Source organism: Cygnus atratus, chromosome 6, assembly GCF_013377495.2.
Source record: "Cygnus atratus isolate AKBS03 ecotype Queensland, Australia chromosome 6, CAtr_DNAZoo_HiC_assembly, whole genome shotgun sequence".
Taxonomy (NCBI): Eukaryota; Metazoa; Chordata; class Aves; order Anseriformes; family Anatidae; genus Cygnus; species Cygnus atratus.
Genome location: NC_066367.1, coordinates 34,814,137 through 35,967,569, shown reverse-complemented (window position 1 = coordinate 35,967,569; position 1,153,433 = coordinate 34,814,137). Strand labels below are relative to the sequence as shown.

The following is a 1,153,433-nucleotide window of genomic DNA, read 5'->3' as shown; positions in this document are numbered from 1 at the left end:
CATAATCTACCTATCTTGCGCACCTGATTCTTCAAAACAGTACTTATAGCTGTATGAATGACATGGTGTTGTTTTTTTTTTTTTTAATAACAACTCCCACTTTCATATTCTTTCTAATTACAATCCGGCGTACTCCTGAGCTAATGGATAGTCTTGTATATGGCAGGATGGTCAGTATTGCAAAACCGTTGCAGAAGTGGGATTAAAGAACGATTTTAAAGAGTGTATAGTTTACATTTGCTAATAGCAAAAACAATGTTTTTTTGTCACCACTGTCAAAAAAAAGGGCACATTTTAATGCATTTTAAATATAATTATCCAGCAATGTATTATATATATCCATCAACTATTAATGAACATCAGGTATAAATGTCCAACTCCTAATATCTGTGACTAATGACTGCAATATATTTTCTAGCATGAGCGTTTCTCCACTTTTCTGAGCTTTGCAGAGAAATGCCCAACTATGTGTTTGCTCCCTGCTGTGCCTTGCTGCTTCTCGCACCCTCTGCCCTGCGCCCTCTGGAGCCCTGCCATCGTGCAGCAGCGCCTGCTCCCTGCCAAGACTGCTTCCACTCAAGAAAGACAGAGCACTAGGTGCATGCACAAATACTAAGCCTGCAATGAACTTGCAGCATCACCAAAAGACAAGCTGTATCGGTGGTTTCAACAGCTAAGCTCTTGTACCAGTCCCCACTTGCCATGTCCCGGAGAAGCACACCTACCCAAGTGTGTTCACAGGTATGGACAGCAACGCTGGGGCTCCAACCCATATTTATTATAAAAAGTCCAACTATTTAAATCCTAAATCTGTATCCAGATTAAATCCAGTAATTCCCTTATCCCATTTTTCCTGAAGGTGAAAAAAAGCAGAAACTCAGAAGAATATCATGCATGGTGAACAAGAAAGCCAAAGTGCTGGAAATGTACAGAAACCTATTAATGACCTATCTCTTTCTGCATTTTTGACCAGAAATACAGGTAATTCTCAGAGCATTTGAGTCTCCATAGCGTACAACCTGCAGTTTCAGGCCTGGCCTTCAGAGATGTAAATGGAATTTACCCCAAAATGTTCCCTGGAGATGAATACTTAAGCATTTGCTTGCCCAGTTTCTTCCTCCATCGCACAATGCTGGTACAACAAATAGATTTGTAGATGTTTCCAATGGCGCATGCATTCCCTGAAGCCTGCGTGCTAACTGCTACACAGCAGGACGGCGTCCTGGCCCCAGGCATGTTGACACTTTAGCGTATTTCCCTGAATTGTATCTTCTAGCACCAGGAAATAGCAGAGAAGTCCATATTGCCACTTGGATTTTGGGTGAGTGAAAAGATGCACACCCAATTACTACAAGCATTTCAAGTAAAGCTTAGAGATACGCAGCAGGTTCTTAACTGCAAATGATATGATAGGTAGTTTCTCCTCCCTAGTTTTCTGCCACATCCAAGAGATTAATACTCACATGAATCATCTGTAATGACTAGCATAATTTAGGGAAGTGAATGAGATTTTCTGCATTATTTATATTATGAACTCACAAGAATATGAATGGTGGCTTATGTAAATTCAAACCATGTTTACAGTAGCAAAGTGCAGAAAAAGACCAGCAAGGGTTAAGCTGATATTTCCAGAGTTGGAGCTCTTTGTATCAACACTCTATTGCTTATTGCTTTAGTGCTGAGTGATGTGAGTTACAGCCTATGAACTACATATGGGAAACTTTTATTGTTTTCCACATTTGAATGGAAAAATAATTATGTTGCTCACATCTTTCACATACTTAAAGAAAATGCATCACATTCTTTCTCAGGGTGTGCGCCTGAATTCTTATATTTAAGAAAAGGAGGCTGCCAAAGTTTTAACCTTCGAGTAATAAAGATTCTTTTTCTTTTCTTTTCTTTTTAATGCTTGATAATTCAACCTAAATGTCAGCTTAGGCTTTAAAATAGAACACATCTATTTGCTCATAATATTTAAGAAATACAATGTCATTATGCTGTTATCAGTGGTAAAACATGTCTAATCTTGATATAGCATCACCTTTAACAAATGCTTGTGGGAAAAAACTAGCGAATGCATAAAACATTTTATGTAGTTTTAAAATATACAATACATTAAAGTTTTAGTTGACTTATCTGAAAAGACATATTTTTGGCACATAAATAAAAAAAGGCAAGGGAAGAACTTGTCAGAAGGCAAATAAAGTATGTAAATTAAATCAAAGGTAAGGCAGCTACACTTTTTGTATAAATAACTGTGTTAACAGATTTTTATGCATATTACAATATATTCAGATGTATTACTTCTGCAAAAACAAATTCATTGCTTCTCTCCAAAAAATGGATTAAAACAATTTATTTTATAAAATTTGGATGGATAGGATAAGAAATGTAATAGCTATCTATGGAAAATAAATATAAAAATTATTCAAGCTCCATCTACTTTATGTAAGTAATGAGATGCACTTCATTCAAATTCCTTTCAATTGAAACAGTGCTGAGAAAGCAAGAACATGATTCTGTAGGAAATGATTTCTAATCTTCATGATAACATACCAATATAATACAATTATTTACAATTGACTAAGAGTTAATTCCAATAGTATAACATCTTTCTTGCAAAAATGTCAGCTTTTATTGATGAAACAAACTAAGAATAAAACATTTTTACTTGTAGTCTAACTGTGCTGTTTTTCATTCTGTTAACCAAAACAACACAGCTATACTGTAAACAAAAAAATAGCATCAAACTGGCTATGTTTGCATGATTTTACCAAGAATCATAAGCAGCAGAGTGAAGTGCTTTGGGATTTTTAAAACGTTAAAAGTGGTATGAGAAAAATAATATGCTTTTTTGTTGTTTATTTTGGTGTTGTTTTTTTAAGACTATAATAAACATGAATTCAGCCAGAAGTCATCACCAATGTCAATGGGCAGAGATTAGGTATTGCTACAAAAATAACCATATTCCTACTTTCTATTTTAAATGCCTAAATGACACTATTTTATTTTTTGGTAAAGTGGTGGAAGTGACACTTAAACTAATAGCTAATCCTCCTTTTGTAGACTGAATTTGTGGTGTACGTGGCATGACTGTTTTCACTGGAGTCTGAATACTATTTTAATCTCAGCAATTCTCTTGCCTTCGAACACTTCAACAGTGTTTTCCTTTACAAAGAAGGAAATAGGGGGTTTAACTTCTCTGTCTCATAATCTGGGTGTATTAGTCAAATCTGACCTTTCCAAGCTCATTTTAACTTATAAAAAATAACAGCATTTCTATTTGCAGCTGCCCAGGTGTTTGTGTGGCATTTTGAACTCCTTGGTCACCACTTTCAGGAGTGCTTCCTCTGAGGTCCAATAAGCACAACCACAACCACTGACACTCTGAGGCAAAACCACCCCTCCACACTGAGCCTTGCTCTTATCCTGCACCTTCAGTGAGGATTCACCAAGACAGTCTGAGTAGAAGAGTATACCAAATCAGACCAGTTTTATTCTCAGATTGCTTTGGTGTAGAGGACCACAGAAGACATGAGCAATGACAAAACATGGTCCTGGTCAAAGACCATGGATGAATACTTCTCTATTGTGAAGTACGGACATTTTTTTTTTTTTTTCCCCTCTCCAGATCTGCAGCTGTTTGGAAAGATAAAGTTAGTTTAACTCTTTTCTTCTGGCAAGGCAAGTAAAATGACATAGCAGTGTGCCAAGACACAAAACCACAAGTAGCTCAAATTCATAATAAAAGCAGCTGCTTCATCCCATTCGCATGGGGTTACCCTGCTGAAGCCCAACTAATATTTAAAAGCATGAACAAGTATGCCCTTATAAACAAAATACAGCAACTCGGCCTTATCTCCTCACATGGGCTGGCCCAACCAACTCAAATGCTGAGACAATAAAAGGAAACAGGTGGTTGCGAGAAATATCTTATACCCTCCAAAGCAGCTGCCCTAGGAGAAATTCAATCTAGGTATCCCGAACAAGCTGCCTTTTCATCAAAGATCACATACTCGAGAGATGTACAGTATACCTATTTAGAACATATCTTGTATTGTACTTTCTGCCACCAACTGGCTCCCTTTGATTGGCATAATTTTGGCAGATAATAATATTTGTATTTTTAAAAACAGTATTTAATTTGTTTACAACAGGTGCTTATGCTCCCTTTGCACAGAAGAGCCGTTGTTCCCCAAGGCCCAGGGACAGGACTGTGTGTCTCACGTTACTGCCTTTCTCCTAAGAGCCCAGCGGCCATTAAAATGCCCCAAGGAAGCAGCAGGAACGAAAGAAATGACCTCCCAAGTTTCAGCACTCTGAGCTATCTGAAGCACAGTCCATGGAAATACTGTAGCAGGTTGGAGCGTGTGAGAAAGGAAATCTGCAGGTGATGAGTGACAGGGCACGCCACTTGGACAAGGAGGAGGTCTTGCCAGAAAACCATATATTGGCACTTTATTGAGCTATCATAACGTTAGCATCCCTGAGGGCAGAATGGAAACCATTAGCCACGTAGCGAGTAGCTCCAAATATTTTGTTTAAAAGTTGAAATCTTTATTAGGAAGAAAAACAACCATTCTTCCTAAATGCCACTAAAAATCCATAAGGTTGTGATCTTGCTCAAATCGTTACTTATAATATTAATTGTAAAACAACATGGATTTCAACGCAACCACTCTGTAACAATCCAGCCTAGAGCTTAAAATATTAAATATATCTAGTGCTTTTTTTTTTTTTTTACTTTTGTCCTGAAACATACATATTAATCTAGATCTGCCCTAGAAAGCATGGAGAATTGTCTTTTAGATATGGACAGATACACTGTAGACATGCATCTTTGCATAATGAACTCTCCACTTTCTTTGTGATATTGTCAGTACCATATTTTCATTTGCTGTTCAATAACAATATGTGAAATACCTTAACTATAAATCTAAATACATTTCTTTACAATTCTAAAGACACCTCAATGTTTAATATATGAGGAAAAAATGTTTAAAGTGTTACGAATCCTGAAGTCATTATAAATCCATTAGTATTTAAGAAAAGTTGTGATACGTACTGCTAGGAGATGAGTGCTTTTAGAGGAACTGCAAGCTCAAGGCTGTCCAGCACTACACAGAAAGGCTGTTTTTTTGTTTTGTTTTTTTTTTTATACAACGGGCAGATGTTGTACAGGTAAGTAAACATGGATGGGTATCAAAGAACGAGCTCAGAGGACTCTGTTCTCTAGGTCACTAAATTCACTGCACTTGTCATTGGCATTGTCTCCATCCCACCCTCACCATGGCTGCTGTGACTGACAAAAAGTCTTTTTAATATATATTTGTTAGGAAAGAGGAAGGTGGCCAACAGACTAAATAGAGATTCTCAACAACAGAGGTTTCATGAAAGTTATCAAATATCCTTAAAATCTAACAATATCTGGGTTTTATACACATTAGGAAAATTACTGCAAATGGAGGTGGAATGATGAAGATTTTGTCGAAAAATGTATCTGGCAACACATTTACTGTTTGATTCCAGTGTGCCTTGAAAACTCAGGTTTCTTCATTGCACCATATACATATCTAAAGAGAAAATAGGATTATTGTAATAGCAAAATTTCTGAATTTTTGAAAATAACTACTGATCATAGACAGCAGCTCTTAGCTGCAGCTGTTTCCATCATGACACTAATTCCCCATTCATTTGAATGGGGCTTAATGGTGCTGTCATAATAATCTTATTGTGACACCAGTGGAAGTTCATGGAGACAATGCAACAATGTTAAGATTAAATAAATTGATGTCCCTACTGTGATATGTTTAGCATCATATTCTGAAATTTCTATATTTGGGGAGCTTAATTATATAGAATTTATTAGTCTGACATATTAACCTCATTTTTATGGCTTCCTCGAAAGCTTCCAGATTTAATTAAATAATTCTCTATAGCTGTACAAGCTATTGACTTCTCTTGAATGTATTCATGTGTCTTCTCTGTTCTACAGAAAACGTAGTGCCAGGTTGTAACAGCAAAGTATTTTTGGCATGTCATTGCCCTGTTACGAATCTAGAAGTCCGACTGGCTGTGGTTTTTGTGCATATTATGTTTGCAAAACCCTACACTTTATGGATGATTAATGAACCACTGTATAGATGGATGTAAAAATACAAAACTTGTCTTTTCTTTGTGCAGAAAGACCTAAGAATATAGCAATAGGTGGAAGAGAACTTCCCGAAATTTGAGAAACCATGTCAAATAGAAAAGAAACATGCAGACAGATTTTTGGAACTGACCACGGTACATATTATAAAAAGATACAGATCAACCCTCAAAACTTTAGTCTACAGAATTAACAAGCATTGTTTCCACTGCCAAAAATTTCATCCTACCCTGATTTTATTTCACATCTCTGCGTAAACGTTGTATTGAAAATAATATTGGATACTGTTAGCTCAATCTGTGGAAATATCAATTTCACAACCAGAATATAACCATGGGCGAGCTGTGTGCTTCATTTCTAAAATTAATAAGTTTCAACAAATGTGAGGCAGCAACAAAGTGTTCCCGAGCCCTGCTCCTGTCTGTAAGCCCAGGTGCCTGCTCTCCCAAAGGCAGAGGTATCTCACAGCACTTGACGGGTGCTACAACATTCCCTGTCAATTTTACATCCTGCTTGGCAGCAGCAGAAACCTGACAGGCATCAGCACAGTGATTGGCAGTGCCACGACTGATAATGCGAGTCACAGCAATTGGCAACGGCACCACGATCCCCCTCAAAGAGTCCAGAATTTACTTATAGACTCACAGGTGACCTTTAATGATATAAGCTGGAAGGTCATGAAAAGGGGAAGGTTTTTTTTATTAAAAGCCCTTTAAAAATTATTGCTGATCTATGTTTCTTTACCTTACTAGACATTGAACTAAAGCAGCCTCTGATTTGGGCTACTTGAGCTGCAACCACAACACCCAGTACCTTGTCAGGATGTGTGTCCTCAGATCTAGGAGTGGTAACTCTTTCTGATACCACAATTCCTTTTTTTTTTTTTTAATCTTTGTTTTCTGCAACTGTAAACAAATAAAGAGAAGCTTTTCTACACCAGGAAACTGTTGCGAAGATTAATTAGTTAATGTTCATAGTGAAACCTGAAAAATAAATCTTACATACTTTCATCATCACTTGATGTCTGTCCAGCTCAGATTAACACCTACCATTAGATTTCCATGGGATTATGAGATTTTTTGTCTGAGAGCTCAATCATGAGTCTCTGTGTTTCAATATCCTCAAAGAATTTAAAATCTTGTATTAGAAATTCAAAAACTCAGACCTTATGGTAAACACTTCAGTACAAACACAGAGAGGAAAGAGAACCTCAAGAAGAGCGAGGAAATGGAAACAAATTTGGTTTGATTTGAACAGAACCAGAGTTTCAGGAAGGCTTGGGCTGCTCCTCCCTCCTTTACCCTGAACCTTTCTTTCCTACCAATGCAGCTCTCCATCCCTCAAGCCAATGACCTTCTTGGCTGCACTTGGCATAAATGTGAAAAACATTCAAAAACACTCCCATTAAAGCACAGGTAGTACATTTTGTTTAGATTTTATATATAATTTTATATCTATTCACAACTTAGGGCTCATGAGCATTTTATAAAGGTGTTGTAGGAAATGATATTGCAGTGAAGGGAGAGATTTTGATCACTGGAAGAATTAAATGCAGAGTAATAACAGGGCTCAGTAAAGCACACCTTGCCTTGCAGGCCTGCTATGTCAGCACTCTGACACTCGTGGATGAATGCCATCTAATGCTATTTTTCAAGGTCCTGAAGTCTGTCTTCATATTGCTTGCCACCAAGTGAGATACTTGTTTGACATGACAGTAGGTTTTAATAAAAATATTTTTTATTCCAAAATATTGATTCCTTATGCCTTTACTTTCTTTGTAAAGATTTCCTTGATTTTTCATATTTCACTGAAATTAAAACAAGATAAAATCTCCCTGCAGTTAATGGCATTGGGTGAATTGGATCCAAAAGGAATTTTTCAAGATTTTTCCCTATCTACTCTTACTTACCTCTCTATAAATGAGATTAGGTATGTACTGTAGCACCTACGCAAATCAGAAAATAAGTGAAGAATAGCCTGACCACTGCACATCCTTTATGCTTTTCTTCAGCCAAGGTTTATATCCCCTAAACTGCTGTGGTGCATGTTGCAATCCACAAAGATTTAAAATTCATCAAACAGACAAAGTGTACATTTAATACTCACATGAGGGAATACAGAATGCCTTTCAATACATCAAACTCCTAAACCTTTTACATCTTTCATTTTTAAGCTACATGGATTTTGATTTGTACAATTTTAAAAATATTCTGAAGCCTAGTCAATCTAACACTAAAAAGCACTGTTGCACAGTAAGAAACCAAGAAATACAATTCAGCAAACCTGGTATAGTTGGTCCCCAGGGAAGTTTTTTTCCAATTCTGTTTGTCATAGCCCAGATCCATCATGTCATGCTAGCCTAACTTACTACTACTGTCTTTTTTTCATTTTTTCCCCTTTCTTTTTTTACCCTTTTCTGGCACACTCCAACTATTTTCTGTTAAACTAGTGCTGTCACAAGAAAACATATAAAAATGCTCTTTTGCAAACATACTGTTTGGTCTCTACTGAACTCTCCAGAGCCACGGATTTCTCTCACCGTCTTTATCAGGGGTGAATGTTGACAGATCACTGAACCTTACTGTCAGCGGTGACAGGCTTAAAGCTGTTTTGTGCAAGGTGGAGAAAAAAACAAAAAAGGTTTCTGTGCCTTGCATCTAGAAGGTCCCTGATTTAACAACAAAGGCTTATGTTCAAAGATGATTAGCTTAAAGGCATTTCAGAGAGTTTTGATTGTAGCAGCAGTTGGGTGTCTTGCTACTGGGTGAAATATGTATTCCCCTGAGAACAAAGGCAGCAGCAATCCTATTCTGCTGAGACGGCAACTTTAATAATTCCACGTATTTATCAGTATTGTGTCAAGATCTTAAGGATTTTGCCCTTCAGGTGAAGTTGGAGGTAGATGGAATGGATACGGTGCTGAGCAATCCCACTAAGATATACATGGAAAATGTCCCGTAATGTCCTGAGGGAGAGATAGAAAAGATTCCTAAGGGTCCGAATACACATAACATAGATAAATGTGTTCAAGGTTTACGGAAAGAAGGCTGAGGTTTTTACATTGGACTTTAGCCTGTGCTTAAAGTGGTGAGACCAGGTGCTTTTCCCCTGTACAGAGAAGCATTAAAAAGTGTAAATATTCAGTCGTATTTTCAACCAGAAGTTAAAGCAGAAAAAAAAGTAGAAACGTGGATTAAACATCTAAAATGCACTGAAAATCATAACATCGTGTTTACTGTATATCTCTTGTAAAAGATGTACCTTGAAACATAAATAATAGGATTTGCTGAAAAAAATAACTGGAGAGATTAATGCAGCTTGCATGGGTAGGACTTGACTGAGCACAGACACCACACACAGGTAAACTCACACATAAGCAAAACACCTCTTTTCTTTGGATGCATAAACGTTTTCTGTGAGCTTTCTCTATTTCACCATGTTCGGTGACACCGGGACAGATTTCACTGTCCCACAATGATAATGACCAACAGGGAGAAACTATTAATTTGGTGAGGAGGAGATATATATATCTCTTCATGCGCCATCAGAGAGATATAGGGGACTTTCAGAAGGAAATGTCTCCTAATTAATGACAGTTCAGAGCCTTATGAAGTGTGAAAGACTGTCTGGAGGAATGTGTAGTGTAAGCATCATTCTGAAGGGCCTGGTAGCACAGTGCTAGAAAGCAATAAAAATGTAGGACTAACATGCAAGACAGGAGGGGAGGGAGCTGCAGGAAATCTGAGATTAGATTTTAAAACACTTGGATGTCCTAAAGATGCCACTTTGAATAATTCATAGCGTGCCTTTCTCTTTTAAAGGCCGATGCATTGAAAACTTAAAACATTAAGAGAAAAAAAAATACATTTTCCTCAATATGTTTACTCTGTTGAAGTTGTTAAGTTTGTGTCTCATTAATAAGTATCTCATGATGCTTCTGGAATTGCCATGGCATCACTGGTTATACTTTCCCTCCCTTAACGCTGCAGTGGCTGTACCAGCCCATTAGGAGGCTGATGACATCAAAAATAAACATGAATGTCCATATTAGACAAAATTTTCACCAATCTTTGTGAGACACGAAGTTACTTTTAGTAAGGAATTTCCATACAAGTGGATGGCTGCAAAAGAGAATTCCTTAATTCCTCTGACATCACAAAAAAATGTGAAAATGGCAAAAAATACCAGAGAGAAACATTCTTCATGTGCAAAGACACCTGCAGATCTATTTTTGAACATATCAGTTCTACTCTGACAGGTTTGTCTACGCTGTGTTGGGTTGAGAGAGGAGACAAAGTCAAGGGACACGCAGCTGAGCCCTCAGCCTCTCCCATTCCTGGCACAAGCCCCTGCTGCCAGGCTAAGCTGGGCGCTGGGACAGGCTGCACGTACTGGCAATTTATCAGCAGGCTGAGCATTCACCCAGGCTCTGTGGCCCAAACCCCCCTGATCTTTGCAATCACGTCTAAACAGAGCTCAGTTTTCATTTTATGCAAGGTTTGGTGATGGTTAACCCAGAATAGAGTGGGAAGATCCACAGCAATCAGTTGCAAGCCAAACTTTTTTTTTTTTTTCTTATTTTACAGCATGGGGTTCTGGCAAGTATGGGTGCCTCATTTTGCCAGAATTTAACTACACATTTTCAAATTACTGACCCCTTGTAATTCAGAAGATATCTGCTTTGGATAGGCCTATTTTTCCCTTATGAACCGACTCGTTAGTGAGGTCAAGGTTTTACACCGAGCCTCCATGGAGGTGACACAGGTGTGGGATTACTGGGGGGCTGCAGCCCGGCTCCTCAGGGCTCCCACGTGCCCTACCTGGTCCTCTCCTTTCTCCCCCATTCCTACAGCAGCTGCATCGGCCCCTAGATTACAAATGTGTCACGTCCATTTTTGATTTTAGTGCTACCATAAGGTGAATGGTGCTGGCGAGGATGGCCAGGGTCTAGCCAGTGTCAGGGAGGCTCTGAAGACCAGAGGTTAGCTCAAAACAGACAGAGGGAAATTCCTTTCTGGGGGTGGGAAGGCCTGAAAACTCCTTCCTCCAGCCAGTCCTTCAGATGGGGACCCCCGAAATTATCTAGCAGGCTGGGTTTCCGAGTTTAATGCACAGCAGCTGTGGAAGACCACCAGCTAGAAGCTAATTAGGAGCAGCTCGGCCTGTTCAGTCATCATATCTGAAGACCAAGGTGTGCTACTGTCACAAAAGAGCTGTACCTGGAGAGCGTGATTTGTGTCCAAGCCTGAGCCAAGCTTTTCTTTCTCTCTCCATCCCCAATCTCCTCGCAGTGGTGGCACATATGGGTACCCTCTGGTGGGACAGGAATCACTGGTGCTCTGCCATCCTGCAACGCAACTGCTCTTCTTCTATACCAGGACCAGCAATCTTGTTTTCCTAAAAACCTTTTCAAATGATATGTGCACATGGCATCTGTTTGCAATGTATATTTGCCATTAGTGTTTTTAAGTAGGAATGGTGGGGTCCGTATGGCACAGAACATAAGGATTGCCATGGTAATTAGTCATTATTTGGACTAGCAGAGTAACCGCTATCAAAGACTCTTAACTCACTCACATCCTAATGTACCCGACATGTATTTTCTTTGTTTCTGCCCTTCATCTAAACCATTTTTGCTCTGAAAATACTGTTGATATTTACCACTTGTCTGATGCATTAATCTAAACAGGAAATCGAAGTATAACATTCTTAGGAAAGTTTCCTTTTAATTTTTTTTGAGGATTGCACATTTTTGTATTACAAAACAACATCTCTAAATCACCTCAAGTTAAAACAACCAAACTGAGAGTAATACCTCCATAATCAAGCACCTATGTATTTCCAGTTGATCTACACTGAGCACAAAAAGATTTTTTACCTACAGCTTTTGTTCTCTGTGACATGCTTACTGCACATATATTCACAGCCTGGGTCCTATTTCAGACAGTCAGATATTTTTTAATCCCCAAGCAGCCAGCAGGTGTACCCACGGCTGCACAGCTCTCATGCTGCACAGCAAAGAGCATTGGTAGCTCACCATTCACATCCAGCTCAGAAATAGTGCTGAGCAGGGCTGCGATGTGAGTAAAACACTTCAGAGGGGAATAGTCATAGGTACGGACCCGTTCTTTTTCCTCCAGCAACCTGTCTATAGCCAGGAGTGCTCCTCAGTTCCTGTGAGGCTGAGAAATGGCAATGCCATCACACTCGGTGAAAGTGCAATGGAAGCTCCAAGTGAGAGCAGCTCCATGCAAGAAACTGGAGATGGATGAGCCTAACTGTCTCAGACAGTCCCTGACACAAACTCAGGATAGAAACCTACAAATACCCTTCTCTAAAGCTAGAAGGACAGAGATCCTAGTATCTTATTCCAGCAGAAAGAAAGGCTCAGCATCTTCATTCACAGCAATTCATCTAGATACAAAAGTGGAGTAGGTAGATTTAAGAGGGACAGACACTAGTTGAAGCGTTCTGGTTCTATTACCTATAAAAGTTGCGCCGGGGGAGGTTCTGGTTGAAAATTGGGAGAAATTTCTTCTCAGAAAGTGGTGAGGCATTGGAACAGGTTGCCCGGGGAGGTGGTGGTGTCACTCCCTGGGGGTGTTCAAGGAAAGGTTGGACTTGGTGCTTAGGGACATGGTTTAGTGGGTGATATTGGTGGTAGGGGGGCGGTTGGACCAGATGATCTTGCAGGTCTTTTCCAACCTTAATGATTCTATGATTCTATGAAAAGAGGGTCATTTTTTTGTTCCTTAGTAAAAATTTAAAAAGGGGAAAAAATTTCCCTGTGCTTCCTACCGCTCTGTGCGCAGCTTTTTGGTCTTGGGGCTCCCCTGCTCCCTCCTGCACCACGTGGGAAGTAGGGCAGACACACGGGATCAGAAGAGAAAGTTTGTGAGAAACCCCCAAGTCATACAACACCAATGATGAGCACGGCAGCCTCTTAAAGGAGCACAAGGACTGTCTTCCAGGATTTGAAGTCTGGAGAAGAGCAAACAGTTTCCGATGCTTAATAATTATGCTAAGTGGGCAGGTGGGAGCCAGATGCTGAACAACAGCTTCAGATGTGAAGGCGCTGGTGCCCCAGTGCTGTCTGGACTTGTCTGTAGACATCAAAAATGTTCAAACATTAAAAAAAAATATTTAAGATCTGATCCTGAAAGTGTGCTAGTGAGCAGCAGAGTATTTTATACTGGTTGCCATATTGGCTTGTCTACAGCATTTGGATAAAATTTGTAACATTTGTATATTTTATGTTGGATTATCATTTCTTACAGTTTCCACATGTTCTTTCATCAGGAAAATAATGCATGATCAAATGGTAAATCCTATTTTTAAACTGCCTTTATGCAATTGAACTGAAAATATTAGTTTATCTTGTGCTATTCTGTCAAGCAGTATTATACTGATTAAGTTTTTAAAATATTATTGATGCAGATGGAGTATACATAACCTATGTTTATACTCTATTTCATGTGCTTACATCTTGAATCTTGACAAACTTCGAGTTTTTGACCATACTCTTGTGAAGGATCAGAATGTCATAACCCCTTTAGTCAATATTTTGAAAGGCTAATTTGAGTGAGTAATTGCATTTCGTTTCAGAAGAATATTAAAATAACTAGTTTATGTGAATACATCCATCCTAATGGAAACATACATTCCAGAAGAGTTGGAAGAATTAGCTTAATATCACTGCTATAGAAAATTCAATGACTTGAGCTTTCAGGCAGGGCTGCACAGGCAGACTGAAAACATTTTGGCTCGCTTGGGTTTGCATCCACTGTATCTGCTTCCAATCTCAAATTCCAACAAATGAACAACAAAGAAATCAAAAGGAAACTGTGTGGCTCGCCAGCTTGAACCTTGCTTGCAGAGAAACCAGACAAAACCACACAGTGTGAGGAAACAAACATAAAAACACAGTGTAATATGTTTTCTATTGTTTCTGCCAAAAAACATCAATTGGTCCACATCCATACAAAATGTGCCTTCTTCTGCTTAAATTTACCCCAAGCTCACTGAAGGACTAGAGAGATTTAGTGAACTTTGAAGTGAACGAGGCCAAGTACTGGTTTAACCTTCATTTTGTTTCACTGTAAAAATACCACACACAGCCATCTCTCAAAATCAAAGAGAGAAATTCCTAGACGATTAAAACAAGCCCTTCTTCTTACTTTTTGTCTATATAATGCCTGCTACTTCCATGCATAGCTGGGAAATTTGAAGTTCCTATCCAAACTAGTAGCTTAAACAGTATTGATAATAGTACAACAGCAGGAGCATGCATGAAACAATGAAATCTTCAAGGTTTTACATTTTAAGACTGGGTCGGAGTTGGCAGCATCAGTGGTGCAGGAATAAACCTGACGGTGACAAAAACATATGGAATATATATTGGTTGCAGCTTGCTGCTATGGACTGTAGAACTGGCATTGAGCACATACTCCACTCTGAACCAGAAGAACATTTCTCAACACAAGTGCCATAGAAAAACTGTTTTCCTCTAAATCGTATAGGTTTGATGAAATAACAGTTTTAGGCAACAGGACTTCCATCTAGAAATTTCTGTATCAATTCTAGGCCTCCATTCATGGACTGACTCTTTGTAAAGACACACACGTATATATATTGTGTATATATATCTATATATACACACCCATATAGAAACTGCCCCAACCATCTGAGCTAGCTACAACAGTGAGCAAATGATTAAAAAAAAAATAAAAAACACCTTTATATTGTTGATGCTAACCTGGCATCAGCAGCTGGAGATGTCGTTAGACAGAAAGAAGCATATACTTACACTTACACACATGTACAGCCATATACATCCATATACATTTGTTTCTTACTGCTGGCTTGATCTTGAGTTAAGAGGAGAGCTGATGACTGACCTGACAATATTATGTGGCAGAATGCATCTTTTTAAGCTTCTCATGCTAGTTTATTGTTAATTCAAAAGACTCAGGCTTTCACACAGACTGGAGAAAAGAGAAATTGCTACTAATGAGCACTGTCCTGTTCAAAGTTAAATATTGCTACAGATGGGAACAGAAGGACTTATTGCTGCAGGACAGTGATCTTACAACGCACATCTGGAGCACGCCGTCTACACCCAGACTGGCAGTGGAGACTGAACGCATCAGATGCTATTAGTCAGAAAACGTGTTAGCAGAAAGAAATTATGATAAGTGCACAAAATGGTCAGATGTAAGGAAAGGCACCATTTGTAGATTTGTTAGTCAATTAGGCTTTATTTCAAGTGATTCCCCCAAGGTTTCTTGGGGTAGGAACATTTGTTTTCCTTCATTTCATCTAGGTTTGCTGCAGTTCAGTGACTGCAGACTTCTGCACAGCCTCAGCATTTTTATTTTCAGAACAACTGCCACTCAAAGCATCACCTACGCGTTGACCTCTCTCCTGATTTCTTACTAGACAACCTCGTATTATCCAAATACAGATATGGCACAAAAGCAGAAAAACAGTACTGCAAAAAGCTATCAACCTTGGTCCTGTGGCTGTTCTCAACCTCTCATTAACATTATGAATTAAACCAAAAATACAGTGTCGCCATTTTGATTAACAAATAGCACTGGCCAAGAAAGATTGCTCACGACACCTATGAGTTCCACCCTAGGGGGTATACGACCTTCTTAATTTCATACCCGCAAAATGAATTTGGGGTTGCCAACACTTGAAAAAACACTTTTCAGCAAACAAGTCCTAGAACACAGAAATAAAAGGCATTTGTGCAAAACCCAATAACTTCTGTGCTACAGGTTTTACCTGGCACTCCAAACATTTCATTCTCCAATTACAGAGTACATTGAATGCAACACCACCAACACACTGCAACTACCAAATAACTTCGGTGTCTTGCAGTATAGGTCATAAGCTCAAATTGTTTGGCATCACCTGATTAAGCTGTTATAAAATAAATTCACAGTGATCTAAATCTGTTTCCTAAGAGAAAGAAGACTGAAGAAGTGGAATAGTTCACTTGTAATGAATAATCTGAGTAACTATGCTCCGAATTTCAGTTAAAAAACCTTCAGATATTTCAAAGTTACATATTTACTAGAAAGATCTTCAAAAATCTTTTTAAAAAGTAAAATGTGTGCTGAACTTTTCTGACATTTACAAAAGTAATTAATTAATATGATTAAGCAAATTAGACTGAGCCAAAGTCTGACTGATTGTAAAGCATGCTGCAAGAGCCACCTGTTTGCTAGAAAGATTAGATGCTATGGTGCTGGCAGCTAGGAAAAAAAAAAAAAAACAGAAAATTATGAAAGATAAGATAGAGAAGCATCTATATATACTGATCTTTCAGATCTTTCTTGTCTAATATGTATCACCACCTTATCTGAGCTTCACCTGGTAAAGGAGATGTCCATAAGACATTTTTTCTTGGAAAACAGCCCTATAGATCAAGATAAAGCAAAGTCACTGATAGGTAGGTCCATACAGGTATTTATGAATCTGATTCCAAATTGGGTACCTCATGCCTCTGTGAATGCCTCTCATGCCTCTAGCCAGTTCGCAAGCCTCAGGAAAACTCAGCACTAGCCATCTTCTCTGTACATCTCCTTTCCCTCACCTTGAGGGCAGCAGTATTCCTGCTGGATACATACAATGTCTTTGCCTGAGAGAACACAGCATTTAAGAATCAAACTTCTGGTTAGTGGTAATTGCTGCGAGATGCTGTAAAGTGTGCGGTTATAGAATATTCATCCCTGGTCACCTTTTACAACTTCAAACAAAACTTGAAAATACTGCAGCGAGATGGCTTTCTTGTTATTTTATTTTATTTTTTTAAGTTTTTATAATTTATATTAGCATGAAGCCTTAACCACGTACACCTTGTAGTGTCAGGCACTATGCACACGTGAGAAATCCATCATCTTTGTCCCTAGGAGCCTACAGTGAAAGTCTAAGAGAGCCAACACACCCAGCTTTAAGGGACATCAAGAAGAGTTGTATTGGGAGTGCAGCACACAGCACAAACAAGCTCCTAAATCACTAACTCAGGATAGTACATGAAACTAGTACTTAATTGACTAATATTGATAGTTCTTGATTTTGAGATCCATATGAATCTCTTGTCTGCCCCGGCTAGAGCGCTATCCACATGGAATACGGATAAAGTTAGCCTGGTAAAGTGAGCTTTACTGTCAGACTGTCATCACCCATCCAGAGTTGAGTGTAGAGCTGTTCTCCAGGCTCCACAGCAGGCATGCTGACCTTGTCTTGATGAGTAAGTATTGTCTGTAAGACGACATCAGAAAAAGCACTTGATATTCAAGTGGGGAAGGGGACCATGACTGAAACAGGAAAGTAGACTTCGGTGCTTATAGCGTAGAGTAGCTCAATCACGTTGGTAAATGAGATTGTCCTGGACCAGCACAGGAGCTGGAGTCTCTTGGAGTCTGCACAGCAGCCAGGAGATGGAAGAGAATCATTTTCCAAAATATAAACCAATGGAGCAGATAAAGAAATGGAAGAGCAGAATTGCAGAGCCCCGAGAAACAACATTTTAAGAACAGTTTATGGTGTGGGGAGACTAGGACAGATTAGGTTGGACCATCAATTTTAAGTTTCATGCAATTGTATCAATCCCATTAAGTTTTTCACGGAAGTGATGCCTTGGTGCTAACTCTATGCCCTGGTGATTTAGCCGAGACTAGCACAATGCCTTGTATATTAGGTTGCCATAACTAAAATAACACTTTGGAACCTGCAGTAATAACTAATTTTGCAAATCACAATTCCTGCAAAGAGAAAATGCTAACGAGTGGACATCTTGGTGAAAAGAAAATGCTGGATATAAAAATTAACAGAGCTGCCTTCTAGGTATGCTCAGTTAGGAGTATGTATGTGGACTTTTCTAGAAATAGCTTCAGTCACGCTCAGCCCTGCTGCTTGTTTTATACTTCTGCCATACAGATTAACTAAACACAATATTAAAGATGCAAAAAACTGTGATTTGAAAGTTCTGACATAAACAGACCCTGAAAAGGAAACAAACAGAACACACATTGTCTATGCCATTTGTGAGCTAGTGGATCTAATGGTTCACTTACTTTACAACCTGCTTTGGAATAATTTGGCACATCTCTAATTTTAACAAGCTTCAGTGGGATTAGATAAAATGCAGACTTTGTTTACATCAATTAACACTCAAAGAAGTACAAAAGGACTTGTTAACTGCATTTATGAACAAAAAGTAACAAAGTGAGAGTTTGTCCAAACGAAGTTACTGTATGACTCGCTCAGACTGGCACAGTTGTCTCTAAAAGACTAAAATGAAAAACCCAACAGCTAAACATCATTTTCAAAGAAGCAGATGTGTATTTTTAATTACACCAGCAGATATGATCTACATTTACAATAACTGCATTATCAGTTTTGCATACATCAAATTCACAAACACGACTGCTTTCTCTGTATGCCATGTACACATTCACTGAGTTAAGTGGAAAACCAAAGCCACTGCAGCCGAGCTAACAAACACATCGGTTGTTGCCACATTATTATTCCTATTTCCAATTATTTTTCCTTGACTGATTACAAGCACATTCTCCTCTGCATATTAGGGAGCTGGAAAGAAAATATGGACAACTTAGAACCCAACCTAGTGTATTAACCCATCCTCAGAGATAATAAACGGACACATCACATACTCCTGATAAAAAGTTTGCAGACAGTGAAGGACTGAAGAAAGATGCAGAGGGGCAAGGAAAAAGCAGGTTTAAGACTGTTTAAAAAGACATAGTTAAAACAATAGAGAGAAGGAGAAAAGTGCAAAATAGCCTTCTGAAAGACTCAGTCTTTTTGATGATAAGCATCTTGTCCCCTGTATCACACTATTTCTGTATGCCTCTGTGTGTTCAAATGTCTACGTAACATAAGAGAAACCTCTACAAGTTGCTGGTTTTTCAAACTCTTGTAGAATTGGCCACTCGCAAGGAAGCTTGCTTCTGTTCCTTTCCAGGTGGTGAGCAAGACACTGAATCTTTTCAAGCTCTCTTTTCCCATTATTGGCTCAGGGATTCATAGAAGAATGTTGCCACCATAAATGCAATGTTCTTAGTTATATTCTGTGAGTAGCCAGGAAGCCTGGTCACTGCATAAACACATATTTATTATTCTAATAGCATGCCATTTTAACTAGAAGCGATGCTCCAATACAGCAGAACTGTGCCACTCAGTCGCGCTGTCAGTGGAAGCACTGGCTGGCCAATGCTGTATTTTCCAGCTTTTGGTGCTGTACGACAAAATTAATTCATACAACCTGATAACAAGACTATTGCTGCACTAGCAGTGGTAAAAGGTGGCTCAAGTGGAACAGCCTGGTGTACTTGAACATTTTGGATCAATGGTCTGTTAAACTGAAACAACAAATAGAATCCATTTCTTCAACTGCTGCTGTGTTTCTAAACTTGCATGACCGAATGAAAGGCAGACGAGCAGAGCCATGGAGCAGCCAGCCCTGATCCAGCCACCCGGCCGGCTGCTGGAGACAGCTTCACGCTTTAGCACTCGTGTTCGAGGACAGGCAGGACTGAGATAGCTTATTTAGCTAAGAGGAAGCAGCAGGAATGGATGGAAACGTACAGTTTGCTATACAAACTGACTAAGCCTTGCAAAGCTTGGTGATTAACAATGTGGCCACGCTGGCTGTACCACAAACATCGTTCCTTACGGTAAGGACATTGAACAAAAGTTTTTTGTTTTTATTTTTTTTCTTGATTTTTAAGGAAACAGAACAAAGGAGAATACCTGAGGAATAGTATGACATCAAATGTGGCTCAGACACTTTGTTGTTGTTGTTGTTTTTAATAAAAAGTAAGGACACATGACTTGGGAAATAACAAGAATCCTCTAAAGTGAAGGAAAACAGGCTATAGTAAGAAGAAAGTAAAAAGTAGTTTTAAGCATAGTTATGGCATTACCAGCATTACTTTTTAAGTGTCATGAATACTGCGTAAACCAACAAGCACACTGGGGCCTGGAGTCATTTTTCTAGAGCTCATCCCAACAAACAGAAGAGTTACTGAAGTCACAACAGTCCAAGAAAACCACTATGCACTTACTTAGTATTCAAGTCATTGGGTTCCTAGAGGCTACTTGATATAGTCCATAAATATTAACACAGATATTTAAATGAATCAGCGACTAAAAGGATGAGTTTTTACTCGCATGGTTAAAGAGCTAAAGCCCAGGCCCCCATTTAGGGGAACATTTAGACGTGTAAGGCCCTATCACACAGTTTAAATCTCAGGCTGAAGTAGCCATCACTGACCATTGAGCTTTAGCATAAGAAATAAACCTGCGATCATTTCAGTGTCATAAACAACCTTTTCCAAACGGACCTGATTTAACTCTGTCCGTGGCCCCAGCCAGCCAGGTGCGAGGTATCTTTCTGCTGCAGCCCCGAGCTGTGCTAGGGACCCCCGTGTCGAGGCGAGGAGCCCCATGAGAGGCCGAGCTTATCTGAACGTGGCTACAGGGCTTTGGCAGCATGGCCAGCTCCTTCTCCATGGGTTTGCCTGCAAGACAGACAGGCGTAACCCATTTCTTCACCGAGAGAAGAAATCTCTGCCACCAGACCTTAGAGAAGCAGGACGAATTTGCATCACCACCTCAATTAAGGCTCGACGTGCTCAGCGAGAGCCATCTGAAAGGCTCTGACCGACTCGCTCTGAGCTGCACACTTTGCAGTCAGTAACACGTGGGCTCGTGTCTCCTGCGAGCACCCTGACTCCAAACTGCTCTCTAAACAAGACAGACTAGAAACGCAAGAATATTCCAGCACGTATAGATAAATTCCTGACAGGTATCCAAACCTTGGGCAGTCTAATAGCTGCTTAGCATTGATTGCATGCTACAAAACAATTAGGTTTGTTTTCCATTAGCAAACACCTCAAATTACATGAAAGGGAGAAAAAGTTCCCTAGCTACAAACATTAAATATTTATCAGCCTTATGTCTGCTCAGTCACCACTCCTCAAAAAAAGTCCATTAATTAAATACTGTAAAAACGATTAAAACACTTCTTTAGAACTTATTGGCACCTGTTAATTCACTGACCCTACGAGGCTCCGGCAGTAAATGTCTCGTTTGATTGCTTCTGTTACCACTAAGTCAGCAGCTTAAAGACAAAGGAGACATGATGCAACTTCATGTACCACAACATCGCCTTAAAACACAAAAGCCAGTATCTAGAGGCACAGAAACAGAACATTTATGTAGACAGGGCAGCACAAATAATCTATTTAACCTAATCTTTTAATTACAGGAAACATCTCGTAGCAAGACATACAAGAGCAATGAAATGACCCAGAGCTAGAAATCAAGATGATATATTTGTGCATGTGAAAGTAACACCAGCAGAATTCATAAAAGAAAACCTCCTTGGGCATTATTATCTTTCCATCAGGATATACTGTCATCACATTGAGAACAGGAGAAAAATGACTTAAAATATGTTATTAAAATAAAAAAATGTAAAACAGAGGGGAAAGGAAAGGAAAACAAGACCAGAGAAAGGTAAAATTAGAGGGGAAAATGCAGGTGAAAAGCAATCTAGGTTTGAATAAAAAAAGGAGCATCTGAGGAGGGGGGGGAGGAAAAAAAACAACAAAGGGTCAGACCCTAATAGCCTGACGTATCACAGCACCTACTCTGCAAAACCTGCAATGATTTCAGTGTAATTATTTACTCATTTAAGCACTATTCAGCAGAGAGGGGGGTACAGATCTGGCCCTGCTTGGGCAGTATGCAAATCTTCTCCCACTCCTCTGCAAGCTTTTCAGGATAGCTGGCAGAGAGTCCCCTGAAGAGTCCTGGCAATGCCACACTCTGCGGTGGGAAACGAGCATCTTGCAAAGAACCCCTGAGATCCTCCTACCCCCTCAAATCTGCGCGAGTGGAGAAGTGTTGCCTGGAAGGGGGGTGAGACGGAGCGTGTGTGCAGGAGAGGGAGAGGAAATAATGCTGGTAATTATAAAAGAGTCCTCAGACAACAGAAGATGGAAATAACAACTGATCCCCCCACAATAAAAAATTGTACGCTTTTTTTTTTCTCTGTTTTCTCCTTTCCCATTTGCCAATTTGTGATCTTCTGACCCTTTGTTCAGACCCCTTACCTTGCTACATTTAAGTTATTACCGAATATTTGAAAAAATTGGCTTCCCTTCCTTTGATCTTCCAGTATTGGATTACATTCTTCCTACTCCCTGTACACAGTTCCTCACTCCCACATTTACTTTCCCCCTTTCTTTGTTTACATTCAGTTTTACCATATTTCTTCACACTTTTCTCCACGGTAAAGCCTATGTTATGTTCCAATACACATTACTCCCTCTTATTCCTTACTTTGCACTTTTTACTGATTGTGTAGAATATTTGTTTCCAGAATGACAATGAAAAAAAAGAAGAAAATGTAATGCAATGGTGAAAACATATTCCCTTTCTGCAGCCACAGCCATATTGCACTGCCATTGTTTTCCAGCAGAACTTGCATTTCCAAACTTGGGAATTCCCATCAGTCTGTTTGACAGAATTTTCCTGCTTTTTCTCACAAGGTGTGCATTTTTCAAATACCAGCACCACTACAGAATTTCCCAGGAGTAACAGCTTGGCTTGAGGGACTCTTGTTCAAGAGCCTTAGTTCCAAAAAAGCCATTTGAAACAGAAGAATCAAAACTGATGATTTACATTCTATATTTCAAAACAAAACTATAACCAATGCATTTCAAAATATTGCTATAATTATTTTCTACAGGCAGATAAATTGCTGGACGTCCTTACTTACGCACTGGTTGGCAATTCTGTGAGCACTAAACAAAATGTTTATTTTATTTTCGATTGTGAATATAATTATTAAAAGTGTGATTCCAAATCCAAATCAGTGGAGAAAAAAAAAGAAGACAGGAAAGAAATATAAAGAAAAAAGGGGGCATATTTCAGCTCCATCGCAGTGTTCTCCCAGCCCCAATGATGGGGTGACAGAGGCACACTCTCCAGGGTGTGAGCGGCTGACTCTGCCCCGAGGGAGGGACAGAGCAGCCCAAGGGCAGGTGACAAAGTTGGAGGCCACAGCAATGTCCACTGGGCTAGCCTGGGGGTAAGATACAACAAAGCTCAGGAAATTTCTCTCTGGAATCGTGATGCCTTTCTCCAAAACACATTTTTGCACCTCTCTCATTTCAATATGTTTTCCCCCTCCTCTCCTCAGGATGCTTAAATAAGAATCTGTGTTACTCCAAAAGAGAGGGATTATTTTCTGAATAAATTGTGCTTTTACTTTATAGTCTGTGCACCATGACCTTTCCTTCTCCAGTCACTCCTACAATAAAAGCCAGCAGATATTATAAACTGTTGAGAATCATAATAAAGTATTCAAACCATGGAGAAAGAGACAGCTCTTGTCTCTGACTCCCATATTCACACCCCAGAGTTCCCATTTGCAGCCCCTCAAACACGCAGCTTGGGCTCTGCTAGACACGGACAACCTCGCATAGGCTTTGCCCTATCAGCTCAGAGAGAGAAACATATGCATGGTGCTACGTATACCCGCCCAACTGTGTAAGATCTACCCCTGGAGTAAAGCTGGAGAGGTTGGGTGAAGTCAGTGTTTTAGCATCAGTGTGGGTAGGTCTTGTCACCCTCAGTGAAAATCTAATATTTATGGTCTATAGCAAGTAGCCTTGTACCATGACAAAATACTGGGCTGGGAATGAGAGTTGCTACCATAAGTAAAAAGGGAAGCAAAATGAAGCCATCCTACATTTATATAAGTGCTGCAGATGGGGTATTAAAATGGAGAAATAGTGGTTATTCTGGTCTCTTGCTCCATGACACCTGCTTTGTGTCATTTTAATTTTACTACGGATGAATTATGTGCCTGTTTCTAAATTAATTCAAGAGATTCAAGATAATCTTGGGCTCCGTATAGCTCATGATTAAAGAAATACCCAATTTTCATCATTTTTCAGCACTGGAAGTGTCTGAGGCACAGGTCTGCTTAGTTCATCTGAGAGTTTGGCATTTGGTGGTAACAGGTTATTTCAACAGCTCAGGTTAAAAGCCTTCCACTGAACTATGCAGTATCAATGCAATTCATCTCAGCCCATAACAGATGACACATTCAATAGAATATGTAAAGTATGCCTCCACCTAGTGATGACTATGTACAAATAATAGGAAATAATAATAATTCTCTTACTTTAGAGAATCTTACTAATTGGATCCTACTTTCATAAATTAAAATGTGCTCTTACACAAATATTCATTTATAAAAACGGGCACTTTTCATCCTGAAAAATTAGCCTGAAGACCAATCTGTAAAAGTTTACCTGCAAACTCTGACTTAAGGGGGCCCTTGACACATTCTAGGTTTCAAGTATGTTAAAATTTTAAACAATAATATATTTGCAGCAATCATGTCTATATTCAGAAAAACAAAACAAAGAGGCTGATTGAAGTGCTGGGGATTTTAAGTGTTAAGATTATCTGATAATTTAAGTTAGGTACTCTACATAAACGAAATGGCAAGCAAACCACATCTCTTTGCAATTTTGTTTGCCAAAGAAAATATTTTCTGAGCTTCTTGGATCACTGTTTTACAGATGCAATTACACCAAATTCCTAGGAATTTATCCACCCCAAATTAGAGAAAAACCAATGAAAGGAAAAAAAAAGAAACAGAAAAAAAAATGTTTAATTAAAAAATGCAAGAATTCAAGAAATTCAGCCCCTAGAATCAAACTCAAGTTTTCAACAACTCTCATAATACATATAAAAATACCCTATAAATGGGATCAGTTGGAGGTGCATCTTTAAAATCCATAAACTTGAGGAGGAGGTTTGAAAAGGGAGGGTCCCTTATCAAAAAATGTTCTTCTGAGCTTTCATTTCATTTGTACCATCTGGGAACTACCTTACATGTCTTCTCAGGCTGATTACACTTGTATTACCATTTCAAAAAGTCTCCCCATCCCATTAGTGGTCCATGAATCACAGCCTAAGAATGACTATGGGGCTGAAAACAGAGAGGTAGATTTTCTAACAGAGAGGGCAGGTCACTATTTGCATCTCTTCCATTGCATTCAAATTGCCTGCCATTGTCCATTTAACACCTTGAAACATCCCAAACCATCCTCTTCCCAAAGAATGTCAGCTATATAAATCACTCCCACACAAAAATGTGAATCGCTACCATATCGTCTGGCATCCCTTTGTACACAACTGCGAGGTGCTGCCTTTCAGAGAGAGGACAGCCAAGGCTCCCCATGCCCAGCCAACTTTAAATATCTGCCTCACTCATTAAAGAGAAACACTAAAATGGAGTACAGAGACTTAGCCAAGATTTTTAAAAATGTAGTGGCTGAATACAGAAATACCAGCACCAAACATGTAAACAAGTCAGATTTGATTATCTCTGAGTGAGTTCATTTAGGATTCATTTTTCTCTTTGTTTTTCAAGAGTTTGATAAATTAAGGGAACGTGTGCAATGTTTGGGCACATATCAAGACTTTTTCTTTTCTTTCTTTTTTTTTTTTTTAATATTTAACTTACATTAAGAATGCTGGAAAAATCATAATGCTTTTAAAATAATTTATTTATTTTCACTCAGGAGAATCAAGCAAACCTGAAGTATTAAAGAATCAGGAAATCCAGGCTCTTTACACCTTTCTGCACTCCCTCTCGGCTGCTGATTGCCAGGTGTACAAAAATTGCATTGGCCCCACTTTGTGAGGCACCAGGTGCCCCACGTCAGGGCTTTATCACGGTCCCCAAACGGCATATCTGCAGCACTAATTCTCCTTACGTGCTTTACCTCGAACAAACCCATGCGAAGCCGCTTACCGTTACCCTACCAGAACCCAATCTCCGTTTCACAACATAAAACCACCACCGCATGCATAATTTAGAGATCGCAGGTTTACGGCAGCGCTCCTCCTTCCTCCACCAGACGTTACCTCATTTAGCAACCAGCTAAACCAAGCCTTAAAAGCCCAACCGATTCCCGCCCCCCCCCCCCCGCCCCGCCCCGAAAGGTGCCTAGGAACTGGTGGGCAGCCATCACGGCCGCCCTAGGCCCGTGGTGTGGCCCGCCAGGCTGCCCGCCATGCGACGCCAGGCCAGGCCGCGCGGCCCACCGGGCCGCCTCGTGCGCTGCCCACGAGATGGCAGCAATATGTTTATGAATAATGCAGCAAGAGGCTGCAGCCCACTGCCATTTCGCATGCGAGCCACAAAATGCGCCGTGTTTCTTCAGCTGAGGGGGAAAAAAATTAAAAAAAAAAAATCAGCTGAAGGATGAGAGAAAAATAAGCCGCTCCACGGCCGCACTTTGGTTGCGGGTGAGCTGGCCAGATTGCTTTTTTCCTAAGGTTCGGTGTTATCCAGTGCACAAAGTGCTTCTTGTGCACTCGCCTGTCTGTCTAGGCCCTTCTGCTCAGCAGTGCTTCTGGCCCTGACAAAATTATTGCACGTGCACATTAAGCATTAACTGCTGTTACGTTTTATTTTTGCAACGCAGAAAATGCCTGTGGCTTGAAATAAATATTTTCTTTTCTGATGGACAAATAACATCTGCACTTCTGAAAGCTGCAGCGTAGCTGTCAAGAGCTAAGTGATTCACATAATTTCTTAAGAAGCACATGTGTATGAGCATACACAGACACTCGTACCTCTCACAGTCACTCGCATATCAGCACTTACATCCGTCAAAAGACGGCCTCTTAAAAAAGTGCAGCGAGCTATTATTATAATCATTTTTGGCAGACACGGCTATGTACACATAATGTCAGATTTGGAGAATGTGTTTTTCTTTTTTCTTTTTTTTTTTTTTTTCCTTTAATCAGCCTGATCTTCACAGAATACAGGCTTGCTTTCCACTTTGATTCTGGAGCTCTGCAGGTCTGAGCGAGACCCCGAGCTCTGCCGTGCCGCAGGAGCTGCTCGCCCCGGCTTTTTCACAGCCTTCAGCGAGTGCCACGGCAGAGGCGATCTGCAGCACTGCAGGAAGGCACCAGACCGATAACAGATCTCTCCTGATCCAAATTTTCTATTGCCATCTCAAGACCCCCGTGAGTTGTTCAAGTTACACTTCTCAAGTGATTTTTTCCAATGCAGTGATATTTCCATGAAATTTTACATGACACAATTATCAGGAAAAAAAAAAAAAGAATCTAGCTAAAATGATATGAAATTGCTAATCAAAGTTCTATTGAGAATTTTGAATCTTTTTGAAAGTAGCCAGTTATGCCAAAAAAAAAAATGCATATCAGAAGTGCCTTCACTATTTTGTTTCAGGACTTTTTCACATTATTAGTAACTCTGTGAATGGGATTTTTATTTATTTATTTTTTAATAAAAAGTTATAAGAGGCAGAAAGCCAAAGAATTGCCTGTCCTGTTGTTGCAGTCACAAAATAGATGAGGCCTTTGCTGACACCAGAGAAGTTCTGTCTTACCCAAAAGTAGAGACAGGAAGCACAGAAATGAAAAAAATACATTAGCTTTAGTTTTGTACCCACGTTATTTTATCCACTCAACATGCCAGTTTTATGAACACAGCTGCACTGCTTGGCTTTTCATTCATACTGTTGCTTCGTAGAGATTGAAGGTTTCCCAAACCCTTTAAAGGCACAGAGTTGTCAAAGTCCAGTGTCTTCCTACTTCATGCCCTGCGAAAACATTGCCTATATTCCTGTCTGAAATATAAAGCACAAAAATTTGGGGCCATATTATAAAAAAATAAAAGTTTTCATGTTTTCTGTATTTCTCTGAAATTCTTGTTTCAGTTTCTTTCTTTGGTTTTCATATGTATTAAATCCAAGGTGTTACAGTTTACCTGTTCCCATCATTAGGTAAAAAGCTTTGTTGTCACTGCTTGTACCATAGGACTGCTGAAGTACGTCCCCCTTCATTTAAAAAAAATATTTTAAATGAATATGAAATGAAATGACTGAAGCATTGGTGAGAGAAGGAAAACACACTCATTCACCTAGGACAGTTAAAACCCGATCATTGCTCACATAGTACTCCTGAAACAGGGATGAAACTAGGTATCGCAAAACTTATGTGAGTGCCCCAGTTTCAAAGGCATTTCTTATACTGGACTCGATGTGGATCTTTTTCTCTCTCAGCTAGAGCTTCTAATTTCCATGCTTTTTAATAACCAAGGATAACTCCTTAGGAACAGCTACTGTCAGGTAAACTGATTGCCATTAAATCTGCCCTTTTCTTAGGAAAAAGAAAACAAAACAAAAAAACTTTCCCAAGTATCTCTAAATGCCTCTCCTCTTTATCACCTCAAAATGAAATGTCATGCTTAAATCTTCAGGAGGCAGATCTGTAATGTTTACAATGCGTATTGTAAGCAATTTTATATTGTCCTCAAAACTTTCCCCATGATCATGGCTGGCTACTTTTTTTTTGTGTGACGTACTCTCTAACTTTTCTTTTTTAATCAACAATAAAGCTAAGAATAGGGGAATGCAATGAAAACACAGCTCTAGTGTTGTTCTAATCTACCTAGTCTAGTGATTAGTTGTGTAAGATCCTGACCAGTTTTTGCATAAGATCCTGACCAGTTTTCATGCCATACCAGTGGATTCCAAAAACAAAGATTGTGATCTGAACTGCTTGACACACAACATTTGGGGTCTTAAGGAAGCAAGGCAACGAGCTACAGAAAGTATGGTTTCATTTGTAACTTCTGGCTTAAAAGAAATGAAAAGGTAACAGGGCAATTGATAGGTATTAATAAAGAGGCTCTTTTTCAACAGATGTAAATCAGAAGTGATTCCAAAAATGTCAGAGCTACACTATTGCGAAAGTAGAGTAAGAGTCAGGTCCCAGAATCCTGACATTAGTAAAAATGTATATATTTCAAGTGTCCACTATCCGCAGCTCTGACTCTGTGCTTTGGATGCACTTATGTTAAATCATAAGAAGTATTATGTGGCTTTCTTAATGAAAAAACATTAAGAATAAAGAAAGAATGCATTCACAGGTCCTGTTGTATTTAGGTTATAACATAAAATAATTGATATACGAAAGGTCAGAAGATTGTCTGTATCCATCCATTAGATTTTACTGAGCATTTGGAAGGTCGGTAAGGTAAGTCAGTATCAAGACAGCAGGAAGAGGGAATTAGAAACACAACGCAGAGATATGCATTCATATCTCCCAGTTATCCCAGTAAAAATACTGCACTTCTTACAAAAAAATAAACACTTGATGATTAAGATGATGAATAAGAACATTTCTTGGTGGTTGTTTTTTGTTTGTTTTTTTGATTTTTTAAAACTAATTATAAATTTATTATGTTTGCTATTTAAAGAACCTCTCACTGACACCAGCTAATAACTGTGTGATGCGGCTAAGTTTTTTAATTAGGCAATGATATGTTCAGGTCCCTGTGACAGAAATTAAACACAATCATAGCAGTAACCTCCAAAAGCAGACAGAATGCTATACAGACTTTTCAAAAACAGCAGCAAGTCCTAAGCAGCAGTTTAATGCATATCTAATTTAAAGCCAGCAAAGGTTACTGTGTGTTCTTGTATGAGCTGCAGACGAGCACTCTGAGGCTCAGGAGGCAGAACTCCAGGGACAGTTTGGGCTGGGGAACAGGCTCCAGCTGCTGATAAGGCCCACCAGAAGCTGCACATCCATCCAAGTGCAATGTGACTTCCTTAGGTTGGCCTCCTCTATGCAGCATTTTCATTTAAAAACCATCAAAAGAAATCCAAATACCAATACCAGTCGAAACCCCTCCTACACTCTCAGTGCTTCCTGTTGAGCGATGATGGAAAAGAAAATGATCCCTCCCATGGCAAAAAGTGGAGACTTAAAACATCTCTGGGAGGCATCCAGATCCTATACTAATTCCACAGCATGTAGAAAAAAATAGTTTATAATTCAGATTATGCTCATGGACAAAGCTGGAGTAGCTTCAGGGACAAGGGAGTTACCCTAGATCAGTGCCATAAATGTTATTATATAGGAAACAGCTGCAAGATAAATTCTTTCATATTATACACAGGTACAGTTGTACTTTCAGCTGTCTCACTGTTGAAATACTGTATGTATACTGTGAACACAGATTTCTCTACTTGTAAAATACATTTATAATTCTTAGTTGCACATGAATGAGTAGTCCCTTACAGCTGAAGTTTATAGAAATGAAAACCACCATCACACCAGACCCCTAGGAAGAGCCAGGGCATCAAACTCCAGAAACTTTGCATACGAAATATTCCTAAAACATCAACTTGTTAAACAGGAAAAAAATATCACTAAAGAAACTAAAATATGTCTGTTAGTTAAATGAATAGGGCTATTAAGAGAACAAAGCTGCTTCACGAATCCACAAGTATGCTGCTCGTGACCTTTTATTGCACTCTTTACCTCTCTCCAATTTTTCCTTTTCTTTTTTGAATTACCCAAAAGAAATCTTCCCAAACCTCTTCAAGAAAATAGTCTGCAGCCACAAGACTTTGTGCTAATGAAGCTCCAGGACTGCAAAGCCAGAGGTCAAGAGCACATCTTCTACAATGTCTGGGCTGAATTTAAAATTAAAAAAGCTGCTTGATTTAGACCTAAGGATGAGTAACGCAAGGGAAGGAATAAACTCCAGTGGAAAAATTTACTAGAAGCAGAAAATAATGAAAAGTGAGAAATTCTGTAAACTAATCTAGTTTCTGATGTCTCAGCAACCACACTAGTACTGACGGCAAAGTAGCCCATTGTGTTATTTTCTTCTTGGTAACTCGTATCAAAATGTACCTATCCAACATTAGATGAAACCAAAGAAAGGAAAGAGGAGAATGCCAGAGTGACATAGGCACCGTTTCTGTTCCAGTTGCTGACTGACAACACTGCCATCCCTTAACATGGTTTTATTTAGTTATTACAACCATCTCTCTGTAAATGACACTTAGGATTATTTAAGATTATGTTGTAATCCTTTTAATCCTCAGTGCTTTAAATTTCAGGCTAAACACCAAAGAGCAAACTAGCACTTAGCAGAAATATTTAAAGCATGTGATTTGAACATAAATCTTCTTTTATTCACCACTCCTCTGATGAAGACCTAGTGTATCACGTCATTCAGCCAGTGAGAACAAACAGCACGGTATCTCACAGCAAACTGCTATGTTTCCCCACATCCTGTAAAGCTGTTTCTAACCAGTTCTTTTCCTTGGTGCTAGCTATATCATCAGTAAAATAAATGAAGGAAAATCAGAAGGTTATATATCACGACATGCATATTTTTAGTTACTATTAAGGAAAACTTGAAGAAAAAAAAAAAAGCTAATATGTTCACCAAGAACAGAAATATACTGCATGCACAAATTGGATAGTGTGAAAGGCAGATCAGACTTATCCAGTTAAACAGGGAGTTAGCTCAATTAAAATGAATGGAGTAACACTGCTGAAAACCTCATGATCAAGACCAGAAACCCAAATCTTCCTGCCTGAATATCATTTACTTGCAGTTTCTTCTTTTTTTCCCCCCTGCATCGATCATGTTTCCAATTAATTTTCTTTATGATACTCCTGTACTCCATCTTCTTGTTACCATCCATTAACTGTCATATGCTTAGATTTTAAATTCCAGATTTCCTTCTTTTTCTTCAAACCAAAATCTCAGTAGTCATTTTCTATTTCTAATCTATAATTCATGAACTCGAATTGAGCACCCAGGCTAAATCAAACTCAAAATTCTGCATCTACGCCTAGTACAATACATTAGCAGAAAGCAACCATTGCTCTGTTTGGATCAGAGAATAATGTTTTATTGGTCAGAAAGTAATGAAACAAAAACCCACCAACCATGCTTTGAAGATATGATCATACGTATTTCTGATCATTCCAGAGTTAGTCAGCTAATGTATTTAATCAGATAGCAATGCAATGCATCTATATTTAGGTCACACACACAGAAACAACAACAACAAAAATCCAGCTCCCATGTTCTATTCATTTGAACAAATCTGTGATTAAGTTGACATATATTATCAATCTTATTCCCATCCAGTTGGAATAAGCAGAGCATCAGAAGTGCTTCCTGCAATATTCAGTATCCAGGTACAAACTGACCTCTCCGCTTTCGAACTCGCCTTGGATTTCCTCCAGACTATGTCATAAATCTTCACTCACTCTCTAGTCCCCTTCCCACTCTATCTGCTCGTGTAGCACCACTCTCCTTCAGTCCTTTACTTTCCCAAAATGTCACCACTACTGATGCCAAAGCCTTCTCCTCTTTCGCTCTTACCATCTGGCATAATCTTCTTGTAGCTCTCTGTCTAAACAATGCTCCATCCCTTTTCAAAATGTGTCTTAGCATATGTCCTTCCTCCCATGCTTTTACTTCTTAATGTCTCTCCCACTCACTTATTGGCTTGATGAAGACATGTTTTAATGGGTTCAAACAGTAGTGCATGAGTTTCCTTTCTCACATTATTCTGATTCAGTGGAGTTACACCTCACACTAAGAGAAGTGAGAAGAAAATACATTGCAAGTCTTCATACAACTACTTTTGGTAAATCAATAACAAAGCTTCATTTGTCTTTGCATTGGAAATGTATTAGCTTCAGTGAATCACCTCCCTGATACACATTTCCAAACAGAAATTTTGCTTTCTGTGAAATGAGAAATAAACCCTACAAGCTCAGAAAGCTTGTCAGTGTGCTCAGGGGGTTGCAGGATTGAAGGCTAAGGTTATACTTAATCACTTTGCAAGCGAAAAAGCTGAAGATTGACAGCAAAACCAAAATATTTACTTTAAAAATACCTAGGAAATGACAAAGCTCCAAGTGTTCTTTCAAGACAACCTGAAGGATGTGGGGGGTAAGTCTATCTTGAAGATGAAGAATATTTCTAAATATTGCATGCGCTTTGGAAAGATGTCTAGAAAAATAAACCTTGAAAAAATATCTGTAACACCCAGTTGACCTGAATAGGTTTCTCCTCAAGAAGCTGAGTACAGTCCCTTCGGGGGTTTTGTATGTGATGGTTAAACCCCGGACCCAGGCACAGTTGGTTCCTCCAGCACATTTCAGTTGGTGGTGATGCAAAAGGACTATCTGATAACTAACAATATCTTGACCCTGGCATGTTTGCTTCTGTCTCTCTCTTCCCTTTATAGTTTACATTGTTAAAAAATCTTAGTGTTAGAACTCAGGGAAACACCTCAATTCATAGAGAATAATATCTTAATGTGGCTTGATGCAACTTTTAGTGAAACCAAAAAAAACCTCTTTCTACTGATATTCATGGGAGTTGGATTATGTCCAAAAATTGAAAATGTTGCATTAAACTCTTCCAGCCTCTAGATCCTGGAATGTTAACCTTACAATAACACTCTTCTCATCCTTTCATCACCTAAGGCCTTGATCCTCCCTTTCAATTCAATGGGATTTAGATGTAGCAATTAAATAATATTATTTTCCATGAATGAATAGACCAGTGAGAAACATACATCTTCCTATGCTGGCCCTGACAGAGGCAAGCTTTTACCATCTTCCCCTCCCCTCCCTGAAATGAACCTGGGTCATCACCGTCTGAGCACCCTGAACAGCAATAAAAATAAACAGGGTAACCGCACTGTGTTGGAGCCATGCTTGTGTAAGCAGTTTGAAGAAGTTGTGTTTATGGAAGTCCTTTAGGTCAAGATTCTAGGCCTGAACCCAAAGCAATTACCTACTAAGTTTTAAAAACAAATTGAATACAGAGCATTAATCAATAAATCAACAGGTTCTCAAGTGTTTGGGAGACTCAGTCATCAGAAATCCTTCCCTTGGAAAAATAGTAAACCGACGCTTGATAAAATGCTACACTCCTGTATTAGTAGGAAAAATGCTGTATTATATCAGTCTCTAGTTACTAAAATGAAGGAAATAAAACCTACCTCTTAGCTTAACAGATTCTACACTCAAACGAGCAAGAAATGCATGCGTTGCCTCTTACCTGAAAGACGTTCTTTCTGCTGGATTTCTCTGGGGTCCACTCAATCTGAGCACCACACAAATCCACACACTCAGGTTTATATCCTGGTTTCTGCAAAGAAAAAATTAACCATGAATACGACCTGATTTTCCACAAGTGGACAAGATCACCTAAAATAAGAATAGATCAAGTTCAAATGAAAGATTATTGTAGCGCAGCTGCTGTTATTACCAAAGAGTTCATTATTCCCTTAGATAACCGCTCCCCAGGTGCGTTACCTCAGAAACAAAGTTCTTACGCTAAATACATAATTTTAAATATATTTAGATGTTTTGTTTTTAAAAAAATTGTCTAATACACAGTAGATCAAAACAGAAATGCATACACATTGACCAGAGTTTTTAATTGCTTACTTTGCAAAACCTCGTGAAAAGCCATTGTGTTTCAAGATAATGTTTCGTGGGTTTTCCAACTGCAAATTGATACTGATGCAGCTGGAAATGACAGAAACTAAACGAGAATCTACATCATCGTATCTGTAAAACAAGCTATCTCCTTTCTCCAAACATATTATCATTTCTAGCTCATTAAAAAAATAAAAAAGAAAGAAAGCTTTGAGGGCATGTGTGACACCCAGAAAGAGCTCAACACTTAAGGCTAGCTCCACATCGTCTGCTACTTCGCGATGTCAGTCCGTGCATCCGTGAGTGACGTTGCTCTGCCTCCCCAGCTCCTCCGTATGGATGCAAATATTTCAAAGAGCAGATTTGTTTGCCTGTACCATTTACGTTCCTGGGAGCTGGAGTAAAGCACAATAATCTTCATTTGCTATCTAAACTCCTTCTCCAGGGACTTTGCCTGTGCAGCAGTTTTGGCAAAGCCCTTGTAGTTTGAAGTAGTCTTTGTAGACTAGGTTACTGCACATCCCGGAGAACAATAAAAATACTACCATTAACAGTGTAAAGCACTAATAAGTTCCTTTTAGTAAGACATGGAGTAATACCAACACAAGGTAAATAATCAGTTTGAAGCATCTTTTTTGCTCCATTGTTCTTAAGACATTTTACATTAAAAAAAAAAAAAAAGGTATTGGTGACTTAATAGAAATGACAGTGGCCAGTGCATCATTAACCATATAATCAGCTTTCTGAAGATTGCTCACTGAATTTCTCTGATGTTGTTATTAAAGGATAAAAAAGTGTGTGCTTTCCAGGGTGCTTTTGGATAGAAAAGGATCTATTTAGGATAAAAGAAGTGGAGTAAGAAATCCTGGTCAAGTAATTTGCAGCCACAGTTTCTGGCATCTTTCAGTACTGGAGTTGTAATTATGGCCTCCATTTGCCAAACCATAAAACTACCATGGTTCATTTCTTCTCAGACTGACAGTCCAGTGTGTCTTTGTTCCTTTTCATTATTTTCTTTTATACAAAAATGTTTTCGAAAGCAGAAAGATGTTCTTGTGGCTAAACCACTGGAAGAGGATGGTTTGGATTTTTTTTCCCCAGCTCTGCCTCAGACTTCCTTTCTGGCCTCTGACAAGAGCTTAATATTTCTGAATTATAATAACAGATCAAAACTGCAGTATTGATGCTTGATTTTACAAAGATGTTGTGAAATTTAACGAGTTACTATTTAGAAGGCAGAAGTGACCAATTTAAAAAAAAAAAAAAAAGGATAAGGCTGAGTCTGCAAATACTTGAACAAAGAAGGCAGCTTTACTCAATCAACAGAAAAAGTGGAGACCTTTTGGAAACACATAATGAGATGAAAAGAAGATGAAAAACCGTAGACAAAGAACCAGGAAATAGTATCTTGATAGGGAAGGATACTGGGTACAGAGTCTCTTCCTCTGGAAAACTGCCATGGCATTTCACACTGACGTGAGAAAGCCATGGAAAGCACATCCATCAGTGGAAGTTTTGCAGGAAGATGGGATGGTGAACTCTAGAAGATTTTAACATCTCTAATTTCTATGGTTGTACAAAACTGCAGGTAGCAGTAGAAGTTGGACTCTGTGCACTCAGGTGCACACACAGTTGGATTTCCTGTTGTAATCTGAAGCTGTTTTACTGATCAGGTTCCGTAATAAGCAGAAGAAAAGGGTAAGGATGTGCATCTCCCTTTCCAAAAAGGATGGGATGCAATCTCAAGGTCTTAGAAAGATAAACACGCTTCTGCTATGTGCAAACAACTCAAAAACTTCTCTTTTGGTGAATTCAGCAATTCTGCCCAGAACAAGATAGGAGGTGTCTGTGAACACCTTACGAGGCTCTGCGGTATGATGTAGTATATAAAGCCTCTGATGAAAACTGCATGCAAAACCATCCAGATCCTTCAGTGCTGGTTGAGTATGGTGCCCTTCCTCAGCACCCAGGGAGCTCCGTGCAGTGGGGACTAATCACCCCTGCTTAAATCCATAGGGAACCGAGGAAAAATGCCTAGAAACTCATTCTGGCCTCAACACTGTCCTGCTACTTATTGTTTACTTTACCCAGAGATACTGCAGGAGAGTAAGCTACGGTTAGTGTGAAAGCCTGAGCACGCTGCGTCCTTGCTTTGTGTTTTGCAGTCAGAGCAATTATGTTATATCACTGTTGTTGGAGGGGGTTATGCTGTAAATTGATACAAGTGTCTGCTGCAATGAAATCTTCCACAACATGAATATGGATTTCAGCAGCATTTTCACTCGCTAAATTACTTTGCAGATGGGCTAATAACCTGAGGTTAAAATAACCTCTGTTGAATAAACTATCTCAGGGAATAAACAGACTAGTTTTTCTTGGTCAGAAAGGCCAACTGGTAATAGAATTTAATGCTGGTAAGAAAGAGTGGGGCTGTGATCAGTTTATCTCACAATGTCCCTAATTTAAAATAAAAGGCAAGTTATATTCTTAGGAGCACTACAAATACATCAAAAGCATGACCACAAATGATCAAGGCGGGAGCAAAAAGATACTAATTTAGCTACGCGGGATCCAAACTTGAATTTTCAGCAATATTTGTAAACAAGCACATATTTTGAGACTCTCCTCTATGTGCGTTAATGATCATTCTCTCTATTACTCATAACAAAACCAGATATTAGCACTACCCTCACAAGAAAGCTATGGATCCCAGTCTTATCTGAACAAATCAATAGGAAAGTTGTTGTTAGAGCAAGTCTGGTATCTGCAGTTCTACAAAGGAACAGCAAGAACTGTTTTCAGATAGACTAGTTCTTTGAGTATAAATATTATGAAGGATTTGGGTAAATATAATTTTAAGTCACCTCTAAATGTTATCCTGTCATCAGAAGAGGTATAATTAGAATGTGCTTTCATTTTCCTCTCTTGTTGCCTTTATTGTGAGATATCATTCCCCTTATAATAAAGCTGTCTTTTTTTAAATTTTCACTTCATGTACAGCATTTGATAATTAATAATTAATGAATTAATATCTTTATAATACAAAGGAACATTAATCTTTTTGTTAAGTCACATCATTTTCCTGCTAACAATAAAAATGCTTTGTTATAATTCATATTACAGTGAATGAACATTGCCTCTATTACATTAATTAATGGTTGAGTTCCCCTTTTTCCAAAACAAACTAAAAGAAAAAAATCAGTAAATAAATGATTTCTAATGAAGCCTTTTTGTATTATTTCCCTTCCACTATCAAAATTATATCTGGTTAAATGGCTTACAAAGGAAATAAACATTGCATTTGCTTTATCAGATGAGATCAACATGCCAGTTTAGTTTTTTTATTTTTTATTTATTTTTTATATAACTTTGTGAAATTTCAATTTAGGAAATAGAGTTGTGAGATTTTGAATAGTTATCTAATGTTTTTTCTTCAGGTTTTTCATAATTTACTTACCTATGCATATAAGTTATATGCAATAGACAGAAAATTTAATTTGACTCACCTAGTGAACAATGAGTTCACATCCCCAGTGCTCAGATATAGTGTGGAATTAAAAAGAAAAGCTTTATTTTTCCCATAATGAACAAAAAAATGGGATTAATATATGCCTGTGTTCTTCCTAACACTAAACTGCACCCATAGGAGAGGTTTGGAGTTTGGTGTCTGGTCTGATCAGAAGAACTCACACTAAAACTTGTGGGTGTTAGAACTGGGATAACGAGGGTGGCAGAAAGAGATGCAGATCAAGCCAGAGTTGCTACAGGATGTGCTGTCACTATACTAACAAGTTTGTGTATCATTTATATGAATTAGTCTTTTCTAGGAAAGATGATAAATAAATAAATAAATAAATAGTAAAGTAGGGCTAAGAGACAGTGGATGGGATCTCACCAATTATGGGCACAGGTGACGGAGTAATGAAGGGAGACTTCAGGGAAAGCGACTGACATCAGACGATCCTTTCTTGCAACACATCTTAATTTTTGATTTAAATAGATTGAGATCTTTAGAATTGGATTAGTTCAGGCAGGTCTACTTCAGTATCTAAATCCTTAAACAGCTACTGAGAATTAAGGAGTGTGGAGGAGTCCCAGAGTAGAATCAAGCCTCCTATGTGTTGAATTCCTACCAGTGCATTTATCTGCTAGAATTTGGGTGAGGGCTTGCAGAGAGAGAAGAAAAGGTAGCAGCAACCAGAGGAAGCACAGTGCACTTAGGCAGTCCTCCTCAATTAGCAAACATTTTTGTCCCAGTTGAAGCAGTGTACTTTTTTATTTTTCCCCAAATCCCACCCACATCAGTCAAACATGATGCCTGAATTTCTCACATACCCTACCTAACTGGAACTATGCACTTCCAGTTTGCTAACTTTTCTTCTGCTACCTAACCAGTGCCAAAATCCATTCCTGAAATGCAGAATTAATGGATGAACTTTCCTGGTGGAGCTTTGAAGTGCTGGTGAAATACCGAATATAATAATCCCACCCTGCAGCAAATCAGACCTACAGATGAAGCTAATGCGTGTTGTCTGGCACCTCACCTCCACGGAATTTCAAAGCAGCAATGGGTATGAATGCATTTACGATACTGGCGCTGAAAGCCTGAATGTGCAAGGTGCTTCTAGAGCTGGGCTAAGCAGCCCGTGTCCACACTGGATGAATTAAAGCCAAGTGGCTCACAACTGCATTGCATCATATCCTTCAGATGAGTACCAAAGACATTTTGCAAGAACTCTCCTCCTCCTCACTTGACCATAACAATTTCTCCTCTGTCATTATATTAGGTTCTTTGGTTTTATATGCCTTCTGAAAAGACAAGAACACATTTCCTCAAAATTGCCCTTTTGGCAGCTTCCAACTTGCATTGCCCAGAGGAGGAACATATTCTGGAGTTTGCTACTGGAATGCAACTTGAGCATAACATAAATTAATTTCTCAAATACATTGATTCTATGACAGCAATACCCATCCAGCATACAGAAGCAGAAGACAGCTATCAAAATTGTAAGACTAGCTTTAATAGATTTATTTTAGACTTAAAAAAAAAAAAAAGAAAAAAAAGCAGCCAATTCAACTTTAAGGAAAACAGATGATTTTGAAAAAAAATTAATTTGTGTTATACTGTTTTCATGGCTTCAGAAAAAAATATTCTCCAGCTGTGCTGGCAACAACACAAGCAGAAAGTGTCAGATTCCATCTTTTACTTATTTTTATTGTTTCATCCTTTATTTTTGCTACAACCCTCACCTTTCCAAAAAAAAGTAAGGCATGAAAAGGTGCTCTTTAAAGCTAATTTTACAGCAAGCAATATTGGTATATCAAGAATATATAGGGCAAAAAAAAGGGGGGGGGGGTAATCACCTGCCATGGAAAAAATAGCTTATTGTTTATGACTTCTGCCAAAGAGAGCACCTTTGTGGCCACCCATCACTCCAATGAGATATGGCAGGTTTGATCAGGCCTTGAGAGCCTTTCACAATAGGGCTTTGTCAAACCTGTCCCTTTGCTGCCCACAGTGTCATACATTTACCAAAATCCCCTTTTGTTGCCCACATTCAGGTTCATAGGCTCAAACTCTGCAGTAACTAGCACTGAAGGGATACATGCCATTATTGCTTGCGCAGTGTAGCTGTCACATCTCCGAAGACTAAGATCAGTGGTGTTTCCTTGGGGCACAATAAAGAGGTACTGCAAATTTCACTTTGTAGTAACTACAGGCTACAGAAATTGCATTAGCTGCATTAGATGGAGTCATAGAAATATTCAGGAAGGTTAGTGGGATATGGTAGATGTCACATTTATACTACGATAAAAAATCACTTTGCTAACTTACAGTGTTTTCTGCTTTGGTAACACCCTATATTAAGGTGCCATTTATAAATATTTTATTATTATTTATTAATGTATAAGCCACTTTATAGGATGGTAGATAACTTAAATTCATGTATTAAAGATGCACATACATGGTTTAATACAATTTACGTCTCACAATATCCTTTGCAACAGATTCTCATCGCATCATCTGTTAAGCATTTATTACTAATGCATTTTGTAACATACTTTATAACACATTATTTGAGGAAGTAGCTGCATTTAGTGATCATTTTCATAAATAAGAATAAAGCATTTATAAATGGCACCTTAATTTAAAGTGTTACCTTCGCATTACTGGATAGTCACTCACCATTTGTCTCACTTTGCAATTATTCTCAAAATGCACCTCTTAATAAAGGACATTCTAAGTCCTATTTCTTCTCATACCCTACACCTGATTAAAAGTTTATCAAGGCATTTTCCTTTAGCTCCTTTCCAGTCTTTGAAGGTTGCCAGCTCAGCCGGAACTTGCCTTATTTGAACAGAAAAGTTTTTATACTGAAGTAAAAGTTGCAAAGAAGCTGACTGTATTGGATGGTTGATTACCTACCAGGTTGGCCAGTGCTGGCTGTTTGGATTCCTTGTAGAATTCCATTTTCCGAGCAGTGAGGACAATCCAGGACGTGGACCAGTTTTTCCTTTAAAAAAATAAAAAAATATACATTAGCAAGGTGTGCAAGCAAGTGGGTAAAAGATGCTCCATGTGTAGACTAGTTTTTAATTATTTCATGTCAGAAACAAAAGTGATCTAAACTCAATATCAGCAACAATTTTCCACCAATATTGATGGAGTTGCACTATCCTAATTACGGTGTGAATGTGGCCTAAGAACAAAGCTTGAAGGCCTTCTTTCCCCTCATTCCTATTTTAAAGCCTCGCTGTTCTGCTTTTCCACCAAGATGCCTTAATCACAGCAAAACAGTGGGATTATTCACACGTGCTTAGAGTTCACATATGCTTAGAGTACTCCAATAGCTGCTACCCTTCTGTAACTAGTATTTAAAATGGAACCAAGAAGGAAAAACTAAAGATAATTTCAATCTGACTATATGGAGCTCAAAAAAGGGTCTATTCTGAAAGTTCCCAAATAGCTTCTCCTTTCTCAGAACAACAACAACAAAAATACAGGAGAGAAAGAGAAGAACAATATTTCAGAGAGCTTTAAGTTTCCATAAAACGTCGTAAGTTCACAGTATAACCTTGAAGAGCTGGCAAACTGCAGGGGCCAGGGAGAAGAAACCAAAATACACACGGATATGTGAAAAAGTGCATTCCTGCACAGAAGAACATAACAATCAACTCAGAAGGAAACGATATTACAGATATTACACATAAACAAATGGATCTGGTCTAATAGAAAAGAAAAACTTGAGACTTTCATCTAAAAATAGTTGACTGATTTTGGGGTCATAGCATCTGATAGTTACCAAAATGTTCACAACCCCAGTTTAATTTCTTTATGTGAATGCAAATCACAAATCTGAACATTTCGGAACAGACCTGAGCATGTGTGTTACAAAAAGGCTGCTTCACACATAAGTTGTGGTTCCTTAAAAGGAGGGAGCTGCCTGTAAGGACACCATGGGCACACAGAGCTGTTAGAAACCCTTTTCCCTCATTCTTCTCTCTTTCCTATCTCTTTGAGCTTTCTCTATATAAGTATCCCTAAGCAACTGAAACACATTCATTTTTAATTCTAGCAAAACCTGGCTTTGTTAAGTTTAAAAGCCTGCGGGTCTTCTTTGGGATGCTCACTTCCAGATCCACCTCAAAGCTCCACTGCACTCAATATCCCATCAAACTGCACATCAGGCATAACAACAGGCTGCTTTTCTTTTAATGACCTTCCTATTTAACATGAAGAAACATAACCAATGTTAGAGATGAAGCCCCAATACCACTGATATTAGCAGAGGAACTTTTGCTCAGTTCAGTATAGCCAAGATTTCACCCAAATTGATCTAAGGATCATCCCTAAAATATAGCCAACAAGTGGCAACATTAGGGAAAAAAATAAATGAAGGAAATGTATGAGTTTGAAGAAAACAGGATTGTATTTTTGATGCTATATTAATGGGGACAATAATAAAGAGATTGAGAGAGGAAGAGGCAGAGAGTAGAATTTTAGAAAAGTATCTGACCAGAACTGGAAAAATTCCCCCAGTGTTTTTCAGTCACCTTCAAATTTTCAGCTAAATTTATTGTAACTAAAGAGCTGTATCCTTAGCTAAGGTGAACTACGTTTGTATCTAAGGATTGTGCATATTGGCATTGAGAACAATTCAACTTCAGCTAATTGTTTTTCACAGTATCCTTGTGAAATGAGTGCTGTAGCAAATGATCACCATCAGGTTGGTGAGTACCAGCTGCCTATTGGTAAGCACAGCCTCAGTTCTTAATCCCCGCCCCAAGGTCTCTTTACTGACAGAGGCCTAAGTGGCCAAGCATGCCATGTGCTGCTTTATACAGATTTTCCTATGAGTTGGATATCCTGGATAAATATGGATTACTAAAGGATTTTAAATCCTTAGTACACAGCTTAGATTCATTACCCAACTTACACCAAATGCTTGACATAGGCTATGGAGAGGAAGGTTTCAAGGCCACCTCTCCTTCTAGTAGACAGAACACTGCTTGCTCCAGCTATTTGTGGGGCAGGTTTTTCTAGCTGAGAAATAAAAACCAGCTACTGTTTTGAGGTCCCAGACTTGCACGCAAACTTCTTAAAAGATTCAAATTTCTGATCAAATTGGGAAGTTTGACAAAACATTAAAAGATTTCACGTCAACCTAGATCCTATTCAAGAACAACACAGCTCTATTTATGGTTTTGAAATAAGGAGTTAACAATAAAGAACTAAAAAGTCAGTGGTAGGCATGCTACGTGAGGAGCAGTGCACAGCCCCAGCCTCCAGCTGCTCTGACCCAGCCCTGCTCCAGCTAGGCCCCTGCCAGGTGGCTGGGAGCCGGGGCATCTGCTCGGGCGGGGGGACATGGCTGCCACTTTCCCCTTTGCAGGCACAACAAGTATTGGGGCTGAGCACGTATCCCAGAGACGCACAGACAGGGACAGGACACTGACATGAGTGACCACACAGGATGGCACAGCCAAGGGCCTCGTACCCACCTCACAGGCATCTGCCTGCCAGCAGGCCCTGCCTGAAGTTTGCTGCAGATGCAGCGATCACAGGCTCGTCCCTCATGCACGCCACATTCACAAGTCCCCCTGTGCCCCCAAATGGACCCCCTGTCCTCCTCATGCCCCAGCCCAGGCGGTCCTTAGGACCCCACTGGCTCCAGTAGCTGGCACATGCCCCTCAGAAGTCCACACCCCGGCCTGGCTCCAGTAGCTGGCACCCAGCCTACTCACACCAGTCCCCACCAGCAGCTGGTGCTCGGGGCTGAAAGTCTGTAGGACCCGTTCAGATCCAAAGAGCTACTGTTGTCCCTCCAGCTACTGACATTGGGACCCCACTGGCTCCAGCAGCTGGCACCACAGCCCACAGGCCTACACTCCCGGCCTGGCTCCAGCAGCTGGCACCCATTTCACTCACACACACGCACACACAGGTCATGCCAGGAGCTGGCACATAGTCCTTCTGCACGCATACACACGGAAGAGTGAGTTGAGAAAACATTTAATGAGAAAATATAAGAAGGTCAGACAGACAGTGATGATCAGCCACAGAGCTTGGCCAGAGAAGCATACTGGCTGGACATGTTTTACATGCAACCGGCCCTTTTATGTTTTTTTTTCTCTCTTTTTTTTTTTCTCTTAGAATTGTATATAGAATCATAGAACATCCCAAGTTGGAAGGGAACCACAAGGATCACTGAGTCTACCTATCCCCCCTCTTTTTTCCTTCTGTTCTCCCTTTTTCTGTACGCTCCCGTGGGTTTACACAGAGCTCTGCATTTTCTTGTGCCCTCCCAGGCTGGGGCCTCTTGGTTCACACCTTGTTGGCTCCACCTAGATCTTGCTGCAAGTGGCACCTGTAGTTTGATGACCCCTCAATCAGCGTGACTCTCTTGTCTAGTCTGGGTCTCAGCATTTTGTTTATTGTTCTCCCTTCTTTTATCATAATAATCCTGAGATCCTCACTTGGGCAACTTGGTTGAATCAACACTCCAAGATGCAGTTTTTTCCCTGATCAATTTATACAAATGAACAAATGATCTTTTTTTTTTTTTCTTTCCTATTCATTGTCTCTTAACTTAAAAGCACTCAACCAGATAACCTTGTTGGAATAAACATGCCCTCAGACTCAGTTCCCATCAACACCTCCCCTTCTTATTACCCCTTAGTTGATTTGGAAAAGGTCCTTGACCTTGACCTTACAGGAGAAAACACTCCTTCTACATAATCTTACAAAGTATTTATTTATTTTTTTTAAATTGTCAGGTAAGATGTTTTATCTAAGCTTCATTCTGAGTCTTAAGTGGTGAATACTTTAATTCCATCAGGGTTAAGGAGATTAAGAGAATACTAAGAGAATGCATCTGAATTCACCACGGTATCTGTAAGAAGATCTTTTCCCTAAACTCAAGTCTCAAGTTCTCTGGTCCTTTTAAACTACAGTTGTTACATTTAAAAAAAAATGACATTTTGAAATCAAAACTTCATTGCTTTTATAACGTAGAATTAGAAGGTATAAAACTAGACAACCTATTTATCAGATTATCCATACAGTCATTAATTAGGTCTGAAAGAAACAAACAAAAGAAATGCCATAGTGTATTGGTTTCTGTACAGGTGGGAACACCATATTTCATTGGATACATGCAGTGACCTAAAGTTAAGCTCTTTAGAAAAGTCCATTCACAATATTTTAGTTTTTGCAACGTGGCGGCAGGATTGTTCAAGAAGTCACCTCCAGTCAATGAACAGCAAGTTTAGGTAAGTGAAAGGAATCAGATAAAACGTGCGTGAAGTAAATAAGTCACTGCTATCCATGCTTGGTCTGTATAAATACTAGTACACAGAGAAGACTCAGCTGGAATCAACAAGCATATTGCATGAATCCATCTATTACTGTGACATTAAAATTATTGTTGAAACAGAGTCAGACAGCTCCTGAAATATGAAATCCGACCATGCGGATGCCGAAACGCATCCAACACGAGAGCTGCTGGTGCATTTGCATTCTGTCAAACGAACACCTGATGGCAGCACATTATAGCTTCAGTGGTGCTCACAATTTCTCAGGCTATTCAAAAAAATAAGACCGTTCAGTACTATTTAAAAGCACAAGTAGCCGAGCTAGGCTGCCTCTTCCCTGTGCCCACAGTGTGCAAGGGAAAACCATGGGGATGCTTTGCACTAAAGTTCCCCATATGCACTGGCTCTTGCCAGGAAGATGAAACCCCTTCCCAGTCTGGGCACATTCACAGATCATGCCCAGCCTATGTGAACCCTGCTGAAGCTTTGGCCAGTGCTCCAAGAAGGGAACAGAGTAATACTGGCTTCAATGCCTTTTCCAAACATCCAAGTGACACCAGTCTCTGATGCACTGCCAGCTGCAGGGTACCCAGCTATAGAAGATTCAGCCAAGTGTGGACAATGTTCTAATTTCAAGTGAAATGCTGGACTAGGTTACATCCAGACTACTTTTTCAATTTGTTTATTTTTCCTAGGTTCCGTACTGTGTAGCGCTATATAGGTATGAAAACTTATTTGTCCAGACAGAAAACAATGTTTCACATTAATCTCTCATTCCCATTGGTAATGGACAGTACTTGTCACATCGTTGCTTCCACTTTACAGGTACCTAGACTCAGCAAATGATAGCAAATCCTTCCATAAATAGTTAATATTCACATTGCTTTCAGCAGAAATAGTGTTAAAAGCGAGTAAGTGCTGACTGCTTTTGATAATCTTGCTTATACATCCCTGTGGCATCACCACAAGGCAGGTTCCTATCCTTGACCCCTCAAGCACACACTCCGCACCTAAAACTTTCCCACTGGAAAATATATTAGTTTGTGTGGTGCCCTAAGGCTGTCCCTAATGTGCATATAACATATAATGTAGAGGCTAACATTAACACATGCTCATTGCCTGCAATCAGCCTGTTAGCTGCTGTTGCTTGCTTTCTGGGACTGTAAAACTCCAAAAGCTGATCATACATTGGATTAATACTGAAACAATGTCATTTAAGCTATGAGCTGCTATCATATCTATGCATGCTTAGTGGATATGTGTTTACAATGGATAAGTTCTGTAACATTCATATATAGTACCTTAATTTCTTGCCACCGTCTGCTATTTTAGCTTTTAGAAGATATCCTTCTTTCTCCACTACCTGCAAGAAAAGAAACCAACATATCATTTATTCAGGCGAATGTATACATTTAGTCAGTACATGCATAAGAGTCTGCACCTGGCTAATCTAGTATGCGGACATTTTATCATTAATTCTCAGTTTAGTCACCTATTTTTTCTGTAGCAGTCAGTTCTTTTGAAAATATGCAAACAACATTTAAAGTCAATTAGTATGCATAATTAACCTGGAAAAAAGCCCATAATAATACTCTATTTGTTGAGTTAGCAGAAACTTATATTAATGCAAGTAAAGTTTCTAGCTATAAGTAAAAAATAAATTAATTTAAAACGCATTTTAAGTAAATTATGTCATTTCATATATTGAGTTGCAGGAGTTCATGTTTCCTTAATAGCTATGAAGGGCACACTATTTTTGTAAAAACCTCTTGACCATTATAGTCTAAAGAGAATCCTGTTTAGGGGTAACCAATGTCAGAGCAACACCAAATCTGTGTATAACAGGAAAAGTCACATTGCCTTCGTAGGTGCCACATTTTGCTTTGAGTCAATACTAAATCAAGGCTCATGCAAGAATGATGCTAGAAGGCATCGTGCTTTAAGTGGTGCTGTCTTTCAGATGAGATATGGTATTGAGGCTCTCACCCCTCGCAGCCCTTAAAAAGTCACACTTCACTGGAGTTTGTGCATCCGTGTGCGGGGAAAACTTGTCTTCAAGTTTCCAACTTAACTAAGTGATCTCATGCTATAATGCAGAAAACCAAATTGAGCGGTTTGTCAATTCTCAGCATACAATCTGAAACTGGAATTATAAACAAAGGAAAGCACAGCTGTGACGTGCATTTTCCAAAATACATCCAGAAAGGCAAAGCCCTTAAAGGCAAAGCCTTTAGCTATTACCTACACAAAGCAGTATGTAGTATTGGCAACCTGATATCACCTTCATAGATCCCCTACTCTGCTGCTGCTGTTACTGAAACCTGCCACCTTTGCTGTGGTGTCAAAACAGGATAGACTCTGCTGATATACATGAGGCTGCAGCATCAGATTGCACAGTTATCAATGTTGCATTTGAGTTTTGGAATACTAGAAGTGAATCCTAGACTTGCTCTTTGTTTTTGTTTCTCCCTTCCAATTTGTGGTCCTCCGAAGTTCTGCATATGCTTTTCTTAGTCCAGCAGGAGTAAGAGACACTGGGTCAGATACATGGTTCTGTGTGATCTGTCGAAACATCCCTTATGAAGCTGTGATATCGGATTTGGGATTTTGGGGTAGACTATGTAAATTTATATCAAGAAAGAATAAAGGGGAAAAAAAAAAAAAGGTGTCTTCAACTAGCCCCACTGACCAGGCATTAGATCATCGTATTTCATTACCTAAGGAAGTCACAGTTGTGTCAGTAAAGGAAAAAGAGAACTCATGGACACCTCAGTGTTTCAAAAAGCAAAATCGTGATTCAGGGTGGTCATGTCTTCCCTGAGACACTGCTGAGTCAGTGCCTGACTGGGGTATTAGTAATTCCACACCATTTTTGTCACAATATGATTTTGCAACAGTTTCAATAGACTTTTTGCCACCTGTAAAGCTATTAAATGGCAATAAAACATGTTTTGACGTGCAACATAAGGATTTTTAAATCAAACATACCTGTTATTTTAATTATATGAAATAGCATTTTATTAACAGTGTCATATAATAACTATTACCATAGATTTTGTTTGTTACTTGTATGTAAAATATAATGCAATATATACTGTGTACTTATCTGTTTGTACATATGAGGAGGTGTGTGGACAATGATTTAGGTGACATTCTCAAATGTGTACACGGGGATTAGCGTGTGCATTTTCTATAATTTGTACTTATGTCATGCAAATTCCTGTCATGCATATCATTGCCATAGAAAACCCAGGAAGTATATAGGGATTATTGTGAAGAGTCATGGCACTATTTATCTAGTGATGGATGGGTGAATTATTAGAGCTAAAATAAGACTTAATCCCCAACTCCACCTACATTTTTATTATTTTTATTTTTTTTTTAATCAAACTTACTTTACATCTGTGGAAATTTTTCTTTCCTTTCTAACCCTTCATTTTCGTAGCATAAAACTGGTGTTTGGCCAGGGCCAGGGATGCCAAATAACATATTAGAAAGGTTATTCTTTTAATATTTCTATCCATCTGGAAACAGAAATTGGGAGGAGCATTGGCTAACCATTCAAGCTGTTGATTGCTTCTCTGAATCAGACCCAAAAATCTCATCCTTTCAAAGTTTACCAACACCCTTCCCAGACTGTTATTTTAACCAATCCAAAACTAAAGGCAAATGTGATTTTCAACATTGGATTTGAATTACCTTTATTCTCACATTTTGGAAAGTTAAAAATTGGATATGTTTCCAGATGAAAATGTTGCTGTTTAGTCATATTTTCCTCAAGATTATCAAATCCAGTAACAAATGTTGGGCATATAAAATATCCCGCTTTAAATTATGTAGCTCAAATCCATCCTTTGTTCTAAATATAAGAGCTCAAAACTGAAGAGCTAGAAATACAAGATATTCGTGAGACCTCTCAGGTTAAACAAAGTAACTTTACATATATTGGTTTTATTGAATTAGTATAGGTGCTGTCTCTAAGAAAATAAGGGTCTTCATCTTTTCGATAATGTACACAGAGTTCTCTGTAATGAGCATACAGCGTATTTATGGAATTATAAAACAACTTTATCACTAAGACAAATAAAAAAGATTTCAAGGATGGCCCCAATATTTATATAAACTCTGTTCAGGAAACTATATTTTCCTTGTTCAACATCTGTTAATATCCCTTTTTCTGTTGTACAGATTTTCTAGGAAATACTTCCAAGACAGCTCAGGATCTACTTTCGATCCTTCTGCAAAGGGATGATATTAGATTAAAAAGAATACCAAATATATCTTAATGATATTCTCTGTTGTTTCTGTCTCAATAAATATCATCATTTGTTGTTGAGCTGTTGCCCCTCCTGCACCTTTTCAACGTATGGAAGGTTGAGAAAATGACCACAAATGCCCTGCCCTGAAAGGATTAGAATAAAAATAAGGAAATGGAATATATATAATTTACTATTTAGAAAAAAATATTAGAGTATGTATGTGTAAATATTTGAGTTTCTATTTAAGTAAAATAAAACAACGCTCACATGAACTAACAACATTAGGAACAATGTAAAAAGTAGTAATTATCACTAAATCACATACAGGTTCCATAGTTTTCTTAATTAGAGGAACGACAAGCTTATGAACCTATCTAATCCTGAAAAGTTCATATAAGTACTACTGATACTAACATTTCTTTGATTAACCTGTATTTGAATATTTTAATAGTAATAATAAATAAAACACTATCCTTCTACAATATTCCCCCTAAATTCTTAGTGTCATTAATATTGTGTTATAAATAAAAGTGAACATTAAATTTAAGTATTAATATTAGTATTAAAAACAGCTTCACATGGACAAAGACATGTTCACATTCCTTTATACTGAGTGTTAATACTGATGAAATATCAATCTAGTACAACCAAGTTAACAGCAAAGTCAAGCCATACAAATTGCTTTGTATCTTCTAATTTTTTTCTTTTTATTGATTAATCAGAGTCCCTCAAATCTCTTAACATCTTGAGGCATCCAAAGACTCATGTATTTATTCTTTAGTAATGTGTATTGTGTAAATGTGTAACACTGACATTAAAAACATTTAAAATAACAAGAGTGATTTATTAGTTCTATAGAGCAATTGCTTACCGTGTGGTCCTGTGTACTAATGATGTCTGCAAGCGTTAAGTTATGTTGGGAATGATTTCTTCTGTGACGATTTACCTAATAAATAAATGAGTAAATAAAAATTTAAAAAAAAACAAACAAACAAGGATTTATTTTCCAAGAGGATTCAAATAGATACAGGTGAAGATGGACCAACAAATATAATTACTGGGCGTGTATTGGATGTAGTTTTGGAAAGTTGGCTTCTTTTATTACTGCCTTTCTGTGAAAACTTTTCTGTGTTTCCCCTAAGCCCTAGATATCAGAAATACACAGCTACTAAACCCTAAAGATCTAAATGGGCTTATTTGTGATGCGACATTAGCAAATTAAGCTAAAACGTAACCAATAGATAAAAATCTTTTGAAATTAGGACTTTTTAAAAATACATCAAGAATCTCAACAGCTGTATAACTGGTTAGATGTTTTATACCCATTTTACAGAAAAGATACTTATAACTTCAAGACCAAACAAGTTACTGAAGAAACCAGAGAAAAATGCGTGAATAAGCACCAAATATATCTGTTATCCTTTAATGTCTGTAAAGACTATTTCTAAACACTCCATGACTGGAAGGCTGCAGCAATATTGGGGTCTGATTCTATAACTGTTCCCAAGGGCTAAGTCCTCGATTTCCTCAAGTTCCCTCTTTTCCAAGAGGAAGCCAGGATAATTATCTGTGACTCAACTCTACAAAATCATTAGACTCCATTATACTATTAAGATTAAATAAAAGATACATCACAAATCAAGGGTTTGGAAGAACTGAACAGCATTTTACAACTATGCAACAAAGAATACCAAAAAATATATGCATACCAAAAAGGTATGTATATTTTTTTTCAAAACTTTTACTGTTTAAATTTGACGTTACTCAAGAATAATATATTTTGGGGTCTAGATTCTGTAAAATTCAGTGATGTTCTCATCTTTTAATTGAGGTCAAAAAGCAAACAACAAAATATGGTTTTAACTAGTTTTCACTGTATTCATCATAATGCATTCTCTTTTTCTCTATTAAAACAGAGTTAATGGAGAGTCATAATGTATTCTGTTTATATTTAACTGTCTGAATATAGAAAATGTTCTTAATTAATCCAGAGGGCCACGCTCAAAAAACAGTTAAACATATTATGATCCCATATTTTTTCTCCACACATTGCTTTTATGTTTATTTGTAAGCACTAACATTTTTAAGCCTTGAAATCTGTATCCTAGATATTGCTCTACTCTCCTAGTCAGAGCTAATGAGCTTAATGAATTACCAGTTCTAAATTTAATACAAACATTTCAAAGAAAGAGATAAAACATTCTTCACAATTCAAAAGTTTCTCTGACCTATTTATGAAGAATATCACTTAACAATTTCATTAAGGGTGAGTAACAGCTGGTGACATGGCTGTGTCCTAAAGTGTTTTTCTCTCTTAATATTCTGCATCTTAAGCAATCGAGCTTTCATAAGAAATACTTTAGTTAGTGGCAGTACCTCCTTTGGGGAGAAAAAAAATGTCAGACCACATTTTCTGTATTTTGCAATCTTGTTTTCAGGAGTGTCATGTTCCTGTTTTATTAGCATGTAGGGTAAACAAGAATGATTTGCTGATGCTATTGAGAGAACTTCTAAGATTACAGTCTTTCCATTTAGATTTTGGATGGAACTTAATATTAATGCAAGCAGAGGCATGTATATAAATTCAAAATAAATTAATTCAATTTATCTTTTTCTTTACTATCCAACAACTCAAAGTCCTATGGTGCACAAGACATAACTAAACTATTCAGGTCTAGATCGTAGGAAACATTTCTTACCCAGATCCTCCACTCTTATTATTCTTTAACATACAGCAGAGCATATTGCCCAATGATGCTTTCTGAAATAGATTCTTCACTCATCCAAATTAAATAACAAGACACACTACTACTCCACAGCATCTATTTTAATATTTAGTTGCTATCTCCGGGAATTGTACTTGTCTACTGGGGGCCCTATGCATCTTTGTGAAGTGTACAGCACTGATCGGAGCTTTTGGTCTGGTCTTAGATTCAGCGTTCAGAGCATTAGCAAATGAAATGCTCACATTTGATACATGCTAGAAATAATACCGGAGGCACTAAACCCATCCACAACCAAATAAAGAAGGGAGATAGTAAAATGTACTGTTTTAGTAGCACTAACAAGTTATTCATGGTACTATAATAAAAAGACAATAGAAAGATTTCCAGGAAGTACAAATGTAGAAAAAAAGATTAAATTCCAGGTGTAGATGACATTACGTGCCAACTTCTTTGCTATCTGCAAAGCAGAAATGTTAAGGAAAACTTCATATGTACAATAAGAATAGGCCTTTTACCTGATCATTAATGTGATACTTTGCAGTTTTGCTAAAGTGGTGAATATTTCTCTTACAGGACAAAAATAAAAGAAATTCCTTTGTAGGCCAGGAGTGAGCAATGTAATTTCATGCAAGAAAGTCCTGAAGCTCCTACTGGAACAACCAAATGCCACAGCTACATAAACCAATCCATACACAATCCGTAAGCTACATAAGCTCTCTTGAAAAAAAAAAAAAATATATATATATATATATATACACACACACACATATATATGGATAAAAAGTGGAATTAATGGAAACAAAGAAATTCTTACTCATTTCTACCAGTCTCTTAGTTTAGGAATGGAAGTTTTGAAAAACTGAATCAAAACAGCTTGAAAAAAATCAACAACAACATTCTTTAATAAGATGGATTTTATAAAATTAAATCAAGCCTTACACAAATTTGTTCATAAATATATTTCACAGATACTACTGAATGAGATATCTGTATCACTTCTTTTATGTGAGTATTCAGTCCAGTTTTAAAATGTTCTTAGCCAGAGAGCCTGGGTAACAGTACTCACATTTCTTCAAAAATAAAGGAAAACTGAAGAATTATGAAAAAAAAACAAAAACTAACAATTTTCAATGGTATATTTTTGAGCTAGTCAAATATTCAAAGGAAGGTCTGGATTGATTTCATTCTTTCCTGCAGTTTTTAATAAGTAGACCATAAAGGAGATGGTTTGACATTTTTTTTCTCTATATATCTCCATTCGATTACCCTAATAAACTGAAGCAAAACCTAAATAACAAGTGTCACAAGTCCTCTACCTCACCTCCCAGGGTATGATGAAAGGCAGAGATTTACAGGAGAAGTTCGTGAGATCCCTTTTTGGGAAACACAGCTTATCAGCAGTTTTCTGATTTGATGAACATTCTTCAGTCAGCAACAATGTCACCTGCAGCATTAAAAATCCACTCTGCGAGCACTTGCAAGTCTGTGGGCAAGTCTGGTTTTGTTAAATTCAGCCTCAGCAGCTCCCCCCCTTCACTTAGCTAAAGGGTATCCATCTCCTACCAGAGTTATTCCAGCATCTAAGCACTAATCCGTCATCATACTTCCTACAAAGGCAAAGCCTCCATTACATATGCCTGGTATCCCGGTGAGAAGGGACAACCATCTGACAACTGCTATTTTAACATTAATGAAGTAATATACCATAACCTGATGTCCAATTTCATTTCTGTGTTCCCATTTGTTCTTTAAATTCTCCCTCTTTTTTGGGAATTCGTCACCACTAACTCATTGCTAGCCCTTTCAAATAGCGCAACATTGATTTAAGAGAGACTTGGAGGACTGATTTGGATTTTATTTCCCATTACAAGCGTATTTCTGACCTAATTCATCTAGTCACTGAGAAGCAGCATACTTCTTTCTGGTTTCAACCAAACCTAACAAAACCAACTGACATTTCTCAAAAGGTCGAGGCAGACTGCTGCAATGCAACCTATAGACAGTGAATTATTTCCTGAAACATCACTCTGAATTCACTTTTATCCCTAAATAATTAAGGTAATTGTAAGACCTTCCTAGGTGGTTTCCAAGGTTAGTGAATAAATTATTAGCCATAGATTATATACCCACAAGTCAACCTGTCAACTCAGAAAGCCATAGTTTTCTCAGTCACCTGGTGCAGCAGAGCTCTGCTTTGGATGAGGAACCCTGGGATGACATGCCTGTGGTTGTCTCCATTGGCCACCCTACTTCTCCACCAAGAAGGTGGTTCTCATGGAAGTCTTTGTCAGAATTCTACCAAAAAATCACCACTTTGTTCACACTTTGACCTTTCTTCTTAGGGGTCTAACTATTGTTCTGTTTCATCCTACCCACACTGCAATCAACTATCAAGGAGATTCTTTTACAAATACCCCCAAAAAGAAAGAAAGCCCCTACTGTCAAGAACTTGCTCCTGCATGTTGCTCAGCTCTGGACTTAATCCAGCAAAGCACTCTCCAATGCACTTAAGTGTTTCTCTGGAACAGGGCCAGAACACTCAGTTCTTTATAGGATCGAACTTACTGGTGGCAGCTTGAAAGTTTGCAATAAAAGTACAAACTAGTCACATAAACTTTTGTGAAAATCATTCCCTCAGAGAAGGAGGGGTGATACCTGATTTAGTGATGCCTGTGGTCATTTTGTTCCTCGTCACTCTGGTATGGCAGTGACAGCTCATAATTGCTTAGATAGAGAAACTTAAAAATCTATTATACCATTTCTTAATAGCCCCATCTCTTGAAAGACACCTTGACTATGGCAAGAGAAAGGAAAATCTTGTAACATTTCACTCACTGCTGTGCTCCAAGTGATTTGTTTTAAAGAGCCGGTCTTAAGCAGTATGGCAGGTCCATCATTATCTACAGAAATTATTTGGAAACAACTCTGATATGATAAAGTTTCTCTTATGCTCTGAAAGGCATTGAGAAAACCCCATGAGGCTTCCCATTCAGAGATGCTCCTTTGTCATCTTGGAAGGCAAGAGTTTTTGGCCCATCCTCAAGAAAAGGATGCGGTCAGGAAACAGCGGGGGCAATCCCCTTCCCACCCATCTCTCAGTGCCTTGCAGCCATGCAATAGCTCAGCAGAAGACCCCGTTCAGCCCCAGGGCAAGCTCCCCGTGTCCCAGCAGCTCCTTGCCCACAGCTCTGGCCACCGGTTCTCCTGGCTTGCTTCGGAGCCCTCCCACCACTGTCCGCCAGAGGCTGACTTTAGAGCCACAGTAGGAGTTTTTCTCCTTGCTTGTCCAAAGATATTTCTTCGGAAGAAAAAGTAATAGAGACTACAAGGCAGTGTAACATGATGTTAGCATGCTCTGATTTTTTTTTCCTGAGGCTTGCAGGGAGATAGAGGCATAAAGTGCAGTTTCAGTCCTGTCCCCACCAGCCTTCCTTCTTCTCCCTCCCCATCCCCAAGTCCCCGAAATCTCATTACTACGCAGGTGACCGAATGCTTTCCTCAGAAATAGGAACTTGAATGGATGGAGCCTTTGTGCGCTGGCTACAGACCAGATAATCTCTCTATGCATCATTTAATAAGAAAACCACTTCACAGTCCTTACAGGCTTGAGTTTGTTACATATGACATGCTCTCAGCAGAATCTGCAGACTGAAGTCAGTGGGGAGAAAAAAAAAAGGGGGAAAAGAAAAAGCAGGATTGTGTTGCGTTCCCTCTGCATGTCTCCCTTTGAGCACACTGCCCTCTATATTCAGTTCAGATCTCCAGAGTCTGTGAAAATAATGATAATGGTTTTGCTTCCCTTGACCTCTTGCTCTCTTATAAATCAGAATCCTATAGACCTTTCCCACAGTGAGAGGGTCCTCCTTCCTACTGCAGCCTGTGAAGGTAGGTATTTTATATCAAGGCAATTTAATCACGTGGGAGTGCTCTCTGGCTTCAGAAGTCACTGTAGACAAGCACCACAGTGCTTTTTTTCTTGTGGAAACATCTCAATTTATTCAGAGGCTTCATTCATGAAATAACAGAAAAATCATTATTCAGATTCTGGTTTAAATTTCAGCTGGTGTCGGGATGAACTTTGTGATCAGAGGATAAATCGTGATTTTGATTACAAAGCATGGTCTGTTTGAAACTATATCACCTACTTTCCCCAAATTTTTGGAGGAATACTCCAAATTTGGGGTACCCAATTAGGGCTGATATTTTAACTCCAAGGGCAAGCCTGCAAGAGGCACTAGGTATTTTTCTCCATTAATGTCTTGCCGTTTCCCAGGAGCAGATTTTCCCTAAAGTAGGAGCCCTTTTGTTCCTCTCTAGCTACCCAAATGGACTTTGAAATTTGTCCAATTGATCCTTGCTTTGAGGGAGTCCCAGCTGATGTCGTTGGCTTCATTTGCAGCCTTTTCAGGAGTAGGATATCTGCCAAAATCATATCTGGAAGAGGAGACAGCTACAAAAGGTTCTTACCACCCATATAAGTAAAAGAAATCCTAAGGCTGCTCTAAACTTGACTGCGGATTGCTCAGATTCGTGTACCTGGGGGTCAAAGCCTGACAAAGGGACCAACAGCTGCAGTGCATCTAATCCTAAGGTTTTCCGACTGGAAATCAGACTGGAACCTGGTATCAAAGCTTCAATGTGCCTTAATTGTATTAAATACAATAGTCATTGATTCAAGAAAAGAGCATTTAAAGCAAAGCTTTTTATACATTTGCACTAGCCTTTTCTGTTACAGCCTATAATATGTAACAAATACAGCAACGTGCACACTGTGACAGCATTCATCCAGCCACACACAAAAATATATATTATGAAATATATTGATAAGTTTCCTATTCATATTCTTCTATACACAATGTAGTTGTTACTTTTGGTCCTCCATTTGATTAGAATATATTAATCTTAACTACTGCAGGTGCTTTGCTAAAATTACAGATGATAGAGGAAATAAGGAGTGAAAACAGCAGGAGCAAAAATGCAGTAGACATCAGTATTTCAGTGTTCTTTGCCTCTGACATTTGCATCTGCAAAAATGTGTTCTTTGATGTTATGTCCATAAAAGGTAAAAGTCAAAGTTAATACAGGCAGAGAAAAATGATAGATTATCTTTTCACATCCCCTTTAGATCTTAGAAAAATAAAGACAGCAAATGTGGGAACTTGGCTAAGACAGCAACTGTGTCAACAACTCTGACCTGAAACTGCACCCCAGAATAGTATTCTCAGGGCAGAGGTGCAAGCAAAAAATCATTACAGCTCGCTAATGTAAGTGTGCAAAAACAACCAGAAGAATTGCCTTTACAAAATCACATCCAGCACATACATTACAAACAAAATGCACTCAAAAGCTCAGTCTCTCCTGAAAGGACCGTCTCAACAGAAAGAGCATAATTAACGTTGATGTCACACTCCTGTAAGTCATCAGTTACTATATTCCATATGAATGCCTTTGTATAAAATACTGTTAATATTCCTAGACAAATTCACAGTCCTGTCTAGTAGGCTCTACTTTAGTGCTTGTCTTTATCCTGCCTGCCTAATTCTTTCTCTCAGATTTAAACAAGCCAAAAACTCACCTTATGCTACTGCAGAAGCAATTTTTATTTTTGAAGGTTAATCCAACTCAGCAGGATTTAGGGATGGCACTTTTGCTTGGTCGTAGGCATGTTGGCTCAGGCCAGACAGCTGTTTGGACATTCTCCACTGGGAATCTTGCCCTCAACACCCACAGTTGATGCACATACATGGTCTACTGGCTGCCTACTTCCATGCCCATCTGTTCACATGGCATGGTGCCCACTCACAAGTTCGCTGGATCCTTGCCCTTAGTGTGTAGATGCCAGGCAATGATGGGCTTAGATGGGCAGCCTGCAAAATACTGAAAGTGATCATTTTTTTCCTGTAGGAAGTCCTTCCTCTGCAATAGCACTGAAGCATGGACACCACATGCTACCCTACACTTAATAACACCTGTGGACGTATACGTGCCAGAAATACGAAGGCTAGGGTAGGGGGAGAAATGTACTGAGGGGGATCGGGGGGGGTAAAGGAAGGAAAAAAAAATGAATGATATGATGAAATTGCATGGATTCCTGTCTAAGAATTGTTCTACATTGCAAATGGCAGTGGAAGGATACCAGAGTTAACTTGAAACAAAGTGGTTCAAGCATCAGAGGAGCATAGCCATGACCACAGGAGCCATAGCACAGCCGAGTTTACACTGCTTCCAATACCAACTTAGCTTAAATCTACCTTGGGCACCACACGTCCCAGTAGCTACAGTACATAAAAATCTGATATGGGTCATAATGAAAGCAGTGAGAGCCAAATCAGGCCTGTCTAAAATTGTTCATCAATGCACATTCCATATATACTCTACAATATAAAACATTCTGCAGAAGACATTGGCACCGGTTAAGGTGCACAGTAAAAAATAGTCATCTTAATGAAGATCCATTTTAATTTGTGTCATTGTCCTGACAAATAACTGAGCAAACCCTACTCGATATCAAGGCACTCTTTTTAATAAAAATTAGTAGCAATGAAAAGTTTGTCTTTGTTTTTGGGGTGGGGGAAGGTCCAAAAGCTTCTTGAAGATGTTTTAGGACAAAATAGTAATATTAAAATTAGAATATCTTTCTCTTCCCTAAGTTTGATTAACAGTAAATCAACACTTAACAATTTAATTACTTTAAATAGTAAGCTGCCTAACAAATTAATATTTTTGTTAATTGTCCTAAAAGAATATGCTTTATTAACATCTTACTTGAAGTTTACTTGAATAACCTTTAAGTACTTGTAAAACCCATGTAGTTTTTATAGACTATTTATACCTCTAGCTGCCCTTCATACATTGTAGGAGAGTCATCAGAAAAGTTGCATACTATGGTTTCTGGTCTTTTACTAGATAACTGAAGCTTTCAAAAGGAAGAAGAAAATCAAAGAGATCCAAGCAGCAAATATTTCCAACGGAGCCTTCCAGGACTCCCAGTTTCTGCCAGCACTGGCGAGCAAACTATCACACTTACAAACACTCATGGAAAATTAATAAAATGAGTTGCAATACCAATGAAACATATTCACAGAATTATTCTAACAAGTGTTTTTTTGTTTTGTTTTGTTTTTTTCCCTCTTGTTCTTCCTCCCCCTTGCAGGGTGCACCCCAACTCTGCTTTAATGATTTCAAATGCTTGCTAGCAGGCTGAAGAGAGATATAAAAGCAATGGCATGGCTGGATCTGCAGCCTGGCTTGGGGCTCTCATCTAGTCAGCAGTGGAAGCCTGTGCTGGAAGGCACATTTAGGCTGTGTCTAACTTAGTGTTTATTCTGGGGTGACTGGATTTGAGAGCACTTTCCCTACCCTAGAGAATTGTTTGCTACACGGAGACATCCGTCTTGTCTTTGAGCATGCTCCGCTGAATCAGTCATGTGTGACGCCTTGATCTGTTTTGGTCTGGACATATTTTCAAATCGTTGTGTCCAAGTTTCACAGGAGCAGTGCTGAAAAAGTCCTGGCTCCCGAATGAAATTAGATTTACATGGAACACAAGCCAAAGAAGTCGCTATGAATGTCCAGTGACAAAATCAAGGAACCTGAACAAAAAAAAAAAAAAAAAAAGTTTTTTTGGTCTCACTTCCAAGCTTATTTCATCTTCTTTAATCCATCCGAATGGGGGGGGAAGAAACAGTGAAACTACCTCTTGTATAACTTTTAGGTTGCTAATTCCAGGCAGTACAGGAGTAAAACACTGGCTTTTACAACGGAAAAATCCATTGTTTTGGTCAGTACAGGAATTTCTGCAAAGTATATTTTTAATGTGATTGGAAGGAACATCTTCGAACACAGCTTACAGCTGAAAAGCCCGTAATTAAATCTTATTAAAAGCTAGTCAGAGATCAAAATTAGAGGCTGTAACACACAATCACTTGGATACCTGTCAGCTTGATAACATCTAGATGGCCATCCAGTTTGCCACCTGCTCCTGCTTCCCTCTGCACTAATAACCTAAGTAAGCCTGTGAATGTATTTCCACCTCTGTTGTCTCATATCATCAAAAACTGTAATCTCTCTTGAAAAAAAGTCAGTATTACTTATCAGTGTTGTTCAGAAGACCAAAGTACATTGCACTAGAAGAAAGAATGAAGCAAAGTTTTCAAGCGGATTTTACCAGGTGCCATTATAATCACTAACATGAAAGAAATAGAGTAATCAAAATAATAACTGATCCGTTTCAAGTAGCTTTTTAAGCAAATGGGCAATTTTGCAAAGGTCAATTAGCGGGATGACTCCTTCCTATTCTATGTGACATCATCACATTTTGCTAGAAAAAGACTGAAAATATATGAAGTCTTTCTTCTTTTTTCCTTTGAGATTTCTCACTTTTACTCTTAATCACAACCTTGCAGCAAACCAGGTAGAACAGCAGTGATTAGCAATGATTGTTAACAGATTCTTAACAGTTACTCAGCACTGGGATTCTCTACATGCAATTTACCTTCCTCTCACGCAAAATTAGTATCCTAGCTCTCTTACCAAGAATTGCTGTTGGACTAGAAATAAAATAATGCAAAAGTTAATTTATATACACACACACACCAAAATTACAAAATTAACTCCTCAAATTTGTATTTGTCTGCAGGGCTCTTGATTTGTTTCTGTTTTTCTTTTTTGGTGTTGTTGTTTTTTGGTAACCTGTGTAATAAAGTCATCCACTTGTGTTTCAGCAAGCTAAGAACTATAATTGTAAAACACTATTGTCCACATTGCCTAAATATTATTTTATTATTTTCCCTTCATAGGCCAAGAAACATTTCAAGTGATACTACACACTCGTGCTTATTCCATAAATTGGTCCATGTAGCAAAGGTAATGTGCAAGAGAAAAAAGGTGCGTATTTCTGATCTAAGCATACTGAATCTCCTGGTTTTAGTCTTGTGGCATTACACTGACAGCAAATCACATAACAGTAATACAGAAGATAAAGAAAAGAAGAAATGGAATTATCCAGTTTGAAACTTCTGAAGCGTCTAGACAGACTGGAAATTGCCCCTGATTTGATTTTCCTTATTCTGTTCTGATAGAGAAGTAACCTACCTTACATACAATAGAAAAACCTCAACAAAACCAAACAAGAATTGTCTGCTGCCATCCAAAATGCAGGCAGTGTATAAAGGTGTACTCTGGGAGGGCTGCTCAGAGTCACCAGACTTATTGCCAAAGAAAAAGTGCCTCAACAAAACAAATGAGTCAAATGTTATTAGAAACCATGGTGGTGCATGGAAACAGAAAGTTGACTGCATATTTCAGTCCATAAATATACATACATATAAACCACACTGTCAGTGAAGTCACTAACACACATTTCAACGAATTGAGGAATTTACCAATTCTCTTGATAACTTCCCACTTGTCTTTGCAAAATGTAAAAACATACTGCAACTCTCATTTTATTTTGGGGAGGGGTTCCAACTTCCAGAGATTACATTTTTATTGCCTTTTTCTGCTACATTAAAGAATTCTTTGGTATCCAACGTTGTCCCCGCATGTAGGTAAGAAGGAAATCAATTTGCTTTTTAATTTCTTTCAGGTACATTAAACAGCCTGTAGGTTCTTCATTGGTAATGTTTTGTTTTTTTCCCCCCCAACTTCCAATACCCCTTTTTTGCCTCTTCCTTGCATAATCTCCATTATTCTAGTATGAGTATTCTAGATTCCTTTTCATCAGCATGGTTAACAGAAATGAACATTTGCTGTCACCAATCTTTATCACACGGAGAGGTCAATCTCATTCACACTGAAACACCCACAGAAGCTACATTTTGCAGTAAAACCTCATAATATGGTTCCTTATTCTGGAAACAGCATGGCCTATGTTTCCCATATATACTTATATTTGGATAAATTAAAATGCACTTTCAGCCATTAAGCAATCCAGATCACTCTCCACGAGTGCCTTTACCCAGCCCTATTTGCCAGTCCATCAGTCTTTGCTTTATTTTAAAATTTTGTTAGAACTGTTCTATTTACTTCCATACCACAGATAAAAAGAGTGATTAGTGTCAGGCTTAGTACCAGTCCCTGGAGATCAACTCTAAAAATCCACCCAGTTGATGATGATTCTCCAGGGACTACTTTCTGAAACGTGTAAATTAATCAGTTCTTAATCCATTTAACGTGTGCTTCACTGATACAGCACATAGCTAATATTTAATCAGAATGTCACGTACTATTAAGTCAAATGACTTACAAACTTTCAGTATACTTCATAAATATGGTTGCCATTTTCAATGAGACTAGTAACAAAAAATAATGCCCCTATTTTTGTTTGAAAATTTTTATTTATTATTATTATTCAAATATGGTGATTGACAGTAAGAATAGTCTTAACTTGATTTCTTTTTATTTAAGCCCTGAAACAACTTTCCCATTAGTTAATCTAGTACTGCATAAGTCTAACCTCCCCACATTTTCTAAGTCATAACACCTTTTTTCTTTTTTTTTAAATGTATTAGAACGATAATCAAACCCTTTTTGAACCTCTCATAATATCCATGACAATCCAATATTTATTTAAGATTGAAATCAACAGGCAAAGATCACCTTAGAAAACTCTTTCAGGCTCTAGCCTGATATTTAAGTTTCCTAAAGTTTTGCTATATTCTGCTAAATTTTTCTAATACTAACATCACTGCCTGATGTCATCCAATATATTTTAAGTCATTAGTATCTCAGAAAGCTCATAATCTGTTTCTTGTAACTGAATTGCTATTCAAAACAAATAAATATGTATTGACTGTTCCTGTCTTTGCTGCATCACTATTAATAGCTGCATCACCATTATAGCATGCCTGTAACAATTCTGTCATTAAGAACTTAAAATTAGACATGAAAACAAAGTTCTAGAAATTATTGCACTCCTAAGAGGTCAGAACTAGAAGTATTTGGAAAACTCCAGGACATAAGAAAGGCATCAGTTTGGTCCAGCAGTTGTGGGATTCCCTTCTGTGATATAATATCGAGGGTGAAGATTTTCTATTCTGTTTAGCATTTGGCTGCTTTTCACTGTGTAAAGAGCCTGTCTCTTTCTCTAACAGGTGCCAGTATAAAAAATGCTCAATTTATCAATATATCTCAGGGTGTTATTACCTAGACTCAGTGACTATAGATTTATGAAACAGTGAATACACAGCATAGTGTTTTAAAAAACAAACAGAACTACCTGGAATGTACAATTTCCACATGCTGAAATAATGAAATTGATTTTGCAGTGCTCTGCATTTTATGTAATTGTCTTTTTATCTGCAAGCAAAGTTGCCAAATCAAAAATGAAATAATTTAAGTCTCATATATACAGGTGCACATACTTTCAGAAAGGCAGAAGCAAGCTGGCACTCTGTCTCATGCCAATTTTTAAAATATCTGCTTATATCTTCTTGCAATTTTAAGTATGTGTGCACCAAAATGGAACACAATGGAAGACAAATCTCCCTAAATTATAATTCCTTCATAATTTATTACATATTGCCATAGAAACTGATTTTCAAACTATTTTCTATGTGACTCCAGAAGTATCAAAATTTAAACAATGCTCTGAATAAACATCTTAAAATATTCTAACATCGGCATACAAAGGGCCATTTTCTTCACCGCTCAGATATTCCAAATCCAATAAATGGAGACTGACCTAAAAAAACCCTGCTCCGGATTTGAAGATTGTCAGCTCTATTACACCAGCACATTCACACACAGATATCGAGGTTGATGCAAATGTTCAGAAAAAAAAATTAGCATAAGGGCACATATAATTCTAATAGATGCTTAAGTATAACCAGTTAGGGTTGGAAGTGGTTGGTTGTGTACATACTACTGTGCAAATTCATCTATTTATGGTGCAGATGCACACATAAATGTGTGATTTTGAGGATTTTTTTTCCTCTGAACTTAATTCTTCTATAATAATTACTGAAAGATTAATAGGTAATCAAATGGTATAGATGGACTTTTCTTAAAACTGCTTGCATATGCTTTGTAAGTGATATTTTTCTGAGCCTAATGCCCTCTGTTTTGTAGGTCACACGGATATCCACTGTGCGGCTACTGAAGGCACTTGTCCTTTAGCCTTCTGCCTCACCACATGATTGAGCATCCATATACCTTACAACCATACACCCTGTCGAGTGTTATTCTCTTACATATCACAATTTACCTCCCTTTCTCCACTCAAACATGCAACCAAGCTGAGCAACAAGCTGCTTCAGCTGCCATGTCATTTCAGTTTTTACACATCTTCCCTTTTTATGTGTGCTCCACATCTCCGTGATGTCTCATCTCCCTGTTCCACTGCCATAGGCTACGAGTCAGGAACAGAGCTTAGGCTCAATGTCAAACAGAGGGAAAATGGGAAAAAATTCATAGAAGAGAAAATTAATGGCCACAAACACAGCTCTAAAACTTCCATCTTCATGGGCTTTGCAGATCTCCCTTGTTCCTTAGCAAAACCCAAAGTAGAAGAAAGTACTATTTGTGTAGAAAAAGCCTTAAAAAGGTACGTAGCCAAGGAAAATACAAGACCAAAAAAACATATTGATATAGTTATTTTTCATATTAAGGAATAAATAACTCTGAGAAGCTTGCAAACAGCCCCCTTTTATCTGCAATATCATGCCTCACCATTGTGTCTTGTGGAGGCACACATCTCCAAAAATGCCTCAGCAATTGATAGTCCCAAGCTAAAGACACAGAAATGGAGTCCCAGCCTGAAATCAGGGCTGCTGTGCCTGAAGAGAGGCCTTTCTTTCATTTCCAACAGGAAAAAATCGAGAGTGAAAAGCACGTAAAATCTCTTTTGTCAACAAGTTATCCAGTCACGTCATTAGCTTAAAAATCTTACTTTTAAGCTTTATATATTGATTTTTATCTGTAACAAATATTTTTGTTTTCGTAAGGAACATAGGATGATCATAACCTGTAGTATTTGCCAAAAAAATAAAACTTAAAAATAATAATAATAAAAAAATCACTTTGAAAAGGGTTGACTGCCCTGAGATATGGCTGGCAAATACTCAGGTTTTCTTGGTGTAGAATCATGATCTTCAGTGTCATTAGCTGTTCATTTATTACAAAATCTACTTCATGGCATAAGAATTCTTCAAAAATAGGGACTGTATATTTGTGTTTAAAAAAAAAATAAAATTAGAGATCCCAGAGCTCACTAATGTGCGAGGAAAAGTGGATACTTTGCTTTTATTCTCACACTACAGAATTATTTTGCTCTAGAAAATATAATTTTGTTCAGATTCCTCTCTCTCCCCCAAAATAAATTTATTCTTTATAAAAATAGCACTCCTCTTTTTGTAGATCCCCCAAATCATACAGAAGTAAACATTAATATAGCAAGTGTTAACATTAGTAGGTTATTTGAACCCAGATGTTTTGTTCATGAATAAGTTACTTGATCATCTAAATTATTTATTTAGGAGGTAACACCGTGTTTTACAGGACCCCGTTTCATCTTGTGTGCATACCCTTGCCTGAACATATTTCACATAAGCTTAATAAACCTTTTAACTTTTTAAAATGTCAATACTTCATCTTTTCACTATTTGAAGTGTATAACTTACATTTTGGAACTAACATTGTATAACTGAGCTTAATGCAAATAAACATTTATTTTATTTTTTACAACTTTTGGATGATTAAATCATAGCTGATAAAATAAAATGCCTTTTTTTTTGGGGGGGCACATGAATTCATGATGTATCTTCAGTCTGTTTATTAAGTAATCATATCTGGATACAAGTGTCAACACAATTTATGTTTTGAATAATATGAAGCAGATAACCTCAATTAACAAGTAATTAGAGTCATTTTCCTATTAAGCAGTTTCCCTAATTGTTTTTGAAACCTGGAACTAAAATTGTAATAAATAATAAGCAGCCAAAACATGTCCCTGCATTAGCTTAATCCAGGCTTTTCCACTGGAGCCTGGAAAAAACACAGCAGAAATACGGGCTGAGCACCCAGGGTGCATGTGATCCTGAGAGACAAGGGAAATGCTCTTTTCTGGCTGCAGAACTCAGCATAGCCCACTATTCTATACTTTTTTCTTTATCCTTCCTCTCTTCAACACAGTACTCTTTTTTTTTTCTGATTTATTTTATGAACATGCAATGCAGGAAGGATTTGACCTAACTGTTACTGTAGATTGACTGGAGCTTAGCAGGGGAAAGCCATCCCACAAAGGGTATCACCTCTGTTTAACTACTGCCTGTAGTAGTGCAAATTGATTTAATACCTCAGGTTCTACCTCACCAGCATACTATATCCCTGTTTATGTAAAATAGTAAATATGAATTGGCTTTCCCAAAGAAGTTGGATAGAACAATTTGTGGTTTTCTGTTGGTTGGTCATAAGAGAGAAAAACAAAAAGTAAAACAAAAACTTTTCGCTTTGACACCAATCTCTAAATAGATACATATCACATATCAAATATAATAAATGAAATAGGAGAACAGAAAAATTGTGCGTGTATTTCTCTGTTTTTATTACATGAACTGATGGAAATACCTATCTTGCATTCTGGCTGCTGTTGCCAAAAATGAGGGAAAAAAGAAAAGTCTAGTTAAATCCAAAAAGAAATCCAACAGCTGCTCTTCACCCTAAGCCAAAACAAATAAACAAAGTGAAAACTAACAGAAAATCTACCCAGAAGTTCTAGGGGAAAAAAAAAAAAAAGTTTAAAAAAAATCAAGGGCAATAATATTCTCTTCACCTAGGAACTCCAACCTTAGTCAACTCCTCAGGTCCTTCAGGTCTTACAGGTCTTTATCACAATGTTCTTGTTAATAACGTTCTGTTCTCTTCATCCAGCAAACAGAAATCAACTAAAATGTGATGAAGACATTTTGGGAAGTATGAACAGAAGAATCTAACTACCAGAGACTGTCCATAGACAATGGCAGCTGAAGAGCTCTACTGATAGGACATTGGCATTTTCCCTTGAAGATAAGGATGGAAAAAGATTCTTAAAGTCCATGAAGGAACCAAAGTACCTTTGGCTGCCCTAAAATGTCTCCTAGTTAGTACACATCTAACTTGACTGTCCCCTTCCCCACAAATAAATATTCGCAATGGCTTCTCTCTCTCCAGATCTCCCTCCAATTTTTTCAGCCTTGGAAGACTACAGGACATACATTTTCACCATTTTTAAAAAATTATCTGTAAGGTAATAAATAATAATTATAATAAATTGAAAAGTAATAAATGAACACGCTAAGAAGATACCCTGAGAAATTTCAGGAAGAAATCTGGCAGCTATGGGAAGACATGAGCTGTTCAAAAGGAATACAAACATTTAAATAATATATCTCGCTGGAAATTAGGCTTTGTGAGGAATCCCATTGATTTCTTTTAAGTCATTTTATTAAAAGGTCTATTAATGCTTGGCTTGCACTTTGTGGCTATGAGAGATGTTGGAATGAAGAGCTATCAAAGGTGGCTATCAAAGTTTTTTTCTTTTTTCCATTTAACTTTTTCTAACTATTAAGCTGCTCATTTTGTGGAGACAATCATTAGCGTCTTTAATGTGAAACAAAGCTTCTGGATAAGAGCTGCTCGCTGAAGATCAATATGAGAGATATCATTTCAGTTACAGCTTTAATAACTGTAACAATAGGGAGCCTGGCATCGCTGGCTTTGTGCATTAATGTAATTTAGAATTTACCAGGTACAAATCTTATCAAGCATTAGCAGTGGCTGCACTGGGATTTTCTAGGTAAGGAAACTGTGTGATAAGTGGGAAGTACTTTAAAGGTAAATTTTCATGTAATCAGGCTCATCTGCAATAAATCTTGAAAAAAATTACATGAAGGAAAAAACAAACAAACAAACAAGATTCCTGGAAAACAGTGGCATTTTTTAAGGGATTGGTGGTGTGCGGGCATGTAAAATGCTCAGGGTATATTGGGGAGTCTCTCTTGTTTAGATCATCATAAAGCTCATATGATCCACAAGACTGAAGGATTAGGAGTTTTGGCCAAATTCAGTATAATTAAAGATACTCTGCAAACTACCATACATCGAAATCCACACCTACCTGAACACCCATTGCATAGCTTTCAGCTGAGCTGCAGGAGAGATGAGGAGCTCCTTCCTAACTCACACCTCTAAGACGAGGACCAGTGCCCTCCCAGAATGCCAGCAAAACACCAGCTCTGCAGACCAGGAAGACAACCCTTCATCCATCTGAAGCCCACAACTCCACACAGCTGAAGTAAATTCAGCTTCACCATCCTGCTTCTCCCAGCCCACCCATCCACCTCCAGGTCCTTCAACTCCCTGCCTGCTCTGTACTTTTCACCACCAACACCCCACTGCCCCAATCTTTCCCGTGTTTTCGAGATGTTCATGGTGCTGTCACTTTTATTCTCCTGTAATAGTTTGTCTACAGGCATGTTATTTCTTTTCCCAGGCCTTCAATTTCTTGACTAAAAACAAATATATAAAAATATAGAGATGCCTCCCCCCCAACCAAAAAAAAAATATTAAAAAATCAGTACTGAAAAGGTTAAAACACAAATATTTTGGATCTTCCCTGCAAAGTTATTCTTAAAACCTGATGCAACCAATTGGCAGTTTTTAAAAACAATTTGTTTAACTTGTGTCCAAATGTCTTCAGGTTTTAGTGCTTACAGGTGGCCACTTTAGATTTACACTTTAATTTTGAGAAAGATCTAAACTGGGAGCAGTGAATTTTCGGTTTATCATTTGCTGATAAAAAATGGAAAGCTCAAAGTTGAAGTAGCCAACTACTGAAAAGAGTTGGCACCTGGCACTTTAATTTTTAAACACTGGTTTTTTTTGTGTAATGAGATTATAAAGTATGAGTCTGACTTCAGATTCACAGTCAAGAAGAATGAGCTCTTAAGGATAACAGAACTGCTGATGTAAAGCTCAGTTGGTCGAAAACCCAGGTTTGGTCCAAATAAATACACAAAAGTTTGGATGCTTCTCTGGGTTTTCTACCTGCCTTGGGGCTACAAATGTCACGAGGACAGATTCGCTCATCACAGCTGCAGTGCTTCCATTGCTGGCCACGGATGGAAGATCCAGGAAAACAATCTTTCTTGCAGAGCTCTGGGAGAGGAAAGTGAGGGAAAATGGGATAGAGTATTTCACAACCTTTCAAATTTGATTCCAAAACTGGGGGAAGATTCAGAGATTAGAAAGGATAGCGCATTTTTGCTGTGTTTGTGTTTCAGCTGTACTCCTAAATGCAAATTTTTACTGTAACTTTCAGAGTATGTGGCAGCTTAGACAGACAATAAACAGGAAAAGAAGAGCATAACTGTTTCTAAAGTTTAGCCATCTTCAGTAATGTATTACTTATCACTGAAAAACAAAGATTTATTTATTTTTTTCTCCACAGGCTGTCCACTGAGCAGCCAAGTTCCTTCCTTCTCTCAAGGTGTAGGGTCTTGGGCCCTCTGAAGGGCAAGGCTTGAATTTCAGTTTTGCCACGGCTGTGAAATTGCTGTGTGTGTATGCACACACATCCATAAACACAAAATCACAGATGATCAGCACCTGCTTCCATTAAGGACATGAATCTCACCAAACAAGAAATCAAACAGAAAATAAAATACTGCTGTGCTAACATGACTGGATCTGATCCTACACTTCTTTTTGCTGCAAAAGAGCCACTGGCTTCAAAGGGGATTTGATCTGATTTAGGGCAGGAGAATGCTGCTGTCAACTGTTTGTCTAAGAATAGGCACATTGCCTAACAAGGACACTCCACTGTCTGTTTTAAAATCTCTTCTGAGTGTATTAAACAACATTTAGTGTGCATGTCCCTATATTGTGCAATAGCGCGTGTATTTAGGGCACATGCAAAATAACTTGATCCCCATTTCATTGCATCTGTAGTGCAATTATTTCAGCACAGTAATAAAAGATAAAAAAAACTGGTTCTTTACCTCTCCTGTCATGTTGCATTGGGTCACTTTGCCTCACATGGTGTGATATAATGTAACTCAATGCAAGGAGACACATGTCCCTTCTCATTGGAAATTTAAAGAAATGGAGCTTACTTTTACCCTGTGGGAAACTGTGCAGGTCAGGTGCCCAAGACTAGCTATGGGAAGTTTGATATCAGCTCAGTTTCAGTACCTACATATTTCAAATCTTATGGCATTTTGAAAGGAAATGTGTTAGATGCCACAATTTAGCTGTAATACAGTACTTAATAAAAATAGTGGAAGAGGAATATAATTCCACAGCTTATGTTCCTTGTCAGTGTCTGCGGACACATATTGCCAAAGAGACTCTTTTAAACAATACTTCTAACTATACGTTTTGAAATATATATTATAAAACATGAAAAGCCTGGGAGAAACAATGCAGCCTAAAAGCACATGGGTATAGAATCAAGGGAACAGAACCGATTAATGAAGAAGCCAAAAGACTTCTTTTTTCTTTTTTTTTTTTTTTAATAAAAAAATAGTGAAATAGTTAAGCACAGAGAATATAGATAAGGAAAATGTACAGGGCCTGGGGCCAAGTTCCCCTCTCAGTTACACTAGCTATAATTGTGGAATAGTTCTATTTCAATTAATAGAGTTAATATGATTAGAACAAAATTATCTATGTTATGAGCATGATTGAAACATAACAGTCAACCCAGCTCTGAGGCAGACTTGGGAAAGTGTGCAAAGGAGATAAGCATCATCCTCAATCCTGTTCTGCAGGTAAAGAGACAGAAGAAAGGACCAACAAATAGGTTGGGATCAGGAGAAACATGACAAGTTCTAGTCCAGCTCCTTCTCCCCTTGGTTGCAGTAAATAATTACAAGTTAAGTCTATCATGGAAGCCAAGTGAAATATTAAGTATATAAAATGATCTCTAACATCATGGCATGTTGCTATGTCACACTTGTAGCAAAAATGTATAGCTTTCATAGAATGACAGAATCATCTAGCTTGGAAAAGACCTTAAAGATCACCAAGTCCAACCACCAACCTGACCTACCAAGTCCCATCACCAAACCACGTCCCTCAGTGCCACATCCCCACATCTCTTAAATCCTTCCAGGGATGGGGACTCCACCACTTTCCTGGGCAGCCTGTTCCAATGCTTGATCTCCCTCACCACGAAGAAATTCTTCCTAATGTCCAACCTAAACCTCCTCGCTGCAACCTGAGACCGCTTCCTTGTGTCCTATCACTTGTCACCTGAGAAAAGAGACCTACACCCCTCCTTGCTGTAACCTCCTTTCAGGTAGTTGTAGAGAGCAATGAGGTCTCCCCTCAGCCATCTTTTCTCCAGACTAAACAATCCCGATTCCTTCAGTCACTCCTCATATGTCTTGTTTTCTAGTCCTTTCACCAGTGTCAGTGCTCTTCCCTGCACACGCTCGAGCATAATTCTTTGGGACATTTAGTATCAGGGTGGTAACTTCAGTATCATTAACAATCTGTATATTTGAGGGTCACTGTTTACAGGATAGCATAGTAGAAAAACTAAAAGCACATTCAGAACAGGTACAGGAAATAAGTTTTCCTAATAAACAAACAAACAAACAAACAAAAAGGATTTGTGGAATGGCCTATGAAATAATGAAGAAGACACAAAAGCAGTGAGATTATTTCAATTTAAATTAGACGTTAAATTACAGAAAATAATATTATTCAGAAAATAATATTTTCTGATTATTTAAAATCTCATGTCTAGGTTTTCATATTCTCCTCACTTTCCTTACCAGGACAGACCAAAAGCCTCATTTGGCAGAGTTTGGAACAAGCAAGTTTTGAGCTCCAAGCACTTAATACAACCCCATGATCGTCCTTTGGCTTTGAACAAACTAAGACATAAGGGAGAGAAACATTTGGAGCTGCTCCAGTTCACCTCATTTAATATCAAATTCATAATTTTTGCACATTTTTGATGGAAAGAATGAAGGGGAGGGGTGCATTTTCCTTTTTTCTTCTATACACAGCCCCAGTCACCAGGTACCACCAAGAAACAATGCCTGTCTGCAACTGCTCTGAAACAAGACATATGTGATGTGGCCAATACCTGACCTTACCATAAATTTCCATAAATTTCCATCTTTATTCCATACAATACAGAAAAAATAATAATTTCAAAAGAAGAACAAACTATTTGCACCTTGTCTTTCCCTGTGTGTCCTGACAGGAAGACTCTGACCCTCCCTGGGTGAAAAGGCCAGTGTTTAAGGGACCCACCAGATGATAGGCAGAGAAGCAAGGCCTGTGTTGGACAGACTGTCATCCCCTTTCCAGCAGGCACACGTGCCCTGGTGTTGCCAAATGAAAGGAAATGAAGGTGGAAACTGTGGCTGGCTAACTTACAGGGTGGCTATGGGGTTCCTGGTTGTGCCCTGAGCTCTCACACCTGCAGTGACACCCCGAGAACCACATCCTCCTGTCTCCACAGCCACTGCCAGCACCAAAGACAAAAAGGGCTGCTGAGAGGCAAGCACAAATGAAAAGAAAATACAAAACAAAAGTAGAGCATGTTTTTAGATGGTAAATGAAATAATATTTTCACAACTGAATTTTATTCCCCCTCAGGGCATACATTAGAAAAGACAGAAACGTCACAGCTGTAGAAAAAAAAAAAACACTTTTTTGTTTTTTTTTAAGTTTATCCTATCAGGTTTAATATATATATTTTTAAATATTTACATTAAGTTCTCTGTGAAACTCAAAGGGATTTGTAGGCTTTGAGGAATGCACTGATCCTGTCAAGCATCCCTCAAATCACAGACAACTCTATTAATGATAATAAAAATGTTTCATTCTCTCACTAGATCCTAAGAAAATGATGGAGAGGTATTCGCGGAGAGGATGCAAAACTTCCTAGCAATGCCTTCAGTTGGGAAGGTATTTCACTATTAAGAATAGCTTCGAATATTCCTATTTTCCAAGCGACAGATGATGGGAACATTAAGATTTTGGAGTCAGCAGCTCTTTTCCTATCTAGCATCCCTCCAATTAAAAAAAAAAAAAAAAAAAAAAAAAAAAAGAAAAGCCATTTGGCCTGGGCTCGTGCTTCGGTAGCATCAGCTGCCGGCTCCTGCTTCACCTGGGATCCCTGGTGCTGCTCTGCCCCCTTGTGCTGCCGCCGCATCAGAGCAGCCGCCCGCCTCCGTGCGGGGACCGCGCCGCAACCCCCCGCTGTCACTTCTCGCTTTTCTGGCAAGTTCAAGGTCAGTGCCTAGCTATTTTCAGCTCATCTCTTCTTGATCCATGCAGAGAAATGACAAGGTAACGTGATTTGGGGTCAGCTGTATTACAGGAACCGTTACATAAACGGAGAAAGTGGAAATCAATCCTAGCTGACAGTGTCTTCAGGATAATCAGCGCTCACTCCATGCCGCTGTCAGCTCCCCTGCATCAAACACCATGTTACTTCTGTCAGATCTCTTTAACAAAACCGCTTTCTCACTTTTGGCAAAGTAAATAAATATTCCACTCGGGCTCGCGTTTAGCTCACTGTTCGGGGAACTTTAACACTTTGCACTCGCAGAGCCCCCGTTCCTGCGGGAGCAGACGCCTCGTCCTGTCACGTCCACTGCTGCTTGCGAAGGGTGCTGGCAAAGACAGGGGCGACTCTTAGGAAATGCCCCATCCTTCACGTTTGGGGCCTGGTTTCTCCACGCAGCTGGTCGGCCTCCAGTGCTCTGCCCTGAATCCGGCATCCCAAAGTTCTCACCTACCGGCCTCGTCAGGGCTTTCCCTCCAACATCTCAGGACGCCTTCCTCAATTTGTTTAATTACCATTACTCCTTCTTCACGTAACCAGACATCTCCCCCAGCACAGCATTACAAACGTACCATTTCACAAGATGTGCCGCGTTGGCCGCGTCTGGGTGACAGCACATGGTGTGTCGGTTCAGGGAAAGCACAGCCACGCCATCCCACCCACCTTGTGCTCCCCAGGCCCGCAGAGCTCCGCTGAAGAACAATTTGCCATAATATTAGTTGTCGGTAAATTCAAAGACGGAGCTCCTAAAGCTATAAAATGGATTAGAAGCAATTTAAAAAAGAATTAACAAACTAGAGTAAGAGTATACTGTCAACAAACAAATGCTTCATCATAGCACTGTAATTTGGAATTTTAATTACCCCTCTGCTTCTGTAACAAAACAATGTCTGAACTGGCAGCCATTTGAATCTCTCACAGGTCATTGAGCATTCTAGTTAATTACTCTATGAATAGCCTGTTTTTCTCCCCTCTGGAAACACGTTTCTAATGGCAGTCAAGGTCTGACAAATGTGTCATCTACATAATTAGCTAGGAAGCAACACAAAACATTAAACATGCTTTGTGCCGACAACTATCAAAACATTTCATTTGTTGTCAATTATTCATTACTTTGTAGGTTCTGAAGGGGTTGTTATTATGGAAATAAGTCCAGATGCTAACAAGGTTAGAGTTTTTTATTCAAATTAGTAATCAGAGGGCTAACTTTAAAAAATGTATCCCATGTACATTTATGGCAGCATTCAATCAGTACTAAATTATAAACGAATTTAGTTAAGTTCAAGTTAAAATAGCCATGGCAGAGCACATACACTAATTTGTAGAGTTGCATCTCTCTTTGAAGTTTTAGGATCTAAGCTGAAGTAGCAAACTTTCAGAACCTTTGGCAAGACTAATTTGTGCTTGGTAAATAGAGTAAAGATTTTCACAGCATGAGATAATGTAAGATTGAAAAAAAAAAAAAAAAAAGAAAAAACCTGGAGGTTTTTGAACCTTTTTTTTTTCTATCCTTCTGTCACACTGAGTAAAAGTCAAAATCAGCATTTCCAATTCGTCTGAACTTCAGTTTGGCTTAACAAGGAAGCCAAACCAGTTACATTCACCACTCCCTTAATGGAGCTGAAATGAGTTTATCCGTACTTTTAAGAAGAAATAGGTGCTGGTTATTTCATTTTTCTATGATCTCATTATGATGCTGCCTATCAAGCAATGCAGCTGAAATGGTACAGTGAAAATGTCTGGAGGAGAAATAAATGGCTAGTTTAACAATAAAATTAACTTCTTTTCTAGCCAAGTTTCTTTCAGATGAAGTGCTATAATACATATATGCAACAAAGAATATCTCATAAGCTATATATAAGAAAAATTAGAAAAAAAAATCAGAAAAACAAAAGGCTTCATTCTGAGCCTTGCTCTGATATGCAGCTGAAAAAAATGCCTGCAGACAAAACAGGATCCTGAAAAAGGGTTGGGAGACAACTTGCATTGCTCCAATGAGGAAACTTGTTTATAGAAGGTAAATTGAACCATAGAATATCCTAATGTATATTCTGCTTTCAGTCCCTAAAACACAGAAGTTTATGGTTTCAAACATGAGGCCTGCCCCTCAAGTGGGGAAAAGCAGACAGAAATGGATGGAAAACCAGAGCCAAGGGCTGAGCGAGTGGGTCTGCAGGCACAACACACATTAGATATTGAGTTTGAAAGTACAAAACCAGTGTGAATGAAGTAAGAGGACATATGACATCTAATTTCTGCACTAGAAAGGAGAACAACTAATGTTACCCAACAGATTTTTATTTTTTTTCCATTTGTGTTTTCTGGTTGCCTTTTTTTTTTTTTGACAGTATTCCTGCTCCAGAAGCAAAACTGGACCTGTGCTTATGGACTCACTGCTTTCCCTCAAACCTATTTCTTTCCTACCTGCCCTGAATTATTCAGGGGAACACAGTGCTCATCACTGCAAGCTTGCATTTATTAACAACTACCACGCTAGTCATGGGAAGCTCATATATTTTTCTATTTCAGTACCAGTGCTATTATATGATTTGTGTAACACCTTGAAGGGAACACAGCTCTTTCCTCACAGTGATAAAAGTAGATGCATAAATAATGGACTAGTGCATGATGATAAAATCTGGGGAGAATAAAGCCTGGGCACTCACTGTTAGAACACAATAAAGAGAATATTTGTCACTTTCCACCTTCAATGTACACAACTTTGAAGGCAGGAAGTTTCCTGCTTCTGGAAATATTTTGTCAAGATTTGTGTGTTGTTTTTTTGTTTGTCTGTTTTTTTCCTCCAGGAAAAAGAGTAAACTGGGAAAAAATGAATCCTCAGAAACTTTCCCTAAATAGACTATACTATAAAAGAAGCTGTGATGATCTCTCAGAGATTGAAATAATCCATTTCAGCTAAAACTACCCATAGCAATGAAACTGAAAATACTCTAAAAGAGGGCTGGAGTCTGTCTTGTAATTAACATTAAACAGATATCATATTTATGAGGAAGTCAAAATATTTTGGAAGCCGATAATCCTGTAAGCCTTAACATGGTATAAAAACAACAAATAAATGCAAAGTGTTACTGTTACACATGCCTGCCTGATCAATGGTTTTCACATATTGATCTATAAATGGAGTTGACAGTCTGTGTTGGCTGCACATTTTCCAAGCAGCTCTATTTTTGTACAAAACCAATACGGGCAATTACCTTTGTTTGAGATGCCAAGTCTTATCAATTCAATGTGATTTAGTGTCATTTTAATTAAATATCAGAACCTTCTTCAGGACAATCTATACAAACAAAGCCTCAAACTTGACTATAAGCTTGATTTGAAGTAAACATGTACAAGCCCTACAATTTCAAAATATGGCTCAAAAACTCTGCTAAACAGAAGGCTTATATTTTTAGCAATTTTATTTCTGTCTTTTTTGGCTAGCCATAACTTTGGCAAGTGTTCTATGATCACAGGAGTAAGAAACAAAAGAAGATTGCTTCCTGTTCCTCTGATAATGTATTAGAGAGATAAATAAACCTACCAGTCTGTTTAACCTAATAACAAAAAGCTCTAATACATTAACATTTTGGAATGTCTAAATAGGCTCTAATTCTTAATATAGACACCAATAAAATAAGACATTTCATTGTTCGAAGTTGTCCTGAATGAAGCAAAATGCACTTCCCTGGGGTTTAAGAGATGAAAATAGCAAATATTCATTTACATTGCTGGTTCAAACACTAACATTAAGCACAGAAAGAGCCCTTGCTTACCACAGTGTGTGTCCAGCTTCGTGATTTGTGCTCTTTAAACTCTACATTAATATCAATTTCAACCTTTGCACAATGCTCAAGCATTTCCATAGCAAATAAATAATGAAAACCCCCACGAATCTACATTTCGCTTTTGCATCAGTTAGCTTCTGCATCCCCTATTTGCATCTTTACTACTACAAAATGCACAAGTGCATATGGCCCTACTGATGTATGATGCATATCCTTCTTTGTCACACTGCAGAAAATAATCTGTCCACCTTCAAAAGTATAGCCCCAGGTGTGCTTACAAGCATCACAGCAAATGCTTTAGAATACAACAAATCCCTTAGAGAAAATTATGTATTTTCTTCTCTATAAATCACCAGCGATCTTTTTAGATTTGTGCCTGGTTTTTTGCCCTTTATGTCCGGAGTGTTAATTTTATTTATTTTTTTAAGTATGTTTTATAAATACGTAGTTCTGTTGATTGTTCAAAATGTGCGAAATGCTGATTGCCTTAATCCACTGGAGTCAGGTTTTGCATAAGTTGGGTAAAGAGGATTTGACCCATTTATTAATAGAATATATAGTATAATGCACATGCCTAATATGGGTGGAGAAAGGGTAATATGGAGTCCCTTATTCAGCTATTTCTAGTTTTAAAAAGGAAAAATCTCTCTGAAGATCGGACAAAAATGTTCAGTCAATGTAAAATAGAAAATAAGCATGACCAGTGGATACCTTATGGACTATAATGATCTAAAGAGAAACAGATTCTTCAAAATTGAAAATTTCCAAATAGAGAATCAGGATAGATCCTTTTTTCCTTCTAGCACAAAATAATTGGCTTTGCTTAGCATACTGGTAATGCGTATCTTTCAGTAGGGGTCTGTGTGCCTTTAAATGCAAAAGTAAAGTTTATAAGCATACTGAAAAAGTATGCCATGAAATTACACGATCACTAGATGTATATATATTTGTGTGAGTGTGTGTGTGTATTTATCAGCTGAATCTTTTTCTCTCTAGACCCTTGGACAGCCAGAGACTACTCCCACTAATACTTTCCCCAAAATTCTTCACAAGGCACATGCACAGATTCAGATCTGTCAGTATGCGGTTTATACATGCAATTGATATTTCAGTGGTCTTTTAACTCAAATTACATTGCATTTTAAGCATGTATTGGAAAACATTTGGTTCCTTAGGAATTTTGCTTTTAGTTTGGGTGTTAGCAAACAACTTTAAGAGGCTTATTTAAGTAAATACGCCAAAACACTTTCGGTCTGTCAATATCTAGTCAGAAAATTCTGCATGGCGAAAAGAGATGAAAAGAATTGAAATAGAAAGGGAATTAGTAGCATGGCAAGCTTTCAGTCTATTATATCAGAGCCAAGTTTGCTTGGTAAAATGACATATACTCAGTAAAACTCCGCTTTTATATAATTAGCTACTAAACAAATGTAACACAAAACAACTTTTCAGCTCTCAGCCAGTGAACATATATTGTACCTGCTATGGCTATTGGGATACGGCAGGGAATATTTATGTCTAATTTAACTTTTTTAGAGCCCTTGCTCTGTAACAGTCCAGCATACTATCCCCCAAACTAAAGTTATGTAACAAGGTAATATCAACAATGAGAAACTGCATGATAAAATCCTGCCCAAAAGTGAAAAATGCTAATTTTGTCTCATTTAGCAGCTGGATACAGAAATGCTCATTAGTTTTAAGAGGGTTAATCCTTTTAACTTTTGCATATTGATATGCCAATTATGCCTAATTGTACAAGAGGCATCAGTCAAGGTAATAGTGCATAAACACATGAAAGTTATTAAGTACATCCCAACATGTAATAAAGTAGGTGTTAATTGGTAGCTGAGTTCTGCAGGCTATTGAGGTGGATAATTCATTGAGAGATGGATCACTTGTAATTTCTCTACATAATTCCTTTTGCAGTCTCATGCTGTGATGTTTTCATGCTTGTCAAAAACAACTGCAGCCTAGTGCCTTTTGTTAAACACAGCCAATAAAATATGTTAGGCATCATTAAATATACTTAACTTTTAAACTTTTTCAAAGGTACCGTTCTTCCTGATAATACATTATAGTATTCCCAGAAAATTACAATAAGCATCGTCTCAGGTCTGTAATAGTGGAACATTTCACTTCAGATAAAAAGGAAAAAACATGTACAATGTGTTGTAGGAAATTGTAGGAAATGTTCAAATGGGTAGGAAATGAATATCTTATCAGATGCAAAGACCTAAAGAGATTTTTCTCTCCAGAAATATATGTTATGTCCTTGAAATAAGTTAAGCTATAGCAGAGAAACTAATAATTAAAATGTTGCATTTTTAACCTAGTTTGAATTTTGAGTTTGAACTTAGCATAAAAAGGGCAGAAAATACAGCTGCTATAGTAGGCTTTCTCTATTTAATAACTTTGTTAGAAAGCTGAATATTTCATAGGAATCCATTAGATCAACAAACAAAAAATCAATAGCTTGCATGGTTGTGAAAAATGACTGAGACTTGGGACTCTGTCCCCAGCCAACAGAGTTTTCTCCCTCATTTGCATTCTCTGAGAACAAAATGGATCTGGAGTCCAAAAAGTGGCTAACATTGCATAAATAATTTTGTAACATCATATGGCCTCAGCTGCAAGTTGCCACCATTATGGAAGAAAATTAACCAGGGGAGACTCATACCAATCAGTTTGTTTAGTAGCTCAGGAGGAGTACAGGGGCAGGGACACAACTGGCAATAGAGTTCATCACTAACTATTTAATTTAAAAAAAAAATGGTAATGGATAAAAAATGAGTCAACTCTTTCAACTCTGGCAACTATTAAAATATTAAGATAACTTCAGTGTCTGATTTTTGCAATTCATCCATTCTTACAGAAAGACTTTTTTTCTTGTTACTGACAAAGTTGTCCTTTATTTACAGAGTTGCAACTTCAGTTTCTTTTTCTTTTGTCTGGTTTCAGTGTTTGTCTTTTTAGATGCCATGGCATAATGTAAGTACTATTCTCAACAGCAGCTGTATTTAAATACTGTAACACTCGAGAGTTGAAAGGCTATGATCCTGGCCATGAAAGCCAAATTCTGTCTTTCGGCAAAGGAAAATTGTTAATCCAATGCCTAGCCATACTGTTAAAAATGTATTAGTGTCAATAAATCCCTCCTTGCAAAGGATTATCAAAAGCGTGGTTAAGATACCAGCTCCTACCTTCTGTAGGTTTTAAAAAATTGGTAAGACTTGTGAAATATTTTACTTACAGGCTCAGGAACTTTCACATTCTCGGACAGAATCATAGATTTGCTTTGGCTCAGTCTGTCGTGGTGACTGTTGGCATTTTTGATCCTCATTTGAACAGCTCCCGTACTATGGGAAGGACTTGGCTTTTCAGAAGCCATATCTGAAGTTGTAGACCTTTCCATGGCTACAGGATTGACCTGAAGAACATAAAAGAAGAGTATTAATCTAAGGACCCTTCATTACAAAAAAAAAAAAAATTGTATCTGTGCAGTTTATACATCACTGTAATCTGGAGAAGTTGAGCAATCTTGCCAGCAAGTTATTGATCATCTTTGAACACCAGGATAACTATGAGCTGTGTCAGTCAGTAGTTTTATTATTGTCCTTATCACTCACCCATCCAACTGTCTTGGAAGAGTTAGTTTATGTAAAAGATTATCCTTATCTCAAAAGCCATTCTCCTCTATGGTGTAATCTCCCTGCAAGCCTCTGTCATGTCCAGCTGGCAGCCACTACACTTTGTCTTTGGCCCTGCTCACACCACACATTTTAAATCTTTCAAAGGAAAATGACATGCTTTGAAACCAATTAACATATCTTACCTCCACAGTTCAATACATGCATGTTACAAGTGCATTAAAGGACCACACTATCACCCTGCTATCATCCTAGAGTCAAACTCAGATCTAAAAACAAAACAAAACAAAACAAAAACAAACAAAAAAAACCCACTTAATTTTAACAATTTTACTAACAGCGTGGATGAGATTTCTGTTTCTGTGATCATAAAATTGGAAATGAAGAAATAACTGAACACATAAGCTGTCATGCCCTTGGAGGGACCAGAGGGAACTGTACAGAATGATTACCTTCTCTGGCTGTGATGCTTTTCAGTCTCCTGTCTCAGCATTGTTGCAACCCAACAAAGTGTGCTTTAGCTGTTCAAATTGCCCCCAAAATTTCCATTGACAAAAGTTGCTTTATATTTCCTGTACAAAACATCAGCACAGAGTCCAACCCTCGCTCTATTTTCTCCCCCTAGTTCACCATGATACTACTATATGCAAACTGGGGATTAAGTAATACGGTAGGAGGTCTCAAAACACCTTGCTGTTTATATTTCTAAGTAAATAAAACAGAGAATAGTATGGACTAGATACTACATAAGCAGGAAATGCCAGTTTCCCTACTATGGATCCATGGAAATGGAAATCCATTTAGGTAAACAGTTGAAAATCAGTATTTTCCAAATGCATTGGAAAAGCTTGAATTTTTTCAATCAAAATCTCCCCAGCCTCTGAAGATAAAATTCCCTGCTATCAAGAAAGCCTATCTCTATGAAGGCTTCAGAGCAAAGGAAGATATGGTACCGGTGGAAGATGGGAGAGGGAGATGAGGAGTGCTACTGCATGTCCCTGGGCAGGACCACAGGGCGTTGTGGTGGTGCTCTCATAGCATTACCCTCTCCTGGCCCTTATAAATCAATTCCTTCCAGAAAACAGCCTTCAGCTATATATATGGAAGACAATAATGAGAGGTGACAGAATCAAAGAATGGCTGAGGTTGGAAGGGACCTATGGGGGTCATATTGTCCAACCCCAGGTATGCCCAGGAGCATGTCCAGATGGCTTTTGAGTATCTCCAAGGGGATTTAAACTCATACAAGTTGAGGGTATGGAAATAGGAGGAAATACAGCTCTCTTGAAGAGAGAAGCAAGAAGATAGTACTTCAATATTAGGCATTACCCAAGGTATTGTGCTGATAGGAACACTAACTTCAATGCAAACAGCTGTAAAGCTGATGCTCTTTGGCCATTTCCTGCATTGAATTAATTGCTTGAGAATCCCTACAGAAGTAGAACTACAGAAAGAGAGGAGAAAAGTATAGCTAAGGAGTTACCTGCCACTCAGGAGTATTCAGTTCTATTTCTGCTGCAGAGCTGATACATGATACTGGGGCAAAGTCTTTATGTGGACCTTTGGGAAGTGGCACGGGGTGTTCTTCTTCTCTGAGACACTTCTCAGCACCCTTCAGAGCAGTCACCGCTCAAAGCCATGTCGCGGAGATTCTCTGCCATTTTGGCAGTAAGATCTGCAGCAGTGCTAGGCAGGAAATGATTTTTCCTTCCTTCTAAACTTGGAGAGTCAAACCATTTTGTATTTCATGTTGGTATCAAACCAAAATCACTTCTCAACAGATTTTCAGTAGGCTCCAGGCTGGAGAGCTGATCAGACTCGAGAGACGAGAGCAACACTGGCTTTGTCACTGATCCAATGTTTGGCTGGAGCACGTCTCTCAGACTTTCTTCTGAAATCTCCCACCTGTAAAACTCTGACATATCTCTTCTTGGGAGCATTATGAGTTGTAATTAGGTATTCTCTGTCTGGGGTTGTCAGTACATGATGTGCTATAAAAAAGTTTAATACTGTGACAAACTCATGCCCTGGATCTCAAGTAGGAGCACAGTCAGTAAACTGCAAGTCTGCAAAGACTTCTGAAAATTTTGATTTTAGTCTTATTGAACTTCAGTACATTTTCCCTGAAATTGGGACTAATTCATATATATCAGAGTATTACAATGGGACTTTCTGCAGCACTTAATTTACAGGAAACAACATAACAAAACAAACCCTCAGCATTTCCTTTGTCAGATTTTGTTTGTCTTCGTCTAGAGCGTGGTGATATCATGCAGATCTTAAAGACACAAGTTACAAAAGCTGCTCCCTTAGGATTTCCAGGTAGAAATCCTTTGCTGCCCAGACTCCTAACAGCGTTATCGGCTCTGCATGCCAGTAGATGGCACCCTCAATATGAGCTCCACAAACGCAACGGCGTTGCATTTGCTCCTGCAAGAATTTGGTAGTAATTACAAGCCACTTTTTTTTTTTTTTTTTTTTTTTAAAACCTCTAAAAAATAACGGAAGGGAAGACGGTCGGGAAATGGATAAAATTTTAACAGAAAGCAGAGCAAGGATCCTATCTGACGCTTTTACGATCTGGTGCTTCCAAACTGTTATTAGCAGCATCAGGGCCAAGTTCAGACTGGTTCTGCAGGGGAATTTGTTTCACTTACTTTGGAAGGCAGAGCTGCCAAGCCCTGTGCAACTGCTTGTGAGACACTCCACGTTCATTATATAATTAGCTAATTTGCCTTTTGGCAAATAGTTAGCATCTGGATATAAATTTTAGTTTTGAAACCTCCTACGGTTGATTTGTTGGATAAAGGCATTAAACCAAGACAGACTTTTTTTTTTTTTTTTTTCATTTTGTTTATATTGGTTTCTGGAGCAAAAGAGCAGCATAATTTTATGGCATTCACTTAAGAGAAAAGGGACAGGGAACATACTGAAAACCCCTCTTGGATGTATATCTTTTGGGACACTGTGGAAGAGATGCAGCACAGAAAAGGGTGGGAAAAAAGTCAGGTAAAGGTTCAGGTGCAAGAAAAGGCACTAACATGAGGTTGGATGGATGATACAGGAGGGGAAAACTGAATCTGAGAATGGGGAAAAAAATCGCATTGGATGTGAGAAAGGAGAACTTTAATTTCTCAAGAGTGTGTAGATCAGATTACTTAGAAACAAGGAGCACCGCAGAGCTGAAAGGACAAAATCATGTTTCTGGCTGGGAGAGCAAAACCAATTCAGTCTTGCACAAAGCGCCACTTTTGGAGATTGCCTCAGGAGTTCAACAGCCCTCAGTGGGGGAAGAAAGGGATTGTACTGTCAATGAAATTAGCAGCCTCAGTAGGTCAGCACTTGCAGTTGCTTTTCCCATGAATTGGTCCTCTTGTTTGGGGTGCTTGGAAGTAAATAGCACAGCATCCCCATGGTGAATTAGGCTAAACTGAAGCCAGAGCTCAGATAACAACTAAAGGTGTCAAATGGGCAAGTGACATTTTACATATCTGGAAGATGAATGGATAAGATTCTAAAACCCCAACTTCTAAATGTACAGCTGACTTTCAAAGGTGGTGTGGAAGCAATGAGTATTGCAGAGGTGAAAAATTGAAAGGTTACTGTGCATGCAAATCTGTGCACACTGTAAAGCCATCCCATTTCTGAGAATCAGGCTCGGGTTGAAAGAGTAACACAGCAAATTGCAGAGATCACGTCAGGCTTCCTCACAAAATGCTGGGTCTTGGCAAAACCATTTAAAAAAAAAACATTTTCCATAACATTTCTTTTAAAAGCAGTGTTTTCACAAAATCCTGTTTGATAACAGCCAAAATACTTCAATTATTTTAAATTTTCTTTTGATTGGGAAAAATTGTTTTGTCTCTATTATCTATATAATCATAATTTCTGAGATGATAAACAAAGTAACATCATTTTCAATGCAAAAAAAAAAAAAAGTCCTTCATGTTTCTAGTTTTTACCTTTTTGCAAAAAAAAAAAGTAGAAATTAAATAGTTCATTTCATTGCCATTTTTGTCTTTAGTAGCTTAAATATGGTTTCTGTCTCACAGTGATGACCAGTAAGTATTCCCTTCCTACAGCAGCTCATGGAGCTAGAGGAAGTTTCGTGTTGCTGGTATCAGGTTTTTAATCCATGCTGGCATGTTGCTGTGTCCACAAATGGAGCATATGGTGAGCAGACTGACTAGTGTTACCGAAGAACTTTATTTAATGAGTTTTGGTACAGTATTGGTAAAATTAGTACACAGTTGCTTTTTCTGCAATGCAGAGCTAGTTTTCAAGAAACAAGAGGGTAGCAGTATTTCTAAATTTTGACTTGCGCTATGCCTACATTTCCTACGGCTATGTATAATGAAAGACAGCGTGCAAATGTTAATTCATTAGCATCTTGTACCAAGTACTTCTAGCAAGTACTATTGTCCAAGAAATGAAAATATATATATATTCATGATTAATAGAATTTGTTGCATTTGTTTTTCAACATTAAGAGAGAAAAATGTTGTATGTAATTTTCAATATTCATCAAAATCAACTTTTAAATTCTTCCAACATCGCTCATTATATTTACACGACCATCAAGTCAGAAGCATAATGAACATGAAAGGGTTCAACATAACGTGAAAACACTGCAAAATTAAAATGCATGTGGTTGCATTCACTAATTCCATTCTTCTGCTGAAGAGCAACATCATACATGAACAGCATCCATCAAAACCTATCACAATAATGTTACAGAAAACTAAAAATCAGCACTAGGTTCACCATTACACTAAAACCTACAAACCTGAAAAACAAAACAAAACAAAACAAAACAAAAAAACATAAAAATGGAAGAGGAAGTAAGTGTTAACAAATGCAAAAACAAGCTCATGCCACATACGGTGAGTCAGAGCATTCTTGCTAAGGAGAAAACATATTGCTGTGTCTGTGAAAGAACTGTTTAAAATCAACACACCTACGTAAATATTTCTGCTGTTGGATTTTGCTCTTAGCCTCCTCCACGCTGTTCATTATCTCTGCTGAAATACAGCTCAGGGGCAGAAAGTGCTTAACACACAACTGATGGAAATGAAGGGGGACAGATGAAACAACTACAGGTAAAGAGAGGCAACAACAAGTAAACTGTCACATAGCTTTTTACATTATTCTTATTCCCGTTGTGCTCTGTCTTTATTTTATTTTTTTTCTCAATGCTGCTCTCACAGCTAACATATCACACATCTGCACCCAGGGCACAAACAGCAGAGGCTGCTGAGAAATACCGTGTCCTGGGCTGGCGCCCAGAAGAGTCCTGAAGCCAGATTATCTGAGGACTAGAAAATTAGAAAAATCCATTGTAGTGAAAATGCAAAGCAGATGTAATGTTCCTATGCCTTTTCCATTTCAGAAAGATGTCATCCGGCCTGGAATAATTTGTACTTAGGAAGTAGCATTAATTTCAACCATCAGTCACATCTCCAGTAAGAGCAGGAGATCAGGAATGACACTGCTTCACCACTGCCTGGGCTTTATTCCTGATTTAGCCCTTTGTATCAGATAAAGCAGAATTTCCTGCAGAGTTCAATCTGCAATAAAATGTTAAATGTCCTAAACTCAACAGCGCAGTTTCACTTATCATTTAAACTTGCAACGTCATCAACAAACTTTGGTGAGTTTGTTAATATGCCCTACTTCCTACACAAGCCATGACCATTAACATTAATGATCATTATCACTTTTATAGCAATATTTATTATACGGCCTTTTAATTTTTTACTTCTTGCAGCCATGTTAGACTTTCAGGGATGTCTCAGAACAGACTACCCACTGAGCAAGGATCACAAAGGTCATCTCACCTCATGTTTCTAAAAGCTGGCTTTGTAGTCACTCTTTTCTAGTCCAGCATCGAAGGACTTTCTACAAATAAAAGCAAAAATGGCCCACAGTTCTTCAGACAGCTAGAATTCACATGTACAGTTGTCCATGATTCTCCTGTGTCAAAGGGAAGAGTAGAAAACCCATTCTGTTTTGTTTGTAGCAGTATCTCACTGCCCAACATTTCACAGAATCATGGAAGGGCTGAGGTTGGAAGGCACCTCTGGAGACCACCTAGTCCAAACCCCCTGCTCAAGCAGGGCCCCCTGGAGCACATCACTCAGGGTCGTACCCAGATGGTTTTTGAATATCTCCAGGGAAGGAGGCTCCATAACCTCTCTGGGCAATCACCCCCTCTTCCAGTGCTCAGTCACACCATAATTTGTCTGCTATCATGTGGGGAATATGCAATTCAGCACATTAATCACAATTTATGTATGCTCTGAGGTATATAAACTAGTCTCTATGAAGGATGCACCTAAAAGCAAAGGTCTTGGCACAACTTGGCCAAAATCATAGCAGACTTCCTAGGCCATAGTGCTATACAAGAAAAGTGTTTTCAAGTATTGTTAAATAACTCTTAGGGTAAAGAATCTTTTACCAATGAGATTTTAACTTGATCCTTGATATGATGACCATATCAACCTTATTTAGTCTCATACAAGGAGAGTGTTATTCATAAAAATAACACTTGGTTAACTGCTACATAAATCTTGTGACTGCAGTCTCACGTATCAGTTTAATATCTAATAGGAACAAACTGTGTTATCATCTAAAATAATTTCATCCAAGTTTGTACATGGAGTACATGATTTGGACCTCTGGTTCATGGTGAGCCCACTGAAGTTAATGGGCTTACAACAACACAAATGTAGCACTAAGCACACCCAAGGAGAAAAGCCAAAGCATTTATTGCATTATGGAGTCAGGTGGGGAAATATGCTTTATAATGGACTGTAAGGGGGAAGCACAGAGACTTTCACCACTGTACAGCAGTAATGTTACTTAATCTGGGGTACAAGAACATACTATATGTTTATGCTGATGACTGAGTTTCTAAGAAATAAAATGTTAAGATGCAATTGCTTCATTTCTCATGCCTGATAGTTACTGTACATCTTAGGTATACGTGATTCTCCACTTACAGTGTGTCACAGACCCACAGGGGTGCGGAGCCTACGCTGCACAATAACCTACAGACAGTTACAGTTGGATGCTTCAGTGATTTCCTGCCTATTGACCGCAGCACTAAAAATATGAGGAGTGGCTTAGTGCTATGAAGCTTGACTGTAGTTTATTCTATTTTTTTCCACTAGTAATAACACTGTACATAATAATAAAATAAAAGGATAAAATAATAATAGAAGGCTTATACTGAGTCCCACTTTCTGGCAGATGGCAGCAAAATATCCTAACCAAATATACAGTTTCAGTGGAAATATTAATCTTTACAAACTGTTGCTCAATTCCTCTCAAGGATAGGATGAAGAGAGATGTGAAGACAGAAAATATGAACAGATGTGCTAGACTGGCAATCAAACAAGAATTAAGCAGAGAGCTAAAGGTCTTCCTCTGTGTCATTCTGAAAACTTATAGAAGATGATAGCTTAAAGCCTCTAGGTTTCTTCCATGTTATCCATAGGCCCTTAAAAACAGCAGGATCAGTTGACAAATAAAAATAGAGATCTGAATAAGCTACTTGTACCCTATAGGCCAGAGAATTGTTATCTCTGGAAACGCTTTCCTATTTGCATAGAAAATGGCTTGAGAATTAGAAAAGAAAGAGAATGGGAGACAGTCTTCCGAAGTCGCACAGATACAATGACAAACTCTTCACAACCATATTTAATGAATACAGATTCATCTCTAGTCCTGTAATCCTCTATGACCCGCTAACTACCGGACTGCAGAAACAAAAACTTGCTAGCAAATATCATTAAGATATTACTGGAAAAAACAACAACACATGCAACGGGGTAAAAGAGCTTCTTCAAGTCAGCATGTGACTGCATATGGTCATGTCTCTTGCATTACTTGGTTTCTTAATTATATTGCATGTGAAGGTCTCAAGAAAGGTAACAGTTGTTTTGAAAGTTCATCTATCCCAGTATATCATATGGGATAGCATAATGGAGTCTATTTTCACCATTCCTGTGTCAATTTAATATCTCACTTTCAAGTAGAACTTGAAGCTAAAAGTATCCCTTGTGTGCAGTTTGGCCTGCATATGTTCTGGGAACAGTCGTCCATAGTAGAAATTTAGTTGAATATGTAAAAGAACATGCCTGGGGGAAAAAAAAAAAAAAAAAAAAAAAAAAGCTACTTCTAGGTCTTCCTGCTGGCAAAGCATTTCATTTCTTTCTAGAGAGCATCTGATCCACGACACCTGCCTCCATTTTCCATGCTGTACAAGCTAGACAATGCTTCAAATGGTGAATACTGGTCATATGTACACGGTATTTAATATATATATATAGTTTGATATGTAGCACTTCTAATGCATCCTATGATATTGAATAGAAGAATAAGTGCAGTTCAGTCATTAGAACAATGACAGCAAGAAGTTCCCGGCATCATAAAAAATCACAACAATTTAATTGATTTAACACCAAATAATATCTCAGAAGTACTAGGAAAGCCCAGAGGAGTACTAGGTTACTTCTGACCTTCCTCAGGTGAGAAAAAGATCATTTCCTCCCACCTCCATCCTTTCTGCTATACATTTATATACTGCAAATAAGTACAGCACAGAGCCATGGCTTTCCAATCACCATGCATAAGACTGACTACCTACAAACTCACTTCACACCTGAATATGACACTTACCACACGGCAACTTTTTAGTTTAAAGTAGTTTAATTCTGAATAGAAAAAAAATTCAATGTTTTCTCTAGGAAGATCACATAAGAATCACAAATTTTCTCCGGTGCTTGAAAGAAATCTGTTCCTATAGCCTAAATGTTCAGAAAAGTGTTGTTACTTTTAATGTTGCCAGATCTGAAGTGATGAGATACTATGGGAAAGGTTATTCTTGCAGTATTTACAGATACAAGCAGAAGCAGAAGTGACAGAAATTTCAAAGTAAGACTGCTTGAAATACTTCCAGCTCAATTTTGCAGAACTTCTCCCCACAGAGATTCAGATATGCATCCAAACTTTCCATGCTTACCTGAAGTCGACATGTGGTGATGGTAATTTTGGAACAGCCCAAACTCTCCAGAGAAGTGGAAGAGTTAGCACCACAAGACAAACTGAGGTATTAGAAAAAAATATTTTTAAAACGCCTGAAAGCCTGCTGTGAATAGCCAAAGAAACAAACTTCCTATAAGTTCACAGCTCTGCCAACAGAAATTTCACTTTCAATTTGATGGCGGCTATATAAACAAGCTATCACAAGGACAGCTCGGGCAGGACCTTACAGCACATTTGTGACCTGAGTCACGTTAACATCCATGTTTGTTGCTCCATATCAGACAGGGCTTGTTGGTCCACAGTGGGGGAAGCACCTCATGTTCACCAGGGAGTAAGACTACATGCAGTTTGTCACACTTTAAAGTATTTGGGTGCTACCAAACACTTGGAGCAGTTGTAAGTCATGCCTCAGTTTGCTGCCTGGTCCGTAAGTTCCTGCAGCTGCAGCATCTCCTTCACTAGACAAAAATGTCCCCTTGTGCTCTGGTAAGCCCTCAGCAAAATGGTGACAGTTGTTTCCAGCTCTACTCCTCTTGCTGAGGGGCATCCTAAAGAATCCCTCAACTTAATACTTTTAATGAACACTTGCCCCACCTTAATCCATTCTGCAGTTCCATATACCCATCACTCTGCAAAAGACTAGTCTGTCAAACAGAGATGCCGAGATTATTGAATAGGACAGGCTTTAAAGCTTCTCAGACTATAAAAACAATTTTAAAAGTAAACTTAAAAAAGTAACTTCTTTCTAGCACAGCCTATCTCAGTAGAGTCTAAAACAAGAGGCCTTTCCCTTATTCGGACAGTAAGATCCCTTCCCTCCCACTCCCTGCTATCATGTTCAATCCCTCGTGCTGAGCACATGAAAGTGCCTCCTACCCTCCCTCCAGCTTTCTCCATACGTATCTGCAGCAGTTTTTGTGCTGTGATCCTACAGCTGCTCCCTTACTTCTTCTCACTGCTCCCACTTCCCATCTGAGGGGGGAAAAAAAAGCTCCAGACACTTCTAATCTGTTCCCACACTCCATTTCCACTTTCCTTTACAGAGCTCCTGGTGCTGCTCTTGCAAGAGACGGCTCTGTGAAACACAGCACAACCAGCACTTGCAATTTTAGGAGAAAACTTTTAAGCTACAGCAGGAACTAGAAGGGGAAATTCTTTGTGGCTTGCATTGAGTGAGCCCCTTTTCTGCATTTCGTGAGGCCCCTGCTTTGTTTTCTTCACCAGCCGCTTCTGACGTGCCCCAGAGTGGAGCAGAAGGCATCAGGCGTGCCTGCCCCACCACGCTGCTCCCCGGCACTGCGTGGCACAGGGGGCGTAAGACAAAGAGGCTTGTTTGATGTGATAGTATCTCATATCACAATGTGTAGCTTCTAAGATGTCTGCTTTCAGCAAAGGGGAAATACCGAGGGTGTCAAAATATCATTTGATTATGCAAGAAGTTTGAGCATAGGCTCCGTTAAATGCACCTAAAATTATTATTGCAAACTTGGTTTGTTTTGTGTAGGACCAAGCATCAAAACATTATTTCACAAAGGTGATTCAAGATGATGCCAGATACCTTGTGTGCCTGCTCCCTGCAGGACGGGGGCCAGAGCCCACCTGCACCTCTAGTTGCACCCCAGATGTGCTGCACTCGGTAGGAGCAGCCAGTCTGCAGCACTGACAGCAGGAGTGCAACTGTGCCAGATCTAGCATGCAAACCCCAACAGTCATAGTGAGAAGAGTGGCAGCCATTCACCTGCCCCCTACATTGTTAAGAGCAGAAATTAAAAAGCCATGTATTTAAATAGCAAAATTGAGTAGTGATGTAAACGGAGCTGATGGCCCTGAATTTAATTTGCATGTTCCAACTGATGGTTTTCAAAATGCTGTTCATTTTAAAATGGGTGGGTGTTTGAAAACTACTTTTATTTTTTTTATTTTTATTTTTTTTTAATAATAGATCGACTTCAGTTGAAAGGGACCTTAAAGCCCATCCAATTCCAAATCCCTGCCATGGGCAGGGACACCTCCTACCAGACCAGGTTGCCCAAAGCCCCATCCAGCCTGGCCTTGAACAATTCCAGGGATAGGGCAGCCACAGCTTCTCTGGGCAGCCTGTTTCAGGGCCTCACCACCCTCATAGTAACTAATTTTGTCCTTATATCTCATCTATATCTATCCTCATTTAGTTTAAAACCATTACCCCTTGCCCTATCACTACACTCCCTGATAAACAGTCTCTCCCCAAGTCTCTTTCCTTCCGTAGTGCATAACGTGGTGTCTGAAGGCCGTTTTCCTCATGAGAGATGAATACACCTTGGCCGTAGCAGCAGTGGCTGTGCAGGACCAGGCTGGCATGTCGCACTCCTCCATGCACTGCACAAACTATCTGCACACCTGAGGTCAGGTGGAGACCCCCTAGGTCAGCACCACAGCAAGGCTCTTCTCACCATCCTTTGTAGGATACCATTGGTTTGGTTTCTTCTGAGGCACATTAAATAGCTGTCACTTATAGGGTAACTTCCAGAGCTAATGGAGCTCATGTTTCTTACTGGTTGAATTTGTGTGCAAAGTGAGCCCTTGCAGTCCTACATACCCGAGTTAAAATGTCTATATCATACATCAGCTTAACTCCCTAAACATCTGTATCTTGATGCAAGAAACAAGTCTGGTAAGAAATCTCTGCATTGAACATTTTTCATTCTGATAATTTATACATTTTTTTGCTCCACATCTAAATAGATTCCCTTTCTTCACTCTCTTGCTTTCTTGAAAAGATATGACAGAAAGCTCCAAACTTTAGATGAAAAGTAAAACTAGAAAAGAAGTTTTATAATTCAAGTCTCTGAAACTCTCAGGTCTATGCAACTATGTACTACTCAATCCATAGCCAGTGCTAAATTCTCCACGGGAAATTCAAGCATGAATTGAAGGGACCAGTTTCTCTAAGCCTATGCTGACTGGGGACACTCCTTGTCTCCTTTACCAAGGGCAATTGTTGAGGAGGAGCTGAGATACTTTTACTTGGGCTGGTTCCACTTCTTTTGACACTCAAAAAAAAAGAGTGAATGGATTAGTGCCATGTCCTAGCCCCAAAATCATCACACTAATTTGATTAATGATTACTAATTGTTATTTTTTTTCCCCTCTGAATAGCAGAACCAAGCATACAACATTCTGGTGATACTAGAGACCTCTCCAATTTGAGCCTCAGAACTGCTCAGCCAAAAGCAAAAAAGGCAGCACTTGTGAGAGCAGCTCAGCCAGTTGGAAAGTTTAATGTAACATACTCCTGGAAAAAGTTGATTCATCTGTAGCAAAGCCATTCACTAGAAATGCATTTTGATGGGGAGAACCCCAGCCTGGGAGGCTTCTGTCCTTGTTTGCTGTGGATGCCCACAGTGTTACCAGCCGGCTGTTGGGCAGCACGTGTTGGGGTTTGGCTCCAGCCAGCTTCGCCACGTGGGCTGAGGATCCCCATATGGATGCCAACGTTGGGTCCATCTCCCTCTGTGGACTGCCTGGTTCCTCCAAATCCACCATCCCAAGCAGACATCCAGCCAGCCAGGCAGCAGGTGCCTCCCGAGCCACAGCTCCAGAGGAGACACCAGAAATGCCGAGAGCATCCTGACATCCATCAGGCCATGACCCGCCAACCATGAATGTTACTGTTGGAGCCAGAACTCCAGCACTTCAATGTCTTCACAGACTTTCCGTGTCATTTCCCTCCTTGCCCACAAAAGAAGAAAGTTTAGTAACATCCTGAGCAGCAAACAAGTACAGGCTCTAAGCACTACGCCAGGTCTAGGAGGAGCTTCAGTATCTGGTTCAGATAGGTACCTTGATATCTGATTCAGCACCAAATACAGTGGTAGCTTTGCTCAGGGTGGGGCAGGAAAAGAAGAAACAAAAAGCAAATATGTAGTTAAAGCACAGCTCCTCAGCTCTCAGCCTTATTTACTTCTTGTTTTTCTTCTTTCTGTTCTTCCCCTCCCCTCTTATTACATTGCAGATGTGCTGAAGGTCTGGCACATGTCTTGGAGAAGGAATCAGAAGTCACTTAAAGGTCATTTGTTCAAGGATTGTGCCTGTTTAGTGTATCAGGCACAGGCTTTGGGAGAAATATTTATGAAAAACCACAGCACAAACCCACAATGCCCAGCTTAACTACAAGTGAATGATTTAATACTTGTCAATCTGGAATGGCAGGAAGTGCTATATTGTGTCTTAAACCGCTGTTGGCCACTATCTACGGCAATGTCAAACTTGCTTATTTAATTTTTTGAAGAAATTATTCGGTAGGGCACCATGCACTATCTGAATTAGTATTTTACTCCATGACTTGCACATACCCCAGAAGTTTAGAAGCTAATTTGGAGAATTCCAATATTTGTTAAGTAACCTTTCAATACATTTCTGCTTAATTCCCAAAGCAGTTCTTTCTCATGCTGAGTAAGGCGAACATAAATACAGAAAAATGAACAGAAAAAGGCCAAAATTTTCAAGCATGCATGAATCTTGGGTTCATAGTTTCTGGCAAACAGGACTCACTTTTACACGTGCCAGGCATCAGCACTTCCAGGTGATTTCAGCATGAGGCAAGTAATACACTGAAAATCTGTTCCAGCATGACCTGACTGCGTCTGCAGACTGAGCTGTAGCAGGGGTTACTGCTGTCAGTTTGCAAAAGCTAAATACCTGTGCCCAGAAAATTAATGCCTGCTTTTCCCATTCAGATTCCTTTCATAAAAAAACATGCAATAACATTTTCTCTGCTCCTATTTCAGCCAGCCTGGAAGTTGCCACCTGACTGTCCTTCAATTTGTAATAAAGTCCACAGACTCCACAGAAATGGTCTCACTCTAGAAATGAAAATAGACGTGTACTGAGGAAATACCAGTGCAAATGAGAAGCTAGCTGTGTTTGTTTTGTAGTGAGGCTTCAAAACATCCTTTTTATAGTATTTCTCAAGGCAGGGAAGCTAACCAAAGATATAACAAGTGCATGAATGCACAGCCTTAACATTCAGAACAGCCAAAGAGCCAACACTTATGTCTTTCAAATGCTGATAAAGAAATTATCAGTGAAACTAAGATTCATCAAGACCACTGATAGAAGTAGACCAGCTGTGTGAGACAGTTCCAGAAGCAGATAACATCAGTGTGTCCTCACCTGGACCAAGCTCACACATTTCCAAAAACACACCTAGCAGGCGATTGTGCTGTTGTGAATGAGCTGAAGGAAATGGAGGCTGTCAGCCTGCTCTGATACAAAGTCAACAGTACAGAAATTAGTTTCATTGTGACAGAAGCTGCTGGAAACCACCACAGGATAGAAAAAGGGCATAGTTTTATACAGGGTGTGCAATCAGGCAAAGAAGACTTCAGTTGTGCTATGAATGGCACTTGAATTATCATGGAAGATACACAGTCAAAGGCCAAAATTGTACCCCATCTCACTACTTCAGGACTAATGCTGTTAGCAAATGAAACCGTGAAAGCTATTGAAGCACCTTCGTATAGATGGCATTCCCCAGTGCCAGCTTCTGTCTTTGTAGCACTGAGAACTTGTTTTGATGCATCCATGTAGAAGTCTTAAGTAGGAGAGGAGGGAAACACAGAAACTAGCTCCAGTGATGCTTTCTTTTGTCTTTAAAAGAGCTCAGCCCGATTAGACACACAGGATTAGGAGGAATCAGTACAATTGCTGTGCTCCAGGTCTCTGGATAATAACACACCTAACAGAGAGACTTCCCCAACATCGAGGGACAGTCTTTAGGAGTATGCAGGCTTTAACAACTCATACAATAGTTAGCAACTCAAACTGATTGAGCTGACACAGCGCAGCAGTATCTCCAAAAAAAGACAAACTGACTAGTATCAGAATTACATGCTGTGGTCTTCAAAGAATTTGGAAGACACTGCATATAACTCACTGAGCCCCACGTGACTCAGTAGAAATAGGCCAGGAGAAAAGAGCATCTCCCACTGCTAAAAGTCTGCGAGGCTCCATAGCACAGAAATGAGCTGAAGGCTCTGGGCAGCACAGCAAAAGCCATCCTCTGCATGAGGCATTGCTGATCACGATGGACCTGAAGCTTTAGAGCCGGGCCTGAAGCTCGTCTCATTAATGTCTGTCACTGCAAAGTAGTAAATTCATGGGCCAGAAATAGAGAAATCCAAATCAGAGCTGTGTACAACGGCTCCAGTTAAGTTAGCCCCTGCTAGCGGTTGTGGTGTTATGCCACCCAAACATCCGGAGAATAATTGAAAAGAGCCTCTGTCACCATTTTGGTTACTGGTTCCTGCCTCGCTCCAGGTGGGGAGGAACATGCTCGAGCCCATGGACTGAGACAGACCTCTCCTTTACTGCCCTGGAAATCCCAGCCAACAGGACAGGACCTACTGATGGGGACAGGAACCCACATTTGGTTGGAAGAAGATGAGCATCTCTTCTATCAACGCAAAAGGAAATTTATACAACAAATACTGCCACCAAAGGCAAAGGATTTTTTGTTTTGTTTTGTAATTCAATTGTAGTATACAGTAGAAGCTTTAAAATACAGAAAGTGGTTCAGCTATTCACTCTATTTGGAAAAGAAAATGCACAAATATATGTGGCACGTGTAATTGGATTGAGAGGTAAAGTGAACAAGAGGTGCTGCTTTTAAATGCATTTCATTTGGACACAAAGAGGTAAGTTGCAGGGATGGGAGAAAATATAGAAAAATAACTCTGAGAATTCAAACTACTTTACCAAATCACACAGCTCTGTGGAAAAATGCATTTCAAATGACTCTAAGACATTGCAGCAGTACAGACATAGCCCAGGAAGATAATGTGTTCTTTTTATACAATTTCCCTGTCTGTGCTGCTTTGTGTATGAAGGCAGGACAGCTTTTTTTTTCTCCAAAAAAAGTACAGAAAATCTGAAATGTAGTCTTACAACACTGCTCTAAAATCTGTCTCCAATTAGTATGCACAATTTCAAAATGAGCTTCAAGCCATGTGTGATTTCTTTCAACTCTGACCCATATTTCCAAATGAAAAACAAGTTGCTTCTTATGATAAGGCTATCAGTTACAAGCATGAGTATATGTCACAAACTTTTCAGGAAAACAAATCTTTGTCTCTAATTCTGACTCTCCTTTGTGTGACCCATAATCAAAACGTGATATTGTGTTATTTGAACATCTTTGTGGGTTGTTATTTCCTTGTAAGACTGTAAAAGCCAGAAAGTAGTGTGCCCACAGACAGAAATGCAAAGCTACCTTTCTGATAAAAAGCTCTGAGTGAAATGTGCCTCAGGACACACAAGCATCTTTTGGCTAGCACCAGAGCAGAGAACTAATTAGGCTCAATCTAAACAGCTTTATGCAGGAAACATGCTATCATGGCATTTCCACTGACCAGCTCCATGAAGAACATTGAGATTCCCCACGGATACACCAAGGACATTTGTTGTACAATGTTCTTTACACCTCCCCATGCCCTATTCTTACTAGCACTACCGATGAACAAAGTGGTACTACTGTGGTACAAAGCTTGTTGACAACAAGCAGGGCAAGAGACTCTATCAGTGTCTTCAGTCTCTAGCGATATCAAGTACCAACCAAATAGGTTATATATTAGGAAAAGGTTCTTCACCGAGAGGGTGGTAGGGCACTGGGACAGGCTCCCCAGGGCAGTGGTCTCAGCACCAAGCCTGCTGAAGTTCAAGAAGCATTTGGGCAATGCTCTCAGACACATGGTCTATTTTTTGGGTGGTCCTGTGTGGAGCCAGGAGTTGGACTCGATGATCCTTGTGGGTCCCTTCCAACTCAGGATATTATACAATTCTAGATATCAGCCTTCACCACTCACCAATTCTTACAGTATCCACTGTTACTAATCACCTCCCTCGTGGTCACCAGCAAGGAAGCGAGTTAATCAAATACTGCTAAATTGCAGCCAGCAAAGGCAAATGCTGGGAAACATGGCCTAACTGGCTTTCCCAGCCAGCGCTGCTGGCCTTTTCCACTTTTGGGGACAACTACTTAGTAAAGGAAGGGATATGAGAAGTGATTAGTAGCTTGGGATATTGCAGAGGATCAGATACAGTTGCCTCTTGCATAGGACATTACAGATTTTTTTAGATTCTGAATACTAATTTTGCCTTTAAAGCATCATTTCACATGTACCCTCTACATTATTATTATTTCCAAATTTTCAAACAATAGAAATAAAATAATTATGTAACACAACCTGCATTTAACACCTACACAACACATATAGATAGAGTTATTCTAAAAATCATTAGCAACAAGTTTTCTGAATTGCAAAAAGATGAATTTAAGACTCCTTACCTACAGCCTCACAGAAGTCCTTGTCTCATCTCAAACTGTCATCAACCGGCAGCAGTTTAACTATTTCAAAAAACGGAAAACATCTAGGTCACATGTCTATAGACAGCATTCGGGTTAATCTCCCTCAGCTCATAAAGATAGAAAGAAAGCAGGAAAAAAAAGTAGAGTAAAACCACTTCCTGCAAGAGCAGTAGCTAAACCATTTCACCAGTGAGTAACTTACACTCAAGTCTAGGGCAAAACTCTTCTGGATTGGATAAAAAGACAAATTTTAAAGTGTGAAAATATCTCCGCTGTTGAATTTGCAACAAACAGGGAGAATTAGATTTTGCAGAAGGTAAGCATGATGTTTAAAAGGAAATGCTAAAAGGAATTACAATTCTAAGCCTCAAGACAACTTCCCTTTTCTTACCTTCAATGAAACCCTTTGAGTACTGAAATAGCTTACAACAAATCTGCTTTGCTGATTTGAAACAAAGCTTAAGTAAACATGATGCTTACCGTACCGTTACTTTAGATTTCTAAAATAGGAAATGCTGGACAATCAGAGAGTTTGCTACTTAAAAAAAAAAAAAAAAAAAAAAAAAGACTTGAACTATTGCCTCTCTGATTAACACTTCTGCTTCTTTGATTTTCTGTTTTAGCACTTCTTCGTTAAGCAACCTTTGGAGAAGCACAGCCACACACATCTGCTGCCCAGCAGCTCACAACATTGTGGTCCGTCCTTGTCAGGCAGGAGGAACCCAGAGGGAGGGACGTCACACAGCTCCTTGTCTTTGGCCCAGCAGAAAAACCCCTTCACGCCTCCACAAACGTCTTCCCCCAAGACCTTTCAGCAGGCAACGATAGCATCTTTTTGATATTTCTAGCTCGACTTTCAGAGCATGCATTCATCTTCCTGGAGGAGCTGGGGTTCCCTTGTAGGGCACGGTGGTTGTGGTGTGCACACAAGGACTGCTGTGGTGCTGGTCAGGATGCAGAGCCTTCTGTTTGTACTTTGGCAGATTAGGGGGATTTTTTGGTTATTTCTCACAGTGAAACAAAGAACTGCCATACAGCCTGAGAAAATCAAGTTCATCCTCAAGTTTAAGGACTCGTAATTGATAGGTAGTACCAGTGGAACTCCTCAAGAACACATGCTCCACTAATGCAGATATCCAGCAACGAATTCAGTGGGGTCCTTGAAGAAGGATCCTGCAGAACATCCCAATATTTGGGGCAAGTTATCTGCCAGTTGGATTTGGGTAGAATATTATATTGCCAGCTTGGGGTCAGTGGGGACAGAATAAGAAGGCAATCTGCATGAATCAGCAGTACAAGCTTCAGGGTGCAACCCACAAATATCTATTTTCCTTTGAGTTTTACCATTCTCATCACCTCCTCCTCCTACAGGCTTCATCCAGCAGCCTTTGTCAACCATCCCTGTCCCCATTTTCTTCCCTGATGTCTCTGGTTCTTTGTCTCCTTCTTTCCTCAAGGAAAACTGGGACAATGTCCCTCTTACATGAGAATCAAAACAGAAAAATACAATGCTCCCAGGTAACCAAGGACAACTACAAGTTGTCCACCCTCTATCAGCTCACTGGCAAATGCCCCATGTCAAGTTGACTTTTCTTAAATTGAAAGAAAACAGCTTAAAGTGAAGAGCTAAGTGCTTTTCAACACTGAAGGAAGTCTTGTTGACACAAAGATTAGTGTTCAATTGAATTAAGAGAAAGAGCAGAGATGGTTAGTAAACAGGAGCTAGGACTGAGGCTCAAGTGGAGCTAAGAAAGACCTAGAAAGGGAATATGAGAAATTTTACAATGATGCAAAGAAAAAAAAGAAAAAGAAAAAAAAAAAAAGATTTGCAGACAAGTAATTTCCTATTGCAGCAAGACAAGATGCAAGAGTTTGTGTAGCAAACACCTTTATCATTTCCTGAAGCACATGGGAAACAAGAGCTTCAAGGGCCCAAGAAGAATCTGAAAGAACAAGGGGAAACATAACACTGCTGAAGGAGTAACAGAACTATCAGTCAATAGAATGAATGATGCTTACATCATTATTGCTGACTTTGTGCTAACTTCTACAACCTTCATTTTAGAGCTAAATATCCAAAACCAGACTCAAGACCGTCCTTGTTCCCAAATGATCACCACTTGAAGAGGTAATGCATGCAGGTGGACAGGAGTGGGAGTTGAACAGCATGACAGCTGGCTGTCACAGCCCTAAACTAAAACCTTTTTATTTGTAGGCACTGCATTTTAGGGATGTGCTTTAAAGATGGACTTTTGGAACAGCAAAGTAGATGCTATGCCTGAATGGTGATGAGAGAAGGCAACACAGCTCTTTCTCCATAAGCTAACAGCCAGTGCTTAAAGAACCTGCATCGGCATTACTTTATTGCTTGCTCTTTTATAAACAGTACATTGTTCAATAGATTTTGTAGTATGGAACAAATTCTAGGGAACCACTAATTGAAAAATCTATTGTAGCTAGATATCTCAAAATTTTCCTCAAATGAAAGCAAAGGCATTTTTACCATTAGTAAATATTTGTGGGCAGTGTGGACAACAGGACTTCATTGCCAAAATGTGAAGTGACCATCAGTAAATGTATAAAATACCACAGCAGAACTTGTCTGTTACCTTGTCGAAAGCCTAGATTACCAAGGACATGACATTTTTCATGAAAATGTCTTTCACTGTACACCTAACATTTCAAGTCAAGTTGCATACTCTGTCTGATTTCCTTCAAATCCATTTGACAGTATGTCAGTAGTGACAAAATTCTATAAAAAGATGGCAGCTTTGCATACTGCCTAAACTTATGCAGCACAAGCTTCCTGTGTGATCTCTGGAAGACTGAAAATACTTTAGATGTGCAAAAACCCATTTAGCAAAATCTAAGAGCTCATTTAATCCAAGTAAAATTAAACAGGACACAGAAATTACAGTGGCATTACCTGGAGCAGACTGCTGCTCCATTGGTTGGTCTTTGTGTGTTTACTGCGCAAGTTAGAGACAGAGCATCATTTCTGAAGCTCAGATTTCTTGTTCCTATTTCAGTGACTCATGGCGTCATTGCTTATGAGACATGTCATCAAGCTGGTGAACATCCAGATTTCCATATCTCATAACAGAGAGCACAAAGCACTAAAGCTAAAACAACAGTTTTAAAACGCACTGTTGACTGAGGATGCTGAATGCCCAGAAGCTGTTACCAACTCACATCTGATAAGTTCAAACAGTATCATAAGTTTAATTGGGTTCTTGAACAGGGCATCCAAGACTTGTTCTGGACCAGCCGCCTCCTGAGGGGAAAAGAAAACTTGACTTTTTTTTTTCTCTCATTTTGTTCAGTCTTTACTCTGTTGGGATGATTGACAGGCAGCCCATAGTCTGGCTAGTATAGCAGACACCTTCCTCTAGCAGCCAATCTAATTCGGGGGTAAATCAAGCCATGATAACACTAAGTGTGGGCAGCAGTCAAGCACAAGCCTGGAAGAGCTGTGTGTTGTGTGCAATTGCTGGTTCCAGATGAAAATTTTTGTTAATGAAAACAGATGAAGTTCCAAAACTTTGCAATTCATTGGAAAAACAAACCACCACCACTAGGAAACTAGCAGGCTATGTGATAATGAAGAAATAGTGTATTAATTCCATATTCTTCACCAGAGGGATGATATTTTTTGCATTTGTAGTGGATTTTAAAATATTTAAATTGAAAAGGAGAACAAGGAATTATATCTGCATGGGCCCTAATTCATTTCCTTGTTCACAGCACTTGCTCTCTCAGAGTGCTGATGTTCATTCAGTAGCCATTATTCTTTGCTGTAAGGGCTCTGAATACTTAAACACCAAAAAAAAAAAAAATGTTTCTAGGAACTCATGTATCAAGAAGGCCATTCAACAATTCCACAGGCTTATAGCCCAAGATAACAACAGTCTCCAATATTACCTGCTTGAGCAATAAATGTTTATAATGTAGGAGCTTATGTGTAAATGTCAGTGTAAACATACAGTAATGGTTAAATTCACCCAACCCTCTCAACCGTAATATGCATTATAAACATTCCGGTATCATCTTCCAAAACCTTTTGCTCTGAGCTGATTTTTCTCCTAAACAATCCGTTTTACTTACTGCAGTGTTAAAAGTGCAAAAGATATTTTTAAAAAATTGTCACAGGTGGTAGAAAATAGATCCTAAGAACTTCTCCAACAGTTTAATGCCGGCTATATAGAAGGAACATATGCACTGTGACTCAAGGTCTAAAAGCCAAAACACTCAAATTTTAGGAGACAAATAATCTCGCATTAAAACATCTCTTAATAGCTGCGCTGCTAAAGTTTTGATAACACATACTTTACAAAGCAGCACAGAAGTTTAGGATAGAATTTGCTGAACCTTTACTTATTTTGTCTTCACTTTGGATTTAGAAAAATTCAAAATTAGGAACATATTTCTTTATTTTCACACTTTTTAAAAAAAAATTTTCAAACTCTACCCAGCCTTACTTTTAACTGTTAAATATATTAAAAAAAAAATAAGACAAGTTAATGGAAACTACTAGATATGAAAGTTCTACATAAATCCAAGCTGGTCCTTTTCTCCCTGTCTTCCAGGTGTTTTATGGCACTGAACATTTATTTTAAAGGCCAGCCTAGCCTAGAGGTATTTTTAATAACTTTAAAAAGCCACTTCAACCCATTATATATCTATACTGTACTAAAAAGAGACAAAAAAAAAAAAAAAAAAAAAAAAACAAGCATATGTTGATGCATTATGTAAAGACTTTCCTTGACAGGATTTAGTTACATGCAAGTTTTAAATGCAGTGTAAATGCATTTTCTGGAGCGTTAGGCGTCCAAATGCTAGAAGTGCTACAACGCCAAACTGCCAAAATGGTACTTTTACATCACACCATAACGGACCTTAAAAAGGCAAATGAGTCATGTACTTTGTATGGTAAAATCTTAATCCATGGACTCATGATCAAGTCAGAGTTGCAAGCTGGTGCTAGCAAAATCCTCTCCAAAACCCTTCTCTTCTCATTGCTGCTACCACTGGCTTCAAGTGTGACCCAAACTCTCCACATCAATGCCTTTTTGACTGGAGATGTTTCAAAAACTGTCAATGTTTTCACAGCAAAATATGAAGTGGCTTTCCTTTCTACGAAACTGATACTCCAGGTAGTGTTGTTTCTACCTTCATTATAAAAGCATCAGCTATATGGTGAATAATGCTGGGAAAAATAGCTAGTCCTGTAAAATCCCATGCTGCAGATGAATGCAGAAGAAAGCTGAGACGTTCTGGCATATTCCTTTCTATTTCTTCAGGCTTTGAGAAAGAAGAGGCTTATTTCTACAGTATCAAGTTCCACTTTTGGAAAAAAGATAAAAGTAAGCATATAGCAATACAAGACATTCAGAAAAATAATGCAGTCTCCATCAAATCTAGTGGAAAATAATAAGTGTTCAGCTCTTCCTAATGCATCTTTTATCTGTGCTTTAGGCTTGTCTCTCTCTCTGCTCCCTCCCATGCTACCCTTGAGAGTGAGTCAGAACTGCCCAGGCAGTTGTGCAAGAAGAAAAAAAGTCAATAAAAACAAGAGAAAGTCAGACGCAGGAAGTAAAAGTCCTCTGCAGACACATGATCGTCTTCTCTCATGCCCTGAGCAGCTTTCAGGGGGGACTATGCTGCCTGAAACAAACTAAGAAAGAAAAAAAAATCAGTTTATTAAAGGCTTGAAGACTAAAACAGGTAGTTGCATTAAACAATTCATTATGTCAGTTCCAATCCCTTCATATGATTTTATTTGCCCATGCAATTCAAGGACACCTCTAGATTTGTACACAGTTGTACTCCATCGTCCTTTTCCCCAGTCCCTCAGGCAGGCAATTGCTGTTGCCCATGCTCATAAGATATGGGAGATGTCATAGGAAATCATATTGGCTATTGGTAAACAGAGTTATCCAGATTTAGGGGAGGGGAAAAAAAAAAGACAAAAAAAAAAAAAAAGAATTGTACCACCTCGGGTTGAATATTAGAGATGTTGGCTATTTAAACATTCTGGAAAACGTCTTCAGAGCTGGCACCTACAGAAAATAAGAAGGGAACCTTTACTTAGACCACTCCAATATGTCCCCACAAATGCATTTAACTTCTTCTCACTTTAAGCAGGCAAAAAAGAAAACTGATAGCCCTCATTCTACAGCTTTTTGAGATTGTTTCAGTTTTTCAGTTCCTCCTAATCTCTATAGTCTGTGGTCTCTGAAGACATATACTTCCTTTTCCCTTATTTCTCAAGACCACCCTGTCCTCCTCTTTCTTCTGTTTCATGCTTGTAATCTTGAATTCATGAGCCCCTTTTTATGCTATATCTGCCAAATTTAGCAGGGACTGTCCTAAAGCAAGTATGCAGCACTGCTGTATTCTGATCCTTTAGATAACCTAGATCCGGGTTATCACAAAAAGATCAGTTTCAAGCAACAACAGCAGGTACCTGGTGTAAAGTCTAACATCTCCACTCTTCCCTGATTTGGGGGAGGGATTGGGAAGTATATCAAAATACTGATTTATCAGACAGTTTTATACATTCTGAGGTGTGAAAACCATTCATCGTTCATCCACTTCTATTATTTCTATTGCTCCAAATTCCGCAGCAGGAGGATAAAGTGAACCAACACTTCAAAGGGCAAGTGGTTTTTAGGGTTAGGAAGTATTTTTTTCAGGTTTTAGGAGTATTTTGGATTTAGGAAAGAGAGAGTTTAAGACATGAGATGTGACACAACAGTCAGCAGTCCCCACTCCTTGGTTGCGGACATGGACAGACCCACTTTTCTGCTGCAACCTCTGTGTTTGTGAAGACTTGATTAATTACAGTCCCTTTAACCTACCTCCCCACTCACGTTTCCAATTCACCTTTATTTCAAGATGCAGTTCTCTTGAACTTTCCATTTCTTCTGAGCAAAACAGCACTGAAGGTTAGGTCTGTTTGGAAAAATATTCCCTACAAGGCTTTTTAATCCTGGCTTATTCTTCCCTTGGAGTGGGATCTCCAAAACCAACTCGTGCTCATTACTCATTTCTCCACAAAGCCAAGAGCTCTCTTAGTTATCTTCAGCAGCAACTGCATGATGGAGGCACCAGCCCTTCTTCACTCATGCACAATCTTGCATATCTAAAAGAGGACCTTAACACAAAAAAAATTTCAGCGTTATAGATCTGCAGTGTATGTCATTATGATATACTGAATGCAAAGCAGCTGTTCTGAACAGATTTGGCATATAACAGGGGTAATGTAATTTTACACAAACCATTATGTTCGTTATATTAAATTAAATAGATTAAAATTAGTCAGCAATGTTTCTTAAGATCATCTTACCCATAGATCGCTTTATCCTTATATTCTAAGGTGTTATTTTTCTCCTCAACATTCTGTGCAGTAAGCACATAAATGCCCAGATGATTAGAAGTATAAGCCCCTAAAATTCATGGCCGTTGAGCCTCTTCCAATATAAGTAACTGAATAAAAGGTACTTAAGGGAAATAGAAAATTACTTTTTTTTTTCCTGATCTTTTGAAGAGTGAGTGATTTTTTTTCCCATCCTACAGGAACAGATTCTGGACTAATTTTTCCAGCTTGAGGCTTTAAAGTCTAAAACTCAAACATCTTGTCCTCAGAGACAATGTCATCCAAGTTCAAAGGATGTATAGCCTTGAAAAACTGATGTCTTATTTCAGAGCTAATGTCTTTGTTTTCATTGAAAGTTTGATTTCATCAAATTAAATTACTCCTTATATACTCCATAAATGGGAAAAAAATAGAAGACAACACTGAACCTTGTGATTCTCTGAGAAAGAGCACACATACATACACACGTATAGATGTATGTATATACCGTATGCATAACTGGCACATTTTTCAGTCATTTTCTAATATTTTTCCATGGTAGATGTTATTGTAGATTACATTTTTTTTCAGATGTTTTTGAAGAGCCTCTGAATTGCAAACAGTAGTCTTGCAAAGCATTGGTCTTAATGAACATCATTATAATTAAGAGCATGCTTTTCATAACTAAATATAAAAAGATTTATTTTTTTTCAAGTAAGTCTGGGTCTGATTACTGATGGAGGAACTTCAAGATCTGTTTTGCTAGGCATTTCAATATTCATTCAGAAAAATGTCAAGATAACAGACTTTAGCATGTAATTTTGGTGATTCATACTTTTTTTCTGGTATTTTATCACTTCAGTTTTAATATCCAGTTAAAACAAGAAAGTTTGAATAAAATAAGAATACTAATGAAAATGAAGCAGTCATATGCTACTTCCATACTTCTACAGAATTTAAGATCTTCTAAAAATTGACCCTTTGCATTATCCTTCATCCATATCTGATACAAAGTAATAGCCTTTGATTTATTAGTTAAATTTGAGAAGTTGAGAGCCATTTCTTTCCAAAATTTAGTGTGCTTGTCACTACTGCTTTGGTCCAGAAGGAATTTACCCTGTCTAACTCAAGTTCCTTCAACAACAGATGAAATTTAAATGACATAAATAGGTTTATAAAGTCATTAAATTAATTTGCCACTGAACTACGTTCAAACTAGGAGTCATAAGTAATGATAGTGAATGGGATTTTCAGATCAATCAGTCAAGTACCAGTGCTTTCTGTATGCCCTTATATGTGGCATATACCATCATCTTAATAAGCCACTTCTGCACAACTGTATGTTAAGCAGGATAAGAAGTAAGAAAGCAGAAAGTACAATCAACCATTAGCTCTGAAGTCTCAAACTGCTCTTTAACACATCTCCACAATATCTAGAACTGAAACACCCAGAAACAGGATGGTGAAGTGTAGAAATCAAGTTGTGAACTGAGGTTCTCCACTGTGTGGAAAGGAAGCGAGGTGCCCAGGAGGCAGGCTGCATTAGCAGCTGAGGGAATTGGTTTCAGCTGGGTTATCTACAACTGCTGCACTGAGCAGTTAACCTAAATTTAGCAGTGAAAAATAGGTCTAAACTCTTGCTCTGATCTGATTGTTATAGTTGAACCAGAAGTTCCCACAGGTGCCTCTGCCCACCCTGGTCCTACCAGACTTGTCTCATGTTTAACTAATTGAACAGGACTCTTTTTTGTTAATAAATGGCTTGTACATCCTGGAAGGTGTCTCACAGCTCAGCAATAGCACTTTTGTTCCGTTTTGTCAGTTCCTCCTGGGTTCAGTGGTTCTGGCATGTTTGCCCATCTCTCCAGGCTACAGCTCATGGGTTCCCTGCCTGCCCTCACCAACCACAGCTCTACACAATTGGAGCTGTTTGATAGGATCTAATTATAAAAAAGAAAAAGAAAAAGAAAAAGAAAAAGAAAAAGAAAAAGAAAAAGAAAAAGAAAAAGAAAAAGAAAAAGAAAAAGAGAAAAAGAAAAAGAAAAAGAAAAAGGACTTACTTCCCTTAGGCTGACAAAGGTGGAACATAGAGGGCCCTCTTCCTGGGGTAATGCTCCCGCCAGTGGTCTCTTCTCAGTAAGAGGTGGCCCCACCACACACTTCTCTACTAGAATAGCTGTCATCACTCCGGTAGCTGCTGTTTCTTTTTTCCTGAAAAGGATGCACTGGCCATGTTTTCTCAATATTTGCTTTCATTGGGATGCTCTGGAGACATATATACTGCCTTGGTCCTGGATCATGAAAGGCTGATCCTTCAATTTCGTCTCATTCTAACAGATAAAACCTCTTTCCAAGCCGATGTACTGAAGACCTTTTAGGACAGCCTCTTATAAAAAAGTGTATGTTATCAATCATTACATTTACCTTTCATCCATCGGAAACTCAAAGTCAAGAAACAAAGAAGCTTATTGGCACATTTGTACCCTGCAGGGAAAAAAAAAAAAAAAAAAAAGATCGGAAAAGGTATTAAGAGTTGTGTTTTTAAAATTATACAACCTAATATGATTGGTATCTATAGCAGAGGCTGGAATACCACTGCTGTTGATGTAATCGTACCTGACAAATCAGTTTACAGAGGCCTTCCATACCTTAAGCTGGAGTTTTCCTTTCTCTTTCTCTACACAAAACCAAAGTGCCCTGCTCTCATAGCTTCTACATCTTATAGCTGCCACATCAAAATCATTTTTCTAGTCTCAGTGATATAAAAACTCAGCCATGAAATTTGGGAAAAATAACCATTTTAGATGCAACTGAAACAACTCAGAGGTAGCTGAATATGGACTTCCACACACACCCTATTTTTCTCTAAGGAGACCTTCAACTATTTTTCTCTGTAGAAGGCAGCAGTACAGGAAAGTGTAGGAGCATCCTTGCTAATGTGCAGTCATTTCTTTTTAAGTTATCTAGATGCAAAGGATTACTCTAAAAAGATAAACATAGTCAGAATTACTGACCTCTCTTGACTACACTGGTTTAAACCAGATATTGCACACAACAGCATCTGAGCATTTTGCATAAACTTTCAGCTAAGACATTAAAACTGCTTCTACACCCTACTTGAAAAATGAGTATTTCTTAAAAAATTTCCTTTCACCTCCCAAGTGGAACTTCAAATAAAACACCTATTAAAAAGAAACATGATGTCAGGTGTACCTCACTACTAAAATAAGTATGTTACAGGCATGTTTCTACTGAGATTCATTAATGACATTTTAATAGGTCCCAATTCCTAACGTCCTGTGCTCAAGCATCAGTGTGAATTTTGCAGATATCTGCTGCCAGTTCTCCTTGCAAGAACCACCACCACATCATGCTTCCTCCTAGATAGTAAACCAAGGCACCAGGCAAATTTGCAGAGCAGCAAAGGTGCAAGTTGGTCTCAGGAAGCTTGATTCATACTCTATTACCACAAATGCACAGTAACGCTTGTCCCGCTCAAGACAATATCTTCAGGATCAGGGCACTTGCTCTATGTTGCAATAGGGGAACCCATGAGTTAGTCTGCAGCTTGTATGGATATCTACACAAACTATAATCTACCAGGCGGGTTGCATCCCAGAAGACATAATTCCTTTCAATCTGCAGTGGCATCTCTAGTGTGTGCTCTGTTACAAAGAAAGAGTTGGAAAAGTTTTCCTATAGATCTTTATCTTTACACCTGGCACTGTGATGGTAAGAATGCTATTTCTTTTTATTTCAAATGAAAGGTTTTCAGAGCTGTGTGGCCCCATGCTTATTTCAGAAGCCTGCATAAATCTTGCCCCACATGGGAGTAATTTTAAATGTATTAAATAAAATTCGAAAAATTTCTGTGTGTCTTCCACTTTGATGTAGCCTCCTAGGAGAAATAACTATCCTTGATATAAAACTTGGTCATGTTTTAACAACTTGACCATCTCTTTAAAATCCTTCAATAAAAAGTTAAAAAAAAAAAGAACTTCTGCACTTAGCTCAGTTGGTAAGAGGCCCTGCCCCCCACAAATTATAATATAGCAACTTTTTTGAACATATACTTTAAATTCATGATTCGTTTCATAATTTTAAAGCTATTTTTTATCACTTGATTAATTGCTTAAAACTGTACACAAAGATAAAGGGAACTTTGAAATTCATACCTTGGAGTATTAACATGTACGCAGGACTGGATGTAAATGTCAGAGAGAAAAAAGATCTAATGACTCTTTATTGGTGAAACACAGTATTGCAGCTGCCTAGAATTTTAAATGATTTGTAGCTAGCTCCATAACAAAATAACTACAGAAGTTTACTTACAGTGTGGACTCTCATTCAGCTTTTCTAATGTCTTCTTCCAGAGTGGATAGAAGCCATTTGTTTTGCTAGAATTTGTGGCCACTTCATTTTGTTGAAATTTAGTGGATCCTCTTAACAACAGCCAAGTGTCCAGATGAAGGAGGAGAAAAAGAAAGAAAGAAAAAAAGGATAAAAGAAAAAAGTGCAACTGCAGAAGTATTTTTCTGTCTAGAAAATTACACCACCATAAGTTGTCCTTTTCCCTGATGTCTTCTCTGACTTAATAATGGCTTCAGGATTTAAATCCTTTGCCGCTATTGTGACTTCAAAGCCTTAAAACGGCAATTGAATGAAGTAGTTCATCTGTCATTATTCAAATATGAACCAATTATGATGAAATAAAGATAGAATTCCATTGAGAAATACTCCAATCAATTCTCACTTATATTTAACTAGAAACATAAAATGATGCTTAGAGGAGTAAGTTTAGGTAATAAAACTTGGAATATAAAAAAGTATAAATTACTGATCTATAACTTACTCATTTCTGAATAAGCTTTCTAAATATATTTCACAAATATTGACAAAAGTTTAGGTTTATGATGCAAAACTATCTCTCAGCTAGTCATAAAGTGTGACTAGCTTTTCGGAAACATATTTTCATCGGCTCACATGCTCAGAGGTTCAGATGGGAACCTACTGAGATTTTTAAGGGACTCTGAGCAGGTCAGCTTGCCCTTAAACAAGTCAGATCATGACATGTTGATTGGATCTGGAACTAAAAGTGGGGTTTATAAGTGAATATATGTAATAACTTACCTACCTTGGCCATGTCTTCATTATATTGCTGCCACCGCTTTGATGTCTGCAAATCCTGCAGATCCCCTTTGGGGATTTAGCACTAGATTTCTCTTCAGCTTTATGGACACAACTGAGACCTATGCCTACCTCTTAAACTAGCATTTCATGGGTAATTCCCACCTGTGTCCTGCTATATTTGGGAACAAAACTGTAACAACATAACATAGCTTGAAAAGTTAATTATTTCTTTCATTATTTTCCATCTTTTTTTTTTCCCTCTAGACAACACATTTAGAGCCAAGTCATTTTTTTTTCTACCTTTCTTTCTCTTTTCATTTTTGTTTAATCTATCATCTTCTTCTTGCTAATACTGTGCTGATAAAATGAAAGCAGAGTGGATTTTGCAGTAGTCAGAGTAAGGACTCCCAATATTTTACATCTTTACTTCTTCAAATGGTCCCATCTCATTCTCTATCATGCAACAAACCTTAAATAAAAATAAATAAATAAATAAATAAATAACTGCCATACCTTTTCTTCACTCAAAGTATATTGTTCTTTTGGAAAACAAAACCATCATTTTCTACTTAGGAAAGAGGACTGTCTTCTCTCTAGTCTTCCTTTGCCAAAACAGAGTAAAAGAAATGCACAAATAGATCCTATAGTATTTCTACCGTCCAACTCTCTTTCCCCCCTCCCCCCCCTTATTTTTTTTTCAACAATTACAATGAATTTAAGAGATCTGTACAGTATTATATTGTGCTGTGTTGAAAAAGATCACATCCACCAGGGATCTACATATTTATGTTTATTTTCATTTTGTAGACTTTTTCTCATTCTACCTACGTATCAATTTTCTGTCATCTACAGACACTCATGTGTTGCAGTTTAATTTGAAAAATGTAATTTCTTCAGACAATCCAAGAACTCAATGTTAGCACAATTAGAAAGCGGTAGTACTTAATGCTGAATTTTAAATCAGAGATGTAACTACCAGGAAACATTTAGGGTATATACAATTAATTATTTCACACATAATTATTACTGATATTACTCTAACTGTGATAACTTAGAGCATTTGAAAAAGCAGACTTCTTTTTTTTGTACTGAATCTCTTTCACTTGATATTCTCTCACTAAATAATATGTAAAATACTGACACCTAATGTTAACTTTCAGTATTATTCATTTTGCAAAACTTTACAAGAACTAACGAAAGAACATGTAAAACTAGTGCTTATGCTGTCATTTTGTTTCATTCTCCTTACTTCATGGAAATCATTTTCTGAATTTATGTATAATGCATATAAAAGCAAGGAGTCTTATGTTTATCTTCACAGCTCATAGGTAAAAGAAAAAGTTACTCAGCAAAGTTGAAGTTTGTGAATTTTGACCGACTCGTTTTTATCAAATCCCTCAAACAAAACGCAGTTTTTTTATAAAGCCTCTCTGCCTGTAACCTAAAGTGTTGCTGAAGGACAAAATATTAATGATTGTTTATTAATAATCTATCTCTCAAGAACCAGACTGTATAGATTCAGGAAGTATTTTACCTACCCTACATAGTTCACTTTCCACAATCAGAGATACAAGGATTTTTCAGTTACTGCATTTAATGCAGATGCCAAACTGCTCTGCCAGGCTGGAACCTGTAAAGTCACCATTTATCTCCCCATAACTTCCAACCAAACCTTGTCTAAACTTGATGTCTAGGTGCTATTTAGAAAGGGATTTGGATGTGCTTACTCTTCCTGGGATTGCCTCACAACCAAAGTGCAGCTGAAATCTAAATAAGGTATTTTATAATATGACTAGTGTGACATATGGAGTTATATAAAGCTTGCTTAATTTTACAGTAAAGACCTAAGTGAGTGTTAGCCAGAGCTGAATAGAAGCACAAGTGCTTCAAAGGTACTGGCAGTGAAATAAACTACTTTTCACTACTGTGGACTGTCACCGTTTCACGTTCAGTGCTTTTCTCATCAACAGTCGCTTCATGCAAAATTGTCCTTTTTTATGATTGTGTCACTTAGCAGATGAAAGTAGCTGTGCTGCAGATGTACATACAAAAATAAAACCCCTGCTACTGAAACACAGATACCTGGTCTGCAACACAATGGCACAGTCTCAGCTGAATCAAGGACAGATGACGTCAATGCAATCAAAACCTCTTGAGTGAGCCAGAGCTTTCCCAGTGATTAAGAGTCCTGTGCTACTCTTTATAACAATATTCTCGTGTAAGAAGCTCTTCTAACTTTTCATAGTTGCTAAAAATACCAACTAATGCTTTATTTGCAGTCCTTTCAGCTTTCCTCTACATGCTACAACTGATGAAATAGGTATTATTGTGGCAGGTCTTTTAAAACTACCCTTCTTTAGGGAATTTTAAAGGGCAGGCAGACACTGCAAACGTTCCCCCACTGCAGGAGCCCCAACGTGCACTGGGAGATGCTCAGAAAGTGTAAGAATTTCAAACTGCAAAAATGCCCTTGACCCAAAACACTGGAGTAGCCCAAATTACTTCCCACAAATCATTTTTCACCCTTAAAGTGGAATAAAAAGTACTACCAACAGTAATTTTCTAAGTGTATCAAACCAATAATCATCAGAGAGAAAGGCTTACAGATAGCTGATTCTTGAAGAAAAAGGTACATGCTGAATAGCTAGAAACTTAGGTGCTCAGTAGCCAAGTACACCAAGGTTTTATTTATGTCTTAAAACTACTCTGGGTAAAGCGTTGGTTAAACGTAAGTAGTTTTTCTTCACTGCTCCTAGCCGTCTAGTGCAAATCTCTGTAAAAATTTGGGCCACACTAAGTTAACAGTGGGATATTTTGCTGCTGCTGAAACAATCCAGAGTTCATTTTGCCTAATCCGAAATAAGCCTTGTTAAAACCTTGGTAAGTGCTCATGCAGCACACTAGGCTACAGGAATTTAAAATTGTTCTCAGCTTTCTCAAGACTATCATCTTCAAAATGACTACCTAGAAATATAAAGAGAAGATGTATTGGTTTAGGCAGCTGTATCACAGGAAAGAAGGTATCTGTAGTGTAAAGTCATTCTTCAATTATATCATTAATTAACCAAATTTGGGGGCCCTTTGAAAAAGTCAGTGTGCAGCAATTTTTAAACAACTAATTGTTCAACTTTAGTTTTCTAGTAAACCATGTACTTTAAATAGGACTGAAATTAAAAATGTAAATTGGACTGTATCTTTTAACTGTTAGTGATTTGTCTATTTTCCACTTTTTATTATGCATCATTTTTATAATAAAGAAGGGATTTTTTTTTCATTCTAGTTGATAGCAATTCTTCCATGCTTCTCAAAGCTAATGTAATAAAACTACATAAAATGTTTAAGAAAAAAACCATTAAAATATACAAAGCATACTAATTCATGAAGTCAAAGTCAAAGCAGAGTGGAAATATGAGCTTTAATAAAACTACGTCTGTTGTAAATAACTATTCAAGCACAGTCATTTTTCTGCAAATTGCATGGGATATAGCTTAGTCTACTCGAAGCAAGGAATCGCTCAGCGGGATAAATGCATCTTAGTCAGAAATAGATTAAAAGATACAGCTGAGCCATCAATAAGAACCAGATAGCACAGTATTGTTTGCTGTTTGTTTTGAAGATGTAATTGCAGATCCCAGGATTTCAATAAATCTGTGCACATCATGGAAAGAATTGTAGAGAGGAACTGGGGCAACGCGAAGAGCATTTGGTTCTCGCATGTCACACTGCAAAACAGAAAGGGAACGCTTAGTAAATCCAGGTCACTAATTTATTTGTTAAGCCGTATTTTTAAGTGTCATCCTTGTCTCCACAGAGTTACACCAAGGAAGAACGGTATTTATGCAGACATACGTGAAGACTTTAGGACACTGAAGAAACTACCTTGAGGAGCATTATTGTGAAGAATATAGCAAGGAGAGCGGTGTGTGGTCAATAAAAAAGGATGCAAGGCTTGGGACAGGCAGGACTCTGGTAGTGCCAGTCAGGGGCTCAGAACTGACTATCCAGCCCTGTAATTTATGCTAAGGTCTACCTTGGAACCTACAGCAACCCATGGCTGATGAGGTGTACAGGTGACAAAAACACCACTGCAAAATAGAAACGTCCCTCCCAGTAAGATAGAGTGTCTTGTTCTATGGATACAAGTAATGTCACAGGACTTGCAGTATTTTTCTTTCTCTCCTCTGTGAATTTAAACGTTTTGCTGAATAGAATAATCTCTCATATTTGAAGCACACTACCGCATTGTGAAGACAAGCCAACAGCATAAGGCCCTGTGCCCTCTTAAAAGCAGCAGTTCCTGGAATTCCCTGGCAGCACCAAAACAGCAGCATATTTCGCCTATAAGAGCTGCCCTTTGGGAACATGAGTCACCAGCAGAAATAAAACTCATATATCATTTATATGGCATTACGCTATCAGCCTCACCTTCTAAGTCACCAAATGTATAGTCTTAAATTTAGCTTTTATTGGTTTTGAGCAGTGCTGACACCAGTAACCATGCCGTTACATGGCACCACCAGTCAGTGGCCTCTCTTTCTTGAGCACTAAAACACACCTTTAAGGAAATGACACCGTTTTAATTCGTCCAGCCTGATGCCTTGCGAAGAGCAGGTCAGGAAATTGAGTGGTGGAGGCTGAGAGCTCCTTGCTAGTGCTGGGCTGTAGGCATGTGAGCTGTGGAGCTGAGGATGGAGAGAGCCACCTGCGCTCTGTTCACTGCTGGAGGGCAAATAAGTGAGGAGCTGCCAAACGGGACTGGGACCTCATATTTCAGGTGCAAATTTCTGTTTTTCTGACATGCTCATATTTTTGTTTTTCCAGTTTTTCTCCTTTATCCTTCAAAGCTATAATGGCTGCACCATCATGCAACAGGAAAGCAGCTTTACCCCTCAGCAGTGACTGCTGGATGTCACTCACACAAGTACTGGAAATTAATCCATAGAGAAAGGACAACCTGAAGACTAACAAATAATTTATAAAATAGCACTACTTGCTTGATCGTTTGTGCAGCTAAAGATCATAGCTGCTATGTAAGCAATTTTCATCACTCCGAGTCTTTTTTGGCCTTATATGAGATTATATATGTACGAAAGGCAAATGATTATTTTGGTATGGCAGATGCTCGCAAATCAGTGAATAAGATGAAGTTTGATTTACTCACAGCTACTCCTCTCTTCTCCAGCTCTTTAAACACAGACTTGATTGGAAGGGAAAAAGATAATGTGAGTTGGCATCCTCTTTCCTCAACCCGAGGTGGTGTGATTATTTTTACAAAGGGCTTCTCTGGATTTGTTTTATCCTCACTGTAGTAATGTTTTATCAGGTATTCCAAGTAGCCAGTAAGCAGAATAGATTTTCTTCTCAGTGCTTTCATTCTAGCTTGACCAAAAACCTGTAATGATTTTAAATCATTATTATGGAATGCGTTGCTACAGAAAATAGAAAGAGAGCAAAGGTGACCAAGGCCATTTCTGACCTTTCTAATAAATTAGATAGTTTTGGTAACTTGGGGACCGGACTCTGTCATTCTTTTTTTGCTAGATAGCAGATTTCTCCAAACATACTACCTTGGAAACCAAGAGCTAATATCAGATAGATATTGTACATACACATGGCAAGATACGGCTTTTGGACACACAGGACAACATTATTACTTTCAGATAATGAAAGAGTATTTTGTCTGTTGTTAAGGATTTCTGTACACATCTTACATAAATGAATTTGCATATAAAAACAGTTTCCTAAGAGAGCATCCATTTGCATATCTGAAGGTGATTCATAAATTCTCTATACATACAACAGGACTGCATCAAACAAAAATCACATACAAGTTTTTTGTGACTCAAGTAAAACCAAAGGCCAAAACAAACATGACTAATCTACAAACTTATTTTTGAGGACGCGAAATTTGTTTTTATTTTACTGTTTTACACCCTGAACAGATAGTGTTTCAGGGTCTGTCTCTGCTAGTTCACATGAAGAAAAAATTGTTTGATTCTGGTTTAACAGCTCTGTGCTTTTATACAGCTACAAGGACTGGTGAGCTCAAAAAATAAAATAGAAATAGAATTATGTCAGAACATCATGAAATGTGAAAGAGTGATTGCTTAACCATGGCAGTTGCTTTGTCAGACAAACAAGTACAAACAATGTGGCACAACAGTTTGGGAAGGGGAAAGGGCCAGGCAGCTCCTGCTCCTCTCCTGCCTGTACTCATGGAAAGGCTCAGTTACAGAGAACAATGGAAAACATGACACTGGAAACAACTAATCCCTGCTTTCCCCAAGCCCTCCCTTTTCCCATGCAAGCAGTTGCAGGGAAAAAGTGAGAGAATATAGACATCTAAGTACCCGATCACCTCTACAAATCAGATCGCAGGATGTAGTTGCAATACAGTTTCTAAGACTATTATACCTCTGCTTACTGCAGCTGCAAAATCAGAGGTAAGGCTGAGGTCCTGCACAAAAATCCACAGTTGTGACTCTCAGAACATCACTGCTCCTGACTGAAGGAGTCACACTTTTAACATTACTGATATACTCACATATAATTACTTCATACACACCTCAAAGAGTGTACAGAGAGGTAACTAAGAAGTTCCACTCCAAATACAACAAAGTTTGGTTCCCAGCAGCAACTGGAATTTTTTATTTTTTTAGAATATCCCATTATTACTCTACAATGTTATCACAACTACTAAAGGTGGCACAAAACCAAAAGCCCCTACATTTTCTTTATCTATTCTGAGCTAACAAAATATGGCTGCTGTAAGACAGGCTTTGCAGCCACAGAAACAAATGTGACAGGGACCAGAGCCACCAGCAGTCATTACTTGCATAGGTCAACAAAAATGCAGAGATGCTTCCCTCACCATGCAGGCTGGCAGAGTGCACACATGACCATTTAGCTTGTTACTGGAGGTAAAATGGAGACCTGTCTCCTATTCCTCTGGGCTTTGCAGCAATATGAGGGATGGAGCTCCTTAGGCTGCATACAAAAATCTGTTTGCTCAGGCTTTGCGCAAGGAATATTTGGCCTCCTGGGTGAAATTTTGGAAAAAGATCTTTTAAATGGGGCTGTAGAGCGCTCCCCTTTTTTCCATAAAAGGGAGCAGCTACTGCCATAACAGTCACTTTAAGCATTATTGAGGAATAACATGCATTAACACTTGCAGTTTTCATTGTTTCCATTGGAAACACTGCCTTCTGTTTAATGTGTCCCAGTGAAGGTGGCATGCAATTTCACTAGCCATCTCTTGCCAGACATGAAAACTATTTTGTTTCCCACTGTATTAGAGCAATTAGCACTGGGAAATCCTGGCTGTGCCAAAAGGTAATGCAGGCATGGAAAGGGGAGGCGATGGAAACTGCTCAGCGCTCATTGTTTGAGGCTCCCTGCAGTGGGGCTAAATGACATCAACCCGCACAAACTGGAGCACTGACAATCTGGGTCATAGCAGAATAGCTTTCAGCTTATCTCGAAGGTCACATAAAGTTTAAAAATATATTGGATGTTTAAGGACTAACAAAATAAATTGTCAGGCAGAACAAGACGCATTGCTGTGCCCTTTGCAGTCCTTCAGCATTGCATGTAAGCTGGTGAGAGCACAACTGGCAATTTTCTGACTTTGTTTGCTTAAAATACTGCTTTTCAGTAAATAAAGAAGAGGGATGTACAGTATACAGACATTGCTCTTTGTACCAGCATCAGCTTTGCTGTTACGCTAACATTAATGGAATGCTGGCAGAAATAAATTCCTCTCATTATGCTGCTGCAAAACCACGCTAACCAAGGCTGGCTTGAAAAGCAGCTTAGGAAAAAATTTACTACAGGGAGGTCTGTGTACAACCATCCTTTTCATCTCCAAATACCAGAAGTCCAGCATTTCAGGTGTGAACCACCCATAAGAGAAACTCTATGCCTGGATACATGTGAGGCTCTGCGCCTGTGGCCACCAGAAAAATAATGAAGAGATGAAAGGCAAAAGTCCAGATCCACAGCACATTCATGAATCGTCCATTTACGGAAGCATTAACAGACAGTTTTTGTCTTTTCTGTTTGTGATGGAAGGGACTACAGTGGATGACATTCACAGAGCCATCGGTTCTGTTGGACTCCAGGACACCCAGTAGCCCCATCTGTTTTTTCATAAAAGAGCTCGTCTGTTTGGCACAGGGAAATACAAGTAGAAGCAACTCTCCATGCAGCCTTCCAGAGTTACACGATTCTTTCCTAGGAAAATCTCTATTGGTGTCCTTCACACAAGTTGCAGAGAGGCAAGCTCTGAATGTCTGTATTGGAAAAGCTGCCCTTTGCATTGAGCCCCTAAAAGCCCAATGCTGAGCCCTGTCCAAAAGCTGAAGATGCAAATTTCATGGATCCTAAATCTGACAGCAAAATTTGTGAGAACAGTAAAAGAATTAGTACGATTTTACAAGTCTTGGTTTCTCAGTTTTGTTTTTGTTGTTGTTTTTACCAACCTTGGCTTTTTAGCTTTTCTGGACTTTATTTATTTATTTTTAAGGAACACAGCAATAAAATCCATAACATTTTTTTTTAACATTTTATACTCTTAAATTCAGGCTCAAAATAAAGCAATTACTTACCTCTAAACTAGCTTGCAGAGCACAGACCAGTAAAATTGGAGGATTTGATAACCGAAATCCATTAATTCCTTCGCTTAGTTGTAATTCTGGAAAATGAATAACTTATATTAGTGTTTTTGATTTCTTCCTTTTAATGGATCAGACCTTATCTTGAAGTCCATCCTCATGCAATAAAATATTTCACTAACATGGTCTGTAGGAATCGCTCATTAAAAGGAAATAGTAATCTATTCACAGCTAATACTTTTAACTTCGAGAGAAGCCCAATTTTATCCAGCGAAAGACCTCATTAGTGGCTTCATGGGAACTAGAGAACTGCAATTAATTTGTTTAAATGGTGTGTGTTAAAACCACCTTTACACTTGAATCTCTTTTACCACTGGCATAAACCAGAGAAATTCCAAGTCAGCAGAGGCATGCTCATGAGAAGCCACGGTGCATGATCAGGGAATCACGTTCCTTGACTTTATTAAACTGACGAGACACGTGGGAGACTGCACATGCAGTTAAGTGTAGCTTCAGGCCACATATAGAAGTTGCATAGACTTTGGGCTGTGAAATTTCACAAAATCCATTTAATAAAGCCATAAAGCTTTGCTGTAAGTTCTGTGTCATCATTTATATTTCATGCTTCAGCATCAGAGCAAGAGGATGCTGTGGAGGAAATGCTCTTCATGCACAGCAGACTGGCTAATTTTATAATGATTATTGCCCAACTTCTGCCTCGCAACTGTCTGTGGAAATGAATAAGCAACATTCTTCTTCTTCTAACAGTATTTCAAGGTAATTTGCATCTCCTTCTGGGGTTCCATAAAGCCACTCTTACATGTGGTCAGAAAACAAAGACCAGACTGAAACTATTAGAGAGGTGTTCACCAGCCAAAGCCACGTCAGTAGGGGCTGCCACGGAAAATTAGAAATATACTGAAACCAAAACAACCGATCAAAACAAAAAGCTCCTTTCTTCCTCCTGATCCCTCAGGGTTGTCTCTCTGCCATATCTTTAAAAGGAGAGGAAGATTATAGCTGGCAGATTTAGAAAGGAGTCCTCATCTCTCATTGTGCTTTGGGACAATAAATACTGAGTTTATTTCAGAGCAGGTTTGGTTTTGTCTTATATTCCCTCCATCATTAGCGCAAAGGATTTAAAGATGTTGAAACATAAGAGCTATTGCACAACTTATGTCAGGCGCCTTTACCATTTCTCATTAATTCCAGTGGAACTAATCCCAAGGTAAGATATCTAAGATTCACGTTTACCCACGTGAATAACAGAATCTCACTCCTCAGAACTTACGACTTTAAAAAGATTCAAAACTTCCATCCATAGTCCACATCTGCATCTTGTCAGCAAAACGTCTGGAAACAGACAGTCAGACCCATATGCTCAGAGACCTAATTTATTCCATTTATTTTATTGACTTCACTGTATTACATATTTAGGATGAGTTGAGCTTAATATAGTTAATGTAAGCATGAAAGCACAAAGGTCTATCCTTCCTACTCAAACTTCTGCAAAAGCTATGCTGTCTGTATATAAATATGTCAAATCAGGTAAATTGAAAGTGTAAAAGTACATACTGTTTTCCATGAGGAATCGTGTTTTGAAGTCATGACCCCACCAGCCAATTAACCTAAAATTTTGCAAAGTAAATGATTAGCAATCCAAGACTTAAGAAATACATATATTTCTAATAATACATTGTAATTCTAACAATAGCATAAAACCACAATACATTCTATAAATAGGAAACACTAAAAACTGAATTTTATTGTCTAGAAATTTCTCTTTAACAGTGAATGATAAAATGTACCACATCTTTCAAATTAACTATTGATTCCCGACAATACCCATTTTGACTGAATTCATTTTACAAAATGAAAAATAGAACAGAAATATTTCCTCTGTTTTGTTCCAAAGCATTAAAAACTTAACCTCCCTAAACGTACTTTAATGAACATTCAAACTTAAAAGGTGCTATAAAATCTGCCTTGGTCTCACCAAGCAGAGGAATTAGTGATGGGCAGCAGACAGCCAACAGGGCCTCAGTAGGAAGTTTGTGCTGGCATTGCTTTTACCTTACGATGTGAGCTCTGGAATAAACTTTTCTTCTCTTGAACTGAGCATATTATTCAAAAAAGATTATTTAAAATGAAAAATGAACCAACTTAATCCAAAAAATCAGACTTTTTAGATCATCTCCAGGGGGACAAAAAAAAATACTTTGAATATCATTTGTCCAAGCTTTTAAATTAAGGTGACATTAGATTATTAATATTTTCAATTTTTTTTTTTGAAAAATACGTTCAAGGATATCACTACAAATGATTTTCTGAAGCAGCTGGATGCACTGAAGCTCCTGGTGTCCAGGGCGCTGAAGCTCCCCATGCTGCGGATGAAGTCAATATTGCAAAACCAAGGATTTTTTCTTCCTATCTCTATTTAGTATTGTACTTCTTAGATGGTAATATCATTGACTGATCACGTCAGTATTACTTGAAATTTCCCATGCATCAATACTATTAGGAAGCTGCCACCTCTGACTCCTTTCTGACCGTCTAAGATCTCCAGGGATGGACATATAGATATTTCTCCCTAGGTTTTTACTCAGTTTTCTCTATGCTGGGTAGCAGAGCTGTTAGGAACGAACCCTGGCAAGTGTTCAAAATTTCTAACAGAAAAAAAACTATAAGTAAAACTCATGGTAGATTAGCTTTTCTGGAAGTAAACAAGGAAATAGAAAGGCATTGCCTCTTTCTAAAGCAGGAACATTTCTTTGCAGTGTGCTTAGAAGAGGTTAGCTCTACAAAATGAAGACCGCATTTGAGTTAAAGACTTGTTTTATGAATACTGCATAGTGTAAAATAAAGTACTTCGTATTTCTGTATAACTTCAGTTTTATGTTTACTTCTATGAACGGCTCTGAGTGCTGCATCCAAACCTAGAGTATACAAAAAAGCATGGATTTTTTTATTGTTGTGATGTTTTTACTATTCTAAGACCCATGAAAATCAATAGTGCAATATACATTCATTTCAAATGAGATATTATATTGCCAAAATGAATATGCCCAATATAAAATATATTGCAGCTTCTGCCCAAGTGGCTCAGTTACTGATGGTTTGAATCATAAAAGATATTCCAGCTATTTAATATGCACTGTATAATATCTATAGGACATTTCACTGTAGACTCCAAATACTATATGTTACTACAACATACTACTAATACCAATGACACATGTTACATGAACTCCAAAAGTTTTAAACAGCAGAAGAATATGTGAAATACATTCGGACTATTACTTGGTAGCAAGGAGAAAAAAATAACATGTTCTATTTGGACTGCATCCTACAGTTAAAGATAAAATGAACATCAACCAGAATATTGCCCCAATAAAACCCAATGAGAAGCACTCTGGTTGTGTTTCTAGAGTTCAAAACACACTAACTCTGAAGCTGGCTTAAAGTCAGACCTCTGCCGCAGCATCATGTTTACAACTTGGACACTGAAGTTTCAGAACTTTTCCAAACTGACAGAATGAAGGATTTTTTAAAGACAGTTTTAGCTGTCTTGCCCTTTCCTACCATAACTTTTTTTTTTTTTAAATTTTATTTTAATTTTTGGCTGTTCAAGAACTTCAAAGGTGTCACTACAGGATGTGCACTTTGAGGCAGCTCTGGTCCTACACTATCACTGATCTAATGGTCCATATGGATGTCATATTATTTGACATTTAAGTTGACAGGCTTCAAAGTGTGGAATCTAAAAATCTTTACAAATTCGCAATTTGGTGTTTACAATTTTCTGTGAAAAATTTGAAATGAGGGTTGCCACTGCTATGCCAAATTTCAACCTGTTATGATGGGAAATAGCTAAGGTGTTAAACCCCAAACATAAGGCTTTAAAAATGCTCGCTAAAAATAATAGGCAATAAAACTGCACATTAAGATGCTGCAGTAAAATTTCTTATTAAAGAGTTGTTACTCTGCATGCAAAATGAGTTTTTTTGAAATGCAGTCACCATTTTGATTATTCTTGCTTCGAAAAACAAAGACACCAAGATCTAAATTGATTTGGAATTCCAAACCACAATCTTTGCAAAATGGCTTGGAAGGATCTTAAAAGCCTCCTGCAATTCTCCTGTATTTAAAACACCTTAGACTTTTTGGCAACTGGACTCCAGAGTTAAAATATTTTCATTGCAAATAAAACCTATTTTGTGAAGTGTGTTAAAAATTAGTGCATCTGGGGGGAAAAGAGACTAATTTTGCGATCATTCCACTATAATAATGTTTTACCAGCCACTGCCCTTTATTTGTAGATGTATCCAAACTTAGCACTTATCTAGTTTCACTTGAAATGGCTGTCCCAGCAGCGTCTGGCTCACGGTGTGTGCCAGGATGACATCTGGTCACCTGTCCCAGGTACCCAGGTGCTCCTGAAGTGCTTCTGCAGCTAACCTCTCCATCTGGCAGCAAAAATGGATGTGAAACCCACTGCTGGCACGTCAAAAAGGAGAGTAAGTTAGCACCAGAAGAGTTGTGGAGTTTTTGTGGAATGTGCATACCTATACAAGCCTACTTCTGTAAGAGAGTAACTTTTCAAATAAAGTAACACATTGCTCTGTTTTAGCCCACAAACAAAACCCATGTCTCCATCGTTTGAAAGCACCGAGACTTTCCCAGGGAATTTTGCAGCTTTCCAGTCTATGCACAGAAATCATTTTTAAACGCACAACATACAATTTAAAGCAAGCTGTTACTAGCTAAATTTCATGCAATAAGCAGGCATATAACGAAATATTGCTGGAAGATTTTTCAAATTCCTTATTTTACCCCAGAATGTTCTCTTATTTTACAAACCAATGAACAAAGACTTACTGTGTTGGAAAATGACTCCAGAAAGGAGCAGTACCCTCTCATTTAGTCCTACTCCCTTTAAGCGCATTTACACCAGGGAACAATCTCTTCAATAAGTATTTTTACTTAGCTCATTTCCCTCCTTCATATCCGCACGCATTAGACTGAAGCACTAGTTGTTCATAACTTGAGCCATCTCGTTTGTAGTTCCATTAATGATGCAAGAGTGTGGGATATAATGATCATGATGTATGTGCAGTGTAGACATCAAAGACGATCCAGTTAAAGAACACAGAAAAAATACAAAAAAAAAATTCCTTTGACCTTTGTGTCAAAGTTACAGACGATCATGCTACTCATTTATAATTTACTGCCTGAAGCACCATGGGTCTCATTTCCCTTCTCAGCAAGAAGAAATAGAAACTCTTGAGTAGCGACACAGAAAACAGGGAAATACTATTAATGCAGCTCAACTTGCACAATCCAGGGCAATGCACTGGAAGCATCCTGTCATTACATTGTGAGAGAAATCATTTTACGTCCATGAGAAAGCATGCTAAAGTGCAACAACAGGAATGCGGTGTGAAATTAGTAGTACCTTATATCACACTAGCTGGCTTCGCTGGGTATGGATCGGTTTGTTTTCTCTCCATAATCAGGTTACAATGCCATCTAGAAATTGTATTTGCGTTACTTCAATGATGTCTATATTAGGAGCATATACCAGCAAACCATTCCATGTTTATGAAACTGTGGATTAAGCTAAATCATAAACAGGCAGTTTGGGGACAGTCCGCAAAGCGGTTGGCGCAGCTGCTGTGCCGCAACTAAGCTCTTCATTCACTCCTCGTTTTATTTTGTAAAAGCTTCTGGGTATTGGCAAGGATTGTTTGAGCTTTCACGCCACTGTTCTATCTATCAGTAAGAATCAGCATTAAGGAGTTCATGAGACTTTTCCCTGCTCTCATCGTTAGAAGAAAAGTTCACAAACAACACAGAACTGAGACAGACACGCTCTGTCTACAAAGGCAACTTCATGCAGGAAAAGCAATGAAAAAGCCAACGATAACTCAGTTTTCTGCAGTCCCAAACATCCATGACAACTGGCTGGCTGAAGAGTATATCCCTTCTACAGCCACTGCCCGTGCTTATGGCTTGTAAGACCATACAAGCACAAGACCAAGAAGCACACTACTGAGTGGTGTGAGAATGGAGGTTGCCCACATCTCCCATATGTTTCCATTAGCAGAAAATGTGCTAAGTAAACAACTCACATAATCTTTGGAATTAGATTGGAAATGAAAAACAAAAAGCCTGCAGGCTGGGGCCAGCCTGAAGCTGGGAACAAATTACATCTGGCCTCAGTCGTTGTGATGACCTAGGAGAAGATTACGATGTACCATGCCACAAGTGCCACATCCAGTGTTCTGTTCTGTCCAGCTTTCATGTTTCAAAAAGCACATGAAAAAAATAAAATAAATGCCATGGCCAACTCCCAAAGACCAAAAGTATTCCTGAATATGCTGTATATAGGAATATATAGGAATCTCCAGTTTGACCAAATGTTTAGCTCCAGATAGCGAGGCGCATTCTCCACGGAGTGCAGTAAGGACAGAAAGAGTAGACAGGCCTCAGAGGTCCTGAGCAGTAGTATCTCCTACTGCTGCTGCATTCAGACAGAAGTAAACACCAGAAGCCAAGCTCATATAAACAAACTCTTGTATCACCCTGCAAAGCCACTTCACTCGGATTTACAAACAGTGTGAATTCCCAGCATGACTTCCACAACATTTATCATAACTGTGTTGATTCTCCTGTTGGCTCTTTTCTATATTTGCATCTATTAGACAGCTTTTTCTTTACAAAGGTCTTTTCAAAGTTTACCGTTGTAAAGTTTCTTCATTCCCAAAATCTTCCTCCCCTAGGTGGACTGATAAGATCTCTGGTAACTCATCAGCAGACTGCTGTTCGTTCTCTGAGTGACAGCATAAAAATCTGATGAGGGTGACATGGGCGACTAGGTTGTAGCTTCTCTTACAAATTTCACATAGGCTTTCTGGTAGCATCAAGTACATATTTGTAGGTCACTCATTGAAAAAAAAAAAACAACACACCTAATACTTGTAACAGAGAAGAGAGCAGCAAAGTATGCCACACATTATAGAGTTATAAGTTTTGCCTGACTAGGCCAAACCAGAGACAGAAAAAAACAGGAGGTTGCAACTACTATCTGAAAACTGGGAGCAGGTGAGAGAAGCAAAGGCCACATCTGCGCTCCTACCTTCCCAGACCCACTGCACTTCAACAGGGTACGACCCCACCACTGCTGCCAGGAGACTGCCTGCTGTGTGGCTGGGATTCAGGCACTGGATGACACGAATGCAAATTTAGCAAGTCTGCAAGGAGCTTGCTTCCCACAAACTCTGAGCACAGACTCGATCCCTAGGCTCTACAGCTGGGGCACAGTCTTTGCATTCTAGTCTGCATTAATTTTATTGCAGTTTTCTAAGAGCATTTTTTTGTTTCAATTTTATTGCATTAATTTTGTTGGAAGCACATAAGCATCATTGTGTTTCTTTGGATTCAATGCCAAAATTCAGAATAAACAGCAAGAATCCCCCCCTAAAGAAAACAGAAAAAATGTTCATTGCTTTACATAGCATATTTTTGGCTCCCTGACCGGAGTTTGAGAAGGAGTTTCAATTTTCTTGCTATCACAGACTTGCCTGATCACGGATGAGTCATTTAGTCTTTCCATGCCTCAAGCCCTCATCTCTAGAAATGCTGCTCAGTACGGCCCTAACTCTCTGGTGAGTGGTGAGAATATATTCGTTAACATGTTTTCACATACTTAGTAATAAGGATCGTGTAAGAACGGAGAAATAGATTTCCTTGGAGAATTTTATACTGGATTTTTTGAAATACAGATGGGAAGAGGGGAGTTGGAGGTAATGGCTGATGCCACCGTTTTCTTTTTCCCCTCCTTCCAGCCTTTCCTCAAATTATCCTCTCAGGTTCAGAAGTTGTTTCCAGTCTTTGTTTCGAGTTGAGTTTTGAGTTTCTGTTGAGTTCAGGATTTAATACTTTTCTTGATCCACGTCATCTAACTGGCACTTATGCCAAGAACAAAAAATAAATCAATATCTCCATTGCTGATTTCTACATGATGTTTTACAAATGTGCTGAAACAAAAACTGAAACTCACATGGAAGGACAATGTTTTTCTACATTTATACCACCTGAAATGAGGGCTTGCAGGCTGTTGAAGTGAACTCCTATTAACAAAGCCTGCCCCAAACTGCCTGCTTGCACTCCATGCCCTTAATACTGAGCACCACAGCAAGGTCCTGCTTAGGCCCAGAGCTCCCCTGCTGACAGCTCACTGGAAGGGAGAAAAATACTTATATTTGGTGTGGTGCTGAGGGGTATGTTTAATCAAAATGAAGAATAATTGTAAAGTGACTCCCAGTTTCATCACAGAGATGCAGAATTCAGAGATTTTAACCCTCCTGTGTAGTTGAAATTCTTCATATACTGTGAAACTGTCAGTAACGGAGAGTATTTCACAGTATACATACAGAGGCCAGGATCTGCATGGGGGACTAGGGGAATTAGCAGCTAGCCCCTGTTAGACTCCAGTAATATTTGGAAACCTAACTCTGTCTCCTTCAGAAAACCTTGCCAGAAGCTATAAAGCTTCCCCCCACACCCCACCCCGTTATATCTATTTAGATATTCTTTATCTCAAATGATAAGACTGGACTTTTTTCATTATTCTATTCTGTGCAATGCTTGTTAATTTCAAGTAGGACCTGTTGTTCGAATTTGAAAAGCTTTTGAAGCTCAGGTAATTATTAGCCTCAGACTTCTGTAGTTTTGGACTTTCACATACCCTGATGCTTTCCCTTACCCTTTTCAACTCATTACAAATGTTTCCTAACTATTAAGCATATGTGACTTGTGAGCAATGCCATACATTATTAATGGACCAGTCTCTTAGAACTCAGTGGGGGAAAAAAAAATCCTTATGAAAAGTTGTTACTGTGAAAGTAGTAACTTCTCATATTTAATATCAATGAGGTTTTTACTTCGACAAAGGACCAAAGTAATGATTGTATTGACCAAAATAATGATTGTATTAGAGGCTAATGGCGTGACGTTTTTCTTCTGTTAAATAGCTTGCATTTTTGGTACCACTGACAGTGGGGACAACTCCTTCCCACTATTTTGAGGCTTGTCTTGTTAAAAAAAAAAAAAGGTTAAATTCACTTTCTGCCTAGCATCAGATTTTTTAGATCAAAATCATGAAAAAGGTTTCCTAATCCAAATAATGATGCTTCAGAATACAGGTGCAAAGGCCGAAATTACAAAATCCTTTAGGTTTTTCCTCATATTTTTTTTCCAAATGTAACTGGGCAGCTCTCAGGGTGGGGAATTCAATGCTACCATTGCCACAATTAGAGAGACTCTTGGGTGGAAAAACCTAGGCTGTTTGGTCAATCAAGCACACAGTGATTTACAGCTGATAGGTATTTGAAGACAGAAGGTGCACATGCTCTTCTTGAATTGATTTTTTCCTTGTTAGTCTTTTAGACTTGACACAAGTGGGAATACACCAATTTCAACACGTCCCTCTGTATTACCCCTGCAGGTCAAAACAGGAGGAGACCAAGCTCACTTTCACAGCAGGAAATGAGGTGCAGCAACAGGGGTGTGCAGAAGAGAAATGGCTGCGCTGCTGCGAATCCGATCAGGGCCCGGCCAGGCCGCACGCAGCTCCGCGCCAAACCTTAGGGCGCTCGCGATGAGGGATAACTTCATTCACCGTGATCAGGCAAAAGAAAGGTATGATCAAGCAGCAGACAAAATCGCAGGCTAAATTAAATCCTGGGAAGAGATCTCACAGAAAAACAACCCCTCTAAGGCTAATGAAGTTGAATTAAGAACTGTTAAATCAGCTTATGAACAACTATTACCACAAAGTGCTCATATATCACTTGCACTAGTGGAATATCAGATATATGAAAAGGGGGAATACAGCCAACAGTGTGTTAGCACGTTTAGTAGAAGGAAATCAAATATTCTCCCTAGCACTAGAAATTAAAAATCAAGCAGGGAGCCAATTTACTCATAGAAATTATTAATAAAGTTCTGAGTGATTTTTATAAAGTATTGAATAGTTCCCAATTATATTATGGTGATAAAAAAGCATATTATATTCTTTAAGAATTCAGTAGTTTTTTTCTAGGCTGTTTCAGATAGATTAAATTAAACAAGAAACAAAAGCAACAGCCCTTCCTAGAAGTACTTCTAAATGTGAATTCTGACTTAAAGGAGACTTCACTGGTTTTGATTACTATGATGCATTTACTGAACTATAGTCTTCTCAGTCCCTTGAATGAATCTTTGAGGGGATGGTATCTAGATAGATTTCTGAATAATACATGTCTCTGACTGACCTACAATATAAAAATTTTAAGATTTGAGAAGACGTGCTTCCTTGGGTCTTTGTTATTTTTGAATATAGCAATCGCAATATTAATGTAAGACCTTTGTCATACTAGACTCCACATCAGCTAAAAATGTAAGAATTATCACTTCTGCTCTTTGCCTGAAAGAGGCAAACCACATTAGATGAGTTTTAATAAAAAAAAAAAATGTATGTCAGTGGCTGGAACTAATTGAATTCAAAGTTTTAAGCATCAGAATTGTCACAGAACCCAGCAGTAGTGTTATTGTGTTACAAAACATTTGCTGACACTAAACAGTACTGAAGGAGAGAAGAACTCAAACTGATTTTATTAAGTTGAAGCCTAAGACGTGAAATTACGGGAGAACAGAAATGGGCAGCTTTCAGAGTTTAGAGTCTCTGCTCAAAAAGCTGAAATTTCACCCACCAGAGAACATGAGCGAAATGGGACTTTTCCTTAAAAAGCTGCAGTATCCCTTAGTTTAGCAGCACACACAACACCCGTATTTCAAGCCCTAAGACACAAGGTCCAACATTGGTCCCAGGATCCCCAAGCTCTTCTCATGGCAGAGTATGGTGAGAGGCCACTAGATGAGGACACTGGCATGGTCTTGTTCTACGTGAAAAACGAACCATATCAAGAGCACTGACCACCAACATGCACTGACAAAATCTCACAACTGGACTAGGTAAGGGACATATTAAATCTTTGCTCAATAAGTTGTACACAAATGAATAAATAATTGTTTGTGTTGAAGAACTTTTTCATGCCATGGGACAGAAAGTAGCTGCAAGTTCCTCAAACAGTTGCACTGGTGTGATTAGCTCCCAGGTTTGATGCCACACAGACTCAAACTAGGAGAAAGGGAAGAGGGATGTATATTGTCCCTCCCCAGAATCTCACAGGAAACTGCTCATCAGGCACCTGAGTGAATGTAGGTCTCTGTGTGGAGTCTCACAGCCCATACCGAACCTCTGTTGCTGTAGCTGCCCCGTTATTTCCATGCAGACAAGTACTGCCAGCAAGCCCTGACAACAATTTCAGTGGCAAATGAGGAATAATGAGTGTGATAGTCAGAATTTACCAAACAGCTGTGAAAATGTGTGTTTCACATAAGAGGCATGATGGCTTAAAGCAAGTAAGAGTCATGAAGCTCTCTAAGAAGCTCCTTGCTCAGTGGAGGTGTATGGAAATAACAAGGAGAAAAGGACAACAGTCTGTGAACATGCTTTGCTGGACTTACTATGAAAGGTGTTGTGGGTGGGGGCAGGCAAAAGAAGTGATCTAGCTTGCCTACAGCCATAGTGAAGATAAAATAGAATTGACCAGGAGGAAGGAAAAATGTGAAGACACGTGCCCTGGGGAGAACATCATCCTGGGGAGAAGTTTCAGCCAGGAGGAAGAGGGAGTATGGGGAGCAGAAGCACTACAAATGGAAACAAATAATCACAAGTGGTAAATGAAGAAAAAAAATATGAATATACATCCACACAACACCCCCCAGCATACACACAGAATACCAACTTTGCAGGAAATAAAGAGGCTGAGTTATTTCCTTAACCTCAGCAACGACCTTCCAATTACCTTTAAAAATGCTTATGGTTTGATTCAAGTGCCACCTGTGATATGAATCACTATAGGAGCTGTGCAGATGCACTGAGAGCTGCAGCTAAAGCCAGAGAGGAATTCAGCCAGGAGAGGGACACATGTAGCTCTGGGGGACATGCAGCACAGGAGATCCCATCTGAATCAGCAACTGAAAACTACAGAAATGTACTGCAGGGGACACAAGTGAATAAAAAGGTAACAGTACTAATGGCACAGAAGTTTAAGGGCTATGGCTGGTACTTCCAGCTTAGAGCAATTCTGTGGGACATGCCATGATCTTGAAGCACGTTCAATAAGGAAGAATTAGAAACAAATTCCCTACTGTGGTCTAATAACACATACATAGCAAATCTCATTTTAAAGGGCACGTGTAGAGAACAGCTTTAAATTAGAATCTTAGGAGGAAAGCTTCATAGCAAGTACCCCAAATGGTAATCTATGGTAAAAAAAAAAAAAAAGAACAATAATCAAATACTGAAAGTGAGTCAACATCTAGTCAACATCTAGGGGAAAATCCCAAATGCAAGGTTGCATTAGCAGCACAGTTCTGCACAGAAGAGAGCTTTTACCGGAAGTGACAGAAGATTTACTTGATGATTTTACTGAAAATAAACTTTTCCTCCCTAAGAGAGAAAGGTTCCGTGAGGTGGGTACAGAAACACACAGATTAAGAGCAGCATAAAAGGGGAGATCTTTCTGTGATCCAAGGCATACAAAGGAGGTTTTCTTTCCATTTTGTCAGAGGTGTGTGACGCCAACTCAGGCACTGCATCTCTGGAAGCTCATTCAGCAGGAAGGAAGCCAGCTCGTTGCCTTCCCTTACGGATAAAATCAAGGCACAGCAGAAGAATGCTTTCAAAACTACCTGTCTCAAAGTGGAGAACCAAGGCACAAAGAGCAAGCAGCTAACAACACATGTCCTTTGAAGTAGGAGAAAGAAATCACAGCAACCATAGAGACTCCAAGGAGAGCCCCGGGATCCTTTCCTTGCCAGCTAACAGGGATGTAAGAGCTGCCCCTAGGCTACATTCACCTTTCCATCAGCTTAAGCCTGTTGGGTTCCTTTCATGTGTTCGAGCAGTTGTGTCTTACACCATCTGATGAGAAAAGCTTCAGGCTGCAGATGGGAAATCGCATTTCTGAGGAACACAGCCACTTCCCTCTCGCTTCCAAGGGTAGGAGTGGGAAGGGGCCATGGCAGAGCAGACTAAGTGGTTTATGTCCTGCCAGCATGGTCCAGAAGGAGAGTTGCAAAAGAAATTTGAATTGGCTGAGGTCTATCATATAAACTGTTGCTGGAGAATGAATACCATAAAGACCTGCAAGAATTTGACCAGCCTCAGCCAAAAAAAAAAAAAAAAGGCTGTGAGAAAAATGCTTGAAAAGACATTTTTTCATATTGTTGTTGGAGTTTTGGACAAACGAAAGAGCAAGTTGTCAGGCAAAGATTTAAATATACATAAAACCCCCAAATCTGCCTGCAAGCTATCTGCAGATGTCTGCAGCCAAAACCACCAATGCTATAAATACTATTTGAGAGAAGATATGACTCACAGAAGCTAAGTGCTTATACTTGACTGTTTATCTTCGCTTATTTCAGTGTTTTGATGCCTACAGAGCAGGCATCAAGAGCAGATACCAGTCCATCACCATACTTGTTAGAATTACTATAGTTGAGAAATTTAACCGGAACCACATCTGATTTTCCACATACTCCATTGTAAAGATCAAGTTTTCAAAACTTATAGTAAATTGTGCAGCATGGGAGGACAAAGGGGATGACAACAGCACATTACTTTCACACGCACTCCAGCTATGCTGTAAGTGATGCAGACTTGACATACAGCAAATTTATTTGTACATGGTCCCTTGAATTTACAAGGGGGAGAGCTCCTCTCTCACAGACCTTAAAATCCAACTAAGACAAAGATGACACAACATAATGGAATACCTTCAGGGAGGAGAATGAGAAGATTATGAATAATGAGAAAGGAAGCAAGGCTGCTTGAAGATGCAGCTTAATTACAAGGGAGGATTTGAAGGAAGATAGAGAGAAATGCTTGACAAAGAACAAGGAGACAATCAGGAAAGCAACATAAAAGGACGTACAGAGCTGAAAAGATGAAAATGGAAATAGATGTGAATGAACATTAACCTCTCTTTTTGTCCCAAAGACTCATTCCAAAGTTAAAAAATGCTCTTGGATATTTGCCATTCTGTTGGTGAATCCAAGAACACACCCCTGCAGGCCCATCATGGGTCTAGATTGGCCTAATAAATCACTTGTCCCAAGACAATGCAATTAAGCCTAATTAGCCAATGCCTTTATTCCTAAACAGTCTTTTCCCAAGGGAGATTTTAACTTTTGGTTTCTAAATTAGCTCAAGGAGCTAAATTGCTCTCATCTCCCTGGCAAAGAAACAGTTCATTTCTACCTTAATACAGGATACTTTATGCACTCCAGGGACACGTTACGCTCCACGAATAGCTTGCCTATACATTACCCCACAATTTGAGTGCACTGGGACCAGTGACAAACCCTTCTGCACACAGCAGCGTGTACACTGTCTTCTGTGACCACTGACTTTCCACCTTGCTGCATTGTGTGCAGCTTCCTAGAAGTCTCGGTATTGCTTCTCCAGATCCTCCTCTTAGCCAGGCCAGGGTGCTCTGTTCAGTTAAAATTTTCAGTAATGCTAATATAGTCAGATATGATAGACTCCAAGGGTCATTGAGAATTGGCCCATCTCAGTCTATTATACCTAGGAATATTTTAACCAAGAACAGCTTTACTTTTTCCTCATACCAGTGCAAAAGTTCACGTACCAAAAAGACAGGCAAGTCTCAGTAAAGAAGCCATTTGTGCTCTGGTATTTTCATTGGGACCATGAAGTCCAAAAGAAAAGTGATCTAATAGAAATTGACATCTCACCTCTGTGTATGAAGAATTTGTCTGAAGATACCTTGTCCTCAAAGCCACTATGAAATAGTTACCTTTGTTTCTTCTTTGATAACATTTTTTTTTATCCTATAGCAAAAGCCCACATGCTATTTGGACATCAGCTGCTTCCTGCACACGCAGCACTTCTTCACATCAAAACTTTTTATTTTTAAACTCTACCTGCTCTAGTCTGTGCTAAAGTTAAGTCTTGATAAATCCTTTTGCTTTAAACACTAGACTATGTACAACTTTCATTTAATCCTCTGCCAAGGCTTATCTATTATTCTCCTGGCTGCTTTACATACATTTATTTCCCTTTCATCTTTTAAAATTATGCCTTATTTTTTCTTACAGGGATTAAACTAGGACTTTTTTCTTCTCCTATCTCAGGACTCTGTGAGTTTGTCCCCTCCCATCCCTTATGCCAGCTGACAGCAGGGTTAAACTCAGTGTGCATTTACAGCTGCAGATACACTGCTGTGAATACCTGACTTCTGCTGTGACATCTATCCCAGGTCCTCACCAACTTTCACATTTCTTTGTAGGTAACTTACTTAGCAAGTTTTATCTCTTCTTTTTTTTTTAGTATATAAATGAAGAAATTGAGCAGCAGAAAAAAATAATTGTTCTTGAACCCAAAATGTGACTCAAGCTGATTATCACTATTATTCTGTCGCCTTAGCGCTGTCTCTTGGAAGTCTCCCCTCTGCAACCCAGCTGAATTTACATGGAAATTTGGTGGCTCAGGATCAATCTACAGCCGCTGGCCAAAGTGTGTCTGTAGTGTTTCATAGCTCTGCTCTGTCCAGGTCTCCTCCAAGCGAAAAATTGCTCTAGCACAATTAGTCAAGAATATATTGCACTGTGATATATAGAACAGGTATTAAAAAGAACTATTCGAATATTAAAAGAGACTTCAGAGGAGCTGAGATCATGAGAGAATAGGGATATATGGGACCCCTATATGTCAGATTGATTCAGTTTTACAGCTGTGGAAAGAAAGATAGCGGACTAGTGAAGGACTGCTCAGCACATTCAGGTACAGATATTAATTAGGATGGTTACAACATGTAACTTTTAGACCCACGGCCCTTGCAGTGAACTAGAGGACCATACCTAAGCTAAGCTAAGCCAAGCCAGAGTACAGGAAGATGTTTGCAGTGACATAGAGGAGAGCAGAAGAGCCTGTGCTGTCCATAGCCTCCATCTTCTGGCCATCAGGCCTAATGATCAAAGCTTACTCTTGGACACAAATGGTTTTTCCTAACTGGTGAATTGCTGGTTTCAAAAGAGCTTGTGGGAAGCCTGTGCATGAATAAATTGAAGTAGAATCCGTGCTGATTTTTGTCTGTTGGGATGTGACACATGGTATGGCTGCATAACGCTAGTTTGGGGTTGCTTGTTTCAGAGCTACGAAACACAGGGTTTGCCACAACCTCAGTCTATAGACTCAAAGCACAGACCAGTTCTGGCATGGCCCTAGTTGCTGGTGATAAGGCTAATAAGTTCATATCTCTATGCAGAGCTCCAGGTGCATTAGAAAAAAAGCAGAAAATAACTGTTTTGTAGTCCAGGGAGCCGGCTGGATGGAGCAGCACCTGTGGAGAGCAGCTGGAGGGAACCCCATTTCTAAAACTGGGCATAGCTTAAGCACAAACATCCATTTGCTTACAATATTCACATTAGCAAGACTTGGAATGAGAAAAAAAAAGCACACTTAGGGAAATCAGAGAACTTAAAAAAAACAAGCCCAAGTGTCTTTGATGAAAGGCAGTAGCTGGGCTTGAGGCTGTTAAATAAAAAATTTGGATTAAGCTGTTTGGTTTTCAATAAGTACCTAAGTCCTTTTTGCCCCAGCAAAGTAATAGGAAAAGGCACTTGGCAAATGTTTCAGGTTTGCCTCTCTGAATTATGATCAGAACATACATTTTTATATTAAAATACCATATGTTAATCCAATATAAAAATAACTACCCAGTCAATAACTTGCAGAAAATATGAAGGATGAAACAAATTAAAGAAATCTATACAGGTGGGTAAAGTGACTTGCAAAATACTGATCATGAGTTAAAAACAATATTTCAGGTGGTTTATATGACAAAAGGCTATCAACCAGACTGGAATTTAATTAGCTGCTTATGTGTGGGCTGGGATGCAAAGAAACGGTGTTTGGTCCTCCTGTTTTTAAATGAAGTTGTCTGGCCACTGGGTGTCATCCTTGATTCAGATGACAGCCAAAGACGTTTTTTTCAGATACAACATAAACACTGCAACTTCCAGAGCAGTTAAATTCCACTCTATTTGATTGTACAACATATAGCAAATTGCTCTGCATTTAAATCAGCTATAAAATTGAATACTTTGACATAGACAAATTCTCCTTTGTCTCACTATCTTATCTGGAGACCTGAAATGGCTGGTTGATGTGGAAAAGAAAGAAAAGCCATGCAAACAGGGCATATTAACTACAAACAATTTGATGAGTGATTATCAAATCTCAGAAAATATGAAATAGCTATGATTAAATAATGCAAAGGATCTATGCAGGGAGTTTGAAAATATATTCTTAATTGGGTCCCAGGCTGGAGAAAAACAAAACTATTTCATACAGGCATTTGTATTTAAGACATTCAGCATCCAGATTCAATACACAAGTTAATGACTATGTATGAAGAAGCAAGTTCAGGAAAAACTAATTTAAAACCTTACCTACAATACCAAGCTAGTGCCCTCACTGAAGTTTCAAAATTTCATCAAGGGGAAAGAAATACTCTAAGTCCTTGATTTTTTTTTTCATTCCTCCTATTGCTATTCTGTGATTTCTGGCTGGCCCTCTTTTTTCCCCACTGCCCAGCATCTTCCCTGCTCCCCACAGCCATGGCCCAGGGGTTTGGCCATGAGACCAACTCCTGCACCTAAGGGGGAAGCAGCAGATACTTTTCCAGAAGAAATATCCAGGTATTTGAAATATGTGAGGATCGAATCGGCTCACAGCAGGTCATATGTCATCCTAATGAGTTTTCTGTTATGGGTGACTGAGAAGAACTTATCAGCGTTATTCTGTTATCTCCTGGGAGTCTAGACAGTCTGAAACCAGCAAATAGTGCAGTGAAGCTGCTTATTATAATATTATTTCTCTCTGAAACCTGATTTAGTTTGCCTTCCTCAAGCTAAAATAAAAGCAAGTGCCAGCAATTTCTCCAAAGATTACAGCCAGAATGTGTTTACATTTGTCAATGCATTAAAAGTACTAATCCTACTGTTCTTAATATACATCGAGTACAGACATATAACGTCCTAAATAACAGGTAGTTGTTTTTTAATGCAGCTAACCTCAGTTCTCAGCACAGCTTTTCATGGATTATAAAATCTTTGAGAACACAGATCTCCACGTAATGCTTCCTAGCTTTACTGGTAGATATAATTTTAATGAAAACATGCCAGTATTAAAGAGCTATTAGACAGAGTTGAAATTGTCTTTGATTTTGTTCACCATCAGAGACTTCAATGATTTTAAAAAATCCATTTTTAAAGCAAGATGTTAAGTATTCTCTTTACATTAAACAGTCTCACAGGCATGATTTGGGTTACTTATTTTTAATATTATAAGCGTTCTCTTTTATGATTATACTTAGTTTAGAACAGATAGACTTCAAGGAGGAAATTATTTAAGATGTGAGCACATACATTAACAATTTCAAAATATAGCAAAATTAGCATAAAATAACCCTTCTGAGCTAACAAAAATCAGATAACCAAGTTATTTAAACTTGCACTACCCTTTTCATTAAGGCAATAACTCAGCAACAAATATTAGTCTGAGTTTTCTTTGAAGCAAGGAATTTCTTCTGCATCTGTCCATATAAACATATGTATATACATGCATACATATAACTAGTCTGTGACTGAGACTGCTATGTACTTTCACAGCACCTTTTGAATGTGTTTAGAAATAAACTTACGCTGGTTTAATACTCTGGGAATGCTTCTCATGAATGTAGGCAGCAGCTAGGCCTCCTGCTCCAGAATTTAAATACTGTAAAGAAAAAATCATCACGTAAGCATTTTTTGTGCTCATTATCTGTAACAGAGCTTTTCTTCCCTCACCCTGCTCTATAAAACAGACAAATTTCAATATTTCTCATTGTTTCTAACTTGAGATCTTAGCATCTGTCTCAAAGTGTTAATGTAGGTATAAGCAGATGCATTTTTGCAGATTAGTTCTGAAAATATTCTTGGTTTACATATGATATTTGAAGTCTAGAAGAAAAAAGGCTGAAGCAATCTCATATCACGATATATATATGCCAAACAATTCACCTAACTGTGCCTACTGTTTCTTAATCTCAAAATAAATTGAAGAAAACTAAAAGATACCTTATTGTATGATCTAAAATTGTGTTTAGACAAAGATGTTTTCATATTTAGAGGTCATTTATGAAAATCGCATAACTACAAGATTTTTTCCATGTGGTAAGTAAGAGGAGAGCCTTTAATACTGTGACCACAGATCAGTATGAATATCACAGCAGATGTTCAGCCACCACTAGCATCCACCCACTAATACACACAAGACTTTACAGGTCAAACAAAAAATTACCGCTATTATCTTTTCTAACTTCTTATAACAAAACCACTACTAAAGCCAGCGTCCATCTATTTCTTTGAACCAGCAGCCACAACATTCAGCCCAAGCTTTCATCAACAGCTCAGCTCTTTTCATCTTACCTGTTTGGTGACCCATCACATAAATGAGATCACAGAAAATCTCGAACAATGAATTAATTTTACCTTGTAGGAGCACCAGCAGGCAAAATCTACTCCCCAGTCATGCAAATGAAGATCTACGTTCCCAACAGCATGAGCCAGATCAAATCCAACAAAGCAACCCTGCAGGAAAGAGATGTTTAATATGCTACTTACCAAAATTATCATTACTAAAATTATTTTGAAAAAGTATATTTAGAGTTGTATACATTGTTCTCTAGTCAGGCATGTTATTGATTCCATCTGTTATTAATTTTAACTAGAAGCAAGATTTCTATTCCATAAAGTTTAGAATCATGAATTGTTTTACGGCCTTGTCTTCAAGGACACTTGGATATGATTTAGATTCCCAAGTTTTTTTCTCATGCAGTAAAGTGGAATTACTTGAAATAAGTATTCAGAATGAAGACAATATTTCAATAAATTGTATTACATGACAAGTCCTAGCCAGAAAAACAGAAAAGTAAAATACATACCAACACTATTCACACAGTAACATTGAATTTTACTTCGTACTTACGCTTAAGGTTCCTTTTGCCCCCCAGTTTCCAAACTCTGAGGATCAACATCCTATGCAACACGTGGATTTTTAAGGACTTGTGTATTTGTCCCTAAAATTTTCAGATACATTGCCATTTCTCCATTAAAAGTGATGTATTTTTGATACCACAACTTGTGTAGGGCATTAAAAAAATAAGCACCACAGAGGCATAGATCACAAAGTAGCAGTTTTACACACAAAATTGCCACTGGATGGCAGCATTTTTTAAACTAAAAATGTCTTCATGTCTTTGCTATTTATTTAAGGACAGATAAATGAAACTGCCTTTTGTGCCTGGACTACAAAGAAAATGCTATTTTGCATTTTGCTTTAAAAAAAACACAAACAGTCAGCTTGCAAACAGCATGGTAGGAATAAGAGTGAGAGCCCAGGCTTCAGAAAAAACAGCATCTAATAATAAAATAAAGTTTTGTTTTGTTTTTTAAGAATCTCTTGCTGTTTCTTGCACGAAGGGAGTCTGAGCTAAATTATTTAAACAATACTTCGGTATATTTAATCTTCTGTGTAAGATAGTTAACAATTTGAATTAAGCAGCATTTTAAGATGTGACACTAATTCTAGTGGAGGCATTAGTGAAGTTAGCTTGAGAATTCACCCCCCAAAGTGATGGGAAGAAAACTCACTGCTGTAGAGGTTGCACAATATAAACATTTGCTATTAAACAGAACCAAAGTTCAAATAAATATTCCAGCCTTCACACCCTCTATGTTTTTGTCCTCATTGAGGCACTGAGGAGCAAGTTAAGCCAAATCAACAGAAATGGCGAAGCTGAAGCACACTGAATGCCCATGGGAATGCTCTCATCCAGAAATGAAATGGCTTTGGTTCAGAGAAATAAGCTACTAAAGCCAACCTGCTACTGAATAAGAAAATTTAAGACATTAACTTAGCTTCAACACATCAGTTTTCTGGATTTAAACATTGACAGATTTACCTTCATACATATGTCCCACACAAACTTTTTAGAAAAACTGTTATGAGAGATTCACTGGATTCAGTGGAAAACAGGAAAACTGTAATGCATTATGAGTCTTGGAGAATATATGCATCTGGCAGCACATGAACAAAATTAAAACAAACAAAAACCAGTGGTTTGTTGTAGGAGACATTGACACTGGCTGGCAAGTGTTGTCTTGCACCAACACCATGCACTTGTAGCCCTCAAACAGGACGGCCACCAACATGCCACACATGGGATATATTTGAGACCTTTTAGCAGCTCCCCACTGATTTGAAATTGCTTGACAAATCCTACAGGGCACTGTTAAACTTAATGAGCCTGAAAATCTTCGTTTGGTGCAGACAGGTTTTCCACATCACTACAGAAAAGCCCACTAGTGTTTTGTTCAAGTCATCATCTGCAAAAGGATGTTAGTGCTTTGCTTTCCTGGGAAGGCGTCTGGCACGAGTTGTGTGAACAGCAAATGTTTAGCCACACAGATTGCATGAAAAAAGTAAAACAAACTGAAACGGCTCTCCCTGCGCAAGCCACACAGAACAGGGGCTGCGTGGGAACACTGCTTCCCCAAGCTGGGGGAAAACAGAGCTCTCCATCTGCTATGGGCAAGGAAGAGGACATGTGCTCTCCCCTGCCTCTTCTGTTTTATTCTAATATCTAAAAGTCATTTCTGCAAAGAGTCTTGGGTAGCTGCTGCTAACCAGCAGGTAACAACTCAGCATGGACAATGACATTTGGAGAGAGGGAGAGAAATGATAGCTTCACACAAGCAAAGCTGGGACATTTAGAGAGAGGCAGGAAAAGAAATGAAGATGAAGGATCTTAAAGCTCTTCCTACTGGGACTCAGGAGATTAGAATACTTTACATACGTACAGAGACAGTGGAAAGTACAATATAACTTATGAAATGAAAATTGTATTTGAGAGCTAGAGTCTCCTAGAAGTCAGCCATTTCTTCACTGACAGAAGAATAAAACGATTCAGCCCCCTCCATCCTCTCCAGCAAGCACAAAAACATGAAACAAGGAAAACTGTTACATCCTCTTCAGCGTGCTGATGAGTCTCTCACACAATACACTGTAATTTTGATTTATCTGAGAGACCTAAGATGGAAAAATAGCCTGAGGTAATTTTTCAAGCTTAATTTAGTTCATTTAATATTTAATGACTTAATGAAGCTGTCTATGTGCAGAGCTTTCGCTCTGGAAGGAATCTTAACATACATAGAGAACTTAGGAAATTAGCTTAAAAAATGTAAAAGGAAATCAGTAACTTAATTCATAAATGATTGACCTCAAGAATCCTAGGACATTTTCCAGACCTCCAGAGCTTGCAGCTCAGACCTCTAGCCAAGCCCTGATAGGGTACAGCACTGCAGAATTTTATTTCCATTGTACATTACAATTAAGACCACCTGTGTAGGACTTTCCTCTCTGCTACACTGCTTGACTAGCAATTCTTTTTCCTCCTCAAATGACACTTCTACCTTGCACTGTCCCCTTCTCAGTTTCTTGCCTGTCAGCTCCCCCCAGCCTTGTTTCTTCTGCTCAGGAGCATGGGGTCATTCACTACCCTTCATCACCAGTAAGGAGAGCCTTGTGGTTTTTTTCCTGTGAATATGACTTCTCAGGCATATCCCTCTTGTAATGTAAATTTAAGGACTTCAGCCATTCTGTATTAATATCTCGTGTATAAGAGTCATTGTAACCACTGCTGGTTTCATCATGTCCAGAAGCTCTAGAAGGAGATGTGGTCTTCAAGCTCACACAGTTAGTGTCCTGAAAGCTTGTCAGCCTCAAGACAGAAACAGGACTGGATGTCAGACAAACTAAACCCCCGTGCAGCTAGCTCTTTCTCAGTCTGCTGCATGGCATCTGGATTTCCCCTTCAGCCATCGAGTTAGCTTCTGAAGAGTGAAACATCTGCACAGCAAACTACACTGTCTCCACTGAGGAAGAGCACTGGGTCCTAAATGCTCAAAATATTCCCTAATTAGTCCAAACTGGGCAGGGGAGGAGTAAAAGCAAAGGTCTGCTCCAAGCAGCACATGGAAAAGACTTTACGAAATAGCTTATAAGTCAAGACGGATGAAATCCCAGTATAGTTATGTTTACTGCCTCACATACGCAAGATCAGTGCTGATTGCCATTGTTAAAGTAATATAAGTGCCTATATTTACACAGAAGGACTAAGGAACAATCATCAGTAAGGGACCAAGATGCTCCTTGCTTCCAGGACAGCCCACTGACAACTACAGACTGCAAGGAGTTGAGCCGTCCTTGCTCTGGTAAGACATGGACAGAAGCGTCAGCATTCAGTCCTAGCCAAAAATTTCCTAGCATTGCATTCCAAACACGGGGCTCATTTGGATGCACAGCAAAATTCTTCACAAAATTAAATGCGAAAAATTTCAGGTAACTTTTCTTTAGAGAGATTAACAGTACCTGCTCCCTTTGCACCTCACTTCTTAACGACTGTACAATAGTTCATCAGGACTTCTTTCCATAACCAAAAATAGTAATATTTCATAAGGGAACAGAAGAGAAGAGCCAATTTCTTATGAAGACCCAACACTTTGCTCTTTTGTAACCAGAATCCAAGACCAAGAAGCAGCAGGATACAGGAAAACCTCCCACCGCTATTAACACGACAAACTTTTCATGAATTGCTGATTTAATAGCTGCTCAAGTAAATATTTGCAATATGAAGATTGTTTTTAAGTGTGATGTAACAGTATGTTATATAGTGGTTTTGTGTAAACAAATATCACTTAACCCAGAGAGCAGAATTCATAAGGATGTTGAGCTAAGTGTATCTGACAGTGGGGTAACAACAGAGCTGTCTCATGCTTTGGAGGCTCTCTGCGCACTCAAGCACTTCAAGGCTGAATTACTTTTCTTTAAATACACTTTAGACATTTCAGGTCATGAATTTACCTGGATCCTAGTCCTACATGCACTAACCACGAACTGGTTAATTAAAATACTTTATTTCTTCTCCTTCCTTTTTGAAATATCTCTGGAAGAGGAGATTCACTTGCACCCATGGTGCTTCTAACAGGCACGCAGGTGGAAACACGTTTGACATCTATCTGGGCCTGCTGGGGGACTGAGCTGTTGTCTGAAATGGCTCTCCTCTTTAGTAAGACGATACAGTTTCTGTATAGGTGTACAAAGTTTGTGTCTACGTCCATGAGGAGGCATTCATGGGGACTCCGCAGCCCACGCTCCCTCCTGCATGAGTTAACATTTTTATTTGCATTGCCTTATGGAAATTTTTAGCTCTCTAAAGCAAGTCCTGTTTATCTTCTCAAATGACAATCAAATACATTTTTGCTCCATATAATGAATTATTGGTGACTATTTTTCCCATGGAATACATGATCTTGGCCATTCTGAGTTCATTTATAGACTTCAGTGAAGCTACAGCACTTCTGCTGCTTGGATCACGTGTCTCACAGTGCAGTGAGCGTCTTTAAGAGAGGAGATAAAGTGATAGGTTTTTTTCCCAGATTGTTCAAATTTACAGTAGAGGAGAAAGATTTCAGTCACTTTTTAGACCCTTCACAGAGGAGGGTTGTGGAAGAAGCAGTACACAAACAGGTGTTGGTGGCTGAACAAAAGTTCTGATGCCACCAGGAGCGCGACTGAGCATGGCACTGACTGGCATCAGCCTATTAATCACCTGTCTTCCTTTTCATCAAGTGTTTCAGCCTAGCCTTCTGACTACTTGTTAGCAATAAAAGTACTGGAAAGAAAGGCACCATGAGGGTGTTGTTTAGAGCTACATGGAGCTAATGCACAGACCCTTTTGCCTCTGCAGCTAATTCCTCTCCTTCCTTTCTTCCTTGGCTTTCTGCATCTGTGTCAAGAAGTTGGTATCATTTTGTACTGTTTGGGACCAATTTTGTCACCAGGCGCTGCTCAGTGAGAATTTTTTTTATATACAGAAAAGTTTCCACTACCAATCCTACAGCAACAGAAGATGTATACCCTGATATGAGCCAGGAAACTCCCCAAAGAGATAAATATCAAATATAAATAGTTAACTCATTTGCAAAGACCCAGTGATACTAATAAGTTTTTCCTTGAGTGGTTTATATTAGATAAGGTACATCCAGTAAGAGGCTGCCCCTACAGAAAGTCTGGTGACCTCCAGTTGATAAGAAGACTTAATTAAAAACTATTTTCTCTTGGATTCTCGAGGCAATTGAGACAGTTAAAGACATTTTACAGCTATGCCCATAGCACACACTGTCTGCAAGTTCCTAAGGCTGAGTCATCACTTAAACACAGCCATCTTGTGATGTTGATGTGCTTCACATGGTGCTTGTTTTCTGAAAACTCATCTGTGGAATCAGAGCATCGCTGGCTGTGTGGGAGCTCACCTCCCTGCTCACGGGGGGCAAACACCACCACGGTGAGACCACAGGAAAGGAGGAAAACCATGAAAGTCTGCCAAAAAGCAGAAATCTAGCACAAATAAACCTTTAAAGATTGGGTCTGTGATTACCTCCTCCCTCTTCTCCGTTGAACTTCTTGAAATTCTGTCTTTACATGAAAGCCTGGTAGAAGTCAATAGTCATGAATAATTTCTCCATATACCTTAAGTTCCACCTGTGAGATTGCTCTCGCAGCCCTCTTTCTTCATGCAGTGCACAGTCCCCAGAGGATTTGTGCACAGCATGCTTTTACTTTTTATCACAGCCCCAGAGGTTTCCACATATGCTGTTCTGTTCCACAAAAAGTGGAAATTTAAAACATTTCACAAGGAAAATCGATCTAAAATTGTTTTTTAAAGGATGGGTTTGGAGCAATCCTACCTTTTCTTGGCCAGCCTTTGTAATTCTGGGGATGTCAAACAGCTGGCCCGTGTAGTACTGCACCCCACTGAACAGAACAACAGCAATAGAGTCCCCTTCCTTCTCAATTACAGAAAGGATGTCTTCAATCCTCAAGGTCTCCTCCCCCTAAAACAAAGTTAAAGCACGCATTTTACATCAGCTCTGACAGTAATGAAACTGTCATTTCTTATTTCATAATCTATATTTTACCATGAGCCATGCTGCTTGCATAAGGAGATCAAAAGCAAATCCTTATCATGGTAATGATATACAAAGGTAGAGCAATAAAGTAGCCTATGAGTAAGTTACTTCAAAAAAATCATTAGCAAACTTATCTTGAAGGTACCAGTTTTAAAGTGTCTATTCACTTCATATTCTAGCATGCTTCATACTCTTTAATATTTCAGACAGATTTAATTTACACTGAAAAACAGCATATATAATGATTTTTTATGTGGCATCTGAAATTTGTGACACTCGCGAGGCTTAAAAGTTGTCTATCAGTTTCACTCTGTACTTTTCTGATAAACTCCATATCCCACAGGAAGCTATTATAAACCTGCCATATTTATATTTCAAAAACAATAAGTCTCAAATCATCAAAAGTACAAAAATCCCCAAACCTGGGGTCATTAAATATAGAGGAACTTCAACCAAAAAAAAAATCATTCTTGATTCTTTACAGGAAAGTTACTGCCCCATCCTCCTAGCAAGGGATCATGTAAAACATACCACCACCTAGGGATCAATTAGGCAGTGAAAACCTAGAATTAAATTAGACTTGTTACTGAAAAGAGCTTGGGCAAGACTGTTGAATTGCAAGTATTGTAACTGTTATTATCTCAACAATCTTTGCAAATCTATCAAGCATTCAGGAATGGGCTCTTTACTCACAAGATGACTCAGATTTCAGAAGCAAAAGGTCAGCATCAGTTTATAGTTAGGTGGCAAAGTTCTTAATACTTCAAAAAGTGAAGCAAGGCAATCTTTCAAATTAATCTGAATTGCATATTACTCAAAGCAGACCTTTCCCTTATTCTGTGCTGATAAAGACACAATGCTGTTCATATTATGGCAATCTTTTACCTTAGGACACTAAAAGGACATTGGGGCTTCTCAATGAACTGCTATACTTTTGTAGTTCTCTCAGGATGCTGTCAGCTTTTTACAAACAGGAAAAATAGGGAAAGTAACATTTTTAAGGTAAATGCACTAGTTGAACCAGACAATTATAAAATGGGCTCTAATACCAAAAAGCATACCCAGAAACAGAATATGCAATTCAAATTCTACCTAATTTAAACTTAGGTAAGGCTTGTGTAAATCTGTCTAAATAAGTATTTAAGTGTTATAAAGAACACGGACTACAGCTTCTGCAGGCAGACACTAAAATACCTGGGAATATACGACTACTCTCATACGAAATACACTTCTGCCCCTAGCATTAGTGAGGAGAGCTGACTTATGTCTCACCCACCTCTCGTGGCTGCATCATGAGCATGCATTTCTCCACATCAAGTCCATGAAGCCGAAGCTGGGACTCAACAGCATACTGCAAGAGATTTCCACGCATAGCATGTTAGTGTAATTACATAAGACAACTAAAAGAAAAAACTGCCAGGCACAGCAGAACTTCAGAAAAGGGATTCAGATGCCTGCCTTTCACTAAAACTACTGCTTGAAAGGATAATCCGACTCCTCCAAAAACATTCTAGATTTCCTTTGGTTTGAAAGACATTAGAATGTAATTCACAGCAGACAGCAAGGATAAAGTCAAAGCCTAAATCCTATAGGATGAGCTCATGGAGCAGAAAGAGGGTGGAAATGCATTGGAGGACGTGCTTTACTACACGCCAGCAAGCAAAGCTTGCACAGATAACAGCCAAGGTGAGAACACAGCAGCACAATCTATAGGTCGTGCTGTTTAACTGTAGTCCTTGGTCTGCACATTTTGCTTGGTAGCACATACTAAAACCCAGGCTGTTACATATGCACTGCTGTTTGTGCAAACGAGGTTTGGTAGGTACATATATGCTGGCCCACGCTATCCTCACATCTTAAATTTGCTGCACAGCTGGGAGGAAACGAGCTCTCAACTCTAAGGTTATTTTCAAACTCTTACCCACTTATTTTTATCAATAAATAATAGTTTGGGAGATGGCATAAAATCATCAAGTAATACTATAAGATAGTTCAAAATTACTTGACAGGAACCAAAGTGTTATTAGTTGCACAGGGTTTTAATGAAGTGTCATAGAAATTTAAGAAGATGGAGTCCAAACGTACAAGTGCACCTGGAACAAATGCATGAATAGCATGAGCATTATTTAGAATAAAGGCAATTTTGAGTTAACACATCTGTGCTGCCTCCTTCATTACAAATAAACTTGTTAGTAGTTTGAGTTGTTTCTATTACACTGTAGAGATCAAGTTTGTTATCAATTTCTATGAATTTATGGAGTTGATAAAGCAGCAGTGGGCCACAAACCCAAAGATTAATTTGCTCTAAGCTGTGATGCATGGACTATTGTCTCTTATTTTATAGCAGACAAATTATGTTTGAACTAGTAATCTAAAGTGCTAAGAACAAACATTTCCATCTCTGTCTGGGGATATATAAGTGTTAATGTTGTGAATTTGTATTGATTTGGTTTCATAAAGTAAAACAGCAACAAGAATTAATAAAACATTTACAACTTCAGTTGATTTCGGTCAGTAGTTTGCTCAATGTCTTTAAAAAAGACTAATAAATCAATGTGCCCATTCAATCTTTTCCTCTTGTAACATTTTTTATTTGAACAAAAGGAGTAAAGCTACGATCTGTAAAATATGCTGAGCTCAAGAGCTCTCAAGAGCTTCTGACAGATTTTTTTTATTGTAATGTTACTTGGACAAGATGAGCTAATAAATATTCAAATCAAGCTACTGATATTCTTTGGAAAAATATGATTAATAATACAAATATGGTGAAATATTAATTCCTTACGTGGTCAGAGGGAAAGGCTCTGGCTTCTAGAAGAATTTTATAGCGTCTTGGAGTAGGTTTAAAGAAAGATAGCTGTTAAGAACAGGAAAAAAAAGATATGTTGAATGTACATAAAGCAGAGATGAGAGAGATGTTTCCAGTATGTAACTTAATAAAGACTGTTTTACTTTCATGCAGACTACTGAGAATACCCCAAAAATCACAAATATTTCTTTGTCCATATAACATTTATCAAAGTAGGAAAGTGTTATAATACTCTATTTCATAGATTCATAACAAAGGGCTTATAAATCCAACAGTGAAAATTTGCATTTACAAGAATCAGTGTCAGTGTCAAAGCTTTACTGTGGCCAGGGAAGTCAGGATTTCACCCTACTCTATCTCTCCCAAGCTGAAGCAGAAGTATAGCAAACAGCACAGAAGAACTGAATTTCCATGCCTGCCCTAAAACATCAGGGCTGCTTACATGGGGCACAGGTCTGGCTGCGTTGCACCTAATTCAGTGCAAAGCAGCCAGGCTAATTAGCTGCATATAGCCCCATCCTGCCCCTGCTTCACGTGTCTTAATTTGAGAAAGGTCAGAGACCTGTTACAGAGGACTAGGTCCAGAGGATATACATTTTTTTTTTTTTTTTTTGCATGAACCTTCACCTATTCAGTTGAATCAAGACTTCGGTAGCACTGGAGAACCATGGACAGTTTTATATAACCATCAGTAGACCTGTTCATAACAAAATCACGTCTAAGGCAACAATTTTATAAAACCAAACAGATTTTTGTGCTGTTGTATGGTTATATAAACAGGACTAAAATATGTGTTTTAAATTTATAGAAATTAATCTCCAGTTTCTCAAGTTCTGAAATTTGATGTAGAATCCAGAGTTGAGCAATTATTTAGAAATGAATTTTAAATAAGGTATCCTCTCTGAGGACTGCTACATTACGTCGTTCAAGATACAAGTCCCAAGACTTAAGAGAAGTTATGCTTTATTATGGTGCTTTCTTTGTAAGGTCCCTACAAAACATTTTGCTTACATTAACAAATAAAGGAAAGGCATACTTGTTAACACCATTCACAAATGAAGGAAAAATTTGTCAACACAGCATCAAATAAACATCGTAAAAGACATACCATCTGGAGGTGCAAATTAACAGTTAGCCCATTCATTAAGGCTACTTCATGTCTTTGGGCTCCTGAAATAAAAAGAATATATATATATATATATATACACACACACACACACATACTGGCTGGAATTTTCTTTACAGTTTCAGAGAAATCTAGTATAGCATTGAGAAAAAGGTATGTTTTGAGTCAATGTCTCTCTAAAGACTAGAAAGTAAACAAACTTTTGAGGTGTCACAGTGAAGAAAAAAGATTTCTTGTCTGACTCACTACGCCACACTGGCAGGAAAATATTTCTCTTCAGGTCAGCCACAGAAAACAAAAAACAATGAAGTATTTCCATTTCCCAGCAAAGCACTAGCAGATTTATTATCATTAATACCACAGACAAAAATCAGGTCATAAGTCTGTACGTAAAGCAAGCCTTGCAGACTTATTTTTGTCATAAGTTTATATGTAAAGCAAGCGAGAAAACATATTGAGACAATCATCTGTTGTAAGCGGTTACAGAGATGTCAAACTTAACCTCATCCCCAATAAAACAACTAGCAAAAACGTCCTATGAATATATCAGGCCATTATTAACGCAGCAGCTTAGCAAGAAGCCACACCCACGTAGCCCCAGGGAGGGTAATAACAGATGCCTTTTGGCTACAGCTAATCACAGGCAGAGCTAATGGAGTACCAACTAATTGTTGTTATTACAAAGTATTTAGTAACGAATTCGCAAACCCTTATCAACCACTGGTGAAAGGTTTCAGGCAGAATGAGGGACTGCAAGGCATGGCACTGCACTGAGATATGGAGAAAAATCAATCCTTATTTCTTTCCATTTTGCCTAATATCTGTCACTGAAAAGCAGTAATTCACCCCTGACAAATCAGGGTGTTGAGTCCTCTTCAGCTGGAAGATGGGCTTGTGTGCTGTTGCTGCAGTCATCGCCCATCGGCGGAGTCTGCTGCAGGTGGAAAGAGGTTGTGGGCAGGGAGGGATGAAGACAAGTGTGTGCAGGCAGGGAGGGCAGCAGCATCCCTGAGATGCAGAAAGAGGAAAGGAAAACATGATGGGGCAAAAAGAGGAAGGGAAACCACAAGAAAGAGAGAGGTGTATCCTGTGTTTGTCTTGTCCCAACCTCAGAGGAAGCCAACACAGGAAGAAACACTCCCACACCACATCCCATGGAGCGTAGCTTCACTGAGTTATGACTTCACCAGCCTAGGCAAGACATAACCACAGGCTGAACTCAATACAAGGAAATATAACCCAAAAACTTGGAAATCTGTGAATATGAATGGTTTCTTCATAAACTCTTGCCAGGCAGGCCTCAGCTTCTGCCACTGCAGGAAAAGCCAAGAACCACTCTGACTGAGGCATGCAGTGGCCCTTCTTTGTGTTGCTGAAATCTGTAAGTATTGGACAAAGATCTGTCAATTGCTGTCAGGGACTCTGAAGGACCTGTCCAGGGGATGAGTCAGGGGGGATGAAAAGTGTCCTGAATAATCTCCCTCCTCCAGACACTCAGAACTTCATCAAGTTTGTGGGAAGAAGGTATAAGTGAACTTAGTTCTTCAGCGGGAAAAATAAGCTCTTCTCCTCGCTTAAACTGCTCTCCTTTGCTTTTTCTTCCCTCTGACAGCATTGTATCTGCAGGCTCCATGCTGCTGGAAGGGGTCACCTTGTTGCTGTTCTATTGCAGATACAGAAGACAGCTAGAGAGTGATTGCAGCTCAAAAACAGTGTTATTTGCAGTCTTAATATTTCTATGGAACTCTTGAGGCTGAAAAAAAAGGACAGCATCAAGAAATGGTATTGTTCTCATTTCTCCCTCTGCTCCTTCCATGAAATCTGTGGCTTTCACAGCAAACTCTGCATGAGCAATCCTTTGCCCGCTGTACCATTTCCATATAAAACAAATGGTTAATCTGTAGATCACTTTTGGCTGCATGCTAGCATCCCAAATTAAATATGACACTACATTTGTCATGTAAGTCTTGGTCTTCTGTAAATTATATATTTATTAAAAGCCTTCCATTATTGAATTTCATGCCCACAAAACAAACCTCATCCGTGTCATTGGAAAACTGTTATCCTTTATAACCTGCACTGTGTTTCAGAAAGCAACCTTTCCATGATCCAATTAACCTATTACAATATTCAAAGACCCAGCACACAGGAGACAATTATGTTTGCTTTCTTTATTTCCTAACTTTATACCGTATCTCCAAGACAGGCTAAAACCTGTATGTTCTGCTTGATAAATCTCCTCTTTAATAAGAGGAAGCAGCATTTGCAAAGTACAACTTCAGAGACAGTTATGATTGTGTTAGGCAGACACTGCCATCCTTCTCCATTCTGACTGCGGCAAGAGCCTGATCCATACCAGAATAAGTAAAAAGCATTTTGTAAAGTGATTCAAAAGAGGACTAAGGGCCCCAATTCAGAAGACAGTTTAGTTATTTCAAATAAACCTTACCAAAGTCACTACAAATCTGCTCAGCACTCAGTCTTCCCTCAACAGAGGCCTGTGCACACTGTAGAGGAGCATCCATACAGTTAATCTCATTCCATCAGAAGGTGATCCTGCCAAGGTTGTAATGTTCTAATAGAGTCTGGTAGGAGCAGCTGAGGTTACCAGCACCACCTTATGCTGCTTGGTGTGAGTGTGGAGAAAAGCTTTGGCCTCCACTGACCTTGATTCTGCATTTCGCAACATATTTACTACTGTAACTTTCATTGAACAAGAAAATGTGACTGCATTTAATAAGCAAGGTGTTATATCACTATAAACCATTAAATGGACAGATATTTTACAGTCTTTAGCAGATTCCTGAATAAATCTCAAATAATTTTTGCTTACTGCTACTTAGAGTGAAAAGTGACAATTCTTCTTCTTCCATAACAAATTAAATATTGAATAAAAAGAGTAAAATTCTGTTTATACTCTTACATTAAAATCACCAAAAAGGGCAATTCAGAATTCACTCAAGTCATGCACGCTTGGTATCACACTTCGCTGGAATAAACCTTGCTGGAGTACATAATAAATATCATTTTAGCAAAACATTTTCCTCACATTTATTCTTTTTATCTTTTCACTGTTATATAAATATTAATGCCACTTATTATAATGTATCTAATATTTGGGAAATATTAATTGGCTTCCCTTCTAAGGACATCATCCGTAGATCATGAAAAAAGTTATAAGGGTACTATCTAAACTAAAACCTGCTGCTGTGTGTATCTGAAGACCAGATTTCAACCCAAAGAACATTTTATATTTTAATTAAACAAACCTGAGAAAAGCCTGGAGAACAAAATCCAAACTGATATTGACACATCCTTTATTGCTGAGGAAAACAGGACTATGAAAAGCTTTCCACTGAAGTATTTTAAAACTAAAATAGGTTAATTGGTAGGGTGACCTCAGCCGTCATCATTTTCATAGAAATCTAAAATACATGTATCACACTTTGAAATGAACAGAGTTGCCATAAGTTCAGAGTAGTCTGACCTATTTGATAAAAAAGTGGCATCGGATGAGATTGGGGAAAGAACAATAGGGAGGCTGACAAGAAATTAGGTGAAGTTTGGTGAAGTTTAAGCAAAGCTCTCATTTCCCTCTCCTCACAGCCAAAATATTTCTTTAGTTAAATAATACGCACTGAGCTGGCAGCCTCTGCAGGTCAAATGGTAAAGGGGAAAAGCCTGATTCTCTGCTTTCTGCAGTGACATTTAACCTGAAGTTGTAGTCAAATTGACAGAGGCACCGGGGGGAGGTCAGCACACAGCCCACAGCATCACCCCATGGGGCAGCAGGTTTCACCATCAGACCGATGGCAGACATTTGCAGAATTGATGCCAAAAAAGGTGACAACAAGGGGTTCATAACTGCCCTCCAGTTAATTAAGTTCAAGGTTTCCAATCCAAAAGCCCTTACTATTCATCAAGGTAGCTGTGTGACAAGTCACATTTCTCCACCTGCCCACAGCTCCCCAGTTCTACACTGCCAGAACAAAAACATCAACTTGCCAGAAAAGACTAACCAAATCAGAGAAAAATCAGCTAACCCCTAAATCGGCTGTGCCCACCATTTTGACAGATTACCCTTATATTCTCACATTTTTATATTCTGTGATATGTACCAGATATATGCACTGAGCTTGCCCTTGAACATGGTGAAAGCAAAAAAAAAAAAAAAAAAAGCACTTTCTTCACCTCCTGAGGAGCACCAGGTAACAAGTTCCAAAACCAGAACCCAGGAAGACAGAAGAACAGATCTGAATTTCAGGTTTTATTTCATACTGCAAATAGGATTGCTCCACACAGCACAGTGATGCTCAGTGTAGCCATGCTGATACTTATGCTATCTCAGTATTTATATCACAGATAGGCCAAGTATAAGTGTTTTTCTGTACTTGTTATGGTCCAATAATAATTTCCTATACTCTACTGGTTAGGAAGCTTCATGGAGAAGTCAGAAAGCTCGCACATGTTCCCTTCATTTGCTTTAGCGGTTAAATTTATAAATAAGCCTGCTGTTAAACATTCCTTAATGTCTTTCCTGCTGTTCAGAATCTATTACCTTTTCTTGAAGGAGAAAACACACCCTTCTCATTGAACGCTTGTCTATAGCTGGAGGAGAAATTACACAAGACAATATCTAGCATACAATAGGTCAACATAACTAATATTTTTCCTTACAGAAGGCATAAATGAACAAATGATAACATGGTTTATATGGTCAGTATTGACAGTTACCCTCAAGAGATAAATGGAAATATTGGCCAAATCTTACTAGAATCTACTAACCTAGCCTTGACAACAGCTGTAAGGGTTGGGAAGAGAAAGGATCTGTGGAAGTCTATGCCAGCAACATTTCTCTTCCCCTTTTAATAGGGAGAAGTCTGAAGGAAATCCCAACGAAAGATTATTTCAGCAACTGCATACAGGTCAAAGCAAGAGGTGATGGAGGAAATTTGCATTCAAACTCAGGCAATTGCTTTTGTGGCTGGCAAACTCACCAGGAGAAGTCTCCAGGGCTACTTTTCAATCTCCAGAATAACCAGCTGCATTTACTGCCCACATCCTGCAGCACGCAGGCTCCTCGAGGAGTACAGCAGGGTAATGGGAACTTACAAATAGCAGGTCCTGCCCCAATTATCTGCTTCATTGACATAAGCAGCTCTCAAATATGAGGCTAGATTTAAGTGATGAAGAAACGAGGAAAAGCAGAAAATGTCTAGGTAGAAATCATTTTTCAAAAGGGAAAGTTCATTGGTTCACTTCCAGGAGAGAGGCTGAGAATCTGTAATGCCAAGTGCCCTTTAAAAGGGCTTCACGTGTTAGACCAAGTGGTTTACGATGCTCCAAGAAACCCTTTGCTGCAATTAGTTTCTTGATATGCATATGCTCATATATTATTACCTACATTTATCTCCTAAATCACTTACAGACTTAAAATGTTATGCCACATACTAGGCAGTCAGAAAAATTACTTTGGCACAAAAAATACAAGGAATTAATTTCTGCTTGCAAAGTATCAGGACTTTCCATCTTAAAATAAGTTTGTTTCCATTTCTAGAGAAAGGTTTTTCATGTAGTTCACACCTACCAACCAGATCAGCCATCAGGTCCACGATGCACTCATCTGCCAAAGCCCATGGGCGCTGACCATTGAAATGGCCATGAACACCTCTGAAAGAGAAGAGGCAAGAGATGAAAACAGATGTTGCTTCCTTGGGATCAGTCCTAAGAAATGTAATTGATTTGGATAGCCCACATTTGGAGGAGGAAGACTCATCAAAACTGAGCACATGGCTATTATTATAGCAATTAGAACATAGATATTTAGATAAACTAACAAATTAAAAACATTTACTGGTTTCCTACAGGTTTTTCAATTACTGGAAAACTATTTTGATGCCAAAATTCCTCTAGAAATCCCTTAAAGTTACAGGAGATTTTCCCTGGCAGTGTCTGCACGGTGCAGGGAGCCCTGGGAAGGGGCAGGCAGGGACAGGGCATGGTCTTGCCCCATGCAGGACAGCACCCATGAACCCAGCTGTAATCACCCTAGAGTTGCACCTCCTGCATTTCTTTCTAGTTGATCATCATCACTGCAGAGGATAGTAGGCTTCAACACTGCCTTCCTCCCAGACATATGTATTTCTCGTCCAACAGTTTGTCACCCAAATCTCCTGTCTGAGCTCACCCTTCTGCATAAAGCAGCAGGTACTTCATGTGCATTCAGGGAAGCACCTGCCCAAGCAGAGCTGTGCATTAATTTTTATTGCTTTCACTCTCCCTGACAAATTATTCTAGATCTGTGTGTGTTTAAACCTTTTTGTTTTAACAGAGTGCATTTTAAAACTTTATTTTGCAAACTGTTCCCATCTGTAGTGGATAATATTGACACCTTAGACATGAATGCACCACTACTCTGGAGAGACAGATGTATACATTCAGTTCTGGATTAACTGCTCCGATTTTTATTTTTTTGCTTCAAATGTGATAGAAGTAAACTTCTAAAGTAGCCACCATGCATACAAAAATAAAAAGTTGCAGAGTTTCTTAAATATACTGTAGATAGAGTACAGATTTAAATGCAAATGAAGGCAGATTGAGAAAAGTAATAATGGTGCTAATCCAGGGGAACATCGCTCTAGGCTTCCATCTCACACTGGATGATTTTGATATTTGCTGAGCACCACAGGGTACCTGCCAGGCTGCATGTGAACCAAGTATAAAGCTGCTTCAAAAAGGGACTACACTAGTAGGAAACTGGGTAGAAATTAAAAAGAGCCCTAGAAGCTGTTATGAGAGAAAGAAAATGGACAAGTAACAAACCTTTTAAGGAGGAACAAGCCCACATACTCACTCAAAATAAGACTTCTGGCAGATTAAGACAGGAAAAAGGATGGCATGCATGGCTGACATGCTTTAACTTTCCCATGCTTTAGCCTATTCAGAAGATTTTTATCCACTTAACTTTCCTGCATCAGGCAGAATTTTGTTCTATATCCCACAAATAACCTGGATGCCTTTACAGTCAGGCTCTGACTAACTTGTGCATAACTCACACCTCTTAGAGATAACAGCAGAAGAACCACAGCCCTGAAGAAAATACAAACTGCTGCCAAAAGTGCAATTTGTTTTAACCATTTTATGATTATCCTTGTGAAACACTTTTTTTTTGGAATAGCTACTATTTAGGCCAATAGCTGAAGAGAAACACACATACAACTGAACCTCTTGCAGATAAAATACTGTCTTGCTATATTCAACAAGTTTAATCCTCCACTGATGAAGAGGCCCACCTCAGTCCTTAATTTGGATAAGGTCACAGTACAGCAGCTGACTGCTTTTCTCAGTTTCAGAATTACTCTGATGAGATCTTGAGAGCAGAAAGCAGGCAGTATGAAATAGCACTCATTTACAAGAACATTTTGTAGACGAGGAGCAAAGGCTGGGTAGGGGGAGAAAATGCTCTTCCTAGCTTCTCCAATCAGGATGTGATGCTACTGCTTTCCCTGAAGACAGCGGTATGTGTTTCACAAACAGCAAGACATTTATTGCTAATTTCCCTTCTTATCCTTAACTGTAATATAGTGATTAGGGGACTTAGGGATAATGCAGACAGTTAAAGAAAAAGGATTTTTGGTGACTCCCAGCCCAAGGGGACCTGTTTTTTTCTGAAAGAGGATAGCGAACATAAGATGGGAAAAAGAAGCCCTAACTACCTATGGGATTCTCTTTCATTAGCTTTCTCTGATTTTATAGCCATTAGTGTCCTCCTAATGGGAATTTACTGGTGAAAGCTGTCTCTACCAAAACACAAGACTAACAATTTCAGAATAAATTTCCAAGTTTTCATGAAAACAGATATGAGATTTCAGGCATGAGAATATTTTATTTTGAGAAGAAAACATGAAAAATTAAGTATAGTGAAAGAGGATAGAGACAGCATTAATTATTATTCATATTATTATTATGGCACATCTTACAGCTTGCCTCCCTCTTGATGGCCAATATAAATGCCAAGAGACAAAAATTATTGCAGCTAAAATGGTAGTTAAAGGCATATTCTTGGACCCTTTTTTTTATTTTAATCACATGAAACTCTGTAGCCTTTGCTGATAGCACAATACATCCTATTACACTTAGGTTGTAAAATTCTATGCTCTGCCTCAGAGAATTTATCTCTGTATATTATGCCACCCCTCTCTCAGCTCTGGTAGGCACTGGGGGTAATAATCTTTAAGGACAACTTCAGTGCTTCTGGCACTCCCCTCAGACACGAGGAGCTTACCTTTCATTTTGTTTCCACTGCACCCTAGATAGTAAGAGAGATTTAAGTCAAGGCCCTTAAATTAATGGATACAAAACATGGCCCATCAAATCATAAAGCATCATACAAACAGAACTATTTCTTGAACTACTGAGAGAATTTCTTATTCTGCAAATTAATTTTTAGTCAGTTACCATTTTATTTTCAATTTGGCAAGAAATCACAATGCCACATTTTATTTTCTGAGGCCTGGTTGATGTAAAGCTCACTAGGGGAGCTAGAAACACATTTTCTCATATGATCCTAGGTTTCAAAGGAGGTAACAAAAGGGATTTAAATTAATTGCCAGCTTCAGGAATCTTCTGTGCTCATCCAAATCTTGTTCAAGTGGAAATTTCCTTCTTGCTCCTTTGCCAAAAGTGATGCAAGATATTTAAGGAGCCAACACAAACCCTTAACCTTCATGATGGTCTTAAGAAAAAAAAGTAAAAGAAAGGAAGACATGTACAAGGAACAAGAACTGTATGGAGCAGTAGATTGAAGGAAAAACTAAAAAAACCAAGGTATTAAAGCATACATTTACAGCTCTAACATGCAATCTGCTGAAATGCACAAAGCAGATGACTCCTGCAGAATGGCAGAAGTGGGTCTGCCTGAGCCCCACCAAGCTGCATTCCTGTTTGCAAGGCTGTTATATCCTGCAGGCACATAGAACCAAAGATACCTTTTGGTGCACTGAAAACAGCCTTTTGCTACTGCAGGTGCTATATTGCAAAGCCCTCCTTAGACTTGGATTTTTTTCTACTCTACTTGTACCGGAAGGTTGCTACCAGATTGCTTCAGTGCTTTGAAGTATATATATTTAGGTTCTAGCCTAAATACATTAATTTCCAGTTTATATTTACTATACCAGCATATTAAATAACGTGGTTCCTTTTCTCTCTCCTGTGTTTACCTCACAATACATTTGCAGAGAGCAGCTATTTTGCCTTTCAGTCTTCATTCTGCTCAACTGAACAAGGCTAATCCTCAGAACTTCCCCATCACAGGTTCTCCCCTCCCCAGTCACCCTTCCAGCCCTTCACAAGCACGGAGCTGTGCTGCAGCAGGCTGCCTTCTGGTTTCACAGTGCCACTTTAATGAGTTACTGCAGCGGGCAACGTCTCGCACTTCCGAGTATGTTTGCACGCAATAATGATTCTATAAAATACATTAATTGTGTAAACAATTCTGACAGAGAAAAGGGAAAACAAGACACTGCAAAGCATCTACTGGCCTTTATCCAACTAGGCAAGTAACCTGAACCTTGGTCTTTTAGATTTAAGAAAAAAAAAAAGACTGTTACTGACTTTAGGCTAAGCAGAAAGGAGACAAATCATCTTTTTGCCCCTGTTCAAGAAATCTTGGATTTAGCAGAAATCAAAACAGGAAAAAAAGGATGAAGCCTCAAAGGCTCTTTTTAGATCTCCGCTAAGAACGCCAGAGGCTTGAATCTGTAGTCTCTATACATTAACATAAAAGAGGAGACCAAGAAACATGCCAAGAAAGAATCCCAGAACAGAACAGGTACGCGGTAGTCAGATGTACGAGAAGAAAGCTATAACCCTCCATTTGAACTGTGTGTGTGAGGAAGACTGTGATGCTGCGAGAGGGAACACAACAAGAGGAAAAAAACACATGAAAAGGCCTCTTCCCCTGCAGGCCTTGCTCTAATGAGTTACAGCCATCAGCACCCAGAGCTGGAGCTACGAGCTTCCCTGCCCTTGCCGACAGCTCCCAGATAATCTTCCCTTTCACTCCTGCTATCAGCTATAAGTGGTGAAAACAGCTTAAACTGACAATATAGTGGCTGTTTGAGACGAGTCCCATGACACAACAAACAAATTGGTTTATCGCCTTTTCTAAGAGACAGAATCTATATCATTGCTGACTTGAAGGATGTGTCTAATTCATATGCCATTTCTTAGATACTCGCTACTTATTTATCCAAGCCACAGCCATTAAATTCCACGCTGCCAACATACAAGGCATTGAACAGGCTTCAGCTAGTAACACCTACCTTCTGCCCTTGGTGACCAGAATAAAAGCAACTATGTGTTCCAGCTACCTATTCCTCCACAGCCCCTGGCACCTGATCCTTTGTCCCTGCCCACATCAGCTTCTTTATACATAAATTGCTCTGTTCAGGTTTACCTTGACCTTACCCTGACTTTCTCAGTTGCTTTAGGTGCACCTGCAGCTAGCAGGGTTTTGTGAATTTTATTTCATTTTATTTATTTTAAGCTTTGATATATTCCGTGTAATCTGTTGGGATTTGAGCTGTATTTTTGGCAAACAGCCTTCCTAGGTTTGCTCCCTCTCTTCTGATGGTTAGAAATCATGCTCAGCCATATTTCCCCCTTGAATACAGCTACTGAAGGCACGTTTGGTCTTCTGGAGAAAGATGCTGCTTACCCTTTTCTTTCAAGTTTTTCTTTTTTTTTTTTTTTTTTTTTAATAATGGGGGGTGGAATTATGCTTCACTGTAGCAAAGGCAAACATAAGAATGGAAGCAAACCAATAAAAAGGTACAGTGAGGGAGCTGAAATATGTTTGCACTCCCAGTGCATCACTAACAGATAAGACTTATCTGACTTTTAGCTTTTGAAAGAACTCAGCTATTTCCCTGATAAAGTACGATAATCATACAGAAGTGGACAGGGTTGCAATTTTTTCAAATGACTAGAGAAACTGCAGTGCCGTGCTGAATGAATAACCAGAAGGAAAGTATGTTTCCCAAACTTCAAATTCACTCCCATTCATTCTCAACCTTCTTCTCACTTATAAGAAAATAAGCAATAAATAAGGAATAGTAAACCACTTTTATTAACCCACAGCATCTATATATTAACAAGTAAAACAGCAGCTACAAAGTTTTCACATTTACAACAGGCAGCCTCCATCTACATCATTTCTCCTCGAACACAGCTGCCCAGCGAGCAGGATTAGCTTTTCCCCTTCTGCCTCCACATATTTCCTCTGCTTTCTCACCATGAAATCACATAGGTTCCACTCACATCCCATACCCTGTAATGTATTCTTCTTCCCCAGCTCACTCACTCATCTGGGTGTTATTTTCCTTTCCTGCCTTCAGCTCCCTGGTTTCTAGTTATTTTTTCTTCTCCCCACTCCAGCTGCTCAGACAGGTGTTGATACCTCAAAGCACAGACTCTACATTTTAAAAAAAGTATAATGTAAGAAAATGCAGACATACGGGGGGGGAAGCTTCTAAAAGTCCCTCATTTGAAGTGACAAAGTCCTTTTCCTATAAGGGACACTGCTGAAAGGTATCTCGTCCTCCTGGCTCTCTTACTTCAGCCCTGCTCAGCAGAGCTTGTTGCAATCCACACTCAGCTCCTTGCAGAGATGCTCCTGATGAGACAGCGATGCTTCTTTCTAAATAAAGTGAACTTGTCAGGCATAAACTTGGTTAAAGAGGAGCTGGTAATCTGCCAGCAGCACCACTTGTGCTCCGTGCCATTTCAAGGGAAGCCAGCCCCACCACAACACCCACAAAGTGAATCACAAGCGGTTAAAATATGAATTAGAAAAATCACAGGGCCTGAAACTGAATCATGTTCAGCAGCAAGCAGCACTAACCAAGTGAGTTTGTGCATCTTGTGTATAAACACATGCAGCAATTGAAGGGGATGGTTAAACTGCACAAGCCCTCCAGAGGAGCCAAAACAGAGCTGCCTGGTGCAGCACAGGTTATCAAAGTTGGAAGTTTCTTTGCTACTTTTACTGCTCATACCTTCAAAGGAGATTTAAATAGTGCTATGGAAACACTGAACATGTTTTACTGCTGGGTCGGGATGGGTTTAACACTCTACTTGAGCCATTCTGAGGCAGACCCCAAAATAAAACACAGCCCTTCTCTGAAGCATGGGTTGGTATTTCACACACCACAGCACACTCACGTTCGAGCCCACTTGCCCAGTTCCTCATCCAGGTAAGTTTTCACTCGTTTTGGCTGGAGCCCAAGAGAATTGCCAGCGAAGTATATGCAGCTCTCATCTCCATTCACCAGGGTCAGGTCAGCTGTGGAGGAAAACCACAGAAACATGAGTGGGCATGAGCACAGGAGGGAATGCACCCACCCAGAGCTGCCTGCTCCAGAGCACCCCAGGGTGCCGTGGGCCCCACGTGCAAACAGAGGGGCCACATCCTGACCTTCCCCACAGGACACCGTCCAAGTGACCTCATGAAAAGGGTCCAAGAAGGAATACAAATGTGGAAGCATTTATTTCTGCTGCACTTCCGCAATTTTTGGCCAAGTCCATCTATATCTATTTTGGAACTAATGTGAGTTCAGGCAGCATTAAATCCCCAGGTCTCTGGGGCTGCACAGGAAGCAGCCACTGGCACTGATTTTGTCAGGTTCATAACCAGTGGTAAGTGAAGAGGGAGCAGTTCCCTGACCAGACCATCCACTTTTCTTCCATCATCAATATACTCCTACTTCAGGTCGTGAAACTACTTGAATTGTGCCTTTAATAAAAGCTAAGACTAGGTAAATCTGTGTCTTTCATGTAAGATCTACCTGCATGATTAAACTGCTATTTAGAAAAATGTAGTCATTGCACAGAATATTTTAAGGCAGTCTCAAAAGTTCTCGTCTTGTCAGCATATATTGTGGGCTGTACTTCATGTCATCATCTGAGGAGGAGGAAATCTACGTTGACAAATCCTTTCAATGATTAGGAGAAAAGCAAGGCGCTGGAAATTTATAAATAATAGCTCTAGTGAGGTTCTGAACAATCTAATTACCCCGTGTCATCATCTATCAATCCAAACACTGCCTTTTCCTATTATTTCTCATGTTTGAGAATCTTAGAGGGACAAATGATGGTGACCTTCTAGTAGTAGCAAGTAATTTATATTCATCTACACATGTACTTACAAAACCCTAAAAGCTAACATTACATGTATTTTTGGTAAACATAGCTGATATATCTCAGATCAGATGAATGAATATCTTAATATACATGCTAGGATCAAACAAGATTGCATTTCTGTCAGAAAAATGTTATGTTAGAGCTGCAGAAAAATAGATTAGATGCCTGGAAGAGGTGTCTTACTCTTTCACACGAACAATTACCAACATCACTGAACTTCACCAGAAACACATTTTTCAAAAGTATAGACAACTTAGGTAATTTCTTAATTAAAGCTTTAGAAGCTTTTAAAAAGCATAAGTCAGAGAGCAATTTCAGCCTAATCTGTATAACAGATACTATGTCTGTTTTTCATCCAGATTTTAATATGAATGAAAGCAGAGAGGTATAAATATTATTCATGCTCCTAAATTGGTTCTATTAACAGCTCTTTCCCTATCAAGAAATGCAACAATACTGTCTCATTGGGAATAGAGAGAAGGATCTTTGCTCAAGAATTCAGAGCTCTAAATCTCACTAACACTCTTTATATTCCAAGCAAGCATTAAATAAAGGTAAGGAATTATAAGTCAGCTTTTTTTGCACCACAGTCCTCTCCAGATAACACCTCTTGGGTTACTGCTAAAGAAGGCCAGCATCATTTCTTTAACAAAGTGTGTTTTTCTACTTTTACATCTATTTGGATTTTTTTTTGGGGGGGGGGGGGGGGGGGGGGGGGGGGGCACACTATCAACTCTATACCAGGCTGTAATCTTTTCCTTTTCACAAAAGGCTGCTTATTTCATCCTCTATAACATCATTAAAAGACTCATTCTGAACCACTGCTGTTTCTCAAACTATTCTTTTTTCTTCTTACAGCATCTTCATCATTTCACACCTTCTCCTGACCAGCATTTCACTGCATTTGAAAAACCTCCACTGTCATTGTGCTTCCTTTTTTTTTTTTTTTTTTTTTTTTTTACAATCATGCATTCATATTAAGATTAGTTATCTTCCCCAATTTACCCTCATTTCTCATGAAAGTGGCCATTTTTATTTCTGGTGGAACTGTGGTTGACATACAAGATGCACAGTTTTCAAATAAAAACAAGCACAACTGATGAAATAAAGGTTGGCATACAACAAACAGGAGATAATTACTGAAACATGTCCTTAAAGTATGTTGTCAGAAATATTCGGTCCAAAAATGGACAATATACAGTGTTTTCATTAACCAGAAAGAACTAAATCTGCTTATACATTACCTGAATCCTATCCCCTACTGAAGGCTGAAAGATCACCTCTTCCACATCTTCCTATTCCCTTCCTACTCCCAAGTCCTCCAAAAAGAGAGACAGATTTACCCTATCTCTTCAGGGAAACATAGCTCAACGCTTGCACCCTGGGACATCTCTTTAGTCCCAAGAAACCCAAATGATACTCAATTCCTTTATAAAATGACAGAACACAAGCCACAGCCTTAGTCAGATTGGTGATTTGGCACCTGACTGCAATCTAGTCATTCCTACCTCCTTCCCCATGCAAGAAAAAGCATCAACAAGACTTTGTTATCATTTCTCTGAGCTAACCATGTGAATGTTTCACTAGATCACCCTCTGTCATCTTTTCCTATTTGCTCACCTGTGCCTTGTCCCTCAGGCTCACCCATAAAAGCACAAGGATTTGCCAGGGAGTTAGTCTGCTGGTTGTTTCTACCTGATTAATGTAACAAACAGTATGGAAAACTGTGACAGCTGATAAAATTAAACTATTATAATGACTTTCTAAATATTTTTAATGTACATAATCTTGCATGTCTCCTATGGATGTTCTTATCTGATTGTTGTAAGGCTTAATTTTAACGCCCCATTGTAGCATTTTATGTAAATATATAAAGAATATTTGATGGCTAATCTCTGTAATGACGTTTATCTTAAGCACGTTATCTAGGATTTGTTCCTGTGCTAAGATAAACGTCATGAGATATCTCTCTACTCCATAGACACACAATGTAAATATATATATTTTCACACCCCTGCTGTTTTTCAGCAGGGAAGCTGTTCCTATTGACAGCTGAAGTAATGAAAACTGAAACAGGGAAAAAAGAAGAGGAAAAACTGTCAATTTGGGAACCCAAGAATGATGGGTTCTCTATGCTGTTCAACTGGAATTACTCAATAGGCTGCTGATCTTCACTAGAAGACATCTATGGTCTCGGGTCTATGTATTACAGTAACTGGGGTAAGAAATACAGTCTTTTGGTCTGAATATTATGGTAATTGAAAAACGATTATCATGGAGGTTGGAACGGATGCAGTAAACACTGTCATAAGGTATAAAACCTCTATGTACATCTCAGAAGAAAGATCTTTTAATTTGAAGCTGCTGAAACACTACACTGGTAAGTGAGCTTCCATAATCTTGAGACTCATGACATGTTGCAGTCAAGGACATAGCTTCAGTTCAGATGCATTTGTTGAGCTGGTCTGTAACAGAGCAGCCAGAACACACATAGCAGCATGAGGACCACTCAGACTGCCTTCTAGCATTTTCCAGCTCAGGAGGGACATAAGATCCTGTTCCTACACTGCACTGGAGACCACGCTCCAGCAGCACAGTGGCAGCTGAAGTGGTACGAGTACAGAATAATCATACCTAAACTTAGGGGGGAGTTTGGGAAACCCTCTTAATCTGACTGGTAAAAACCACATCTTGGCAGACAGGCTGAGAGCACCTACTTCAAGCAGGGGAAGCATCTAGGTTAAATATTTGTGAAGTGCCCAGCTCTGCTCTGAATAATATAAATAGCAAAACTCAATGATTTAAACATGGAAAAAGATAAGCCAATACCACCAGTACATAGACAACTATGATTTATCACCTCCCTATCCTAAGGACATGAGCAGACTGCATTCCCAGCATTCATCATTGCCTTCAGCATCTCCATGCAAGGCAAAGATACTTTCAGAAAGTGTCCAGGAATTCAGGCAATTGACACTTTTTTGTCACAGATCTTTTGCAAAATAACTTGGTGAGTGGAACTGTAAATTTCTCAAGTTCCATCAGCACTGTCCCTTTTCAGAAAAAGGGAAACAATTTTACCTGGTTCTACTAGAAAAAGAAAATATTTTGCAAGAAAGATATATGCTATTTTTCCTTATTTTTTGATAGAAGCTTTCTGCCAAGGTGGAAAAGGAGCAATTATGCCTATGCATGTTTACCACCTAAGGAAATATGTCATTTCTACAGGCACGGTTTTGTTCCCCATGTGCTCAACATGTGAGCTGAAAATAAACCCAGATGGTACTTGGAAAGCAGAGCTGAGCCAAAGATCACAACACCTTTGGAGGTAGATGCTTCCACCAGGTTTCCCTGGTTTAGGCCAGACACAGCAGCAACAGGAGCAGCGGGTACAAAAGCCATCAGCAACATCACCCAGCACAGCACCAGGACACACAAACATGGAAATGTTTTGTATTTTTCTCTCTGCTAGGACTACTGATATGAAGCAAAAGCTTCCCTCTTGGCTTGCCCCAGCTGCTCAGCTCCCTGCACAGCAGGTCCTCTCAGTTACCTGATCAAAGGTGCCCCTGCTCCCACACCCAGGCTCCTCAGAACAACCTACACACCAGGAATGAGTCAGAAAAATGTAGGGGATATTTCACATGGCTACATTGAAGCACGTACAGTTATCTTTTTGTAGGCAATGCATGAGGAAAGTCGGAAAGCGATCTTCAAATAAAGGTTTCATTATGAATTATTTGCTCAGATCAATTATTTGTTCTAAGGCACAGTCTTCCATTTGGCCTCAGGAAGAAAATCTCAGCTACCAGCAATAAGGCATAAATGTTAATATAATATATGTACCGTCTCTTTCATTAACTAAAATAATTGTAACTAGATAGGTAATACCAAACTATATTATAGTTCAGCACAGTTGCTTCCTTGGTATAAGCTGTAAGCAACATTGCCGTTTCAAGCCATTAGATAGAAATGCTTCTGCCTATAATTTTCAATCAGTCACTATATTGTTCAAAGCAGCTGACTGACAGCATAAGCACCATGCAAGTACTGTATCCTCACATTTTATTCAGGAAGGGAATGAGAGCATAAAGCTTTTGGTACTAGAATAAGTTGATGGATTGATTTAGTAACACCAGGGACATACTGTGCTCAGATATGACTGCAATTGCTCAATTATCTCATAAGTGACAATGATTTCCAATGATTTGTGATAAACATATGCAGAAGATGAGAACCTCTCCCCCTCCCCCCACACCATCCCACTGTAATTATAATTCTCACTTGGAGGCAGATCCTTGACTTTTGGGATGCAGAAGCATTCACGAAGATGCTTTAACTCATCTTCTTCATCTAAGTGAAAAGCCAGTTTCTTGTCTGCTGGACTGCATCCTAGCCGCAAGGCAGTTTGTTCTAAAATGGTTGCTGGTAGCACAGGGGAAGATGGATCCATTTTCAGGTCATTCAATTTCACCTTAAAATGAGAAGTGCCACAGTTTAACTTCTACAGTATGCATATTCACGAGTGGCTGATAAGCAGTCGCTAAAGCTGCATCACTCAAGATCCCACATTTTCTTGATTTAAAGTTTTTAACAAGTATTCGAATAGAACATTAAAATATTTGAATAGAACAGTAAAACTGATCAATTCAAGTAAATACATAGCAACATATTGCTGTAACCAAAGTGGCCCCGCCCCCCCCCCCCCCCCCCAAATATATTGCTATTCCCTTTTGGAGCCATATCAGCAGCCTCTCAGTTCTGCCGCCAGACCACCAAACACCAAAGCATCATTCACCATTTCAGGTTCTCAAAGCCAGAGGCAGTACTGTTTCTGCAGTCTGTGCTCCTAAAGCTAGCAGGTGCACTACTACACTGAAAGTTGCTTCCAGCCTCTTTCAGCTTTTCTTCCTTACCAAATAGTACGGGATATCTGTGCTCACATATGGGGGTAGAGCAGGGAGGATACAGATAGCAAAGGCATCCTTAGAAATGCAGCTTTCAAGACCAGGATCTTAAAATATTTTAAGTCTAGCCACACCAAGTATGCTGGGCTTTTAGCTCCTTCATCCCCAGAAAGGGGGAAAGCCCAAGTCAAGCTACAAGCACAAACTCTACTTGCTAAAAGAATACCCCCAAAATAACTTCAGAGTTTACAAGCTCATTAATCCTTGTAGAAACTTAGTTCTGTGAGTATAATGCTCAGAGATTGTGTTAAAGATAGCATTTGTGCATTGGCTAGACAGATCTATTGGCATAGAAAACAAAGCACGTACCCTGCACTTCAGGGCCAAGCTTTGCCAGTGCTGTCTGCCACATTCTGTTACAGAAGGCAGCCAGGAGGCTTGCTGAGGTGCTTGGAGCCTTCCCCAGCATAGGGAACTCTGCATTTAGACCACACAATAGTCAACAACTTTTCAACATCCCCAACAGTTTTGGGGCAACAGAAAAACTCTAGGGGATAGGCAGAAATAGTAGAGAGAAGTACACAATATGTGACACAAGGCCACCAGAAAATACAGCTTTTCAAAAGAGAGTGAGGGGGGAAAAGCAAAATCCTAAGTACATCTCTTCTACAAGTATCAGCTCTTTCCTTAAAGCTAATAGTATATTACATAGAGACATCCAGAAACAAGCTGTTGAGAGAACAGATAGTTATACAGGTTGTAGCCAGCTGAGTATTGCATTCATTAACACAACCTAGCTTTTTTTTTTTTGTGTGTGGAAAAAGGGTTCTAAAGCCAGTGGAATGGTATATTCTAGGTTATAGATATTATGAAAAAAATCTCTTATAATCCATTTCTCTATTTTTTTCAGTACAAATACCTAAATATAAATTTTTAGGTTTTTTAATTTTTTTAATCAAGTTTTTATGCCAGCCCCTGAAGACCATACAGAAGAGCTTCATCACCACATACAGGAAGGATAACGGTATTTCAATATAACCCCCTAAATAGAACAGTCTCATTAGCACCAATTAATCCAAACCTCTTTATACTCTATCCAAATGGCCAGCATGATGCTGGTTACCTGGTTTAATTTTCTATCATTTAATTTTTATTCTCAGAACATTCCCCCCCCCCCCCCCCCCAAACATCTCTGCACCCCCCTCACCCCCAAACCCAGGGTAAAAGAGTGCCAGCAGCTTTCATTTTGCTAATATTCACCTTCTCCTGGGAGGTTTTGTAGATGCATTATTTTTGTACTGTCTCCATATGGGTTGAAACATTGTATAATCATGTAAAATTATAAATTTTAAGAAGCTATGGGCTTTGCCAGTAAACTAGGGCTTATTTTCAGGCAATACTAGAATGAGCACTTGGAAAGTAAAACTCATTTTTGTTTCCAAAAGCTTATTTCTTTTATCTACAACACTATCACAGGTGTCCTAATCCCACAGCCATTATCAAAGCCTGTCCAGTACACACACATAATCAAGATATAGTTCTCTTGTCTAATGAATATTTAATTATGGAGGAAAATCCTTGGAGGAAGGGCTGGAAATCAGGTTTTCCTGACTGTCTCATTCCAGATAAAAGGACCACGCAGTAGGCTGTAGTCTTCCCTACAGTCAGGCTCCTTCCTTCCCTCTCTAATGCCTGAGTTTAATGCGCCCCAGGGACATAGCTCCTGAACTGAGGGAACAGGTCTTTTAATTTCTCTAAACAGATGACTCAGTTGAGGCTCTCCTCTGAGCACAGCAGCATTAGGTAGCCTTGGCAGGGAGCTGAGTATCACTGAGCAGGTCCACATGGCACATCACCATCGCCTATGTCCTCTTGTGGACACGGCCTAAAAGTAAGGCCTGGGAGCTTCCAGCAGCTAGGCCCCGGGGCCCACACAGGCAATGCCAGTCAATTCCCTCGCCATGTATGACCAGCAAATGGATGATAAGGGTGCTTGAAGGACAGTTTGGTTTTACAGATCAGCTCCCTCTCATCTGGGCTGCAGGTTCTTCATTTTTACGTCATGTTAAGACAGGGCAGCGTCCTACCATTTGTCTCTCTCATCCCCATTTCTCAGTAAGGACACACAGTTATTACAGTGGATTAATGGCTATCATATTCCAGGTCACCCACTGACCTGAACGGAAAGCATAGATGGGTTGTTTCCATTTGAGGCCTGACCCAAAACTGACTGAAGTCAATAGGTGTCTCTTTATTACAAAAAAATTTCTGCATCAGGCTTCTGGTTGCCTGTCACTGCTGTAGTTCACTGCATCTGATCAATGAGTTTTGTTTATTATGATTCTTACTTATATTAAATTTTGACAGCAAGTATAATATTAAATACAAAAACCTAGAGACTAAAAATGATTAAGTGCTCAGAGGTACCTGATTTAATACAAACATTATGAAATAAGATAAAACTACTAAAATAAAATCAATCAAAATCCTATTGAGGAATGAAATCCCTGAGATCAAATTCTGAGAACAGAATAAGAAAGCACTTTTGTCCTTCAAATGGGAATTATGCTTCATAGAAGAAAACTCAGATTTATTTTTTTTTTGATGGCTGGCTTTATGACATTTTCTAATTGCTGGAGAATAGAGCCCCATGTTGTTATTTCACAATAATTCACGAGTTATTTTCTACATGCAGATAACATTTATACAAGTACAATACAGCTTTATTCCATCCAATTATCTTAATTTGACTGAAAACTATATTCTGTATCCTCTTCAAATTAAAATTCAAACCCCTTAAATGCAAAGTGAACTTCCCACTTAGATAAACATGGTTCCGTATGAAGATATTTTCATACAGCTTGCAGTAAAAGTAAACAATGCCAAGAGAAACACCTTGCCTCCACCACCTTTCTCTGGAAAAAAGGCACTCGGCATTTTCTTCCTTTCCTAGAAATTTCCTGACAGTTTCATCTTAATAGATACAGATGATATGAAGTCAGCACTTTTCCCCCTTTCTGTTGACTGTTCTTTTGATATCTCTACTGTTTCCCCTACCACAGGATTTAAGTCTCCTACAATCTGTTTTCCTTTTTGTTCCCCACACATTCCTTCTCTCATTTGTTTCCTATTCCTGCCCCAAAGGCACTCTATCTCATTCCTTAGCAGTCTCCCCACCTCTTGGTATGTCCAATAATTCAATGTAAAAAAAAAGTGACTGTTGGCAGTATTTAATTTTCAAAAAAGAGCATACAGAGTAAAAATTAACATTCATTATTACATATTGTATCAGCACAGATATCAGCATATTTCACCTATTGTTTAAAGCCACAGAAGACAACGGATAAACCATAAAAGACAATGGATAAAAAAAGTCAAACAAATGAAGTGAATGTCTGGGTGACTACTTCTGTTTTGTCCTTTATGCATAATTTACCAACTAAATAGAAAAAAGTGTGAGTATTAACAAGCCACCTTATCAGACTTACACAAGAATGTCCATTAGGCTTAAGAATACTAATCTCTCATTTTTAGATTCATTACAATATTTTTAGTTACTCTCTGCCTATAATTGTATTTTGATGCTTTCATTAAAAGTATGTAAAGTCCCCTTGCCCCCTTTAAGCATTCTCTTCAAGCATTCCAGGATATTTAGTTTTTTTTTTTTACTCACAGTCTTTCTACCCAACACAGTGCTGACAGGGGCATACAATGAATCCCTACTTAAAAGCTGTATCAAATCCTCAGAGAAAGTTTATCATGAAAATAGCAGGTCCTGCACTTTCTGCCCTCCAATAGGCGCTCACCAGGTTGCTAAACAAGGCTCAGCCCACAGACCTTTGACATTTTCAGGTGACCATACAAATGAACTCTTTGGAAAATTGGAGTCATGCACATACATGAGCACAAAAGTTTGCCATATAGGTCCACGCTGTCAAAATACACCCACTGAAAACACCAATAGCATTGTGGACTGAAGCTGTTTTAAACACAAAGAAAACCTACAGCTGTGGGCAGTGCATAAGGGATGATCCTCCCTCTCATCTTTACACAAAGCAAACTGCTTTTGTGAATACAGAATTGCAGAAGGAAGTTCCTGAGAAACACAGCCCAGAGCAACACACGTTCTGGATTACTTCAGGTTAAATACACTCTAATAGATTTGTTTAAGTTACAGAACTGTAGAGGAAAAAAATGTAAATGTTCATAGCAACAACAGACACACAGCAGCAAGCACAACTGTATAATTAAATAAATTACACAGAAGAGTGTCACAGCTGCAGCAAGGGAATGTGACAGAGGAATTATAATAAACTCAGTTACTTAGAGCAATTTAGGCACATATTGACCTTAACATCCAGAAGTGATTCAGTGTTACAAGCAATTTTACATATAAAACTGATCTTTTCCCCTCCACAGTGGAGTCACATTACCCTGTGGTTGGCAGCCATTCTTGTGAGAGGATGAGGAAACCCTTGCGCAAATGCTGGGCTTTGCATTAAGGAGCAACGACCATCACGTGCCAGACCCTGCCAGACTCTGACCCCAGCAGGGACTGAACACATGACCTCCGAGAGTTAACTGAAAACCAGGTAGGGGTGGGGATTTATAATTCCGCACCCTTCCCCCCCCCCCACCTTTGTCACCATAGCAAAGTTAAAAAACTGATCTTTATCTTTCTCACATACAGGAACAAGAACAGAGCCACAAACAATTATAGCAAAAGTGGTTTTAAACCTAGCTCTTTTGCTTTATTGAAGGAGCAGATCACAGCATAACAGCCAGAACTCAGCAAAATGAGCAAGCACATGGCAGTGGGAGCAATGGGCATTTACATGGTGTGGATTTGTCAGTGTGGGAAATGGAAGAATTAGAGGTGAAATTAGAGATGAGTAGCTTATATCCATCTTTGATCTCCTATAAAAATAATCTCAAACTACCCAGACATTCCTATGTTAGCTCAATCACCACTCCTTGCATTTGAGCTGTACACATCCTTATACATAAAAAGAGCATAGTCACCTGGAACTAGCAAACTTTTTTTTTTTGTTTTATTCAGCCTCTGAAGTTCTCAAAAAAAAATCAACAACAAGGATAGATAAAGGGGGCAAAGAAGTCAGTTGTATCTCAAAATTACATTGTTAGCTTACAACTCCAGTCTCATGTTCTGTGCACATAAGCCTGCACTAACGCTGGTTTATTATCTGGATTTCCATTTGCAGTACACACCCCACTATTTGACACAACTGAACAAAAACATCTCATCTTTTCCAGTAAAAAAAAAAAAAAGGCACTTATTATTGGTCCCAGATAAAGCTAGCCTCAATCCATTATTTCTTGCAGTACCCTTACTCTGTTTTTCACTGTCACATGAAATTTTGGACTTGCTACTACCTGTAGTCCACCAGCAAGGACTGGACTGCTGCTCAAGAAGCTTTGTACCACCAGGAATTTGGTTGAAGAAAGAAACAGGATGTAGGGGCACTTCAGCTATTGAGGCAAGAGGAATCCAGTATCATACTCACCCCTGAAGCATATTTGTGTCTTGTTTTGTTGGCCATTTAGGTGAAACTAAGGTAAAACACAATCTAACTTTTTAGCATACCCTTGGAAATAAAACAGAGAGCAAACTTCCCCATTGCATTTTCTTTTGAAAAATATCTTGATTTTTACCCTTGATTGTCAGTAGCAGCAGAAAAACAGCTGTGCTGGCAGAGGCTTACTATGTTTTTGTGGACTTTCATGATGGGAGGAATATTGATCCCTTCTTCCCAGCTGTTCCTCTTTACTCTTCAAAAGCACAGACAAAAACCTTTGCCCTTTAATTCAAAGCTCAAAAAAAAAAAATCAGCAAACCTGTCACCTTGTATTTTTGTTTTATGAAGTTTCAGAACTAACATAATGGTCTGTCCTCCCATGCCCCCACTCCCCTGGAGCAGTGACAGGTGGAGTAGAAACCACCACAAGCCAGAGCAAGAGCAACGTACACAGGAATGAGGCCACACAAGGTGGCAGGAGTCTCAGAGTGTGCCAGGAGAGAAAGCAGATGTCAGGAAGGGCAGCCCCAACACCAGCCTCTCAAAATGGCTATTGGGCAAGCAATGGGAGGGCGGTAACATTTGATGCCTGCATTAAATTCATTTGTTACCCTAGCAAAACTTAAAGTTTCTTCTCAAGACACAGGACCATAAATAAAGCAAGGGTGCCCTGAAGCTCATCCATGCCATATGCCAGACCAGCAGCCATGACACTTTGCCCATCAGGTCAGGAAGGCTCATGTTGGTGGTGCTAGGCCCCAGCACTCCTACTGCCAAGAGGATAAAACAACCCAATAAAGGATCCCCTTTAACAGAAAAAGGCAGGTCTTACAAGGTGACCTGGGAGGCCCTTGAGCAGGAAACACCACAATTTCTACAGCCAGAACAGGAGCAAGAAGGCAAGGCGGTGCCCCAGGAGCCCACACTGCACTGCTCAGCACACAGCTGCTGAGAAAAACTGTCTGTCATCATGAAACCAGCCCCAAAGCTATTTTTTAAAGCATGCCATCTGCCCATCTTACCTTAGGATGGCATGATACATCCCACCTCAGGCCTAACAGCAACAACCTGGTAAACAGCAGCATAAAACTTTCAGTCTCCTGTGTGCTGAGTCTGGTTCACCAGCTCTCTGACTACTTTTGCTTTCTCTCCACCCCATCAACACTCCTGCTCTGCCTGAAAAGTTTGTGCTTAAGCTCAGGCCACATTTAAAGCCTGCTTGATCGAGATGGCCTACACCTGCTCTCACTTTCTATTTTCTCCTCCTTCCGAGGCCCCAAAGGCTTGTATTTCCCTTCTTTAAGTGACCCACAGTTAACACATTCATTTGGCCTATTGGCAGCAGTTGTGTGACGTTGATTTTGTGTCTGGTTAAGTCTGAAAAAAGTTCTCCCTGTCCATGTAAGTTCAACTTACAGAGAGTTGACTGTAAGAGTGTTTTTTTTTTTTTTTTTCCCTAATTCTAAGTTGTTTGCTGTGTTTTGGGTGGCCAAAGTGAGCTCCTGAAATCTTGCATGTCTTATGTGTATTTCCCATATTTCCTGTTCAGTTGGACTGCTAGGCACACCTCCAAAAATACGTATGGATTTTTCCCTGTTATGTCACCTGCTCCTAATAATGTTTTTCTTCATACTCTATATCAATTACCATTTTTACTTATTTCTGAGTATTTAAACATAGTATTTATCCTTTAAAATCTATTTTTAAAGTGGAGTCTCTCTAAAAACAACAACAACAACAACAAAAAACAACAGAAACAAGAAATTATTTACCTTACTGTGGTGAAATTTAGGTAAAAATATTCCACCACTGCACTAGTAATAATAATACCCAGAGACGGACAATAAGGGAATCAGGGTTAAGTGATTTTCGCATAAAGAAAAACAAGAACAGTAACTCCCCCTGGCTTTGATATCTCCACCGTAGCTGCAACAGTGAGAGAACATACTTTGAATAAATGAAACTTCCATGTATCTCTCTGAGTTAGCCGCTACTAATAAAAGATGTCTGTACTGCTGATGTCTTCACCACATTTCCAAGCAGAATGCACACACACAGATGTTTTAAAAGCCTGTTGCTGTGAGGAATGGTTTATCACTGTCTATCTTAACATTTTGTAAGAGATAAGCACTTTTTCCCCCCCCCCTTGTCAAATATTTGGTGTTAATGTTTGCTTTGGGCAGCAGCGACTGTCCAAGTCATTTCTACCGAAGGCAGGGACAGGAGGGGGGCTGCAGTCAGCCCTTCCCAAGGGGACAGCAGGTTGGCACCAAAGGGGGTATTTGAGAGAATGAAAAGAGACCAGGGCACCTGGCACCCACTTTTCTCATGGCAGGTGCTTGCTATGTTTTGCATAACCTTCTTAAAAATAAATGTCAGTGCTCCAGGGGTGGATTTATGGTGCTTATCCCAGCCACTCTTTCTCCAAGGCCCTCTCAAAGGCAGGTAAAGGTGTCTGTATCAGATAGGGCCTCTTTCTGCCATTGGCTAACCTGCAGCTCCTCACCCACCAAATGACCAGCTGTGTGTCTGGACACCACAGGACAACTGCCAACTGCATCTACTTGCAGCACATTTCCTGCCTGTGGTCAAAGAGCTTCTCAGAAAAAATCAGGAATCAGTTACAGACCAGCTGCAAAGGGATAATAACAACAAGACTTGATTGCGAGGTGCCCCATAATACCAGAGCTTTTATTTTCTTTTCCTTTTTTCTTTTTTTTTTTGTTTTGTTTTAGTATTTGTGTACCATGTCTTTACGATGCACTTTGTACCTCTGCAGGTTGACTAATAGCTGAGGACATTAATTTAACCGAGCTAGACAAAAGATACCGGTGCATTTTCCCTCCTCCTCTGCCCCCCATTTGCAGCTCCATAAAAACAAATGTACTTCACACTTTCATTTTTATTTTTAAGCTCTTGCAGCAGTTACCATCTGGAATAAGACTCGGGGAGGGAAGCAGGAAGAAAAGACAGGTCAGAAAATAACAAGCAAAGCTGTGCTACATGCGTGTTGTCTCAGTTAAAAAACAGAGTGCCACACGCAGTGTTGTCTCAGTTAAAAAACAGAGTGCCACACGCAGTGCAGTGCTGATTAATCAGAAGCACCGAGCAGACCTGGACCATCCAAGGGCTGAAGATGCAAAGCTGGGCTATGCCTGGTGTAAATAGAAGGCTGCTCTTCTGAACAGCCTTGGAGCAGCAGAGGAAGCAGTAGTACATAAAGGGTCATGACAGGCAGCAAAGCGGGGTGTGACACCTGGGGGAGGCCACAATAATGAGGCAGGGGCTTGGGAAGGGGATGTATTCATGCATCTTCTGTAGTAAGGAGCTCATTCTGCAGCTTTCAGTCAAATAGGGTTGAACAGCACACGCTGAAACAATACATCATTTCGGCAAAGCTGAAATTCCTGAAAGAGATTTTAATGCCAAATAGTCTGAGAAAACCAGCAGCTCTGTGGGCTGGTGCCACCTCACACTGCACACTGTCAGAGGGACAGGACATTGCTCTGCAAGGGGACGGAGGTGGGGACAAAACTTTGCCCTGTATTAAAAAATCCGGGAGGTGTGATGGGTACAATAGTGCCAAACTCTTGCTAGATGATCGAACACACATTCTTGTGTCTGTGAGCATCCTTTCCATACCCATACACTCCTTCTTTCCCTTTCTGTCCCGACTTTTGACCTGCTCAGCCCACTCTGACTGAAGATTTAATCTTTCTTTGATTACCTAATAAACTGATCAGGAAGCAAATCAGACCACAAACCGGCCAAGCTCTGAATGAATCTGTGCCAATACCTGACTTCCTACCGATATTTATAATCCCCAGATCACCCTTTGCTTGAACTTTAGGGTGCAGGCAGTGACTCAGCAGTCGCAGGGCTCATATTAGTATTCTTAGGGCATTTCCAGAGCATTTTAAACTGACTGCCTCCCTTGTGCTGTGATGAGACCTATCAGCTTGTGGTGAATTGCTCTGAGGAAGGTTACAGGTCTCCGTAGGGACTGCTCATGATCTTTGAAAAGTGCATTTCCCTCTAGCAAGTCATAAATGCTCAGGAGAGTTGCTAAAGATCACTCAAAATATATTATTGAATACTTTGATGCCGTACTCTCATTCTGTGTTATCATATACTTAAAGTATATTAAAAGGTTCCCTAAATACCAAATGCATTTGAGTTTATTTTTTCCAAAGCCAGAAGAAAATAGCTTTGGATCATTACAGGATATGTAACACTTTTTCTGCAATTCTGCAGAATGGATTATAAACTTGACAGCATTTTTTTTCCTTCCCCACCTCCAACGACTGTTGTGATAGACTTTAGTTAACTTGTTTGGATTGTTTTTTCCTTGCTAACAGTCCCCAGTCAAAATGAAAAATAAGAACCTTCTGGATCCTGTCTTGATAAGGTCAGATTGTAGAATTTTTCTTTCCAGCAATTTAGCCAAGCTTTCTCCTTCCAGAATACATTTACTCAGTAATAAACATCTCCAGACAGCCGGGCTGTACAGACTGGAAACAATTAAGCCAAAATTGGGGAAAGCAGCGCATGAATAAGTATTCTGCTTTAATGAAATTGGACTGAAAAATTCAGGAGCGAAAGAAGTAAAAGCATTTTCAAATTGTATTAATTAGACATATTTGTAAAAATCTGTGGTTATGCAAGTACCACATGCATTTTTTAATATCAAACTAAGCAGAGAGTAGGCTGGGTAATTGGAAGTCTTTTGCTGTAATGATGTGGTCAAGCACCAGGTACACACCGACATTTGGGGTACATAATTTAGTATCTTGTAGCAGAAAGAAAGAAGTTTAGCCAATTTTCTTTAAGCTATATAACAGGAAATCTGCCAAACAAGAGGTTAAAAGGCTTTTTCTTTCTTAAGTAGAAATGAGGTTAAAAAACAGCTTATTCCAGAAATAAGGTAACAACTTATGCTATGAAGAAGCCTCATCTCTCAATTAGGCAAGCAATTAAGTAAATATGCTTAGTTCTCCCAGCTTGTTAGAGATCCAAGTAAAATCCCTCTGAAACAAAGCAGGGTTTTTATATTATCACAAACATTCCAACAGATCCAAAATTCTTTGGTTTTCCAATTTTTGCCTAAATGCATCTACCACTTAGGCATAACATACTTAACATCAAATCCATCACCTGTTTACTTACAGGAAGAGGAAAAAAAAAGCACCTGTGCCATTATTTTTAATTAAGTTATCCTCCTACACTTCCTCTGTCCAACATCCTCAAATAGTTTATACATAATTCTAAAATAATTTAGAATTGAGTAATTTACACATCATGGCTGTGACATCTCTTGGTGTAGTTTTCTCAAGAGACTCACAACTAGTATAAAACTAAACTTGGTTTTATAAAGCACTATTTCAATTTGGAAAGTTCACAGCATTTTCAAGAGGAATTAATGAACGTGGCTAATAGCTGGATCCGAGTTATAAGGCATTAGGAGGACACAATCATGAGGAAAGGCAATATATAACCTTTAGAGGGGACAATTAGAGATCAATTATCAGAGCCAGAGAAGAGCATTCGAAAGCAGCTTCTTCATTAATCAAAGATTATCTCAAATTAGAATGTTTAATTATTTGCCAAGATTCTTTGTATATTCTTCTGCACACACTCACAGACACACACACACACACGAGCCAGGGGCTTTTGGAAAACTACTAACTTATGGATCATTTCATCATAACACATTTTTAAAACTAAAATACCAAATATTTTAAAGAACTTGTAACACAGTCAAAGTAGCATAACTCAGAAAATGACATTGAAGTTGCCACAGCTGCTGGTTTTTAATATACTAAGCCTGGTGGGTATTGTTAACTATTTGGATGTACAGCTACACTGAAAAAGAAATGTTTTAATATCTTTGGCAAGAAAGGAAAAGATGTGAATTTCCTACACACTGTAATGATTTGTGACAGGATGCTAGGATATAATGTAAGAAGATTTAGATCAAACTTGTAGCGCCTGAGTTTTAGATTCCCAAACAACTGAACATATCCAAAGCCTAGAGTGGGAGGAGGCATCAGGAATGGGCACAGAAAGGGGGATGAGACCCAGCTGACAGGTTGGAAATGCTGGGCTCCGGCATCTGCTGCCCTGCCACTGCACGAAGAGCATGGAGAGCACCATCTCCCATGTCAGAGGCAGCCCTCCAAATGCAAGCTGCAAAAATGCGTTCAAGGTTTATTCAGCACTAGCCTTCCTGGGCAAGTAGCCATCGCTGAACAAATGACCATATATATTGGTATATTCAGACAATTTAGATGATAGCTGGGAGGAGATGCACCTGGGCTGCACGAAAGGCCGTTGGCAAACAGGAACTTTAGAGAAACACAAAGGGAGGAGAGCTTTGCTGGGACGCCCTTGCAGGTTGGGTGGGCACAAAGTATATGGCTCATGGTCCTTATGCTCCTAGGGAAATGCCATCGCCCAGTTCATGATATAAAGTCAGTTCCACCTGTGCTTGGTACACTCAACATTTATCTCCTACAAAGGAGATAAATACTTGATGGGCACAATGTAAGCCATCCATGTGTCTATGGGCACCTTAAGCACCAGCTCATGGATCTTCTTAGGAAGTTTGTCCCAGCACAGTGCTTGGGCTGTTATTCTTTGGTGACAGTCAGAGATGTAGGAGCAGTGAGGGAATCAAGCTGTTCCCATGGTGGGATACTTTTCTTACACCATTATATATATATATATATATGTATGTATTTTTTTTTTCTCATGGCCAGCCTCATATTCAAGTCACAACAAAACTCTTTTCTCTCAGTAAGGGATATCCTGGAAGTGGATACGAAAACTTTCTCCTCCTCACAGATGGCCTTTTCCCTTGCAAGAGCCTGACCTTTGTGGGCTAGGTCAGGATGACCACAGGAACCTTCAGAGTCACTTGACCTAAACTTCTGCACGTATTGCAACCACAGACCTTTCTGGTATAACTCCACTTTTAACAGAAATGCCTCCTAAACAAATGCAGTATTGAATAAGTAACCCTAAAATATTCTGATTAAAGCTGTTTGTTAGAAAGTATATTAGCCACCTGATACAAATGAATGACAATCAGTCTCTGTCTTTCACCAGGTCTCTCTCTCTACCATTTAGCTTGTCTGCTGTTATAATGCAAATTTATTAAGCTTGCTCACTTTGACTCAGCAATCTGCTTAGTCACAGCGACAGAGCGTGGCAGTGATACCTGTGGCAGATAACAACTCCTGCTGCAGTAGTCTGCCTTGGGGATGTGGAAGATGTCAGGCTAGGAAGAAGGGCTTCCCACAGGGTGTTGAGCACGGGTTCAGAGAGGAGCTCCTCCACAGATGGCCATAAGAGAAGGCAAGATAGGGGATACTGGGGTGATCCTCACTGATAACAGAAGGTGAGATGGTTGCAAAAGAAGATGCAGACAAAGATATAGAAAAACTCATGCAATAGTTATGGGTGGGTGGTCTAAACTTATCTTTATGGAGACTGGAGTTTAGGGTCCTACAATGTCTGCTGGCAGTGTTACCAGCACAAAGCAAAATGTTTTACCCTTTTCACACCAAACTGTGAAGTGGGTGGGATGTCCTGTGCACCATCACATTTTTATTTAATCATTTCAACTTTTTTATGCTCTGAATTTTTGACACAGTGACAAATGTAAGGCATAATGATGGATAGCTATTTATTCTGTGTGCTGTTTACTGCAATTAAAGTCAATTCTTGAAACAATTTGGTCTGTTTTTTTCTTATACTCAGGGGAAAAATTATTTTCACACTTCCCACGGTTCTATTAAATGTTTTAATTCTTACTGGTGTAAAAATGTAGCGATATGATGTGCTATTTACAATTACTCAAATGTTCTGCTAATAATAGTGTATGACATAATTATTAAACAGACCTTATCAAAGACTGTAGTCAAAAGAGCTTTCTATGGCAATATCATGCAAACATGTGACTATTCAATATCATAAGTAAAATATAATGCAATTGTTCCCACATTGTTAACATTTTCTGTAGTAGGAAAAGCATCTAGGTCTGAGGAAACAGGACAGTGGCCATGGCATGTCTCACGCCTTATCGATTCCTGGCTGCTTCATCTGCCCTTTGAATCGGCCACTAATTGCCTTGGTGAGAGCAGATTTCAGGATGCTCAAGGTCAGTGCCACTCAACCAACCATGCCAAACCCCACTCCATTTGCTAATTATTTATGCCTCTTCGCAGCACAAGTCACACATGCTGTGGTGCCCTGCACTTCGCTTGCCGTTCCATAAAGCTTTATAGGTAAGATGCATCTCTCAAGTTGAAGAAAGGAGCTAAAAGGTTGCAGTTCCCCAATCACTTTAAGTTGGTGCAAGGTTTGGCCGCTACTGACAGGTTTGATCTCTCTCTATCTAAATTGTGTGTTAATGTTCTCTCCTTTTTTTGCTAGCACTAGCACTTCTATAACCAAATCATGAGCTGGAGCCATATATATTGAATTGCTGGGTTAATTTTCAGCCATATATCTGCAGGGGTGCTAGAACTCACATGGGGAAAATAGTGAGAATAAATAGCTGGTCCAAAGTAGGGTCGTCCAGACTTCAGTTTTCTGTGGCATTGCAGCCTAAATCAACCACTACACCACCTAAGAGGGTGGCTACTGCATTATACATCTCCATTTCTTCAATGCACAGAGTTTAACAATGTGCCACCAAGGCGTACATAAATGCCAACAAAGAGCAACAAACCAACAAAGCTAATCATAGTAGGTTGTCTGCACATTTGAAAGCTATTAAACAAACGACTTCATTTTTTCAAGTAGTAAGTTCATGTGTTTGTAGACTAGAAAAGCAAAAACCCAGGCTGCTTCATGGGTCAGCTCAGGGCTGCAGCAACTCACTGCAAGGAGCCACAAGTGAGGAGACAAATTTAAGGTGTTTTCTACTGGTAAGCTCTACGTTGCTTCTTCCTGAGCTTGCTGGGGAGTTTAGATCTTAAACAACCAAAAATAGATAAAAGTAAATAAATAAATAAAAACAATCAAGGAAGCAAAATAAATAAATAAATAAATCTTACATATAACAAGAGAAGAGCACATTAATATTGAGTTATTGGGCAGCTTGGCTAGCTTGACTTGTACAAACCCCAATAAATCAACTCGATATTTACAGATGAACTTCTTGGTGATCTAAATGTATTTTCTATGGAAAAAAAAAAAAAGTTTGAAATTAATTATGCAGCAGTCTCTCTGAAATCTAAAATATTGTCTGATATTAGATATCACTCAGTTCCCTGACACAGACTTAATAATTCGTGGCAGAAGAGCTATCTCATAGAGCTGCTCATTGAGAGTTTGAGCAGAAACTGGGAGATTCACTTACAAGATTTCTGCTATTTTATCAGAGTGGAAAAAAGTGATTTGTCCCACATTTTAAGAAAGTATACAATTTACTTTTAAATTACAAAAAAGTACACCAATTCTACCATCTATTGGCATGAAAATTGCTTATTGATTCAAAGAAAATGCTGGCAATATTTTACATAAATATACTGTGCTAAAACTAGAGTTTATAGCACTGAGGACTTTTGTGAGGAACCATTAAAGGGAGGAAATGAGTTTTATGATACAAAAGGATAAAATAGATTTTTTTTAAATGTTTTACAAAAGAATTAAATGAAGAAGTTGTTGTTGTTGTTGTTGTTTTTTAACGCTATTCCTACTTAAGATATACATGTATATATTGTTTCTTCTAGCTCATTTTAATTCATTCTAAGTCAGTGTTATCTGTGTAGAAATGCAGATTTTTTTCTTCAGAAAGCAGAATCATTTATAGCAATGTAATATGTCAAATAAAGTTATTCTAATAAACAATGCAGAGTGAAGTATAAATGCAAGCACTGTGTCTCTGGTGCTGCGCATCAGAGAGAGCTCCAAGCCTGTTTAATCGCTTCCCTTCCCTCCACCACAGAAATGCATGAGAGGGCAGGAGAACCAGCAGGGAGCTGGTACCCCTGCACCAGCCTCCAGCGCTGCTGAGAGCCCTGCCTTGGCTTCACGAGTTACTCTTTAGGACTATTCTCACACTTAAAATGAAACACTAGTTTAGGTGTGTCTAGATCAAAGCCAGAGGTCCCCCATTATCAGCCTCCCTTCTCCATTCTGCTGGCGGAAATGTTGTATTTCTGATTCTACAAAACACTTCAGCATGCAGCTTGACTCATGCAAGCCCCAGTAAATCTACATAAATGCACGTGCTTAGAGTCAAATACATACACAGCTGCTTTGCTGGAACTGGGCACAACATATCGACAAGGGAGCTTCTTGCCTCTGTTAATCCTGGGTTATCATACAGGAATCCCTCAGTGCCAAAAGCATGTCCAAGGCAGAGCGGAGGTAGGAATTTGTACACATTTGGGCTTCTGAGGCCAACTCGTGTCTCCAGGCTGTCTCAGGTCCTTGTGACTTCTCACCCTGCACATCTAAAGGGGCTGGATTACCTGGATTGCCTTTAATTTCAAAAGGGAGTCCAAGGAATAAACACCATCAAAAGGAATTCTTGTCTCAGGTATCGTGTCTAACTAAGACAGACACTGCTCTGCACGCAGTTCAGTCTTCTTTTGCATAAGAGGTGATGAACAGGGATTGGAGGGTCTTCTAAACAAAAAATGGGATTATATGAACCCCTTTCCCTGCTCTGTTTTTTTAACTCAGAAAGGTGATCCCGTGATCTTATTTTAATGAAGTAAAGGCATAATGTGCTTTCTACCTCCATAAACTGAACAAATATGCACCAGTCAGAGATTTTGAGAGCTAAATGACAGAGCCCATAAAAATTATGTCAGCTGACAGTAACACAGGCAACACGTTTCTGACAGAAAGCAAGCTTCACCTGACCTTGGAGGAAAAAGTTCCTGACAACTTTTCAACTGAGGTCTCATCCCTGTATGTGTTTCCACTGTTTTTAGGAATGTTCAGAGTCTAATATAAAAGGATTCCAGTGCCTTCCTGGGTCCACTATGAGACCACCAAAAAAAAATAAAAAAAATAGTGATTGCACTAACACAGGTGCTGAAGCTCTGGTCAGCTTCTCAAATTGCCCCAGTCTGTTAGACATATTAACCCACCTTTGAAAATAAAATAACCACCTGAGACAATTCTCAACTCATTTCCCATTTTGAAAAAAATTGCAGGTCAGCTACTTGAAAATTGGTTGCACACGTGCTGAAGTATTTCTATAGAATGACAGGCTTAAGCCAAAATGGGTCCCCTTATTCTTCTACATTTTGTTACAAGTGCCTGAAACAAGGGTTTATTACAGAAATGCTTGATCACAGCTTTACAAAAGACAACACCATAATTTTGATGTCCCTGGGGTAGATTGGAAAAGCACCTCACTACAGGTTATCATAACTTTTTATTAGTAAATATCTAATTTTGCTCTGCATCCCACATAAAATATTACTATTTTCAAGTCTCTCAAAGCAGTGCTAAGATGCAGTGTCTGCAGCTAACAGCCAGTCCTCCCAGCCAAGCTCTCAGATTCACTGCAGGCATCTTTTACAGTCCCTGCAGTGCAAAATGACAACAAATGCCACCAATAAAACCTCTCAAATGTTGTCCCACTACAGGAGGAAAATTCTGAGGCATTTTGCTGCTGGAGTAGTACCCTTCCTGCCCCAGAAAGTTGTCTTTATGGAAATGTTTGCAGAAACAATGAATAAATAAATAAATGTACGGCTAAAAGTCCTCAGAGCCACAGCAATTGCTACTCGTGAAAGCAGTTATTTGAGTCACAGAGTCAGAAACTCCTGAGAGCTATGGCAGTGCTGTTTGTGGTTGGGTTGGAGTGAGCACGCAGCATCGCAGAGGTGTGAACCCAGGTTGCCTTCTCCTGCCTCTGGAGGGGTTTCCATCAGGAACCACCAGTGGCTCCATACATGAAGCATTGTAACCTGGGGTCCATAAAATGAGTCTTGACTAAGAATGCTAGCAATAATTAAGGAAACGTAAGAATTCTGGGAGTCATGATGGGAACAGCCACGTGTGTGTGCAGAAAATTAAAGTTTTTCTTTCAAAATCACTTGTTTAATACCAAGTCTGAGTAAGAAGGGGTGTTTGGATTTAAAAGTCCCTGAAATCAGATGCTACAGTAATTAACAGTGTGTTGTGAAATATTGCATTTTCTCCTCCACTTTTTCCTCTGACCTTAGAAGGACAAATGTGATTAGCATAGAACACATCCACCTGCATAAGAACATTTTCTAATTATTCATGTGGCTATAAATGACCCCTAGCAGCTCATAGCACAGTAAAAACTGAAGATGAACAGTACATGCCATTGGGAAAATAGTGAAAATTCTTCCCCATTTCCCTTGAAATGAAGTTTTTGGCCTTGCTGTGAAAAAGAAATAAAATTGAACACAGTTTTATATCTGGTTTAAGATCCTCTCTTGTCTTGGCCACATGAGTCCAGCCCCTCTCCCGTATGCCAGCACTGGTATTCATGTGTTTGAAATTTGTTTTCTTTTCACGCTCTTTTTTTAAAAAAAAATAAATCTATCTTCATTTTCAGCCATATCCGCTCCTGCTCCAGTTCAGTATAATGTCACTCAAGCAGAACTGTTGGCTCACGTGGGAGAGGTTTTAAACAGACAGAATTAGGGAAGACGGGATGATATATGCAATGCTAATCTGTACTTGGACCTGTTCAAACTAGCTGCGAAATTACAGCCTGATTCATCTGCATCTGAAATAGCATATATGCCCATATTGCATGGACATACGTCCAGTGCAATTACTACCTGTGCAATCTTTCATGTGTTTGTAACTATTAACTGCAGTGCAAACACCACACAATTTAATAGAACAAGTTGGTTCTGTCTGAAGATGGGAGAGGCAAACTTGTTAGATAAGATGAAAGTCGCTGCATTTAACTCAGAAACAAGCTTTACAGCTCAGTCATAAATACCTAAAAATCATGTTTTCTTATAGAAACGTGATACAAGTTAATATATAGCACTTCTGGGTGGTACATACAGCACTAGAAAATCCAATGTGTCCCCATGGCAAACCTGTGACTGGAAGATGGCAGTGTTAGTTTTTCGATACAGTTTACCTACAGGATCCAAGTTCAACCTAACCCCAGCTCAGAGTTAACTCAGTCATAGTATTTATTATAGCAGCCCACAAAATAAAGTATGTCATATAAGTATTGCCATTAAATCATGGTATATGGTTTTGAGGTAGCAATGTTAAATATTTATGAATATCCCATATGAATATTTTGAATATTGGTTATTTTAATTTTCTTTGTTCCATAAGCAGATTAAACATTTTTTTAATAGAAGAATATCCATATTTTCCTATTCATTTTCACAGTAATTATGCTACACAGATAGCTTTAACAATTCAGTAGCCATTTTGAGAAAGGGGAAAAAAAAAAAAAAAACAACACCAAAAATCTATGCAGTTATTAAAGTAACATTAAGTACTTTATTAATAATTTTTGGTCAGGGCACACATGTTATAAATATAATCAGATGCCAGATTAATTTTAAATTAAAAATAGCAAAATTGCAGTCAGCAAGAAAATTAGATGTCTTATCAAACTTTGCATTGCAACTTTTAAATTCCTCGGGAAGGTTTTACTGGAAGTGATAGTTAACCTTTATATGTCACGAGCTTGGAATGTTGAGGTCAACACTTCGATGGCCAGGCCAATTATCTTCAATTAAGCCATAAATGTGCAAGGCTTGTTCGGCCAGTATAAATTCCTTCGCTTTATACTAAACCCTCAGAAATACTCGAAGGGTTAAAAAACAGAATCACCTTCCAGTAACACTGTAATGAAATATACCTTTATGTAACTTCACCATTTAATATCTTTCATTTAGATAAGGTTTTACAGCAGCCTTAAAGAATAAAACTGCCTGGCTACCCTAATTTGAAATAGAAGGCATATTGCCCTGGTGCCGTACAGGGGCGTCTTAACTGTCCACCATGTATATTTCTTCTGGACAATGACTGTATAAAAGATTAACATGTTGAGTGTGTTCATTGTAAAACATGAAATTTATTGGTGCAGTTCATTTTTTTTAAATTTACTATAAAAGATTACAATCACCTACCCTGCAGGAACAATGGCAATATATCTGCAACATGGCTTGCTCACACGGTTCTTTTGTTTTGCTATCAAAGAGGTGTATTAAACATATCTAACTGGGACACACGCTGAATTTTTTTTTAAGGTGCATCAAAAATGTTATTTATTGTTTCTCAGAAGTAACATATTCTACTGAAGTGCTTTTATTAGATAAAAGACCTTGTTCACAAAGGTATAAAATAGTGGCTGTACAAACTATTCTGACATTACCAGGGCACAATAGAAAAGATCCAAGCAGGTAGGAGAAAAGCAAGATACAGTGCTCTCCAGGAGTTTCACCAAGTGTGTGTGGGCCACTTACATCACATTTTGCTTTATAACACAATCCTAACATGTGCAGAAGTTTTAGGATTCACAGAAACACCTTTATGCTCACCCTGACCCAAAAAACATCAGCAAAATTTTAGTGTGTAGGGATAGAAAGCAATACACGAAAAAATATGTATATTTACAAAATGCAGCATGACATTTATTACTATTTGGTGTGCTTTTTAAGCACACTTTTTCACTTATTCCTCAAAAAAAAAGAAAGAAAGAAAAAAAAAAGATGTGTTTCCCAAAGCAAGTCTCGCAAATAATAATGCAATAAAAGGTCACAGTAACCGTGTCCTTTCCCTACAAACTGGTGAGACCAATCACTTCTATTTCTGCCCTAAGCATATCCACTATTTTACTAATGCATTTATCCACAAAATTCCAGGACCAGATTAGTCCTGCTGTATCAACACACATTTGCCATGGTTCACCTGGGTGCCCAAAGACACAAAGCAAAATTACAAAGGCTTTGAGGCAGGACAGGGCACAACAGCACAAGAGGACACCGAGGGCTCTCAGAGAAATACAAAGAAGCTATTTGTTAATAAATGGCTCCAGTTAGAAAAATGAGGATATCCTTGACATAAAAAGAGACAAAGCCCTGGGTGAGTCCCGCCTACAAGAAATATCACCAGCAGTGGACAGGAGGCAGAGAAGAGATGCAAAACCATGATGCAGAGGACAACCCGTGGCTGCAGCTCCCCACTGGCACTCCCCACGAAGTCATCAGCTTTCTAAATGCATGGGGCCCATCGGTGAGTCTCACCCAAAACATATCAAGTAGTCTAGAGTGCAAAACTGGTGAGAGCAAAGGTTAAAATGTCCAAAATATTTAATGATACTTGTGCCCGTAAGTCCTCTGCCATTTCACCCATCATTTTCTGTGTTTTGCATTTCTATTTGTGCATGAAATAAGTACATGTCGACTGGCACCTAGAAATCTGAGTTTAATCACTCAAAACAGACAGAAAGGGCTCAAAAGCGCCAGACAGCTGGGCAAGGAATAACATGGATTGCTGGATGCGGCCACTAGCCACGTTTCCCTGCCCTCCAACTTACTGGCACGGGGGAGCTCACCGGGCTTAGCATTAAGCAAAGAAAACACTAGTAACAGCTGCCAGGCTGCCTCTGGGAAAGGACCTACTTATTATTTACTGCAGGAAAAAAAAATCAGTTTTTCCCTAAATATTTTCAAGTGTTTTAGGTGCCTTTTTAAAATAATTATTAAATAAAACTCCTAGGTTGCAAATCTTCACTATTATGTATTCAAACAATCTACCTTTGCTGATATTATGTGTATTTTGTTTCAAGTTTCTGTATATTCGTACAGACGCATTAGGATCATCCCCCAGAAACAGGTTTTAATATAACTTTAAAAGATCCTATCATTGTTAATTGGAATCTCCAGAGTCTGAAAACTGTGGAAACTCTTGTTTTCCCCTGAATAAGTCAGCAAAGTAATATCCAGAAGATGCTGTCTGATCCCTCCCTTGCAGTGTTGTAATTCATACCCAATGAGATGCAGGTATTGTGATGCAGCCTGCACAGCAGATGAGTTTTGTGGTGGCTAATTGAAAAAGGAAGGGCTAACATCCCGCCAGGGCTCTCATGCACGTCCTGTAACTCTCCTCCCACCTCCGCTCCTCGCCGGTTCGGATGGTGAACCTGCCAGACTGCTCTCCTTAATGAAAACTTTTCACAGAGTTTCAAAAGCAGCTATTGAACACGTCTGATAACTATACTCCTCTCAGTGTCTTTGAATCCTTCTGACAAATTGCTTTGCCTCGCTCTCAATAGAGATAAAAAGGATTCAACTAAAAATCTATGTCTCACGCCTCCTCTTTCCTGTTACCCTCTCTTTCTGTGGACTTAAAAAGTGAAGTAAATGCTGTAGCACAGGTGTGATGCTGTGACAGAAGCATGGTCTGTACTTCCGAAGGAAGGAACTGGAGGAGCTTCCTTGGCAATGCTTCAGATCAATCACAGTAGCTAAAAAAGGAGTCTGTTTCTCGGATTTGCCCTTTTTTTGTCCCTAGCCCTTGTTAATTAGATCAAAGAGATTCCTGCTGAAACAACAGAATCACCGGTCTGGAGACAGACATTTCTCCTGCCAACACACTCAGTTATTTTGCAAATTTAGTCTTTTTCTCTTATCTTTTGTGGTGAAAAGCATGTGTAGTGTGTTGTGATCAAAGCCCATCCAGACCCAGCCTGCACGCACCTTGCTTCTTTGTGCAACGTGCACTTAGAGTCAGCTCTTCTGAGAGCTCCAGGGGTCGTCTTTGGGGCAGCGTTTCCCAATGAATGAATTTGATATTGATTTTTCTTTTTAATGAGACTGAAGAAACAGATACATTTAATCAGAGCCTTATATGTACCTTGACACATCAGTTGGACGTAGGGGAGTAGCTATACTGTTAATGCAGCCTTTAATTTGTAGGTGGTATTTCCTGGTCGTGAGTTATCTTATAATGTAGTGCCTTTATTGGTGTGACACTGGCAATTAGGACAACATTCCTGATTAACTGAAAACAAACAAACAAACAAAAAAATAACTATCAGAAATATCTCTTTTTGAAGTCTTTGTTGAAAGATCAGTCAATTTCAGTGAGTCAATCCAGAGGGATTGCTGGCTTCCATAACATTTATTTTCTGAAAAATTATTAGTAGAAAAGTAGGCATTTCTATGCAGTATGTCTTAAGTACAGCACATCTTCCTTGTAACTGGGCACCAGATATAATACAGCCTACAGCAGATTTGCATCTACAAGTCACAGCAGCGTCACTGCTCCATCACACTGTCATGATCATTTAAAGTGTTGTAAGCTAACTTTCTACATGCTCCTGCTCCCTTTCTTAAGGCAGCATTAATGCTCATCTGTTTCCAAGATGAGCTGATGTGAGGAGTTATAAAACAACCAAGCGAGAAGAGTGGCTGGCTCAGCTTGTCGCAGTGCTAGGGTGAGGGAAAGGCAGCAGCCGCCTGCCTGGAGAAAGCAACCTGACTTGAGCCTGCACCCTCTTACGTGCCCCTCACACAGAGAGCAGCTTTGTTGGGTGTACAACTCTTCAAGAAAACAGTAGTAAAAGAAGATAGAAACCCTGATAATGTTGTCTTACAATGTGTTTCCCAGAGCTAGAGCCTGAGCATCCGCTGAAGAGTTACAGATCTCAGCATCACTGCTGGCCAAAGCACAATGCTGTCTTCCTCCCAAGCCTGATACGGAAGCACAAAGATTAAAAATCAAGCTTAAGAGCACTTCCAAGGAAATATTCATATCATTGCTTGAGATGTCAGAATTAAAATAAATAAATAAATAAATAAATAAGTTCTGAAACATTAACTGTTTTTCAAATCAGCAGATAAACCTGTGGATGTGCTTCAAAGAATCGTCACAGAAGTGTGAAAATCAATGCAAACGCCTCAAAAATCCTTTAACAGGTTTTGGATAAAATGAAGCCAGTGGATCTGCTAATCTCTATGTGTAAATCTATTCATTTCACTTTAATGTCCCACATTTTATTTCTTTGTCCTGCTTTTCCAGGCTTATGACTGATTCCAAAATGTGAAAACGCTCCTTGTAAAGTGCCTATGATGTGATGTACTGAGCCTATGTGTTTGAGAACATTAACATAAATAAAAACTCAGTTTTCCCATATATCTAAATCAAGCAAATTAGGATTATTGTCAGCAACTCAAGAACTATTTTTTATTTATGTGATGAGTGTCTATTTCTCTTTCAAGGTGAGATTTCTTATAGAATACCTCCACATGTAACAGATAGGAATAGGAATTTGCCATTGATAATATTTATAAATTCCAAGAACGTTTTAGAATTGGCAGCATGAGGCCTCCAGTATTATGTCACTCAAACTGAGGTCCTCTTTGACAACACAGCATTTTCCCCCAATATTACTGACAGATGCCTCAAGAGCAAGTCACCTGTTACATTCAGTGGTCTGTAGCTGACAGTCCTCTTATTTTATATGGCAGAACAGTAATCCACAATCATTTAAGGCAATTTTTCTCTTCAATGGCTTTGAAGCAGATAAAGCCATTTGTAACACAAGCCAGACAATTTTTACACCGCGGTGACACATCACACATCCCACATTTTTCTCATCTGCAAGGGTTTCACTCACAGTGGGAACAAGACACCTATTTAATGTCAGCCAGGGTAAAACTCATGAATTGTTGTGTTCAATTTACAAAGACATGCAACGAGGTTCTAAACATTTAAAGTAAAGGCACCCCACGATGATCTGTATCTTAACAGTTTGCCAATTCAAAGGGATGTCAGAAACAAGCAACATTTAACAGCTGCAATACACAATGATTATATGAAAGATTAAATTTTGTGTTAAGAAAAATGCAGGCTTCTGAAATTTGCTTGACATAAGGGAATGAATGGTGGAGGTTCATTAATCAAAGTCTATAAGGACTTTATTAATAACCTTACCTCCTAGTTATAAAAGAAAACAATGATATTTTGCAATATTTAGAACATTTAGGGTACCTGCAGGAATTGCCTTTGTTAGAAACTGTGTTCGTACTTCAACTCCACTAATAAGCTGAAAATTGCTGATATCAGTTTGAGAAAATATAGAACAGTAATTTGGGTGAAGACATGCTTGCAAGAATGCATAGCTAATGAAAGCATTTGAGAGTAGTTATCTGAAGCTTTCCCTGAGCTAGATCTATTGACCCAACAGAATCTCAACGTATCAGACTACATTAAAAAGTTGTAAAAGTTAAAAAAGGTAAAAAGCTGATGTTCATCTGTTCATTTTCCAACCTTAATGATTCTATAATATTATATAATGGGTGATATTGGTGATGGGGGATGGTTGGACCATCTTGGAGGTCTTTTCCAACCTTAATAATTCTATGATCTTGTTTGCTGTCCTCAGTGACTTGACAGAGGCAACCATTTGGGTTTTAGTAGATGGGGTGCAGACTGGTTCCTTAGACTTTGCATAGCAAACCTGCTAATTTTTGTAATTAGTCAACAAAATGCATAAGCCTGTCTCATCTGAACTAATCTTGACAGGGAATGCAATATTTTTGGGAGGATGTCAGGTTTTGTGGTTGAGGATTGATTTTACTCTAATTCTTAGTGTACTGAAACATTACTAGAAAAACATTTATAAAACATCATTCCCATCTATAAAAGGATACAGGTAGAAGAAAATATACGACATTGATAATTAGGTTATCAGAGAGTTGAATTCCCCAAAGTTTCTGCAATGGAAACCCTGTCGTGAACTTTGATGCATACAATCTAACATGATTTTTCATGTTTAATAAGTAAATAGATAAACACCCGAGGGACAGACTTTTTATGAATGTTCAACAGAATAGAAAATACATGCTTTTCCATTTTACATAATCCTTATTTTTCAGCTGTGGAGTCTACTCCCTTTAAAGTTTATTTAAAATCTTTCCCTTTCTCTGCCAGATGTTTCTACACAGCATTTGGTAAGGACTTCAACAAAGCACATTATTTAAAAATAAATAATATCCTCTATTTTGAAGCTTTTGTTCTGGCGAATTTGTGTAGGTGCCATTAACCAAATGATGACTATTTGGAAAGAGCTTAATGTACAACCACTAAACGATCTTTACAATACTGTAACCCATTTCTGTAACTATTCAGTAAAAGCAATCAGGCCATATTTTCCACTCATGCTTATGGAAATCAGAAATAAATCATGTGAAGCCAGCAGGCATGACCCAGTGAGAACAGGTTCCCAGCTGTTAAGTATGGGCTTAGTCTGAAAAGATTTGTTGGATTCTGTGGTTCACGCTAAATGCAAGTAAAGGGCAGATTTATCTTTTCTCCTGGTTTATATAACATGCCACAGATTTGGTCTTTTGTAATACGCATTATCATTTTGTTCTCCCCTGACTGCATATGGTATGTTAATTGCTGTAAGTAGAAGGAGTCATGATCCCATCCAAATTCTCCGATTTGGACCCTGATACTCACTGGCAGCCTTAACATCCTCCTCTTTACACTTATTACACACAATGGAGGCAATTTACTGACAAACTGCAGAGCCAGGGAGAGGAAATAATGCATTCCCCATTTTACCATACTTCTGGATTCATTTCTCCACAGATTAAGTGAAAATTCCCAACTCAAATGCCCGATCCTTTTTCCTTCTGCATGTTTCCTGCCTTCTGTCAGAGCTGCCCTTTGCAGGCTGCACCATAAATCAGCAGGAGAGAAGCCACAGGACATCATGCCCCAGGGCTGAAGGGTAGCTTGGGAAATGTTTTACATTTCTCAATGGCTTGTTTATCTCTTTGTAAAATACGCTAATCACAGTCTATCTGATATGAACCGGCTCGCCTTGTGACTACTCTGACCACACCACTTCATATGTCTGAGAAGAGACAAATCAGACTGTCTGGGCTGGGTAAGGGCAGAGTTTGTAGAGTTTCCCCACAAGGGGACAGATGAATATACATTCATCCTCATACAGACAAAGTGCATGCAAACATCCAAATCAAATTGAATTTCTTCTCTATCAAATAAGACAGAGCATAATGTATTCTCCAAGCAATCAGTATTATCTACTGGGGCACTGATATTTCTGATCTCCCAAACTCCGTTAGCTTGGCCTTTCTCTGTGATTAGATAGTGGATGTAATGTGATCAAATGAACGCTTGTATCAGTTTCTGTACAAGACTGCTGATGTCTAGGCATTGATACTGGGAAAAACAGATGCTTTCTGGTCTGCATCCTAAAATCTGGGGAGAGAACAGTGGTTTCTTAAATCAAGTAATATCAAGGTAGAGAGAACAGGCATTGCTTTACTGGCTCTAACTTTACTAAAATTACTCAGTACACAAATGCCTGCAATATCAAACCCCACATATAGAAGATTTTCACCTGGAATCTGCTGAATCACTGAGTAATAAGGCTATAGGTTGAACAAAACTCAGGCAGTTTTTTTGTTTTGTTTGGTTTGGTTTTTTCCTAGTATGAAAATTTCTGGGGAAGAATTAATGAAAATTCATATTTCAAAAATATATCATCCAAAACTAATATTTCCTTTTAATAAGCAAATGCATTAAGGAATCAAGGCCTTATTCAATCTAAGCATATAAATTGCTTAATGGAATGTAAAACTGAAGCAAAAAGTTAAAGCAATGGCTACCAGCAGTGCTGGGCAGCCATGGAATTAATTAGGTACTTTCTGGACAGTATTCATCAGCCAAGCCCAACCTCCAGGGCTCCACACCTGAAGAGCTGATGGGAAAGTCAATGGCTGGTGCTGTGCTGAGGTTCAGAGAGGCTGACCTAATGGTCCTCAGGCTTGAGAGCTCAGTCCCTTTATATTTAAGCACATTAATAATCTGCCCAGTGCAATTACACCCACCACAGCTCTGTCACTGTGCTCCCAATGCTGGATTCTGGCCTCTGCAGATCACCCTTAGGCATTTGGAACCCTTTTACAATACCTCATGCAGAGTCTGGGCTCAGCTCGTGCTTCCCCTACCCTCCCACCCTCACCTCATCAGCCTTTTGCAAGCATGCCCTGGTCTAAAAGCCACTTAATTAGGCTCTAGCGTCTGCCTTTATGAACAGATATTAGCATCTGTTTGTTTTGTTTGTTAAAGAGTTATATTTCCCAGTAAAAAATAACTTTATTAGGTTTCTTTATATGATTAATTCTATTTTTAAACTGCAATGTAGCAGCAAGAAGCAATAGTGAGATTTCAGATCTTCCTAAGTCCTGGAATCAGGAATCATTCAAGCAAGTAAACTCAAAACAGCTGCAGTAATTGGCTAAAATTGCCACTTTTAATGACACAAATTATACCAGAGTGATGTTTAATGAAAGCTACAATTCCCAGCTTCTATAAGCAAAATTTAAAACATTCTCCTAAATTGTGTTGACCTCTCTCATTTAATACCCTGCTAATCTTTGAAAATTGGAAACAAATGCTTCAATTAAGAGACAATTAATTGACAATTAATTCAACAATAAGCAGATGGCCAGAAAGAGCATCCTGCTATTAAATGAATCGAATGTGAGAGGGAGCATTTGACCTTTCCTATGCAAACCACACCTTCCCTTGGAAAAAAAGAAAAAAGAAAAAAACACAACAACACTTCTCTTTTAAAAAGAAAAAAAGAAAGTTGTGGATTTTTTCTATCATGCTGTGCAGAGCTATAACTTTGAAAAATGAAAATAAAAAGCTTATTTACATCAGAATTTTGGTCTAGGGGATAGCAAATGTGAATTAGGATAGGAATAAAGAGAAATAGCATGCACAAGTGCAGGAGGATTTACAGTAGCTCTTGCACCCCAAGGCCTAATAGAAGAAAATAAAGCCACCATTATCATCAAAACTGCAGATGATCTCATAAAGGGCTTGTCTACACGGGGAGGTCAGCATGGAACAGGCTATGTTATGAATTTAAAGTGCAATGCAACTTTGCCTCGCTCCCCGTGCAGGCACAGCGGCTGCTTTTCCATGGCTACAAAGGATGAGGTGCGCAAGGGGCTCGGGATGGAAATGCCCACTCTGATCCCTCTGCATTAAGCAAAACTGGAGGAAATCACTGTAAGCACAAAGCAAAGGTCAAGAACATACGGGCTGTAGGATGTAGATGGGGAGGTTGCTGATTTGTGTCGTGTCACCAACTTCTCAGCCCTGTTGCTGATAGGAAAGGGCAGTGCTGTGCCCCAGGAGGGAACAAACAGCAAAAGCTCTTTACCTTCAGCCTACCACTCCTTCCCCAGAAAATCCCCTTGCAGACTAGCCTTGGGGTTTGTTATTCTTATATTTTAACACACATCTGATCATTTTTTTGCAGTGAGGAAGAAGAGAATGGCTCAAATATTGAAGCCCAGGAGTCAATGACAAAGCTTCCTCATTTGAGCCAGAATTTCGCTTTACATATCTCAAAAGACCAGACCAAGAGACATTGGGGATATTTTCATATAACTCCATAAAACTGTCCTTCTTTACTTCTTTGCTCCTCTGAGAAGATGTTAGGTAAAATTCTAATTTTTCTCAGAGAAGTATCATACGTATAGACGTAAGCTTATGCTGAATTTGTAATGCAGTGTATAGAACAGGGAAGACACTCAGCTTGTGCAGAAGAATTATGTTTATGGGACACAAAGAAATTAATTTTATTAGCAAAAAATAAATTATTTTCTCTCAAATAAATAAGGTACATAAGATAAATCAATGAAAAAAAGACAGACTTGGCCAAGGTGAGAGTTGCTGGCAAAGAACTTGACCTACAATTAAAGCTATGTTTCTGTTCTCTGAATTTTGATTTAACCTATATGAAAAAGATTAAGATAATTAATGACTGAGATACAAATAAAACATTTCAGTCATCCTGCACATAGCACTGCAGGAGCTTTTACTCCGTTTCATTTATTAGCGTATTTTATGCAGTCTAGCTATGACTTCTGTGGAAATTTATACTGCATAAACCTTGACAACTTGTGTGGCAGAAACAGTAAGCCTGGCTTTCTAGGGCTTTGGCATAGGCAAAGCAGGCAGCGTTGCTTATACCTGGAGCTGTCTGTGTTTTGTTAATATTCATCAAATACTCCTGCCCTTTATTTCAACGTATGCCTCTTAATCCCACCATAAGAACAACTTAATCCAATGGTTTTGGAGCAGCAAGACCATTAAGCAAATTCATGAATACTTTACTCATAATACTTATCTTCCATATGTCAACATAATAGTGATGTATTTTTTTTCCTTTAATATTAATAATATAATTGTACTTGGAAAAAAAAATAAGTTTTCTTAGCTATTCTAAAAGTTAAAAAAAACAGAAGTTGCCATGTAAAATCAGACGTTCTGCAACTTGTGTTTGGATGTACTGGTGTCTCCAGGAAGTTCACCTCCTGAACTCATGAGACTCTAGAAGAAAAATTTGCATGGTTTAGACAAAAAAAATGATAGATGCAAATCATTAAACCGGATTTTCCCAGGTGGTTCTTGAAAGGCTTTGTTGGGAATTATAAGAAAGCAGAAGACATCAGTGGAACTGGAAATAAACAACATCAGAGCAACTATTTTATGTATGGATCTTTGATTGCTACTCATTTTTCTCCTTCTCAAGCTTAGGGCTTGAGACTCTTAACTGAAACAAATTGTAAATAGACTTCTGATGTGCAGTCATAGGGGAAGAGATATTTACAAAGACTTTTTTTTTTTACACCTGAATAGTGAAGATTTGATTACGCACATCATTACCTTAGTTGTTTTAGTTTTCAAGGAGAGAGATCTTGTTACCAATCGACGAAGTCTCCTGTTTTTTGCCAGATCCACCCAGAAGTGTTCAGTCAAGCTTCCTGTATTAGTTAACTCTACAAGGTGGTTTTAAACTGCGTTAAAAACCAACTGTATTGGTTCCAGTTTCATTCTTGCATTAGACTTTGAGTCCAAACAGTTTTATGTCTGTCTCTTCACTTGGAATATCTTAATCAATTCCTGGTCAGCATACTGCACAGTGCTGAGTCTGCATGCTCATTAGCAGATGCTACATAGGTAGCAAAAGAAAAAAAAAGATACAGAACATGGTTCAGGAATATTCATTCATACCCCAAGATGTGATGAGTTTGTCTTCACAACTCATTGGAATTTTAACATGTTTTAATTGTTTTCCAGTATGAAAAATATTAAAGGAAGAGAAAGGAATCATTTTTATTTGTTTTTTTCAACATAATTTACTTTTAAACTTGAAGAAAAAAGCATATTTTGATTTGTTATTTTCATTTTTTTATTTTAAAAAGTCTTTTCAAACTTTATGTTGGAACACAGGAGTCTGTAAGTAAACAAACAAACAATCAATCAAATCTTCAAAAAACACAAATATAAGAAGTCTAGTATGAAGCACATTTTCTTGGGAAATTTGTTAATTTTGATTTTCATTCCAATATAAGATTAGAAAAAATGCGTAGATCAAGAAGAAAACTTCTACGCATAGTCATGCTGCAAAATGTGATTTAGATAAACATTTTTTATTTTCAAAAAAAAAATCATCCCAGTTTCTGAAATTTATTAAACGTACATTTTGTTCTTTTGTCTAATTTTGTTAGTATTAAGATATCCCTTGATTTTCTGAAAACTAAACATCAGTGGTTTCATTCTTGTAGTAATCAAAATATTTAGAAAAAGGAGGAGTTTTAAACTGTCTGGCAAAGCAGCAATCAGAACATTAATATAACTTATATGTGTAAATACCCATTATTATAGTATACTATAGTATTAGAATAATCCAGGGATATTTCAAATGACCAGAAGATGTATAGGCAAAAACATCTTGTCAATATTTTAACAGAGTGCACAAGAGCATCTATGTAATTACATTGCTTAGGCTTTGTTTCAAAGCTCAAACTACTTATCTAACAGCACCAAAATTAAGGGTTTACCTAATACAACACCCCATCAGTCTACAGCAACCATCACTGTGAGCAAATTGCTGAGTGCTCTTCAACACTGCACCAAGATTAGAGAGGTAGATTTTTAAACTGGCAAATTCAAGTTAAGAGTAAGGTTGATTTCATTTGCCAGTGATGGTATTTGAAATAATAATGTAAATAAATAAGTGTTGTGTTTACTGTTCTATTACTAATGATAGCTAAAGGTGACATCATATTTCACCACAAGTAGTTGATCAGGTGTAAGCAGCCATATGAACCCAGTACAATCTGGAGGTCTGATAAGAGACCCATACTCAGGGGTGGGTTGTACTCAGTTTTGCAAATTAAAAAAAAAAAAAACACGTAGTCTTTTGCCCTCATTTTCATTTTTTGTTGCTGGAACATAGGTTTAAACATTGTGCATAGCTCTTCTTCAAGGGATGGCAGCTTATCTCTGGCTCCAAGGCAGGATACAGGCTAGCAGGGTATTAGCAATGTATTGTCTTCACTTGAGACCAAAAAAAAAAAAATTATATATATATATATATATATATATATATATATATATATATATCTCCAATCAGCTAATGAAAGATATAGTAGAACTGGCAATTTATTATAAATCCTGTGCACTCATAAATGGTCCCAACAAGCAGGTACAATCCTGCAGCCTGCTTATCTGCAGTCAGGCATTTAGGGGAGGCACCAAGGATAACATTACCTTTAGATCCAACTCTGTCCCTTCGCTAATCTCCTGTCAGATGACTTCTCCTTGCTTTTCACTCTTTTGCACCGTGGTTCATTTTAGAAATCCCTTATTAAACACCAAGGCAGGTTACAAGAATTGTGACATCACTGATGAGTCAGCATTTCATCTAACAATTGCCAACTTTTTTTTTTTTAAGTAAAAAAAAGTCCTAGACCCTAGAAATGTGTGGCTCTGCAGCTCTCTCAGGGTCTTTGAAATGCAAATACGTAAGTCCAGTAGACTCAAACTCAATCTGAATTACTTAGAAATGTCAGAACAAGCAAGGCTTTGCAAGTGCAATGCCCTATTTAACAAACCTTTTTAAGGGGATCATGGAGGAAAGCGTGGAGTTTGTCACTTGAAAGTCTTTAGAGATTGGTCTGCCTAATCACAGTTACCACACCTTTCTGAGCAAGATTTTGAACATACAGGTATAAATGTGCCCTTGGTCAAAGTACAGAGTCTGCATCCAGTTCACCAAAAACATTGTTACAGGTTTTACACATAGTATGGTGGTGCAGAGGGTGGTGAACTTGACAGTTGCTCTGGATTCAGTAACCCTGTAGTTGAGTTCACTAAGAGTTTTCCACAAGGGAAGAGTCAAATCATCAAAGACACCTTTATTCAGCCATGAGTTCAGCAATTCACAATGAGTTCCACTAGTGCAGGTGAAAATTGACCTTAGTCCCATTTAAGTCCCACTTCTACAAGGGAAGGTGAGCAAAGGCAGAGAATCCCCTTAACTGGATGCTTCTCTGACAGACTGCTTCTTCCCATGTAATAACTGGTAGGAGTAGGTAATTCAAAATAAGAATCTGCTTCTATAATATTTTTTAGCCTTGGCCTTCAGAGCCCACACCAACCAGAAATACTCTATGCAACCATTAACTCTGATTTATCAGATTTAAATACAAAAAGTCTATGTAGACATTCATTTCCAGAGTCATGACAACTGATCTCCTTTCCCAGCATGTTTAAATACAAAAGTGGAATATCCTTATTTTCTGCATGGTTGCCTTGCTCCCTTGCAGCTACAGGACCACCTTCCCTTGTCCCAGCCATCTCCTGCTCATTCTCTCCCTCTGACTCTCATATTCAGCACAGTGCCCTAAGCCTTCACACAAGATATCAGCTGTATAGATCTACAAATAAAGCACATCACAGGACAGGCACCTTTCCTAAAGTGAACAGAATAAACAGGTTGAAAAGATGCATAGGTAACTGCTTATAATTTACTTACTTTTTACAAGGCTAATAGTCCAGATTGTGGTACAGAGGCTTTTCAGAACAGACATTAAGGTTAATCTCAAGGGGAAGGCCTCAAAATATTACCATAAAGGTCTGCTTTGTAGGCCACTGAATTCTTCCAGAGAGTCAGGGCATAAAACGTGGTGGCGGCTGCCATCAGGCTTGGAAGCTGCTTGGCAGACAACTGTCTTGGGTGACACTTGCTGGGCAAAGACGGAGCCTTCTCTGTCAAGATCCTTCTGTATTTCTGTGTGGTTTCACCCCAGGTAATGCTCTCTGTAAGAACTGCCTGAAGGAGTATGAATTCAATCACAAGCCCTACAGCAGCTCCTTGCAGACTTGAGGGGGTGTTGCCCACCAGGCTCTTTTATTTTGCATCCTGCAAACCCAAAGACAGCTGGGTACTGCCTAGTTTCCCGCCTAATTACAGCCACTTGGGATCCCTAAACACAAGAGTTTTCCTAACAGAGCCAGGAACCCATAATCAGATGACAAGAACAACACACTACTTTATGCTGAGGTGAAGTCTTTGGTCAGTGTTTTGCTGCTACAATACCCAGATGAGCTCAGCAAAGGTCTTTAAGAAACCAGACCTTCTCAGACCTAATTTCAACCACCAGTGAGCAGTTTGTGTCATCATTCTTTCTCACCAGTCAATGCCTGTGAGCTCACCCAGTAAGTTACTTCAGATTAGTGTTGTTGAGAATATAAATAACTTGATTTCACCCTGTTGCTATTCCTCCTCCTCCAACAGCTTCAGAGATTGAACATCCCTCTGGAATAGCAGAGAGAAATTTATCCACTTGTTTGAGTCCAAACACCTGTGCACCATCTCACTTGCACAATGATTGCCGCACTCACATTGCAACCACTGCACCATCCACAGTATTTGACAGTTTGAAAACATACGTGACAAACCTGTGCATTCCAGTCTGTGGTTGCCTATCCATCCCCAGATTCTGCTTGTCCTTCCCTGTACATTTCAACAGGAAAATAAATAAATAAATAAGTAAGTAAAACAAAGCAGATTATAGAAATAATGAAAGACTACACCATGAGATACCTGCCCAGAATAGAGTGATTAATTCAAATTAGCATAGGGACTTTGGTGGGCCACAGGGACACAATGATTAATGTGAAAATTAACTTCATGCTAGAATAACAAAGGAGACTTCCTCAGTTCCATATATTACTGCAATTAGAGGGAGAAAAAAAGACTGTACAGTATTCTCATGGAGGCTTAAGTTAAGGGTACATCCTTCATGTGTGTTTTAGCCCCAAACATCAACCTCAACACTTCCCCACTCTTCCCATAGGGCCCGCTGCCATGCCGACCCCATGCCTCATCCCCATCGCTGCAGACACCAGTCATGACTCCCCTCCCTCCAGCAGCTTTCATTTGGCTCAGTCACACTTTTGCAAAGGGATGTGAAACAACTGCGAAGAACGTGCAAACAAACAGGATCTGCCACATACGTGTTTTGGAAGAGCTTATTCCTGTGTGGGAAGTGCTACAGTGTGACAGAGAACTTTTTTATCTGTGTAAGCATAACGTGTTGGGTCGGTGCCAGCAGCGCCGATGAGGGAGAAATTCACATCCATAGATAATCTGGGTATGAAAACTTTGTGCGGACCAAAATTTGATTTTATTAACATTATTCTTTGCTTTATCTGACTGAAATCATAGTCTTTGTGCCTGTGTTATACATGCTCAGAAGGAGCCTCATGTGCATTTCACAGAACCGTGACCTGAGGTCTGAGGCAGCTCAGTACCTGCTCAAGGAGCAAGCACACCACAAAAACGTCTGTCTGCCCTGCCCTGTACCTGGAAAGACACTGATCTGAAGTGCCACATGGATTTTTTTCCATGCATTTTTAATGAATGGGAAAATGTCCTGATGAAAACCTAGAAATTTATGTTAATCGGGATCAATCAGTAAACAAAAGCGTTCAAATGCAATGTTGTCCTCTATGGTGAAAGACAATACCTTTTATTTGCCTTAGCATAGTGGAGTCACTGAACTGATAAATAAGTAATAACAGGTAGCACAGAGACTACTGCAATGTTATGTGCCAAAAGAAAAAACACACTGCATTTGCCGGGAAGAGAGACAAAAACAATACCTTGCGTAATATGGTTTGCAAAGTAAAATTTAGCTGTCCTCTGAAGTAATTAGCAAGTGCAGGAAACATGTAAACAAAGGAAGATGGATGCATCCCATTTCTCTGTTTCAGTCAACCCTATTCTGGATCGGGAGTGCGAACCTGTGAGACCGTGACAAGGCAGCAGAAAGCGTGACACCACACGATTGGCAGGATTTCACAAAGCCACAGCCCTTTCCTAGGGGTGAATTAGCTGCTCTTGTTCATCTTTCTGCCCCTCCTAAAATATGCTGCCTGTGTCCAAATAGAGACATCGGGACGGAAGGCAGCTGGGCTGTCAGGGATCCTGTTAACCCAGATCTGTCAAGGTGAACACATGAAAGACTTCAATTTTCCGTAGGCTGGTTGGAGGAAGAAAATGATGTGCTGTCCATACTGAGCTGCTGCCACTGGGGACTCAGCAAGCTCTCGGCAGCATCCATTGGTGTCTGAATGTAAAACATTGACTTCTGCGGTCTGCTGTGAGGATGCAGCCTGCAGGTACCCACCTGGAGGGGCTGCTGCCGTGACAGGATGTGAGAAAAATAATGACTTGGTTTCTTCTGTGGAGAGAACAGCCATGGTTGTTTCATACTTTAGCGTCTTTGCTACCCAGAGGGCATGCTGTGTGGTCCAGGTACCCATCCTAACAACATCGGCCTCCGTGAACCAAAAGGTTAGCAAACCCACAGCATTGACTCAGCTTTTCATCTTTCAGTGGCAGAAGTGTCTTTAAGGCTGTAACGTATCGCTGCTGGTGTCCTTTAGGGCAAAATGTTAAAATGTGGAGTCTTGTCTGCTCAATTAGGACATTAAAGAGACAATGACATTTTGGTTACATGCTGGAGTTCTCTGCAGCCTCCTGGCTTCTCCCAGAGATGCTACTTCAAATTCTGACAATATTTTCTATGAGAAATCATTGAAATCAAAGTTTTGCACGGTTTTCTAAGATGTGTGCACAGACAGAAGCACAATGGTATGTGTGCTGCAGTAGAAAAGATAAAAATTTTACTAAAATAAGAATTGAGAGAACATAAAATGGAGAAAAAGTTACACGGGTAAGTGGTATCCTGACGGCATGCTCAGCAGATCTTTCACAGATAAACCTAGTCAATACTGGGATGAGTTAAGAGAATACTTAGAGAAAGCAATAGGTGTTTTCGAAATGGATGGGCTATTAAGAGCAGATAATTGAATCCTTGTGGTTAAGAAATGCCACTGAATTCAATAGGAGCTGCACATACATCTGAAGCCAACACATGGCTTTGACAGACACCAGATAAGGTGGCGGGGGAGCAGCACCATTCTGAGCAAAAAAAGCAGCGTCAGTTTACAATAAAAATTGAAAATACGAACTGAGGCTCCAAGATTTTTTTTGCATGGGCAAACTTTCTCCAAAGTAATGAAAAGCTTGAATAGAAGCATGGGACTCACTCAGCTGGTGCTGCTCCGTAAATAGGTAAAGGCTCTGTTCCCTCAGGTCTGATCTGGTGAAAAACCAAGCACTGGGCTATTTCACCAGACGTCTTAGGGGGACGGTGGTAGTTATGTGGGTCTGCCATAAATATTCCCTTGCCATCCAGCATCACTATTAGAGAATATATATACAGCCATGAAGAGTTCTGGTTCAAATTCAGCCTCGTTTGGGTAACTTAACTTCACTCCCATACAAGGAGAGAGAAAGAAAGCTGCTCCGACATCACAATATTCCTGATTGTTCAAGAGTTTTGACATCCTCTAGACAAATAAATCAAGTGTGTCAATGGTTTTGGACAGCTTAATATTCTCTCCTAGCGAAATGGGAGAATTCACACAGAAACAGTTATCTTAAACCTGACCAAAGCAGTTACTGGAACATACACCTCAGGCAAACACTGGTAGGTAGAAGTAAAGATTACCTTCCAGCAATATTCAAACACTGTCAGTGTTATAGGTCCATTTCTGCTGCCTTGAGAGCATCTTACTACATGTAAGCAAAACCCACATAAAGTCTCCAGGGTGTCTTAAGGCAATAATTACCCATCTAGCTGCAATGAACCTGTACAGTGATGCACCACAATCAACACATAGCTTATAGCAGCTCTTCAACGGTTTATAGGAAAACATTCTATCTGGTGGGTGCACATTTGTGTCTGTAAGATCACAGCAGCAGATGAATTTAAAAAGAAGCCTTCACGGACTTTCAAGTTGTAAGCCTTGATTTCCCTAATACACATGTCCCAGAGCTGACTTGACCTCTTTGACCCTACCCCATCTGTTAGCTGACTTTTTGCTACATTGGTAAGTGAACATTAGCATCTTCTTATCCTAGATTTTTCCTTTGGCTTCAGCTGCCATATATTTGATTATCTCCCTACTTAACTAAAAATGGCTCTCGAAATATTCATGTTGCCTCTGCTTTCACTTTGGAATTAATTATGCTGTTTTCATCTTTAATTTGGATTATGACCATACATTTGCAGAAATGCTTTGCTGGGAATGCATGCAGCATATATTGCCAGCAACTGTTCTCAAAATATGCCTTCTGATGAAGCTCTTATGACAGGAAAAAATGCAAAGTACAGAAGAGTTGTGCAGTACTTACAAGGTTTTCTCATAATTAAAACTTCATTATTTGTAATAAGCATTTGAAATATGAGGTTAATTTATGCAGCTTCAGTATATTCCTGTTAATTTCATCAATCTGCAAAGGTATTTCTTTGATAATTCCCAATATTTCTCCAGTATTTTCAACTGTCTTTGTAGGCATCTGTTAATTATAGTTGTAAAACACAAATTGGCTCACAATTCTCCTGAAGACAGTGTTAGGTCTAAATCCATAATATTCTTTCTGATACATCTGAAAAAGTCAGAAGTGAGAAAATGTCAAGAGATCAGGCGTACCAGTGTCTGTGCTACATGATACTTCACATGCATCTTCTCCTAATTAACAATGGTTAATTTAGTCAAACCTTGGATTTTGTATCTATAATCACTGATAGGTGGATGTTTTCCTGATCTGAACTAACAATGTTCAGTTGACATTGATGTAGCAACTGTAATGAGCACCAAGGAACAATGAAAAAGCAAAAGGCTTGTTATCTCTGATCTTTGGTTGTGCTTCAGCCATTTGGGTTTAAATAACTGGTTTTGAGAGTTAAAAACAAACAAACAAACAACAACAACAACAACAACAAAAAAAACAAACACCATGGATAGAAACAGATTTTCGGTACATGTTTTGGCTGAATCAGAAACCTGACATTTTCACCAATTCTACTGGCAATGGATTTAAACCAGAAGAAAGGTAGTTAGAGCTGGGCTCATTTGCCTAAACTATCTCAGAAAATTACATGTAAATACTTTGAGGCGATGCTAGAATAACGTATTGGTGTCCCAAGGGTGACTTATGGTCATACATTTGTTTACAGATTATTCCTCTATAATCTCCAGATATCATTTTATTACTGGTATTGTTCTCTAAAATTGAAGGTGTCATTTTTTGTCACTGGAGCAATGCAGAATATAAAATTTTAACGTCCATGATTTTGCTCTGTGAGTACTCTACCAACACCAGAAACTCTTTTTAGCCTGAGAAATATCTATGGAAGACTCTGTTTGTAACTAGAATTAAATAAACAATGAGGAACATGACCACCTGAAAATAATTTACATCTCTCTCCAGCTCCCACTTAGTTTTAGTCTTTGTCTTTTCATAAGAAATTTTCAGCTGCTGTGCAAAACTCTCACAGAAATTCTGCACATTTTACAAATAAATAAATAATTAATTAAATCACTGCTTTTGTTCTTTGCAGCTGGCAAGGAAGAAATTTTTGTGAACAATATTTTGGACAACTGGGAAAACATTGGTGCAAGTGTAGTGATGCCTAGTGGTGACACTCATCTTTTAGGGAGCAATGACCTTTATGAAGAGCAGGAGCATACAGCACCTTCCCCACCCAAAAGCACTAATCCATGAGGACAGAGGAAAGATGCATGGAGTCTATAAGCACCATAGTTACAAAGTTGCTAAGAAGGTATCCCATGAATATGAAAATCCAGCACATAGAGTGCTGTGCATTTCTCTGACAGAAATGTCACCAAGAGATATGCCCTTCCAGTACAGAGCATATACATACATATATATATATATATCTCAGTGCATCAGAATTTGTGCCTGTGCTCTGAGAATTCATCAGCTAGCTATAAAGGCGTAACAATAGCTGGTCAAGGACAGAGCATACAATTCCTTTTCACATGGGGCAAAGGCAATCAAGAGATTTCACACATATTTGTGCTGCCTGAGAAACATCCTTAATGTGTAGGGACACAGACAAGGGTAAGAGCAAGAAAGATAAATTATCTTGCTCCTAGCTACAGTCAGCCTGTGGATAGAAGCAGATTGACACAGTTGAGTACAAGCACCACGAGCCAGAGCCTGTAAATACCTGTTAGAGCGCAAGCTGGGCTGAGTGAGGAAAAATGCCTCTCTCCTCCTTCCTAACCCTTCCACTCATCTTTATCTGTCTCTCCTGGTAATTTTATCATCCTTCTCAGAGAGCAGAGAGGGGATGGAAAGGGTAAGTGGCATTTCTAACCCCGACCCTGGATGTTTAAGGGCAAGTTATTTAAATTTGTAAGATAGATTTGCGAGTCATTAACCCCCGGAGATGAGCTCTTAGATGAGCAGCGCTAAGAACTCCCTGGGAATTACAGTTAAAGAAACTTATACAAAACCTCCCAGTAATCCCATTTTTTGCACATTTGCAAAAATGGATTGAAGTGGCTGAGAGGTATTCAGTCCTCCCTGAAACCTGGTAGCTTAAGTGGCTACCTCTGCAGACTTTGGCTAATTACGTTACCAAGTACAGATCTTACAGAAAGATTTAGACCTGAGAAGAAATACAGAAGAAAATATTGAAGATTTCTTTGAAGTATTCTACCTGCTTTCTTTGTAAATCTTTATGTATTCTGTGTGTGTTCTAAGACTGCTTCTGCTTTGTGATGGCTGAGACTGTTATAGGGAACAGCATATACCAGGGCAATATTTTCTGGATTCAGGGGTGGCACTGTACCCATCATTCCTGAGAAGATTAAGGTATCAGTAACTGGCCAGAAAAAGCCAAGAATATAAGGGCCAACACTCAGGTTTTGTTTTATTGTAATCATGTTAGGATAGCATGAGCCTCTGTCTTCACGCTGTCAGGTCAGCGGCAATTTTGGATCTGATGTGGACCATGCTGGTTTCAGAGGATGGTCCCTGAAGATGTCATCCCTTTTCTGAGAGCACAGATAGTTTCAGCACTGCTGCATGAGAAGCCAGAGCTAATAAAAGGCTATTGCTTTCCTCATCTTTAAACTACGCAGTGGGACACCCTTTTACTCCCTGCCAGACACTAGCTCACAGGTTTCCCTTTCCCAAAACTAGGTTTTGGGAAAAAGCTGCTGAATATGTACCTTGTCCTGCCATTTGCTCAAAACCACAGCTGGGTCCTGGAAAACTGTAAGCATTTCCACTAATTTCTATGTAACCAGAGGTAGGTAGAGCTATACTCAACATAATTAGGGCCTGAACTTGGGAACATCCCAGAGAATCACCCAGAGAACCTCAGCTCCATGAGTAGACATTGTCCAGAGCTTACTATAAATGTGTGTAGTGCACAGAAAAGTGGGAATCTTGCTGTAAGAGATGCTGGTCACTTTGTCTTCTTATATTCCTATACTGGAAGAGACAGGAGAGCTCTTCCTACTGGGAAACTGATATCCTGAAATCCTGATGGTGTCTGAGAACAGCACAGTGATCATCTGGACACACGACCATATGGCAGGTCACTTGTGCCAGGTGAAGGTCCCAGCAGAGGAGTTTCCACCTCCAAAATATTACTGTTAGTCACTCTCTTCCACATTGTGAATGTCAAGATAAACAGGACTGCAGCAGACTCATAGAGAGGTCCGTAAAAGAAGCAACCTATTCTGTACAGACAAAAATTAGTACAATGTTGAAATATAAATAAAATACATCAGAAAATGCCATCAATGTATTTCAAATACTGTAGTAATACTCTTTGATGGTCTCCAGCTGAATGCTCTTGTTTTGCTTCTCTTGAACGTTTACATTTTTTTTCCACTTTGATTTGGAACTTATTTAATGTACAAAAAATTTACGACAAAACAGAAAACAATTCTCTTCATCAGTGAAAAGCAATCATTTTGCTTTTAACATGGAAGCACACATCCTTTCAAACACACGAAACCCTGATCAAAAGGGAAACATTGTTTTTCAAAACCAAATATTAGTGATTACTGTAAGGATCATTGTAAATACCACCTACAGAAGTGCTCAGGGAGCCCACTTAACTCAGGATCTATTCACAAAAGCAGCCATACTAATAACCGTAAATTAGACCACGGTTTACTGAATGTTAAGGTTGCTGAATATTAAACAAGATACTTGCAAATTCCAACATAGCTGATCATCCTCTAGATGAACCAGTGAATAAAATCATCCCTGAAGTGAACAAATTCATGTACTGTTGAATCACATTTTTCATTTCTGATTGAAAAGCAGAATGACTCCATGTTATCTTAGTTTTATCTCCATGGAGAGCTAAAGACAGCTACTGTCAGCCTGTATGCCAGGTTTGTCACATTTGGGACATCTTGCATTGGGAGCCAAAAAGTATTGCAAATTTTAAGTACAGTCTTCTTGAAAGCAAGCTACAAGCTCTGAAAAATTCTTCTCAAGAGATGAAATAAGAATCATTCCGTAAGTTGCAAGTCAGATGGAAAGGCACACTTCTTCACTATTTCATTTCCAGAGAGAAGAAAGACAAAACTCACAATCAAATGATTAAAAACACAAATCAAGCAAAACATAGCAAATAATATCTGCTTGCTGTAATTGAAACTTAAGGCACAGAACTGACTGCCTTGCAGGCAGTTCTCATTGTCTGCTAGAGTTCATGTCCTTGCTTAAATACAGTGTTGATAATTGCTTAAGAAATGCTGATAGATGTATTTACACTTGCCATATTACTGGGTTAACTGTAGAATAGCAATGAAAACATTTTACTTGTGAAAACATATAAATTAATGACATATATATGGATAGTATTCATTATTACAATGAGGTGTGACCCGCAGTAAAGGTAAATAAATGAGAAAAAAGGGAAACTGTGTGGTATCTGAAAACTAGTCATCCCACCCTTGCTTTGCTTTTGTTATCTGTAAAAAGAAGAGCCACAACAGTCATGCTGTAAGGCTTTGAGTGCACATCTGCATCAGCTCAGGTGTAACTCCCTAATAACCAGAGCCTTCAGGAACTTCCCCAGTCCCCCAGGGCAAAGTTTGGGGCAGATGGAGAAGGGCTGAGATGGCTTTTAGCTGTGTGATGCCCTGAAATACCTGTGCATTACTGAAGTCGCAACCTAACAGAGAACAGACTTGATGCTACTGGATGAGCCCATGAGCAAAAAGATATTCAATTTTATGCTGGACTGTTTGTCAGAAACAATGCCCTTCCTACTAAAAATTACTTGTCTTAAACAGTGTATGACACTAAAATGTAAATTTAAAACTCAGTCTTTTAAGGTGTTGAACCGCATGGCTTTAATCCACAGAGGCATTAATGCATATGCTTAAACTTTGTATGTGTGTAGTCTTATTGATGTAAGCACTTCGCTAAAAGGGGGCAGATTACAAAGCCTCTTTGAGGATCTAGCCCTCAATGGTGAAATGAGGTAGATTAGGCCAAAAACATCAGAGTGGGCTAGAGCCCATGTGTTATTTGCATTTTGAATGAAAGCATTTTAATAGTTTAATCACATTTGAAAACCATTGTACAGAAACGATCCCTAGTCATTTTGGGGAACTAAGTCCTCTTAAATTCTAATTCTTACCCTTCTGCTTATTCACAAAATAGCTTTAAGAAATATCTTTCCATGTCTCAGCTTTTCCCTCTCTACAATACTTACCTCAAAGGGCTATTGTGCATGTCATTAGATAATGCTGGTAAAGCACTCTGAGTATCTGCACTGATATATATATATTCTAAGAGAAATGATTATTGTAGTGTTAGTACCATATGAAGTCTGATACAAATCCATGAACTATACCATCGGTTACAATTCTTTAAACACAATCTCCAGAATAAAGACATTAAGTGTTAGAAATAGTTGACTACTTTAGAACACAGTTCTGTAAAACCTTTATTCTTATAGCTATGTTATATTCAAATGTCTGGATATATCCAAACCCCTATTTTTATTTCAAGCTTGGCTGATTTATTGATGGCTATGCTTAATTTTTAAAACATTTTCCCCTTTAGAAATTAGTCTTCTGTCAACCCTTCTACTGTACACAGTCTGGAGTCACAGCGTTCATCTTAAGCAGCTTAGCATTAATGTTTAATTCCGCAGACTTTACCCTGGCTGTGCAGAACAGTTTGATCGTTTATGCGATTCTGCAATCAGTAGCTGGCACATAGTCCTGTATTCTTGACTGTGGAAGTTCCCATTCTCTCCCACTCTGTTTTCCCATTGTTGTTTTTTTTTTTTTATTCCCCCCCCCTGCAATTTCTACCTGTTTTAATACCCAGATAGTTTTTCCGTAACAGATAATTTTGAAAGCCAGCGATGTAAGTGTTGTAAATTCCCCCTCTTTGGAAGCTGGAGTTGACAATGTGGTTTTGAATCAGATTGTGCAAGCTCCTATGGACATGGGCTCCTTATTTGCTGCTGTGGGTCATCCTCTGGCCACCAAGGGCTTTGCGCACACCAGTTCTTAATATTACGAGTAGCTCCTTTCCCACAGAGCAGATCTTCTACCAATATAATAATCGTTCTTGTCTTAACAAGCAGAAGCAATATCCTACACTTCCTTACCCTTCATGCACAACAAAAATTAATGCAGAGTGCTTTATGCACTGACTTGTACTCCCCAGAGGGTTTAAGTTAGCTTAAATGCATTGCTTTTATTTGTTTTATTTGTTTGTTTGCTCTGTTTTTTTTGTTGTTGTTTGTTTGTTTGTTTTCCCCATTGTCACTGTTAATATCCTCTGGTATACACATACATTTCTCATAAATTCCTCATATACCCCAGGTTTTGCTATCTGTCAGAGTTCACACACCATCAAAACCCTTTATATTCTTGGAGACTTTCAAGTTTGCTGCTGTGAAGTATATGGAGATTGGAGAGGTCCTGATTCAACAAAGTATATGCTTAACATTAGACCATGCTTATCTTCTATTAAGCCTAATAGGACTAGACACTTGCTTAATGTTAATTATACACTTATGTGTTTTATGGATTGGGGCCTGGATTACTCATTTGATTACAATTAGGCCTGTGATTGCATGTTTGCTGAGCTGAGACTATCCAGCAGTGAGCCTCACTGTGTGCCTGCTCCACACCTACTCCCATCTCGTGCACCAGGAGCCACCAGTCTGCAGTGCTGAGGGCTTTCTGTTAGCCTTGCTGTAGTGATGAATTCTGCTTCTTTTTACACATTCACCTACAAAAATTAAAGTACCATTACTTCTTTTCCCTGGGCCTTATGACCAGATCTAGAGACAAAACTTTTTCGATGAGAAAACGAGCAAACTATTCCCAACACACAAGCCTTTTATATCTTTAGCACATGAATATATACATACGTTACTTTTTCCAGAGGAGCTGTAAACAAGATGAACCCCTCTAACCTCACTCAAAACTGTCAAACTAAATCAAAGAGAATAAATGCTCTGGGGAAAAAGAAGAGGTAGAACATATAGACAAGGAGTCCATCCCTACCACTGTAAAAGCAGAAACTCCATTCCTGCAAAACACTAACAGGCTTAGAGCTTAGTGTGACTGCAGCAATTTAACAGTTGACCTTGTGGAGTCAAAACTGACTGTCAGCTGGAAACAATATTAATTATACTGGTAAGAGAATGGCACATTTTAAAATTATTTTATAGAGGATAATAGTTACAAAGTTTTTAAAATAGTTTCTTCCTTTATGCAAAGTGCCTTCTCTAGACAAATACATTAAGAAAAGCTGATATCCTCACCAGAATGGTCTTGTGGTTAAGGTAACAGATTGGGAGTCATTTCTGAGGTCTATGTCCTTTTCATGTCTTATCTTTGAGAGACAGATTGTGAACCAGTTATTCTCACTGATGAGCAGTACTGGCACTATTTGTCCCACACAAAATAATGATACACTTCATGCAGGCAGTCATCCATCACTGCAAAAAAGAAATTCTCAATGTAACCTTTAGATTGCATGAGATGTTCGGGGAAGTTACTATCTCCTCCTGCATTTACCACAAAGCTTTCCCAGTAGCTGGTGTGTCAAAGTATCTGTAATATAGGTAAAGACAGTCTCAAATGTAGCCAAACATTGTCTTTCTAGGAGGTTTAAGTAAAGTCTATTACAGGCATAATATTAAATTCTCAATGTTTTCTACTGTAAAGTCTCTACAGTCCACATCCCTCCATTTTAGGCCTAAAAAACAAACTCCAATTTGAAGCTATAAAAGAAAAGTAATAGTTAAATACTGATTCATATATAATGGCCTTTTTTTTTCTTTTTTTTTTTTTTTTTCATAAATGACAATCATTCAAACTATCAATCATTTGAAGAGGAAGAATCAGCAGGCAATCTAATTCAAGGAATTAGATTGTAATGCCTGATGTAGATCTAACAGTTAATTTAAATAATGAGTCACCTGGTAGGCAATCAAATCTAGGTCAGGACATTTAGCAGGCTGAAAATAATGAGTCTAACAGCAACAGAGCTAACAAAACAATCCAGATAATAATGACAGCACAGAATGACAGTCCTAACATAATCAGACAGCGTGCACAAACTGTAAATAGACAGAGTAAAGAGAATGAACTTGCGTAGGGAGGCAAAACATATTCTCCAATGAAAGTATTATAGAAGAATTATGTTTGGTTAAAAGGAAGCACAATGACAATCACAGTGAGGGCATTCAATATTTATGTGCTCTTACTGTCTCTACGATATCTGTGAAAGTGCTCTTTTCCAGCTTTTTTTTTTTTTTTTTTTTTTTTTCTATTTTGCATGTAAAGCAAATATAGTCAAATGTGATTGCTGTTGGTTTTAGGGAAGCGAGGCAGAAAGGCAAAACTTTTCTGAGTGTCTGTTGCTGACTTTTGTTTGCATTGATTGATGATCTTGATTTTAAAAACTGCTTCTTGCTTCAAGAAAATAAGAATAGCAGGGAAGGAGAAAAAATAAATGTTCAAAAGCAGCTCCCCCCTGCAGTCCTCTTTGCCTTGGTGTGCAAAAGGATAGGTATACTAAAACATAACTCATACGAACAGGCACCAGAAACAAGGAATTTCAAGCCTGCATCCTCTGCAACCCCCTCACTAAATTTATGCCATGGAGCCTTGCACTTTGTGCTCTCTGAGCCCCGGCGTTGCAATCAAGTCTAGACCCTTCTGCTCCTTAAAAGTATAAGCAGAGGATTTGTTTAAGTAGAAAACACTAGATGTCAGCAGTCCTCCTCGTGCCTCAGTACATGCTCTTGCTCAAGAACATAGCACTCATTTTAAGCTGATCCATCTGTTTCAGGACACAGTTAGCATTTTATGGGGTTTTTATCTTCATATATTCCTACCTGAATCTGTTTGCTACAAGGTGTTTTCTTCTGTTTGTTTGTCTGTTTATTTAATTATTTCAGTCTTGCTCATTTGCACTAGCAGAACACAATTCATGCAGTCGGTGCATTGGGAAGCTGGGAAGCTGAAAATGCTGTTACCAGTTGGTAAATTGCCTCTCCTATATTGAGGAGAGGCAAGCTTTATCTTCCAACCTTGCTCCATGGTCTGGTCCTGCATTTTTAAATGTGTTTTTGTATTAAGAGCAGCTCGGTCTTACCAACGGCATAACTAAGTTATTCAGGCAAAATGTGGAATGAAAACAGATTTACCTGTTGAGAGTTATTTTATAATCCATTAACCATATGATGCTCCAAGCAACTGGCTTTCTGTTGGTTTGTTACTAATGCTGGTCTGTTGAGTTTATTCAGCTTAAACTAATTGGAAAACATATAGGAGATGTCTACCAAATAAACGTTCTTCAACTTTGGCATATCACTATGTCTTAGAATGAATGACAGCATTTCTTTTCACAATTCTGGATAGCTAAGGTTGAACAGCTGTTTTAAGTTTATAATTGCATATTCAGTTTTAAAAGCATTGTTGAGTTACATTCAGAGACTTAAGAGAAGATAGGGCTTTGTAGCTCAGCTTTGTGTTTCCAAAGTTGTCACCCACTTCTTTGCCCCTTCAGGAAAATCTGTGGGAGCTCTGTGATGCCACCCATTGTGTTTTTATTTCTTTTCAGCATCAAAAGAGAATGATCAGATTTTATTCTTACGTGCATCAGTTTGAGTTATATTTGCCTAAAGGTGGTATCTACTGTGGCAATAAAGCCATATCTGGTGGCTTCAGTCATGCAAAATGGGCAACAGAGAGACTAAACTGAATTTTATACTGCTATAAAAATTTCATCTTCTAAGACAATCTTAATCATTGGCTTAGAGTTAGCCATAATATTTCAATTTTTTGACCTTTTACTCCATTTTCATATACACAAAAAAAGTAATGAAAATACTTTCAGTGCTCTTCTCAAGCATTCAGTATCAAGAGAGCAATGGCTCTTCATTCCTGCAGCAGTATGAGTTGAATCACACCTCAGTCATAACATCTGTGAACCAGGATGGCCTGAGGCAGTGCTCAGTGCAACGGATGCTGAATTAAGAGATCCCAGCTATTCCTTCAGTTCTGCTAATGATCAGCTTTTCCTTCCTTAAATCATTGCATATTTTTGTGAAAAATTCTTCTCACACTCTCTGTTTATACTGGAGATTTCTTTTAGGGCTTGTTAGCTCTACTGCAAGGCAAGTGGTACTAGGAACAGGATGTTGCAGAGACATATTACTCCATATTATTTCTCTACTTTGTGCTAGAGTGGGCTATTCACAGTATTGCAGACTCAGATGTCTTTTTTACTGTTGTTGTTATTCAGTTCAGTTTTATGTTAATCAGTTTTATGTGTTCTCAAAGTTAACAAGAACTTCCTAATAAATCAGAAAAGTAGAATTCATTGTATATGGTGGGTTTGCAGAGTGTTTTGAGGTCCATTTAAATGAAGGGAGCCTTGTAAATGCAAAATGAGAAACAAAGAACAGACTGAACATTTTAGAATATACAAGAAAGCACCAACCTTTACAGGCATTACAGAAACCATGTCATGATATCCATTCGCTGTATTTAGTTCATATGACTTGTTCACCAACATTGGAGCCAATCACAACTAGAGCACCTTTCAAAACTTGGGAGTAGCACATTTAAGTTGTAAGTAATAAGAACATTTGGTTAACTGGTTAGCTGCTAAAATGTTAATCCTTGATATAGCAATTTTACTCTCTCTAGTTAGATTTTACAGTTTATAGATGCCTGAAATAGTCATGCCATATGCAATTCTCTTCTCAGCCAGGCCTACTTAAAATGCTTGTTCAAAAGTAATAAGCACAATATTTTTTCTAATCAGGTCCCCTTGGAATGAAATCATGGAAAAAATGTTCCTGCCAGTTCATGCTGATTACCTGTGTGTCTCATTATTCCAAACCCTATCTGACAGCCGCACAGTCATAACTGCCTTTCAACAAGAACCACCACTGTGTCTTTTAAAAATAATTTTATTTCAATTTCTAGCTAGTTCTAGCTTAAACAGCACTATAATTGCCTAATAAGCAGTTCATAAGAAGAACATAATTTCAAAGTGAAATGTTGGACCCATTCAGTCTTTGACAGTAACAGAAATTAGAGATGCTTTTTAAGTTCTCCAGTGCAAGTTATTCTGCAACAGAAGAATCAGCAAACTGGAAACTTGTTAGAATACTGATTAAACTTTCAAAGTATGCCAAGGAAGGAAGGAAGGAAGGAAGGAAGGAAGAAAAAGTAACAGTAGGCTCCAAAATAATAACTCCTCCATAAAAATGGTCACAGAGCTCAATCCATGTATTATTTTCTTTTATTTCAGTTATCTGTGCCTCACTAACTCCAGTAACAGAAAGCCACATTACCATGAGGACTCCTGAAGATAACAAACTGGACAGAGTTGCATTAAGTCCCTGAGGTTCCTAGGGAAATTTTCTAAGGACTTATTGCAAGTTGACTTCAGTCACCGGTGTCAGGACATTTCACCTCCATTGTTTTGTATCCATGCCTGTCCAAATCCGTGTGTATGTAGTGGAGCTCCATGCTCCACTGTGTCCAGGTCTGGCCAAACAAAACTAGACTGCAAGGGAAACCAGGCAGGGAGTAGGACAAGGTCCTCCAACATGGAGCTGGGATGCAGCTGTAATACGTTTTCGAGTTAATCATATCCAGACTGTGCATGGGTAGAGATATGAAAAGCTACAGGTTACAGATGACAGAGTAAGTCCCTCACTCACCTCCTAGACCTTTGTCATTTATTGATTCCTCAAATAATTAAATGTTAAAATATGAAGCTTGAAATAGAGATAAGGGCTATATGGCTAACTCCCTGATTTTCTTTTCCAAATGGCAGAGATGCTCAGCAATAAGTTTACTTCCTACATGTATCATTCTTAGATAAATAAATTTTTTTGGCAAGTACCAAGAGAATCAAAGGTAACTTGCAGATCAGGAAAACTACCAGCCCGGGTGTTTTTTTAACATCCAGGACTAATTTAGTTATCTGGAAGATGATAAATCCAGTTATTACAGTAGATTTGGTTTAGGAAGATAGTAGAGTATGAATTTTTAACAAGAATGTTTTTTGTTGAAAAAAAAGTTGATTTCTGAAAATTGATGTATTTTGTAAGAATTCCTTGATTCTGATGAAACTGTACAAACAAAAAGAAAGAAAAAAGTTAAAACCCAATGATTTTCATAAGGTCAACTGCACTGGAATATCTCTATACATTATCTAAAATGTTTTCTTCTTTATAACCTAGAATTACAAATTGGGTGACGATGATGAAAAAATTCCAAGATTTCAATATTGTTTTCTTATCTGAATCAAATGGAAGACTCTTGGCCTTATTTAAAGAAATCATTGTGTTTTTAGAGTGTTGCAAGTGTTGCATGAGATTACTTTTAGTAAAAAAAAAAAAAAGTCAACGAACTATATCTGTATAGAATAAATATTGTATAAAGTGGAATAAAGATGCGTAATCAAAAATAGAAGACATAAGTTAGTTGAGGAAATACTTCTGAAGAAGAACATTTCTTCTCCCATCAGCTCAATAGAATTGCCTCTGATTTTACTCCCAGAAAATGAGAAAATAATTTTGTCTTCAAGCAAGAAGATTTAAAAAAACTATTAAACTAAAAATGCACACTCTAAAGCCATAAATCAAATGTAAGAAGAATTTCAGAAGTGATCAAATAATAATACATTTTCTGCTATATATCTGTCTATTGCTATATCTGTGAAATACCCCTTTAACCTGCTTTTCTCCATGATTTTGGGAAAGCATTGTATATTCAGTTCCTCAACAAAATTCTTATTAGTTAAAGCATTAATCACTGGTTAATTGTAATTACTTAGCCTGTGGAAAATTTGGGAATGGAATTAGACTGTGACTACAAGTCAAATAAAGTTTGCTTTTACTATTGATTTAAACATTTTTGAGACAGATGTTCAATACAGTTTGCTTAGCAATTCTTTTTTGTAATGCTTGGTCAATGTGCTGAATAATAATTGAACTCGGTCTTTACACAAATTTTTGTATCACATACAAGTTACCTTGTAATCATCAATGTTCTTAACAATAGAGGACAACACATATATTGTTTTCCCAAAATACCTGCACAAAATTACAAACCAAGATATTTTTGAGTTCCTATTTTGTTGTTCAGTTGCATGTCTCTGACTCTTCAAAAATGACTTAAAGCCCACAGTACACATTTTGATGCCTTTTTTAAACACTTTTAAACTTTTTTTGGTGCCACGGTCCAATTCCCATTTTCTTAGTCTCTCAGAAGTTTAGTTGTGCTCAAAAGGCCAGACAGTTTACATGCCTTCAGTGTTGCAAAGCACTGACTGAGGATGGGGCTGTGTCTGCATCTGGATTTTTTTCAGTCATTCAGGGCAAGACTAAAAGTTAAGATCAAGGAATTAATCCTCTCATTGAAGTCAGGGTCTTTTTTTTTTTTTTTTTTTTTTTCCTTCTACTTTTTTTCTCACTTACTGTAGTGTTGATGACTTCAGCTATGTGAAAAAAAATACTGAGTTTTTCCCTGAGTTGCTTGGAATCTGGATCAAGTTACTTTCAGAGCTAGTCAACCCCCTTCCTCTCCTGGCCTTCTGTCTGTAGCAACCTTTATGTCTTGGGGTTCTGAAAGTTTCCTCCACCCCTGGTGGATCATCTGAAATGCGAGTTTCATGAGCACCTGAACATGCAAAGTCTGGTGGTATCCAATAAATTTGTGTCTCTGGTTCTGGTTGCAGTAGAGTTTATTTTCTTCGTAGAGGCTCATATGAAGCTGTGTTTTGGATTTTTGATGAAAATAGAGGTGATAGCACAGCGATGTTTCAGTAGCTGCACAGCAGGGCTCACCCAGAGCCAAGGACTGCTCAGCTCCTGGTGCTGCCCTGCCAGCCAGGGGCTGGGGGTGCCCCAGGGGCTGGGAGGGTACACAGCCAGCACAGCTGGTCCAGGCTGCCCAAAGGGACGTCCCACACCATGGAGCATCGTGCTCAGCAATAACACCAGGGTAAAGAAGAAGGAAGGGTGGACATTCAGAGTGATGTCATTTGTCTTCCCAAGGAGCCATTCCACATGATGAGCCCTGCCTTCCTGGAGGGGGCTGAACACCTGCCTGCAGATTGGAAGCAGCAAATGGATTCCTTGGTTTGCTTTGCTTGTGTACACAGCTTTTGCTTTACCTAGTAAGCTGTCCTTATCTCACCCCGCACGTTCTTGCACTTTTATCTTTCTGATTCTCTCCCCCTTCCCACCTGGGAAAAGTGAGTGAGCGGCTGGGTGGTGCTCAGCTGCCTGCCGCGGCTGGGCCACAACCATCTCACAACCCATTGTCATTTTAACTGAATTACATCAGTGACGTGAGTTCACCTCTTTCTCTGCATGAGTCTGCAAGGGAGAGAGACATCACAGTGCCCTAGTCACAGACACAAACCAGTGCACATCATGGGGGAATGCAGGTGGGAAGAAATCTGAGCTGAATAATGGAGTCTCTAGTGTCTAATAAGGTACTTCACTGTGTCTTTCTCACTTACCCCCCTGCCAATTTCACAAAACATGTTGGAAGTACTCACTACTCTTACAATTCTGAGAAACTCTGTCGCTGTTGAAACTGGATGAAATCAGCCCAATGGTCTAACACACCATCCAATCTGAAAATTAAAGCAGCAAATTAAAACTTCAGAATAAATATTCCTGTAAATGGTATCTCCCCATTTTGAGAGCTTGAGCTTGGTGATGCATATACATACTTACTAAATGTACCGCAATCTGAGCTGGCAAAAATTATATGCACTTTCCAGGTGAAACCTTAATTCCAAAAAAAAAGTTAATTGACTTTTATATTTCATAGAAAACAGAAATGAGCTACCTTCTGAAAGGGAGGATTTTGGGATATTGATTCTTCCTCTCCCTCCCTCCCTCTCTCTCTCTCTCTCTTTTAAAATTATTTTCCACAGGTGTATAAAAGGAGGAAGGATCAAAATCATGCTGGGAGAACGAGAAACTGAAAATGGAGAACCCAATCAATAATCAAAAGACTTTGGCTAACACAGTAGAATTTTGCAAAAAATAATAATTGTTTGCAAAAAAATAAAATGGCAGCAAACAAAACCATCCCTGTCATATCATGATGTCACGATACAATAATATTTATCCCCACAGCAAATTAGTAATTCACTGGTACTTAAAATTACGACAGAAACTTTTCATGGATTTCTGAAGCAACCAGAAATTTCCAGTCCTACTAGTAGATTATTTCACTTTAATAAATTATATTTTGCTAATCTTATGTCTGAATAACAACAGCATTACTTTCTCCTTTCCATTCAGATTTCAAATATAAAATGAATGACTTTTTATTATGACATTTTGCTTATTCGTCTTGTAAAATAGTTCATTTTCAAAGAATTTCTGAAAATTCCCAAATGGCTAAAAACAGGGGAAGAATTTTCTTAGAGTAATTGGAGTTGTTTTATTTTACATTCAATATTGAATTGATCCTGCTTCTTCAATTCCCACCAGTACCAACTGTACCTTGACTCACCTAAGCTAGCTATGTCCATTCTTATGCAGCAAAATGGTGGAGTTATTATTTTTCTCAAACACTGTTAGCTTGCTTTTCTCTCATTTCCAGAAGGCTAAGGTAATAATTTTTTGCTTAGCAGACAATTACAGGACTTCCACCTCTGTGGTGGTTGGGTTGTATGTGAAAGCAGACGTATCACACATTTTTCCATTCTTTTTAGCGTGTTTTATTCTTGGGTTTAAGATCTGGGCATTTTCTTGGATAACAAGATTTGTAACAAGATGAAAAGATTTTGGCACATTAAAAATAAGTTCTTCAGCTCCAACTTCCTACATCAAGAGAGAGCAGAAAAATGCAGACTGGCTTCTTGGCTTCACCCTGGACCTTATCTTCTTCAGGAACTTGTGGTTCCCTTCAAACTCAAGCCGTATTTGTATTACTTACACAAAAGTAGCAGTATTTACAGTAAACGCCAAAATGCTTATTTATTTATTTATTTATTTATTTTAATTCAGACAATCCAATAAAACCCATTAACAGGGTTGCTTACATTGTAAAAAGCCCTTCTGATGTATACAGATTTTCCTGTATTAAACCAACTCTTGAGGGCTCCAATGCAAGTAGGGGGCCAAATTTCATCAATCCATGTGGGTCTTTATATATGAAGAAGTACTCTTGCAATGAATAGTACATCAACAAACAAAAATGTGTTGCCTTTCTCAAAACTCTTTCCTACAAAAGAGGTCATGGTCATGAGTCTGTTGTTACTGACATTTTTACATACATAAATGAAGACAATGATTCAAAGTAAAAACTTGACAAGGGGATGAATACAGAGCAGCAGAAGTTGGGAGTTACAATGTAACTGTAAAGGACAATATCAGCAAAACATTGCATTGGCTTCTCCTGAGTTGGTCATGATATAATTAATCCAGCCCAAATCCTTTTGTTAAAGAAATAACTAGTAAGATAACTTTAATGAGTTTTAAATTGCATGTTATACTTCATATTCTCTCTAAATTTAAATATTGGCAATAATTCTGCTTCTGAAATATTTTCTTCTATTATAATTTTAACAACTACAGTGCATGTAAGCCAAGATATGCCTTAGCAGAAAAAAAGAAACTTTGGATAATATATCATTAACCTTAGGCCATATTTTAATCTTCATTTCTAAAGGTTTCCCTTTCTGTACAGTTTATTCATTACACACTGCCCGCTTACAACAAGCAAATTCAGCAAACATTATTTATCTGAGTTCCTTTGTAGGCTAATGGCTGCCTGGGTTTCCTGTTGTGCTGTGGAGGACAAACCAAGGAGGCAGATTCAACTGAAAATAAATGGTCAATGCCCAGGTTTGCAGTCTATTTCTTCAAAAATAGTGGAAATGCCCTTAAGAGCTGCAAAGACACATGGTAAAGTGTCCCAAGAGGAGACTAATTCATGCTCTGACCTTTTATACTGGTTTGGTTATAGTGTGTATTCAATTACCCAATTAAAAAAAAAAAAAAAAAAAAAAGAGAGAGAGAGAGATGAAGAAAGCAAGTGTATCTGCAGCAACATCATCTCAATGCTTCTGATTCTTGAACTGAGTTATGCCTTACTTATAGGCCATAATAGGCTCTCAGAAACTAATAATCCAAGGACAAATATACATATATACAGAGAGAGAGAGAGAGAATATCTATACCAAATTAAACTTAAAATCAGAACCATTTTTGTGAAATTATCTTTTTTATTATTTTTTTTTCCATTATGTACTATTTGAATTTCCTGCTCACTCCATACTTCTCTGTCTGAATAAACCTGGAAATAAAAAATATGTCCTCATTTGAAGGAAGGAGGAGATTCTTTACATCAAAGGGTAAACAGTGCATTTCTATCCCAGTAAATGAGGTCTTTTTTTGTTATTACTCCACTCTACTTTTTTTTTTTTTCTTTCCCTGGATACCGAAGTCTGAAACTAAATTATATGCACTTCATATTTTGAAGAATTGAAGAGGCATCTTTTGTGTGTATCATAATGTTTTAATAACCACAGTGGTTTAAATTTTGTAGTTTTGTAGGCAAATGTAGGACTTTCTTTTAACTAAAGGAATATTTTATTCTTTTGTGTTTCAGTGTATTAATTAATTGCATTGCATATTTCTTTTCTTAGATGTGTAAATGTTTCAAAGTCATACAAATCATATCAAAATTTAACACATTTCTCAAAAAATGAAAGGCATATCTTCAGAAACTTTAGCTACATACTAAAATTATTTTGAAAATATCTACTTATTTTGAATAATTTGCTCATTCTGTGATTACTAGAGATGCTGGATCTGTGGAGGACCTCCACCAGTCCTGTAGGTGTTTACCAATTTTCAGAATTTGCATTCCTATAGCAGGCTTTTTTTCTTGGTGTCACTGATGTCAAGTTGAGTTTTACAGATGAGTGAATGGTACCACTTTTAAGTCATGTAACTTCATTGGGAAAGTTAAAGTTTCATCGATACCATCAATCATCAATAAAATATTAAAATGTAAAGAGTTTTCAAGGTGTTCTTACCTAACAAGATTTTGTTGCAAAAGAAACACAAAATTATATTGACTACATCAGACTGATGATAATCCAAATTCAATGAGCTATCTTACCTGAGTAAGAATTACTCATGTGACTGAAAAAAAAAGCTTGAAAGAATGGTTGTAATATTTGTTACAATTGTGCAACTATTTTCATGACTGAGAAATTATTGATCAGTTTTACTTTTACAAGAATTGATTGCATTTTCTTCCAAAATTCCATCATTAGTCTTTTTAAAGAATGTCTGAAGACTGAATAGAATCACAAAACTCTTCTGTCAGGAAGAGAAAGATTAGATTACACTTAATATTTTATGTGAAGAAAATTGTGGCTATTTTGGTCATAAATATAGCCTATAAGAAAAAAAAATACTGAATTTGGATTGCCAGTGCAATGCTATTATGCTGGAGTAATATAATATCCACACTGATATGATAGGTGCTTCCAAGAAAGTACAGATATATAACATGATGCAGTACACCCTGTAGATGAAATGTTTTCTCTTAATATATATCCTTATAACAATTTCAGTACAATAAATGGTGGGTGGATTTCTTATTATTGATTATGCCATCTCACACAGTTGGAGGTCAGCATACATTTACACAGGACAAACTACAAATCCCAATAGTCATAAGCACACTGCTTCCGCCCTTTTTTATCATATAGTTGGAACAACAGTAAACACAGAGAATAATAATCCTTAGATCTTAGCAATTTCTTTTATTGTCCTTTTATTATATACAATCTTTTTGTGTGAAAGCCCTTAAGAGAAACAAAATCAATAGGACACTATGAAACTGTAATAGGAGTCTATAGAAATCACTCTAAAAACCATCAGATATAATAGAAAGTGATAATATCTCTTTAGGACTTTTCTTTCTAAGGCACAGAATATAATAATTATTTTAAAAAGGTAAAAATCTAGTTTGCTTTTTCCTAGTAAATTGTCTTATATTCTACAAGGGCTGAGGGAGAAAGCTCTGAACATATCCTCTAAATGTAAATGCAGTGGCAAGGCTCCAACTTGGACATGGCAGGGATGCTCAGCCCTAAAAGGGGGAGATCCTCTTAAAGAGCTCATAGATGAAAACCCTTCCAGGGTGTTAGCAGAGCTGCAAAAGGGGAAATGCTATAAAAGAAAGAAAGAAAGAAAAAAAAAATGGTTAGGAGAAACTGGAATGCTTAAGAGTTTATTTCTCCAAGTAGTTTGAGATCACTGGGTGCTAAATTTCTAATGCAATTTCTGAGATACCATGCTGCACCTAGCCCTTCTGCAGAATAAGCAGATGATACGGCTCCTTTAGAGAACCACCAGTGCTTTTCTATTTATCTCTTGGAAAGAAATCAGAACAAAGTGGTTTACTTTTCTGCAGAACATTTTTATGTGTTTTTGATATGAAACTGCACAATTCTATCACAGTTTGAGAACTTTAGCTGTGTAAGATCCCTTTCCATAATGGCATATCCTGATGAGCTGATTACTCACACAATATATAATAGTAACAACACTAGGAGCACCACAAAAAGTTACTTTTATTAAATTTCTATGGTTAGTGATACTCTCAAAGCCTTTCAAGTAGTTTGAGTGTTGACTACAGCACAGCTCTGAACAAAACTTACCTAGAGTCAGTGAGAACCTAGACTTTGATTTGTTTATTTAATCCTGATTTAGCTAGATAATAAAGCCAGTGCTGAATTTTAAGTATATGAATATTTCTGTTAAATCTGATGAGCTTAACATTATGTATACAAATCCATTTCCAGATCAGGATATATGTTAATTATATTAAACACAGATATAATTTCTCCAATAGGCTCCCTTTTCTCAACTATTAAATTCACAATGGAAAGACTCGGAATGACTACTTTAAAATTATATTCAAAGATAAGTAAAAGCTTCAGTTATTTGTTGGGTTAGAGACTGGAATATTCCTTGTCAACTTTAACACTTCTGGAACCTGTAACCATAGGCACTTTGTATGGTTTAACTTCTGGTATCTCATCACGGTATTTTGAATGCCTATATGCAGACACCTGTCTTTCCTGTGAAGGCTGCTCAGGCTCCCAGCTTAGGATAGATAAAACATCTGAGTTAAATTCCTATAGAATCTGAAATATGTGCTGAACACCTCCTTTGCTAACAACAAAAGATGGTGTCAAACCCTCCCCTCCTCCAAGTAGGTACACATTTATTGAACCGAATGCAACAAAGATCCATTTGCACTACACATACATTTCTTTATGATTCCTCCTACCATTTATGTAGTTAACAGTGGAACAGTGTTTGTAGTTTTGTTTAGCAATTTTTGTAGCAACACTGGAAACAATCTTTTTGGCAGTGCTACCTTTTTTGCTAAATACCTGAAATGGACCAGACTGAGTGCTGAACTGATTCATAGCAAAGGTAATACTGAACACATTATTGTTCTATTTCCTTACAATATTTCAGCCATGGAAACACCACTTCAGCCCATATATTCATCAGAATGTTTTAGTGTACCTTTTACATTTTCATTATTCTCTTTGCTCCATTAATAGAACTATTTGCATGAAAGAAAGAACAAATTGTCTTCTAACTGGTCTATTACAAGGTACATTAATGAATATAGGGAACTTTATTAGTACTTTTATGGTGTACCCGTTCACTTCAGATTGTCATTGGTGTTATTGCTATAATAGGTTGCTTGACAGACATCTGAAAGTGCTATTAGGTACAACAAACAATTCATCACAGAACAAAATTTACACCTGTACTGCTTTCTTTCCTTGTAAAATAATTTTTTTACCACAGGAACATTTACCACCAGTCATTTGATGGCAACTGATAGTTGGACATCTTAAATGTATTTGCCAAGCTAGGTGCCTCAAGTTCTGCTAGTCACTGCAAAGTGACAATATTTTTTCAAAGAAAAAAAGGTAGTAAAATGAATTTTGAAGGGCAGAGTATTAAGTTAACATTTTATCACATTAAATAAATGATGTCCTGTAAAAAAAAGCTTTTCTATAAAATACTGCATTAAAGTTAACACAATATTGAATATTACACCTGGGCACATTCACTGATATTTTAGAACCTCACAAGGAGGAAGCTTCCAGGGACACCTTTGGGAATTTGGCTTGAACAAACATAGATAGATTAAACCTTACATTAAAAAGGAATATGATCTTCTAGCATGACTCATACTTGATGGGTTTTCATTTTTTTTCAAGGCTGACCATCACCATTGAATATTGGAAATGAAAAGGCAAATTAAAATTCCATGATAATTGTTCACTTTTGTTATCAGTGAAGGAAATGGACAACCATTGGATGGGCTGGATGTAAATATCTTATTGCAGGATATCAAATATGTTAATTCTACAGCAATTTCTCACACTATCTCAAAGCAGCATTATGGTTTCTTGTGTTATATGCTACATACTGGATAGGGTTGCAATCCTTTCATAAATAGTCCAAAATTAGGAGAACTTAAGTCAAAATCTTAAAGGATAGTTTTAAGAGATTTTTAATATGTATGTAACAATGCATTCATATATATGAATTTTCCATCAATGGTAATGGCACAATATCACTTTTCTATAATTTAAATTATATTTTTCATTGTCAATTGTTGTTGTTGTTGTTTAATTAATATGTATCATTATCTAAAATTCTAAATAGCTTGTCCTCTTTTTCATTTCTGGAATAAATACAGATTTCTCTATTCAAAAGTAAGCTAAAAAGCGTTTTGCAAGATTGTGTCTTACTCTTTAACTGGTTTAAGACAAATGATTGCAAATGGGGCAGGAAGATTTAGTCACCTTGCTCAGTGGGACCTATCAGTTACAGTGATGGGACTGTGATAAATATTTACAAATAAGCATGTTACAGATATCTTCGACATGACCTAATTTTACTTCATATTCATAATCAGTTCATTCATAATAATTTATTTATTTATTTATTTATTTATTTTGAACTTCTGTTTGTCAAAAAGATTTGAAGAAAACTTAATCTGGTAAAAGGTTTTAAACATCTCAGAAGTACAATGAGGTTGAAGTTAGCATTAATGTTTATATTCATGAAAATCATTATTGTCTGAGCATTTCATGCTGTTTTTTTTTTTTTTTTTTTTTTTTCCAAGTTGATAACATAGGCTGACTTACTATGATGCATTTTTTATTAAGTGTTTGATTATTCAGTTTGATTTCCTGAAGGCTTTAGTGTCTAATTTACTCAGGAGGGAGGGGATCAGCTTAAACTTTATACAGAAAAATGAGAATGACAAGTTTTATACAGACCTGTTACGGTGTGGCATGATAATACATAGCCAATCTTCAGGACACCGTAGTAGTAATCTCAGTTTATGACAAGCATCAGTGTGACAGAGCATATTAGATTGTTAAGAATACCTAAAAAGGAATAAAAACTTTGTATAAAATCCTCAAAATCTAAGAAGGAGGAAAGGAGATACACTGTCACCAGATGTAACTCCCATTTTGGTGTTAGTCTGGCAACATTTATATTACAAAGACTGTCTCACTGCTGTAATTACATAGTTTTTCATTCCAGAGTTCAGCGTTATTCTGCTGACATTTTCTAATCTACTAGTACAATTTTACATCAGGTGAAAATTAGCTCACCTAATCCTTTTCTGATATCAATATATAGAGAGAGTTTATATATATATATATATATAGAGAGAGAGAGAGAGAGAGAGTTTCCTACCTCTTCAAGGTTTATAAAAAGATCACAGAATCACAGAATGGCCAAGGTTGGAAGGGACCTCTGAAGATTATCTAGTCCAACCCCTCGGCAATAGTCTACAATAAACTAGATAATATAGTTTAACTGCTAATATTTTGCTTTCTATTGCAGTAATACATGGCATGGTAGATTGAATATGAATTACCTGTTGTTTAACATTAGGACAGACCAATAACTACCATGGAAGAATTTCTCTGGAAGTAAAGGGAGAAGCTGTATGCAAATAAACATTACTATCAAACCTTTTAGTTCTTTGACTAAATCTTGTATACTGTTCAGGAATGGGGATATTCACACTCAAAAATGCAGAAATATCTCCCGCTCTATTTATTTATATTGTTCACAGTCTGGATAAAATACTGCTTACCATTTTTTTTGTTTGAGGATTGTGGCACATAGACTGGAGGCGATGCAGCTAATTTATTTTGATATCCTTTACACTTCTGCTTTTGTTAGAGATGTTTAGAGTACCAAAATGAAAGGTAAGTTTCAAGAAGTATGTAGAAGTATGTGTAAGAAAAAATAATGTAAAACTAAAACTAAAACTATATACATTTATATATTCTAGTAGGAAGGTTTTATGGGTTTTTGAACTGGAGTAACTTATGTGGAAAGTAGCCAGAGATGGAGGTAAATTACATCAACATAGATTTATCTCTGTATTTAGTTTAAAGTTTTGTAGTATTAATACAAATTCTTAGACAAATTATTTTAAAACACAGAGCACAGCAACCATGAACAGTAAGATAGAAAGTCTCAACCAATTTTTTTTTTTTTTTTTTTTTTCTGTTATTAAGCCTCTGACATTCATAAATCACCAGGAAGGCTGACCAGATATTCTGAAGCCTGTCCAATTTATCATTGCACTGATAGGTTACACTTTCTAAACTTGCTTGTTCATTCTGATCATTATACTAATTTGAAATGGCAAGATAAATGCTTGTATTGATTTCATTAAGACAGTATATTTTGCCATTCAAAGGACGGTTTAATTTTTTTCCCCTTGGGTTTAGGCACCAGCTCCAAAAAGCATCTGTGCATAAAGTTTATCATGTGCTTACTTTACCCTAAGTTTAAGCATCTACTGAAAGCATGAAAGCATTTAAATAATGTACTTAAATGCCTTCAGCATGGAAACCTCCATATCAGCATTTTTTATAGTGAGCTATTGATTGCAGCCAGCCTTGCTGTCACCCACGGCTCCTGGCTCCCCAGAGCAGCACGCTCCCTGCTCCCAGCCATGGTCCACCCATACCAGGGTAGTGTTTCCGCCTTGCCAAGAGGAGACCTGCATAACTGATCAAAAATACATTTCATTTAGCTTCTGTGTCTGTCTTTACATTATTGGCTGAATCTAGCATGCAGTGATAAAAGTGAAACTGTGTTTTGCAAAACAGAGAAATAATTTGAAAAATTAGATGTTATGTCAATTGAATGAACAGAATTGGTTGCTTCTGCAAAATCCATTGGTTTGCTGAATTTCCCCAAAACACCTGAGCCCCTCCCTCAGGTTTAATGGATGGTATATGTCTCAAGCTATGCAGTAAAAATAAATGCTTCTCCAAACGTTCTTTGTCCTAATTATACAGCTGTTTAAAGAATATATGGCATTTATAGAGATGCAAAAAATCTAAAGTTAGAAATGAAGCCCCTTGACAGGCCAGCACATTCAGAAGACATGCAAACCTACAGTGTAAACCCAGCTAAACATTGCCATAAATAGCTGAGGGAAAGGGGAAAACTTTGCTATTTACCAAGGGGTAAAGCTTATTTAAATAATATTCTTGATTCTTGCTGCTGCCTGTTCTCCTTTCCAAGGTCTACAACCTTTTCAACCTTTTTTTTTTTTTTTTTTTTTTTTTTTTTACACTATTCCTCTGGGATTCACAGAGCTATCTGCTCTTAATAAAATCCGTCAGAAAATTTTCTTATATGAAGTGACCAAGGAAAGGGTTGCTCCAACAGTTCAATGCTGAATTTGTGCTAGTCCTTGTTTTGTGGCACATCTTTCTCTGCTATCTTTGCTTTCTCTGACTGAGCTCAAGTCAAAAAAAATCATCACTATATCTTTGCATTAAAGTCACTTCAGTTTTTTTCATAGTTGACTATCATTTCTGTCATAAAAATATTAAAGATGAATGCTCACGATGCATTCAGTAGTCTTTCTAAGATGTCTGTTGCATTCCGTTAGTCATGAGCAGATTGGAGCAAGTCTGGTTTTAACTCTTTGAAGAAGGAGTTATAGGATAACGTGTCATATCAGGGATGCTTTAAAATATTTATTTATAACACAGGAGCACCCAGGACTATAAGCCAAGAACCTGATTTCCATTGTGTTAGGCATTATACTGACACAAAATTAAAGGATAACTTTTCTTTTCACAGCTTTCAAGATGATTGAAAAAAATGGTTGGAATATCTTTAAATAATATTTAAGCCTAAGCATTTTTCTGTTGGCTGATGATTCTGCTTTCCTACGAAACTTCTTAAACTAAAGCTTAATTTTAATATATTTGACTTGATTGGACTTAAGCTTGTACTTAATTACTTGAATTAGGTCCTACTAAATAGCTCTGCAAATATTGATAAATTGTGTAATCTTTCCGTACAAGGAAGGAGTATGATCAAGGAAAACACATCAACAAATGAGAGTCAACATTACAATGAGACAAATACTTTTGCTGTCCCGGTATAGTTTACTCTTTAAACAGTGGTCCATCTAAAAGACTCAGTATTTGAAAGACTGTCACTTATCAAGTAAAGAGTCCAAATATGTTAATCTCAAAGGATTACAAGCAGTACAAATGGAAACAAACTTTCTAGCTCTTTTCTAAATTAAACAATTAACTCCAATATTCACATCCTCAGAGACATTTCAGTTGAGCTAGCATGTCTAATTTATAATCAATGATTAACAGAAGATGCAACTAATTTGTCTTTGTTATTTGATTTTGCCACAGTCAAATTTACTCAGTAAAATGGATTGAAACAACGTTCTAAAGACTGGTGAGCATTGAATTAGAAATCTGGTATAAGGCTTCTTTGTAGGCTAGCACTAAATAGATGTAATACAGGACAATATCTCTTGCATTAAGTAGTTTTAACAAATTTATTTTGACCCATGAGCCTAATAAAGTCTGTTAAGTAGACCCAGCATCTCCGTTAAGTTGTACAGAGACTGAATATTTAATTATTTTTTTAATTGTCTGATAAATTTGAAATTGAGAAAGTAACAGCCTTGAAATTCTTAAAATATATTTTCAACCCTGTGTGTCATTAAGCATTACTCTAGTGATTTTATTGCATTCAAGAGGTTACAAAGTCAAGCCCAGCCACCCCTGATTGAATGAAAATTGCACATTAGTTCAAGAAAAATAGTTTTCCAGAGGTTAAAGTACCAGTCCAGGGAAGCCAAGATACATTTGCAGGAATATTTAGAATGGTGATTAGGCAGTAGAAGAGCTAACAAAGACAGGCAGCCTTAATAATGAGAAAATACATTGCACTGAAGTATAGCTCTATAGTTAGTTGTAGTCATTCTTATAGTAAAGGAATGTGAGGTTTCAGTTCTTTGTATATGAAGAATTTTCACTTTCATAGCCATCTTCAGTGCTAAACATGGAGATATAAATGTTAAAAGAAGAGGTAGTAGCGGCACAAGTATGCTGGTAGCACCAGGCTGGCGGCACTTGCTCTCCCAGCTCTCCCAGTTCCCACTGATGCATGGGCTCTATGTGCAAGCAACAGCCTGCCCATGGTTATTTTTTCGGTTTAAGAGCCTTTTGCACACACTTAGTCTGATGTACATCAGTAGGTCATGCTTCCACAGAAGCATCTCATGCCTGCAACACCATGTCCTGCCTTCCCCAGACTATCCCCAAGGAGTCCACTGAACTGGATCAGTGAATATCTGTATTGTCACAAGGCAAGAAGGTGCAGGGAATGGAGAAATACCAGGGACATAGAGATGCAACTAGACCTCTGGATAGCAGCATTTGATTATTCAAGAGCATCTCAAGTATAAAGGTTTTGAACAATCTAATTTCTGAGCAGTGCCACTGAAGTTAGTAATAAATGAGGCTGATATTTCTTAGAAAGATCCTTCCAGAGAAAAAAAAAAAAAAAAAAAAGTCTTAACAAGAATCATGAATGAACAGAAAAGAGACTTTGTTACTGAGGGAAAGGAAAATGTTCCCTTCCCAGGAAATTGTCTGGTCGAAGATATGGCTGTGCAGAGACAGATTAACAGGACACCAAAGAGAAGAAATGTAGTCTTATGTTGGGAGATGCACATGTTCATACTGTGCATGTACATTTGCACATTTACATGTGGCAGAAAGATAAGTACGACAATATTGATAGTAGAAGATTTAATTTACTCCATAGAAATATAAATTAAATGTCCAGTAAAATAGAATAACTCATATAATCTTACTGTGTGTGTGCTAATCACACAGAGTTACTTATTCAGTTCATCAACTCCAGGTCTTAGTTCTACCTTCAGACCTGTTAGTACATTGTTTTTCTCATGCAGCTTTCTCACTGTTCAGGAGTACATGTACCACAATCCAATATTTTTTGGAAATGTTTTTCAAAATGTTTTGAACTAGAAACATCTATAGTTTATGGGCACGCAATGCAACAGGCCTCTTAACAAAATCAGTTTTTCTTTTTTTTTAATTTTCTGTAATAATCCAATAATCCAAACAGAACACCAGCCCTAATAACTCCAGCTGAGTCATCTTATCTCTTCAAGTAATTATTTTAACTGAGAAAAAAATAAAAGTATTTCTGAAAGCACTCTCTCCAGAGGATAGTTCCACACTGGACACAGAAGGACAGATACTAATCAGCTGCAGTAAAATAAAAAGAACAAAAAGCAACTACAGTCAGTATGCTGAGAAGTCATTCCCGTTAAAATCAATACTGTGATTAATGCCGAAGCACAGGAGATCAGAATTCATCATGCAATATTTTTTCCTGTCTGTACTGTTATTTTTATTGCTTTAACTTTGCTATGCTGATCTGCTTTGCTTCAGAATAATTGCTGGAAACCAGCTCCAACCCTTTTGTGAGAAACAAAGAGAGGCTGAGGTTCATGCTTGGCTGAGAAGAGGATGAAAAGGAAAAATGAAGTGAAAGTAAATCTGTGTTATTTTTCATTTCTCAGATGAACTTTATAGCGTAAAATAAACCTTACAATCTGGCAGATAACTCTGACTGAAACTGCTGCAAAATCTCTCAAGAATTTCTGAGAGAAAATCACCCTCTGTTGCAGATACCATCACTCTGGGGGGACTGGATCTCCACACTGAAGGTGGTCGCATAATTTCTGCCTCTTCTCTTCTGCAGCTCCTTTCTGGATCCACTTTCCATTGCAAGAAAAATCGTGCCCTTAGTTTCTGTCCCCTGAAAAACAAACAATGAAAAGTAACCATGACACATTGGTATATAATTTTAAAAGATAGGATCAGGTTCATATAATTAAAAAGTGTCTATTCAGAAAAATTCAGTCTTACAATAGTTTTTGTTGTTTTTGTTGTCTAAAGTCTTTGATTGGTGCAATAGAGAATGACCTTGTTACATGACAAATGTGGTAGTTGTCTGGAAAAGTTGCAGTATGTGGTAGTCTGTTTTACAAAAAGGAATAGAGTTATATTTGCTTGAATTATTAAAATAAAATAACTAGTCATGTATCTGCAAAGTTTGGCTGGTGACATACTTGTACTTACTGTGTGGAAACACATCATGACTGTGCACCTATTGAAATAACAAATATATTTTTTTCTATCCATGAAGTTACAATTAAGAAAGTATTTATTAATTCCAACAATCCCTGTCTCCGCCTCCATCTAACTAAAGTGCATGGGCATGCTTTGGCTGACAGCACTGTGCTGATGAGCGGACCAGTGAGTACCAGCAGTTTCAAAAAGAAGAAAAAGAAGCATTGGAATATCTTAGTTTAATAGTACTAACTTTAGAAATTGTGTCCCGTACAGATAAATGTGTTACTCTCAGAAGAACAACAAAGAGTAAAGACTAACAAGGAGTAACACCCAATACCTACGAAAAAGCACGCCATGATTTCTTCTACTGAAAAACTACACACAGGAAGTTCCCTTACTTTCTGTTTGGACTCTCTAGAAACAGATCTATTGCTGAAGAAATAGAAGCAGATCCCAGAGACACAGCCGCCTAATGCATTGTGGCCATAATAACATCCCTCTGACAAGAATAGCCCATAACATTATTGGTTTCTAAACAATGGATTTACATTTGCCCTGCAGGTGACATGAACTGAACATGTTTTTAAAACCTTACTGACCTTTTGGTCTCATAATCCTAATCTATAAGAACTGTTGTGCTGTGAGTGAATATTTCACAATTTTGCAAAGGTTCATTATTTAACCATTGTTAATTATCACAATAAATGATTTAACAGTAATTAGAAAGTCATTGCACAGAAAAGGTACATACGCTACATTTTATACACCTAGCAGATTTTACTAGACAGCTATATTGGGCTTTCCTTTTCATCATCTTGCACAAGTTTTTACATCAAAGATTTTAGTTTGGCACTTTCTCTTCCCGCCCCCCCCATTCCATTTTATAATATTATTGATGTATAATTTAATGATAGAAGATTTTGAATGCATTTGTTGATAAATAGACGAGCAGCTTTGTTCTCCATAGGATCATTGCTTTTTATCTTTTCTTCATTGAATTGTCAAGACTGCACACTTAATCACAGCTAGATGTTGGGCTTCATCTTGAATGCCATGAAGTCAATGAGAGCTTTGCAACTGATTTTTATTGGAGTGGGACTGAGCACACTATTGGTAATGTGCAACTTATAAATGCCATTTGCACACATATCAATTTTATTAACTCCCTTAGTATGGAATTTTCAGAATGTAATAGTTTGGCAGGCATTACTTTAGATTTATAGTGCTCCAAGATGACACTATTAAGCCACATTCACACCTCTGAAAATTGCTATAGCAACAGACCAGGACCCGTTCTTCCTCCACACTTGTGAGTGAGAATCATCTCAGCAACTGAAGCCTCTCCTGCTGTGTTTTGGGGCATATAACTTAAAAAAAAAAAAAAAAGGTGTCTGTGTGAGATACATACACCAATATATGTGCACGTAAATAAATATAGATGCAGATAGTATGAGCAGATGGCCATCAACTCAAAGGCAAACCAGAGACACTATGGGAAGGTACAGGATATGAGGGACTGATTTGTAATGGAACTGCTGTGGTGGAAATCTCCTCTTTGGAGATGTAGATGTCTTTTGAATCTTTTGTCCTCTACATACCTGGATATCTGGGACAAAGCGTGGAAAGATAGCTTTAAGCACTGCCTAATATTACAGCAATTCCTACAAAAAGAGAGAAGGTGACTTACCAGTCTGGCTCCCAGTGCTGTCTCCAAAGATCTCTGGACAGAGTAGACCTTCCCAGAGCCCACTTTCTGCCATTGCAGGGCAAATATCCACTTGCCTCATCCCCATGAGGTTCATGAAGGCAAAAGCAGCAACATTATCAGGCTTCTGAGCACCATCCAAGTCACTGACCATTGCACAGAGCATGCAGGAGGGCTGAACAGATGAGAAAAGAAGAATTTGAGCTTTAGTGAAGATGCTCCTGGAGAGGAACCTCGTGCCTCAAACTCTCACTCACCTTCACAGAAAAAGGAGAGGTAGAGCCATGTCACTGAACTGATTTCCACAGAGGAACGCATGTAGATTCTCCCTTCATCTGCAAGAAATGCTAATCAAACAAATCAGGAGGAAAGGCAATCCCGTGTTGCTCTTTTCTACACTTTGAGGTTAGCCTTTGTCCTGGCTATTAATCTAGCTTAACATTTGAAATCTTGAGGGACAGCTATTTGTTTATAAAGATACTTTTAAGTATATCTTTACATTTCTATTTGTCTGGGGAACAAAATGTGGCTCTAACTCAAAAGGTGTGTCAGGCTATTGTACTTTTGAAAGGTACTTCAGAATTAGTTCATGGGTCCCTCTCCTCTCTCACTGTAATGCATGCTTGAGCCTGACTCACTTTTTTTTTTTTTTTCAGTGGTGATACTCCTGGCAAATGCTGAATCATGCTGGGAATGTTATTTGATAATTTTCTAGCAGAAGAGCTACATGCAGTACTTTCACAAAATTATGAACTAAGATTAATTTTTCTACAGAAAATTAAACTCATTATATACTTGTGAGTTTGAAATGTTCTCTAAAGAGTTACCTAATTCTGAATTAATGCCTTCTAAGGCATTTCTGAACAATTGCTTTTTGATAAGATTATTGAGATATAGGTAGTTAACAGATAATCTTTTGAAAGAAAGAGATTTAAAAGCCAGAGAAGTAATCTTCTCAGTGCCTGGAGATGGAGTGTAACCATCACAAAATCTCTTCAATTTTTGTTCTTTGTAAGATGATAAAAAGAACAAAAGTGAGGATCAAATTAATGCAGTGCAGAGATGCTGGCAGAAAGCAGAATAAGGAGGCTGTGGCCATTTCACAGGTCCAACTTAGGTGGGCAGCAAAGCAGTAGGAGCTTCCCTCTTCCACAAGAGCTTGTAGGTGGGCATACATCTGATTGCTTCAAACCAGATGCTTGAACATGGGTGTCCTGCATTCCCTCTGTTTTCCAACCACCGGGTAACAGATTCTCTCTCCTTCTGCAGTAAAATTAATTAGACAACACTCCAGCAGAAGACTCTTGCCATCCTCCAAGACATACTGGGAAAAAAGCTGACGGGGGCATAAATTATACCATCTTAAATCAGCAGTGCTGAATCTGGCCCAAAGCTTGTATGATTCATTGTGCTTAAAGGTTTTTACTGAAACGTTGAACCATTGCCAGGGCTCCAGCCATCAGCTATGCCACCGCTCTGGCTTGGGGGCATTCTCTGGCTAGTCACAGTGTCGTGAGCACAGGATGATACCAGAAGACACTTCTTGAAAAGGAATTCAGACCAAGAAGAAAAAAAGTAAAAAAATGACTTCACAATTAAAGTACTTTATCTTGCTATGAAAGCAAGATAAATGGTATCATATTTGCAAAATGTCATACCTGTATCATACTTGAGATGCAGCTATTTTCTGTACATCTCCACAGGTTTGCATATGCATAATTTGATTTCCCTTCTATGTACTCATCTGCTGATATGTGGTTATGTTTTTAATTAATTTTGAAAAGGTAGTTTAGCTTTTTTTTCAATAAACAGAGATCTTCCTCATAGAGAATGCAGTCACTATGCAACTTATATCTACTGATATCTTCGTTAAAAATACATTTTATATTAATAATATGGCATAATTAGTTCTTATTGTTGTTACTAGGGACTTATGGTTCTAGAAAAGTAAAAGGACCCCCATTCAGAGAAAATGGAGGAAAAAAAGGTATAGTGAAGTTTAAAGACAGGGTAACAACTTTCGAGGAATGTTTAAAATGAACTGTGTGTCACAGGCAAAAATATGAATCTACCGACATGTTTTTTCAGTGAAAATTATTATTATTTTTTTGCCATTTGGGGCAATACTCTCCATACAGTGGTAAATAATTACATGTCATCTCCAACAGCCTTCAGCTTCTGCCAGCTCAGTTCTGCCTACCTGTCTTCAACTCACTTCGAGTTTCTGTGGATCAAGGCGCCATACGAGGAGTATTAGGTGCTGGCTGCATAATCTATATATAATAATCTGAGAAAATCCTGTCAGTATTTTTTCTCATTTACCATTTACTTTTCTTCTCAGATAGGTTGCTCAGATATGCTTTCCCAAATTTTCCCACCATTTTAGTTACTCTCTTAAATCTTCTTTCTGTTTCCTGCAGACTGATCTCTGACAAAGCTCTTTCCTCTGAAAAAGCCATTACAAGGATTACTAACTGCAAATCACTATTGAAAAGAAACTAAGATATTTTACACATAAAGCTTGAAGTGTGCCAAACATGATTTATCTTAAAAAGCTACAAAACATCAGTCTTCAGATAAACACAGAAAACATTCAACAAAAAATGCAATCATTCATTTAGAGCAAAGGTAAACCATGACGCAAGTTACAAGCATCAAATATTTCCAGGCTGTATTGCTAGTGTTATTCATTTCATATCTAAACTTAAGTTCCAACTCTTTAATGGGTAGAACAGCTTGAAAAATAGGTGTTAACTGCTATTGCCTATACAGACCTATGCAAAAACACAGTCAAATATAAATGCAACCTTTATTTATATTTTGTTTTTCTTATAATGTATATCAGCTGATTTTCTCTGTTAAGAAGCAGATTGATTATTCAAAAAAAAAAAAAAGGCTGGATATATACTATGCTATTTCACTCTGAAGTAAGAACCATTTTCCTCTTTTCTTTTAATCTATCTGTAAACTGTGAAGTCTGCCATCAAGTAACTACATATTAGCTGTGGGTGTTGTAACCTGTCAATCACAGAAGAATATTTAAATTAGTAGGTTTCTTTGGCAGTGATTTTCTCCTAGATATCAAGTTATTTCCTTCTTTAAAAGAATACAATGACTTCAGACAGCTATGTGAAAAAGCCACATGAAGCTTGTGGAACCTGTAGATTTGCTCCTGTTAAATGTCACATAAAGTCTTCTTTATATGAGTTATTTTCATCTTTGCTGATTAAAACTTCATGACTACAGTTACAGGTTTTCTAGGCTAGACAATATATGCATATATATTTAAAGCACACTTAAAGCAATTATTTTAAACATGTGGGTTACAATCTTATATTAAGAACACGAAGAAATTCCCTACTGGGTGAGACCCTTGCTCCATCTAGTCCAGCTGGGAGACGCTTCAGGACTTGCCCTGATCTGCAGTCTTTTCCAACATCTGCATTTGTTGGATTAGGGATATGGGTGCCTAACATCTTTGGTCCCTTTCTTCAGTGTATTTCTATAGACTTGTTATCCATGGATTTGTCCATCTCCTTTCTGAACACGCTGGTGTTGCCTGTCTCCACAGCCTCCTGACACAATCAGTTCCACAAATTCCTTACCACGGTGGAAAAAAACAAACAAACAGAAAAACACCAAACTTTTCTGCTGTATGTTTTGAACAGATTTTCTACTAGTTCCAATGAGTTTCAGAACCAAGCGGAGTTTGATGTTAAAACGCTCCTTTGGTCTATCCAAGCCAAGACCTCAGAGAGCGCAGAACAACACACTTCCCTCTTTTCTTGTGGTTTGCCAGCTCATGGCTGTGCCTGCAAAGTTCACTGTCCTGTGTTAGCTAGCACACAGGCTCTTCCACTCTTTTCAGCACTACCACATCACAGCCTACCGAATCCACAGATCTTCCCTTTCAGTTAGTCATTCCGGTTCATTTACCCTCAGTTGTAGGGCAAAAAGTCTCCCAGTTGCACAGTCTGCCCTTACTCCTTGCACAGACATCAATGGCAGCAGCTCAGCCTGAGTGCACAGCAGAGAGCCACGAAGCGACGCGTGGTGCGGATCAGAGGTTGGCACTTTGCCCTCACTCGGATGCTAGCTGGGAGAACGGGACCCTGTAGTGGGGAAGAACCACAAAAGCAAAGGAAAACACAATTTCTGCAAACAGACAATTCCCATGAAATGCTGAAGCTGTAACATGCCATGACAAAAAGTTTTATTTAACCGTTAAAATTAATCTAAGAGTGACCATCACAAATGTAGGAAGGAAAGACATTTCAGAAAGACATCTACCTGACAACACTGATTTAGATTAAATACTCTTCTTGTTTGCTTTCTTAATAATGCATAGCAGCTCCCATTAACTACTAAACATAAATGTCTGTAAGGATATAAAGAATGAAATGGACTAAAAAAAATAATATGATATGATTTGTTTAGCTTGTTTTTGCAAACTAATTCCTTAAGTACCTTGCTTTAACTTTTTTTTTTTTTATTTTATTTTTTTGAAGTGGAATTTAGATAGGTGCCACTTGGAGGCACTCTTATACTACTCTCTATTGAAGTTTCTTATAAGCAATTTCATGCAGTGAAACAATTTTATTTCCTCTTCTTCTTCTTTTTCTTTTTCTTTTTTTTTTCCTTCTAATAATAATCTAGAAATGGGTAATTAACAATGGTTTGAGTAGTTAAACTTTGACATTACATATATTTATTACCCTTTAATTTTGTCTGAGGTAAACAGTCCTCTGTACTTCCAATAAAACTGACTTAATACCCTTATGCAACAGATGATAAAACGTTGTCTGTGATGCAATGCTGTTTCAAAGACATGCTTAGGAAGGATTGTAAACTGCAAACTTAAACAAATTATTCACTTTAAAACTGGGGGGGGGGGGGGGGGGGGGGGGGGGGGAAGGGGGGTTATCACTCCAGATTTGAAATTAAACGCCTAGCTTATAATTATATTCTATATATGTTAAATTATATATAATTATCTTTGAGAAGCAGAGAAAATTATTTCTGTTTTATAGGTACATATAATCTCTCTATTTTGATTGCATGTTAGAGGTGGAACTTTATATTTCATTGTATTTGGAGCAATGCATTTCTTACACAAATGCAAAACTCAAATAATTATTCTCAGCCTAAGCAGAGATGAGATTTTGGAAGAATTTGTGCACCATAACAGTACTTTTAATTCTTAAATGTGAAGTATGTTTTAATTTTCCATAGTTTACTGAAGAAAAAAAATTAATCAGGTTATATGAAAGTCTTTAATGAAGGATACATGAGGGGAACTGGTCTAGTAATAGGAGAGAAACAAAATTGTAATTCAGAAAGTCAAAGATCCTGTTCACCCTGACCCAGGGCTGTATCAGCCACGTTCCACCTCGCGCCTCTGTGTTGCACCAACCACCCAAGACGTGTAAAGCAAACAATATAGGATCTTGTTTCCTGCTCACCCTGCTGAGGATGGGGCACTAACAGCAGCACAGGACCTGTACTGACCTGCGCTGGCACAGCCTTACAGCATCTCAGCAGCAAACCAAGGGCAACACTACAAGCACAGTCCTGGCACGATCTTATTTCAAATGGCTGCTTCACACAGTCCAAATACACAGCCCAAAACTCTTCTGAATAACATGCATAATTCAGAGAGGTGTATCTCATGATCATCTTTCCAAAGAAAATCTTGCATATGCTCTAGATATATAATAGGAATTCCTCAGAGTGAAGGAGATTAGCAAGAACTATACTTGAGCACAGTGTAAGCCTAAATACTGAGTGATGAGAGATAATACCTGCCTAGGGAGCCATAAGGACAAAAGTGTACTTAAAGAGAGTGATGGGTTTCAGCAATGTCATAAAGGCAGCGGCAAGTGGAAGCCACCTTGCCAGGAGGAAGGGAAGCAGCTGAAAGCCAGGGAGCTCGCCGTGCTGCAAGAAGAACAAAGGGAAGCTGGATATTAACCCTTTGGGAATCTTCTGCCTCTGCTTCCACCCTTATATTTCAGGTCTATAAACTTCACTTTGCAGCAGGCACTGTTCATGTTTTTCCATCAGCATGGTTTCCTTCCCTAACATAGGAGCAGCCCTACAGGGCCAGAGTAGCACTGTCAGATCCCATGTCCCATTTCCAAGACTGGGCAAAAAGCCAAGCCTGCCCCTGCACCATCCCACCAGCAGCAGCTCAGCACCCACTAAGCGTGCTTTCCAAAGAGCAAGTCACCCACAGGGGATTTTTCTTCAATGAAAGTGTCTAGCTTCTACCTGAACTTACAATCTCTTTACTATGCCTTTTTTATTTTCTCCTCTCTGCTAAAGACATCTATGCTAAACATGTGCAGCATATGGAAGTAATAGTGACTGTGAAAAAGCAATGGAGACAGAGTACAAATTATCTCAACATCCTGTGGCAGGAGTTTCAGAGCTCACCCCCACATTTTATAGCTTGTTTGTTTTGAACCTGCCACTTCCTACTCACTCCTCTCTTTATCTTCAACCATTTGAAATAATATTTCTCCTTCTTTTGCCCTTTTCCCCTTCCCCTGTTATTTATTTACTGTTTCTCTTTGTCACTTTATCCCTACTCTTTCCTTGTTTTGGTGGGTTCCCCCTCCCTCCCCCTTTATTTTCTCTTCTAGTTTCTACAGTCCTCTTTCTCCTGTCAGGCATGTATTATTGGCATAAAAATATCCTTTGCAGAATTAAGTAGGAATTGGAAAGCCCCTTCCTCTAAGAGGCAGGACTTCTTACAAGTCTTATGCTGTTCAGAGGAGACTTCTGGAACTATTCATAATACAGAATTGTACTGATTAAATAACTATATATATATTTTTTAAGTGAAGTAGTTGGTTTGCCATATCTATTTTTTTTTCCTTGCTACTAAAGACTTTTTACACTAAAAAGACCTAAACACCATGTCACCTAAGCCAAGTGCATATTCTATGGGAGTCAATGTTCCCAAGAAAAAAGGTAATGGAGTCAGCATGAAGGATCTGATGTTTGTTACACTTGATGAATTACGTATACATGACTTTAAGACATTATTCCACCGCTCACAGCAGTTCTGTTAAACCTGGCTTTCTTAACAACTCTGCATTAAGGATGATCTGAATTCAAAATCTCAGCAGTAGTTGGGTCACTGGGTAATTAGACTCTGGCATTAAGGACTTGCAAATATCCTTTCTTAGTTCTGCCATTATTTCATGGTAGGGCAGTAGGCAGCTCTGTGGCTTCAGTGTAGAATGAAGCACACCCCTCAGAAAAGAGGTCAGCTCTAACTAGTCAGCCTCTCTCCATGATGATGGTCAACTTCTCTGCTAGGCAATCAGCTTTAGGCGGCCCTGCTTGATCAGGTGGATTGGGCCGGATGACCTCCAAAGGTCCCTTCCATCCTAAATGTTCTGTGATTCTGTGATTGATGATGTTAACATAGCACAGAAAAGGCTTTTCTTCAAGTTAAAAGTTTCCTTTTAGCTAATATTTCATCCACCCTCAGGTCACCAAATGATTTATGCTTGTGATTTTACACCCAAACTAGTGCCTGATGTTAATTTGACAAGCCAACTGGTGAATCCTTAAAGCACTTTCCTGTTAAAGTGACTAGACAGAGTTGAAACTGTGCATTAGGGCGTCAATCACAGAAACCATCTGTTCTAACAGGGCTTTTTGTGCTTTCCCAATTCATGCTTTCTGAATGAGATGCTGACTGTTTTGTAAAATACTGACAAGAATCAGTATACAAGAAATTACCTATTCAGCATCTCTTAGAAATGATAATTGACAGTAGTCAGTTAGCAAGTAAAGATGTTTTGAATGATTAACATTAGGGAGGATGAGTTATAGTCTCTTCATTAATTCTGTATTAAATTAACCTTCCTAACACTTACAGTTTGAGAATTGCTTTGCAAAACATTGCATACGAGCCTTAAGTGCAAGGCATTGTTTCCCATGGCTAGTCACAGCAGCCATAAAACAAAGCCGTGATGTGGACGAGATTTGTTTTCTCCAACACAGTATCCCAAGGTAATTTTATTTTCAGCCATGAATGACTCACTCTGCTATCGCCATCACCTTTCTATTTATCACAGTAATTTTCCAAAAATAAAGATGAGTGATTCAGAAAAGATATGAGGAAAACCCTGTTCCCCATGAGGGCAGAGACGTCACACCATCTCTGTCCTTGGAGGGTTGCTGGACTCAGGTGGCTCAAGCCCTGTGCAAGTAGGTCAGATCTGAGAGCATTTTACAGACATTAGGCTGCCCCTGCAGCTCCTGATCCTCCACAAGTTTAAGGCACAGTCATTGTTCTGTTTCAGCTCCCACCAAACTAGTTACAACACCGATCTCTGCTGTCCCCTCTGGCAGAGCTGCTAGCGACCTACCACGCCAAGCTTCTCTAGAGAGAGAGAAAATCAGAAAGAAAATGTTGTTTTCCTGAAATTTCTTCCCTCCAGACACTCTACAAGGATTCTGATTGATAGCAAAGCATCACATTGGGGAAATACAAGTGTTTTGGACACAATTACTTCAAAATTTTGTGCCCTTCAGCAAATCCTGAACCTCTTACAGGAAACTGTAACCAGCCTCTTTTTGAACACCTGCAGGTGGTTGGGGAGACTCTTTGCCACTCCGAGGACACAATTTATAGAACCAGATAATACTGAGAATTCAAAAGGGAAAGAACATTGTATCAATAGGTCCCTCTTAATCTACAAGATAATTAATCTTCAGTTCATTTTGAAAGTAGCAGGCACCATTTTTCTTCACAGTTGTATTTCCTATAGATCTTTATCAAAACTTTTAATACATATATTTTATCACAAATTCCTTTTAACCTTCCTGATTTCAGGATGCTCTACAAACAAGACAGTGTCCACCTGTTGGTATGCAGCTGCAGAAAACACAATTCTTTCTCAACACATCATACAAAATACCATGAGAGCCAAAGCACTAAGAAAGAGCAACAGATAACTTTAAGAGAAGAAGTAACTACACAGGGCAGGAAGAATTTCTCCACTAAGGTCTTCCTTGTATGCATTATATGTATTCCCTTCCTTGTAGTTAACCCAGGGCAGTGGTCACGGCACCGAGCCTGCCAGAGTTCAAGAAGCATTTGGACAATGCTCTCAGATACAGGGTCTCATTTTGGGGTGGACTTGCATGGACCTAGGAGTTGGGCTCGATGATCCTTGTGGGTCCCTTCCAACTCAGGATGTTCTGTGCTTCTATGACTCATTTATATACAAAACAAGAAAATGGAGGAGTGAATGTGATGCAGCAATTTATTCTTCTAACAATTAAAAAAGGACTGATATATATACTTTTTTTTTTCTTTTCCTTGAGTGCAGCATTGCTTTCTAGCAGCAGTCGGTGAAGCTCACAATGCCCTAGGTGTTCTCAGAAGGGCTGTTGAACAGACTGCGGTGATAGAACAGACCTTCTCTCCGTGAAATCCTGCTGACAGCTCCGAGCTGAATGCTGCAGTTTCTTGTACCCTTAAGATAACACAATTGCTTGGATGCAGAAACATCTTATGCAGTTTACAAGGTAGTGATCAATCTCTGATTGACAATTCTAATTAGCAGTTCTCTTATGTGCAAGATTATGGCATTTTATAGCAACTTTCTGTTGCCTATTAAATCTCCACAGCCATCTTACATGAAATAGAGTAGTTTATAGATCATTTGATACACAATACTGTCAATTACGGTTGTTTATACTGAAGGGCTTTATTGGTAGTGCAGCATGCTGGTTTTGATATGAAAATGCATATCCATAATACGTAGTGGCCCCTTCCAAGACCTCAGCATTTCTTCTCAAAAGAGCTACTGGTATTTGAGGCTGGCACAGATGGACTACTGTGTCCTATTATTTCCTGAACACAGTGTATTTCAGGTACAAGGTTTTGTACATTTAGAGATGATTTTTTTTTCCTCCAACGGAGGTGATTCATAATGGAATACAGTAATCATAAGAAAAATGACATCTGTTTAAAAATATGGTTCTCTTACAGTCACGATGACATATCACATTTTGCTTGGTTGAAAACATGCTAAAAAATGGTGTTCATTTGAGATGTGTTATGAAATGTCTAAATAGATTTTTCATGGAATAACATATTTCCCAGAAATCCAACCGCAAACTAGACAATAATTACACAGTGGGGTCATACCCTAGCATCCCCATTAGTTTCTGACTAGCAGACCGAGGTCCATCAGAAATATAGTAAATAAGCTTGTCTTCTGGTCATTTGAGTTTCTCACCTGTATTGAATGTGAGTTTTCTTCAGGTGTGTTGTTGTTTTTTTTTTTTTCCCTGGTATTTCTTTTGGAAAACTAGGTTTTCCATCATACAGAAGGTGATAAATTGCTAAGAAAAAACCACTATCTTTCCTTGTCATGTGTGTGGATTGTACCAGAGATCTGTTTTCCCTGGTGTTCTTGGAGGAAAAGACAGTATATAAAATAAAGTTTTCCTCCGTCTCTCCAGAAATCCCAGAACAGCAATTTGAGCTTAAATGTTTCCTTAAGCATACTTTAAATTAACCACTGAACACTTCCAAAACTAAATTTAAAGATGAGTGATCAGCAAAAATTTTGTAACAACACCAAAAAAGAAAAAAATGATTGTAAAGTACAGATAAGGAGGTCGATGATATATGCACTTGAAATACTAGATATCAGCAGACAGAATGCAAAGCACAGCAGGGCAGTTACAACTCAGTGTGATTCATCTTTTAAATGATAAGGCTTTTCTAATTTTATGAAGTATTTGTCATATCAAATGCCTCATAGTTCCATGAAAAATTTCTTTGGTTTCCATCCCTTAGGATTTTGATGTACAGTATAGTGTAGCCTTCATATGAGAATTAATGCTGGAATAATAAATATACCACTCAATATTTTTGACTATTGAAGGTGGTAAGTGACACCCTGAAAGCTGAATTCACTCTCTTTACAGTAACTTCCCAGTATGGCACAAGGCTAGGAGCCATACAGGGAGGACAGTCTCTGTTTTATTCAAAAGGTAGAGGACCTGCAGATGCATCGATTTCAAACTTATTTTTACAAGTTACATTTTAAAAATAATAAACTTCCCTGTAACTCTAGAAAATATTTTGTTTTCCTCGAGAAATTAGACAGGAGGCAATAAATATGCATATATCCAATACACATGCACATACATATAAAAGTGTTACTGGGAGAGGAAAGATTGTATTGCATTGCATTAGTAAAAGTAAACAAAAATTCAGATAGGAGCTTCAGCATAACCAATCTCTCCTGTGTGCAAATTGAACCATCCAGGACACCCTTTGGCTCTCTCTGCCTTCTTGCCTGGTTTCCCTCCTCCTGTGCCCTGTTCACCTTCTGCTTTTTGGCTCAGGGACACTTCCCTTCAGCTGCCAGCCCCAATAACTATCTGCACTGCCAGGTGCTCTGCATATCCTCTGCTAACAAGGTATCTCTTCTGCTCTGCTGAAAAACCTTGTATTTTGCTATTTGGCAGGCTTCATTCCCACACAGCTCTTCCCTTTCACCGTCACCCCCTTCTCTGCTGCCCAAACACGTTTTCATTGAACTACTCTTTCTCCAGTTCACTTCTTTAGCCCCATGGGGTCATACAGAGCAATTCCCATGTTCTAATCTAAATAACCCCAGTCCCTAAAACCAGGGAACACTTCTTTCCACTACACACTCAGGGATGGCATGTTATAGCTTTTACATGGAGTCTTTTCATGACATGAAACAATTTGTGTCAAATGTAACACCAAATACTCTCTCTCTTTTTTATTTTCTTTTTAATAGGGTGGTTGGAGAGGATTCCACTCATCCTGAAGTCACTGTTAAATCTGGTGTTACTAACAGTGCCATAGACAGTAAAATCTCCCCTTCATCTATGTTAAAATGTGGTTTGTATCTCTACTGTAAGTTCTGCACTTCTGCTGTTCTTTACCTATTCTGGTAGAAAGAATGATGCATAAAATATGCAACAGAGACCTGTGGTGCAAACTGGAGGATGTAAGTTTATTCCAGCTTTGTTGAAGGGAAAATACACTTCCCTCACCTACTCCCTTTGGGCTGCATACGCAGGAAAAGGGAGCTCCACTGTACATCTTTGGAAAGGAGGGAGCTGCTAGCCCAAACAACTAAATTTAGTAGTAAAGCAGAACCATTAAGAAAAAGCTAATCACAATCCTCATAGTTAACTAGAATTGTGTGACATTCATTATGTAGCAAAAATACCTCTACAATTTTAAGGCATTGAACTCGTGGAGTTAAAGTTTATATTTTAACTATATATCTCAGATCTCATCTGAGAATCAAATTTAATAAAAATCTATTGGAAAGCCTTAGATGTTTTTAAAAAACATCCATTGTTTTTATCCAGTATCTTGAGATCTGTATTCAAAATGGAACTTATATAATGTAGGATGTAAACAACAATCATGCTGAGGATCTTTTACTTTCTCATAACTACCTTTTTTAGTACATACACACACACACACACACACCATGAATCAACTTTTGTGTCATATCTTAATATTTTTTCAACTCTCGTTTTTTGTTTTCTTCCTATTTAATTTGGGTGACTACCCAAAATAAAAATTTATACCTGTAATGGACAGTTAAGAATTCAACAGTAATTTAACATTTAAAAATTAATTTTATCTAAGATATCTTCTGTCATTTCATAAAATAAAAAAAAAACCTACCAAATTTAAATTTAAAAGCTTAATTTATATTGAATTTTAGAGGTTGTATTTTTTAAAATAGACTTTCTGTATAGACTGACATTTAAAATTACCTATAAAACATATAGACAAAGAATCTTCTGATATGTGTTCCCTGTATCAAGTCCATCTGCTGACATGCCCTCAATAATTAGCTTACCCTTGACAAGGAAATCATTTCAAAATGCTCTTGCATTTTTCTTTATCTCTGTATCGATGGGAAATAGGTTAACAAATAATTAATTTGCCCAGATTATCTAAAAGAGTACCTAGAAATTCAGGGTTAAAAAACCAGAGATTGAATATACATCTTTCAGCCCTTCTCTCAGATGCTTTCCCAACAGATCATGTTGTCTACTACAGCATAACACACAAAAAATATATAAATAAATAAAATAATTACCCAGAAGATAAATAGTAGACATGTCAGACCGCAGCCCTGCCTGCTACTTTCCCTAGTTAGAAATGCAAACAAGAATTGACCTCTATCACTTTTCCTTGTCTCAAACCAGTTAGCAGAGCACATCTCCCTCCAGAAGCCAGGCCAAGGGAACTCAAGTCAATGACCGTGGATAAAAGCTTTTCCGATAAACTCTCAATTCATTAAATCAAATGGAGACTTTAAATTGATGAAGATTATAATAAATTATTTCTTAATCCTGCTGTATCAATCTATCATAGATGGTACTACAACACAATGAGCAGTCACACTAAAAGCTTTATGAAAGTCATCTCGTCTTCATTCCGAGCTCAGTGGTGGCCAGGGGTGGGAGAGGAATTACAGCTGGAAGATGTAGAGGAGAGATGGGTCACAACTTCTGGGCAGCAATTTGGGAAGGAAGGCCTCACACTGGTACTGTGCTGTGGCACAGCGACACTCACATACCAACATCAGCATTTCCAGTGGCTTGGGTGCATTTACCCTTCGCTGCTAGCTTCTTCCATAGTCTTCCTTGCTCCCTTGCCATGTTTCCTAATCCTGCACTTGCAGAGGGCAGCCTGGTGGCCATACCTAAATATATAGCAAGTTTGCAAGCAGAAAGGCTCTGCATAGCCACTACAGACAAACAAAATCTCAGCTCTGCCTTATACTCAATATTAGCCACAGAAAACCTAAAAGTACTTAAAATTGGCTAGCCCAGTCAGTATAGAAAGAACACAGCAAAGCCAAGCAAAGAATATCAGAATATCTTGTTATGGGATGCAAATTTACAGTTCCAGAGATAAAACCAATCCTGTTTAGTTGCTTTGAGGAGCATAAGGAAGAATGTTTCCTTCAAATTTAGGGAATATTTACTGTTGTTAGCATTCCTTATATTATTACTACCAAGACAGTGAAAAATAGAGTCCTTCTAGTCTGCTGCTGACAAGCTATTTGTTTGGAACTGTTAGGGTATGATTACCATGTGAATTTAGGAAGTTGCAGTAACCTCAGCTAACTTGTTCTGAGTACACTAACAGATATACTTTAAACATTAAAAATATATAATTTTAAAAAGTAAAGTAGCAGCTATTTTGAAAGCTCTTTCTATTAGTAAAAGGAAGAAAATCACTGTGAACAACTTTTGTATATTTATTATATATATATATTTAAAAAAAAAAAAAGCCTGCTCAAAGAGATTGGAACATACCTTGAAGCTATTGAGATATGGGCTGTATTCACTATCAGCTGAGATTTTGGCTAGTTGATTACTAGTCTACATTACTGCCTGATGCTTTTCTTCAATGGTGCTTTTGGATTCACAAGCTTACCTCAATACTAAGGGATAAAAATCATGGTTGGTTTTGATCTACTAGTGTGGATCCTGATTATCTGAGGCTGTATCTGCACTACACCACCACCACAGAAAGCATGGTAATGCCTCCAGGGAGGCACCTGAACTGGCAATGGCAGGAGGGGCTACATGGATGGCCTGTCTGAGCATTTCATGCTGGCAACCTTCTCCTTGCTTCCTTCGGTCAGACTGCAGTCCTCAGGGCCCTTACGCTTTGTTGATTTTCAGTAACTCATGGGAACTTCCCAATGATTTGCATTTATCTAAGCACACATGCTTTTATATTAGCACAGTGACTTCATTACAAAACTCCCTTCCTTTCATGCTAAAACAGGTGTTTAAAAAGCACCAAATGAGTTCTCCTATGATTCTACAACTCCTGGAGAATCTGAGTTTGGTCCAACAAGGACTCAGAAAATCTTTATTTTACAGTCTATATTCCATAGATCAACTGGGCTCTGTTTACCCATCATATTTGTTCTAAGCTGCAACATCTGAGAGATCCAAAACCAAAAATAAACCGAGAAATGTCTGACTTTGAGTTGCATTTCACTGCAGAGATTTTTTATTCACTACAGCACACTCACAAAAGGTGAATCTGGTGGGAATACTGCATGAAAGGACACTGTCACAAGGTTTCAAGTCCAGTATTGAAGACTCAAGACTTCAGATAAAAATCCAAAGATTTAAAGTTCTCCTTGTAATAGTGTTTCATACTTACACAGCCATACAAGCAACTCAAAATATTTCACATTTCTTATACAAATAAATCTTGCAACATCCCTGTGACACAGAGGTGTACTACAGTCATTTTACAGATGAAGAAACTTAAGCACAGAGCAAAATACATAACTATCAAATCGACATTTACCTTCAATATCCAAAACGGACTCTTAGGCATCTAAATGATGGTTTAAGCATTCCACTCAGAAATGAGACTCTTACTCCTATTCAAAAGCAGGAGTTTTCAAATGGAAAATACAGAAGATATTAAAGATAACCTAGCTGAGACTATAAGTTAATTATAAGATTTATAAAAAGAAAGTATCCACCTGGTAATTTTCAAGCAGCAACCCTAGGGAGAAAGCAGAGGTCTAAATATTAATAGTAGCTCTTTGGCCACTGGACCTAATGTTACTGTGAAGCAATGTAACTATATTTGGCTTAAAAACATGTAGTTAGGATGTTGATTTACCGCCTTGATGAATTAGAAGAGATTTATTTCACAAACAGAAGCACAGTAGGCCAGTTACCAACTATTACCAAAAGTTGGCTCATCTGAGAGGGAAGATGTGCCCCGCCAAGCTAAACAGCTTTTGCAGTTTGCTGTAGGAGAACTTTCTTCAGGAAAATGTTCAGTGTGAAGCAGTTTTATGTTTTCCTTAAGCTGTGAACCCAGGCCATGCATTTCATCTTGATTTTCGTGCCTTCAGAGTTCGGTCGTGCCATCTTCACCTGCCTGCCACTTCCCAAGCCTCTTTTCTTCTCGGCATGCACAGAAGATGGCCCAGACAATAGAGAAATCATTCAAATCACCCTACATCTCCAGCGCCCACTCTTCTGTGCACACGTTGGCTCTGCTATGGCTTGCACTGCTTCTGTCCCCTGCAATAAATTTTAATCAGGTACTTCGTACCCAGTTGTACTCTGGTCTGAAACCATCCAAAGCACTGTAGTTGCTAAGGAAACCACTTCCCCGTTATCAGCGTGCTTGGCTCTGCTGCCTCCTTCCCAATATCTCCCTCCCCGCCGCTTTCCCTCAGCTCTGAGGGGCAACTCCGGCACCAGCGTATGAGCACTGAACCATTTAACCCCCTCTTGGTCTGCAACCTCACTCGGAACACGTAAGTCACTGCAAACGGAATTTGCGGTATTTAAAGTCCTCACACCAGCCCATGACGTTTAATTAGTCTGTGCAGCAAGGGGCGAGCAGATCCCAATGGGCTGCAAGGGTGAGGAGCAGCTCTAACACCGAAAGGAGACAAGCTCAGCACTAGGGCCTTCTTGCAGGAGCTATAAGAGCAAATATATGGAAGAGAGTAGAGATGGGCTGGATGTGCAGGTGGTCAAGTGTTTGTTTTTTTTTTTGTTTGTTTGTTTTGTTTGTTTGTTTGTTTTTCTAAGCACTAAAGCTCCATAACCCTTCACTCTCCTCTGCAAAGTATTTCCCACTCCATGCCAGCCCCACTGCAGGAAGAGTTGTTTACCTCTTTCAGAGAAATGAAGTCCCCTGAGCCATTTGACTGCAGAATTGATTTCTGACCCTTTGCTTCCTCACACTCTCCTAATGCTTAAATTATGCAGCCGACAAGCAGACCACAAGAGCGGCTCACATTCAGGGCTATGTTCTCAAAGTTGTGCGTAGTGCATGCAGAGCACAACTCCATTGCTGCAAGCACATGGAAAAAAAAAAAAAAAGAGTAGGGAATTCAGCTTTCCAGTGTTCCTCCTTATGTCAAGACCCAGAAGGGAAAAATGTAAACTGAGCCATTAACAGAAACAGAGAGGAAAGTGCGGTAAAAAAGTCAACAAAATTAGTGTTTCCTTGGATAGTGGTTCGTAAGACTGTATTTGAATAAAACCTCATTTATTTCATAGATTTTTAAAGGAAAGGGGAATATATACATTAGGGAGTTCTGTGTATTGAAAGGGCCCCTTTAACTATCCATTGTACTTACCAATGAAGGTAATTTTGGTACAGTTCAGCAATTTCAACAATCGTTACTCTTTTCCTCCCTCACTTATGCTTTTACTCACATTCATCTTTGTACAGTGGGATGCAGAAGAGAGAAAATGCAAAATTCAGAACTAAAGAGCAAGCAACCACTAATATTATCCAGACTTCTCTGGGCTTTTGCTTTTCCAAACTAAACCTCATTGCCATTAGTATTGAGCGTAAGGATCCTGCTGGGTCTGTTGCGGTTGTCCTATTGACTTTCTCTGGATGAATAAGTTCCTGTCAAGAGCACCACTAAATATCCACTTTAGAAAAGCACTTTTAGCCATAAAGAGCACATTTTCCCCTTCCTTCCTAGAGCCAGAGCCAGCACTGCAAAGCAAAATGAAACTGCAGTCTTCGGAGATAGATATAAGTAAATACTTCATAGACGTTAATTAGCAACTTTTTTTTTTTAACCTTTGTTTTGTATAGGGAGTCAAATTTCCCTCTACAGAATTTGCTGGTGCTCCTGTACTTGCTACTACCACTTTATAAGTAATAATTACACCAAACACTTGCACTGCACCAGGCTTTAGATGCTTGAATAATACGAATCTAAATTATTTAGGTGTAGATTTTTCCAGTCTAAAAGACTAAGATAGTGATTCAGAATCAGCTGCAGCTCTTAGTGTTTCTTTTTGGTCAGCAACTGAATCAGGAATAGATCCATGGCAAAAAAAAAAAAAAAAAATCCACAAAAATCTAGAATGTACATTTGGGACTTCAGTTAATTATCTGAAAATAATCATCCAGAGACAAGTGAAGTACTAGCTCATCTGCATTCAGCATTGATGTCATAAAATGAAGGTTGAAGGAAAAAATCCTACAGAAACATGACAGGAGAAGAAAAAATTAAAGGTTGCCTCTTTATTGGTCTGTGGACTTCTAGAAACAGGAAAGCAAATGATCTCTGAAAATATAAGCCACCGAGTCTGCATCTGCCAGAAAAACTAAAAAACAGCCAGTTTCATTGCGCTGTTTATGTCCAAGACTAAGCAGTTTTTATTGGAGGCTACTGCTCTCACTGACATAGAAAAAGTTGATATTGTACCACAGAGACTTACAGAATTAAAATTATTTTTCATAAGAAATTTCAGAATTCTCTGCTCACATGCCAGCTTGTCCCTTTTCTTTAGGGGCCATGAAAGATATATGTTCCCTTGCTTTCCTAGGTGATGTTCAGAATTAGGGCTCCTACACCAATGCAGAACACTAATCCCACAGGTATTGCTAAATATATACAAAGGTTTTATCGAGGTGAATATTATCAATAAACCTATAATTTCTATAATAAATAGAAAGCTTAGAGACAGGTGGAAGAGATATGGTGGTTCGTTGAATAGTTTCATGGAAGTTTTGAAATGCATGTCACCAGCATCCCTTTAACAGCTAGAAGAAATGCTAGCTGGGAAAGTGGTCTAGTGGAAAAAAAATGTTCTCAGACCTGCCACTTATGGCTGTGACTCAGCATCATGACTGTCTTCTGACATATAATTTGCTGCTATCATGTACTTAAAGGGTTCCTTAACATGAAGTGGCAGAACCTGTGTTTTCATTCTTAAATGCCCTCGGGTTTGCTTTCACTTAGGGCTTATGAATGCCTAGCTCACCTCATCTCTTAGCTGGGCAGAGGGGAATATGCTTATAACTGTCTTCAGATTTTCATCTGAAGTATAGAGTTCACTGTTTGAAGATATGAATATGCAGCTAAGAGGCAGAAGTTGTCAGAAAATCACGCAGCTAGTCACTGGAACAAACAAGGGAAGAGAAATGTCTTAATATCAGAGTTATCTTGACATTTCCCAGCTTAACCAGATCTGACTGTGGTCTGCAAGAAATCAATTCACAGGGAAGCCACAAATACCAGCTAATGCCTTGATTCATAAACTTTTATCCATGCTGGCGTGAAAGTCCTATTAAAGTAAACAGAACCCTAGTCCCATATAGTCCAATTGTAGGACTACAGCAGACAGGAAGTCAAGCAGCCCATTTGAAAGCTCTCTGGGGGCGAAGGCAGGGGTGTGGGGTGGAAACCAGCCCCAAACGTTTTATTTCATCTAGATTCCTGTTGTCCTTATTTTACCTATCCTGAACAGTCTAAGTCATGCAATTGCTCAGCGTCTTAGTTTTGTAAGGAGTATATAAACATTGATTGTTACTGGAAAAGTTCCAAAAGCCTTTTAAACTAACACTTTTGTTCTGCACTCAATTATTATTCACATATTTTGGAAAGAAGAGCTCTCAGTTCCACTCACTTGACAAATGCTTTTATTTAGTATTGTAAAAATCTTTTATAGGACTAGGTAAATTGCTGGAAGATTTCTAGATTTTTAACATCACAGATCACACCTTTAGATGGGCTCTTTTTGACAGAAGGGAAGAAAGGTTAGAACAGTGTACAGCATAAATAATTCCCAACTAATGACCTAAAATTGCAGGGTCAGGTCTTCTATAGATTTATTATTAATCTCTTGACTTCATCTGACTTAGGGTGTGGGGCAATTGTTCTTAAAGAAAGTCAGGGATTTTTTTCATAATTGAAAAATTGTTAGTTTTAGCTGTTTTCTCAGGTTTTTATTGATGGGAGCTTTTGCTACGATTTCCCTCAGTGCATGGTATGCTTCTGATGATGAGGGGGACTTGAGGGCTATTTACTCGGTTATGAGATGCTAGCAATAAACAGGGCCACATTGGAAATTATTCTTACAGATATTGTAAGGGAAATAGAAATAGCCATGAGGACAGACACTTCTTTAGTGGAAAGATAAGTACAACTGTGCTTCCAACAATTATTTCAGAAACCTGTGAAACTAAATAGGCAATAAAGAGCCAGAACTGCAGCTCATGTTTCCAAGACTCTAGTCCAAAACTAAGCAAGGTCAGAGATGGGATTAACTTCTTCCACACAGAAAGCTTCCTCATCTACAGCTTCCTCACAACAGGGAGTGGAGGGGCAGGCGCCGACCTATTCTCCTTAACCACCAGTGATAGGACCTGCGGGAAAGGTGTCAAGCTGAGGCAGGGGAGGTTTAGGCTAGACATCAGGAAGAGGTTCTTCACCGAGAGGGTGGTTGCACACTGGAACAGGCTCCTAAGGAAGTAGTCACTGCACCAAGCCTGTTAGAATTTAAGAAGTGTTTGAACTGTGCACTTAGTCACATGGTCTAAAATTTTGGGTAGACGTGTGGTGCCAGGAGTTGGACGTGATGATCCCTATAGGTCCCTTCCAACCTGTGAGGGAGGAGATTCTCTGTGAGGGAGGAGATTCTCTGTGAGGGAGGAGATTCTCTGTGAGGGAGGAGATTCTCTGTGAGGGAGGAGATTCTCTGTGAGGGAGGAGATTCTCTGTGAGGGAGGAGATTCTCTGTGAGGGAGGAGATTCTCTGTGAGGGAGGAGATTCTCTGTGAGGGAGGAGATTCTCTGTGAGGGAGGAGATTCTCTGTGAGGGAGGAGATTCTCTGTGAGGGAGGAGATTCTCTGTGAGGGAGGAGATTCTCTGTGAGGGAGGAGATTCTCTGTGAGGGAGGAGATTCTCTGTGAGGGAGGAGATTCTCTGTGAGGGAGGAGATTCTCTGTGAGGGAGGAGATTCTCTGTGAGGGAGGAGATTCTCTGTGAGGAGATTCTCTGTGAGGAGATTCTCTGTGAGGAGATTCTCTGTGAGGAGATTCTCTGTGAGGAGATTCTCTGTGAGGAGATTCTCTGTGAGGAGATTCTCTGTGAGGAGATTCTCTGTGAGGAGATTCTCTGTGAGGAGATTCTCTGTGAGGAGATTCTCTGTGAGGAGATTCTCTGTGAGGAGATTCTCTGTGAGGAGATTCTCTGTGAGGAGATTCTCTGTGAGGAGATTCTCTGTGAGGAGATTCTCTGTGAGGAGATTCTCTGTGAGGAGATTCTCTGTGAGGAGATTCTCTGTGAGGAGATTCTCTGTGAGGAGATTCTCTGTGAGGAGATTCTCTGTGAGGAGATTCTCTGTGAGGAGATTCTCTGTGAGGAGATTCTCTGTGAGGAGATTCTCTGTGAGGAGATTCTCTGTGAGGAGATTCTCTGTGAGGAGATTCTCTGTGAGGAGATTCTCTGTGAGGAGATTCTCTGTGAGGAGATTCTCTGTGAGGAGATTCTCTGTGAGGAGATTCTCTGTGAGGAGATTCTCTGTGAGGAGATTCTCTGTGAGGAGATTCTCTGTGAGGAGATTCTCTGTGAGGAGATTCTCTGTGAGGAGATTCTCTGTGAGGAGATTCTCTGTGAGGAGATTCTCTGTGAGGAGATTCTCTGTGAGGAGATTCTCTGTGAGGAGATTCTCTGTGAGGAGATTCTCTGTGAGGAGATTCTCTGTGAGGAGATTCTCTGTGAGGAGATTCTCTGTGAGGAGATTCTCTGTGAGGAGATTCTCTGTGAGGAGATTCTCTGTGAGGAGATTCTCTGTGAGGAGATTCTCTGTGAGGAGATTCTCTGTGAGGAGATTCTCTGTGAGGAGATTCTCTGTGAGGAGATTCTCTGTGAGGAGATTCTCTGTGAGGAGATTCTCTGTGAGGAGATTCTCTGTGAGGAGATTCTCTGTGAGGAGATTCTCTGTGAGGAGATTCTCTGTGAGGAGATTCTCTGTGAGGAGATTCTCTGTGAGGAGATTCTCTGTGAGGAGATTCTCTGTGAGGAGATTCTCTGTGAGGAGATTCTCTGTGAGGAGATTCTCTGTGAGGAGATTCTCTGTGAGGAGATTCTCTGTGAGGAGATTCTCTGTGAGGAGATTCTCTGTGAGGAGATTCTCTGTGAGGAGATTCTCTGTGAGGAGATTCTCTGTGAGGAGATTCTCTGTGAGGAGATTCTCTGTGAGGAGATTCTCTGTGAGGAGATTCTCTGTGAGGAGATTCTCTGTGAGGAGATTCTCTGTGAGGAGATTCTCTGTGAGGAGATTCTCTGTGAGGAGATTCTCTGTGAGGAGATTCTCTGTGAGGAGATTCTCTGTGAGGAGATTCTCTGTGAGGAGATTCTCTGTGAGGAGATTCTCTGTGAGGAGATTCTCTGTGAGGAGATTCTCTGTGAGGAGATTCTCTGTGAGGAGATTCTCTGTGAGGAGATTCTCTGTGAGGAGATTCTCTGTGAGGAGATTCTCTGTGAGGAGATTCTCTGTGAGGAGATTCTCTGTGAGGAGATTCTCTGTGAGGAGATTCTCTGTGAGGAGATTCTCTGTGAGGAGATTCTCTGTGAGGAGATTCTCTGTGAGGAGATTCTCTGTGAGGAGATTCTCTGTGAGGAGATTCTCTGTGAGGAGATTCTCTGTGAGGAGATTCTCTGTGAGGAGATTCTCTGTGAGGAGATTCTCTGTGAGGAGATTCTCTGTGAGGAGATTCTCTGTGAGGAGATTCTCTGTGAGGAGATTCTCTGTGAGGAGATTCTCTGTGAGGAGATTCTCTGTGAGGAGATTCTCTGTGAGGAGATTCTCTGTGAGGAGATTCTCTGTGAGGAGATTCTCTGTGAGGAGATTCTCTGTGAGGAGATTCTCTGTGAGGAGATTCTCTGTGAGGAGATTCTCTGTGAGGAGATTCTCTGTGAGGAGATTCTCTGTGAGGAGATTCTCTGTGAGGAGATTCTCTGTGAGGAGATTCTCTGTGAGGAGATTCTCTGTGAGGAGATTCTCTGTGAGGAGATTCTCTGTGAGGAGATTCTCTGTGAGGAGATTCTCTGTGAGGAGATTCTCTGTGAGGAGATTCTCTGTGAGGAGATTCTCTGTGAGGAGATTCTCTGTGAGGAGATTCTCTGTGAGGAGATTCTCTGTGAGGAGATTCTCTGTGAGGAGATTCTCTGTGAGGAGATTCTCTGTGAGGAGATTCTCTGTGAGGAGATTCTCTGTGAGGAGATTCTCTGTGAGGAGATTCTCTGTGAGGAGATTCTCTGTGAGGAGATTCTCTGTGAGGAGATTCTCTGTGAGGAGATTCTCTGTGAGGAGATTCTCTGTGAGGAGATTCTCTGTGAGGAGATTCTCTGTGAGGAGATTCTCTGTGAGGAGATTCTCTGTGAGGAGATTCTCTGTGAGGAGATTCTCTGTGAGGAGATTCTCTGTGAGGAGATTCTCTGTGAGGAGATTCTCTGTGAGGAGATTCTCTGTGAGGAGATTCTCTGTGAGGAGATTCTCTGTGAGGAGATTCTCTGTGAGGAGATTCTCTGTGAGGAGATTCTCTGTGAGGAGATTCTCTGTGAGGAGATTCTCTGTGAGGAGATTCTCTGTGAGGAGATTCTCTGTGAGGAGATTCTCTGTGAGGAGATTCTCTGTGAGGAGATTCTCTGTGAGGAGATTCTCTGTGAGGAGATTCTCTGTGAGGAGATTCTCTGTGAGGAGATTCTCTGTGAGGAGATTCTCTGTGAGGAGATTCTCTGTGAGGAGATTCTCTGTGAGGAGATTCTCTGTGAGGAGATTCTCTGTGAGGAGATTCTCTGTGAGGAGATTCTCTGTGAGGAGATTCTCTGTGAGGAGATTCTCTGTGAGGAGATTCTCTGTGAGGAGATTCTCTGTGAGGAGATTCTCTGTGAGGAGATTCTCTGTGAGGAGATTCTCTGTGAGGAGATTCTCTGTGAGGAGATTCTCTGATTCTATAGTCTCAGTGGTTACTTAAATTTTTTATAACATAAGAAAATGATTGGTGCATGAGGGGAAAGTGGAAGAGTATTCCTTATCCCCCCAGCTGCTAAAAACTAAGACCCATTGCAACTTTCTCCGTAAGGTTGTTGAATGATGTATGGGAAACTGCATTTACAAGTAATAGGAACTGTCTAATAGATTGCCCTGCAACCCAGCAGTGAGGCACACAAGACGTTACCCATTATACACATCATTGCTCAATTAAAAACACAACATTAAGTTGTGCCAAGTCCTGCCCCTACATGAGGATCATGTCAAATCTTGGAGAGGTTGCTTCAAGAAAACATCTGGTATCTAACTCCTTCACTAAAGCACTGCATAGTTCAGCAAACTGTCCAAAATTGTTTTCAACCACAATGTTTTTCTGTGAAGAACTGTCCAGATATTATCAACCATACAAGCTGTGAATGCAGAACCCTGCAGCAAAACAAGGCATGCAACACCTAATCATGAAAAGAGTATTTCACTATATTAATCTAAAATGTTACATTTGAAGAGGTAAAGCTTATTGGAACTATAACAGGAGGAAGACTTTTCCTGTCAGGTGCCCTCTACTGGTAGCCCTGTTTTAAGCCCTCGTGCTAAAGCTAGAACTATTGCACTGCAAGGAGCTGCTCAGCACGGAAAAAGACAAAGTTTCCCCTTCTGCTTGGAAGCTACAGCCGTTCTTGTGTTTATTCTTACATCAGCAGGCTCTTGAACTAGTAAAAATAAGTCCAATTTAAGTGAAAAGCATTAATAACTGCTTTACTTACATTGTAGAGATGGCAGAGGATTTTTATTTTTTTTATTTTTTTATTTTTTTTTAAATACACAGAAGTATGCCTCCATACTGGTTGTTGCTGTTTGGAAGGAACTGACTGAACACAAACCCTTAAACCCTGTAGGCAGACTTAGCAGATTAGTCAACCACATGCTTGAGTCTATTAATATAGAGTTCTATTGCCATGACAGCAGGTTAAAGTTAGAAGTAACTAGATTTGAATAATTTAAACATGCTAAAAATACCAACATCCAGGTTTAAGTGGTTCTATTTGTCACTACACTGTCACCCATAATGACAATAACCACGTATGTTAGAAAGTCTACTTAGAAAACAGGCACTGCACATGCAAGTAGTTCTCCCATCTATTCCTACTCCAAAATTCCAAAATTTATGTTAAGGTTCCTCTTGTTTGGAAACTGAGAAAAAAAGCTACTGAGAAACAAAACTATTGTTTCTCAACAACAGTGAATACATGCAATTTGACTTTTATCATGAATCAATAACCAAAAATAAGAAGGCTGAATAGAATTAGTTTGATTCAGCTTGGCCTGGCCAAAGTTGTCTCCTGGAAAATCTGAGCTCTATTTCATAAAGTTTCTCTTCCACATGCTTATAACTACACAAAGAAAAAGAAACTTTAGGTTTAGAAAATTTTATTTTTTTCAACATACAAGAAATTGGCCAAAAATTCAGAGAATACTGAACTGTATTGTCATATCATTTCTCAAAACACTGACTGTGAATTTGGAAAAAAAATAGCATTTGGCCTTAGAAAGGTGGTAGAAAAGGTAGTTCACCTACATCAGTTTGCCAAAGAGCAAACCAAATAAGATACTTCTTAGGAACAAGAGAACTCCCGAGTACTCAAGAGCCTCCAAATTAATCCAGTGCCAATCTCAATCAATATAAACCACTCACCTAAGTAAAATCATTCAGGTGCATTAGTGCTTCCAGGACTGCCTGTTTGACAGCAGTGGGAAAGATTCGTGGCCCAGTTTTAACAAAAAAATCAGAAAATCTCTATCTGTATTTATCACAGACACAGAATTCAAGATCTTGGCTTGTCATATTCATTTTTTAATTAAAAACTAACAGTGAACATTAAACATCTCCCCAATTTCATTTTTCAATATGAAAATTACAGTTCCATGCCTATAAGTAGCAGTATAAAGATGCAGCTTTGCACCATGCAGATACAAGAAAAAGATCATTTCAACACCAAATGATTATGATTAAAAATCTACCTATCAGCAGCCCAGTTGGTCTGGTCTAACAGACAACGGATGAAGGACTTTGAAAGAACAAAAAGAAATGCATCACAACGTGGAAGAATAAGTGGTTAGCTCTATGAGTTAATGTAGCTTGGGAATAGACCATCTTTCCACCATAATGGTGGAAGAAACTGCTCCTTCCCCCTTTGTATTCCAAACCTACAGAGACTAAAACATTTTCAATTTGCAATAATTTCCCCTCCCCATCCATCTACTCCAACTCTTTGTTTCTGGCCAGACCATAAAGCTATGGATAAATACATATCTATTCAATTTATAAGAATGAATCCAACTCTTGCACAATAATTTTGATTTTCTCCATGTATGCTAGTAGAATTGACTATGTGCTACTTGGACTACCTTGTCCCTCACCTCAAGTCATGCATGTAAAGGTGGATTGGTGCAAGACAGGTAAGAGCTTCTGTAGACAAAAAAGCCAGCCGCATGGGAAAATTTTTTTCACCTACAACACTTTCTCTTCCGTGAAACCCCAAAGAGGGTATTAACCCCAAAGAGTGTATTAGTTCAATTAGACCAAAGTAAAAAGAGAGAGTCCTCACTTCAGGGTCCATGTTCACTCACAAGGAGCAACAAAACAACCCTGCAGTCTGTGACATGCTGGCTCAAAGGAACCTCTCCCCCCTCCATTATCTTGTGCAGCTTAGTCAGTGGAAAAGCAAAATGTTTTGTTGATTCTGTTTTACTGATAAATGAAGCATTGTTATGGCTTTGGTGAAGGAAAGATACTGAAAGACAACCTCAGCCAGGGGCTGGTAAGGATACAGATGCAACTGTATGCTGGTGACATGACAGAAAGGACCAAAAGGCCCATCAAGTCACTGTTTGGCCTCTGACCGCCACCTGCAGTGCGGTCATGGGTGGGAAGCAGCTAAACTGCAGTTCTGGTAGGCCAGAGATCCTCCTTGGGTACAAGAGAAAAGCAGGGCTGTTTGTTCCAGAGACAGAACACAAAGTACTGATTTCTCCTAAAAACTGTGCACAACAGGAACAGGAGGCTAATTGGTAAACAGGGCTGCAGCAAGGAGCTTCTGAGAAGGATTTTAAGGAGGAAGAGAAGAGCCAGCTAAGCGCACAGAATAAGCTGATACTAATAGCTGGGTAAAACAGATACAGGGAGCAGAAGGGTTTTAAATTTGAGCTGCTGTTGCAACTGGATTTCCGGCACTGCTTCATTCGCTTCCCCCACAAGATTGCCACTCTAAATATCCATTAGGTTACACTGTGCTAGGAGATTCATCTCCCAGGATCATTAGGCATCTCTCAGTTGAGTTTTCCAATTAAAAAAATGAAAGTTACAATTTAGTGGCATAGCTGCAGTTACTGAAATATCTGTCCCTGCTGGCTGAGGGACTCCAAGGTGGGGAAGGAAGGAGAGAGGAACAGCCACATCAAACAGCAGTGAGTCAGGGAAGGACACAGGAACGGAAGAGGCTTACATCAATAGAAGCATCCAGAAAGAGGGAAGGGTGGTGTGTGTTAGCAGAGACCATTTCACTGCCCTCTTATTTCATACTTTAATGAGTTAAGAAATCTAGTTCAGTACAGGATCATGACTGAAAGTTCACCTCCCTCATCCCTCCTGCTGTACATTCTAGTCAGTTCTTTCCATATGTGCTACAGATAACTGGGTATCACCTGCATAAAACCAACATACTTGCATGCTAGATGCAGACTAAACACATAGCTTGAGCACTCTAAGAAGCTAAGCAGAGCCAAAACATCTCACTGTAAGGAGCAATTACATTACATAGCACCACACAAAGCAGGCTGTCACACTAACTCACAGGATGATTTTTCACACTTTGTATATGCTGATTCATGCTAAGGACCTATGTGAATTTTTCTTACACAACCAGTTCAACATCTAAAATGATGCTTTTTTTTTTTTTTTAAGTGTATCAAAGGATAGTTATGACCAAACTTCAGATGGATTTGCCTGTCAAAAGTCTTGAAGGACACCATTATTCCTGCACACCCTGAATTGGCACCCCTGGGCCTTTCAGAAAAGCAAGAAAATGAAGTGAAAAGAATTGTTGGCTGAAAATCTGAAGATGTAAACATTCACAAAACAATTGTATTCATAATTTCAAAGGCAAAAAACATAATGAGGAAAGCGTACATTAAGAAAAGGAAATGTCAGCAAATTTGGAGTAGTCAAGACAGTCCCTGGGGATAAACTCAAAGAAGATACAGGAAAACTGGTAGTTAAAGGATAGAAAGAACACAATATCAAATAATCTTGATTCAGATAAAATACAAGCAGAGATTCAGTATCTCTAAACAATCCAGATAATCAAGAGGGAAGTGTATTTAAAGTGGAATTGCACTGAAAGTGGAAATACAATTAAGGACAAGTGTAAAAGAATAGCACAAGTATGTAGCCATTGAATTGAAAAGAGAGAAACAAAACAAGTTATAACTAGCTATTAATGTAAATAAAATCTATAGGTGCATTTTCCATAACAGAAGATAAATCAAGTTTTATTTGTTTTAGTCAAATAAAAGCAAGTGAAGAAAAGCTCAAGTATCTAAAGCTGTTCTGAATTCATTTTTTACTAAAAAGGTTAGTTGTTTAAGTATCTGTAATTAATTTTAACTAGGAGAAATGTGTAGGACAGGAATAGAAGGACAGGTTGAAGCATATTCAAGTTAGATGCAGTCAAGTTTTAGGAACTTGATGAAATGCACTTTCAAGTACTCAAGGAATTAACTTAAGCCATCTAAGAACCATTAGTAATTATCTTTGAGAACTCTGAGGACAGAGAAATCCTGGGGGACATGGGAAGGGCAAACAGCACCAACTCTCAGCAGAGGAAATGGAAGGAGTGCCCAAAGATTTAAAGATCAGTCAGACCTACTGGCAAGTGTATTAGAACAGTGCTTAAAACTGAGACTAAAATGTGAAGATAGACTACATGGATTTGAGAACAAATTAGGCCAGTCACCAAACACAGACATTACTAATAATGGTGGAGACATGCAAAGCTGCAGGCATGCTCCAGTAAGGCTTCTGATATCTAGAAAATAAATTTTCATAAGTTTCATAAGAAAACTCAAGAATTACAGCCTGAATCAAGTTATGAAGTGTATAGACAGATGGTTTTAAAATAGCATTTAAAGCTGTCACCTTCAATCTGAAGAAATAGGAAGATGTTTCTAGGGGTCTTCTCTAGACTTTGTTCTGCTTCGTATTTTCATGTGGGGTTGTAGATGAGGCTGTACTTCATAAGACTGAGAGATGTGTTTTAGCAAGAGATGCACATTTTCACAAAATGCAATTGTCTGAATGGTCCCATAGCAGTAAGCCAATAACGGAGCACCATTTTGCTAGAGGACTGGGAACAGTTATTTTAAGTTGGAGACATTCTGTAAAGGTTGTTTTGCTTTAAATGCTGCATGTAGTTACTGTGCTCAGCAAGTCTAATGTTACCTCCTGCTTCTGAAAGAAACCTAGCAGCAGAGCCATGCACTGAAGTGACAATGCTCAAGACAGATAGAAGAAGAGGATTTATCAGCTGAGATAAGGAGCTTTGGCTTCCTCATTAGTTACAGTCACTGTGGCTGAGCACCTGCATAGCTTCTTCCTCTGGACCAGCAGGGACAAAGCTAGCTGCAAATTGCTAGGAATGCTGCATTTATCATCAGTTCCAATTCACTTCTAACCTAAGCAGTAGTAATACAGTTGTAGTTATACCCCATGCAGGAGGAAAATGTAACAGTCGTAATAAAGAAACCATTTGGATCAAACTGTTGTAGAAAGGCTGTATTTCAGATTTCTGGAATAGAAAGTGTTTCATAGGAGATTATGTCCCCACCATAACTGAAAAAGCAGTGCAACACTCTCTGTACTGGAATATCTTTTAAGAACTGTACCATAAGGGCAAGTTAGCCCAGCTGAGAAGCAGGACATGTTACTTGGGTGACATTCCGATCTTGCATGCCAATCTTACTCAAGACCACTTAGAGCAGAAAATATTCAGTCCCTTTTGTTACCTCACCATCTTTATGAACTCCCCCCATGAAATCAACATACCTCTTAAATCTGAAACTTTACAAGTTTAAAAGAAAATCACAAGTAGCAGGAGATCAACTAAAGAGAGCAACTAAAAAAGGTAAAGACACGACTGTCTTTCCTCAGCAAAAATACACTATCTCAGAGCCTTTGTAATAAAAATAAAAAAACACCAGTGAAGTTTGAATGGGTCAGTGTTGCATAAGATCTACAGAAGTTTTTCCCTGCATCTGCAGTGTTCAAAACAGACTGGGCACATCTTTTCCATTACAAAGGGCTCAAAGAACGTATTATCCATAATATGACTTGACCCAGAAGAATATTAATTCAAGGAACGCACATCTTGACAGTGGAACTGAAGATAAAACATAGCATGATACAGTAAACAAATTGTTGATATAATAATTGCATATTTATCAAAAAGTTGCTGAGGTCTTGCATATTAAGCTAAATTACATTCACAGAGGTACATGAAGAACAGCATGAAAGTTCATCCCCACTTGTGCTCTTCCACATGCTTTGACTCTAGCATGAGGACCAGGAGGCATAAAATAATAGCATAAACAACCAAAAAAAAGAATAGATAAGATGAACACTTGCTTTTCCTCCTGTCCTCCTGGAATTCATTCTCAGCAAGCCAGTGGGAGTGAGAGTGCACAATATTTGGAAACAGAACAGCAGGGGAATGAACAGGTTTGTTTCTTGACTTTTCAGAGTACTTTCTGCAAGTTCTTTCTACATGTGAAATTAAGGTTTTCCCAAATTTGGAGAAATAGCATGAATGATTTTTTTCTTAAAAAGATTGGCAAGTTGAGAGGTTAAACTTTAGCAAGATGCATTATCTAAGAATTCATTGAACCTCTGACTCCATAGAACAGTTATTTTCCTAAAATGCACTTTTCCACCCCTCCATCACTCCCTGCACCAGTGATTGGTCATTACAGCATCTTTCAATCTTAATGAGACTAAACTTCTAATGTAAAAACACGGGCAGTATTCTCCCTCACTTCCTCACAAATACTGCAGCTCTAATATAAGGCAGCAAGACAGGTCATCATCCTTTTCTTGTCCAGGTAACAAAGTATTTCAAAGCCTTATCCCCCAGGTATTGCATATACAGACACACATGCATAGATCCTGCTGTGCACTGAGACTTGAAGTTACAATACAACAGTAAAGGTATATTTTTCCTTCAAAGTCTATTTATAATCCCCCACTAACACTTAGAGCTGTGCAAACCCATTAAGAAAGATGAATATACTTCCCCCCTGGGCATAGCCTTGAATTACAAACCAAGAAGGGCTACAGAGGTCTGACACCTAGAAGAAAACCTTGAAAATCTGTATTTCTAATGGAGATGCACCTGCTTCTCACTCAGCAGTGAGTACAGTACAGTGCTACACTCACCTCTGCTGCTATCATTATGCAGATATACTCTGTGGTAAAAGATAAATGCTAATGATATTTAAAATCCATTTATAAATCAGCCCTTTTGGGATCTCCCTCCCCATCTGTATCCATTTACTTGGTTGAAGATCTGTCCACAGTACTCAGACATCCTTCTGTTGAAAAAAGTCATGTAGACATTTATTCAAGGACCAGAGATCTTCAGCAGGTTTCCAAGTTACTTTGGTATTTGTCATTTTTGAAGTGTTTTCTTGATAAACAATAGTCATAATGAAACATACTTTGGGAAACAGAAAAAAAGTCCACTGACAGTTACTCATCCCCCCATCCACCTGCCAGGAAAGGGAACAGGAAAAGTTATTCGCTTTTCATAGCCTCAAAACCATTCTTAAAAGCATTCTTTGTGGTTGCCTCTCACCTCCAAAACTACAGATCACTCAAGGCCAGGTTGTGATACTCCTTGTGAAAGCTCCTAAAAAGAGTTTTAAAGCCCAGTGGTGTCAAATGCCTGCTGAAGCACAAGCGTGGGCACTCAATGGGAATGACAATTTGTCCTTTAAAGGTTAAAAAAATGAAAACACATTGAAGTTACTTCATACAGAAGGCACATATGATTGCATTGGATTTCATATCTGTGGGAGAAACACTTATCAAAACCAGCTCCTCACTTGCTTTTAAGAACATTGTGAAATAATTCTTGCCACTGTCTCCTCCTGCACAGTATCATTGCATAGACTGAAACAGGGAGAAGCAGATGCAGAATTAAATGTAATTTGTCCTACTTAAGGAATTTTTTTCCGAATTAACTCTCAAGAAATCCCATTTTTTTTCCCACCTGTTACCCATTGACTGACTTGCTCAAATGTTGTCACAGAACCTTATATCTTCACTTGAAAGAGGGTAATTTCCAGCTGACATACTGCCATACTGTTTTGCCATAAGAAGAGCCAAATATTCATAACTGTTTCCAAAATGCTGAAGACGTTCTCTTGCATTGAAGCTTCTGGTATTGAAGAAGCATTCTGGCACTGGCACTGAAGCTTCCCACTGTAGCACGGGAAATCTTCCTTTCCCCTCCTAATCTGGACTAATTTATAAGAAATTCTTAACACATGGGAAATCTAATTTTGAAACAGTCATTTACAGGTAACTTCTGAAAGTAACCCATTGCACAAGATATATTCATGTACAGGCAGAAGACAATTTATTAGGATGTAGCAGGGCATTAGCAGGCAGCACTGTTATACAACTACTACAAGGATAGGTGGTAACTATTTTTGCCCTTTTGATATTTAAGGATTCTTTAGGTTCATCTGAGATGTCCAGGCAGGTGGTGGCCAGAAATCTCATTTGTTCTCCACCATATACAAATCAACCCCACAGCACATGCTCACCACTGAGGAATATCTAACCTACAGCCTGCCTGAAAATGGATTTGTACATCTTGGCAAATTCAAAAAGCCTCACAAGTACAGGAATTATTACACATTTATGCCCCAGATATGTTGCACTCACTGCAGATGACTCACCATACATCCGATCAAATCCTTCTACCCAGGAACTCAGAGAAGGCAAAGTAACTACTTCACCTTGCTACAGATACACCCCAGGTCTGCCTTCATTTAGCACTGACCTGTCTTTATTTCTGTAGCCCCTACTAGGCTGGTGAGTCTGCCCCACACTCTCACCACCAATGGATACCAGAACTACAATGTGGGTTTGTGACAGTCCTAGATTTCAACCTAAATTAGCCCACCATACTCAGCAGGTGAAGGAAAGAGCACTACCATAAGTAGCTAGACACAACAAGTTGAATACTGACAGGTGTTCTTTTCCACTGGAGAAAAATCTAAGAAATACCATGCCTGGGGTTTCAGGCTTTCTCATCAGAATTCAACACAATACCAACACCTCTAGGTAAAACAAACATTGCACAGGAAAGCAAGAGGTGGTGAAGAAACAAATGAAGCAGTGAGTGAAACAAGTTTTTTTTTTAAACACTGTACTTAATTCACTCTTCCTTGTTTCTCAAGTACTTGCCTTTCACCACTGCCCAACTCAAGATGAGTTACTGACATATGGCTCTTCTGGAGCAGGTCAAGCCATGCATGCATACAGCTGTGTGTCAAAGCACAAATGTCTCATGTTGGCTCACAACATTGCAACTAAATACAATTGGCTTTTTTAGAGGACAATAAGAAAGGGGGAAAGGTACTGGAACCTCAGGGAAATCATTTGCAAAGAAATGAAGAGTTTCCTGAAACAAATACTAGTAGCAACTGCAGACTGTCATAGCTTATTTGCCTCTTGGCTTTGTTTGATGAACCAGAGAAGCGTACAAAACATGAGAGGAGTGCAGGACTTGCTGCAGCTTTCTAGCTATCCCTTTTGCAATGGAGCTCAACTATTTGATTACTCTTGGTGGTTTAAGGATGAACTTTGTTCTAAACTATTAGTCCATGGCAATGGACTAAGTAGTTGATCTTTTTAATGAAGAATTGATTACACAGAAAAGTTTGGCACAGAACTGAAATAGTGCAGATATTAATTGGTTTTTAAGCAGGGAAAAAATGATTAGTCATTGAAAGTTCTAAGTTCTGATTTGAAATAAAGTTCCATATTTCAATGAATAAAAATTCAGCTTTGTTTTTTCACAAAGGTTGGCTTTTTGGGTTGTTTGTTGGTTTTGTTTTAAGAGATTTGGATACTGAAAAGGAAAAATTGGAAATCGAAAGATTTTTCTGGAAACACAACTTTCCTACTTGGTTAGTATTTGCTCCATAAGAATTAACGCACAACCATATTCAATATACAGACTGTCAAATCTACACTCAAATTTAATGCAAAAACTCCCACAGTATAGTTTTCATTCAGCAGCATTCAAGGCCAATGCCCAGGCATACATGTCTGCATTCAGAACACAGGCCACATTTCTGCTCTGACCCGTCATCCCAGGTAATTCCACCATTCCAGGCACACTCACACACCTTTTGTTATGTCCCAGGCAGTTATCTTAACTAAACCTGTTATTGCTTCCTGTCAATCCCCTGACAGCAGCCATTAGCACAGCTCATTGAAATGTTTCACTGAATACACAGTTTCCCTTCTGACCAGAGGTGCAGAAGCAAACCTAGTTTTGTATATGATGCAAAACCCATTCTGCTTACCAGCTGAGCAAAAGGAGCTCTATTTTCATCTCTCATCTCACCTGGACACTTCCACCAGTGAAATGCAAAAAGCTGCTATCTAAGAGAAATAGGCTATACCTACTGAGAACTTGTTTTTCCCATGTGTAACCATCCAGAAGAGCCAAATTATGCACAACGAGCATGGCTGGATTCAGAAGCTCACATTTGGAGTTCAAAGGCAAAGTAGACCAAAGCAGAATGTGGGAAAAAGTGGGGAAGAAAAAGAACAAAAATTGCTGGCTATAATCTGGAAAAAGGACAAGATAGAAGAATTTTTCCTCAGATGTTCATGAGGAATACGACAGCTATCCCAGCATGCAAACACCACACAGGGCAGAAGCAAAGGAAGTATTTACCTCTTCTTGTTATTTAAGAGATTCATGCTGTCCAATGCAGAGGAAACTGCAGTCAAGCTCATGGTGAACAGATTTCAAAGATTTCATTCAAAAAGATACAGTAAAAATAAGAACAGTATGTACAAGAACATACATGCTCTGGAAGACAGGAGATGAACATCATGGTAAGGTAGTTTCCTGACCTTTTCCTGACCTAAGAGCTAGAAGTGCAACATGTTTCTTTCACTACAGGTAGCAGATACCAACAATATCATCCGAAACATAACCTCACTTCTGATGGTGGTTTGAGACACTATAGCTTTTAAGTATTTGTCATTAAATTCATTATCTCAGAGGAAGCAAGCTAAACAACTAACTTTTCAAAGTTTCTGCACACTACAGAAACAGACAAGTGAAAACTAAAACTCTGCAGCCTATCAGCAGCTAGAAGGAAAAAATTCTTTAATGAGACAGAGGAAAAAGAGCCAGGAGTGGGATGCACCCACTGAACATTGCAGGAAAATAATGAAATGGGTACTCACTGTTTGCGTACAGGCACTGAAGAGTGAACATCAGCATCCTGCCAGGGAGGCAAACAGCTCCCGTTCTGTTTGTGAAGGTCTCACACAGCCAAGGTTGCTAACAGGTTAAATGGTCACATCTAGGACGCTTTCCATCTGAACAAATGTACTCTTAAGGGAAGTGTCAATATTTCATGGAGGACCAACAAGTTTAAGTGGTATTGAAATGCATCTCAAATGAATCAAGTGTAATGAACTTGGCTAATGGGTTTGTAAACATTTGAAATTGTGCTCATTGTTGTTATTGTTAAGCTTGGATGCAAGAAGAGCAATCAAACTGCTTTATCTGGAGGAATATGGGGACAAGTGTAACCAAGGCACTTAATGAATGCTGGCAAAACATCTTTGTTCCCAAATGACTTGAATTCATTTCTTGCATACATATGGATTTTCAAAGTGTTTCACCTTGAAGTGGAAAGCTGCGAACCGAGGAGTCACGAGCTACTATTTGTATTCAAGATACCTTAAAACAGGGCCTAGGGGGCTGAAGAGAAACTGTCCACCACAACACAGTTTCTAAGCTTGGTGCTTAAGGTTTCAGAACAGCAGAGACCACACACCTTTTACAGACAAATAGGACTGCTGAGATTACTTGTTTCTGCAGCTTCAGAGACAGTGTCTAATAGCTGTCAGTGTAGGTGAAAATGCCTTCCGGGGATGAGAAATCACTTCTGTGGAAGTGCTTTTCCTCCTATTTCTGGCACCTCCGATGCAAGACCCATGTGGCCTGAGTGCTGGCTTTGGGAAACACATCCCCAAAGTGAACACTTTCCACATTTTTTTTAAAAAACCAGTGCTCATTAAATTGTGACTAATGACTCCAATACACTACTGCAGATCTTAAGACATGAACAAAATAAAAAAATCACTTTACTTGGCTAGCCAATATATTTCAGACCCCTGCATAATCAGTACTCTACTTGGCTGTTGCCCAGGAGCCCTCTCAGGAAAGCTACAGATTTCTGAAGTCTCCTCCATAACCACTAGATAAAATGGGAAGTTTCAAACCAAGAAACAGAATGTTGATTTTATGATTTTTTTAAAGCAGTTACCCCCTACCTTTGAACAGAAAATATGCCAGTAAAAATAGATTGAAATGAAGGCTAATATTGTTTAAGCATTCAGGAACCCTGCAAAAAAAATCATGGAGGAAAAGCATAAAACATAGTAAGAGGAGAAAGGTAAGAAGTCACTTTTATATTCTTCCTCACATATGGGTAGAAATTGCCATGTACTTAAATCAGTGGCACATATAACCATGTGTTCAGCTACAGTTCTTACTTGCAGGTCTCCAAGTCACACTTAGAGAATGTGAATTACTCTGTGCTCCAAAGACAATAGATTCTCTCCTGTATATCTTGGAAAGGGAAATTTTCATATTATATTTATAGTTGGTACCATACAGTGAGGATTATCCACTCCTTTGAGATAATACTCAACACATTGTCACTGACCACTGATGCCTGAATAAAGCTGTAGAAAAACTTTTTTATATTATAAAAGTTAAAGGGCCATCAACCATCATAAAATTTTGTGACAAAGTATTTAAAGAAATGAAGGAAATATGAGTCATGCACTCTGACATGAACATAATTTAAACCTGGCAATAAGTTAATAGGTGACTTAGGAATCTACTATTAATAGGAGTCTGTTATTGCCTATTTCTTGAAACTCATTTTAGACAAATATATGCCACAATTCACTCACATATGGAGCTTCGACACTTCATGTTAAAGATTCTTCAAAAGCATCTCTTCAGGTCTTGCTTTGTGATGTATGACATTAACACAGATCTCAATGTGACATACCTCTTAGCCATTCGTGCGATTTTACACACACCTAGATTGCTGTGTTGTGTTATAGCTTGTGTATTCTCTCATTTAGAGGTTATGAGATGTAAACATTCCCTGTGGCTAAGTGCTTGTAATTAAATACAGTGCTGAAGAAGCAGCTAATTAAAAAATGTTTTGATGATAGCTGTGTAATACCTAATAACCTTCATAGTGAAACAGCTGTGAAGAAAATACTAAATTTGTTAACATTTTCTGGCAGTGCTCCATGAATATCATGTTTACATGACTGCCGGCACTAAGGACCAGATGTGACAGGCATTAGCTCAGGGGCTTTCGGGGAAATCACAAGAGCTTGGGTGGATTTGGGGCCAGTCACTGGGGCTAAGTGTCACCTAACCCCACCCAGGACCCCATTTCAAATGCACATCCCCTTATGGCACACCTGGGCTTGGATATCTTAACTTGGACACCAAAGCTACAGAAAAGGAGATATTCAGACAAAAGCTGCTTACTACCTCCTTGTGAGAAGCTTGCATCTCAGGATATATGTGCTTTGGAGCAGCGTGTGTATTGTCTCCCCTTTGCTCTATAGTGTATAGGGAACCTCAAAGCAAAATCTGGGATTTCTGGTTTCAACTCTTGGACCAGAAACTAAGAGGTAGCATTTACAGCATATAAGTATAGTGACCATAACTCACGTACCCAAAACCTAGCTATTTTCTTTTGTAGCAAATCAGCCCCCAACAGTTACTGGGACTCTGCAGCTTACCAAAGTCATGAATGGGCTCATAATAAAAATCACATTTTTCCATGCTTCAAAAGCGCAATCAGTTTTTGCAAACCACAGAAGTCAAACAGATCACTATAAGGGACAGACTGTAAACAAATTTCAACTTCATATGCACATGGAAAATGGGGACAATGCAAAATCAATAGCAATATACTTACTAGTATGAGTCTTAGCCACAGGCTGCAACATGGAATGCAATATACATAAGATAAACACTTTCAATGCAACACAGTTCAATAAAATGATAGATATTCCAAAAATAAAGTGTCCCCAAAGAAACGGAAAACATAATATCTGCCCTAAGAAAAGAAAATACTTGTAGACTCAGTAATCAGTATACAATGATTTATGCCTTCAAGGCTAGCTTTGTAACAAAAAGTGTTTCTGAAAAAAAGTAAAGTTCTTCATATACCAAAGTCCCTCAGATAGGCCAGGCACCCCTGATCTGCTTGCCAGAGGTAATGACCAGCAATACTTGCAGGGAGATGTTCTCCTCCTGGATGGGGGCTGACATTTCTGACATTATTAGACAGAAAGCTCAGTAACCTCCTGTGACCATAGGAGGGGAACCCATGGGGAGGAAGGGAGTAGATCTAAATAAAAGTCCAAGCTCCCACTTTGTGGCAATGAACTTTCAAAATGGGATAACATCGTCCTCATAGCACAGTGCTTTCCAAAATTAAACAACGTAAATGTAAAATAAAAAAATTAACATTTTAAATAGAATTTCCATTTCCAAAAATGTCAGAAGGTTGTTCTTCCTGCACTTCTTACCTCTCATTTCTGTGGGAGAAATTTCTTACAGCATTGACAAGGTTTCATCTGATTGCTGCATGAAAAGAAGACACAAATCAGTCCTCACTATCCTGTTTAACAATCATCTGATTTTTAAAGTAATTCCATATTGCATGTGATTTGCAGGAGAGAATCAGTTTGATGGCTGTCTCACAATACATCAAATCATTCAAAACTTACCTTCAAAACACCTAGCTGGACTTGTTGCACCAGAACAGACCAATTACTTTATACATATTCATATCCAAAGCCAATCTTTATCATTTGCCTGTTGGAAGGAGCCAGAAATTAGGAAGGTGGCAAAATAAGGAAACAGTGATTTTTTTTCCCTTCTTAATTCAGAGACACCTGCACACATTGAAGTTCAGTCCAGTTAAATGCAGGTGCTAAGGATTTGGTTTAGTTGCCCCTTTTTCCCCCCCCCCATCTTGCTGGGTTACTTGCTTTAATTCTGTCTCTACAGTGACTTTCACAATCTAATGACACCTTGCAGATCCAAGTCAAGAACTAAAACAGAACATGGCCAAGCTTCCTTGAACACCGTCTTATAGTGCTCAGAACTACAATTTCCCAATAAAAATAGAGAAAGCTGTTTCTTCATATGATTACTTCTGAAGAATAAGAAGTCTGTGGCTGTAAGATTTTTATTATCAAAGAACATTTTTGGACAGCAAAAGTTTCTTGAACTTGAATGAGTGAGTACTATTTTTCATTATGTTAATTTAAGTGGTAAAAGGGTTTCCTGACTGACACTAATTGATGGTCCCCTCCTGGGGCTTAATTGACTTGAGTTTGTCTCTGTAAACCTGCACTGTTAATCAGCTCCTTACCCACTCTGAAAAATGTTTGCAGCTGAAATGTCAGTGGGGGTTACAGACAGACAACATTGATTTTAAGTAAGGGTACTTTTGAACACTCCAGTTGTGGTATTTCATTAAATTAATGTTCGCCTAAGCTTGCTCTAAAGAAGAAAGAGATAGTTTTGAATTCATTTACTGTTGGAATTTTGTTGTTTTGTAAGCATTTCATTTAGGTGTTTCCTTTTATCTATTGCAAATCAGTAGGCTTAGATGACTAGATGTTAAATACTGTTTTAAAACATACAGAATTAGCTAAGATATAAAGCCATCCTGTTCCTCAAAGGAAAAGTCATCCTTTTGACAGCTACATCCACAATATTCATGCAGTGATTCTATATTCTGAAAATGAGGGGAAAATTGTCTTGTTAGAGATTGGACAATATCCTTTCTTCCACAAGGAACCAGTATTGAATATTTCCTGAAGTTTTAGTATACATCCAAAATGGCTATTAAGAATCTTCATATAAATCTTTCTGACATTATGCAAGTTACATTTCTCCCAAGTCCTAGAGACACTTCTTCAAAGAGTGTTTGTTTTAGGACTCCATAATCCTCTGACAACACTTCCACCTTCATGATTCATACTGAATTATCACAATCCTGTGCCAGTGTTTGCAGGGACAATATCCAACAGTAAAGACATCATAAAATATATGAAATAACTTGAAATAGGCATTAAAATGTTCATGTATGTGTGTCAACTCTTAAACTATACCCAGTATTGAATTGCCCTGGCACCTGTGCTTTGATTTAAGTACTTGGTATTTTGATTTAGGAAGTCACTTTAAAAAACACTTACCATAGTCATAGCCCTTTCCCCAGCTACCAGTAATAGTTCCACCTTCTCATTTTAAAAGACACCCTATACTCATATCAGTTCACCAATTTCTTAGGAAATCCTGTGTTATCACACTATAAGCCATTACTTATTAGTAGTAGGGCTACTATTATTATAAACATCCAAGATGGGCAATAGTCACTGAAGATTTGTTTCCTTTCTATAATGCATATAAAAGAAGTGACCTCATAGCTTTGTTTTCTAATGAAAAAGGGTAAGTAGCAAAGTATTTGATTTTATTTGCTGATTACAGTAATTTTCCACTATCAGTAGCAAAAAAAATGGTTAAAAACAGTTTTAAAGAATAGAAGAGTGATTTATGAAGCATAACCAATTATTTTACTGCCCATTGCAAATAGTGGAGATGCTTGGTAGAAATAAGAATTGCTGAGCAATGACATTGTAGGTGACATACAGAGACAGAGAAACTACAAGTTAGGAGGACTATTTCTTTTCAGAGTTTAATTCTCAAAAGATGTTTGGGAAAATAAGGTTATTTATAGCTGTTTTGCTTTCAGTTATGCAAAACTAATCCACAAGATATCTTCAGGATGTGGCTTTTCCTTTTGCCCTTAGTTATTGGCCAGGCTCCCAGCTTTTGGTCCATCAGTGTAGAATTGCTGTCCTGCAGCCCTGACAAAAGCAATCCTGCTCTACTGATATACACTCATAACGCTGAGCATTCTACCGACCCTCTATGCCCTCTTTGCATTCCTCTACTCACTACCTTTTATAAACCCATCAAATGTAAGTTGCATTCATCAGAACATCCACTTTAATATCCCTCCCTGGTATATCAAGAGCTCAGCCTTTTCCCATTCAACATTAGTTTCCACCATCCAGTATGGTTTAAACTATTTAACCACCCAAGGTTGTTAAAACTATCACCCTAATGCTATCTTTTATTCTTGGAAGAACACTTTAGAAATACCTGTAAAGGTACTTCATTATTCCTCCTCAAAACTCTTCATAATTCCTCTACTGTGAAGTACTTTGGAACAGCAACTGGATGTTGGAGGGACTTTTGCCCTGTGTTTGTACGCAGCTTGCTGTATGGTCATGGAAGCTATATACAAATTGATAATAAAGTGGTATTTGGTAAGTTCACAAAATGCTGAACCATCTCCAATTTTAATAATAGATACCTTAGTGGAAAACAGTAGTAAACATGCTTAAATCTATTTTTATATAGATGTATATAAATTACTGGGATAAAAAAAACACATAGCAGTTTAACTACTACATCAGCTGAAAAAAATCTGATGTCCTAAAAACAGCAACATGAATGGCCTTTAAATTGTTAAATGGTTTTGACAGGGAATGTTAAATACATGAAGATATGCATACAATGTACACTGAGTTATTTTAGCTCAAGTTTGTTTCCTAAGAAGTCAGAACTAGCAGGTTGCTTTGAATTCACTAGTCATAACAGGGCTGACCCAATTTATACAAGTACACTTCAAGTCTCCAGAACCATTTTTCACATCATTCATTGAACATCTTTTTCTATTTGATGGCTGTATTGTTTAACAGGTCTATGTCAAAAGGCAAAATATACTGTCAGGATATTTTCTCAAAGTTAAACTGAGGGAAGGAAAGATAGGAAAGATTAAGAGGGGTTCACAAAAACTTTTGATTATGAACTACTCCACAGTATATAAAGCTCTCACAGATGAAATTACACTTCACTCTTAAGAGAGTGAAGCAACAATATATTTATTGATAAAATGTAGTGATCTAACAAAGCTTAATCATAAATAAGACAGCAGCTTAACAAGATTGAAGATGACAAGGTACACTTGATTTTTCTCTGTATAGAGGACAGAGTAGGTCAGAAGTGTCAGTGAGAGCCTCTGAGTCAGAAGGTTCAGAGTGGACCCTCTTGCTTTTTAAACTCCTTGAACCAAAGTAAGTAAGGCTAAGTGCAGCTAAATCTACTCCTAGTCCTAGACTTGGTCAATATTTTTTGTCTAAAAATTTCTATGTGCACAAGTGATCTAAAGATGTAGTCTTAGTGACACTTACAGAGCTTAGCCAGCTGTTAATCACTTCCCTAGGATCTGTTGCAGCAAGGAATCTTCCACAAGGAATAAGGGATCTCTGCAGCTGGCATGACCTAGAGAGGTGGCCCTACTCAATGTGTTCAGATAGGTGAACAGCTATCAAAGCCACTTCCTATTTCTTCATTTTTGCTTTTCTTGCCCACTTGATACTCTGTCCAGTGTCCTTTCTTTCCCCTCTTGCATGAGACAAAATATATAAAATACATAATATGCCCTTCACTGTTACATCAAATCAATTTTGTTAATGTTGAACTAACAAACCACTGAGAAATAATTATACTGTTCTTAAATACAAGAAGAGTAGTTATAAAGCAAATTACAATCTGGATAAAGAATGAGTCATGTGCTTACCCTAGCAAGGTAGAGTCATATGGTGAAAGCTGCCATAAGGATTTCTGTGTTATGAAAAATTGCTGATGTATAACCCAGTCTTCGGAATCTGCCATGCAAAAGAATTTATAACTATTGTAAGAAACGTAGCATGTGTAATGAAGTGCATGGTGGTGAGATATTAATAGTTGTGACAGAATGGAATTGTTTGCTAATTTACATGCCATGAACCACACTATCAGGCTCTAGGGATCTTTTTATGCTAATGTCATTTAGGATAAACCAAAATGTGATTCCAAATTAAAAAAATACAGACACAGCTCAAAACAGTTAACTGTCTGTAATAAACACATCAAGAATTTAACCTAGAAGTGACAAAAACTAGCAGAAAATAAGTCCATAAGGAAACCCTGGATTGTTATTAGGTTATTTTATACAGCCCAAAACTGACCTCGTGCATTTGTATATCCAATACCATATGGTTATCGTGCAGTAGTACAACCTTCAAGCATTTATACAGGCTATTATTGATACAGAATGGATTTCAATAGGAGTTTGAGCTCATTTCCAAAGACTTGGGTTATCAAAAATAGAAGGCTCAGATTTTAAGCAAGTCATTTCACCATGTAGTTCTAATATTAGCTACATGCTTAATTAAACAAATGAAAATTCACATTTCCATTGGCTAATAGCTAGTTATTGTGAATTATACAGATCTACACTGCTTTTCTAGACATACTAGTTTCTACTAGAAGAGTTACAGTTTATCATCTGACTGGTCTAATTAACTTGCTCTTTCTGCTCAGGTACTGTAGTTGTCACAACTCAGTTAATTAGGCATATGCAAACAGTCGTGTTCTAAGTTGGCATCTTCTGAATTACAGTGTTAGCTGACTATCAAAACTTTTTCAGGATGAACACGTTACACATGTATTCCCAAGTTACTAGTGAAACATATAGTGGCAGGTAATTGTAGCCTTGTGGGAGGCTTTCAAGCCTATCTTGACATAATCAATAAATTGTGCTCCATGGAGAACATGTAGGGTACTGGAATTAAGCATTTGTCAGGTCCATGCTTTCTTTTCCACTTGCTATGCTGCATACATTTTCACAAGGACTTATTGCCCCTGAAGTTTTGCTAACAAGCAGCAAACAAACCCTTACCAATCAGCTCATGTTACCAGAACACACAGAGGGAACTTTGTTCTCCTGAAAAGGAAATGTTTCTATTAGTTAGACTGATTAAGACAGTCAAGGCATGGTTTTCCTTTCTCAGTTTCACAGGTTCTCAGGTTGTCCCTGATTCTCTTCTAAAAATTTACCCTTACTATTTTATTAGAGAAAGTAAAACTAGATAGTCATGATAAACTACTTGACCCTTCAGAGGTAACACCTGCCTTCCCATGCACCTTTGTAGAAAAAAGTAATCTCTTGTAGGTTTTCAATGATACTGAAGAGAAACACTTATCTGCTTTCAGACCTCCTCCTTCCCTGGTTTTATCTGCATTTACACACAGGTAAAGGAGCTTCAACACATATTGCATAGTTCCTTGTGCAAAAGAAATCCCTTGAATTAAAAAAATAGAATCAGAAAAGAAACAGAGCTAACTGAGGTCTCTGAGCTGAGCTTACCAGTGTACTATATCTGTGAAGTCTAGAAGGAAAAAAACATTCTGGGACATTCTTGCTAAGCACCACTTTCAAACTGTCTCACCACATTACTGTATTATGTTTCAGCTTTTAAAATATAAGCAGCAGCTCAAAATCTCATGTATATTGCTTTTTGCTTGTACTTCAAGAAGTGACAGATATAGTCAATTGTGTTTTTTGATATTAGGAGTTGCCCGTGTAAAGCGCTGCCAAGGAAGACTCAGCATCAAGAAATAAACCCACAAATACATGGTTGCTTGGTTTTGGTAGACAGAGGCCCTTCGTTAAGTCTAAGAAAAGCATGAAATAGAACTACAACTAATTATGTACTGATAAATGAAACAAAGCCAAAAGAAATTCTATCTTGGGAGTGAGTGTTTTCAGAAATAGTAGCTTCTGAATCTGTTTTAAGCTTTAATTACTATAACTGTCCACAGTGGTCAAATCTAGAATACAAAAATGCATGGAAAAGAAAAGCAGCATGCATTTCTGACAGAGCTGTTTCACAACTGAATATTCTGGCCCAACTCTTCCCATCAGACATATTCAGTGCCTTCTTTATTCCAGTAATAATATTTGGGTTGCTACATAGCCAGCAAGACTGACAAGATAAATCAGTCAACAGTCAGTCCCACAGAAAAAAAGAAGTTTCTTTATCAGTGATCTGTACCAGCCTAGAACATACAAGAGAAGAATATAGAGATTGGTTCAGGGGGTGAATAGAGAATTGAACATTTCAGTGGCTGCACGAGCTGAGATCAACCCCAGGTCCTCAAGAAGCCACATCCTGGTAAAAACAAGTACAATTATTTTGCTAAGTGGACATGATTAGAAAGCCAGGTTTGTTATCAGCCAGTTAAGAACCAAGACTGAAAGAATCGCCTCTTGCAACCAAGAAGTGTATATAATGATATTTTGAAAACAGCATTGAATAATGCATAAGATGTTCTGAAAAGTTTGCCTTACATCAACAGTCAATTGGCAGGAATCTCATTAAAACACCACTCCCTTTTTATAGTCCCAGAAAAAATATCTTTGTTAAAGATTGTAGGGTTTCTGATTCCTCTATCTAAAAAGAGAGGCTGTACAACCTTTTGATACATGGATTAAAGGTAAAGAAACAAACTACTTCACTAAACATACTAGGCTCACCATTGCCAAGGGAAGAGACCTTGGATGCTCTGTTTAAGCCTAGAGTTGATTACTTCTCAGACAAAAGGTGTTCACACTGGGGAAAACTACTTTGCTTTAATATCAAGTTGCTGTTGGGCATCTCTATAATACTGTGCTGTGTCTACAGTGCCTCCAATAAATATAATAAAAAGTAGTAATGCACTGCCATGCTACACTATGACCTCAGAAATGTAACAGGTGGGGAGTACCAGAATCTTAGAGATGGGGAAAGCAACACAAGAACAGGGGAAATAAAACCAGCTCTACTTTAAGTCTGTCAGCACAATGAAAGGAATTTACAGACAGGAGAAGAATCGGTATGCAATTAAAAAAATGCAAGAACTTATTACGAGGGACACCTGAGCTGGAAGAAAAAAAAGCTAAGATTTCAGTGACTGTTTTTAGCTCCCCACTAAGGTGCTGTACAAAGATATTGGAGAGTCAGAGGAGATAAAATTAATCAATTTTAAGTTACAACAGCCACTGCAATGGCACTACAAGAGCTAAAACACATCACCTGACTCTCTCAATCAAGGCTAGAGAAGCTACTCCTTGTGCCTGGAAAGATTTTATGTACTCTTCCTGGGTCCACCTGGCCTGGTCTTCCCACTTTTTTGGTTTATGTTGTGTTTGTATTTACAGAGGGTGATTTTCATGGAGCTAAGCCACAAATATTGGAGGGAAGAGTTACTGTCTGTTCATAAGCAACATGCCATAACTAAATAGGTGTCAAGGTTGCAATTTGACTGAGTGTCAATAGCTGACACTGAATTGTGATAATAGAGGCAGAATTGCATAAAGGAAGTTCTCCTCACCCTTAAATTAGATTATTTCACCTGTCTTATTCAAGGTTTTCTTTATAAAAAAAAAAGCCTTAGAGTTCTGACTCATCTGACATATGACAAGGAAAATAAGAACATGATGGAGCAAGCAAAAAGAAGGCCTGTAACTCCAGCTCTGTCCCCAAAATCTGTAGGATCTGGAGTAGTCTGTCTCCCTTTGTGCTTCTAGGGAGCGGATTCCCCTTGCAAATATCCCAGACCAAGCAGACATTCTGGGGATATAAATAAAGTACACAAAACTCAAACTCCAGTTTGTGGCAACGCAAATAATCCCACATTATATTTATGACCAAAAAAAAAAGTATAATTCCAGGGAGATTATGAAAAATAGCAGCAGTTACCCTAAAAAGGCATCAAATCTCTTTAAGTGCCATCCTTACTGGCATTTTTTAATTTCACAACATCAAGCTTCTGTACTTTTGACTTTTTTTTTAGTTGAGGCAATCAGACATTGATTCTACTAATAACAGCAACACAAAAATACAACTTTCTGAAAAAATAAACAAACAAAAAAGCTTTCCCCAAGTGTGCCCTCAGAAACTTAACTTTCAGTAATTATGCTTATGCTGTTTCATATTTTCAATGTTGCTCAGCCTCTTTTGTCTGAGCCAGGTGCCTACATGAAGGGATCAGACCTTCAAAAGCAATTAATAACTCATACCTTCACTCAATGAATATTCTAGGAGCTCTGAGAAATCTGGTCTCCTCCTTTTCAAAGTTTAACTATGATTTCGTTTAAAAAGAAAATAATGCAAATAGAAATAATATACTTGTGGCAGGCTTGCAGCCACAAATTACTAAAACCTGAAGGAGACCTACTATCACAGCCAGAGGAAGCCTGGAGGCTCTCCATGAGCTGGGGCCATGGGGTACAGCTTCTCTTGTTTCTTCTTCACCTCTGGCCCCATGTGGTGTCGTAGCTTACAAGAACCAGCCAGAGAATTTGAGAAGACCTGCTGCATGTCAGAGCACTCGGCACAGGATCTCTTCTAAGTGAGGGACCTGTAACTAGATGGATCAGCAGGAACACTAAAAATATTCTGTTTCTTTTGGCAGGTTCTTGTCCATAACTAAGAAATATATTTGGAACTACTTAAAGGTAAAAGTTCCTATGAAATTTCTAAGGATTAATCAGGAATTTCACAGTGCTCTTAAAGGGTTTAAGCATTCTTTAAGCACCTTTACTCCTAAGCACTAGAAAGTGATGAAGCATGTTCAATACACCTACCTCCACAGTGGAGGTAGAGTTCATCCTTATTAGTGTGAGCCAAGTCCAAGTTCAGCCAGCCAAGCAAGTAGCTGTAGATCTCTGCAATGTTAATATATATACATGCATGTCTTCGGGGGAAATTTGCTGCAAGACATACATATCAACTAAGCAGTTCTTAGTGGAACAATTCATTCATTCCAACTGCCCTTACATGTATCTAGCTAAATGAAGTTTTATAACAAAAAGACCGGCACAGACAGTTTCTCTGCTAAACACAAACATGGCAGACAAGGTAGGAGTAACTTTTGATTTTTTTTTTTTTTTAAGAAGTGTCTTTAAAGGTTAGATCAGGTTCAGTAGGAGGCAACACAAAGCACCCATACAGCAGTATCTGCAGAGGTTTGCCTGGATGAATTCATTATCACTTGGCAAACTAAACACTTTCCTCAGGAAAATTTTCATCCTTTAGAGTTTTTGATTTAAAAACTACTTAGTTGATGCAGCTTCTTCATAAGTCCATCTTTCTTAAAAGCACCTCTGGCAAAAAGTAGAAGATAGAGGCAGAGCAGAGCCAAGTGACCAAGGCTCTACATGCAGCTGATGCCTACATGCAGCAGCCTGCTGAACCCCAGTCACACCCTCAGAAGATGAGAAAAACCTTGACTGTGAAGCCCTTGACTAGCCACAGCTTGGAAGAAAACTTACCTTACACTAAGGAACACGGGGAAAGACACTAAAACAAGCAAACTCACTGTATTGCCAGATACAAGACTCATGCAACTTCTCCAGTAACATACACACACCTACCTCCCTGCTGGCCCCAGGCACATTCTTATCGCTCCCCCAGCAGTCTCCCTCAGCTTTCCTCCCTTGCTCTTAAGTGCTCTTCCTTGTGATTAGATATGTAATTCCTCACACCTGGGCTGTAAAGCAGCCTGGTTTACCCTACCCTCTAAGGACACACAAAATTAAGTATATGCTATGCTGTAATCTGTCTCAGGCTGCCACTGCTTGCACCCTGAGTGCAAGTTGGAAAGACAAGACACACCAGATGAAGGCCCTAAAAATTTTGGATTATGAATGCTGAGTAATGAATAGAGTCTTGGATCTCTTCTAAGAATAAAAGTGATGGGAAAATTAACCAACTAGTGGGAATTTCTTTACTGTGTTACATATGTTGTGTAAATTGAAGTGAAGATGAGCTTCCTAACTTGGGAGTTAGGGATCTGAGGCAGATATGCAGATTCTGGCACCTAATAAAGAGAGAAGATCTGGAGAGCAGTAACTGTATTTATCCCATTTCTTACTGCACTGGGAAGTGCATTAGAAGAACCCAGGATCCTAATGGGGAAGGTCCTCGGGGCTGTCCCTGCATCTGTCTGTCACAGCAGCATCTCGTGGGTGCCTGGAGGAGCAGCCTGTCACCATCGTGGGCATCAAGGACAATTCTGAAGTCATCTGCAATTCACTGATGCTATTTATATTGTGAAATCCTGGTAGGGGTTCTGAGCAACTCTGGGACATCCGATATGCTCTTGGAGATAAGTTTGTTTTCTGCCAGTTGCTGCCTGCAAGAAGGTCTTGCAGGTGGTAGTCACAGGAAGACCCCACTCCTCTAGTGACAGGGCACTCAAATCTCTGCAGAGGCACCACCGGGCACCCACCGGCCTGTTCCAAGCCAGTGGGGTCAGTTTTTGGACACCTGGCTCCGCAGAGCAGAACTGCATAGATTAGGTCTGGCTAAAAGCAGAGGCAAGAGCGAATAGGGAAAGTTTATGTGGCTTAGATGAGTGTGAATTCCAGAGAAGGTGAACCTAAATAAATATCATATAACTTATTTCCTTCCAAGAATGGATTTTTTGGCCACTTACTGATCAGTTAATCCTCTTTTTTTATTCTCCTCCCTTTGGTAAAATTCCCAAGTTATTACAGGTGATATCCAGGGACGCAATATCCACAGCTCCACTGTAGTATGTTTTACTGCTTCCAATAAAACTTGTACAAAGTTTACAAGCTGAACTTGAATTGTGCCCTTACTGGAAGCATCTTGGACCCTTTGGTTCTGCATTTTCATCCCACAAGACGAAGATTATCCTCAGAACTATCTGAATGACAAATGAACCCTTTGCATCATTTCTCTTGCTTCTCCTTTTCATAATTTCTCTCACATTTTTCCTTCACAATGTCCCAAGCTTTTCTCTTTATATATCTCTCAAATTTTGGCATATGCGTATACTTCAGCATGGGCTTGTCTTGAATTGCTAATATCATATGCTATACATGCTTTCCATCTTGCTGGAGTGAATGTGGTAAAAGAACAGAATGCATTTCTCTGAGATGTCATGTAACATAAGATATGCAAATTGTCTCTGATTGGGAAGAAGAGATTATTTTTCCTGTCAAATACATATGCTTTATGTACACTGCCTGTTAGAACGATGTTCAACAAACATTTGATTTTTAAAGGCTGGAATATTCTGAAAGTGAGTTTTGCATGGGTAATCTTCATCTGCAAGAAGAAAAATGAAAGTACTGCACAGCATATTCTGTTATCAGGGCTAAACATGGGGCGCAAGAAGGGTCTGAGGGGAAGCAAGCAACAGAGACTGCCAAGTTTGTCTACACAACGCTGGGCTTGCGCTTTTTTTCTCGACCTGTGTGGTGGGACGAGGTGAGGGAAAATGCGCAGCACCAGTGCCAGCCTCGGCACCAGCGCTAAGAGGAGGGAGGGACCATTGTTGGGACACGGTGGCTCTGTGCAGGCTCTGTGATATCCATAGGATTTAGCCAATCTGTTCCTGCAGATGTCCGTTTTATGCATGATTTACCTGGCTCGATGCAGCTCCTGCTCCCACAGCAGCGCTGCCAGCTCACGGGTTGGAAAGCGGCAGTGCCCTGCATCCATTCAGCCTGCTACTGCCCCAACACAGGGAGGGCAAGGCCTCTGGGGTTTTGGTCTGCTTTTATTTTATTTTGTTTTGTTTTGCTTTCCTGTGTTATTCTCTACAGCTCTGAATCTTTGCAGCAGAATTTGTCTTTTTTTGTCTTTTCTTTTCCTGCTGAAGATTACAAGTAAACAAAGGAAGCAAAACACAAAAAAATGTTCTTTGAGCCAGACACTGGGACAGCACATACACTTGTCATCCCCCCATGAAGCACTGGCTATTAAAGATGTAATATTTCCACTATATCTCAACTGCAGTGTAACAAGACTGACTCTGAGTGAGTGCATGCATCTGACCTTCTGTGAGCATTTTCAATATACTTCAAAATATCATATTATTTACCAGTTGTGGGAAAGTGTTCTTTAGTAAGTAGTACAAAGCAATCACAGTGGCTTTGGAGACTTTAAAGATTTCCTAAGGAGCCACTAGTGTCTGTAAGATGCCCTTGGGGCTTCTGTTTTGCACTGTGATTGTGCAGTGTTTTATTTCTGGCATAAAATGCATACAAAAGGAAAGGAAAGAAGCAATCTTCTACAGCTGGAAACCAAATTACAGGACTCTCTTGTAATAAGGAGAGATTTTCCGCAAAGTGACACAGTGGGACATTAAGGCTTTGATTTTGATCCTACCTAAATGAACAGGAAAATATTCCATTGACTTTAGTGGTTCATGATCAAACTCCAAAAGAGCTATTTAAAATGTTACATAGGTGATTTATGAGTGCAGTTCTATACATGTTCATTAAGTTTATTTATTTATTTATTTATTTATTTTCCTGGAAATACAGAAGAAATATTAGCTAGTTCTGTGATTATAGCTGTGTGATGATGTGGCAGTGGTATCTCTCTGATTCTGTTGATGTACTTACTCAGATAAGCTTTACATTAACAAGGATTCACAACCAAGGTTTTGTTATCTCTACTGTTGATAACTGTCAGTACGCATAAAGCATTTATACCATTCATGCAATCAGCAAATAAAACACTACACTTCAGTGCTGACAGCGTGTTGGTACATTCAGGATCCGAGCAGCACTGAGAGGTTTGAGTTGCAAACAGTTTACTATCTCATCTGCCTTTCAGAAGTACTTCCAGAAAAGGGAGAACAGAAAGCGGGAAGGAAGAGTTTCTGAGAAGGAATCTCTAGCATAAAACTTCAGATTCTCTTTGGAGAAAAAAAAAAATATTGTACTCATTGGTAAATTTAATGCTACATGTGCCATATATTGGTGGGATTCGCATTTAGGAAATTCTGCTTCCATGGCCAATTTTACAAAGTCTGTATCTTCTATTTTTGCTGTTACTACATGGAAGTCCTAGAACAGAGCTCTACTTGAGAGGAAATAGAAATTTTACAGTGATAATTTTAAATATATATAAAAGTATAGTTTAATATAATGCAAGGAGAAAGCAGTTGTAATCCACCTAGCTTTATCTTTTTTGTCTGTGTCAAACTGTAGCTAGCAAGCCAGCTACCTCTAGGTTATATGTAGAAGTTGATAGGATAGTTAATGAATCACCAAATGAGGGTTCTGCTTCTTAGACTGTTTTGCAAATCCACAACTGCTTTATTGCAAAGCCTGATCTGGCTCGTGTCCATCCTCCCACGTACTACAATGGACTTTAGAAAATGTTAATAGTCAGAAATTGATACAAGAATACTCACACATTTGGTTGCTAACTGTTGAAGAAGAAATGAGCTAAAATTGAACTAATGGTTTGCCTTGAGAGATTTTGATAGAATAAGATCATCCTTAAATAAAGGCTGTCAGGAATAAGTCTTCCAGTTTTGTGATTGTCGCTCAAGTCAGCAGAATAGCTTTGCTTTCCCTCCAGAAAGTATATGCAGCCTGCATACGTTGGGTATAAAATCGCAATATGGGATAAACCAGGCAACTTCAGGACAGCAGCTGATGAAGCAAACAAACCTTTGAAAGAAAAACACAAGCCTTTTAAAAGCAGTCTCCTGAACATCCACAGAGGATAATGATTTTGGCAGTTCACTTTATTAACAAAATCCTTGGTAATACATTCCCGTAAGCTCACAAGTGCAGCTTTCATGCAGGCAAGCAAGCCCAGCCTGCCCAAACCTGAGCTAAGCCCTCCCAAACCCTAAGCACTTCAGTAAAACCCAATAAGGTCCCTATCAAATGTAGCTGCCTTTGCAATTTTTGTTGTAGTTTGTTTGTTTTGACTCCTGGCCATGACTTTATCATTTGCCTTTGTCTTCTGTTGTAGCCTTTACCTATCTGCGTGTGCATCGCTGGCAGGCTGGCACTTGGCTCTCAATACTGTTTACCTGTACTTTAGCTCAGTGAGTTTATGAGATTCCTGCATTACTTTTAAAAGAAGCCAAATGTGGTGTCTGCACACAGACTAGCATGCTCTGATGCTTTGCTGCTCTGGGGTGGGAGGTCTTGTCTCCTCTGCCCTTCCTGCCCCTGCAGTCCCTCATCTCTGCTGTCAGCTCTGCACTGGCGGGGCTTGTTTATGCATCGCAAACCTGCATCACCTAGCCAGAGCATCACATATTTTTGCTGCATGCATTTTCCACAAAGTTATGTATTTGGGCAGCAAAGCTGGTGCAAAGCACACGGTTGAAGCATTTAATAGGGAGCAGGGGGTGGGGAGCGTGGGATTTCCCCTTTCCAGTGGCAATAAGTTCTTATGTCAGCTCGGTGCCTCGTGGAAATGCACCCGCAGGCATCTAATTGGTGCTGTAATATCTTTTAGTCTACTGCTCTCTAAAACAGTGTTTTGTTAGGGTCGAAAACAGCCAGCACAAGAGAGCAGGCTAAAATTGATATGCTTAGACTAAAGCTGCCAAGAGGGAGAAGCAGCACACCCCGAGAGCAGCCGCACAGGGCTGCGCTCAGCGAGAGCCTCTGCTTGGTATCATTAATGTCACACACCCTTCCGCAGAAACCTCAGCTGGATTCCTCGGGGAATGCAGCAAAAGCTCACATTATTATTTTTGTTAAAACCATGGAATGAAGCTAGAATGACACATACCTGAAAGAGAGCCATGGTTACAGCACTTCCCCAAAACACAGAAGGCGCATCCCAGTCCTGATGCCGTTCAATCAACTTAATCACCTGCATGGCAGCATACAGCCTTGCCTCCACTTGGCTGCTACAGCTCCGTGTCCTAGTTTAGTCCTGAGCATGAATCTCTGCTTCAGGGGAATGATTATGCAGTTTACATGAAACTCCACTGCATAAATAACTGGTCTCTGAGGCAAGGACTCCACTCCAAGGTTCATTGCTCTTTAGCATCCAAACCTGAAGCCAACATAAAGCTTTTTTTTTTTATTATTATTTTTTATTTTTATTTTATCCTCTTCACAATATACTTTGAAGCCCTTTATGTAGAGCAAAGCACCTTGAGAAGGAAAGATGATGGGCGCCTTCATCCCAAGTAGGCTGTAGAGTGGTGGCTGGCACATGATGGACAATGAGTCAGGTTCAGGTCTTCCCAGTCAAAGTTGGGAACTCGTCATGTTGCTCTTGCCTCAGGCAAGTGCTCTCCTTGATAAGCAATGAGTAAGGAAGGATATATAACCACCACTCTGAAAGAAAACAGAGTCTGCAGGCACATTTTGTGTGAGCCACATTTTGTATGAAAATGCATTTTCTGTGGAGCATTACTAGAAATGTAAGGCTGTGATGGGCACGAGAAAAGTATGGCTCAGCTGAGACTAAAGTCCTTTCTGCAGCCAGGCTTGGTCTAAAAGAGGAAAGAGAAGAAGCTGTAAAGGTTGTACATTATTACATGGCATTCTGGGGGAAATACCTTCCTGAACTGGTTGCAGCAATTTCTGGAAAGCTATTGCATTCAGGTACTTTATTAACAACTCCAGCTTTGATTGCTTGATATGTTTCCTGCTCAGTAATTGGAAGCTGTAAATCACTGTTTAAGCCTCCAAAAATGAAGTGATCTTTAAGTAATTAAGAGTACAGTTCTCTCAGTGATATCTCTGATCCTCTGAGATATAAGAAAAGTACATTTCTAACACCACAATACACTTAACATTTCTTTAACTAACTCTTTGGAGATTGCAGGGAAGTTGACTTTTGTTTAGGCAGACGTCAAATTCAAACTTCCAGCAGTGCAAACTGGGAATAACATGTTCACAGGAAGCATGATGGCCCAAATAGCTTTTTACCTAGATTTTTTTAAGAACACAAGCTTGTGTCACTTCAGTAGAAGCTATCTGAATTGTACTGCTGATTTTACCCAGAAACATTGAAAAACTGGACTTCTGAATGCATATAGACTATGAGGAGGAGAAATAACTAATCCCAAAATAAAATTGTTCTGGAATAAACAATAGGCTATCCTTTCTGGAAAAGTATTAGTTCAGTTTGAGACCTGACCTCTCATCAGAGTAGACCAGGGTCAATTTCCAAACAAGCATTCAGATCAAAGTTAGATACCATAAGAACTAAGTCAAAAGCATTTAACATGAGAACAGAGCTTGAAACACAAAACAGAAGTGAAACTAGAGTTTAAATAAGTAAGTTCCCAATGAGTAATTGAGAGAACTTTTGCACTGTGTGGGGCATTGCTAAGACCTAGCTATTAGGAAATGCTAAAAACATAACCGTATTGGAAGCCTCAGTCCTCTCTCTGGAGATTAAATGCCAGGCTGAATCAGGTTGGAAAAAAGGCACTCCTGTTCCCCCCAGGCTCCACAGTCTGCAGTGTATTCCCAAGGGTATCCATCAAAAGTTTTAAAAGTGTAACTTTGTAAAAGTCTCAACTTTGGTGCAGAAGCCTAGAAGAAGTACCACAGGGCTCAATTCCCTGCTTTAGGTAAGCAGACAAAACATGCACTTTTCCCCTCTAAGGAACATTACAGGTAGGCAGCACCTGTGCAGCATGGGTTCACAGTATGGCAAAGTATGCAGGAGTTCAGAAGACAGACAGAATTAGCAAGATGGGACATGAAACATAACCTGTAGCAAACAGTCTGCCTCTCACGGGGTGGGAAACCTGGGCTCAAGTCCATGCTTCAACAATATTTTATGCATTGCTCTTCATTAGGGTAATTGGCTGCAGAAAGAAAATAATGTTGGGGGTTGGAGCGCAGGACCCATTGTCTCCACAGAGTCTTTCAGCCCCTGAACATCCCTTCTGTTTATGCATTATCTGACTAATTATGGAAACCTGGATTTGGAACAAGAAGGAGCTGTGACCCAGATTAGCCCTTAGTTTCATTTCTAGGTTGGATCATTTCAGACATAAGGTGTGTCTGAGACATAAACTTTGTTTTCTGGGATGTCTTCTGCAGCGAAGGAAGGGATTGTACCTGGGTCACCTGCACCTTGGCCAGTGGTTCCCATGCTGTGGTCAGAAGATATCGGGTGCTCAGCAGGTCACACTGGGGTGGGTGGCTCGCCTGGGGTCAGGGGCGCTGCTGCACCCTGCTTCCTGCTGGCCAAAGATGGCCAGACAAACGTTTTATATTGCATTTCAGTCTACAGAGGAAAAAAAAAATTAAAAGGGGGGAGGGATTTTTGGAAATTATATGAAAGCTTTTTTATTTCTTTTTTTTACTTTAGGATGTCTTATTTAAATATTGGTGCTTGCTCTCTTTTTTGAAAGTGGGGAGTTTCAAAACTCAGCTGTGCAGCTTTGAATATTTATCAGAATACCAAAGATTTAGCTAGAAGCTTGTTTTTGGCTGTCCTTCGAAGTTTTTAGTAAGGTTCAATTTCATGTATTCATAACAATTTTATTTGTTTCCTATTGAGTGACAGGCTAGAGATAAAAATATCTTTGAAGAACTGTTTTTTCATTGGCTATGAATATAGGTCATTTTTTTTTCTTTGGATCCCTTTGGCAGAGCGAAAAATTCAGACTATTTTAAGGCAAATTTCTAATGGTAGCTTGATAACATCGGGAGAGAATAACTATTCTTGAGGTAATTTCTGTTATTAATGACACAATTTTTGTCCAACTTCTATTGTGTGCTGCAATTCTTGTGACAGATGTTGGAGCTGCAGAAGGCAAAGACACTAGACAGTACAGTGGTAGAACCTCATTAGGAAAGAACATTTTAAAAATAATTACCTAATGCTGAAAAAAATAAAAATGAAATGCAGTTACTTTTTCCTTAATCCTGTTGAATCTGTCTCTGATCTTGTTAGTCAAGAAAAAGAAAGTGCCTGTCTTTGATAGGCTGAAATACTTCGTCAGGAACAATTCTCTTGGCTGTTGGGAATTGGCATAGAAGTTTTTATGCAATGTGTTGCTTGATTTAGTTTCTGGCATGATGATCTCTATCCCTTGGTGGATTTTCAGCTGCTTGAGAAGAAAGATGATGGATTTGATCTATGTGAAAAAAAAAAAAAAACCTCAATGAAGCAAACTGGCAATTTCATCTAATTCCAACTAGAATGAATGAACATCACAAAGATGCTAAGCAAAAACAAACAATAAAAAAAAGCTCCAAATGTATTTATATCATGCATTAGCTTTCATTGGCAAAGAAAATATTTTCCTGAAAAAAAATACTGAGTAGGATCACCAGACAGCTTCATGTCCAGACTAGGAAAGAAATACTTAGACAGCTTTCAGTTAGATTGAGCCTTAAAGCTTATCCTTGCATGCAATTGGACTCCAGACATACGGGTGTATGAGCCCTCTGTATTTATCACTGAAACAATGAAATAACTTTTCTTAGAGCACAGCTCTACTAGCGGCATAAAGGAACTTTAATATCTACCTGCGAACCCATTTTATATTCCTCTTAGTTTCTGCTTGCAACTTCTCCTCCTTTCCACTACAGATTTTATCCCTGGTTTTCTCTGCACCTGAAGGCTGCAGGTCTGGGGTAGAAATTTGTATTCCTCTATGTTATTTCTCACAGCTTGCAAGCCAGGGCAAATGCACAGTCATTAATATGTGTATAAAACTTTTGCAACTTAAGAGATACTTAGCTTCTCATCTTGGTCATTAGCATAAAAGCTCTTTGGATAAACGGACAAACTCAGAAAATATCCAGTTCGCTAATGAAATATTAAATCAAGCTTTGGGCCTGTATGGCTGAAGTGGCTTAACTTGGCTTTTATCCATATGTAATTGGATTTTGAAAATTCTGTAGAAGAAATACAAATAAGTAAGATGGATAGGCAGTATAAATTTAGGTTTCTAGTTTTACATGCACTGGGATGTAAAACATAAACCAGTAAGTTTTTCTTTTGTATTCCTTTCCATTCGGCAGTGAGATTGCTGCAGCTTATTATGCCTCATTATGTATTTAGCAAAATTAGTAAACAAGTTCAGTAAGTGAATAACTAAAGAGGATCAGTACATGTGAAACTGTGCAGGAGGAAGTCACAGCTACAGAACTTTGCATGAAGCAGCAGCTCACAGTAAAGGAAACCTGTGATCCTTCATCATGAAGACACAGAGACCATCTGAGAAGGGGGCTGTTATTCTGTAGGGTAATTGAGAGATTATGGTAAGGGTTGCCTAGATCTCTACGTTCTGCTAAATAAATTTGTGTCTCTACAGATGGGCCCTAGTGCAGCCTCTCATGAAGCTGCTTCAGCACAGGGCTGGGAGAGTGGCACCTCAATGTTCTCACTGTTTCCCTTCTGCTTCAATAAAATGCTTGAAGATCTTAAAAAAATAATCTACTGAAAACTAATAGGTTGCTGTAAACTGAGTTTTATACTAGGCTGAACAAAACTTTTGCCAAAAAAAAAAAAAAAAAAGTTAATTTCCTTCTTCAGCTCCATTTTCTACACCACAGGAATATCCCTCGGCAGCTGATGGTTGTGGTCTCTTCTACAGTCTTATGAAGTCTTTCAAAGTAAATATTGTAAATGTTTGAAGATTACTAATCTATAAAAGTGGATGGCTTGTTTTACTGCTTAAGCTGCCTCTGCTGCCTTAATGGCACCCCTGAGTGCTAGCCATCACTCAGTAGGATAGCTTGCAATATCAAACATGCCCACACCTCAGATCTTGAGGTGACTTCTGGTGCGTCCTGTCTCTCTCTGTGCTGCACTGTCCTGTGCTGCAGGTATCATGTAACAGTTTACTGCTCATTAGACCTTTCCCTCGTTTCAGCTACACAGGACCTCTCTGAACCATGAAAAGCTTGTGGTGTACACTGGCCCCTTTCCTTAAAACACATGACGTTAGTGCTCCCCTACTGTGGGCATCAGTACAAAATGAAATCCCCATGCGCAGACCCAACATATCATTGCTGCATGTGGCTTCTCCACGAGGTGGCTGAATGCACCTGAAACTGGATGCTGGGGCACTGCTGGGGCAGCCAGACCACCACAAACACTGGGCAGGATTGCCCATGGCCTACTGCACCTTGATTCTGTTGTTTAGCCGCATACTTTTCATTCACCAAGGATAAAGTGCAATTGCTGAAGGGTCCTGCCAGTGAATACATGCGCCATGCATGTGCCAGCTCAGGTGGTGCTCATGTATGCACCCTGTTTGGCAGCCAGTGTCTTCTCTGCCAGGGAAAGCCAACCTAAACTGCACATGCACCAGGCTTTGGTGGAGGAGTGGCCCGCACCAGCCACGTGCCCCAGCAGCTGTTGTGCAGGGTGGCTCTCGTGGAGCATCTGGCAAGAAAAGTGTCGCACAAGCCATCAGGAAGGCCACACTCCTTCCTGAACTCCGGGCTGCTCTGGTCTGCTGGAGACATTTGAGGCTGATGTGTCTGGTGAGGCAGGAGAGGGCCATGAGCTGTGTTACCCCAGCACTAAGACTGATAGGGAGCAGGCCATCGGCATTCAGCTACAAGAGCTGGCACTGGCACTCAGCTACTTCATGAGCCATTTCAAAAGGCTTCTTGGGTGCTCACGTTGCTGACAAAGATGGCTCTGGTAAGGCTTAGATTTCCCATGGTAGCTTCTAGCAGGCTTGAGGTACTTCACAGTGTGTATTTTTAATGATCCCAGTGGCATCCCCTCTTGTCAGTTCCAGAGGTGCTCCTCGAGGCTGAGAAGTGTCAATAATCTATGCCAATGCCCTGGGTGCCCTCACAAGTCAAGGTGAGTCCTTCATCTGAAGAGTCTTAAAAATCTGTGCTTGTTTTGGAACTGCAAAGGACGCTTATTCACCCCAGGAACACTGGTATGTTAATGTACTTTTGAAATGAAAAACATGGTTACCACTAAGAAGCTGCAATGAATCCGCAGAGAATCTGACAAAACTGATTACTGCATTATTGTCTGATTATTGTATTGGAAAAGCACAGCTGTTCCAATCCAATTTCAATGTGATGGAAGCTCATTAAGTTTATAAGAAGAAGACAGGAATTTCTCTTACCATATCTTCCTTTTCAATGTATGGTGATGGCACAATGTTATGCCGATTGTAAGATGGAAGATGCGTTTTCTTTTCTCTGTGATACTTTACCAGTTCTCTAGGACTGCTGTATCTCATCTTGCATAACACAGCAGATGGGAGAGGGAACAGAGTGGGGCAGAATCCAGTAACATCCTTTGGATGGTTGGACTGGCAGATTGCAGGAAACTGTGTTGATGGTACCTGCCAAGTCACCAATCAGTCTGAATCAATTAATTGTCAAACTGGCACACAGCTCCTAGCAGGAAGCTCCATGTCTCATTCCGGTCTTCTTTGTTTTTCTATTTTTATCAATCCAATGTCACTCTTATTAAAAAAAAAAAAAAAAAAAAAAAAGCTTTGTTCTTTTGTATGAAGGTTCATCCCTTTGTTTACTGACATCTTGAATATCCATACTTCTTGTAACTCTGTAGATAATGCATCAAAGTCAGTACAGACTGATTTTGCTAGTGTTTAATGTTTTCTGGATAACAAATTGTTTTCAGGAAGTGAAAATATTATTCAAGGGAAGATATGTTTAAGATATCAGAAGTTAAAGTACCAGTGACAGTACTGGAAAAGAAAATGTTTTATTCTTCATTAGCAACATCCTGCAACCAATACACTTAAAAGCTTTATTTTCTATATTTGCATGTGTCTTTTAGTTCCAGCAGTAATATTGCTGTTGGCTTCACATAAATGACCTTGTTTATGTCTTCATATTTATTCATAGTACCATGCCATGATATAGTGTACGAATGCAATATACACATTGCTAACAACATTTAAATTAAATATGGTCTCTAGCAGAGGCAGCTCTTTTCTTGGGCATAGAGGGGTCTATTCCCACCAGTCTTATTTCTGCTGGCAAAACCTTTCTGAGCCTTATTTCCTCCAGTGCAGAGGATGTGTCAGCCCCATGCTGCCGCTGCCCTGGTGCAGTGGGTGGATAGGAGGTGTCCTATGCAGCCCTCAGGGGTATCTCCACAATATACTCTTCTTATTCTTATATTCTTCTGACTTCTTTTTGCACCAGATCTATGTCTCCCTGCTTTCCTAAATGCCTGCAGAGATACCAGGCCTTTTTGCACCAGATCTATGTCTCCCCGCTTTCCTAAATGCCTGCAGAGATACCAGGCTTCAGACCCAAAGAGAAGCAACACTTCAGGAGCTCAGTGGGAGTGCCCCACGTTCTCATATTTTGCCACAAAATCTGGAGCAACACAGATTAAAGCTGCTCTGGCACAGACAGAGGTTACCTGCTTGACTGCACCAGCACTCCCAAATCCACCATGTCCCCACTAGAGTTGGGGTAAAATGTAGTGCTCTTCAGAACCTCACTGGGAGCAGCAATGTGAGTTCTGTTCAAAGAACTGCTTTTCAGTGGACTTACTTGGCAAAAAGAGTTTATTTTCGGCAAGTATAACTTTCTTTAAGAAGTTCGTCACTGCGTGGAAGACACGATGCACTTGTAGAAGTGGGGGCCTGGCCTGTAGGAAGCAGGTGTTCCCTTCCAGTCCCGCCTTGCCATCAGCGGTCTCAAGACATATGTCATTGTGCACGGAAAGGTAGTCTGAGCGGGAGCGAAAATGCATATGTAACTAGCTAAGTTTGCATCAAAAGGAAAGGAGTTGCAAACGTCTCAGAAAAGAAATGAATGTTAAATACTGCAGCCTCAGCTGCATCTAGGAGAACCTCATAGTCTGTGATGGTCTGGAGGCTGTGCCACTGGGTGACAAGGGCCAGATACATCTCTCAAGTGAGGAGGGAGACTGGATCCTGCCACTGTGGCCATGGTGGTTTTGGTCTGGCAGCAGAAACCCTGCAAGATGATGTTTGTGCGGGTACCTTGGGTAGCCTGTGGTATGTTATATTTGTGGTTTCAACCTTCCCCTAGACTGTAAAAATTATTCCTATTTATGTCAGAATGGCATTAAGGCAATATTTGCCCTGGATCTAGCAAGCCCAAACACAAGGGAGAGTGATCAAATGAATGAAAAGCAAGAGTGAAAGCTGACATCATTTCCAGAAACACAGGTCCTCTGAAGAGAAACGCATAAATACACAAACACACATCTGTTGAGGAGATAAAATCACTGTCTGCACACACAACTGGAGAGTCCTAGTGCACCACTTTTCCCAGAGCCAGATACAAACACACCCAAATATAGAAGTGCATATGAAATCTTAGTAATTTTTAATGATTTAATCCAACCCATAGGGTTTATTTGGATACTTGCCACTCTGTTCTCACATCTGTGCATTATTCAATAATCTTAAGTTAAACTTATTAAAACTTGCTTTGTGTTGGCTGAAGGATGGAGTTTGAATTGTACAAAGGATTTTTCTACTGATGAACCTAGTGCATGGTGACTCTCTCTATGCACTTGTCCAATTAATTTTGTTTCTAAACTTGAAAAAAAATAAAACTTGTATCAGTACAGTTCCTGTTATACTTCAATGTGATTTTGATTGCATTATACTACAGAAGTAGCACTGGCCTTCCTTCAAGTCTAGGTGAGAAGCTAATTGGTTTCAAACTGTTTTAAATATGCTGAAGTTATAGTTGTCAATTATTTTTCTGTAACAATAATAATTCCTCAGATTGAACTCTACTTTGTTAAAAAAGCTTTAAAAGCTGAAATAATTAAATAACTAAAATTATTCTCCTTGTTTTGCTCTGCTTTCACATTTTGAATCCTTTGGTTCCTGACCTCCAAAACCTGTTAATTTTGATCAGAATTTATAGAGTGTGTGGTGTTCTCTTCTTTTAAATAAGTGTTATATTAATACATTTTACATCGTTTAAAGTTACTTCACAAGCTGGTGCTGAAGGAGATGAGGCAATATCATTTAATATGCTTGCTATTCATGATTACTTTTAATGTCTTTTTACTGATCTAATCAATAGTTTTAAAGCAGCATTGCACCATCTTTGTAGTCATCTCTCATCTAACATTACAAATTCTTTTTAATAGATATTCAAGGCTAATGTGCTGTTATAAAAGTTAACTATAGAGATGCAATAGTGCTGAATGCACACAGAATTGCCTTCAAAATTTCACTTAAAAGTTACACAAAATTACTATCCAGTTTCCAAAATGCTTTTTTTTTTTTTTTTGGGGGGGGTGTGGGGTCGTGGGGGGAAGTCATGAGGAGGAGACAGAGAAATGCTTCTACAAACATTTTATATGTGTGTTTTTGCAACTCCACATTCAAAACACGTCTGGTTACTCCCAGAGACAGCAGTCTTTTAGTATTCTCTGGGTAATATACTGTTGTCACAGAACATTTATCACTTTTGATACATAATTATCTGTAAAATAGGGATTAGGATTTTGTTGGGTAAGGCCCAGCCTTATGTGAAATCAGAACAAGGGTCATTACCTTTAATGCCTTTTTATCTCTTTGGATGCTGGAACAATTACTGTTTGGAAAGAAGAAGGACCAGGAGTGAGAATGGGCATACTCCAAGGTGTTCAAGACATCTGTTTGCCTGGATCAGTGTGAGAGAGAAAAAGGAGAATGAAGAGATTCAACCAAAAATTAGCAGTTAATCCTCCTCGAACACACACAGCAAAACCTAGTGCAGGGACTGGAGCGCAGGCTGGAGAGGGACGGGATGCTGGTGGAGTGGAGTGGCTGGGTTTCCTGATGGGGAAGCGAGGATTTCCTTGGCTGCTCGTGGCCAGAGCCATTTTACCAGTTTTAGCAGTGTTAGATTTCAAAAGCAATTCAGTGTTTAACCGATGGAAATGAATAGCTTTGATATCGAAGCCTGAGGGAGTTATTTTTAGTTTTGGAGGGTTTTTAAATGAAAAGCCAATATACATTTTATGAGTATTAGGAATATAGGATTCACCTTGCCAGATCAAAATAATCTAGTGTAAGATCTGTCTATCGACAGTGTCCAATACTGATGTCCGATACTGCTCAAATAGGTCTTGGATGTGTCTATAACAACTGTTCACCCTGACCCTGAGCATCCAGACAGCTTCCCTCCTGCTGTGCAGGGATTTACGTCCCTCGTATATTTCTTTTCTCTCGGTGTAACTGCAGACATTTTATTGGGGTGTTTTTGTTTTATTTCAAATATGTTTTTCTAACCCTCTTTGAATCTTACTAAGCTTCTCTATTATTAGCTGTGAGGCTGAGCTGATGTTACTGCAGCTCAGTATGTTTACCTAACAGGATGTGTTAAAAAAGGTGCTTACAAAGCCGGGCACAATCTCTGAGAAGCTGGAGCACAGACATCTGATCCTACTCCCATTGACATCAGTGGGACTGCGGCTGGTGACGTACGTGGGAAGAAGAGGAGATCCTGCAGGTGTGGGTTGTTATGGCTTTATACTTGGTGCCATGAAGTCGTGATCAAAGCCACGTCGTCTGAGGTGTGCGCAGCGCAAGCGAGCAAGATCCGAACACCAGCTGGAGCCTTGCCGAGACAGTGGGCTGGTGCACGGCAGGCGCAGATGAGGAGAGGGTTTGCAATAGCTCCAAATATCCTTCAGAGAACTGCTTGCTTCTCCTACCTGCTTGTGTTCGGTGCAGCAGGCTCATCTTCCCACTCACCTGGTAGTTAAAGAGAACTGAAACAATGAGGGTGCCCTGCTCTACCTGTGGGAGCTGGCTTTCTTGAACACATAGAGGGAAAAGGAAACTCCATTTCCTCATCCTCCGGTGACTTTGTCTTTGTAGAGAGAAGATTCCAACACAGTGCCATGAAGCCAGAATAAATGCTATGAAAATCAAAATCACAATTAGCAAAACACTAGCATAAGGTGTGCTGTGACTGGGAGAGAATGGGCTTGGAATAGTTTTTTTTTTCCATGTTCAGTTCAAAATGTACTTAGTGACTTCAGAGATCAGGCTGCAAGACCCAGAAAGAAAACAATTCCTTCCCCAGACCGAGAGCATGAGCCACAGCAGCAGCCCCTGCTTATTCATTCTTGCCAACACATTGCCAGCCCAATGAGGAGAGGCCACACATTGAGACGTGCAAGTAATAATTCACTTTCCACACCAATTCATTTTTTTGGCTCCTTCTCTGAGATTAATTCTTCTCCCTTGTATTTAACAGCACCTTTAACTACCACAACAAACACAGCTTTATGAATTTCAGCAAACAAATCTCCAGATGGGTTACCAGATACTGTGGTGGGTCTGTAGGAGAGAAATCTGTCCAATGGCAACTTGACCAAGACCACCAGCAGAGTGACAGCCATGGTCCCAGGTGCTGACTTTAGGCTGGTAACCTCAAAGGACAAAATGAAAAGCTGAGATGTTCTCAATTCCATTACCAGTGCTCTGATCTTCCCCGTCTGTCTACAAATGCTCTTTATTTTGCACTTGGCTTAGGAAATGGCCCAGAACCCAGCAGAAAGCTTTAAACACAGAGTAGCCTGCCTTTCTTTCTATGGAGTCTGTGCACAGTCTTTTCTCCAAAGCCTCATTTTCATTATTGAAAAGATACTCAGACACATTTCAGACCCCTCCATAGTCAGAGCCTTCGAAAAAATTAAAATCTCAACTAAGTATATCCTGAAACTGGATCCAAGGGCAGAAATGTAAATCTCTTGGATCAGAACACAAATCCATTTCTAAGCCCAAAAACATGATGGGCCCATTCCTCAGTTAAGACATGGCTACACTCACACGACAAAAGCTTTTCTTTTTTTTTTTTTTTTTTTTTTTTAAATCTTTGGCTTTTGATTTCAGGAATCTTAGATCTAATTTCTACAGTTTGAGGCTGAGCAATTCTGAAACATATGCTGTGAAGTGCAGAACAGGGAATCTGACCCTCCACTCCAGCACTTCTCAGCTTTCTGCTCCCTAGCATCATTTTCTGAGCCCTGGGGTCCCAGTTTGTGCACAAAGTGCCAGCTTTTCCCTTCTTTTTGTGCCAGACTCAATCTCTCGTCTGTTCTAAATATGGGTTTGGCACCAGTTAAAGCGTTTGGTTGAAGTGCGTGTGTGTGTTAACTGGTACGCTTTTTCCACACAATCCCTGCACAGGAACATGCCAGACTGACTTCAAAGTGCCTGATCCAGGAAAGGCTTATTTCTCTTTCCACACAGGAACTGGGACTAGTAGAAGCACAGTTACATGGGAAAATCTGGCTCTGTGCCCATACAGGTAATGTGGTGAAACATCCCGGTACTCACAAAGTTTTCTCCACTTGGCAGCAGAGCTCCTTGCCACCACAACTCGGGTCCTGCTTTTGCCATACTTAGCATCTCTCAGGCTCTATGCTGGGGTCTCAGGGCAGACTGGACAGAGCCAGCCAATCCTCTGTTGTAGTCCCCAGGTCTTTCTGAAAGGAAATGTAACCCACAGTCCAACTTTGAGCTTGCAGCATGCCCTAAAGCTGGCTGAGCATATCCTTCCATCTTCAGTTTCTAATATGCCTATGTTTGTCCTTGTTGTACAAGTAGTTCTTGGCTAGACATAACTGTCAACTTTGCTGGAGACACAGTGTAAATATTTTGCACTTGTACAGCAGTGTACTTACTGAAGGAAATTGTGCTGCATACCAGTCTGTGCCGGGTTAACAGAAAAAGCAAGTTTTCTCATCTCTTTGGAGCAGCTCAATCTGTAGTGTGGTGCATGATTTAGCAGCATTTGTGATGTTTCCCTGATTAATTCTTAAACAGGTCTCCTAGCAACAGACAAAGGGAGACCACAAGTACTTTGCCATTGGAGAAACATCTTTGTATTTTTGTGTGGTGTCAAGTATTAGGAGTTTTACCTTCCCACTTATGAATGTGCACAGGGGTCTCTGGCACACAGTCACTTCTCCACACATATATTCCTCAGATAAGGCATCAGGTTAGGGCAGCTTCTCTAGGCGTGAGAGCAAGAAAAGTAGGTAATCTCTTAAAATTCTAGCAAACGGATTTGAAATTCACAGCAATTACTTGGTTAAAATATTTTTTAAAGGATGCCAGGCTGAATTTTAGAAATTTTTAGGATATATCCTATAGCCTTAGTGATAACTTTCAGATGAAGAGTGAGAAAAGCAAGGCAAGACTTTTTTTTTTTTTTTTGGTGGATGTTTCTGCAAAAAGAATAACTACATTTGCAATTAATTTCTGCTGTTAAAGAAACTATGCATGTTTGAGCTCTGATTTTCTGATATGATCAGAAAATCTAGTATTAGGATGTGACCCTTCTATATTTTTAATGTGTGAAACTAAAGTAAGACTGCAATGGAATAAATACACCATTTCCATTACTTCCTTCTACCTCCCAGGCTATAAAAGCCTGTTCCTTTAACAATTAGGTACAGTGCCTACCAAAGAAATTAGCAAAAAAGCAGTGTGTTTCCACTGAAAAACCAAGTATCAGCAGAACTCATCTGTGATTTGAATTAAAATCGTAGCAAAAGACCGCAGCACTTGTTCATCCTTCTGGAAAAACAAGGGTGGAGTCCCAGCGGCAGGTTTGTATTTGTACTCAAGGAAACCTCTTGCTGGATGTGCTGGGAGGAGAAAATTGATATTTCCCTGAGGGCAGAAAGACAACTAGTTAACCCAGGGAAAAGACACTTGGATTATTGGAAGCTATTAAATCCTTAATTAGAGGACGGTACAAAGGAATCTCAGCATACACACACAAGGTATTTGTCGTCACCTCAGTTCTAATTGAACTGTTGTTTCAATGGATTTATTAATTTACTTCAGGATTAGGTGCTTTCCTTAGATGTGTCTTCATGATCTGGAAGTAAAATGAATGTAACACGAGAGTACAGATACCAAAGTGGAAAATGAGCTAAAGTGCTGAGCAATGGAGAAATAAGGATGAGTGCTTAGTTGAGATGGGCCTACACCTAAAATGGTGTAGCCACCAGGGGTGGCTGCTGCCTCCACCCAGACAGAGCTGCTGAAGGGAGAGGCTGCAGTGCAGACCTCAGACTGCAGGAAACGCCTGAACCTTTCTCCTGGGAAAGGGACAGGCAGCAAAACTGCCTGCAAAAAGTGTGCCCAGGTGGAAATCTTCCTGCAGCAGGTGGCTGAGCTGATGGGGAACTGATGGGGAAAGGTGGGATCCACCTCACTAAGTGGGGCACGTGTGTCTGCCAAAAACCTGCTAAGGAGGGCTTTAAACTAGGAATGATGGGGAAAGGGGAGAGTTATAGAGACAGGGTAGTCAGCAAAACTAAATGAAGGGCAATTTGAAAGCTTATGGTTAAGGTTTGAAGGGCAGGCTAACATGGCTGACACTGCTGTGGATGTTTACTACAGGCCACCTGATTGGGAAGAGGAAGTAGATGAGGCCTTCCACAGACTGCTGGACAGGTATTCTACAAACAGTTACAATGAGGTCCTCTACAAACAGCTTAGCCTCATGATCACAGGCCCTGGTTCTCACGGGGGACTTCAGCCACCCTGATATCTACTGGAAAAGCCCTACAGCTAAGCACGAACAGCCCAGCAGTTTCTTGCAGAGCATTCATAACTTTTTGACACAAGTGATGGAGAAGCCAATGAGGAGGGGTGTGCTGCTGACCCTTGTACTAACAAACAAAGAAATACTGATTGGAGATGTGAAGGTTGGGGGCAGCCTTGGCTGCAGTGACCACAAGATGGTGGAGTTCAGAGATCCTGCATGGAGGAAGCAGAGCAACATATAGGATTGCAACCCTGGACTTCAGGAGAGCTAACTTTGGCTTCTTTGGGAACCTACATGGAGGAGTCCCATGGGTTAGGTCCTGAGAAGGCATGGGGGTCTAAGAGAGCTGGTTAATATTCAAGTATTACTTCCTCCAAGCTCAAGATCAGTGCATATCCATGAGCAGTCAAGCAAAGGGGACAGGAGACCTGCATGGATGAACAAGCAGCTCCTGGCAAAACTGAAACATAAGCAGGAGGTGTACAGGAGGTGGAAGCAGGGAAAGGCCACTTGGGATGAATATTGGAACATTGTCAGAGTATGCAGGGATGTGACAAGGAAGGCTAAGGCCCATTTGGAATTAAATCTGCAAGAACAACAAGAAAGGTTTCCTCAAATACATCAGTAGTACAAGGCAGACTAGGGAAAATGGGGGCCTGCTGCTGAATGGGGTGGGTGCCCTGGTGATGAAGGATACAGAGAAGTCAGAGTTACTGACTGCCTTTTTTTCTTCAGTCGTTACTGCTAATGCCAGTCCTCAGGAGTCCCACACCCTGGAGACAGGAGAGAAAGTCTGGAGAAAGGAAGACTTTCCCTTAGTCAAGAAGGATCGGTTTAGAGATCATTTAGGCAAACTCCATCTGAATATGAGGAAAAAATTCTTTGCTAGGAGGGTGGCAGAGTGGTGGAACAGATTGCCCAGAGAGGCTATGAAGTCTCCTTCTCTGGAGATATTCAAAACCTCCCTGGATGTGATCCTTTGCAATGTGCTCTAGGTGACCCTTCTTGAGCAGGGGGTTGGAGTGGATGATCTTCAGAGGTCCCTTCCAACCTCAACCACTCGGTGACTCTGTAAGGGAAATCTAACAGAAAAGATTTGTTTTCCCATAAATTATGTCTGAGGAAGTGGGATTTCATGTGGAATTAATCCCAGCCTTATAGTGAATATTTTGTGTGTATAGGTTATTGCTTGTGCAGAGATTTGCAAGACTGAGCTCTCAGCATACATTCTTGGGTCATTACCTTTAAATCAAGCACTGATAGCTAAACATCGAGTTGCTGTCATTTCTGAGGAGCCTGTAGTGAGTGTTTGTGTATGCAGGAGGGCGGCATGGGCAGGTGGGCACAGGGGCATGTATGGGGTGTCCAACACTGGGGAGCACGGATGAGATGCTAAGGATGGCCATCCCCCACGTGCATCCAGACTGAGACTGGCTTGGCACTGCCTCCTTTTCCTTGGTTTGGCTGCCTCCTGGGGCAGATGCATCAAAAGCATAAAACCTTGGCTCCACTATTTCCAATTCTCAGCTTTCTGCTCTCAGTGCTGTGAGGAGGCAGTTCTCTACACCAGAAAACAGCTTGACAATTTAAAGAAGCGTGTAAGACTATCCATCATTAATATGAAGTCTTAGAACTATGTAAATTTGCTTGTCTTTGGAAAAACCGGCAGACTAAAATTCCAGCTGCTCAAAATATCCCAGCACTAGCTGCCACTGCAGGGCTTTGAGAGCAAATTGCAGAAGCCACGTCGATTTATAAACCTGCCTGCTTCTGCTGTGCAAAGCTTGGTCTCTGTCTTTCATCATTGGTTCATTTTTGGTGCAATCCCCCCCATAATTGTTTGCTTTTTATTTTCAAGTTAATAGTACAAAATGCAGGGCCAGTGCCAGAAGAAGCTGCCATACTCAGAGAGACTGAGCTCTACTAGCACAACCCAGTTACAATTTTCTCTTTTCTATTGGGATACGCTGATGAAACGTCAGGTGCAACTTTTACAGCCAAGCCCACTTTATAGCAGTAACACCCTGCTTTTCTCAAAAAAAAAAAAAGAGGAGTTTCAGAAGAAAAGTGGTAGCATGGTTTCCATATCCATTCAGCATATGGCATCAATTAATCCATCTTCTAACTCAAAATGTTAATATTTTATAAGAATGAGAGAATATTCACTTATTTTATTGCCCTTCCCACAGGCATACACTTAAAAAATGTTTCCTAACTTATCTTAATTCATATCTGCTATTTCATAATTACCATTTTACTATACTTTCTGCCCCTGTCATAGCTTAGTTGTGTTTTTTGAAATTTAATCAAATAATAATTAAATTCTGAGGGTAACACCTCTGGTTATCTCTTCATAATTAAACTTTACTTTTTTTCTTCAGAAATATGTGAAAGGAAAAGGCAATTGCTTGTAAGAATGCGTGCATATCATTTGTGTGCTAGTTTGATGACTGAAGCGACTTTGGCAGGGAATTCAGAGGAGATACACTTAATGCATTCAGATACTGGCTTTTGGGGATTTTTCTTTTTACATTTGGGATGGGTTAGCTAGTTTCAGAAAGTCTCAAACACATGCCAAGCACAAAATTCAAGAGGTTTGTAAGTCTTCTATCTTGAACATTGTTTTTGGTGGGCAATGTATGCAATACAGATTGTTCTTTTTTTTTTTTTTAACCTTCCCTTACAGGCAGACTAAATTATGCTACTGTTTAGTGTAACTCAGAATTCTTTCCTGGATGTGTTCAAGAGAGAACTATCAGTATTTACACAATGGCGCAACTGGATTTCCCCTGAAAACCTGGGGCAAAATCTAAATCTCACTTCTCTGAAGAAGAGTGAGATATAGTTAGAGTGTCATTACTATGGTGAGAGCCATGCCCAGGCTGCCATTCTGCTTAGGCAACAACCTTTCTTCGCTTGAGGCAAGGGTTACTTGGCATCTGAAATTCACAAAGAAAAAAAGAAAAACAACAAAAACCATAACCCTCTCAATATTTCAGAGTTTACATTGACAAAATTGCTCTTAATATTTTATTGGACTATCTCCTCACTAGATGGCTTGAGGGTATTTTCCTCAAAATAAATAATGGTCAAGAAGATTTAAAATAATAGCTTTTTATTCAACGTTTATTTACAGTCCCATGATTAAGTCATAAAACTGGAGACTATGCAAAGAGGTGATTATAATATTGTCAGTGTCAAGCAAGGTGGCTGACGGAGGAGTTAGCTGGGCAGGTACATGCCCAGCTGTGACAGATGTGGCAGCAGGTAGGAGAGAAGATCATTTTAGTCTATCAGCAATGGAAAGCAATATTTGAAGTGCTGTCAGAGATGAAGCGGGAAGATGATTGTGATGATAGAGAAAGTGATGTGAGTTTCCCAAAGCTGAACTTAGAGCAGGGCAAAAATAGGAAAGAGTAAATAATAATCAGTGCATGTGTTACAGGCAGGATGATGTGTTTGTTCTTGGTTACGTGGAATAATTCTGCAAGTAAAATGGGCTGTTAAGTATTACACATCAATGTTTCCTACCTTATTAGATTACAGTGCTCTCTCAGAACCTGATAACTGTTCAGAGTCCCTCTCCTTACACAAGCCTTGACAACTATACAATATTTTAAATTTAATTACTTTAGCTGAAACTGTTCCCTGCACAAAGGTTGTTTTCAAATTAATTAATCTGCTTCCTCCATATGTCACAATTCTCTTTTGTATCCTTCATGATCTTTCAGACATGAACAAAACTCATCCGAGATCCATATGTCTATATATTTGCTGTTGCTCTGCATTTGTACCTTTTTTTCCCAATTACAAAATGCTTTTATTTTACATTTCATTGAAAAGCCACCCTTAAAAAAAAAAAAAGTTTTTAATAAAGTCATCTAATCATAATATGTATGTATACACATTTTCACATTTTACTTGAGAACTGTTATCCCTGATGTGAACACCAATCTCATTCTTTTAATGATCAGTTCAGGAAACTACTGGGTATTTGGCCTTTTAATGTGATCCAGGAGGTTGAACAGTTTATGTCCGTGGATAACCAGCAGGAACTCCACAGATCACTGTCTATTTGTCCACAGACCATACACTTAAGAGCTAATATTCTAGAGCAGTTAGCACTTAATCTAATTAGTTGCATTAGAAAGAGAGAGAGAAAGAGAGCACTATCTCCCTGGACTGATTATGTCTAGTTTTTAATCCTATAATTAGCATTGCAGTGGCTTATCCTGGTAGCATGAGATATTCAGTTAACAGCTTTGCTATCCAAATTAGAGCTCTTAGTCTCTCCCAGTTCAAACCATCTCAAAATTTAATGATAATAATAAGAATAAGAATAATAAGAAGAATGGACATGAGTCTCATGGCTGTGTTGCTTCCTAATACATATTTGATGATGAACAATAAAGGAGCATCTCATTATTTTCTAGTGGTTCTCAGATATTAGGCATAGGACAAGTCCTCTGGTGTCCTCATATTTTTCTGTACAAAATGACAATGAAAGTGGTCTAGGTCTAAAACTTTTAGTCTCCTCAACCCAGGGAAGGGGAGGGAGTGCTTAGAAAACTTTTGCTCCCAGTTGCAATAGTCTCAGCCTTTCCCATTATGGGAAGGTTTGGAGGTCACTGGACCAGCAAAATCTTCATTAATAACAGTTTAAAGCATTAGGAATTACAAATTTCCATAGTTTCCGTACTCTTTCCAATCATGGGTTTTGTTATCAGAAAGCTTATCCATTGCTTAAACACTAACCTCTGATCTAAAGCCTTATGGAAATTTTTCTTACTTTATATTTTGGAGGAAAAAAAAAAGTAAAAAAAAAAAAGTGGTAACATCAACAGTTAACTGTGATGACTATCATCATTGGGCTGCCCAAAGGAGCTGATCTTGTATCCTTCTCTGCTATTGACTTCTTTATTTTTAGATCAACTGTTCTTGAGTGCAGAGCTATGTTTTGCTTCATCTAGATTTGTTAATATAATGGTGAAGGTCTGGGAGTCAGAGGAAATCTTCAAGACTCTGGACTTTAGAAGAAGTTGGCGAGACATAGATAGAAGAGAGCTCATATTATGAACACTTCGTTTTCTGGGCAATATGTGAGGTTTAGATTTTTCTTGATCCTGCTTAATTGTTTTCAAGTTTTGCTAAAATAGAGGTGCCTCATCTTCATGGGATGTACTACAGCAGGGCATGAACAGAGCAAATATCAACGGTAACATACCAGTCCTTGAGAACAGATATGTTGGTAGGAATCCACTGATAAAACTGTTATTAATTTGGTAGATTATAACAATACAATAAGTGCTGTGTAAAAAGGAAAAAGAAAAAAAATATAGGCATCTTTTGCTCCAAGTGCTTTTTCTTTTCTTCTTTCTTCTTCCTTCTATTTTTTTTTTCCATATTAAAGACAGATAGAGGAAAATACATGGTTTTCACTTCAGATTTTACCATGTAATTCTGAGTACACCTTAAACCATGAAGGATGAGGCATAGAATTCCAAGAATTATTCATGCTGCAGAAACAAACAAACAAAAAAAGGAGCAGGTACCTGCATAGTTTTGTCCACAGCTCTTCCTCAGGAACAGCAGCAAGCAGGGAGGAGAACAGCAAAAAGAGAAGACAATGGTTTATTACTGGCAAGAGCTCCAAATCTGGGGAGTCTGACACAAGACTCCAAATGTGACAATTTAAATACATGAAATTTCAGAGGATTAGGAGCACTGCTCTGAATGCCTTATTGAAATATACTACAGAATCATCTGCCACAAAAGTGGAGCCATTTAATTTGAAGGCAATTTTAAAATCAAAGTGAACACATCTCTCACTCGAAGTGAATGAGACTTGGCAGGTCCTTTACAGATGAGAAGAGTTAAGCCCTGGTACAGGCTGTAAAGTTCTGGTTCATAGAGAGAGAAACTACAGAAGGGAAAAAAAAAAATCCTAACAGCATCTCTGACTGAGGGGAGAAGAGAGTGTATGCCCCTGAAAATCAGAGGGGAAATCAGAAGAGTCATTGGTGTGGGAATTTTTATCTCCAGATCAAAGGGTTTCAAAGCAACACAGCCAGTTTATGTAAGAAAAAAACATCTTTAGAGCAAGGAGAAGAAAAATATAACAAGTATATGGGAGTATTTGCTTTAAGAAGTCAATGAGAAATAAGGATTCATTACTAGTGGAGAAACATTTGCACAGTTCAGCAAACACTCAATGAGCAGCAGAAGAAAAGACAGAAAGCACAACAAATTTTGAGTATGATCCCAAGAAATGAGTTTAATAGTATTAAAGTCATGTATGATCGAATGGGGTTTTAACTCAGTTTGGACCATCAATATGAAGGACACAAATAATTTGATACATGGGGGAAAAAAGCAGGCTGAACTCTACAGATCTGCCTGGTGATCTATGCCATGAAGTTATTCAAGTGACTAAACATGCACAGAAATATCAAAGTGGATTTTCAAAAGCACCTAGATGTTGCCACATAACCTTGGCCCCAACGCAGGTTTTCAAAGTGACCAGGGTTCAGATTTGTGGAGTTATTCAACAGCTTAATATATACATATAAATACTAATGGGACCTACATGATTGCTTAACTAATTCAATTACTTGACTCCTGTTAAAAAGTGTCAATTAATATATTACACTGGGCTTTCAAAAGAAACTGTAAATGCTGAGATTTATTCATTAAGAGTTCATCTTCACAATTCGATGTGTCAGAATAACAATGTTAAATGCTGTTTGCTGGCATTGGATGTATCTTATACCTGAAATTGTCGCCTGTGCTGTAGATTTCTGTTCACTGTGATTTTATCAAACATAGCAAGGTAATTTTACTATTATTTGTCCTAGCTTAAAACTTGAGTTTTATCTACAGAAATATCAACATGATTTTGATTCCATCTGTACTTGCTAAGTAAAATTATTTGGAACCACATTACCACAACCAAATTAAAATTAAATATGATTATTAAACAGGAGGGGTTATTTTTTTTTCCCTCTGCTGTAGGTAGAGTTAAAACAGATTTTTCCCGTTCCTTCTTGACTGTGTATTTTTTCTAGTCACTCTTAAACCTGAAGAAATAGCAGAGAAATCAACATAATGCTCTGCTTTTTCTTTTCTCTATTACCAGTTAAAAAACACTATCCATGTAGTCCTTTTCATTTTATAATGCCAGCTGGAGAATTGTAGACCCCTCTGTGTCTTACAAAGGGTACCATTTCGAAAATATAAAGGGAAAATCATTAATAAAACATGGAGCACTGGCAGTGACTGAATGTTAGTGTATATGCTCAACCACTAAGATGGTCTATAAAAATGTGTTTCATACACAGAGCATTGTGTGTATTCAGAATGGGAAAATTTGTTTAAAACTACCTGAGAACTTCTGAATTGCAGATAACATTCTGTCATCCTCTGCAGAACGGGAGAGCAATTGTCATCCAGTTGCTGCCAATATAATCCAGGTTGTGCTCCTCAGAAATAAAGTTATGCACTCTTCTTTTTGTACACAGCAATGGCATGCTATTTTAATTTAATTTTATTTATTTATCTGTTTATTTACTGTGAAAATCCAGAGGCTTTTTTTTTCCATATTACCTCTGTTTATTTTGTGTTCACTGACCATACAGGAAGAAGAGTAAAAAGAGAATGGGAAAAGCCTTAAAAACATGTCAACATTTAATGTGTAGATCATCTCTGCCTGGGGTGCTGCTACCAAGCCCTTGATGTCCTACATTAAATTACACTTCTGGTGGTTCTCTCTGACCTCGAGTCAAACGTCCGTCACCACCCATCTCCCTCCTCTTAAGCAAAATTTTCAGGCTGAATTCATACAGTTTCCACAATATTTTCAATTAGTAAAACATGGCAAAGGGCATCTAAGGCAATTTATTTCATCTTAAAAGAACACAAGCTTCTATCACTATCTTGTCAAGTAATTAGCCATATTCATGATCTGATGCATCTCACTGAAGCACTGACTTTCAGTTTATTGTCAAGGACCACATATCTATGACAAATCTTTCAGAATGAGTGAAAAGGTTAAAAACATCTCACCTGAGTTTGTGTTCAAGTGTTCTTTCTGTACATTCTCAAACATCACACACACACACACACCAAAACTAATTTTCTGAGGTCATGTTTTTCATCTGTGATACCTTATGAGAAAACCCTAAATAACAGTGTATTGTGAGTTCTGACTTAGTAACTAACAAAAACGAGAGCTCTACTGAACCACACAAAAGATGCATGTTTCCTTACATTTAACAAACTGCTGAAAGACCTGTAATTTAGATAGCAGGAACTAAGAAGTTCTATGCTCTAAGTAAGGAAGAGATGAAGGGCTATAAGGCAGAGGAAGGGAAAAGATAAAGAGCATCACTGCAAGATCCATTTTTGATACTATCCATCCTTTTTAGCCATCCCTTTTAGCTAAAAGGTTTGTTTACACCATCCCGTGTTTTTATTCCAAATGTCAAAGTGACAGGAATGATATGAAAAGCATAGATTAGAAAGCAATTGCCTAAGAGCAATATCCTCTGAGTTACAGAAGAGCAAAGAGTCGCTTTATGAGGCTTTGGACAGAGGGAACACGATAATTCTTTCTTCCCCCAAGATTGCAAACCAGATGGCTGCAACAATACTGCAAAAACCCAGGACCTCCCTAAGTCCTGTTGATCGGAGATTGGCATCTTCACCACACCAACCACACTGGCTTTTGGAGGTCACTTCAGTGAAGAAAAGGGAAAATTGCTTCTGTCTTTGCAGACTATATCAAGGAGAGAGTCTTGATGTCAAGGCAGCCGAGGTGGATAACTACACACCCATAGTGCACAGAGAGGTTGCTTCTTGGAGCAGACTGGCCACGTATGAACTGTAGAACACCTGGTTTGCATCCCCGTGGGTTGCATATGGCCTCTGTGGCCACGATTTTACTTTTTTTTTTTTTTTTTTTTTTTTTTTTTTTTTGGTCATAATGCTTGAAGCTGTGAGGACTGTGTTCAAACTGAGTCAAGTCATTGCGGGCAGCATGGCACTGAGAGTACATGTTTGGTAACGTGGGGCATCTGAGAGCTCAAGGCCCGCAGGGTGGTTTTGGATAGCTATACCAGCAGGAGGGTGCCAGACTTCACAGGGTCTGTGGACAGTGCTGTCTGATCTGCAGTAACCCTAGAGCAAATTATCCTATCAACTGTAACCAGATTTTCTTTTGGAGAGAGCTCATGGGCAGAAAAAGGATGCATGCAGCTTGGACAGTCCATAGAGCAGGACTCTAGAGAGAAATGGGGAACAAGCCAAAATATAAGTGTAGACTTGGGTCCTTTTTGAGGAGGCTAAATAAGTATTTGCATCCGCTTTCCATATTGCCAAAACCACCTTTATATGCTGGGACAGAGAAAAACTGTGTCTGGTATATGAGATCGTTATTTATGCAAGGAAATTAATATTTCATGGAATCGTAGAATCATTTATGTTGGAACAGACCTTCAAGATCATCAAGCCCAAATCCAAGATTTTATGTTATTTCCAATTTGAAAACAAAACAAAACACAAAAACCACCACCACCAACATCAAAACAAACAAAAAACACCTCCAAAAGGTGCTGAGACATTTTGGAGAAAGCTACAAAGAGGAGTTCATGCATTATAGAAGGGCTTAGTGCCTATGATCCTTGCTCGCTGCAGGGAGTGATTAAAGTGACCAAAGAGGTTGCATTCATGTGGCAAATTTAGCCAAGGCATGTCCTTACAAGCACAGCTACCAGATTTTAGTGTGTCCAAATCAGCACATCAGCTCACTGTGTGCATGTCTGCAAAGTTCAAGAAATAACACAAGCTCCAGCAGAGATCAGGGGAGCAAAGCAGCACACATGCAGGGTGGGCAATCAGGAGCTCAGGGCTTTGCAGCGAATTAGAAGACGAGCAATTTCCAAGCCATGGCTTGTATGAAAATAAAGATTTTGGACTGGCTTACCAGTAGGTGATCAGTACTGCTGTCTGTGTTCCTGAGTAGAGGGCCTGCTGGTAGCTCTGAGAGTTGTCGGAGTTTGGGCTGGGCTGTGAATGCCTCGTGCTTCTGGCTGCGATGCAGTGACTGGCTGTGGAAGTGGTATTAGTCCAGCTCAGGGCAAGGGTGAACAGAGCAGTTTAATCCATTCTTCAGCAGTCATTTAAACTAAACTGGATTGAATTAGGAACAGCCCTTTACAGTGTTACCACCTACAGCCAAGGAGAGCTTTAGAAAGCTGTCCTTGACACCTCTTAGCTTGCAGTTGTTCTTATCTCCTTGTTTCGTTATGACTCTGTCATTCAAACCACCGTCCAAGCTGCTTCTTGCTGAGATGCAGCTCAGGCCAGTTCTCAGGCTTGCAAGAAAAAGTTGTGATAGCTAAAGAATATGCAGCGTCTGAGGGCAGGACTGGGGGAACTGGCAGCAAGGGAGGAGCAGGGCCTGGCAAAAGCAGTAACAGGTCTGGGTGTAGCTCCAGCTGCTCTTCTTCATCCTGTCCTTCTATATGGGCAGGTGAGGACAATTGGGTCTGAGCCTGATTCAGAGTAAACAATTGCCATCTCTTCAGTCAAAGAATAGCTCCCGGAGGGGGACAGCAGATGCCAAAATTCTGGTGTTATGGTGAAAATTATTAACAGCTCTCTCAGTAACAGTTACAGAACTAAATTGAAGCTTTTCCTTTCAAATTCTGTCTGCTCACACATCTTTGTATGAATCAGGCATTATGCAGTCATCTTTCCTTTAGGAAACATCTACAACATTGTGTGTCTGACTGAAATATAGTTGATAATAATTTGCATATATTCTGTCCCAAATTTAGATTAGAGTTCTGTTTTAAATTTGCCTCTAACCCCATGTACCCTTAATCAGTTTTCATGAATTGTAAAGAGTTTCTTTCAAAATATTTCACTGCAAATCACACACAGTCCCTTGTCATCACTGTGGTGACTTATACAGGAGCTTAATCTGCTGGTCCCAGTAACTGAGTGCTCACAGGGGTCATGGTGCTGCCTGCAGGATGGGCACAGATACATTACACCACCTTTTGTGACCTACTCAGATTTACTCTGCAGTGATAAAATACAACAAAAAACAGGTATTTTTTCCCCTACATAATATCATGATACATCAGGTTTAATGTGGTCTTCTCTCTTCTGGGATGCTTTGGGTCGACAGGTGTTGTGTTTGGCACGTTTTGGCACGTTTTGGCAGGGGAGCAGGGCTTTTGTGGTGCCCACGTTCACATTGCTCTTTCTTAAGTAAAGCACGGATTAAAGACCTGATGCACTGAAATGCTCAAGAAACTGGAGGGGAATCAGTGAAGGTGATGCTCAGAAGCTCTTTTTAACCAGGTGTTCTCCAGCTTTCAAAGCCTGAGTGGGGGAAAATGTAGAAGCAGCACAAGAGACATAACCCGGTGTGTGCATATAATTAAAGAACATTAGCAGCATAATTAAAATGATAACAGAGGCAGAAAGGTAACCAATCTTCACAGGTGATTTGAGAAAACACAGAGGTGAAATGGGATTTTTGCCATTAACTTAGCTAGAGCTGGGCTTTCCATGCAAACTAACACCTTCCTGGGTGTCCACTTTCAGTTTTGTTCTTATTAAGAGTGACACAGATGAAAATCAAGTAGATCTTTTTCATTGTGACATATCTCCAAAAAAAATTTAAAAGTTGTCCCCTAGAAAAATAATATTTTACTTTTAGAGCATAATATTTACTTGATAGCTTGGTGCACTATTTCAGCATTTTCTTTTACATGAAATAATATGTATGCAGCATGGTGATACAGAATGGTAATATAAAAAACATTTCACAAAGTTCAATTGCATATAATGGTTCATATTGCCTATACATATGTGCATACGCAGTATAAGTTTTATTTCAGAAAAAAAAAAAAAGAAGTGGAAATTTGCAGGTTTTTTTACACTTATCAGACTAGAACACCTTTAAAAGGTTTCTTTTGAAAGATGTTTCTGTGTGACCAAAAGCAGTTAATAGTAGTTTCTTGTTGAAAACCTCAAGCTATCTTTCTAAAAAGGACTAATACTGTAAAGTCCTGTATATCTATTTCTGCTATAGTTCATGAAAATATAGTTGCATTGCTGCAAAAGTAGCCGTGCTTGTGCAGTCAGATTCATTTAGAAGGGCTATGCTATGCATCTTGTCTGTGTTTTCAAAACAATCCGTTACTGCTTAATAACAATCCATAATGTTCTAAAAATAATAAGCCTAGGTGGTCTGGAAAAATAGAAAATGGAAATCCTGTCACATTTTATCCAGAGGGAACTGATACATTTTGTTTTGCTCTATTCCCTAAAGGGTACAGCAGATGTACAGGTACTAGGCTAGAAATTGTTATAATTACAAAACCTGTATTCAGTTCCTCAGAGAGCTTTGAAATTTTCAACATACAGTAGAAAGTTGAACTTTGAAGAGAAAAAAAAAAATCCATATGCCTGAAGAACAATAGAGTACAGGATGATTTTCTGAATTATTTACTGCAGCAAGTCGATCATTAAGAAATACAGCACAACAAACAAAACTCAGAAGAATCACTGTAAATCTAAACAATATCAAAAACAAAATTGCTGTCCCACAAAGTTTGTGTTGTTTTGTTTTGTTTTGTTTTTAGATATACGGCTTTTGTTTTACACTTTCTGCACCTAAGGACTGGTTATATAAGAATCTATAGAGATGGACATCGCTCTTCTCCTAGCCGTATCTCTGTTATGCATGTGCTTGAATTGAATCTACTTGTTTTCTGTGAGGGGAAAAGTCTTGATTATTACTAATATAAGAAAATGTTGAATTCTGTAGGTTCTGATGCATCTGGGGGGGTGGGGGGGGAAGTTTGCTATTTATTTGCAAAAGATCTGTCGTTGATGATGACAATAAAGAAGGTGTTCAGGTCTGAGGTTAAGATTATGTTGTTCTGTTGGCCACCACGCTGTTCTCCTAAGCCCAAGAAGCCGTGGGTGAATCCTTTGGCATGGTAAACTCCAAAATTTTCTGACATCAGTACGAGGCTCATAGTCTTTCATCAGGACTGCTGGGACACTCAAGTGTTCCTACTAAATCAAGATATATAATTTATGGATATCCTCTGGAAACTAGAACATTTTACGTAGATCCGTCCCAATTATTTGACAACCTGCGTTGTTCAAATTTCATCCCTTCCCCATATCATCTGAAATTCATATGGAAATTGAAATGCACTGTAAGATGGTTTCAGATTTCTCCTGGGAGTTTGGTAAAGGTGGAGTTTCCTCGTGTTGAGCATTTTAACCCCCGTTATATTTACCCGCAGCCTCTTTGCTGTGGGGGAGCACAGCAGCCGTCTCAGGGACTAGCAGGGAGAAGCTCAGTGCATTTGGTGCCTGGAGCATTTGGTGCCTGGTACAGCTCCAAATTATTAATACTGCCATAGCAGCTTTGAGTCAACTCCTGTGATATACAGATATACATCCTTTTCCTTTTACTCGCTGTTTTTTTTTTTTTTTTTTTTTTCTGCTAGTCGCTGTCACAGCCCTTATTTAACCTCTTACGTTTAGGGGATTGTGCTTAGATAGCAATGGTGGTGTGGGGGAAAGGAAGGGCAAGCAATGTTGAGGGAGGAGGAGGAGGGCAGGAGGCTCAAAGCAGCTGCTCACAATAGTTAATAGAGCCCATGGCAGTCATTATGATACCCTGTGAGAAGCCATGAACTCATGCACCAGTACCCCCAAAGAGAATGAAACAGGAATTGTAATTTTTATTTTTATTTTTTTAAATATACTTTGTTTTCTTTTTTTTTTTTTTTTTTCTTTTTTACAGATCATACTCTTTTCTTAGCGTGGCTTACAAATAACAGCTTAATCCCAGTCATTGCTAAAATTATTTTATTATCTGTTATAATAGCAAAAATCCAGTCTCACTAAAAACCTGAAAGCTATTATACAATGAATTTTTGACAGTCTCACTGGATCCCACTCTGAAAAAAATATAAGGAAATCATTCCCTGCATTGCTCTTCTCATTATGTGGCTACTTGGACAAGAGTTTCTCTATTGCTAAATGGAGGAGGTTTTCCTCTGTACAAGAGCAACTTTTTCCTTTTTTTTTTTTTTTAGATTAGAAAACAACAACAAAATAAAACAGATTTAAAAAAAAGAGATGATTTAGATATTGCTGTCAGTTCTGAAAGACGTTACAGAGTATGAAGTTTCCATTCAGGTTCTGGAACTGAGAAGGAAAAAACATTCATTCTTCTGTTCACCCTAAAGACAGCATCATGTTCAAATGGACTTCCCAAGCTGAGCTCCATCAGCAGATGCAGCAGGAATGCAACATCACTGTTATTTCTCTGTGTGTTTTGAACTGGTATAGCTGTTTCTGTTATGGAAATGTACCTCTCAAGTCTTCAAGCTTTAGACTTTTCAGCACAGAATAGCATGGATTTAATAGTATTGTCTGCTTCCTGAATTGTCTTGTCCTGCTTGAAAAACAAAGCAGGAACTTATCTTTTAGACGTTTACATACAAAACATATGAAATGAGAAGCTGAAAATCTCTGTATCACTCTATGAGCTTTGTAGGAGTCTTAAGTATGTAATAAATTGTTTTATCATGACTGATAAAGACAAGTATTTAAGTGAAGAGTACTTCAATTAAGAACAAAACAAAACAAAACAAAAAAATAAAGAATTAAAAAGCAACCCTCCAAGAGTATACTGGCACTTGCATTTCTTACAGTTATGCTCCAAACAGGAGATTTTTCTCTACCTTTGAAGGAGACTTCTATAGTAACCTTTCCAAATCTTGAAAAATAAAAATAAAAAAAAAAAGCTACTTGAATTGCATCACATTGTGTTTCATCTGGCATAGTAGCTCTTCAATCTCTTCAATAATTTCTGCTGCCACAAAACATCTTCATGTAACATAGCAACAGTTTCAGCAACTGTGCACATTTAGAATCATCAAAAACATTGTATTTGGGTCTAAATCACATGGATCCGTTCCCTATTCTATACATTGTTTAATGTATAGGTAAGATATTTACAAATAGCTGTCTCCACTCCCACAGCAAAAGATAACAATAATAATAAAAAAAAAAAGAATGGATACTATGTCTGATGCTTGAAGTCCCTCTGATGCATCTGAGGCATATTGGAAAAGAAAAAGCTCCTTACTTGAGGGGAAGATATCTAATTTCTATTTGAATGCTTAGTGGCAACACATTAATGATCAAAATCACCAAATAGCAATAAATTAGATGGAAATGCTAAAATGAAAAAAGACCTATTGATTATGGAATGTGTGCTTTTTCATGCAATGAACTCAGCTTCAAAATAGCTTTCAAATTGATGTTCAGTATACGAGGTTATGTTACCTGCAGGGTATGGACAAACTGATCGAGTTCAGAGCATGTTCTGAGAAGTGCCAGAGCCTGGGACATACTGATTCGTGAGCAATACCTTACGTATAAAATGCGGTTTAATCAGATTAAATAAACACTATAATAAGACTTTAAGTATATTAGCATCGTTACATGTTTAAATAAGTAGAAGTGTAGGATTAAATAGTTGTTATTATTATTATTATTCCCTAAAACTGTATTAAAATGTGGTATATTTTCCAAATAGAAAAAGGGAAGGTTTAGTTTATTTATTTATTCTTTTTTTAAATACAAGATTTAAAAAAAAAAAAAATAGATTGAAGAAAAAGCTAGAAATTTTCTGTTTCCCAGAAAACCTAGAAAGTACAGTTCTTCCACCAGACAACAAAAAGGGGCCTCCGTGATCTGGTAGGTCTTGCCTCCTACATCTGTGGAGCAGTGGCAGCTGGTGGGATCAGGGACAGACGTCTTCAAATAATGAAGAACTGATGAGCTCCCTCACAGCGAGCAGTGGCAATGGAAAGTATTGAGTGAAAACCAGAAGGGGAAGCACTCCTGTAATTGAATAATGTTCCTATCAAGAACTAAGGGGCAACTGGTCTGCCTGCTATATCTGCCTGCCATTTCTTCCTGCTTGCTAGAGACACATGTAGGCCACTTTATGTATTTAAAAACATGTGTGTATGTGTTTGTGTAAAATGTATGAGGGTGGGTGTAACTAGAACATGAAAACTCTACTCTGAAAGAAAACTTCTATTGCACCATCTCTCTGCTATGGGCAAGTAGGCTCCAGCATTATGACAGCAGGGATCTTTCATCCTAGCAGATCCTCCCCAGTCAAAGCAGGGGGAAGGACTAGCTATAGAGTGGAACGGAGCCCTCAGTGGGATGATGCACTAAAGGTCACACCACTATAAAATCAAGACTTTTACAACATAAAGTGAAGACCATGCTGGTCAGAAAGCACTGAAGACTGTTGTTAGAAAATGAAAAAAAAAAGTAAAAAATCACTGTCTCCTTTGGCTGAGGTTACAGACCTGAAATGTAGAAAGAACGTCCTTGCATTCAAGTGCATTCAATTTACAAATTATCTTTCATGTTCAGGTAGGACACAGCATGGAGATGCCATGCCTTTGGGCTCTGCTCCCAGCCCTGAGATGAGCGCTGAGCCAAGATGTATTCATGAACCTGGGCTGTGACCAGAGCTGACACACGGCTGGCCAACAGGGAGCAAATCGAGGCAGTGGGTGCCTCAGACAGTCTCTGCAGAGCCCCAGGGTACTGTTTTTACAGAGCTTCTCCCTCTGCCTGGTGCAGAGCTGCAGCTAATATGAATGGAGCAGGTTTTACATTTCAGTAGCTACTGAGATGTTCAGGATGGGAGTTCTGGTGCTCGCATTTAGCTCACTCTGAAAGTCCAGTTCCTGGGCAGGTCTTGTTTTTTTTGGAAAACATCCTGGCAGATAATGGTGAACTCTAAGTTGAATGTGAACGTGGTGTTGCTTGACTTCATTTTTAGTGTACAGCACATTATAAGAGCAGGAGAAAGTGAAATCTAAATAATCTTGTGTAAAAACAGATGTATGATATTAAGGGAAATCATGTCCTTACTGGAGTCAGTTAGGTCTTGCAATTAATTTCATGATAACCAGGATCTCTTGCAAATAGTTCCTAGCAATATTAACACCAACAGTAACGCTTCCAACAACTGGAGGTTATGAGAACATAAGGGCATTTTCCAGTGTTCCTCCCCAAGCATGACTTTTGCAAGGAATAATTATGCAGAGGGAAAGCTGATGGATTGTTCTGATATTGGGGAAGTCTTCATGTCTTTTCGCCAGATGTAAAGTGTAAACAGAATTTTACAGAAGTACTTCTGAATGTCATTTATGCAGTTTTCTTGGCAGCTCTTTAGAATCCATTTCCTGTCACACAGAGGTACAAAGAGGCAGAATTGTAAAAACGGTGCATTTCTTTGCCTCGTTTTTCTTAAACAGGGCAAGCTAATGATAAGAAATAGAGGATCAAATGGATATCAGATGTGTAACACTGGGTACTTTGGTAGACCTGTAAGCTGGCTGTGTTTTTTTTTTTCCACAGTCCAATAGTGCCAGGTTGTCTATTATCTCAACTTTTGTTTTGTAATTAAAACATCTTTAGTCAGAAGCATCACGGTATTGCTCTGCTTACTGACTGACAATTTCAGATCATCAGCATCCTTCGCCAAATGCCTCGCGCATGCAGCACCTAGCACCTGGAACATGCGCTTTACAGCATCTTCCCATCCTGAAAAGAGGATTTGGATTGCAATCCGGTGCTCACAATGGCAGAGCAGAGCTAATAGCAGAGGGTGGTTGTGTGCAGCTGTGCCAATGGCAACAGCAGATCGGAGCAGGGGAAGAGCGCAGCCGAAGATTGCTCAATTATTTTTATGGACAATCGACCCTCCTGGCCAAACTGTGGAGCAGCCTGTGGCCAGTCACCAACTCGCTATTGCTACCGGACCTTTAATTAAAGTCTATCACTTCTGATTGCTGATATTGCACAGTTAATTTAGTGCTGGTAGATCAACCATCCGGACTGTTGTCATGGACATTGCAGGCCCGTTGTGCCAGATCATAAAGAGATTGGCAGCACGTAGCAATATCGAGAGTCTTACACCTGTAAAGCTGTCAAACTGTAGATAATGTCCGTATTCATTGTCTTGCAAAGCAGAAGTGAAGGTTTATCAACAGGAAAGGGTTGTGCCTGCCTGACCACTCCAGATTGAAAGGACAGATCCATAATTGGCAGGATCTTTGTCAACGTGGGACTGTTTTCTGAAATCAGCAAGGGCGTTTTTGCTTCTCAGGCTTTCTTCTGACTGCCACTCTGGGAGATTCAGCTTCATCTTTGCTTCTCTTCCCTGTTTTGGTTCTTACCAGGGCATTTGTACATGGTGAAACAGGCTCTTTCCCTTCAGGGTGGACACATGCAACACCTGGGGGTTGTTTCAGGAAGTCTGAATGCACACTGAGGGGTCTCATGACAAAACTGGAAAGACTTTGTCCCCACTATACAATAAATTATACTGTATCCTTTGTTTCTGAAAGACCAAGAGAGAAAGTGTTGCCCAGAGAACAAAAAGAGCAGGGAGGTGATGCGACACATCATAACCAGCTAGAGAAGACACCCCTGAAAACATTTATTTGTTTCCTATTTTGATGACATGACTTCAATAGCAAGAATGTATTTGAAAATACGTTCAGTTCTGATCTTGTTAGGAGTTAAATCAATGGGATGGTGACTGATTGCAGGAGCTGTTCTCCAGTGGTGCCTTTTACATAAGAACAAAAGAAAAAGTTGTCAAATTATGCATTACATGAGTAAAACCATGAACAATGCAACGCAGGATGAACCGAACAATTACACGGTATCTTGAGATACTGTTGAGTAGAAACAGTCCAAGCAGTTTGCCTTCAGTGCAGCTAATCAGAGCAGTAAAGGCTTGCAAAGTTAGTGACTGAATGGTGGCACACTGCAGTTTTCGCTCAGTCATCTGCACGATGTGGTTGGGTTGGGATTTTATGGAAACAAATTTAGTGTAAAACAGCTGTCTGCCTGAGCATCCTATACATAATGCAAAACCCATTAGCTCTTTTTCGTGACTACTCACTCTATCAGACTCTGCCAAACTGCCCCTCCTGTTCATTCTCTAGTTGTTGTGGTCCTATTTTAAGATGGATTCTGCTATTCCCTGAGCCTTCTTATTTACCCTCTTTAGCTTTTTTCTCAAAGGAAAAAGTTTCAACAGATAAGGTTGCTATTGAAGACACAATATTTCAGTGCCAGTATAGTCAGAAAGAAAAGTAATTATTATCCAAATATTAGTATCCATGCCAACAGTGATGATGTTTTTGTAACAAATTAGGATGTGCTTTCTAAATCTGCTTTGAGATTTTCTTCAGGAGGGTGAGATGTTTTCCAAAACACTTCTCCTTTGTACCAGACTGCTATACTGGTTGTATATGGCTGTTGTGTAAGCAGAGAATGTGAGTATGAAAAAAAAGGGTTAATAATGGAGTATAAATTATGGCAAGTTATATTTAACCTGGGAGATGTTATAAACCCTGAGGCAAAGGACTTCAGGGTCTTGACAGTTGACAATCAAGTTACGCAATGCCCTTACCTGCTCTGTTAGACGGCTTATTTCTGTTTTGTAACTTCGAGTAGGTCTTCATTAGAACGTAAGTCTCTCTTATGTTTGCTATCTGCACAGCTGTGGATTTAATCAAGCTCTGATGTCATTCAGTTCTTGTGCATTTAAAGAAAGAGCTTGTAAAACAGCAGTGTAAGAGCTAGGCTCTACCCAGAGATGCAGTGAAAACAACTTTTCTCAGCATCACATGCCTCCAACTGCTTCTTGTGGCTTTGTGTGACACAGAGCATCATAACCTCCTCTCACACACCCTAAAAGAAGGATGTTCTGTTTGAAAAGAACATTTTAACTTTTATTCATCATCCTCACAGTGCCTAAATGTCTGGAGAAAAAAAAAGAAGAAAAAAATAAAGGAAAGAAAGAAAGAACAGATATCCCTGTTAATTAAAGCTGAGAATACGAGAAATAAATCAGTAAGAAATAAAGGGAGGGAGGTAATCAATGAGGAGGGAGGATCCTGCTGGTAGGATGCAATTAGGCTTCAAGGGAAAGGATACAGTGTGATTGATCATATGATAGCTCCCTGGCTATTGTGAAATACTTTGCTCCACTTGCTGTGAGGACACAAAAGTGGTAATTGTGTCAGTCTTGTAGTCAAAGTTTTAAAATAACAGAAAGTTGACACAAATAATAGTAGTAAATGAAAACAACAACAACAACAACAACACAAGTATTGAGAGTCACAGCATCTTTCCATTAGTCAATGGGAAAGAGAAAAATGCAATAACAAACCTATTTCACTGATGACAATTTGGTCTCAATAATTAACTCTGGTACACAGAAATAAAAGCAGGAATATCTGGGATAATCTTAGGTAACAAAACCAAGGAGTGTGGACAAAAGCTTCTACTTAGTAAGTTTGGCAGTGGCAGGAAGTGGTTTTGATTAAAAGTAATGAGTAAGTATGTAAAATGGAGAATATCTGAAAAGGCAAGAGTAGAAAAGCACATGGTTTTTGCTTTTTCCTAGGGAACCATGAGGCAGCATGTAGCTACGTGGATGTCTGCCTTTGTGGCCTCTGTGGGGGCAGAGGGGAGAGCCTTTGAAATGGGATAGACCACTCTACATCTGGGTAAAATGTGTCTTACCTGAGTCTCATCCCAGTATATTCATTTACGTTTTTAATACTGAATGCTCTTCTGGCTCTGGCAGGGGGTCAGGACACCACTGTGGTAATGCCTGTCAAAAGCGTATTAGATGTGGTGGTCTCAAGAGCTCATAACTAATTTTCAGCTTAGCTCCCTGTTAACAATTAATCCAAGCCCTACATTTTTCGTAGTAAATTGGATTAATCTGGTTTTCATCTTCCATCAGCCCAGTATGCCTTCTGGATTACTCTTCACATAAGCAATGTTTTTTGTTTTTCTTTTTTGTTTTATTTTCTTTTTGGTGTATCAAAATCCTTCAACCTCATATGACAAATGCCCCCAAAAGACAAACCTTTAGGGGCACAGACTGGTCTAGGGCAGGATATTACAGGACATAAATAGAAAGAAGAGGCTGTAAATTACTAATATGCTGGCTACCTTCCTCACCTTCACCATTGGGGTGCTCAGGATATATTGCTGTCACTGAGGAAGTCACCTCTGGAGCTGAAACGCAGAAATGTCCAGTGCAGTGCTTTTCCTAGAAGGTATTTTCTCAGAGGTGTTTATTTGTTTTGCCTTCTAGCAGGGGATTCACAGCAGCTCATTCTGATTTTCTTCTTGAAATTAATGTTTTGAGCAAATGAAAGAAGTCACACCTAAAATAATTCCCTGTCTGTAAAAACAGGGATAACAACACCTTCTTCACAGGGGTGCTGTACATCCCAGTTAAGGGTTTGGCACTCTCTGAGCTGTCTTCTCTCTCTTTGCTTTGCTTGCACAAGGAGCTGAACCTCGGCAATGTTTCAGAGGCCTTGGTTTTCTTTAAAAATAGCTACCTAAAGCTCATGGCTTATCCTCCAAATTTCTAGCCTTTAACCCAGTAGATCTTAAGTTTTACTCTGACACATCTTCAGGAGAACCCAGTGAAATGTAACGTGCATTGCATTTTCATTTATGAGGCTTTTCTGATGATATGCTCTAAATAATGGACAGGGTTTGGATATTGCTGGATAATATCCTGTGGCTGGCCAGAGAGGAGGAAATGCAAACTGCATCCCTGACCCACACCCAGCCTATGCCTTACAGACTGCGCTGTCTGTAGACACTCTTCATGCAATTATGAAAATGATTTGGATATATATTTTTTTCTTTTCCTTCTACTTCCTCTAAGATTCAAGCTGATGTGAATTTGGATATGCTTTTTCTGGCTGGGTTCTTCCTTTCCTGCATAAAATTGGACATCTGTTGACAGCTGGGTGATATTTCGTTGACAGAAGATTTTTGGGGGGGAAGGGGGAATTAATCAAATTCGGCAACCATGAAACATTTTGACAAATTAGCTTTGGTTTCTCTAAGGAGCTTGTGTTGAACAAATTTCATAAAAAGCAGTCAGATTTGTGTTGCACTTTACAATGTAAGAATAATATCCTAGCATATTGATGAGCACTGTTATAGTGCCATGGAAGTGCATATGGCCAAAAGATATTTAATGAAAAGGAGTTTTAAAGGCATTAAATCTAGGTTTAAAAAGTAAAAATAAAAATCATTTCTTCCAGCACTCATTTCAAAAACGAATGCTTTCATAACAAAATTTTAATGTCAAATTCTCTACTATCAAGGGCTAGAGGAAAAACTGCAGTTCAGGCTGAAGACTCAACTGCTTTTCTTTAAAAATTAGTGGTAGAGGGGATGCCAGTGGCATTATTTTTCCCTACTTGATACGCACATTGCAGCCTTCCCAGTGCCTCCATGGTGCAGCACAGGCATGCGCTCCCTTCCCAGCCTGTGCTTCCTCCCTGCTGCTAGAAATGGCACCCACAGCAGAGATACAGCTTCCCTGCTTTATAAACATCCTTCTTAGCGAGGGATGCTGTCCTTCTCCGGTGTAAATCACAATGCCAGTAGGATATGCAGAGATACTTTGGTGAAAAACCACCCAAAGAGAGAGAAGGATTAGCCCCCTGTCTCTGAGGAGCTCCTGGTAACATGCTTTTGCCTGTGGCAATGGTTTATTTTTGAGGTCACCTTTCTACAAAATGTTCTTTCAGCAAGTTTATGCTGTTTTGTTTTCCAAGTGTTTGGAATATATTTGCAGCAGTTCAGGGCAGTCAGGACCCTCAAAGAGCAAGTGAGACACCCACATCATCTCTGCAACTTCCTACTTTAAATATCCTTTTTTTTTTTTTTTTTCCTGCCCAATTGCATATGTATGTGTACTTTAAACTGGATATATTTATCACCGAACTTACACATTTTCCAGAATTAAAAATTAGAGTCAGTTTGACGATATGCAGTCTAAGTGTGAGTGGTAGTGGCAGCAGCCCCCTTCTCCTTCCAGAGGGTCCCAGCACTGCACTGAGACCCAGCTGCAGCTCCCCACTTGGCTGCTGCCCCCGGGCTGCCACCAGCCCCCCGTGCTGCGGGGTTCTCCTCCCGGGAACGTCAAACCGGCATGAAAGTCCTCCACAAAAAGATGATGATTGCAGACTCATTAGGCAAACCCAGAGTGAAAGTGCTGCGACCAAATGTTCAGTACTTACGCTGCCATAAATTTTCCTAAATGGCAAAGCAGTGTTTCAAGCAGGAACGCACTTTTTCTGGGTCAGGGTCATCAGGGAAGGATTTTCTCCCGCTTTAACTCATACGGCAGAAACAGAGGTTGTATATTTTGGGGTTGGTCGCTTCATTTTTACTTTTAAGAGATGGTCTCGAGCCAAAAGCCTGGACCTGAACTCAAGCCTTGGCTTACTCTATGAAAGCATCACTCTAACAGCCCCGAGCAACAGAGCATGGGAAATATTTCTTTTGGATTTGAATTTCCAACTTCCATCTTAAGGATCTGGATACTTGATTTCTGGTCGACTAAAGACATAGAGTATCTATACACAGATTTTATATTTTTATATATTGCTCTATAAAGCAAAAGAAGCCTAGTATATTCACAGCAGCAATTAATATTAAACATGCTGTATGTATAATTGATGGTGATGACAACTTAGTAAATTAACTCCGGGTTTTATTTTTCTTGGAGGGGTTGAAGTGTTTCATCCAAAATTGATTAGTTGCCTTGCCTTGATTTTATTGCACAGTACTGAACTCCCTGGCACTGAACCCACTGCACCTGTGTCTTTGTGGGGATGAGTAATGCAACCTCCATGAAGTGTCATAAGAAGGAAACAGCAATCTGGACAAAGAAGCAGAGTTATTGATGTCGGTCTTGCAGTAGGCTAAATGAGCAAGATATGATGCTCCCTGCCCCCTCTTCTGGACCTTCCACTGCTGAAGCGCGTTGAACATCACTCAGATATTCTCTCAAAGGAACATCCAAATGGAGGTCTTGCCCCCCCGCAGGAAATTGTGGGCAACAATAAAAAGGATTAGTCTTTGGGTGGTGTTCTACTATAATCAGTAGTAGAAAAAGGGAAAATATTTTTCATAACAGCCCATGGGGTTACCAAGGTTGACACAAGTATAAGTGAATGTTAAATTTGGTCATTTTTTTCCCTGTGTACTGTAGTTCTTCTCGGCTGTCTCAGGAGTTACTGCTTAGCCCCGGTCACCAGAGGGACAGGCAAAACAAGCAGAACAATAAGAGAGAAATTTGTGTGATTGCAACTGCTCTTGTGTTTGATTTTTGAGTGACAAGTGGCAGAAAGCCAACATTTAAGTTAATGCTTGGAAAGAAGGGACGAGTTCATTGTACTTGTGTTCAAAGCATGCCCACAGTTAGCCGAACGGAACAATTTGCCATTGTTGAAAGGCCGAGAAGGGACACGACTTCCTTCTTGAATGCAGCATGGAGTTTAATACTGGGGTGCGAGAAGAGCTGTTTAACTTAAAGACTGTGTTGGCACAGGAATAAAACAAAAGGATAAAAAAAATAAGTGGAACTCAAAATTTGAAGATTTTTAACCACTGCAGGACTAGTTATGGAAACATCTTTAGATTTAGATACACATATCAGCAGAATCTCATTCCTAGAGATGAACCCATAGAATTCGTCTGATTTTTTTTTTTTTCTCATTCCTCTCTTGGAAAAGAAAATTTAAAAATTGACTCATAGAAATGCTATACTGACTTGGTTGTCATCACCTTGAGTCTGCCATATTTTGCAGAGAAGTAACTGTAGATGTGTGTTTATCCACCTGAATTTTACAGTTAGACTTACACATTTGCTCTCTTTTTTTTTCTTACTTATATTCTTGCATGCAATATCGTTCAAAGATTAAATGCATTACTATTCAAAAGGCAACATTTCAGTTCTATTTATACTCCCAGTTTTTTCAGTGAGACTGAGTACTACAATGTAATTTCTAAAAGTGAAATAATTTAGTTTTTGTAAAATATATTAATATAGAAAGGCTTTTGAAGAAGGAATTTGAAAGACTCTGTAATGGTCTATTATTATCTAGTCCATAAGGTAGTTCACAGTAGCTTACCTTGTGAGGGTGTATATGACTGAGCATTTTTTTGAACTTCGGGACATGTAGTGGGGAATGAATTAAACTATCCGTCATTTCACGGAGTGGTTCTAGAGTGGTTCTAGAGGAAGATTAAGCCTCACCTGTGGATCTCCCTGAAGTATCATGCTTTGTGGACGTACTTTTACAAAAGCAAATGCACTTTTACAATATCAGGTCATTGTGCAGAACTATTTCCCCTGTAATAAATATTCATCAAACAGGCCTTTTTGCACCTTTGCTGTTTGTTTTGCCTGAAGGATTATCTTAGACACTCTTCTTCAAACCCTGTGAATTATTACTTGACTGAAGGACCTGGGACCTGGTGTAGGTATTTCACCTGGGGATGTTAAAAAGGAGCCCAGTGTCTTCCCGCAGCACTGCTGTCACTACGAAGCTTTCTGGGTCTGCTTCAGCGAGCACACTGAAGCACACAAGCTCAGAGAAGGATCAGGCCCCCTGGTGGGTGCTTCTGGATTTGTTAGACCTATACTGCTCTAGCTACTGTGCTTTTCTGGAGGCTAGAGGAATACAAGGGGGGTGGACCACAGACAGAGGTGATAGTCTCAACCCTGCTATATATTGCTGTTATATTCCCCTCTCCTGCTGTCAACAAACATAACATCTCTTACATCAATCACCAGGGACTTTTCCTTTAATGAAGCATCTTTTCCTTTTAAAATTATGCACACACGTACATACAGATATCTATACTGATATTAATCAGGCAAGATATTGCATATGCTCCAAGCCACGGAAACTTAGTCTCCAAAGACAGTTACAGGAGTTGTAATCATTATTAAAAAGAAAAGAAAGGAAAAAAAATACTTAAAACTGTCAAACCTTCACAAAGAAGTTTATGACGATTTCTGGAGGTCTCTGGAAGGCAATGGGGAACACAGCTTTGGCAGAGCACACATCAGAGGAAACCCACAGTGTGCGTCACTCAAACGGGCAGGTTACTCTGTGCCATAGGCATGTGGCAGTGAGTGGCACCAAGGGACAGGAGAGGGCTAAGTAAACCATTATTCCACTGAATTTCAACTACTTATTCACTTTGAAACAAAGACTGTAAATACATGTTTAGAAACCTTTCCTGCTGTGTTTTCTCAGAAGGCTATGGCACAGTGCAGCTCCGGATGGATCCTCGCTAGTCTATACTTAGTATAAAGGCCTGAATGCAGACAGAGCTTTTACTGCAGGCAGGTGCCCATACAGCTTCATCTTGGGGCTCAGTGAGGGGCAGGGGAGGCATAAAACAAACTGGGAAAAAAATCACCTCTGTTCAACCCTCTTCCTGTGCCTTAATTATTTTAAGAAAACTGTACAGTGCCAGGAATCAAGGCACAGGAAACATCTGTGGTTCCTCATTTGTGTAGCACAGCTATTCTGAGTATGGTCTGATGCACATCCTACACTTATTTTGTCATATTTTGCACCTTTTTAATTAAAAATGTTGCTTCTATCAATTTCTTTTAGAGCATTATTTATTTGTTCTGCCATTGTAAGCGTATTGAAATGTAGAGGAGGAAAAGCGGTAAGCATGAGATCTTGAGGTGAGTGGGTGAACTAAACCATGGAAAGTGCCTGTAACAAGTTATTATAACAGGAATAAGCATTAGACAGGTGTATCATCCCTAAAAAGTCAGTGGAAGCAGAGAACTGACAGTACAAATTAGGCTCTGTAAATTAAAATGTAGAGAAACTCTGACTAGGCATCTTGAATGTCTCATGAAATAAGAGGTCACTAAAAGATTGCTCTTGCTTATGTCAACAGAATCCCTTCAAAAACAAATGCCTGTCCTGTGCTGGTACGATGATATATCTATTCTTCCATTACTAACTTCTACATTTTTGCATTGCATCTCTGTCAAATATTGAACACACCATCTTTACTCATTACCTTATAAATCTACAGTAGCAACCTAGAAGTCATAAAATTGCCAATGTGTATTTATGGAGGAGGTGTTTTTTATCACTGATTTTTCTTCTGTATCTTTTTGTGGTAGTAGACTGATACCTATTGAAATTCAGAAACATTTTGTATAAATAGATGTTTGTTTTGTTGTTATTTAAATATATGAGACTGTACTATATATGTGGCTTCTGATACTGACATGCAAATTTCTTTAAAAAAGATGACTAAGCCAATTTAAACTGCATGTAAAGAAAACATTTCCTTACTGAGACTTGCATGCCAAATTTCAGCCAGACAGAATTTTAATACAGAACCCTTAGACTTACAAACCCCTCAGAAACAATATTTATAATGAAAATTTTGACAGCACCTTCAGTACAGCAGTGAAAATAACACTGCCATAATGAAAAAGAAATGATGATAAACAGAATATATTATAAAGTAGGGTCTAACAAATTCATAGCCTTTACTTTTGTCAGCAAGCTGGCGACAGGCAGTGAAATACAAAACAAGCCTTAGCTTTTAAATAAGAACAGCCTGAACAACAAAAGGGCTTCTGTAAAATAGATTAAGAAAATGTAATACCACCTTACTGCATAAAGTACTATTTTCATTAGAAACCATAATTCACAAATTAACACTAAGAGCACTTAGAACTGAAGAGGTGAAAAATGTGGCTATCTGTCATTTTGGAAGCATATTTTCTTCAAAAAGACATTCTTATTACATTTCCAGGCAGGTTTGTTAATGCCTTTTGTTTAAATATTCATGAGTGGGCTTCTGAGACTGACTCCTGTGAAGAGACAGAGCCTGTGAGTTCCCACTGAACCTGCTCAAAGATGCAGTCCCTGGCACAACAGGATGACAGGCACAGGTGGATATATTGTCCTTCTGACCACCAGGTCCTGGTGGCTGCCCTGTGTCAGAACATACATACATATCTACATGCATACATAAGTACAAATGGGCTTTGGCATATACTGGGATTTGCATAATAAATATTGGGCAGGATCCTCTTCCTTTGTGTTCCAACCACATTTCTGCATTACAGCTTCCAAAGACAGTGTCCTGGTTTCAGTTAGGACAGAGTTAATTTTCCTCCTAGTAGCTGGCAGGGTGCTATGTTTTGGATTAGGATGAGAAGAGCGCTGATAACATGCTGATGTTTTAATTGTTGTAGAGCTTCTCGCTCTGTCCTGCTAGCAAGCAGGCTAGGGATGCAGCAGGAGCTGGGAGGGGACAGACCCAGGACAGCTGACCCAAACTGGCCAAAGGGGTATTCCATACCATCTGACGTCATGCTGAACAATATATAGGGGTGGCTAGCCGGGGTGGAGGGGGGGGCCGGCTGCTCGGGGATAGGCTGGGCATCGGTCAACGGGTGGTGAGCAATTGCATTGTGCATCACTTATTTCGTACACATTATTACTATTAATACTATTATTATTATTATTATTATTATTATTATTATTATTTCCTGTCTTAATAAACTGTCTTTATCTCAACTCACAGGCTTCACTTTCCCGTTTCTCTCCCCCATCCCGGAGAGAGAGGGGGGAGGGTGAGCGAACGGCTGTGTGGTGTTTGGCTGCCAGCCGGGCTAAACCACAACAGACAGCACCAGCAGTGGTACATTGTGTGGCCATGGAAGGAGGTGTTCCTTTGCCTAAGGTGACACCATTGAATTACAGAATCATAGAATCATGTAGGTTGGAAAAGGCCTTCAAGATCACCAAATCCAACCATCAGCCTGACCTACCAAGGCCTGTTGCTAAACCAGGTCGCTCAATGCAATGTCCACATGTCTCTGAACTACCTCCAAGGTGACTCTCCAGGGTCACCACCAAAGTGGTGGACTCCCTCCCCATAATACAGAAACTCTCGCATAGAATTAGATGTGGGTTTTGTCACTTTTTTCTGGCATAAATACAACTAAACCTACACAACGAGCCTGCCTATACAAAAACATGTTAAACATGTTATCATACTGTTGGTGGAAGAAACTATGTTTGTCTACAATATAATTTAGATTTTGTTAAAAGGCAAAAGGTAAAAGATATTCCCAGGTGCTACTTGAAGTTTATGTCCAATCTGCCTAATGTAATGTAATATTTAAAAAATGAAATGTAAGGTAAGAATTTTAGAACAATGATGCCAACCTCTCTGCTGGGCATGTTCTATGTAATTCAGATATTTCTGTCTTTGTAATTGATTTTATTTTCTATTCAAGGCAAATATCAAGATTAAACCACTAAAAATATATATTGCTTCAGCTCTCTCATAATTTCACTGCAAAACATTACCATTTGTTGGTTAATGAGAACTGAGTTCTTTAAAGCAAAGAAATCGGTAATATCTTATGTAATTTCAAAGTGATCTTTGCAAGAAATGTGGTTCCTTGTGCAAGCTTAGAAACAGAGAGATGTCTATTCATGCACACCTATCACTGCCCTCTATTCAATGCCCCATTTGAGACGTCAAGATGTAATTTATCTGCTCTGTACTGTAGATCTGTTGCTTGTTAAAAGTTGCTGTAAACAGAGAAATTGTCCCTACCTCTTTGCTAACTGAGCCACACATCTCTCTGAGTAATACAGATTCATAGAGTCTATGATCCTATGATTCTATGAGTGCTCCTTTCAGGATCTGATGCAGCAAATACTCTTTCCATATCCAGCACAGTCACATAACTTTTAGAGAGACGCTTTCCATGTCACCTCACCTCCTAATGGACATATCAGGATGACAACTACATATTAAAAAGTACACAAATGAAAATATTTTATCCTGTGAATTACATGATTTATCACAGCATAAAAGGATTTTTTGTTAAGTTGCTCATATATTGGAGGTCAATTTTACAGGTCAGTAGTCACATTTTATCTCACTTTTGTAATAGATATATTGAATGATTAAACTAGATAGTAGCTTTGTTTTCTTCTGTTAAGTCAAAGCTGGGCCTTAAGCCTTGACTTGGAATGCTTGGAACACTTTATATCCATAAAAAGTGATAAATACAAATAGTTAATCAAATCTCATTCATTAAATCTAACAAAGGATCTTATTTCATGTTCTTTACGTGGAAAATCCTTTGCACAGGTATCCTGTGCATACTAGTTTATTACAGTCATACAATCACAGAATCACAGAATCATCTAGCTTGGAAAAGACCTTGAAGTTCAACCAAGTTCAACCACCAACCTGACTTGCCAAGTCCTATCACTAAACCATGTCCCTCAGTGCCACATCCCCATGTCTCCTAAATCCCTTCAGGAATGGGGACTCCAACACTTCCCTGGGCAGCCTGTTCCAATGCTTGATCTCCCTCTCCATGAAGAAATTCTTCCTAATGTCTGATCTAAGCCTCACCTGATGCAACTTGAGACTGTTTCCTCACATCCTATTGCTTGTCTGAGAAAAGAGACCAACACCCTTCTCACTGCAGCCTCCATTCAGGTAGGGAGTTATAGAGAGCAATGAGGTCTCCCCTCAGCCTTCTCTTCTCCAGAGTAAACAACCCCAATTTCCTCAGCAGCTCCTCATAAGTCTTGTTCTAGTCCCTTCACCAGTTTCATTGCTGTTAGAAAATAGACTGCATAAGATGAAGTGAGAAATTTTATCACAGATTACTTTCCCTTTGAAGACTAACATTAACTCATCACTCAAAGACAGTCTATCTTGTATTTCAATTTCTGTAATGCTTCTCTCTAGCATGTTGGCAATATAAATAGTAACCAGATAAGCTGTCTTTACATCACTCTATGAATTTGTTCCTGAGAAGTACCCTCTTTGTACTCAGATCTCTGTCCTTCAGATTATCTGCGTTTCATGCACATTCCATACTACGTGGGATATCTATGGATTTGACCTCCATCCTGTAAGTCCTTGTAAACTTGGCAAGGTGTTTCTATCACTTCAAAATGCCGCATCATCTGTCCTATCTGTGGATTTAAATAACATCCCCTGCACTTCTATTTTTGGCCCAAACGTAACAGCACAGAGGATGAGGCACTAGGGCAGTAATGCTGGGCCAAGGTCACTTCCAGACTCATGGGGGTCACAGTCAGGTAGGTAGGGGACAGCAATAGGCACCTCCAGTCCACCCCTTCTAAATGCTTGCAGAGGGATGGTTCCACATCTTGTCCCCATGATACGGGGACCAAGCTGGGCCAAACAACCACCTCTGCAGATATCTTACAACAAACCAGATAATAAGCAGCAAAAAAATGTGCTTTTAAATTTCACTTTATGTGCTAACCCACTCATCCACTAACAAACGCACCATCCACTCATTAGGATAGGGTATACCTCAGAAAAAAAAGATGCTCTTCTCGTTTTGGTTGCTGACAATTTCCTTTGGCATTAACTGCATTAACCACACATTACATCCTTTCACTAACTTTCTATTAACACTTAACACTTGCTGGCCTCAGACAACCTAATCTGGATACAGGCTTCATTTGAATTAAAAGCTTTCTTCTCTGTGAATCCCGTGGATGATGTCATCATGCTGTCATTTCATCAGGTTCTAGCTCTTTTCAGGTAAAATCTTGCAGGTTTTTCCTGCTCAGCATGTCTATGATGTGTAAGTATCATACATATTAAAGCAGCTAAAATTCAGGCCAGGCTCTCTTCATGAGGAATCTCAGTTTCTGCAATACCCTTCTCTTTGCATTATTGATCCCCAAGTAGAACGCTGTTCTCAATCCTCTGTCTTGCTTATAGTACTCCTCCTGCTTCCTCTGCTGTATCAAACATAAACTTCTTGTTTCCTCCTCCAATGTCATGTTGTATCCCAACCTCCAACCAGATCATTCTGCTAAACTCCATTTTTAAAATGTTCATTTTTCAAGTTGGCACTTTCATGTTTTCTCCCATACTTTCACTCCCTCTTTGAAGGAGCTCCCCATAAACATAAGAAAAAATAACTACTCCTCCTCCAGAATGCCCCTCAGACCTCTCTTTTCTTGAAATGACTTTGTTTTTCATTGTCTGTGCCTACACTGAGATGTACTACATACCATGTTAATCAATATTATCCCATTGCTTTCTCATATTCTCCCATTCTTTTTTATTTATATCTACATTCTTGCCTGTCTTACTCTGAGATTAGAAAATCACTTTTTAGTCCTGCATGTTCACCTTATTTAGATAGCTGCCCACCCCTATGATGAGGTCTCATAGGCAATATAGTGACACTAAAAATAAAGAGTTATAGGCATATAAAGATGTCTGTGAATCGGAAGCATTCTCCTAAAGGGAGTAGAGTGGAAATTTACTGGTGAACATTAAATCTCAACTGTTCTTTGATTTTAAAAAGATGATGCGCCCAGACTTGGATGGAGACATACTGGTGAGCAGCATGTGGTTTCTCATTAAGTACAGAGATATACTTTGAGTTATAGCCATGCCTTGGCTCATTTTTTACAGCAGAAAAGTATAGATCTTCGCTAGGATTTTCCTCTAGGTAAATACGCCTGCCTCTGTGAGACCAGCATTTTGCAGTCTGCCCTCAACAAGGGGTCGCAATTTAGTGCTTATTTCTGGAGGGAGACAAAGAAGCAAATTCTGAAAATGCTTTTTTCTCCATTTCTTCAGGACAGATGTTTCCTGGTTCAATACTGTACATAATGCAGCGTATGTACTTGAATATGCAGGAACAAGTGATACAAGACCCTCCACCTTTTACCAGTCACTGTCTGCAAACATTATGATGAAAAATTGTAGCTGTTTCCCCACCTTACACTGTTCTTCATGATAACTAGTGCAGGAGAGGTATTACAGGAGACACTGGATGCATCGCTGTAATACTTTTTAGAGACAAAACTTTGCAATATGTTATTGATTGAAATGCTCTTGCTAAAATGATGAGGATACCACCCCTTTTTTATCTTAAGGACAAAAACCTGTAAGTTCCAATAACTTTTAATATTTTTTTTTTACATGTACTGATGATGGAATGCCAAAGAAAATCATGCAAACAAAACCTTCATCAGTCTGTCCTGGAGGCCAGCCAGAGACTAGATAATTTGGACATGACCACGACGGGACGGATGAATGAGTGGGAATGAGGAAATGCTTCCAGGCTTTGTAAAACTGCTGTAGACAGTCTGTCCCTTTTTAAAATGTGCTTAATTTTTTTATTCAGAGTAAGAAAAAAGCCCAACATTTTTACCGTGTTCCTCTGAAAATAAAGTCTTGAGAAAAAAGGTTTTTCCTGAGGAGAAAAACTATGTTTTGTTATAACGGTACTATCCAATTCAGTCATAATCTTATGGCACAAAAAGTACACCACTTAAGAACCTGCTTTTTAAGAGCTGCTGGGATTTTTAACCTCTTCTCAAAATACATGAAAGACCTCTTAAATGTATTGCCTTAGCACATTCCAAACCTATTCATTTAGCAGTTGTATCAGATATATTTCTTTGTCAGCTACCCATTTAAGAAGGGATCATCTTAAAAGGCACTGACATAAATTGTTGTGCTGAAGATCGATTAGTTTAAAAGGTTTTTCCTTTTAACAGATCAGATAGCTATTATATCTCAGCATTCGGTATATGGAATTTTCATTGAACAATTTCAGTATTTAATTGCTTCTTTAAACACATATTCATTTTAAATAATTTCACCCAGTTTCCATAATCATGAGTTACTTAAATGAGTTTTCCACTTGTGAGCTGTATTGAATGGATATGACCAAATGGCCAGGAAATTCTTCTGAAGAAACCAGTTTAATTAACTAGGAGAGGCTTTTGGTGCAAAGGTAGCCATTATTCAGCTGAGGCAAGTAAAGCAGCTTTTAGGAGGTAGGTCATAAATTATCAAAACTTTGCTAGGTATCAAGGGGCATACAGGTGAGCGTTACACATCACTACCAGTCTTAGCATGGGCAGTTTGTTGGATCCCATTCTTCCCATCTTATATCGCTGAATTAATTCCTACAAGTGTGTAAAGGAGTGCACATGAACTGTTGTTATTTACTGTTCTGAAAATCACACTTTTTGACAGAATTGTAATTGCTATTGTTTCTTGAAATTGGTTCATAAGAAAGATGGTGAAAACAGCATTGCGGTAAATAACTTTAATTGAATTCTAAGGGCAAAATTCTGCCAATCACTATCCCCATTGGGTAACACTTTTCTCTGCAATTAGTCTATTGATTTTGTTGAGATTACTTATAGGTTCACATTAGGTACAATACAAGTAAATGACAGAGCAGAACTTCACCTTAACATTGAAAAGTGGCAAGGATGTTTCCTTTCTTGGGGTCTTTCTGTCTTCTGTAGGGTGATGGACTCAATTTGCTAACCTGGACCACCAGTATTTATTCTGAAGCAGAAATTAGGCTGGATCGGGTAGCACTGAGCATCTGTGTCAGTCATTTTTTTCCTGTTCTAATCTGGAGAGAGCTCAGCAGCTGGAGCAAGAGTCCTTTCCGTATCCAGTAGCCATAATCTATTTCTTCTCTCGTAGAAGAACCTATAAATCCCACAGTCATCCCACTTTAATACCAGCTTGAATACCATAAATAGCATATAACAGAAGCATAAATTTTCAGTACAGTTTACACAGTTTCTTCTGTATGAATCCCAGCAATTTATTTTTCCTTGACCTGATGAAGGAAAGAAAAAATTTGACAGCTCCAGAAACTTCAGACTCACTTAGAATTAAAGAAACTAACTGTGGTAGAACTATGATCTCATCAACCTCCCACACACTGACTTTTGTGTTGTACTCATTTATATTGCATGCCTAATTAATAGGGGGACTTAACAATTACAAAACTAAACTACCAATAGATTTTCTTATGTTCGTTGGAAAAGGCAACAGAATCAAAAAGAAATGATTATGAATCAGAAACCTGCTGGACGTGGTATAACCACAATCCCTCATATTTAGAAATCATTCAGATATCTATTCAAGTCCACAGATAACTTTTCAGGCTGTCTTACAGCAAACCCAGATTTATACCACTGCTGATGGATTTTATTATTATTTATAGTTTATTTGCTTGCAAAAGCCATATAGAAAAAAAAATCCATCTTTATTCCTTTTTTTTTAAGCATACTTCCATAATCTCAACAGGAACAAGTAGATGTCACATTTCAGATGATTTTATACAGATTCATAGAGTTTTGGAGACAAGAATATCTCCATATGAATGGCATTTCAAAACTGAATTCAAACATTATGCTGTAATTCCCTCTGAAGATTCTCTCTCACATACAACAGATTGAATAATAATCTGAAAGGACTCCATGTTTCTAAAACTAAACCATTTTTATTTATTTATTTATTTTATTGTGATAACTATTTAAAGAGAAGCTGCGCAGTCCACGTACAACACATTGACTTTCTGGTTTTCCCTGAACCTCTTTTCTTTCTAACTTATCCTCTTGATTAAGCTGCTTGTTGGCTGTTACAGATTTCTTTTTAATGTTTTCTGTTTGCACTTCACACAAATGTCTGTTGGGGACAGAAACTGTATAACTCAATGGAAAGACATATTTTCTAAAGCCTCCAAGCTCCCAGGTGACAAGGGACATCTTTTGCCTGAAATTATTAGTTTCTTCACTCTTGCAAATTCATTTTTGTATTTCTAACCTTTTCAGGTTGCATCATTATGCATATGCAACTATGTTTGTACAAACTCTGTCTGAAAAGTAGGAAGGAACTAGACTTCCCTCATGCTTTTCTCTGTATTTTCTGGGCTTCCAGCACAGCCTTTCAGAAGTCAGCAGACATCCATAATTTGTTATTATATTTCTATATTATATTCTCTTCTCCTCACAATCAGAAAGACACTGTAATTTAAATTAGAAGTCCTCCAAGTACATAGCTTCTGCAAGAGCTTCTGGATCCCATAGGAATGCATTTTGAAAGATGCTGTCAAGCGTCTGCATGGCTTCAGAAGATCAATATGTCAGAAGGCAAAAAGAGCAAATACATTTGTTCTGCATAGGTCAGAAAGACTTATCTGCCCAAACTGATAATGAATAGTCATTTGTATTTGGTCTTTGTTCAGTAATAGTGGGTGAATTCAAAACCAGCCTACCCACAAAATTATCTGGTTTGTGATAACTTCAATTGGCATATTTTGCCTTTCCTTGCAGGTTCACAGCTTCTCTCCTGCTGGATTTTACTAGAATTGGTAGAAGAATATATTACAGCTGTGTTTCAAGTTGCACTTGGGAGGAGGCTGCTGGGGAAAGTTTGCTGTTTCTAAGTTTTTCTTGCTCTCCAGGAGTCCCTGAAACAGGTGCTTATTTTCAGTAGGCTCGGTGAAGGGCGACAGCTCTCTCGCACTGGTAACCGTGATGTATTCAACAAAGCCCACACCTTACCTTGCTCTATAGCCACACTGCTGAATAGACTCTACTCTTATGCATCTACTTCAGACAGCTAAGCATTCAGATAAGTAGAATATATTATCATTCACATGTTGGATTTCTTCTTGGTAGCCTGGATTTTCTCACTAGTCTCTGAATAATTTTACTCTATTGCAATTTGGCCATATTTCTTCACATTGTTCATGGGATTATACTGTTTCCAATATGGCTGGAATTAAATGATTTGAGTAGTAATTGCAAATGCTGTCTACAACTTTCTAGAAGCATTTTTTTTCTACAATGTACTGATTGCCTAAGCCATTTATTACATTGTTTTTGTCATTTTTTTTTTCCCTTTCATATCACCTTATGGAACATATCTACTCAACATCAGCATCTGTCAATGTGTCTAACACTTCACCTAATATTCTAGCCATGTCCACAGAAAATAACTTGCTGAAATATTTTCCAAATATTTCCTTTTTCTTGTCAAGTACCACTTATAAAAATCCAGAAAGAACTGAAAGCAATCTATCAGGAAAATGGAACAAATGCACTTGAACAAACAAACCAAAACAAACCCAAGCATATCAATGCAAATAAAAAACATCCCACATGATTGGAGACATTTGGTTCAGACTATTGGGCTTTAACTGTGCACCTAGGCAGAATACATTGTCCTAATAAAGCAGGCAAAGCAGTGAGACTTTTAATTTGTTCATTCAGGTAACATTTTTATTGGCATGTACAATGAGTTACATGGCAATTCTTATGTATTAATTATGATGAACAACACTTTCATGGACATAAACAAGGTGATTTTTAAAAATAGACTCGTGATAGACACTGAGGTATGAAACTACAGCATTAGTTTCATTTGTATCCACACTAAACCTACATTGTAGGACATCTTCCCAAAATCATGTTAGTAGTGTGTCCTTTATTCTCTCTGTATACAAGCCAAAAGTAGGTATTTGTTCCCAATAGCACAGAAGGAAAAATCTCTTCAATAATCAAAGGAGATTTGTGACTACTCAGTATTTCAGAGTTGTTTCTAAACATGGTGTGAGCACCTCTCAGGAAAAGATGGAATACTGCGATACACAGACAAGGTAGTGATTCTTACCTGTTTTTAAAAACGTATAAGAACAACTGCTGATCAAATAAGAATTCAAACATTTCATGTATTATACTTGAGGGCATTCAAGCTCCTAGCTGATGGGTATAACGAGAAGCTTCCCATTTAGCCATTACATTGCTGTGCTGTATAGAGTTTTCGCACCTTTCTCTGAAACATCTGGTATGGGTTATTGTCAAAACCGTACTTTGAGCATTGCTTTGGCTTAACATTATAATTTCTATGCTGCTGAAACTGGGACATTCTAATTATCTTTCAACATTACAGCACTGTACTACTAAAACCACTTTAATCCATAAAAATAACAGAAAAGAATCATAAGCCAAAAGACTGTTTACAAGTTGACACAAATGACCCAATCTTTGAGAAGAGCCATAGTGGAAAAAGTGTGAAAAATGTACTTCACAGAAGCATCCTTGGCAGAAGAAGTGAATTGAGTGGAAAGGTTTAATACATTTTAACGAAAGCCTGAATTGGATGACAGAGCTATTAGAAGTGTATCTTGTACCAAAAAAAGTGGCCAGAAATGATCTCAGAAAAGATAGAACATATCTGCTATGTTATTGAACTCAATATAAACCAGCAAATATAATAAACAGGCAAATGGCAAGAAAACGCCTAAACATGACAAAATAATCCCTGCTAGATTTTTCATGGTTTTATCCCCTTGTATATGACTTGTGCTATGAATGTATATCAATATGCTTCCAGCAGCTGTACAGGTCCATTAGCCAAATGCTATTCTTCATAACAAAACCATTAGAAATATATGGCCACAAAGTGCTTTTGGCCTGAGTCCAGCCGATCCCGTATTTCAGCAAGCTGTTTCAATACAGGCAAAAGAGAAGGAAGAAATGAAATCTTTTTCTGAGCATGTTGTATCTGCAAATCTAATAATGTGCAGTAGGACAGATCAGGCAGATTTCTGCACTGTCCGAACGATATACCTTAAAGCTGGGAGAGACTGTTTAATGAAGCATGAGTGCTACCTGTCTTGAGCACAATAGGAAACCCATGAACCTAACCTCAATACTGCTGTCACAACAGCATTTAGTTTTCTCTATGGGAAGAGAAGTGAGATTTGAAGTTCCATACTCAAACAAGAAATACCCTGTAATACTGCAAACTAGAAGAAGACAATCAGAAATAACTACTTCATTAAAAATAATATTATTAATCAGATTTTATTTTTTTATTTTTATTTTCTTTTGAGCAAGAGAACTGAGAAGAAAATAACCACCACATGAACCTGAAGCAAACTGAGCTTAAAATAGTGCTTAAAGGAAAGCCAAAACAATTCACTAGCACTTTGTTTCTGAGAAACGATCTTTCTTAGCAAAATAGAGGGCTGTCTCAGGCAGCATCTATTATGGCACAAGTAAAACTTAAGTGCTGGAAGGAGAAAAGTTAATGTGGGTAAAGCAAAAGGGCAAGGCCACATTTCCTTGCCTATCATTTCGCAGATTTATTGTTGTGTCCTTGTGCGGATTCCTTAATTTTTACTTTGTCTCAACTTCCACAGCTATAACCTAGGCATAATTCCCTTTGCTGCTATGTTTATCTCTGCATCCAAATTCATTTTCACTGAGTACCCAGGATACGTGGAGATGAGCACGATCAACAGAAGCTTTCTCTGCCTCACTGATATTGTTTTGTCACTCGCTATTGAATGTTGATCTCATTTCCATAGGAATCACATACAGCAGAGCTATTGAGCAAGCTCTTCTCAGAAGCTGATCTGCAAGGCAGCACAAGCTCCTGCACACAGCGAGAAGCAGTGACCACTTCTGGTGGCCTCACGGCAGCAAGACTGTTGAGTGTGAAAACACTTTGCTACTTCAGAAGAAATCTGACGATCGGATCCAAGATAGGGAAAACATTTATTTTCATGTTAGATAACATATGTTAATGTTCTAGCATAAGCAGGGTGTAATTATAATTTCTGAGATGTTAAAGTAAAGTATGTTCATATGTTTTTTTGTTTGTTTTCTTAGAATACGAGATACAATGTAAAATCAAATAATTCCAAAAATGTTAACAGGATCACAGACAATCAGCTGATCAGCATTTGGGATTTTCCCCACACTAAAAGTGCCAGACATAGTATGGATTAAGGCAGAAAAGTGCTAGCAAGATGCAAAGGTTCTTGGCAGCGTGTAGACACCATATAATATAACGATAAACAGATGTAAATAAACAATTAGAAATATGAGATTAGAAATGAGGCATCCTTCTGCTAAGTGCTACAAAAATAAGGCTTCTAACCAGAGAAGCTCTTGGAAGGGTTGTCTTTCAAATTGCTTGAAAACTTCCAAATTCCTTCTCTCTCCTATTTGTTTTCCCTCTTTCCCCAGAAAGCTGGAAAAAGACCAAAACAAAGCAAAACAAAACACAAATAAAACAGACTAAAAAATAACTCAAGGGACTGAAATTTATCTTACACTGTTGGAGCAAAGCACAAATTCCGTGATTCAGTAAATCAACAAAAGGTGGGTATCAGCAAGGGCTTAGCGAGCTCCATCCAAGACAAAGACATTTTAGCCAGAGGTCTCAGAATAATGAGAGCTTCCACAAAGGCAATCACTGGAAGTAAACAAATATTTGAACCTGTAGTAAAAGGGGTTTTGCATACATGCGTGACAAGAAATCCAATGAATAAACAAATTATATATAAACACCACAGAAGCCATCAGCTCTGCAAAAGAAGTTCTGAAGCAATTTGAGGTTGCAAAAGCATTTTTGATCAGGACAGATTCTGGGCCAAATCATCTTTCGCTATCCCAGTTTGAAAGGTAGTTTGGCACTGGAAAAATAAAGCTCATGGAGGGTTAATCACCTCCAGAGGCCACAGGTCAGCTGTCACCTTAGTCACTGCCAGTTCAGGTCAACCCCATGGCAAAACAAGCCCACAGGAGAGCCCTATATAGTACAGAGTATACAGTAAGAAATTCCCTCACTTTCCTCTGGCCAGGTGTTATGGTATAGGGCTTTATGGAGTGTAGACCTTTTCAAAGTTGCTTTCCAACAAACCAAGTACTACAGCAAAAATAAACGTCAAGTGTGCTGGAGTAAGGGATCCAAACTGCCGAGCATCAAGCCACCACCATGTGCAGGGGTTCAGGCTAAATCCTATTTTGACTGTCTTTATCTCTGTGTCAGGGCTGTCTTAGCAAGGCACTAACATGATGCAGCTAGGAAAAGAATACTTTCTGTATTCATTTTGGTTCACGATTTTGCAACTCTTAATTCGGTTTTAAAGATTTTTCATCAATAACATATCCCTTTATTTTTCATGTGCCTGAACTTGTCAGATATCTCTGAACCACTTGTACTGTCTCAAATTAATGAAAAATATAAAACAATAAAGTTCTGTTTTAAATAAAGCAAAAAAGAAAAGTGTTGCAAGCAAACCAAGTACACAAACAAAATCCAGGCAAGCTGAATGCATTCTTAACAGTTCTGAGAGTAACATGTTTTAAAGAAGAAGGCTACAATTTTTAAAAAATATATTTCAATCCTATAAAAAATACAATGCTTTGGTGCCCAAGTTCCAGGCTCCATTGTGATATTAGGTACATTGAAAAATTGTATTAGCAACTGTAAGTTCAGGTATGGTGACTCAGCCGTGTCACACCGATGAGTGGGTCTTCACATCAGCTGAAGATAAGGCTCAGTTCAAGAGACGTTTATTTTTTCCTTTAGAAACTCATGAAAACATGATACTTAGATTGAGACACTCATTGAGTGAAAGAAGCTCTTTCTTTTCAAATCTGCAAAAGTTATTTGGGTAGCATGTACTTTCTGGTCTTTCATATTTAATAGCAACCATCCTTCTATTCTGAGGCTGTCATTAAACATAACACAGCGTTCTGACCTTTGAATCACCACTAGAAGACACCATGAACAACTTATATGCCAATCTTGATTTCCAGAGAAGGCTCAGGCAGACTTTTTTTTTTTTTTTTGTAGCTTATCCTTGTAAAATGTCCAGACATGTTATGTAATAAGATAGAAAGTAATGTTCTTGTGAAATAGTTACCATCGATTACAAATATCTGTTGCAAAATAAAGTTGGTAGAAGGCTCTTTTACGCCCAGAAATTTTAAAAAATTACCAAAAGATAATTTGCGAGATATTTGAAGTAGGTTTACAACAGAATACCATATCTTGGCTTTAGCGTATCAAGAGTATAAAGTTAAATTAACAGAATTAAAGCTATTCAAACTCAAAAAAAACACAGCATAGTTATCAGACTCCAGGACTAATGCATAATAAAAGAAGTCTTCTAATCAGAAGGGAATTAAAGAAAAAATGTGCGGAAAAACTCATTAAAGGGCTGATCCTCAAGGTTGATACATTATTAGAAAATGTGGGCACCATGCACCTTTCCAGACCAAAGCCTAAAAACATTAGAAGCATTAGATGCTTCAAATGCCTTTTGTAATCAGATAGGGGGTGTATACTGTATTTCACTGTAATGTATTAACCATTTGTTTTAGGCAGGATTTTGATAGTAGGAAATGTTATGAATTAGTTTTCATAATTAGCCTCATTTTTAAGCATTTAAAATTGGTTTTATAGCATTTTCAAAGAGTTTGCTTTTTTTTTTTTTAATATTATTATTTCTCCAAACTACTTTTAATCTATTTATTCTAAAGAACAATGTAAGAACATCTTCTGTTTATATAATAAACAAGCACAGCTCTATCAAACATCTTGAGCTGTTGTACAGACTCCACACATTTTTCAAGAGTACTCAGAGAAGTGAGATGGTCATTGATGCCTGTACATTAGGTATTACATACTGCTTGCATGATCCCTTTCAAATTAAGGGACCAGGAGACTGTCCCCATGGGCCCATCCCTTGAGACAACAATGCATATGAGCATGAAAAAAAAGTAGTTAGAAGAGCCAAAATGCCACTGTGCTCTGCATATTTTATGTGGTTTAATTGTATTATATTGATTTGAGTCCATTATAGCCTGGTTTGTTACTCTAATAAATTACAGTGTTCTTTGAAACAGTGGTTGCTTAAGATTGAAATATTATATTAAAAGTTATTTCTGACTGGCATCCCTCAAATTTGGTATTTACCTGTGGCTATGGAAAAAGTAATAATTGAAGGGAATTCTTGAATAAAACTTCTGAATAATAATCTAGAAGTTTAAAAATGATTCATAAGCATTGGTTAGAGTGGAAGGAGAATGGCAGAGGAACAGCCATTTTTCAGGCTAGGGTTTACAACCAGGATGTGTAAGCAAAAGAGAAGGAATAACTTCTCATTAAGATCTGAGGAACAGACCTTTAGCTTTTGAAACCCCCCAAAATTTTTTGTTGTAATAATTGCTCTTCAATGCTAGAATCTTTCTCTGTATATATTAAGTTGGGGGTTTGGAAGAGTGTTAATTATTAAAAGAAAAAAGAATACTCTTTCCAAAAGACATATCTATATTAAATATATAATTTATTATTGGTTGCATATTTTATGTGGCAATTTACGTGAAATCTGAAGCTAGCAGAATTTGCAAAGACAATATTTTAAGATGAACTATTATTATGACTGGGATTGATTTTTATTAAAAACAAAACCCATAGAGAACATTTTCAAAGTAAATATCAAGACAGTACTGAGAAATTAATTTTAAAAAAAAATGAAAAAAGCCTGCTAAGCACCATACATTCCACATATTCTGTGCATTTTTTTTTCAACTCTTTAAGTTGAAATAAAAGGGAAGTGGGTATTGTGGGGATGGAGATCTATGTAAACAGGAGCTCAGAGTAGATCATAAAAGAACTTTTGAGACATCATATATATATACTGCTACCATGTGTTAAATGATGAAGATGAGTCATCAACATAAGATGAATACCTTATTAAACCCTATGGGATTCCTCTTTGATGAGCAGCAGCATAGTCACTGCAGGAGGATGCATGTCAGAGGCAAAGTGCTGCACTGCACTAATTCGCTTTGTCAGGCGTTCCCCCCGTAGCACCGAGATGATATTCTTGTGGGACTGATCTCCTGGGATGCAGCGACTCTGGTGCTGGGACTGCAGAAGTAGGTGTTTGGTAGCAAAAGTGGAAAGTGACTGGATAAGCAAACAGACTGTCTCTGAATTCCAGATAAATTATTGAATACTGCCCTCAGACATGCAGAATTTAAAACTTTTACATAAGCCTACTGACACAGATGAACTTAATTTAAAACACCCATACACATCTTTAAAAAATACCATAACAAGGCGTAAAACAGCTGAAAATGAATTTTTGTCATTGTGTTCACAGCTGTTCATATTTTGGTGCTTAGATTGAAAATGTATATAATCTATTGCATCAGTTACTTCTCTTGAGACTGACAAGTGCAAGGTTCACCTGCCAGCAGGTGTAAAAGCCCCTCCTGATGCCCTGTCTGAGTTGGAGAAGGCAGCTGCTCAAGGTGCCTCTGCTCTGAACTGTAGCAGGAAGGACACCAAAGAAGTTGGATATCCTGCGTTAGGACCAGACGAGGAGATCCCAGTTGTCCTTTGGGGCCCTGCTACCTCCTCATCCAGGCTTGCGGATGTCCTGGGGTTCAGTGGGTTGTGCCATTGCTGGAATCACCACTGGGACTGACATTATGGAATTGGCCATTCATCATGTCTGACACTGGGGCTATTTCAGAGAGTACTGCTTTGGCACATTCAGGAGTAATTACATCAAAGTTGGTGCTGTGCACTGCTTCAGAGGGAGGTCATACAGATGATAATAATGCATCATGCTTTTTTTCTCTATTGTAATGCTACCTATGTCTTATGTATGTCTCTTACTATTTGTCTGTAACCTTCCAGTGCTGTGTGCCAGGGCTGTTTGCCTTCAGAGTCTGCATGCAGATATTAGTCAAAGAGCAGAGGAAAGGGGAGAACAATACAAATGCAAACAAGAATGAAAAATAAAAGCATTCGAGGGAAAAAATAAAACTGTAGAATTCCTATACAAAATAACATAAGTTAAATATATTCAAAAGAATTCATAAGAAAAATTGATGTGACTTGCATAAATCTAAAACTTATAGAACAATATGCAAACTACCATTAGGTGTTCAAAACAACATATTATGTTATATTTATAAAGTCATATTTCACAGTCACAGAAATAGACACTACAAAATGATGTGATTTACACAAAGTAGAATATACACAAAGCAAACGATAAATATAAACCAGAATATTTTGAATTCAATCAAAAGGCCCTATCTGTCTACCTATTTTATTAATAGCAAAATTGTCTTTCCAGTAGGCATAAAATTGGCTCATAATGGCCTAATCCCACCAATGTTACTTACCTTGGGATAGTCTGACATCAGCCTTATGAATAATTCTATGCGTGTCAGTAAAGATGCAGCTGTTAAAATGGTAAGCCAGGCCCAATCATTAGATTAGCCTGAAAACAGTGACTTAAAAAATGGGAGCTCACATAATTGACTGGCTCTGTTAAACCTCTAGGATCTCAGAGATACCTTTCTCAAGCTTTTCTCCAACAAAAATTAAAATGGAGATTTTATTCATTTCCCTTTCTCATTCTCTTTCCTTTTGAAAAGCTCAGATTTCATCATTAACCATACCTCATAAAAGGTTAAAGGGGAACATCAACTGAGACAAGATTTACCATAAACAGACAGAAATCAGTAGCGTGGAGTTTGCAAGAGATCTCTTCATTTACTGCTTACTGTCTTAAGGAGAAAAAAACTATTCATTCTGACAAAAATAACATCATATCTTCTCATATCACTATTGTATTTGTGAATCTTGTCCTATTCACATAGATTATTTACTTGACCACCAACCCAGCAGAATCAGGAGAGGACTTTAGCCCTAGGATCTATGCAGCACCGCAGTTTTAATAGTGTGCATCACAGAAAAACAGAACACCTTAAAACACAGTTAATTATATCTCCCGTTGAATGCATCAGATGATACAAAAATATGAATCTGCTTGTTAGTTAAGGCGTTAGGATTTTGACCTACTGTCAGTTTACATTGAAAATAATGGAACAAAGATTTCTCTAAACATTCAGAGATCAATTTTTCCCATATCAGGTAACAACAACAGTAAAAGTGCTGATTATTTTTTATATTCTTACCTTCTTTATAATGATAATGAAAACAGAACACTAAAATATTGCCTGAAAAAAATAAACTAAAAAACAAACAAACAAAAAAACAACAAACTAATATTCTTATGCATTTTATTTTTACAGTTGTAGATCACATGCTGAATACTTCATTACCAGTATGCTTAAATTCTTATAAGCAAAGCACTCCTATTAGTTAAACTGCACACAAAAACCCGCTTGCATTCAGTGCCCTAGAAGGAATGCCACAGGATTTTGTAAAGAATTTTTTGCCCTACAGAGTTATTGCTGAACACACCCCACTGCAACATAAAGTCAATTTTGATGTTTGTTGTTCTGCCCTGCCCTTTGGCACATGCCCCATTTTAACCATAACCAAAAGACTCCGCTTGTGACCTCTGAACCACACAAAGCTTCCCTGGAAAACACAGACTGAGATGAAAGCTGAGATTTTTTCCTACTTCTTTTTAAAAAGGGGAGTGATCTTATTTACTGAATTTAAAAAATGAAGGGGACTATCCATACACAGCTCCCCACACCCCATTTTGGTAGATCAGCTCCTGTAAGCACAAGCATTTGGCTTTTGGCTCCCCAGTTTACAAGACCCTCTCTCGGCAGGGCTCTGGCTTGGCAGGAGTGTGGATGCTGTGGGGCAGGGACAGTTGCTGCTTGTGATGTAGCTGATAATGAGGATAATTCTTTGCTTGAGTGACTAGCAGCTCAAAAAAAAAAAAAAAAAAAAAAAAAAGGAGTTGCAAAGGTACAACATTAATGATGGAGTGGTTTTGTTTCCCAATTAGAAAATGTCAGAAGTCAGAACTGTGGAGAAAACCATGAAGTTTGAAACTATGCAGTTAAGACTGATGAAACAATTTCTGTACTACATCTCATCCATTAACTGAAAAAAAAAAATAAAAAATCTCATGCTCAAAAAGGCACTTCTTTCCCATTTCTGGTGTCAGGAAGCAATCTGCCTAACTTGCTATCTGGCTTCGCTGCTTCCAACCGACTGTAAGAGTCACTGAAGGTGTGCCTTTACCCATCTGTTCCTGAAGCTTTTAAGACCCTATGTTGCCTTGAGAAAATGAAAGGCTTTTACTTTCTATCTTTTTTCTCTTTACTATTTCAGCACAAAATTTGATAACAATTTTCCTTAGATAAAGGGGAGGTGAAATTCAAATCTGTTCTCATGTTTTGAAACTTAACATATACTCTTAGGTATCAACTGTGGGATTATATCTGCTGGGTGGCCACCCTAAAGTGCATTACACGATAAATGCTCAGCATAGCAGTGATGATACTTGGCAAGAATCAGATTTACAGCTAAAACTACACATCCCAGAGCTTGTAAGAACCATATAAAATGAAATCATACAGGACTGATTCAAGTGTTATTTAAAAACCTTTTATTATCCTCCTCTTAAATGGGCGTGATAATATTTTTTGACTGCCCTACAGTCAAACCTGTCCTATGGGTTATACCTATAAGGATAACCCAAAGCAGGCCATGGATTTTCAGTTTTGAAAATAAGCCCATGTCTTGAAGAGAAACTCTGAGGAAAATATTAAATAATATTTAGCAAGACAAAGAGTCCTGTTTCAGTCAATTCTCTCTCTTTGCAAAGAATATTAAGACAGATAAAGGAAATTTTCTGGAACATAAAGATACAAAATCCCATTGCTGGCACTGCAGGATTCCTGGGAACAAAAATGAAAGTATTATAGAACCATAGAATCATTTAGGTTGGAAAGAACTCCAAGGTCATCAAGTCCAACCACTAACTTAGCACTGCCAAGTCTACCACTGGACCACGTCCCTAAGCACCACATCTACACATCTTTTGTATACCTCCTCCTTTTGAATACTCTACATTTGCTTAGTATGAGATGCTTCAGTTTCTATGTGGTTTAACTCTTTTACACTCTCATGTCAAATATACAGAGAAAAGAGACATTCTGGCATAAAATCATCCTATAATTTACTACAACACCTTTAGCTTACTCAAGAACTACCAAATAGAGAACCAGTGACTTTGTTGAAACTGAAATAACTGAGTACACATATTGAAGAGTAACATAAGAGCTTCATTTGGTTAAAATGCTAATGCTTTGATTAAGCATTGCTGTACACAACAAGGAATTTTTGCAAATGTGCCCAGAGTTACCATACTTTTGCTCAGAGTTACCACAAAACACTGGCAAAATTGCATCTGTAGCCTTGAATTACCCTATTTTACCCACCATACTACTCTCAAAAAATTAGAATATAATTTAAGATTTCTTGCCCTTATACTAATTGAACTGACACAGCTCTATTAAAATACATACAATCTAATAACAACATTTCAATGGATGGGAAATACATTTGCTTGTTTTTCTTATATGACAAGAAGGGGGAAAAAGACATTTTGGGGTTGGCTAGGCATCTATTCCCAACCCATAATAAGGTTCTTATCAACCAGAAAAGCTTATTAAGCTAGAAAATGAATACTGAAAGCTTTCTAATTAAACACTTTCCACTTACATGATACTGAAAGAATGGAGTGGGAGATGGTGGTACTGATACTGTATTAGTCATTGTATCACTCATATCATGAATCAGCTTTCAGGACAGTGTACATGAATAACCCAGGTGCTCAAGTTGTGCTGCAATTTGTAATTGGAAATATCTTTGGATAATAGGTGTCTCATGACTTGTTTTCTCTTCCTGTCATATTTTTAATGTTATGTGACTTATAATTGAGTTTTTTTATTAACTGTCATGGAATTGTTTTTTAAAACTTTGAGTCTGATCCTGCCAAGCTGCTCTGTGCAGATTTGTCCTGGCTTGAGTGGAGTATCTCTATGGAAACTGTATGATACAGGTCCTGTCCCTCTAAAGCAGCCTGCAGGTCTGGGGCTGCAAGCTTTTCATTCTTTTAGGGGAGATACAATTTTCATATCTATCTGCAAAGATCCCCACAAGGGGGTATATATCCAGAGATTGATTATTCTAATTGTGACAGATTTAAACCAACAGCAGTATTCCCCTTCTTGAGATCGTAATTTCATAGCCCTTCTCAGCACAATTTAATGTAGCACAGGGTTGCAATCAAAGACTTAATTTAAAATGTTTTTAATAAGAAGTGTAATTTTTGCCATAGCTGCCAATAGATTCATGATTCTATATATCTGATTTTTTCTTTAAATGTAGCAATGACTTTTGTTATGATGAGACTTCCATGAAAGGGTGAGGTTTTGGTGTCCAGCTTGATTTGAATGAAGCTTGAGGAATAAAGAAATTAAATTTCATTTGAGTGGAAGGTTAAAAATCTTACCATTTCTCTATGTGAAAACTGCTGGTGTGTTGTAGATTCAAAACACAGTCACAGTGAAATACATAATATTTCAGTTTACATTATTTATTTCCTTCATATTTTTAACTAAATATTTCCATGTATCTGCAACATACTGTTCATAGGCGTTAACAAGACAGAGCACATGTCTATACAACAAATAATCTTGATTGAAACACAGAAATCACGGTTAGCTTTAATGTTCTCAAGTGTAAACTGGTTCTAATATATATATTCTTCTGCATGATCTAATTAAAAGATCTTTAATTATGCAATAACTAGGATACTACAGGTATACCAAAAACGGCATGGATGTGAGAGCTCTAGATGCAGTGCTCCTACAGAGGTGAAGCAGATTAAAAATTCAGATATAAAACAGTCAATCTATGAAATATATTAATTATGGTTCATTTTAAGGATCTTGATGACTTGTAAGAGAGAATCCTTACCACAGAAGAGCATAGCAGTCTGCAGGCAGATCAACCCTCCCTCGGCACAGAGTCCTACAAGGAGAGGATGATTTTGAGAAGTTCCCTTGTGTTGAGGTTCTTCCAAATCCTTTTCTGAGGACATTTATGTTTCAGTTTTAGGAACATGACTGTGCTCAGTGGCTATTTATTCTCTTGGCTCTCCCCCATGGCCAGTGGCAATTCTCCACATACAAACCAAGGATAAGCAGTAATAGGGGCTCATTTTTGGACAAAGAAGAAGAAGAAGTGGAATTGGCTAGGGTATTTTTGAATTATGGTGATTGAGAAAATTACTTTTGAAATTTTAGACAGTGGTTTCTTTTTGACCCAGGAGGAGCAGTGGTTCTCAGGTGGTGCTGCCCAGCAGAGAAGGCTGTTTGTATCACCACAGCCTTCCTTGGCTGATTAACTACAGGGTGATATGTAAAAACATGGTCCAGGTTTTAATTGCACTCTCCTTTAGAGGAGATGACTGTGGACTGTTGAATCCAAGCCTCACGGCTTCCTCGCTTGGTTTTGCTGGCCAGGCTCCTTTGCTTCTCTCCCTTCTATGTTTGGTTACACGCAGAGGTGCAGCTCATATTGCCTTATGCTCTACACTGGCAGAAGCTGCCCAAAAATTTATCTTCACTAGCCAAACAATTTCTGTGAGACAAAGTAGCTAATTCTCATTCTTAATTCTACCATTATCACAACCAAGGTCACTCTCTCCATCCTGTGAATATGACTACAAGTTTGGAACCAAACTGTGTTGCAGCGGCCCAAATTTTTAGATTTACATTGCAAATGTGCAAGCAAAGCAGCAGTTCAGTTCTTTAATTGTTGGTAAAACACAGAATCCTAAAATGTTTCCCTTAGATGCAAATTCTGCTGTGTTTGACAGAGCAAAAGGCTCCTTCACTGGGAGTTTGGGAACTTAACCATGATACCATGAGGTCATTTATTCTAATTAATGAGAATACATTTGCACTTGCAGACCTATCGGCTTTTGCAAGCCCAGAAACAGCCCACAGTGGTTTTACACAGTATGTGCAGATATGTCTGTGGAGCACAGAACAAGTGAAGCACAGGTCAAGTGCAGAACGACTGTCGGTGCCCAATGCCAGAGGCCCCAGAGCTCACTGCACCGCTTGCAGATACTGCGTTTTTGGTACTGTGAAGGCAACACATCTGAGATACATTGCACTCATGACATATGGCGAATGTAAAGATGTTACACACGTGCACAATTAATCTGTTTGGCGTACGAAGGAGCTCACTGCTCACACCAGCACAGCCCCAGACTGGTCAGTGGCATCTCACCAAAATTTACAAATCACAGCAGTGGCACTTGTGTCTTTAGTAGTAATTAGACTAGTGTGACTTTTTATTAGATTGTTAATAAGTATATGCTTTATTTCTGGCCTGCTCATGGTGAAAACAAAACAGCAACAACAACAAAAAAATACCTTATGACTTAAAGATGAGATGAAAGAAAAACTGATAGACTCAAAGGGTAGTGAGTAAACAGGATAAACAGGACAGGGGATTTGAAGAATGAGCATTGACTTGAAAGAAGCATTAGTGGACAGAAGTTGCAGCCTGGGAAGCTGAAGAGGAAGGCTTTTTGCACTGTAGAAAACGGAAATATGCTGTACAGACAGCAGAATAGAGCAGGACTATGAATAGTTACAAGACCTAGACATCCTTAAAAATCATAAGAAAGGACAACTAGGTATGAGAGGTAATATGAATTTGATATAAATTACATGCACTATCACAGCATAATAAATAAAAAAATGGAGCTTCTTATGTATTCTGCTCTTAGTAGATGTTTCCCAGCATCTTTTACTCATGAGAACAAACTTACTGTATAACAGTGGTGGAAACATTTTATTGTGACAGAGACAAAACTTGACTTAATTCTTCACATTAAAAAAATAAAAATAAAATAAAAAATCAGGCACATAGATGACCCTCCTTGAACCTGGATAAATTAAAGCTGACGTATTCCACTGTTCTTTGTTCCTAGTTACTGTTAGTTTCTTCCACAGAGAAGATTTAATTTTGGAAGTCACAAGTTCTTAATTGAAGCAGGTTTAACTATTTAGCATCAGAGCCACCCACCTACATAAAACTCCCCAACTGTTGAAGTTGTTAAAGGGACACTGTCAATTTTAAAACTGCACGTCTGTTTAAAAATCTTTTACCTTCTGTTGATAGGAGTGAGTCCTAAGGTTGTATACTTGAAAGGCATTAGAGAGAAAATGTCTCTTTTGACAGTATTTTGGGAATCATCCACTTCACCGCTTTTCTTCTTAACTCGGTCAGGCCAGATCCTGCAGTGACATGCACTGATGTCTTTGTGTGGAACTCAGGCTGCAGTGTAACTGCTCTAACTCTAAATACTTTTTTTTTTTCCCTAAATGATTGCCTGTCAAGGTGATACTCTTCTGTTAGTTCAAATACAAGACAAAATGTAGTGCAAACTTTTAATAGTGCCAATTAAAAAGAGCTGTAAGAGGCAAAGAGTTAACTCAGTGTTGTACCCTTTACCTGATAGTGCATCCTTTCTGAGCCCCTATGGCTTGAACCCTGCCCTTGACCAACAACTCCCTCTTATTTCCTGATACTTATCAAGAATTAATTATCCTGGGGAATGACAGGTGCTGTGGGAGTGACAATGAATATTAGAAAGAAATTCTTCAGACATGCGATGAGATTTATGAGGTGGTGTTTGAGATGGTTATATGACAGTGTGAGGGGTCAGCAAATGTCCAGGAGATGTTGGAGGTGGTGAGAAGCAGGTGGAGGGGATGGAAAGGGATGGGAGCGTGGGGGAGATGTCATTGGTTTCAGCGATGTGGAAGAACTAAAGAGAGAAAAGTTGGGGTGAAGGAGGAAATAAGAAGAGAGAAGGACAGGTGAGAAAAGGGGAAGGGAACCTCGTATTGTGAAGTGAGCAAAGGAAAGATTTTGTGGAAAAAGGTATGAAAAGCAGTTAAAGGCAGTATTATATTTAATATGAAGAAGAAGGGTTAGTGTGAAATGGCATGAGGTAGCAATGTTTTTAATGGTATTTCCAAGTTTCTAAGCATTTGGTTTTGCCAATTTAACACTATTTTAATGTATTTCTATATGTAATATATTGAGATTTGAAGTGCTTTATTTTTTGCAAATACAATATATAATTCTTGCTAGCTCAGCTCTTAATTCAATTTCTTCCTCCTAGTTCAGGTTAGGTGACCTAAATGAGGCTGTACATTATGAGTGAACTTCTTATGCTTTAGCTGTGAAGGCATGAAAGATTTTGGTAAACAGAGCTTTCATATAGCCTTATCTCTAGTAAAATAATTAGAAAGAAGTTGTGAGAAGCACTGAGATGCTGTTGGCAGGTAGCTGGGGAGCACCCAACATCAATGCTGCAGGCTTCCTGGGTAGCTCAGAGAGAAGCAGATGCTGGAGGAGCCAGAAGAAATTCCTAGGCTAAGCTCACTCAACACCTCATGTTCATATTTTGCATGCTGATGCTCATTAAAGGGCAGAGAAAGTTTTGTTGCTGCCTTGAGAAGTATACCTGGCTCCCAATGTATTTTAGGTGTGTGAACTACCTACACAAGCTCATTTTGTACTCGTGTGATCCTTTGACAGTTTATAAATAACCAGAGCAATGTGTCTTAGTGGTTGCATATTTTAAATGAATTCTAAGTAGGTGCACAACGCTGTGTTCCTAATCTCTTAAAAAAACGTAGGATGTGCCTTCAAAAAAAGGGAAAACAGAGTATTTGGTTACTTTCCTGTTTTTCTTGGATGTTCTGCCTTTCTACAGCAGTGTTGTATTTTAAAGCATTGCAAATTATAACAACGAACAACATCCTCTTCCATGTCCTAATTTTAACTAAGTAAAAATTAGAAGTAGACAAAAAGTAGGCATAAACACATATGAGGCTCCATTCAGACCCACAGTTCTCTATTACCACTAAAACTACCAGACTAAATAGAAGAATTTAATGGGGCTCCTCTCCCAAATAAAATTACTCTCTCTGTAGTTACTTACAGGACAAGGATATTGGCCACCCAATATTTGTCATCAGGACCACAGTGAGGGATGCTCTGATTTCGCTTTCCCATTCTACAAGATAGTTGATTTTTTTTTTTTTTTTTTTTTTATCATCACTATGCCTTTCTAAGAGACTTCATTTTAAGTCTGAATTATGCATATTGCAAATGCAGGAAAAAGACAAGCTTAGTACCTATGCAGAACCTTTGTGCTCATCATGGCATAAGCAAGAATATTAACAAACTTCCTGAACAAAGAGAACTTTTGTATTAGATGACGTATAATTTTCCAAAAGATAGTACTTTACTTAATGCCTGATCTAAATTCCTGAGAAATTTTACTCACCTCATTGTACTCCCATCTTCTCTGTGGAAGACATATTTTGGTCAGTTAACAATTAATTAAGTAAATTAAGTGCTTTGGCCCCAACTTCTTTCCAGTAAGACTTGAGTAATAATAATGATATCAGTGTGTGACATATGTGCAATGAAGTCAGCATTTGACATAATGCTTCTGAAGAAAATTTTGGTGAAGTATGTACCATTAGCAATGATAAAGCTTAGAGAATAGGCTTAAAAATCACATTCTCTTCCTTAGCAGAACTGATCCTGATAATTGCTGGGAATCAGCCAGATATATGTTGGTTTCCTAAACATATGTACTTGGGAGTTGCTGAAAGGCAATAAACAAAACAGTTTATTTCCATTTTTACATAGTATATTTTCATAGGGACTTCAGTGAGAACAAGGCACTTTTATGGGGATGGGGAAGTTAATGAGTTACATCACTTAAATGTGCTATAGTTTTAGAGCAAAGGGAAAAAAGATTCGAGCAGGAAAAATCTGCAGAAGTCTCTAAGCACAGCATACTGGAGTGACAGATATTACAGATGAAAGAGAGAGAAAGAAATAGAGAAAATTATTTTATGGGCTATGATATTAATGAGAAATATTCTAAATGATCCAGACAGATATGGAAAGAATTGTGCTGCTTTTGTTGTTGCCGGTTTTGCTCAAAGTAAGACTTGTATACGTGTAAATTAAAATAGATTATGTTAATTTGGACATTTTTCCCTATGCAGCTTTATGGTGTTAGATGTTTTTTTTTGTTTTGTTTTTGTCTTTTTGTGAAAAAACTGAACCTGCCCTGGAGGTTTGCTTAAAAGCTGTTAGTGTACACAGTAATTTACAGCTATTCAGAACTATGCATTGAGTTACTAATTGATTCCTAATGGTGATGTGCTTGGTTGTACATTGAGTTATGTGTAAGATTTATTGAAAATAATTTTGTTTCTTTCCCCTCTCTACAACTGTAGCCATTAAATCGGGACAGATATGCAAGGTAGTTGCAGATCCTCTGGCCTCGATCTTCTTGAAAACCTCCCACCAGATAAAGACCTTTGCCAACTGTATGATCAGGATATCCCAAAATAAGCAAGATGTAATATCCCTATGCCCTCTTTTCTCCCATTATGTCTCACAAAGACAAAAGAATTGTTGATAGTACCTAGTGCCAGAGGAGCTATTCTGATATTTCCAATTATAGTCAGTTTAATAAAAGCATAATGAAAAGTCAACAAAATTATGAATTATAGTATGAGCATTTCAGATTGCTATTTCTTTTGTTTCTCTTCTTGGATTTTAAGTGAGAACAGAGTAAATGTTCTGAGCATTTAGTTCAAAGACGTAATATGCAGGTGGGAATTGATGAAAGGTCTTTCAGGTCTCCACGATAGGAGCTTCAGAAATAAAATCCCCAGCAAACAATACGGCTTTTGATTGCCTAAACTTCCACTGACCTGTCTTCAAGCTGCTTCATTACCTGTATGCGCAGGTTTAACCTACTGTGCTTTGAAATCAGCTGGAGCATTAGCTGCGATACTTATGCCTTTGCCAGCTGCTGAAAGTCTCCATGATCTTTCACTTGGGGAGCTATAGGCACTACATTTCCTAGGCAGGATGAAAGAGCAATGGGTCAGAACTCTGTCAGCTGCTCAGGAGGCAGGCACACCCTGGGGAAAAAGCAAACCTGAAAAGCAATGGCACTGCAGATGACACCATGCTGCTCCCAGCACAGTTCATGATAGTATGATTTTTCATCATTTTTCCTGGGTTTGTATGTGCCTCAAAACATCTTCAAAATGGTCAGCTGAGCAAAAAAATTTCTGATCCCAAAGTAATTTCAGCTATAGATTGAATCAACAGTTTGAAAGCTTGCTCAGAATCAAAACATCTGAAAGTTTACTTGATCTCTTGTGGGCAGGGGAAAAAATGTTATTTTAAAACATTTTGGAACAGTATTTGCTTCGTTTATTCTGAGCATTGAAATAGCACTATTACCCTTCTAATTGAAGGAGTAGCTTAGAAACATTCAAGACCTTAGAAATACTTCTGTATTTGTATGTTTCTGGAACAGTATACTTTTTAATCTAGAAGGAGACAGAGGTACAAACAAAATCTGACAGTGTCTGTAGTATCATTTTCTTTTGCCCTCCAAAGATGGGCTAGACAGGAAAGAACACCTCACATCACACACAAGTTATAAGGGAGAAGAACATATTTCATCAAATTGCCTTTAAAAAATGGCTTATTTTGGAGGAGGTGTGGAATGGTCTAATTGATATTTTTGTTTTAAAGATTAACTGATAAAATTACTTAAAAAGAAAACAATAATAATATTACTAAGCAAACAACAAAACTTATCTTAAAGTCTGTAGCAAAAAGATATTAATATTTCTTTGGGGCACTCTTTTTGTTGTTTTGTTTTGTTGTTTGTTTGTTTGTTTTTCCACTGCCTTTCCTGAGACAGCATCAGGATTGGAACGCATATTCCCATTTTCACAGTAACTTTCCACCTTTCCCTGCTGAAGTCCATGCCCTGTGTGCTACCCATAGCCTTCTGCAGCAGAGCAATGCGCCAGCAGCTCCACAGTGTAAAGGCTGCAGAGCTCTTACAGCATCAGCCCGCCTCCCAGGTGATCTCCCAGAGGAAAAGCCAAATTATCCTTCAGAGACCAATTCAAGACTGCAGTAATGCATGGTACTTTCCATGAGTTTTGTTTTTTTTTAAGAAATAAATAATACACTTGTAAAAGAGAATAACTTTTGAAAGTAGGAGCCATATCTGTAATCTTTTTTTTTTTTTTAAACAAATTGCAACATCTTACATGGTTATTTTGAAAGAAGCATTTTACTAGTTATAGCTGCAGTATTTTGCTGTCTAAGCATCCTATTCTGAGCTGTTCTTATGTTCATTTTTCAGCTTTCAATGGCAAAGATATGCAAATAGAAAAATAGCTGCATGTCCAAATTAGCTTATATAATCATGAATAGAACAGAGTAAATAATTTAAAAGGAATTATGAATCTGGAAATCCTTGTTGTTTTTCTTTTTTCCTGTTAGGTGTGCATTTGAAAGAAGTCGAGAACTTGCATGAAATTAATTCCCATTCTGTTTCAATCTGGAGAATTTTTAACTTGCACTCTCATATTGAACACCTCTTCGCAAGGTTCTAATAATCCATGTCTGAAAAGAAGGCTGCCCCAGTGCTTAGTGCTGCTGCATGGGAATTGGGAGAACAGGATGATACCTGGGAGGCATCTGGCCTCCCCTCTCCTTTCTCTGTGCCACTAAGGTCCACCTGGAAGGTGATGAGACTATCACTGCCCTTTTCAGAATGACAAAGGAAGCTTTTTTCCCTTGGAAAACCAGGACTCGATCCTACAGAAGTGATTGCCTATGCTTTATATTCTTGGGTACCACCTAGTGGCACCATCTCTGTTAACTATGGATATAACTTATTTACAGAGCATTCCAGAGGTTGGCTACCACAATCCTGAGACGAAGTGTATGTCCTTAATAGCAGGTCTTTTCAGTGCATATAGAAAGTGACCAAAACCAACTGCAGTGAACTACTGAAAAGAAATTGGGCAGATATTCACAGACATTATATAGCGATATTTATTCTAATCTAATCGTGATAAACTATGTTCATCACTTCATTATAGTGGTTGCAGTGATTAATATTTGTCTTTTGACTAAAAAATGTCTTTTTCCTTAAATTCTTGTGATTTTGCTAGCAGCTGAAGAACTTTAAGTTGGTTTGTATCCGTCTGCTACTGCAACTGTACTGTTATTCTCTTGAAAAATAGCTCCTAACAAAACAGGGAAAGCACACCAGGCTCTTTCTGTGAGTTTGATGGTACATTCACCAGCAGTATAAATGACTTGCAGACAATGCAGAATGCCTTTGTTTTATAGGTTCTGTTCCCAGTGTCCTGAATGAAATGCGTATCCCTAACCTATTAAGTACAAATCGCTTAAAGATGTAAATTTTTTATGGCTTGCTAAATGTTAATGTATGACTTGTAAAATGTTAAAGTAGTAAATAGCTTCTTTGAGCTCATACACACTAAATTTCATTTCGTAGCCCTAAGCATTTAAGGTAACAGTCACAGGGTATTAGTTAGAGAGATTTCCATAATCCTCATTGACTTTAATTTATTATTGTTAAAAAGAAAAAAAAAAAAGGGGGGGGGGGGAAGATAATTAAGAGTTAATGTCAGTAGGATAGAAAAATAGGCTATTGTCAAAGGATAATGGTCTTCCACTAATAAGAGACTGTTGAGACATTCACTGAGAATAAATGTTATGAAATATGAAACACATGATACAATACCAAATGTGTAATTATAGCTATTTTATGTCAGCTGTTCCGAATAACTCTGGAAGACATTATCAAAATCTGATGAATGTTTCTGCATTTGATACTTCTTGATTTATTGATGTAATAACCAGCTGAGAAGGACTCCTCACAAACCCAATTTATTTAAAGTTTGTCATAGAAGCTCATATACACCCTGTTTTCCATCTGGCGGAATATATCCTATATTTAGAAGAATATACATATATAAATGAAAGCCACCAAGAGGAATTTGTTCTGGCTGAAAATATCAGAGACTGATATGGTTATTTGTTGAGAAGGGAGCTAGCCACTTTCTAGAGAATATTGATGAATGGTCTCCAGATACACAGCAAGGAGCTAAATTCAGAGGTGTGAAATTAATGTGACTGCACCTGTGCAAACCAGCCATGAATTTGATCCAAAATGATACATTATGAATGTGTGGAGATATCAAAGATATCCAGGGCCTTGGAACAAATGCTTTAGTAAATCACAAAGATCCTAGCATTAAAAAACAAAAACAAACATAAAAGGAAATAAAGTTACTGTTTATCTCCATTTCACTTAGATATTTCAATGTTATTTAAATATTTAATAACAAATTTTGATTCTGTCATTTATGGAATATTTTAATTTTCCGACATTGGTTAGGAATTGGTTCCTGCTATTGGTACAAGTTTTCCCTTCAAGCCCCAAGTGGGTAGATATGCTAAATATTTTCATCTTCTGGAATAAAGATCATTCTGTTTCAATTTTTAATAACATTTTGAGACCTAATCCAAATGTGATTCATTTAAATAAAAATCAATAGGTTTAGCTGCTCCTTTTGAATCATTTAGGGCAAGTTTTTTTCATCAGATCTTCTTCAGGGGCCAAATTCTGATCTGATTTATGGTCTGATTTACATTGCAACCCGTTGACTTTAGAGGATTTGCATACTGTGTAAATTAGCATGATTTGACTCCAGGGATCTTTGGTAAGTGGCATAAATTAAGAACAGGGAAATTCTGCTCTCTTTTAAAACCCCATAAAGGTTAACACAAAATTGAGAACAAGATACGGCCACAAGTCTCTTAGTTAAAATGTATTAAAAGGTTTCATGAAGCCCTTTTATCCTCCCAACCACAATCTGCCCTCATTCTCCCATCCCGCAGTGTCTCATTTCACACCCACCATGCCGGTATGCTGAGAATAATATGAGTCAGATTTTGCCCCCCAGAGAAGCATATTTCACATACTGTGTTGACTTCTAAATTGGATGATAGCACCTGGCATCAGCTTAAGTAAAGGTGACTAGCTGGAGCAATCTTTTTTTATCAGCTGCCATCCCGCCAGCTGAAACTTCCGCCTGAGGAATGGATTTATGCAATTGCTAATCTGAGCATTTCATTACATGTATTAATATTTGAGGACATCTGAGACTTTTTCTGGAAGACAACTGCATAAAAATTTCAGCAGTACCAAGGAGCCTAATTTCATCTGGTTTTTGCAGGTCCCTTCTGGCGACAGCACCTTCTCTCTTCTGTACCATACAACATGTAGGCAAATTGGTATTTCTGGCTAATGCCCAACAAAAATTGTGCTTTCTGCAGGTAATCAGTCATGTCCCCTTGGTCACCAGGACAGCCACTGCAGATTTCAGAGGTATTTTGGCAGAAGTAGGAAGGACATTAAAGAAGGTGAGATGTGGACCTCTTGAACTGCATAGCACATAAGCAGAATGAAAGCCACGGGGAGCAATATAGGAATTATTCAGGTTTTCTTGACAAGCCTCGGTGCTCTTTCCTTGTAACACATTGGGTCTCTTTTACAAAGATCACAAACGGTCAAAGCAATGCTCAGCTGTAATCCATCTGCTATTTTCTTGACAGATGTTAAGGCTGGCCAACAGAATCACTCTGCGGTTTTGATAGGCAGTGACACAGGAGCGGTAATCTCACCTGACCTGATTTATGAGTGTGTCCTAAATTTATGTGACCTGTGAAAATATGTCCTACTAGAATGTTTCACATTAAGCTGGAGGTTGTGCATTAGCTTCCTGGAAAAAATAATAATAATAATAATATCTTTTTACCATTTCTTTCTGAGTAGAGAAGCAGTGACTATGGAATATAGCATGAGATCCTGTCAATGGAATTAACAGGATGGAGAAAATATTTTGGGCAGTTTAATCTATGATTCATATAAAACAAGAACTAGGGGACCAGACATCAAATCTGAAATTAAAATTCAGTTTACTCACACGGCTGCAGAGGAGTAGACTTTCTGATGTGTGAGCAAGCACAGCAAATAGTCCTGATGGACTAAGCTCTTTAATGTATTGTGGACAGAGTTAATCGTAGTGAGGTAAGGTTTTTTGTGCATTTGATGAATTCAGGGAGTGATGAATTCTTTCAGGTTTGCTAAGGAGGACTTTGCAATGTTGGGAGAAGGATGGGAGAATTATTATTCATATTGTAAGTGATGCAAATTAATGCAAATGTTTTGTGTGGGCCTTAATAGAGTGAATTGTACCTTTAAAGAGTAAGATAAATTCCCTTATAATCCCAGACATGCAGCTGTATTTAAGCATCCATAGTGCTCAGTCTATCGACAAGTTCACAAATGCAAGACTCCACAACAGTCCACATAGTTCTCAGACATTATCTTCGGGCCTCCAAGGAAATGAGTTAAATTTTCAAATGGAATTGATAATTTTTTCCCTTTCTTAATCATGCTTAGCGCTCCGCACTGTCTGGCTTCTCAGTAATTAGCCTTCCAAATTATTTCAGTGGGTGCAGACATCCATTGTAGCTATGGTTTCTAGCATTTGATAAATTAAGTAGCTGGTTCTTCTGCAAACAGTAGTCAGCAGCAAGAATTGCAAACATCTTGCTCTAATACTTGAGTAGTGGATCTACAAAAATTGCCTATTACATCTACATGTATACCATGAGTATTATCATTGCAGAGAACAGCAAAACAATGAACTGTGATTAACCTCATCTTGTGAAGTGTTGCCATTAATTTTGGCATTTACTATGGAAATACTTTGAAATTTTACAGGAGATTTGAATAATTCTATTGATATTTTCATGTGCTTTTTCGATTACTGAGAAATGAAATATCTGAACATTTTAAAGTCATGAATATACAAGAGATGAGAAAATGTGACTATATATATCAAAATGTTCTATCTTCTTCATTAAAATCAGCTTTAAGGCATAGGACATAGGGAATTAAAAAGTTGGTCTAGCTAAACTTTTTAAGCTATCTGATACTCTTTCAATCATTTCAGTTAACATTAAGCCATTTTGACAAAGACATAAAATAAAATCATCATCAAACATAAATTCACTTAATTCCAAAGCATCAAGATTTCAACTATATTCTTGTATTTTTAAGGAATAAAAACTGAGTAAAAGATTAATTAATTCAACTACAGCTATTCAATTATACAAATTCTTGTCTCATTTCAGAGAGTTTCCCTAGCTTTCCATTTGGATTCATTTTCTCAGATTGAAGTGGGTTCAGTCAGAGTGGATTTTCCCACTTAGGCAAATTAGACAGTAGATGAATAGGATAAGTGTTGGGGCTCACACATTTCCAGAAGTCAGTATTGCTTTCCTGTACTCAGAGACAAAAGGACAATAATTAAGTTGCTTGCTTCTTATTTGTATCAATGATGAATTTCTTGAAGTTTATTCCTCATTGATATATTCCAAGAGAAAAAAAAAAAAAAAAAAGGAAAAGGGGGAAGAATATCTATAGTCTAGATCATAATTCAAACATGATAGCAGATTCTAGTGTCATAAGCATATTTATGACAACACACAGCATTTCATTCAACAAAAGGAAATGTAGATTTGTTAGTCGCACTTATAATTTATTCATGTAAAGTAAAGGACCTTTTGGTCTCATGAGGTTAAATATGTCAGATGGAGGGATGAGCCCTCCAACCTTATCTCCTGAGAGAAAAACAAAAACAAAACAAAACAACCTACCAAACAAAGAAACAACAACAACAAAACACACTAAATAGATCAACTGGAAGGAAAAAAAATAATAATAATAATAAATGGCAATGAGCACATCTCTACCACCCAACCAACCAAACAACAACAACAACAAAAAATGGAAAAATTCATGCATATTTTCTGAACTGATTGCCAACACATTTTCCAGTCCACCCATGCTCTTCAGAGACCAGGTGACCACTGCAGATGAACTGGAGGCATGGAGGGGACAAACAGCTGAGCACGGCACTGGGGTCCCCCAGCACCATGCATGCTGCTGAGTAGGGGAAGGTGGGAAAGGCCATCTCCTTGACCGCTCTTTCAGACACTCCAACTTTCTGCCATCAGGTTCACAACCTGGAGCAGATCACCATGGTGGCTGGAAATAGCAGAGTGGGAGAATTATGTTGATCCTCATAGATTAATCTCATTTTGGGCATCAGGGTCAGATTAGTTTTGTAGATATAACACAATAATTTTATATATTTTCTAGTTGGGAAGAAGCAACTTTTTTTTAGGACTTTGTCCTAAAAAATGCTGAGTGATAGGATGCCTAGCTGTACTGATGTACTAGCAACTTTATTGAATTATTAAATAAGCCTAAATTTTATATAGTAGTTTTCAAAGTAATACCTTCTGTGAGTGGAGCTACAGAAAGTTAAGAAAACCCTTTAAACGGTTCTAAAATGGGAAGTCAAAGGGTTGAAATATTTGTAGTAGGCTGAGGCACCCTCTTTTTGACCTAAAGAACATACTCAGCAAAAATATCTTTAGAGAGGTCAAAGAAAAAAAAAATCATGCCAAATAGTTAAAGAACAGTGCACAAGAGACAATTAGAAAGAATAAGACATCCTTAAAAGAAAAAAAACTGAAGTCAAATCCAAATAAAGGAAATAGAAAACAGTATGAGCTCTGTCAATTTATATGTGAAAGCTCAGGCAGACCAGAGCAATAGAAATGCCTTCTGCAAGGTGCAATGAAAGGATTTCACAGTTCTGAGTAACGGAGCAATAAAGGACCTAAAGAAATTATAGGTGCTGAAGTGTTATGGAAAGTACTCACTCAAAGTCAGAGAAGCAAACAAAATGCCAGGAAGTGTAAGGGAAGGAACAGAAAGTGAAGCAACAAAGTCATATGGCATTGCAACACTGCACAGATCTGTGGTATGGGAACATCCTGAACAAATAGTGAAAAGACAGCAGAATGGAAAAGAGTTCAAAGAAGATGACCAGACATTTTTAGAAAAATGTGAAGACCTATATGAAGATCGTATGAAGACCATGATAACATTTATAGTCTGGACAAAAATTCTTTCTGTTCTTCTACTGTGACCAAGTATGGCAGCATGTCTCATTTGGAGGGTTGGCGTTACCACTTAATTATATATATATATATAATTTTTTTTTCTTCTGATGCCAAGTCCTTGCTAACATTCAGAGAAGACGTGATAAGTAGGAATTTTCAATAGTTTATATTGTAGCTTAAACGGAATTTAAATAATGAGTTTATCTATCATGATTTAAAGTCCTCCCATTGTTTGTTAGCTTCTGTGGCCTGCATGTTTTTTCACACTTCTATCTCTAGTGGAAAGTGAAATGTAGGTTTCCATCTTCTCTGCTTTAGTTACCTGGAGACTCGTGCAAGGTATCCTGCAAGGATACACCTTCAATCTATTTGGCAATCGATTGAATTGCAAATGCACATGTGCCCCTAAGTGAAACCAGCATGGAGTGAGTTGTTCTAATGGCTTCTGGCTTGAATCTGGGATGCAATTTTATCATCTAATAATTGCTGCATGCAGCATGATATGCCTGTAGGAAAGGCTGCACCTCCTCTTGAGCAGTGTCTTCTCGAGGACTGTAGCCCCCTCAAAAGTCACATTAAATATTCAAATTCAAATGAGAAAATGCTAATAATTTTCATATTTATGAACACTAATATACACAGATATTACCATGTATAGGTAACAGGAAGCATGGTCTAACATTGATTCCCTGGATTGGGTTATATTTGTCAAAGGAAGTAATGTTGATACCCAAAAGATATTTCAGCAATGTTTCATTCTCTCCTTCATTTGAAAGCCAGCATAGTCAAGCTTAATGCAAATTAAATAGCTGGTTACCCTGAAAAGAAGATAAACAACTATAAATTGAACATTTTGTTTAATGCCTTCTATTTGCTGAAAGAATAAACTTTTTAATGCTAACCTCTAACCTGTCCTGTGATTGCACATCCCCAGGTTTCTGTCACGCATTAGTGAGTTACAAGAGTTAAACTTGGACCACATTTGACCCTTATACACAATATTGATGCCCTGTGATTTCTTCTCATTTCAAACACATAAAAGAAAAGGCTGAATTAGTCACCCAAATATTTATTTTGAACAAGCCAAAAATTAGTACAGCCATCTCTTTCAGAATAACATTAGGTAATCAAACAAGAAACAGAAATGATATAATTTAATCAGAGGGGGCAACATTTTGTGAGCCACAAGTTCTCATATTTAATAGTTTTTCTAAGGCTTCACATTAATTTTGTTTCCAAAAAGCAATAAAGCAGATGTTTTTACAAAGCGTAAAGAAAATTGATTCACTAAATGTTGATCATTTTCCATGGGTAATTCAGAATATTTATATGTATACATATTTAATAGTAGCTTTGTTTATATTTTAAATGCAAATTTCAATAAATAGATTAATTTTAAGTTGCTTATGATCTACATATTGACATGTGTTATTGTTTCTTGTACAATCATGCTCTTCTGTTTGTTCATATTTAAAAGTCACACTTGGAACACTTTTGTCCCTTTTACATTGATTGCTCTTTATACTCACCTCAAGTAAACTACTGTATAGCTGAAAATATGAGTCTGAACATAATAGCATATTGCAAGCAATTTACTGCCTGTACTGCTCATTTCAACTTTTTTTGCAGTTCTTTGACAGGAATGCAATTTGCATTTTCTTATTAATACTGATAAGAAGCCGGACATTATAGTTATTGGAAACATGAGTCAATTTGGTTTGCCCTTCAAACAAAATACTCCTGAGTTAAAAGATTTGGCAGCTCTGTGTTAAAAGATTGATAGGTCTGAATGCTGAATTCTTTGTAACTGAAAGGTTACCAGCAGAGACTATTCATACTAAAGATCAGACAGAATCTGGTGTAACCTGAATGAAATATATATATATATATGTATTGAATACGTGTGTGTGTATTTTAATTTTAAGTATTTCTGAAATAAATGTGAATTTTAATGAATGCACTTAGTGTACAAGAGAGTGTCATCTCAAAGGAGTTGAGATGGTGAAATAGAAAATGCAAAGAATGAACAAACTGCAACACACAAAACCTGTCTAGGGGAAGGGGATTTTTATGCAGTCCAGATAACAGGTTTTTTATAGCCAAGGTCACATAATTTAATAGATAATGAAACTAGTGTCAAGCAGATAATAGGCTGCTGTGCTCAGAATGTTTGTTTCTCAGAAAAATTTAAAGTATAGTGGTCCTACTTCTATTGCCAGGAGACTGGATATTTTATTTGATAAATCTTGACAGAAAAAGACACTTTTTTTTTTTTTCCATAGGAATATTTTCTTCTCAGCCCATATCTAAGGGCATGGCTGCATTCAGCTAGGCTTCTTAATGCTAATTATTATTATTTTTTGGGAACCTTAAAATAATATTTTTATGTCTAATAAAAGGATTGAGATAGAAGGGGGAACAATGACTGAAAGCAGAGTTGAGAATTAGAGAAAATTGGAGCTAACCTTAAAAACATTTTTCTTTGTCTTCTCTTCTTACTTTTGTTATTATTAATCCTTTCCTGCTAAACTGAGATTCCTCAAATATTGGAAGAAATATTTAACTCAGCATAGTTGGCTCTTTTTCCTTTGAAAAGACCCCTCTACTGCCCCAGTCTCACCATGGCTTTTCCTCTGGATAAAAACTTCCTCATTTCAGGTTGTTTGATTTATTTTTTTTTTTCAATTGTTTTTATTTTGCATTTTGCATATGAAGCAGGAGTAAAACAAGCAGTGGTCCAATCCCAGTTCTGGTAATAATACTAGAGTTTTGCTGCTAGCCTCGGTGACAGCAGGGCTGAGAGCATACCCCACTGCTGCCACTTACAGAGTTTCTAGGATCTGTATTTTGCAAGACCATATGCATGAGTTGTTTGTCTCTCCACTGGAAGTATCACTCAGTGTAAGAGTCAGGTGTGACAAGTGAATGACTCAGGCTTTGCACTTGCATTTGACTTATGAGCAGGTCATTTATTAGAGCTTAGCCTGGGCTGTGCATCACCATATGGAGAATGACTTTATTGATAACAATATTCCTTTTATTTAGATGCATGCCCCTGGTGAATGACAAAACAAAAAGAAAAGATGGCACATAGTCCTTTGGTGCTTAAAATAGAGTTTGCTTCTAACTTTATAGAAACACATTGGTGCTTGGGGATCATATGACGCTACTTTGATTTATATAAACTAGCTCCACTGTTTGCCTTTGTAAGTTGTACTAGACTTCAAGGACAGTTTTCATGTTGGAATGACAGAATGGCAGAATTCAAATAAACAGAACAGTCGGGGGGGGTTTGTTTGTTTGTTTTCTTTATTTTGTTTTCCCATTTAATATAATTGCTAGTTTTTTTTTTGTTTTTTTTTTTTGTCTTAGTGACCCTGAAAGTCACCCTGGTGGTAATGAAATTGAGCTGTCTGATTTGAAAAAAAAATTAAGGGCCTAGTTTTTCACAGCTAAGGAGCCCTTCACAGACTGATGGTTTGTTTTTAAATTGACCATCTCCAACTGAATATATTCCTTTATCACAACAGCAGTGCTGCTTTCTTGGTTAGTGGCTAGGGTATTTTCACTTCATTTAATTCTGCCTTTTATGAAAGAATATGGAGGGATCACCTAGGTCATTCCCTATCTATGATCAGAAGACATGGGAGTGAGAAAACAAGTCTCAGCTCATGCACCTAGTTCGTGAGCCTCCATGGGACAATACTGCTGTAACAGCAGAGAGTTCAGAGCTCCCAAGCACGGAACTCTTGAGTTCACTCCAGAGAAGACCTTAAACTTAAAGAGGAAGTACCTTGCATGCGAGATTGGCGAGTGCGGGATTAGGATGACATGAAAGGGGGAACTCACTGACAAGATCATTCTGGTTTAATATCTGAGCACCTCAATAAAGCTGAAAGCCACCTCTTGCACAAAATCCAAGAGCACATCCAGTACTGGAGCTACAGGAACTTTGTCCAACATCAGACATCATCTTTTAAAGGCTCTGCTTCTGTCTAACAAAGCTGAAGGGCACAAAGTAACATCACTGGTTACTATCAGTGCCCGAATGGAGCAGTATGGACAGCAAGGATGGTGGCTTCTCGTTCCCCAAAAGTGTGGGTACTCACAACCCAGCACTTCACTTCAGCATGTCTGCAACAACTCCACTCTGAAGTTGCTTCCCTCAGTATCCTCCTAGATGGCACTAAAATGTTTAGTGCTCACCTAGATAAATCCATCATCTCAGAACAACTGAGCAAGGCGTCCAGGATGCAAATATTCATATGATATACCCTATTAGATCTATAAGATATAAGTGGCATAGCCTAGCCATTGCACCCAATTTCTTTGGAGAGAAAGACTGTCTCTCCCCCAAATTGTCAGTTTTCTCTTTATACCTCTGCTGAATGATTCCTGGTTTATTCTACCATACCCACATCTGGAATGTCAACAACCAGAAAGTTTAATGCTCTTCAGACTAAAGCCAAGGGATGCTTCACTAAGTCCATAAAAATCAAGTGTAGGTGAATCCAGCCAATTATTTGTAGTAGGGTTTTTTTTTTTGTTTTTTTTTTTTTTTTTTGTCTTGACTCTATCCTAGCATTACGTTTTCACTAAGTCTTCTTAATTGAAAGTATCCTTGCCTTCAAGTAACACAGCCAGATTGCTTTTGGGTGACTTTTCTAAATCCTAACAAGTAGGTGCTACACATGCTTCTCTTCAACACAACACCATGTCCACCAGTTACTTCTGTGTTAAGTTTCACCCAGTAATGATTTTTTCCAATATCAATCAGAACCATAAAGCAGAATGGATACTGTTGTGGTTTAGCCCGGCTGGCAGCCAAACACCACACAGCCGTTCGCTCACCCTCCCCCCTCCCTCTCCGGGATGGGGGAGAGAAACGGGAAAGTGAAGCCTGTGAGTTGAGATAACGACAGTTTATTAAGACAGGAAAAATAATAACAATAATAATAATAATAATAATAATAGTATTAATAGTAATAATGTGTACAAAATAAGTGATGCACAATGCAATTGCTCACCACCCGTTGACCGATGCCCAGCCTATCCCCGAGCAGCCGGCCCCCCCACCCCGGCTAGCCACCCCTATATATTGTTCAGCATGACGTCAGATGGTATGGAATACCCCTTTGGCCAGTTTGGGTCAGCTGTCCTGGGTCTGTCCCCTCCCAGCTCCTGCTGCACCCCCAGCCTGCTCGCTAGCAGGACAGAGCGAGAAGCTGAAAAGTCCTTGGCTTGGTGTAAGCATTGCTCTACAACAATTAAAACATCAGCATGTTATCAGCGCTCTTCTCATCCTAATCCTAAACATAACACCCTGCCAGCTACTAGGAGGAAAATTAACTCTGTCCTAACTGAAACCAGGACAGATACCTAGAAGTAGGAGTTAAGATTTTGATTGACAGTGAATAGCAAACAATATTTCCAGCTCAATAAATGTCAGTGAGCTTTTGATAAGCAAGATAAACTATAATAATCTCCGAGTAGAACACAGTACAAGAACAGTAAAAAATAAAAAAATTAAAAAAATTAAAAATTGAAAATTATTTTGGTGAAAGAAGCAAACCCAGCTATTTGAAATATTTTTTTTCTGCAAAATATGTCTCACAATTCTGTATGAACAGATGTATTTCATAAAAAATATGAAAAGATTGTTTTCATTAATTCTGTAGATATAATGAAATGGCCTAAAATAAATGCCATAAAGGAAAAAAAAAAAAAAAAGTTTTTACTTCTTATACCAGAACTATTAGCAGAGTAAATTAAATCACCATATATAATGAATCTAAAGTTGTACCTGGTCTAAATATAAGTGTAAGAAAATACATAACAAGAACATTTAAGGATCACTCACAAAAGCTATACAGAGAAAACCAAAATGAAACAATAGAAAACATTTCCAAACTGTGCATGAAAACCCTCTTTCTGTTCAGATTAATTTTACAGATGGATCCATCTGGGATCTCTGGACATTCATTTCAACTGTGCATATATTATATGTCTGCAAAACTTGTTAGAGTCGAGTATTGTCATGTACATAATTTTTCTTTCCTTTTGGGGTGGGGGAGATGAGAAACATATAGCATTGATTTTTTGTGTTTAGAAGTCATCATGTCTTCTCATTAATCAAGGATATGACCAGTCCTAGATGCTTACAAATTTTGTAGTCCATCCTTACATTTTCAATCTCTAGAGATCTTCTCAGGGAGTTTGGCAAATCAGTAGTCAATACTTGGACTTAGATAGACCTTGATTAATAAACGGGATCTCTCTTCTATTACTGAAACCTGTCATGCTGCTCCATAAGTTTCTTCAATAAGCCAGCAGGAAAAATAAAATAAAATGGAAGCACTTCAAAAATTTAAAGGGATTCTAAATCTTGGACTTCTCCATGATTTCCTAAATTTATTTAGTAAACCACTGATTTAAGTAGTGGATTCACACTTTATTCTCAGCTAAACAACTTGCTATATTTCTCCCCAACATGCCATAGCAGATTGCAGACAGAAAGGTTCTGGAGGATATTTTGTGCCTACCCTGAGGTGGAGAGGTAAGGTGTATTTGACTGACAACTAGTTTTTTATGTATAGTAGCTTGCGTAGATGTTTCTGGGGTAAGAATGAATTTTTTATTTCCTGATGGAATATTTTTCCACAGTGCAAATGATACTATGATTTATCTGCCTGGTCAAAGTCTGGTGGAGATAAAAATCTATAAACAAACAATGTTAATTAGGCTTTTAATGACATAGTATTATTTTGGTACATTCAGGATTATGATGGATCTGGATTAGGGCCTAAAAGGTTTTTTTGCTTGTTTGTTTTTGTCAAATATTTCTTTTTCTTTTAAAAATAGAAAATACTTAGGAAGGATTTTTTTTTTATTATTATTATTTTTTCTGGGTGACACAGATTACACTTACTTAATTAGGAAGCTGAAAACTTTCTGAATTGTGAATAACCTCCTAAAATCTTAGTGGCTGTGCATGATTTTGACTCACAGAAGCTGAGAGTATGCCACAGAGTCTGATCAGACGCTTCTTTGCAGCCTCATTTGGTGTCTTGTTTTGGTCTAGGCCTTGCTTGCATTTAATCCTCTCGACATCTGTGTGAAACAAAAATGTATTTTAAAGCCTTTGTCCAAAAGCAGACTACAAAAGAGAAGACCTATAAAATTGTTGTGTGTTTACTATTGCCTCCATATTTATTTTTTTTTTTGGGGGGGGGGCACTCATCAGATATCTAAAACTTCTTTAGAGATGAAAAAGTACTATAATCAGCTTCTACTCATAATCAGTTTTGGTGAGCTGATCTACAAATTGACCTCAAGAATGTCTCTAGCTGCATGTTGAGTAGGTATATTGGGTTTATGTGGCAAGGTTGTAGTAGCAGGGCCTGCAGGGGCGGCCTCTGTAAGCAGAGCCCAGCAGCTGCCCCATGTCAGGTAAGGGCCAGTTTCAGCCAGCTCCAAAGGGACCTGCTGCTGGCCAGAGCCAAGCCAATAAGCGATGTTGTTTGCAAGTCTGTCAAAGCAGATTTAAGAAATGGAAAAAAAACAACAGCAGCTGGGAGAGTGAGGAGTGAGAGCCAGCCCTGCAGCCCCCAAGGGCAGTGCAGCAGGAGGGCAGGAGGTGGTCCAGGCATGCAGCAGCAGTTCCCTTGTGGCCTGCGGAGAGGCCCCTGGTGGAGCAGGCTGTCCCCCTGCAGCCCATGGGTCCCACATGGAGCAGATCTCCACGCTGCAGCCCGTGGAGGAGCCCCCGGTGGAGCAGGTGGATGTGGCCTGGAGGAGGCTGCGGTCCATGGAGAGCCCCTGCAGGAGCAGGCCCTGGGCTGGAGCTGCAGCCCGTGGAGAGAGAAGTGACAGAGAAGAAGCGTCAGGGACGCTTCTTTTTGAAGAGAATAGAATGAACTAGATGGTCTTTTCCTCCAACCAGATCATGAGAGATCTGACATGATAGCAAATGGCTGATTTTTCACACACAGGTAAATGTTTCAGTTTTAATGTACCTTTTTTACTATCCCAATTACCATATTTGGCCTATAATCTCTTCACTGTCATCAACTTACCTCAAAACAAAAGAAACAAATCTAACCATTAGGATTCAGTGTCTAGGAACAAAGTTGGCTTGACTAAAAGCCCTGGAAATGGCATTGTCATTTTACCACAAAGGACAGCAACAATTTGTTCAGTGATAATAAAAGGCCACCTCAAACTCTGATTGATTTGATGGAGTCCATCTCAGAGAAAGTAATTTTAGCTATGAAATTCTTGCCTTTTTACTTTCTGCAAGGCTAGCCACCAGTGATTATTCGGTGTAAACACCTCTCCCTTATAACACAGCCTGTGTCCATCAGTGGAGAGCATGGCAGATCAACTGGAGTGGAGTGATAATGGCTTCTTATCAGCAACAGAGGTGACCGGATTTAAACAAGGTCTCAAGTGACCAAATCCTGTATAGGATTGAACATGGATATCCGTTTGGGGATAGACAACTGTCTGAGTGAACAGAGTTTTGCCCTTCTTCTTGTAAGCTGAAATTAGCTAAAGTCTTTCTCTTAGCTGTCAGTTCAGCAGATTTCTTACATTTTAGGATGTAGTCCATTATAAGTAAAAGGCTGGGGGCATCTGTTACAAAGTGAAAGACTTCTCATCCTGTTACCTCAACTATTAACTGTCTGCCCAGTTCCCTCACAAGTGTGTCATACTTGCACTTTTCCCCTTATATACTAAATGACAACCCTGTATTGATCTGGCAAAAAAACTCTCCTAGTTTAAATCCCCTTAAAGCCTTTCCTCTGTCATGATGACTTTGGGAAGGCATCCAACAAACGGAAAATGATTTGGATGAGGAGAGGCCTGAAAAAGTGTATATTCAAAGAGAAAAAGTGTATGTAAGCCCTACGTTCCTCCTCTTTTCCAACCTTATGCTGGTAAGCCAGCAGCAGAACCACCTAATTTTCAGAAGCCAGTCAGCCAAACTGGAGGGGAGGAGCTGTCTATCCTCATCCATTGGAGAAAAGAAAAAAGGAAGAAATGGGGCTATGTGGAGAACACCCCTTGCATAGACTTTCTGCCGAGGGCAGGTAGTTTCTGCGCTGCAGTGCTGTGTCTGCACTGTAACATGCTCCTGCTCCCAGGCCAGATGTTGCAGCATCTGCAGCTCACTCCTGAGCACTGAGCTGCACAGGGCAGGGCAAGCAGAGTTCAGCTCATCGGCCATCCTTCTCTTCCCAGTAGCCATTCCCTGACTCCTGTCAGTCAAAAAAGGGCAAGCCAAAAGGGACACCCTGCTGGAGAGCCCTGAATAAAGCCAGCACCGCTGCTGACAGGATTGCACCACTGATCCTCAGCAGCTGAATGCGATGTGGTGTATCGATTGGACCAAATTAATCATTTCACAGATGCCTTTAATGTCATCATTAAATCAATTTGGAGTTTGCTTACATTTTTGATGACTCCTAAGTAATTGCCAAAGTTATCTGGGGAGGAAGGTTCATGTAAATGACATGGTGCCCACAGTCCACAGATGGGGATGAAAAGTTGTTCCTTTTCTGGAGCCTCTCACCATCTGGAACTCTGAAAAAAAAAAAAAAAAAACACTTTTTTGTTGTGGTACTGTACTGCAATGCCATTTGGACTCCATTGGAAAAAACAAACAAACAAACAGGTCAGTTATTCTGTTATTCTTTCTCTTCCTTTATTCTCCATCCCAGAAGATGCTGGCAGCTTAGGCTTCTTAATGGAAATTTTTCAGTTCCCTTATTCATAACATGCTTCTCTTGCTTCGCATCTTGTTGTTCTTAACTGAACCATTAATTTATAATATTTTTGTTTCTTTTTTATTGCTTTTTAACACAGTTACTGGAGGAAGAATCTGATTGTAGAGGAATTATTTTAACTCTGACTTCAGCGGACCTTGGAAAGGATCCTGAATTTGAAATACATCATTCTGCCATCTTAGAAACACATTTTGGCACACCCTGTTTGAAGATATCATAAACGGCATATATGATCCTTTATTCATAATCTACTGTTGCAGCTGATACTGTTGGATTTAACTGTGGTTTTTCGTCATAGATAAATGCATTCTTTAAAGGGCTTTGAACCATTTTTAAGTACGAATGTACTGTACAGTGTTTTATGACAACTGGTTGATTAGACCTGATTTGTTTTTCTTTTGGAAGTTTTCTTTTCATGTGTGTATGAAGCTGTGCATTATATTTACTTTCCAGCATCAGTGACACCAAAACCTAAAAAGCTACTCACAAAATCAGCTACCAAAAGTTGTTGCTGGCTTTGTTTCCTTTTGCTTTGCATCTGCTTGGCTACCATTTCAGATATATTAGAGAAATTTGTAAACAGACATATCAAAGAAATTAATCAAAACAGCCTTGTGCTATTGTGTGTATTTGACCCACGGTGTTTATTTGGTCTCTGGTCTGCATTATGCCGGAAGCCAGATTTTACGGATTGGCAAAATTGCAATCAAAGATTGCAAAGACACAGTGTGACACAGCTCAGTGGCTGGCAGCGGGTGGCCACAGCAGCCTGGAATAAATGTTGGTTGTTCCCTGAATATACTGGTTTTCACGCTCCAGTGTTTTCTTTCCTCTTCTCAGCCCTCATCCATGCACTCCTGCCCTTCTGCAGGTGACCTCTGGTGCTCAGTGGGAACCACGGTGAGGTCTGAGCTAAATCACTGCTGACTCTAACTGCAGCCACAATAATGTAGAGTGACACTAAGTTATTACGATAACTGTTATCCTTAAAATCTATGAAACTGTGTGAAATTTATGAATTGTGAAAGCAGTTGCATACATGAATAAGACAATTCGCTTGAGTAATCCTAATTTTAGTGCTATTGATTGTATATTCCTTTGGAAGAAGAAAATCCATATATCGATAATTGTCATCTCCGAAACCCACCAAATTGAATTAGTGTTAATTCACGTTTCATTATAATATTATTTTTATCAATCATCTAGAGCCTGTTATGTAACAAAGACTGCAGTGTATAACTGAGAGAGAGTGCCAGGAAATTAAATCAGAAAAATTTATAAAATACATTATCTATATTAAACCTATGATTCTGCACAGATATTTAAATTCATCATAAAACTGATACATAATATTCTAGAAGGAAGAAGATTGCATTTTGGTCATAAAAGCACACAGATTGGTCTCTTCCGTGCTATCATGCCCACTCTTATCTTTCTCTCCTTACAGATGGGAGGCATGAGAGATGACTGTAGAAGTATGCTTTCTGTATTTTCCTCAATATCTTTCAAAAGCAGAAGTGCGTTAACCAAAATAATAAGGAATTCTGTGCATTCTCAGTATTTATGTGGGGTGAAAAATAATTATATGTCACCAAATCCCAAAGATCTTTAGGGTGGGGGCAAGTGAGGGGAGGGTTCAGAGTGTTGCCAGACAAAGTCCCATTCATACTGCTATCCACTGAGCCAAGGATTTAATAGTTGCAGTTTCTTGCCTATTGTGTATGGATCCTAGAAAAGTCAGTTATAACATCAATTTAAACAAAAGTTTCTATCATCTTCTAAGTAAAATAATTGCTATAGCTCAAGGTTACCAATTGTACCTAACATTAGCTCTCAAAAGTTTCTGAAGTTTTGAAAAATATGACGTTACCTACCTTGATTTTCTGAGTGCATCAGCTATGAGTCATTTCACTCCTGGTAAAACCGAGGCAGTTGCAAGCAGACCCCCATCTCCTCCTGACATCCCTGATTCAGGAAAAAAAAATAACTTGATGGGATTTGTGAGAGCCTGACTTAGAGAGATGGGCATTGAACTTGGGTGCTGTGCACCAGCCTGAGCTCTGCCTCGGAGAGTGAGGTCCCTCTCCCCCACATCATGCTTTTATTTGGGGAGTGAGTTGTACAAATTAATTGTGCAGCCATGCTCTTGGCATCTACTTTTTATGACGAAGTTTTGTGTTGGGAAACGCCTTCAGTGAGAGCAATGGTAACTGCTGGTGCCTCCATGCGCTGTGCACCAACACCTAGGGGGGATTTCTTGGGCTGAACCTTGGAGAGATGGGCTTATGGCAAGACCACCTAAAGGCACAAAAGGTGCTGCAGAGAAGAAAGATTCAAGGACGTTTACAAAGAAATGGCCTTTTTTTTTTTTTTTTTTCCTACTTACAACTAAATTCTCATCTTGCTAGAATTATCTTGAAAATTAATCACTTACTATGGTTTTGTTTTGTACAATACCATTCTCTCCAACCTCTGCTGCATGAACACGCACATGCACGTGTTCACAGTAACATTTTTTGTTGAGAACCCCACCAGCTAAAAAGCATTAGAGCCAGCACTGCTGTGCACGTAATCCAAAATGTCTGAGTTATAGCAGTTAAACAGATTACACTTATTAGCTGAGTGACTGGGGCTGACTTTGTACATAGTTTTAGCTTTTTCTACAATGACAAGCATAACACTTTAGTTTAAACCTCTGTGGAGGTGATTTAAGTAAGGTCTACTGCTTTATGATTTCAGCTTTGAAAGTGCCTTTCTGTGGTCTGGGTCAAATAATTTAATTTTAACCCATGATGTTTCAAACACTTTCCTCCAAAACAAGGAAAATGTTTGTTTGACATGAATGAGGGACTGTTAAATAATTAAAGCTTTTTGGTAAACTGTTTATTTGAAATGCTATAAGAAGATCAATATAGTGAATTGCATGAGCAGATATTTGAGAATATAAATAAAGTGTTAATAATCTTTACTAACTAATTAATACCTGCAGAATGTTTTAAAAAAAAAAAAAAAGCTACTACTCATTGAATTCAAGAATATTCAAGGCCTGAAATTCCCTTCAGTTATTTCAGGCAATTACTGCCAAAAGTATATATATTTTAAAAGGTATAAAAGTGTCATCGTGATGGAGTCAATGCAGTTAGCCTGGACAACCTAAAAACTATTCAATAATTGTACTTGGGGTCCAATTTGAAAATTAGCCCAAGACAGGAAGTTATTTCCTCATCCCATAAAACATTTTCAGATTGAAAAAGTCGTGTTCTGAAGCAAGCTATAACTAGGAGGTTTCAGAAGTTTTCACCATAAAGCAAAATTATAAAGACTCACTATTGGAGGCCTTCACCTAAGACGCGCCTGAGCCAAGTTCAGGTCCCTCCGTGTCTGGTTCAGGGACTTCAGCCCGGGGCTCATCCCGCACACCACTGACTGCTAGCCCGTTACTTATTCCTGGGCTGTGCTTCCTCTGTCTGAGTCCACTTTTTGCAGGTAAATAATAGTTTTTGAACAAGTAGAGGTGTAAGGGTGAAGAAAGAAGGAGGCTGACTAACTACTTGACCCAAAACAATGACTCAGTCCTTTTCCTAGGTGGGGAATAGAGCAAATGGTTCAGAAAGTCTTTATCACAGTAGTTCCTGTTTGGAATAGGGAAAAAGCATGAGACTACATGTTAATATGGTATTTGGGGAAGGTCAGGTTCAAGACTCTAGTTTGCATCAAACAAATACAGAGACATTCGTAGAGGTACGTTTCCCTGTATAGAGCTAGAGTCAGAACTTTCCTACTCAATTTGAAAAATATTCCAGGCAAAAGTTCTCTTAAATCTGATACTTTACCATGAAACACTTCACTTTACTGCAGTGAGTCATAATTTCTTGATCAAAACACCCTGCTTTAAAAAATAAAATAAAATAAAAAAATTTAATCCTGTCTTACCATACTGTAAATTTTTCCTTCTGTCTGTAATGCTCTTGGTGGAATTGAGTGTATGCTGGAGTCAAGGTTGGAAGATCATTGCCAATATGTAAAATAAGCCATTTAAGTATGAAGTCTGCTATATACTGAGGTCATGGTGGACTGGCTTGACTTATCTTCAGTGTAAAGAAGCAGCAAAGTATTATTTTTCCCACCTTCTGCTGAGCCAGCCTTCTCAGCTCGTATTGATTTCAACAGAAATCCACTTGCTTTAAGGTTTGGTTTTTAAGTTATACATCTTGCATTTGACCTATTACCAAGATACATTTCTATCCGTTTTCTTCATTTCTATCCATGCATTTTAATTCAAATGGAATTTTACAAAGGAAAAGAGCATCTAATTTTAAAAAGCTGTACATCAAATTAGGAAACATACAACTTCAACATTTCCATAAAGACCTGTCATTTTCTTTGTCATATTCACCTTTTCTGCATCATGATGAGAAAGAGAATGAAAGCAACGAAAGGGTGCATCTTTACAGAATGGGGAAGTATTCCAATTTTCTGGTTTTCTTATGGCCCGGTTTAGGAAATTATTCAGTGTGTTTATGGTCAAGATCTAAAAACGTTGCAAGTGACTAAAGTGTGACTTAGGTGAGACTGAGGTGTATAAGCCAAAGCTTTTGCTCAAAAGTCGTGCTGGCTGATAGGTACTTCTGGGGGCAAGTATGGTTTCACCTCTTTTGCTCCCCTTTCAGCAGGGTGGTGCCTCCTTCCCTTGTCAGGCCAATCAGGACTCAGAAATCATCCTTCTTTTCCCTAAATCTTCCGAGGATTTTGATCTGATAGCTGCTCAGATTACGGCCAACAAATGTGAAGAATACAGATGAAGTCATTTTATTTTTAAAACTTGGCCCTCGAGAGCATGATTGGTAGTAGTGCTTATGTGTTTTATATGCTAGCTATTTCTTACGGCTTTTGCCCAAGAAATGGAGAACATATATTTAATTTCACCTTCTGCCAGGGAAAGTTCAAACCTGCATTTCCAGCCCCACCGTATAGCTCCTGTACCATTACACTAGGAGCTATTCTTGGGTTTCTGGTCTCCAGACCAGAGGTATTTTCCAAGACAGTTTATTCTAGCAGCAAAGGTTTGAACTGCTTCCGACCAGGAGGGGAGCTGCGCTCCAGGCTTCTCTGTCTGTACAAACAATCAAACCAGCTGGTGGCTTCACAGCCTCCGGACTTTCCTAAAACAAACCACAAATTTCGGTCAGCCTGTGGTAGGATACTCAGAGGTTTCTCCCTCCAGATGTGGGTTTTCAGATGGACCCACCATGGATGTTGCCCTGCCACCAGGCAGCTAAACCTGGAGGCAGGCAGGATGGCAAAGCCTGCACTGCGCTCAGCGCTTGCTACCACCAGGCTCCTTTCCTGATCAGCATTGTGGAGGCTTCCCATATGGTGTATTCATCATCCCAAAGATGTGTTTCACACAAAAGAAGTAGACCTCAATAAATGGCATTTGTTGAAATGCTTCTCCTTTTTTATTTATTTTTTTTAAATCTTAGTTATTTAAATAGCCCATTACTATAGCAACTAGAGCCTCACTATCTTTAATATATTAATCTTCATTACACCATATGAGGCAAGGGAATATTATTATTTTACTTTACAAAGGTAGGAGTGAGATATGGATACTAAATGGGTGTTTACATAGAAAAGCTAAGTTAGGATTTCAGCATAGAAGGCATACGCGGGCTAACTCTATTTTAGCACTCATTGGTAGCAACAGGAGCAAAGCCAAACCACCTAATGTGGACGAGTAGCTGGCTGCCTGGCTTTCCAGCTCACGTGGAAACCTGTGCCATTACCTGGCCCCCACTCTCCTGCTATGGGTCCATGTGCCAAGGGCATCTCACCTCTGCACATTTTGCAGCTACATATTTTTCTGCTCGTGTGATCGTGGGTTCAAGCATGACAGACATGAGCTTTCCTTTCATGAACCATGATACAATATCTCGGTCCTTACATTTCCACATACATGAGCCCAGATCTGGAGATAGCTTGAGCGGCACCACTCAGCCAAGAGCCCTGGTCCCACTTCGTCCCACTCCTGGCTTAATACTGTGTCAGGCAGGCAAGCCCTCTATCACAGAGGGTTTTTGTATGTGTGTATTATGTATCATACAGTACTATACAATTTAAGATGTGTCACTTCTTGAAGTCAACAGTATTTAACTGAGAAGGCACATGAATTGATAGCACTTTATTAGCATTGCTGGCACATCACTGCTGTAAAGCAGAGTGGCAAACGAGGTCACTCCCTCATGTGAAGAAATGTGTTGTATTATTCCAATACTCATTTTGATCTTTAATTTATTTGCCTCATTTAAAAAAAATCACTGACAGATATGTTGATTCAGAACTGCTGCTAATGCTAGCACTCTGAGGCTTATCAAACAAAAAACACATTTGAAAAGTAAGCTGTGTTTTGAAAAAGAAAGAAAAATCAGAAGTCAGATATAACACCAGGATATCTTTTCTTAAAATCCTGCCTGAAAATTATCCTCAAAGTTTTAATAGCAACTGTTAATTCAAATACATTTGTGATTTTTTTTGACTTTTTAATTAAGATGTTAAATGAAATAAGTTTAGACTTAGATTTAACTTAACCAGTGAGTCAGTAATTATAAAATACTGCATATGATCAGGGGATCTAGGACTGGCATGAGTAGAAGTTTAGTGCTTTATAGATTGTAAACGTGTAACAAAGTTCTTCAGACACAGTCTAATGAAGTCACCTGAAGTCTCCTTACTGACTTCAGCAAACTTCAAACAAAAATATTGAATAGAATATGGCAAAGCCTGACCAAGCCCTGGACTCGAATGTGCACAGAAAGCTGTCCTTTACTGCAAAATCACTTTCTGGAGTCTCACGTTACCGTTTTGAATTGCTCTGCCGCTAGCCATGATGGCTACAAAGAAGGGCTTGAAAAAGCTAACTGAAGGTAAGATGCTACAAGAACATATCCATAAGTATTCAGAAAGTCAGAGATAGTGTCTGTGAGAAGCAGGGACGTTCATCTGAAAGGCTTGTTAAATCCCAAACCCTGGGGTAATAGCAAGCACAGAACTGAATGTGTGGGGACCTAAAGAAACAGTGAATTTCAAATCAATATAAAAATATATAACACAACTGTTACTGTAACGGAATGTTTTTCTCTTTTTCCATTCCAGCTCCACATCCCCTTTAGCCATATTCCTGTTATTATTAGGCTAAGCAGCTGAGATTTCATTAATTTCACTACCCCAGTAACTAATCTATAACCTGAACTGCTGTCACACACAAAATCAAAACTCGTCTGTAAAAATAGATGCTTATTACTAGGTTTACAAAAATAAAAAATAAATAAATTATAATAATTTGTGCAAGCATTTTTTTTTTCAGTGCAATGGAGAGAAAACAATAAGCAGCGAAGGAGTCTGCTGACAGGAGGAAAAGCCCACGGACGTGCCTGGCATTACAGGCATGCCCTCTTGTTTTGCAGATGCCTGTTTGAGCTTCCCAGAGAGACAAAACCTCCTTTTTCAGGCTGGAAGTCCTCTGCTGGTGGTAAGGATGTGGGATGGAGGGAAGCCCTGTAGGCTGGAGTGCTCTCAGCTGGGAGGTGCCACAGGGAAAGTGCCTGTGCTGGTTTTCCCAAGGGAAAAACTGAACACCAGTAAGACGTTCTGTGAAAAAAGCCTTAAAGCTCTTCTGGAGCCTGGCAATAGTCTTGTGGGATGTTTGAGGGTGCCAGAAAGGAGCCCAGCTTGGAGAACAATCTCCTGAGGTTGCAAAAATTGTTTCACCTTTCTTCGTGTCTTTTAATGGTTGAGGGGGTCTTATTGGTGTGCTTGGGGAGTTCTTGAGTTCTTAGCACATTCAGAGGTGGTCTTGAGAACATAAATGGCATAAAACATGTCAGTGACCACCGGGTTTGAAGGGGAGCTGCTGTTGGCAGAGTGGCATGACACGAGCAGAACCAAAGGAGCCGATGTCCTGCTCCCTGCTTGCCTCACCCCAAGGCCTGATGGAGCACACCCGGCATGCCCAGCACACCCTTTGCATGACCTTCAATCCTCCATGCCTAAAAGCCTCGCTTTTTAGAATTATGTGGAAAGCATTTCTTTTAAAGTGAAAAAAGGTGAACAAAGCTTTTATTTATTTATTTTTACCATCAAGGCTACCGATAAAAGCTTGGAAATATGTGAGAGTAACTAGTTGGTGCTGGAGGTGTCTGCTTTGGATGGAATATAAAATCCATCTTCAAATAATTCAAGGCACATTTTATAACAGACATTTGACTACTGAAATAATAGTAAAGGCAAAAATAATGGAATAATCTTTTCTCTTTTTAATCAGGTTCTCTTTTCAATCTATAACAATATTCCAGTTAATGACTTGACCTATTAGATCGTTCAGTTATATGTTAATAAACTTAATATAGTCCAATTTCAAACGTGCTTTCCAAGACTATTGTATCAATTATTCTTATTAAAGTCTTCTGACGGTCCTATGCAGTGGATTGTGCAAATTCAATGTATACTGTTATTATGTCGTCTTAACCCTTTAGAAGAGGGCTGTCGTAGATGGTACATTTTGAGTTTTATTACATGTTCCTTTTGTGTATTACCAAACCCTTCCGCAATAACACTGCCAAAGGAAAGTAATGCCATAGTTAGCTGTACATTGAGCAAACTAATGAATCCAAAAGAAATTGCGATGTGGTAAATAATCTTCTGTCTGCTATAATTAAGGATGCAGTTGAGAAAAGGAAGATTACTTATCTGCTAGCGTGGAAAGAAAAGGCTGTGAATGAAAATAAATCGTGTGCAGCCCTCTCCAGCAAACAAGGCTGTCCCTTGATGCTCCCTCCAGCAGATCTATGCATTCCTGCAGCTCCTCCTGCACTGGCTCTGCTCCTTCTGTCAGGACAGGGGACACCAGTGTCATCGTGGCACCAGGCTCCCCAGGCTGCACGGGTGACCCAGCATCTCGTTACACTCCATTAGCAAATTATTCTCCGTTCAGATGTTGGGAAGTACTGACATGACATTTCTTTGGCTGATGTGACCTGGTGTACGCCTATAGATATATCATGTCATATTGAACCACGGTAACTAAAAGCTCATGAAAACTGAGAAATCTTTATGTGATTCAATACCAAGTACTGTGTAACTACCACACAAACTCACCTCATCTTCCCTGCCCTGCCTTTTGGAAGCTTTTATAGGACATTCATTACACAGACCCCCCAGTCACAGCACACATTATGTTTCTTAGCAAGACCAGCAGGTAGGTGGAGAATTATTTTGCCTAGGATGGGTCTGGCTCAGATTATTTCTGGGCATGTAGCATGATGTATTCTGGAGAGCAGTGAATGAGCCATCTACTTGTGTGCAAGACAAAGAGATTTTATCAACATGGTGCTGAGAAAAAAAATAAAAATTGCATTTTATCTCTTCTTTATTGGTGGGTTTCTCCCATCTGCAAAGAGGTCCTGGCTACATCTGAGAGACAGAGCTGGAGAGGGAAAAACTGGGAGGAAGAGCCCCAAAGTAATTGCTCCCTTGCCACACAGAGCAGTTCAAGGTTGGCTTTGTTTTGGTTTTTGCATCCTATACTACAGAGATCCCACATGAAGGTGGTCATAGAAACATCTTTTGCCAGAAATAACGAGGTGAAGAGTCTTCATCTTTTTCCCCCTTTCTGACATCTCAGCTGGTCTGATTTCCTCTCTGTATTCTCTCCAAAACTTGTTCTCCAAGCTCCAATCCCACAGAACTACTTTTCTGCATTTTCTGGCTCCATTGTTTCTGTTCCACTTCCAAATCTCAGGTGAAATAGACTTTTCTTCTTTGACTTTATATTGTTATAATGTCACTGAAACAAAGCTTTAGGGATTTTTATTTATTTAGATATTTTGGTGTTGTGCTGTTTTTTTTGTTTGTTTCTTTTTCCTTTGAGAATGTGTGGAAGATGCTATGTAAAATAAGGTTGGCTTTTTTTTTTTTTTTCTTTTAATCCATTTAAAATGTAAATATGTTTAGGCATGAGAAAGGCCTGAGACTAATATCACTTACACTTGTTTAAATCAGGAATATTTTCCTTGAAATCAGCAGAAAAACTGATTTTGTGTGCTAGAACTGACAACCTATTAGGAAAAATATCAAATAAAATCCCAACTAGATCTTTTCTGTAACGATTTGAATTTCTTGAGTACATAACATCAGGATAGCTTTTGGAACAAAAGATGTGAATTCTATGAAATAGGAAATTAATCATATTCATAGGGGTTCAGGGTCCTGTGCAATGTTGCTAATTAATCTGGATGGAGAAAACAAATCAAGTTAGCTTTTGTTATGTTTTGGGATGTGTTGTAATCACACTATGGACCTTAAAATGATCAGAAGAAGGGGAATTTTCTCTCTAGCACTTGCAAGAAAGATGCAAGGACACCTCAGAAGGTACAATGATGTTGCACAGAGATTTTTTTTCTAACTCTAATATGTGGTCTTCTAATTCTGTGAAGTGTGAGCATCTTATGAAATTGTCATAATACATTTAATTGTGTATGCTCTTTTTATCTACACAAAACCTTATTTTTTAGTGACTAACATTGAGTTCCAGAGGTTAATAGTGTGGGAGGAAGGTGGGAGAGAAGAAGTATAATTTTATGTTTTCTTACATGTTTGAAAGGTGAGAGCTTTCAGTTTTATTGAACGTTTTATCCCTCTTACATTAGGAAAGTTTATATCACCTCAGAGTTTACCTCCTGATAAGCAATATACTGCACATAGTATTTTATTTCCTGATTCCTTTTTTATCATTTCAGCACAAGCTAAACCATCTTATTATTTTCTGTCTATCCATATACACAAACATATTTATCTAAAGGTTTCTCTTTTTTATAGCTTGTGTCTTTGCTCAGTATATCCCTTTATTAGTGTTACATGTTCTATAAAATAACCAAAATTGAAGTCGTAATTACAGGTGAGGCCATCCCATTGGGATAATCTGTTGATACTGTCACCTCTCGAGTAGTAAAAAGTACAGGAGAAAGATATCCTAGTATTTTGTTTGCCTTTCATTCTACCATTATGGTCAGATATAGTGTCACACATTCTACTGCACAACTCAAAAAATCTGAGAGAATGGATTAAAATAGATATGTTTACTTTTACTGGCAACCGTAATGCTTTTAAGCAGTACTTTCTAGTTAAAAAGTGCAAAGTTAGAGGTACTTTTTCTTTTGCAGTCTTAGCATCATCTACACTGATCAGTATCCTGACTCTCACAGACCTTCAGAGTAGAAATACTGGCTTACAATCATTCTGAAAGCTCCTGAAGCAGTCCAGAGGCCAAGCTATATTACTTTGCATTGGTACAACATTGCTTTACAGGAGAACCTGAAGAAATGGGGCAATTTGAATGGATGGAACTTCAGACGGAGGCTTTCACTGAACCTATCTTAGCCAGAAAATCCAAGTGTGTGAACTGTAAGCTGTAACTCCTCGAACCAGTCTGGAGAACAAATGCTCTTAAATTGCAAAGGATAAACCCCAGCTCAGTTTTCTCAATGTTGCCCCTTCCTTTTCTCCGTACAAATTTCCAGATGTCTTACAGTGTGACCCTTCATCGCTGCTTTCTGGAAGAGCAGCACAACTCTACAGAAAATGGGCTACTGACCCTTTTTCTGCCTCCAACTTCCCACATTATCTTGGCCAACTTGTTCAAAACTTGAATATTGTTGCTGATTTAAGGCTATCAATAGTCTTTCTGCAAAGAACTGGGTGCATGAAGACCCAGAAGCTATATGCATGCTTATATATATAGCATCAGGCCCTCTGGTCATGCTGAGACTACACAAAGAACCCAGAAAGTTTCCCAGGAAAGTGAGCTTTTGCTTTTTACAGGATTTTTGCTGTTATTTTCCTTCTCAGTCTAATTTATAATTTTGTTTACTTTCTTGATATGAACACTGACATCTGAGGAGAAGAGATTGCTGACTGCAAATACATTTTTCTTTGGCAGAGTCATCCCAGTAATTTGTGCTGACCATATGAATATCTAGGTAGCTAATAAGGCAGGGAAAGGTCTTATTTTGTTCAAAGGGGAAGAAAGTGCTCTCTGTATGGTATGGGTGAGAATACAGGATCTCCTTGAGCAATTCAGTTAGGAAGAAATTTTGAGTTCAAGTGAAAAATGCTTATTTTCAGTTATTCCACTGCAGATTTTAAATTACTTTATTGAATAAAGTGAATTTATTTTCGTGTTACCTTGGGCTAAATGCTCAGAATTTAGCCACACTGCCACACTACACTGGTGTGCATTTCCACTGCTAGAAAGGCAAGATATTGTAAGTTAATTTTTAATGGCAAAGAATGAGGCCTTAGCACCATATTGGAAGGGGAAGTTTTAGCTCCTGTGTCACATAACTGGACAGGGAAACCTCACATATGACCACAGGACTGCATCCTGCCAGCCTCAGGCAGTCATTCCTTCCTGGCTTGCATTAGTTTGCTTCTAGTATGCTTCATTTAGAAGGTATTTTCTATATAAATCTAGAAATATAAATTTAAAATATGCAAACACACATATATGTGTGCATTATGACAATGATGAAAAGCAACGTAGAAAAAAAAACACACAACATAAGTGGAAACCTTCCAGGAGTTCCAAGAATGAAACTATTTGAAGACAAGTCTAACAGCACATTAGAAAAAAAATGAAAAATAAATAATAATAATAATAAAAAATGTAGGAGATACTTTCAGTGTGAATTAGTTAGCCTAAAATCAACCCGATTACTGTCTCTCCAGTGTTGATTCTAATTCCTTCTGGATATTTTTATTCATTTCCTTGAGCTTCCCTCAGGCTGATTTCTGAGTTTTAAGCTAATTTTTAGGTTTGGGGTTGTTTGTTTTGGAAACTTCAGAATATTTGTAGTTTTCATGTAGCAGATATCTGCTTAATGGACTAAACCCACAGCTCTCTATTTCACACTAAATGAAGGGAAAAGTAAAATGTATTGACTACTTCTTTTATAATATTATTTTATAATAAATCCTAAATTATGTGAATTATATTTGGGTAAGAATAGAAAGGCTTTTAAAATTAAAACTAAAGAAGGAATCTGTGTGTGCTAAGGATATTTCTCTCTCTCTCTCCTTTTCTTTTTTTTTTCCTGTTGTTAAAATTTTCAAAGAAAACATATGTAAAATAACCCAGTATTCTGTTTCAAAACTGATGAGTTCTGTGGGAGATCAGTGGTGTTTTTTTGAAAACAACAACAACAACAACAAAACAAAAAACAACAACAACAAAACTGCAACACCAAATACCTATTTCAGTCTGCAGTTACTAGCCTAGCTAGTAACATGAGTTTATTCTAAGATCACTATGGACAGAGGGGAGTGGTAAAATAAAATATCCTGAAATCTCTGCTTAATAGACAGGAAAAAGCAAGAGAGGAAGGGAGGAAGAGAAAGATGAAGTTGATGGTAGATTAAAAACCCTATAGTCCTAACAGTCAGCTTTGAAAAAGTTCAAAGAAGCATATAGTCTTTATAGAGAGAACTTTAAAGAGAAAAGGAATGGAAATGATCATTCTAAAATTGCTAGCATATTCACTTGTGGCACTATTACCCCAGCAAGACACCCACATTTTCCTTTCTTGCCAAATGGAGTAGTGCAAACGCATCAGCAGACTGACAAGACAAACTAACAACATTTTATGTAGGGAGCTATATTTGACATCGCTCAGTGCAGTCTTCTATAATTCTATAAAACTATAGTTGCAGTCTTTCAAAATCACCATTACCAAACCTACTTTCTCCCTTTACACATTCTCATACTCTTCAGGAAAGTACTAAAAATATGTGCAATGATTATGGGTTCCTTTTCCTATTTCGAAATTTAACATTATTCTACCCATAGTTTGGGGATTGTCCTGAAATTCAGAGTTACAAGAATTTATTGCTACTATTAATGGACGACATCTATAAGGTCTGTAGAAGCAAGACCTTGCATTAATTGAAAATATGTCAATAAAATTGAATCCATGTTAATGAAGTAATAATTTGGGAACATTTTCAGGTTCTCCTAATGAGCAAAAGACAAAGGTGTAACTTGAACCATGGCTGCATATCCCTAATGCAATCTTATTTCCTCTTACTCCTTTAAACAAATTTGAGCTACATGAGTCAAGATGAGATTGTATCAGAGATGGGATGGAAGGAACAGCAGCAGCTATTTTTCTGCAGCATAATCTCGTACAATATATTCTTGCTGATGACTTTGGGGGGTGTCTTTTTGTGCCGATGCACACAGTTTGAGTTCTCACCTTGAAGTTAATTTTATACTGCAGTAGGCAGAGAAGCCATTACGTAGGAGCAGAATGAAATCAGAGAAACTTTTTTCACAAGCAAACACACATGATCTGTGAGGGCTATTGAGTGCTGCTACAATGCAAAGTCTTGTCTTCCCACGATGGTGAGGGTGGATGGCTCAGCAGGAGGACACTCCTCTAAGACCTAGGGAAGCACAAGTACACCTCCTTAAACAGCCACAAGTCACTTCAGTTTAGATTTTAAAATGGTGAGAAGTGGCAGGACCCAAAGCTCTGGGTATTAGGGACTTGAGCTAAAAGTTGAATGCCTCAGAAGTATGAACCAAGAAAACCTATGCACTGAGCAGGGATATGCTCTGATCTTCAACAAGAAGTACTGATGGTAGAGGTGAGCCTAAAATCGTGTTGCTGTCCTGAGTTTGGTTGCTCAAGCCAAGGCTGAGAGCATGGTACCTATCTGGCTTGGAAGGAAGCCCAGAGGCACCTTGTAAAGGTAGCTGCCCATTGCTACTCTTCTGAGTAAGGCTTTCTCCTTTTAAAACCCAGCTGTATGATGAAGTACTACTGACTCATCAACAGTGTAAGAGCATTTGTCCAAAAGAACGGTTCTTAGACCTTCCCTATGGATCTATGAGCTCTTCTTCGCTTGTGCCAGAAGGTGCCTGGCCAGAGGGATGCCCTCTGGGGCTCCTATTGAATTAGGTCACTACTTTGACTTTCCAGGGGACGAGGAGTGGGGAGTAACACAATTTTCTGGGTTTAACATTTAAGGTTCTTGGTAGAAATAAGACCCGGTTCCATGTCTTGCAGTCATAGTTCTTATTGCTTGTACCATAAATAGTTATCAGACTCACATGAAAATAACTCCGGTTAACAGAGCATTATCAGAGATAGCAGAGATGAATGAGAACACAACCATGACAGAAAAACAAACAAACAAAAACAACACACAAAAAAAAAAAAACACCCAGAAGACAATGTTTTGAAATGTCTAAAATGCTTGGGTACAGCGAGGTAAGTCTATTACTTCTGCACAAATGGGTAACTGGTACCAGCACATATTCCGCTGCACAGAATAAACTGAATAAAATTGTGAGGAATTAGGATTTGAACTAACATTACATTATATCCTTCTTTCTCTCTCTCTCTCTCTATATGTATACATATATGTGTATTTGTCAGGACAAGGAGGTATTTTGGGGAGAAGAGAGATGTGGCTGTGGTGACTGGTTTTTCACCTGGCATTTCTCAGGTGAGTGACAGGTGCCGGAGATCAATTACAACTCACAACAATTAATCACAAATGGCAGAGGTTACCATTTCTCTCCAAATAAAGCCGCTTTTGCCAATACTCTTACTCACAATGCTTACCTTGACCACAGTCCAATTTTAGATCTAGTAATTCTTGGCTCATCAGGTCCAAACAAACCTACCAAGGCAGTTTTGACATATATACAGATGCCCCCCTATACTGGAGTGTGGATTATTTCCAGGATCAAAGCTTTCACTGTAGGGGCTGTGAATGGTATTGAGGGGCCGGGAGCAGAAACCACTATTTATGTATAGGCGTTTCCTGACTGTCTTCCCCCACCCAGAGGTTCATACGTAGGTTATTGCTTTTCCTGGTATGGGAGTGGAACAATACCATGCTGGGTTGCAGCCAAGCTGAGGATGCTATTAAAACTGCATTTTAAGGTTTACATTTTGAGTGCTCTTTTATGCAACTTTAGATTTTGGCAGAAATGTTGTAATCCTGGAGAAACATCTAAAAATAATACTTTATAATTGCAACATATAAATCTTTGATAGTGCTACCTTTCAGCTGAGACAGGTACATTTGCAATGGGAAAATGAAGCCCTTGGTTCTTCTGGCTACAGCACAGATTCAATGCAAGGAAAAAAGGAACACCTTGTTCTTTCCTGTACAGTGTTGTTCCTTATTAGTGTCAGTATTCATGTCTATTAGTAGTGGCATCTCAAGACCACCTGAAGAAGCTGCTAACCATGACCTAGAGTACAAGAATTTACATAAGGACATTGCAGACAGGATTGAATAAGATGGCAGAATACATGTTGTGGTGCAATCTTTTTCCCTAGGCTTAAGTAAGGGTTGATTTAAAGTTTGCATGTCTGAGCGAAAAGCAATCAGCACAAAGCTGCATGCTCAGGTTTGTGTGTCAGGATTTCCTTTACTCATCTTCCTGTTCACACCTTAAATTAATTTCTCTGAAATTTAAAATGTGGTTGAAGTAAGGGAATCATCTGATGTTTATTCCACATTAACGAAGAATTATTAGACCCAAACTGGGTAAGCTTTGTCTGTAAGAAGCACAAAATTAAACCAAGTATATCTCTGAATATAAAAGCTCTTTCAAAACAGAACTATTATTTTAACATTGTTAGACTTTAAGCAGAAGCTTTTCCTGTTTAATTTGGATGAGATGTGAGATCGATTTTTTCTCTTCTGAATTCCTTTTTGTATACTTAATTTTTTAGTTTGCTAAAGAAAAAACATGTAATTGTCCTAAGCATGCCTATATTTTTGCAATTTAAGGATCAGAACATGCAAATTCTATCTTGAAATTATTGCGCATTTTAATCTTCTCATCTAAGGCCTTCAGTATGCGATTGTTCAGGTGTGTTCTGACTTCCTAACAAGGTCCAAAAATGCAAATCCCCCTCAGTAAGCCCATTTTTATTCAGCAAAGAAGTAAAACCAATAATTAAACCACTTTTTTCCTCACCATCATTAGGTGGGAGAGCAGAGAATACTGGGCAAGACACCTGCTTATTATACTGTAAGATATTTTCATATTCCCCTGTTGAGCATGTTATGAATAAAGGCTTTTGATAAATTTCCCCAGACTTATTCAAGGAAAAACTGTTGTCTTCATCAACAGAGTCAAAAGAAATGCTTTTCTCTTTTTCCTTTTGCCCAGATCTCATATTTCTGTGGTTGCTATAGAAAGCTATTGCTGGAGCTCATATTTAATAAGTTTTCTTCTCCATCACCAAATAACTTTCTAATATCCAGTATTCCTAGGTGTTTGTTTTAGGTATTTTCTCCACAATCTCTCTCTGTCTCTCTCTAATCTGTAAAAGGGACGAGGTTTTCTTTTCTCTCCAGATAATTTCTAACTTCAGAATTTCTGATTTTCATGCAGTTCCTCCATTGTCAAGCAGCAGCCACCAATCCATAGAGCAAACCACTCTTACTGAGTTTACTTCTGCTCTTTGGGGAAGGCAGACATTCAGACAAATGCTGAGTGTTCACGGTTCCTGTTGTAGCTGACAAGGAGCAGCTTTGTTTGCCTGACATGTTCAGGTGGACTTGCAGGGTGGCGAGCCTTTGCGTCTTTCTTCCATGGGAGCAGCAATGGTTGTAGTTTCTGCTGGTCCTGCAGGAGCAGGGACAGGAGCAGAAACTGAGGTGGGCAGGAAAGGTTAAAAAAAATTAAGAGTGGCAAATCACAGAACTAATGCTTTTTCCATTTTCAGATAAAATAGCCATGGCAGCAGCCTTCTTGCTGAAAAGCAGATGTAATGTGGGTGACAGCGAATGGGTGAACTTGAAAGCCTTGAGAGTAGTTCTTGCAAAACATGCAGCACCCGTTTGTGGGTGCCTTATAGAGAGGGAGTTTTGCCTAGGGCAGCAGAGCCGCTGCAGCCTGACCATGTGAAGGGATTACTCAAGAAAGCTGCTTTTCATTCAGTATCAGGTACGTGCAGCAGATGATGCATAATGTGACGATGCATCATTTATGCTATTGTCCTGTGAGGGTTATGAATTCCAAAATGTAAAAAGCGCTGTATGACACAAATTGACTTTTTCCACTCCCTTTACTGAAATATGGGAATAGAGATGTGCTAGAAGCAGAAACACTAGCTGAATTACACACCACACAAGAGTTTTATACATCAAACAAAACAGATCCATGCTTTTAATTATGCAGTGAAATGCAATAGTAAACTCAAAGATTTTTTTTTTAAACTTAATGGCTAAATGTTAAGCTAGATATAAAAGGGAGGCATAAATAAATGATAAATTGTTGATTACTTTGAAAGCTTATTTGAAATTTCTATACCGTGGTGCTGACAGTGAATGACCTAAATTGGCCTAACAGATGCAACTTAATGTAGAAAATACCACAACGGCATTATATTCAGCTGAGGGTGAGATGGGATGGGGGGAGTTCAACATACTAAAGTGATTCAGTTCACGTGAAGATAAAGCCCTTACGTAATCTATTACAACAGGTTTGTGAGATTCCTAACACAAGAACAGTGAAAGAAAAAGGAAAACAACTCTGGTCTGAGCTTGAAGAATGCATACAAAAAATATGAGTTTGATTTTCTTATGTTGACTACTTCAGTGTAGTGTAAACCTATGTTTAGCTAATTCTCCACTCCCTGCCCTCATTTCTGCCATACATTGCATTTATACAGATGCATACCCACATTTCACGTACATACACATATTCAGCTCAGGCCATGGCATTTTTTAAGACACCTGAAATTGGCACAGCAAGCAGCAGAGCACAGGTTTAGCAGCCTGACTTCAGAATTCTGCCTATTCCTCATGCACCGTGCACACTCCCACTTCAAACAGAGATCTGTGCTCGTTATTCAGTCCTTTTCTTCAGGTTGTCATCGTATCTTCTTCTTCAATCTGTCCTGGTGCTCTAGCTCAGGTGCCAGCACTTAGAGGCTCCTGGCAAGCTCACAAACCCTCTCTCTACCAGGCAGCAGGATGAGCCCTGTCTTCAACAGAGGAGGGCGATCCAGGCAGGCACAGCACCGCCCTCCTGTCTACAGCCCGCGGACCAGGCAGGTGCTGCTGAGGGCTGATCACCAAGGAGTGGGATGTGAAGCTGGCATCTGAACCTCTGTTTGCATTACAACTCCCCGCTGTTTGATTAGAAAATCAGGGCTGGTTTCTGCCCTTGGGAAACCCCACGCGCCTGCAAGGCAATTGTGATGCTATGGAAGTCTGTGTGAGTATTGGCTTTTGGTGCCCTTGTGGGATATGGATATTTGGTAATGTGGAAAAGGCTTCTGTGTATCACACGGAAAAGCCAGAGGAATGTTACGTCACCTCCCTGTTGCCCTTCCCTTTCCCTCCACAGTCATTTCGCAGAGCCACGCAGGCACTGACATCAGCTACCCTTTGAAAAAGACAGCTGGGGAATATTTTATCCAGAGACACTTAACTTTTCACTAGATTAATTTCACATTATTTAGACCTCTCTTGGAGGAACGGCTAAACAAGGCTGGCAACCAAAGGCAATGCGTGATGACTTCAGCACAAAGCCAGCATCCACTGGAGGAGTGGAGCTCTACCCCATAGCTATCGCCCCATCTGCAGCCCTCTGGCATGACCTTACTGCTGGTGGTCCTGCTCCATCTCTGCTACAGCCCTAGTGGGTTGCGTGCCTCCTGTCAGTGCTCTGCAAAAATTAGGAAGGCAGTTCACTTCTGTCTCGACCAGCAATAATTAGGATGCTTTTTGCATCTGATGCTCCTCTGCATGCATAGATCACGTTTCCTGGATCGTCCCCCCACTTCTTCCTGTGCCATCCGCCCCCCACCTCTGTTTGTTCTGGCTGCCTTGTGCGCTGTGCAGAGAAGGGCAACATATGCTCTGTAATCAGGAGCTTCTCCCCTCCAAAATTTGGGATGGATGGGTGGCCAGCCGCAGTATGACAGTCGACAGACAGAACGCAGCTCATGCATGGGACCTCGAGGTAGGGAAAACAGCGCATGCCAAAATCTCTGAGGTCTGGGGGTGCGCCTCGTGGGTTTTGGTGCTGGGCCAGAGCTGCTAGCCCAGCTACCTGGCTGCTCCGCGTGCTCGCTTCCCATGGGAAAACAGAGTGGGGCTGTGTCTCCAGAACCCCCCTGAGGCTGGGAGATCGACCTTGTGCTACCCACCCCCTCGGGAAGGAGCAGATGCTCCTTCCTGACGCAGCAATGAGGAGTGCGGCTCCCAGGAAGGGGTCTCGCCATGCCGAATGCCAGGGCTGCCATCCTGCAGCCCTGGGAAGGAGGCCAGGGCGTCTCTCGAATCTCAGTCGAAGGCCCCAGGCTGCCAGTATTTTGTTAAATAAATCTCGTTCTCTATCCACCGGACCAGATCTTTCACTTTGAGCATATCATTCAAGCTGCTGACAAGAGGGTTCAGTGGGCTGAACCTGTAGGATCACGCTCTGCCCGGGATGTGAAGCCAGAGCTCAGGCAGCAGGCTGGGCTTTGAAAGAAGGACATCTCATGATTTAATTAAGATAGATCAGCCTTTTCAGCCTTTTTGGAATATACATAAAACCAAATATATATAAGGCTATCATTCCTCATATCAGCCCTATGCTTCTGTACAAAAAGTTACATTTCCCAATATTCTTGATAGAGTGATTCAATCCATCACCAGGGTCAGACCCTTCTATTCCCGTGCGGGGATTTGGAGCAAGGCACAACAGGTTTGAATCCTGAACACCAAACAAAAGACACATTAAAAGCCAAAATCCCTCACATAATTTTGTTCAAGCCTTGTTTGAACACAAACCTCTCTGTGCTCTGGGTTTTATTCATTAAAATAAAGCACACAAAATAACTCTCACCTACTATTATTAATCATACGGATTTGCTTGGGAAAACAAATATACTTGGGCTTTCAGAACAAATCAATTCAGAGGAAGGGAATATTTTGGCTGCCATGGCAGCCCAGAAGAGGGTAAAAACAAACATCTTTGCTGCTGATAGTTTGCAGCTGACTCTGCGATGGACCGGTGGTGATGTGGGATGCTATTTTTAAACAGCAATTGTTTAATCACTTCTGTTCCCCTGGGCTGAGGCTAGAAATGATGCCTCTGGAGCACTTTGTCTACAAGGAGGTAGAAATAATTTGATCTCTTCCTTTATGGCTGCAGAGGAGATGGAACCGTATGAAGTATTGGCAACGCGCTTCACAGGGAATCTAAATATTGAGCAGAAGTGAGAGTGCGTTGGTCGTGACATCAAAGTGTCGTAATGTCACCACGTGGTCTGCTGCGAAACATATCCTTGTCTCCAACAGGAAAGAGAAAAGCTTGCTTGAAACTGTATTTTCTTTTCTGGCTTCCTGTTTTTTTGCTGCAGAGTTAACTCTTGGGGCTCACGCGCCCACTTTGTGTGAAAGGGATAGATTGTTCTGAAGGGCATACATAATTGCATGTAAGTATTTCAAGTATGGGTATTTCTGAAATTGTTTATTGGACTTGCTGATGGTTTGTCACAGCTGACAGTTCTATTGCTGACTTCTATGGGGGAATCAGAGCTAAATACAGACAGATCTGCCAGGAAGACAGTGTGCAGAGTCTCACCAGCAAGATCCGAATTGCAGCTTCCTTGCAATTCATTACAGAGAACGCCCATACCTCCGTATCTGGACTCTTACAGCACACACGGATCCTGCAATACAGAAACAATTCCTGTTCTTAAAGCTAGAAGCCGTGACTCTCTTGCAGAAAAGCCTTCATTTCAGCAAAGTGGAGATATTTCCTAGGCACAGCCGTGATGCAGCTCTTTGTAAATCAGGAGCATTATGCACGCAGGAAACTTGACCTAGGAGTTAGAGGGAACACTCAAAGCACAAGCACAGAGAGTAATAGCCCAGCTTCACAGATGTCAATGGGAATTTTACTATTGACTTCCATAGGGCCGGGATCTCACCCATATCTGCATAGATGATTAATAGCTCCCCTGCCTTTCAATATCCTCTCTGGCTAACAATAAATTATCTCTGCCAGTGATTACTTTTAAGATGTAGCTCATAAAAATGCTTGTGAAAAGCAAATAGTTTTGCCTTTGGGACAGACTATATTAAATAAAGTGTGGGATATTTTTAAAATCTTCCCCAGATGGATTGCCATAGGGTACTACATGATCTTCTTGCCTCCATTTCAAATAGTCCCAGCTGTTTGTCCTGCTATAGCATTATCCTTGTAGATTTTTTAGAAGGAAAACCTTTCCATCAAAGTACATTTAATATGTGTGTTTGTTAAGTGTTTTTGCCTCCTTCCTTGTTTATGGGTTTGCAGAGATACTTTTGTTTACTTTGAGAAAAGACATAAATAAATCCCTGGTGCCTGTTACCTTTTTTTTTTTTTTCCGCATGCAGGTGTACCCCTAAGAAATAATGGGTGGTAAAAGCTGATGGGAGGAATCTGTTATTGTAATTTTATTTTCATCATCTTAAAATACTGGCCAAGTGCCAGTTTGGTGATGTATGTTGCTAGAAAGAAAAAAAGCCTTACTAATAATGTAGTAAATGATTTCTGATTTTGAAACCTACGGGACAGCTTCATTCAATAATTTCCCTGTGGGTCACTGGCTACTTAACACCTATTTCTGTCAGATAAGTGATTCCCACCCCTGCTTCTCCCCTCCCCTCCCCTCCCCTCCCCCCCCCCCCTTTTTTTTTTTTAATTGGAATAAGCTTTTAACATAAGCTGAAGAAGAATTTCACATGGACCTCTCTTCCCACCTGGTTCAGCTGCTATTGAATTTCTCTTTTCTGTTCATTCCTTAGGTTACCCTTTCTGCCTTTTCTTGCTTCCTTTACAATTTACTCACTTTTCTTTAATCTCCTCTATTCTTATTCAGAGAAAGGACACAGGGTTACTGGTGTACACAAAGCTTCAGCGTGTATTAAGACAGACAAAGTGTAAACCACAATGTACGTGATGTCTTTCTGATTTGTATGGGATATTGCAGGAATATTCAGTCTCCTCTGGGACTCTAGGAGTGACTTCTGTTTTCTTTACTGAGAAAATAGTCGTTTACTGCTACCCTTTGTTTCTTATCTGTTAGTTATTTATCCATGAAAGTACTTTCTCTCTCATCTTACTGCAATTTTCTTTTAAGACTTCTTTGACAGAAATCATTGAAAGACCCAAAAATGAAAGTGCAGATGTTGAACTGTGTCCCTCTGGCATGGAGGGACAGCTGAGCCCCATTATTCCTGCATGTGGGGAGAAGTGTTGTCATCTTTTTATCAAGGAAAAAGAGCTGGAGAACAACAGGTCCATGTTCTCATCCAAGTGATGAGACCTGACATTGAAATCTCAGTACCTTGGGCCAGGTCCCTCACAGCCACAGGCATGTGTGTGTGTTTTGATATTTCTGCCCTCTTCTGCTGCTGTTTCTGGTAATGAACAATAATTTCAAAGCCCTTGAAGTTATTTTGCACACATACCTGGCACTGGACATTGCCTAATAGTCAGTGTCTCTTTATTTCTGGCTGAGCACACAGCCTACTGCTGCTGTCTCATTAGATGGACATCTAGCATGTGGCCATGAAAACACTTCTCAGTTTATTGAAGTGAGGACCCATATGAACCAGGATCAATGGAACAAGACATCGGTTTGCCATCAGTTTACCAGAAAGATCCTTCATCTTTCTAGTCTCCTCCTTTTCATCCACTACTGCTGCTTGTGTCCCCATAGGAGGAGGACACCTATCCTTTACAGCAGAGGGGGAGAGGGGAAAATGAGCAAATCAGCATTTTGAATTAAAATCACATTTTCAAGGGAAATCTATCTCAAGCCCTAGCCAGTACCAATGAAGATCTACCTAGCAACTAGCTTAAGAAAACTTTCAGATATACTCAGTGTACAAAGGGACACAGACTTTTGGGCGTCCACTGAGATCAGACATGTCCAGGTGAGCAAAAGTCCTCCCCGCTAACAGCAAATGAGTTGGACTTCAGACCAGGGAAAGGCAAAGTCATTCTGTGGGAAGAGTCTGTCTGCAGTTTGGGGAGAGGGACTACATTTAATGTAGAGAGCCATGCTATTCCCATTTGTGTGCTCACAGCTCTACCTGTTCTGCTATAAGGAAGAAAAGTTGTGTAAAGATGAATGTGATCTTTGCTTAGAAGGTGAATATAAATTTTCAATACCTTATTTTTTCATTTGACATCATTCACCGTGTTTTCTCATTTCTAGCTCTCCCTCTCCTCCATGTAGCAGTTTTTGAGTTTCATTGTTATTCCATCTACTGACATGAAAAAGTAAATGCTGTGATTCTCTAACAGCATTAGCGGAATGAGCCTGGGGGAGTTAACCCCTCAGAGGGTTTCTGTTCCATTGTGAAGTATGCTGTAACATCACTATACCTCTTGAACTTTTTTTTAACATCACAGTTGATTTTTTTTCCAACTACTTTCCTTTGCCCCTTCTGCCACCTTCCTTCTTCATGCTCCATAAGTGCATTTATGGAGACATAAGGTGCTCCATAAGCACATTTACGTAGATGTGTTGTGCTGCAGAATGTGCCATCCTACAGCACTTGGGGCAGTGCATGGGTTCAGAAAACACTGCTGTTGATAAAACTTGACTTTTTTTTCACTTGCTTTTTAAAAGACAGCGTATGTATTCCAATGTATGAATGTATGCCTGAAGAGCAATGCTAATTCCATCAGCCCCGCAGGTATGTGACAGCCCAAAGGTTCTGCACGTGAAGTTTCAGCAGCGATGAGGTGCAATGTTTAATCCAATAACAGCCAGGAGACAAAAGGACAATATATTTTAATGTACTGCCAATGATAAATGGAGATAAAAAGAAAGAGTGTTAGCATCATTTTAAATTCTTATCCTTTAAGTACTCACTATAATTATTTTTTTTCTTTTTTCTAATAGAACATACAAATTGCTGTCAAGTATTTCTCTTTGAGAACTATGTCACAGCAAGTTGCAAACTCCATTTGAGACTTCTATTTTTGTAAACTTTAAATTCTTTGCTAATTCTGTTGGAAAATGGATATTCCACTTTTTAAAATAAATCATACTTATGAGGGAAGACAATTTATCAATTTAAATGATTGCTTTTAAATAAGTTATATTTAACTGAATCTTCAATCCCCCATGCATACAGTTGTCAAAAAAAATAAATTGTTGCAATGGAAAGCGAGATTGGCACTAAAGTTATATCAACCACTGTAATTTTCCATTGTGAGCTGTATCTTCATGGGACGGAGCTGTTTGTTTTTAAGGTTTTAGGCTCCTTTTCCTCAAGAAAGAAAGATTTTCAGCTTTACGCGTAGTTTAAAGCCATTGTTTGAGGAGTAGCCTATGGGGGGCACTCAAGTACTGCAAACAGATCCTTCTCTTCCCAAACTAGTCAGATTGTGCTTCGCTGAGATGGGGCAGACCCTGGGGCACATTTTCACATTACCTTTTATATAGAGAACAAAAGTGAGTAAAATAAACTAAACCTTTTTTTTTTTTCTTTTTTTTTTTTTTTATCACAGGCTTGCTATTCCCCGATGAAAGACAAAGTGATATTAAAAGGTGCATTTAAATGACATTCAGAGCCTGATTATGCTAAAAGCGTAAAAGCATCGCCTAGACCGTGGAGCTTGTCTGCATTTTTTCAATTCTAAACAAGGTATCTTGTACATTATGTTTCAATGTTAGATACTATTATTATTCGCCTACTGAGTTTCTGGGATTGTCTTAAACTTTAATGACAGTCACGCATTCTGTTCTTGACTTTATGGAGTGAAACAATTATTTATTCAAATTACTTGTGAAATCTTTTTTTTTTTTAACTTTATTTTATTTTATTTTTTTTGCCTTGAAGGAAAAATTTGCCTACAGTTGTAGCCATGACTGTTTGCATTTGGACTGCTATCGTAAAGCCTTTATTTGATGGCAAAAACCTTGTACCAGCTGTTCCTTTATTTGATCTGTTTTATGATTAATAAGATTTAGCCCAAAACCGGAATGAAAATCATGCTATGGCACCTGGCTGCCATCACACAATAATTTGCTTTGAAGTGGGGAGAGAAGGCTCATTTAATCTTTGAAATGCACAAATCCGTAAGTTTTCAATCTGATGCATTTTGGAGGAAGATACAGTAAAAGTGAATATAATAGCTGTCTGCAGGACAATTTTCTAAACATCTCAAACTGGCCAGTAGTTCTAATTTGTCCTAAAGGAAGTGTTAAAGGAAGTTGGAGTAGTAAACTGTTATGCACACCAGCTCTCGTGCTTGGCCAGGCGGCACTGATGCCATTGCAATGCAATCGGGCTACGGAGGCTGCTGCGATGCACCAGTAGCCGTAGGGCTAAACACTGTGTAAGTGACAAAACGCAGCTTCTCGTAGAGGAAAACGTTGTGCCAGAAAGAAAGTGTTCACACGGGCTTCTTCAGTAATGCACATGTCCAACGTTGATCGAGAAGGGGAAATTTTATCAGTTTATAACTGATAAATCAAAGGACGTGGATGTATGGGATGGAAAGGGAGAGCACTTCCCTTGGGAAAAGCACCTATAATATAAACTCTTAACAAAATATGAAAAATAAAACTATGAAAAATATGAAAAATGAAGTGATAGTAGTGCTTTGCTCTAAACCAAGATATTTTTTTGCATGTAGAGCTGTTATACAATAGATAGTGGCAACTTAGCTTTTTTTTGGTAATAATAACTTTATTATAATTGATTTTATAGCCATAAGGAGAAGTGATTTATGTATTTTCAGGGCATGTTAGATAACCACGAGCTTCCCAGATCTCTCAGTATATATACACCTATTTCATATATCATATTTTTCTCTGTGGTATCCTGCATGGTTATGAATACATGACTGATATATGTCATAATGAGATCCATTTACAATACTTATTAAGTGGCATGGATTCTCTCCGATTTCAATACTGCCAGATGTAATTCTTAAGCAAATACTTGTTTTTAAAATACTACTCCTAGTTTCCATGCTTCTGGCAAATAGCAAATATATGCTCCTGGAGAGCAGTAAAATATGGAAACCTAATAGAAGATTGTGGAAATAGATAATGACTTCTGTTGAATTACATTACGCTTTATGTATTATTATTATTTTAATCATTCACTATCACTGAGAAAGATTCCACTGGTTTATTCCTGTGTTTAAGAAATAAAAGATACAGCTGTATACTTTACTTCACAACACTTACATGATGAAATTGAAAATTTCACACATTAGCTGCATTGAGATTTAATCAAAAAAAGATGAGTTCTCTCCTTAGGCAATTTTCCCACATATTTCTGAATAGGTCTTGTGTGAATGTTATACACTATGAAATTAATCCAAAGTTACTACTGGTAGGATGGGTTACCTCTGCCACCCCTTGGTGGTACCACAGAGGTGCTTTGGTGTTCACACCTCAACCATTTCAGTAACTGGATCTTCAGGACCAATGATGTGGAATATTTAAACGTGTGTTTAATTTTAAGCATGTGCTCATGGATATTTGTGAGATGAAGTCACAGTGTACACTGTCTTGGAAACTCACATTTTATTAAACAAAGGTAATTTTATTATGGTGTTCACAGCTGCAAAGTATATTTATTTGGGGATAAACTGGAGAAAATATTAGCTTGAACTGGCTAATATGCCATGCAGTCTTGACACCAGTTTTACCATGGCAGTTTGAAACAGATTTAACCAGATAGTTTTCTTGCTTTTTCCCACTTTTAATATTTTTCCTAAGCTTTGTTTTCCCGCAAGCATTACTTTGGGGACAACAAGTTGCTCCATTTATTGGAAATAAACTTGATCTTCTCTGTGCATGCTGGTGCAGCACCTCTGAGTGCATCAGGGTGCCAGGCAGGAAATTTGGCCCATTTTACATAAGAAACTTAATTTATTGGGTCAGAAAATAATGTGAGAGTACAGTTGTCATTCAAAAGATTCTCCTTTCTGCAAAGTTGTCCTTTAAACTGACTTCAAAAGGTGATGAGCTCTTTTCTGTTCTAATAACTTTTAGGAGCCTGTTTTTCTGAGAAACAAGCCTTGCAATCAGCGTTAATGTCTCCCATTTATGTCTTTGCTGAAGCCTATCCAGCTAAGGGTGAAACGTCCCTTGTCCCAGGCAGACCTCCGGGTGCCATAAGCCAGGTTTTTGTTGCCTTGTCTTTAGCAGACGTGCATCAGCTCATCATCGCGTGTCACCTGAACTCGTGTGTGGCCCTGCTCTGCCTCGCAGGCAGTTACAGGCAGAGCGAGGCAGCAGAACTTCTTATGAGAGCTGGAAGATGGAGATCAGGCTTGTGGTTTCCAGGTTTAGAACTCCGGGTTTTTCTCGCCCCATTTTTTGTTGCATTTCTGTGGCAGGTCTTCACACTGATCCATTTAAAACGCCTGGAACGCCAGGCAGTGATTTCCATCCATGGCACTCGGTATGCAAATATGCACATTACAGCTCACACGTGAAGAACTTTTTCAGCAGCTGTTGAAGATGCGCATTCAGAAAGTCTTTAGCAATGAAACCACTGTTGCACTGCAGTAATGAAAAATTCCTTTAGGGATGTTTTCTCTGGTAGGGATGGCTTGTAATGCAAAGCCATGAATTTGGAAACGGTGCCTTTTTTTTTTTTTTTTTTTTTTTTTTTTAATCTCAGGTCTTTCTTCCCTTCTTGCTCCCTTCAAATACTTTTTTCCTTCTTTCTGACCTCATGTCAGCTGCTGCCTGGCAACTTTTTTTCTGCCTGGTGGGACAGGGCAGGGCACCCAACCGCCTTCAGCCTGATGCCAGCACGATCCCCTAGCAACCTGGCCGGGCACCCGCGATGCTCTCCAAAGGGCTGCGTGCATCGCTCATTACCTCTGCACCCACCCCTCAGCTCAGCACCCACTGTTCTGGATGCTCAGGAGCCTGCAGGGTGACAGCCACAACCCGCCCATCCACAAGAAGGTCACATGTGATGTGGAACAGGTAAAATACACCATAAGACAGTTTTCAGGGATGCTCTCGGGGTAGCTCCGTGGTGCCTAATGTCAGGATTACCTTTGGCCGATAATTAATATTCCTGCGTTGTGTTACACCAGCAAGGAAGAATGATTGGTTCTACTTTGTTTAATTTATCTCAATAAGAGATTTCATAATATTCTATAGCTTGATGAATTCATTTATTTAACCTGTCAGTGTTAATTTCTCTGATTAGGAGGAAGGAGTTATAAAGCACCGTAGGAGCAAACAGATCTCTAGCAGCATTTTTAACTTTGCATTTTCTCTTTGGTGGCACTTCACTCTAGTCTCCTGTATAAGTACATTTTTGGGGTTGTAGCCACGAATAGACACTGATAAACACTCTTTGTCTCTCTCCTCCATGCCTGTATAGGCTCGACTCTCCAGTGCTTCTCTGTTGGGTCTGTCAGAGGGGACTCGTTGGGGACCTCAGTCAAGGCAACAGACTGACTCCAGTCCCAGTCTGGGGACTATTGCTGTGCTCAGGCACCATGCAGGGACCCGAATGAAGCTGTGTGCAGACAAATATGGGCAGGGAGACCAGAAACACAGTGGCTACATCCAGCCCAAATCTCCGTTTTAAAAAATAAAATAAAAAATTAAAAGTACAGGAAAGCATTCTGTATAGCAGGTTGGTGTTTGAAGAGTTGGAATTATATCTACATAGAGATAACTGGGTTGGTATCTGGTCATTTCATTACACAATTGTAAGTTTACTCACAGAAGATATACCTGAAAACTTTTTTACAGAGGGGCTCTTAGTGACGACTTTATCTGAGGTGAAATGGAGATGTGGGACCCCCCCTGCTCGTATGTCTCTGTACTGTATGGTTCAAGTCATCCAGTTCAGTCCCGGGGATGTGACTTCATAGCCAGTGACGTCTAATGGAAATGAAATGGAGAACGATTTATCAAAGGTCAACTTTTATTTGTTCAACAACCTGTATTTTAAACCCAGGCTTCTACAATAATTATCCCCACAGTGCTAGCTTAAAGCAAGCTATGTTTTTGGGCAGCGATTTGACAAATGATTACTTACAGGTAATTGCCTTTCTAGTCATAATTCTGACGGCATGCTCGGTATTGACACTTTATTTCCTGTAAACAAGGAGGCCACTGACTCTTATTATAAATATTATTTAAATATTTTAATAAGTTTAGGTGCATGTCAGATCTGCAGTATTGAAAGTAAGATCAATTAATTCTTCAAAGACTCTCATAAATGTTAATGTTTAAAATGGGCAGTAAATTGCACCGCATCATTAAAGGAAATTATTCAAGAGCACTGAGGACTGCAGTTGAATAAGTATGGAATAAGACAGAACAGGAGCAAATTAGAAATAAAGCATCAGATGGTTGAAAATAGGATTTGCATCGCGGTGTTGTGGGAAGGCATGGAAGGCCAGTGTGCCAATGAACAGGTAATGTCTGGGGGAAAAGCATGACCACTGCTAACTGTGCAGACCCTCAGGCTTTTGCAGAAGATGCAAGAAGTCAAGATGAAAGGAGACTGTTGTACAGACCCTTCTGTATCCCAAGAATACGGTGGCAGCATGCTCGTTTGCCAACACTCATGTCTCTGCACCACGTGAGAGTCCTGGCACATGGGAAATGTCACTGATTTAAGCAGGAATTCCTCACCACTTGGAATTCCCCGGTTTTCCTTCACACATTTTCTCATTTAGCTCTGGCATCTGCACGTTTTCATATCTGAAATGTAAAAGGTTGCTCAAATAAAATCTTAATTAATGCAAAAGAGCCGTCCAGGTGGCTCTGGTGGCTTAGAGAAGGATGCCACCTGTAAATGTGCTGGAGCATTGTTTCAGTGTGACATTCAGCATGACTTCATTTGGGTTATAGAAGCCACGGATTTCCAAGACCATAGGCAATGCCAGATTTTTTTGTCTGTAGTTCAAATCTGTTCATTTCATATTAGCAAAGGTTTTCTACATTGGGATCTATAATTCTGCTCAGTTATGGTCATATAAATACAAATTGACTGTAGGGGAATTATATGGGCTTTATGGACAGTAGATAAATGCAGAATTTGTTCCAACTGGATTTTTTCCCCTCAGCTGTAAATTACCTGGAGTAATAAAGCTACCAGCATACCTCTGTGAGTCCTGCCAGCCTGGCCCTGGGGGCATCATGGGGACCAGGACGGGGCTTTTCACTTCTTGGGCAACTGCATCACGGGGTCCTTCCTCCATTTCAGCAGAAATAATTAAATATTTCGTGTTGCTTCTGGGCTGTGTGCTATTCCTTCCTTCAGTAGCACTTGGTCTTTCTGCCTCTTGAAGTTTCTTGGCTGTGCTGCTTCATATAAAAGGCATTAGGTTCTGTGTTGGGGAGTATAAACATGAAGTTAAAAGGACTGAGGCTTTACCCTTGAAATGCAAAGGTCTCGGCAGTCAGTTTTAGCACCTTGCTGTCTTTGGAGAAAACTAATATCTGAGGGTGATGTGAAAGCTTTATCACCTTTCATCTGGTAAACGGACTGGTTCAAAAAAAAAAAAAACTGTAAAAATGTGATGAGCAAACCGTAGCAGTGTTCTGCGATGATTTCAAGGTAGTATGTTTATGTAAGGCAAAAGTTACGGTTTGGTGGTACAGAAAGGGGAACAAGAACATGATGAGAGCCTACTGCCTGCTCAAATGTACATCAGGACCCACCATTCACTGGCACAGAGTTTGCAAACTGGCCTTTGGGCTCACGTGGATGACGAAAGTCACTTTCTCATGGATCTTTACTCTCTGCAGCTTAATAAGGTGAGGGTGGGAGGTTTTTTTTGCCGAGTCACCAAGCCTGCTGGCGAAGCCTTCCAGAGGAAGGAATTTATAAGGAATAAATTAATAAATCCAGAGGAACTGTGGGAATTAAGGAGCTGAATAAATGGATGGGAGTTAAGAAATGAAATAAATGGATGAATAATTGAAAGGTTAAAGATTGAAAAAGAGAGGAAATAAGAAAGGAAAAAGATGGAATAAAAAAGGAAAAGGTGAAATAAAAAAGGAAATGATGAAATGAAAAAGGAAAAAGATGGAATAAAAAGGAGAAGATGGAATAAGAAGGAGAAGATGGAATAAAAAAGGAAAAGCTGGAATAAAAACGGAAAAAGATAAAATAAGGGAAAAAGGTGAAATAAAGCAAAAGATGAAATAAAGGAAAAAGACGAAAAAAGAAATTGAAATAGGAAAAAAAAAGATGAAATCAAAAAAAAAAAAAAAAGATTTAGGAAGAAGAAAAAAGGCGGCGGCAAAAAGTGCCCCGCGTGCGGGGGGCGGCAGCCGCCTTCCTCCGCGCGGCTCCGCGGGCGCGGGGCGTGCCGCGGGGCGGGGCGCGGGGCGGGCGGGGGCGGAGCGCGGCGCTGGGGGCCGCGGGCGCCCCGCGCTGCCCGCTCGCTGCGTGCGGTGAGCCCGGAGCCGCAAAGCCCCGCCGCTGCCGCTGCTTCTGCTGCTGCCGCTGCCGCTCCCCGGTCCCCGCGCACGGCGGAGCTGCCGCCGCCGCTCCGCGCCCGCCGCGATGCCCGCGCTCCTCCTGGCCCTGGCGGCAGCGCTCTGGGGATTACCGGCCGGCGGCCGGGCAGCGGGAGCCCGCGGAGGTAAGGGGCGGCAGCCCGGGGAACTTTGCGGAGCCGGTGATGCTGCCGGTGCCGCTGCTGGCAGAGCGGCGGGGAAGTTTGGAGGCTGCCCCTGGGCCGGGGTGGCGGCGTGGAAACTTAAGGGATGGGGATGGAGAAGGGGATGGGGATGGAGAAAGGGATAGGACGGGGATGAGGATGGGGATGAAGATGAGGATGGGGATGAAGATAGGGATGGGGATGAGGATGAGGATGGGGATGAGGATGAGGATGGAGAAAGGGATAGGACGAGGATGAGGATGGGGATGAAGATGAAGATGGGGATGAGGATGAGGATGGAGAAGGGGATGGGGATGGAGAAGGGGATGAGGGCACAGCCGGCGACCCGCCGCGGTCCGGGCGAGGAGGGGGCTCCGGGACCCCTTGGGGCGCGGCGGCTCCGCTCTGGCTCCGGAGCAGAGCTGACTCCGAATCGGGCTCCCGGCGCCGCCGCCCCGAGGTGCGCCCGGCTCCCGCCCGCCCAAGTTGGCTCCGCGCCGCTCCGCGGCTCTCTCCTTTGCGGCCGCTTTGTCGCGACACACGCGGCTATCACGAACGAGCGGCGATAGCGTCCGGTGTCGCGACACGCGAGCGACCGGAGGGGGGAAGGCTCGCAGGAACGAGCCGGCTCTACGCCCGGTGCCCGCGCTCGTACTTCAGTCAGGAGGCGAAGATCGGCGGTCGCGATGGGGTTTGCGCGATGGAAAATATTTCACGAACTTTCCGCCGTGCTCCCCAAACGGGCAGGTTGGGTTTCGGCAGCTGCAACCTGCCTCCGAGCCGGGGAATAAAAATGAAACTTGCAAACATTTGGTGGAATTGTGCTGGAAACGGGTCTGTCGCTCCGTCCCCCCCTTTGGAGATAAGCAGGTGCCGCTTCTTCCTCAGTATCAGTTTCTGGTGTTTCAATTTTGCATCGTTTTCCCCGTATTTTGTGTTTGTAGTTACCTTGCTTGGATTCAGCGTTTCACAAAAAAAATGTGCTGTCAGCTTACGTTACAATCAATCCCATCTTAAAAGGCAACATCCTTGTAAATCATACCGGCCCCAAAAGTGGGATAAATCAAATTTACTTAGAATCAACTAACTCATCATATCGTAACGTCATGTCTTATCAAAACCGAGCGGAGTACACATTAGGATTTAAAAGGCGTTTTGTTAAAAAATGTCAAGTGGTCTCAACCTAAAAGGGATTCGGGATGAGGCTTCCAGAAAGAAAATTACATTTGCACATCAGATAAACTTTATGATATGCTGCAAAAATTATTGACGGTACCAAGCTGATTTTCCTTTGCGGGAGGAAATTCTGGGGCACTGAAGCATGCTAGGCTTAATGTATGTGAAAGGCACTGAAATTTGGGATGCGCTGTGGCTCGCCATTGGTAATAGGAGAATTGGGGAAATGTCATGGATCGTGTTAATAGCAGTGTTGTGGTAGCCATGGTGATATTAAATATTAGCGAGGTTCTGCAGGGAGAGGTGACACCTATTAGACCAGTGGGTAACATTAGGAAAAAGGGTGAGGGGAAAAGAAAACACCAAAGTTTGAAGTATGTAAAGATTTTCTCTAGGTTTGCAATATGCTGGAGGAGTTTTATCGGACCAGCTCTGTCCTCAGCCAGGTTACAGCTACTCTAGAGTATATTACATGACATACATATTACATTATTTATATATATATATATATGTATATATATATATATATATGTATAGAAGTTGGGAAGGAAAAATCTTGTGGAGAAAGAAATGGAAATGAGGTGAAAAAGAAGGAAAAAGGCAGTCTGGAGAGGGGAGTCCCTCCAGGAGGGAGAAGTCCTGCAGCTGAGGTTGTGCTACCAGGGTGACGAGGAGGTACAGCTTGCCTTACAGTGCTTCAGTCAGCCTCTTCCTGAGGAGGCTCACAACCCCATTCCCTTGTAGTTATTCTGGTAAAGAAGTTGAGAAGCCTGAGGAGCCTTGCTAATGCTGGCAAGGCTGAGGAGCCCCAAGTCCCATCCCTACCTGTCCAGAGCTGGAGCTGGCGGCCCTGGGGCTGCGGGGAAGGTGCCTGGACTCAGGGGGTGGGTTTGGATAACCTGTACAACTATGTTGTGTGGTTTGGTTCTTTCCCCCAGTGAAATGTGTATCCCCAGTAGCGTTAATGAATATGCGGCTCGTTATTAATAGGCTTGCCACTCATTGCTTGCCCACAGCTCAGCTTGGTGGCAGACCACAGCTGGCAGGTGCCCTGGTTGTCCTCGTCAGTGTGGTCCTTCAGGTGGTCCTCCTCCAGAGGTAGGCTTTGTACTGAGCAGAGGGGTGTTCTCTGGTAAATTAAAACTCAGCCCTTTCCCCCAAAGGACGATGTATCGCATGTTCAAGTCATGCTTTGGGGTAACTTAAGCTTTTAAAGAAGGAAAAGCAAACCTTCACGAAAGCTACTCCTCTCTGGAGTCATAAAGCCTTCAGAAATTTCCATCTTTATTCCACTTAGCAGGGAATTTACTGTTTTAAGGGTGTCCTTTGACCATATTTAAGTAAGGGCTGCAAATGAATGACTTAAAATGGAGTTTTCAGGTTCAAGGTTCAGCTGACGTTAATTTGGATTACTGGCCCGGTAGAAGAAACAGACCAGGTGAAATAAATCTGTCTCCTTGTGGTGGGGGTGATTGCTGGTGGCCTCCCCTCTCCAGCAAGGTGCCCCAGCAGGTGGCAGTGGGGATGCTAGGGGGTTTCCAGCCATCTCGTTATTAGTAGCTGAATGTTTGAAACCAAGTGCACCAACCACTGCTGTGCTTCGCCAGCCTGAGCTCCAGTTTGGCAATGCATTGGGAAGTATTCCCAAAAAAGCTCTTTCTGTGCTGTGCTACAGAGGTGCTTGCTTCATACTCATGTTTTATGTGTCTTGGACATAGATAAGTACTAATATCTTATACCCAAAAGAAATGCTTCCAAGGTCTCAGCGACATTCCTATTTATTTATTCCAAAGAACAATGCTGCAGGAAGCACGGTGTGCTTTTAAGAACTTATCTGTCACGGGAGAGGCACAATTACAGAGAAGCTTGAAGATATATCAAGGAATTTAGGACAGTAGTTAGAAAGATGTGCAATAAGAAGTAATTAAAGAAAGAAATCGTGAGAGATTTCCACAAGTGCAATTTCAGTGACTGGTTTTATGGGGCAATCAGTGATGTATGTGCGTCCGCGATTGAGTATGTGATTGCATGCACAAAATCCTGATGCTTCTGGAGACTGAGCAAACTGTGTTGGGTTTTCTCTGAACCGACGTACGTATTCTCTCTTATTCAAGTTATTTTATGCTCAGTTCAATGGTTTTGGAGAGCTTTACTTGAATAAAAGGAAAAGTGTTATAAGTGCACAAACTGCTTAAAAGGCAAAACTTTGTTTTACAGTTCAAAAACATATGTTTTATATGAAAGGATTGTATGTAAACTTGTTCTGTGGCAAATCTTTTGCTAATTTATCATAGGGGTTTTGTCTGGGTTTTGTCTGATATTCCTGCATGTTGAAGTAGCTATTCTCCAAAGGTTTATAGAAAATCTCTTCTTACTTCACACAGTAGCTTTTTTGAAACGTTACGTGTGAATTTGAGCACATACACATACCTTTACATTCATATGGACCCCGGTCTTAACCCACTTGCTTCAAGTGGCAAAACTCACGAGAGCAATGAAATAAGTGCAGTTTGGAAGCCCTTGTTCCTCTAGAGCCTGTTGTATGTCCTTTTGTCTGTTATTTGGAGTTGAAGAAAATAGGTTTCTCTTTATTGATTGTAAAGTACTTATGTAACTTTAATTTAAGAATTTAGAGCTCTGTCTATCTGTAGAGATGCTGGTAATCTAGGTAGTAGAAAGTTCTTGTTACAGCATCGTACTCTGAGTCCCAGCATGTTGTTTTTCCTAGTTTTTAATGTATTAATCTGTCTTTAATAGTTATGCTCCTTAAAACGTAATTAAATAAAATTTGCTTAGGGAAGTAATTTTAATTGCACTAACCCAAAACACTTTTAATCATGAACCCTGAAGATAAAAATATCAGAACACAATTATTTCAATGTAAGTCATGATGACTATTGAGTCTGTGCTTAGTGAGATCTTGGGCTAAGTGCAGGCACTGCAGAATGGGTCCTAAATTTGCAAGCACGATTAGAAATTAATTGGATTTTTAAATAACATTACTCAAATAACGACTGTGTACCTTCTGTCCAACCCACTGGTTTGTTTTAGCTAAACAAGTTTTTGGGTCTCAAATTCAGTCTATGGAAAGGATGCAAATATTTGTAAGCAGAGCAGTATTTCAGCTGGTGACCAAAGCACTAAAAGTTCCTGAGGTTTTGGGTAGTCCCAAAGCGAGATGAGCAGGATCATGGCTTGCCCCTGCCACCCCAGGAGCAGTGCTGGTGCCGGCCTGCACGTGAGCTCCGGGACCCCAGGAACGGGATTCCCCTAAAACCCAGTGCTCTGAAGCAGATTTAGCGGGATCTAAGAAGGATCATTAGAGACAAAGACGTGCTTTTGCCAGTAGTGTGTTCACTGTGCTGTTAATCTAATTTAATTGGTAAGATCCTCGTAGTAGGAAGATCTTCCTGTGTACCTGGGAAGTGTAGGTATATCTGTTATATCTTGTTATCGGGTATGTCAGGGCTTTCCCCCTATCATGTAGACATAGAATTGGGCTTGGGCACTATGTACTTTTTTATGAACCCTGCCAAGCTGGAAATAAAATTGGGCACTAAAAAGAAGATTGTATGTCTCTAACAACTACATTTATCGACCATTTTGTAATAAATTGCAGTTGTGTATTAATAACAAAAGACTGGGATACATAAGGGCATTGCTAAGTAATAGGGCTTTTTAAAGATGATGTAACGCCAGTCTTGAAGTGAGGTACACTTGGAGATTTTTATTTCTATTCGGTTAGAAATCCAGTTGAATTCTCTGAGGTGGAAAAGCAGAGATTACAGTATTAAGAGTTCTAGATACGGTACATTGTGTCCTGAAATGTGCTCTTATCGCCAGCTGATGTTCCTAAACATCTCACGTGCTGCTGTCTGCTGAATAACGTGGCCTTCCAGAAGAGCCAAACTGCTGAAACACACCTTTGCTTCAGAAATAAGAATGTCTTTTTTTTCTTTCTTTCTTTCTGTGAGATCAATGTATTTTGGACTACCCGTTGCCTTACTGTCAGTAGAAGGTTCCTTGGTAACTTCTGTGTGTGACACTGTTGAATGACTGATGCTTCAAGTGTGATAGGATAAATACTGTAGAGATGAATTTTAAACTTTGAGAATAAGAAAAATACGTACAATTCCTCCAGGTTTTCTCAACCACTGAGTTTTTATTTAATACCAGTTCATAAGCTTCAGTATTTTTTTTCCTTGAATGAACATAGGAAACGTGGGGAATGAAAACATGCAGTTTTGTTTTTTTGAATAGTCGTATGATGATATATTGAAGGGGGAATAGACCATGTGCAAGACAAATGCTGATGCAATGCTTTCCAAATGCAGTATTTCTCCTGTGGGCTGTTCTGTCAAGGGGAGACTCTTCTGCTCACACGAGCACACGCTCCAGCAGAACAAAAAGATACCCAGGCAATTTTCATGCAATGCTTTATGATTTTAATTCGCCTATCTGCAAACTAACCCAAACTCTTTTTGTCAACAACTTTTAAAATACAATTTTGATATTGTCAAATAGTTTGGGAAGCTGCTTATTGTACTCTGATAGAATGGTTGTATTTTCACATGTTGTGATGTGCAGGCAAGTATTTTTCCTCAAATGTAATTTTTTAGGGTATTTTAAGGCATTGGAGGTACCAAAATGCTAATACTTCTAATATATCCTTCTTTAAATGTGCCTCTTTGGAGAGATGCTATCGTGTTGTGCAGGCATAAAAGTGCACGTGGAAAAAAAACAAATTACTAATGCAAAATGATCATGGAAAAAATGGCAGTAAGTTTCTAGATGATGGATAGCTTTCCCCAAAACACCTGCCTCTTCTTGCCTGCAAATCCTGTGAAGATGAAAGAGAAGAGCGGCGCAAGTTCATAGCTACTTGGATGCTCTTTTGCATATGCAAACACATGCTGATTTACCCAAAGTATATTGGTATTTGTGTAAAACTGTGTGCTTATGAAATGAAAGCATGTCATTCAGCAATGAAGCTTTCTTCTCAGGAGAATATTGTTTTTTACTTATGCTTCACTGTGCTAACAAATAGATTATAGCCCTGAGTTTATACCTCTGAGATCAATGGATTCTTTGTTCTGGACTTGGTGGTTATGGGGTCAGGATGCAGAAGTGCAAGGAAACTTTGGATCATTTTATTAAAATATCATTGGGAAATCTTAATTGGTAGACTTAATTAAGTTATGTTTTGTCTGTTTTGTACTACAGCTTTTATACAATAAATTAACTATTTCTTGCAGTATTTTTATTCCAAAGTTTGATTCAGTTTTGACTGGGTTCCTTGTATTGAACCACTTTTGTATTTCCCACATCTAATTCTAAAACATATGGATCAAATTTATGATTGCTTTTCTCAGTTTGTAATGTTCCTCTAGAAAATGAGTTACTTCATAAATTGTTTATTTTTAATGATAAATTGTCAATTTCTCATTTAAAAAAAAAATCATTTGTTTTGAACAGACCACCCTCTCCTGAGGTCAGAAAAACAGACGAAATTCCAGACAGATCAATATGCTGATATGTACGGTCTACTACCTGGAAGCTGTTTGGTTGTAGTTAAACCTGGTTCTGTATAAGGCAGACAAAGCTGGCTCGTTTTCTAGATGAAGCACTGTACTTTGCATTCAAGATGTCTAGTTACTGCTAGTTATCACTCATTTAAAGTAGCTAAGACTCATTAAAAGGAATTTAGAACACACAATCTGCTGGGTTAGAGCAGTACAGTACAGTGGCAGGGATGTTCAACAGCAACATAAGTGTGGCTCATTCGGCTTCCTACTGCCTGAATGTGATCAGTAAAAATAGGGAGATGGCACTTAGGTGAGGGGTGAGCACTCGATTCCTAAATTGTGAAGGTGTTTTTGTACCAAATGCTCTGACAGACTGATCCACAACATGTGGAAGAGCATGGAAAAGTTGTCTTGCTTCCAGTGGGTTTTGATCCAGTTCCCAAATGCTGGTCTGGGATGGATGTGAGGATGGAACCTTGTCATTCAGCAACCTGGTTCCTTAGGAGTCATTGTGTGCCTATCCAGAGATGAGCCCAGCTGAGTTTCTTTTGATGTTTTTTTTCAAATGACCCATGTTCCAGCAGTATTCCAGTCATGCAGACCTTGCACACTCAGGATTTGCTCAGTTTACAGGTGGAGGTGAGCTATTACTGGATGAATGGCAGAAATACAGCATTGCTCTATGAGGATAGACAGGGCTATTTCCTGCTCATACATACATATGAAGCTTTAAAAGTTCTCAGTCATATTTATAAATGCTTTTGCTGTTCTCATTCAGTCCTTCCATCATTTCTACTTAAGCTCTGAGATTCTCTGGGGCTGGCAGAAGAGGTGATTCTGCGAAGCCCAGCTAGGGGCCGGGACAAGCCTGGGTGTTCTCTACAGCCCATTTCCCAATTCCTTGCTGTGAGCAGAGGTGGTGAAAGAACAAGTGTAGCTGGAAAAAAAAACACACACGCGCACGCACACAAACACACACACAAAAACAGCAATTATGATTTAGAAACTGCTGCGATTTTACTAAATTGGGTCCCTTGAATGTCACATCTAGTCCACCACTTCTTGACACTTTGAAGCGCCTTTGTTCATGGGATTTATCATTTTACATACAAGTTATACGTGAAGATGTGTATAAAAACGTTTACTTTCTGTTTTGTCAGGCCATATAAATGAAACCTATTAAAGAAAAATGTAGACTTCTTTCTCTTTACTTAGTAGCAGGAAAAAATGCTCAAAGTAAAATGGGAGATAAACCACTACTATCTAGCCAGTTGAGAAATGTTGGAAGACCTATAATCTCACCTCATCTGAAACACTTGGTTTAAAATGGCTTATTTTGTGTAACTGCACTGAGGCTTTTATTTTGAGGGATATCTGCAGACAGAGTAGAATTAAGGACTGGGAGCAAGGGAAGAAGGCTGCAAAACTGAATTTATTCCTCTTGGGTGCCACTAAGCCAAGTGGCTTGTTCTTAGATTACGGAAAGAATAGTGAACAGCAAATGGTTTCTTCATAGTAGTGACTTATTATAGTAGTCTTAGGCAAAACGTTTTAGGCTAGTGTTAGATCATATACAGGGGAGATGAAGCAAGTTGGGGCTACACAGGTGTGAAAATGTGAAAACTAAGGCACTACTCCATGCCTGTGGTTTGTCAGGCTGAATTGCTTTTACTCTTTTGTTGATGACAAAGCAAGGCTGCATCAGAGCAGGGAGGTATCTTGCAGATGCTGGCTCCAAGGCTAGCCTGATCTGCAGCAGTTAACTGTGTAGTACTGCTATAAGCCACTTCTGTAAGGATGGATTGCAAGTATAAACGTGCATATTAAACCTTGGATGTACAGGGAGAGCGTGGAAGATTCTGTATATAGCAAAGCCAGGAGCACAGGGAGGGGCTGGGCAGACATAATCTCATGCCCTGACCCAAATGGCCCATTAGCACATTTTTTTCAAATAGGAGCATGCTATTCAGGTCAGCCTGTGTGCACAGACCCATCGGAATGAATTCCTTCCCTTGCGATTGCTACCTTACATTTCTTTCTTTGGGTTTTGAAGGCTGTGACTTAAACAGAGCTGACAGTACACAATATTACCCATTTACTCTGTAGATTATGCTCCTCCGGAGAATTGGTGTCAGCTAATCTGCCACTTTGACGTTTTCACAGAGACCTGCTAACTGCATATCCCGTAATGCTGCAGGAGAGTGTCAGATCTGGGTGTCCGTAAGTTTATTTATTCCCCCCAAACTTCTAGGAGTGTATGTTCAGATCTCTAGCCTGTGTCACTTACTTTGTCCTATGAGGAGCTTCCTTTCTGTGTAGAAATTCGGTTTGTCAGTACCCAATTTTGACCGCTCTTTGGGCAGTAGGGAGAGAGTTTGAAGCAGATGGCTGTCAACATGATGACGAAATTCTGAAATACTGCTCAGATACAAACTGTGAGGCATGGTATTTAAAGCACATTCAAGCATATAAAACTGCTTATATTTCTAACACATTACTGCTTTTGCTGTGGAATGTTCTTGATACAATTCATACACTTCTGTGATAAAAAATTTTTTCTTTTACTGAAAAAAGCCAAACTCCACTAACCAATTAACGTTATTCAGCAATGAGTAAAACACTATGAACCGTGTTATGATTTTGTCAGTTAGAATCGTTAAATGCTCTTCAATGAAACCGCACTGATTTACGTTAATTGGTGGCCTGTCTTTGCACAATGGTATCGCGCTGTGTCAAATGTGCCTTGCAAAAAAAGGTAATGCAGCTAAACATGCCGTGATTGCTGCTCTTGTGGTGTTGACTGGTGCTCAGAAGCTGGCCAGCAAACGAATTTAAACTACAGGAGTACTTAATGTGTGGCCATGAATTTTTAGGAGCACACTAAAAACACTTTCATAAAGTAAGTGCTAAAGAAGTAGTAGGTATGGCACAACTTGGATTCTGCATCACATTTGTAAATTAGTTATTGGATTTAAGTACTTTATAAAAGACTTTGTATATATATAAAATATGTATGAAAAGCGTGATGTAAGTATGCAAACTTAATAGAATGCCTTTTACAGCTTTATATATCTTAAGGAAAAAATGTCAGAGCGTAATAGATCAACAGTCTGTTTAGCCCCACAGTGGCCATTTTTTCTAAAGATGATATAGCATGTCCTTGGTGGTCCCACAAGTAAAGTAGCACTGTGAAGAGCTGTTTCTAGAAGCCAGCTAATGGCTGTTTTTCTGATTTGGGGTAGAATATGTGTGTGTTGAGGATGGTCATCTTGAATTGGTCACCACTGACTGATCATGCATACATAAAAATAATAAGGGGAAATTTACATTTAAATATTGCATTTACATTGAATTCCATTTTCTATCCTGTTTTACACTGAGCAGAAAAGTTGCCACATCTAAATGGAAATCTTTGAATAATTCCGTTTTATGTGTCACGACAAGCATCGGCTGGCCATAGGTTTTGTGTTTGTACTGCGGGCAAGCAGAGTGGTGACTGTACTTTTTCATCTCACATTGGCACCTTGGGTAGACTATCTCCATTTTTTATCAAATTTCCAAAATCTCATGCCTGGGAAAACCTCTTACAACTTCAGGAGTCCAGGTGCTGCAGAGCTTATTAGAGAGTAACAGCTTTTGATGATACAAGTGCCTGTTGAATGTTGCTTTCATTTGGAATTGCAGCCTCAGGGAAGCAAACACACTAGAAGTGGATAATGGAAACAGAGAGGCTAGGAGGGCTACTTGTTAAATTACAGGATTATTTTATTTGGTAGGGAGCAAGAAGAGGCCATGTCCAGTACAAAACCAAAAATATAAACACCGCAGCTCTTACTAAGTTTCCACTCTGCTTCTGAACCACAGAGTTTGCATTCCGGAATAAAAGAGCTGATGAGCAGCAGTGTTTGGCATGTGTGAGTATTGTCTTTTATAAGCCATGGGAAATCAATCTTCCTTCTTTCCTTCATGAAAATACAGAACTCCTTGAAGCCGCTGTTTTTGGAAATGAATGTATTAGTGAAAAAATTCATGGATGATCCAGATCTAATTTTTATAGAAATGAACGGTAATGCACTCTGGGACTTCAGGTCCATATGAATGTATTTTACATTAACCTGCCTTATTGTAGACTTAAAGAATAACTTTTTTTTTTTTTTTGTGACTGAATATCTGAATAACTGAAGGTATAAAACAGCTCATCCCAATAGAAACTGCTGCCACTGTAAGACACAAATGTCAGCTGTAGCGCATTGATGTTTTAATAACACAAAGTAATCTCCCCATACTTCAGTAATAAAGTTACACAGGCTCCGGTTTGCTTTCTTGTCAACATCTTTCTATTGACACCTTTCTGTCAAAAAGATGAAGTGAAGAATAATATCTAACTCTTTTCTCTCATGTTAAATGTATTCTGCAAAGCTTTTGTGAAATACAAAGCATATGGACTTTGCAGATAGTGTTTGCATTTGGGACTTGCAGGGAAATCTACGTGAACTTTGTGCTGTAGAAATAGTTGCCCTTTAAAGCAACCAGTTATTTTAAATAAGCAGATTTCTAAAAACTGTATTTTGGGGAGTAGTCTAATCTTTAGAGCTCTTTTGTTTTTTTAGGAGCAGCAGAATATAATTATTGGTATAAACTTAGATCTCAAAATTTGCCAGTCTGCATGCCTGGATAGGTACCTTTTTTTTTTTTTTTTAATGAGAAATCTGTTACTGTTTAGAGCAGACAGAAACCATAGTCTAGCAAACTGTCAGAGAATGTTATAGATGGGGGCTGAAGCTGTCCAATAATATAGTCCAGAAGCTCATTGTTTATTAATATTTATTTTGATTCTCATAATGACATGAACATTGGTTCTAATTATATTTTTTAAAAAAGGCTAATATCTTCATAGATGTCAGTCTGGTCCACAAAACATCCAAAAGGATACCGTTCAGAAGCAATAAGTAGGAGGTATGCGTCTGAATTTCATTAACTGGTAATAATATGCGTGCCCATACCTGAGGAGAAACACCGCTTAAAACCTGAGCTTCCCACTAGGCCGGCGGGGCTCGTATCACTCGCAAGGTTAGGCCTCCTGCTTCGCCATCACGGGTTTCTGTGGAGAAATGGCTGGGGTAAGCTGCTGCAAAACTGCCAACATCTGCTAAATTAGGTGTAACTTTTAAAGCAAAATCCCTGAAGAGCTGGGGCTGGGCAGAGCACTGCGGGAGAGGTTTAATTTCAGCTTCTGCTGCGTGTGGAGTTGCAGTGGGGTGGTTGGGGCAGGGTTAGTTGTGCTGGAGGCCTTCCCCACGAGTGCGGCAGGCTTTGGGCCCAGATCAGTTCTTTGCTCAATCATAGCTATGTAAATATGAAAATACAGAAAATATATAGCTCAAGGAGGGGAACATAGTATCTTTTCAGGGCAGTGATACCAGAATAAGGGGTCATAGAGTGGGGGGAAAAATCTTTCTTCCCCTATTTGGCCTTGGTAGCCCACCGTTTGCCAAATCATCTGACGTGAGAGCCAGAAATGCCTTCTCTGCTGGAGGTGGTGACAGCCTTCAATTTGTCTGAACCAAATAACGAGGAAAAAAATGAGCAGACCTTGAGCATGGCAGCATAGCCCTTGGGCAAATGCTGCTCGTCATTCCATGCTCTTGTTGGGTGATGCTAGTGCTAGAGATTGCTGATGAATTTCAGTAGCAAAGACTAGGAGAGGACAGGCTGGTAACAGCGTGGGGAGGAGAACTTGTATCCCAGAAAAGGGCAGAATGTTGCTGAAGAAGGGCAAACCAAGGGATTTCCTTCCCCGAGTGCTTGCAGCTAGGCTCTGCCCCGTATGGAGAACCAAAGGGAAAGCTCCATCAATCTTGCTCTTATTAAATTGGCACAGCTAATGTATTCTGCTAAAACGTGTTCATCATGTTGTTTAAAACAACCAGGTTAGAAATCTACTGAAAATAAATGAAGATTTATTATTTTCAGTGTCATTGGGGCACCTAATACAGTATTGGAATACTAACTGGAGTTTGTGAAAGGAGAAAAAAAAATGTCCTGGTGCCATTTAATTAACTGTCTGGTCAATATTTCTGCCTTTTTATTGAAAAATCTGTACATTGCAACTGGCTTCAAGTGTACTCCGGGACAACTCTGCCAACAGCCAGCAAATAAACACATTAAAATACAGACAGTCTTGCACAGCTCCATGCATATCCAATAAAGTCACACCCTGAGCTGCAAAGAATTTTTTTTTTTTGTAACAAAGCAGCAAACAAGAATGTAATAACTGCATATTTAATTATAAAATAATTTAATAGAAGACAGTTAATATTTTTTGTAATCATAGATGAAATGTCTCTTGTGGAGTCTGTCATGGGGGACAACTAAGGTCAGTGAAAATGTGAGCAGGGTTTTCTTCTTAACTTATGGTTTAGTTGGTTATGTTCTTTCAAAACTTCTTAAACTGAGTTTTTTCCTTTAACCATGTATTTATTTGCCAGTATTGTTTCTGGATGACTACTGTGCTTTTTGAGGAAAGCTTTAATAAATTACCTTCATTTTCTTTAGATTATGGGAAGCGTGCACTATTCTCTCATTTTATACGGGGTGTTACCTATTAATTTGATTTGCAATCAATGTTCTACAGTTCAGATCTCTTCCATGGAAGTTAACTAGGTACATTTCTTCTGAAGTAAGACATCCTGGAAGGCAGCTATAAATAACCTATTATGTGTAGCTGATACTGCACAGATATTTTTATTACTTTTTCTCTACATCATATTGTTCTAAGTGACACTGTGATCTTTGATCGCAAATACAGGAGCTGCAACCCTTAATTTCTACAAGAGCTACTAGAGTAAAGGAAATTCTGGGTTTGTCACTCAGGCCAAAAGCATTGGTATCACATAAGTAGTTTGGTTTTTACCTTAATGCTGAGGACAGCATCTAATGGGCAGAGAATATGTAAAGCTCAGCTTTTTTCTTAGATCCAGCAAATGTATTTGGTGATTCATTAATGACATGTCAAGTGATTATATTTTGGGGATATGGAGGCCAAGTTGGGAAGAGTTTAAAAGACAACTAAAAGAAATCAGTCTAAAAGTACTGAATTACCTCTATTACATCTCTCACAGCCCTTGCAGCCCTGCTGGTCTGGATTCTGGCGGTAACTCTCGAGTTGAAAGGTTAATGACTCATTTTCTGAGCAGTGCAGTTTTCTTTCATTTTTCATCTACAATTATCTCCACTGCTTTAAAAACCTGAAAGGCACTTCCAAAACGCATTGTACTCATGTGTTATTGCTGTCAATTAAAGTTATTAAATCATAGATTTTTAAAAGTGAAATCCAAATACGCCTTAATATATTTCTGTCGTTGCGTTGCCACTCCATTATGGAAGTCACGAGTGCAGTATTGAGGCAGCTCTAGAGGCTGGTGGATATTTCTGTCCATGGACCCAAGTGTTCATTTGAATATCCATTTCAGGAAGAGCCTTAAGGGTGGCAAAGCTAGGGAGAAGAGAGAAAGCTGTTGTGGGCTGCTGTCGCAGGAGTTTGGTGTTGGGGAGAATTAGGGTGGGCAGATGAGTTGGCCATCCCTTGCTTGTAGGGGCATAGGGGCAATAAAAGACGAGTAAAAAGAGGCACATTAAGAGCCCTGGTCAGGGGAGTGATAAGGACAAAAAAGGAATTTCTGAAAAGTTGCAAACCTTGTGTTTGAAAGATTGAAATACTAGTGGTGGTTACGGGGAATGGAAGATGAGGGCAAAAGCCAAGTTTTTCACAGCCGTTTGATATGGTGTTTGTGCTCCTTTGTGAATTCCTTAAATTAGCAATTTCACTTTTCTGTAAGTCTCCTGTACTTTGACTCTTAACTGAATTAAGTCCCATTATAAATGACATCTTTCCAACAGTTGGGATACAGGTTAGCGCTCCCAAGAGGGGCAATTTAATGAGGTTGTTGCTATGACAGCTCAGCTTCAGGCAGCACATGTGCTGCCTCAAAATACCCTCTCTCCCCTCAAGTATTGCAGCAACCTCTGTGAGTGGATTTTTAAACTTTGCTCTTAGTGGAATTCAAGCATAGCACTTTATAATTCTATTTTCCCGATAATGCAGCTGAGGTTTTGACAGTCCATGCTGTTTGTTTCTTTATTTCTGAGATGTTAATAGTAATGCATGATTTGACAAGTAAAGGAACAACAAGGTGTTAACTGTATAGTAATTTTAAAGGATGCTCTAAGGGCTAAGTCAACAGATTTACAGAAAGAACTGCCACACGCACACACTGTTTACAGTGAAAATGTATTGGGCCTGTCTTTCTTAAATTCACATCAGAGAACGTCTCAATGGATGGAAATTATTTATTATTTACTACGGTGACTGGTAGGAAGACAAGCGTTCCCATTACACTGCAGCCTGTAAGCTGGTACAGCGATTCGTCTCGTCGCGGGAGCTGGCTGTGGTCTACGACGTTGTGTAATGCCTCACAGTTTCCCAGAGATGTTAAATCAAGCAGTTATATTTTTCAGGAAGGCTGTTAGCGCAAGTCTGATGATGGCTGCTGAAGAGGCAACGTGTACACAGGGTCAGATGGTGACAGCCCCTCTGACTGTGTCTGTAGCCTGCAGCAGGACAGGGTTTGGCCGTGGGGATGTCTGGATTGGCACCGAGGTTGTATTTGCTGGACTATTCCTGCCTGCCCTTACATAGGCTCCCTGGATAGGACTCATCTTGGAAAGCAGTTCATCCTACCCCTACCGTTCTCTGCTGGCTCTCTTCTTGTCTATTACCAACTTTTGCATGGTTAAACCCGAATGAGGTAGTTCTGAGCCCAAGGTTTTGAACCTCAGTGTGGTCCAGAATAATGTTGCTACTTGAATTTTTTTATAAAAAAAAAAAAAAAGGCAAAAAGCTAGTAAAAAGTCTGAATTGCTATTCCACAATATTATCCCATGAAAATATTTCAGGTTGTCAGTTTTCAGGAAGGATGGTGGCAGAGGAAGCAGTTGCTCTTGCGACTATTTCTCTGTTGCTGCTCGTCTATGAAATGGGGAAATGTCATGTTTAAAACTCAAATGAGCAGCTCTGAAATGTATTTCTGCTGCCTCAGTGTTCTCTGGTTGCTTTGTAAGTCGGGTTGCTCCTCATTGTTCTGTCTCCTCTTCCTTCCAAGCTTTGAAAGTGAGTTTTCTCAAAGGTATGACTTCAGCATATGGAGAGGAGTCATACTCAAATCTGACATGACCTATATAAACATTGCTTTTTAACACTGGCCTGGAGTTCACTGGTTCTGCTAAGGATGAAAAGTTTTTTGTTTTTTTTTTCCACTTGATCTGTGTTCAGTGTCCGTGTCTGCTTGGCTGTGAATTACTGCGGATGCATCTCTGCTGCTATGAGGCTGTACCCACCGCTGGGTGCTGGGCCACCTCACTCGCTGTTGGAAACAGCTCTGTCACCCCTGATCTCAGTGAAATTCAACCCAGGGAGATGCTGAGGAACTACTTATTCAACCCCAGCAAGCTTTTCCTTTTTGAAGTTAATTGGCTTAAAAGATTTTGATTTGCTGCTGCTTTAGAAACTGTGTGCTGTGATCTGGATTTTTTTTATATATATCTGATTGTAAGTAAAATACCTTGGTACGAAAGAGTAAAAGGGCTGGCTATATAAATCACTGCTTCATTGTATTTATTGTGCTAGTTACTTGGCTTCCAAGTATACTAATTTTTTTGTAAATGCAAAATCATTCAGCTGTATCCAGATGGGTTCAAAAGATGCTGATGAGAACATTTGTTAAGGTTTTCAGTGGGTTCTGATAATGCTGTTTGCCATAAGTGTGCTTGTTCCAGTTTCTTTCAGTGACTGAGCAGGAAAGTGCAATTTCTGTGTACTTTTAATGACAGGTAAATAGGTTCAAGTATTCCACCCCATATATACTTTCATATTCTCTATATTACTTCTTTGGCTTTTATTCCATGATCACAGTTTTGTTCCCTTTGGAAAGAAGGGGGACACCTGCTAATCTCCATCTCACCTGACTCCCACCCTGAAAAAAAAAAACAAACAAAAAACCAGAAAACCAACAAAACCACCAGCTCCCAGATAAAAAGAGACCAGATGCAAAGTGCGAGGAGCGTGGTTTTCATTCCGGCATCTTTTGATGAAGATCGCTACGAGAAGAGAAAACATGCTGTGATTTATTCTCACGGCAAAAAACTGCGAATGGAACAAGAAGTACAGAAATCTCAATATGTTGTTGCTAATACAATTTACATTTAGAACAGTGTGTCCTCCTTCCCCACTACGCTTGGTTTAAACATAGCTAAATTAAAGTGGTCTATAGGCAGAGCTTCTTGAACTGCAGTCCCAACCCTCACTAAATGAACATCTAACACTTGGTGGTAACCATGCAGCTTCTTGAAAAAAAGTACTTTTCATGTATTATATTTGCTCCGTGGTTATCTCCATGTATAATAATATCAAATTACTATGCTGTCTCTCAGAGTCCTAAATCGTATCATTCTTACACAGACCAGAAAATTACTTGTACTGAACAAAGATATGTTTATCTGTATATATGTCGTGGATTTTAAATCGAACAGTTCCAGACATAATTTTCCTAATATTGGCTAATCCATCTTTAATTAAAATGTTAATTGCTAATCCAGATATTACATGTAGAAAAATCAGCCTACAGTAAACTGCGAGTTATTTGCACAAGGACGAAAAACGTGCAATTACACGGTGGTCTGCTCTTTGGAACTGCAGGGTGCCTGTCTGTAGGTACGGGAACCCACTAAAACATACTCTTGAGTTAGTATATAAATTATTTCCCAACCCCAAAAAAAGAGGGGAGATAATTTAGTGCTAGAAAAATTCCCCCTTCAGTCAAAGTAGGGCCTGAAATACTGTTTTTTAGGGAGATTGTTGCCCAGGATGGGTTACTCCAGTGCTGCTGCAGCTGTGGTTGCTTCTGACAGTTGCTCAGCTAGAAAATATTGCTGAAATCCTGTCCGCTTCAGCGTCCAGAACAAAACTCCCTCTGTGTCGGAGCGATGCATTTCTGGAGTCAGATCCACTCCGTCTCGTTTCCAGCAGAGGGTTGCAGAAGGTAAAGTTAGCTAGACGAAGGTTGTGCTTGCGTAAAAAGTGCACTGAGGTTGCCAGCTGGTTTCAGAGGGCTGCGGGGAGAGGCTTGCTCCTGCTTCTTGTGGCAGAGGTGTGGGCAGTGCTGTGAGGCTCAGCTCACTGATTTCTGGAGTAGCTGGCACAGGCAGCGGCGGCGTTTCATGATCTGAGCTGGGAATCCTGGAATTGCTGTTGTTTGTGTAGCTGTGTACCAGCAAGTCTCTTTTGGAGGCGGCGGGGAGGCTTGTCTCATTAACAAAAAATTACAGTGGTAGTGACTGAAAACTTGTTAATCATAAAATATTAGGAACTGCTTAATTGCTGAATGGAATGACGCACGGTGCCTCATGCCTCTGAAACTGATTGATTCAGATCTCCTGGCTGTGCGTGTGTTTTTCATCTGTCATTAATAGAATTGCGAGGGTCAGTGTAATTCAAATCTGTTTTTCATATCTTTTTCAGAGTAGTTGTATTCAAATCGGACTCGTGAAATCATCCAGGACTGCAGTCAGATATATATTAAATGAAAAAATAGACTTACCTACGGAGTGCCATCTGTTGATTTTTATTTAGAGAAATCTTTTTCATAAATCTGTCTCACTTATAAGAAATATATGCTAATAGGCAGGCTTTTGAATATATCCTCGCCTTTTTCTAAAACCTGAAAGGAAGAACAACCAAAAAAACCACCACAACCATGTAAAACACCAACGACCCCTAAATGCTATGAACAAAAACCACGCCTCCTAATTCCAGAAATCTTCACAATCTGTTCCTATTTGGGGTTTGTCTCAATGCCATTGGAAAGATTTGAACTTTTTGATTTTGGAGGTGCTTTTCATATTTTTTTAACCTGTTCATTTTCCATCAAAGAAGGTCACCTCTTCACCTTTCTTCTAATCTTTCCTCCATTTCAGACCCCGTATTCCAGTGTTCTTTGCCACTTGTGAAAGTCACTTAATCTCTGTTTGAACCTGTACCTGATGTGCTCCAGCAGCACGGCTTCTCTTAGCGAGTTCATCCAAAGGGATCAAGAGGAAGATGCCTTTGACACTTCTGCTGTACCAGGAGGATGCAGCCGCTCCTTGGCTGAGAGCTATGAAAGAGGTTATTTTAGGAGCGATATGGATTTGTATGTATCGCTTTGGCATGGTTTGCAGTCACCATCTTTGAGACGTGTTTGAATATCTGCTATTGATGCGTGAATAATACTGCTATTTATCACTCGTTTTCAGGCAAGAGAACTGGCCACTGCCACCAGGAGACTCGCTCTGCCTGCCTGCATGGAAGTTGGGTTTGTTTTGGTTCCTTAGGAGGCCAGAACAAGTCTAAAACAACACAAAACAACCCAAGCTCTGCCACTTTCTCAAGGTCAGGTGGTGTTTTCGAGCTGTGTCACTTGGTCAGGCAGAGCCCTTGCCCGAAGAGCTTGCATCAACTGACCTGTCCTAGTGAGCTGCAGCCAGGCTCCTGGGGGAGCTCTCGTCTTTCCCTCTGCTGAGTCCTTAAACAGGAACAGTGAAATTGTGCTACCTGGTGAGAATGAACGTGCTGCCCTACCCACGGTATCCTCATTTCTGCGGCCTGTTTGAAAACTGGTCTTCTCCCCTGTGGTCTCCTAATGTCCCATCTATGGGATGCAGGCAGGATGCTGGGGCTCCAGAGCAAGTTCACTTGTGCCTGAATTATGTTATGTCCTTTCGGTCTTAGCTAGACAAAGTGGATTAAGAATTATTTCTTCTTTGTCTTGTGCTGTAGGCTAGGAATAAAAATATGTAAAGACAAATCTGCTATTACAAGGATCATCTGTGTGACGGGCTGAGCGACAAGGTCCGAGATTGCTGAGAGTGTAGAAGCTAATGTACATGTAAAACTGATCTGCACAAGATATTCCCAAAGTCATTATGCAGTGCATAATCTTACAAATGAGGGGTTATATAACTGCTTTCTCAAGAATAATATGTCTTTCTCTTACTTTGCCTTTGCAAATTTTTAAAGTTCTCTTCCTAAGTAGATCAGTTACAGAAAAATGACAAAACGCATAGGGGTTGTATTGTGAGCCAAGGATTAGCTGGCGTGGGAAGAGGGATGCATTTAGGAACAGAGACAGCACGCAAGTCGAGGCTTCTGCTCAGAAGAGACGAGGACACCTGCCCCATGAGCACGAGGAATTGTGGGGCTCCAGATGCCACCTCTGAAGTGGGCAAGACGATGCGTTGGGAAGGGGTGCAGAGGTGCGCCGGCTGGGCAGCAGTTGGAGTAGGTGTCTAAAAAGAATAAAAGCTTCTGATACGTGATGAAACAGGAGGATGTGAGGTCTGACTCAAGTGTTCTTGGTGGGTAAAGTAGCCAGAGGAGTCCTCAAGTTTTGAAGCAAAAAAGGATTAGGGTGAGGTGGTTCTGGGGAAGAAAAGAACAAATGGAAAGTGGGAGATGGCCTTAATTTCTCCAGAGTGCTTTCTTTTTCCTTGTTCTACATAAGCAGATTCACTCTGGATCTGCAAAGCTCTCACATTTATCTTGTGGTAACGGTCCCCAGAGCTTCAACCTTTTTACTAAACTACCTTTTAAAAAAAGCTGTAAGTGAAAGTTTAACAACCCCTCTCCTCCAATAAAGATTGTTCAATAAAATCATAACTGTGTATTTCTTGGCCCCAATCCATGTATCTGATTCCGCATAGATGCGAGGCAAAACCTGCCAAAAGGCTGGGAGGAAACCCGCTGGTCTTGATGTAGTTGGTGTTGAGCTTTTTGCTTATTTTATCTTTGTTCTTCTCCTCCCAATACTTTTCCTACATGTCCTTTCTGGTGAAGTGGAAGTTTGGGAGATGATCAGTGTCTCTGGTGCATGAGCCCTGTCTTTGTATCTAATAGTTCACATATTCTTGCCATGCGTATCTTGACGGAAACACTTTTAAAGCTAGTTTCTAATATACCACACCAGTAGCTTAATTATTTGAAAGCTCTTTATGACCAAAAAAATAATAATAAAATATTATGTGCTCATGTCTGTGGGGGACTTTGGTTTTTCTGCAGCTGGTCTTGGACCAGTCTGCCATCAGGCAGCATTGTGCACCTCTTCTAGCCCATGTGTTCCTCTTCGGTCTTGTGGTTAGCCATTTGCTTCCCATTATTATCTTTAAAGTCCTTCTACCTTTATATTTAGCGTTACACTTGCTGCTATTAGTTTAGAACTTCCTTTTAATGTAAGCAAAACTCTTGCTTTGCTCAGGCAAACCCTCAAGACATAAAACCATGAGCGTGGTTCTAAAAAAAAACCATATAGAGGAAATTTCTCCCTCTAGAAATACATCTAATAATTGTGTTCAGATCTCTTCAGTGGTATAGCAGTGCCTTATAAGTGCCTTCCCACTGTGGTGATTTCTAGTTCACTTTCAAAAATCTGGCTTATTTAAAATGTTGCTATTAATAGCTTTCTGTTGGCAAAATGAAAGATAAGTCCATGGGATATCCAAGTTAAGCAGGGCACCGGGTTTACATTAGGTTTGTGCCCAGCAGCTGCTGATCCTGAACTTCTACAAAGAAGCCGTGCATTAATCAGGGTGTAACCATGGGGACAAGTTCCGTGCTGATATTCTCCCTGTGCAGGGGTAGTCGCCGTAATGTGACCTGTAGAGACAAATTATGTAATTCCTCCGCAATTTGGTGTGATCACGGGTAATAAGGCACCAATTTCTTGACTACCTTGGGGATACGCTAATGCTGTTGTTGCTGACTTTTCCCGGAAGAGTTGAGGAAAATGCAAAAACAGCATTTAGTGAATTAGGGCTCCGTTTTTCCTAAAGGTGCCTCTGTGATTGCAAAAGTCCCATATATCTAAATATACACCAGAAGTACGGTGCTTCTGGGTGCAAATTATATGGTGATGTGCGCACACCATCTGTGTTAAAGGTTCAGGGAAAGAACAACTGGGCAGTATTAGGGAGAACAAAATTGTTTAATTGGACTTCTCATATTTATTTTTAGCTTGAGAGATAATTGCTTCATTAGGGGCGGTAGCTTCTGATTTTATTATATCAGTGTTTATCAGAACTACACGCGCTTCCTGGAAAGCTGTAAGCGGTCAGAAAAGCCCCTTGGATGCTCAGAAATGGCCACTAAGAAAGGAATAGTTCAAGTACGTAAGTGTGAGGTATCCAGAGAAACAACCATTTTAGAAGGGACAAGGACCATTTCGTGGTTTAGTTAAATTAACAGCACCACTTCAGTTAACTTGGTCCTACATCTAGAGCTCTTAAAAATGCCCATAGGAATACGTGAGTTAGTTTGTCTTAATTGCCTTATTTAATTTGAATGTTTAAATTGTGTTTCCGTCTTTAATGCAGCCTTTTTTTTTTTTTTTTTGCTGAAAACACTTTCTGATATGTATTTGCATGTGTGCTTGTTGTGTGTGCTTACTGGTTTGGTTCTCCTCCAAAGATCTTTTCTTTTTCCTCCGGAAAAAAAATAGTGAGAATTAATGTGTTGGCAAAACCCAGCCCTGACTTCAGAGAGAGTTGTGAATAATGAATGCAGGATCTTTCTCTCGCAGCACTGGCACTAAAACATCAGCCAGCTTTTTATAAAAATGCTGCATGCGTCCTGATGCCCCCAAAAAAGAACAATTCAAGTGCAGAGAACTCCTAGACCCTGATCAGCCAATATATTTAGTGCGAGTGGACAGATGGGACCTGATTTGGTGTAAACAGAGTTTTGCATTGGCTCCGACAGCGCTGTGCAATGCTGCTGGATCAGGGCTTAAACATTCCTGTAGAAGAGACAAAGTTAGCATTCAAACAGAGCTAGTTAAAAGTAAAAACATGTAGCAGGGGAGGGAAAAAAGACGGGATTCTCGCTCCGTTTCTGTACTCTTTCGGCATGAGGTTGTGTAATGGTTGATGCCCCTCTGTTGGTCTGTAAAACAAATGTATCGGGCTTGGCTAATAGCTGCTTAAACGTGATTCTGGCAGAGTGAACAGGCAAGAGTTTGGTTTGCTCTGCCTGAGGGAATCCTCCTAAAGCATCCTCTTGAAGTCAATGGGAGCTTTGTCATTGACTTAAAGATTAAAGGGTTCAGTAAGGTGAATTGACTTAAATCAAAGTGATTTAGCTGTGATTTAAACCAACAAGCAGAAAACTTTGATTTAAATAATTGATTTTAATCTTATTGTGAATTTATAGTTTTAGCTGTTTTAAGAGAGGCAAATGCCTTGAGTGGTGTGTCAGTTTGAATGTAGTGGTTTGTGACAAAACAGAAACTTGGCTGATGTATTTTAGGAAGCTAAACCCCCCCAAAATATTTTATGAATATAAAAAGTGAAACGCTGATCTCTTTCCAGTTATATGGGTCTTTTCCTGACCAGCTCTCTATTCTAGCTTAACCTTTCTTAAATTCTTGCAAACTTATCTCCTGTTTTAAATCCTATGATTTAATTCAATGCTGATTCATTCTGGAGTCATATATTAGTTCTTATAGGCTTTTATTGTAGCATTGGACATGATCCCATGCAGTTTATTCACCATTAGGAGCGGATTTTCATGGACACTAGAGGGAGCACATATCGTTTTAGGAAAGTACAATTTTTTTTTTGACCTGTCAAACCAGAATGTTCTAATCAGGCAACAGTATATAGTGATACGTAACAATATATATGGTATTAATAACCAGCTTTGTGCATCTCAGGTAATTCATCATGGGGAACACACGCAAAGGGTCATTTTAAGAAAAAACTTTTCAAAAAAAAATATTAAAAAACAATCCCACATTTTCAAGGGCACAGAAGTGATGCGGTGTTTTCTTCAGATACACACAATCAGGCACAAAGTGGGAAGCAAGTATGGGCAGATTTCAGAAATATGCTGCTTTCCAGTGAGTACTGTGGTGTGTCCAGATGGAAGAGGGAGGGAGATACCAGCAGCATCTGCCTGCTCTTCTGCTGAGCTGTTTCCCTTGTGGCTCAGTGACTTCCTTGCCCCAGAGCAGAAATCTTGGGAGTAAAAAAAAAAATGTCTGGGCAATACAGACACAAAATGGATGGTTATTCATGAAATTTCTAGATTACATCGGTAAATAGGGAAGAAAAATGATTATGTATAGTGAGCACTCTACTACCCATTTTTCTGCATTTTAAGGAAATGTATTGCCTGTCTCAAATGAGATAGCTACCACTGGTAATATTTCCCCCCTCATCTTCCTCTATTTAACTTCAAGTTTACATCTAACTTTGAGATCCAATGACTTTAGGTTGGTTTCACTATGGTAACACTATGTACATTTTATGGGAAATGTATTGGTTAAAATAAGTATTTCATCTCATGTAATTTTATTGACGTGTTAAAATGCATTGATTTTGGCTGAAATATTTGGATTTCAGGGTAGATGCAATTGTTCTGGTAGGAGTGCATTGGAGTCAGTTGTTGTGTTTCAAAAAATACATTTCCATTGAAAAGCAAATTTAACATTTGAAAAGATTAAATGGATGTTAATCAGTCAGGCATCGTATTTTCAAACATGCCAGTCTTTTTTCTAATGTGTGAAACATTATAGCACTCAAAAGCATTCTTTCTAATCTTACTCTATTAATCCTATTCTTAATGTACATAATAGTAAACCTATTGTGTCGTGTTTGCTTTATTAAAATGCGTGTTCAAATTAGTGATTTCTGTCTCTCTGTCTTAACTCAGGGTTAATGAGGTTGGCTGACTAATGCCTATTTAATTTCTCTTACCTCTGCAATGTAATTGAAGTGAGATGTGAATGCAACATGTTTAACCTCCCAGCAAACAAGAGCCTTCAAGCTCCTGGTCTGAAGCAGTGCTATCATCATCATCTGTGATAGCAGGTAATCAGTTGCACCTATTGATTTGACACGGACTTCCATCACTTCTGCCAAGTGTGTTGTAACCCCTCCAAAGCCTCCTAGTGTCTGAAGTTACTGTCTTCTCTTCCGTGCCTCCTTTTCTGCAGTTAAAGTGGGAATACTTTCCTGTCTGTCCTGGTGTAGAATAAATAGCAATGTTTTAAAAGCATTAGAAAGTTTTAAGCCTTTGTTACTATCAGAGACCCAAACTTTGCCATTAGCACACAGAGTGAATTTCTTTGGTGCTAGTACTGGAAACCAATACCCTGTACATAAAAAAAGAAGCTGCCACTTTTGAAACAAAACCAATACCAAATATTTAAGCTTAAGTCAATGACCATATAGCTTTTTCCCTATAAATTAGTTTTCATATACAGTTATTTTGCAAGCTCTTTAGAGGAGTCCTCAGCAAATATATATATTATATATTATATATATACATTTGTTTCATCACATCCATAGACCCATATTTTCCCCTTTATGTTGAAATCCTTGGAAAAGGCTGTGAGAGAAGGAATCTGCAGTTATTTTGTAGAGTCCCCTCCCTGTTCCCCCCTCCTTGTAATTCTCCTCCAGTTTTCTCCCATCAGGAGAAGTTGCTCTTGCTCCCTTCTCCACGACTAGTCAGTAGCTCAGCTTTTTGGCAGGTTTATGTCAGAGATGACAGATCTATGGAAAATATGGAAGTGGTAATTCTGGACAAACTTTGGCAAAGCTGATTGTCCATGTCAGCAGATGGAGCTCCCATGGGCCTCAGCCCTGCCGCGGGCACCGAAATGGCCCCGTGGCTGCTGCTCCGCACCTGCCAGTCTGGTCCCGTGCTCCTAAAGGAAGTGTTATTTGTGCTTTTTGGGTTTCTCTGCTTCTCAGCGGGCTTGACAGGCTATAACAGGGATGGAGTAAGCAGGTTTATAAAGCTGTTACTTCTGTAAAAGAAATACACCAGTGATACAGCTCTGGGATGCTGCAGTTGGTGATGCTTGGCCATGGTACTGAGGGTGGAAAAGCCCCGCTCTTGCTCCCTTCCCCATGCCATGAACCCTTCCCTCCTATAAACCTCTGCCTGGAGTGTGAGGGTGACATTAGATTCGAAGATTGCTTAAAATGTGTATCATAAAGCCAGCTACAACATTTTTTAATGAAAGTATGTATTTAATATTACTGCTGAAGAAGAGATGCGACATATACATCTTACAGAATGTTGTTTTACATATATACATCCTTCCTGTGAACTTAGCTATTTTTTTTCCAAATTTTGGTGCTCATCTAGTCATAAATCTCATGTGAATGGTAGGTTAATATTCAAATTCTGTTACGGCTACCTTTAATAACATAGGTAACTCCTAAACATGGGAGTAATTTTCTTACATACTGCAGGAGTCTCTCTGCATACACAACTCCTGGTACCTCTTAGCAGCCGTTATTCAAAGTTAAAGGCAAATAGACCTTTATGGGTTGAAATCCAACCAGCATGGCTTATCAGCAAATTAATGGCTTACAAACCAAAAGCAATTCTGCTACATCTAATATTCCACAACTGCAAAGCAACATATTATATGCATTAATCAATTTGTCATAAATGAACCCCTACTTTGTATGCAGGCAAATAAAATAGTAATGCCACAACGTTCTTTATTCATAAACCAATATGTAACAAATAAATGGATTTTGATGTAAGCATATTTTATTGTACAAGTGAGGGATTAAATCCATATGCTTGTTACACAAATTTATATAACCTGTATGGATCAATATGTGATATACATAACCTATTTTAAACTCTCTTATGTTTGGTACTTCATAATTACCTCAATTTTATGAAAAGTTCCTGGTTTTAAGACAGTCCTAGAAGCAATTCGGACTTTTAATTAAAAATTTTACTTCGGTTTTAAAAAGGTCATTTTAGCCAAGGGGAGATAATGTCCTTTTATAGTAGCACATCTTGCTTCTCTTCCTAATTGATGTTATTTGCTGGCTGCTGAAGAATAATTCATGCTGCTGTTCAGGAGAGGAAAAAAAAAAAAAAAAAAGGAATTTCAGTAGTGTTATTGCAGGTTTTTTCAATAATATTTTCAGTGTCAGCGTTCATGTTTTTTTTTTTTTTGTCCTAGTAGGAAAGTGATCTTTTAAAAAAACAATGTATACCAGTGCTTTTAATTGGTGGAAAAATGTGGTATTTTACTAATTAAGTACAAAAGACTGGCAGGTTGTGTTTACTCAAGAGACAGTAGTGTGTGCTGTGACCCACTGGAAAATTAACTGTTGAAGCACGTACCTGTCCACCAGCTTCCAACCCAGTCCTGGCATTTCTCATCTGATTTCCTTTTGTATAGGAAAGTATTCTGTCTGCGACGTTCACTGCAGAGAATTAGCTCCAGCACTGTGAACGTATGATGTACCTTTTAAAAACAGCAGATTATTAAATCTAAAAAAGAGAGGACAATATAACAGTTCAAAGAGAATATGTAAAGCAAGAGCTGAGCATCTTTCAAAAATCAGAATAAGTGGTCTTTAAAACCAAGAAAACTTTCTATGGAATTTTTTTCCTCTGAGGCAAAATGTTTTCTTCAGAGGATGAAAAGTGAAGGAGATACATTATGGAAAGCAAATCAAACCAAGTAAAGACAAGCTATAAATTGACGAAAGCAATCAAGGGAACAAAATGCAAAATGAGAAAAATAAGGGGAATATTTTGACATCTTGATTTTAAGAAAATCTCTTCCTAGCTTTTCTAGTGTCTCTAGGAGCAGCTCTGCAGTTGTTGCATGGTGTCTGTTCAACTCAAAATAACAGGAATAACAGGAAGTTAAAGGCAAAAGTTGAGTAATTAGTTGCAGCTTAGACACATCTCCAGTAGCCAGATCATGTCCTACAAGGACAGAAAGGACAACTCAGACGCTATCTTTCCTTTGGCTTGTGCATGGCAATGTGACGCTCAGCCCAAAATCGCCAAAGAACATTTCGGTATAATTCAAGAAACTCATGCATGTGACTGAACTTAACTTATTGACTCCATCTACTTGCTTACAAATAACCCTTGTGTTTAGACCACTTTTTGGTCCTGAAATCATAACAAGAAAATATTTTCACTACATACCAAAGAAATTTAGTGCTTCCCTTGACTTGTTAAGGCACTTCCAAAGTAAGAGATTTACAAATGTTTGCTGTCGGTTTGCTCTGAGAATCAAGGATCCTGCTGAGCGCTAAGAATTAGTGAAAATCAATGAATTCCTAGTATGCAGAAGGTCAGATAGATATGTTTCTAAAATACACAGATGTACAATTAAAGTATTACAGTGCATATGTGCCTTGTTTAAAAGATCTCTTTACGACAGATTGTTTCTCCCCTCAATCTAAGTCGTTAATTTTAAATCTGGAGGAAACACACATTCCTATGTAGGTTACTCTGGAAAGTGGTTATGTCGCATTGAGCGTAATAATACATATTTTTACTGTTGTGTGTGCTTCTGTTTTTGTGTCAAATGGCTTTCAGAGCCATTGTTATCTTTTATGTTAGCTACAAAGTTATTTCCTTTGTTTCCTAGTACATCTCATGGACTCTTACATTTCAACCTTTATTTTTTTTCATTCCCCTAGACAGACTAGAGCTCCATCTCTGCGCCTTTGCCTGACCATTCCTGCATTAACCTAGATTACTTCATTTACTGCCCTATTCACTTGATTTGGAGCCTGGATTTTTCCAAAGGTGTACCCTCAGCTTGGCATACAAATTTGTGGTTGGGTACCAACATAAGTAATTTGACCATTAAAATTGCAGAGCTCCCTGCACTTCCCACAAAGTCAGATGAGCACTTCTTAGTATACAGGGATGTTGAGTTTAGCAGACTTTTTTTTTTTTTTTTTTTTATCTCGTTTTTGCCAAGCCAGTAGAGTACCTCAGAAGTTACTTGCAATATTGGATGATGTTCAACTCTTTATTGTGAATTTTGAGCATACAGCTGTGTGTCAACACTGCTTCAGATTATCTTAAATTCTAAATAGAATTTAGAATCTGCTGTCTTTCTGGGTTTATTTAGAGGTGAAAGTCCATTAAAAAAAAATATAAAATTAATTAGGTAGGTGCTTTTCTAGTCTCCCTCAAAGACAGCAGCAGAGAAGAGATGGTCCGTCCCAAAGCTGGTATCATCACAATCTGGTCAGTAACCTATGCCTGCTCTTGTTAAAGAAAGCAATAAGGGATGGCATGCATTAATCATCCTGTATGCAACTGTAAGAAGTATGATATACGCATGTTTATCTGAAAAGTAAAATTTAGTGGTTTGAACACTACCTCTGAGCAGTGAGGGGATGGATAGAGAGATGGATTTCTACACAGTGGATGGGAAAAGAGTTCTGATCTTGGAGGTGAAACTACATTTAGAGATGGTTGTGGGTTGCAGAAAGGTAAATTCCTTCTAGAAACGATAAAAATGATTAAAAAAAAACACAATGAAGATGTTTAGCAGTGGGACAACTGCACAGTAGGGCTGCGATATCTCCATCTTTAGAAATCCTCAGCAGTGTACTTCATGAGCCCAAGCAGAACCCGACCCAACTCTGAATTTAACTCTGCTTTAAATAAGGGAGTTTCTCTGGAGTCCTTCAGAGGTCTCTTCCAACATACGATAGCATGATTCCCAAAAGAGGAGGGTCCAAGTAGTATCACAGTTTTAAGAAGATTCCTCCTTCTCAGTTAAATACTTAAAACATAAGAGGTAATTCTGTCAGCAATCAAAAAAATGTAGGGGCTGTGAAAGAAGCCTCTAAGACTTACCTGAAAATTGCACCAAAATAGTATGCTTCTAGAGGAGGAGGTCACATAGTTGAGGCCAGATGTACGTGTTTCCAGTTAGCTTACATCATGGTTTATTTCTAAAAAGATTTGTAAAAGCTAAAGTATTTGAGCAAACCATTATTGTTAGATAGCACAAAATATCAAAAGTTCAAGAAGGAGTCACTATGTAAATCTGTAATGGAAATTTTCAGCATATAAAAAGCTTTTCTTTGGAAAAGCTGTGTTGTCTGTGAACATTTTTCTAGCTGATGCTCTAACTGCTACAGGACACGTAGGGTAGCTGATAATACAGAGAGCATTGTCATGTAATGTTGACCTCAGAGGTGGGTTTTCACTGAAAATCAACTTTTGGGTTGCAAAACTGGCTACGATAAATATGATGAGCAGCTTTATAAAGAGGAGACTGACAGCTTTAGCTGTGCACAGTGGCATTGATCATACTTGGAGAAAGATTGAAAAAGACGGTCAGGTAAGGTTCAGCTTCAGAATTTTCGATTTAGCCTGGTCTAGTCAAGTGGCGTTGATCCTCGGGTGAAGGTAGCCTTGATGTTGACTTTGTCAAGACTATAAATATGAAGCAGAGGAGATGAAGTGCAGGCTATGTACTAAAGACCATATAGCATGCTTTTCTTGTTGCACTTGAACAACTGTGCTATAGTGGAGACATTGCAATGGAAGTGGCATTTGGACAAGGCTCCTGCACTCCCTCCTGGTTGAAGAACCCTAAGAATTAATGGTTTGGAGTAACTGATATTTTGAATTGAAACTAGATCAGAGATTCTTTGACTGATGGCCACTTGTATCGGAAGAGCATCCTTCAGTGCAAACAGCAACCAGTCACTGAGCATGTTCAGAAACTGTGCAATAATTTGATTGTCTGTGTTGGGTTTGGTGAAGCAGAGCCAGTCCCAGAAACCCCCAGTGGTCCCAGTGGAGCACCAGTGGTTGTTCCTTTGATTTTTATCTTGCTCTGTCTGCGAGGTGTCAGTGTTTTGGGGAGAAACCTTTTGAAGTGGTAGTATGTGTTTGTGGAGCTAGTTAGGAAATAAAGAAACTTCATTGCTTGTTCTGCAGACTGTATGCATCAACACATTGGAAAAGTGTTACGTCTAGAAGTTAGCTGTAAGCAGAGAGACACCATGACTGATTTCTTTGAGGACTGAAATCTCCTCAGGTTGTTGCGGTGTGAATCACGGTGCAGATGTGCTGGAGGAGACTATGATGAGCCAAGTTGCTTGTGGGTGTAATTATCTGAACACAAAAGCATGGGGAGACAGAGGTAGCCTCTGAGGGGGTATCCTCCTCAGTCCTACTGAAATCAGGATTACATTTCAGTCTTGCAGAAGCTGAGCGTGTGCATTGGTCCCGAGCTACGAAAATTCCTGACAAATCTTTCCATGATAGGAGGAAACATATTACAGATGAAGGACAAAGCTGTTTTGGTTAATGTGGTAATAATCAGGAACTGGGCAAAAAAAATGTTCTTGGAGCTCTTCAAATGCACCCAATCTGTGCTGCTGATATAATAAATTACAGGAGTAATATGGGAAAACACAGAAAAAGCTACTCTTATTTTGAAGCAACAGGAGTAGAAGGGAAAGTTAAGGCCTTTCTGACACCTTTTTAGTTGTACCAGTACTATTAATTAACTCGAGTTTTAATTGGGGGAATAGAGGGGACTGAGAATTAAAACAAACGATCCTGAAATAGTGCTCAGCAGGGCCAGCAAATTGCTGCAAGATACTGAAAAGCTGAAAGATTACAGGTCTGCTTAGTTACAGGGACTGCTTTAGGGACCACAGGATTTGAGAGGAGAAAATGCTTCTTTGGGGACTGATTATAATGTGGAGAAATCTCTGTAAATGATAATGTCAGCTGTAACACGCTCCTCCCAGGGCAGAAGAGCTAGGGACAGACAAATTTTAATAAATGTTTCTCTGAAAGTCTGTAGAAGTTAAGAAATACCAGCTTTATGCTCTTTTGGAATAGCCTGGCTTTAGCAGTGACCTTGTTTTATGTGACTTCTTGCATTCTTGCTTCTTATTTTATTTATCTAATAATTATTTATAATTACAGAATTGATCTGTTTGAAAATGTTTTTCTCTTTGTGTAGACATCCCTATCATAATTTATTACTCTGAGAGCCATGGAAAGGTGTTAACAGATACCCAGTAAAATATATCTTGGTAATTCTCCAATAATCCAAAATAATTGTAGCAAATTGTGTTGTTTAATGAGTGGCCTTAAGTTACCTGTATGGAAACTGCTGTTCCTCTGGTTTCCTCCACTGGGACCTGTGATCTCATACAAAAGGTCTTATTTTTCTTTTTGGCTGGGAATGCTATACAGAGGTTCAGAAGAATGCCAACTTTTATTAAACCGGTATGTTCATCTAAAATATTAAAGGAGTTCAGTTTTAAGTTTTTGACAGCACTTTGGGTCAAATTCCTGTTCAGGCTAAATTGGTTCAGTCTTCCCAAGCTACTCTGATCCGAGCTCCTACAAGTATAAAAAAGCTTCATGAAGCATAACGTGTCTCTGACCGTTTCTGTAAATGTAGCAAGGAAAATCAGACAAGATGGATAGATCAAGGGGAAAAATCTTTGCTAACCAGTCAACTTGCAATAAAAATAAGAAAAGGAGGGGCTGTAAATGAATTGCTGAAGTAGCACAGCCACCTTCTTAAGGTGTAGAGGAGAAGTGTGAAGCACAGGAGTGACTCAGCTGAGATGTATAAATCTCAAACTTCAGGCATTCAGTTTCTTTTCAAATGCTGCCATGTATACTAATCCCAACTAAACCGCTGTTCATTCAGTATTCATGAAGGAAAAGTCATATTTTTAAGTCAGCTTCAAATAAAGTGTTCCTGATACTAAGATCAACACTGGGATCGGTATTTTCAACTTGGACATTGAAAATTTCGGATGAACAGGTGAATTTTGAGAGATGGTAAAATAACAGAAAAAATAAATAAATGTCAACCCCAAACATAAATGAAACAGTTTCCATAGGAACACAGATGTGCGATGTTTGTGCATGTCATATTTAGCAACGTGATTGCATGTTTGTTCTGACCTTACAATTGAAAAAGACCATTTGAGAATTCTGGCAGTTGAGGATCCTAACAAGGGATCATTATGCTAATAGCTCCTGAAATATCCCTAAACTCCTCTGTTAAAGTTCATAGCTGTAAATGGCTCACAAAGAACCCGAGGTAATAAATCATTAAATGACTGAGTTCCACTTTACCCTCAGCAGAGTACTCTGCTGGCTGTTGGTACAAAGGAAACGTGCATGAAAACGTTCTTTAATGTATATCGTGGTGATCTTGGAAGCCGAAGTGGAAGCAACATTGAGCGGTAACCTTTATCCCGTAAATACCGTGTTTTCGTAGGTTGCCATTAGGGTAAATTTCCCCTGGGGCTGGTTTTGTGGGAGCTGCCTGCTGTCTCACAAAGCCGTACCTGTGTCAGCAGCCCCTCCTGCCTCTGGGGCCTCTCTCCCTGCAGAGCTGTATGGGGGTTTGTCTTCCTTTGTAACAGGGCTCTCAGAGCAAAATATGTATTTATAGAGATGTGCACGAGCTCTGTGGAGGTCTTTGGAAATACAGGTGACTCCAGATAACTTGTTGATTGGCGTGAAGTATTTCAGCGTCCAGTTGCTCTGCTGTTTGAGCTGAGTTTTGCAGCACTTGCAAAATGAGCAGAGTCCATGTGAAATTTTCCAACTGCTGACCAGTCGATAATTTTAACGTCTACCGATTTGAGTACGCAGAAGTGTTTGCGTTGATAAAAAGCTTCCCCCGCTGGCTCCTGTGGCTTTGCTTTTCTTCTCCTGGGCAGATTCAAAGTCGCAACCTGAGCCGCGGCCGCACTGAGCCTCAGCAGGTGCCAATGGCACTTAATCTCCTCGGAGGCACCATGCCATGACTTGCTCGCTGTGCAATTCTCTCATTTCTGCTGCAGTTGTAAAGGGGGCCTAAATTGGAACATAAATTGTCTCTAGTTAATTATTTCATTAAATGAGCAATGTGGACCGCTAAGCATTATTATTCCCATTTTACAACTGGGGAAACAAAGTTAGCGATGTCTTAGTGATACGGATGTGAATACGTAGTCGCATAGCTGGATTCTCATGAGTATCATAAATAAGACCCAAATCTGGCATGTTTCAACTGTTCTGGTCATTGAAAACAGACTGGTAATGAAGACAAATTTGTGCATACGCTGTACTTGTTCTGAATGTACAATTTCTACTCATCTCTGCTAGAATCAAATGTGAGGTCTGAACTCTGGCTGCAGGATGCTCCAGGATAATTAGCAAGCACAAAAACCCAAATCCCAGAATAGGATGTAATAATACTGCTTATCTCTTTGTTGTAGCAAATTCAGGTGCTCTAAAAGAAATCTCTGCTTAGGCCCTCTCTTTCATCTGGCACGTGATTTTTGTGGAGATAAGGGTATGCATTATAATCCGGCGGTATTTTTTTCAAGGCTTTTTGTGTTATTCTTTTTTTATTCGATAGAAACAGTTCTTGAAGAAAAGGTGTTTTTTTTGTTTCAGATTACCTTTCAAAACAGAGGGAACGCGTAACGTGACTGGGTGCTTGTAATGACTTCCTTACGTTCCCAAACATTTCCTTTAAGGCTTGCCGATGTGTGGGTTTTAGTGCTTCCTTCAGTTAATCAGAGATGTCTGAATGGAACATCAAGGACTCTCAGGTGAGTCGGTGACTACTCTTGGAGTACTTGAGTTGTGAAAGAAAAAATTAGATTTCAGCAGCTTTAGCTTTCACGAAGTGACTTAATAAAATACTTTATTTTGGCTCATCAAATCACCTTGCAGTGCAAAAACAGAATGGAAGTTACAGCTGCAAAATGAGACTGGTGTCAGCATATTTTTTTTTTCCCCTCCGGTAGGCAATGCTTTCCCAGATCTAAATCTTTTTCGGCATGCCAAGCTGAGGTTGGAGTGGCATTGCTGAAATGCCTTCGTGGGGCGTGCTTATTGATTCCTCCTCTAGTACAAATGGACTGAATGCAGGGTGTCATCTAGGCTTAGAGGAACGCTTTCCCTCAAGGGTGATTGTCTATGTAGCATGCTATTATTCATTGCAGCAGATGATTGCGTTATTGAAGTATATAAGGACTGCAGGCGCACGTACACTTCGGTGCTGTAATTAGTTGTGTTTTTTTTTTGCTTAATGTGACCTACCAGCAGCACTGGGGCATTGCGGGACCTCGTAGGCAATGCACTACATTGTTGATAGCGGGGAGCCGAACTCCTGGGTGAGATGTTTGTGGGATCCTGCGGGGAGCCGAGGAAATCCACGCTTCAGAGGCACGGTGCCCTGCCGAGAGAGCTTTCACAGAGCCACTCGCTGCAGCTCGTGGAGAAAATGCTGAACTCCTAAGTGCTCACCAGTGTGCGTCTCATCCAGCCCAAGGGAAATAACCGGGATGTGTTTATAAAACACGCTCTTGCCGCCAGCATGCAGGAGGGCATGGGAGAAAATGGGATCCCGTGTCGCAGCAGCCCATGCTCGTTATTGGCGTGAAACAGCTGAGAGAGGGGTTGTGCGATGTGTTGTAACTAGAAGGAAGATCGGTAGCTGCCATGTCTACAGGCTTCTTGTGGGATGAGTGGTGTGTAGTTTTATTTCTGATTTTATTATCGGTCTGTCAGTCCTTTTGAAAACGTTCCTGGGGAAGAGTGGCTCGCCGTTAGGAATCCTTACAGCTTTTCTGCAGTCATTTACTATGAGTGTAGGGCATTTAATTCACATTATAGGAACGTTTGCCTTTTTACCTTCTAATCAGACAGAGCAGGCATACATCTGCATATTAAAATAACTTATGAATGGCATACAAAAATGTGGTGCTGGTTTCTAATAGCGAGGGTCAGGTTTGGTTACCAAAATCCATCAGCACTTCCCAGCCAGCAGAAGCTGGTTTTGCTTTAGGGTGGTTGTGTTGCATGGGGCTGACACCACTGAAAGGTCTCATTTAGCTGTAATTTGCAGGCGTTGAATAAAGATGCCAGCCCTAAATTTTAGCCTGGAAAGCAGGAGCAAGCAGCTAGATGTTCGACCTATGCCGTTTTGTGCCAGGTTGTCAGTGCAGCGGGTAGCTTGGGTCTCGTATGTTTTTACATTTCAGGTTTAAGAGCCCAGGACAATTTGTAGTCCCCCATGAGTCCTGCTTCATCCATCAGTTTCCCATCTGTAAATTAAGGGTAGCTCCCTAAGTAGGAGGTCTTCACTGGTGCCAAACGAGTAACTCTTTCCTCAAAATCTTCGGAATACAAAACTTTAGTAAAATTTCTCATGCAGTAATAATCACTGCTCTTCCCATGCTCGGAATAAAAACGATGGGTCTGTTGCTGTAAGACCAGCTCTGCTGGCCATGCCGAGAGTAGTTATGTTAATCACCATGGGAAGGCTGCGTTTCCGAAGAGAACAGAAAACATTCCTCTACTCGTTTTTAGAAAGCCTTTCAAGAAAGACTTCTTCCTTCTGGGTGCCTGTGCTGCGTAATCTGGAATATTGTTGAACATCAGGTGGATCCAGAAAGAGGTGCTGAGTGGTACCAAGAGTCGCTGCGCCCTCTCAGAACATCTGGGAGGTTTCTGTGTCTGAAATGTGCAGATCCCCTACCATGTCAGCCGCAATCTGTGCTGTAGAAGCACAATTTCTAATGCAAAGTAAAACAAACTCAGAAAAAAATTGATACGCAGTTTCCTGCTTTCATCCTTACATCACGTTTCTAGCCTAAATAAGACAGCTATGATCAGCATATGCTGATGAAGGGTGGTATTTTGTTCTTGGGTATTTGCTTCATCACCGACATCTGTGGCCCAAGGGAAAAATCCAGCTAAGGGCTGGTCGGCAAAAACAACATCCAAGTGTAGTGCTGCTCTCTCCTGTGGCCATTACCAAAACAGCAGTGGCTTAAGGCAAAGAAAATGAGAAGGGCAAATGCAATTTTTAAAGAAAATCTTTCATACCCTCATGAGTTTTGAGGTAGGTTTACCGACCAGAGTCTTCTTTCCAAGGGAGCTTACCCCCCTCCCACCCGAGGGACAGTCGGCTGCTCGGGATGAGCTGAGGCATTGCTGGGTTTGCCAGGGCCCCCCAGGCTGTCTTGCTTCTTCCTTGGACCTGTGAACCTGTAAAGCTGTGTTGGCCAGCCTCACTGCTGAGTTTGTACTAGTAATGCTTCAACATACTGATATCCACAGAGAAAGGATTACGGTCTATAAAAGGCAACATTTTCCAAACTTGGGCTTTATCTTGTTTAATCATAGCCTTAAACTCTGCTCTGATTAAAGTCACAGACCCAAGTGAGTTTGTGTTTTTTCTCTTTGCATACAATTGGGGAAAAAAACAATTCCTCACAGGGTGTTGCATGACAGTCCGGAAAAGGAGGCAGATGCAACCATTCTGCAGGTTCATCAAAGTGTTTAAAGAACACATATTTGGCTGTCAGGATATTATCAATCAAATGCTTATTTTGGAGTTGTTGCTATCATCCAAGTCTAGGTTTAAAGATCAAATCAGAAGGTCAAGATTTCAGACATTTCCCTCCACGGACCTCTTCTGGGCATATGGGTTTTTTGATGCAAAGATGGACGGCTGGATTTTCAAAACTGTTGAATACATAGCAACTGCAAATGATCTCCGAGGGAAGACTTTTAAAGATCCAAAAGGGCACAGAGCAGCTGTACCCTTTAGCAACTTGAGGAAACTTCATTAAGTGAATGGGAACAACTGTCTGCTCCGATAACCTGCTACCCTGTGTAGGTGCCTGGCTCTCAGCTAATGTTTTTTTAATGCCTTGGCTGCAGTAATGCTTCTGAAGCTAGGCAGTCTCTACTAGGAGCATATTTGAAATTGTGAGCCAAAATTTGTGTGTGGTTTACTGGTGCATTGTTGTGATGCTATTATTTATCTATCTGCACTTCCAGTAAAAATGCATTCCTTTTTACAGTTTCAATATATTTTCTTTATATTTTAGAATGGCTTTTAGACCATTAATGCTCATTTTTTTTAATCTCCTCATGAATACAGTCGTGATATTTTTTCAATCTCCTAATGAATATGGTCATGATATTTTTTTTCAATCTAATGAATACAGTTGTGATATGTATATATATTTTAAACTAATAGTGTGGCACAGAATAAAATGCAATACCAAAAATCAGACCCATTATTTGCTGTCCTCTTATGCAAAGCACTGCATGTTCTCAGATGGATGGTTAGAACACATCTTACAAACTAAAAACCAAAAAACCCCTGAATGTTGTGCTACACTACCAACAGGTACTTAGCTTTAAAATATGTGGGGTTTTTGGTGCGAAATGAGATGCAGTATAAAGGGCTGATGATCTTTTCCTGCAGTCCCTGCCATAACACTGCAGTGTAAAACTCAAGACCAGCAACCATATAAAGCAGCTGGCACCAAAGAGAAAAGATGCAAAAGCTTTCAAACTACCACAAAATGAAATGAAAACAATCTCCTATCAGAAGCATCTCAGAAGTGTAGTTGCCTTTGAACAGTGACAAGTAGCATTTAAATTACAGAACGGACCCGAGCAGAACCGCAGAGCACAAGAGGAAAATATGTAACACTTGGGTCAGCTGTGCTCCTCTGAGCTTTTCTTGTCCGAAAGGGATGGCGATGGCAGACGAATGCACTCAAACACTGCAAAAATAGTAATACCTTCTGGTATTTAATGTCCTTCAGTGGAAGGCCTCGAAGTGTTTTCTTTAATAATTATGTGACTAATTTTAATATCCCATTAAGGGAGACGTGGTTGTGTCTCTTTATAAGTGCTGGAAATGAAGTTGTGTTTTGATTTATTGCAGCTTAGAAGTATGGTGATGGTAAATCTAGGGATAAAATCAAAGTGTCGTTAGTAGAGCGATTGAACATTTTCAGTCTAGTATGTCAAAACAGGAGAAATTCATTCGCTTTCCCTTCAAGTTCAAAAGCTACAACTCTCCTAGGCTGCCTGATTTTAGATTTATCTCATTATTTCCAAAAGGCCTGTTTCTGTTCCTGGTGGGTGGATGGTTGTACAGGACTGCTGATCTGCCCTTTCCTGCTGGAGAGGTGTCTTCGTTTTGCAGAAGCCTAAATCTCCCAGAGAAGAGCTGTACCTAAATTCACCTGAATATATAAATCAATGAGTTTAAAAGTGGCCCTGATCTGGATACCTGGTACCATTTTAACTCATTAAACCATGTAATAGGTAAAAGGAAATAAAAGCAAAATAAATCAGGGGTGAGGAAACCAGATATTTTTCCTGCTCTGGCTGTAAGAGCTGAATTCAATGAAAGGTTAGCACTGGCTAGGACCAGCTGTACTTTAGGAAGGCAACGGTTGCAGTTCTCAGCACGGTCTTCTGCAGCATCTCAGCCATGACCATCAATAGCCTTCGATGCCAGTAGTGCCTCATTTGGAAGCAGAAAATGCCAGCGGTGCTGGCTCATGTGCTGACGTATGAGGTAATCAATAGTAATGGAAATTAATTGTCAAAGCACATCGCAAGGTAGTGTACAAACCTTAATTAACCTTTAAAAATAAATATGAGGTAAATAATACCGTTCCATGTCAGACCTGGTGATAACGGGAATACAAAGATAAGCCTGGCTGTTTGTTTATTTTTTTTCAAAAAGATGAAAAAAGGGGAAAATCCTCAAATCCTGGGGTGCAGTTTTCTGTGTAAGACATCAGTAAAAAAAAAAAAAAACTGAATCATCCCTAAAAGTACCACTTTCCTCCACCTATGCCTAGCAAAGAGGTGCAGGAAGTGGCAGACGGTGCAGAGCCACCGCTTTTCTTTGCCCCTGTTTGTTGTAAGACCAAATCTTAGCTTGCAGGCTGTACTTTTGGAAGTGCATTTTAAAGGAGATTTTGCTGATAATGGAAGGGTTTTATTAGATTATTTTATATACATGTTAACAGCGTGGATTTATGCTAGCGTCCAATGAGAACGTCCAGTGATTTAAATCCCGAAATGGAAGCGGTGCATGCCCTATTACATGTGTCGTTTAATGTTGAGGGTGCAGATGCAATTCTGTCTGCCTGTTGCCACAAATCCTCCGGCACTGCTTGAACTCTTTGCTTTCTCTCCTAGCATATATAACAACATGTCCCTGTGACACATTGTGGGCTCTTCCGTTAGATTTGATTTTTTTTTTCCTCTTGTTTACTTTATTGCACTGACTTAAGAAAAATACGATACCATCCTTGTCACTGCCTTAGGGTTTTTTTCTGTATAAATATTGTCTTTTTGATGATTCCGAGAATTCTGAGGAAAAAAAATATTGATTCATCTATGTCAGAAGGCTCTTCTGTATCTCATAAATATTCTTTTTGTCAAGATTTAATAATTCGTTGTCCAAGCCAGTGCTTAAGTGGAATAGATTTATGTTAATACAAACTTTCTTTGGTATTACGATGATCAATTTTTCAAGTGAGGAAAAAAGGGAAGGTGTCAGGAGCGACGAATGATCACATATGCTATGGTTTACTTGTAACCTCAGGTTCAAGCCTGGTGATTTTGAGGAAGAGTTCATTGGGTAGATGTTAAAATGCATCTAGGTATTTTTTGCGCAGCTACCTATAGAAGTATCAGCGTTCATCAAAGTCAACACGTGCTGAATAGTGAAACGTTGGCAAGGTGATATTCCACACTTGTCTTGGATAGCATCTGGGAACATGCAAATCAGGGAGTCGGTATTCAGATTTCAACGGAGAGTGAGAAATCCAGTCCAGCACGCTCGAAAAGCGGTGGGACGCTTCCCAGTGCTCGTCCCCAGGCTTGCAGCCAGCTGCGAGAGGCTTTCCACCACTGTGGGCAGGAAGCCCCGTGATGAGCTAAACCAAACCCCTGCTGGAGGGAAGAGGGGTTAGATTTTTAAGATGCCAAGGAAAACCTTTGTGTGTCAAGGAAACCACGACGATTCTGGTTATAGCACATGAAAATGAGACAAGGTACTCCATTTTACTAAGAGTGACAAAAGCCACTTTGGGGCCGAGGAGATGCATAAGGCTGGTACGGTGTTAAACTATAACTAAACGCATATTGTAGCCTAGACAAACCCTCTAACTTTTGGAGGATCTCTTCTAATTGGAAAAGGAAGTAGAAAACACTGTTGCCTCCCTTCACCGACCTGCTTTTTGTGTTTTTCCATGCAGGCGTTCTCTCTAAATGCAGACGGAGTTTTGCTGCTGACTTTCTAACCATAAGGAATACGGTTTAGAAATAAATCAGTTCTTAATTTAATTACCTGGGCTTTGTTTTTAATTATGTGCTCCTACTAATCGAACAACAAATTATGTAAAATTGACAATGGAGAAATAAACGTGCAGGATATTTTTCTTTGCAGTTCTGGTAAGTCACTGCCTTATGAAATCATACCTCATCCACAAACCGAGTTGGGAAGGTAAACTAGAATTTAGATATGTATTGAAGTTTTATCTTTTAATGTGACTCGAAGTTTGACTTGCTGCCTGACAAAAATCAGAGGGTTATATTTCTTTCTGTAGCAAAGTTTCAGACCATTGAACATTCTGACAGGATGAATGAAGTTTAGTTTCAGTGATGACTGTACAGATTGCCAGATTATATTGTATATAATTAGCATATGTTGTTCAAAATTCTTCTTGGTTATACCAGTGAGAAGCCAGAAATGCTCTCCTGAGATCAATGCATTTTCTCTGCTATTTACACTGCTGAAATCACAATTTAGCTCATTGTGTGTTTTTATAATATGTTGTACACAACTGTGAATACATATTTGATTATAATAGAAATGTGATTAAATTTCAGCTTTGTTCACTTCACCTGCTTTTGCTCGCTGTATCTCTACTGAGATTTATGCCATCGTTCAGAACTCTACAACTGCTTCAGATAGCTGCCAGAAAAAGCAAACCAGCAAGTAACAAACAAACAAAATCCCTTCTGCCAAGACCTCGATTCCTTTTCCTCCTACAAACATGGGCTTCATCTCTGCCACTGTGGCAAGCTCGTACATCGGGTATTTCCATTCCTTGTGATGCAGAAATAGAGGCTGTAAGCCAAACAAGAAGCAGCAGCTAGGTCTTCAAACACTAACTTTGAAATAGTGTTCTTTTTATGCTAGGTATAATGATAGGTATAATTTCCTGCGTGTCATCTGTAGTGGCTTGTTTTCCAAGAGGACAGTTTAAAGTTATGCTAGTAATTTTACCAACAGTGCAGCCTCCCAGAAGAGGCTTTCTGTAGCACGCATGGAGTAGCATGCAGGAGCCTTCAGTAGTGTACGGGAGTGCCTTATCGGCATGCACATGGGCTGCCCAGCGTGAGTCATGGCTCAGTCTTTCAGGAGCACTAAACACCAAGTAGCTCCGGAATAATAAATAAAACCCTGCCACTATTATCGTTGTGCCCTCATACATGAGTGGCAGGCTCTTGGGTAGATCAGCGCTCTTGCTTTACGCCCGTTGACATGAGCTGAAGTTCTCTTGCAGCAATTTTTCCTTTAGTATTGCATCCAGTTTTATGAACTAAGCTTGTGTTTATTATCAGCTTCGCTCCCTATCACAGGCAGAAAGTATAAGAGATTTTTTTTGAAAATGAAGGCTGGATACGATCATGGAACTTGCTTGTCTCTAGTGCCTTGAATTTGTATGACATAGTTTTCCTTTTTGTCGGGAACAACATGCAAGCCACTGGCTGGATCAATAGAAATTGATTTTAGAATAGTGAGTAGAAGCAAACAATTGCATAAAAGGGGAAATAATCTTATGCTGAAAGCAATTGGATAATACACATTTTACCCGTAACTGATGGGTTTGTAGAGATAAAAATAAAGCCGGGCATTTATGACCTGAAAAAAAAAAAAAAAAAGTTAAATGAGGTTTTAATTCTGATTTGAGATATTTTTTGTGCCTGATATAGAACAAAGTATCTAATTTTATACTAAGCAGGGTGGATTTTTTTTTTTCATCTTTGCTGGCTTATTTCTGTTTAGTTGTGAAAGAAGTGTGCTAAGTAGCCCCAGAAGGACTTTCAAAGGATAGATTGCTATTGCTTTCAGTTGTACAAAAAGGTTAATTATGGAGGTTGGGAAAATGTTGCTGCTTTAATGATAAGGGACTACTATACAGAAATGACTAACTGAGCTAGTTTTCACGGTCATCTTAATTTTAAAATAAATGACAAAACATCAGGCTCCTTGATCATTCTAAGCATTAAAACTGAAAGGTCCGACATGCATGAGAAATACCTAATGACCAGAAAATCTGGGATAGGTAACAAAGGAAGAGATCAACCAAAAATAATTCATTAGAATTTCTGTGTAACATGATCTTTTTAAAACTAATTAAAAATGTAAAAAAAAACAAAGTGGTAGAATTTTTGCCAGAGTTTATAGACTGTTAAATAAAACAGAATTCATAATAAATGAAATTGTAATTTCATACTCTATGGTTCTCTCCATGGGTCTTATTCTGTCATTCCAGTCAATTAGGTCCTGAAAGATTTCAAAGGAGAACAGAATATGAATTTTATCCTTGACGTACTAAAGTTGACATATAGCCTCCAATTTTGCACAAAGCGACTGAATAAGGAAAAGACCTATTCAAGATTTGTGAAACTTTTTCTTTTTTTTTTTTTTGCCAGGAATGTGAAAATCTGTAAATTACAGTGTTTACTAGAATACACAAGAAAGCCTGCACCTGTCAAATTAAAGATTGATTGCTTCAGAGCATCATCTTTGAAAAGAGTTGAGACCAATGGTGGGTAAACCTCCATAGGTACCAGAAATTCACATTCTGCTTAAGTGAGTTTTCTTATATGAATTCACTGAGTCCAAAGAAAATTGCTCTGGGCTAGTGAACCTCTAAGAAACATTGCAATAACTGTCTGTCTGCTGAGATTGTCTCATACAGATGCCCTTGAGGGCCACCTCTGTTCTCAGCACACACATGGGTGCTGGGATCCAGTGCTGCTGTGGGGGGAATGCTTGGTGCTGAGCTGCCAAGCCACTCCTGGCAGGCTTTCACGGCAAAGGGGATTCCCCTAGGGCTAGCTGCAGTCTTTGTTTTAATATCATCTGTATCTATTACCTTACGGCTTTTGATGTACCATGATTATCTTAAGTCATCTGTTAGATTCTGAATTGTGTTTGAAGACCAAGCTAATAGAGCCAAGCCAACGAGGAGTTCGAGTGTTTCGTGTTCCACTCTGCCTTCAGAGTTGGAAGAATTTGCACTGAATTTTGATGGAAAACATTTTAGTCCTATGCCACCCTACTCTTGACTGACTTGAATGAATTTAAAAACATCATCCATCTGCCTACTGTGCAAACAGAATATCTGGAGGAGGCGACTAAGCAACAGCTTCATCAGTATTCCCAAGATACTTCATTTGGTTTTAATTCTTCAAAATCCAATAGCCCAGTATTTCACAAATTGATGATAATTGCCTGTTGCTGTTGCTGTCAATGAAAAAATGCCAGTATTCAAGTAATGTAAAACTGCAAATACAGTAGAAATTAGCAGAAATTAGGTAGATGTTTGAAGGCTATTGTATTAATTTATAATTCACAAAATTAATGAGTTTTGTATGAAAGTTAATATCTAGAGATACTTAGAATGAAAACGGTTATTAGAAACTTCATTAACATCAAAATGAAGAAACTTTTGCCTTTCATAATAATTTTCCACGCATTTGTTTTGCAATTCTGAAATGTGTTAGTCTTATAAAAAGTGACAACACAGGAGAAAGCTGTGGAATTTTAGTAATATTGGGGAAAATGGTGAAGTTTGGGATGTCATTAAATCGATAGATATGAGAGTGATTAGTATTTGCATATTTTTTTTCCCTTTGTTTCCTGTCGGTTCTTTAATACACGTGGAAATTGAGATTATTTTTTTTTGGTGTTGGAGAATGGGATTGGCTCTCCCTTGGAGTGCATCTGCAGGAGGTTTTCAGGTCAGTGGTGGCACTTGCCCCATGGCATGGTCCCATGGACCCTGCTTCCCAGAGCAGGCACAGACCAAGCTTCGAGCTATGGGAAATATCAAGGAGGTTGCAGTTGTTCCTAAAAATGCATCTGTGTTAAATAAATAGGTATGTTTATGAGCTTCTGTGCTTCTGTGGTTTCTTTTGCAGTCTTGTTGGTAAGAAATAAAAGACTTGATTTGGTCCCAAAATCATGTAGAACGTTGACTACCATAGTCTACAAATAAAACTGTTCCTTATTCCAAAGAGTCCCTACTGAGATCTTGGCAGTGACAAAATGTTGGGATGATGTGGAGTTAAAGAAAACACTGCTGATGAAATAATGTGGGAAAGCTCTTCATAGGAGCTGGGTTTTGTTGTGATGAGATAAGGAGCTGTAGCTGCAGGAGGGGACTTGGTTGTGGATAGAAAGGGCATTGCAAAGGAAACAATGAGGCATTGCAGACTAAAAAAAAGGTACCAAATGGTAGCCAAAGACCTAAAGAAGGAAAGCATTTCACACGAAAACACTGTGGTGAACAATGATTTCAGTAGTTTGTGAGTTTATAGTTTATCTAAGAGAATAGTCTTCATTGACTAGATCAAGGCCAAAGCATTGCTGAAGGCTTCCCAGTGTTTGGGGCTTGCTCCCCAAGTCTCTGAATTCCAGAGATCCCTTGGGCAGTGGAGACTCCTGGATCAGGATGGCATCTAGAGCCTCTCTGGCAGACTACATTTCACTTCATTGGTAAATTTTTGCACATGTAAAAATGTATTATATATAGTACGTCTTGAAATCCCCCCACCCCATAAATCTCAGGAGGCAAGCACTTGGCTTTGTTTGTTCTGAAATAATGTAGTTTTGTTATGACAAATAGCTCCATTTGCTTTTGTTTCAGATAAATACAGCAAATAAATATTTTTATTTGCTTGTAGTTACTCCTAACTAGCATAAGTCAGTTTGGAGCACCAGGAGCGTATATAGATGTAAGAGTTAACCAGGACTTCAGTGTAATTCTGTTTGAATATTTAGCCATTATTTCATGCAAGTAAAACCACCGAGTTGCTTATTTAATGACTTATTTGTTTATATTGAAAGTCAATTAGCATGGCCCCTGCGGTTCCCTTACCTTTTCTCTTTGGGGGTTCTAACCGGGGGATGCTCCATGCAGCGTGCCCGTGGCACCCAGCTGCTCCCACCGTCCGCGGGGGTTCCCTGGGGCAGGGAGGTGCCAAGGCAGCACAACGGGGCAGGGTGAGGACACAGCACAACAGGAGCAGACCTGAGACTGCACGGCATTTAAGCTTGCTCTTAGAGTTAGCTTTAATAAATACCAGCTTTGGGTATCGATGGGAACATAATAGAAAAGGAAGCATCGTTGCATTATTCTACTTACCGACGGCTGAAGAAGGCTCAGTTCCAGCCTGTGCTGTGTGAACATTTGCAATTGCCTTTTATTATTATTCTTATTTTGCTTTTGCTAAGAGAGGGAAGTCCTTTAGGCTCCAGGGGAGTGTGCTGGAGCAGTGCTGTGGAGCTGTGGGGACAGGGCCGAGGCACTGGCACGTCTTTCTCATTTGCTGCCAGCTCAGCTGGTGCTGGGCCACCGTGGCTCCGGATCTGTCCCCTCCGAGCAGAGCAGCCAAGTGCCAGCACATCCAAGCTGTTTGCTGGGCATTTCTGTCGCTGCTTTGAAGCAGGCTTATATCCTCACTGGAGCTTCTCTTGAAGCCTCCAGCATATTTTTGCATTGGTGACTGTGCCTAAATTGGCCCACATTAACAAAGGGAGCCATATATGTTTTCTACGCTGAGATAAACCATTTTATTTTTATTTTTTAATGGAAAGTCAGTATTATTCTTATTTATCTGCCCGCATGCTCAGGTATTAATATGAACCCTTCCAGACCAGGGAAGCATGAAGCAGATGCTGGGCAGTGAACCCCACACCTTTCTTCTGGCATTCAGGTACTGAACTGGCACCAAGAAGCTGTTGTCAGCAAGATGTGTTCGCAGCTAACAAATCGCCGAATAAAAACAAATGGCAGCGACCAAGCAAACAAGATGTGTTAATAAGAACGTTATTTTGATAGGGCGTGCAAAGGAGTGACAGAGGGATTGGGTGAGTAATGCACAGCCAGAGCACCCCCAAGGTCAGCCTTCATCTGGCACAAGAAGCCCTTCTGGCCGTGACAGCCCTTCATCTATCTTAGCAGGCATTCAACAAGAATCACGTTCTAATTTCACATTTTCCTAAACAATCTCTGCAAATAATTAGTAAAGAAGCTCTGGAAATTCAGCAGTAAAGCCTGATCCTCTAAAATAATTTTTTTAAGTAGTGGTATCATGGAACCTCCCAAAGACCAGGAGATATCTTGGTGATTCTATTTGGTTTATTTGGAATCTAAATATATGTTTTATTTTTTCTTTTAATTGTAGAAACAGAGAGAGAACATTTATTTTTAAGAAGGCAGCTGTCAAAACAGTCTGCTTTAGATGGTTTCTAATAAATTTGGTGACCTAGAAGAAAACAGAAAAGTAAGGAATATTTTAACCTGGTTGTAGATATTAAGCCTCCAAGAGAATATTGATTTATTTAAATAATTGTGCTCAGTTTTGAAACTAAAAATGTTAATAAGCAAAGAGATTATTATTCATTAAAAGGATGTCATGAGTCATTTCAGTTTATTAACCCATGCTGCTCAGCAGAGGAAAAGCAGAAGAAATACCAGGTCCCTGCTGAATAAAGTTTGATCATTGTGTTGGGTGTTGATGAACTGAAACAGTGACATTCAGCAAACAGGTTTAAGGCTTTTGTGGCAGATATGAAATGGAGAGTAAATATTCCTAGTGGACTGTATAAGTTTATGCCATCAGCATCTCCGATTGCTTCAGTCAATCATAAATCCCTCCGAGACAGCATTGGAATTGGCCTCATGTTACGCAGGCTCATTGACTTTTATTGTGTAAAGTATTTCATCCTCTGCAGGAAGAAGACAGTGTGGCAAACACAGTCTCTGCCTCCAACTTGTTCATCGTAGCAAGGAAGGGAGTTTGCTGGAAAGGGAATCAGGACAGTGACTTGCTTTTGGTAGAGGAGGAGATGCTGTGGCTGTTTTAAGAGACATCAACCTCAAATCCAATTAATTAATTGCATTTTTGCAGTACTCCAAACATGCTTTCAGGTGTTATGTCTGTCTGGGGTGTGGACAATGTCGTTTTTCTACTTCTCTCAATTTTCACTCTACAGCTCCCTGAGAGCTTGACACATACAAAAGGCAGCCAGACCGAGACTTTATTCTGTAGTCTGTCCCTGATGGGAGTAAGTCCATGGTGCCCATTAAAGTGAAGGGATTTCAGCACAGGAGCCAGTGGTGTGCTTGGACACAGCTGGAAAAACTGGAGCTTAAAAATATTATTTCAGAACTGCAACTGTGAAGGTGGTGACTCACTGCAGAAAGTGCTGACAGTATAAACCCTTCCTATGCACGTATTTTTAACATGAACAGTAATACATGGATGAAATGCAGTTAAAAATACAGAGTTTTGGATTAACATTAAAAGAAATTGCCATAATTACTGAGCACAACATTTCTTAAGGAAAAATTCAGGTTTCACTATGAAAACACCCAATTCTGTGTCTCCACGCCAAACAGGAGATAGACCTGCAAGGCCTGTTGGCAAAAGGATAGCACATTTCCATCTAATGGAAATCAAATGATGTCACATGTAAGGATTTGGTTGACGTTGGCCAAGAAAAGTAGAAGTAGTAAAAGATTATTTATTACTAAAGGCTGTAAATCACCGTGGTCAGATCTCTTTAGCGGGGAGTAGTGCCTCAGCTGGCTGGATGTCATCCCTGCTGAGCAGTAAGTGACTAATGGCATTCCCGTTAGGGCAAACGGAGCCCACCGAGAGCTTTGTAAATGTTCCCAGTTAATTAAGATATTACCAGTTCAGCAAAAATAATAAAAATATTAAAAAATGGAATAAATGTAGATACAATTAGCATGTTTTAATGGATTCACTCTTTGATCATTTATCTCCCGGTCAGCATTACTTTCAAATACGATAAAAATGGAAGAGATGTTGAGCATAACCCAAGTAAGTGCAGCTGCGAGCTTCTCCCAGAGTGGTGCAATGCTAATGCTCTTTACCACCACACACACCTACGTGCTGACTCTTCAGCTGAAAGCATTTCCAATTAAGAAAAGAATCCAGGTGCCTGACGGTGTCAAGGAAAACAGAGAGAGATGTTAGATTTTCGAAACACCTGTAAACTTTAGTATGACACGACTGGCAGTAAGTAGAAAGACTTGCTGCTTTAATTGTGGAAAGAAAATCATATTTATGTTAGCTTTCTCACCTTTCAGAGGCTTTTTAATAGGCTGAAATGTATAGCTAAAAGGAAAAAAAATGTGCCTGAAGCTAGAAAAAAGTCAGGCCTGTACCTCTTTCATCTCGCTACAATTAGAATACAACTGTAAACCAGATATTTCAAAAATTGTTTATGAACTCGCAGGTCTGAGCTGAATAACCATCTGTAAAATTTTAAAAATTAAAATCCCTTTAGGAAATAGTGACCTTGCAGAGCTTAAATTGCATATGAAATTCTGAAAGCTGAATTAGTTAGGAATAGATATGATCTAGATAAAAATGAAGTTTAAAAAAGTACAGGCTGTTCCTCTCCATCCAAAAGGCGTGAAGAAAAACCTGACTCCTCTCTAAGTTGCCTGTGTGTGCTGTTTCTTGCAGTGTGCTCCTTACTGCACTTATGTCCAGACCTCAACAGTGGTGTGATGAGTTGCGCATCTCGTGGAGCACCGCAGAGGTGCTCAAGTTGGGGCTCTTGGGTGTTCAGCTGCTGCCTGTGTAGAATTGAAGCCTAGCTAAAAGGGAGGGTGCTGAATGTTGACATGAAAACATAGCTCTCCCAGTGGAGCTAAGGTATTATACCTACTTGTCCGTGTGCTGCAGACCCCGCACTGTTAGCAGTAATAGGGCTGTTGGCTTATCTCGGGTAGTGGTGGTCTGCTCAAGTGTTGCTCCACTCTTTCTTCTCCACCATTGCGTCAAAGGTGATGCTCCTGTGGAAGTTTTTGGTGGGAGCAGAGAAGTTCCCAGTGGCCTCTGATTGTCAAACATTACAGACATTTTATTAAATGCTAAATAAAAGACGTCATGGAAGGAAAACCATAGAGACAGAGCTTGGCCAAAATACCATGCAGCGAAATGGTCTATAAATTAACATGCTAGTTAGCTCAAACACCAGCAGAAGCAGAGAACCTTATCTGGGCCATTATGGGGCACTTTAGGGTTTTTACAGCAGGCTGAACTTTCTGCCAGTTAACTTTTACGTTGTTTTTAAACTTGGTCATCTTCACTGCTGTTGTCCAAATGCCATTAATTTAAAGAACTGTCAATCAAAGGTGATTATTAGTATGCTGGGCTTGCAGTGCTCTGCATATACAGCAGAATGCACTGAAGGCTGAAATGCTATAGTCCGTCTTGCTTGTGTATGGGATGGAGATCAAATATGACAGTGGCTGTTAACAAAATGATAAAGAATCTCAAAGTGGATGATATAATTGAAATTGTACTTTGAAGTTGAATTTGGAGTTTTAAAATTCCATTATTTAATGTGTAACTATAAAAAAGGTACTTTCTAATGAGCAGGTCGCAGTGACATGATGTAGTCAGCTTTTAAGAGACTTTTTTCTTGCAGATAGAAGTCAGAAGTTGCCAAATTAAGAGTTGAAATCTGAAATTGACAGAGAAGTTCTACTAGTAGTGCAAAAATGCAAATTAAATGCCTGTACGAATGAATACTACTGTAAATGGGGAATATAATATTCATTCTGAAAATAAATAAGCAAATAAATAAACCCACAAGAATAAGTATACAATTATTTCACTAATTGTAAACTTCTACTGGCTGCACATCAGAAGTCTGGTGAATGGCTGAGATAGGTTGGCTACGATTTAGGTCTGTTGACTTTTGCTTTTTTTTAGAGACAGAGGCAGAGTTGTACCTAAAACAGAGCAAGAAACAGTAATAAACTGATATAACCGGCACAAAATCTCAATAGTGTACAAAATGTCACTTAAGGGGCTCTTTAATGTTTGTGGAAACAGGGCATTAGCTTTATTTGTCAGTTCTTTCCATTTGCATTTCTGTGCTCTTTGCTTCCTAAGGAAATCTTTTTCCATTTAATTAGAAAGAAAAGCTAAGATATATACTTGTTAACAGACTTAATTTGCAGCACTATGCCAAAGGTTCTTTGCGAGTCTTGGGAGGGAGTGTGAGGTGAGAAGAAAATTTCGTATTGTTCCTTCCAAGCCCTGAATGTTAATGGTTATTGCTTCTTTCTTGTCGCTTTCTCCATTATATCTGTGGTTGAGTTCCACGCTTTTTATTTTTATGCAAATTTAAAAAAGAGGCTATCTCACCTGCCTCACTACCCCACGCACCCACAGTTGTGTATGTCCCTCTATTTATACTTAACTTTGGAAATCACATTAGTGCTTTTTTTCAAAGGAGTAAGCAAAGCAAAATGTGGAAAAATAAAAGCAGACAGCAGTGAGGAACTTGAGAAATTTGTATGTTTTGAAAGAAGGGATTAGTCACAGTACAAAATGGTTATGATTACAGTACTTTTAATAATGGGGTGAAAATGGTTAAAATATAGAGCAAATTCCAGTTCTGTGTGTTGTTAAATCTGTGACTTTCACATATCAGACTGGAATTTTCAGATTATGTAGTGTAAAAAATTGTGATTTAATTTCATGAAGACAAAGTTTTTCAAAACTTTAAATCTACCTAGAATTATGGTCATCTATTGCCTTTGCTAATTGTTAGAACTGTGTTAAAAAAAAATGAAGATGTTAATTTGCTGTATGCAGAAATACCCGTAGTATGAATAATGTTCTAATTGGCTGTTTTAGCAAATTTTCTTCATGCATGGACTCTGTACCAAATCACAGTGTCTGCAACATGATTTTTCCTAAGTCCTGTTAAAAAGGGCTTTCTCTTTGTGCATTTCTGTTTTTACACAGACAGATTGCCCATCGTTATTTTGCAAATAATGGTCAAAAAAGTAATCCTTCTGAACTACATCAAGTAGTTATTTGTAATGCCAAAGGCCTGTGGACAAGGACATTCGTCACATTAAACCAATCGCCAAACGGCAGCAGTATAAACCCCAAAATGCCTTCCAGGTGTTACAGCTTTGGAAGGGCTGTTCAGGTGTACTGAGGGTGGTTGCTATTAGAGGGAGGTGACCAAGGTGTTGGGATGGATGACATCTGTGAGTTTTCTTAAAACTTGTTGGTAATTGCCCTGCTACAGGTTTGCAGGACAGCCCCTTAAAAATGTAAGAGGGGGGCACAACACGTGTCAGGCCCAGCTCCTCATGCAGCACTTCCTCTTGGAAGCGGTGTGGAGATGGGAATTAGGGTGAGTCCCTTCTGTGCAGTCCCAGGCATTTTCAGTGCATTGTATGCAAGGGCTGTGTGGGGGCGTGCTTAGAAGCCAATTAACTCTTTAATTGCACATTTAATGTAATAATAGCAAGGTACTTCAATGTACCTTGTACAAAGCAATTTACATATTGAAGAATATTTTGCTCTCATCCTTTCCTCTTCCTAATTCCCTTCTAAAATACTACATCTGCAAGTAACATCCCATGATTTCCAGGGTTTGCTGCAATACCCTCGTCTATTTTACTTCATACCTTTATTTGGTTACTGCCTTTTCGTATTCTTATAGCAGTGATGTACACTGCAGCGCATGAGGCTTATTTCATAGCCACGTTCCTACAGAAATTGTGGTTGGTGCAGGTTAGGGGGTCTCTGCCTCTGGAGAAAGCTGCAAGACTGTGGTTCTGGATTTTCTTTAAGTTATCTGGTAACGCTTTGTCTTTAAAGCAGAATGTATATTTATAGTAGTGTTGAAGTGAAAAAGGATTTATAATCCACAAAACGTGCTGGAAACAAAACAACAACAACAAAAAAGCATAAGAATCATAAAGAAAACTAAACTCTGTATCCCAAATATTGGTATGATTAACTGTATTTAATTTCACTCCGCTGCTGAAGAGGACTCCAAAAGTAGTTTCTTTTAGATACTAGGAGTAGAAGAGTTGAATTTATTTCTCCAACAGCCCTTGCCCTGTGTGGTGGCAGGGCTCAGGGTCAGCCATTTTGGGGAGCTGCCACTTGGGCTCAGTTGTTGGACTGGGCCTGCACAGCAGAGCTCAGGTTTGATAAGCTCTCCATCTGAACCTGGCCACTCGCAAACTTTCCCAATCTCACCAATAAAGATGGGGAGTTCAGTTCCATGATCACACTTTTTTTTTCTCAGTTTTCAATAGGAAAACCTGTTACTGGTAGGAGAGGTTGTCAGAAGGCCATGTGAGATACCATTAGTAGGATTTGTGGGGACTTACCCTGCTCGATTCAGGCCTCTTTAGCAGCCTCAGCAAGACTTCAGGAGAGATGCTTGCTCATTGTTAACACACCAGTAACTACAGAAGGATATTTAGGAGGCTATTTGCAGCCTGGAGCAGTTGTCATGTGTTCCATATAAAAAGCTAATGTAGTCTTCTTTTAGAAATAACAGCTGGAAGTCGTGCTGCAGCAGGTAGGACAAGCTATACTTGGAGTGGTTTTGCCGTGCCCAGGAAAAAGTGAGCGAGTGAACACCAGTGCTGAGAGCCAGCACTGCAGCTCCAGGAAGGGGGCTGCAGGGCTCGAGCTGGTGAAAAGTCCAACGGCACAGGGAGATGCAGAAGTGCCAGGGCAACATCCACGTCCCAGTACACCAGGGACTTTGCAGCGAAGCAGCCAAATAAACCTTCATCGTGTCCAGTTGCCACCGTCTCTGCTAATTTCACATGGTCTGCCTGAGATATACCAAGTCAGGTTGTTATTTCAGAGGGAGATCCTGGAAAGTTTTTCTGTGTGTCAATGCTGAAATCCCATTCAGTCATTTTTGGGAATGTTTCTGGATTTCAATTTGAAATTATTTTTGTTGAATGGTTTACTTTTTTTTTTTTTTTAAGATGATGTAATGTGACAAGGACAAGCCTGATTTAAAACAGAGTAATTGGACTGACTTAATGTTTTGTTTAAAACATTAATTTATGCATGTTTTGAATATGTAGGGCTTGTCCAGAATTGGAACAAAAAGACATCTTGGAGTATCTGTGTTATGCAGGATATTAGTTATGTGCTTTGTATCTGGTTTGACTAAAGTTAGGCTGTGCTGAATCCAGATGATATTGTGTTCTCTCCCCCACACTATGCAGAAAGACAAGGAAGTTAATAAAGCACTGCCAGCATTATATATTTCTAACATTTTACTGAATATGCTATGTAAATTAAATATTTTTTGATCAAGAAGAAGAGAAATCATCAGTCATGTCAGACATCTGCACTCATAGCATTTAGAGCTAGGGCTGAATTGCTACTTAATTTAAAAACCAGAAGTATAAGAAATTGTACATCTAACTTGACATTTCACAACCTTTCTATATTTGAGGAGGGAATCAATTGTCTGCTTTATCAAGCACTATAGAGTTTTAATTTCTATTATCCTTTAAACCCCTCCTGTCACAAAACAGTTGTGGTTAGTATTCATGTGAAATTACACATGATAAATCATTAACAGTAGCAACATATCGATATACAATATACATATGAAACATGAAGTGTATGTATACAAATGCACTGTTATAATAATGTATATGTAAGGACATATCGGACCAGCTCCATGTGGGAAGGGATGACCTTCTGCAGTACCAAATAAATTACAAAATCTTTTCTAGCTACTACAGGTGTATAGATCATATTGTTAGTGCACCCATAAAAGTCATAGTTACTGTCAAATTGAGAAATTTTAGCTCAGTACTTCTGTTTGTCTTTCGCTGTCGTGGGAGAAAATAAATCCTTCTTATTAGAAGGACAAGATGTACCGCTGGATACTGCCTTGACAAATGACCTTTTCCTAGCTTTAATAGCTCCAGAAACTGTACCCTTGAAAACAAGCTTGCGTTTACATTTGCCATTTGAATGGTTGGGCGTTGCGTGTTTTGTTTAGTGTCTTTGGGTAGCATTATTTAAAATTGCCTTTTGACATATTTCTCCTATACATTTCTCCGGCGCTAAGGAACAGCCTGGAATTTCTCCTGCTGCTTTGGCTTTACTAAACTCTTCAGTTCTGTAAAATACAGATGCTGAATACCTTAATGAGACAGGCAGGTGAGGTGTTACTTGCTGTAATATCGCCTTGTGGCATTAAGAGGAAAAAAGGCAGTATTGCAACTTTTCGCTAGGGAAGGGCAGAACGTATCCCTCCGTGTTCGTTAGGCCATGTCAGGCTGTGGCTGTCCCCTCACAGTTGAGATGACAGGAGGCCATCCTTCAGAGCAGCGAACGTGTCAGCCCGCCGTCCCCTTAGCTGTCACGGCATCATTATGCATATGGCAGAGGAAAAAAGGGGGCGATCGGATTGAAACACGGATCCGTGCAGGCAGAAAGAGCATGGCTCAACAAATGCGATCTTTACTTTAGAAATGGGAATGAAAACACGAATCCACTTTTATTAAAGTTTGCACAGCTGCCTCTTATTACTCACATGGTAGGTGAGAGGGGTTATGCTCCTTCAGCACAAAACACTTGCTTTCTCATGACATTCTCTGTTTGGCCAGCCTAAAAACATGCTGGTTTATTTTTAATAAGACTGTAGTGATGTCCTATGGTCTTTATAATAACCGGCGCAGCTCTTAGTCCACGTGGTGGCCTGACTGAACCTTGAGGAAGCAAAGCTCAAGGAGCCACAAGCACCTGGAGGAAGCGCTGGTCCCTGGGGGAAGGTGTATGGCCTGCACCAGGGCCTCCAGAAAACGGCTGGATCTTAGTTTTTTTTTAGTAAGCACAGCTCAGAAAATGCAAGTTTTTCTGTGTGCGTAAGTAATTCAAAGCAGCTATACAAATACCTAAAATGAAATCAGTAATGCAGCTGGAAATCTGTATCATTCATACAATTCACTGCATCATACTTTGACCCAGACTATTTATGTAGCTTCGTAGGCAATGAAAATACCTATACAGCTACTGAGAATGAAAACAGCCTGTGCAGAGTGCAGGTTTCACAGCTATCTGGTACCAGAAGTGATGCTGAAAGCCATTACATCTGAAGACTGCTTCAGGATGGATTTTTGATGCAGCAAAATCATACATTGAATGTACTGTCATTAAGTTATATGAAAACACGATGATAATGTGACAGGCAAAAATAAATGCGGAAGTGTTGACCTGTGTAGAAAATAAACTGTTGCAGGGAAGTAAATCAGATATAATGTCTTTGATGACCATATCAAAGTGATTGACAGTGTGGCATATGAAGGGAAACAATATCTAGAGGAAGGGCAGAGGAAAGGAAGAACTGGAAGCATGTTAAAAAAAAAAAAAAGCTTACAGTTCTGACTCAATGCTTGATATATCAGATTGATTAAGAAAAAAAAAAAAAAAGCTTATGACTCCTGAAATTCACAGTTTGTTGAGATTCACTAACGATAAGGAAGCTTGCTGGAGGATCCAGAGGCTGCCTAGGAAGAAGAAAAAAAGTGATTCAATTTCCTGGCATAAACTTGATCTCATTTATTCCAGTTATTGCAGATTACTGTAAACTAATTATTGAAGCCTTCCTTGGTGCAGAGGCACTGCTACTCTACAGATTCAGGAGGGAAGCCTGAGTTCCAGCATCTATTGTCTGTACAGCAACTTTTATTGAAGCCCTGAATAAAACCACCCTGCTCAGTACTTTTTAAATTACATAATGTATTTCAGTCCCAATTGCTCTATCTATTAACCTATATACACCTATACTGGGAAAAAAATGAGTGCAAACCTAAGATGCAGTTTGCTATTTCAGTCTGTCCTTGAAACCTCAAATAAATCAGACAGAATAAGACCACTTTAATTTTCACCAGCAATCGTAGTAGTTTTCCACAAGTAAGTAGCAGGGCTCTCACTTTAGTAACTCAATATAGTTGCAACACATTTACAGAGGTTTTTATTATTTTCAGATTAAAATGTAGTGTCAGAGATAATGCATTTCCAGGTAACCATACTTTAGGCAATAACACATCTTTTGAAATATGAATAACATTGTACACAAAGTTCCACTTTTTTTTGGGAAATAGAAACGTGGAGTTTTCTCAACTATGACATGCTTTTAGAATATTACAGTCTACTGTCACTAGGCTTTAATAAGGGCAAACATCACACAATAGAATAAAAGGTCATTTATGACAAGAATGTAAATATACATTAAATCCTTAGCAAAGATACGTCTTGAAGTTGGCTGGGGAGGTGGGGGTTGTTCCAGTCTAGCTTTCAAAAGTGGAGAGTACCTTAAGCTGCTTGTTTGTTTATAAACAATCATTAGTATTCATAAATCTCATGCTCTGAATAAGCCTTCTTTCCTGTTTGCTTTGCTTGCAAGAGCACGCACCCAGCCTGTAACTTCTTCAAGCTGATCCCTACCATAAAGGCAGCTCATCCAGCTAAGGGTAGGTAGGTGAGTGTAAATATCCATTTAATTGTTTTATTTATTTATTTATTTATTTATTTATTCAGGGGCCCCTGTTTCTCTCATTCAGCCATTATGAGCTATATTTACCAAAGAAAAATAAAAAAAGGAGGATAATTTAACACTGATGCTCAGCAGCTTTGCTGGCAGACCAGCCCCCTGTAATTGCTGCTGCCAGGGCTCCCCAGTGGAAATGCTAAGCCCCAAGATAGGTGCTGCACTGCAGCAGGGGAAAACCCTGAACACACCGCCTGTAGGTGACACCCACCAGCAATGCTCAGGTGCTCTGGGGTGCCCCAGAGATCAATTACATAGATTAACAGTTATTAGGACAAGACCAGATTCAGCTGGTTTAGGCCAGATTTAAGAACTCCCGCTATTGCCTGAAAATGATGCATTTCCTCAGAGGCTCGGAAATGCATCTGAGCCTGAGCTGAATAAGAAAAATGTGAACTAGAAGTTGTCCTAGATCTGACCATTCAGTGACTTGGTTTGGTTTTGATTTTGTTCACTTTCTATATGCCCCTATAGAGGATTTTGCTTTCTCCATGCATATTAGTAATATCATGCAGGGAGACTGATAAGATGCAGCGAAAGCCTGAGGGAAGAGGTGACGTTACTCTTTTAATTCATTTCTACATAAATGGTTTTTGATGCCTCCAAGTATCAAAACTGTTTGCTGCATCTTTGCTTCTATCCTAAGACATTTCTTTTTGAGAAACACTTCTATCCAGCTCTCATTTTTTTTTTTACTCTTCTTGTTAAATAGAGGTGTTTATTTAAGGACAAGCGCAAGGTGCGGGGAGGGGCAGGCGCAGTGATTGAGCTGTGGGCTCCAAATTGAAAAGACTTTTAAAGCTGGGTGTTATTAAGAGTGCATTTAATCAGAGAAAGTGACAAACAATTTGTTGTAAGACACATAAATACTATTTGGAAACTAATTTCAGTGGCATAAAAGACAATCAACCCTTGCATATAAAGTAAATGGAAAAAAGTGTAGACCTGCATGTTATTACTCATGCCGTGCACTACATTCATTTAGAACAATTACTTTCTTCTTTTGACCAGAACAGCCTTTTTATATCCACAGAGCAGACGACAAGCAGAAAAGTAGTCAGAAAGCACAGTAATATGCAAAATCAGCCATGAGATTTTCCTTTTTTTTTCTTCGTAGTTGGTCATATTTAATAATCATAAACTGCCTTGTTGCTTAAGAGCCTGACCTTCTCCGTTAGCAAAGCTCGCACCTAAAAATCCTGCAAAGTTTCAATTTCTAAATGTCACAAAATATCAAATGGGTGCAGAAGACAAGAAGCAAGTCAATAAATGTTTGTATTCTTCTCTTGATGCTCTTTTGTATTTCATTTTATATGGGGAAAAAATTAACCCAAAATTTAATCTCTCCTCCAGATAAAAGAAAGCAAGAGAGCAGAGCCTGGGGTAACAGTCAGTTAAAGGTATTGATTACAGTGCTTAGCAATTTATGGAAAAATAAATAAATAAGACTGAAATGCCTTCAAACTATTTAGGAGAAAGCATACTGTTTCCTATGGTGGGAAGAAGTATAATTAAAAAGCTATCAACAGCCTGGGATTGTCAAAAGTACTTTGTCACCTGAAGCACATTCCTTGTAATTATCTTTTGGGCTTTAAGCTAGATCACCATTAACCTCCAAAGAAGAAGGGTTACTATGCTTTCTGGTGTGAGAAATTGTATCATCATGTAAATTAAACCCTGTTAGGTAGTCAAATTGGATTTGGGAAACGATTGAGAATTAAACCTAGTCATGTATATTATCAAATGACACAAAGCATGACATGCTAAGAGGGAAAGAAACAGAAAATTATTTTTTTCTGTCCTTAAAAATGTCAACATTCTTGTACAAAAAATACTTCTGGGTGGAAGGGAAAAATGAGGAAAGAAAGTAGTATGTAGATGTATCGACTCTCTGATTACACAAACATTTTTTTGAAATTTCCAGGGAGTAGAAAATGAGAGGTCCTGGTGCAAACCGTTAATAATAAAGTAGCAGTTGAATCACGTTTATCTGCACCTTGGGATCTCTCCCTCTGACATGTAATTCCCCTTGTTGGTCAGCACAAGCTCCTTCTTCCCATAGGAACCAGTTCCCCAAATTTCCTGCTGGTAAATCTGCAGCAGCAGAGGCTGGAAGGAAGGCGGCTCACTTCTCTGCAGCTGACTCCAGCTGGTATTGCAGGGCAGATCAAAAGGTTTTAACCAAAGGCTGAAAAATTAATAGTAGTTTTAAAGCATTGAAGGGATATCTAGGAAAGGAGGGAAAAAATATGGCCGAATTTTCTTTTAACTGTAGTCCGTACGTGCCTGAAAAAAATCGTGTTTTGAATGCAAGCAGAACAAATGCCTTTTGAGTATAGAATTTTTTCTTGTTAGCTTTTCTTACTGTGCTGACGAAGGTGCAGTGTTTCACGGAGCAGCATCAATGCAGGGGTGGTTTGATCCAGCCGGTGCTTGGCGTTGCTGGAGTGGAGCCAGGGCAGTGGCGGGCCAAGCACCACGTGCTCCTGCAGCGCTCTAGAGCAGCCAAGTTGAGGCGTGTTAGCTAAATTTCAGTGTTTCAGAGTGGCCTAAGTTGACAAATCCGTTCGTTGTCCCGTTCTGTTGACTGTAGGCTACTGGGGAAATCCCGTGCTCGCAGCAAATGTCTCCCCAGGTCCAGCTGGTGCGTGAGGAGGTTGTGAGCTTCGGTGTTCCCATTGCTGCTCTGGGCTCCAATTTGTCTACAGAGTGCCCAGCTCCAAGCCCAGTGCTTCTGCTTGCCATAGACTCTTTGGTGTGTAAAAGAAAGTCTTTGCCCACCTGCAAAATCTGGGTACAGAAAGGAGAGTGCTGATGGTCTTCAGGTGGTTGCAAGGTTAGGGTGTACAACAGGGGTAGGATGTACAAGGTATTTTTCTCAGAAACAGGAGTGAAACCCAACGCTTTGCAAATTGCTAGCATGCAGTTCATCGTTAGGAAGCACACGCTTCTTTGTAGTCACTAAATATAAAAATAATTTGCCAACAATCCCCGAAGCTTTCTGAGTTTCTTTTTTTTTTTCTTTTATTTTTTATTTTTTTATTTTGAAGAGAACTTTATTTTATTTTATTTTTTCTGCCAAATTACTGCATGTTGACAATGGGCTGTATGCAGTCTTTCTGCTTTCAACTTGTGGAAAGTGGGTAATTGAAGTGGTGTGCACAATAAATGAGAACATCCATTGGTTCCATATAAACCTTTTAAAAGCCTCCGAATGGAGAGTAAGGCAGGCTAATATGAATTGCAAAAGGACACAATTAATTTGTACATGAAAGAAGATTTTTAGTATGCCATTAGCCTCTGTAACAGCCAAAAATATAAAGGCAATCGTGTATAACCTTGCCAAAAGTATGACAAACTGCTTGTCATGAAAAAGTTTTGTATTTTAAGCAAATGCATCACGTTTCTGTAAAAATTACTCTGTTAACTCTTACTTGCTGCCAATGAAATTACATTTAAAAATGATAGTAAAAGGTATGCTCATTTCTGCGGGTCAAAAAACTCACTAGCATCTGCTAAAGCAAGTGGAAGTGCTGGTGTTGTTGCTGTTGGGTTTATCCTGAAGACTTTTGAATTTTCAGTAAAACAAATCTGTCTCGTTTCCTCTGTGTCCCTATTCCTTTTTATATGCCTTATTAATGGAAGCATTGGGAAAAAAAATGTCACGAGGAAGTTATGGATCTCCACTCTACCTCCCATATCTTTAAGAAGCTAATCTTTACCTTCATTTTTTTTTCTTTTAATTGAAAGTCTTTTCTCTTTTATACCCCCTTCTTCTCCCTATGTTACTTAATTGTTTTCAGCATATATTGTATGCATATATTATAGCACATAATCTATTTTTAGAAGAATGTAAATTCTAACAAATTTACTTTTATTATCATTAAGTGGTTTTATTTCTAGCCATAGCTAGCCAAGGTCATAAACTGCTCTTGAAGATTCCTGCTAACAATGAAAGTTAAATTACACTACAGATATTAAAACGACAAGATTGTGAGACTGATAAATTATTTTCTGCATACCATGAAGAAAATTAATCATGGGATTTCAGTAACCTGATTTAATCAATAGTTCTGTAATTCCTAGTCAATCATAGATTACTTTTATCCATCATTACAAAAATGCAATAATTTCTAGTTGTCTACGAAGGTATCTGAAGGTATTAAATAATACAGATAGAAGAGCTCTTATGAAACAACAGGGAGCTGGTGTCTTGTCAGTGCATGTGAGCAATGATCGTTTATGTTAATAACACTTAAAATATCACAGTAGCCGAAAGAGAGACCCCTGAATCTCACAGCAATAATAGGGATTGCAAATTGTATTTACTGGAAATATGGCGAGGAATATTTTCTGGCAAAGTCTATTTTTCAAATATGCATATTATCTCTTCATGGTTTGTGATGTTTAATATGTATTTATTTGGAAAAAAAAATCATTATGCTAATTTATGGTACAATAAACAGTGGTATGAGTGAATTTTATAAGCCTTTCTCATCTAACCACTAAGAGACTTAACTATCGGTCTGATTTTTTTGTTGGTGCGGCTCATTTGTAACTCTGTTCAAAGTCACTTGGTAGAAGGGAAGGGATGGTTTCCCCATGCCTGTGGTGATGGGGACGATTCATCTCCGCATGGACATCTCTGTGCCCGTGAGTGCCAGTGCTCTGGGAGCGAGCAGGGTGCCTGAACGCACATGGTGCTCATGGTGCTGTGGCCAGTGCCACAAAGGGCTTTTGCCAAAAAGCGCACACGTCATGCTATGGCAACCTTTTTTTTTTTTTTTTTTTTTTCTCCAAAAGTGAGGAGAAATCTGTGATTTCCTTAAGTGGTATGGAAATGAAGCTGCTTAAATGCCGTGTTTTGCCCATGCTGTGGCAGGTATGATACCTAAAAGCTGCAGGACTGAAGCAGCACTTGCATTCAAGATCAGCTCTGTCACGTGAGAAAGTCCCAGTTACACCAAAACAGTATGGTTTGGCAGTCTTGGCCTGGCAAAGCACGGACTTTCTCAAAGACAAGACAGGCTGTGTTTTTTCTAACCTTACTCAGGGGAGACACTGCATAGTGACTGCGGGACTTAGTCTTACCGTTCTGCATTGGAAATGCTCAATATTGACTTTCCTTGTAATTGAGAACACTCCAGAGCGGAACAACTTTTATATTTATGTTGATACCTATTGGTTATACACGGCTGCACAAACAACTTCCTACAAAGATCCAGTTGTGTCTCTTTGTGTGGGGTAGGCACATGATTACCTGTAGTCTGGCATATTTTGACATGGGCATATATATATTTAGATTAATCGTACTAATTATATAAGTGTACTTGCTATCCCAGGTTTCCCTCATTGTCTTTTCTTCTTTGACGCTGCAAATCAATAGAAAATAGGAGCAATGAGAAGCCTGTAGACAGTGCGTCTGTAGTTCTTGGGTAGTAGGTAATCTGTTTCTCATGATTATACCCTGGTTTCTCTTCTTCCTCTGTGATTCTTCTTTGCCATTTCTGACAAATTTCTCCACTCCACATTTTATTCCAGTCATTTTTCCTCCCTCCTGTGGATAAATGCTGCCTCCGTCAGCCTCCCGTATCTCCTCTGGTGGTGCTGGTGAGCGCGGCGTTGCCTTCATCCCACTCTCCGCTCCGGGCCATTCTCGCGTTGTGTTTCAGCTTTGCCATAACTCACATTTGCTGCCACCTTTCCAGCTGAGGGAAATGCCCCTCTTGATGAGGCAGCTGTTGCTATAAAGCAAGTAATGACAATTAGAACCCCAGTAAGGGTTCCTGTTACATGTTGGCCACCTATCGAGCTAACCTCCGAATGGGACTGAATGGCAGGGACGAAGATCTGCAACCTTATCTAATGTTGCTGTCAGCCCTCGCGTGGGCAGGAGGTTGGACCTCCTGAGGTCCTTACAGTCTAAATTGTTGTGTGGTTCCAAATACAGCCTTTTTTTCCCAAAGAAATCTTTAAAGAGATGTGTAAGACTCCCTAAGGATGCGTGAAGCATCTCCTCTTCATCCCCATCTGGATTTCTGTGCTTCGTTTTGTCTCCCAAAGAACCCATACTTGAAAGCACAGCCGGGGAATCAGGCTTCTTTCCAAAAGAGTTAAATAAATGCCAAGTTCCAATTAATCTGGATTTTTTTTTCCTGCTTTATGTCCTGAGATAGGAGAAATTGGTAATGACTGCTCCCATACAGAAAACTGGGAATTACATAGAAAAGTATAATAATAATCCTGGATTTTACTTGAGTGATTCTTTCCAAGCCACTTACATTTCCTTGGATTATTTCTCTAGGAAAAAAAAAAAAAACAAAAACAAAACTTTAGGTGAAGGGTTGCATCGTTCACACTATAACTTTTGAAAAGAAATGTGGAAAGGCAAAGAGTCAGACTCACCCTGGCATAATTTGATTAGTTTCAGTGAAGTTGCACCAGGGACTAATTTGGCCCGAGAAGTTGGTAATCATGTAACGCAGATGTTACAGTGTTTGAAGGCAATGGTCCATAATAGTAGAAGAAACAATATTACACCCCAAAGGACCCATCAAGTGAATGAGATGTTAGAGAGGTTTTTTACACAAACATTGAATCAATACTGGTTGCAAGATCCAAGTGTGCCTAAGAAAATAAAGCACTTTACTCAATCTTAACATTTTAGATTAAACCTGCCGTTGTCTATTTTAAAGCAACTAGAGGGCATTTTAATATTGTCCTCTGGTTGCCTCGATGGAAAGGGACAGTCCAATGTGCAAATGGGATTCCTATTTCCTTATCAATTGTCTTAAAACTTTAGTCGTTATGTCTTCATGTATTGCTCAAAATCTTGCAAGACATTTGCCTGAATAGAAGTGCTTAATGGAAGTTTATAAAATATATTCATACTTTTATTGGAAGGAAACTTATGTGAAATTCTACAGAGGTTTATGTATTTTGAAAAACAGTTACAGTTTGTCATCTGGAGGATAGAGGTCAGAGACTTATTAGAAATATAACAATTATGGTTTGTACCCTGTGATTAAATATCAGAAACATTAATGAGCCACAATATTACAGTCAAAATATTAAAATAAAAATGACAGTTGGTCTTGTAAAAGGCTAATGAGTGTGTATGCACATATAGGCCTCCTGTAATTTAAAATTTGATAATGACCTGCATGTACTGATTCTTTCCACTCAAAAAAGGATGAAACATCCCAAATCTTTCATTCACCACCAGGTAAATGTTGAATCCTTTGTTGTGATCTGGGCAAGCCTTGCATCACTGTTGGCTCCTTCCCAGCAAACCAGCTAGTTAAAACAGGCAGCTCAGCTGCTCTCTCCTTTTGAGTTTCCCTCTTTGGGGCAGTCATAACGGACGCAGATGATGAACCAAAAAAGGAACTTTGGCTTCCTTAATGCATCTTTAACTGACAGTAGAAAGAACTTCCCAGGTAACTCAAAGTCTCAGGTACAGTCCAAGTAGTTCTCCTGGTGCTTCTCCTGAATACCATTCTGCTTTATAGCCTGAGAAAATGTCTTAGTGTGGTTTCTTGTTTCTTAGCAGCTTGGGGTTTTTTGCTTTTTTATTTTTGTTTTTTTTTTCCATAACACTCACATGATTCTCAATTTCTGCTAACCTCGGCATCAGCTATGTCTTCATTGCTACTGGTTTGCTATGTGTGTTTGTTTTTTTTTTTTTAGATTAAAAGGCAAAGTACATCCATTCAAGGCTTAGGCAGTTTAGCATAATTAATTGTACAATACAAATAACTTAATTAAATTTAAACATTGTTAAATCAAAGTCCTCGGGAACCACATTTATGGTTTTCGTACTGCCAGACATACACTATCAGTCTTCTCTGGAGATTGTGTTTAGCAGTGCACTCAGCTCAAGGAAATGCCAGAGAATATGAACCATCCAAAAAAGCCCTGCACCCAGTGAGAGCCCCTTTCCCTTGTGACAAAGAGGTTGAGCACTCTTGCTGTAAGAAAACTTGATCCCCTTAGCAGTTGGACAGCCATCATGTTGGAAAAGGTTGAAATGACACCCATCAATCTCTGCTCCTTCAATTCCTCTCCTTGAAAGGTCGCCATTGCCCAACATATCACTGCATGTTTTAATATCGTGCCGCATTTCTCATGCCTGTCCTAAAGAAGGGGATTGAATGTGTCTGTCAGCCCCACACGGTCTCCAGACAACTATGATTTCTTCATTACTCTTTCCATGATTGGATGTCAATTAGTGACTTAAAAATAAAGTCTTCATCATGTTAGCAATCCCTTGGGCTTGTGAGTCTCCCAGCACCTCAGCCATTTTATCTAATTTATTAGAGCGATAGAAATGAACTACTACTGTTAGGTTGCACTGGGGAGAGGCAGCAAATTAGCTCCTACGAGTTGTGGAGTCTGGAAGACCTGACCTCCATCCAGAGGGACTGCGTCCGCCGAGGGGTCCTCTGTACACCCACGCATTCCTTTCAGTTCTGTGACTGTTTTTGCCTGTATAATATGAACTCTTCTAGATGTGCCCAACAACTGCATATTTATACCTTTTTGCTACTCAAGAAAAAGGTTAAGAACAAAAATATCTGCCAGCTAAGCAGCTTCAAAACTGCTTTTTCAAGATAGAGTCCAGGCAAAAGATTTTATATTGACAACTGGTGTTGTAGAAATGTTGATGTAGAAATGACATCTGCCCATTAAAAATGTTCTCCATACTTTTCCCTCTCCTTTGGGATTTCAAGACTGCAAATCATTTGCAGGAGAGATGTAACCTTAGATCAAATTATGTAAAAATATATCACTTCCATCAAGTGAAATAATCACAGTGTTATACAGGAATATTAAACAATCTGCCTTCTCACATAGTGTGCACAGGAATTTTAGAGTTTTCCTCTAAGTGTCTTCGATTGTTATTTTGTATTGTGACACCTGTAATTGTATATGGCAATCTAGACTTTAAAATCCTGACAAGGCTGCTGTGGATTCCACAGCACATGTAAATCTATCACAGTGTACAGGATAGATTTAAAATTGATGGTACCACACCAAGCACTGAAATAAAAGCACTAGCAGCACTTATCCATGTAGACTAATAGCTGCAAATGATTTTATGAATCATTAGCTCAGATCCTGTAGTCTTACCCATTTTAAACTGTTTCTAGATTAATGCTATTTTGTCTGTGATACGGTATTAGTAGTCTGCTGCAAAGCAGCTAGTTTCTAGCGGCATGTCGCAGAAGCACTTTAGTGATGGAAGGGAGCTTGCAGAGCTGCAAGAGCTGCCCTGCAAAGCAGCTCTGGAAAGCTGTGCAGTTGGTTGTGCTTGCCTGAACATGAGCCGGCAGTGTGCCCAGGTGGCCAAGAAGGCCAACGGCATCCTGGCTTGTATCAGGAATAGTGTAGCCAGCAGGACCAGGATGTTTTCGTCCGCCTGTACTCAGCTCTGGTGAGGCTGCACCTCAAGTATTGTGTTCAGTTTTGAGCCCCTCACTAAAAGAAGGACATTGAGGCCCTGGAGCGTGCCCAGAGAAGGGCGACGAAGCTGGTGAAGGGCCTGGGACACAAGTCCTGTGAGGAGCAGCTGAGGGAACTGGGGGTGTTTAGTCTGGAGAAGAGGAGACTCAGGGGAGACCTTATTGCTCTCTACAACTGCCTGAAAGGAAGGTGTGGGGAGCTGGAGGTCAGCCTCTTCTCACAGGTAACTAGTGATAGGACTAGAGGGAATGGCCTCAAGTTGCTGCAGGGGAGGTTCAGGTTGGAAATTAGGAGACATTTCTTCTCAGAAAGTAGCCAGGCATCAGAACAAGTTGCCCAGGGAGGTGGTGGAGTCACCGTCCCTGGGGGTGTTTAAAGAAAGGTTGGACCTGGTGCTTAGGGACATGATTTAGTGGGTGACATTGGTAGTAGGGGGGTGGTTGGACCAGATGATCTTGGAGGTCTTTTCCAAACTTAATGATTCTGTGATTTTAAGAGCTGATGGATGGTGTGGACCCGGGTAGCTGGCACTTCTTCCAAAGACTGTCTTGGCGGGTGTGTGGAGTGACTCATGGGGCAGGTGGGTCCTCACGCTCTGCCCCAAACACCAGTTGTTCCCTCCAGGCCATGTGCGGGACTTCTCTGCTTGCCACCACCAGTGAGTGCTGAGAGGTGTTTTATTCCTCAGGGCGTAAATGGGGCTATGAGTTCTCAGCTTTGGGAGGAAGCATCGTACCAGGCCTGATCTTCAGTCTGCAAAAGGTTCCCATTACATGGGGGTGGAATTTGTTCTGTGTGGTAACGGCGCATTTAACCAATTGCTTTCTTGTTCAGTGCAATTAGTTTGTTTCTGTGTTTCTCTAAATACCACGTGGTGAATGTCAACAGCAGCATGGGGCAATGTGGCGGCACAGCTCTCGCTGACAGGAGCTGTAGCCTATTGATGAACTCCAGTCCTGCTTTCAGTGTTCAGCTGCTATTTTCTACCTATTCTTCTGTCAAAATGTGGTGAAATGTGCTTGCTCTGAGTAGGTTTTTCACAACTAGTGTTTACTACAGATGACATGCGTAGGGATGTGCTTTAAATAGAAAACCAGTACAACAAGAGCTTCGCATTTGGGTGTTGGAGGTACATTGCCTGGCTTTGGGAACTTTGCGTACATTTCCTTCCAGGGTGTTACTGCAAAATAAAGGCTTAGACTGACCGTTCAGAAAGAGAAAAACCATGTTTATTATACCCATATTATACCTTTTCCTGCAGCTGAACAGGATCACTGGGTGTCTTCCTTCCACCCTCCATACGAATTTCCATTTCTTGATGTTGATTCATTCCTGGAGAAAATAAGAGAGGGCAAGTGTGATCTTGGAGACAGGAATTAAAGTTTTCAATGTAGGATTCAGGAGTTTGTTTTACTGTAATTTTTCAGATTTGGCTACAGGAAGTCTTGATAGCCAGCCTTGTGTGACCTTCTGCATGGAAGTCCCTGAGAGTTTCACCTTGGCGACCATGTTCTTGGTGTTCTTCGGCTCTTCCCTAGAAATGGCCAACCTGGCCAGACCTGCAGGGCTTTTTCTGCCTCCCATTAGCAGGGCGACAACAGGCCTTTGGGCAACTGATTGATTCGTGTAAATTTGATAGTCACAATGGTTTCAATCACAGCTCTGTAAGGGCAACTGATAATTATATGGAATGAACAAAGCTGTTTAAGTAGTTACTTTAAAGTAGATGCTTCAACCCCAACCGTTTAGTTTGGTGGGTAGTTAATATCAATGATCCTGAAAAGGTGGAATGGAGCTGGGAAGACAAACAAAAGCCGGTATGCCTGCCTCTCCTCAGGCCAGCATTTGCCTGTGCTGGCAGGACAGTGCTGGCATTTTCTACCTCTGCTGTCCTCTCAAGAGAAGTCAGATGCATTGTCCTTAGGAGGAGCTTCCCTACTCTCTGTGAAGTATCCAGAGCCAAAGAGATTTGGCTCTTAATCTTAAATACTTAGACAATGATGGGATGATGTCACACCTTTAACATGATGGTAGAAAAAAAAATCTATGGATTCTTGTTACTTAATTGGCTTTCTTTACAGTGCTGTTGAATCCAGGAGGATCAGAGGTTAGCAATAACAATGTGATATAAAGACCTGGAGTGCTGGAGGGCTGACAGTTGAAAGGGATGCACTTTCTGTAATGATAAGTTCTTGGAAACTGTTGCAGTTTTAATGTTGTTACTGCTGCATTTAATTTGCTTCTTCTGCAGTGGGGAGTAAATGATGTTGAATGTATTTTCCTCTGGATCTCAGCTGAGAGACTGACATCTATTTATACCTTATTTGAAGTGAAAGTTAGTTTCATAACTTTTTTTTTCCTCCCTTTACTTCCACTCTATTCTAAATTCATAGGCTATAGTATCTGGTTTAAAGTGCTAAAAATAATAGTAGGAGTCTGTGCATTTTCCAGACATGTCTGCAAATAAAGCATGCAGGCATGCCTACATTTTCAAGTAGCAGCATATAACGCTATCATACATTATTAGGTGCAAAAGTCAGATTCTGTTATTGGCATGTTAACTCTGAACTTTTTAAGTAGGTAGACAGATAATTTCATATTTAGATCGTGTTACCAGACACATTACTCAATCACTGCAGCGCAGACCTTGAACACACACAGGCTGACATTGATAGCTACTGAATGTGCTGCAGAGGTTACAGGAGAGTTATCTCTATCGTTATATGCCTTCGCTTTTTTTTTTTTTTTTTTTTTTTAAATAAGCTGGAAGAAATGCCAGAACACGATTTGTAGGCTATGGCTGTGTAAACCCGCAAAGACAGATGGGTGTCACATCCGGAGCATACGCTCGTGTAGGAGGGCTCATTCAGCTCAGAGTGACCTACATCTCCTCTGCAGGAGAGGAGAACATCACAAAGTCAACCTTGTTCCCCCGCTCCTGAGTTTTGGGGTCTTTTTTGGACCCTCTCAGGGTGAATCACCAGGGGATCTGATACGGTGTAAATTAGAATAATCCATTGGCTTCAGGAGCGCTGCTGGGATTTACAGCACTGAGGATCAGTCCCCCAGCCCTTCCAGAGGTTAGCAGGGGGTGCTGCACACCTGAGTCAGCCTTCTCTGTCTGGTTGCCTTAATCAATTCCTGAACACTGTGCTCAAACATATCATGATATTCATCAATTCCCCTCTCCAAATAAGCAAGAAAAATTCCAGGAAGGTTTTTCTGTCATTACTGATGTTCATAATGTAGTGAGATTGATGGATTGCACTAAAATCCTCACTGTGGCAATGACCCGTTTTGAAATGCATTGGAAAAGAAAGCAGCTTTAGTGCAGAGGTATGCAAGAATATTTAAAGGTGTTTTGGTGAAATATGCAGGATTTAGAAGGAATATCGGAATACTAGGAGGAAGCATAAATTTATACAAATGTGTTAATTATCAGATGAAAACTTGTTTATGAGCTTTAAAAAAGTTGCATTTTTCCAAGTGCGTCCCTTTCGTAGTTTAATTTTTGCCACTTGTAATAAAAAATTTTAGACAGCCTTTGGAAAAAGCTCAGCAGTTCTCTAACTTGCAAAAGCCTTTACAAGAGGTAGCTAAAGGACTTGTCAGTAAATTTAAAAGATGGGGTTACTTTGAAGTACTTATAGTGAACATCATGCATACAGAAATTTTTGTAGAAGGAAAATTAGTTTTCACATGGAATTTGTATCTGAAAATGAGAAAGGTACAAAGCACAAAAATAAAGTACATGAACTTTTTGGTCATGCAGTGACAAGTGTAACATTCCCAGATACTCTTCAACTGCCTGTGGAAAGTGTGCATATAACCATAAAAAAAAAAAAAATCTGCAAATATGATCCATAAATGACCACTACAAAAGTCTCTGGTTTGCCTTTATTTATCAGTAAAAGCAGGATGATTTCTTTTACTCTAGAAAAATATTATGTCTTTACAAAGATAGGGGGCATGGATGCTAAATCCTAGCAAACATCACTCCAAAACTAGCATGTTAGTTTAATCTGGAAACAGCATTTCACCTTGAAAACCATTTCTTGATCTTGTCCACTTGACACTCTGGCCTGCTGTGTGGCCTGGTCAACAAGACGAAACTCTCAGGGACTTCCATGCAGAAGGTCAAACAAGGATATCAAGATATAACCAAATCCGAACAATCGCAGCAAATCAAACTCCTGAATCCTGCATTGAAAAATTTAATTTCTGTCTTCAAGATCACACCTGCCCTTTCTTATTTTCTCCAAGAATGTATCGAGCTTCCTTTCAAATCAATTTGCCTATACCAGCTTCTTTGGGAGGCCTGTAAGTTGTCAGAAATCTCCTAAATTCCAGTATAAATTTATTCATGAACTATTTATAGCCCCTCAATCTTGCGTGAGCATCAGCCTTCAAAGTTAAATAATTCTTCTCCCTCCCTGCTGTTTACTTCCAACTGTACCTATAAAGAATGATTGTATCCCTTCTCAGACTTCATTTTGCTAGGCTAAACAGACCAAGCTCTTTCTAATTTCCTTCTCCTTAGTCACCCGACCAGGACTTAGCTGTATTTTTCAAACTAAGGTACGTGGAAGGGTGCACGGTATTCTGCCTTACATCCTGCGAGTGCTTTGTGTGACGGTCTGATCTTTGCAGAACATTTGCCTTTATGAGTTACCTACTACCAAATTGTGCAACTAAGAGGAGTAGTTCAGTGTTCACTCATGTAGGTTTTGTACTTTTGCTTTGTGTGTAGCTATAAACAAAATGTACCCACCTGTGAGGTACACAAAACTTATTTCTTATCGGAGCCAGGAATATCTGTCTGATAGCAGTGGAGATTACTGCTTAATTGCTTGGGTTCGGCTCAAGCCTTTGCCTTCAAACATGCAAAAGCCTTTGGGAAATCTAATTTCCCTAACATGTTTTATTGTTAGGTGTTCAAGAAGGAGGCTTCTTCACTCTAAAGATGCAATTTTTAGGTTGAACCTTAACTGCTGTAAGACCACTCCAAGCAGGTTTTGACTTGTTATAAACAGAATCAAAACTCATGTACTGTCCTCCCTAATTTCATCACCCATGGCATGGGGAAAGTTCCTCAGCATGCGCTAAGATCCATAAACTTCCAGTTTCACCTACGTGTAGCTCATTTTGCAGTTTAGCCTGCTTTTGACACCTCGCCTGGTTCATCACATTAATTTAAATTCAATTTTTCGCTAATTGGGTGATTAGCCAACATTCTCTGTAGTCCTTCTTTTGTCCTCTGGGATTTTTACCCAGCACAGGGAAACTCATTGTATGTGTTGTTTGGGATTGAATAAACATTGGTGAATGAGGATTAAAATCTTGGATGTCAAATACAGTGCATAATGTCGCAAATGCAAAAAAAAAAAAAAAAAAAAAAAAAAGACTCCTAAGTCCCCTTGTGTGATCTCATTATGTGATCATTAGGTGACCCGCCAGACAGACAGCCGGCCGTTCAGCACCCTGACCATTTTCTCTCTGTTCCTGAAAGAGCAACTGGATAAGAGGCAGCACGGATTCTCTTCCCAGGCCTGCCTGCGATGACCTGCCCAACCTCTCTGCCATCGCAGCTATACATTTGGTAAATTACAGTTATCTGTCCCCTGGCAGGGACTGAACACTGGGGTTATTAAGAATTATAAAGAGCAGAGAAATATTACAGGCGGTCAGCAGAAGAGCCGAGATGATAACTCATGGTCTCTTCGCCTGGACCTTGGTGCTCTTTTCGCCGAAGTCGAGGGTATTGTGGCTCTGGGAGAAAATGCGTGGTATTTTATCAGTTTCTGCAGAAGTACATTGCAGAACTGCAAAATTCATGATACTCTCCCAAGATACGTGGCAGGTCCATATATAAGTGTCTTCAGGCTCCAGCCCTGTCTTTTAACCTCTGGCCATGCATCTTCTTGGTGCTGCCATCCTGGCTAATGCGAGGGGTGACCTCTGGAATAAAAAGAGTGAGTTGACGCATCTGCTGTGAGAGGTCGGGCTCGGCAGCGGGGAGATGGGATGGACTGTCTGCCCTGCGTGCAGGGCTGGAGCCAGCTCGGCTGCAGGTGGCACACAAGAGCACCCGTGGGCTGGGGATGGTGAGCAAGGAGAAAGAAACAGCATCGCTATGCCTGGTGAGTGAGGTTCTTCTTTTCTCTATTATTGCTGGGCAAAGGTTTCGGGAGGTGAAGCACATGTTTGTGTTCACACTGGTACGGATAGAAAAGTCTCGTGAAATTATACATATGTTTCCAAAGGCTAAGTTCTTTCTGCTTTGCAACAGATAAAATCTGAGCTGTTACCATTCCTATTGGGCCAGCACATCTCAATTAATGCCCATACAGCGTTGTACCGGTGAGAGGCCCATACAGGTTGTGCTCCTGAGCTGTCTGATGCTAAGAGCAGAGCAACTTTCAGCCCTTCCCCTGGCTTGGACACCGCTGTCATGGCCAGTGGCCACTTCTGGGTCCTCTCTTGTCCATTCTGGTCCGTGCCTGACATCAGTGGAAGGACGCCCATAATTTCAGTAGGCTTCAGCTCTTGTTCGAGATGATTAGAAAGCAGCCACTTGATTGCAATTCTTTTGCAGTAGATATTATAAGGAAATTGAATCCGCTCTTGATTGTGAAATCTCCCCCCTTGAAACTGCCCTTATTCACAGTTCTCCAGCTGAAAAAAGATGTCACTGAGGTTGCTTTCTAAAACAGTAGGTTTCTGTTTTGATTAAGTTAATCATGCCGTGCGGGCCTCAAAAATCCCCAAGCCAGACATTTAAGACGTGTGAATTTCATACAGGATAATAAAACTTGTTTGGGGAATGCACACCATGGTGAAATCACACCTGAAAAGAGCCGGTGAGTTTTTAGGGCTGGGAATTGTACTTCCTCTGCGTTCGCCCAGGTGCTGAGGAATCACTCCCAGGCTGTTCCCCCTGCTCCTAACGACGTGCTGCTGGCGGCGCTGCGGGTGGACGTCAGTCCAGTCTCCCCTGCTCTCATCAACATGCGTGTCGTGCTTCTTCCTTGGGGACTGTGAGAAGTTACACGCTCAGGGGTACCTGCTTTTCCATGTCACACAGCAAACCTGATATTTGAAGACGTTAGACGTCATCCCCTTTTTATAACAACCCAGGTTAGAAGGGTAGTAAGAGAAACACGCAGGAGATTAGGTGTTGATTGAGCAAAGACAGTTAGGAAATGAGAACCCAGACATGCAGGTGAGGTGTGTAGGAGATGGAAATCGTCTCCCTCCAAGCTAGCCCAAGAGACTTCCAAGCTTGATTCACTTGGCAGTGGTTCTGTTTTTTGCAGCATATGTGACGCTTTTTGTGTGCAGGATAAGAGAGTGGCTATTATACGTAAAGGTTATGTTAGTTATTTAAAAACAGTAAAATGTAGATTTTTTTCCCCCTAGATGATAATTGCAGTCTCTCGCAAAAGGCAGGCTGGAATCCACTCCCCACAGACGCTTGTAGATGAACGCGTGATTTACACGTCTGAAGGCTGCATTGTGGAACTATGATTGGAGAAAATCTACGGGAAAGCATATATGCTTTAAGTGCCAAAGCCTTCAGTCTGAAAGCAGCCTTTGGAAACACTTTTTTGAAAGGGCATATTGACAGACTGAGTTTTAAGCATAGTTACACTGATTATACAGAATCATGGTCTCCTTTGGACTAAAATGCACTGCTATTAGATGGATTTTTAGTCAGGTGTTACGCGAGTCTCAAAGAACGACAACCAATATACTAGAGCAGTTAGGCTTTCTTTTCTATTATTATTGGCAACTTTCTCCTAAATATTGAAAGAAACATGCATTTTCCACTTAGAGCATCGCGGATGAAAGGCACCAGATAGCAAGGGCTGGTGTGTCTGTAAGAGCATATCCCGATAGCGGAGGAAAATGGGGTCGCCAAATATGAACTATTCATCTTTAAAGGTTCCCATACCACCCCTACGCTGCCATTATCTCTCTTTTGCTACCACCTGTGTCTTCAGTCATATATCATTGCCAGCAAGGCTTAGTCAGTTTTCCTCAGAGCAATTCTCCACTTCTCTCTATGCTGCTCCGTAGAGCTCCTGCCACAATTAGACCTTCACACTTCGCTCTTTTCCTCACACTTGCCTCTCATGCGGTATTTACAGCCTTCTCCGTAATAGCTAGGCATTTGCGTGCTGGAGATGCTGGCTGTGGCACTGATCATCATCATTTCACTGTCATCGCCTGCTGCTTTAACCTTTTGTTGTACCCATCTGTTGCCTCTGCCTCACCTTATGCTTTGATTGGGGAATGGCTGTTGTGGGGATGCTCTGCCTGGGATCGCTGTTAGTACAGCACTTAGCACGTTCAAGTCCTGATCCCAAAGCACAGCTTTTAATTGTTACCACGGTATAAATACATTGACAAGGTCAGGCCAGCTGTTATAAAAATTACAGCTACCTTTTGACTGTTTTCCTCTGTGCCAGTGCCCTTCACATACATAGAGAAAGGCAAATTATGTGCCCTTCAGCTGCCCTCCGTGTATCGCCTGTGCTTCAGCACTGTGGGCTTTTTCCCACTCCTTTCTCCCATTTCTGCAGTTTGTTTTATTTTGGGGGCCATACATCGTGCAACAGTCTCAGGAGGCCAGGGGCATGGCTGAGACGTGGGCGAGCTCCCACATGGCTCTGGAGACTCCTTGGGTACCGCTTTGGGGTCCTCATCCTTACTCCTCTCCACTTCTGGGAAGCCCCATGGAGATGTCTTGGACAGGCACAGCTGTGATGATGGATGGTCCTCGTGCCAGCAATAATGGGTAAAGGATTTCTTTCCCTTTGCGCATCTGTGAGTGCCTAGCAACTCTTTTCCCCAGGGCTTTGAAGAATCCTTTGCAGGTTACCATAATTTAAAAGGTTAGGTGAAATGGCTGGTGAATTTAAATCTGATAGCATTGTCTCATGTAATTTCTTTATGCTCGTTAATGAGCCTTCATCTCCTTCTGTTCATATTAGGGGTGTAAAACCGTAGTGAAAGTTGAGATACATAGAAAGGCTTTGACAAAAGCCAGTCTTCCATGAAATAGAAACTCAACTTTAGGGAAAAAATGACCCACTAATAAATTACATTCCAAAATGTGTCTTCAAATAATGCATGAAGTCTGATTTACATAAAAACATTTCTGGGAGCCCTTAAGCTCAAGTTGTTCTGCTGCAAGCCAGGATTTCTTTCAGCATGGAAAAAAAGAAAGAAGCGTCCCTGCTCTTGCAATCTTCCTGCTGATCATTTTTGTACAGCCACGGTGCTGGTGGCATCGTTTTCCCAAGTTTAGCCTGTTGGACTGTCCTGTGCAGAGGATGCTTGGGAATAATCTAAATACAGGCTATACAGACCCTGGTACTATCGGAAACCCAGCACACATTTTGGCACTTGGGGGCTACACGCGCAGGCAACTTCTCCCCGTGGGCTCCACATTGCAGGAGTGGCACTGGGTTCTCTCAAAGCTCTGCTCCTAGCTAGGCTTCCATCCATTTCCTGAGTTACAGAAATACTGCAGACCCACAACTTCTGTTAGTTGTGGAAAGATTATGTAAAGAAATCAACAAAAAGGAATTATTTCCTTTATTGTTCTTCGTGATTGAGCTTTTTGGAGGCAAGATGCTTTCAGAGAGAGGAGGGACAGCAGCTTAAGCTAGGAAATTCAGATGAAACCTCAAATGAATTAGCATTCAGTCTGAGTGTCAGGGATTTTTTAATCCTTCTTTAGCCTAACATCTCCCCAAAACAGTCTTCTGAGAAAAGCAGACCAGGAAAAAAGGAGCTTATAGCAGCAACTTACAGGTTTCCTCTAAGGTTAATTAGTTGCAATTAATTGTGAAGTACTGTAGCAATGAACAGCAGCTTTGAATTTGATAACGGGGGAAAAAAAAAAAGAAAAAAAAAAAAAAAAGGAAAAACCCATATGGAACAATCCTGAGCCTGCAGATGTGTTTTTTCCTCCACTCTCTGTAGGGTCGGTTTGCAAACCTAACTCAGACAATTTATAAATATAATTACAGTGGAGAATTAATTTAGCGGCTGTGCGGCATGGTGGAAAGAACAAAATGTTTTCATTAGGAAAGTTGAGACTTGCAAATCTGTGAAGGTCTCAGTGAGCAAGACTCTACCCTTGCACCTCACAATATTTTTAAAGAAATTTGTCCGCTGGTTTTGGTTCATTTCTATTTAGATTAAAATAGATATTGGATCAGAAGTAAAAACAATGGCCGTCCATTTGTTTTTTTCCTTTAGAAGGAGAATTTTCTTGGAAAATGAGGTGGCTGGTTCGGGTAGCTCTGCAGAAGGGTGTGTGCCGTGGAGGACAGACACGGGATGGAGGCAGTCAGCGAGAAGGACTGGAGTCGTGGCTTCAAGGCCAAAATCAGTGCCAGAATAAAAACCAAGCCAGAATCCACTAATTTAGGGTCAGTCTGCCCTTCCCTCTCTCTCACCTCTCTCATCCTCTTCCAGCCTGCCAGGATCCCGTGGTTTGAGGTGATGGCAGGGCTGCAGCACCAACAAGGGAGCTTGCAAGTAGAGCACCACGGTGCTGCAGAGCCCGCGGTGTCCCGGCTCCAGCACTGATGAGCCAGGCGGATGCACAGCACTGCCTCCCTGCTTACCTTGGCCTGGACAAGAGCCTCACCGTGCCGGGGAATTTATTTCACTTGCTTTCTCATCTGCTGAAGTAATAGGGTCAGACCAGCAGGGAAAGCAAAGATTGCTTTCAAGTTGCCCAACTCCCTGAGAAGGCTGCTCTCTGTATATAATGTGGTTACCGTTTCCAAACTGATGGATTTATTTTGCAGCAAGGTTGCACAACAGAAAAGTTTACCAGAGGAGTCACTTACCTCAAAAAAAACTAAAGCTAAGATAGCAGGGTGCAAGTACGTTTGGAGATGACCTATAGCTGGTAGTATTTGTTCATAACAGACCTACACTGTCATAATAAAGGGTCCCTTGAGCCACCTCAAAGTCTTATTTCAAAATTTATTATGCTATTTAGCATACACAAGGTTAAGAAAACCAGTACCGTAGCCAGATGGCTGGGGAATTGTATCATCCTGTTGCTCTCTTCCCTACTGCCGATAAATTTGGTGGCCAAGGCAGGGCACCAGATGCAGGATGCTGCCGGGAGGGAGCGCCCGGAGCACCTCCGCTCCGCTGCTGGGCTGGCGGTGGGCGATCTGTCACAGCCCGAGCGGCTGCTGCAAGAGGAGAGCCCACCCGGGTTGGGAGGTGAGGAGATGGCCCTTCATCCTTCTCCTTAAGGGAAAGAAATATTACCAGTGCCACGAGGTTGTTACGAAACGAATTAGATAAAGAAGAAAAGTCATATTCAATTAAATCACGCCCGTCTTCTCTTCTAGACAATGTGACACTGAGGCTATGCTTCACAGTTTATAGATTTGTATAGAAATTGGTGCTAATAGTTCAATTTTGTGTAATTACCATGCTAGTAACATTGAAAATGAAGAATCTGGGTAGAGGGAGGAGGAGACAGTGCTATGAATAGTTAATATTCGGAGGAGACAGATGGGGTAAAATTATATTTAGAGATTAAACTGACAGCAATGAACCTCTGAGATCTAATACCATCTCTGACCCGGCGTTCCTGTCCGTCATGAGATGTCACTAAAGCTCTCCGTGTTTGGGGTATTCTTTTTTATATCTTTTCTGTGAAGATAATACCTTGCTATCTCACTGGGGCTTTGTGACAATTCACGTCTGTGTAACACTTTGAAGCAGGACTTGTAAAGTGCTACGCATTATTAAGATGAGATGAGGAGAATCTCTTATCTCAAACATCAAGTTCTTCAGGGATGGGGAAGGAGGCAGCGAGCTATTATCCGTGAGGCTCCTCTTCAGACTAGGTTTGATCAGCCTTGGTGCGATTCAACAAAACCCTGCTCAACTGCGGACAAATGGACATCTCTATTAGAAGCGATGAAATGGAGAGCTGGACAAAGGGAGAAGCCGCCCGACACCACCTTTGATGCTAATCTATCTGTGCCTCAAAGGAGAATGTAATAATACAAACAGAGTTGCAGGAGGAAGTCGGTTTTGCCAAAAATACCTCCTCCCGTTGTTCTGCCTGCACAAAGCCACCAGGGTTGTACGCGGACAGTTGTTGTTGTTGTTGTTGTTGTCAGCCTCGCGCGGTGCGGCTGTGCCAGTTAAAAGGCTGCCAAGTAGCACGCTGTGGGGGCTGCATGCCGGCGATGCGAGCCCTGCTTGCGGAATTTGTAAAGCACTTAAGCGTCTTTCAACAAGGAAATGAGGAATTATGATAAACTGTCGCTCAGCGATGATAGACGCAGCTAGACCATCTCTGGGCTGATTTTGAAGTTGTGCTTTCAGGCTAGGGCTCACTGCAGAGACAGAAATGAGGACAGGAGCAGCCATGGGGGCAGATGGTAGCAGGGTAGGTGTGGAGATGTTCTAAGCAGGAGCACAGATTCTCACTGAGTCTTTGAGGAGGAATACGAGGGAGTAATTTTGTAAGTAAATCCGCTCTTACCTGTCAATATGCACGCCAGTAACTGTGTTATGAAGCAATCCATGAGCACACTCTAACATTCAAAGGCTATGCTTTGCTCTTTCAGCATTTTGAGCTTTCTGAACATTGTTTCAAGGTCACACATCACTGTCTCCCCTGTAGTCAATCAAATAAGAAGCATCTCATTCCCTTCTCAGTCCTGCCTGATACTCCATTCAGCAGCCTGGGCACAGGGTCTGCCTTTGCAGCCCCAGTGCCCTTCCCTTAAAGGATAACTGCTTTAGAAAACAAGTCTCAGAATTCTTCTGATTTGCAGGTCTTTGATTGGATATTTTGTTTTCCTTCTTTGAAAGTGTTTTCTTTAAGTAAAAGACTGGGGAATAAATGCAGATTCATAAACTGCCATTCACCTGTTTTCCTTGTGGATCTGCAGCAACTTTCTGCGAGCCATCACACAATGAATATTGACACGGAAATAATGACTGCCCGTTGCTGGAGTGCCACTTGCATTATCTGTTGGAACCGATGCTTTCATTACTTAATAAAAATAAATTAATGAAATATATTATATCCATTCGCAAGGTCACCTAAAATTGTGGCCGTAAATTCTTATCTTAAATAATCATGTGTGCTTCAAAGAGCGAGCGTGCTGATTGGAGCAGAGTTTTCAGTCTCCGTGCTCCCTGGAGGACATATTTCAGACTATTTTCATTAATAATTAATCAAAACATCCTGGTTCTGGAAGGTTAACAAGAGCACAACAAGTATAATACTCCCAGAATTACAAGCTTTGGGTTACCACGGCGTGATGTGTTTACATCCTTCGGTGGTTTTAATCTGCTGTGGCCACTACATGGGATGGGAATGGGGATGGATGATGGCCCAGTGTTTGTTCTCTGTCCTTCCCTACTGCGTGTGTCTTTCTTACCAAAGGCATTTTTCCATTTCACTAATGATGGACTCGTATCCCTGTTCACTTGTGAATCTCGTTTTTGCATATTGGCTGGGGAATGCTACTAGGAGCATGTCTTAGGCTTCATCTACTTTCTTGAGAACCATCAATCTCTATGAGAGATGGCATTTATTTCTGTATCTCCTCCCAGCACAGTACTCCAGGACTGTCCTAATAGCATGCACCATGTTTTGCCATACAGTCTGCGAGCCCCTCCACGTTGAGTAAGTGATCCCTTCAGGACAGATAGGATGCGCGTCATTATTGATGCATTGTTTTTTCACTGTGCGCTTTGGAAATTTCAACGTGCTACGAGGTAAAATTGCATACTGTAGAAGCTCTTAAAAGTCAGATTTTGCCAACCACAGATTTGTCAAAGGTAAGTATTTAAGTCTAATGAAGGAGGAGTAATGGTACCTCAAATCTCACAGTGCTTTACATTAATTGCTTGCAAATGCTGACTGCTGGCAGCTATTCCGCAGTCAAAGCATAATGGACTTGAGAGGCCAAACTTGCATTCTTGCAATATAGCAATTTTTCATAATGCAGTCAAAATAATTGTGGAGGATGTCTGTGTTAGGCTGGGGAGGTCTGCGGGACGAGGGGCCTTCGTCCGATGGCGCGGGAGGAGAACAGGGCAGGCGCTGCTCACACCTGTAAACTACTTAAAATAGTTCCCGTTGGTAAAGCGAATATACTCCACGTTTTGCATTTTGGGGGGGAAATAGTGTTGGTGTAAAGGCAATGATATGCTATTAAAATAAAGCCTGTCTTACATTTATACAAGTTCCCACAAATGATAAATTATCACGTCTATAAAAAACAAAGTATTGTTTTTGATGTAATAGTAATAATAACATAATTATATTAAATATATTAATCCAACATACTTAGTGTGATATATATATTTAAATTAGCTCTTACTGCATTTTCAGATGACTTCTGCAGAGGTGCAGGATATAGAAAAAAAAAAAAGGTCCAACATCCCAGCCCTTCTGTTTGGTTGTAACAGTAATTTGTCTCAATTTACCAACACAGTCATAGGGGATATTCATACAAAATATATCCGTTCAAAAACAGAGCAGATGAATGGAGTTAAAATGCTAGCCTGTAGCTACTCCAAAAAATATCGTCTGTCTTTTCCAGAGGAAAAAGTAAAAGATGCATTAAAGACAGGGAAGCATCGGTTATCTGGTCTGATAGATTAAAAAATGTTGGGAACACGAGGCGGGGGGGGAGAGGCACACCTATCATGTCGAGTCCGTGGAGAAGAGCGTTAGGCTTTATTTGTCTGCTTTTCATATGGTAGTTTCCAAATTTTCATCAGTCTTCATTACACTAAGGTGTTTTATCTTGTGTACATCACTGCCTGCTTTTATTCTTCATTCTGTTCAGGGCTGGTTCATCCTGCCCTGAAATGTAAGGATGGGCACCTTGCTAGGTGTCTCCTTCGCCTGCCTTTTTCCCAGCTCAAAGTGGTTTTGCTTTTGTCTGCAGAGGAATGTTTGCAGGTTTTTGCATCTGAAGCCTCAGGAGTTTTTGAGAGCTGCTAATGGGCAAGTTAAAAATAAAACAGCAACCATTAAGACTTCAGGGAGTATTCTGTTTGCAAAACATGTTTCCAGCTTCTCACTTTATTCACTGGGAAGCATTAGGACTTTCAGCTAGGACGTTGTGAGTGCATTTATTCCAAAAAGCTGCTATTTACTTGTAGCCCTGTACTGTTGAAATGATAATGAATGAGCAATCATAACTTCAAATTAAAAGACATGGGGAGAAGTATCAGGAACAATGAGGCTCCAAGAAACAAAACTCCATTTTCTTGCACGTGTTGTTAGCAATAGGGAAAAAAAAAAAAAAAAAAAAAAAAAAAAGGAGAAATTCATAGTTGCATTACTTTACTCTCAAACCCTACATCTCCTCCTAGCTTTAAATCCTGTAGGTAATACGGGGTAGGAGGAGCAGTGGATGGAGGAGCCCAGGAGACTTGTAGAGGTTTGGGGGCAGCTGGGGGCTACCTAGAGCTGGTGCAGGAGTGGCTGTGTTGTCCCCAGCACTGTGCCAGTCAGACAGGAGGGTCGTCTGGCCAAAGCTGATTTCCCTCTGACAAATGCCCTCTGCTGCCAAACCGCTCCTGTGCGATGCGAGCATTTAATAACTCTGCACCAAGACTTGGGGAAGACGTACAGGCTCGAAGGGTGCCTGTGCCTCATTGCTTGTGACAGGCTTTCACCCATAAAAATCATCCCGGTGACATCGGGAGAGGTGTCTGTGCTCCTCAGCTTGTGCTCATCTGTAAGAACAAACCTGACATAGTTGCAGGCTCAAGGCTCGAGGCATGGCTTCAATCAAAACAGGGATCACCATCCTTTTTGTGGCCAGCTCTGCACCCTCTGCTGTGATAGAGGGGCTGTCTCCTCCTGTGGCACACAGCATTCGTAAAAGACCTCGGAAGTGTCCTGCAGACCAAGGCAAAATGTACGGTGGCTGCTGCAGAGCTTGCCAAAAGCTGGATCAGGACAGTCCCTTGCTTCTCACTGGGTGCTATGTACCCAGGCCCTAAAACAAGCTGGGTGGGCCCAAGGCTTACCTGAATTTTAAATGTCTACATAAATAACAGAAGCTTGTTACAATAGATATTTTTCTAAACATTGGAGGGATTTTTCCCCCCCAGAAAACATTTATAGGTTTTCTTAAAAGTTGTCAGAAAACGTAGGCATTTTCCTTTACAACGGTACATCAGCTCACACTCAAATGATCTTTGGATAGATCTGGCCATTCCTAGAATATTTCATGCTGTTTTACCTCAAATGCATACACGAAAACAAAAGTAAACGGTCCTTCCTTTTGTATTTAGATAGAAACCAGGTAGGTTTCTATATTAGGCAGCAAAAGTTATAACTCTAGCAGAGCAATGGCGATAAGCTCATTCAACCCAACTAAAATGTTGTCATTTTCAATAACTTCTCTTACCCTGCATGAAGGAAATTATGTTGAAGTCTCAAAAAATTAAGCAAAATTACAGTTGCATAATGAAGCTAAGCTCTTTATGGTTGGTAATAGAGGAGCAGGAATTTAGAGTTTAGTAAAATCGCGGTGGCTCAGAAATGTTGTGACAGAAAGAGGGCAATGCAGATACAATAACAGAAGATCTTTCCATCCTATGACTTCATGCTTCCTGTGAGCAGATTGCAAGTTCTGGCACAATCTGTAGCAGAAAACATATCTATTTTTCAGTTTGCAATTATCAGAAAGATCAACGGTTCCTATTTTTATAGATTTTGCCAGGGAAAATTGGCTAAGTTGTTCAGAAGCCGATCCCCAAGTGTTTTTATAAATCGCATGCACATATGCGCATCTAGTCCTGGTCAGCGTTTGCTCAGTAAGCAGCCTCATCCAAATTCAGACTGATAGGAAAACGGTCCCCAACAAAAATTACCAGTGGATTGCAGCTCACAGCATGTCCATAGCCCACCCTGAGCTCCTGCACAAGCCCTGGGCTCCTTTACACCTCGGCCATCAAAGTCCCTGCCACTAACACGTGCTGCAGCCAAATCCAGACAGACACAAAAGCTGAGTCTCATGCGGTGATTTCATCCATTCTGGTTCAAGATAGAGCTGGAAGGCATAAATGAAGCCGACAATGCTAAAAGAGCTTTTCTGGACAACAAGATGTACGTAAGTTTGATTCTGGAAAAGACTTGTGGGCTGTGAGTTTGGCTGTGCATCATCTTCAAACAGGCCGTGGTGTGTGCCGAGTCATCCGTGTGCAGCAGCTCTGTCATATACAAAGGGGAAAATGAAAACAAATGAAAACATCCTTCTAAGACGGTATTTCTTCATCAACATCGCTGGCTGTGTGATGCGAGAGAGGGTTTCTGAGATATTCACAGAGAACAGCGAGAGCTTTGATGCCAAACTTACATGGCCTATGCTGATTTTAACACTGCAAGTGCAAAGGAAGTTATGTACTTGTATTGTTCAGTACTTTTTTTTTTTTTTCTTTTTTTCATTAAGGATTCGTTATACTAATAAGCAAAACAGATGCACGGGAAAAGGTGTCCTGCAATGAATGCAGACGGCTCTGTTATACATAGCTTAGCAGAGCATTTGAAATGCTCTTTGGCTTTCCCTCTGTGTATTCTCGGCTCCTTAATGTCAGGCATTTTTGTACTCACAAAACAAAGCGAGCTCTTCTGTAGTGCCTTATTTCCTTGAAATGTACGAGACAGGCGACATGACTGAAGGTTTTATATTTCTTACTCTTGTCTTAGCCCATTCCTAGGCTAACCATGGTTATACCAATTTGGGGAACACTGTGGTTTGCATTGGGTATGATCAGTGCCCGTGGCGTCTGCTGGGCCTGCAACCACTCCGTCCATCCTTACCCTTTTTTCTACAAGCTTTACAGGGATCATGCAGAAACTGCCTTACCCTTCCTCAAATCAGAGGGAACAATTGGTTACCATAAGCGTAGAGAGCACAGATGGTTCAGTTCTCAACAACTCGAGAACTTTTATTTTTAATTTCATTTGGGCTAATGACAAAAAAGACAATTAACCTTTCATCACGAAAAGCGTTTCCCTGAATAGCTGCAGCACGGATAAAGTTCAGGATGAGTAGGAAGAAGAAATCTGCTTCACCTCTTTTGGGCCAAAAAGCACGTGTATTTCTGCTGAATGCCATTGCAGCCAATGCCTATGTTTTTTCCTATGCTACGGCCTCTAGATGGATGTAAGTCTGGGGAAAGTGGCTTTTTTTTTTTTTTTTCAAGGCACAGAGCATTACATATCTCTCTGCCTTGGTCCGAAATACTGAAGTCTGATTGACAATGTCTGATGACTATGCTGCTTGTCATTCCTCTTTGGTGTCCCTCTTTGTGTGGGTTCAAACTATTTACTGCTTCTCTAAAACAAGCTGCTTGTAGGCAATCTAAAACTTCGCGAGGATTTTCTGCTGAGCATAAAGCAATATTGGCAACAAACTTTTTCGGCATTACCTGCCTGAAAGCCTGGAAACCAGCCCGCCCAGAGCTGGCGATGCAATCTCCGCCCTGCTCCTTGCCTGCGGCTGGCTCAGATTTCTCTTTTGCTGCTCCTTCTGGCTGGTGGCTGGCTGGGGCAGCTCCCAAGGTTTGCTTTTTGGGGTTAGTTGTGGGCTCAGGTAAGCTGTAGACTAATAAACAAAGGCAGCAGAAGTACCTCACTGAAAAAAAAAAAATATTATATATATAGGAATGCTGATATAAATACCAGTGCCACCCAAATATGACAAGATATTTAGGAAATTGATTACTCAAGAGTGGAAGACGGCGCAGTGCTGCATTACGCAGATGAGAACTGCTCGCACTGAGCCCACCCCTGAGCATGTGAATTGGAAGAAAGTTTTGTCTAATGGGAAGAAAAGCTGAAGCAATCAGTGCTGCAAAGTGCTGACTGGAAGAATAAACATTAAAGAGAGAAACCAGACCAGAAGGCAAAAGCAATCAGATTTGTAAAAGAGAGCAGATTCTGATTTTATCTTATGGAAATAAATGCAATAAAAGCTTTCTAACTGGAGTTGTATAGAGTTGCAAGTTTTTTTATGCAATAGGAGAAAAATTGATGCCAGTGGTTGTTTTAATATTTTATGGAAATGTTTCAGCAAATAAATTGAAGTGTTTTTTATTTGCAACCAGAAGGTAAATGGGAGAAGTGAAGCATTTTTTTTTCCAAATATATTTTTTTCTATTAGACGAATTCAAGCTACGGTTGCATAGTTTGTGCAAATGGTTTTTTCAAATGCCATTTAAGCATCACGAGCCACGCCTGTCCCTGAAAGCCCAGGACTGGAGGTGGCACAGGCCAGAGACACTTCTCTCTGTTTTACTGCCGTGCTGGTCTTTGTAGCCATGCAGATCCGTGCAGCAGTTCCCCAGGAGAGCCGTGCCTGGCCCAACAGGTATTTTGCATTTGGACGGCCGCCGTGCTGAAACTGTGCTGGCACCCCGGTGGTTTCAGGGCTTCTCCAAGGCAGCCCAGAGTGGGGCCATCAATCTGACCTAATGGCCAGCATTCAGATCCTGTCCTGGCGTCGCTAATGTAAAGCCTGTAGAAATAATAAAACTGATGGCGAAACGGCAGCACGTGCAGACATGGACAGCTTTTCCTTTGAAAAGTAAGGGAGCCAGCACAATGCATTAAAGCAGTCATTTCCTGTTATCTGATTGGGGGAAAAAATTAACCCAACTAAAAATAGGCAGGGCATTTTGCCCTATGACCTCTCTTCATCCTATGGATCAATATGTCCTGAGCTTGCATCCCAGCCATAAATAGCTTTCATGGGCCAGGTGACCTTGCTAAGGAATAGACGGATCCTTAATCAACAGCCCCCTAATACAATAGTGTGACTAGGGTGGAGGCTAACCTAGTTTATAAATAACTGAATTCAATTAAATTCAAACCAAGATATATCAGAAAACACTCTCCTAAAACCCCAGCTAAGGCTCAATGGTGATGGAGAGCATCTTAGTGTCACAGGAAAACCTTGATGGTAGTAGCAGCGTGTTACCACAATTGAGCTGTTCTTCTATTCAGTGGTTTTATTTATTTATTTATTTATTCTCAAGGAGGGCAGTAGAAATAGCCCTTTCTTTCCTAATTTGCCTCTGGTTGGTGGAAACCAGGGACCGGACGGAGGCTCAAAGCAAACTGCATTGCTTTGAGTTTTTATAAACTTGAAATAGTTTTCGCTAAGATGCAAGTTACATTTCTGTAAGAAGAAAGGCCTTTGTTATTTTAATACTGAAGGAAGTTTTGCACAGTTTTTATCCGTAAAATAAGTAATAATAGAAGATATCTTTTTCTTTTTGGAACGTTGCAGTCCTTTCATTAGTAAAATGCTGGGCGCAGTGTGCCAGATGAGTCATCAGAGGAATATTTAGACTTACCTATGAGACTTTGTACTTTGGTCGCTTGGTCATACCCTAGGAGAATGGTATTTATCATTAATGCTAAAAAGAAGAGAATTATTTATTTTGGCATTTTGTTTCTAAAATGTGCGTTCCACCCTAAATTAATGGGAAAAAATAACCCATTATTTTATTTGTATTACCTTGTTGTCATTTTTCTTTCTTCATACCTTGGAAAAATTTCTTCAATAGCTTAACTTAAGAAGCTCATGAGAATTGTGAAGTTCTCTGCCTAAGCCACAGACACACAGAAGGCAGGCAGGACCAGCATACTTGTGCATGTGTGCAGTGTGTATGTGCACATATCCTGCGAAAAAAAAAAAAAGGCTTTGTGCATTTTTCCTTCCTCTCTGCAATATGGCACCAAGTTAATGCAGCCAGCAGCGACCAAGTCAAAAGCATTTAGAGTGGGGAAGGCAGGAGTGCAATAAATACAAAAACTCTGCTGCAAGTCATTTCAGTTGTGTTCAGTTCTCAAGTATATCTTGAGTATCAGGGGACTGTTTTGCGAGAAAATACCACTGGTTAAAGAAGATGACACACTTCATACATTCAAACTGTGCTGAAGTATTCCGCGGAAGTGGCCCATGAGTCCACAGTTCCCCTGCTGCTCTGGTGTCCAGTCCTGCGCTGAATCTTTGCGATTTCCATGCTGTTGGTGTGTCACCGACTCTTTGCAATTCACAGTGCATCAGTCAGGCTGCTCGGGGAAACAGGGACCAGTAATGAACACAGGACATCAGGATAGCCAAGTTCAGTCCAGTCTAATGGTCTTCTGTCACGCTTGATTTCTTTAATTTCTGCCTTGATTAATATCGACTTTTAATAAAACTCTGATTTACAATTTTCATACCAGTTTTAAGTAAAGTTCAAGCAAAAGAGGTAGAGAATTAGAATTAGGTGAAATCCTTCCTGTCCCAAGTTGATTTCTGTCGACAGGAGAGTGGCAAAGCAAAAGAAACATCCATGGAGGTAGGTAGAGCATGCAAATTGCTCAGCACGCAGCAAGTCCTGCCACAAGCTGGGTGTTAATTTATTTAAAGCTCGTGATATTGTAATGAATTCAGGGTTTGCTTGGCTTTGAGGTGGAAATGGTGCATATATCAGGGAGCAGTAGGATATAATATTCATCCGGTTAGCCTAGCCTCCGCTACCAAGGGATAAAGCCCAGGATAAAGCCCATGCTGCTTCCTCTTCCACTCTTTGAAAGCAGCAGCACAGCTTCTCAGGGGTAGGATCAAATCCTTGTAAAAGTGGAAGGGAGAAAAGAAGTCCATTATGTAGGTGAAACAACATCCCTTCGATGTCAGGCGTATTGTGCCTTTTCATTCAGGTGAATCACAAGCTCGGATGAGGACAGGCAGAACCATTTAAATTTTATAGTGATATAAATTATAGATAGAAATCACTATTGCAGTGGGGTGAATTACAATTGCCATGTTTAAACTGAACATTCAAACGGCAGCTGATGGTTAAGTTTTGCGAGATGGTGATCACTAGTAATTTTTGCTAGTAATAATTTTATTTAAATTTCAGCAATGTCCAAATACTTCTGTTGAGCTCAGAGCCAGCAGGGAAGTCCGCACAAGCACATGACAAGAGACCTTCACAGCATCTTAGAGAAGGAGATGAGAATTGTTGCTGTTCTATTTTAGAGATTTAGAGAGATCAAGCAATTTCGGAAACAGCTCCTGGGAAGTCTAAGGCAGAGAGCGTTGCAGTGCTGTTGGTAAGCAAAGTTGGTATTTCAGTCACTGCAGTTTAACTACTGTGCTTTTTTAAGCCGTGCTTTTTGGAAATTTTTGGTGTTAGAGTTCAACTCATGAAAGACTGCTGTTTAAATTCTTTGACATTTTATTTCTCATGGTTGCAAAGTTCCATATGTATGGATATATCCGTAGCCACTGTTCAAACAGAACTTCCTCTTATTTAACACCCCTGCATTATGGCTTTTGTTCTAGTGTTATCTTTGAGTTCTGTACATAAATTTTGAATTTGTCCACCCTCTGCTCATATAAGCAGAACAGGAAAATAATAAATATAACATTAAATTATGCATAGCAGTGTAGTACTTTAACCACTTTCATGTTCATCAAGTAAAAGGGAGAAAAGCAATTTGGGTCTAAACAAGGGCAGCACTTTCATGTTGGGGAGTTCACTAGAACACATTGTGCTCATTAGATACACAGCAGCCTCAGTTAGAAGCTGAATCCTGGATAAGTGCAAGCAATCCTCTGATGGTGAGTCTGTGAATATATCAGCTGATTTGTAAAATGTAAATGTTTTATGAGTTATGGGTGTTAAAGCTGATTTTGATTAATGAAATGCAGTCTGCTTATTCCTTCAGCAGTCAGCCTACAAGCATCTAACCAACTAATTAGTCTGTTTAGGTAAAGTATTAAATCTGCCTTTTGTTTAAAAATAGTAAAAAGAACAACATCTCAGACCTGCTTTGGAAGGTAGGTGCTGTAAGAAAAAAACTTCACTAGGGTATGTAACCTAGTTAGAAAAGCACAGTAAATTGTATAAAACTTTTCAAGTCTTTTTCCTAAGGTTTTATAGTTCTAAACATAATGACTATTTCAATCTCATAAATGAAATTATTAAATGGAAAGCATAAGGGAAACAAAAATGATGTCTTTATGCCTTGCAGACTGTTTTAAGGCAAAGATGGTTGTATGAAGTCAGGTGAGGTGATGAATCTTCTGTTCAGTTTAGTGGTCATTAGGATGGATTAGTTCTGAAAGTGTAAGGGTCTTTCCTTTTTATTTTCATTTACATCTGTGGCACAAACGCCTTAGTGTTATCAGTTATGAGTGTTGCGCACTACAACATTTATAAATTGGATTTCTAAGATGGTGCACTGGAGAAGACCCTTCCAACGTGAACTTACCTTAACAGAAATGTTATCCACATGGTAACAATGGTCGATATTCTCAAGGGAAAAAACACTGAAATGGATTTGGCAGATTTTTTTGTTGTTGTTCTGAATTTACCATTCTGCCCAGCTTTGTTTTAACTTTGCTATCCTATTAAAACAAGAACTCTGGTTTCCAAATGCACTCAGTTCCAGGATAGTCCTTCACAGCAATACAGGCACAAGACTGAAAACTGCAGGCGATTAATAACAATGCCTGAACAACCACTGTGAGGCTGTGGTTTTTACATACCCTGATTAATAAAAAAACAGTCTGAGGCAGAAAGGTGACACCAGACCTTGTTCATCATCAGTGTGCATCAAATGTGACAATGGGAGAGCAAAGACCCTCTAAAAGGGCTGTGAGATGGCAAAACATAGGGATAAGAGAAAGGAGAGTGGCAGAGGAAGTATTGAGAAGAGAAATGGAGGCTCTTCTCAGACCCAAGTTCAGTCTCCTAAAGTAGTGTACTGGTCGGGTTCTTTGTGATTCATAACAATGCCCTCTCAGCTGGACCTTCTAACAAAGCCTAGGATTACGTGGGGACAAACACATGCATGTTGCTATCAATATGATCATTCCCTAACACCCAAACGATGTTGATGGTGTTAAAACAATTCAGAAACCTTGTACATATTTGGCCACTAATAATGAGTAATTGTACACCCATTTCACTCAACGTAATTCTTTTGCAATTACATTTACCTCCTATACTGACTGCTGCTATGGAGAGCCAATAACTTTCTCAAGGCAAGATCTGGAGTGACAGCAATATTTCCTAAGACCTAGGTCAAATTGTGCCTTCCTGACCTTACAAACTAAAGCTTTCTTTGGATACAACTTATACAAATGTAAAAGCTGTTTTGTCGGTATCCTGCTAAGTCCTTACATCTGAGTGGTAGCTCCACTGCTGTGGATGGGAGACTTGCCATTCATTAGCAGTGGAGATTTTCTCTGTTGAAAAATTTCTCTGATTCCATTTTACATCATCTGGAAAATCATTTGAATTTTTTTAAGCATATATTTCATCTTTGGTAATATTTCATTTCTTTCAGATATATTCTGGATATATCTTTTTTCTTCTGGCCTCCCATTTCCCGTTAGTTTTCATAATAACTTACTTTGATAGTTCTTTACTGGTAGTACCAAGATCACCTTGGAAGCACATCAGCTATTTCCCTGAGGAAATGCATTAATTCATCCTGGAAGAAAGAGAAGTAGAAAAAAAAATGTTTCCATCATATTTCTATAATAATCTAAATTATTTGCTTCAGTACATGTGTAGACAGTGCAGCAGAAGAGTCACAGTTGTACCTGTTTTCTCTTATTTCAGAAATTTTCCATTATTGCACATCATGATTATTTCTTTGAGTAAGAAACTTTTGCAAAAATTGTCACACAAAATCCCTCTATTTCTCCAGTTTGTGTGATCAGAAAGATTTTATACATAAACACCATTTCATCCTGAAACTGTACTAATCCACATATTATTAATTTCAGTGTTTCCTCAATCCTACTTAGGATGACTTTGGTAAAGATCCTCTGGCTGTTATTCAACATGTTTATCCTGCTAATATTTTCATGATTATCCCATTCTCTCTCTTTTGGATAAGAATTAGGATTTATTCTTCCACTGCTCTGGAACCTTCTCACCCTTTCAAATATCCCAGGGGGATCTTTCATAATTCAGTTACTGTTCCTCTACAGCTCTAGCTGTGAAAGCTCAGGCAAAGCTGCTTAGCAAATAAGTGATCTCACTTTAGAAAAACCAGATGGATTCACCAGTCTTTTATGTCTGACATATCAGTACCACACGTCGTTTTACTGGGGTCTCCAATTCCTTTGCTTCCTCGTAGCATCTACGTCAGCAAAAAATGGGTTGTCAACCAAAAAGTGACATAAGCTGTATATCTTGTCCTGTGCCTTCTATCGATGTATTTGTGAAATCTTTTAACACATTTCTTTTTTTATTTCCTGTGAGATGCTTTTAGCACTTATCCTGTTTAATACCCTCTGCACATTCATACCACAGCAAGTCTACATCAGAAAAGGTTTATAACTAAGCCCAATAAGTATAATGTTGCCATCTTCCCACAGTACAGTGGCAAATCCTTGGAGCAGGACAGTTCCTGGAAGTCATTAGTGAGGATGGAAGTGGGAAAACTGCTGTTTGTATTCCGAGCTTTCCACAATGTTATTATAAAGCCTTTGGCAGTTGCCCCAACAACCTGTAGTATTTTGGCTCTTCTTATGGTCAAACAATGCAACCGATGCAGCCTGTAAAAGCGATCTCTTCCTATGCAGATGCAAAAGTAAAGGAATCCCAAGAATATCTATGGAAAAATTAAGCTCCATGTAAAAACTGAATCCTAGCCAGTGTGCCTCAGTTGGTGGAGGGCCCCTCACAAATGTAGAAAAGAAAAAGCACTGGAAGGCCATGTTGCTGGTTCATCACTACTCTTGCTAAATACATTCGTCATCGGGATACATTTATGTTAAAAAATGGACAAATGCTTTTTGCTGTGACGCTCTTAGACCATTTACAAAAGTCAGAATGGCTGTACATTCTGTTAATGTGTTACTGGAATAAAATCATGCTGCACATTTAGTGCTGGATTACATGGAGAGCAGCCAATACTTGTAGCATTGATTACAAGGTCTATGCCTAAGTAGTTCTCTTCCTGATTTATGAGCAATGCATTATCATTCATTGAGTGACAGAATAAGCTACTAGATTTGTTAATTGGGCAGTAAACCACACTTTCATTCTCATGTTACAACATTTTTCATTAAAAAGAGACATATCTAACATTTAATGAAATGTTTAAATAAATAAATGAATGCAAAAGCGTTGAATGTAGAGCCTTTGCTTGTTTCAGCAGAAAGGAGTTGTGTATAGTATATTTATTAATTAGTCTGGCAAAATGTAATTAAAGGGCTGTAAACTCTGTGAGGAAGTTAACCAGGCTTGTAATAAATACCAATTGATGGGTACAGTAGGTCAGCTAGTATTCAGTAAAGAGGTAACCTGTACAGAACCTCATTTTTAGCGTGCAGACAATACAAATAAGTTATCATCATGACAAATACAGCTGACCTTGCAGATTCGAAGGCAGCAGATTGCAATGTTTTCACAAGTTCACGTTGCTTTTTTATCTCCTAGCGACTGTAAGTCATTTACATATTTTACCACATCGAATATCTTAAAGAGATTCTCTGATGATTGTTATCAAAAAAAAAAAAAAAAGTGATTATAGTGTAGTTCCTAGAAGGTGTTGTTTTTATAACTGTGCCCAGTATCATTATGGGAAGCTCTGAAGCTACATAAAGGACTTTGCTGTAGGAATTTGATGTTAAAAACTCTTTGAGTTATTTTGTGGTGTTTACAAAAACACTTGGGTCTAAGTTCAAGAATTGGCGCAGCTCCTGCTGACATCAGCCTGAGATGCACCAGTATAAAGAAGAGCAGAATTTTCTTCATTAGGGTTTTCCTTCATCAATTTACCAGTGGAGATCTGATCATTAATTATCTGATGACTTGTGCAATAGCACAGCCTTGGTTAGCAGGCAGGGCTGCTTTCCTGACAAGGCTCCATGCCATCCCCTTTGGTCCTATCGCTGACCCCAGAGAGCAGAGCTCAGCACCTGCCCCTCCACTCCCCTGGTGAGGGGGCTGCAGGCCACCATGAGGCCTCCCACTGTGAGGGAGCTGCAGGCTGCCATGAGGCCTCCCTTCGGCCTGCTCTGCTCTGGGCCAAACAAACTACGGGCCCTCAGCCGCTCCTCACACGTCTTCCTGCTAAACCCTTCACCATCTTCCTAGCCCTCCTTTGGATGTACTCTAATAGTTTTATGTCCTTTTTATACTGTGGTGCCCAAATCTGCACACACAGTACTCAAGGGGCTAGACAGAGACATTTCAGAAGACCATGGAAAAAAAGCTTAAAAATGTTGGATCTAGATGCAGACCTGACCCAAAATAAATGAGAGAACTGAAAGTTTGTTGCTGTGTCATCCTTCTAGCCTTCTCTTCCCTGGAGCTGGGAAGCAGAAAGCCTCCTTTTGTGACTTGAGCTTCTGTGGTGAAATAATAAGGGCAGGATAAGACCCTCTCCGACTGCAGCATGTGGAAAATCATTTGAGCTCATTTGAGCCCTAACAGCTGAGCCTGTGAAATCAAAAGCACTCAGCTCAGAGCTAAATCTGACAAGAGCTCAACTCACTGGCTAAACATCTCATTCACTCACAAGTGCAATATTAGGGAATTTAACAGCAGATCTTAAGTTTGCAGAAGTTTGATGAGTGAGGAAGGCTCGTGCTGAAAGAAGAGAACGGAAGAGTAAAGCTGCCAATAGCAAAGCTGATCTGCAGCTGGCATCGCTTGCAGACAGCCAGGAGAACACAACTCGGAGCTCAGCTTCACGTTTGAACTCTGCAGTCTGGCTTTTCCCTACACTTCACAGAATCATAGAATCATTTAAGTTATAAAAGATCTTCAAGATCATCTAGTCCAACCATCAATGATTCACACCACAGAGCCATGTAGACCTGCAGGAGATTACCCCAGGCCAGACCACTGGCACAGTCCAGTCAGGATCTCTGCTCTTGTAACTTAACAGTGAGCCTAGGACGTGAGTATTGTACCCATCCCTGCTATTAGGAGTTCAGCTGTGGTTGCTGGAAATTGCTATTTGGTTCCACCAGTTTTACGTCTATGTAATTGGTGGCGTGCTCATCTCTTTATCCCAGCAATTTTGTGTAATTAATTATAACACCCAGTCGGAGTAGTGACTTTCTTTGTGAAATTTGTGGGATGACACAGACCTCATGCAAGCTGTACGAAATTACCAGTTACAGAACTACACAATCTTTTCTAGGATGCCATAAAGTGTCATTACTTACCCTAGAAAGAGAATGCCTAAACAGATCGGTTTCTCATCAGATGCCATTGCTCAGGGATCTGAAAAATGTGGAGATGCCTGAGTTTAAATCATCCATATGCCTGAAACAGCATAAGAAATTAGTTTCTTGAGCTATTTTTATGTTTTTCTAGCTTACAGCTAAATCATGTATTATGGTGAATCATTAACTACTGACTTTTATAGCTAATCCTTATATAGCCCATTTTTAGCTAGATGATATTTTTGATATACAAGTTTTTATAGACCACAAATATGCATCAGACAATGCAATTATCTGGTTTCCACATGTTTTCAAGTTCAGTCTTTCTCTGGAGAAATTACAGAGAAGCTGACCTTTATTTATAGCGTGCTTTGTACTGTTCTTTGATTCCTTCAACGACCTCACCTTCATGGGGAGTGATTTTCCCATCATTTGGGAGAGATGCACAATTCAATTCCTGATACACATAAAATCCCAGCCGATTTGCTGCACAGACTGAAATAGCCTACATCTGCAATACCAAGTGCTCTGCATTCACTCCCTGTCACCAGGGAGGGGACAAATCAGTTCAAACTGATTCCTGTCAGGATAAGATTGGAGGTACATTCCTGTTTGCTTGCTACATTTCAATTGAAAACAAGTCAGGCCTTTAAACTTGAATGTAGGTTCTCCTGTAATTTCTTTGTACGGAAATGCAGATAATCAAATCTTTTTCTTGCCAGAGACAATGTAATTTTATGCTTTGATTTATTCTGAAGCATTCGATTTGTAGTTCTCCCCAGTCCTGAAGAGTCCTTCTGGAATTTAATAAGGCAGTGGATTCCATTCCAATGAGAGTTTTCTGGAGAAAAAATTAAAAAAAAAAAAAAAAAAGACGGAAACTCAGCCAGCAAGAGCTCTTTGATGAAACCTGGGGCTGGTAGATGTTTTAGCACTTGGTGACAGTGAAAAAATACAGATAAAACTGAGGCTGTAAATAGACAAGTATGTGGGTTAAACTCCATCTGTGTATAAACTCAAACTGTGGAGAGCTGCAGGAGCCACAGTTGGGATCCGCATTAGGTCCATGGGGTGTGGGCTCTGCTTATGCTGCCAGCTGAAAGAACCTGTTGAGGTGAAAGGTTGGAGACTGAGTCTCTTGCTGAGAGCTATTCTTCTGCACAGCATACTGAAGTGGTTGGTAAAACGAATTAGCAAAGGAGTGATGGAGAGCAGGAGTGAGAGGAACCAGGCAGGTTGCACCTTCACCTGGGTGTGGTGGAGCAGGGACACCAGGGGAAGCACCTGGTCCCCTCCTCCCAGAACTCCAGTTGTGCAGGGGCTCACTTCATGTAGTAGGAAATAAGGTGCTTTGGGGAAAGAAATTCATGCTGAAAATGGACAAAATGCTGGCCCTGCAGCAGGGCAGGGCAGCACTGAGGCAGTGAGCAAATCTGGGCACCTCTGGTACCTTGCAAAATACTGACATCTGGGGGATTTTAAAGAACTAATTTTGGTTCAACATAGGTCAGACAGGTATCCAGATCCTTCTTAAATTTCTCTTTTTAATCTGTTTTCCAGATAGAAAGGGACCGATAAAAGTATGCTGACAAATACAGTTATTTTTTGATCACTCCCTCCTCAAGAACCTCTCAGCATTAATCACAACTTAGTTTATCCTTCATTGTATTAAGAAATGCTTCACATTGTTTTATTTTTAACAAAAATGAAAACACCCTGTGGCAGTTCAGACAGATATACTTTATTATAGAATGATTTGATTTAGATTGACAAACTGAGATGCTTTGGTTAAACTCCAGCTATCTGAAATGAAATTATTAGTTTCAAGTTTTCAAGGAAATGATGGCAAAAAAAAAAAAAATCAAACTCTATGTAAAATGTATTTACCTGGAAACTTTACAAGTAGATTTGCTTTCAGCTGAGTTTCTGGCATTCACTTCAGGTTTGTTCAGGATTAATCTAGGTCTGTATGTAGATTATACCTTTGTACCTCCTTCTCTGTGCCAGCACCACCATGGGCTCCTGCGTGGTGGTCAGGGAGCCAAGGGATGGATGCGTTTGAACCCTATCCCTACAAAGAAAAAAAATATAGATATATTTTAGGAAAGATTTTATTTTTTTAGCTGGATGCAGGGGGCACGGGTGGTGGGTGAGGAGTGCTGGCTTCACATCACTGGTGGCGTGGGAGGAAAAGGAGGGGTGTGGCACCCTGTGTGGTGCTCAGGACTTGCTGGGCCACGAAATTCACGAATATTGACGAATGTTAACAAAATAACTGTGCACAGAAAAGTGAAAAATTGGATCATGTTCAAGCTTTATATTTTAATGTGTTGCGTTAAAGGGTAAAGAAGCTTGGCAGGAAATAAGCCCCTTGCGTCCCATCTTTTTCTATCCCACTCGTGTTTGGAATACATTTCAGATTCCATGCATAACCACAGTGGGCAAGTTGAAATTTTCCTTGATGGAGGATTGTCCTGTACTCATAACATAAGCTTGGGACCCTTCTGTCTACAAACCAGAGGAAACTGGCAAATCAGCAGGTTGAATTAATAATATGGGGTAAAAATTTAGTGTTACTAATTCAACCTGCTGATCTGTCATTCTCCAGCCATCCACATGCAGCTCATTCCAGATTCCTGTGAACACAAAAGGGAAGAAAATATGCTCAGTTGTATTCAGCCAGCAGGGTTAAAAAGAAAGTGAGATCCACCAGGTGCTAATCTGGTGCACCTTTTCTTTTTTTTTTTAATTTCATTTTATTAATTTTTTAAAATTAATTATTATTATTATTATTATTTTATTTTTATTTTTATTTTTTTACTGGCCACACTGGTGAATTGTAAGGTGAATGAGTCTTTCTGATGACCTCTCTTTTCCAGTTCTGTCACCACCATGTCAATCCCCATAACTGCTGGCAACAGATATTGCTGAACATTGGTGATCTTAGAGGGGGGCACGGGCATAGAAGTTTCTAATAAATTTATAGATTTAGACTCATTTTCTTCAGACCATGCTACTTCCCCATCACCTTGCCCCACAAAACTCCAGACTGACTCATCAGAGTTTCCATGTTCTGCCATACAACAAATCGAGCTTGGTTTTGATTTGTTGGCCTTAATAAGTAAGGTCTAATAACAAGGGGATCTCCTCTGTCTCGCGGGTCTGTGCCGCCAGCCCAATAGGCAGCTCGTGTAGTCAGTGAGTGATTATGATCACCTAGTGCAATGGTTAAAAACACTCCAGGGCCCCAGTAGCCTCCTGCCTCTTCCTCACTTAATACGATTCGGTCCCTCCCCTTGAGGGATGCTCACCACATGTATTCTGTCTCAAATTCCTCCGGGCACCAAGGATACTTTTCCTGAAATTTTACTAATTCAGACAGAGAGAGTTCAAACTGTAGTATGAACGTCATTATCTCCGTCACTTGCAATTTTTGGTCGTACAGGTGCAGGATCTGGGGTAAGACTGTAATCCCAATCTCCCACCAGTTCAGTGTTATCATTACCGTACCAGATGTCTCCGTCCCGTGTCTCAGGATTTGCACGGTGTATCAATTTGTGGATTTGTTTAGCAGAGACTGGGGATGGCATCTGGTTTAGTAAGAGATCTAGTTTTTCCTATAGTTGTTTTTCTTGCCTTTCAGCCGAGGTCGATAGCATTTTAAGTTCCCTATAATCTGTTCCTAGTTTCTCTCAGTTTTCCTTTTTCAAAGGCCAGTGATGTTTTCAGCAGTTTGTTTTCTGATTTTAACACAGGATATTCTACATGTGCAACTCTCGCAGCGGGAGGAGATTCTTTAAATTCCTTTCGAGCACAGGATAAGCAAGCCCCCAGTACAGCACAAATAATTCCTTTGCCTTTACCTTCTTTAACCTGTTGCTCACTTCTACGTTGTTCTATCCGCTCTTCTGCTCTCTCTTCAAACTTCCACAATGTTTGAGCCCATTCCTTCCTAGCCTGGGAAAGGGACATGTTTATATCTTTGCAGCAGTTTATCCATGGCAATCCTGTCCGTGACACCAATTTTTCTGTTGCATTAAGGGGTGAGAAGCTTGGCAGGACCTGAACCCCCTTGCATCCCAGCTTGTCCTCAGATATCAGAGGGGCTGGGGCTTGGATTCTGAGTGATGCCCAGTGCAGCCCTGTAAGTCCAGGGGCATTCAATATATTGAACCACCACGATCACGGATGCACAAATAGCGCGAGGCACCTTCACTCTAGCAGGTTAATGACTGGTGCAGTTTAGTGAAACATCAGGAGTCCAGGTTCTTTTGGCTTGCTGGTGATGCATATGCTGTCAGCAAAGCACTTGCAAATACCAAGAATATGACTAACACAACCAGCTGCAAAAGAGTTAATTTATGAAACAATCCCATAGTAGTAGCTGGTAGCTTCCCAGGGAAGCACTTGGTGTAACCGAGGGTTCAGACCTCACCCGACAGGCATCCCTGTAGGGGGAAGAGGTTCAGCCCCTCAGCTGATCACAAAAGTCAGCGATGTCCTCCAGACTTGTCTGCAATGGTATCTTCTCTAAAGTTCTTCCTCTCTTGGGCCATTTTTATGCTATTTTCTTACTTTCAGGTGGAGCTTGAGTGACTCTGGTCATATGTACTTTCATTATAATTGGTATCAAATCTTCTCCCCTTTGGTTTGAAGGCATAGGCTCAGAGAAATGCAGAGCGCATGCTCCGTGAGGGGTGGTCACACCTTGGAGGCAGGTGGCCTTTGGGATGGAGTTGTGTTTTGGCATTATAACGAGCAAAGTTCACCCAGAGGACACGATTTCAACAGAAAATGGAAAAGTGCCAGCTGAGGGCTGGCTCAAGGTAACGGCTATGCAGTTTATCTGTCCTGTAGTACCACCAAGTTCCCGTCCCCGTGGTGACACCGCAGAGCCTGGCCGCGGTGGCCGTGCCCCGCTCCACCCTCTGTGCTGTTTCCCTCGGAGCCAGCACGCCGAGTTCCCGCGGTGCTGCCAGCACTGGGCTGCAGGTTCTGTTCCCCGGGGACTCTCCTGGACCAGATCCCTGCCCTACCCCAGCACCTCACCCTGCAAGCTCCCTCAGCGCTGTAACCTTCTCTTAAGATACGGACATACCTTGAGTCTCAGCAAGTCACCTCTAGCAATTATTCCCCGTGATCCTAATAAAGAAGGAATAGTTTGAGCTTAATTTAAAGCTAAGCCTCATCATGACCGCTTGCCCTGCCTCGTAAGGGTAAGGCAGGCAATTCATCCTCATCCGCGGATGCAGCAGCCAGGCCGGTGGTGTGCTAGTAGCTTGTGGGTAATGATGCTTTAAGCGAGAGACTGTGACATTTTTGATTTTTTCACAGCTCTCCTTTTTATTCTTTGTGGCTAGGAAAACAAGTAGACTTCCAAAGCTCTCCGGTGAGGCGCTAGGATGGGCAGCGACACACCGAGCGCCTTTTCTCACGGGGAGGGTAAAGCATCGTGGGTAAACTTGTAAAGAAACAGAAGATTTATTCACAGTAGTTGGGTGCCTTTCCTCCAAACTGAAGGCGTCCTTTTAACAAACACCATCCAGTTCCCCGTCTCCTGCAGCCTCAGGGTGGGCGTCCGCAGGGGCGAGCGCAGGGAGCGCGTTCCCGCCAGCCTTGGATCCCTCACAAGCCTTCCTGTGTGTTCCTTAATAGCCTTCCGCGGGAACTGAAGCCTCATTTTGTGCTCCTGTGAATTTAAATCCAGGTCACAGAGATGTTAAATAGCAAATGACACATTTACTGTGCCGCCCAGCTGCCTTCTGTAATGCAGCGGGAATGCTTTCTGAGCAGGGACAGTATGCCAATATTAACTTACATACAGGTTGTTTTGTTGTGGATGCTAATGTTTCAAAAAAAGGGAGGGAGAGATGCTGCTCACATTTAAATAGCTGCTTATTCCCGCTGCACCTTCTCTCCCTGGAGTGTTATTGTCTCTGTCCCGACTCCAGAATTCCTAAATCGTTAGTTCCTCTCAGTTCAGACCTTTACATTTGTTTATGATACTAAAGAAATTATTCCAGTTTCCAGGTCACCTGCAAGCCAGACGGTGCTGTCAATATGCTATTCTAACTCCAGTGTTTAGTTAAAAACCCAAATCGCCTCTTTGCTATATAATACTGCCTGCAATATTCTCCTTTTGTAAAGGCACATATTTTATTTCTCGGGGAGGAAAGGGCCTTGTCGGAGACTGCTGCATTATTTCAGCCTCACGAGCAAATAATAAAGTTGGACACCTGCATTCTGTACAAAAAGGCTTTTATCAGGCAGATGGAGAATGTGTTCCAGGGCATCAAAAAGCCTTATCACAAGACAGAAAAGATGGGGATGTTGGGGTATTCGCTGCACAGATGTCCTTTCTGTAATAGCATTACAAAATGCATACCCAAACAGCAGCTAAATGGACTTTTGGCCAATAGATGGAGACAAAAAAAGTGGTTTTCTTCATTATCCTTTCCTATTCGTTCCTATTGAGCAGGTCAATTTACCTGCAATTGCCTGTGTGGTAGCAAGTCTGTTCAAAGCAGGTGGGTTAATCTCTTGTCCTTTGTTCCAATGAATATTATCAGATGAGGGATTTAGCTCTGCTTCAGCTTTCCTCAAACACCAATGTTTGTTTTCTCTAAGTTCTTAACTTAAAAAATAATGCTGTGGAACAGCTTTTCAGGCTCAGCATTTCAGGTTTGCTTCAGGTTTTTTTTTTTTTTTTTTTTTTTTTTTTAGCCACAGCAGGATACTTGCTGAACTTCAAGTATGGCAGATAACTTGCTAATGTTAAGAAATGTTCCTCAAACCCCAGGGCCCAAAACCCAGGGAGGGATCAGCCGCAGAGGCTGGCAGCTGTGCTCCCGAGGATGCAGGGACCACCGTCAGCCACCCCGGTGCTGTGCCCAGAGCTGTGAGCTGTGGAGATGAAGGGATGAAGGTAGAAAACCTGCTAGATGCTAACCCAGCAGTATCACAGCTACATGCACAGGAGAAATGTAGCTTCACAAACAGGAGTGGAGGTGATACCGCACTTTAAAGAAGTGCCACCTCTAGCCTCAGCATAGAGAGTTTTCTTCCAGAGCTCATTTTCCTGTGCATTTCTACTACATTTCACTGAATTAGGGAAATGTGGACAGTAATTAGGCTTGGCTGCAGGTTTTTGCTCTGCTCGTTTGCAGTGTTTTCGGTTTAAAAGCAAATTACCCCTACGGCCTCTCCTATTGCAACTTAACCCAAATCTCCACCTTCTAGTCTTGAGTAACCCCTAAATCTCTCTGAATTAGAAATTTCGTCTTTCAGACCCTCAGCGCACAGGTTAACCTCTTTCTTCTGTCTTCTGTTCTAACTGAAGCATTTATAACACACACATATATTCCCAAATCCTCGTTGAGCTCTGTCATTGTTGTCTTATAAGTCTAATGTAGATAAATGTGTGCTAAGAAAACAAAACAACAAAAAACCAAACCCCAATGGTGTTCTGCCATCTGTCGATTATATTTTGATATGTTGTAGTGAACAAAACCCGTATTTCTGATCCGTAAACCTAAGCATATTTTCAGTTTAGCTCTGCTTTCCTTAAACCACAAACTACTGTGTTTAATTTATAAATGGCTTCTTATATATTCTGCTCACGTCTGGTGAATATAATTAATATTTTCTTGCAAAAAAAAAAAGAAAAGTACATATAAATATCAAGGCCACGACACACATTATTAATTAAAAAAATGATGGAGGTTGCTGGCTTAACAAATATATAAACAGCTCTCCAAAAATCTGTAATAAATGTTCATATCCCCTCTCTAATTAGTATAAAAACGTATTTGTTTTATATTTATTAGGAAGGGGATGAGAGAGTGCCATAGTAGTATTTAAATATTGAAGCAGGATCGAATTCAGGAGAGCTGGAGTCACTGCACAGCGCTGAACTGCCTTTGCCGTGAGTGCTGCTCATTTCTGTCCTGAAGGAGGTGTGCAAGGAGCTCACACTAACGTGCGATTTCTGACTGACGGCTGAGGCAGTCAGACATCCACAGCCTTTTACTTTGATGAAAAACAAACAAGCAAACAAAAGCTCCATTGCCTTTGAAATTATGTTTGGTTGTATTCAGTGCTATTAGAAATATTTTTTAAACAGGATATTAATCAGGTTAAAAAAAAAAAAAAAAAAGGAGTTTTGAATCTTTTAAAAGGCAGTAAAGTGTAATCCCCAGCATCAGGCTGTCTCAAGCAAAACTGTGAGGCTAGATGATGAACTCCAATCAAAGCCATATGAGCTAGGGTTTGAATTTCAGTGCAATTTTCCATCTGTACACAGGCTGGAGAATAAACCAACTTATGACAACTTTGTGAAAGTGAAGTAAAGTCATAAATAATAATTGCAAAATGGTTGGTAACCTGGACCCTTCGAGTCAATTTGTAAAAACCAGCGTCAGTGGTGAAGTCAGTGGTTGGTCCCGCTCCTCTTTTTTAGCTCTTGGTTTCTCCTTTATTTGAGGATGGCTCCCTTGCCCTTCTTCCAGCACTGTCAAGTATCCATAGGAATTCACTGGACGGCTGGTACAGAAAGCTTTCTTCTTATTGCTCGTCTTTTCGTGATTAAACAAAAACACACGAGGTTTAAATACAGAGATTCGGAGTTTTGAAATCTGACATACAAGCAAGCAACACAACCACTCGTCTTTAGAAGACCCACGCTTCCTGAAGCACTGCTGTGGTTTTAATTACCCACTTACTATTGATCTTCTCAGGCTTTGGTGGCGCAGCAGCAATGTGCTCTTCTGCTGGCTGACAGCATAAATTTAGGAGGATGAAGGGGTTTCAAGCATCGTCCTGGCTCTTGCTTGGAGGGCTGAATTTCTCTTTTCTCACTCTCAAGGAGTTCTAAATTTTTCCTCCTTTTCTTGGCTAGGTGGCAGATCCCTGAAACCTTTATTTTCTGGCTTGCACAAATAATGCTTTTCTTCATCTGGGAGAGCAGTAAGTGTGAAATATTCATAGGATAAAACACTTAAGAAGATGTTAAAGGACAAATTGCATTTAGTCCTGGTCCCAACCTTTATACCAATTCATTTAATCCCATAAAGGTGAAATTCCTCTAGGATTTAGCAGAGCTGTGACTCAGAAATAACATAATTAGCTTCAAAAAGGGTTGGACTAACCATACTGAGGATGAAGCTACTCATAATTTAGCCCTAAGCGTATAAGGATTTTATTTAAAAATACATAGTACTGTGGGTAGCTGTTATAGACTGGGCTTGAACAGTACAAAGTTTTATCTTGTTCTCTGCTACACCCTGTACGCAATTTTCTGTGTTTTATTGTGCCAAACAACTTGGCCATGAGCAATCCCAGATCAACCAAGGATTCAATTAGGACAAGAAAATTAATTTTTACTGGGACTTAGGGTTTATTTGAACCCGCTAAAGAAAGTGAAGCACTATATTTCACCTTGATTAAAGGAAAAAAAAATGGTCTGGAATTATACAATTACACCAGAGGTGGCATTATGATTTATTGTGTCAAACCTTTCCATCTTCTTACAGCGCCACAAAGGTCAGTGACAAAACAAGGTTGCTGTGTGAAATCGCAAAAGAAACGGGTGGTGTGAAAGAAAGCCAGGAATGTCATTTTTAATTTTCAATGTCCCTGCTTTCATGGCAGTGAGCCAGCCCGTAGCATTTCACTAGTTTTAAAAAAACTTGCATGCAATGCTTGTTTCAGAGGAGGCACGTTGAATTCCCTGGAGAACTGGGGTCAGGGCTAGGAGCATGGTTAGGGGTGTGTGAGAAAAGGTATGTGCAAACTTTTTAATGAAATAACTTCCTCTGTTGGCATTCGTAGTACTTGCACTTTTCGTGCAGTTTTATGGCAAAGAGGGAAAGAGGTTGCTTAGAAAAAATTGCCGTGGCGGGTGTTGGCATTGCCCCATTGCAAATTGTTTCTAATTCTTCAAGCTTGTCGTGCAATTAGAAAGCAGAAAGTATGCCAGGTTCCTGAGATGATAATTGTGGTAAATCGGTATTATTTATAAAATGAGAGTATAAATAGCAGTGGAAATAAATAGCAAAGGTCCAGAAATCTAAGGTATTTGTGCATGCAGTGTAGAATATTGTTTCTTCTGAATAGCACCGCTCACTTGTTCTTAAGACTATTATTAGAAGAATTTTAACGGAATATTAGTGACACTTTATAAAGACCTACAGAAGACTTTTGATCATCAAATAAATAATTCACTGTGATTACTTCTCTCCACCCTGCACAGTAAATATGATTACCATTAATTTGGAGACGCTCTCTTTGGGTTGGAGAGCGGCTTGTTTCTCATGCTCTCTTGTCTGATCTCCCCAAGAGCTTTACAAAGTGGCAGCTTCCCATGGTGGACAGCGGAGTACAGTAAGCACATGTGCAAAAGATCACTGAGGTTAATCACGATCCTTAGCTGGCTGCGGTGGTCTTTGATGTGGCTGGCAGTATTCAGCTGGGTTGACATGCGGTTGTTGGTGCAGGTTGTGTTCAGAAGCTGCAGTGCAGAAAGACTGAAACTAGTCAGATAAACCAATTGTTCTGTGAAAACAAGTGCTAGAAAATCCTGTTTTGGCAAGAAAACACTCCAGCTTTGTTCTCCTGGTGTTATAACACTATGAAGAGCCCTTGATAGGGTTATAAATTGGCATTACATGACTGTTTATTGCGTGACCTCTATGTGCACGGATTATTATCTGAAACATTTTTAATGCTTTTTTTCTTGCACATTCATGGCTTCACCTCTCCTAGTCTCTTTTTACATGAGGTCGCCATTTCATACAGGCTTATGCGATCCAGAAAAATTAAAACAAAAGTCTTTGCTGACAATGTTATTTCAGTTTTTATGACATATTCTACTTTACCGCAGATTGCCTGTGGTGCAGAAATCTGTTACTCATGGTAACAAGTTCCTGTGTCCAAGACTTTAATCTTTCTTTTAAATTGATTTAAACCACAGTAAAATTGGTTTATAAGGTTTACAAATTCTTTTTGCTAGTTTAGCTAGATTAATTTAAAATCATGCTAAGTCAAATAAAAACTTGGGGTAGATAAGCCCTTATTCTTCTCCTGTCTTTCTTGTTCACATGTCCCTTGTTCTTATAATCTCTTATGACTATGTATATTACATGACACATTTTGGTATAAGTCAACAACAAGAACTTTTGAGCTCTTTCCCCAGCAGCTGCAGGAGATGGCCAGGTTTTTGAAAGAAGATACTTGCAGCTCACTGTCATAATAGTGCTTTTTATAGTACCTAAATATCCTGGAAACTAACCACATGCCCAGTCAGCTAAATGGCTAGGAGACGCCTCTGTCTTTGAAACCGAAAATGCAGGGCACTAAAGTCTGTTTTTGCTATGGCAGCTGGGCGTAACTCAACTGACTTCAGCAATACCACATTTAGGAATGAAACTAGGTTTTCTGCTTAATAGGGTCATTGCTCAACTGCATGACCTATGGGTGGAAACTCAATACTCAGTTCACATTTCTGGGAATATTTGCACACTTACTTTATCAAATCAATGCAATCAATGCATGTGTGATGGGAAGAAGGTGCCTGTGGCACAGATGATCATTGAACCTCTAATACAGTGAAAATAAATGGTTGGATATGAAATCGCTGTGAACTGAGCCTAGCTGACTTTTAGTTAAGCTTTAGAAGGAGGGAATTCTGGAACAGATCTTACCCTCAGGTAGTTGCATATAGTGGTATCAGTGCAGAATAGGGCTGATCACGCTGCTCTTTGCTGAGAAAAGAGGCTTTCATTTAGCTTGGGCAGAAGTGCCAAGCACGGGGTCTGTCTCAGCACTGCACGTGGGGCGTGCACTGGTCCAGCCTGGGATGCTCTCAGGCTGGCTTCCCAGGGCAGGGGGTACCAGAGAGGTGCTTCTGGGGTTTCAGATCCCACTGTTAAGCTTTTAAGAAGTGGGGAGTGAAAGTAGCCAATAGCATGGGTTATTTAGGGAAAGCTGGGAGATTTATCACAAAAGGCTGACTGGGTAAAATCAGTAATCCTATGTTACATCAATTGTATGGTAGAGGTGAGTGGGATGGATTAGCATCCCTGGATTAGTATCCTTGTCTTTACAAGTTTCTAAAAACAGACTGTGATGCCCCTAGCAAAAGTGAATGCAGCAGTATTACCCAGACACTCCTCCTGAATTCAAACGCTGGTTATGGATGATGATGCCCCAGTATGTCTCTGCACGTGTCTGCAGGTTAATATGGAGAAAGGAAAAAAAAAAAAAAAAAAAAGAAGGAGTTCAGAAAGTTTCAGTGGAAAGAGTAGACTCTTCCAGAAAAAAAAAAAAAAAAATTCTAAGCAGTGACTTAACTCCAGACTCCTGGTGAGAGTCAGCATGAGGCTAACTTGGCCGTATCTACATGCAGCCAGCTTCTACATCTCATCTGCAGAGCCGGTGGGGACCTAATCAATAAAGCCAATGAGCCCTGGGGAGCGATCGGCTCAGCTCCTCAGCCCAGTGCTCTGCAAATTCCTCCGCTTGTGTGCACTGGGTCTCCAGCAGCAATGGGCTTTTAGGCATCTGGCTCATATGTAGTAGCTGTCTGCATGTTGGCATGGGCATTTAAACTTCCTGGACTGGCTCTTTCTTGCCATTACCTCAGATACGCATGCTATTTTTGAGTTTATAAACAGTTAGCTCCAGCTTAATGAAGTTGAGCTACTCGAAGGTCCCATCTAAATAATTTTATAATGCTCCTGTACGAAATGACTGCTGTCTAACTGGAAGAAATAACAGAAGTGATTAAATTAAATTCAATATACACATTAGGCACCGAACTACGTAGCCATAAAAGAAGGAAGAGTGGTCTAAAGAGTTGTCTCTTCCTACCACAGCTTTATAATTATATCTTCAGGGAAATGCCACAGCTCAGCATTTAATGATGTGCCATCAGACACATTTATGAGGAAATTTTCAGGAAAGTAAAGAGTTGACAGTATATTTTTCACACACAAAAAAAAAGTCATTGAATAGTCTGTCAGTTGTGTGCTGAGAGAAGCATTGAACCATATATTTACATATCATGTAAAGTTAATAATTATAATCTTTTTCCCTCAAGAAAATCCACAACAAGGTCATGATCTTACAGTAAATGTTAGGAAAATAGAGCATAAATTTTGGACAATGTCAATCTGTCATTGCCCTACAGCAGATTTTTATTGTTTGAAAGAGCACAGCTGGTCAATTCAGTGACTCTCGGAATGTTTTCCATGAGGCATGGCTACGGCAAAGCCCAGCCCCTTCGCAACACTAAACCACGGGGTGCTGCATGAAAGGGAGACGTTTGCAACTTAGGAAACAGTGAAATGAAGTATTCATGCAGAATTAACAGATGCATGGAGGAAACAAATCATCAAAGTAGTTTTCCTATTGCCAAACCGTAAATCAAAGTGAGATATCCTGTGTAGCTGTAGCCGGTATAAGTATGCAGATGTTACTGTTAGTTTTGTGGTGGAAACGAAAAATCTGGAGTAAAACTAATTATTAAGCCCACATGTACAGGGAAAAGTCCAGACTGTGGCTTTTAAACATTCCAAAAAATGACTTGCATAACTGTTCACCTCTCAGAGCAAATTCTGTCCAAACAGATTCTGGGATGCAGGGAAAAGATCAGGTACACTTAAGAAAAAGACAAACAGATCTGCGAGTGTGTTTATTTGACTGGCTGAGACACTCAATAAGAGTTGAAGAACTCTCCTTAATTAAGTTATATACACTCCTAATCTAGTGAAAGAGGGATTTTCTGGATGATACTGTCAGATTCCAGGTGAGGTGGTAGCAACATCTACTGCTTTGGCATTTAGCATGGCTGCTTATCACTTGCATTTGTCTCAACATAGACAAAGAAAATAGCCAAATCACATCTATTTCTCCTTCTAGCCAACATCAAAATACTGTATACTACCATGTATTTTTAAGTGGTACCATTTTTAAAGTAGTAGCTCCTACTGACCTCATTCATGGACCTGAACCTCACAGAGCAGCACTTCTACATTCGTGACAGTAGAATGCTTTATTCTTTTGGACATCCTCTGCTGCAGCACAAAAACAGGAGAGCCCATCATCACTGATGAGTTTTTGCAAAACAGAAAATAACCAGAAAAGCTTGTTTAATTTCAATCTCCATTATTCACCACGTTCGCCAAATGGAAGATGACCAGATTAGTTGAAAATCTTGTCCTGAGACCTCTGTGTTGTCCTAAGACCTCTATAAAAATTGGAAAGAGTAGGTAGTAATAAACAAAAATCACGTAATGTATCATCTGTAACATTTATTTCAAAATCACTTTGAGTTTTTTTTCTCATAGAAGTGTAAAGTAATTACTCTGGGAATATTGATTACAGAACTATAATATCAGCCTGGGTTTTCCAGTACCAGCTTGTTGAGATCAGTATTTGAATGACTTGAAGATAATTAGACCATATATATATATAAACAACTGTAATTAAACATTTTTTTCTTTACATTTCTTTATCATTCTTTTAAAATGCTGCAAATGCATCTGTAGCACTATATGATTTAAACTCTAATTAGAGAGAGAAAATACCATAATTAGTAAAGAGCAGAGCTGATTTTAATCCAACCTATTATTTTTACTACAATGATTAGTTTGAGTGGCAAGATTTATTCCTCACTCTGCATCATGAAGCGCTTGTTTTCACACAGCTCTTTTCCCCCAGGAAGCTATATGTTAAAGTCTCATCAGATCCACCGCCGTTGGCAATGATGATATATTTTTCTTGACACTATTGTTGCAATATCATAGGTACCAGGGGGTGGTGGTCTACTGCCCATGATTGAGAGCCAAGTCTCCTGTTGAGAAAATAAATGATACATTTTACTTTACAGTTATATTTAAATGGTTAAGTCATATTCAAGTTTTTAAGGTCAGAAGAAATCACCAGAGTACCCTAAAATGGCATCCAGGAAAATGTGGGCCATGGAAAGTCATCTGCTTGCTTTGCATCTGTAGGGGAGGTTCAGTAATTAATGTGAAAAATATCTCATTGACTGTAATAAGAAGCGGGTCAGGCCTCTGCTTCGATACATCAGTTCAATTGATTCAGCAGCCAGAATGATTGATATAAAGGTATTTGAACCCAGTCCTGCAATTTGGGCTGGCAGTCATTAAGTGCACGTAGAGGCCCTCACCTGTCATTTGTAGTGGTGCCAAGCCCGGGAATAGCTATCAGGCATTTGAACTGTACAGCTGTATTCTAAATTTTTAAATATTTTCCCTAGAGAGCTATTACCAGAGTTGCCAGCAGAATAAGTGTGAAATATTAAAGCTCTCCTTAGTTGTGAAAATAGGGACCCTGGAAAGGTGACAGCAACAGGGAATACCAAGTACTGTCCACAGTAGCGAAAGGGGGCTTGGTTGGGAAATGTTGCCACAGGTAAGGCAGGAGAGATTTGAAGGAGAATGAAAATGATTCAGTTAAACCAATTTAAATGGAATTAAATTTAAAATTGATATATTTTGCGTGCTTGTTTGCTAGAAAACATGGAATCAGGACCCCAAGCCGCCCTTATCAGTTGATAAGGGAAGACCAGCTAATATCATCTACCTGGACTTCTGTAAGGTCTTTGACAAGGTCCAACATGACATCCTCATCTCCAAATTGGAGAGAGATGGATTTGAAGGGTGGACCATTCAGTGCATAAGGGATTGGCTTGAAGGTCACACCCAGAGAGTGGTGGTCAATGGCTCTGTGTCCAGGTGGAGACCGGTGATGTGTGGTGTCCCTCAGGGGTTGGTTTTGGGACCAATGCCATTTCAAATCTTTATCAGCGACAGAGACAATGGGATTGAGTGCACCCCTAGCAAGTTTGCAGAGGACACCAAGCTGAGCAGTGCAGTTGATACAGCAGAAGGAAGGGATGCCATCCAAAGGGACCTGGACAGGCTGGAGAAGTGGGCCCATGTGAACTGAATGAGGTTCAACAAGTCCAAGTGCAAGGTGCTGCACCTGGGCTGGGGCAATCCCAGACATGAGCACAGACTGGGAGAAGAGCTCATTGAGAGCAGCCCTGCAGAGAAGGACCTGGGGGTTCTGCTGGACAAAAAGCCTGACATGAGCTGGCCAACTCAGAAGGCCAGCTGCGTCCTGGGCTGCATCAACAGAGAGGTGCCAGCAGGTCAAGGGAGGGGATTGTGCCCCTCTGCTCTGCCCTCATGAGGCCCCACCTGGAGTGCTGCATCCAGGTCTGGGCCCCCAGGACAAGAAGAACATGGACCTGTTAGAGTGGGTCTCCTCTGAAGAAAGGCTGGGGGCTCTTCAGCCTGAAGAGAAGGCTCTGGGGAGACCTCATAACAGCTTTTCAGTACTTAAAAGGGGGCTTATAAAAAAGACGGAGAGCAACTTTTTGCTCAGGCATACAATGACTGGACAAGGGGGAATGGCTTTAAACTCAAAGAGAGGAGATTTAGATTAGAGGTTAGGATGAAGTTCTTCACTCAGAGGGTGGTGAGGAACTGGAACAGGCTGCCCAGAGAAGCTGTGGTTGCCCCATGCCTGGAGGTGTTCAAGGCCAGGTTGGATGAGGCCCTGAGCAACCTGATCTAGTGGGTGGTATCCCTGACGCACGGCTGGAGGTTGGAACTAGATGGTCTTTAAGGTCCCTTCCAGCCCAAGCCGTTCTAGGATTCTGTTTCAGGGCTGTGCAAGCTGCCCATGTGCATGGTAGATGTGCAGGACCTGCAGCGGACTTCTGCATCCCAGAGTGCTGGAGAGTGAATGTCAGCTCATTTAATCTTTGTCAGCATGGTCCTCCCTCACTTCAGCCTCTCAAAAGGACATTTAAAAGGATGTATTTAAAAAATGTTTCCAAGATTCACTCTATGGGGGCTTCTCAGCATTGCCAGTGTTTGTATAACCAGTTACTCACTGGCCAGGTGATCTCAGCATCACCTCTAAGGCCACTGCTGGAGCGTGGAGTTCTCGTGGAAGCCTGTGTTGTAATGCAGTGCCTGCTCTGCAACTCAGGAGGAAACAGCTGTGCGTGTGCTGTTTCAAGAGTCTGGGTGCACCAGGAGGTGGTGAGTCTCGGGGCTTGCTGGGGATGGGGCCAGATCCATCCTTGTTTCTCACTGAAGTTTTGTATATACATGTCTGTGTGTATATGTGTGTGTGTATCTGTATATATATGTGCATGCTGCTGCATATATATATATGCATATGTATTTATACACACGTATATCAAGGTTGCTAAGGAAAGGAATCGATACAATCTCATATAAGGAACTATTTAAAATAAATATTTTCATGTCCTAGTTTAGCCTGAAATAGATGATCCTCAATACTTTGGGGCTTAATTTTTTTTTTTAATGACTGGTAGCTTCGTTAAAACCACTGGTGGGCTGGTGTCAGTCAAATCCTTCGGGTGCTCTTTGTTGCTGCGGGGGGCCGGGAGCTCGCAGCTCGCGTAGCTGTGCCTGCAGACGCCTGCCCTCGCGGAGCCGCGAGCTTCTCACTTCCCAGGGAGCGGAAGGCAGCACACACTGCTCGGCTTCATCGCGAGGCACCGTGGCAGCTGAAGAAATGGATTCACTCATTCAGGACAAGTAAGCAAATTCAGCTGGCTGATGAAAGGAAGCCTAGACAACGGTGTTCAAACACTCGCTCCCGTTTCCTCCCCCCCCCTCCCGGCACCTCCCAGATGTCTGGTTTCAGTTTTAAAACATAATAACATTTCATTAAGGAGCCATAGCAACCCTTGGCTAATTTGTGAAGAGTACATTGTGAGCTACATTCTGTACTTATCAACATTTGAGCACTTTAGATCTTGTTTCATCTCATTAGTGGATGTTTATGGGACCGGAGGGTTTCAGCGCTCTCTGACTCATTAGTTAGCCTGGTGCGGTGCAGGTTATATGCTACAGGAAACGATCTCCCCAGCCTTTAAATGCTTACACAACCTTCGGCACAAGTTCACTCCGAAATGCTTTCTCACATTAGACAGTCAGTTAGAAAGCAGTGTGCAAACCGTGCTGTTTTGTTTAAAACAACACGCGCTTATGGCACCGGCAAAGTCCGACTGCTCAGCTGCAGGCAGCTGCACCACCAAAAGATGTAATTTCAAGGGATGGATATATAAATTGCTGGCTTTGGAGAATTCAGCCACAGGATGGCATTTAAGGGGAACCGCAAAGCAGAGGAGTGCACTGGAAGTTGCTTGGTGTTAACATCAGAAAGAGTAAGAATCATGTTTCCAGACTCATTTACTGGACTGAAGCCTTTTTTTCTCCAAATGCTGCAATTAACGTGGGTTCGTGCATGATCTAATTTGTATGAAAATAAATGTTCTTTTTTTCTCTCCTAAATACATTAACCGGTGCACCATTTAGTAAACTGTCAGTAGCATCTGTTGGAGAAAGGCAAATAAAATACTGATGTAGGAGGAGGTAGTTTGTCCAGATTACCGGCAAGCGGTTTCACATACTGTAGAAAAACTCCCTGGGTGCATAATTTAATAGGAAATAATCCACCGGTCTGCTTTTTGTGGTTTTGGTTCTACTATTGAGTTTCTTCCCCATTATGATGTACAGTTTTCTCTGAAATACCCTAATAGGAAAAAACAAATACAAGTGTGAATTAAGAGTGCGATGTAAATGGTGAAGCAGGAAATGGCATCGTAAATTTGTTTACAATATGCTGCAAGTCAAAGCACAGGAAGCTGCTTTATTAATAAGCAGTTGATAGTCATGTTAATTAGGAAATCACAGGAAAAAAAATGCGCCGCTTGTGCGATAATTGCCTTATTAACACTGCATAGACTGTATCCGTTTTTTTCAAGGATTAAAGTAGAAGTCACATTCGCATGTTGTGCTTTTGCAAAGACAGTAGGGATTCGCTTCATTATAGGTGGAGCTCTGGTACTGTGATCGAGCCATTACTGGACAGGTCCCTAAAAATTTCTTCCAAATCAGGAATTCATTGAAGATCAGTATCAGATCCTATCTGAATAAATATGTCTGAACTTTACAGTTACTACTTGGCAAACTGTGCTTATGGAAAAAAACAAACAAACAAAAAACCCCAACAACTTTACGAGCTGGCAATCTCTAGTGTCACTCAACAAGTACACCTATTCATCAGTGCAGGGTTTTGCTACCAGTCTGTGAGTTACTGGGTATGCATGTGGTAGTTTTGGTGGGAAGTGAAAAATCAAGGGCTCGCATGGATTGAGGGGACCTGCATTTTAAAAACCAATATATACATATATCATTTTATTCCAAAACGCTGAAGTAGCCTTTAGAAGTAGCTTTTCTAAGCTTTTTTTTTTTTTTTTTGGTGTGTGTGTATGTCTTGAAGCAGAGTTTTCTTTTCTGCTTAGCAAAGTGGATGCCGTGGTAGCAGGATGGCAGCACCTGCACATGCCTGAGCTCGTGCCGTGGCTGTCATCCTTATCCAGCCGAGGAACCTTCTTGAATGAAAGCTGAAGTCCCCTGGCAGGATTTGGGGATAAATGTGATTTTTTTTCCAAACTTCTGTTAAGATGTGTGCTTGATAACAGCCATCATAGCTCTGCCTGGGAGCAAAGCCTGCTCCTCCTGTTGTGGGCTTGCAGGGTGGAGGAGATGAACAGGAACAGGGCTGATGGATTATGTAGGGGTTTGGACACTGTCTTGTCTTTATATTTCTGCCATGGTTTTCCACAGATTGTGCTGTAGCGTTTTCTTCCAGAACAGGACAATTCTGTCACTCTGACTTAATGGTCTGACATCAATCTTGTTTAGGTGATCAGCCCAGAAGAACTGAGGGAAGGTGATTTTCTCCAAGGGACAAGAGTGTTTGCTGCAAGAGCATGATGAAGCTGAAGGACTTACAGGGACTGAACGTTAAATGCTGTCATAAGCTAGTGCGTCTTCTGTAAAGCATCTTTCTCCAGGAGACCTAGTCCTGGCTGTTTGTCAGACATTTCTAGTACTCTGGGACAAGTTAATAGACTTCTGTTCCGTGCTTTTTATAACTTCTGGAGGACAAAAGGGCATCAAGGCCCTAAAATTGCTGCTTTTAGAGGCTGTTTTGAGGACTTCTTTTGGCCAATATCTTGAGTTAGTGAAGTGCTTAGTCCTGGGCAACAGCAACTGATTTTTGCTTTTTGTGGTGATAAATTGTGTTACCTGATGACTCAAGAGACTTCTCTGTTTCCTATGCTGGCTTCCTCCTCAAAAATCCCCAAATCCCACTGTCTTCCCCACTGGCCTTTTCCTGCGTTGCTTTTCCTTCTGTGTCCCTGGACTGTGCCCTGTGGAGTCCAGGCCAGCTCTGCAGTGGTCTCCAGGGTCCAAGGAAATATCGCAATCAGATACCTGGAGGAGCATAGCAGGAACAGGCAGGGTGTGCTCCATATCTGCCATCCTTGCTGTTGGGAAGACAGGGGTTTAGGTGGGAAAAGCCAGTGGGCCGTGCTGGTGGTCAGCACCGTCTCCCCTCCACATAGACTGCTGCTGCAGGACTTTTGCTAGGAAAGGTTCGTAGCTCCTTCAAAAATAACAGTTAAAAATATCTTTGCTTGTGGGTAAATTTGCCATAGATGTCCACAATAAAGCATTACTTTTTATCAAAAATCCAATCTGAATGTACTTTTGCAAAGTCCACCTTCTTAAGAAGCATTTGTCCTTGGCCATGGTCCATCCAGCGTACTATCCTGGCCGTGGCCTCCGATTTGATTAAGTAAATTACTTTTGTCGTCTTTACTATATAATGATAAATCTGGGCCAGACGCTGAGCTGTTTTATTAAAGTCACAGACATCTGAAACTTGTCACGGCACTACCACGGACAAAGGTCTTAGGAGGACTGGCAAATGAAGGAGTAGTGGCAGGCGTCTGCTTTGGTGCAGCTCTGGAGTCACAGAGATGTCAGGCTGGGGGGGCACACCACAGAAACTGGTCCTTTGCCTTGCACTTAAGAACTATAGGCTCTGCATTTTCCAGTTGCTTTACGACTTTACCATGTTAATGCTGAGCAAGGGGAACCGGCGTAGATTTCATTTCCTGTTGTTATCAATAACAGTGACAGTTCATAACTTCCCGGTGAGTTAGATAATATTTTTGGTCATTTTTTTACATTTATATAAATGAACAAGAAGGACTAGCAATAAGCACACGGTAGTCAAGAGCATCCTGATGACCACCGCGTGCAAAATTTATGTAGTGAGCCGAGGAGTAAAAACTGAGTGAATATTCTGGTGTAAGACTCCTGTTACTCTGGTCCTGCTCACCTACCTGGCAAAAAAATACTTCTAGCTATGAGACAGGTTCCACTTTTTATAAAGATGTGAGGAAGACCAGTAATTGTTCCAGTCAGCTATGACATTTGTCATATCCTGCTTAGTGAACTCAATCTCTTTACTGGTTCAAAGTGTTGTTTGTAAAGTCCTCCCTGCCTGACACATTGATTTGTGCACGTAAGAAGCAGAAACACCTAACATTTACCAAAGAACAAAGTGTTTTAACAACCTGCTTTTCTGCTATCTTAAATTAAGGTTTCTTGGTTTGCCACTGACACGGGCTGGAGGTCCTTGTGGGCCCCAGGGTGGGGGGCTCTGCTCAAGAAGCGGATTTGGGGGAGCTGCATTTTGGCTTCATTCTGCCACCATCCTGTCCAAGGAGCTGGGAAGTGCTACCAGGTTAACACATCTAAGCAAAGCCTCAGAGATTACATCTGTTTGCTTCAGCATCAGCTGCCATCCATAGTCCTTGACTTATGGAGAGCATTGTTTATATAAGATGCTGTCTCTCAGGTTAAAAAAAGAAAAAAGAAAGAAAAAAAAAAAAGACAAAACCAAACACAAAAAACTTATATGGCTGTTGTGATTTGGATTTAATAACATAACTGACACAATTGCTATTTAATCTCCTATTCCACACTGAAAAAAGTCCCCAGACTCATCATGCACTGTTTATCTAAAGTAATAACAAACTAAATAATTTTATGTTTTAAATGTTTATAAAGCAGATATTAGCTTTAGATATTATTTTAAAATACATGTACTTTGTGCTCTTGTGTAAAGAAATCATAGTCTTCCCAGTTCTGTTTGACTGCAGGTCTACAGAATAATTTTCCTTTTGTTCTGATAGATTTTTTTCCTGGGGATGTTTGATTTGGTGATGTGATTTGAGTTCTTTCACTGTCTAGGGCACAAGTACAAGTCATGCTGTGCAATGCACATTTTACATGGCATTCTGCTTTCACAAAAAAAGCTAATGAGCACGAGCATTTGGGATTCATTGGAAATGGTCTACTTAATGTGATGCTTCTGTAGCAGATATAGCATTTTCCAAAAGTTACTGCTTCTCCAGTCCTTGCAGCTATTCCGATCAGATCCACTGGGGAGCACCGACAAGGACACGCGGCGCGCTGGCTTTTTTGATGCCAAAAGACTCCAATCGATCTTCATTCTTCTGTGTTGTTCGCACTGATGTTCAGCTGAAAGAAGCTCCAAATTCTGACTTGTGTGTCTTCATTAAGAGATGAATGAGGAATTCAGAGAACTTCATTGCTTGGGACACTTCTGAATGGAGATTTCTGACTGTTTCCATGTTAGCATGAGTCTAGCCCTGATCTTGCTCTTTCTGAAGCCTACAGTGTTTTTCTTATTAAATGTAGTGGCTCAGCATTGGGTGGTAATAAAGGAAGGGCAATTTTCCTTAATACTAAACCTTTCAGCCCGGATCATTGTAAAAGTGGTGTTAGTGTTATTAAGAAGAACCAGGCCAAGACTATTTAACTGCTTAATCTTAGAAATGAGATAGCACAGATTGCATTGCAAATGCCTGGGTGCCCGGGGTGCAAGATCAGCACAAGATTTTACTTTTTTTTAAAAATATATCTGTCAAATTCTCTTGCCTGTCCATGGAGAACACAGGATTTGTCCCACCTCTGCTGTGAAAGCAGCGAAAATGTGGAAAGCCCTACCATTATGCCATGCAGGGAGAGAGACTGCCCCATTCTCTGCTGGGAAGTTTTGTGTGTCCCTCTTGAAAGCGATGGGAGGGACAGAGGTGTAACTCAGTAATTATGGAGCTTCTATGCCTTCCAAAGGGAGCAGACCCCAGCCTCCCTCTGCCTGCCTGAACCCATCACTTGTTGAAGCAGTTCAGGTTTAGGTCGGAATCTTGATTCACCCAGTCCCAATTTCCATCCGCTTCAGATACCAAAGCTGTGTGCTACCAGCTCCCTAACGAATTCTTCATCCTTTAATGTATCAATCTAGGTAAATCCTCTGTGAAATTAGGAAAAGCACATTGATTTTAACTGTGGCATTAAAAAGCACCTAGATCCTTGAACTGCAATGCAAAGGTACCTGTGAGATTTCTAAAAAATCTCAGATAGGGAAATCTGACAGGGAACTGAATCTGCATCCCTTTCATTGCAGACTATTGCTGTAATGATTCAAGCATCTTTTCCTCATCAGGGACAGCGTATTTACCGTGCTATCCATCGGGGAGATGAATGCTCCTGGAAGATATGCCAAAATACCACTTTTCTGATGTGCGAATGTTCACAGTCACCTGTATAAATAGCAGTGGGCTGCTAGAGAAAACTGTGTTGATGCTTTTGCCTTTGCTTCTGGGATTTAGTTTATTTGGCTTTCATGATCAGTGAGAATTTTTTAAAACTGCTTCCACAGAACAATGCCTGTAAGTAGCAGGGGGGCAATGGGCGAGCGCGGCATCCTTGGGGGCCGAGCTGTCAGTCGGAGCTGATATCTGCCTGGAACTGTGGGCTTAATTTAAAAAATCTTCACACTCTGCAACAGGTTTTATTTCCAGACCCATACTTTGAGAAGGAAGAGGGGCAGGGATTGGAGAAGAGTTCTCTTTTTGTTGCCCAGCACACCGCTGCACCAAAGCAGCAACAGATGTCAATAGATTTCTGGTGGATAATTCAATGGTAATCTTCTTGTGAGCACTGCAGTGTGGGAGCCTTTGAAAGGAAGAGGTTAAGAGACAAGTAACTAGTACTGGAGTTCTATTATTACAGCTATTTTTCTTTACTTCTAGTACGTGTCATCCTCTTTTATTAGGAGCTGACTTGAACCAGGAAAACTGATGCAACAGTATTAAAATGATACATAGGCGAGGAGGTATCATTGATAAGCAATCTGAATGGTACTGACCTTTCAGAAAAACTGAATAAAACTACAGATGCCCTGAAACTTTCAAAAGTAGAGTATCACCTGCATCCTCTCATTGTGTGGAGGGAGCACGAGCAGTTCTGGCAATGGCACAGGAGAACAAAGTCGCCACGATCCCTACCTTCACCTCCAGCTGCAGAGCTATTACACCAGGCATTGTGTATCTCTGAAACCACAGCTCTCACCGCGCCGGGGAGCTGAAAGGAGGACTGACAATACTGAAGATGTCAAACTTGAGTGAATGCTTCCCAAATCCCACTTGTACAACCGTTACGCTCTCAACACACTATTCAAATATCAATTAATTAATGTTTGCTATTGTGTGTGATTTAACTATATATTCAGGGCTGCTTTGTTCACTTAGCAGCAATAAGATGTCACTGCAAGATCTACTGAGACACTAAGGGGGAAAGTCAATTTTTAAATGCAGCCGTGTGAGCTTCCAGTGATTTCCTATAAATTTGGATTGGCACTCTCACAAATTCACACACTCTTCTTTCCTGGTTCTCCATACCTATAGGCACCCAGCCTTCCTGCTTCACATGTGAGATCACAGTGTTTGTCTTAAACATTAGTTTTTCATAGGTTACATTTTGCAAATACATTCTTTTATCTAGCGATCTATTTATACGCATTTGATGTGAAGCTTGCCTACTTTCTTTCTCATCTCCATAAACAAGGCTTGTACATCCTGCTCTGCAGAGGCTCTCAGCCTTGGAAAATGACTTCCAAGACTCTGAAGAGGGAGTTTTTGGCTGAGATACCTTTTTGTGAGCTTATGCTTGGCTGCAACGAAGGAAGTCTGGGGAAAAGGCATTAGCCAGCTAATGGCAGCTCTCTAAATCTCAGTTCTGTGGTACCACAGGAAAGAACTCTGTTTAGGCTACAATTTCCATCAGCGAAGGCACAACGGACCAGCTGAATATAGCTTGAACAGAGGTTTTAGTTGCATGCATCCCATTATCTAATATATCCTAGGAAATCCTCTAACAGTGGAAGAAAATGTAGGCGATGGGGCTGGAGCTGAGCACAAGAAAGCTTCTTAAGCTTCTTTTTGTGGAGCTTATGGAAGTAATGTGTGCATACACACATATATGCATCTAAATAGGCTCACATAAGCTTTCCATTAAGGAATACAGCTAGTGACACTGGTCAGATATGGCCCTTAAAACCTTCCGGTCGGAAAACTGATGGCAGAGGGGCACCTGCATGTTCGTTTGCAGAAGGCTCAGAGGAGCCAGCGGCTGGCTGAGAGCTCACGTGGGGCTCCCCGAGGCATAAGAGATGGAGAGAAATGATGTACACAGGAAACAGCATTCCTCGAGAGACATACAGAAATATCAAAATAATAATTAGGGAGCTCTAAGTCATCCAAACGCAGATTTTCTTCTTCTAGTGCTCAGTGCCATTGGAGAACTTGAGAGGAGTTGATTTCTGGAGAGCGAGCAGTACAGCGCTCTGCCAGTGCTCCGGTGCACTTGGAGCTGCCTTATTTCTCCTTGCTGCCTTCTTCATTTCTTTGCATGCATTATCCAAACAAATACTGAGAGGCTGGGAACAAGGAGAGAAAGAAATAGCCCCAATGTCACTTCTGAAGTCGGCTGTGCTATGGGCTCTGTGTTATGCTGATAAAAAAATCAACCAACTGAAGCGTTAAAAGATGGATTTTCTTTTAAATGAATTACGTTGGATTTAGCTTGATGTTCCACATCACAGAACTGCCAATCTTTCTTCTGTAAACCTGGAAGCTGTCGGTCACATGGAAGTGAAGGTGATATGTTTGTAAGGGTGGAGGAAATCTTTCCTTTTGACCTTCAGCAGTTATCCTCTGGGTAACGCAGGATCAGACTGCCGGGGCATTGTCTCTGCCAGAGGGACGAGAACCCTATTCTAGGGGCGTATCTTTCTGTAGGAAAGAACAAATGCTAGCAAGGAGACTGGGAGTTCAGGGGAGCAGATGAGAGGCAGGGAACGAAGAGAGCCAAGAGGACTGCTGTCAGCTAAGGCTGGGCTGCAGTGCTGGCTTGGTTTGCCAGAGACAGTGTGTGAGTCTTGGCTGGGGAACGGCTGGAGACCCGCGCTGCAAATCTGAGTTGACATTTTGGCCCGCTGTTTACAGATCATTCTGTCATTTTCTTGGGGAAAAAATAAAAATCCCTCATTTCCGCATTGCTAATAATAGTAATAAAAAGTTCTTTTCCTACCTAAACATTCCCTACCAGGTAGGTGAAGGTTACCCAGGAGCAGGGGGCTGGTGTAATGACATTTCATAAGGATTGGCTCCTTAATAAAATGGTATTAAAAGCTGATTTAGGGAATCATCACCTAAAGAAGCAGCAGCAGAAGGTATTAACACCTACACGTGTGATATAAAGTGTTCCCTTAAACTTCTCATACTGAGGAAGTCTGTGAGCATCCTAGCAATTGCATTGCTCCAGGTGTGAATGCAAATGTTTTAACAGCATGCTAAAAAGGGGAGAGAGAGAAATGGTAAAAAACAGTTTCTGGGGATAGATGGTATTCTGGGAAATAGAAAAGTAAGTCAAAATATACCATTCTGCCAGAGACCATGTGGCAGCTGTGACTATTGCTCCATGGCAGGACAGAGGCTCAGCAGTGAGGTGCTCTCCTCTCCTCTCTGGTGTAAGCCACAAAAAAATTTGAGCCTGCTAATTTCTTTTAGGGATTGTAGTGTAAAAGGAAGATAGATATCCAAGCCTTTAGGCCAAATTTTTTAATCTTAAGGTTCAATTTAAATTGTTGCTTGAGCTATCCACTGGAATAGTGTTACCTGAGTAATTAGGAAATTAATAGCTTACATTGTGCAGAAATGTCAGCCCATAGAAATGCCATTGCTATTTCTTTACTAGCTTATGGATTCATTTTTAGACCGATAATTTTGTCTCCACTGAGAATGTGCTGTCTTGCTGTTGAATAATGGAACAATATTTATAAGGAGGCTAGAATCTCACCTTTTTAAAGACAGCTTAAGTGACATTATCTGACACTTGAACACTCAGTGTCCATAAATACATTTTTTTGTGAAGGTGATGTTCAGCCTGCCCGATGCAGGGGAGGGGTTTTTATCCTGGCTTCGTCCTCCCAGATGAACCAAAACCCTGGAGGCCCTGAGGGTTCACCCGGATTGAGAGGGGACTGGCAGCCTGCAGAGAGACCTGTGGGCAGCTGGAAGCCACCCGGGGGCAGGAACAAGTCATGGCCTTTATTCACAGAGCTCACAGCCAGCACATTCCCTGGGGGGACAGAGGCCCGTCCATTTGTTAGCGTGGGTGGTATTTTTTATTCCTTCAGACAAAATAGTGATTGGGACGTAGTGGCGTGGATCTGGAGGCACCCGTGAGCAGTGCATCACTTGGTGCTGTGAGTGCCTCTCTGCATCCCATCCCGCATCCTATGGCCTCGCGTGCGATGCGTGTGCCGCTGCTGGGTCACCCAAAGGGCACGTCTTAGGGTCTGTTGGCTGCTCTGTGTGAGAAGTAACACAGCATTTTATTCTTCTTTAAGCCATAATAATGTATATTACAGTTTACTCTTTGTTCCACACTGTTCCCTGCCATGGAAAGGCAGCTTCAGCTTGCTGTAGGAAGCCAGTTGCGAGGCTGGAGCAAACTGGTGGGAGATGGGAGCATGGATGGTGTCTTCTGTCTCAGTAGGAATCTGCTTTAACTCCACTGCAAAAGATATGCCAGCAACTGAACAAAGCAATCAACTCTGTTACAAAGTGCACAGCATTACAAAAAAGCAAATGGATACTGAAAATACTGTATCACATTGCATTACACCTACTGGTAAAAATGCAAAATCAGCCATGATTTTCCATCCTGGTAGCTGCCATTTAAAATTAGTTACCCCCCAGTTAGCATTCACTTTTGTATGCCTGGATAATTAGATGGTTATTTTTTCTTGTTAGAGAGAGTGCAACTAATCGATCACGTTATTTTCAAAATGTTTTGCTTTCTTAAAAGTAATTGAAAAGCTGCAAGCACAAAACCACCATGAATACCTATATTTATCTAATTTAAAGTTTTATGGAAACTTTTCAGGAGGGGAATTGTATATTAAGATGACTTGTTGGTACTGATGAAAGTAAAACTGGAGTTTTCATTTGTGCGGTTTTTTTTTGTTGTTGTTGTTGTTTTTGTTTTTTAAGCTATACCTCTGTTATACGCTCTCATGTAAGATAAGAAATATTTGAAGGTTACTGTGAGATAAAGGTAAATGGTTGGTAACTTCTTTTTCAGTTGTTTTATCCTAATTAAAATCCAGAATGTTTTTTATTGCGTAATATTTATTTAATTGAGGTTTGCAAACCCCAAGCAACAATTTACTTTTATTGTTTCAGCAGTTCAGTTTAGCTTCAATTTGATCACAGAAAAGCTACCAAATAAACAGTTCATCTGAATAGCATGGATTTTTTTTTTCTTTTTACTGGTGGGATTTTTTCCTTGTGGATTAACTCTTTCAACAGAGACGTTGACACTATTGTAATTACACCTCATGTATAACCTATCACATCAGTAGGAGGAAAAAATTAACAGAAACAGCCGTTAATTTTGTTCATTGAAATTGTGTTTGCTTGCAGGAAGACAGGTTATTATTTCTTCTTACAAATACCATAATGAGAAATTTTCTGAGCTGATTGTTCAGATCAAGCAAAGGGCAGTGTGAATTTGATTAAAGTCCACCTGAAGCCTTGAGCCGAGGCACATCACATGGGGAGGAAACTTGTTTTCCAAATCCTAGAATGGGTAGGCAGACCTCAGGCCAGTGTCAGCTGGGATTTTTCATGAGGAAGAAATTGTAGGGCTGGATTGGCCAGAAAGGTTAAAGCTAAGTGAGGAAAAAATAACTCCAAACAAGAAAGAGCTATTGTGAGAACTTCATACCTTGAAAAGTACTGTTGATAAGGCCCAGATAGGATCTTTTCTTGCTTTGGGTAAATGCCACTTAGTTTTTGTAAGCTCATTCTGTAGTCACTTTTTAGAGATTATTGCCCACCTACATTGTTGCTCCCTCTGTTTCCCTGCACGCAGCACCAGGAAAATAACAAGCAATATGAAATTTGTACAAATATCAGTCAGTCCGATGTCCCTTACTTGATTATATCCATAATCTCCCTGGGTAGACATGCCGTTTCACAGGATCCGATCAATAACGTAGCAGCAGCAGTCCGCGAGCTCCAGCAGTGTGTTAATAAATCCTACTTTTCTGTTGAGCTATATATGAACTCTCGTTGAAATCACTCGGAGTTTTGTGAGCTGATCAATGTCAGGACTGGACTCAAAACCCTGATGAGGAGTGAGGAAAAATGCGCTGCCTCTCCAAGTTTCACTGCCACGAGGAATATGAGACCCTCTATGTTTGTGCCACTTGATGTGCCGCGCGAAGCAAATAATCCAAATATCAACAGCGGAGTTTGGCTGATGCCATAGCTGAAGGCTGTGCAGAAGTTACAGAGAATAAGTAAGGGTGGCATATGGTGATCCTAAATGTTTGCTGCCACTTAGGTTTGCAAAGTGTATTCCACGTTGCAGTGCAGCCAGGGAAGTGCTCGCCCCATCTGGTAACAGGCCTCGGCCTGTAGGCAGCACTCGCATCCAGCGAGGAATTTTGGCTGCACGATCCCTTCAAAGGAGCAATTTTAGATGTTCTAGGAAGAAGAAGCTGGGGAAGATGGGGAATAACTAAAGGCCAGTGCTTCAGTCCTGGCGCAGTGCCGTTGCCTGGTGCCTCCCCCCTGCTCATCCAGCGGAGCCTGTGAAGGCCTCGACAAAGTCTGGAGCACAAAATGGGCACAGCTCTGCCACAGGGACCTTTAGCGCTGCTAGCCATTCCAGTACCCTCCTATTTCATTTACTTTGCTAGAGTCTTATCTACCCAATCACTGCTTTGAACAGTCTACAAAGATTAACTGATCTCTTGGTAAAAAAACAAAACAAAACAAAACATGCTGTTGGGACTTAGGAGTAAGTACATGTTTTCCACAGAAAAAGGAAAAACTTTGCAAGGAAATGGAAGTATCAGATAGTGACTAGATAAGATTGCTCTCTCTTGAGTTATAAACTATCTATGAAGGCTGACAGGAGGGTACACAGTTCGGACCTGGTAGTTTAAAATGATTTTGCTGTCCTGTACAAATAAAGCAGTTTGGTGAGAAGCAGCTACTGCAGCACGACTTCCCCAGAGCGGACTCGTGCAGTCAGCCTCCCTTGGGGTGCTGCTCACTGGGATGAATGTAAGCCCCCTTAGATGTAAATCAGAAATGTCATGGTATTTTCCCTTTGATGAGAAACATCTCAGATAGTTCTTAATTGCACGTGATGGAGAGGAGTCTCCATTTAACAGCTGATGCCTGTTATTAGATCATGTAATGTTGCAAAGGCTCAGGATCAAGCTACGGGGTTTAAAAGAAGCGACAGAAATGTTTCCTCTGAGGTACTCACATTGCAAAAGCATCCGAGTGGAGAAACACTCAGCCAAGAGATTCCTGGGCTTGTTTTGTGTTAATATTTACAGTGTGTAATACATCCTGTTTTCTGGCTAGTCTGTATCCTGATGGAAAACTATCTTCTTTTCATCTTGACCTGCCTGAGACCATGATATTCGGCTTGTGGTTAAATGAATGATTTTTTATTGAAACCCGCAGTTTTTACCACTATAAAAATAGGTGTGAAGCCAGATGATTTAAATACTTTCAGCTATTTCAGTATAAACAATTTTGTGTGCTTGAAATGAAGTTTTGAAAATATTAATTACAAAATTGAAAAAAAGCAAATTTCCTGAAAATGTCTCTGGTCTGATAAGCAAAAAGAGGAAGGACACAACAGTCTTGTGTGCAGTTGTACTTTCAACACAGGGTTTTGTCTCCAAGCTGACATAACTTTTTTTTTCTGACTTTCATGTTTCCTTGTGTCATAGCAGAAAAGATGAGCATGTGTATGTGCAACTGCATCATCTTTAATTTCTGCCCTATGAGTTTTTTCATTAGTATTCTTTGCTGCTCATTAGTATTTCTTAGCAGTCTTTTCCCAGGAATCTTTTGCGAAGGATTTTTTGTGAGAAGTGTTGAGTGTTTCTGTAGCTTGGTGTTTGAAACAGAAGCAGCTTTAATTGGATGCACCAGATCATGCAGTACGTTTTATTCTCTGGCTAGGTGTCTGCTCCCATGCACAATAAAGTCAAAGAAATAACTTGGATCGATCTGGCAGAGTTTATTATTAGGATGAGATTATAATCAGGAGGTAGATGAACAAAAAAAGTCATAATTACTTTTGTATAAACATGATTATAAATTTAAAATTCATCTCCTAATAATATTCAATACATATTCTGGGATATTAATTTTAAATGCACTGCTTCAGTGATTAATCTTGTCTTAAATTTGCTTAAGTATTGAAACCAAAGGAACACAAAGGGACATTCAGAAGAAATTCTTTTAACTATTTGGATATTTATAAAATGGTTGTTGTTCTGGTATTTACCTAGTACTAGTTTTTTTTTTTTCTTACTGAGTTTTTGTTTTGCCTTGTTTTTAAACTTGCTGGCTGATTCGTAAGTGAAGGCAATGGGATTTTTTCGATTAACATCATTGAACTATGAAACAGGCATCGCATACCATTGCATACATCAACCCATCAGTTTAGTCTCAGTGTCTTATTTTTTCCGAATGAAACAAAATAATAACTCTACAGGGCAGCTGATCGCCTTATTATTTTCCATAAATCTACATTACTGTCACACATGAGAACTGCCTTTCTGCCAGAGACGAGTTTCGATTAAAAGGCTGCCAGAATGAATGTACCTGCCTTGCATCCCAAAGTCAGAGCAATTTGCTTCCAGCAAAATACAAGAGCAGATTTTGCAAATGAAGGCCCTCTGCTTGAAACATCCTGCCACCATTTTTACAGAGTTGGCCTGAGGAAATCAACAGCTGAAGTGTCTTTTTACTGCTCGGATGGATCATAGCTCACTTTTCTCAGTCTAGACAGAGAAATCTATCGTCAGAGGATAGCGGTTTTTACTACAGGTGATAATGTGGTTGTTACTTTGCATACCATTTACAAAAAAAACTAATTGTGTTACTTCGTGTTTTTTGTAGATGCTTCTTAGTCCCTTATTACAATGCTGGACAGGATTATGGTAAAAGATTGCAATATTCAAAAAGGTGTAAGTTAGTTACTTTTTTCAGGAGCCACTTCTAAATAGGAAAGTTCAGCTGCCTGATGCACTGTGGCACACCTTGTGCTTCCAGCAAGGGTCCTTCCTATTAGGTCCTTCCTTCTTTGGGTCTTAGTTTATTATTAATTCGAGTTCACACATTTTAAAAGTTGTTGGTGGCATATCAGGAGGCTAGTTGCCTTATGATAAAATTACTCATACTTTCCTGTCTCTTAGTGAATTTTCTGGGAGGAAAACCGTCACCTTTTCCTGTGTGCCAAAAGGTGGGGTTGATAGAGAAATCACTCGCATGCTGCTGTACTCGCTGGGTCATCAAATAAAGCTGTGGTTTAATAAGAGCATCTGCCTCTGCAGATTCACGGCAGATTCATATCCACACAGAGCTCATTGCTCACCCCGTATAGGTTGCAAATACAAGCGTCTCTGTACCAAAAATGATAGGATTTTAGAGCGGTCTTTCTGAAAAGAAACTGCAGGTAGATTAAAAAACAATAATTAAAAAAATATTTGTGTCAGATGCATCTAGAATGAGGGTATTTAAAGGGAAAGTGTTCTGTACCGTTCTCCCTTTTTGTGTGAAAACTTAAGGAAATCCTTCTGCAGCAAGGCCAACAGAAGCCGGTAATTGTAACATTACCTCTGTGGCACGACAGGCAATTTAAGGCTAAGCCCACATATTGATGCTCTTTGCATTCGCTCTTTCCTTCTAAGGGTACCTTGGGGACTGATGAAGATGTGAGAAATACCCCAAGCCCTTTCCTGAAACAGCCTCGTGGGAGTAATTAAGGGAGGGGAGGCTCACAGAGGTCTGCAGCCCTTTCTGTCCCCTCATCCTCCACCATGTACCTCCCCACCAGTGAGCTCTGATGTGTGCAGAGCTCAGGAGTGCACTGCTCAGTGCTCGGTGCCTAAGGAAGCTTTTGAGAAGTGCGGTTTCTAGCAGTGAAGGCAGCTTCAAGCTTTTCAGAAAGCCTGTGTGCACAGCAGGGCTTTTATAATGTTTGCCAGCTATCTCGTCTTCAAAGCTAGAGCAGAATCGGAGACACAGTTTGGGGAAAATCAGCTTGGTCCCAACAAGCCAATTTAAAATAATTTTAAAGGTAAAAAGCAGTGAAGAGTCTGTGCTGATTCTTTTGTAAAAGGCAGAGATGTCACACCTGCCATACGCTCCCATAAGTTTTCATTGCTCTGAACTTCTGGAAGTAATTGTTATTACCAATACGGTAAAACAGCAGAAAAGCTCCCCTCAAGCAATATGTAGATATTTTTTTTGTCCCAGCAAATGACTGGTGATGTGAGGATTTCTTTGATGACATGAAAGATTTGTTTAAAACTGCCTTGTCCTTTGGTAGCCCACATTAAAAAAATAATACTGGTAGAGGTGTACTGAAGTCGGCTTTGCTGCCTCCTAACATGCCAGAGCAGAGTGAGTGTAAGTCTGTAGTGTGAATGTATTATTCCCTGCAACGTGATGTATGCAGTGGAAGTCAACCCCACATAAAGCACGGGAGATAGCTACAAGGGTTTGGTCCAGGCACAAGTACTTCAAGTTCCTTACTATTTTTACTTCTTTCAAAAAGAACAGAGAAAACAGGACAATATTATTTGAGCTACAGAATATGGTATACCTGGAACAGTGGGTACACTAGGCTCTTTTTGCAGGACTACCGCCTTTAATGTTATCTCAACAAGAGGATTTTTGTGGAAAACAGGTTCTGCATTGGCTTTGCCTTCATCCAAAACTCCTCTCCTGCTCTGGGGCTCTTCTGCCAGCCGGCTTCGGCTCTGCCAACTGCTACAGGAACAAGAGCTCGTTCCAGTTCACCTCACCCAGAAACAGCCCGCTGTGTGTATTCCTTCATAGCCCAGCTTTCTGCTCTCTATTTTAACACCCCCTGCACCAGCGTCTTTGGGGAGGGTCCTCATTGTGCACGGGATTTTGTCATGCAGGCTGAGCTGCAGGACCCTCTGCCTCCTTTCCATGCTCAGCGCACCGAGGCTGCTGCAGAGAGGTCAGAGCTCTTCGTCGCAAGAGATCCAGGGGCACTGCAGCTTCAAACACTTGAAAAGACAAATCTTGCAAGGACTTCCAAGGAAACACATATAATATCTCAATTCTCTTTTAAAGCTGCCAGAGAATAAAATAATAGCAAATCCCTCTCCTGATAATCCCATTGCAACCAGAGGGAGACAGAAGAAAAGTTCTTTATTTCTCAGCAAAAAGTCTGATTATACTTTGATATCCAGAAATCCTCAAAGAGCATCCAACAGACACTAGTGGGCAAGATGTTAGATCACCCATTTCATTTACAGATGACTGGATTAAAAACAAATAGTTATATAAAATTTTACGCAGTCATGTAGGCACGATGAAGGCTTCCCAAAATGTATTCTGAAACAACTAGGACATGTACAGCATCTTTGTGTTCCAGGCCAAAAGGGGTGTCCAGGTCATGTGTCAGTCCTCGATCTACCACAGCAAAAGAGATGCAAGAGTTTTCTTAGCTCAGGCCCAAATTACTGCTGTGATCGCAGTTATCTGCCTAAATGAGAGCATAGCAGCTAATGCAGTATTGTTTGATAGAGAGGACAAGTAGAAGAGCACTAAAAGTCAATTGAAAGTTAGGAATTTTTATTTTATTTTAGCTTTCTCTAATGAGAAACACAACTTTCATTTTTTTTTAATGCATATTCAAATATATCTTTAAATCTTCCCCATTAAGCTTAAGCAACTAAACGCATTAGTTCCACCAGAACAGAGTATGCCTACCAGGTATGCTGAATCCCAGAGTTCCCCTCCCCTGTACATCACGGGGACCCTTCGTATTGGAACCTCGGAGAGCATGTATGACACATTATTCCAGATACCTACGTCAAAATTTCTTGATTGCTTTGCAGACTTGGCTTACTTCGCAAATCCTGCAAGTACATTTCAATCAAGCTTGAATTTGACTTAAAAATAAAAATATTTCATCCAAGAAATTGGATTTTTCAATTTATTATAACTTTAAAAAAAGATTCAAGCTAGTGTGGGTGACCCAATATAGTACGACTATGATGTTTTAAAAATCATCAAAGCAATTCTTTCTTATCATGTGAATTTGCTTGCAAGTTTGACCTTACTTGCTACGTTTTCTACATGTACTGCAGTGCTTTAACCACATGATTTCCAGTAATCTTTCATGGCTATAGATTTGCATAGAAAGTCAGATGGCTAACAGCATTTCTATGATGCCACTTTTCTTTGTATCAACTTCATCTGAAATTTAAATACATTGAAATTACAGGGAAATTGAAACTGGAGCAGCAACTCTCCTTTTCCTGGGGAGATTAGTTAAGATTTGCATATACATTTTACAAGCCTCTTAAACACTGTAGTGGGCAATGGCTTTCCTCTCTTCATCTGTGAAATCAAGGAAACTGTAAATGAGAGGCCTTACTTGTACAACCTCAGTGTTGTTGAAAGGAAATGGTTGCTGGATGTGCTGTACATACTGCTACTACAGAATTTCCGGGACTGATAAATCAAAAAAAGGCTTTTCTCCACATTCAAGTGAGACTCGAAGGGAAGAACAGATGACTGAACTTATTAAGGCCGTGAATCAAGTTAGAAGAAGCCAAGAGTCCACCAATATACAGAGAAGCGCTTTTATGAACTTTGAAGGATATTTTAGTACTTATTGATCAAAGCTCCAAAAAGAAAGGAAAACAAACAAACAAACAAACAAAAAACCCTCTTCTTTTTGCAACAGTTTAGACTCATTGTCCTACAGTTAGTATTCTCATGCTCCAGTCATTGCGTAGGACCCCAACACTGGTGGTGAAAATCCTCCACTCCTCAAGGATCTTGCTTTTCAAAGCCATAATAAAGGGTAGTAATATGGCATCAGAAATTCAGAACAACACAGCCTCTATCATCTCCTCAGGTACTCTTCACTCTTTTCCTGTGCGTTCCTGGCCCCAAGATACAAAAAATAACCGTTTTTTGATAAAAGTCAGATGCAAAATGCAGTGATAAGTGCCGAATTTTCTGAATCGGTAACCTTAAACCCATGGCTGGATGTAGCAAACAGTCTAGTTGCCGTACAGTTTTTTTTTATACTCTCTATTTATACTTAATGCATGGTTTCGGTCTTCTGAATAGTTTTAAGTGTCATAATTACAACTCTCCTGCCTGCATTGTACTTAAGGCCATAGCCGTTGAGTCATGATACCTGTGAACCTGACATTTACAGAGGTTTTGACCCCATTAGCTGGGCAAACCTGAGTGCCTTTGAGTCACTGCAGTGCTTTGGGGAAATCTTTATCTTATTCCCATATAATTAAGGAAGTCCAAGCCGCAGTGGTTCAGCATAGAGTGTCTTATGCTCATTCAAGAAGTATTACAGGGGACTGCAGAAAAGCTACGTTAAGATCTCCAGGACTGTAATCAGTGACCTTTGGTTGTCAAGCAAAACACAGGGACAGTTATTTGGTGTCTCGAATGTCACATTTTCCCACTTGTGAAGACTCTACTGTCAAACGGGATAACTTGTACTGCTGCAAGAAACAGTTCAGTAAATGTATTTTGTGTATAATACCTATTTAATACATCAAATCAATAGCTTTCCTATAGAAAGGCGTGTTCCCTTTGCAGCGTGGCTGGTGCTGCAGGGACAGCGAGACACGCTTGCAGCCTCGTGACCAGGAGCACACATTGCCCGGCCGGTCACGCAGGAGAGGGGGACAGCCCAGTCACAAGCTGGAGCTTTATTCTTTGGATCTTTGTGCAGCGAGAGAGTGAAATTTTGCATCATCTGCATGTCTCAAAGGACAGAACTGAAATTCCCACTAGAGGAAGGTCAGAATGATAAAAGCGACATGAAAGGGAGCCTTTTTAGAAGGATGTCATTGAAAATCTTGGACTTTAGAAGGAACAAATGTCTCAGAGAGTTGGTAATGGGATATGGATTATTTCTCCTATAGGTCACTGTCTCTGTTCTGATACAGATCAGTGCTAGTGGCCGAATCCTAAGTAGCTAATGGCTCAGTTAGGCAGGCACTGTGAATGTACTGACTGTTTTGGTCCGTTTTCTCATGTGATTATTCACATCTCAAAAATGCCACTTTGAATCTGAGTAACTGCTATCCCTATTAGCACTGTAAACAAAAAGGTCAAGGACTGAGCTGGAACAAAGGCTGAGCTATTGCCTCTTTTCAGGCTGGATTTAGCCTGGAAGCTCACAGGGGAGATAGAGTTACTCTGCAGAGAGACTTCCAGCTGCAAATGACTCTGCTGAAAAATGTCCAGCTGTATGGGTGCTCTGGCATAAGGACTCATTAGAAATTAAAATAATGCGATGAAAACTTTTTAGTAAATGTAGTTCATGCTCACACAGGGAGAGCAATCAAAATAATTTTATACCTACAACAACAACAACAAAATTCAATATTGTTCAGAAGATGGTTTTCTGCTGCGGTCTGTTGTGTAGCCTTCAAAATTGTAATCACTTTTCTTATCTTAGACATTTCTATTCTTATATATTTGTATATCCCATGCATTTCAATGGAAATTATGCACAGAAATATGTTGAATCCCATTGTTTCCACCCCAAACTGACTATGTGCTTCAGGGCCCAATGCTTTCCTGATTGAGAATTGATGAACACCGTGAGAACACCGATAAGTGAGAATGTCAAAAATCTTCTAGTGTCTAAAGCTGTGTTTTGCCAGAACACAAACCTACTATTCTAGAAAATGGTAAACTGATCTGCTGGATGAGACAAATTGCATGTTAAAATTTTGCCCCCCAAAATGGGGGCGAACACACCAGTGACGTTAGTAGCCCTCCAGGATGCACAACAGCAAGTAGTGAGTGAGAAGCGATGAGAAAGAAGTAATTAGAAATAACAATGAAGAAGTAATGAGCTCCTCTTTTCTGCCCCCCAGTTGCCCCCTGTCACAAAACACAGAACACATGCTGCTTAAATGCTCAGCTCTGGGCAAGTAAATGAAACACTTCTACCACCCATCCTCCATGGTAGCATCCCTTATCTCTCCGGCATACTGATGAAGTACTGGACACAACAAATGCCTAACAGTTAGGTCTTTGGAAGGATTGGGATGTGAGGACAAAGGTGTCAGCAGGTCCCTGTCACTTCGCAGATGTTATACAGCGAAACAGGGTTTGAGGATGGAGTACAGAGATCCCCACCTTGCTTAGTAAGAAATTACATGGTCACAATTAGCATTTTGTCTTTTCTATTGCAGACAGCACTACTTTTCTCAGCTGTCTTCTCTATAGGTTCCAGATTTGCTCTGAAAAATCATGCTGGGTCTACCTCCAGAGACAAGATCTGGTTTTATTAATGCAGGTAGCTGTCTCTGATCATTTCTGTACCTGTGAAGGTGCAGATATACGGGGCAGTTTCACACAGGAAATAAAAAGGGATTTTCAGGTTAATTAGGCATTTGTGAATGTCATTGGCAGCTGAGGTGGTGATGGATGGGGCGAGTGGAATGTGGGATGAGAGGACCTTCCTGGGTCATGGCACCACTGCATAACCTCTTTTATAAATTAATCCAACTCTGTTTTCAGCTGATTGGGTTTATGGAGTATTTTTGTTTCTACTGTCCTTCCTCGGAGGCTGTCCAAGAAGATGGTGCCTTATCAGGAGCCTTCAACTTCTTAACCTTTGCTATTCATAGCCATAAGACACAGTCACTTATTCCTTGGCCAGTGTCATTCTCAAATACTTCTTTCCTCCTCCTGTCTACTCCTTTTTCTCTCTAACCCATCCAGCCTTACCTCACTATTTAGATGCATGAGATAAACAAGATTGTTTGGTTCTGGGCTAACTTATAATATATTGGACTTTTTTTTTTTTTTTTTAAAGGGCACCTCAGGTAAAAAAATATAATATCAATGTAAAGTCTAATTTTATGTCAGTGTTATTTTGGACTGATTCAGTGTATCTGTCTGCAATGTGACTAGAAGGTTGATAAAGTAATTACCGTTTTTATGAATCTTGGAGTTATTATTCCCTTAGTACAAGCCCTTGTAACTTGTCAGCTTCAGGGGGAACATTCATCACAATTTTTTTTTATGGTGACATGATATGAAAATGGCTTATGCAGGAAAATTCAGCTTACATATTCTAATAACTTCTTTCAATTTGTACTTCCCACCAGCACCATTAATATGCAAATACAATACAAAATTGTGATGTCACATTATAGACCTATTCTCTGTATTCTACTTCATATATGATGTTTGCTATTCTACTGGAAAGTATATGGACAAAAAATAATTATGACACTAGTCTGTGTTCACCATAACCAACATGTGTTCACCATAACCAACAAGAGAAAGGTAGAAAAGGAAAAAGAAATATTGGGGAAAAAAGTTGATGTTTGTCTCAGCCAGTGGCAAGCATCCTTTCTAGATCACAGAAATGTATCAATAGTGTCCCTGGAAAGCATTAGTTTCTTCCATACTGGTTTTCTATTGTGTGAGGCAGAAGATCATACTGACACTCAGATTTCGAATTTTGGTTCACTTCCTCTGTTGTACTACTTTGCAAAATATTTACATAAAATTATTTTTAAAAAAGATTACTGTTTGCATGAGTAATACATATAGTTAAAGAGACTTATTTTTTGTAAACTCTAACTTTTCAGTAAGTGTGAAACCTTTAAGTACTCAGATGAATGTTAATTTAGTATCCAACTTCAATCAATTACAAGTAACTTCAAGAAAACTGTACAAAATATGCAAAACTGCAGGGAATTAGCGTGTTTAAAACAAACAAACAACAACAACAACAAAAACAAAACAAAACAAACAAAAAAAACAGAAAACTATAAGAAGAAAGCAGGTGTTTGCAGCTGCTAATTAGAGATGTCCATCCCTGTTCTCTATGACTCCACAGGCTGAGGTGTAAAAATAATTTGTTGGAAATATCAATAGCCAATAAGAAAAAATGATGTCAAAACCATTGCCTGGAAAGCTGCTTTTTAACCAGGGGTCCTAGCAACCTGCTGCTTTTTAAATTTTCTGAACCATGATACACCAGCCTGATGATGTATAACTTTGACATGTAACTTAAAAATGTTTTTCTTGGTATAAGAAAAACAGTGCAAGAAAGGCAGTGAACTAAACAATACCATAAAGAAGTTGCTTGAACTTAGAATCAATTTTATTTTAAAATCAGATATTAATGCCATTTCCAGTTCTGTTTGTTTTGTTCTTTATTTTTTATAGCCCCGTTGGCAGGTAAGCCTAGACATATCCATCATTTTCTTTTAAGCTTTATCTGATGGCAGTGATTATAACTTTATAAACTCTATCACCGGATCCTCCCCCCAAGACCTAGACACTAATTTGAAATTTATGAAGTATTTAAGTACTTGGTCTAAAACTGAGATCCAAGAGCTACCGTTCATCTGCTAATGCTTTGGCTAAGGTTACGCAGACATCTAAAGATCTGCAGAAGCACCTCAGTCTTTTTGAAAGAGATACCTGGCTCACAGCAAATATGAGCCTCCCCCAGCATTATAAACCATGCAGATACTGGGATCACACCAGCCACTGCTTTACTTGCTCCATTTTTTTATTTTATTTTTACTTCATGCATAATTATGGTGTCTTATACAATTTTTAAAAGACCAGAGATGAAGTTAGAAAGTATTCGTCAGGATTTCACCTTTTTTTCAGGTGCAATGGGTTCAGGTCAGGTGTGATTAAGGAGGATAAAAGTTCAGGTCAGCTGAGATTCTTTAATCAGATGTCTCCTCATTAGACTTTGTGGAAAACACCTGGACCTCATAAGGATTCAGGGGGCAAGGGCAGAAAACAAAAGGCAGGAATGCTTTTAAGGTGCTCTAAAAGAATTACAGTTTCCTGTTTCTAGCATTTACTACCTGAAGAATGAATATTCGGAAGTGTAGAGCTATGCAGAATGAATGGGGTGAGTTGTAGAAGCTTAAAGATATGAAAATAAAAATGATAATGGGGGTGGTGGTGGTGAGAGCTATCTCAGCTAAGGGTAGGCCTGGGGAAAGTGTGTTGTTTTTTATGCTTAGTAGGCTGTTAAGGGTCTGAGAAATTAAATGGAAAGGCAAGTTCTTTACAGAAGCCTTGAGGCAGTTATTATAGTGAAAGAGCAGCAGATTTCATGAAGATGATAAAGGTGAGGTAGGGGCTGTTGTTTCTGGTGCACAGCTCCAGCATTTCTGCCCTAGGACCAAAACTCAAGGGACCTCTAATAATTCCTCTTGGGAGGACTGTCTGGCTGAAAACTTACTGCACTAATACTGCCTGTGTTATAAATTATTCCTGAAACGTGTCTCTAGTTGAACTGGGGGAAGAGCAAAGGTCACTTTCCACATTGGGGAGAAGTAACTGGTTGATCAGGTCTGTTGGTAGGAGGGATTAGATACTTGCTAACCTGGGGTCTAGGGGTGCGGCCTTCCACATGTTCTCCGGTGCAAGGCCTGTGAAAGTTTCAATACAAAACAGAGAAATAATCAAATGGTGTGTTAGCTGTAGTTGAACTCCACCCTGACTGCTGCAGCAGCAGAACTGCAGCACTGTAACAACTGGAGACCCGTACAGGGACGGAAAAGCAAAAGGGAAGAGAAAAATGCTGCCCAGGAGTCAGTAGGAAATGTTGGACTAGAACTAGTGTTGACTCTGGCTTACTGAAGTGTATAAAGCCTTGCAGAGCAGATTGTGTTTATAACCTCAGAAATTGTTAATAGTATCTTTGAAGTCTGCTAAATAAAGCACGGTGTGTTCTGTATGATGTAGAGCTAGTACTGGAGTTTACTTGTGTAGGGATAAGGCTTCTTATCCAAATACCGCCTTGCTGTCTATAATTTGGAACAAACTGTCAGACGTACATAATTCTGAGTGACTCGGATTGAAAAATACCCGTGTACGTTGTTTTGCTGTGTCAGAACGCTTTTGCCATGCCAACCTAATCCCTGGTCAAAGGAGAGGAGAAACATTTAGGTTCTGGGATATAAACAGAGAGAGAAATGAGATTGACTGTCTACTTGAAAGTGATTTGTGTGTCTGGGTTGTATCAATTCTGTGTTTCTTGAGGCTTGATTCAGCCACTTTGAAAAGCAAAGATACAGTATTTCTTAGCTTGAGGCATAGTACAGTGCTTCCATATGTCTAGATAATAACTATACAAATTTCCAACAAAGATCTCATTCTCTTTTATGTTTGAGAGGAAGGAAAGGTAGAAGGCAAGGAGGTGTTTTAAACTATCCAAATAGAGAAAGCCACCAAAGTGCCTTGCTGGTTTCTTTAATAGGTGTTTCAGAGGTAAATCACAATAAAACTTTGCTGAGGTAGGAGCACAAATACAGGCCCTCAGCTATTTGAGTCATCCTGATCACGGGGAAGGAAAATAGTGTGCTTTCTGTGCACTTGCTCCCTGGGGCTCAGTGTGTGGGAGCTGGGGGCTCTACCCTCTCACTTACCTTGTTCACCAGAATCAGGAGTTGGGCAGCAATCAGGGTGATTGCTGTTCTCTGTGGGTGCTTCCAGAAAGCATTTCAGGGCACTGGAGCTGCTCTGTGCCTTTCCCTAGCAAAGACATCAGGCTGAAGTTCAGAGAGCTGCTGTCATTTGTTTGAAGGACAGCTTGAATTGTGGTGGCAACTCGGTGAGCTCCTCCTGTATTGCTGCATGCAGTGATCCATTTTAGCCAGCACCAGTGTGCTCCCCTGGCTGCCCTGTGCCCCAGCCAGGGCAGCTTGAGGGCACCAGCTCCTTGCTGAGAGCAGCCTCATTCCAGCAGGCTGGGGTGTACATGGGGCCCAATCCTTTGTTTGGTTTGATAAGGGTAAATTATGTTGACTCAGGTGGATATAGCATCAATTTTAATACTGGCTGAATATTTTGGTTGAATGGTGAAGTGCTTTTACATCCTTATATTTCCATATATATATCCCTGAATGCCTGTCCTATCTGTTATATAATATCCTCTCTTTTTTTTCTTCAAGGTCAAACTTAAATTAACCTCAGCTACCTACTCCACTGTATTAAAATAAATGTTTCTGGCAATGTCAGCAAAACGCATCGGTCTAATCAGTGTCGTGCAGTGGATTCCTTCTTAATATCAATTGAGAAGCACTGTCTCATGATTGAGGCTGGATGGCAGCCACAGTGATACTGAGCAATTTCAAATCCCTGGGGTGTCTCTGGATGTTTTAGCATTCCCTTGAGTCCTGGAACTATCTTGGTTCTTCTCTTCTCCTACCTGTGCTATTCAGTACTGAGTTCTGTAGGCTGAGGCTAATCAAAAATATCTCTGCCCAAGGGACAAAGGTGAATTTTGTATTGAGCACTTCCTTCCTGTTAAAGAGGTTCGGCTGACTGGCTTTGTTTTTTAAACAGAAATAATAGGGAATTCATTCACCAAAATATCTGAAAACTTCTAAGACATTTGTCTCAGTCTTTTTTTTTTTTACTTGAAAAACAGAAGTTCATCACGTTTTCCATTTACTGAGAACTGGGTTTTGAAGTATAAATATAACTTAAATTTTAGGAGGAAATCAATGTTTTCCGTGTATTGTAATTTGAATGAATTTTTGATTCTTAGCCCACTTCTAACCTAATTTATCAGTTGCAACTAATGACCACGTGCTTGTGGTGAAGCCATAAAAGCCAGGATGGAGCATTAAAAGCAGAAAAAAGAATCACTCCAATTAGTGCAAAACAGTTCTTGTAAAAGATGTGATAACAACCTTAGAGATATCTAGAGATTACTGGGAGTCTCCAAGAGAAGGCCTGTTTCTAATTAGCTGTTAATTAAAATTCTGATTATCTGGCCTGTATCCAGTGACGTTTCCAAACAAGATAACGTGATGCATGTGTAATTCTGTTATGCATTAGAGAACTTTAACTAGATTTCCAACTGTCTGTTGTCACATAGTTAAACTACTACAACAAACAAATAACAGTTGTGAAAAGTTCAAGTGAAATATATATATACACTTAAAAATAAAAGAACTGCAGAATAACATACTCAAGAGACAAAATAGTCTCAGAATCATTGTACTGACATAACAATTTTTCCTTGGTCTCTCTTCAAGCTGTTTCATCCTTTATGTAGCTGGCATTTGAGGCTGGTAAGAGCCTATTAGCAAGTGATGAGTACCAAGGTTTCAAATACAGGCAACCGGGGCTTCAGCTGCAGAGCTAATGTAAATAACAGGAGGCTGGCAGTGGTGAAAAATCCAGACCTCCCTATATATTGGATTTCATGATAACACTGTTTTAAGATTCTGTTCCCCACCTCACAAACCTTTGTCCCTTAATTGTGAAGCAAATGTGAAAGCTGGTTTAATGCAGCTTTTATAATTCACTGAGCTTTTCTCTTTTCAGCAGCTGCCAGCATCTTTCATCGTCTGGTCCTTGGGGAGTATGATGTAGTGTGAGGTACCATGTTTCTGTTTGCTGATTACAATAGTCCTGATGTTACTACATAATCTGGACGTTGCTCAGAAGTGCTGTGCTTTCCACGTGGTTGTAAGCTTTAGGAGAGAAGTCAGCAGTGCGCTCATGTAACGCGTGGGGGGTCATTTGCTTACAACATTTCCTTTCTGAGAGCTTGACTATAAGGGAAAGCATAGTGACGTTTAACAACACAGAATAACTTTATAGAAGCATAGACTCAACAGTGACTTACCACTAGTTATTTTTAAGTCTGGGTAACTTGTTGGTGTTTTCAACTCCTGCCGGTTTTTTTTAGTAAAGAAAATGTGATTTTAAACATTTTAAGAGTGGGGGGGGAAAAAAAAAAAACCCTAACCAGCCCTAATGTGGTATTTTACATTTGCTGAGTTTTATTTCATCACAGTTAGCTTATGTTTTACTTGTAATGACTGAAAGGACTAATTAGGGGTGTGTGTGTGTGTATATATATATATATATATATTTTTTTTGTGGAAGTCCATACTGGCTGTGCCCAAGTGATTTGTTCTATTCAAACTTTAATAGAAGAGACTTTTTTTTCCTTTAACTATTAATTCTCGGTGATTTCTCAGGATAAATTTCACAGGTTTACAAAACTTTTTCACTAACTAACTTGAGAATTCATAGAGGTTTGAGCATCCTTCTGGAAAGACGATAAAGGTGTAATTGGAAAACAAGTTAGATGTTTCAAGGTAACTGTTGAGCAGCTTTTAGTGTTTTTTTTTTTTTTTTAGTAATTGTTGAATGCAAAATTGTCTGAGTGGTCCTAGAATTGAGCCCAGTCCTGACAAATGATCTGTGGTGCAGTCTTTGGTGCCTGTCCTGTCTCTCAAGCAGGGAGGCTTGTGCTACCAGCTGCCTGGTGATGTGGTTTCAGGGGAAACATGGAATTCCTAGCCAAAAGTCCTAATTTAGGCACTTCTCTGTGAGATAGAAGTTTTGAGTTACACTCAGCTAAGGAAGACACATGAGATGGCATTGCAGTCACTTGACTATGATGGAAATGGTCTTCCAGCATGGTTTGGAAGGAGAACAGTTGGTTAGATACTTGTTGTTCATGAAATGGATATTGATACCATCCTTAAGGCAGTCTGTGGCTCCTGTGTAGGTGGAAACACAAATGTACTAAATCAGAACCACCTGTGCCAGAAGGAGCGAGACTTGAAGCCCACATGTACAGCATTTTTCATTCAAATTACTCCTAGGCTGCTCTTTCTGCTGTGTCCTTTTAGATGTTGTTGGTACAGGTGTACCTGTATGCTGCACGTACACTTGCTCCCTGCACTGGGGGAGTTTATCTCCACTTTTCCAGATCCTTTTTGGGGCACAGCATCTTCTGAGTGTGGGCACAACGTTGCTACCTGGCCAGCACGTTTCTCTTTTTCTACAGAGGTGTGAGCAGTGCTGGCAGCATGAATCAGAAAGTTAACACTGTCTACAGCACACAGGATATGTCTGCCCTGTCCACATCCATGGTTTCATTAAACAAATACCTGTCATCTGTGGGTTATTTTTTGTGGTGTCTTCCTCCCTCCCCCAGTTTGGTGACTGTCTTTGACATTCAAGCATGTTTAATCCTATATCTGCTTTTGGAAAGCTGAGGGCATTTATTCATCTAGTATTCCTTTATTACTTTTTTTCTTTAACAAATCTGCTAGAATGACATAAAGCTGGTTTGCTTTTTCACATTGCTATGATGTGACAGTACCATTTTGTTAATGAAGATAACAATGATTTCAGGAACCCAGTAAGTATGCTCGGTGAGGGATGGATTTGTCTGCTCTTTTCACCATTGCTTTCTCTGGCACATCCTAGGGCACCTTTTCAAATAAGCTGACTGGAAACAGGGCACTGCTGTTCTTACACAGAAATCTGGCAAGTGCTAACGTCATCTTGAGCAAAGCTTTATGCTTATTTTATGCTAGTCTTAAAGTTTTATAAAAATAACAACTTTGTGGTTCTTTTGTATGTAATTTTGCTAAGGGGAAGTTCCCAACCCTTTTGATGTTAGTGGCAAAATGCCATTGACTGGTTTAGCCTTGAAATCTTCCATGTATCAACAGGACCGCACGAGTAAATAACCTTTTTCCGTGACTTTGACTAAACCTCATTACACACCCACAAGTTTTGCAGAACATTAAAAACAGGGGAAACATGATAGTTGTACTAGTTATACGCTGAAGAATTCCAATTTTCTTCAAAGCCGGATCTCCTCTGGTATCATACAATTACTTTCACCTGCGTATATGCTTTTACTTCCAGGACTTGCCTTAAATGTGTTTAAAAGATAGGAAGGAATTTCTACCAGGAGATAGGAAAAACATTTGATCTTTCATGCTGTCTTCATTTTCTTTATCTTTTTTAGGAGGCTTAGAGACAGCAGCAGGCAATTTGGGGTCTACGTTTTTGAAGAACTTCAGCCCCTAGCTGTTCCCATTACTAAACTCAGCCTTCAGAAAAATGTGGTCACTTCATAAGGATGTCAAACAAGAGCTGGCTGCTTTTGAAAAAATATGTTCATCCTTAGCCTAAATTTAAATAAAGATTGAAATAACCTAAAAAGAAAACAAAAAGGAAATAATATCGAGCAAACTTGGAATGTATATGATAAGGGAAGGAACCTCTGTGGCAAGATTGTGAAAGAGGAAAACATGATTTTGCCTGGCTATGTGCTTGTGCACTTGAGTAATTAAACAGGGGCAGCTGGCTTGGGTTTGGCGAACAGGAGGGATGTGCTTTAGAAGCAGTGATGGGATTTATTCCTGGTTTTAGAGTTGGGAGAAGTCCTTGCACGAGTGCAGTATGAGAGAATATCGCCTTATCTCTTTGGTGGCTCATGACAAATTCCTATTCACAACCAGGTCGCCAGTTGTTTTAAAACCTAGATGTGAAGTTTGTGTGGGGCAAAAATAGCGGCTGTCTGCTGGATTGTCGTGAAAGTTGAAATTGGAGAAAGTGAGGTTTTTCACTCTCAATGTGTTTTCACGCCGAATTTCTCACATACGTTATTCCTCCTCTTCATCATCCCGATCATCTCTTCTCCCAGCGATAATGAACAAAACACTGTGTATGTTCCTTAGGATTAAAAATGTTTGCTGCCACTCTGGCATTTTACTTCAGAACAGTACTTTGATTTCCTTAGATGAAGGATTTGTTTTGTTGCGTATGGTTTCTTACACTTTCCTGTATTATAAGAAAAAACTGTTAAAAATTAAGTAGGCCTTTTAAAAAGCAGTCTAGCTCTTCGTAGCTTTAGGGCCTGAATTCATGCTCATCACTTAGCAGCTCCCAGCCTTGTGTATTTGAGGCTCATTTGTCTTTCCTGTTTGCTATTTTCCCCCATTCCTCTGCATAGTATCTGCTGTGTAAAAGCTAGTCCAATGAAGCTGTTAAATTCACTGATGCAGGTGCCATTGCAGATCTTAAACATTGAAGTTTGAAGCTGTTGGGAGGAAGAGCGAGTGGGGCCGAACTCTTATTTTCTTTTTTGAAATGACACCACTCAGTTTCCAGAAGGCTGAAGGAAGATGCTAATATTTTAATTGCCTTGTCTCCCTGCAGCTGAGATGAATAGTGCTGTCAGTATGTGAGGTGGCACGGAGCTGAAATACATGCTGGGAGATGCATGGCAAGAAGCACAAAGGCCTTGCTGATTTACTCTCAATGGCCAAATCCTCATTTGTGTACGGCACCAATGATGTATTGCGAAGATTTAAGGGCAGCTGACGGTGGTTATGTCAGATGTGATATGAATGTATGTACATAAATATAAGAGCTTCTTCAGTAATTCCTAGTAGGAAGTTCATAACTTCTGTGGAAAGAAAACAAATTTATAACCAAATACCCAGGCCTGAGTAATCTGCTGGGGTGCTGAGGAGGGGAGGAAAAGGTGTTTGGAGCTAAGTCACAGCTACCTTCCAGTTTTTTGGGGGTATATCAGATGGGATTCAAGTTTTCATCTGGTTTTCAGATGCTCTCTTAGGGCAAGCTCGGGTGGTTCAGGTTCCCCAGATATGCAGCATATTATAAGTTCAACAGCTGTGTTTCACTGTAGTACCTAGAGGTGTGGGTATATCTTTGTGGGTTGACGCTTGTAACACCATTTTCAAGGTCAAAATTTGGTACCTCTATTTCTTACACTGAATGGTTCCATCTCTTATTATTGGACTGATAGCATAAATATACATCATTGCTTATATGATAAACGTCAAGGACTTCACTACTAATTGGGAACGCATCTTGCTGTTAAGTTCCCCCTTCTAATATGGGTTCAGATTCTTTATGCTGATTCTTTAGTGTATGTGGAATAAATTTAAAAAGACCCTTCTGTAAGGGAAGAAATATTAGTAAGGAAGTTAGTAAGCATCAAAATTTGCTTTTTTGGCATTAGTTCCTTTGGGTATTTCTAATGTTGTCAGCTGGCGGGGGGGGGGTGTATGCAGCCCAAGCAGGTGCCCATTTTTGCAACTGGAGACCAAAATGAGAGGGACAAGCTGGGTTTTTTATCGCTTACAATTCTCATGAGAGAGAAAGTGAAGTAAAAAATAGTTTCTACATTACCAGAGAGAAAACATCTGTTTCTGCAAGCTTCAGCTACACGTTTCCAGTAATCTTTCTGCTCAGCAGTGCTTCTAAGAGCATTGCTGCCAGCAATTGTGGGTGGTCAGCATGCCGTGAGCACCTTCAGAAGAACTGTGGAGAGAGTTGGCATTTGTGGATGCCTTCTCCCCTCAGTAGGGGGCATAAGGTTTATTTTTATAACTAATGGATTTTGCAAATTGAACTTAAACCTGGGGTAATGCTCATCTTGAACCCTCCAGCAAATGTGTAAGAGGGCTGGGAGCTGTAACATAACATGTACAGACTAGTTTGCATCTCTTACTCAGAAGGCTAAGTAGGCGTAAGATATGGTACAAACATTTCCCACAGCCTCCTCTTGAAAATGGAAGCTGTAAAATGTTTCTGACCTGTTGGAGCAGGAGAGAAAGATAGCTATGCTTGTTATTTTTAAGTAGCCTATTTACTTTTTTTATTTGTTGTCTTAAGATATGAAGGGATGAATCTGTAGAATAAACCCATTACTGTGAAGAAGTCCTAGTTACGTTCTGCTGTGTTCCTGTAGTAGTAAAGATGTATGCGAGCTTAGTCTCCTGGCTTCATTTACCCTGGTGAAATCCAGTCTTGATTCATTCTCATTAATGAGATCAATGCACAGAGTTCCTTTCGCACTAACACACTACCTCAAATTGAGTAAGTGCTTGCCTACACATTCCTGAATGATGTTTCCCAAATACGTGTGTTGGCAAACCCACCAAACTTCATGTTGTTTTTGCAGGTGCTTAACAAGCCTTTGAGCTTGCAAAAAATGTTATTTATCTTATTGCACTTTATGCCAAGATATTTGAGATGTTTTTTTCCAGCTTCGCTGATGTGAAGGCAGACCGTGGTGGGCAGTGGCTCCCCATTGCTGCAGCCAAAGGTCAGTCGTGTCTGGGGGTGTGAGCTGGTGTGAGAGACATGGATGGAGGCAAGGGTGATGAACTCTCTTTTCCAGCATGAAAAATTGATAGGACAGCAGAACCAATAGGATAGGAGTGTAATGCCTTTCTAAACGGGCTTAAATAGGATTGGCACTGAAAAGGTGCTGACAAGTCATGGCACGTTCACTTCTACCTCTGTGAAATTTATTCAGGTTCATCTAAATTGGTTTTGACTGTTACCTTGGATCAAAAATGTGACCTGTAGGGTGATTATTTTCTTTAACTTCAGCACTCTAGATTGTTTAGGATTTTTTTTTTGTTTGAAGGTAGCCTGGTCTGGTTGTTTCATAATGCAAGGTAAATTCCAGCAGATGTGTACTGCAGGTGTAGATGATCAACACTTTATGACAATCCTGTTTCTAATTTCCTTCTAATTTCCTTGATTGCTTATGAGTTAATTGTGTGTGTAGTGATAGAAAGACTTCAGAATGCTGCTTCATCAGTTAATTAAGAATAAATCAACACATTTTTAAAGGTGGTAAAATAGTTTTTGACTTATTTCTGTTTTGTTGAGTGGTAACTGCTTTTATTTTATTTTTCTTCTGAACTCAGTGCTCTGAAAAACCTGAAGTGTGATTGGTGATTGGCTACTAAATTGGAAGCTAACTGATTAAACAACTGCTAGCATGCTAATTAAATGATACTTTTATATTTCTAAATCTCTCAAATGCTTCTGCATTGCTTGTATGAAGAACACCGGGACTGGTGACTGCTGTGGTTTTAGTTCGCTAAGGAGTTTACACGAGTATAAGTATAATTGCACCTCTTTTTGCCAATTGATTTTTATTACAGTGTTTAATGGTTTGTTGAATAGTTTATAGGATAATGAATGTCATTTCCTTGTATTATACTATAAATAACTTGGCAAATTTTTAATTAGGATAATCATGGTAGCTTTCTCTACTGCTGTAATCAAGCATTGCTTTTTTGCATCCAAGAACTAATGTACATCTATATCAAGTTAGACCAATTATGTTTTTCTAGAGTACAAATTTTTGTTGATTGTATGGTGTTTTTTAATAGCACTTCCCTTCTTGAATCTTGGCTCTGCTTATGTTGGAATTATAATTAGCTCCATTGGATGATTTTTAATTACTTAAATATTCTGATTAGAAGAATGCAGAGGACAGAAGTTTTGTTCCGTGAAAGAGCTTGAAGTTTGGCTTCCTGTAATATTTGAAGAAAATCAGGGATTTCCTAATTTACTAGTGTTTTCTTTTTCTTTTTAATTTTCATCATACACTAAAGTTAAATGCTTAATTTGATTTCAGTTGCGATTTTAAAGCGTATTAGCAGTTACAAAAATTAAAAATACTGAAAAAGAGAAGCAATTTGAGCAGAATTCTGAAAGGGCTTCAAGTAGCATGTGGGGTGATCCCCTCTTGGGGGAGCCTGGTGTGCAAGCCCTGTCGCACACCAGCGTGGCTTGGAGATGCTCGAGCAGCTGAGCGCGGCAGGAGGGTGTGCTGTGTGCCAACACCTGCATGGTGTGGTCTCCCAAAAGCGTTTCTGTGGGCACAGTGCTGTATTTGAGGGAATAGTTTCTGTTTCTGGCCACTTCACTTTTTTTCTTATTGACTGTGTAACATTTGCTCCTATGTGGTTAATTAGCATACAGACTGGTCTTTATTAAAAAAAGCTTTTGCACCAAGGTAGTGCCGTGGATCTTACGCTGACTAAAGTGTCATGCATATGTGAGTTTTCTCCAGGTAAATATTACATATTTATATATTTTTATTTCATTTTTGTGTGGAGTTGTGTACTGACAATTCAGTGGGATTCTTCTCTTTTGAGGCTGGGATTCCAGTAGCGTGCCAAAGGGCAGATCTGAACCATGCTGGTACACAGGCAGCTGGAGGAAGCCTTGAAGTCTGTGGGATGCAATGTGCAGCTGCAGTAGAGGGTTTCAGTTAATATCTTAATTTCCATTCCTTTCTTCTGCTTTCATAGTTTTGAGGCCAACCTAAAGAGGGAAACAATTCTCAGAGCTTCTTCAGCGCCTTGAAAATACTGTATTTACACATGCACATCCTCAGCGAAGACTGTCAAGAGCTGAAAGCCTCAAAGAGCTGTGTTGTGATTCAAGAGTGTAATATTGTCCTGCGTTTGATAACAAGTTATCTTCCAGAGCTCTTCTGCAGGGGCAATCCAATGAGTTGTGCATGAGATGTCAGGACGGCTACTTGCAGTTACTGTTAAATTCCCCCCTTGCATGCTGCTATGTCATGACCATGTTGTCTTTTAAGTGTTTTGTAAGATGCTGGTGTTTTGTAAGATGCTGGTTGAAATTTTTTCAATTAAGTGGAACTAATTAAAAAAAAAAAGCCTGTTTGTCCAAAGCAAAAACCTCTTCTGTGTATGTGGAAAACATACTGTTTTTAGTGAAACTTTTAATTAAGAAAGGGCTCCTTGGGTTCATGAAGGAATTCTTGATGAGAAAGGATTCGAACTCTAATTTTGCTCTTTTGAGCAAGAAGCAGTTTGCTACCACCTACAACTTCATAAAACATTCATGAAGTCTCTGTCTTGCCATATTGCTGTGTTGCAAATGATGATAGATCTGCAGAAAGGCCAGCTCCTTTCTCCACAGAAACAAACTCAAATTCAAACTTACTGTTTCCCCTATTACTTCTGTAAAAGGAACAGAGGGACCTGGCCGTACTATGCGCTGCCTGGTTGCATGCTTCTACTACAGCTGTCAATATAAGCACAGATTTCATCGTGAAGGTTTGGAAGCTGCCAATGTGGCTTTGCAGAAGGCTTCTTCAGTTCTGTGGCCCCAACACAGCCATCAGGCAGAGATGTAGCTTCTCACCCTCTGCAGCTTTGCTGTCATGTCATCAAATACAAATCTAAACATATGGTCAGCTCTAAAATACGGAGCCTGAGAAAACTGGAGAGAGCGATGATGAGTCAGACAAAAATCCAGTGCAAATGGAGAGTTAAATGTCAATATCTGCATCGCGCCTAGTTAATATTTCACAGGAACCCTGTGAACTTCTTACCGAGCCCAAAGGATTTATGCATTTTTCTGACAGACGATCATGATTCCCATCAGGAAACTTAATGCCAAGATCTGTAGGGTTCCACCTAATCTGGGAAACATATTCTGTCCTTCTCAAAAATGAACACTTTATGTGTTCCAGGAAATGCTTGTTACCTTGGGGTCACTGTAGTTAAGTGGAGGACAGATTTTTAAAGGGGCATGGCATGGGGTAATATACTTTTCCTTTTGGCTGATGTTAAATGCAAGTTGGCTGGTGTTAGCTTCTGGTCTTCATATTGCAGTGAAGAAGCTGTAAACAGCTCCCAGTAAATGTGTTAAATTGAACTGTAAATGTGCTCATTAGTACAGACTATAGAAAGTTTTGGTCATACTGTCGGTGCTTTATGAATCAAGAACTTTGGGAATGTAATATAACAGCTGTATATCCCATTCGTTACTTTCCTTAAGCACCACTGTATTTTTTTTAATTTTTTGCCTTTATTGGTCATCATGAGAAGTCTGTCAAAAATCTGTATTTTTTTTTAACTTTCTTTACATTAAATTTGACTAGTTCCCATACTAATGCACACAAACACCTGTAAAAACATTCCTTTCTGTCTCTTCTGACACCTTCACGGTCAGCGAAGATTTTCCCTTCTGGCCTTTGTCTTGTTCTGCTAAATAAATTAATTTCACTTGATCTCTTCTCTGGGTGATTTTTTATTCCCCAGGTCATATTTTAGCAAGCTGAAATTCTTAATTATTTATCTTGGTGTACTGACAGTCAAGGAGAAGTTATGTTTCATGTTGTGCATAAATTAGTCTTGTTTATACAAATATATATGTATGATTCCAGTGTAGCATTACTGGAAGTGGAAATAGACTTAGTGCTCCGATGTCCTCCTGTGGAATGAACACCAGAAAACCGAGGGAAGACTGCATGTCTGTGTGGCATAATGATCTAACTGTATGCCTAGAGGAAGAAAAGCCTGACCAAAAAATTCTGATAAATAATACCAGAATTCCTCATGAGCAATTTGAAGCATTGCATTGCTCACTTTCTTTGCTTTCTGTTGGCTTATGTCTGGTAAGATGAAAAAGAAACGCGACATGAATTTATTCAAAAAAAAGGTTGTTAGTTTCACTGTGTCCATAAAATTTCTTTCCCGTAGTCTCTGTTTCTGTGGATTTCTGTTATTCATCACCTCTCAGTTGCATACGGTAACTATCTAGGTTAAGTTTAGTGTTTCTGAATTTAATTTATGCAGTGCTTAAAGCAGTTACCTTCAGGGATGGGGGGAAAAATAGAAATCTTTCATGAAGTACTCTCTTTTAAGTTGGTGGTGTTTAACCAAACAATGATTAGAAAAATTCAGATTTTTTTTTTTACCTGCCACAGAATGCTACTTGGAATATTTTTTTAAACAAAATGCTTGCTTTTGAATGATAAATGTGCTATTATGTACTAAAATGTCAGCCTTGAGGTTGTCTTGGTCCTGTGTTCTTTCGACAAGACAGGGAAGCAGAACGGTGTCTATCAGTGAATCTGATTGGAATAAAAATGAACTTGTAAGCCAATAAAGCAAGCCTAAACCACTTTATTAGAAGCAGCATTGAGTTAAATGGGAGTGATACTGCATTTGGTTTTGAATGATGAATAGGACTTCAGTTTTAAAGGTTTTCTCTGCCTACTTGATGCAAACTTAGTGTAGCACTGATAAAAGGTTTCTTCCTTCTCACATTGCCCCTCTGTGGATTTTGGATGTGCACAGTTCCAGTTTCTAAATGTATGAAAGATGTTTCACACAACTGAGTACCTCTACGATCTGCATTTGTTTTGCCTTTATCTTGACTACTTTTTTTCAGTTGTTTCTATTTTCATCTCTTTGTCTTTCTCATCTCTTAACGTACTTTCATTTTGGGTTTGCTTCATTAGCAACGGTCCCGTGGCACTCTTGGCCTTCTGCTTTTTGGCACCATTTCTGGAGCATCATTAAGTAACGTCACCTGGTGGAAATGAGAAGGGAGGAGTGGGGTGGGCAGTGTCATGTTTGGGACAGTGCAGAAAACCACAAGAACCTAAAAACTGCACCTTCATTCTCCTTGCTGAGGCCAGGCACAGGAGTGAGAATGAAACCATGAAAAGCAGTTCTCACGTAGGAAGTGTCCAAAAAAAGCCTTAAAGATCTGTGGTGGTGGTAGTTCTGTTTTTGTTTTTTCTCTCCTGGGGAGGATCAGTGCAGTTTGGAGGAAGGCTCTGGAAATGTGGATTTGCAACTCGTTCATCTTTGTAAAGCATGGGGGATTTTCTTTACTCCCAGTGCTCATGAATGCACAAGTATTTCTGCTACGAAACAAAATTAATTTAGAATGGTGGATAAGCCTCTGTGGGAGGTTAAACCAGTCATACTGCTGCTGAAGGAGGAAAACTACAGACCTGCTTCTACCTCCTGAATTCTTAGACTGAGACATGTCTTACCCCTTTTAACTATAATAGGTTCACAGTGTGATATTTCTGATTGAACAAAGGCAAGGGGGAGCGCTGCCCAGGGTCCAAACTAGGGTAACAGCACTGTGCTGGTGTAGATCTCCATCAGCACGGTAGGAGATGAAAAGAGAAACGGTGATCATACTGGAAAATGCAAAACAATGGCCAAGACATTTTACGAATTAGTTTGCATGCTTCCGTCTAAGTCCATGTATATGATGGAAAATGGGGTGCAGAGATCTGAACAGGGCCTTAAATCACTGGGAAAGTTACGGTGGGGTTGGAAGTTCATGACCACCTATATTTTACTTAGCACAGAAGATAACTTCTAATAATGATTAAAACATCCTCATCCCATTTAACAAAGCAATGAACAAAATATCGCGTGAGTAGGGCATCTTATCCTATTTTTTTCTGAGTTATATCTTGGGTGTCAAAGTTTTGAATGCTGTGATGAGCTGTTTAGAATATTATAATACCATCTTTCTAGTTCTTCAAAAGGCCTATTTCCAAAATACTTTCAAATATCTAGTCATTTTAATGTGCATCCTAAGGGATCATTGAAACAACTTTATATAGGTGATGTGAGTTTTTTCAAAAAAAAAAAAGGGGGGGGGGGAATTTGTTCTTGCTGTATACAAGTACATTTATCACCTTACGACTTCTTCAGTGTTCACATCTTACATGGACTAATATTTTTGTCTTCAGTGATAACATGAGACTTAATTCAAAATGGAAGATAAAGTTTATTTTTCTTGTCAAATTGTCCTTAATCTCTTCTGTTTTTTCTAATACGTGTACCTTCCAGGATTTGAACACGTTATTCCTCAAACTTTATATTTGATAGTGATCATTACTAGTTTAAAAAATAATACTATTTTTTATGCATATGCACAAAGCAGCATTCGAACCATCCTGTGTGTATTGCTCTGTCTTACTTAATGTTTCCTCTTAACCCATCATAAATTACTTAATTTCACAGTGCAGTCTTCAGAGATGTCTTCAAAACCATTACTGTTTTTTCACTTTAATGCTTCTGCGGAATTTTTTTAAAAAAAAAAACCCTGAATCTAAAAAAAAAGTAGTTTAAAGACTTGTCCTTGAAACATAAAGTGGGACTGGATGAGGAAAATAAATCCTATATTATTGGATTAATAAATGATGAAATTGGATTTTGGATTAATAAAATTAATAAGAATTGGATATTGGATTAATAAATGATGAAAAATTGGTAACTTATTAACTCTTAAGCCTCAGTTTAGTTGCACTTGGTTCAATTGTTGTCAGTCTCCTGGTATCTTTAAGGTGATGGTTGTTCTTTATATTACTCTGTGCACAATGGCTTTATGAGAAACATATTTGACAAACATAGGAACAAAAATAGAAAGCTGTGTGAGATATTCTCTTGAGGTGAGAATAGTCTTTGATGTCTCTGCTGATCTCATAGTTGAGGTAGATGAAAAGCATGGCTGAGATGCAAGCGAGGAGTTCTGGCCAGCTGTAATGCCCTCAGCAGTGAGGTTGTGATGTGTTCAATACCAGTTTGAGTTGGTGATGACTTGCTGATTTAACTGCAGCCCACAAGTGAGGGGTAATAGTATCTCTGGTTCAATTGAAGAACAAGGTTTTATATCTTCATTCCTAGGTGGAAGTAAATACGCAGTTCTTTGGAGATATCTTAGTAATTAGTGTGCCTTAGGTACTGGTGCTTGGACATGGTTCAGGGACCCATATCTGTATTAAAAAAAAAAAATTTAAAAAAATGCCATGATTCTGACAACAGGTGTGCGTTCTGTGAAATGCCACTTTAAACCTACTTCAGTATCATTATTGAAGAGACTCAAACAGTTTAGATCTTAATTGATATTAATAGAAATAACCCTCAATGACATGAACTTGGCAAGCCAGAGATTGCAGCTGTTCTCAGCAGTAGAGGCAGTAACAAAGATAATTAATTGTTTTTCCTTAGGAGATATATTTAGATTGTACAATCTAAATATTCCATTCCCTGAGCCCGAATTTAGGCTTGTATTTGTTCTGCAAATATAGTAAGTGAAATGAAAATTAATATTTTTTGAGTGTCATACCATAATATGGCCTACTTCAATTATATTTAAAAAATTGGTTATTACACAAGCCTTCAAATGATGACTTAAGCAGTCAATTCAATACATCGTATTAGCATAAAATAAGTACTAATTTGATTAAGAATGATAATAAAGCTTTGTAAGAGTTGGTTTATAAGAGCTGGTATTTGGACTGGACCCACCAGTACAGAGGGTACCGGACTCAATAAGGGAGAGCATGTGTTTTCAGACACCAGCTATCCTTGAATGAGCACAGCTTCATTTGCAAATAACTCAGTCACCATTATAATTCCCCTGGATTGTAAGAGAACAAGTCAAGGTTCAGTCTTGAGGTGTTGAAGCACCAGAAATATTTTAATGCCACTGTAAAATGTTAAGACCTGTTTTACAAGACCTCTGTTTGGATTATTGATTGTCAGGCTTTAAATTCTTTACGTTTAACTTAAAACATCCTCAGTGGTAAGCTGAGGGTAAGCATATGGGTACTTCCCCTGAGCAGGACCCCAGATTGTGACAACAGTTGATGTGCTCAGGACCATGCTCACTGCAGCACCTGAAGCCCCTTCTTGGTTGTAGGTGTGCTGCTCCTGGTTCCCCAGGTTGTGACAGATACACCTGCAGGAGTGGGTATTCATATGTTGTAAGTGTGGGGGGGTTTATTAACACTTATCTTATGCAGGATTTTTACAACCCCTGTTGTAAATGCTGTTCTACATTGTTCTGAGCAGGGTTTCTTTCGCCAGCTCTTTATTTCTGTAATACAAGTTTGCTAGTCTAGGTATAACTTTTGTCTGCATCATTAATATCCATCCTGAAATGTGGACCGTGTGTGTGGTGCTCTACAGCTTGACATAGATTTTAAATTTGTGATAGTAAATTAATCTGTGGTATTGTAAAGCACACAACCAAATGGATAGCAGCTCCTGGATGGGAACTGCTGCTGTCTGCGCTGGGCTCGTGCCTCCTGGTGCCTTCTGCCAAGGTAAGGCAGGTGCCCTCCGCCACCTCACAGACATGTCCCTTCGCAGGCAACAGATGAGGCTTTATTTCCCCCATTACTAATATGGCACTAAACCACCAAAATAAACATTTACCTTGGTGATGTAAATATTTTTCTAAGCTGAGCTTCCATCAAATCGTGCATTTATTTGCACTGCTCGCTGAGAAATACGGACTCTGCAGCAGGAAAACCTGTCATTTATGAATGGGATGAAGCTCTTTATTCACTTGCATCTTAAATGAAATCTAAATTATACATCATGCTTTGCATACCACAAAAGTAATATGTATAATGAAAAAATGATTGTATGAAGACCATTGTAGTAGTAACTCAAGTGTTCTATCCTTTATCTTTCCTTCAGCCTCCTGGCTAGGAAAACTACTTTGATGAACTCAAGTAACTTTTTTCGATATACTAACAAGCATCAATTTTCAATATACTAACAATCATAAACTGATTTTCCAAATCCCTGTTTCTCTGGATCTCCCTGTGTTAATTTGACCATTATAAGGATGGAAAATCAATTGCTTAGGGTGCATATTAAAAATATTGCACAATTGCAATATTAAAATATTGCACAATTAAAAAAAAATTGCACATTAAAAATATTGCAGTGGCATTCAGTTCCACAGCCTCTCAACAACAGTAGATTTGAGAGCTAATACTGCTTTTGCCTGTGCCTGTAAGTACAGTGGACAGCTCTTAGTGAATCCGCAGCTAGGGCACAACTTAGAAATTTGGTCCCATAAGTAACAGGAGAAAAGGATATATAAAAGGACTAAAAAGTGTGAATGCTGTGATCATAGATCAGGCCAAACCAGCTCTTCCTGGAGCCTGTGTACGTACATGCATGTGTTTGGGAGGAATCAGAAGGATTGAGTCTGCTTCAGTGATTTAGCCCAGTCACAGAGGTACTGTAGAACAGCTGCAAAAAATAACTAGCACAGCACCAAAGAAACAGCCTTCTCAGTAATTCCCTGACTCGAAATCACTCAAAAGTAAAATCATTCTGCTATGGCGCTCCAAAGCTGTGTCTGTCTTCTGGGGAGAATTGCCTGCTCGTATGGTTCTGCATCTCTTTCTGTCCTGCTGCTAGAATATAATTAAAGTTGCTAAAAATACGTACATCCTAATATTGTTTTTTTCTGTGTAAGCATCTGCTATTATTCTATTATCAAGGGAGGACATAGTATAAAGATGAATGCTACTTAACTCTATTAAGTGGTCCATACTACATAGAGATATGAGAGCTCCATATTTATGGCCTGATCCAAAGTCCCCTGAAGTCTTTAAGTAAAAAATATTCAGAGGAACCTGATGGCTTCATTAATTTTTTAGAACTATTTTTACCTGTCAAATGAGAGGAGACTTCTGAACTGTGAACTATCAGTTTCATACTAGCCTGTGAGAAATCATGTTTTTAGTGCTGCAGAAATTAGTAGAACAAATGGGGGCATAATTACTGAGCTTTTACAGTCCTGACATCATCCCTAATTATGGTTTAATCTACAGAACATACTGTTTGTTTAATAAGTCCCAGCAGAGACAGTTCAAGCATATGTTTTCACATCACCTGGAGGTAGCTGGGAAGGACTGTGGCAACACTGTCAAGAAAGTGACAGTTTACAAGATTTTATGTATTTTACCATATAGAGTACGGCTCACCTTTGATATGCATGTAATCACTTAAAGGTAAGCAGTAATAAGCATTTAGAGACAAAGTAACTCCATGTTACACACAAACAGTCTTTGTTTCCCTTTATGTGTGGTAAAAGCTAAGGCGTAATTTTCTTAGCGCAGTCTCGAAGCTAGCAAAGCTGGTAATAAAGTCCTCAGCACCCCTCCTGCTGAAGTGAGCTCTGCTTTTTGCTAACACAGGCTAAACATTGATCAGCCTTTTGACCTGCTAAAATGATGATATCTGCAGGTTCTGTCCTGAGCTCGCTAACTATGGATATTTTGGCTTTTATTTAAAGCTGGCCAATTTTTTCAGAATATGAAGCTATTGGTTTTCTTTCCCATCTCCACAGCTGTTGCTTGAATTTTAATTACTGTTCACTGTATGAGGAAGGTCTCAAAAGAAGCTTAAAGATTTTGGACAGAAGAGAGTGGGGGGACCAAGAGGAGTTTGCATGCATGCTGGTTGCCCTCCAGCCTGTTTTGTTGTGAGGTGGGACCTTCCTCTAATGTTTATGAAGGCTAATTGAATTCCACCTAAGTGAGCCAAAGCAATAATTATTTCAACTTACAATTCCTTGGTTTTTGTATGACATTGAAAAATTCAATACTTTATATGTTCTTGTTTTGTTATCACTATTTATCAATTGATAAAGGGGGAAAAACATGAAAGTGTTACAAAAAATTAAATATATTACATACTTTTTTTAGACTTTTAAACAATTCAGAATGAATTCAGAAACAATTCAGAATAAATTGTTTAAAATTCACTTGGTTTTCCACAGATGATCGTATGATGGTCCTAGAATGCAAGCTAAGAAGAGCTCAATTTTAAAAGGAAACTCATCAGAGATGGGCAACTCCTAGCTTGCTTTAAAAATAATTTCTTATTACAGGTCTGTACCCAAGGCCTGGGATGGTCTCCTCATCCTTTTGCTAACTCATATCCCTAGTCTGACAGTGTGAAAGCTTTGCTCCTTGGACATGAGAAGGAAACAGTCAAATGAGCATATGTGCTCATTAATCCCATGTGCCTGTCCTCAAGGCTCACATAACCCACCCGGCGCTATGCCTGCTGCCCTGCGTTGGATAATGAACCCAAGCTGGGGTACTTCCAAAACTTCTCCGTAGGCGGCTGGGTGACACTGTGCTGCTCGAGGTGATGAAATAGGCATATATGTTGGCACATTTTTACGAAGCATAAAGCTACTTTGAGATGTGAACTCCATCCCTTGTATCAATGTGATGCTTCTTTGTAACATCACCTTTTTAGAGAGAACACAAGCTGCCTCTGTAAATACCATTTAAAACCTTCCAGCAGTAACTTATTAAATATCCCATCTTACTGCCTCTAAATAATGTTTACTCAGATATTCACATCCAAGGTATAGTGACAGCAGCAGCTAAAACCTCAACACATTATTCTCCACTGGTGTGAAAATTATTATTCTATAAGTACATTTCTGAATTATACCTGAAATTACCAGTCTTGGATCATGCTATCAAAAAGACAGGCCTGAACTGCAGAAGATCACAATTTTAACTAATTTCCCAACTGTTAAACTTCAGTAAAGTCTATATTAAGCAACTCTTTGGTGTGCCGTTAACCTAATTCTTACAGTTTAACTTAGAACTGTTGATTAGAGTTATTTAAAATAATGGATGTGACTTCAGTAGGGCCCAGCATAAATATGGAGCCATTTATAGGATTGGAATCAATTTTACAATTCATATAAAAAATAGTTTGTGTTGTTGTAAGTATTGAATGTTACTGTTACTTTTTTAATGATTGTTCTGAACTTTTTTTGTATTAAAGTTATTCAGTGTTTACTTTGAACAGAATACTTAACCCTGGTAATAAGACCCTTTTTAATTGTGTATGTAGATTGTACTTAGGAAGGACTTCTAGCTTTTCTCATAGTTCTTTCATACTTTTAATCATTCAGTTAGTATAAGAATATCTTAGGCTTTAACATCATTTCCCTGTAGATTAATTATTCCGATATAAAATTAATATGTATTGAACATATGTAGTTGCTTATGGTAGCAGACTTGCCCGTTTCATTTCGTATAAATCTTCTGTCACACAAAACAAAACCTTCATATTTAAGACTTCTTTGGTCATTAAAATTGAATTACGTAGTAGGCTTCCATCTGCTATCGAAACCTGTTCAACATTATTCCCTGTCATTTTAAGTGGGATCACTCTGAGATCCGTTTACTGACAGCAGGCTTGCTGCTTCTGACTAGGAGTGGGGTAGGGCAGGGCTTCTTTACTTGCTGCAAGGGCATCTTGATGTTAATTGCCTTCTGATAAGGTTTTCTCCAGGAGTTTGGTTCTCGCTTCTTCTCTGCTGCCATCCTCCATGTCCCTATGCTTGTGTATTTAAGTGGTGTGCAAGTTGCAAGTTCTGCCACGTATTGCCCCCAGCCCATTACATTTATTGCTGTGTGTGTGGGTGACCAGCTTGGCTATCTGTCAAGCTCAGCCACTATCTCCACGACACTGATCACGGTTAGCAGAGCAGTTAGTATTAAATGATTGGCAATGGAACAACAGGAGAGTGGATAGAGAAGATGGATAGCTCAGCGTTGCTGCGCTTAAATGTGAGCTGTAAGCAGCAGTTTGGAGCTGGATAAATACAATCTGATTGCTGTAATGACAGCTAGGCTGCACGTTATTGCAAATGCTCTCTCTGTAAGAATAGCTGAGGACTGGAATAGATGACCGAAGTAGGGGCAGGAATTTCACAAAGTTTGTTTGTATATTTTAAGAACTGCACTGATAAGCAGTACTAGATATGCTTTAGGAAACCAGATTGTGCTTTATGGTGAAGGAGCTGGACCTGATAACCTCATGAGGTCGCTGCTGGTCCTGCGTGTGGCTGTTTGAAGCTCCTGATGTCTTCTGCAGTATGCAAGCAGGAGGACAGAAAGGAAGGCCAACTGAAGTAATTAAGAACTAATGGAGTATATGAGACCTTGGGATTTTTCCTGAACAAACCACTTAGTTGCTGGAAGACTGAACAGTTCCAGGATTAACTGATCTGGCCCAATATTGATACCATGGCTATTTCTGGCAGAAGGAATGATATTTTTTCCTTGAATCCTAAAATGAAGAAAACAAATCCATGGGCAAAGATAACACTTTCAGCATCCCCCTCCCAGGGAAATAAACGAGAAGGCAGAGAAGACAGTTCAGTTCAATCCAGGTGCCATACAGTACATATCACACTGCTTAGCTTTTTTTGTCCTTTATGATAACTTGCTGGTTATAGTTATTTTTTTCTTTTTCATTAAGCACAATTTTATTTTTTCTATTATGCAGCCATCTGAATTACCGACACCTTGCATGTTTCTTGCCTTTATGAAGTTATCTAAACTTTAAAAGAAGATTTAAAACTTTACTAAAACTGATAATAAACAGAACAGACTTTTACTCCCTCAATTTCCTGATATCTCGAAATGCTGCAACAGTTTTAGAATGTGCTTTTTCCTCCTTGCTTGGGCAGATGTTGTTCTATTAAAGTTTGAAAAAAAAATCAAAGGAAATGGTTTTGTTTTACATGGCAATAAAACTACTGAATTAAAACAATGACACTATTGATTACCCTTTGATATAAGAAATTTATCTAAATTAATTATCTTCTGCTGTTTGCTGAAAATATTAGTATGTGAAAATTCACAATGATAAAAACATCTGCTGAACAGAGGACTTATTAAAGATACTGTAATAAGCTATGTAATAAGCTCTGCTTATGTTTAATGCTTAATGCATAATTATGCTTTATGTAATAAGCTATGCTTTCAGCTTCCAAAAGAGGAAAATATTGTGTATGATATTTATTTAAATAATTTGCCTCAATTCAAGATTTCTGTTCTACTGTTAAGAAAAAGAAGCAATTTTGCCTTGAAAACATTACAATTATATGTGTAAGCTTTACAGCAGGAGAAGGTAAAATTATAATGTGGAAATACGTAAGTTAAAACAGCTAATGCAGGTTGTAGACAAAAAAGATTTATTTGAAGTCCTGCTTAGAGGCACAACACGTGGCATACTGCATTGAACTAGGTTTGAATTTGGCTCAGGGTGACTGTTCTTCAGTCCCAATCCTTCTGTTCATTTTTTTTCTACTTCTCAGGAGTCTTTATTTCAGATCTTTTGGAGATTTAATCCTGGGAGTAGCTGAAAGACTTAGTCTTTTCTCCACTGATTTCCTCAAGAGGCAGCAAGCATGAATAAGTGTACAAAATGATGCATTATGCAAGCCATCTCTCCTGGATGCTTCCTGAATTTCTTTTGCATGTGCAAGCTTGTCTTGCTTATCAAAATACGTATATTTGAGATAGGAAGCACATAGTTCATAGGGTGCCCTACAAAGGTTCCTACCAACATCCTCACAATTCCTTACAAGGACTATTTATTTCTTTCTCTTGCAACCACTTCTTCCTGATGAGGAGGCTTACACCACATCAAATGAAACATGAGCACGATATGATAATGCAAACCAAGGTGGAGAGCCTCTCATTCCATATAAATGATTTCTTCAAAGATGTTTTGTTTTGTGAAATGGGGAAGAGTTGTTGTTTGACTGGAACTCTTTGAGGGCTTTTCACAAACAAAAGCAGTTTTGCTCTTGTGCACCCTGGCACTGTCTGGCTGTCAGCAGTTGAAAGGGCATGCTGTTGACTGCTATGGGGCTTGTCATTCTTCATACGTAAGGGGATAAATGATGGCCACTTTGACCCTCTACCCTGACATTAATATTCACTGTAAGTCTGGCAGTCGGGGAAGAACAACAACTCCACACTGGGGAACTTGGTTGCTTCCGCCAGTTTTCATAGAGGGTAAAAGATAATGGTAAAGAACTGGTTTGTAGTGAGCTTGTTGGGACTTCAACTTCTTTTTTTATATAGGGCTACTTGGAGCGGGGATTGGCAAATGACAAGATTGCATGAAATGTTTTCTCCTATTAGTATATCTCTAGTAAAGATAGTATCTTGCTATTCTGTAGCATTTTTGTGTTAGAGAACATCGCTATCATGTCATTTTGTAGTTTGCTGAGATATGTAGTATTGTGTGACCCTTTGCTGATTAGGTAAAAATCGTCTCAGGAATATTTGGGTCTTTCTCATTATCTGAACACTTCTTAGATTTCTCTGTCCATAAAGTGTGCCAAATTAAGGCTGAATAATAACCTTCTCTGGTCCAAATCCACAGGAGGGGACTCAAGGTCAGCCCCCTTAATGGAAATACTAGGTAGTCAAAGGATGAGCAAAAATGGGAGGAAAAAGACTGCTCCCAAATGTATCGCCTCCACACTCCCCCAAATACTTTGACTTGTATAAAGTGGTGGATGTTTCTAGTCTTCTTGTTAATACTGATCTGTAATGCCCCTTGCTCAGCATGATCTGTAAGTTGAAGTAGCACTGGGCAAGTCTGCAAAATATGAATTATTTTAGCTGTGTAATGTAAATGAGGAATCTGAGTGTGAATATTTATGGACTCCGTTTTGACTGAGAAGTAGGATATCTGTTGTCAATCAGAAGACTGACCAGACTGTAAACAAGATGTCTGTGACCTTGCTGGGGCGGGGGGAAGATGTGCAGACTGAGAAATGTTTGTAAGCGGTGTCAAGGAATACGATGCATGAACTGGGTGTTTGGCAATGTTGGCGGCTGGTACCTGTGCATGTGCTCTGCTATGGATAAAAACAATTAGTTGATTAGTAACTGAGTATGTGATAACTAGTACACTGGGAACTGAGTAAGTATACATAAAATGTACATGACATTCCCAAGAAGAAATAAGTACGGATAGAGACATAACTGGTTAAGCCCTTTTCCAACACAGACACAAATTAAAGTCTGGCTAATCTTGAGAGAGATTTTTGGATTGTGTGAATAAAACTTTTGCTCTCTGACTTTGAGCATGGCATTGTACTGAACCAGGCAGGACAGAAGCAAGGGATAACAACATTTCATTTATAAATTGAATGTAAAATTCTGTTTAGTGTTTTGCAAGACACATTCCAAGAATTTTGTCTGTACTTTAGTGTGGCCAAAACTTAAATGTTTTGCTGTATTCTGGGCACTAAAATGTAGATTTAACTCAAAAGGTATAAAAGGTTGGAAAAGGATTATGTAAGTCTGAAGCCATAAGTAGGAATTGCTGTGCATGCTCTTTCTTCCCATCTCCCTTTCAGTTACAGTAATTTAGGTTTTAGCATATGATGAACTCTAACACAAATTACTACTGGAATATACTTTTCAACTTCTGTGTAAATTTCGCAGAAATTAATCTGCAAACCCTTCCATGTTTCAGAGTGAGAGATCAAAGAAAATCCCAAATGGAAAACATGCTTTAGAGAGGGGGGGGAAAAAGTTTTAAGTTTTTAAGCTCTTGTAGTGAAGATAACTTAATTAAAATCAAAGCAAAACTAATTAAGAACTTAAAAGTACAAGTTTAGGGTTGCATAATATCACTGAAACATGGCAGAACTGCTTTATTATCATTGATAGAAGTTCCCCATTGTGTAGACAGGTGATGCACTCACTAGCAGATCAAAATGTAAAAGCACACCTCAAGTCCAGTATGGGGACAGCTCTCATCGGCCTTTCCGTGCTTCTTTTGTCTTCCTGCTCTTTGCTTCTGAAGCGATTGCTATTTTGGCAGGCAATTCCCCCTCTTTCCTGGGAGTTCTGCCTGGGTAAGCAGATAGGGATAAAACAGCTGAGCACTTTAAAATATAGTAGCTTGATTGGAAGGGACCTGCAAAGATCATGGAGTCCAACACTTGTATGTGTTTATCTGATTTTTTTTCCACATGGAGTCAAACTGTCAGTGTAAACTTTCATCACTTACCTGATAGGAAGTGTGGTGGCATCCTTCTTTTCTTAGTCTTGCCATCCCCAAATTTAAAAGGATGTTTACCAGCACATCTCCCTGTGATGTTCTTTGCCCATCTTCTCTTACCCTTTTTCTTTATTGTAAATTGAGAGAAAATTGTAAATTTCAAAGTTTTTATTTCATTTGAATCATAGGAAAGATAGTATCTAATTTTGTGGGTATGAAAAATTCATGAAATGTTCTAACTTCAAGTCACTCTTCAAAGATTTTGTAAAAACAAACTTAAACATTATATTTCTTCCCTAAACATCCATTTGTGTTTGTGAGGCTGCCATCAGCTGCGTGTAGAAGGCCTCATTAACTTCCTCATCCTGATCTGGTGGCCTGTAATAGACACCCACAACAGTACCTCCATGCCAGTCTGCCCCTTAATTCTCACCCACAGACTCTCAATTTGCTCCTTATCTGCCCCTGGACAGTACTCAATACAATGTAGTTTCTCTTTCACATAAAGAGCAACTCTGCCACCTTGCCTTTCTGGCCTGTCTTTCCTGAGCAGGACATACCCATCCATAACCATATTCCAGTCATATGAGCTGTCCCACCATGTCTCTGTAATTGCCACTAAATCATAGTCTCTTGACTGAACACGAATTTCTAACTCTTCTTGTATATTCCGCATGCTGTGTGCATTGGTGTACTGGCACTTCAGGGAGTGAGCTGAGCACACTGATTTCACTCTGCGGGGGTGGGAGATCTGGTCTTCACCACTGCTAGGGCACTGCCCCACTGGTGCAAACCCAGTTACAACCCCCTCCCCCTTAGGATCTAGTTTAAAGCTTTCCAAATGAGCCCTGCTAATTCCTGTCCGAGAACCCTTTTGCCCCTGTGAGATAAACCTTTCCTGCGTATTACTGTCAGGCCTGATGTCTTATAAAACCAGCCATTATCAAAGAACCCAAAGCCCTGCCTGTAGCACCAGTCATGTAGCTAATCATTTGTGGAGCGGATCCTACTATTCTGTCCCATGCCCTCACCCCAGAATGGAAGGAGGGAAGAGAAAAATGACTTGTGCCCCAGACTCTTTCACCAACTGTCCCAAGGCCTTGAAGTCTTTCTTCATTCTGCTCAGACTGACTATGGTATGCAGCTTCCTCCCCACCTATCTGGAAGATCAGTAGTGGGTAGTAGTCTGTGGAGCGCACCAGGCTGGGGAATGTCCTGGTGATATCCATGATCCGGGCTGCAGGTAAACTACAGACTTCCCTTCGTTGAGGTTCAGTTCTGCATATCGGGCCCTCTGTTCCTCTCAGAAGGGAATCTCCTACAACAATTACCATTCTTTCTTTCTTTTTGGAGGCAGTCTTGAGACTTGGTGTCAGCTGCCTCTTCTGATGTGACCTCGTAGGCAGGCCTTCCACCACATCCTCACCTACCTCTCCTTCAAGATGCAGGGCCTCAAACCTATTATGGAGGGGCACCTGGGGAAGTGAGGTAGGTAGGGAGAGGGGTTGTCTGCGATGCCAAAGTGGGACTCGCTTCCAACCCTCCTTGTCTTTTTGATCCCCTCCCTCTGCTCAGTAGTGACAGGACAGGGGCTCCACCACACTCTGGGGGGCATCCCCCTGGTGCCCTTCCCTCTGGCACACCAGGGAGTTACTCCACCAGTCAAACTCCTGCTCACACGCCCTGATGCTCCTCAGTCTCTCCACCCTGAGCTCAGCCACCATGGCGAGCAGATCTTCCCCCTGAGAACAGGCAGTCTCCCCGCTGCTTTCCCCAGCAGCGGCAGGCTCAGTCGCTCCCTGCAGCCAGAGGCCTGAACAGCCATGTCTCTGGGCAGGCCCTCCATCCAGGTCGCCACAGTGTTTTTGGAGTGAGCTCATGTTCTTGCTGTAGAACTGAAGAAACGCTCAATTATATAAATGTTGTTTCATACATAGCTCTTTTTAAGCCCACTGTTGACTTGCTTTTCATAACTGCGGTCTCTCAAATAAAAAGGATCCAGAAACCTTGGGCCTCTACCAGGCAACGGGATCACGGACGGTGGCTGTTATCCCTCATCATTTCTGTGCTGAATGTATGTTTACAGAAGCAACTAAAGTTACAGTATTCCTGTTGTAGACAGACATCTTGTACGCTGTTTTTTGTTGGTCTGCTTATTTTGCTCGTCTAGTAGTAGCAGTGTACTGCAGGTATGAACGGGAGAATCTTGGGAAACTGCAATACTGATAAATTGAACCTGGATTTTTATTTATTTATTTTTCCAGGTTTAGTGTAACTGGTTAAATGTAATTGGTTTCCTAACAGAGATTTTGAGCTTCATCCTCTTAAAGCTGTGCCTGTCTTTTAACAGAATAAATTTCTGGCTCTAGAAACAGCGACTTTAAAACAAAGGCACTGGCTATTTTTTTGTGAAACTTTCCTTAGAAGAGCCATTGCCAGGTGTTTGCGACATAGCATAGGAGTACTGTCCTTAGGGAGGCAAAGCTTTTATTTACCCATTGAGAAATGATTTCTGACCATCTGCTCTGTATCTCAGAATTGGTATGTTAAAAATAGGTGAATTTTCTCATCTGCTGGAAGCCTGCTAGTACAGCACACACAATACAGAAGGAAACTGTACAGAGATGTGTCATTGAAAGTAAATTTTTTTTTTCTGTTAAGAAATAAGGCCATCTTAGATGACTATTTTTAGGATGCATTTTTTTCCTTTTAAAAAAAAAACAAACACAGCACTATTTACAGCATGTCCATGATTAACTGGTCCAATTCATTTTACAAAGTTAGCAGCTGAAAATAAGTGATAATTCTATAGATATGCAAAAGAAAACAGTTTGAAAAAGCAGTTTCAGAGCCAATAAAACTGAGTGAATATAAAGCTGCTTTCTTCCAAACAAGATCTGTTTTTCAGTGTTCTACAAGTTAGTGTTTTTTCACTCTGCTGGGTTTTTCGGTAGATAGAGAATAAAAAAGCTTAGATTTCAGTAATTTCTGTACTGTTGAATAAAATACAAGGAAGGAGTTTAATTGTGTGGAAATAGCTAAATTATTTCAATTAAAAGAAAATTAAAAAGTTGAAAACAAGCTGTTTTTCTAAATACATGCCTAAGACTGAACTATGAAGTGTTTATTTTTAAATCAAGTTTGTATCAAGTTAGTTTAAATCAGCTTGTAATCTTTACTCCAAATGAGAAAAGATGTATTTGCGTAGGTGTATGTGACCACGTAATAGGAACGGTGATGGGATATGTCCCTTATCCTACTGACAGTGTTACTCTGAGGTTGCATTTTGTTCTGACTGGCAGTTGAGGTTGCGTAGTGAAAAGGTATTTTACTGCAGATAAAAGTATAAAACACAACGGAATGTTGCAGAGGAGAGCAGTCTCTAAATTAACATCAGTGTGGCCCTAGTGGTTGTTGGTCTGCCTTCAACTTGGTGCCTCCAAGGGGAAATATGAAGAAGAATGCAGAATTGCCTCCCATGCTGCCGAGTTTCCTTCAGAGATGGCTGCAGGTGTTAATTCTGGGCAGGGTTTAATTCTGACATCTTGCCTAAAAGATGCAAAAGAGCATCTCTGCAAACTTTGCATTGATTTTATTGGTATCACTGTAAGGTTTGTTTACAAACTTAAATAACTATACTGAAATTCTCCACTGGCTTCAAATGTGATTTTCTTAACGCTGGGCTCCACTTGCTGCAACGTATAATTAGACTTGGAGTATTACATTTCAGCATAAATGACAACATTGATTTCTCCTTTCAGTCAATTATTGCCAGTTAGGAATTAGAAATTAGGTTTATTTTTCTATAGGAATTTTGCATTTAGGTAATTCAGTATGTTCTTGTAGAACCAGTCACATGGGCAAACTTGACTGTATAAATGTTTCTAGAAGCTTAAACTTATATTCAGCAATGTGTTTTTTGCCACTTAGCTGTCAGTTCAAAAATCTGTAAACTTAACTATTTAACAATCTTAATTCATGCCAGTTAGCCATTTCAACCATTTTTTTTTGCTCTGAGAAATAGCTATATGCAAAAAGAAGAAAAAGTATTGAATGGGCTCTGATAATTTAAGTAGTTCTACTACTGATTTGATACATACCCAGGTCACCAATGTGAGGAAAAATTGATCTTAAGTGGTATAAGTATGTGGACGTGGTAGATAACTGTCTTTGTGCTAGTTTTGATATTCCCATGTCTTTTAGGAACATGCACGTAATGCATGGAAAATGACAGTTCACACTGTGCTACAAGGTTTCCATAGATAAATTTATTATGAATTTTAATAATTTTATTAAAAGAAATAATTAAATTTAAAAATACAGATTTGCTTATATTACTGTACATCCTTGAAATGCTAAAGCTCACCAAACTCCCTCCCTCTTTCTTATTTCTAGTATGAATTTTCAAGAAGCACTTCCAGAGAGGGACCTTAAATTTTTCAGGGAGGTGTGCTTAATGCAAAACTGCTTCCTTGAGCATGTAAACCTGCACTTTTAATTACACGGTCGTTCATTTTGTACAAAGATGAACAACTTAACTCAGCGCTTCTTGCTGTAGTAGTAAATGCAAAGAATTAAAATATAACAACTCCTACAGAGTTACAGAAGCCATGATGTAGCTGTATTAAACAATATTAAATTTATCTTCATAATAGTTGCAACTTTGACTAATCTGAAACTGTATCCATCAATAGTTTTAGAGGCTGATCTTGAAGATTAAATGTAAGCAGGATGAAATGGATAGGTTAATTTTAATAAAATGTTCCTACAGTTATTTCCTAGAGTAATAATACACTATCATCCCCCAAATGCTTATATGCTTATTTTTATATCTTTGTAACAATATTGACTCCAGAGAAGTTACTGCTCGGTCGTGTAAGCGTGAGAGAATAATCGAGAAACCTTTCCAGTGATCTGCAATCCCAACCTTGTGGAAGGGACTACCGCAATTTATGTGTTGAGAAAAAGAATACAGTATATTGCACAGAGGCTTTGTGGGCTTTAGTTAATGATAGTTAGTTAATGAAGGAATAGTCTTGTGTTAATTAACTCTTGTAGATCTCAAGGACATCAGACTTCGGTTGAAGTCAGCTGATAGTTTGGGTGTGCCAGGCTTCAAAAATTGCCGTCTTTTTAAGGAAATAATTATCAAGGTGCCTCAATTTTGACCATTAACTTAGACTGCAGCTTTGTTACGTGAAAAGTAAAATAGTTCAAATATAAACTTGAGATAGGATTTGCTTGTTAAAGTACATATTTAAAGCAGTAGTCAAAAACTCATACATATATTTAAAAAGATGTTTGCCTGCTTAAAAAAGTGTGTCCTGGAGAAAATATTACTTGAAACAACAATTTGTCAATGTTTCCTCAGGCAGGGGAGGAGAATAGGATACCTCCCTGTTGAAAACATGAAATTTAAAGCTTGTTGAGTTCTGTCTATTTAACAAATTTACTTAATGGTGAAAGAGCTGAAGATGAGAATAGGATTTCCTAAAATTCTTCTTTCAGGGAGGTGATTTGTGCTAATCCTGTTCATGTCTGGTTGGGGTGCTCCCACTGAAACACTGCAGCCAGAGGTTAGGGTTATCCAGCCTGAGTAAGGGCATTACCATTAAATACCTCATTTAATTACTGCTTCCCATTGTTTTTATTCTTTGTTTTGATTCCTGATTTAAAATCATTTTATTTTCACTTTTGATTTTCATTGTGCCACTTTATTTTTCTTTATTTTTTAACTATTGCATTCTAAACCATTCTTGTTTTCAGAAGAACATCAGTTATGTGACGTAGGAGAGTTTCTGTGTCGTGACGGCACGACTTGTGTCTCCCAGCACTGGCTGTGTGATGGAGAACCTGATTGTCCTGATGATTCAGATGAGTCTTTAGACACATGTAAGTAAAGAAGGTGCCAATTTTATTTTATCTTCCTTTTAAAGGTAACATTTGTATTTGCACTAACTATATAATTGAAGGGAAAGCTTCTGCTTTTATTATTTATTTATTTTAATTCTCGAATAAATCTTCGTATCAGGGTAACAGGTTACATTCCCTGTGTAGGTGAGAGACGAGAAACGGAAGGTGTCTTGTTTGTGTGCCACTTTGTAATGAACACTCACCAGAGCATATGTTCCCTATGCTCTCACTGAGCTGGAGAGGGCAGAGGCAAAGTCAGGCACAGGGAAAAAGGTATTCCTTAAAAAAGGCTGGGTGGAAATGACTAATGCAAAATATTTTCAATAAAGGTATTAAGAGCATGCAAACATCAAAGGAATGAATGAAAGAAGATGTAAAAACTTATGAAGGGAAAAGAAGCAAAGATCAGAAGTTGAGAGAAAGCTTTAATACAACACATTTAATTATAATAAAAGACCTTGATGGGTTTTTCCTTCCTTTTTTTTTTAATTTAATGTGGCTAAGAGCTTCTGAAGACCAGAGCAGCAACCTTACAGATTTTTTTTTATGGCATTGTATGCTACAGATGAGGTGATATTAAATCTTAATGTGCCCTTGTTTCCTGAATTTTGAGGAAAATGAGGGAATTTACTGGTTTTATCCCCAGGATAATCACTTAATGTAAGAGAAGAAACATGCATTTAGTACCAAAGCAATACTGACAATCAATAAGGCTAGAAATGTGGTTTACTGATAAAAGAAAAAGTATCAAACATCAGACACTATTTAGGAGTCTAATCTTTAAAATGAGGGACAGAAAAGTAGAGATGTCTAGAAACCATTTCTGACTGGGCAAATACTGTACCAATGATTGCAACCTTACTGCTCCATGGTTTGTTCCTTGAAACTGATAGGAAAATTGCTTCTGGGACTGTGGTGAGGGTGCTCTGATTAACTGCTTTTGAAACCATTTGGGATTTTTAAAAACAGAATGTATTTGGGACTATGAGGTATACTTAAGGTTTTATTACTGCACTGGTTATTGATTGTCTTCTGTAGCATAATATTTTTAAGCATAGATTTGAAGCATAACACATCTACAGTCCCAAAATTTTCAAGTAACGAATATTGCAATAAGAATACAAAAATTGTCACATGCAGTTTTTAATTTGCTTCTGGATATTTAGCATGTAGTTCCAGATCTAGCAGCTTGCTGGTTACCTGGTTATTTTCCTCCCAAGCAGTTTGCGTATTTATTGTACTGCACCATATGATCTGTGTTAATAATGCCATTCAATAAACTTCAAAGGCTATGATTTTAATCTGCTGTGATTTTGATGACTTAAAGGGGGAATAGGGTGGCAAAGCTCACCCTCTTCTGACACCAGCAGGTCTGATCCTTTTGGAAACGCCTTTCCTTTTTGTAAATACTAACAATTTCTGTCGGATGCATTGCTTGTGCTGTTCTATGTCACAAGTAGGAGTTAGCATCATTGCTTTTCTGACTGTAGAGCAGGAGGACATTTGCATCTTTGAGTGTACAGGTTAGGGAGCCCTGTGTTGACGAGCTGCTGGTTAATGAGGTGCCTGGACAATATGTGAGTGTACAGGCTGAGAAGGTAATTGTAATGGGACTGTCCTGCCTCTTCCTTTCAGTTCAACTCAGTCCAGGCCGCTGCATGAGGACCCAGTGACAGCACTGGGATGCTGAGAGAAACTTTCCCATATATTTGCTTGCAATTATATTTTAGTATTAGTGGTTCTGTATTTGTTTAGTCAGCATAATTTGCTGTCAAATCTAATATTTCTTGAAATATGTATATGTACTGCAGCTTCATCAGGTAAGTTGCTTCTCACTGGAGATGAATATAATGTTCCTTAATTTTCTTGCTGACACTTTGTATCGTCGTATCTGTAAGGAGTTATGAACTACCTTAAAATATCCTTATGAAATATATGAGGAGTCTGTGGTGTTAATGCCAGGGGCGCAGCACTTTCCAGTTTTAGTGCACTGCGTCATGTGTCTGTTTGTTTATAGATGAATGCAACTTCTATTTGTCAGCCCTTTGCTGACTTATGTAAGATGAATTATTTGGTGTGGCTTGACAGATATTGCTAGTTGTTCCTGTAGCCATAAACAAATGAAGTTTGATTGATTTTCTGTGGATTTGTGCCTAGTAATAGGGTTTTCTGGGTTCTAATAATGTGAAAACATGGATCAAAGCTTTTCCTGCAAGTGGAAGTTCTTGACTTCTCTCCCATGGGGATTTCAAGGTGTCTAAAAAGAGATAAATTCTCATGCTGCAGCTTTTCCCACAGTGAGAATATGAAAAGTGTTATTAGTCTCACTAATCACTCAGCCATCTATCTGCAGAAAACTTTTAGGTACTCAATATCTCTGTGGCCTTTCTCCTGCTGGCGTTTTTACCAGATTTTTGCAATAGCCTGAAAGCTATCGGGCTACAAATGTACATATCATTGTATAAACAGATTTTCTCAGGAATCTGTCTGAAACCATGCAATATAGTCCCCATACTAGCTTTAATAAAGAGATCTAGGATTGGACAGAAAGGAGAAAAGTGATTTTTCATTAATGTTGGATTTTGTCTCTGCATTGGCAAAGGTTGGGGCAGGGCTTTGTGCTGGCACAGCTTCCTTTGTCTGTGTTGGGCTTCCTTTGGACAAGCGTGATGGAGCTGTCCTGTCATGGCCTGTGCTCTTCTGAGTCAAAAGAGAGCATCCATCATTGGTCTGTCCCCATTCTACTTCCCATCTTCTACTTCCCATCTTCAACTAAATCATCCCACGAATAGCTTTGTAAGACTAGAAGTGAATTCCTACAGCATCTGCATGTGTTCTCTCTGTTTCTTAGCAGCTGTGATTCATTCTGCTCTCAGTGAAGCTGCTGCTTTTTATAATACGAATGAACCTGGTTCAGTAATTCAGAATGAATAATTTAGTGAACAGATTTTGTTGCTTTTCTGCTAGTGAATTGTTCATAAGAAAGTTCATTTTTAAAAATTATATTAGTAAAAACTCTCAACCAAGTAATTTCTACCCTTTCTTGGGTGGTAATTCTCTAGGTTGTTCATAAGGTTTTTGCAAATAGTCAGGATTCAAAAATCAATTTACTTAACCTAATCGGATGAGGCTTGCTTCTTCAGTAGGCTAAATCAGCCAGCTCACCTGAAATCAATACGACTCTGTCAGGTGCCCCAGAATCTGGCCAGACATGTTTGACTTTTACAGACAGCTGTTGGTCTGGAGGTAGGTGCAAATGTTTATATGACTTCCTTAAAGATTTATTTTATTTCTTGTCTATCGGCTTATCCGCTAAACTATTTTACCGGGACAAATACAAAAGGGTCAAAAATACTTTTCAAACAAATAGAATTTAGAAATCAAACCTGGTGACAACCTTTTCTAACACCTAATATCTGCTTTATATTCCCTGCTTTAGTTGCTAAGTAGTTGTAAATGTCTGGTTAATATCAAATTTTACTAATTTTACCATTCCTGCTACCAATATCGCTGTTAAGCTGTAAGCATTTCCCTACCTCAAGCTTTTATAGGGGCTGAAGTGGGAAATTCATTAACTGTATCTCAAATCACCAATTTAAAACGTTGTTATTTTGGGGTACCAGTGCATGTTGTGTTACAGTTGGCCCTCTGACTAACATATTCATCTCTAAATAAGCCTTGTGGTTGCACAGAAAATATCAGTGCATGGCTTCTGAAATCTGAAGATTTGGTTTGATATACTGTTTCCCTCTCAGCCTCCTACTAACAGGGTCAAGATTTAAAAGGTGTATTTGCAGATGACTCCATCTGTTTACTACTCAAGGATTTTTATGTGTGTTAACAGCTTTAGGCTTAAGGATTTGTCTGACTTGCATATGGTTTTCTAACCTCAGTTCATAAACTCCTCTCTGCCAGAGTGCATCATACTAAGGAAAGGTGAAAGAGGAGAGAAAGAAATTACTCATTCTGTAACTTCTTTCTGAAGCTGTGCACATTGATTGTGTTTGATTTTGTGATGCTCGGTGCAAAGGATGTTTTATTTTCTGTTAGCGTCGTCCTCTATTTCATGGCTATAGAACTGGCTGATACTTGCCCTGTGGAGATTTGAGGTCTGGCACAAGTACACCCTGAATTCTTCATACCATTCTGCGGCTTGTTCCAGGCTGCAGTGCTTTGCTATGGCACAGGTACCTATCAGAGACATCTATGACCCTAAGTATTTGCTCGAGTACCAAGAATATCTTATGAGAGGAAAAGACACAGTTAAAATACCAGGTTGTCCTACTACCAAGATATGAAAGAACTCGACACTCAGTTATCTAAGCAGCATCAAAATTCTGAAAACAATTCACCCTGCACCACTGGACAGCGATTGTTTCTCGTATTGTCCCCATATACAGCTAGACTTTGTTATCCTGACACTGTTTGTCTTGTATTAGAGCTTTCCTAAATGCTATCCAAATGGCTATTTGAATACAAGCCCCTTAGACAATTTATTTGTAGTTGACTGTTGCAGAATTGAAAGAACCCCAGTTTACATTAACAAGTCATCAAATATGAATGGTTCATATCTCTAGAAGTTTGAATAGATACAGCCGTATCAAAACATGTTGAAATCATCTCTGATAAATCTTTCTGTAGGATTTTGAGGGACCATCATCTTCTGTAATCATGGCTAAGCTGAATTTGAAGGAGTAAAAGAAAGGCAGAAACCAGAAATACCTTGTTTAAAAGCCTGAGTCTCACTTTGTATGCTAAAATAGCTTTTCTCATTCTCTGGATGCTAATATGTGAGACTAGTTTCACAAGCTTAAAAGTTGTTAATTTGGTACCTCGATTGTAGTTCTCTTACCGGCGAAGGATAATTGGGTGCTGCATTGCTCCTGCAGCATGAAACAAAGATAAAATTTCCTAAAGCTCCTAATTCTTTTACAAGTACAGTCATTGAAATTCAACAGAAGTCAGGTTCCCAAACCACTCAAAAGTAGCTTTTGAAAATTCCAGATCAATAAATAACTTGCATACATTCAAGATGAGGTACAATGAGGCTGTTGAAAGTAAATGACAAATCACTGGATGCAAGGGAAAAATATGCTGGTGTTTTTACCCTTCATATATTGCTGTATGCATTTACTATTGAAGAAGGAAATCTATGTAAAATAGCTGCTTATACCTGTTCTTCAGCAAGACACTTAACTGTGTTGATAGTCGTATTAAACAGATTTGTTTGAGGTGATGAATGTATACCTACTTTTTCTCTCTGAATCAAGATCTTTCATATCAGTAGCATAAAACTTAACTTCTATAGCTCTTGTGGGAAACAAACCACAACTAAATGACAAATGTCAACAGATCTTACGAAACTTGCTGGTTTATGTAAAATTAAGTTAAATGTGTAGTAGAACCATACGATATTGCAACAGTTATATGTCAGCTGGTGATGAGAAGTGCTTCTGACAGAACAAGATGAATGTTTTGAAGCAGGATGAACTTTCCTGGTACTGTTTATGTGGAGCTGAAAGAAAACACAAGCGAGGGTCTCCTTGTGGTTTCCCCTGGCAAAGCAACTGCGGTTGGTAAACACTAGCAAAGATGTATTTATTGCGGCCTGTGTTTCTGCCATAGTAGGTTTTGGCATATAACCACTTGCTGTGCTTTGTCCTGTTCAGATATTGTGCTGTTCTCTGCCCCTTTTCCTCAGGCAGCAGTCACGCAGATGTTCACCTTGGCTTCAGCTTCTGACCTCTGCTTTCTCCTTGCTCTGTCATTTGGGAAAACTGACATGCTTGCCCCCTCCAGGAAAAGTCGTTTTGCTGGTGTGATAGGATTGCTGATGTTCTGGCAGTTAACTGAATATTAGAGCAAACAGTCTGGAAAGGATGGATGTCGATAGTGCTCGTACCCTCTAAGCCTTTTGGAAAGGTTACAGAGAAGCACCCCAGTGAGACAAATCCTGTGTTACAGTTGAGCTGGAGGAGTTAAGGTTGATCCACTGTGGTGTTTGGGACAGCTGTTGGTTAGGCCCAGGTGTCCCCCGAGAGGTTTTGTGCTTTGGGGATGTTCCTGTGTTTCTCAGCACTTGTTCTGCTCCTCCTCCCTCTGGGCCACCCCATCCTTGGGTGCAGGCGAGTGCACATCGTAGGCTGGGGAATAACATGATAATTTTGTACTTTCTGTCACAGCCAGTAATATATAAGTGATGGTATGGAGGCCCTAAAGAACATTTAGAGGCAATTTCTTTTTATAGTTTACCAGTCCAATGGCTGGTAAAACTACTACTGAGACATAAGCATACTGTCAAATCACTGGAAGACACATGTTATCCTTGTGTGAATAAAACCAGTTTGTTCGCTTGTGTGTGAGTACTTGGTGTGATTAAGCATATGGCTATGGCCCTAACTTTGAAACTTCTTCCTAATATTATCAGGGGATGTGTGCCCAGGTTTGGGCTGCAGGGGCTCTGTGAGGAGAGGCCGGGGCTGCCCCATGCTGGACACAGCTGGGTCTGTCTGGTTCCATCCTGCCCCAATGGCCCCACCACAGCCACGCTGGTGGTGGTGCTGCGAAAACATAGTGAGGAGACAGCAAAACACTGCAAGGTTTATCCTTTTTTGTTGTCTTTACCTTGACACATGAGCTGTACAACTTATTTTCTCCGCTGTCCTCTTGAGCAACAGGGTGGGCACCTGGCAGGTGCCAACCCAGCCCAGGGCTGTATTCCTCTGATCCCAGTATTATTTGGACTGCTTATATACAGTCTGTATACAGATCGAAACTTGCAGCAAACAAAAGCCAAGCAAATGTACTAGTGTAACACTGAATACCAGTGTAGCCCTGAGCATCAGCTGAGGGAGTTTATGTGGCTTTTGGTTGGAGCTTGATTTGCCTTCTGTAATCTGAAGTATGGAAAGACTAAGCGTGTGCCTGGTACTAATTAATTTATTGTAATAATAAATGATGGATCTGGGTGTATACATGATGGAGACTAGAATATAGTATAAGAAGACCAGATCCGTAAGAAGGTATGTTCAAACAGGTAGAGGCAAGGTAAATCCACCTGGTGTCAGAAGTACGGCAAGTTACTCCTGGTGTCTTGGCTGGCAGTGCTGCATTCCCTGCAAAGGGTTAGCAACAGAGATCATTCGTTTTGTAGGGTGCTGCAACTAAAGTTGTCTACATAAAAATTATTTTTTCTTAAACGATTGTTTTGAAGGTGACAGGCTACAGCCAGGCTAATACCATAATTTGGCAGGAAATAGAATTGCTTTTGCTTTAAAAATAGTAATTTTAAAGACTAGAATCATTCAACAACGTTTTTAATAATTTGTTTTTCTACTCTGTATATTCAATTGTACTCTGATCTCTGGTCTGTATGCTCTTTAATGGGGGCCTTTACGTAGTCCATACACCCAGGCCTATTTCTACCAGATGCGACTACCTTAAAAGCAAGTTGAAAACTTTGCAATAGGTTTTCAGTTGATTATGCAGTTAGTGTGAATATGATATATAGTTATTCAAATAGTTATCTTCAACTTGCCAACACACGTTTTTACATTAACTTTTAGTGTAGGCCAGTATGCTTTCCGAAGGCTAGCCCATTTGGGATTTACTGATAATGATTCCTACCTTGCGAACGGATAGCGGGAGATCTGTTGTGTGTAAGAAGTTCAGCAAAGAATAATTCCTTTGTGAGATGCATTGAGCTTCTAATATGAAATGATCTGTAGATAAGATTTTCCCTTGGACACAGTAAAGTGCTGCAGTTTGTGACCATCTGATTACACAAAATGCAGCATTAGATTTCTCTCAGCCTATGCACGTGGGGCACATTTAAAAAAAAGTTTATGAATTACTTTGGGGGCAGGGTGGCAAAATCAGAGAATCTCCAGTCTGTGTGAAAGATGAGAACTGCACAGGGCATCATGATGTCGTTATCTCACAGAAACTCAACGTCCCTAGCAAGAGGCCCAGGTTCAAATAGGTATAAATTCTGTAGCTCACCAGCTGTTTTTTTTCCCCTCTGTAGTATCTGGTATAAAGTATGCAACAACAAGTTCAGGATTGAAGGATTTAGAGGTCATTGCATCTCTGTGACATGGTCATTGTAAATATACTACTTTTTTTGTCTGTAACTGATTATCTTCTGTATGGCTTTCTGAAAGTGATTCACGGGGAATTCAGTTAGATCATTGCTGACAAAATGGGCTTCTTTTAAGGTCTGTGGAAACACGTAGGTATAATACAAGGGCAGGATAGAGCCTTTGAAGGATGATGTCCAATACCTAAAACTCTGAAACAGCTCATTTATGGATTAATTGCTTGCTAAAATTGCACTTCTTACGCAGAAGCAGCTCTAATGGGATATATACTCATAAGACAAAAAAATGAAAAGATCAATCTCTTGAAAAACATAAAAGTAAGTCATACTTTGACTAAGATCATTTGCAAGTTTTTAACCCAAAGCAATTTTATTTTATAAAAAGTAGAGAGAAGAGAGAGCAAGACTTGTCACAGTTTCTCTTTCATGAGGTTGTGCTGGCTGTTAAGCCTAAAGTAATGACATTGTTTTTTGCATCATTGACCTTCTTGACAATATTTGGCAACAAAAGATGTGTGTTTCAGGGGTAATCTCAGTTTGGGCATGGGCAGTCTTCCAGGTATGCGTGCAGTCCTGTCTGGTTTTGCAGGAGGGATGTCCCCTGGATGTCAATGCAGGAGAACCCAGTGAGGATCCAAACAATAGCACTGTGGTTTGTATAAGGAAGCTGCACCAGCAAGTCTCTAAGTTGCAGTGGAGAAGAAAAAATTGTCATCCTAAAAATGTGGAGCTGTAATTGGTTTACTGATCATTAAGCAAGGGACTGAGGGTGAAAGATGAAAGATTGCAGTGTTTTTTTTATTTGGTAGAACATCTCTATTTAGGTATATATTTAACCTTTTTCCATAATGTTTTAGTTTCTATGTGCACATTTATTTCTATCCCACTTATTTTGCATTCCTTTGCCTCTTAACAATTTCTATTTATACTTTTCTTTTTTCTTTTTCCTTTCCTCTCTCTCCTTGCAACTGTTCTGCAGTTAACTTTTGCTTTTCTTCAACTCTGCATTTTTGCTTTTTTTTAAGTTTAGTCCTAGTCCTCACTGTTGCTTTATTCATTATTTTCCTGTGATTCTGCCGATAAAACTATTAAAACTATTTTTCTTCCTATGTATTTCCTTTATTTTTCCTCTGTCATCATTGTGAACAGATTCCCTTTCCCTTTTCTGGGAGACTCACAGGTCTCATCCTTATCTCTTCAGTGATGTCCAAATTCTTAATCCTACGTTTCCTCAGTTTTTATCTTCCTGAACAGTCCCTTTGGTTTTTACTAGTGCTGCTCAATAGTCTGCATCAGGAAAAAAGTATTTGTGGAAATGTGGAATACACCTTAAGTAGGATAATTTAGCCAGATATCCAGATGATTGTGATAGCTTTGGTTGTTAGGATGTCACTCCAGTGTCTGCCAGGAATAGCTTTGGTAAATGGAGGTAGAGAAATTACTGTATCACTGCTTTGTCTATTGATTAGGTGTTGAAAAAAAAAATTAAAAACATAAGCCTGTAGCATCATCAAAACCCTTTTCTGACTGCTGGTATAAAAAGGTTATTTTTGATAATACAGGGATTTATAAATTACAGCAATATTATATATGAAATTTCATGTTGAAAGATTTTGATCTGAGGTGATGCTGCTTCACTGTGGGCCCCGATTACACTGAGACTCATTACAAATGTTTATGATTATAATGATACATCTGGCCTGCAGATCCTGTACTGGGAGAAATGCTAGGCATTAAAATAGTGGGCTGGGTGGTGGTCTTTATTTGTCACTTAAAAAATGCTAAAGTGTAATAACCATTTTTCTAATCAAAATTACTGATGGAAACAACCCTCATTAGCAGGCAGATGGCTTGCTGGAAGAGAGGTAAAATTGCTCTTTTTTGAAAATAGGGCTGTGATTTAAAATAAGAACTTGGATGTGTTTTTAGCTCTATAATGCACAGTAGTTTTAGCAAAGAGGACACTTTGCTATGGACAAAGAAATAATGCAAGACAAAAACTCTGCTTGCAAAGAATAACACAGAACTATGGAAAAAGGTGTGTAACTCAATGGTCTGCATTCAACTGCACTACATTTTACTCTTTTAATAAGGCAGAAAAGGAAATGATGGAAAAGATTTCATTTCAAAAGTGTCCTTCAGGATTTAGTTTAACTCCGGATCTACAGATCTAATCCAGAAAGTCCTTGTTTTAGCAGCTCTTATGCATGTCCCAGTACTTCTAGGTGAAACTTTACTGTGCCAAATGAAATATTTTCACATCTTGGAATTGCTTAGTGCTTTCATCTTACGTCATTTTTTTCAAAGAAGCATGAACATCTGTGTGTAGCTCTGCAGGACGGTGAGCTATGCCCTCAGAAACAAGCATGAGGTTCTGTGCAAAACTTGGATGTGCCCAGTACGAAATAATTGAGTAGATTCTATTCTTGAGAACACAATTGGACCCAAGTTTCCTTATAAGAATGCCAAACTCATATTTACTGTGTAAAATTTATAACCTCATCACAGTTGCAGCTTCTTAGAAGGCATAACTTGATGGTGTATTTGCAATACCATGAGCTACGCTGCATCTTTGGGGGGGGTGGGGGTGAAGGTGGGGGGCAAAGACATACAGACATCAGATTTTCCATAACAAATGTGTCGTTTCACAGATTTGGAATTCCTGGTTTTAAATGAGACAATTCAGTTAGACAGCCGATGTATTTTCACTTTTTTATTCAGTGATGAAGTTGTAGATTCTCTATCCTAGCTAGAAAATAGTCTTCTCTGTCCCCATCTTATACAAAGTGAGAATTCCACTTTTTTATTTATTTCTGTGATCTGCATTCAGTTGTGAGTGTGCTGAAGGCTGACAGTTTGACTCATTAGGCTCCTACAAAGCCTAATCTCATTTCACTTCGGCTGCACTGGAGATAGCTTTGAGGTCAGCCAGGTCAGGGCTGCAGTTGCTGCATGTAGCTGTAGCATTTCTTTCCTGCTAATGATCCTGGGGACTGGAATACATCTGATTAATAAGGTCAGCTGAACTGAACTATTTTTGTGTTTATGAAATTGTTTAATTTGCCTTGTTCTTATCTTTCTTCGCAGTGACTTCGACCTGGCCTTATGCCCTGGTCACTTCTTGATATGTCGTGGGTTACATGCATATCCTGACTATGTGGCTTCATAGCAGGAGGGGGGGATTACAAGAATATCATTATAGTGTGAAATTAAATTCTTAAAGATAAAACATCTAAAATAGCTAAAATATTACCTCAAAAACAAACAGTGCAATTGATCCTACTTAATTACATGCTTAATAATTTTAAACCAATGTAAAGCACATTGACGAGGTACTAATCCATTTCATATTCACTGCCACCAGATTTCCTCCTCCTTATTTGCTTTGCATCTCATCATTATTGTGCACATAAAACTAGTATTCTTAGAATTTTTATAGTACTATTTCCATATAAAATGAGGAAAAGTCTAATACAGGAATACTAAACAGCTCATTAACATGGTTTGCAATATATCTATTCACGATAAAAGCAGCTGAGAAATGCTGATATAAAATAGTATTTAAGTCCCAGAGTATATCTAAGATTAGAAGAATCATGCCTTGGATAATAAATACTCCAGGGAAAACAGGAAATCTTAAATACAAATAAAATGAAATAAAGCATTTTGTATGCTTAATTAAACACATTAACAGATGCATTTATTTCAGTTAAATAATTAATATATTACTAGTTCTGGTTGTGTTTTTAAACATAAAAATCTGGCTGCCAGAAGATTTTGGAAAGCTCTTAAATTAGAGAAAAAAGAATACTGCCTTTAAGAGACATGTTTGTTTGTTATTTTTATTTTTTTGTTAATCCGGAGCTGGCACAAAGATTGTTAATGATTGAAGTACCCAGCAAGAAAAATGTGGGGAAAAACTGCATAATCTGCCATGTTAAGAAGCCTGATCTTTAAATTTGCTCTATACGGGCAAGCCACTGTCTCCAGCTTAAGAAATGGGATTGTTTTTTAAACTATTTATTTATGAATGGTTCCATTTCTACTGACCTGCTTGAAGGCTTGGTCTGTGAAGTTGTTGCCTCTGGGCTCTTAGCTGTGCTTTCTGTGTGCAGGCCACAGAGACAGGCTGCTGCAAGTTACCTGTCCAAAACTGTCCTTAGAGTGCACGAGAGAAATTCTGCATTTGCAGCAAGTGTTTTATAGAAGTTGGAACTCAAATTTAGGAAATAGTGGGAAAATGTGAACAGATAAATGTTTCCTGCTAAGCTGGAACAAGGGTAAGTTTGAGTAAGCAAAACTTAAAGAAAAGGATTTTAGTTATTTATTTGCACTGATGATGGGTTGAAGAGCTGCATATAGTGTCCCTTGACCTCTGAGACCTGTTCCCTTTTGTTTTTTTGTCCTCCTCTTGGGAAAAGGAGGCAGAAAGATGAGAGCACAGAGTAGTTCATATGGCCGACATCTGTAATGCAGGCACAGCTTGGCATTGTAGGAAGTACAGTTCACATTGATGCAATGATCTGCCACAGCCGCCCTTTTAAAAAGCTTGGGAGGGCTGTGTAGGACCAAATGGCCTCCTGGCCTCACGAGGGAAAACTCATGCAAGGAGGAGCATGAGGATCTAATCAGTTCCCCAGTCATCGTGTAGGTCAGTGCAAATCTTTTGTTGTAGTCAAACACCTTTATTCTGCAGTCCTGTCAGCAATGTAGTTTTATTTATATATATATATAATATATATATATAAATAAATAAATATATATATATATTAAAAAAAAAAAGCAACTTAGTTTTCAAAGTAATTGTAATACTGTATTCCAATAGGGAGTGATGTAAGCCTGGGAAGGAAGTGAAAATTGCGCTCATCCAGACAGCTTGGTTGTTTTTTTGTGGTAAAACTGACAACCATAAATCATAGTTTGTTTATTCTATTTTTCCATGACTCAGCTGTATTTGTTGTCACATGCGAATTGCCAGCAGGCTTACAATTTTTGAATGCATAAAAATACTGAGATTCTGCAACAGATTTTTTTTTCTCGGTTTGATTTTGGTATCGCAGTAAATAACTGAAAAACTTCATACACAGTCAAGGGAATGTTCCTTTTCCATTTTGGAGAAAGATGATAAGAGATGTATAAAATTGCTGCTGAGAAGTCAATCGTATAGAAGAACCAGTGATGCAGCACTCTCAGCTCCCTCAAAGCTTTATTTTTTAATCCACACTTGGACGTGTTTGCATATATGACCCATATTGAAAGAGGCTGTCAACTTGCTCTTTAACAAAAAAAAAAAAAAAGAAAAAAGCTGGGAAGCTAGTGCTTGTTTGTTTAAGAAAACAAATTTTAAAAGTTACACAGTGCAAAAAGAAGTCTTGGGTTTGATTTTAGGATGCGTCTCTGTGGCTGTCTATACTGAGGAGCTTTGTTTTGTGATTAAGCTTTCTTAATGTTTCTCTGGCAGTGCAGGGGAGCACTATATCAGACTTGCTTTTATTTGAATTTAAATGTTTCTTTCTACTCTCAGAGCAGTGCAAAAGAACCTTCACATAAATGGTATGTGTGTTTGCTATAACAATCCTACTTTTAATTGCCTATAACATCTAAGGAGCTCCCATAGCTATGAACGCACAGGTACGTGCACAGATTCTCTTTAAGCCTGAAGATAGCTTACATTCTGGTCTGGTGCAGTGCTGTGCTGAGGCTGAATCCCATCTCCCATGAAGCACATCTTCCTAGCTTGGTTAAAGATATAACCATTTGGGTAGATATTTCGGAAGCCTGAGCTCTCAGGCTTGCCAGTGTAAATGCTGCTGTGGCGCACAGGGGTAGGCCGCACTCCTCAGGCACCGGCTTACTAGTGGTAGAATTTAATGATATTGGGTTAGTCTTTCAGGGGATTTTGTCTTATACCAAATATATGCGTGAAGTTGACAGTAAGATCTCTTTTAATAGTTGAAATTGCCAGAATAAAAAGTGTATGCAGAAACCTTAACTGTAATCAGCGTAAGACCATGCTAAGTACCAAAGCTAATTCCTACCACCACGCGATAGCCTTGGTGAATGCATTACGCTGTGTGCCCATTGTACTGTCGTTTATTTAGAATGACAGATTCATTTTAGCAAGATGTTTTGAGCTTGTTAAAACTGCATTAGTCTGCAGCCAGCAGTAATATTCGGACAGTGATCCATGCCCGCCTGCTGGAGTGCTCGTGAGGCAGCGATCTTTGGTGTAGGCCTCTCCACGTGGTTGTGCTCAGCTTATTATGGTGTCTTGCCCTAGTGGAAAGCATCAGCTGTATTAACCTGTGGTTATTTACTGTTCAGACATTAGTTAAAACCAGAGTTCTTTTAGCATGGCTGCTCCACTCAGTGCCTAAGCTCCAAGTGGTCGTGTTGCTCGCTAATACATTGTGTAACAGCAGCTGCACATGGCTAAAACATCTCAAGGTAACAGTTCTGTCTCATATTTAGCTAGAAAAAAAAAACATGTATATATGCACCAGGAGGAGTCTATATTGGGCCAACTAGAAATTTATAGTTAATTTACACTGTACCTTCCATTCTCACCTGGATAGTGAATTTCATCCTGAGCAGCAGCTCTGGCAGTCGCTGGATGCTCTTTAGGTGGTTTTGGAAAACATTTTTAATATATGCAGGGTCTGCTTCCAGTTTAGGCTTCGTGACTCCCTTGTCTACAGTGCTCAAGTGCAATGATTTGATGTTTTTGAAGTTTGGGTTGAAAATCCGCTACTGGTAACTGATTTGTTTTATTTCCATTTTTTTTCTCTCTCCTCCAGAGTGGCTTTTGCAAGGCTTTTTTATCAAGGATGGTATGTGGTTGATTGTGAAGTGCAGCTAATTTTGGAAGCTTGTAAATATCAAAACAACATGTTTTGTCTTCACAGTAATGTGCTAAGGTCAAAATTGCATTTCTATTTGAATAGATAAGCATGTCATCTTTCTTAATATCTACAACTTAAAAGCTACAGGAAGAAAACAGAAATTTTTAATACTGATATGTTGATGTTTCAGCCTACGCCTCTCTGAGGAAAACTTCTAAATACCAATACAAAATGACAGGGTAACATTCTTGTGAATGCCAGCTCTTTTGCTACACAGCAGCTACGTATGCTTCTTTTTTGACCGTGGTACTGTAAAAGGACAATGCTTTTTTGGGGAGGTGTTCTTATCTCTGCGCTTACCTTTGTTTCAGAGTTGTTCCCCCTTTTAATTAAATCTCTTCGCTTTCCAGACTGTCTGTTGGGACCAGAGGCTGCTATCTGTTGGACGTTTCTAAGCAGTAGCCTTTTCATACTGTTGATGCAGTTGGCATTATTCCCCTAGTATCGTTGGATCTTATTCACTTATGTGTGCATCTGTTTAGATCTTGTATTCCCTCAGGGCATAAAAAAATCACTAATCCGAGTCCTCAGTTTTAGCTCCGTGTTCTCTTAGTCTCGCAGTTGATGTGCACTAAAAATATCATTGTTGCTGGGGGACTAATGTACAATTTAAAAACAATAAATATCCCATTTGCTGAAGGCTAATAGTCTATTCATTTTGTGCTGAAATACTGCCTGTTCCTTCTGTGAAGGACTCGTCTTCTGCGGAGGTGATTCTGTGATCTTTGCTCTGCTATGCAAACTCTTGCAAAGTAATACAATTTCAGTTCTTTCATCTCTCTCCGGCAAGTGCCAGACGTTGCTTTAACTGTCTGCTGTTTCTGCTGTCATGGATTCAGCCTGATTGCTGGAATGCCTCTGCCTGCCAGGACATCCACCTGCTGCAGAGCGATGCTTGGAGCGGTAGGAGCACAGCAAAGCCTGACTCCAGCTTGGGAGGATTTGGCGCTAGTGCTGCCTGGATGCATGAAGAGTGGGACTCTTCATTCTGGTCTTGTGTTACCTTGAATCTCTTCCATGTTTCTACTCTTTCTCCCAGATAACAAGGGAAATGCACAGATCACCTTTTTAATTCTTTTCATATTTAAGTAGAATGTGGTGTTCCGTGAATTTCAGAGCTTGTTTTTCCAATGTGAATTGTCTGGAAATATTTTGCTATTTTAACAGAATTTTCACCCTGTATTTTGAGAGAGCATACTCTGTAATGGGGTCCATTTCAGTTACACCATTAACGAAGAAAAATATATACAGGGTTACAATGTTATTGTGCAGTCACTCAGACACGAGGAGTCAGAGAGAGGTTGATTAGATGTGGCATTAAAAATGTGACCAGCACAGTGTAATATTAGCTTTGGCATAAAATAACCACTTCCACACTCCTACCAGAGGCTTTTAAATATACAGGTTCTCTAACGCTAAGAACACTGTGAGAAGATCCAGGAATGGTGATAAAATAAGAAATGTTTTAGTCCCATATTTAATAGCTTCGGTCTGTGAAGCGTGTTGCAACATGGAGAGAAAACAAGAAACGTGAATAGGTTCCATAAAATAACCCTTGCTTGGTTTTAAAATGGAAAGTGACCGATACAGATCTATCTAGAATGGAAATTTTTATGAGAACCTTTGTTGAATTCTGTCTGTAGATAGATGTCACCAATATCACATGATGTAGCTGAAATAGAAAGACTTTTACTACTAAAAGTAGTAAATATAAGATGGTAATTAAGGTAAAGATCCACACCCTCTTGTTTAGTGGTTAGCATAGTGGATGCTGTGGGGAGAGGGAAGAAAAGATGCTTTGAAGGGTGTTTTAGCATAGTTCTAGTAGAAAACCAAAAAGAAAGCATGGTGTGAAACTTGTAATATTACTGCATGGGAGTTACAGAAGCTGAGCTACCACTGAGGTTAAGAGCTTCTGCTTTTGAGTCAGCAGAGTGCTGCCTTTGGGAATGGCTGCGTTTCTTGGTGACCAGGTAGTTATTTTGCAGATCACTCTCAATCACTTGTTTGAATAAATTCAGGATTGGGGGATTTAATAAAAGTTAATAGTACCCATAATCTGAGTCAGAAGCGAAACTATCAAGAGAACGCTTGAGTCTGTGAACCCAGGCAGGGCCAAGCAGCAGTGGGAAGGCCCACTTGGCATGGGGACTCTTTCCTTTCCTTGCATAGGGACCTTCTGCCAATGTGCCTTGCTGCCGTGCTGTAGCTGTAGGCAGTACTGCTCTGCAAGGCTGCTGCTGGTGGCGGTTGTTTTCTCGGAAAGTTTTATAAACAGAAGCAGGAAAAAACAGCTTGACCAACTGTTTTACTGTGTTTTTATTTCACACTTCAAATTAAAAGGTTCTGGTGATACTTACTTTATAAAATGGCTTACTCTTATTTTAATGTTTTTAATGCTTATTTTTGTATATTACTTTTTTTAACAGCATTTGAAATGTTGTAAACATGCAGGGCAAGAACAAAGTATACTGAATGTCAGGAACAGTGTGCAGTAGAGCCTACAGTGACTCAGTATTTGGCAGCTATCTGTCCCACCTGTATTCATTAGAGGTTTGTGTAAACTTGTTGGGGTTCTTTTGCTGGATTTAAAATCTGTGCAGATTCTGGATCAGCTGTTAGGTGATGGCTTTCAACAGCTGTCAGGCTTCTGTCATGTTGATGACGGGGTGATATGATAATTAAGCCATCGATCATATTAGGAATCCAGTCACAATTTAGTGAACTTCATTCACTAATATTCCAGCCAATGTACTTCTTGCTCTCCTGTAATCATTATGTGCTTCAAGATTCATGTGACACTTTGGGGGATACAGGATCGTTAAAACTGTCAGCTAAGAACCACGACGTTAATGAGATGGTTAGAAAATAGTTGCTGTTTCTAACAGATGAGAAGTTAACTCATCTGCCCACTCACTCGGACAACTCCTTACTCTTTACTTCTGTCAAAACTTGCTTCAGAAGATGAGAAGGAGGTATATACTGCAAATACATCGAAAGTGTTGGAATAAACTTTTGATTTTATGATGCATAATTGCATAGAGGATGAGGGACGTTTAATGACAATGGCTATTACTGGTGCACATAAATTGCTAATGACCCGGGAGGTACGCTCTTAAGGTTGCCTAAGCTTTTTAGCAAGTCAGTTGTTTCACAAGGTAACAAACACAGATGCGTGCATTTCTTTCCATAATTTTATGCTGCTGTGATCGTTGAAAGAAACTGCTGCATATTTGTGGTAGCCTACAGGCAAGCTGAGTCAGGAGGCTGTGAGACTTGTGCTGTAGTGATTTGACAAAAGAGAAAAATGTGAAGGTGGGTTCTCATTTTGAAACTTGCCTAAGAAAAGTATGCGAAGGATTTGATCTTAGGAAAGGGAAGAGGAGGCTGTAAGCTTTGGCAGTGTGCATTTATCTGACAACATGAGTCTTCGTGTTTGTGTAAGCATTAGGGGCATTTGAGCAAAGACTTGTGCAGAGCATATTGAATGTGCTTATTGATACAGTTGTGCATTTGTCTTAATTCCCTCTTACATATGACAGCAAAGGATTTCTTTCCTCAGCATACCTGGTTCAGACAGCAGGGTACTCGTACGTGTATTCTTCAGGTATACAGAATCTGTAAAAACATTTCAGGAAAAAGGCAGGAACATTGTAGTTATTTATGACATTGTTCAGTTGTCATAAAAACATTGAGCTTTCTTTAGGGGCTTTTCTAAAGCCTTAGGTGTTTTCAATGTAAAATATAGTTTTGCTCTTTGTTTACCTAATTGTGTTTTTCATACTAAACCTCATTTAAGTGCCTTCTTCAGCTTTCTTCTGTAGAATGTATGACAAATAAACTGAGACTCAATCTACAAATCCCTTCATCATGTCCTATAATAAAAAGATGAGCAGAAGGTAGTTAAAACTATTTATCACAGCATATTTGACAAGTGTGGGGTGTGTTAAGTTAGATAAACTAGCAACTTAGCCATTCTCCATTCTTTACCTTATAAGACAGAATTAAAACCAAATGAGGCACAGAGCCTTCTTGCTTTAGGAAGGTATTGTAGCTTACTATTGTATTTTTTTCATTTATTAAACTCAAACTGTTTCAGAAAACTTGCTTCTATTAAGTCATCTTCTGTACGGTATTTTTGTTTAACAAGTGTAATTTGTCTTTCAAAATGACTTTCTTTCAACTGTGTCTGTCAGGATATTATTACATATACCTGGTCATTTCAACCACTTACACTGCATGCTAAATACACTCAATAAGCATTTCATTTAGCATTAATGGGATAATTATTTTATGTGAAATACTGATCTATGATGAAAGACACATTTACCAAGATCGGACATCTTCTCAATTCATTGCTCATGTTAGATAGTAATTAAACTTTACAAGGTTATTTTAAATTGATTGGTACAGAATTTCTGTGCAGTAGTTACTATAATACATGGGCAGTGATACGTCATCTGCAGCTACAGTGCAATGTTAACCAAACATTAATTTGAACTAATCTCTGTACATTCAGTTGCTAATCACAGCTACTCATTGTTTACAAGATCTTGTAGCATAGAAGGCAGAGTATTGTCAGTAGGTATAATATGTATTTTGTCCACAAATGGTTTTGAACTAGATTTTATTGAAATCAGTGAAATACATATCATACCTATGGGTGCTCATAATTATGTAGGAAATAGCATACAAAAGATATGCAATAAAATGAAAAAAAAAAAAAAAAACAAACCAAAACATTGCTTCTCTAAAGAAATGTATGGACAGATACAAGGCTTGCTGATTTTCATGACAGGTTGGAACACATCCAGCTTCAGTGCTCTGTAACCTCCTGTATTTTTTGGAAGAGCCTTGAGGAGCTACTGTTCCACTCTGAAGTTCCTATTAAATAATGTATAAAGTCCCTGTCTGGCCCGTGGAAAGTCAGAGAAAGTTAACAATAAGTTTAATTTTCAGAATCAGGGTGTATTTAGACAAGAAGCTGACCTTGGCGCTGGCTGCCTTTGAACAGGGAAGGTTCTCAGCGTTCCCGTAGAGTGGAGTAATGCTGCACTGGGAAAGGGATATTGAGTTCAGACAGGGCAGGCAAATGAGCAATTGTGTAGCTTGCATGGGGCTCTGGGGAGGCCTCTGTAGCTTCTGCCAAGACTTCATGTCAGCAAGCTCCCTGCTGCTGTTGAACATCTCAAAGGGAACGGGCAGTACCAGCCTTCCTATCGCCGCTGACAGCCTCAGCAAATCCCTGCTCCTCCAAAAAGGATGACAACAGTTGGTCCTGACTAGTTGGGGAGCCAAATACTAAAACTCTTTTGCTTTTGGCTTGTTGCGTGGTATTTCTTTTCTTTCATGTGCTTAGTAGCTGTTGAAATTCCACTGCTGCATGCATGGCTTTTTTTTTCTTTTTCAAAAAAGAAAGGGGAGGTATAGAAAGGACAGGATGCTGAAATGGGAAGATACTCCAGAGGCTAGAAAAGAGAAAAAATAAGACCTGGCTTTGGGAGAGAGTTGAAAGAAAAAAAAAAATCAGTCCATCATTAGGTAGGGCTGTGAATCCAAAAGGCTGGTATTTCCAAGTCTTTTAAATCTGGTTCTGAACAAAGATGCTTGCCTTCTACCAAGATAATTGCTCGTTATTAGAAAAAGCACACACAGGATTTGCAGTATTTTGTTGAGGCTGTATAGGAACCAAAAATGTGTTTTTGTGAGAAGTGGTAGATAACCTTTAGTTAGCTGGCAGCTCTTGTATCTGAAGGAAATAAACTTCAATTTGTATGTAAAAGTTATATTCTGACCAGCTAATGGTTGTGACGTGAGCTACAAATTGTTGAAGAATTATGGAAAATAAGTAGGAACATAATACCAGAGATTTAACCATAATTGACTATCCTTTTTTTAAGATTCTTTTTTTAATTTAAATGCAGGGGGGGAAAAAAAACTTTTTCTCAGGGTAAAAAAAAATCTTCTATTGGAGGGAAGATGTTCACACATCATCTCTAAGTGTACAGAAAAGCAGAGAAGAAAAACAAAATGGAGAGTTCATAAAAAAAAAAAAGTGGGTCTGTCAGATTATCTTTATGTAAAGCACCCAAATTACTCCTCTATGTGAAAAGGGAAGACTGCAGAAAAGTGGTTGTCATCAGAAAATTTGGATTTTGAGGTCAGATCTGTTGATCCCATGGCATTTTCAGTTGTCTCATTAGAAAAATTTAACAAAATATATGGGGCTAGATTCTTATAGTACGAACTCTGTACAGTTACTGTGGCTGACCCTTCATATTGCAGTGGCTGTTTAGTAACATTTGTCATAATTGGTGGTAATTTTATTGTAATAATGATTTTTTTGAAGAAGAAGAAAAGGGAGGCATAGCTCTGGTTTTCTGTTACTTGATTGATTTGCTTAACTAGGTGGAGAGGAAGAAAATGCCTAAAAGTATGTCTTTTACAGAGGATTACTCCTACAGTGTTATTTAATTTTGTCTATTTGTGTGTATCCTGCTGAAATTTCCTCTATTCTTCCTTTCTCTGTGCCTCTTTACACACAAAATCTTATTAGCACATCAGTAATTTGTAGTCTAAATTCCCTTGAAATTCCCTTGAGAAACTGTATTTTTCCTACCCTTTTTATGCAGAGCTCCCAGGTATCAGTATTCAAAGTACAACGAAAAAAACACTCAGGCTCGCAGAAGAAATTCTCCTGTTTCATTAATGTACTCATTCTTTTCATATTGAAGAAATACAAAGGCTAATGTAATTGAAAAGAAAGTTATTGTAGAAATTGCTTCCTTTCAAGAGCTGGTGTCCTAGCTCCAGAAGCAGTAGCAGATGGAAATGGAAAAAGAAGTTTTGCTTGCAGCACCAGGCTCTAGTGGGTTGTGGGAGCAAAATGTTTGTGCAGTTTTGCATTCTGTAGCTTTACCTGCACACTTGTAGCTCATCTGTCTTTCCTCTGATTGTAAAAGGGAAGCAGTGGGGGAGACTGTTACCTCCGGAGAACAGATTTTTGCTTTTCTCTACCAGAATTATAACTGGAGCTGTTCTTCTACTTACGGTAGAGACCGTCCCGCTTCCTAACACAAGGTACTTGCCCAAGTATCTGGAACTCACTTTCAGCACTGTGTACAGGTTAACAATCCAAGCTGGCAACACAATTCCCTGACTATTTCATGCTTGGCATGTCAGCAGCAGCACAGAGCCCTGATGTGTTCGGGGGGAAGGCGCTGTGCTTGAGCAGGACATTTACATGGCTATCTTCCTGTCCGGGCTGCCAGGCGCCGACACAAAGGCTGCTCACACAGAGTGCAGACAGATGCCAGTCCCTTAAGAAGTCTAACCAGACACTTGACGCTTCCTGAGGAATCAAGCTCTGTTGTGCAGAGCGTGTGTGATGGGTTGGGGTGTGTAGGAAATCCTGGTGGCAAGTGTAAGTTAAGTATTTGGCGGTCACTGGAGCAGGGACCGCAAGTGAGGCGGTGTGGCTGACTGAACGTTCTGACCGGCTTGCTCTTGCATGTGATTTTTGACTCAAAAAGCTCTTATGACACAGACCGAATGAATGCTCTATGTGTAGAACGGAGAGGTGCCAGCAGGCAGAGTGAGATGCCTGCTGCACCTTGCTCCAAGGTGCTGTGTAGGGCAGCACGTGCAGTAGGAGAAGCGGAGATGCTCATCCAGACTCATCCAGTGTGGTCCAGGGCAGTTTTTGAAACACAAACTGTAGCTGAGGTGCGGTGTTAGGGCACTGAACTGTGCTTGAAAGCAGTAGCATGTTTTCACCTCAGTCCCATAAAGTAAGAGTATATTTCTAATCTGATCTTATTTTGTGTGTGTGTTTTTTAATTAAAGTCATGGAAAGATGAAAAATACGAGATGTTATTAATCACAAAAAGCCTTTCACCTGCTTCAGCACCTCAGCTCACTTTCCCCTAGTCTCCTTTTAAGTTAGGACAGACTTAATGTCTTTTACTTTAAATTAATGCGTCCCCTGCCTTTTCCTTCATCCTGCCCTGCCAGAATGAGGGGATGGGAACGGGCCAAGGGAAGATGTGAATGCTGCTGCTTGACTGGCAAGGCAGAGCTCTGAGGCCACTGCTGTTTGGCCAAGGGTTGTGGATGGCGAGTTTGGCTGGAAGGCAGCTAAAGAATGCTAGTTGGGCTCCTTCTTTATTTTTATTTTTTTTAAAAAAAAAGCTTTCTCAGTGTAATTTGGGAACATAAAATATTAGGTCATAAATGGCAAGCTTAGCTGTAGTATTTTCAGCCTCTGACTTCCCTTCATATATCTTTTCCATATATTTGTTGTCTTAGTACGTGTGTTTGATGTAATGCAGTATCTATGCCACAAAGATTAAATCTTTGAGTAGGAATCAAGCCTACCAAATGAAAAATGTAAAAACAGGAAAAAAAAAAAAGATAAATCGTGCTACTCATCTTTATATCGTAGGGTCTCTGTAGTAAAATATCTTTGTTAAAGTTAATAATTACATTATAATTCTTTGTAACTGTATGGGGGTTAATGGAGCAGGAATGTGGTTTATGGAGGAATTTCTTTTACAGAATTACTTTCAAAAATCTTTTCCAAGTAGAATGGTACTCAACTAGTTTTTTATTCATCTCCAGAAACCTGTTTTGGTGGGAATTGTACTAGATTCAGACAAAACGTACTATTCCAATGGAACTAGGGTCTTTAATTTTTAAAAACATACTTTAAAAGCTTTATCTGTGGGATAACTATACTGTTAGGGAATTTGTTGTACTCATACCACTTACAGCTATCATTTAGCAAAAGAGAAAGGGCGTTCATTTAAAATTAATTAAATCCTGCCTGGAAGTGTACCCTACCACTAGTTCCAAACTGTGACCTGGTGGCTTTATTTGAGGTGCTAGCTTTTCCAAAACAAACTGGTCCTATTTGTGTATTACTGTTGCTTAGAGATTGTGAAGAATAAATTGTAGTTTTAAAGTTACCCACTGAAATAGACTGGGCACAAAATAATTTCTTCTAGTCAACAGGAACTGAACATAGACACTGTTATGTAAAAGAAATGATAAACTGGCAGAAACAAGTTTCTTCAGTCCATCTGGTGTATAAAATCTAAAAAATTTACCCTCGAGTGAAGAGCAGAATGGAGGTAAAGTATAGCAGGTTCCACTCCGTGCCCTTTTTAGCTGCTTCCACAGAGGCCTTGGAAAGCTTGAGATACCTGAAAATACTGGCTGCTAAAAGGCAAGGTAACACAGGGAAGGCTGTGGCATAGTGTGGGAAGGCTGAGGCTGCTTTTAAATCCAGAGATTTGATGCCTGCACTTCGTGAACAGCCATCCTGATGTGGTAAGGTGGTCAGAATTTGTGGTTCGCTAGGGAAGAAGACCTTGGAGACAGAGGTGGGAATACAAAGAAGGGAGTGAGATCTTAAGTGATTTTTCTGGTTTCCAGAAGAAGCTTATCTTTGTTCCTTCACACTGGGAAAAAGGGGGACAGAAAAGGGGAATGGAGCGTGCTGTGTTGGTGAGGACCAGCAACATGCCAGTTTGCTCGAGGCCTTCCCCGCCTGGGGCCAGCTGGCAAGCTGGGCTTGTGTTCAAGCATAAGTCAAGAGATCAGGGGATGAAATTGTTTTGCAGGCAGTGCCTCTCCATGTGATTTTAATGATAAGTCTGCCACATCTGGCTGTGTTTTTTGGAGTCGGAGCTCAATGCATTTGCATGCCCTGGTCCTTCCAGAAATTGTTCTGCTCTTGGAGGATGAGCAGTGGACTAAGTCGCTCTATAAATGCTGTGTCCATGATCAGTAATATCACCTCTTTTGACTGTTTCTTGGCAGCTGACAACATAGTTCAAAACTGCTTAGAAACATGTTAATTTTAAAAGCGTTTGCAGAAATTTTCTCTATATAAATTTGCCTCAAGTTTTTTATTTTGCTCTTGTTTTCCAACTCCTTCAGAAATATCTTGCTGTTATTTCCACAAGTTCTGTTCCACCAGCACATGGGGCACTGCGATGTTCTCTGTGCAAACCCAAGATGCAAACAGCAAAATGCTGAAGAGATGCCCTGAAACATAGATGTGTTATGTTTCCTGTTTATACTGAGCTCCAAAATTACCATATCTCATGGAATTGAGATGTTTCTGTCCAAGACTTGGAATATACATTTTGGTCTTCATGCTGACTTAGCAGTGAAATCTGAACACATTGGTTAATTTTTTCAATTAGTTTTGAAGGTGTTTTCATTCAGTGTCGCCATTAAGGAAAGTGAGTGAAAGATGGAAACAGAAGTAGATGTAATTGTTGAAGAATTGAGACAGAAAAAACGAAGGCAGGCTGGAAGGCTGCTATAAGATCAATGCCACTTGTCACTGGCCTTCACCTGGACATTGAGCCATTGACTACAACTCTATAAATGCGACCACCCCGTCAAGTCCTTATCTACCAAGTGGTCCATCCATCAAATCCATGTCCCTTTATTTTGGAGACAAGGATGTCATGCAGGACAATGTCAAATGTGTTGTCCAGTTAGATGACATCAGTTGCTCTTCCCTGATCCACCAATGCTGCACCCCCATTGTAGAAGGCCAAAAGCCACCAGTAATGTCTTTGTTTTCCATGTGCCTTAGTGGAGTTTCCAGGAGGATCTGTGTTGTAATTTATGTGGGAATGTGGCGTGGGATATCTGGTGACAGCTCTGTTAGCTGAGCCTGTGACTCCTTGCCCTGCTGTCCCCTCCTGTCTCTTCTTTCCAAGATGCTGCCCATGTTCCCACAGATTATATGGAACTCATCCCAATGCCCCACAAATCACTTCATGAGCACGTATAATTTACTGAAATGGGAGTTTTTTTAATGGATATTCACCTATAGGGCTTGCAAGCTGACCGAATTAGCAAAAGGCCTGGCAAGTGCCAGAATCTTAGAGGACGGGAGGAGGTGAAACCATGAGGACGGAGAAGCAGAGGGGGAAGGCCATGGCTTCTCCTGGCAGCACTGGGCTGTGTGTCCCCTCAAAAAGCAGACTCTGAGACTCTTAAACCCAGCTCCGTGCATGACCTGAGGTGACAGGTCGCTGCGGAGTGATGCTCTTGGTGTGGCTTCTCCAGCATAGTCTCTGGTAGCTTAGATCTTCTGGCAGAGGATTGCCTGCTTTGGGAGAGACTGGAGCATCTGGCCGGGGAATGGTTCAGCTTGGGGTGACTCTGCTGGGTTTTTGTTGTTTTGTTTAGGTTTTAATATTTTTTCTTTTGAAATTCCTAATCTTGTTGTTTTGAATTTGGACCTGAAATAATGTTTACTACAAATTTGTGTGTGTGTGACAGAAAAAGAGAAACGGATAAAACACACTGACAGTCAAAATAATCCACACAGAGCAGGAGCACTATTAGAGATGGAACAGCCTTGTTAAGACCAAAGTGCTTCCAGAATCAACTTCTTGAATGCAGTGTTGACTTAATTTTCAGTGGGCAGTTCCTAGAAGTCTGTGCTCAGTTTGTTCCCTTTGGAGTTTGCAGGCTGGAGGCATCCGCCTCAGAAATGTAATGGCCGCCAGCCCTGTGGTGACAGCTCGATACACCTCCAGCTGCTCCACAAATTGTCACCAGCAATGAAATAAGAAAATAAAGTGGACTCACTGGGAGAAGCAACAAAAGCAACAAACTCATCCTTACAACGTGACTTAATTTCAGCGGCAACTGTGGGGTCAGAAAATAACTGACTCTGAACCACAGTCAAAGCAGCACTTGTAAAAGGAAGAACAAGAAATGGATAGTAAAATAATTATACATGGGGAGGAAAAAGTGTAACATTTCCGCTAACAGGGCTACAAGTGACTGATGGTTTCTCTAAGAACAGTCCTAAAATACATGCTAATATGTGGGAGATCCAGACCAAAAATATCTGATTTAAAAGGCACTTTTTGTAATGGCTCATCTTGCATCAAAGATAACTTCTGAATTTTTGTCTGTCAGAACAATGCATTGTTTCTTATTTACTTTTTCTTTTTTTGTTTGTTTCTGGTAGCACATAAATTTTTTTTATATTCTGTAGATTCTTCTGAATGCCATGTCTGAGACTGGGCAGGAAGTTTGTAACCCAAGTTCCGTAATTTTTACTAACTTGAGCTACCAAGCGTAATGGGTTATGTACAGTGATACACGACGGAGGTGTTAGTTATGAGTGGCTTTCGATGACTGCCATCACTCACTTCTTCAGCTGTACGAAGCAACCTTTGCAGGCCTGTGAGGTTCAATGTGTGCCCCGAGAGCAGAAGCCTCTGTGGATGCAGTTTGCTGTCACTGAAGTCAGTGGTAAAGAGTTCATTGATTCAAGTGGACTGGGATCAATTAGTTCTTCTGTTAGAACATGACCTTCGTACTCTTTCTCTAATCAGCATTTTCCTATTACACGAGTGCTGCTTGGCACTAACCTAGCTCTGGTCTGAGTAATTTTTGGTTTTGTGCATCTACCGTACTGTTTTTAGATTGGAATAAAGTAAATTGAAGTAGGTTTCTTCTTTTGCATTATGCCTGTACCAATGTGAATCTTTTACTTAATGCAACCCATTACTTTTTCTCTCTCATCTATTATCTACTTTTTTTTTTTTAATTTGGAAGCTGTAGCTTTGTTTCATTAGTCTTCTAGGTTTGCTATAAATCCTATAGTAATTCTAAATAAATAAAATGTACACAGGCAAATAAACCAGTTGTTAATCACACAAAATCTATTTATTATCTCTGAGGAAACAGAATTGCACATTTCCATAAACTCTTTAAATATGCTAGTTAATTGGTATGTGATCTTTCCTAAATGTGCCAGATCACTTCAGCCTGAGTGCCATTCAGTGCTGTAAATTTTGTTTTCTGACTTCTAATCATTAGTGGTTATTCCCCTGATGATCTCATTAGCCTTGAGTGCAAATACTTCATATATCCTACTGAGTAAGTATAAGTCCGTGGAACTCCTCAAATATGCATGGATATTCAAAGATATTTTGAGCCCCCGCCCCCCCTCCAAAAAAAAAGTCTCCTTCTAATGGGACATGGGACAAAATGGAGGAGCTGGGACCTGGGACAAGAAGATGGCAGTGAGGATTTTCATAAAACTTTCAGGTGTGGGCTTATATACTGGGGAAGGTCCAGTTTCTTTAGCTGTTTTTTTTTTTTAACTGCCAACCAGCTGCTTTTCCTCTTTGTTCCTGAGTGTTTCTAGACACACAGGTCATCCAGCATCCTTCAAAGCTTTATAAACACTTATTATCCTTGCTTTTTTCAGGTGATATGCAAAGACACGAGAGGGTTATGTGGCTTCTCCAGTGAAAAGGAGAAAAATAGAACAATGGAGTCCTGATTATGAGCACTATATATATGTATAGTGTGTATGTGGTGCTAAAAATGTGTGTTACAAATATATATTTTTCCCCAAAAGTCTTGTTTTGTTGGTAATAGGTTTGAATTTATTTTTTTTTAACCTACTTAAAACTTAGCCTTTCCTCAAATATTGCCAAAAACTGTGAAAAATGTGTAGCTGTCCTAATTCTGGCTCATAAGCCATGCTAAAAATTCCTCCTTCGGTTGACAGCTTTCTTTGCCAGATTGTACTATTCCCAGCTGATTAGTTATCTCAACTGCAGTTTTTTTTTTTTTGAGTACAATTAGCAGAATTTGTTTCAAGTTACTACTAGCAGTTTGCTGTACAAAGTAATTTCCTTAATGCTTTCTGAGCAATGAGTGTTCTTTATGTATTTTTGGGGAAAAAAAAATCTGTTGCTAAGGATGTATGTTTTTATCCCTCTTCTATTCTTTCCTCCTCCTCCAGTGCTAAGAAATAAATATTGAAGTAGTGAATAAATCTAGAAGTAAAGTGCCAGCAGCCCTGGCACTTTAACTGTGTGTGATTCCGATCTGCAGCACAGCTTAGTGTTAAAATACAAGTGTTTATGCCATGTAGGAAGGAGCAGGCAGGAAGGGATTAGGAGCTTTGAGGAATGCAGTGGTGCAGACTTCTGGACCTGCAAGGTTGGTGTCTGCCCCAGAGCTGAGTTAGGAGACAGCTTTTGCCTCGTAGCTGAAACTAGAGAGTCAGAGAAGGTCCTGCTCCTTGCCACTGTGGGCATTTCGTTTGCATTCATTAGGAAATTTAGACAGTAAAGCAGGAGTGGTTCTCTGCTGTCTCAGCACTGATTGAAAAGGCAGACAGCAATCTTGCACATAGCTTTTATAGAACTTTATGAAGATAAAAACCCTATAATATATCCTTCATTTTTAATATAGCAGCTGATGTTTGCAGAATGTTTGAAATGTGATTAAATTCTTTAAAAAAAAAACTGCAAGGAGCTGTTAGAAAGCATTAGTAACAACTGCTGCAGACTGATCGTGTCCCATTTCCATTGTGGGCACAGCAGTGTGGTGGGAGGTAACCGTAGCAGTTACTGACCGAGTGGAAAGAGAGGGAGCAAGGCAAGAGGATATGTAAACTTCACGCTGTCATGCTCTGGCTGTTTTGCAAAGTTTTTTTTTGGAATTTTGCAATATGAACACTGACTTTGAAGAAGTGATACATTAAAAAAAAAAAGTTGCAATGTGCACTAAATACATCCTATGTGTTTATAAATTGGAGTCATAAGCTGCTATGGCAAGACAGATGTGGTTAGGCTTTCTGCTGTTCCAAATTAGAACTCAGTCTACTTTTTTTATACTTAGTTGTTCTGACTTCATATTTCCTTCAGACAGTAAGGAAGCTGGAATGCTAGTACACGGACTTTGGAAATGCTGTATATAAAGATCAATGTTTTTAAAATTATGATAATAAAATTAAAAGATTTTAATATTATTATAAACTTTCCATTTCACAAATCTTAACTATGGATTAATAGAATTTAAAGATATTGCATTAGATATTAAACAAGATGCTGGACCAAATATTTACAAGCAATAGGTAGAATTTTTGTAGAATAGGGAAATGTCAGTTTAGACCTCATTAGACTAATGATAATTTTCACCTTTACCAAATAGAGAAAAAGCAAATAGTATCCTGAGTTTAATATTGCCTAAGTTGACTGGTTATTTTCAAACTGAAGTCATAGGAGACTGCTTCCTGCTTTTTTCCCCCCTTTTTCTTTTCTTCCTTTTTGGTTTGCCTTTAAAAGAAATAAAACTAAAGTCGTATACATTGGCCAAAGTTTAATTTATTGACATTTCTATCTTACCTCTGAGGTTTAAAAAAAAAAAAGTAAATAAATCAAATTAGGTCAGACATATACAAATGAGAAGATGTTTCAGTGCCCATGCAGCCCTAAGCAATATCTGAATCCACGAGTGAGCTGGAAACTCAACCCAGCACGTGGGATGGGGGGCTGCAGACATCTATTCATGGCTTACTCAGTATTTCCTGAAACTCCAGGTTGAAGGGAAATTATTCAGAATACCTAATTTATTTTAATATCAATATCAACAGTCTTTGTATGTGAGAAATACCAGTTTATCTGCCATCCTAGAGATGGCAGAGAATGTACAAACCAAACTAGCGTGCAGTAGTAATACTACAGGTTTAGTCTTTCCAGACAGTTTAGCCCAGCATGTGATCAAAAGTGTTTTATATAACAACAAAAAAAAAAAATTGGCTTTAGGGAACTCTAACTTGTGTACAGGACAAACATACCATATAAAGAAGGGGTAAGCCTACACACTGAGTTAGTTTCTTGTTCTAAATTGCTTGATTTTTCCACTTTAATTATTTAGAGCTCATGAAAACAAACAAAAAACAGTTGTTATTGTAATAGCTTTTGTATTGTTCCTTATTGTAAGCATAAGTCAAAGGAGAACACTGGTCGCAGAAGCGTAAGGCCTTAGTCAAAGGAGCGTGCTGGGCCTGGCTGGGATGGGGCTGACCTTACCTGCAAGGGCCTACACAGCGCTGTGCTCTGTGCCTGCAGCAGGGCAGCCCTGGTATCATCACTCATGGTGTGTCTGGCCCTGAACAGGGCTAGCACAGCTCCGGGACTCCCCCCAAAGCCCCTACGGCCAGCAAGGCTACGTGGGCCTGCTTTTCTTTCCAGAATACTTTCTTCTTCCCTCCCTCTTCTTCTGAGGAGAGAAAGTAAGACAGTGGTTGTGGTGGAGCTTGGCTGCCCAGCTGGGTAAAACCACCACAAGGAGATATTGCCGAGATCACCCTGTACATCCTGTCAATGCAGTGGATACTCTGAATGTTATCTGCAGCCCCTGATGGCTGATGATGTTTAAAAATGACTAATGAAAAGCAGATGTGATTTTCAGTAAGAGTTCTTATCTAATGGGGAATTACCTGACCCCTCCAAGACAAGTTGCACTGCCTCTGTATATCAACTCTCTGTAAAATGCAGTGCTGGAAAATTATTAACTTAGGTATATTGTTGTGGAGATTTTGTGAGATGAAAGGGGTGCTTAAAGAAATCAATTTAAACAACTTGAGCTTCTTTAATAGGATGTAGCTTGAATCAAATTCCTCACATTACAGTACTAACGGCCCTAAAAGTAAAATTACTTCTTTTTTTTTTTTTCAAACCAGCATTTATATCAATATAAGTGAGAACTTACCCCAAACTGCACAGCTGTGCAGTTTCTTGCACAAGGAAAACAAGCTCAGTGTAAACCATCACAATGTGAGGACGTGCTGCTTCTCCCCGTTCTCACTGGTATTCAAGCATAAAGAAGCGTGGCGTTAGGACATATACCTTTTGGGAGCGCTTAGTGTGCAAAATGGGCCCTCTGTATTGCAATCCTAAATTGCAGAGTTACTAGCATAAAACATCCCAAACAGATTTACTTTTAAATTGTAACAAAATGAGGGAGATAATGCTACTGTCAGATGATGAAGTGGGAAAGCAAATCTCAATATACATGAGTTCCTTTCTTCAGTTAGTGAGGAAGTTAGGGACTGAATTTGGCGTTGCGTGTTGCCACAAAATAAATGTGGCATTGTTGCTCTATCGCTTACCCTCTGAAGCATTTCAGCCTTGGGGATAAACCCTCACAAATACTGCATAGGCTGGAAGAGGTGTTAGGGGTTAGACTTGTTACTGTCTGTTGTTTTCCAGTGTTCATTTGCAGACTTCCCCCCCCACCCCCCAAGATAACATTTTCTTTCCCTCTCCCTTTGTTTTCACCAATTGCGCTCTTGCCATCTCTCACTAACAAAGCCACAGTATCAAGGAAGTAAGGCTTATTCAGAAAACCCAAAGAAGTAAACATCTGGGAGAAAATGTTGTTTATTAGGGTAAAAATAATGTGTAAACAACTTTTTCAGACTACGTGGTGGTCACCTCATTTAACCCTCTGGTCTATAGAAACGCAGCATATTAAGTCAATTCCAAATAACGAATGGAGCAACGGTGGCTTTTCTGCAGCCTGTCAGTGCAACAGAAAAATATTCAGAAATATTAACAGACAGGTATTTTTTGAGAAATTTCAGTTTAAACACTTAGCTTGAGGTTGTGGTGGGGATTTGATCTCAAATTGACTGTCAGTGGTGTGCTTTGTGAACGCTGGTCTTTATTAAACCTCAAGCAGCTTGTGCATTAGTCAAACTTGTGCAGCTGGGTTTGCTACAGCAAGAAGTCATGTTCTGCACCTGACAAATTGACTTCTTCATGGCCTGAATCTGGGTTGTCCCAAAGTCGAGTTAATTCACTTAGAAAACTTTCTTGATAGCTTGCAATTTATGAATGGACTGAATTGTGCTTTTAACGTAAGGTGGTGTGGTATTTTTTAACAGTAATGAAATAAAACACATTAAAAAGGGACTAGTCTGTAATAGTATTTTCTGTGCCTTACATAAAATGTATTTGTCTTAATAATAACATTGATTTTTATAGCTCTTGTAGCTGCAGAAATAATCAAGAGCATGTCTGTGAACTAAGGAGGAATATTTCCTATTGACTTCAGAGTCAATTTAAATGACAAATGAAATAAGGAAGAAGTGCCCTAAAACCTGAGGTGTACATATTTGTACCTTAGTGAACAGATAGCGATTAGTGATAAGTGATTTGCCTCAAAGTTTCTTTGAGTAGCACATGACTCGAAGCTCAATATGTTGCAAATAAGCTTAGGCTCACTGGAGACAATTTTCCCTCCAGGGCCATAACGTTCTAGGTGATATATTTACAATGGCTTTGTCACATTGTTTTAATGCTCCCAAACAAAAAGAACTGGAAACCCATTTCCTTAGGAGATTCTTTCACAGATGATATATTTAGCAAGTCTTAGACTTCCCTGGGAAGCTTGTGTCTTTTCCTTCCAAACAAATCAATAGCATCGATTAGGATTGATCAGTAAGGTCAGACTTGGTACTGCACTGGAAAGATACACAGCCAGGGGAAGCCATGCCATGAGCAGGTAGCACGGACTCATTACATTGGCTTAGTAGAGCATGGGTATTAAAAGCAATGGCTGCATCTGGAGAGAAGTACAATGCACGTTACACAGAAAACGCATGATAAAGCTGTGCCTGACCCAGATCTGAGTTTCAGTTCACTGATGGAACTGGAGACTCAAGAAAGAAAGTTGTCACTTTGACAACTATTTATTGGTGAAATAAGTATTTTTCTAATTGATAGTTGAAAAACGTTATAATGTCTGTAGTCAAGTCTCAGCTATTTTGCTCCTAACAATATTTACAAAAAACTAAATGTATTTACTGATTATAGATGTGTTTTATATTGTTCTGTCAGATTTACCACCCATACTGATGACAACTAAAATCTCTTAGGGATTCATATAGATGTGTAAACTTGCATTGTATTTTTACCGAGCAACCAGTGTCAATTATATCTAGTGACAGAGATTTATTTCATGTATGCATTATTTTCATTGATCAGCTTTGCAGTTATCGTGCTTTTATACTTTTCAGCTCTGATTCTTGTTTTTGTTTTTATTGCTTTGCTTAATGAAAATTACATAGTACAAATTTCCCCCCGCCCCCTGCATTGTAGTTTGGCAGACATAGGGGTACTGTATTCTCCCTATTTCTCTATCTCTTCATGATGAATATTTCTGCTGGCAGAGCTGGCAAACTTTAGACCTGATATCATGTTGTGTTGTTGATACCCAATGCTTTGGTTAGAGTGGAGAAATCCACTCAGCAGTTCAGCAGATCTGCTCTTGTGCTCCACAGTAAGCCAAAACAAGCAATAAACTGAATGTGACCTACGCCAAGCGCATGCCTATTTCTGTTGGGGCAATCCAGGGCAGAGAGATCTGAGTCTTAATGAGGTGGTAAAAATAAAAATAGCTAGGGGCCTTAAAGGGCAATTTTATGCGAAGTCTCTCAAAAGCAACTTTCTTCACACATTGTCTGTTTTCTTTGATGTATTTGTTTAACGGAGAGGAAGATATCGTGGTGAGGTTCTTGGAAAGCCAATTAAAACGTTGTAGGAAACAGGGGTAACTCTGGTGCATACCCTGGAAGCGCTGGCAGCCTCCCCGGGGGCAGAGGCTTCCCTTTCCCCCGGTGGCATGGCGCTGCTTGGCAGGCAGCCCTCTGCTTGCCAGGGAGCAGCAGGGTTTATCGATCCACTTGGAATCGATGGGGAAGTGCTGCGCGAGAAATGAATGGCAAGCTTAGGTCTTCACACGGAATAGTAAATGCGAGAGCAGCTTTTAAAAGGTGGAAAACCAGAGCACGGCGTTATCCCGGTGTGCATCTTATCATGGAAGGTCTTACAGGAAGGCTCCCAAGCTGAAGCAGTCACTGACACAGCTGGCAGCAGCCCGTTTGCAAACAGCAAGTCCTGCGGTCCTCCAACCACTTCAGACTCTACCAAGGTGTCTGCTGAATGCCAGAAATGCACTGCCTCGTGAAAACAGAAGTTGCTTGCATTGGTTTTGTAGATGTTGGGCTTCGTTTCAAAAGCTTGAGATGCTGTTCTAGTGTGGGAGTTGAGTGAAAGGGCTTCAAAGTTAAGCAATAATACCCTGTAAAAATGCAGGAGTGAGCTGGCGATCAGAAAAGTACTGGCACCTTTCCATGATGTGTAGACTTGTTGGAGTAAATTCAAATCCTCTTTGGGCTGAAAGTTGCAGGTGTGAAAGCTTTTAATTTTGTTAAAATGAATCACCTATAATTATCTTGTTGTTAATACATAGAAGTAGGCTACTAAAAGACACTGAATACTCACAGCAATTTACCATTAATCAAAGAAAAAAATTCTCAAAAGACAAGTTAAAATCACGTTACTGCAAAAGCAGCTTACATCTTATGTTAGTAATTTGCTTAAAAAAAAAAAAAAAAGCTTGTAAAGCTCAAAAGAGAAATAATAGTGTTCCGGATTAACATCAGGACTGGAGACTTAACTCCTTGCATCATTAAAGATTGAGGGTGTAATCTCCTAAATCATTCCTGTGCCCGTGTAGGCATTTATATAGAAGCTGTTGTAACTCCAGATAGCCCCCTAAACATTTTTTTTTTTCAACTTCACGTGTTGCCATGAAGCTTTAAAATTTGAATGAAGGTTGTGATGAAGTGATGAGGTTCCCGGAGTCATGTTCTATTACTTTATGGTTTTTGTCAAGTTAGCAGCAAAAGAACAAATATTCCACATGGTCCAATGGATTTTGCAGGTGGAGTTTAGTTACAGTTGCAAATGCTGTTCTGTGGTTTAGCCTTCACAGTTTCTCAAATCCTTCAGCATTTCTCAACGTATTGTTTTAAAAAACAAATGCAGAAACACGTTTTTTAGTCTGATGAAGTGTGGGAATGTTTCATAAATTATATCTGAATGTCATCAGATACGAATGCAAACACTGAATGGATGTAAGAACTTGAAATATGCTACATGCAAGCCTTTAAAATTACTCACTTCTAGTTTTTAGAGTTTTTCAGGTTAGGTAATCACTTAAAATAGTACTTAAAAACTGATTTAGAAATATTGCCATTAAGGTAACATGTAATTATTCTAATTGCCATCAGTATATGGGAGCTGCCATGTACCATAAATTGATATATATGGGATTTCTGAGGCTGGTCTATTGCTGTTTCATTTGAAGTCATAAATAAAATTTCTTGTCCAGCTCAGTGGACACAGTAAAGTCAATGCTGCGAGTTTATCAAAAATCTTTAGATTTTGCTGTGTAACTAAAGGCAGGCCATTGAAAAATTAATTAATGACAACTCTTTGGAAAGCGTTTTATCACTATTGCATGTTACTGAATTAGAGAGGGGTAATACATACACTAATTCACATACAGGCAAACACAGAGGTTAAATCCCGAGCACATTTATCAAATAAGACTGGAAATGGAAAGCTTCTTGTCAGCTCGAGAGCCACGCTCAAATTTCTTCTCTCGCTCAGCTGTGTGCGCTATCTTTTATGTCCATCAAAATGAAATATTTTGAGGCTTGAGGATTTAATTAATCAAGTAAGCTCATCCAAACTAGTTTAACACACTTGCAAAGCTCTGTTGAGATGCATGAAACCTTGTGAGCTCGTTGTTTTTAACCAGGAAGGAAGAATCTAGATGAAAATAAAATCTGCAGCTCTAAAGGCTTGCTAATTCTTCTCCTAAAGATCAGAACTGAAACCTAAATATTTGTCTGTGGTCACTGAAAGATATGAAGGCAACCAGGTAAAATGCCTCACGGTCAAAGTAGCGGAAGCTTTTTGATGATCTGTGGTATTGTCCTTGTGCTTTTACCCTTCCAGATGTATTTTTTCCCCTCAGCTTAGCGCATATCTCCTTATACAAATACACTTATTCAGAACATATGGGTTACTTGTACTGCAGCACTGCCTATGAAAATTCAAAGGGACTTAATTAATTAGAATGCTTGGCAACAGCATTTTCACCAACCACAGTAAAATTCAAGGTAATCATTTTACTCTAATGTATTTCAACTGTTTTGAAAGGTAAAGGTGATGGTAAGAGCAGCTGGACCTTGAACTTTTTTCCTTAAGGCATCTTTGAGGTTTTATTGTGGAAAATGAAGGAATGAAAATATAAGTCAGTTAATGTAGTTTAGTCTCAGTGAAATACATAATCAAGACTGAAAGCATTCGCAGGTATTGCACTTTATTTTCTGACCCGTTTATTGACAAGCATGTTTGTGTTGCTTATGCAGCTGGCCATTTTAAACAAAGGCAAGGCTGAAATTACTTTGAACAACTTCATAATTATTTTATTATTTATTGTCACACAAATATTTTATTTAAAATTTATATTTCAACTAGGCTTTATATTTAGATGGAGGGGCCACACTTGCATAGTGAAATTTTATTGTAGGTTTTAAAGCAGATTATTGTGGGCAAGTCCGTTTAATGATAACACTAGTGCTTAGGAGCATCAGTGCTATCTATCAGTTTGACTGGTTTTGAAGCACTTTCATCTTCTACGCATAAGTGGAATTAATATTAAACTATTTATTGCTGGCTGTTGGACTCTATCGAGTAAAATGGTTATGTGAATCAGCTCTTCCAGTTTTCATACTGTGACTACACAGTAGAGAGAAAAAGAAAAGTTTTCTGTTCCGAAGAGCATTCTTCTAGGAGGGAAATCCAGTCAAACTCCCCATTTTCAGAATCTCAGGAATAAGTAAATTGCCAAATACCACTGCAAACAAGGTGTATGTCACAGTAGCATAGATTTCCCCTTCCCTCAAATACTGTTTCTTCTCTCTTTTACTGTCCCATTTTAGTGCCACAGTTAATGTATGTAATGTTTGGTTTTGTTTTTTATATATGTTTGTATTTATATATAATATATATATTCATATATAATCATTATATTGTTATATACATTATATTTATACATTTATATATAAACAAATGTATATTTATATATGTTCTGTTTTCATATCTTTTTTTTCCTTTCTTTTCACCATTCTTCTTGGTTTTGTTCTTTATTCTTGATGCTGATAAAATCATACTGTTTTGTCCAACTTGGGATAGCTACTCTCTTCAAAGCACTGCACCTACATGTTTGCTTTATTGAAAGGCATTTTTAGAAGTAGACTGCAAAACTCTTTTGTTTTATTATATTTTTATATGAAATCCCACTATAAACTATAGATATTTAGAAAAGGAGCAGAGGAGGGAATTTGTCATAGGCTCTATCCTACTCTAAAAACCTGACCTGCATTAAAAATGAAAGACATTATATTTTAGACCTTTTAGTCTGGTTATCGCAACTATTTTATTCAAAACATTTGATAGCTTGCAGCAAATGGGCAGGAAATGCTTTGCAGTGTTCAAAAGACAGGGTATTTAAAGTATCAAGAGAGCATTCTCTGATCACGTAAGAATCTCTTCAGTATAGGAAAGTTCTCGTGCGGTATAATCTGATTTCTACACCATGCTTACCATACCTAATGGGAATATGGTGGATTTTCATGTGGGATGATGGTGGTTTACACCACTTCATTACCACAGCGGCTCTTCAGCCTTCAGTAGCAGCTTTTTCTCCTTTTCAGTCTGTTTTAAGTTCATGTTTTTGTGGTTGTAAGGATTGTCAGAAATTGTCAGAAGTGGCACGATGCCCATGAGGCAGGAACTGTTTCTGCCATGCTAATGGTGACTCGGTCAGTTCTTAAATTTAAGACCTTAAATCTGACCTTAATCAGGGACCAGCTAGTGGTAGAAAACATGGCTCTGGGGTGACCTGCTACCAAGACTACGGAACCTTGGCTGTTACATTTATAATTATTGGTAACTTTATATAGGAAATGATTCACCTATTAAATCTATTAAGTCATTTCTTTGTGAACTACTGGCTAGCAAGGCTGTTGGCAGTAAAAAGTGTCTGTTCGCTTTCGTTAGTAATGTAAGTAAAAAGGGGTTTGCCAAGATATTATTTCTCTCTCCATCTTTTGTCAGCATCTTTCTTTGAAGCCTTTTGCCTTCCTGGTGCAGATCTTGCTGCAGAACCCTGAGCCCCTGGAGGGGAGAGTCTGTCCCCCTCTCTCTTCTCAGCTTCAGGTAGGTTAGGACTTCATGTGGTGCATTTTGCCACAGCACACCTATCTTCAGGACTTTTTTTTTTTTTTTTAGCTTTGTAGACCACTTTTTTTTTTTCCCATTCTTTGAGGTTTACCGAGCTTTTCTCTAGAAAACCTCTAAGTCACACACACACACACATATATATATACACTGTTTTCATGTGACTGGTTTCCTGCCTTTGGCCATGGTTCTGCCAAATGGCTTCAGCAATGGTGCTTATTGTGTCAGCAAGTTTTCTACCTCAGTTGGCACAAATGCTGCCTTTATTGCCTGGGACAGAGCCATGCCATCAATGCATGCCCACCTGCCGGCCTTTTGGAGACAAACAGGACACGGCCTCCACGAGCCCCACGTAAATCCACCCTATAGAAGCATTTATTCAGAGCTGGGCCCTGCTCTGATTTCCTGGGACCAAAATGCCCTTTTCAAAGCAAAGATTGGCCTACCCAGGACCATTTCCATCTTACGTGTTGTTCCGAGTGCTGAGTTTGTTGCCACTGTTTGAGTAAAGCTCTGGGCTGTAATGACTCAAAGTGGCTGCCGAGGAGGCTGACTGCATCCTTTCACGGAACAATAGCTCTCATCTCTGCTCATTAAAGAGACGGGTTTGCTGAAAAGAAGGATCATAAAATAAAATGCTTATGCCTTGTACTCTTCATCAGTATTCTTCCTGAAACAGCTAAGCATCAGCAAGGGAGAGCTTACAGGAGGAAGAAAACTATGGGGTATCTCAGTTTTTTTTCCCTGCACTTTTTCTTCTAGCCATGGGCATAAGAGTGTTGGTTTGTCGGGTTCTTCATGGCCGCCTGTGATGGACCATCTTCCCCATGAGGGCTTATCATGCCAATGGGACCGATTCTGCTGGTGTGCAGCTGTGTTAGGTAGAGCTGTCCTGTGGCGAGGACCAGCCTCTGGTTGCTCATTGTGGGTGCTGCTGGTTGTCAGCCCCAGGGAAATGGGGTATGGACGGTCACTCAAGGGGCAGCAGTGGCTGCCTGGTGGCACTCCAGGTGGGAGGTACAGAACAGGTCGCTCTTTTCTGTGCTCTCCCTGCCTCCTTTAATTAAAGGACTAAAGGACATTTAATTAAAGGACATTGCCCCTTCGTCACCTGCTCTGTGGCGTGTTTGGGAAAGGTTTGGGATAAGCCACCAGTTAAAGACACCGTCATAATACCTGCATAACACTTCTTAAAGCAGTGCAATTATAATTAAATGGGAAGGCTTTCTGTATACATAAGATATTTTTGATATGGCATGTATTATAAGCTGTTAAGTGACATTTATTCCTGGTAGCTGAGAATTCCAGTCATTTACATGGTTATTGTCTAAGGCATATTTTTTTATTTTATTTTTTCTTCTGGCAGAGAAGAAAAGAACCTCTCACTTTTATTTCATTATACCCAATAGAAATTTGGAGAGAGGTTCTAATTGTCACACCAAATCTGGGGTTAGGAAAATGTCTCCCTTTCTATTCCTGCCCGTGAAGCAGGTTTTTGTAAACTCGAACTCTAGGTATTGCTGGTGATTAATGAGATGTCTTAGTTGGAGTGTACAGGTACGAGTCTGACAATGACTAACAAGCAGCAGAGAGCTCGGCTACAGGGCAAGAGAGGGATCTGCACGTTTAACTTTATGCCAGGCTGCTTAATCACTGGGCTAGGGGCTTGCAGTCGGGTCAGGACCTGAGGAAGGCTGGCTGTTTTCACTTAGCTGCAGCTTTGCCTGCTCTTCTCTCCCTTCTGCAGAGCACGGGATGTGCAGGAGGTCATCTGCTTTGCTACGTTAGCCGGGGAGACCTGCTGGGGAAGAGGGCTGGGGGAGCTCAGGGATGTCAGAGGGCTACTGCTTGCTTGCTGCTCCTCTGCATTTTCTTCTTGGCTGAGTGGGCGTGCAGGACTCCGTAAAATAGTTGGTGTATGCAAATGAACAAACAAGTGAATTATCACAAACTATCAGTTGTGAAGGAGAAAGAAGTCAAGTGTCTTATCTTTCCTGGAGACATATGCTACAACCAGATAAGCAGTTCATCTTCCCAGGTATGTTCCATTAAGTATATTATTCAATCAGCTAGGATACATAAGACATATTGCAACTCTAATCTCCTCAGGCAAATAGTATTCAATTATACTTACCATTTTAAAAAGAGAACTGTCCTGAGCATTTAGAGTGCTTGCGGTTTTGGCATTCAGTCTTGATATGTGAAGGCTAATAAAGAACATTCCTCCTAAGAAGGCTTAGGACAGGCAGATGAAATATTGAAAAAATTATATAAGTCCTGAAGTGGAAGTGTTCGCCATCCCTCAGAATGGTTTCCCGATGTCTTATCTAATGGTTTGAAATTAGGTCAAGGATGGAGAACGAGAGAAAATTGCCATCCATTTCTATGCCTATGGTGTATGTTTTGTGTATACAGTTATAATTAAAACAGACATGCTGCTGAATACTTTGTTCACAAGTGCCCTTTCTGGTTTAAAAGCATATTCAATGATGTATTTGGTTTTGTTATGTAAATTGCTTTTTGGATTGAATACTCTACAGACAGTTCAATTTTCCTGTTCTTCTTCTAAGCAAATATTAGAGATGTCAGTAGTTTGCGTCCCAGCTCCTGCAAGTTCTTCTGAAGAGATGTCTGCTCTACCACTTAAGATGTAGCAACTCGTCAGATAAGTTCAGTCACAGACAGGCTCATAATTTGGTAGTAGACTACCACTTCCATTGATTGGACTTTAAAAGAATCTAACCTAATGTCTTTGGAGGTTTATGGGAAAGATTCTGTTTCATATCTATTACTGGAAGAACTTGCAGCAGTGTTTACAGTTCAGGTTGTTTAGCGCTTTCCCATATCAAACCCTTTTGTCAGGTGTTTATTTATGTCTATTTTCTGCTTTAAATATATTGGCAGAAATTTCAATGTCAGTTTTATGAGGTAAGCTAAACAATTTGTAAACTGAAATATTCTAGTCTGTCCAGTATTTAAGAGAAAGATTAAGGGAAAATGCATTGTTGAGCCGAGCGTTAATTATAAATGGTGCAGCCTTTCACTGAGATTTTCAGAAGACTCAGTGAGGCAAGGCAGCACCTCCCAAATTCCTTTACCCTCCATCCCTTTCCAAAGCAGCCCACGGCTGTCTTCATTCAAACTGCAGTTAGCCAATGTTGAGACTGTACATATCCCATTCTTGCTTCCACCCACGAAATCCACCAGAAATGTGTATTTTCATACTCATATTTGGCCAAGGTATAAACCTGTAAAAGTTCATTCCTTTTACTAGACATTTTCTTATATTTTAGTATCTACTTTTTTTAAGTGCCTTCAATTTTTATGCCCGGAGCATGTTCCACACCCCCATGCAAATGGTTGCACATACGACGTTATTTTCCATTCTATTCCCCATCATTCCTCCAGCACCAAACAGATGTCATGTCAGGACCAAGGAGGATGAGCCAGCCCTGTGCTCCCTGCTTCTGCCCCTGCGTGGAGGTGCAGCACAACAGACCAGGCTGCTTGTTGGCAGACTTTCTCCCACACATCCCTTTCTGTGGTACCTTTTGCTCCTTTCTGGTGATACAGGCCAAGGAGCAGAGAGTTTTACTGGTTCAGTGGCAGTGATAAGAGATACAGTGAAGGCAGTAGAATGGTGAGAAATATAAGCATAGTCTTACATGTCATCCTCGGGAAAGTCAAGCAGCAGAACTGAACTCTCTGTCAAAATTGATATGCCTTTGCCTGCCTGTTAGATAGGCAGATTCTGCCTCTAGATATTTGGTCTTCATGCATGCCTTTCAGTATGACTGGTCGGAGCTGAATCTTAGCAAAAGTAACAAATCTTTAATTAGCTCTATCTGATCTGACAGCAGCGCACAGCAAGTGAAAAGTTAATTGCACAAAAGTGTTGGAATTTTCAAGCACTGGGAGAAACTGAGATCTGCGGATACGCTCCAGAGGACATGTTTGGCCAAATTTAGTCATACATACTCTTCAAATACATGGTATAACATCCATTCATGGCAGAACTGAATCTGTCAAGGTAAGTAGACAAGTTAGTACATACTAAGGGGAAGAAATTTAGAACAAAAAGGGGCTTGAAATGAGCTGAAATTGGAAGCTGACATCAGGGAGCTATGCTCCCCTCCCTGTGCCTCTCTGTACCCCCACAGTTGTTTTCTACTGCGTTTATATTTTTCTTAGCACAGTTCTAATCAAGTAAGATTTATTTATTTATTTTTTCTAGCTACAAGAAATAGCACAAGGCTATTTGTAAATTAAGGTTTTTGGAAACTGTCTTTTCCCCTTGCTTACAGTTTTTCAATACAAAAGCAAAATGAACGAAACACCCTAATGTGGTAAATAGGACTTATTACTTAGCGGTGTTGCCTTCTATTTCCAACCTCGGGTTCCCAGTGGGTCCATACACTTACCTCGCTAGCTAACTTTGCAATGAACTGTTCATCTCTTTCTAAGAGAAATGGCTTTTCAGAAGATAAGCTGCTAAGACAGCATTAATAAAAACCTGTGTTGCAACACTTACCTCTGGTGACCCTTGGGAAATGCTGCCTTCTTTTACATTACTTCATTTTTTTTTCTGTATTATGCAGGAAAGAAAAGTATTTTCTGTTTGTCCCCATAGCTCTTGGAGTGTAAATCAGGCCAGTTACGGCTACTTAACTCATGCTACGTGTTTCTTTCTGAATTCCAATTTTTAGAAAGTTCAAGACTCCCAGTGGATCAAATTAATTGGGGAGTGAACTTTGAGTCAGTTTCTTGACCTTCCTTCTCCCTTAGTCTTTGTTTCTTTTGCCCTCACTGAATAAATACTTTGCAGCAATCCAAATGTCACGAATTTCAAATAGCCAGTTTATAAAAAAACACTCTACCAAAAGTGCTGCACAAAGATAATTTCACTTGTTGTAGTAGTGCGTTAGATGAAGAAGAGTGTCATTCATGTTAATCTCTAATCTCTGTCTGAATGGGGTTTAGTGGAAGAGTTTAATTTTTTTTTTTCATTACTTATAATGTAGCTGCTATTATTCAAGCACCCGAATACTGAAAGAGCAGTGATGTTATTTGGAGTAAACAGATCTGAACTGTCTCTGGCTGGCAAAAGCTGAAAAGCTTTAATTTCTTCTAAAACTATACTTCATTCCTTAGTCACAGAATAATAGCTGAAATGATGGACCTACAAGGTGGAAACAACATGGAAGAATAAAGGAACTTCTCTCTTCTTTTTTCCTCCCTACATTTATTACATTTATATTATAACTTCACCATAAATAGAATAAATACTGCACTGTTTGCCCTATGGCTTTACTGGATGCTCTCCATATTTGCCATATTAAAAAGACTGTGCTTGGGCAGAAATTTTCAGATTACCTATATATATATATATATATAAAAATATAAAAATATAACGTCTTCTTCTGAAGCCACAGTTATTACATTTAGTAAACAATACCTGGTACCAAACTAAATTGCAACTATTAATACGATACTAGAATTTGACAGAGTTCAGTTTTTCCAAAAATACTTATGTTCAGCACTTTAGTACATGGTAGTGTGTAGGAATACTACTGGCAGGAAGAGTAAACAAGAAATAACTAATAAGGGCAGGCCGATGTAAGCCTACTGCCAACGGAGGCCACCTCATCTGCTGTGAGTCTTGGTTACTCCATCAAGAATATGTGCCTGTCACTTTGTCACCTAATTGCCATGGTTGCAACTGAAGAGACAGCTATTCTGCAAATAATAATGTCCCTTGATCACCTGCACTACAGGTCTGGGGTTATCATCTCCTACCTGCGTAACTCCTCAGTATAATTGGTTGTGACTAAATCTCCCATGACAATTTTCAAATGACTTTTCATCTTGTCATTTCAGATGCATACAGTGCATGCCAAATATTCAAGCATTAGTTCAAAACTTGTCTGAGGATAGCTTATAGGGTCACCTGAATATCATTAGTAGAAATTGCATTAAAAAAAAAAGGTAACTGGGTCTAATGAATACTTAACCAGAAGTTCATTATTGATTTTTATTGTTCGTCAAAGCTTATTGCTCATCATCAACATAATTTGTAAGATTAAACTTTGCATATATAGTATTCTAAAATATAGAGCATTTTTTGGGTTGATTGTGGAATTTAAGAAATATTTGCAGATATCTCAGTAAGATTAAATGAGCTTTTTTGTTGTTTACTGTCACTTTAGACCTAAATCGCTGGACTTTGAATTTAAGAAAAAGGGAGTGTGGTCTTGCACACGAAATATTTTTCTTCATTTCCAGATTACCTTCAGTAAATTTCATTCATGGATGGCCTACCACTAACTATCTGAAAGTCTGGGGGGAAAAAAAGGCATGGTATGGTTGTGGTTTCACTCGAAACTGTCCTCTGAAAACGCGGTGCTGATACCACATTTCTGCACAAAGCAAACCTGCCTGTAGCACATGTGTATGTATGTAAATGGTGGTCAGTTTGAGGCAGCAGTTCCCTACAAGTTTCCACCACTATTCAGAAAACAGATATTTGCCTAATTAGAGATGATGATAATGAGCATGTGCTTCTGCTCAGTACTTAAAAAACAAAGTGATAGTATAGATAACTCTGTGATGATCACCACAACCAGCACTCCTGTCCTCTTAATGAAATTACCTTTGCAAGATTGTCCCTCATTTTCATATTCATGTCTTAGAGAGACCTAAGATGAAGGGAGCAATATTGTAGCATATTGCTTTATATACCACCAACATTCTCTTTAATTTTTTATTGTGTAAAAATTGGGTGAAACTAATCCAGAATAAATACATTTAGTATAAAAGGAAGGAAAAGGCACAGAAGTCAAAAGCATAATGTGTGCAGCAAAAGCATTTGCTCGATGTAGATTTTGCATAGATGTTCAGCAAGTGGAGGCTCTTTGACTTTCTCATTAGGTTTCATGAAATATATTCTGTTTTAAAAAGTAATGTAGAATATTGAGGAACAAAATTTGTTCTGTTCTCTTTTTGTCTTTTAGTGGCAGTTCTAATGAAATGTAAAATCAGCAACTCTTTAGAAAATCACTTTTTCTTTTTAGAGAAATAGAAAATCTTAACCTAGAGAATTCTGTGGAAGTATTGCCTGGGGATATCAAATTAATTCTGCATTTTAATGAAATCACAAATTAGTCAATTTAAAACTAGTATACCATAAACTATACTTCCTTCCTGCGTCTGTTCATAAACATAGAAGGATGTATACCTAGGGGAAACGTGGTTCCTATTACATGCAAGGAGAAAAAATCAAACCAAGAATACATGGTTGTCCTCTTTCCTTATGGGTAAACATCATAGAATAAACCCTCGTTGTTTCATTTCTAACACACAGAGCATCTTGTCAATCATCATTGGTAATGAGGTTTGGTGGGGACAGAAGTGTGTCGCTGTGTATATCTGTGCAGTTCTGCAATTTGCATTGAGTCAGTTGAGCATAACTCTTGCCTAACAAACCATACAAACTATAATATCAAAACATAAGACTTAAAAAATTCTTATTTACAAAAAGCTTGTTTTGCAGGAAGTTTAATGTATGCTGTAGCGAACAGCAACTCTGTCTTTAGAGAAATCTTTTTTTGTGACTTTTTGAGTACTACTGTTCCTAAATTTCTCCTAAACTGACCATCCTCATGACTTCAAAGAAGTAGTGCAATTTTAAGTTATGAGAACTTACGGCAATAAATGTAAATTGTTCATTCAGGTTAAGCCGTTGTACCAGTAACTCTGTCGATTTAAATGGGACTGTACTTTAGAGACAGGTATGATATTAGGAGTGCTCAAAATATTCTTTTGAAAAGACATCCTTTGGAAAATATTACATATATTCTCACCGATTTCAAACTGTTGCTGTGTTGTATTATTAGGGCAATCCCTGAATTTTTGTGCAGTTCAGCATAGCATGCAGTGTATGGACTGTTTCCTCACTCTGGGAGATGCTCTAGTTTTCAAAAATTGGTAGTTTTTCTGGATGAAAACCTTAACTGATTAGTGGAATTTCAAATGAGGAAAGGTAAATTTTCAGAGAGTTATTCTAATATTTATCAATATGTAAAGGTAAAAAGAGAAATACTTAAAGAACACTTGCTGCACCTAGCAGTCCAAAATGTGAATCCAAGATGCTGTATTGTTTAGGATTTGCAATGGTATTTTTTCTGTATTACTTACCATTTAAGCAAAATTAGTTTTTCTTAATGCAATGTCATTGAATTATAAAAAAGAAACTTTGCATTTGAATAAAAATAACACCTTTTTAACAGTTTATATTTTAATACTTTAAGTGTTTGTATGGATTAATAAGAAGCAGATGATAAGCTCAAACTACATAAAATTGGCTCTTTATGAACTCAGCGACAAATAAAATACTCAATGGGGTTTGGATTGCAGTATCTATCTATGAGTAATTCCTGAATTCCTTTTTTGTTCCCAAAATGCTCAAAGGAGTATAACTGAAGTTTAGAAGGAAGGTTCAGACTCGAGAGTATGATGATGGACTTCAGTGCTCTCTGCTTTATTTGTGGAAGTTGTGTGTCCCCAGAAGTGCATAGACTTAATTGGTCCATGAAGATAATGCTGTTCTTGTTGCCAAAAGTAGTAGTAGAGAAATTAAGAGATCTGCCATCTGAAGTGCTGATTCACTATCACCACAACATGATCTCCAGAAGGTGTTTTACAAACATTGCCATGTAGTGGGAACGCAACAGCAACGCATACTGTAAATTAATATTTTCTCGGCATCTCCTAATTTCTGTACTGAATTAGTTGGAAATGGTCACAATATTTTAACAGCTTTTATTCTTCTAATGGGATACTTCTGTTTGAGGTGAAAGTTGTGCTCTCCTCCATCTCTAATTAATTGTGCTAGCAGCCGTAACATTTTATTCTGTTATTCATACAGCTTTTATTTGGCATGAAATAGAAGTGAGTTAGCTTTGGGGTATGAGCTGTTCCAAGAGCAGAGCCTTTTATTTCATTCTCTTTAACATCACCTTTCTTAGAAGATATTTAAAGATTCCTTTTAGGCTTAACTTGGATGTTTCTAGGGACCCCGGTGGTTGTTCTCTTCAGAAGTTGTTAGCTGACAGTTCAAAGGTCAACCATTTTGGTGATGCCCCTTTTCTTCTGCATGTGCTGGGCATCTCCAGCCCTGTAGTATGGCTTTGCTGGTTGGTGCCTGATCTCTGCACACCGCAGCATGGTGATGGGGCCTGCCAAAAGCATTTCAATGGACATAAGCATAATCTGTAAGCCAAACCGCCATCCTTCACCGTTCCTCTTGTCTCAGCTCTGGATGTATTAAATTTCAGTAACATCAATGGTGGTCAAAATGCTTAGCAAGGAAAATAAACATTAGAAAGACAATAGCAGAACAGGCTCTTTAGGTAAGCTCCTTTCCCTCTTTTTTTTTTTGTTTGTTTTTAATGGGGTATTGGCACAAACCAGTGTCACAGTGGGTATACCTCTGCCAGGGCTTGTGGGGAAAGGCTGTGTTCCCATCACACAGAGAGAAAGAACTTAAGGTTGCAGGCTGTTTTCTTTCCAGTGGTAGTAGTCATCATTAGTCATGAGTTATGGCATGAAACATTAAATAGTGGTTTTAATTACAATTCAGACCCCACTATGTCTCGTAATCATCTCGTACCTAAGATAGGTGTTTACTATAGCGTTCTCCACAGTTGCAGCCTTTAACCCATCAGGACAGCTATAGTAAATAATCAGGGTGAAAACCTTGTGGTTCTGCTAGCTGATAAGGAATGGCTGGACCTGTTTGGTTTAAACATAATAAAAGCAAGATAAATGGGGAAAAATAATTTATTTTAGGGAGACGTCATTTGGCATAGCTTCCTTAAATCTCTGGCTTCTACCTAACTTCATGTTAGTTCAATATTAAAAAAGAAATAGGCTCAAAATTAGATTTCGTTAGATCACTGCAGGTGCTGAAAGAAATGAACAAAAGTGGAATAGCAGCTTGGCCAGTAAAGGTGGGGTCTTGCTCGGTTTGTGTCAGGACAGTACAAACAATCTGGCAAAAGCTGGGAGTCTGGCTTGGCACTTCGAAGAACTCACATATGCTGTCTGTGTGCCTTGGTAGCAACCAAAGGGAAAGATTAATCTTTGCTCCTGTGGCACTGACACCTATATACAAAAACCACTTCCCTGGGAGGATAGTTACTATTCATCCCTGTGGCCATTACATGAATATTTAGCATAAGATCAAACCGCTATAACCATGTTCTTTCTTCTGATTCAAAACGCACTATCAGGAGCGATTTGCTGTTCGTATCAGAGACAACTGCTCCTATCAGGTGGCAACTGCCTCTCAGAAGCCAGCCTTCTTAAAATGGCATTCAAATGCTGTCTGATTTGCAAATGCGCAGTTCTCCAGGGCTTTCTCTGCAATAACCTCAGATACTAAATACAATTTCGTCTTCCCAGAAGTGGCTTTGGGAGGTTGGGTGCTTGCAGTTGGTTTTATTTGTGTTTTGTAACCTACTGATGTAATTCTTCAAAGCAAATTCTTTAAACATATTTTTTAAGAGCTATTGATTTATCAAGAAACAACTTCCTGGAAAAAAACCATTGCTACAAAGTATAAAAAACTAAGTAGGAGGTGGGAGAACAAACTGATGAATGTGTTTTTTGAATCATGGTAACACTTGCAAACTGATGAACATTGGACCAAGCATAATCCAAGCTTTTATGTGTATACAATGCGTTTCTGAATCTTTTCTTCCTAGAAAATTATGTAAAAAACCCAAACTGAAAATACCAACTTCTCAGAAAGCTGCAGCAGATTCGGAAAGGTCAGAACTGTCAATCTGATATTTACAGGGTGCCATTCAAAACCATAAGCTGAATCTTGTGCCTGTTTTCCTCTCCTCTGTGTATTTTCTCTTAAAGGTTGGTACTTACTGGGAGAATTAAGAGTAATAGGATAACATCACATCCATGCCAGTGTCTTTGTTTGAGCAAATCTTTTTTCTATTATCTCTCTAACACAAACACACGCAGATGTGAAATAGAGTGCATCTTACAAGTTGCCTATGTATTTCACTTCAGGTCTTGCAGAGCCAGGAAGGTGAGTGGCAAATACATTTAACCATTAAATGTTTAGTGATATTCCAAGGAGGACTGTGGTGTTGAAATGGACTGCAGGAACAGGGGGAAATTGCAAAATTGACTGTCAATTTCAGTGTGAAATATCCCATATTCTGCTTTCCTTCTGTGTGTTTCCTTTATCTGTATAGTTTATTTTAATAGCTTTGAATATGGCTAAACGATTAACTCCTGGGAGAAGAATTTATAACATTGAACAGGAAGAAGAATATTTTACAAGCATGGCATTGATTTAAGTATTTTGTAGGCAATTTCCTTGCTTTTAAACAAAACCTGTGGTAATAACACATTCCAGTTTTCCAAGTGTGTGCGCACTTTCAGGTTGAGGCAGAAATTCATAAGTGCTCTGCTGAATGGGGGTCAGTGGCCCACGCTGAGTGGAGATGGACTTGGGCACATGCTTAAATGTAAGCACACAGTTATGTGCTTTGCTGATTTCATACCCTAAATACACTGCATCACTAAGTATGACCCATTACTACGGGAAGATTGCTAGAATAATGAACAGTAAATGGTGCCTTTCCCAAGGATATAATGCCCTTTATAAGACCTTTTAATGCTATTGTGTAAAGATTTATAGCTTTTGGGACTGTTTTACTGTAAACTTGCCTTTGCTTCTGACTTGAATGGAATGTGCCCAAAGATGCTGTATATTTACATAGCGGTAAAACAAGGAAGAAAGTGTTGTCAAGAAATACTGCAGATGGATAAATGAACAAAAAATGGCTGATAATTTGTTTCTGTATAGAGGAAGATCACGAAAAAATCTGTCATTCTGTGTGACAAACCGTAGTTTCTTAATTGACATGAAATATAGATAGAAAAATCCCAAACTATCCATTATTTTACAAGAACTACAAAGAAAAGTAGCTACTTGTTTGCAATATCCTCCAAACTGGAAAATTAATATGGGCAGGACATTCCTGTTAGGTGGAGGCTTATCTTTGTAAGCATCACTGAAACATATGCTGAAGTTTAGGTACCATCACTACAGTAGTTAAAATAAACTTAATAGGACCAAAATCTAAGCTTACATGCTAATAAAAGTACTTCTTTGACATATTTATCCATATTGGGTTTGCCTGAATTGTCTCTAGCACCAGAAAGCTCATGGAAGACAAAATTACACATAGGAGTACAGGAAGGCTTAGTGCTTCTGCAGGGAGAAAAATGTATCAAGGCAGTCACAGGCTGCAGTGCCAGGTGTCCCTTAAGGTCTTGAGTTCCTTTGTAGCTGTTAAAACGGAAAACCTCGTTTTGTTTTATGGTTACCTTGGAATGCCATTATTATTTTTGTTTTGAAATGAGTTTAAAACTGTACTCCATCTACTTCATATTTAGCTCAACTTCGACCTACTTTTGTAAAGAGAGGAAAAATGGAAGATTGACGTTAAGTCATCTTCTTACTCCTAAGGAAAAAATACTTTCTCTATCCCTGCTAAATTCTTTTGCTGTCACAATATGCACATACATTCCTAGAAATCTATATATTAAAAACAAAATGCAATAGCCTTTGCATGCAAAAGAAAAATGAGACCAAAATAGCTGCATGAAACCTGCCATTTGGATTTTGACTACAAAGGATGTTCCAGCCACAGGTGTGCAAGGGCAGAATCCCACATCTTGTAGCTGATGAGAAACAGGGATGTTAGGGCATTATCAGGATCAGCTTGTTTAATTCGATTGACAGGGTTTTTGCTGACTAATACTTGCACAAGTCTAAGGTCAGCCTGTTCTCATCAAAGCAAACATTGGTAACTGTTCTTGTTATGAGACAGAAACCAAGAGTCGTGCCTCCATTTCTGTCTCCTTTCTTTCCCTCAGTATGAAATACCTCTATATTTACTTCTGTTAAAAAGTAAAAAAAAAAAAAAAAAAAAAAGCCTTTTTTTTTTTTGATTATGTAAATAGGCAGATGGTCTGAAGTCTTTTGTCATAAAGTAACAAAACTTGCTGGTTTGCTTAGAGGAATTATTTTTGTTCAAAGTAATAATTAAATTACATGTAATTAATGTTTTAGTAATAACACATTATATTTCTTACCGACAATTGGAAATAAGATTATTTTCTAATTATACCTAGTAAAATAACTTTGATATAATACCCTTTAGTTTTCAAAATAGAACTTGATTGCTTCCTCTGGAGAAATAGAGAGAGGAAGAAGCATAATCTTTCTTGATTTATTTTGATTAAAAAAATCATGCATTTTCATTGATAATCATTTATGTCTGGATCAACCTTAAGCAAATAAGATTAAAATAGTCCTACATATATATACTGGGATATTTGTCTATATTATATTTGTTTTCAAATCTGCTTCAAATTGATTGTGTCATGCACAGGACTACATACAAGAAAATCTCAGAGGATATCATAAAAGCAATTTGTGAAGGATGACTAGAAGATTCCTATGGTCATGTGAAGTAAGATTAGCTCTAGTAAAATTCTTTGTAGCATTTGGATTGTGATACCAGCATTGTCGAAGCAATAGTATGGGGGGACATTTAGGGGTATGTGAGACAAAATTTAGGTGTTGATACAATTTACTAGTATCAGCTAGTAATAATATAGAAATAGAATTTCAGTGAGGGATGAATTTAAGCAGAGTCAAGTAATAAATACACGTGTCAGTATAGACAAGTTCCATTTATAAACTGGATCTGGATTGGTGATTTCTAGCAGAAAATTAACCTTTTTCCTAGGTAGGTTTAGAGGCACAAATGAGAGCATGCTGGCTTGCTGTAGAGTACATTCAGAGGTTGAATGCTGTCACCTCTGTATTATGCTCACAATTGTATTTATCTATTGCAGCTTCTTCTCTTATTTTAAAGCAATTTCTGACTAAACAGGAATTACCTTCAGTGCAGGACAGCAAGGGGTATACAGAGGAAAAAAAAAAACAAACATTTTTTTTTACTGCTTGTATGTTCTAGAGATTTGCGGTTTTATTTTATGTGACAGGAAGAAAAACAGAAGATAAAACAGGCATTAGATTGTGATTTTTTTGTTTATGTCCTGAGACACTAACATAGTACAGTGAGATTCAGATTTCAAACACTTCTATTTCAAGTGTCATTGCTTATTGTTACAATAAAAAGACATTGCAACCGAGAGGCAGAAGATAGTCATCGTGTATATATTTGCAGTCCCTCTTTCCAATGGATGTTTTGAAACATAAGATCCTGTTGAATTTGAAGTGCATGGAGGCTGATTGATGCTGTAATTGATTTAAAGCTGATTTCTCTTAGAAGTGTCATGGGAAAACTAGAGGTAATAATACAGCTTTCATGATGAGCGTTGCATATGGTTCACTGATAAGGAAGTCGGAGGGGAAGTACTGTATGTTAAAACGTTCAGACTGGAAGGAAAGGAGGAGGGAAGGAAAGAAAAAGCTCTTTTGGTGCTAATGTTTCTGCTGGATTCAAATCACCATGGAGTCCTGTCTGCATCAGGGCCAAAAGGGTGCATGCAAACCAAAGAACCAGAACACAGATCAAAGCAAACAAAGTTTTCAAAATGGCAGCACTGACTTAAGAACATATGTGTGTATACATATACACACAATAATAAAAATAATAAAATAAAATAAATTCTTATAAGACTTGGATATTCCTCAAAATACCACGAGAGATTTCTTTAATATTACTATCTAATTTAACTTCTGCAGTCAGTTCAGCCCAGCGGACTTGAAACGCTGACATACAGAATTAAGTATATGTCTGTGTGGTTTTGCACTTGAAAAGCATTTTATTCTTAGGCTTTGCTTTCCCTTTTAGACAGTTCTTCAGGTGCCTGACTGAAAATGACACTTCTTTCTAGTTTTTCAATTCTCTTGGTTTTGGAAGTAGCTCAAGTTCATTCACACCTTGAGAACAGCTTGAAAAATTCCTACCAGTCTGTTCCTGAAACGTTCCTGATACCAAAAAGGCGAAAGGGTAGTAAAACTGGCAAGTGTCTGCCAGAAGTCTTAGGATGCTACATCATACAATGATTTAACTGCAAAAATCATATTTTGAAACAATTCGTACACTGTAATTTGCTACAGTGGCTCATTTAATTGTGTGATCTTTATGTAAAAGGTGAATAACCCCCTCAGGTTTGTGCCTTGATTCACATCTCTGTCTTCAAAACTTTGGGGTTTTAGTTGTGGCATCTCTCTCCAAAGTGCAGTTGGACATATGTAGTACCAGCAGGAGCTATTCTCCCTCCAAGTTTTTGGTTCTTTATAGGTCTGCCAACACTTTGGAACCCGTATATAGAAACATGTGAGGTAAGCAAATGTTATTTATAGTATTTCAGATGTGTGAGATTTTTTATTACATTTTTTTTTTTTTTAGTGGCAATACCTCATGATTCTTCTCTGGTTAATAAATGGAAGAACAATGATGATTAACTCTATTTTATGCAAATATAGGTAATGATCCATTAACCCATATTATCAAAACATTCATCATTCAGTGACCTTCTAATATGGGGAAAAAAAAGGCAATTCTAGCCTGTTCTGTTGAACTAATTCATTTTCTAACAGTATAATAAGCGTTCAGTAAAATAATCAAATTTTAAATTACATATGTGGAACGAGCAGCTTAGTGGTTAAAAAAAAGAAAACTACACAACAACAAGTAAAAAATGGATCCCCTACCACAAAGCAGCTTTAAAGATGAAGTGTTTTGCTTTGGGTTTTGGCACCTTGAAATCAGAATGTAAAGAGCAGCAATGAAAAACAATTAATTGTAAAAGCGGTAAGAAAAAAGCTGCTGTAAGCATAGTACGTGACATTGTCATTAACAGACAATGAAATCAGGGTCACTTTTTTATTATTATTGTTTTTTAACATTTTTCTACCCATATGCATATCTTTAGAATATTTGTGACTGGAAAAGGTACCTGCATCTTCTGTTTTATCCATATGGTCCCATAGTAACAGATGCCTGAAATGGCTTAGGAAAGGTGTGACTCATACTATCTGCTGGATTTTTCCTGGCATTTTTTCCCTTGATTTGTCAAAATATTGCACAAAAGAATGTTCATTTATAGGATTACAGACTAAAACCTACATTTAGAAATGCTGTCATAAATGCCTGCATGCAGTCTGGCTGTCTTTCCTGCCAAGGACTGTTAATGCTTAAATTAGCCACCTGATGGTCTGGTGCCTTGTTGTTCACAAATGTCAACTGCTCATGAAAGAAATAACAGTTTTTTTTTTCCATTAATTTACAGAATAAAATCCTGAGTGAGCTCATAAACCCAACTAATTGTTAACTAAAACTTGCGTGTACTACCTTTTGTATTGTTTAGTTCTCCATTGTAGGTTAAATGGCAGCACATAGTGCTGCCACCACGACTGTCAGTGCGACTCTTCAGACCTCATCCATTTAAAAGAAAAATGGCTAGGACAGTAAAGCAGAAAACCTCACCTTAGTCTTGTTTCTGATTATAATTTTAAATAATTATTAGGTAAAGAATTCAAATGACAAGGTTTTTCTCTACACGAGGTTTATTCAGGTAAAAAGTGTATTTTCTGTTTTTCTTCCATTTAAAGTGCATTTAGCGTTTAAGATGATTCATTCCTTTTTTGTCTTCTCCATCTCCTCTTTGCCCTCCCTCTCCAGCTCTGCACATCCAAAATTCAGAATCTGTGTCAGAGTTCAAACGAATAGATATTAACAAAAGTTTCCAACTTGAGAAACATACTTAAGAAATTGCATCTTCTAATAACCTTTTCCAGAGTTGTCAAAAACAAAATCTGATGACATAATCCTTATAATACTAATATTCATTAATTTCTAGGATCCCATTAGCAAAATCACTAGTTTGTGCCTTTCAGCAGATTTGTGCCAGGTCTCTACTACAGCCGCAGGGAAGTGCTCCTCAGAACGCAGGCTTCTTCAGGCATTTAGCAGCCCTTGAAAACTCAAACATCCTCAGTCTGATTTGAAAATGTGATTTTTACCACTCTCTGCCAAACTATGCTGAGAACCAGTTAAACAGTTTGGTTAGATGCAAGTATCTGGAATTCCCGTAACTCACTAGCAGTTTATTTGATAATGAGCAAATGACCAGATTTTCAAAGAAATAGAGACTTTAGTAGGTGAGCATAGAGTGCCCAGATGCGGTGTTGTCCCCATTGGTGTGCTTGAAGAGAAGGTTTGTGTATGTGCCTCAGGGACTGGCAAAGCCTCCACAGATGTTACCTTTGACACTCTGCCTCCTTTCGACCTGCTACAGGTCCCTAGGTTTGCTTTTGTCCTGTTCAGCTCACAACAAAAGTTGCCAGAAGAATGGAAACGAACCAAGTGCAGCCATTTTCACGATGCAAAACCTAGCTGGCATGGATAGGCCGTGAAGATTATTGCAATGCAGTGTGCTATTGCCAGACTGCTTAAAGCAGTTACTTTTGTTGCCCAAACTGAATTTGAGCAAGATGGGCTCCAGTTCTTAAAAATGGGTAAGGGAAGTGGTAGCCAAAGACAGCAATTAACGGCTCACTTTTATTTCCTGTGCACTACCTGTACTTGAGGCAGCATCTTAAAATTAAGATGAGGGCACAAAGAGATCTCTTGTTCACAGCAGGAGCTTTAAACTTCATGTCTGGTACGCACTATTTACTTTTAATCCCTTGTGTTCAGAAAATCTGTTAAAAACTCATTATGATAGTTAAAAACAGGCAATGATGAGTCCGCAAAAAACTGTTTGCTTTGGACCATAATGCAATATGGCACTTGCATGACTAGACTCAACCTGATGGAAATGTTCAAACATAGACATTACGAACACAGGAGGTTTAAGAGCTAAGGATAGGCAATATAAACTATTCATCCACTACAAACTTTGTACCCACATGGCTGTGCTCAAAACATAACTGTTTTGAGAGTTTAGCAGCATTTAACATGTTCAGTATTTTTTCTTAAGCCATATTGACTCCCCAAATTAAGCATTGTAGTTAAAGCGATCGTAATTAGCAGTTAGCCTCTGGGCCACTATTTTAATAGTACAGCACTTTCTTTTGAAAAGGTTACAGGATTTTGTATATAAATTGTGTATAGGACTAGGATAGGTAGGTTTGGTTAACATAAGCTACGTTAACATTTATAAGAGTTTTATTTTGTTTTATGAACTTGATAAGGGGTTCATAAGACTTTCTGGAATAAGTCTTCTTTCTTCTCTCTCTTTCCATGCCTTGATTTCCTTTTTTTTTTGTGGCTAAAACTGAGTTGACTAGATCAATTCTTTTGTTTGATTGTATGTTCCTTTTGTCTGTTTGTTTCCTAGACCTACTCCTCTAAAATGATGTACTTTAAAAAAAAAAAAAAAAAAAAAAAAAAACGAAAAACATCATATGGTGGTGGTGTTTTGACAGGGCTTCAAGTGGTATTTTGCTTTGGAGATAGGGTTCAGGTTTTTTTGAAAATTTATTAAGTATTTGCCTCTGGTCTGATATCACGACAGATATACAAGCAAACAAAACCCTCATCTGTGGCCTGTGAAAATCCTCGTTTTTGCCGCAAAACATCACTTTTGCTTTATTTAGGTCAGCTGCTAAACTGCGAAGTGCTCTGTGAGAAACTGGCCATTTCATTGTGCATTAAGAATTAATAGCAAAAAGTTAATGTGGGGTTTCAGTGGAGAATCTTGATATTGTATCTTTTGCTATGCATTATTTATGTATATTTGTTGAGGTAGTGAGTGAAATGGGTAAGGATTTGGGTTTTTAAACACAGCATAAGCACGCTAAAGTGGAAAAGAGTTCACACGTATTGAAATTGCCTCTGTTGACTTATGTGCAAACAGCTCATTGCCACTCTTGTAGAGGGTAAATGAAAGGCTTGGAGACAAGGTAGATTTTTCCTTTTTGATAGACTATAGGCAATTTCTTAGGAAATAAACGGTTTTATCACTGTTTATCAGGATGACTTTCAACTCACCTGATGGTCCTTTGAGATTTGCTGAGCTAGAGTTGGAAAAGAAGTATAAGTTGCAAAGAGGCCATGCCTCTTTTATCAACTCAGACCATTATTTTATCTTCTTGAGGGCTGTTAGACTATGCTGCTGCTTTTTTCAATGAACTGTCAATTAATAATAATTAAAAAAAAAAAACAAACATTAACAGTAACTAAAAATATGGTTACTTTCAGTAGTGAAGTTAGTCAGTGTGTAGGAACTGCTCCTGTGTGTATTGTATAGTCTGGTTTACTCGTATCTCTGCTTAGAAAGCTCTGTGAAGAGAAAACGTATGGAGCACTACATCATTCAATGTCATAAGCAAGTGATATTCCACATCTTGAAAAATTACCTAATAAAAGAAAGATTGTAATTATGTCACTGATATTAACATTTTAGGGAAAAACAGTTAAATAATTTGTACTGCAATTAAATAACTTACCATTTGTGGAAGATGGTTTAGAAGTATCTTTGATTTTTTTTTTTAAATAAAAGTGTTATATGAATAGTAAAGCAGTTACATCAATTTTTAATGCAATATTTTTGACAAAAGCATGAAATTTTCTCTAGGTTTAAAAGTTGTATTAGCCCATTAGTCTGTGTCACTGCTGTCTTCAGTTACAGCAGGTTTATATGAACTCTTCTTTTTGCTTTGATAATGTCAAAACTTTTCATCTTGACTTTTGCAACATTTCATTTTTACTTCATGATTTTCGTTAATTTATCTAAATGTATAAACTATACTAATCTATATTGTGATGATATCTTTTCTGTTTAATAAGGTAATGAATGTGTAATCTACATAACACAGTGCAGTATAATATTCAGAAGTAGAAAGAAAATGAAGTGACAGTGAAATATTTTGCTTGTTTCAGAGCTTCCAATTCAATTCATGTTCTATAGGGGTGTCAGTTTTATTTCACTGTAGTCTTTATTTTTAAATATGTGTTTGCATATGAATATATGAAATTATATATTTAAACATATGTATCCAATCAGAGGTTAAGAAATTTTAGGAACATTTTTCCTTCTGGATGTTTTTAATCATTAGCTTTCTGGTACTATCTGCTCTGCAATAATTTTTGACAATATCTGACACTGCTCTGCAGTGAGATATATTCATATCAGCTAGATATTAATGCTCTTTAAAATACGTCAGTTAGATATAATGCTCTTCAAAAGTCCCACCAAAGGACAGAGCACTTCACTGAAGTGGTGGTAGAAGTGGTGCCCAGAGGTCCTGCTCTTTGCCCCATCCACACTATAGAGCCAGATTTGCTTTTTTTCCCCTTATTTTAGCTCAGTGGCTATGTACGTAATCCATACTAAATGTGGTAGCTGAAACAGATGGAGTTGCATAATACCTGACAGCCTAACAGTTGGGAACCCTCCAAGGAGGTGTGAAGTAGGGATTAAAGTCTCTTCAGGTGGGGAGGATATGGGCCGGGATTTTCCCTGGGGAGTATTTGTCAGCAGGGTAGGCAGTAGCAGGCAGGGGGTACTTTTTTTTTTTTGTAGTTGTTGTTCTTTTTCCTGAAATAATCAGAGCACATCTACATGATGAGCCCTACAAGTGAGAGAGCCGAATGTCGGCTTGCTTTGATGGGTCTCGAGCATTATCAGGCCACAGTTTTGTTCCCACTGTGTAAGAGGAAGTTTGGGTACTCCTAAGAGCTCAGTGTACACGTTGAGCCAAAATTCAGGCCTTTTTTGAGTGGCAGTGGTATTATAAAGTTGGAAGTAAGCTTTTAATGTTGATGGGTTTAGGTGCCTAAGGCTTCTTGAAAATATATTCTAGAGTTTTATACAAAAAAAAAAAAGTCAAATTAAAGTTGCTTAGGCAGTCGCATTTTGTTGTTTGTATAAAACAGATCTCTCTAATAACTGAAATAACTCATCTGGGGAAGGTACAGATACCAGACAGAAGGATAAATGTTGTGCCAATATTTAAAAAGAATAAATGGAACGGTCCTGCTAATTGCTGGCCTGTTAGCTTGATATTGATCTGGAGCAAAATAATGCAGCGGTTAATACAAGGCTTGCTTAATAAAAATTTAAAGAAGGTAATATAATTAATGCCTAACAGTGTTGGCTTAGAATAGATCCTACCAAGCTACCTTGATACTGTTTTTGATGAGATTACAAGTTTGATAAAATAAAAATGTTGACATTAGTCATATGCCTTGGCAAAAGCTTTTTAGTGCATGATAGTTTGGTTAAGAAGAGCAGAAAAACAACATGGTGCAGTAGATGAAAAGTAAGCGACTGGTATATTTTAAAACTGGTTTATATATGGCATCACTGCATAGATCTGTTTGAGGTTCTTTTTTGCTGTAGTATTTAACTTTTTTATCACACAATAAAATATAAAATGATATTTTGTATCATTAACATTTTTAGATCATGCAAGGCTTGGGGATGCAGTTAATGATGATAGTGACAGATCAGGTCCAGAGTGGCCGGAATTTCTCTTGCACATGCAAGCAGCATGCAGAAAAGCCCATGCTTTGGATAAAGTCACACTCTCAGAATTGAAGATCCTACCTGGGAAGTCATTACTCTTCCAGACTGTTGTTGGAAATGAATTAAATATGAGTTTAGTGCTATCCCTTTGTATATGTAAACAAAGTATACCAGGTAGGAATGGAAAAAATAGTGTATTTGAATGTTGTTCATTTATGAACACTCTGTCTGCAATTCAAAGCATGTGTTGACAATTTAAACTATACTCATAGAAGACTTCCAAGGAAGATGAAAAGTTTGTATGCTTTCCCTGTGATGGAAAACTGGAAGAAGCTAGAAGATTGTAGACATGAAAGTTAGGACCTGATTTTGTTTTGCACGGGAAACAGTGAATTTTTAGAAAATTGAAATGGGAGAGGGGTATTTTGCTACCAAAACTGTTTGTTTGCTATATCAGACAAATAATAATAGCTAAAGGCTGAAACCGTTGGTGCATGGTTTTGGGTAATTTTCTACATAATGGAAAATTCAAACCATTTATTTGAGCCTTAGGTACAGAGCTGACCGAACTCTCTAACTCCATTAATCTCCTCTATTTTGCATGGAAGGATTATCATCCCTGTGGTGGTAGCGGTGTGTTTGGGAGGCTGACTAATCCACTGTCCAACAAAACGTTCACGAGTTTTTCGTGAGTTGTACGTACCTGGAGGTTTGCTAGGTGAGGTCATCAGAACTTCTTCTAGTAGATTCCAGTCACTGCAGTATGGGCAGATGTGCAGCTCTCCCGTAGACCATGTCCATCTTAATGCACCAGAGGAGAAATTGTTGGTAGTTGAAAGCATACTAAAAATTCCTGGCATGAACTGAGGAGCAGGTAAATGCTGCCTGTGCAAGTGCTATCTATAAGAGCATGAGAAACCTCTGTAATGCTATAAAAAAAAAACAGAAGTTGTCAAAAAAGAGCATTATATACCTTACTGCGTGTGTTTGAGAAGCTTCAAGACAGAAATGACAGGAAGTTGATTTTTGGTAGGTGAGAAAGAACAGAATATACACAGAACAACCCTCCGACCCAAGTTGTGTGAGAAAAAAAATCCCAATTGTATTTTTAGCAAGATGTATCAGTCAGAGAGAATAGAGGGGTGTGCTATAAATGAAGAGTGCTGACAGAGCATATGTTGTTAAATCTGAGGAAAGGGTAATGAAACAGGACAGAGAAGGCTGAAATTTTGTCAGCATTTCATAATGCAAATTAAAAAGCACTACAGTTGATCACAGTTGATCTTCCTTGAGTAAGTAGTCTACATATATTCATCTCTTAAATTTAAAAAAAAAAAAAGAGAAATAAAATGCTTCAATAAAAATCCTGATTTTTCTACTTCAATTTATTCTAAATATTCTGATAGAACTAGATTTAGAGTTTTCAGAGCTCTGCAACCAGAAGAGATGAAATGGAGAATGATTCTCAATATTTTTTTTATTATCATGGTACAGTTGATGTAGAATTTAGAGGTGCTTTTCAGGAGGAGGAGGAAATAGCAGCCAATCATATAGGCAGAAGAGGAGAAAATGGCATTAGAAAAATAAAATTTGAGTATAGAACTGACATAGATTTTCTATACCAAATTTATTTTCGCTTAAGGGTTTTATTTATGAAAATACATCTCTGAAAGGATCCTCAAGAATGTTCTAAGTGTAGATTTTCAGCACACATATTGCTTTTCTTCTGTGCTGCTACCTTTGTGAGCGCATAAAAATGCGTGGAGTTCACTCAGTGTTAATATGCCTAAATAATACGTGTTACAAATCTATGCTCAGGTATGTGCCCCTATGTGTAGTGTGCATTCTCAAGATAGTCATGCTTTTGATATATGTATATATGTTTAATTATTTTACTCTTCAGTGTGCTTTAATCTATTGAGTTAGATAAATTCTGATCATCTTCAGGGTAGACAGGATAAAAAAAAAACAAGAACAAGAGGAAACACCAAACTACAATTTAAGGTAAGCCTAAAGCAAATATGGTTAAATGTTCCTGAATACCCACATGCTTAACAAAGTAATAATATATTTCATTTTTTATAGTCCTATGTACTTTTGTTGCATGACCTGCTTTTGGGGTGAGGGAGAAATTGCTGAAAATAATCTAAGGCAAGTTTTACCTTGTGCTGTGCTTAGAAGTATGGGGAATGCTTTAATCTTTCATTGGAGGCAGCCTTCTGAGTTTCCAAATCTTCTGTCTTAATAGGAGATTCTGTCAAACATCTGAAACACCAAGGACCTCCTCATAACTGAGCCTCAGGCTCAATTAACTCCATTTCTTACTGATACTGAACACATATTTTGGTGAAAGCAAAAGTATTTTTCAATTTTCTGCCATTCTTACTAAAAGAGATTATAAAAAAACAACAAAAAAAAAAAGGTTCCTGGTGATACCACATAGTCCCCATATTAATCTGTTTTTCCCATCCCTGTGGTATAATTCATCATTGGTATGCCTTAACCATGAACAGATTTTCATCCTGTCTGTGCCTAGGATTCCTGTAATCCCCTGATCCAGGTTGGCTAGCTGAACAAAAGGAAGCCTTAATTAAATTATTGCATAAATTCCCTTTGGAGAAGCTGAATGAAATTCACTAGATGCAGGATATCCAGCTCTGAGCAGATGAAGAAGGAAATTTGTGAGCCTAGTAACTGGCAAAGAAATCCCAAACCAAAGCCATCGAAACACAATGCATTAAGAGATGGTTATTTTTGAAAGAACCACATTCCCTTTTGAAACATTCCTGTGCTTTCCTCAACCTAGGTAGTGTTTGCGAGCTTTGTTTGGGTTTGGTTAACTATGTTGCACGCGTAGCTGACAGTCTAGTTGGGGCATAAGCACGGATCAGCTTGGTCTCCTGCCTCATTACTGTATGGTAGACAAGTTGTCAGGAGGGAAGCATTTTTATCATAGCATATAGATTTGTTTCTCTGATCTGACAGGGTGCTGGAGAACAGCAAATATTATACGTAGACCTTGTTGGCTGTGTGAAGCAAATATATTTTGCAGGAATCTGACAACTGGATATTTTTAATGGGTGAAAAGGGGAAGAGGAAGAAAGACTTCCCAAAATATTGTGGTAGTAACTGTGCTGGAAACATTGAAAACCACTGTGCTTGCATGAGAGCAGAACCTCGAGCATGGTCTGTGACGTGCTGTGTAGTCCTCCCAGATACCACCTCACATACATGGACAGCTCTCGGATCCACAGAGTGCAAGTTAAAGTTTGAAAGAAGACATTTCAGCCTGCCAGTGCTGGTTCAGGAGGCTTTGTTTTTCTCAAGTTAGAACAGCGATAGGTTTTGAAGTGCTAAAGCTGCTGTGAAAGAGCGTTGCCACCTGTCTGTGTGTGTGGCTTTCTGTCTAATAGTAACTGTTGGAATGGATTTGGGATGCCCTTGTTAAATGTGGCCTGTAACAGGTTCTGATGGAAGAGGCATCTCTTCTGTTTCAGGGCAGAGCTCTAACTCAGACTGCGGTCTGAGTCCTGACCTCATCACACACAAAGGCCACGGAGATGTCATGCATAGGGCCCGGCAGTGCTACGTTGTGCTTAGCTGCTGTATTATGGTACATATACCTGTCAGCTATGGTATTCCTTAACAAGATGTAGTCTAGTAATACTAAGAGTGCAAAACCTGCTGTGATACCTTAACGACCGCATTTCCTTTACGTTCTCCTATGCCCTCCTAATGCCACTGGACAAGTAGCAGGGTCAATTGCTTGCTGACCAATTCAGTTATGTTTATGTAGTTGAACATGTTGCTAATGTTGATTAATTAGCATCTCCTTATACTACCATGAGGTCTTATATCTTTGGGACTGAAAGCATTTTAAATCACTTTAGGAAAAATAACTTTTGAGAGAGAAGCAACTAGTCATCTTAAAAGGTGACCAAAAAAAAAAAAAAACACTCCCTCTTTACTAAGGACTTTTTAAAGGGGAATAAGGGCTTATGGAAATATAGGCTGTTGTTTTACACTGAATAATAATAATAATAATGATGATGATCAAGAAAAAAATAGAATGAATTTGCATATGATTCCCTTAGCAGAAGTGTTTCCATTATTTCCTGTGTTGCTGTCACTTAAAATCTGTTCAACTGTACCATGAGCCATGCTGGGAGCTAACCTGCCCGAAGACCATTCAGTTTTCCTATAAGGCGGTTAGCTTTCGCCTGTTCAGGTTCCTGAGTGGACCTGGGTGGTGCAAACGCTGGTGTTGGAATGCAGAAGGAGGGCAGCCAAGCCTGGCGTACAGAGGAAGATCAGGAACAGGCATTTTAAAATTGCCATGGGACTGCAATCCTGATGTATTGTCTGACTGATGGGTGTCTTGAATGGGAGGAATTTAGCAATTTGCTGGGTAAGTTGCTGTTTTAGAGAAAAATACCGGATAATACTGTCCGATGGCTTGAGCCGAATCTTTCTGTTGATTTCAGTCCTTGACCTTTGCCATTAGGTTGTCTTTCACTTCTTTGCAGTACAGCATATTTTCAGCAGCTTCGCAGTTCCCACTCAGTTACCTGATAGCTGTGCATCAGTAGGTTCACAGTGGTTTAAATCACCAAGGTCCTTGGTGACCTTGCGCAGGGCGCTCTCACCCCTCTTCGCACAGGCTCTAATTTGTGAGAGTGGGGTGAGGAACACCTTCCCTCAGTCACATCGTGTGAGGTGGAGTTTAAATAACTTTTGTGGAAAGCTGTAAGAATGCAAAATCAAAAGAAAAAAAAGAGAAAAGAAAAAAAGAAAGAACAGAAAATGTCTTGGGAAATAGTTTTATAATGAACTCTTATCTGATAATACATATAAAATAGTACTAAATCAAAGCTTAGTTGGATCAGGCATTCACCAATAACCAGCAAGCATTAGAATTCAGAAACTATAGTCCAGAAGCATAAAAACTGCTTAACTGGTGATACCAGGCATCCAACCAACTCAGTATCTTTTGGAAAGTGAGCATTAGGGAAAAAAAAAAGATACAGGACAAATACAGACTTAGCACCCTTGGGAATCCACTTGGGAAACCACTTCCTTGGTGGCCCAGGGGTAAAACAAAGGCACTTCGTAGCTGGAATTTACATCCCTGCCATCATACCCCATAGACCATGACAGACTCCTTCCCTGATCTGTTTTTGAATCCATCAACTTCTATGAAATCCTACAAAGATGTGTTGCAAAGCTGGTGTTTTACAAGGTTTTTTAAATGGTGGTTCTATATTTTTTTTCCTGTTTAAAGTTAATGTCTTTTTTTTATTTATGAGATATAGTTTCAAAATAAGCCATGATTCACTTTGTCGTGCATTTTTTTTTTAATTCTATAGGGTTTTGTTTGTTTGTCTTTGTGTGTGTGTGTTGTGGAAACTTCCATACAGTGTCTTTAAAAAAAAAAAAAAAGGAAAGAAAGAAAAAAAGCACAAAACTCTTCCACAGTTCTGTTAAATCCTTCTTGAGGTAAAGTGTCTAGAGTTAGATGGAAAATTCCAGACGTGGTGCATCACGAATTTGTACAACAGCATAATGATGTTTCTGATATGTTCTTAATAGTTTTTTATTTGCCTTTTTGAGTGCTACTGAGCATTAAGATGACATTTTCAGAGGACTGTCTGACATGACTCTAAGATACCTCTTGTGCCTGGCAAAGGATTATCTGGGGCCCATTGTTGTGCTAGGCAGGGGTATTCTTACCCATGTGCAACTCACTGCCATTGAGCTGGAGCTGCCATTTTATCACCTTGACATTCTGTATTGGGTGTCCTTTCAGTCAAACTTCTGTTCAAACTTTCAAATTTACCACATGATTTACTTAGATGCTGAACATCAAGGATCTATCCGAACAGTTTTATTTGCCTTGCCTTCCCTTCCCAGAGTGACCAAAATGTTAATTCCCTTTAGGCAGAAAGTGAAGACAAATGCCTGTGCCTGAGCTGATACTTGAGGACTGTGTATCAGCTAACTCAGAACTGTTGAAGGTTGTCACTAGTATCTACGTGAAGAAAGAGGGGAAAAAAGAAAAAAAAAAAAAAAAAAACTTGAAGCAGTTTTTTCATCCAGACTTTTACTGGGCTCACATTAGGAAAATGACTTGCCTCTGAAGAATTGTTCTATATAAATTTAGCCTTCTTGATTAAATTTAGCAGTAGAGTGAAACAGAATTTTAACTCATTTAGAAAATCTCAATCCATCTCTTAATGAAGTTTCCATAATCAAATTATATAGATAGGAAAAAAAAAAAAGGAAATTAAGAAAATTCACTATTTAGCAGTTCAAATTTGACACTCTTTGCATACCCCAAGACACCAGCAGTAAGGAAGTCCTGCTAGATTTTCCTCTAAAGATTTTCCACTGTTCTCTAAAAGTTGATTTTGAAAGTTCATTTTCACCAGTGGAGTAGTACTGTTTTGAATAGCAAAATTTGATGTTTCCTTTTATTTCTGAGGGAGAACTTACTCAGTTTAAGCTTAAAAAGACACTTTGATACGTTTTGGCTTTCTCAGGTCAGCTTCCAGCAGCCAGAAATTGCAAATTAATGTCAAATGTTGGTTCTCTGACACTGAAATCTGCTATACAGAAACTTCCATAACATACACGGCACTACTTACTGCCTCAAAGACAGCGAGTGTTTGTTCTCCAGCTGTTCCTGGGCATATGTGAGGTGGGGGATTTCATAACCTATGCCGTTCTTGAGTAGATGTAATTTTTCTTTTTTTTCTTCTTCTCATTTTTCACCATGTAAGTTCTGCAATAAAGCCAAAAAATGAGATTTAGAATTAATAACACTTCTAACCTCCTGAAAGATTAATGTTTAGATGATGAATTTGTGCGGAAAAGATTATTCTGTTCTTCTGATTATAAGACTTAATAGTGATAATGAACTTGGGGTTAAATAACACTTATATAGCACCTTTCAGCAGGGGGGCTCAGGTGTTATATACACATAATTATGCTTTGGCAGATTACAATTATAAGCATCTAAGTCATTTTAAGGCAAAGCAGAAGTTTGCAAAAACAGTATTTTGTCCCAAATCCCTACTGTGAGCCAAGAAAACAAAGCAGGGGCACAGAACCAAGCAATCCTGAGTTTCAGGTTCTTTCCTAATCATCAGACAGAAACATTTTACTTTAAAAATAAATAAAATATTTTAAACAGGGTAATAGCTAACTCTTCACTCAAATTGCTACCCTGTTAACTTCAGTTAGCTTCATGAGTAAAACTTTGTGGGAGGCTGTCAGTTCCTTGTTAGAAGAAGTGGGAAAAGGGGCAAGCATGGAAGACATTTGTCACTTTGTCACTTGGAAGATGAGATTTGGCAATGCCCAGAACAGTGGAAAATGAGGTCCCACTTAAAGGTGGCAAGTGTGTTTATGAGAGACAAGGCTTCAGAATGCTTTCTTTTACCATTTTTTCCCCAGAATGAGCTGTTGGGTGTGAAATGAGACTGTGGGGACTCAGTCCTGTGATGGGAATCTGGGAATCCATCAAGCACTGAGTTGTGGGGACTCCTTGCTCATGTCCTTGGGGATGCTGGATCTCAAGCATGTCCCTCCCAGTGGGAAGCCAAGGAGCACAGCGTGGCCATGAGCACAGTCATGTCAGGGTGTATTTACTGCTGGAGGATGGGACTTCACCTGCTGTGGCCCTCCACTCCCCCGTCTTTTCAGGGCTGTGCTCCTCAGGTAGCTGAGAAGCAGAACACATTCTGCTCTGGCAATTCAAAATGAGTGCAAATTAAGGTAAATTAGAAAATCATGAACTATTTAATTCTCCTATTTCCATGTTATTTATTCAGAAGAAATTTCTATTAACAGTGCATTGGATTCACAAAGCAATTAACTCCATCCCTTTCACAGATCCCTCTACAGATGCATTGGCATGCTCTGCAGAACAAAGGGTTTGATCTTTTGGGACTAAGATGCTGGTATTTTTTTTTTTTTTTTTTCCTTATCACTGTGTTAACATGTGAGGGAAAATAATTAGCTACGTTGCTGCATAGAAGCAGCAATAAGACGACGTAGAAGGTCAGGAAGTTGTATTCATATCTACAACCACTTTAGAAATATTTTCCATTGCCACTATTCAGAACATTCGATGTGATTGTCTCTTCTTTATGTCTCCTTTGCCACTGTGTCCCTGAGAAATATGGCTGAGTTCAGCCTTCTACTTTTTGCATTTCGTTTGGTGCCTGACAGAGATACAAAGCACAGATAATGGGTCCTCTTGAAGAGGATAAGTGATGTTAGATAAACTGTTAAGTATTTCACTGACAGAAAGACGCATTCTTTCTCAGTTCCACGAGGCCCAGGAGTCAGTTCTGGGATGGTGGATTCCTGTATAAACAATGGTTTGTTTGCTACCTAGGTTAATAAATACCATGATGCAGAAGGAAATGCACACTTTAATTATTCTAAAACATAATTTATACATTAGTTTCCATAGTAACTTGTCATCGCTGTGGTATGGTTGAAGCTAGTGACATTTGTGAGAAAGTCAATTTATGCAATGATTTACAAAGTAGCATTTGAATTCTCAAGTATTTATTTATTTATTTTATTTTTGTGTGTGGTGGTGGTTATGGCCAAGTGCATTAATGTTGAATTACTTATATATCCCATAGGTGTAAACTAGATGGAAAAAACAGTCAGTGAGGTCACTGTACTTTAAGCATTAAGAAGTGTAATTGAAATGTTCTGCACAAGACGCTCTATTTTCAAAAACATACAACTTTGACACACTGGAATATTGTTTCTTCAGGGCTTGCTCCCCTGTTAAATGAAGATGTAAGAGTTCGGCTCTGAAGGAATCATCACTTTCAACCAGGGACAATTCACTGTGCCAATAAAAAGGTTGTGTACAATTTAGAAAGAACAAGAAAACAATGTTCTTGGCTCTAATTAGTTTTCTTGATATATAAGGTAATATATTTCTCAGAAGGTTATAAATGATACTAATGCTGTTATTTTGACGTAATAAGCCTCCTAAAAATTACTGAGTTTAGATGAAAAATACATACAGGACTTGCAAGCATGTATTCCATTGTAATGCTCTCAACTGTTGCTGTATGTATCCGTGGAGGGAACTCCCAAGGATTGAACCATAAGCTATTGCTGCTGTAGACTTCTTAACAGACAGCTTCAATAGGTTATGGAAATCTGCAGCAGTAGAACTAGTTCTTCCCTGAGAATATTAGTTAGTATATACTGATCTCAGTCATAGGCACTATAAGGTAACCAGTTCGGTTCTTCAAAGCTTTAAGGTGTTCTTTTGCTCATAGGTTCACTAGATTATCTGCTAGTAAGTGGAATAAAAGCTGTGGGTATATCAGAATAGTAGTTCTATATATTATCATCTTTCTTGTTAAACTATCCATTTTTAGAATGTCACCGAATAGATACTCGGTTTGATAAGGAAGTACAGAAAGAAGAATAAAGGCACATGTGAGTTAAAAATCTTTCAGCTAAGGTGCTGCATACTGAGGAGGGGGTATGAGAGTTTCTGCTGTGTGTGGACCCTGATGAAAAGGCCTCTGCGGAGAGAACAGTATTCTGACAGCAACGCGGGCATCGACGCCAACATGCACAGTGAAAGGATTTTGTACTGTCCCACAGGTGGCTTTAAAAATATTCCCACCAGCCCTGCATTTGTAGATCTGCAGCTTTCCCTTTGCTTTTAGCTCCACAACCTCTCACATAGCTGCTGAGGCCCAGGGGCAGTGCTGTGCGCTGGGTTTGTGCTCCTGTCCTGTGGTCTTGCACCTGCAAACTCCAGGGGTGCTGCTGTGGGGCTTCTTGTGGGAAGCAGATGCTGCTACTGTGAGATTTGCCTCTCTCCTTCCCTCCTTCCGCAACTGTTTCCTGCCCCTTGCTTTGCAATTTGGGTTTTTCCTTAGTGGAGAACAGTATTAAACGCTTGCTGAAGCAGATGGTACTCCTGGAAATCTCCCATTGAAAAGGGAGAGTACGGGAAAGAAAGATGGAACAGAGCAGGTTGTCAAAAACCATCCCTTCCCCACCTGCCTGAGAAATGGTCATTCTCCTTTGCATCTATTGTTTTCATTCTCTTTCATTCCCATCTGACGATGGAGGAATAAGAAATAGATTTGTTCTGAGGAGGTCAGTCGTAATACTGCTGGAGAAATAGATTGTGTTTTGGAGGAAATTTTCCAAGACATTTCAGTGTGGCTTTCCTATTTTCTTTCTTTTTTTTCACATGTATTTTTTTACTTGCCCATGTTTCCAGCACCTGATGGAGGCAGTAAAAAGTTGAGCATAGTGTTAAAAAAAAAAATCTACCCTGAAAAAGAATTGCGGTTGAGAGGGGTATAATGAATGAATAAAATTGGGAAATGGAAAGAAAGGCACATTGGTGAAGATTCTCTAGTGCTTGGCATGCCTTATTTCAGTAAAGTTGCTTAATCATTATATTTCCTAAAAAAGATCCACAAGTACAAATATATAGATATTGAAATGAAAGACAGTATTGAAAGGACAGTAAAAAGTAGCTTGTGAAAGACAAAGTATGGAAGACTACTGACGGAAGAATGGCTATGTCTTGAAAACAATGGTAACAGCAAGGATGTGTTAGAAATGAAGAACCAGAAGTTTATCTATCAGCATTTTTCTATTTTACTTTGGTGTCTCCACTATCCTATCTGTAAAATGAGGATGGTAGGACTGCACAAAGGCACTGGGTGGACATCATGTGCCCATGACATAGTGGCCATCATGTGCCCATTACCAATGGTTCATGTGCAGAACCGTGACGCTTCTCACCAGCTTCCTAATTCATGTTTTCTAACTATACAGCCCTCCACTGTATGCAGATGTTCTTAAGCCAGAGGAGAATGTTTAGGGCAGGGTACACAAGTCCCTGCTAGTTAGCAGGGTTTATGCAAGTGCTTTTATGTAGTGTTTTTAATGCTGTTATTGGATTGCATCCATTTAGGTAAGTGACTAAAATGTTTTCACTGTGGCCAGTTCCTTAAGATGTTTTGCACCTACTCTGCTTTTGTTAACAGCCAAGCTAAAGAAATTAAAATATTTTTCTAGTATTCTGTCAATACTGCAAAAATATTTTGGTAAATCAGTGCAATGTACCTTTCCATACTTTAGACAGTAAATTCATGTCTGTGGGTCAAAATTTGCATGATGTACGTGAAGGATCAGGAGAAAAGTTGTCTTTTTCTGTACTAAAGCAAAGTGCATAATTCATTCCTGCAATGTGGAGGAGAACTTCATGCTTTCTCTGTGTGTGATCCCATCCTCTGTTACTCAGTGGCTAACTGAAGGTGGAGGTTCTTGAAACTTTCCACATGGGTCCTGTAAATGAGGGTGCACCAGACCTTTTCTGTCCATCCTAAAAACACCTTAGCTAGGGAAAGTAGGGACAAACTCTCGTCTAAGCCAGGCAGATCTAGTCCGTAAGTAAGAGAGAGTGATAACTAAAGCTTTCAGGGTCACTTCAGTAAGCTCTGTGTTTGAGGTACAAGAACTCATGGTGTTCCTGCCATCCCTCTGCTGTAATGCCATAGCAGTCAGAGCACTCTTCCTGTTGCCTTTTGTTTCTGAAGTATTCATACCCATGCCTGCCCCACTGGCTGACTAGGGCATTTGGTTTTGTTTGGGAAGTCTTAGTTTCCAATTAAGTTTCCAATTAAGATGTATAATATGTAACCAGAGCTCCCCACGCTCCAGGTGTTCAGAAGATCCTTTGGGAGTGTCCCATTTTATACGATGGAGTGCTTAATTCTCGGTTGTCGATTATACACTGCTGTTAGAACTAAGATGTGTTAGAAGGAAAAGGAAACTAAGGAAAAAAAAGCAAGCAGTTGTTAAGCATAAGAACTAAGTGCAGTAATAACAGAGAAACAGCCAGCATGAGCTGACTTTCAAGGTATTTACCTCTTCATCTCACCATCAGCAAGGAGAAAGACAATTTCTTCGGTAGTTTCTCCTCATTTCATATCCGCTATTGCAGTATAGTTCAGGATTGGACTCTGAATCATGTAGGCTTGGACTTCTTAACCTGTGGATTAGATCTTCATTTCAACTGCATTGACATCAATTAATGTTACTCTACAATTCTGCCCTGTACCTTGACCCTACTCCTGTATAAACAACGTGTTCTTCAGTTAATATCTGAAGGGATTATCAAAAGTATTGATTTGGTGACTGAAAGACATCTGTCTTTCAGATCAATTTCTAGAAATTAATGAAATTCAGCATGTTAAATGCATTCACAGATCACTGGACACCTTACAGAATTTTGTAAAATATCCCTATTTAATTATAGGGTTGTGAGTCTACATAGTTATTTGAAAGTTTTTAAACAGTGAATGGATTGTAGTTTAGCAGAGTATTTATTTCCACTGTGTTATCAATAGGATGAAAATTTAAATTCACTCTCAGGTTGCCATTGAAAAAAATGGTGCTCTTTTGAAATGTGTGCACAACAGATGTGGTAGTACTACATTAACTACATTTAACTACATGTTAAAAAACATATGTGGTAGTATTGAAAATCTATCAGTTTTTACCTTGTGTATCTTTACACCACCATGCTTTGGTGGTTGCTGCATCATTTTTTCACTATAAAAAGTGGCAGTGTAATTATAGGGGAAGACACAATTACAAATTGCATGCAATTACATCCAAACAAGTAAACAAAATAAAACTACATTCAGCAAGCTAAGGAATAGCTGAAAGCCTTTTAATGGAGATGCCAAAGATGAGCTTTTGCAGCTCTACAATTTGCCAGTCAAATTGTTGTCATTTAGGAGAAGTTCCCCACAGAAGCTCATAGTAGAGCAAATGATTGGCAAATTGGCTTTCTAAATTATTATATACTGTCCTGATTGGTTTTCCACTATTATTCTTTGACAAGATCTTAATATTTTCAAAGTTGAGAACTTACATTTTTCTTTAAGCAATGAACTTTCCTTTTCTGCACATCTCATGAAGTGAGACAGGTTCACCAAGTTGGGCACATCTCAGGAAGTCGGTAATATTTTGAAGGTGTGATTGTAATAAAAAGCTTTATTAGTTTTTAAAAAGATCCCATAAAAGAGGATAAATATCGGGTCTATTTTGTTCAGAAGTTTATCACTGAAATAGGTTGTATCTTCTACATATAAATCAATGGGAGAAGTAAACAAAGCTGCAGAGATAAGGTCGTGTTCTTGGGTATAGACAGATCCTATTTCAAAGAAATTAAATTTTGGTTGTAGCTGACTGCTGAGAACTTCTTTGTTATCTTGTACACAGTTACCAGAGCTTCAGTATAATTAATGGTGGTTAACGCTGCAGGACACACACATCAAAAGGATGCTTTTGCTTTACCTTTTGTACCATGGGATGCAGCTGCCTTTCACATAGAGCTACAAAATCCCTATTGGAATTTCTGAGGCTTTATTTTGAAAAGGGATGGATTCCTACATAGGGCAATCTGTTTTATATCATTTTTTGAAAGATTAAAAGTTATTTGGTGGATGGATAAAAGGCATAGGGATTCTTCCATTATCCTTTAACAACAAATGCTATGGGGGCGGGGGGGGATAAAAAATTTTTCAGCCTATCCAGACACCATCAGATTATCTCATGTAGTCTTGAAATACATCCTGCAGCTGCATCCTCTTGACAAATAATCCACCCTCTGCACCAACAGTGTACTTCAAGATAATTGGCTGAAATAATCTTAGCAAATAATTATTTGGCCAATTAAAGCTCTTAGTCTGCAGAAGTAGTGAACTGTGAATAGATTTTTAATTCCAGTGAAATCCTGAAATTTTTAAAAATGGAGGGAAGGTAATGAGCATCTTAAACTCATTGAGCAAATATTTTCTTTTGAAAACACTGAAAAGATGCAAGTTTTTCTTTCTGCAAACACTTATGGAAACCAAACGTTATTCAGATTGATATTTAAATGGAAGAAAAAAAAAATCACTAAAATGAGTGATGAATACTGACATACCAAATTTATAGGGTTTCTTTTAGCTAATGTTTTTGTGGTTCAAGATTGTCTGTAGAAATCAAAACGTACATACAAGGGCCTGCCCTGTTCTATGAAGAATTTTCCCTTTAGGTCTATGTTAAAGCTACCTTAAAATATTATTCAAGAAAATATGTCAAACAGAAACCACATATGGCGTAAGTCTTCTGCAGCTGTGGAACAATCAGGCAATGTATATCGACTCTAGAGCATGTCACCACCTCGCTACCTTTTTAACTCTGAAGAAACCAGAAATGGGGGTTCTTTCGGAAGGAACATCTTTCAAAGGACCTTGTAATTGGGCAGTGATAATCTCATACCTGAAGTATTTCCTTTATGGTGTTTATTGCTACTGGAATGACTTGGATTAAAAATGCTATTGCAAACTAAGAGAAAAATTTAAGAAGCAACCAAGAGCTATGGGGAGAAAGTCTGCCTGCTGGAATATATTAAAGAAGAAAACAGGCAACTAGTAAATGGAGATGGAAACAAAACTACAAGAGTAGACCAAAACCAGGAAAATGTAAAATAAATAAGGTAGCAAACAAAAGAGTATAATCAAAAGCAGAAGGAGGCAAAGATTAAAGCTGAAGTGCTTTAAGGGCAAGAGTGAAAAAAGTAGCTGAAAGCACACCATTTATCAGACAAAAAGGGGGGCACATTTGCACCATCATGTTCTGGAGGGCTTTGACTGTAGGACAGAAGGCATCTCATGCTGTAAATGACTCCCATGTTCTTGTTTTAGTTTTTTTGGACAGCTACCAGTGTCAGTGAAAAGCTTTCAATCATAGTGTTTAATTTGAGTTAAGAAAAATAAGCGAGACGTAACATTTTGATGCATCTTGTGTCAGCATGTACATGGATGTAGATTTCAGTTCTCTCTTACCTTCTGGTAGTCTGCAGAGAAGTTCAGATTTCAGTAGCATGAACGTAGTTTAAACTGAAAGTGGATAAAAATGTATTGGAGAGTGAAGATTTTAAATTGAATTGCACTTTAGAATACTGTAAAGGAAACCTCACTGTTTCTACTTAGTGTCAAATTAAACAATTGAGCTTAACATTTTAGGAAATGAAAAAAAAAATAGCTTTATACTTGATTTCTGTGTAACTCGTTGATGCCTCAGATTGGAAGATTCACCAAATTGTCCCCGGAGACCATCCAGCTGAATCCCAGCGGTGGCTCTCCAGGCACCCGTCTTGCACACCGACACTTCTAAAATGCTCTGTAGCATTTCTTGTGAATGTAAGCTGTCTTGCTAGTGGATTTGTGAGAACAGCATGACGTTACGCGAATGAGTTCAGTACCATGTGTAGCTTATCCAATGGGGTTCTGATAGGGTTCTTCCCTAAATGTCCTTATGCTGAAATTAGCTCTCTCAAGTTTTCTGGGAGCTGAATTCATCTTGCCAAATGATTAGCACAAGAATTCACCTTTGCAAAGATTTTTTTTTCTTCTGTATTAGTTTTCTGCCCACTTAGCTCAATGAAGACAGCAGCATTTCTGACTCCGTACCAGGCTGTGTCTCCAGTAATGCTTTAGTTCAGCCCAGGGATGTGTGTTTCTTAAGTGAATAAAGGAGATCTTCCAGTTATCTGTACAAATTTCATTGATTAAAGATTAATAATTTTTCAAGACTGGTCCTTTCAGAACAGAAAGGACCAGTCTTGAAAAATTATTAATTTTGTCTCCTTGCAAATTTGTCTCCTCCTCATGTGCATTTGTTTAAATAGAGAGAGATCACGTTGAAATGGTGTGAATTTTCTTTGTTCCTGAAGTTAATGATATTTTGTGATTATTGAAAGTATTGGGTTTTACAAAATTTGGGGGGCAGGAATGGAAGCAGGGAGGACAGGCTTCTTTTTTTCCCTTTCATCTCCTCTTGTTAACTTGAACAGTAGCGTACAGAATCTTTCTCAATATCAAAGTCAAGGTTAATGTCTGGCTGTTTAACCCTGCCATGGAACAGCAGAAAGAACAGCAAACAACATGGGGAAGCTGGGGAGCCAATCCATCCATCAGTACAATCTTTGTTTCACCCAGCTGGTACCCAGAGGCTGCAGGTTGAATTACAGCTGCAGGTAACCTTGATCTGATCTTTAATTTAAGTAAAAACAGCTTTATGTATCAGCAATTAGACCAAAGCAAATATCACAAAAGGGTGTTTAACAATCCAAGCTGCAATAAAATCCATGAGTTGATGGTTGTTAGGGTTTTTTGTTTGTTTGTTTGGGGATTATTTTGTGCTTTTCTTTATTTTTTTTTCTTGCTTTCTTGCTTGCTTTAATTCATATGGCCTTTTATTTTCTGCTTGAAAACATTCACAAACACAGTTTTTTATTCACAAAGTTGTACAAAAGAAGTGATACGTATATCTCTTTGAATTGATGACTGTCTTGACTGAGAAGAGACCAAAGCAGGGAAGGGATGGCACTGGAATTCAGAAACCAGTTGTGTAGCACCACGAGGTAACCAAATAGTCAAAAGGCTCAGAAGAAACTTATGCTGGCAAATATTTTGCATAAGTGATTCATCTGTTTTTGAATAAGGACTAGTTATGGTAATTCCCATAAGGTCACGGGTTTTCTCTCGCTTGGACACATTGTTCATGGGAAATAGTGAATCGTATCATCAGTTAGTTCCTCCTTCTTCAGAAACAGCCATAATGGACCTTTTTACCAGTGGGGTAGGATGTCTTTGCTTGCGTATGTTTCATAACACTGTAATTGCCTTGATTTCAGGGAATTTACTCATAATTTATGTTGCTACAAATAAACAAAAATATCATAGTACCTACTACAGCAACACAATCCCCACGTAATTATGTAGATAATAGCTATATTAGCTTTTTAATATGGTACTTGGAAGTCTGGAATAAAGACCATCAGCTGCCTTGTAGAAAGGTTAGAAAATATTAATGGCTCCAATAGGAAAAAATCTCAGTTATGGGTCTGATAAACTACTCAAAAAGGTATAGTGCGTGCTCTTCATATGTAGTGAATTATGCATGATCTTGCAAGTATTTTAGCTTTTCCTGTATTAACTACTTGTATTTAATAATTTACATATTGTCTTTCCATCAATATACCCATGAGACCCTGATCTGTTTTTTTTTTTTTGTTTTGTTTTTCAAATTAAAGCCTCAATGGTTATGTTTAATGGAGCTAAAATTATGTTTCAGAAGAATGGGAAGGACATCCAGTATTGACATCTCTTCCTAGAATTCAGGGACTGGGATGAAAATCATCTTAAAATCTTGATCTGAACCACCTTCATATGAAGATTTTTTAAAATAAAATTTTCCTATTTTTCTGTTACTATTTCTTGATGGATTGTATAACTATTTGTGTTTCCAGGGAATTATTGGTTCCCATTTTTTTACTATTATTATTATTTGAACCAAATGGTGACCGTAAGGGTCATAATTGTATTAAGCTCCGTAAATAGTTCTTATTTCAGGTGAGAGGCTATGATGGAGTGCTGTTAGTTGTACTAACATGCTATATAATTAGTAGCAACATTTAATTTAAAGGCAAATGAGCTGGGTTGCTGCTAGTGTTGGCTTCTTGGCTGTGTGTTCCACATGTATGCGTGAATGATTTGTCTGGCGACGATGTATGTTTCAAGCTGGGAATCCATCATTTTAAACCATTGAAAAAAAAAGTTATTACGTGAGGAGTGGCTTCTGCAGAGTGACTTAGTGACAGTTTTCCGAAAAGATTCCTCTGGCTAAAAGTTGGTGGCGCCTCATTAAAGGGTCAGCAACATAAAAGTAGCTGTTGCTCTTGAAGACCCAACCACTGAAAGATGTATCCAAGCCAGTGCTCTCAAAGCTTTTTTCTGTTATAAATGTAATTACCGTTATTCATCTTTCCTGTGGCTGTTCTTCATCCTCTCAAAGCGACTTCACATGTAATATTTTGTATCTTTTTACTGACATTTGCCTTTTTCTTTTTGAAGCCTCTCTCTGTCACTATAAAATGTTGTTTTCCCATGCTTTTTGTATGCCTGTATTCTCCCATCTAATGCAGAAAGAGAAAAATCAATGATGGGTATACTTCTCTGTGCACTCTGTGCTCTCCATTCCTTTCATAATTCCGTTCTTCTGACATAAATTCAGGTAGTATAAGAAAAAAAAAAAAGTATATCCCATCTGTCTGCCTACCTGCCTGCCAATCTGCCCACTTATTTATCCTCCTACCTACCATCGTACGATGTCCTGACGACCAGTGAGACATCTTCGTCTTCCCTTACACCTTCTGTTTTGCAAAGTCTAACTGACTCATTTCAGAGGGGAGGGCGAGGGCTTTGGGTGGAATGAGGCCAAGGATTTCGATCAGAATCAAATCTGGTAGATTCAGGCACGGGGAGGTTTAACTTACTGAAAAGTTTGATGAAATGCAGCTTTGTTTGGGATTTTTAGTTTACTATTTTTTTTTTTGGTGTAGGCTTTAGGTTGCGAAGGGGTAAGTAAATTTTCCTCTTTGCATTTTCTTTTAAGGTTGTTTTTATTTGTTAAGCACCAAAACAAGGTAAAAGTCTCAGATCTGTGCTGGCCTAAAGAATAAATGTCAGTGAGCTCTGTGCACCGAGGGGCGTTTTCTCCTGAGATGGTGTCTCTGTGCACTCGCTGCAGCTCTACGAAAGGCTGATTACAGTCAGATCTGACAATCATTTGAATCTCTGTGCATGTCAACAACTGTCCTCAGACCCGGGGTGACAGAGAGATCTCTAGCTGTCTGGAAGCAGATGTCGAGCCACTCAAGCAGTCTTCCAGTTGCTGAACATAGATAAGTTGCATATCACATTAGGTCAAGGGAAGAACCGCTCGTGAGAAGGCACAGTGAGAGCTAGGTGAAAAACTGAGATAACAGCTGGAAAAGCAGCTTGTCAAAGCTTCAATTCCTTCAAAGTGTCAATAAGTATAAAAGCATTTGGATTTTCTACTTTAATTAACACAGCTGCTTGTGACAATACGGCCTTCAAACAAGCGGTCTGGCTTTGGAAATTTTCATCTCGTGGTTGCAGCATTGCCACCAAAAAAAAAAAAAGGAAAAGAAAAAGAAAAGATACATGTTTGAAGGGTAGCATGCTTGGCTGAATAGGAGACACTTACAAGAATCAAAAGTGATAATCCGTTTGTCTACCACGCTGTGCACTGCTGCCTTCCAGGATGAACACGATCAAACTTTGCTGTGCTCAGGGGATGTCGGAAGTTGTGCTGGCTTCCCAGCATCACCGCTACCGGATTGTGGTCCTATCAAACTGCTGTAAAATGAAAAGCAACAGTAGTTACGATGCCTGCAAAATTGCGTGCGGGAGGGGAGGACGGGTTTAATTCCGTACAGCTTTCTACTGGGAAGCTCTTAGAAGACAGAGAGAATTAAAGCATTTGGTTGCCAGCTCGGTGAGTGCATACATATGCCTCTGCCTCTAACTTTCAAGCTGTCTCTGATAATGAGAACTATCCTTCCATAAAACCCGGAGGGAGATAGCTGAGGAAAAAAAAAAATCATTTTAAGTCATTTTCAAAACTTGGGGGAAAAAAAAAAACCCTTTCTTTATGAAGCAGTTTTGCCAAGTTCAGTGCAGGCATAAAATCAATTTCTCCCCATTGAAAACTGCTTTTCATTTCACTGAATTGTAATGTGCACATGACAGGGAGGGTGGAGCTGCCTGTCAAGGCTGAAATAACTCTTGCTGCATCACTTGTTCTTGGTCTAAAAGTTACCTGCCTGATTACACTGCCCTTCCTTCATAGGAGAAATGATGGGAGGTAGCAGAAGGCTCCCAGCCCTTATGAAAATTGATTATTTGTTTTCTTCAGTTCACATGAATGCTATATTCAAGATAAATTGTCGAAGTCTGGTAAAAGAGGATGATTTCCTGTAAATGAGGGTAAATGGGGTTATACACCAGTAAAGACTTGCAGCATAAAATACAACAGAGCCAAGGGATAAATGTGGCAATAACAACCAAGTTTCTCTCTGCAGATATTTATGCGTCTGTGGCACGTGTCCAGCACAAAGCAGATGGTGTCTGAAATGCTGAACAATTTAAGCTACAGGCTGAAGAAGTCTCAGCTTGCCCATTAAAAACAAAGCAAACCAAAATTATTTTACTTACTGATCTTGCTGATGTGGCCTAAGAGCTACAGTAACGGGCAATGCAGCCACCTAGGACGGAGTCTCAAAAATATGAATTGGTGCAAGGCAAAGAGTTGTGGGTAATCCGGATTATGTTGACTTTGGTGGGGAGCAGAAGGTGCTGTGTTTTGGGAGAGACACAGCGCATGACCAGTATCACTTTTAATTGTTATTGACAGAGTTATGGTGTCAGGGAGTCTGGAATAACCAGAATATGGGCAGAATATTCCTCAGGAATGTGGATGGAGAGCTCAAGTCCATGTCTCTTCTACCCCAGCTGACAAACATGAACTTGATTGCAATGTTCTGGGCCCATCTGGGGGTCATTTTCACAAAGCAGAAAAACAAATTTCTTCTTTATATTCCAGTTCCTGATGGAAAGGAAGAAGTAAGCTGTAGCAAACATCTAATGAAGATTAGTAATAGCAAACTGAGGGAAACTCTCAGTAAAAAATGGGAAACTAAAAAGGGTCTAAGCCTTATAACCAAAGAAAGGGGTCATTCAGACATCTGCCTGCATTTCACCACAGACTGTTTTATTGAGGTCTGTTGGGAAATCTCCATTTTGAGAGAAAAACGGTGAAGTGTGCATTCTGACTGGAACTGGTGTGGCACAGGGACTTGCTGAAGCTGGTGGAAACGAAGATTCAAAATTGTTTAGAAAAACAAAGTCTTGGTAGGAAATAGAGTTTTAGAAGTGAGGTGAAATGGGAAGTCTGAAGAAAAAGAAGATTAATAATAGTGTGTGGCTGGTGACCTAAGAAGCCTGAGATGCCATTGTGAATTCACATCAAGAGGAAAAAATGGATTTAGTTAACATTTAGATTTCTTTCTTCAGATATAAAAGGACACTAATTGTATAATTTGCAGTTCGTGTTCAGAAAGGGAAGAGATTTACTGTGAACTAAAAGCCTTGCTATGAAATAGCCATGCAGGAGCAAAATTGGCAGTTCTGCACAATAAACCAAGCATGAATTCCATTACCTCGATGGCACAGTCACTCTCAAAGCAAAGCTGGCTGTACGCTGCCCCCAAACATTGTACAAGGCAAACTGTGTAGCAGGAAAGAGGATGTTCAGCACAGCAGTTAGTCATCAAATGATGGAACGCCCCTAAAAAGAAGCTGAATGATGAACAAAATGCTGTGCCTGTCTTGAAAACCACTTGTTACACCAGTTAAAATCCTGCAGTTAAAATCCAGAATGTCAGTAGTCCAACACATTGATTTTCTGGATGTAAAATGTATATTTTGAATAATTTATTGAGAACAAAAGATTTTTGGAAACTCGGGATATCTCGTTTTTTTTACCAATCTAAAAATAGGGTTTTGTCTTTTGGCACCTAAATCTGTGGACATCTTTGTTCAGAAAACATCGTAATTTCTCTAAGAGCTTCACTGGGCACTAAGGAAGTTTACTTAGTCCTTGGATTGAAAATCGTTCGGGTGACGGTACTTGTGTCTACATACTAGGGAAAACAGGGTGCCAAGAGTTGGACTAGATGGTCCTTATGGGTCCCTTCCAACTCGGGATATTCTATGATTCTATGAAACAATGTGTGAGCTTAACGGGTTTGGGACTTTATGGAGCTCTACAAATCTATTTGTGGACATAGAAATATAGTTATTAAATATATGGAGAGATACACAAGACCTTATTTTTTCAACTCATATTAAGTAAGAATCTATTTTTCTAATCATTAATCAAAATCTGCACACATCATAGCTCTTGAAAGAAAAATAATTCACAAAGATGTTACAGTAAATGTAGATCTTGATTTTGTTTTTATTTTTTCCATTTGCTGCTTGCTTCTGTTACCTAATCTATTGTCTGTGATCCTGATTTATACATCCAGGGTTATTTTGGCTATGCAGATATGAGTTGGTATTAATAGAGTTCCTTTTTTTTTTTTCCTTTAATATCAATACTTGTGGATAGATTCTGTAGTTCCTCAGTAGGTAGCGTGAGAGGAACTTTTAAAGTTTCTTTAAGTTTCTTTAAGTTCTTCATGTTCCAGGACACTCACGAGCTACTGCCTGGAGCAAGGAGCCTCACAAGTGTAGTTTTCTAAAAGTAAATGGCAATGGCATTTCTGTTTAACCATAAAATAAAGTCCTTGAAATGTATTTGGGTCCTGGTACAAAGGCCAGGAGCTTTACTTGTTACTGTTCTCCTGATAAAAGGAATGACCTCGAGGCAGACCCAATGCAGGCAGTGTTGTAGGAATTAAGATTCCAAAGAACAGATCAGAAAGTTAGGTACTATGTTTGCAAGGAAAAATGGGTGCAATATTTTTACATGGTGATCTTAGTTTCATTGCCTTTCTTTTAATGTGTACAGTAAATGCACCTAGGTAAAACCAGTGACTGCAACAGAAAGGAATGTGAAAGGCAGAAAATGAGTCAGGACTAAAGAAGCACATAAAGTAGTATTTTTTTAAAAATAACACCCCCCAGAACACCAGAAGGCAGAGAGAACAAAAGACGGGAGCAAGGTCCCCCCAACAGCACACTGACTTTTTCCCCTATAAAAGCATCCAAAGGACAATAACAGAGAAAAAGGGAAACAAGTCATTGTTGGAGTAAAGAGTTCTAGGGGCTGAGACTGTGCCTCACGGTGTGGGCTCCTCTTATTTTTAATCATCTCTAGCATGGGAAAAGCAAAGAGCTCTGTGAGGATAAGCAAAAGGAAGAGTTACTTCCCTCCAGCTCCATTATTTACTTATACTCTTTATGAGTGACACATATGTCAAAGGTCAGGAAAAACAAATTTCCTATGTCCTTTTAAAACTGAAACAAATTTCAATAGCGCAAGAATGAAATGTCATATTTGAAACAGTAAAATGGAGTTAAAAAGTCATCCCAGCTCCTGTTAGCTGATCTTAGATTTAGGAGGGCATCCAAAACTTAGCACAGAGAGTGGACAAACCAACTGGTACAAATTGTCAGTAAAACAAATACTGTTGGTGTATGTCTGAGAACAAACACAAAGCTCACTAGGGAGAGGACCTGATGGTTTTTCTTCTTCACACAAGAATCACGAGGTGAAAATGGGTAGTTTGGCTCAGTCCTGGATCCCTACAGGCTCAAACAGCGCTGCTGCAGAGTATTTGTACAGGAAAAGGACAATTCTCAAAAAGACAACTGCATTAACATACCTGCCTCCATTTTTTTCCCCAGTAAAACAAAAATACAATTAAAAAAAAACAACAAACAAAGCAAACAGTAAGTTAGCAGCTCCCATGCTGCTTAACCTGCAATTCATTTCTTTGGCTAGGAAAAGATATTCAGTTTCCTCTTTGCCTTAAGGCTACAACAATAGTCACATCACTGTAAGTCCAGATTATCCCAGCTAGAGTCGATGATCGAGGTTGGTGGATTTAAAGTTTGTGGGAGCTGAGCTAGCCCCTCTGCCACGATGCTAGGCGAGCACCTCTGCTTTGGGCTGTCAGGTGTCTCTGCACTGTACCGTTGGGAGGTGAAAATGGACATCACCCTCAGAGCGTGGCAGACTTTTCTGATCACAGTGTTGGATTTGGTTGTCTGAATATCTCCTAATTTCACTCCACCTGCTTTGTATGCTCTGGATCTAGACCCAGGAGCTGTTGTAAATGTGAGCAACAGTGAACAGACACAAAATTAAATGTTTATAAAAGCCCTGAATGATTTTAAGGCAAAATATCTGTGGACATTGGCTTCTTTATTTTTAAAGGAAATAAGAGACATTGAGGTATAAGAAAATGAGCATAATAAAAATAAATGAAGGCACGATAACTAATAACAAATAACAAATCTTGCTCTTTGTGGATGTTGCTTTAGATTAATAGGAGTCGAGCCTGGATGAAAGCTAAGCAATGTCAAGAAACGAAGAAACTTAATAGACACATTTATGTTAGTTTTTGGGTCCTAAGCTAGAAAAATACAGCACAAAGGCAAACTATTGCGATTAATGGGAAACCATTGTTGATGCAGCCATCTGTAAAAGGAATCCTTTAAATATGCATGTTCTAAAAGTCCTTAGGAAAGTATTCAGGTAAAATATAAATATTACAAACCTTTCTGAGCTGCTTTCATCAGAATAAAGTGACTTTTGTGCCTCACCAAATGCTGGAGTAAAGCAGCTAGGTTCAGTAACCACAAAAGGAATTTCTTGAAATTATATTGAAGTAAATGAACTACTGCTTCTATAATCTGACTGTAAAGAGTGTAAATAATTCTGACAGCATTCAAACTCACCCATGCATCCTCTGTAGCTATCAGATACATACTTTCTGTCATTATTTAGTCAACCATTTTAGCCTTTTCTTTAAACACCAGTACCAAGACAGTATCTGTTATGTTCTGTCGCCTTGCTGGAAAATTTCCACTTCTTATTTGAAGCGAACAACAAATGTCCTTACTAAAAGATACTTAAATTGCAGCACTTACGCTGAGCTGCAGTATGACTACCGACTACCCACTCATTCTTGTGACTTCAAGGAGGAGAAAATTTTGTGTCCTGGGGAAAACTGTGAAGCAAGTTAAGCTCAATGTGATATCCAACCAAAGGAACAAAAAAGTTCTGAAAAACTTTTAAAAAGTTTTAGGTCATAAAAAGTCTTAAAAAAATCAGGTTCTTGTCTGCAACACCTGGTTTGCATACTTGGCGTTTCTCTTTGATGGACTAGCCATAGTCTGTCAGATAGCAAGGGGCCATTTATCTCCTGAAAATATGTATTTATCTTATTGTAAAGGCAGGGGATCTTAGGAATGAGTTCTCATGTTGTAGGGAGAGTTGCTCAACACTGATTCATTGGTAGTATTCAAGAATTGCATCTTAAAGATTTTTTTTTTTTAAGCTATAGTAGAAAAATAATCAGTTTGGTATCATCAGCGTCAGCACTGTTCCTGAAAGGCAGAGTTCTGTGTCTATACACATAAAGCTCTGTATCGAAATGGAGCTGAAAATACCAAGCACATACCAAAATATTCATGTATACCAAAATGTCTGTATTGCTAAGGATATAGTAGTGGGAAGGATAATATTTTTGTGCTCAGAATTTGGTGAAATGTTTTCTATTTTTTTATAATTATGAAATTATGGAGATAGGTGTGTGCTTTTCCTGTCTAAATCTGAAAAGATTTGCTTATAATTCTACACAAGAACTTTAGTTTGTTTGCTAATTATATTGAATTTGTATTTATTCAGTTTATTGAATGCTCCTGTAACTGTTGAATCACAATATATTAGGACAAGACAGTAAAAAAGATCTAAAAAAAAATCCATCTTTATTCTGACAGGGTAGCGTGTTCTAAACTTTGTATTATATATAAAACCAGTATGATATACATCTTGTTTATAAACCATTTTGTCAGTTTCTTGGGTTTAATGTTTCAAAGTACTTCAACTATACATTTTTAAATCTTACATCTTGACAGTTAAAGCCCAATATTGGGGCAAATGGTCTTAATACCTATCATAAGTCCAGCTCAGTATGCTCTGTTATGATTAACTGGAATGCTCTCCGCTACTAGTGTTACACTTGTGGAAGTGAAGTTAAATAAGGCCTCTTTAGGATCCTTCTAGGTGTACAAAAATGAGGAGGGAAGGTTAGCTATGCTATTTCATAACTTGGAAACATATGAAACTCATTTTCCTTCTGAATTGTACTACCTATCACACTGCAAAACCTTTCACAAGTCTCTCCAAACTGCTAATTTAATGTTTCCTATAAGTAATACAGAATTAATATTTTTTTCCATCTGTCCTAATTTTTGCCTGTATGAGTTTTGGTCTGCCTATACATGTTTCTAAGGAAGTGAAGGTATAGATACATGGTGAGAAGTGGAAAACAGCAGTCAGAGGGGGCTGACAAAAACACGTCACTTTGGTATGCACTCCAGTACATATTACTTTCCATTTGAAAATCAAAATGTTCCAAGTAATTTTATAGTTACAGTCCAGTGATGAATCAAATAGGATCTTCAGTATCTGTGCAATGGGAAGCCCCGTAATTCTTATCTTTCTGACACCGAGTATACTGCAGCAAACCTGAGTATTTTATAGTGTTAAATTTTGTACTCAGAACAATTAAAATTGGTTTCCATCATTTCAGTGCATGACTGCATAAGAAGAACCAAGTCACACAATTTATTTTAATTGGACGTAATTTACATCTATGTGCCTATGTACAAAATAAAAATGAATAACTTTATGATTGCAAACTACCTAGCTCATTTTAAAAAATGCATGAGATGTATTTCTAAGTTACTGCAGTAAAGTTGAACTAAACATATAAGATAATCTTTAAAATGAATAAATAATGCAGATTTAATTTTTTTTTTTTTTTTAATTGAATACTTAGGAAATGTTGGCCCTCTAAGCTAAATTTTCACATGGTTATAGAACACAGTTATACATTTTAATGGTAAATTTCTACCCCAAAATCATAAATAAAACATGCATGTAAATCCTAACACAATCTACTAAAGAGTCTTAACATATTGCAAGCTAGATGGAGACTTGTTTTTGCTGTTTAAAATGGGAAGTTAAGGTATCAGTGTATGTTTCAGCCCTTTCTTGTTTTTAAAACACTTGTGTTTTATATTATAAATCTTGTCAGACCTGGAAAGTTTCATGCTATTTATGATTTCAGAACTATTTCTGGGTTTGAATTCCGGTTCTACTGATGCAAATGTGAACTTGGTAAATTATTTCTCGGTCCTTTTCTGAGGTTCTCTGTGGATGCATAAATGTTCATAAGATGTGGGCTACAGAAGGAATTTCTTCAGATTTCTAGCTCTTGTTGCAGATATGATCCAGTAAATAACTCTTACTATTCCCTTATTTTAAAAGAATTTTCACAGTGTAATGAAAAGATGAGCTGGAACAAGACAGAATGGAATACATATAGATGGATGATGTGTGTAAATGTAATCAAACACATTTTTATAATGTCTGGCAGCACTACTATTCTACAGAGAATCAGGGATCATTTTAGGTTGTGTCTAGCCATTACACCACTGCATCATTCTATAAAGACCAGGTATCTACCTGCCTTTTTTCACTGACATTTATACACAGTGGTTCTATGTAAATATCTATAAGTGTAGATGTGTTACAATATTGCTGGTATTAGGTACTTTAATTATGTAAGTAATTAACACTTCTTTGTTCACCTCATTATCATTCTTCTCAAACTGAGACTCTATTAGCAACCCATTCTGTATTGCACATAGACATCAAGTCATTACAAGAGTTGACACAAGACAGCCTTGAGATGTGAGACACTAATTAAGTAAAAATCTCCAGATTAAAAATAGGTTCCTTATAACTAATGATGAATGACCATCTACATAAAACAACAACAACGACAAAAACCTCCTTTCTTTCTTGATCATAAAGTCTTGCTTTAGTGTATTGTAGTAAATCACCAAAAAAAATCCATTAACAAAGTTTTTCTGTTTCTCCTGATACAAAGAATATTAATTATTTTTGCTTCCCAATAACTGAGAGCATTTTTTTCACCTCTTCCTACAGTCTACATTGACAAATATTTGACAGTCTGTGCTTCAAGAATAGACAGGGAACGTACGTTAATAATGGGTTTGCATATGTATAGGCACATACAAGAATCTTCCTTTGTATTCTGATACATCCTACATACAAGGGCGTAATAAGACTGTGCTTTAGCTTTTTAATTTTTAGGGACTGTAGCAAAGAACATAAATTCTTTCTTTCTTGGCATCTGTATGAAGAAATTTTACTGCACAAGTTGAAGCTGCGGTCATTGAGCAAGTATATAAAAATACTAAAACTTATTGAGGCGTAACTATATTATGCTGGGCAGTTGTGATGGAAGATCCTAATGGTGAGGATTGTGTTATTGTTGCTTTTAATCAAACACCGCTGGCACGCTGAGTCTTGCAAGATAAGAGATAGACTTGATTTTCAAGAAAAGTTCATGGTATGTATGTTCTCTTGTGAGTTCTTCATTCTTCTTGCTTCGAAACACGAACCTATTTTCTCTACAGCTAGATGTTTTTATTAGTATTTTCTGCCTGCAAGGAGTTTTTTTTTTTTTTAATAATTCCTTTGAGAGAATGTATTTTTTTTCTTGACTGTGTAATTTTTCAAGGTTTTTCCATTTATGATAAATTCAAATGAAAACTTAAGGGTAAAATTTAGGAGAATTTAAGATAAATTAGAGGTTTAAAACTGCGCAAGACCCATTTCCTATATTTATATTCACAACTGCAGTGCATTATAGAATGGTGAATGGGAAAGTGTGATTTACTGTATTGACACACTAATACATCATATACACTCTTTTTAATGCATTATATGTATGTACAAATGCATGTTTGTACATACAGACTCTATTTAAAGACTCTGTAGAAGAAGAACAGTTATTAAGTGTGGGGCAAAAGTCAGAGGTATGCACAGAAAGACATGAGTTTTCCAATACCTGGTGAAGCAGTAGAGAGTAGATTTTGATTTACGCAACAGACAAAAATTAAGATATTTACCTTAACTTTAATGAAGGTCAGAATTTTCTAATCTAATTCATAGGGCTGAAAATGTCTTAGATATATGTGCTATGCCAAGTATACATATATATATATGTGTATATAGGTATGCCTTACAGTATCCTATGGCAGCCCTGCTGGTGATTCCAATAAAGCTGTTTTCACTGACATCCGAAAAAAATACAAGAGCTGAGAAAAAGATTTCATTGCAACATATTTCTCTTTTGGACATTGGATCCTTGTCAGTTCATATAGAAAAAGCAGTTACATCTCTGCATTGCCTTTTCCACTAAACTTCGACTTTGATCAACTATGGCAATCTTTAAGTGCTATACTTTATTAATTGATTGATTTATTAATCTTCTGGCACAGCGTGTGAACTCTGTGGAAAGAATGCTGGAACACTCCAGGTGACTCCCTTCTACCTTCCCTCCCCATCTAATTGCCCAGCTGTAGTTTCTTTTCTTTTTTTTCTGTAACCAGAGGGGCTGCAGAAGAGTTGGTAGGCAGGTAAGTTTTGGTGTTCCCTATGTCACCGTTTATCTCTGACTGTCCCAAACCATGTTCAAAAATATATAATAATAATTTTAAAATCACATTCTTCTGTGAAGGAGCCATGAAACGGCCAAATTTAAAAGCTGTTCAGTGAAAACAAACAAACAAACAAACAAAAAAAAACAGACTTTAGAATTATGTTAGATGGGCTTTGGCCAAGCAGGTGGTGTTTCCTCTTTATTCATAGGGACAGTTTTTTGTCCAGATGAATCCTCTATGTGAGGTCATTTTTGGATGCAAAATGCCCACCTGCATTTATGAATCCAGGTGGATTTTGTTGTTGTGAGCTCATTTTAATATCACCGGTCAGATTTCCTCAATGGATGTTACAGCTTTAGCAGGTAGATTCCTGTCAGGCAGAAATCCTTTAAGATCCGGCCCCGATTCTGATGGTTGACCCCGTTGGTCTGATCAGCTGCAGGAGAGCTGCGTTGCGACTGCAGCCCTGTCCGAGCCCACATGTTCCCACAGGTCCAGGGCTGAGCTGGTTTATAAAGATTTTCTCTACATCTCTTTTTGCTCTTCATCAGTTTTTGTGCAGTCTTTAATACTGTTTTCCTCCGTCTCTCCAGTGGCTACCAGCTACATTACAGTAGAAGAGCTGAGTCCTGTGGCTCTGTTAATTATTTACATCTGTGTAGTGAAGATGAGCAAGTGTCTGACATGCAGAAAGCAGCGATCAGGGAAAACAGAGCCAAAGGGAAGTGTTTACTGGGGAGAAGTCTCAAAGAGAGCTACTAGCAGTCATTGCAATAGCAGGATGCAAACGATGCTCGTGTTTTTAAACAAAAGGAAGCATTTAAACAGTTAAACTTATTGTATTGTATCAGGTTTAGGTTGTCTGTTTGCTTTTCTCTGGTACTTACAAAACTGTATAGGCTAAAGGGAAAAGGCTGAGTTGTATAAACCCAGTGTCAGTATGCTGTGTTTTGCACCTGTGTATTCCTTTGTACTCAATACTAATGCCAATAGTAAAAGACTCTCACAGGAGTATAAAAATTGGAGCTTTGTGTGCAACTATGAGGTTTGTTGAGCTTTATGTTTGGATATTTTTTTGAACTATTTAATCTACAATAACACACGACATTATAAACAATCCTTTGGAAGCTAATTTCAATTTTTATTTTTATTTTACTATGAACTCTTGAATGACTGAATTACGTACTGGAACTCTAAGCACAGAGTGAGATCAATGAAAATACTTGTTTGGATCTGGGAAACTTTCGCTTGAATAGCTGTTTCTTGTCCCTGTGCAAAGCCTGAAGAGCCAAAGCTGTTGAAAGGGAAGGTAGGCACTGGAGGGCTGTCCGTGCCCATACTCCTCCCTTCAGAGAGAGGAGGGATGAGGTGCTCGGCACAAGGTCTGCAGGGGCTGTGAATCAACGCTGATTTCAGAACTGCGATGACTCAAAGCAATCTTTTGATTTCTGAAGTTCTGCAGTTTCTTTGTTGTTTCTATTTCACTATTGCTTTCTACAGGCTTTGGCAGTCTCACCTTATGTTTGGTCACAGGGCTTGCAATAAGTATATTCATTCATTTGCACATTCCCAATCTTTCTCACTGCTGTTGGTTCTATTCTTTCTAGTGAAATGCTATCTTGGAGAGAATATGCTGTGTTTGTGAGGTCAGAGAGAACAGCTATTGTTCTGCCTCGAACAGCACAATATTTTGTCTTCTTTCTTCTTCTTTTCAATCACCCATACTTAAGCATAAGTGTTTGTTATTCTTTTTCTCTCGTGGACAGCTGAATACCTAAGTTAATAGAAGGTGACTTCAAACTTATACTTACTGTCAGTCTGTGTGGTGAATAAAGCACAAGGATAAATAAGAGAAGAAATGAATGAATAAGGGTAACTTATAATGCATAAATCCTTATTACATACGAAATCTCTTGCGTATATGTAAAATAACAAAGAAAAAAAGATGTTAAGTAATTTTCATAAATTAATCCCAATGTTTCAAAGTCCTTGTATTTAAGCTGTGCATTTAGTTATACTATAGATTTGATACCTGTGTGAAGAATGACTTTTTAAGGCAATTATGATACCATGGGATATGATGTGTGTTTAGTTTGAATTTAACGCTACCTGCAAATGCAGAAAATGATCTGTAGTATTCAACCTCTTGGAAGTTTTCAAACGTTGAGTATAAAAAGAATTAATCATAATACATTAATCATGATGATAATGAAGATCGTGAAGAATAGACTGATGTTCCCATTAATCTGTAGTTTTTCTACAAAAGCAACCTCTTCTTAATGTCCATAATTTAGCCTTAAACCCTAAATATTTTTAAGGTATATCTTGTTCTGGCAGGGCCAGAAATATCTCATTTATTTAAGATGTTGTAATATCAAGATTTATAAATGATAAGCACTACTTAAAACCCTGGTTATTGTCAGAGATCTATCCAAGACCAAACTAAACCAAACCAAACGCATGGCGCAGATGACTTCTCACACTTTTTAAACTATGTCACGTATTTCATGTTACTTTGGCTGCATGGGGCAGGTTGTTTGCTGTTGGCAAGAGCTAAGAAGAGTGAGTCTTAATTTTCTTAATCATAGAATAGTAGGGATTGGAAGGGACCTTGAAAGATCATCTAGTCCAATCCCCCCAATCAGTTCTTTGGTCTTAAAAATCTTATACTGCACCCAGAATCCCCAACAGAAATGGCATACCAACAGTGCCACAGGGATGCTTCAGGGGAGAAATGGACCCGACAGTCTGCAGAGTGTGTTGGACAAACCACAAACTGTATTGTACCATAGTGGAGTATTTTCATTTAAGCCTATATTTATCCAGAGGGATCCAGAAAGTTGTGCAGATTATCGTTTCTTAAACTTTGGGCCATTTTGGCTTAATTACAGTCATTAATCTTCTTCATTCATCACTACTGCAGAGAAAACCTAGGTAGCTGTTACAGTGAACCTTCCCTAGAGGACCATGTGCTGCAGTCAGAACAGAAAAATACATGTTTTGGTCTGGTATTTGCATCACAAATATCAATTTTCTTTGGTTCAGATTCTGTCCACTGCTGGATTGGTACTGGAGGTGGACACCAGTACAAAATGCCTTCTGTTGGGCTCCCACTCACATGTGCAGACAGAACTGAAATCAAGTGCTGCTGAACCCACAGAATAGGCTTTGTTCTGGGTAACTGCTCACTGTTTGGGCACCTGACTCCAGGAGGACCCTTAGGAGAGCAGGATGGATCTGTTCATCACTGATGTACAACATAAATGTAAATTTTGAAGACATCCCACAGGTTGGAATAATTGTTTCTTGTGGCTGAGGACAGCTCAGGATTAGAGCTGCTGGAAAAATGCTGGATTTCAAGTAAATTAAATGCATTTTAAAGGGATGTGCTACATTTGTCTACCTAGTCTGTTATTTAAAAGTGCAAGCTACTGCCTAGCTACTTATCTGAGATGTTGAACGAAAAAAACACTTTGTGAAAACCATCCTGAGAAAGACAAAGGTGAAAAAATAAACTCAGACGTAGCAGCCTTTATGCACTTTTTATTTTATTTATTTGTTTTTCTTTTGGTAGCAGCTGTCATATATGAGCATCTCTAAATGAGTTTGCAAGAAGTGAGGGTGTGTTTTTGACTATAATTTAATGAATTTTTGTGGACCTTGAATTTGCATTGAACACCATGGCGTTCTTCCTTTTGTCTGGCCATCTCTACAATCTTTGCAAATATCTTTTATTCATACTTTGTAACTCCTCCATAAAGTTAGCACTGAATGTTAAATTAAATTTGGAGGAATGTTTCTAGAAGGAAATGTATGTAATGAAATAATGTTCACCCATAATTTTGGCTGATGAAAACTACTTGCACCTTGCTTGTGATAACAAAACCTAGTGGAAATAATCAGCTTGCATGTTCTCAGTTGCATCCTCTAGTTGGAAATTTAGTATAGCCTGGAGCAACACAGGTGCAAATGTGGTTATAAATGAGCATGAACTCAAGACAGATACCATGTCAAAAGTGCACGGTGAAATGTTTCTGCTAATTCTGACAGTGGTCTCTAACACCTTATCATGTTGGTTCTTCGGAGGAAAGCAGGTTGTGTTGGATGTGGCGAGCATCCCAAGGACTCTCCTAGCTCTTCTCAACCCCCACTGAATGAAGGGCAATTTTGCTGAAGGGACACGAGCTGTGTTCACTGTGTATGGCCCGGGTATGGCAAAACCACAGTGCTGGGTTTTTCCATGCTGGGAAGGTGGAGCGAGCCTTGACACAGGGTGACCAAATCAGAAATGGTCATCCTGGCCAAGTAGCCAAAGAAATCTGGATCTGAAATGCATCCCTGCCTGCCTGCTTTCACCTCGTCTGCTCCAAAGGCACAGCCAGCCTTCTGCAGGATCTGGGGAAAGAAGCGGAGAGCTGCTCGCCTGGCCCTGCCTGACCATCCCGGGGCCGTTTCGAACCCTGGGACCCTTACAGGGCCTGATCCTGTCCTGTGCCCGCCATGGGCTGACCCCAGTGAGGTGCCCACTGCCAAGGCTCTTGTGCAGTTACACCACGGAGGTGGTGCCCGATCTCTTCCGAGCCAGCCCAGAAAGCTGCACAGAAGTACAGGAGCAGGTGGCTTCAGTCCTCTGCCCTCCAAGCGATGTCGTGGTGCGAGCGTTTGAAGTGCTGGGGTTCTGTACTGCCATAATTGCAGCCAGCAATTTGACTATTTTTCCACCAACCTGCAAGGCTATGAATTATCGTGTCTTTTGAAGGGAAGAAAAGACACCATCCATCTTTTATGTTCTTAGCATTCTTGCACTGATGTAAAATACACTGAGATTATTTTGAAGAACACTTTTAAATTCCTTTTCCCAAAGTTCACTTGATAAAACTGCCAGAAGTGTCTGTCTGCTCGAGGAAAATGGGAGAGGAGTAAATAAGATAAGGAGCTGCTCATCTCTGTTTGCGTTGGATGTTTCGGGATGTACAGCAGCGGGGTGGGATCCACTCGAAGGAGTGTGTGCTGCACCGAGAGCACAGCACCACGCAGCCTGGTGCTCAGCTTCAGGTTTTTATTCTGTGAAGACGGGGAGTTTGGGGCTGCTCCTAGGCCTTGGGACATGCTGTCTTATTCCATTGACATTATTGGGTAATTGAGACCTGTCATTTTGCAGACATTTCCCCCTTTTTTGGGACTGGAGGTCACCTCCTGGTGTAAGTCAATTTGACAAAAAAGTACAGGTGAATTTACCTTAATCAATCACCTTAATAAGTTAATCCCTTCTATTCAGAACCTTCTTGTTTTCCCAAGTGATGAACTAAATCTCTCTTGAAAACAAAACAGTGTGAGCAATGTTTCAGTTTCCCGCGACACTGCTCCCCCTGAAAGAACTACAATTTAGGAAGCCCCCTACTACCGATTCTAAGTTAGATAATATATTTAAAATCGCAGTGTATTCGTGTCCTGAAGGAGACTTTGTATTCTAAAATAAAAAGCATCAAGTCAAAATTAAATACTGAAATCTTTAGACATATGCTTATCAGCTTTTTCCTGTTGAGATTTTAAATGTTAATGAAGAGATTCATTCTCTTCACTCATTATTTTTAGAAGAAAAATACATGGGCTTATGTTCTTGGTCACAGATTTCAATTTTCTGATTGATCATGATCTGTGAATGCTGAAACCACGCCAGCAATCTTAGGTTTATACCTAAGTAATGCAAGTACCATGGCTTCCATACTTCACAGATGTAATTATTTTTTATTTTTATTTTTTTATCGAATGTTCTCTATTTTTAAAGAAAAAGTAGAAAAAGTAGTTTTCTTTTCTCCTCACACTCTATTCACAGTTGCTCCAATGCAATGAATAAACAAGCTGTAACTGACAAATCAGATAATTAGTTTGGTTTTGTTAAATTTTAGGTGCCTTCAAGTCCTTATGGAACTGAAATGGGCATCAAATTAAGCATTCCAGTTTTATTTGTCCTAGCTGACACCGAGCATTTGGCCCTGCGCAGTGTGGCTGGTCCTGGAGGACACCCGGCACTGCCAGAGATTTCAGGCACAGTGGTGAGCTTTGTGTGCATGGCATGCTTCATAGGATGAAGTCTCCTACCTCAGTGGGGAGAAAACAGTAAAATGCCAAAGTCCAAGCAAAACCAACAATGACAAGAACCAGAACCTCACCCAGTGGCCATGCTGCACAGCGGGAAGGGAAGAAGGGAAGAGACCTGCTTCACCCTCGCCTCTTGCATCCTTGCCTGCTGCTGGTCTGTGCCAGTGCTGGGAGGTCACAGCTCTCTCGTTCTCAACAGATTTTGTTACTACTGTCATCGTATCCTAACACGGATATGATAAAATATAGATATAATAAAAATAATGCATGCCAGACAGCGTACTTTCATCCCTGTGCACATCACTCATTTATCCCTAGGACGAGTGCACTGTGCTCTGTCTGTCAGTGACAGGGGTATCGAGGATGTAATCAGTGTCACCCCATCAGAGCCAGGCAGGAGGGACACCGGGAACCCCGGGAAGGGTGCTGGGTGCACCTGCTCCAAATGTTGGGCAGCCTGCTGGTGTGCAGGGTAGCAGTGAAAGGTCGTGCTTCAGTCTTCTAATCGGGACACTTGTTTAAAGTAAGGATTTTTATTTCGTGGGCCATGCTAAGAGCTTTCTGTACTTGTTTAAAAATCCTAAATGCCCTCTGGAGCTCAGCTTCACTTTGGCCTGCTGACTCCAAGAGGCAAAATCTGCCAAAGCTGAGATTTTCCCAGAGCTCTCAACTTCTGTGTGTTCTCTGTCCTTCGTCTTGCAGTTAGTGCCTTAGAGAAGGTGAAAGCTTATTGCACCTGAGCATGGTGCATCCTAGGTGATATTTCCCTGGAGGACTGTTAAAAGCTGTCAGTTTAGCGCAGACCCAAGGCTCCGACACAGGCAGTCATGGTGCTGCAAGTTGTTTCCTGAAAACTTCCACACCTCTGCGTGTCTCTGTGTAGCTCAGTTACTGCGCTTAAGTTATGTACGATTCATCCTCTAAACGAGCTAAACCCTTCAGAACTACATGTGCTCTGTAATGTGTTAAAAATCTCAAAGCCCGTCTCATGTGAAATTATAATGTTTGTTGTTTTTTAATCATTCAGAACCCTCACAAAGTGATAAACAACAGAGAGCCTTGAAAATCCCTCTCCTTAACACTTCAGAGATAAGGGGATGCAGAGTGATTGCATGGGGATTGCATCCCCAAGGGAACTATCACAGCATCCTTATTCTCCCCTGCCATCTTGTACTGCATGGCTCCAGACTCCTGGGATGGAGGGACAGTTTCTGTGATGTAATGCAGCCATTAACGTGTAGCATTTATATGCAATTCCATAAATAGCTAAGATTATCCATATAGCAAAACAGTGGATATTAATATAAGTACCTATTATTCTTATGACTGTAGAATTTCCTACACCGGGATTCACAAGGCAGTTGCAAATCTATGATACATTTTAGTGTTTGTAAAGTTTAATTTTAGCTTCTGACAAGTTTAACTTGAAGAAAAAAAAAATGCAGTATTTTATCACCTGTATTTTGGGAAGTAATCTTCTTTGACCCCTTGATTTCCTTTTAATTGCACTAATCATTACCTGATGATTTTAATTTTCCTAATTACAGCAATGATAATGTGCTAAAAGTCATCAGAATGGACTGATATGTGGAGTGTTGCCCTGAGATTCAAAATGGGAATAGTATGCAATATAGAACTTTTTTTTTTTGCCTTGTTGTAGATACAGAAGTGTAAAAGTGTATGTAAGAAATGTTCTGTGTCTTTTTTTAGGTCCTGAAGAAGTGGATTTCAAGTGCACCCTGAATTATATTTCCTGCATTGGCACAAACAAATGCATTCACTTGTCCCAGCTCTGCAATGGTGTTTACGACTGTTCAGATGGGTATGATGAAGGAGTACATTGTCGGGGTGAGTAGATTTCCTGAGGAAAAAATGTTTTAACCTGAAGTCTTTTACTGTATATTTTCTTGAGTTCAAAGAGAACTAGAACTCTCATCTTGGGAATATATATACATATAAAACAAAAATTAATTTTAATGTATGTTTCAAGTACTTTTTAATTTAATTAATTAATTTATTTTTATGAAGCAAATGAGAATAAAAAGTACATGCAGGGTTTCAGACTTTTATTAAGATCGTATGATGGAACTGGTTATTCCAAGAGAATGATGTGGAAACCCTTTATTAGGAAACAGAAGTTGGGCAGCATAATGTTTGCCAGAATTTCTTTTTTCTTATGATTCATTTAAACAAAATAAAATATGAAAACAATGCTGAAAAAGACATTAGATTTGCCATGAGCATTATTTTGCATTTAGAGCTTGCTTATGGGGACGATTTTATTTAAATTATCAAATGTATAGGAGGGTACTTACCTAATTCTGGCAATGAGAAATCCTAAATAGAAATTGGAGTAGGTCAATTTTTTTAACACCTCAACTGTAATACTCAGAAGTTTTATTAAGCTTTGCCTTGGGGACAGTTATGGGGCTGTCATTTTAAGCTCAAATCTAAGATACCATCAATCATTAACATGTCAACTATTTTCAATCAGTAGACTTCACTGCAAGGCAAATAATTGCTGATGGTCCTTAACAGGACTTATGTTCAAGAACAGAAACTCAGGAACAGGTTCTAGGACTTCAGCTAGAATCCAATGTGACAATATACAGGAAAAGGTACAATTAGTGGTACAGTTCAGAAAGTTAAATTAGAATTTAAAGGTTCATTTGGACAGATTTCCAGAACTGTCATAGTAAAATCCAAGCCCGCACCAAAAATAAGCCATATAAAAAAATTAAATAAGGAACAAAAAATGCCACCTGGAATTAATCAGTGCAATACTGCTGACTTCACAAAACTACAAATAGTTATTTTTATGTAACCAGGTGAGGACAGAGGCTGTCATACAATATATGACAATTCTTATTCACAGTGATGGGAATCATTTCTTTTCTTGAAGGCTCTACTTTTGTAGTGCTTGTTCAACAAGCATTATAGAAAATCAAAATTTGTGTCAGCATATTGATTTTAGCACTGGTTCCAGGATCCAAAAAAAAAGTTAAATTGGCCAAAGAAATACTTGGTCCCTACTGAGGCTTTCTGATTTTCTTTTTTTTTTTTTTTTTTTTTTAAAAAAAAAAGAACAGTATTCACCCATTAACCACAATTCACAATTTAAATGTGTATTTCTCAATGATTCATGTATTTCTGTAAATCTGGATTGAATGACAAAGGATTAAAAACTGCCAAAGCTGAATAATTATTATGTTTTAATTCTTTAAATTAGGAGACCAGTGGAATTGGAAAAAGAAATTGACCAAAATTAAAATCTTATGTTAGTGTAAATTAAATACGTTTGGTTTTCATACGTAACATGACATAAAATCACTTGCCTTTGTGCACGCCCTTTCAATTTATGCTTAAATCAGTCTTGCAAGGTTATTGATTCCCACTCCTTTCTTTATTATCATATATGAATATGAAAACTTCCCAGTGGTACAATTAATGCCTACTCTAATAAATTACCATAACATTTACTTAAACATACTAAAAGTAAACATTTGGTCACAGAACACATATAGAATGAAGTCGTTTTAAATATATTCTTATGAAGAAAGTTGTCGCCCAGTAACTCATGTCAGAAGTGGTTAACAGCTCATTAATATTTTGTAGCCATTATGTATTTTGACCTGCTTATTAGAGGTCGTTCTTGAAAATATTAGTGGACACATTTCTATCAACAAAGCCAAAGAATAAGAAAACAATCCTATTACATTATGGTCGTGTAGTTTGCTAACAGCTGCCGCTAATGTGTCAATATGATATGTTTGGTATGAATGTAATATAGTATTAACTATTTTATACATATATATGTATCAAAACAATGAATGGGGGGACTGCTGAGCCATTCTGTTGCTGTATTTTTTAAGGACTGAGCATACAAGTGATATGTTTAGTTCATCTCTTTGGCCAAAACCTGCAAAGTTGCTCCGGAAACCTGGCTGAATTGTTAGCTTTTTCCTCGTATTAGTGGCATTCAAATTATGTTACTCCTTAATTAAGATTATTCATATGATATATTTGACTGATCAGGGGGGTAATATCAGTTCTAAATATTGAGCTGCACACAACTCAGTTGGTCACAGACCTATGCTGCAATGATCTGCTGATCGCTCTGTGTAGGTAAGTTATGGGGCAAGTGACCGTGGCAGGGACATCTCAGTGATCAGGTCACAGCTCCGCAAGGGTGAAGGCTTCCAGTAATGCTCAAGAACTAATGGAGCACAAGCATTCAGTAACTGGAACTATTCTCATTTCTTTCTCTAAATTTAACATTCTTATGTTAATTCATTATATTATGATCTTTGAGAGAGATATTCAGGCCTGCACCTTTCCCTGGGCAAGTAAAAATATGATCATATCTGCAGTGTGAAATGGTAATGTATGTGGAATTTCAAGGGAATAGTAGTAAATACAATGACTTTCCTTTCTCATCATCTTTTAGTTCAAGCACGTATGCATTTTTTGCTGGTGAATGTAATGCATAAATTCAGGAGGGGTTGTGGCAATATGAAATAAAAAATGTTTTATTATGTATGGTTGTTTCACATTATGTGTTCCAATGTCCTTCAGAGGAGAAGGGGTGCTTAGTTCACTGGAACTGAAACTCACTGTGTGTATTAGAGATATAGCATCCGTATTTAGTTATTTTGATTTCTTAGCTATTTTTTGACTAATTGAAGAATGCTTTACAGATGCTGAAAATGTAAGCAAGAGCTCAAAGTATATACTTGCTCCTCATTTAAACTGTAGGCTGGGGCTGTTTGGTGTCCTGAGGCTCCCCAGATAATTTCACCTTGGTATGACTAGCCAGGTCTGGGTCAGTGCCCATCAGCTGTTTGGAGGCATGATAAGACTCAGGTAAATGTACTGATGCCAGAACTAGACCCAGACTAGAGCTGTTCTGGCAGAGGACTGGTTCAGAGCTTTTTCTTGTCAATTTAGCTTTTTTTTTTTTTGGTAGCACCATTTTTCATCTTTCTTTCGAGAGCCACATCTTTATTTCTGTTGCGTTTTCAGCCACTTTTAAAGCTCAGCTTTAATTAAAACACCTTGTGCCACAGGGGAGTCACCGAATTACTACAGGCTGAACGGTTATAGCTCTGAGTCTTTTCTTCCCATGGTTCGTGCCAGAGCACCATGCTCGGTGAGCTCACCGAGGGCATTGCTGGCACGGGCCTAGGCCGCAGCCTGCCTGTGGTCCATTAAGGCAGGTACCATGTCGCTTCAGCTTGCTCCAGCCACTGATTTTGTGGTATTTTGAAGGAGAAAATGCCTCATTTTTTCCCCAAAAGGTTTTAGGAACAACTTAGACAAATATCCATCAAGGATTAGATGGAGTAACTTAGCTTTGAGTAGGTAAAGGATTAGATATATCCTTAAGATAATTTCTAGAGAATTACAGTCACATTCCTATGAATCTTAGGAAGGGTTTTTAATAGGGCTGCAGAGGTGGTCTGTACAGTTCTATAAATCTGTACTTTTTATATATTTGGCAAAAAATTGAATTCAATATGCCAAAAGTACTTTCCAGTCTGTCTCTGATTTAGAGCTGTAGAAAACAAGAACTTCTACAGAATGTAGAAATGACCTTTTTCACTTAACTAGCTTAAGAAATACATTATTATTAATAGCTGCAGGAATTATTATGCTAAAATTACGGATATTTCAGCCAGAAAATACTAGAAGAATACTGAAAAAAAAAAAATTGCTAGCACAAATGTTCTGCAAATCTTTGGCTCTGTGCCAATTTATCATAAAATAGAATATTTTGGGAACAATTACTGAGAAGCAAAACTGACAGAAATAACAGACGCTCAGGTAAGAACCCAGTCTGCTGCTCTAAACTTAAAAGATGAAGTTTGTTATGCATTACACTGCAGTATCCGTTGCATTTCTGCGGGCAGTGTTGTATTGTGTCACAGGAATACTGCAAGTTTATCTGGTATGGCTGACAAGACAAAATAACAGCTTTCTATGTGTACAGTTGTCCAGTGGACACATTAGCAAGTAAAGTACATAGTGGTCACATTAAATGGTCTTCTGTCACACCCTCGCCATGCATTGTGCTCTGTAATTCTTTGGTTGGACGATAAACAAGCCAGCTTTGGGGAGGGGAAAGCAGGAATGCTGCTGGGACTCACTGGAGGTCTCTGCTCACGCTAAACCCCTGAAGTGCCCAGAGTGAGAAGGTTTTTGAGGGCACTTTCATTCCAAATACTGCTGCTGATTAGCTGTCAATAGTATCTGGCCAGTATCCCATCTCTGTGAAGTGCCACAGCTGCTGGCCCGGGCTCAGGGGAGCTCGTGACCTGCACTTGAATTGCTTGTCCAGGCTCTGAGTCACAGCAGCTCCCCTCTGAAGTCAGAGTTGATGGAAAAATGTGACTGTATCTTTCCCATCTGAAATACTGATTATTCAGATTGCTTATACCATCTCATATTGAAATTAATCATAATAGCAAGACTGCAGCATCCATTAAAGCCCTTGCTATTTTGAGAGTCACTCATAAGGTAATTGCCTGCATGTCTACCTGTCTGCCTACCTAACACCACTGACAAGACGAGCCTAGGCGCACAGGAGCATCTGCATTACATTCGGAAGACTGTCTTATGAAAATAACTTGAAAATGTTTTTGATATATTACCTAGATGTAACCCGACACGTTTTAATGGGCTAATTAAGATTAAGAAAATCTAGGAGAGATCACAGAGGTTACTTGAGATACTTTCTTTTTTAATTAAAACTAAGTTAAACTGAACTTAACTGAGATCTGATAGAATTCTGCTAACTCTTTGGATTACTTGAATCTTTGTTAATTGTGATCTGAGCTTTAATCTCTAGTCAATAAAATATACAAAAGTAAGCTCTGGATCATTTAGTATTAAAAAAACCTGCAAAACACACATACAGAAGATTTAGCCAAATAATTGTTATGTTTGCAGCAGCCTATAATCAGAGCATTATTTTTCTGTTTAAGCTTTTTGAATGAATTGTTACAAGATGAAGATTAATGCAGCTATTACTGAATCATGTATTCACTCTGGCACTTCTACAGCTGGAACACTAGGAAGTTTAACGTAGTGTTTACCAGAGGCAAAAATAGAAATTTCAGAACTTTATGGAATCTTCAGGCCTTTCAAGAATGAGAAATTATAAAAGTAAAAGTATGAAGTTATGGAGCTACATTTATATTCTAATCTTCCTTTTTTCTTTTCTTTTTTTTCTTTCTCTGCTTTTCCTTTCTCATGAAGTCGTGTTTCAAAGGAACAAAGAAAATCTAAATTAGTCTAGAATTGTAAATGTTCCCACCTTTTTCTCATGAGTCTTTTCCTATGCTTGCCAGCAAAAGAAATCTCTGTAAACTCATTTGGTTTATTCTGACAAGTTTGAAATCACTCATCACCCTCTAAGACTGTGCTGTACAAAGTGTCAGATCAGGTTACTGAATCCTTGTACCCTCAGGAAATCTCACATTGCTTCTGATGTACCAGAGGGGCTGCTGAAACCATCAGGTAACATTCAAAATTATTTCCTCTGCAACCACTCTGCATTTGGTATTAAAATTTTCACATTTTCACTGGTTATAAGACAGAAAAGAGAAAAAAAAGCGTAGACATAAGATGATGATAAGTATTTTTGCTTTGGATCAGAGCTGCTAGTAAATAAGAGCATTTGTCTCGGCAAAAGCATGTCTTGCCCTTTTTTTTTTTTTTAATCTCCTTCTCATTTTACCATCCAAATACCAGTTCTTTGTATATTACTGTCTTTCTCATCTTTTTGCCTTAATACAATATGATGTGGCTCATTGAAATTAGCCAAGGTCATTTAGTCTGTTCTGCTGTCAAGAGAAAGAAGTCATGGGCTTGGTGATTTAATAACTTTCTATCACAAAATCCTATTGCAGCGAAGCAAATTAAAGGTGGCTGGCAGGGGGATAGAGCAGTGGAAGATGTTTGAGTGATGTGTTTTCATCCCACCTTTTATGGGCTGTTGCTAAAGAGATTTTTTCAGGCCAGATAATGTGAACACTGTTGTTAAGATATCAACGTTGTTTGTATAGTAAATTAAGCGTAGAATTTAAATGCTTCACCATATATGATAATAATATATGCTAGTAGATCATTAAATAATGTAGAATATAGTCTGTGTAGAGTATTGTGGTGATCCTGTTTATTGAAAGAGTAACATGTTTTGTCTATTTCCATTTCAAGTTGTAGTGTTTGTTTTCTTGAGAGAAAAAGTTAGATAAAGTTACTTATTAGCAAAATCAAATGTTCGTCTGCCTGAATACAACTACTGATTAGTTTTCCTAATGAGCAGAAGTGTTTAAAATGAATACACTTTCTTCAGGGTCATGGAAACTGTTTTTACAGTAGGAAATGCAGTCCTGAATGTTTGAACCATGGAGTTCTTTCTTCCGTATGAGACAGGGCATTAAAGATTGCAACTCCAATATTTTAGTTTTTCTGTGATTTGATTGCCTAATAAAATGAGCAAAGTGCTGTAGACACGTTAATTTCTCATATTTTAAATTAGATCATGATAGTTAAGTGGGCCAGTTAGCTGGCACAAACTTGGTGAAAACAGCTACAGTCAGTGTTGTAGGGGGATGCGATGGAATGATCAGAGAAAGCTTTGTTCTACTTTCCAGGGATTTAGGTTAAATGGTATTTATTGTTGCCTGCTGTTGTTGTTGCCTGCTGTTACTGTTTTAAGGATGCCCTCTACTGAGAAAAGAAAACAAACATACAAACTCTCTCTATAAGCATCCCATTTTCAGTTTTAGTCAAGAATTTTTATTATCTTTCTGTTGATTAGTGTGTCTAGTTACCTGATTATTTTTCCCCTTATGTTACAGCTAATAACATTCTTTAAGGAATTATCTTACATGAAACATGGAAGATACTTTTTCTACAAATTAATTTCAAAGTGTTTTTATGGCAATAAATACTGTAGGCACAATCTTTTTATCAGGAGGTCAGACATATACACATTGCAAAAACAAACAAACAAACAAAAAAAAACACTCATGAACATATCCCACAAGCAGGAATTGTAGCTGCTGCTTAGCAAAAATTCTGATTTCACTAGTACTAGGAGGGAGGGGAGGGTATAGGTCAGACTTACTGAATCTTTCAGAAAGCACTACTTTCTCCAGTTTCTGTTAGAGCATTTTTCTTTTTCATAGTGTACGGAAACTTTTAAATTTAGACCTGCAGGGTAAGAATTCAATTAATACTTCTTACATTAACTAATAATAAAATTATATCTGATGAGGAAAAATTGATCTGAGGCACCCATCCATCAATAAAAGGCATCGCTATTAAATTTCCATGGACTCATATTCCAGTTACGTTATTTGTGTATTCATTGCTCATATCAACAGAATTTTGAAGTAATTGAGCAACCTGATGTTTGAAGTGAGAAAGAAAATTAAGTGAAAGGTACATTTGCCGAAAAACATGGTTTTGGTCCCCCTGAAGCTATTCATAAATTCAGCCTAAATTTACAGAATAGTATCAAATGGAAGATGGAAAAGAAGAAAGAAAAGAGCAAATTCAAGGGCTGGCATCACATAACTTGTCAGAAAAGTAGTTGTCAGTTTTCTGCCCCAGGAGTCCTCAGCCAAGCTAAATTATGAGACTCGGTTTCGAGTTCTTTCATTTCCTGCCTGCAGGGATTTGACTTCCCAGCTCCTTATCTTCCCAAGGTGAATAAACAAATGAGCAAACTACAAGATGTTCTGCGTGAGGGATATTTTTCCTCCTTATGGCTCTCTTCTCTGGAATAAACAGTTAAACATTCATTACATCAAATACTTGAACCTCCAGAAGTGTTCATTTTAATTTCCATGCCAAAGAGTTGGTTCTGGTCTGTAAGTAGCTCCTGTCTCAACCATTATTAGTGTGTTATTAACCAAAGTGGGTCGATCCTGGGTGTTGGTGTAGGTATAGTCCCACCTGGCACATGTATGCCTCTACATATCTCTGTTTTACATATTTCCTGTTTTTTCAGTAGCTAGAAAACATTGTCTGGTATTTACAGAGGCCTTCCTCTTCTGTAATCTGTAGCCTATTATATAAAGGAAAACGGGATTGCCAGGTTTGTATCTTTTCAAGCCAGTTATTTACTAATAAAATCAGAAAACTTGATGAAGGTAGGCTTTTCCTTTGCCTAGTTTTTAATCATTCCTGTAAAGTGTTCAGTAGGGAATATGTCCGGAAGACTTCTTTAGGCTATTCTGTCTTTTCTCATGATACAATTTATAGGTGAGAAGAAAAAAAAAAAGGGGGGGGGGAGAGAAAAAGAAAAACCTCATGCATTTTTCTTCTAGACAAGGACTTTAATTTCATACCATATCCTGCTTCTTGCATTTTGCAGTTTTAAGCTCAGGAAACTGTATATTCGGAAAGTCTAAGTCATTTTCAAATCCTGCAATATAGTTTAAAAGTTAAAAGTTGCTATCATTTCTTAGACTATGATAAACAAGTCAAGATGTCACCAGCAATCTTAAGTGAGATTGATAACATTCAGTGGTGTGAAGAAGTTTTCTTTGACACTTTGAGAAATAACTCTTGGTCTTCCACTCAGAAGCAAGAACATACACATAGCATAAAAAGCTGATTTCCTGAATTCATTTTATCCTCTCTGGAAGATTTCAGTGGTCTTTTCTCCACATAAAAGCTGAGTCAAGAAAGCATAGCAGTCTTTAACTCACAGGAGTAAGACCTATAGTTTGAGTTGTCTGTGGAAAGTACAGATTAAAATATTGTGAGATGCAATAGAAAGAGGTAAAAATTGTGGTAGAAACAAAAAGGAAAAGTGATACCACGGGAAAGTACAGACAGTAAATGGCAAGTAAGAAGAATCACTGGAAGCAATCAAGTAAGAATGAAATCTGGGAAAATGCATAGATCAGAAATACAAGGTTCAGTACAGTCCTTTTACATGAGGGCCAATAAAGGAGACCTATTTCAAGTCAGTGCCCGCTGTTTGGACATATGCGTGTCAAAGAGAAGGAAGGTGTTTCCACTGCACTGACTAAAATAAGAAAACAAGAGTGTGCCAGGAGACTCCATAAAGTGAGAATACTTTCTCTTTTGTGTCTCTGATTGTTGATACTGGTCCTTTAGAACAGATTTTACCGCAGTTGCTCCACACAACACTTGTCTTACCAGTATGGAAGATGGTAAACAACATATGTTTTAAATGGTTGAAACTTATGATTTGTCATCATGTTCTTTCTGATTTTGAGTTGAAGGAACTACATACTTCCATACAAGATACTGCAAACTTCCATTCCCTGAAATTTGGAGAGAAAGACAAAATTCATCTGAAACTGAAGGTCGTAAATATCACAGATTATGTAAAATGGTACTAATCCTTGCTTCAGTAGTATTCACTAAACAAATGTAATAGAAATCAATTGCATTTGAATCACACATAATCTATGCTGTTGGTGTACTGCAGAAGAGACATATTCCTCTTAATATTATTTTAACCCCGCATATTATGCAAAGAGAATGCAGATCTTATTTCCTATACTCTGTGAAGGTAATGTGCTCCCAAGGCTCTTAAGTTCTTTAACTTCTTTTTTAATTTTGAAGACACTTGTTACAAAAATTAAGCAGTGTGCAACAAGCAAAAATTTTTAGTTAAGATCAGACCTGAAGCCTACTAGAGTTAATGGCAATAACCCTTTGGTTTTGGGCCCTTGGACTGGTCCTATCAAAACTAAAAAAAAAAGTCTGTGATTAATTTTTTGAAACATTTATATTCTATTTAGTTATGCAAAAGGATGATTAGTTTTAAAGAAACCCGATGAAAATGCTAGATCTGGAGAAGGATGAGCTGTGTTTGAAGTTCAGGATGTGACCTTTTCCCACTCTGTGCAGAACAGTAATGTTTTCGGGCGTGCATCTGAAGTGTTGGGTAAGGATGTTGTATTTGTGTTGGCTGCTCTGTGAACTTTTTAGCTCCGGGATATTGTGCTGTAGCAAGGTACTCTATGAAATGAAACTTCCTAAAACTACATTTAACATCTTTCTAAAAGAATTTGTAGTTCATCCTTAAACATTCATTCTTAAACATTCATTAAAATGCAGTAAAGTGTTAAAAACTCTACTTGGAAGATTAATTGTCTTATGCTTGGGATGGACTAAAGGAACAATGGACCGTTGTCAGCCTTCACATTTTCTCAAAGGAAGTGAAGGCCGCTAAGAGTATAAAAGAGGAGGAGTTAGCAGCAGAGCATATTATGATTCCAAAAATAGGTTTATGAGATGCACAGTAACACTCTTCTGACCCTTTGGGATAGAGCTTGGTTTCCGTGCTTAGATGAGGTTCTATAAGAGCTGATGTCATGTTCCCAAAGCCAGATCAGGCAGAGAGGCAATGTCTGTGTTTTAAAATAAAAGACTCATTTAGAGTGATTTAAGCCCCAAACACATCTCTTCGCCATGCTATTGAAGGTCAGAGTCCTAGCTCATTAAGAACTATATATGGCCTTTTAAACAAATGCACTTTTTAATTACCAGCAGGCAATTCAGCACAATTTGTTGCTGTCTACAGTACTTTTTATTGCCTAATGGTCTTGCCTCTTTCAAAATTATGCATCAGATGTAGGACCTGCCACTAGTTTAATTGACTTTTTCTCTTTTTTAATGATGTGCATCTTCTAGAATTCAGCAGAAGCGAATCCAGCTACACGTGGGAAAGGCAGCTCCTTGTATCAGTTATGTACACCTGCAGGGTAAACATATTGGTGATAGGAGTCCCTGCTGACCCCCAGAGGATATTCTGGGTAGGGAACCCAGAGCTGTGACCTATGTTCTTGTGTCAGAGGGGATATATAAGAAAAGAAGTGTTCTCTACTGAAGGACAGGAGTTGTTGGCAGCTCTGTCCCCTCTTCTGGGACTCCGGAACACACTCTGCCTATTTAGAAACTATTCCTTGCAGAGATTTTTTCTCCCTGCTTTTAAGGTAAAGCTTCTGTACTGGAAAGAATAATCTCAACTGGTCTATTAGTTTTAAACCTGGTTATAAGGTACCTCCATGGCATGCTGCCTCAGTATTGTTCTAAGGCAATTTCAGCAACCATTCCAAAAACTGCTGGAGAAATGATGTAGTTGTAGGATAAGAATTCATGTTCCTGACTGGTTGTGTCATCACTTTCATCATTATTTTTTAGTTGCATTTTTTTGTTATTGACTCTTTCAATTTATTAAAAACAAACATCACTTAACGAGCATTCAGATCTTGATTTATTTGCTAAACAAAGTAAAATGTGCAGTCACATTTTATGTTCTATTTTAAAATATAGCAGAACAGTTCCATCTGGGATCAAGGCATTATCATCAAAAGTGACATAGACTCACAGATTAAAAAGAGAATAGCTCACAATTCTGAACTATCAAAACATTTAGTTGTCTTTTAGCAAATTTGAGCTTTTTTACTTTGTTGAAAGACAATGAAGTGACACAAGAATGGCATGAAACATTTACGCGCAGGTAGTTTTTAGTTATAAGAGTTGATTTCTACAAGAAAGCCATGAATGTAGTTTGAAAATCACAAAGTAATGGCATGCGGCAGCATCAGGAGGATAAAACAGGATAGGAGTAAGTTCTGTGCTGCAAATTGTTGCACAAATGTGTACAGTTGCATAAAAACAAAACCGTTCTGACATCCTGAGTACTCGCATTTAAGGACATTTAATTAGAAATACTTATGTGAAGTGTAACTATTCAGCTTTCTGCCACGAATTGACACAAATATTTTATATTAAATAATAATCAGATAATTACTCACAAATTTAAGTGGTCACAGTGTGGGGCCTGTCCTTGTGCTTCCTGGTAAATCTGAATGACCTACGATGCGTAAGAATGGAAAGTGCTCTACTAGCTCTTCCTGAAAACAGGGTTTTACTTAACGTGGGAGTTGGATGGTTTGGTTTTCAGAAAAGGGAAGGAAACACAAATCCAAACCAAATCTTGCATTGGTCATAACATCTGGTTAGAGGAGAGGATAAAACACAGTCATCTTCAAACAGTAATTTCCCCCTCTTGAGCTTAATGGAAAAATGCTTTGTATAGCATCATACTTTTTAGTGACATGTTGTGGATTACAGTTAAGATGAAGTAAAATGGGGATCATAGATGCTTCCTCTCTTACTGAAAAGGTTACTGGTTTCTATTAGATGTGTCTTATGTAGGTTTACAAAGGAGAACTAGATGAAAGACAAAAAATGCCCTTATGTGATCTGAAAAGAAAATCAGGCTTTCTGCTATTTGAAAACAGCCCTATGGTTTTGAAGTCCACCAGCATATGTCAGGTTTCTTGACACTGTGTTGAAACAGGTGTAAAGGGATGGATCATTCCAGTGCTGAAACTGTTAATTTGCAGGACGTAAGAAAAAGCAAATATTTTCTGTTAAATTCAGAAATTTGCAATCTTAAAATGTGCAAACCTTAAAAACATCCACACGTTACATTTAATAAAAAATAATTCTGCCAGTGCAGATTTTTCTCTCCTGATGACCAAGGCTTCTACAGCTGGGAGGAGCCATGGGAAAAATGCCTCATCCTTTCCCAGGATTGCTGCGGTCTGAAGGATCCCTGGCCGCATAGCTAATAAATAAGGTGCATTATTAAGGACGTGCATGATACATATACAACTTTCCAGCATGCAGCAGGCGAGAGAAGCTGGGTCTAATGTAAATTCACATGATTTGGACCCCAGTTCTACCAACTTCCATGCCCATCCCAGCATACTTAGAAAAGGAACTGTAGCACTTTCAAAGCATTTACCCTACAGGAGCTGCATAAGGAAATTCAGTCTGTTGGTCTTAATAAAGCTGTTAGCAGTGTTCAGCAAAGGACCCAGGAAACTTTTTGCTGTATATGGACTGTAAATGAAAGTAGAAATTGCTGTTGGCTCATGTTCGTTTGAGTTACAATCATCTCCTGAAGTAAAAAGTAATATGAATGAAATACTGTTCTTGTTAGCGGATACATCTGCAGGCCATTGCTTCTAGCTTCAGCTGTGAAAGTGCTTCCCATATATTTCTTTTTCCCCTAATGAAGGCACAGCTGTGCATGTAGGGTCCCAAGAAGGAGTGCGATTGTGGAGTTCTAGACTTCCACAGAAACACAGCTGCCTTCCAAAAGAGTTGTTAGTAGGAAACTTACTCGTAGTGAGATTTAGTATCGGTTCATGTTGTGGGCATTTTCTGGGGGTAGAAACATGGAAAAGCTACAGTGGTTTAGTAAATCTTTGTGTCTTCCAGAATTTGTCTGACTTTTCTAGTTCATTGCCACAGATTCTACTGCTTTTTGATGGCCATTACTGCATCCTATGGGACTCATTTTGGGGTCTGGCTGGATTACCACTGTGAGAGATCTAAACAGGAAAACAAGAGTAGCTTTTAACCATGTTACTTCTCCCCCAGCTTGCACGCATACTGCATGGAACTTCCTCCTAGTCCTGTCCTATTCCTGAACAGGTGAAAAGATGGGTAACAGGCACAGACCTAAAAACTTCCCCTTACCAGCTCTCATCCTTGGTAGTGGTGTTTGCCTAATGGAGAGATGGACTTTACTCATCTCTTTACTCAGCTATCCCAGGCTGATTACACGCAGAGAAGTCACTGTGCTGTGATCTTTGTTTGCTGTAACACGTGTTTGGTCTGAATTTCTGCTCAGGAACTTGCTTCCCCTTGTGAAAGCATTATTAATGTAGATGAGAAGTCTATTTGGGCTATGGAAAATGTGTCAAGGATTTCCAAAGGGATTTCCAAGGAGCTAACAATGCTGATGCTCAGCACTGTGAATTCTGCTGGCAAGTAGCTTGGAAATGTTGATCGTAGAGCTAAACATGTACTGGGAAACGTATTTCATGCCTTTGGTGTAACACAGACAGTTTTCTATTCTAAACTGACATATGCTGTAGAAAATGTAGTTTTCCTTTTAGCAAGCTCCTAATCATTGCGTCTCCATCTGAGAAGTCCGGTCATACCTGAAAGCCTGACCATAACTAAGGTTTGCAGTTCCGTAACCCCAATATTTTGGGAACTGTAAGCAGAAAAACGTCAGAATTAGTAGTAGCTTGATAATTAGGATTGTATTGATTCTTCTGTGGTGCTTCTGTATGTGCTTCTGAAGATCTGATCCTTTATGGACTTAGTTCAGGTAGATCCTGGTGGGGCTGGGATTTAGCTGTCAGTCTGAGGGACAGCCTGAGCACTTACCCTGTATTGCTTAGACTCTTCCCAGGTGAGCTACCAGCGAGCAAGACCGAGATAGGGAATTTTAGCACAATCCCTGGTTTTCCTGGGCATTACCAGTAAGACTTTTTTCATTTGTACCATTGTGAAGGAAGGGACTTGCATCTGAATGTTAAAAATGACATTTTGGGGAAAAAATGTTTCATATGTGCATGAAAACTGTAAGATCGTTAGTGATTTTGTTCTCCCCTAATGGACATTATCTAAAAAATTTGGGAGTTTTTGATCAAAACTAGAATCTAAATGGTTTTAAATTTTGCTGTGTACAGAAGACTAAAATGTTTATTAAAAGGTCAAAGGTGAGTTTTTAAAACGATTTTATATCAGTTTTTTTAATAAAACATTACAGTAGATCTGCCCTTTTAAATATGAAGAATATAGATTTCAGTGGTTTTGTTTGTTTCCCATGCTGATACGTTTAATAAGAGAGTTGCAGAAACCTCAAATAAATCCATGCTGCACACAGAGGTATTAACTTTAAAGCAGGGACAAACGTTAAGTTTTATAATTAGACTCCAGAATTGTGGAAAAAATTGCTTTTATTCATGGTGATAAAAATTTAAAATAACGACCAGAAATTAAGATCTTACAAAGCATGAAGTATTCTAAGAATTTGAAGGCTCCTGCATGTGGATCAGTGTTGCCTTGTCCCTGTGATATTATCATGGCTCCTCTTCTCTTTTGTGTGCCTTACAAAGCACAGTTACCTCGTGAGCTAGGACGACACGATGTTCCGCCAGGGAATCAGCTTCCAGGTGCATCATTACTCTTCCGTTCTCAGGTGTCCTCCCCTCATTTGCCCTGAGCAGTTCTGGGGGCAGGAAAGAACCAGGGCAGCTGCTATATGAGTGTGACTGGTAGGAACCTTTGGAAACATCTGATGGCACCTGGGATAAGCAGTGATGCCGTTGTAAAGAAACTTGCTAGTTCTTTTTACCTCAGTCCATACAAGTTATTTTTAAAGAGAGGTGTGTCATCAGCTGCAGTGTGATTTCTTTTCAGAAAATAGCCTTTTGTGTTCTTCAGAGAGTTGTCTAAAGATGGGTGGTTTTAGGGAGAAAGAGATGCATGATCCAAAACAGGGCAGGATAAAGCTTTTTCAATTGTATTGAAATTAATCAGAATTCATGATATCCTTTCATATTTCTTGTCCAAAATGTTTTAAAAATAAAATCAGTTTTAAAAAAATGATCACTCAGTATCTTTAATCAAATGAAGAGATATATTGATGTTCTGGATAGAAACTAAATAGCCTAATTAGACCATATGAAATGGAGTCCTTGGCACGTTAGGCAGTTGCCTATCATACTTACAGGTGTGTTTGCTGTCATTCGTGCTTCCCATTTCCATACCTCCTATGTCAGAAACTGGATTTTTTCTGGCATGAAGAAAACTCTGGCTTTACAGATGAAATCTGGTATGTGTCTGGAGCTCCTGGGTACTGGTGTAATAATTATTACTTGTTCCTAGTCACTCCAGAGCCAATTATGCATGTAAGGGAAAACCAGTTGGTTATTACGTGGGGTCAGGATCAGTGACCCTGTAGGGTACTATAGAATAAAATATAAAATAAAATAATAAGACATTGACAATTTGGCTGCTATATTCAGAACAAATAATCAGTTTCTATGAGATTTCATTGATTTGCAGACTAAAAGGCAGTAAGTTTGAGGGCAAAAAAAAAAAAAAGACACTGCGCAGAAGTGCTAACAGCGCTTAGCATTTAAGAAGAGCCACAAGTTGAGGAAGAGATTTTAAAGGAATGGTTTAAATATTTGCTTTTTCTCCTTCCTTTAGCAGTTCATGTAATAAAGAATCAATATCTGTTTGCCTTTTAAGTTCCCATAATCTTTTCGTGGAATGAAAGTTTCAGAATATGTTTCCCCTGTACAGTCAAATGCTTTGTGGATTTATACTGATGAAGATCTGTAGCCTATTTGCAGCAGTGAGATGTGCTCCTTTTAATCCATCCATCTTCCAGCAGTGACAAAAGGTGGCTGTTCTCTTTTTAGTCATAAAGTTAACTTCAAAAAGGAGATGGCAGTGAGTAAAAGAAAGTGATTTTCATCTTTTAACATCACCACAAACCCATTTTTTATTGATAGGTGCCAAAAAGGGTTGCAATCATTTTGCATGGCTTGAAAGCAACGATAGCTTTATTTTGAGCACATTAAATCTGCGCTGGTGACTTAAAGAAGGCAGCAATTACTACATGGCTGTTGTTCCTTGCAAGGGGAAAATGATAAAGTTCATAAGTACAAGAGTTACATATTTTAATCATTGACAGGAATACTTAAATCTATCAATCATTTTGTTGTTGTTTGACTAATGTTATATTGTTGGGCATGATTTGCCAATACGTTCATGTGTCGCCTGTTATTTTGTCACTGAATTATAACTTCATTTTCCTCTGACCTTGCTCGTCCTTTCCTCACACAATTGTAATGTACGGGCTGTTGAAACCATTTGGGTAAAATAAAAGAAAACAATCCAGACTTTCATTTTTCAATCAAACAGCATGGAGCATAAACCTCAGGCTGATAAAAGTTCAGCTGATTTTCTGCTGCGGTTGCAGCCATGACCGCTGCCAAAGCCCATGCACAATGGGACAGTCGGGGCACAGTGAGCAGGACAGCCCCTAAATGTCTGGTGGGGCATAATAAATCCTCACAAAACATGTGTTTTGGGGACTGTTGTGATTGTATGTGGATTAAAGAAAAAAAAAAGATCACTGAAATACATTGTAGGTATACACACACACACGTGTATGTATTACTGCTTCAGTAGTTTTTTATAGCAAGGTTGATTGGCTTTACTGGAACACCTTTCGTGTGCTCATTTGCTGCTATACATAAAAAATATAAGATGAGTTTTATTTTAGAGTACTCCAAGCACTAAAAAGGTATCCACGGGGGGATGGCAACAGTTTTGTGCTCTTGTTTTCTGTGCCTAGAGGAAAGCTGATGTAATGTTTTGAAAACAATAATTTGGTGCATACCTAACTATTTGAATTCAGATCTTCCCTGGAGTTCCAGGTTAATCCAGCGCATTGGTATAATTTTCACCCTCTATTCATATTTTACACTAGCATGGAAGCAGAAGTAGTTGAATGTTTGTCTCAAAAGACTTCACCATAGGTTGCCAATTAAATTTCCTAAGCATTCCTGTATCAGCACAATATCTAAACCTGGACCAAACTAATCAGTCTTCTACCCATAACTAGTATTATGATAACGATAATTAATAAGATAATGGATCTAACAGTTGTGTGATAAGCTTTGCTTTGGGATAGTGGGACTGTGTACAAAACAAACAACAAAAAAACACCTTCCTACCTGTCAGGAGATTTTGTATGGTTTAAATTGGAATCACATGAGAGATGAGGAGGCAAGAGGCTGTCCTTCCCCATTCTGGTAACCTCCAAGATGAGAGTTTTTGTGATTACAGAATTCACCTGTTCACCAAGGTTAAAAGCTGTTTGAAATAGTTTATCTCTTTAGTTTGTATCCTGTTCTGCACCAGGTATGTTAATACATGGTTCTGTCTAATAGCTCTATCTGGGCTTAAAGGCTTACATGGAAGAGCCCATCCCTAGCCAAAACAGCAAGTTTGTGCCTTTGTTACATCGTGTGCTAGCACTAATGATCAGAGCACTGACTCTGTGCCTTAAAAACTCCCACAGCTCCTCACCTTGGGCTTAGATTCAGCTCTAAGCCTGTCATGGAGGATGATTATTATTGTTGCTAGTTAACTGCCTTCTCCATCTGTGCATCAATTGAGGGGATATCCTCCCAAACAAAAACAAATCTGGTGGCTGCCTGGAAATTTCAAGCAGCTGTGTCCCATATAGGTAGGGTTTTATGTGTACTACTGCTGAGAGATCTGCAAAATACACCACCACTGAGACTATTGCCTTGCTCAGGGTGGATTGGGAATGTGATCTGTTAAAGAGAAAATTAACAACACAATGAAAGAAGAATATTTGCTTTTAACAACTCTTCTTTTATCTTCTTTTCCGTGCTTGTTTGTGCTTTATCTCCTTCATGTTATGGCAGAAGTTATGAATGCTGATGAGTCAATGCAGATCCTTAAGTACTCAGTCTGGGAACCATTTACCTATTTATATAATGCAAGCTCAAGTCAGATGCAGTCCATTTTACGCAATTTATTTCCTAAAAGCTGCCTACAGAGTATTTTGTGTGGCAAGGAGGGCAGTTTGGCATGAACAAGATCTCTTGTGTATTCCAGCTTTAGTCTATGCGTAACATGCATAAGTCTTCTTGCTTGTAGAAAAGGCACCGAAATGCATGTGTTTCTAAAGCATAATGAGCTGAAGATGAAAATGCAGTACATTGGGTAGGTAAATAAAAATGGGAGAAACAGAAAGGGCCATGCCAAAGGCCTCAGGAATAACCAAGTGATGGCCTTGGGAATGCTCCTCCTGCCTCGCCTGTGCTCTGGATGTGCTGAAAAAGAGCACGAGACCCCCAAGTCTCAGGTTATGAAAGCACTCGATTCCTGTGGTATTCAAGTCCTGAGTCCCGGTGTGCTACTGTCAATATCTTGACAATATTTGCTCCGTGAGGTCTATGCAGACTTAGTTTCATTGGGTGCTGTGTTTAATTTTACCCTCTTATTGCTGTTAGGAGGGCTGGGGCTGCTGTAACAAATTCCCTGCCTTCCATCCCAGGGATGGAAGTGGTTTAGTTTGGGGATGTCTGGTAGGTATTTTATGATTAGGTTATGATGTTTTTGCATGGAAGATTATTTCTGTTCAGTAGTGACCTGAATATTTTTCTTATGTGTTAATAGAAGTGCTTAACACTTTGAAGCAAGAGAGAGGAATAAAGGCACAACCTCCCACTCCAAAGAACTGGTTCTTTGAAGTAGGGTTCTGAAGAAACAGCTATGAATACTAGCTTCTTGTCCATGTTTTTGGTTTTGGGGAAGCCAATATTTTTTCTCCTGTGCCCATCCGTGGAGGATTCAGGTGGCATGGAAGCTGCTGCTCTCCTCCAGGCATCCCATGGTGTGCGTGGGGAGAGCTCAGCCAGTTGGCTCTCTAAGGTTGCTGCACCTTTCTCTCAAGGGCTTCTAAACATCGGTGTCTGCGTTGTCTTCTTGCTTTTTCCCCAAACAAGTTTGAATCTTCTACATGGAAACCAAATATAAAAGAAATTACTTTCATTATGTTGGTTTTATTTGTTTTCTGACTCAGTCTAATGCACAGGATTATTCCCACCCAAGTAAATTACACATTAGAAACAGTACAACAAAGGTATGCACTGTTTCAGTGGGAATAAGTTGATATTGGCAAAGCTGCAAAAATATGAGAGAAGTCCAACTGTGCGTGTTAAGAAGACAATAAATGAAAACAGGCTGTTTTCACACAATTTTTAAACAAAATTGTTATTCATTGCCGCACCATCAGTGCTTCCATCCTTCTTCTGTGTTCTCCACTTCCTCCTTCCCAAATGTAAAGGCTTGATATTGACTTCTGGATGAATAATAATATTCTGCAGAAGATGGGTTTGTGCTTTGTGATTCCAATTCACATGCTTCCCTAGGAACACTACACTTATGAGTTATGCCGCCCTGTCCTAGAGGTGGAAGCAGACTTTCTTGATCTTGCACCCCGTTGAGCTGAGTAATGAAGGTAGTGGAGAGCAGCCAAAGCATCAAAAGCAGCCACCATCCAGTCTGCTCTCAGATTTGCTTGGTTTTTATTCTTTTTTTTTTCTTTTTTAATGCAATACTCAGAAATAATCAAGTGTATTGTTGTAAATATCAGCATGTTATTGCCATGGATAAGTTGTACTAAAAAAATCTATATTTCATGGAGTATAAATTGCGCTGAATATCCAGAGGTATTCACTAGCTATTTCTACTGTTCCCACTGTTCTTATTTTTTATGTACTTGAGTGAAGTCATTTACGATGCTTGAGTCACCAAAATTTAAGGTGACATGACAATCTGTAAAGGCATTTCTGTGTCCCAGAGATACTTAAGTGCTACAAGAAAACCGGTTAAAAAAACTGAGAATCTTGATGCTGATTTTGTCAAGATTCCCCACTATCTGCTATCAAAAAGCGGGTAGCAGTTCAATGTTTCACAGTGACTAGCCCTTCTTTGCCCTGAATGATGATCTTTATGACCTTAGAGGGCTTTTCCAACCTAAATGATTCTGTTTCTGTGAATGACCAACGTAATCGCGCAGTTTCCTTGGGTGCCATGAAGCCAGCAGCTTGTCCCCATCTGTCCTGCGTGGCTGCGTTAACCTTGTGAGTGACACCTGGGGTAGGAGGCAAGAAGAAGGGGGAATGTGCTGCTCTAATATTCCATACTGCACAAAATTAGAATCTATTTTAATGATACTCCATTTTTCTTATGTCCACCCCAACGCTTTCTCCTATCAGATGAACTTTCTTTAAGGCCAAGCTGCAGGCTCTTTTCTGCTGCAAATTTGAATGGTTTTTATATGAAGCTGAAACTGTAGGAAAAAAAAAAAAAAAAAAGTGGCTCACTACTGATCATCCTCCTACATGGGAACAAGTGCAGTCTTCTCAAGCTAAAGGAAAACAATGGGAGTGAGGGCACAGGATAAAGGAGACTACTGTACCCACTGGAATATGTCTGGCTTCCTGAAGAGAGGACTGATCTCATACTGGGGTTATAGGCTGGGTTCTTCTTCCAAAAAGAAGAGGGTTTTCCAGTCTGTGACTTCTGGTCTCAAACTGGACAAGATGCCTGGCAATGCCCGCCTGTTTAGCCATCCCACGAAGCATGGTGAATGCTTCTCAGGGCTGAACAAGAGATTGTGAAACACTGGGGTTTAAGTTTTCCATCTGGTTACAAAGCAGATGTGTGTACTTAAATCTCAGGGAAATCCCAGTCTCTCTCCTAGCCATGCATTTGATGTCTGCACTCTTCTTATGTTCAGAAGTGACTTGCTTTAACTGGGTGAAGAACGGGCATGTGTGGAAAGAGATGCAAGGACCTATACATGGAGCTAGTTTCAACAGGAGGTTGTAGTTGTCATTTCCACAGCACTACCCAGGACCACTTAGGCACGTACACTGCTCCTGAATCAGATAGCTGCATTCCTGCTGGCCTTAATGCATAATTTTTATTACCAGTTAAATCTAAGTCCACATAACAGACTCCTGATATTCCTCGTAATCTCTTCAACCGTTGAACTCCAAAGTGGAATTGACTAAACAGAACCCGTTGATATGTACTGTCATTTAGTCCTGACTACGCTGTAGATAAACAGTCTGCCCTGGCCTCTTTGTCTCTACCATTATCTTTGTAGCACTTCAAGACACTTCAAGTATACTTCAGTGCTAGAGTCACTGTGACTGTATATGACCATAATCCCTTCTCTTACTAGTAGTCACCATTAGTCCTACTATTACTCCTTCAGTATCCGCTTTACCTCCAGGGAGAGTTCTAGTTTCACAGTTTGCTTTTTATTTTCTCACCCTTACAGCTGTATCCTAGCACCCTGATCGTATCTCTTGACCTCCCCCAAATGCGTACATGGGTTGGGCTGGTTCCCTTGTCCAGCCTGTGACCTAGGCAGTTACCGCCCCAGTTCCCACCCCAAGTACTTCACCTCTCCTTGTTTGCAATTTATCTTTAAAAAAAAATAAAAAATAAAATCTGTTGCAGCGTGTTCAAACTCACACTAAAATTACATGCGTTCTCATATTTTCTAGTGAATGTCCCCAACTTAAATATCCCCAAACCCATTTTGTCTGTGAAGTTTACTTTTTTTCCTGCCTTTTAAGATCATCCTCTTCAAGTTCTCCTGCCTTTTTCCTGATGAGCTCTAATGTTTCATAGCTAAGTACTTCCAGACTGTAATCCACTGAAGGATAATTAATAGAAATCTCTCTCCATTTAATCATCTTCGGAGCCTTTCCTTCTTAGGTTATTCCCATTAGTCTTTCATTAGCTACCACCAGTTTCTCTTCCCATACTGTAAATTTGAAAAAGTTGTGAAAACAGCAGAATTCTTCCTAAAAACTGCCCTATTCACTTCAAGGAAACTTGCAAGCCTTTTGCCTTTGTCTTCTCTCCTCCAGTTTCTAAAATTGCCAATGACCGAGGAGATCACACGGACCTCAAGAAGGGCTGCAGGTGTTTGCTGTATGGATGTTGTCACACCGACACCTTCAGTCTGACAGGCTGCCAACTGTTCTCTCTTGAGCTGGGGGGACAGAAATGGGGTGCTTTCCTTCTTGAAATGAGCTCCATTTTCAACCCCTGCAAAGAATTTTAAAAGCAGAAAATATTTTTGCTAGTGGTCTTTTCCATGCATAAAAGCATGGGTAATGATGCCTTGGGTTAATAACCACCACTTGGGAACCTTTTTCTACTGTTGTTCCAAATTAAATCCTTTATATGAGAAATCATTTAATTTTTTCTTTGTTGTAGATTCGACTTTTCCCATACATTCCAATATCATTTTGTTCTTCACTATTTTACTCCTGATGTATTTCAAATTTCGTTTTGATCAGCTTTGCTTCATGTTCTGGAATTTTTTCTTGTCCATGATAATCAATTAGTGACACTGGGAGCACTTGGGAGCCAGCAATAGTGGTAGACTCATTTAAGAGAGACAGCAAATACTTATTTAACATAGATGATAATGTTAAAAAACAGATTAAGTTTATATACTTTGGTTGTTGAATTGAGGCTTAGACACTTGCAAAAATCTCCATTTAAATTCTGTTTTCATCCCCATTAGTGTGTAATAAACAAATACTACAACAGTGAAGAGACTGACAGAATTAAAAATAAAATAAAATTCCTGCATAGAAATCTTTCATTTTATCACCTCAGTTTCTTTTTTTTTTTTTTTCCTTCCCCTAAATTCTGTTTAACAGATATATAAACTAAATTTAGTTCATTCCACCACAGCTCTAACGGATGTTATAGTTTTGACAAGTGTCACCCAGCCAAATTCAATGTGTTTTAGTTATTTTAACGTAATTTTATTGATTAAAGATGCAAATGAAAATTATACAGACATATCTTATGAATCAATAGATTAAAATAATAGTGTGTCTTCCCAAGCTCCTCCTTCTTTCCTTTCCTTAGGTTTTATAGTTTATCCATGCATTGATTAAAAGAAATTATACACACGAAGACTCCAACAGATAGAAATCAAATCTGTAATGCTCTCGATGATTCATACATTTTATCAGAATTTAAATCCAAATTCTCGGCAACTTTGAATCAGTATAATTGATTGATTTCACTAGATTATTTGAATTATACTAAGCAGAACTCTCTTCTGAACCTAATCAAACTAGCCTTTTTTAGATGAGTTCACCAGTAAAATACAGTCAGATTAACAAATTCGTGTCCCTGTTCATGCAATGAGATCTAGATGGACAGCCTTCACCACATGTTATACAGTGTGCAAGATGGGAGCTTTAAGTACTTAGAAGATCAATGTATAAATATTTCAGACTGACAGCAGAGCCTCTGAGCACCTGGGATTTTGGTTGAAAGAACTGGATGTACGCATTGTTCTTTCTATACCGATTTCTGGAAATTCATATAATGGTAAAATAGACTGCAATATTCAGCTGATTTTATTTGACATTTTCCTTGAAATTCTTAATAGAATTCCGCATAGAGGTAGACTAATTGTTTCAGCAAAGTTTAAATTTATGATGAAGGGATACACTTTTTTGCTAAAGCACATATGCACACAAAGGAGACTGCAAGTTCCTGAATATGGAATGTATTAATATAATATTATTTATTTACTGACTGCCCAGTCTAGAGACATCTACAGTTCAAAGGGTCATGTTAATATTCTGATGCTACTTTTTGAGATTTCAGGGACATTTCTGCATTATGTTAGAATGGATCCATGATTTTTCTTCCCCCACAAGACACAGGAAAATAGGGATACCCTGAGATACCAATATACCTGAATTAAACACTCTCACAGGTGTTGCCATTGGCCAGATTGAGACCATGGTTCCAAAAGACATCTAAAAGGGTGTCAAACAATACTGTTATTTCCAATTTATAGATAAAGAGCTAAACCAAAAGGGTTTAAGTGACTTACACAGAAAGAAATCTGTTGCCTCACCAAGAAGTAAAATGAAATTTTAAAATGCGTATTATTATAGCTCTGCAAAAGTAGCACTTTTGCTGACTTAATTTTCTATTGGTGTCAATGAAAGTGATCACTGGGTTAATTCTAAATACAGTTTTGCTGACTTGCCCAAACTATACAGTCATATATTACTGTAACATTTTATACATGCTGACAAAGTGGATGGTTTTATACTCCTGAGGATGAAGTTTTAAAAATGTGTTATTATTTATACTAATATATTAAGTGACAAGCAAATTCACTAAATATAAAAGCATGGTCTAAAATTCCTCAGAGCTTTTCTTGCCTGAGTGACCAGCTAGTGAGTTTTTATGTATCGTTTCAGGTCCAGTTAGAGAACTTGTCTTAATAAATCTCTTCAACATCTAGCCAGGTGATAAAACTCATGTCAAACATGACTATGTTTTTTATCATCTTATGTACAACTTTGTACACATTCCCACTCCTTCCACTACTGCTAGATCTAAGTAGACAAATATGATATATAGATATATATCTTGTGAAAGAGTCCTGATCAATATGTCTTCCAGTGCTTGAAAAAAAAGATTTCAGGTTAACAAACTGATGGAACTCCACTGATCTTTGGGAAGAAGAAAACTTAATTGTTGCATAGACAGTGACTTTCCCCTGCAAAAGCAGTAAAATGGAGGGATTATCAGATTATCAGAATGGTTTTTGCTAGACTGTTAAGTATCAATTAGTATAAAGCATTGTCAAGAAGTTTCCATCCAAGTGTGTTCTCCTATTTTAAGAGCATTATATTACTGAACATACCAGAAAAATAAGAGGACCTGTAGGTATGGAGAAAAGTATAAATAAATCTATATTAAGAAAAGGGGGAGATCCACCTTCCCACTCCAAGGTAGGTAATAATTTTTCCCTTCTTGACAAGTGGTACCAGATACCAACATTTTGTGGCTTGCTTCCGGATGAGAAAAAGTGATTGTTACACAGCCAGAACTTTATGCTTTTCGTGTAATGAGTATATTTTACACTACATATGTTAGTCTCTGAAACAAAGAAGCCAGAAGAAGCTCATGTGGGAAATTGCCTCTTGGAGACTTAAACCAGAGATCCCAGGAGATACTCATGCTCCATTATTGATTCCAGTTAGAGAAATGAAGATGGACAGGAAACTTTCAAATTAATTGTCAGAGCTTCCTTAAAGATTCTCTATCACAAAAGCAACACAATAGCATTTTCTTTTAAAACTAAAACCTTGCTCATCTAAAAAAAAAAAAATCATTATCAGTTAAATCTTAAAATGTTTAACAGTGCCATCTGGTGACCTCTGCCATAACAACAACAGTATATTTCAGAGCATCTTTCTGTTAAGGATCTGAAAGGACTGCACAAACAAATGCATTTTACTGATTAAAAAAAAAAACAAAACTGCTTAGGGAAAATCTGAGACATTTAGGGAAAACCTGAGACATTTATTGTTTCTCTTCATCTTTGTTTACTCTTCAGCTTCCAAAACTGAGATAAGCTGATTCATGAACTCATATTTTCCTTCTAATGGTAATGCAATTGAAATAACACCTTTGTAATATTTTATAGTTTTAGTTATATATAGTTATAAATATATATATATATATATATTATATATATATATATAGTTATAGTTATAGTTATAAATATATATAATAGTTATAAACCTACATGTAGAAAGACATAAATGATTAATGCTTGGTAGCCAGACATCAACACAAATAGTAGTCTCTAACTGAAATTTTTCTATGAGTTATGGTAGGATTTCAGGTGGTTTCTAAAGATATAACACTTATGATGACTCCATATCCATTGATGAACCTTTGCTGTGAGAGTTATCTATCTTTTCTTATCCAAATTGATATTTTTAATATGATGATTTATTGTAAAATTGTTAATCTTTCAATGCCATTTTTCCCCAGTGAAAAGACAGATACAATTATATTCTTTATCCTTGCCTATTTTTTGCATTACATTTTAAATGTTGGAGGGCCAGGGCTCTCTCTCTGAATGTAAGCTGGGGGAATCTCATTGTTGGTCTCTGGAGACTACTAGCAGTAAAGCAAGATATTAGACATATATTAGTTTTAGTTCAAAAAAAATGTGTTTGAGTTTAAATTTTGAAAATGGTTTAATAAGAGGGGTAATGAACAATGACATTAAATGCTGTTTTTTCTTCACGGTTACAAAATCAGTGCAAAAATACTCCTCCCTGCAGAAAAGGGCAGAAGAAAATTAAGTGATTGAAGTGGTTTAGAGAGGTGTCCTCAAGTATCTACAAATATGACATAAGGAAGCTGTTCATTGACCGTAGGAATACCTTTCTCAGACAGACATGGAATTCCTGCTAAGCTCTGAGACTCTCAGTAGTCATCTGTACGCAGCATGCTTTGACATGTAGAATAGACCCAGGTAAATGAGCAGAAATAGAAAACCTGCAAACAGTTTAGGAGTGATATACTTGTATTTTGCCTCATAAATATGCACTTGTCAGTTTAATTATAGGAAAAATGAATAAGTGAAAACCAGACCCATGCGATGGGAGACATTGCACCGCACATTTACCTCAATGCTAAACCGTTTGCGCTCATCTCTTTTAGTGATTATATTTCTTCATTTTCTTATTTCAGTTGACTCCTCACTAAGTAATTATTGCACATCCCGCTCCACCCATCCATCAGTTCCTTGTCATACATTTTTTTCAAAACTCAACTTTGACATTTTATACCCTTTCTGAATTTCAAATTTAATGTGATGCTCAAGTCTAAAGATTGTGGGAGTGTATTTGTTTGCATAGTACATTTGACTGCTGAATGCAAAATATATTGTGTGAAAGCATTATATTCCTGCACATGAATAGAAATGCTGCATGTTACTGAACTTTTTAAAGGTCTAAAGCCTTGTAGGGAATAAATCTACTGGGCTGGTTTGAATTTTAATTTTAAATAGTAGTGCTTTTTTTTTTTTGCTTTTTTTTTTTTTCTGGAAAACAGAGGTTGGTAATAGCCAGGACTAGGTGAATGTTTTTGAGAATTTTCAATTGAAATTTCATTTTATACTGAATAATACAAACACGATAATGAATTTTCATCATATACTGAGGTACACAAAGTTTGGAGGGAGGTTCTTAGCTTCAACTAAAATGCCTGTGCTTAAATCATTTCATCAGGAAGTATGAAACATTGGTTCAAATTCTGTCTCCTTGGGCCAATGTGAACATCTCCCTGCGTCACTTAACACAATTTATTCAGTCATCATGCTGCAAGATATCTTGAGTGGGCAGCTATCAACTTTTTTAACATTGATTTGTCATTAAAATACCATGATATCCCTAAGTGAAAAACATGTAGCCCAGGAGTAAATTTCTGGAGGAGGAGCGCTGAGTTCTAGAATACTTTTTTTCTTTTGTCATTTTGTTGAAATGTATTTAAGTTCTCAAAGCAGTAACGTTTTTGTAAATATGCTTGCCCGATATCAGTTTTGGAAGTCTTTGATAAAGTGTGATGCAAACCACAAATTGGTGAGTGAATCAAGAGTGAAACAGGGAGGGACTTCATTGGATAAACCAACTGACACCAGATAGGTCTTCTGAGGTGAAATAGTGACTGAAGGGGTGTCTTCAGACAACACAGTTTTCCTTTCTGCATTTTATCTCTAAAGAGAATGATGCAGTAAGAGGCTAAATTTTGCTACTGGCATTAAACAGTTGGGAGAAGTCAATTCAAGGGAAATGATAATGTTTCAAAATACACAGGGAGATTAACACAGGGAATACACAGAGATGTAATCAAGATACAGAAGAGCGCTAATTCTGAAGCTAAAGTAATAGTCAAACTATAGCAAGGGTGTAAAATCAGCTAGTAAATATCTGCATTCTGTAGCATCAAATTTATGAGCTTGAGTGATTTGTTGGCTTCTTTCTTCTCCCCCACACTCAGAAACTTTACCATATTAAGATTTTTAAAATAATGAGACATTAAAAGTCTTAGACCTTCCAACTTCTTCTGAAGATCTGAGAATTTTGCTCTAAAAATGCTCCTTTGAGCCAAGAGTGCTGGCTGTGTTGTTCCTTTGAGGTACTTCTGAAATCTATTAATCTCAGCTTTTAGGTATCAAGCCTGGTTTAGGTATCAACAGCACCGATGGAAGTGACAGGGTAGGAACTGAGTCACTAGTGCTAAGGAAATTGAATATAAATAAAAGCTCCATGTCAAAGCATGAGCTAGGAAGGGGATGACATTACAGTCTTGAATGTCTTCTTTTTAGTTATTTATTATCCCTATGGATGACCGGGGCAAGTCTAGAATGGGATTATCAAAACATTAGGAAAAATAGTAGGGGATGCAAAGTTCATAATACGCGGAGAGTTGGCTAGACATCTACTAAGTTAGTTTTGTTTCTCTTTATTTGCTTTCAATCATGAAAGATCTTTAACAGATCTTAGGCAAATATTAGACTAACAGTCAGGTATGTTTATTTTTTATTTGATGGAAATTCAGTTACCAAATTAAAACAAATTCTACTGAAATACTCTACCTGCTGCTTTGTGTCAATTGTAAAGAAAAAATAATTACTGTGTTTACAATGTATATTTGCATATATGTGGTTGCCTCTTCAACAAAGTTATGCAATGAGTGGAGTTTTTGACCGCTTCATTTGACCACTTGTGCATTCATTAAATGCAAAACTATACACCAGTTTATTAGTATCCGCTCTATACATCCTGCAGACTGCCAGAGAATCAAGGCTCCATTAAGAGAGAGGTTCAAGGACTAAACATAAGTGTCTGAAACCATTTTATGTGCTGTGCATAATAGCACTCTGGAGCTGTTACTCCACACAGGCGTGCGTCTCCCACAGATCCTGTGTCAGGTGAGCCAGCCCTACACAAGGGCTGTAATTTGTTTTGGAGATATGTTGTTATAACAGAAACCATTTGCTTGAACTCTCTTGATCTGTAGCTAGTCTCAATGAGGCACTGACGTTTCTTCTTTCACAGATTGATATGTGTAGCTCATTTGCTTGACCAAATACATTTATATTTGTGATATTCCAGCATTTATGTACAATTAAACATCTCTATTTAAATACATACATGCTATCTCTTACCTAAAAAAATGCGTACCAGGTGTTGTTTGAATCTCCTGAACATACATGCCTGGACTGTCTTCCAATTTTGGCATATAAAAAATGATTTCATATATTGACTGTATTAGTTGCGCTTCTTGATCCTTACTGAGAAGCGCAAAGCATGTAAAATGAAGAAAGAAATGCCTAAATATGTCACATCAAGAAAGTAAGGTGGGAACAAGACTTTTTCCTGCATATTTTTCACACAAAATTTTCAAATTTCCTTTTTTTTTTTTTTTAATATTAAAATATGTGAAATATTATGGTCTGTGGTATTCCTAAAAAACATTTAACAAATATATTGGTCTGTTGTGAGTGCACTTGTTACATTTTATTGTTCAATCAATTTCTTGTCACACTACATGACGCACATGCATCACAGATCACACAATTGATATATGCTCCTATTCATCTGATGTGCCACATATATCACTTCAGATAGTGACACAATATTTTAAAGATTTGACAGAACCAGTTCAGCCAGAATTGTTTTCCTTTTCTCCTGCTGAGATGATTCTGTGGAGAGGTTGTTGGTAGGTCAAAATTTTGTGGTTTGTAAGAAAAAGGTACAAGTAATAAGTGACCCTTCACAAAATTGACCTTGACATCAAAATCATTGTATGTAGATAACCAATAGAAGCAGTACGGGAAAACATGCTCATCATACTGGAACAGAGAAACTATGCTTAACCTAAAACCTCTCACAACAAAGAAACAATCAAACATATTGCATTCTAGAGAGTGTTGTATGACTAAGCTGGACAGTACCAGTCTGAAGATATCTGAGATATCCTATGAAATACCCAGCCAAACTTTTGAACATACATTGAATAGAAAAGCTCCAGACAGCTCTTCTCTTGAACACAGAAATTTTCCAGGCTGGCGATTTGACCTTTATGTTGTGTAAGAGAAGCATATAATTTTTCTGAAGTGCATAACACAACTGAAATGTGATCTCCTTTACAAAGTAGTATTTAGTCATCAGAACTCTCTGGAGAACATTGCTGTAGTAAATACATATTTTAGGCCAGATACAGCTAAACTTAGGGAGTAGGTTATTAGGGGTTTCATTTCCTTTACACCAGTGGAACATAAAACATCTGAACTTAAATGCTTCAATGGTTAGGACTTCACCCACTGAATTAAATATGCATTGCAAGTGCTCACTGGCTTCCAGTTCTGTCAGGGTCCAAGGGAAGAAATATTGCGTTTACTAGTGAGAAATTTCTATCTGCTTTATTTTTTATCATTTTTTTCTTTTCTCCTTTCATTGCCTTTCAAATATACTACACCTTTGCCCATTTTATTTCAGGATCCTGGTCTTTCTTAACTGACCTTTTTATCATGTTTGGACTGGGCAGGTGAGATACTCTTCCCTGTCCTGGGAGTTAGTTGAATGTCAGTTCCTGTGAATTTCAGTGCATTCTTCTGTTGCTGTACATTTCTTAAAATTATCAAACATGGCCCTTTTGGAAGATAGAGTCAGGAATTTATAATATTACTGAATAAGTCATGAAAATAGTTGTAATAAACACTGTGTATTACTAAGAACATATAAAACACAGCAAGACAAACTTCCCTGACTGTAGTTTATACAACTCTTACAGCTCTTTGTACATTCTGAGCTTGCCCCATGCATCGTATTTTGATCTGGTCTAGCATCTCAGCAGTTTCCTAGTCTATGCAGTGCTGTACCACCCTGCCTATGCGCTACACAGGATGAAAGCATCTTGTCACCAGGTCAGAGAACGGTACCCAATACAATTTTGTCATAAATGTTCCCATCAGTGAGATTTATGAGCTGATAATCAGATCTTAGCTAAAAGAGATACTTCAGCTGACTTCATCTTTCATTTAAGGAGATCTAAAAGAAGCTGTCTGAACTGTGCAGTTTTAAACATTTTAAAACTTGATTAAATGATTTTATCCATTAGGAATTACAATTCTTACAGTACTTTTGTATATTTTTATGGCTGATTTTGTCATGATGCCAAAACTTTAGAAATTTTAAAATATAATTATTTTCAGCACATACAATATCTATTTTCTCTTAACCAAGAAAGCAATAATTTAACAGTATTTGCCTTTTTTATAAGAGTAGAGGCCTTAATCCTCTGCACTGGCATGTCTGGTCATACACTATTCTACAGAATCTGTATTTTCATTTATTGAGAAGACGTTCTTGCTCACAGCTTATGTTCACAGTGTAGATTAGCTTTTTTCCATATTATTCACACGTCTTTCATACATTTGAAAGGTTTTAGCATGCAACAGAAAATCACCTGTTGTCTGATATGACAAAAAAAGTGATCAGACATGTCATACACTGTCATTACCATTAACCTTTTCATTAGCCTTTTCAACATGGCTGGGTTCAAAAGCCATTACTTTAAATTACAACAGGCCTTGGCTTGCTCTGAAAGCAATCTCTGCCTCTCCTTTGGATCTACTTGCAGTTGCCAATCCCTTCAGGTTTAACGTGTTGCATCTAGGATGTTAATGAATACAAATTCTTTAAAATGATGTTGACCTTATTGAGATGTTTAACTTGTAGAAATTCAAGCAGAGCAATTTAGATGCTTGAGACACAAGGTTAAGTAGAAATTTTCCTGGCTAACCTAGTGGATTGAATTGTGAGAATGATGAGGTAAACAAGTTACTGTATAACACTAAACGGTTATTTGAGTTGTTAGTTAGGAAACAGAATAAATGTAAGAAACTGTGTGGATATGTTAATGATACGGGAAGCATTGGTACTAATTGGTCTGTATATTAATGAATCACCCATATAACCAATAAAAATAAGACCATAATACATCAGTAAGTACAGGCAAGAAGTATGTGGAAAACCATTCAGCTACTAAATTCAGCCTAGTAATGCTTGCTCCCTTGGAGCACATCCTGAATGAAGTTTGGGTGGTTTTTTTTTTGAACCATGTGAAAGGTTACAAAATGGTCCAAGGTTCAATTATACCTTTGATAAATGAGCAAAAGGCCTGGAAATCTCATCCTTCTTTACTAAACTCTCAAGCAGAGCCTCAGAGATGTACTTTTTTTTCATTTTCTTCCAGTTTCAGTGTTTGGCTGGACCAATTAAGTTTGTCTTTATTGAACATTTGACTTGCCCATTTGAAGGGAAGTGCCCTCTTCTTGTGATTTCTTCTCTCTCAGTACTTATTAAAGCTTCTACTTCAGGTTTGCACCAGTGTTTCCTACTTTACCATTTTCTGCCTGTTAAATAATTCAGCAAGCAATGATAGGTATGGCATTTCTCCTCCAGATCCACAAGAATTGTAACTGCTAATATTCCCCCAGGCTGTCTTAGCATGTCTGATCTGATAACTATTAAGTCTCAGCAAATATCTATTATTCCTGAATATAATTGCTTTACTAACATTATTATTACTTGATAGTAAGCAAAGAAAAACAGAGGTCCAGAAGTAAACAACACTTATAGACTGGTGTCTCTGAGCTGTGTTCCTCCTTGCATCTCATAATGCGAAAGTGACTTTCAGCTGATGCTTGTGTTCCTGGGTTTGCAGCAAACTGGTCTTCTTAGCAGTTGTGGTGCATTTGAGCTGTACAGCCATTCTCTTTTTTCTTTCAGCACATAGTTAAATTAGCCACACAATTAAAAAAAAAAAAGAAATTGGGGCAGAAAAATAGGTGCAGAAAAGGGATTGGTGAAATTCCTGGTGCTAATACTGATCAGTATACCTGGAACAACCAACAGTTTGTGATGTTCACTGGGCACTGGTTGTCAGAAATTGGGAAGGTAAACCAGAGGAAAGTTGGCTCTGTACATGTCTTGTTGATAGTGTATTTCCCTAAGCATCTTCTGTCAGTTTTCAGAAACAAGACACTAAGCCAACATGCTGTTACATATAGCCCTCTAAGCTTTTTTTCCATAGTTGTTTCACTACTTTTTGTTTTTCTTGTTTTACAAACCGGTCTAATTTGGTCAGGAATGTCATGGAGCAGATGAGAACCTACTGTCCCATGGACATCTTAGGCATCAGGATGGACTGGCTACTGCAAACAGCTTTCCTTCCCTGTCCTAGCAGGTGCTTCCTCTCCTGGTTATCACTGTGAGTTCCATGAAGGATTTCATAGCAGCTATAGGCCATTTCTGGTTTATCCTAGAAGCAGCTAATCTGTTACGCCAAGAGGACAAGTCTCCAAAGGCCTTCCCTCAGCTTGGGTAGTTTCTTCTTTGTTTCTCCTTTTAGCTTTCAAGCGTGCCTTGCCCACCTCTGACTAATTGCTAGAATAAAGCTTTGTAAAAAGCCCAGCACTGAACTGGGATAACTGAATCCCATCAGTGATACAAGTTCTTCAGCATCATCAGCTGGTTGCTGGAAGTAGGGCTGGGCTGTTTTTCTGTCAGTATACCAAGTATTACCAAACAAGCAACCTGCAGTCTTCCCATTCCTCTCTCGGTGCTCAAGTCCTTTTTGTGGTTCTTTTCTATTAAGAAATTGCAAGTTTCCTTTAACTTTTCTAACCATGTAATATGAAATATATTTTTGTCAGTAGCAATTGCATTACTAGTCACTTCATCCTGCTTTGTCTTGCCATTGTGAGACAAATGGACTTCATAATCTGTCTAGACAGTCTGGTTGTTACTTTAACAGATGTTTGATCTCCAGAAGCAAGACATCCCTCAGCTGTTTTCTAGAAACATTTCAGACACTGCTTTAATTCATTTTTGTGTGTCCAGCCCTTGTTTTAAATCATATTTTTCATTTTCTGAGACATCAATGAGCTATGAAAGTATCCACACTGTTTGTTCCAGCATGGATCAACAGGAGGACCAATTCCTACCTACTTGCCCTGGAAACTAAATTCTGTCTATAACATAGACACGATACCTTTTATTTGAAGCAGTTTACCAAATTCAGGCTCTTGGAGATTGTTTCAGGCAGGAAGAAAAAAACAAATGATTCTGTAGTCATGTTTCTTTACACCAACCTGTGTAGTCCCAGAGAATATCTTAAGCTATTTTCCCTTGCCCAGGAATTACGACAGACGATGCCTTTGGCTCACCGGCACTCAGCCAGGAGCTTTGCTTCCTAACTTTTTCTGAGGACAGAGCTTCCAGAACCTCCTTGGCTGCACCCCAGGCTAATTTGCAGCTTTCTCTCACTGCTTCACTGGTCTTTCTATTTCTCTCTCATTAATGGAAAAACAGTCACAAAATAATACTCAGTGAAATTCCTCTTCCCACATGTCCTGTGCACATCCGATCAAGCTGAATAGTGGTGGTTGCCAAAGTTTTATGGAAGTCTCAAATTGTTTCAGCTACCTGGTTCCATAAAGGAGCTTACTGGCTTCTTACAAGTATCTTTAATGAATTCACACAGACAGATAATTCTAAGACCTATCATCCACTCAAGAAGCAGAACATCGCAAGCTTATAATCAAAGCAGTCCACTTTTGGGTTATTGACTGTTTAACGCTGCTATAAATAGGCTGCAGGTGAAGAATTGTTCATAGAAATTAGAGAATGATCTAAAACAAAGTAGTGAGTTGGGAACGTTGAGAAGCCAAAAGAATTACTGAGCTTCATTTTTGGTATAAATTTGCCACAGATTATTTTTTTCTTATAATTTTAGATATAGAAATGGGGAAAAAGATTATTTAAAAAAAAGAATTTTTCACTATTTCCTCTCCCGTAGCATTCCCCAGTTTTTTCTTCGAAGTGTTATCATATCTTTTTCTTTCTGGGTATTTTTCTTCTCTGAAAACAATGTATGCATCCCCGTTTCTTTAACTGGAGTTGTGTACATGAATATTTTCCTAATTCATTTTGTAATTGACTATTTTTGCACAATTTCAGTTACCTAGCAATATTCTTAACGTGTTCTGTTTGTATATATACGTATATATTTTTTCAATATTAGGATTAGTTTAATATTGTGGAATTTGTAATTACACAGTCTGTAAAGAAGGATAGTCTCCAGGCAGCTATTCTTTATAAAGCTATAGTTCTGGTGTTGTAATAATTAAATCTGGAGTTAAATTAAGTACGGGTTGAATCCATTATTTGAAAGTTCCTGCCTTCCAAGCTGAAAGCTTTCTGAATTTATATATGTGCATATTTTCTTACCTATAGGTAAGAATGCATGCCTGCATATCCATATCTTTATTTTCCTCTTGTTTTCCTTAGTTTCTGGACAGACTAAAGACTGGTGAAAAATATTAAAACAGTAATGTTTGGAACAGAGAGGTGCATGTTTTATTCATATAGAGAGCTGTTTAGGTCCTGTAACAAAACCAATAAATATTATTTACATTGTTAGCACAGGATGCCTTCTTTTATTCCCTGTCAGATCCATATCTTTTTCTGTTCTTAACATAGTTCCTTGCTCCTCCCTGCCGATCCCAGTGATGGTTACTTGTGTATTGAGATTTTTCCCTTTTTACTTTCACTCAGACTCCAGATCTGCGAGGCTGGTGTTTGACTCTTTTGCCCCTGAGGCTGGAAGAGTACCAGAGCAGGACGAACCTCAGTGAATACAATGATGTATCTATTTCATATCTTACTCTCCAATGACATTGCAGAAAGATTGCAGACCACTGCAATACACAGAATCTTAGTAGTTGAAGTGAAAATGCTTTTTGGTACATTCAAATGTTCTAGTGCTTTAGTGACAAGAATGCTTAGGGAAACGTAGATTTAAAAATAAGATTGCAGAGTATTTTGCTTTAGAGGCAGAAATCGAATATTCACTTCAGAAAATAATTATAGTTACTGCAACCTTCCAAACGTATGAGAAAAACGTAATGTGTGATCTGCGGTTTCAGACAATTAGCTCAGCCTGTGAGTGCTGAATATCAAATGCCTCCGAGAATTCCCTACAAAGCTGGAAAATACAGACCAGGGATTATTTATGGAAATAGTTTACAGGTTATTTTTAAAGGCAACAATGAAAAAAAAAAAAGGCAAAAAAATGGCAATCTTCTTAGAAGAAAAAAAAAAAAAGATCTTAAATCATCTAGTAAATTGTTAATTATTTATCCATCTCTGCTTGGGAGTTCAAGTAAGAGTAATTGGTTGGTCCCTAATGAGATGCTGTGGAGATTCACGTTTTCCCTGTTGAGTTGATAAAAATCAAATTAGAGAACCTCTGCATATGTCTGTCAGTGTCGGGTGTGCAGCTAGGCTAATTTCGGCTCTGCACAGGGAAGGTCTGTGAGGGCAGCAGGAGGGGCAGCGAAGGTTGGGAGCAGGAGGAGGTGCTAAATTGGTGCCCGTGTTCTTCTTCTATTCTGATAGAAGTGCAAATTGAATACTTACTAGCTGAATTAATGGCTGGTCTCCAAACAAAGGAAGTGTCATTGATGTGTGTTTCCAAAGTATCACTAAGAAAAAAAATGTAAAAGTAGATTTAACTGTTTAGTGGAAGTGAGAATACGAAAATGCATTTCTAAAGAAAAGTACAGTGCAGCACAAGGTAGGAGCTGTAGTTCAGATTCATACATAAGAACTCAGAGTTATATCAGGGTGTGCTTTCCTTTAGGTTACTGTGCTTTAACCCAGTGCAAATTATCTTCAAGCTGTGGTACAGGAAATCAAATCAAAACAAAACAAAACTAGGATTTAAACTGGCTTTTAAGTCCACTTTTTATTGCATTTGTATGCTTCTGATTGTAAGAAAATAGTACTTTTTAATGAATTTTAAACCCACAAACATTAAGCACCTTATTTCATTAATATTTTTCAGTGTGCATCTCACCAATGACAGTCAATTGGGGAACATTACCTATATAGTATCTTAATACTTCCTTCATTGCTGTTATAACTCATAGGTCAATGACCAGTACCACCACAGTGACTACATACTCTTTGGTAATACTTTCTGAATTCAGGCTTGTACAATAAGTGAGTTTTTATTTCAAATGGGAATTAAATTAAGATATTCATGTAACCCAGCAAAAGTAAGATCTAAATTTCAACAGAGGCATTGCTGAAATTTACAGGATTCAGGTTTTGCTGTCAGTTTAATCCGACAGACCAAAGTGAGGAGGAAGGTCTGGCTGTGTCCTTAAAACATCTTTAAAAAAAATCTAAAAAAGACATTCACAAAACCCAACAGGTGTGATTAATGACTTGTGGTGAACCAGGAGGGGAAGCCCTTCTGCTGTTTGATCCACTTGCTGGTTAGGCAGAGCTGCCCTCCGTGCCCTGGCCATCTCCTGATAGCCTGGGGTTACCTTCCCACCGTCCTGCCCATCTGCTGCTGCCTGCCTGCTACCAGCTGTCCTCTGCACCTGCCGGAGATTCACCTCCAAGGTGGATCACATTCAGCCACTCGACATCTTCTTGCTTTTGGAGCAGTGAGTAGAGGCTTTCTGAACCAACCCCACTGAAGGTAGAGAGGCAAGAGGCCCAGTGCATCTCCTCTCCTTTCCTCCAGCTATACCCCTCTTAAGCAAATTTTCAAATATTGATAGCACTAATTAAAACCTTCTCTGCATTTGGATGATTTAAATCCCAGTGTATACAGCATCTCCTAGCGCAGGTTCTTTGGTCAAAACACCCAGACACAGCATTTCAGGGCTGCCCGTGACTCTCACTGCAGAAGTTTAGATTTCATCCCCAATACGAGCTGCCAGATGTAAGAAAGGAAAAGGCCTTTTATGGCACAGCTAAGAATCCAGCTGTTCCTTAGGAGAAGCTTCTGCCCCAAATGCTGCCTGCCGTATATCAACACACCTGGGCAGCATCAGATGAGGAGAGCTCTGGCAGCTGATTGAACAATGCCAGATTGTTCCCAGCACATTCAGCTAAAAATCAGAACGTGGCATACAATTGGATGAGCTATTTTTGTTGTGGATATATAAGCTGTACTTAACAATTCCATTTTCAAAAGACATTTTGAAGCATTGAACAACAAACAATGAGGACCTTGATTTTCTTATTGTTTCATGTAAATGTTTTGTTTTGGAGATGTATGTGGAAATGCCTCGGTTTAGATTAAAAAAATAGATGACCCACAAAAGAATTTGACATGTACAATGGAGTCTAAATTAACTTTTTTCAAGAGGTACAGCATCAAAATATAAAGCATTAAACAAAATTCTTTCTTTTTTTTTTTTTTTCTTTTTCGTATTGTGGTATAAATCCAAAGAATTAATTAATTAATTAATTAATTTAATTAATTTAATTAATCCTGATTTATATCACTGTAAATTAATAGATTTTGACCCAAAGTCTCTGTCTTATTGCAGTGTTTGGTATTTTGTCCTGTCAAGTGTATTAGAAGATATTTATCACCATGAAAGCTCTAATATAATTAAGTCAAATTCAAGTAAATAAAAGATTATAGTTAACAGCCAATAATGAGATTTAGTTTGCTGTGACCTTAAGTTAAGGCTGTATCAACCACATGGCCTTGTAGAAACCGCAGTCAGATCTGCTGCATCTGAGAAAGATCACAGTCTAACACACACATTTCCTTTCTCAAAGACATAAAAAACAATCCCCAGAGAATAAAATAATTGGATATATATGTATGGAACACTTGTCACTAAGTTTTATTCTTTAACACAGGTAGCTGTCTACTGAAGAATATAGTCAGGAAGAAATCTTGTGTTCCTGGCTGTGGCTTCTCCTAAAACAAGCTCAGTTTCTTACATCTTTGTTGAACGTAAAAATTGCTATCAGTTCCTACTGGTTTATGCAATTAGGTTCGCTATGATTTTGGATAGAAGTAGTCATAGCAAGGAGTTTGTTAGCACTTTCAATTCAAATCTGGATACTTATTCAATAAATCTAAATTCTGGAAGAAGTAAGGGCTTTTTTTTGGTTGTTGGCGTTTTTTTTTTTTTTTAACTTCATGTTTCATAATATCTTTTCATAAAGTTGTTTATGCTTTTGCATTACTTACGCATCAAGCTGATGGGAACTGAGCTTCAAAAGCATTTAGGGACAAATGTATGGTATTTTGCCCAAGCACTGCAATTCAGTATGGGTCAAATCCTGTACAGCAGTAGTTGGGACTTCCACTGAAAGCACCTGGGAGGAGGGTAAAGGGGAATTTCAGTGAATTTCAGCTGTGTGCTGCCAAGGCCTTTCAAAGGAGGTAGAGTATAGCTGTCCAGATCAAGTATTGTTAAATAAGAAGGGGAGATATGTAGAACATAACTCTTTCTCTTCTGGTAAAATCAGCAGAGGTCCAGCTTTTCTTCCTTGCACTCAGGATAAATCCCTGCATTCTACCAACCCATGAACAGAAAAATATCCCTCCACTCTTGCTGTCTCCAACTATAAGTAGTCTCACAGAAGTAAGATGGAATATCCCACTTACCTACTCAGAAATTCCTTTTCTGTTTGTAAAACTTCTGCCTAACTGTGGTAATGCATTTTATTTTGCTTTTTGTTTGTTTGTTTTGCAAGATGACTGGGCAGTTTTAATAGTCAGCATTTGAGATACCAGTTTTTAAATTTTTAAAGTGAAAGCACTCAGCTTTGTCTGATTATACTCTGGGACTGCAAGATTCACTGACTATAACCTTTTTCTTCTTTATTATAACCAATCATATATTGGTATCTTTATTTCCTACTTCACTTTGGCAGGAAGGCATTTTCATCAGCTACTTTAAAGGGTACTGATAGTAGAGTCAAACTCATTTTCATCAAATTATGGGATTTTGGAACTATCACTCGATAGTAATCCAGTAATAGTTCGTCCATACAAAAAATGAGTCTTGACCCTGCTCTGTACCAGAGATACTAGGTACTTAGTGCTTGCATTATGTAACTGCGAGCTACAGATAGGAACATTATTTCCTCTCTCCTATAACCTGCAATTAGATGTTCAGATACAACCCTTTCAGCTTCAAGAGATACCAGGCTGTACATCTGTCAGGGCAGAGATTTATCGAAGTAAAAATGTGTAAGATCTGAGCAACCAAATCTTAATTACCCAAATGACTTCCCTATCAATTAGCCGTTCCTTTGATCAGCTGGCCACTGCAGACTTGGGTGATCAGTGCTTTTCACCCTGCAGCAGCCTTTCTACTGCAATGCAGACAAACCCAAAGAGCCTTGATCTTCTTCACATGTAAACCTTGTGCCTGGTTGGATGCATGGAATGATCTCTTCCAGCTACTTGATTGCTAACTTTGTTTGCTAATTTTGCTAAATATATGCTCATACATAAGCAGTAGCAGTCTGATTGCTAAATTCAAACAAAACAAAAAGCTTATTATCCCGTTCCTTGATTAACATGCTAATGGACACAAGCAGCACCTTGACTGCTTTGCTATTTCTCATTTTTCTATAAGCTTTTCAGCCAGCATTTCCATGGCTAAGATGTAAGCCTGCACATCAGAAGGACAGAGAGCTGGGCCTGCATTCAGTGTCTGCACATCTCTGGTGGGAATAGGGGTCCCTCTTCCTTCACTGACTTCAGCAGGTTTCTGTTTATCCGCATTTTGGTATCTGCTATGCAATGAGGCTGAAATTTGTAATTGTCCCGAGTGAATCAGAGGGAGCTTTCTGTTATTTTTCAGTAGCTTATGAAATACTAACCATGCATCTGATCAGAGAATAGTAGTTTGGGTGGGTGGTGCAATTAGTATATAGGGAATATTTTGTTACAGAGTTGGTTACTCTGCTGTTACATCTTACTATAAGGTAATTAAAAATAATCCTGAAAATGCAATTCAAACTTAGAAATCAAAGCAAAAGCAGTCTTATGAAATGTTAGCAGCCATACGAGGAATTCTCTACACTTAAAAGCTCTGTGAGTTAGTTAGAAATTAATTATCAAGTGGGAACTATTACTATGTATTCGTCATTGGTTAATCCTCTCAAAATGCTACCAAGTATAAACCCAGAACTGTTTAAACAGGATGATTTTCTTTAGTGATGGTTTTGGATGCTCGGGATTGATCAGAAATTGGCAGCTCGGAGCGAAGGTGCTACATTACAAAAAGTTCCTCAGAGATGAAAGATGCTGTTTCTCGTGGATGACAGTACTGTAGCTAGATGACCACAAAGACGGGTTTTATATATTATCACAGCTAAGTTTAGAAGGTGATGGTACTTTGTCTTAATACATCAGCATTCTAACAAGACCTCACAATATGAAACAACAGTGTTTGTAGCAGACTATAAATCATTCTTATCAGTACAGTAAGTTTTCATAGAGCGTCCTGATGGGTGTCAGATCTCAGCAGAATACTTCATGCATCTGAGAGAGAGAGACTTGACTACCAGATTTTATCATGTCAGTTTGTTGGAAGTGAAAAACAAAATGTAATATTGTTCTTTACCAGGTTATATCACAGAAATTGGGTACTAAGTTTCAGCTTAAAAGCCTAGAATTTGCATTTTAATTGTAAACAATATTTGCGCTTTGTAGCTATTTCTAAGTCTTTTTTTTTTCTTGAAAAAGTACTAAGTAATAATCTGTTAACACAATTATCTTTTTTTTTTCTTTTAACTGGCTTTGGATTTATGCAATACAATGTGAGAGAGATAAGAGTTAACGCAATGCAACATAAGAGAGATAAGAGTTAACAGTTTTTCATAGGGAAAAGCAGACTCATTTACTAAGAGGATTTTGTTTAAAGGAAGCTGTTAAATAGATAATAGGCTATCACAAACAAGAAGAACTTGTAACTCACAAAAGAGAATCAATGGGAGAAATTATGAACAGTAGGAAAAACAGGATTTTGGCCTAATTCCCACCGATTTTCATGATAGCTCTGTTCATTGTTAGCATTCCATTTTGAAGCATTTTACAAATATTAATCGAGGCTCACAATGTCCTTCAGGACTATCTGCAAGTCAATAGGTTGTGCAAGCGGACACTGCGGGACTGCAGTTGAATCTTACACATTCCTGGTCTCATCTCGGACTCAGAAAACAGACTTTCCCCTTCACAGTTTATATCTTCCTCAGAAGCACAAAGCCATTACACTTCAACAAACTTTTCCTCACCTGTGTCGTTAGTTCAGCTTGATTTGCAGTTCATCTTTCTGCTCTGCTTCTCATGCTTGTCCCAGGCATGGCGTGCTCCGAGCAGCAGTCATGTAAGGCCTGCACAATCCCGAGACGTGACAGTTGTAATGGAAACACAACAGACTGTCACTCTTTAATAGCACCGTGTCTACTACTACAGTTGCACCCGAGCCTGTTCATAAACCAAGCTGATTTTCTTTATATACTCAATACCAAGATATATGTGCTGTCAGTTGAAATGCGGCTAATATTTTTAATGCTTCTTAGGTTTTTATCATGCCACAACAGTCTACAAGCAGAGACATATAGATCCCCGAACAAAGACAGCCGTCAGAGGCATCAAATACACATTTGCTTTTTGGTATAGAGGAGAAATAACCGATTCCAAGCCATTCAGGCTGAAATAAATTATATTCACTTTAACACCTCGAGATGTTTGCAAAAGCAGTTGAAAAAATAAGGCCGAAACCATTGTAGAAACCATTCAAGAATTGTGATGACCCACGAAGTCCTAGAAGCAGCTATAAGCTGCTGTTCGACAAAGAGACCAGTGGCAATACATTGCTCCTGTGTTTCCTTTCATGCTACAAAGTGGAATAGCAGAAATAAGATCAAGACAGAGGCAGGAAAACAGGATGGTTGGACTATGGAGGGCATAGAAAAGCTTCTGAGATATACGGCATTGTAGGAGGACGAGGTCTGAAAACCAGAGAGAGGAATATAACGTGAATCAAAGCACTGTAGGAAGAATGATGGGATTAAAGGCAGGAATTGGGAAGAAGAGCTGCCCCGGTTAAAGTCTTCAAGTAAGACAAGAATGCAGCATGCTCCCAGAAAGGGGAAAAGCAGGATTCAACTCCCGGAAACAATACAAAGACACAAAGTACAAGCAGGTAGTGAGTCAGAAAGTGAGGGGGCTGTTATTCAAGGGCCAAGTGAAAAATAGTTGTTTCACAAGCATAAACTACATTTAAAAACAAAATAGTATCTTGCATCTTCATCCATTCCTCCCCAAATCCCTGGATCTTCCCTTTCCGAAACCCACAGATTTATGTTTCCCTACGCTGTGCTCACCCAGGCCTACCTCTGCTGGCATCCCACCCACCATAACCCACATTTCCCCGCCTTAAAACTCCCAGCCTTTGGTTTGGTTAAAATGAGCCAACAGCTTCAAAAATTGTGAGCTGACAGTTCAAATGGAGAAACACTGCAAAAAAATGTATCTCTGTTCTGGGAATGTTCTTTTACATTACTCCTAAATTCTTCGTTATCACAAGTGCACAACTGCACATGCAGTGTATTCATTTCAGGTTGAAGCCCAACTCTGAATTATACATGAACAAAAACGAGTATCTGATGGCTTCGCTGTAAAAAGATGTCACATCAAGTCCCAACACTTCTATCACGTACTTTTATATATGCCTTCTGTTTTTGGAGATCACTAGGCACTCACACGGCATTTGCTCTGATACCTGTACTATTAGAAAGGACGAGAGTTTTTCTGTGGGGCTTGGAGACAGGAGGTTGACCTGAGCACAGAAATGCAGACAGAGCTGACTTAACATCCAGAAGAGATCGGTGCGAGATATATATTTTTATCTACCGATGTGCATGTTTATGTGTATATGAATTTCTTATTTCAGTAGCACATCAAAGCCTGCCCAGCTGAACAGTGTCGCTGAAGCAGATAGGCAAATTGAAGTCTGCATAGATTTTCGGGCTATTGACAGATTATTTTTAAACCAGCCCCTGTATTCCCACAGTGCCATTTAGTTTCACGGATACTTGCTGCACCTGCTAACAGTCCCAGACGAGCTGGATGCCGGTTGTTTTGCTGCTCCTCCCCTTCGGCAGCACACATAATGATCTGTGTGGCTCCTTCTTCCTTTGTCTGGCAGCGTTGCTGCGGCTTTCTCCTACGTGTCAGTGCCACCTGGGCCCACGGCGAGGTGATAGACGGTAACAGCCTGCCAGAGAGAAAAGGCAGGAGAGAGAAGGGGAATGTGAAAAAAAGGCAGGAAAAAAAAAAAAGGCATAAAGAAAAAAGTCACGCATATATTTACAGGCTTGTGGAGCATGTTTGCATGACAGCCCCAAAGCACATGGCCACTACCTCTCCTCGGTCAGTACTTGCATGTACTGCATGGACCTTCTCCCACATCTTTCGAACCTGGTGGCAAGGACAAGGAACAAGGTCACTTCTTCCTTGGCCAGCAGAAAAGCTGATGCATGGAACTTCAGGCTGGCTTTTGCCTGCAGACAGAACGCTCTAAATCTGCAATGCATGCAGTTTCCCCGGGGATGGGAAACTTAACAACTCTTCTGCATTTGCAAACTATAACACAGGGCTTGAGCGAGACACTCTGTGACAGCTCTGGAGCCCTGAATTTCACAAAGGAGTCTTATGTCTACATTTAGATCTATGTGTAAATGGAATTATATATATATTATAGAATTATTCCTGCCTACCTGATTCCTAACAGAATCACAATGGTAAAAAAAAAAAAAAAAAAAAAAAAAGGGCCGTGGTACTGCTGCTGCTTCTTCTCAGAAAACATTTTAAAACCTATTACTTTAGTCATTCCCATTCAGCTGTTCAGCTGTTGTAGAAAATGGATGTGCCTGGGATTCCTTACTGAAGGTCTTATTCCCTTGGGTGCAGATTTTCATTTCACTGTACATTTTATTTTGTTTGTACTAGAAGAAAATATCTCTAGCACCCAGATCAATTCTAAATTGTAAATATATAGAAGAAAAATAGTAAATTCTTAGTAATCGTACACAAAAAAAGTAAACCCTCTGCTAGTAATACAATTTGGATCCTTCTGATCAGAGAGGCTCAGAGTGGTAATGGCTTAAGCCAAGGTTTTGGTTGCTCCTTTAATTTTGAAGAGTGGTGGTGTTAGTACAAGGCAGGACTAAAGCTGTGCAGGAAACTGGAGACTTACGGTGACACTGATACACTGCAAAGTTTTAGGACGTATTTCAAGTCTCCTAGATGCTCTTCTGTTATGTGTTAAAAAAAATAATATATATATATTTATATATATATATATATACACTACTGAAAGGCATATTGGTTTTAAATGTAGGGAAATGGGTGTTTACTTTCACTAAAGACAGCACACCTAGCATTTGCTGCACCTGAACAACCTGGAATAAGCAATAGAAAAGACAGTTTTCACAACTCTGTAGCCCTGCAGTTCACATTTCTTTCTTCTATTGCTATGCAACACATCTTTTTTGTTTGTTTTTTAAGAATGAAGTGACACAGATGTTATGTTGCTACTGATTTCAACCCACAGCTATTTATGAGTTTCTGTTTACATCTTTTTGGGCTTTTGTTCAGGCCTTCCAAGAACAAACTTAATTGTTCCCATAAGTATATAAACATAAAAAGCAGTTTGGAGATACAAAACATACACCTATGCTAGTCATCATCTTTCTGTTCTCATTCTTTAGCACTGTGAACTTCCACCAGCAGAGTCTGTAGTGACATTGCTGTGATTTAGGTGTGTGTTACTCACTAGATTATTAGCAAAAACAGCGTTAGATTAGGTTCATTGAGATCTACACTGTAGGTGCCTGAAGTAGGATTTAAGAAACCAACGTTAGGATAACTTTGACTGGGTGATAAGATATTTTAAGGAATGGTGGGGACACAGTTTGGGATGGCAAGTTTGTTAGAATACAAATGCCAGCTTGCTGATGACTTTTTCAAATCATCAATAAAATATTGCTTTTTCTCTTTACTTCTCTGTCACACGAATGTAAGTTATCTTGTGCTTTACCAGCTACCCAGGAAAATTGCTTTTAGATGGAAGAATTAAAATCTACCTCATTTGTTAAGGTTTATAAGCGGGAGTGCTCTTGTCAGAAAACGTGCTACCATGCAGTGGTAGCTGTATATGCAGTCCTGTGCAAAAAGAACTGTGCTTTTCAAATCAGGCTGTAAATTTGCACAAAGAGCAGGATTTGTAACCATTTATTATTCAAGTGTCATTCTGTTGTCTTCCCCACCATTTGAATTCGGCCTAAATATTTCTTGTCTATACATTGTAAGTGCACACTAGGGAATCGCACATGCTAACTCGGCCTGGTAGTGCAAATTGCTTGTTGCAGAATAACCATTTTCAAATCTATATTATGGCATCTAAAACTCGTTTAATCAATTTATGAAGTAGAACAGATGAATAAGAGAAAGCCATGTTTATCAATGAAACTAGAGAAGGCTTCCATGTTTGTGAAAAATCATGCAAAAATACCTCAGTGATTTTAGGAAGTTTTGTTTGTTTGTTTGCTTTTCCCCAGATAATTAAATACTGTTATCATAGAATCATAGAATATCCCAAGCTGGAAGGGACCCACAAGGATCACTGAGTCCAGCTCCAGAGCTGAAAAAATGCATTTCTTAATTTGAAAATTTCAGAAGCATTTTAAAGCTGTGTTCACGTACTGCAGGTATCCATTTTTTTGCTGAATGAAGTATTACTCCTTTTAAGCTAGCGTGGTTGGCTTCTTTTCATTTAGTTGCATTTGTTACATTTTATAAATAAGCCTTTTTTCCCCCTAAGAATCAAGCAGAACTTCTTCCAAGTCTTCTATTCTCAAGTGTAACTTTGGAAGTGCAGAAATAATAGCTTTAATACTTGGCCTTTATTGGCTAATTCCATAGCTTTATGTACAGTAACCGAGAAAGGTAAATGTAAAGGGGATTATGAGGCAAAGGAGAAACATTTTCTTCCATTTCTCACCCCAAAGGATCTGTCCTCTGCCAGGGGCCAGGAGTCAGTGCTTTGGGAAAAATATAAGAAATAGGGCAGGAAGAGAAACTAGGTGTGTGTGCTCTCCGTTTTTGTAAGTTTAGCATCTTCCTGAATCACCTTGCATCTGGATCACCCTTTTCTGCTTAGCTTTATGAATTTCTTGGATCCATTTTGAAACTTCTCATACTTTTTCCTCCATAACAGCATGACTGATCTTGCCTTTAGCTCTTAGCTCCTACTAATACAATCAATGGTTGTAACAGGTTGAACAGGCATAGAAGAGATCCATATCAGCTGTCTTAAACTTCTTCACAGCTGAAGAACTTCCAACCTCCACCAGACTTCGTGCATTGAGACGTGGGACTGCTCAGTCTGGTAGATGTCGTTGGAGGAGTGAGACCAAGCCTCGTGCTCTGCATTGGTGTGCTCCCTGAGGTCGGGAGGGTTTGTGGAAGACCCCAGAGGAGCTGGTGGCAGCTGGCTCTGAGACAGAGTGGAAAGACTCCTCCATTCCCCTTGTCCTTCCTTCTTGTTGCTTGTGAAGGAGTGGATTTTAGCAACCCTCAGAGGTATTGCTATCATCATTCACTGCCACTGTCTAATTCAGGGACTGGCACAGGGTAGGTCTGACTCTTTCCAATAAAGTAAGCCATAGCTGACAGCTGTTTTGACAAAGTCATATATTTTGCTATATTCTCTGAGATTCTTACCAATACTGAAAGTCTTCCTACAATTATCTAGAATTGCCGGTGCACAGTTTCTTCATTTTGATTTTCCACTTACTAATTACTCCTGAAGGCTATAAATTTGACCTTATTTGCTGGCATACATCTGGAGTATGCAATAGATAGCAACATATGTTCACTGAAGTTACATTACAAAAATCCTTTGGGAGTGAATAATGGTTTTTATCAGTGACCTGAATTCTCTTACAATTTCAAAAACAAAAGTGTAACATAACAATACAATGAGGTACTAATAAATGTCAGTGTATCCACATTAGTTCCTTTCTTCAGCAAGCACATTTACTTTTACTGACTGCTGCTAATGACATCTCTGTAATGTACAAGATTTACGATGAGGTCAGAGAAATTATTCCATCAAATTCAAGTCTTATTAACACAGCATTCTGAAACATCCAGGTTTTATTACTAGTTGTCAAAACCATTTCTCCATGAATTCAGATAAAGAACTTTATTGAATTAAATAGTTTAAGTGAGTTTTGAAAGCAATGCCAAAGACTTTCCGTTTGGATTTCTAATTGCACAGAAAATATCCTTCTTGTGAAATATAAAGATAATTCAAAGAAAAAAAAAAAAAAAAAGGTAGTGAAAAGCCAGTCTCCCCTTGCTCACCCTACAACTCTGTTCCCTCATGTACTGTCAAATGTGCCAGCCACTCATGTGAGTAATGTAATCTCAGCTTTGGAATATACTGGTGGTTGGACATATGTACAGCACTGGTGGGAGTCCTGCTACTGCTCTGAACCCAAGAGTCATCTCTTTCTAGTCTTTTTTATCCTGGTTTCCTTTAAGACAGTGTGAGATGACCCTGATACTGAATAAGCATGAGTTTTTGAAAGAGTCAGTGTTTTATTTTTACCCAGTAGAAACTTAGGCAATCAGAGCGATGAAAGTGGCTGCAAAATTAAAGTGATTCTGACAATTACAGCAATATAGATAGGGCCCTCTTCAGTTCTCGTGTGCATAGGAGGCCTCATATCAATAACATCTGTTCATGCATTGTGAGGACAGATGCACAAAAGCATCACTTCTTTCAATTGCCTTTAAAAAAGATGGGAAGCTTGTCTAAATTTCATGACATACAAAGTTAGAGTAAAAATCAAATAGGAACAGACTTCTGAGGGCAAATTCACAGAAGATTTTGATTTCAGCTAGATCAATCCTAAAAGCACCCATCACTAAATGGTAGTAAAAAGCTGTGCATTATATTTTTTTGTGGATTATGTATGAGAAGGAAATTTTAAGTTGATATTGTACATTAAAACAGATCTGTAAGGGTTTTAATTTATGGTGATATGTATATCAATCTAAGAAATTTCAAATTGCAATTTTTTTGAAGTAAACCACGTCTTTTACCTTTATAGGTTCAGAAAAGCCTGGCTTGTTCGAGGTTGTCTTTCATATTCCAAGTGAGTCAAAAGGTGGCTTTTTCCTTAGAAGTAGTAGCTCCTGTGCTTCGAAACTCCAGATTTATACTCAGCAGCAGAGATGGCTATATATTGCCGTTTGCATTCTTTATTACTTGAAGCTTGATGGAATTTCAGAGTGGCAAAATAAAAATGGCAAATTAATATGCATACAAGCTGCATTTAATTAGCCGATATTATCAATTAGGCACACTCAGTAGAACTCCAGTGTGAATTTTGATTGTGTGTATCTTCTGCAGAGTTGTACAAAATGCAGAATGAATATTCAATAAAAGTGAAATTGATCAAATATTCAATTTCTTCATCCATTAATCTGCCAAAACCGGTACAGAGGTAAATATTTATTCTGTCAAGGTACTAATGACCAGTTCTGAGCAAGTAGTGTGTGGTCCTGTGGTTCTCTTTCCTAAGCACAAGACAATTTCTAGGTTTTGATCTAAGTTAATAAAGAGTGGAGAAACTTTGACTGTTATATTATGGGCACAGTGCTACAGAACAGTCTATTTCTCATTTATAAAGCACTCTTTTAACAGTTACTGTGATAGATTCAAAGAGTTATTTGTCAATGAATCTAAGAAATTAGAGATTAAATATTTATATCTCTTAGCTATCCCTCTTTGAGTTCAGGATTGCTCCCTATAGTACAGTTTTGATGAGCTATTTCGCTTTGAAAATGAAATAACCATTAATGGTGTTAAAAAACAAACAAAAAAAAAAAAAAACACCTTTAGATAGTAAAATATGGGCAGGAAGTTTTGTGGTTGGAAAAGTGAACACCCAAGAGTGGTTTCACCTGAAGACCTCGTTTCTTCAGCCCACTACTCATTGTGTGCCAAAGAACAACAGGTGTTGCAAGTCTTTTGCAAGTCTTGTGTGTTTGTTAGTTTTTTAATATAAGATGAAGCCTCACTAAAGAGCGTTATTAGACTGTCCTCTTTCAGTATGGTGAAATGAAATTAAAATTCAGTACATTTGTCTCAAATTTAGATAGTCTCGTTACTCAGAAGCAATAAGCACCTCTTTCTTTGTTGTTACTATTTCTTTTTATGTCACAGTGATTTGTTTTGTGTGAATGGGAAGAAAGAAGAAAAGAGGTAAAATATGTGCCTTGTCTCCTTTCCTACTAGGTTGTCTTCTGATTGTGTTTCTTCCTCTGGTACTTACATTCATCTTTATTGAAGAATGTAAAACCCTTTGGGGTTTGGGCCCAAGTTCTCAGTTTCCAGGGTCCAGGCACCAAATTAGAAAGGAACTTTGAATGCAGGCAACACTTTAAAAAACAAAAACAAGAGAAAGAGAAATTGTTTTCTCACTAGATGTTAGCTACTGATTCGGCTAGTATTAGATGTGCGGACAAGTGGAAGGGCAATTTTGAAGTGCAGCTCTGTTTTGTGTAGTGCTGTTAAGCATGATCCAAAAGTAATCTGAAAGTCATTCTTGTTATTACTAAGCCACTGGAATATTTACATTTCCTTAACGGCACCTTTGTTAATTACGACTTTAGTATTTTAACTATTGGTAGATCCAATAAGCATCAACAGATGGTACCAACTTGAAAGGAGAGTTTGTTCTGAAATCCCAGTCTGTAAGAGTGGAATCTGATACATGTCAAATCTGCCCCCTCTCTGCATTAACATACAATCAAGGAAAAATGCTTGCTGACTTTTTTCATAGGGGCACATTTCTGCTATATTTTCAATGTGAGTCAGTAAGAGAAATTGAACTATATTTTACGTTGGTTCGTGATTCACCAAAAAATGGGCAAATTACAGTTATAGGGAATTCTGCCCTCAGTTACTTGCAACAAATAATAATTTGTATAATAAGGTTATATTTATGTTGAGCAATCACAAGGTAGTACACATTATACATTTTAAAACATTTACTCTACAGAATTAATTTTTGAAAGTGCTCTTTGGCATCTAAGTACAAAGTTAAATGCAGATAAGGAGTTATAATATTCTTTTGTAGGAAAAATATATTTTGTGCTGTTGAGGTTCCTACACTCACCACCACAGTACCTGAGACCTGAAATTGAGGAGCTTAAGCTATGTGACCAGCATATCACACATTTTATTAATTATTGAATGTCAAACAAGAATATTGCCTTATTAGAAGATACTCTTCTAGTAGTACTAGCAGAAAAAAAAATATTTTACCACAAGGAAAAATGCAAGCAGAATGTTAAATAAAGTTCTAAGATAGCAGAGTAGCAGAGTTTTAAAGAATGCTTCTTTTTTTTTAAAAAAAATTATTATTATTTTTATTTATTTATTTTTAAGCTATCTAAATTAAATATCCAATCAAAAATCTAATGATCATTTACAGCATTTAGTGATTTATCCTTCTTGCTTTGGAATCCTCTGGCAAAGAACAACCTTTCTAGGCAGCAGCTTTTCCCAGTAAAAGCCAGGTCTCAGCTCCTTCTCAGCTTGCCTGCACTCAAGCTGCTGCAGCTCATTTTAACTATTGCCCAGTGGGCAAGCAAGTATCGCCTGACCTAGCTTAGCTTTGAAGTATGCTATTATTACTGATTCTTTTCTTTGTTAATTATATATTTTGGACTACTGGGGTATTATTCAATAAAGAAGAATTGGACTAACAATAAATTCTTCACTTCATATGTATGATGTGTTCCCTGTTGCCCAGAACAAGACTTGGAGCGTGACCCTGCAATCCCTTGTGTCTGATTCCTGTGGACATGTCGACAGCACATCCTGATCTGCTGTCTTGAGGGCTGCTGGTAGAACTAATGTATGGACATAGCATCAGAACTGTGCAGTAGACAACTTTTTGATTTGCTGCTCTTAAATCCTACAAACCCATTTCCAAATCGTTGAAATTCTGGGAAAAGGATTAAATAGTCTGGAAATATAACTCCTGGTTTTATTCTCTGCTAATGTAGTGTTTCGAAATTAAACTTGAAAGGAGCTGCTTTCCTTCTTCCCTGGATCAAAATACGCATTTTGAACAACTTGCTAATAATAGATGTGGCCAGTACACAGGGCTACCTGCTACTTCTTGGGTAGGGCAGATATTTTTTTTTGTTCCAGTATTTCCTGTATCGAATGTGAGATACGAATGCTCATATTTCAAGAAATCTTACCCTGCATAAAAGGCACCTAATCAAAGCTGACCAAGTGGTTAGAAAAACAGGGCATGAAACTAGGCTAGAGCCAAGTGCATAATGAAGGAACGATGAAATGGGCAGGAAGGAAACATAAAGTTAGGATGCGATCCTTAGGATAGCAGCTAGGCAGGAAAAGACTTGGCATTCAGCATGCCTGAAATACACAGGGAAAAAACAATAACAGCTTGCAATGAGGAGCATAACAGTTCTCATCAGGATGAGTGACAATCATCACCAAGACGAAGCAAAGAGCCACTCTGCAGGAGTTGTGGGTCTTCATGTAATTTGCATTGTGCAACTTCTGTGGCTTTGCAGGTGGGCTCAGCACCAGCTCCTGTCCGTGCCAATTTGCTGCTCTCTCAAGGTTTTCTTTTTGCACAGCTCCCAGAGGACCAAAGCTGTCATATAGAACATTTCTACTGTCCCAAATATGAAAATTGTAGGGATGGAGATTCCTATGAGGATTCTTGATGTTCTTTATGACATTCTCATGTCATCGTGAGACACTCTGGCAAGTATCTACTACACCGTAGGGTACAAACACATCCATTAACTGTACAGACAAAATACACCCTTTACCAGATGCATTTTCTTCTGACTATTCAGTCAGAATATCCTTTCTATCCTGTAAATTTCTCCTTCTCCCTGTCCTAATCCATCTCTGCCTCAACCTCTTTCATCCACACATTTGCTATCAGCTTGTCCAGCTCCTCTGGTTTTTAGGGTTATAACTATTCCAGCTGACACCCTCAGCTAGACAGTGAATGTCATTTTTCTGTTCCAGCAGTGAAGAGGAGGCCATTCTTCTGGTAGAAAAGAAAAAAAACATATTGCAGTCAATCCTAATCTTATAATGTAATACTGAAATTACAGCCGTTTTGGAAAAAATGTGAGCTACCTTCCTTGCCTCATGAGACAGTTTATAATCCAGAACCTTCAAGTCTCTGGTATTACAGTGAAAGCTCAGGAGCCCACAAACGTCCTAAGAGAAGGAAGGTGGTGGCTGTGAAATCATACTTTTTCTAATTCTTATTTAAAAACTCAATTTTACAGAGCTGCAGAGAAGTAAATTTATACCAATAATTAACACCAATTTAAGAATAAATTTTGCATGGTAGGTGTCTGAAGATTTGAGTCACTGAAATGATAGTTTTCACACTACACATCAAATTGTGTGCTAGATCTCCCCTGAGAACAGTCTCTCGGTTCCTTTCTCTTCCTGGGCCAGGACCACTATTGTATCTTCAAAAATAATTATTATTCTGTGGTGTGGGATAGCTATTTTAGTATGATGCTAGATAGATTTCAAAGAATCATGTTTAAACAAGCAAAGGGCAAACTAAGAAAAGTTTGGAAGTTCAAAATGTGTGAGAGATTATGAGCATATGACCCAGCATACGTGCTCAGGCTGTTTTGTATGCGTGGAATGGTTTTAACTGCAGTTTTTTAATACGTGGCCATAGGCAGAGGTGAAAGCTCTGGTCGCATGAGATGCCACCGTGCCACACCAGCTGGCTTTGCTCTGGAGGAGATGAGCAGTGCTCACACATCTGCTTGATTGCACAGAGCGCAATAGCAACTAAGTGAAGTAATGGTAGGCATTGATTATCTCCTGTGCCAGCTATTTGCTGAGTGGAGGTACCTCCACACCCCAAAGAATTTGGACTTCTGTAGAGTCTAAAATTATTTCTGCAATCACTGTGGTTCTTAGATTGGTTTTCTGTGTTGTTTTTTCCTGATTTTCTTTGGTACTCCCCCTGAAAATATATATATATATATACATATATATTATATATTGTTACAGCATGATTCAGTTAAGTAAAGATGTAAGAGACCAGAAATCCTTAAAAAGTTATGAGACACGGTTATGTGAAAGGAGTTTCACAGGACTCTTAAAGGACTTTCCAGGACACTTAGATTTTTACCAGGGAGGATATTTAAATTTTTTAAAAGAAATTTTAATCTTCCATGCTGATACTAGATGTTGCTTTTTGTTGTTGCTGGTTGTTTTTTGCTTGCTTTGGTTTGGTTTTGTGTGTTTGTTTGTTTGTTTGCTTTTCTGTAGTTAAGGAACAAGTTGTAGCAAAGAAAAGTTTAGAGGTGGCAATTAATTATCAAAACATAGTATGGAAGAGGTGTGGGGTTTTGTTTCTTTCTTTAGAGATGAAATATGGATCACGGCAGTGGTGCTAGCAAAGCGTTTGATGTAAGCAAAAGGTGACTGCACCTGTCCATGGCCAGGTGCCACACCCCCCTTCTTAAACATTTTAGCACCAAAGACTCAGGGGTTCAATCTAATCATACAATTTTAATATAAAACATTGCTTTTATCAAGAATAAATGTTTTACACTTAGAGTATGTGTAATTAGGTAGGCATATCCATACAACATACCCAGCATCGAGTAGATGAAGCTTGGTAAAGCAGTGGTTGGAGGCTGCTGTGTGTTTGGATGCCCTGGTGACTTCAAGCCTAAGAGCACATTTTCGAAGTCTCACTATTTACACAGAAACAGATTTTAAACTAAATGAAAATTGGGTTGTAGGGAAAAGCATACATAGGTTATTGCCCACAGCAGTTTATCATGAAGAAGCAGAGCATGTTAAAGGAAAGGGCATGCACAGCAGACAGCAGAACATAATTCATGATACTGAAAAGAACAGTGGAAAGTAAAGCCTTTTTCTTTCACTTCTGTTCTGAGTCCATCAGTTTCTGAGTCCTAGAAATCCTCCAGGCCTTTCCAGCTCTTTGTATGCCTTCAATGTGAAATATTACTGAGTCTGATATCATTCACTCTGGTTTGTTATCTGTACTGGCTTTTTAATATATATATAAAGAAAGAGATTCAGTGGTGTTTTCCACTCAGTTTTTTGTTCTGTTCTGATACCTAATTTTGTTATTTTTTCCTCCTTGAGTGGGTTTTATACTTCTAAAGCTTTTGTAGAAATCCTTACCACATTGCTTCTTCTTTGGTCTAGTTCACATCAAAACTAAATGCAGATTCTTCCTGCAATTATTACAGTTCTTATTTGTTTGTGATGACATTTTTTGAAACTGTTTACTTTGGGTTGCACAAAACACTGAGTTTATAGGTTGTTGAGTGCAGCACATTCAGTTTCAAGAAAAAAGATGCATGAAAAGGTGTAAGAGAAGTTCTTTAAAAACTCAGAAGACATGGTACCAAAAAAGTCTCAACAAGAAAAGATTCAGAGAAAGTCAAAATAACTATAAGACCTAGAAGTTATGCCAGTAACTGCAACACTGAAGGTCAAAACAAAAAAATAAATAATTTACTGGAAACAAATTTATGAAAGACTTACTAAATTACAGAGCTGGAATGAGAGGAGATAGAAACTGGCTACAGGTTTTATTCTGGTTAAGTTGGAGGTGGGGAAAAAATGCTGGTTGATACTACGATAATTAGAAAGTCTTCCAAACAAGGCTTTTCTTTTTTGATGGAGCAGCCTAAGAAAAAAAAAATGACTCTGTTGGTCCCCCTAGTGTTCAGAGACAGTGTGTGGGGATGGGGAGGGAACAGGGCTGATAAAACTAAGTTGTGCAGAGCAGGGTGTCAAAAAACAAGACAGAAGACGTTCGGAGCTAGAAAGAAGTATTGCAGTGGGAAGTGAGTGGGAGATGTATTGGCAAGAGAGAAAGGCTCCGAGCTTTGAGAGAGAACTTTCCTTGGTGACATTGAAAACACTCTGTGAGGCATTTGCAAGTAATTCGCTGTATTGATTCTGTGCTCAGCGTGGAAATGATTATCGTGTTTGTGCACCAGCTACTAAACATGCTAAGCTGTTTTATCAGCATCTTTTAGTTTTAATATTCTGCACAATAGCCTTTTGCCACTGTAGTCCCATGCAGAGAGAGGAATTCTAATCCCCACTTGTACCTGATTTGATTTTATTAACACATTTTCTCTCTGACTGACAGGCTCCATTCATTACATTATGAAACTCAAATTAACCCCAGGCTCTGTGTTCTGTCATTGCTTGTCATGGTCAAATCAAACTAACCCAAATTATTTCTTCCTTTTTTTTTTTTTTGGCAGATTCCGTTATTTAACATAAGGATTGAACCGCGTCTCTCAGCTCTTCTGAAATACTTTGGTGGTTCATTGCAAATAGCTTTAAACAGATCAGAATACAGGTTTCTTAATATTCACTCTAGAGTTAGCAAAACTGGCCGTTTTGAGCCCAGGAGCCCATAGCTATCCCCACATGTTTGTTTCCTGGGTGAGAGGGACTGGGTTCTCATGCTGTTGCACAATGAAACCAATATGGCTCTGAAGAGCTTCTGCAGCATTAGTCAGCCAATTTTGCAGCCTTTTCTATTCACGAGGGAGAAAAAAAAAATCATCCAACTTTTAAATTTTCTAAATGAGGTCTCCTTCCCTTTCTTTGAAAGAAAATAGAAAGCTTGTTGCCTGGTAGAGCTCAGCTGGGGCTTGTTACCTGAGAGTGATTAGGAGAACAAGCTTTCTGCCCACTCTTTTCTCAGTCAGGGAGCACTTCTCTCCTCTGGAAAAAAAAAAAAAAAAAAAAAAAAAAAAAGGGACAAAGCTATTGTTGCTGACCAGCATTTTTCAATCAGGTCATCTTCTCTCTTTTTAAAAATCTAAAGAAGAATATTGTAGTGGCTGCTAGTTGTTCTTCTTGAAGGGCTTTTTGAATGTCATTTCATTAAAGGGAAAAAAAAAGATTTTATCTAGGGATATAGTCATTCGTGTAAGAGATGGGAGATCATGAAAATACATTAGCTTGTTATTTTTCAGCTGTAATTGTCATATTATCAGGTCTCTCAACTTGGGATTTTTGGTGTCTACTATTCATTTTTTTCAGTTTTTAGTTGCTTCTCCACAGCTTTTTTATCAATTTCTACCTTTTGTATTTGCTGTCTCCAATTTTGAAGAATGCAATTAAATAATTTCATATGAATAATTTCATATGAACTTAAATTTACTCATGTATATATGAAATAAAATGGTAAACATAGCTAACAAATGCTTCCTTATCAATGCAGACAGCACATGTCCATGTGATTGCGGATTACCAAAGCTGAAGTGATTGCTGAAAGTCTTGGAGACATTGGTATCTTAAATATGGACTTCATATATTTCTGGATATTTTTCAGTTTTGAATCACACTTTGTGTGTAAATAGCCATATTTTAATAGTCCATATGGCCCAGTAGTCCATTATGTGAGTCCACTGACCTGCCTGATGCAGTGACACTCAGGCTGTTGTGCCTTCTGTCCTACTGTATCAACGAAAGCAAGAAAATAACCTCGCTATAGCCTTTCCCATATGATTATGCCCCCTTTAGTTAGTTTCCTAAGTGCAGCCTGTTTATGAGTCAAGTTGGCCATTTGCTGTTACTGGGAGTCCTGCTATCCAACACCGCGCACTGATGCGTTAATGCCAAGGAGAAGAAATTTTTATGAGAGCTGCTTTATACAGAAAGTTGATAGTGAGTTCCTCGATTTTTTTTTCAGGAACATCTTCAGGAGCATCTATAAATTTTTCATATGTAGGAGATAAAATACATGGCAGACACCCATCCTGTAACAAATGGTACCATCTGAAAATGGGAAGTTATGATTGTCATATTTTAAAGTGCACGGTTTTATGCCGAGGTGGAGGCTGCACAAATTGTGTGGATGTGGATCCGCATGTGTGCCATATCTCAGGTTTCTTACGGAAAGCGGTGACACTTCGCTCTGAAGGCTCCTTTAAGTCATCCTCCTGTTACATTGCACTGGCTGAGGGAAGCAATCACATACTGCAGATGCCCGGCTGGAGCACAGAAGCATTATTATAATATATATATAATATACATATTATTATATATATATCTACATATTTTTTTGTAGTGGGTCTCCTAAGTTTGAGATACATTTTGCTAATGAAATGGACAAATTTGCATATTTCCTATTTTCCAAACAATCTTCCTTCTTCTTTTACCAATGTGCATAATGCTACCTGGACTTTGCGACCTTCCTGTGCTGTGTTCTTGATGTTTGACAATGCAGATCCGAGTTCATCAGGCTGACTGCATTGTGGAGCAGCAGTAGCAAAAGAGAAACTCAACGCAGCGGTATCAGCCTCATTAGCAGCAATAATGGGCTCTTAGGGCAGTCTTGATTCCTGTCTGATTTTAATGGCACAGCTTTTTCTGTCATTTTTTTTTGTGTGTGTGGAGAAACTATGAAGTCAGAGAACTTTTGTAGTCAATAAAATATGGAGGGTTGCAGGTACACATTTCTTATTCTTGAGGTGTAGTTCTCTTTGTTCTGAAGAGCAGACCATTGTCAATAAAAAAAGTGTTTGATGGGAGATTTTCATTAGGAAGCTCTGAAATTGAAATATTCAGGTCAGGAAGAGCACACTGTGGTAGTCAGCATTTGGTTTGAACTTCTGAACATTGGAAAGGGTTTTGGAGGTACCGCTTGAAAGAAAGTAAGTCTCTGATCCTGGATGGTCTCTCAATTTATTAAAACCCTGAATGAACTAATAAAGGCACTTCAGAGAACATTATACATTGTAAAAAGTGAGTAAAATAATATTGGTCCCTTAAAAGTTCTCCATACGAACTTTTGGATTGAGTTTTGGATGTAGTTGGTTTTTTTTTTTTTTTTTTTTTTTTTTTTTTGATAGTTAAACTTGGTAGGCAGCCTGGGTCTGCAGAACAATTGGATTTTCACTGGTTGACACGTTGCTGGATTTTGCCGGTATAATTCTAATTGGGAGCCCTGTTAGCAGTCCTTACATCGGAGGATGATCCCACCAGTTTTGTTCTCATTTGTATTGAAGTAAAGATCTGTATTTGCCATTCTGAATTTGGGCACAGCTCAGCTTGATCTTGCGCTTGGTTCTCACAAGGAAAGCATCTTCTCTTTCCATTTTATCCTTACTCCAAGGCACCAATATCATTACAATTACACATTATAATTAATAATTAGAGTGAATTCTAGGGGTCAACCAAAGTTTCCTCTCTTGTGAACCAAGTGGGTCAGGATAACATAGTAAATAATGGTAGTAAGGGTGTAATTCTTCACAATTCCAGCTTTCATGCTGGTGTAGCTATCACCAAGTTGCAGCTTGCTATGCTTATTACACAAGAGGTCTCCAAAGACACAACTGCAGGAACACGTGCTTCTTTACTAAAAGTGGTGGGAGCCCAGGCATTGTGAGTCCTTTACCTATCCTTCAGTAAAACTATGCATGGGGAAGTGCTCCTCCAACTATTTTGGGACAGAGTACCAACATCACATCCCCCAGGTGTTACTTAATTTACTGAACTCCTTTATTATTGATCTAGCAGTTGTGGTTTTTTTTTTGTTTGTTTGTTTGTTTTGACTGTAATGGCCACGTATGTGAAGTGAGTCCGAATCACTGCAATAAAGCTGTGGAAATATTTCCTATACCAGTAGCTAGTATCCTGCATCTCATCTGCATCTTGTAGCTGAATTGCCTACTGTAGAGGAAATGGGAGTGAAATAAAATATAAAATAAAAGAAGCTATTCACTGTGGTTGACAATATGACCTGAAGTTAGTATCACATCCAGGTGACACAACAACCTTTATGTCACCTGAATAACAACTTTCATTTTCTGTTCCAGTATTCTATTGGATTTTACTTCTTTACTGCTATCCCAAAATCTGAATCGGGTCTGGAGCCTCAGCTGCGCTACGAAAAGCAAAAGTCAATGCAGCAGCACATGGTCCTTTTAGTGAGAAGCCTGTTTTGGGGAGATGCTGCAGTAGCATCTTGTGATAGGTTTGGTGCTGCCCTGGGCTGCTGTGCTCTGCCCAGCTGGACCAGCTGGGTCAGGGCTGGGCAGAGCCTGTGCAGAAACAGCCAAGCCTTGCTGAGCACAGTCAGACTCCAGGGAATTTCCAAAAGGGTTCATTCTCATCTGCTTTCACTGTCTCCTGTGTTGCAGCCAGTGCTTGAATGGTTTGGGGGAAGGCAGGCAACTGGTGAGAAATTATTTCTCCACAGATCATCCAAAGACTTATGTGCATAAGGCTACGTGTAATTATTTGTACTGACTGTTGACCTGTAAGAAGTACATACAGGTGAAAGCCTACGCATGAGCAGATGTGCTGACATCTGTTTGTTACCTGCTTCATATGGGGCTATGTGGGGAATTCTTTCATTAAATGATATTTTGGGTTGGAATATTTGCTTTCTTTGCCTTGTAAAATTTGGTTTTACAGGATGTTTAAAACACCTGTCTCTTGCTCATTTTGATTTCCAGGTTTATTTACTTTTTTTAAATTCAAAAACATTTTTGTGGATACATTTCACATTCCCATAATAATGAGATTCTTAAGCAAGCAAGCCACATGCATAATTGCATGTGCTTAAAAATATTCCCCAAAACAAAAATCTTCACGTAAAATAGCAGAAGGAATGTCACATAGGAAAGGGAATACTGAAATAAATGTGCAAGTTGCAGCAGCACTGTAAATATGGCTTATATATATATTCATGCAGCTCTTGCTGCAACTTGTGACATCTTTCATATGAGCGTCACCTTTAGGAGGCTATTTTTGGCAATGAAGTTTCAGCATGGGATTTTAAGGGTAACAGTGGGTATTGGATATATTCTCAAGAGATCACCTTCACATTCCCTCAAATATTTCTAGGCGCATTAAAAAAGCGAGTAGTATATATTGCTGAATAGTTATGCACCCTTGTTTTATTTGTCCTCATAAAACCAGATTCAGTAAAAAGTTTGCCAGTGCTGTGGTACATTTTTCAACAGGATTCAGAGCCATTACTTTCTTTGGATAAACAGCAGTAAGTACAAATCTCTAAAAGACGTGTAGGAAAATATTCAGGCACCTTAATGTTTGTTACTCACAGATCACCTAAAGCAATAGAACTGCCCAGCCAGAACTAGAAAAATGTTGAATGCAAGCCCTCATATCCAGAGAGGTTGGAATTAGTCACCGTTTACTTTCTTTAGCCATGAGTGGGGAGAAGGGGAGAAATGTATGAAACATAACCAACTCTTAGTTTTTCTTCTTTCTTCAAATATTGTAAATCTGGTACTTATTGTGGGAACCTGGAGGTTCCTAAGGGGTTGCTGTGTAAAAAACTGTTTAACAGAGCTCTGCAAACTCCGCTAGCTAAGGCTTTGACATTTTCATGGCTTGTAGAGAAGCTGGTCATTACAGTGAGGCTGCTAAATTATGGATGCGATTTTTGTCTCCCAGTTCTTCAATGCCAGTGCTCCCTATAAACTATGAGGAAATTTGAGGAAAAAATATTGGTTGGCTGAACAGCTCCAGGAGTTATGGACTTTCATTTCTAAACCGTTTATGGATTTCTAAAGTTAGCCTGCACCTTTTTGGGGCCATCCCAGTGGGCAGACTGGTCTCCTGCTCACTTCAGAGCTCGTTTGAGGAGGCAGCAGAAAAAAAAAAAAAAAAAAAAAAACACACTTCTTTTGCCTTTCTGCACACCATCCCCAGTTTGATGATCCCTTACAGAGCTCTGGTTTTGTCACCGCAGTACTCTGTGTGCAGAGCCTTAAGTCGTGAGGCAGATGAAATAAGGAGAGAGAAAGAATTTTAAAAAGGAGGAGGCAAATACTGTGACACTTGGCTTTGCTGCTTCCTTAGCATGCTTCCTGTCAGAATTTGACTTAATAAATAATGCCATAAATCTATATTTAGAATGGGAAATATTTTAGCAAGAAGTAAGACTCAGCATAAGCAAATCTATTTAAATGCAGCATAATTGAAATGTCAACACAGTCATGAAATGCCTCAAGGTGTTTCTTTGGTGAAGGCTGGATATGACACAAACTAGATGTGTGAATGCTGTGGTACAGAATAAAGCCTTCATGTACTCCTCAAATCTGATCTCACGCTCACCTTACTGAGTGTTTGAAAATGCTTGGCTGAAGTCTGGCTGCTCCTGTGGTCCCTACCCTGCCCTGCCCTTCCCTTCTGCCAGGGCATCTGACAGTGCAGAGAAGACTTTGATCTTGGAGGAGACAGAAGTTGATCAGCTCTCCATGCTTACCAGCCAGGAGCCTTTCCTGCCAGAAGTCCTATCATTTGTTTGCAGCTCCTGCCTCACGTTGCAGCACAGAGCTTTTATCTTCTCAGTGAGGGCTAGCAGGTGCTCTTCACTCAGGAAATGTAGCAGGGATCTTCTTTTCCTCCAGGTGATGGTTGTTTCTTCATTTAGCTGCTTGGCAGGTGCTGGTGGAGCACCATGTTATATGGGTCTGAAGTGTGCTGTCCTCATGGCCTTCTGATGGAAATGATCCCACAGTGAGCAACTCAGCCACAAGCAAAGGTGGTGTCTTTTTTTCTCTTCCCAGTCACCCTACTGGTGCCGCTGGAAAGGGATGGTCATGGCCATGGGGTCCCTTGGGGTTGTAGTTAGACCAAGTTTCATTTGTGTCTGTCCTGGCTCTAGATCTCCCTGGGCAACATGTCTTTTTTCAGCAGTTGGTAGGCAGAGAAGAATCCAACTCTTGCTTCATGTGGCAATACGTTTTTTTTTTTTCAGAGGTGAAGTTCAACTAGATCTTTATCAGCAAACTATGATTTCAGGAGGAAAATGAGCTTGACAACTGTTTTAACAACCTGGATGTTTATGTATGTCATTGGTTAATGCCTAAAGTCAATATTTGTTAAGTCTGATTGATAAAAATATGCGCCTTTCATCAAGGTCATATTAATTTGTGGAAATTTGCCTTTGCTTACCATGCTGCTTTTGCACAGAATCCCTGACAGACTTCGCTAAAACTGTGCAGGCATTTTCTCATTTAAATTATGATTATCTTCACAACTTCCCTGTGAACACTACCTCATTTGAATTTTTTTTTTTTTTTAAAGGATGCCTCAGATTGGATTCTGGTTCAGTCAGGTAATGAATTACCTGACCTGACCTAATTCATTAATTCTAATAGTATCTGAAGTCTTTATTTTATCCAAGGCTCCTCTGATAGACCTGTCTTATAGACGTTTTTATAATAATGTCCATTCATCAGCTACTTAAAGGACATAACTTGAAACTGGCTGTGACTGCTAGGATGCACACTGTCTACTTGTTTGGGTTGTGTACTGGTTTAGGCTTTCAATGTATGTTAAAGGCTGCATCAGGCAGATGTAAGGGATAGTGAATAGTAATGCTTGGAAAGGAGTTCTGAAACTATATATTAAATATGTATGGATGAATCTTTGCACATTGAAGTGTTCATAAGATGAAATTGTGTTTAAACTCCTGTTTTCACAGAGTGTAACTATACAATGTGTTCTTAAGGTACAATATTTAGCGTAGGACTAAGTAAATGACATTGCTTTATAACTGAGGTCACTCAAGCATAGATTTATGGTATACAAAAATGGAGAATTTTCTCTGATATTTTATATATTTTCCATATTATGGCAAACACAAAAGCCATGCTTTGCAATAATGAAGTCAATTCTGAAAACAAACAAAGCCCCTACCTCTGTTGCTGCACTCTTAGTGGATATTCATCTCTTGATTTACTGTATTCTCCTAATGTTTGCGTCTGTTATAAGTTGGTCTCTACCGGATGTTCCTGGAAATGGTGCATGCATGGATTATAGGCATACAACGTAGATGTGTTTGTATATAGCTAGTCGTGAGGAAAATTGAGGAGGAAGGAGAGTTTTAGGTAAGAGACAAGACGACAAGATCAGGTTACAAAAAGAGTAAGTTAAAACTAAAACTGGAAAAGGAAACCAGCAATTTTTTGTTGCCATATGGAGAACAGATTGTCTCACAGTAAAAGAAAGGCACATGCAAAAAATATAATTCTATAGCAATGAAATCATCAAAGCTGCTTATGAACTGAAGCTTAATCACTGCAGGCTGCTGTAGTTGCCTTTTCCTTTTGAATTTGGTGAGAATTATGGATAGATGCATAGAAGAAAATGAAATAACTGCTGAATGTGGTACTAGTTACTGCTTCAGTAGCCCTCTGAAATGTTGCTGTGACTTGTATACAGAAAAAAAAAAAGTGATTTAAGTTCATGAAAAACTGCATTTCCAATGCTGCGGATGATGGTAGGACAGGTCCATCTGGTGGTTACCTGTCTTGAGGGTTGGTGGTCTCTGTACCTGCTGGAGGGAGACTGAATGGCGGTAAGGAAGCTGACACAACAGTCACCAAAGCATGAAACAAAAAATATATAAATTATATATTTAATATATGTTAAATAGCTTCAATTGGCTATTCAATAGCTTTGATGGTTGGACCAGATGATATTGGAGGTCTTTTCCAACCTTAATTATTATGTGATTCTAATTAATAGTACACTTGTAGTCAGGCAACACTGAAGAGTGTTAGATAATGAATTTTCTACTCTGACTTTCCCTACAGCCTCGATAATAGGAATGGGACAGTAAAAGTGCTGCAAAATATTAACTGTTTGCCTTTTGAAACCTCTGTTTTTCAAATGTGGTAGTGGAATTGTTTTTCACAGTTGTGTGAGTATTGCATATTATTCTCTTAGTGGGAGAGAGCCTCTGTTAGAGGCAGTTGGAATGAAGAGACTCTTGCTTCTGGTTTCCTTTGTTCTGTGTGGTGGGCTGAGGACAGTTAAACATGTTGGAAGAAGGAGAAAATGGTGCTTTTCAGTGCTCAAATAATTGAGCATGTTCTGGATAGATAACTTGGGTAGCGCACTGGAGAGACAGGAGATGGGGAGCATGCAGCGCCATTAAAAACTGAGAGACATCAAAAGAAAGAAAAAAACTAGACCCAGAAACCTCAAAGCAAAAGAAGGAACCTTCCTGAGACAGGAATGTCACAATTTGTTCAACCCCAAAGCCATTGAAAGTTGATGGGCCTGGGAAAGAACATAACACAAACACACACTTTGTCTGTTAGAGTAGACCTTACTTTTCTTTGTTTGCAGAGATGATAGCTAAATTAACCTCTTAAATTAAGATTTAAATGCATAAATTGTTTTCCTGAGATATGGTGAATAGCTATAGTTCCCATCAAATAATTCCTTCTAGCAGCTAGAGTTTAAAAATGCTCAGTGCTTGTGAAATTCAACTAATTAGTTTAGGAAGTAGCTGAAATAAAGGCTTTAGTTAGAAAAGAGGAATTGTTTTCTAAAAAAGAAATCAAAACCATCACGATTGTATGTTTTATTTTGTATCTGTTTGGCAACTGAGAAAATATTGCTGAATACAGTTAATAGCTGGCTCCATATTAAAAGTATTTATCAGTTTTTAGGTTCCATCTCCAGTCATTGACAGAAAACAAGGCCTTCAGAAAAAGAGAGATCCAGGTGTTGCTGTAGAAGATCAATTTGAAATACACATGTAATATTACAATACAAATGTGATGTTATCTGATACAAATGAATAAATAATAATCAAGCCATAACAACTCAGTTACAGCAGCTGCCATGGGTAGCTAAAGGAAAACCTGCCCCTTAGCCAAAACAGACTGACAGCAAAGGAATCCAGGAGATCCCAAGGTGCAGCAGGAAGCACGAGCTCAGGAGCAGGGTCACACCTCAGATTTCTTTGGAGTCAATTACCTACTCAGAAGCAGTGTTGCAGAGCTAAGTTTTCTGGCTGGAATAAACATCACTTTATCCAAAGAAATCCAGGTGTGTTTGGGGCTGCTTTGTAAACGTGGGAAAAGCACAGAAATGCTGCTTTGCTGTTGGCAAAAGTGAGGCCCTAAAGCTACCTGGAAGTAATGATGCACGGGTGCTACCAACCAGCCGCCCTACTTTCTTATTGTAATGAGTTAGCCCACATCTGTGGAACAAGAGAAAAAAAAAAAAAAAGATTCAGTTGTACTGATAGTTTTTATGAAACAAACATGTTTTTTAAATAGAATTTTTATATCACATTAATGTAAGAAAAAGTGGAGGTGAGCTGTACACACTTTAAATTTAGCTACCACTGAAAATGCTTCCCGATTTAATTTTCAATTTCTGTTTTCTTCATGAAGAATTTAATTATTCTGCACCTATTTTAAATCACCTATTTAATTGCCTTTTTATTTTTCACAGTAGTAATGTATTAAGAGTTTCTGGAGTAGAGATTTTGCTGAAATTCATGTGCTTAATAGTTTTTATTAAAAGTCACTAAATAAATAGTGACTTTTTTTTTTGCTCAGCTACTCCAATGTTACCTTTAACTTTGTGCATACCTAAGCTTTTCCACTAGGCTTGGTAACAGAAAAAAGTAAGATGATGATCAACAGCCTTGTATAATGTACCAAGTTTATTTCACTCGTGTTTTGTAAATACGTGTGCATACCTTTTCATATAAAACAGATAAACATGATTCAGGAAAATAGTTTGCCTCTTGTTCTTCAACCTGGTGAGGACCACAGAAAATAAATTAATAATGAGAAATTTTGTCCAATTTCAAAACCATATTTTATTAGAGCAAAGCACAACTCATTAAGAAAATCTTCAGATGAGGTGCACAATTTAAAGCATGCTGGAAACAGTCTCTTATAAGAATCATTTTCAAAGAAGTGAATGTATCTATTCTTCATTTTCAAGTGATAATGTTTAAAACTTCTGCAGATGTTTTTAGATAGAAAACCCTATAACTTACGTTTTAAAAAATCTGTTAATTACACATTTTACACTATTCAATTATTCTACTTCATATATAAGTATAATTAGGATGTGTACGTGATATTAACAATTTGTTAATATCAAGCAAAGCATTTATTTATTAACTTCTCAGTTGGGATGCAGGTGGCTCTGCCAACTGAGTCCTGTGGAGCTCCAGCATAACAGTGGTTTCATAAAAAAAAGGTCAGGTTCTCTGCTAAATGTGGAATGAGCTGAGAGCATCTACAGTTACATCCATCTCCCATGTTTCTGCCTGAAAAAGTTGTGAAAAGTTACACTGGGAGTTACTAGAATTTCTCTATACTCTTTGTGAAGAGGATATATCAAAATAGAAGAGAAAATAGTACAGAGAAGCAGCAATCCCCACAAAACCTGTTGCAGTACTCATTGTGTTGTGCCCACCACTTGGCACGGTTGGACTGGCCTCTAAAAGATCAGAAACTTTGGAAAAGAAAACTGGAGAAAAAAGAAAGAGATGCTCTTTCCCCCCTCACTTTTTCTTTTTTCTCCCTCCAGAAGCCAGGCAAAAGCTGGGTTAACTTTTAATGTGCCAGGATATAGTAACCAAATGCTGAAGTAATACACGAAGCCCTTTTGTAAATACCAAGGCAATTCCTTATTTATTCTTTGGAGCTAGAAATAGGGGCTGATCTTTGTAGTACAGTTTAGCCTCTAAAGCACATCACCTCAGTCACTCATTTTCCATTATCCGTTGCAGCTGTGCCTCTAATAATCTCAGGCTATGGCATGCTGAAATTGGTATTGAGAATTTTTATATCGTGTTATATCAACTTATTTATCAGCTTTTTCTCCTTATGCCTTCGAGAATGAAGCTAAAGAGGTGGGCTGTGAGGATGGCGTTCATTTACATTGACTCCACCAATAAAACGTGGAAATGACTTCTCCTGTGAAAGACTGCATGTTTTCCTCTTCATATACATGTACAAGTACATAAAGTTACGTAGAAAAATATAACCTTTACCCAACCATTAAAAAATACATGGAGAAGAGAAGATTCATCCCTGGAGTACGCTACTTACCAGTTCCTTGCTTTAGAGGATGGGCTTTACTTGGGGCTGGAGAGACTTGAAGGGCTTTGAAAAAAAAAAAAAAAAAAGGTACCGAAACAACAGCTGGGGAACTCATAATGCAAATTAGTAGATGGCTTTGTCCTATGGAAAATATTTAGTAAAAATTAGATTAAGCTTTCGTATGTATTATGTGTGCCTGGGTCAGTGGCATGTATGAGCAATACTGATAGGCAATTCTGAGCAGTGCGAGTTGCTGCTCTGGATAGATGACTGACTTACAGCTAAATGAAATAATGAATGAAAAGCAATTTTTGTGCTTCTGTTGCTTTCAATCTCGTCAGCGCTGAATCAATTACACATTGCCAAAGGCTCAAGTCTTGTTACTTGGGTAAGATATAAGAAAAACAATGAGGAAAGATGAGTCATGGTAAAATGGTTGGAAACAGTACCGTACTTTACAAAGTTATTGCTAATTTCATGTTTTCAGTGGGCACTGTAGGTATAAGTAGTTCTTGCAGAAAAGTTACAGCTAAATAATCCTAGTTGGATACAAGGTGAGATGAAAACAAAATGCCAAACAGACATCAGGAGAGCAGGCGTAATTCAGTTTTTTTCTAGGCTTTGGGATTTGAGGGTTCATGTTTTCTAGCTTTTTTGAACATCTGCATTTCTGCACATTCACATACATGTATGAGATAAGACTCATGGGTTCATAGCACTCTGAGAAGTAAAATGATAAGAAAACCATTGGGAACTTTTTTTTTGAGAATTGGCAATTGTGAATCTTTGCAGACAATGGCAGCAATGTACAGCTCTGCGTGGAATTTGTCATGGGTTGTACACCTCCAACGGGGCAAACCCACTCCAGGAGCCACCTTGCAACCTGACTCTGCATGCTGCAGGGAAAAATATAAAGGTTCAGCCTCTTTAGCTGGCAGACGCTGTAAATGGGGCTTGTAAAAAAAAAATGTGTCACTTATTCCAGCCCCTGCCCCAGCTCAGAACTCCATATATCTGTCTCTCAGGAAAAAACAAACAAACAAAAAACTATTGAATAAGAATTTTATTTTTCTGGTATAGTTTTTCCTTGCTGCTAATTCTTAATTCCCTTCTAGCTTAAAGTCCTCTCTCTTATCCTTCACTGGCTTTAGTTGTACACATAAAAAAAATTCAGTTACTGAGTCACACATTTGGTTCTCTGGGATCTGTTGCTATTCAATCCCTTTATGTAATTGTTCCAAGTCCTTGGCTGAGTTTCCAAGCAGGCACTGCCTCGTGAGCCTGAGGTTTCTGCTTGGCAATTTTTTTGAGGATTTTATCTATCAAGTGAAGTTGTATTCATGAAGAGAAGTAATTTCAGAGGTACTACTTCCATGAAGAGGCATGAAATTGGATGTTGGAAAAAGCTATTATAGGTGTCTTTTATGATTTCAAAATGATTTAATTACGTTTTTCCACATAACTGAGAAGTGAGCAAAGTAAATAAAGATGCTAGCTTTTTTTCCAGTATCAGGAAAAGAAAAAAAAAATAATCTTTTGGCCTTTCTGGAATATTTTAAAACTCCCACACCATTTCCAGCTCTACTGCACCATTATATCTGCAGTGTTAGCTGAGGCAACAGAAGAAAGGCACAGGCTAACCTGGCCCTTTTCCTCTACAAACTGTCAATCCAGAGGAGGACCAAGATGTCTTCGTGTGCTACCTAAGGGGAAAGTGGCATTGCATCTGCCAGGCTGTATGTGTTTGAGACACAACAGAGAATGCCAACTTGCTGGGCAATGGACACTTTTAAGGCTTGTGTGAAAGCTTTGTATCCTGCTTTGCTCATTTAAGAGTCAGTCTGGCAACACTGCCATCCCATTTTCTTGCAGCAGTGACTTAGATTGCCAGCTAAAACCCCTCTACTCCGTGCATGCATCTTCTTCCAAATCTGTGACTGTTACTGAGAGCGAGCTCTTGTAGATACCATCATTTCACAGCAGCCTGTAGCAGTCTTGCAGATTTTATTTTGAATAAAGGCTGGATATTTTAAAATATTTTTATTCTGATTCATAATATAGTGAAAGACTTATCAACAATTTACTGTGAAGACAGATCAGAGCTGAAAGCAGAAAAACAGCTCCTGTCCAGATGGGTTTAGTGCATAATAAATGTGAGTTGCATACGTTTGTGATACCTCATCTTGGGCTCCACTGTTCAAAGGTGCATGCATGTGGAATAACATGGGATATTAATAATCCTAAGCAGTGTTGGTTTTGTTTTTGCTTTTTGCTTTTTTCATTTCAGAATTATCTTTGAACAAATACGGTAAGGTTTATTTTATTTTTTTCTAACCTCTGCTACTGATTTGCAGGACACTTCATTTCCACCAAGTTTATTCGCTAATGAAACCTGGTCACTTAGAAGCCAGTACATTGTAGTTAGATAACAGTAAAAGTCATTCTTATTGAAATGTATTGCTTAATGGAATTTTAGTCTTTATTAAGCCGAGTATCCAGTGGAGCAAGCAAGCTAAGTGCCCTACAGCATAAATGTATAATGCAGTCTTCAAGACACATTATTGTTATCCATACGTATAGCACTTTTGTGAATTATGTCTGTTTAAAATAATATGTAGTTGACCACCATCTGCCTGCATCTCACCACAGGTAATCAGAAAGTGATCAGTGATCGCTGAAAGGCTGAAAGGATGCCAAGGAGCAGCAGGCAATTAACCTTGCTTGATTTGAGGGGGATCGATAGGCACTCATGACCATTAGTGATATGCAGGCAAAGATGAGCCAATCTAAGCCAAGAAGATTGGTGAGACTTACAGTGCCTTCAAGTGTGTCTTCCAAGTAGTGGAAAACATCAGAATACTACTTTCTTTCACCTTGCTCAATGGTTTAAACATTACTGCCTGCAGAGATGGCATAAGGTCCAAGCCTAGCAGCCACTAGGAATAAATGAAACACTTTCTATCGATTTCATTAGGCACAGACAGCAGTACTGAGAATCGCAGTATTAAGAATTTCAGCTGAAGCATTTTGTACAAGGTAATTGACTGAGGTTGGATGAATTAAGACCTCATGTGATGATCTGGGTCTGTGGTTGTAGCACACAGCATCATTTGCTGTTACAGATTACTGCTTTCTAGTATCTTCCCTTAGTCACTGGATATAAATCAGCTTTGGAGCAGTACAAGTCCTGCTATGTACACCAAAATTCACAGAGCTACTGTGTTGGTCACTTCCATCTGAGCAGTGTGGGTGTCTTGCTTTGTAGCTTATCCTTTGGGTTCATGGAACAGAAAGGTTCCTTGTGTGGAGGGCCTTCCATAATTCCTTTGTAATTAACACATCACTTAAAAACCTTCAGAGCATTGTCCTGGTCTACTGTATGATAAAAACTGATTAGCATAAAATGGCAACAGGCACTACCTTGACAACAGTGGTCTCAGTCACGAGTCTTCACTGAAGATATTTGAAAAGAAATTTTTACTTTAAAAGTGCATTAATAACAAATTTTCATTCTACTCCATGGCTTCTCAATAAATATTATTTCAAAATATAAAAATTCTCCTTATGTTTATAGGAAACTCTCATCAGAATTGCTTTCTGAACTACAAAAAGTTTTAGATATACAGTATGAATTTGTCACTGAAGTACATTTTAACAAAAAAGATTTATATTAAATCAGCTGTTATATGATGCCATAAAACAAATTTATATGAAATTTTTATTATTTAATGTAAATGGACTTTAACACAATTGTGCTTGAACGAGAAGGGCTGTGTGAGGAGGTCAGATATATTGGTCATCTACAAGAGACTCTTTTAAGACAGACATTGAACAGCGATGAAGACATAGGGTGATCTGGCTTCCCATCAAGTAGAGCTGGAAATCATAACCATTTATAAAACTACAGGAACAGGCACACCTCTTCCACTTGTTTCTAAGTCCTTGTTACCCAGTGGCTAGGCGAGATAGCTGGAGTCACAGGAACAGGCATCACTGGTGAACCTATACTAATGTTGTAGTGGGTCGCTATTACAACAGAACGCTGTGGGGCTTCAATTATTAATCAATTAACACTTCCAGAGCACTCTGTGACTCACTGAGTAGTTTTTAGTTTGAGGTTGTTTTATTAAAAAATGTTTAAAATTATTTATTACTGCTTAAATACTTGCAGTAAATGGTTGGTGTTACTGACATGTAGAAATTTGTGTGTATATATTTATATATTTTTACAAAAAAAAAAGTATAAAGCCTAATTTTAAAAATGAATGCTTCAGAGATACAACAACAGTGTGTTTGAGCACATAAGAAATTAACATCAGCAAAATGTGGAATAAGGCTGAATATATAAATATTAGAGCAAACAAGATCATCGAAATACTTGGTGGTTAAAGTGAGTTATACTTCAGAAGCAGAAGTGTAAGACAATGTTTCATCAGAGAGTAAACTTATGTATTACCTCTTGTAAAATATATAACTGCTTTTGCACACGGAAGACTGCAATTTAGTGTGGTTGATCTCACACTATGAAATTTAAATCCTTTTAATTTTTTTTTTTTCCTTCATTTGGTGAAAAGAGCATGCATTTCCTTTTTGCCGGTTTGTGACTTTGCTTTGCGTTGAATTTAGATGCCAGAGCTGGCTCTATTTATCACCTAAGTAGATAGCTGACTTGTGCAAGTCTCGAAGGTGACATGCTGTATGCTTTGCCTGAAGAAATGGAGATTTACCGTGCAAGGATGAACAGCCTCCTGCGTCCTGCCAACTCTGTGCAGCTGTCACTGCTGGAGGGAAGTTAGGGTTAGAAGAGACGTGGGAGAGAGAGGAGATAGCAGGTTTCACGGGGAGCAGCCACTGCCCAATCTTCTTTACCATCACCGTCTCACCTGCAGGCGGAGGGAGGGAAGAGAAAGCTCTTCCCCAGCTCCCCATCTTAACCTTCTCCTCCCGTTGTCACTTGCCCTCTGTGGGTGGCAGTCAGTTGTGCCTCTTCCCTCTTCCTCTGTTTCAGGCTGCTGCAGGATGAAGAGATGGTGGCAGATCTTTGCAGGGAAGGGACAGCCTGTGAGACCCACAGACTCCCTGAGGTTGGCAGGGACCTTTGGGAGCATCTAGATGGTGAAAGCACGGGCACCTAGGTCAAGTTGCCCAGCACCGTGTCCAGTCTGGGTTCGAATTGTCTCCACAGATGGAGACTCCAGAGCCTCCCTGGGCTTAAGCTTATTCACTCCGGAGACTGCTCTGCCCCAGCCACCAAGTTACATTTCGTCTCTTCAAGCATTACTCAAGCACTGAAATGCAATTTACTAACAAAAATGAGGAACCATGAGCTAATTCTGTAAATGCATTTTAGCTGACTAGGTCCAGATTACTAAGCAGAGCAGCCCAGGTAGCCTGCTCTTGGATAACCACCGGTCCTTGCTGTAGTTTTTCCATTCTGATCTTTGTCGCCATGCACAAACTTTGTTAGTTGCTACTTTCACTTCTGCTTTATTAATGAATATGTTCAGTATTGTCAGGCTTTGGGTAAGTATCTGTGATACCTCACTAGACACATGTAGTTTAATGATGATTCTCTGTAAGTCACTGAACCTGCTTCAGTATGTATTCAATACTGTGAAAATACCTAAAACTATATACCAGTTTATACAAAATTAAATAAATGTATGTATTCTTTAAAATCTATATTCTTTAAATCTATAGCTTGCATCCAGATTAATAGCCATATACATGGTCTCATCCCTTTAGTCATGAAATCACTTGCCCAGTTTGAATTTTCCCAGGTGTACTTCTCCTTAGCTTATGCTTATGCTTGAGTATGGCAGCCAAGGTATAACTAAAACAGCAAAAGGTCAAAATAATGAGCCATTTCCACTGGTGAAGCTAATATTTTACTACATGCCTACTACTGCTGATCTCATCTTTTCAAATGTTTTGTGATGCTACGGTTGAAGAGCACCACATAAAACAAATTGTTTTGAAGCTCAGCCAAATATTGTAGGTCAAGATTTAGGCAGGAAGAAGTTTCAATAGCACATCCTTGAAAAATAAATTTATCCATGAATATTGTCCCAAGATGCTGTTAGGTAATATTTTGAAGATGGATACTCTCACTTCTGAAAAGGAACATTGACTAGAGTGTGGATTTGGAAGACTTAATTTGCTTATTTAAGTTTTATTCTTCTTGCAACATTCCTTGTTTTTTTGTTTTGTTTTGTTTTTCTTTTTTTTTTTTTCTGATTTCATTAGGTTGGAGATGACAGAAAAGGAAATCTGTCTTTTTTAATAATATCTTGTTAATCACTTGTTACTCAGCAAGACATGCCCATTTTCATTGAACAATAATCACAGTAAGATACTTCTGGTTTTGAGCAGACAACAAGTTCATTAAACAAGATGTGTAATTTCCTTCTAATCATAAAATAGGCAAATACATTTTAATGTCTATTTAAAATAATACGTTAAGTTGTTCAACAACAGTCTATGTGCCAGCATAGACTGTGGTGGGAAAATAGATCCAACGGAGGGCTGAGATAAATCAGGTAGAATTTACGAAGTACAATCCGGATGCCACCATACTAACAAGTGCTTATACTGGGCAGAAACCTTCACTCTTTCAGGTGAAACTTTCTATGTCAGTTGTTGTTCTGTACCAAGGCTTCCCAGTGTTGAGACATGTACCGACGGGGATGGACACTGGATAATTAAGACACCCTTTTCTTATTGATGACAACTTATATGACAAAAGCTGCTGCCCAGCTTTTACAGGACAGCTTTGTGCTTATGGCACTTGCCCAGGAGATGGGACCCAGCAATAGCCAGGTGTGCCTTCAGCCCTTGGGCTATCCCCACTTCACAGCACATCAGTGTTCCCCTGCAGGATGCACCCACCATTCACCATGCCGTATGAAATGGAAGGTGTCCGTGTGTGGAATCAGTGCCGCAGGAAGTCTGGGTTTTGTGGGCTCAGAGGATGCACCTTAGAGTACGACTCTGTTGCCTGATGATTATAGCAATGGCAAAGGGTGGAAATACTGTAATCTATTAATATCGTTTATCCAGTAACTATTTTATGGAAAATTCAGGAGCAGCCTGGTACCCAGCACAAAGCGCCGTTCTCAAACTAGCCTTAGGAGAAGATTGTGCACTGTGGAGCTGAAGCAAGTGGAGTTACTTCTGAGAAGTCCAGGCTCAGATGTCTAAGCTCTGTGAAGGAAAATGAAGGATTTCAGTTATACCCAGGGTTTACAACTTCCTTTAGGCAGTTCAGCTTGCAAGGTTTTTAGGTTACCATGCGGGGTGGTTGTTTCCTTGTGTGCACACTATATAGAAAACCTTTACTGCCTAACTGATTTCTGGGGCTGGGCACCTGGAGGCTGGCTTGCAGACCTTACCTGTAAATGTCTCAATCTTTAAGGCTTCTAGCAATTGTTTCTAAATGGGTGGGTTATTTGGGGGATGAATAAAAAGTAGCATTAGTCTTGTCTTTTCCCAAGCCTCCCGACCACAAGTTACAAAGCAGCAGTCAAACACCTGGTGCCCAAATGCAGAGGCTGCAGTTTGACCCGAAACAGAAAATAGGTACAGGAATTTATTTATTTATTTATTTATTTATTTAGCCTAAAGGTTTTTTGTGTCCCCTCCCCGTATCACATGTTGTTTTGAATTTGTCTCCTGCTTCCATGCTGAACTTTGGCAGGGGTCACCCATAGCAGGAGTACAAGGTTATGAATCTGATCTTAGATTTCCAAATCTCTTTCTCAGTGGTATATCTACCATAACAGAGTTATGGGCCGAGGAGCGTGACAAAGATCATTATACTTTTGTCATATTTTTATGGTATGATAGTCAAAGCCAATAAAATGGCCAACGAATGTAAGATAAAAACAGGCTGCATTATTTCAATCCAGCAATTGAATTCTATCAATCAAACTACCCTTTTCTGTCAGAGAAGCAAACTCTAGAGCTTTATCTTGTGTAACAAAAAAAAAAAAAAAAAAAAAAGGGGTAAATTGCATTAGAGGGTCTAATATAAAAAGAATTGTACTTCAAAAAATAAAAATAAAAAAACTGAAAATGAACTAGAAAAGAAAAATAAGGCTTACAGCATATGCGTGATAAGGACAGTCTAGACATCAGTGTATGAATATTGAATCATAAAAGCTGAGTGAATAACACAGTGATAAGATCAAGTATATTCATGAAACACAAAGCTGCCAAAAAGAATCCAAATATTTAAGAGAAGCAAGAACGTGTGTGTAGTACAATTAGAAGACTAATTCCGTAACAAGTTCGCATAAGTTTTCCTTTGGGTATGTTTCAGAGACAAGGAAAAAAAGAATTAATCTTAGTTCCGTAATGAAAAATGATATTTTAGCATAAGATGGTGTGTTGCTTGAGGAATACAGCAACAGAAAGAACCTCCTGGGTCATGAATGCAGTGTCTGGTATTTCAGGGGCCTTTCCATATGCTGTTTTTCATGAATTTATCATGATCCATGTTGAAAACATTTATTTTTTGTCCCTGCTGCTTCCATTCAAAGAGCAGTACCAGAGCCTGATTGCGGTGATAGTTGAGAACCTTTTCAGCCCAAATGTATTAATGAACAATTTATACCCATTTATACTCTTTCCCCACTGTTGATCCTCTGATATATTCATGACTGCCCGTGGTTTTCCTCTCCCAACACTAACCAACACAGAAACTTGCAGTCTGCCCTCAGGTCGCAGCTCTCTGTTCCCCTGCCAGTCCCTGAAGCCCCTCTCCAAGCCTGCTCAAGTCTGGGTTTATCCTCCAGGTACCCGTTGGGTGGGCACAGCCACAAACATCTGCATTCAGCAAGAAAAGGACTCACTGGTGTCCTGGCCCTTCGTCTTTGTGGCTTTGTCTGTGGGAAGGACACATCCTGATGCTCCCAGAGCTGCATTTGCTTTTTCCACAGGCAGCATGGCGCTGGTAGCCATCCTCTGATGAACTATTTGACAAGAATCCCTTGTTTCAGATTGTTACGTCCCAAACTGACAGCAGAATCCCTGCTATTGTTCCCTAAGCAAATTATCATGATCTTAGAACCACAAACTTCAGGCAATTGCTTTTATTTAATCTGGCTCTGTATCACTGGTGCTTATCAGCACTGTGTGGTTGGCTAATTTTAACGTAGGGTGCTAGGATGTCATCTGTACTCTAGCATTATTACAAAAAGAGCTGTACAGGATTTGTAAATTACACATGCACTAATGAAATGTAACTGGGAACCCACTGCAGCCAAAAGGCCTTATTATCATCAAAGTGACTAAAAATAATGGCATCTAAATACATGTTGCTGGATGTGAATCTAGTCCTCTTCCATCATCTCAGGAAAGGGAAGTCTCACTGAGGCATCTTCTTAAATCCATTCTAGTGTTCGACAATCCCTCCTAGCCCAAAAATATGCAGAATTAAGAAAGTGCAAGCTAAAAACAGCCAAAACATGTAAGTTTAAGAACCAGGTGTGAACCTGGTGTGAACCCTGTGTCAGTTGAGGAGGAACTGAAAAAAAGGTTAGTCAGATCAATTGGTTAGTTCCTTCATTAAAAAGCTATGCAAGAGAGGATAGTTCCTTATATCATTCCTTTCGGATGAACTATGATGAGCAGTGTATTTCCTTGAACACAGAAGGGATAAATGAAGGCAGGATTTTATTACTATGAAACCCTGCGGGAGCAGTTTGTCCAAAAAGCTTACAGCTCCTCTGAGTCTTTGTCAAAGGTATATCATGTCAGAGGAGATGCTATCAGCAGCATCTTGGGCTGATGGACTGCTCTCCTTTGGGCCTGGTACCTGGGCGTCAGAGGAATAGGAAAGTCAGCATGAGATTGACATGGGGGTATTTGAGAAAGCAGGGGGGCTTTTGTGGTAGAGCTGGATCTCTGCTTTGGAGAGGTTCTTCCATGGGACGTAGGGAAGAAAAAAATGCTGCCCTGCATGTCTCTGGGGGCAGAAAGAGAACAGTGAAGAAAAGGACCTAACGCAGCGCAGGATGAATTGGCATTACGACCTAGGCCTGGGGAAAATAGAGCATCCTAAAGGCACTCACATACTTGTGCTACCCTGCATCTCTACAAATCTCACGCCTTGCTCTGCAGCTCCATGTCTTGAGTTGTGGGTCTCCTTGTGAGCTTTAAAGCTTACTTCTGCTGCTTCCCCTCCGTTTAGCTTCTTCCTTTAAATCTTGCAGCAGAAATACTGCGCTTTGACAAATACAGGTTTTTGTAGCTGTGTTAAAAATGGAAAGCTTGGTGATGCTCATTCTTCACTGCCTGCGTACTTCATAAACCAATTCACGTTCAGAAAGGGAGACCAGAGTGGGAACAGAATTTTACTTAATCCTAAAGCAAGCTAGGAAGGACAAGAAATGAGGATCCCTGTTCTTTAGTTCTTTACATTTCCTATCTGGAACATTAGAAATATTGATGTTCACTGCTTTATGATTTTTCTTTGCCTCCTCACCTCTTCCCAAGCAGTCTGCTACAAATCTAACCAAACCATAAATGTACACCCTGCCTTCCGTAGCATGTCCTTCAATACTTCAAACGTTTCCAGGGGCAAGCTAACTCCATTTTCTCCCCAAAGGTTTTCAGGATCAGTTACTTAAAGTGAAGAAAACAAAAAAGCCAGTAAAATAGAAAATAGATTTATTTACCCTCAATGTTGTTGTTATATTTTGTGTTTTTCCGCTCGTGAATTCCCCTGGCAGGTTTCAGAGATCAGCAGTAGAGCAAAAATGTTCGGGGGCACGGAGGTGTCTGTCAGACAGGCAGCAAGGAAGCTCTGCACTCGAGCTGTGAGTGGAGGCCAATTGCTGCTGTAATAATCTGACTGATAATTTAGTGGAGGGAAAAGGTTTTAAGTTTTAAAGTCAGAAACATATGGCAGTCAGCATCTCTTCTTAAGCAGATTTGTTGGAAAGTCTGGTGTGTTTGACGGACTCCCGGCTGGGAAAACTGGTGAAAGTAGTTGTAGTGTAAAACCTGAGACAAACTATAAGTTGCTTCTTGTCAGAGCTGGTTAAAATGAGAGAAGAAATTTGGATTTTCTCCCTGTTCCAGTTTTAACTTTCTCAAACAGTTATTGACAGGGGACCACGAAATGTGTCTTTTGAGAAAACTCATTTGAAAATAATCTTTTACTTGATCAGCAGATCAACTTGATCAGACAGCATTCGTACCCAAGTGAGCGTAAGGAGTTGTGCAAGTGGAGGCAGTTTTAGCAGAGTACCTTCTCAGAGAAGCCCTTTCTAAAAGCACAGCAGATGGGATGAGGACACCAGCAAAGTTGTGATAGACGGTGTGAAAAATAGAACTGTGTGGAAAGAATGAGGGATGAGATGTGTGACAAGAAATATTTTTGGCAGAAATGGGCTATGTGCAGTACTTCAGTTATAGGTACTGTAAAGAAAATGCAACTGCTTTGTTGGTAAAAGCCATCCCCATGATACTGCAATAATTTAGAATCAATGAAATGCAACAGTTTTTGTAAAAAAAAAAAGGGAGCAGATAGGCTGCTTTTATTCACTTTCCTCTAATGGATCTCACTTTCCAATTTACTGTTGCTGTTCTCCAGCAGCCTTTACTGGCTGTGTGCAGGTCCCGCTATTCCAGCTGAAGCTGCTGGCTATCTGTATCCATTATGAAAAGAGTGCAAACAAGCCAAATCCCATTTGTGAGTCAAATAGTTATCATCCGGTAAAAGCTACCGGCTGTACAGCATAAGACAAATATTTGAGGAAGAAAATTATAGGTTGTAAAGGATGGTCGATCCATGTTTGCTTAGAAAATGAAATGTATATGTCGATTTTGTGCAGATAGAAATATTAAATAAACAGATAGCATATAATCAGCCTCAGTTCCAGCTCCACACCTCGGCATGCGGCCCCATTTCAGGTTACCTCTGGGGAAATTTCCTTGTTTGCATTCTGAATGGGACTTGTTCTTGGAAGGATGTAATAGATTTAAGGACTGGACTAGGGACAAGAAGCCAACAAAGCAAGCTGCGGCCAAAATGTGTTACCTTCCTATTCACAAGGGCACACAAGGCAGAGAAATAACCCACAAACCACTTAGCAAATGGGCAGATTTGGACAGTGGATGATTTATCAGCCTCTAGTCAGTCTGCGGATTGTGTGGCCTATAGAATTCTAGGGAATATCCTCTGATAATCGTGTGACGCCTCTTTTTTTTTTTTTTTTTTTTTTTTTTCCAATACAGTAAGCAGTAACTTTGGGTGGCAGCCACATCCACTTTTCTCCCAAAGTGTCCTCTTTATTTTGACACCAGCAGCCCCTGGTTTCAGATGCTGATGCTGGCTCTTCATATTTTCACCCTAGACCCCAGTAGAACTTGATGAATAATGATCAGACAGATTAAAACTGCCCACATATTAAACTACAGACTTCTCCTTTTCTTTAGGACATTCCCAGTCACTTGAATCCAGCCCTACAACAGAACCTTTCTCTGTCCATTTTTGGGTTAGTTTCTGATCCATCTGCATGTAGTTTTGAAAAATATCTTCAGATAAGCTTTTACAGCTGTTTTCCACAATCGTTTTCTTATTTTCCTGTAGGGAAAAATGTAAAAATGTTGTTCATTAAAATACTCTTTTTTGATTAGCAGAGTAATTGATACACTTCATCCAGCTTGAGGCTGAGAAGTTTCTCTTTTTTTTTTTTTTTCAGTTTGTTTTCATGTTGTTACATTCTGGAAATCATTAGTGTATATTTTTACAATATTTCTTCTAGCTGTTAGCATCATGCCTTGCACTGATGGTATGTATGTAAGCAATAGATGGTATGTATGTAAGCAATAGATGCTATGAAGGACTTCAGTAGTAATGACATACATTACGCCCAGTGTTTATCCAACAGTACGTGTCTAACATTAAATTATTGAGCCAGAATACATGCCCATTGATTACTATAAAGGTTATATGCATATCAGTAATTCAAGACAAGCTTTCAAAAGATCAACTGATATGACAAATAGGGAAGACAAAGATGTTGAAATCTTTCTCATAATCTTTTTTAAGGTTTTTATGACTACAACCTTTTTTTTTCCTTTTGAGGTTTGGTGTTTATTTATTTATTTATTTATTTATTATTTTTTCCAAATCATTGCTTTAAATATGACTGATGTGTGAAAAAGAGACATCTAAGCAGAACAACAGTACACCTAGATAATATATTTGTGAGCAACTTTCGGTAGAAATGGAATGCTGATTTATTATCTTGCCAAAATACAGTTTTCAAAGCAAGCATTTCCCAATGTATTATGTCATATTTCCAACAACAGCTAGTGAAAATGGTGGTGATGTTTCCTTCCTGAGAGATGCATTTGCACACCCACACATATATATGCATATATATGTTGTTAAAGTTTGTGATATAGGAATAATAAATTAGCATTTATTAACATTTTGCTCTAAATAATACTATTTACAGAATTGCTACCCAAGTGCCAACAGATGAATTGCCAATACAAATGCGCCATTACCAGGAACGGCACCAGGTGCTACTGTGGAGATGGATACGAAACAAGCAGTGATGGAAGAAGCTGCACAGGTAAACAAGAAAGATGCTGTAGGATTGACACACGGGTTTCTTAATGGCTCATCGATGGCTGTCATGTGCAGGGAACAGTGGTGGGCTGCCAGCTTGGGTCTGGGAGCTATGCAGGCAGGCTAACAGAAGGCTGGTGAGCATGGATGAACTGTTGTGCTCACAAGCTTCCTTCCCAGCTTCAGTGGTGTTCATCAGGGAATGAGCACGAACTTTTGGGATCAGGCAGAGGGAAAGAGCCCCCCACCATAATGAGGGTCTGGACTTCCCTGCTGACTCCTTGATGTTCCTGTGCCCATGCCCCAGCAGCAGCTATTCCTAACTTACTGGGATGAAAGCATCCTCAGCCTGACCAGAGGAGTTGGGCAGTCTTTTCCTTTTCTTTTCCTTTGCTCAAATGAGCCTACAGCTCGTTTGTGTGAGCCGCTCTCCAGACCTCACTGCCAGGAGACCTGGGGAGACTTGCAGCATTTCGCCTCATGCCCATAAAGTCACATCTAGATTAGAATTTGATAAATGAACCCTCCCAGATCATACAACTTAACAGGGAATGTTATTTTGGCATAATTAAATGTGGGCTGAAATTGGTGTTCTTTTCCATTTTTAAAATATATGACTTTTTAATTCTCTATCCAGGTATTTGTTTCTTGTTTTATTTTTATAAGCAGATTGGAGTTCTGTTGCCTTATGTATGTGCTCACTACCGGTCACTCCTCTACACGTAATAGTGCTAAGCCAGATTCTTCATAAATGTAATTTATTCTAAGTTCTTTTGTTCTATGGTTGTCGTGTTTTGTTATTAAAATATATCTGAGGAAATAATTTCAACAGCAGTTTTTTAAAATGTCAATTTATTACTTAAACCCTCAACCACTGTTAAATAGCATGTCTTGAGTTTATGGTATTATGCCTATATACCCTACTTGAGAAAACTGTTCTTTAGATTAGAGAAATATATAGTTTTTGATGTAGTGGATGATGGTTTAATGTAGAAGTTGTGAAAGTTCATTTAAGGAACTGTAAGACATTTCCAGCACAAATAGGTTGAGAAGGATAATCAATTTTCTCCCTTGAAATGTTGTTTCAGCCACAGCCCCTTATAATTTTAAATACAAGTGTTCTCTAGTACTAACAAGAGTCCGGATGTCTCCCTAACATGATGTAGACATTGGATGCTAATTGAACAAATGAAGGTTTTAACTTTAAAAATAAACAGCAATTTAACTCAAGGACTCCTGGCCTTCTGTTTAGTTTCTGGGGTAATTTCAACAGCCAATGTTGGTGATAAGGTCATGGCTTGAGAAGGGGAATACATAAATACCATAATGATTACCCTAATGATTTAATGGATCAAACTTTCCTCATAGATTTTTTTTTTTTAATTGTTATTTATTTATTTATTTATTTATTATCCTTAAACAATCTCATTAATGTTCCTTTAGATTTGAACGAATGTAATACATATGGAAGCTGCAGCCAGATGTGTATAAATACAGATGGATCATACACTTGTAGCTGTGTGGAGGGCTACGTACTTCAGCCTGATAACAGATCTTGCAAGGCCAAAAATGGTAGGTTTTAACATCTTTTTACCTTAATGAAAATAATTTCTGTTTTGGTCCTGTATAGACAATATATATGAAAATATAGATAGAAGAGCATATAGAAGATATGGACTTGAAGTCCTTCACTGTATTACAAAGAACAACACAACAACCGTAGAACAACTTTTCACATATTATGACAATACTCCAAGGGAAATATTAGAAGTTATTATATGGTTGTTATTAATTAAAGTGAAATACTCAGTTCAGCCAAGATTAGAATAGTCCCCAGTTTCCCTCTTCATAAATAAATCAAAGGTTTTTCCTCACACAAACAAAATAAGCTGTTTACTCTGGGAAGACAGCAGAGGTAGTGAGGAAGCAGAGGAAATGATCACAAGGTAATTGTACCCTTAGGATGAAAAAAGACATGAGATTGCGTTGTCCTTGTAATATCCTAAGAGGTGAATTTAAAAATACACATATTCACACTAGACTTTTTTTTTCTTTTTCTTTTTACTTAGTGCATGGTTTCAGTAGCAATAGTAAATTGGTTATTTGAGGAAATTAGTGAATTTTGTTTAATGAAGCGATACTGTACAAAGTGTTTTCATACTCAGCACATTGACTTAACAATGTTTTTATATTAAAAAAACACTTTTTTTTTTTGTTTGTTTGTTTTTACATCCGTGATGATTCAACACCCTAGTATAAAGCTGTTTGTTATATACTTTTCGAGTTTTTCTATTTGTAGCTATTTTATCATCATAAAATGTGAAGGTCCACTGTTTTTTTGAGGCTACCTCAAGTTAAGAACATCGCTAAGTATGTTCTGACTTGAGCACCAGTAAGTTACATGTTCTTGTACTGCTTGTATCAAGTTTTATATTGTTCCACACAACATGGCTGAGCGATTTTTATTTATTTATTTTTTTTTAATACACAGATAAGTGTTGTGAGACAAGAAAGACCACGAAAAGTAAAAATATTTTAATGCTTTTCTTCCTCCACTGCATAAATGTCAGTATCACTATTCCAGGTCAGGAAATTCTCATGTTGCCAGCGTTGGGCTTGAGATGAACCTTTGAATTTCCTTTCTTATATCCAGCAGAGTGTGTAACTCAGTGTTGTAATGAGGTGTCAATGTCTTGGTGGTCTTGGTGAAATAAATCAGATCATATATTAACAGAGAAGAACTATTCTTCTGTCTTTCTTAGAGCTTTTTCATGTTTGCTTTATGGTAGTTTTCATCTTTTCTGTTATTTTCAGCATGGGCTCACTAGTCATTAACCAGAGAAATCACTTCAGTATAGTGCAAATCAAGATCATGGCACTGCACAGATATGAGTGTTGCTCATTATGTTGGTTTTGTGTGTAATCACAATTTTTCTTTGAAGTAAGGCTGGATTCAATTATCAATATGTTGAACAGTGGAGCTAAACTCTTCATAGAGCACAGAGGTCAAAGAACTTCCTGGCACAGTGATGATGGTGCTTTTAGCAGAGAACGCTGCAAGAGCTATAGTGACCCGTAACAGCTTATGTTGTTTCCCAGGGCACAGTTTACAGTGTGGAAAATAGTGGCGTTTCCATGTACCAGGATGTAGCTTTCCTTAAGCATTCATGTTCATAGCCTCACTGATGATACAAACTGCTTTTCACAGGTTGCTGCCTTGTAGGATAAGGTTCAAGCAGGGTCAAAAGCAAGGTGCTGCCCTGCACAAATAAAATAAAAAAAAAAAAAAGATTGGGGAGCAAGCAACGAGGAGCCAGTCCTGCCGAAAAGTATCTAAAATTGTGTAATGGATCACAGGTCAGAGATTAGGCAATGCCATCCTGTTGAGCAAGGGGAGAGGTACAATCCTGGTATGTATAAGCAGCATGATGACTTCAAAGTAATTCTAATGCTTACTCAACACCGGGAAGTCATCAGCTGGAATGTGATATCCAGAGAGGGACATCATGCAAAGCAGATGTGGACCAGTAGAAGAGAATCCAGGGAAAAGGTTGTATCTAAGGGAAAAAAAGGAAAAAGATCTCTTAGAAAAAATAATCAACTTTTTAATTTCCTTAAAAAGCCTAAGGAGAATAAGGATGGAAAGAGCGAGCTATCCATTTAGTCTGCATTTGACAAAAGCAGTTGTCAAATTCATAAAGAAAATGAACTAAAGAATATTTTGTGTGCAAAAGGTATGAAAGATAAGAAGCAATAGAGGTTTAAGTTAGCTTAGGCATTATGTAAAGCTTTCTGATGTTAATAACAGCAGATCTGCTACGAATATAAATTGCCATCCGTGGTCCTAGGTACAGCACAAGAGGTAACTATGAGCCCTGTGCCACATTTTTGTTGCCTCTGTAACCTGAGTGAGAGGTTTCTGAATCCTCACAAGAAGAGAAGTGGGGGAACTCGTGGAGGCCCAGTTCCCAAGGTGCTGAGCAGGGGAGCTGAGTTTGTGAGCTGTGGCCTGCGGGAGCCCTGTCCCGGTGCAGGCGGCCTCTGGAGGCCTCCTCGGCCTCTTCCACAGGCCCGAAACCCATCCCCGCACAGCGGCCTGGCCTCGTGTGGTACCGTAGGTACAATTTGCAGAGCAGCTCACACAAGCTGCTGTTTTTCTACCCTTCAGGCAGCCAAATGCTTGGCTGTGAAGGTGGGGAGGTTCATTCCTCATTAGAGCCTGCATTTTTCTTCCTCAGCTCATTTACATAACTTTGGAGCCTGAAACTTTTAGCTGCACAGTACCTTTGGGAAGGATGTTAAAATAGGTATCGAAACAGCTGGGGGCACACCATGTTTTTTTCTCCTGACTTTTTAACCACACTTTATTTTATGAATAAAGAAGCAGTTAATGACTTCTTCTAAGGTGAAAATGAAACAAAATGTAGCTTTGCTGAGCAGAGTTTTGGAAAATCTTTGTTTGCCAAGTTTGTATGCCTATACTCTAAAGCCTGCATTGGATGGAAAGGATATTTAAGAAAACAATCTGACAAAATCAGAAATCTTTAGCTGGTGAAACAAAAAATCACCTTCTTCTAAAATTCCTGATATATTCTATACTCTCATAGGCCATCTAGAGAGAAATACCATGTGAAAAGAAACATTTGTCATGTGACTAAAGAGGGCTGAAGTGATAATGATTAAAGTAAAAACCTGTTTCTGACATTCATCACTCTTAAATTTATTTCACAAAACATTTTTCTTGTAAAATTTCACAAATCTAAGGTTCAAGGTTTTAGAAAGGGTTTTAGTTTCAAGGGTTTTAGTTTCAAGTTCATTGTAGGACTGTTTAAGCACTGAAAATTAATTTCAGAATAAAATTTGACTGCATTTTATTCAACAGTGCTAAATATTTTTCAGACAGTTATGCAATACATGCATTGCTAAGAGCAAAGGACTTAAAATCTACCTCAGGAGAAGGTTTTTCTAGTTGCTTGTAAACATTAATTTAAGATTTTTATCCTTTCTGTATCATAGTAATGACAAAAAAAAAAAAAAAGCTGGCATTTCTTAAGATTTTCTTTCAGAGAAGTAGGACTGTTGGTGGCAGAGCAAAACACCTTAGTTTCTCATTTGTTGTGACATCAGTACTGATCTGTATTTTAGACAAGATCAGGGAGGGGGAAAAATGCAAGACTTTCATCTTTTCCACCACTCTATCTTAAACATAATTCAAAGGAAGATGCTTTCATTTTAGTCAAGAGGGATGAATCATAAAACTTCCCTGGATTAGAGAGCTACTCACGTCTTATCTTTCCTATTTAAAATAAATAAATAAATAAATAAATAAAGGAAAACTCCAGAAAGAATAACACACATGAAGTCCAGTTATTTGAAAAGCTGCAGTCAGCTCACTGCAACTCATCTTAGATCTGTCCACTAAACTTTTAAGCTTTGTAGATTCTGTTCTTGGGAAACAGACAAGTAGATTTTTATGATGGGGAAGACGAGACTTTTTTTTCAGCTTCTCTTTCTTTTTTTGTTTACCTTATACAATACTTTAAAGTGCTTTAAAGGAACTTTTTATTTTATTATTCTTTTTTCTTTTTTCTTCATGATAATGCCATATATTACTCATTTTTAGTAAGTAATAATGAATCAGTCTTTATCTGAACAACATTGAAATAGGCAAGCTAAATACCCTACTGTGAAAAAGCATGATTAACTGATTCAAGCCCTTCAATTATTTCATGTATGGACTGCTTGAAAAATAGAATTTCAAGCTCAATAATCTAGTTTCTGGATAAGTTCTGCACGAACACAGATGTGTTTTAATGTTTACTAGTGCCAGCTAAGCAGAACCTCTTAGCAGTGCCACAAGTACTTGTGATTCCATTGTCTGGAGCCAGGTTTGATTACAGCTGTTGCTCAGGAGTGTCAGTGCTAATTCTTTTTCATAATTCCTTTATTTCTTAGACATTAATACTGAAATACAACCTTTATCTAGAGTTCAGTGAAGCATTAAATCCTTGTTACAGTTTCCAATACATAGGTTCAAAACACTGCAAGAAAGGATATGGTTCTCCATGACAGCCTTGGACAATTGAGCAACGAGGCTGGTTCCTCATCTGCAAACAGCTCCTGAGTATCTGCTTCTTCCTGAAGGCTTTACAGATTGCAGACAGTGGTAATATCTTCCTTAATACAAAGTACAGGAGCAAAAATGTTAATAAGGAAATTTTCACACTGCTGCTGGTTAGGAAAGGAGTGATGTTATTTCTGGGAAGGAAGCAGCTGGTCACAGAGCTGTTAGATGTAAAAAAACGTGGCAGGAGGCAGACACAAACACCTTTTGTACCAGTCTGGAAACTCTCCTTTGGGGTCAGAGGGTGGTGGAAACAGAAACTCTTAAATTCTCTTCTTCTGATGGGTAGCATAAGTTTATAAGAAAGGGAGGGACAGACATTTCCATACACAGGACACCTTTCAAATAAAATTGCTTATTAAAAACTTCATTGCCTTCTTTTCTGGAGAAAAAAAAAAAAAAAGCATGGCTACAGAGCTTCACTTGTGGCTTCACTTGTGCCTCAACACTTTACAAGAGTTTGTTTCACAAATAAGTTTCTTCAGTCTTTAAAAATCTTTGAAAATTTTCAAAAAATTGCATGGATTTAAATGGTGGTAGTAAATGTAAGATAAGGACAGTCAGTAAGTTAGAAAAGTAGTAAGTTATACAAGTGTGGTTTTGCAGATTTCAACATGTGATTTGCTGGGGAGAGAAGTATGCTCCAAGGTACTGAAAAACTATAGGAAAGAATGAAATTCGCTTTAGAAGGAATGCATGCTGGTCCATTATAGAAAGTATTGTTTTAGGCAAAAAAGTAAACAAAATATCACAAAAGAGATGTTTAAATAAAAGCACATGGTACCAAAGAACAGAATATAAAGCCTACTTCAGTGGATTTCAGTAAGACCACTGAGCAGTGTATTTAATAAAGCATCTTTTCTCTTTAGTCAGACTTGCTGATGAAATATTATTTGTAAATCCTTTTATTTTTGCATTTTTCCCCATCAGGTGAGGACCTGATATTGCTTAGCAAAATTTTGAAAACTGTATGAAGTAAAATGTTGATTGAAAATATTTCATTTTAATACAGTGTTTAAACATTGTTTTATTCTTCTGAATGTGAGCAGATTGCTTTAGGCTGAGAGCTCTTGGGGTGAGACTTGGCAACACAAATATTTTTTTCCATATGCTTGGCAACTGCAGTGTGAGTTTCTATGTTTTAGGGTAATTTTTTTTGTTTGTTTGTTTGTTTTTAAGTACAACCTCAGAAGTGTGTCCACTTGACATTATTATTCATGTGAACATACCTCGTTGCAAAATTAGGCATCACTGCTACTCCAATTAACCCTGAAGCAAACTTAAACCATAAAATTTGCATGAAAGTTCAATATCATCTTCCTTAAAGATGCAAAGAAGTTCCCAGAATTCTTTGTGGGACCTTGTGAGTCAGTATTTCTGCTAAAAAAGTCATCAATAACAGATTTAGATATTCAATGGGACTTAGTCAATTTGGGTTCCATATAACAAGCATTTATTCTTTTTATTTGAAAATTGTACTTTTCATCTGGAAATATTGACAGCACTGACTTGTTCAATATTTCTTCCACATAGTCCATCTGTTGTCACCTTTGGCATATAAATAGGTGTGAGTAGTTCTTGAACTACCTTCCTTAGGTCCTCTGCAGAAAATCTATATCTGCGGAATATTATAATATATATTTAGAAAATCTAAATGCAGAAAATTTATATCTTGATTTGTGTAGCTCTTGCTTACTCCTTACTTTAAAACCTGCTGCTTGTGGTGGCAACTTTCAGGAACGATTGTTTATACTGAAATTAATCAATGGTTTGTTGTAAGGAGCATGCTCCAGTGTGTATAGTTGGTCTAGTGCAACAACAGCTGTACAGGGAAGTCAGTGACTCAGAACCTGAGTCTCTTTGGAAAGTTCAGTCAAAGCAGAGATCCCTTCTTTACAGGGGATAAACATCTGCTTATATAAAAGAGTTACCTTCCTCTGTTAAAAAAAATTGAGAAGCTACACCAAGTTGCCAGTTATATTCTAATCCTACCCTAGGAGTAAAAAAAATAAAAAAATAAAAAAAGAAGTAGAATCCTGGCAATGTAAGCTTGCAGCCCAGAAAGCCAACTGTGTCCTGGGCTGCACCAAAAGTAGCGTGGCCAGCAGGATGAGGGAGGGGATTCTCGCCCTCTCAAACTCCTCATCATACTGAGATTAATATTAATTAATACTTGACTAAGTCAGATGCATAATTTCAAACCAGCCCTGGATTTTCTAGGCAGGAATGCAATTAAAATACACCGAAAGCAAGACCAGCTGCTTTTGTGCCCAATAGCACTCATCATATGCAAAACATATTTTAGCTCGATGAGTATTGCTTGTTCCTCTGGGTGTACAACATACCTTTCTTTAATTGTAACTTGAACTTGACCTGGGTGTTAAGTCATTATTCTGTAGCATCACTTCAACTGAATATCTTGTACTTTAAATTATATATTCTTCACTGTTTGGGTATTATTGTTCCCTTCAGTGTTCACACATTGTTCAAGTATTTTTATAAATTACTGGCAGGATTTCCATTCAAAGTAATTCAGGTGAATGTGAATTGCTTCTTCATATTTTTTGTTTGTTTGTTTATTGTGACCTGAATGTTAACCCAATGGAAACTGTGCAATCTCTGTTCCCTTTCGCTGTCGGGATTCTCCACTGCATAAAGCTTTCTCCCTTGCATTGCACAGTATTAGACCCAACATTTGCAGGTAGCCAGGTTCCATTGCATTGGGTTTGTTTGCTTTGGTGCTTTTTTTATTTTATTTATTTATTTATTTTAATATTTTGTTTTGCTTTGTAGAAGCATTCACTCAGTTTTTCTCTTACTTTACGTAAAGTAAGAGAAAAGTAAAGATATGAAAAGTACCTCACCATTTCATGCGTACTCATAAATTCTTCAGGTTTTACTGCCCTCCATTCTTTTAGAAATGTCAGTAATCTGGATAGAAATAATTTGCATAAATGTATTTCTTTTTATGACTTGGGCATGAAAAATGTTGCAATAATGATACTTGGAATTAAACAGAAGCTGTGGGGCTAGGGTAATTAATTTTCTTTAGTGATGTGAACTATTAGAACAGCAGGATAAAATAGAGTAGTAATTTGGAATATATGATAGTTATGAAAATAAAAACAAAACCTATTTATTATATCTCTTAAAACATGCAGGTAAGAACATTTAAAAATTACGTTAAAACTGATATGATAAATATGCTATACACAGTCTGTTAACACTTCGAATTCTGATTTGTTTTCAGAGCCTGCTGATAGACCTCCTCTTCTTCTGGTTGCAAACTCTGAAACAATTGAGGTATTGTATCTTAATGGAAGCAAAGTGTCTGCCCGAACCCCTGTAAAAGGATCTGCAATTTTGACACTAGATTACAGCTACAAAGAGGACAAAATTTGTTGGATTGAATCGAGAGATCTTTCAAGTCAGCTGAAATGTACCAGGATAACAAAAGCTGGGAAGTTAACAGATGAGTGGATAATAAACATTGCTCAGTATCTTCACAGTAAGTATCTGACAGTCATTTAGCAAAACTGTAGTGTTTGCTGTGACCTGGTGCAGGAGATGTCAGTAATATTTGGAGGTTTGCTGTCGAAGATAGTCTTAAGGCATTAAATATTGAAACTCATATTGAAGCACTTTTATGTTTCTCATTCCAATAAAAATTATATGTATGCAATGTTTTTTAAAATGTGCATTTTTATAGTTTAAATATAATGTGTAGAACTTACAAAACCAGGGCGGTACAACAGAAGAACAAGTGTAAAATGCATTCTCTTCTCTGGCAAAGTAGTGTTACATAAAGCTTGAAAATGTTTTTTACTACCGGGATAATATTGACAGTGAATGAAGAAGAGACACATGCTTATCACATTTGCTGTCAGCTATCGTAGGTATGTCAGTTCTTGAAAATAACAAAATATTTCCTGACACTGGAAACAAATTGCTGCCTTTTTTGCAATTAAGAAAAAAAAAAAGACTCATAATATGGGATTAGTCTTTTGCATTACAACGTTACTTCTCAATCATCTTTTCAATTTGTGGACTGTTATCTTCTGAAGGAGGTGTTCATCCGCTTACATATTTTTATGTGAACAGACTGCAAAATAGCATACAGTCCAAAAAATGCATTTTTTTTTTCACAGCAGAATTATCCACAGATCAGCTTATAAAACACAGCACCAAGGAGTGCAACGGTGGTATTAACCTGGCTTTTGAAAACTCAGGGCTAGATCCTCCACTGTTTTGCTTTGGACCTAAGAGTTAGAAAAACACTTTTAAGTAGAGATGGACATCAAAGATTAACTCTGAACTGATCTCAAACTCTCTGACCATCAGGTTCAGAAATACTCAAATCACAAATTCAATGGTGATATAATATTGTGCGTATCAAAGTAATCAATTTGTTGTAGAAAATGTGCTTTAGACTGTCAAGATAGCTGCTGTAAAATGTGGTTATTTCTGCAGAGTAAAGGGTTTTTGTTTACATGTATTTTCAACCTATTTCCTAATTATATATTTACTCTATAGAAAATTAAATAGAAGAAAAAAAAGAAAGAAAGAAAAAAAAAGTAGAAAGGGGTTCATTTTGTTTTGGTTTGCTCTACCACTCATTGTGGCAATATTACTTCTAGAGGTCTCTCTTATCCTAGATGTAAAGTATAGTTGTACTTCATTTTGCCTTCTTCCTATTTTATTTTTTCATACTCCAGATATCTAAGAGCCCTAAGAATCTTGTTGGTAGTATTTGATTGTGCCTTTTTAATTCACTCTATTATTGATATTTTCTTTTCTTTTCCTGTTAGTAAGAGCAATCAGATTAACTGCAGTCCTTAGCAAAATCTGTTTTGTATTGAACTGTATGTGTGTCTGTTCTGTCACTTGTCTTCATCCTCAAAGTGGATCCTAGCACTATGGTTTGTGGTTCTTTCACCAGTTCTCTCCTACGTTCCTCTCCCTCTCTTCTTTGCATGTGAAGAGAATTGCTAATCTCTGTGGTGTTCGGATCTGCATTAGCACATCTGTTTGCAAAATTAAGGCTGTATTATGTGTTTGAAATGAATACAGTGCCTGGAATTAATGAGCTAATCATTTTTCATAGTGTTCGTACACATCAGCCTGTGGACTCTAATATTTTCCTGAAACTCTAGTGTAATTGTTCAGTCTTGTTTAAATGAAGAATTGTAATTCCCACAGACATGCACCGACTGCAGAGAATTGTTCCAACCTTTTCTTCAGTTTTGATATGGAAACGGTGCTTGGAGGCTTAGAGAAACATTGCTTGGAGCACTGATTGACAAAATCCAGCAGATTTAGCTGTGGTGGTGTTTCTCCCAGACAAGCATATTGACAGGCGCTCTTCTTGGATAACTGTGGTGGAACCACAGCAGTCCCCATGGTCTGAACGTATCAGCTCCAAGGTGCTCGGTGCACTTTGCAGGGCAACAAGTAGTGTGAGAGCTGCTTTTGTCCCGCTCCTGCTCCTAGCTCTGCGGTGCCCAGTCTGAGCAGGCTGGTTCACTGGGGCACCTGCGGCATGGGGCAGCATGGAAAACATGCTGCTGATCATGGGCACAGTAACATCCAAAAGGTTCAACCAGAGCTCATCTGTCGCAGATTTGGTGTTGTGGTGTTATTTTTTTTTTTTCTTTTCCAGTAGTCAGTGCAGAAATTGTCCACCTGATTAATATCCTCCCTTCCAGACATACACCTGGAGTTATTTCTGCAAGGGGTCTGGTGTTACTATTTTTCTTATATATGTCTGTACACATGTATAGGTCATTTTGTGGCTACTGCAAAACTGAGTTTTAATCTTAAATTCTTCCTTTTCTTTCCTCCATCTTCTGCTACCCATCATGCACCTTCTGCTATTCCTCTTCAGTGTATAGCACCTGCATCGGGTGAGGCAAACAAATTCATTCTGCCTCCTGGTGAAGGATTTCAGCCTGTGCATTTTCAAGTGCAAGTACATCCTCTGACAGCTCAAGCCAAATAAATGGTTGTGCCCATGGAGTTAGTCAAAGGAAAATGGAAGGTCTGTTCTTCATAGAAAATAACTTTTTCTTTATTGTCTAGCCACAAAGAGGACATTCCAAAAGGAGAGGAAACAAATCTTAGCAGTATTTGCAGAATTTTGAATTTCTTTATCCCAGCCTTCTAATCTGTTTTCTTTAGCTATCTGGAAGGAAATATGTCGTGTGCATATGACACAAAAATTGGTAGAAAAGTCAGTTATACAAAATGATTGGGACTGCTTGAAGTGGCCTTATTCAAAGTGCTTTTTTAGTGAAGGCAAGTAAGTCCTGTAGTTGGGAACAAGAATGTAGGTCCTATTTTAAGATGCGAAACTACCTCTAGGAAAGCAGACTATGAAAATGAGTTAGTGTTCATGGTAGAGTATATAGTGTAAGGTAGTCAGCAGAATCTTTGGATTCACACAATAAAAGAAATTACGATGCTTTAGTATCCAGCATTTTCCCTTAGAAGACAGTCCAACATGACTTCATTTTGGCACATACATGTCCTAGATGGATACAATCAGATTCCTTTGAAGAGCACTGCTAACTTGGTCTGCATCTCAGGTGTCGTTTGCTGAAGCACAGCAGTTTGACATTCCTTGTGCTACTTCTTAAGCAAGTTTCAGTCTTGTGAGAATTATTATATCATCGATAAGGTTTTTGTTTGCTTGCTTGATAGGTTTATTCCTTTAAATAAGAATAGGTTTCTGTGGGCGTGGCAATGTCAGTACAGACAATCTCGTGTTAGCCAAGGCCAGGCATTGGCATGTTGTTTCACCTTTGTCTTTTCTAGACCTAGAAGGTGTTGGAAGTTAAGCTGAAAATTTTCCTTTTGGAAAGATTTATGCAGACAGTGTTGGAGCCAAAGAGGCTTTCAGGAAAGACTCTCAGATAAGGCAGCTTGTGCAACCACCGTCCATAATAACGGGTGTGCTCTTTGACACTTCACACTATCTCACACCCACTTCCAGTTAGTACAGCAAGACTTCCAGGAACAATCATTTATGTGAAGTGCTACCTCGAGGACCAAACTAGCAAAATTTCTTTTTAATGGAATGAAAGTGGAAAGTCTCTCACAATTTTCTGTCCTCCCAAACCTGTGATGTGCAATACTATGCTCATGTTTGTTGTTTTTTTTTTTTGTGTGTGTGTTGGGACAGGGAGGCAGCAGGAACAGCATCTTCTGGATGACAATCTCCTTCTTCCTCACTTGAATAGGCATTTTTCGCCTTCATCATTATGGGTACCAAGCACTTAATGTGCTCTCCAAACAAGCACCAGGCAGCACAGCCTGGGTTTCAGCCACTATTCTGCAGAAAACTCTTCTGGGATGCTGCTTCAGAGCACGAGATTTTCTGCTTGGATGGTATTTGATTCAGGTTTTCTTGGCATTTAGTTATCACAGTACTCCAGTACAAATCCTGAAATAGTTGTGTTTAGCTTTGCTGCTTTGTGTTTTATACCTCCTCAGTGCCACCTCACCTGGGAAGGCACACAGGCTTTTCTGTTTACAGATCTGCTTGTACGGGACTGATCTGGATGAAGAGAAACGTTAGGATTTGCCTGTACTGTTTCAGCTGTAATCTTGCTGACTTCTCCAGCCTGCCCTACTGCAGGAGCAAGGAGGCTTGGTAGTCTCTGGTCGGGAGCAGGAACTGCTTGTTGCAAGCCAGCATCTTCTCCTTGCCTGCATGAGCCTAGGCCAAGGCTGACTTTCTGGCTGATTTTTTGGGTGCAGCTGCTGTGAGGACCATCAGACAGGGAGCCCAGAGGATTTGACCAGGATCCAGAAGTGTCTCTTTGCTTACATTCCTGTTTTCTTCCACATTTCTGGTCCCCCCAGTTGTGCACTCACACACATACACGTTTGCTTTTTCTTCTGAGTTTAGCAGGGAAAAAACAAACACCAAATAGCTTCTGAACAAAAACAACTGAGTAAGGATTAAAGGCATGAGGGCTAGGAAGGTCTTTGAGGCTGTCCATTTTTTTTTTTTTTTTTTTTTTTGCCTTTCTCTTTGGACTTTGAAATCATGCAGACACAAACAAACATAATCCCAAAGCTCTCCCCTCCCCAGACCTGCAAGACTTCCTTCCAGTGATTAACAACAGCTATGAGTGTTGTGCTGTTCAGAATAGTTAGTCATTTACCTTGGCATTTATGAGTCTCAATCATCGAAGGAAATGCTAAGCACTAAGGATGGTGCTTCTGTCAGCAACCTTCCTGTGAAGTCTGTATGAATATTCATGAGAAATCAAACAAAAGTTTGGCTTACTCAGGAGGAGAGCAACTGTGAAGATCTGGGGGGAGGTGTTTATTCCTATGTGAAGCCTGTCCCTGAACTTGTCTCCAGACAGGTGTTAGAGGCTGTCATTATAGTTGTAGACTGTGATTTTTTTTTTTTTCTGTGATAGACTGTCTATGCTTACAGAGTTCCTAGAAGACAAATAGGAATGAGACAGCTTCATGACAAAGGTCATTTGTACTTCAAATCACACTTTAGTAGTGCTCAGAGCATCTAATAGAGTAATTGGAAGCAGAATGGGGTGTGAAAAAAGTATCCTAAAGAAATACCACAGTATAGTTGGAATCTGCTTGGCACTCCTAGAGCCCTGGAGCTGACCTTACGTTGTGGTGCAGTTCTGGAAGGACTGGACAAATGCTGCTTCTGGGACAGTTTCTCCAAAGCTTTTTTTGTTGTTGTTGTTGTAGTGTCACTATCTCATTTTAGATAGAGCCATCATTATACTTACAGAACTGTCACACTTTTCTCTTGAGAATCATGTTTATCCAGCTTGAATTTTCCATCTCCTTTTACTGCCCAGTCATTCGGTATCATGAAATCCTACCATTATTCAAAGCTGACCTTACCCTTTACTATGGCAACTTTTATTATTATTATTACTATTATTATTATTATTATAGGACTTTATCACCTTGTTATTCATGTCCATTTCTGGGTGACTTGCAAATGTTACCTGGTACAAGTTCTAGCAGTGCTGTGGGACTCAGTGATCCTCAATGGGGAACCAGCTTTGTCCCCCAACTTAGGCAGTTAAATGGGGCCGTCAGTGACATACGTGTAAGATTACATCTTTCCTGAGTCTTCCCTCATGACTTCCTGGATGGCTTTTGGAAATAGGGATTTCAACATGTTTCTGTGTTTACTTTAATTCCCGTGTTCTTTTAGGTAGTCCCCTTCAGCAGACACAAGTGCAAATCTTTAGTTGGAACATCTTTTACTCCATGGCCTGAGATGGGAAACACTGTCTTTGCAGCAGGGGCTCCCAGGAAATGAGGCAGAACATAATTGGGGTCATCTTGATGGACATGGCATAGGCTAGGAGGCTTTGCTGCTGAGATTTTTTTTTAGCCTAATACATTCATTCCCCATTCTGGTGGACCTGGACTTAGAGAACTTTTGATCGGGTGTGTGATACAGCTTTCCTGGTGCTCTATGGACTTTTATTTAATGCAGCAGCAGTGCTATCTGATAACTGTCCTTCTGCGTGTGGTTACTTTGCACTTTGTAATGATAAGACTCCTTTAGAGACTCAAGCTTTATGGAAACTTCCTTTTATCACTCTGCTCCCGTCTTTAACTCCTGCCTAATCTTTTCTGATTATTGGTTATACACAGCCTTTTTGATGATAATCATGTTTACCAGAAGAATAAGGGTAGTTCACATCTGTTGCGGTTTAACCCGGCAGGCAGCTAAGCACCACGCAGCCATTCACTCACTCCCCCACAGTGGGATGGGGAAGAGAATGAGCAAAAAAGGTAAAAACCTTGAGTTGAGATAAATACAGTTTAATGGGAAAGAAAAGGAAGGGAAAATAATAATAAAATAATGATAAAAGAATGTGCAAAGCAAGGGATGAGTAATGCAATTGCTCACCACCCCCTGACCAATGCCCAGCCTGACCCCAAGCAGAGGCAGCCCCCACCCCAACCAACTCCCCACTGTTATTGCTGAGCACGATGCCCCATGGTGTGGGACGTCCCTTTGGGCAGCCTGGGCCAGCTGTCCTGGCTGTGTCCCCCCAGCCCCAGCCGGCAGGGCAGCACGAGGAGCTGAGCAGTCCTTGGCTCTGGGTGAGCCCTGCTCTGCAGCAACTGAAACATCACCATGTTATCAACATTATGCTCATCCCAAATCCAAAACACGGCACCATACTAGATACTAGGCGGAACATTAACTGGATCCCAGCCAAATCCAGGACATCTTTGGCTAAATCCATCCATTCAGCCTTTCTCAGAGGCAGGCTCAGAGATTGCCTGAAGACTGAGGTTTCTGTTCCAACATGAACATTGAGTTAGGTATCTTCCATTGGCCATGGTAGGCATTGCAAATCCACAGCCTTTTTCTAAGAATAGTATTAATACCTTCAGCTGTATATTTCAAAACTTGATGGTGTTTGCACAAGAGTTAAGCTATAACCTTTGATATCAGAGACCCTAAGAGGACTGTGCATGCATTAGGAGCTCCTAAATGCTAACCGTGAAGCATGTCTGCTTTTGGTGCTTTTTGGGTGCAGTCCATTCAGTCTGAATTGGGGGCTTATGCTGGCTTGAGTCGTGTCCCTGTAACATTGCACTGTGCATTTCTGAGGCACAAGCTTCCGTAGTAGTAGATTCTGTGAACTGGCTGGATTTCCTGCCAACATTAGGTTACCTGCACTTTTGAAATAAGAGCTATTTATTACCTGCTTGTTAATTGCCAAGAATGGATTTTTTTTTCAGTCATTCAGATATAATACTACTATTTCTTCAACCTTTGTTACTTATCCAGTTTCTACAATTGATCTTCCATTGACATCAGTCAAAACCCTGCTTCTGTTCTTATCTGAGCTGGCATGCTGTCTTTTTCTTTTCATGTGCTTTTCAGTAGTCATGCCCTGGACACTTAATTCTCAGACTGTGTGCAGAGAATCAAATGTCTTATCTCAATGGTATTGCTCAGTGCAAATTTTTGATTGCATTATTTTCTTTTCTTTAAACTCCTGGGCTCTGCCTCAGACAGTCTCCTGAATAGTGTCTCTGCAAAGCCTCCATCTCTTCATCTCCTTATTCTCAGTTCTGCATTGTAGAATTCCCTTTTTCCCAATCATCAGCTTGCTAGCTGACCGTTTTGGATTTCCATCTTAGTTTCATTATTGTCCTAACATTCCGACAGAACCGGGTGTTGTTTGTCATCCCTACATCACAACCCAGCCTGCATAGCACAGCTCTTGTGTGAGGGAGGAGTTTCATGAGCAAGCAGACATCTCCCACAGCAGCAGAAGGATTTCATAAAATAAGAACAGAGAGTTAATCAAAATATTGGTAATCATGTAAATTTATCTTTATCAAACATAATGCTGAGGGATCCTTTCTCACTGATCAATTCTTTGATTGTACTGTTTGTAAAACAATAACATTTTGTACTTTGTTAACAAAGTTATGAAGATACAATGGAATAATTCTGGGGGCTGTAAGGCTCTGCTGCGTAGATAACTAGATTGCTGCAAATATAAAATACACAATTTTATAGTGAATATTTTACAAATGTATTTATATCCTTAGGTATAAGAATAATGAAATAACAGTAAAAAACAAACAAACACAAGAATCACTTTTCTGAAATGTGGAATTAAATAATGCTTGTTGTATGTGATCAGACACACATTTTCAAGGCTTCAACATCCACATGCACCCTGTTGACTTCATTTTGTTTTTTACGTAGTAGCAACTGGTACTATTCTTTGTAATATCGTTTTCACAACTGAACTTGTTCTGCTTCTGTAAATTCACTATGGACTTCAGTAATGGGTAAGCGTCCAGGGAGATGCAGACATACGCATAGCGCAGCCTTCTCTCTGATTAGGAAAGATGTTCCCTCGTTCCTCTGATTCCAGTTCTGGCTGAGTGTTTGTTTGTTTTGTTATTTTTGCTGTCTGCTGAAACCAGAAAATCCTTTTCCTGCAACGTGCTGTAAATGAAACAGGGACAGAACAGCATTTCCTTTTACAACCAAAACCCCCTTCTGATCCTATGCAGGATCTAAGGAACTGTCTAGCCACAGCAATTGTTAAAAGTCTTCTACTCTTTCTGCTACGGCTTTCAGGCTCTTGAGATGTCCTCAGTATTCACAGAACACTGTCTTCTGCCTTTCTTCTAAGGACAGAAGTGTATACAGGAGATACACAGGAGGCATACAATCGTAATCTTCCCATTTCAGTGGAGTTGGCTATGAACTTGAGGCTTTAGGCTCTTAGAAGCTAACTTCAATGACAATAAAAGATTTAGATTTTTAACTTAGTATTAAATATCATCAGCTAATTATATATTCATGAACTTATTTCATCTTCTTTACTTTTTATTTATAAATGTCACATTTTTTGATGATATAGCTAGTGTTTTTTTTCCGAAGTGGAGATATTGCTTTGTAATTTCTTGTCACACAGGATGCCAATCAAGTTTACTTCTGTTAGAATAATTGACAGTAAATTTGCTACTTACTTCAAGATATTAGTTTATTCATGCAAACATTTCATTCAGACTTCATAAAAAAAAAAACAAAACAAAACAAAAAAAAACCACTAATGTCAACTCAGAAAGACAAAAAATAAAGAAAACTTTATTTTTACATAATCTACTTTGTATCATGTCATTAAAGTTAGTTCTTCAGCCACCTTAAGACTTTTATCTGAGACACAAATCATAGAAGGTTCATTGCAATAACATCACAGTAAAATTAAAAAATATCTTCCTTTAAACCTTTTTGTCTTCATAGTAAAGAAAGGGGCATAATCGTTGTGTTTTGCAACTCCTACTTTGATCTAACACTTCGTACTGCTGCAGGGTGAAGTGTAAATAAAGGTCATGCTTTTCATAAATGAATGACAAATTGCATTAATTGAAGTAATCTGAAATGAGAAGCTACATCTCTGATAAAATAAAAGCCTGTTGCAGCATCTTTGCCACTGCTTTTTAGGAAATTATTTGAAGTACATCAGTTTGGCCTCTGTGTAGGTCTGCTTTCGGTACTTACTCTAGCCTGGGTACTTCAGTGCTTTATTGTAGCCTGTGATGGAGATGCACAAAGGAGTTTGCCTGGGTCAGAATGTAATAAAGTCCTTGCTCTTTCCATAGCACTTTATCAACGGCTCTTACAGAAAGAGGAATTTCATGTTTGCAAAAGCTGATAAAACTGTGATTATTATTTGCACTGTGGTGGGCATGGCAAATTAAAAATATCATCTGAATTGGTGGTTTAATATATATTTTTTATTATTTTTTTAACTTCTTTGAATGGCAGAAGCAATGTCTAGCTCAAAAAGTATAATCTGTAGTTCATGGAAATATTTTTGTATTCTCACTACACAGAACTTAAATTGTAGATTTCTACCCAGAATTAAACAAATTTGATTAAAAGCTTTCTTTTGACTTCAGCTTTGGAATAGAACCTGAAATGCTGAAAACTTTATGGATCATGTCAATATTACTAAATAAATAAAACAGAGGAACAAATCTTATGCTTCTCACTATTTGTCAGTTAGGTTGAATAAAATAAAATCTTGGTTTTGCTTTACGATTTTTAATGGTATTTTTAGTAAAACACTCATTCTGAAATTGAAAAATGACACTATTTTTTTTAAATGGATTAAATAACTTTTGCTAAAGTTAAGTTTAAGCTATGTATATTCTTAGTTCTGATAAAAATAATAAATATGTTTAAATCTTTGTAAGTTATTTAATGAGGAGGACGCTATGGAAAAGGGATGGTCTGTCTGCACAGAGCTGAAGCCCTGCATTTTATCACCATGTCACCAAACAGCTGCGGTTTGATGTGTTGGGTCAGGCATTCACCATGACGGTTCTTGAGCTGCTGATAAAAGTTTGAACCGTCTTTGCTTGTGTAATTGCATAGGATCTCTGTCACACCATGTAAGCAAAAATAATGAGCTGATTGCAGAGTACATGGGGATACCTGCCACAATTTGCAGTTCCAGAGATTCACTCCTTTTGGCATTTTTTGGACTTGCTTGTATGCCATACGAAGATATTTTGCCTATGTGATTTTTTATTTTATTATATATATATATATATATATCTATATGGGGAGGTATTTTTATATTTACATATAGGGAAAGAAATATAATGTGTTGGAAAAATCAATGCTGTTTCTCTTCTAGTTAGGAATATCCTGAAAATAGTATGCATTTTCATTTGAAGACTCTTTCAAGGATATACAGGTTACTCACTAAGTCTGTACAACTGGTTGCAAAATTCAGATTTCTTTCCCGTGGTAATAACCATTGCATTAGCTTCAGAACTGAACCCTTTGGGAAAAGAGTTAGCAAGAGGTTTTGTTTGTTTCTTTGTTTTTAATTTAAGTGCATCAAGTAACCCTGTGTCTTAAGTCTGGACAGTTAGGCTTTTTTGGTCAGGTCAAATATAACAAATAACAGTCTTCTCCTCAAAGGTTGCTATTTTGATATTGGACAACATGGAATAATGGAATAAATGGACGGAAAAAAGAAATGGAGAGGAAAAAAGAGAGGAAGACAGGGAGGATGAGATCACGGTTGCATGAGTATGCGTTTGTTATAGACAGTTGGCAGCCAACATTGATAGGCATGAAGGGTTTTATTTGTTTGTTTTGATCGAACTGTAATATGAGGCATCTGACATTAGTGAATGCTATATGGTGGCTTTGAGTGTTTTGCAGAATTACAAGTATACCGAAGGCGTCTCATGGTGACAGTGATTCCTCTGGGTTGTGGGAATAGTTAGCCATGGATATGATGATCCTTTCTGAAGGATTTCATTTTTAGATTCAGGGAAAAAGGTGAAGCAAACATTAATACTCTTTAATTTAAGGAGCATTTTCCTTTTCTTTCCTTTGCAACACCGAAAAAAAGAGGTCATCTCATCTAGTGAGGTACATGCTATGACTTTGTTTTAGAGATATGTGGCACAAAGAGCTCGTATTGCTAACTGTTCAGGATATATGTTTATGATTAAAGATTTTAAATATTTTGTAGTATTCTTTAAATCATAATTCTCAAGCTGGATTTAAATTGGACTCAGTATGCAGATTTTAATTGTATTATAATCTAGTTCTTTAAAAAAATATATATATATTAGCAAAAGATTTTTATTTTTTGGGGGGAAAGGGTAACATCTTGTCCTTTACCCCTAATATGTTTGAGATGAAGATGTGCCCTTCTGTGCCCAATATGAGTATTTCTGATATATATCAGGATGAAATATTCTATGGTCAGTACTACCTACTGATTAAAATTAAATTGAATGTAATAATGCCCTTTGGTGAAAAGACACAGATTGATTTATAGCACTGGGTCATGCCATGGACTGCATATTCATATTGTCTAGACCATACATTGCTAATTGCAGCTATATTGGGCTCAATATGAAATTCTACTGCAAAATTATGACCTGCATTTTACCTGCAAGAGACTACAGCGTGCTCTAGATCCTGTGAACCAGTTTTGTCTGACAAATGTCACCTTCTACAAAAAACGTGCAATATGAATTTCCTTCCTTCCCTAAACCTTTGTTTAAGAGCTGAGAAAGTTAATTTACATCTACATTATCCCCCCAAGAACTGCTTTTCAAAGTGTTGTTGTCCACCTCTGGGATTAAACTTTTTCTGGAAGTCATTTTCCCTAAATACTTTGTATTGCCAAAGTAACTCCACACTTTATTGACACATCTTTAAAACTGTAATCTACTGCCTAGCGTCTTTACGGGAAAATGGTTAAGCGACCTTATTTTTGTGTAAAGATGCTTTATGAAGTTCTTAATACATGCAGCAGGCAGTGCTGGAAGGCGGGAAGGTTGTAGACTTTTGCCTTTGATGGAGGAGGTTCAATGAGACAGGTATCACAGCCTAATGCAGCCACAGTGTTTTCCCCTAGCAGGTCTCTTAGTCCGCACGCTTGATGGGATGCGTACTGCAGCTGAATTATGCTTTAATTTTAACAGTGGATGACTTAACTGCTTTGAAGTAAATAACTGGGTTTGATTTACAGTCTCAGCAGATTTATAAGAAGCTTTTGAATGTGCAGTTAAAAAAAAAAAAAAAAAAGAGACTGTTATAGCTATGTACCTCTATAAATCTGTCTTTATCGTTCAGTATGGATGCAGGCTACTGGGACCCCACTACAAGTTTACAATCATTTGGCAATGTGCTTGAAACTCAGTAATGCAGAAATTAGAAATGATCTGGCTTTTGACTATTCTTATTTGTTTCTGACGAGACTGGTGGCAGAAAATTCACTTCTTATAAAAATCTAAGCCCTGGGATTAAAAGACAGGGCCATTCACAAGGCCATTATTTTGTTGTTTCATGCTTCTGCCTTGCACATCTTGGCATCATGGCCAAATTTGTGACTCGAGACCAGCAACAGAAAATTTCACTTATTTTACTCCTTCCAGAAATGTGATGCATTGTAAGGTAGAATTGTTTTATAACATGACTAAAAGAAGAGCTGTGCTAAAAGCTTCAGGGGCAGATTTTACTACCCCACTGTAAAACCCCTGGCAAAGGCCCATAGCCCAAGCATGGGGCCTGTGATCTACCATCAGCACATTTCCTCTGAAAGCTCTGTAAACACGGATTTGTTAGAGAATAAAGACGGGATTTTTGTTGTTGCTGTTGTTTTGTAGGTCTCAGGGCTCCCAGTGGAAGGAAGGGGTTTATCATTAGACCTGCATTTCTCTGTCCGCACCCGCTCAGACCCTCTCAGCGTGCCACCTCAGCCCACGAACTGCAGCCTGTCATAACAGGTACTGCTTGGCCTGGCCTCCGTCTGCAGAAAGGTGCAGCAAATGTACATAGCTATCTGCTGTACTGCTTAAGAGGCCGCAAAATTGACTTGCATGCACGTCTTGTCATCAGAGCTCAGAGGTTAACTTACAGATGTGAGGACTGACAGGGATCCTTTGGGGTAGCCCATATCATGGCCTTTGCAGAGTCCTTTGACTGGTATGAATCTGGTAAATTCAGAAACTCCAAAATCAGGTGAAGTTTCTGGAGTTAGACCTTCTCTTCTTCAGAAGTGAGCTGCATCCAGTGAAAGGATAAAAATACAATCTTAAACATTTCAATTTTAATTTTAAACGTAAACATGTTCTCTCCTATGTCTAGCTGAAGCTGAATGCTTGAATCTCTGAGTGACTGGAGAGACGACATCTCTGAGAGACTGGATGTCTTCATGAGCCATCAGGATGCTTTTATTAAGTATTCATAATATTTAGAATAGAATCATATTAAAAAAAAATCAGTTTGGAGAAGCTGCCATTGTCTCCATGTTCACATTTATAGGTTTTTAAAACATTATATTCTAATATCCTGTACGGTTGGAAGAATACCAACTGTATTTTTGACAGGAACCCAATTTATTGAATTTTAAATTATGTTACTTAGCAAACAAGAGGAAAAGCTTTCTTTTCTTCTGAGGAACTTGAAGTCTGGATGTTTTAAAGTGCTTATTTAAATGTAGTGTTTTAGGTTTTGCATTGTACTCCTTACAAACACTGTCTGAGAAGGATTTATTTCCTGAGAAGATGATTTATTTCAAAGGAATTTTGTATTTGAGGATGAGTCATTTGCAAAAGATAGATCGGTATTTGTCATTTGATTATTCATTTTTAAACATACGCAATAATCACTCAGGACATGGCTGTTTAAAGTTTAGACAACAATGTTGTCTAACTTATTGAATGGTGGCACTTTTAATAAAAATAGTATTTTGTAAATGGCATTGCAGACACAGTTACAGCCAGTTGCTGTCAATAGGACAGGCACAGAAAAATCTATGCCAATCTAACTTTCCCAAACCACAGTGTCAGTACTGGGTTGTCTGGGCTACTAATTAGGAGCATTACTCTCAGATGAGAGGCAAAGCAAAGGCAGATTTTACAGCCTGTCATTTAAGCGTGTTTTAACTACTGTTTACCTGGTAGCCTTTTTGGTGTCTGTTCTGGAAAAAGAAAGGGTTGCTACCATTAGTCTCATTAGTCAAAACTTGCCAGAAAGCCTATCTTCAAGTTGCTTTCTCTTGTTCTTTAGAGTAAAATGAGTTGGTTCCATTTTAAATAAGTATTTTTATCTTTTTTTTTTCTTTTCTTTTTTCTTTTTCTTTTTCTTTTCTTTTTTTCCTCTAAATAGATAGTAAAGTTGAATTGAACAGGTTTGTCCATGCCTGGCACTTTTATCATTTGCTTACCTTACACAACACACACAGTCTCACCTGATAAAATGTCAACTTTCAGTCAAAGGAAAAAAAAATCAAAGCAGCTTTCTAGTGGTGGAGAAGTAAAATGCATATGTGTTGGAAAAATACACCCTGAAGGTTCAGGGAACATAGCAAGAGGCAAAATATTTCAAATATGTTGTCCCATTTTTATATTATTTTTTATGACCTTATTTCTTGAGGTTTTAGTTTCCAAATTTTTATTTTATTTTATTTTTTTAAACCTTTGTTTCTATTTTACCTGTTTGGACTTCAGCAGAAAGCAGGAGGTTCTTCCTTAGTTGAAACACAGTGAAGCTAACTTTCATGGCAGGCTGCTTTACGAAAGACAGCCCCCAGAGGCACACAGTTCCTAACACAACAGGCTGTGGAGAAAGCGGGTGTGAAACTGCCTGTGAGGTCTGCAGATCTGTTGTTCCCTGTTGTCTTTGGTGGACAGGGGACAGAAGGTGACTCTTCCTGGCATGGGGCACTTGAGCAGTGCCACCCCAGTACTCGTAGGGTGTGTGACCACTAGGGACTGTACCGACACCTTCCATGTGCTAGGATACTCGTTACAGAAACGTTAACTCCTACAAGTTTTATTAGCCCAATCCCCTCTCGCTTCTCAGAAGCATTTATTCCCCTAGCATATGGCCAGCCATCCAAACAACTGTTGCACTGTCCTTAAAACTACCCTGCTTGCTGAGCCAATTATTATAGAATAAATTAAACGAGTGGCTCTTAGGTGACCTGGCTACCTGACAATGCCGAGCTGCTCTTTGCAGGGTGGAAAGTCCTGTAAAATAAGCACTCGACGTTTTGGTGTGCAGAAGCAGTGGGTACTTCCCTCCTCACCTGTAGTTTCCAGGTGGTGTTCGTGGGGGGTCAGGAAACCTGCCCACCCACACTGGCTGCTATTTTATTGAACCACCACTACTTTAAAGCACTTCCCTGCCCCTTATCTCCCCCATGCCAGCAAAGAATATAGCATTAAACTCCTCTGTGGAAGTTTGGATGTTATATTGCTTCAGAAGAAACGTATATGGGCTATGGAAGAAGAATTAATACCTAATTCTTTTTTAGCTTTTTGTGTAAATCAAAATAATACTTCCTTTAAGAGCAACTGTTGCAAAAGAAAAAATAAACTTTGTGACAGAAACAAATATTATTTCATAGCATTTTCAATTATATCCATTAATATTAGGAAAATGAAAGCAAAAATAATATTATTTTAAAAAGATCCAAAACCCTGCCTAAACAAAAATAATGATTTATGATTTCAATGCCGATAAAGATATTTTACTGTAGATAATATACAATTTATTTGAAACTATCAGTGTTGTCTCTATGCAATAAATAAAAAGGTTTTATAAAAAGAACTTATTTCCCATAGCAATTGTCAATGAAATTGTTGCTCATTGAGTCTTGAGTGGATTTCCCAGTTCTTTATTGCAGTCGTTCAGAGCAAGGAAAAATTTAAGTATATAAGGCAGTAGAAGCTTAGTTCTTTCTCTTGAAATAGAGAGAGGTCGTCTATCTTTTTAATTATTAACCAGAAGCATAGGGGGATCACACTAAGCATTTTTAATTTTAATTATACTTCATCCAGAATCATTCCTCTGTTCACTCAGAAGTTTCTATAAAAGACTTGAGCTACTTTAAGTTTCTCCTTGTCATGTGCTTAGATCATTTTGCATGTTAAAAATGGGAAATTTTTACTGAAGTGTATAAATAGAGAAAAGATGCTAATTTTTCTATTTCTACTCTTTCTTCCACATTTGTAAAAAATAAAATCTATTACCATAATATTTACATTAATAGGCAGTGCCTGTGTTGAATCCTCAAGTATTACAGCAGTAGTACAAATACAAGAATATGGCACTGTTTTTTGCTCTTTTCTGTTAACTGAATTCTTCTTGTGCAAGTCTTTATTTGAAATTAAAATGTGCACTGTAAAAAATACATGTTTGAGATTTGAAATGAAAGAAGACAGTAATTCAGTATGGTTCTGATTTTCATAAAATATATTTTGGCCATAAGATATATTTCTAGTACCATTTGAAGACTTAGTCACCCTCATATAAAATTGTCATTTTCTCTAAAGGTATAATAATACTTGTATGTTTAAAAAATGTATACTTTCAGCCACACTTGCTAGTGCCCACGGTCTACATAACGTCATCAACCAAAGTAGATTTAGACCAAAATTTAGACTATATGATTTGTTAGCATTTCTTTCTGAAGTCCTTAAGAGGAAACTCTGTTTTTTAGAAAGTCCTAAAGGAAGGTTGACCACATTTGGCAGAAATACTCCATGGAAACTGTAATTAAAATAGGAAAGACCTTCAAAAATATATACAAGAGTGTTCAGAATAAATATGTGTGCTTTCAGGAGGGGCATTTCTTTTTAGAGACTTCTGAGGCTGTGTGAATGAAAGAAAAAAAAAAGATTCATTACCTTAACGATGTCAGTGAACTAGCCATCTGTACATATTCGGTTTTAATATATGAATGTAGAAATAAGCAAGAAATTAATTCAGTAACATCTTGAGCACAAAAATGTATATTTTAAAAGTCCCTAGTGCAACCAAAACCTTATCTCTGTAGCATACAGTACATTTGACTTGTCTGATAACTGGAGAGCCATTCAAAGCATCTAAATGCATAGCTGCTATAGTGAAACCATAGGGATTAAAAGTTTGAATCATGAAAACTGCCAGCTAAGTGGATTTTTCACATGGGATATGATTTTACAGAGGCGTAGACTTGGACAATTCTTTATAAGCTTCTCTTGTGAGCAATTGGATGTGTCCTACGCACAGCAGAGCTCATGGTGTAAAAAAGACAAAAGCTAAACCACAACACTGGTACCTAAAATACACAACATATTTGTGTTAGATGAACTGTTAAATGAAAATGCTACTGTGCATTAAATGTCTAAGTTAATTACCAGATTTCAATGATGTACTGCTCCAGAAGGTTTATTTTAGAGAAATGTTCTCTCCATAGTGGGAGATCTCTCCTCCATTTCATGCAGTAGACTTCTGAAGAAAAATGTGAATTAATGTGGCTCTTTTTCTGGAAACTGTAATCGAGTCTGCTAGCATAGCATGCTTTGTAATGAACAGCTTTATAAGGAACACAGTTGTAATGAGCCTATGTCTTACAAATAGCCCGTGCTGCTGGTAACTCCACACTCTTCCCAAAGACAACCTGCTGGGGAAGGGAAATGGGGCAAAGAGATGTTAAGAGCTCTGAATGCTTTTTGAAGTCTGTGACACAAAGGTTATCCAGTTAAATTGCTTCTAGGTGTCTCACTTTGCCTGGATTGCTGAGCAACCTCAGCTGCAACTATTTGATGCAAATTGTTATCCCTAGTGTGACCTTCAATTAATTTCCTTTTATTCCATAAATACCTGTCCAGTGCCATTTCTCGTTAATGACACAATAACAATTCACTGAAGAAAAAAATGCAGCTAATAGTTTATAGATGTGAGTATCATTATGTGAACAGATCTAATAAACTGTATCATGCCTTTCAAGTATGTGTCACACTTAGGTAAAACTAGGAATTTTCCCACAGGTTGGAAAGAAGACAGTATCCTCCCTCTTCCTCTGCTTCCCAAAATATAGCAGTGTTCCAGAGCTCACATTGCAAGAATTTAATTACTAATTTTATGTCTAGAAATATTTAAAATTGAATCTCTTTTGTAACTTTCATTCTCCATAAGTAAGATTTATTATTATTATTTTTTCCCCCTGTTGTATGAAATATTTGTTAGTGCTTACATATGTCTTATGTGCTACATAGCGCACCTGACATTGACCTCCTCTGGAGGTTGGATCCGAGACTAAATGGAGCATTCCTTTATTCTGGCTCAGCGTGTCTTTATAATAGGAGCTATCAGAAGAGAAAAGGCATAATATTCACTGTGAATTAAAAGGAAAATGAGTAGCAGAAGGGAAGAAATCTGATATAGAAGAGACTGTAATGAACTGTGTAATAGGATGGCTGAGATGGAGTAGAGCTGGTGTCTTGACATTTTATTGAGTAAATCTTGTTTATGTTATCTGCACTTTGAAGGACAATGCATGAGTCTCCATGTCTGTTTTAAGTATTTAGCAAATACATAACTCGTAAACTCTCAGTTATTGTCAAAAACTTACTGACTGGAATTTCCTTCTGAATCAGGTTTACTTTATATTCTCTAATACAAGATGAGTGTGATAGAAACAGCAGGTTCTTATTCAGGTGTGTTTGTGGGGACTAAAAAACTTATGAAGGATGATAGAAATAAATAAAACTGGAAGTATCAAAACTAAAAGCATCAAAAAAAAAACCTGTGTGAAATACTATTTTATCATTTATTTTCTGTCATGAAATAATTTTATATTATCAGTATCTTGAAATCATTGTAATATAATAAATATATTTTGAAAATGAAAGTTCATTCATATTTAACATTGAAAATATTTCAAAGGAAATATAGTTATAGTAGTTTGTTATTTTTAATTTAAGAATAACCAAGTCTATCTTACAGGGTGGTGTCAATTCAGTACTGTCAATGAGAATAGGAAGTAAAGAAATCTTAGTTAAATGAACTTAGTTAAATGAAATTGATAGTTATGTTCCTTGCACTTCTTTATGCTTTTTTACTGTAAGAGTAAGACTATGTTTTAGACCAGTAGATTGACTTAAAAACGCAGAGATTAGAAGATATTTACGAGAAATAGTTCCAGGATCCCACCAGAAAAAAGCTCTTACTGTTTGGAAATGAGAGCAGTAGTGCTGGGGGTTGTGAAGCCACCTTAGCATCCGGAGAGAAAAACTCCTGGGTCATTGTTAAGAAACTTCTCCAGGTACCAGGCAGACAGCTACTTTTATGCTAATCATTTTGACAGGTGAATCAGAAATCTGGCTGCATGCAGACTTTACAAAACAACAAGAAAAAGAAAAAAAAAAGTGAATTCATTGTACACATGTATGTGCTATTACATACAGTGTGTTTAGACATACATAGCTACACACAGGCTTTTTGAATCTCTGTGGAATATTTATAATCAGTTTTTAGTTCCCTTTATACATATCTAATAAACTGCTGCAAGCATTATCCGTGTGCCATCCCCATGGCGTAACAGACACCCAGACACCCATTTCCAACCCCTCTCTCGCAGACACACTATTGGTTGGTGGTGTTGCTTCTGAGCATATCATTACAAAATTTCACAGACAGAATTTAAAATATTTAACAGGACTACGAACAAATGTGTACCTTTGATATCCTTGAAGTTGAAAGGAGACTTTTGTGCTTAGAAAGGAACAACTCTCTCCAACTAGTTTTTGTCCACAGAGAATTTAATTCTTTATTATATACAATATACCATGTATAAAATCTCATTGTAAAAACAGCTTGAGTTCTTTGGGTAGAGTGTTTGTTTGGTGAAGTTCTTTGTATTACAAATAATTATTTGTATTACAATTGCTCTTCTGAGCTTTCTTTTTATCCTTTGATTTTTTGGCAGATGTACAGCAAATAGCAATCGACTGGATCACTGGGAATTTTTACTTCGTGGATCACGTCAGTGACAGGATCTTTGTCTGCAACCAGAATGGAACAGTGTGTGTCACACTCATCGAGCTAGATCTCAATAACCCTAAGGCCATAGCTGTTGATCCAACATCAGGGTAAGATTATTTATTTGTGTTAGGAAATGTTGATCTTATATGATGTGTGCTGGTCTGTGTATCAGCTTCATTCTAGTGTTTTAAAAACTGTTTTTCACTGCTGTCCTGAATTACTTGCACAGTTGAACAAAGTAGTAACACGTAATGCACTTGCAGCAAGTAATTAACATAACTGTATTAATCGCAGCTTGTGCCTTGTAACTTTTCGAAGTGGAATTGGAAATGGAAAACCAATTTTATCTCTACTTCTCCTAAGATTATTTTCTGTTTTTCTGTAAATTGTGTTTATAACTAGAGTATGTGGAAAAGGAACTTCTTATACTGTTCTCCCTCAGCTGCAGCAATATGGAAACTGGCTCTAAGAAGTTTAATTACGCAAAAGACTGGAAGATTTTTTTCCTCTGCTTTAGACGGTCAGCTATAATGATAAAAACATATTGTATTCGCTTTTTTTCTTCTATAGTTATGTTCAATGCCACCTGGGAATAAAGTCTTGCCTAAAATATAGGGCTCTAAAAATCTTCTACTCTATAACAGCCACCAGCTGGGAAAAGTTTTCAAGCAAATGATGAAGTAAAGGCATAGCTAAATAGGAATAATTAAGTTAATTTAAAAACTGTAAATTTCAGTGAGGATTTTGGAACAGAGATTTTATTTTGTTTTTATTAGTCTGTAAGTAGTTAAACCAAAATGCTTGGTGGAATACATCCTAAACAGCCATAAGCCCCTTTTCAATAAATACAAAAATATTTACTGTAGAACAGCTTGTCATCCATATGTGGACTTTTGTCACTCTTTATTTAAAGCCTGATTGAATATTAAGATGCGCGATCACAATGACTTTAATTCTGACAAGAACAGCTTGCATGTAAAGTTTACAAAGAAGTTTTATAATGTAATTCTTGAGTATAGCTGTATTTCTATCTGCAGCAGATGGTGAGCTTGACTTGATCTGACTGCAGTGTTGTTTTAAAAGAAAAATAAAAAATGCGTGTTTAAATTGATTTTTCTGCAAGTTCTGATCTGAAAGAACTTGAAGCTTTCAGATTTGCCAGCAGCAGCCTTTTTTTTTTCTATACATTTGCTTGTATATTCTTTGCGGGATTTACTAGACGAATCCACAGCTTGTCATTAGATAATCTTATCTGTCAGGAATGTAAGAATTATATCCAGCACTTTGATTCTGCAAGGAGGAATGGAACAGAAAAAGAAAGACTGGTTTTCCTTCTGTTTGTTCTTAGCTAGCTGCAAACCATTCTTATTCAGATAGTTGCCTTTTGCAGTGCCACATCTGAGAGCAATCTGTCTGTTTTAGTGTAGATGGAAGCGCTGGCCTGGAGGGAGACTATAAGTGATCATATTTAATACTGTGATTCTTTGTAGAGCAATATCAGTTTATTTCATGATGGAAACACTGGGTGGACTTTATTTCTTTACAGTTTTAGTTGGCAATTATATTAATTATATGACATATGTTGTTATGTTAATAGGATATCTAACATACATCTTAATTGATAATCCTCACTTTATATATTACTTGTGCTTGTTAGTGACTGGGCTTTGGTACAAGATGCAAAGAGATAATCAAAACATTCTGGCTACTTAAAAATGTGTTTTCTTCCGTTCTTTTTTCTCTATTTTTGCTTTTCATTTTACTTTCATGCTGATTCTAACTGAGACATATTTCTGTGTCAAAGTACGAACATGGTATTGCTGTCTAGGTAACTTGCAGATTTACTATTTATTTATTTTTTATTGTATTTAAATATGAAGCCCAGGATGAGTGTTTTTTTTTGTTTGTTTGTTTTTGTGGTCTCCTGTAAAAAATACATTTTAAGGCATTAGATATAATTACATTTTAAGGTATTTGCTCCTGTAACATGTATTGCTGTTATAGTGTGTTCACTGTCTCCAGCATTCTTCTAAAAGCTGAAAGTACATCTGCACAGAGAAGACCATTTCCTGCATTAAGGAATTCAGAGCTTGATCCTAAGCCTTTATATCTATGACAGACTTCCCTGTAGTAGTACAAGGTCAAGCCCTGCTATTTTTATGTGCTCACATCTGAGCTGGTTTTAGTTGCATTTAGTTGTTACTTTACGAACCAGAAATTCTCCATTTATCATTAGAATAAAATGAGAGTAGGTGGAAAATTACTTAATCCATTTTTTTTTTTTTTTGTGAGTGTGATGAATTTTACATCTCTGTGAGTTTCGTTAGATGTTTAGTGGTGATGGTTTTATATACTCGTGTCCTTACAGTTGAACTTGAACTACTAAGTTTATTTCACACCGTACAGTGAATGAATGAGAACTCGTGTTATTTTTCTAAAACTGAACTTTAAGTTGAGAGAAGAAAGACTCTGCTACTGAAAAAGATCTTGAACAAGCAAGTTTGTTACGTGTCTAATCTAAGCATATTACTTTGGTCTAGGATTTCAGCAGTTTTACCAATACAAACTGTGTTCCTTTTTTAGTACTCCAGACGATGTCTAACGAAAGCCCACCTGAAACATTTAGGAAAACAAACAAACAAAAACGAGCTAATTAATTATTTAGCCAGCTAGACGTTTTGGTGTACTAATACTCATCTGCTTCATCGACTGATTTTCAGTTCAGAATAGCACAACATAGTCACTGGAACCGTCACAGGGGGCTGTTACCAGCGGGAACAGCTGGGTTTCCACTGCCACTGGGAGTTGTTCGGAGTTCAGACTTGTCAGTCAAGTGTATGCTGAACTAAAAAGCTAGAGCAGGGCTAGTAGAAAAACGAAGTGTCAGTCAGAAACAGAGAGGAAGAATAAATTGTTTTGCAATAATATGTTATCTATCGAATACCTTTGAAGTAAGATGCTTTGTTCCTAATGTCTGCAGTTCATAGTTTTGATAAATTTTAATATGGGACCTCGGTGGTCAAGAAACAGAAGCTATTACTCTGACTGGTCCTTGAAACTGGCATACAGTTGATGATGGTACTGATGACTCACATGAAACAAATATGAGCTGAGTTAGAAGGATTTTCACTCTAGCTGTGGTCTGTAGTCATGGGGAATCCTTTCTAAAGAATCCTAGCTAGTTTGGCAATCAGCTTGCATAGTCACAGGACTTGGATCCCCATACATGTATGACAGGGAAGGTGATACATTTTAAACTGACAAGACCATAGATTTGTATTTAGATTCTCTGTCAGCTCTGCCACCAACAAGCTAGATGTCTATAGGCAAGTCATTTTATTTCTTTTATATTTCAGTCTCCCCTTTTATTTAATGGGGAGCATAGAAAACATGTTGAATTTTAAGGAGTGCACTTCCAAAACTGATCCAATCATAAAGGTATGTGTACAGAAAAAGCACATAGGGTGAGATTACAGAGAGGATGTGCAGAGCGAAGCTGGCAAGTGGGAGGATGCATGGAGCAGAGCACAGAGATACTGTGAGTGAAGAAATGGGTGAGACGTACATGAATCACTACAAAGGAAGGGTGTAGCGGAGGGGGAGAATAGGAAGGGGGAGAGAAGAATGGGAGAGGACGCTCAATTAGAGGCTGAAGGCATTGAAATGGGAGCTTGTAGCTCCCGTTTAAAGGTTGTATTAGTAACAATGGGGAGAAAAGACTTACTGCTAAAGAGATTTGTAAAAAGAGCAAGCTTGCACTTTAATACCGCAACATTGTGTGTCATGTAAATATTTGAATAAATCTTTTAATCGGCTTTTCCTTCTGCTATGTTGTAGAAGTAATAATAAAAAAGAACCCTGCTTATTTCTTTCATGCAACAACTGCAAATGCATACAGGAAGAGATTGTGATACGATGGCTGTTAAAAGCCATGTCTGTTAATGTGTTATGGTGTAATGTACCAATTCTTGTAAATGCTAATAAGTCAAGAAAAAAGAAAACAGCTGTAGAACAGCAAAAAGAAAAAAAAAATCTTTTTCACGTTAAGTATGCAATAGCAATCAGTTGCTAACCTTTCCAATCCACAAAGGTGAACAAGGGAAGAATTAATAGCTGAAGTTTTCTTTTTCCTTATCTCGGAAACTCATTCTGAGGGAAAAAAAAAAAAATAGAAAAAAAAAAAAAAAGGATTATTCCATTAACTTCCTCTTAGATTCTAAGGACTGAAAGACTGAAAGCACAGCTTTTACTGTGGCTAAAATCAAGTCATGTTATAAAAAGAAAAACAAAAACATAACAAAGTTCTTGAAATAGTTGGGTATTTTCCCTCAGTCTAAAATTTGAGAAAATGGGAGAAAGTACAGTGTGAGATGGCATTTTGAAATGTGGTCTTCTGTGTAAGGACTGAGCTGAGCAACATCCTTAAAATATTATATTTAAAAGAAACTTTAAAAAAAGTCCTAAGGAGCAGTTGTTTCTGTTCTATAAGTTTTTTGTTTGTTTGATTTTCTTGTAAATCTATTGCACTTCTGATATAATTCTTGTATGGGTATTAGGAAGACATTGGAGGTCTCATATGAGCCCTGTTGTTGTCCAAAGTGATCAGCTGCAGTCAAGTATTTTCTTAATCAAGCTGTGTATGATTGTCCTCTGGAGACATTTGTGGTTATTGAACAGCCCAAAATGTAATGTGAACTTGACTGAGCAGTTCACGTTAACAAAGTCGAAAGAATAGGAAAGTTTTTACACATCACTGAATCAAAGTTTTCCTTGCTAGAGAGTTACGCTCAGGAAATGCACAGGAGTGCCTGGGGTGTGCAAAGGACATCCAGAGGATGGAAAACAACCATCCAAAGGGCAAAGAGATTCTTTTTTTTCTTTTTTTTTTTTTCCACCTGTGAATGGAATGAGTTTTGGACTGACAATTCAACCTGTTTGGCAGCATGGGAAGACTTGTAAGCTGGTAAGAAATCTCCTGCTTGGTGGGATCTGAGAAAAAGCTCAGAGAAACCTTTGCACAGGTCAAGTCTTTGATGGAGCATCTGACTAGACAGAGCCCTGAAATCCTGTGTTAGGAGTCCTGCAATATCCAAAGAAGAACAAGTCAGGTGATGAGGAGGCAGAGAGACATTCTTTTAATAACAAATGTTTCGATTTGAATCTTTCCTTGTGTTTAGCATGACTGGTGAATGGGGATCCCAGTGGCTGGCTGTGGGAAGCATGGCCTTTCCCTTCACAGCTGCTTTTAGAAAGTGGCCAGAGATGGTATCGTGCTGGAGAGATTTCTCAAAGACAGCAAGAAAAATGTCTTAGAGCTGACCTAGCAGTGTGACAATTGGCGACTGGACTGGAGTGATTTCACAGACAAGGAAAGTCAGGGAATTTGTTATCAATAGGAATCAAGTCTCTTGCAGGGGAGGAGAGGAGCAAAAATTCAAAAAGCAGGGGAGGTCAAAACAGTAGATATTTTTCTTCATTTGCTTCATTGTTATTTAGACAGGGGAGTCTTTTAGGATAAGAATAAAACATCTACACTTATTGTCTGCTGCCTTTTTTATTCTCTTTTTTCTCTTTTGTCTCTGAGCTTTTATAGCACCCACAAGGCTTGAGAGATATCTGCGTCTTAAAACTTTTTTTTTTTTCTCTCAGATTAGTCACCATTTCCTGCTGATCAAAGAGGAGTGTTATAATCATTAAAGCTCACTTTTAAACAGCAAAATCATTAGTATTTTAATAACATGCCATTATTAAAAGAGTTCAGTTCCTCTTCTTGTCACAAAGCAATTTCAAAGAGCTGTAAGATACATATAAGGCACAGTAACTTTTAGAAAGTTTTAAAGGTGACCTGGAAAAGAATCCTCTTCAAAATAAAATAAAATAAAATAAAAATCTTTACCATAATTAATGACAATCTGGAAGTTTTCATTAAGAATTCAGATTTTGTTGCTCATCCTCCCACTCCATCACCTCTTTCAGGCTGTGAGAGGTAAGAAGTAGTGGTCTTTTGAAATTATGTTTGCCTCTGTTGCTGCTATCTGTTTAGTTCAAATGCTTGCTAAACATTTGGGAGAAGATTTTTTTTTTCTGGTTTTCAGAGAACTCTGCTTCCAGTTCTATGCCATTCCATCTTGTAATTTTAATTGTTGCTAACTAAACTGTAGCATAAAACTCTTTTTTTTTTTAATTCTGTCACCTTTAAGTTTCCCGCTGGACCTAATTTCCTTTGAAATTCTGTTTCTTCTGTAGTGGTACAGATCTGCTCACTAGGAAACTTTGCTGCTGCTGCTGCTCTTAATGACAAAAAGGAAAAAGTCATATCCTCATCTGCTCTTACCTGAAATAATGTGATATGATTTAGCATGCATGTGCAAATAGAAAATAGAAGAAATGTTTTTTCTTCAATAAACTCAAAAATATTTGGATTTCTAAGTATTAAAAGAGACAAGTTTTTATGTAAAAGTCAACAAATTCAGCTGAATAGCATCCGATAAAGTCACTGATAAAGTGGGAAGAATCAAAATACCAAGCACATTACGTAACTGCATTAAAAGTGAAATCATTTACAAAAATAGGTTATATGGTTGGATCTAAGTGACTACTGTATTCATTGCAATAAAAATAGAAGAAGCTTGAATAGATTTAGTACATGTATTTTTTCAAGTATTTATATAAGTGCATTTATTATTGTGCATTCATTTTTGTTAATCAAATACTACTGACAGTAATAATTGATGACTATAATTAATATCCAATCTTCCATATACATAGGAAGATGTACTGTACTGGGTACCCAAAACCTCAAATGCAACCAAAAGTGGAATTCAAAAAAATAAAGAGGTACTAATAACAGTGATAAACTCTGAGTGAAAAAGAATATATTTTTTTTCTGTTGATCCTAAAAAAGAAAGAGTGAAAGAGTTGGCAAAGTGAACACTAGCAGTATTATTAGAACATCTAGCTGATATTCTGAGTGATGGTATCATCTAATAATCAGGATTACTGCCCAGATGATAAAAAGCTAACTGGTGGGAAACTGAAGAAAAACCTATTGTAACATGAACTAAAGTAAACATTTTTTCTTTATTTTGCAGCACGTGCAATGATTTTAACAGGTATGTTGTGTCTAGTAGGAAGAATATTTGAATGGTGTTAATAATTATGGAAAAAAAATCAGTGGAAATAAAAAGCTTCAATAGATTAAGCTTTTCAAAAACACTTATGAAATCACAATATAGCTGTAACTTGTAATAAATTTGCAAAAAATAAAATAATTTTTAAGTCAGTAAAAGTTTTTTCAGTTATCAAAGGTTGCCTTTCAGTTAGTTGGTCCAGAGGACCTTGAATGCAGCATCCCACCTCCCTCACTTCTCTGCGACCTGCCTGAAGATCTCGGCTGCCAGTTGACTACAGCAGCACCCTCTTTACCCAAACCTGCTTTTTTTTTTAGTGGGTATCCTTGGTGCCTTTTTCTACTAACCATTTGAATTGTCTCAGCAAACCAAGCTGAACACATGAACAGCAACAGCACTCATAAAGCTCCATGAATTTGATCACCTGGGGCAATTCATGGCTGATGCAACACATCTCGCTTTCTTTTTAAACTGTCTCTGTGTAATTAGTGTAGTTACTCTTACTTCTGCCCTTAGATCCCTGTCCTTCAGTCCTTAGCTAGTTAGGCTTCTGAACAAAACTCTCACCTTTCACTGAAATTACTCTGATTCTTTGAATTTGAATTCAGTATTTGTGAAGGAATAGAAAATAGGTGTGCTACTCTGCCTGGAACGGAAGGCTTGAAGTCTTTTCTTTTTTACCGGCAATGTCCAGACAAAAGCTGCAAGATTTAAATCATCCTATCAATGATTTTCCTCCAGGTTGAAAGCAATTAAGCCAGAGAGAATTGAGGCCACTTTGTTTCTCAATGAGAATATAAATGGGAGTTTAAGGCTCTATAATGCATGTACATTATGTTCATGTCCATCTGAATTCTCCTTTTATTTTATTTTTCTTATTACCTGATAGTCTTATTATCTAGCCATCTTCTGTAAGGTCATTTGTGTAGAAGACAAATTCTGATATGAATTAGAGCACTGCATGAGTGGAAGCACAGAAAAATATCTTACAAAAGAACTGCTAAAACCTGTCTTCTTTTAAGAGTTACTTGCATTAGCCTGGACTCAGGGAGTGTGTATATATACAGAGGGTAAGAAAGAGAGACACTCTTTTTTTCTTTTTTTTTCTTTCTTTTTTTTTTTTTTCCAAAACATGAACAAAATGCAAGTAATCAAAAAAATTAAAAGAAAAAATAGTTCACCCATTTAATATAGTATGATGTTACAAAGTTCCAAAAATCTTTTGTAGTAATGGCCACACATTTCTTGCATTGTTTTTACATCAGTTTTTGTATTCAAGCAGTGCAAAATTGTCTAAAAGACTTTCTAATAAGCTATTGCCATGCCATTCATTTCTTCCTTCACTGACAATAAATCACTGCCTCTATATATGCAGGGTTTCAAGTATAAAAGCATCGGAATTACTCTGATACTGGATTAATCAGAACCACTCAAACTCAGAAAAAAATGATGAAGTCCATTTTGTTAATTTATCATCTGTGTGATGATATCATCCTGATAGAATTGCAGTTCTCTTGAGTTAGGGTACTGAAAGAACTGGCGGAGGAGCTGGCCGAGCCACTTTCCATCATTTATCGGCAGTCCTGGCTATTGGGGGAGGTCCCAGTTGACTGGCGGCTAGCCAATGTGACGCCCATCTATAAGAAGGGCCGGAGGGCAGACCCGGGGAACTATAGGCCTGTCAGTTTGACCTCAGTGCCAGGAAAGCTCATGGAGCAGATTATCTTGAGGGTCATCACGGGGCACTTGCAGGGCAAGCAGGCGATCAGGCCCAGTCAGCATGGGTTTATGAAAGGCAGGTCCTGCTTGACGAACCTGATCTCCTTCTATGACAAAGTGACGCGCTTGGTGGATGAGGGAAGGGCTGTGGATGTGGTCTACCTTGACTTCAGTAAGGCTTTTGACACCGTTCCCCACAACATTCTCCTCAAGAAACTGGCTGCTCGGGGCTTGGACTGGCGTACGCTTCGCTGGGTTAGAAACTGGCTGGATAGCCGGGCCCAGAGAGTTGTGGTGAATGGAGTCAAATCTGGTTGGAGGCTGGTCACAAGTGGTGTCCCCCAGGGCTCGGTACTGGGGCCGGTCCTCTTTAATATCTTTATCGATGATCTGGATGAGGGCGTCCAGTGCACCCTCAGTAAGTTTGCAGATGACACCAAGCTAAGTGCGTGTGTCGATCTGCTCGAGGGCAGGAAGGCTCTGCAGGAGGATCTGGATAGGCTGGAGCGATGGGCTGAGGTCAACTGTATGAAGTTCAACAAGGCCAAGTGCCGGGTCCTGCACCTGGGGCGCAACAACCCCAAGCAGAGCTACAGGCTGGGAGATGAGTGGCTGGAAAGCTGCCTGGCCGAGAAGGACCTGGGAGTATTGGTTGATAGTCGGCTGAATATGAGCCAGCAGTGTGCTCAGGTGGCCAAGAAGGCCAACAGCGTCCTGGCCTGTATAAGAAGCAGCGTGGCCAGCAGGTCTAGGGAAGTGATTGTGCCCCTGTACTCGGCTCTGGTGAGGCCGCACCTTGAGTACTGTGTTCAGTTTTGGGCCCCTCACTACAGGAAGGACATGGACGTGCTCGAGCGAGTCCAGAGAAGGGCAACCAAGCTGGTGAGGGGTCTGGAGAACAAGTCTTACGAGGAGCGGCTGAGGGAGCTGGGCTTGTTCAGCCTGGAGAAGAGGAGGCTCAGGGGCGACCTTATCGCTCTCTACAGTTACCTTAAAGGAGGCTGTAGTGAGGTGGGGGTTGGTCTGTTCTCCCACGTGCCTGGTGACAGGACGAGGGGGAATGGGTGAAAGTTGCGACGGGAGTTTTAGGTTGGATGTTAGGAAGTACTTCTTTACCGAAAGGGTTATTAAGCATTGGAACGGGCTGCGCAGGGAGGTGGTGGAGTCACCATCCCTGGAGGTCTTTAAAAGACGTTTAGATGTAGAGCTTAGCGATATGGTTTAGTGGAGTACTTAGTGTTAGGTCGGAGGTTGGACTCGATGATCTTGAGGTCTCTTCCAACCTAGAAATCTGTGTCTGTGTCTGTGTCTGTGTCTGAGTTGTGTTACCTCTGTGTATGGTTTTTCATACTGTTTACCTATGTTTTGTTTTCCTGAGGTTTCTTGCATGTCAGTGCCCTCATTGCTATGCTCACCAATGTGAACATGCCTTGCTGAAGCTCTGCTGAAACATGACCCTTTTGGTGGAGATAGAGAAAAAATGGAGGAAATCTGGAGATGATAATAGGAAATAAAAGACGTAAAAAACATGGCCTGCAGGAACTGTGACAGTCTAATCTAGAAAAGAGGAGGTTGAGAAGAGTTATAACAATTTTTCATAAACAGCTGCTTAAATAGAAAGATGGTTTATTGGAAGGTGATTAAAGAAAGGACAGGAAAAATCATTTTAATTTGTTGCAAAGGCTTCAATAGATAAAGGCAGAATTTACTAGGCTGAAGAGATGTTAGCATATGACCCACGTGGAAGTTGTAATCTTCTTCACTAGGGATGTTTAGGACTATGTCTGTCTGGCAGGGATATTCTAGCCTTGTGTTACGCTTTCTCAGTAAAGGAGGTGGTATCTGTGTATGTATCTATAAGCTTATAGAGTCAAATAATGGGATACTAGGAGAGTAGGTGTGAATAAATGTGTTTACTAGCATTTCAGTGTTGTTTAAAAAGTACATTTTAAAATATACTGAGACATTACCAAAGTAACTATGTGTTTTGTTTCTCCACTTGAGGGGTTTGGAGAGATTTGAAGTAAAATAAGGACCAAAAAAAAACCCCTCTTTGTCCTTTTCTTTTAGAAGTGGTATGATTTACTGCAAATGAAACTGAAAACTGAAACAGAAAATCTGCAGAAGTTTGTGTCCGTGAGTGGCATCCTTGCCTTTTAAGAACTGCCTTTATTTTAACAGACTGCAGTGAAATTGTATGTTTATAAGTTTTATTTATATTTGCATCTGTAAAGCGGTATGAGCAGCCTTCTCCCATTGTGGTTGGTAAGCAACATGTGAAAAGCATCAAACAGATTTTACTTATTGTCTGGTACAGCGTGACGTTGTCTCAGCCTTTGATCTTGCCCTCAGTATGTGTGAAGCTGGAGGGAAGGAAGGGATGGTGTGGTGGTGTCTGTGACTGCTGCATGGCTGAACACAGCTAAGAAGCCAATTGCCACGTTGGATTGTGGCCATAGTAGGTGATGAGCAGCTTTTCTCTAAGGACGAGACCTTTTGAGTTACTAGCAACATTTCTCTTTCTCACCTTTAGCATTTTGAAAAATACAACGAAATAACAGGGGAGGACTTGCTTAATTCATTTTTTGAAATTCAGACGTTCTACTGCTAGAAACTTTTTTTTTGCTCTAAGTTTGCTCATTGCCAGTCAACCTGAGCTAGCTAATTCGCTTTCATAGGTAAGGCAACACACAGACACACGAAATATGGTCCAAGTTTACAGTTGGCCTCGGGCTGAGTGTTTCTAAACTACAGAACTGATGTGTTTGGAAGGTGTCCAGACTGCCACTTGAAAACACATCTACTTTGAATCAGTTGGTAATCAGCTCTTTGGAGATGCAAACTGTTAGTGTAGACAAGCCTAGAAGAAGGCCAAGAAAAAAAGGCCTCTCATTAACTCTACTTCAGCTTTACATAGATCATTATTATTCATATTATTATTTGACAGCAACTCTACAAACCCAAACCCAAATGCTCAGGGATTCACACCAACAGATTTTAAATGAAAAATTATATTAATAGAAGGATATTTGAAACTCACTGCCTTTTTTTACTTGCTGAAAAATAACCACTTACATTCTTACAGTCTCTTTAAGTTTTATAAACTTACAGTTATGCTTATAGACTTCCTCAGACACAGAAATTGTACAGCACCACCTCTTGGCTGATCTTACCCCACAGAATGAGAATATATGGTGCTTTCTGCTGGCACGGCTCATTTGTCTGAGCATAAGGAGCGGAGAATAAGCAAACTGCTTTTCCAACAGGGATTACACTGACTTCAACAGAAAATCAGACCTCTAACCAAAATATTTTAATTGGAACGGAAATTTGTTGACTACACCAAGCCAAGCTCTTGTTTGTATTCCTGAGTGTTTGACATGGTTTACTGTTATGAATATGTTGCATCTTCGGAAACTTTAAGGGTGTTTTGTTCTTCTGTCTTTTTTATGTATTAGCCTCCCTATTAAATTACTGTTTTGTGGTTTGTCATGTAGGCACTTTTCTGAGCATGGTAACATTTTGTATTCCAGTATTTTAATATACGTATCTCATACTTAAAAAAACAACACATTGATGTCTGTTCTAAAATTTTCAAAAGTGAGACCTTAATATTGGCACCTAACTTTATGTTTAAATATATTGGCAGCTTAATTTTGAAAGATCTGAATGCCTACAGGCCATATTCAATCCTGTTAACAGCCAAGACTGTTTGGGGTTGGTTAAGTTAGGCTGCTTTTTTACTTATGTAGTGTGTGTCTGTGCGTGATGTATACCTACAGCTCACATGCACAGACGTTGATTTCTCCTCCCCAGATGTCTTGCACATTGTAGACTTACACATTGCCAGACTTAATGAAGCTTTTCTCATTTGTTACTTTCATTTTGCGGGAAGGATGTTGTGAGTGAGGTAGGGGAGGTGTGAAGTGTAAACATATTTTCTCAGGAAAGGAAATTGAATTCTACTCAGGATTTTGTCCAAGATTTTAAGAGAGGGTTCCTGTCTGTGGCTGGTGAATTATTTTAGCCAAAAGTTACACAAGACACTACTGCTTTTGTATTTTACATCCTATGAATATCCAGGAAGAGCCACCTGTGTCCTTGGTATGTGGAAGTTTTCACCGTGTTCAGCTGTCTGAAGTGATTGGGAAATGAGGTGCTGAGCACGTGGTGTCGAAGTGTCAAAGGCAAAGTGCTGTGCAATATCAGCCTTAGCATATTTTAAGTTGAGTGCTCATTAGCAGGTATGTTTGAAATTAAGTTCTTAATTAATTAAGTTCTTAAGTTCTGTGGTAAAATAGGGAGATTACTTCATTTCAGCTTGAGAGGGTTTTGTGAGGGAGTATTCATGAATATATTGGGAGTGGTAGGAGACGGGGGCGAACACCAGTGAAGTGCCTGTTTGGGAATGAAGAGCTTTGTGCTCAGGGCAGGATTTGAACAAAATGCATTTCTGTTGTAGGGCAGGAGGCTGCACATAATGTAAGAAAGCAATAGTTGATAGTGAATGAGGCGGTGTGTTTTGAAGTAACAGTAGGAATGGCTGAAATCAAAGAATTTTGGTCATGTAGTGTGATAATTTCAGACTATACTGGCAGCGTAACGCTTGCTAACATTTGAGTGCTTGATTTTGCACTTGTAACACTTCCGATGTAAGTTTTTGCGTTCTTAGCTCATGGTGTGGGGCTAAATTACATAAATCCAACCTTGTCCTGTTTCTAAGGAGAAAGATGAGAACTAGAAGTTGAGGTGTCAACTATTTTATCCCCTTGTTTGAAGGCAAACAGACTTGCAACATTCGTCAAGGAGGTTTTTTTTTTTTATTTTTTTTTTTAATAAAATTTCCATAATATTTAGAGAAGAGGTTCCATGAATTAGTTGCCAAACTTTAAACCAGACCTGTGAAGGAACCCATGATATACAAAAAACAGCCTTAAAACAGGGGCTGAAAGTGGTCACCACAGTAAGTGACTTAGCAAAACGGAGTTTTTCAAAACAAGATGTGTTCTACATTGTTATCCATTGCTCACTATTCCAAAAGATAGTTTCCTTCTGCCCAGCAGAACTTCAGGAAATTATTTCTACACTTCTATTTTTGTAGGGAACATTGGAAGACACAGAGAGCCACAGCTGCCAGAGTGTGGGCAGTGTCAGCTCTGGCTTGTCACCCCCTTAGTGTTAGGGGTGAATGCTTGCTTACATTGGCAGCAGTTGCCTATCAGCTCCAGAGAGTGTGAGCTGGCTTTTGACCCTTCTAAAGATTGGAAAAAATAAAAAAATAAACACACACAGGATAATGCTATTTAATTAATTAATTTATTTATTTTCAGTAGGACTACAGATGCTGGGAGATACGATGCAAAAGCTTTTTGAGCAGAGATTATTACTGTGAATATCCACACATAAACTACGAGGCTGGATAAGGGTATTCGTAGCTTCCCTCTAATGTATTCCTTAGAGGTGTGGTTGCATTATCTGTTTCCCTGTTGCCAGTTAGTTACAGGAAATATAACTTGACTAAATTCCTTTAATAGTTTTCAGAAACATTAGTTTCAGAAATATTTCCATTTAGTCTGTAGTTAGTTAATCACGTCTATGTTCCTGTACCCGTACAAGCTATAAAGTTCTGCAATGAACATTTAATTGTAATTAACATCATTGACCAGTTAAACAACATAAGCAGTAACATATGCATGGGTGAGCGCTCTCTGCTTGCTGACAAAACAAGTTACACCAGATGGGGCCCTTGGTGCCTCTTGTGCCCCATGGTGCTTTCCAGGCTGTGTCAGATGGTGCTTGTGCTTTCTGTGAGAGCATTATTTTGAAATGGTTTGTTCTTTTTGTGTGCTTTTTTTTGCCCAAAGATGAACTAGATATATCACCTTGAAGGCATCAGCTTTAACAGATGAAGGCGGCAGGTGACGCTGCATATGAAAAGTAAATATTTTAATTTAAAGTTTTGCTTGCATTTTAAGATAGCAAGAATATAATTAAAAACAACAATAACAACAAACCGACTGTGTACTCACTGCAGGCACTAACAGGCATGCTCCACTTATCCCTTGCAATGTATGGCTCTTAATTATACTCTTTTCTTCTTTCCACTGTAAAACTAAGTGCAATCATTAGCTTTATTTCAAGTACGGAGTGAATTTTTGTTATAGTATTCAATTTTTGTCCCTAACAAACTCGATAGTCACTAGGATTGCCGGAGGGTGTAAGACCTGAAGTCAGGGGCTGAAGTACCACAGCTGTTTGCTGGGGCAAACATTGCCACGGAGGCCACGCATATGTCTTGTGGACAAAATAACACAAGGTTTTGGCTGCCTGAATTCGTACATACATCACACCCTTGCAAGCAGCATGCATTCTGCTGCATTGTGACAGCAACAGCTCCGTCCCTAGGCTCCAGCAATGGAGGTACCCTTGGCAGCAGCAAGGCCGAGCTGGGATTGCAGCAAGCTGCAGTCTTCTCTCTTCCTCTCCAGAGAAATGCAGTGCCGATGTGCATATTGGCACGGCTTTTCCTCTTGTCTCTGCTGGCTCTAACATCAGATAGTTAAAAAACTACACACAGACTAGTTTGGGCATTTGCATTCAAGTAAACGTATGGCTAAAAAGGGCTGTACTGACTGTAATGTACAATAAGCTCCATAAGGCAAAACAGAGAAGCAGCTGCAGTCAAAATCTCCAGGAAATTCTGCTGTCAGCTTCTGCAACCAATTTAGAACACTGCAGAATAAATGTTCCTGGGTTTTAATGTTCCGAGGAGCACAACTAAACAAATACAGCATGGATTATCTGCTAATATATTAAATGGCAAACGTTATCTCGCAGAAAGATAAATATGTTTGGGTATCCTACAGAGAAGGATTGGAATCCCAGGCAGAAATACAAACTTACTTCCCCACATGTACAAAAGACAGTGCACCTCTGCAGCTGTTCAACAGCTGTCCCTTAAAGATAATGATACAAGGATAAGACAAACAACATGTAAGTATTTGGCAATTAATATAACTAGAAACATGTTGGGGAGGAGGGGGATGGAACAAATCTGAAGGTGAATTTTACTGGCTCTGGACCACAGATAAAACCCCTAAAAGCCCCAAAATGACACCAAAAATATGAATGTGCTAAAATCACAAGAGTTTATTCTGTGTCAGAACCTGTTCTATGGTTTCTGTGTATGTTGCACTGTGTTTCAACAGGTGATCTGCAGAAATTTTTGGACTGCGTATGAGGGTTTGCAAAAGGTGAATGAGAAAAGCAAGCTTATATGTAGACTGTTGTACCAAACATATACATATATATATATATGAGATTTCTTAAGAAAGCTGCCTTAGAGGTCCAGTTTTCTATTGGGAGGAAAAAATTGCATCTACAAATAACACGTTGAAAACCCTAGGGATATTACCATTAGAATCCTTTATAATAAGAAAAAAAATCAAATAATATGCACATTAGATCTCATTTTAATAATTTCTAGGCTTAGAGCAGCATACAGTTTGATTGCAGTTTTTGTAACTCCTTTTTACTTATTATTCTCACATTTAAATGTACCATAAACGTTCAGCTAAATAAATACAATGCAAATTACCACTTAATGCATTAAATGCCAAATATTGTCTTGCCAAAATCCAAATAAGCTGTCTATTTCTGTTTTGGCTTACCTCCATATTCACACATACTGAGGCTTAATGAAGGGTACTTTATCCTATCATGTTATTTCTTTGCAGAAACGTTTCAGGGGAAAAGAAACTGTAATAAAGATGTGAACATCACAGCTACAGAGCCTTCTCTATTATCAAGTTTAAATACATGTTTTTTAGTGTCTCTAGGCCACTGTGTCTTCAATTTTGAAACATCACTTTGGAAAGCTCCCATTCCTTTCTGTTATCATGTATTTTAGAAAAGTGCTTAAAAATAATATGGACAGATATGGAAAAGACAATAAGAAATGTCAGGTTGTAGTCAGTGCAGTACAAATAATCTGAGATCAGAGAAGCAGATAGAAATGGAAATGGAGGTGGAGCAAATTGGGTGAGATGGGACAAAAGCAAGGAGAAGAGGATGTAGAAAGCCTTACTTGGGGACAAAAATAAGGAGAACATTAGGAAAAAAAAAAGAAAAAAAAAAGAAGGAAGAATAAAGTGAAGAAAGCTTCAGGATGAAAAATAATACTAGGATGTCACAGATGGAGTTAACGTGGGTAGGTATCAGAAAAAAGAAAAGACGTGTGTTCCCACACATTCATAAAAATTCATGCGATTTGTGGATTGCTCCCAGAGCACAGGTTTTGTTTTGATTTACAGTTTTTGAGTTGAGTTGGCCACAGCTCCAACCTGGCCTGTCTGCTGTAGAGAATTTTGCTCTTGGGCTGGTCAGCCTGCTGCCTCCCAGCGCGTACCATTTCATTTCTCCATGCTTCCTTTACTTGAATTTTACTTGTTATCAGTAAAGTACTGCTGTAAAATCAGATAATGAAGTCTTACAGGCCTCTTAGAATAATAATAATAAAAAAAAAAAAAGACAGCTAGTAATAACCAGGGAAACCTGGGCTGTATTTTCTCCTCAGCATGTGGTGGCTTCTAGAGCTCATATTCACAGTTTGCCATGGATGAGAAAGGTAATTTCACCATTTTCTATCTGCTGAAAGACAATATGGTAGATGGAAAAGCTATGACAGTAACTTTCATGTGTTTATGAAGTTGTAAGTTCTGTCCTACTGTCATGTAAGCAATTATGTGCAGGTCTAAAACGTGCATATGTTGAATAATTCTTGGTAACATTTTCACTCATCCAAGCAGCTAGAAAGCAACTATGATCTTCTGTAAATGACACATTTATTCAGTGTGTTCTAACATACAGTCACACAGACAGTTTTATGTCCCTTAAATGTGAGTCTATCCCAACACTAAGGAAAATGAAGGGAATACACTTCTCTTGTGAGGAAAAATCTTCCTCAGCGCTGTGGTATAAATCTCCTATTGTTAATCTTCTTTGGCTGAGCTGCATATCAATTTAAGCAACCTCCTTTTGTTTAGGTGAGAAGAAAATAAGAGCAGTGAATGGGCCACTTCATGTAAAACAGAATTTAAAAAATCACAGAAGCTTCCATTTTCCCTCACCCTTGGATGGGACCCAAATCCTTCTTGACGAGCCAAATCCCGTCTTTTTCACACCTGGTGTCCTGCTGGTGTTTTATTTTGCTGTTGTGATACTGCAGAGAGATAGAGCTCCTAATTTGCTATTTGAAACCTACAGGTGTCGATAGGAATCTTTTGCTACTGCAATATAGCATAGATTTCTACAAATGGTGAGAAAACCTCAAGATGAAAATTGCAGAGACTTCCTTTACTAAGTAGGTATCTTGCAGGTTTGGGAGGTGATATTTATTTCAGTATTAAAAGTAATGACTGTCACTTTCAGCGTCAAGTGTCTGGGGAAAGATGCTTCTGTTTGGGCTAGGAAAAATGGGGGAGAAAAGAAGGTATACATAACATTTCTCAGTCCCTATTACTTTGCATCCAAAATGAGTAACATGAGAACTGCTCATGTACTACATGTACGTCAATGAACTCAGTCTGATAGTTTCCATACTTTATCTTTCTCTAAAAGCAAATAGTATCATTTTAAACCCAGTACCATCAAGCTCAATCTCTTGAAGTGCTAAACAAACTAACGCTGTGGCTGCAAGAGCTAACCGTCAAGTTTCAAGGGATAGTGATGGTCCGCAGTTTCTGCCTCTCCCATTTCCCTAATCTAATTGTCAGGGAAAATATACTTCAGATTTCAGATTCGTAGAATTAGGTGTTCCTGGAAGCTGCCTTGGCAGGAATTATGCTATAAAACCAGAGAAAAGAGGTGAGATAGTGAGGTTTTATCTGGGAGGTGGCTCTTACTAACCATTCTGATTTTCTGCAGGTACATATATTATCTTGTCTGTAGCTATGAAATGTAATATTGTAAGTAGGAAGTCTCATGAAACTTCAGACATCTCTGCATAGCCCTCTTACTGCATTCATTTATAGCAAAAAGTAGACTTCAAGAAACCTGGAAAATTCACTATGGAGGACCCTTCCTGTGTTGCTGCTGGGTCTAGACAGGGCTCAGCACATAGATCCAGTTTTGGTTTATATGATCTTTGACTCCTGTTTCTTAACATCACACACCATCCTCCCAGTATAATATATATATATATTTAATATATTATATATATATATATATATATATATATAATATATATATATATATATAAACCCCAGGTGAGCTCACGTTTCTGTTACCTCCAGGAATGCCTTGCGGTGCACTCTTCAGAGCTCATGCCCTGACCTCTATAGGTAAAAAAAGAGAAAAGAGAAAAAAAAAAAAAAAAGAGAAAGTCTTAATGAAATCTTTCCAAAACAGATTCATTATCAAGCTCTGTAGCTGTGTGTGCAGGAGAAGGCAGAACCAGTTTGTGTTTTTTATAAATTTCTGGTGTGTGTCACAGCCATGTTAAGTCCTTCCCTTTGTCTGTAGCATGTCAAATTAATTTTCCATGAGCCAAATTATACACTTTTGAGGTTTTATACTTAATAGATTTATAAATTATTTTACAGCAATGCAGAGCTTGGAAATTAAAGCAAATATTTGCTATAGTGAGCAAACAAGGTAATGTGGATACATCTCTGTCACTTGATGATGTATTTAAGCTGTAGGCATGCTGCCTGATCGGTGTTTTGTAAAGAGTACTTCATACAGATGGATAAAGCACAGGTGTAAGGGGTAAAAAAAAAAAAATTAGTTTCTTTCCTGTTTTAGTACTTGTCAATCGTGTGAGCTCACTGCTCAACACCTCAACTTCATCAGCTCTAAAAATACCTTACTTTCGCTCAGTGCTTTGAGAAGGATGAAAATTAATGAATATTTGTTATGAATGACTGATTAGTGACAGTATTCTTATTAGAAAAACTTGAAAAGAGGCTTAATAAATATCATCATTTTCATTCCTTTTACCCTGTGATTTTCCTGGCTTTCTTGGATCACTGACTTCATTATGTGACATTAGAAAATGTATTCTAAAACCAGCTGCTAGTACAACACGTGTCTTCTGCCTTACTGTTTCCATTTCTGTACTTCAAACAGAATGCATTCCCATTAAAATTAAAACAAAGATCACTAATGTCCAGTGATCTGTTATGAGCATTTACATTCAATTATTTTTTTCTATAAATAGCTAGTGTTTTCATACCAAAATACGTTTGTGGTGTGCAGTTAAAAATAAAGAATAACTTGATCTCTGGGTTTTCTTGTATCAAGACTGGTTTTCAGGGGAGGGTTACTTTTTGGTTTTATGAACTACTTCCAGGGCACTTTCTGTTAAAATGGATAGGAAAATATAAAGCATGATTTTATGACTTCTCCAGGCACATGATCAGAAAGATGGAAGCCCCTGAACTTTGGCATGTTTTGTTTTTCCGCATGGCAGGACGCATACTTCAGCAATGTATGCATATGTAAAGACAGTCTAATGACTTTGAGTGTTTCAAAAGTAGAACTGCACGGGAAAAGTTCTTTTGTCTCTGCAACGGGTTGTGTGTCCTATATTGTGAACCTGGGAACTCTTAAACTTACCGTGAGGGAAGAAACTTCCTGGGAAAGCCACGGCCGCAGGAGATGCTCAGTACAATGCCTGGGAGTACCGGGGTACTCCCGCTCCTCCAACACACCACACCACTGTCTGGCCACTGGCCTACCTACCACCTTCATTCTCTCCTGCTGAAGCTTTTTACCAATGCATAAAGAAATAAATAATTTTCATAGACAATTAAATAGCTGTTAGAGAAGGGAAGAGAATTTTTTTCTGTCATACACGATCATACTGGTTCTGTTCTTTATTTTTATTTAGTAATAGGAAGAACAAAAGCTTCAAAAGGAAATGTGGGGACAGGTTCTGTGACGTTGCAATGGGTGCATACAGATTTGAAAATCACCTCTAGTCAATAACAGATTTAACCCAGCTAGCGGGCTGTCTGTCACAGTATGGCATTGTAAACTCTGCCTTTTTAGCAGAAAATTTTACAGTGATACCAAAATCATTGCTTGATAAAACATTCAACCAAAATTCTGAATGAGGAATAATGTAACGAAGAAACAAAATAAATGTCATGCTCTCCCCAATCTACACTTCATTTTGATTATAAATTTCCTTACCTTTTAAATTGTCCTTAGATTTTCAGCTGTTATGTAGGTATTGAAATGAGTCTTAGCTTTTCTGAAGCATAGTTAATAGCATGGTGCTCAGATGGTAATTTATTTCCTGTTTACAGCTGTCTGATACTTGCAGATCAGATGTTCCAGCCTAGACTTGGAGTGGCAGAGCTTGAAGAGCATGTTTTGAACATACCCTGTCATACTTCATTGAGTTCAGCAATAGGACAGCCTGCATTACTATTTTAATTAAAAACAAAACAAAACAATAACAGCAACAAAAACAAAAACAACAGCAACAAAAAGAAAAGTTGTTATTTTGCTTTGTAATTAAATACAACTACTGTGCATCCTAGTTCAAAGTGCTTCATTCCCTCTAGTCACTTTGCAGGGATTTGGAGTTCAGAACTCAGGTTGTGAATTCTTGTTTGATTCTCACTTTCCCAGCGATGAAGACGACATTTCAAAGATGTTTAGACACTGGAAAGAAAGCAATCAGGATTTTTGAAAGCGACTGCATCCCTAGTTCCCTGGGGGTTATCTTTTATATTGCCGGGGTTTTCATTGGGATTTGGGCACCATACCATCTTCTGTACTGATTGTCACTGCTGCTCACTCTGCCCGTCATGCTTTGACAAGTATGCACACCCAGGTACCATCAAGAAGCAGGCTGTATGAAGCAATTACTGGTTGCTGAACATAGCAACACCTGTAAGGAACATAAAGCAGTATCTTTACTGCCCTGCTCTTTTCCCTCTTTTGGAATAAAAAGTGAAAAGCCCAGGAACACATCTTTTAACGAGGTAAGAAAGGAAATAATTGCTTTGAGCAGGGGTGCTTTGTGGGTTCCAGCCCAGGCTATCTACCACCTTGTCACAGGCACCAGCAAGCAATTTGATTAAAATAGTGCCGGAGATTGTAAGGTTATTCACTGGGGTTTTGTCAGAGGAGGACAATTAAGTTGAAACAAAGTGGGGAAAAAAAAGCCTCAACTTAATTTGTGCTCCCTTCACCTCAGGCTGATTAGAGTAAATTGACTGCCTTTGCAATTAATGTGCAAAGTAGATATTAATTATTTTTCTGATGGCAAATAATGTATAAATATAACAAAAATAGTCTTGAAATATATTTTATTAATTATGCCTGTGGACTGTTGCTTTCAGGCAAACAAACAACTCCCCAGCCCTCTTCCCCAAGACCCCCAAGGCTGTACTCTGATCCACTTCCCTCTGACGTCGGTCTGTGTCGAGTTTGGTTTAAAATAAGAAAATCAAACCTTCCTGCCACAGAGGCACACCATGATATGCTTTCAGACTTGAGGGGTTGTCTGCCTGAAAGTGAAGCTTTTCTTCAAACTGTATCACTTGCTTTAATAAAGGCAATCTCCGCTGATCAATCTTGCTCTGGTTTGTGTAGCTCCATTCCCTGCATTGGGGTTGGAAAAAGAGGTTTTCACCTCCTTTTCTGCTGCCACCACAGCATGTGTGACATAATGTGCCCTGCATTATTATTGGGGTTTATATTGTCTCTTCTTTTCCTAAAACAAAATTTAATTTGCTAATTAATAAAGCTTCTTAGTTAGTTAGTTTTAAAATGCAACCGGTGTGTCTGGTGGCCTGGAGGCCAAGGGGCAAGGAACTGCTTGAGTGAGTTAGTGACCACTTATGCAGTGCGCTTATAAAGCCCATTAGACTGGGTAGGATGCATCATAAATACGTTATCATATTTCATATATTTTCAGTGACATGAGCTATAATTGTCAGATATAATTGTCAGATTTTTGAGTGTGAAAATGTTCTTAGCATTGGTATTTAAGTTTGTGAGGTGGTTTGGAGAGCTCAGCTATCGATACATTGGTTCATGCCTACGTAACCTATTTACTTTGAACATTAATATAATCATATAGTTGGCAATAAATGCATATTTATTCCATGCTTCTGCAATTGTTCATGCCTTTTTCTGATTTAGTTATGTTCAGGAATCATCTTGCTCTTTAAATCTGTACAGGGTAGGTTGGTGTTTGAAAGAATTTATAGAGAAGCAGGGTATGCAGGGATCATCTGGGTACACTGATTTTTCCCCTCACTACATACGTATATGTATATGTAACTTGTCCACTTTTTCCCTGAAATAGAGTCTTTTTTGTTGTTACATAATTTGGTGACATTTTCCTCTGGCTAGTTGTTTTGTGATATATTTTTTTTCTGGGAGGTGGGAGATACAGCTAAATCTCATCAATTGTTTCTGCAAACAAAGATATTACATAATGTTGTGGTAATACATTTTACTGACACTTGAAAAAAAAAAAGGAAAATGCAAGCTGAACTAGCTGCCGTTGCTCTGGACTGGGTGACAGCTTCAGTCACTTGCTTAATTAATTTCTGAAATTCAAAATTCTGTAATGAGCATGCTAAGTGTTTTACAGATGTGACATTTCTATAAAGTACTTTGTCATGACAGCACAGGTTTTCACTGTTCTTGGAATGAGACAAGCTTCATGTGGCAAATAGTAGTAGATGACTGAGTAACTAAGGATTGGAATGATGCACTGAAATGAAATGAGAAATTTCAGGCCAACAACTCATGTTAAAAAATAATAACATGAGCAAAATTTGAGCCATCTTTCAGATCTTTCAAATTTCAGACATGCAGCGTCACTTGTGGTAATTATCATCTTCCAAAAAAATCTCAAACCAAATTTGTTAATTGTGAATACTAACGATTTCTCAAGCAAAGTTCAAAAGAACAAAGGTAACATTTGTAGTCCTTCAGAAAGCTGAGAGAACACAATTCTCTCCGAAGTTGCCTATGAATACTTTGTGAAAAAAAGTCCGCCAATTTGGTTTGCTGGTATTTTAAAATCACAGTGTTTATTTATTAGCAACATCTTAGGTAGCATGGTTTTGGTTGAGATTTTTTTTTTTTTTGGAAAAAATGGAATAAACAATAACACTGTATATTTCAAGACAAAGTGGGGAGTACTGTTATAGTCATTTGTAAAACATTCATCTTAGGAATAGTTGCAAATTTTTTGCATGAATGGGAGATAGGAAAGGCCACTAAAGAATGTAAATTAGGTTAATCCCCGTTTGTCATGAGCAGTAACAATTCTTTACCAGTTTTCAAGTTATTGTAAGAATAAATTTTGGTTGTCTACAGGCCATTCATTGAACAGCTATGAACATACACACACACAAAAACATTTTTTAACTTGACTGTCAGGTTCTCTGCCTGTGGTTTGTAGATATTGGATCTTTATCAGTATTGTACCAAGAAAATATCATATTTTGTTTTCTTCCTGAGGGGAAGTTGCCATATTAAGCTTCTCATATTTTCAGTTGATTATCAACCCATGAATGAAATTTAACTCTGACTGGTTGACATTAATACCAGTGCTATAATAAAGTATAAATTTGGATAATGATATAATACCATATTTTACTTAAAAAAATTCAACATAAATCGAAGATAATAAATGTTTGTCATTCTCCTGTAAAATAATAAGAATTTTGCAGTACTGTGTTATTCTCTTCCAGTGTTCATAGCTTAGCATTAACATTTACAAAGACATGAGTGAAAGCTGAATATTCTGATCTTTGCCTATCAAATCACTGTTCACAAATGAAGAACAAAAAGCAATTCCCCCCTTATATCCCATTCATAAAAGGTGTCATTAGTGAGTAAGCCCTACCCTAGAGTCATTCTGTAACTCACGTCATAATATTCTATGTTGCTGAATATGAAGCTCAAAAAAGATTATTCAAGATTCATTTAGTCTCCACTGAAAATTGTCAGGGAAGACAAGAGTGTAAGCTATTGAATGCAAACTATCTCTGACTAGATTCCCAGGAAAAAGTATTTTGTATGGTCAGCTTTCAGAAGGTTTGTGTATTTAGCAATTCCAGTGAATCCAAGATTATTGGAAAATCTTAGGATCACCCAAACAACCTATTTTTCTTATTATAGCTTGGTTGAGGAAAAGAAAAGGGACAATGTTGACGATTCCTGTATTTAAGCAGCTGCATGAACGGAAGAGTTATACATTAAATTTATGAGTATGTGATGGAAAGTTTTAGTGAAACAGAAAGAAAGATGTAGAAGTATCTAAGCTCCCCTTAGAAGTACTGTAAATTATTGTACGTCTGATATCCTAAATAAAATAAATCCACCTTTGTGTTAATGCTCAGCTGTAGGAAGCTATTCTCAGCTTGATAAGGGGCATGAAATGGTTTTGGAAGTCCCCAGTAAATGGGGGAATATTCGGTTGCACCATTATGTTTGGCTGCAAAAAGCATCTATCACCGCATTTTAATATTCTGGTTGTCATCCTGCTTGGAACTGCTCCGGCCTGTTTCCGCCTCTGTGGCTGGGCTTCTGTCTGCCCTAACTCTTCTGTTGTGAAAATTGTGCTGGGGAAGCACATGGTCCAAGTGAAAAGGGCTGGACAGCAGGAACAGGGATGCAGATGCATGTGGCTCCGCAGAGCTTAACTACTTTTTCTTGACTTATTAGCTACATGCACAAATAGCATTGCATGTCATTAGGCTGTAGTTCATAACGTAGTTATTGGTGGACAGGTGGCTTGCTTGTTTTGTTTGCTTGTTTGTTCTTAAGCAGGAAATCAGCAGATGTTGCAATATTACTGTGACTAAGAAGTAAGCAGCATCTGGTACTTTAGGGTTTTTATTTATTTTTTATTTTTTCCTAAAACTAGTGGGTTGCTTGCAGAGTAATGAAAGACTTTTTTTTTTTTTTTTGGGGGGGGGGGGGGAGGGGTTATACTTTACATTTCCAGGAGGACATAATGACTCAAAGCAGATACTCTTCTCTCTAGGCATGCTTTTATGACTCTTGAGTAATTTCTTTGGAAGTGGTGAGCACCTGCTATTCTTGGGAATTTTGACATCTGAGTATATTTGGACATTTTTCAAAACCTTAATCTACGGATGCAAAAACCTTTAGCACACAATGCGTTATGTCTTTTCATGTCTCGTCACTTTTCATATGAGCGCACCACAACTGTTCCATTCTTTGACTAATGCATGTGCATAAGAGCACCATGTGTACCATGTTTCCTTGCCCCTGCTCAACTGAAATGAGTTTGAGCATCAAAATACACAACCTCCATTAATTTTCACTCCCTCGTCAGTGTTTATTATGTGTAGAAACATGTATATGAAAATGTATAGAATCTTTTTCTCTTGTATTCTTCACAGCATTCAGTAATAGTTTGAGGAAAATGTTATGAAAACATTTGCTAACTAAAGCAGCATACACAATCTTTTTTGGCCCGTTAGTATTTGTATAACTTCTCTGTCACAGTGGAGATATAACTAGTAATGTCATAAGTCACCAGTGAGCTCTCAGTTGTGGCAATATTTGGAAGTCAAAATTGAAATCTTTCTGTAATTTATATATTTGTGTTTCAAATCAGCATTCATGAGCTCTATAACCTGTATTTATATCAGTCACTTTTCTAGCAGTTTTTGTATTAGTTCTAGTAATTAGACATTAATTATTAGTAGTAATATAAATAATACTGCCTTCCTGCTATGACTAGCTGCTGCAAATTAAAGGTTAAGAGATCAAGGATGGAATAACAACAGCAAAACACTGGAGTCTTTTCCATGGTGGAGTACAACCAATTTACTAGTCATTTAACCAACATCAAGTTCTTTTTTGTAACACCTTAAGAACAATATATCAGAAAGATTTAAAGTCTTTGATCTCAGAAGAGATAAAATAACACAAATACAATATTTCCAATTGACTTTCAAATATTATGATTCTCTATAAATCATGTTTTTCTTTCTTTTTTTTTTTTTCCTTTCTATTTACTCAATAATTCCTTGTCTATGATCTTTATTTCAGACCAGCTCTTGTTTTTGTTTTTAATTTAACTTGTAATACAATTTTGGGGACAAAATGACTTGCTTAGTTGGCAGTTAATGGGTAAGATGAACTGCCTGTTTTTCTTTACGAGCTGCTAAATGCCAAGGGGAGGCATGGCATCAAGTAATTCAGTTGTTGCTGACATAAAATAATGCTCTAGCTAAGAATCCATGGTGCAGAGCTTACGGGCTCTGCAGGCGTGCAGAAAGATGTGCCATTAACAAGACTTGCACAGCCTTGTTAACTTGCAGCGTCTGAAGCAATTTCTCCAGCAGAAGATACTTGGTCAAAACCTCAGGAGCTAGGACAAGTTTTAATGTTCACGTTGTAATTTATTACCTTGAAAAGAATATATATATTAAAAAAGGATGATCTCTAAACAGAAATGTGGAAGTGTTGGATGTGAATCTTATTTTTATTTTATTTTGCACAGCTTGTACATGTTTTTCTTGGTGAGCCTGAGTACCTCCTCATTGATGCTCACAGACTGGAATAATCAGTTAGATTGGAGTAATTCCCTAACCTGCAATGTCTAGTGCGTTGTTACAAAGGAAACCTGCATATGGCGATAAAGATCTGCCCGTTGCTGTCAAATACAGACTGTCTCTTGTATTCTGGGCCATGCTGAATAGCCATGTGCACAACGGCAACACAGCAATTCATTTCGTTAGCCATGTTTGCTTCTGTAGACCAAATGTGAGATGTATTTGCTCACCTTTGGCATAAGGTGAGATTATTAGCATGTATAAAGATTGCATTGAAGTATAGTTTATATGTTAATTAATACATATATATGTTTAAAATACATTTTAAAGTGTAAATTTTGTCAAATTAGTTATTGTACAGCATGGCCTGTCTTTACCTGAGATCATCTTCCACGTTGGTGTCATTGATTATATTTAAAGCTTTAATCTAAACATCAGGAGCTGTGAGGTCAGTGGTATTGAAGAACTACTATCACAGGCCCTTAAGCACAGCATTCTAGATGTGTCTTCTCATCACTGTGGTGAAAGGATGCTTAGAACCACAGTAGTATTTCCTACAGAAAAGCAGTCAGCTTTCACCAGTCTACAACTTCGTGACTTCCAGAGACAGAAACATATAATTGGGTTAGAAAGCCACTGATACGTTCTCCATTTGTGAATTCCTTCGAGAGAAGAAATTCGACCCTTGCCGTGTACAGCTAATTTATCATTACTTGAAATCAGTTTTAAAAGCTGGGGTCTGAAGCTTCAGGGACCTAAAGACTACACCTGTGAGTATAACCCTAGCCTTTCTTCACGTTTGCATGCAAAGGAGGAGCCCTGAGATTCCTAAAGCGTGCAAACTGGATTTTTGATTACTTTAATATAATCCTCTGTAATGATGATTATTGTAGCATTTTCTGTATGAGATAGATGAGACAGTTTCTCAAATGCCAGCTGTTACTGACATTTAGTCTGGCATAGGTCATAAAATACCAATGAGGGAGAACTGTTAAAATTTATTTTTCACAATAATAATAAATATTTAAATAAATTAATATTGCAAACAATGCTTCCTTTTTCATTCTCTGTAACTCCAATATAAATAGAATTTGGTTAACAGAAATCACAAGTTTGAAAACCTAGCATTCTTAATTTAAAACAGAAATCTTTAGTGATTGATGTAGGTGACGTACAAAGTGTAACTTTAAATCCCAGACAAACTGAATATTTAGTTTTGCATTTTGTACTGCTAAACAGTTCATAAACCTAAAATTTCTCACACTGGATTGAAAGGGTCGTGTCTCAAATTCTGAGAAAGAAAAGCCCCTTGAGAAGCAGGATTATGTTTCTGAAATAATAGCCCACTGTGTCTACACAACCATTTTTAAAAAGCTGGCTACTGCCAGTGCTGTCCTGATTTGTTCCTTAGCTGAATTTAGTAAGCTGTAGCACACTGAATTTCACCAGGCTGGAAGTCAGACACACTTTCATGGTTCTTTTTTCTTCTTTTTTATTTTTATTTTTATTTTTATTTTTTTCCCACAAGTACTAAACAATTAATGAAACTTAATGAAACTTTTTTTTCTTTTTTTTTTTTTTTCCCCAAATCCTATTTTTTAACAGCAATTTTCAACATTTTCTCTTTTCAGCTAGGGGAAAAGGCTGTTTACTGAGTTGAAGAAAAAAACAGTCTGAGTGCATATAATAATATATAGTGAAAAATAAATAGCTTCAGGAAAAGTACTGTGTTCTGGCTATTTCTCTGAGAACACTTCAGTACAATCCTAATTAAACCTTTGAAAATAAGTCTTTGAGTGTGCATGTTCTGCTATGTACTTGTTTTCATATAAGTATTATAAATGGTCAAATTGCACCATTTTGTTATTGCAGAAATCATTCTAAGCAGAATAATATGAAATATTACACTGAAAATAACTCTTTAGTTGATTTTTAAGGATATGTCAGACCCTGAGTTTCCAATGAAAACAGAATTTTAATTTTCTCTGGCAAAATTATTTTACTGTGTCTTGTACATCTCATAAAATACAGAGCAGTTTAAAATGACCATCTAATCCTCAGAAATAATTAGTTAGGATAATCCAAGAACTATATTCATCATCATGTTCTCTCCATGCTCAGTTATAGATTTTAAGTATATCTAAGAGAAGTGTGTGCATGACTTGGGTGTACACACATATTTGATGAATATAAAAGTCTGTGTGTGAAATACTTTGGGGTTTATATATACTATTTTTAAAAATTAGAAAGACTTTTTGGTATTATTTGTCTGTCGTGTCTTAAAAGTCTACTTGAGTGATTATAGAAAGCCATGTTACAGGACAGTTTGAGTGTTTTTAAAAACTGCATTTTCCCAGTGGATCAACACAGTAATTTGGCACAGCTGGTTTCTGATAAAATGGGAATAATCAATGGTTCTTCATTCTCACTTTAACTGATGAGTTTGTAGAAGCACATAACTGGACAAATTAAATAGTAATGTTCAAGGGCCTTAACGAGGCCTTAAATACATCTGCAGTGTGTCTCGCAATTAAAAATAACATTTATTAAACCTTTGCACACTTTTATGAAAAAAAAAACATTGACATGGACATAAAAGACATTTGATTGACTTTCTAAAATTTGATATTTGGAATAAATTTTCAAAATACAGACAACATCCCTTTCTTGAGAAGAAAGAGAATATGTGATGAAAATGCACCAATGCTTTACAAAATTATTCAGGGTAATTACAGTGCTTCAATTAAAGGATTCTGAATTGTATTTAGCCAGAATAGCAGATAAAACAAAATAACTTTGGGGTATGCTAAAGGATGCAGCTTTTCAAGATTGTCTTATCACTTTAATCTTAATATTAGTGGGGGAAAAACAAATTTAACTATTGTGGCAAGAATGAATGTAACACAAAGTTTCTTTTCATTTTTATTCTATAGAAAAACTTGTGAATTGAGTTTCATTTCTGTGGGCGTTTGTCTTTTGATTTATTGCTGTTGTATTCCAGATGTGCATTTTATAGCACTTACAGAAATTCACACCTATTCATTCATATGTGCAGCAAGAAGGAGAACATAGTGGGCTGCGTATGGGTTTGCTCCATATTTACTTTCTGTGTGAAGGATAGCTTGTGAGAGAAATTGAAACTGTGTAAAGATGTCATAAGACAGAAAGTTAACTGTACATCTTACTGTCATATATTATTTCTGCTGCACTCAGAAACGGTAGATTGGAGAGTCACTTGCAGTTACCACCCTGCAGAGAAAGCTTATTTCAGGGGAAAATGAAGGATGAAAAACTTTTTAAGGGTCATTATGACCTTTAAAAAATGTATATTTGGTTGTCATTCCTAAGAAAAAAGAAAATGAAGGCTTTTATCCCCTCAAAAGTGGAAAGGAAAGGATCAAACATGATAAATTCTATGCAGGATTTTGTCCTGATAAGGTAAAACAACAGGCAAGCATACAACTGAAGCAATGTAATAAATCACAGTCCTGAGTTATCGTGTTACATTCACTTTATAAAGTTTCTGAACATGCATATTTCTGTGTGTCTAAGGAAATGTTATCGAGGTGTTCTCTTTTTTTTTTTTCTTTTTCCTCCTGCCAATGGAAAACAAATTTTGTTTTGTGTTAGGTCTGTTTCTAATGATGGACATTAGAGTAGTAGAAAAACGTAGTTGCAGTACTTTTCTCCTGCACTGTGTTGCTCTGTTCATTAAGAACCAGATGGATTGTCACAATTTGTAGCCACCTTTACAGTGAACCGATAGGATTTTAATCCCTTCCCAAATTCACACCTATTTACCCTGCTCCTTGCTCAGGCTTCTGTCTGTGTTACTGCAAATAAGAAAACCTTTGCTTGAACTGGTGCTTTCTGTGTAAAAAGAAAGGTATTTTATTACAAATGTTCCCCCTAAGGCTTTTGGTTAAGGTTTTGCTGGTTTTGCCTGTGTTCTGTTGTGGAACAAATGGTGTATTTGAGCTAGGCTTTGTGCAGTGCGAAGGAGTTGTCTAACTGAGCTTTATTTCTATCTGCAGTTCAGCACTTTGCTGCTTTCCGTGTGGCACTAAATCTACAGCTCCCTATGAGAAGATACTATTATTATTTTACTATTTACACTCATTACTATGAATCCAAAATATTACAAACACTTGGAATGTGTCTTCCCGTTATTTTACAGAAATCATGGAGGAGCTGTAATAGAATTTCGCTCCTATGAGCCCCAAAATATCCACCCAACATTTCATTCCAAAAACAGCTACAGAAGTTAAAACATGTCACTGGAGAGCCTCCTGGTTGCTACCCCTGCTAAAATAGCATGAATTTTCAAGGTGAAGTTATTCTTACAGTGATGGATGCTGCATTGTGCTAGGGAAAAAAAAAAAAAAAGAGGGCAGGAAAAAAAAAAGTCCAAATCCAAGGGGCTTTTGCCCCAAATGCCCCAAATGTAGCAATTGATTTAAATATGATGTGTAAGCAAGTACCTAAGACTTGTCTTGTATGCTAACAGCCATGGTTCGTTTACCACCATGTGTTAAGTCAGTGTGGCTGATTTCTTTTCCTTTAGATGCTGATGAAAAAGAGAACTACTGAGTCCAGGAATGAGCTTAAATGTCAAAAAGGAAAAAATGTTCATGTACCATGCTATAAAACATACTATTAATTAAGTGCAATTTTATTTAAATTAAATTACATCCATTTAGCTTACGTGCAGAAGAAATCATATACAAGACTACATGACTACAGTCCCCTTCTGAGCATACAGTAAATAGATCATCTGATACCACAAGCTTTAGTTTACAAGTGGAGCATCCCACAGATATTTTCATGCAGTCATTTTATTTAATTAGTTGATCACCTCTTCTGAAGAAGGTTCCCTGTTCATCGCAGTCCCTATAATTTTAGTTATCCTGCAATGTATCTTATATTTACAATGTGTCCTAGAGTGTATCTGGCTGGTGCCAATCAATTCCAAAGGTCTTCTTATTAGTTTTAAAACAGGTTTTATTATTATTATTATTATTTATGTTATTAAATTTCATCCCATTTCTGTTACTCCGATTCAGTTTTGCCCATACCATAATCCCTCCTCTAAGTGAGAAAAAAAGCCTATAACTTGGCATCACTCAGACATTCTAAAGAATGCAGCTAGGTTTTTTCATTAAGCAAGATTTCTCCCGAGATTAACAGAATATCTTAGTAGCTTTCTGTCTTGATAATGATCATTTCAATGTAATTTCTGGAAATTAAATACTCCTCTTTCAACTCGTAGTTCCCATTGAGATATACTGCACATCTTTTCCTTTAATCTGAATAGATCTGGTCCACGGCCCTAACTTTGTCTAAGAAAGCAGCCTTCTCTCTGTATATATTATATTAATTTACACCTGCTAAAACTTCATTGCAATTGACTCTGCCCCATGAACGGCCAAGCTCTTTGTCATTCTTCCTTCAAAATCTGCCCCAGCAGTTCCCATCTTTTTGAAATTGAGCTAGTGAACCTGTAAGTACTTCAGAAGAACATCTTTTCTGGTTCTTCAGCTTAAGTAGAATGTGCTATCTTTTAAATGTCAGTGCATTTGTAATCCTTATTTTTTTCCTACCACATAGTGCTTATGCTAACAATCCCGTATCTCTGGTAACAGAAAACCAGAGGGAAGATGTGGAGGCAGAAGGTGGTATTTTCACTGTCATTTGACTGCTATGTGGCATCTGCCATGGGTTGGGCCTCACTGACAACACTGTAAACGTGAGCTTTAGGTAACCCTATAGGATATGGGAGCAAAGGAAGAACCTTGAGTGAAAACAGCCTATCAGCTACTGGGAAAGTTGTGGAGGTGTGGATCCCTTTGAGACAAGCATAGAGCTAGTGCTAGTCGAGTCAGTCAGGCACTGGGAGAGTTTGAAGAGGTCATTCGAGACCTGGGCTTTCTCTAACGGCTCCTAAAACTGAGAGCATCTGGAGTGACTCAGGTGAGAGGACAGGAAGAGACTGGGATACCCCAAGAGAGAATTTAAGGCACCCAGGGCTCCCCCAGCCTTGCCTCGAGGGTAGGCACTGCACAGCTGGGACTGCTTTGCTACCCAGCCCACTCATTCATTTGGTCTTAAATCACAGTGTGCTATCAGATATGCGATAGTTTGTCCTGTTTGAGCATTCCTGAAACTGTGCTTTGCTTGTCCTCATGAGGGATTTAGGTTACTGTATGATAACACATTTCTGTTCCAGAGATGCACTGAAGGAAAACCTGAGGTTTAAGAGCCATCTTGGGAGTTAGAGGAGCTATAAGAACTACAAATAGGCTGGCTTGCAAGTTGTCCAGGGAACAATTTAAAGTGTGGGACCTGGCAGCTGAATACATAAGCTTCTGGACATGGTTACAAGTGTACCTCTTTCCTATTACAAAGAGGAATGAGAGATTGAGGAGAGTAATAAAGGACGAAAAATAATGATGTGAATAAACTCAACCGTGAAGCGCAGTTGTATGTGTCAGGAAAAAAAAAAAAGGCAAATTGTTTTATCATACCATGCATTGTTCCATACATTGTTTTATTTTTCTTTGCCAAAGAGTTGCAGAATTGTGAAATTTTGTCCCCCAGAAATTGTCTGATTGTGCTATCCAGTATATGGCTTCTTAGGCGCATAAGAAGTTAAGATTTCTGCCATTCAAATGGCCAAATGTCGCTTTATGAGGAGCACATATTTCTTTCAAGGCTAATGAGATAGGCAGATCATGAATGCTGTGACTGAAAGCTTGGAAAAGAGAAGTAAGTGGCAAAAGAGAAGTTGGGGGAAATAAACCACAGTGATAAGGGAGGCATATCATGTTTTACAGCTGAAGAAAGTAACTGTCTGGGTCTGAAAGGAAATTCCCATTCAGGACAGACATCTGTCAGAAAAGAGCAGCAGGCCTCTTGAGGCCCATCTTACTAGTTTGGGGGCGGGGTGTGTGTATGTGCAATAAGGAAGGGAAGGTGAATCTTTGACCACTGGTATAAGAACAGAGACTGGGAAACTCACTGTTACTGTTGTCTGGTGATGGCATTCTTCTTTAAATTAAGTTTTGTTTGGTAACATGACTTTATTGTTGTTTTTAGTTGACGGGTTTGTCATTTGAGGATATTTTGAAATGTTACAGAGATTTTGTTGTTCAGATGGTGAAGGAGTAATCGCCGTGTTTTCCTAGCTGAAATCAAACTCTTGTTGGAAAAACTCCAACCGTAAGTTTTTAAGACTTAGCTGTTCAGTTATGGAATGGGTTACACTTCATAGCCTGAAGAAAGTCATCTGAAAACTGGGAAATCAGCAGAGGGAGGAGGATGCATGTAATAGCTGGTGATAGGATGACTGTAAATCAGCAGTGTAATAGAGCTGTGAAAATAGCAAATGCCATCCAGTGATGGATGAATCTCCAGCAGATGCAGAGAAGTTACGGTGCCTTTGTATAGACACCAGCAAGCTCCTCTCTGGAACACTGTATCCAGTGCTGACCATGCACTGGTCAATAACATGACCTAAAATTGTAATAACTGCAGAGAAGGGCAACATAAAAAGCCTGCCTTATGAGATGAGACAGACTGACTTTGTTTGCTTAGCTCTAGCTGCTCAGTAGACAGTGGAAGAATTTGATTGCCATCAAGAAACACATTCAGAGGAAAAGACAGGTGAAAAGAACTGTTTAAGCCAAATAAGCGCGTTGCAGAAATCAGTAGATTATAATTTAGTCTTGAAGAAATTGTCATTAAATTATTAGATGTAGATTCATACCCATTAGAACAAACTGTTCTGGAAGAGAATTCTGAAAGAAGCATTGGGACAAAACAGCAAAATAATGAGTTTGAGAAGTTTGAAAAAAGAGTAATATTTGATGCTTGCAAAGCACCTGGACTTGATGAAGAATATAACCCCTCTTAGTCTTAATTACCAATGAGCAGAATATACGTCTTATACAGTTTCAAAGAGCTGGGAGATTATTCAGAATTTCCATGCATGAAGAAGTCTGGAACTCTCAAAGAATATCATGCCTTAAAAAAAAAATCAATTTAATGCCAACATTTTTACTATTTTGTAGCTGTCCCAGACAGCATCCTCATTGTTAGTCTCAGGAAATAAAGGCTGTAATGAACACAGATCTCCCTGTCCCTGTTAGAGCTAGTCCCTCAAGGTCAGTACTAATGCATAGTGCTTGGGTTGTACAGGCAAATGCAAATGGTATTCATGCTGAAATTGCTCTGTGACTCGATAAAAGATTTCACCACCCTCTGCTGAAAATGAATAAGCAACTCCAGCACCACTTGTGAGCAGGAGAATTAGTCTAAGTTGCAATAAATACCACTACAACGTATTTTTGAGAACTCCCAAGGAAAGGAAAGACAGTGTAATTGTGGGTCAGCTTCATGTGTTAGAAATGCAATTCTGATTTAAAATTCACTCCAAAAATCTGTACTAGTATTAAAACACAGAATTGTATTTCAAGATTACATGGTAAAGCATCTAATTTCCTTAATTTAGTTTTCAGTATGCTTTGATCATACAATGGCAGTTAGGCAATTATTTTCTTGTTCTATCTTTTGCCTCTACGTTAAAAGATAAAGTTTTATTACTGTCAGTCTCCAGGAGAAGAGTCATTATTTTAAAAATAAAAAGTATGTTATTTACACGTTAAGTCATGATAGCTGCCTTAGCACAAATGGTGGTAATACAAATCAGATATTTAGAAAAGTAAGAAATGACCTCCCCATCCCTGAAAGGTGGACAAGCAACTTAAATTAGATGTTCTTTACTGTATGTATTTTTTGACATACAGTTTTTTTTTCTGATCTAAAAAGAGATCAGTTGTAAATGGCCCAGAGAGAAATAGTTGCAAAAGGCAAAGAATTATCATTTCTAATTTGTGAATTAGTCTGTTTTCTGACATCATATAGAAACATTAATCTTGTGTAAGAATACTGTGCACTACGCAATCAAGTAAAGAGTCAGCTTGAAGTCAAGCTTCAGGTCTTTGTAGCTGCTCTGTGTATGTATGTATATACATAAGGATCTATATATACACAAACAGATACATAGGTGTGTGTGTATATATATGCATATGTATACACGTGTATATATGTATGCAGAAATATATACAGATGTATGTGTGCCTGATCTCAGCAACAACACATTTTGGTTCTGTGATTGCAAAATGAGCTTTGATTTGAATAATTGAATCTTGAGATATAAAGTTCCATTAAATAATCTACATCTGATCCCCAAAAGTAAAGATTGTCAACTAGAGTACATGTAATACTTCAAAAACTTATTTTAAATGTAATAGGTATTGGTCTTGTTATTGCTGATTAAATACATATACACACAGATATATAGTCACATAATTTTTTTTGCTGTTTTCATTCCAAATGAAATATTTGCTTTGCAGACATAATTTTTATTTTGCATACCATCTGTAGCGTGCACATTTTGATTATATGGACTAGAATGTTAAGTGTGTGTTTTTTTAAAATGCTGTTAAAGTACAGCTGGGATACAAAATTACAACAAAGGACGAGACAGGAATTCAAAAGTATTTTGATTAATCAGATTCCCTGTCAGGAATGGAGTTATCCCTCAAGAATGTTATAGGTAAAGTTTACTCTGCTTTATGGCCTGGTGATGGACTACTTGACCTTTCAAATTCTCCTCAAGTCCTACTTTATGATTCTGTGATCAATTCATTTTAACATTTGACAGCTGCTGTACCTACAGACAATTCTTATGCCTTCAATATTTTTACCGATGTTCTAATTTGTGTATATTTCCAATGAAAAACTTTTTAACTACTTTTAAATTGTATTCTTATTTATTTGAAGATGTTAATAATAAAGGACATGGGTCTCATTTGGCTATTTAGCAACCATGTATTCTTTCTAGCTTAAAACGTACTACAGTGCTGAATTTCTATGAGATGTTACAAGGCCATAAATTACTGTTTTTCAACATAAACACACCTTATATGGTGTTGATGCAGTGTTATTACCAGAAATGGTAATAACTAGGAGATAATTAACTTCATTTGCAAAACGAAATCCTGATTCTCAAGGTAGTTTAAGTAACATTCCCTCTGGAATCATATTATTCTGTATAATATGTTAAAGTCATGACAAGGTTGTCTTTTATAGCCAGTGCAATTTAGTCTCACAAATAGTTAATCTTGTTAAAATATTGTCAGGTTAATCAGGATTGATTTGTGTGTACTAAATCCACTGAATTCTAATCAAGGATTGGGTTGAGAAGCTTCAGTAGGAATTTTTACATCTTAGATAGTTTCCCATTACTCTTAATGGAATGACTCATTGGATTTGTGGAAACATTTTAAAGCTTTTTTATAGTTGGTAGTCCTGTCCTGAATATTCCATGGTGATATATATGCACTACAGACTAATGCATCTTTAGAAATATATTTTCAAAAGCCTGACAGTGTGGATCATTGTATTTGTGATTGCATACACCTTGTATGCAATGACTTGTCCTCCAAACCATCTAAGTGCTTCATGGTTTTGCCACTCTTTGGTTCTTGTAACTATCTTGCCTTTTTTTTTATTATTATTTTTTAAATAAATAGTGGATATATAGATATATTTAACATACTGTTATAGTCTCTGTACATATGTATACTGACCATTTAAAAACAAATCGAGTACTACATGAAGGGTGTATCTGGTGTAAGGAAATGCATTTAGAACTTCTGTACATTCCGCTTTAGCAAAATGCCATGTAGTTGTGAATTTGTTAGAGGATATGTTGAATTTTTTGTTAATCACTGCTGATTGTCAATGTAGGTTAGGTACAGCCCCTGAAACGACAAAGAATGAAAACTTATTTTGCACAGTGCCACCAGGAGCTTTGCACTATGATCACACTCTTTGAAACTTATAACATTTTATTTTCTTTCTACAGAAAGCTTTTCTTTACAGACTACGGGAATGTTGCCAAGGTTGAGAGATGTGACATGGATGGAATGAACAGGACATGGATAGTAGACTCTAAAATTGAACAGCCAACTGCTCTTGCACTAGACCTCATCAATAAATATGTGTACTGGGTTGACATCTATCTGGATAATGTGGAAGTTGTAGACTATGAAGGGAGAAAGAGACATACAGTAATTAAAGGCAGACAAGTAGGTATTTATTTGAAAATGTAAGAAAATGGTATCAATAAATGAACATACATAATGCTACCAGAGTAATTTCAGATTTTTTTTCTCTTTTTGCTTCATATGCATTAGACATTAAAAGAACCAACTACATGGTTTATTTTCTACAGGTTTTTGTTTTTAGCATATCTTGCAACTTATAGACAAATTCAGTGCTTCATTAACAATGCACCATGTAAGTCAGTCCTCATTGTAAAAGACTTCAGGAGAAAAAATATGAGGCAATGGAAATACACTAGAGGATAAATTATTAATGTCAAGAAGATATCATGGCCAATTCAGGAAGGGAAGACTAAGAGGCAGAAAAATATTAAAGAAACAGGAGAATAGCAAAAGGTATTCACCTGTTCAGACCAATCAGGATGCCATTAAATCATATTTTGTAGATGGCAATGGTGTTTTTCCCAGTTGATTCAGATGTTCAGAGTCATAAATACAAATGCTAAGACTGTATGAGTTTTTGAACAGGAACATATCAATCCGTTATTATTGTTTCAGGGTGGAGAATGGAATAGTAGGTAGCAATTCCACACAGGCTCATGGAAACTGAGGGAAAATTAGCAAGGACCAAACAATTCCTGATTGCTACACAGATTGTTAGAGCTGGTGTGGGTACATCTGCTTCTCCCTGAGGTTAAACAGGGTGTGCAAAAATACATGCAGATACCTATTTACCTATTCTGCTGTAATTCTTTATTTGCTTCCAGGTACACACTGTTTACCAAAACACAAATAATTAGCATAATCAGCAAACTATTCTAAATAAATTTTAGGAATTAAACTTTACTTCATAAGTACAAGCATATCAAAAGGCATGCTTTCCAAATGATACAGCCTTTCTGATTGATAGCCTGGATGGCTTTCAAAGGACTATTCTTTGTAGCAAGCAACATTTCCAGTCATGCATAAGATAGCTGAAAATCTTTATGAGAAGTAAAAACCACCGAAATGAATAAATTAAATAAAAATTAATTAAGGCATTATAACGTGCATTGTAAAAAGAGTCACATTGTTAATACTGTAAATATAAAGCTCTCATGGGAGTTAAATAATAAAGCTTTAAACTGTGTGCAAATGGTAATAGGAAAGAAAGAGGATTATAATGCTGAGGAGAATTCAACAATTTGGTACAGATCCATCATTATTTTCAAGTCTGTTTTCTTTTTTATCTCTAGTCTTACTCTAATTGGATTGAATTTCTATTGGGTCTTAATGAAATACTTCCATTGATTTCAGTTGTTTTCTTTTAAATGGCTAAAAGCAGAATACAATGGCAAGATTTGGTCAGCTGGGGGTAATTTCCAGGAAGGACTGAAACAATTGATGGACAACAGGTTTTGGATCGTTTTTGTTTTTGTTTTGTGAGGTATGTCTGATTTTGGGAGTAAATGAGCGGAGTAAATACTTTGTGGTGAATAATTTATTGATTACACTAATTCAGCTTGTGAACATCTGCCAACCAACTCTTGCTTTCAAAATTGCTCAATGAGGTATTTTAAATATTCCAAATCTAGAGATCAAGCATAACCTCTAGATTATTGAACACATCATATCTGAGCTGTTATTGGCTAACTGACTAACTAAATTTAGGTAATTTTTAATCAGCATGCCCATGCACATCAGAGATGATTAAAATCTTAGAATTTGTTTTTTGAGAAACAAGCAGTAGAGTGTGATGACAAGCATATTCAAAGCTATCAAACAAAAGGAACACAAGTATAGCTAGGGAAACTGTATATTTATTTATTTACTTTAAAAAAATGTTCGGATAGACTATCTTGCACGATTTACCTGGCTTTGATTATATCACAATGAAAAAATACATTAATTCAACTTATAAACTGTTTTAAATATCTATATTTACTACATTTATTAGTTAATGCTAGAGAACATTAGTTAATAATATTAGTTAATATTAGGTATTAATAGTTAATTAACATTAGTTAATACTAATATAGGCTGTTGCAGTTAACACAGTATGCAGGTGTTTTTAATTTAAAAGACAGATCCAGGGAAATTCAAAGGCTAAACGAATACAGATTGTTAAATATTTTTATTTTTCTTCCTTTCTTGTACGAAACTTTAGTAACTATAAACTTCTGATTAAAAGAGTGTGAACTACATTTGTAGTGTAGTTTGCATTTGTTTTTCACTAATTTTATCAGCATACCGAGAAACTCCTTTATACAGTTTGCCATGTACATTTCACATTATTACTTGATGTTTATAAAACATAGATGCACCTAAAATATTCAGCTAAAATAATGACCTTTTTTTTTTTTCCTCTTTTCCAGGTTAGGCATCTTTGTGGTTTGGCAGTATTTGAAAACTATTTATATGCAGTTAATTCAGATAACTTCAGCATTTTACAGATAAATAGATATAATGGCACCGATGTTCAGTCTCTTACTAGACTTGACAATGCTAAAGGAATCCGTGTGTACCAGAAAAGAACTCAAACAGCAGGTGAGATAAAAATTCCTCTTTCTAGGAAATGTAAACCGAGTTAATAGGTGAATGTGTGGTGAAGAGCATTCTTCCAGAAAGCTGTCTCACAAGATGCAGTGAAAATCTGACACTACAGCAGAACTTTCTGTGACTTCTTCATCTTCCTAGTCTTCTGTGTGCTTCACTGCCAGTTTTCACACTTCCCTGACCTCCTGTCACCAGTGGTTCCTGAGCATTCAGCTTGGAGAACTGCCTAAGAGCCCTGGTTTGTAAATTCTCTGGCTCCACACACTCAGCCTTTCAGAATTTAACACTCAAAATTGTTAGGTGTCCAATACCACCAAGCTGGCTGGGTATCCGACCTTGGAGATTCCTGGTTTCTCTGGACCTGCTTGAGGGAGTCAACATTCCTTCCCTGTCTTTGGAGTTGCCAAAAAGAATGGAGATGTAGTCAGGTAGCCCTCCAACCTGTCAGCAGAGTCATTGGTGAGACAGGAAATTGTTGTTAAGTTTTCCTTGGCTTTACTAAATACAATCTTTGCCTTTTGTCAAAGAAAACTTCATTTTAGTCTATAGTGAAAAACTTTTAAAATCTCAGAATTTTTGGTAAAATAGCAGTTTCTGAGGTCCACAGTCCTCAGGTTTGACTTGAATCATAGGTCTGATTGCATAACTTTCTGCACTCAGAACATCAGTATGATTTGTGGGCATTTTGCACAAAGATAATAAGATCCAAAATATTTACAGTAATAGTTTGTAAGCATTTTTTTTTTCTTTTTTTGATATGACTGATAGCAGTAAATACTAGAATCCTTGTCATGACTGTTGGGATGTAAAAGCTAACACCAATTCTGGTGATTAACATCAATGTTATTAAACAGCCTGACTGCTTTTAGAGAGGTTTCTGAAGTGGTAGCAAACTATAACTGATTGGGTGAACTAATTTTCACCCTGTAGTTGAGGGCATTGATTTTGCAGATGTCAGCATCTGAAGGAGTCTGCAAAGACTCTCTTCTTGCTATAGGCCTCCCTCTTGTACCCCTGAGGGAGTCAGAGAGGTTGAGTATAGGAGAGACATGAGCACAGTGTAATCTTTTATTACATCCTGTGATTAATCTGTTCCTCTTGCCCTTTGTTCACTCTGCAGCTCCTTTTGTTTTGAATGGACATGTTTGTTGCTTGTCAAGATTTGCTGTAAAGGCTGGCTGAACTTGGTAGAGTTTCTGTATAACTTTAACAATATTGATCTTAAACCACTGGATTACTTTAAAAAACAAATGAACAACAACAACAACAAAAACTGAAAAGCTTGATGGGAAGGAGAAAGAAGAGAAAAGCAGTTTTTGATCTAAAATACTGTTGTCCTCTTCTAAGTCAGTGTAGTAAATGCAAAATAGAATGATTGTGTTTTTTTTTTTCCTGATCAGATTTACCTTAGATAATTTTTAAAAGTGTATTTGATATATTAATCTGCTAATTTAGGGTTCTGCTTTAGTTGGATTTCTGTCCCATCTGTTCAAATATGGGAAAAATGCTACTTATTTTGTCCTTTAGTTTCTGCACAGTTGTCTCCCCCAGAAAGGTGCTGTCTAATGTTGTTGAATGAATAGTGAACTGGAATGGGATATTGGGCATGAGATTCACTCTGCTCTCAAACAAACAAACAAAAAGAATCAAACAAACAAATAAAGGTAAAGAAAGTCATCTATCCCAGCAGAGTGCTGCCCAGCAAATGACTCTACAGAAACTCATTCGGAAAGGAGTTATCCCATACAGCATTGTAGGCTTGATAGGCACAAGATGGTCCTTTGGATATATGCATTTGTCCACTTTGGGTATCACCTTAAAAAATCCTTCGTTTGTAGTTATATTCTGTGGAAAGACTTGCCATGACAAAAAATCCCCTTTTTTCCCGTCTAAATTTTTGACATGTTGATGCATATAATTATCTTACTTTAACTGGATTTCAATCATGCTGTTTTTCACTCATTGTAGCCAGAAGCCATGCATGTGAGGTGGACCAATATGGAATGCCAGGGGGATGTTCGCACATCTGTCTGCTCAGCAGCAACTACAAAACACGGACTTGTCGCTGCAGGACTGGCTTCATCTTGGGAAGCGATGGCAGGTCATGCAAAAGTATGTTACTCAAATCAAACAGTTTGCCAGATGCTAATATTTCAGGGCTTAGTTACTGTGTTATTTAACATGAAATCATTAACAATGGAAATCACATGGGCTGTTTTCAGGTAAAACTGTTTTGCAACATGTACTTGACATTTAATTCATATGCTCTTTTCATTCCTTAAAATGATTTGATTGGGGTCAGTTCACAGAAGTGACAAATTATACCAGGGATGCCATTTAAAGGACTTCAAAAAATCATCACAAGTTACCACTTTTACTCTTTTTTTAAAATATAAACTATGCGTTCTTACAATACATAAGTACTAAAATACTGTTAAATAGTTTCAGTCACCGTCAATTTCTACCCATACAATCATCTTACAACAATCTTAATGGACCCTTCACTTGAATAGGGCAAGCAAGGTTTCTTTCATAATACTTTCTGACAGGAAGCTTGATTTATGTGACTGTGATTATACCTAGCACAACTGATGCAGCTGACACGAGAGAAGGAAGAGATGGTATCCAGAGGTACATGGACAGGCTTGAGAAGTGGGCCTGCACGAACCGCATGAGGTTCAACAAGTCCAAGTGCAAGGTGCTGCATCTGGGTCAAAGCAATCCCAGACATGAGTAAGAGAAGAGAATTCACTGAGAGCAGCCCTGCATAGAAGGACCTGGGGGTTCTGGTGGATCAAGAGCTCGACGTGAGCCAGTAGAGTGTGCTTGCAGCCCAGAAGGCCAACTACATCCTGGGCTGCATCAACAGAGGGGTGGCCAACAGGGCAGGGAGGGGATTGTCCCCCTCTGCTCTGCTCTTGTGAGGCCCCACCTGGAGCCCTGTGTTCAGCTTTGGGGCCTCCAGCCCAAGAACGACCTGTTAGAGTCCACAGGAGGGCCACAAAGATGATCAAGGGGCTGGAGCACCTCTCCTGTGAAGAAAGGCTGAGAGAGCTGTTTTGTTTATGTTTTTGTTTTTTAGCCTGGAGAACAGAAGGCTCTAGGGAGAACTTACTGTAGCCTTTCATTACTTAAAGGGGGCTTATAAGAAAGACGGAAAGATGGAGACTTTGCAAGGGCATGGAGTGATAGGACAACTGAAAGAGGGTACGTTTAGATTAGGTATTAGGAAGAAATTCTTCACTCAGAGGGTGGTGAGGCTCTGGCACAGGCTGCCCAGAGAAGCTGTGGCTGCCCCATCCCTGGCAGCGTTCAAGGCCAGGCTGGATGGGGCTTTGGGCAGCCTCGTCTGGTGGGAGGTGTCCCTGCCCACGGCAGGGGTGTGGAACCAGGTTTCCTTCCAGCCCAAACCATTCTGTGATTCTATGAGTCTATTTTTGTCTGATTTCTTGTTCAAATGACATTGATTTAGTTCAAAAGAAAGGCATGCAACTAAATGCTTTGATGGATGGTGGTAGATAAATGTATTTCACCTCAGTCAATCTTCTCGTTTGCATGAACAATTCCAGCAAAAAACTGTGAGAGGCACTGGGAAAAGAACATATTTTAAACAATTTTAAGAGCTATGCTTATAGTATGAAGTATCTAAGGATATTTGTACCTATCTTTAAGGAAAGAAAATCACCTTAACAAATTTCAGTTATTTGTAATTAACCTACTTAATGAAATTCTAAAAGAAGAAGTAGGAAAAATCGGTATCCATGTTTTGTATCTCAGTATGAAAGAAGTCAGCATGTCAATTTGTTATACTCCTTCCTATTTGAAAAAAAAAATAAAATTACTGTAACCTTTTGTTTGCTTCTGAGAAACTTGAGGTGAAAAAAAATGGTGTTTTGAATTTGCTGAAGTTTACAGTCTTGTTAGATCTAATGATCGCTTCAGTCGTGGTCTACATTACCCTGATAGATCCTAATGAATTGTAAAATTAAATGTCTGCAGTGCTATATATGTGCATTTCACATTAGATGCATTAGATGCAAAGTTATTCTGTGATCTAGCATTTCTTTTCAGTGTGAACTTTTATAGAAAAAATAATTAGATGTAAGCAGCTCACTGAAGTAATTTGTATTTTAATTAAGGTAATGCAATTAGCTAGATTTCTTGAGTTTAGATACCTTTGGAATATATGAAAGTTTAATTTTTGGTATTGAATAACTAACTCTCCTGCTCCCCCACTAATTGTGCTGGTTAATTAAACAGTGACATTATGCACTGTAAAGAAGATTAGGCAGCATCAGTTGTTTATGTTTGTAATCTTTCTTTTGCAGGACCAAAGAATGAATTGTTTCTTTTTTATGGGAAGGGACGCCCAGGAATAATACGGGGAATGGACCTGAATACCAAAGTATCTGATGAATACATGATCCCTATAGAAAACTTAGTCAATCCTCGTGCCCTGGACTTCCATGCCGAAACCAATTACATTTACTTTGCTGATACTACCAGTTTCTTAATTGGACGACAGAAAATTGATGGCACAGAGCGAGAAACAATCCTCAAAGATGGTAGGCAATGCTAACTGATAGTGACATTCAGAGAATCTCACTCAGGAGAAGTTGAACTGACCTTTACAGATAATTTAAAACTTTGTTTAAATCACCCATTGAAAACAGAACCAAACTAGACCTTGAACAGAGTTGGAGACATTTTTTTTAGAACTTCCTATTTATTTTTCCATACTGCAGAAATGTTAAGTTTGGTTAAATTGCTCTGCTGCGAATTCTTTGTCTGTTTAGCCTATACTGCTACATTTCCACTGCATTCTTTCAGTAGGTACAGTGGATCCATAATGTAATCCTTGTAATTGTTCACTAAACTATCCAGTGTCCTTATGAATATTGTGAGACTTTTTACCTACAACCTGCATTACAATGTGGTTTCTGGAGTTTATTCAAGTACATTGGCAGGGGAAGACTTTCCGTAGTACTATCACTTGAAAACTAATTAGGGGGGAAAAAAAAAGTTATTTAGCTTTGTCTTTCCTGATGTATTTTTCCATGTATCTGTGGAAGCAACAGGAAAACCTAAACACTTTTGAGAATCTGAACTAAGATATTTGTACTGTATATTATATCAAGTAGAAAAACTATCAGCAGTTCTCTAGTTTCCACCTCTCTCATCATACTGTGCAGAATCTCCCTGGTCTAGAGGCACATCTCTTCATATTAAATGCTATTTCACTAATCAAACCTTTAGTTTGTCAACCCTTCTTTTTCTATATCAGACATTTTTCATGAAAGACTGCTTCAGCAAGATGTAGCTACTGCCTCAGTTGAAATACATTCTGCAGTAATTATTTTCTAGTACTCAAGAAAAAAAAGCAGTATGAATATCCATCTTGCTCTTCATAGAGCTTAATGTCTCTATTTGTAAATTGAAGCTTGAGCCAGTGAAAGTAACTAAAATACTATTGCCTTAATGCAGGGATTTTCATTCCCCATGATTCATAACCCATGTTTTAATCCAGCTGTCTCAGAGACAGCTCTCCCATTTGCAGTGCTGTGGTGCTTTTTTTTTGGTATAAGGTCTCTCTACAGACCTCAAAGTCTGCACACAGATAGATCCCTTCAGGAGTAGCTACAAGGAGCTTGGTGATAGCATAATAACGAATGGCTGTCTGAGTAAATAACGAACACTCAGCTGCCAATCTGGTAATTCTTCACTGTGAATATGGAAATGGATAACATACATCACAGAACCTCTACTGCTGAACTTTAACAAAACAACACACATTTCATTTTACAACAGGCTAATCCAAATGTGGAGTACAGGTAGAGTGGACAGTATATAGACTTAAACATTCATGGTCATACCAAAGAGTATCCTTGCTGAAAGGTGTCAGACAGGTTGAGCTTAGCCTAATCAAACATGCAAACATGAATAAACATTGTATACCAAATCAGCAACTTGATGAGATTCTTTTAAATAATGTTTAACTTTAATTTCTACTCTTTATAAATACGACGTAGCAAAATGCCAAAGCACTACCAAAAGAGTTGTGGATTATTTGATGATGTATTGTTGGTGTTCCTAATATTTAAAAATAAATAAAATCAGTGTCATTCTTTCCTCACTCATTTTCCAGAAGTTTACATTATTAGTTAGAACTTGATGTATTTTCATAACTTTAAGGAATGTTTAAAGAACACTTGTTAATGTATTTATCATGATTTTAAAAATTAATATGGCCTCCAGCCATACCACCTCAGCTTTTATTTCTGTCAGCTCTCAAGAACTCAGCAGGGATAGATTAAATCGTTCCTTGGTGGACGGTTACTAGAGAAAATCAGGTGTGTCAGGAGGTGGTTTAATATTCGCTCTGTACAGCATGCTGCTAAGGAGTTCTATCTGTGTCATTTCTCAGATGAGAAGTTGTCATTTTTTGTGACTATCAGGTTTTGCAAGAACAGATATGCTAGCTCAAACAACACTGTAACTCAGATAATTACAGTTTGCCTACATGAGAGCCTGATCCTACAAGCTGTTGACTGGCAATTGAGAACGCTGAGCACCTAACACTGCTGGAGTTTGATTTCCGATACAGCTTCAGCTGTGATTTCTTATTCTTCACTTTGGAAAATAAACTGCTGTGTTGTATTGATAACTATTTGACAGCCCACAGCAAGGCCTATCCCAGAGTTGGCAGCACAACTGCAATAATAGTGTACTTTCATCAGCAACAGAAAATGCCGTAATAAAGGTTTCAGACTTACTTTTGAAATACATTTTTTAAATTTAAAAAATGGAACAAACCAGAATTTTTTAAAGGGACTTAAATATTGTTCAGTTGGACTGCCACAAACACACACTCTCCCTCTTTTATTCTTCCTTTTTTTAAAAAACATTGCTTTGCCCCCCTTATGTTATTTGAGGTCACTGTGAGCCTTAATGATTTATATTATTCACTTGGAAATATTAGCAAGGATGGGCAAAGGCTAACTTTTTGTTTAAAAAAGGTAACAATAAGTCTACACAGATCTTTGGAATCTATCTATCTAGCTGGTTGATATACAGAAGAACTATTTTAAAAAATATATATGCTTGTGTTATGTGTAGTATTTTAGGCAATATTAGTGCACATGATTTAACTGACATTAATGGAGCTAGGCCATTCTATACGAAACTACATACTGTGCTTATAATCTCTTATACATTTAAAACCAATATGGCAAATTGTTGCCTTTAGAAATATGAGTTTTTAAAAATCTTGTATTTGTATTTCTCATGTTTAAAAAAAAAAAACACCTTCTTTAAATATGAAAGCTTTAGATGTTACATATCTTTAATTCCTGTTACTGTTCAGGTCACTGCAGTGGTACAGTGTATTTTGCAGTTCAAGGTTTAAATTTAGAAAACAATCAGACAAAAAAAAAAAAAGCTAGCAAGTGTGAAATACATCACAGCTTTACATGCATACACCTCCATTTACATACATCTCCACGAGTGTTTAAGTTAGCATAGGCAATATTCTTGGGATAGAACGATTACACACACTAGAGAGACTTCTAATCCTAATCCTGAACTACTCTGAACCACATTGTTAACTTGTTCGAGACAAGCAAATTCATTTCTCAAATACTTTCATATATAAATCCATGGTATTGACAGGAATTTCTTTCCTTTTTTTTTTTTTTTAAAGAATATCTCATCTGTATATTTCTCTTTATTAATCTGTGCTGTTTGTTCACTGCCATTGTACTGAGGGAAAACAGGGAATATACTTTTTTATATCATGGGATACTGATAAGGGAAAAATTTCTAAATAATATTACATGGCTATCATGATATAATTTTTAGCAGGCTCTTACTGAAGCATACATCTTGAAATATCTGTCTTAATAAGGGGATTGTTATTTTTAGATTTGAAAATACAGTGCACATCTTTACTATATTCTTAACATACTTCAACGTTGTATTTGAAATGCATTTGTTGTTTTTTTTTTAAAGGAAATAGTTATAAAATTTAGGAAAAATGTTATTTGAAAGCATTATGTCTCTGCTAACTTGATAGGGATATAGTGACATTACTACTCTGAAAAACATTGTTCAACGAAAGGGCTGTGAAGTCACTTGTCATGTTACAATGCTATTGAGATTATAATGACACCTTTTATAGATGCTTTTATTGCATCCAAGTGTATAAAAAGCCCAATATTTCATTTTGGGGATAAAACTTGTATTTTATCTTGGTGTGTTTTTGATGGTACCCTGTACATTATCTATGGGTTATAGTAAGCAGTAAGTTTTTTGCAGTCTGCTAAATAAGTTATGTATATTGTGACTAGGTAAAAGTGCCTTACATTCCCATCTGTTATGAAGAATTTCACTGGTTTCTTGTGGGGAATGGGATAATTTATTAGGGCTATAGTCAGTAAAGGCGTTTGTGGTCTAAAAAAATAGTATTGGTGAAGAGTTTGTCCCAAGGAAAACAGGTCTGATCTGTTGCAAAAAAAAACACCTCATAGTTATGCTGAAATTATTAAACTTAGTAAGTATGGCCTTTCCATTAGTGCTTACTAATTGTATTATGGGGAGGCATCTTGTGTGACGAGATTTGAAAGTTTTAGAGTACAGCATTACCCCTGCACAATGTTGTTGTCGTAAAGCTAACTCAGACTATCAACCTGAGCTGTGCCAAATCATGTAGGAGTGATTGAGGACGAGGATAAGCGATTCCACCCAAAGTTTTACCTCAGAAAACTATTAAAGTGAGCAAAGCTTTGGGAAGGCTCTGGGGCGGGCGGCAGTCAGGTAACCACTGGGTACTGCCACTAGGGCCTCTCCCAGGTGCCTCCTGCTGCTGGTGGCCAGTGTTTGGCTCAGAACAGCTCCGAGGTGCTCACAGCAAGACCCAGACACCTCAGGGGGGCCCGGCAATGGCAGGGCACCCCCGGCTGCCACACGGCAGTGGGGTGGGGGTGACAGGCGGTGTTGAAGCATTGGTTGAGTTGGGATGGAGCAAGCAAAGTGTGCCTGAAAAGTAATGGGATTGTCAAGGGCTGGTTATGTGTAAAGGTGTTTTGTGGGTGCCAAGAGGTGGGGGTGCCGCGGGGGCATGCTGTTTGTGTATTTTTTGCTGTGTTAATGATTTGCTCCTGTACATAGAAATTACTCAAATTGTTGTGATGTTCTTGCTTGTGTGCTTTGCATGGTCAATGTATATACAATGTGTATTTTGCTTATTTTTTAAAAAATAATGATATTTTTGATCTGGGTGAAAACAAGATTATTTAGATGGAATACTAGAGCTAATCCTGGAAGCTTCTCCTGACTTGAGTGATATAACCATTTTGGGTTAAAGTTAAGTAGGGTTTTGTTAAATAGTGTTTTGTCTGAGTCTGATTACAGTTAGCATATGCAGGGCTGATGGCCTAATACACAAATTTTATGGCCAGTAGGTTGTTTTCAGCAAAAATTAATTCTGACAGACACAGCAAACTTCAGTATTGTAATTCAGCAAATATAATTAATCCAATAAAATAATCTAATTTAGCTATATTTATGATATATTGTCCATTATTGACATTAATGGATAGTGTTAGAACATGAATGTATAATATTAATCTTTTATTACTGCCCCTCCCTTCTCTCTCAGATCTCGATAATGTAGAAGGCATAGCAGTGGACTGGATTGGAAATAATCTTTATTGGACAAATGATGGCCACAGGAAAACAATCGCTGTAGCCAGACTGGAAAAGGCTGCTCAGAGTCGGAAAACTTTGTTGGAGGGAGACATGTCCCACCCTAGAGGAATTGTTGTTGATCCAGTCAATGGGTATGGAGTAGTCTATCATGTTTAATTCATATCTTTATAGGATAAATACAGGATTGAATTTTGCTTAGGATGGGTCTGTAAAGCCATATGGTAGTCTAAAATTCTCCAGTAGTCTAGTCTATATCTCTAATTCCTGACAAGAATTCTTGCCTGAAGCCTTGAGAAGAATGTGTATGCTCAGACACAGCTCAACCTATGTCAAGTTAATTTGAATGTGATTCACCTTTTGCTTGAACAAATTGAGTGTATCAGACCTGTATGTATTTTTAATATTAGGTGAACTCTATAATACTCTTCTTTATTTCTCTCTTTTTAAGTCTCTATTTCTCAAGTTAATTAAAACCATATCCTTGTACACATTAGTTTACAAAAATAAATGAGACAGGTATTTTTCACTACTAATATAATTGGTTGTTATAGGCTGCATAATAAAAAGAACATTATATTAGTGTGTTACGGTTGTGGTATACCTAAAAATTCACTGATACAATTATTCAGAAAATTGTCACTGGGGAATGATTTAGGCAGGTAACTCTAGTGTGGCTGGATTGATTGCTGTTTTTCTAGTACTAGAATGTATTTACACTATCAGGTTTTCACTTTTGAGCTTGTCCTTGAGGAATGGAAGTGACTGTGGACAGGCTACAATTAATTAAGGTCAGATAGTAAGAATGTAAAATCAGACCACAAACCATAGCCATACCTAAAATTACTTTGTTAAATTTTCCAGCTCAGTAAATGCATGGCACAGGAAATAGTGTATGAAGATGTATTATCTGGAAAGGACTATTATATAAAACACTTCTCTAATAAAATAACTTGCCCTTCATGATCATGCTTCTCATGGAAGCTTTTCCTGAGGGATAGCGTTTATTATGACATTTTAATTATGTTTAGAAAATATTAGTCTTGATTTAACCAACACAGAAGTATTAACTGCATTTTGAGATACAATTAAAGCACATTAACGTAAATGTCCATTACTGTAAGCATGTTTTAGCTTATGACATGATAACTAGAATAAGTACAGACAAAAAGTTAATGGAGGAAAGCTCATTAATTGCTCTTTAGCAGTCATGTAAATATGTGTAAAACATATTTTGGCCTTCAATATAAATTCCATACTGACCTGTGTCTTTCCTTGAGCTTTACAGCATTTATAGGTTTTAAAATTCTGTGATTAAATGTAGTGTTTTTTGAGTTAGAAAATATAGTGAGGTTTATAAGCCTCATGGATCAAAAATTTGTTTATGTTCTTAGCATATATTTGCAAAGATACTAAAAGAACCCAATACAACCTTCTTCATGTTAGAATCATGTTAGATAGAAAAGAAACAAAAGGTGTACACCTGCATATCTCTAAATCTGTGTAATGATGGTATAACTTTATTTCTTTCCAATTTCTTACATAAAAAAAAAAAACCTGATCAAATTATTCTTAAACATAAAAGTGATGTGAATAAAATGCTTGACCAGTAGATTTGAAAATGTTTGCCTGAGTGTCTTTTAATTTGAACGGATTTGTCAGGAAAGCCGTTTTTTTCTTCATTTTTTTCCTTCCTTTGGAAACATGGAGACAATCAGGATTAAAATTCCAAGCTTTTATTCTTTAAAGTAACAACAAATTAGGTGGATTGGGATTACAGAAATTATTTCAGAAACTTTGATTTCAACAGATTTATGATTCTAAAATTAGGTGAGACACCTAAATACCTAAGAAGTCATGACACCTTTAATACTCAGAAGTAGGACCATATTTGTTTAAGAAACATAATGTTTTTATTCTATTTAATGCTTAATAATGGCAAACCTATACTTGGCTTTAAAGTATACATCTGTTACAAAGTAAGTATTTTCCTCATATTAACGTTACCTTCCATCACAGGATCTGGAATGCTGTTTAGGGGCTTCATAGATTACATACTGGCTTCTGTGTGTTTTCTTTCCATGAACCTGTGCTTTCCTTTTGTAAGAAACACGTAGTATTTCGTAGCATGTTTGCTACCCTCGGCTTTTGTATAAGTTCAGGTTATGTATTTTAAATTGTTGAAATCAGAATTGTCACCAGCAAATTCTGTAATAAGGCATCATAAATTCACTAATTCGATTAAAAAAAAAAAAAAGAAAAAAAAAGAAAACACAGGGTGTGCTTGTAATGGCCAGTAGAGAGTGTCTCAGAGAACTCATCTGAGTGAATACAGTTAGATGACTTACTGCAATGTTTGCCTGATTTTCCAGAGTAGCGTAGGTACTTATTTTTTGTAGTTTTGGTTATCTACACTGCTGCACTTAAAACTACGCTAAAATTGCCTACTAGCCGTACTAGAGATTTTTCAAATACTTCTTCTAGACATCTAGTTCTAAATATTTTTGTAAGGGATAGACTGCTCATAACAGTTTCAGAGTAATTTGGCTGCTTTCATGTGGGATGTGAAGTTCACAGAACATCAAGGTTATCCTGTAGCTATTCAACTAGAGTGCAACTAATGTATTGAAGTTTTTTGATAGTATTAAGTATAACAAAAAAATCAGATTTGCATCGTAAAGGCAAATTAGACTTGGCAAAAACAAACAAACAAAAACCCACAACTACACAACAATTAAAGTTCAAATTTCATGACAAAGTCAGTAAAATGCTGGTTTAAAAATCATAATTCTGGTGTGATTAAAAAAGGGTCCTAAACAATTCTTTCACTTCTCATGTCAGTCCATTTGGCATTCATGTAATTCATTACAACATGAGAAAAAATCCTTAAGTATCATTTTAGCAGCATCCGGCATACATGGAAAGTAAATACCGTTATATAGCAGTGGAAAGACATGCAAAGACTTGCAAAAGACAAAATTGCTCTGGCTTGTGGGTATACGGTTCCAAACTTCCGTTAAAAGTCTACAGTATTATTCACATGATTAAAATGGTATCTAAATGTTCATTTTTTATGATTTCATAGATGGATGTATTGGACAGACTGGGAAGAAGATGAAATAGATGACAGTGTGGGAAGAATTGAGAAGGCATGGATGGATGGCTACAGTCGGCAGATTTTTGTAACATCAAAGATGCTATGGCCAAATGGTTTAACTCTGGACTATCATGCTAATGTGTTATACTGGTGTGATGCCTATTATGATCACATTGAAAGGATATTTTTGAATGGAACTGACAGAAAGGTAAAAGAAAAATACTGCTGCTTTGCCACAGGCGTGCTCTTTCTCTGGATTTTATTGTGTTATGTTAAAAATACTTTTCAAGCTTTTTAAAGTGTGTGTAACCCTGTGGCATGTCCAGTGTCATCTCTGTTGAAACAAGCGATGTTGGCAGTCTCCTGCAGAAGAACAAAATACAGCTTAAAGTTTTCATCTTTACTTTAGAAAGTGACACAAAAGTTGTTTTTTTTTTTATTATTAATATATTTTTCTCATGTGACAATGAATTTCACCTTGATTGATCCATCAAACTACAGAGAGCTTTTCAGTAAAAAAAAAAAAAAAAAAAAAGTCTTCTTTTGACTCTGCCAGAGCAAGGCTTTCATTTAGCTTTACTGCTTTTGATGAATCTCAGGACCTCATTTGAACATTTGTGGTACTATGTAGAGGGGAAACACTCAACAAGTGCAGACAACAACGGAGAGAGATTGTTTTAGTTATTACTAATGGCTGTATTAACTAGATACAAATCTTTATAGAAGTCCTATGTTTTTTTCTAGAAGGAACAAGCACAGAACAGACATATGGAAAACAGCTGATGCTTTAGACTGGAATCTAATCATATGGGAGAGGTTTAGCATCTATTTCATAAAATTAGTACCTTGACAATTTAAATTTTTCCTTTAGTGTTAATAGAGAGTGGCAGGCATTAAGTCCTTTTACTTCTGTGTAAGGATTTTTTTCACAAATTCACTTGTCCTTTATTCATGATTCCCTCCATATGATGGCCTTAATAGGACCAATACGCAGATCTCTAGTACTGAAAATAGTGACTGTAGACACCATTCTCCCTGGTACTTATCCCTGTGCAAGCACATATTGCTTTTAAAATCATTTATATTGGATTATCTGCTCTTAAACCTGTATCAATGCAGCAGTGTTGCAGTTTGTCACAATAGCTAGGTTGGGATTTACATTTAGTGCTTATACTTTTGCTCCAAATCCATTATGGTCCTGTAATGGAGGGGGCAGGAGGGTAAGTGTACCGGGAGCAAGGCAATTTTAATCAAAGATCTTTGTCTACTTTCCATGTTAGACTTGTTGGAAAGTTCCTGGGCAGAACAGGTGTAAACAAGTAAATGCAGCTGCCATGAATTACACATGGATTAGTAGTGAGAGATGCTGTTTTTGCCTCCTGCTGTAACTGCTGAATAATAAGAAGCACCTGTCTTTATAGGCTTTATATTGAAGTGTCACAGAATTGTTCTGTTGTTGGTTGTTGTTGATTTTTAAAGGTTTCCTTATATAATCCTGTGATTTAAATAAACTTTAGAGACATCTGAGTAAATTGCATGCATCCAAAAATAACTAGAAGATACTTGCTTTTGATGCTGGGTCCTTTGTTATTTATTCCAGGATATTCTGGTTAAAATATAACTGGGTCAGTAGCATCTTTAATTCTGTAAGTGTTGGCATAGTGAAGATTTCGGGGCTGGGGAATTTCTAAATTAATTCCACCAGTAGTTGGTGGATGATTGACTGATGGATTAATTTTTATCAAAAGCAGTTAACTGAAGTGTTTTGACCATTAAATAAATGGTCAAATTAAATAAAATAAATAAATACATTCCAAAGCCAAATAGAAAAATTGAAGGGGAAAGTGAGATGCTGTTTTGTCACCTCAAAGCAGTTGTATTTCAACAGTTTATATCTCCTTATTCTCTTGGGTATATGTCTCTAAATAGAGACAAGGTACAGAATCCGATGAACTGCTTCACTGTTTCTGGAGGCAAGATAGAAATACACTGTTGGGCATTAGTTCAAGGAAGTAGCCCAGCCAACAGAAGAATACTGGAACTTAATCATCCCAAACAGCAGTTGCTATGATGAAGTATAAAGACAGCATTCCCAGAAGTAGATGATGTAGACTTTTGCTGTCTTCTATGTCTTTCTAAATTAAATCATTCAAATTAATGCAATTTTCATAATGGTAAAACTTTTTTTTAGTTTTAATTCTGTAGGAAATATTTTTAAACTATACTTCTTTATCAGATAGCTCTGTAGTTGTAGTTGTATTTCTTGTTAACGAGTCCTGAGACTAGAGCTATAGCAAAGACATGGGTTTACATTCCTGCAGCCAATAAAATAGAGACCAGATTTGGTTATAATTTGTAGTTCTATGTATGTTAATTAACCAGAAGCAGAAGATTAGTGGGGAAAAATAGTTTTTACTATTATGGGAATAAACTGTGGCATGTTTTGTTTTGTTTTGTTTTTTAAGTTACCATAACCCCAAAATAATGGGGAATTTAATAAGCAAAAATAAAAAAAGTAGTTTCTGCTCTTTGCTTCACATTTGAACAAAAATGAGCAACTCATACACACTGTTCTTTGCTTTTGGTAGAAGCAAGAGTACTGACTTAAAACCTAGTTGAGGTAAAAATCACTCCAAAATATGGGATTGACTGTTTATAGGAGAAGAGGATTTCAGCAACATTTCAGAAGGAGCAAATATTTGATATCTTTCACACATATCCAAAATGATTATAAATGAACATGCTTCCATGATAGGGAAGAAGGTAGATTTTTACTGAACGTAGTAATTGCATGGTTACCTGCATTCCTGTGCATTATCCACTTAAAATGAATGTATATGAAGTTCTGGAGTTAACTGTTGCTGGTGCACAGAACAGTTTTACACTATTTAATTCATTGCATTAAATTGCTATGTCTGCACATTGCTAATCTCCTAATCTCAGTTTTCCTGTTTCCTGTTTTATGTTCTCTATAATGTATGCTAAGAAAAAATAATTATTTTAACCTTGCCAATGATCACTAATTAATTGCAGGTAGTCTACAGTGGGAAAGATCTGAATCATCCTTTTGGACTATCACATCATGGAAATCGTGTTTACTGGACAGATTATATGAATGGGTCTATTTTCCAGTTGGATCTGGTTACAGGAAATGTGACACTGTTAAGAAGTGAGAGACCACCTTTGTTTGGGCTCCAGATTTATGACCCACGCAAACAGCAAGGTATTAAAAAGATATGATTCTTCAAAGCTCTGTTATAAAAGGATATTTTCCATGCTGATTATGGCATGACAAAGACAATTCTTAATATTTCAGTCCATTGATGTTAAAATTGATCATCTTGTGCTTATTAAAAACAGTGAGCCAAATTAGTATAACTGTATTTCTTCTGTGTTTATTACTGTTTTCCTCATATGTGAAAGAGACACTGAAAATATAAAACAGAATGGATAATATGTACACATTGGCTCATACACATAAAATACTTTGTTTAATTTGCTTTTTCTTGGGTAAGATCTTCATCAGCAATATATGACTTAGTCTGCTGAAAGTACAAGGTGCTGTTATACAGAATCCAAGTCAGTGGCCTTTGAGAGTAGTGGAAGAGTAGGTTGTTTATGCTAGTTGTGTCAGTAGAGAAAAGAGATAAAAAGCCATAAAGTAGTATGGATAGTTTAGAAAATGCACACAATTTAATTCACATTTGTATTTTACTGAAGAAAACTTTGGAATCCATTTACTGCATACAGAATTTAGGTAAGTGTTGAATATTTGCTTTCTTTAGTGAGAACATGTTTCTGGTTAATGTCTGCTACCAGAGATTGAAAGCATGAAACTAAATATCAGGAATGAGTATAAGTAAAATACTGTTTTAAAAGTGGACTATGTTAAATATTAATATCTTTATAGATCTCAAAAAGAAAAATGTCAAGCCTATTGGGCTATCATTTTTGACATGTACAAGTAGAACAGTGTTTCGTGTCCCACAGTTCCTACAGAAAATCAGAGACCCTCAGATATTTGCAGTCCTGTAATGTTTGATCCTGTACATTAACCGAAAAATAACAAAATAGAAATTTCACCATTTATCCCAATGCTATTTAGTACAGATACAACTTTAAGATGTACTTTGCTCAGCTGTAATAGCCAGTATATTAAAACGGTGGAGTTTTTTTTTAGGTTTGCAGGACATCTCACAGGTACCTTGTCACCAGGCTTAAAATTCAGCTTTATTTTCACAGTATCATCACCAGTATGCAACAGTGCTTGTTAGAACACCTGACAGCTGTCAGTAACTTCATGTGAACTGCATATGGTTTAGGGGAAGAAACAACAGGGGAAAAGAAAGCAAAGAAATAGCAGATGTGTTCATCAAAGAGTAGTGTAATGTCTGCATTGAATTCTGTCTGCCGTGATCTCATTATACTTCTAATTTCTGTTTCCTTTCTCTTTTTTTCTTAGTCTGCATTTGTAGTCACATTGTTTGAACATGTGCAACTGCCATTATAATTCAGACCATTTCTATATATACTGTTGGATTTCTTAAAACTACTACATTCATGGCAATCTGTCATCACATGTAGATGTGACATATTAAATAGTTTCCAACATTTATTCATCTCCTAAAACGTGAGATAGAATGCTATGAGCTAATGATGTAATTGCTTTTTATTCTTACAAGTTATTGCAACCTGTATCTGAAATTATTTTTATATTGTAAGCTGTAGTAAACAAACTATGAGAATAATGTTTCCCTAAATGGAGAGGATAACAGTAAAAGGATCTTCAAATGCTTACATACTCAAAAAAGAAAAATAAAAACAAACATATAAACAAAACTTGTTCTAGCATGGTTGTTAGTTTTAAAGTTCCCTTTCTTGCTTTTACAGGTGATAATGCATGTCGTGTTAACAATGGAGGTTGCAGTACTCTTTGTTTAGCCATTCCTGGAGGCAGAGTTTGTGCCTGTGCTGATAATCAGCTTTTGGAGGAAAACAGTACAACTTGCACAAGTAAGCTTTTTAAAGAGTTCACTGGAAAATATTTTAAAATGTCTGATATGTTAAAGGATTTAAATATTTCACTTATCTCTTTTACAAAATATCAGAAATATAAGAAAATTTCAAGGTAATAATCTATATGAACTGGTTTCAGATTATTATATGGACTTAATATCTTTAGCTGAAATCAGGCATAGAAAATATTTGTTCTCAAGATGTTTATAAAATCCATCAAGCAGATATTTATATACATAATATGTCCTTACATAGGCTATGCGAATTTGCCATCTTTTCCTTTCATCTCTTCCTTGGATATCTTCATTGAAACACCAATAATATTCATAATAAAATGTGGGATTTAAAATTAAAGTTAATATCAGATAATATATGCATTAAAAAAAAAATTACACAACATTTTGTAACTTAAAATTTTGATTGATCTTTTTGATCTCATTCGTTAGTTCTTGAAGTGTAGTGTGTAAAACTTTACGTAGCTCTCCAGCTATAGACCTTGTAGAGCTGAGTAAAGCAAAAGGATTATTTCATATCATGATGAACATTATTGAGTTTACAATTACCTTGAACTTGACCCAAATGCATGACTGGCAGAGCCATCTCTGTTGCTAAAGAAAACTTTTTCTTTTTAGCAGAAAATACTGGAAGGTGGATTTAGCACTGGTAAGATGGAATGTAAGCATTAGAGAGAGGCTAGACACTTTCATATCTCAATGAAGTATCTTTCCTGCTTTTTTTCCCATCTGACTTCAGTGCCCAGCTCTTTCCAAAGACTTTGGTGTTCCTGATAGGGTCATAGAGTGATGTGTTGTATTTTACACACTAAAGATTCTGAACCTTTTGTTGAGAAATGTATCTGTCTGGATTTACCAGTAAGCTTGTAGCTTGCTACTTAATTCTGCCGCCATAGAATTTTATCCTTTACTTGCTGAGTTTGTACCAGTGCATAATGCAGGTGTTTGAGTTGTTGCTTAGATACAAGAATCAGCTTTTCAGTAATCATTTTCTGGCCCTTAAATGTGCAACAGAATTTGGATTGTCTGTAAGAATATTTTCTTTTCACTGTCAGTGAGGCATTACAATATTTTAAACCTGTATCTTTACACTATCATCTTATGCATCAATTAAAAAAAAAAAATTAAAAAGATTGCCATTCTGTTATGAGTGGCATATTCTGTTCCATTTATTAAAAATACATTACCTCAAGTATACACTCAGGTCTGCATGCTGCTACAGGCTTTGGGAGGAATTACCTAAAAAATACAAAGTTTACTAAAAACTCCTCTGAAGAGTGCTAACAAAAAAAATGGTATCTATTTATATAGAGGTACTATTGCATTCTGTATGTATCAAGCTGATAAATCACATGTGCTTCTGGGATATTTTTCCTAGTTAAACAGGGAGAAGTGCTACCACAGTTTTGCAAAGCTGAACAGTTTCAGTGCAACAATAAGCGCTGTATCCAGGATCGCTGGCGCTGTGATGGGGATGATGACTGCTTGGATGGCAGTGATGAACATTCTGAAATTTGCTGTATGTATTCTTTTAAATTTTAACCCACATTTCATACTTTATTTAAAAACCTGGAAAAAAAATAAGCACAAGCAATATCCTTAAGTCATTTATGTAAATCTTTCATTTTCTTGCATATAATAATAGTAGTATTTTTAAATGACACTTATGTACTAGTTTCATAGCTTAGTACAAGAGCAGTATGTCAGTCATACTGATTTTGATTTTGGCATTGTTGTTTCTAATTCTTTCTGTGGAGGGATATTTTGCTTGGTTTCCCATTATTGCACTTTTTGAATAGGGTCATAGAATAGTTGAGGTTGGAAGGGGCCTCAGGTTGTCTCTAGTCAACCTTCTTCTTAAGCTGGGTCAGCCTCACCTTGGCAGCTGCCTTGGTAGGCAGTTCAAGGATAAGTACAGTACCTGATGGCAGGGAATGAAGATGACAGACAGACAGATCTCTGTAGCGCCTACATGCTGAACAAGAGGTAATAGACACAAATTGAAAAGCAGGAAATTTCATCTGAACACAAGGAAACATTTTTATACTGGGAGGGTGGTCAAACACTGCAATGGATTGCCCATCTATGGATATATTTGAAACTCAAAAGGGCATGGTCCTGGGAATCCTCCTCTAGTTGACCCAGCTTGAGTGGGGGATTGCGCGAGGTGATCTCAAGCAATCTCTTCCTACCTTCAAGTATTCCGTGATTCTGTAATGTTTTATTTATTTATTTATTTATTTAAGAAGAAAGAATACAATACTTCCAGTTATAGCAAGATGTAATCTGTCTTTAAAAATTCAGTTTCAGTAGAGCTATAGTATTGTTGTTATCTTTACTTTAGAGTCCCAGTGTTGAAATGAAAATAGTAGAAAGCATACCAATTATGTATCTGTGTCGTTCCTGGAAAGGAGAGTTGCAGCTGTGAAAATTCCTCTTTCCCTCCTCAGTTTGTTGCAATGCTTGCCTATTTCTATCATTAGATCATTTCCCTAAACCAAGTCTCCTTTACAGAAATGAAAATTCATTATTTATTTTCCTATCAGTTGTAGACATGATGAACTCTTCTACTCTGAAGCATTGTTCTCTTTGTCTGAAAACTTCTGTCATGGTCTCTCAGTCTTTTCTCTCTTAAAAAAAACAACTCTAATGTTTTGTTTTGTTTTGTTATTTTTATTTTTTTCACAATAAATTGTTTTGTTTATTAGTTTGTTTAGATTTCTTTGCTCTTTATTGAACATTGTCAAATGATCCTTGGGGTTGGGTGTCCAAAACTGGATGTATGTACTTCTGCTGAGGTCTTTATGAACCTGATGAGGCTGAGAGAATTTGTTCGTGAGGATTGAGAGTGGTGTTTATATATCCTTAGGTAAATCTTGCTTGTTTCACACAGGCTTGATGTTGATACATACCGAGTTTGTCATCCTTTGTAATCCCTTGGTCTTTTTCTTTGTAGCTGTTACATAGACAATTTTTCTTTTATCCTGCATTTATGTATTTTGATAGCTCCATGTAGTAGTTGTACTGATTTAAGTCCTAATTCTTGTCAAGACATTTGTCCAGTTGATCTGAATTGTAGTGCTTACTAACATAATACAAAGGATTCTTATACTTAAATAAGGAGTTCAACTAATAAAAAGAGTAAGAAGGAAAATCTTTTGGCAGAGTTGAATTGATTCTCATTTAAATTAGTGTAATTTAGACCAATTCATTGATCAAAGCCCATAATACTTAGGGGATTTATATAGATATAAAAGAAATCATAATCTGGTCCAAACCTGTATGTGACATACAGTTAAAGAGTCCAGTATGATAGCAGTAATATTCCTTTTCAACAGTTGCTATAGTAACTTCAATAGATTTTTTTTTAATTAGCCTGAATTATTTGCAGTTATGAATAGAATACACACTCGTTAAATATATATAAGCAAAAGCTTAAATACCATTAAAAATAATATCTGTCTCTAATAATAAAGTCAGATTTAAAAAAAAAAAAAAAGTCTCCCTGTTTTACTTTCATCACATGTGTGATAGCAGTTTTATTTGCCAGTCATATTGCAAACTAGGTTGCTTCGTAAGTGTAATACAACTTGGAATACCTTTTTGCTCAGATTATTAATTTTTATCTCAAATGTTCTTGCACCTTCCGCACAAAACACTCATGAAGGGTTCATGTGCTATTGGTATCACACTCACTCTGTGTTGTTTTCAATAGGAAGAATAGGTAGAAAGGTCAAAGATAAAAGCTACTGAAATGTCAAGGATAAGCCTGCAAGATGTCCTTTCATTTTAAATACCATTTGTTTCCAGATATATGTTAAACTTTAAAAAAGAGACTGTGGATGGCTGAGTAGGTAGAAGAGAACATTAGATTTTTATTTTTTATTTATTTTTTTTTTAACCCAGCATTTGAAACTGTGTATAGTTTATTGCTCTTGTGTAGATGAGCAAGATCTGCTAGTAATAGACCCTGTTATTAGCATAAAAGAAGCAGAACTTACATATTTGTCACATCTGGAAAAGGAGGTCAGCAGCATTTACATAATTTTTGTGCTTTCAAAGTCTTCCTTCTTCCAGTGATATTTGGTAGCTAGCAAAAACAGGTTTGTGAGATACCTTTTTCACTCTTGAATACCAGATTTTTGTCACTTTTACACTGCAGCTTATTTTACTTTTTGACACCTGAAATTCTCTGGTAAGTAAAAAGGAGATGTATGTATGGCCATTGACAGTAACGTGCATCATTTCAAACACATTTTATAACCTGCTCAAATCTCTGCTCACTGTTGTATAATATTTTGGATATGTGCTTAGCAGTTTACATCTTTGTTCCCTTTGGTGTTCTGTTTTGCTTTGCTTATATGCGCTTCAGTTTGCAAACCTCATTTTAGATGGATTAAAACAATAAAGTAACTCAATGACATCCTTTTTTTAAGGAAATAGCAATATTGTGGCAGCAAAGCCCTACTAATGCAACAAAGCCTAATGCTAGACTTCACAGAGGATCATTATTATTTTAAATCAAAACTGAGAACTGAGTTCACTGATATTCATTCTCCAGTTCCCAGTTTCTCAGGTAGCACTTGTCCCTGTAGTCTACCAATATTATTTGTGAATGATGTGGATGACAAGCCATAATGGCAGTTGAATACTCAACATATTTCCTGAAACCCTGTGAGGATTCTTGAATGTTTCATCTTTGCCCTTAAGAATCTGACATTGATTGTCTTTTGTCTCTTGATTGGAATGTCTTCCAGCACTACTCCTGTTCTGTACATTCCCCGTATCTTCAGTCAGTGACTTCAGCCTGCCTTTTGTTTCTGTCTGGTTATATACTGCCCCTTCTCTTCCTTATGTGGATGTTTTGAGAATCTGTATGGGGATGTTCTTATACCCTGACGACCTGTGAAGTGCCATCAAGACAAGGCACTCAGATCTTTCTTTTTGTGCTACTCATATTCTAATTTGTGCCAATATTAACATTTTTGTATTGCTTCTCTTTGTTTTTGCTTTTAAGAAACCTGCCTGCCTTCCTTCTCCCATACTTACATTCCATGTAAATAAATAGACCTGTACTGACTTAGTTTTGGGTGAATTGAAAAGAAACGTATTCTGTCTAGGCATGGCATACTGAATGTTTAGATCCATACTTAATGTTCCAAACATGTAATGAACGTCTTGGATCTCATTTTGGAATTTGGGCATGCGCTCAGGTGGCTCACGTTAAGGTATTATTAAGGTAGTCTTGAGTATTTTAAAATACTTATTAGTGTTTGTTCCTTTACTTTTAAAAGAAAAGGTATCTGAAATTTGTTTAGTTAGACATAATCCCCTAGCATCCATGTGTTTGTACTAGAGAAAAAAATTACCCCTCTATTAAAAATTAGATAGTTTTCAATGATTAGTAGTGAATTTCCCAGGCTTACAGAAAAGTCAATGATTTCTGCGGAGGAACAAATCTATTCAACATCTATGTATAGGTTACCTAGAAATTAACAAGTTTAATCAGATGTATGTAATGTATGGTTTAAACTATTTTTGGTTAATTCAACTTTACTAGACTTTGAGATAGCTAAAGTATTTATGTATACAATTAAATTTTGAGATAGATGGAGCCATATTTGTTCTTTTCCTTAGTGTAACATAATAAAAATTTGGTGATATCTGGCTGCTGATAAACTTGACTCATGAGAGAAGTGTTCAGTTGCCTGTTTGCAATTCAAGAAAGATTTGCTTTTGTCATTTTAAACCTATTGTGAAATTGCCTTTTTCTTGATACCTGTGATGTTTTTATTCATGTTGCCATATATCTATACCTAAATCACTGTCAATTTTTATATACATTATGTATATATATTTCTTCGAGGATTTTATATTCCTAATGTTATTTGCACAGAACATAAATGTGAGCTTGATGGCAAACAATGGATCCAACAATTTACCAGTTTTTGTTACCTTTTGCAACATAAATCCTTAGATCAATTTTTACTGCATTACTTCTTAAAAATTGTTTTAATCCCAAATCTTTTTTTTTTTCTTTATATTTCAATGTTTTTGTTTTTATTTTGGAAAAAATATACAGCCCTGTCCCACCCCAGATTAGGACCTGGGTACACTGAAGAAAATGTAAAATTTCCTGTTCAGTTCAAGATGATTTTAAGCAAATATCTTTCAGTATTATATAATGCAAGTTACAAGAGATGACATTTTTTAACAAATGTGATGGATATGTGCATCCAGTCCAGGTCATTTGAGTGCCATACTCCCACGCATGTACCCTGTCATGTATATGGTATAGGTTTACTAGGTTACCAGCTGGGCAATAAAAGTTCTTTTATGGATCCTTTGTGTTTTAAGCCTATTGAAATTCTCAGGTGATGAAATTCTCTGATAAACCTTCAACTTCACGTTTCCATGTACCAAATGTAGCCTGAAACAGAACTGTTGTTGGATGACTATCATTATATTTTCAGCTTGTATTAACTGCTGTAGCTCAAATAATGTGAAACTCAGGCGTTTCATCTATTATATATTAGAGGCATGCAGGATAAACCTTGCATTTGCACTTTTTTGGAAACAGAATTTTGTCTGTTCACTTTTGATGTCTTTTCATTTGTACTTGTAAGATGCTGCTACCTTTTGTCACTTAGTCATTATTATAAGAGGATTTCCATATTGACACTAGTGTAATAGGAAGTTCTTTACTATGTATTTTTTAATTTATGTTTAAGTACTCAAATTTTTTATTGACTGCATTGCTGATCTATTGTAACAATGATAACCATTCTAACTGCATCATCATTAAATACAATTTAATATACTGTTTTCAGTTGCTTTTCTGATCATTTTCTTAGGAGAAATGCTTTTCTGTTTTTCTTTTCCCAGTCAATCATAGTTGTCCTGAAAATCAGTTTAAATGCCAAAATAATCGCTGCATTCCCAAGAGATGGCTTTGTGATGGAGCTAATGATTGTGGTAATAATGAAGATGAATCAAATAAAACCTGTGCAGGTAAAAACTTTACTTAATTCCAGCTCCATAAACTATTCAGGACTGCTCTAAGCTGAACTGAACCAGTCTACTTTTATTAATCTGATTATTGCCATTTTAAATTAATTCAGATGTTGATACACCTAAGGCTGGAATACAAATTATGTTTCACTTAATCCATGTGCTCGACTGTTCTTTCCGAAGTAATTCAGCACTTAATCTATCCATATAAGTTGACTGTCAAAGCACTAATTAGTTGCATACTTGTCCCCACTAAATCTTTTTTGGCAGTTAGAATTGTTTGTTAACATGCTGTGATGAGTAAATTTTATTTTATGCTGACAAAAGCGTAATTTCTTACTCAATTTCCTTTTGGTATCTTGAAAATTGTTTTCATTTGCATTTGCAATTTATTAACTATGTAATGGATTTATAAGGAAATACCAAGAGGAAGATTGTTTACTAATTCCACTAAAATAAATCATGGAGTTCCAAATCTTGAAGTGAGTGTTGCTGCTGGTCAGTAGTGTACACTAAACAATCATTATGTACAAAATATCAGACATCAATAAGCTGATGGCCATTTTAAACTGAAATCCAGTGATAGCATGTTACCCGAACTCAGTTTGCTTGATTTAAAATTTCCTTTTCTGTGTACTGGTTGTTATTCGTGTGGTCTGGCTAAAAAACGTCTAGCACAAATACAGACCTGTAAAGTCCATGTGTCCATTACAGTGTTACTGCAGATCTTAATATATCTTGATATCATTTGATATTCAACTGTATGATTGCAGAATAAGAGTCTGATTTGAAGACCATGCTTTGCATCCCTGTGTCAGTTGGCTGTGGTTTGAATTTTGTGTTCTTTTTCCTTTTATTTTTGCACTGTCAAACACTATTCACATTTAGAATAGTTCTCTGAACTATTTTAAGCTTGTATTCTATTTTGTTTGAGGCTATTTTTGTGAAGAAAAAGGAAAGGTTAATTGAATATAGCAAATGAAAAAGTACTCTCTTGATTATTAGGGTTTCTAATGTATGAGTCTTTTTTAAGTGTAGAGTCACATATAGATGAACTTCAAACGCTTAAATCTGGATCAAAGTCTGTGTCATTATCACTGGCATTGTAGTTACAGGTTCACATTTTGAACAAACAAATAGTGTCAGCTTTCTATGTTAGACTGATGACTGATGATATTCATCAACTTTCAAAACCATTTCGGTAGTTACATAGTATAATTTCATTTAATGATCTTTTTTTCTTCTGAGAAAAGACATACATTGTATACTTTAATGAATCATTACAGTTGCATATTTGCAAATGCAAAGATTCCAGGAACAGTAAAGTCAGGCACGTTATACACATGCTATATTTTTTTCTGTGTAAATAACAATCTCAGTAATCGTTTATCTTATGAAATACTGTTTGTAAATAAAAGACTTAAAATTCCAATTACAAGCTAGAATTTTTCATACACTGCTTTTTGTTTATTTCAACTCTAGCACTGTTATTTTATCAAGTATTACTGCTCTTCTACCACCTAGTGTTGTACATTTAAATGTAAAACAGTGTTTTCTTCAACATCGGAAAACCACTAAGAATTATACAATACAGAGGTAGAACACAGTCCTGCAGATTACCTTAATTTTCTCTGAAATCAAAAGAAGTGAATAATGTTTAGTCAGTCAAAGTAAAATGAACAACCAGGCCAGGAGATGCTATCTAGATTTGCAACTTCTACATACAGACATGCACCAAAAGACCTAACAGATTTAGTCCATTTCCCTTGCATTTTTGGAGTGTTTTGTCTTGACAGCAAGAACATGTCAGATTGACCAGTTTGCTTGTGGGAATGGACGCTGTATTCCAACATCGTGGCTGTGTGACAGGGAGGATGACTGCGGAGATGAAACTGATGAAATGACATCCTGTGGTAAGTGAATTTTCTCTTGGCAAAAGGTAAAATTATTCCACAGAAAGTTCAATATATAAGGTTCTCTTTTAATGCAAGCTGACACATAGAAAGAGTCTGAGGGGTCTTCTTTTTCTTTTTATATGAACTGAAGATACTCTTTCTGAAATGACAAATACAATTTATTTGATTAGTAAATAAACCAAATGAAGACTACATATTCTATTACTGAGTTTTTAATTACAATACCAAATATGCAGATCAGTTAATACATTTCTAATTTACAATCCATTATTAAATACTGTCACCTTCATAAACTGATCTTTATCTCAGCCGCATACCTGGGCCCACTCAGCATAGTTTGATGTCAAAAAATCAATGTGCTATTTTGCAGAAAATGGAATCTTTCTTGGTTATATAATGAGATACTAATTATTAGCAGCTCTGATGATTCCTGCTTTACTGAGATACTGCAAAGAGAGATGCACTCTTTCTAATCAGCTGCTTCCAAGCAATTAAAGTTTTTATAAGTCAGCATGACTGCCTTCATCTGTTTGACAGGTCACAGGTAACTGCCATGAGTCTGAGTGCAAAAAGGTCAATGAGCTGTCTGCAAAATATTGTATCAGGGTGTTACCTGTTTACAAGGTAATATTTATGATATTATTTGACTTAGTAGTATGGATTAGTAAATCAATCCACTTACTAATTAGTAAGTGTGTTGCAATATTATAGGACATGTTTCTGGAATGACTTTTCAAGAGTTTTTGAGAAAGAACGCTGAGACAGAATATTTTCGTAGCATCAACCATGCAAACATGAAGTGATAGGTTGTACACGAAGTAAATAAATATAAACTATATTTGTTAGGATACTTAGTAGTTAGATCTGTATTTTTTTTCTCAGATGTATTAATATTCTAACTTAGTTCACTGTTACAAAAATACATTGTTTCTTAATCAAAATCAAACTATGAAAACACTATCGTTGATTTCATTTCCTTTTTTTTTTTTTCTTTTGAAAATTCTTACTGATGTAAACTTTCAGCATTGTTAGAGTTCTGTTACTGATAACAGTTTTTCTGCAAAAATCTCAATACCGATGAAGCCCTTCCAGTGGGAAGCAAGAAAAAAGCACGTAGAGAGTAAATACATAAATGAGAGTGGCTGATACCCGTGTGCTCCACAAACATAAATCTCAAGGTCCTCAGCTGCCAGAAAATCTATAGAGTAGGATCCAATCAGTAAATTGTGTTGATTCATAATCCTTTAAGTTTGTTTAATTTTCAACTATTCATGACTGGCAGTCAGCTAATACCCATTAGTAGAGTTTACATTGTTACTTTTTAAGGCCATGTGTAATTTTCAGCACTATTTTCTTTTATAACTGCATTGAAGATCTTTCAAAAATTTTATATGTACATAGTTGTTATGTTTCATGGAGTATTAACTTGTTTTCTCATCTTGTTTCTCATTACTTTTTAACAATTTGTTAAGAAAAAAACACTTATTTGATATTGAAAGTACTTGATATCTGATCAATAGATGAGAAATTTGATAAAACTGGAAAAAAAAAACAAAAGTATTATGTGAGTGAAAGTGCATTAGGGTAGGCTTCTAATTGCCATGCTTCAAATCAAGTAAGATCTGTTGCCTGCCGTGTACAGAGATAGAGAAGGTGATTGCAGTGGACTTGCTTTATTTCAGTCTCTGAAATTACGGTGTTTTCTGTAATGGTACAGCATGGCACTTGATACTGTAATAATTTCTGTGACTGGCCATACCTTGTGTTCTTGGTCAATTTATAGATCTTAATATTATCTTTGTAAGTTCTCCTCATGTTTGGTATGGTATATCCTGTCAGCTTATCTGGAATATTTCTTCAGATCATTTAATCAACAATTATTTTACCTGCTATCTTTCAGTTTAGCCAAATTTTACCTATGTTCCATATTTTGAGATTTTGCTCTTTTATGCCTGAGTACTGTGGTTGTAAAATATGTCAAATATTTGATTTTTCATTCTGCCTTACAATTTGATGGCTAATGGGTAAAGGCATTGCTGCCATCAAAAATATTTAGCTTTCCAATATTCTTTTATGAAACAGTTTAAAATTCGTCTTGTATTTAATAGTTACAATTACAAATAGTTTTTTACCTGCATCAGTCATCATCATCCTTGAACATCTACATTATTTGTATCAGAACAGATTTTTGGTTGTCACTGTAATGTGTTCCCCCAAGAAACAAATGTTATGTTTAACAACAACAAAAGACTCTCTAAGAGTGATTGACAAACTTTTGTCACTTTTTTGGTGTTAAATTTTCTTCCCACCTCTTTCTTGTGTTGAAGCAGAATAATCACTTTAGTCTTACAATGTTCTTGGTGATCTCTAAATATTACTAGTTGATGTAGCTTGTTTGTTGGTTTAGGTGTGACTTTTTTTTAAGCTAAAACTGTCTCTGAGCTGCTATAAAAATAATAGCTTTTGTGTTAGCTATAGCACATTTTCTGCAACAAAGACAGCAAGAGACAGCAAATCTAAGTCAGAGACTCATTGACTAAATATTTCACTTCTTGTTATAAAGAAATGCTATGTTTATGTAGCGTGTTTAAAAAGATCAGAAAAACGCTTCACTCCTGAGTGATTATATGGCCTGATTCTCAAAATCTTTGTGAAGTTTAGCTTTATTTCGGCTCAGTTGTAACAACACTAGAACAATATAATGTAGCTGGAGACACCTAATGAGGAATCCACTTGGTGATTTGCTGTAGTTTTTGGCAGTTTTGTTGTAGCTGACAGGGCTATGCCTCATTTCAGATGCTACTTTCTGTTGCATTTAGGATGTTCTTTGTCGGAACTTCCAACCAGAAAGTCCTCAGTGAAGGAAGAACTTGCCTTTAGCAGTTCAAGTGGATTGGTAATATCGTTGTCTATGGTTTGTGTTAGATATCTAACACTTTCTGAGAAGAATCTTACTCTCTTGAACGTCTCTATAGAGAGTTTAGGCTCATCCACACTCGTTTTGAATCAAGTTAAACTTCCAGATTATTTCCTGTAAATTTGTAGGTTTTGTCAGGTGGATCTTGTATTTTCCAAATGGAATGGATACAAGCACAGTTTAACATGTAAATAGTACGAATGTGCATACCTTGCTACGTCATTGGTTTTAGAAGAAAAAGAAATCTGAAAAAAACTCATTTTATGCAAAAGCATATTACACAATCTTAAAAACAAAGTTCATTGTAATAGATGACTCTCTGTGAATGATAATGTCTGTTTTCTACTTTTTTTTTTTTTACAGGAATACATGTAGGAAATGATTGTAAATACTGACATTTTAATTTTGCATTCTATTATGTCATTGTGCAGTAACTTTTATTTCTTGACTGTTCTTTTACTTTGTACTTAACCTTCTAATTTTATAGTCTTCTATTTCCTATCATTTATTGGCAGTTATTGCAATTGGGGAACCTTTTTTATATAAATAAAAATGCTGAAAACTCAGTTTGTATCAGTCATAAAACTAATGGCAAAGACAGGCCTGGTCTGATGGGAGTATAGGACCATGACATATGACACAGAATAATACACTTCAGTGGTCCACATTGATGAAGGATAGGTATTGGATGGTGTTTATTGTTAAAAGCCTTCCCCCCCCCCCCCTTTTTTTTCTCTCACTTTCTCGCTCACTTTTTCCTCCTTTCCAAATTGCCTCAGGCAAGTGCAAGTGCAGATGTTTTTTATAATGTATTCGACTTGTGTAATTTATGCATGCAGGAGGTTGAAAGAATCATCTCAGATGATGTACATTAAATAAATTTTGTTTTTGAACACTTTCACAGAATTCCCAACATGTGAACCATTAACTCAATTTATTTGCAAAAATGGAAGATGCATTAGCAGCAAATGGCTCTGTGATTCAGGCAAGTATCAAGTGTTCTTAATCTGAAATGAATAGGGTAGATCTTACTTTGATATTCATTCTTTTCTTATGAGACTAATATTACCAGTTTGTCTTGCAACTGGTTCAGAGAATAAGTATAGTAGTTCTAAATCACTGACCTAATATAGAAAGCAGCAAAATTGAAGGAACATTCAGGAAACAGTGCAGTGGGATATGGTGATAGTTGCAAATAGTGTATTCCGTAAAATGAATTGTGATGCAATCTTCAATTATTTAAAAACAAAAACAAAAACAAAATGTTGTTTATGAAAGTATTTTCTACTTTTAGAAAACAAAGCTGTTCCAGTGACAAAATACCTAATTTGTTGTTCATGGGCAAGTTCCACTTTATAAACAGCAACTAAGAAGGAAGGTCAGGAAGGCTTTATGATATAGTTACTTCTTTTGTCCTAAAGAGAATATATCTGAATGACAGCTATTCACATGAATATTTTTCCAGAGCTTGTGATGTGGGAGGGATATCATGCCAGTTCTGACAACATTGGGTTGGTTCTTCATCCACCACATAATTTGATATTACTGTAATTTTATGACGCTGACTGGAATTCATAGCTGTAAATGGACAAAATCCCCAAATTATCACAGTGTGCTTGCTGAAATTCTGTGTAAAGGAAACCCTTTAGTGTTTATCTAACATACTTATTTTTTCCCTCTCTTGGTGATCACAATCAAATTACAGGAACTGCCTTAAGATTGTTGTAATGACTACAACGTTAAAGTAATGAGAAACTACTTTTCACCCTTACTTTCATGCTGCTATCTTTCTCTAACTCTCACTGTTGCAAGTGCATAGAAAAAAAAAAAGTGATACTGCTAAAAATAATTGTTGACATCAGACTTTCATTTTGACTTATATACAGTTCTATGCTTGCTTGTTTATACATGTATTTAACTGTCTAACTTAAGGAATCACTGAGAATAAAATAAAACAGCTTCATTTGGGAGCATCTGTAGTTGACTAAAGAAATGAAGAAAATCTACAGCCCTCTAACACTTTACTGGTATCTGTGACTGAATAGCTAAGTGTGAAGAAGTGTAAGGGGCTTAGACTATCCAAAATGACAGAGGGGCAAGAGACAGAGTTAAGGAACTACATGTTCCTTCACACGTAGGCCTTGCAGAGATCTTGACAGACGAGAAGGCTGGGCAGTCATCAACTGCATGAAGTTCCGCAAGAGAAAGTTCCAGACTCTGCACCTCGGAAGGGGCAACCCTGGCTGCACGTACAAGCTGGGGGACAGGCAGCTGGAGAGCAGCCCTATGGAAGAGGATCTGGGGGTTCTGTTGGATGGCAAGTTAAATAAGAGTCAACAGCATGCCCTGACAGCCAAAAGGGTCAACCTTATCCTGGGGTGCGTCAGGCATGGCACTGCTAGCCCACAGAGGGAAGTGATTGTCCCGCTCTGCTCTGTGCTGGTGTGGCCCCCCCTCACGTACTGTGTGCAGTTTTGGGCACCACAGCATAAAAAGGACATAAAACTAGTAGAGTATGTCCAAATGATGGCTATGAAAACAGTGAAGGGTTTAGAGGTGAAGCTCCGTATGTCTCTATGAGGAGCAGCTGATGTCCCTTGGTTTGTTCAGCCCAGAGCAAAGCAGGCTGAGGGGAGGCCTCATGGCGGCCTGCAGCTCCCTCACGAGGGGAGCGGAGGGGCAGGCGCTGAGCTCTGCTCTCTGGGGACAGTAACAGGACTCAAGGGAATGGCATGGAGCTGGGACGGGGAGGTTCAGGGTGGGTGTTAGGAAAAGGTTCTTCACTGAGGGGGTTGTTGGGCCCTGTACAGGCTCCCCTGGAAAGTGGTCATGGCACTGAGCCTGCTGGAGTTCAAGAAGCATTTGTACAACACTCTCAGAATAGGGTCTGATTTTTGGGTAGTCCTGTGTGGAATCAGGAGTTGGACTTGATGATCTTTATTGGTCTCTTCCAACTCAAGATATTCTGTAATACTGTGTATTAGAAATAAGTTTACTGTACTTTTGTGGGAAGTTAACAAACAGACTATTTTATTTACCACATTATTTTTTCTCACCTTTCAGAAATAGTTTATTTCTCCTGACATCTTTTATTCAGGTTTTGTATCTTTTAAAATTAAAAAAATAAAAATTAATATTTGCAGATGATGACTGTGGCGATGGAAGTGATGAACTGGGCTGTATTCATTCATGTTCTGCTGATCAGTTCAGGTGCTATAACGGCAGATGTATCCCAAGCCATTGGGCATGTGACGGTGACAATGACTGTGGAGATTTTAGTGATGAAACAAAAACAAACTGCACCAAGGAAGGTAGCTATTTTCTTCTTCCCACATTTTATTACTGGTAAATACAGAGAATGTATTATTATAAATACAAAGGACCCTAGATAGGCTACATACTGTGTTTCTCTTGTATTTTCAATAGCAATGAAACAGTGAAGAAGTCCCTAACTTGCAATAAACACGCTACAAATTGTGGCGTTAAGTTTGGCTGTATTGCTGACAGTCATAGTGAATTTAAACATCATCTTACCACATTTAAAAGTCTACTTTTGGTATGATTTGTAGTAGACATCTCTGTACTTTTCTGGGTTAACTCATGGTCTTTATCTTTTCTTTCCTTGCTCACATAGTTGACAAACTTCCATTTAACTCTTTGAAGATGTCAGTCTTACTCCCCACCCTCATACACTTAAGTGAACTGAGGAATTTGCCCATTTATTTTTCTCTCTTTGTACCTGTTATTCCCTGTGGAAACCTGCATTTTATTTGTAAACAGAAATATTTAACAGAATATTAAGGTAGGGAAGAGGAAGTGGGAATAGGTAAGAGTGGTAAATGGGAAGGGACAGTTTACGTCATTACCTTGTCTTACACATTTTATGATTTAAGGGGAAGTTACTTTCTGGAATCTCCTTGGTACTCAACACAGGAAGCAATTTGATTAGTTTTACAACAAGCTTTGAAAATTTGAGATGTAATAAGATAATACAGAAGGATATCACAGAAGAATGCATTAAAAAAAAAAAAGAAATGTATGCCAAGAGAAGTTTCATAGTTTTACTTTACTGAATTATGATAAACATGATGTTTGTCCTTTTGACGGAGGTGCATGCTACCTAGATAAAGAGCCAATAAAGAATATTCCTTAAGCTACTGTTTACATTTTCTGTTTTGTTTGTTTGTGTGTTTGTTTGTTTTGGTTGATTGTTTTTTGTTTTATGTAGTAACTCTCTCATTTCTGTGTTATTTAAATATTAATTTCTGATAGTATTGATGAAACATAGAAATGTTTTAACAAACTACAGCCACAATCAAATGTCATACTTTGTATTTATTTGGGTGGGGAGGGAAGGGGAGCATGCGTGTGGCAAAGGATAAACAGATAAAAAGAAGCTAATATATTCTTCTCTCATAGTTTTCTCAGTGATTTTCCCACAATAAAATAATTGTACTTGATTTTATTGGTCCTTTTTACGAGTCTACATTCTATCTGCAGACCTCATACAAATAGATGGATTAGCAGAATGTACATGAGTAAAGTTCTTAATTTTTATATATTTGAAAATATATTATTATTTATGTGTATCAAAATAATTGGTCTGGTACTATTGATTTGCCTCCCTATTCACTCCCATCTCTTTTTATACAATACCATGTTACATTGGGACTTCGGTCACTGTCTGAAATAGGTGTTTTATACAGTCATCAACAGTTCTTCTGTATCCTGCTCTGCTACACGGTATACACTTGTACAAGAACTTTTTATTGATTTATTTATGATAGAATGCAAGAATTATGGTTATTTAGGAAAAAAAAAGGAAAAAAAAACGGTGTTGAGTTATACTTGGGTACTCTGGCTTTGGCTTTGATTAGTAAAGGGGATTCCAATTCATTGTAAACTTTGCATAGAAAAAACTCACATGAATATATTTTTCATTGTAATTCTCATTTTTCTAAGAAATTCCCTCTCCTGGAAGATGCAATGGGAAGGAATTTCAATGCAGTCCTGATGGGAACTGTGTTCCTGAGTTGTGGCGCTGTGATGGAGAAAAGGACTGCGAAGATGGTAGTGATGAAAAAGGCTGCAATGGAACTATACGTCTGTGTGATGAAAAAACAAAGTTCTCCTGCAAGAGTACAGGTATATATTCACAAATATGTTTTGCTCTCACTTACTAATACTGTGTTTGTGTTTCTGTATGTGACTTGGTCATAAAGGTACTATGTGAACAGTGCTTTTAGTGTTTAATACTACTGAGATGATGTTACTCGTACTGGGAGAAGAGAATATGCTTCCCTAATCTCTTTTCTAATTTATGATATAAAATGGATGGCTTTTGAGATTATGTAAAGCTGAGACTGTTCTCTTGATAGTACATTAAAACAAATACATAAATGTAGCATTTGATAATGATTTAAATTCCAAGTGTTTGCTTCCATTTTCCGTCTTTGGCACTACAAGTGATTTCATTGAAATTATGTAAAGTAATTAGTTAGAAGACTTCAAAGAATTAGAACTACAGCATTGGAAATTTTAATGACAACATTGAAAGAAAAATGTATTCTCTGAGAATGCTTAAAATCTAATCTTGCTACTTACTTTAAAAAATCTGAAAATAATATGACTAGCTAATGTTTACATTAGGATATTTTGCAAAATCATACTTAAAAAGAATATGAAATGTATATAGGTTGTAATTGTACTAATCATTTTTTCAATTTCTTTCAAAGCTTAATGAAATATTGGCAGTAAAACAACTTTTAAAAACAAAATATAAATTGCAATATATATAATAAGTAGTAATTATAGCTGCCATTAGTAATGGAAAGAAGAACATGTCCTAGTGTCTGTGTTATAGCTGAGCATGAGAAATGTTGCAAAATAGAACTCTGACTAGGAGTATTTGCAAATTTGTGTGGATACAGTAAAGTACTTTATTCAAATTTACAGTATGAACAGAGTAAATTTTTAATATGTGAACTACTTCAGCATGTCTTAGAAATGCTTAGTTGCTTGCTGCTACTTGGCTTTTAAAGTTACAGAAATCATAACATCTAAATAAATATGAAAATTAAAAATATGAAATACAGAATTTTGTCTAGACAAAATAAAACACTTTCTTTAGTATTCTTGCAGTTTCCATAGCTATGTATTTAAGTAGTTTTAAAATGAAATACCTTCAGTAAGTGAAAAGAGATTCTTCCCTTTTAACAGAATAGTCTTTTCCCTAAAATAGCCTGATGGGAACCCTGAAAGAAGAAAGGCACTTCCTTATGAAGTGTAATATCTTTTTTTTCCTGAAGCTTAAATGGGGAAAAGTTTTCAAACTATTTTTCCTCATTGTACATTTAACCATGTTTATAATCATGTGCAATGAGTGCAATGTCTCAGTCAGTTTGTGGTATGTAAGATGAAATGTGAATTCTCTGGCAGCAAAAATTTTATTTTCATCAAACATTTGCTGAATTTAAGGATATACGGCTTTCATTTATAGGAAAACTCGATCATGCTTGTTGGTTGTGTGGAATCATCACTTCAGGAATCAGTTCTGACAGTTCCATCAATAACTTTTTTTTCATTGTTTTCCTTCCACCAGTCCTGGAAAGAGCAAAATTGCTGTTCCAGAGGAAACATGTTGGTAATGCACTGTAACAAGAAACTGCAAAATCAAATTTTTATTTAGTTACTTTTCAATTTAATTCTGCATGGTGGGACAAATGAATATTAATGGTGTTATGAGAAATAGTTTATGTCATAATCCTCTCATGATTCTCAGATTTCAGAATGTCATTTTCTCTGTGGATTATTTTAAGCAAATAATAGTGTCTAGCTCCTCACACTTGTGAGAATTGTTCATATTAAGAGAAATGGGCTAATTTTCCCTTTATATATTGCTAGGTGGTAGTGTCCAATTTACTAATTCAAAATATAATAGGTCTGCTTCAAAAGAAGGGTAAATTAATCTGTTAATTTGCATTAATGGATTTCAGATTGACATTTCTCATTTTTGCTGGAACATCACACAGTTGTTTGTGGAGATGCGATAAACAATGTTAGAGTTCTGAGCAGCAGTAGTGAAGGAGGTACATTGACTACCTTAGATTAGCTACCATTGGGCTGCTTCTAGTCCACTTTCTGCTTTTAAATTAAATTAGACTACTTCTAAGTTAGTTTAGGCTAAATTAGATTAAGCTAAAATTAAACTAAGTATTCTAAATTCAGATTCTGTCCTACAAATTTTTTACAGGTATGTACCTCAACTCAGATTTATGTACTGCAAAAATCTATACTTTTTATTCTGTTTCCTACTTGCAGATTGCAGTACTGGACCAAAACTAAAATCTGTGCAATCTCACTTAAAAATTGCTCTAATGGTAGTAGTATTCAAGTACTTCTGTGAAGACAAATGTAAAAAAGTCATGAATATTTCAGTTTAGTAAGCAATAGATCTGAACTGTATTGTACATTTTTCATACTTACGGCTTTTTGTATTTTGTTGAAGAAGCAGTTAATTCTGTAGGTCACCATTTTTAATGCTATCCTGTGGGCTATCATTTTGTACTTTTTTTTTTCCCCATGTGTTAATAATATACCAGAGGAAAAAAAAAATGAAGGAAGAAGTAGTATTTATTTGAGTGGGAAAATAAGGAATGTACACAGAGAGGAAGTAACCAGTTGGTGATCATTACAGTGATATTGGAAGAGGAGGACAACAGCAAATAATACTGTCTGAATGTGGAATATAAGAGTCAAAATGGAAGATTGTGATATGGGATGAGTAGAGGAGAAAATTTCTCTTTTCTCTCATCCAGGAGATATTTATAAGCATCTGCTTTCAACAAAAAGCTTTTAAACAGCAGAAATTAGTGTAAGAAAGTAGTTTAAGTCTCAAGTGTGTACTACAAAGCAAGTAAGATCATTGACTGACTGGCATAGTTGCTGCATTTTGTTGAACATGTCAGATTAGAACATATGCATTTTTGTGTGAATGAGTTTGGGTCCATTCCATAGGTTAGGAAGGCATTACAGCTTTCAGCAGTTAGGAGCAACTCTAAGAGGAAAATGAATGCAATTAACTGTCCATCAAAGCAGCTTTCCTACAGTTTAATAGATCATCAGTCCAAAAACTCCCTGGGTTCAGTAGACTGCCAAAGACTGAACAGTGTGTAAAAAGTTAATTCTCTGTTGTACTTGCTAATAGTTGTAGAAAATGGAGAAAAAAAAAAAAAAAAAAAGCTGGAGAAGCATTTGGATGAGTCTTTTACCCATAGTTCTTGCTTCAGAACTTCTAATGTACTACTTTACATTTACTTTTTCTGTATTACGCTAAAGAGCTATGGCAAAGAAAAGATATATCCATTGAGGCAGTTAACTTATCATAGAATTTTACAGAAATGGTTTCTAGAAACCAAAAATGTAAGATTCAGTAAGGGGCAGTAAAGCAAAAATAATTGAGTGAATTTGAAGTAATGATTTCAAGAGAGTCATAATATTTCATTAGGTCTGTCTCTTTAGAATTTTGTCAAAGATTAATTCCTTGTAAGTATATTCTACTTAAGAACATGTCATAGCTATCATAGTGATAGCTAAATCATTTAGTTTAAAATATATCTTCATTAAGGTAAGGGAAAGGTAGGAAAACTGATTTGCTCTGTAAACATTTGTATGTATAAAAGATTAAAAAAAAAAGAAGAAGAAGAAAAAGAAAAACAGATTAGGACACCAATTCACTTTGGGACCTGGCATTTGCTTGGTATTCATGTCTTCCATTAGCTTTCATTCTACTGCTGTGTTAGAATAATATATAAAATCAATGTTCATTTCAAGATAATGAATCTAGGCATTTTTTGAAGCAATTTTGATTGCATGTGAGAGCAGACAGCATACATGTTATGTGTACAGCTTTGTTTCCTTGTGTCTGTTCATTCCTATCTTTTTTGGATATTTGGGACTTTGGGACTTTGACCCCTTGGTAGCCTATTTAGGGCTTTGACCATTATTGCAAAAGGGGAAAGCTTTTCATTCTAATTGACATCTCTCCCCGTTTAATTTTTCAGGGATTTTGCATCGGTAAAATTATGTTCTGTTGTTTGAAACCGCATTCTCTGTACTGTGATCCTGAAATTTCAATTCTTGCTGTTGTTCACCGAAAGTGAAAGCAGCCTTGTGGGATGCTGCAGAAACATATTTTTTTCTTTGTTCTTGTACCACTGTATTGTATCATTCTGTGAAGAAGATGGTACCTGTGCAATTAAAAGAAGGTGAAAATAACAAATGAAAACCATTATTCTCATCTTAAGCTAACCAGCAAACAATTATTTTAAAATAAATTGAAATCAGCTGCTGTTTTATGGCAGATAGTAGAATGACAGTTAGGGATGGGTGCTACATTTTGCAGACAGCTCTACAGAATCTCTTTCAAGGTGGTTTTATATGGGACCATGCTGTGTGCAACACAGAGTAACTGATAGCCTGTAGTGGATCAGGCAATGGGGTGCATTTAATAACCAATGGGATGAGAGTTTATTCTAGCTGATTATTTCACTCACTCGCTTGGTATCATATTCAGTCTCAATTTTCTGTTGGGAAGATGGTTGCCAAACTGGGAAGGCTGAACAGAAAGTCACGTTAGTTCATGCTGTTCAGCAGTTTGCAGTTACCAGTCTTGTGTTTAAGTCTTGATTATCACCAGCCATTACCTGGGCATCCACAGGCATTGTTCTCAGTGGATCCCCATGCTTCCAGGATCTTCTGTCCCATTCCAGACAGCCTCTCTAAGTAGTTTATAGGCAGAAGCACAGTGCAAGATCAGCTTCTTAATTAGTTCTATTTGATGTCTCCGTATTAATTGGAGAGATAAGTCCATATCAATTTTGTTCAGTCCAGGTGTTACCAAAATTTACAACCAGCCTTTTGTGGTTGTAGCTAGCAAGTAACAAGTTTATGCTGGAGAGATCAAAAATACAGTTTGGGACCTGACTATGCACACGTGCACACACATACATTCATTGTCTGTTATTCTTTACCTGTTACAAACCCTGGTTTCAGTGATTCTAGTTTACTACCTGTATGTTTTTTTTAAAGATCATTACCATGTTCTCAGCCAAAAGGCTGTCTTGCATCTCTAAATGTTAGTGGTCAGCACAAAGGTATTGGTTTCTTATTTTTTATTTTATTTTTTTTTCCTTTTAAAGACTGAAAGAAATAATCTGAACACTGCTTTGGTAGTACTAAAATCTTGTCAGATGTTTCATCCTTTATAGTTATTCCGTGTAAAAGATAATCATTTCTCTGTCATGTTCTGGAAATGTATTGTTTATACTTCCTAGAAAGATTTTGTTCCCCAAACCCACATAAATAGAATGTCATATCTTGAAACACTGCTCCTATGGAAGGCTGTTGGAATAGAAGATAAAGGAGGAGAGAGGAAGAAAAGCTGAAGTAAAAAAAAATTAAAAAAAAAAATAAAAATAAAAATAAAAACCAGTACTATTTGGAATATTTAACTGAGATTATGAGGATATGTCCTGCCTGTAAGCATTCTTATTCAGCATTGAAAAAATCAGGATTGATCCTGTGTAATGTTACTGACATTTTTTTTTCCAAAGCTTGCTTCCAGTCTGATTTCCTGTGTTTATTTTGTGTCTTTTTTTCTCCAAGGGAGATGCATTAGCAAAGCGTGGCTATGTGATGGCGATATTGATTGTGAGGATCAGTCTGATGAGGATAATTGCGAGGGCTATATGTGTGGACCACCAAAATACCCTTGTGCTAATGATACCTCCATCTGCCTACAGCCTGAGAAGCTCTGCAATGGGAGAAGAGATTGTCCTGATGGATCTGATGAAGGCGATCTTTGTGGTATTTGCTTTAGACACATTTTCCTGATTCCTTGATACCGTCTGTCATAATATTTTCTTTCAAACAAAACTTCTCATGTTAATCTTATGGAAATTTTATCACAGTAGCCTGTGTGAGGATTTATATTTATTTATTTATTTATTTTAATTTAAATCATGCTGTTCTCCTTGATCTATCAGTTTTTTTTTTTTTTTTTAAATAAGGGCAAACATAGCTGCTTAGGTAACTCTTTCATTTTCTGGAGGTAAACAATTTAAGGGGCTCTGGCACAAATGAAAGCACTGAACCTAATGTGCAATTCTCTCAGATTACAAAAACTTGAGTTGATGGAAACCTGTCAGTAGCTGTATAGAAGATCATGAAGAAATGTATTGGGATAGCTGGAAGGCATGAACATTTCTCCGATGGTAACAGAATTTGGAGGTGCTCTCAAGCGTTTTCACTCTCTAGGATCAGTCTTCACTAGGAGACCCTTCAATGGGCTGTGCTGAGTCACCTTAATTGTTTAGCGTAGCTGAGTGAGTTCACTGGCTGGGCAAAAGCTGCTGGAGAGGGCAGAGATTTCCGCTGTCTTGCTCTGTTGGTTTGCAGACTGTGCTGTTAGAGGGATTGTTAAATTCATTGTGCCTCTGGAGTATGTTAAAATTACGTGGTAGCCCCAAATTTCCCATACTGTCACCTGTTCTGTTGTTAGTGCATCATTTAAACTCCAGGTGAAAGAAGATATAGCGTAAGGTCATTTATATTATTTCTGTGCTGTTGCTGTATTTGGACAATCATCTTTCTCCTAGTCGTAGACAATTATGGCATCTATATCCTGTTGGACACAACATAGGGCCCGGCTTGTCTTTTAACAATTGTTACAACTTCTAGATGGTGTGCTATTCAACAACAGGCATTTTACCTGTCTTAATTATTTAGTTTTAAAACAAACCCAAGCATAAAATGAAGGATATATTCAGGATGTGTGGTTTGTCAGGCTGCACCTTTGCATGTTAGATACTTTAAAGAGCTTGATCTTTTTTTTTTCTTTAAAAAAATAAAAATAAAAAAATAAAAATTGAAATCTGAACAAAGGGCTATTAGAAGAAAGTCCTTTTTATTGCTTTTTTAAAATTGGGAAGGGAATAATTCTTGTTTAGAAAACTGTTTTATAAATCTTATCACAAGTGAACAGGGCTTTCAGAAACTTGGTAGAATCAAACAAAATAACTAAAGACACAAATAGATTAAAAAATAAAAATGAAGCCTTGTTTCCGGTGCAACAATGGACCAGTTTGGCACTGCCATTGATTCTGTGATTATCAGTAGTACTATGAGGTAAGGAGTAATTCTATGGCTTTTTTGCTCCATTGATCACAGAATTCCTCACAGACCACTGTACACAATTACCATGCTTTAAATTCAGATTCTTTAAAGGTTTCACAAATCACCATCAATCCATTTAGGAGAGCTTTGCAGATCATCAGTTATGTGCAGAATATAATGTGAGAGCATTGACACAGACGTTGCAGAAAAAGTATTCTCTAGTAGTTGTTAATGGAAAAGAAGGATAAATAAATCCTTATTTGTTTTTATTTATTTATTTTTAATTCTTACTTCTACATGTTTCTTTGACAACGAGTTGTTTATGATATAGATACCTAATGACTAAGAGATGAAGCCTTCCCAAACCCAGAAATTCAAGTATTTGGAGGCAAGGGAAGTATTTGGGAAAGTATGTGTGTTTATTTTTCTATACATCAGCCTTGGGCTAACTCTGTATGGACACTCTGTTTCTTTAGTGAAGAAATAATATGCATGAAAGTCTGTGAAGATGAGTGGGTGTATATATGTATTGTACATCTGTCATGCTAAAATCTTGAAAGGTTGCAGGAAAGCTACAATGCTGAATAGTTAAAAATTAGATCATTTTAAAAATAAATACACGTAGCTGTTTAGCAGATTTAAAATTCAGTTTGCTTTTCTTAGAGGCTTTTCATATGTTTTAGTTGACCCGGTGTCTTTAAGAAGTATACAATATAACTGATGTACCTTGCAGTCCTTAATGCTTTAATTTTTCCATGTTATTTCAGACGAATGTTCACTAAATAATGGTGGATGTAGCCATCAATGTTCTGTGGTTCCTGGAGGAAGAATTGTGTGTTCCTGCCCTGCAGGATTCAGTCTTAGTATAGACAACAAAACTTGTCAAATCATGGATTATTGTACCAAGCACCTTAAGTGTAGTCAAGTATGTGAACAGCATAAAAATACTGTCAAGTGCTCATGTTATGAAGGCTGGAAGCTCAGTAAGGATGGAGAAAATTGCATTAGTACCGGTAAGTTGAATTCAGTTCACTGTTCCAGACATTAATAGCTGTTATGTCCATTTAGTGGTAGGTTGTTGTTTGTTCATTTTTTACCCATTTTTTAATATTAAGTATAGGTTTGGATTATGAAAATTTAGGGCTGATAGGAATCTGAAAAACTCGTCAAAGGTGACACTGTTCGTGATGCAGGATGAAGGAGTAATACAGTATTAGTTCTTACTTTATAAAACATCCCATAGAATGCTAATGCCATATAATTTTTGAGTCATTCAGAGTTTTAAGCATTTTTAAGTATATTTTTGATGCAGGGGAGTTATATATGTATTTATGTTTATGTATGTGTACATATAGAAATATGTATATAAGGAATATAGGGTATTTTCTATTTATTTTCAAGAAAATTATCAGTTTGTGACATCTTGATATTGATTGGTTAAGTGAAGTAAAAGATCAGTCGTCTAATATGTAAATAAAAACAATTAATTTTAACAGAGTGCCTTGTCTTATTACATTCAGACTCCTCTTGCAATCTTGAAGTGTTGCAGAAGTATTAGAAGGTTATCTGGTTTTGAACTCAACAGTTTCAAAAAGCAAACATCTTTAGTGATTATTACTTTTTTCTGTTTTAAATAACATGTATGTGAACAAAAGAATGCAGCTATAGTTCATCATGTTCCAGTTTGTTTGTCACTTGTAGGCCATACAAAGAAAAATGAGTTGAATATTTAGAGAATCAAGGAACTTTTGTCTAAGATTGCAGAAGACATACTTGAAGTTCTCTTATTAGCTTGCTTTTGCAAAAAGAGGCAGTCCTTCTTCCATGACTCCGCTCCCCACTTTCAAGTTAGGCTGTTTCTATTATTTTGCAGCGGTTTTCTGTCACTGGCAAGACACAGTAAATGACAGCCCATAGTGGACTTGCATACTGTGCTTTGTTTAAGAACTGTGAGATTAGAATTTTTGCCATACTTGATCATTGCAATCACTCACTCTCCTTCCAGCATTACATTTGCTAGGTCTCGACCTGCTTTTCCAGAAGGTGGATCACTGCTGGTTTAGGAGAATGAGGTTTAAAATTGTGTTTATTCATTGTTGTGTTGCTTGTCTCGAACATTACTGGTCAGGGTCCTTGGGCATCCCTTAGCATCTCTCTCCATGCATCTCTCTGTTCTCCAGAATCTTTCCCTACTTTCGGGATATTGATGACACTGTTTTACTCCTTTTTGATTCTTGATCAGCCTAATTTATTTTAGTACTGGCATTTCTGAGCGTTCAAAAAACCACACATTCTTACTGGATTACACACACACACACACACACGAAAAAAGGATTAAAAGTGTTATAAAATGATGTTAGTAACTGTTGTAGAGGAATGCTTGAAATTAACTTTAAATTACACCAAATTAGCAGTATTTGAAAGCTAAGGGAAAAATAAAAATTAGAAGAAGAAAAAAATAAATAGACTCACTTCTGCTGAAAAGTAAGAAAATTGAGACAGAGCAAGGCTTCTCAGCTTTTCTTAGGGCCATGTGATATTTCTGCTTAGTATTTAGCCATGTTAGTACGAATCTAAACTTACAAATTGACTTTTCACATCTTATCAATGAATTTAATATTAAATATATGATCTGAGACTGGGGATGTCAGCTGGTATAAAGAAAGATAATACCTTTCTTTAAAGGTATAAAGATTATATCTGAATGTCATCAAAAAAGCAACAAAATTATTCTGTATTTAAAATGTCATATACTTTTACAATTAATAATAAAGTCTTGACCCCTTTGAGTTTCTTTCATTTAAGGCTATGGTAAATACTCCAAAGGATAGAACCTCTGATACATTAGTTGCTGACTGTGCGAAGAGCACTTTAGTAAACTAGTCAAGTGAGCCCAATTTTGGTCTCATCTGTACATTTGTAAGCCTCAAAATGTCCATACAATTTACATCTCTGTGCATGAGTTCTTACATAAACATAAAACAAAGGCTTATAGTTGTCTACTACAACTAGAGTTGCAAGTGATCTTGTGAAGGTCAGCAGTCCCCAGTAATGTCCAAAGTCTTCAATATTACCAGTTGATATAAAGTAAGTCTTAGAATAGCCATATTTGTTTGCAAATGCCTTAAACTCAGAGTATAAGTGTATTATATTAGAGCAGTAACCAATAATCATTCATCCAGGAGAAAAAATGTTTAGAAGAAAATTATTACCTTGCCCTTAGCTACATTTTTTTTTTGGTATCTAAAATAGCACTTTCCTGTATATAGACAAACAGTTCTGTAGTACACAGCAGTAACATGTAACATTAGTATGCAGCACTTCATTTTTTCAAGACACTTTACAAAATATTTAGCTGAGTGTCCATCAAAAATATAATGAGAATACTAATAGACTGAAAATACAGCAATCATTGATTCCCCCCACCACCACCTTTTTTTTTTTTTTTTTCACATGGCATATCAGAATCAAAAAGTCTGTTTGCCAGAGGAATCTAATGAATAACCGGGGTAATATAATGAGTTATAGAAAAATAAGTAAATAGAAATATTAATTTGAGCGTGTTTTTTAGGTTCTCTATCAATGTCTCTTGCAATGCCATTCTCTTCCTATCCCCTGTTTTCCCTTATTTCTGCTTATGTTCTCTTCAGTTCTTGAGGGCTTTATGTGCTGTAGTGTTTTTCTCCAGAGTTTCTTCGCTTTCCATATTTCATGTTTTCAACTAGTTTGCTTTTACTGTTCTGACATGTACGGTTACATTACTGACTTCCCAAAGAATAAATGTTTCATTCACTTTTAAAATTGTATCGATTGAACTAAAAGTAGGCTATAGGGCTTCATTATTCAAATAGAAAGTCAATATAAATTATGTATTTCCATACACTTCTTCCTAGTTTCTGTTGGAACATCCTTCAAAATAAGTTGTGCTGATATATTGTACTTGAACTCTTTTAGATGATAATAGGAAGGAAAAAACTGTTCTTGAAAGATATTTAAATTCCATTTTTATGTTCCACCTTTCAGAACTTCGTATAATAAAAGTTTGATGAACTCAGTAACATGTACTATAGATTTCATTAAAAAGTGACTTTTAGCCTTTCCTAAGCTGTAGAAACTCTGCTATGTGTATTTTTATTGTATTACTAGATACATACTTGGAAAAGAGGATGAATGTCTGTATTCTTGATCTGTTTAAGCTATTTTTAAATTCCATTTTGTTAAAATTTCCAGATAGCTATCAATATTAAAATTGAAAAAAAAAAGCAATGCCAAACTTTATATATTTTTTTTCTAAATTCTTCACAAAATTATCATTTTCTTTTGAGGTAAACTTCAGAAATGCATAGTGTAAGTTGCTTGTTTATCCTACTGTTCTTACAGTAAGCTTCAAGGAAACAATAGGCATTTATTTGGGAAATAAATGTTTCCATTCATATTTTTCCCAAAACTTTCAAGTTAAAACCACTGGAAAAGGTGAAGCATTAGTCTTTCTATACAGTGTTTTTAAGTGCGTTATTCCTGCAAATCTCTTCTATCAGAATTTTTTCTTTCACTTGTTGATGCAGATCAACAGGTCATCTTCATCTTTATATCATGAATTTCATATACTTACTGTATATGATAAAAAAGCATTCATGAAATCAGTAGTTACAGAAATATAGGTTTTTTGTCTACTATATTGTTATCAATGACCATTCTTAAAAGAAAAAGAAAAATGAGATCAGGAAAGAAGAGAATCAAGACGCATTTCATTGAATTCAGCCAAAGCAAGAGTATATGAAAATACACATAATTAATTGGTAAAATACAGAGTATTTGCTCTCAATTTTATAATTCACTGCAATGTAGCTCATTCATAGTTATAAAATTACAAGGTTGGAAAGAACATCAAACACAATAAGAATGCTGCTGTTGTTTATCTGCTTTCAAAGACCTCCAAGACACCTTCAATGGTGAACTCCCAGTTTCACAGAGGAGATACATTTCAGTGCTCCACTCTCCCTTAAGTTTTTTTTTTTTTTTTTTTGGCTTTTCTGAGTCATCTTGCTCCGTTTTAAGCCTTTAATCCTTGGCCTACTTGTTATTTATATAGAAAAGAAGATTTTTCCCATTTCCATATTATCAAACTCTTAAGTCTTTGAAGAATTTTATGTACTTCCACTCATCATCTTACTCTGTTCTTTTTTAGACTAAGCAGTCCCTGTTCATTCTTTCTTTTTCTGCAGGTCATGCTTTCTAAACCTATTAAAAAGCTTGCTAATTTCCTCTTAAATTCCTGTAGTTGATTCACATTCTTCTTTAAGAGTCATGCTCAGAACAGGGTACAGTATTGTAGATTGTCTTCTCTAAAGCTAAGGGGGTAAAATTTATATCATATTTATTTCATATGCAAGCCTTGTGATGACCATATTTACAGTGCCAAGCCATTGCTGATGTAGGTTCAGCTTGATAATTTCCTAGATTCTTCCCTACTGGTCTGGTATCCAATCAATTACATACTTAATTTTATGCAGCTTATTATCCTTGAAGCGTGGTACTTAATAGACACACAGCTATGGGGGGGGTTAGTAAAATTCTGGACCACTCCAATCATACAGACTACTAGACTACTGTGATTGATTGTAACTTCATGTAAAGCAGAGTGATGGCTGGACTTGAGTTCACAACTCACTAGCCAGGCTTCTAGTCAAAAGAAAAGGTATTCTTGTAACTTGCTAAACGATTCTTCAGTTTTCAGGTGTCACCTTGTTTGTGCTCAGGCTTTCATTTTATGAAAGCTTTTGCTTTCAAGTTATAATCATTAGTGCTAGCCATTTGACTGTATTTAAATATCCTTGTCATAGAGGAACCTGCGTAAAACTGGTTTCTGTCTACTTTCTGACTTTTTTCTGGAGAAATTTTGAATTTGCAATCCTTGTCTCATGTTTGTCACAGTATCACTCATTCTTTTTTTATGTAGTATTCCAACAGTGACTTGATTGTATATCAGTCACAATAACCAAAGACCTGAATGCATATCTTTGTATTGTTGCAGGAAGGGAAAGGAAGAGGGGAAATAAAATAAAATAAAATAAAATTTGATCTGCTCATTTAAACCAAAAAGCCTCAAACACCCAAATGGTGTTACTTTGCCTACATGTATTTTCTTACCCATTTCTTCTTGTTGATTTACATTCTATGTACTGTATGTTAAATTTGTTAAGATCACATTAAACTCTAATCCTTTTCATCATTGTATCTGATGATTTGTACCTTACGTTATTTAGTTTGAGGTAGACTTCCTCTAGTTGAATGGAAAAAAAAGCCACCAAGGAAGCACATATTTGTTAGTTTTCTTCTCTTTTTTTCAGTTTTGGTGCTTATTACTGAGAAACATAGAAGAAACTACTGCTGTTTTATATCATGTGTCGTCTTATGCATTGGAGTTGCCTAAAACACAGGTTGTTATTAGCCTGTGGTTTCTTGCATAACGGCTGCCAATTTACCAGAAATTGTGAAGTGCCCTTGAACTGTTTCTCAGGTTTAGATAACTGATACTTGTGAAACTGCTACTAATGTCAGTGATCCCGTTCTTCATTAAATTATTCAACCATAGCAGAGCTTTGAAAAATAGGCTTTTCAGAAAGGTAGTCATTGCTTTAATAAACACAAGGATCATTTGGAAAGGCCAAGGCAGATTATGAAAAAGTACATCAGCAGAAACATAACTCTAGAGAGGTACCTACTCCTTTAACTTAAAAAAAAAAAAAAAAATGTACACTTGTATTGCATTCTAGGAGAAATAACTGGAAAACACACACACACAAAACAAACAAACAAAAAAAGCACATCCACTTTCTGGTGGTTCAGTGTGAAAAACTTTGTTTATTAGTGTGGATATATTGAGTTTATTTGAAAGTTTACAGAGACCCATTAACAAAGCTACTTGTCTGAAAAACTTTCCCTAATCTGAACTGTGTAAGAATTATATACAAAATCAATTTTATAGTATGGTTGACCTACACAGAGAGCTTTTGTATGTATTTACATGAATTTTTTGAATAGCAAAGGAAGGAGAACTTTAGTGGTAGGTGGGTTTGGTGATGGGGTATACCAGTAGGTACATAAAAACTTAATTTCCTTGCTTGGTAGTTTGCAGTGGGGTTTAATTAAAATAAATAAATGGATAAATAAAAGTAGATTATATATATTATTATTATATATATAAGCCAATTGTTTTCAGCTAACTGGCTTTGGAACAATGTATAATTTAATGGATTAATATTTCTGAAGCTTTTGAGAAAACAGATTTTAATTTTGATAACTTGAGTCTTTTTAAAGATCTTATTATGGAACTATTTTTGGTGGAGCTATAAACCATGGTTCAATAGTTGAGTTTGATATTTCTAATTTTAATCCTTTAGTATCTGTAGTTGTGATCAAAGGTAATGTTAGAATGAAGAAGTGGGAAATTTTAAAGGACTAAAAAAATATAAAATATATTCAAAAGACTCTCTATGAGAAAGTTAATTGTTTTAATCATCTGTTTCTCTTGAAAAAATACTCTGCTGTTCTTATTCCAATTGTCATTTATAGCAATATGTAATAATCTCTTCTTTATCATTCTTTTGAAATGTATAATCTTCTGCTTCCAGATCCATTTGAGGCTTTCATAATTTTTTCTATTCGACATGAGATCAGAAAAATTGATCTTCACAAACGTGACTACAGCCTCTTGGTTCCTGGTTTAAGAAATACAATAGCACTTGATTTTCATTTCAGTCAGAGTTTACTGTACTGGACAGACGTGGTAGAAGACAAAATTTACAGAGGCAAGCTTTCTGATACTGGAGGTATGAATTTAATCTTTAATTTCTTAATAGTCAGAACAACTGCAGTTACAGGGGGTTGGACTTCCTAAATTGTAACTGAGCTACCATTCACACGAAGAGAATCTTTGATGGCATTCTGCCTTTAAAAGGGTGTGTATCTAGATTGGAGCACTGCTAGAACAAAATTTTGTTATAAAAGTTTCCTTTTGCAATACACTGTAGGGGGGAAAAATGGCAGCCTCAAAGGGTCCAATGAGTTCAATATCTTTTTTTTTTTCTTTTCATTTTTTTTGCAATTTAGCTTCACCATATTAAAAAAGTACAAGAATTGTACTGTGGGGCATCAAGCACCTCTCTAGAAATCTTGTTCCAGTGTTTGACCACCCTCACAGGAAACAAATTTTTTCCTAATGTCCAGTCTGAATCTCCCCTGGAGCAGCTTTGTGCCGTTCCCATGTGTCCTGTCATCCGTTACCAGGAAGAAGAGACCAGCACCTCCCTCTGCACTTCCCCACCTCAGGAAGTTTTAGAGAGCCATGAGATGTCTGATTGTTGTGGTTTAACCAGGTCGGCAGCTAAACACCACACAGCCGTTCGCTCACCTTCCCCCCTCCCTCTCTGGGATGGGGGAGAGAAATGGGAAAGCGAAGCCTGTGAGTTGAGATAAAGACAGTTTATTAAGACAGGAAAATAATAATAATAATAATAGTACTAATAATAATAATGTGTACAAAACAAGTGATGCACAATGCAATTGCTCACCACCCCCTGACTGATGTCCAGCCTATCCCCGAGCATCCGGCACCCCCACCCCAGCTAGCCACCCGTATATATTGTTCAGCATGACCCCAGATGGTATGGAATACCCCTTTGGCCAGTCTGGGTCAGCTGTCCTGGGTCTGTCCCCTCCCAGCTCCTGCTGCGCCCCTAGCCTGCCCGCTGGCAGGACAGAGCGAGAAGCTGAGAAGTCCTTGGCTTGGTGTAAGCACTGCTCTGCAACAATTAAAACATCAGCATGTTATCAGCACTCTTCACATCCTAATCCAAAACATAGCACCCTGCCAGCTACTAGGAGGAAAATTAACTCTGTCCTAACTGAAACCAGGGCACTGATAAAAATGCAAGAATTTATCAGATGTCTGATAAATGATCAGGTTTCACTAGGTGAAAGATTTTTCTTTGTAGTTTTGTAGCATTCAGAAAGAGTTGTTCTTTTCTCTGGTAACATAGTTATGGCCAATAACTCAATATAATTTAATAATATATTAAAAAGTATTTATACATGATGTTCTTAGTTAAAGTGTTTATTCAGGTGCTTTCACTCCTGTGTGAGCTAACTGATGAACGTATCTAAAATTTGCTATTATAAGAGTTCACATATGCACTCATGCTTATGTTCTCTGACGCAGTTTTTTTTTTTCCTCCTTAGTAGATGGTATTTGTAGGTACGTTTATATCCATGGGCTCAGACTAGGACAGAAGTAGCCTACAGGGCTAAGTATGTAAAGAGAGCCAAAGTCTTGCCACTTTCCGTTAATGTTTGTGGTGTTTGTATGAAACTAGTAAGGTAGTCTGCTGTCATCACATTGTATTACAATCACACTGTATCAAAAGCCAAGTGAGTTCTGTGCTGTATTAAATATGTATATATGTATATATATAAATAACACTGCACCCTCCTGGAATTCCTGAGGGCTAACAAAATGCTTCTGTAGTTGCTGTTTGTGCAGAATCACTTGGAGATCCAGATAAATTTTATGGTGGGGAAGAGATCTTTGTAAACAGTGACAGCATGATTGTAATTGTGAATTCAAAGGAAAAAAGTAAGGTTTTCTTGTAGCGCTTTTCAAACTGTGTAGTCCAAACAGGGTTCTCCCTGCTCTTTCTGTCTTCATCATAATCTTTCAGTGTTCTCTTTTTCTGATTGACAAGAAAGTGAAATAGAGCTGCATGAAATTTGTCTGGTGTGTTTCGTCAGTGGGAGACAGCACAAGCATGTCCTTCACAGATATTGCAAAAGAGGTCCCTGGTAATAGGGTAAAAGAATGTCTGCTGTGTGACTCCATGTGAGCCCTGGCCTTCATTGAAATTTTCAGGGTTTTACTTACTAAACTATCAAAGAATTAAAAATTTCAATTAATATAGAATGAAATTTATTTATATACTGTCAGAAATGTACTTATTTACACCAGTCTATCCCATTTCCAAAGAAAAAATGTCACATGGAATGTAAGAGTGCTGTCATCCATTGGATTAATCAAGAGCTCACTCCAAGAACGTATGATAGATCTGTATGTCCATGTCCACTGTATCAGGCTGTATTAGTTTTGTAAGAATCTCTCTCCCTCTCTCTTTCTCTCTTTTAAGGTGTTAGTGCCATTGAAGTGGTGGTACAACATGGCCTGGCCACACCTGAAGGTCTTACTGTAGACTGGATTGCAGGAAATATATACTGGATAGACAGCAATTTGGACCAAATAGAGGTTGCAAAACTAGATGGTACTTTGCGAACAACATTAATAGCAGGAGCTATGGAACATCCAAGGGCTATTGCTTTGGATCCCAGATATGGGTAATTATAAAAAAAATTACTTTTTCATATTGCAAAGTATTTTAAAAATTGAGGTTTAAATGTGAAATAATTTGATTTCCTTTTTGCTGTAAGTTATAGAACCTAACTTGTTTGTAATAATTTCTGAAACTGTATTTTTAATGAAATACCGTCTTTTACAGTGTGTTCTGCCCCAATGAAAAAGGTTAAGAAAAGGTAACTCAGGAGATACTATTTGTTGACAAAATACTTCTCTTGCTGTGTGATTGTTTCGTTTAATTTTGTAATGTAGATGATAATAACTGGAGCCTGTGGTCAGTTAATGGACAGATTTAGATATTGCCAGGACAATTTATCTGACTTTGATATTTGCATGACTATAAAAACATAGTTTAGATGACTAAAGTCAGGGAAGGTAAATCCCACCTTTTTTGTTTTGTTCTTGATCTTTAAAATGGAGATAATGTTTGCCAACTTGCTAGTAAGCTTATTTACAGAGTGCACAACTTATCTTAAAGAGTGCATAGCTTATCTTTTTAAAGAGAACTTTAAAAAGTGGCATCCTATTGGCAGAAGAACTGGCAGATAAATTGTTCAAATTAAATCACTGAGGGAAAACAAACAAACAAGCAAACAAACCCACCACCGAATCAAATCACCAATCTTCCTGAAAATGAATGCTTAATATGCCTTTTGGAAAGCTAGAGGCATTTGTATACTACATTTTGTTAGAAGTAGTGAAAGAATAAAATCGTTGAACACAGATGGGAATAGCTCTTCAGTCTTTTCACAAGTAAATATGAATACAGAAACACTGATAATTTAAAGTAGATGTTTGTTTTAGGATTGCACAAATGCTGTAGCTCAGTGGAGGTGAGGCTGCCACAGCTTCATGTCTTCAATTCCAACCAGCATTTTGACTGAGCATGTACTCTCAGTCCATGCACACACACACATACACAATGTATGTAAACATACATACATATACACATGACTGACCACATAGGTGAACAAAGGCAAAAACATTCAGCACAGACATGAACAGCACCAGTGGTCTTGTCCTAGTAGGTATCTATACACAACATGCATGCAGGTCCTCACCTAGGAAAGGAGATAGAAATGTCACTTAGCAGGAAGACAAGAACAAAACGTGCAGAATATGGTCAGTCAAGTGGACTGAACAGCAACCCATTTGCATGTGACTGGCCCATTTATACCCTCACACATTATTTCAATATAGTATGTACTAGTGTTCCCAGGCACTAAATGGAAAGTCACATTCATTTCATTTTAAAAATGAGAGTGACTGAACGTTTTTTCCAACTATTTTGTCATTGAGCCATTTAAATTCTTTCACATGCTTTAAAGATGTTCCTATATCTGTTTTCCTTTTCTCTCACCAGAATTCTATTTTGGACAGACTGGGATGCAAATTTTCCTCGCATTGAATCTGCTTCTATGAGTGGAGCAGAAAGAAAGATCATATATAAAGATATGGATACTGGAGCCTGGCCTAATGGCCTTACAGTGGATCACTTTGAAAAAAGAATAGTATGGACAGATGCCAGGTAAAGTGATAACAGAATTCTTGGTTATCTGTTTATAAATCCTTATTCTTACATACAAAAAATGTGGGATACGTTGTAAGTAGAATGTAGATATGTACATTCTGAACATAAGTTTTGTGTGTGAATGTAGTTTATGGACATTCCTCTCATTGCATTATTATTATACATAATTACTTTGTGGTTCAGCTCTTTGTCCTTAGCAGTCTTTGGTGCATAGACATTGACTATGGGAGTGTGTCAATGTATGACTGTATGGGAGTACATTTGATGCATTCAGTGAGTGAATACATTTGGTTAAAATAAAAAAGAAACTACATATGAGAAATTCTGTTCCTGAGCGAGCTGTGGTCTTTAAACAACTCCTTGTCAGGACCCTGAGTACATCACCAGATCTTAATGGCCATGACTGGACTTCCCAGGGGCCCATGGAGCCCATTTCAGCTCAGCCATAGCGGTGGATCCTGTCAGTTTAGACCCCAACCCACAACCTGGCTTCCTTGCCTGACCTTGTCTTGTCACCAGAAACTCGTCTGATGACCTGGACTGTTGGTTGAACACGACTGCCACTGCTGGGACCTGCCATGCTCACCTTCCGTAGGGGCAGTAGGATGTGGTCCTGGATGAGGGGGTCTCTGCCCTGTCATCTGTATCATGCATGGCTCCTGGCTTGCTGTGTCTTAGACAGCAGTCTGCTGTTAGTGCTCCCTGGCACTAACACATGGAAGACCCAAGCTACTCAACATTTTCTTTTCCTTATGTTCTTCTGAATAGAAACTGTTTTTGTTTGTTTGTTTGTTTGTTTGTTTTCTGTATTTTCACAGCATGGAGGTAAATCTGACTTTAAAAACAGCATACAAACAAAACAGTATCTCACGTCCTTAGTCTGGGAATTAAAAATGTGAACTAAATCAACTGTGATGTTGGTGATGCTCTGTAAACATTCTTTGGTCTTAACAGTGTAAGGATAAGGTCTTAATACATTTTGCACCAATTTCATAATGGCTGTGTGATTTTTTTAATTAGTATTATTATTTTTATGTAACCTTAAATTTGGGTTTATCTTCTAGATCAGATGCTATTTATTCTGCATTATATGATGGAACCGGCATGATAGAAATTATACGGGGTCATGAATATCTGTCTCACCCGTTTGCTGTTTCCTTGTATGGGAGTGAAGTATATTGGACAGATTGGCGGACCAATACACTTGCAAAAGCCAATAAATGGACTGGCCAGAATGTCAGTGTAATACAAAAAACAAGTGCTCAGCCATTTGATCTTCAGATATATCACCCAAGTCGGCAGCCACAAGGTGAGTATTTATAGAACACTTAATTATTATTTATATGAGGGGAAAAAAGTACTTTCTTATATACTTGTGTCTGTATATGGATTTGCCTTGAACTGACTATTTTTACTTAAATGTCATATTCATCACTAGTGTTCCTTGGGTAGTAATAGAATCTTTATTCAGGCGAGAACTAACATGAGATCAGTGTCTGTGAATGCTGCCCATGTGAACTCTTGCTCTTGATCTCTTACAAATATAGTGCAGAAAAACATATATTTAAAAAGTTTTGAATACAGTATTTTTTTTGTAGCTGAAGTAACTATAACTAGTCTGTCAAAAGCAAGCATAACAATATTAGCTGTCGTGCTTCTTTCTAAAGGAAGATTATTTTTTTTCTGTAAAATAAACTGTGTGTGCAACTTCTAGTTGTAAATATTGTTTTAGTGTTACAATTTTCTTAATTTGGCATTCACTTCTCTGTCTCTACTAGCTTCTCAGTCCCGCTGTTCATACTTAGGACTAAATAATTTAGATTCTACTAGTAGAGACTACTACTTTTCTACCTTTTATAGCTGCAGTTGGATCTTGCCCCTAAACAGATGCTTTTCCAAAGCATTTCCTATTCACTTAACAACTTTTATTTTTAAATAACATTAACAACTTGCAATTTCAAATTACAATAGTATGTTTTTCATGGAAGGTTGAGCTCAGCCTTCTGGAGGCATAAGTTCAGAGTTAAAAATGTCAAGAAACATGAAATCTTATTTTTGGAGATAACAATCAAAGCTGAAAGGAAATTCACAGTATATGCATTAATTATATAATATAAAATTCTTTAATTATTTCTTTTTACATTATTTTGTAACTTCCCAATTTCATCTATATATAACTTACCTCTCAATGTGCATACATATCATTTCAACTTTATACTAGCTTTTATAGCATAACACCTATTTATACCAGAACACTGCTGTACAATTATGCGAAGTGCATAGGCTTTGTCATTAGAGATAAATGCAATCTGGTCAGTTTTAATTTTTGAGATGAATACAATCTGGTCTTGAGTTATTGTAGCTGAAGATAAGTAAATACCCAACTACTATTGGATTGTCTGATTTAGTGAAATATTCTTTTTAATTCCTTGTGAAAAATGGAAGACCCTGCTAGTAACGTAACCAATAATTAGAACCAAATTAATTATAAAAGGACTTAACACATTTTTGGAGGATGAGGTAGTAGTTGAAGTAGTAATGAAAGGATATAATAAGATGCTGAGCAGAAGAAAGTGTTCTTTAGTAAATATCTTCAGTTATTTTGTTGAAAGGGTACTTGGAGATCAGTCTCCCAGTGGAACCCCCATGTAAAATGAACAACAAAGTAAAGTGACGTTTCAATACAGCTATACCTATGTGTATAAGCCAATGTTTAAAATATATCTAAAGTTATAAAATCATGTATACAACAGGAAGGCAATATTAGGATGTTGCTGATGGTTTTGAAACCCATAACTGGAAAGAGGTATGTTAGAGTATTGATCATAAAGAGATGAGAACTGAGAACTTCTTAATCACAGCTGGAGTGCCAGCTTTTTCAAGATAGTCCAACTCTTCTATATAGCTTTCCTATATAAGTGTAGCACTACTGTTTTATTAGTTGTATAAGCCAGTGGAGGGAAGAATTAGTCTATGTAATCTTTTCTATGTATTTTTATATCAATATCTCATGAGTTATTTGTAAACATCAAAACAGATCATCCAAAAGAAAGCAAGTCATGTTTAATGAATGAAGGGAGTTGTCCTCTTATTAATTATACACATGTTTAAGTTTACTGCAACAACTATTCTGCTGTGGTCTTACTGTCTCGCGTATCCCATTAGCTGTTCATTCTTCCCTGGTAACTTCATTGTCTCTAATTCTCTGTCTTTGACCTGTCTTTGACTTTTGATATGTTATTTAGTCAAAAGGGGCTTAAGGATACAGATTATCTAAAGTCTGAATAATATATTTTATAGCTATCACATCTATAATAATGCATAATTAATATGTAAATATATACTAAAACATATATACATTTGTACAAATATGTACTTCCCATATGTACATTTGTACGTATATGTACATTTTTTCTCCTATGTTTGTAGCTTTGAGTTCAATGTACATTCTGACATGCTTGAGATAACACCAGGTGCATTATCTATTAATATATTGTTTTGTAGCTTATGGCTGTATTTACATATAACATATATATATATATGTTATATATGTTATATATTATATATTATAATAGGCCATATTTACATATAACTACATAGCTGTAACTTCTACCTGGGAAAGCTCTTGGAATGCGTCCTGGAAAACACTGATGCTGAAAAAATCAGTTGGGCATGTGTTTTTATTGTGAGGCATTACAAAGTACAGTGACTTAATTTGTATGTGAATATAAGAAAGGAAAAAATGCCACTGGAGTGTAAGCACCCAAGTCAAAAAATGTCAAACTCTTGTTCCAAAAAGTTGATGGTAATAGAAAATACTGTAAAATTTGTATCATGTTATCTCACGTATTCTGTCCAGTACCTTCAAATGCGTGGAATAAATACGCATCTCTGTGGACCACTTTCAAGTAAGGCTTTTTGCCATTTTATATAATTAGTCACTTCCTCCAGTTTGGTGTTTGAGGACCTGTGTTCTGTATTCAGTGTTTTCACAGTAGCAGAAGAGTCCCCATTAGCCTTTTCTTACTGTTAGAAAAACCAAGTTCTGTTTCAGTTTGGACTGGCGCCAGGCAACTTCTTGGGAGATGATCTTTCTTTAGAGAGAGACTGTAGCCTAGGGAGATGATAGTCCATCGTCATAGATATATTGGCCTAAGGGAAGGTATAAACTGAGTTTTCAGCTGTAATTTGCCAGCATCAAGAAGTTTAAATATCAAGTTGTGTAATTGCAGCTTCAATTTTTATGATGCAGAAAATACCAAATTCAATTTTTGGTTAGCCTTCTGGGTTTACTTTAAATAACTATCTTTCAATGGAAGCAATTACTTCCTACAAATCTACAGTAAGTTACATGAAATTTTACTGGAGCTAGAGACAAAAGGTGATGCTATTGGGTTACATCTTCCCTCTCCCTCTCCCTCTCCCTCTCCCTCTCCCTCTCCCTCTCCCTCTCCCTCTCCCTCTCCCTCTCCCTCTCCCTCTCCCTCTCCCTCTCCCTCTCCCTCTCCCTCTCCCTCTCCCTCTCCCTCTCCCTCTCCCTCTCCCTCTCCCTCTCCCTCTCCCTCTCCCTCTCCCTCTCCCTCTCCCTCTCCCTCTCCCTCTCCCTCTCCCTCTCCCTCTCCCTCTCCCTTCCCTTCCCTTCCCTTCCCTTCCCTTCCCTTCCCTTCCCTTCCCTTCCCTTCCCTTCCCTTCCCTTCCCTTCCCTTCCCTTCCCTTCCCTTCCCTTCCCTTCCCTTCCCTTCCCTTCCCTTCCCTTCCCTTCCCTTCCCTTCCCTTCCATTTGTAGCAATTGTACAGTAAAACAAACAAAATAATATAGAGTTTCAAATTCCAAAATGAAATTAACATTATATTTTCATGGGAAAATGTCAAAATAAATACAGCCGAAAAAGACAAGCATTTTGTAGTCTCAGATCTGTAGGTATGCATCTGGGTCGCCTATAAAGGTGAAAGGTTACTAGTTTTTTAAGTTCATGTTTCTTATTTTGATTGTAATAAAGTACAGCAGAGCTAAATAAAATACTGTAGCCTAAAGCTAAAAGTATTTCAATTAATCTAGGACAGGTGCTAGTTTAAGGTAATAAAGTTTTAGTGAGATATTTGTATGGGTAATAGGTTCACCTGTTAGTAAAGACAGGGAATGTTGGAAGACTCCTTGATATCATGCAGCATGATGTCACATCTCAGGAATATGTGTTTGAGACCCACTTATGTTACAGAATCAAAGCAGTGTGTCAGAAATGCTATTAACATAGAAAATGCAGATTTTCTAGGAAAAATATTTTCTCAACTACCATTATATTTGAAAAATCCACTTGCTTCAGAGAACAAGATCTTCTATTTTAGGCATGAGAAGCTGTATTTGTACTACAAGCTATACTACTGAGGATAGTGATGGGAGGGGTAAACATAAGCATTGGAAGGATCACAGCTTGAAAAAGTTAGAAAGTTGTGATTTCCTCACACATTCCCATTTTTTTCATTAATAATTTGTATTAGTTCTTTAAAAAAAGTATCTGTGACATTATTTTTTTCATTAATAATTTGTATTCAATTAAAAAAAAGTGGCTGTGACATTATTTTTGTATTTTGCAGATTAAATTTTTATAGACTGGAAATTAAGACAAGCAGTAGAAAAGCTACTGAATATAAAGCATAGTGGTACCACCGGGCTTTTTTGTAATTAAAACATGGAAATCATTTAACTTCCTAGCACTGTTTTACTACAATATTCTGTTGAGGCTTGTGTAGTCTTTTACAGAAATGTAGCATATGAGCAAAGTTTGGGCTTTTTCATTTGGGGAGGGATTTTTAAAATTGTATGTGTTTGAGATTTTATCATAAGTTTCTTGTATACGTCATTTTTACTTTGAAACGAGCAGTAAGATTGATAATGTATTATAAATCCTGCAAAATATATACAACATTTCCAAACTTTAAATTGGATTCCTCTGTGGCTTCTAAAAGTTTCATTTTTGTTTTAGGAATTATAAAAAACACTCTTTCCTACTTTCCTACATTTGTCTTTCCCAGATCAACATCAGCTCTCTGTCAATTGAAGCTGATCAGTGCCTAAAGTGGGGACCTGGGGGAAGATAACAGCCATGCTCTTCCCGTATAGCCTGTCAGCTTCCAGTAAGCTGTAACTCAGTGATTTTTTCAACCTCACATGGTATCTTTGTGCTTTAAAGGCCTTAAAGCCTTTGACAGATTTTTCATGCATGAACCTTTCTTCTTGACTTTTGAACTTAAATAAACTCTGGATGTCTGCAACTTTTTGGACAAGTGGCTCAGTGTGTTACTGTGCACTGTGTGAAAGACAACCTCATCATGCTCATCGTGGCCCTAATAGCTGATATTTCTGTTCAGTGTGTCCTAGCTCTTGTAATATGAGGGGTATTGGACAGTCATTTCATAAGCAAAATATAAATTCTGTTACTTCAGAAGAGGATCTGGGACATATAGATGCTAGTTCTGTGCTCATCCTTGTATCCGTAAATTGGGATTTTTTATTTATTTTTTTCCCCATATATATTTTAGTGTATATATTGAATTTTATCAGCCATTTCATTTCTGTTACTTATTCACATAACTTTTCACTGTTGTAGCTTTTCACCATTGGATTTCAATTAATTCTTTGTCACTTCTCTTTTATGTTACTTAATTTAATAGTAAATTTCTAATTTTGGGGGAAGTTTTCTATAAAATATAGCACCCACTGTCTAAAAGTATCGTTGCCTTTGGCTTTCCTATACCATTTGTGCCCTGTACAGCATTTCTTATTCTTTTACATCTGTGCTTCTCATCTGCCTGGTATATCAGTATGCCTTTTTAAAATCAGGAATTCCATATAATTTGTGTTGTTAGTATCGAACTTATATCATTAATTTCAATTTTCTCTGTTCATGATTTTTGTGGTACCCTTTCATCTTAAACTGTGTACTCTCCTGTACCTGTCAGCTTTCTTGCAGATTTCTGTTTGAAAGAGAAATGAGGAATTTTTACTTGCAAATGTGAACAGACTGATTTTGTTTAGCTTTAAATGAAGCCCATTCTTTTGGGTGGCTGAACTGGACCTGGTGGGGAGGAAGGGGAAGCAGAGAGATTCATTAACAAGAGCTTCAGAACTGCCATAAAGCTGTTATGCTGTATACAGTAGAATACCATGAAGAACCATTCTAACTTTGAACTACTACTATTCCTGTTGTCTATGTTGGTTCATGGCGAATGTATAAATGGTATACTGACTAAATCTTTGAGTGATTAAAAACTGAAATTGAAATAGAGAATATAGGTTATAAATACATATTTGAGAACTAGTGCATTTTCTGATCAGGGCTAACTTGTAAATTCCAAAAATTAATGCTGAAATAATCAGATACAATCAGGTAGTATAAAGATTTTAACTTGACCAAGTACTACAGAATGGTCTCTGGACCTATGAAAAGCAACACTACAGGAAATATTGATGGTTAGCAGTGTGTTAGATCTATAACTGGCTTTAAATAATATGGAGAATAGGTTGTCAGCAATTTAAAAGTATCCTTTTGATGTAAGTAAAGTGCATATATTTGAAGGTGTAGGCAGAATTTAATCGTGTCATCCACCATTAAAGTAGAAGATTTTTTTTTTTTCTAGCTGAAATCTGATGCCAAGAACAGAAGGGTTCAATATGAAGCTAATATAAGTTGGTCCATAGCAAATGCATATTCAGAGGTTGTCAGGGTAATCTTTCATTTGTCAACTGGTGATAGAATGTCTGGAGCTTTTTAAGGGTTACTGGTCAAGAAAAATAAACATTTTGTTTAAATAATGTTTTAGCAGTCAAGAAAACTGCAAAGAAGATGATGAAGAGTGACATGTCTAACTGTGCACAGTACTGTAGGAGCACTAGATTTACAAGCAATCAGGAGTGGAAATCAATTAAATAATGCAAAAGGCTGTCCAGTCAGATGAAAACACCAGTTCTGTGGGTTGCCGTGATCAAAAGGAAAATAGATTGGTTGAACTGATTAGGAAAGGAATAAAGAACCACACAGTGAACTGTGATGCTGTATAAATCCATAGCACTCCTGCATCCTGAATGCTGTAAGCAGATCATATAAAAGATACAGAGAAAGCTTGACAGGCTGATCAAAAGTATGTGAAAGGTTTTTTTATGAAGACAAGTAAGGTGCTGCATCTTGAAATAAAGCTTATAGACAGGCTTCTCTGCGAAAGAAGTCTATGAAATCCTAAATGGCATGGAGAAGATAAGTAAGGAATGGTTTTATGGTGATTCACGATAGAATTAGAAGGAAGTGTTAGAACTAGCACAAGGAAATGAAAGAGCCAAAGTTTTGTGAGTCAGGCCAGTAGCATACCTATTTTTCTTCAAGAGAATTGTTTTTTAATAAAAAGTAGAGAATGGACGTAACTGTTACTCAGTGAAAGCAGTATGAATGTAAAAGGAATATATACACATCTGCTTGTATACACCATTTTTAGGTTATGGTAGTTTACTCCAAAATCAAATATAGCCATCACATAAAGATAATAAAAGGGTATTTACAGTCTGTTATCAGTCAAAGAATATATTAAATTATTAACCAAGACTGAATATTTTTAAGTTTACTGGCCCAGCTGACTTCTTGTCAGAGATTTAGAAATGATGACAAAGAGGATGAGTGATGTTTCTTTTCAATAAGCCTTGGTATAACAGGAAAAATAGCGATGACTGGGAAAGAGCTGATTGGCCTCCAGTGCTACTAGTATTTGAAAGGGACTTAACAGAAAAATATTAAAAAATGTGATTTTTTTGATAGAATGATGGAAGATGCTAGATAGAATTTTATTAACCCATTAATCGGAGTTTTTGAAATTTTCATTCCATGTTTGTGTAATAATGAATGAAGATAACAATAGTTTCTAGGTTTTGTAACACGAAGAAGTCTTCTTCAATTAGTTTGCTTGCTGGTCTTTAAAGCAATTTCAGCACATCTTGTTCAGAGAAATGTAGGAAGTTGCTTGAAAAAAAGTTACATTTAGGAGAGGTTTTTCTTTGAAAAAAGCAGATATTTTTCATGTTGTTTTCAAATTATCTTTTCCTGTTAGATTTTCCACTAATGTTCTAATTAGTAGGTCAAACTGAGGGGAAACATTGAATTTGCTGAAGTTCATCTCACAGTCTAAGCTTTTACTCTTGACAAAATGAAATGTATTGTTTATGTCCTCACTCACAGTTTCTGTTCCATGCCTCCTGGTTAGGAGTATGCAATTGTTCATATTTAACTGTTATAAATAGACTGCGAAATTAATATCTCAGTGGGAAAACTATCCATTGGCTTCATGAAGTTGGAATGATAAATTTTGTGACTGCCCAAACTTTAAAAACATCTGGGCATGATTTCATTATCAACCTAGGAAAAATGATTACAAGTACAAGCTCAGTAGTCCTGGTCATTCTTCAAAGAGAATTTTCACCACTCTCTCACCAGTATAGCTTATGCTGCTTTGACAAAAGAGGTACCTTACACCAGGAAATGAGACAAGGTTAATAGCATGGCAGCTAAAGTAGGACTTTGTACAATCAAATTTTAATGTCACAAAAAGTCACATCACTGGCAATTATTGCTAACTTAGCAAAATATTTTAATACAGTTTTCTGTAATGTTAGAAGCAGCTACTAACTCAGTACAGTTACAATTTCATTTGGCTCTTGACTGTCATTAATGAGGAATTAGTTATTGCAATTTAATATTTCGTTTGAGGAATATTGTTTGATGATACTAAATATACAACAAGAAACTAAATAAGGGTGTTCCTCTCCTCAGTCTATAAACAGTGGAAGAGATCCAAGAGTCAAATCAGTAAGAAGGTGAGCAGGCCATTAAACTTCATAAGTAATATATTGATCACATTTTGAGCGGTTAGCTTTTAAATGTCATTTAGCCATAAATTTCAGTGAGAAATTTGAAGGAGTCACAAAGATTAGGCCTTACAGTATATAGTTACTAACAGATTTTAGTATTGCACTTTAAAATGAGGTGTACATCTTGATATCTGATTACATTTCTATGTAAATATTTATTTCTCTTTACTGTTACTCCAGATTTAGATGAATAAAGTATTTCTCACTTCTCAGAATACTAATATTAAAAATCTTATTAAAAAATTCTTGAACTGTTAATGAGTTAAATTTTCTCCCAGAATCTTGTTTGTTTTCAGCAAAAAGCTATTAAGTCAACTTAGGATAAAAATGGTAATCGTGATATAATGAGAAAATAATTGGTGCTACAAAAATGGTGACTAGATCCAAAAGTTATTTTTACATTTTGTGTGTTTCATTGTACAATTTTAGCTTCCAATCCATGCGCTGCTAATGAGGGCAGAGGTCCATGTTCTCACATGTGTCTGATCAATCACAACAGAAGTGCTGCATGTGCATGTCCACATCTGATGAAACTTTCTTTAGACAAGAAAACATGTTACGGTAAGTTTTCCTCTCAAGGCCTGACAATTGTATTCAGACTTTGAACTGGACAAATTAAAATAGCCTTAGAAACAATCTCTGCAGAGCATTTTAATGATAGACTTAAAAGAGACATCTCCTTTTTCAGAATTGACAACTTATTCTTATATATGGGTTTTATGTAGCATTGATACTTACTACCATGATCATATTTTCTATTGCTTGTGTGTATATGTTATTAGAACTTACCTTTGCAAAACAGAAGGATTTATGGTGTAAGGTTCATCATCAGAAAATGATGAGTCAATTAACCTGAATATCAAAAAGGTACTTAATAGCTTTAATCTCTGTCTGTTTTTCTAACATTGTTTTAGTTTCATTTTCAAGGATTAAGAAAACAAAATGAAGAGCAAATGTTAGACATATAGCCTCGTAGGAGAATTTTATTTAAAAATATATAATAAACACTTTAACGCTATAAAAGCCCTCTAAATGTCAACTAATTGTGTCCATTATCAGTAAAACCTTGTAATATACACCTTGTAATATTCCACATATACATTGTGGAATTTCTACTGAGTTTTGTTGATTGCGGAACTTTCCTGTTACAGTGATAGTCTGCTCCCCTGAAATATACCAAGTGTTAATATTTGTTACGATATGCAAATTAAGCTCTTTTTGATTGGGATAAGTGGGATGGAAGGTTTAAAATGTTACTTAAGATTTTTCCCTAGTCTTTCACTAGACTGTATTGATTTAGTGGCACAGTGACATCACATCTAGTATCCAAAATTAATATATTTTTCCTGTGATTTTTGTGCTGTATAACATTATTTCTCAAATGTCAGTAGGTGCAGGTTTTCTGGAGATGTTAAATCATTCATACAAACTGTATTTACACATTTGTAACTTGATTTTAAACAAATAACTTTTTCTGCTAGCAATGATACAAAGAAAATGTGGTGATGTTTTCCTGTATTCTAACAGAAAGGAAGAAATTTCTTCTTTATGCGAGGCATTCTGAAATAAGAGGAGTGGACATAGAGAACCCGTACTTCAACTTCATCACAGCCTTCACTGTTCCTGACATTGACGATGTGACAGTCATAGATTTTGATGCTGTTGAGGAACGGTTGTACTGGACCGATGTGAAAACACAGACAATCAAGCGTGCCTTCATTAATGGGACTGGCTTAGAAACCATTATTTCAAGAGGTAAATAGCATAATATTGAATTAAAAATAATTAATTTTAGGTAAAAGTTCACGTGTTCTAAGTGTTCATATTCTTGTTTGGTATACTTTTCACTGGTATTGGATAATTCATATAAACAATAGGAAAACAATTTTGTTTAGGATTCTAGTTCATTTTATAGAATCATAATATATTTTTATTTAGATATATTGGTACATAACTAACATTGTTTTCATACAAAATTCAAATGTGTTGTAAAAAATGGTAATACTGCCTTCTGGGGAAGGTAGAAGGAATAAAGATGAAAAGCAGAAAAATTACAAGTAGATCTTTCTGATTTTGCATTATCAAGGAGTCACACCATATGGTAGCTTTGTAATTTTGGTGATACTGCTGTTATATATTTACCTGTTCTCTTGCAATGTGTGTCGTGTTCAAGCTGATTGACATCAAGCTGTTTTCAGTACTTCAGTGGGGACATGAGGAACTGGAGTCTTTTGATTACTTTTTTTTTTTTTTTTTGAATACTGGACATCTTTGTTATGTCCTTGCTGCTTCAGTTACATAAAATAGAACATAAGCTTTCCTTTTTACTGAGCTTTTTTAATAAGTAAATTTGTTTCAACAATAAAAGGAAACAAAATACTGCAAATGGAAAATCATGATTGGCTGCTTTTTCTGCAGTTAGCACCTTCATTGTTCTGACACTTTTTGCTCAGTACTTTGAATACAGAAACTTAATGGACTGAGGAGTGTGTACCTTATTTTTTCAACCTTATGGCAGTAGCTCCGGTACTAAAATGACACCATTTGTTTTCTTTGCTAGTGGTGCCCTTCCCTTCCCTTCCCTTCCCTTCCCTTCCCTTCCCTTCCCTTCCCTTCCCTTCCCTTCCCTTCCCTTCCCTTCCCTTCCCTTCCCTTCCCTTCCCTTCCCTTCCCTTCCCTTCCCTTCCCTTCCCTTCCCTTCCCTTCCCTTCCCTTCCCTTCCCTTCCCTTCCCTTCCCTTCCCTTCCCTTCCCTTCCCTTCCCTTCCCTTCCCTTCCCTTCCCTTCCCTTCCCTTCCCTTCCCTTCCCTTCCCCTCCCCTCCCCTCCCCTCCCCTCCCCTCCCCTCCCCTCCCCTCCCCTCCCCTCCCCTCCCCTCCCCTCCCCTCCCCTCCCCTCCCCTCCCCTCAGTTCCCCTCAGTTCCCCTCAGTTCCCCTCAGTTCCCCTCAGTTCCTCGTTGTCTTGCAATATCACTCCTTAAAAAAGCAGAACTGTCTGACAGGGACTATCTGGAGGCAAATTGTTGAGTGTATATTTGAAGGTGAAGAGGAGGAAAGAAATAACTCACTTTTGTAAGATCAGACTTTTTCATTTTGAGAGCAAATGAAAAAAATGAAAATACTTTTTTAGAATAGGTAACCCCAGAAAAAAAAATAAATAAATAAACAAACAAACAAATAAATAAAGTTCTTTCCCAGGTGTCACTTTAGAAGACATTTCTTCTGTATTAGCAAACTTTAGAAAGTCATTGGACAAGTATGGCAATATCCCCACTTGACTATGTAGATTGATAAAGTAATTTGTTTTGTGTGGGTATCTTTATTTTTCCTTTGCTATCTCATAAGAGACAATTTTCAGTACCAATAAGGAGAATGAGTTTTATAGTGTCTTTTGAAGTTCTCTACATCATGAACTGAGGTGCCTAAAAGATAATTTGGTTGGTTGGTTGGTTTGGTTTGGTTTTAAATGGTAGTAGAATTACACCATTGTTTTACTGTATAAAATATACAGTGAAAAATTAAGAAACTCATCAAAAAACTTCATGAAGCTTAATGAAACTGACTCACCATGTGTTTCTGTTTATCGTTATCATAATATTTATTATTAATATTTAGCATTATTTCATAATTTTATCTTTTTTTTAGTTGATGTTAGCATCTGTCGCAGACTAGATAAAATGATTTGCAAAATTATCATGTTCTGATGTATCCAGACATTATAAGGAGTACTTATTTTGTGTAAATGATCTCATTCACTAACAGTTACATTTTTATACTTGTCATAAAAAATTAAGAAGCTTTATAGGCATATAGTAGTAGGATTCCCATTGGATTAAGTCTCATACCAGTGTCACAAGGATGCTGAAGTCATACTTTAATCATTTTAAGAGGATGAAATCCTTGTTTTTCTAGTTCTTCCAACCAAAAAAAAAAAAAAAAAAAAAAAAAGAGGCAAGGGAACAGTTTAAAGTGGGTCAAGGCTGTATTTTCAGTGTCCTTTCATGCATTCTTGAAAGCTGGCAAACTTTCTTATGCACAATAACCATTCGACCTTACATATATGCAGGCCAGGCCAAACTAACAGCCATGTTAGTTTGTCAGTGGCAATAATTCTGTCAGTGAAAGTAACCAAGTTAAATTGCTGAAGAGATAGTGTACAAACTATGAACTATAATGAAATCACCCTTGGTCTCCTTCCTCACCTACAAAGATGCATCATGAACCGCTGCTAAGCCTAGGCAGAACATCACTTTGCTACCTTGGTATTAATTAGTGAATTTATACCCACCATTTAAGGTAGATATTAACATATGTTACCATTTTTAATCAATATATTGTTAATGAAGGCTTTCACATGCAAAGAGACTTGTGAAGCTATGTAATTAATCATATCTTACTCATATTTTGCTAGCTCAACTTGTACTGGCTGCCATCAGAGCTTGATTCCATCTAGTAGGCATGCTTTTTCTAACTGCTGCAGTGCCTATTCTTGTTAGTCATTGACCTCCCATGAAAAATCTTGCATATTTAATAAAAAGTATTTGTGATAGACTCTGGATAGAGCTATCTGTGCTGGGCTGCAAAAACTTTAAAATACATTGTTTCAGAAATTATCTTTCTTTCTTATTTGTCTTTATTTTGAAGTTCATATCCAGTGTCATACCTACAGTAAGAACAGTAGTTTCCTCCAGTGGTTCTTGATAAACTACACTTTAAACCTTAATCAGTGAATGCAAGTAGATTTCTTGCTGCTTTGGTTTAGGACTAGGGTGTTTGTTCTAAACAGCTGCATAACATCCTTCCTTTTCAAAGTCTAAGGAGGAAGTTAAGTTGGCATCTTCAAAGCAACATTAGATATCAGCTCCAGAACTCAAAAACCTTCTTCAGTGCTGTAGCTGCCTAACTACTTATGTGCTGTTGAACCATTTACATAATATATAGTGAACCTGCTCAGTGATAAAGAAAGTAGGCTTTTAAACTTCAGTATTGCTTTGTTTTAGAAAGCTTCTTAATATTCTATATGTTAAGTATGACTTGCGACTACACAAATATGAACCTTTTTCTTATTTCACAAGTAATTTTATGGCTATTAAATGTGATCTTTAAACTACCTAGTCAAAGCTAACTCATTCTACATTATCATCTTTTCAAAAAAACATTTTTTAATAGCTCACTGAGTAATAAATGTTTTCTTAAATAGAGGAATGCACTATGAAAATGAAGAGTCTGTCTGATTATTATTTTTGAACAATAGGTTTTATGTTATTTTTTTAGAACTTTTTAAGGAGGATTTCCCAAATCCTTAATGCAAATTCCATGTTACTTATTCAGATGTGTAAGGAAGAAACATGATTATTCATTCTTGATAACCAGTTTACAAATGCATCTCAGAATATTGCAAAAATTTGTTTAAAAAATTGTAGAATAAATAGTTTGCTTGTTTTTGTTTGTTTGTTTGTTTGTTTTCCCTCAAAGACTGAGAATAGTCTAGAAAGAAAATCAAAAGAACAACTGCTTCTAATTTTTGCAGATACTCAGAGTATCAGAGGTCTTGCAGTGGATTGGATATCACGTAATTTATACTGGATTAGCTCAGAATTTGATGAAACACAAATTAATGTGGCACATTTAGATGGTTCCTTGAAAACCTCGATCATCCATGGAATTGATAAACCTCAGTGTCTTGCAGTTCACCCAGTAAAAGGGTAAGATATCTGTGGTTTTAATAAATAAACTGTTGTAAAGCTCATCAGATGATTTCTTCTTCATTCAGATTTTGTTTGCCCATTTTGTTGTCTTTCAAATTTGAACTAAATGTATCCATTTGAAAGATTTTTCTAAGAATTTCTTAACTGAATAATGTTTCTCTACTAAAGCTTCGTATTAATTAAATCATGTAATTGCTATTTGTATATTTTGCCTACTTCTAAATTTACGAACATGTTTTCACTTCTGGTGCGTTAAAAATATTGTGTATACAAGGCAACGTTTTCAATATGTTTATTTTCTTCTTAAGTAAGCTGTATTGGACCGATGGAAACACAATTAACATGGCAAACATGGATGGCAGCAACAGCAAAATTCTCTTTCAGAATCAAAAAGATCCTGTTGGTAAATACCATTTTTGCTGTTTCTTTTTTTATTCAATGGTACTTTAATAGAAACATTATTTTGAAATCCTGTGTTAATATACCATGACGTTTTTCATGTACTTTCTAAAAGTGATAAGAACGTGCATAAAGACATGGAAAACACTGATGTATTGTTGTGTTTCACCATTTAAGGTATTTTTGGCCCATTCTAATTGAGTTGAAATCTATTGTAATGCGTTAAGTGTACTCTTAGTTATGTGGACCAAAGGTGAAGTAGGACCCACCTGTATCTCTCCACTTTAGGACATGGATAAAAAAAAATGTGTACAGTGGGGTTTTAATTAATTTAATCAATTTAATCAATGCGAGAGGATTCTTTGACTGGTGGAAATTTGGAACTTTCCTCAACAGAATCCCAGCTACACAATGAAAAGATAATTTGGCTCTTTTTTTTTTTTTTTTTTATATGTATAGAGAGGATACATTGGAGCATGCATTTCATATGACTTAACCTCATTTTTAATATTTGAGAATTAATATAGTTGGCAGTAAATTGGAGCACTTTCTTGAAAATTATATGCTCTCTATGTGTACTAGTTTTTTTGTTGTTGTTGTTCAGATTCCTTTCTTTTTGTGATTTTTTTTAAGGAGTTAAAGTAGTTATCTCAATTACCTTTGCCAGATTAAAAGCCCATCAATAAAGTGTTTATGTTTTAAAGAATGTATGGCTTTTGATAACTGAATGTATTAAACTTGCAGAAGCAAAAAAAATGAATGAAATAAAATTGATGTTAGAGCAAACACAACATGCATTTTAGACAATACATTCAAATAATTTTATAGAAAATGTTAGGCAACTGTTTTATTTTTGATTTTGATTTTACTTCTATCCACCTGAAAAAACAGTTGTCTGTTTATTTGGAGGAAAAGAGTGGTAAAGCCACTAATTTTGAGGTGAAGCATAAACTCATATAATAATATTTGGACAATATTAAGAAGTAAGGCTGTGTGCAACCTATTGCACTGAATATCCTGTGATCATAGGTCACAAGGTCCTAAATTGCAGTCCTTATGGTTTCTGTCATTGAGTTTGTTCTGAGTAGCAGTAAAGCCACTGAACCAAATGCATGGTAGAGTGGTAAGTACTTCTTTTTTTCTGTAAATATGTTGGTACGGTCAAAGGCTGCATGTGCAAATCCGTGTGGGTTTTGTGACATTTTTCTTCATGGATGTAGAGTCTCAGTGGTACGAGATGGACTATTCATACGGTTAAACATTCCTGTAAGCCTGTAGGACTGAGGATTGTGACATAAGCTTTTTACTTTACCACAGAGCTGCAAGCGAGATTTTTTTTTCCTGTATTATTAGATTAATTTAACACCTTTGAGATCTGAGTTACTCGAATAGGTTATATTCCAGATTGAAGGTTCTTTTTCATAACATTAATACAAAGGAGACCATAGAGATTTAGTTGTTTCTCCCTTCTTCTTGCCTGTCTGAAAGTGTGATAAGTCATAAAGCATGTAGTAAGTAAATTGTGTATGTGTATATGTATGTAAAGGGAAAGTAAAGTTTGCACCTGTCTATTGCTGAAATACTTCATAATTGGTAGACATCTTGGCTCAGTTTTATTGTCAGTCAGGATAAACATGAAAAGAGATTCCGTTGTATATCTGATGAAAAATCGGATACGCTGTTTTGTAGATAAATCAAGTGTTAAATTTCCAACATCATACTCTACATACCCACACATGCGCAAAATACCCATTTTACTAGCTTAAATTATTGTTATCATTAGCATAAGATGTTCCATACTAAGAACAAGAAAAAAACTGCTGAAGAGTGAAAGTAGCATTTCATTTCAAGCCAAGAAACAGTATTTTTGTATAAGGAATACTCCAGCTCATGTAGCGCTAATTTGGAGTATTTGGAGAATGAGGTGAATGAGCTAATAAGTGAATTCACGGGTGGATTATTGAAAAATATACGGCTTATTAAGATGTCCTGAACATTTATGTTTTCTTCAGTTGTCTTGACACCATTTTTTTTTTCTCAGTTTGAGTTTGTTTTTGAAAGAAGGAGGTGATTTCAGTTAAAATATTCTGTATGAACACCAAGATTGTGTAGGTTAAATATTTGGAAACCGATAATCTTACAAAGACAAATTTTGTCTCTTATTTTTGTCTTAAGATGCTAGTTAGACTTAATAGTCCATTCTGCAGTTCTAAAAGCCGCAAATACTGACATATATAGATCAGTTGAAAAAAGAACTAGTCAATGGAGTTTCATTAAATTACTTTTTTAGGGATTCAGATTTATTGCTATATTTAGCTTCGTACTTTGTGAGGCAGATCATTTGATTATGGGTGTCTTGAACTTATCTTAAGTTAAGGAATTTTTATAAAGCTCTAAAAATAAAAAGCATGCTTCCATTGGATTGCTTTTAAGGAAACAGGTATTATTAAATTATGGAATATTGTGTTCATATTACGTATGGGAATATCTTGGATAAATAATATTTAAAAACATACTGAATCACACTCTGAGCTATATTAAAGGGACTCCATAGTTATAGGCTCTGCTTGTTAAAGCAGAGGTCTGTCCTTCACTCTAAATAAACTTAGTTTCCATTTTGGTCATAACTCTAGTACAGACCCATTTGCTCTTGTAGCTGATACTGTTCATTTTGTTGGCTGACTATTTGAATATCACTTGTGAACTTGTCCTTCCTTTTCTTTATATATAGTCTGCAAACAAAATCGTGCAGATTTGAACCAAAAATCTTTTTGAGACTGGCACTTGAAATGTAATCTTAAATTTATTTTGTTTTAATTAAATATGTGTGTGCAGAAATTTTAGACACACAAGTATTTATACATGAAAGCGAGCAAGCCATAAACAGTTAAAAAAATCTTTCTTAAGCCACTAAGAAAAGAAGAGATTACACTCTCTGGAGAACTTTTTTAATCTTTTATTTCAATGATTCTTAATAATATACCTGTATTTTAACTAACACATAAATGATACCTTTTATAATACTAAATTATTTTGATCTTTCTTATTTGTGAGGAGGATACCATTTGTGTAATTATTTTTCTGACTTAATTTTAACTGTGTAGTTTAATTTTAGACCTGATCACCAAGACCTGATCTTCAGTCCATTCATTTGCTGCTTAATGTTGTGTTGGAAGGAGGAATTGGAGAAGGCTTCAGGTTATTAATTGTACCAGATTAGGTCTATGTGCAGTAAAGATACATGTAAGAGCAGGTCACCGCTATGACAGTTCTTTCAGGATATTGCAGTATGTTTTCTTTTACATCATTTCTCAAAATAGATATATGAGCTCACTGTTAAGAACAGTAGCAGTTTCTCATCTAGCTGATGATTCTAGGCTCTTTGAAGCACTCTGAGTTTGTAATGCTTGGTCTTCAATAGATAGATGGGCCTTGTCTTCCTTTCATCTCAGTTTTCTGAAAAGCAAAATGTGTAGTATTAATAAGAGATGGATATGCCTTGGTAGTCAGTTGAGGACAAGTGCTTCGAAGTCAGTGTTCTAATGGGGACATAGTATTGCCATCTGGTAGTTGCTTATAGAGTCAGTATAAATATTTCTTTTCTACAGTCCAAATGTTCAGGTTGACTTTGACAGCCTTGATATAGGGTGTAAGCCTGTCACCCATACTAGAATATATCCTGAAGGTCTGTGGCACACATAGCAAGAAAATCACCTGGTTTTGTTAGGAAAAAAAAAAATCATGAAAAATCTAAATAGGCATGCTCTGCTTACATTAGAAATAATACATTTTCAGAAAGGTAAATAATAGCTGGTATAACACTACAGGAAAGTGTTCCAAGAAAACAAGCTGTGATAGACTTGGGTAGAAGGTGATGGGACTGTTACTTCTGTCAGGTGATGCCATGTTTTGGTATACCCATGCGTAGAAATATTACTTTCATAACTGAAATAGCAGAAAACCTGGCAACATAACATTGTAATTGCTGTATAGATAACATTCGTAGCAACCCCATTAATAGAACCTGCCTGCATGAAATCAGTGAGCAGCTGTCTGGTAGTAGTCAGGACTTCTTGGGAATAGCAAATTCTATCCATATGATAGTAAGGAAATCTTAATATTTGTGTGTTACCCTTGTAACTCCATGGCAAGGTTCATACAGATTCTCAGGAAAGTTTCCTAAGTACTGCAAGTGTCTCCAAGGTCTGTGGTACTACCCTTTCACTTTGATCAGTGCTTATTGTACCAACTGGGAATCACTTCTGTGCAAAGAGATGTTGCTTGCAAGATCAGTCTGCTGAAGCAATACTCCATATCCTTTCTTTAGCTTTTGTTGTTTTTCCTCTCGGTGATACACTTGCAGAGAGCGGAACAAATATCAGTAACTGTAAAGGAACTGGAAGACTACATTTGAAAAGCTTACAAAGTGGACACCTTTTGGCCTACTATGTCAGCTGTGCGTAAAGAAGTAGTGTCATGATGCAAACTCTTAAGTACTGTAGCACATGGCACTTCTTTCTCCTGTCAGAATTTTTAAAATATACCTGGCTTTCTACAGAGAAGCAGATTACAGGATGGAAGGAGAGTATTTTGCACCTTCTAGAAGCTGACCTTTGTAGTGAAATACAGTATTTTCTGGCAATCATCTGCTGCCTAATATGAGTTCTGGGAAAAGTCTAATACCAAAGCAAATTATTATGGCATGTATTGTCACCATGCCAAGTATATTTCACTGTGGAAAATCTCTTGCTGCAATTTCTTCAACAGTTTTAAAGGATTTGAGAAGTCTGAAATATATTGTCTTTTAGTTCTTTTCTCTTTCTTCCAGAATATTATATGCTTAGTTTACTTAGTAGGCTATTTTGCAAATATTTTTATTTCTAAATTCTCTTGCTTCTAATTCCAAAGAGCTGATCATGAAGTCAGTTTACTATGAAATGAAATAAAAATTAGTACTATAAATTTATTGAGTACTGTTATTGTGTTTTGGTACTTTTAATCTTTGTCAGCATTCTAAGCAGAAGATTATGCATTTATGGAGAGAGCAGACTCTTCTTAGTTCTTAAACACACACACAAAAAGATTGTTTTTAAGAATATATATTCATGATTTTAGAATAAAAATGTTGGCTTCTGGTTGGCATTTGCTAGTAGTTAATGACATCTCTTAGGAGCTCAGTTCCTTCAAGTAGCTCTCTGCCAGATGATACTTTCATCAGTCAGTCGCTGATTGACTTCTGTAGATGTTTGGAGAAATAAAGGCAGAAATATTTCAAGAAGCATGTTTGTTTTCACTATAAATGTCTGAGCTTATTTGGTTTTCTTGATTTGTTTTTTAAAGTTTGAGTGGATAGATAACAATTTTATGTAAATATACTTTTTTCTTGAACACATTTTTCTTGTAAAAACAGCTTAATGCTAAATGTATATTAGGTATTCAAAAGACAGTTAAAATTGTATATGTTAATTACAGGTTTATCAATAGATTATGTGGAGAACAAACTTTACTGGATCAGTTCAGGAAATGGAACCATAAATAGATGCAACTTGGATGGTGGTAATCTTGAAATAATAGAGTCCATGAAAGAAGACTTACCAAAAGCCACAGCTTTAACCATTATGGGTAAGTACAGTTGTAATAGCAATAATTTTCAAACAATTGGAAGCTAATTAATTATGAACTGTCAAAAACTTGTAAAAGTTATTATTTTAATGTAGATAACGCATACAGCAAAAGTGAGACTTGGTTTTGTGAGAAACATTTTCATAAACAGACGAGTTGGATTTTCAGATGTCTGCTAATATTCTTTGTATTCAATCGATTTTTTTCTTTTTTATACATTGCACTTAAGAAATATTGGGATAATTTAAATATTTTTAAACATTAAAAAAAAACAGAAGAAGAGAGGTAACATAAGTAAAAATTATTAAGTAGAGTCTTTAAGTTGGAGAATGCTGAATATTATGAGAATATATCTTTGTCGATTCAAATGTTTCTTATATGTACCTTCATCTCTTGCCCTTTCTAGGGTACAGTGTGTTAAGAAATTACAGTTTAACTCAGAACTAGTGTTTTATTTTCTTCTAAATGCTTTTCACACCTTTATTCTGGTTTAATTCAACATAATTTATATTTATCTTGGATTTTCCACAAATAAGTTCTGTTGATAACTTGATTTTTGTTGGTATAGTTGACTCATCAACTACCAGTCTCTTTTAAAATGTATTTTATTTGATTAACTGTATAGTGCACATATGGCTGGTGTGCTTTTGAAAATTACTTCAAATGAACCCCAAAGACTTTATGAACACAGTGTAAGTTGTTATATTTTAAAGTAAAAGCTGCTTAAAGAGTTTTATTGTGAAACTATTTGGCCAGTATTGAGCTGTAAATGCTATCAAAATCAGTTAGAGAGGGGATGCTTTTATATATGCATTCATAAACAAAAGCAAGTTTTGTGTCAGAAGGAGTCATGAATGTTAATATGGAAAAATTGTCTTTCATTGATTTGATTGTGACTCGGAATTGAATGAATGGATGATGTTTACTCCAGGGAACTGTTGAAGATCTTTAATATGAAATGTTGTAAAGAATATTTGTCCAATACTGTCACTGAAACATATAGGGTATCGTCTTTATCTGTGATTTACAGAAACTATAGCAGTGATGATCCATTTGGGATATAGAATAAAGAGTTTACAGCTATCATTTAAAGAAGAGTGTTTCATTCGTGTTTGTATGAAAGTAGATTTTTTGCCGGTGTGGAAAGGCAAGAACTTCTATGGCTTAGTTTTCAAACATATATACATATAATATCACTAGTTTGTGATACCTTGTTTTTGTGGGTGATGACAAACCTTCCTACTCAAAATTGATAAACACAAGATGTGTTTACTTTTTTCTGTTTGTTCTGCTTTTTTGTTTTGTCTTTATTTAGGAGCCATAGTTTTGATAAACTGCACTATGACATTTCAGTATGATTGTATTGATACAATATTGTTTTTATTGATACAGTATTGCATGCTCTGACTGAAAAACATGAAAGATTTCTGTATTCCTTTCTCCTGTGTGTTTTTATGTTGTGGAACATACTGTAGCAACAAAGATGCCATCTATTTTCTTGAAGTGATGGTAGCTTTACATCAGCTTCTTATATTCACGCATTTTTGTGTGTAAAACAAGTCAGAGCAGAAAAAAACAATACAAAATGAAACAAGAGATCAATAAATGATAAGCAATAATAACTATTGAGAGATAAATAAAGAAGAATGAATAATTTGTTGTAAAGTAAGATTTAATATGATAGTATGTGAAAATTTAGTACCCCCATTGATCTGTTAGCTTACAATTTTAATAGAAAGTTTTAGCAGGAGAGTCGCAGTAACTGTGTGTTTATTGCATCATTTTTGGTCTGTTTCATGAATTTTCCTCACTGCTTTTACCTAGAAATGTCGTAAATATTTAAACCACAACATGAACTAGAATATTTCTTCATTTTTGGAAGGCGGTGGGGGGGGGGGGCAGTTAACATTTAGCAACTAAAATGAAAATAGACATGACATATGTGCCAAAAATCTTAACCATTTTCTGGCATTTGGGTTCCACTCAGTGTTACAGTCCTGTAGGCTTTTGCTATCTTTTGCATTTTTCTGTCTTCAGCATTTGGTACCTATCCAGATAAAAGTAGTATTTTGTAGAACTTCAATTTTTTGTTAATGTTATGTTATGATCATATCATGTCATATCATTGATTTATGCTTCCACTGGGGCAGAAAGAAGAGATGGAGTTCAGTGTTTTCAGACACTCGTGGTAGAGTAGTCTCGACAGGTCGTAATACATTGGTCAGTTGTTTTTGATTATTAGAAATATTATCGTTCTAAACAGCTAAAACCAGGAAAGATTGGAGGGAACCTCAATTCATTGTGAGGACAGAGCGAGTTGGTTTTACTTGCATAGTGACCATAACGTGATCTGAAAAAGCCCTGGTTCTTACAGAGGGCAGCTGTCTGGCCAGCTTTTTGCTCAGAAAACTAACGTGTCTTTTGACAATTTCCACGAGATTTAAGAAGATTTTCTTACAGTTTACATTCCTGAAATTTTTTTGTAACTAACCACTGTAAACTGTTTGGAAGCTAACTGCTACTGTTTCAGATATTTACTGTCCTTTCCAGACTCTGTTTAACATTTTCTGACTATTAGATCCTTTAAAATCATGTTAACAAAAAAGTTGGTGTCAAGGTTTATCTTTGAGAGAAATGGAAACAAGTTATGTAATTCACATCTTTCTGTATTTTGGATCTTGTATTTATTGTTTTTCTACTCAACAGTGTCAGTCATTTATTTTCCATACGCTAAGCTCCAGAATTCCTAGTCTTCTGGTTCCTGCCTTTGCCACTTCTTTTTTGATGCATGATATATAAGAGATGAAAATTATATTCCATTTGAAAGCAAAATGTTTGAATATATACAAAATTACTAGTTTTTTCCTTGCCCTTAGGCATATAAAAAATTAATTTTGCCCTTGCCTTTTTGTATTACAAAGATGTTGCTATCAATCCATGATGAAGTCACATTTTCTGGTCTGCTCTTCCAAACTTTTTCTGCAAAAGCACATTCCCTCTGTGTGAGCCAGTGAGTGCAACATCAGCTGTTTTTTAATTAAATTACTATTCAGAAATATATGTTAATGCTTTGTACAGTACTTCCCACTGTTCATCATCTTGCATGTGGTCAGTGGCAGTTTTCTTCTGCCACTGTACTGACAATTCATTTTATTGTGTTCAACTCCTGTGAAGTTTCTTGTGGTCTTTTACAAGCTTTTCTAATTCACCATGCGCATTTCCATGCATAATTTTTAACACCTACTACAGACACCATTTACAGGTTGATATAAAATTTATCTACTTTTACAGAAACTTGGGATATTCCATGTGAGAGAATCTACAGTGGTACTCTTTTCAAGATTAAGAAAATGAGAAAACGTTTTCTATACTTGTCTTAAGATTTGATTGAGTTTAAGATATGATATTCCATATCTGATTTTGCCACTTTTCCTTGTAGCTGCTGTCTCTGTGTAATCAAATTACATAGCTGTATTTGGCATTCTGTATAAAGTCTCATTTCCTGCCTTCGAAGTTGCTTAGTGATTATGGTTCCTTGACTCTAACTGAAACTGGCTGGATATTTACTTGTGTGAGAACTTTATGTATTTCTGGATTGATGAGCAGAGTCATTATACAGCAAGATTTTGATTACAAAGGGGCTTGCAGTAATATCTAAAGTATTTCCAAATTGATGTAGTCTTCCTTGAATGTCCCTAAATCAAAAATTGAACACTGCTAGAGAAGTATTGATTAGTTACTGTAAGGTTGTAGCTGAGAAGAAAATGATGTCAAAATCTTCCATGAGAGATATTTGGTTGGATTTTGTATCAGGTCCTCACAGAAGTAGTTTACACAAAATCACAAAATCCAGCTCACTTAATTAGAAAATTGGAATATGATATAGTAGAAACCTCAAAGGAAATGTTCTATGGTGATAAGTAGTAGCATTTCCCTAGTCATTCTTCAGTAGCATAAAATACAGTAACTGAACATAGTGAATGATTCTGTGAGTGCATAATATTCTATTGAAATTCATTCAGCAGTGCAACCAAATTGGAGATATATATTAGCTTCTCCAAAAGGAAGGCTGATATTAGAACAATGTCTTTTCAACACAAACTGTATATAATACAGCCATCAAGGTGTACTACCAAACAAACAGACAATAACAATTACAGTATTTCATTTTAGACAGAGCATCTTGGTTCATATTACTAAAATATATTTATGCTGACATTTACTTTATGTCATATGGTTAGTTGATATATTGGTTGTTTGATTTTTTTTTCTCTTTTATTTTTTTTTCTTTTTCAGTACATAAAGTTTTGAAAAAAACACTACAATCCATTTCTAGTAACTCAAATGGTGGAAGCTGTGACTTTGCTGAATGTAATTGTGAAATCAAAGGGGCTGCTTAGATCAGGAAACTTCAAATACATACACCTTAATTTTCCAAGTCATCAGTCTTCTAATTGCTGTAACACCATTCATTACATTAGCATTAATATATGAAATATATCTAGGCAATTTGCCCAGTTCTGAGTACAGTACATAGTTGTCTTCCATAAATACTCAAACTATCATTAATGAAAACTAATGGTCCATCAAAATTTGCATTCAGAGTACTGCTTGAAATCTCCAAAGGACTGTCCACAATGCTAGTGTAGCAGTTTTTGGCATTTGAAATTGCTGTTTCCCAATATGTTGCTGTGCTTAATGCTAATTACCCAACAAAATGGATAAATACAACAATTTTAATATATATGATAACACAGTTTCAGCAACAAGATTGTAATTAGTGATCGAGCAACATTCTTGTTAGCATAATCAAACAAATCATTTAACTTGAGTTTGATATTTAAAGATTTCAAACAGAGTTGCTATTTCTTCTTTGCTATTTTCTGGAAGGAAATTGTTTTTATGCTAGTCAAGTGGTTTTGTAAAATAATCGATTAGATTTAGAAAATAGAAACAGATTAATTCAGCTTAATGAATAACCTTTTGTGTGTGTGTGTGTATGTGTGTGTGAGTCTATGTTGTGGTGGGTATCACACATCCAGTGGTTTCTGAACAACTAAAACCTGTATTTTTTAGCTCTAAGGCTGTAATATTGGTGGTTGGAGGATGGTTCAACCAGATGATCTTCAAGGTCTTTTCCAACTGTTATAATTCTATGATTTTACAGCTGAACAGCTAACACCAGTTAATGCTTCTTGGTTGGTAGTTCTAAGAGATTCGAACTTGAGAGGCTTGTAGTTCAAAATTTGATTATTATTGTTTTAAAATATATCTTAAATGTCCAGATTTGCATGTGTTTCATCCCCTTAAATTTTCAGATTGCCTTTCTCCTTTAATTCCCCATATTGTATCCATATTTCTTTCAAAAGCTTGTAGTGCACCACGTAAAACCTCTGTGCTAAATAAAAATAAATACTAGGTCAGTAAGATCTTAGAAGTTATATTTCTAAGTAGTATTTATCCAGGTGTCACGTTAACAAGGATGGAAGAGCAAGATAAAAGAATCATTATGAAGTGTATTTTGGCTATTCTCTTGTGATCTTTTTTGATTTGCCCTTTTTAATAGTATAGACATCATAAGAAACTACCTAACCACTGCATTTGCAGTCCACTACTCTAAGGGCTAGTAATGAATTTGTATTGTGCTGATTCATCCTCTATTTCTTGTGTCTGTTGTGAAGGGAGGAAAAAAAAACTGTATGATCTTTCATGTCTGACATCACTGATGGAAATTGTCTAGATGCTATTCCCTTGAGCAGCAATTACCTCATCTAGTAACACAGTAAGCTAAAGAGGCACATGACTGAACATCCAGTTGGTGATGCAGAAATGGTTTGGCTCTATGCTAATACCTAAAGGGCAAAAGGAAACTATGTGCTAAGGATAATTACTACTGATTAAACCTCCTGATTAAGCACAGGTCATGCTTTCATCTCATGGCAAAAGAATATGCAAAGTTGGTTATTTGGGGATTATGCCTGTTTGCTCTCAAGAGATAGTCATCAGATTGCTGTTTTGGTAGGCTGTCAAACCATAGCCAAGCATGAGTTTCACATAAAAATACTAAAGAAATGCCTAAGAATTTGGTCACCTCTTTGTAGTAAATGCTACAAAACATCAAAATTGTATACATTTTGCTCTCTTTCTGTACTCCAGCCTTATAGCTAATTTTATGGGTGGGTTTGGTAGGTTCTGATATATACCACGCACAGTATGACAGTCAATGCCAAAATTATTTAATTGGCTATTCTGATTAATGCTCAAATACAGATTTTGAATACTGAAATAACTTAGAATCATAGAATGGTATGAGTTGAAAGGGACCTTAAAGATCATCTAATTCCAAGCCCCTGCTCTTGGGAGGGACACTTTCCGCTAGACCAGGTTGCTCAAAGCCCCGTCCAACCAAGCTCAAAGCCCCATTCAACATATGTAAAATTATTTCATGGAAAAAGCTGAACTAAGCTTATAGGATAGATAATCCGTTATTGTGGGTCATAATCTCATGTAACAAACAAACAAACAAACAGAACCCCTCCTATTTTCATGTGGACTATATCATTCAGTTACCACTATATTCTTACCTCACATCTAAGTCTTTTTTGTTGTTGTTATAATTCATGCCATCAAAATTGAGCACAGTAATTTCTTGTTCAAAAGATTTTTATAAGCTACTATTAATTTAACAGAAAGATATCACAGGACGATCTTTTCAGTCAGCAAATTCTAGCACCTTTGGATGTGTAGGATGATAGACTTCCTTTAAAATTAATGTAGAAATAAAATGAACATAGAGTATGCCAAGTTGGAAGGGACCCACAAGGATCACTGAGGCCAGTTCCTCGCTCCACACAGGACCACCCCAAAATCAGACTCTATGTCTGAGAGCATTGTCCAAATGCTTCTTGAACTCCAGCGGCTCGGTACCACAACCACTGCCCTGGGAAGCCTGTTCCAGTGCCCAACCATCCTCTCAGTTTCACTGGAGATTTCCATTTATGTCTCCAAATCTTCATATTCAGAATATTTCAATTCTTTAGACTGTTCTGTCATCACATGCCTGTGCAAACCACTCAGTAAATGCTTTTCTTCCTTTATATTTTCAAAGTTTATATTATTTTGTGGAAGTACAGTTACTGCAATGGATAATAATTTTTTCAGGTCTGCAACTTTCATCATGAAACACTCAGCTATCTGGCTCTCTATATTAATTGTCTTAAATATTAAAACTGCATCATAGCCAACAATTCATTTAACTGATAGGAAAATGAACTAGAAATTAACACACAATATTTGTGGGAAATGCAGTGTTCCCAAAGATTAAAAGTTTTTTGATATAGCGTTTTCCTTCTAGTTCATCTGCAGTACTAACTTTGTCTTTCTGAAATGAAAATACTGATGATGTTAAACTTGCAATTATATGGACTTGCTCCATTTAATGATTTCATTTAAGATCTTTAAAAGATACATAACTATTTGGAGAAAAAATGAAATGTTCATGCTTTTTTCTTCATGTAGAACATTGCTGCAAGATAGTATTTCACAGTCATTAATATTTTAAGTGTCATGAGTGAAATGTTAACTCACTGCAAAGCCATATATTTTATTAACCTAAACATGTCCATATACTGCCATTTACATTGTTCCAGTTTAAAAATACACATACAAAACTGAAGATAATTCTGAAGAAATTCAAATTTCTGCTATAATTTCTTTTACTTTCTCTGTTGTTTTACCTTTCTTAGTTAAATTTAATATTTGCATGAGACCCATATTTTGTTGCCCTCAAGCCTGTTTGTCAAGTGTAAATCTGAGGTAAGATGCTATTAAAATGGTAACTTTTCCAAAAGGCTGAGAGTAGAAGAGAGTTGCTAGCACTTGCTTTTATGACACTTTTTTTAACTGCGAGAATATAACAGAGATAGGGGAATGAAACCTTGTTTTCTTTGCTAAAGCTTCCTAGAAATGTAGTACCAGAACTACATTTTATATGATGGATTAAATTTTACTTACAAAATAACTTAAATTTCTTTATTAATGCAAATATAGGAAATCATCTGTGGCTGAGGATTGGGGCAGAAGTATAACTTCAAATTTATAGCATAAAAATCTGTATCTTTCTGAAGTGATAAACTACAGTGTTAGTCAGTCACTAAGGTGGCTGACTTGACTAAGTCAAGAGAAACAACCTGCAATGAGTTGGAAGGAGATCATCTTACTGCTTAAGTGCTGTCGAGGGAGTAAGGACTCAGGTAGGGTGTTGTGGCATTTGAGGGAAAATGAGAAACAGGTATTGTGAAACACATTACAGACTGTGGAACTTACATGTCAGCCTCATACTTGGAGGCCATCACATCAAAAATCTGTGTATATTCTAGAGGCATTAAGGACTAATGTGTTCAGGACATGAAACAAGATTGGCTATGGTTTCCATGTCACTGTTTGGCCATTAGTTCATTGGAGTTTGAGTTTGAAAAAAACTGCTTAAAATTATATTGTGATGCATTGGAAGGTAGAGTCTGCTTTTCAGTTTTTCCATGATTTTTTAGATATTGATTATGATTTGTTTTTAATTAAAAATTAAAAGCATTAAAAGCAATCTTGTTCACTTGTAAAAATTTATTCTACAGGGCAAAATCAGTAGAATTTCCATTAGCTGGGCATTTTAATTTAGGATTTTCTCTACAAGTACCCTCAAAAGAGCAGCTTTTGCAGCAGAAGTGAAACTGGCGAAGACTGGTTTCCTGTCTTCTGCATCTTAGAAACACAGTAACTTTGGTTTTTCTCTCTATTTTTATCCCAGTAATGCCTCCAGTGGAAAACTCCACATCTTCCTTTATCCTAAGAGCTCAGATCAGTTTCTGTCCTCATCTTCTGCTCCATTCTACTGCAAGGACCTTCCTCCATTCTCAATTCCAAATTTTTCTATCACAATACCCTGTTTTCCTCTCATATTTTTAAGTGTCCACACTTTTTTTCTCTCCACTCACATTCTCTGTCTTCCCTGTGTCAAAACAAAGCACATGCTGTTGCCTCTCTGGAGCTACTCATAAAGTGATAAGCTGATCCGTATACGTGTGCCAGCAAATGGAAGGGATTCGACCATTCAATCATTCAGCTATTTTGCAGTATACTGGGGCTCAGGCAGACAAGAGTTTGTACTGGGTGGCTTGTGAGCTTGTCAAGAAAGTATGACATATACATGTTCTTAGTTGTCCTTCATAAGGAAATCTGTGTTTTGGTAAAGATTGTGTTATCTTTGCATTGATTTTTTCCAAGTTTTTAAATAGTAATTAGCAACTAGCAGAAATAACTTACATCTTTATTGTGAAGAATGATATATGGGATGTTGATGTTCCTGTTGCACCTAGAAACAGTTAGCAGTGCTTTGCATTGGATTTGTTTGGCTGACTAGAAATATCAGGAAATTCTTCACTGCAATAATGCAATGTCTGAAGGATGACATTAAGAGTTAGCATTGGCTAAGTGTTTTCTGTATGTTTGGTATGCTCTGTGTTTCAGTCTCTACCAGACAGGAAAGGACTGTTTTGCTTTGCTTCCAGCAACCATTGAGATTGATGAATAGATGGGAACAAGCTGGCTGAAATTAATTGAGATAAAAATGAAAAGATTATGTTATAAGGGGAACAACTGAAGGACTTGGCATTAGTTAGGTAAGGAGCTCTTCACTGTGAACATTGTGTTGGAAAGAATTAGCTGAGTTCTCATTTTGGAAGTAAGTTTATGTTAGCTAGTGTTTAGTCTTAAAATTAGACAGTAAGCAATATTATTATTATTTGATCTGACAGAAGCTTGCTGGCCTTTCAGTAATACACTTTTGTAATTTCAGTGCATTCTTCACTTTGCTCTAGACTGAACTATTCTGAACTATTGCCATGTACATCGTGGAAGATTATTTATGTAGAAGATATTAGTTTGCATTAAACAAAACATCTCACATTCAATGTGTAATGCTAATGCCTGTGTGTGCGAAATTTAAACGCTTTTTATTTCCTCTCTTGGCACATGGCAAGTCACAAAAGCATGTCATGGTTGATTTCAATACCATGATTCTGAAGTTTTGATAGTCTCAGATGTGGAGCAAGGGTGAGCAGTCCTTGAGTATCCATAGTTTACAACACTTTACTAGTCCCTGCCAGTATACTATCCCAGAAGCTGTGCCATACTACAGAGCCATTGTCATCCCAGTGTTTTCTTTGAAACATGGACAGGAAGTAGCTGTTGTGGAAAGTTTTTCTAAGATCTTGATGTCATCCTTCAGAGCTATAATAAAGCTAATAGCTGAGGCTTTTTATATGCATAAAAATATAAAGAAATAGCGAGAAGACTTACTTAAGGGCATTTCTGGAGTTCTGATTTCCTTTCGTTTCAGCCTTTTCTGTCTTCCAAGCCTTAGCAATAGGGAATAAAAGTGTTCTATAAGAGCTGCTGGGAAGGTTTTCAAGTGTATATTTCATATTCTTTGCTTCTGTTTGCATTATTTGCTCTCGACGTGTTTCTTGATAAGTCATCTTTGTTTTGTTTTGTTTCTTTTGGCTTTGTGCTTGTTGTGACCTCTATTGTAGCCCACTTATATAACTGCATGAAACATGAAGTATTCAAAACTTGGTAGGAATATTGCCCCAGTAAAGGTTTGAGGTAACATAGTGAAGTTTACATTGACTTAAACCATCAACACTAGGGCATTTTGTTAGCTTTTGTTAGATTAATATAATGCTAACAAGCTCTTTAACTGCAGAGGTACTTGCATTAATTCCAGCAGGTGAAGAGTCAGTCTCAAAGTTGTATGATGAAAAATGGCATTGATGAATGTTGTATTTTCTGAACAAAACTAAACAATATCTAATGTTGATATTTAAATGATATTTCACAAATAAAATTTTCCTGAAGTGAAGTAAGTGAAATGGAGACAATATACATCTCATGTATACATTTCAGTTTCTTGAAATTTCTTTCAAATAGCTTTTCTTCCTACACTGTTGTTTTAACTGTTATGAAGCACATTATTTTTGCATCAATATGACATTTGTATCATAATTTATTTTTAATGAAAATTCACATTCCACAATAACTGATGTGGCTACAGGAAAATGTTCAAATGTAGTGTTTCTATCATCATTTCACATAAAATCCTGTCTAAATTTAAATGAAATATTTGTGACTCAAGTCACTTTCAATCCCACCCTTGAAAAATATGCTGCATATACTGCAATTGTGCATCCTGTGAGAATTTTCTGTCATTAATTTTTGACAAGTATTCTGTATATGTGGATTGATTAGGATGATTTGAATTTTTATGCTAGTATATCCATAGTATGTCATTTTTTTCTCTTATTTTAATATCTCATGTAACTTATGATTAAAAATGTTTATTATTAATGTAAGTTGGTGTTTTCAATAATTTCTTACTCACTAACGAGATTCTTAATGATTTTTATAATAATTGTCATACTTATTAATCTGAACACTCAAGACAGTAAAAACCTAAAACTTGAGTTCCTGTCATCTCGATGTACATAATGAATGGTTATATCAAATTCTGAGAACAAACCCTGTTTAGCAATAGTATTTGATATGTGAATAATGTTTTGTAACTTTCAGTTATAAATTGGATATAATTCACAGGTTTTCCACTTCATAATGTGTGAAAATCTTTCACCTAAAGAGAAACAAATTTATAAGTCCAAAAGTCTTTTTTTTTTTTTTAAGAAATACATTATTTGTTCTTTGTGCAATTTTGCCTACAATTGATCTAAAAATTAACTTGAAAATCTTCTCCCCGCCCCCCCCCCCCCCCCATTAGGTTTCAAACGTAATAATGTTCCTCTTAATTTTAAAAATTTTACAGATAAAAAGCTTTGGTGGGCAGACCAGAATTTAGCTCAGATCGGTACATGTAACAAAAGAGATGGAAGAAACCCAGCTGTCCTGCGAAACAAAACTTCAGGTGTTGTGCATATGAAAGTGTATGATAAGGCAGCACAACAAGGTATGTAAAATTTTGAGCACGTTTAACCGGCTCTTAGGCTATGTAGTATCTTTTCTTGCGTTATTTTCCATCCATTCTTCAAACACAGTAACATTCATTTCATTATAATTCAGTGATAAAATATTTAAAATATTTAATTATCAAATAAATTATTGAATATAAGATAATTGATTTAGCATATCTGCCTGATGTATTTTAATTTATTAGATGTTTTCTACAGTTTACGTTGTAATGAGTGTTGGAGTTCCTTAAAGTCTAAGTTTAAAATTTTTAGTCAGAAAATAAGAGTTGATGTGTAAACATCATCTCAAATTTTTGAAAGTTTAAACAAATGAAGTGTTAACAGAGAATTCATTAATATTCTAAATTACCTATTGGCTTTAAGACAGCTTAATTCATTTAAATTGACAGAAATGACGGCAGCATAAATCAAAATTTAGACAACAATAAAATGGGGGAATATTACTAATACTGCCAAAACTTAGTTGGCAAAGTGGAAATTAAAATAATATGAAAAAGTGTAATTTGGGGTTATGCATATAGTTTTATGAATTTGGAGGTGATTAGAGATGAAAAAATTTGGGAGATTCTTTAGAAAGAGATTAGCTCTGATTCCAGCTGCTTTCAAAGTGCTGATGTTTGCACTGAAAATGATGACGATGAGATCTACAAATGGTTTTGTTTTGTGGAGAATCTTCAAAAAGAAAACAGGATGGAGCTAGACTGTCTAATATTTGGTGGAAAATAAGTAGTCTAAGCATGGAGCTAAGCTGTCTGATGGACAATAAGTAGTCCAAAGATCTCATTAGCCAGCTTTTAGGTAGGGAGGAACATTTAATATCTGGTTTTATTAACGTACACATGACTTGTGCTTAAGTGCAGTTGGTGTCTTTGTTAGATACATGGAGTTGTGTTGGACATTTGGTGTCTCCTTATATTTCTAGTGTGAAGGATATATCCGACAGAGTGCTCTTCTTACTAACCCAGGATTCTATTTCTTGGCCTGTGTGGGTTACTGAGTGTGCTCAGAAAATAGTGAACAATGGTTGCATTTCACTTGAGAAAAATCTGGCACTGAGGCTTATCCATTGTTGGGCACTACAACATGAAAAAAAATCCTAGGTTGACCAAATACATTCGTGTGATCCTAAGACCACTTAACACAGTGGGACTCAAGATCCTTAAAAATAATACTGATTTTGACCTAAAGTACAGGATTAATACAGATATTTTAAGTTTGTAAAATAAGTTACTTAGAAACAAGGGGGTTCTGCTTTTTTTCTATTGCAATGGAAAGTCACACCATGTTTTCTCATTGTACAGTTGCTAGATTTTTCACTCAGAAATTTCTCCCTGGTTGGACGCCACCTTTATACTTGATAAATACACTAACTGATGTACTAGAATTATCTTTTGATCTACAAAATTTGCTATTTTTATTATTATTAATCTTCTATAACTAATTTTAGAAGTCCTAACATCATCTCACAGAACTCAAGTGTGAAAGAAAGGCTTTTGGGGCTGCTCCACTTCTTACTCTAGAAGATCATATATTACAGCTTTGTGCGTTGACAAAGCCATTAAAGTTTTACCCTTTTTTTTTTTTTTTTTTTTTACCTTTTCTCTTCCACTTTTGAATGGAAGATGAATGCTACAAAGGGCACAGGTATGAATAAAGTGTTCTTAAAGGTGGCAATAACTTGCTTTTGCATGTATGAGTTATGTGTGCATCAGCAGTCAGACCCAAATCTTAGATATGCATCATCTGGGTCTTCTAAAATCTTTTCTTTGAATGATTAAGATTCAGTCAGGGTGGGTAGTCATTAAAATTACAGCTAGCCATGGAAAAGTTAATCAACAGATTTGCTCCATAGGAATTTCAACTTTTTCTCTCAAAGATCACACATTCATCACCAGTTTGTCATGCTTAAGATGTCTATCAAAAAGTCTATGAAAATGTGAGATTAGTTTCATTATTCTCAGCCTTCACTTTCAGGGCCCAATGTTATTAATTCAGTTCCATATTGAGCACTTCCCTTGAACACTTGCCATTTTACCAAATCTAGGAAATACCAAATGTGCTTTGGAAGTCTTGCCCTTAGTTTTAAATGTGGGAGAATCGCAGAATGGTTGATGTCGCAGGTGTCTTTCGTATTCGTACAGTTCAATCATTAGTGCACATTTATGACTTCATATGAAGAAATATCTCAAAGTTAGGAATACAGAAATAAATGCAGTAAGTACTGTTTAGATTCAAATGGGTTTGGTAACTTGCAATCAACTAATTCCTTGTATGTCATAGTTGACTTAAGTGTTTCTTCGTGATGCTTCAAATTTCTGAGGTGTAATTATTTTACTTTGTACAGTGTTCGTTACTTATTAAAAAGTATGTATTAAAATGAAATGTTCTAATTAAGAAGTAAGATCATAGAGCTATGAGATCACATTGGAGTGCATGTAAATTTTACTAGACAAGTGGTAGTTCATGAAGATGCAAGGTTAGTATACCATTTGAATTAATAAAATATGATCCATGTTTTGCTAATGGTCTAGAATAAGACATGCCTTCTGGACTAAAATTAGTGAGATTTCAGTGTTACTATTCATAAACTTAATATGATATTTTCAGTTTTATCATATGTTTTTACTATAAAAAAGACATTGTTCAAAAAAATGTTATTTTTTAAAAATACTGTGAGGGGGGAAAAAAACAACTCAGTACACAGGTAAAATACTGTGAGTGCAGCATGACAAAATATATGTATAATAGTGTAGCCTGAAATATTTTGTGCATATTTCCACTACAAAGACTTTACCTGAACAAAATTTGGTTTTGTTAATATTAATAAAATGATAACAACACTCATTTTTAGTCAGGATTATACTGTTTAAAATTTTGTTGCCTCTTGTGTCTTCTCCCCTATTATGTTCTAGGCAGCAATTCTTGTCAGTTAAACAATGGTGGATGTTCCCAGCTCTGTTTACCAACATCAGAAACGACCAGAACCTGTGTTTGTACAGTAGGCTACAACCTTCAAAAAAACCGCATGGCATGCAAAGGTAGAACTGTTTTCAGTATTTATCCGAAACTTTGTGGTTCATATTCTTGAGGTGTTCTATGAGCTAGCTTTTTACAAAGAAAGAAATGTTTAAAAAATTGTGTGAAGAAAAAGGAACTTTTCCTGTATCGTAGTTGGACTTCTTAAAAATTCCAAGTTGGATATCATCATGCTGTGTAATTTCCCTTAAACTTAGAAGTGTTCTATTATATGAACTTTGAGATTAATGCAACAAAGTACTTGTTATAATTCTATTTGTGGAAAGGTGTGATTCATCTCAAATGTTTCTTCCCACTTAATAGAAATAGATGCTTTTGGAGTGCGACTAACACAAATGTAGACATTTAAAATGCATCACATGCATTGTTCCCTTAAACAATGCATTTTTGTGTTGTCTGTAAAGGAAGTGTGCATGATTAAATGAGGTGAGAGGAATCTCACGCCTCAGAAGATAATTTACAAAGTCTTGACTCCTGCTTTCTACAAGTTCTGTAAAACTGTCTATTTAATAAATAAAGTGCACTGAATATATATATTTACTGAAAATAATAATGCATATGATAAAAATATATGCACTGAAAATATTCTTAAACTTCTCATAATTCAAAATATTTTCTCCTTAGCTTTATTTTTCATTAAAGCTAATTACTTAATCATAAGATGGTGCTTGAAATGTACAATAATTCCCTTCTATTGTAAAACTGTTTTTATCATTTAATTATAAGTATGCCATAATAATTCTTGAATGTGTTTTCAAAGAGCTGGATTTATCATTCTAGAAAATTAGGGAGCAGTATTGGAAAACTATGTCTAGCGCGTATTAATTCCTCAAGTCTTGTTGATTGGGAAAGTCTCCATTTTGTTCTCATTACCTATTTGATTTTCTCCTTAGGTATTGAATCATTTCTTATGTATTCTGTTCATGAAGGGATTAGAGGAATACCTCTTGATCCAAATGATAAAATGGATGCTTTAATGCCTCTATCCGGAACTTCATTTGCTGTGGGCATAGACTTCCATGCAGGTAAATATTTTGTATAGTTTATCATATAAGTGGAAGATATCTTATACCACTCCTATAAATAGGAAAAAAAAAATTAAAAAATTAAATAATTGCAACTATGTATGGAGGAAGTGGAAGTTGACTGTATATTACAGTGGAGTAATAAAATCGTTAATAGTTTAGAAAGAACACATTGTTATTGCTGAGCCCCTTTCAGTTCTGCAGTAGTTAATCTCAGAAAGGGTTTGAGACTTGGAAGATTTTGCTTCTCTCAGAAGCAGAGTCTTTCAAATTCTTCATTCAGTTTTGTTGTACTTAGTGTGAGCTGGGAACCCAGAGCCACTGTCACACATTTTTCCCCAGATTTCTCTGTATAGTTTGTTCCTGCTCTTACTCATGCTATCATTGTGCCTCTAGGCATTTGTATCTGTGGCAGGTATGTAAAGGTGCAAAGGAGAATAGATTGTACTCTATTAGTTGAAATAATTGGTTTGAACGTTTACAGACAAAGCTCACAAGGCCTAGGAAAAAAGGTAATTCTCAACGAGTACTTTTTATGTTGAATCTTGAGCTACCAATTTTTTATTGGCAAAATGCATTACATGGAATTCATTTTAACTGTTTGCTAATAAGCTGCCTGAGGACTGTACTGGGGTATGAGGCTGTTGATACTAGTGCTCAACACTCAGCAAAATACTTGTAGAAGCTGCAGAAAATTGCAGATAGTTGTTTTCCTGTTCTGTGGCCATGGTCATTTCCAGGTACTAATTCTCTTTTCAGATTCCAGCAATAGAATAGATAAATAGATGCTGAAGGCTTCAAATTGAGTTTAGGCTTTCCTTCCATCTGTCTGAAGCCAGAACTGACTTCAGGAAGCAGATGCTGAAGGGAATTTTCATCTCCATTTCTATTAATTTCCAGAGTAATTTGGAAAATAAAACAGGTTTGTACAATTACGATATTAAGTGACAACCGACAGACAGCATTGATGCACAGTTCTGTGCGATGCCATCCACTTTTATAAGTGAACGGAGTCTACAACAAAATAAAGGCCAGCTGCTTAATTTGAATTCCTATCGCCTTGTTTCCCATGACGTGGGTTTTCAGTGGTTGAGTCCTACTGAGAATGTTATGTTTTATTGAGATACACAGGACTTTGATTATTAGCATAAGAGAACCCCTGAAAATTGCTGTCTCCATAAAATGAGAGGGGCTTATCACTTGGATCGTTTGGATCTATCTCCAAATGTAAACTGGAACTCAGCAAATGTTGGAATATTATTTGTATTTGAAACCCACAGGGATCCTAATTAGTTTAGTGCAAATTAATTTAGTGAGTATTTTCTATGAGTCTGTTTTCTATGTTTTTATTATATCACTATCAAATTTCTATCTATTTTTTTTTTCTGGTTAAATTTTTTGCTACTGCCAAAATTTAATCTGAATGATTACTGAAGGAAATGACTGTATAGGCAGTTTGGCACTGTAGTTCTTCAGAGCACTGAATATTCTGGAACTAAAAATGATAGTGTTGATAACCATTCCTTTGTTTACTCTGACATATTACTGAAATTTTACAGTTACTGACGTAGGTACCTGGACTGAAGTAACTAAATTAATCCAAGAATCCTTATCATGTTTTTTTCTAGGTAATGATACAATCTATTGGACAGACATGGGTTTCAACAAAATCAGCAGATCTAAACGAGACCAAACATGGAAAGAAGACATTGTTACAAATGGCTTGGGAAGAGTTGAAGGCATTGCAGTGGACTGGATAGCAGGTAGGTGTTTACCTGCCTGAGGTATTGTCATGATTTCTGACAGTATGCTCATGCATTTCAGCTCAAGACTAAATAACTCAATTTGCTTTCAGTAATTTAGTTTTGTTTGTTTGCTTGTTTTTGTTTTTTTATTATTATTATTATTATTTAACATGGTACAACTGTTTTTTTGTGTGGAGGTTGTTTTTTTATTATTATTATTATTATTTTTTGGGGAGGAGGAGTCAGTTTTATTACAGCCAGGAAAAAATCTTTAAATATATTGGACACTATTTCATATATCAACAGTTTCAACTGTGACAATCATAAATACAAGTTTATACTTTAAAGCAGAAGGCTGACTAGGACTAGAAATTAAAAATATTAGATGCACATAATTTAAAATATAGCAGTTAGTTTCTGGTCTTAACTTACACATTTAAGATTCACTTCTCAAGAATTCACTTTTCAAGTAGTGTTTTCTTTTTCCAGTAACTTCATGGTATTTTTCCTAGGTAACATATATTGGACGGATCATGGCTTAAACTTAATTGAAGTTTCCAGACTCAACGGCTCATTCCGATATGTAATTATATCCCAGGGTTTGGACCAGCCAAGATCTATTGCAGTACATCCAGAAAAAGGGTAACATGACTGTGGCTATTTGTATTTCTTTTAAAGTCTGCATGTTAGCACTGAAGCTTTTAGAAATCAAAACCTGAAAGGATTGTTTTGGAATGTATTGTTCTGTAACTAAACACAGGTGGAAGAAAATGTTCTTAGCATATGCTGAGATTTTTCATGAGTCTCTATCTAAATGAAGTACTGTATCTTCTCTGCACAAGTTTTTATCTTCTAAGATAATCATTTTCACTGAAGTGCAGACATTGATTGGAAACTTGCTTAAATCTGTTGAGTACTTCTTAAGTTTCCAGCAAATCCAAAAAAAGTCACACTAGGTAATGAAGACCTCAGTGTGATGATGAAATAATAGAATGGTGTAATCCTTTACAGTTATAAATTCCTGTGTCATGTAACATCATCATGCAACAATGAAGGAAATTGACCAGGGTAGCTGAAAGCTATGTTAAATGAAGCACATGGTTAAGAGAGTAAGTGTCAAAAATTACGTCTATTTTCATCCAACTGTTTGATAAGAGTACAGACTACAGTGAAGCACTAAGACAAATACAGAACTTTCTGTCCCCTTCAAGCTCCAAAGCTATTGTTAATAGAGTTACAAGTAATGCAGAAGCAGTAAATTCTGCAAAGAATTCCCATCTTTTTTTCATTGGAACATGAAATATGCTTTCTGAGTTGATTTATGACTCAGTGGATATAAATGCTACAGTTATCCTGCAAAACGCAGGCCACATTGTATGTATCCTCTCAAACCTAGAGATGAAGATGTGCCACTCATTTTCCTCAGATTCAATCAAATGAGTATCACAGTATGTTCAGGAAAGCAGTCTCTGTAGTCAGAGGAGTCTGCAGCCCTAGTAATGAAGAATTCTGACTTCTCAATGAGGCCAGATTGATACCATTGATGCAAAATGCTGCCTGGATCTTTACCACAATTTCCTTTATGAGAATTTAGATGTAGTGATCTGTGTATTCTGCAGACTAGGGAATTCAAACTAAATGTATTTAAGAGTGAAGGTGAAAGCAATAGTGAGTTTTATTTTCTGCATAATATAATAGCTTTTGCCACAAATGATTACAGCTGTGTTCATATAGCACCACTGGATGCTTGGCTGTATCTGCTAACAGTTTCAGACTGATGCTGTTCTTCAGGATCTGGCTAAAATATTTTTGTGCTTAATGTACCAGAACATTTGTGGTCTTCTGTTACAGAGGAGGGGAAAAAATAAAAATAAAAATAAATAAAAAAAAGCCTTTGCGGAAAAGTACACAGAAACCTGATAAAATTATTTTGACCAGAAAGGTAAACCTCACGTCTTCAAAACACAGAGAGGTATTCACCCCTTACTTACAGATTAGTAAATACTTTACATGTCTGCTAGAAAGGTACACCTTTTGTGAATGCAGGTAAGCTTAGACTCTCTTTTTAATACTGTGCCACAACATCTCATCAGATGTCTCCAATCAAAGTTACTTCATGCAAGTAGGACAGCAATGTTTTGAAGGTGGAGGAAAGGTATATCTTTATGTGGGGAGATAAATGCCTTCTTATCTTCTGCACTATTGTCATATCTCTTTCCCTTTGCCAGGCAAAACTTTCAAAGGTGTTCTTCCCTCCCCACTCTCTCATTGCCCTGACTTCTCATTTTTTCATTTCTCTTGGAGCTTGAGTTGACAGCTATAAAAACGGAGAGGAAAATAGCAGTTATTTGATCTCATTGAATCTGCCCATTATACCAAGATATGAAGCAGCCAGCATTCAGCTGATTGGTAATGTTATTTATATTACTAGGGAAAAAGTTAAGAATGTGTAGTCCTACAGAGGAGTGTCTTTGTCCCTCATCAGGTATACTTATTCATTTAAAACATATTTGGCTGATTTTTTTTTTTCCTTCTGCACAGTTAAATAGCAGTTTTCTGATGAAGCTCAAATTGTGATTGAAATATGGAATTAAGGTGGGGAGGTCTGAAATATTTCTCAGACTTTGAAGCTACCTCCTTTGAAGACATTTGAGAAACTTGATTTGTATTTGGAGGGATGGAGTTTTAAACTCTGACTTAGTTTTCTTCACAGATATTTTTTTGAAAGTTAATTCCAGGACTTCATCAAATTTCTGTCACTTGCATCTCCATGTTAGCTATGTAACTGATATATGGGGTAGTTCCTAAAAAAGTTGGGTCGTCATTATTCAAGCATTGCAGCATATACACCAAATACATTTGTGGCATACTGCTACCTGCAAAGGTCCAGGAAACAAGTATTTTAGATGTGCCTTCTCAGACTTCTGGGAAGATCAAGTTTTTATTTCTTTGCTAGTTAATAGTTTATTTAAGTTTATATAGCAATATATTTATTACCATTAATACTCCAATATTAAATATATTGTGTTACCTTTTTGGCAGCTGCTTGGGAGGCTTCTAGATTCCTTTAACCTACTAGTTAGTTATACATACATCACCTGTATAATCACAACGTTTTTAGTAGGTATTAAATGTGTGTGCTTGTGTTGCAGTAATTTCTTTCTAATTCTCTTTGATTTTCCCAAGCAGTAAAGCTATATCCTTTAAGGCAAAGAACTACATGTTGACTGATTAATTACAGTTTTAAGAATGACTTCATATATAACATCTGCAAAGAATCTGTCTAAAAAATATTTAATCAAACAAGTATTAAAATACGTTCATCCTCTAAAGGTTATACAAAGATACATAAGCTTTATTATGCTTTTTAAATACCTATTAATGGTACATTCATTTTGTTTGCTATTGAAGTACAGTATTACACATTTTCATCTCTTTGTTTTGATGCTATATTTTAATTGGTAATTTCTGCAATATTTTAGGTATTTATTTTGGACAGAGTGGGGACAAACTCCTTGCATAGGGAAGGCACACTTAGATGGGTCTGAGAAGGTTGTGCTTGTGAGCCTGGGGATTGTGTGGCCTAATGGAATTTCCATTGACTATGAGGTTAGTTTCTTTGTCTTCCAGTATACATTAAAATGTACAATATTTTTTATGTTTCATTAAAGTCAATTGGTCTATCGCTTTGGTGTAATCTTAATAACTCTTAATGAAAAACTTGGACAAGACTGTTGATGTTTCCTTTAAAATTAATCTTTAGGAAAATAAATTATATTGGTGTGATGCTCGTACCGACAAGATAGAAAGGATTGACCTTGAAAGTGGAGGGAATCGGGAGATTGTGCTGTCAGGGAGCAATGTGGATATGTTTTCTGTCGCGGTGTTCGGAGCTTACATCTACTGGTCTGACAGGTAATTTATTTTTCATAAGTATTTGAGTCTCAAAATGTTATTTCAGTGCCAGGTGCTTCACCTTTGTAGGATTAGCCATTCCTTAGCAAGGTCAGAGAATGGATTGCAGAAAGTTACACAGTTTCCAAAGAAAGGGTATTTCTGATACTGAAAGCTAAGCATATCAGTGTCATAGATGAGACCAGGTTTCTTCACCTTCTGTTAGGCAAACTCTCCACTGCCCTTCAGTCATTTGTTTGGTATGAATTAGTTGAGGATTGTTGATCAGACATCTTCAACTTTTTTGGCAGAGCACATGCAAATGGCTCTATTAGAAGAGGCCACAAGAATGAGGCCACGGATGCTGTGACCATGAGGACTGGCCTTGGAATAAACCTGAAGGAAGTGAAAATCTTTAATAGAGCACGAGAGAAAGGTTGGCTGTTCTTAAGGATGCTATGACGTGTTTCAATATTGCCTGGTACTTTTTATGTATATTAAAACATACAAAAAGTTAAATAATCAATGATTTATGGCAATAAATTTTGCAATATCTCCACATTTACTCTTAAAGTTTTTTTGTTTGTTTGTTTGTTTTTTTAGCTAAAATTAATGTATTAAAGAAAATATATAGTACAATTTCTACTAAAATCCTTCTGGGTGTTTTCAGGAGAAAGTCTAAAACCAGAACAAATTGTATCATTCCTTTTTGTTTTCTTTAAGAATGAGATAGACCTTAAACTGTGCTTCAAAGAGCAGTAATCTCAGGCTGTCTCAAATTTCTGTTGGAAAGCAGAATTTTCTTTCACGATTAGAAAATCCCAGCCTCTGTCTCTCAAATATTTATTTCCTGAAATTCCTTGGTTTTCAGTCCAGCATTTTTGTGTGGGAAGAGACCTTGTAAATAATTGGATTTCATTGGAATTTGATTTGTTTTGCAAATTGAAGAGACAAAAGTTATCATATCCTCTCTGATTTATGATACAAAGATACAAGTGGATGAATTTTATTCTCCACTAAGAGTAAACTTTCTTTTAGTTTTCTTTTCTTTCCTAAAATTCTAATTCAGTAGAGGTCTTGAAAAACAAGAACTATTTTATGAGAAATAGAGACATGATTGTATCACCTTTGTAAGCAACATCTTTGTTTCATGTATTTGTTTAAGTTAGCAAAAGTGTTAAAAAGTCTACCAACAAATGGTAATGATTTCCTCAGAACAAACTGCTACCAGGAAACCCAGACCAAATGATAGATAGATAGGTAGGTAGATAGATAGATAGATAGATAGATAGATTTTTGAATATATATATATATATATATATATATATATATTCAAAAACACAGAGAAATAAAGTATTACCATAAAAAGATAAACTATTTAATACAAATATTTCTAGTGTTGGTAGCACTCAAAAGTTGCTTTAATCACAGCATCACGTATCTGAAGATCTTGTTTTTTATATAGGTCTTTCCTAAAAAACTGTATTAAATATGAAATGTAAAATAAATCTGCATTTTGAAAGAAAACATTTAACAATCGATAAGATAAAGTCTTTTCATTTTTTTTTCTTAAAGAAATTTTAAATAGTTTTAAGAACAATGAGCACGTGTATTAATTTTATTAAAGATTTTTGCATGCAATTTCACCGTATTCTAGACATTATATTTTATGGATAAAAAATATCCACAGAAAAAAATATTATTTCTTTTAACTAGGCTAGAAATAGTTAATGTCTGCTTGCTTGGAAGGGCTTTGTATTTAGGATTAGGAAAATATAATTGGATAAAAATGCTTCATTATATGTAATGATTTTATTGGTAGCTTGAAATACTTGATTGCATTAGAAATAGGATAAATGGTTACTGAGGCTAAAAATCTTTCAATGTTAGCTTGAAAAACATAACTGAATGATTTTTAATACATTTTTCAAATTTTACTAGGGTACAAATGGTTAATGTCTTTTGGAGGGGCTGTCAGTGAGCCAGAAGGACAAAAGGGAAAAAACAGGTGAAAAATATTTTTTGGATTTTTTTTCTGTATAACTCTATTTTATATTTATATATATTTAAGTTTACTGAACTAGAAGTAGTCAATGCTCCTTAAAAAAAAAAATAAAATAATAAGCTAGTTTCCTGACCTTCTAATAATAACAATAAAAAAAAAAAAAAGGAAAAAAGGCAAACAAAAAAGAAAGAGAAACAAACAACCAAAACCACACAAAAGCCTTTGCTGATTGACAAATGATTAATGCTTTTTTTTCAAACACCTGTTTTACCCTTTCTGATGAGCCAGCCCTGTTGTGCTATTCGCAAATGGATTCCTATCCTTCAGTGCTATTCTACATGTGCAAGGATATGCCTTAATTAAACTGTTTTTAGAGCTGTCTGTTTTTAAAGATACTTACAGCTGGTGAACTGTGGAAGCATTGAAATTTTCAAAGAGAGATTTTAGAAACTTGAGGATCTCTTTCATGTATTTGCCTTTCTCTCAAACTCATCCTTCCAACCAGATATTAACATTTCTAGCCTAATAAAAATTCAAACACTTCTTAAAAGAAACCACAAGTGCAAACCTATACAGATAAGTCTCCCAATATTTTTGCATGACTACAGAGGAATATTTCTCATGGAATTTTGCCTAGGAACTCAAAATTCAACATTTCTAATTTAAAGAGAAAGTTAACTCTCATCCCCCGTTACTTCTGCTGTAATGTACCTTCAGCTTGAAATGTAGCAGTTAGAAAATGCAGTCAACGGTACTTTCAGACACTACTTATTCCCTGACAGTTATAATGGTTTTCTACCAGAAACCAATTTATTGAGACTGTTTTTTGTTTTTGTTTGTGTTTTCACTATCTGGAAAAAATCAGAAATGGGAAAACTGAAAGAGCTGAGTTGTTATATGGAAAGTGCTGTCAGAAACAGAAACTAAATTATCTAAACTAACTATAATTGTATTTCATACATAGTCCAAAAAAAAAAAAAAAAGACAAAGTAAAATAGGTCCTAATTATTGACAATTACTGTAATTTTAAATATGGCTTGTAACAAGTGTAGTTTATGTCCTTGAATTTACTAATTTGACAATGATTATTTAATGGAATGCATTTTTCAGGGAGTAAGTTTTTAAAGTCAGGTTTTAAAAGAAATTAGAACAAAAAGTTAGGAAACGTTATTAAAACAGTGACCTGGATTGACACAGTTTTGTACATATTAATATATATGTTTTCATTTTGATAGAAATTGACTAAGAACAGTGCAGGATTCTGATGGTATCTAAATTTACTCTTTGCCAGTAACAGGTGTTTTAAAAAAAAATAATAAAACATTTCAAAGCACTTGAAATAGCTCATAAGTCTCTATCTAAGTCTTCATCCGAATGTGGAAGAAAAATCCATTCAATCATTTTCTATTTATAAAGTATATACACTTGTGAATTGGAAAGAATGTTAATTATGTTTGCTATTAGATTGTTTACTTTGAAATTTACTTTGTCTATTTGTCATTGAAGTTATATTCTTTGCTATTTGATTTACTTGTACTGTAGATAAAGCTTAAGAGAAGAATCCTTGGAATGTGTAAAATTGCATTCTGATTTAAGTTAGTTACTTGTAATTGTACAAAAGATAGATTTATTTTTTCTTTTTTCTTACAGGTACTAATGTTTGTGCCAAGAATAATGGTGGGTGTCATCAGCTCTGCCTTTATCGGGGAAATGGACAAAGATCTTGTGCTTGTGCACATGGCTATCTTGCAGAAGATGGAATTACTTGCCTAAGACATAAAGGTTACCTGTTATACTCAGGAAGGACAATATTAAAAAGTATACATCTTTCTGATGAAACCAACTTAAATTCACCAGTAAGGCCATATGAAAATCCAGAGTACTTCAAAAATGTGATAGCTCTTGCTTTTGACTACAGTCTGAGAGGAAGAGGTTCTAATCGGATATTCTTCAGTGACGCGCACTTTGGAAATATACAAGTTATTACAGACAACTGGGCTGGCAGAAAAGTGCTAATAGAAAGTGAGTAAAAATTTCACAAAATATGTATTTTCTTTGAGTAACACTTATTAAGTCAAAATTTGATAACCACTTGACATCATAGGGTTAAAAATGTCAAAAAAGTTTTAGTATACATAAGCATATAACACAACTATTACAATTTTTCCCTGTAAGATATATTTAAACACTGTCTTTTTGTATTACAACTTCAAAATCATTTATAGCAATCTTACAACATGTGAAGCATATTACTAGGAAAAAAAAAAAAAAGGTCATGATGATATTTAATTTGTATTATGGTAATTTTTTGGAGCTTTACTAACAAACCTCATCATACATTGCCTAGACATGAAAGAAGTCCAGTTACTCCATGAAATTATCAGTTGTGTATTTTTGTAGTTAGTAGGAGTGGAATACTGTAAGATACCTCTGCTGACATAACTGTTCCTCGGTATAAAAATATTGGGACCATGGTCATTGTGTCCAGTTGACTCACCATTCTTGTATTCAGCTCAAGAAAAGCGACTCGTGCTCAGTGATAATCCGAGGCTAACTCTAACCTATGAAATTGTCCTTTTCAAGGAGAGGCTTACTCAGTAACTTTGCATATTCACTATGCCTTCATTCACCAGATTAGCAAGGGGAGTTCTCTTAAACTCGATGTTTTATTTAGCTTCTGAATACTTGAGGCCTGTCTCTCCTCAAGGAATCAACATCAATATCATCACAAAGTCTAGCATAACTTTTATGCAACATTAATGCAAATTTTTGTGGTTTGTCATGGTAAAATTCAAATTCAAGGAAAATCTGAATACGGATGTATGAGAAATATAGCCTAATATTAACCATCTGAAAATGTGTCCAACAATAATGTAAAGTCCAGAATCTTATGCTGCCTTAAATTTCTTTTCTAATGTAATTATTTTAAAATATGCCGTAAATCTCATTCATCTGTACTCAGTTATCAGAAGCATGTATTTACTATGGTTCTTCATGTTATTTTTCAAATACTGATTGATTTTCTTTTATTTTTTTCCAGAGGCTATAGTTCATTTTGGTAGCCATTTTCCATAATGTCTGAAGTATTTTATTGTTGTTTTTTTTTCTCCCTGATAATTCTCATTTGAATTTCTACTGTCATGTTATATTGCCTGTGGCATTGCTACATTCAGCTATTTGTCTGGGTCAAACAATAACAAGACAAAAGAAAGTGACTGGAAAAATGGAAGTACATTTGATGTAGAACATATTGTCCTTTGCTACTGCATGTTAACAAACAATATTTTTGGAAAAGAAAGAAGCTAAACAGCTGCAAAGTGATGAACTAATATTCTACAGTTTACACTGGATAATTGTATCATTGTGCACCTCTGCACTGTGGTTTTAGGAAGCTATTCGCAGTCATGAAAACTGTTCACATTAAAGAGTGGAAAAGCATCTTTTGAATATGGTACAAAAGTCTTTATTTATTTATTTATTTATTTATTTATTTTAATTTTGTGTTTTTATGTGTGCATATTATAGAGGAATTAATGATATCCATATTGAGATACAGTAAAAGGAAACTAAGCAATGTTGTCAGGATGTTCTCATTACTCTCTGGAAAGCATTAAACCTAGAGATTCAGAGCTGAGATTAGCTCTACAAGAGAGACAGCCAGCTCACGAGTGCGGGGATGATACAACGTTATTTTAACTCTGGTATTGTAGGATAGGACGAAAAGCATTACATGAAAAGCCACTGGAGAATTTTACATTTAAAACAGGAGAAAGAAATATTGGTGAAGCAGCAATGCAGATAAAAATTGAATTTTTAAAAGAACAATAAACTATTCCTCATTACTTTATAATAGGTTGTTGTACAAGAACTAAAGACATTCCACGGAGCACAGATGAGAATTATACTTTTAAGAATTTGTTAGGAAGTGTTTCTACTTGTAATCTTAATAGGCCTGATTTCATTCTTCATTAGCAGAGTCAGCACTCTGAATAATTGAATGTCAGATGAAATTTTGTATCCTTCAGAAATGTACTGTATATGCTTAGGATATAGTTCTGAACAAGGGTGTTTTTCTAGAAATGCATCAGTTGTTTTTTCTTTGTAAATGAGAAGGGATATCGCATCACAATATAAAGTAACATATGTTACTATATTGTTTTCCTTCATATGTTTTAAAACCCCTTTCTTTATGTTGAGTGATCCATTTAAAGTTGGCATTCTTGTACCACATATCCTTCCTTTCCGCAATCGGCATATGACTTTCTCTCCCTGCAAACAGGAAACAGTTCACGGGGCTGCTTGATACAGTAGAAGTATTTGGCTAACAGTGATACCCAAATACAAAAACAAACAAACAAACAAAAAACAACAACAACCAACAATGGTTTAACTAGCTGACATCAGTGATTCCATTCACTGTAAGACACAAAATTTTCTGATTTCCATGTTGACTATGTTTGATTAGACAGAAATTAGTGAATGGAATCCAGCTGACAGATTTCACTAATGATGTTTCATTGCAGGATTAAAAGATAATGTATTTGACATTTATTTTGCTATATTTTGTCTCCTAAATTATCAGTAGGCATTTGTGGCATATTTTACTTTACTGGAAAGGGATACAAAACCACATTAGAATTACCTAGTGTGGTTCTTACAGATCTACAGCCTCTTTTGACCTCATTAAGCTGAGGCAAAACTTTACTCTGTATTTAAATCAAATAATGAAAATAGAGTTCATTATTGTCCCAGATTTTTAGTTCACCGAATGTAGATCTTCTGCTCATAAAGAATCCATTAGCTGATGGATTTCTACCTCAGTGAAATCAGATATGCCACTCAAATCTAACACATTATTGAATTTTTGTGCACACTAAAAACAGTTAAGATATATAAAGAGCCCTTTATTAAACAGGTTTCCAGTTCACTAAAAACGGATTTACAACTCACGAGCAACCCATTATCTAATATGTTTTTAGCTCACTGAGAACAGATTTACTACCCAGAAACAACCCATTATCTAACATGTTTCCAGTTCACTGAAAACAGATTTACAACCCATACGCAAGCTATTATCTAACATAGTTCCGACTCACTGAATATTGATTTAGAATTCATAAACAACCCATTATCTGACAAATTTTCACCTCACTGAACAGATTTGCAACTCATAAACAACCCATTAGCTAACACATTTTCTGCTCAGGGAAAGTAGATTTACAGCATATAAACAACTTTATCTAACTTGTTCCAGTTCACTAAAAACAGATTCAAAACTCACCAAGAACCTGGTACCTGAGAGGGTTCTGTCTTCAGCAGGAAGGAGCAATATCAAAACAAACAAACAAACAAAACCAACAGTGTAGCATGTGCACAGTATGCCATCCCTTAACACCTTTATTTTTGTGCAGCATAGGTTTTGGGAATGAGTTCTTTCATAACTTCTAACTTTATTTCCGTTGGTCAGTCAGTTAGTAGGGACTTCTTTTTTTTTTTTTTTTTTTTTTTTTAATAAGTAACTGGAGTTGGTCCTAACTGCTGTTTTTTAAAAATCCCGTTTTCTTTGCTGTGATGTCTCACAAATAAAAATTCTTTTGATTGATGAATTATTTAACCACTCAGTATTGCTCATGATTTTGTTACTATAGCATCATGTAGAGTTTTATCCAGTCTGTGGAGATTTTTTAAACTAACATCATTATAGCAATACATGTTTTAAATATGTTGTGACAGGACTACTGTCTGTATCGTGTTTTGATCTCAGTCTTTCCTTCCAAAAAGGAAAGGATGCAAGATATTACATTTCATTTTCTTTTGTTAATCTTCCACATTTTAGTTGTGAAGATCACCCTTGCAGCTCACTTTAGACAGGTTAGACTGCTTCTGTGACTTAAACTGGCTATACATTTGTGTGTTTCGTATCCCGTTGTGCTATAAAAGTTTCTGGAACCTGTTAAGGCAAACTGTATTTTTACAGTTCCAAGAAACAGAATCCCAAGTGCCTTTTTTCCTCATAAATCATGAGAATCTTCGTGACTTTCCTGTTGTTTGTTGTCGATGGTAGTTCTGTATGAAACAAAACACAAAGGGATTATATTTGGAAAACACATTTTGATACACACTTTCTCTGTTCTTCCAGTTTGAGGAATCATGCAAGATTTACTCTGCAAAAAGGACTATTTTTTCATTTTGTGTAAGCACTGCAGAGTTTTTGATTAAGAGAAGCAGTGCCTTGGAAATCATATCCTAACTCATTTAATATTCTAGGAAGGGTCTAGAGAGATTACATACACTTTGAAAGTTGTTTGTCTTCTAATTTTATCTAATTTTAAGCCCCAATGTACTACAGGCTTTGTAGGAAATTGAAAGAAGACATTAAATACAAAAAAAGATAGAGAATGTAATAAATGAAAGTGACACTGAGCTTGAATCAGTATGTTGGTTTGGCCATCACTGAACAGGTGTTAAAATCCTACCTGAAGTAGACATCCCAGCTTTTGCCATTCTCTTGGAGAATTTGTTGCTGAAAACCTACGCTAAAATGAGATAATGGACCATTATACAGAAAGAATAGAATTCACTAGCAGTTAAAGGCACAGGGTTATGTAAGGAGGTATTTGTAAATCTGACTTGTATAAATTGCTGCAGGTTGTCAGTCTCATTTGGAACAATAGGGTTTACTCTCATCTCAAAGGGAGCCTGGGGAGCATTCTACTCTTATTTTTCTTTGTTGTTGAACACTTCTAGGTGGAAGAGCACCATTATTTCAAACTTCTGAATGTTTCCGTAATATTCAAACTGGAAGCCATTTCATATGCACTCTGATAAAAATACATGAAGTACTTTGAGTCTTTATAGATCTAAACAGACTTATCTTCCATCAAAAAGTAATTTTGGAGTAGATTGAAATGACTGAAAATGAAAATGTTTCAACAGAAACAAACATCTGTTTAATATAAGATATTGTTAATATTTCACGTGTATCCCCTTCTTATACCACATCTCCCATTGGCTGTTGTTTATTTTGTCAACTGATAAAATGCAAGCTGACTTTCTTATTAATGACATGGTTATCTGAATAGAAATTTTTTCTACATTGGATAGGAGGTCTCAGCTTGACCTAGAGAAAGCCAGTGGAAGATAGCATATTATTCCCAAAGTAGATTCTTCGTGGTTTGGGTGGAGCAAACAGCTAATTGGAGCCTTAATTCATTTAAAATCATGAAGATCAGTTGTATCCTAAACTTTTTGTTTCCTGTTAGGAAACATTATTATCACTGTGGATTGAGCCATTAGGCCAAAAATACATAATATTCAATGGGATGCACCTTGTTTTATCCTTCTATAATATTCATGATTAAGCCCTAATTCATAAACCATCTGCTAAACTTTTCTGCTTTACTTTGATATCCTTCCTTCTCTGTCTGCCTAGAAGTAGAATGCCATTACAGCAATACATCAATGTCCCTTCTTCCTCCCCTGATGAACATGAAACTGTGGGTCAGTAAGTCTAAACTTTCTGTCAACCGAGAAGTGAGAGAAGACAATCTCAAACCATCTCCTTGATGAACCATCTCTGTGAACTATCTTCCATCCCACTACAAAGGCAAATTAAGATTAGCATTAGAGAGTAGATGGCATGCTATTTGATGACTAACTTGCATTCAGACGCGAGAAGTTGCCTCAGCATTTCTGGAGGCAAAATTGAGGACAGCATTGGGGTAAGAGTGTGGTGTGGTCATAAGAACAACTCTCTGGACATGCCCTATATACTTAGATGAAGAGGCCATGCTGACTCCTAAGTCTTTTGACAGAGTGAGCCACATGCATCTCTGAGGCTGCGGACCTTCTGTGTAGATGTGGTAAGACTATGCACATACAATTGTCATAATATTAAATATCACAGTGCATCCTTCTTTCAAGATTGTCAGGTTTATTTCTGTCATGTAGAATAAGTTTCAATCTGTCAATTGTGTTAGAAAAATTTTCTTAAGAAAGTACACAGTCCAATGACGTACCTGTATATTTGGAAAGTGGTCTCTTAATGTGTACAGTGCAAAATTCAAAGCTTAAAGTTTCAAAGCTTATGTTTATACAAGGAATACTTTCTGAAATAAGAGCCTGAGCTGCTAAGCTAATAATGCAGTTTCCTTTTTTATCATAGGTAGAGGTTTGAGACAATTTATTCGTTAACCAACACCCGCCTCAGTGTATCTGTAAAAGAGTGCAGCATTCAAGTAGGTTTGATATAGTGGTACAACACTAAAAAGAAAATAAATGAATTAGAAATTGAGGGAGAGAGGAAAGGGGAGGAAAGGCAAAAGAAAGCAAATCAGAAATGGGAAGAAGTATTGAGATGAGATACTGTTGGTGAGCCATTTCTTTCCTAACTATGTAAACAATTACACTAAGACATTTTTGCCAGTGTAATATCCTTCATGGTAAGAAAGGAAGTGTTATGTGAAAAAAAGGCTGCTTCTGTTTTGAACTTCAGGCACTAGTGTCCATAGAAGGCAAAAATTTATTCACTGCTAACATAAAGTGTCAGATCCTGTGATGTATTGTAAGGCTTTTTACAGTCTGAATCTTTTAAAGGTGTTCCAATGTGTGCTACTGTTCTTGCTAACTAAATGGCTCCAATTTAACTGTCAAAAAGGCATTTATATTCCCATTTCTCTTACAGAGCACTAAATTTGGTACATTGTATGAGGTCCCTTTTGTTGTTGAGCTTTCTTCTCCACAAGAAATTTTTAATCTATTAAATATAAATACTTGAATATAGTTGCTTTTTATTTTGTAAACAAATTGCATTTATTTTAATTGTATATGGTATAGTTCCAGTGATTTTCACTTTTCAACAAGGGAAAAGTGAGAGGCTATTGTTAAACCTAAGACACTAAGTAGTAAAAGTGAAAATTATTATTACAACTGCTACCTTGTTAACAAAAACAAAATGTCTGGTTTATCACTATATTTTGTTTTTGTATGTGGCGGTGTATTATGATTAATGGGTAGAATTTACAGTCTGTACAGTAAATAACTGTATAGGTGGATAAAGTTTACTAACTTTATACTTACCAGTTATTATTCTAGGAATATATATTTTTGCACATTCCATGGCTTGTTTAGTTATCCCTACTATGAAACTGAAATGTATTCATGGTGAGAACTAACATACGCTGATCTTTCAGTTCAGTTTATTGCTAGCATTCCCATCCTCAGTATTCAGGAAAGGTGCTTTTGCCTCTTAAACTGGAGATGAATCAGAAGGAATTAACACTGTGACTGCTTCTACTTTCCATGTTTCTTTTAATTTTTTACTGATGTAAATTTGTTGATGTGAGCTTTTACATCAGCAGCTGTGGCAAAATGTCCCATGAACACTGTATGATTTGCTGACTGATCCTTTGAGTCTTTCCTTCTGGTATCTCTGTCCTGTTTACATTATCAGCACTCCATAGCTTATAACACCCTATTAGTGAGCTAAGTGTTCGCTAAGTGTTGATGGGTGATCAGCTCTTAAATGTCCAGCTTCATGTACCTTGTCCAGCTCCAAACTGGGGTTTACCACTGCCGTCCCAGAGATGCATTTAATCAATATCTAATACACTTATTTGCACAGAAATATCCTCCCTCTATCATTACTTTTCCATTGGTTGGTTAGTTCACACAATAAAAATCTATCGTGTTTTCAGTTGGTTGACTAGTTCATCTAAGTATGATTAAAGTCATCAACTGCAGGTTACGTTCATGGCCTTTTTCCATGCTTAATTGGAGTGATTCCTTGCCTGAATAATTTCATCAGGTGTTTTGTGTAGACCTTCATAACTTTGCGTATTGACTAGACTATAAACATCCTATTACTTGGGCATCTGCCTGCCATTCATGCCATATTTATTTCACATATACAGTGTTTGCATATAATATTTTATGTATCTTCGCTGATACAGACTAAGTCAATGTTATAAATCCAGAAAGATACTTACCATTAGTTTCTTTTTGCTGCATATTTAAGAAGTGTTCTGTGAATAGTTATCACACAGACTGAATTTTTACTTGTTGTTAGAAAGTCACTGAACTTTTCAGAATCTGAGATTCCAGTATTCTACTTTTTAAAAAATTGAGTGTGTTTTTTGTTTGTTTGTGTTTTTTTTGTTTGTTTTATTTTGTGTCATCATCATGTCCCCTCCCTCCCCTCCCCCCCCCCCCGCCCCGATTCTAAAAAGATTTTATTTCTCTTTAGTTGATTCACAACAAATGTTCATTCTTTCATGGTTACTGCAGTCAGTTTGAAGGAATAGAGAGCTTATATCCATGGAGCTGTTTATAGTGTCTTGAACTTAAGGTAGTTCTAACCTGCAAGAACCCAAAGCCTACGTTTATATTATATTATTAGATTTAATAATCTTTAATATGTAATACTGTACAGCATGATTTTATATTTTACAGATATAGAAAAATGATATAAGGGTGATTTATGGTATAATTTTAGCAAACTTTACATGTGCACTAAAGTGATATTCATAGGCTAAACAGGATAATGAGTTAATTGAACTGTTGCAATACAGAGTTGTCATATTTGATATTTAAGGTTTCTGTTACAATATAACATATTGTATCATATTTTGAGTCAAATACAACTTATCTTGGTTTATTTTTTCTTTGTTTTGTTTTTAACGGCTTGTTATTGTCTTAGAATTTTATATAGCAGAAATGACTTCCTGCCTTCTGGCTACTTGAAAAGTAGAAGAGAAATAATTATTTAGAGTTCTAATTGTACATTTAGTTAGTTATGTGAACTATAACCCTTTCACTGGGTGTTTTGCTGCTTGTGAGGCATTCTTTTCACCGAAGATCACCTGTTATCTATCATGGTAATCTTACACAAACAGATTGACAGAAAGCAGTTTCATCTCCCATGCCCAGTCTGGTAAAACAACTGACAGACTGTATCCTGAAAGGTAAGTTGTGAAAGCCAAGTCAGAGGGTAAATAAAAATGAAACAGGCGTTAAATGTTAAGCACATCTAAGTATTAAAGCCTTCTCCAAAATTCTGATATCGGTGTTGTTTATGCTCAATTTTCCTATTTTATTGGCTTCTCATCAATAAAACAAAGCAAAACTATTTTGCCATATAATGTTGACAGTTCTTGCTTATCAGGTTTGCTAAAGAAAAGGGGTGTGTAAGAATAGGAAATTAAATGAAAAAGGTAGCTGAATTGATGCAGTCAAAACTGAGAAAGTTTTGACTGTAAACTTCCTAGAGAATTTTAAAACTTGCAGAAGATAGATCAAAATCTAGGAGACAGTGAAATACTATATACATTACCGAAAGTCAGTGGCTAGAACTATTGGATAATTTAAACTTTACGCCCTTAAGTATTTATTTTGTATTTGCAGTAATGAGGGAGCTCTAATCTGAGTTCTTCAGTTATTGATTTGTTGCTTGTCTGTTCCCTGGGAAAGTCAGATGAAGATCAGCATGACAATATTTATAGGCCGCATCTCATCTGTGGTATGCAATCCATCTTCGTTAAGTTCAGTAAAAGTGATAGATAGCATTTGGCAACATAATGATGTGATCGCTCTACCATTGCCTTTGTAAATCATAAGCTGTTGCATTCTCTTGTGTAGATATTTAATCAGTTATACACCCCATTGCTGATTTAATTCAGAATGTCAGTGGCAGGTGAATAATGTGAGTATTTGTATATTAATATCATATTGTATTAATGTTCCTTTCATTTAAGTATGCTATTCATGTGAAAATCATAAACTGTTGCTTCATGCCTAGAATAAATTTAATCAGTGCTGTAGGCATCTAATGCCATCAGTGTTTTAATTCAATATGTCAGTGAAACAAATGTGTTTCTTTTCATTTCCAGTTTCTTTATGCTATACTAATTCAGAATATCATATGATGCTATGAAAATATGAAGCTGAGAGTAAACAAATCACTAATTTTCATCCTGTCAGTAGATTTGGGATTGAATCCCCCAATTGTAGCACAAAATAGGATGAGAACGTATTTCGCTTATTTTTTAAAGTAACTGAATATCTGATGATATATTAACTGCAACAACAACAAAAACCCTAGGATATCACTTAAGGAGTAAGAAATAAGTAAATATAAAATAATTTCAGTGCAAAATGGTAATGATGTGACACTAGAATGTAGTTGCTTTGGAGTCTCCTCCAGTGATCTTTCTTTGGCAATATGAAGTTGATAAAAGATTTAGTTTTGATGAGAGACACCTGAAGGCGGTTAGAGGACCATTTTGAGGGCCACTTCTGTCCTTAGTTGGTACTTGCTTTTAACTACACTGTTAATTTTAGTTATACTGTAACATAATTTATACGAATGTTACATTTCTTGACTAACATGTAAAACAAAACGTATTTTTAACCAAGAAACAGTGTAAACAAACAAACAAACAAACAAAAAACTTTAGTAGCATTGATTACTAGTTATAGTGAAGATTTGCCTACATGATGTACTGATGACAATTCATCCAGTTCATACTAAATGCTAATAAGGGCAAAGTTAGTTTTGTTTTCCATTGTAAGAATTTATCTAAATCTTGGATGACTTTAGCATTTACTGTCTGGTCCTTATGTCACTGAATTTAAAACCACCTTCCGTATAGATTTGTGTATTTTAAAAGTATTAAATGATTCTCTTTTGTGTTGGTGGAGTTCTCAATTTCATAAGTGAGCAACATGATAAAAAAAAAAGTTTGTTGAAAAATAAAGGAGAATTCTTAGTATAAATCCTTCAGGATTTTTATTTCCAGTGGAACTAAGCAAATGCACTTGGTATATGCTTTCAGCAGACAATATTTAGTTAGCATTTAATTCTTGTCTTACAGATAGTGTTTGTATAGTTTCCTTCCTTCCTTCCTTCCTTCCTTCCTTCCTTTTTTTTTTTTTTTTCTTAAGAAAAGCATATATTTTAGTCAAAGTGATTGTGTGGTGTTTAGGAAAACATTATCATCCACTCACAGGTCACCTGAGCTGTTTAATAGTTTCACATTTAGGTTGCTCAAAGATGAGATCACAGTCTATAAGGAGACTTCTCTTCTTTAAAAGATCACAAATACTTCAGGTAGTTCCTGAAATTATTTTTATGAAAACACATTTGCATAACTGAATATCAGATATTTGATTTCAGGCAGCCTTTACAGCCTGACTCTAAGCAATAAACTTTCAGAATACTTTTTTTCTCTTAGGTCTAAGTCTTTGAAATTCCCTTAATCATAGAGATTTATTGTATTTTTATTAGCTTTTAAAATTTTCTTTTAGAATTGTTGCTATTGTTCTCTCTTAAATAGTGTTTTTATTGATTACTTTGTTTTAGTTCTTGTCCATTCAGAACATGCATATATTGCAAGGTTTTTCAAAACAGAACATTTTAGTTTTTTCATTCAAACAAGGGAATATTTATTTTTCATCTGTATGCTGTTTCTCCATACATGGCAAACCTTCCCATGACTCTCTTTCTAAAAATTTAGAAGTGACCATTTCATTATTAATAATATTCATACTATTAGAATATATTACACACCCTGATCTGGAGTTGCAGTTTGATGTATTGGTCCAATTTAATAATGTGAATGATTATACAAGAACATGATTTCTGTAGAAAAATAAGGACTTCTGAAGCATAGAAATTACAAGTAAACCCACATATATCTTGTATTTCAAGAGCACTTTAATCATGCTAGTTGTGGCAGGAACAACATCATTATCCTTTTTCTACTACAGATTAGTTTTTGTCTATGTTGTATAAACAGTTTGTTTTTGAATCTCTTGACAGGTACAGACAAGTAACAAAGCTGAAGTTGATAGAAATTCAAAAGGTTACATGAGGGAAATGTGTTGTTGTTTGGTTGGTTTGGTTGTTATTTTCTGATAGGTGCCTTTCAATTGAAGAGCATGATTTGCTTCAAATCTTAGTTAAATCCTCGCCTCCTAAGGGCTATGTCTTTATCCACCAAACAAATGGCTTGGTTTCATTTTTCGAAAAACTTCCATAATTAAGGCGAGGAAACAGTCAACTTGCACAGGTATGAAAGGTTAAAAAAAAAAAAGTGATAAATTCTCTGATGGTTTGATCATGATGAGTAATATGCAGAATTGGTCAGAAAATGTCAGTATATTTTCTGTCATCTTTTTAGATTACAGAATTGCAAGTAATGGCAAATAGGAAGAATTCAACATAAGTGCAATGGAAATTAATAGATTAAATTTGAATTATATTCCTAGTTCTGTATTTTAACATTTATCACTTTTCCTAAATTTTCTTTTAACTTCACAGTTTAGCAGAAGATTTGCAAAAATTGACCAAGAAGTATGTCAGAACCTATATCTCAGATTTCTGCCCCTGGAAATAATCCCTGGACCCAGACCAGGGTGCAAAATGGTTCACATATGCAGTGCTTGGCCTAGTGCCTTAAGGATGTTTTAGACAATCCCAAATTTCCATTTAATCCCATATTCTGTTTCTCTGGCTCTGAGAAATTATTATTTTTAGGATTTCTTCTGGTTCGTGTTGCCTAAAATACTGTGCTGGCCATGTCAGTCCTAAGAGTGATATTTTAATGTTATGTTGTCAGGGATATTTCTTGCATGTCCTGAAGTATGGTGTGTTTGAGAAGTACAGATTTCAGTGGCTGGGAGGTCTGTGGACAAAAGGAACGAAGCCTGACATAGTCCTGTTTATACTCCCTACAGACTGTTGTTTCAGCAGCATATTTTTTGCCAGAACCATGCCAGAGTTACATTTCAGGAGGAATTAGTTGTTTGATTCCAGATTACCCTGGCATAAAGTAATATGCATATGGTGTGGGTGCTCATGGTTGCAATATCCAAGAATGAAGCAACTGGCTTTCTTAATTTATCATACAGAAAGATGATACCAGAAACTATATAAACCATAGCTGATAATAAGCCTGCATTCAGGCATGTTCTAACTGGTTTTAAAGTACTAAAGTGCTTGCACATCTCTGTCCTGCTGTTTGAAAGAACTACCTCTCTTTGATTTCAATTGGTGATTTATATTTAAAAAAAAAAAAAAAAAAGAAACATTTGCTATATCTCAATATGTTTTGATGCTTAAAATTAAAAATAATACGGCTACTGCTCTTAAAGAAAGAATACTTTTAACCCATTAATCTTTGTCACATCCAGAATTCTTATCTAAAATGTAACCTTTACAATGGTCAGAAGAATTTTTTGTAATTTTCAAGTTGCCTTCAATGCCAGTTTTAAACTCAATTCACTTTCTTGAGTTACTTTAAGTGAACTGAATATATTTTATTCATTAATTCCCCTTCATAGGTAGGAATAGCGTTTCTACATATGTTCACCTCCCTTTAAGGGGTGTCATCTAATTTTTCTTCTTTCTTCTGTAAGAAATTTGCTGCGACATCTCTACAGATACATCATGAAAATGTAATCAGGAGATATCCAAATGCAAAGAAAGAGAAATCGAAAATACTGATTAATTATTTACTTCATAGTTTTAATTTAGTGTTAGCACTTTTAGTCTGATGAAACTTTTGGTGTGATTTGGGGACTTTCTGTTCTGTGTGTACAAATTGCATGGTAAAAATTACATCTTCCTGAAAGCTGAGTGTAAATTGTAATAATCAGCATAATATAATCCTTATTATATTTTTAGGTTTTGTCTTCTATAGTTCATTAATAGCTGTATGAACCTTCTGGTCTAAAATTACTTGTTTCTAACAAAATAATAAGTGAAGTAATCAGCATGCATTTCTGTGGTAATTCAAAAATAATGGTAGGAAATAATTACTAATTCTCACAGTCTGTCACTTTTATACATTGAAATCAGATGCAATTTATCTTTTCTGGATGTTAAATATATGTTTTAGCTGCTTATTAATATTTGCTTTTGTTTCTAACACATTTTTTATGTAGAAAGAAAGTGTGTGGTATTGTGGCTTACTAAAACAGTGTATTGATGCTACAGCATTCAGAGCTGGTCTTTTTTCAGTGTGTTTCAGGTGTTTTATAAAAGCCTACTCAGATAATAATAACAGGACACTTTGATCCCTATTAATGTAATGTGTATCTCTGTTACAAAATACATCCAAAGATAAGGTGAAATAGTACAAGTAATTAGTAAAAACATGCCCAAGACTTCTCTTATATGAAGTCTAAAGTTGTGACTAATTTACTGCCATCTTGAATAAAAGCATATTATTTCTAATGTATTTGCTGGAGACACTGTAGTGAAAATATTATTTCAACAGGTGCTAGCATTGACAAATACGGTACTAGGATATTAAGAGTGATCTTGCTCTCCATATTTTTAAATATTTTTTAACTTTGGTTCCGGGAAAAAAAAAATTAAATAACAGGTGGAAGGTGGAAGTATAAAGGAACTGATGGAGCCAGTAGGCTGAATTCTGTGGTTCTCTCAACTCTGTGATTTTGCAGGATCAACTTCAACAAGAAAAGGTCTTTTTAGAAGGAGTTTTATTTGCTCTTTCTATAACCATGTTTTCCAGATGTTGGGTCAGTGGAGGGACTTGCTTATCACAGAGCTTGGGACACTCTGTATTGGACCAGTTCAACCACATCCTCAATTACAAGGCACACCGTTGACCAGAGACGTCGAGGAGCATTCAACAGGGAAGCAGTAATAACAATGTCTGAAGATGATCATCCACATGTGTTAGCTCTAGATGAATGTCAAAAGTACGTATTATGATGATGAAGATTTTACCAAATTTTGATTTTTATAACTAATGTCAAGAACACATCAGCACTTTTTCACTTCTTTATTTCAGTCATCTAATACAGCTGAACCCTATGAAGGTTTAGTGGATTTCTTGTTTTACAAGACAAACTTTAGTATAATTTTTTTAAAGCAATCATAGAGTGAAGCTACAACATTTTGTATGTTTTTATGTTTCAGATCAAATATTAATTGCATTTTCATGGTACATTAAAAATCCAAGCTGGTTTCAAGAAAAGTCAGCTAATGCAAATTGGCAGTCTCACTCCCCCACACACCACTTTCGATGAGTGTATAAATTACATCCACAGCTCATTCCATAACATTTTGTCTACCATTATTCAACATCAGCCATGGGCCTGATGTGCCCACTGTAGAACATACCAAGGTCACTTGATTCCCTATTATCTCTCTTTTACATACCAGTTCTTTAGCATGTATTTTTTCTGTTGTTCATTCCATAAAGAGAATTAAATCATAAAATGTATCTTATGGTTTTCTTTATTATTTTGATTATAATACAGCTTAATGTTTTGGACTAACTGGAATGAGCAGCTCCCAAGCATCATGAGATCTACCCTCTCAGGCAAGAATGCACAGGTTATCATTAGTACAGATATTCTGACACCAAATGGACTTACCATTGATCATAGGGCGGAGAAACTTTACTTTTCAGATGGCAGCTTGGGAAAAATTGAAAGGTGTGAATATGATGGATCACAAAGATATGTAAGTAAAATATAAATCAGAAATATATTCACTGGAAATGTCAATTTGCATTTGTTACCATCTTTAAAATGAACAAAATGTTACAAAAATAATGTTTCTTCTACTATTAGTTGTGTATTAGATCTTAAACTGAAAAATAATCTGAACAAGCAGTAGTGCTCTATTAACTCAGTACATTCCAATTTGTGAAACTCTGAATATGCAGACCATTACCATACTCTCTACATTGGTATTAGCCCTGAAGCACCACTGCACTAAAAAAATCTGTATAAACTTGAAAAATGTGGGGAAAAATGTAGAAATAAGTAGAAGACAGAGATTCTCTACTTGTCATAGGAGAATCATAATTTTTCTTTGTGTGCCAAACTTTGCTGAAACCACCAGAATTTCTTTTGCGTAATGCTTATGAGTGTGTTACTCTACAAATCTTATTTTCTACTTTTCTAAATCTCAATTTTAAAATATGTTTGTACTCCTTTATTCTTCTATCATCATACATTTTGGTGCTGGAGTGCTCAATTAGCTTAAGTAGATGTTTTGCTTGGAATATGTTAAAGGTAGTTGATCTGTGTTCACAATATTCTTGCATGTTTAGCTCTACATTTCTCATATTTCATGAGGCCTTCCATTCAGAGACTTCGTACCTCCCAAAGTACACGATAAAGTAAATGAAGAACGTGTCACTAAACACCTTGTTTAGTTTATTAGTAGTAAATTTAAAAATAATATTATTTTCTGTGCTTTAAATGTTTTACTAGAAAATACCCGTTTCTAGAGTGGATATTCTTATGTTTTTCTTCTAGATCAACAGGAATTCTTAAGTCATTTTCTTACACTTTATTTATTTTTTCCTGTTAGATTTGATTTTTTTTCCCATACATTTTGCCTACATTTTCACTTTTTGGTCCATACCTCTGTCTTGTACTGCTCCTTTTTTTCTGTTTTCCTTTGGTGTTTAGTTTTGCTTTCCTGATCCTGCACAGGATAGAACAAAATATGCATTGCAAACATGAAATGGGGGATGATGTAGTTTAATTGCAAAAACCATTACTAAAATTCCACCTTTTCATCAAGACCTCTGGCTTTCAATTTGCATCAGCAAGACAAACTAGTCATTTAATTTCTTCAGGCATTGATTGTTGACACTTCTACCTCTTCTAGTGTATCATCTCTTTGTTTGTCTTTCTGCACTTTTAACTCTCCTCTGTTACATTAAAAAAGCTCCTAAAAGTAGTAAGATTTGCTGTTACAAGTTACAACAGCATTCTGAAGGCTTTTTTGGGAGCTGTAGTGGGTGACTTATACAAAGCTATACTATAGCTATCGCTGTTATCCAATACCAATACCTGTTTTGGGAGAATCAACTAACTCCATTGTCAGAAATGCTGGTCTGAGTTTTCATGTACGATGATGACACACAACGTGTTATGACAGGCAAACAATTTTTCAGGATATAACAACTAACACAGTCAACTAGGGTATTTATCTTTTCATGCTTAGTATGTACAGCTATTTGTCTTTTCTTAATGTTATAAATAATGTAAAATATGGGAGCTAGATAATATGAAATATATAGTCATACCTTCAGAATATGGTTTATTTTCGAAACCTCAAGACCATGGTTCCAAAATTAGCGTCAAACGGCAAAGAATTTCAAAACCTTGATTGCAACCTGTATCAAGAAACATATAGACATAGCAAAATAGTTAATCAGATCCACCATATGTGTCAGGTACAGGTACCTGTTACCTCAGAATAAAATTCAGGAGAACACATATGAGAAAGTTACAAGGTATACATGAAGAAATTTCCTCAAACTTTCCAGCAAAATTTTCTTTCACAGATGTTTTAACTGATATATCCCTTGGAAGAACAGAGGGTAATCAGGAGCTTAAATTTTATAACAATGAGAAGTTCAGGCAGAAAATAATATATTGTCTTTTTCAACATAGCTAACAAAAAGAAGGAAGGATAAACGTGGAGAAATGGAATCGTGTGTGTTTCCCGAGTTCTTTTCTTGCATTAGTTTGGTATTGTCATGTATATCATGCTTCTTCATTCAAATCTTCACTTAAGCTGTATTGACCTCACTGGCAGTGCTTCATCAGAGTTGCTCATCACCTCATAGATGTGTTCTTACTAAGAATGCCAGAATCAAACCACAAAATTGTATTATTGATCTGGTTAAATATTTCTAGGGCAGAAGTGTTTCATTCTTGGTATGTTATCCAGCCTGACGAGATATCCGGTTTCTGTAACATTAGGATGATACAAGTAAAAATTATTCCCGTGTTGTGGTGGTCTGAGATTTTCTAGGGTTTTTCAGCAAGGTCCTGCTCTCAGCCACCCCTAAAGAATACTTTAAACCAATTACCTGTTTCCTCACTGTGTCTGCTTTGATGCTTTCTAGTTTCAGTTAGGTTAACAAAGATAGAAATTGTAGGGTAGAACATGAAATGCTAATGTAATATAATGAATTTCTTTCAGGTAGCTGCTTCTTTCTTTATTCTGCTCACCACAGTAATCTAGTACAATGAATGGATAGAATATAATTTAGCAGTATTGAGTTGTATCTATTAAATGGAGTGTTAGAGTTCATTTAATATGTGGTTGCTGAAGTACTCTTCCAAGTTTGGAAGGTTATTTTTGTTATATTTGTTACTTTTTCTTACTTAAACAATATGCAGTTGTTTTTTGTTTATTTTTTTTAACATTTATTGTTCTACTTTATCAGATCTTTGTTTAAAAATAAATTTGGCAACTGTCATTTTTTGACAATCCCTTCCCTTTTTTCTTCAATTTTTGACCCTGCCTTCCATTCGATTTCACATTGTGGCACAGCCGTATTTGGTTGCTTAGTGTTGCTTTAGGTATAACATTTTAGGCATGAACAGATATTGAGCTGATAAAGCTGATTTTGTTTTAGAACTTTTTTTTTTTCCAGTCTATTGTAAACTATCTTTGCATCTTTGATTTTTTATTTTATTTTATTTTATTTTATTTTATTTTATTTTATTTATTTTTTCTTTTCTCATTCAATATTGTATGCCCTGTAACATTTTACAGATCTGGAACCTACAACTATAATTAGTGATCTGTAAACAGAAGTCTGATTATCTTCTAACATCCAGACTACAATGTTTTGTTCTCAGTTATGTTTTTGTGGGCCTACAGATGTGATTGTTAAAATGCATTTTAGAGGTTTCTCCATGTAAAATCTTTTAGTAATTATAGCCTTCAATTTCTGTAAGACGTGTTTTTATTGTTAGAATCCTGTATTCAAACAGTTAAGCAAAAATAGTTCTGAAGTTGGTGTTCAACTTCCATTTTCAGTAACATTTTATCATGTCTGTTCCATCAGAGTACTTAATACAGAAATGGAAGTTAAAGGTTTCGCTGTGCATTTACGAAAAGCTTGACTTTATGATTGACATCTCAAATTACTTTCCAGACATGTCATTATATTTATTTGAAAGACAAGTGTGACTGAGGACAGTATTGTAATTTTGGTCAATTTTTGGAAGATATTCACCATGACACCAACGTTACTTTAAGAAGCAGGTGGATAAGTCAGTGAGGCAGATCAGAAGTGAGATTGGCCAAGGCAGCTAAAAGAGAGATAAAGAATGCAAAATATTAGCAATTAGAAATGAAGAATGTCTAACTCCATTAAAATCAGAATGTGCTAAAAAGTCTTAGAAAAGATTCTCACTAAGATCTGGTCAGTAGCAGTTACAAAAAGATGCAGATCCTGAACATGGTTCTGAGTTGAAGAATCACACTGATTTATTCTCTCTATCTTAATAAATTATGAGATATGGAAACTAACCTGAACAAAAAAAATGTCCACCAGAAGTCAGATGTTTTAATAAGATTGACTGGTTGTCAAGTAATAAAATAAGATTTAGCCCATTCTCTATACAGAAACTATCTAATAAATTTCTACTGATTTTGTGTGATTTTGTTAAATAGAATTAAAAGAAATAATAGGGCAGAAAAAAGGTTATTTTTTTTCTTAAAAAAAGCATGCTGCATCTGCCACCTAGACATTTAAGTTCATCATGTTTTGTCTCTCCTATTCTCCTAATTATGATAGTTTATTGTTAGGTTTGGGACTTTTAAAGCAATTCATTCTTTCTGTGTTTGAAAAGCAGCTGGAATTGCAGATAATCTTGGAAATTAACAGTACCGGAAGTGAAGTTTTGGCAGCTTTTTTAATTTTCTCTATTCTTCAGCAGTATAAATATATTAGTTGTAATGGGAATGTTCTGTTCTTGATTCTTTTCTGTTGCAAATCTGATCAAAAAGAACGTATGTTTCTTGAATTTCCACATGCCTGTATTTTCCACCAGCCTATGTCAGAAGAAGTACAGAACCTATGCAAAGAGTAAAATGCCCCCTAGCTTCTACACTTGCTAAGGTGTTTTGCCAGGGATTTCACTTAATTATCATTGGTGAGTTGCTTTATTTAAATAGTTCTGTAAATTAATGCTAAGATTGAAATTGATGAAAGAGTGGCAATAAAGTCCTCTAATGCATGGAAGCTAGATGGCTGGCTGACAGCGATGTGACAGTGTTAACTTGGGTCTGTTTGCAAAAATATCTTGATGTGCAACGTTGGTAACCTGACAGAAATTAACTGAAAGAAGGAATTAATTAAAAGACAACAATAATTTATAAGGATATGGAGAATAAGATTATTTTTAAAACCACATGTTCTCACAAAATTGTAATAGAGATTGGCATACATTTAACACTCGATGAGGATTCCCATTATCATTCATAATATTGAAAATTAGTATTGTGTAATTAATACACATGTAGTTGCAAAGAACCTTGTCAAGAGTCGTAATTTATAGAGATAAATACTTCCCATTTGAATGGTGCTGAAAAGTCCAGGTCTGCTAATAAATAGTTGCTTAAATATTTATTTCATCTAAACTGCAAATGTGAGTAGTAGCAGGAACACTGCAAGTTTAGTATTGCAGCTTGGTTTTCAGAAACTTAAACATGTTCATTTCTAGCATGGAGAAGCATTGAATACTGCAGAGTTAGGGCACCTTCTTAATCTTGAAGGCAGAGTTGTAGTGGGAAAAAATGTTTTATTATTCCAGGAAATTGAATTTAGATGTCCTCTATACTAGGTGATTTCTTTGCATGATGACAAAGATTTATTTTAATATGGGATTGACCATATTACTTTTTTCTCCTGCTATCATTTAAAAAACATGGCACACATCACCCACGGGCAGGTAGGCTGAATAGTGTACCAGCTGGCTCTGCGTGCACCGTGCAGCCCATGTGCATATGTGCAGTCAGCATGAGTAGCTCAAATTCATCAGATGTTGCTGTGTGTATGCGAATAATTATCCTCTATATTTCAAGTCGATTTCCATGAACTTATGCCATTACTAAAAAGGCCTTTGGGAAAGAGGAAAAAGGACATATAGGAGATGAAAAAAACATGGTAGCCTAGGTAGAGATATAGGCTGAACACTGACAATTATAAAAAGGAATGATTTCTGTTGGGTTGTTTAAGATACTCTTTTTCAGTCTTTATCCCAACTTACCTATGATAAGCAGAAGCTAGATATATAAATAAAGTTTTTCATGCCATCCTGGATTAGAATTGTTCCGACTTTTTATACATGTAGCTAAGTCACTAATTTTCACAGAGAAACATAAAAGAATGAAATGCAACAAGTGTGTTTAGAATATTATTTGTTTTCATTATCTTTCAAAAATTCTAATGGAAAAAATAATGACTCCCTTCCAGTAATTCTGCTGTTCAGACAAAATTGAATTTTAAACTAGAGGACAGATTACAAATGTGTTACGTTCTTCAGAACAGTAACTGTACATGTTAAATTTTTCATTCCAATAAGCAGAAAGAAAGAACATATATGAAAATATTTTAGAAGAGATGATATTTAGACAAATTAAATTAATTGTATTTCTGCAGTTTTCATTCAAACTGCAGTTTATAACTTCTTTCTAGGCTTTAAACTGATAATTAGTATGGTGACTGAGGACCTTTTTTTTTATAATTTGCTGATCTTAAAACACAAAACGTTTTTTGTGTGTCGCGTTCAAGTTTCTAATGTCATCATAGTAACACTCCAATTCTGAAACTTGCTTCTCAGTTTGATTCATAAAGACACAATTTGTAGACTTTCTGCCTTTCTACAGTATCTCTTTTTCTCTGTTCTGTTCAGGCTATTAAGCAGGTAGTGTACTGAGCAGGTATTTTTATAGGTACATTTAGTTAAATTGTGGTTTTTTACTTACAGAGTTATGAAACTTTGAAGTATCAATAAGTTAACCCTTGCAGTGTCATTTTAAGACATTTTAAGTGTTATCTCATTTTTCCAGGTGCTGTAAGAATAGAAGAATAAATGTTTTGTTTAAGACTATTATGAAACTAACATTTCTTTTTCAGAGACACCAGTCCTTTTCATGTTCCTCTTCTGTACTTATGTATTCTAGGTAATTGTTAAATCCGGACCAGGCACCTTTCTCAGCCTGGCAGTATATGATGATTATATCTTTTGGTCAGATGGGGTGAGAAGAGCTATTCTGCGTTCCAGTAAATATACAGGAGGAGATACAAAAGTTCTTCGTTCTGATATCCCACATCAGCCAATGGGCATTATTGCTGTTGCCAATGATACTAACAGTTGTAAGTTACAAAAGAAAATACACTATTTTATTGATTCCATATCACTTGTTTCAGGAATTTTACTTAGTTTTAATACAGTTAAAAGATTTTACATTTCATAAATTCTTGTTGTATGAACTGCTAACAAATGGTGAGATATAACCTCTTCCCCATGTAACTAAATAGTATTGAAAGGACATTGTCTGCTACAGGCATTCTTGTGATAGTAGCTAAATCATTTCTTGTCAAATACCTGCGGTTTTGAATGTTGTGGGTTTTGTTTAGTGATTATATTCAAAATAACTCCATTTGTTTAGCTTTAACATGCTAGCCTCTGAGGCATGCTGACATTTTCATCTGACTAATAAAACATGAACCAATTGCCCATAAATCTGAAATACGGTGATCTTTGCTCTCTCTAAGATGTTGGCCGTTGAAGCAAATTTAATAAAACAGAGTCCATCTTTTCCTGTTTGTTTTTCAGGTGAATTATCTCCTTGTGCACAAATGAACGGTGGCTGTCATGATTTATGCCTTCTGACTCCTGACGGACGAGTGAACTGTTCATGTAGAGGGGATAGAATACTGGTAGATGATAACAGATGTGTGAGTAAGTAATACTAGCTGATGCAGTGCTTTTTCTGTGGTGTGATGCAGTTGACTATCACAAGCAAAGATAGTTGACCCAAGTCATTAATTTGGTTGCTCATATATACTGTAAAAATTGCTCTAGCAGTGTTTACAAATTTTTTGAAAGCTTAGCACATAACAGGCTTTTAACTAATTTATGTCTCACAAGACTTTTGGGAGGTTAAAAAGCATTAATATTTATTCCCTCCTTAAATTCCAATTTGGGTAGTTGTATTCTACTTAACATTTCTTATTTGCTGTTTCTTTCTGTTGAGTGCTTTTATTTCATGTTGTGGTGGTTTTGCTCAGCTGGGCAGCTGAGCTCCACCACAGCTGCTCTCTGTCCCCCTCCTTAAAGGGAAAGGGAGAGAAAATACAATGATAAGGGCAAGGAGATCACTCAACAATCGTTACAGGCAAAACAGACTCAGCATGGGGAGATTAATAAAATTCATTACCTATTACTAACTAGGGAGAGCAGTGAGACGTTCAAAACAAACTAAAAACACCTTCTTCCACCTCCTCCTCCCGAGCAGCGCAGGGGAACGGGGAATGGGGGCTGCAGTCAGTCTACAGCACTTTGTCTCTGCCACTCCTTCATGGCCACTCTCTGCCCCTGTTCCACATGGGGTCCCTCCCACAGGATGCCGTCCTTCACGAACTGATCCTGCGTGGGCTTCCCACAGGCAGCAGTTCTTCAAGAACTGCTCCCACATGGCTCCGTTCCATGGGTTCCATCTGTCAGAAGCAAACTGCTCCAGCACAGGTCCCCCACGGGCGGCAGCTGCCCCCAGACCCCCTGCTCCTATGTGGGCTCCTCTCCACGGGCTGCAGCTCCGGCCCGGGGCCTGCTCCTGCGGGGGCTCTCCATGGGCCGCAGCCTCCTCCAGGCCACATCCACCTGCTCCACCAGGGGCTCCTCCACTGGCTGCAGCGTGGAGATCTGCTCCGTGTGGGACCCATGGGCTGCAGGGGGACAGCCTGCTCCACCAGGGGCCTCTCCGCAGGCCGCAAGGGAACTGCTGCTGCGTGCCTGGACCACCTCCTGCCCTCCTGCTGCACTGCCCTTGGGGGCTGCAGGGCTGGCTCTCACTCCTCACTCTCCCAGCTGCTGTTGTGCAGCAGTTTTTTCCCTTTCTTTAATCTGCTTTGACAGACTTGCAAACAACATCGCTTATTGGCTTGGCTCTGGCCAGCAGCAGGTCCCTTTGGAGCTGGCTGAAACTGGCCCTTACCTGACATGGGGCAGCTGCTGGGCTCTGCTTACAGAGGCCGCCCCTGCAGCCTCCCACTACCACAACCTTGCCACATAAACCCAATACACATGTCCTAAAATATATAAAATAATTGTAACTTATTAACTAAGGCTGTCGTACTTAATCATGCAGAGTCTGTGTTTGAGCAGTTGGCCAATATATGTGGGTAGACTACTTGGAAATTGGTTTTCTATTTGTTTGGTTGATTGGTTTTTTGTTTGTTTTGTTTTGTTTTGACAATGTTCTGCTCAAATTTTCTTCTTCCTACATCTTTCCATGCTGCCTCTGAACCAGTATGTCTCAACACATAAGGAAAATAAGAAATAACTATTCTTTCAAGTTCACCAGTGGTTCAGAATATGTGGTCATCCATTGTAGCTTCATAAGATCACAATTTCCCTATGCGGAATTGGTTTTTATGAACATGGAACTATGTGCTGGAAGGATGTGAAATGTACACATAACATACTGCCAGTGAAGATTCTTGAGACAAAGCTTTAGTAAAATTCAAAGAGGAATTAGATGATTATATGGATAATAAGACTACACTGACTACTTGTCAGTAGTAACTACTTGTTACAACTAAACAGTTCTGAAAGGCATTAAAATCTTTTGTTTCTGAAAATTGGGATTTGAAGCAATCTATACAAGGGTTTACTGTCAGACTTCAACTGAGGGCAAACTATCCATACATTTTGATTTTGATTTTTTTTTTTTTTGGGGGGGGGGGCTCTTTCTTTAAAGATTACAGTCTAAAATATTGAACTAGATGAACTACAGATCTAACTTCTAACTGAGGATGATTTTTCCTAATATCTTACCTCTTACAATGCTGAAAAAGGGGGGGAAAAAAAGAAGGATAAAGCATTGCTGTGATAACATGATTGAAATTTAAAGGACTCTATAAATTATATTGAGGATCAGATCTCACCTTGTCTGGAATCCATATTTGTGTTTTTCTTCATATTTGACTCAAATCAAGAATTATTTTCAAATTATGTTGGCTTGACTTTTGCATGTAGTGGACATCTGTTCCTCCTGAAATTGTGCAGAAGTAATTATAATGGAAACAAACAAAAAAAAAACAAAACATACTAAATAGATACAATTTCCCCATTCTTCCTCTTGATTTGTCCTGTATACTTCTCCTTTCTCTCAGCTTTGATATTTCATTCAGATCCATGCATATATAGCAAACGTACTGTAACAAAGTTCACAACCAAATCATTCTGTGTAAATACTGCAATACTTTCTTAGTTTTTTTTAACTGAACTAACAGAAAATCAATATGCAAGGGAAAGCAGAAATCAAAATATTAAATGTACATCTCTCCTATAAAATAGTAGATAAAATATTTGTTCTGTAAAGGAGAGAACACAAAATTTTCATGTCTACCAATGATTTTTTTCTGAATAAAAAGAAGTGAAGTATAAACAACAAGTTTTCTTCATCATGTGTTAAGCTAACCCTTTAACATTGTGTGTAGTACATTGATCCTGGCACTTGTGTACACACTGAGCAGCAGTGCAGTACACCATGACAGAGCTGAGTCCAAATTAACCACTAGGTAATGCTGAGAGTTTACTTCTTGCTCTTGGATGTGCTATATTGAAGAGCTTTTTAAACATCTCCTAAGAAATGATTATATAGAAGCTGTGGATAAGCATGTAGGTAAAGAAATGTTGAGAACAGCAATAACAAAGTCATCATCTCATCAGAGTCACTGCCTTTAACTTGCTTCACTACATGTTCACACATATTCATGGATCTCTCTTTATTCATGTATATATATATATATGTATATATATATATATATATCTTTTACAGGCTCTCTCCTACCTTGCATTGGAATTCTGCCCCAACATGAAATGTCTGAGAAGTATTTGTTATTTAGATATTGGTCCTCACTCCTGTGAAATATCAAAAAATGTACAATTCAGTTATCAGTCTAGCAGGCCACTACTGTGTGGGAGCTTTTAAATTTTGATGCTGTGGGTTTTTTTGTAATTTGGTGTTCTAAAACTGTGGAGGAGATTAATATAAATGCAGCCAAATATTGCTCTCATTTTCACGAAGGGTAACAGGTATAAAAATAATGTGTTGATATATTTTATTTTTAGCTAAGAATTCTACTTGCAACATTTATTCTGAGTTTGAATGTGGAAATGGTGAATGCATTGATTATCAGCTGACTTGCGATGGCATTGCTCATTGTAAAGACAAGTCTGATGAGAAACATTTTTACTGTGGTGAGTATTTTCAGTTTTTTTGACTTTATGTTATTTCGGTTATACAATTTTATGTTCGTTTCTCTGACTTTTCTACTTGCTTATATCTACTTGCATACTCACTAAAATGCACAACAAGAAGGAAATGCCAAATTACTGACTAAAAAAAAAAATCAACAAAAAAAAACCTGACATTATATGGACAAAATCAATTGTACTTTAAGGTATTTCCTTGCAAACTTCATGTATTAGCTGTCTTATATTTAATACAAAGTGTCTCAAATGCTCTTATATTTCTGTCTCTAAAACAAAAATTAGGAAAAACACAGCTTGGAAACAGCTTAGAAACAACAACAACAAAAACAGCGGTATTTTCAGCTTTAGTTTAACAATCTATATTTCTGTTCCCACGTTTAGTAATATTTTCTCTGTGAATTGAAAGCACTAAAATAGAAGTATAAAATACAAGAATGGCTTTGTAATATAAATCTTTCCACACAAATTTCTGTTTAAGTTAATATCTTTCTTAAGATATAATATCTTAATATTATATCTTAACATTATTCTTCACAGCAATCATTCTGCATCTTGCAACAAATTAGATACAGGGCCATCTACTTTTTACCTTCTTATTTGACCCAAATGGTTCTATCCTGCCCTTATTTTTTTTGTCCTAATAATAATAAGCTGAATCACTTCAATTTTTTTTGTGTGTGTGTGTCCAACTGAATTATGAATTTGCCTGCTACAGCTTTTGAATCACTGCAATTCAGATAATTTTCCTACCTCACTAAGTCACTTTACTGAATCCCTGTGTCCTGCATATTAGGTGAAAACTCCTTGATACCTGTGTGCCATTTCTTAGTCCTTACTTTGTTCTGTATCACAGCCTTGATATCCCTTTTGTTTCCCCTATGAACAATTTCATGTGATTTCAAAACCATTATGTTTATACCCACCTCCTCCACAGTTGAAAATGTCCGCTTTAACTCCCAGAGTTCACCTCTGTCATTCCCAGATTTCACCTCTGTCATTTTAATAGCCAAGGTTGATACTGGATAAAAGAAACAGAATAGCTTTTATTTATTTATTTATTTATTTATTTATTTATTCCACATTTGAAAAAATTAACACCAGCCATCTCAGTACAGTTTGGAAATGATGCTGTCTTCTTTCATCTTCACTTAGTGTCCTGTTACCTTCCAGATTGATAGGTGATAATTGCTCTAATAATTTCATGTTGATCTAATGTTAACATTCCAGCAAATCATCTACTTTTAAATAACTAAGGAAGTTTGTTTGTTTGAATTTGAAAAAAATAAAACACATCAAACAAGGAAATGAGAATCCAGAATATACAAAACAATGCTAGTTACCTGGTGGGCAGAAGCCCTTGAATTACAAGTGACTGCTTCAAATCACCTGAAGGGTAAATGACTTATATCCATGAATTCCTTCTTAGGTTGTCTTACTAAGTAGTGTGTTAACATATTTGTATTTGTGTCTATTCCTTAGACATAAAGAGAAATTATTTTCTACAGCACAAAACACGGTGCAAACAAACAAAAAACACAACCATGTATGTTTTTATATTGATTAAACATATCTGGCTCTACTGTTAGCTTTAGTCATTGATTTCATTCACAGTCCATAGCAGAAAGATTAAGTTTTCATAGTTTCCTGTACTTTTTTTTAGGAGAGGAGAGTAGGTTGAAGGAATAGAGAGAAAGTCATATGGGAACAAATTAGAAAGAAAGCTACAGGTGGTGAAGAATCTCAAAATACTGTTTCTTGTTGTTCCAGAGTAGTTGTCTTATGTATCAGAAGTCAGTTTCAGGTTTACAGAGCTACTAAAACTACTTTATACTTTTTCTTTGATACTGAAAAAATATAAATGCAAGATCCAACAATTTGTATTTATATGAATTTGCCACATATTTTTGTGATGGACATTATATTAGTTTGCAATATTCTTGTGTAAGGTTTGCCTGATTTAAATCAACCATACAGAACTTTTTGCTACATATTAGAAAAAGAGATGTAATTCTGTCATGCACTAGGTCATGCAGAGTATGTTGCTTCCTGAATCTGATGAAGTACAGGATGCTGGATTCATTACTGATTAACTAGTCCAATGAACATTATGAACTTTGTTTATTATTGTGGCTTTAATTCTACAATCCTTAGGGCTTCAGGAAATACTTTACATATGTTAGATATGTTTGAATACTCAAAACTAATACATTCTTCAATGGTGTACTTACTTGAGCAATACCAATACTTATAGTATTAGTATTCAAAAATCCAGGCATACTTAATCCTGTAGATGAACAGATGTCTGTCAGGTATGAAACTTTTATGCTAATATTTTTTATTATTTTAATCTCCATAGTATTGTTGAATTTGGCTTAGGGCAGATTTTTTTTACTTTAGCAATCTAGATTTTTCATGCTGTTTGATCAGAATTTATAACAGTTCTTTTTCCTAGCATCACAAGATAATGAAAATTTGTAGTTAGACTTCCTTTTTTTTCATTCTTTGCCATTCTTCTGTTCTTTCTCATCATGCTTTCATGTATTATTCTTTATCATTCTTCGTGTGCTTATCAGTCCAAGTTGTTGTGTTGGACAAAAACAATTTCAGAAGTTTTTTTTCTGTAGCTTCAAATGCATTTTCACTTAAAATGTCTTTCTGGAGTATGTGTGTTTGTTTTTAATGTAAGGCTATTTCTGTTAATGTATCAAATGTCTAAATGAAATTATGTGCTCCTTTTCCAGAAAATAGAGGCTGTCGAAAGGGTTTCAAACCATGTTCTAATCGCCGTTGTATTTCAAGTAACAAAGTGTGTGATGGTGCAAATGACTGTGGTGACAACTCTGATGAATTTGACTGTAAAGGTAAATGGCAGTTACTTCCAAGGTGGTTTCAGAATTTTACTCTGTAAATATTTCATATGTAAACAGAAGTAATTAGAAAATGCAGATAATTTTACTGGAATTACAGGGATTTGGATTTTTTCTTTATAATTCAAAAACAAGAGCAGGTGCACACTGGTATATTTAAGAGATCATATTTTGGGACTGATTATCAAGACTGAGTTTGGTTTTACACCTACTGTCCTCTACAAGGAGAGGTTTTTTGGGCTAAGGAAAACTCAAAAAATACTATTGCAGCTTCTTCCATGAAGTGATACATGAGGTAGTACCTTTGCCACAGATGGAAAGGATGAAAGATGTGCTATGTTATTTCTTCTCTGCATCTGCTGCACTGTTTCTTCTTTGAAGTAGCCAATGTTCTGTTTCTTTGCTTCTCAGATGCATGACAATGTCTATGTCCTTTGTAAAACTTATCAGAATTGATTTTCTTTTTATATTGAAATTGTTTTTCTTTTTATATCTTAATACATGAATATTTATATTGTGCTTCAGTCAATGAATAAAAATTATTTAGCAGACAACACAAATCCTTCGTTACAATTCAGAAAGTTTGGAGGAGAAATTATGCCGTGTATAACTAAAAATCATGTAACTCTAGTGGCTAGGATTTTTCCGAAAGTACTATGTAGTTTTTAATCTCACAGCTGAATATGAGTAGAGAGAAAAGCATACAGGCAAGAACCCCTATGTGGTGTTAAATAAAAAATTTAAGAGATTCATAAATGGTGCTGGAAGTGCTTGTTTCCTTCTCACATGATTATCTCAAATTGAGTTGGATTATCTAAAGAGAGATGTTTAGGCTCAATAAAGAAATTTAAAAATTAGAAACCTATGCTTTTGAGTTTATTAGGCCTACTAATTTCTACTGAAGTTTTAGCTTTGGAAGGTACAGTGAGTTCTGAAGGCCCCATCCTAAAAGGTAGAAGTTTTAAGTATAATAAGTATAATATGCATCTGAACTGTCTGTTTAGTACATGAATTTGTATCTTTTTTAACCATACGTTATAGATTCAACATGTGCTTCAACAGAGTTCCGTTGTGCAGATGGGATTTGCATTGGAAAATCATCACAGTGCAACCAGATCATTGATTGTGCAGATGCTTCAGATGAAAAGAACTGTGGTAAGTTTGTGTTTGTCTGTGCTTCATCTTAGCATCTGTTCCATGATTATTCCTTGTTATATAGTGGATAATTCATAGTCATTACTTGGATGCCAACAGCTGCATAGTCTGTGCAAATTCAAGCTAAACGTAAAAAACAAACAATAAGGCTTTCAATCTGTATTAGGTATGATACAGTAATTTATTGTCTCTTTTCAGAAAATACAAACTGTGCCTATTTCTATAAACTTGGAATAAAATCTACAGGATTTATTAGCTGTAATTCTACTTCACTTTGTATACTGCCGGAATGGATATGTGATGGATCTAATGACTGTGGAGATTACACAGATGAACTAAAATGCCCAGGTAACTGTCAAAAAGAGTGTATATATAAATATATATATGTGTGTGTGTGTGTATACACAAATTTCTGGAAAAAATATATTATGATATTATTTTAAAATATGTTGCAAAATGTTTACTCAGTCAATACTCAATATTTCATGTAGAGATGAATATGTTAATGAAATTTTTCTCTCCAGTTTTTATTTTGCATTTCATTAGATGATGCAAGTTATTACAAATTAATGCATTTCTCTGAAGACAAGTGTAATATCTAGCTTCGTGTTTCATCCAGGTTAGGTCTGTCATTATTCATTTTTATCTAAGTAAAACATCAGTCATTAAAATATCAAGCTCATCAAGCTTCAGCACAAATGCTCAGGAACTTTTATTAGCTACTGGTTTAGTGGATTGTATTTCTTTCCTTGTTGAATAGTTTTTTTTTTGTTGTTTGTTTGTTTGTTTGTTTTTTAATTTCTCTTTTATTTTGTTGAGGTGCTTGGTGCAGGCTGACAGGGTAGAATCCAGGGCTATTGCTTCAGTGATTTTTCTGCTCTTGAGCCAGTACAAAGAGATTGTGGTACACCTTAGTCCCTGTCCCCAGGCTGAGGTAGTAGAAAAGGAAAGGAAGAGGTATTTACTGCTGGAAATTGTGTTACTTTACATACAAACCTATGGCTCTTGGTTTTCTCTCTTTCTACTTTCCTGTGGAAAAAACAGTACACCCTTATGACATGTAGAAAAAATTAAATAAATTCATAATGTTAGAGTCTTGAAAGATGACTCATGAAATATTATTACAATAGGTATGAGCAAACAGCCAATAACAAAAATAATGACTGAGAAGAGTATCTTACATGAAAGAAACAAGAAGCAAATGTATTTGACAGTTTAAAGAGTCTTATTATTCCAACTTTTCGACTGAATTTTTCATGAGATCAGAATACTAACATGTTAGAAATATACTTTTTGAAGATATATGCATATATAATATAAATTTGAGGGAAAGCCTGCACTTTCATGATGTTTTGTTAAGCAATTTTTATCAGAATGACCATAGTGTTAATGAAATTAGAAGATAACGTAAATTATTAGTGTTGAAACAGATTTACTCTTGGAGCCTATGCAGTAGCACTGGAGAGAAAGATCCCACAAGAAATTTTGTTTCTTTGTTTTCATAGTTGACTTGCTCTAGTTAACTTGTAATCATCTCCTTAAAACCAGTATCTCTCTTTTTTCTAATAATTAATGTTATTAATTAGTACAAATAAAACTTGGAATTTTACATTGTTAAATACCATCTATTTTTTTCTAGTCGAGTAATTAACATCATCTGATTATTCCCATTTAGTATTCTGTTTTTCTTAGTGATAATCCCATTGCATCATTAAAACCTATTAGAATTCTCATTTACTTTGTGCCAACTTTATTGATGAAAACATTACAAGGATCCAGAGGATACCTAGAACTTTAGCACTAACATCAATTAAACCCGCTATTAAGAACATTCATCTTCCCTATAGCCAGATGCATATTAAATTATAGTTTTCATTCTAGTCTCCATAATTCTGCAGATTATCCAGTCATTCTTTAGTATTACATATATTTGAGCTCAAAATAGTTTAGAATTACTGTATTTCCTTTGTTTGTATGTTTTTTTCCATACCAAAGAAGATTTTGATGGTAGTATGCTATAGCTTTAGTAAATTAATGTTGCATAAGTAAACTAATATTGCATTTTATTGCATTGTCCATTTATTTGTGTTACTTTTTCCTGTCTTTCCAAATGTATGCCAAAAGTTCCATCGTTTTAATGTGTGACTAATTGCCTAGATCATTCCTCCCTTTATTAGAAAGCAGCACCATTCCAATTCAACCTGCTTGTGATTTCCTTTGCCATTTCATTCAGAACTGACTGACTCTGGCACATTAAGTTTCTGAGTGTTGTTTCTGTTATGAATATGATAATTCTCATTAACAATCTTAACTTTGTTCAGTGTCATTGTTCTTACAGAAAATTAAGGCAAAATATTCATTTAGGGGTGGTTATACTTGGACAGTCTTTAATTTCTACCCAGCCATCATAAACATCCTATTTATTTCTTTATCCTTTTTTATATTCATGCAACTGCCGAAGCCATAAATATCATAACTTTTTTTTTTTTTTTTCTTAAAGAGAGAGAAAAAGAGGGGAAAAAATCAAAACAACTTTAGATAGCCCTGATACATTAAAGGAGTAATAGAACCCTTTGCAGAGAGCTTCAGAATGAGTACATATTGCCTGGGTTTTCACAGGCAACAATTTACTTGAGATTTTGAAAATATGTGCTACTCATTAGAATAATACTTCTATTTGTGTCTTGAAACTAAATTTATGGTACGTTTTAATTCCTCTTGTCTGTTTTCTGAGTATTCATTCAAATAAATCTCAAATGACTTCCACCATATACAAAGAAATAAAGCATGGAAGAACAACTTTTTCATTTGTGACAAAATCTAAATCTCTGGCTCCAATGTCAGTACTGTAATTCAATGGTAACAGTTAGAGCATGTGTTAAGCTTATAGCTTATCCCAGTGACAAAAATACTGCCCCAGTTATCTTGTAGGTACTGGCAGAGGGAACAGAAGGACAATTTCTTCAGCTGGTGTAAAACAACAAGCAGTGTTGATATACCTGACCTAAAAATCTGTTAACGGAAATACTTAATACTTTCATCTGTAGGTCCCTTTAATTTAAATTGAAGCTGTGCTCTCTTTTTTCTCCAAAGTATTTCAGCTCCCTGAAGTACTTAGTTATCAGTTAAATAATATAACAATAATATAACTTTTTTCTTTTTTTTTTCTTTTTTTTTTTTTTACATTTTTAAACATGATCACTTTGTTGTCCATCAGTATTCAGAAATTTAGCAGAAATGTATTAGGCTCCTATTCATACTAGTAGAGACCATTTTACATTACATTCTTTATTTTATCACAGTTCAAAACAAACCCACATGTGAAGAAAATTATTTTGGTTGTCCTAGTGGAAGATGTATTCTGAACACCTGGCTTTGTGATGGGCAGAAAGACTGTGAGGATGGAGTAGATGAATTGCACTGTGGTGAGCATTTTATCTTATTTTTATTTCTGTAACCACTGAAACATTTTAAAAACAAAAAGAAGTATGCAAGTTTGTCTCTGAGATTGAATATAAAGCTATATAAAAAAAGTCCCTAATACTTCATTTTCAGATTAAAATCCTCATTTTTCTTGAAAGAGAGAAAAGAACATGAAATATTTAAAATTCATTTAAATACTGCAGCACCAAGAGGAGGGTAATGTTGGAAAATGTGGATTGTGCCATCTCTGTCCTATTACCAAAATAAAGCAGTTCAGTATAGCTAAAACATCCATGTGAAAATACACAAACCAGCTTTATGCTTTTAAAAGTTGTCCTTTTCCCACTAGCAAAATGTTTTCAAATATTAGAATGTAAGCATTCTGAATGTTTTATCATTATTTAATTAATTGCTCCTTTTTAAAAATGTATTGGCGAATACAAACTCTTAGATAAACTGATAACATCTGGAATACAGAGATTAGGATTATACTGTATTTGAGTGTATTAATACAGTACAATTGGGAGGACAGAAAAGAGCAGTGCTGAGGATCCATTCATTGGCTAAATTGCTGGAATCACAGTGCTGTTTTGAACCTAACAAATGCAGTGGTTGGTGTCATTCCTAGATTCGTCCTGTTCATGGAATCAGTTTGCTTGTTCTGCAAACAAGTGCATCTCTAAACAATGGACTTGTGATGGTGAGGATGATTGTGGAGATGGTTTAGATGAGAGTGATGCTATTTGTGGTAAGTAGAATAATTTTAGCTCTGTATCATGTCAGATCATACATACTAAGTGATCCATGAAGGTAGTGGAAAGGGAACGTGTCCTTAAAGGATAGAGGATATCTTCTCCCCTGCCAACAGCCTTGCTAAATTCCTTTTTATGGGGACTATATGATTTGTGTGTAGTCTGTCAGTGAGGATGTGAGGGGCCCGCCACCATGGGCAAAACCAAACTTCTCTCTAATTCCCATCCCTGAGGTAAAATACCTGTATCGTTATTTCAGTTTTATATTTCAGTGGTAGGTAGGTGCCTTAAGACTCTAAAAGTCTGCTTGTTTGTTTGTTTTCACAACTCTTTCTGCTATTCCCTTTAAATTTTTGTATATACAGTTGCAAACATGATTGCATAATATTCCTCTCAAATCCCTAAATACTTTAATTTTACAGGAAATTTTTACTTTTATCTGAGACTCAGTTGAGTGGAAAATTTAGTGAATTCTTTTAGAAAGAAAATCACTTGTGTCAAGTTATGCTGTCATGATACTGATGATACAATTTCATGATATTTTATAAATTGGTTCCATCTTTGTTGTATTTTATGATTTTTCTTTAAAAAATTTAACTTCTAAATATTTTTTAATCTTCTTATTTAAGGTATGTTCAGCAAAGAGTATTTTGCTACATATTTCATGTGTGATAACACAATAAAAATATTGTTATTTATGATTATTTTACTGAAAGCATTACATTAAGTAGATAAATTTCTTCAGCTCATTTTCAGAGTTGTGATTTGTTAAAATAATTTCTTAATCAACACGTATGTAGAAATGCTAACCAATGAAAAGGATGAAGATGGAAAATATACTATTATAATGAGTTTTTACATTAACTTCAAGTTGACCTTCATCTACAGTACATTTTTTCATGGTATTCAGGTCAGCGTGAAGACTGGAGAGTTGGAGGCAGTGTCTTTTTAAGAGGAAGATTTCTGTCTGTCTCTCATCCCCCTAGGAACAGGATCAGGGGAGCAGGTGTGAAATGAGAAGACAGGCATCTGGGACTACTATTTAACAATGTGAAACCTTAAGAAACATCAAGGCCTGAACCTTAATAGGAAACACAGAGCAGGAAATAGAAAGGGGGAGGAGGAAAGAAGACAAAGGCCAGCAAATTACCAAGTGTCACTACAACACAGTGATTTTTGTTACTTTTTTCTTTGAAGGATATTTAGGATTACTTCTTTTGATATCTTGACAATACATTGTAGATCTATTAGAGGAAAGCCCACCCACAAAATTCTAAGCCCTGTCCTGAAAAGGAAAAAATCCACAACAGTAACAAAGTGGGAGTTAAGGCTGTATTTCTTCATAGGAACAGGGGACCATTCTAAATTGTAAAAAGAAAAGAGAGATCAAGATGACTTTGTGTTTTTGAATCTTACAACATCGTTATTTATTTAGCCTGAAGTTTAATTTCAGAAGCATCCAAAAATGACAAATGAGTATAAATAAACAAAAGCTTTCTTTCACTTGCGTTAAGTAGTACCAAAAAAAAAAAAATAATGAAGTCTTTGAATTTGTTTTACTATTTTGTTAATTTCTAATTAAAATGACTAGAAAGTACTCTGTTGATAAAGTATATTTAGCTTATCTAAGAAGATTAATTGATGGATTGAACAAGTGTTTACCTCAAAATAGTAAAATAAATCCTAAGATATAATATTTTGTATAGAGAAAAGCCTGTTTAATAATAATAATAATAATAATATATCAGATTTAGTCAAACAGTATGTTGAATTCCTTGCATTGGAACTGTGGAAGATTTTCTTACTTCCGCTACTATTGTATGTAGTGCATATTGCTCTTTTCTAGACATATGGGGCTGTCTTGTGCAAGATCTGGATACCTGCAGCCTCCTGGCATAGAGTATAGTGATGTTAGGATTATGAGGATAATAAAATGAGTTCCTTTGTTCAGACAGTCCAAAGCATGATGTCAAACATAAAGCCCAAAATTGGTCAGTAAAGTTATTCTGTTGGACAGGTTTCATGAAGTACGGTAAATTAAATTTCTTTGCAGTGAATTAAGAAAGAGTAAATGGAAAGAACGGAAGAGAGAATAGATTGTCAAAATTTTACTGTAAAATACAGTTTCGGCCTGTATGTTTATCATACTGTGCAAACCAAATTTTCTTTTAGCTTCCCCAGTCATTACCATTTATGTTTAAAACAACAACAATCAAAACCACCACCACCAACAACAACAAAACAATGCAAACAGCAGTTAGACCATGTTGAACACTCACACATAGCATCTTTTCAGGTTCAGTTACCTGTGCTGTGGAGACGTTCAGTTGCCTAGGCTCCCATGCGTGTGTTCCTCAACACTGGCTCTGTGATGGAGAAAGAGACTGTCCTAATGGAAGTGATGAACTTTCTACAGCAGGCTGTGGTATGTTTGCATGTTAAAATGCATAGTATTTCTTTTCTTGATACTTTTGCCTTTATAATACGCAGATGCTCTTTGTGTCCATAGGATCATAAGTTTATATTGCCAAGATTATTAGTAAATATTGTCTAGCCACATGTGAGCATACATACCAGGATCCTTAAATGTTTTAATCAACCTAACATCTTCAGGTTTTGTTATTGATGCCCAGTAGATGAAAATCAGTGTGTGTGCCACATTATACAGCATGTTTACTAATAAAAATCAGCTGATCATTGACAATGCAGTCTTCTTCCTCTTCCTGAAGAAAATGCTGCTGCATGTGAGGGAGGTTGTGCGTCAAAAACGGAAATATAGTTATGTCTCCAATTTCTTCTGGCTAATTGGTCAGATGTTGGTGTGTCCTGCTCTATGAAGTATTGCTTCCAGCCCTCTGAAATACATTTGTATTGAATGTGTCAGAATTACAGTAGTACTTTCACTAGAGGTTTTGTCTTATCAAAGTATATAACAATGGTGTAGATTAAAAATACAGAAAAAATGTCTCTGCACTGAATCACAATCACAGAATCATCTAGGTTGGAAGAGACCTCCAAGATCACCTAGTCCAACCTCTGACCTAACACTAACAAGTCCTCCACTAAACCATATCACTAAGCTCAACATCTAAACGTCTTTTAAAGACCTCCAGGGATGGTGACTCAACCACTTCCCTGGGCAGCCTATTCCAATGCCTAACAACCCTTTCAGTAAAGAAGTTCTTCCTAATATCCAACCTAAACCTCCCCTGGCGCAACTTGAGCCCATTCCCCCTCGTCCTGTCACCAGGCACATGGGAGAATAGACCAATCCCCACCTCGCTACAGCCTCCTTTATGCATATTTTATGATATATTATTTCTAAGATGAGCTGTACTTGGGGTATTTATGGATTTTAAAGAGCTTTTGTTAAGGAGCAGAGTAACATAAGAAAGAAACCTGTACTTTACTAACTTTATTTTTCTCAGAGGCAAACCTTAAGTTAGCTGTAGACAGCATCAACTTCTGAAACCTTTTTGTCTTGGATTATGTGAGATTTTAGCTATCCTTTAGATATCTTGGTGGTTATGAGCAGCTTTTTCTGCCATTTAATTGTGTGATGATCCTAAAAGCTAAAGTTATTTACAGTGAATACACTGACAATAGCTACTTCTCATGTCATTTTTCTGTAACAAAATGGCTATATACCTTACTGTTCTCAATTTCATTTTTTTTATGTACTGTATTTTCTTTAGCTCCTAATAACACTTGTGATGAGAATGCTTTCATGTGCCATAACAACATCTGCATTCCCAAACAGTTTGTATGTGACCATGATGATGACTGTGGAGATGGATCAGATGAATCACTGGAATGTGGCAAGTACAATAAAAGTTGAATAAACAGAAAAATTTCAGACTGTTAACTACAGGGCCTCCTGCAAGGTCTGCTTCTTTAAAGTCACTATTGGAAAAAAAAAATTCTTCATTTTTTATAATTGTTTTAACATTAACTAGTGGTATTAACTTGGAGCTGGAGCTGCAATGACAAATTATTTCCTATGGTTGTGACTTACAGTTACTTGCTAATGAGATTTAAAATAATTTTAAAACGTGCAATCTATAACTTCTGGTTCTTTAAGATGAAGCAATGATTCCTGCTGCATTGACATTATGTAGGTCAGATCAGGAGTGCACTTCTGAAGTGAATCTCCCAGGCACCCCCACATATGGTGTTTTGGCACACATGCAGCACTGCTGAAGCAAACAAAATGATAGGGGGAAACAAACAAACAAAATCCTTTGAAACTGAGCCAGATAGTAGGTATACTTCAGACAGCAATGGACAGGAAGTCTGCAGGAACAGAGGAGAAGTAGTGTGAAGTGAAATCCTGAAATGCCTCTACTGTGGATATTAGGTTCTCATTACCAGTTATTTCATTCTAGTGCTGCATCCTTACTGCGCCATGCCACTGGTGTGTTTGCCAGTGTAGTTAGCTACCATAGAAAAAAGCAGATCAAACATGCAGACTTCCTATCAGACTTTATTTTTCCTTTTCACTTCAGTAAACTACGTGGTGTTTTGAAAGGAGCGGTTGATGACAATAAGTTGTTGTAATGAAAAACTGCTTACTTCATGTAGTTTAAACCAAACCAAGATCAAAGCAGGTTATTGATTTATTAATGACATACAATTAAGTGGATATCGGTGACTATACATTTGGTATAAATAACAACAACACAATGGATAAATCAGAGTACACCTGTAAAATGTTAATATACCTTACTCATTTTTAAATGCCCTCCTGTAACTAATCCCCCAAAGTTCTGAATACACACACCCATGGACACACACACACATACACACGGAAGTTAAATGCACCTTCCCTCCCACCCTGGCACATGGCATTGCAAGCATATGTGCCCTCTGGGCTCCCAGGTAGCCCTGCGGCACATCTCCTGGGGATGTGGGAGCTCTACCTGAGTGCACTCCTGCTGCTCTCTACAGCACACTAATCCATCGAGGACTGTAGCTTTCTGTGAGGTCAGATGCACACCCCATTGCACCCGTACTGACTGTTTTGGGTGATTGAACTGCACACTTTATACTGACATTGGTATCTTAACAGCTATTGCTATCTAGATCATTTTGCCAAAAGGAGTCTTTGAGAGTGTACCCACACAATAGTGAAAGCATAAACTATAGTTTCCGCATGCCAGAACCCTTTATAGGAAGTGACTCATTAGGGGTTTGTTCCTTTATTTAGCACTACATGAACAAGCTGAGGAGTCAGGGGAGTAGGAGGAGTGCTTTTCTGATCAGATTTTACTTGGAAGCAGTCTTCAGTTCTTTAATAAATATTTAGAACTGAACAGTTTCTCAAAAAATTCAGAAATAAGTGCATTTTTTTTCTAAATGATTACAATTTTTTGCTCATATATTTCTATTATATATATATATTTCTATATTTTCTATAGCATCATTTACATGCATGGTCCCTTAAAATACTAACAAATAAATAGAAGTATTTTGACAGACTTTTGGAGAGGGGCAGAAGGAGGAAATAGCAACAGAAGAAGGGGTGTACAGACTACTGAACTAATTGTAATATAGACCTGCCTTCAGGAACAGGCTCCACTTAATTTCTACTGAGTAAACTGAAATCTACAGCAACATCTGTTACATGTTGCAGTGTTTCAGTGCGATTTTCTGATAGGTGGTAATCAACTACACACGGTAGTGTGTGACTAGGATAAAACAGTGTGGTAAACTCATAATGTAATTTTAGGGAAGGGATACATTCATTTATGAGAAAGGTAACTACTTGTAGAGAGCAGGAAGTAAATTCCAAAACAGACTTTTTAAGGTGCTGTCATGATGTAAAAATTAACCATCTAATTCACTGAGATATCTATTTTTTTTTATTTGACTGCAAACTAGGTAGCCTAACTATAGCTCTATTAGATTTTAGAGCTCTGCTAGATCTGCATCTTGATATCCCCCCAAATTATATGGTTATTCAGCATCCGCTGTCTACTGAGTGGGATAAAAATTCATTTGACATATATTTCTAAAAGCTAAGTTAGAGGATTCCATTTAAAACAGTATTATTTTTCATCTGTATTATTCAAGGGTATATTTTATTTGTTTGTTTGTTTTCCTAGGGAATAATTCAGATATAATATAAAATTGGACGGGTAATTAGAATAACCAGTTTTAACCTGTATCAGATTTTGCATCTAAACAGATTGTAAAAATTCTTGTAGCCCTTGAAAATTTCTTTGAAACAAATTTTAATTCCATTATATAATCCTGTTTTGTTTATGAAATTTAAATAATTAATTACTTGTAAACAAAAACATAAAAATAATTCAAGCTGGGGAGAACATGAGAACAAAATATATTCTCCCTAAAATGCATCTCCTATTGCTGCTGTTGGAGACAGCTAGATGAGCCACTGTCTGATGTTGTAAGGCATTTCATATGCTCTTCAAAAAAAAAAAAAAAAAAAAAAGAGGAACCCTATTCAAGGATAATCTGTACAAAATATTTTATGTAACTAATCAAAAGACAAATATAGGAATAGCAAGAATTTTCTTATTTTAGTTCCCGATTTATTTATATCCTGTTCATCCAGAAAAGAGGCAGTATTAAATTGAGAAGAGAACAGAGGCCCTTGTTCTTCACATTTGTAATGAAATTTTTGATGGTGACATCTTTGTGAAACATTACAGATCTGAGGTAAAACTGTTGGCTTATAAAAACTCCCAGTCAAAGGTGTTTCAGACAACCAAAAAGTATATATTAAATCAGCCTATCTTCTTTCAAGCATGATGCATGTTAAAAGAGAGAGAGGAAAGAAAAAAAAAAAAACACACCTCAGAGGCCTCAGAATTATTTTGTATTCCAAGTGATGATTGTAATTGATGTTGTAACATATTGCATTTTGAAAATAGTACATGAACACATTTCTAAATGATAGCTAAAGATACAAAAGGTTCAAAGCTCTTGATGTAGAGTGATATCTCATCCCAGGCAGTCAAATGTCATGTCCCATCTGCTATCAAAAAAAAGCTATGCTATGTAGCAGGAAATGTAGTAATTAGAAAAGAAGGACAAATATTAACTCTACTTCTATAATTTGTCTCTTATCATTACTTGTTTCAGATGTTCACAGCCTGGGTATTTAAATCAAAGCTTCAGTAGTAACTAGAATTTAAATTTGCTTCTTGGAAAAATCAAATTTTTGGAGATTAAAATCTTTTTTTTTTTTTTTTCCCCCAAGAGGAAATAATTTTAAACATGATTTGGCATAATTTGGATTAAAAAAAAAAAAAAATCATTCTTTATAACCAGGATGAGTATAGCTATGTAATTCTTCTTCTATAACCATGTTTACTTTGTATTTTTTTCTTGAGTTTTAAAATAAATCAGAATTTGCTTTCAAGATTCTTTTCAAGGACTACAGGTAATTTGAGGCAGAATTTATATGCATAGAATACAGGAAAAATTACAGTTTTCGTTCCAAAACAGGCACAAGTTTATTAGTAGTTGGTTTGGTGTGATGAATCTTACAAGTAAGTATCTTTCAAATAGAAGGTGATTTTCCATCTGAAACTTTCATGTTTCAAAATCAAATAGGAAAAAATACATTTGACTCTTCCAGATTTTTCTATTGGCTTGTTGTTTTTAAACTCTAGGTTAAACAGATGTGTTATAAGAAGAAAATATCTGCTTATATATTACAATTTTCTGTGAATAATCCATTTTAGCTTTTAAAGTATATAAACTTTACATATCTTTCTTAGTTTTGTGGAAGTCTTAGAAAATGCATGCTTGGAATGGTTAAAATGATTACTATTCTGCATGTTTCAAAGGGAAAGCTTATGAGTAGTAAGCATGTTGTGAAAACTACTTGGTGGGTATAGTAATTTCTCAAATGTCTGTTGGAAAGCTATTTCCTAATAATAGCATAAAGCATAAATAGCATAAATTACTTCTAAAGGAAAATGTATTTATGTTTATGTGAGAGCTGCATAAATATGTTTTGCGTAGGTGGGAATTGTTTCATGACTATACTGTGCTGCATAACAGCTATTTGATTTCTCTTTATTGGTAGACATTCGTGTGTAAGCATATAATGCTTTGTATCTCTTGATAGAACAAAAGACAATTTTAATTAAATTGGTTTGTGTATGCAAAATTGTATGTCAAAAATATTAAGCAAAGTATGAAGTCATTGATTACTATATTTCTAGGATATCGTCGCTGTCATCCTGGAGAGTTCACTTGTGCTGATGGAAGATGCCTGTTAAATTCCCAGTGGCAATGTGATGGTGATTTTGACTGCCCAGACCATTCTGATGAGGCACCTATAAATGTAAAATGCAAAAGTTCAGGTTTGTATTTACTGAGCAGATATGATTGGGTTTGCTGATATTTTTTACTGGCATGAATAAATTTGCTCAAGTCTGACTGTTTTTTTGAGTGGTAAATGAATCCTGGTCTGCGTATAATATCATTTTCTATGGCTTTTTGAAAGACTAGTTATTCTGTCTAGATCTTATGGCTTTATTGCATAGTAGGCCTTTATAATGATTTTGATGGAAATCACTCATTTGCTTTGTGGTAAGGCAACATAAGTGCTTGATATTTAAGTATTGTGATTCTGATTTGAAGATGTGGAATGTACCTGAATTGACCTGTTGCCAAGATGTGAGGCTGTAGGTGCGCTCACATTGTAAATCAGGAAGGTACATTTTACCTATGTCTATAGAAGTCAGACATAAAATCCCAATCCTTGATAAAACTAGCATTATGTTATAGTCACATCCTAACGTGTGAAAATTAAATGGTGATACCCAAAACAGTAGTATTTATTTGATAGACCTCATGTTATTGCTGAAATTTCAAACCATAGGGAATGCATAGGGAGCTTCTGCTACCCGTCTCTTGACAATTCTACTGAAGATCTTAATGTTATGAACGTACACAAGAGTTTTCAGGTAATCTCAAAAACTGCAAATGAATTCTAAAATCTTTCAAAGCCTTGGGATTTGTATGATATAGATGTTAATATGTGAATCTGTAGCTATGTCTAGCATCGTGCCCTGTTTAATGATCTGACCTGTTTCTAATCTAAGTCACTCATTACAGGAGGAAAATTCCCTACACTTATCTTGTATTTCAACTTTACTTCTCCCTTTAATTTTTCCAAATCTAACTTTTGAGTCTAATTACAGAAGTCCTCCTAAAGAAGTACAGACTATTTTAATTAAATTTAGTTCTATATGATAGTAAAAGTTTATCTTCAGTGTTATCAGTGTAATACTTTGTGCTGATTTGTATTACAAATTACAAAATTATTATTTTGTGCTGATTTGTATTACATCAAATACATGATATCTAACATATTTATTAGGCTTCTAATTTGCATTACTTCATTTTCACTTGTTCTTTGTAATCTTCTAAGAGAGACAGTCAGTCTCTTAAATACACTGACCATTTTCAACCAAGTCTTTCAAAGACGGGAGGTTCCTTTAAGTTTTCCAAACAACGAAAAAGCAGATACTGAAAAGTAAAAAGGTATTATAATACTACCAGTAAGAAATGAACATTCAATTTTTACACAACTGTTTGATCTTACATGCACATATTGCAGCTGATCCATCAGAAAATTAACTCCAAATACTAATAAACTACACAAGGTTGTGTCTTATTTTTTCTTTTCCAGAGCAGTCATGTAACAGCTCTTTTTTCATGTGCAAAAATGGCAAGTGTATTCCTCAAAGTGATGTTTGTGATAACAAAGAAGATTGTAGTGATGGTTCTGATGAGAAAAGCTGCCACATTAATGAATGCCTCAGTAAGAAAGTTAGTGGCTGCTCTCAAGATTGTCAGGATCTTCCCGTTGGATACAAGGTGAATATCTATAAAATATGGTGATCGAAAATGCAAATTCTTAATTCTTACCTGTTTCTTAACTGTTGCATAATTATTATAAAACTCCAATGTGTTGCACACACATTGTGATGTGTGGCTTGTATTGAAGTGGTTTACCTACCATAGTGAGAAGATTCAAAATTTTGTTTCCAGTAAGCAAATGATTGCCACGTGTATATATAAATATTAAACAAACAAACAAACAAAAAACATGGTATAAAACATACTTTAAACCTATTGACAAAAGCATACGATTCTTTGTGTGTAGCAAATTATACTGATGTGTACAGAGCACTGAAAAACAGCCTCATTTTCAGTTGTGAAAAAATCAAACGTACAAGTGAATAGCAGGAGTAGAAGCTTTCTCCATTTTTTTTCCTAAGGCAAAGATACTAACATAGTTGAACAAAGTACAATTGCCTTAGTTTCAGAATAAAACCTGTAGTTACCTGCATGTGATTTGTGTTGAATTACCTGAATCTACTCTTGCGGCTTGAAACATGTAGAAAAGAATACTTCCTGTGTATTGTGTAAACCCTAATCACTGCACTAACCTGTAAGTAGAAGCTGTGGGTTGTGAGAGACATTTTTTCATGATTTTAACTCTGCAGTATCCCTAACGCACACCCAAACTTTTCATCTTTTTAATAGAATATTGGCTCACTGAGATCTAAACAGAATTTGGCCAATATGGCTTAGGCCCTTAGGTAGTCAAACCCTTGAAACCATGAATCTGAAGGCCATGGAGACTAGGCTAGATGAATCAAAGTAGTAGCAAAGTTGTAGTAGCATGACTGTGTAGAAACCATATGATGGGTCTCCGCAGAGAACAAAATAGAAAATACAAGTAACCTGACATGCAACTGTCTGTTGATGAAAATATGCCCCTATTTCAAAGCCTCTTCATTTCTTGACTATAGTGTTTATATCTAATGATTATAGCTCTTTTAAATTACCAGAGATTAATTCCTTGCAGTTCTGAGGAGTTAGCCCAGTTCTAAATACGTAAGGAAAACTGCAATTTTAAAATTCTGAAGATCTTTCACATATTGTTTTTTTTTAATCCTTACATACAAGTAAATTTATTTGAAACTGATGTGAAAGAACATCATTTGGTCTTTTGTGAAATACAGAAGAGAATCTCAGTTTAAATGGTATGGCATTTCTGCATTTTTACTGACATTTGTAATATTCTGAAATAATAGTTGTCTAATATTTATAGTTTGTTTTCCCTAGTATGTTTCAAAAACTCTCCTTTTTGTCCTCAATTCACTTGGCCACCAATTTCTTCTGATATGTATTTGATGTCTTTAGAACTTTTTTCTGATTCAAATCATTTGGTATTAACTTCCTCATCCATTCTCACCTGTTTCTACCCAGTTATGTTTTGCATCACTGATGTTGCATGCAATCAGTTTACTGCAGTGATCATCAGACCCGAGTACAAATTGGCTTCAGAGTTCTCATTCACATTACTGTATCTGTTACACAGAATGCTGGATGTTATCAATATTCAAGAAAAAAGCATTAAAAACCATCGATCAACCTTACCAAAAAATCCATGTGCATTTGAAAATAAGGAATTCAAAAGGGGGCTATGTGTCATTATTTTCATGTTGGTTTTTTTTATTATTTTTTCCATATTTTTATGGAAAATTTCTATATTTTATGGATTTTTTCCATATTTTTGAAAAGATGCATTTTACTTCTGCTTCAGTTAATGTCAAAAGAATAATTATTTGTTTTATGGAGATAGCTATTTGGCAGGGAATTATATTTATGATCGATCTCACCATCAGTTGAAAAGAAATGTAGTTATGTGTGCCTGTTAACAGTATGAATAGCAGTGTAGTTAGAATTTTACTTAAAAACCTGAGGCTACATAAAGAAATTTATGACGCTAACACATTCAAAAGATAACAGAGTCAGCGAGTAATTCAAAATGAATGTATTTGTGTTCTTTTTTTCCCAGTGCAAATGCTGGCCTGGATTCCAGCTGAAGGATGATGGCAAAACATGTATAGATATTGATGAATGTTCATCTGGATTTCCCTGTAGCCAGCAATGCATCAATACATATGGAACCTACAAATGCTTGTGTGCAGAAGGGTATGAAATACAGCCTGATAACCCAAATGGCTGTAAATCCCTTTCAGGTATCACAATTTATTATTTATTTATTTTTTTACTCACAGCTGTATCCAAAATAATTTGTGACATTCCTTAACTCCAAGGTCTTTGTTGTTCCCCTTTTAAGCAAGATAAACAGTTACTTCAAAGCACAGTACTTCTTCAACAAACAGTAGGAATGTGATTCAATGTCTGAATGTAATAATAAGTTCTGGTTTTAGTATGTATTGTACTCAAATCATTTTTGGTGAATAGTCCCTCAGACTTCCCAGTATGTTCAATGTGTGTATGGGAAAAGGAGGAACAGGAAAATAGAACAGAAATTGCAAAATCCATTATTCTTGTAGCATATTAAATCCTCAACTCTGATCTGTAATACACAGTACAGTTCAAGATATATAAGAACACTGATTATTTCCTCACACCTCTGTCCATGCCCTTGATGTTATTTTTATGTATTTTAATCAGTAGGATTCATTAGATCAGTGAAAGGAAGAACAAAATGTTAACAGAAAAGAAACAAAAAACCCATTACTGCTTTATGCTAGATTTTGTTCATAGTGCAGACAATCTTTGGCTTGAGGAGATTCCTGCCTTGCAGAGTTTTTGTTTAATTGGTTGGTTGGTGGTTGTTGTTTTGTCAAAACCATCTATTTTCTTTCTAAATGATAGGAAGACTGGAATCTCTGTTTGCCTCAAAATTCCTGTCCAGGTGCTTCCAAGAGTAATGAGTGAAAGCACAGGGGAGGGTAGAGATACAGGATCAAATTTTTACTTTACTCCTATCTCACGCCTTGAAAGCCACTCGTATATTCAGAACTCATAGAGTGCTCAAATGAGAGGGGGAGCTGAAACACATTGTTGGACAGTTGTATACTGGAGTTGTAATAAATCAGACTTCAAAAGTGATGATGACAAAGCTGTATGAGGTGTGGCAAGGATGGTTGTGCTGAGAGGAGTTACCAACATACAAACATTCAGCATAATGCTGGTCTCTTGCATAAATTGCCTTGAGATCTTTACAACAGAGCAGAGATTGCAGCCTTTCTCCACAACCCACTAACAGTCTTTGCTGAGGATAGTGCCTCAGATCATGAAGAACTGAAGAATGTCTTACAAGTTAACCATATAGGTGAGGTGCGGAAAAGTATTTAGTACAAGAGCAGAGTAGGCTTGACAGCACATTAGATCCCAGAATGTATGAGCATTAGATAAAAATTATAAATACATTTTCTATTATTACTATTTTTTTGTGTATCAATCTCAGTTAGTAGAGTGAAAACAGACTTAAAAAAAAAAAAAAAAGCCATTGTGTTTGTCAGTGATGTTTCAAAGTGATGGCATAATCTGAAGGAATATTATTTGATAAAGTAGAAAAATGGGGTAAAAAACCAAATTTGGCATCAATTCAGAATTAGAAAGTCAAGATTTATCCAAATAGCTGTTTCTTTATATCTAAAATATGCAGAGTATTGAGGTCTCAAAAAGTTATGCACAAAATGTATTTGGTTTGCAACAGGAAAAAAAATAATAGTCATCTTAGTGATAATTTGAAAGTGAATGTTCAAATTAAAACAAGTGGTATGAAATACATTTCAAATTTAATTATCATAAAATACAGTATGGTTCCCATATTCCGAAGGCAAAAAATTAAATTACATTGAAAGATATACTAATTGATTGCTTTGTTCATTTTTATACTGCATCATTGATCTTTCTTGGAACATTTGAATGTTTTAAATATTTCTTTCATCCATAACATATATCAGAGCATGTAACATTTATTTTTCAAACCATCTGTATTTCAGCATTGTATTCCTGATTTTCCATAAATTAACGTAAAAGCTAGTCTAATATATTCTTTCTCCCGGGGTTTAGATGAGGAACCTTTCTTAATTCTGGCTGATCATCATGAAATAAGAAAAATTAGCACTGATGGATCCAACTACACTTTGTTGAAACAGGTATAATCATAGTACCATGCTCTAAGTTTAACTCGATACTTTTATTTTTATTTAAAGTGTGCAACTGACAGAAATATCATTCTACAATTGGCATTGTATGCACCACAGAACAACTGCAGTACCTTCACAGTTTTGATAATATTTTAAATTTACTACCTGAGTATTGAGATGATTAAGGCTCAGGCAGTTGTTTTGTCAGTCATTCTGATGTATGAAAATTTATGTTATTTGTGATCCTCTTCCACTGCAATATGTTTTGAACAATTTTTATATTTTATTTTTTTAAAAAATACATATATATTTGGCCATGTATTATTTGGGCTAATTACTGTCAGAATCCAAATCTATTTTTTTTAATTTAGACAAACTCGATTCCAATATTTGCAGCATTACAATGCATGAACACGCATCTTTTGCTAAATCTCATTTTTTGTGTAATTATTCTAAATTATTATGACAGGGAACAACAAAACAAAGCAAAACAAGTCTTTGGAAAAACTACAAAAATAGAAAGTTGCCCAGTAAGTACAGAGCTATCATTTTAGCAGTTTCTGCTCTGCTTCTATGCTTCACATAAGTGTAGTTACTTACCACAGATTAGAGTTCCAAATCAGTTATGCCAGTCAATAGCATCAGGTTTTTTGTGACTTCTTGTGTCAGTAAGCTTTGCATCTTAATGTCACAAGAAAGGTGTTTAGGTCTTCACAACAGTAATTACAAAATTAACCATCTTGCATTAAACATTTTAATTTATTGAAGCATAGGAATCATTTTGTTAAAGTCTGTTCTTCTGAAATCCTTCTGACTGCCTCTCATTTACATCTCACTGCCTTTCCTCTTTTGCTGGTATATCTATTACTAGAAGCCTGTGAAAAGAGGGGAGCAACAGTAAAATTTCTTTATGCTTGGTGCTGACAGATTGGCGCAGAGCTTTATTAGTCTTGAATTTAATGGACTCCTTTTCACTACATTAGGGACAATGTAGCTCCAGCCATTGAAGACAATCTATGGTTTCTGAATCACATCAATTCATTAGTCTAATATATATCTCAACTTTTGAAGCTACTGGCCTTTGATCCTATAAATATTGCATTTTTGAAAACATCCAGATTTGAAAGCAAAAGAGGAAGCTATACCAGCAGAACAGGTGAGCTGTCTTCCTCATGAGGACATCTTTTTGTCCTTGTAATGGTACGATGGATCAGCTCTAACCCTTTCTTAGACATCTGCCAGATGAAGGCAAATACCAGAACTTCTCTGGCAAAGGAGCAAAACCTCCCTTCTCTGTGTATTTGATCTGTGCTTTGTCATTCTAACAATTGTTCATATAAACTCAGAGTAGAGGAGATGAAAGCAGGAGTTCATTCAGTCTTCTCTGAGTTGTTACATGCCAGCTTTTTCCTTTTTTTTTTTTCTTTTTAAATGTACATAAAAAGTTCAACTGTTCAAAATACATCTCATCTGTATTCTTTGCCTTCCATTTCATCACTCGTAGTCATTAAAACCTGTAGGGTTTCCATAGCCAAAGTAGGTAGAATCTTCCTTCTCCTTTTTAGTGATTTTAACTGTATTTTTTTTTTTATTGATGCACCAAGGGGACCACAACTTATGGACTAGGATACAGGTTGCTTCATGTAACAGAGACAAATAAAACCACAGGTTTGAGATGCGAGGTTAAAGCAGCTGATGCCATTTAAAAGTTTTACCATTCCTTCTTAAAGCAGGGTAGAAGAGAAAAGAAAAAGAATAATGCTAGGAGGACTTCAAAGTGATATGCAGAGCAGGAAGAGATATTGTCTGGACAGAGAACTCTGTTGCAAATATACAGAAACAATTTTACATGCAGCTAATGTTCTGATAAATATTGGAACTAAACTCACCCAAAACAAAACACTTGAAACAAAAGATTTGAAGGCATTCAAATTCTTTTATCAGCCTGCATACTTAAGAAATTTACTCAGTGTTTTAAAATGTGTAGGTATAGAGCTTTTCACAAATTGCTGATGTTGATTTCCAGAATGTTATACATTTTGATAGTCTTTTGATTTATCTTTGGTCTCCTTTGTTAAGAATTTGGTGTGCAGCTTTATCTTTAGGTGCATGTTTGCTAGTAATAATAAAAGAGACAGATTTTTTTTTTCTTTTGTAGCACAATTGCAAGTGTCAGAATTGCAGCTGGTTTTACTAAAATTATGTGTGCATGGATATGTGATTTTTGAAACACTGCGTCATTTCAGGCTTTACTGATGATTTGCACTGCCTGATCACTCCTTTCCTCTAAGTTTTGCTCAAAAGATAGATCTACCTTACTACACTGTAGTTTGCAGATAAGCCACATAATATGTTCAGGGCAATTAAATATTGTTGTTCTTAGTTGTTTATTTTAAAGTTGTCAGTTCCAGAGCATTCCCTCTACAAGTATGAATTTCATTAACAAGTGAGGTTGTCAACATACCTTAGAGTAAAAGGTCATTGGGCTGATAATAGAATTGATGAAATGATCTTATGGTTTTAAAAGTGCAAACTGCGTCTGTTCTTTTTACTACTGCTGTTCCATCATTGATTGATAACAACATCTCTGTATAATATTAAGAATAACCATGAATTCACTACAAGTAGAATGTAAAGCAGGTTATGGGACAAGGCTTTCCAGTTCTCAGATAAGCCATTATTACATGACTACTGTTTCCAACCTATAGGATTACCTCATCTCCACTCTTTCTTTTGTTATATTGGTAATTATATTATTAAAAATATTAGTAATGGGAGCCATTGGAGACTTCCAGATGCCTGCTGGATCTCTCACTTTCACACTTTATATATATATATATACTACCTATATATGTGTGTGTGTGCGCATCTGAGAATTGAAAACCTTATTCAAGAATTAAAATTTATGCTTTTTTGAACATCAGTCTTTAATTCCTGATTCATTTATATAAATAGTAAAAACTAACCACTAAAGATAGTAAATGTTATGCTATTTCTGAGTTTGTTATAAATGAATATCTTTACTTTTTCCAGAGAGCTGACAAGATAGGATAGTATTTTACTTCCATTCCTTTGTGAGATGGCATTATAACACTTACATTTGGTGAAAATTGTTGCAAGATTGGTTTTTGTTTGTTTGTTTGTTTTTCCCTCTAGTTTGTTAGAGTAATGCCAAAGGTAGTAATTAACAAAAAGATTGAGCAAAAGATAAATACATTTACTGATAAAGTTAATTTCAATATCAGAAATGAAGAATATCACACCTTCATTTAGTTTCAAGTCATCTGAATTTTTGAAGTGCAATAGTTATTTGTCACCATACTTATTACTGTTATAATTTTTGTCTTTTTCTGTTTATTTAAAACTAAAGTACCTCAAAAAAGGTACTCAAAGATAATAGTAAAGTGAAGCATTTTGATGACTGTTATATGCAGTATATTTTGCATTCTGAATGCTATCAAATATTTTATATTCAAACTTATTTGAATAAGTTGGCTTGATTTTTTTTACTATTATTATTTTTGTTTTTTTCCTTTTTTAGGGGCTAAATAATGTGATTGCAATAGACTTTGACTATAGAGAAGAGTTCATCTATTGGATTGATTCCAGCAGACCAAATGGCAGTAGGATAAACAGAATGTGTTTGAATGGAAGTGACATCAAGGTAATTGTAGATTAATACAGTTACTATTAGAATGTTTTTTTTTTTTTTTTTGAGTATTTTGGAAAGTTCTCCTTTATGGTTGTAAGCCAAATTTAGAAGTTTGGGTATATGCGTACGCATACATGGCATGATCTAGCAAGTCATAGTAAAATTTAATTGCATTTGGATCTTGTCTAAAATAGAGTTAAGGGCTAAGAGGATTGTATTTATGAGCTAAATTCTGTATGACTTAACTGACAGTTGACTGAATTGTTAGTGCAGTGGGATTTACAGAAAGCCAAAGAAAAAACAAGTCTAAGTAGGTAAGCTGTGTAAGTATACTGAAGTACTGAAGTTATGGAAAATGCTGTAGTCAGCTGGTCTGTAGACTTTAAATGTCACACTGGTCATTTCTGTGACTGGAATAAGTTTAAAGTGACCCTTCAAAAGAAAAGTCATCAGAAAAGAGACTAATTACTTTGGTTGATGCTTCTAGATAGTGTAAGCCACAATATAAGTTTGCAGAGCTGTCCGTTTGTACATGAAATGTCCCATGTTGCATTGCATAGCTTTGATGCAGTCGCACATTTATAAAACAGTGAAGCTGGTAATGCTAAGGTATTAGGAAATAAAATATTCTATTCATGTGAAAAAAATGTTGCACAACTTGATCTAATTTTAGAAAGATTTTATAAGGTGGTAAATAACGTAATAACCTGAAAGGATGTTTTTACATATTCATAACTTTCATAACTATAAAATTAGGGTAAAGTATCTCACAGTATCTCTTATCTTGAATGATTTTCAATGTCTTCATATGGTAAATTAAATTAAAATCACACATTCAGTAATACATTATAATGTTTACGTGTAAAGTTTATACTTGAGTGCATATGCTTTTAGTGGTGAAGATGACGATAAATTAGAATGTTCACTATGGTAATAAATCCATTATTAGTACTTAAGAAATCTTAAATATTTTCCAGTGTTGCTCCCTGTGATTTTTAATCTTTTTTTTTTTTACTTAAGTTCTAGCTACAGAGACCTAATTAGGAGTAGAATTTTGAAGATTAGATGAAGTTGGACTCTCATTTCGAGATGATTGGGAATATTCAAATATAGCCTGAGACAATACTTAACGTGAAGTATTCCCAGCCAGACTAGATTGAGTCATACTGTCAGGATGAGATTTGTAGTCATGTATGTCTAGAGATATTTGTTCAAGTCTCAGAATTATTCAGGTCATCAGAAATTTTGAGAATAACACATCCCAAGTCAGTGAAGCATAGTCTATCCATTATGGCACTAAATTGCTTCTATCCCTTAGTTTATTCCTCAGTAAGGTAGTCTTTTTGAAATAGAACTAATTCTTAGAAAGTTCCTCTTCCTTCTACGAAATGAACATTGACAATAAGAGCACAGCATTTACTTTCCAACCAGGTAAGCTTTTTCTTTTTGCCTGAGGTATGTGCCCTCATGGTATCTGTCATGATGTATGACACTAGTGTGATATTAAAATGAAATATACGCCAATGTAGTGTGAGAAGAAGTGGTGAGCTAACAAGTAGACGTATTTTAGGGTGTGTTACCAAGAAAGAAGCTTCATCTCAGTTCTATGAAAAACAGAGTAGTAAAGGGGAAAAAAAGTATGTATTTTTTACTAAGACAAAAGGAAAATTACAAACTTAAGATGAAAAATAAAAGATACAAAATTGTTAAAATTTAGCGCATAATGTAAAGAAGTTGGAAATTTGGTGTTTACTACATCAGGCTATTCTCCATTCTCACTGACTATAAGAAATGGTGTCACATTGTTTTTGCTTTCAAAGGTGTCATTACTTCAGAAGTGTCATTGTTTAACAAGGAGTAATACCTGTTTTTCTCACATTGTATTTCTCTGTATCGTATATCCAACCTCTCAGTATTCAGATATATTTAATTCTTTAATTTTTATTCCTTCTCACAGTATTTAGATGGGTAATTTCTGTAATTTTTGCTTTTCTAGGTAGTCCACAATACTGCTGTTCCAATGCACTGGCTGTTGATTGGATTGGGAAGAATCTATATTGGTCTGATACTGAAAAGAGAATTATTGAAGTGTCTAAACTCAATGGCTTATACCCTACTGTCCTTGTGAGCAAAAGGGTGAAGTTTCCTAGAGATCTGTCCTTGGATCCTCAAGCTGGGTATGAAGAAACAGTTCTGCAGTGATTAATATTTGATCTTAATTTTATATTTTTTTATAAAATCAGAATAGAAGCACTATTTATTTTTTTATTATTTGACTTTTAGCTATACTGGATATCAGTAGTCTAAAACGCATTAACGACAATTATTATATCATCATAGTTATTTGTTAATGAATGAATGGGATACTGAATAACAAAAGGTTCATATTGTATGAGAGACAAATAAATCTTACAGCTTGTTTCATTTATTCACTGAAGTGTACTGTTTTGTTGTCACTCTTTTCTGTGTTCGCTAGATTCCAAATAAGCTGGGTTATTCAGCTATAATTTATTGGAAGACATTCTTTGATAGGCCTTGCATGTGAATTGAAGAATGAAAATGTTTGATCCCTCTTAACTGGAAGATAGCTTTTGCCTATTTTTGCATTATAAAATTAGGGTTTTGATTTTAACAAAAGCCTAATAACTGGATTGATTCAGTACTAGGAGATAGCAGTTAAGGCTTTTTGGGGGAGGGAGGAAGATTAGAGAGAAGACTCGTAGTCCACATATAACTTTAGAAAAAAAAGCCTTTTAATATATAATAAACTTCACTTACTGCTAAGGGGGTCTTAAAAATTTTAAATGGTCAATAGGCTTGAAAGATTTATTGCAACAACAATGATGAGAAGTGAGAACTGCCTAGTAAATTTAAATAATTTGTTAAAAGGTGAATGTAGTTGCTAATTTCAGTAATTAGTAATTTCGCTTGGCATAATTTATTTATTAATCTGTGCTGGCATTCTGATTGAAGTTTTGAGTATCACCTCTATTTTTGCTTTCTTGACTGGTATGAGAGCTATAGGGACAGGAGACATTTTTCTTAACAGTTACAGAGACAGTTTTGGGTCTCTTCTCCCAAGCAATAAGCAACAGGACAAGAGGAAATGGCATCAAGTTGTGCCAGGGGAGGTCTAGGTTGGATATTAGGAAAAAAATCTTCACTGAAAGGGTTGTGAAGCATTGGAAAAGGCTGTCCAGGGAAGTAGTTGAGTCACCATCCCTGGAGGTAGCCAAAAGATGTGTAGATGTGGTACTTAGGAACATGGTCAAGTGGTAGACTTGGCAGTGCTGGGTTAACAGTTGATGGTGATGGTCAACTAAGACTTGATGATGTTAGAGGTCTTTTCCAACCTAAATGATTCTATAATATAATATAATTGTAAAATATTATAATATTTTACATCAAACTGTTGTTCAGAAAATTAACCTAGTTCTATGAATTAAAAAATAATTTTAAAAAAAGCTACCTGGAAAGTAGAAACATCATGGAATGACTAACGACTACCAATATATTTTTGATGTCAACTAAATTAATTATGTATATTTTTTTTGCTATGTTTTCATCACCAAGCAGCTGTTGTATTTTGTTTTTAGATACTTGTACTGGATTGATTGCTGTGAGTATCCTCACATTGGCCGTGTTGGTATGGATGGCTCAAGTCAAACAGTTGTCATAGAAACACGGATATCTAGACCTACGGCTCTTACAATAGATTATGTCAACCACAGACTGTATTGGGCTGATGAAAATCATATCGAGTTTTCTGACATGGATGGATCTCATAGACATAAAGGTTGGTCAAACAGCTAATTACTTTTTTTTTTTTTTGGTAATTTTAAAATTGAAACGTTTTGTATATTACTTAGAATCATGTAAAAACTGTACTTTAAAACATTTTTGCAACTTTATTTTGATGCACTTTTTCCTTTTTATCAACATTTTAAAAGCTGCTTTTCATATTCCTTTTCTATTGTGAATATGAATCATTTTTAAACATGCATTCCACATTTTAAACTTGCCCATGGAAAAAATGTCAAATGAAAACAAACTCCAGGAATAGACTCAGCAATCAAAGGCTGCCCTGTCAATTCTGTGCTGTAGTGTATACTTGACCAAGTTATAAAGCCAGAGAAACTTGGCTATTAAAAGTGGAAGTAATATGTCCTGTGTGCCATGTGTTACAATGTGGCTAGAAGCAGCCTGAGAAAGTCTGGAAAGCCCATTAGTCTGCTCAGAATGAGTCAGTAAGCAGACTAGTATTTCAAATGTAATTTGGCGCTTTCTTGGTAGATGGATAAAATATTAACTTTTGAAATACTTATGTAATTAACTAATTTTTATCCCTGTGTTCTGCTTCTCACCTAACAGATAATTAGAAAGCTAGTCTTTTATCTATAAAGTGTTTTAAAAAAAGCTTTACACTGTGATGAGTACTTCTCATTTTCTGAATGGTATAATTATGGTATAATCTTAAACTTTAATTGAAATATATGAAATTGTTTTTGTTTTTGTTTTTGTTTTTTTTTCTGCTAAGATGAAACACTCTTACTTGAGCTTCCTTCCACAAGCTTTACCCAAACTTCAGAACTGCTGTTATCCTGGTAAAACTTGTGTGTTTGGGCTTTTGGGGGCTTTTATCTCATACTGAGTGCCTCTAGGATTTCTCTGAACCAGAGCTCATGAAATGAGTACTTTATTTCCAGATTGGAGCTTTGTTCTGAAAGGGAAAATAGAAAAATTGTTTTCTAGCTCTTTTGTTCAAGAAGAATAAGTTATAAATAGATAATGAACAGTTTTTGAAATGCTGAACTGGGGAGACTACAGCAATAGCTATGAGAGCTGTAAACATTCCCATTAATCTCAGAATTAACTTCCATGTTTTTTGTAGTGAGCACAGGACAGTTTAATGGTCCTAACCTGCTCAGCCAAGCAATAGTTGCTCTGACATATCCCGTCTGCAGGCTGAATTCCTGCTGACAGTCTATTTTTCTGACAGGTTAAGAAAGGCTCCATACTCTTCTTCACGTTATTCCACATTCTGCTATCCTGCTATTTAGTTTTCATACAATTATCCTCTTACTCGTCTTTCTGGATCTTTCAAGGGAAAGAAGGAAATGGTGGAAATGTTTCTTTCTTAGTCCACACCTAAATGCAGTGGTCAAATCTTTTTCAGTTTTCTCTTTCAGTCTGAATGTTTTAGATTTTTTCCGTCTCAGAAAATGTCCTCATACCAGTACAGTTGAGAAGATACCTGCAAAATTCCAGTTTCACTGTCTTTGGCGTCCTTTGCCTTGGTCTCCAGCCTATAGGTTTCTGTTGCTTGAGTGGGTGGAATCACCTTCAACTGCTATTATATTCACAGAGTTGCTCACTCCCCCAGAAGATAACATGAATCTGGAGAAGCAATTTGTCACAAAGCCATAGCTGGTAGCAGTACAGAGCAGCTTCCCTGCTAACAACACTGCCGCCAGTTTTAGACAGCTGAATGCATTCATAACTTCTTAAGGAGCATGTCTGACTCCATAAGTATTACAGTGAAAGTGTTAGGAATCAAGCATTACTGGACATTCTGTAGGCTGTTAGGACTGTAAGTTTTACTATGATGATTTTGGAATGAAAATTCATAAAAATTTGGTAGCAATTAAATGTCTGAGGCAAACTCCATAAGTGGTTGTGACTTTATGTAAACCTGTTACAATACTTTTAAGGACATGGTTCTTACAGATGACATGTAAGAGATTCAAGCTAGAAGAAACTTTTGCTTTGAGAGGAAGATCCTGAAGTATTTAAATTATGTGAGAGGAAGATTTTCTCGTTAGCTAATACTGTTTGTCACTTTCTGTTATCAGGTGCTTCTCGCAAAATACAATTATCAAACCAAGTTGTACAAAAGTTTCTGTGTATTTAACAAAGAAGTGATAGAATCCTTGGCATCTGAAGTAGATCAAACATGCCTGTATATGTTCTAAAAGGTGCTTTGAGAATTTTGTAGAGCTACTTCATAATGATCAATTTGTATTTAATCAGAATATTTTTCCTGCTTCTCTTAGAACAAACTTCCAAATCAATTTTTCATGTCTTCATGTTTCAGCACAAGACAAGAAACATTTCTGGAAAATAACATTTAACCATTGCAAATGAATTGCCTTAATAAGGGAAACCTGGGGAAGTTCAGTGGTTGGGGTTTAGAGGAAACAAAACTTAGTGATCACTTCTAGCATTTTGATACAAGAAACTGCAATCTCTGTCAATGAGCACTTAAATAAGAAAGATCTGTTTCATAGCTTGTGATAACTGTATTTCTTGAAGATGTATTGTTCACATGGATTTTATGGTCTATTTTTCCTCTGTCATTCTGAAACACTTTTTATTGTCAAAGTTAACTAATGGATGCTTGAGCTTACTCTGTCCTTTGTATTTTCATATGTAGAAGAGGATAAAGGCACAGATGGAGAGCATAAAATACACACTCATGCAGCAGATAAAGTCTAAATGGGAATCATGTGAGCAATGCAATCTGAAGTGCTAGCTGTTGTGAGTTAAGTAGCGTAAGCTAAGTATTTTTTCACCTGTTTCTCTGACCTTTGAGGATAGAGCTAGTTTGCTCTGAGTTTTTTTCTGAAAATATGTTTTTTGAATCTTAAATGACCTGGTATGGAAAGTGTCAGAAAATGACAGAGAGACTTCACAATATCCACCAAATAAGTCTCATGTTAGAATGGATAGATCTGAATATATATCATAAAGAGATATTTTTTGTATGAGATAGAACACAGAAAACTGCAAAGTCTGTGCTAGAAACTTACAGAAATTGAGCAATTTGGGGCTAATTTTTGACACCGTGTCTGTTAAACTAACAACCGTTTTTGCATGCAACTGCAGTTTTTGTGTATTTTGGAAATGTAGATCATAATGGTAACACTTTTTACAACAAGTATTTTTATTTCTTTCTTAAGCGTCTTAAAGATTTTTCGGGAAAAGAGAATATCTGCTGCTTTCCTCTTGTAAAATTCCTCAGCATTTCAACAGAAAAGGGGGCTTTTATAACTGTCAAGAGTCCTAGTAAGAACTTTGAAAACATGCTAACTAGGCCAGAAATCTTACCCTACTTGGGAGCTCTTCTTGGCGCTAGGGGCAGCAATGACCTTGCTTATCTATTTGAAGTTTAATGTGTGATTATGAAAACTGTCTTTAGAGCTTAGCCAATTTAGCACCGCAGCATTCACAAATGTTATGCACAGTAAATGATTAAGCAAGTATTGAGGCACTAATCTGGCTAAGCACTAAGCTGGTTTACTTCTGTGAGCTTTAAAAAAATAAATAAAAAAATAAGAATTTGTCAGACTTAACAGCTGCTTTTGGTTCCCATTGCCCAGAGGATACACGAGCTTTGCAGTTCCCTAGCTATCAGATTGCCTCACACAAGCAATCCTTCCTCCTATCCTTCAGAGTACCTACTATTTTCCCATTTCACTCTTTGACGATGAGAATTTGAAAATACAAAAATGGAATCTGATAGTCCAGTTTAGGAAGTACAGAAACTCCTCTGGGCTAAGATTGGAATTTAACTGTGCCAAATTCTTTGATATTTTACACTCTAAAAACAAAAGTTTTTAGAGCACTTCATTGCTTCATCTTACAGGGGCATGGACATGAAGCAATGAAAATGTGCTAAGCCTTTAAATGAACTGTGTATTTGGAAATTACTTTGTTAGCTGTAATATAGTTATCAGACAGAAACTTTTCTATATTATCTTAAATTGAAAAATCCTTGACTTCAAAATTGGTTTCTACCTGAGCCTGAGTGTTTACAAACTTTAAAATTGTTCTAAATATGTGCAAGTTTTACAGTATTAAGTAAAAAGCTTTTGGGGATGCTAACCCTTTTTTTTTTTCTTTTTTTTTTACTTTTTATTTTTAGCATCTGTAATTTCAAGAATTACTAATTTCGGGGGCTTTGTAGGTAGAAATAGAACATTTGTGTCTAAGTTTAAACTCTGCCACCTGAGTATTATAGCAGAGTAAATCCATTTGTTTATGGAGTTGTCCTAACAGATTACAGAAATTAATTCCTTTCAGATTTAAACTGCAGTTTAAATAGATGAAAAATTAGAAAAGTGTGGAAAGAAAATTTTTAACAGCAGACAAACTGTAGTTCTGATATTGGAAAAGTTTTCTTCCAGCTTTTGTGGCACCTATGGAATTGTTTGTTATAACCACATCTGGTGCTAGCTGCATCTGTTATTAGCACAAACTCATAATAATTGCTTGACCTCCTACTATTAGGTTCTAGAGTCATAGTTTTCATAATTGTTCAGATAAAAATCTCCAATTCATATGTCTTCCTAAATCTGAGTATTTTATTGTGTTCTATCTCTTTCAAAGGATAATATTCAGGAAAAATATACAGGTTCTCCTACATTAAAGTCACTTCACACATATTACTCTAAGGTTCCAGTCTCTGGTTTATGGAGCCCACGTTATGAAGATTGCCAATGGGTTGGTTTCTATATCTTCTGTTGTTCCTGTGATAATATGCCAACATTTCATTAGATTATAAGCCTCTGAAAATATTTTTTCTACATACTCATTAAAATCTTAATGGACATTTACTGGTGAAGTCAGTGAAGTTTCCATATGTGCTGGACATACTGCATCACAAATTTTAAGGGATTGGCATTAATTTCCATGCAGTTATCGCTGTCAGAAAGCAACTAGAACAGAGAATATAAAACTCAGTTTTTCTTATGTCACGGTGTCTCTCCTTGTTGATATCAAAGCAATCAAAAAGGGGAGGCAGCCATCTGTTCTCAATGAAGAAAGGTGAAGAATGTTGAATAGCTCATTTACATGTGGTAGAAGATAAATGAGATAAACAAAAGGGGCTTAGCAGTTTATGTACTCAAAGTTAGAAGATGGCAGGGGAGAATCTGGGCAGGAGCATGGGGGAAGCAAAGGTGATGGAAGGAACAGCTTGAGAGGCAGAGTGGGGATGAATATTGAAACTGCAGCAAAATTTGAGTTTCAATTTTTCTCTTTTCAATGCAGAGAATTCATTATTTCTGTATAAGATCAAACCCTTGTAGAGAAGAGCAGCAGAAGGCCTGTTAGAAAAGGAAGGGTTTGCAAGGGAATCACCCATCTGTAATACGGAGCAAGGCTGTGGTAGGAAAAAGAATCAAAAACAAATTTAATTTGCAGTTTTCCTCCCAAATGACTTAGAGTGGTGATTTCGCATTCTGTGTTTTTTTTGTCCCTCATAGTTGTTAAAGAAGTTGTGTATAACAGAGTGTATTACTTTTGTACTGATGGGCTGGCAAGTAGATGTCTTGATTAAATGTTTTAAAATAGGTGATGCAGGGAAGGTGGAGGTATTTACCTGTTATGACTCTGACCTAGTTTTACTCTGATTATGCAGAAAGTAGTCCATCTTCACAGTGCTTGCTAAAGAAAGGAGGTCAATTAGTCTTGCTCTCCTGTTTACAAGTATAGTTCACTCCGTAATGTATGCTCTGAGACTTGTAATTAGTATTGCAACATGTAAATAATGCATGCCATTTATGAAGAGGTAGAACAGTAATGTAACTGAACTTCTCTGGAAGTAAAAGACTGAAAAAAGACAGTGCGTGTTTCTTCAACTACATACGTTTATGATAAATCAATAGTTGTCACTGCCTAAGATTTTGGAAAACTTGGAATGCTGATGTCCCCAGAGGCAAAGAACAAACATGAGGGATTATTTTACTGTTGCATCAAAAAATATGACATAAAAATTATATCACATTTTATTGTCATTCACAGTTGATACAAACTGTAGATTTTATAACCTATTTATTAGGTGTCAACAGTTCTATGTTCCATTATTTATAATATATCAAACAATGAAGGAATGAAGCAAAGTAATATTCGGCTGTGGAATCATAGGATGGTTTGGTTTGGAAGGGACCTTAAGGATCATCTAGTTCCAACCCCCCTGGCTTGGGATATGATAGAACTATGATAGTACTATTCCTCAAGCAGTGAAAGAAATCAGAATCAACTGCCATTAAATATCTGTTTTTTTGTGCCTTTTTTTTTTAATAAAATCTTTCCTCAGTCTTTACAGATGTACCAACTTAAAGAAAATACATTGCTTTTTACGATCAGCTTGGAATAAAATTTATATGATATAATTCCATCCATTGATACTGTATTTACTTTGTATGTATTTTATATATATATATATTTATTTACATTTGTTTGTACTATTTTATTTAACATGTTGACATATGTTAAATAAAATAGTCCTTTCGTTGCTTCCCTGTGTTTTTTTTTATTATTATTATTACTAGTATTTATTTTTGTAACTTCTCCAAGCTTCATAGTCACAAAACTTAGGTCTTTTAGAGCCATAAATGATGCAAGGTCCTGACTTTGATCAAGTTTCTATTGAACATCACTTCATGAAATCTTGACTTTAACAGAGAAGCCCATTAAAATTAGGAAGTTACTCAAGGGTTAAAAAATTCTCAGACCAAATGAGTTGTTTATAGTACTGTTTCATTATTTCCTTTAGATCAGTATTTGGCTAGGACGACTTCCTGCTCAGCAGTCGAAATCATCATGCCATCACTCCTTTCACGGCTTTAGGGTTCAGTGTGTATGTGCTTGGCCACATTGTTCCCATGGAATGGTCCTGCTATCCTGTACGCCTCCTACGTGCAGGTGTAGCTGAGCTCACGAGTGAACTCATGGGTCCGTCTATGTACAGAATTATTTCTAAGTTCCTTCATTAAAATATATGAGCTCGGCTCTATACTCAGTTGGAAAAGCAGTCTTCTCAAAAAGAAAGCTTCCACGATAAGTGGCTGATATGAATGTGTACTCATTTAGCAGCATTGATGAAAAGAAGGTGCTTTGTTTTGCGGGGGCTTCAGTTTCTCACCCTACATGTCAAATATTTAAACTGAACTACTCTCAAGAGACTCACATTGCTTCATTGTTGATTGGATGCAGCATCCCTTCTTATTTCATGATTAGTTATTCTGGAGAATGTAGAGGTCAGAAATAGCAGCAGCAAAATACAACCCTAACATGAGAGTGATTAAGCCCCTGACAGTTTCATCTTTTGACCTATGTGCAAAATCCAGTTTTTAGAAACAGATACACTGCGACACTGCGTCATGTTTCTTTTAAAGAACATAAATAGATTATATAATACCTGCTACATTGTATTGTCTATTCTGGTTTTGATTTTAAGATATTTTATGGAAGACAAGTTTCTAAACGTGGTGCTTACAGAATTATCTTTCGAAAAAGGTCAAGGAAAAGTCTACTTGCATCAGTCAGTTGTTTTCTGAAATGCAGTGCTCTAACTGTAGTAGTTAGCATCTTACACTACACATTTTACTTAGCTTCCCTATTAATAAGGCATGATAAGAGAATTGAAACAGTATGTTATTCTCCTGAATATTTTTTAGATAATGAATATGAATTTTCCTCTGGATTCTGATGTATGCATAATCCAGTGAAGCTAAGATGAATTGTGTACTCGGATTTCTGAATGGATTGTGTGTCATTATGACAACCCACAGATATACATAGAAAGGAAAGTAAGCATCTGCTCATATATCTGTACTCAGGATATGATGTTTATTTATAATTATTGGATGGCCAAAGAGAGGATGAATGCTACAGGTATTTTTCATTACTGGGGAGTATTACAGAAGACTAAATCAATATAATTGTCTCAAGTAAATCCTCTTTATGTGCGTTAAAGCTTTTACATGTCCATTTGTTCTGATTTTAATCCTAACTGTGATCAGAATAAGAGAATACAGAAGAAGGCAACATCACTTTTTTTTTTTTTTTTAATTTAGGCTGGAGTGGTATCTTTGACATCTTTAATTTGATGTCAAAAGTAACAGAAAGGGTCATAATTTATATGAAAAGATATTTTCAGAACTCAAATAATAGTAAGATAAATGGCTTTGTGAATAGCTTCAGGGTTTTACAGTCCAGAGCTTTACAAGTACCAGCTTCTCTTTCTGCAGTTCCTTCCAGCTTCTTCTGTCAGTCTGGTCTGCATTTCTCATTAGAAACTATCCTTTAAGATCAGCGGGGAATTTTCTGCAGTTTTGCAGATGAACCTAAGTTTCCTGCTTGTCTTTTATTTTTTTTGCAGTGACACAACCATATGACTCAGAGGCTATAAGAAAACTTTCAATAGCAAATGCTATTGAATAAATAAATAGTGAGTAAATAAATATTGAATAAAAACATACGTAAAATTTGAAAAATGCTGAGTATATTGTACCTAAGTCTAAGTTTATTGTACCTAAGTCATATAAAGATGGCACAATGGATTGTGCCCAGATGTACTCAAAATCCCATGGTAAATATAATACCACAGTAATAACACAGTTGAATGACTTAAATTTAATGAATTAACTACATGAGGGGAGTGGCCACAGAGCGGTCCAGTTCTTCAGGGATCTGCTGAAATACTGTGTAGTGATTCAAACCAAAAGATGTTTCTTCCATATAGCATGTGGGTACACAGATTTTGATTAACTCATATTTCAGAATTGTAATTTCCTTATTCCAACTGACATGAATGTGTAAATTCTATGCTTCCTTAATTAATTACAGTAATCTGTCTGTAAGAGTAGGATATGGTAATTAGTATTCCCAATTAATAATTATGCTAAGGCATTTTATAGATCATTCACTTTTTTATTTAAAATTAGTGATGCATACCTTTTCTGGAACAGTATTAAGCTGAACTCAGCATTATTAAAGGTGTGTGCAAAGCTTGAAGAATCTCTCAAGATTCAAGGAAAATCTTAAGTGAAAAAATCTTATGTTAAGTGAAAGAACATTAGAAAAATAGTAATGACTAGCATTTGACTGCTTAGTCTCTGTTGTGCCTAGATGTAGGGTTATGTAGGTCACTCCAATGTTTTCAGTACGGGAGATTCTCCCACACACTGTACTAAATCTAGGGTGAGGCTGTGTATTGTCTAGCCTTCAGTTTATTTTCCCCACAGAGTGAATTACTTAATTCACACCAGAGCAGAGTCAGGGTAAAATTAATGTGCAAGTAGCTGATACAATTAGATAATAATGCTTATGGGTTTTCCAGTGGACAGACAAACCCTACTGTACCTCTTGGAGTTTTCCTGAGTCTTGGATGTTTTTCTTGCAATATATTTTGATCAGTCCATTGGTTACGAAATGTCACACTGAGGAAAATAACCAGTATGATGGAAATACCTGTGCTTATAGTTTCTATATTCTTCCTTTCTTTTACTTGTCTTGTTACTTTGGTGGTAAAGCTGAAAATAATGGTTCTTCAAGAATTCTTTCCTTCATTGCTAAGACAAATGGGATAGCAACAATCAACATGGAGAGTGACTCACTTCCATTTTGTAGACACCCTTTTCACAATGTGATTTTTACAAATAAGGGAAATAATAAGAGCTTTTCTTGGGGACACTGTACTATATAGAGAACCATGCCAAAGCTGTGTATGTAATACGTGCCAAAATTGTGATATTTTTATATGAATGCAATTTGACTAATTTCTCAGAAATGTTATGAAGCTTTATAACAATGATACTTTATAAGAGTATCATTGCTTCAGTATGATGGTTATGGAATGTGTAAACATACAAGAAAGGAAAATAATTTCAGGTCTAAAAAGCAAGGTTTTCAGGACCAAAAGGCAGCATACTCTAAGCTGGCGTTCAACGTATAGGAAAGACTGTTGTACACAAAAGCACATTTGCTAAATTCTTATTCCATATACAAGTATTGGTCATCAGTTGTCAGTGAACTATGAAATGTTCCAGTGAGACTTTAGGATTTGCCAAACTTATTTGAGCACATTCCAGGTGGAAAGATGAAGCTATATTCATCTAAGAAAACAAGGTGAACATGTTAAGAATATATTGCAGATGACAGACGCAGCTTCTCTAATTTGCCTTTTTAGCTCTATCAGTAGTAGAGTGATTCGGTGATAGAAGACTAATACACAAATTGAACATTGTGGTTAGATGTTTCCTGTGACATTTATGATTACAGTTACATACAGTTTATAAATAAGCTGAATTCTACCTTTTTTTTTATGTTTACCAAGAATAAATAGTCCAAGTCTACAGTAGGATAAAGAACATTCCAAAGCTTTTTTCTCCCTTTTGTTCTTTCATCCTTGTTTAACTGATGTTGACTTATAATTTTGTGATATTATAACAATAGGGTATTATTACTTTGTGTCTTTTTTTTTACTGTATGGTAGGTTATGCTAGGAATAAACAATATACCCTCTTACTGTTACGTTTAATTTAATAAAATGTTTTTTTCCCCCTGTCTCACTTGTCAGCATATTTTGCCAAAACGAAATAATAATAATTGCCTTAAATTGTGTTAAATACAATGCATCTGGGAATGTATGCTTTGTATTTTGGGTGTTTTCTAATAACTTTTATTCTCCTAAGACAGCAAATGAATACTGGCCTTCTGTAAAAATTAGGTTAAGTGATAATTATGTTACATACGACTTTACAACTTAACATGTGATTGGTTTAGAATCTGGAGGTGATTTTTGTTGACTGGAATTCTTTCATTTCCTTAACACTGATTGGGCCAACTAATTCCAAGCAAGCAGAGCTCACATACCTCATCCATCTTTCTCGTAACTGGTAATAAAGAACCCTTTAGGCTTGACATATTGTCATGATAATTATTCTCAAGACATTATATAGCAGTTGTATCTGTCAACCCATTCAGTATGGAATATTTTAGCTGGCAGTCTTCCAAGAGTGAGCATTAATCTTAGCATCTCTTCTTACAGTCCCTAATCAAGATATTCCAGGGGTGATTGCACTAACATTGTTTGAAGACTACATATACTGGACAGACGGGAAAACCAAATCACTCAGCCGTGCCCACAAAACCTCTGGATTAGACAGACTGTCACTGATTAATTCCTGGCACACCATAACAGACATCCAGGTGTATCATTCTTATAGACAACCTGATGGTAATTATTCTATGTTTTCCATGCAGCATGTACATGTGTTTCACTTAGTAAGTAGCCAGTCACTGAATTAATTGAAGATTATTTATCAGCAATGATTTTTTTTATTTCTGTTTTATTTTAAATTTCAGAAATTTTCAAAAGTTTCAATAGTTTTTAAAATATAGATATGTGATTAATGTTGTAAGTATATCTAGTATTAAATGAATGTGATAGGTCTCGTTCAGTGATTAAATACCCAAAGAGCTTTATAGTTAATGACTGGAAGTACAGGATGGTTAAATTACATTAGAGTTCAAGCTAACAGTTACCAAGATCAAAGCATTATGTTATGAAGAAATTTAGCGTTATTATTGCAAAAGTGGGAGAGTGTTAATAATGCAGAACAATACTGTTGTTTAGAAACCTGCTGTACTGACAAAAGGTCAGAAAACATAGGCATTATGATTGTGTCTTGTTTCCTGATGTCTGTGTGTTTGAATTCTGGCTGAATACAATTTGGTACTTGATCTAGATTAGCTAATTTTTTGTCTCATTATATATGAGTTTTTTTTTCTTTTTATCATTTTTTTATTGAATGTATATCCTTAGTAATAACTACTTGTTCCATACAAAAAAGAAGACTAGCGTAAAGGCAAAAGGAAAAGGATTTTGATATGAAACATTCCTTTGTAAAAATAAAATGTGTAATACATTTTTCCTCTATAAAGCAGATACTCTGAATTAAACTGAAATAATAGTCTCTGATACAACTTTCCTATTCTGTCCACAGTGTCTAAACATCTGTGTACACTAAACAATGGTGGTTGCAGTCATTTATGCCTTCTAGCCCCTGACAAGATGCATACTTGTGCCTGTCCCACTAACTTTTACCTTGCTGCAGATAACAAGACATGTTTATCGAACTGCACTGCCAGTCAGGTAAGTGTATATGTATGTAGAGAAGAGTTGCATTTTACTGTGTTTTCACCTGCTTTTAAATAACGAAGGTTGGTGTCCATGAAATGTGGAAGCAGCAGTCAAAGGACCTGAAGACTAGGAAACTCATGGGCACATTTAAAGTGCTTAATCTTCAAGATTATTAGTTGAAAATCGACTTACTTTCAAATGCATTTTTTTTTTTCCAGAGAGCACAGAACTTGCTCCCTGTCAAATGTGGATGTTTCCTCCAGTCATTAGAGCAAATACATCTACTAAACCCATAAACATTCCTTTGAAAAGTATATATATATATAAAACATGAACGATAAAATGACAAAATGGTTTGAGGGTATTCATGCATGAACAAACGTTACACAAATACAAGATACAAGAAAAGGATGGGACTGAGCTCTCCAGTTAGGTAGATAAAAATGGTAAAATACACAATTACTTAAAAATTGTATCAATTAAAACATTGAATTATTTATGGGAGATGGATTCCCTATGACTTGAAATAAATTAATTTTCTTAAGATTTAAGTTAGATTAACTGGAACATACTGATTTATTTCTTACAAGAGAACCAGTTTGATAAAAGGCCTTGGACTGTTCTACTCAATTAGTTTGGTTGATTGTAATAGTACGTATGGCCTTTAAAAGCTTTAATTTTTCTAGTAGTTGAGTTTCATTATATGTATGCTAATGACCTTACAACATTACACATCATGATGCATTTTGTCCATATTCAGTAAGGAAAGGGTTTTACTCTTCATTTTGAAGGAATAGCGGTCATCTTCAATTTATCTTCATCATTTCATAATGATGTACAAGTTCATTCAAGTAATATTGTTAAGATTCCTTCCCAGAGTCTTCCTACGTTACCATAATGCAGTGCTTTCTGTGGTTTTACTTTGTTCACTGCATCTTTTATGTTTATATTTTCTGTCTGTCACTTCCCATTAAGTGGTGAGCAAAACGAAAGAATAAAAGAAAATGAAGAATTTCTTACCTAATCTTTTTTCCACATATATTCACCTTCTTAAATTTATTTTATTAAAATAAAAAGGCACTTTCTATTTTGTTTTGTTTGTTTGTTTTAATTTTACTTACATGCTAACAGTTGATCGAGTGGATCCTTTCTAAATTATTAATTCATAACTTGATTTGAAGGATAGCGTTGTATCTTGGACCCTCCAAAAGTAATATTTTATCACTTCTGCATTCCTTAGGAGGGAGAGAGGGGTTATATAGGAGAAGTTGCCTGCAGAAATACAACTACAAATTGACGTCGGTTATTAGTCATTTTCGTCTAATTCTGAAATCTGTTTACTCTCTGATAATTTGTCAGCCTGATGGCATCAGATGCAGAGGTCTGTGGCAAAAACATACTTTGCTCAGTAAACATTTTCAGATTTTGTTGTAAAATTATAGTTATTCTGATGATATAATCACTCATGAAAACACATCCACTGTTAGCCATTTCTGAAGCAGCTAGATGGCTGATACACTCGCTCGTTTTACACACAGGCAGACATTCAATGTCTTTTGATGGCTAATCTGATGTAAGAAATTATTCACTACAAGATACATCAGACTCTAGAAGGCCATTTAAGGTAATTCCACACACACCTACATGGCTCTGACCCCCAATTTTACTAAGTGATTGGATACCAGATTTAGAAAGGATCATAAGTATTTCCATGAAGTGTAAAAATATCTAAGAGTTAATACCCATTTCCTGAAATTAAATATATGTTGTCAGTTTAATGGCTTGAAGTGCCTTGTGGTGAGCAGTGTGGCTGGTACTTTAAAATAATGAGGCAGTAAAAAGGCCAAGCTAGCAAATAGAAAATAGTAAGAATGAGAGTTGTCTGAGTTTCTGTTGGTTTCCTACACCAGGAGACCTTCCGCTGAGCTACTCTGATATGCTTACCTTTGTAGAACTGAATAACAGCCTTACACCCATTCCTAAATAATCTCCTAGAGTATGGATATCCAGATAAGTACTCTCTTAAAATACTGGATTAGACAGAAACAAAATCTGGAGCTGATGTATTTGTCTAGTAGAGGTTGATAGTGGTATACAACAACATGCACAACATGATAAAATACAGCAATTTGTTTTTGCTACATGCCTGAATTTAGATCCAACTAATTGTATAGCATGTCTCTCAGTGTGTTATGGGAATGATGTTGCTCAATGTATAAATGGCAGTGAAACCCTGAACTGTCTTGGCAGACAAATTAAAACTGAACTAATGTACCAAGTTTTATATACCTCTTAAACACAGTTTTATTGAATAATTAATATTTTTTAAAACATGAAGAAATGAAAAAAAAATATGCTGTCACAGAAAATGAAATGTCTTCCACGTCTAAGTTTGCTGGTTTCCTTCCCTTCTGTGCTCATAGAGACACCAGGTAGGAAACACATTTTTTGAAAGGTGCAGATAGTCTATCCAGATTTTTCTCCCTAACACAATGAACTCTGATTTTAGGATTAGCCTTCGAAGATTGCATCAAATCATTTCTACCCTTTATTTTGTTTGTGTTTTTCTTTCAGTGAAAACAAAATTACAATGTTGTTTTTGTGGTTGTTCTGAATAAGATCTTAAAGGATCAAGTCATGGAATGCAGCAAAATGCAGTGATTGCTTTTTATCAGTGGAACTACGAGTGTAGCAATGTCATTGAAACTGCAGTGACTTCTGTCAGCTGAAGTCTCAGTGCAATACATCTCCAAAAACAGATATATGTTTTTTTTAGATTAGGTTTTATAAAATCAACAACCAGAAGTTATTAGTGGAACAATGATTTAATCAAATGAATCTAATTTCTTATAGTTTATGCTGTTCCTGTAAAAAACAACATATTCTTTCTCTCCTTTTCTCCAGTTCCGTTGCAAAACTGACAAATGTATTCCGTTCTGGTGGAAATGTGACACTGTTGACGACTGTGGAGATGGCTCTGATGAGCCCAAGGAATGCCGTAAGTGCATTCTACTCTACATTTGGAACTCAGTTTTGTCTGTAGAGTCCAAACCAAATATAATGCTTTATAAATGTTAAGAAGAGGATTTTCTTTGAAAGCTTTTGTTGGCAGCACTGTTTTGTTTTCCTTGGTCTCTGTCAGATTTAGAAAGGGCACAGAGTCTTGTCTGTCAGGCTGTGTAAGATTTTCATTAACTCATGACTACTAAGTGTCTCTTAAGATCTTTGGAAAATTATAAGAACACATTTTTCCTTTTTACTTGATTCCATCTAAATTTTTGCTGAATTTAATTATTCTATTTTTGTAATAGAAATGTGATATTACAATTTTCATTAGATTATGTTTTATTGCAATTATACAGGTTTAGCTGCATGGTATCATTTAGTGCAATTTCCTGAAACAGCAACGTTTTCGATGTGACTCCAACTAAGATTCTGTTTATTTTTCACGATATGTTTTATATAAACATTTTCATTTTATAGTTTTATAAACTTTGTCAAAGGAAAGTTTGGTGAGATAAATTTCACCACCAGTCTGAATGATTTTATGCAGTGAACATTTTTCATGCATCCTGTGTAACTTTGACACACTACAAAAGATACAGCATATTTCTCAATAGCCTCCCATAGTTCAAATAGTAGGTTACTGTAGTATTCCTCTGTTGAATTGTAGACAGCTGGAAGTCAATAATAATGATTCTTTCAGCATCCCAAAGGATGGTTGCTGTGATGGCAGCTGGCTACTGTTTTACTTAGTTGTTAGAAAAGTACCTGTCTAGTGTACTAGATTCCTGAAGAGTAATGTCTATTAATGATGCTGTGTTCTCAGTCACCATCACTAACTTCTTTAATACTATTAAATTAATCTACATAAAACAAAATATTCTTGTATTCTTCCCTCAAGCTTATAAACACAAAAAACTCTGCTATGTGCTATATAGTCTTCCAGATAAGTAACAGCTCATTGAATTTTGTGTACTGAAATCTCTAATCCATGTTTTTTTACAATGCTATTAGTTCTCTTTTTCTGCTGCAAAGGCCTTTGAAGCAAACATTAACATATATAATCATCGTACGTAAGATTAACATTTTTAGCTACAATCTGTTTGTAGAAAATAGTACTATAGAAGTGCATAATTGCTCATTCACACAAATGGCAGTGGCTATGAGAAAAAGCAGTGGTAGACTCATGGGAGGTGGATTTAGAGTGAGATAAATTTCTTAAATGCACACTTGAACTGAAATGTTTATATCATAAATTGCAAGTATCTGTTGAACTATTAGTAAGCATCAACCTGTAGAGCATTGTAATAAGCATATCATTAGGAAGTTATAACTACAGGTACGTGAATATAAAATCTCACACTTTGAAATCAATTTTACAGTAGTACACGTACATTTTATTTGCTATTATCTACTTAGATTTGTATTTGACTGTATAGGCTCAATGTTCACAAATACTTCTGATAGCTCTGTTGAGAAAGAACAACGCTATTGACACTTTATCATTCTTCCAATAGTACTAATAAGCATTTTTTTTCTCCAGCTGAATTCAGATGTCAGCCAGGACGTTTTCAGTGTGGAACTGGACTTTGTGCTCTTCCAGCTTTTATCTGTGATGGAGAGAATGATTGTGGGGACAATTCTGATGAACTGAACTGCGGTAGGTGACTGTATGTATTAAAGACTTCAGAAACATGCTAAATTGGTATAAATGCCATTTCATATCAAGAAAGCTATTTGTATTTTTATTTTAACTTTTAATCTGTAAATTTTTTAATCTATAACTTTTAATCTCTTTAACTTAATATTTTTTATTCTTTCAAATTCCAGACACACATGTGTGTCTGTCAGGTCAGTTTAAGTGCACAAAGAATCAGAAGTGTATTCCAATAAATCTGAGATGCAATGGACAGGATGATTGTGGTGATGAAGAAGATGAAAGAGACTGCCGTAAGTTATGTTTACAAAATTTTGTTCTGACAACTGTAGCTGATTTTAAACCAGAAGCTGAAATAAAATATGTAAAATAATGTTAATGTCCTCTACAAAGTAATGTGAGGAACATGCAAAGCAGCTAATGCACTGAATTGTTTGATGTACAATGCTTTATATACAAGCGAACAAAGTAAAATGTCATTTATTAACTTCATTTTTAAAAGTCATTGCAAAGAAAAGGGGTGTGTAAATAAATTAATTTCAAGCATTTAATTGGGTTTCTGACTTAGGCTGAAATATCCATTTTACTCTTAACCACCTCACAAATGACTCATACTCTTGAGGCTTTCATCTGCCATGGCTTTCGGCAACACATTTAAAGGGAAAAATACTTTTCTTCTTCTTTTACTGGAAATTATGTAGATCCATAGCTCCTACTATATCCCTTTTCATTGATATAGTTCTCTACCTTTTCAATTCCCTTTTCTATGGGGATTTCATTAATTTATCTATGCAACTTTCCATTTACTCATCTTTTTATACATCTTTCGGTAAATTCAGTTTCACTCCATATTTCTCAGAGACAAATAGAGAAAATATTTTCAGTTTTTAAATGGAAATGTGTTGAATAGGTAGTATCTTTGATCATTCTGCAATTAAAATAATGTTGTCGTCTTCAAATACATCTCTGTCCTTCACTCAGTTCATTATTCAGATCTACAGATGATCTAAAGTGCTCATTCCTGTTTTCAGAATTAGTTTTCTCAAAGTTTGCATGTGTTGCATTTCTGAAAGAACATGTCCTTCTCCAAGGGAAGGGTTGCTAAGGATACAAAGGCTTTGTTAGTTATCATGTTTAATGGCATCTTCCAAACAGCGCAGCAGAGCTGTAGCCTCTAACAATATTATTATGTTGGTTTGCATGTCACATTTCTTTAAAAACAGATTAAGTGGAGTCAGGTAAGCACCTGCAGAAGATAAGGGAGATTGCTCTTTTCATTATAAAGATCTGCACATGTTACATGAAAGATTCCCAAAACCATGAGGTGAACCTGGGAAAATGAAATCAGAGCAGTAGAGTCCACAGCACGGCAGTGCTCAAGGATTGTGGTAGGAATAGGGTCAGGATCATCAGTGAATTCCTGGGAATGTTTTCCACTAGGATGGGATAGGACAGTCTGCTGTGAAACAAAGCAAGCTTTTGAATTGTCTGAAAATCAGCTATCAATCCACCTGCAAAGGCATGAGGTAGGGGGCTGGAAGGGTTCATTATATACTTAAAAAAATAATAATAATAATAAAAAAAAAAACTATTGTCTGACCTAGACATTATGAGCTTCTCTTTTAAGAAAGCTAAGTGTGCTAGTTTATATTCTAATAAAATCTAGTTTATGGCTTCTGAAAACTCTTCAAGTGCCTTAGAAGAGACTACCCAAAGTGGGAGGGTTAAGTCTGCCTCAAAGTTCAAGGTGATTAGGGTTTCTGTCACAAGACAGGTAATAGTTGATATTATCTATCTTGTTCTGATTTCACCAGACTAACATTCATAAAACAAAGACCTTTTCTCAGCTTGGCCACTGCTTGGTTTTATACTTAAGTTACCTTGAACAAGTCATATTATATACTTAAGGCTTTCCACATGTAAAATGGAGGAAGGTAGACATTGAAATTTCTTGATGGGGTATCCTAGCTGAGAAGTATTACTTTTTGTAAGTAGAGTTAGCAGCATATCCAAGTCTACATGTTTTTTAAATGCAGCACTGTAAGTTGATGCATGGAAATGACGCTGAAAGAAATAATACACCATCTTTTAACAAACACATTTTTTTCATTTTACCAAACCCAAGAAGGAAACAAGCATGTCTCCTTGTTATATCAGTATCAGTGGTATCACATCTGTGCCTTTGTGCAAGTTGCTTTTCAACATGGATAGGAAAGTTTGTTAAAATTTTGTGGAGTTCACTAGGTAAAAGTGGGACAGGTATTCATGTTGGAAAATGTTATCAGAGAATAGGTCATGCTGTTTTCCACCTGTGTTCAGTTCAGTTTAGGACAATTTCTTACACATTTCTTGTACATACACAGTTCTTGTACATATACGTATTTCTAAAGAAATCTTTATGCATCTGGTCTCAAATAACTGGTTCACAGTCCAGTCCAGGTATATGTCCTTCATCTTGCCTTTATACTCTCAGTTATGAGTTTAAGAAATAGTAAGATCTGGCATAAGTTTTTGTGAGGTAGTTTAGTTGAGGTAGAATCATGTTTCACTACATGAATTTAAAGTAGCATTCCACTCTAAGTAGCATTCCACCCATTCTGGCTTGAAAGCAGATTCTTGGTTTAAGGCAGGAACTTAACTTTCCTCTTAGTCTGTGGAGCTGAATGCTGTAGGAAACAAATCAGCAAAGCAAGTAACTTTTCATGATAAATAACTAGAGGAGGAATCCCTGTGAAAAGGCTCTTGATTGTTGCAGTGTTCTCACTGCTTGGATAGAAGAAGGAATCCATGAGTGCACTCAGGATGTTTTTATTGTGAGGATGTTTTTGTATTCTAAACTCTTGCTCAGATCTTGCTATTGTGTGTAAAATAATATAAAAAAAGAAGATGAAATTATAAACAATGTAAACCTGAATACTGTTTTCTTACGGAAGTTACTTTTTTTTTTAACTTTACGTACAAAACGTGTTTGGAATATAAGCAGAAACTTCTTGTTTTAATTTTAAATCCTTTTTTTTTTTTTTTTTAAAGCTGAAAACAGTTGTTCTCCAGACCACTTCCAATGTAAAACAACTAAACATTGCATTTCTAAACTGTGGGTATGTGATGAAGACCCAGATTGTGCTGATGGATCAGATGAAGCTAACTGTGGTAAGTATGACACTGGTTTAGAATATATTACTGTTTTGAATATGACTGTAGCTTGACATTGTTGAAAAAGTAGCAAAAGTATATAAGGATTTCATTTAACATGTCCTCTTCCAATGTATGGTAGTACCTATCTGGTATGATAGCTTTGTCTGGCTCATACAATTCTTGTTGGATAAGTAAACTATGCACTTTATATTATACTAATTTATAGCTCCAGCCAATAAAGTAGTAGTATCTCATCTGGAATATAATAACTTTCTTGATTTTTCTTAAAGAATTATCCAGTTTTCATCAATTTATTCTGCATACTTTATTGTTTTTATGATTAATAAACAGTGAAAAATGTCATAATTTGCTATAATCTACTGTATAATTTCAGTAGATTATTCAGTATAATTTCTGCATCACCTTTTTATTTTGGAGTAAGAAAGACACTCAATGTAGCAAAAACATCTTGTAGTAAATTAATTACTTTATTCCATGCAACAAGAGTCACAGTGTTGTGAGATATACTGGGAAATGTAACTCAGAATAAAGACCAGTACGAAGTTCACTTAAATATTTGTCAACAGAGGTATCTTCAATGGAGAATTAGATGTTAAGACTGACTGGACAAAAGGATCCAGAGCAGATTGCAGTTTGACATGACCAACTTTTGCTTCTGTCTGTATGCTTCAGTGAGACACATGTCCTATCACACAATCCCACAAACTCAGCAACCCCATAGGACTTCTCCAAGAACATCTGATACTTATAAAGTTTGTGTACTTAATCTGGTAGTTTGAGAAGGCAGATCATCTACAGGCAAGATGAAGGAAAGATGTCAGTGCAAGAGCTGCACTCATAAAGTTGCTCATAAAGCACTCCCAGCTGCCAAAGTGTGGATTCATATTTCTGAGTAACCCATTCAAGCCCAACTGATATGGAACAAAGAATCTTAAAAAGGTTCATATAATAATATATGCAAAGCACAAAATTTGAAAGCAGAGCAGGAAAAAAAAATAAGGAAAATTAAGGGGAAAAAAAAAACTAATATTGAACAGGAAAAAAATTAAGTCACTGTGATTCATCATCGGCAAAAGCCAATAGAAAGAACAATAGAAAGAACCTCTGTGCAAAAACCCCTCCCTTTTTATTTTAAATTTGCTAGCTGAATATAATGCCCTTATTTTTTGTGTTGGATCAGAAGGAAAAAAATTATCCCTACTTACAATCTCTATGCCAGTAGTGATTGTTATGCATACTCATCTAATAAGTAAACATATGCAAGAACAAGATGGCTTTAATCACATTTTAAAGTCTTCTTTATTTTTAGGATTTGAAATACGTTTAAATGATCTTGTTATATCACTAGCTAGAACAAGATTTGGTCGTCTGTGTTTTTGGTTATTTGTTTTTTAATATATTTAAAGATGGCTATTTTTATGAACAAACTATGGGAAAATTAAATTATGAAGCTACAAGTTGAGTGTAATAAAGATATGCATATGTTGGTGCTAATACTAACTTATCATTTATAGTTCATTTTTAAAATGCTTGCAATGCAAAACTTGCATAAAGGGTAATTTCTTCTTTGCTTAAGTGCCTCATAGTCATGTATATATTGCTTAGTAAATGTTTACTACCATATGTTATTGGAAATACTATCTTAAGTGAATTTGTTAGAATTGTTCAGAATGTGTTTAGTCTTCTATGGTTCATTTTCAACTCAGACAATTTAAAGTAGTTAGGAAATGCATGCTTATTAATGAGCATGTGCTGTTTTTCAAAGAACAACAGGTAGAGTTAATTCATGCCTGCTGTCCAGACAGTTAAAAGAAGCCATTAAATTATGGTAATCCTTACTCACATCTTTACTCCTATACATCGCAAAAGGCCCTTTTGGGGTTAGAATATGAAGAAAGCTGTGTTCAGTGTTGGAAAGTGATTATAATCTGCTTTAAAAAGTTACGTGTATTTAAGGTTTCTATTCGCATAATGTGTCAATGTTAGTATGACTGTTTTCTGCTTCCTCCTTTTTTTAAATATTAATTTTAGCCTAAAGAGTAAAAGTGTTTTTTTATTGTTTTTGTTTTATTTGTTTGTTTTTCCTGATGATGGTGAATCCCCCAAACTGCAGCGTAATGCAGTTAGTGGCAAAATTTTGGTTTTACTTCATTGGTATCAGTATCAATGTGCTTTTAGCCTGTATGTATAATCATCTGGGTTTTGTTTTGTTTTCCATTTAAGCCTTTATCCCATTTTCTTCATGCTCATTTAGAAGTATTTCTAAAATACAGTATCATTAGACAAGTACAGAAGATGGACTCCAACCAACCAGCAGCTACCTCAGGCAGTCACACAATATAAGAAAAGGGGCCTTTACAGTAAATAGATTAATTTATGTCAATAATAAAGAGAGTAATACAAAAATTGAGTTAGCGTAACTTACTTCTTTTTCTTTGTACCATTCCTATCTGAACTTCCACATTTTCAGGCAGCCTCATTTTAAGAAAAATGCAAAGCAGTTTAGTGTTGAAGACAACAATGACAAAATATGTGTGTGCCTTTCAGGGTTCCACAGTTCAAAAATTAATCTCTTGCACTATTTCTTTTGAGCTGAATAAATCGCTCTTTCTGAAAGATCATATATTTGTTACACAACTTTCCCAAATATTTCTCTTTGTTATATCTTAGTTCTATTGTTCTAGTGTTTTCCTGAGCTCTCATTAATGTGAAGAAGGAAATAAAAGACAGCAAATCTGGTCCATAAGACATGTCAACTGTAAGCTGCTATAAGAGATCAGAGTCAACCCAAGGAATAAAAAGCTTTCAGATTTCTCAAGTGAAGAAAGCCTTGCAGATATAAAAAATATTTTTTAAAGGAAAGAGTTAAATATGTGTTTGTTTTAGGTAAATTAGAGTAGGAAGAAGAAAGACTAATATTCAACTAATAATCATACATTTAGAATACACACATAGATATTTAAAAAATAAATAATAATAAAAAATCCAGCCTTTCTCCAAAAGTGTAAAGAGGCAATCCTAGAAAATGGATTTAGCATCCTTGAGAATGAGGTAATTCTTTATAAAGAATAAGAAAAGATATCTTACATGTTGTCTTCAACCTAGCAAGTGGCCCGAATGAAAGGATGTTATCTCTGCATTCTGTGTATTACTGATTAGATCTTGGTGTGTCTGTCCAATGTGGAAGAATAAATAGTATATGATCTGTGACTATTCTTTAGGACTCAATTTGTGGGCAGATAGGTGATGTGGGATTATAGAGTTTACTAGAAGTACTTTAATGTGTAGGATGGGTTTCTGATTTGAAACCAACTTTTACAAAGCTACAGATGGAAATGCAAGAGTTCTGTTTTTTATTTTTCTTATGTTTGTGTTTTATAATTTTAAAAGTTTAAAAGTTAAAAGTGTTAAGATTGTCAAAGTTAAAAACTGTTGCCAATGTAAGTATTTGAAATGTCATGATTGAACTATCATTGACTATCTATGAATTACTTTTGTCATCTTGAGAAACATCATAAGAAAAAGTATTTTCTGAGAAAACTGTTTATAATCTTGATGTTGTCAGAGAATGGGGAACAAATGCAAAAGGCAGTATTTTAATTAACAAATTTGTGAGTGTGAGGAGCTATGCCACTGTTTGCCTCCACCTTTTTGATATTCAAAAATTTTTTTGCTCTATATCTCTAGTTCCAGAACCACACCTAAAGCAAACTACAAAAAGCAGCAGTTTGGGCCATGGCATCAAATGTAATACCTCTAATTTGGGACATCATCCTTTCTATTTCAGAGGCAGAAAAAAACAGGTTGACTTAAGCTAATGTTTCAGTTCTCTTTCGTTCTGTCAGTTATTAGAACTTATCAAGTTGTCATAATAGGAACATGAAGTCTGATCTGAGATGTTATGAAATAGCTGAATGGAAATTAAGAATTTCTGCCGAAATATCATCACAGTGAAATAAAAAAATAAAACACAGAGGCAGCTCCTTCCTGCTGGAGTAGTTCAGAATGTTCTTGCATCCCCAAAAGGCTTTGCCTACGATACTATTCTGTAAACAGGAAATCTCATGGAGAATTTACTGCATGAAGAAATTAATTTCAATTTAGCATTATGCGCTTTTTTTCCTCTGTATAAGCAAACTTTCAGTCCAAGACGACAAAAGATAAAAATATAAAGCAAAATGCAAAGTTTTCTGTTAGGTATGATTAGTCTTAAATAATTGCATGTAAACATAACTGTAGAGAAATATATATTATGTACATTTAAATATATATATATATATTGTAGTTTACTGTGATCTGATCTTTTGTAAAGCAATCTTACAGTAAGATTCAAGAAAAAGTCAGTGTATTTTTTGAGATTCAATTGTTAACCTCTCCGAGCTAATCTGTGCATCACTTCTAAATTTCACGTCTCACTTTAAATGAGAGGTTTTTACAGTATATATTTTAATTTTATCACCAAATTTATATCTCTTTTGGTATGAGTGAATAAATAAAATCTTAAAGAATGCAGTATGAGAAATAAATTAGTTCTGAAAATAACTTTTTTAAGTATTTAAGTTGCTCATTCTGAAAGGTTTTTGGTAATATTGTCGTGTCAGTGTTCAGTAGCAATCTTTCCACTTTTGACTCTGCAGTGATGTAAATGATATTAATCCTAATTACAGATAAAAAAACCTGCGGACCTCATGAATTCCAGTGCAAAAACAACAACTGTATTCCAGATCATTGGAGATGTGACAGCCAAAATGATTGTGGTGATAATTCTGATGAAGAGAACTGTAGTAAGTAACTTTTACCTAAGTGCATGTTACAATGAATACAGTCAGTGTAACATGTAAGGGGATTTTTTAAAATTCGGATAAATTGCACATATGTGCTTTCTTACAATGCCATCTGATCCATTGAAAATCAGTCAACCAGAATCGAAAATGTCCCTTGCTGAAATTTTCCGATTTTATTAATTCTTAAAGATCTGTAATTCTCTATGAGAGCTACAAAAATAAATAAATAAATAAATAAAAAAGTCTGACTTGTGACTTCTCAATAACCTGATGAATTCACAATAAATAGTGTCAGAATTAGCTTACCTTTGTCAGAGTTACTCTTACGTTTCATGTCTATTATCTCTAGGTAAGAAATCTAAAACATACTCGGTGAGAAATACTGTTTAACAATAAACAATTACAGTTTAATAATTACAATAATAATACTGTTAACAACTTGTTAAACAAGTTTTTGATCAAACACTATCTTCCCATCACCTTCTGTATATTGCTTAGATGATTTGCCATGTTTTGTGCCTTTGGTAACCCATTTCTATTATACTTAACTAGATTAAAAAGTCGACCTTGTTACTGAAAGTAGCTTGGTTAATCTAGTTCTCTCCCACCCATTAGGAACTTCAATGCCTAATAAATCTCTGTAATACCACTTTCAGTGTGTTAATTTAGATATGGTTCTCAGGAGGCAATGACAAATTCATAATGGTTTCTTTCATCTTGCTATCATTGTCTTTATAAAATATTCAAGAGGGAAATTCCAGCAGTAGTTCTGAAGTGTCTTCTCTTCATTTGGCAAACAATTTCTGTCCGTTTTTTTTTGTTGTTTTTAGAAATCCAAGAAATTAATATATTTTTGTTCAGACAATCTTGAATGCATATTTCTGGTTGTATATCCTGAATGTGTATTTAGCGTCTTTGAGGTAATAACCTCAAAGCTAGAGTGTTTAATAAACTAGGCATTCTCATGGTGTGCAAGTGCTGTCTGCTCCTTTCTCCCTTTCAAGATATGCTGTCCAGAGGTAGAGGATGTCTGAAGACTAGCTCATTTAGCTTGAAAGTTTAAGTGGATTACATGCCTTTTTATCACTATCTATTTGAGAAGAAAAAAAAAAAAGAAAAAAAAAAAGAGTTACTGAAAGCAATGGTGTCATAGTTCTCAAATGCAAATGCTTCATCTAAAGAGGAAAATGTCATCTGTCTCAGTAATCACTCAGAGCCATTTATTGTTAAACCTGGACAGGAGGTGGGGCAGGGAAGCAGGTGTTGTTGACAACACACGAAAGCTTTCTTAGCTACACCAGAGATTTTATTTCAGAATTGAGTATTAGTGATGGTGAGATTTTTTCTATTTCTATTATAAATAGCAAGAATTATTTTCTATTTTGCTCATGTAAAAATCAAAGAAAGACATGGATTTGGTATAGCAGTGTTAATCTACATGACCGGATATCTTTTTAAAAGTTGAAAATTAAAAACAGAAAACAAAACAACAACAACAACAACAAAAAAAGCCTACCTCCACTAAACATTACTACTGTTTGCAAAATAAGTATCAAGCATCTTATTTGAAATTTTGTCATGTGTGAAGTGGTATTTATTTATTGTCCAGAACTGATAATTCTCTTCTGTAAAGTTTAAGTTGTCATAGAATAAGGTTATAAAAACAAGTGTTCAAATAATGTAGGAGAAATTATTCAGCAATTTCTTTTTATTTATTTATTTATTAAGCTTGCCATCTTTGTGTTCACATCAATACCTAAGTTATATACTCCATTCTTGGCTGTTCTCTAGACTTTCAGATAAGGAAATCTGTAGTTTATTGTAGTGGATAGAATTAGTGAGTTGAGGGTACCCGGATGCAGCCTGTGCATCAAACTAAAATTATTTAAATTCTCAGAATAAACCTTACAATATATAAGCGTTAACAGATCTTTGTGTAGTGAATAATTGTAGTTTGTGTTTGCTTTTCAGTATTTTTTGTTTTCTTTTGCTTGTCAAATGCATCCTTTCTCCTAACTGTTTTCTTCCTAAGTCCCTTATTCTGCTGTCTAAATTAAATACAGTAGGCTGGCACAGTTGTAAAATTCAAAATCTCAGAAGCATTGGGAAAATACATAATATTGTTCAGTTGTTCAAAGTAGATGTAGAAAATTCTTAATTCTATGAGAAAAGAATAAAAGAATAAAGTGCAATGAAACAAATATATATTAAATTAGAGCTTCAAAAGAATTTGACAAAATGTATTGCGTGGCACATTATGATAAGTTGTTCATAGCATACATGACTTTACAAAGGGCTTTTCAGGCAGCTATATCAGAAAATGAGTTGTTTCTCAAGAATACAGAATGAATTCGTTGAATTTTAGAAATTCTCAAGTATGTAAAGTAAATTCTCAAGTAATGTAAATTCTCAAGTATATAAAACTCAAGTATGTACATTTATCTATATTATTTACTTTCACATACAATAGTAACCTGAAGTTATCAGCAGCAAAAAAGAGTGAGTTAGAAATATCATGCACGGGGGTGAAAAATTATTAGTGCTATAATGCAGAGAGATATGTCTGTTAAGACTGTGTTTCTGGTATAGCATCTCCAGACTTTTTTGTTCTTTACCTGTATTTGTCTTACAATGTATAGTGTGAACCATCCTCCCCGGCTTATTTGTTTACTTCTTTGTAGTTCTTATCTAATGAACTTCTTAACACATCATTTTATATAGATGAATGCAAAAGTGTTGTGCTCCTTCAAAAAACTGACAGAAAACTAGTGAAGGATGTCACGCCCATTCCCACAGCTTCATATCAGAAGCAGTTTGACAGGAGTAGCTCAAGGAAGAGAGAGGACAGCCATGTTAATGGGAACCTAGACAAGGACGCACAAGAAGCAGCGGTTACGTTGAAGAGAGTGTAACTGACAGTACTACCAAACTTGCCATAAATGTTTTTAAGTAGCTGTTGAATTTTCCAGTGAATATGCTCAAAACTGGAAAACCTTTTTAAAACATTAATCCTAATGAAGGCTGCCTGCTGTCATGTTGACCCTCTCAATAAGTAAGAATTGTTAAGGAGGGTAAAGGTTCAGACTGCTAGCACTAAACAAAACAGAATGTATTTTTAACTCTCTTCAGTTAATTATTATCTTTTTGGAAGGGGAATTTGGTGTTAGAGTTTTTTGGGTTATTTTTAAAAAAATTAGGCAAAAATATTTTCTCTTTCAGGGAACTTTAAAAAATGGGAAAATCTGTAGTAATGAGTCTTATTCCTGCTCAAAAGAAGGCACCAGTAATGTTTTATTGAATGTAATTAAAGAAAATATAAAGTACTGTAAACATTGAAGCAAAGCAAATGTAATAATGCTGTAGAAGGACATGCATTCAATCAGTGTGGAAATATTACAGTTGCTGGATAATCTTCTCAGTGCTGTTTTGTTGCGCTTACAAGTTGTCAAGAAAACAAATTAGTTAATTTTGTCCATGGATAAGTTTGTATCCTAAATGCAATGAGAACTAGCAATTATTTAATGTCTGAGTGAAAACATTTAAATTAACATATTGAAAGAAACTAAGCTAGAATGTCTCCTAATGTCATCGTGAGTAGATCTTGAGTGGACAGTGCTATAAATTTTCTGTATTCTTTACACTGCTTAAGGTTCAGCTGACTTGGTGCAAATATGACCATGCCTAGTGTCAGTTTTCTAAAAGCAGCTAGGTTTCAGTGATAGCTAAAGGCAAGTAAAGGCTTTACTTCAATAAAATGATGTGTACTAAAGATTTCTTCTTTTATGTACATCTACCAGTCCTATGCCTTGATTAACAAAGAACAAGTGTTGCCTTTGTTTTGATTAAACATAATGCTGAAAAAATAGCAAAATAAAAAATTAAAATCTGTGTTGAAAATCACATTAAATACATGAAGAAAAAAATGATTAACTATTTTGTGCTTACAGGCATTCATTCTGCAGGATGGTCTATGCTACTGCTTTTAGCTGTATAACAATGGAGACTTATAAGGACGGGTGGTTTTGATTTTACCTCCTCTTTCATTTTGTCATGTTAATACTGTTTCACTAATGTTATGTGGATGCATCACACTTGGTACTCTGGCTTGGCTTACTGAAAGGTTTCGCTCCCACATAATTATCTGGTAGTATCTCTGATGAATACAGTACCCCCAGCTACATCCTTTTCTTACAATGAGGCACAGACCTCCATTCACAAAATGAGACTTTGAGGCATATATTTGTATCATGTAGTTATTTGTAAAGTTAGTTCTTTCAGTACAGAGAATAGCTACTACAAATATCACTTACTGCATCATCACTATTCTGCCAGAGCCAGTGCTCTGGCAGAATATATAAACATGCTGCTTCAGACCAGGGATCTATCTTGCTGGCTTGTTCCCAGTAGTGGTCAGTGGCTAGAACAGAGTAAACAATGACAAGCCAGAAATGTCTTCTGAGTATTCTTTCAACTTATATTTTTAGCTCATTGATTTTCCTTATCAGTGTGTGCTTTGTATATCTAGTAAAACTCAGTAGATCTCTTTCAAATCTCTTGAGCCCCTGGATACATTTTTTTTTCTTTTTCCCATCTTTACCATTCTTTTGTAAAGTAATTAACTTTTACAATGAAACAATCCATTGAATAAGTAATCATCACCCTTAATTTTGAACTTGGCTCCTGTTTGCTTACGTGTATGACTGTTCCTTGGTTTTTATCTTAATTACACTCTCCACAGAGAGAGTCCATAGAATAGAATATTTTGCACAATTTACCTGAGATAATTTACCTGTGTATACACAATTTATACACACAGTCTGTGTATACACAATTTACCTGTGTAATAGGCTAAAGCTGTTTATTATTGACGATAGTCTACCCAAGAATACAAAATCTCTGTCGATTGCTAAGCAAACATTTTCAAAAGAACTGAGACATGGATGACTTCTTTGAAGGCCTCTCTAGGTAATATAATTTTGCTTTACATTCATTTTTGCTTGGCATTTTACAGAATGGCTCCATTCTGTATCTGCAGAATCTTTAATGCCTTGAAAGAAAGTATGGCCTAAGTATGTCCCTCTAATTCCTCTAAGTCTGTATGATGGGCTGCCAAATGCCTGAATGAATCAAGAGGTCAATATACACTCCTAACTCATTCTGTTTGAAGAGCTCCCATCCCATGTTTATGTTGCTGTTACTTGTTTTCCTACATACAAGTTGCACCCTTCCTTTTATACAAATTAGTTTCTCTAAAAGTTGACTTTGCAACAGCTGTTGCAAAATACAGAATTCTCATAAGGAGCAAATGTGTTTGGCCTGCACAAATACAGGTAAAAAGTACAGTATAAGTTTGAACCTCATATCTTATTTTAAGGAAAAAAAAAATTGTTCTTCCCTCTGAGTTGTATGCAAGTACCTCGGTCTCCTAATAAAATCCTGTCAGTTCATGATAGTGCAATATCCATGCTTATTAAATAAGAAATTGAACCCCAAATATGAAATGATTTTAAATCTTTCTTATGAGGTCCCATTCTTGTTATCATTTAAACTGATAACAAAAGTGTCTGTTGGCTCTACAGATAATTTTCCAACTTTAAAATGTGAAGGAGATCATCTCATGTTCTGTGTTTCAAATAAGATTCTTTCTAATAATTCAAAAATGCTCTTCTCAGGAAGGAGTTTCAGTGCTTTTATAAAGCAGAAGCTGAAAGATGCTGTCCTTTATTGGTTATACAGAGGTCTATTAATACTTATTCCTTTCACTAACAGCTACAGCACTGATGGGAAAGTGCTCTTCTGTGTTCATATGTAAATCACAGAGATGTATTCCAATAGCAGAAGAAATATTTCTTGCAAACAGAGAAATGAGAAGTTAGCTCATTGTGTACATTTTTGCAGAATCAAATCTCTGTTTATAAATAATTCATTAGCAGTATAGAAAAAGTATTTGCTTATATTTTGCAAATGAGTATAGAAACATGAGAAATGCTTATTTGCATATGAATTGTTTTTCCACAAAGTGTTTCCTTTACATAATTTATCATATCTTGAACTTCCTCTTCCTGGCCTGTTAACAGTAAAAAGAATCATATGTCAGTGATTTGCTAACATTTATACAATGAGCTTTTGCTTTGAGAAAATTAGTATTATGTGTATAATCTAAGAATCCATATAAAACTAACCTTTGATTTGCTTAAAAATAACATTGCTGGAGAACTGATGAAATTGGCGTAGATCTGCTTCTATTGCTATTTCCCTACAGCTTCAAAATGAAAAGTTGTGCCTACCTGAAAAATGAAATTCCTCTTAAAAAACTTTCAAACAGGGTAATTTTGGCTTTTAATTATGAAGTGAGGGGAAAACAAATGAAGCAGAAGCTGAAACATTTATCAAAAATACTCCTTTCTTGAGACAGTCTTTGATTTCTAAAAATCGAGATTTCTATTAAAAAAAAAAAAAAAAACTTAGTTTGACTTTACCATAGATCTGTGCAACTCATGTCTAATATGTTGTCGTGCTGTTGGTATTTGCCAAATTCTAAATTGGAAGTTTCTAATTTTGGGTGTGGGATGGGAGTGTTTGTTTTGTTTTGTTTTGTTTTGTTTTAGCTTTTCCCTGATCACTCTGTTATGTTTCTCAAAAACAGGCATGTTGCTACTTTCCATTGCTATTTAAAGACCCTTTAACATTACTCAGTCCATTGCTACTCTCATCTTCACCTCCTTTCTCTTTTTCCCCCTTCCTCCACTGATTTAGTTGTTGTTCGCCAATTGCCTGAACTCTTCCCAGCTCTCTGTTGAAAAGATCTTACCAATCAATCTTTTTTCTTGATTTTATATTATTTACATAATGCAGTGTTTCCTCCAATGGAAATATTCTCACAAATAAACCTTAGTTGCTTTTTCAGTCCTACACTCCCAAAACTGTGTGGCAGTCAAGAGGCTCCATATAGAGGCTCAATTACATTTTGCTCAATTATCTCTTCTGTGCCTTTGTTTAATCTAATGGTTCAAAGTCCAGAGGGACTTCATTTTTTTCCAGTGTCTTTTAGAACAGATTAGTTCAGTTTCAAGGGATCTTCAGAGACCATCTCATCCAACTGCCTGACCACCGAAAGTTGAAACATATTATTGAGGGCATTGTCCAAATTTCTCTTGAACACTGACAGGCCTGGGGCATCAACCACCTCACTAGGAAGTCTGTGCTAGTGTTTGACCTCCCTCACAGTAAAGAATTTTTTTCCTAATATGCAGTCTGAACCTCCCCGGCACATTTCATCGGTTATCAAGGAGAAGAGATCTGCACCTCCCTCTCCACTTCCCCTCCTCAGGAAGTTGTAGAGAGCAGTGAGGTCGCCTCTGAGCCTTCTTTCCTCCATGCTAGATGACCCAGGTGTTTTCAGCCTCCCTTCATAGGACATGCCCTTCAGCCCTTTACCAGCTGTTTGTCCTCATTTTCAGAAGGAAAGTGCATGGTATTCTGTTGGGAGAATCTTCCACTCTGATCCCCTGTCCAGTGTTTTCATGGCAGTAAAAGCAAAAATGCAGAGCTATGCAGACAGTGAAGTAAATAGGCTGAAGCAACAAATCTCACTTTCGCATGATTACTCCATCACTCCCTGCAGCCTACTTCTGTTTGCTTTGCCTGTACCTTGAATTAATTTTGTCTGCTCTTCCCTTTTATTGTGTCCGCCTTTTATAATGACTTCAGACCTACCTGTGTTTTGTTTCTTCCTAGGGAATAGAAGAACATATCAATTTATCAAAAAATATCTCATTTACCTTTCAACTTTTACTGTCTCCTGTCCATCTGTAAGCTCCTAAGATTCTTTTTATCTAACATCTCCTTTCTGTTTTCTCTGACATTACTTAAAATCTCCATCCTTGTTCTTACTTTTACTTCTTCTTTTCCGTTTTCTAACGTTCTGACAATAGTGTATTTTTTGTGAAAGTATGCTGTCCATTAACTTTTTCACCTCATTGTATTCTCTTTCTGTTAAAACACTTTAACAGTTTTGTCAGCATTTCAGTCAGTAGATAGTTGTCATGTTTCATCCCATATTTAATTGCTTGAAAACGGAATTATTTTACTTGAAACTCCGAACCTTCCTTCTTAGGTATTCCATTTACCATCTCAAGACTGTTCCCCTGAATGCTTAGCACAGGGGAAGCTAATTCTTGACACACATATTTGCTAAAAGGTATGTGATAAAAGGTACACTATTGAGCAATTGAAAGTGAAAGATCTGTTTAGTTCTAATTAGATTGGATAGCAATGAGTGCAAAACAAATTTCTAGCCTGTGGTATTTCTCACTGAACCTGTGATAACATGCATGCATTAAAATAAATAATGTTTATATATTAATCATCACATAATTTTCTAAAGAAATTTGACAACTGAAATGACAGTATTTTCATTAATATCTTATATGTAAATGAAATTTAGTTTTAAATTTTAACAACACAAAATCCTACAGGCAAAAAAGTCCCGAGAGTTTCAGAGTTGGTGTTTTTTTGGCTTTGTTATAGTAATTCATTGATTGGTTGTTTGGGGATTTTTTTTATACAAAATATTTTTATGTAAATGCTAATAAATAGAGATTTACTACTTTCGGTTGTTACTTTTCTTTATTCAGAGCCTCAAACATGCACTTTGAAAGACTTTCTTTGTGCAAATGGAGACTGTGTTTCAGCAAGATTCTGGTGTGATGGAGACTATGACTGTGCAGATGGCTCAGATGAGGTAGGCTTCTTCCAGGAGAAACATTTGAGAAAATTGGTAGTTTTATGTTGTTTGACCACAGTTTTCCCACATATGACTGTTTTAATAAGCAGTAATGGAAATTGTAGACATGAGTCGATAAATACATATGTATTTACTAAATTGAACCTATTTAATTAGTTCTAAAAGGAGAAGCTGACTTAAAATCAAGTCATATTTATCTGTAGTGTATCTACATCTTTTTGGCCCCATCAATGATCTGAACCTCTTCCCATCCTCCATACATTTTCTGTCCTAGGTGGGGAGCTATTGCTTTCAATACCAGCAGTTGGTTCGTTTGGTTTATGTTTTTTGTTGAAAAAGTGTAGACTGTTGCTTATGTAGCAGAAGCTTCATGGATATTTGCTTTGCAGTTTCTCTGTTCTTTCCTTTTGTCCCCTTTCCTTTCCTGCTAGTATTGGACCTCAGATGCTTCCCACCTTTCATGGATCATACTTACAAAGATATTTTATTTCATAAGGCATTGCTATATTTAATAATGTGAAGAGTTATGGCCATTAATTTCTCTGATTAGATGTATATTTACCTATGTTTATATTAAACTCTTGATTTTGTATACACATTGTTTTTATTGTAACAGAGGTATTGTGAAACAGGCTGTTCAAGGGATCAGTTCCAGTGTTCCAACGGTCAGTGCATATCAGCAAAATGGAAATGTGATGGTCATGAAGACTGCAAACTTGGGGATGATGAGAAAAATTGTGAACCAGGTATTGTTTTATATAATGCTGACAAATAAAACTGAATGAAACAAGGAATAAATCACAATGAAACAAGGAGAAAATAAGTCAACAACTTGAGAACTTGTGCATTATGACTAGGGAGAAGTGCAAATAAGTCTGATATAGTTCATTCTTTTGAATTTGTATCATTGTGTCTTCGTACTCATGTTTTTTTTTTTTTTTTAAAAAATTATATACAGCCACGCAATATGAAACTTTTTGAGAGGAATGGTATTTAATTTTAGTGAAATATAATTCAGGTTACAGAATTTTGCTCTGAGAATACCAGCATCTCTTGGCATGTTACTAGGGTATCTGGAGGTTTTTTGTTTTATGGTGTTCATTCATTATTTACTAGTCCTTATGCAAAGGTTTTCTCTAGCAAATTTGTTGTTTTATTTCATTATTATTGTCTTGGAAAATTCAGTTGTTTTATATTTGCATTATTTTTTGTAAGCTTCATCTGCATTAATGAAGCTTATGGAATTTTATGACACAACTCTCCTGATTTCCAATGCAACAAAAATGTCTACTTGTATTTTAAATAAAAACTGATTAATATGTATTTATTTAAACTTTAATAATGTATGCATGCCAAAGTTGTGGTTTCATATAACTTAAGTTTGTTTAATTATTAGCATTTACATAATTTAGGTAAAGCCTAGGCCCACTTTAAGCATGAATTTTATAATATACTAATTACGTGAATATGTGTATATGTGTAGTTGCCATCCTTACCAAGCATAAGGAAAACACAAAAAGAAATTTCTCAGTGATAAAACACATATCCTTTCATTGTCATTATACAATTTACTTAGGATGAGGCAATTCACTTTTGTCAAATATTTCCTTGTAAGTTTGGAAAAGTTCATCATTTATAAATACGTTTGCACACTGTGTTAAACCAGATAAAGACATGGAATCATAAGGCAGCTTATACATAAGTTATCTTTTTCTTAATGCTAAAATATGTGTTTGTAACCAGCATCTCCAACCTGCTCTTCAAGTGAGTATGTCTGTGCAAGTGGAGGCTGTATTTCAGCATCTTTGAAATGTAATGGAGAGTATGACTGCGCTGATGGATCTGATGAGGTAACTGACAATTTTATTTTTCTAGTGTATGAAATGAATTTTTTAACAGTTTTTGAACTGAATAGAGACACTTTTTTTTTTTTTTTTTTGCATTCATTGAACACTGTCAGATAACTTAGCCCCATGATTTTGGTTGCTTTGTATTTACAGTGGATTATGTTTCTTTGCTGTGTGTCCTTCTTTTCAAATAGATCAGTTTGTTTCCTCTAAATCAACACCTGGATGTCGTTCTGGGGCAGTTCGCTTCAGAGACTGTTCTGTACTCACAATATGGATGACTTTGTGTCACATTTGCCTCCCTCTGTCCTTGAGATATCGAATAATCCTAGGACTCACCTCACTCTCCATGGGCCTTCATGCCATACTCTTCCTAGATATTACACTGTTGATATCTTTTTTAAAACACTAATACCTTCTTGAACAACTTTAAGAAAAAAAGACCAAAAATAGTTGTTTTTTCTCAGAGCCATAAAGGTGCCATTTAGAGCCAGAAGTTTGCGTGAGCTAAATGCTACCCAGTGCAGGTGAAGACAATCTACTCTGTAGGTTTCTAGTCCAGATCGATGTGGATATGAGACAGTTTGTACTAACTGGCTTCATGTCCAGGGTTGTTTCTTTCAGGACAGTTCACTTCAGGCATATAAATATAGCCACTGTTTCCATTGCTAATGCTGAGCAACAGAGGCACTATCAGAATATGTATAGTGTGCTTACGATTTCACTTGGACTTCAGTAACTATTTAAATTACACATTCCATTGTCAGGGACAACTGTATTTTATTAAATACATAGGGCAATGAAAAAGCGTCAGTAAATTTTAAGTTTGTCATTAAGTATGTTGTCATTTTTATTCATTAATAATTAGTTCACATCTGTATTCACACAGATGGATTGTGTAACAGAATGTAAAGAAGATCAGTTTCGATGCAAAAATAAGGCTTACTGTATTCCTATCAGATGGCTTTGTGATGGAATCCATGACTGTGTGGATGGCAGTGATGAAGAAGACTGTGACCAAGGTTGGTTTTTTTACTGGTAGTGTATTCTGTATCATCAAAGAAATCAGTAATACATCCAGTATTACTAGACTGTTGTTATTTAAAACAATCTTATAAGTAACAATAAGATGAAAACCATTCATTATAATGAAAAAATGCTAAATAAACAAGACCCCAATTTTCTGTTGTTTCATGTAGATGAAATCCTGCATCTAACCAGAAACTGTAAGACCACGCTTTGAATTCTCTCTCCTAAGAGAACAGAACTATGCACATAAGTTGATTCACATGAAGCTAAACACTATGCTTGTACCTTCATGGTTATGACTAAGCTTCCAAATGTTTTTGAGAAATACATCAGTTAGTCTAATTCTCATAGTTGATGAAAATTCAGAAATCTTGTTCTAATATGCCTTTTCAATTGTGCATTCATATATATTTGCATACATATATGACACAGATGCATAGATGTAAGCAACTAAATATTGTTGAAGTTCCCCCTAGTATTTCTTCTGAGCTTAGGACCATGAAAAATGTTTTATTTCTGAATTTATTTTTTAAATTGAACCTTTCTTTAACCACCAGGCAGTAGCAGTGTAACTCTGCACAAGACTTTTAAGTGTAGTAACTCAATAATTGTGACAAAGACAGAACTTCTCAGTCAAAGAAATTATAGTAAAATTTTACTCAGCATTTTGTCAGTTTCTTGTTTTTTTTTTTCCAGACTTTTATTTTTTTCTTTCTCTTTTGAGTATAGTTATGTGGATTAGGCATCTAGAGTCATATGATCTGTGTGTACTTTCAAAGGTATAATGCAGTACAAAAGTAAGCAATAATAATCTGAGGTGAAGCAAGCAATTGCAGAGTAAAATATTCTTCCATTATTTTATCATAAAACTACAAAGCCACAATGCTTACCCTTGGGGGGTGTGGGGGGGGTGGGGCAAGAGGTTATATAGGATGATTTAGTTTGAAAGAAAGACCAGAAAATTATGAAATATGGAAGAAATGAATGACAATGAAGAAATCTGAAATCTGTTCCAGAGATGTTCAGTTGCAAAGAGCAAATGTCATATTTGGAAGTGTTGAAATATGAACTGTTTTAAGAAGATGGAAAAATCAACAAACTTTTAGAAGTCCATTTTAAAACTGCCTTTACAAATATCTAGCCTATATCTCTTTGAAAAGCAATGAACTGTAAATGAGTAGTAACATACTTATTTTATCTGGAGCCTACATTATTCTTTGGATGGCATAATGAAGCTTCTGTGAACTGCAAATTGCTTATAATGCAATAAGAAACCTTTTGCCTAGTTGGTTATTGCTATAATACTGTGTATTTATGTCACAATTATGATTTCTCTTATAGAAATCTATTCTATAAAAGAATTACGGCAGGCAGAGCAATCACATAAAACAAATGCCAGTTTATCTCACTGATAACTATTTTTTTTCTCTTTAGAAATACAGCAAACAAAAATGGAATTTTATTCTATAGTATTCTGAAACAATTTCCATACTATTTATTTGTAGCCCACAAATGCATGTTTAAAAAATACAACTTTTTAGTTTCTTTCAGTCTTATGATTCAACTAGTATTGTGGGTTTATTGTGATTATACACACAATTATTTATATTCATGTCTTCTGTAATAAAAAAAAAAAAACTTGGATTGTATTTTTTCCATATATATATTTTATATTATATTATTTATAATAAAATATATTTATTATATTATTTATATTATATATTATTTATATATTTTTTTCCATATATATTTTTTTCCATATAATATTTATTTCCAAATAAAATTTCTGTTACTGCTTGTAACTTATATTTGCAATGGAGGTGACTCATATTCAGTAACACAGAATGAGAGTTCCCAACATCCTCTTACACAGTGGGTATTTCATGCAAATTAATGTTCTGAAAAAAAAATAAATAAACCTGTTCTGAACCTTTTATGGTGAAAGAAAGCCTTCTGTTCATTTTAATGGGGTGTGAACAGGGCACTGAGTGAGTAAGTAAGCCACTGGAGCTTAATCTAACTATTAGAATAGATGTAATGCATTGAGCAAAGCCACAGGGAGAGTTTTGATGCTATCTTAAAAAATTTCATTGTTTCCTCCTCTGCAGGTCTTTTTTTTCTTCTTCTTCTCTTCTTCTTTTTTTACTTCTGTACTCTACTTTTCTCAGAAAACTGAGAATCCATTTACCAGAAAAATATGTTCTATAGAAAATGAACTTCAAGAAGTTTCTATAACTTCATTGATTGTAATGGTAAAATTTAGTTGTAACATCTTTGAAACAAAATACCTTCTTACTGCTGCACATATTAAAACTGAATCCAACTTGAAGCATTTTTAAAGCTTGAACACTCTAGCTCTCACACTCTGTTCTGTTTTGTTAGATGTTTCAGAGATCAATCAATACCAAAGTTGTATGGAAAAAATATTCTTGATGTGTTTTGTGTCTGCTAAATATCTCAATGAGAAATTTCAGAAGTTATGAAAAGAAATAGACTTTTAGAGGTCACCTAGTCTTATCTACTTTGTACCTGTATGTCTAGATCTACCCTAATAGCAAAGTTTATAGTTGGTGAGTTTTCATTGTCTTTCTTTGGTAACTTATCTTTCTAGTCAGGCCAAATAAGAAATTGCTAGATATAACAGTCATGAGAAGAAACTGGAAGAAGCGTATGGTCAAGGAAGACAGTACAATGAGTATTTCCCTCTGCTTCTTCAACTCTTACATGTGGGATTTGTTCATGTAGTTACACTACGTGTCATCCTTTGCAGATAGTATGTGTAATAATGTTACTGATTTTATCAAGAACTGACATTCATTCTTTGTCTTTCTGTTTTCCTTTTTTTTTTTTTTTTTCTTCTTTCTTTCCTTCCAGGGGGAAGTATATGTAGAGCTGATGAGTTCTTGTGCAACAATTCTCTCTGCAAACTGCATTTTTGGGTTTGTGATGGAGAGGATGACTGTGGAGATAACTCTGATGAAGTTGCTGAAATGTGTGGTATGGCATTAAATTTTTCAGTGTTTTCAATGTAGTAACGCCAGTAAGTGATTTAGAAATAACATATAATACCTAAGTATATAAGGACACGCACATCTAAGTTTTCTTCATTTGATCTTTAGAAGATTATCTTGAAATGTGAGCATACAAGCAAAGTAATACTTTCTAAATACTGAGTTCATATTGCGTTATACTGTTACCTGTGTCAGTGAAAACTCTAGACAGAGGAACTGGATATAATTTCCCCCTCCTCTCTCTTTTTTCAGTTTACAGTCTTTACCTCTATTAAAATTACAGGGTAGATGTCAAATAAGAAATTACTTACGTGCCTTTTTAAAGTTATGTCAATCTGGTAGATGTATACTTGTTTATTGTAAAAACAACAGTTCTGTAACAAATGCTAAAAGTATTATTACATTACATAGAAATTACCTCGAGTAATTTTTTTAAGAAGTCTAGCATCACAAAACTTTAGAAATACCAAAGCCATTTTTTCCAAAAATGCACAAAACAAAAGACATCATCTATTAGTGTGAGAAACAAAGTTGTGTTTTTGCAATAGAAGGAAAAACTATTCCACTAACTTTGCGTATTCAAAAGTGATTGTGCAGCATAGTAGTGTGGAGTATGTTAAGCAGATAAGGGGAAGATCCCACTGTCCCAAAATAAGGAGGATAGCTAAAAAAACAGGATGAGCCATACGAAATCAGTAAAAACAAAAATCATGGGCCCTCTAGTCATGAGAGAAGAAGGAAAAAAAAAGGAAAAGGAGAAATTAATGGTTGGTCAAATTAAATTGTACGTGTATGGTATAGAAGTGTGTCAAATAGGTTGTGAACCTGTAGTACTCAGCCAATGAGGAAACAGGGGAGAAAGCAGGTATCAGGTAATAGGGAATATAAGGTTATGATAAACTTTTACTGTGTGCTCCTGCTTTCAGGATGCCTGCCATTGCAATCATGAATAAAATAACTTCACAGAAGCTATAAAACTGAAATTTTATAAGTCTGAAACACTGTAAAACTGAAATTCTCAGAGTTCTTGGAAAATAAAAAATCCTAGATTAACAGCTACAAGTTATTTTCATAATGAGTTCAGTCAAGTTTAATAAAATTAATGTTGAAAATATTTTTTACAGCTATACTTAACTTTTACAGCTATAATTAACTTTAACATTCCATTGAACAACAATCTATGGAATCATCAATGCAAATAGTTGTTGAGCACATCCAATTTGATACAGTTTTCCATTGTTACTTCTATTCATATAATTTCAGATAAGATATTTGTGAAAAAATAATCTTCTTAGAGGAAGTGCATAGATGGGAAAAAGTTGTTTCTACATCAAAATACAGATCAGCATTAAATTTGCTACTTCCTTTATTTTATGTCAGTCATATTTAATGATTCTCAAACAAAAAAAAAGTGTAATTACCCATATCACACAAAATAATTTCATTCTTGAAATGAAAAAACTTACACTGTAAACATTGCTTAAGTGTTCTTTTATTAGGTATCAGAACATAAAAAGTACCATTCATATGTCAAGGACAGCTGTGTTCCCATGCCTGCTCATTGCCTTGATAAGGAGACATTAAAGAAGATTCAAGAATACTAGCTGGGTAGTAGCTGATTTCTTTTTTTTTTTTTTTTTTAATATACAGTAAAGTTTCCATGCCCTCCAACAAGGCCGTACAGATGTAGAAACAACAGGGTTTGTCTGCGACCCGAACAGATTTGCAATGAGGTTGATGACTGTGGTGATAACTCGGATGAAGATCACTGTGGTAGGTGACATTACCTTTCAAGGCATTCAGATCAAAGAAAACAACCTGAAGGCAAACTTTGTTACAGAGATCTGCTTGTCCTTCAGTAAAGCTTAACTGGAGGTTAGTAGATCAGAGTTTGAAACTGAAAGAAATTAAGCTTGAAATAATTTCCAGTTGCTTAATGCTTCATGGTCATTTCAATTTACATGTGTCTAAAATAATCTAAAAAGCTTAAATACTGCCTAAATACTGATTTTTTTTTCTTACTCATTTGTAATTACATAGATAAAATCACATATAAAACAAGACCTTGTAAAAAAGATGAATTTGCTTGTAATGATAAGAAATGTATTCCAATGGAACTACAGTGCGATTGGTTTGATGACTGTGGAGATGGTTCAGATGAGCAAGACTGCAAAATAAGTGAGTTTTCTGACAGTTTGTTTTCATGATTGTAGCAGAAAATAAAGAATAAACTGAGACTTTCATCCATTGAAAACCTTTTCAACAGCATTGAAGTGTAACATGAAAAATAACATAACCTGTACAGTGTATATAAACAGATACACACACAGTCTTAAAAAATAAATAAATAAAAAAGGCAGCTAATCGTTAGTTGATTTTAATTCTATTTGATGTACCACAAAAGGAAGGAAATGTTGCAATAGCCTTTAGAGCATTTAGAGTAGTTCTTTTTGGAGTAGATCAGCTATAAATGGATTGCACTTTATTTCACATCTGCAGCAAGATAAATTTTGGTATTAAATTCTTGATGTGAAGCACAGTATTTCAACTAAATATTGTCAATTTATATGCATATGTAGGTAAACACTGTAATGTCATATATTTGTTTAAAATTTACCTTGATCTTTCAACGTAAAGATAAATTTGTCACTTTTTTTGTTATTTTAATGTCATTTTTAACAGATAAACAAATCTATCAGGTTTTTTTAGACGTTTTGTTTATGTTTAGGTGTCACCGAATATACATGTGAAGCTAATGTGAATCCTTGTGGAGATGATGCATACTGTAATCAAACAAAAACATCCCTACTGTGTCAATGCAAACCTGGATTTCAGAGAAACAAGAGAAATAGACAATGTGAAGGTACAGACCTTTTCCATCACTTTTACTGTAAAGTATTAAAAGTCAGCTGGGTAGTCCATTTTTTATGCTAGAGAAGGGGGTGCATATCACTTTTTTTTTTTTTTTCTCCAAACTGTTTCATAGCTGTGAGATTTAGAAACCGAGATAAGAAACTGAAAGGACTTACAGGATGTAGAGTTATGCATATACCTGGAGAAGTTATCAAAGATTAACATTGATTGTGAATGTCAAAAGGTTCAGGACAAATATTAAATGAATTTCTAATTTAAGATTTTAATGGATGATTCATGGTCTAATAGAATATTTAACTGAGCATTTAGGACCGGCTTTTAAATATATATGTGAGAATACTTTGGATGCTTAAAAATAATGAAGATGCATAAAACTGGGAATTGAAACAAAGATAAATAGTTTGAAGGTAAAATACCTTAGAAAACATGTCTTAATATCTATGATGCCACACTGAGCAGGAAAAAAAAGATGTTATAATTAAAGATAAGTACTTCTACCTTCCAAAGAATAGTTTAAGAATTAAATTTCTTTTTTACTGGTGAACAGTAACTTGCAAAAAAAAGTGCAGATCACTTCAATGGGACTGTCAAAGTGAATAGACTCTTGAATAAAAAAGCTTCATTACTTGATTTTGGAGAAAATGCCATACATGGGAGGTTGTCCAATAACAGGTGATCATTTAGTTTACGGTCTAACAAAGGTAGATGTGTTGGAAATAATTGTAGCAGGCATTTTCATTCTCAAAGTTGATTTCAAGTTCTAATGATTATAGGTTTATATAAGAAGGATGGAGAAATAGTAAATATATATATATATATATATATACATGTCTTTCTGAGGTGTGTTGATTACAGTGGGAATAATGTTAGTAATAATTGCAGAAAGCTTCCTTTCACTGTTGCAAGATATACTGATACTTACGAGTTTGTTTTCTTCATTTGCATTTTTCCAGGATGTTCAGTTAAATAATAGATAGTATTAGACTATAGATTCATAAACTGCATTTGTTTCCCTCACAGATATCAATGAGTGTATGGTATTTGGTGCCTGCTCCCAACATTGCAACAACATTAAAGGGTCATACAAATGTGCATGTGAGAAAAATTATAAGGAGAGGAATAACAGTTGTGTAGCAAAAGGTAAGGCTACAGAAATTATAATAAATGGGCTATACTAAATCATTTATTATGTACATCATTGGTAGCGCTGATGTGTTGCATATATAATCAATATTTAGATAAATATTTCTTGAATAATACACACAAGTAATTCTCAAAACAACTCAGAATAACCTTTCTTATGAATAGCATATATGATATCCAAATGTAAATGGTAACTAGATAACCATAAATATTGCACATTCACATGTATCCATAAACTGTCTGAAATGCTGAGATGTAAGGCATTACTGTGCATGTTCTATAGCAACTCTAGTCCAGTTTGCTTCTGTTGTAGTCAGTTTCAAAGCTTCCCTGTCTTCACTAAAGATACTAGAGCACTTTAAAATAATGCCTATTGGCATGTTTGTGTTTGTTTAGGACCCTTTAGACACAACATGCGTTTAAAAATGTGTAGCAATTGATGTGGGTTATGGATATATGCATAGTATCCCCTATTTTTGTATATTGCTTAAAGTGCTCAAATTCTTACATTACATACTTCTTAAAATATACAGTGTCAGGTGTCACAGTGTGAGTCTGGAGAACATTAAGTCATATAATAGTATCAAAGTATGAAGAGTTGCAATTATTGTCCAGAGCATGAGTGGTTTTTTTAACATAAGAAATGGTCAGATAAACACCAAAAAGCTACTTGAGTGAAAACCACTGATTTTTGCATTAGTTGACATTTACCTTATTTTTGTTTCATTATAATAATTCCTAGGCTCTGAAGATCAAGTTCTCTATGTTGCTAATGACACTGACATCCTGGGTTTTGCATATCCATTCAACTACAGTGATGTTCATCAACAAATATCACATATTGAACATAATTCAAGGATAACTGGAATGGATGCATATTTTCAAGGGAACATGATTGTTTGGAGTACTCAGTTTAATCCTGGAGGAATTTTCTACAGAAAACTTCATGACCGAGAGAGAAGACAAAGTAACAGCGGCTTGATAGTAAGTAAACAAACCCAAAGATTACAAATAACAAATATATTTTCATTTATTTTTCTTTTCCAATTGTTTATAATAATTTAATGATTTAATAAGCTAAAATTCTTATTTGATAATTATTTTATTCAAATAGTATGTGTCGAATTAAATTACTCTGCCTTTCCTTTCAAGACCCTGACAGACTTCGTCATGGCTCTAGGAGAACACAACTGTATTTGAAATTGTTCTACGCAGAAATAACCAATATGTTATAAACTTGGAAATATTGTATACTAGGAAGGTGTATATATATACTTTTCTTTCTTTTTTTTTTTTTTTAAGAGGGAGAAAAAAAAGAGAGGTTATAATATATATATGTGATATGGTTTAAAGAAAGGCATGAATTTCAAATACTTGGAAAACAGAAAACTTAGATAGGCCAAAGAGAGGCCTGATTTCCATAGTGACCAGGTAAACAACAATATTAGAAAATCTATGAGAAACACTTAAAAATGAAACCAGTAATTATTCCTTTATTTATTTAACTGTGTAGTTATTTTTGAATTATTATAAATGTCACTTTGCCATTTGCTGCAGAAATGTGGATTTTTCTAACCTAGGGTAATTTCAAGCAGTCTTTACTTGTAAACAAAGGAAGTGCAGATTGATATTCATTTTACCTAATCTATATGTAGAAGATTCTCAAGAATATGTTAGTGCTGAACTGAAGATAACAACATGATCTGTATGTCTGTGTTTCTACAATGCTCTAAATTTAGATTTTGGACTGTATTAAATGTGATGGCAGAAGGAGAGAGTTACTCAGTTACTCTTTTTTTTTTTTTTTCTTGGCCAGTAGAAGTGAGGTTAGAAAGAATATCTTTCTAGCTGTTTCCTTAAAATTAAGAGAGTTGACAGGGATGAGCTTACATTACATGGATGCTTTTGTATCCAGTACAGTAAACACCAATAGCAACAGTCATCATTCATCTGTCATTCAAATCTTGCACATCTGAAACCAGCTCTAAGTACCTTTCCTCCAAGAAAATTACCTTTGCAAGTGAATGACATTTCTGACCTTTGACCAGAAACCCTGAGGATGTAGGCACCAGTGGACAGTTGTTTATGATGGCATATGTGTGGGAAGTAGATCTAAAACAGATTATTCCTAGTATTTCTATTGGTCACGTATATCATTCAAGTTTTGGGGCAGGATACTTTGAGAATCTAAGTATTCACTGAAAATGTGGAGTAATTCTACTGTGATTTTTTTTTCATATGAAAGTGGCAGATACCTGTACCTAAGAAGTCCTGCTAGACAAACCTTTGTATCAAATTCCTTACATAAAGAAAATATCAAAATTGTAAAGTCTTATGAAATGAACGTGTTGGGCTTTTTTTGTTGTTGTTGTTTTTATTGATTTATTCTATTTCTTTGTGGTTAATATCCAGTCAACTCCTACAAAGATAAGTGTAGTCTGTTGGCCCACAACATCTTTAATGGATCTGTGCTTTATTATGGGTCCATAAAATTGAACATAAACTTCCTTGAGACTTCTTAATAGTCCAGGGGTTGAAATTTTCCTAATTGATTCAACGTTGTCTCCATGTTTAAATGAATAAAGTAAAAATGTTCTTACAATTATTATTATTTTATATTGCTTTTTGTATTACTGTTTTGCCATTATGCCAGAATACTTTCTAGTCACCTCCTCTTAAGTTGAGGTTATCGATATACAGCTTTGCTTTCCCAGTGTTAAATGAAAAAAAATATGCTTTTCTTTATATACCATTTTCGTCTAACAATTCAGGTTGGTAGATGCTTGTGAAGGTGCTTCATCCAAGCCATATAAAGCTTTTTACAAATCTGTATGTGGAAAATGAACAGAATTGAGTATATCTGAATATAAGTTGGAGACCTTTCATTTATCATAGAATCAGCATGGCTTGGGTTGGAAGGGACATTAAAGGTCATCTAATTCCAACCACCTTGCATTTATATTTGTGAAGCATTTATTTCTCACTGCATTAACCTATTCAGAATATTTTCCGAATATTATCTCATTAATACTCAAATACTATTGCCATATATATAGCAGATCAGTGATTTAATTAATTTATAGTGTTGCTTTAGCACTGTCACTTAAATTTTGATTTTGAAAAGCTTGAAAATTCCTTATACTTAACTCAAATTTTTAATGGATAAGTTTTCAAAGGTTACATTATAACTTTTATATCTAGACTTTGATATGTAAATCAGGATGGCAAACTTGAACAAACTCACCTGCATTTTCAGGTAATTGCATTAAAGCAGAAAATACATCTCAACTGAAATTGCTCCATGGAATTAGCATATCAAGAGCCTTCCTCAGAGAACAGCTTTGAGTATCTCTTACATTTTTCTGTGAAAAGGGGTTTAAACTTGGCACAAATTGAAGCATTAAAGGAAATAGTAAATATCAACTCTTCAGAGTTTATTGGCAGGTACAGAAGAGGATTACATTCTGATCAAGTTCATACAAGTGAATTGGTGATAACTGGTGCAGCTGTTCACTGGTGTAATCCTTTGAGAGAGGATATATAAGTTATCTGAGGTGAATATTCAACACAGTGATTTGCCACTTAAACTCAAGTGCTGTTTTTTCATGGAAGAGAACACAAAGTTGAACATTAAAATAATTGTACTGTATAATAGGAAGAAAAACATAGGTTTTGTAATGTATTTAATCAGTATATTAGCAGCTTGCTCCAGGCTCACTGTTCTGAGAGCTTAGCAAGGGCCCTCAACCACTCCTATGATATAGCTATCTACCCATGTACTCCCAACTTTTCCCCAGGTCATGGGGAATTCAGTCCATTGCTTTAAATGGAAAAATGGTTTAAATGTTCTACTAACCCCAGCTAAAATGTACCATAGCTTAAATATGTTCTGTTAACGCACATTATATGAAGTAAAAGTGGTATCTAAGTCTGCAGACAGTAGTTTGAAATCTATAAAATGATAATGTTTGGTTTACAGAAATTTTCCAGGTTACCCTCACAAATATTTTCTGTGACTTACATGTTTCATGAGGTTACTGGAACTGACCTGGGGAATTTTTACCTGACGGTATATTAATTATGCAGAAGATGTTTTCCAAGTACTAATAAATACTATTAAAAAAAAAAATCCTGCTCAGATCCATACACTGAGATGTTCCAGTACACACCATGATACCATTAGTACAGGAGAGCTCCTGCGCAAATGCTTGATGACAATAGCAGATATTCAAGCTCAAGGAATATTTAAGGAATATCTACACTGGTCTTTTCAGCTGTTAACCAATTTGAACAGTAACAGGTTTTCTGCTTCTTTTTTAGTTGTGCTGATCATCAGAATGTTTTTACTATTCTTAAAGGTAACAGCATTAAGTTATTGCTTTACATTGAAGCAGCAGCTCTGTATGGATGATGTTTAATTATGACCTTAGGAGAGCCTCTCCGTCTGGTATCAGACAGATATGTTATTTAAATGATCCTACTTATGTAATACAAACAGTGGTTTGGTGAATATTTGCATCTACTGGGATGCTCGTCTGTTAAGGAAATTTTCTGTTTTCAGAAGTGAAAGCCTAAGAGTTCTCAAGTATCATTGTTTCTAATTTATTTTTATTGCTATCTATTATTGGATAATATATTATTTTTAATCAAGATACATTAAAAAAAAATCATTCTTTTACTCTTTTTCTACAGAAATGCAATACCAAAAACATCTCTAAAGAAAACAGCAAAAATACTTCTTCAGATGTACTTATGATAGAACTTATATTTTTAATTTGTCTTTTCTAGTTAAAATGCTGAGAATTGCAAGGTGATGAGTTCCTGCTGTATGTGTAACAAACTTCCTCCAATCAAATTCAGCTTCAGAGATTGATTTCTGAATGTAATCCATCACTATATCAAAACGATTTCCAAATCCAAGTTGCTACTGTAGCTTTATTTATTTATGTACCTTTAAAAGATGTTTTACAATAGGCAACAATTCAGATAAAAAATGGTCAGGCCGACATGTTCAGTAGATGTGCAGAAACTAACGTTATAAAAGGTTATCAGGCTTCAAATCCCAGGTTTTCTAATAAATTGTAGTAAATTATATTCAGCATCAAAGTGGGCTAAAAGAACTGTAGAAAATAAGATTTTGTTCCTGTATTTTCAGCCTTATTCTGTATGCAAAAATCATTCTTTAAAATTAACATAATCCAAATAACCTATTTAGGTAAAAGCTCATTTACAGTAAGTAATTTTCGTAGACAGTACAAGAAGTTGCATAAGACATCAGAAACATGATATAGCTAGGTTGAAACAATGAACACAACTGAGAATTAAACGGCAGTAGCATCAGCTAGTGTTTTTTTTTTTTTTTATTCTCCCTTTTTAAGCTGTTACACCAGATGTCTGCTTTCCATTTCTTATGGTTATCTCCTTGTTAATTTGATCTTTAATATGAATCCCAGCATTACTGAAATGTCACTTCTCCTGTATAGTTGAGAATGAGGAAAGATCAGTGTTAGTAAGCAACCCAACGTTGTTCCAGAAGTTTTTCTGCATGTTTCATCCGCTTTCAACAGCTTTTTGAGAACCATCCCTCACACTGCATGGGAACTTGCATGATATGTTAACCAGGTTAAAAAAAAAAAAAAAAAAAAAACAGTCTTACTGTAAACAGCGGTTCATGAACAGTCCAAAGAAAGGCAAGGGACATTGCTGGCCATGGTAGCTGTTGTCCCAAAAGAACATTTGGTTCCAGTGTAGTCCAGTGTAGTTCCAGGACTGTAGTCCAGTGCTTCCAGGTAAGTCATTAATCTTAATGGTCTCCAAAAGAGTAACTGGAGATCTCCAGGCATGAGAGTCTTCTAGACACAGATTCATGAATATTATCCCGGATTAAAAGGATCTTAGATTAAAAAATGCAATGAAAGGTTATCAGAAAAAAAAAAATCAAAAAAACACATTTTCAGGTATGATGGCTTTTACTTGAAATTCTTTGAGCTATGCTTGGATAACTTAACAAGTGGAAAAAAACAAAACGGAATGTTGCATTCAGATGCTACACTTCTTGAGAGAATAATTTATTTTTGTTGTATTTCTGAAAGCATCATCATTTTGTAAAAAGATTTATGATGTATTATTTTAACTAAAAAAAACTACTATGACCTGTGTTTTAAAGAAGTACCGATTTGTAAATTCGGTGGTTGATTTTGCTGGTTTAATATTCATCTAAATAGGAAGTCGGGGTTCTGTTTACATTTATAACATGCATTCTATGACATTTTTGCAGTATTAAAGTTTTACAAACAGCAGGCTATCTAAATGCATCATTGCATGTCCTATTACTTCACCTAGAGATTGAAATGACCTTTATTTTATGATGAAAAAAAAGTCTACAAATGTCTTTGTAGTATTAAGGATACCCAAGGAAAATAAGTTATTTTAGGATTTTCTTTACTGATTTCAGTTACGTAGTTTACTAGCATTCCGTTGCTGCATTTGTCAAAGAATAGATTTTTGTTTGTTCATAGCTTAACTTGATATAATTATATGTAAACCAGTATACAATTGTTATATGTATTTAGTTCATGCAAGTATTAATTTTTGGTGATATACTGCATTCATGTAAGAAATAATTGGGTAGTCCTATTTTATAGATTTTACTTCTCTCTTCAGGAATTTTAGTAAATTTCAGAGAATATTCTTCATATGTATCTCCAGTTTGCAGTATGGTCTTATTCCCTTAGGACCGTATTTTAGGATCTAGACTTTAATCATAACTGTGAAATCATAATACAGATATGATTTCATATAAACCAGATATGATGGTTTATAATCTCAAAGATGTAATCAGTCACGACTCTTGTAAATGCTGTGTGTGAAGCTGAATAGCTCTAGTTTTAATTGATGGTGGAGCACAGTTACAGTTAACAGCAAGGGAGGAAAAGTGCTTCAATAGCTTCTTTACTACTGCATGCCAATATTGGGCAGAATACAGAGGTAATTTTTTGCAGTGTTCTGAATGCAGTGATTTTATTTTTCCTTGGCAGACTCCTGAGGTGCCATAACTCAGAAAGGTCTCAAAAAATGTTTCCAATGAGGAGGGTTAGGTTCGGATTGCATAGCATAGTTTTTCGTAGAGTATAATAAATGCATAATCTCAGTTCTTTCTTTTACTTTCATTTGGAATTTCGATATGTAACATTTATTTGCTTCAGCATTAGTAGTTCATGTAGCTCATGCCTAAGTGCTGTTTTCATAATTTAGGTAGCCCAAGACTTGATGAAACAGTTGTTTTGAACTATTGCCTTGTTCTTTGTTGAGTAGAACTGTGAGCAGCCTGCTTCCACTGCTTTTACTCCTACAGGCGGAGCTTGTCTTTCCATTGAAGTGTTTTTAAATTTTTCACCATATATGTTAAAGCTAAAAGTTCCTTGCCAATACAAATCTGTGACTATACAGCTGCCGTGAATGATCATTTCATTAAATCTGACTTTAACATCTGTTCCTTTTAGTGTCCAGAATTCAAAAGACCTAGGGGCATTGCTGTTGACTGGATTGCTGGAAATATTTACTGGACCGATCATTCCAGAATGCATTGGTTCAGCTACTATACAACTCATTGGACTAGTCTGAGATATTCCATCAATGTAGGTCAATTGAATGGACCTAACTGTACAAGACTCCTAACAAGTATCGCAGGAGAACCATATGCAATTGCTGTAAATCCTAAAAAGGGGTATGTATATTTCAACATTACTCTGGTTTGGTAATTCAAATAACGATGCAAATTAAGAGAAAAAAAATGATATCCACTAATGTCTAAACTTTTCCAAGTCACTTACTTAACCTTGCCACTCAGTTTACTTGTATGTAAAACAGGGTGAGCTATCTCCCATCTTTCAGGTAGACTGCTCACAAAAGAAAAAAAAATAGTTTCTATAAAGTGTTCTGAGGTTTAGTATAGGCTTCTATCTTTTTTTCTTTTTTTTTCTTTTTATGTGTAATGCTTTTAGGATGATGTACTGGACGGTTATTGGGGATCGCTCTCACATAGAGGAATCATCTATGGATGGTACACTGAGGAGGATATTGGTTCAAAAGAATTTACAAAGACCTACAGGTGTGCACCTTATCCATTCTTCTTAATCACATGCCATTTTCTAATTCATTGTGGATTTTTTGTCTGAATTCTCATTTCTCAGTTTGCAAATATATATTTATTGTATACTTTTTAATATATATTCAGGTTATTGATGTGCAGCTACTAATAAAAAATTTTAGTTATTTTTTTCAAACAATGCATCCTGATATGACTTAAACTTTTGTAACAAAGCTTAACTGGTTAATTTTACAAAGCAGTACCAAAGGACTATATAAAATCAGTTTAAAAAAATGATTTGTTCAATAACACTTGACAAGCAAAATCAATTAAGGGAACACCAGTTAGCAGAGAAACACGCTTTCTAAGACTGTATGTGAAGTCTTACAGCCTATTACAGTTAGTTTCCTGAATACGCTGCAAAATAATATAAAATGAGGTTTTAGGTGTTCAAAGAAGCAACAACTTAATTATCTCAGTATTTTACAGAAGTATTTTGAAGCTTGACAGTGCATGTTGAGGTCTTGTGAATTACCATTAAGACTCCATTGTCAGGATAAAAGTAATTTTTTTTTTTTGACAAAGGAAATGATAAATCAATAATGAAATGGTTCTCTCTTAAATATCAGCATCCTGTCTTGAAACCACAATGATGTGTTCGCAACCCATTTTCTCATGCAGTATTTGATGTTTCTTCAGGCATACAATGATAATTTGTTATTATTGTATCGCAAATTAGGGGTTGTCCAACTTTGCTATGCATATCTATTGAAATACAGGCTTCTTTCTAGAGGTTACTATCTGAATATCTAAATGTTAGTTAGAAGCTGACACTATCACTACCACAAGTAGTAATATTTTAATAGACTTCTAAGTCCCTAGCTGAGGTGGGTTTATGGAGTTGTATATGCAAATTACACTCACCCCACAAAGGTCATACCCTTTCTTTATTGACATGATTAGATTGAAATATAACAACTTAAGGCATTATATCCGTGATAAGGAAAGCTGAGGAGAAGCTAATGCTCTTTTCTAGGCAAGTTTGAAACACAATAATATATAGTCAATAATAAATTCAGTAAGTAGATTCTGATGATTAGGATTGAAAGAGATCATAATTTAGTTTATCAGAACTCTTGCTTATTTTTCGCCAAGCTTCTTTTATAAAACACTGTGAACATGCCAGATGCACAGATCTGTAAATATAGTTCTAAAAAAATATATTTTTTTTACTATGTGTTATCTCTGGTATTGTGAAGGAATCATTGAGGTGTTTGTTTTTTTTTTTTTTTTGATATTTAAGTATTCTTACTAAAATGCAAAAAAAAATAATAATTTTAAGCTGGAGACTGGGGACTATTTCTAAAATATTCTCTCTTACAAGTACCTTATAACACCCAGAGTTAACACATTATGATGATATTTTACCAGAAATTATTCTCTTTAACTGTATGTCTGAATTCTAGTGTTTCTTTTAAAGACTTTTTTTTTTAACAGTATTACAAATAGAAACATATTTCACTGATCTATGCATCACACATCCTCTACTTCCTCTCATCTATCTGTATCTGATTAATTTATGACCTTAAGATGAGAATTTTTGCTGTTATGTATAATTTCTTTTGATGTATTTTTTTCTGAATTACCTACTTACATAAATAGGAAGAAAAATACTTTTCCCCATTCTTATTAAAAATACACTATAACTTCAGAAGCTCTGAATTAAATTCTTTTATGGTTCAAATATTGTTACAGGTTGAAGCTTTTGACATGACTTAAAATGACATATTAATCATTTAAGCATCCCCTAGAGTAACATGGACTGCTCAATTTAACTATTTAGTTATTGCCTAGAGGCTGAGTAGTCACATCGTTTTCTGTCTTTTATTCTTGTTTGTACTCTCACTCTCTCACTTTTGCTCTCTTTCCATATATATGAGTGTAAACACATTTGTGGATATTGCTGTTTAATTCTTGCAATACTTTCAACCTAATTTAATTAAAATAATCTTATTTTTAGTTCTGTAATAATTACTATGTATGAAGTTTTGGTGGTAACAAATACATAGTTAGATATATATTTGTGGAAACAGTATAGATTCAGAATACAGCATCAAATGTGAATGCTTTAAAGTTCCTAACATGCAGTCACTCTAGTGCTATTGGTTAGAAATCTATTGACAAAATAGATTTTTTTTTGTTAATAGAGAAAACTATGGGATTAGATCCTACGTTTATATTCCCAACTGGTAGATGCCTACTTGCTAAGGTACTGACCTTGGATGCGTAAGTTTAAGAAAGTAAAAGAAACCAGTTGACTCAAGGAAGGTTTAAGCTGCAGATATTATATTTTATTCCTTGGTTTCCAAGCCTGTATTTTTGTTGTCATCCTTATCACTGGAATACGAATGATAGAAAACTGTATATTTAATAAAAAAAATTTCAACCTTTATATACTTGGTTGAACTTTTTTTTTTTTTTTCTTTTTAGGTCTTGTAGTTGATCAGTTCAGTCAGCGTTTGTTCTGGGCTGATTTTGAATTATCTGTTATTGGAAGTGTTCTTTTTGATGGTTCTGATTCAGTTGTGTCCGTGAGCAGTAAACAAGGTATGAAGAGGATTTATGTAACATGATTTCTGTTTTACTGGGCAAAAATTTTACTATACTGAGAAACTATGTAAGAAAAAAAATTCACTGTTAAGAGCTAATATTCATTGATTTTTGTAGATAATACTTTAGATATTATCTGAACAAATATGTATTTAAGTTTTTAAATAATCTGATAAAGTTACTTTAGGGAAACAAATACAGAATTATACGTGCAAATTTCCAAGACTGTTACCTAATAGTTAGCTTAGTTACTATTAAATATCACTGTGAGAAATATTTTTGTGGCCTCATTTGAATTTGCATTGCAACAGGAAGACCTTAACTGGTTAGAAATTGGAGCTTTCGGCATTGCATAGGAATTGTAAAGTTCATAGATCATAGAATCATAGAATATCTGAGTTGGAAGGGACCCACAAGGATCATCAAGTCCAACTCCTGGGTTGCCAAAGGACCACCCAAAAAATCAGACCATGTGTCTGAGAGCATTGTCTGAATGCTTCTTGAACTCTGGCAGGCTCAGTGCTGTGACGACTTCCTTGGGGAGCCTGTTCCATAGTCCAACCACTCTCTCAGTGAAGAACCTTTTCCCGATATCCATTCTGAATCCTCCCCTATCACAGCTTCAAACCCTTCCCTTGGTCCTATCGCTGGTCACCAGAAAGAAGAGATCAGCGGCTGCCTTGCCACTCTCCCTCATGAGGAAGTTGTAGACTGTGATGAGATCTGACCAGAGTCAGTTTGGGAGAAAAAAAATTAATTTGGCTTTCCAGTCAGTTAACAATCACAGAATTCTACTAAAAGAATGTCAATTGGGAAAGTTTATTCCAGAAGAAAAGAGATTCTGATCAAGCAAACTTTGCTTTTAAACAATTGCATGTTGGCTTTTCAATAATTTGTTTATATATGTAACATTATTTTGTGAAATTTTAGTAGAAAGAACATTGAAGACTTCAAAAATTTGAAAGCCCACTGAGGAAAGCTTAGTTGGCAGTTGGTATTGGATTTTCATTGGGATGATATTATATCTGGTGCTAGAGAGCATTTTAACCACCGGTCTGGAATTCACCAGAGGCTTCTGGAAGATACTAGCTGCTAAATATGAGGAATTGGTAGAAGCTTTGCATTTTATTTTGCATTTATTTACCATAGTTATGAATTAAAATGTGTAGTATAAAAGGTAGTCTTTCATCAGCTAGTCTTTCCTGTAGGGTTTTCCTGCTTCTCAATGTTCAACCATTTTCTGAGGTTGAAAGCTAATACAAAGCTACACATTTAGTTGCTCATAGTATGGAAAGAATTCTTTTTAAGAAGATTGCTTTTTAAAAGGCAATCTTTGTGGGTAAAAACTGCACACTGAATAATAATGGCTTTTAGCTTGTAATTACAATGCAATTTAAGTTATTATTAAAATTGTTTACTATTTGTATATGAATATATGTTTGTGTGTATTATTTTTATTTAAGGTTTACTGCATCCACATAGAATTGACATTTTTGAGGATTACATATATGGAGCAGGTCCTAAAAATGGTGCATTTAGAGTACACAAATTTGGCAAGAGCCTTGTAGAATACCTAAGTGTGGATGTTGATAAAGCAAAAAGTGCCTTGATTTTTCATCGCTACAAACAAATGGACTGTGAGTAAGCATAATTACTTAAAACTAAATATTTGGCAAGTTCACCTCAGAAAAATAAACCAAAACCTTAAAGTAACCATCAGCTGTAGAAATGTAAAACATATCTTGGTTGTACAAAGTGAAAATAGATTTAGTTATATTTCTTTATATAAGTTAAATTTACGTTTCAATGCCTTTTCTTTCATTTGAAGAGACATTGGACAAGTGCCTGCCTTGTGTACCCATACTGTGAATGGAATATAAAAAAATTAGAAGAGAGCTGAATACAAATGAGGGTTTTTACTGCATATTACCAATATGTTTCTTATTGATGGAGTAAATTCTATCATGGTCTGAATCAAGCACTGCCATTTGAGTGAGTGTTCACTGTCTTCAGGCTGTTGATATTCTAGAAACTGGAAGTGTATCAGAATTTTGTGATTATTTACTTCTTCCCAGTTCTGTAACACAGGATAATTCTATAACAAAAACAAACAAACAAAAACCACTGCCACCACCAAAAATAAACTTTTAAATATTTTCTCTTCTGAAACAGTGCCTAATCCATGCTTGGATCTGACATGTGAATTCATCTGTTTACTCAACCCGTCTGGTGCATCATGTGCTTGTCCGGAAGGAAAATCATTGGTTAATGGAACATGCATTGATCAGAGCCTCTTAGGTAGGTATTGAAAACTGTGAGAAGCAGGGAATAAAGAAATGGTCAATGTTTTCATAGCCAGAGTTTAGCCTGTCTGTGAGTCAGAGTTTTGTTACTTTATGTTGTTCATCATAAGTATTACATATTTGAAATGGAAACTAAATATGAAAGAGCATAATGCCTGATTCAGAAAACTGTTTATATTCATCAAAATAAAAATGAGCTTTCCAGCTGAGTTGATACAAAATTATATTTAAAAATGGGTGTATACATTTTGACCAAAAGAGGTTTGAAAAGGTCAAAAGTGTTTTGGATTTCAAATTAAACTAGAGACATTCATGAGAAAAAATAAAAGACCCTCAAGAAACAACTCTGCTTAGGCTGCAACAATGGTTAAAAGGCAGTAAGAGCAACATAGCAAATTATAATGAGTTTGAAGCAAAAGGAAAAGAAGAAAAAACAACTGAAATATTTTTATCTAAAATGACCTTTTTTTGGTAATATCTAATAATCTCTAAAATCAAAACAGAAGAAACTTAGACTTCATGGTGAAATAGCTACTGATTTCTTGCTCTCTCTATATAATTTTTTTTTCCCCATAAAAGAAGAGTGTTAAGTGCTCTGAAATTATTCTACTGTATTTAAGGCCAAACCTAATGTAGTTATGCAGCTGAAATGAATTCCTAACCAGCTTGGATTTTAAAAGGTTCTAGAAATCACAGGATAGGGTTTCTTTTGTGTTTGAGAAGTCAGTGATAGAAAGTATTAGTATACTATACAAGATCTGTAACTTTTAAGACAGATCTATTTAAATACCCTTTGTCTTCAGAGAGAATCCACAATTCCTGCCCCTCCAAGTATCAGCTCTTTGTTCATCTGAGATGGAAACATTTCTACCTGACTACTTTTGACTTGTCATCAGAAGCCAGAAATGCTTTAATAAAATTTATTTTTCTGATGACACAGTACAATCTAAAAATTATTTTCAATGACCCATAGTTACTACTTAGCTGTCTAACCACTTTAGGGCTCTTGCTCTATTTCTTGTGACTATACCCCCCAAATCGACTCAAATTCTGGTTCATTGGATTGTTGTTGATTTTTAACCAATGAAAATTGAGGTAAGTCTTGAAATTCTGCATAATAGAATTGCCTTTCTGTAAGTCTTGATCCATTGAATTGATTTTTCTTCATAAGTACTATGTGAGGAATTCTAAAGTGGCTTTCTGTAAGACTGAATCCAGATTGCTCCAGACAGCTGTTTTACCAACATTTCTTACAACGGATGAAAAACAGTTTGGGGGTTTAATTTGGCATTCTCAAGCTAGAGTTATTGCAATATACATGTGTTGTATCATTCAGAATGGTCTGATAATAAAATGAAAGTGATTTCCTGTGTGTTCATAGATAAGCTTCCATCTCTCTTTTCCCAAGCAGATTATGACTGACAGAGCACAACTTTTTTTTGTGTGTGTGTGTGATTTATTTCTTGACTGTAGCAAGCCCAACTTTTTAAGTTTAGAAGCTACTCTTTAGATTTCATATTGGTAGAGTACCTCTTCATATTTCTGAGAGACCACTTGATTTGCATCCATCAGGTTCATTGTATCTAATTGCCTGTAGAACAGTGATGCTAAATATGTACGGAGAGGATGGAAATGTAGAGACTAGCACTGGAGGAAGACAGTGTATATCACAGCTGAATGAGTAAAAGTAATGGAACACTTCCAGGAGTTCAGTATTCTGGGGGTGAATATTTATCAGTTTTCATTTTAAGAAGGGAATATTTATGCTGTCTTGACTGGATGAAAAGCCAGAGAAAAAAATGTAAAGACTCAGATCTGACATTGCTTCTGAAGAGAGATGAAACATTAGTTTATCACGGTGTTCCCTTCAGCACATTTCTGGGAGGACTTGCCCACTGTGCAAGAGTGGAGGCAGACCAAGTGCTCTGGCTTAACGTAGAGGTTAATCCCTGTATACCTTCTTTTTCACCCACAAATTCTGCCTCAGGGAGCTGTACTAGCAAAAGCTATGGCAGTTCATATGCTAGCTTCTTGATTTCTGTCCTGCTTTCAGATTGTTTAGATACCAAATAGAACAGTGTAAAACACAGAAGTCTCCTTCTGGTTTGAAAAAATATTTGATTACAGAACTATTTTCTGTATTTATAGAAAGGTATACCATTAAGAGTGATATATCCCAGAACTGAAGAAAATGGGTTAAATTAAAGCAGGTGTTAGTTTCTTCTCACTGTGCATCCTTTTCTTAGCCCTTTCTCTTCCACCTAGGGTTGTAAACCAAATGGATTTTTTAAAGCAAAAAAAAAAAATCTGAAGGGAAATCAAGGTCTTTCATACAGCATTCAGACAAAATTCAGAGGTTAAAACTTGTTCTAAAAAATCTAGTAGACATTAAGACTCTCATCTGGAGGGACAGGAAAATTTGCACAACCTTAGCATAACATTAGAACTCTGTACTTTCTCCTTAATAGGTGCATTCAGCTCAGGAAAGTATGAATTATGCACTTCTCTTTAGGATAGTCAAGAACAAATACTTTTGTGCTCCATGAGATGATTATTTTCCACTGTTGGAAGGGAAACTTCTTGTGCCAATGACTATCATTCATTAACCATGTGCCTCATCTCTCCATTTAGCTGGCTAGTCTGGAAATCAGTGGATATTTCAGAGGAAAAAAAATAGCAAAAAGTAAGATACATTTTTCTCAAGAAAGAAAAGGTTGTTATAGAAATGCCAATGAAAGATGTGTATGTGTGTGTTTGGGGAAGAGGGATGGAACACACAAAAAATTGGACAAGTGAAGGAAAAAATATCAGTGAGATTCAGAATGCTTTGTATTGCTGCTTTTTCAGTGTTTCTTCTGTGTAAGATTTTACTTTCAGTTAGAGGAAAGAGGCAAAGAGCGTAAATAGGCCATAAGTTCATTAATTTTTCTGTCAAATAGTCATATCAGGAAGAAAAACATAAGAAAAAACACAAATCAAAGTTATTCTGATCTTTATTGAAGATGTATTAAGATTGATTAGACAAATCAAGGTAGCTGAAGAATAAGTAACCAGGCTAGAAGAAAATATATAAAATTACATGACCTGTAACCCTTTACATTTTTTCATGTTAGATAGATTCAGTAGCTAGACTGGAAGTACTATAACAAGTGAAATTATTTACTTCTGACATTTCAGAAGTGAAAAGAACAGCTGAGAGGTCTTTGAGTCCAAGTTCCTGCTAGCTCTGACTAGTATTGGATTGACTACAGATAGAAGTATTTCTGATTTATTTTACTTTGCTTTGTTCCAGAAGTAAATGCATATTACAGATGTTCTCAACTCTTTTCTCTTGAGGCCTTTATTCACTAATTCAAATTAAGAGTGTTCAGCTTTTTATAACAATTCTTCTGTGTTTCTCTCCTGTATTGTTTTTTTCTTCCTATTTTCTCCTATGGGATCATTCTGCTCTTGTCTCGCACACAAAGGCATCTGATCCTCTTTTGTACTTGACTGATGTGAGTCAGCAAGAGTAATTTGACTCTTGTATTTACTTTCAGACAACAAAACAGCAGCATTAAAAGCCCTATACTGTTAAAGTCTAACATAGTATCTTTAAACTGGATTATCCATTACATCTTTCAGTCCTAGTTTGTTGTTTATTTAAAAGTCCAAAATTGTTGTAGTTACTTTCCTTCATTTCATATTAGATTTGTATTTAAACTCTTGAATTCAAACTGTTGAATAGAGAACAAAATCAGTAGCAAATTTTAGTAATCTCATGATGGAAAATATAACAACTTTTATATTTTTCCAGGTTAACCATTGACCATTGCATAAAGTTTTAATGTATATTGCATTTAAAATGTCTAAGACGTGAATATCTACATTTTTGAAAGGCAGTTGGATTAGAAATCTTTACTGTGGGCAATTTTTGGTTCGGTATATTTTCCTGAAAATATGAAGGCATGTATTTCTCAGTGTGATTACAGTAACTTTGAAGTTTGTAGTTCATGTTTCATTCTTATAAATATGCATTATGATATTTTATTATTCTGATGAATTAATAATGTCTGTCATAATTGATTTTTTTTTTCAAATTTTGCATCTTAACTCTGCAGAATTGGTCTAGAAGAGAACTATAACTGATGTTTTTAATGTGCAATCAGAATGGTTCATAAAAATGAGCACTTGTCTGTACTTTGGTGTTGCTCAGTTTTTACTAAGCTCTGCTCTATAAATTCATGACTAATGATAAGTAAAACAGATAAGATAAGCAAAACAAAAATAGACCTTTTCTCCAATAAGTTATGCCACATTATCCATTTAAACAACTTCTATAATGAGTCACTGAAGAATGGTTCATGGAACATCAAAGGATTTAATGAACCACCTAAATAAAATAGAGGCATCTTCAAACTTCCAAGTACAAAGTAGCTTTGTTACAGTAGATAAATATATATAGGGTAGATACCAAAAAATGAAGAACATATGGTATTTAGTATTCTCCCTGTAAACACCTGAAGTAATGTAGTGCCACTCAGTCCTCCACAAGAATTTTGAGGTTTGTTGTCTAGTTTCAGTTTAATTTGAAAAAAGTGCAATAATCAGGCAAGGAAATAATATATCTGAAAACACAGTTTAAGAGCAACAAGTTAGCATGCAAACATCAATTTATGAGGAGGATTTAAAGGTTGACTAGTTTCCTTTTAAATATTTTGGATAAAGTTTAGTTAAGAAGGGTGTTAATAGACTGGAAGAGAGATTAAAAAAAAAAAAAAAATCAAATAGGAAAAGGCAAGCCACATTACGCTGAGGTCACCAGAAGACAGGGAAGTTTTCTGAGATCCCGCAGATGAAACCAAAAATTCATTTTTTCATTTCTTAAACTAAGAATGATAGCTTCAAACAAGAATTCATAATAACTGCTGTCCTCAGGAGGTCAGTTTTCCTGTTGCATCATTTGGATGAAGCACACCTAGCTGCCAAGCAGACGTGCCCATGCCAGTACCTTGGTATGATACCAGCCTCCAGCCCTGCTGTACAGCTCCCACTGCCTCTGGAGATCTTAACAGCCTTTCCAGTGGGGGCTCACGGTCTTCTAAGGGTGTCTTTTTTCTATGATAAGTGATATATATATATATATATATATTTATTTATTTATTTATCCACATTGACAGAGATCAGTAGGTCCATTTAAAATATGAACAGGCTCTGTTTTGCCAGTCACATGAGAGGGAGTTGTTGAAAACAGTTGTGTGCTCTTGCTACAGATGATACCTGCAAACTAACCTGTGAAAATGGAGGAAAGTGCATTATAAATGAGAAGGGGGATCCCCGATGTCACTGCTGGCCAAGTTACTCAGGAGAAAGGTGTGAAACCAATCATTGCTACAATTACTGCCAGAATGGAGGAACCTGTGGAGCCTCTCTCCTTGGTAAATATTTCTGAGCAGCTTTATATTATTATACCTACTGTAATTTAAATGTTTGAATATATGTCTAGCTTGTGATTTCTTAATCTTTGTAACTTCTTTCCTTTGTTTGTACTTACATTCTGTGACATATATCAGTATATACTATACATATACTTTATAATGAATAGTGCTTTCCTTTCATGTATCTCAGTGTTTTGGCAAAACTAAACTACATCCCACAAAAGCAAGCATGTAAGTATTCAGTGTAAAGACACATATTGAGGTGTGAAAAGGGAATTGTAAATTGTAAGGTCAAGTCAAATCACATCTGGAAAAGCCCCACACATCTTGTCCTCTCTCAATCTCAGTTCTCCTGCTAAAGACTTAGGTGCTACTGGGCATACATGTCAAGTTGTTTCTTTGAGCTACAAAGTGGTGTGACTTAAATTTTCCCAGTATCTTACTGGAATTCACAAAATAGGCATTTTCCTGATCTAATTCTCAAGAAGAATTGGTTGATCAGAATTCAAATCCTTTGTTTGCCTGAAGGAATTTGAAATCACATCTCTTATCTCAAGGGAGAGTATCCTAACTGTCAAAATGTGCATATTTGGGAATTGATCTGTGTCCCTAACATGTAGGCTGTTCTAGGTTGTATACTTCAATTAAACAGTTTGGGCTAGAAAGGGAAAGTGTGTTAAGAAATACTCTAAAATTTAGTAATTATGTGAGAAAGCAGAAGATGAATTCTACTTTCTGTTCCAAGGAACATTTAAATATTTTATTAAAAACAGGACAGCTGGAGGAGGAGTTTGATGTCTTGTCTCTTCTCAGAAGCCTGTCAGGTGCTGCAGTAGAATCATTTTCTCCTTTGTGTTGAAATGACCAACATTCTCGTTACTGAAAGGGAAGTACAGGCACCGGACCGTAGAAGAGGAGTTTGTGTCTGTTTAACACAAAGGGACCTCCCTGTAATGCAGAATTAATCTTAGTCTCTGTGATAGAGGGGGCTTACATCTTAATGCTTTCCTCAACATTCCTTACTAATTTAGCTTATTTAGTTTAGTAGTTCAGTTTCACTTACTATACTGGCTTCTGTGGATCCTCTTCTGATTTACAGACATGTGGTAGCAAAAATCCAAGTGAATCCAAACCTGGTAATTTGTTGTATGTTAAACAAATGATTTTTCAGTTCTGAGTGTTTGAGGGCTAATAATGTTTTTCATCGTTAATATTACTAATAATGACTAAATATTAGAAAATAAGAATTACTTGCACAATCAACTTGAAGTTGATTAATTATACTTGAAACTGCTTCTAACAGCTAATGGAACTACTGACACAAATGATAAGCAGAGATTTGTATCAATTTAGTGAGATCAATACACGTTTAGTGAGGACATGCAAGTGAATGAAAGACAGTCATGGGTGATTTAAATGATGCACAGAACTTCACTGTCATCTGAATAGAGGATGTTTACTCCCACATCTTTAAATGTCAGGCATTTAATTGATACTTTTATGGGGTTAAAAGGCTGTATATAACTAGTAACTTAGCTCCTATAGCACAGCTCAGTTCTGAATCCTGGACCTCGGGGTTTTATTTTTCTTTTTCTTTCGGCAGTTGGCAGTAGCCATAGGGCTCACTCACCTCCAGAAACTTGTTCTTTCTTTACCAGGCAGCTAGCAGTTGTTGTGCTCACACAGCTATGCTATAACCTGGATTTTGAATATTTTTTTTCCTATTAAATCCAGCATCTGAAATCTCTCAGTCTTGCTGAAATAATTAGTGTAGTACGTTTGGTCACCAGTGAATAAATGAGAGATATGAGTGTATTATACAATATACTTGTGCTGAATTGTTAATCATGGTCCCATCTGCTACAGAGGGCCTGGAGATGCAGACATTGTCCTTATTTATTCTTGGTCTCAAACAGGATTACGTGCCTGTACCAAAAATGTATCAGGAGAGCCAGCTTGGATGTCACCACAGTCCACATTTCAATGTTCAGTTGCCTGATTTTGGGAATCTGAACCTTTAACTGCATCAGAAGTTTACTATACCAAAATTAGCCAAAGCATGCCAAGCCTTTATTAGCTAAGGCCAGCACAGTACCATTCCTGCTCATTACTAATGGAGACCTGGCTATTAAAATTGCAGCTTCTATTTGTAAGCAAAAAGAGAGCATCTGACTCCCATGTCACAGAATCACAGAATCACAGAATTGTCTAGGTTGGAAGAGACCTCCAAGATCATCTAGTCCAACCTCTGTCCTAACACTAACAAAATCTCCACTAAACCATATCACTAAGGACTACATCTAAACGTCTTTAAAGACCTCCAGGGATGGCGGCTCAACCACTTACCTGGGCAGCCCATTCCAATGCCTAACAACCCTTTCAGTAAAGAAGTTCTTCCTAATATCCAACCTAAACCTCCCCTGGCGCAACTTGAGCCCATTCCCCCTCGTCCTGTCACCAGGCACATGGGAGAATAGACCAACCCCCACCTCTCTACAGCCTCCTTTAAGGTACCTATAGAGAGCGATGAGGTCTCCCCTGAGCCTCCTCTTCTCCAGGCTAAACAACCCCAGTTCCCTCAGCCGCTCCTCGTAAGACTTGTTCTCCAGACCCCACACCAGCTTGGTCGCCCTTCTCTGGACTCTCTCGAGCACCTCCATGTCCTTCTTGTAGTGAGGGGCCCAAAACTGAACACAGTACTCGAGGTGCGGCCTCACCAGAGCCGAGTACAGGGGGACAATCACCTCCCTAGACCTGCTGGCCACGCTGCTTCTTATACAAGCCAGGATGCTGTTGGCCTTCTTGGCCACCTGAGCACACTGCTGGCTCATATTCAGCTGCCTATCAACCAGTACTCCCAGGTTCTTCTCGGCCAGGCAGCTTTCCAACCACTCATCTCCCAGCCTGTAGCTCTGCTTGGGGTTGTTGCGTCCCAGGTGCAGGACCCGGCACTTGGCCTTGTTGAACTTCCTACAGTTGACCTCAGCCCATCGCTCCAGCCTATCCAGATCCTCCTGCAGAGCCTTCCTGCCCTCGAGCAGATCGACACACGCACTTAGCTTGGTGTCATCTGCAAACTTACTGAGGGTGCACTCGATCCCCTCATCCAGATCATCGATAAAGATATTAAAGAGGACCGGATTAAAGATGTCCTTACAATGTCAAAAGTTCTGATGACTCTTACTGGGCATACCTGCTTATAGGAGTAGTATTCTGCAGTGCTCTGTCCACTTTCCAAGTTTCATTGAGTTTTTAATAATCATATTTCAATTTAACCAGATTTCCCATATGCCATGTCCAATTCATGAGGGTAGCCATGCCTTGAAGCCTGTGCCATAACTTTCACGTGCTGGAGACATGGAAAAAAAGACCATATATCTTTCTAAATCAAAGTGACTCCATCCAGCATTCCAGATAAAATTTTCAAATTGATCCATATCTCATTTTCCTTGCATGCCTTGCCTTTGGACCCTGTAAACATTCTATCAGGAAGAAATCTCTATTTCTTATCAGACTATATTTCTTATCTATATCAGACAATAAATTGTGTTTTCCTGAAACAAACTAACACGTCAGTGAGATGTCCCCATGTCCTCGTTTAATCTAATCCATGGTATAGTAAAGCCATTATATATCTTACAGAGCGAAGCTAAACTGGATGCCCCTAAGGGGCAAAACTGTAATTTATTAACTCAACAAAGCTTAATTCCTTAGGTGTTTTCCTTAGGTGTCCTTTTCAGCAACTGTTTCTTCTTTCCAGTTGGATATACCACTGTGCTGAACATGTTACTCGGTCACTGAATTCAGTCAATGCACTTTTAGCTTCAAGGGTTGCACATACCATTCACATTTTGGACTGAGGGTGTGAAATCTGAAGCAGAGCAGCATTCATTTACTTCCGTCTCATCATCTCAGCATTCCAGGCAGAGCTGATCTGCCTTGTCAGTTTCATATGAGAGTCATTAGTGGACATACTGGTTTATCCTTGCACATTGCAACACATAGGAATACAAAGGTTCTTTATTACAGGAATTCCTCTGCTTTTCATTCATGGCTGTAGAACTCAAGAGTAGACATTATATTATGCCCAGATTTCCAATGATACATCCTACCAGGTTGACCTGTCCGCTAGGTAAAAGTATGGTACATACTGTTTTTGTTTGTGTGTGTAGAGAATTCTCTTACAACTGGAAAGTATAAAATTTCTATTTTAAGTCAGCTCAGTATCATTTTAATTTTACTACTCAGTTCCTATCTGTGCATACCATGTTCCCAGCCAGTTCCTCCTAATGCAGCTTTTGATCCATTATACAATTGTCTCACCAAACTGTCCTGCTAACTGTTGCAATCAAATTTCACATATTTTCCCAATTTATTTATTTTTTTTTTTTTTGGTTCAAAGTGATGCAGCATTTTTCTTTGGAAGTTGGAGCAGCCACGTGTGTGCTAGTGCCTATCTAGATCCTACCCGCAAAATATAAATGACCTGTGATAATTTCAGCTTGCTTTAATCTGTCTTTTGTAGAAGCTCTGATTGCCCTTATCGATTTTCTTATATTATCCAACTCGAATAGCCTCAATGGAGTCAATCTACAAGTGTTCTACACGCATGCCCTTTGGAAAGCTTAGGGACTGTGAGGAAATTTACAGGGCAGTGCTGCAGAGTGTGTGCCTCAGGGCTAGCACCGGTGTGAGCAGAGGCAGCTGTAGATGGCAATGGCAGACCATCAGCATGCTGAGCGGGAGTCAGGGTAGACTACACAGGGACCACTTAGCAGCTCTATTTCCACCATTTCTCAGTTTGAAGGAGTCAGTTGCTGTCTATTATTTCTGCCACAATGGGCTTATGGAAGTGCCCCTGTGAATTTTGGGTTGCCGGAGACAAAATCTGGACTTCTTGATGTGGTGTTTGCTCATCCAAGCTGCCGTGGTGCATGCCTCCTGACTTGAGGGAAGATGGTTCGGGTGCATACTGCTGGTGTTTGCCCAGAAGCCTCACAGGGAAATGAGTTTCTGCAGGAGCCCAGCTGCTGTGAGGTTTCTGTAGGACTTGGGAAGTTTCTTTGTTGTTGGAGTCTTGCTAGAAAACCAAGGTAGATACATCATGTAAACAGATCTTTCATCATTTTCCAATAAAAACGGAATGACAGCATATAAAATACACTTCTGGCAAATGTGTGTGTTCTAGTGAATGTGTAAATTCTGCTCTCTTTCACTACCTAATATATAATAGGAATGTGATAACCAATTAAGTAAATTGCAGAGTATTACTCATTTTTTAAAACATGGTAGTGCTAAATCTTTGCTAGATGTGGTAAATTGTAGAACCTCATTATCTGCACACAAATGTTAATTTGTTAAACAAATCCCACTGGCAATTCAGGGATTATTCACTGTTGGTTTACTTACTGCTAAGCCTTTTGGCAAATTCCTATGTGAACATTATATAGCTAGAGATTGGGGCAGCTTTAATTAAAATTTATAAGTTTATGACAGTTGTATTGAACTACAAAAATTGAACAAAGAAAATGTCATCAGTTAATTAAAAGTACACATCTGAGACGTGTAATTAAAAGTTTGGATATAATAATGAACACTTTCCAATATACCAAATTAATGGGAATTTGGAAAAAAAAAAAAGTTACCATAAAAATACACTTCCTTTTTACCTACAGTTAAAGGTAAAAATGTTGGATCAAAATTTTGTAAGTGTCTTGAACGCAATACCAAGATTTAACTAGTTCACAAAGTTAGATAAATAAATCTTTTTTACTATATTTATGGTAAAAAGGTTATATTTAACCACATAGAATCATGGTGTTTGTATGAAAACAAGTAACAATTTGTTATTTCCACTAAACAAAAATTGATTAAACATAAGTATATATGTATATATATAAAACAGTTGTTATTTTATGTTCTGTTATGTAAACAAAACAAGATGGTTTGGGGACGTGATGGTGCATACTGAAAACACTAGCAAAGTAAACAAGTTCTTTGATAATGTCTGGTCAGTCCCAGTAGTTCAAGCTGGGAAGCTTCCAAGGGGCATGCTGTCCTGGTTTTGGCTGGGACAGAGTTAATTTTCTTCATAGAGGCTCACACAATGCTGTGTTTCGGATTTTTGATGAAAATAGCATTGATAACACAGCGATGTTTCAGTAGCTGCCGAGCAGGGCTCAACCAGAGCCAAGAACTGCTCAGCTCCTTGTGCTGCCCTGCCAGCTCGGGCTGGGGGTGCCCCAGGGGCTGGGAGGGGACACAGCCAGCACAGCTGGCCCAGGCTGCCCAAAGGGACGTCCCTCAGCAATAACACTAGGCGAGTTGGCTGGGGTGGGGCTGCCTCCGCTCAGGATCTGGCTGGACATCGGTCAGGAGGCGGCGAGCAATTGTTTTGTATATTATTTTATCATTATTATTTCCTTTTCTTTCGTATTGTCTTCATCTCAACCCACTATGGGTAAAGGGTGGGCAGTGAGCAAAAAACTGTGTGGTGCTGAGCTGCCCACTGGCTTAAAGCACAACACGCGTACATCTTCTTGTAGCCAGGACAGGGGAAGGGGCAGGAAGGGTGCGTGGTTTACTGGGGGTCGAAGATGTCTGGTCTGGTGTGCAGCTGATCTAGGGGTCCCCAAAGAAGCCCCACAAACAACCTTGGAAAGAGCAGCCTTTGAAATTATAATAATGCATTTGGGGATGGTTCTTTTCTCCTTTTCTTTCACAACATGGAGAGAATACATATCTATTGGGATTGATCCCAATCAGCTCAGCTACTAATTATGTACTGTAATACAGCTTCTCTCCAGTACTGTTGGTTCAGTAAAGCTAATTATGGTTCATCAGCATCAGAGAAATGAATTATTGTGATTCCCGCAAACTGCTGATAACTACTCTAGAGGACATGATATTACTTATAGTAGGCTGGTGTGCCACATTGTTTTAATAGTGACAGCAAGTAGAATATGCAAATTAAATAGATTGTGCGTATTCATACATAACGAATAGAATACACATATTGCTGGTAGGGAATTTACCATTGACTGAAAGAAATAAATTACCTGTGTCTTGGTGCAGGCATTAATCTAGATGATCTAATTTTTTGAAAAAAAAAAAAAAAAAAAGAAAAAAGCTTATAAAAATTGTGTTTGTTTTCCTAAAACAAAAGGCTGTACTTTCTTAAAAAAAAAAAAAAAAAAAAGGCAGAATACCTTCTGTGATCATATCAAATGCAGAATATTTCTCTGTGGTCTAGGTAATAGCATGAATCAAAAGTGCTTGCCCTACAGCTTTGTTCATTACAAAATAAATTCAAATAGGATTTTTAGATATATGACTAGATACAAGAAATAAATCACCTGGATATTACAGGAACAATGCACTAAAATATTAATTAGCTAATTTTTAAGATAATTTGAAAAGCTGTTTTCTATTATATAGGAAATTGAAACAGGAGACTAGGGGTAAGTACAGCCTCTGTGCTAATTGAACATTTTAAGATTTTGGTCTCTGGCAGCTTCTTATAGATGATTTATTGTTGTTGTTTTTGTTTTGTTTTGTTTGGCAAGAAAGGGGGAAACTACATTTCATCTTCATGCCAAAAGTTTCACATGTTTTGGTCATGTCCTACTGCCAAAACCAACATTATATATCCCAGGGTCAGCATAAGGCATTGTTATTTAACTTGCTAAATTATGTGCAAAACTTTTGGAAAAAAAATCAGATTTTTTTTGTTTGTTTGTTTTATCAGTTTCACAGTTAAGATTAAAATTTCTGTATTTTTTTTATTAAGAGAGAGGAGGCTATAGAGAGAATCTTCAGACAACAGTGACAAGTACATTGCTTACTCAAAGAAATGTCATTATAGTTTTTGCTATTTGTTTTACATGTCCTATCAGTCCTCCCTTAATGTATTATTTGGCTGCAATTCATTTGTGTAGAATTATTATTTATAATTACTTCAAATAGAAAATATGCACTGATATGGGGAGTTCATCCCTCATGCTACCACTTGCACATACATGTAGTGAAAAATTCAGTTTATCCAAGAATTGGGTTAGGAATAGTAAGTCACAAAGGTGCATATTCACTGTAATGCATTGAGTGTGGAGAAATCCTAAACAAAAAGATGTGCTTCTTGTTTTCTAGGTATTATTATTATGGCTTTCAAATTAAAACATTTTCATGTGAGATGTTGAAAATATGTTGCTATTTTGTCCTCCTTGCCTACAAACAAGATTTTTCAACATAGATAGTCAAAACCAGATTTTTTCTTGGGATTAATATGCAAGGGGTCTAAACAGGATAGGTGCAGGCTAGGGTACTGATTTGTAATAGGTGCAGGAAAAGACAGTATTCTCATACAGTAAAACCATTTGAAGGTTGCACTGAAGAAAAAAAAAAACTCAAAACTGGGATTATTTTTTTATTCAGAATTTCTTTTTGCTTATTTTTTTAATAAAATACACCAAAAGATGGCTATCTGAATTTGAAGAAGTCACCACTCCATAAGCCACTTATCTTATTAATATTTTTTTCTACTATGTAGTGAATATTTTTCCATACTGTGTTGTGAATATGTCTGTTGTGGCACAATTCAGGGATTAAGAGACGACTTTTACTTTTGTCCTTACATAGTTCTAGTCCTGAAACTTCATAACGAGTGTAAATGCTTATATTCTCTGTGCATGAGATGCAATGGTTGTTAGTTAGGATATATGACATGTTGGTTAATGTGAGTATTTTCTTTGCAAGCATAAATCAATATTTGAATTTTGTGCTGTGAAAACTTGTGGCATTGTTTGTCTTTGTTTAATACTGTAGTTTTATTAAACTGTTCTTGGAATCACTTTATATCCAAAATAATTTATGAGAATAAGGCAGATGAAAATGTCATTATTATTATTACTATTATTTCAGATGCCAACAGTCTGTGTAAAATAGGCAATGAACTATTAACATTACTAAAAGTCATGTTAAATTCAGTGATAAAAATGGTGTTTAGGCTATACTGAATTAAATTTTCATATAACTCTCAGCAATTTGGCATATTTATAAGGCTACATTAGCAAAGAATAGAATAATCTTTTCTACAGACTAGGAAAATATCATGGTCCATCAGTTTAAAAAGTAGGGGAATATTAGTAATAAAAAACAATTTTGAACTTACGTTCTACCACTATTTTATTTGAAAGATGGATTCGGATGAAGGTTTATGTGAAAACCTCTGATTCAAGGGCAGAAATTTAAATATAAGTGTATACATGGGGAAAAACAAAGACTCTGTGCTAACATCTGAGTTCAACATCTTTGATTTAATGTTTAGATCACAGGGGACAGATATGAATAACCAGGCTGATGCATATTAAACTAGTTGGAGCTATTTTAAGTCAATGGGTTTGTTCCTGCTGTACTCATTAGAGGAAGAGACTAACTGATCTCATGGCTGTTAGGATGATTTGCAAAACACTTTAAATTAGTGTAGCTTAAAATAGAAAGTATAGAAAAGAATTACATGAAGGGTTTGATGTAACAAAAGAGTAAGAAGTTAGGGAAGGAAAAATAAATAAATAAATTATTCTACATGCCTTAGAAAAAGTAGAAAAAATAATGGTACTTCACCTGCATCGAAAAATTCTTCCATGAATATGATACTAAATGATTATATGACGTTAAAACAAAGGCAGACTGGAAGAAAATGAGAATTGTGGAGTTTATGGCATATTTAGGTTAATCTGTATAACTTTAACTAGGCATCCAACTAAATAGAACAGAGACAAGAAAAAGAAGAGTCTCACATTGCAGAGTTTTAGCTGCAGAATCAGGAGCCAATGTGAATTTGATAGTTGTGGATACCTATACCAGAGATAGTATAAAAATTACTGAGGAAACAATGATTGAGGCCAAATACAGCAAGGAAGGGACCAAGTCAAAATGCTTCAGCAAATCAGGCAACAGTAAATATTTTCTGTTAGATTAATACAAAGGTGAGAAATAATTATGGAAAAGTAACCCTTAAATGCTAATTCCTTTGACTACTGAAGATGTTGGCTCTCCTGTACAATTTAAACCAAGTCTTTGGTCAGGCCCAAGTTAAGTATAGCTTCTCTTGTGTGCTCTCCAACCCACGCCTCCATGAAGCAGGATTGTTTATATCTTAGAAGTTAGTTTCTGCGTCCTTCCCTGGTGTGGAGTTTTACAAATATAAATGCAGGGATAATTGGAGTCTTTCATCATTACTGCATAATCTGTCTTTCTCTGATCTCTTTCAGATTCCACAGCCTTACCATTGTCTGGATTGGGCAGTCACTAAAAAAATCCAATAATCAATTTTTTCCCTGTTTGTGCCTGCAATTCCAGTCTGAAGGGCTTCTGCATTGTAGAATGTATATACAGTGTGTATTATGTAGTTAACTGTAGTTAACTGTAACCCTAATACTTCTTTACATGTAGCCCTATTCCATGACGAGCAAAGATGTGATAAGGAATAAATGCATACAAGTTTTACAACAGCCCATTAGTTGGTTTCCTTTTACAAATTTGCCATAGCCAATTATATTGATGTACACATTCAAGACTGGACATTTCAATTCTCCCACCTTGTTTCTTAGAATTATTCAATACATATAAATCATTCATGTTCCTGTGTTTGTTTTCGGTAGTCTACTTATTGGTGCGTTCCTTTTGTTCTGCCTGATACCTATTTACTGTTAGACTATTGCTAGCCTATCCATACTCCTTTGTGCAGATGTAGTGTCTCTGTGTCTTTGCCTGTTAGCTGTCACAGTCTGCATGGACCCAATTAAGATCTTGATTGTACTTGCCAGCAGGTTGGGTTCCTTATGATTCAAATGAAGTCTGTCCTGTCTGCACGTTTTATTCCAGAAGTGTCCTCAGGTTCTGATGAATCTGCATCTCTCCATACCAATTTTGGAAGCCAGGAAGGAGAAAAGTGTTAAACTTGGTCCATTTACCCTAACTTTAAGGAAACCCAAAATGCAGAATGATGAAAGCAAAGGGAAGGAAAGTGGAAAAAAAAATCATAAGAAATAAGCAACAATGAGACTAGATTATTAGGAAGTGAGAAGGGGACCAACTAGTTGGACGCATTAAGTCATTTGACTTGAAGAGAAGATTATAAATGAGATATAGAAGCAAATTCAGGAGATGGAAAGACGTGTACATGATACAGAATGTAGTTTTAAAGAAGATAAGCCTTAAAAAATCACTGATAAGTGGAACAGTTTAATAAAACAGTGAAGTTGTAACAAAGCTATAAATCTCATAGACATTAGATTTAGATAAGGGGAAAAAATAGGAGAATTGAAACAGGTAAAAATCATAGGAGGAAAATGCATTAGGGTTTAAACACTTTTAAAACCCCTTAAAAATAAGCTACTGTAGACTAGTAGTTCATTCTGCACAAATATTCTTGCCTTCCCTACTTTTCAGACGTTGCATATTGGACCTTATGTACATCTTGGGTCTCATACAAGTCAACTCTTCTTAAGTTACAGTATTTATTATAGTAGAGAGGCAGGATAACAGAACAGCCACAGATATTTCTTTTAGTAAAAATGTTATGTAAAAGTGACTTACTAGCGTACTAGTAAATATTTGCGTATTCATATGATGTATACAAAACTTTGAGCTTCTGAGAATAATGGACTGAACTCTGAGGACACTGCAATGATGATTATACAAATATTATCTTCTGCAACTGAGTGGAATCCAGCCTGTCGGGATGTTTTTAAGAGCTTAGTCATATCTAAAATTCCTACCTAAGACAGTCTGTCAAAATAATTCCCAAATAAATAGCCAGTGACCAACCATACATGCACAAGTATAAGTTGAAAAAGTTGGGCTCATACATTAAAGCTTGCTAATGTTATGAAAAATATATCTTTAATGTAGTGATTATTATTTTAATTTATATTTATTTCTATCATAAAGTAGTCTTATTTGTTTTGAACAGGGAGGCCTACCTGCAACTGTGCACTAGGTTTTACAGGACCAAACTGCAATCAGACAGTCTGCCATCATTTTTGCCAAAATGGAGGAACCTGCAGCGTCACTGCTGGAAATCAACCCTTTTGCAGCTGCTTGCCTGAGTATACAGGAGACAGATGTCAGTACTGTAAGTAATCTTCACACGCTAGTAAACCTGGATTTATAATAGAAGTTCTACAGAATGGAAGTTTAACATGAATTGACTTATTTATCTGTGGCACGCATTGATAAACCTAGCTCCAAAATTATTCTTTCTCCTAAGAAAATGGGATCTGGTGTGTCAAGGTGATCTTTGAACATGCTTCCACAATATCCATCTACTCATATAGGAGGAAAAAGAACTTTTTCAGAAGTTATTAATTTTGGTATTTCCATGAAGAAACACCTAAAATGGAGCTGTCCCAGACATCTTTCTTCATAAATAGTAATAATATCACTGAATTAAAATTTTCTACTTAAAGTTCTTATATTTGTTATTTTTTGCTGGTGGAATTCCTAAGATAATAATAATAATAATGACATAGTTGGTTAAAGTAAAGATTTTTCTGCTATCCTTTATCTTCACAAATAGCCAACACTCTTTCTCCAACTGCTACTTTACCATTTTATTTTTAATCCTAGTAAGCAGCGTATCATCGGTGCTGCTTTGAGGTTCATTCTTCCATGTTCCTTCATCTACTCACTCGAAGATCACCTTAAGTATGGTTTCTGCCTGCTCATGGTATTGAAAATCATGATTTCTAAGTATTACTCTTGGTTAATTCTGAGGGCTTAGGGCTTAGATTCTCTGCATCTTAAGTTCTCTATAGTTTTTCATTTTACTCACCCATTGATCTCTTCTCACTGAGTTATTATTATCCAAAGGTTTTCATGCCTTTAGCAAGTCTGTAGCATTCTAACTAGCAGCTACTAACAAGCAAGCCTAACTTAATATCAATTAATTTTCTGAGGTCAGATTTTTTTTCCTATTTTCCAAAAAATTCTTTTTCTCTACACGTGCTTTGCATTGACTATAACACTGAGATAGAGGATTGTCATAGTGCTTGTTGCAGAATAGGACGTTCAACGTGAAAACCATCATCTCTTTACATAATTCAGTGACTTCACTGAAAAGGCTAGATTTAAACAAAATTGAAGGGAAATTAGCTGTTATAAAGGTCTGGTTTAGAATTACCTACTAGATACAAAAAGTACTTAGTTTTAGTGAAAGATTGTCAAACAGGGAATGGGTTACTGCGTATCTTTAAGTAGGATTTGTACTGAAGTAAACTGAATGTATTTCCAGTTGGGAGACTATGAAATAAATGGAAACCTTTGAAAGGAAAACCATCAGTAATTGTGATTCTCTCCCACTTGGTATTAAACAAACTGCATGGATCCACAAATAACTATCTGCAGACACAATTGGGTATTTGAAAACAGTATAGTACATAAATCATGCCCAGACAGACATACAGATTAAGAAAAAATATTTACTTGGGGCTTACCCAAAACCAAACAAATTGTTTCTAGTTGAATGCTTCTGCAAACATGTTTTTTGCTTTTTGTTGTTGTTGTTTGCTGTTGTTGTTTAAAAGAATTAATTTAAATGTAAATTTAGGGTTACTTTTAAACAGTGCTTATTGTCAGATTTGGGTTTTCTGCTGACACTTTGGAAAAATGCCACAATACAGAGAGACTCAAACACATCATAAAATACAAAATAAACTAAAGGTTTTGTTTATTTAAAACTTAATACTTTTAGGAAAAGAAGAGTCTTACAATCTTTTGGAGTATTATTTTGTAGCCAATAACAGTTCTGTGAAATTGTACAGGTTGACAACTGTTGATATGTGTATAGATTCACACCTAAGTTGTTCGTTTGTTTTGCTTTATTCGAATATATGTATGATTTTTTTTGCTGTATTAAATGTGGTCAGTTTGTATGCCTATTGAAATATGTTAATATAACTTTATTACAAAGATTAGTTGCCTCTAAGGTACTTGTTTTGGTCTTTGTATGATGTGATTAAAAACAGTTTATACGCAAAGTGTGATACATGAACCTGCATAGGTATTTTACTTGTGCTCTGATGCTGAAAATATTAAAAGTAAAACAACATCTTACAATTCCACATTCAAGGCTGAAGTTGCCATATGGCCAAGGTTTCATTTTCCATTGAAGAGCTTGGTAATACTCTACTTCTAGCTGCTGCTGACTTGTCCTCAGCTATATCCTGATTTTCAAAGGACTTGAATTTTTTAATTTTGACAGAAAGTTAATATTTTATTAATATGGAACGATTTGAATTAATAAAGATGCGTAGTTCAGAAATGATGCATTTTATCTATTAATTACTTAATTTGTCCATCAGGAACACCACCAAAAGCTCAACACAATGTTAACTACACAGAACTGAAGTACTAGAAACAGAGAGAAGTGATTTGTCCCCACTGAGGAGCTTAAATGACAAGATGTAAAAATAAAACTGTTTAGTCAAAAGAAAGTTGTCACTCTTACATAAATAAAAATGAACCTAATTGTTTAGATACTAACATATCTTGGTAGCTCTGGAAGTTTCTTTAGTCTGCCAACTTTTTTATATAAAAGGGAAATGAGATGGTTACTGGTGTTTCCAAAGAGTTAAAGAATTCACTGCTTTAAATCTCAGTCTTGCTGACGTTGAAGCAGTTGCATAAGATATTAAAGTCCTGCACAGCCTATAAAGATAAGGCGGTACGTATTTTTTGTAGAACATATTGGTCATGTCATTATATGGTAATATTAGAACTTCATTAAAATTTTATATGTGGACAAATGAAAATAAAAGTTAATTATTTCAAAATACTGTTCCCATTTCAGTTTAACATAATGCTTTTAATGGTAATATGCATTTATCAGAATATTTTTATTCAGCCAATGTCCCATTAAATATATTAACATTGCTGTGCTTCTCATCAGTAGTCTTTGTATCATGTGTGATGATGCCATGAATGGTTAGACATCCAGAAGGAAAAAAAACTCATATGAACTTATATTTCTATTTCACTTCACAAGACTATGTTGTTAATATATTGCGTATCTGTTGGGGGAGCTCTTGATTCTTGTAGTTTTCAATGAGCCACCAGTTTCATTTACCATTTTGTTTTTATTGTACCTTTCAAAAGAAAGGAAAAAAGCTTCCTTTTTTTTTTTTATGATATGACACTCCTTAACGTTTTTGTAATTAGCTTTCATGTTTCTTGCAGATGTTTGCCACCATTATTGTGTGAATTCTGAATCATGTACTATTTCTGATGATGGAAGCGTAGAATGTGTCTGTCCAGTACGATTCGAAGGTCCAAAATGTGAAGTGGACAAGTGTATAAGATGTCATGGGGGACACTGCATAATAAACAAGGACAGTAATGACATAGTATGCAAGTAAGTGTTTGTGTGTGTGTTGGGAAAAGAGGGCTATGTTCAAAATTATGTATTTGATAGCCATTACACTGCAGTATCCTTTAAATCTGTAAAATCAATTACACAGCAACTTGCCCCTGAAATGGTCACATCAGAACAGTGCCTTTGAGTGTGCAGGTACCAAATTTTGTGTGAACTCACTGGCTCCTGCCTTTTTAAACCAACTTTTGGAATACTCCTCACTGGGAGAAGCATAATGTAGCAGGAAACTGAATGTGTCTTCAACTGGAAAAAAAATTGTCATAGAAATATTTAATTAACAGTCTAGTTTTACCACACTATCAAAATGTGTTCTTCCTGCAGTATCTGTGACAATGAAAAAGACACATTGATACTAATGAAAGCATATAAATTAAGATGTGCTGCTGTATTGCTGAGTGATTATTTTATATAATAATAGTTTATTTTCATAAAAAGGAAGATTAAAAATATTTTGTATGAAAAGTTCACTGCCTGCACTAGCTTTTCAAGTTAGAAACCTAGAATTCTTGCAATTCTAATACATATCACAAAATTAGTATTTTAATATATGGATCATTGTAATGGGATTCACTAGATTTACTAATATACTGATGGCAATTTCTTTTTTTTAACTCTGACAGTTGCACTAATGGAAAGATTGCCTCTACGTGTCAGTTATGTGATGGCTACTGTTACAATGGTGGTACATGTCAGCTGGACCCAGACACAAATATACCTCTCTGTCTGTGAGTATCCTGCATTGTAGAGACCATTAAAATATCTGTGGAGGCCATATTAAAACACTGACAAATACTAAAGTTTTTGTATTTCTGATCTCTTTAGGAAATAAAATAATCCAGTTGCATATTTTGGTACTTTTTCTGACTATTTCTGTAACCCTTGTCTACATTTTTGCAATATGCGTATCAAACAATGAGCTATATATTGTATGTGTATAGACATAAAGATAAGTGTTTTGAGACTTTTAATAATTTTGGGCCAGATCTCAAGCTCATTTAGGCGTTTATTCTGGAATGGAATTCAAATGTACAAGATGGTTGTCTGCCCCTGCTATTCAAAGGTGGATGAAGTCTTTTCTTCTATAAAGGCGGTCAGAGGTGGTTTCTGTAACCAACTTGTTGGTGATACGTTTCTGTAAGAAACCAGATGGCTAGAGAACAGGGAGAATGATATCAGTGTTTATTTCCTTTATGTGTCAGAGGATATGCTCATGTATCTCGTTTCTGTCTTAACCTTTACACTACCCGTAGAAGCTTGGCTGTTCTGTGGTGAGATTGCTCTCCCCTCCTGCAGAAATACACCAGCATTAAGAAAATAATTCAAGATGCTTTTCTTAAGCCCAGACATCCAATACCAAAGAAAATCTAATTCTGTAGACTAGACTGTGAAGTACCCTCCTAAGAGGTAGTAAAGCCTACATTCTAGTCCTTTCTTGAGAGCTATGGTGTATCTTTTTCACCTACTAAATGTGAAATAGAGAAGTAGTCATCATAGCAAGAAATTATTGTTTTCCTGCTCTGAGTTGCACTGAGCTACTGAGTCACACTTCTGGATTATTTCTTTTTTTTTACTTTTGCCTAATAAATCATCCAATCTTTTCTGCACTGCAGAAGAGCTTCATTGTGGAATAGTCTTCCACTTCTTAAACCACCCTAGATGTCACAGTGTTCTCCGAGAATATATGAGGTATTAGAAGATAGAATTAGACTTAAATATGTAATTTCCAGGGTGACATAAGTAAACTCTTGTCTGTGATCTGGTATTACAATACCTTTGTGAATACAGATGCAGACAACATTTGTTGATGTGCATGACATAGGTGTTTTTAGAGAGAGTGTTAACTGTATTCAGACTTTCAAGGAGGTTACAGAAATGCCTAGCTTTTGTGGCTTGAGCAATGTAAGAGACAGATCAAATGTTCCTCCCTATGAAAGCTCAAGCACCTTTGCAAAGGTGCAAAACCATAAGGGTTGAGCTATTGGAAAGAAGTTGATAACAAATGTTTGCAGCTTTGGGGTTAGAGACAGTGGAATGCAACTGCACCATAGTCCTTATTTTGCTTTAAGTACCTATGGATCTTTTATCATTATTATTATTGTTATTTTCACTTGGCCCTTTTTACCTGTTATTTGGATCTCCCTAAATATCATTAGTAGAAGACTAGAGAGACTCATAAATCTCAGCAGAAAGAGAATATAACAGCTGTAATATGTAAGACTGAAATGTGATGGGCAAGTCTAGTAGTCTAGGTGCTTAAACACCTAGAACAGCTATTTTGGAACCTTGTGATTCTTCCTTTCTTTTTCTTAATATAACTGATCTATTCTTTTTCAAATTCATATGGAACACCATAGCATCTCAAGGAAAACAAGTCTCATATGTTAATTTGTTTATGGATTTGCAATATATAAAAGTGGTAGCATATGCCAATACTTAACCATGCAAAGAAGACAGTCATGAACATGTTTAAGACCTTTGCACACTGAATCAATCAATACAAATGCATAGAATGTTTGACAATACTATTTTGTTACAAGTCTTAGATTCCTGAACACCTAAGTTTGTGTAGCCCCATTATTTTAAAAGTAGTTGATAGGCCTCAATGAGCAAACTTTTCAGTGTAGTCAGATTAGACCTTTCCATGAAAAAAGCTATTAATTTATTTATATCTATGGGTGTGTGCCTGTGTATGTGTGCGTGTCTTGCCATGATTATATGTAATGCATTTAAAATCTGTTCAGCAAAAGGCAGAATATTTATAGAGGTCTATTTTACTGAAATTCTGCAGATGCTCTGTGGGGTTTAAAAGTCAGCGCTGTGACCAGAAAGTGAACCCTTGTGATTACTACTGTCAGAATGAGGGAATTTGCACTTTAACTGCGTTTAATGAACCGAGATGCAAGTAGGTTTAACCTTCCACTTAATGCTGCACATTCTGTGACATCATTTCAGGCCACAGTTCATTGGTTCAAGTCATGCACATTCACATACATTTCACAGTATATACTTAATCCGGGTTCTCGTTTCTGTAATGCACACTGACCCTTTGATAGTTTCACTGATGATTATATTTAAACATATTGTTGGAGTATCTATGTCATTGGAGGAAGAAATAAAAAGCTTTATTTTTAAAAAAATGTATTGAAAATACTGAAAAGGCTGCTTCTTGGCTTTTATTGTTCACATTGAGATATTTTATCAATTTAATCCTACACAGCATAAAGTTTAGAAAACAGTGACATTGCACATGTTCTGTAGTCTAAAACTGACTATTTCTTATCTCTGTAGGGAAAGAAGCTGGGGAGCTATTTAGCTACCTTTTCAAGAGTTTAGCCTGTATTCATAGGTCTTTTTGTAAACTATAGAAATATGCTGTAAAATACTAACTATTAAACAGAAGTGTTTGAGCTACGTCATAACTTTGCTGATAAAAAATGCATAGAATAGACACCCTTGTGTGCTGTATTTTGCTAAAGGATTTAAGGTCTATGTATTAAAGGGTAAAATTTAATCCTTATCAGGAAATAAACAGACTTAGTCTTTGAAAATGCTGTAAGTTAGGCATACACAGAGATGCACAGTAACAGTTAGATGTACGTTGCTTTACTCAACAGTTGTGATGCAAAAGTTGGAGTTTAAATCATGAGCCAAAGACCTAGATTTGGGATAAAATACAAAATCTCCAACAGCTTTAATCTTATCTCATCTGAATGCATGGTTTGTGAAAATGTAAACTGCTGTGGGGATTGATAACATTGTCTGGTAGGTAGCAATGAGACTGACTAGGTATGGTGAATAATCTTTTTTTTTTTTTTTTTTAAACAGTACAATCAAAATACTTTGTTGGTGCTTTTCAGGCAATGAAACTGGCTAGAGCTACCATAAATCCATTAGAAAGTACATTAGTCTTCTGACTAGCACATCTTAAAATTTTGAAGAGTATGGAGAGTAGGTCTGTTGGTCAGCATTCATGTGAAATGATTGCCAGGGCAGTTTCTATTTCTGTGCATCCTACAGATTTAAGAATAAGATAGCCTGAAGCAAAACATGTTGCTGCTTATAAGGTCATGTACTGCAAGTACCATTCCTCTTTTTTTTTTTTTTTCCAATATGTTGGGGATATTATCTGAGCTTTCGAGAAAGTAACCATCCAAAATTTATTGTGAAATGTTTTAATAGATAAAAGAGCATAAAAATACACCATTCAGAATCAGTTCTGAATTTTACATACTCTCATAATTCTTAAGAATTATTACTTAAACAGTAAATGTTTACTTTTTATCTAATGTAAGATTTTCACAGAAAAATATGAAGTTTTTTTTTTTTTTTTAAATATGCATTCCTATAGCCAACAAGGGTTACATTCTGTTTCTACTGGAGTCAAAACTGCTTTGGATATTACAGTAGGATTTCAATGAGGTTAATTTAATTAGGAACTTTCTGAGTAGCATCGATGTTTATTTCTTGACATTGCCTGTTCTCATGATCTTTTGGCTTAACTATATTTGCTGACCAAAATGAGAAGCAGTTTAAAATATATATATATATATATATATATATATATATATATATACAAAATCATATTTGAATCTCTTGGTTAGTCTTTGAGTTGATAACATGAATTTTAACCTCCTTAGAGCTCCTATATGAGGCCAGATGCCAACAATTTCAAGAATTTATGCTAACAGAAAGGTATCACAGGTTCTACAGGCCCCCTAATCCTTTTTTCCTACTTTCTATGTAAGTCAAAGAAGTATGGAGGTGGGTTGTTTGAATAGGAACGATGCTGAAAAGATTCATGCTGCCAAACACATAGACAGATGAAGATACTTCTTTACCTTCAGAAGCCATTGTGAAGCCACTGCCCAGAGCACGCAATGGTCAGTTTGGACTCGGCTGTAGAAAGTAACAAAACAGGCTTCAGAAATCCCTGGATAGGTATTACTTTCCAAGACTGAATGAGACTATTCCTTTTCTTTTGAAAGATATAATTAGGGAAAAGTACAAAACAACTGCTTATAGAAGACAGAGCAGAGAGAAAAAGATTCACTTCTCTGTGTAAAAGTGATATTAGATGCAATTTTCTTCTTTCCTGAAGGTGAAACGCTAGTATCCAAAGGACTATTTAGTTGATGAAGGCTGTGGTTCTTCCCTTTTGAGCAGGTTGTCTTCCAAAGAAAGATGAGGGAGGGATTGCAACATTTTGAACAGAGTGATTAACTTATTTTGTTTACTTACTATTTACTTTTACTGTGACAATATTCCCAAGATTAATTTTATTGGACACTTGTGCTATACAGTAAAGTGAATATGCCAAGCTCAAAATAAATAAATAAATAAGGTAGCAACAGACATTAACAACATAATGACTTTTAGTAAAATTAAACTATCCTTTCTCTTTCATCTCAGGAGGTTTATCTGAATACAGTTTTAGAAGCTTTTTTGTTAAATGTGTTACAAGGTGGAAAGGGGGAAACATGGAAGAAAAGAAGGTACTAGAGAAAGATTAAATTCAAGTTTCTCTTCAGTGTGAGGAAGAGATTCAGATGAATCGGTAATGAGAAGAAGATGAAGTTTAAATGAAGCCTTAGTAGATAATTTACTTCTTCACATTCACAGCATAATCGCAGATAAAGCTATTCTTCCTGTTGCCTCTTCAAACTGATTGTTGGGTTAGTACAGCCACTGTCTGTGTCTAGGAGTTAAGAGAGTCTTCTAAATTGTTTCTGGCTTAAAGGAAAGGGAAGAGAGGCAAATAGTTGTTTGATTGAGTTAAAGACAGTTACAGTGATCGAGGAAGAGTAGTTCCATATGTCTCAGTCCTTCTTGCCAACCTCAAATTTCACTGTTTTTTTTCCAATATCTTGTGTCTTTGTGGCACAAATTAGTTTCTAACTGGAGCTTGTTTATAATTTTACTGACCTCATACTATCAAGTAAAAGACTTCGGGAAGGAATGAAAATATCCCAGAGACATTGTGCCATGGAACAGGATTCTCAAAGACTTTTTCTGTAAGTTCTGCTCCATTGATAGAGAAAATAATTTACCCCTCCAATTTGCATTTCTGGTCACACTGTGGATGACATCTGTTTGGTCTCTGAGAGACAATTAAGAGCTAACATTTTTCTTAACTAGTCATAGGTGGATGATTTTTGGAGGGAAGAAATTGGAGAGAGAGAGTTTTATTTTAATTCAGTTAGAACTCTTCTGCCTCTTGCAGCCAGATCAGTTGAGAATGCATACTTTGTACGTAATAAAGCCCTTATTATCATTCAGTAAAGACAAGAGAAAATAAGATTTATCCATTCTAAACGGCAATCCTAGCCATAATCATACAGAGGAACTATAAGCTTGTAAGAATTTACCCTCCTTTTAACAACCTTTGCTGTTAGGGTTAATTTTTTAAAAAAACTTTGTATCAATTTTTTTTTAAAACTTTTAATCCAGCAAATATCAGGCGCACATTGGAAACAGAAGTTGTACTTTCTACCTAACCAGCTTATGAATGATTTAAGGCTTCACTTTGACTGCGTATCAACCACCAAAAAAGGAAGAATTTGTGAAGCTGGTCTTCAGTTTCAATAAATACTCTGTCAAGTTCTGAAAGATGCAGAATACACTGTGATTTGTCTTTGTGTGTAAGACACCTACAAATCTAGATTATTAAGTCTTTGCATTGTTTTTAGGAATATAAAAAACATTTTTTTTTCTGTATTATTTTCTATTTTCCTTTCTGCTCAACAAAGGTTGAAAGAATTTGACATCAAAATGATAAAATTTGACCTTTTCTGAAAATTGTACCACTGAGGGAGTCCTCAGACAGTATGACCTTATGTGTAGTTACTGTCTTTTTAGCATTCGTGTATTAAGTTTGTTAAAAGTATCAGTACTGCTCTGTAATGATCTGGGGGGAATGGGACATGTAACACTAGAAGCGTATGAGATATGTCTGAATTGCTTCAGTAACTTCATCAGCCCATTGAAAGCAGAATGAACATGAGATCAGATTCAGATGGGAAATAGTCAAGAAATGTTTTTTCAATTTATTTTACAAACTGTCTGTTCTAGCTGTTCTATCAGTCAGTCTTTTGTTTTAATAATTACTTTTATTTGCATCTCTATTTCCTTCCCACTAATTATCTATCTCCTAACTATACACCATGAAAGAGAAGCAAGGTTTAGTGAGAGATTATGTCTTGTATTACACCAATGAAGAGAGTTGGAAAAAATTTAAAAGCTTTCAAGTATACAGGCTCAACCCTAATTGTAACGTAAGCAGTACTCTATCAATTTCTTTAGTAGAAATGGCTATAATAGATACTGATTTAGTAGAATATTACCCTTTCTTACATTTGTTTATTTTATACCTTTACCATATCTATAGCTTGCTATAACTCTGTATTATTATTAGCATCTGCACAAAAATGTGATAAAATTGTAACACCCTTGCACTAGGCATTATGGAAACATAACAAAGGATAGTTCTTGCTCTAAGAAGTTTACAGTCAAAACTGATAAAAGACACAAATTGTGTTGGTCCTTCTCAAAATCCCACTGAATTTAAAGAGAGTTTATAAATGCTTTAATGGGCTTTTGAGCAACCCTGCATCAGTTTGGATGAGAAGTTCAATGTGACACAAGTAAGATTATATTATTTTGCTGGCTAACTAAAAGGGTAGTCATTTCTTCCTTCTTAGGCTACTGTCTGTGTATCTAAACTTCAGAGCCTCTGTTTCCTAGCTGTCATCTGTAAGAAAGAGAGAAGTTCAGAAGACAATTCACAACATTGAATTAGTTGTCCATGGTTAGAAGTGTTGACTGTTCAGAGGCTTTCAGGTTTTGTGTGTTGTATTTCTAAACTAGAACATTGTTTTTTTCTGTAATGTAGAAGTCACCCTAGATACTTTAATTGCTTGCAGTAAGCAGATGCATGGCTTTGAGAGCAAATTGAGTAGAGAAATCAGTGGCCTTTCAAATTAATTAAAAGGCACATATGATACAGGAGCTTGAAGGAAAGCATGACTTTGGTAGCAAAAGAAACTGAAAAGTGAAGGGTGGACAACGTTTAAATTACTTCCTTTCTAAAATTAGGATTTTGGCTTAGTAATATGTTAGAAACAATACAGAACACATAGGGAGAGAAATCAATTTCTTATGTGTGAGAACAAGAAGCTTGAACTTGAAGTGATGATATGAAGATATCAGAATAAATAATTCCTCCAGGAATGTAATAAACAAGAGAGATGCTTTGTGAGCTTTATTTTCAGTAGGTTGGAGAGAGAAAATTTGTGTGCATGCATGCATGGGTGTGTGCACATGCATGTGTACACATGTACATGTTATTGCAAATCTGAAAAAAAAGACTGAGTTCCTCCAGATGGAGTACTTTCCCTCAAACTCATATACCTGTGATGCTGTACCTCTCTCCTGACGTTTTTCTCGTTAAAAATCTTCAAATGTGAACAGTTAGTATGTAAATATATGTATGCAGTTTATGTATGTAGAAACACTATAAGTATATGCAAACTCATAAGTAAATGTAAAACTGGCAGGACTCTGATCAAAAAAAGGTTAAGGTAGACCCATAGTCTGGTTCTGGACAGGAAGGAAATCTTATGAAATCCTCTGACTGGCATTTTCTGAAGGCTGAATAGAAAAAAAGCTACTGTAGCATAGAACAATCACAGCATTGAGAAGACAGCCTAAGAGTAGAAGGCAATTGTAATCATGACAGGCGGTATAAATCATAGAACAGAAAAATATATCAAGTATCTTTCAATAAATGTTTTCCATATGCTTTCCTAGGATATATTTAATGAGCTACACAATTATAATTACAACAGGAATTTCACTGTATTATGCTAGTTGAGGCCTTTCTTTTTCAACTAAAAAGTGTCTGTTATAAATGTGTTGAATTTGAACATAATCAGCAGGTTGTAACTTTATATTGTAGAAGATCTTTCATTCAGTTTGTATTGTAAACTAGCATTAGTTAAAGAACTAAATGCAAACAGATGTTTGAGGAGTAGTTGGCAAAGGAAAAAAGTGACAAGGCCTTGGAAGACAGGAATATTTACATTCTTCATTGACCATTTAGCAGCTAGGCTGTAATGCAAGTATCCTTTATAAGTTTAAAATTGTTCAGATAAAACTTGCATAGCAACTGCTGCCATACATCACTACTTTACCTCTGTGAGAAGGAGAGAGAAACATGGTTTGTCATATACCTATTGATCCAGTCAGTTTTCATTCTTTTTAATATTTTTACCACCTCAGTCTATTCTTTTTCTTTTACTTGGTTGCTCAGTGTAATTTCAGCTGAAGTAGTAGTCATCTAGACATGCTTATTTTTATATATTTACTCTGTTAATAATATTAAAATGTTATATACTCTATGTTAATAATATTAAAATATTATAATAGTATATGTATTGTATACAAATTCCTAACAGCATGGAGTTCACAATTACACTTATTTTTTACTTTGGAGTCATAGAGGCTAAGATGCATCTCAAGGCTTTTTCCTTAGCAGTGAACACCATGCACTAGCTGTGAATGATGATTTCTGTGTATTAATGTCACGCAAAAATTAAATTAATGTTAAAAGTCACAGTTTTTCTTATATGTTGTTACCAAAATTCTTTGCATTCCTCAAAAGTAATTTTCTGTTGGAAAAGTTGCCTGCTTTTGGGTTATGCAGTTTTTCTATTCTTATTTTTTTGGACAGCAAGGTAACATGTACTTCCTTTTCAAGTCATGTTGTAAGGTTTCAATCCCTTAGCTTCTACAGCAAATTCCTTCACTTTGGGGTTTGTCTGTGGGTATAACTCTGTACTATCAGCTCCCTGTATGAAGACTGCTTCTATTAAGTATTGCTATTATTTATTTATTTATTTGATAAGGAATAGTTCATTGACTTAGTATAGGGTAAGGATTTTTTCATACTAGGTCTTTCTACAGAGTTTTAGGGAAAAAGTGAATTATTTCAATTTCTGCCTTTTGGTGCAATTTAATACAAATAGTAAATAACTATAATCCAGATGTTCTGTGTTCTCATTTTACAAAGAATTATAATGAGAAGACATTTTCTAGTAGAATTTTAATGTGCCCTCAGAATAGAGGGGCTGGATACTTTCCTTTGAATGTTTTTACTATTTTTAATACATTGCTATCTATGGCTTGACTAAAAAGAAAAGTTAGAAATTTACTTCACTATATTACTTACTGTAATGAAGCAATAACATTTTTAGGTAAGAAACATTTTCAATTCCCCTTCAACCTCTGTATTGTAATGACTGTTTCACAGATTCTGTTGTACTTCTGGTGTAATCTTTCAGTGCTGCTTTCTGACGTTTTTTTGTTACACACTGGTGTATTGAGTTGGAAAGCAGCTCTTTACAAGAGCACTTTTAACTGCGTATTATGCCTTCTATATTATATTTTATGACAATGCCTGTGGCACACACACACACACACACACACACACAAAAATCCACACTGCCTCCAATTTAGCCTTTTTACTAGCTTTTTCTATTTGTTCAGACATTTCATAGTCAAATGGTTCCTTTTGGTCAAGTGCCCGTATAATTGAGTTTAGAGTGTTTCAGTGCACTGACCTGTAAGGGTTATAGAAAAATAGAGAAAAGAGACATTTTCTCTCATTAATAGATTCTGTAACAACAGCATGATCATTCTCTAAAATGTAAATGTCTTAATTCTGAATGTTTCTCATTACAAGTCAGATGTCTTTACAATTCCAGTTCAGAGTTTTTAAAACATTTCTCTTCTGCATAAATAATTCCTATTGCACAGGCAGTCTGTATCTCACAATGTGTGTTTCCTGAGCAGTCACCTCTTTCTAAATGTAGAACTAAATTGTAAGAGAGAGAGCCATAGCTAGTTTCATTAATGACCTTGGCAGCAGGCCATGTACAACCTTTTGTTTATTACATTCACTTTTCGGGATTTATATTGGCATTCTCTAGGATGCTGTTGCTTTTTGATCTGTTCACTGGCTCTGTTGAGGACTGGAGATTTGCACCTGTAGCACCTTGCACCACTCAACTGACTCCAACCTGTCCTTCACTGTCAAGATCCCCATCTGTTTCCATCTTTATTTGTTTGTGTAGCTCAGATTAGGCTTTTATCACTGTCTTTCTGTGCAGTTCTTGATAGTATGTATGTCTTCACTGAAGCCGGTGACTTTATGCAATGAAATCAATGGCTTTCTGCTTCATCAATGCCCCTTTTATTTTTTTTTTTTTTGGCCTATGCTGCAAATGTCATATCTTTGGACATAAAACTCTTGGCAGTGCTACAGAACAAAAGCTCCTGGTATCAAATGATTTGGAAAAGTACAAAATGATGTGCATCCAATTAAACCAGAAGTCAGTTCCCATGCTAGATACTGAACAGTCTGAGTTTAAATGTTCTAATATCAGAAAAATGTCTGTTGTTATTAAGAACAACTTATGTCTACTGTATCTGAACACTAGTAAAACTAATTTAGATCTACTAATCTTTCCCACATTCCTACAGCAACTGTTGTCCATGTCCTAACCCCAGCATTATTCATGTGCCTGCTCAGGGCTAATTTTCGGTGTCAAATTTCCTTGCAAACAGACACAGACAGACACAGACACAGATTTCTAGGTTGGAAGAGACCTCAAGATCATCGAGTCCAACCTCCGACCTAACACTAAGTACTCCACTAAACCATATCGCTAAGCTCTACATCTAAACGTCTTTTAAAGACCTCCAGGGATGGTGACTCCACCACCTCCCTGGGCAGCCCGTTCCAATGCTTAATAACCCTTTCGGTAAAGAAGTACTTCCTAACATCCAACCTAAAACTCCCCTGTCGCAACTTTCGCCCATTCCCCCTCGTCCTGTCACCAGGCACGTGGGAGAACAGACCAACCCCCACCTCACTACAGCCTCCTTTAAGGTAACTGTAGAGAGCGATAAGGTCGCCCCTGAGCCTCCTCTTCTCCAGGCTGAACAAGCCCAGCTCCCTCAGCCGCTCCTCGTAAGACTTGTTCTCCAGACCCCTCACCAGCTTGGTCGCCCTTCTCTGGACTCGCTCGAGCACGTCCATGTCCTTCCTGTAGCGAGGGGCCCAAAACTGAACACAGTACTCGAGGTGCGGCCTCACCAGAGCCGAGTACAGCGGGACAATCACCTCCCTAGACCTGCTGGCCACGCTGCTTCTTATACAGGCCAGGATGCTGTTGGCCTTCTTGGCCACCTGAGCACGCTGCTGGCTCATATTCAGCCGACTATCAACCAATACTCCCAGGTCCTTCTCGGCCAGGCAGCTTTCCAGCCACTCATCTCCCAGCCTGTAGCTCTGCTTGGGGTTGTTGCGCCCCAGGTGCAGGACCCGGCACTTGGCCTTGTTGAACTTCCTACAGTTGACCTCAGCCCATCGCTCCAGCCTATCCAGATCCTCCTGCAGAGCCTTCCTGCCCTCGAGCAGATCGACACACGCACTTAGCTTGGTGTCATCTGCAAACTTACTGAGGGTGCACCGGACGCCCTCATCCAGATCATCGATAAAGATATTAAAGAGGACCGGCCCCAGTACCAAGCCCTGGGGGACACCACTTGTGACCAGCCTCCAACCAGATTTGACTCCATTCACCACAACTCTCTGGGCCCGGCTATCCAGCCAGTTTCTAACCCAGCGAAGCGTACGCCAGTCCAAGCCCCGAGCAGCCAGTTTCTTGAGGAGAATGTTGTGGGGAACGGTGTCAAAAGCCTTACTGAGGTCAAGGTAAACCACATCCACACCCCTTCCCTCATCCACCAAGCACGTCACTTTGTCATAGAAGGAGATCAGGTTCGTCAAGCAGGACCTGCCTTTCATAAACCCATGCTGACTGGGCCTGATCGCCTGCTTGCCCTGCAAGTGCCGCGTGATGACCCTCAAGATAATCTGCTCCATGAGCTTTCCTGGCACTGAGGTCAAACTGACAGGCCTATAGTTCCCCGAAAAAAACACTTTTCCCTTGGACTTTATTTCATTTTTTGTTCTGTATGCCCAAGAAGATTCTTTATTACCTTCCTAGACCATAAAAGGGCAAGCATTTTACATCTAAGTACAGAAGAAAATCATTGCCATCCTGTCAGCTTCCGTCCCATTGAAGGATATTGGTGACAGCAAACCTTTGGAAAAGGAAAGTGAAGTGGCAACTAGCTATCATGTTTTCATGAGACTTTTATCAAATTCCTCAGAACTGTTTCAATATTGCTGACTTTTTGCAATTAAAATGCCAAGAACTACTAATCCTCCTACCTTAATTTGTTCCTCTGTTTTCTACATATAGAGCTGTAGGTTCTCTTTCTTCACCAGCTGTCGTGGTGTCATATCTGTTATAAGATTTTGAAGAATGTGTACAGTATGCACAATTTTCTGATAAGCTTATACTTGGCATACTTCAATGGTGAATCTTTTACTAGTCTCACTATGTTATATTCTTTTAAGTGTTTTTAGGTAGGTTTACAGTAGTGATTCTCTTATACAGTAGAATTGTTTAAAACTTTCAATATAAGGATTTAGGTACAAAGTCAAGGTATGTCTGATTCTTATAATTTATTTTCCATAGTATAGCATTAAGTGGAACTTGCCTCTCATAACAAGTTTTAATCACCTGAACTGAAACCTCAAGAGCAACGATGCAAAACCTCCAGTAAAAAATATAAAGATTTCTTTCATGGTTGTTGCATACCAATAGTTTGGTTCCCTATAGAATATACTAAATATAAAGATTTAAGGTGTTTGTCTATAAGAATGGAGATACTTTCTTTGCAGCCCTGCGTTAAATGGTAAACTTTTGAAAACATAGTTCCTTAAGTAGTATCTTAATAAGGTAGGCCATCAGTTCCATTTGATATAATTGATAAAAAAGGGTCTATAAAAAAAAAAAAAAAAAAAAAGGAACAAATGCATCTTTTAAAATACTAAAACTGTGTTTTGTTTGGCTTGGAAAGGGCTAAAATGGTGGTAGTCAGGAGTGAACATGTCAGTTGGTTTCAGTTTTAAAATATATTGTTGTAAACCATATTTTCTGTAATTAATTAGCAATTGGGGAGGTTCCTTGGCTGTGAGGAAATGGAAGGCTGCATTTAAATTTAAATAAATAAAAGAATTGACTAAGTTATAACACAAGTAATCTATGTAGGAAAATTTTGAACCAACTATCAATTAATAAACATGTTTTTAAATACCATCTGTGTATTGCTTATGTCTGTAGAATTTAAGTATGTGCATAAGAAATCCTACAAGAAAAAAAAAAAAGAACGAAAGAAATTAGAAACCTTCCAAAGAATGTTCAAACTTAATATGAAACCCAGTAAAGGGTTTTGTCTGAATGTTGGATAGTGCTGGAAAAGGGTTAAGAGGAAAAGGAAAAATTAGCCTTCCTTCCCACGTGATCTGCAAAGACAAAAGAGAGTCAGAGGCGTCACCAAAAAAGCTAGCTGGGACTAATTCCACAATATTTATCTGGAATGTTTTGTACCTTTCCAAACCTTTTTGTATCATAGAACAATGTTGCTCATTAAGCACGTCCAGCCCTAAACTCTGCAATTCGTTTAATCCTTAGAAAGGCACTAGATAATAGCTGTTCTTAGAACTGCATGCAAAGTAACGCTCTATTGCATTTACCTAAAGATAACCCGTATTGAAACTCATAAATAATTCAAAAATATGGTGAAAAATATGAGTCACTGCACAATATGCAACAGAGGCAGATGAAAAGTGACTACTTCCTGCTGTTTCCACAAGGAGAGTTTCAGGTTCTGTAGCAAACTTAATCATACTTACGGCAGGATGAATAAGCAACTGGATTTCATTCAGGTATTTGTTTCCCTTTCTGATGGATGTGCTGAGGCTGCATGCATGAACTCCTTGTATTTGCTTGTATGCATGGAGAGCAACTTCTCAGTTGAAGAAATATTTGCACATTGATATTCACACAAGGAAATTACAGCTGAATAACTTTGTGCTCATCCAGGTAGCTAGCTCACAAAATATTTATTCTTAACATTATCAGTATTCAAGGACCTCTGAAGCCAGTGGAGATACTCCCATCCCTTCAGTTTTGTAGCTTTTTATGCTTTAACTCTCTTACATGCATATGTATATATTGCTATAAATATGTATGTACTTATATAGCTAAAATTTAATAAAAGATAAAGCATTTTATTATAGAATTTTCAGGAAAACATTTAAATGTGAATAGAAAGAAAAGGAAAACTTCAGTAACTTTGTGAATATTACTCAAAGATTGATCTTAATTGTGCAAGTAAATTATTACAGCCAGGTCTGTAAGAACAATTTTGTGGTAAACTTTGCATTATTCAGCGCAAAGGGGAACAGCAGCACCCTGGGAAGAGGCAATTAGTATAGATAGTGTGAGTTACTCGATGCGTGTGGTGCTTTATGTCCAGTCAAATATTCTTTTTGCAATGTGGAAGTGGCTGATAGAGCTTCTAGATCAAAGCTGACCCTAAGACAACATAGTACAAATAAACCTTGCTAGACTAAGTTATCTATGCATGGATACAGCTCACGTGCTCCTTCATGATTGCATAGTAGGCGGTAATTGGTATAAGATACATTAATATACGATTGGTTATTTTATTATCCAATAATTTTAGAAAAGGACTCTGGAATCAAGATTACAGTGATAATAACAGCAACTGAAGATACAAAGCTGTAGTTTTGAACTAAGAACTTAGAATGTTTTAAGTGCTATGGCAGAGTACTGTTGACTCCTTTCATGAAGCTTATTGTTTTCTTTGTAGAATCACAGTTGTCATTTGTGTAGCTCTTGAGAAGATGCTGATGGTCTCTTTAATAGGTTACTGTGTTAACAGCTGACATCTATTAATTTTACCATCTTAATTGGATCCTTTTAGATGTTCAGCCAACTGGTCAGGCACACAGTGTGAGAGGCCAGCTCCCAAAAGCAGCAAGTCTGACAATATTAGTACAAGTAAGTACTTCAAATAACTGCTATCGCTCATCAAATTTTAACCTGCTGATACTTTAGAATATGAGTTTGTGAAATGATATGTGCTGGTTACCTGTTTTAAATTAAAGAAAAAAAAAGTTTTCCTTTTTTTTTTTTTTAACATTTTGATTGGCACTGTTTCATGAGAAGGTTTGGATATGTGCCATATGCCATACACTCACTGTTTCACGGCTAGCCTGCACTTTTCTTAAAATGTATCAAGTGACAAGTGCTTGGTGATACCACTGCTGTGCAGAGAACTAGTACAAGACCTCTGACCATTTAAGTCCCACTGAAAGCATCAAAAATAGAGTTGTAAGTAGTTCATAACTTTTACATTGGCTGTCTGCAGAGGTTTGAATTTTACCTACTGTGAAAATCATCCTGAAAATAAGAATAGCTCCTGTCATATTTTTTTTAAACATATCTGTAAACATAAAAGGATGGCATTGCTATGGTATTGGCAGTTTAAACTGGACAAGGTCCCCTGCAGTGCATTGAGTATGCTGATGGTACCCTGCTGTACGTCTCAGTCACATTTAACCCAAGAGGAGCAGAGAATGAATAGCCCGCTATTCAGATCAGCTTGATGCTTAGATGAAATCTTCCTAGCAATCCAGACAAGTGAAATAAAACTTACAAGTCGGAAACAGGCAAAAAAGCAGGCAAAACCTAGCTAGATATTTCTTGTTGAGGGAATACCTGCTATGATTTAGGAAACATCTGTTCATCTTTTGCCTTCTGCTAGACCCCAGGCTGCACCATGGTTCCCAGACAGCAGCTCAGGCTTAGTAGCCTTTTTTTTTTTTTTTTTTCCCCCTAAAGGAGGACTTCATCCAGGTATTTACACAAATGCTATCTTAAAATAGTAATTGTTTAATGTCCTTTACATGTTGAATCTTTATAAGCTGAAGTGAATTCAGAATCCTTAATGTTCTTTTCGATAGTACTTTATTTTAGGCGTCTGAGAATCTGACTTGGCTTCCAGTAAGCCTTCAGGTAGAATTCAAGGACATTTTTTGCATTTCTTTATTAATACTGTTTCATGTAGAGCAGACTGCCAACACCTTATTTTGGCATGAATCAACCCATCTAGTCAATGAAACAGCAAGCAGTATTTTCATTTTCCACCAATTAAGTATTGTGATATTAGAGGAAATGCATTTCATTCCACATTGGCTTCATGCTAGAGTCCTGTGGTCTGTAAGGACCACTTTGAGAGCTGTTATAACATAAAAGTACTTTGTATGGTTTTTTTTTTATTGACGAATTACGAGAGCTGAGAAATTCTTAGAAGGGTACCACTGCTGACCTTACTTTTGCAGGTTTCATTTTAGTTATCTGCTAAAATAACGTTCAGCTGATTTTCTTCTTCCCTGCTCCCTCCTCTGCTTTAACATTGCTGTCTGATCTGTGCACTGTTTTTCTGCTACATTAAGCATTATTGTAGTTGCCTTGATTGCTTATATCAACATAACAAAATTACTGGCTCCTGAGTAGAATGCAGTAAAAGGAAGGGATATGCCAACCACACAGAAATTAATATTACTTACTACACTTTGTCTCCCACAAATAAAAGTAATAAATATATATTAATGCTAACAATAGAATTCTTCAATCAGAACCATGCACTGAATCTTTTAAATTATTAGTTTTGTGACTCAAATATACTGCTGAAGATGATGGAGGCAGTTGATATCAGTGACCATGCTACTTAAGCCCAAAGTGTGTGGCAATTCCACGCACCTTCGTATGTTATCACTGCAAATAAGGGCAGGGTTTAGGAGAGGTGTGTGTGTGGTGAGAATTAACTCAGGTATGATTAATTGACAAAAATTCTGGTAGTGTTTACACCAGTATCTGTGATATTTTTTCAACATTCAAATCTCAAATTAATGAAGCTTATCACATGAAATTTCATTTGTTGATAAGGAAAATTATCCTTTTTAAAATTAATTTAACTATTTTACAGCTGTGATTAGACTTAGTTATGAATGTTCAATGAGATTTCCTTTTCCTGTTTTAGGAAGCATTGCAATCATTGTTCCTCTTGTTTTACTGGTGACTTTGATCACTACTCTGGTAATTGGATTATTTCTTTGCAAAAGAAAACGAAGGTAAGTATTTTTATAGTTATGTATGCAATAAAAAGTAAATCTTTGAAATATGTGCACCTTTTTGATATCAAAAATCTTCAATGTTGAGAATATTAAAAAAAAAAAAACAACTGTTTCTGGATACAATTAGTTACATTTTGGTTCTTGCTGGAACAATTGATATTTAATGTGTTTGTATTCCACCTGCAGTAGATAAGATGATATAGTTCTTTCTTGTCAAGTTTGCTCAATCCTGCCAAGGCTGAAAAAGTGTTAATAATTTTATCCAGAGACTTAGTGAACTTAGTAAGCAGAATTAATGTATTTCTTTGGAACCATGTAATTAAGAAATATTGCTCATGTCTATGAATACCTGCAGATAGAGCCTGTGCAGAATTTCCAGTTTCTAATTATAGTTCACTCTGATTTATTTACATTGATTAATTCTTTTCGATTTTGTGTAAGTTGTAGTGAAGATGTAAACAATGTTCAGAGTACCTACTGTAGAGTCCTGAGCCTCGTCATCAGTACTGTATTGATCTTGTACAGGAAGCCAAGTTCCAGCTCTGAACATTGAATCTTTTGTTCTCTTGACTTTTAGCTGCCCTACAGCTCATAATTACATTAGGGAGTGTAGTAGATATTTTGACTTCTTCAAAGGCTGTACAGAGTTGTTGGGGAATTTCTACTGTATAAAGACACTTGGAAGAGCTGTTGACTTTCTTGTGTTTAGCAAAATGGTGGTAGTGGAGAGGGAGATTTAACAAGGAAATATTCCAAATAATATTGATGTAGCCTACTAAATAAGGCTCAGAAGACTTAGATGGCAAAGCACCTACTTCAGTCCAGTAGCTGGTCTGCTGGTTGTTTCTGAGCATCTTCCTTTCTCCTGAGGCTTGTTAACCTACCTCCAGAACTGAGATAATGTCTCCTTTTAAGTCCTTTAGAAATGTGTGAAGAAGTGTGAAGGGGAAAAAAAAAAAAAAAAAGAAAAAGAAAAAGAAATATTTCTTCTTTTTGAAAAGCCAACAAAATACATTTCTGGCTGTACCATTAGTAATGCTGACCCTGCCAGGCTCCATGGATGTCAGATGCTGCTGTTCCTAAACAACAGATTCAGTAATAGCCAAATTGTTAAAACTAGTTGCTGGTCTGTAAATTGTTTAATTGGAAGAAGTCATTCTCAACAGTTAAATAATCACTCTTCAGAAGAGAAATAGAGTTGACTTCAATAAAGAACGTTTGTTTTTTTCTTAAAATTACATTTTGAAATGTAATGTTTTTATGTAAAATTTAATGTTTTTAAATCTCTTCCGAGAAGATTGTAAATGTTAAAATAGGTCTAGCTGTTCAACACCTGTATGCTACTAGCTTAAGTCACTAGCTTATTTCTTGTGTTTATGCATTACAGGACAAAAACTATCAGAAGACAACCTATTATAAACGGAGGAATCAATGTTGAAATTGGCAATCCGTCATATAACATGTATGAGGTGGGCCATGATCACAGTGAAGGTGGTCTTTTAGCCTCAGATTTTACTGTAAATGCAGAAAAGGTAATTTTTTTTTTTTCAAGTGGCCAAAACACTACTTATTTTATGTCTTTAAAAGATTTTGACTTTGTCATTAATAGAAACAAAATGATGCTGTTTAGATTTAACTACATAGTGGACATAAAGACAAGTTAGGTTTCATTAGAAGAAACCTGTGTATATTAGCAATTGTTTTTGCAGTCTGATGCTTGATGATGGACATTCTTTCCTAGTGCCTGTATTTTACCAAAACAGAGTTGGAACTAAACTGTGAAGTGAGTTTTGTCACAGACATTCTGCCTTGAGTTGCCTAATCATCTTCTTAGTCTAGTCACAAATACTGAATGGAAATACATTATCATAGAGTCTACCTTTTGAAGTGTGAAAGAATGTATTTGCACATAGAAGATTTAACTTACTTCATATATGAAAACTCCCAAAGGCATAAAGAATTCAGAGTCCTGGCTGGATAGACAGAGTAAATGTTTACACAAAACTAGTAAGTATTATCATTTTCTTGTAAAGGATGCTGTCATTCTGCAGCAGCACTCTTCAGTGACTGAACACCCTGAGTGATGTGACATGGGATGAACAGGGTAATGCTGCGATATCTTTCCTAGAGCTCTGTAATCAGACATACACCAAAGGGCAGCCATCATTCTGTGGCATTTCTGACAAAGCAATAACCGGATTACTGTTAGCTCTAGGAATGTCATCGCTGAATCACATAGTCAGTGTGCAGAGTACAAGAGGTAAGCTGAAAATGGAGTTACTCCCTGGAGGCTGAGTAACTGAACCAGTGCTCATTTTGAAGTCGGGCTCTAATACTTAATGAAAAAACGGTTTTAAAATGCTGAATGTTTTTCTCAGACTGAATGCAGGAATTTTTCAAGCTGAAGAATACATGCAATGAGCTTTTTTTAATTATTATTATTATTGCTGTTGAACACTCTAAAATAAACAGTGCACTGATTGAAAACATTATTTAACAGTGATTATAAGTACACATGGAAAATACTCTGTTAGCACAGAAACTAAATTTTTCTGTTTATACAGGCCAGATACATAGGGGGAGGGCCCACTGCATTCAAGCTTCCCCACACAACTCCATCAATCTACCTAAACTCTGACTTGAAAGGACCACTATCAACAGGGGTGAGAAATGATGATTCAAATTCATTTCATTCCACCACAGCCCCCCGCTAAAAAAGTTTGTCTGTCATTTTAGAATAGAGGTATCTTGTGTGTGGTTTCATTTTGTTTTTCTTTTTTTTTTTTTTTTTTTTAATGTCAGGAAGAATGACAGGGATTAATACATTTTCATTTTGAGATAAGGGGTTCCTCTCTGCATACAAAGATCTAAAACTGTGAATGTATCTTTACAAAGGGATGCAAAGCCAGTGGGAAAAGTGATGCTTTTTCATAGTATTATGTAAGGTTAGCATAGCATTCGGAGTCATATATCTTGATGTATTTTCAATTCGTATGTACAGACATTTAGTGAAGTTTATCAAGCTGAAAGAAGTTCCCAAGTAAATGAAAAAAAAAAGTCATTTTAAAGGAATTTGATACACACTAAAATGAACAATTTCCTTTAATATTTGCAGTGCATTTTTTGATTGCTCAGCTTTTGATCAATTTTTGAATAACATCTTAAGGTAGTTACTTTTAAAGTATCAGACTGGCTACAATTCAGCGTGATGTTTGCAAACATTGAAGTTTAAAATATTAGAAAGGGACATCAATATGACATTCATTTTCATATGCCTCAGTATATATTCATCTTTTCTGCCATTTGCATTCTTGCATGATTGTAATATGTTCTTTATTGTTTGAAAATGTAACAATTTGTAGAGGGCATGATGTTTCTGATGGACTACAGAACCATTGATGAGGAGACCTAGAATATATGTCCATATGCAGCAGTAACTCTGTTACTCAAGTCACTCCATTTACTTTTTGTGCCTCACTGTACTGCATTAGGACCTACTCAAAGAGGTATCGTGAGACAGAGCCTACTGTCTGTGAGGCACTATATAAATGCCAAGAGTCTTTGTACTGTTGTAGTTATCACCCTTAACAGTGATGGTCAAAGAAATAAAAAGTCCTGTCAGTTGGAATAAACCTAACTTGCTGATGATAATCATTATGACAAATGTAAAGATCTCCAATTCAATGGGAATAGACAGGCTTAAATGAGATTTTGCTCTCATAAATTACAGCAGCAGTTATTACATATTTAAGTTCCAAAAACATACAAGAGTAGCTTCTTTTTTTTTTTTTTTAATAAATGTGACTCATCTTTTTCTTCCTCCATTCTAAGAAAGCATGGCAGTCACTTTGTCATCTGTAATAGATAGAATAGGCAGCTTTTAACTAACCCAAAGGAGTAGCTGCTTTAGCTAGCCAGCCTAAAGAATATCTGAACCCTGGGTTCAGAAAGAGTATTGATCAACAGGAAAAAGGAAAGTTAAGATTCTGGACTCCTTTATTCCTTGTTACCCAAGTGTTTTTTCAGCATATTTTCAAATAAAGAAAATCTACCCACCTTTGAGTGGGTAGGGGCTGTAATAAAGAATTTAACCACTTCTTACATACACCAAACAAATTCATTTACCTGTTTTGTCTTACTGTTCTTCTACTTTTTGTAAACATTTATATTTGTGTAAGCAAATTTGTACTGTTTCATTGGTTATGAGAAAGGAATGTTTTGACCATAAAGTACCCTTTCCAGTTATAATAGGTGAAAGTCTGAATATCTAGTTGGATAGCAAAGGTCTTCTAGAAGACAATAAAGGCACAAAGTATGAAGAAATTATTTGAGACATTTATATTATAAACCTTGGAGAGTGCTTTTGCCTTAGCATTAGTGATAGGACAGTAAGTTTTCATCCGTGTTCATCCTTTTACACTGTCATATGTAGGAGATTTCTCATATACTCGAGTGCTTTGCGGACTTAAAAATGGACTTGTCCTATAATGAAGTATTACTCAGTTCAATAGATTTTTTCGTTACAGTCCAAGCTACCTAACGTGTTGAGAAAATATTTCTCAATCTGTAAATACTATGATATGTTAATAGTTATGCTGGTTTATTTTTAAACAAAGTTTAATTTTCATTACAAAAGTATTGAATTTTTGGTCAAATCATGTTGTATATTTGGGCCACAGAATTCGAAAACATGGTCAGCTATTGATGGGATGCTGATGTCTTAGAACAGGTAATATATGGAAACTGTTGGTTGCAGTTTTCTACTGTTAAACTCGTCACATGGTCTCACAGTGCACCTTCTCTATAAACTTCTTCATACCTATTCTGAAATCTTCTGGTATAATAAGGTGGACAAGTGAACTTCAGAGACATTTTTCAAGGTTTTTGTTTTTGTCATTGCTTTTATGGTTTTAATATCATACTATGCTGCATGTCATGTCACTGATTATTTTAATAGCATGTCTCATATCATGAATTTAATTTGAACTAAATAATTAACCCATTATCAGGTTTGCAGAAGTCCAGGTATCTATTAAATATGTCCAATTATATTTTATGTGTACTTGTTCTAGCTTTAACAACCCCATTTCCATATCCATAAATGTTTATTTTGGTTTAATCTGACTGACTTAAGGTATGCTTAATTTCTCTGCAGCCAACAAATTACTCCAATCCAGTATATGCAAAGTTATACATGGATGGACAAAATTGTCGAAACTCCTTAGCAAGCGTTGATGAAAGAAGAGAACTCCTTCCAAAGAAAATAGATATTGGGATAAGGGAGACTGTGGCATAATCTGCTGTTACCTTTTATACTCTGTATAAATGTATAAAATATAAGGATTACTTTTCTATGTACCAACAGTATTATAATTGTTTTGGCATCAGCATTACCTCTGTTTTTTGTTTTGTTGATGTTTTCTGGGTTTTTCTTTTGCTGATGACTTTTGACTGACCATTTGTAAGGTATTTTTATGAAAAAGAAACTGCACTACGGTACAACTTACAACAATGCTGCTGAAATAACACACCTTTAAATTTGTTAAGATGGCAAACAACATTATCGTTTGTAGCGTGAAAATGAGCAATCTATTTTCTATGAACTTTTTTGGTTCTACTTAATCAATGAAGATGGTATCTGCACTTTTTCATTATGTAGTCTGGAAGCTGTAGTACAGTGTGTAATTTTGTTTATTTTAAATGGTGAAAGAATGATTGAATGGTCTACTCTCTTCTTTGTGCCCATTAGAATTTCTCTTCAGATCCTGATAAAGCTAGATAACTTTTCACAAACAAACATAACTTGCTTTTAAATTAGCTTTAGGTTGCCAAGAAGTAAACAAGATTATAGAAATGAAACATCTAATGATCTGCATGAACACAATGATTATGTTTCAGAAATTCAGTGACTGTACATGCTATACTAAACATATATACCATGTAAACAAGCTTTGTATTTATTAAAACCTTATAGAACATAGTAACAATATATCTTGGAAGCTGAAACCTTACTTGCTGTGGGACAAAGCATATGAACTCCAAGAGTCCTTTAGGACAGTAGCCACCCTAGAGCACAAGAGGGCATTGCCTACACATGCATTATATGTTTATTCACTTAATCATATGCATTACTTATGGATTAATAATTCCTCAACATGTACCAAGCGGTAGGGAAACACATACACACAAAACACCTTAAGCACACGCACACAATCACAGCATTCAGTTTTGGCAATCACAAAAAAAATCATACTTGTTTAGAGATATTAAGGAATCCAAAACACAGCAGATGCTTTAAATAAAAATAAATTGGGATATTGCTGAGATAAAACATAACCAAATTGCATATTAGTTAAACCTCACCTAAGCCCGAGTTTCAGTAGTCTGGGTAAAATACCAAAATCTAGTTATCAGAAGTGAAAAGCCTCAGTATCAGTTTCCAGCACTTGCTCTGACCTGGTTTGTTTTCTGTTGTTGCTAAGAAGGAAAATCTGACTCAACTTTTTTAATTTTGATGGAAATAAAGGATACAATGTCTTTCAGGTTTGAACTGAATCAAAGTATTTTATACATAACTTTAAAGGCACAAAAGACTGATTCACACATATATACTGTGGAGGACTCTTCCTTCCTCTGCTAGACATGACTGACTTTTAGCTATCATAATATATTAACCTAACAGATTAAATATGTTTGTGGTTGCTCTTTACTCCCTTTGTACAAGCATTACAAAAATAACTGCTGTTTTATAAGAGATTTTTGTTGTACTATTGTGCATGCATACTACCTATTTCTAAACTTTGCCATATTGGGGCCTTTATAAAACTCCTGATTTATGTAATACTAGTGCAATTTTGCTTGAACAATGTTATGCATATCATAAACTTTTTCAGGTTCTTGTTTAAGTACATTTTTTTAGATTGAACAGTATTTTTCATTTTGGTTATAATAGTCATTTTGCCTATGTTTCTACAATGAAGTGTTAAATACTTTATACAAAAAAAATTGTTGACTGACTTATTTAAATGAAAATCTACATACTTGATTCAGTGTGTTGACTAATTTTTAAATTTAAGATTAAAATGAAAACTAAAGAAAAGCAAATTGAAGGGAAAGAACATTACTTTGTACAAATGGCTAAATTCCTTTTTTAATGACAATTTTTGCTTTTTATACAACTTCTATTTGGATGTTCTTTGCAGCTCTGCACATTTGGATAAATTAAGTGTATAGCTGTATATTATGTCAATAGAATTTTAGAACAAAAATCCCAAATTAAATAGTTTCATACCACACAGCTATGATTCCACAGGTTCTGCCTTTATTCTGTTGAAATCATCAGATATGGATTTGGCCCTCAATTTTTATAAAACCATAGTTTTTATGAGGTCTGAACACGTGCTCTTCTCAGAAATGTCTGTTTTCTGGTGGAGAAATCCTCATATCTTCAGTTCTCTGGCAGAACTGATTTTAACTAGTGGATTTGCAGGTAACATGAGTTTGAAATCATAAATTCTTATACAGACCTAATGAAATTTTTTTTATTGTGATGTGTCATGTTTCCTTTCAGTGAGACATTTTCATTTACTTTACACTAGCTTACGTGTAAATTACTATTAAAAATTAAATTTATTTATTTTCATAGAAATACACAGTTGATGTCAGTGGAGTTATTAGATGTTGGATATTAGATCAGAATCTGATCTTTAGCTTTTAGGCAGAATTTTGATGGAGTTCTTTTGCTCTACCACTGCCATGCCTTAAAGATCTTTAAATTAAACCTCGTAATAATCCTTGTATTGGATTTTTTTTGATTTGTTTTTAACTTTGCCAAGGTTCTCCATAGCAGCTGTTTCTCCCAATCTTTTAAGAGCCCAGTTCTGGGGCCTCAGTCCCCAGTTCTGTATCTGCAGACGGCATGCAAGGAGCTGAAGGGTGGAAGATTGAGAACCTGATCAGTATCCTGTATATGCATCCTCATAAATTCAGTAAAATATTTTTGCGCAGGAAATTATATAAATAGTTGCAAGGAACAACAAAATTATGAACTTCCTACATTTCCACAAACTTATTGCTATTCTTAATGCCATAGATTCTTGTGTCTTTTAAGTTGACATAAACTTAGAAGAAAACAAAAATTGGATAAATGTGCTTGTATCACTGATTAAAACATCCGTCTCTTCAGGGTATAGTTGCAAGGTTGTTTGTGGTTGCTTTCCTGAAAGTACTAATGACATTTCATGTGAAATGCTAGTACTATACTATTTCATTGAATTCATCAGGGTAAAATTATTTTTCCACAATACTAATAATTTTTGTTAGCAGTGTGAAGCAGTTTGTGGGTTCCATGAATATCAGCTATTAAAATTATTCAGGGAAATGGAACTTCTGATAAATCTAACCCTGAAATACACTGTTCATTTACCTCTTAGGTTTAGGCTATGTCTAAGGCATGGTTTCAAGTTCCTGGGTGACCATGATACAGCTCTGTCACTTTTTACGTTCACTGCACACATTTTCCTTCAACAGAAAAAAATACACGTAAGTTTGAAGGGTGACATGATGTGCTTCAATACAAGCTATATTGCAAACTGCTTTGCTGAATGGAGAAGCTTTAAACAGAACACATGAAAAAAAGCATTTGTGCCAAACTTTATGGAATTGTCTAATGATTTATTATTATTATTATTTAAAGACATTATTCTGTATGTTCACACACAATAACAGTGTCATGGAGTCTCTGCCTTGTCATAGAGGCTGTCATTCTTCTATGCAGGAGCTTGCGTAAACACTGAAGTACGACAAGACAAGTTCAAAGCTACACATCGGGATTGATGCTGCTGGTGCTACTTTGATTAGTCATTCTGCACAATTAAGATAACATGAAAACAGTTTGGGGACTAGGAATGCATTTGAGAATATTTATTTTGATTGTCATTTTTGAATGTTTTTCGTTCGCTAATCATGGGTCTGTTATTTACAGAAAGAAAGAAAAGCTCTGTAGTGGAAGGCCTTTAAAATTTCTTCCCAAGTTGATCAGCTATCAGCAAGATCACAGAGAAGGTCCTGATATAACAATAATTAATTTATTCTTATCAAGCTGGTAGTGACTATAACTAGTGTAGTCACATATGTAATAAAATTTTATTTCAATACATTTCCAAAAATCTGTTTCACATAAAAGAGTTGCTTCTCCTTCTCCTTTTTGGAGGATGAGAAGGTGATAAAAGAAGGAAATGACATTGATAATAAAAGGTTGTCTGGGTAATCAGCTTTAAAAACTAAGACATTTTTCATGTGGAACAAGCAAACCAACAGTGAAACTTGTCTGTCTAGCATCACTACAAAGTGATGTCCTGGGCATCACTACAAAGAAATTGAGGCACTTGGAATTTTTCAAGTCTTAGAGAGATGGATTGGTGAGCAGAGGTATGGCTGACAGAGGGGATGATAATTTATCATCTTGGTTCTCTAATTTATCACGCCTACCATCTCCACATGTGTGAAATACAGATCTGATGAAAATAAGGGTTTCTAGTTTAGTGCCCATATTGTGAGATGACAAAAAGGAGAAAAGAAGCATAAAGCATCTTTTGGTTCCTTATGCAAGCTGCACATCACTTAGTACATGTTGTGACTCCCATGACCTCTGACAGCGGCCTTCAAAGTAATACATGAATAGAGGAAACTGCTGGTCTCTTGGTCTCTGGAGGATGCTGAACAAGTTTTACCTTGAAAAAAAAAAAAAAAAAAAAGATACAACTATCTCCACTAAACCAATATTAGACTTTTTTTTTAAAGATTTTTTTTATCAAGATATTTCAAGATATTTATACAAACACAATATGTATAGTATCTGAACTGATGTGTATTTAATCAGAGTAAACTCATTTTAACAGGTAAGTTGAAAGGAAAGTTTGTAACTGCCATAGGAACTCACTCATGGGATATATTAATTTAGGGTTACTGTTAAGCTCTTTATGTTACTACATGTCAAGTGAATGTTCAGTCTGGAGGGAAAAAAAATACAATCTGGTCCCTGAGTGTTTCTGAATCTTAAATAAACAAATCTGAACATAACACAAGTTTTCAACTCGGAAGCTTTTAGAAAAGAGCTGTGCAGTGGAATGGTTTCTCACTTGTTTCGTGTTAGTGAGGCACAAGCAGCAATCTCATGTCACATAAGTAGGTGTTTGGGGATTAGTGTAAGATAATGATATATGCATGTTAGATTTAAAGCAGTACTAGCCAAAGAGACAATCTGCTCAACAGATCATTGTTCAGCCACTGGAATAACTCAAGTTGGGAAGGGCCTCAGGAATGGGTTTCTGCCTGTGTCGACAGGCCCAGCTGTGCTGGTGGGCAACCTGGTACCAGAAGCTGAGCTTTGCCCTAGCCCAGCACCTACATTAGGTCTTGCTCCGTCCAAATAGCAAGAGACAATGTTAAGATTCAAAGTTTTAACTTACTTGACAACTGGAAGATTTGGGCATAGCTCACATGGATAATACAGTACCTCAAGCTAGGGATGGTGAAGTTCTGGTTCCTTGGGAAGGCATGGGTGAAGAGCACAGTGTTGCTCAGTGCCAGTGATAGGAAAGATATAGCAGAGAGTATGTCACATGCAGCTTTCTGTCTTCTGTCCCAGACCTCACGTTCCACTGGTGGACATCATGCACAGCCCTTCTTTCATGGTGTTCAGAGAATAAACACGTATGCATACCTCTGAAGGGGAGGTTAACGGGTGCTCTGTCAGCTCAGACACCGTTTGCTTGGATAAGTGGCTGTATCTGGCATGTGTGTCAGACTCGAGCAAAATGTTTCTCCTGAGATGTTTACATGGAGCTGGGAATATTGTGGGAAAAAAATAATAATAATAATAAAAAAAAAAATACTATGAAAGCAGCAAAGCTTAGATGTGTCCTTATGGCTACTCTGTCTCCAGAATTTGTATATAGACATGCTGTGTGAGTGTACATATAGACAAAGCACCTTAAAGAAGTGCAGTCCCAGGTAAGTGACCTTTCTTTCCAGAGAGGAATTAAGTTGTTGTTCAATTGCAGTGTGTCCCCTCCCTTTGTTTTGCTGGAGCAAGTCTCTACAATGGTTCTCTGCCTGTGTTTCTGAGGACTTCTTGATAAACTGGCAACGATGATTTTGCCTGAGATACCACAGTGATCAGTGTTGAAAGGTGTCTGACAGCACGCTGATAGCTCAGTTAAGGTATCATTTAAGTTTGGCAAATGGCATTACATAGGTGGCCCTTTTTAGCCTGTGAGCCTGGGATACCTGCTTCCTGGTGGCTCTCATGAGTCCTGAATTTCAAACAGTAGTTCCTCGTGCTGGCAAGCATGAACCGGAGCAAATAGACCTGTACTGTTGTGGAATTAATACTGCCACTGTGAGCTTAACATAGCAAGAAACTTAAGATTTTTATCTTAGTTTTATTGATTCTGAGTCCAAGCTATTAAAAGGTTTGGTGTTAGTTGCATAGCTAATGTCCTTGTCCACAATGTACCTGCAGGACAGTTAGCAAAACCTCATCTCTTGCGGGAGCAAGCTCACATAGCCTGTGGGAATTTGCTAAATATTCTGGAAGCCTTTAGAAAGGCTGGAGAGGGGTGCTCAATATGAAAATGGGCATTGCCCAACAGAAATTCTTCATGTTTGGTGAAATATGATATGAAAATGAGTATTTTGTAAATCTGGAGCTTCGAAGTTACAGAAGTGTAAGTATAGCAGCTCTACACCTTTTTAAATTGATCCACAACCAATTTTCATAAGGAAAAGAAAGCAATGAAAATAACGTTAATGTTCCCACATAGTAGAAGGGGGTCTACCACCTTTTATAACAAAGTCTCAGAAGAGGTATCCTTAAGGAAGAACAGGCAGGCGAGGTGAGGTGAGATGTGAGGTGAGGTGACATGAGGTGAGGTGAGGTGTGAGGTGAGGTGAGGTGTGAGGTGAGGCGAGGGGAGGTGAGGTGGGAAGACTCTTGTGTACATTTGATTATAGTTGCCCTTTTCCAGGCATGTCTGTGGATCCTAACATCTCTCCTCTCCTTCCACCCCACCCAAAAAAGCAATGTCTGCATATCCTGCCCTAAGGATGCAAGCTCCTAGACACTCTACTTTAAAAATCTGATGGTAGTTGCTGGTTTTGCTAGGAGGAAGAATGTAGCTGCAATTAATTTTAAGTTGCCCAGCGCATACTGGGCAGAGCCTCTTTGTTTAAATGGCATAAAGCATGAAAGTATGCCATGCTGCACTGCTGTCCTTGCTGCAGAGGTCACACTTCCAAATTGCAGATCTCTGCTAGTCATCGGACTTCATTTTAGTAGCAAGACTATAACAGGGACGCTTTGTGCAGCCTGGAGTTGCCCTGCAGCAAGAGCCACGCTGCGTGTGAGCCCCGAGGCTGGTGTGCAGCCTGTGCTTCCCCAGCCTGGATCCCATGCCCAGGCTCTTTCGGTGGCCTTTCAATTGGCATTGGTGCGCTACTGCACTTCAAGAAAACACATCCACCTCATGGGACTTTGTAGTTCAATAGGCAGTCTGAAAATAGGTCTATCATAAAAAGACTGTGATCTTCTTCCGTTTTTGTCTGTGAGCGTGATTGGGTTCATACATTGTACTGCCCTGGTGTGTCCTATCTGACACTTCTCAGAAGATGTGAAGCCTTTGTTATAGACGTGTGATGAATTTCCGTATACTTTTAGCTATTCTAATTATCTTGAAATTCCTAAAGTCCTAATACTTCATTGCCCTGAACAATATTTTAATGTTAATTAGGCTACAATCACAGCTTTAATTCACTTTTTTGGTTTGTTTCCTATACTGCAGAATCAAGTATCTTTTCCCCCCACTCTTAATTGACATGAGAAAGAAAAAAAAAAAAAGAAAAGAAAAAAAAAAAGAACATAATAAAATGGCTAATTTGAGATAGCCATTATATATACTATCTAAGTCACGTCCGACAATATTAGGTTGTCCTTCTTCCTGCTTAAAATTAAAGCATTAATGTAGCTTTCAGTGATAGGTACTAAAACATCTTTATAAATATTTGAAAAGATGCCGTTCAATGAACTGTGCAAGACAGGAGGCTGACCTCGCACAACTAATTAATTATTGCAATCAGAGGATCTCCAGACAAAGTACCCTCTTTAGCAATTTGAAAGCTAATTAACATTCATGTCTTGTAAAAGTCACTTGACTTCCAATTATGATTAAATATGCAAGGTCACTGGGACACAGCAAGCCGAAGAGCTGAAAGTAATCCCCTAGTACTGTGGCGACAGTAAAAAGTAATGTCATGCACTGAAGGACTGTGCAGGAACTATGGGTTACAGACTGTCATGTCCCACAGTGCAGTGAGGACTGATGGGACACCACCACCAGTGGTTTTGGCCCCACTTCTTTGCACAAGCAAAGTGCTTTACTTGGGATTTCCAGGACTGAAGCACACCAGAGAGCTAAGCTGTGCGTATGGCTAATTAATATCTTGTCTACCCAGTTTTAAAACTCAAACTATATGCCTGCTCTCATCATGCATTGATCAGTCTTAATATAAATTTAATAAGTGTTAAAGGATTGAAGAACATCTCCTGTCACTGAATTAATCAATCTGACTAAACAACAGTGCCCTTACCTAAGGAATATCAAAACTGCAACAAAATACTACGTTATTTTAAGGGGCTATGATCAGGAGAGCAAAATATTTTTTTTCTTTTGCTGTCCTAGTATGAAGTTCCTACCATCCATTAACATTTACATCTACTGCTAAAAGTATCTTAAAATATTAATAATATATTTCAACTTTTGTAAATAGAATGGTTCCAAATTGGCAAATTTAAAACATTATTAAACATTTTTCTTCTCAGATGCTATAAAACTGACCTTTTTAAAAAAAAAAAAAAAAAACATATTATTTGAAAAATAAATGTTTTAATAAAGGAATAAGATAATTTAGGTTAACAAGCACATTAACAGTAAATGAAATAGCAAAACATTGACTATAATGACAATGTAATTAAAAAACAGTGAATATATTGTCTGTTTAAATAGCCATATCCAATAAATACAGAATGACAACCTGAATCTTGTCACATACTTCCATATCACATCCTATTTTTGTTGGCATTATTACTATCAGAACAATTGTTACTGTCTACCAAAAATAAATATATTGAGGTCAGTCACCCCACACTTGTTGTCACTCCAGCGTGGTTAATTGCTATCTCATCAGCCAGGAGCAAGCAATAACCTGCAAACATCCAAACTCCATTTAGTTGCTGCATCAAGTATGTTTATTTGTACAGCATGATATAAAATATGAAAGGTCACCGAAGAGGACACTTCATACCGAGATGTGCTTGGTGACTCTCCAAAGGGGAGGGTGTAGGAAGCATTACCCTTCACCTGGACAAGAGCAGTTAATTAAGTCCATAAGGAAAGAAGATGTCTCTAATAAAGCAATAGTTGTGTCCCAGAGGAAGTGAAACAATGTGCCTCTTAATTAAGAACACCTACACAATCTTATATCAGCAAGTTTCAGGGAGCAAGATTAAATCTGGCAAAGGATGCTTGGCTACCTGGGCAAGTGTTGCCCACCAAGACAGGATTGTCTCCAAGTATGCAGCTTCAAAGGTGAGCAGGAGGATAGAGATTCCACGAGGTGTGTGATAGGCAACATGCAAACTAGCTAAACACAATAAGAAAGGAAAAAAGAATGGGACTGAAATATGGGGTTTTCTCCACTTGCAACTACATGGTCTTTTCTGAATGCTGATATTGCAAAAATACTTCTGTCTAATTTTCCCTTAACTGGCAGGAGCTTTGATGGACATCAAGGTACAAGATAACAACCAGGCACTCCACATAGGAAGGTACTGCAAAACTGTAAATCAAATGAGTAATACCCCTTGCCAGTTGCCTTGGCTTCCCAGTGTGTCCTTGAGAGGCTCCACAGAGCACCCAAATAAGCCTCCACTGATGATACATGAGCCCTGTGACGAGACCGAAAGCACACACCAAGAGAGGTCTCCTCTCCTCCAGCTGGCTGAAAAGCATTGAGGGGCACATTTGAACCCTAAAGATATCCAGGGGCTCATTACAGTGACTTTTTGGTGTGTCACTCTCAGTGCAAGGATTAAATGTGGCATGCTACACAATGGGGTCCACAATTAGGTGTCCCAAATTCTGCTGCTTGCAAATAAAAAACACTACCAGCATTCCAGTGCAGCACATGGAAACAGAGTTTTACCCCAGTGCTTGCCTCTATATTCATCAGGTTTGGGTTTGCGCTGTTTCAAGTTGCTTGGAATATTAGAACAAGAAAAAGAGTCTAGCCAGTAAACCACATCGTGTATTATATATAATAGAAGAATTAGATGGGATTCTTTTCATTCTTGTTTTCTGCTGTTTTAGAGAGTATGTACGTTTATCCAAAGTCTGTAGGACTCAGCAACCAGCAGCATCTTATTTTCTAAATTCTTTTCAACCCTTCCTTATTCATATTCCCAAGTGCCCAAGTCTATTTCTTTAATGTTTTCATAGGTTTTTTTTTTTTTACCTCCTATTCTCTGTGAAGCAGTTCACTGGCAGGTTGAAAAAAATCAGGGAAATTAACTGGATTTCCATGGATACAGATAATATGAAATAGAGTTCTTTGTACTGAACTGTTCTCTTTATTTGTACTTACTATATTTGTAGAGTTCGAATTAAAATTTAAAAACTTGTGATGTTTCTGCAAGATTTGAATGACAGAAAAGCAGAGTCATCCTCATTACAGATGACAGAAAACTGTAGACAGCACTGAAGGAAGGGAACTATGTAATTAAGGATAACAAATACAGAATCACAGGGCTTGACAGGACCTCAGGGGGGCATCTGCCCTCTCTGTGTCTCCAAAACAGAATCAGCTGTAGTTAAGCCAGCCTCTGTTGGCATTTCTTTCACATTTTTGAAAAGTACCAACAGTGTCCTTACACAACCAATGCCAGCGCTTGTTGTCCTTTCTTTGTTATGAGTATGTATCAATTTCTACTGCTGACATTTAAAGCTGCTTGTCCTATCCATCATGGAGAAACCATACTTCTTTCTACAGCCTTTTAGAAAGTGGGGAGCTAAAATGAAGCTGAGAAAATGACCCCATTGTGGCGTACACATCTCAGTCCTGCACCACCACTCATGAGCACAGAGGAGCTTGCTGAAATAATGTCTTCAGCCAGGCTGTGGGTGACAGTATGAAGACCAAAGGTGTTGTATTGTCCTCCTTCATTAAAGCTCTGGACCATCCTTGGTATCTGATGATGTTGGTGGGTGACATGGGGCTGCTCTCCTTGCCACCTCCTTCTCACTTCAGTTCAAATGACCACAGAACTCAAAATTGTCACTTCTTTGCTTATAAATCTTACTCTGTAAATTAAGACAGTCATTGATTCCTTGCTGATGCTAGGTATAAGCTGTAAGAAACTGTCCCTCAAACCAAAGTGGAACTCTAAGCTAATATCTTTGTGTTTCAGCAGACCAAGAAAAAGAAAAAGAAAAAGAAAAAGAAAAAGAAAAAGAAAAAATAAAAAGAAAAAGAAAAAGAAAAAAAGAAAAAGAAAAAGAAAGGAAAAGAAGAAGAAAAAGAAAAAGAAAAAAGAAAAAGAAAAAGAAAAAGAAAAAGAAAAAGAAAAAGAAAAAGAAAGGAAAAGAAGAAAGAAAAAAATCAAAGCTATATCTATATCAAAAAAGGCAAGAGGTAATTTCTCTGCAAACCTCTGAGCATCAGAGAATCACGTAGACAGTCCTATACCAATATATGTAATTCCATTATAGCTATACCAACAAAAACAAGGCATAGTCCTACAAAGCATTCCTAATCATTTCAGCCTGAGAGACCTTTGAGCTTCGTTAGCTTGAAGGAAGGTCTCTGCTGACTCCCTGCCCTGCTTTATTTCACAGCAGCAGGCTGAACCTATTGAAGCATCAAGTCAGTAATGCAGATAATGAATCAGTAACTCCAATACCACAACAAAACTCCTGAGTGTAAAAAAAAAAATGAAATTCTTACTCTGAAATTTAATAGTATCTTGAACTTGCTGCTGAAGGAAGTGCATAGCTAAACTGTGAAACTGGAATGGGTCATTAACTAAACAAAATACCTATGGCTTTGCAAAATTCTTACTATAAAGTACAGCTTAAGATCAGAGATCCCTCCATGAGACAGGTTAGGGGAGTATAAATGAGTGTTGAATCCATGGGATTAATACAGAATCAGATGAGTGAAATTTGATAGTGTTTCAGATAGAAGTATTTTGTGTTTAGTTTTGAGGTTTTGTTTTCAATCAGTGAGGATATTTCCTGCTCAGTCAAATTACCAAGGGTAATTGTTACAGTCTCCATCACCAGCAATCTTTAAATCAAAACTTAGTGTCTTTCTAAACAGATAATGCTTTAATTCAGCAAAGACTTAATTCAAGTAGTTCTTACATTACACAGGGGATCAGTCTAGAAGTTCACAATTTTCAGGCCAAAGGGACTATGATTCTGTAGGTTTACTACAAAAGCAATTTCTAAGTCAATGAAAACTTCCTGAGAGGTACAACATTCACCACAAAACCCACCCTCCAACCAGTGATAATTTGTGTGTTTTATTTCAAAACGGTACTATTTCAATGCCTAAGATAAAAACTATGGTGGCAAGCCACAAGTCACATATTTTACACATTTAGCAGTCTACACTTAATGGGCACAACAATATTCAAGTGTATTTTAAATGCAGAGCCACAGGTATGTGTGTGATTAAGTTGTCTGATGATACTCACAGCATCAGCAAGAAGGCAATGATGTGCTGCATTTGTAGTTTCCGAGATGAGTGAGTCCATTAACAGTTTAGCACTAATGACTGACTACAAGGTGTAAAACTGCACTGAATGCAAAATAAAAAAACACATTTGGACAGCCACTAAAGGAGGCAGGTACCTGAGACCACCTTGCTCCTACTACTTGCACTTTGGCTGAAAATACACAGTTTTCACCTTCAGGTACCACCAGGTAGCACCAGGTACCACCGCTACAATTAAGACAAAAGATGAAAGAAAGGGATAGAATAGTTAAAGGACAGACGTAGATGTACATTGGTATAGATACGCAGGAAGAGCAATCCATCGTATTTCATGATTGTACCAGGGTAGAAAATCAATAAATACCCCAAGAGCCTGCTGCATCATTGAGCAGGGTGTATTTGTGTGTGTGCGTGAGGGAGATATTTCAGAACTGACTGAATACTGTTAATCTTCAGGAAAAAAAAATAGCATTTGTGTTATCCTTATGATTCTATGATTCTATTCTTCCTATAGAACTGATAATGACTGAATTTTCGTTTGGGTTGAGGGACTTAGGCCATAAGGCAGCTGAAAGAAAGACATGTTTTTTAACAGGCAGAGGCCTTCTTTGGGATGGTTCTAATAGTTGACATATTGTCATAGTCTCAGGCCTTCTAAGAAAGAGTTTTTGTGGTTTGTGTTTGTTTGATATTGTTTGGTTTTGATCGTTTAGGGGTTTTATGTTTTTTTGTTTGCTTGTTTTCCTCAGCCAAAATATAGATTTTTCCCTGCTAAAATATGGATTTTAAAGAGCAGGAAAGAAGGCAAGGGAAGCATCTGTATCAAAAGAAGTGTAACCAGCAGTTTGTGGGAGGTGATTCACCCACTCTGGTCTGCTCTTGTGAGACCACACCTGGAGCCCTGCATTCAGCTCTGGGGCCCCCAGCACAAGAAGGGCATGGAGGTATTAGAAAGAGTCCAGAGGAAGCCACGAGGATGATCAGAGGGCTGGAGCACCTCTTCTATAGAGACGGGCTGAGGGAGCTGGGGTTGTTTGGCTTGGAGAAAAGAAGGCTCCAGGGAGACCTTATGGCAGCCTTCCTAGGCCTAAAGAGGGCCTACAGGAAAGCTGAGGAAGGCCTCTTTGTCAGGGTGTGTAGTGATAAGACAGGGTTAATGGTTTTAAACTAAAAAAGGGGAGATTTAGATTAGATATTAGGAAGAAATCGCTGTGAGGGTGGTGACGACCTGGAACAGGCTGCCCAGAGAAGCTGTGGATGCCCCATCCCTGGCAGTGTTCAAGGCCAGGCCAGATGAGGCCTTGGCCAGCCTGGGCTGGTGGGAGGTGTCCCTGCCCATGGCAGGGGGTTGGAGCTGCATGGCCTTTAAGGTCCCTTTCAACCCAAACCATTCTGTGATTTTATGAAGTGAATGTGGGTATGCAGAGCTACCCCAGGAAGGCCCTGTTCACACATTTCCTTCAAGAAAATCCTTCTGTGCAAATGCTACGGTTGTACAATGCACTAGGTCTGTTATGTACAATTGCAATGATTGCACCCTTTTTCTCTCCAGCCAGTTTCAGGGGTACTTCACTTGCTCTCCAGTCCCCTCCTCTCTCTCTTCACCCTCGCCAGCACTCTCGCTGTTTCCTGGCCCCAAGGAGTTGAAATTCTGCCATTTCTCCTGCCTGATGGCTCTTGCATTCACTCTTCCTGCCACTTTGTGCTGACCTCCTCTTGGGATCAGACATGTGAGCTACAAAGGACAGCTGCGTTGTCTGGCTCACTTTCTTCACAAGGCTGCATTTGTGCAGAAATGTGTATTTGCTTCGAAGAAATTGGGGATCATAAGAACCTCATAAAGTACAGGAATTCATGAAAAGCATACGTAGGGAAATTGAAGCTTATGATAATAAAGGCATCTCGCATTTTAGTTTTCATTGCTATGAATTCATAGAAATAGTATGTTTCCACTGAAATGTTGCCTGACCTAACCTACAGCAGCCTTGCAAAGCAAAGTGCTCCATTATCCTACCTTTTCTTCTGTAATTTCAATTTTGAATGGTTTTAAGCATTCTCCCCAATCATTCTTCATGCTAAGCTGGGGGGAACTCGGCAGCGATCACCACTGAGATGTGCCTGCTTTACTTGCTACTGCTCATGGTACTGCTTAGCTTCATATTTGAGTATGAAAATGCACTTCTGTGAGTATTTCTTCTGTCAGTGTGAGATCTGGTGGCACTCGATTTAGCAATATTTGGGGCTAAAGTACCACATAAACACAGGGATGACTTCTAAAGTCCAGGCACGTGGGCAGGAAACAAAATTTCTAGTTTTCATAGCCTGGTTCCACGTAATTAAATTTCTAATAGGAAATGGATATGCACATAACTTGCTCTTTATGAGTACTCTGAATTCTGAGTTTGCCAAGAACTGAGCAGTTATTATGATATAAGTAACATGTATTCAGTGTACATAACACAGCTGTTTGTGGCATTTTTCTTAGACTATGGCTAAGAAAAATGTTACCCACAGGACTAAACAGCTTTGTTCATAAAACATTGCAAGTATGGAATTTTAATCTAATCTACTTAACTATTTTATCAACATGCTTTGGGTTGATTAAATCAGTTCTTTTATGCTCCAGGATTTAAAATCCTGTCATTGGATGTTTGCGTGTGAGCTCCGGAGTTCACCATTCAGTGGCGGTGAAAATGTACAGTGGAAATTAAAGACTGCTCAGAATTCTGTGTAGCAAACCCACTTTTTAATGATACATTTTTATGTTATTATTATTTTTTCTTTTTTGTTGTTGTTGTTCACTGTGCAGTCAGGGCACGTGAGGGTTTTTTTGTTTTGTTTTGTTTTGTTTTTCTGAACCAAGTTTACTACTGAAGGTAGCGGTGTAGTTCCCAGTAAAGCATAAATCTGTGGTGCAAAACCCTTGTAAGAACACACGATATTGCTACTGAGAGTATTCAAATGGAAAGAAATGAAAAATTATATATTTTAAAGTGTTTATAAAACACTGTTGCCCTATGGTTTGCTGATACAAATTCTCATCTTTTGTACTTTTTTTTTTTTAGAAGCAATATTGGTAATGAACTTTGTTTGGATACTGTTGATGGGCATCTGGATGTGAAATGACACTCATAGGCTAAAAATCAAAAATGAGAGAGGGCCTTTTATCACCCTATTTCCTCCACAAAGCCAAGAGATATACTTATTTTTCCCATTGCTGTACAGCTTGTGACTGCTGATGATTTAATGCTGCAAGAAACAGTTTGGCCATTTGATGGTAAGTCCCACAGACTCTTTTGTGCATTGATAGAGCTTCTTGGTGGTGTGCACTGTAATTATTATCACCCAAAGGGGAAAGACTGGCAACATCCCACCTCCTCCCAAAGCAAAGGCTGGTCTTGGTGAGGAGCAGTCCTGCACCTGCACCAAAATTTAACAGAAAAGAATTTTGAACTGGTTCGCACTGGCTTTACTTTACCATCTTCCTTTATTCTTCCTTTATTCTCTATAGCTTTTGCTCATGAGACTATTTTATACATTCAAAATGTACATTTTGAATATGTATGTTGTACATTTTGAACATGTATATTTTTTTCCAAAATATACATTCTGTTCAGAATAGTTTCATGGGGAAAATACTTTGATCCAAAATGGATGCTTAGATTTAACCAAGACTACAATATGTAGCATATATCTGCTAGGAGAAGGAAAAATGTAGTTCTTGGGATACAGAATTTAATTAACTTGACTTACATCATTTACTGCAGTATTCATGGATCCAAATTCAATTCTCTTTGACATACCTTTTAAAAAATCCATTGTTATGAAAAGTAAAGTGCAGGTTCATTACTAAAGCTCATTTTGAGTTTCTGCTTTTCTCTGCTACTTTTAAGTTCAGTACGGATTTGACAGGGACTCTGCTTTGCTCCTGAGCCAAGAGAGCTCTGGCTGTTAGCTGAAATCAGCACCAGGTCGATTAAAAATGTGTCCGTTCTGCTCCTTCACTCTTCCATATAGTTTCTAGCCTCTTTTAGCTCTCTGGATCCTATATAAATAACCATGTTTTATATCTATTATCCATTTATGAGGGATAATTAGCTTTGTTGATGAGCCCTTGTATCCAACAACTTGCCTTACTTTTGCTGTCAGTCCTCTGATATCAGCAGGCAGCTTGCATTGCACTGTGTTGCATTGCATTGTGTTATATTATACTTTATGTTTCTTACGTTACATTACGTTATGTTATATGCTATGTTATTGTTGGCAGTTAGCTGGTATTTTCAGTAGAATCCCTCTGATTCCATTTCCCACATTGTTTACCATGTTGTTGTGTCTGGAAAATATGGTGTTGTTGCTTACTAGAAAGATAAAAATGAATAACAAAATTTTTACCATAACACCTCACCTTTTCTTGTCTGGACTGTACATGTCCCATCCATACAAATATTTTGTAAGTGTGGGACTCCAGATCAGTAATGCAAACCATGCTCACAAATCCTGGGATACCAGCATCACAGTGTAAAAGTATAGCTGGTGGCATTCTCACTGAGAGGGTTAATCATGCTTAATGAACCCAGTGAGGTGGAAAGCAGAAATTCAGCCACAGCCACCTTTAGTTTTCCATGGTCCTGGTAAATTGTTCAGTAAAACAATTTGCTGAGGAAGAAAGGCTGCAGGAGGCTGTTGTTAATGACAAGGCACTGTGGAATGAATATAATGCTCCTCTTGCTTCTCTATTGTTCTTTCCTTGGCTATAAACACAAGTTGTGGCAAGGCACTTCGCTGCTACGTATGTATGTGCTGGCTGTCATACTGCAAGCCCAGGATGCTGTTGCAGACGGCAATGGCTGAAAACTATGAATGATGAAAGCCAGTTGCACCAAGAATAAGCCTCTCTGCTCCCAAACTAATTTTTCAGTGCTCTGGCACAGTTTTTCTCTGTCTAGCAACCGACAGGAGCATTTGTGAAAGGGAAAAGGAAAAGACAAACCACTGCACAAAATGTGTAACCACTTCCAAACACTTGTCCTGCCTTTTGGAGGCCTAGCACCATGCACCATGCACTGGCCAGGTACCTCCAAAACTCATTACAGTCTTGCAGCCATGAGGCTGTGTCAGTCATTTATTATAATTTATTTGCCCGTGCCCATTCACACGCTGCTGCTGGTCTAGGGGTGGTCAGCTAAATGCACTGAGGGCTTCACCCTCTGGCCGGGAGCAGCAGTACTCCTAACTTGTGGCAAATGAGGTGTGCTTACAGCAAATATATTCTGTGCCAAGTCAAAAGCCTCAGTCTTTGCTTTTTAATCAACTGAAAAAGCTGTTTATTGCTGTCTCTATATAAGTGTCTGCGCATCCCGCTTTAATTAACTGTGTCAGGCTTGGCTGTCATTTGACACAGGTTTTATTGGAAGAGATGTTAAATCGCAGCTTTCATAACTGTGTCTTCAACACATCTGTACCGAGCTCTTTTATGTAACAATTAGTTTCCATCAGCTGTCTTTTGTTTCGCATTCACTCATGGGTAGCCACATCAAAGTCCACCACAGCTTTCCTCCCCTCCCACCTCGCTCACTGCTGCAGGAAGCTTGGGCCCAAGCCCCAGGCACAGGGCCACTCAGGGGAGGCCGCCCACACAAAACAACCTCCTTTGGGGTTTACCACAGCTCCCTGAATGTTGCCTGATGTCGGGGAGCCCTTGTGGCAGCGCTGGCCATGCCAGCTGTGTGACATTGCCAGTTCTCAGGAGTATTGGTCTTGCACTTCTTCCTCCAGGCTCTGCCTCAGGCCTGCTCCTGTCCCTGTCCCACTGACTTCACCACATGGGGCATAGCATTCAGGCTTCCCAGTCTGTTTTAACCAACTGCTTACCCACCACCATGATATTTTATGTTCCTTTTCACAAATGTCAGGTTAGGGCTTTCTCCTTTTACTGTCTTTGATCCTTGGAGAGTTCATAGAAAGGCAGAGGATATGTTCCTCTGCTGCCTGAGCCAGGGTTTTCAGAGGCAGATAGTGAGCTCAAGGGACTAGCACACGTGAACCTTTTCCCCCCACTGTGTCCTGAGGACATGGGGCACTCTCCAAGGAGCCCCAAAGAGCCTTTGCTCTTCATGGCCCACAACCAGGGGGTCCTTTCCCACCTCCTGCAACAACACCGATCCACCCGCTAACGAAGGTGTTTTTATGCCTCCATTTGTTCATCCTCAGCATTTGTTCTTTTCCTTTTTCCCTGCCTGTTAGCGCTTTAGACACTTGCTGTGTTTGTCAGCTAATGCAGCCCTGCTGTTTACACGTTAAGCTAGGTGGCCAATTTCCTCTTCACGACTCTTCGTTAAATATTTAAGAGCACTTAGATACTAGCCTGGTGCTTTCCTGTACGTGCACTAGATCACTCCCAAATGCTTGTCTCCTGTGGCTCTCAAACCCAAGGCTGGGGAAGCAAAACACGAGCCACCTGCTCCACCACTGCCTGCTCCTGGGTATGAGGGGCTCAGCTAATGGGGTAGGTAGGAAGAAACCGAAGACAAAAGGCACATTATGTCTGACCCCAAAGTGCTGCAGATTCTGGGGGTTTTTGTTTAATGGTGAGAGGCTGAGTCAACATGCACACCTACGAATGTCCTACAGGGCTGTCATCTGAGTGTGAATTTGTGGTTTATGGGTTCAAACTGCCTCGACGCTACAGATCTCTAAATAGGGGACTGGAAATTATCAAAATAAATTTGCCCTTGCAGGAGAGACCCAGGTGGTAGGTTGTAAGGAGAATATTTAATGTGCAGAATTGTACATTCCTGTACTGCACTGTAATACTATCGCTGTTGTAATTGTACATAAAGTCTTCCCATCATTTTTAAATTCTTTTGGGATATGCTATGAGACTCATCTTTCTATACAAGGATATTTATTGATGAAACTAGTTTGAACTAGCTTGAAAGTGTCAAGTATTTATATTTAACATTAAATTATTGCTACTTTCTCAGGCATTTAGGGAATGATCTATTTTAGTATTCCTGTGATATCTGCTGTGAACTTAGCTACTGTTGCTTGCAATAAGAAAACAGTCTTTTTTTTTTGTCTTTTTTTTTTCTTTATTGTTCTAGAATTGACCAAAACCACATGGCTGATGGCTGTTTAGGCCAAAGAGCCATAAGACCACATTCCCCCCCCCAGGACCTTCCCTACAAAAGATGGTAGAGAAGCTGTCAAAATGGTTCATTTAGTGAAGAGATGATCTACTTATGGGAAAAACGTGCTGCTAAATGTTTTCCTGTAAAATCCTAATGGCAGATATGGGAATGTTTGGCCTTCCTCTGAGTGTGACACACCCTGTGGAGACACCATATTAATGTCAATGGGAGAACAGCAAAGATACATTTTACATCCTTTCTGAAAAATATATATATGTATGTATATATATATGTATATATGTGTATATATATATATAACTGCTATATTCTCATAGCTCTATCTCCACAATATTTGCCTTTCTCAAGCTAGCATGATCCTTTCAGTCAGTGGCTGGTCCCAGTGACATCTAGCAATTTCGTTCAGATGCTTGAATATCCCATTTGAGCAGAGCCACAGACAATGCATATTTTTGCCCAGTTCTCCTATTACATAAAGTCCTGCTGGGCATACAGCATCAGAGACAGCCCTGCAGAGTGAGAGAGCTCAGGGTGGTGATCATCTCTCCTGGGTCCTTGCAGGTGGAGCATGTTAGTGCCAAGGTGGCTGCACATTGACCTGTCTCCACAGGATTCACAGACTAGCTGGCGTGAGTTGTGTTTCTCTATCCTACACTCAGGCTGGGTAGGTAGATCAGAGGACGGATTTTTCTTTTTATTTATATTTATGCAGGATGTCTGTTCTTTGTTCCAGTGAAAGCAGAGCAAAATGCACGGGTACCAGCTGTAACATCTTTGCAGAGGCACAGCCAGCACCACTGCCTGCCATCCCTCCACCACTGCAGTCTTTGCTAGGCAGGTGTATCCTGAGGAAAACTAATAGCTCTGCACAGTGTCCTCACTCTCATGACTAAAATACATCGGTTTTGTGAGCTCTTCTGCCCTTGCCAGTATACATCACATTTTCTTCCCACACACTTACACTTCACTAATGCTATCAATAATGTCCTCCTTCTTCCATATATTTCCTTTTTTTCATTTCTCCTGCTGCATTCCTGGCATTTTATCAGCACTTGCTCTGTATTAACCCCCCTCCATCCCCAGCTTCCCTCTCCAGCCCGAGCACAGTGCAAAACCATTATAGCCAGTAGCTCCCCCCAGTATTTCCAAATGCCCCTGGGACATAGGCATGCTTGTGGCATTGTCCTGTAGGGAGGTCCTTCCCTGTCACCCACCACAGGGACGAAAGCTGCTGCTCAGCAAGGCACAGAGCACCTTGTCCTCCCCCAGCCATGGCAGCACTTCATTTGCCAAAGCTGGTCTCCTGACATCGGGATGCTCTTAAAGGACAAAAGAGGTGTGTCACTGTTGAAAAAGGGGTAGAGTTTGGTTTTACTGGATGAAGCTTATCTCTGCATCAGTTGGGAACTGCACAATAACACTTCTGGAAATTACAGGTAGGGAGAAAGCATCACTTCTTTTTCCATAGAACTGTGCCTATTTCCCAGGCGAATAAAAAGGGGTTTGTCACATATATCCGTGCAGTGGTCATTGGGATATAGGGTGCGCTGCTGTCAAAGCTGCATGTTGGTGTGGTGAGTCAGGGCTGTTTCAAAGCCACCTTTGCCTTTTTCCCCAGACTTCACCTTCATTCTGCCCTGCAACTTCTAGCCAAGGTGGAAAGAGCCAGCTGTGAGGCCAGCACCGGATGTCTTGATCTATTTTCAGCTTCCTCTGTGTAAGATGTAAATGCCCTTTTGTTGCACAACGCAGTGTATTAAGCATCATTCAGCCCCTGTGTTGCAGAAGCACGGAATCCATTTTGATCTAATCCCCTGACAAAAGTACTAAAATAAACCCCTACCTGCATGCATAACACTCTCTGATCCTGCGTGGCTCTGGCCCGCCTCTTGCAGAGGGACCAGAGGCAACGTGCCTGACACCAACCCCACTTGTGCACCCTGTGCCAAGCTTCGAAGGGGCCGCAGCTTGCTGGGCTGGGGCACACCAAGCCATGGAACAGGTTATTAATTTATCAAAGCAGGAGCTGGTGCAGGAGCTCACAGCTCTCAGGAAGTCATTTACTGCTGCTGGGGAAGAGCCTGTTTCCCCACTTCCAGCAGACGCTGCAGCACCACCCCGTGCTTCAGCCATCCTCTCTCTGCTGCTGCTACACTGCTGTTTTGCAGGGGGGGTGGTTATGATACTTTTTTCCTTTTTTTTTTTTCTGCAGCAGCCCAGCTGGAAATGTAAGATAATAGCCCAAATAATTAAGAACTCCTCACACTATAGCTCCTGCTAGCATTCTCTCTCCAAGACATCTTCCAGGGAAGGTGAGCAAAAGGGAGACCTGAGTGTCAGAAAGCTGACAGCCGAGGCAGACACGAGAAGAATTATAGGCATTCAACAAACATTAAAAGGACAATAACACACTGGCTTATGGCTATTTATTTTTTATGAGTGACTTTGGCAGTATTTTGTTTGAAGTTTTGATGGCCATATGTTTTCCAGGGAGGCACAGCACTGTTTGTAAACTGTGCTATAATTGAAATTGAATTTTTATGAAATCTATGTGAAATATGATAACACATTAAAATACTCTCCTTTGGAGAGTTTCCTCATTGATTTTTGTTGCATTAAATCTGTTTACACATCAAAGGAAAATATTACATTCTGCCTGTCTTCATTTCAGTCACACCCTTCCTTTTGTTTCCTGGAGACTGCACATGGCAGAGCAAAATCCCCTCTGTTCAGAGCTCTTCCAGCACTCACACTTCTTTTAGTGAAATGATGCTTTACACTATAATTGGCCTTCTTTCCACCATCTGCTTAGCAAACCAGGAACTTTATGATGTCTTTTTTTCCTTCATCTTTTCAGCAATTCAGCTATATGTATATGCTGGGACCAATTCTGCCCTATGGAAAATACATGGAATTTCATGGCTGACTTCGCTAGGATCAGGATCAGTCCACAGAGGTATCTGCTATGGACAAAATCTGTAGCTGGAGCAGTCATGGCTCAGTTCACTTCAGAGAAGCTGTGCTGGTTTATTTGAGCATCTGTCCCTGGAAAAGTTTTTTATTGTTATGGCAGAAAACATTTTAAATGCAACCAGCATATTTCTTCTAGGGCTTCTCAGGTGTTACTGTAAAGACTGAACTTTCTTTAATTTATGTGTGTGAAAATTCCACTTTATATACATGTATGTATATGTATACAATTCTGTATGCTATTGAAAAGTGAATGCATAGGAAAAAAATGCTGTGTTTGAAGGGAAAGCTTAATTTACCTTGGTACAAGAAGGACTTGAGTGAATCCATCTTAATGACAAAACTAAAATGGAAAGCATTCTTAGAACAGATAACTAGATACATGATGATAAACCTTCCCTTGCTTTACTCACAAAGCACCTTGTCAGAGCATCAGCATTGCAAGAATGCTGGTTGTGTTATCTAGCCCAGGTTGCTCTTGTGTGGAGCTAGGCCAAAGGCCTATTTCAAACACAAAAGAAATGATCTATTTTGATGTTTTTCTCTGTCACTGTAAGGATAATAGCTGTATGCTATATCACTAGTGCCCGTTGGATTTGGTTCTGAGTTAAAGCTGATCTCTTGCCAAATCTTATTTTCATTTCTCCTCTGCCAGTTGCAAAATTGTCATGTTTTTATTCTCCTCTTTGCATTCACTTGGGTTTCATTTTCCTCTGTTTTCAGAACATAAAATGTGCTGCATGCAGTTAGACCATCACTCATCAAAGCTGATTCTGCACCCTACCCACAGAGGCTCCCTCCTGCCCAACAGAGATGTGCAAGGTGGTGGGATGTACTCTGTACCTGTCTGCACTGCCCAGAACGTGGGACCATGTTGCCTTTTTTATATTTGCTTTCCATTGTGTGGCTACAAATGCTTTTACTCATGAGAAAAATTATCTAGCTGCTCATAAAATCCAACAGAAAAACATAATTCCATGGGCTCCTGAGTGGGCAGACACTCCACACCATCAGCAGCCTGTGTGATATCTTTTCACTGCACCCTTGCTTTCTTTTGCTGTGTCTTTTTTTTCATTAATTTCTAGGTGTAAAAAAAGTTCAGTTCACTGCAGCCAGAAAAGTCATTGAGGCCTATGTAAGGGATTACCTTCTCTGACTGAGATGGAGGAATATCAGTTTGTGATACAGAGATGCTACCAAGATGGCTCGTAAAGATAAAAGATGAAATACTACTACTACTACTACTACTACTACTACTACTACTACTAATAATAATAATAATAATAATAATAATAAAAGGCTGTGTACTGGAATTTAGAGGCAGGACTTGGATGCTGGGGCCACCTGTAAAATGTCTGTCCAAGCACTGAGAAAGAATATTTCCCATTTTAAGCATGAGGTGTATCAGCAATGAGAATAATCTCCCAAAATGTTGGCACATTTACATTAATGCTGTTGTGAAAGTTCCTTGAAGGAACAGCAAAGTTAACACAGGCAGAGGTTAATTGATTTATTTATAGCATGACTTAATGATCTAGAAAAAGCCGCAAGGTAGCGAGTTAAACTGGTATTTGTTTTCATCTCACTGTGCCTTCAAAGTCTGAATTTGAACCTGGCACCATCCATGGAGACCGTGGTGCACCAGCCCCAGCAATCTCTTCTCCCTCTTTCCTTATGCCCATGGACATGGCAGTGTGTCTGAGGTGAGAAAATTCAAGATTTGCTGGTGCCAAAGGTTGTCACAAAGCCCGGTGGTGACCATGGCAGTGGCTGACCACTGACTTTTTTACCCACAGGCTGCTGGTCCAAAGGGGACTCCTTGGAGGCAGGGTGGCAGTGAGAGACATGTGGGTGATTGATTGTCCTGCACGTTTCAAAGAAAAGGTGAGGTCTGCTGTGCCTCGTTTACTACTAGGAAGAGTGGAAATAGAAATGGGGAGTGTATTTTAAAGCTAAGACATAGCTTTCACTAAACACAAGTTATAACACAATTCCTAAGAAGGCACCTGAGGGTATGAGGAGTTTATAGCCCTAAATTTTTCAGGCGTAAAAAAATAATTAAAAATAATTTAAAAATATTTAACAAAAAAGAAAAAAGAAAAAAGAAAAGAAAAAAGAAAAGAAAAGAAAAGAAAAGAAAAGAAAAGAAAAGAAAAGAAAAGAAAAGAAAAGAAAAGAAAGGAAAAAAGAAAAGAAGAAAAAGAAAAAAGAAAAGAAAAGAAAAGAAAAGAAAAGAAAAGAAAAGAAAAGAAAAGAAAAGAAAAGAAAAGGAGAAATTTTAAATGACTTGGGGAAAATCAGATTTTGATCTGATGAAATTGGCCCCTTCTACTGCCCTGTGCACTAACCGTGGGACCAGATCTGCCCGTGCCTTGTTCTGCCTCCCAAGACAGATGTAATGGGGCCGCAACCAGCTCAAGTGGAGGCGGGTCTGCTTCTGTCTTTTCTTGGTAGTAAGCTTTCAGGAAAGAGCAGAGTGCTTTAAATTGAAACAAACAAACAACAAAAAACCACAACCCTTTGTGTTTGTTTGTTTTGCATTCCTACATGCCTAGTTACCTTCTAAACAACAACAACAACTAAAGAAATGAGGTGAGGCAGAACAACAACAAAAAGGTTTCTGAGCATCTCCTCCTCTCTTCCCTGCCATGCACTTGCAGGTCCCTGCTGGCTTTCAGGATTTGCTTTGGTTAATTTGGAGTTTCTGAGCTGCAGCAAACTGTGCAGCCCTCTCTCTTATTCCTGGGCAGGTTTATTTGCTCGTCTCCTCTGAGGCCAGGCTCTTGGCTCCCCATGCTTTACTGCAGCTTCTTTCCTTGAGCTAGAGGCTGTAATTTTTCTGTTTCGTGCCCCTCACTGTGCGGTGTGCAGGGCAGACGGTTCTGATGCACCAGCCCTTGTGCTGCTTCCTGGCTCCATGCACAGGGGGCCACTTGCTCCCTCCTTTATCAGCCTCCAAATAAAACAGGAAAGCCACAAATCAAAACTGCAGCCTGGTAGAGTAGGTAAAAGGAAAGAGTGAGTTAAAGCCAGCAAGGCGTTATAGACAAAAGGGAAAAGAGATAAAAATGATAGAATATATAAATAAATAAAAAAGGCAGGAGAAAGTGGCGGGAAGGAAGGGCAGAGAAAATCCATAAAACACAACAGAAAGGCAAATCTAGAGAAAGTTGCAGTGCCTCGGCTGTTGTGAGACTGGACAGACAGGTTGCAAAGAGTGGGAAATTGCTGTCATTGTGCATGCTGTGAGCAGAACTTTTAAAGAGATTGCTGTAGCGAAATGGCACGTGTGTTTTGTATTAAAAAATAATAACAGTGACTCATCCTCTGACAAATTATTAAATAAAACATTAGGAATTGATGAAATTGAATATGCAGAGCACCACTTTGCAACCCCCATGTGCCAAACCCTGTCATCCTTGTGTGGGCACCCTCTGTGCCTACACGTCGGTGCAAACTACTCTCCTTTTTCTTCTACAGGTTCTGATCTTGCCCTGCAGAAATAAAAATAATCTATATTTCTGATGTGGGAGGAGGTGGAGAAATAGAGGCTGGAGTTTCTGCTTCTGTATAGATTGTATGTCTGTATACACATATGGATATAGGTGTGTGTACATATGCAAATGTATACATTTTATGCATTATATGTAAATATATATATAAAATACATACAGGTATGAGTCAGTACATGTACTAACTGTATTAAATGTAAGAACAGGCCTCCAATTTACAAAAACACATGCTTATTTTTTTCAGGGTAGCCTCTATAGCAGTGATTCCTACCTGGGAGGAGCTGACAGCCCAGGGAAGGACTTGTCCATGTGTTCATGGGGCCCCTTTATGGGTATTGATCATTGACCATATTAGATGCATTTTAATGCATGTTAGATACGTCACATGTGTTTCGTTCATGCTTTGGGTGAAAAAAAAAAAAATCACTTGATGGCATTCTGCCACCTAATTCTTATGAACCTCAATGAAATTAAGAGGACTGAGCCACCAAAGTGTTGTACAGCCCTTCAGATACTACAGAGGAAACTGCCACAGCATTAGCAATGTTCATTTTAATGAAAAAAAATACAGCTGTTCTAGGGGTATTACACTGTTTTTGGTAGTATTCTTAAATTAAAGTTTGACATCCCAGCACCAGTTGGCAGGTGCACAGACAGTCAGGGCCAATGTTCGGTGGGAACTGGAGCCCAACCTGTGGGGCAGTAGGGACATATCCCATGTTGAAGCAGAGTCACTGCTGGGAAACTAGTACATTTCCTGCAAGAAATATGGCGTGTTTGGCATGCGTTAATTATGAAGTGCTGTCATGCAGAAGAGCCAAATAACAAAAATAGCAGTAACATACAATTTAGGAAATTTCACAAGTGGATTAATTAGCTAGTCACATTGTGGATGATAGTAAATATATGGCTGGTTAGTTTTGGCAAAATACAAAGTAAATGTAGACATTAATAAATAGTTACACATTACTGCCAAAACTTTGATATTAATTGTACATTATGAGCTGCTTTTCTATTAAATGAACATATTGAACAAAGTATTTATTATGTTTTCTCTGTATTTACAAAAAGAATAAAATGTACAGATTACCAAAGTATTTTTATTTATTTATTTATTTATTTTAAGTAATGATGGAAGCAATGGTCTGTGCTATTAGTACATTTCAAAATTGTTTTTAATAGTTGTTTCTGTTCGGTTTCTAAGTATTTCTTAAACAAATTTCTTGCAAATCTTCCTAGGAGAACTATGTTCAAAAAAATATTTAGCATAGAGAAAAACATTAAATATTTCATGATATAATTAAGTCTTATTAATGTAATTGTCTATATAGTTTAGATTAAAAATTTACAAGAACCCTTTTCCCTTTCATTAGAAGATATAATTTCTTATGAATTTCCGTAAATGTTTTGAGCTTAATCCTCAGCTCTGGGAAACATTGGAAGTTTTCTCATGATCTGATGTTGAATCTGATGTTGAAATTTCTTTGCTCTTATTTTTCCCTTTTAGCCCTGCCAGAGACTCTTTGTCATGGAATTAGTACTCATGTAACTAAGATGGAAATGATTAAACATTTGCTTTAGCATTTCTGGCATTTAATATATTCCCATTTTTAGCATTTTAGTTATTGTTTTTCTTGAGTAGATATTTTAAGAGCCAGATCCTTCGTTTCTTATATTTCCACACTGTGCTATATTCAAGGCATGTACAGAACTCAATACGATTTTAATTTTAATACAAATCTCTCCACACAACCAATAATGTTTTATAAGCTGAGCAATTCCATGTTACTGATCACTTGTAACACCAGAGGAAATTTTATGGTAGTCCATGGATACAGAGGAGTAGCACATTTGGGAAAACATCCTTCTCTCCCTCAAACCCCCTGCCCCAAATATGCCTTCTGCTTCAGTCAGAACCAATAACTAGTTCAGTCCTTTCCTGGTCTGACATTTCCCTATGTAAAAAGACTGCATGGTTGCTATTTCATGTCTTCAAAAAGAATTGAAACAAAAACAAACAAAAAAAATAATAAAAAAAAAGATTCCCTTTAAGGAGTGTGAAGAGAACACATTTCTGTCTTTCTCTAATTTCCAAGACCTTTTAAAGAAATTGAAATCCTCATGATATTGCCCTGAATCCATCAAATGTTCTTCCGAATGGTTCTGTTTATTGGCATCTCCACATTAGCATATTGGCCTGTTAAAATTCATGTAGCCATCCATCTGCCTAGTGGCTCCACATCTAAGCAAACTTCTACTCAACTGCTAGCACCATTAAAATCAACTTTTTCACTTGAACTTGCTTTCATTTAAGCCACTGCTAGTGTAGAAAGGAGCTCATTTAGTGATGCTTTTTCACCTTTTAGGTTAACTCTGAATGCATCATTAACAGAAAGATGTTGACTAATTTGGAGGGAGTTTAGAGAAAAGGTATAAAAATGGTTAGTGGGTCAGGAAAGCATGCACTGTGCAGAAAGATAAAATGAACTATCCATGTCTAGACTGGCTGGAAATCATGATTAGAAATTTTTAAAAGATATAAACACAGTTAGTGGAAAAATTCAGTGTTAAGATGATAATGAAGAGCTGGCAGAAGTTATGTGGTGACAAAGCAGAAAAACCCTCTTTGAAAATTCATGATTGCCATAGTTGGGGGGATGCGTGACACCGCAGTGCAGGGGTCCAGACCAGAGCATCGAAGGAACTCTAGTGTAGCACACGTGTGTTTTAGTAGTTATGAAAAAATGCCACCAACAAGAGAAAAAGCCTGAATATAAGAAGGACAAAATCGTCATTTACTTGTGTCCACATTTTTTCTGGTGGGCCATATATTAGGCTGTGGAAATCTCCTTTCTAAAGTGCTGGGGGGCTTAGCACCCAGGGCATTCAAGTCACAAAACAGTAATAAAAAGTAGAGAACTCTGCTTTACCAGAGATTTTTGACACAATATTCCACAGTAGGGCAGCTCTAATAATGCATACTACCGCCTGACAGCATTACTCGATCAGAGGGACTCTGGGTGGTCTGGGAGAGTATCCACTTGCAATTTGTTGCTTGTTTTACTTTGATTTGACTCACAGCTGGGCAAACCAGGAATTCTGAATTTGCAATTTCAGTGTCACCGCACAGCACAACTTTTACCTGGACATCACACAGGACACATGGTGTCCACCTCGCTTCACCTGGCCTTCACTTGCATAGAGTGCAGGTTATAAAGCAGGGCCAAAACTATGTGGCTGAACTCCATACAAGAATTATTTTGCACAGTCACAGAACAGGATTTAATCTGTGGATAGACTTTGTGAACATTGGATGATGGAGTTTAAAAAAGAAATTGTGTTGCGAAGAATTCAAATGAAATATCTTCTTCAGAGTGTAAACTCATTTGTATTCCAAAATGCAATTATGAAACGGCCTCAGGAAACTCAGTGCTCCTTCTGGTCAGCAGTACCAGCAATATCTTTGCACAATATCATGGATAAGCTTAATTTCCAAAGAGGAAACTCATCAAGAGGAATGTGGAAACCACCGTAAAGGTAAACATTTCATAAGCCAGCTGACAACCACACTAGAAATATTAAATAAGCTTAGAAAGTGTTACCCAGTTTGCCTGCAAATTGTAATGTGCTTGGAGAGAAAAATGTTACCTGACTGCATCACAGGATCCAGTGATTAGGAACCGAATGAGACCTAAAGACCATATATTTCAGTAATCTGTCTCTGTCAGTGGTGAGATGCTTAAAAAACAAACAAACAAACAAACAAAACTAATGAAGCTCTTTTCCTAAGCTCAGGATACAAAGATACAAAATACAATCCAAACACACTCTAGTATCTGAAATATGAATATTTAAATTCCTTTTTTTTTTTTTTCTTTTTTTGAGCTACTAATTGTGTCTCTGGATACCTTAGATAGCCATAGGATAATCTGGTCCCTTTGAAAACTTGTCCTGTGGAAAATTTAATCTACAAGTGAGGCTATAGTGTAGGGACCATGCCTGCAATGGGATTAAGTTCTTGTTTAACTTCAAGTAAGGATGCGCTTGCACTCATTTAAACACTTCTGATCTTTTGCTTGTAACTGTTTCAAGTGGACAGTTTTCCATACTCCAATACCATGCCAGAGGAAAGAAGCTGCTGAGTCTGGGCTGACCGCGGTGTCCAGATGTCCCAGGCACCTTTTAGGGAATTAAGTGAAGTAGCTTGTCCATTCCAGTAGCTGGGATGTCTTTCTGTCTTTCTGTGGTTTATTATTTTATTTGTTTGTTTGTTTCTTTGTTTTTTCCCCTGGAACCACTGACCCTTATATTCCTAAGGAAAATTTCCATAATAATTGTAGTGGATTTTGCAGCAAATCCATAATACACATTACAGCTCCAGCAGGTACTGCAAGTGACATTTGATCCAAAGGCCAAAGCTTCTCTTATTAAACAGCAGAAAGGAGCATATGCTTTCAAGGGAGTGATGTGTGCCGTATAGAAAGCATAATGTAATATCCTCTCCTGCAAGCTGGATTGACTCTGCTATGAGACGGCAAACTCTAGATTGCTTGTTGTGCTTAAAAAAACTGGTGAAGCATGGGCTTAGCTTGAGGGAAATGCTGATATGAAGGATACTCCACGAGAAAAATGATGGGTAGAAAATGTAATTTATCTTGACCTTCTATCCTAATAGTCACAATGAAAAAAAAAAAAAAAAGAAAAAAAGAAACAAACCACACACCAAACCTCCAAAAAGCATGCACCAAAACAAAACAGAACAAAAGAAGTAAGGGAAAATGGAAAGACCTACTAAGCTGCAGTAAGTAGATCCCTATATACTAAGAATTACAAAAATAGCAAAAATTCAGGAACTATTTTTTTATTATGTTAACAAATTGTTGACACCTTGTAGCAATACTCTCATGAACAATTTTTTATGATTTTTTTTTTCAAGTCTTAATTGGGAATCAAATTGGGAATCACTTTGGAATCAAACAGTACACAGCATGGTCTATCTATAAAAGACTTTTCTGTAAGATGGGTGGTAAAGTGAGATTTACCAAAAACTGCTGAAAATTAGGCTGTCTTCCTGCATTATACCAAATTCAATGAAATCCAGTAGATGAATGAACTATGCCAAAGTTAAAAAAAATAATGTTATTTCACTCTTAAGAGCCCGTGAGTATTATCACTCAGAAAGGTGCAAAGATAAGACATGGTTATTGTTTCCAGTGCCTGTAGCTCCCTGCATTCGGCACCATGTATTACCGTAATTAGTTTTATATAAAATGCAACACCCTTGTTCTTGTAAGCAAATTTAAGCATACGTGTTAAAATCTGCTTGATATTTCTTGGTTGGAAAGCAGAAGAAACGTGTTGGAAAGATTTGATCTGCACCAGTGCATAATCAGCCTATAAACTGAGTGAATCACAGTCCATGTCAGCACCTGATCTGCTCCTGTCCTTATCCCTACCTCTTTGCTTTTCAGATAACACCAGCAATAAGCGATTTCACAGTCCCAATTAGTGAGTTTGCTGACAGCTCACGGTAAGAGGGGGAATGCAAGCACTCTTCTGTTTCTTTTAGCAGGCTGTTTAAGCTTGGCAGTGCTGGTATCTAAACATGTTCCTATAGCTTCGTTGCGTGCTTTGGAAATAAGACATTCAGTGCATAGTTTTGTTTCATCTTTACATCCAAAATGCTTTATAGAAGATCATGTCATCTTCAATTGTTAGGTATATAACAGACAAATTTTTCTGAAAGTGATGAGGGATTTAGATTACTCCCTGGGAATTGACTGTGCTAGCTGTAAGTGGAAAAGCTTTATTTCAGAGCAATGCTTGGGTTAGCTGGTGTGCCTGAGAAACAAGGAGAGTGGGGAGGAACTGAGTGCTGCTTACCATGACCACAGCACTCCCACTATCTGCATTTGCTCATATTTTTATAAGGCAGTTAAAATGTTAAATACAAATTATTATTTTTTTTTTCGAAGATGGCTTTATTTAGGCTTTCCAGTGTATTCCAGTACTGCTAATACAAATATCTAAATTAGGTGGGGTTATTGCATTAGCGTTTTTTAAAGATTAACAGCATATGCTTTAGCAAGAGGATGACTAAGGCTTGAGTGCAAGAAAACCAGCTGGAAGACAAATATGCAAAATCCCTTCTTCAGGTATCATGCCCTGCACTGACATGGTAGTGACTTGGAGGAAGAGTGTCCAGCTTCTCCCTGACCATGTGTTACAGAAATCTTCTGTCTCAAGTGCTGCAGCTCCTGAAGTAATTTAGCAAAAGAGTTAAAAACTGAGTAGAGTATCAAGTAGGCAACAGTTAGAGCTGCTAATATTATTAATAAGGATATTGTGACTTTTGGCAAATCTAAACCAAAATATTAATGAACCCAACTGATGTTGGAAACTAAATATAGTTCACGTTAAATTTTAAAGCTTTGAATTACATGAAGAGCTTCGCAAGTCCTAGTTCAATCGACAGTAATTGCAATTTGCCTTCAGCTACTGTGTCTCTGTGTTATTTTTCCCTGTTGGTGTGGGAGATAACAAATGTGTGAATGACATTTCAGCCTGGTAATTGGGCCATTTATAGTTCCTTGTTAGTTCTTGCTGGATAAGGGCTGTGGTGCTGATTTTACACAAGGATCAAGCACCTCATTAAAACCACAGCACTGAAAGCATGCCTGCTATACCTGACTGCAAGACAAGTGTTGCCATGTAATACATGAAAAATAAATGACTTTGTGCTTGCCATTTTCATTAAAAGATGGCACTTCTGACAACTAAGGCAATCCCTTAGTCTTCTTCTGTATTGACCTTTCCTTTAGGGAAGGCTTTGTTGGTTCAAGTGTTGTTAACTCTCATTGTCCCAGCTTCATTTTCATGGGAGCTGAGGCACCGTGGCTCAGTCCCTTGCTGGCCCTGCTCCTTGTCATTTGCTGGGAACGGGCATGGAGTAATAGGATGGGAGACATCAGTGGCTTCTCTGTGCAAAGCGCTGACTGCAGCTGGTTCAGCCCAGGTCTGCACTCTTTTTTTTTTTTTTTTCCTTTTTTTTTTTCTTTTTTCTTTTTTCCAGCATCTTGTAGGATAGAGTTTAATCCTCTGTATGTGCCGCTTGCCTCCACATGTAAGTAAGACAGAAAGGAGAACTGTAATCCTGTTTTTGTCCCCATCTTTTTGGACACTTCACCCAACAGGCTATGGAGAAGCTCTGGTTGTCATTTACAATTTTTATTGTCTGTCAGAGGCAGACAATAGACAGAGTCTATTAGACAGTGGCAGGGCAATGAAAGCTAGAGGATTCCCCTGCATAGCCAGTGCGATTGCAGAATAGTTGTGGGAAGAAGACCAATTTCTTTCACAGTAAAGGAAGAAAGAAAACAACAGATATTTTCAGGCACAAAACTTTTACCAGGGCACAGAATCACTCTTCCTCCAGCTACATCATCTGGTTTAATAAAAGGTATTACCTCTCCCCCTGCAGACCTTGTTTCCCTTATATTGTAAGACCATCACAGCTATAACAATGCTACTATCATAATATTAGCAGGAAAATGTTAGAAGTATCTATTCGGCTGCAAGCAATTCCCTGATACCATCAGAGAATATGAATTTTTTATTTGGATATATAAAAGCAAGATGTTCAAGATATAAATAGAGATTTTTTTTTTGTTTGTGTTTTTGTTATTATTATTATTTTATTTTATTTGTAGAAAAAGAGGTTTCCACACAACTATCCACTGAAGGTTTACAGCATAATTTTATGCTAGGTTTTGGCTGCATTGTTTCACTGAGGTTGCTGCTGAAGTGTTTCAGTAGCAAAATGGGAGGGATTCAGTGAACATGTAGGAGAAAATGTCTGTCTAGACTTGTTGAGATTGTCACTTGGGGAAAAAACTACAAGAAATACAGGTTGCATTTAGCACTACGCTAGCAGTGACTTGGAACCCTTTTTATTATTAAATTCACAGTGTTCACAGCACTCAAAAGTGAGTGCAAAATGTGCCTGACTTCTCTAATGGGTTTTGGAATCAGAAAAATATGTAAATGCCTGAAGATCTTTCCAGTGATGTTGTCATCATCCATCTGCATTACATTTTTGCCTTAAACTAGAACATTCCTTCATTGTGAATAGGATGGTTGAAGGGGAAACTTCTAGTGCCTCTTTTATTGATTATTAATGAAATCACAGTGATCTCAGCCTGTTAAAGCTGCAGTCTTAAAATAAGGCTAGGCAGTGATAATTGTTCCTCTTTTCTGCTTTTCTGAGATATTTCGTGAAAGTTGTATAATAATCATTGCCTTATTTGCTGTGAATTTGGATAATTATTTCAACCTTCTAAGGAGAGTCAAACATATTTCAAATATTTTGAATTTCCAAACGTGGTCAGGAGGAATGGCTGAAAAACCCCAACAGATAATTATGAAAAAATGTGTGTACACTAAAGGCTCTTAATAAAAGGACACTACATTGTCTGGCTTAGTAGCTAACAAAGCAGATATCTAGTTATTATACAGAAATCCTACTTTTTTTTTTTTACTGATTTTCAAAGGGCTGTGATATGCCACATAGCCAAAGAGTTTGCCAAATAAAACACAAAGTTAGCAGATTGACAGAAGAAATACTTGACTGGGCTGTGAAAGCACGGGGGGACACAGCCCTTACAGCTGTCCTTCCACATGTCCTCAGAGCTGAAGAACATCCTCTGTGTAGCTTCCCCAAACCATTGTGTACAATGGCTGCCTTGATCTCTGCATGTTTTATTAACAAACCTTCATGTGCAAATTGCTTGCTATTACCATGAGTTTCTCCGCTGTCACTTTCCAAGTAACATTTGGTGTCCTGGCTGGGGAAAAGCCCCTGAGTTACATCAGGCTCAGCATGAAACCACATCTGTGGACTGATCCCATGGATGTGAAGTGCAGATGTGCTCCACACAGCCCCTTCTGTATCTGCAGGGCATGTTCCTAGCTGAGACATATCGGCAGCTGGTGCAGGCCAGCAAGGCAAAGCTTGAGACATTTACAGTGATTTCCATATGAATTATGAAAAGGTATCTATGGCCTTTTCATTACTTTGGTCAACTCATGACAGTAGACGTGCCATTGCAGTGGAGCAATGTACAAGTAAGTGTGGTAGCTCTTATCCTAATATTTGCTACATCATAAGTTTGGGAATGTGCCTTAGTCAGCTTTGTTTCTTTGCTTTGTCCTAGCATAAGCCATCTATTCACATCAATATTCTCTTTCAACAGGAAAGAAAGAAGAAACAAAGCAGATGTTACATTAATTGCCACCTCTTTTATAAAAATCTTAGCGCAAGGCTTTTGACAAAGATTTCAGATATCCTAGTGGATCTGTGCTTGACTAGGTATGTGTCTTTAGAGAGACAAGGCTAAAATGTCTTGTGCCCCAGAGTGTATTGTCATGATGTTACAGGGAAAACTGAAATTGTTTATGAAGGGATAGGATAATGTCATGTATAGATAAATGAGTGATGCTTGACATAGTGAACCATTTTTAGAAATGGTTGAAGCTGAATATTCAACCAAGTCCTATGGGATCAAAGAAAATAATTAAATCAATTATTCAAAAGTTATTGAAGGAAGTGTTTTGGAACAGCCCAATAGGTTAAAATTAAAAATTTTAAATTGCAAATGGCATAGCATTGTTTCTTAACAGTTATCAAGATTAACTGCCACCTCCTTTCTGGCTGCATAATCCTAACCCAGCAGAACAGAAGTGTATGGTACAGAAGCCAGTGATATTTTGTCTTATATTAACATCCAATTATTCCTTAATGGTAATATAAGGCACACTTGTGTGTAACTCTTTGGCAGAGCTCCGGTAAGCTCCATCTCTTTCAAACCAGTGAAAAGAACCAGCTAACACGGTGGGGTGATTTGTGTACAGCTGAGCCCTGGCGTTCCTGTTGCAGTGGAGCAGGGGCTGGGAGGGAATGGGAAAAAATCTCCATTCCCTTCATTTTTCTCTTTTCCCCAGTGTTTCCATGGAATTACTGTGCCAGCAGGATCAGGTCACAACTGGGTAATGTGCTACAACACATGCATTTGGGTTATAATTTATGCTGAGTTTGATGGCTGTGTGCTCTTTGTCTGGGCAGAAATTACTTCATATTGCAAAAGTTTCCATTTTATTTTCTCATGCAGGACATTTCTTTAGCTACCTCTTTAGGTTTTTGAGGGTTTGAAAGGAGCTGAAATGCTGTTTCAGGTCAGTTCATTCTTATTTGAACAAAGAATGACTTCCAGCTTTAAGCATGTATTCCTAAATTCAGTTCTCACAAAGACTTTGCATGGAGTGATCACCAAAGCAAGCATTGTCTCTTTTTAAGTATCTTTGTAGGGATATTTCTTTCTAGTTTTGGCAAGGAAATTGCTTAAGAGTTGCCAGATAACGACTGCCTAAAGAATGTTAATGTTCTTTTAGCTTCTTGACTCCATAATCTGTTGAAGGAGTATGTCAAAATGACACAAAATATAATTTCCAGAGCTATCATTTTAAAAAGTTTTGCAATTTTGATTGCAGAAAAATACAAAACATCTGAAAATAGACACATCAGAGGAGTGTATTATTTGGAGGCTGTTAAGGAATATATTTAAGTTTTCACCTTTAAGCAGGCAGATGGATTTAGCAGTAAGTAACTTTTTTTACAAACTATTTCTCAGCAGTAAATGTTCTTAACATTTGAGGAATTACAACTTTGGAATGCTTATGAAAAGGATTAATTTTACTAAAAATTTTTCAAGCCCACACAAAAGCTTCTCGAAATGGGATCTTTTGCTGCAAATGGGGATGAGAAGAGAGAGAGAGGGAGGTCTGGGGGCTTGCTGCTGGAGCAGGAAGGACATCTTGAGATCTCTGCTGATGGCTATGCTGTGAAGGGTGTTAAGATACCAAGACAAGGTAGCCGAAGAGCTGCAAAGGCCATCTGCATTGTACAGCCTAGATAAGACTCCCAGAGTCTGATTTTTCATGCTGCATGGTGGAAGAATAAAGTATTTGAATCAGAGACTCACCTAACTATGCAACTGCAGTTTTATGTCTACTCTTCCTGGAGAAAGCAAGATCATCGTTGGTTTAGCCTGTCGGATAGGGTGATGTTTAGGTTCTACACTCAAAAAGAGTTTAGGCAATGGGATTTTGTGTGTGTGAGTTTTGTTTTATTTGTTTGTTTGTTTTTGGTTTGTTTTCTTATCCATCTCTCCCAGAGCTTTCAATATTCCCACACAGGAAAGCAAGTCTGTCAAGTGAAGAAGGTTTTACAGATCCATTCTATGTCCAAAACAAACAGAAAGACCATTCCTCATCTCGTTAGTAGAAATAAAAGCAAAACAAACCAACCCCGTAACTAATTCTTTTTCTCATTTTGTATTTTAGATGAAAATATATCCTTTGTGTGTCTCCTGCCAGCTGTCATGGATATCATATTCATCTTCTCCCATCACCTTTCCCTCAAAACCACCTCCTAGAATTTTTTCTGACTACGCCCATGCATTATTAGAAGTCTGACACTGGCTAAGGATAACCGTGCAGGCCAGGCTGGTCTTGTCCCACCATTCCTGTCCTCTCCTTTCTGTCTTCTGATGCTGGGTGGGTCTAATCATGTCAGATCTCCTCTCATCTCTTTCTGTTTCAGCTGTTCCAGGACAGGGCACTTCTGGTGGCTCTCTGGGGTGAGGAGGAGGGAAAGCAGAAGGAAACAAAGGTGCTGAAAGCCCGTCTCACACAACAGGCAGACAGGTAAAGAGCCCACCCCCTCACATTACTTTGACAATTCTCATCTTTAAAGGTCATCCTGAGCTTTTTCTGGATAAGTGTGCGTATTTCTTTGTTGTGTTTGCACAGTCTTTTGTAATTTGGTGTTTATTAAGTTACTATTAAATGTAGTATTCCAAGAGTATCATGTTGCAGCATATGTTTTGTATATATATTGCATATAATGCTTCTTCTAATTGATTTTTTTTTCAAAGATATGTAGAGTTAAATATGCTTATAGATAATCACAATCTCTTTGTGTGTTCGTTAAAGATAGCCATCATTTAATTTAAGTACTTAGGATTCATTTTCTAAAGCAAAACAAGATTTCATAATTGATAAAAGAGATATACATTTGTGCATTGTGTATATTTGGCAATATCTTTCAGCAGTAGTCTTTGAACTCAATAAGTCATTACAATAAAATATATAAAAGGTACTCCAGATTTTGTCTGATTCATATAGACTGCAATTTAATAAGTACTGAATTATTCAGGTTTCAAACTCTACCAAACTATAGTTCTCTAAAAAACAAATCCTTCAGGTTCCCTTGAAAATTTCTGGCCTTAAAACTTAGAGTGAGTTTTTGTCAGAGCAAAGCTAATGCTTCATCTTTTCAAGGTTATTAAGTTTTAGTCTTACACTACCAGTAAGAACAGTGATAGGTACATAGAGAGGGCAATTGACTGTCTCAAAAGGTTAACTGTCTTCTGGCTGAAAATGAGTACAATTACTCACCAAAAAGCAAATGACTAAAACCTTCATCTGAGGAGTTTTCAAATGCAACTGTGCAGCTCACGAAGGATGGAATTTATAGAAAGAATAAAAAAGTACCTCAAGAAAGGAAAGATTAAAGTGATTCATTACAGTGTTCCAAAACAAATGCAGATTATTTTGGCTTTGGGAAGAGAGTACACCATTTATTGTGTTTTCTGAACTTAGTTGCCTTGAAACTGTATTAACTTGTTTAGCTGTGTGGCAGAAGGGGGGGGACTGAGGGAAAGACAGAGGTCACTGCATGGATCAGTTCATCCCTTTTTGCAGTACCATGAGAAAATATTATTCACCAGGTTGAACAAAGCTCTGGATATTGTTCTTCTTGGATCAAGCCTGACTCTGTTAAAATCATTGAAAAGTTTGAGATTTAATTCCATGAAAGCAGGATCAGGACAAAATTGCCTGGCACTCTGCACGTGTAAGAGATGCAGAAACTCTGCCAGCTGTCTGTGCTGAGCTGCAAGCTTCGGAGTGCTGGAAATAACACTGCAGAGGGCTGCAGCCACACTCCTGCTTCTCCAGAAGCTCTGGAGCACCAAGTGAGATTAAACCACTGAAAGAAAACATAAATGAAACAGAAAAATTAGTAGTGCACTATTAAGAGTTTTCAAACGATTTTTTTTTCTTTTTTTTTCCTTTCTTTTTGTCTTGTTAGAGTTCAGCATTTCCTACTGCTCTAACAGGCCAGCTCAAGCCCACCTGAACACAAATGTGTGATAATTTCAGAAATGGGTGAGTTTTCTGGCTTTTCAGGATGATTCAGAAAAGGAAGGAAGAGAAGGAAAGTCTGAACAGCACAGCACAGAAACACAATGGAAACACAACATAATTTGGACAACCAAAAGTGTTTAATTCCACCTAATGTGGCAAGTTCTGTTTTTTTTTTTTTTTTTTTTTTTGTCCCTAGGTCATTTTTTTTAAAGGAAAAAACATGGAGTCTTGTCAAAAACACCACTTTTCTTTCTAAAGAGTTGAAATGAAATATTCCCAAATGTATCCGTTTCCCAGGTGGCATGACATAGCATGGGAAATCACACATCCAAGGGCAGGTGGGCAGTGGGGTGGCAGTGGGGTGGAACCTGCTTGTTACCGGTGGTCACTGACTGCATGCAACATTTTCTGGAGATGTAAATCAACACCTTCATGTGTGACCTGACCAGCTGAGCACTTGCAGATGCAGCTGAAGGCAGTAGGAAAGGTGCACTGCACTTACTTCAAGTCATATAATGCTAAGCGCTCAGTAAAACTCAGATCCCAGAGTTACCAAATTGGACATCCAAAATTAGCAGACTGTTTTGACCTTCATCTGTTTGTACTTCAGCTTCCTGTAATAAAATCAGTAGGCTATCGCTCTGTCTTTGTGGTATTGACATGAAGATCAAATGGTCATTCCACAAAAAAAGATGGGGAAATAATGAATATGGCTAGAAAGTCAGTGAGGAGATTAGTTGGTCTGTCCTCAGCACAATGTTTAAACAGTGCTGCTGAATATGATACAACCACACAATTAACAGTGGAGCTGAAATAAAATATTGACTATCTGTACTCATTAAAGGAGCCCTGGTTGATCTGTGCACCAAATGAGTCAGGGGTCCTATGGAAATACTAGCATGTCATGGTGTAATTACAGATCACATCAATATAGTGCATGAGAGAGCAAAAGAGAAGGTTGCCCAGACAACCTGACTTATGAACGCTTGACTTTGCAATATTAATGACAAGTGTTAATAAATTATTAACATTTATATTTTGTGTGTGGTGGGTATGAAATGTAACAGAAAGCTTATCTAACCTTTCCATCAGGTACAGTTTGGCAAGACACAGACCTAATTCAATAGCTCAGACACATGCAGCATTCAGCCAGGCTTTCCTGGGACCCTAAATTACCTCTTCTGAGCTGCTGTTAGGAGCGTGGGCTTTTTTTGTGTTTTTTTTTTTTTTTTTTTTCTCCAACCACAGAAAACAAGCTGAGAGGTTTGAACTAAAGCAAACTTTGCTGGGGAGAAGCAAAAAGTTTGGGAAAAAAAAAAAAAAGAATAAGAAGTTGATAGCAAATATCAGTCCTCAGGCACTTGGATACCATTCCTGAGTACTAGATTCCTCCTCATCAGGGGCTGTAAAAGCAGACATCGACCACCCCATTCCTTTGGTCTTGAACTAGCTAATGAAATTGTTGATAACTGCTTATAGAGAGTCAAGAAAATGGAATACTAACACCATTAAAAAACAGAAGATTATGTCAGGATGCTGGGATAAGTTGCTTCACCTTCTGAAAGCATGTTGCCACACTGCAGGTTGTTACTCAAAAATGCTTTTTGCAGGGGTAAACCATTTCCTCAGCTTGAAAACTAAGCAGTTTATATATATATATATATATTTTAACAATTCTCCATATGCGTGAGTGCAATGGAAAACTATGAATTTTGTAGCAACACACATCTCGTGATTTAGAAGCCAAGTAACTCATCACTTGTAAAGCTCCATGCACTGTCAAAGAGGGCACATCATGACAGCAATGGGTAACATCAGCTATTTGGATATGCTCTTATGTAGCAAGCTACTGTGCTCCAAGAGCCAAGGAACTGCTCATCCAGCTAGCTAGCATGAAATTAAAAGGGCCTAAGACCAGGTTTCACACTGAAACTGTGTTTTCCACTAAGCAGTAAATAACTGAGGTTAACATGTTATAGTATTCCACTGGCAGCAGATGAAGATTGTTAGTTCCCAATGGAAAATGAAGACTGCTTCAAAAGTTGCACTGAGAGAAGATAAAAGTTAAATTCTGTTTTAATTTTCAAATAAATTTCAGATTTTTAGTGATGTTTTCTTAACAGTTGACTGCTGGTTCAATATCCTTTTTTTTTTTTTTTTTTTTTTTTTCCTGGATTTAATTTGATTTCACTTATATAGGCATAATCTATGACAGTTAGCTCTGCCATATATCTACCAGCTTCAATTTAATTTCTCCAAGACGTGTAGTCTATGGTCTCCGCCAGAGCCAGCTGGGTGTATCATGTAGATACACAAAAACTGCAGCTGATTTGGAGCTATTGTTTTGTATCTTCTAGCTTTTAATAACAGAAATGTTATGGCTTTTCCTTTCTTTTTCCTTTCTACTTTTGATTGATTTTAACTGACCCTCAGCATTTCACATGAAATGCAAGTTTTTTCCTAAAGCTCCTTTGAGCATACGTCATGTTGTTTCCGAAATATGTTAATAGCTCCATCTGTTTGGCAATCTTCATTTTCAAACATCATATCATAAGATATTCAGGAATAGTAAAAGGTCATTTAGGCCTTGCAGCTTTGTTCTCTCTATCTCTGAGTTTTGTACCCAGACATCTTACATTCTGTCTGGTCTCTTGGGCAATATATTTTAATAAGCCTCTAATGCAGAACTTAATTATCTGAATCTGAAAATCCAAGCTCCTAAGCATCCTTTTCCTTTTTTTTTTTTTTTTTTTTCTTTTCTTTTCTTTGGAAAGCCTCTAAAATACAGAGAAGTATATAATTTTCTTAATTACAGTTTGTTTTCTTTCTGCCATTAGCTGAAGTTTCGTAATGTCATTTTCCAGCTTACGTGACCGGTATTAATTATCATGAGGTGGTTGCTCAGCACTGCGCCCTGGGGTTTTTGCTGGTGGGATGTGACTGCCCACAGCTGTGGAGCAGCCAGGGTCGGAGATACCCGCTGAGAGACCTCTGTGTACAAAGGAAATCTCAGAATATATAACATGGCTATAAAGATGGCTATAAAGATGGCTATAAAGCCATCAGTTCAGTATTTCATTGCTGGCAGTGGCTGCTGTCAAATGGCTAAGGAATGAGAACACACCTGCGGTTTATCCCTTCTGCTCTTGCCCTCACAGCTCAGAGGCTGTATCTACGTCTTGTGTAGATTAGCCCCAGAAGTACATTTCTTCCCTGTATTAGTTTAATTGCTTTTGAACCTTTCTATGACTTTAGCATCTGTAACACCCTATAATAATCAGTTCCACAGTTTAATCATGATTGCATGAAAAAACGCTGCCCTTTGCCCGTTCTTAAATTACATAAATTAATTTACTGCACCCTCCCAAACTCTTCTGTAGTAAGAAATAGTGAATAATTGATCCCTATTAACTTTTTCTATGTTGTTCATAACTGAGGTGGGATGTCATGGGGGAAAGCTCTCTCTTTCCCAAACAGATTACATTTAAACCTATTTAATTAATCCCTACATGGAGGCTGCTCTCTATATCTAATAGTCCTTATCTTTCTTCTATACGCCTTTCCTAGCACTACCATGTATCTCACATTGAGTCACTACCTACTTGATTTCTAGTCAGAGTTGTATCAGTTGAATTGTATAAAGTCAACTCCATGTAATACATGTAAGAAAAGCTGTTCCAAAATCACACTTTGATGTTACTTCAGATACAACTTTAGACTAGAGATCAAACTAAAGCACTAAATAGAGTCCCAGTGTGAATACATACATTTCCATGGAGCAGTACTTAGGTTTCTCTTGTAGTAGTTTCACAATTCTCATTTCAAATATGTTGAATCTGAGACATGGAAAGTGTGAGAGAAATGAGAGCAAGACACTATAAATCTGTTTTCATTCCCTTTATATGGGCAAATAAAGACTTTTTCCTCCTTCACTGCTCATTACTGTGAGCTAGGCAATAGCCTAACAACTCATGACATTTTCAAAGGTGAATGGGGAAAAATAGTTTGTCAACAGAAAATTGCTAGTTGGCCCAATGAGTGTTCCTTCCTTCTGTGTGGGTATTCTGCGTTTAACTGCTGAAATGTGCTTGATTAAATCAAAGTATCTAGCTAATGCAGGAGAGTCCTGATGGCTCAGGCTTCAGGTTTCTGATGCATTTATTCAAGATTTTATAAAAAAAACAGTGATTTACTAAAGATAAGTTAGAAACCAGTTCAAGTCTACTGAATTCATACAGCTTCGATGGAATTGTCTGTGACGTATCCATTGGCACTAGAACCAAACTTTTCTTTACAGTGCAAGCATCAAGTTTTTCTTTGCCTCTGTTTCTTGTAGTTTACTTTTAAGTGTACAAACCAATATGTCCCCTAACCTCTACCTGCATGTTCCCAACTAACCTGCTCTAGGGGAACAATCAAGCTTGCTGCGATTATGTCAGAGGTATGACAAGTAAATTGCAGGCTGCATTTTACCTTTTATTTTTACCAAATAAGAAACCTACAACTGGGTGGTAATTACTATGCTGACTATCTCCACATTTTTGCTGCCTTAGAGGAGGTTAAATAATACATTGTATTTTCTTGTGAATAGTAATAACATACTGAATAATTTTGGCCATTCGCTTTAAGATCTGTCTCACAGAATCACTAGCAGAAGTCCCTCCTCATGGTGAAGGTCTGTCTGGGTAGACATCAGTCACCACTGCTATTAGCTCTGAGCTGAGAAAATTACTCTGAAAATGTAAATGAGAGAGAAGATGCGTTTCAGATCATCTTAGAAAATGAAGGGGAAACAAACAACCCAGATGGGACTCAGTGCCATTTTCAGATTTGTGTAGGTCCTGTTCCCCTCTTGTTACCAGCATGTGTGCAAACAGTGGCCATGCATTTTGTACTGATTAGCCTGACGGTTTGAAAGATTAGCTTGGTTTGACATGTAACAGTGAATGCAATTAGGAAAATAGGACCATATGTTATAAGGACCTTAGCTAGATAATGAGAACGGAGAAATATGAAAAGTGTGTTCCAAAGTCTCGGTGAAGTGATACGTTTAGCAAACAGAGGCTGTCAAATCTCAACTGACTAGACAGAAGGGCTGTTGCATGTAGTTATTACTGCAGAGGATTAACAGAACATTGTGAGTTAATGGCACATAATTTCACAAAGCAAAGACAAATAAATTAACACAGAGACACCAAGAGTCTACTTGAACTGAAAACAACATAGTCACGATCACTAATTCCGTCTAGCTATAACTTTCAAAGTTACAAATAACACATTTTAAAGAGAGCGAAAACCTGCAAGATGGTGGTAACTTGTAAGTTGCTTTGAAAATGGGGATTGAATCAGTCTGAACTTTGCACACCAATTTTGCCATGTTGGGGGAAAGTTTTTCATATTCAAAATATGTGGCTCCTGCTAATGCATTCTGAAAAGGCTTCTTCCCTCCTTTTATTTTATTTTATTTTTTTTAAGTGTAAAATCTGCAAAGAAACCGAAGAGCAACCTGGTCAGATACTGGTAGGAAAACTTGTCCTCGGGCTCAGTCTGGTCTCTGACACTTTTGCCCATGTCTTTACCTATGAAATCACTGTCTGCACTGCCTTGTCATTTAGTACCATGACTCTTCTTTCCCCCAAATCAAGGGTGGTAACTATGCCTACATACACTTTTTTTTTTTTTTGTCACTGATGAAACGTGTCTTTGTAGGATGCTTAGGACGGAGCAGCTCTCTCAGGAGCTGTTTGCCAGTGCCTCCCCTTCTGACACCCAGGCCCTTCCTGCCTGTTCAGTGTGGGCTTTCTGGTATTTTTTCACTAACCACCCTAGCAAGTTTTCTCCAACACAGTTCTTGAGTAATTCATTTTTGTTGTTACCATTTTCCCTATTAACTTGCTGCTGTTTGCAATTAGATAATTCTTTTTTTTTTCTTTTTTTTTTTTTTTTTGGTGGGGGGGTAAGAGAGGTTATTTGTATGTTTGTTTTTTATATATTTTCAAGTCTTCCTTTTCCTCATCCATTTTCAATGGCAACTGGCAAACCTGAAGTCAGGCAGAGCTACCTGTCATAAGCAATCCTGTTGCAAAACATTATCCAAAGGTGTACAATATATTTACAAATGTTCCTCAAAATCTACATGCTTCATTTTTCAAAACATCAACAAAAATCTCTCTGAGATCAGAGAAATGCAAACACTAAGAGAACAGATGAAACCTGCAGAAAATTGTGACGTGTCACAATGTTAACCTGATGATCATACCAAAGGTTATCAAACATTTAAAAGAAACCTTTTCCCTACTTAGAGTGATTGTACTTTTTCTCCTGAGATGTTGTCATTACTCTTGCACACAGAAAAGACAGGATTTTTTTCTAATTTTTGCCTAATTAAAGACAAAAAATCTCTAATAAAATAATGACTACTTCTTGGGGCCATCAGCTCTCCCAGCTAGTCATTAATCCCAAGGAAATGAGCCAGGCTTGATTGTTATTACTAAAATATATTGTTAATGTAATTTAGAGCTTCCTAGAAACAGATTTCTTAAATATGTTCTAGTCCTGCTGGTCCACATGAGAATGTGTGCATGAATTTATCCACATAAAAATTAGAATATCATTGCAATAAAGAAGTTGAAAGTGTTGCTCAAACAACAACAAAAAGAATTTAAAACAGCAATGGAAATGACAAATTTAATTTTAACTTTGTTACATCATGGCTGGGTGCCTTTCTGGAAGACAAGTTTCAGGTACCTGTTACAGAAGGTGGGGTACATAGATTTCCTTTTGGTCTCAAAAAAAAAATGGAGAGAGAAGAGAGGAAGGAGTAAAAAATGAAGCAGTCATTAGGGAGTAGTGGTGTGTGCAAGAGGCTGCAACATGATGGGTATGAAGGGTGCAAGTATTGCGGCAATGATTTGAAGAAGGACAAGGCGAAGTGTGAATCAGTTGAGAGAAGGGATGAAAAATGCAAAACTTTTATCCCAGGGACTGAAGAAGCAGATATTTATAAACACAGCCAAGAAAAGTACCTCAGGCTGAGAGGCCACTGGTGTGTTCTCCTGCATTTTCCCAGCATTTTGCTTCCTCTGGGGCGCAAGCTGTGTGATCAGTTTTTTCTCAGACAGCGATTTCACCGCAATGGGGAACAAGTCATATCTGACTCCTGCAAGCAGTGTGCTGAAGCCGGCTGACAACACCCAGGAGTGAGCCATGGTGATGGTGTTTTGCGGGGACCAGCTCAATCAATGCACAGGAATTAATGCCATCAGGTTTTAGCACGAGTTTTCTTCTTGTCTTCTCTGAAAGTTGGTGAGAAGTTTCTCTCTCTCTTTTTCTTTTTTTCTTTTTTCTTATTGACTATTGAGGTTGGAGAATTTAGTCTAAGATGGAGTAAGAAATAACTAAAATATTCATATATGCCAACAAATTCAGTCAGAAATAACTTTTTTATTTTTAATGTTTGAGGTGTAGAGCTGAGTTCTAAATATTTCTCTGTTTTCAGAGGATAATATGAATCGTATCTTGGAAAGACAAGCACACCAAAACTCCCTCTTTGTAATAATTTGAACACAGATGAAAAATAGATATATTTGAGACCTGGGAAGTTCTTTAATGTGAAACTCTGTAAACAGAGTGGCAGCTAAAACAGACTCCAGTCTCTGTTTAAATAGTGTAAGTACAGAACTCAATGACTCTTCTTTCTTCTTGAAACTTTGTTTCATAAGGCTGGAATTAAGTCTAAAGAGATCAGGATTTAACAGATGGGCTGTGAAAATGAAAAGGTGTGTGTTGTACCTCTAGTGGACTCTTATGTCCTTTCTTTCATGATTGTCACCTCTTAAATGTATATGACAGCAATAACCCTGAATTTGGCCTGAGTTTTGCAACAGAAAGTGTTGTGTTAGGAACAATCTTCACAGTTTGGTTGCACCTCTGGACTCTCTGCTATCCATGGTTATGTTCTCAGTGACTTCACCAGCTCTCACCCTCAGACAGATGAAAGAAAATAAGTCAAATGATTGAAAACCCCATCAAACCATTTTGGTCTCTAGACAGTGATTTCCAAAGCATGGCTTATGGCACAAGACATAATTATGGTGCCCCAAAGTCCTTCTTGTGCTGTCACTCTAGTACTGAGAGGCTTGGCCTCCTCGTTCCCCTGACTTGGGCACATTGCTGAGGTTTTGGTGAGACACACAGGTACCTGTCGTGGGCCAGCAACATGGCATGACTGTCTCAAAGATCCCCCCAGACCCTTGTGCTGTCCAGGTGAACCATGGTGAAGGTATGTCCTCCTTCTTATTAGCTTATATCCACTCTAAAGCTGCACTTTTATATCAGCGATATGTTTATACCAGCATACATCCAAAACCAACAGTGCTGTGTCAACAAGGCCCAAAGAGTCCCATTTCATATGCTGTACTTCTTTATTATTTTTCCTCTCTCCAAAATGATAGCTTTTGTGTTGTTATGATGCATATTTGGTGGTGTTGGCTGGTTAGTTTGAACTTCTGTTGCTGACGTTCCTGTGGATGTGTGATGGAGCTGATGCATCCCCTGCTCCCTCAGGCAAACAGCAAGGGTAGCTGACTAAGAAGTTGCCACATGATGAATGTAAAGTGTCAGGCAGGAAAACTATAATATTACAACAGGAAGAATGTGAATATGAAATCACATCACAGCTACCTTAGCTTGAGCAGAACAGACTGACTGGTGATTAGCAATCAGGAAATAAGGAAAACACCCGTATCTGTAATAATACCCAACCACCTGTGAGTTACATCTATGAGCAATGCACAAATTATCTTTTCTACATTGTCTTAAATCAGTATTTTTTCCATATTTTACAGAATTAACTTTCAAAAGTGTTGCTGTAGCTATGATCTCAATGCACACGTTCATGCAGAGGAAGGTGGCTCACCATGTGGAGGGGAGGACCAGCGGTGCTGCAGAAGAATTCCTGCTCAGAGTCTGCTTTTCAGCAAGCCCCACAAGAACATCTGACCCCAAACCTACTGAAGGTAAAGGGTGACAGAGCACAGGAACAGGTTGCCCAGAGAGGTTGTGGATTCTCCTTCTCTGAAGATATTTAAAACACGCCTGGATGCCATCCTGTGTAACATGCTGTAGGTGACCCTACTTGATCAGTGGATTGGACTAGATGGTCTCTGGAGGTCCCTTCCAGCCTCAACCATTCTGTGAAACTCCTCCATGGGCTTTGATTAGCTTTGTCCTAGGCCCAAACAGAGTAAAGATCAAATGAAACAAGGCATACTGATGAAAAAGTCCTTCATCGAAGAGGGATGCGTTTTAGTTAGTTGGTGCATTAATTCATGCTTCATTGCATTCAGTTTATTTGTTTCCTTGCTCTGAATATAAAGTTAGAAACCGGTATGTCACATTGTCTGCAAGGCCCCAGTGAAAAGAAAACACCTTAGAGAAATTTTGATTTGATGGATGGAGTAATTGCTGCATGCTTCAGGCTACCGAAGTACCCAGCACCTAGATCACAGATGAGATGGGGGATCTTTATACAGCGCGGTCCCATCTGTAATTAGTTAGTGAGGGGGTATTGTTTTCTGCCTTTCCGGTATGTACAGAGTGATTTCTGCTTCGCTGATGACTGTAAACATTGTTCTAAGTACTATTTTATGATCCCTGTAGGAATAGCAATGTAAACAGCATAATTATGTTCACCTTTGAGGCATATCTAGAAACTTTGTTCTTCCAGAAGAGTGATAACAGAAATGAACACTGCTGACAAGGTAAACAGAGAGACACAGCAACCTGCTTGTTAGAGACAGCTAATGCTTGAGGGAACTCTGCATTCACCACTATTGTAAAAAATGGCTTTATATATTTGTCTTGTGCACATGATGAGATTTATTCATAAATGTATTATTACATGGGAAAAATAATAAAAGCAATACATTTTAAAATCTGACTTCTTTTGGAGAATACATGAAGACTTACTATTAGTAAACCATATTTCTATGTGTAGTTATTATGGGTGCCATAGATAGAATGCATATTGGTGTCTTTTTACCCACCCTTCTCCAGAGCAGATATTCATTTGGAAGACACATGCTTGCTTCAGACTTTACCTTTGCTTTGTCTAAACAGAGTGTAACAAAGCTTCCTGCTTTAGCCTCTTGGGTTGTTAGCTCTTCACAGGGAGGAAACCTAAGGAATATTTCCTATCCCTTGGATTCTACAGTGTAACACAAATAGTTCATTTTTCACAACTTAGGTATTCTCAAGGGTTTTCAATACTTGAGATAAACATATAGGTAAGGTTAGGGGTTATTGAACATAATTTAGTCAATCATTTTAGCTTTAGCTAGCATAAAACAGCAAGATCAAAAAATAAAAAAAAAAAGGAAAAAATAGTCTATATATAATTCTGAGAAATTCTCTACAGTTTTCTTTGTTTCTATACCAAGACTGAACATTTTTATGTTCTGGCTGGAAACCGAAGTGTTTTCTTTTTGAAGCTGCCCTTTTCTTCTCTGGCTGTGCGGCTTTTGGGAGAAGGGCTAACATCTGTATTCTTTCTTACAGGTGAGTTAGCTCCACTCAGAAAACACAATTTGGAAAACAAATTGGGGTGGACTCTTTTTTCAAAATTTTATACTGAGGTATCTTCCTAATTTAAATAGAAATCCTAATATCTTCATGACCCTTCATTATTACATAAATTTGGGTTAATTACATTTGGGTGACACTTTCCTGTTGACAGACCTTAGGGCAAATGCTGGGTTTTAAAAACACCAAGGGAATCATGATACAGTACTTTCATCGCACTGAAGACAGTTTCATAACAGAAGACAAATTCTACAAATAGATGCACCTGCTTATCTACAGATGGAGAATATAAAGTGTGTTATTATTATGGAACTTCTGAATGCAATTTATGTTTTTAGCTTATTCATAAATTATATTCACAGTTTCAGAATAAACATCTTCAGCTTCCCACTGCAGAAAATTATCTGCAGCTTTTAAATGCTGCTTTTCATCAGATTAGTGTTGTTCATAAGATAGTGTAAGGTAATAAATGTACATTTTCCACCTAACCGCATTTGGGATGGAAATAACACCTAAAGATAACAATAACAGCAATTCTTGGCATTACTATAGCAACTTTCTTCCAAAGATCTCCAAATGCTTTCCAATAAGTAATTAATTAGGCCTCACAGCACCCTGGAGAGTTAATTACAAATTATCAAGCATAATCTCAAACTGTTTCCATTGAAACTATTCTTGTACTCTTTCCAGAGGAAAACAAAATATGCTCGCTATAATACTATGACCTTTCACTCCCCTGCTTCATTTTGAAAACGTAATTAGATGAGAATTTAAATGTATCCAGTTTTAGGAAAAGCTAATATAATTACTGCCTGACCACAAAACTCATTAGAATTTTCAGTTTCTTCAGTGAGATGTTACTTTTTAGTCTAACTCTGTTTAATAAAACAGTAATATCAACAACAAAAATGAAATGCTACTAAGTATCCCAGTGGAATTCCAGAGATTTTAAATTGTGGATGTCCATCTGTTCTTCTGTCAGAAGGGTATTTGGTTTTGAGGACGTTTTATCCAGGCTTTGGTTCTGACACAGCAAGAAGAGGTGGAAATGTTGGTGCTGCCTCCAGATTGAGTGTCTCTCCTGGGATGCAGCAAGGTCGGCAAATCTAAATATTGCAGTCTGGGCTTGAGAAGGTATTTGTCAGAGAATCCTGTGTCCCAGATAATATGGGAGGAGGCAGAGAAAAGAAGACAAGAAAAGACTGAAATCTCAAACACTGCCTCAGAATAACGTAAATGGAAACATCCTGAATTTCCACAAACATTGTAGTAGATACTACAAGATGTAACTCCTGCCCATCAAATACCTGAAGATGTAGTTTTACCCTTATCTCACAGAATCATAGGAGTAATTAAAAACCCTCTTATTTATGCCATGCTATGTCTTTTGTTGAAACATAGTTTTTGTCTAGCTTTTGATGTAACATGAAACTAGTTTACTTGGGTAATTATCTGCAGGCAGAGATTTTTCTCCTTTCATATATTTATTTTGTGGGGAAAAGAAAAAGAAAATAATAATGCTCTTGTTTGCATGGACAAAACTTGTATACAGTTGGCCATTGAAAAAAAATAAAAACAATATTTTATCAGTGAAAATATGGTACACATTCACATTCATAGCAAATATGCCCAAAAATCATAAGGATATTTCAAAGGGTGCTTTACTTTTATGTGAAATTATGTGAAATTATCAGCGAATCCTTATTTTTTCCCTCTAATGTAGGAGTCAAAAAGTGATAAAGAGAGAAAAGTTGCTATTGTGGAGGCTAATTGGAAGTCTCCCATCCCTATTTGCTCCAAGGGATTATCTAAATGTAAGCAAATGTAAGCAAACAGACATATGACATACCAAAGGAGTACAAAGTCAATGAAGTACCTTCCCCTTTTTGAAAATTTTACAGGAAAATCATTATTAAGAAAATGAAAAGTTCGCGAAATATCATGAGCTAGTTAAGGAATTACCTTCCCAGCACATTTACAGACAACTAAAGGTAACCTTTGGGAGAGTAATTGAGGGGTCTGAGTTGTAAATATGTGATTAGAGTTGTTTTTGTGCCACTGTTTCATCCCAGCAGAAAAGAAAGCCAATTTTCTGAAAGTGTTTTATTTTATTACCTATCCAGTGATCTTGTTGTTTTCTATTTTCATATCTGCACATGTAATCCCAGTGAAGTCAACAGCCTTGTCCATGTATGAAAGTTAATTTGATCCTAGAAGTGATTCCAAAGTATAATAAAAATGAATGTTATCTGTCTCTACAGCTTTTTAAATGTAACCGAACTCATGACAAAGGAAGCAGAGTCTAAATTCAGTTTAATTAAAGCTCTAAACACTGATTGGGCCATGAAGATAGTGTAGAAGCACACATGGAGAAATTTAGTGCTGGTAAAGGGATAACGAGAAGAAGAAGCCCTAGGAAAAATCTGAACTGACATAATTACATAAGGGAGCAGAGCTGTTGATGTGTGCTGTAGAATAACCATATGCAAATAAGCATATTAACTGCTCACGCATTCTGTTTTTCAAACAAAACAAGTATAGTAAGAAACAAGAATTTCTAATTACACTGTGGGGCAGAAATGATCTAAGGAATCTTCTTATAAACATTTACAAGAAACCGTGGATCTTAAGCAACTCTTACTAGCACAAATTCATCCATCTCCTGGAAATGAATGCTTGATTGTCAGTCCTTCGTATTGAAATATTGAGTGAATAAAATCTATCTGCTCAGCTGTAAGTACAAGTCAGCAAAAGCTGCACAGGGAGAACAGGGGTGATTTTATCCAGTGTTCTGGGAGACAGCACTTCTATGTTTATTTTCGATGGATCAAGCCAATTAGAGCATCTTGAACAAAATTTTCTCTGTTTCATGTTTACCAATACTTTTTAATAAGAGTAGCAATATTTTTCTATATCAGAGAGGGGCTAATGCTCAATATTTAGGAGAGGCTTAGATGATGAATTCTCCTTTAATGTTAGTCTTGAAAAGAATACTGAAGTGTAAGGCAATACGGTGTTAATCTTTTGCCAGCAAAGCTCTTAATTTCTTTATAGAATTTGAGCCACTCTTCTTCCCTTTCCTGGAATTTCTCAAATAAAGGGGAAATTATTAATAATTCAATGCAGATTCAGTACAAAGCACAATATCTAATATGGGAGTTCAAAAATGAAACTAGAATCTTATACATGCACTTTTATGCAATCCAATAAAACCAAGAAAACATACATTCTGTCAAGATAAAATTAAGATAATAATCACCAACTACCACTTCTAGTTTATTTTAAAAATATACATCAACAAGATACATTTATGTTGGTGAAGCTATTTGGGCTCTACTCGTCTCTAAAAGTATAACTTGTAGCTTTATCTCATTTTTAAATTAACAGGCACACAAATCCAAGTAGACTCCAACTCTCTTTCAGAAGAAAGAAATGTCTACATCTTGTTCAGAGCACACAGGAGCTCACCAAGAGGAAGGCAGAGGGCTCTGGACAGGAACCCATGGAAGCACCACCAGAAGGACAGATGGAGCTGCAGGCTGGGCACCAGTTCCTGAAGGAGGGCTCCAAACCAGCTTTCTTGGGGCTACTGACATATTAAAGCAGTATATGGACAAGTGAAAAAAATGTGAGCCCCAGTGATAAGGGGGAAAAGTCAGTGACTTTTGCAATTTGTGTCATGGTAATTTTGGATGTTTTAATAATCAACAATGAAATGTCCACAGAGAACATGTTTCCATAGCCAAATCAATGTGCAATTCCTTTGCACTTTTTTGGGGGGGTGGTGAGGTGGGGAAAAGGGGTCAGAGGAACCAATGAAGCCATTCCAGATACATTGTGAATATTAAGCTGTTAAGGCATGCAGTGAATGTTTTTCTTCAGGACTGCTGCCGTCAAGGAAGGAGGTTGGATGAGCGACATTTTCCAGAACGTGACTCTTCCTGGGCAAAGTGACAGGGACAGTCAGCCAAGTTTTACTCTGTGCAAATCCCTTGATATCAGTGAAAAGACTAAACAGAGCAGCCTAGCTTTGTTTCTGGGCTCATGGCAATGCTATACTTTCTCCTTGGGTTCTCATGTGGATTCCAAAATATGATAAGCCAGCTTTCATAAGAGTTGTTTAGAAATAATAGAATGAGCTTCTTAAGTTAATCTAAAGAACAGAGATTATGAATTATTTTTAGGGGAGAAAAGTCAAACAATAGCAGCTTTAAAAGAAAAAGGTGCTTCATGAATTTAACATCCACAGCAGATTGAGCGCAAACACAACCAGGCAGAGGCAGGAGCAGAATTGAGGTCCATTGGCCTTGGGTGACACCTGAAGGGATTTCTTTCTTTCTTTCACTTCTTTCTATGGGGATGGGAATACTGGGTATTTGTGAACATCTAGGGCTTGACACTGGTAACTGAAACTTGGATAATGGGAGATACTGCAATTTTTCCTGATGAGCTTCTCCTGAAATGTTTCATGTGGTCAAAGATACATGGAGACAGGAAGCTGGCTTTGCTGTTAATGTAATTATATGAGAAGAAAGGTAGTCAGCTGTTTTCATGCAATCTGATAATGAACCACAAGCTGTGTGAAATCTGCTCGCATAGTAGTAAGAAAGATGCACAATAAGCACTGAGTGTGATTAATTATCTGAGCAGATTTGTATCCAATTTAACAGCAAAGACTGACACAATCAGAACATTCAGTCTGTCTGGAGACCAGAAGAGAAGCATGAATGAAAGAAACTGAAGTGCATTCTGGAAAATGCTGCACTTAATGCATTTGGTTTAGAATATAAAAACTTGGAGGTAATTAAATTAGTAAATGTAGCCCCCCAGTACGTGCATAACTCCCATTATTGTTAATGCTGAACATGTGCTTAACATCCTGAGTGCTCTACCAAAACTTTATTGAAATAGTTTCAAAAGATGTCTAAAATGCTGCAGAGCCTAGAATAAAACAGACTGCTAATGCCAAGCAATGTGTGCAATAAAATCTATGGCAAGAGAGAACACTGATTAGACTGTGTTTTTCAGAATCTTGTCTTTACAGAGTAGTTAGTAATCTTGAAAACCCAGTCAACAGACACTACACTACACAGCACATCTTGCTCTCTGATATAATTGACTAAATCTAAAGTACCTTCATACAAGTCAGACTTCCACAGCCATAAAAACTGTGAGAGAACAGACTTCAGTCATGTCTCAGAACAGTGACATATTGATGCATTCTTGTCACTCTAATTTTCAAGCAATCAAAGTTTAAAATTAACCATTCTGTGATAATTTGCTCAGTGCTATGGACAAATCTTTTCTAAGCCTAATAGATAGTTCTGAAGAAAGACAAAACTAAGAAATGGCAGAGCTCAGCATGAAGATTTAGAAATTTTAGGGTAAGAAGGTCAAAGACTTTGAAAGAATACCTTCCTACCTGCCATAGCATGAGACATGTTGCATAGTTTCCTCATGTTAATTTGCCTGGCTCTCCAAGATTAAAAATAAAAAAAAATAAAAAAAAAATCTGATGTTGTAACTTTTTGAAACATAAAGGAAGGTTGCCACAGCTTATGCCACCCTCTGATTTATTCTGGTACTTTGGGAGCCCCCAGGCTTCTTCTCTGGCCTGATAGGGGTTACCTCCATCAGCCCATGACTTTGCGATGTGAGCCTCAGTCAATGAGCAGCTCTCAGAAACGTGATGTGGTAACCATGGTGAGCAGGCACCTGAGGGAAGTTGCAACCATTACTCTGTATCTTTGAAAGCAAAGCCCAACAGAAACCGTTTAGTAGGTTTTACTGAAAATAGCAAGCAGCAGATAAAAGTTAGGGTAAGAGGCATTATAACCGGAGTGGTTTCAAAATGGAGTATTTCATTCTTGGACACATAGGTAAAAAACCTCTCTACTGTTCCTATTTATTTTCACAGAACACTACTATTTCAGAGATGTTCCTCATGATCAATACCAGTTTAAAGACCTGCAGAGTAAATCCAGATGACTAGTGCTCAAAGTCTTGTTAAATGGTGGGCAATTTTTTTTTGTCTGAAACTGGCTCTTCCTTGGCTTGCAAACCAGGGTTTGCAGAAGCTGTGGAGTGATATATGCAGGGAGTGACTGGGGCTCTGTTCACTATTGAACGGAAGAAGAACGAGCAGAAAGCACAAAGAGAGGAAATTGGTTGTTCATGGGTGTAATGGATACGTGGTGCAAAGAGGTAATTAAATGAAGAATGGCTTAACAAAGGAATAAGGGTGTAGCGTATGTCTTCACAGAATAAACAGGCAGGGGATTTGTCTGAAGTTCACATCCCTGTGAAAATTTACTTGCTACTGCTATGTAAAAATATACACTAGAGTAAAACAACAAATACTAGAAGGGTGGATTGTGAATGCTTGGAGCTGTCGCGTCTATGTTTTTGAAAATAGATACTGTCATGGAATAACCTGCGTATTCACTACACGTGAGACTACCTAAAAATTGCCTGAAGTAGGTGAGATGACTGCCTAAATATACTTCCAAGTTATAAATCAGAAGCTTGTTCTACATGCTGAGATACAGCTAGTTAAGGAAACAATAGTTTCTATGTGCAAAAGGAAATAAATTGTTTAGAGTAAAGACAGATCACTGCAATACACTTAATAAATGTTCATTACCGCTGTCGGTGAGGTGCATGTAGAAATGTAAATACCACTAGAAAACATTCATCTGAAGTATTCACACGCACACACAATATACACAGACTAGGCTAAAAAAGCAAAATATTTACCAAAAGTGCAAAGACCTTATAACTCAGATGAGTTTCCGCATATTAGCATTCAAAGAAAAGGTGTTTATTTTAGTTGGAGGGCTGATTATTTTAATAATGTTGATTTATCCAATATTTGCGCAACACTTCTGTGCATGTATCTTATTATGAATGGTTTATTAAACTGGTTAAAGTGGTCAACAGGCACTGCAAATGCATTTACTTTAACTTTAATGTTGCATGTTACATTAGAAATGGCTGGCTAAACGTATCTAAGACATTTAGCAGTGTGAAGTGCATCCCTAAAATTCAAGTAAATGTGTTTTTAATAGTGGTTGATGTGTTATGACTATCCTGTGCTATAAATGCTATGCATATTATTTCTGAGACATTTACGCATTGCTAGATTCCATCTATAGTACTTCTCTGTTTATTAAATTATATAAACAAACATGAAAATGTACCATAAGTGTAACAGTCAAGTGTAAAGTTCCCTCTCAGATCTGCACAGCAGATACCATTTTGATATTCCACCATCATTAGGTGTTCAGGACTTTCACTGAAAGCAGTAAGATCAAAATTACAGTTCAAATGTTTATCTGAGTTTTGTTGATATGGAAATCCAGAAATGGCAGAGCTACCTATTTACAGATGTTCTTCATGAAATCAGATAAGATAAAGCTTAATATGTTAATGCCAGTTCATGAGGACTGTAAAACAGCATATGCTGGAGTACTTCCTTAGAACTAGATTTCTTTATACGTGGTATGGGAGCCATAACTATAATGAGAAATATGATATGTTTAAGTTAAGGTAACCCAACTGTTCTGATAATCAACCTCTAATTTTCAGTTGCTTATAACTTTCTCTATACTTATGTTTGCTTTTGGCTACATAATTTAAGTCATATTATTTTGTATTTCACCTCCAGCTATAGCTATGAGAACATGTTATTTGGCAACAGAGCTGTCTTGTATCAAAGAGGTGCTTTTAGCTGACTGTGTATGAAAACCTTCCCCAAAATGAAAATCTCTCCAAACCTTGGCTCCCCACTGCTTGGCAGAGATTTGTTCCAGAGCTTTGCATTCAGTGCTTATGGTCCATACTCCCACCGCTCCTACTGAGGAGTGACTGGCTCAGCCTGCACGTGGTGGGTCTCCAGGTGCACATCTCTTTGCAGTTTGGGTTTCCTATCACAGCAAGCCTTAAACTGCCAACAAGAAGCTTGTCTCACCTTATCAGCTGCACTGGTGCTGGCAGCGGATAAGGGATGAGAAAACTTGTCTGCCTCAAGTGATGAAGGGTAAGGACTGAGATGAGTTAAAAGGGAGGAAATGAAGGAGGGGGACCAAGTGAGGTCATAGGAAATGGATGGGATCTGAGGTGAAAGTAATAATAAGAAAGCCGACAAGAATATTAGAAGCTGTAAAGAAGAAGGGATGGGAGTGATGAAGCTGGTAAAGGGGAGACCTGGATCAATGAAAGGGCACTACTCAGAGCAGAATTGGGGCAGGAGATAGGAAAAATAGCATCGAGTGGAAGGAGCTAGGAGAAGGGAATCAAAAACAGGAAGCAAGTTAGATTCACTTATGAACATAGCCAACCACTGGTGCACCCCACTCAGCTGTGCTTGGTGTCAGTTTTTGACCTTTTAATATTCAGAGTGCTGAAAGTAAAGGCCCTTCTGGAAAAATGTGGCCCTGTACCAATTTACTGTATACAGCTATGCAGTGTGTACTAAAACAAGAGCACAAAGAGGACACTGCAGTTCATAACTTCTTTAGTGTTTGACAGTCACCATAAACATGCTCTTGAGAGACAGAAACAAGCACACTTACGAAGGTCGGTCACAAGATGTCCCACTTAAATGTGTCCCAGTGGCTCTATGGCTAAGCTCTTATCTGTCTGTGATGAAAAAGATGAATCTGGGTAATTCAATTCTGGGATGGATAAGTGTCAGAGAAAGGTCTCTGTCTGTGCTAGGCAGAAAAGTCTGCAGGGAGTCCTGAAGGAAGCAGTTTCTGGGGAAGCAGCCTGGGACAAAAGAGAGGACAAACCAGGCATCACCTGTGGGGCAGCTAGACCTGTTTCCTACCTGGCTGTCTGGGGTGGAGGGGGATTGTGAAAGGGTGGCGTTTGGAAGCTCTCTCCTTTTTTATTCCCTTCCTGGTAGAGACTTCAAAGTGTTGAAATCACCAGAATTACTGGTCTACAAACATGCATGCAGCACATCAGGTGGTTGAGGTGGAGAGAGTTTGTGTCTGCAGCTGGGGGTGTCCACAATTCCTTGTTGCATAAATGACAAAGTAGCTCTCCTTGTCTGGACAAAGCGTAATCATTTCCATGATTTTACATACTGTAAAAGCTCCTACTGCATTTTATGTAGTCTGAATTTGCTTAAATGAAACTTCTATCTCAAAAGCTTCTGACATTTTCAGCCTGGGAGGAGACCCACTGAAAAACGAATATTAGAGCGTTTCAGCACTGTCCCCCTCTTTGTTTAGCTCCAAGTTATACAATTCTTGAATTAGCTACTGTCTGTTTTCAGTAGTTTTCCATTACAAAGGGTCAGGCACCAGAGGAAATAGTTTTCTAAATCAGAAAGGAATATTAAATGACACTGCTGATAAGTATGAACAGTGGTGCAGAAGATTTATTGAGTAATGTGTTAGGTTGATAAATGATAACATTTATTTGCAATTTGAGGATATGACCCAAATGACACTCATTAGCTCAGCTTGTGTTGAACCGATTAGTTTTGTAAATTTATTATTTGTTTGGTGCTATTGAAAGAAGAGTGTTTAATTGATTGGAAATCTGTTTCATTTCAGCGAATATTACGTATTCTGTCCTTAATTGTATTCTGTTGTTTCCTCCTGAATGTCAGGGATATTATAGTCTATTACTTGAGTGGGGGAGTGCTTGGCGTCTGACTAACGGGCTGCAGAGAATGCATTAATCCATACATAGAGGGGTGGTAATAAAGCAAGATTTCAGTTACCTACTGGGCTCCTTAGGAGTGCACTGGAAACGAACCGAGGAAACAACTGGCTCATGCACAAGTTGTTCTCATAGAATCACAGAATGGCTGAGGTTGGAGGAGACTTCTGGCAGTGCCCTCGTCCAAACCCCCTGCTCAAGCAGGACCACCTGGAGCAGCTTGCCCAGTACCATGTCCAGATGGCTACTTCTGTTGGTGGAGCTCAGATGACGTGTTCAGCTTCTCAGAAAGGTTCATGGATTTATGAACATGATTCCAAAATGCATATGAGATTTTAGCCTGTGCCCATCATCAGTGTGAGATGAGGAAGTATCTCTGTCTCTCTTCCAGATCCCCAGTAATTAAGTCTATTTAGTTGGAGAACCTGAGAAGAAACTGTTGTATTTGGGGCTTTGAAGCAAAAGTCCAGTGAATGTTAAACTATTGCAATTTTCTGTGGGTCTCACCTCACTCCCTGCAGATACTATTCCAGAAAATGGAATAGAAAATGAAATATTTGTTTTAGGAGGGTTCAAAAAGCCTGAACAAAGTGAGGGGGTTTCTGGGAGTTGGGGTCTGTGCAATACTCTGAGCCAGGGAAGAGCTTTGACAGTTATGAGAAATATCTACTTGTTGAAATCATGAAAATGTTCATTTTAACAAAGATATTGATGTAAAACTCTTCAGAGAGGAAGGCCTGGACTGAGTCCCCTTGCAACCTTGTCTAAACCCATTTAGGTGTTTTCTGAAGGCTGGAAATGAGTTTTGTGTTGTTACTTTGTTATTCCTTAGTGAAGTGTAAACATTATAAAATCAAAACTGAAATGAAACCAGAGAAAAATAAAATCTTTGACTGTACCCATGATAACTCCCTCACCCTCACAACCTTCTTGTAACAGGGGGCAAGACCTTGGCTCCTCATCTGGCAGCAATACACATACAAAACATCAAAAAATCTAGTGAGACCAGAAAACTATTTCTTGCCCAGTTTTCACTCGCCAATGTTGAGGTGTTCATGATTAGCTCTTTCAGTTAGTTTCAGCTATTCAGCTATTCAGCTAATTCCTGCTTCCTGCAAATAAGATGTAACATATTTGAGAGAACAGACAAGAAAAAAAAAGAAAAAGGAAAGAAAAAAGAAGCTGATGCTTTCTTTCAATGGGTACTGTGTTTATTTTATGAGCAGGAAAAAAAAAAAAAAAAAAGACATAGGGAAATACTTCGTAAATCTCCAAAAAACCTCTGAAGTATTTTTTTTCTCCATGCTCTTTTTTTTTTTTTTTTTTTTTTTTTTTTTTTTTTTTTTTTAGGATGCCATGGAATAAATTTAGAATGGGGAAAGTCTGCAAATGCAAATGGTGCAAGAAGTAAGTTGGCAGATTCACTGGCTCCTGAGAACTTCTTTGCTTCAGTGGCTTCTGAGAACTACAAAAATACTTCTGAAACCTCAGACACATTTGACCTTTTCCATGTATCTGATTTCCCCTGACTCTTCCTGTGTTTCCAGACTAGGGCTAAGTCAGTTCTACTGACAGGTGGCAATGCAATGTTGGATGGCCTTGTTTAAAGACAGCACAAAGGAATAAGCGTTTTCTTCCTGAAAAAAAAAATATATTTTTTTTTTTCTCATTAGAATAATTTGCCCATCCTGGGAAATACTGAGATTTACATATTTTTTTCTTGGGAAAGCTGAGGTCTCATGTTTGGAAGCCCAGGGAAAACTCTTATGTCCTTTCACTGTCATTCCTCCACCTTCCAAGACCAAGCCCTAATCCCCGCAGAGTCATAGATTGCTGCAGAGAGAGGACTTTAGTCTCTTTCGTTTGAGCCATGCTAATTTGAAGAAAGAAAGGTGTAGTCATCAGAAAGGTGGCCTATCCTTGCCCATCCCCATTGACCATCCTGGATATCAGTTGGATGGTTACTTCAGGGTGGACATTTTTCACCTTGAACAGAACCTGCAGCTGAAAAGTATTTCCTGACAAAAGGGTTTACTCAGCCAGTATTTCCTAACAAAAAGGGCTCAGCTGTGATAAATTGTTTTCCACTGATGGCAATTCATTTTCTTGAAAAAAAAATAAAATCCCAAATGTGTCTGGTACTGACACAGCCTCATCGTTTGTTTGGGCAGACAGTGCTCAAGGCTTGGTGACAGCAACCAGCTCTGTCTCAAGGCAGGACAGCACAGCTCCTGCTGTATTACTGAGGCAGCCTGTGAATGCACAGGAGACCAGTGCTTTTCTAATATATAACAAATACAAACGGAGCCTGCTCTTTCACATAGATGTGTACAACTTTGTAATTTTTTTTGGTTGCCTTTGTTTTCTTCAGTATGGGTTTCATACCCATCTTAGGAGATGGTCTGTCTCTTCATATTCTTACACTATTCTCAGAGCCATTTTAAATCTTCTTTTCCTTTTCTTTCCTTCAATAATCACACCAACCTTCACGTAGTTATGAGCAACTAAAACCATGGAACTCATTGATAAACATATGCCATTGCAAGTGCTGCAAAAGGCAGCTGCATTGATGCCTGGGGGGTTTCCATACTTATTCATATAAATCCTGGCATCAAGGTTTGTGCCAAGGTTGTGATCAAGTAAACTGTATGAAGTGGTAGTGTCAAAACACACATAATCTCAGGAAATCTGGCAAGTGACACCATCTCCAGGGTGGGCTTCTTAAATTATACCTATCATGATTTTGACTTCTGGAACAGAGATGGATAAGACTTTAAGATCATCTCTGCCCTAGCTATTTTCTAGGGTGTGGGAGACCTGTATTAAACAAAAAACACAAAAAGATGAATACATTATGCTCTATTAATTACTATAGAAATGTAAATTATCCAGATTTAAACTTCCTGAAACAATTTTTTTTTGTCTGACATTTTAAGCAAGCACATCAGTTACTGCATTCAAATCTTTGGAGCAGAAAATGCTGTATGGCTTTAAATGCAAACAAAGATCTGCTTAGGAACGACAGAGCTGGTACTTGCGCCTCCATAATGATGTTACCCTTTTTGTTGTTCATACATTATCATTTGCAGCGCAAAATAAATATGCATGGTAAAACTGTTAATGACTAGCATTTGGATGCAATTCCAATAATAGATCCTAGGTACGCTTTGGTGGATGAGAGGAAGTGAAGCTAGTATGATCAACCAGACTTGAGCAAATCAGGCCAATGGCAGCATTTTTTTTCCTTATAACTGTCACCTTTGGCTAGTTCCATTCTGCCAGAATTCAAAAAAAAAAAAAAAAATTACCTGTTGTGCTTTATCTATTAGGTCTTTCCTTTCTGCTGAGAATTTTTTTCCATTTTTCTACAAACATGAAAGAAGAACATACAGCAACCAAGTGAAGCAGCTGCAGCTCATACATGAAATTATAGCTAGAAACAAATATTTTAAAGTGCTACAAGGAGGATTTCTGTTGTGCTAGCCCTGCAGCAAATGATAGCAATACAGGCATTACCCACCATCTTTCTTGCTCTTGTGTGACCTTGTCCATGGTGCTGCTGCCTGGCCTAGCTACTTAGCATGAGCTGCCGCATGCTCTTATGTGTCTGACAATTCCCATTACATCTATCCCCAAAATCAACATACAAATCTTCTTATTTATACAACTATGGTAAATGACCCCAAGATTATTTTTTCTCTTCCTTGCAAGTAGAACAAATGATTATCATTCCTTAGTATAAACCATGCCAGCCCCATGAGACTGTAGACTGTACTGAAAAATACGGCAGCATTTCCTCCGGGTTCTCTGCTTATGCTTTCCACATAACACAGGGACATAGGAATTAATATCGCTAAACACCAAGAATAAGGATGTAGTTATTTCTTTACTAGCCCACAGATTAGACCAGAAGAACCAGTTATTATTATTTAATGCTGTAGCCCAGTCTATGGTTTAGTGTTTCACAGTCTTCTCTCACTAATAAGTCTAAAACACAAAAATCCCTTTCTAAGAGAGCATGCTGCAGGTGCCAGGCCAGACCTTGGGATGTTTTGTTGAGGATTTACTTCATGTCCCACCAAGGCTCAGTGGGCTGCATGGTTTATGATAAGTGAGCAAGAATGCCTTGAACCTTTATCCCTCCTTCTATCTGGTGTGCTGGATGCTGGTAGGATCCCAAGGTACTAGTACGTATAATCATTCAGGCCCCAGTATAAGCAGCAGGAATAGCTAGTGCATAGGAATTAGCTTCCATAGCACTCAGCGGTGCCCTAAAAGAAGACCTCTCTGTTCAAGAAGATGTAAGAATTTACCTTAGCTGGACCTACTGTATTTTTTAAATCATCTATTAACTCAGAAGTACAAAGACTGAAGTACCACCTTCAGCCTGGACACTTCAGTGAGTTTTCAGAACAGCTCAGGAAAGATAATGTGCTAAATGTATGCCATAGAGTGGTTACACAAGAAACAGACTCAAAAAGAGTAATATATTTATCGTAAAAGAAAAAGCAGACTGGATGATGATCTCATTACAGTCTCCAAATTTATAAAAAAATTATAGAAGAATCTGGTCATGACCTACCTGGCTGGACTCCGTGAAAATTAAGGGAAGATATATTGACCGTGACGGACAATGAAATCTTCACAGAAATGAAACAGGGAAAGCCTTAATAATGCCTTTTGTGTAGACTGGAGTGCAAAGTCTTGAAGTAGAACTTGCATATAAAATATTTTTACAAATAACCAAAGCTGATGTATGAAGACTAGAGGTGTATATGTGAACATAGTATTCTTACTATTGTTTCAGAAAGTTTATTGATATACTAAGCATTGCTAAAATTATCAAGACAACCTGAAGGAATTGTTTTGTAGAAGCTGTGTTCTAGTCTGTTGATGACTTTAGTAGTAGAGGAGGATGGTTTAAAGTATACCATCCATAGAAAATAGGAAAATACTGGGGAGAAACTATTGCCAAAGTGAGTTGCTTAGCTGAGGGCTGTGTTTACCAGGCCCATGTCCAGCCCTGGTGATGGATACCTGCTGTAGGGGTAGTATATGTATGTATAATGTAAAAGTAAGATTTCTTAAAACATTCCAAACTTAGATATAGCATAAAAATATGAAAGAGACTCCTTACAGATATATTATTAAATGAACAGCCATTTAAGATTAAAACAAACAAAAAAATAGACACATCTTTTTATCTAGAGAGTCAAAGTAAACAAACATAAATACAGTACTTAGATTGGTGAGGAAATGTTTAACTAGGACAGCCACACAACCTCAAAATTAGGAAATTAAGATCAATGAGGAAATTCACTCAGGCAAGGCTTTTTACTTAGGATGGAAAACACAAAGAGTAAGTTATCAAGTAAGGTCATAAAAGGCAATGGCATAAATGAATTTAAGAGACAGCTAGACATTTTTATGGAGAGAAGGGATTGAAGCATTCAGAGCCAGTGACAAATCAGGGAGATGGGGCTGAGATAAAATTAACGAGGACAGGCTTGCTTGCGGCCAGAGGCATTTTACTGTCCAGCAATACCTTATGTCCTCTGTCATCACATCCTAATCTGACACTGACATCTGAAGGTAGCAAGAAATCCTTTACACCTATTAGTGTATTAAAGAGGGAAAAGCACTTTCAGACTTATCTCCTGAAGGGAAAAACATAATGTTGTTTTTTTCACTTTTCAACACATGCATGTAGTTGCAGTGCATGCTGAAAGGAGTCAGTCTCAGGCAGTACACCGTGAGCTGCTTATGAATTCAGAGTGTAATCCCTTGCTTGCTTTAAAATTCTTTATAGAGAGGATTTAATCATACCTTCCTCCTTTTTAAGCACTTTTTTTTTTTCTGTATTTATTTCTTTAGATAATGGAAAGAAATCAGAGATTCCCATATCATTGTCCTGCTTTGGTACTGGGTTTACTCATCTTGCTGGTGCATCAGCTCTGTTTGCTGATGCATTGCCTTATGCTGACAAGGCAGTGAAATGGCTTTGGCAGACTTTGGCAAGGTTCCCAGACCCCCAGCAACCAGTCATTGCATATAGAGGTGTCTGGTGACTTTTTTGTTGTTGTTGGTCCTGATGTACAAGGGCATGATGCAAAAATCTTACTTTCAGTTAAAAGCAAGGAGCAGCTCACGCTATGAATTGTACCCAGAATTGGAAGAGAGCTGTGTCAGTAAGGAATGTATCTATACCATATCTTTTTGGAGTTAATACACATAAAAGGAAGATTGAAGGAAATGGGTCTTGAAGTTTTGGAGAATGTAGATTTACATTAGTTCAGGCTAAAAAGCACAGAGGGCAAGTAGAAGGCATGGACAAGGA

At 37.8% G+C, this 1,153,433-nt stretch overlaps 3 protein-coding genes across 3 annotated transcripts in view; 1 reads left to right on the top strand and 2 right to left on the bottom strand.

Moving 5' to 3' along the window:
* Positions 1-80,820, bottom strand: part of ARHGAP15 (Rho GTPase activating protein 15) — a 313,229-nt gene extending 232,409 nt beyond the window's left edge. The window contains exons 1-5 of the mRNA XM_035556046.2: positions 80,659-80,820; positions 50,480-50,554; positions 46,651-46,712; positions 40,962-41,049; positions 34,152-34,241 (exon numbers count right to left, since the gene is read on the bottom strand). Coding sequence (XP_035411939.1) covers positions 34,152-34,241; positions 40,962-41,049; positions 46,651-46,712; positions 50,480-50,554; positions 80,659-80,820 — 477 coding nt within the window. The remainder of the gene's footprint in view (positions 1-34,151; positions 34,242-40,961; positions 41,050-46,650; positions 46,713-50,479; positions 50,555-80,658) is intronic.
* A 33,686-nt stretch (positions 80,821-114,506) lies between these two features.
* KYNU (kynureninase) lies at positions 114,507-167,360 on the bottom strand. Its single transcript, XM_035556096.1, has 14 exons — positions 167,177-167,360; positions 161,915-162,035; positions 155,280-155,362; positions 149,675-149,736; positions 148,543-148,614; positions 147,034-147,108; positions 145,536-145,682; positions 141,752-141,816; positions 139,218-139,341; positions 138,389-138,462; positions 121,125-121,177; positions 119,544-119,629; positions 116,099-116,329; positions 114,507-114,659 (listed from the first exon to the last, which is right to left on the bottom strand). Exons 1-14 carry the CDS (start codon positions 167,343-167,345, stop codon positions 114,507-114,509), a joined length of 1,515 nt encoding a protein of 504 aa, XP_035411989.1. The 5' UTR covers positions 167,346-167,360.
* A 410,522-nt stretch (positions 167,361-577,882) lies between these two features.
* Positions 577,883-1,087,411, top strand: LRP1B (LDL receptor related protein 1B). The gene is given in 93 exon segments (XM_050711674.1): positions 577,883-577,955; positions 578,841-578,966; positions 676,507-676,644; positions 758,508-758,627; positions 760,067-760,195; positions 767,998-768,255; positions 788,537-788,699; positions 826,941-827,163; positions 829,494-829,665; positions 831,643-831,786; positions 834,003-834,239; positions 839,330-839,510; positions 842,462-842,681; positions 845,507-845,696; positions 847,364-847,486; positions 848,882-849,022; positions 854,389-854,514; positions 856,311-856,427; positions 860,252-860,332; positions 862,491-862,658; positions 864,310-864,492; positions 870,013-870,213; positions 872,289-872,534; positions 879,156-879,353; positions 881,700-881,904; positions 883,287-883,451; positions 884,519-884,763; positions 893,794-893,925; positions 894,892-895,119; positions 898,893-899,067; positions 899,379-899,473; positions 904,942-905,091; positions 916,961-917,101; positions 920,036-920,161; positions 921,053-921,184; positions 922,813-922,947; positions 923,442-923,571; positions 926,412-926,538; positions 926,693-926,844; positions 927,135-927,259; positions 930,479-930,850; positions 945,364-945,553; positions 946,118-946,322; positions 952,809-953,001; positions 953,465-953,590; positions 956,987-957,115; positions 959,872-959,991; positions 961,039-961,152; positions 961,351-961,500; positions 964,455-964,577; positions 965,204-965,323; positions 967,624-967,752; positions 969,023-969,145; positions 973,526-973,666; positions 975,001-975,188; positions 977,182-977,365; positions 979,218-979,303; positions 982,836-982,958; positions 984,943-984,964; positions 984,967-985,123; positions 986,543-986,742; positions 997,783-997,971; positions 998,741-998,889; positions 1,001,782-1,001,875; positions 1,003,424-1,003,540; positions 1,003,711-1,003,830; positions 1,006,568-1,006,687; positions 1,011,361-1,011,477; positions 1,020,114-1,020,220; positions 1,020,840-1,020,969; positions 1,021,967-1,022,073; positions 1,022,960-1,023,092; positions 1,025,974-1,026,096; positions 1,027,761-1,027,883; positions 1,028,151-1,028,288; positions 1,028,839-1,028,973; positions 1,030,005-1,030,124; positions 1,030,870-1,031,111; positions 1,037,630-1,037,853; positions 1,038,131-1,038,237; positions 1,040,707-1,040,823; positions 1,042,290-1,042,463; positions 1,042,999-1,043,124; positions 1,048,382-1,048,546; positions 1,060,518-1,060,679; positions 1,063,781-1,063,955; positions 1,064,597-1,064,701; positions 1,066,765-1,066,878; positions 1,079,901-1,079,977; positions 1,082,022-1,082,112; positions 1,083,503-1,083,647; positions 1,084,680-1,084,778; positions 1,087,271-1,087,411. Coding segments are annotated over 93 exon segments (13,902 nt in total).
* The last annotated feature ends 66,022 nt before the right edge of the window (positions 1,087,412-1,153,433 follow it).

Coding starts and splice junctions, on each gene's coding strand:
- KYNU (XM_035556096.1), bottom strand. CDS start 167,345: ATGGATCCATCTTCCCCTGTGCTACCAGCAACCATTTTAGAACAAACT. Junction 155,363..161,914: donor CTGGGCAAGTGGGCTCGAAC/GTGAGTGTGCTG, acceptor CTTCTCTTTCAG/AGGTGTTCATGGCCATTTCA. Junction 119,630..121,124: donor ACGATTCCTCATGGAAAACA/GTATGTACTTTT, acceptor TTCATTTTCCAG/AATTACAACTAAGCGAAGGA.